At 33.5% G+C, this 1,049,588-nt stretch overlaps 3 protein-coding genes, 1 non-coding gene and 1 pseudogene across 10 annotated transcripts; 4 read left to right on the top strand and 1 right to left on the bottom strand.

Moving 5' to 3' along the window:
* Positions 1–83,174: 83,174 nt before the first annotated feature.
* MGAT4C (MGAT4 family member C) lies at positions 83,175–752,288 on the top strand. Of its 6 annotated transcripts, XM_088801044.1 has the most exons (7): positions 83,175–83,491; positions 198,460–198,492; positions 400,960–401,070; positions 466,615–466,676; positions 740,996–741,148; positions 746,669–746,816; positions 750,246–752,288. In XM_088801044.1, exons 5-7 carry the CDS (start codon positions 741,002–741,004, stop codon positions 751,385–751,387), a joined length of 1,437 nt encoding a protein of 478 aa, XP_088657170.1. In that variant the 5' UTR covers positions 83,175–83,491; positions 198,460–198,492; positions 400,960–401,070; positions 466,615–466,676; positions 740,996–741,001; the 3' UTR covers positions 751,388–752,288. The 6 variants fall into 6 exon arrangements, with proteins under 6 accessions (XP_088657170.1, XP_074181430.1, XP_019610476.1 ...); XM_074325329.2 differs by lacking the exon at positions 198,460–198,492; XM_019754917.3 differs by lacking the exons at positions 83,175–83,491; positions 198,460–198,492; positions 400,960–401,070; positions 466,615–466,676 and adding an exon at positions 558,362–558,529.
* Positions 752,289–763,707: 11,419 nt separating this feature from the next.
* Positions 763,708–763,898, top strand: LOC148759099 (U2 spliceosomal RNA). Its single transcript, XR_016019559.1, has one exon. It is a non-coding gene; the product is annotated as a U2 spliceosomal RNA (small nuclear RNA).
* A 26,956-nt stretch (positions 763,899–790,854) lies between these two features.
* LOC148759098 (small nucleolar RNA U3) lies at positions 790,855–790,986 on the top strand (annotated as a pseudogene).
* A 48,667-nt stretch (positions 790,987–839,653) lies between these two features.
* Positions 839,654–850,441, bottom strand: NTS (neurotensin). The gene is made up of 4 exons (XM_019754922.3): positions 850,238–850,441; positions 847,963–848,024; positions 842,452–842,676; positions 839,654–839,998 (listed from the first exon to the last, which is right to left on the bottom strand). The coding sequence occupies exons 1-4, from the start codon at positions 850,308–850,310 to the stop codon at positions 839,849–839,851; spliced, it is 510 nt and encodes a 169-aa protein (XP_019610481.1). The 5' UTR covers positions 850,311–850,441; the 3' UTR covers positions 839,654–839,848.
* Positions 850,442–875,939: 25,498 nt separating this feature from the next.
* RASSF9 (Ras association domain family member 9) lies at positions 875,940–903,892 on the top strand. Of its 2 annotated transcripts, none has more exons than XM_019754921.3 (2): positions 875,940–876,850; positions 898,466–903,892. In XM_019754921.3, exons 1-2 carry the CDS (start codon positions 876,804–876,806, stop codon positions 899,721–899,723), a joined length of 1,305 nt encoding a protein of 434 aa, XP_019610480.2. In that variant the 5' UTR covers positions 875,940–876,803; the 3' UTR covers positions 899,724–903,892. The 2 variants fall into 2 exon arrangements, with proteins under 2 accessions (XP_019610480.2, XP_074181434.1); XM_074325333.2 differs by lacking the exon at positions 875,940–876,850 and adding an exon at positions 878,521–878,646.
* The last annotated feature ends 145,696 nt before the right edge of the window (positions 903,893–1,049,588 follow it).

The raw sequence follows: 1,049,588 nt of genomic DNA, 5'->3' as shown, positions 1-1,049,588 counted from the left end.
AGGAGCTTGAAGCTGCCTGATTAAGGAAGAATGGATCTTCCGCTCGGCTCCTGTGATCAGGGGCCAGGACACAACAATAGCGAAGTGACTTGTCAGGTGTTGGCTCCAGCTTCAGCCAGATAGGTCAGCCTTGGTGCTTAGTAGAAGAATCAATCCTTTCTGTGGCATTATTGGGAGGATTGCTTGCAACTATATGTTGGATCCATCAAGTGGCAGACTTCACCGTGTCAGATTTCTTGCTTGGGGAAGAACCAAACCTTCACTTTAATAACAGAGGTGAGAGTGCAGTAGTCTTAGTGTCCAAGCCTTGCAATTGACCAGATTGAGTGATTTTAAGTCATTAGCCTAAGCCAGTTTCCATAACATTTTGAGGAAGGAAATCACCTTTTCCAACAGACCAGCCACAAAACGATCAGTCCTCAGAAATTCTTTCCTTTTGATATCTTTGTTTGAAAATGACTTATAAAACATCTGGCTCTTGAATAGTAAGTAAAACGTGACCCTATCAAAATTCTTACCTATACATTAGAGCTATGGATAGGTGAGACTGTTCCCTAAAAATGCCCCTTGAAAGCTTACATTTACAGTATGTCTACCATAACCAGACAACTTTTAAATTGTTTTAGAGATAAGAAGCTTTAAAGTGGAAATTTTTAAAAACCACATGCACATGAGGAAAATATTTTCAAGTAAAGAAAGAGTAGCATCACCAACTGATATAAATGTCCCTCAGCTTTTTAAGGAACATAAATATCAAATTTCTATTTGAGGTTATTTCTTACGATTATTGATCTTCTCTAAAAAACTAATTGTTTTAATCTTGTATTTTTATTTCAATACCAGTGTATCTGTTAGTTACAATATTTTTATTTTCATAAATACATTGCTTATTAAAGTGTAATACCCAAGAGTATAACCAAAATACTCAAAAAAAGCCATCCTTATTGCTTCAATAAATATAAAGTATCATATTTAGAGGATGATTTTAGAACTCTTTTTCCAAAGGTTTTTTTTTTTTTTTTGAAAAGTTGGATTTTATACTCTTTTTATATATAAAAGTGACTGATATAAAACAAATATAATTTATTTTCTTAATTTTAATACAACATATAGACACCTTTAATGAGCTATCATTATAGTCTGAGTGATCCACGGGAGTGGCAACTATTTTAATGTCAATTTATTTTAAGTTATTTACAGTGTGTAATTTTTTTATCAAAAAAATTTTTTCGTAGAAACAAAAACTAAAATTTTTTAAGACTGCAGTCTCATCTCTCAATAGTTCTAATTAATGCATATAAATTTAAATGAGTTTACATTTTAATCTGCCAAAGACAGATATATAATAAATCATTTCAGAAAGTAAACACTTTGCCACACTAGTAGCTGGAAGTAATATAATTAACAAGCTTGAATTAGTCCTCTGTATAGGTTGTGGAGTCTTTGATAAAAGGAAAAATAATGCACCATCTAATTAGTGACGTAGAGCTTTGAATGATGAAAGAATGTCACTTATATTTCAAAGATGGGTGATAATGGGAAACATTTTCTGTTCCTTTTTTTTTTTTTTTTTTTGTCTCTTTGTGATGACACCTGGGATATTACCACATTCTCAGCTATTTAGGTTAAGTCACTGTTGTCGGAACTCTTAAACATCGTTTGCAGCAAATTCATTGTAACAAATAAAACAGCATTAGACAAAGTCTTTTATGGACACTCTGGAAACATATAAAATGAAATTCAAACATAGATTTTTTTTTTTTTTCATAGCCAGAATATTATAGTCTAAATGTACCTTTAAATACTCACTTAATTGGGTTCTGGGAGTCAGAAGACATTAAACACTAAATAAAATTAAAGTAAGGGGAAAATAATAGTTTCTTGCTGGTACCTTTATTTTATTTATGTTTTGCTTTTTAAGTAACACTTTGATAACTTTAATATATGAATCACTTGAGAATCAATTTCCATAGTCTGTTTTTGACTTTTTCAGTCATTTGGTTATATTTTGATTTACACCTCTGATTTTTCAATAGTATCTCCAGCAATTGTGAATGAAAACATTTTACGAGGTCTGGGTGATAGATTATAATTGTTAATACAGGACTACATTTTCTTTTGCCAGGTAAATAGAGTACCAGTAAATCACTTTGATACTATCTTGGCTTAGTTTTAGATTATCATAGTACATGAGACCAACATTGATAACTGAATTAAAAATACAAAATGAAACTATTACTTATGCTATTAAGGGAGAATTTTGCCTGAAAGGCACATTCTATTCAAATAGAGCTGAGAGTGGAATTTATGGATTGGTAGACTTTAAGAAGAGTGAGTAGGATAACATCAAATGCATTACTGTGATTACTCAAAAACAGGATACTAGTTACTAAAAAGAGAACTATTTATTGGAATCATCTGTTCTTGATTGGCTATATAATCATAAGTTGGAGACTGACACTGATTGGTTGGTTTGTAAAATGTGTTCCCTGAGTTGACATTAATTGATTAAACAACAGGTTCTGATGGCTACTTATAATCACAACTACAAAATAATCAGTCTTTGCTTAAGTGTGTGGGAACATTTTCATTCTCAAGGCTTTGCTGCATCTGCTTTATTTTAGTTTTGATCTTACTTATAGGAGGTAGTTCTAACTCGTAAGTTGTGACTCTTAGGCATAATTGCCTCTTTCCAAAGTGGCCTTGGTCACCCAGAGCTCCAACATCTGTCTCTTTAGGCCAGTAATACTTCTCATCTTATACTCTATTTCTGTGCAAAGTGATTTAGAAAAAAATACCCTCAATGAAAAACATAAGGTGCATAGATAGCTTAATTCACATGCTTCACTTTTCTCAATGATTATAGGTGCTTAAATTGTTCTCCAAATCTTTCCAAAATATTTTACATATTTTGTCTACATCCATAGTTATTTTTAAAGGAAATTCAGTCTACTACAAGTTAATCCATTAGCTGAAACTGGTAGATTTTGAAAATAAAACTATTTATAAAATTAATTCAAGATCGGGAATGCATTCATATTATTAATATAATGCAGTAAGTTTTCTCTGGAATTAACATAGTTTGAGCATGATATACAGATATAGCATATACACATCAATAAACAAATGATCTGAGATACAAAACCTGGAACAACCAAATGAATGACAGTAGAAAAGATTTCTAGTTCTGAAAGTAATACTCAATTTAGTTTAATTGATTGCACTAATCAATTGATTGATTACCTAATTAAGGAGTCTCCCTGTATTTATTTCCTTTCTTCTATAACTTTGCAGCATACTTTCACTTTGACTTTGGGTTCAGCCACGTAACTCCCAATGGCAGTAGAAAAACATTTTTTTATTAAGGTTTATTGGGGTGATAATTGTTAGTAAAGTTGCATAGGTTTCAGGTACTATTCTGCCATAAGAAAAGATGAAATAATGCCATTTGTGACAACATGGATGGATCTTGAGATTATTATGCTAAGTGAAATAAGTCAGGTAGAAAGAGTTGAGAACCATATGATTTCACTGATGTGTGGTATATAAAATTGAAAACAACAAAAGAACAAGGTAAACAAATGAAGAAACGAAAACTCATAGACAAAGACAGTAGACAATTTGATGCAAGTAGAATATACTTTTTACTTTTTTCTATTCTCTCTTCAAACTCTGAAAAAAATATACTTTTTTTCTATTTTCTCTTCAAACTCTGAAACTACCATAAACCAACAAACAAAACAAAACAAACAAACAAACAAAAAAACAGGCTAGACTGAAGTAAAATCAGGAACAACATGGAACAATATCCCAATTGAAGATATCCTAAGGTAGCCAGGCTCCAGTTCACTTACCAGTTCATCGCAAACACAAACCCAAACAAGACAAACTGACTGAGACTCATCCAGATCAGTAGAACAATCTAGTTAACACAGACTCAGGAGAAAAAGATAACAGTTGATGTTTCAAACCATTATGTATCAGAGTGAATTGTTACTTAGAAATAGCTAGTTGGTATACCAAGGGAAAATATTCATAATATTTCCTGTACAGGACACATGATGAAGTTTCATAAACATTAATGCTTATATACACTAAAAAGACCTTTTCATATGTTGTTCCCCATCCCTGAAAATCTCTTCACTAATTTCTACATGACTTGATCTTTTACTTTCTCTGATTCCTGCTCAAGGGTCACCTAATCAGATATTTTATCTGACCAATCTATATAAAATATCCCATCCTGATGCCTATTGTAGTCCCTATTTCCTTTGCCTGCTCTATTTTTCCTTATCATTTAACAATTTAATATTCCCTTCAAACCTCTCTCTCTCTCTCTCTCTCTCTCTCTCTCTCTCTCTCTCTCTCTCTCTCTCTCTCTCTGACACACATACACAAATGTATAATTTCTTTAAAAAATATTCTCTCACTGGAATTAAGCTTCATAATACAAACACTAGAAAGATTTGTTTTCTAGCGCACTACAGTAACTTCAAGTGCTAGGGAAATCTGAAATGTAGTAGTTGATTGATACGTAATTATTGAATTAATGTTGATAGGTGATATATGGTTAAATAGAAACTATGTATATGGTGGACATCTCATCTTAAAAACTAAAGTAGTTCAAACCAAAGATAAGATGAGACCATTAGAGTTTGTTAAAATACATCTAACAATTATATATTAAAACTAAATTGTTGGGTTTGATGGCAGAAGGAATACAATAGAAATAATGAGCTAGAAGACAAAACTGGGGTTTTCTTTTTTAAATAGTTGTAAAATGCAGGCCAAAGAAGTGGAAAAGAATATGAAGGAAAAGTTAAAATTTAAGATATAAATATAAGTTACAATAATAGCAACAAAAATAAAAAATAGCCAGTTATCAAAGAAACAATAAAAAAATCATTTTCAGAGGTGAGGAAAGATGTAAATTTTAAGTAGAAGAGTAACATCCAAATGCTGAATGGAAGAAATACAAAAACTATGGATACAACTCTAAACATATTTCTACAAAACAACAAAACAAACTGTAATAAAAACAAACAAATTAGTAAATACATACATACCTGCATGTATACATATGCTCATGCTAAATGGAGAACATATAAAGATATGAGAATAAAGAGATTCACAGTCAACTCATGCTCAATGCTTGTTGAAAACAATGATAAAAGAGTTATTCTTTTATTTATTAACAAATTTAATGGAGCAACTACTACATTTCAATCATGACTTTATGTGCTTGAAATATATCCATGAAGAAAACAGAAAAATGTCCCTCCCTGCCCTCTATCATCAATCATTTTGAATCTAAACACCAATGGCTAAATGTGCATTCGAGTGGCAGGGTAAAATATATTTTCAACATTCAGAGATGAAGGGATTTATGAACCACAATCTAAGATGAAAGAATTATAAGATATATTCAGACAAATCAAAATGTAACCACAAAAAAAAAAAGGGAGAGAAGGGGGGAAAAGTCAATGGAAACATTTAGAGTATCTTTTCATGTTAACATGCAATCTTATATTTTACTTTTGAATAAAAAGGAATTAACTAGCTGTTACTGTTGGGTAAAACTAATTCAACTTATGAATATTTATGTGAAAGCCTTAAATAAAATATTAGCAAACAAATCCAACTATATCTTAAAAAATAATTTCAAGTGCAATTTATTGCAGGATTCATGGAAATCCATTATATGTTAATATATCCATTAATACATCTACATAATATAATATATTTCTGTACAACAAATTATCACAAGCTAAGCATCTTAAAACACTGTACATTTATTATCTCAGTTTTCATGGCTCAGAAATTCAAACAAAGCTTAACAGTTTCCTCTGTTCAGGATCTCTCAAGACTGCAATCAAAATGCCTCATTTGAGGTCTGGGATTCTCTCCCAAGATCACATCGTGTTGTCATTATTTATGTCCCTGCAGTGATAGAACTGACGTTCTCAGTTCCAGAAGACCACCTCTCTCAATTGACAATTCATCACAAGGATGTTCGCTTGTTCAAGGCCAGAAAGAAAATATCTCTGCTGCCTGCCTATAGTCCGTGACTTCATTCTCTGACCTCTAGACTTTCTTTTAAATGGCTAATCTGATTAGTTCAAGCCCACTCAGAGTAATCTCCCTTTTCATTAACTTAAAATAAACTGATTAGTGGCTGTTATTGTCTCTGCAAAGCAATTATTTTTAAATTTCATATAATGTAATGCATCACTAGAGTAACATCCATCACCTTGCCATATTCTGTTGGTTAAATGAAGGTACAAGTCCTGCATACACTCAGATTGAGGGGAAAGAACATGGGCATGGGCCATTGTGTATCATCTTGAATTCTTCTTACAGTATATAATGAAACGTATTTGAAAAATCCATTAATATCTCCATTGAGCATTCTTTTATCCATTACTATATATTAATAGAAATAAAGAAAAATAGCATACAATTTCTCTTTATCTTCTTTAAAATAATTTGTTAAAGTATTACTGGCACTCTTGTTAAAAAGGCAGTCAGTAATTTGGGATCAATTGATATGCATTTAACATGTTAAAATTAATATATCTCGGCACTGAAGCCAGTCACTTACTTAATGGAGAAGTGTTAAGAGCTTTTCTACTTAGTCAGAAACAAGAAAAGGATATTATTTATCTTTACTACTACTTATCATTTTGTTGGGAGAACATTCTCCATGGTCTTTCTTCAGGTCTTGTATCAACTTTTGTTCCAGAATATATTTTCAGTTGTCTTTGTATAGTAAACAGCTATTGGAACATATACAGACATAATGTCTCCCTGCAGAGCAGAGGATAGGTTTGTTTATTAACCAGGGATAGTAAAGATAATATATCTCTCTCTGGGGCAAAGTTTGAACAGCTTTGCATGTTTTCTCCTTATATGGTCAATTGGGGGTGTCCTTAAAGTGGGAGTTTATCGGTTGTGACACAAACCCACTGCACGTATTATTTATATAAGCAGCTCCACATCATCTGTGTAGAACTTGGAGAACAAGGAGAACAAATAGAAATACAAAACTTATACTGCCTGTTTTATTGTGAGTAATCACATCCTTTGTGTCTGACCCAGGAGTCTCATGTCTTCTGTAGCTTCCCTAGAACTGTGGCAATCTAATTTGCTAGCTTGCAAGTAGAGTGAAATACCAGACCACTGTTCACAGTTTGTGATACAGAGTTTTGAAGATATTAGCGATTACAATAAAGCATGACAAAACAATGAGCATGGTTAGAATTGGAAAGGAAAACATACCATTACCTCTGTTGGCTTATAGCCTGAATATACAGCTGGGAAACTGCCCCAAAATCAATTATAAAATGAAAACAAATATTAAAATAATACAGTGAAATGACTGGTTTTATAATGAACATACCAAAAACAAATAATCTTCATTTATGCAAACAAACAAACAAACAAACAAAAAAAGACAATCAAAAGGAAATACTGAAAGATAAAATGTTTTGGTAATACAATGAAATATCCTTGTGTGTAAACATATGCACTATCAAAGAACCTACACAAATACCTGTAAAACCCATTTTTTAAAGACACAAAAGTAGACTTACAAATGGAAAAAACATTATTTACTTGGGTAGGAAGACTCAAAAGTAAAGGGCAAAAGCTCAGCTATTCCTGAAATAATTTATGACTGTTTTAAAATTTCAATTAAAATGGTGTCAACTCTCTGCTTCCAACTCTAAACTACACAAGTTGGTTAGAAAATGTACTTGAAAGAATAAGTGAGATTATCCAGAAAGTCCCAGGAAAAGAAGAGCCAGGAGACTGGCACATAAACAGAGAATAATGGACATAATCTACCATAAGTACAATATCTTAAATTAGCAGAAAAAAGAAATGACATTTTATACAATATTGGGAAAAAATATAACATTGGATCCATTCCCCCATTATATACCAAAATTTACTTCGAAATTTTTCCTGTTTGGATCAAATATGTTAAAGTACCAAGTGTACCATACAACTATGAGAAAAATATGGATGATTCTCTAATCAAGAAGTAGGGAAACTTCTCCCATCGCAACTTGAAATTCAGCATGAATAGGAAATATAGGAATTCAATTTCATTAAAAAAAAATTGGCAAAAACAATCATAAAGGAAAACATAACTTATTATAAATCTTTAGTTTCCAGAATCTCAAGGAAAATTTATTCTCATTTTTTAGTAAAATGATAACACATAAATAAACTTAAGCTCTTAAGGGACTGTGTGCGTAAAATCAAAGCTTAGTGACCTCCACATTTTTCTGGTCTCAATATTTAATAGTAATCTTTGCTTTTCACAGCTAGCTCTTGATTTCACCTCACATTTAATTGTATTATATTTACTTGAATTGATGAATAATAGTCTATATGTTCTGCATTCACACATTTTACATCTGTTTATCTTTTATTATTTAAAAAATATTTTATTAATATTTCCCTTCCATTTCAAGGAAAAAGATATGTTTAATTGAGAACATTTTTCTATTTTCTCTCTCTTTTTTACCCTGACTTTGAAAATTATTGGATAACCTTCTCAGTTTTTCAAATACACGATAGTCAAGCAGCATGTGTTGAGTAACTGTTGGCAAGATGATCAAGATCATAGCTCTTTAGGGCCAAGCCTGGTGCCATAATCAAGATACACATCCATACAACTGTTGGTGAAGTTACTTATTTTTTTAATTCCATTAAACTAGCATTATTATACACTTAGTTAATGTTCCAAATACTAAACTAGACACTCAGTATACGAAGCCTGACATCTTGGCCTCAATGTATATCTGGCCTTTTATTGTATCAGGAAGCAAATGCATATTGTCATTAAGAGAATGGTATATTTAGCTGTATGTTCTATATCAAACCTTCATTTTTATAATGATGAAACTTCCAGCCATGCCAGACTCCTGCTATGATGACCTGGTGTACTGAACATTGAACCATACAGAGACAACTGGGAGGCTATTTTCCAGTAACCTCCACTTGTATACACACGCACACACACACACACACACACTTTCTGACTTTCTGGAGGGGAATCAAGTATTTAATGGCAGATGTACTTGTTTTTATTGTATTCCTTTTATATAATAGCTACTTTTAAAGGTCATAGCCATACTGCAGAAATTTTTCTTGAATTCCATTTTCTTTCGCTTTAGTGAAACCTATCTTGCATGTTTGTCTTCCTGAGATTTTTATTGTTGCTTTTCCATTTTTATGGTCCTCAGGTTGTTCCGTGGGATTCTTTCATTGTTTTTTACTAGTTTACTTATTTTAAAATTGCAGTACCATAGACCCTTGCTATTATTTTCACCTAGAATGTGGCAAAAGCATCTTCAGAGTAATAATTTTTACAGTAAGTCATTTTTATTTTATTTTCAAGTGGAACACATATTGTTCTTCTGAAATTTCTGGATTATAGTAGAGGATTAATGATAAAATGTACTATTTAGTGAAGCATTATTAAACTTTTCTGATAGTTCACTTGAAAAACAATTACCTGTCATTAAATTGTTTCTAAACAGAATTTAAATTTTGTACTTTTTCATTTTGTTAACCTCTCTATTCGATGTCTTTTAAGCAACACTCAGAAAACAAAATTAAATTTCTTTAGCATCAGAAGTAAAAAAAAATAAAAAAAAATATTGGGCTTATTAATCAAGTCACCGTTTTTTTGAGTGTCTACCATATGTCAGATACTATGTCAACAACCATGGATAAGGAAGGGATAAAAGTGCCTTTGATCAGCTTGACGTTAGATGGAAAAAAAAGTTGCTTGGTTTAAAATAACATTCCATCAAAAGCAATTCATTTGGTATTCTGGGTGTGAAAATATACCATTTGTAGTGAGTTAATAGGAGATAGGGACTTCTTTTTTCAGTAGCTGCCAGTGGTAAATAGATTTTACCTGGTATTAATAGCTTTCCTTCCCTTGTCTTCTGCCTTCCACTTTTGTTTTCCTTGCCCTTTCCTTTGGCAGTTGTTTAATGAAGTCTTTCTTGTTTCTTCAGAGGAATTTTGGATTCCCTTGCCTTCTGGACCCTCTTGCTTACCCATGTATTATGCTGTTTTAAATTCTCTATCTTATGTTAATCTACAATATCATTATAGTCTTCTCGACAGTGTGTGTGTTGATTAATAACACTGTCTTAACCTTTGACTTATTTTATTGAAAATGTATCAGTACATTTGGACATAAAATTACAATGCTTATTTTGGCTTTTCTGGTGCCAGTGTGTAAACTACATCTCCACCTAGTAATTGATATACCAACTCACTCTTCCTGATTTGACCTTGAAGTTCAGAGTCACTTGGAAGTTGGAGATAAGATATAATTTAGTCATCCCTTATCTACTAATAAATGTAGTTTGTTCATTTGTTCACTTTGTATAGTTTCAGCAACTTTGCTAAGGTTATAGGCTCTGGATTTTTTGATAGAAATACCCATTGAATTTGATAATGTTATTACTCTTATAAAGGTTAAGCTCTCCTTTGAGGGAGAACAAAGAAAATGAATGAAAGCACAACTCATACAGTACACATGTGATACATGCAATATGATAGTGTAAGGCAGGATGAAGGGACAGAGAGTGATGGAAAGAGGACAAGCTAATCTTTATAAAGAATAGTCATGTGATTCCTCTCTAAAGATGAGCTTGCCCCAGATGGACAAAGGGTAAATTTGTTTTTTGCAAAGAACTGTATGCAATCAAATTGAAGAACATTTCCACAAAAGGAAGAGCAAGAACAAAGGACTGAAGTAGGCATGAAGGCAGTTGTTTGTAATATAAAATAGAGACTGGTGGGATTGAGTAGAGATTGGTAAAAGCAAGAAGAAAGGGACTGAAATGAGAGTTATATCTATAACTACTGTTTTTTATTCCCATTTTAGAGATGTGAGTTTGATGTCTTTTGAAACACTGGACAGATGCTACATATTAATGCATATTTATCAGATTTTCCTTGGAGCAGCATGTAATAATTTAAGCTTAGCAACTAACATATATTATACTAGTATTCTCTTATTTAGTCATCATGATATCTCTGAGAGATTATCAGAGCAAGTGTGTCAGTGAATGTGACAGTTGAGGAACCAAATGAGTTATGACTTGTCTAATATAAACAGATAAGTGATGAATTTTGGAATTCCTTATACAATAACTTAACTCTCTTTATCACTGGTTTCTACTATTTAGAAATGATGTTCAGAGAACCAACCTGGTATCATTTTTAGCTTTATTTATGGTGACCCAGTAACTGAAAAACCCTTACTTTTCATTTAATGTAAGATTCAGAACATGAATGTAAGCTGGGGTCAAATGAGGTTTTCCTAATAGAGACCCCAAATTGATGATTGAAATCTGTGTGAGGAAGAACTTGCTCTGTATGTAGTTTCCGTTTTCATTTAACAAGATGTCTTCATGTAGCATCTCAATTTTGCTTCGCCAACTCAGTTACCTTCCAAAAAGAGTATGTAGGGAAGAATGGTGTGTCTACACTAAGAAGGTAGGTTTTGAGGCCTGAGACTGCCTCAGACCACCTATATGTTCAGACCACCTGGTACAGGGGGTAGAAAACAATGTTCTTGTAATTTATCCACCCATCTGTCACATAGCACAGCCCAGAGTCAGAATGTCAGATCCAGAGTGCTATCCTTACACTCTGTGTAGCGGTGCAGTGACCCTAGTGATAATGTAATCCAATGAGATCAGGCTTTCACTGATTAAGTCGACCACTCTTCCACCTCAGAGAAGGTATAATGGTAAAGAGAAAGTTGCAAAGAGAAAGAGATGCAGAGTTATCCTTTTGATAGTTCTTCTGTTCAAAGGTAAAGGGGCATGAGGTTGGGGGGAATTGTAATTCTCCTTAACTTTACAGAGAACATAATTTCTTAATGACACTCCTATTTTCTGTTATTTCTACCTTTGATAATTGTGTGCCATGTGTATGTAATAAAAAATTGACAGCAAAGAAAATAATAGTTGAAGAGAGTCATGCGAGCAGCTGGATGACTTACAGAAATAGGAGCTACAGTGTAAGAATAATTCAAACTCAGATTCAGAAGCTCAGTTGTATTAGTTATGTATTTCTGTGTATCAAATTACCCCAAAGCTTAGTGTCATAAAATAGTCTGTGTTGCCCCAGTTTGTTTTTTTTTGTTTTTTGTTTTTTTTAAAAAACCTGGGCATGGCTTAGCGAGGTCCCATGGCTCAGAGTCTCTCACAAGACCTCAAAGTGTCAGCTGGGGCTCCAGTTATCTTCAATCTTGGCTGAGGAAGTTTCTGCTTCCAAGCTCACACACCGGGTTTTTGGAACGACTCGTTTCACATGCTATCACGTTAAGGGCCTCGATTATTTGCTTCCTGTTGGCCAGAGATTGCTTTTCATTTTGTGCCAAGAGGGACTCTTCAGAAGGTAGCTCACAACAGGGTGCCTTGCTTTATCAGAGCAAACAAGTGATGAGAGAGGAGAGAGGAGAGACAGATGTGACTACTTTTCAACTTCCAGAGAGCACAGCTGTTTTACTAGGGTGTAAGAGCCATGGCGGGTTGTGTCTGTGATGGAAGCATGTTAGATGCATTAGGGACTATGTAAGCAGAAATAGCATTGCTGTTATTGTTGTCAGTAGTGGTCGTGGCATAATTAAAAACAATCTAATAGTGGTGTTATTAAGATAACATTTATGGGATGGGGTTTGAATAAGGAAACTGCAAAATGATCTTTGTGATAGTACCAGAAGCTAGAGTTAAAAACCATAATTTTTGGGAAAATGTGAAGGTTTTAAAATAAAATGTTCACAATGAAACAGTGCTTGGCCTTGGAAGGGAATGGGTTCTTTTCTTCTGCAGCGGCATGGATGGACCTGGAGGGTATTATGTGGAGTGCAGTATGTCAGACAGCGTAAGACAGACGCAATGTGATTTCACTTATGTGTGGCATCTAAAGAACAAAATAAACAAACAAACAAAACAGAAACATACTCATTGAAACTTTTGCTGGATGCAAGATGGGAGGGGTTTTGGGACGGTGGGTGAAAAATGGAAGGGATTAAGAAGTACAAATTGGTTGTTACATAGTAGTCATGGGGATGCAAAATAAAGCACAGGGCATATAGTCTATAATATGGTAATAACTGTGTACAGTGCCAGGTGGGTACTAGACTAGTCAGTGGGATCATTTCTTAAATTATATAAATGTCAACCATATGCTGTAGACCTGAAATTAATATAAAATAATTGACGGTAATAACTAACTGTGATTGAAAGATTAAAAAAGAGGGGACAAAGGTGAAAGGGAATGAAAGGTTCAAATTCCCAGGTATAAAATAAATAAGTCATGGGGATGTAACGTACAGCATGGGGAATATAGTCAATGATACAGTGATAGCTGGGACGGTGTCAGATGGTTGCTGGACTGAATGCTGATCACTTCTTTAGTTACGCATATGCTGAACAACTATGGTGTACACTTGAAACTGATATAATGTTGTCTGTTAGCTATATTTTTAACTAAAAATCTTTAAAAAATAAAATGTTCAGTAGAATGTGGGAAACATTGATTTCACCAATATTTTTAAGCACTTTTGCAATGCTAATCAAATGAAGGGTGGCTCAATTACACATCTAAAGTGAGTTTAATTGTCCTTATGTGTTAGGAATGAGTTTGTGGGAATAAATGCCTCAAAGGAATGTTAGAAGTAACCTAATGCAAACATGATGTTGTATAAAAGTGGAGAGAGGCAGTGAAAGTTTACCTAGATCAAACGGCAAGCGAGTGTCAGAGTCATCCCTAGAATACTAACCTCTGAGATCTAGGCCAATGTTTTAAAAAGGAAAGATAGTTGCTTTAAGTCCTAGATTTATTTTATTTTGAATATTTTATTTCTAATAGAAAAATTAATAGTTGTAAAAGACCAATAGATTAAATAGTGGGACTGAGTATTTTATATAGTACTATATTATTTTTTGGTGTGTGAGTATATGTGTGTGTGTGTGTGTGTGTGTGTGTATAGTTCTATTTTCTAAAAAAAAAATACTTTATGAATAAAAGCATTGTATTGAAAAGTGTTGGAAACCTTTGGCATTAAAACAAAACACTATTGGTTATAGATATTACAAGGGGCATATGGTTACCATGTTTCCCCGGAAATAAGACCTACACGGACAATCTGCACTAATGCATCTTTTGGAGCAAAAATTAATATAAGACCCAGTATTATTATATTATATTATATTATATTATATTATATTATATTATATTATATTATATATTATATTGTATTATATTATACCCTGTCTTATATTAAAGTAAAATAAAACTGGAACTTACATTAATTTTTGCTCCAGAAGACATATTAGAGCTGATTGTCCAGCTAGGTCTTATTTTCGGGGAAACAGTGTATTACTGCACTTTTCACTTGTACAAAATTGCCTCATGATTGCCAAGAACATAAATATTTATTATTTATACTTACTATTCATAGAGGGCTTTGAACATGATGAATAATTACAGGATAATAGGCATATTTCAGTGTGGGTATTTGATTAATTGTTTGGTTCAAACTGTTTCTCATCACTGGTTTCTATGTAGAATAATCTGGGGAGTTTTAAATGACATTGATAACTTGCCCCCTACCTGACTAAATAAATCAGAAACTCTGTAGTTGCTGTCAAGGTATCGATATTTACCAGAAGCTAAAGGGGGTGGAGGCGTAGTAGATGAGGGTAAAAGGGATCAAATATATGGTGATGGAAAGAGAAGTGACTCTGAGTGGTGAACACACAATGTGATATATAGATGATGTGTTTACAGAATTGTACACCTGAAACCCATGCAACTTTACTAACAATTGCCACCCCAATAAACTTTAATTTAAAAAAAATTCTTTAAGTGACTCTAACACACAAGGTTGAGAACCACTGAGTTATAATAAAGAAGATACTAATATGAATTCTGGATTTTGGTGCATACACTGAAACTGCCTAATCCAAATACTTTAGAAAAGGGAATGACATCTTCAGTCTTAAGTATTTAAAGCTATTTACAGTTACTTTCTCTTGTAGAGCTCTTTTGAACTAACGTTCTTGATGGCTTAGGAAGAGTTGCCACATCAAGTTATCAAATTAATGATGTGCCATCGCCTGCTAACATGAAATAGGTGTCATGTTTCTAACAGCAAATGCTAGATTAATGTCATTTTAGTCACAAGAAGTTCAAAATCAATTTCAATGCTAATCAGCAGTTGAAGGAATAGATTAGTAATGCAGAGAATGCTATTACCCTTTCAAGCATTTCTTTTATGTTATACTCCCCGCTGAAGTGAATAAGATTGTGAGGCTATGATACCATAAAGCAAGGGTATCAGATTAAAAGAAAGATAAAAGATCCTGAAGAAGAAAAAGTTAAAACATCCTTAATGAATTTATTTTTGCTGGAATGAACTATCCCTTTTAGCAATAGAGTGAATATATCACTATTTAAAATAAAACTTTCTTTTAAATTATAAAATGGAAGTTGACATATGATTTTGTGCTCATTCACTTTAACTTTAATATAAAATTCTTAAACTCAAAATTGTTACTTTTATCTCTAGCATTTGATGTAATTTTAGACCTATATGACTCTATCTGCTCCACTGTACTATTAAAGTAACCTAAGAGAAAATATCTTGCTACCCTGATTCAAAGGTATTATGTAAAGGATCCAAAGCTTGTTTTCTTGTGTTATAGGTCTCATTTATTTCCTGTGTAGGTTTGAATGTTATTCTATAATTATAGTTATTTTGTTCATCCACAAAAATTACCTACGAAGTAAAATTCAGATCAATATGAGATGTTCAATTGAAGTAAGTCGCTTAAAACCTTTATTGAGAATGGAACATATTTGCATGATATTTCTCTACTGTAGGAAAGTTTACCAGAAAAAAGGTAAAAAAAAAAAAAGTAAACTTTCTCATTTTGCTTAGAATTCTAATACAAAGCCATGGATTTTATATGATAAATTCAAATATAGAATCAAAATGGAATTGGAGTGGTAGATGATCTGTGTTTCTCAAAGTGAACAAAATACACTGAGGATATTATCTGTGTAGATGTGCACAGTAAATGCAATGCAGCATATACTCTCATATCGGCAATATATATTTATTTTAAACCAGAGTCCATATATTCTTAGTGTTGGGTTTTGAGTCCTTCCCTATAATGTGTACTCATTTTTGAGCAATGTCTTCTTAATATGATCACGGCACCAGGGATCAGAGCCAAATGAGAGTATAATTGTCAGGCACAGTCTTAATCCATTCCTGGTTTGAAACATTAGATCATGTGAAGGCTGTAACCATGTTTTAATCCTTGTAGGAAAGCCAGATTTTATTTCACAGGCTTTACTAAAAAGAAGTTCTCATTTTTATCATTTAATTTTTGACCAGTGTCAGTTTTCTTTTCCAGCTTAATGCCTGAATTTATTGATTTTTACTATTCCCTTTCACTCTTGGTTGCAAAATAGCCAATTCTTTGCTTAGTTATAATTCTCTTATGCTGCCTTGTCAAACACAGCTAACAGCAAAAAAACACATACAGCCAATAAGCTGTTTTTAACCTTCCATCACCCATCACCGTAGGGTAAACTGGCTGTGTTATGTGTCTTCCAATTTATTGCTGGTGTATTTTGTATGGAATTTTTTCCACTACTAATATGGATACTGCCCCATAATCTGATAACATTTTTTATCCCCTCACTGCTTGCTGCGTGACCTTCTAAAACAATGACACGGATTTCAATTTTTGAGGCAGCACTCCATGCATAGGTCCTAATTTTTCTTTCAGACAGGATGACCTAAATAAATTATGCTGTTTTTATGTAAAAACAGCATGAAAATCTATATTTCTTTAGATCAATGGACTTTGGTTTAGATAAATTTTAGCTTTATAGAAAAATTGAACAGAAAATACAGAAAGTTTTCATATGTCTCTCTCTACCACCCAGAATTTACCTTATTATTAACATCTTCAATTAGTGTTGTACATTCCTTACAATTGATGAACTAATATTAATATGTCATTATTAACTAAAATCTATAGTTTACATTAAGATTCGGATTTTGACAAATATATAATGCCACATATCTGCCATTATGGTATCATACAGAATAGTTTCAATGCCCTAAAGCCCTCTGTGCTCTGCCTATTCATCTTCCTGTCATTTGTTCAAACCCCTAGCAACCACTAATCTTCTTACTGTCTCTAAAGTTTGCCCTTTCCAGAAGGTTATATAGTTGGAATCCTACAGTATACAGCCTTTTCACATTGGCTCCTTTCATTACCTATATGCATTTAAAGTTTCTCCATTATTTTCATACTGATAGTTTATTTATTGTTGAATGATTTTCTGTTGTATTAATGCATAATAGTTTGTCCATTAACCTCTGGAAGGACATTTTGGTTGCTTCCAAGTTTTGGCAATTATGAATAAAGATGCTTTAAACATTTGGGTGCAGGTTTTTGTGTGAACACTAGTTTTCAACTCATTTGGATGCATAGCCTGTTGTATTATTGCTGGGTGATATAATAAGACTGTTTAGCTTTGTAAGAAACTGCCAGACTGTCTTCCAAAGTGTCTGTACCTTTTTGCATTCCTACCAGCAATCCATGAGATTTCCTGTTGTTCCACATCTTGCCAGCGATTGACCTTGTTAGTGTTTGGATTTTAGCCATTCTAACAAGTGTGTGGTGGTATCTCATTAGTGTTTTAATTTACAATTCCCTAAAGACATATGGTGTTAAATACCTTCTAATATGCTTGTTTGGCACCCATATATCTTCTTTAATGAGGTGTATGTGTCCATTATTTGCCCATTATTATTTGGTTGATTGCTTTCTCATGATAGAGTTTTAAGAGTTATTTGCATATTTGGATTCCAGTCCTTTATTAGATAAATTTTGCAAATATTTTACCCCAGCCTGTGGCTTGTCTATGAATTCTCTACACTGTATTTGTGGAGAAGATGTGTTTACTTTTAATAAAGTCCAGCTTATCAATTTTTTCTTCCATGAATAGTGCTTTTAGTGCTGTATATAAAAAGTAACCTCCAAACACAAGATAACTTAGATTTTTCTCTGCTATCTTCTTGGAATTTAAATATTTTGCATTTTAAATGTAAATCTATGAACCATTTTGAGTTAATTTCTGAATTGTATAAGGTCTCTGTCTAGATGTTTTTTTTCCTCATGTGTATGTTCAGTTGTCTCTAATCATATATTTTTTTTTCCTTTTGGACTTCATTTTACATTGAATTGTCTTTCTTCTTTCATCATATTTAATTTAACTATATACAAGGTCAGATAATGAAGTTCGCAGACTCATCCTAGAAAAGTGCCACATACCTCATTGCTGAATATCACTACAGTCATCTTTGCAGCACTTCCCTTGGTAAGCTGTGCACTGATGCCAGAACCTGGTCCACCATTCAATGCAATTTTGAAATTGCTTTTCTGGAATGGCCATGAGCACTGTCATCGTATTATCCTTGATGTCCTGAATGTCATCAAAATGTCTTCCTTTCAACGTTGCCTTTATCTTTGGGTAAAGAAAGAAGTCATTGGGGGTCAGATCAGGTGAGTAGGGAGGGGGTTCCAATACAGTTATTTGTTTACTGGGTAAAAACTCCCTCACAGACAGTGCCCGGTGAGCTGGTGCATTGTTGTGATGCAAAAGTCATGAATTGTTGGCAAAAAAGCACAGGTTGTCTAACTTTTTCACGCAGCCTTTTCAGCACTTCTAAATAGTAAACTTGGTTAACTATTTGTCCGGTTAGTACAAATTCATAATGAATAATCTCTCTGATATCAGAAAAACAGTCAGCAACATCGTTGCAACGAGTACATGAACTTAATTGACAGTGCTATGTATGAACATACTGTTGGGCTCTATTCTGTTCCATTGATCTATTTGTCTATTGTTTTACCAATACCAGAGTGTTATTATAGCCTTGTAGAAAGTGTCAGAGTCAGGTAGTTTCAGTTCTTTGATTGGTTCTACATTATTCTGTTGGTTATTCAGGGTATTTTGCTTCTCTTTATAAACTTCAAAATCAGTTTGTTGATAGCCACCAACTAATTTGCTGAGACCTTGATTGGGGCTGCTTTGGTATTGCATTCAATCTTTAGACCATGTTGAGATGAACTGACACGTTAACAATATTGAGTCTTTGTGTTCATGAACATGAAATATCTCTATTTAGACCTTATTTGATTTCTTTCACCAGAATTTTGTAGTTGCTGTGGTTTGAATATTTGGGTCATCCCAAACCTCATATATTGAAATCCTAATCCTCAAAGGTAAGGGTGTTAGTTGGTGGGGTCTTTGGGAGGTGATTTGGCCGTAAGGGATTAGTGCTCTCATAGGTGAGATATCAGTGAGTTTCCTTACCCCTCCTACTATATGAGCACAGAGTGAAAAGTCTGCATCCTGGAAGAGAGCCCTTTCCTGACCATACTGGTAACTTGATCTCAGATTTCCAGACTCAAGAACTGTGAGAAATAAATTTCTGTTGTTCATAAACTACCCAGTCTATAGTATTTTGGTGTAGCAGCCTCATAGACTAAAATGGTAGTATTCTTCATACAGGTCTGGCACATAGTTTGTGAAATTTTTACCTAAGTATTTGAATTTTTTTGGTGTGAATATAAATGGTATTATGGTTTTAGTTTCAAGCTGGTACATAGCAAGGCAGTTGACTTTATATTAATCTAGTATCCAGTAATCTTGCTATGATTTCTTAGATCCAGTTATTATTTATTTATTTGTTTGTTTGTTTGTTTGTTTGTTTATTTATGTGTTTTATTTGATTCTTTGTGATTTTCTACATAAACACATATCATTTGATCATCTGCAGACACAGGTAGTTTTATTTATTACTTCCCAATCTGTAACCATTTATTTCCATTTTATGACTTTTAACTAGGACTTGTAGTTCAGTGTTGAATGGGAGTGTTGAGAGGGGGCATTTGTGCATTCTTCCAGTCTTAGTGTGAAAGCATCTAATTTCTCACCATTAAGTTCGATGTTAGCAGTAAGGCCTTTTTTTTTTTTGGAGATGTTTATTAAGTTGAGGAAGTTCTCTTCTGTTCCTTCCTTATTTGCTGAAAACTTTTATCATAAATTGGTGTTACATTTTATCAAATGCTTTTTCTACATCTATTGATATGATAATGTGGTTTTTCTTCTTAAGTCTTTTTTTATGAGAAAAGTATACAAACTTTATTAAATTTTTACAATGTACATGTGCATTCTCTTCATAAGAGAATGAAAACCTGGAAAAATGACAAGAGCAGATTTTATACCTTTTAGACAAAAAATAAATTGATGAAGAATTGATGAGACATAGAGGTTTGGGCTAGTGATTGTCAATGGTGAAGAAGGTCAATAGGAAGACAAAGGTTAGTTTAACAAGGTTTGTTTGTACAAATATCTATTCTTAAGCCCATTGATGTAATGGATACATTAATTCATTTTTGAATGTTGAACAAGTTTTGCATATCTGACATAAATTCCACTTGCTCATGGAGTATAGTAGTTTTTATACATTGTTGGGTTTTTGCTTTTATGTTTATGAAAAATATTGGTGTTTGATATTTCTTTCTTGTAATGTCTTTGTTTGGTTTTGGTATTAGGGTATTTGGTATTGGCTTCATAGTTAGAAAGTATTCCCTTTGCTTCTATCTTCTTGAAGTGATTGTAGAGAATTAGTATCATTGCTTTCTTAAAGTTTTCTAGTTAATGGCATTAGTGCCTTATGTTTTCCGTTTGGATTTATTACTTATTGAATAAATTTCTTTAAGAAATATACACCTGTTAAAATGATCTGTTTCTTTTTTTCTGTTGACTATATTTCAAGAAATTGTCCATTTCATCAAACTTATCAATATTGTAGGCATAGAGTGGTCCATAATATTCCTTTATTTTTCTTTTAATGTCTATCAGTCCAATAGTGATGGCCACTCTTTTATTCCTGATAATCTATGTTTTCTTTCTTTTTTTCTTGGTTAGGTCTGTTTAGAGGTTATCAATTTTATAATATTTTCAAATAATCAGCTTTACAGTTTATTGATTCTCTTCTATTGATTATTTGTTTTTAATTTCATAGATTTATATTCTATATTTTATTATTTTTTATATCTGGCTTAATTTTAATATGATATTATCTTTTATAAAGATTTTTTTAAAGGAAGAAACTTACATTTTTGGTATTAGATTTTTATTTTATAATATATACATTCAATGCTATAAATTTTCATTTAAGCAGTTTACTTTGCATCCCCAAAATTTTGATATGATTTATTTTCATTTTTATTTAGTTGAAGCTCTTTTTAAATTTATTTAATCCAAGTGTTATTGAGAAGTATATTGTTTAATTTAGAAATACGTCAGTGTTTTCCAGTTGTATTTCTCTTAGTGATTTCCAACTTAATTCCATTATGATCTGAGGGCAAACTGTGTAATTTCTATTCTTTTAAATTTATAGGAGGCATTTTATGGGTCCAAATTTGGTTTATCTTGGTGATTGGTTCATGTGATATTGGGAAGGATGCACATTTGTGCTGTTGTTGGATCAGATAGTCTTGAAATGTCAAATAGATTCAGTTGATGATGGTGCTGTCCAGTTCATTTATAACCTTATGATTTATTGCCTGCTACATCTGTGAATTACTGATTGGTTTTGAAGTTACCAGCTACACTAGTGGATTCACCTATTTCTCTTTGCACTTCTTGTATTTTGGGCCTCATGTATTTTAATGCTCTGCTCTTAGGCACTTACACATTATGGGTCATTATGTCTTCTTGGAGATTTGACTATTTTATTATTATCTAGTGCCCCTTTCTATCTTGGATAACTTTCCTCGCTGTGAAGGTGGACTTACAAAAATTAATATATTTTTTTCAGCTTTCCTTTGATTAGTCTTAGTGTGGTATATCTTTCTCTATTCTTTTACTTTTTAATCTTTGTCTTTATATTTATGGTAGATGTTATAAAAAACATGTAGTTGTATCTGGGTTCTTTGTTTTCTTTTGTTTTTTAAATCCACTGTGATGACCTCTGTCTTTTAATTGGTGAACATATGCCACTCACATTTAAATGATTATTGATATAATAATTAGTTTTTGCTTTGTTTTTAAACTATATTCTAATCCTTGCTCTTTTTTGTTCTTTCACTATTTTTATTTTTCTGCCTTCTCTGGTTTTAATTTAATATTTTATATACCTCCATATTTTCTCCTTAGCATAGCAAACATATATATATTTCACAAAAATGTTTATTGGTTTCTTTAGAGTATGAAAGGTACATTGACAACTACTAAGTCCACTTTTAGAAATCACTATACTGTTTCACTGGTAGTGAAATTAATTTACAACAGTAAAATAATTTCTCCAGTCCTTTTAAAATTGGTGTCATTCATTTCACTTATCCATAGGCTGTAATCATGTAATATATTATTGCTTTTATTATTCTGAGTAATTATGGTTATGAAAATGTGAGAAGAGTTATGAAAATGTGAGATGAGTATAAAGCCAATTGAAGTCTCAAAGAAATTGAGTAACTTATCATCCAAATTGATGGCTACAAATTAAACTGATACACTTTTAAATTCACCTAACCACACTTTACAGCAGTATCACACTTCTAAAAGCCATCCTTGTATTCAGTGATGTAGACCATGTATAAATATGATTTAAATAAAAAGTGTTTGTTCTCCTGGTATATCTGTAAGAACATTCAAAGAATACAAGCTTTCTTGCATTACCTCAAATTATTTAATCATCTTTTCAGAATGAAACATGACTTTTTATATAGTATTTCTTATAAGAGCATTAATAGCACTGACTTTAGTCATGTGTAATGAAGTGATGAATTTGAAATTAGTTATCAGCTTTAAAATTCAGTAACAAAATGCATGAAATGCACTTGCAATTAAAGTTAGGTGTAATTCATGGGCATTCTTGAGATAACCTACTATTTTAATTCTTAAATCAAAGTATAAACATATCGTTCAAGATAATTTAGAAAAAGAAATCCAGAGTATGGTCACAAGTTAGGAGCTGTTCATAGTGATAAAGAATTCCTTCCTCTGTGAAATAATCACTTCGATATCCATTTGCATTTTCTGTAGCACCTTAGAGCAATCTTTTGTTGAGATACATTTTGCTGATAGGTGATTGGAAAAACTCTGGTTGGCCTACAAACCTTAGAATCCCAGATGTAGACAGAGAATTTCCAGAGAAACTTTTTTTTAAAAATATGTATGATTTCTGTATTCTGAATCAAATAGAATTCAGTGCAATCTTACCCATATAATTTCCAGAAAACTCAAAGTTTTGGTAGCCAAATGTTGACTGTAGAAGGATACTATAACAACCAATGATTTATTTTTAGTTTTCACGTGGCTTCAGTAACTTGAAAGTCCATTTCCAAAAGTGTCATCCTCTTTGGAGTTCTAGCTTCCATTTGGTTTATGGAGATGGTACTTCTATTTTAGTGTTAGGACAACATAAAAATTTTTGTTATTCATGTAAACATATCATTAACGTTTTATATAAATATCCCTAATGGTAGCTATACATAGTATAAGAGTGCATCTAGTGAGTTTTAGTATGTTGTTCAGTTTCAAGATTTTATAAAATTAAAGTAGTATATTAAATAATGGCAAAAAACATTATCATACTTTGGAATGCTGTGGTGATTATTGAACAAATAACTATAACTCAAGACTCAACTACTCTGAGCCAAGAACAATATGTCACCAGGGACAATTAAACAAATTAATTGCATAGCAGAATATAACTTTACAATGAAGAATAATTATTGTTTTATTCCTGTGGTCCGTGACTCAGTATTAGCTCATAAAGTAGGACTCTATTAAATGCAAAATTATCTTTTGGTTTCTTTAAGAATAAAAATCAATTTTAGAGTAATATTTCATGTTAATTAAACAAGATGTATGAAAATGTTTAACACTGTATCTGTAACTATAATTGTTTAGTGACACTTTATTAGAATACTTTAGCTTTACAGTGAAATATGTTCCTTTTTTCCCAGATTTTCATCCATAGTAAAAGAATATTATATTTTCAATTTAAAAAGATAATTTGTTATTGAAGAACTACCAAACTAAGTTAATAAAAAAGGAAATATTATATTATGCATTACTTGTAGTGTTAATGAATATTTAACACTATTTTGAAATGTAGAAGAGGAAGCTCTTTGAGTACTTAATTTTGATTTCCTGAAATAAGGAAAGTCTATGTGAATACAGCACTTGTGGTTTACCAATTACATTATTCTTCTTGCTTTTGCCTATTCAGTATTTTCAACAGCACTGCTGCCCTGGAAATCCCAGAAAAATGTATGTATACACTTTATGTATATGTTTGTCAGCTTTCTGTTTCTTTTGTTTCGTGTTTGTAAGGAGAGAAATATTTTCTCCAAGCCTATTTTGTTTTCCTCTGGGTACAGAAATATTGTATTTTCCAGCATTTACCCTTTGTCTCATTGTGTTATGTGGTACTATATGACCAATTTCACGTAACAGAATATCAGAAGAGTTATACACCACAACCAAATTTGTATCATAATCTCTCCCTCTCACAATCCTCCATTTTCTGTCTTTCTGCCCCTACTGATATTTTGTCAGCCATGTGTTACGGAGATCAGCTTCACAAGATCAACAAATTGACAGGGTTTGACTTCTTAATTGCAACCATATTGGATTTTGAGTAATGTTGATAGTTGAGTAATCAACTTTCAGTATTAGTTCACTGAGAATTTGTATTTTTTTTAAATACAACACATAACATTATGTACTCAAAGCTTGTATAACCTCATTTTATTTACATTAAGATTTTATGTATAGTACAATAGAATGTTATTCATTTAGTGTGTTTAAGAGACATAATTGAAATTGAACTTTAATTTTATGATATTTTAAGGAAAGCTTAGTGAGTGTAAAAATCTACTTTTGTTAGTGTAATACATTTTATTTAATACTATAACACAAAAATGCATGCTATCTTATAACTACAGTATTACCTATATTTGTTACATACATAGATAAAATATGCAGACATTGCATTCTTATAAAAACTCTCAATATGTATAGCTCAGAAATAAATGCAGATTGAGTTTGCTGGTCTGCTTAAATTTTAACTAAGAAGAGGTTAATCTATGGATTATATAAAATAAACAGTAAATATAAATCTGTCTCTTACTCCCGCAATTTTAATAAATTAATTAAATCATTATATGCAGCCTTGGAAACATTTTAGTATATTTTCAAAGTTTAACATCTTCAATAATGAACAATTATAATTACTTTGTATAACTGAATGTGATCTTTAGCTTACATATTTAATTAACATAAATGAGTCTTACTAGCGAATCAAATGTAATTTATACTTAATATTGATAGAGCTTTGATTTAATAAATTATTTAATTTATGATTTAGGGAGTTATATAATGTGGGTGTTTAGTCTGAGAAATAATGTCACCATGCATTGTATGTTTGTAAATTAATCAGAGGTAGGTGAAAACAATGGTTTTAATGGTAGTGAAGCACTAGTAAGTTCAGTAGAGATTTTCTTTTCGGTAGAATTCGTAAATGTGATTGTTGTCACAGTAATTCTGCATGTGTAGTTGTCATCAGTGGAATAAACTATATTTTTAATTTTATACTGCTACTTCATTTATAGACAAAAATACCAATACAGTTGTATACCTACTCCAGGCCATAATGCTATGCATGTTCATTAGGTGCAGTGTAATCTACTCAGCTACATATTGCATGCCATGTATATATATGTATATATGTATATATATATGTGTGTGTGTATATATGTGTATATATATATATACACATATATACATATGTGTATATATATACACATATGTACATATATGTATATACATATATATGTTGCTCAATATATGTTATCAATTATACATATCACACAAACAATCTTCTTTAAAGACTTATGAAAAGTAACTAATGAATTATTTCTCCAGCCAATTTTGTGGTGAGCAGGCCAAATCATATTTGTGTCTTAATTAGATAGGAAAAGAGACAGATCGTGCTTTAATTTAAAAACAACACTCTCCATGGGGGAAAAAATAAGAGGATCATGCACCAGGCAGTTAGGCATATTTCCATTACTGGAATGACTGAAAATTGACCTCAGCAACTGGTAAAATAAAAATTCTTCAACATAAACATCAGCCAGAAGTAGCTTTTGTTACTCATAATACAAAGAGTTAAAGTTACATAATCTCCATATTTATCTTACAAAAAGTTGTATAGTTCATCTACAATTCAGAGACATTTTGTAGAAAAGCTTTTGCGTTCACACTTTACTATGAATATGAAGCCTAATTATAATATTGTCTCTTTTTCTATTTGAATGTGTCCCTTTTCATATTATGACTTTCACACCTATACTCGCTGAGATTATACAGCCATGTCATCTGAGACCACCTGGCAGCTAAACTGTGAAAATTAATTTCAGTTTCCTAAGCTCAACCCCATGTTGTTTTCCTATTACTCCCATACCAGGATATCTGTGACTTTCGCCTATCAAATGGCTTATTTAGTATTATAGAAATTACTCTTTGTGGTGACAAACTCTATCTCATATTTCCATATAACTTTAATAAACACATTTTGTTTGATGGAAGAATATTATGAAATTACTTTTCTTGTTTTTTATTGACAAATATTTAACTGAAAAACTCCTAATGATAAATATTAAACTCTAAAAAGTATTTATGCTTGTTGGCAACTTCTTTGGTGATATTGTATAGTAAACATATAAAGAGTTTAAAACAAAAGCTGACAAATTGAAAAGAAGTAGAAAAATCTACCATCACAGAGATTTAATTATTCTCCCTTCATTTACTGATAGAACAAAACAGAAAATGAAATTACAAGTATGCATGTTTATATGTGTATGTGTGTGCATAAACATATATATGAGCATATCCATTAAATTTTTCATAAAGTGTTGATATTTAGAATCCACCAGTGTATAAAAATGTTATTACGCTATGTCCAAGTCGAGGTTATCCCTGGAATTCAAGACTGTTTCAACTTTGAAAACCAGTCAATGCTATCCATTGTATTAATAAATCAGAAAAAAAAATCACTTCACTAAATGCAAATAAATCTGACAAAATTCAACAATATTTATGATAAGAAGTCTCAGAAAACTGGGATAAAAAAGGAGTTCTCTCAATGTAATAAAGCGTAGGTTAAAAAAAATAGAGCTAACATTATACTTAATGATAAATAGGAAATGCTTCGGCTTGAAGATCAGGAACAAATAAAGGAAAAGCATTTTCACTATGTCTAGTCAGTGTTGTACTATAGTCCTAGATATAGAGAGGGAGGGAGCCAGGGAGCCAGGGAAAGGAGAGAACAGGAGGGGGAGGAAGAAAGAATGGGAAGGGAGGTGAAGAATGGGAGAGAGAAGGAGACAGAATGGGAAAAATAGAAAGGGAGACAGAACATCCGATTAGGACAAAGCAGTAAACCTATTTTGTGTGTAAGGAATATGATCAAGTAAGTGGAAAATCCTAAAGAATCTACAAAAACCATTACTGGATCTAATAAACTCTGGTATGAATTTTGCAGACCATAAAATGCTAGATTAATATATGAAAAATAATTGTATACACAAACAACTGGAAATTGAATTTTTTATAAACTATCACTTAAGTAGATTATAATGACTTAAAATACTTATGAATACATTTGTATATGTGCAAGTTTTATAAACTGAAAACTACAAAGCTCTGTTGAGAGAAAGTAACAAATACCAAAATAAACTAAGAGATATATGTTGTTGGATTGGAAGGCTCAGTATGGTTAAATATAGTTTATCCTCACATTAATCTATAGATTCCTTAAAATGCCAATCGAAATCCCAGCAAACTTATGTAGAAATTGGCAAGGCTAATTCAACATGTATTTGGAAATTCTAAGGACATAGTATAGACATAACAATTTTGAAAGCAAAGAACAGATTAGAGAACAAGTACCTAATTGACGAGCGAACTGTAAAACTACAGCAGTCAAGACAATGCAGTATTGGAATAAGGATTGACATATGGATCAATGGAGTCTAGAAATAGACAATGCTTACACAGTCAATTGATTTTAAACAAATGTATGGAAGGGATTCATTGGGGGAAAGGCTATACTTTTCAACAAAGTGTGCTGGATCAAAATAAACTTGAACCAAACATCACATTACATACCAAAGTTAGCCAGAAAATAGATCACAGACCTAAGTATAAAGGCATCAATACTTAAAGCATATGCTCTTTGAAAAACACTTTTAAGAAAATGAAACAAATTATATGTATATGAAGATATATATATATATATATATATATATATATATATATATGAAGATATATATATACACATACATACATATATGCATATATATATAGTAATTTTTATTCTTGCAACTTATTAATAACACAACTAACCCAGTTATAAATAGGCAAATATTTTGAACAAACACTTGACAAAAATAGATGTACTAATTGCCAATGTGTGTATGAAAAGAAACTGTATATCACTAGTCATGAGATTAATGCAAATTAAAACTGCAGTTCATTCTGGAAGGGTCAGAAACAGCCGCTAGGAAGTGGCAAATGAAGCCAGCAAGAAAGAATGAAGGCTCCAACTATTTGCTTTTCTTAAAATGGGGAGGACCTGCACTAGTAGGGGAAGTGAAAAGAAAAAAAAAGGCTTACTCTTTAATTTAGATTGAAGTGTTGAGTAATATATTGGAATGCATAAAATAATATTTCTAAATCAAGGCTGTGTTTTCTGACATAAGTAATTTAGGATTCTCTATCACTTAAGAGGATTCTGGAAAATCATGAAATTTCCCCAAGTTTTATCCAGGGGCAGAGGATGTACCTACGGAATAGTTTTAAAAAATACGATAGAATAAAAATAAAATTTCTGCTATGATTACATCCCATGGGTCCTAATTGTTTGAATACAGCTCTTAGAGATCAAAAGGTAAAGTCAGGCATTCCTTATTTGATCATTATTACTAAATCAAGTATTTGCTACTAAGTCTTACAAATGGTAATGGATTAATATAATGTGTTAAAACTGTGTGTTAACAAACTCACATAAAGTCATGCCATCTAAAATTTCAAATTATTTAAAGTGCTTACAAATAGTAAAATAAAAAAATATATTTGTAGCAAAATATAATATTTAAAAATTTAAAAATATTTAAATTATATCTACAACACAAAAGTTGTATAAATTATAGTCTATAATCAGCGTGATGACATTTTTGGCCTGAAAATTATAACTCAAACACTCTTTTGAGAAAATAGACCATTTTTGTGTAAAATTCTAGGTAACACTCATATTTGATAATATTTAAAAATACATAAAGAATTAACTCACTTTAAATTCATGTTTGACAGAAATTATTTAAAAGTAATTACGTAGAGTCAGGATCTTATACTCCTGGGTAATTTGAATGCAATTTCTTTTACCTTTTAAGTAATGGGACTAAAAATTAGAAGCTTTTGATATTGAATTAATATTATTTGAAAGAGTATCTTTAAAAAGTGTAGTGAGTTGAAGGAATATGACATATATTCATAAAAACTGTGGAAGAAATGGTTGCACAAACAACAAAGTAATAACACACACGTAAAGACATCTTTAATTGTACTCTTCAGTGGCAAAGAAATGTATATTTACATATAGGAATTTTAAATATTAACTTTCAACATTTTTCTTACATGAATTAATAGCTTCTATCATAGGAAAAATTTTAGATGAGACACAAAAATGATGTTAGAAGACTGATTTGGTACATCTTGAAGTCCTCTATTCACAGAAAAATATATCCCAGTATGAATTATAGTCACACACAGAAGTGCACATAGACAAACAGGTATATGAAATCACTCTAAAGTAATTATTTATTCCAGCTTTTGAAACTTTGCAGGGAAAGATGTAGGGGATATAACACAGAAGAATTTAAAATGAATTGAGTTATTTAACTGCATTAAGAAAAGGTTTAATTGTAGGTAAAGATATTGCATATATAGAAACCCCCTGGGTTCTTACTTTACCTAACATTAATGTATGACTCTAATTAGTGTATGTGGAAGAACATCCTTGAAGTACTTTGGAGTGATCTTAATAAATAAATATTCAGCTATTTTTAAGAACCTTTTATGGTGCACTCCTATTCTATTCCAATAGTTTAAATTGTCTCTCTCAGGATGCGTGGCTGAGGGTAACTGAGGAGACTAACTCCTGGCTTCCTAGTTTCTATGAGATCAGGAATTTTGCTTTCCTTTAATCCGTACAGAGCAGAGTTTGTTTCCTAAACCCGGCTCAGTGACTTGGCATTCTTTCCTGAAGACAAGACTTCAGTGTTAAATGAGTCTCGATCTCTGCATGGTATGAGGTGTGATCAAACAATACAGTGAAAGTTTAAATTAAAATATATATTACAGTAAAAGACACATTGCCGTTAATCCCCCTGAAAACACTCCCCCTCACTTCATTCTTGTAATTTTCTCCTCTTTTGTGAGTGTCTTTAGTTGTACTGTCCAGAGCCTCGTGATCACAAAATACAGTGAATGCTGCTGCTGAGTACCATCCAATGGAAAGGCAGGGGTCTTCAATACAGGAAGCGGTGCATCAAACCCTAGTAACAGAGTGTGACAAATTTCAACTTGTTCGGTGCAGTCAGTTGGGTGTGACCTACGGTTGAAAGAAGGAGTGTTTTAAAGTGTGCTGTAAACCATGGACAGCCAACAACACATTAACATAAAATGGGCAAACAGTTTCATTCTCCATCATGACAATGCTGTGTGTCACACATCGCTTCTGGTACAGCAATTTCTGTCAGATAAAAACATTATGGTATATCCTCATCAATGTTATTCACCAGATCTGGAAACTTGTTACTTCTTGCTCTTCCCCAAAGTAAAAATGACCATGAAAGGTAAACATTTTGAATCAATTCAGGACATCAAGGCAGCTACAACAGCAAAACTAAAGACACTCAAGAAAGAGAACTTTTAGAACTGCTTCAGAAAGTGGCAAGTACGATGTGAGAAGTGTGTTAGAAGTGAGGGGGAGTATTTTGAGGGGGATTAATGGCAATGTGTCTCTTACTGTAATATTTTTTTTTTATTTAAGCTTTCCTAATATTGTTTGATCACACCTCACATTTGCTCTTAGATTCCCTTTAAGAGTCCCCAATCTTGTCCTACTTGTTGGAACCCTACACATTTATATCTATCTATCTATCTATCAATCGATTGATCGATCGATTGATCGATCGATAGATAGATATAGACATAGGTAGAGATATATAAAATACACACACACACAAAGTCTGAGAATTAAGTTTGTAAACTTGTTGCAACAATATTGCTAGCCTTTTATGATATCAGAGGGATTATTCATTATGAATTTGCATCAACTAGACAAAGAGTTAACCAAGTTACTATTTGGAAGTGCCGAAAAGGCTGTGTGAAAAAGTTAGATGACCTGAACTTTTCACGAACAATTCATGGCTCTTGCATCATGGCAATGCACCAGCTCACATGGCACTGTCTATAAGGGAGTTTTTAGCCAGTAAACAAATAACTGTATGGAACCCACTCCCTACTCACCTGATCAGGCCCTGAATGATTCTCTCTTTACCTGAAGATAAAGGGAATATTGAAACAAAGGCATTTTGATGACAGTCAGGATATCAAGGGTAATACGACAATGGCTCTGATGGCCATTCCAGAAAAAGACTTCCGAAATTGGTTTAAACGGTGGACTAAGCACTGACATTGGTTCATAGCTTCCCAAGGGGAGTACTTCGAAGGTGACCATAGTGATATTCAGCAATGATTATGTAGCACTTTTTCTAGGAGGGGTTTGCAAACTTAATTGTCTCATCTCGTGTGTGTGTGTGTGTGTGTGTGTGTGTGTGTGTGTATTTGTTTCACTACTTCTGGACACTAAAATCTATTTTGCTATTTCTTAATTACTTGTAAACACAGTGTCTGTATTCTAGACTTTATTTTCATATATAAACTTCCTCCTGTAACCTTGTGATGAATTGTTTATAAACATCTGTCTCATGCTCATCAACATATCCAATTTCTGGATGACCCATTTCATTGCTTACTAAGTTCTAAGCCCCTGTCTGACAGTTCCTCTCCTTGGGTTTTGCAGGAAACCCATAAGCAGACTATTACCTAAATGTAATCAGATAAGAAATGTGGCTATATTCTTGGGGCATGGACTAGGGGGAGCTGGTAATAGAGAAGAAGAAAGTGGAAAAAAATTTCAATGTTAAAAAGAGGAACTAATCCATGGTTTTAGGAAAGTGGGGCATGTTACCTAGGAATAAAGCTTTGCATATCTCATGAAGCTGAGAGAAAATAGTATCATTATAGTCCAACTTACAATTGGGATACAAGTTACAGCCCTACCAAGATTTAAAATCAAAGCAGGATAGGTCAACCATACTTTAAGTTAAAAAAATAAATAAAATAAATAAAAAATAAAATCAGATAAAAGTGGGAACCTCAGCCAAGTAGAACAATGCAGGAGTTTTAGTAACAGTGTCTCAGAAGGAGTGAAGATAGGCATTGTTGATAGTGGAACTTTGATTTGTAGATTTACATCCTAAGTATGATGGACTGATAAGTGTCTTGAGAATTTTCCTGACTGTCCTGCCAGGACTGGAATGATCAGAGTACAATCTCCATGACCTCAAAGCCAGAAGGTACATGGAGGACAGAAAAGTTTATAAAACATCCCAGTGATATTCACCCTTCTCTGAAATAAAAATTAATGTTGTTGGATTTGTATTTCCTATGTTTTTGAAAGTGATAATCTAGAGAAATCTATATTTTGTTTTTGTTTTTTGTTTGTTTATTTTGCTACCAAATTATACTCCAAACTGGAAGCTCTAGAATCACACCTGTTTCAAGTGACAAACTTTGTGTTTGTTCAGTCCATAAGTACGAAGCAGTTTCTAAGTGCCTTCCTGTTATATATTAAAATAGAAAGTAAATACAAACAGTAATTGGTGGTAAACTAAATAGAAGAAAGATGGTAAACTAATAGACAGAAGTCTAGTGCTTTCTGGTAAACATGGATTTGCTTGCTTTTGCTTTCGATCTTTCAATATAGAATGTTTCCTGAAAAATCTAGACACTAGAAAAGTATGAAAGACTTAAGAAAGCCTCATTTATATTCAGACTAGCTTTTCTTTTTGTAATGTTAAAATAAGATTAATATTTAGTAAAATAAAACTAAATTCTTCCTCTCCTTTCTTGTCAAAAGAGATGAAAATATAATATTTTAAACATATTATAACCATTGGTCTTAGAATTAAAAATATGTAACATCTATGTAAATGTTACATATATGTAAAATATGTAAATGTTACATATATGTAACATGTGTTTAAATATGCTTATATTCTTGTTAGGAAACAAATTTTAAAAAATGCTCTCCAACAACAACAAAAAATGTAGAGATATAGCAACCCATTGAAGTTTTAAATCCTTTTATTATCTTTTTAATTATTTTAGCCTAGTGAGCTGAGATTCAGAATTCTCTCCCCCAAGTTCCTTGACTTTCATGCCATTTTCTTTGTAATGAATATTTAAGCTATTTTATTCCATTATGAATTTTTTTTAAATGGCAAAAAATGTGGGGCAAATGAAAGAAATATCAGAGTTTCCTAAACAAACTTATGACTCTTCCAAGCCAGTGAGCTGCCATGTACAGTGGCAGGAAGTTGCATGTCAGCAAGTTTTGTCTTGACCAGAAGGATCATATTAACTGTCCATGAAAACAGTTAAGTTTTCATAGAGTGAACCAATACAATTAGAATGAATGGTGCTGTATTAAACTTTGGAGAGAGAGAGGAGGGGGAAGGTACATAATAAGTATATATTAGTCTAAATACCATATTGTTACATTTAATTTTACATTTATTTTTCAGACATACCTTTATTTTAGTAGATATTAAAGCTTAACCCAAAGTGGTGAAGCTATGAAGTTTGAGGTCTGAAATTTTTTAGCTTTCAGAGGTACATTGTGCATAAAGTAAAATTCACCTTTTTTTTTTTAATTTATTGGGGTGACAATTGTTAGTAAAATTAAATAGACTTCAGGTGTACAATCCTGTATTACATCATCTATAAATCCCATTGTGTGTTCACCACCCAGAGTCAGTTCTCCTTCCATCACCATATATTTGATCCCCCTTACCCTCATCTCCCACTCCCAACCCCCCTTACCCTCTGATAATTCACCCTTTTTAACTGTAGAGTTAATTCTGATTATCATATCCAATCCATTACGTATATAACAGTTCCGCAATCCACCATATACCCTCCATTGGGAACATGTTACAGAGGTCTTATTATCCTAAAAAAGTTTTACCCTGTCCCTCTAAAATTGATTCCCCAATGTGTTGAGCTTTTTAAATCACATCCCCTCAAATTTATATGTTGAAGTCTTAACCCCCATTGTCTAAGAATGTGACTGTGTTGGGGGTAAGTTCTTTAAAATGGTAATTAGATTAAAATGAGGTCACATACATGGGCCTTAATCAAATATGACTGGTGTCCTTGCAAGAAAACATGATTAAGATGGAGAAGCAAAGAAGAAAGACCACGTAAAGATAAAGGGAGAAGGTGACTTATTTGTCAGCCTTATAGCTTTTATTGTGAAGTGTCTATTCAAACTGATTGCTCTTTTTAAGTTAGGTTGTTTTGTTATTAATGAGTTTTGAGTTTGTTTTTTTATATATATATACAGTCCTTTATCAGGGATGTGATTTTCAATTTAATTAATTTATTTATTTGGCAAATGCATTGGAGAGTACACAAGTGGAAGCAGAAATAATGCTTAAGAGGTAAATGCAATGGTTAAGGTAAAATATTCTTTGTTTGCCTAAGAAAATGTTTGAGGAGATGAAGAGACATGAATTGGTTTCAAGGATGTTAATAAGTAAAGTCAATAAGATTTGGTGATTTTTTGAGAATGTGGGCAAAGAGGAGAAGTAATTGTTGAGGACATTTCTAATGTAACAATTAGGACCTGTCTGAGTTAAACACTGGAGGATAACTGGGGAGTGGATGGTGGAAGGCATAAATACAGGTTTGGACATACGGAGTGCGTATCTTAGTGGAAATGTGAAATGGGCCATTAGTTACATATGTCTGGAGTTCAGGTGAGAAGTAAGTCAGTATAACATTTTGAGAATTATTGACATAATTAATAAAGGGAAAATAAAGCTTTGATGCAAACAATGCATACTGTTATTTATTTTTCTCTTTTGCATCTCCTTTTGCCTTAATGGAGCTAATGTTTAAAACTCTTTTTATTCTTCTTATCCCTGCTTTTCAGAAAACACAAAATAGGTTAATTTTATCCTAACCTTTTTCCTGAATTTACCTTTTCCATTCTTTCCTTTATCTCCTGTTCTATTCCCTTACTGACTCTCTTAGTGCCCTTAGTCTTGTAGTAATGCACAATTTGGCAAGTTTAAAAAAAAAAAGAACAAACAAACACAAAACAATACAAAAAACAGAGAAAATATTTTAAACATTTGGACCACAGACTGTCTCTGTTTGATTTTTTTTTTTTTTTTTTTTTTTTTTTTTTTTTACAGCCCTTAAAATTGGGAAAAGCATACTTAGTTCATGGGCCAATGCAAAAACAGGTCTCAGACTGGATTTGTCCCATGGGCCATAGTTTGCCAACCCCTGACATAAAGCATCTTACTCCTTGAGACTGGCCTCTTAGAGACTTGTTATGGTCTGATAGGTTCCTTACTAAATTGCAATAATCATTCCTGAGTACGCTTTCTTCCTGATTAGAAGTATTTTTTCTTAATCAGAGCATGGTTCCCCTCCTCTATTTAATTTTTCTCTGAAAATGATTTTCTTGACCCCACTCTCAAAGCAAGTTAATCACTCCCTTCTCTATGCTCCACTGTATTTTTGGTATATTCATTTTAATATATTTAAAAATGTCTATGGTAAGTTTTGCAAATATGAAATGAATGGAACTGGATTAAATCTATTTAAATCTCTATTTGCAAAGAGTGCTAATACATAAAATTAGTTGATGCCATTAAATTGTGAGAGGCAGCATAACATAGCCTACTGGGCAGGTGTCATGTTAAATGGTTTACTTTTTAAGTGTTGTATAAACTTAGTCCTTTGTTGTTTAGTCTATTTTCACTTGCAAGATGCAAGTATAAGATTGGTCAAAAAGGATGCTATTGTTACTATTACTAAGTCTGAAGTGTCCTCTTATCTAAAAGACATTTGCATTTTAACTAGGATTTTTCAATGGCTTAGCTCAAATTAATTATCAAATCAACTGCCATGGCTGACCAATGGGTGCCATATTTTGGGGCAGAATAATCACCTCTCCATCCCAATGTTAAAATTTAGATATTATTGATTTTCCTAGGTATGAGACAATGCTTTATGTTACATAGATAGTAAACAAGTGACAGCTAAGCTTATTGCGAATTTCATAGAGAATTGATGACTGTACAATAAAATTGTAAAAATGGAAATGTTGCTTGGTCTAAAAATACAACAGTAATCTAATTCAGGGAGTTTAAATTTTTTTTAGAACTGTTTAATCTCTGCTGGCCTACAATACACACATACCCACTCCTTGGGGAGAGGTGGTGGTGAAAAGCTATAAGCGGCCTAATATCTGTAAGTTTAAATTAGATTTGGGAAAGCTACAGGATTCTCAAGTGTTTCAATGATGCAATTATTCTAGAAGCAAACTTGACTGTACCTAATAACATAGATATTTCTTTATATAATATTCCAGCCGTTGGAGATATTATATCACAATAAAAATTCTTTTTGAAACCAATCCCAATAAATTATGTTAGAAAAGATTTAGTAGTTGTATATTAACACATAAACACACCATAGATAAATATCAACTTACTTACTAAGGATAAAATGCTCACAACCAATAATAACATTTGATACATTATAAAATGTAAACCCATGAAAAATGCACTGCAATTACATTTAGAAACATGCTGAAAGCTAATTAGGGTTAATTAAATTGAACTATTGGCAATTTTTGTGCATTTGCCTATTAAAAAAACACACTGTGATTTAAAGTTTAGTCACAGTATTCATAAGATAATAAAATTTCTTCTAGTCAACTTTTTTTCATATAAATACAGATGGATATTTTTATCACTCTAAATAAAATTTGTGGATTTATTATTTAATACCATGCAGTGAACATAAGTAAAGCGCATTAATAGCTTAAAAGACTATAAATATAAAATTTTATTTTAAACTAGCAATTGCTATGTTGGTGTTTCTTTTAATGAAGTCTGACAATGAAGTTCATGAACTTGTTGCAATGATGTTGCTAACATTTTTGATATCAGAGCGATTATTCATTACGAATTTGCACCAACTAGACAAACAGTTAACCAAGTTTACTATTTGGAAGTGCTGAAAAGGCTGCATGACAAAATTAGACGACCTGAACTTTTCGCCAACAATTCGTGGCTCTTGCATCATGACAATGCATCAGCTCACACAGCACTGTCTATGAGGGAGTTTCCAGCCAGTAAACAAATCACTGTATTAGAACACCCTCCCTACTCACCTGATTTGGCCCCCAGTAACTTCTCTCTTTACCTAAAGTTAAAAGAAATATTGAAAGAAAGACATTTTGATGACATTCAGGACATCAAGGATAACGCGATGACAGCGCTGATGGCCATTCCAGAAAAAGAGTTCCAAAATTGCTTTGAAGGGTGGACTAGGCGCTGGCGTTGGTGCATAGCTTCCCAAGGAGAGTACTTCAAAGATGAACATAGTGATAGTCAGCAATGAGGTATGCAGCACTTTTTCAAGGATGAGTTCTTGAACTTAATTGTCTGACCTCATATTCAGAGGGATGATTCTTCTTAAAGCCCAGGAGTATGGTCTCAGTTTAAGAAGCCTTCCTTTGGAGCTCTTTTATTGGTATCACTCATCTTATAACAGCACTTTACTTCTGCCTGTTTTTATTCAGCCCTAGTAAGCTCTCCAGTTCATCAATTTGTGTTACAACTCTGTACCATACTTTCAGAGATCTCAACCCAAATCCTCTACCTTAATCAAATTCATGGGCTCCTGTCTTAATTGCTTTATTATTTTCTGCCTCTCTAGTGGGAGCCCTTATTCTTCAGAAATTGTCAGCTCCACTACTTGTATCTATCACCAGCATTTTATTTCCTCTGGGCAACATTATCTACTCGTTGTTAGATCACCTATTTTTCCAAATACTTACTGGTGATACACTCATTCCAACTGGTAGTTTAGCTCAGGGATGGAAACTGCAGTGTAGCTCAGGATGCCTGTGTTTAAACTGCCGTTTACCAGCTGTATGGCATTGGACAACATATTAGTAGTTTTAACCCACAGTTCCTTTAACTGTAATGTGGGAGTACTAATGATAATTAAAGAGTCAATAATATAATGCAACTAGCACATAATTGATCTCACATTAGCTAATATTTGTGTTACTGGCTTTGGTCGTCTATAGGTAGCTTCTCAGTCAGTTCTGCATATTCAGTATCACCATCATTGTTAACCTGTCTGTTCGATATGCAGAAACACAGGTCAATAACTGGAAATTACCATAGTGATGTGACATCTCAAAAATCTGCTCTAGATACATGTGTTTTTTGAAGGAGTAGAAAAAGTCTCTTTGGCCTAAAAAGCTAATTATATATCAATTCAATTGATTTTCAGTTATGAAGATGTATTTGCTTCTTTACTTTCTCTGTATCCCTCCTCCTAAGTTGTAACTGATCCCATGAAGCTCCAACTCAGACAAATGATCAGTTAAGGATACACACACACACAAGATCAGAGTAGGAAGGGAAATCAGGGAGATTGGCTGTCAGCTACTGAATACTGTAGTCATGCTTCTCTTCAACAAAGTCACAATGAAACTGAGTGATTGGAGACTCTGAGAAAACCATTGACATAATCTGCCCCTGGACAGACCTAAACAGTATCTCCACGGACTGTAGTTTAATAAAATAGCTGGGGTATTTAGGAATAGAGAACCTATGCCTTGATTATAATCAGTCTTTTTATTTTTTTATTTTTGAAAGTATTAACGAGATTCTAGATATTTATCATTTTCCTGCAAGGACATTCAGTATATTATATAACCCAAGCTCCTATTTTTATTTTTCAACTGATAATCATGTGTCTCTGAATAGAAAAGTTAATACTGACAAATATAGAGCTAAATGTTACAGTCCATTTTTCAGTAATGAAAAGACAAAATCTCATTTTCCATGTCCTGGGATTTTTGTTTTACGGTGCATATAAATTAGAGTGTTTTCACAATACACTGGAAAGGCTTGCACTGTGAAAATATAATCATTTCATTGAGCATCATCTTTTCATGATGAACCTAAAATGTCTAGCATTATGATATGATCTTTCCTAATTTATTTCAGTCACTACTTTTTCACTGTATGCTTTATAGATATGAAAATACTATTGAAATAATCATAAACATGTTAAAATACTACTAAATGACTCTTCTTAAAACCACTTTCATTAGAACAGATTAAGGTTTTTGAAAATATATCCTTCTCGTCATAACTTTAATATAACACTGAAATTAGTTTTGTCTGTTTAATATTGTCACTAACGCTCATTGTTTATTTCCTGTGCTATTTCATTAGAAGTGAATAAATTAATGAAAATAACAATTTAAAATAACATTTCTCTCTTCTTAAAAATTGACTTCTCATTTGGGAAAGGATATCATGATTTAGAATTTTCTCAATGGCTTATGCATCTAAATAATTATTCCAGTAAAATTATATTTTAAATTAGCAGATTTTAAAGTATGCAATAATTTTGATAACTGAAGTGGACACAAAATGTTTTTTTCCATGGGTATATATATTTGTATGTATTTAGACAAACTGATTTAGAATGACACAAAAAACATGAAAATGTATAAAAACATGAAAATGTTTTGCAACTTGTGTTTTAAAAAATTCAAATGTAGAAAATTATGACCTTGCTTTCTAATTGACCATAGATATTTTGGTGCAGCTCCCAATTTTAAAATAGCATGAAGTGATTAATATTCATCAAAAGGAATTGGGAAGAGAGGCAATCATTTTATTTTCAATTAATAGCAAACATGGTATTGTCTATTTTTAGTCTCCTAGCTATTTATCCATTCCCTATGGAAGTAATGGGCTGCCACACTCCTTGTCTGCTTTCTTGCTGAAAGTGCTTGCCTGCTCTGCCAAGCTCACCACGCAGTTTCTGTCTGGCATTGAAGCACTATCTTTTTCAGCCATGCAGGTCTGTGTTTTGTGATAAAGTACAGTTATGGGCAGCCTTGCTGACTTGACTCTGCTGCAGAAAGAACTCTCTTGTTACAGTGTTCCATTTGAAAACTTCTGATGCTTGACTTTCTTCAGAAATTGTACTTGCAATCCTAATGGTAATGTCTTTAATGTTTTGACTTACTTTACTTGTTTATATGAACTTGGTATTTAATTCTAAATTGAACAACAATGAAGTTTCTAACTACTGCAGAAAATTAATTTTTTAAGGGATAAACTACAATTTCTGTATTCGACCATATGTCGCTTAAATGTGGGGATTCATAGAGTTTCCAAGCTACTGTGGAGGTAAACTCATTTGTGATATGTTGGTCAACTCATTTCAAATTCTGCAGCACTACAGTGATTATTTCAGCCTACATGATGGCCTGGTGCGGTTTCACTGCAAATCCTTTCAGCATGAGAAATGAATACATTGGTTGGGCTATCAACCATTTATTTAACATGTGTAGAGACATCCCTTGGAACATTCATTTCTGGTATTTTGTAGGCACATAGACACTGCCCTGGTTCAAATAGCTAGAAATGAAGGAAAGAATATCAAAATAATGTGTTAATGTACATCGAAATTCAGAGAAAAGTAGCAAAAATATAGGGACCAAAAATAAGTACTGTATTTCCCCCAAAATAAGACCGAGCCAGACCATCAGCTCTAATGTGTCTTTTGCAGCAAAAATTAATGTAAGACCTGGTATTATATTATATCATATCATATCATATCATATCATATCATATTATAACTGGTCTTGTATACCCAGTCTTATATAATATAATTATATAATAAAATATATGTTAACATAAGACTAGTAGCAACTTTTTAGTAAATTATTGAGCAGTACTATATGAAACAATAAAGAACATTATCAAATGAAACAATTGTGCAAAAGTCCCAGAATTCCCAGGGATGTGTGTTTTGAGGGATGGATGAGAGTAAGATTTGTGTTTATTGCCCATGCAAAGATATAAACATGGCCTTGATAAAGAGCCCGCATATGATGAGAGACTTAGAAAGGGGATCCTCCATATAGCCAGGTGCTTCTAAAGGCTATGACCTCAAAGAAAGGCTGGACCAGAAATCAAATTCACCAAAGCCAAGAGATATCAGGAAAACTTTCAAAAGTTGGCTTGGCCTTTGTTTAAAAGGATAAAAAATAAATGAATCCCCTCATAACAATGGCCCACTGTCAAGTGGGCTTAGCTACTTGAGTGCTTGAAAATGCAAGTGGAAATATTAAGATGAGTGTTCCCTAGCTAGTGATGTACTGAGTGCCCAGCCAAGAAAAAAAACGTTAAAATCTAGTTAGATTTTTTAACTCAAATGCAACACTACCTAGCATTTCCAGACATTAAACATAAACTATTTATCACTAGCTCATAATTCAAAATTTAAAACCATGTAATTGAAGATACAACCATTCAGGAAATATAGCAGGAAAAGATAGAAAAGGAGTATTCGACCTTACAGAACTTCATATAATACACTTTTCAAATAGGAACTATAACATAAGCATGTTAAAAACTTCCTAAGTAATAACATTAAGTTATAATAAGTAAATATAACAACAACAAAATAAATGTTTTCTTTATGGTCATATAAACAAAAATTTTACCATAATTTGATTGTAGTAGACCAATGTTCTGTATGACATTATCTAGATTAAAAAGAAAATTTAAAACAGTGTTTTGAAGATAATTGGAGAGCTGCTATGGCCATCAGGACTTAAGGTCAAAACCTGCAGAGATGGACACGTATTGAAGTGAGAACATTTCCTTTCCATGTCATCTCCATGCTCATGGAATGAGTATCTGTTTAGTTGTGGAAAAAGCAGTATAGATAATGTAAACTTCACAGGACTCACCATACAGAATTTAGAATTCTAAGCTTTAAAGGCATCTGAACTTAAGAGCATAATATTTGGGAGAGAAGAGAGCTCAGAGAAATGATCATGACACTTAACACTATATTCTTATTAAGACATGTACAGATTAAATTGACAGGACAGTAGTTTCGAAAAACACAGAGAACCTATTAAAGATTGTATTAGGTTGGAGCAAAAGTAATTGTGGTTTTTGCAGTTATTTTTAAACTTTTAAACCTCAATTACTTTTGCGCCAACCTAATAGCAGTTTCACAGAGGTGAAAACCAAACTAAACCAAAAACAAAAACAACAACAACAGCAAGAAAACAAAATAAAACAAAAGAACTTGAGTTTAGAATTTTCAAAGGCAGTAAAGTATTAGAAAATACTTCAGGGTTTCAAATTGGATAGCAATATGTAGTTAATAGTAAAATATGGACATGTTTACTCCTGAGATTGAGAAAAGATAGGCATGAGAGCTAAAACTGTTTTCATTAAAAATAATATGAAAATACCAAGTTAAGAGGATAAGGCAAGAAAAAAATAAAGATTGATACAGAAGTAAAATTATCATTTTTATAAGACTTCCTAATTAGGTTCATAGTAATTATAGTGTCCATATTTAAATTATTAAAATTAATAAGGAAATTAATTATCACAAGATGCAAGATCAAATATAAAAATTACTTGTTTTGCTATAAGCCACCAACAAAATTTTGAAATAAATTTGAATATACATATATACATTCACACGCACACACACATATCTATCTATCTATCTATCTATCTATCTATCTATCTATCTATCTATCTATCTATCTATCTGACTATATATATATAGATACATATAGATATATATAGATATATAGTCACAAATGATGTACTAGACTTCTAAACAGAAAGTCACAAAACATTGAGAAACATTAAATCAGGTCTGTGTCCCAACAGATGTGTGGCTAAGGAAAAATGAAACACTGATGTAGAGTTATAGTAATGTATTCAGTTGGTATTAATGCAAATGTAGCCAAGTAGACCAATGAAAGAACAAAAGAGTGGTTTCCAAACTGTATTGTACATCAGAGTCACCTGGAGTGTGATTCAGTAGAACTGGGGGAGGAGGTCCCAGTTTCATGACATTGTTAGGGGATATTTGTGCAACTGGTGTGGGCTACTTTTTGGAAGCACTGGAAAGGAAGGAGTTCAGAAATAGGCTCATACCATATATTTACCTAGACTTAAGACAAAAGTAAAGGGCAGAATTACCATTTCAGTAAATTTTACTGAGTTAACTAGAAGATAATCATTTGGAAAAAAGTAATGGCAACTCAGCAATAAAATTGACAAAGAAACATGCATAGACACTTCATAAGAGAGGATAACCAAGTGACCTTATAAACATATGAAAAGATACAGAACTTAATTAATTATCATGGAAATGCAAATAAAACCACAAAAAGATACTGCCACTCACCTAAAAACATTGCATAGAATTATAAATATTGTCACTGGCAAGTATTGGTGAGGCTGCATCTAAGTCCATACTTAGGCAAAAGATAGTGAGAATGAAGAAGAATAAAGTGATCCTGGAATATTGGTAAAAGCCTGCAGATAGAAAGGAAAAACAATTGATTTAATAGCAAACTTCTTCACAGGAACAATGAAAATGCAATATATTATAAAGTTTTGAGAGAAAATGACAGTCAGCTTGAAATGTATTCCTACCTAACCTGTTATTCAGGACTGAAATAAGTACATTCCCAAATGATAACTGCTGAAATTAAAGGAGTAGTAAGAAGAGTAGTAGTAATAGTCGTAGTGGTAGTGATGATAATAATGAGTACGTTTCAAAAACAATAACTTAAACAAATTGTGAAATATGAAAAGGAATGTGTACGACTAGAAACAAGTAAGCATATAGGTCAATGTGTAGATGTAAGCAGAGATTGAAAGTATGAAAAAAAAAACATAAGCACTCACTTGTGATCTATAGAAACTTAACAGGCCACAAACTACAGACTGAAGAGCTCCATTAGAGTTTTAGGATTCTAACTTCCTTGTATTTCTGATGAGTATGGGTGGAAGTCTTGATTTGTTTCAGATTTTTTTTGTCATTATTAGTGTTTGATTTTTATTTCTTTCTCTACATTTGTAATAATTTTTTATTGCACAACTCCTCGATAATTTTATATTGTCTAGGAGCCCATCATCCCAGCAATATAAAGCAACATATAAGGCAGTCTGTCTTTTTGTCTTAATTTGATCCTGTTGATCAGTTTGTATTTTAAAAATATTTTTATATTATGTTTTTTCATTAAAATTTATTGGGGTGACAATGGTCAACAAAATTACATAGGTTTCAAGTGCACAATTCTGTAATACATCATCTATATATCACATTGTGTGTTCACCACCCAGAGTCAGTTCTCCTTCCATCACCATATATTTGACTCCTTTACCCTGTTCTACCTTCCGCCCTCCCCACCTTACCCTCTGGTAACCACTAAACTGTTATCTGTGTCTATGAGTTTTTGTTTCTTTATTTGTTTTAGATTTTATGTTAAATATTCATTTAAAAATGTTAAGGATAGTTACGAAATAGTAGAATATATCCAAATCACTATGGTAAAACAAACAAGAGGGAAATATAGGTACCCAGAAATCTCAGTGAAGCCAATATAAGGAAAAAAAGAAAAAAAAAAACTACAAAAACTATAAAGCTATAAAAAAGCAGGATAATTTGAAAAAAAATTAGAACTAAATACATCAGATATTAATAAATATAAAACACTAAAGGGAACAGTTAAAAGATATTTTCTCAAGATTTGTATATTTTTAGACTGTCAATAATATTTTGAAGCACAGCATTATCAGTGATAAAGAGAACCACTACTTATTGATAAACAGTAAACAATGTCTAGGAAGATATTCTAATGCTAAAATTGTATGTACTGGACCGCATGGACATGATTTTGCATATTCAAATGTTTCAATGCAAAATAAAATGAATAAAATTCTACATATGAATTTTTTCTAAGTTTATTTAATGGTGCCATTGAATGTTTATGGGAAACTATAAGAACTTTGTATTTTAAATTTGTTATTCAAGTTAACTTATAAATATTGTATGAATCTTTAACTTATAAAATTTGTTTTGTAGATTTAATAGGAAGCAAATAAATACTTCCAGCAAGGCTTTTGAATAATATAAATTAACTGAAAAGAATGAAACACCTTAAATAATTCTACTTAAAATTACAAAGTTTCTTTAAACTTTTTTACCTGCATTTATAAATTAGATATATTTAGTTTTCTTTAGGCATTTCACAGGCATGACAGAGAAAATTCACAGCTTTAACAGGAAAATCTCTCCCTAAACCTCTTAAAGAATTTTCACAAGTCCAAACTTATAAATTGTTAAGTTCCCTTAAAATTATAATACTGTTAACAGAAATTCAAATCATCTGAGATATTTTGGCTAAAAATAAAATATATACCACATTCAAATATACCACATTCTTCTAAATATTACAAGCACTTTCATAAAAAAAGAAAAAAAAACAACAAAACTGATTATTCTAAACCTAATAATAAAGCATTAGTGATTTAAACTTCACGTCCTTCTTTATATCTTAATTATCTCTTAACTTACTAATGGGCATGCTGAGGTTACTTGGTGGAAAATGAAAAACCACTGTATTATTTGCTATAGTAAGTTTGCTGTAATTGTTGGTATATTTGTTTATCATTAATAAGTTTGAAGTCACTTTAGAAGTATTGGGTATATATCCTGGGTTCCTCCCAAGGCACTGATTACACAGATGGAACCATTTTTAAAGGTGCCTAATTTGGTGGATGTAATTTCCTGCTCCCTTCTATTTACTGCTTAATTAAATTATACTTTCTTCCCATGATTTTCTCTGGCTACAATAATAAAGACATTTGAATATCTTCTCTAACATTGCCACATTTCTAAATATGATTTAATGACATCCATTAGATTTCAAAATTCTTCACCTATCTTTGTCTTCTGTATCTATAATTCACATGTCAGCTTTAATGGTATTTCAGAAACAAAAAAGATGGGAATTTTTGAGTACCAGAAAGAAGAGTGGTTATTTGTTTCTTTTCCTTTCTTTTTTCTATTTGTTTAAATTAAAGTTAATTGGGGTGACAATTATTAGTAAAGTTACATATATTTCAGGTGTACAATAATTCTGTAATACATTATCTATATCTCACATTTTGTGTTCACCACCGAGTCAGTTCTCTTTCCATCACCATATAGTAGATCCCTTTTACCTTCTTCTAGATTCCCTCTGCCCCCTTGCCCTCTGGTACCGCCTAAACTATTGTCTTTCTCTATGAGTTTTTGTTCCTCCATTTGTTTGTCTTGTTCTTTTGTTGTTTTCAATTTTATATACCACATATCAGTGAAATCATATGGTTTTCTACTTCTTCTGTCTGATTTGTTTCGCTTAGCATTATACTCTCAAGATCCATCCATGTTATCACAAATGGTACTATTTCATCTCTTCTAACCGCTGCTTAGTATTCCATTGTGTATATATACCACAACTTCTTTATCCATTCGTCTATCGAAGGACATTTTGGTTGTTTCCATTGCTTGGCCACTGTAAATGAAGCTGCAACAAACATTGGAGCACACATGTCTTTATGGATAAATGTTTGATTTTGGGGGTAGATACCCAGGAGAGGGATTGCTGGGTCATATGGTAATTCTATTCTTAATTTTTTGAGGAACCTCCACACTGCCTTCCATAGCTGCTGCACCAGTCTGCATTCCCACCAACAGTGTATGATGGGTCCTTTTTCTCCACAGCCTCTCCAACACTTGTTATTATTTGTCTTGTTGATGATCACCATTCTGACTGGGGTGAGGTGATATCTCATTGTGGTTTTTATTTGCATTTCTCTGATGATTAGTGACGTTGAGCATTTTTTCATATGTCTATTTGCCATTTGTATGTCCTCTTTGGAGAAATGTCTCTTCAGGTCCTCTGCCCATTTTTCAATCGGGTTGTTTGTTTTTTGTTGAGTTGTATGAGTTCCTCATATATTTTGGATATTGGCTCCTTATCGGAGACGTTGTTTGCAAAAACCTTCTCCCATCAGTTGGTTGCCTCTTTATTTTGTAGATGGTTTCTTTTGCTGTGCAGAAGCTTTAGTGTTTGATATACTCCCATTCACTTATTTTAGCTTTTACTTCCCTTCCCTTTGGAGTCAAATTCATAAAATGCTCTTTGAACCTAAGGTCCATACATTTAGCACCTATGTTTTCTTGTATGCAGTTTATTGTTTCAGGTCTTACGCTAAGTTGTTTGATCCATTTTGAATTAATTTTGGTACATGGTAACGGATAGCAGTCCAGTTTCATTCTTTTGCACATGGCTTTCCAATTCCCCCAGCACCATTTATTGAAGAGGCTGTTTTTTCCCTAATGTATGTTTTTGGCTTATTTGTCAAAAATTATCTGTCCATATTTGTGTGGGTTTGCTTCTGGGTTCTCACTTCTATTTCATTGGTATGTGAGTCTGTTTTTCTGCCAATACCATGCTGTTTTGATTATTGTTGCCCTGTAGTACAAGCTAAAATCCGGGAGTGTGATACCTCCAGCATTGTTCTTTTTTCTTAGTATTGCTTTTGCTTTCAAGGACTTTTTTGGTTCCATAAAAACCTGACGATTTTTTTGTCTTATTTCTTTAAAAAATGCCATTGGGATTTTGATGGGGATTGCCCTTAAATATGTATATTGCTTATTTATTTTAAAAATGTCTGATAGTTTTCAGTGTATAGGTCTTTCACATCCTTGGCTAAGTTTATTCCTAGGTATTTTATTCTTTTTGTTGCAATTGCAAATGATTTTTTTAAATTCTTTTTCTGAGATTTCATTGTTAGTATATAGGAATGCAAAGGACTTTTGTACATTGATTTTGTAGCTGTCAACTTGACTGTATTCGTTGATTGTTTCTGATAGCTTTTTGGTGGAGTCTTTAGGGTGTTCTATATATAGCATCATGTCATCTGCAAAGAGTGACAGTTTAACTTCTTCATTCCCCATTTGGATGTCTTTCATTCCTTTATCTTGCCTGATTGCTCTGGCAAGGACTTCCAACACTATGTTGAAAAGCAGAGGTGATAGGGGACAGCCCTGTCGTGTTCCTGAACGTAGAGCAAAGGGCTTCAGTTTTTCACCATTAATTATGATATTAGCTGAAGGTTTGTCATCTATGACCTTTATTATGTTAAGGTAATTTCCTTCTATGCCTATTTTGTTAAGTGTTTTAATCATAAATGGATGTTGTATCTTGTCAATGCTTTTTCTGCATCAATTGATATAATCGTATGATTTTTGTGCTTTATTTTGTTTATGTGATCTATCACATTGTTGGATTTGCATATGTTGAACCATCCTCGTGCCCCTGGGATGAACACAAGTTGGTAGTGATTAATACCTTTATAATGCATTGTTGCATTCAATTTGCTAGAATATTGTTTAGGATTTTTGCATCTGTATTCATCAGAGATATTGGTCTTTAGTTTTCGTTTTTTTGTGTCATCCTTACCAGGTTTTGGTATCAGGGTAATGTTGACCTCATAAAAGGACTTAGGGAATATTGTCTCTTCTTCAGTTTTCTGGGAGAGTTTGAGTAGGACAGGTATTAGATCCTCTTTGAGGCTTTGGTAGAATTCACTAGTGAAATCTTATTGTCCTGGACTTTTGCTTTTGGGAAGGTTTTGGATGACTGATTCAATTTTCTTACTGGTGATAGGCCATTTAGATTTTCCAGTTTTTGTGATTCAGTCTTGGAAGGCTACATGTTTCTAAGAACTTGTTGATTTCTTCTAGGTTATTAAATTTGGTGGCATATAGTCCTTCATAGAATTCTTGGATAATCCTTTGTATTTCTCTGGCATCCGTGATAACTTTCCCTCTTTCATTTCTGATTTTGTTTTTTAGTGTCTTTTCTCTTTTTATCTTAGTAAGTCTAGTCCAGTTTTTGTCAGTTTTATTAATCTTTTCTTAGAACCAGCTCTTTGTCACATTAATTTTTTCGATTGTCTTTTCGATCTCTATTTAATTTAGTTCTGCTCTGATATTTATTATTTCCTTTCTTCTACTGACCTCGGGTTTCATTTGTTCTTCTTTTTCTAGTTTTTTAAGGTGTAATGTGAGGTTATTTATCTGGGATTTTTCTTCTTTCTTGAGATAGGCCTGTAATGATATAAATTTCCTTCTTAAAAGTGCTTTCCCTGCATCCCAAAATTTTGGTAGGATGTAATTTCATTCTCATTTGTTTCTGTGTATCTTTCGATCTCTCCTCTTATTTCTTCTTTGACCCCATCGTTCTTTTAAAGTCTGTGGTTTAATATCCACATGTTTATGTTTTTTCCTGCTTTCTTTTTGTAATTGATATCCAATTTCAAAGCCTTGTGATCAGAGAATATTCTTGGTATTATTTCAGTCTTCTTAAATTTGCTGAGGCTAGTTTTATGTCCCAATATATGGTCTATCCTTGAGAATGTTCCATGTACACTAGAAAAAAATGTATAGTCTGATGTTCTAGGTTGAAGTGCTCTATAAATGTTAATTATGTCCATTTCATCTAATGTGTCATTAAGGGCTGCTATTTCTTTATTTATTTTCTATTTAGATGATCTATCCAAAGCTGTCAATGATGTATTTAGGTCCCCTAGTATAATTTCATTTTAGTCAATTTTTCCCTTTAGTTTTATTAGTAGTTGCTTGGTATATTTCCAAGCTCCCTGACTGGGGGCATAAATATTGATGACTGTTATGTCTTCTTGTTGTATTTTACCATTGCGAAATGTCCATCATTGTCTCTTGTTGCCTTCTTCACCCTGAAGTCCGTTTCATCTGATATCAATATAGCTACACCTGATTTTCTCTGGATACCATTTACTTGGAGTGTCAGTTTCCACCTTTTCACTTTGAGTCTATGCTTGTCCTTGTAGCTGAGATGTGTCTTTGGAGACAGCATAGGTTAGGTTTAGTTTTTTGATCCAATCAGCTACTCTGTGACTTTTTATTGGTGAGTTCAGTCCATTTGCATTTAGGGTGATTATTGATATGTGAGGATTTCTTATCATTCTATCTTTAGTTTTCTGGTAAGACTATGTCTCCATTGTTTCTTTGTGTTATTTGTTGTTTCTAATATTTCTGTGTGGTGGTATTCTATGAGGTTTCCCGCTGTTTCTTCTTTTATTACAGTACGTATTTCAGTTGTGGATATTTTTTTTTTTCTTTTTCTTTTTTTTTTTTTGAGTGGTTTCCCGTAATTTTATGTAAAAGAAAGTTTGATATTTAGAGTATTATATTTTCTTCAGCATGCTTACTTTCTCCATTCCCATATTCTGGTTCAGGCATTTACTCTCCCCCTTTTTATGGTTTGGTTGCCACAAATTTGTCCCTGTTGATGGTGGTCGAACTGCCTCCTTTAGTATTTCTTGTAGTGCAGGTCATGTGTTAAAAAATTCCCTCCTTCTGTATGTCTGGAAAAGTCTTTATTCCTCCTTCATAGCTAAAGGATATCTTTGCTGGATATAATATTCTTGGCTCATAATTTCTATTTTTTCAACAGTTTGCATATTTGATTACACTCCCCCTTGGCTTGTGGAGTTTCTGCTGAAAAAATCTGATGGTAATCTAATCGGCTTTCTTTTGTCGAAAAGTTATCATCTTCTTTTCCCTGGTTGCCTTGAGGATTCTTTCTTTGTCATTAATTTTTGACAGTTTCATGGTATTGTGCCTTGGAGAAGGCCTGTTGGGGTTGAGGTAATTAGGTGTTCTATTTATTTCTTGGATTTGAGGATCCAGTTCTTTCCACCAGTTTGGGAAATTCTCATCAACTATTTGTTTGAATATACTCTCTGTTCCCTTCTCTCTTTTTTTCTCTTTCTGGTATGCCCATTAGTCTTATACAGTGGTACTTCGGTTTTTTAATATAATCCGTTCCGAAAGACAATTCGAGTTCTGAAACGTTCAAAAACAGCCGAGAGCTAGTCCTTAGAATCTTGTACTCAATGGAAGCTGCGTGACATATTCAACTTCTTAGGCATGTTCAAAAACCAAAGCATTTACTTCTGGGTTTATGGAGTTCGTAAACCGAAACATTTGTCAACTGAGATGTTCGAAAACCAAGGTACTACTGTATTGCTCTTTCTGATGAGTCAGAAAGTTCTTGTAAAATTCTTTCATTTCTTTTAAGTCTCAAATCTCTTTCTTCTTCCATCCATGTCATTTCCAGATTTCTATCTTCGATGTCATTGATTCTTTCCTTCATCTGGTCAACTCTACTACCTAAGCTGTTGTTTCATTCTTCATTTATTTTGTTGAGTTCTTAATCTCCAGAAATTCTATTTGGTTATTGTTTGTTTTTGTTTTTTTAATTTCAATATCTTTGATAAAATGTTCATTTTGTTCTTTGATTGTGTTTCTGAGTCCATTAAACTGCCGGTCTGTGTTTTCTTGCATCTTTTTGAGTTTATTAATAACTACAATCTTGAATTCTCTGTTATTTAAGTCACATATTTCCATATCTTTAAGTTCATTTTCTGGAGACTTTTCATTTTCTTCCTGAGCTGTCTTGTTACCTTGGTTATTCATGGCAATTAATGATTTATTATTTCTCTTCCTAGACATGTACAGAAGTGGGGTCTGCAACAGGTTGATAGAAACAGATATTTCTTTTGTTTTCCTGTAAGTGTTGGTTGAATATTTTATTCTCTCTCACACTGTAGTGTTATGTTTTCTCTGCACTATTCTGGCTTCTGACACAATCAGGAGATTCCCTGGAAGGTGGGCTGCTCCTCTGTGAACAGTTCGCTTCGGTCATATGGCGCCACCTCTGTGGAGGAATGTGGAGAGCTTTTGAAGTTCCAAAGCTCTTCCTGTATCAGATTTAGAGTCTGTGTGTTTTAGCAGCTCTGTTTACTCCTGCAGGGATCTGCCCAGATAGGTGGGGACAGGGGCAGGATGGGTTGTGAGAGGTGGTCCCGAGCAATGGGGGCGACAACCACCCCAGCCGGTCCTGCTTCCACAGCTCCCTCCCCTTTGCCGGAACTAGTTGGACTGTGAGTCCATGTCTGCAGATCACAGTTCTCAGAACTGCAAATATTCTGTTCTTTTGATCTGACTCTGCTACTGTTCCACTTCTAGCACCGGGCAGATGGCAGCGTGTCAAGCTCTGGGAGGGTAGGGAAGGGGTGGCTAGGCTCAGTGCCTAAGGCTTCTGTCCTCTGTAGAAGTGAGGGTTTAAACCACCATTTTCAGCCTTCTTCCCTCAGTCTTTTCTCCGAGGTCTCTGCCGTGAGCGCTGGGTTCAGCCGTGTTATATGCTTTCCCCTCAGCCCTGTGGGCCATAAACGGAGCCCTAGCAGTCTGAGTTCTTCCCTTTCCCACAGCTGTGGTAGTTCTGGGATGCAACGAGCTCTGAGCATAGAGATACATATGTGTACTGCGCCCGCGTGGCTCCGTACCTGCACTTCTCCCTTCCCTCTCCCCCGCTCACACAGTTTGCCATCTTTAGGTGATTCCAGTAGTGTGCCCCTTAGTCTTGCCTGTCTGCTGTGTAGGGAGTCCTTTGTGGAGTTATAGTTCTTCAGTTTGTTGTAAATTCCAGTAGAGATATCAAGATGCTCACCTCATGCTGCCATTTTTATGACATCATCCCAACTGTCTATTTGTTTCATCTCTGATCTATTATAGATTGTGTTTTTGTTTTTTCCCCAGCCCAGTGTGTTTATTAAGTTGGCTTTTAATTCCTTTTCTTATTGGATAATAATAGCAAGTTCAACATATTGTTTATATAGGAAAGCTTAAATGAAACGTCAGCTAGCCTGACACTTGAGGCCAATATCAATGTTCAGTATCAACTGAGACCCTGAAGTGACAATGTATCCTAGTGGAAAGCACTGGGGTTATAGTGTTAGATCTAGGTACCAATCTGACTCTCCCAATCACCACCTATATGACTTTGAACATGTTACTTAATTTTCAACATGAGTTTCCATGTCTTTATGTCTGGGGTAACTAAACATACTGCACCAATCTGTTGTGAAAATAAAACCAGTTCATATCTCTAAAGTACATTTTCAAGTACCTAACTCATAGACAGTGGTTATTAAGTTGTCGTTGTGATTAGTTAATTTATTAAAATAATCTAATACATGCTAGGGTAAAATGATTCATAACTGATATTAAATATAGCTTCTTAAACAGATTTTACTTTAAAGCTCACTAGTGCAAAGCATTTAAATTTGCCATCTTCCATATAGATGTCAGGGTCTGTGAAATTCTGAGATTTTACCCAAAGTTTACGCTACTAAGTTATCCTGCCACAAATTCATGTACACCAGCAAAACACAAGACTCCTGAACAAGTGCCAAAGGACAGCTTATGACTCATAGCAATAGCAGTAGTCAGCATTACATCATTTGCCCTCGTTCCCCAAGCCCTAATTTACACATGGTGACATGACAAGGTCCCGGTAATACCTGTACACACAGTGTGTTGAGCTAGAGGCAAACAAACAAAAAAAGCTGAGTTCAGGAAACGCCAATCTTTTAAAAAGAAGCTGCTAAGAAACCTAGAGAAAGACATTGTCGTTATTAATGTGAACAGAAAACCAGTATGTCCTCTTTTCTGGGAGACACTTTCTAACTCCCCAGGCTATTTGCTTTATAAGCAATTTTGAAAGCTAATATACAACAAAAACATGTTAATGCCTCTGCTCAGAAGACAGAGACAGGCAAGAAACTCAAGTCAAATTGTCTCCTTACAGCAGAATAATGGTAACTTTGGCCCTTCTAATATAAAAATCATGGGGAAAGTTTAATATATACAATTTTAATTCATAGTTGTGTAAATTATTCAAAGTTCTGAATTCTACCAAGACAATGTGTTCATAGGCGTGATAAAGGAGATTATTTACTTGTAGATGCCTTATTAGTGTCTCAGAGAGGGGACAAAAACATTTTTGATATTTATGAGGTTTTGGGGTATAGTTAAAGACATATATTTCTATGTGAGGGCTTGATTAGAATTGGTGCAATGATTTAATAGTTAAGAATTGTTGGACAGGGCAAGGCTAAAGTTTTGAGAAAAAAGGTCCCCAAGTGAGTAGTATCTATTAACCTGAAATCTATGTAATTTTACTAACAATTGTCACCCCAATAAATTTAATTAAAAAAAAAGAAAAAAAAGTAAGCTGTCTGATGTCATTTAAAAAAAAAGTTTTTCAAAAGTTCCTGAAAGGAACAGTAATGCTATTTGTATCTTTTATCTTTCTAGCCAGGGTTTTCTGGAACAGCCAGAGTAAGTGTAAGATCAGTGAAGTCATGATAATATGGAAATTATGTGAGTACAGTTGATTTAAATTCTACAAATCCAAATTTCCTTCAGCCAAAGTCTGCCTTTATTTTATATGAAACTGCACTGGTGGCAGGGAGGGGTCTAGTAGATTATTTTTATATCTTGAAGAAAATGGTAGGGAACAGGGAGCAAATCATGGAATATACCAAGTGGGGAAATAAAATAATTGACCATAGTGTCAGCAAATAACCAATTTATGATAAGGAAACATATATAGAGAGAAATAAACAGGGAAGAATTATTAAACACAGAATAAAATCCTAACAGACACTAGGATCTGCTATAAAGATGAATATAAGAACAGAATCACCTTAAAATTTTTATATAGGTATATAAAGGAATCTTCCTCTCATTTAGGAAGTTGGAGAGAAACAATTCCAATTATGTACTTGATGTTTTAGGTATATACATGTACTTACTTAATCTTAGGTAGAAAATACTTGATTGAGTAGTATTTTTAGAAGATGATTACAGTGATTCACAGTTTGCAGCCAGCTGAGAGTTAATTCATGTCTCTCCAGGTATTCCATTTTTCGTTCCCTACTGTGTCTTTGTACAGATATGATTTTTCTAAAGTCAAAAGTTGCGTAAATTTCTGTAACCAAAGGATGGTTTATAAGCAAAGAGAGTCTTCAAGATTAGGATAGAGTTCAAGAGAAGCAGTAAGAGCGAAACCACTTGAGAAAACAAAAGTCATTTTGTGTTCCAATAAGAATTCCCCAAGACTGTCATTCTCAGAGCAGGCTGGCTAGAAAATAAAACTGTTTCTGAAAAACAAACTTTCAGATTTGAAAAATACTTTCTGTTGCATATGACAATATTAGAGTTCTATAGTCAGTGACCTTCTACTTTCCAGAGATAATTATTAAAATATGAGAAAAGAGAGCATTACTAGGTATTCATTTAAAGCATTTAATTTCAGTTTTTTTCTGAATGGATAATTGTCATCTGTTCATACAGTTTGGTGGGCTTCTTTTTCTTATATTCTGGTATTTATTTCAATTGCTCTATGAAAAATTTGCATTGGGTGTATTAGTAGGAAAACCATGATTAAAAGACACCAAAGTTGCATTCCCAAACCCATCTCTACCTGCAATAAAGATGACATTTCATTTCCATCATTCTGACCCTTTTTGCTGTGAAACGTGTTTCTGAATTTGGACATGGTTAAAAAAATGCAACATCTAACAAAGGAGGACACAAAGGTGAGAGGGAAACTGGAATGGATCCCTCAGAGGGAGCTCAGATCTAGTGGAAGTTTGAGATGTGACCTCCTAAAGTAGCAGGTTGAGAGCCAGTAACAAAAGCAATTGAGGACCAATCATTAAAATATGGTGACAGCTGTATTGAGTTGTCACAGAAAATCTGGACAGACTTTAGAGTGGATAATTGGGCAGATCAATGTAAAAACTTTAACATTATGATGTGAGTTCCAAGATGAACTCTTATTCTAGATAAAGACACAGGTACTGCCTGTTTCATCATGAAATATGCTGGATAAATTAATACAATTTAACCTCTAAGGGAAGACACAGCCAAGAGGACACATTAAATGTTCATTAGCTTAAGGTCCACCCAGATAACAGAACAGGAATCAAGGCTTGTGTGAGGCTAGTTGATTTCAGAACGTGATCCCAGGTAGACGTGGAATGCAAGGCAGGGAGAGTGAAATAGGAAAACAGGAAAAGCCCATAATACAAGGAAGTGTTCTTGAGTTGGAAGCCTTCCAGGCGTGTAACCCATGCCCATTGGGACTTTCTGAGGAGCCTTATAAAATGGACCACAGAACTCCTTCCATTACCATATATTTGACCTTACTTAACCTCATCTACCACCCCCTACCCCCTTACCCACTGGTAACCACTAAACTATCGTCTGTGGAGAACTGACTCTGGGTAGTGAATATATAATGTGATATATAGATGATGTATTACAGAATTGTATACTTGAAATCTATGTAATTGTACTAACCATTGTCACCCCAATCAATTTTGATTAAATAAAAAGAAAGAAAGAAAATGAAATATATTTTCCAGGGAATTCAGTAAAAACATAAAAAAATAAATAAGTAAAATGGACCACAGAATTGCTCACCCAAATACAAAACAGGGAAGTTTTTGTTGAACAGTCTTTGTCCACATGCTCCAGGGTGGCTCTATAGACATTAATTCCTTATACCCAGGTCACCAAGGCAGTCAGACTAGCTGACATCCCACTTAGGACTAAGAGAAGCCTCAAAGCAGGAATCACATTTGCAAGATCCTCAGCTTGAGGAATGGCTCTGTGAGATTGCACCTGCAAAAGCTTCTTGAAGATTGCATGGCGCTGGTGGTTGCAACCAGAGGATTTTCAAAATGTGCACAAGTTGTGTCCAGTCAGAACAATAATGCAACATTGAGTCTAGGCTAGGGTTAGGTGTTGTGTGATGAAGACAGTTTGGAGGGAGATTTAATGATTTTAATGATTCAAAAGGCCGCATACTAGTGTATTTGACTCCTAGAACCTGTCTTTTTTTATTACTCTTTTCCTTTATGTGATGAAATTATTTTCAGGAATAATCATGATGTTAAATAAGTAATAATGCTCAAAAAAGAAAGCACGCAATAAATTTATTATTTTATTGAATTTTGTACTTATGATAATGCCAGTACAATAATATAACACCACTGCACAAAAAGATAAATTTTAATTAAAGATATGATTTTATAAAACATAAAGAACCCACAATTTTATATCTACATACTAGACTATCATAGTAATAAATGATAACATTGCATTTTAGTTTTGAACCTTGAGTTCTTCTGCAAAGTTCAATGGCTTTGTTAAAATGTATATGCTCCACATATTAATTTTTAATAAATAACACATCCTGATTGTTCAATTTTTCATTCATAATTTATATTTTTAAAATATTTTTTCAAAAAGTTTATTTTGATGTGACCATCATGCAAAAGAAAAAATTCCTAAATATAATAATTAGCTTGGCAGGCATTCTTAAAAAATAAATTTCTTATAAAAATCCACATTCCCATAATGTCCATGTGTTTGTTTCTTCAGGGGTGATTCTAGCAGATTTTCAATATTTCTGCAGTCCAAAAATATCTTCACCAAGTAATTTATCATACATTTCTATTATATTTGATGAAAATATGTTTGAAGTTTTCTTTCTCAGAGAAAAATCACTGAATGTTACTGTACACTGGCTTAATTTGTCCACTAATTTAGAACAATTATCCAATTGAACAATTGAAGCATTCAGACACTATCTATTCAATATTTTCTGATGACATAACACCACTGTCCTACATCATTTGGAGCATCATTTTTCTTCTCATTTTAACTGTTTTTTTGTCTGCACTAATATTCATTTCCTTACATATTCTTGTTGCAAAGTTAACAGACTCCATTTTTTTTTCTTTCTGTTAGTCAATCTTCAAAGATTAATTTCAAAGCTTGGTATTTCACTGTAAATATTTCAAGTCTTATTCTGGCTGTTTGTGATATTTGTGTCTTGTTAATATTTATATTTTAAATTTCATCTTCAAATGAAGGATAATTCAGAAAAGATGTGTACAGAATAAAACATGTGAGCTGATCCTCATGTGACCACATTTCCCTTTGGATCAGCGAGTGCTTCATAGGTTGAATTAACTTTCAGCACTTGCCTTTCCTGTATGCACAACTTTATCACAAACACTACCTTTTAAGAAAGTCTTTAGTGATAAATTCTACATTCTGCAGCACCTTCCACTGATGAGGTGAGACTGAAAAGGATTTATTTATTTATTTATTTATTTATTTATTTATTATTAATATTTATTGGGGTGACAATGGTAAACAAAACTACATAGGTTTTAAGTGTACAATTCTATAATACATCATCTGTATATTACATTATGTGTTCACCACCCAGAGTCAGTTCTCCTTGCATCACCACTGTTCGACCCCGTTTACCCTCTTCTAGCCTCTCCCCCACCTCCTTACCCTCTGTTCAACTTCACTAGCAATCAGAGAGACACAAATCAAAACCACAATGAGATATCACCTCACCCCAGTCAGAATGGCTATCATCAACAAGACAAATAATAACAAGGATTGGAGAGGCTGTGGAGAAAAATGAGCCCTTATACACTGTCGGTGGGAATGTAAATTGGTACAGCTGTTATGGGTTTATGTTTTTTAAAATTCCAAAACTACATTACACCAAGGAAAACCTTCTAAATTATGTTAAACTTTAGAGAATAATGTGTTTAAGGAAGAAATGAAAATTTAAGATTAATTAATTTGACATTTTGCCTCAATATCATCATGCCTATTGGCCAGAGTTCTACTCTGGATATTGACCATTGTGAAGTTGTTTCAGGCAGTTTTCTGGCAAATAGAGCAAAAGCTCAAAATTAACTTCTTTATTTCATCTTGACTATCTTCAAGATTGATGTCCTTGATCAATTTGTATAAATGATGAGAGTACAAAGCTTTGGGGATGTTGCTAAGAATTTCAAACTACTTTGCCTTTTTAATATCTGTAACTATTTGTTCTTTGAGGTAATTTCCCAGAAGGTAAATGCAATTATTTGGGTCAATCTCTCTTCAGAAACAAATAACATAGTAATTCTTACAAAATGTTCTTTCAACTTGGCATCATAATTTGAGAGTACTTCCTTTGGCACAATATCTATTATTTGCTGATGGCATAGTTATCCCGATCAGGGAAAGGAAACTTTTGTTTGGCTGAAAGCATAATTAAGTCTAAGTATGAATCAAAAGTCATTTTTCCTTGTCCTTTTTATGTAAATATATGTTGTTTTTTAGTTCTGTTGCCAAAGTCTTCTATTTTAGAAAAGATAGGTATTGTTCAGTTACCTCAAGATCAGAGATTTTACGGTGTGCTTCCCATCAGGTTTTAAACTGATTTATTAAGTTGGACATTTCTGCTTTTGTCTCATTACCTGCAACTAGATAAAATAAACAACTATTTCATTTCAAACAACTCGCATAAATGCTCAACACTTTTCCATTTTGTGGAAATGTGTAAAGACCATAAAACCATGAAGTTGACAAGAATTGACTTCCTCTTTCATACTTTATCATTCTCCCCACTGCACAACAATATTTATTATGATTTGGTTCACTTTTTAATTTTTTTAAAATAAATTTTATTTGGGAATATGGGGGAACAGTGTGTTTCTCCAGGGCCCATCAGCTCCAAGTAGTTTTCCTTCAATCTAGTTGTGGAGGGTGCAGCTCAGCTCCAAGTCCTATTGCCATCTTCAATCTTTAGTTGCAGGGAGCTCAGCCCACCGTCCCATGTGGGAATTGAATGGGCAACATTGTAGTTAAGAGCTCACGCTCTAACCAACTGAGCCATCCTGCCACCCCTCTGGAAGCTCAGCAGCAGCTCGTTGTCTTCAATCTAGTTGTGGAGAGTGCAGCTCACTGGCCCATGTGGGAGTTAAACCAACAATCCTGTTGTTCAGAGCTCACACTCTAACCAACTGAGCCATCCAGCCACTCCTGTGGTTCACTTTTTAACCAGGTTAGCTCTCAATCATCTGAAACTATCGATCAAGTAGTGACATCATAACACATTAAAGTTTCATTTATCATATCTCTTCATCAAAGTCTTAGTCTTGACCTTTTCAAACATATTTTTCTTTATTATTATTACTATTATTAGCGTTGACTCTTGATAGTACTGCCTTTCTCTTCAACATTGTTAAGGTTTAGAGAAAATAATTCATTTTCATCTTTTACCTGTATTATTTGAATATTATCTTATTTCTTATATGGATACTTTGAATGTGCAAACCTGAATTTCCTACAAATTTTCAAGAATTGTATGCGATATTTCATGTGTTATACTTTTCAAAATTAGATTCAGACAATGATTCAGTACCTCATCTATTGCTTTTTTTTTTCCTTTGTTTACTCCACTAGAATGGAATCATTTCATGTTGATAAGAGTACCCTCACCTCAAAATTCTTTGCAAAACTTAGGATAATTATGAACCAGTTACTGGTTTCATAATAATATAGCAAATGACTTTAGGGTCTTCCAAATTCCTGTACAAAAAAAAAAAAAAAAGGAAAGAAAAGTATAATATGTAGTCAACAGTTTTATATCAAATGATTAAGTGAACATCATGAACTTTGATTGTTTGGTTACCATTTGGTATAATGATTTATATTATTACCTTAAGTTAATAAGTATATTTTATCACTAGCAAAATATAAGATGTTTAATTTAGGTAAGTAACGGTTTGTTCCATTGGTGTGACATATTATTTTCATAATATGTGTTCTGTTTTAAAACAAAAACGAACAATTAAAATAGAATAATAAAATTCAATTTTAACTATATTATTAAAATCAATAAAAATATCATATATGTGAAGTAATTTAAGTTTATCGAATAAAAATTGTACCCTCCCCAGTTCATATGTTATTTCACTCTATTAAGTTTTAGGATAAAAACCAAAACTTCAGCAGTCATGTGGAATGACAGAGTTGAAATAATTCAAGTTCAATTTGTTCATCTATACATTCGTTGCACTATCACTGTTTATTTGTGTCTAACTTTGAAAAATAGTAACATTTGTTGGAGAAACATGCTATATCCAAAGGGAATTCAAATGATTACAGACTTACTTTAGAAAAGAATGGCTATCTGAGTGTACTGGTGTCAAGGACTGAATTTATAAAGTGGGGGGGCCCTTAATTAAATTCCATGTAGTATATGATATTTAATAAAGGACAGATGATAAAATATGTAAATTGGAAATATATATATGTATATGTATATGTATATGTATATGTATATGTATATGTATATGTATGTGTCTGTGTGTGTGTTTTAAATTGACTGTACCTACAATTTTTTTTTTTAACTTAAACTGGCAAAAGATTTTCTCATGGAAGAGTGTTTTATTACATTGTTTAAATTGTTTAAAATAACCAAGTAGAATGACTGGCCCTTGATAGAAGTTGTAAAATGGTAGCCATTAGTATCATTATTGTTATTAGCATTATTAACTTGCAACAGATTCTACACTATATCAAAACATTCACTTGATTTAATCAGCGTAAACTCTGCCTTGTAGGCAACAATCCATTTTTATTAACAACTCATTCTTTAGATATATTTCTCATTTTCTTTTTTTATTCCAAATGTTATTTATTTTTTCTGTTTGTTTATTTAATTAAATTTATTGGGGTGACAATAGTTAGTAAAATATAGATTTCAAGTGTACAATTCTATAATACACTTTAATATTCTATAATACACTTTAATAACTCTATAATATATACATGTGATCATGTATATATCACATTGTGTGTTCATCACCCAGACTCAGTTCTTCTTCCATCACCATATATTTGACTCCCTTTTCCCTCATCTACCACCCTCCTCCCCCCTTACCCTTACTCACTAAATTCACTAAACTTACCCCTACTCACTAAACTCACCCACTCACTAAACTATTGTCTGTGTCTATGAGTTTTGTTTCTTTATTTGTTTGTCTTGTTCCTCTGTTGCTTTCAGTTTTATATTAACATTTCTCACTTTTGAGTGTTGATGAATCAAAGTATCCAAGCAAACCTTTTCCTATTCCCACTTCTTCATAGATCCAGTCCAGTCTTCACTGAAATGCAGTGTGATGCATACTTGACATATTCCTAAGTGCACCCAACACATTTTTGACACTATTTACTGAGCTTAAACAACTCTTCTTGAAACCGGGTTGCTTTTCTTTGATTGTTAACTCTGTTCTTAACTACCATACTACTCTAAAGCCTTCTTACAATCTACGTGTCACATAGTAATCTATGTCCCACTGCTACAGAAAATGAAAGTTAGGTTCTTGATTTGGGAGTTGGCCACCCTTACTTACAAGACACAGAAACAATTGAAAGAGTCATTGTTGGGAAGAAATACTGTGAAATGGTATATTTTCCTAACCTACAGCAAGGTTATAGCTTCCAAAGAGATGATTATTTAGAGAACAAAATGTTCAGAGGATAAATGAATGCCTATTATTTCGCAATCATTGGTGATAATATTGTATTGATAAGCCATGGGATTCTTTCATGTACAACGTTTGTCTTATTCTTTACTCTTCAATTCTCTTTAGGATTTATCTTTGAATCCTAAGAAAATAGAAAACATATAAAATTGTCTATGATAATCTTCTTCAATTGTAATAGAAGAAAGCATGCTTCTGAATTGTATGAACCTCAAATATTATTTTAAGGTCTCTAGTAGCCTAAGCGTACAAGGGGGGAAGTTAAATTTTTAGATAAGCTCACAGTCGAAGATTTCTATACTCTGAACTTAACGAAGATTATTTTAGCAGCATGCATGGACCGTGCTCTTTTTCATGTCTATTTCTTCATTTGTGGTCTCTTCAATTCTATATGCACTTTCCCCCGACTTTTGATTTTAAAATACATTAGAAATCACATCACTCTAAAAGTCTGACAGAGCTCTTAGATTATTGCTTCCTATTTTATGTTTCCATTTCACCCTGCAGTTTTCTCTATTTGTTTAAGTGTGTATGTGTATGTGTGTGTTTCTGTGTGTATGTGATTGTCAGTTTCACTTTTGATAACTTGCAAAGCCTGGGTTTTTCCTTACCCCTGCACTTCTTTCCCCGCTGCCAAGAACAGCATCTCATGATAATATGCCGATGTTTGTTGAACAGCAGTTAAATGAATGAATAACAAGGGAGTGAAGATGTTGAGTGTGATGACAAGGGCAGCATCATTGGTTGCTAGCTGTTTACAAGAGGGAAAAAAAAAACTCATACAACTAATAATAGTCATGAATAAAGCAATAATAAGAAAACAAATTTTCTCATTTTTAGTCCAAATCTAATTCTACCATAGTACAGTGCCTGAATTAATCATGATCCTATGATTAGGTGAATTATGGTAAACTGAAAGCAAAAGAATGGTTTAATAAACCATTTCTTTAATACCCACTTTGGTGTGAATATCTATGTTCATTTTTGTGGACTTTTTATAATTCAGGCGCAATAGAACTTGCTCCAGAACTATAACTCAATGTGTTCTCATTTACATCTCTAAAGAGCAGGAATTCTATCAATGAGTGATGAATCACAACAGCTAGACGTTTATAGCTGGGAAGATATATATAGTGCTATAAATAAATCAATATTTTTATTTGTATGCTATGGCCAAAGCATTTTGTCTCTTTTAAATTAAGCCTTAGTGAATTTGGTAAGTGATGTTGGACTTTAGTGAAAAGTTTGTCAGCAAACGACAAAGGTATTCCTTTGTAGGGTATTAAAATAGAAAAATAACAATGCTAGATGGCCTGCTTTATAGAAAAAAAGTACCTAGATTACAAAGACCCAATTTGATCTCAATCCCTGATTACACTTCCAGACACAGTCAGAGGAAAGAGTAGAATAACTAATTTTTGTGGTGGAGGGATGGTGTGGGTGTAAAAGAAACAACATAGCATCCTTACAAACAAGGAAAAAAGGAAAGTCTCTTATATCACCTTTGGTCACACTTATTCAAGCTAATCAATGTTCCTTCAAATCTCTAACTTTTTTTCATAAAAAGGAAATAAATAATATATAATAGATCAGGAGAAAAAAGTCAAATAGAGCATTTCTTATTCTTCCTGAGTTCTTCCTTTCAAAGGAAATATGTAAAATAATTTCACAAATATTCTTAAAGGGTAACAACTTAGCACACTTTTTAAAGATAATTCATTTCAGAATCACTGCCTAAAAGAGTCAAATAGTTTTTTTCCCCCTCATTACCCTCTGTTTGAATTTTTTTGTAGGTGGTTCATGTTATTTTATGCTATTAGAATATCAGAAAATAAACCACGAAGTGGTATGCTTCAGTACACTTAAATTGTGTTACTAATAATTTGATCATTCCTAAGTTATGTTCATTTGATTACTGTAAATGTAATGCTTCATTTTACAGATTAAATTAATGAAAACAGTATTAATATCTATACACAATTCTTTTCTATTTTTCCTTTTATTAAAAAAATACAGAAATCTTGTCAGGAGCATCTAGCCAGAAAACGTGTTTTTACAAAGGATTCAATATTAGGCTTATCTCAAGTTTTTTTTCTTATTCTTTTTTTTGTTTTAACAAAAGACCGTGGCACAATTACTACAGAATTTGTGGGAAAATGTTTGTTCCTCCTACTTATGTGTATATATACCTAATTTGACTCTTGTTTGAAAGAGTAGAATGGACTCAGACTGGTAACATCCTCAGAATTGATTGAATTCTAATTGTCACCAACATGTTTTCCAAGTCACTATCATAATGATTTGATTTAAATTAATTTTAATGATTATATTTTTGAATCATTTATTTTTTTTTAAAGAACGAGCTTAGTTTTAATAATGAAAACTTGGTTTTAATAAAGAGAGCAAACTGGATTAAAATGATTAATTTTTCTTAAAGATAATAATCCCAAAAGTAAATTCATCAGTCATCTATCTTTAAAATTGACTTTAAGCATTAGACAAAACTAATAGCATGAATTGTGCTTTTGTATCTAAGATCTGAATTGTTATTTACTAGAACCCCAGGGCATTCACTCCAGCTTTCTTTCTGGCAGTCTCACTTTGTATTTTAACCACATCCTGTTAACACAGGAAGAAATAGTTACCTAAATCAGTGCGGAGAAAATGCTCAGCTATTGTGGTAGTCTGTCTATGGAAGAGGCAATACAGGGTTCTGTGATTGTTTTGTTACTTTTGTCACTCACATTTTTTTGAAGTATCATGAGCTTCTGTCAAGGCCCAGCCATCTAATACACTTTACTACCCTCCTACATAATCTTTGACAGGAGAATGGAAATATTAAATTAATTTATTCATTTCTTCTAAATATATTTGTGAACATTGACTCATGTCAGTAAGAACTACTTTGCTTTTTCCTAGATGAGGAAACATATCAAGTAAATAATTACATGTAGCAATTAAAAACTTAGTAAGAACTATAAGGACGTAAGAGAGGAAATGGAATTGAAAACCACAAGGTGAAAAGGGGAGAAAGAATCTATGGCTTTTCTTTTTATAGCCCAATTTTAAAATAATGAAGAGAAAAAAGAATATGAACATGTTCCTCCACTTGCCATTACCTGACAGGAAAACAGAAAAACTATCTGCCTAAATCCTTGAACAACTCAGTGGTTAGTGGTGTCAACCTCTGCGCAGTTGAAAATCCCAGTATAACTTTTGATTCACTAAAACCTTCACCACTAATGGACTCCTGTTGAATGGAAGCCTTAACAATAGAATAAATGGTCAATTACAAATATTTTGTATGTGATGCATATTTATAAACATATATTTTGTATGTGATATATATATATGTAATATATATGTAATATATATATATATATATATATATATATATATAAAATATTGTTACAATGAAGTAAACTAAAGAAAATAAACTGTTATTTTAAAAAATCATAAGGAAAAGAAAATACATTTACAGTATTTATCGAAAGAATCCACATATGAGTGGACCCATGTAGTTCAAATTCATGTTGTTCAAAGGTCAATTATATTTAATTCTGCATTTGTATTAGAATTTTTTTATTTGGAAAAAAAAGTTTATTTGAATAAACATGGCTTTGGATTTAAAATTCTTTGACCCTGATTTCCTCTTATATGGAACTGTTATCACCCTATGATACTATCCTCTTAATACTAAAGACAGGCATAATTTTTGCTATAATCTCTAAGAGTTTATGTCAGTTTAATAGACCAAAATTATTATTCATCGTATAACATGTGTTGAAACTAGACCATAATAGCTTCACAAGACTTTTCTAAAGTTGACAATTTAAAACTATTGTGAGTTAAATTCCTAGATGCAGTAAGAATGTCCAGTAGTTTATAATTTTTATTTGTGTTTTAAAAAGATCTGCACTATATCCTGGCTTTGTAATTGGATACTTTTTTTTTCTTTTTAGTATAGTCTATATTTGGATTCTAATTGCATAATACACACATGACCACCCCTCCCCTAAATGTGCTCTAACTCATTTGAGATTATTTTGGTCATTATGCTGAATTATTTATAAAGTTGTAGTTAGAATCATCAATTTGAATTTACTTATTCGTTTCACCATCATCATTATCACAATGTCGCTATATTTCAAGCCAATGCTTTGAAGTTATTTTACATTATGCCTACTTTCTCAGTCTCTTTTGATTTAAATATTTCTTAAATTAGCTATATTATACTACTAATTGCACATTATTTTCTGTGATCTTTCCCTACCTCTTCTTTTTACTTGGTGACTTAAAAGATTTTCAACTGAAATGAACCATGATTGTGATTAATTTTGATAGTGAATGTGAAGTAAAGAATACTGCTGCAAATTTGCACACATGGGAAAAGCACTGTGGTGGGTGAAGAAACCATGTGATTCATGATAGCATTTTTTCCTGATTTTTCTTATTAGCTTTGTGACTTTAGACAAGTCACTGTATATATTGATCCTCATAGTATCGTGGTGAAAAAAATGTGATAATCAAGATGATAGTGAAGCATAAAGGGCTTTACAGTTCAAGGCTGTAAAAATGGAAAAATTATTTCTATATTAAATACCTGTAACAAAGTTCCTCAAAAAGTATTTTCTTCTCATCTGGGATTAGGCATATAGTGGATAGATTCAGTTGGAAAGAGTCACCTATATTGCCATAATGATGGCCCTCAGTAATTGGAATTCTCCCTGACCTCCACAAAAACATTCTGTTTTGAACATTTAGCATTTAGTATGTATGAGTTCCTATTACAAAAGCAGAGAATTGGTTCGGAACCTGTAGAATATAATGGTTAATGTTTAAGAGTCCAGAATCAGGCTGTCTGAGTTTGAATGCTGATTTACCAATAGCAAATTTAGTAACCTTGGCCAAATGACTGCGTGTATCATATTGTAACCTCTGAAAGCAGACGTGATATGTTTGACAATACGTATAGAATTTAAACAATGTCTGACATAGAGGAGCAGTCAATTAATTTTATCCTTACCTATTAGTGTTACTTTTGTTGTTGCTGTTATTATTAAGGCTTTTAAAGGGGGAGGAGGCTTTAGAATTGAAAATGACCTTCTTTGGAACATTAGGAAATCATATATTTTAGTTCTATAGCTTATTAACTAATCACATTAAATTAATTAAATTCTTCCAAGTAACTACTTATCTCATTGCATTTCAAAGAGTAGCTTATAACTTGGTACTGTACAACTAAATGTGAAACATTTTCCAAGTTTCAAGTGGATAATGGAGAAAGATATTTAGAGTGTTTTATAGATCCTTTGGGATTTTATTTGAAGAAATAATTAATTCAATATTCACTTAACTATGTTCAGAACTTAAAATACTTTGATCCTTCTTGGATTTAATGAGGGCTCATTTGACTGTACTACATTCAACTATATTATGAAGTGGAATATCTTTAAATTTCTAATTAGACAATAGTACAGATAATTACCCTTGAAAAGCTTATATGAATGCAGAATATGAATATTTGATTCTAATTCCTAAGTATTCAAATCAAATTTTATTATATGTAGAATAGTCACTTATAAATAAATTAGACTTAGAATTGTTTGCATCTAAATGTTATGTCCTTCGCAGTTGATATTTATTGTGCCTGAGACTGCTGTCTTGAAAGGAGAATATATAATTTTATATCCAAAAGAATGTTTTAAGGATGCTGTTTTCTTCTTTGTAGAGAGTTCTATACCTCTATTTCCTATTCTAGCAAAGATGCTATTAGATGAAGATAGTTGAAAATGGTAAGCTCATATGTAAGTTGAAGTTTGGAATCTTTAATTTTTTGTATTTCTTCACTTAAAACTGAGGTGATAATATGATTTTTAAAATCATATTTACTCCATTTTACGTTATACTATATAAAGACTGGTATTAATAGTTTCATATTTGTTAGTGAGGAAATTACTGAGTTTCTACTATGAACAGCCAACTAAGTAAAGATTAAGAAAATGGGGTTGAATATCTTCAACCTTAGTATGTAAAACCATTGAGTTCCCTGTGCACAGGGCTTACCTAAGATTAAAGTTTTAGCAGGAGAATTGAAAAATTATTTTTGTCCTCAAAACCAGTCAAGTAGTTGGGAGGGATTCCCCTTCAGACAGGTTCTGCTAAAAATGGAGCAGAAACACTGAGAACATTGTCCTAGCAACCCAGTCCCAACATAAAGTGCACACACACACACAATTAACCAGTTGCTGGAGGAATTTGAAACCTAAGGTACACTGAAGAGTCTAAACAAACAACAACCCCAAATCCAACTTAACTATTTGTTTTCTCAATCCCCATAAGAACATACAAACAGAAGAGGAGGCATACTCGTTCTGAGGTATAAATTCTATTTACCTCATATGATAGAACATTATAATAATATATGGTGTAAAGGAATAAATAAGAATATGCAAAACCTTCCTGGATAAAATTTTAAGATTTCATAAAACATTAAAGAGGATATTCCTAAACGTAGAGATGTACCATTTAGTTAGGTCAAAAAGCTTAATATTATATCAGAATTTAATTCTGCCCAATGTGATGGATAGATTCAATGAAATCATATTAAAATCACAAATGTATTTTATAGTATTTGACATGGCATTTCTAAAATTTTAATACAAATACAAATGTCCAAAAATAGCCAAGTGACACTTGATAAGGCAGATAAGACAGAGATGGATTTGGCAGATGAAGAAGAGATCATTTCTTTATTATTATTGTTGCTGCAAGTATCTGGCGATTTGTGGGGAAAAAATGGAATTGAATCCATACCTCATACAATATACATTTAAAAATGCAAATAAAATACATAAATATATAGTATATTACATTTCCAAAATAAAATACAAAAAAACCTATTTGTGATGTTTACAAGGACTTCTTACATAAATTTTAAAAAGAAGAAAATATTCACAAATTACCCAACATTCACATTACAGACATAAATTTATTTTGAAAATTCTTTAACATTAGGGAAAAGAAACACCACAAACTCTTGGAACACATTTAACTGTTGAAAGATTACTTACAAAATATAAAAAAAAAAAAAAATATTTATGAATCTACAGGAGAAGAAAATAAACACTAAAATATGATAAAAATAATTTCAATGAGAAAGCACACGTTACCTATGAACTTTGGTAAACAGGTAGAGATAGATAGATAGATTAAATAGATAGATAGATACAAGGAAGGAAGGAAGGGCGGATGATGGATGGATAGATAGATTAGATAGATGATAGATAGATAGATAGATAGATAGATGATAGATAAGTAGATAGATAGATAGATAGATAGATAGATAGATAGATGTACATACATGTCAAGATAGATATAGTCATTATCAAGATAACATAAAATGAAACTTGTGTTAAGAGAAGGCACTATTTTCTACTCATGAAATGAGCATCTTTTAGAAAACAGATGTTGGTAATAGCTAGATGTGGAGTAGCAAGCACTCTTAGTCACAGCAAATGGAGTGTGAGCTGATACAACTACTTTGAAAAATTAAATACACTTACCTTAAAACCTAGTGATTCCACTCCTAGATACCGAGCCAGAGAACTCCTATACCTCTGTACTATGTATGTGCTATGTATGTACTATGTATGTACCATGTATATATTCATATATATATATATATATATATATATATATATATGTGTGTGTGTGTGTATGTGTGTGTGAATGTAAATCTCAGCTTATATGTGTTCGTCTTAGCTCTAAACTTGAACAGCTCTTTTTTGACCTGGATCCCACCATAAAGCTAATTTTCTAACGCTTTATTTTATTATAGTATACATCTTTTAACAGCATATATACATTTTCAGATAATCTTTGTATATTTGTGACATATGTTTTTTAAATTTTAATTGTATTTGGAAATTATTTCATATCATATATGTTTGCTTACATATATATTTATTACATAAATTAAATCACTTATTTACATATACATACAAATACTTTAGCTATAATTCATGTATCACTATGTCTTTATGAATTTTCAAATATCTGCTTAAGTAAATAAAACGAAATATATTTAGTAGTAAAGAGTACTTATATAAACTATACTTATATATAAAATAAAATTAATATAAATATATGACTTTATATAGACATTCTTTTATAGTTAAATTATACCTATTGAGAGTGTAAGTTCAAGGACTATTGGTATATATTGGTATATAGGCACATGAAATTAAGTTTATATTACAATTGCAAATATAAAATGCTTCCCTCAAAATATAATAATTAAAATAATTATATTTAATTAATAGCATCTGAGCAAAGGCACTTTTAATACACGTTATCTTAATGTAATCATATTAATAATAAAGAGACTCATATACATTATTTTCCTTAAGGCATGGAACAATTTTATGTTAAGAGATCTTAGCATTTTAATTACATACATTACATTTATTCATTGTCATTTTGGAAATTGATTATTATTATACATATGTGTTGGTTATGAAAAACTAGTATCCAATTCTCAAACGCATTTATTTTGTCTAGTGAAATAGTCTGAAACATGTAGGTTTAGCTAAAAACGTTCTACAAAATGAATAAATTTAGAGGTGAAAATCTGACATGGGTACAGAGACATTTTTAGATATGGAGGCCAGACAAATTAGATAGACTAACCTATCGTTTGAGGAAACCACTATGTGAACTTTTGCAAAAAAATGTCACGCTGACTTTCTTGAAAGAAGTAATCTGGGATTTGTGGGTGACAGTAGTGGATTGACTAGAAAAACAATTTTCAAAATATTACATGTTTTACCAATAAAATTGTTAGATAAGTGCTAAGAAGTCCTTCTGGGTATGATTATGTCACTTGGTTCTAAAAAAATGTTGAGCATGAGAATGAATGCATACACATGCTCATGCAGCCCTTCAGTGTTGTTTCGTTAGACTGATACCTGGCTAATAATTGTTAGAAAGTGTAGATGCTATGTATCTGCACTGCCATATGAGAACATTTTAAAATGTGCAAATGTATGCCATTTCACTAGTGGAGAAAATAAGACTCACTGTATCCTGGTTCCCTTCTTTGTGGTTGTTCCCTCACGTAGCAGTAGCAGGACTGTGCTTACAATATGCATGCATAGTATAGTATTAGGATTTGGGTGATTAATTTAGGATTTTCGTATCATTGACTATACTTTATGACTGTGAAAATTTTCCAGGTTGCTATAAACCATGTTTAATAAGGGAGTATGTTCATGTGGTACAGCTTGTTGAAAGAAGCTTCTAAACATAGCATATCTCTGTTACTCTGTAAATCCTATTTTGTAGCACCCCAATTTTTTCCTTATATTCCTCAATGTTTCTCTAAGCTATTAGAGGCTCTGCTAGGAAAAGCAATATCTACAGACCCAGTGGAGAAGGGCAATCCAGTCTTTTCTCACAAGTGGGAGGTAGAAAATGTCTCTGAAAGAAAGAATCAAGAACAAAAACAGTGTTTATGAGGGTCCTTCTCCCAGCACAGGCTTTTTAAATGGTTTTAATTAAAGTACTTCAAAGGGAGAATACTTCATAATTTATGAAGTGTGAGAATATGGGATGTAAGTTTTGATGCACATGAATATATCCTTAAAAATCAACGAACCAGATTGTAAAAGAAACAGTATTTTTAGCAGTGGAGGCATACGTGGTGAAATGCACAACATCTACACAAAGACTATAGTAATTATTGGTTTGAAATAAAATTTCAATTATTTAAAATACAAGTTAAACTTACCACCAAACATTAACATTATAACTAATGGGAAGTTACTTTCAGAAACTTGGGAGTATAAGTCATAAAAAGAAATTTGATATTAATTTGATGAGTTTTTTCATCTATTTAAGTAAATAGATTCTCTTTAGAACTTTCTGTAAATGAACTAGGGATAGATACTGAAGTTATAGCACACATTCAATAATCACATAATTATGTATATAATTGCACCCCATATATATAAATGCACCCCTACATGTTCACATATAATATTGATAGTTATTCTGTTTTATTAAAGTAACACATGAGTCTCTATATTACAATCTCTTTCTGAGTAAAATCTAGTATTTGCTAGAAATGTATTTTTTTTTCTGGCATATGATCTCAAAATCTTGCAAGAAGTTTCATAATCTTGTGACCCATGTAAATTATGTTTATGTATTTAAATTATAATCATGCAATTATGTGATTGATACCTCATATATTAAACATATTACATGAAATATACTTGTTTTAATAAAAAAAGTAAATCTGAGCGTTATAACATCAAATTTTGAATGAAGATTCTGGTGAAATTGTGAAATAAAATTAATATGCTTAAAAATAAAAAATGATATTTTTATGTAAATTATGAGTATTATGCTTAATGGATTGTTATTCAAAATTAGAGCATTCAGAGATGTGATTTGAAAAGTGGGATGAGATATGAAATAAAAAATCTAATATTCAGCCATGAGTGGTGTGCTAATTAAATTGCATAATCAAGTAATGTCAAGGATTTAAAGATTATTATGCAGCTGTTTCAGAATGAGTGTAGAAAATGAGTGAGGATTAGTTACTGTTTACTCCTTTTAACTCCTTTAAGATGCATCCATTCAAGCTGGAGGTGGCAAGCAGGAGAGTAAGAAGAAATTTCTGCTGGCTAGCCCACCGTCTCTTCACTTGGAAACTCCTAATACTTAATACTATCTCGTAATACTGTCTCTTCATTTGGGTTTATTTGTGTTGTCTTTAGTGCAAATCTACTATTTCATTAAATTTTGTTCTTGGCAATTACTCTTCATTTTCAAACTCCAAAAATATGGCTATTTCAGAGTGCTAGGCACTGTATCCCCCTTAAGCCCCAGGAGGCCACCGGCAGTTCCACAGTGCACAGTTCCTTTGCGTACACATATGTACATGTGCTCTATAGAAAAACTAGGTGCATAGGATACCATTGGATTGTAATCTTCTCTTTCCACTTGCTTTATATGTTATAGTGGGTTTTTTTTGGGGGGGGAGGGGGCGAGGAGGTGTATGGCTGTCATCAGCAAAAACATCATCTTTTTAAATATAAAACAAAGTTGCTTTTTATTTGCAACCATGGAAACACTGGTCACACTCTGCCTTAGCCATTCAAGAATTGAACATTTTGCTCCAAAACCTTTATACACATTCATGGAAAGGTGGCCTGTAGGCAAGGTTGGCATCATCCCCACATTGGTTCTGCAGAATGACTGGATGCCAGAAATTAGTTGGAAACAAAGAACTTCTGCAGTTTGAAGAAGGCTAATATTAGATGAGCAGAGACTTTTTTGGTATACCATTATTCGCATTGTTGGTGATGATGGTAGCAAATCACATTAGTGTCTTTACTATTTGAACAAACTTGTGCACTATATATAGTACGCTGGGCCTGCTCTTGGTGGCTGATACTCACCATGAGATAAAATGCGGAAAACATGCACGTCTGACAGTTCCATAAAATAGCTTCCTTAAAATGACCATGCTTTTTGCATCTTATTTAATTGATTTAGCAGATATGCAGATTGCATATGACAGAGAACTATAATATTCTAGAGAACTAGAAGCATTTTAATAGTTTCTATGTCCCTTGTGTGTTTTGCATGGCTATTTTCAAAGATTGAATTTGACTTTTCCTAATATACAAGGCTTCTTCAGTCCACTGGTGCTGAAGAATGAACGAGATTGACCTTGCTCTTTTAGGTAGGATATAGCCAGCTATTATTATGACGTAATTTTATTTTCTTGTCAAATTTGCTACTTTAGAGCAGATTTAGTGACTACCAAGTTCCTGCTTTGAATTTTAATTTCCTGTCAGGTGTTTATTAGTCATCAGTCTTATTAATTGTACTTTGTTTTTAACTCTTATGCCATATCACATTTTACCATGTGCACATTTTTTTCTTATTTGATTGATTTTAAGCTCTCCATTGAATTGTTTCTAAGATCTTATAGGAATAGTTAGCATTTTTCTTCATTAATTTATCACCTGAGATGCCTAACTAACATGGTGATTTAATTATTAAAATTTGTATGTGTCTGGATAATACTCAGTAAAGATGCTGATATTGCCAGTCTTTTTCCAGAGATGAAAGCATAGTATGGTATAATAAAAGCAGTACTAAACTAAGAATGTTGGTTCTAGAACTTATGTCATTGACTTTGGGGAAAATGGCAAATGAGGAAATAAAGAAAAGGATATTTATTTATCTAAAGTCCTTATATAAATTTAAATTTGTATAACTTTAGAACACCTCCCAAAAAAGATATCATATGTTCTGTATTTCATTGAAGCCTAAACACACGCAAAGCAAAATTAGAAAATGCTATGAAATTGTTGTCCAGAAGCTCTCCACTCAGTTTTTTGACAATAGGGAAGAATATATTGTTTCATGACTGTCACACTTAGCTTTCTCACCAAATGAAGAGAAGATCCAATAAAGTTGGCTATTGGTATACAATTTTAACATTGTATAGTAAAATAAAACCTCTGTATATCCCTAAGAATTCCTGTCATGTATAACAAGAAATTATTCCAAGTGTGTCCTTTGGTATAACATACTTTTATTTGAAATTGTATTATTTTGTGCACATTAAGTTCATAGTTTTCCTTTATACATTTGTATATTTTAATTTTGAAATTATATATTCAAATATTGAAATAATTCAAATATTTTTTTTGATTCATGGAAGAACATGGATCATAAAAATACCCAATTTTTAAAGTTTTCACTCAAGTGTTTAGAGTTTTAACAACAAATTTGAAGGCATATTTGCTGTAATTATCACTTTCAAATTAAAAATATTGTTTTCTTAAATATTATTGTAACTGACTTAAACACATTTATCATAAACCTTGTTGACATATATACAATTTAAACTACTTTATTTGTACCTAGAAATGTATCAAAGTGTACATATATGACATACATAGCAGACAGTGATTCTGAAAGCCAGGATCAACTCAAAACATTTGGATTGGAAATTTAGATTGGGAGCTTGTTGACACGATTATGTATATGTGTGTGTGTGTGTGTGTGTGTGTGTGTGTGTGTGTATATATGTATATGTATATATATACACATATATATATAATTATATATATATATATATATATATATATATATATATATATATATATATATAATTATTTTAACTGAGGAAGTGTCTCATTTATTTTTTATATGTCGCTTTAATAGCTTGTGTGCCTATATGTAAAGTATTATTCCAAGGATGAAGTTTAATGATCTCTTAAATCGTGTTTACTTACCTCATAAAATTCTTAACATCAATTAGAAATACTTGTAAGTAGTTTAAGAATTTTAAAAGTAATATTTTTGGTACAAGTTTATTACTTATAATCAAATATGTCAATTCTTATAGGATTAGTATTCAATTTTTCTAAAGTCATTTATATGTGTATACTTTATTTTCATGGAAATCAGTAATAATTTATGAATAGGTAACTGGGCTGGAGCTCTTTAGGATTTGATTATAAGGTATAAGTAAGAAACGTTTATTTTGGAAGAGCAAAATACAGTTTGCTAATTTTATTGAATCTTTTCATCAAGGTCGAAGGGTTCACGTGTTTAGAGAAACAAGGTATTCTTAATTTCTTTTGCCTCAAGGTTTCACTTATTGGATCTATGATGTAGTCTTTGAAGTATTACTATTTCAACTTTCTTGAATACATCAGATATTTATACTTATGCTCTTTAGTCCAGGTTATACAGTATAACATGAAATGTTCCACATTTTCCATATAATTATCAGGAATATCTAACCTTGATTGAAACAAACCAAAAAAAAAAAAAAAGTTACTATTCTTTTTCTTGATAAAATTACTTTTAAAATACATATAAACAATAAAAAAATAGAGAATAACTGAATGAAATTTATTTCATAAAGATTTTAATTTGTAATATTAATATGGATTTCAAGGCTTATCATTTCCTTTTTAAAAAACACATTCTCACATGTGTTTGCAATGATTGTTTAAACTCATCTTTCACTGAAAGCATCTTTTAAAATATATTAATTATCTTTACCCATTTTTATTTCAGTTTCTCTTTGCATGTGTTATTTTGATTCATTCCCACTGCAGACCAGCTTCCTCCATCTGGGGGTGGATTTTGGTGCTGTGAGTTTTCTGACCTCACTTCTCTCAATCCCACTACCAGAGAAGCTATGAACTGCTCCCTTAGGTCTAGTCATTTTTTTTTTTTTTAATTCCTGATAAGAGATATAATTCGCTTAATCCAGAATTGGGTGCTCCTTTCCTAGGCCATTCCACAAGGCCAGGATGTAGAGTCACACTACTGCGCACATATCTGTAAGGCTGGAAATGTCCAGAGAGGAAGCATCATCATGGGTTGACTATATTTGGCTTCCTCTTGGAGTTCTCATTGTTGAAGACCATTTGTATGATGACTTAATGCTGGGCTCATTTCCTACATGACTCATGTGTTTTCAAACCACCCCCATGAATGGTTTACCCCGATTCACAGAAGAATGTTGAGACCCAAAACGGTTAAGTAACTTCTCCTGTCCTATAGCTGGTGAATGATGGAGCCATTTTTTTTAATGGAAGCTTTATGTAATTCTAAGGATCTTAAGGTATTTACTATCTACATGATTTATGACTGCTGATGTTGACCTTAATCATCCTGTATGTGCTATTTCCCTCAAAGAGAGTATTTGGTTTGGTTTAGTTTTTACTAAAATAAAAATAATGCTGTAGCACAAATACTAATAGTAGCCATGTTGAGTACTAGGATTCAGCCATAGTCTTGGATCACTTGAAGGTATCTCCACTACATTCTTGGGACGTTTTACCCACACCCTAGGTGGTTGTTAGGCAGGTCATATTCAGCCCTCATATTACTCACACTCTGAATAGGATTCCACACAGTCTAGGTGACAGTACATGTCCTGTTATTCATTATTTGTTAGACTCTTTCCTTGTCCTCCCTCCCCCCAAGATTTAAATTCATTTCTACTTGGCACCGATGCATGTTCCCTCCCCTAGACCACATTGTCTCGTTAACTTAATAGGCATTTAAAGGGCACCTACTATGTGCAAAATCCGATGAGGCATACATAAAATCTGAACTGGTGTCTGCCTTGTTAGAGTCTATTTGGATGATTTCACTCTTCCCTAAGAAGATGTGATATTAGCAGAGGAGATCCGTACAAGTTACCAGGTGCCACACAGTGGGGGGAAGGAAAGGAAATGTGAACTTACTGAGTACTGACTTTGTGCCAGGTCCTGTGCTAAGCATTTTTACATGTATCCTCTAGACCTGTAATAATAGACTAGCCACTCATAACATAGGGCTATTTAAATTTAAATCCATTGAAAACAACTATAATTAGATTCAACTTTCACTTCCTGTCACTAGCCCTATTTTAAGTGCTCAATAGCCATGTGTGGCTAGTGACTACTATATTAGACAGTACAGATGTGGAAATTGTGTGTCATCACAGAAAGTATTATTAGATTATGCTGATCTAGACTGGAAGCCCCATGAGAACGTGCATTGGGTGTGAATTGTGCTTTATGCCCAGCACCTCACAGAGTACCTGACATGGTAGGCACTCAATAGTTATGTGAATAATGAATGAATTAATATATATATATATATGTATATATATATGTATATATACATATACATGTATATGTATATATATACATATATATATATACATATGTGTATACATATATTAGATTGAGTACATATATGTTCATATTTTTAAAAACTATTGTAAAATGAACATACAATTAATATATCATCTTGATCATTTTTAAGTATACAGTTAAGTTGTTCTTGGTACATCATATTGTTGTGCAACCAGTCTCTAGAACTCTTTTTTTTTTTTTAAGGGTAGTGCTTTTTTTGTTTTGTTTTTGTTTTTAAGATTTTCTTGGGAAGGGAGAACAGGACTTTATTGGGGGAACAGTGTGTACTTCCAGGACTTTTTTCCAAGTCTAGTTGTTGTCCCTTCAATCTTAGTTGTGGAGGGTCCGTTCGGCTTCAAGTTGTTGTCCTTTTAATCTTAGTTGTGGAGGGTACGCTCAGCTCCAGGTCCAGTTGCCGTTGCTAGTTGCAGGGGGTGCAGCCCACCATCCCTTGCGGGAGTCAAACTGGCAACCTTGTGGTTGAGAGGACGCATTCCAGCCAACTGAGCCATCTGGGAGCTCAGCGGCAGCTCAGCTCAAGGTGCCATGTTCAATCTTAGTTTCAGGGAGCTCTGCCCACCATCCCTTGTGGGACTCCGAGGAGTTGAACCGGCAACCTTGTGGTTGAGAGCCCACTGGTCCATGTGGGAATCGAACCGGCAGCCTTCGGAGTTAGGAGCATGGATCTCCAACCGACTGAGCCACTGGGCCGGCCCTAGAACTCTTTTTATAATACAAAATTGAAATGCTTTCTCTCTCTTTCGTTGTATGTATACATGTATGTATGTGTGTGTGTATATATGTGTATAAACATATATGTGTGTGTGTGATTTTACATTGAGACATTATATACATAATTCCTTATATGCATATGCATATATGTGTATACATATTATATAAACATATTTTATATCTACTTATATCTATATCTATATCTATGAATGAGAGAGAGATTATGGAGGGAGATACATCCTTAAGATTGTGAAATGTGGTGAAATGTATGAGTATGCATTTTTCCTTCTTTTTCTTTATAATCCGATTTTTCTTCAATGAATATGGAACACTTTTTGTTAAAAGAATTACGACAGCTCATGTTTGTTTTTAGACATCTACATCCCTAACCCAAGACACTAAATGTTTTAACCCATTATTTTAAGAAGGAATGGTAATAAATAGTAATAGTGGATATCCTGTAACTCAAAAATAAGGCACTTTTTTTTCAGGTTATTTACTGTATCATACAGAAAATAGCATTTATGTTCAATGCTTATGTTCACTTGCCTCACACTTAGAAGATGCTTAAAATTTTTCAAAACTGATTTTTTTCACCAGAGATCAGTAATAATTTAATATTTACTTAGGGACATTTTTTATTGTGATAAAATATACATAACACAAAATTTATTATTTTAGTCACTTTTTAAAATAAATTTATTGGGGTGACAGTGGTTCCTAAAATTACATAAGTTTCAAGTGTTAAATTCCATAATACTTCATCTATGTATCACATGGTGTGCTCACCACCCAGAGTCAGTTCTCCTTCCATCAACATATATTTGACCCCCTTTACCCTTTTCTACCATCCTCCCTCCTCCTTACCCTCTGGTAACCACTAAACTGTCGTCTGTGTCTGTGAGTTTTGTTTGTTTGTCTTGTTCATTTGTTGCTTTCAGTTTTATACCCCACATATGAGTGAAGTCATATGGTTCTCGATTTTTTCTGTCTGACTTATTTACAGTTTAGCAGTATTAGTACTATCATATTATGGTGCAATCATTACCATTATTCATCTCCAGAAGTTTTTTCATCTTTCCAAAATAAAACTTCTGCATGTTAAACAATATCTCCTCATTTTTCTCTCCCTAGTCCCTGATAACCACTATTAGACTTTCTGTGTCTAGAAATTCATGTAGTTTAAGTACTCATGTAAGTAGAATCAAGCAGTATTTGTCCTTTTGTGCCTACCTTATTTACTTAGCATGTCTTCCAAATTCATCCAATACTTTAGCATGTGTCAGAATTTCCTCCATTTTTATATCTGAATAATATTCCATTGTATATACATACTTGTCTTGTGCCTGCCTCAGACAAGCCTGGTATGTAAGCTCCCTTGCTTATTAAACCTGCCACCTTGCTTATTAAACCTGGAGTGATCTGTTTTTTCTTCAGTCTCTCCTTGTCATCCATGTTTGGGGGCCAGTTTCAGATTTGACCTGGGAAGCTCCCGATGTTTCAGACCAACAACTATAGATTATTTTAAAGCTTTTGGGCATTATTCTCTACGTAATGATGAGTAAATAAATTGTTAGCAAGAGAGTGAAATAATTATGCATACTTTAGAAAGATAATTGGCAGCTACGTAATAGGTATTGATGGAGGAAATTTACTTGAAACAGGGAGCTTAAATAAAAGATTCTTGTTATATATGTAGGTAAGAGATCGTGAAGCTAGAAATAATGCCATGAAAGTTAGAAATAACAAAAGATATTCAAAGAAGGTAGAATAGATAGATAACAAACTGGATATTAGGAGTAAAGGAACAAGGCAAATAGTAATATGACTACTAAGTGTCTGGCTTAGCTAACAAGATATATGGTGATGCTTTTTACTTGATTAGCCAACATGAAGAGTGATCTTTCTAAAACACAAATCAGATTATTTGTCTTCTTTATTTAAGAGTCCTCAGTAATTCCCTATTCTAAGGTAAAGTCCAACTCCTTTACATGTAGCATAAATGACTAATTATCTCTCCAGACTCATCTCTTCTCATGCCCTTATTCTACATGTCAGCCACACTGAACTCCTTTCACTTAGCCAAATGCAGTATGAATATTTCCCTTGGGGTTTTGTTCCCACTGCCTGGAAATATTCCTCATCCTTTTAACCAAGGCTTACTTGACCTTTTCTTAAATGTTACTTCCTACAAGAAATAATTCCTAAATACTCCAAGAATAGTTTAGGTATCACTCACGTGTAATTACATGGGGCTCTGAATGTATCACTGCAATTTAATGTTAGTAAAATTGGCAGTTTCTGAGTGGAGATATACATCTGAGATTCTTAAAGAAAGTATGCTCACTTCTGTAATTACCTGTTACAGTAACTAGGATGCTCTGTGCAGATTTCTGCAATGCAGTTGAATATTCAGTCAATCGTCAGTTCTCAGATATGTTAACTTTTATCTCTTTTTGTTTGCTTTATGTATCTTTAGTGCTAAACACCACAGTTATTTTAAAAATGGCAATTGATATTGATAAATACCCCCCAACCCCCACTTTCCTTTCTTTTCCTTTGGAGGTCTTTGACAGTTTGCTAGATTTACTATAGCTTCCAACTGTGATGTTGAAGCTACTTCTTTCCAATTACCTTGTGTTTTTTTCCTCAGCAATAGCTACAGCGCTGCCACTTGTGAAAAGGGAGAGGGGCTGGAGGCATTTGCTGTGATGTTTCATTTTGTCTCTCCTATTTCTTCTCTCCTCCACTTCTCTGAGTAAAGTGATCAGCTACAGCTACAGGGTGGATGGAGAAAAGACCGAAATGTTGATGTACTTTTTCTGTGAGCTCCCAGGTAATTATATTGTTTTTGCTTCCCTCACAATGTGTGCACCCCGTTTTTGTCATGGAAGCAATCATGCTGTTACACAACAGATAATCAGACATAGAGCAGAATGCTATATGGAAAGTTATGGAAAGCAAAGCTTGTTTCTTTTATTTCTTTTATTTTTTTATCTAGCATTTTAAAAATAATGTACATATACTCATAGATCATGAAGTGTTTAAGTGTCTTTTCTGATAATATAAAAATGGTTTCTTATGGAAAATACAAGTAAAGAAATGAAACTGAAAATTTTGACAGTCCTGCTATGTTTTTTGTGTTGCTAATACACCAAGGGTACTATATTTCAAATCTGAAATATTATTAAAATTCTAAAATACTTTTCTAATTTAGTAGAAAAAACTGTCATATCATAACTTATTCAATTGAAATCAACAGATCAGAAATAGCTTGGGGAGGCTTATGAGGGGGATATTTTATGAAGCTTGGTTTTATTTGGAACATCTTAATTTCTTTAGGAAGATATACAATATTTACTTCTGTGGTCACATATTAGGATTCTACAACACCTTTTCTATTTTTATACAACTTTTACATTTTAACTGATGTTTAAAGATGATGTAATTGTGTGTGGAACTTCATTAAAATAAATGATTGTTCATAAAACATGGCTATACATATTGAGGTGCTGAAAATTAAAACAAAATCTCTACATGTTATAAAATTACTTTAGGACCTAATGTGGAAATTTCCTATACATAAATGATGGTTAAAACTGCAAAAGGAATACGTTTTAATATGTTAGCTGAAAACTTGATATGTTCCCCTTAGATAGAAATGTATCGCATGATAGTATGGATTGTAGACTGTAGTTTGAAAGAAACTAATAGTGAAAATAAATTTCATGCCAGTAGACACTTTAAAAACTAGATTTAACAGCAGTCACATTAGCTTAGATAATGGGAAAATTTTTCTTCATTGAAAATGCTCTGTGTCGCTTAAGAAGAACTTACTGAGGCAGCCTGCCATCTAGCTTTTTCACAGAAAAACAGGCTTACAGACTGCAGATGAGAGAGTCTGGAGCAGAGACAATTTTAACTTAGCCATTCCTAATTTATCTCAAGCATTTTCAATTCATCTTCACTGCTCTATGCACACAAGAACACCAGATTGCCATTCCTGGGGGACAGAATGCAACCGGGGATCTAGAGAGCTGTCACATTCCAAGAAATATTTAAATTGTGCTGATTTTCTTCTGGAGAACTGAGCCCAGGGAATGAAAACTCTTCATCAAGTCATAGCTTTGCGGGCAATAGATCAGAGGATATTGCCAGTTTTCTAATGGATTATTGGTATCGGGCAGGTTTTCTCTGAAGGTACGTGGTTATTTTCTCAATTCATTATCCTCTCCTATTTATCAGGTAATGATCTAATGAGCTGGGGATCCAAACCTGTAAAAAGGGAAAGATGTTAAGTAGTCGGATTGACTAAAGAATTACACTGTATTGCTGCATGTTTCTAGGTAAATAATCTGATTTCTTTACTAAAGATTAGTAGAGTAGAGTTTGTATTGCATTGTCAGCAAAATCAGGCAAAACCAAAACAAAACCGTGCTGCAGACTGCATTATCATAAGTTCATATTAATTCCCTTGAGGATTTTCTTTTGTAGCTGCAATATATAAAGAAGAGAAATGCATACTTTGGAAACTCGGTTAGTCCAGTATCTTTTTGAATCCTTTCACATAATCATGATATTTTCTCCACATATTCTTAAATACAAACTTTGTCTCAAATGCTGTTATTAATTTTGGTGTCATTGCTGTTTATGCTGTATGAATATATGAATCATAAATGTATTTAATTTAAAAATCCCAGTAGGGGTCTTCTTGAGAATATTATACCACTGTACTTTGTTGGCTTTACAGATTTTTGTTTTTGAGTTCAGAAGAATCTTACTAACATTAATTTCTGAAGTTTTAGTTAAATGTACATACTATAACAATTATTATTCAACTTTGTTCTGTGAAGTAAAAACTTGAATACATCTGTAGAAGTACGCAAAACTGTTTCTCAAAGTAAAATGTTAAAAACTGACAAACTTCTGAATATTAATGAAATCTATAAAAGTAAAGAAAGGCTTGTCCTAAAGTGAAAGTTAGCTTATTATACCTATAATGTATTATAATAGAACACGGAGGGGTGACTTCTGTGCCTGTTCCCTAAAAGTTAAAGGTGTGTGAGTAGAGGGCTGTTCTGTGAATGGGGGTGTGGGATAGAAAACAAGTAGATAGCAATCACAGTGAGTGTATGAAAACTAAAGAAATATTTCAAATGTGATGGAAGGGTTTTTTGATGCTTTTAAGTGTTTTATTATGTATAAATAGGTATAGTGAAACCTGCCATGGTGTTGATATTTTTTTCATGTTAAAAATGACTTAGAATGGATGGAATAGCAGGTGTATTTGACCTAGAGCATGATGTACCTGCTGCTGTATTTCAACTGGAACACAAGAGTTTGTGAACCCATCAGTGGGTTAATCACAGGCCTGGGAGAGGAAATGGTGGCTTAGCTTCAGCAGAGCACTTGTTAAACATGATCTAATTTCTTTGGAGCATTTGAGAGACTAATAGAAGAATAAAGGAGAAGGAGAAGAAGGATTTAGTCACCCAAATAGTAACTTTAAGTGCATTCTCTTTTATTCTCAGAGGTATTGTAAAAAGAAAAAAAGGAAAAGAGGAAGGAGAATAGAGTTCTATAAGAGTGCTTTGAAGAGCTTCTTTTTTTCACGAATCTTACAAGAACTGAGGAACAAGTGTTTAAATTAAGGTTTCCCTATGGATTCCTCCATTTGGCAAGCTTTTTCTCTCCTTTATGAGACATTTTCCCTCCACTCACTTAAGGGAAAAGAAAAAGAAAAAGTGAGCTTACTCCCTGCCTGGCTTCTCTCCCAATAACTTGCAGCTCTAATTTAAAACGGTGGAAGTATGCTCTCTGAAACTGCAAATACTCCTGACTGTCTCAGAGTTTTACAATTCAGTGACTTATAAGTGATTTATTATCTATTTTTTTTATTATCATAACTGGCTCTTCTGAAAATTTCAGACTATGTGTAAAAGAGGGCACCATTAAGGAACAAAAAGATAATAACTTCAGGAAACATATTTTATGTTCTTTCAAAATAAGATAATACCAATGGATAATGAAATATAGTCACTTCGTGTTTGGGCATGGGGAATATATGACAGCAGCTTAGTAGTTTATTGTTTAATTTGCATTTTGGGTGTTAGAAGTCCTGAACAAAGGTGTAAGTCAGGAGGGACAATTTCAGCTGCCAAATTGCACTAAAAATTTTTTAGCACTCTGACCTTTTGTTAACCTTTTCGACCACAATCATTAGTGTCTCTTGCCTCCTCACTACACAGTTCACTCATTCACTTATCCAGCTATCTAACTCGGCTCAGCTTCCAGCTCTAGTACTAAAACCTGTTTTACTTCATCTCTGGGTGAGTTCATTGCAAAATATATTACCATAATTTCGTTTTATTAGTTGCTGTTAAATATTTAATATTTATTGAGTGCCCATGGTATGTTGGGTGCTTCAAAGCAATATGCAGGAAGAAAACATGTTATAGTATATTCTTGTAAATCGGCCAGTTTATTAATATTTCAGGACTTCTAATTGGTACCCACAGAGGAAGGCAATTAAGACTGACTCTTTAGTGGCTATTTATGTGCATATAAGGCATGAAATGTCCTGTATTCAGTCAATGATTTGCAGGTAACTTTACTGAGAATCTCAGTGATCATCCAATGGTTTCCAAATTTTCCCTCAACTCTCTTCCTTATGTCAAAGTGTCATTGTAGACAGAACATTGAATTGGGCTAAGACAAACTAGGTTTAAATCTGTTAAGCAAGTTTGTGTAAGTTAATTGATCTACATATGTTTATCCCATTAGATGTATAATGATGATAATGGCACCTGCTTTTTAGATTCTTATGGGTACTAGAGGTCATGCACATTAAATAACAAACACAGTTTGTGCACAACATGGGCTCAAGAAATAGTACCGATTTTTTAATGTATTTTATCACAGTTTCACATACAGAATGTTTCAATAGAAATATCTTGACTCTTATCTTGCTTCAACGATGCATTTGTGTATGTGTGTGTGTGTGTGTGTACACATGTGAATTATCATATCCATATCCATTTAACAGTTTTAATAATATGAATAATGTATTGAGCACATAGTTATTGCTTGGTACTAAAGCAATCTGTAGAAATACTAACACATTGGCCATGCACTGATAAAACTAGAAATTAAGATTAGTTTGAGAAATTAGTTGGCATATTCTCCATGACTTTCAAATAGCTAAATTATCAACTATAACTTACCAAGGAAAGCATATAGAACTATATCTCATTTTTTCACTTTTCTCTTCTCCCAAAGGATATGGAAATCTAAGATGAGACAGTAAATCCTCTTGCTCATTATACTGTGCCCTTTGCCCCTTTCATTTGCATTTTATTTTGCTACAGCGGCTTGTCTAGTGAGAGGTCCTCAGATTCCAACTGCACAGTGTAGTTCAAGCACACAGATTCACCCCTAAGGGAAAAAAAAACAAAAAAAACAAATATAGGGACACTTTTATTAAAGTAAAAGACAGCTTTTGCTCTGAAACCAATTTTAAACACTTTGTAATGAGAGTGAAAGTGCCAAATGTGACTGTTAAATCCAGCCAGATGTTGACCTTAACTGTAAGTTTAAATCTTTGCAAAAACGGTAAGCAAATCCAAACTAAAAGATGTTTTCTTTAGTTCCAAAAATGATGAGAAATTCTGAGATACATTTCAGACTGAATTAAGCATATACAGAAAAAAAGGAAAAAGAAAAAAAAGAAACAATTTTAATATTCTCAGTTATTTGGGGAGGTAAATTAAGCATAACACAAATCTGTTTTATATATCTTTGTGTTGGACTTTGGAAGTAGATATACAAAAGTCCTCTTTATAAAAGGGAGCCACCAAATAATTATTTATTTATTTATTTATTAATTTATTGGGGTGACAATTGTTAGTAAAATTACATAGATTTCAGGTGTACAATTCTGTATTACATCATCTATAAATCCCATTGTGTGCTCACCACCCAGAGTCAGTTCTCCTTCCATCACCATATATTTGATCCCCCTTTACCCTCATCTACTATCCTCCTCCCCCCGTACCCTCTGGTAACCATGAAACTATTGTCTGTGTAGCGTGTTACAGGGAAGTATCTAGTACATTCTTATCCAATCAAAATGTAGCCACAAAAAGCAAGTACCTGCTGAAAAGCCACTCTTTTTTGTTTGTTTGTTTTTGTTTTTGAGTCAGTTTCCTTTGTCGGTGCTAATTCTACCTCAAATCTATGAATCTGACTGTTCACCAATAAGAGTCAGGTTTAGGCATCTGACTTCAATTCTCAAAAGATCCTTGAAGTTCTTCTTCTATTGCTTTTTGATTCCCAACTTTGGATTTTGACCCATTTCTTACAGAGATTAGAATTTATTTTAATTCCAACTCAGTCTTCTATTCTGTGAAACTGTATGTGGGGATAATAATAATAATATTCATATGATAGTGTGGAATGAATGACAAAATGTAGTAAAATATTCTTACAGGGGCTGGTTCCTGTAAGTAATAAAAAATGATACTGAGCATTGTTTCTATTATGACATGGCCATCTCCGGACCCACCCCTAATACTGGATTTCATGTTATTCAATTTGATTATAAAATTTCCTTTGGGAGCCCCAGATTTTTGTTTGCATATCTATTCTTCTTTGGCCTATGGCTTCCCGCAGGTAAATGGTTTCATTTATTTATCCATGCCCCTTTGATCTAATCTTAAATCTTTAACAACCAATCCCTTTAGTTGTTTTTCTTCAGCAAATTTTTAATGGGAAAGGAGGTATCTCTAAGTTTAGTGATTCTCTCTTTATGCCTCAATTTGTGCGTACTGACAAACAAATAGTAAAGGAGACAAAATACTGGTTCACTTGTCAGATATAACCTCAGGCTTCTAGAAAAGAGGCTGTAAACTTTTTCTGGAAGGTTTCTATCACATATTCTTTCTCCTCCTTATTCACCCTTTAAACTTGTAAAGCAAAGCAAAGCAAACATACAAAAACCCAAGAAAACAAATGTTCTTAGGGGTCATATTTGGCCATGAGTACAGTTTACCAACTCTTACACTAGAATATGAAAGATTTTCCGAGCCTTCCAAAGTCTGAGCAATAGATAGTTCTAAACGTCCATGTTCTTGCATAAGATAGTCTACTTTGCAGATGATACCACTGATTTGTAGCCCATAATTATAACTTGACACTTTTCTCTGCCCAAATCCTTCCTAACACCTCAATTTGATGCAGATATCTTATTATTTCATCTTCATTCTTAATGGACCCTAATATTAGAATGGCATCTGGAAAAATATGTAGTGATAATAGTAGTTTGCATTGATTAAAGCTAAAGGCTATCTAAACACCTAACATCTTTTCTCATGTAAATCATATCTTCAAACTCTGAGGTAGCTGCTATTATAACTATTTTATTGATATGGAAATCCAGGTATAGAGCGATGAAACAACTGTACATGGTTATATAGCATAAGTAGCTTAGGTGATTAGCCAAGGATTGAATACAGAATCTTTGTGCCAGAGTCTGACATTTAACCATATACTATGGCTCTCAGATTACGGTGGAGTTTTATGTTTACTATAAGAACATCTATGAAAATGTTAAAAAAAAAAAAAAAAAAGTAATACATCTCAATAGTAAATCACGTGCAAGAGAGAAGAAAACATAGTGCTTACTTTATCCCACATTTTTATGAGAATGTAGTAGGTATGATAGTTTTCTAGTTAATGACATAATTTCTGTTTTCTTTTTTATAAAGGATGTGATTGTCTTCTCAGAACTTTTTTTCTCTACAAAATATATAGTAAATGAGTTTGGATAAAGATTTTAGATTTATCATAGAAAACCTAAAAAACAAAATGGTATAATTTTGAAACTCACAGGAATTTTATATTTAATTTTTCATGTAAATAAGGTACTACTTAATTTAATAATTCATGATACATGGGGGAAATAATGAATAACCAAACTGGCAACTGTGTGTAAATATTATATTGTTCCTATCATTTTAGCATTATGAGCGAGTAGAAGGTTTGAATGTAATTTTAGAAGGACCTGTTTGAATGACAAGTTTGTCAGGTGACAATTCTACTGCAATTCTAAGAAGCATATGTTGTGTATTGTGTGAATTCCTGGGGTGTCCTTTGTAACTGTATCAATACATTGGATATGCCTTCAGTATTTTTGTGGAGCTGAATTGTATTTTCTAGCCAAATTTGAATTTGGTAGAACATGTCTGAAAAGAAAAATAGTGCAGCACTGCCATGTGATGTAAGTACAGTTGACCTGTTTCATAAATGATTCTTCTGTCACCTTATTTGCTCAATTGAATCCTTGTGATACTGTCAGATGTCTGCATATAAGAAATATGGTAATCATAAAGTAGAATATTTTCAGTCTCCTGCCAAGATTGATCAATGTGAATAACCAGTCTTTATTGATTTAGCTTTTAATTGTGATTTCTAATAATTAAAATAAATGCTTGTGTATATGGATGACCTTCATAAAACACTATTATTATTTAGGAAATTTTTGTGATGAGCCCTGTTATTTTAGGCTCTAGTAGGTTTCTGGACCTTGTAGAGCAAAACCAAAGTAAACTTTCTTTGGCTATTTTTATTGGAACAAGCTCTCTAAAAATGTTTTTTATTTCTGTTTAAGAGGAATGTGAATATGTATGTGAATGTGTGTCTGAAAGTGTTTGCATACATGTGTGTTTGTGTTTTTTTTCTGAGTGTTATCCACTGAAGATTTGAAAAGCAGATCTTTAGTTCACAGGCAGAATATTGAGAGGAATCTTTTCATCTCACTAGCAAATGAACCCTGAAATACATAGGAATTAGAGCATTAAATGCCACCCTGGGTTGTCTTGGAACTCTCCCGCTCTCCTTTTACTTAGAGTTAATCCTTATGAAGTAATTCAAGCTTTTGAAAATGTTCTGCCACAGATATAATTTTTTCTCCTCTGGATTATCCTTGTAAGGTCAAAATTGGGAATATTCTAGAAATAGGAATATCTTTATGAGAATTGGTGGAGTGTACATGAAGGGATGAAGATTAGATTTGCAAAGATGATTATTTCTAGGTCTTCAGTGGGGCTAGGAGTGGGCTGGACCTGAGAATAATGCTAGTGACTGAGATGTGCCCATAAAAACAGTTCCCAGAAGTGTGTGTGTCATTATATATTCTTTTATGACTCTAAGAACAGTTGTATGTGGCATTAGTTTCAAGTCTTGTTTTAATTTTGTAACCTCTTCTTGCTACCTCCAAACTTTTGGTAAACACCCACATTGACCATGGTGGTCGAGTATAGGATAAATCTTGATCTGTACATATGTACATACAGACAGAATCATGGATATGCAACACACATATCTACAAATATATGCAGCCCAATGGATATGCAAACAGGGACAGGCTAACAGAGAAACACATGTGGACACAGATTGACAGATAAAAATATAGTTGGACAGGGGCAGCCAGGCTAATATACAGGGAAAGGCAAACAGCAGCCAGAAACATACCACAGAGCGATATGGGAGACTAAACAGATAAACACAGACACAGAGATACTGATGAACAGGCAAGGAAAGACAGTGAGGCTCAGACCCACGCTCTTACCATGTTTCCCTGAAAATAAGACTTAGCTGGACAATCAGCTCTAATGTGTCTTTTGGAGCAAACGTGAATATAAGACCCGATCTTATTTTACTATAATATAAGACTGGGTCATTAATATAATATAATATAATATAATATAATATAATATAATATAATATAATATAATATAATGTAATGTAATGTAATACAATATAATACAATACAATACAATACAATATAATACCATATAATGTAACATAATGTAACATAACAACATAACATAACATAATGTAAATTATACTAAATATAATATAATACCAGGTCTTATAGTAATTTTTACTCCAAAAGATGCATTAGAGCTGATTGTCCGGCTAGGTCTTATTTTTGGGGAAACACAGTACATGGATGGGCAGATCTGGCCACTGATCAGCCGCCCAGCATAGATATAAACATAGACATACAAGTGTATATATGTGTACATGCATTAAATACTAGAATTTTGCCTAATACATTCAAGAGGCAAAATTCAGTAATAAACTATCTTTATTGCTTATTAAAAGATAATTTATAAGGTACTTTTATCTGTGCATTTTTTTATTCATTACATAGATGCAGTAAAAAGAACCATGGATATATATGTAAACATGCTTTATCATTTCCTTTGATTTTATCTAGTGCTTCTATCTTTGGGTAAGAGCAACAAATAAAAACAGTCAAGTTATTGAGAGGCTGCTGTTGAAATGTACCTGAAGGTCTTTTCAAACTCCATAATGTAAGACACAAGTCAGAATTCAGACAAGAAAATGATCAATTTTCTTTTCCAGGAGAAGCAACAGCAATTATAAAACAAGCAAAAGAACAGAACACTTGTGGCTTAAAAACATCATCAATGTCAAAACAATTATTTCAGCCCTTTGTCTTTAGCTGTGGGTCACTGAAATCATTTCTAAGTTATAAATGCACTTCATTTTTATTTTATTTTATTTTTTGGCTACAATCAGATGAGAAAAGCAGGGGAAAAACATTGCTGCTGTGATTGAGTAGTGCCTAGCTTAGGTGAACATATATCAAACTTTAAAAATCTAATAGAAAGTTTTGACTATTTCATTACATTTAACTGTTGATTTATGTGAGATAGCTAGTACTTTAAAACATGTTAAAAATGTAAAATTGTTTAAAGGATGGCAAAGTCTAGTAGTTGTTTAGGAGATGCTTTCAAAGGTTTGAAAGGATATAATTAAATGTGTAGGTTAAGTTATTATCATTAAGTAAATATTTTGTATATAGTATCTTGCTAGTACTTGTAACCATCCTTTATTTTAAATTTTAGTTGGACATCATCAACCAGCTTGAAACTTTAAACAGTGTTTCATATTATTTTAAGTCTACATTGTTCACCACATCTGGTAATTTTACAAATTAACACAAACTGAAAATTGGGATACTCGTACGTATTTTCCTATGAGGTTACTTTTTTTTTTTTTTTTTTTTTTTTTTAAAGATTTTATTGGGGAAGGGGAACAGGACTTTATTGGGGAACAATGGTCAAATTGTTGTCCTTTCAATCTTAGTTGTGGAGGGTTCTGTTCAGCTTCAAGTTGTTGTTCTTTCAGTCTTAGTTGTGGAGGGCGCAGCTCAGCTCCAGGTCCAGTTGCCGTTGCTAGTTGCAGGGGGCACAGCCCACCATCCCTTGCGGGAGTCGAACCGGCAACCTTGTGGTTGAGAGGACGCACTCCAACCAACTGAGCCATCCAGGAGCTCAGCGGCAGCTCAGCTCAAGGTGCCGTGTTCAATCTTAGTTGCAGGGGGCAGAGCCCACCATCCCTTGCGGGACTCGAGGAATTGAACTGGCAACCTTGTGGTTGAGAGCCCACTGGCCCATGTGGGAATCCAACCGGCAGCCTTCGGAGTTAGGAGCACGGAGCTCGAACCGCCTGAGCCACCGGGCCGGCCCCCGAGGTTACTTTTTTGAGGGGGAGAGTATTTTCCTTTCTTTTTTAATTTCTGAAAAGCATGCATGGTTATAAGACAAACCCCCTTTTTAAACAGATCTGTTGAGATATAACTTACATACCATACCATTCATCACTTCTAAGTTTAGTGACTTTTAAACACATTTACTGTCTGTGCAACTATAACCACAATCCAGTTTTAGAACATGTCCGTCACCACAAAGAGAAATCCTGTGTCTGCATGTAGTCACGCATTTCTCACCACAACCCAAGGCAAACACTGTTCTCCCTTCTGTCTTTCTATATTTGCCTTTCTGGACATTTCATGTAAATATAATCATGTGAGATGTAGTCTTTTGAGTTGGCTTCTTTCACTTAGCATAATGTTTGGGAGGTTCATCAGGTTGTAGTGTATTTTCATTGCCAAATAATATCTCATTCTTGGATCATACCAAATTTTCTTTACCTATTAATCAATTAACGTACATAAAGATTGTTATATCTATTCACTCTCAATAAATGAACATTGTGTTTATATTTCTACATTCTCTCAATCCACAGCATGGATGTGTATTTGGAAAATAATGATCAAATTACTCTATGTTGAGGTTTGTAAAACTCCTTTTTTAAGAGTTAAAAATGAAGCAAACGTAACTAAAAGCAAAAAACAACAAAAAACAAAACAAAAACCCAAAAAATAGTTTGTGTATGGAGTATTAAGGTGATGCATAATGATATAGTCTAGCCTAACAAGCTTAGGTTACTTGTTTTAAATATAAATAATCTTATTTACTTATTTTATACATAAAACATTTATCAAAATAGAAATATAAATGACAAATACACTAGTTAAAACCTTTATTATTTTGTTTGTTGTATTCCTATTTAAGATAGAAAAAACATGTTCTTATAAAAGATTTTAAGTTTTCTGCTTGAATAAACTATCAAAGAAATATAAAAGTTGCAGATAATTTACCTTTACTAAACCCTTTTGTTGTAACAAATTTTCTACTTCAAATGCATTTCTCTATATCTAGAAATTGTCTATATGCTTAATCATACTTTCTACAATGAATTACTACATGAGAAATGTTTAGGTTTTGATATTCAGCGCTTGCTAACTTAATGAAAACAGTTTAGGTATCAATTTTCAAATCATATGGATGGCTGGGACTAACCATAATGATGGTTCCTATCCTTCCCTAAATTTATGGATGTATCAGGCAGCTTGCAAACATTTTCACAAGGTTTATACTTCATGATAATCTTTCTACTTCATTTACTTGTGATTAATTGACATGAGATCCTGTCTGTATTCCTAGTTTTTTTTGAATCAGTAACTTGGATATGAAGCAAAATTTATTTGACTTTTAAATGGATTTATTTTCTGCTACACACAATGTATTAGAAAATCAAACATATGATTTAACTGCAATACTTTCTTTTGATTAGTTTAAGTGTGAGAAATACACATCTTTCCAAGATACATTTCTTTTGTTCAGTCTTAAGTTTACATTCCTCTAAATTTTATTGTTTGCTTTCTTTTCTGTTTTTTTTCTATATTTGCTCAGGTTGGGTGGTTTCATCCATTGCCACATCTCCACCTCTAAGTGTACAACTCTAGTCATGACTTTTTTCTTTTGATTCTGACCTGGTAGTTTAATCTCCAATATCCAATAGAAACTTCTGTTAACAATGAAAAAAAAAAAAAAAAAAAAAACCCAAAAAACACTATAAAAATATTTATTCAAGAAAGCATTAAAAAAATAGTCACTACATTTTTTAAGATAGTACAAGTATTTTCCTATTTTAGAAGGTTTTGGAATAAGTCGTTTGTTCCACCAGAAACACAGAGATTTTGGTTTTAATTAAATGCTGTCTTCCATCGTTATTCTCACAATGCTACAAAACCAGCTTAATCTCTTTCTGCTGCTAACATGGCCCAATCTTTCCTCGGTTCAATTGAAATTATTTGGGGAAGTGAGTCTCATATTGAAGCAGTTTTCCAATAAACAGAAATAAATGTCATAACTTTTAATTTATTACCATGAAAAAAATTGTTTTAATTCTATAAATGATATTCAATTTTGCATCTATATAATTTGCACTATTTTTCCAAATAGTGTTCCATATTCTCTATGTTATTTTAGGAATATAGGGGATTAGTAACAGAGGTAACTAACGAGTTTATTTAGTTTGGGAATATTTTGTGTTGAACTGGAAGAGTAATTTTATTGTGCCTTATATTTTAGAAAAAAAAATAGACATCAGTTATAATTATAAAACTGCAAAGTTAACATTTCACTAGAGATTTGACAGAACATCCCCCCATCCCCACTCTGTTTCAAATGAACTCAGTCGATGATTCCCAGAAGCAATCTAGGAATGCTGCAATATGTCAGCCTAAGGAGAACCACACACTCTCTCACACCAACTATCCCATTCTGACACGTGCCTACCATCTACAAAACTATTTCTGTGAGTTTCTGTTTTTTATTATGAGTCTTACACATCCATGGATGAGAATATGATTAATTTTTTTGGTAAAAATAAATTTTCTCTTAGCTTTTCCTCCACTGGTGACATTAAAAAAAAAAAAAAAAAAAAAAAAGATTGTGATGACATCATTAAAAGTGTAGACATACCCAGAAAACTTTGGGTATAATTGTTCAATTGAACTTGAATAAATAAATAGTGTATGCAAAATGGGACTCATACTTACAGTAGATTTCTGGGGTTCCTTAGTTGCAGCCAGCTTTTTTTTTTTTTTGCTTTTTTTTTTTTTTTACCTGATCCTGCCCTGTATCCCACCAGATTAGCATGGGATAACAACTTTTACCTCATGACCTAAACTACAGTAATTTGATTCTCTTTCCCTGGAATCTAGATTAGGGTTATAGGAACTCTAATCAGTCTTAATTTGGTGCCTAAACTGGGTAGTCTAGTATAGCAGAAATTTATCAGCCATTACCAGGCCACATGCCAATGAGACAGAACAAGGCAGTCTGCAGAGAGCAATACAATACAATACAGCAGAATGAAGCTCAGGAAAGGAGGGCAGAGACACCCTGTAGTCACAGAGATGGGAGGCAGACATAGTGATAATCTGAATAGCTTTTCCGGGTACTGGCTGCACTCACTTTCTGCTCGGGTATTCTGGGAACCATCCAGTGTCATTCCAATTGACCTAAAGTAGGCTCTTAGCACTATTACCAGTCACCCTAACCCTTCATATTTATTACTGTCTCAGAAAATCATTTCAACAGCCTATTTTCTTAATCCTCTAACAACCCTTATTTCACTTCTTTTTGGTTTTAATTAGAAGAGAAATTTTTCATCTCCTCTCCAAATATATAAATGTGTATATTCACATGCCTCAGCCATGAGACCCTCTAGTGTCACCATGTAGGAAGCTGGTAAAGAGTTTAGTCTGTGGAGCCAATGATGATAATTTTCAGACCCAGCTCCACCATTTACTACAACCATACATACTTTATATCTTTTAAGTGTTCTGTGTTTTCTTGATATGTTAAATGTCCAAAGAGGTAAAGTCTTACATATTCTCTACTATATATGCTTTTTTCCTCCTTACATTTCCTATAGTTTTGTTTATGTATGTTGAAACCCCATTTGATGTGTAGCTATTCATAACTATTTTATCTGCAATGTTGTTTTTACACTTTAATGTTATAAAGAGCCCCGATTCATTGCCGATAATGCTTTTTGGCCTGAATTCACCTGTGTTTGTTATTGATACAGTGAACTGTGCTTCTTTATATTTGAATTGCTTATCTCTCTCCATATATTTAAAAATAATCTTTATGAATCATCTTCAGATTTATCTCTTATATATAGCAAAGAGGGTATTTTGAAATCCAATGTGACAATCTTTCTCTTTTATAAATTTAATTTAGCCGATAGAAATGTACTGATTTGAGAAATGTTTATAAGTTCTATCTTTTTTTTTTTTGATGATAGCTATTATTAGAAAGGTGAGGAATGCGCATACTTACTTCCTATTTTCTGTACTCTGTTTCCTCTAACCTGGGTATTTATATTATTTCTACATTAAGGTATATACCACATACCTTCTATTAACTTACCCAAAACCTCACATTATTTTAATCTTACACCTATAAATAAAGGAATTAAATGCTTCCACAGTTCCTTTCTTGCAAGAAGTTTTTCTAATAGTCTTCTGTTTCTGGTGTTCATCTTTTAGTACTTATATCAGACAGGTTTCACAGACACATTTTTGTGTATTTAAAATACTTTATGGCTTATATTTTGAAGTTATTTGACTCAATATAAACTCCTTGAAGCATAATTCCTTCCCTTGATCTTTTTTACCCCATTTTATTCTCACAAGGGAGAATTATCAGAATAATTAGTCTTTTTTTTCCCATTTAATCTCATTTAAATAACTTTTTTTTTTTCTGCCTAGATGCCTATAGCATCTTTTTTATAGATGCTATAGTTTTATGTTTCTGTTGAGTAAATTTACTATGGTACACCAGTGTTGATAGTTTGGGGTGATGGGATATGATTACTTCTTTTCAATATGAAGATTCAGGTAGTCTTCTTACTATAAAATATTAGCTTTGTTCCATTATTTCTATTTTGTTCAGTGGGAATCCACTTCTATAACTATTGACTCTCTATCTGTCTTTCACATCTGCTGTTTTCTCCATAATCCTTGTTAAGCCTTCAAAAATGTACCTTTCTTTTGCCCATTTCCTATTATTTATATTCCTTTTGTTTTATCTTTATCTTTTATGCCTATCGTTGTTTTTCATAATTCTTTTAAGTCCTTTTAAAATCATTTTAAAATTTATTTTTGTCCATTTTCTCTCCTGCATATACCTTTTGATAGGTTTATCATTTTGTTCTTCTCTTTTTCTAAGCCTTACCAGATAACATTATACTTGGTAGAATTCTGAATTGAGAGTATCTTCCATGGATGTAATTACCTGGTCATTTTTACAATTCATGGAAAATGTTTGATTATTCTGATGCAATAATTTTATAGAGTGGTTTACGTATTACTTTTTTCTTGTTCTCTTTCTTTAGTTTCCCTTTGAATTTTTCATTTATTGGTATAAGAATGGTTGGTAAAATTATATAGGTTTCCAGTTTACAATTCTATAATACATCATCTACATATTGCATTGTGTGTTCAAAACCTAACTTCAAATCTCCTTCAGTCACCATATATTTGACCCCCTTTACCCTCTTCTGCCATCTCTCTTCCCCCTTACCCTCTGGTAACCACTAAACGGTTGTCTCTGTTTATGAGTTTGTGTTTCTCTGTATTCTTCATTTGTTGCTTTCAGTTTTATATGCCACATATGAGTGAAGTGACATGATTTTCAACTTCTCTCTGACTTATGTCACTTAGCATGGTAATCTCAATATCCATCCATGTTGTTGAAAATGGCAGTATTTCATCTTTTTTATGGCCATGTAATATTCCATTGTGTGTATGTGTATGTATATATCCAATCTTCTTTATCCAATCATTTATCAAAGGACACTTTGGTTGATTTCATCTCCTGGCCACAGTTAACAATGCTACAATCAACATAGAGGTATATACATATACATATACATATATACATACACACACACACACACGTATATATATGTGTGTGTGTGTGTGTGTGTGTGTGTATATATATATATATATATATATATATATATATATATATATATATATATATATCTTTATGGATAAATGTTTTCAAGTTATTGGGTAGATACCCAGAAAAGAGATTGCTGGGTCATATGGTAATTATCTTCTTAATTTTTTGAGGAACCTCCATATTGTTTTCCATTGTTTTTGTACCAATTTACATTCCCACCAGTAGTATATGAGGGTTTCTTTTTCTCAATAGCTTTTCCAACACTTGTTACTACTGGTCTTGTTGATAATAACCATTCTAACAGGTGTGAGGTGGTATCTTATTGTGGTTCTGGTTTGCATTTCCCTAATAGCTAGTGAAGTTGAACATTTTTTTCATATATCTGTTGGTTGTTTGTATATCTTGGGAGAAGTGTCTGTTCAGGTCCTTTGTCCATTTTTTAATTGGAGTTTTTGGTTTTTGTTGTTGTTGTTGTTATTTGTTTTTGAGTTGTATGAGTTCTTTATATATTTTGAATATAAGCCCCTTATTAGAGGTGTTGTTTGCAAATATCTTCTCCCATTTAGTTTGTTGCCTTTTTGTTTTGTTGATGTTTTCTTTTTCTGTGTAGAACCTTTTTAATTTGCTGGAGTCCCAATTATTTATTTTTGCTTTTACCTCCCTTGCCTTTGAGGTCAAATTTACAAAATCCTCTCTGAACCCAAGATCCATAAGTTTACTACCTAGATTTCTTCTATGCAATTTATTGTTTCAGGTCTTATATTTAGGTCTTTAATCCATTTATGGTAACAGATAGCAGCTTAGTTTCATTCTTTCGCATGTGGCTTTCCAATTTTTCTAGCACCATTTATTGAAGAGGCTTTATTTTCTCCACTGTATGTTTTGGGCTCCTTTGTCCCAAATTGTCTGCCCATATATATGTGGATTTATGTCATGGTTTTCAATTCTGTTGCATTCATCTGTGTCTGTTTTTTCTGCCAGTACCATGCTATTTTAATTATTGTCACTTTGTAGTACAAAATTGACATCAGGAAGTTAATAACAATGGCCTTCTTCTTTTTCCTTAGAGTTGCTTTGGCTATTTGGGTCTATTGTGTTTGCATACAAATCTGATGATTTTTTGTCTGTTTGTTTGTTTGTTCTGTTTATTTAAAAAATGCCATTGAGATTTTGATAGGGATTGCATTAATTCTGTATTTTGTTTTGGGTAATATGGGTATTTTAACTATGTTGATTCTTCTAATCCATGAACACGGAATTTCTTTCCATTTCTTTGTATCTTCTTCAATTTCTTTTTATGTCTTGTAGTTTTCAGTGTATAGGTCATTCACAGTCTGTTAAGTTTATTCTTATGTATTCTTTTTGTTGCAATTGAAAAAAAGGAATTTTTGTTTGTTTGTTTGTTTTCTGAATTTCTTTTTCTGAAACTTCATTGTTAGTTTATTGGAACACAGTGGTTTTAGTGCATTGATTTTATATCCTGCAACTTTACTGCATTTGTTTATTCTTTCTAATAGTTTTTTGGTGGCGTCTTTAGGGGTTTCTATATAAAGAATCATGTAATTTGCAAAAAGTGACAATTTAACTTCTTCATTCCCAATTTGGAAGTCTTTTCTTTCTCTTGCCTGACAGCTTTGGCTAAGACTTCCAATACTGTGTTGGATAACAATAGTGAGATAGGTCATCCCTGTTTTGTTCCTGATCATAGAGGAAAAGCTTGAAAAGGTACAACATCCCTTTATGATTAAAACATTTAATAAAATGGGTCTAGAAGTTAAGTACCTCAATTTAATAAAGGCCATGTATGACAAATCCTCAGCTAACATCATAATTAATAATTTCCCTTCTTTTAAAAAATATTTTTTATCGGTTATATTGTGTTAGTTTTTGTTTACTTATTTTATACTTTTAATAGTTTAATTACTGAGAGACATTAATTTGCAAGAAGGCAATTGACCAAGGTTGTATCTCACATTTGGTGGAAATTTGCTTATGACCAAAGATTTTTAAGAGTGAGTGTATTTAGTCTTTGCTTTTCCTCAATTAATAGAAATAGGCAGATGTAAGATTTTTTATGTAGCAAAGTTTCTCTTTTTCATAGAACCATGCAGACTACTCTTTGGAAATATGACTTTTCTATGTGATTTCTTATCTAAAAACACCTCTTTGCTTCTTAGAATTAAGCTGGTTCCACAATATCTCCTACCTCTGTCACGTCCTTCCCCCATTCCTGCTTTTGCAAATATGAAATAGATTTTAACACCTAAATATTTTTACTCACGTTTGTAGTTATTTTACTGACTCTATGAAATTTCTAGCCTTGTAGTTTTCTTTTTGCCCTTTGGTTCGTATACTGGTTTGCTTTTCACTATATTTTGAAAGCCTTTCTACTGTTTCGTAGTTTGGGATTTTAGCTATTGCTCAGTTTCCCTTTAAAAAAATGGAAGATTTGTCTTTGATTTCTGTCCCCTTGTTGACTTAGGACAATTTCTAGGAGAGAGAAAAAATGAGAAAAATGCCAACTCAATTCTTCTATGTTCAAACTGAAATTCTCAGTAATCTGTTTTAGAACTATAAATCAGATCATGATCCACTACTTCTCAAAATATTCCAATGATGTTCTATAATCCTTATCAAACATATCAAATCCTTAAAATGGTCCACACTATCATATAATAATCTGGACCCTGGCCGTGTCTCTATTTTCACCTTCGATCTCTCTTCCTCTTCACCACAGTGCTCTAGTTCTGCAGGCCTCCTTGTCGTCATTTAGCTATGCCAATCTTGCATTTTTTCTATCCCCACTCTAGACATCTGTACTTTTTGTTTCTTGTGTCTACAATATTTTATAGCAAAATATTTAAACACATAGTGCTCTCGTTTCATTTATGTCCCTGCTTGAAAATCTCTTATGCAGAGATTCATTCATAGACAATTTTATTGTTAACATCACCGCAATAGTCTATTGCATTTTTAAATATTATTTAAAACTCTGTGACATTAAAATGCTTGTTTTTATGTTGGTTTTTACTGTCTCCCTTACTTCAGTATAAGTTCTATGAGGACAGTGATGTTTCTTTCCTATAACTGTTTAATTGCCATATCTAGAGCAGTGTCTGACATATATGATACATATATATATATTGGAATTAAGAAATGTCACAGGAATTTTCCTTAATGTTTTCTATTGATTAAAATGGAATTCATTCTGACCTAATAAGTAACAATTATGCCATACTAGAAACTAATGAATTTTGAGCATTTACTATTTTCTAGGGACTTTCTAAGATTGTTAGGTTATCAATTTATTAATTTTCAAACAAAACTGTGGGATAAATTCTATAATTATGTTTACTTTACAGATAAAGGAATTGGGGACCGATAGGTTAGGGTAAATGCTGTTTATAAGTGATGGACAATGATTTAATTCAGTTCTGAGGCGCTAAACCAGTTTGATATATACATGTTTATCTGTGTGTGCGTGCACGTGTGTGTATCTATATCTATATATCTATAGCTATATATGTATATAGATATTGATACATAGGTGTATCTATATATAGATATATCTATATATACAGGTAGATATAGATATTGATATATAGACATATGTATCTTAATTAAACATAGCCCGCACTTTTTCGCTTTTTAAAAAACTTTTTGGATCCATGTAGAATGGCATTTTTTGTTGTTGTTGTTTTTTATTTTGATTTGTTTTCTCACATTTCTGCAAAGGTCCTACTGTCGTTCAAAGTGCATGCCATTGATATCTCTCCAATAAGCCATGTCAGATTCTCTTTCACAGATTTTCTTTTCCATTCATGACAATATTGCTATTTTTATTCTTTTATGTTAACTGATTTTTTTTCACACTGATTTACAAAACTGTATCATAATGTACCTTGTTCTCAGCAATCTGCTCTGGACCTGTCCAAGATGCCATTATTCCTTTACATAAATGGCATTTCAACTGCCTGATATCTTTGAAATGTATCTCGCATTTTCCAATTAAGTTGTTTTGTCTATGCAGACTCATTCTTTTAGAATGTTCTTTCCTCCATCTTATCAAAATTATATGCATACTTCAAGATTCTTGTCGAGTATGACAGTTTCTATCAAATTTACACAAATGTTTCTTTACAGCATGGAAACTCACTGAATTTGGTGTCTCCCTCCTTTAAAATGGTATCATTTTTTTATGTGGCTCTCCTTTGTTACTTATGTAATTTCATTTTTTTGTTATACTAATGCTATTCATCTTACTCTTATCTTCCTTCATCAGCAAGATGTATTTTGATTTCTCAATTTATATACGACCCAATCTGTCATTATACATTTTTTTTTATCACACTGTCTACAATTTATAATTATGGATTGTTTGTATAATTAAGTCTGTCTTCCCATTAAATTATTAGGTCTGATTGGTGGGGAGTATGTTTAGCACAGGATCTTATGCATAATAAACAATAAACATTTTATTAGTTGAATGAAATAAATTTAACTAACTATATTTAAATATCTTTTAGAGAAAGTGGTGCTTTATACGTACTTCTTTGTAATTCTTATACTATCTGGCATACATTAGTCCTCTATACATATTTATGGAATTAAAATTTAAACTAAAATGTCAAGAAAAATATCAAATATTTCCAACCTTCTCCTGGAATAATAATTCCATGTCCTGTGTACTTACTTTTATTTGTAACTATTAAAGAGCTATGCAAAAACACTGTGTCAGCTTAGGTATGTGGATCAGTGAAAAGGTTTATGTCAGTACTCTATTTTGCCTAGTGTCTTAGCCTCAGATTCTGTAACACAGTGCCATTAACTGAGTGCGTTAAACAACAACAACCTATTTCTCAGAGTTTGGAAATTGAAGTCTAAGATCAGGATGCCAGCATGGATGGGTTTTGGTGAGAACTCTTTTCCTAGCTTGTAGATGGCTGCCTTCGTACTGTGTCATCACATGGGAGGGAAGGAGGGAGAGAGAACGTTTATTTCATAAAGTTTATTTTTATAAAGGGACAAATCCCATGATAAGTGCCCCACGCCCATGACTTCAACTAAATCCAATGTCCTCCCAAATCCCATCACATATAAATATTGGGGGCAAATTCAGTCCAAAGGACCTAACTTTGGCCCAAATACATAAGTTCAAGAAAGGCAATCAAAGGAACAAAAACTCCTGTGAATATATTACAAGAGATTCAAGAGATTCAATTGCATCTGTATTTCTATAAGTAGGGTAGAATATCATACTAGATATTATATAGAGAGAAATTCTGGCTATAACAATCCACTAATATTCATATTGTTACCACTTATTTACTTGTTGCCTCATGCCTGTTAGGTAGAACAGTTAAAATCTCCCCAAGATGGGATAGCTTCATCTCAGGTATATCACAGATAATCATTGGAGCCCTAATATCTCATAGCTATTCTATGATCCAAGTGTATTTGTGATGATTCTAACATTTAACAGATCTAGTTTATTTGTATTGCATCAGCAACAATGATTCAAATCAAGAAATATTTATTAAATACTAAGATTTTGAGGGTTTGAAGTAGTGTACAGCCTCTCCCCTTCTGGAAGTCTATTAGGAGTCACACACATAACATAGTAGTGCAGAGATATAAATAGCTATGTAGGTACAATAGGAGCACAAAACAGGGACAAATAATTCAGACGTGAGAGAGTGAATCAGCTGAAGTTTCATTATGCAAATTATGGCTGAGGTTAGGCCAGCTTCCTTTAAAATAGCAACTCCTCTTAGATTTTATCCTAAGGAGGTACAAAAATATGGAAAAATACATGTGCAAGTAGTTTCATTACTATATTTTAACAGAAACTTTGGAATCAACCTAAATGTTCATTAGAATAATAGAAGTTAAGTAAATTATGTACTTAACATCTCTTGAGTAATATGCAGTCACTGAAAGTGATAATATAAGCCTATATTTTAAAAAAAAGTTGCCAGGATATAGTTGTGGTAAAAAGCAAATCACAGAATACATGCAAGCTGCTCTGAATATAAAATGAAATAACAATAAAATGCCTACCTGTGGTGTGGTTTCTTCCTTTTTTTTTTTTTTATTAAAGTTTATTGGGGTGACAATTGTTAGTAAAGTTACATAGTTTTGCATTACTTTTTACTTCTCTTCTGTTGTATGTATCTGGTTCAGATTTTATTCATTTTCCCAAATCCAAAACAGTTATTTGAAATGTGTAAGAATAATAGATCTCTTTAAAAAGACACTGGTAAGGGGTATCAAATATATGGTGATGGAAGGAGAACTAACTCTGGGTGGTGAACACACAATATGATATAGAGGTGATGTATTACAGAATTATACACCTGAAATCTATGTAATTTTACTAACAATTGTAACCCCAATAAATTAAAAAAAAAATATCTACTGTAAAAAAGAAAAGAAAAGAAAAGAAATAAAAAAAAGACTCTTGTAGTATTATCTAACTCCTTTCTAGTAAATAAAAGTAGTACTTTAAAGACTTTTAAAATCCTTGCTGGTTATTGCAGGTGAATTCAATGAAGAAAAACCTTTTAAAAATTTAATACATGTTAATGATTTATATATGAAGAATAATTGTAACCATGATTCTGTAAATACAGAATTCCATTGTCAGTACTACAGAATAGGAATTAACCTTGCTAAAATGACTAAAACATAGGCTATTTAAATAATTAAAAAGTCAATCTCTAATATTTTTACTATAAGTAAATAAGTAATTCGATTATCTCATTTTTTATTTTTTCCCTTAATTCATTTTCAAAATATCAGTATTATTCTTATCTATTTTGTGATCTTCCACATAATTTTGCAGTTGTGAAACTTCATGCAAATGAACATATTATTAAAAGGTTAATAGTTAATAAATAATGTATTATAGTTTAATAGTATTTTAGAAATTATTCCATTAGTGTTACAATAACTAAAGTTAAACTGACTGGGTGGTGAACACACAACGCAATATGTAGATGATGTATTATAGAATTGTATACTTGAAGTCTATATAATGTTACTAACTAATGTCATCCCAATAAATTTCATAAATAATAAAAAAAATAAATCCTGAAATTCACTTTGTGATAGATTTTATCAAGGAACATGTAAGGCAAATATAAATTTAAAATCTGGCTGTACTGAAAGCGTTGAAATTTCTAGCAAATTAAATACATAATTAAAATTTATGTATAGTGAGTTAAATTTGAAAGAGGATAGTCCTTTCACACTAAGAACTATCTGATTTTATCACTGTTAGGTTGGCACAAACCATGTCATTTTCATTTTACAAATAGAAAATGGTCATCTAGTTCTTTGATTTATTCATAATATAAAAATAGTTTCTTCTGTTAGATTTGGAACTGTGTCATAAAAAATCAACAAGACTCAATTCCTTGTCTCAGGAAACTCAGTCTCCCTTCAGTCACTTTATACATTCTGGATATCTGAGGATCCCTGGACTAATTTCTAACTGGCTCTTTCGGTCTCAGCTCCCAGATCTCCTTTTGTTTGAAGTTTTTGTTGATGTCCCTATCTCCCTCCACACATCAGACTGAGTGAGGGACTCCGCGTGCAGCAGACATCATCGGCCCCCATCGCCTATAATAATCATTTTTCTCTGTTTTACATGTTACATGTTTCTGTATTTTACCCTACTTACCCACTTGGCATTATAAGTACCTAGAAGAGTGTTTGGAATAATGTAAATGTATTATTTTCTAGGACATATTCTCATTATTTACTCAAAAGTGTTGCACCTTCTTACAAATTCTAAGGGCATACACTTTTATTTTTGCCTTTTGTTTCTCTAACTCCCCTCCCCCCCTTTTTTTGAAATCACCTTTATTTAACTCAACAGGGAAGTCAGTCTTTCAGGAGTCCAACCATCAATAAATCTTTAGAAGGCAGATGAGGGAGGTCAATTCCAGTAACTACTCCTTTTGTCTCTCTTCAATTTTATTTTATGAATTTTGAGAAATACAAAAACAGTAGAAATAAAAACATGTACTCATATTTCAGTTTTCAAGAATTATCCACTATTAATGTTTTGGCATATTTTTCCCATTTATGCATTCATACTGAATCAATGGTATATGAATGTATATTCCCTTAAAATGTACAAAATTATTCAAGAAACTGAATTATCCCTTGCATGTAAAGCACAATCAGATCCACTCCTACTTTTCCAGATATAGGTTTAATGTGTATACATTTAGTCCATTTTTAAGCATTCATACTTATTCAGGACTGGCAGTAGATTTTTAGTATTTGTGGTTCATTTCTATTTTTTTTTTTTTTTTTTTTTTTGGTTTTGCTTAAATGGTATTATGAGACAGGACTATATTACACTTTTTCTATTTAGCAATTTTACAGAGAGTCTTCAATATTATTACATATAGATTTAGTTCCTTTAATTGCTACATTATTTTAAGCTAATAAATATTCCATATATTCTTTATCTATTCCTCTACCTATGAACATTTAGGTTGTATCTTGGTTATTATTATTTTAAACAATGCGTCAGTAAATTTCCTTTAAATATTTTGACATGTTTCTTCTTTACAAAATGTATTGCTGAGAAGGATACTTGGAATTACAACAGTGAGAAAAAGGTATATGGTTTTTCAACGTAATACTTACTCCAAAGTTGTATCAGTTTATATTCCTTCTCAATGTTTGATCTATTTAGCTCTTTATAAAAACAACAACAACATTTTCTTTTCTCTTTATTTCCTCACATGATCTATAAACTGCAGTTGAAAGTTTGTTTTTCCTATGTAGTGACTTCAAATTTTAGTGCTCTATAAGAAACTTTACATAAAACTGTGTGAGAAAGGTTTCATAGGAAGGACAATACCACAGAGTCCAGTATCAATCTCAAGGGAGATATATGGAAAATACCAGAAAATGCAAGCTCTATCTGCTTGGCAAAATGTGAGTTTACAGAGTAACACATTATTTTAATACATACTTATTTAACAGACATCTTTTTTTTAATTATTATTATTCTAAAATAAGCAGAGCACTGAGATGTATCAGTAAGAGGGAACAGACAGGGTATGAGAAGAGCGGAGGAAGATTTTGATCATCCGGGACTTACATTATCTTAAAACTAATCCTGTTACCATCACTATATAACTAATACCTTAGGCAGAGATCTGTCTCTTCTTGTAGAACTACATACCCAGGCTAAAACCTTGCCCTCTGCTTGCAGCTTGATTGGATCCTACCACATATCTAAACTTCCCAAAATGAGTATAATCATCAAAATTTTCTGAGCTTTAAATAACAGCATTGACTGAGCCAGGTGCCCCATGGTGAAAAACAATGTATAGATAATTCAATCAGGTGTATGAATGTCAGAGCCGTTTTCATTTTTCTGATTCCTTTTCTCAATGCGTACCATCAAAAATAATAAGGACTTTCTTACTGGCATTTAATTCTATTTGCCTCTCTTATTTATATATAAGTGATACTGCTCTGCTCTTTGTGTTTATATCTGATAACTGAAGTATTGAGAAGTATTGAGTAGATAATATAATTGCAAGCATGTATCAGTTGGCTTTTTCATATATATGAAAATCAAAGAAGGCAGCAATTTTAAATTTTTTTCAATGCTTTTTATTCTAACTCTTATCAAAATATTGATTAGGCACCACTAGACCTAAATGTCCAGTGACTCAAACCACTTGCTAATATTTCAGGTTTTCTCAACTGTTGTGAACAGAGAATAATAAAATCTCTCCTACTGCAATTAAAAAATGTCACCTTATTTTGTCCTCAGTGATTCACCCATTTTTTCATTCATTCATCAGCACAGGCTATTTGCATTTACCAAGTGCCTAAACAGGCACATTTATGCTTGCTGGAACTATCACTTTGTAAGAACAAATTTCAAACTCTCTGAGGGCTGATACTTCGTTTGGTCTTTTCCTACCATTGTGTTTTTTGTTTTTTGTTGTTGTTTTTTTCTCATGTATTACATATATATACATTCCTTTATGACTAAGTTAAATAATGTTATTTTTCTCAAATGTCTTATTTCTTCATGTTTAATTTCAGTTAAGATTTGCCAAAGAGAATACATGCCTTAAATAAAGATTTCCCATATGGTCTGAGAATTCCTTCTTATTTCTCATCTCATATAATTCTCTTAACATATTTGAGCATAATACACCATTGGATACTTTCAAGATTTTTATTCATTGCACCAAACACAGTGGGGTTCTTTTTCTGTGCATGGAAATGGTGGATATTTATAGCAATTACTTAAAAATGGTCACCAAAAGAATTCCGCCGTGACCTAATGTTAAAATTTTCAACACAATATATCTATTTTCTTAGGTACATCCTCCATTTTCAAACCATAAACCCACCTTATTAAATGTAAGACATTATATCTCTTTTGTGTACCATCACAAACCAATCTGTGATGGGAATTTTGGAAAAATGTTTATATTATTTTATTAAATTATTTGAAAAATTGAACTTAGAATAACATCTTAAAACTTATCATATATGTTTAAGAGCTGTCGATCATGGTTATGAGGTATGTTCACATATCTTGTGGTTATCCTTGCAGGCAAATGATTATATTGCAATTTCCTAGCACTTAAAGAAAATCATGGCCACTAGATTTGCTTTGGTTGATGAAATAGGACATAAAGTCTCATATATCAATTAACGGTAGAAAGGTTGATTGATAGTGTCAGATTTCAATCTTGCTACAGAAATCCTGTATGTATACAAATGAAATATTTGCCATGCTGTGTTGACTCCCTGAATGTCCATTATAAATGGGGGCCCCCTGCCAACCCCTAATGGACATATTATGAGCAAGAAATCACCTTTGAAATATTGATCCAAACTTTGTGTTCTTTTTTATGGAACTATAACCTTGCTCATTACATACAATAAGAAAAAGAAGTGATAAATATTTGTATATTGAATTAGAGACAGATTATAAAGGAATTAAAGTTTCTTATGGTTTAGATTTATTCTTAAAATCTTGCTAGATGAAGCTCTGATTAAAGCTTGTTAGATGAAGCTCTTCATATTTCCTAGTAATTGGTTTTCTAAGTTGTAAACAAAAAATGAGAAGGAAGGAATGAAAAAAAAATCTTTACTCAGATCCTCTTTAGCACATGACAGATTCTCCCAACAAAAATATTATTACAAGAAAAAAATGATGCTCAAATGATGCTTGGGGTGTGTGTGTGTGTGTGTGTGTGTGTGTGTGTGTGTGTGTGTGTGTGTGTTTTAAATAAAACTTAGGAGACAGTTTTACTTAATTATTATATTTGTTAAACTCTGTTATTAAAACTATTCTCCATGCTGGAGAACTGGAAACATTTTGTTATTTGTTAAATACCTTCATAAATCCTACGCTTTAATAGTGAACATTTAATTAATTTTTATTATAATTATATATTACAAAAATATTAAAGATATTCTAAATTAGCTCTAAGTTAGCTCTGCAGGGTGGTTCATGAAAAATTTATTATTTGTAGTAAAATATGTATTGCTACCCACTATATATTTTCAGTAATGTACATTAATTGGCAAAAGATAAGTTTTTAAAATCTTGCAATAAAGAAATATATATTATGCTGTTTACCTTGGCTTTTCCCCAATATATTTGATCATGATAACTTTTTCTCACACATCACTTGCTGACATCCTAGGAAACTAGTATTGATTGAAAGAGAACTGATTGGTGGTGATATATAGATGATGTTTTATAAAATTGTATACTTGAAACCTATGTAATTTTATTACCCAACGTCACCCAATAAATTTAATAAAAAATTAAAAAAGAAACACATATTTGCACTGGACAATTTGGGAAAATCTACTATTATAAATTTATAGAGAAAGAATAAATTATGTGTAATGTGTAGCGGGTTTGATGTTGAAGGTTAAAAAATGCAATTGTTGGGAATTTGATTAGATGTAGCACTCTACATCACACCACAGTTTAGAGAAAAGGAGAGTTTCTGTTGTCTGCATCACTTACCCATCTGCAAGGATCTGGACAAGTTATTTTAGCTGTATTTTTTTATTTATTGTTTTTAATAGGAGTTGATGGTGGTAATAAGATACTTCATACATTGAGATAATAAACATTTGAGGTGTTTTGTGTAAATCTCCTATCTCACTGTCTTGTGAGTCTAAAATACAAAATATGCATTTTTTTCATCTAAGAGAATAATTGTGTCCATCTTAGTTTGTTGTTTTCCAAAATAGTTGTACCACTTTCCATTCACACTAGCAATTTGTGGGATTTGCAGTTCCAACATATTCTTGCCAACACTTTATTTTTAGATATTTTAGTTTCAGCCATTCTAGTGGATGTGTAGTTGGTTCCGACTGTGGTGTTCATTTGCATTTTCTCATTGAGCATTTATTCATGTTTATTTGCCATTTATATAATTATTTTGGTGGTCTGTTAAATTATTTTGTCCATTTTTTATTTGAATTTATATTATTCTTATTGTGTTGTAAGAGTTCTATATATATTCTAGATTCAAGACATTTAGCAGATACGTATTTTGCTAATACTTTTTCTGTCATATTTTGCTCTTTTTTTTCAATGATAACATAGGTTTTACATTTTAGATTGGATCTTAGTTTCATTCAACTCCTTAAGATAATTGTTTAATCTGTTTCCAGTTTTTGTTCTAGCATTTCATATGACTTCTGAAAATTTAATTGTTATTAATCTTTTCAATGTAGTATTTTTTTTGTCTTCAGAAACTTTGAGATTTTTGTATTTGTTTGGGTTTTGTTTTTTTCCTATCATACATCTAAATGTAGATTTATTCTACTCAGGAGATATTGTATTTTTTTTAAGCTGAATAGGCAAGTATTTTATCAATTCTGGTATATCCACAAGCATTACCTTCATTGAAATTAGCTTGCTCCATTTTTTCTTATACATATTTTGTTAGGCCTTCTCATTTTTTATCTCTCTATACTTTTTCATAATTATTTAGTTTATAATTAATTATCTTTTCAAGCTGCACTAAACTTTGGCTTTACCCATTTATTACTTTTTAATCTGCCTTCTTTTGTGTCCTTATAACATATAAACATTTGTTATACTTGGTTTGATTTGTTATTTTATAAGTTTGCATATTTATAAAATATTTTTTCTATGGTCTTGAACATTATGGTTCTTTGTAAGACTTGGGAATTTTAATTGTCTTCTTTCATACTTTTATTATAATCATGGTGGATCACTGTGATGGCAGTGTTCAGTATCTTGACTGTAATGATGGACATAAGAGTTTACACATGTGATAAAATTATATAAAGCTATATAAACACACAAGTATAAATAAGTAAAGTTAAAGAATATTGAATAAGAGCTGTGAAGTATATCAGTGTCAACATTTTGTGTCAAAACTATAGTGATATACCATAGTTTCACAAAATATTACCATTGTGACAAACTGGGTAAAGTGTACACAGAACTTCTCTGTATTATTTCTTACAAATGCATGTAATGCTACAATTATCTCAATAAATATTCCTATTAGACACAGAATATATAAAGAAAAAATGCAATCCACAATCTAGGAAAAAATATTTGCAATCCATATGACTCACAAGAATTTAGTAGAGCAAATATATACAAGACTCTTACCAATGATAAGGGAAAGAACAAAACGCTAATAAAAAAAACAAAAAAACTATAGTATATACACACACACACATGCATATATATAAATCATCCCTGGAATTTTTTCTTATATACAGTGTATATACACCAACATGCATATATATAAATCGTTCCTGGATTTTTTTCCTATTAGAGATTTTTCTTTTCTTTATCAATTGATAGGAGTGTTGTACATATTCGCTCTACTAAAATATATATATATATATATATATATATATATATATATATATATACACACACACACACATATATATATATACATACACTATATATATATACACACACAGAGATACATATATACCCATGCATATATATGCATACATGCATGTATATATGTATATGCATATATACATGCATGTATGCATATATATATATGTATAGGTATATACGTATATGTGTGTGTACATATATATGTATATGTGTATATATACACACACACATTTATGTACATGTGTATATATGCACACACACATTTTTTGCCACCCTCTGTATTGGTGCCAAAATAATGTATACACATTTTAAGAAAGGAAAAAAATATAAAAATTGTGACACTCAATACATACTGATAACAAAAGATGAATACAAGTCACATTTGACTTCTGCAGTTACAAGAGGTGCTCAAAGTGGTACCATCTGTATCCAGACACTTCTGATCATGGCAAAATACTGCCTGAGCAACGTTGACCAAAGTGTCCACTTGTATACCTTTATTTGGGTATATAGCATTTAAGAAATATTTTATAGATAATAAGGGGAAGAAATCAGGATTCTTAATAAATGCAGGAAAAGTTATCCAACTTCATTAGTAATCAATAAAATTAAAATTAAAGCAACATTTCATATCCTAAAATTGGAAAAAAGCAATATTCAATAAAAGTGTTACTGTGGACACAGGTAAAGGAAAAATATATGTTTCTGATAATAATATAATTGGTAACAATCACATTTCAGAGAAATTTGACAACTACTATGAGTGTTAAAATGTGTGTACCATAAGGGTTGATAACCTCACTTCTGCAAAAGTAAATTTGGTTCACATCCAACTAATTAAATTCTTGACCAAAATTTGATTCCTGTCCTAAGGCCCAGGCATTTAGCTCTTGTATTACTTACCAAAGTTCTGTAAGCATGGATTTTCTTAAAGAAGTTAAAATGGTAAATTTATTCAGAAAATTTTCTTTACAATTGTACAATAAATCATAGTATGTCTTTTTTTTTAATTTATTCGGGTAACAATTGTTAGTAAAATTACATAGATTTCAGGTGTACAATTCTGTATTACATCATCTGTAAATCTCATTGTGTGTTCACCCAGAGTCAGTTCTCCTTCCATCACCATATATTTGATCCCCCTTACCCTCATCTCCCACCCCCCACCCCCCTTACCCTCTGGTAACCACTAAACTGCCCTTACCATCTGGTAACCACTAAACTGTGTCTATGAGTTTACATGTGAAGCAGCTGAACTGTTGGGGAAGCTGTCTCTGACGGCTTGCATAATTTAGAAACCCATCATTTGTTTTACTAATTGACACAGAAATTACTGTAAATGTAGGTTGTTGAAATCAACGTTGTTTATTCAAATAATATTCTCATTTATGCTTTGAGGTGGACATGAGGTACTATATTTTGTTTGTCATTCATGTCTAGTTTCATTTCAATTACAGTGTAGCACCATATAATGAGCCAAAAAAGAATACAATGTTGCAGGTAAAAGTTATAAAGGGAAAAATAGGTTTGTAAGACATAATATAACACTTTTATCCCTGGTATCTATGTATTCTGACATTACTAAGGACATAGGGTGTTTGAAAGAATTAGTGAATGAATTAACAATTTTTTTTTTCAGACAAGAAATCTGAGGACCTAGTAATATTGATAGCATTTTAAAAGTTTTAAAACCTATTCTCGATATATTTTATAGGCAAAAAAAATGTTTATTTCATATATGTATCCCACGTGTCTGGCACAATATGAATTCAGTAATCACAGATTGAATAAAATGAATCAAACAAAATCATAGCAGAGTAGCATAACTACAGATACTCTGCTTATTCAGTTGCTGACAGAAGGCCGACCATTATAACGTTTATAAAACACCTACCCCTGCACTCATCTTTCAACAATTCTAAATCTGTGGTGAGAAGTTATCTTGGTGGGAATGAGACTAATTACAGGTTCACATAGGTGCTGATCATGAGTTGTCAATCAGAATATTTTAGTGAGTGGCATATTGTCCTGGTGTCACCAGGATTCCAAGATAATGAGTCCCAGTGTGTAGGTGGCAGTATCTGGGAGTAAAAACAGATCAGAAAAAATTTGAAGTTAGTGAATGATAAAAAGCAAGGGATGAGTTTGATATGAACATGACTTTTAAAATTCCAGTGGTAAATCATTAAAATCAGATGCTCCAGTAGATGGTAAAATTAAAAAATAAAACAAAAACCTTCAATATTTTACATTACTTATTTCTGAAAGGGTCAGGTTAAATATGATGGACATTGCCAGTTTTTTTTGAGTAACTCATAAATAGTAAGACATTGATCACATGTGGGAATAGGAAAAGACTTCCACTCAGTAGGTAACGTATGTCAGATCACAGCAAAGGAAATGCCAGAGAATTGGGAGGCAGAAGTTATTCAGAACAACTCCATAAAAAGGAGTAATTATATATATATATATATATATATATATATATATATATATATATATATGTATATATAATATGTAATTATATATAATATGTATAATATATGTATATCTTATATGTATATATTATGTGTATATATATTATATATGTTATATATATTATATAATATATATGTGTATATATGTGTATGTGTGTGTATATATATGGAGAAGGTTAGGAGTTCTATACTTTGGGTTTAGAATCACCCTTCTTCCAACTTCCATACTGCCACTGGGAGAACTGAAGAGAGAACTTCAGTGCTCTTTACTAAGCACCCCTTTTCACTCTTCCTCAACCCATCCCCCATCAGCACTCATGGTCATAACTACACTATCTACTTTGTGACCAATAGGTAAAAATCCATTTACGCCATCTAACTGTAACTAACTCCCCTCAAAAAACACAAAACTTCAGTTTATCACCCATCCCCTGGATTATCTTTCTTATATGGCTCAGTGCATCTGATTTTCTGACCCACGTTTCCCACTGTTTCCTAAATCTGAAACCCTTCCACTGAGTCCTTTGGAATGCATAGTAAATATATCAGTAGAATCTCATATATTCTCAACACACTCTAATAGTCTTCTCACCCTCTTCTTCTAATTAAAACCAGCTTTCCCTTGAAAACACTGCTTTCCTTGCAGGTTCTCAAGTGGTGTTTGTTTTGTTTTGTTATCCCACGTTTCTGTTACTCAAGAGTTTAGAGAAGAGTTGTCTTCAATAGTCCCCATTACTGCTTCTAGACCATTTTTCTCTTTTTCCCCAAACAACCACTTCCCCACCATTAAATCCAGTGTCTTCACACTACCTCCCACTCAAATTGAAGTCACTCATGTCTCTAGTCCTCATCCCTTGAGGGTTTTATGCATTCTCACCAACACTATTCCTGTTAAAATTCTTAGTGATTTCACTGTCCATCAAAATGCTCTTTCCAACACTCTGATTTCTCAGTTCTGATTCCTCTTCTCCCACAATGACTCTTTTCTCCAAGCATATCTAAAATTAATATTTATGCTTAAATTTGATAGTCATTATCAATTAAAATTTCCCCTAATCTCAATTTCGAACATCTCACTGTCTGATTGCCCCTTCTTCTCTTCTGGTTTACTTCCTCTGATACTTGACTGCAGTAGTTTTTCTATACCAGAAAGACCTATATACATTGATCCTAGTATCTTTTTGTCTCTTCCTATGTCGATCAGTGTCTGGTGTTTGACTGGTATTTTTATTTTCTGGTGGGTTCCCTAAACTTTGTTTCTTAAATGTTATAAGTCCTTAGCAGTCTTCCCTTTATTGAGTTAGTACTGTCTCCTGCTGACCTTTGCAGTAGTATGTGTATATCCTAACAGGACTCTAATGAACCCTGTGAAAACCAGACATAGTATTTGATGGAACCATGTTGTAGCAGTTACTTCGTAGTCCACTTAGTAATTATGGGCAATTATCTCAACTAGTTTTATTATATATTTTGCTCTCTATGATTACTTATATAAACACTTCAAGAGGCCCAAAAGTGCTAGTTTAATGGTATTCTTGTTGAGTTTCTCAATGAAAGTCCTTTTCCTTGGAAACACTATGTGGTATATCAATGATGTATTACAGAAGTGTACACCTTCTTTACGAACTTTGTAACTTTACTAACAATTGTCACCCTAATAAACTTTAATTAAAAAAAAAATGTCTAGATGAGCAGAGCTCAAGGTTGTGAGGGTAGAAAGCAAAAAGTCTCATGGATTTTTCTGTAATAGTGGGTGGCTAGTCCCGTCTCCCCACTTGGTTTCTGGCACATCTGGGACAAGGAAGAGGTGAGACACTCACCTAGACTAAAGGATTTAAGAGAGAGCTGAAAAACTCAGTGATTGAAACAAAGACTATTTTAAGTAAATATTTTTAAAAATCACAATGTGAAACATCATGGACAAAACTTTAAAATTTTAAATAAAATCTATATCTAATTCTACAATTAACCCAGTCTCACTGGCCTAATCCTGGCCATTGTTCCTGGATATAAATTAAATAGTTTCACATGTGACTTGCTAAATCAAAGAATACAATGTTACCTGTAGAGAAATCCAAATTATATAGGATTGACTTTCAGCTAATGCTGTAATTGAAGATTGAGTATGTTATTTATGATTCTGTGACGCCAACTGCTTCTGAATGATGGGGTTGGTGGTAAGTTTAGTGAATTACATGGGCATGAATACATTTCCACACATCTCTTCTAATGAAGTGGTGTTGTGAATAAGGCATTTTGCAAGTTAATACAAGATTGGGCTAAGTGAAATCTTGAGGGAAAGACTTCTATTCCAGTGAGTATAATCCTCAATGATTAAGGGGCCTCATGCGAACAACTTGCCCGAGATGAAAGGAAGACTCATGGCTCTGGAGAATGCTGTCACATTGGATGCTCAGCACTGGCCTTAACCGTTTGCAAATTCAGCATTGTACAGTTGTAATCAAATGAGCCTGAGGGCGAGTCCATGTTCTTTTTGTTCATGCAGATATCTGTCTACTATTTTGGTGGATTCTGTTCCTCAGATTGCTTTGTAACCAACGTCTGATTTCGATCTTTTCTAATTTTTGATCATCTGGTTAAAATGTTAACCTTGAATTAGCATACATTCATGTGTCAGCCTTTTCCTCCTTTCACCTAAGAGGACAGTGAGATATAGTGTCTGATATTTGTCAGCTAGGAGTACTGTTTCCTTTCAGCATAGTCCTTAAAAGACACCACTCAGTGAGGATATAAACAATAACAATCCATTTTCTGCTAGTGTCACCATGAGTATTCATCTATAAATTATGCCTGAATTCCTTCTCCATCAAAAAAGGTATTTTCCCAGGAGACCATAGGTACAGGTTCAGAAAAACTGGAAATGCAGCAGACATAGATATTGTAGCATTCACTTATCAGACTATGCCCTCTATACTTCAGCAAGATTTCATATACATTGTTGGGAAAGGCAGTATTGTTCACAGTCTTTCAACCCCCTCTTGACCACATAAGAATAGGAGCCTAAGGCCAGGAACGCAGTCTTACCAAGAGACGAAGAGACCTCATTTCCTGCACTGGGTCATCACCTCATGTGGGAATATTTTTCCCCATTTCAGACTCTTGTATACTCCTTTGTTTTGCTTAAGCATGTGTACCATATGATACCTGATCAACCACTATATCTTTCCTCTGAGGGTAAGGGATAAGGTCCTTTATTCTGCGGCAGCAAAGGGATACATACCGGACAATTACCTTGTGTGGACTGCCTGAGGGATCCACTGGCTCTGGGGGGACCTACGCTTACTACTGATGTTGATTTTGCTCTGTTTCTTCTCTATGTGAGTGAAACGTTCTTCCATGCAGTGCTGGACTGTGCTTTGCTTTCTAAGGTGACTCAGATGCTTAGATGATGAGCACAGAAGTGTCCAGACATCTCCTTCTGGTGACAAACAACAGATGTCTTTTAGCTGACATATAGCATCTTCATTTGATGATAAATTGCTGATATTTATGCCTAGCCTTATGGTTTCATGGATTATATTATACCTGGTACATGATAAGCTTCTCATATTGTATAGTCGCTTACTGCCCCATGATTAAGTGTTTGGTCTCTACTATTGCCAGGAGTAAGCCAGAGCTGCTTTATAAATGTAGAACTTTTATTGCCTTCTCGTCTACTTTCATGTCTTTCACGCCCATCCAGCTATAAAGATCTGTTTTATGTTCCTCAAATACACCAAATATGATCTTACAAGTCTTGTAACTTGTTATCTTTATTTGTACCAGTCTTCTCTCAATGTGTATGTGACTTACTACCTCATACCTGTGGAGGCTCAGCTCCTACAATATCTTCTCTATGATGTCTTTCCTGACTACCTAGTTAAAATAGCAACACACAGCCCACCCCTATAATTCATACCTCCTCCCTGGCCTTATTTTCCTCCACAACATTTACACCTCTAATACTATATATATTTACCTGTTATTATTATTATTTTAATTGTCTGTGTCCCTTTCTCCATTTACCAGGGAGCTTACTCAATTTTTTTTTTTTTTTGATTTTTTTTCCTTGCTTGGTTTTGCCACTGCTGTATTTTCAGAAAGCACTCAATACTAGTTGTTCAGTAAATACTCATTGAGTAAGTAAATGGTTCACTTTTCCTTCTGAGTCTTGTTTCTGATATAGATTGTCTGTGTTCTCCCTCTTTGTATGCCACAGAAAGAAGAGTAATAATCTGCATATAACTATTACATCATGAAATTATCTGAATTAAAATTTGACTAGAACATTAGCAACGGTTTGGGAAATGTCTGTTATATTTGATAAAATCTTTTAAGAAGATTGCTTTGTTGACTCTCCACACTATGAGATAATCTAAGTGAAAGACACCATGCTGGTAATTTAAATATAATAATCTAAGAGAAACAAGAAACTGGAATTGAACCTTGTGGGACATATTTCCTTCCAATATAATATTAAAGCATGCACCAAATATAAATGAAGTATAATAGAATTCAATAAGTAAACCAGGGAACATGGACATAGGGCACTCTAATATCTCCAGCTTCTCATATTGGAAACTGCTTTGAACAATAATAACACAAATTCTTCAGTTTTAAATAAAGCTTTAAAGCCTTAGTCTTAGAAAGAATATTCTCTAAAATGCATTTCCTATGTGGCAATTGCAGAGGTTTTAGCTAAAAATCCTTGACACCTCAAGACTTTTCTTTAAGCTATCATTCTGTCAACTTTTTTTTAAATCATTATTTTGATGCAGATATAGGTTTTATAATTTAAAAAAGAGTATCTTAGATAAGACAACAATACTAGAAGCAACATATCATATTTTGTGCTATGTGATCTCTCCTATGGCTCTTCACGTTTGCCCATACTGTGGATACATGTGCTAAGGATCTTGCCAGAATTACTATATTTGAATTTAATTACCAGCATGATCTCTTTTTAAAAAATTATCTCATATTGTGGAGACTCAACAAAACAATCTTTTAAAAGGTATGTGTCAAACAGCATCAGAGACATTTGCCAAATTATTGCTAATGTTATATTGAAATTTGAGTTCAGATAACTTACATGATGCATTGATTATATACTGATTATAACAAGCAGAAATAAGTAGAAAAAAATATGTCGAAGAGCAAGAGTCATAGTGATCGTGCTGGTAAGGACAAAAGAAGATAAGCTGTCAGGGTGATTAATAATTATCCCAAATATGTAGGCTACATTTATGACAACTAAATAAAATTCTTCTGTTTCTAATGACTTCATACTCTGAACTTCTCCTTAGAGTACTTCAGGCTTTGTTAATTCATTTGTCACTGGTTCTTTTAATCAATAGGCAAATTATGCTGGCAGAAGTCCCTCCTATAAAGTGACTCTTGTTTAATAGCTTGTGGAACTCCTGATTGAAACTTGTTCTCAAGTTGTTGCAACACTTAGATCACTTGGTTCCTATACATGGAAAAAAAAAAATGAAACCTCACTATATTTAAGTTAATAAAATAACTTGACTTTGACAAACTATAACATTTAATTCACCTTGATACTTCTTCAAGACTTTGTATTCATGATAACCAGTGACAGCACGATGACCAGTTGAAGCAGACATAACGTATACGTTTTTTAAATGCCAATGAACAGTGTTCTAAACTCCCACCACTCACCCTTTATTACAAAGTTATATACTTCATTCATTTTTTTTCACTTTCTCTAAAGAAAAGAAAACTAAGTATGCCTGCTTTTCTACCTATATTGCTTAGATTTAGGAGCCCTCAATGTATTAGGCACCAATAAAATGCTATGCAGAGAAGACATAACAATAAATAATATCAAATTTCTATCCCCAACAGAGTTCAGAGTGTACTAGGAAAGACTCTCATATAAAATTGTGTTATAAAATTTAGAAGTGAGTCAAAAGGAGAAATGTTCATAATTAAGCCTGAGAACGATCTAGGTTTATTCAGTCTTTGGGGGGGGGGGGGCGAAGGGGGGCAACGAATGGTTCCTCAGGCAATAACACCTAACCAGATATTATTAATCTAGAACATTAAGTAGGAAGTTTGCTCCTCAAGGAAGATGGGAAGAAGATTCCTGGCAGAGAAAACACCACAAACTAAGGAAGGGATGGGCTACAATGAGAATTATGAATACAAGTTAAGAAGACTAAGCATGATGTGGGAATTATGGTTCATATAAGCAGTTTTGTGTTTGATCGTAACATGTAACACAGTTAGCTTCATGGGCATGCTGCCTGTTATAGCTTTAAAAGCCACGGAAAGGATCTAGTCAGTTATTCTGACAGCCAGTGGAAGCCACTCAATTGCTATTGTATAGGGAAAGGATATTTCTGTGGTCGGAGTGTTTGTGTTTCCTCAGAATTTATATGTGGAAATCCTCATGCCCAGTGTGATGGTTTCGGGGGTGGGGCTTTTGGGAGGTGCTTAGGCTGTGCGAGTGGAGCCCTGAGGAGTGGAATTAGTGTTCTTATAAGAGAGATTCCACAGAGAACCCTTGCTCTTGCTGTCATGTTAAGATATAAGGAGAAGTCTGATATACATACATACGAGGGCTCTCAGCTGACCACGCTGTCACTCTGACCTTGAACTCAGCTTCCAGAACTGTGAGAAATAAATATCTATTGTTTATCAGTCACCCGGTCTATGTTTTTTTTTTTTTTGTTTGTTCGTTTTTTTTTTTTTTTTTTTTATTACAGCAGCCCGAATGGATTAGACAGACATGATGTGATTTATACCTTGGCAGCAATTAGAGATAGTTATAGATACTTATGGTTAAGAAATGTAAATAAGTATACACAGTTAGATGATAAGGAAATTATTTATTACAGATAAATAACATGGAAGTAAAGATGAGGAAATCTATTCAAGAGTATGTAGGAGATAAATGTATGTGTACTTACCAATCAATAGATTGTAAGATTGAAGAAAGAAAGACTTCCATAGATTGAATCATCTTGATTCATGATGAGGGTAGCTTGGCTGACTTGGTATCAGTAACTACAATAAAAAAATATAAGAGGGGAAAGACTTTATAAGGAATAAGGGCTTTAGACTTGAACATTTTGCCGATGAAGTGCTTTATGCCATTTAAAGATATGCTATAGGCTTATTTTGTTAATTGAAATCAGCAGAACTGTTTAAATTATCTAGAGTTAAAATAAAGTTATAGGACATATTTACATGCTATATAAATTAAAGATAAGAAATAGTCAAAGAACAGTAGATAGACTAGGAAGTAAAAACAGCCTGTAATGAGTGCGTGGGTGCTGCCAGTATACAAAAAATATGTAGAACATGTAGCAAATGCATCTGGGATATTTGATAAACTCAACTGAAACAAAAATATCTGTTGCATTTGGCAATTGTTGCCTTTCATATGTGTAGATATAATTATGTGGTCAATATAGATAGTATAATGATAATAGAATGGGGTGTAAGGTAGTGAAAATAGTAAGAAACAAAAAACAACATGAGAAACACAGAAGGGAAAGATTGTGTAATAGCTGTAGGGGTTGAAGGATCACAGGGGCAGCTTTTTATTTTTATTTTTATTTTATTTTTTTCATTATGGAAGACACTTGAGAATGTTCAGGGCCTGTGGGAGAAGCCAATAAATAAGAAAGGAGATAAATGCAAAGCAAAAATGAGATGACTGATGGAGAAAGGGAAGCCATGGTTCTAATAGCTGTAGTTTTTCTCAAGCTGAACTATTTCTCCTTGTCCAAAAGGGAAATCAAGTAATGATACTGACTGGAGTTTTCACTCACTTTGTTAGTCAAAAAGACATGTTTTCCCACATGCCCAGAACCAGACATAGCACCTTATCATTTTCTTTCCATATTCTTCGTGGGTAGACCATGAATCCTCTTTCTGCAAATTCTGTCACAGCATATTTATTGCATGTCTGTTTTTCACTGTACCATGAGTACCAGGTCTTGCACTTAGTAGGTGCTCAATAAGTGTTAGTGAAGAAAAGGAAAAGAAGATAGAGCACAGGATGACAGAGTTACCAGCACGTCCAGCAGTGATTTACTGTGGATGTTAGCACACTAAGTGGGAGACTGCGGAGGTGGAAAAAAATGCAAGTTACAGAAGATCTTAAAGGTCAGGTTAGGTGCCAGAGATTTGTTCCTATACCACAATGAGTATAATCATGACCCATAATTCAGCTTGCTCATTTCCTCATTTCCTTTTTTTGAGCTTTCCCCATGCTCGGGGTCAGCAAAATATACTTGAGCCAGCATGCAATTAAAAAAAAAAAAAAAGTTCACATGAAAATCTATTTTTCAATGCTCTTAACAATCACAATGTCTGGCATGATTCTCTTTATAATTTCCCACATGGCAGTGTATGATTCTGCTTTGAAACCTGTTTTTGAGGAGTTTTGGAGTCTTTGTGTGAAGATTTCCTGCAGACAGTGGGATTTAAAATCTGGTAAGCCAGGAACACCTGTGCCATTCTGTACGGCTAAAAGATTCAGAACAAGTGGCACGAATTTTTTCTAGACAAATCCAGGAGTTTCTGGGAAAAGGTTGTGGGGACAATGAAGGCATAGAAGTTGGCTTATATCAAGTAATAATTTAAAATAATCACGGATTCCTCAGCCATATATATATGGCTGGGATCCACAAATAAAAAAATAGTTGAATTTAAAAATTTTGTAATCAGTTGTGGAGTTTATCACAATGCTAAAGAACAGATGAAAGAAACTTTATTATAATATACCTGATATTGTAGATATCACCAGGGCTATTTTTGTGGAAGAAGTACTAGGATGTCGTTGAGTACTAGTGTATCAGAATTTCACAAATTTAAGTGTAGTAAATGTTTAGCTGTTCAATGGCACACAGTTTATTTCTTCTCCATCTTAGTTATGTCACAGGGCAAATTCATTATTGTCCTAATAATTAATCAAGACTTTCTAGGGAACAGTGAACCAGAATAACATAATTATAATTAGAAAATAATCAAGGAGCAGTTTCTAGTAGAAACCAATTCTCTATTTATATAAGTAATTCTGTATCTATATAAAGAAAAACAGACTTTAAAAATATTAAGTGGTTTATATATTTTTAAAATTCAGTTTTTATTATTAAATGCTGTTATTCATGAAAATCACAATAAGTAAGTTTTTAAATTGAGCATCATACTTATAACAGATTTATTTTCAATGATTTTTTTTTCTATCATTACTGTAGAATCAATATTAGGTCGAATATATTGTTGAAGCAGTGGTTCGTAGCAGCATTGGGAGGAGTGGTTCTAATTTTATTGAATATTTCTAATATTCATAATGGCTTTTCTATCACAAAAACATAGCTCCAACCACAACAAAACTTTATAAATCTGATGCTACATTTTATCATATCGAGCCAAACATAATTTTTGATTTTGGTGCTCAGTGAATTTTGCCTTATTCAGCTTAACTTATTAGACTTTAGAGCTATGAAAGAAAATCTCAGAGGTACCTCAGAGGGTTCTTGTAAACATGCATTTTAGAGGAATTTTTCATATAAGAATATAACTTATTTTGGTGCTACTTGCTATCAATAACATTCTTAATATTAGCCATGATTTAAAAAGTAGTACTTTAAAGGAGAATCAAAATTGTCAGTATTGTAGAAATGTATTCTAGATATTAACAGCTTACTAAATATTAATATTGGGTCAAATACCCAATTTGAAAAGTATATTAACACTTAACAATGAAGCGAGTTGTGGAAAAATTTAATCACTTTCACTTTTCCATAAAAAATAAACATAAATAAACAGAAAGCAAAATATTGCTGAAACTTAATTTTGTTAAAATTTATGATGATATAAATGAATACATGAACTGAATCCTAGTTTATTTGTGTAATATTTTAAAACCATATTAAAAGGGTTCAATTTCTATGTAAAAGTTAAGAAGGACATTCACACTGTCACAGTCAACACAGACACTTAAATAAAGCATTCTGCTATTTGAATATACTGTTTGTACAAAATTCTATTATAACTCTAAGTATCCAAAAACATCAATTTATTACTGTTGCAATTATATTCACTGTATTATGCCACCATAATTGCAGAATTTCTATAATTTTTATCTGTATAAATAATATATGCATTCTTTAATATATGTATGAATTTTAGAGTGTTCTATATACAGTTTATGAAAGTGTAAACCTAAACATGCATTTATTTATTACTCATTTCCATTCTCTTGGCCTACTGATTTAATTTTTTTCATGTTGTTTTTTTATTAGTAATATGTGGAAGAGTTCAACATTTTACAACATTTACCCAAATTCATGATTTAGTTTTCAATTAACTTAATCTATTAAAAAATTGACACCAACTGAGAATGCAATCACAGCAGGTGAAAGGAGATTCAATGATTATTTACACTGTTCACAATTTAATGAATACATAAATGGAATTAATAAAATTATGAGAAGAAATTTTATGGGCCATGTCAAAACAAATTTATTATTATATATTTACATAAAGCATTGCCAGCCAGGTACATAAAAATATACTCAGAAATTATTAACTGAAAGTAAATTAGTGCGTATGTGATTTTAAATCATTATTTTATTTATAGTTTTAAAATCACCCAAGCTTGCTTCTCTCACTATGCTTACTTTCAGTAAAAATATAGACATTTTTAGTGTCTCTTACTTTTCTTAGAAAACAAAATTAAAGGTAAATGGAAAATATTACTAAAACCCAACTGTATTAAACTAATAGCAACAGTATAAATAGTATTTTACACCTGAAAAAGAGTACAGAGTTCAGACTAAATTATCATTCACTTAGGGATCCATGTAAGATGGTGAAATAGGTAAACACTGTGCAGACATCCTACCACGACCACATCAAAATTACAACTAAACCACAGAACAACCATCACTGAGAATCACCTGAAGTCTATCTGAACGAAAGCCCTACAACTAGAGACATACAGAAGAATCCACCTTGAGACTGATAGGAGGGGCTGGTCCCACACTTTCATGTGACCATTAAAAACAGGGAGGGATATCTTGGCTGTGGAGGTCCCCCCGGGAGGAGTGAGGAGTCCCAACCCCACACCAGGATCCACAGCCCAGAGTTTCAGTGCCATGGGGAGGAGTCCCTATAATTTCTGTCTGTGAAAACCAGCAGAGATTGTGGCTAAGTGAAATGAGGGTGGCTACACTTCCAGGTGCTCCTCTTAAAAGGCCCATGCATGATCTTACTCGCTGATGTACTCACCTATCCTGAGCTCCAGCTCTGGGGTAGCAGCTCAAAAAGCAGCAAGGAAATATGGAGAGGAACTGTGTTGTCTGGTTTCAGGGCAAGGGATGGAGGGGTCGATTTCTCCTACACGGAGTTGCTGGTGGAAGCTACTGTTTCTTTTTAGAGCCCTTCCCCGACTTGATGTGTAGATGCACGTGGTAGCCATATCTGAGTCTCTGTCAACCTGGCTAACACCATTCATTCTCCCTGAAACCCTTCCCTGCCCAACTTTAGGGCCCACCCAAGCCACTTTCAGTAGCTTTTCCATATAAACAGCCTACCTCCGCTCATGATGTAGATCTTCCTAAAATCTCTCAAAGGTTCACAAAATGCAAACAAGCAGCGTTTGGCTGTAATATGTCCCATACCTTTGGCTAAGCAGCCCTAAGCCCAGCACAAATGACAGCGGCCTTGGTTCACAGGCTGGCCTCTTGAGGAAACTCCAAGCCCAGCATGGGTAGCGGCCATCTGCAGATTGCTTTGTGGCTCATGCCAGGTGAGTCTGGACACACTGCAGAGTGCAACTGAATTTGGCCTGCAATGGGTCTCCTCCCGGGAAGCCCAGGACTGGCACACATAGTGGCCAGTTTTGGACCCAGCCTGAACATTGCCCAACCACCTCCAGGGACAATAGACACAAAGGGGACTGTGGGTAGGTATCAGAGCACTGCTACAGTGAATCCTGTTCTGTAGGGTCAGCCCCTGCATAACACCTTCTCCACTGTAGTCACAGTCTGTCCTGACAACCAGTCAGTCTGAGGTTTAGTTCCTTCCATTGATGTACAAATAGTATCCAAGGCTCAACTACAACAGGAGGGCACACACAACCCATACAAGGGACACACCTGGAATACCTGGCTCAGGTGACAAGGAATATGGCACCCCTGAGACCTACAGGGAACCTGCTATATAAGGCAACTATACTAAGACCAGGATACACAGCAGTTCTGCCTAATAAATGGAAACAAACACAGGGAGGCAGCCAAAATGGATAGACAAAGAAACATATCCCAAATAAAAGAACAGAATAAGTTCTGGGAAAAAGAAAAACAACAACAACAACAACAAAACAAAACAAACAAACAAACAAAAACTAAACCAAATGGAGACAAGCAATCTATCAGATGCAGCATTCAAAACACAAGTTATAATGATGCTCTATGATCTGGGGGAGAACTTCAAAAAATAGATAGGAAATGTAAATATGGAGATAGAAAGCATAAAGAAGGACCAGTAAGGATGAAGACTACAATAACTGAAATGAAGAATTCATTAGAGAGAATCAAAAGTAGAATAGATGAAGCAGAGGATTGAATCAGCGATTTAGTACATGAGGTAGCAGAAAACACCTAAACAGGACAGCAACAAGAAAAAAGAATCAGAAAAAAAAAAAAAAAATGAGGAAAGTTTAAGAGGCCTTTGGAACAACATCAAGCATACCAAAATTCTCATCATAGGGGTACCACAAGAAGAAGAGATAGTAAAAGGAATTGAAAACCTATTTGAAGAAATAATGACAGAAAACTTCCCTAACCTGGCAAAGGAAATAGACATACAAGCCCAGGAAGAAACCAGAATACCAAACAAGATGAACCCAAAGAGGCCGACAAGAAGACAAATCATAATTAAAATTCCAATGGTTAAAGACACAGAGAGAATCTTAAAAGCAGAAAGAGAAAAGCAGTTACCTACAAGGGAGCTCCCCGTAAAACTATCAGCTAATTTCTCAACAGAAACTTTGTGGGCCAGAATGGATTGGAATGAAATCCCTTCTGAAAAGCAAGGACCTAAAACCAAGACTGCTCTACCCAGCAAAGCTATCATTTAGAATGAAACTCAGATAAAAAGAGCATCCCAGACAAGAAAAAGCTACAGAGTTCACCAACAACAAACCAGTACTATAAGTAATCTTAGTAGTTATTCTTTAAGCTGAAAAAAAAAATAAATATATATATATATATATATATATATATATATATATATATATTTATGTGTGTTTGTGTGTATGTGTGTATATATATGTGTGTGTATATGTACATATATGAATACATATATATATATACATATGTATTCATATATATATGTGAATAGTAAAATGACAATAACTACATATCTATCAACAATCACTTTCAATGTAAATGGATTAAACGATGCAATCAAAAGATTGTTGGCTGAATGAATTAAAAAAAAATAAAAACAAGACCCTTACGTATGCTGGCTACAAAAAGTCTTCATGTCAAAAGACACACTGACTGAAAGTAATGGGATGGGGAAAAGGTATTTAATGAAAATGAAAAAAATAAAGAAAGAAAAGCTGTGTTATCAATACTTAGACAAAATAGACTTTAAAACAAAGGCTATAACAAGAGACAATGAAGGACCCAGTGATCCCACTTCTGGGTATTTATCTGAAAAACAAAAATATGTCTTCAAGGGGAGATGTGCATACATTTATGTTCATTGCAGCACTGTTTACAATGGACAAAATGTGGAGGCAGCGTGGGTGTCTGTTAATGGAAGAATGGATAAAGAGGAGGTGGTGCATATATATAATGGACTATTGCTCGGCTAGGGAAGGGAATGGGTTCTTGCCATCTGTGGCAATATGAATGAACCTTGAGGGTTTGTGCTGAATGAAGTGTCAGACAGAAAAAGACAGATGCAAAGTGATTTCACTTACGTGTGGAATCTAAAGAACAACAATAACACCAAAACAGAAGCAAACTCATAGATACAGGGAAAAGCTTTATGGTTTCCAGATGGGACCGGGGTGAGAATGGTAAACAAGGGGAAAGGATTAACAAGTACGAATTAGTAGTTACATAATGGTCGTGGGATGTAAAATAAAGTTTAAGGAATATAGTCAATAATATGGTAATAGCTATGTATAATGCCAGTGGCTACTACATCAGGGGGATCACTTCTTAAATTATATAAATGTCCAACCACTATGCTGTATACCTGATGTAATGTACAGCGTGGGGAATATAGTCAATAATATTGTGATAGCGTGGTACTGTGTCAGATGGTTGCTGGACTTAACATGGTGATCACTTCTTTACTATAAATATAAATATAATGTAAACATAAATATTGAATAAGCATGGTATACACCTGAAACTAATATAATGTTACCTATATTTTAATAAAAATCTTTTTAAAAAATCAAATTTAATTTGCATGAGTTGGTGTAGATTCAGTTTGCTTTGATTACTCAATAAATCGCTTTCTTTTTGAGACACTCCTCTGAATAGCAATGTCATTTTTGATAGCGTGGAGCAAGATAAACTGAAAAACGGATCCCGGCATAATTATCTTTAAAGCAAGTGTTAATCAACACCAAAATTTACTAGATAATTAAATATGCCAGATCCCAATGTTAAGTTACTATTTTCTATTAGATAAATGATAGGATGTTGTAAGACCTGAAGTAACTTCAAAGTTAGAGAGAAATGGAATGTCATTAGAATATCCTTATTTATTAGATTTTCTGGGCAATTAAATTTTAGTGAGAAGAAAGTGTTTATTTCAATACTTGCTCTCAAATACACAAACATGAAGCACTTTGTATGAGTCCGTATAGTAGCTCAAGATTTTTTCAATTGGGGGCTTAGTATTCTGTCAATGGCTTGAATTCTAGATGCAGATTTGTTTGGGGTAATACATACCATGTTTCCCCGAAAATAAGACCTAACAAGAAAATAAGCCCTAGCATGATTTTTCATGATGACATCCCCTGAACATAAGCCCTAATGCGTCTTTTGGAGAAAAAATTAATATAAGACCCGGTTTTATTTTCAGGGAAGCATGTTATATGTTTCTGTGGATATAACAGGAGTATATGTTTATGTGGATATACTAGGAGAGTTACTTTTTTCTTACGAAATCCACGATAGCACCCCATTACATAGTAAAGACTAATGTGGATGGGCTTTTCTTTGCATGCAAATGCCTCATTCCTCTTGCACTCTGGCTTCTGGGCTCACAGTCCACTCTTTTTACCAGCTGGGAGGTTGGGCTCCTCTACATCTATTACATAAATTATATCCCTTTTCATGTTTCTTTCAAAGGTATTTTTCTCTCCTTAGAATTTCCTTAGAGGCACTTTGTAAAATTTCTTCAGTAGGTTTAGACTTCTGGAAATCATATCCGAGAAAAGGATGTGTGGTTGGCTAGTGTGCTTTCTTTCCTGCCGCAAACCTATTTACAGGCAAGGAAGCATAGACACTGCTAAGTGCTTGAATGGAAGAAGAAAAAGTGAAAAATTCAGGGAGAATAATAAAAGACTCTCTGTTCCCTTTAAGATTGTATTTGATCTCAGATGTATGGGACTTTTTGGATGTTTGTTGTGAAGTGGCCCCTTTGCTCTTGGGCCTGGATCGGTGACTTTGGAAGGAGACTTATCCTCTCTGGCTTTTCAGAGAGATTTTTCAGCACCTGTTGCTGGTGTCTATGGTCCTGGTCATGTTTGCCACTTACAAAACCAAAGCAAAACAGGGATCTCTAGTCCTAACCCTAACCCTTGCCTTTTTCTTTAGCCCTCTCAGAACATACTTGTCCCCTGACGTATTTATTATAGGCTTTGTTTAGGCTAGAGATGGTTGGAAGAGCTTCCTCAGGCTAATCTCCTTGGCAACCTCCCAATAGGCTAGTGATGTTATTGCCTACATGGTGTGGGAATTGCCTATACAGTATTATTTTTTTCTAGAACAGTGTTTCTCAGCACTAACTGAACATTAAAAAAAACACTTGATAACTGTTTTAAAAATACGGATGTCCAGGCCCCATTCACAGAGATTGAATGTAATTGGTGTGCAGTAGGGTCTTTGTATGGACAAAGTCTTGGGCTTGCCATTACCTCTTTCCCTTTGGCATAGTTTTCCTTACATCATATGACACTTCTTTCCTGTGAGTCAGTATTAATGGTGTCAGAAATATCCCTTCAAAATTAGAGGACAAAACCTAAGCCTTATGACAGCTCCTAGACTCTTGATTAATAGGAGAAAGGAAAATTCATCAAGTTAATACACTCCAAATATAATTCTGGTTACTTTATCTGTCTATAAATATATTCAGTAAGTCACTCACATGCGTTCACATATTCCAGTAATTTGAACTTCTAATTCTGCCATCAAAAAGACCTAGTTTGAATTCTAGCTCAACCGTCCACTAGTTAATTACTTTGGAATAGCTATTTATTATTTTGTACCTCAGTTTCCTTATCTTCTGGGAAATAGCACCTCACATTTTCTGTTATGAGTACTTTTAGCACATGTGGTTAGGAAGGGAATGTCTTTATTATCTTCTCAGGTAATAAATGACAGTATAGTACAATAACCATTGTACTTTGTAGACCTTAGAACCACACGACTTTGGATCAAACCCCAGCTCTTCCTCTTGACATCTGTGTGAATGCTGTAACTTCTCTGTGCTTCAGTTTTATTATCAATATAACGTGTACACTAATTGTGCATTATGTTTTACAGTTATTTTGAGGATGTATAAGTTAGTCTATTCCAAGTTAGTCTATACAATTTTGCAAGTAAGGTTTATGAGGATTCACTGATATTATTATGATTATGATCTTTACTAGTACTATACACACAGTTTTTTTTGTTACAACTATTGCAAGTCAATGAACACATGTCATCCTGGTATTGTCATGAATAAGTACCATTCATTTAAACAATGAGAATCAAGCCAAGATTTCAAAATGTTGAAGGGGTAGAAATTTCTCATTCATGTGGAGTTCGAGTTGGTAGAATGATCCTGTGATCATGAGGAGGTTAGATAATGACAACTCATGAAAAAGGAGAGATTAAAAGAGAGAAGCTGAAACTATAAATCTTGTTTGTAACATTTAAATCCATTTAGCCACTGTTTACAACTGTCTTCCAGAAAACTTAATTAATATGAGTCAATACATATCCTATTTGCTTAAGGCAATGTGAGTTGGGTTTCCTTTTCCTGTGTCATCAAAGAGCCCTAAGAATTAGAGTCTGTCCTATTGCAATCTTGTGAAACTTAAGTGAGATAGTCTACATAGTGTCCAAGATACACTCGGCCAGTTAGTTATTAACACTTTTCAGCTATTATTCATACCATGTTTTCCCAAAAATAAGACCTAGCTGGACCATCAGCTGTAATGCATCTTTTGGAGCAAAAATTAATATAAGATGCAGTATTATATTGTATTATACCTGGGTCATATATATATGACCCGGTCTAATTTACTGGGAAATCATAGAAGACAGATGCAGGAGGGAGTATCAAGGAGGACTTCCCAGAATGTGGCAAGTATTGTTTCAACCACTGATTCACTACTCATTTAATACTATATTTGTTCTAGGCATAGCACTATTCACTGTAAAAAATGTTTATATAAACGTGGATCCTGCCCTCGAGGACTCTATGTTTAAGTGAGGATGGAGAAAGGATTCTGGAGAAGGAATTAGAGCTAGACCATGACAGGAAGAAGTTCAATGGATCATGTGGCTCACTTCAAGGGAGAGGAAAGTCCTGCAACAGCCTTTTAAGTTAGGCAGGTGAGAAATGTGTTTAGAAGAAAGGTCTGATTTGGCTGGAGAATGTGTCATGAATAGATAAATAAAAGAATATGAGGCAGAAAAGAAAAATTAGGGTTATGAAGGAGAATGATTTGAATAGCTAAAGAGTGTAGGTTAAGTATTAGCGGTGGTATCTCTTATTTTGGTCATCTTGCATTTCTTATTTGCTTTTATTTACTTTTATTCTTGTTTATTTATATTGGGTGAAATAATCCTTATTTTGATATAAGGCTGGGTCTAATATTAATTTTTCCTCCAAAAGATGCATTAGAGCTGATGGTCCGGCTAGATTTTATTTTTGGGGAAACACGGTAGCAAAAGCTGCTGCTTAATGTTACCAATAGGTTTGAATACCTGGCATATGAATCAGGTGACATTTTAAATTATGAAAATTATTTTTTTGTTTTTGTTGTTTTCATCCTGAGTCTGTCCCACTTTCAGTTTACACGTAACCTTTTATCTTTTATACAAAAATTACTTGAACATGAATACATTTCTTGCCAGCTACACATTTTCAAGTAATTGAAAATGTCTTCTTCAAGCTCTCTAAGAATAATGTAATCCTTGTTTTCTCAATATAAATTGTTGATTTGATGGACTTACTGCAAAAGTATGGCAAAGTTATTTTTTGTAAGAACCCATCCTAAATCACAGTTATTTTGTACATTGATGTATGATTTCCTCCTAAAGGTAGCACAACATTTCCTATAAAAGATGCCTTAGAATAACATCTGTACTATAATAATTCTCTCACTGGACAGATATTTTGATTTTTCATTCCTTCTTTGAAAACTACATATGTGAAACAAAATACTGTTTTATTCTGATTCTCACCATCCATGTGAAAATGGCATGTAATGTACTTCTGTTTGTTTTTGAATAAATACTTTGGTTTTAAGCAAGAAGAATCAATTCCAGCCTACTTAAAGGGGACAAAAGGAATTTATTGAGAGAATTCATGGTAATTCATACATCAAAAGGAAAAGTCAAACAATTAGCTTTTGCAAAGGACAGGAAACAGGAAAATCTGCAGGAAAAAGAGAAATCTGTCCATGACACTGCAAGCCGTGTACTTTAGCTCTTCCCGTTGTCTGTCCTGTGTCAATGATTGAGATTCAAATTCCTGGGAATGAGAGTTGCAATGGCCCTGAGTGAAAATGGGTATTTTCAAAGAATAACTCTGGATGATTTTACGCGATATAAATAAACAAGAATAAAAGTCAATAAAAACAGATAAGAGATGCAAAATTACCAAAATGAGAGACACCACCTCTAATACTTAACCTACACTCTTTAGCTAGATACTCAAATTGCTCTCCTTCATAACCCTAATTTTTCTTTTCTGCCTCATATTCTTTTATTTATCTATTCATGACACATTCTCCAGCCAAATCAGACCTTTCTTCTAAACACATTTCTCACCTGCCTAACTTAAAAGGCTGTTGCAGGACTTTCCTCTCCCTTGAAGTGAGCCACATGATCCATTGAACTTCTTCCTGTCATGGTCTAGCTCTAATTCCTTCTCCAGAATCCTTTCTCCATCCTCACTTAAACATAAAGTCCTCGAGGGCAGGATCCACGTTTATATAAACATTTTTTACAGTGAATAGTGCTATGCCTAGAACAAATATAGTATTAAATGAGTAGTGAATCAGTGGTTGAAACAATACTTGCCACATTCTGGGACGTCCTCCTTGATGCTCCCTCCTACATCTGTCTTCTATGATTTCCCAGGCCTCCCTTACCAGTTCAGTTTCTGTTATTATTTCTCTAGTAATTAATAACATCCTGTTAGTCTCTATGCCCATAAATTCTCCGCATTCTATCTTTACTAAACCAATTAATACCCTACTTATACTTTTGTTATCATCCTCTTGCTTATTGATTGAGAAATTGATTTTAATCACACAATTTTATAGAATTTGCTGTTCTAGTTACAGAATGAATTTCTGGTCCTATTTACTCATTGACTAATTCAACAAAGCATTCATTCATAACTTCTTTCACTCATTTCTTATTTATTTATTGTTATTAAGCCTACATTCCAGCATAGTAGAACTACTTTCTTTCCTGTATTATAAACCAGATTTGCCTCCATTTCCAACCATATGTTTTCTGTATCTGGAATAGCTTACAAATAAGCATGTTCATATCTACCCATGCATTTCAAGGTCTTCCTTGAAATTATAGTTTATTTAGTTTTTTAAGTCAAATTATCACTATAAACTAACATTTAGAGCTACAAGGATAAATAACCTCTAGTCTCTTTCTCCAGTTTAATAGAGGCAAGAAAGTAAGGAGAGAATTACCACACGGGATCTTAAGCACCCTTATAGAGGTATGTTATTAACACAGTTATACGTCAAAATCGAAGAGTGATATATGATGGATATTAGGGGATAGATGAGGTTTCCAGAAAGAAACACTGTCTAAATGTATTTTTTGATAGACTCCTAGGAATATGTTAGACTGTTGGAAGTAAAGGTGTTGAAAGCCAGGACAGGAACACATGCCAAGAGAGAGTGACTTCTTTTGAAAAGAGCATCATTTGGTAGGTATGAAGTTTAGAATAGAGAAACATAATTCTAAGGTGAGCATACTGCTTATGAAAAAAAATGGAAAATGACTGAATTCTGTTAAATAAAGCAAATATTTATTTAGAACTTCTCTGTGCATAACCTTATAAATCATATTTTTTAAGTCATCAGAAAAAAATGTCCTGTTAAAATGTTTACTGACTAATTAGGGAGCTAAGATAGAGAACAAACTCAGCAGCATGCAGATGAGGCTAATATTAGTAATCCAGGGAACTACTGCTTAGAAATTCAGAGGTGGAGTGGGCAATGGAGCACCCACCATCTAGAAGACATGTCTTCACAGGGACATCAGGTCAACACATTTTTCTAGCCATTGCAGTTTGGATTTGAGACTGACATTTTTTTAAAGGAAACTGCATAATATTTCAGAAAAAAATAAAAGTTTGTGAAGAGGATTGGAGCAGGAATGGAGCTAAAAGAAAAGATAGTGTATTCTGTGAAAGGTGAAACCCCTGACCAATGGGAACAATGTTACAATCACACTAATATATTTAGTTCCCTGGCATGTTTGACTTTTTATTGCTATTTCCTGAAACAAACAAAGCAATTAAGTCATTTAATATGAAAACTCAATTCTTAGGTACTTCTTTTGTTAGAAGCCATTCTTGACCATACAGAGTATTTTCTACAAAATCAATCACTCCACTATCTGTGTTCGTATAACACTTCCTACGTAATTTTTCATAGTATTTACTACATTGAACTTAATCAGCTATTTGCCTTCCAGCCTTCACCTGCTGCTATTCTGAATATTTAGAGTGCAAGAATAATGTTCCATTCATCTTTATTCCCCATAACGTGTAGCATTGCCATATAGCAGGTGTGAACTTAAAGGGCTGTAAGGGGGAATTAAAGTGCTTTAGACAGAGCAAGCTAAGGACAAGTTTGTCACATTTTGGAGGACTGACTAAATGATCTGAGAAAGCTGAAAAATATAAGAATTTAAGTTGCACACTGGTTCTCTACTTGAGGTATTAATATTCTTTAGCCATTTTGTAATATACTTTAAATCTCCAGAAAAAGGAGGAAATTTGGAGTACCTCAAATAGTCTAAGCTTTTCTCACTGCTATATTATATCATGGTAATATAAAACTAAATTATATTTTTTCATTCTAATAGAGAACTTTAGTATCAAAGATACAAGAATAATACCTTCAGTTTATATTACAGTGAAACTATGTGCTATTTAATGGAGTATCAAATGTAAAACCTATTAAAATTTATTTTTATGTTTTTAGTTGAAATACTATCCAGTATTCAGTAAAAAGTGACAGAGGTGACCATATGTATGTATGTATGTATGTATGTATATCTATATATATATCTATATATATCTATATCTATCTATCTATCTATCTATCTATCTATCTATCTATCTATCTATATATATATAGTTTTTATAACCTCTACACATTACTGCATGGAATTAGATTTTTCCTCAAGATTGGAAATTGATTCATTAATGTAGTTGTTTAATGTACATGTATGCACTTTCTAAATATTGATTGTATGTACTTATATGTTATCACAATCAACTTGGGCTGCTGTAAATCATATACCGTAGATTGAGAGGTTTAGATGAGAAACTTATTTATCACAGTTCTAGGCAGTGGCTGGTGAAGGTACTCTCTCTGATTCGTAGAAGGTCATGTCATCACACACACCTGGGGGGGGGGGGCGGAGAGAGAGAGAGAGAGAGCTCTTTACTGGCTCTTTCTAAAAGGGTAGTAATCTCATCAGGAGGGCTCAGATTTGTGACTTAATCACCCACAAACACCCCATTCCCCAAAGACTATCACCTTGGAGATTAGGGTTTCAACTATGAATTTTAGGGAGACAAAAGCATTCAGTTCATAGCAATTAATATTTTCCATAGATTTTACTTTTTGAAATACTGCAGTGTTCCTCATTCAATTGAGTAGTTATTTAAAAATAGAGAAAATGCTCAAAAATAAAAATAGCTATTTCAGTGTCTGAGCAAGGGACACTGTTCATCATCTTGGAATCAATATACAGTGGCACCTCGGTTTTCTAACGTAATCCACGAGTTCTGAAACATTCGAAAACAGCTGACAGATGGGCCTCAGGATCTTGCACTCAGCGGAAGCCGTGTGACACGTCCAACTTCTGAGTTGTGTTCGAAAACCGAAGCATTTACTTCCGGGTTTACGGCGTTCGTAAACCAAAATGTTTGTCAACGGAGATGTTCAAAAACCGAGGTACCACTGTACTGCATTAATTTTTCCAGCAAATAGACAGAGACATTTACGATAGCTTACTTTTCTCATATTTGAATGATAAGTAGTGTATAAAATAAATGTACAATTTAGCCACTGTATTTATAAATTTATTCCTGGCAGCTAATTCTACCTTCCATTAAAGAAGGAAGGTATAAAGAAGAATTATTTTAGCAGTTAACAAACATCTGTTCTTCCAAATTTATATCATGCGTTGAGTAAAAAGCCCAGATGTGTCTAATTCCAAGTGTTTAATAACTGTTTTCCCATATCCACCCAAGGGTCCCTACAATCATTTCCCTTTTTCTACAATGCTACATAAATTATGTTTTCAAGACACAAGTTTTATATTTCCTCTTCTCTAACCCTTATATTTTAAAAGTGTAGGCACAGACACTGAACTTTTTTCTAAGGTTAAAATTAGCAAGTTCCTGTGTGAGAAAAATCTGCCTCTACTTCCTATTGTTGCCATCTGCAGAGCTACTCTCTGCTGCAGCTAGACTAGTCTTCTTTCAATCTCTTTTACCCATTGTGACATTCATTCATTCATTCATTCATTTACTGGAAGTTTTTTCCCATGCTGTTGCCTCTGTCATAAATGTTGTCATGGTTGTAATTTCACTGATATTTGGAAGTACGTGATCAATGTTTCCCTTCCAGGTTAGACTGTGAATTTCATGAAATTGTACATAGCATCTTTTTGCTTACCAATTTTGTATTCTCTGTGCTGAGCCCAAGTATCAATTCCCACTTAAGATATGTTTTCAAGTACAATGAATGGATGAATAAACCCTTTGGGTTCCGTGTGCTCTGTTTGCTAGTTAAGAGAGAATGTTTTCTAATCCAGTCATAGACATTTTCTTTTGCACCCTCCTATCCATATTTCCTCAGAGACAGGTCTTTTGATCTTTAGATGGTAGGGAATATTACTGCCACACTAGGTGGACAGCACTTAATTCCAATGATTTTCCTGATGAGCATTAGGCACTATTAGGAATCCTGCACATGAGTGTGAGATGAGGTGGATGTGGAGACAAAGATCAAAACCTTAACTATACATGTTGACAGTCACCATAGCACCAAATTGTCCTCAAGTTAGATAAACCATAGAATAATCTCAAGGAATATTTCAGAGCATGGGGATGTCTCTTCCTACATTAGAAGGAAGGTTGACAAAGTTTTCCGCCTTTAGAATATTCAAAAGAACTTGATTCCCAAAAGAATTTGTCAATCAGTCCTACTGTTTTATTCCTAGACAGTTTGAAGATTAAATTGATTGTGTTTACATTAACTTAGTATTTGAATTTCATGAGTATATCTTTTTTTTTTCATAAAATGATTAGGGTGAATAAAATTTCATCTTGCTTTCATTAAAAAAAGAAAGTGAATGAAGCTTCCCAGTTGGTTCTCTAAAACAAAATATATCAGGATCAGGAAGAAAGAGACCTTAGGCATTTAGAAGTTTTTTGCATGTAATTTAAATTTTAAAGAGTTAAAAACAATTGTATATAATGAAAAGGGAAAACAGAAATCTCTATCTTATAGTCTAATGGGGGAGACCAGCATTAATCAAAGAATCACATGTATAACGATAAAATTGCAATTGTAATTTTCTTGAAGGGAAGATATGTAAGAAACTCTCTAGTAATACTTAATAGGATATTTCTGTCAATATTTCTATGACTTAGTGTGGGTTTTGCGGTTAATTGAGGAAATGCACATGAAATAACTTGTCAATTACCTTAAACTTTGTAAGTGGTATGTGACATTCATCATAATATATATATTTTTTGTCAATCGAACTTTATGTGCCTACTTTTGGATTTATATTGTAATTTAACTCCTGCTAGCTTTCTTTACACATTTAATATATACATACATATGCATATAGTGTGACTAAGACATCACAAAACACCAGTGTCCTCAGTTTTGTGGGAAAGCCAAATTTTTGCTTTTTCCTGATCATGAAATCATAGGCTTCTCTGGGTAATACAGTGTTCTCTAAATTATTGATATATTATCATTCTTAAAATTACAGTTATATCTTAGCAAGATGCATTGAATTTGTCCCTATTTCACATCTAAAATAAAAACTATTAAGATATGATATTATTTAGAAGGATACAACATAAAAACACAGTCAGTAGCTGGTCTGTTATAAATTATATTTGTCTCCTGGGTTAGAGACTGGGTAATTTAAACGACATAAATTTTTGTTTTTCCATAATTCTGGAAGCTGAAAGTCCAACATCAAGGTTCCAGTTTCCGGTGAGACCCTGCATACTGGCTTTCAGACTGTCACCGTCTCTTTGTGTGCTCATGGCGACTTTGTGTGCACGCAGAGAAAGATATATTTCTGGTGTCCCCTCCTCTTCTAATGAGGACACTAGACCTACCAGATTAGGGGCCTACCCTTATGATGTTGTTTAACCCTAATTACCTCTTTAAAGCCCTTAGCTCCAGATATAGTAACATTGGAGTTTGGCAGCTTCAATATATAAATTTGAGGAGGATACAATCAGTCCATAACATAAATCCTACACTATTTTGAAAAATAAAGCACATTTATACCACTAAAGGTTTTACATATATATATATACACACACATATATAGATGTATGTATGTATGTGTATATATATACATACATATATATATACATATACATATATATCATACATATATATACATGCATATACATACATAACATATACATACATACATATACATACATACATATACATATACATATATATGTATATATCATGTTTCCCCGAAAATAAGACCTAGCCAGACAATCAGCTCTAATGTGTCTTTTGGAGCAAAAATTAACACCCGGTCTTATTTTACTATAAGACCCGGTCTTATATAATGCAATATAATGTAAGACCGTGCCTTATATTAATTTTTGCTCCAAAACATGCATTAGAGCTGACTGTTTGGCTAGGTGTTATTTTTGGGGAAAAAGGGTATATTTTTTTTTAAATAAATTTTATTGGGGAATACTGGGGAGGAGTGTGTTTTTCCTAGGGCCGATCAGCTCCAAGTTGTCCTTCAATATAGTTGTGGAGGGTGAAGCTCAGCTGCAAGTCCAGTCACCGTTTTCAATCTTTAGTTGCAGAGGTCATAGCCCACCAGCCATCCCATGCGGGAATTGAACCGGTAACCTTGTTTTTCAGAGCTCGCACTCTAACGACCTGAGTCATCTGGCCGCCCCTCTTAATATTTTGGGGGCCTGCCATTTTTATTAATCTTATTCCTTACAAATCCTAATTTCAAAATCATCATCTGTCAGTGAACTTTGATAAAAATATATTTATTTTTAAGTAACATAAACAGAAAAAAAAATGTTTTAATTTTTGCTTAAATTTTATTGTGTGCTAGAGAGTTAATCAAATGATTCTATATCAGTATAGACAATTTTATGTTAAAGCATCCATATATATCATAATTTTAAAATATTCTGTGTCCAACTCTAGATTTGCTATGTCACAGGAAGAAAGAAATCTGGGATGGAAATACTGAATATTGAGACAATTACTCTCTAAAATGATAGCACAAGAATGGGAGGACAGGGATATTGTCTGGTTTTCTTTGCCATTGTATCCTGAGTCTAAAACAGCACCTTGCTAAAAAATAGGCACTCTAGAAATGTTTGTCAAATAAATAAATAACATATCATATAGTAAAACTAATTTAATTCCCTAAAGCACTTACAGCTTACCTGAATCCTTCCCATAACATCATGAGGTTATGCTTTTGAAAGCCTAAAGTTTATTGGATAGATGCTTTTGTGCTGTCACTTTTGTTGTTGTTCCGGCAGTGCTGTGTTATCTCAATACTCTGTATCTACCCACTTAAAAATTATGATGTTGACCCCAAGACCCAAGACCCAGAACTTTTTAGAGAATTGTGATTAGTGTTAATGTATCCTAACTTTAATTTTAAAATTAACATTGAAGTTTAAGGTGATGTAAATGAATCAATTATGATTTTATAAACTTATTTAGAAGTTTTGAGTCTGTATGAGGTCTGAAAATTAAGTTTGCCAACTTTATTGCAACAATGTTGCTAAACTTTTTTGAATCAGAGGAATTATTCATTACCAATTTGTACCAACTGGACAAACAGTTAACCAAGTTGACTATTTAAAAGTGCTGTAAAGGCTGCATGAAAAAGACAAAAATGACCTGAACTTTTTGCCAACAATTCATTGCTTGTGCATTATAACCAAGCACCAGCTCACATGGCACTGTCTGTGAGGGAGCTTATGCCCAGTAAACAAATAACTATGTTGGAACACCCTCCCTTCTCACCTGATCTGGCCTCCAATGACTTCTTTCTTTACCCAAAAATAAAGGAAATATTGAAAGGAAGACATTTTGATGACATTCAGGACGTTAAGGGTAATACAATGACAACTCTGATGGCCATTCCAGAAAAACAGTTCCAAAATTGCTTTGACAGGTGGACTAGGTGCTTGCGTTGGTATATAGCTTCCCAAGGGGAGTACTTCAAAGGTGACCACAGTGATAGTCAGCAATGAGGTATGCAGTATTTTTTCTAGGATGAGTTTGTGAACTTAATTGTCTGACCTCATATGTCTCTGTAAGTAGTACAATTAGTTACATATTATGTAGGAGAATATGAAAGGGATTAAAAACATAAAAATAAAAGTTACATATTTGGTAGGAAAGCTACTTCCTAGAGATCCTGTCCTCAACATTGGTAAATGTGTCATTTCAAAACAGAGCTGATTCCTATCACATAAGTTTATGAACTTTCTCTTGTTATCTGTCATTAGCAAGCTTGGTAGCACTGAGGACGTTAGTGACGAATGTATGGAAAGAGGTCATCTTTGCTCATTTTGAATCTAGTAGATACCCTTTTCTATGTTGTTATCAAATTAACCCTAGGAATGTTTTCAGATTGCCAAGTCTATTAAATTATCTATGTGTAGATGTTTGGCTTTATTTTGATGCAAACAAATTTAGTACTAGAATAGAACAAGTTTTTTCCTTAAATTCTTTAAAATCTCTCTTCTACCAGCTTTTATTATTCAATGAAATTTCAGAAATGACAAATTCCTCAATGAAAAGTGTACTTACATTTTTTGGTATGTCTAGGGTAGATGTTGAAGAAAATTTGCTTTCACTGGTTGATGTGAGTTTTTGTCTATTAGCTTTTATCTGTTCCTGCATGTGAGGTGATTTCTGTGCTATGATCAGGGGTTGAGTAAATCCCCGCCTTTGGTCTCGTTCTTCCGAGCAGGGGAAATATGCAATGATGTTTGCTGTTCTGTCTGTGCTGTGACGTGATGGTTAGCTTAGGGTTAAAGAAATTCTTGATCAGTGTTTGAGAGCATTCCCTCTTTGCCCTGTCTGTTTCACCCACATCAGCAGATGGAATGAAGAAGTAGCTAAGTTATATCAGGACAACATGACAGGCACGTTGCCAGGCTTTGGGAGACCTTGGGCCGATGGTCCCAAACAAGAACAGTAGATATTGCTTGTCTGGATAAACTAGCCCATCAGCTGGATAAGCAATATATTTTCTTTTTTTTATCATTGACTACTGGATCCTCCCAGAACTGGCTATTCCCAAGGTGGGAGGCAGGAAAAAAGAGCCTGACTCTAAGGTACATCTAAGAAAATATATAAGACAGATCTCAGTTGCCAGTGTATTTATTATTTCATCATTTGGTCATTTGTCATTGGTAATTCTTCATCATTCTAATATTTTGAAGACTTCCAGCAACATGCAGCTTAGAACACCAGGGAATGTCCTGACTTTCAGCTATGAATCTGGTGAGGTCTGGCTGGTTCCCGACCTCTCCAGTGTTGTTCCCCACGGTTAGCCTTCTTAAGAACTTGGGAGCATCTTGAAAACTTGAATGCAGATTACAGCTTACAGCATCAGAAAACGTCTTGACTTCTAAAAACAACAAAAACAATGGCAACAACAATGATAACAACAACGTTCTTCAGATTGTTAACACCTTGAAAACTTATATGCAACTTGCAGCTTACAGCATCAGAAGATGCCTTGACTTCTAACAACAACAATAACAGCAACAGCAGCAGCATTCTTGGGAAGTAATAAGCAGTGGTGTGGGAGACGCCTGAGTTTCTCTAGCTGCAGACTTGGGAAGGTTTTGATTTACGACTTTTCCGGTATTGTTCTCTCCCGATTTGGTGAGCTTTTGACATCTACTGTAATAGTTACTATCCTATAGAGCTTATTACTGCTTTTGGATACTCCTTACTGATGTTATTTGTGTATTTAGCCAAGTGACTTTTGATCAATAGTAAGCATATGTTGGGAGCTCTTAAACTTATATGTATGTGTACTCCTTTGACATGACATTGTTATCAATGTATATAGTTTAGTCTTCACCACCTTTACTTTCTGACATTAACATAGTCTATTAATTGCCTTTGACTTTTACTATTGTATACTGCTAACTGGATTGGGTGAAGATTGCTAAATAAATTGATTTACATATTTCTAAATAAATAATTTATTAGCCCCTCTCTAGTGTGTCCTCTTCCTTTCCCCATCGTCATTACGGTATGCTTTGTAAAATAAATGTCAATGATATAAATGAATTTTCTGAAATATGTACCTTCTCTGTCTTTATACCACTTATCCTTTCTGTGTTTTACTCTCTCAGCCTCCCTCAGTCTCTCTTTTTCTCTCTTTCATGCACACACACATACACACATACTCACATTTGAGTTAAAATGGAAAATTGAAAATACTCTTCAATATTAGGACCTTTGACATTGAGCTTGATGCTTTACAGACATTTTCATTACTGTTCAACTCTCCTGCGAGGATGGCATGATCCTCAATTTCATATGATAGAAAGATGCTTTGAGAGGGCAGTGGCTTGGTGAAGGCCCTCTGATAAGTAAGCTAAGGAGTTGGGATTTGAATCTCAGTTCATCTGAAATGAGTACATGCTGTACTCATTTTAATCTCCCTCCCTTTAGAGGGAAAGGAAAAAGAAAAAAAAAAAAAAGATGATTTTTCAAAGAAATTATTACTATAGAGGCTAATTGATAAGTTTTGTTCAAGATTCAAAATTTGGGGTTCCACATAAAGAATTTAAACATATATAGGAGACTAATATCCCGTGTATAGTTACTTTTTCTAATTTTATCAATATTTCTTTTATGACTTAAGGTTGTCTGCCTATTCCGAATATACAGAAATCATTTCAAAATAGATTTTAAAGCACCTCTTAAAGGGACCAGCAGTAGGCAGTCAACTCAAACTCGCATATTTCCTCCTAAAGTGAAAGACACAAGCTTCCTTTGCTGTATATTTTCACTTCTCATCTTCCTCAATCCCAGTTCCCTAGCTTTCCAAAACTAACACCCTTGAATAAGAAGAAATCCATGCCACAGACAACTTGGAACTTTTCCAACCACAAGATTCACAGGCTCTGGCTGCCTCTCCTATATATCCGTCAGTGACTCAAGCCAAACACTGACTAGGCTAGGACACTGTTTGATCTGCCAAAGCAACTTGTGAAAGAGGTAAAGCAGTCCAATTCTGATAAATTATCTGTGAGCAAATTAGATATTCTTCTGGCAAAAAGTGTCAGTACTCTAACCAAGTAGAGATGACAGAATTCACAAGCTGTTTCATCACTGAGTAAATCAGAGATAACATTTTTGTAAGCATGGCAAATGTACTAAACCATTTTCCCAGCATTTGGCTGTGCTTATATTTGGATTTAAGAAGAATGACTGGGCCACATCACTAAACACAATACAACATTGTGATTTAGCAATTTGCCACTGAATTTCATACATTAATCTTACTTTGTAGAAACTTAAATATCTCCTAGGTGCAATTTTAGTTTACTATATATTTTTTTAGTTTCAAGAAGGTAATTTTTTATGTGTTAGATGGATAATGACCAATCAGTAAGAAATAGAATCTTTTCATAATTGATGTTCTTGGATGTGTCTTGATAATCATTCTTTAAAAAATGTGCAATTTGTAAAACTAACGTTATTTAGACAACTAAAAAGTGTGGGAAGGAAGTAATCTAATGTGTAAAACACTGCACTAAGTAGTTCCATGTATTTTAGCTAATTAATCCTTAAAACAACTCTGGAAAATAACTGTTATCTATATTTTATAGATGTCAAAATAGAGGATTATAAATGTACATGGTCACAAGTTAGCAAGTAGATATTATTCTTCAGTAGTTTGAATTCTCTTCCAGCTCATATAAGGCTCCGCTAAGGATACTAATTTCCATGGCTATTTAGAAAAGGTATTTAGTTACTTTTGAACAAGTTTACTTCCGTTACTTACTGTTGATCTGTAAGAAATAGATCTTACAACTTGAGGGATGATCTGACATCTTAAACCAATGTGTACTCCACATTAATAAATAAAGAACTCATACCTGAAAATTGTTAACTGAATTTAAGTTCAAAATAAAAATAAGTTAGTATAAGTGTTCTTACATATCCATAACTGTTTGTAACATTTAATTAGTATAAATTTTATAAGTATGCAATCAAATTCGATGTATTCACAATTGATTTTTTTTTTTTTTAATCTCTATTTCTGCCCTCTGGAACGGACCCCTAATATTTCCTACTGTGGAAGCTATTTCCATTGTCTACTTGGTCCCTGTGCAAAACAAGCAAAAAACAAAACAGAACACTTTAATTATACTCCACTTACTCCTTTTGCTCAACTCTTATATCTAATTGGTCATTGAGTTCTCCATGTTATACCCTATTAATGTCTTTCAAATCTGTCTCACATCCTCACTCTCATCACCTTAGTTCAAGTGTGTTTATCAACACATGATTATTTCTAAATGCAAAGTTCTACATTTTTAACAGTCATAGTTAGCAATATATTCAGTCACATTCTTATGGAATGTTCTCTTGAATTGTTTTGCATACAGGAATCTGTTGTGCAATAGAAAGGGAAGAGACCTTGTGCTTGATAAGATAATAACAGTGGCTCAGGTAATTGCAATTGTATATAAATTTCTGAATCTGAAACTACAACAACACTGAAAACTCCATAAAGTTGGAAAATAAGAATAATTGATGATTCAGAAATATTACGTTGGTGCAAAAGTAATTGCGCTTTTTGCAGTTATTTTTAACCTTTTAAACAGTGATGACTTTTGCACCAAACTAGGAGTAAATTACCGTATTTTTGCCATGTATAATGCACCCTTTTTTGCCTGAAAATTGTGAGGGAAAAATAAGGATACACGTTATTCATGGATAGTATAAATTCCCTATCTATATAAATGTTTTTAATTCTTTCATTCATGTTTATGAGTTAAAATGTAACTCTAGAAATCAATAACAATATCCATATGCAAAATAATACCCTGGAATACAATAATCGGTTTTGTCGCACTTGGGATGAACTTGAACGATGAAGAGTTCTTGGCTTTCTGTGATGCATAAGTATCATAAATTTGTTACTGATGTATAAAATTTTTTTGTGACATGTATCTGTTTTGTGTTTTGTAATTATGTTACAAAAAATTTCGTGTACCATAGTGTTAAAAAATAAATGCTAAATTTCCTTTATAATAAAAAAAAGTACCTAAATATAAACAAATAAAAATTTGATTTAAAAAATTAGAACAAAATATTTTTTCCCTGAAAGTCTGGGCCAAAATCATGGGTGCACATTATACATGACAAAAAATATGGTACATGATCTAGCAAATGATATGACAATTGTGCATTGTGTAACTTAGAGGTCATCCTACCCTTTTTCTAGCAAGGGTTGTCTACACATTAAATGTCAGTAACTGTAAGATCTTCTTTAAACCCCTTCAAAAAGATGAGCTTTCCCTTCTTCCTTCTTATAGCACTTTTACAGACCTATGTAATAGAACTTATCCAATTTTAGTAATTTATTTGCTTGTATGTCTGATATCTGCATGAGGCATTCACCTCCATTTTGCATCTGTGTTTGTAATACATACTCAACAAATATAATTTTTGTTAAATTGTTAATTATATATACTAATGTATGAATGTATTAATTTTATATTATATCATATATTGTTCTGTATATGTATTATTTATATAATATTTATAATTATATATGTTAATTATAGATATGCCTTTTTTTAAATGAATGTATCTACTTACTATTATCCACTTACCTTTGTGTTAAACTGTAGAATTTTATGCTATGTTCAGTACAATGACAAGTTCATTCTAAACATTTCCCACTTACTGAAACAGAGGTGACTGACGAGTCTCTAATCCACAGGAGGGGAGTTTGTGTCTGTGCAAAGCATTTTAGAGTGATTTGCAATACCTATTAACTCGTTTCATTAAACAGAAGCATTCATTTACTAAGATCCTATAGCCTTTCATATTAAAATGTATGGATTTTTAAAAGACAAGGCTTTGGTATATTTACAAAAATTGACCACTAACCAATTGTTTCTGTTTAAGCTTATTTCACATATGCATAATCCATTATATCGAATCTTTTCTCATCAATAGTCCCTCTTACTTCCCAGAATCACTTGTCTTTGGGGTGTTACTTTATTACATAATAAAGTGCTCATGAAACCTCATTACAGATCCAACTCTATTTTCAATCATTAAATTAGTGCTCTTATTAAGATAAGGTATGAAACTACTTGGATCGTTGTTTTCTTGAAAATTCTTCTTAAAACATTTAAAACACTGTAGAATGGAAAATGAAAATCTTTTTCTAATAAAAAAATATATTTTTTAGATTAAGGAAAGCTAATTGGAATTAATTTGATAAATGTAGTGCTTTTTTATCTATAAATTGAAATGATGTAAACATGATTTATTTTCAAAAGGAGAAAAGTATGAGACTAGCATAATTATAATTATTTGACAATATAGCCAAGCCCAACTGTGAAGCAAATAACTTTTGAAAGAAATGTTTCAACTGCATCTGTATTTGCTTGTTTCCTTTTACTTATGTTTAATTGCATGGATGAGTTAAAAAAACAAAGCATCTTAGAATTTACTTTTATTTAATTTGATCATGTTAAACTGCTATGTTTTGGCCAAAGTAGAGTTAACCATCTAATGAAAATTAGATAATAATAATTAATTATTTTATTCAAACTTAAGAAACACTATTGATGCATTAGATAATATGCTATATTATATATAAATATAAATAAGAGTTTAAAAATGCTTTCCCTGAAGCAGCTTAAAATCAATTTATAAAGATATAATGTGGATATATATGTATACATGTATGTTGTATATATACATATATACCATTTCTTTTATAAATAAGTAGTTAAAATGAATGAAGGCCCACAATGCCTGTAATTAATCAAATTGTCTACTTTCCTACTTAATAAAAGAAGAAAAATAATTGTTTTAGTCAGTTGTCTTCTCTATTAGTTTGCTGGTGCTGCCACAACAAAATATTATGCTGGTGCCAAACTAATTGCTGTTTAAAAGGTTAAAAATAATTGCAAAAACCACAATAACTTTTGCACCAACTTAATACAACAGACTGAGTGTATTAAACAACAGGCATGTATTTTTTTCACAGTTCTGGAGGTTATAAATCCAAGATTAAAGTGTCAACTGGACTGGTTCTTTCTGAGGTGCATAAGGGACAGGTTTATTCCAAGCCTCTTTTTTTGGCTTGTAGATTATTATCTACTTACTGTGTCTTCACATTGTCTTTCTCTGTACATGGCCATGTTGAAATTTCCTCTTCTAAGGGCACCAATCATATGGGATTAGGGCCTACCACAATTACTTCATTTTAACTTAATTAGTGCTGCAAAGTAATCTCCAAATAGAGTTACATCCTGAAGTACTAGTAACATGAATTTTGGAGTGACACAATTAAGTCCATAATATTCCACCCTTTGACCTCCAAAACAGACATGTCTTTCTCATATTCAAAACACATTTCCCCCATCCCAACAAACCCTAAAGTCTTGACTTATACCAGCAACAAATCTAAGTCCAAATTCTCCTCTAAATATCATCTACATCAGGTATGGGTGAGACTTGAGGCAAGATTCGTTCTGTGGTTGAAAAATCCCTCTTCAGCTGTGGTCCTGATTCATCAGATAAGATATATGTTATCAAAATACAATGGTGTGTCAGGCATAGGACAGACATTTTACATTCAAATGGGAGAAATTGAAAAGGAAAAAAAAAAAGGAATGGGGTGGGGGCTAAGGGTATAAAACAAATCCAAAAGTATCAGGGCAAATTCCGTTATATTTTAAGTCTCTAAAATAATTCCCTTTGGATCAGTGCCATGTTCTATGTAAAAAGAAAACCAACAATTCATTTTAAATTATTTTTGAACTGTCTTCTGCAGTCCCAGTTCTATGCAGTATATGCAATTTTTGACATAGTTTTGAGATGCCTGAAAATCAATATAAAGCAAAAATCATAGGGAGCCATTATAGAACATTTCTTTAATAACTTGAATAATCAAAAATAATAACAAAATGACATTAATTAGATATAGGTATATAATAGACATATTTTTTCAGAATTTTACTAATGTTGGGAAATAAAAGGATAAATTATTGTAAACCATACATACTTTCTCAGAGAGTTTAAAGTCTGTATTGATAGAAATTTTGTATAGCAGGTACATAAATGCAGTTACTGCTCAATGGTCACACTATTGTTATAACCATAACTTATTTATAATAAAAGTTTGCTTTTTCTACTTGCTTGGGAAGGCAAATATTTTATGCACAATTTTGTCTGTTTCTGAATATAGGTGAAACGATTCTCTTTAGAGGATAAATATTAACACCAAATTCTAAACTTGCTGTCACACAATATCTAATAGTGAAGAGCCAATTATTCTTAACTGTACTCTAGATATAGAAATCTGAACTAAATCCTTGGTGAGTTAATCTATAAGTGTAATTATAGTTACCAGTTACCGAGCAACTACTATGTGCCAGGCATTTGGCAAATGCACCATATACAACACACACACACACACACACACACACACACACACACACACATCTGTATTATTGAGTGCAAGTTGGTATGTCTGTCTATCAATAAAAATGTATGATTAGATTGCAAAATGATTAAAATTGTGTGACACAATATAAAGCAGTGTTATTGAAATTGTCTACAGAATCATTATACTTTGTTTCTGGTAATATTCAAAAAAGAAATAAGTAATTTCAACCCTTTAGTTTATAATTTACTTTGACTTGTGATATATATGCAAAATATTAATAAAAAACCATAGAGCATATTAATGGGATATCAAGTCAGCACTATATTCAATCAGTATGTATTTCAGAATGGTTGTGATAAAATGCAAACTAATACTATGTACGAATGGAACTCTGAAAGGAGCAACCTGTAGAGTTATCACCCTCCCTAGCTTCTGATAAACCCTTGTAAAGGCAAAAGTTAATTAAGAGTGGTAGAATAGATTTTAAAAAAAAAATTGAAGCCAGAGAAATAAAGCTCACTTTTGCTTTTTTTCTCCCATATGATTTAAATACAAATCTATGTTTTGAATCATATTTCAAGTTTTTCTCTTGACAATTCTCTTTGTGGTTTCACTAAAATTAAACATGGGCAAGAGGATATACTTTATTATGTTCTTTTTAAAATAATGACAAATACTTAAGATATGCTTATTTTGTTGTACTTTGTTCCATTCTTCTCAAAGTATCAGAAAATTCAGTAAGGTACATTTTGTAACAAAAGGTCTCAAAGAAACATAAATTCCACAAAAAGCAGAAATACGTCATAACTCAGTCTCTGATTTATATTGAATGCCAGCAAACTAGAATATTTTCTATTGGCTTTTATTTAAAAATGGCAGGAAAGAGCGCTAAGCCTCATCAATGTGACTACTTTATTTGTCTGCTTTGAACCTGCTATTGCTATGTGGTGACATGTTTTTCTACTTTAAAAAATATGTTCAGTGTTTACTTGTTAATATGTGGTAGTTGGAGCCTTCAAAAAATTGATAAAATATATTGAAATGTCAAAAGTACTGTACAAAAGTCTTCTGCTCTTTCCTACAATATATAATGAAAGCAGTCGATGAGTTTTTTGTTGCTTACTTAACTGGGGGGGAATGCTAAACAACACAAAACTAAGATCATGTAAGACACCAACCATCATAACAGGATACATTTTCTCTGGCTGGTTTGGAAAAGTGAGCTACATGATAGGAGATACACATATTACTAGATGCTGACGATGGCCTCCAGCAGCTGACAGTGATGCCCTCAGATGGCAGCCGGTGAGAAAGCCTCCAATCTCAATTCTGTGAACACTCTGAGTGAGGTTGGAAGAGGACCTCTCAGAGAACAGCCCCAGGCATCACCGTGATTTCAGTCCACTGAGACCTGAGCCAGTACCCAGCTAATCACTGTAGGAGGCTGAGTAACAGCTCCCAAAAGATATCCAAGTCTTAATCTGGGATCCCATGAGTATCACCTTAAAGGGCAAACAGACTTCCCAGATGGGATTCAGTTAAGGATCTTAAGAGGGAATATGAGTTTGAATTATCTGGTGGACGGTAGATGTGATCACAAACATCCTTATAATAGAAAGGCAAGAAAATGAAGAGCTTACAAGGAAATGTGGATGTGGAAGCAGAGATTTGAGTGATGCACTTGGAAGATGAAGGAAGGAGCCACAAGCCAAGGAATGTCAGTGGCCACTGGAAGTTTCAAAGGGCAAGGTAATGGGATCTTCCCAGAAAGCCTCCAGAAGGAACAAGCCTCATCGACGCCCGGCACCTCAGCTTTAATTTTGTGGATTCAATTTCAGATTTCCAGCCTCCAAAAATATAACAGAATACATTTGTGCTGTTTCAAGCAACTGAGTTTGTGTTTATTTATTATAGCAATAACAGGGAACTAATATACCCATGCTGACTCTTGATCCATAGAAACTGTGAAATAATAAATTTGCATTGTTTTAAGCCATTAGATTTGTGGTAATTGTTATGCAGCAATAGAAAATAAATGCGGTGCCTTTGTAGGTAATTGAAGTTGACCCCAACAATATTTAATCCCAAACTACCCATGTATTCTCTCTCATATGACAAAATATAACTACCATTCAAGCCAATGTAATCAAGTTACAGACCTCTAAAAACAATATACTGCTGCTCTCTACTTGTACCGTTCATGAAGCTGAGTGTAGCCCTTCCTTTTATTTTCTTTCATTAAATGCTATCATTCTGTGAAGACTGTCTTAATCAGTTCAGACTGCTATGACAAATTACCATAAACTGAGTGAATTAAATAACAAACATTTATTTCTCACAGTTCTGGAGGCTGGAGGTCCAAGATTGGGGTGTCCATATGATCAGATTCCAGTGAATGCCCTCTTACTGGTTTACAAATGGCCATCTTCTGTTGTATCTGCATATAGAGGAGAGAGACAGGGCTGGTTGTCTTTCTCTTTGTATAAGGATACTAACCCCACCATGGTGCTGTATCCTCATGACCCAGTTATCTCCCAAAGTCCCCACAACCTAATACCAGTTTATTAGGGGTTAAGGTTTTAACATAAGAATTTCTGGGGACACAAACATGTTGTCTGTAACAAAGACCGATACTGAAATCCAACTTTCCTAAAATGTGATGCCCAAACCAGATTTTTTTTAATAGTTTTATTAAGTACAATTGAATGCAGCAAATTACACATATAGTAGTTACCCCTTATCCCACAGTGGATTTCTGAAGCCACGGATAGTACTGAACCTTTTAATATACTGTGACTTTTTCCCCTGTACATACTATGAAGGGTGGACATAGTGCAGTCATTTTAAAATAGACCTAGGGCAGACATCTCATGCCTCAAACCTTTAGAATGTTTGAGCTGGACAACAGAATCTTTGGACTAAGACAAACCAGCACTATATTTCAAACAACTCTTTGTAAAGTTAATAGCAAAGCAGACCCCCTGTTTACAAGGACTGAACATTAAGGACATTAATTAGAATTAACAGTACCATGTACAGCTAAGGAATCACTTAGCTATACTATCACCAATAGAAATTCCTTCCTTCTATTCATGTGTTCTTCTTCCATTTCTCATAAAAATCCCTTGTCTTCACCCCATAACTGGAACACTGTTTAGGTTTCTGCCTGAATCAGTACTTCCCAGATAGCTATTGTTTGGTCTCAAATCAATATTGTTGCCTCTCACTTTGGCCTTTTATATTTCTAAGGTTAACAGTGTATAACTATGATAAAATTTAATTAAGAAATTAGGCACAGTAGCAGATTAATAACTAATAATAAAGTATAATTATATCAATATAGTGTAATAAAAATTATGTGAATGTGATTTCTCTCACTCTCAATCTCTCTCTCCCTCTCTAAATGTCTGCAATTTTCCATTTAATAAATTTGGACCATGGTTGACCATGGGGAACTAAAAACCCAGAAAGCAAAACTGTGGATAAAGGGGGACTACTGTATATCAAGTATACATTTAGATAAATTGTGATATATTTATATATCTTATGCAAAGATCACCAAAATTAAGACAGTGAACATATGCATCACCCCCAAAAGTTGCTTCATGCCCTTCATTCCTTCCCCTACAATTCTTCTCTGCACTGAATCTCCTCAGGTAATCACAGATCTGCTGTCAATATAATTAGTTTGCATTTTCCAGAGTTTCATATAAGTGGAATTATATCCCAAACTTTTATTGGAGAGGTGGGTGTGGAGGGTCTGATTTCTTTTACTCCACATAATTATTTTGAAATTCATCTATAGTCCTGCATTGCAGTTCTCTCCCCTAAGCTAAGAGTACTTACAGCAAAATATCCTTGCTTCAGGGAATCTGAGGGTTCCATCTGGATCCCCTTTTTTTCTATGACCTGGACATAATCTCAGTAAGCTGGGACTCTGTGGGACTCAGCATTTGGTTTCTTATTCCTCTGGAAGAATCATCGTCCTTCCTTGTATGATTGTTTTAAAAACTGTGTCATTTATTTTGTATAGATTTTTTCCCCCTCTTGGTTGTTTCAGGCAAGAGAATCCTTATTACCCCATCTTGGAGGGAAATGGAAACCCCAAACACTTCTGAATTCTCAGAATTTTTTACTGAAATCATTTACTTTACATTGGCCATTTGGTATTTTTGAAAAGATGCTTACCTTTTCATTTACAAGCTGAAAAATATAAATAAGTTCTTATACTTCATTCTACATCTATCTCCAGTGACCCATTCACGTTTTTCTTCAGGAAAACTTGGGCCATGAAATTGGAAACACATAGGTTATGCAAAGAAAATGAGCTCCTGGGGAAGTTTATCATGTGATTCTTAGAGTTACCAATTTTACCTAATAAAAAAAAAAATCTATTAATTTTAATATGATTCAACTTCTTTGTACTTGACCCATTGCATTCATTTATATTTAAAAATTTTAGCGTATGTGAATATGATTACATGCAGAGATCTCCAGAACCATATAGTGCCTCTGTTTAAATCTTGGTTTAGTCTCCATCTGAAAGAATGTTTACAATTTACTAAGTCTCTCTCTGCCTCAGTTTCCTTATCTCTACAGAGAAGGTTAATAAATGTACTTATTTCAAAAAGTTGCATAACAATTTGTTGAGTTAATAACAAAGTAAACACATGTATTTAAGAATTGTGCTAAGTAAAAGTTACTTTTTTTTTTTCCAAAAAAAGCACTTAGAAATGAAAAAGTATACTGCTTTGTTTTCTAAGGTTTTGTGGCTTATCAAATTTCCTTTAATTCATTTTTATCCAAATATGTATTTCTGTGAAAACCTGCCAACTTTGTCAAGCAAAACCTTTAGCGGTATATGATTGCAAAGTTTTATAGCAATTTATTTTTGTGACACTGATGTAAGCACCAAAGGAATGCTGACTAATTGAAATGCAGTTGTTGAATTTCAGTAGAAGCTCATGATGTAAGATCTCCATCAAGAGCTCTGCCACATTTCCTTATGAGAATAAGGAAAATGTAAAGTGTCCAATAAGTTGTGCTCAATATAAAATGTGATTTGGACAATTTTGAAAGGAAGCTGTTAGAGTAAGGTATTTGCTCACTCACTTTTCAGTTCACCCTGGGGATACTATATGTAATATCTGTTGATTCCATAGTAAATGAATTTAAGTGGTTTCAAAAATGACCATATATGACCCATAGAGGACATAAGAATTTCAGCTGTTAAAAGTGAAATGAGGATATGGTTTTAGCTGAATTGGAAACTGAGTTACTACTTACTATTAGACAGAATTAGTATTTTTAGTACCTTGAGGTTAAAGTCAATGAAAAGAGAAGAATCCAGGGGTTGCATTATATTGTAGGGAGCTGTCTCTTTCATGGCAGCTGTACAGTTCCATTTTTATGCAAAATCTATTTTAAGAGGAAGAATAATCCAGATATTAAACATATTGTATTGTACATAGGTACCATGTGAAATCAGCATTTTCAAAGCATTCTAGTATGAAGGAACAAAGGTTCCAATGGTAACAGTGAAAAGGGAAAGGAGTAGATGCCTGCACACACCACTTAAATTAGACGCACCTCTTCAATCTGCTTAACCTACCACATTTCATTGCAAGTATTTATTTTTAAAGTAATGTTCTCGTTTAAACTAAGTTTCAGTCTCTGCTTTACATCATTTTCTCTTTCAGGTTGGAAAAATATACACTAGTGTAATGCACAAGTACATTTTAGGCTATTTTGTGTATACTTCCTATAGACTTTTTGAGAACTATACTAATCAAAACTTTTAGATAAATCAATCAGCAACATGGATCTTAATATAATTTAATTCAATCCGGCAAAAGTCGATTATGATTACATTATTATAAAATTGAATTGAAGCTAACACTGTGGTTCCCTGGAATCCTAATTACTACTTAGTTTTTAGAAGAGTTGTCTTTCAGTGTTTTGAGGATAAGTCAGTACAAATGTAACAATCACAGAGTTTTTAGTGTGGCTATCCCTATACTGTATATTCCATACCAATATATAGTGCTTTCTTTTTATGGATTTGAAGGTATTTTGAAACAGTGTGGTGTAGCAAAATAAGAATAGTATGATAAAGTAGAACAAAATTGTATCTGTTTCTGTTATGACTGTGTTTGATAGCTGGCAAGTCCTTTACTTTTTTAAGTTTTAGTTTCTTAAATTTCTTCCCTTGAAAAATAATGATATATTTCTTAGTTTTTATCTTGATATAGTGGCTGTTCCAATCAAATGAAAGAAAATACATGATAATCTTAGAAGGAAAATAGATTTCCAAAAAAAGTAAGTCATTAGTGTGATTTGAAGGTATTTGTATATTGCTATGAACTAAATTGTGTTCTCCCCAAAATTCATATGTTGAAGCTCTGAATCCCAATATAATGGTACTTGAAGAGGGATCATTTGAGAGGTAATTAGGTTTAGATGAGGTCATAAGGGTAGTGTCTTCATGATGGGATCGGTGTCCTTGTAAGTACAGACACCAGAGAGCTTGATTTTGTTCTTTCTCAGGGTACACATGCTTAGGAAAGGTCATATAACCATACAGCAAGATGATGGCTTTCTGCAAGCCAAGAAGAGAGCTCTCACCAGGGACCTGATCAGCTGGCACTTTAATTTTAGACTAGCTAGTCTTCAGAATGATGAGAACTACTTTTACTATTAAGACATCCAAGGGGCGGCCAGTTAGCTCAGTTGGTTAGAGCAGGGTGCTCTTAACAACAAAGTTGCAGTTTCAGTCCCCACATGGGCCACTGTGAGCTGCACCCTCCACAACTAGATTGAAACAACTACTTGACTTGGAGCTAATGTGTCCTACAAAAACATAGTTAAAAAAAAATGTAACCAAGACACCCAGTAAATGGTATGTTATGGCATCCTGAAATACTACATATAGTTTGAGGTTAGATGAAAAAATAAATTTAAAAAATGTTTCAAAATTATAAATCAATCTTTACATTTTAGTGATTATTATGTAAAAAATTATCTTGAACGTAATTCATAAAACTTTAAGATATATATTATAAGGTTTGGGGTGAAAAAATAATAGTCACACAAATACATGAAATAAAGAACAATATTTCTCCTCGTAGTAAGACTACAAAATTAGTGCATATTCGTAATTGTATCAGTCAGCATTCTCCGGGGAACAAATATCAATGCAATATTTATAGATATAAATATTAAGAGAGATATTTTAATGAATTGGCTCAAGTTGGGGTTGTTGGGCAGCTGACAGGAAAATCAGGGAGGGAATAATGTTACAGTCTTGACGCAGAATTATTTCTTTGAGAAACCCGTTTTCACTTTTAAGGCTTTCAACTGGGTGGACAAGGCCTATCCATATTATCAAGTGTAATCTTCTTTACTGAAACCAATTTAAAGTCAACATGACATATTGTGGATGTTACACACATCTATGTGGATTCACACTTGATTAAATAACTGGTTAATATAGCTTCACCAAGTTGAATCATGTAATTACGGTAACCATCACAGTGCTGTACAAAATCTCTTTAAAGAGACACACCTTTTGAAACACTGAAGCCCTTTGTTCTACATTAAGGAACACGGCAGGGCTGTCCCCTATCACCTCTGCTTTTCAACATAGTGTTGGAAGTCCTCACCAGAGCTATCAGGCAAGAGAAAGAAATAAAAGGCATCCATATTGGGAATGAAGAAGTTAAATTGTCACTCTTTGCAGACAACATGATGCTACATATAGAAAACCATAAAGACTCCACCAAAAAGCTATTAGAAACAATCAACAAATACAGTCAAGTTGCCAGCTACAAAATCAACGTACAAAAGTCCACTACATTCCTATATACTAACAATGAAATCTCAGAAAAAGAAATTTTAAAAAAATTTCCTTTTGCAATTGCAGCAAAAAGAATAAAATACCTAGGAATAAACTTAACCAAGGATGTGAAAGACCTATATGCTGAAAACCATAAGACATTTTTAAAAGAAATTGAAAAAGACACAAAGAAATGGAAAGACATTCCGTTGTCATGGATTGGAAGAATCACCATAGTTAAAATGGTCATATTACCTAAAGCACTATACAGATTTAATGCAATTCCCATCAAAATCCCAGTGGCATTTTTTAAAGAAATAGAATAAAAAATCATCAGATTTTTATGGAACTACAAAAGACCCCAAATAGCCAAAGCAATCTTAAGAAAAAAGAACAATGCTGGATGTATCACACTCCCTGACTTTAGCTTGTACTACAGGACAACAATAATCAAAACAGCATGATATTGGCAGAAAAACAGACACTTAGACCAAGGGAATAGAATTGAGAACTCAGAAATAAACCCACATAAATATGGACAGATAATTTTTGACAAAGAAGCAAAAAATCATACAATGGAGCAAAGACAGCCTCTTCAATAAATGGTGCTGGGAGAATTGGAAAGCCACAGGCAAAAGAATGAAACTGGACTGCTATCTGTCACCATGTACCAAAATTAATTCAAAATGGATCAAAGACTTAAGCTTAAGACCTGAAACAATAAACTGTATAGAAGAAAACATAGGTATTAAACTTATGGACCTTGGGTTCAAAGAGTGTTTTATGAATTTGACTCCAAAGGCAAGGGAAGAAAAAGCTAAAATAAACGAATGGGACTATATGAAACTTAAAAGCTTCTGCACAGCAAAAGAAACCATTGACAAAATAAAGGGCAACCAACTGAATGGGAGAAGATTTTTGCAAACAGTGCCTCTGATAAGGGGCTACTATCCAAAATATACAAGGGACTCATGCCACTCAACAACAAAAAAGCAAACAATATAAATTGTTGAAAAATGGGCAGAGGACCTGAAGAGACATTTCTCCAAAGAGGACATACAAATGGCAAATAGACATATGAAAAAATGCTCAACATCACTGATCATCAGAGACATGCAAATAAAAACCACAATGAGATATCACCTCACCCCAGTCAGAATGGCTATCATCAACAAGACAAATAATAACAAATGTTGGAGGGGCTGTGGAAAAAATGGAAACCTCATACATTGTTGGTGAGAATGCAGACTGGCGCAGCCCGTATGGAAGGCAGTGTGGAGGTTCCTCAAAAAATGACAATAGAATTACCGTATGACTCAGCAATCCCTCTCCTGAGTATCTACCCAAAAAATCTGAAAACATTTATCCATAAAGACACGTGTGCTCCGATGTTCGTTGCAGCTTTATTTACGGTGGCCAAGACATGGAAACAACCAAAATATTCTTCGTTAGATTAATGGATAAAGAAGTTGTAGTATATATACACAATGGAATACTGTTCAGCGGTAAGAAAAATAATAGGACCATTTGTGACAACATGGATGGATCTTGAGATTATAATACTAAGTGAAATAAGTCAGACAGAAAAAACAGAGAACCATATGAATTCACTTATATGTGTTATATAAAATTGAAAACAACAAAGGAATAAGACAGACAAATGAAGAAACAAAAACTCATAGACACAGATAATAGTTTAGTGGTTACCAGAGGGTAAGGTGGGGAGGGGTAGATGAGGGTAAAGGGGATCAAATATATGGTGACGGAAGGAGAACTGACTCTGGGTGGTGAATACACAATGTGATTTATGATTTATAATACAGAATTGTACACCTGAAATCTATGAAATCTATGTAACAATTGTCACCCCAATAAACTTTCTTTTTTAAAAAAAAGAGAGACACACCATAAATGAAGGGCTAGAATACTGTCTGATTGAATACATTAATATAGCTAAAGAAAAAAAAATGTGCCAGTTGCAGTTCAGGAAAACATGGAAGCAAAGAGGTGAGTCGGAGAACAATATTAACAATAGTCTTTTCAGTGCTGTATAGGGGAAAAAGGCGTTTGAGCAAAAGATCACTAATTTTCAAATCCTCTGTATGAAAGCCTCCCCTAAAATAGAAATGGATACGTCAGGCTAGTATAGCCTAATTCCATGAAACAGTGACCCATCTCTTCTTGTTCTAAATTCTTGCTCACCAATAAATAATGTCATGCAATGCAAAAAAAGTCATGCACTGTTGTTTTAGTAAACAACCAACCGCATATACGGTGGTGATCCCATAAGATTATAATGGAGCTGAATTTCCTAATAGAAACGGAAGGATAGTATGTGGTTCAGGAAGAATTGTTTTTTTTCTCTGATGGCCACATTATCTATGGGGGTTGGCAAGAGATTCCCTCTCACTCATAGCATCTCAATTTTGAGTGTACAGATTACATCCCAATCAGTCAGCCACTGACCCGTTTCCACACACAGGGAAGAGTCTGTACCCCCAGCACTCTATATTTAGAAGGTGCTACAGCCCTGACCTCCCAGATCTTTCTTGATAGTCATCAGAATCAGATTGCATTGCTATAAATTCTTTGTTGAGGACCAAAAAGCCTGGAAAAAGGTCCACAAGAGATACCTTAACAAGTATTAAGTTTCACTGTCCCTTTAGCAAAAGCTTTATGTGGTATTGTGAAGCCAGACATTCCCTGTACTTTGGAAATAGTTTCAGATTGTAATGATGTAAAGTATAGATTCATTTTAGTTCTTCTATCAATTCAATGCCAGAGAGAGCCCTTTGTACCAGATAGGATAAATGGCACCAAAAACAAATTTACAAAGTAAAAATATTGCATCCTCAATTCTATACCTTCTCCCTTTAAATATGCTTTTGTTCTTGCATGGAAAAAATGAATTCTAAAGAAAAGTTGAAATTCCTTAATCTGACCACTGCTCTACCATGCAATAGCCAAACCCACATTGCCATGACAATCCCGTGTTCCTTTATCTCTCCATCTTAATTTATTATCCCTGCCGAGCCTCAGGCCACTGTTCACACGCTCCTGAAAAGCACTATTACAGTGATCTATGCTTCTTCATCCATCCAGTTTCTCCCTGATATTTCCAATCAGTCCAGTCCATGAACATACCTTTTCATGGAGCAGCATTAACACCTTTGATGTTCTATTTCTGACCCTATCAAAAGGAAGCAGGGGGAGGGCTTGTGAGACAGTGTTTATAAAATCCACAGTAGTGTACAGGAACGTCCCAGGCCTTCACATTCACTCACCACTGACTCCCTGATTCACGCAGAGCAACTCTGGTTCTGAGAAACTATTCATGGTAAGTACCCTATACAGATGTACCATTTCTAAATCTTTATACATTACTTTTACTCTACTTTTTCTATGTGTTGATTTGTTTAGATACAGAAATACTTACCAATGTGTAACAATTACCTGCAGTATTCAGTACAGTAACCTGCTGTACAGGCTTATAGTCCAGGAACAATAGGAACCATTTAGCCCAGGTGTGTGGTAGGCTGTACTATCCAGGTTTGTATAAGTGCACTCTGTGATCACACAAAAACCAAATAGCCTAACAACATATATTTCAGAATGTTTCCCCATTGCTAAGTGACACATGACTGGGTAGTGATTTGGCTTTTTAAGTAGATTATTTAGAGAAGAAAATATTTGTTTCTCAGGCTCCAATCCATGTGGTAGTTTTCTTTTTCATGTACTTGACAAAACCACCATTCTGACTGTGTGCATGTTTAAACAGTGTTATTTAAATATAATTGACATAACATAAACTACACATATTTAAAGTCTACAATTTGATGTTTTGCCATATGTACATGCCCATAAAATTAACATCACAATCAAGATAATGAATATGTATTTAACCCCAAAAGGCTTCCTCATGCCTCTTTGTAACCGTCTCCTGCCAGCTCTCCTATCCCCTGGCAATCACTCATCTGCTATCTGTCTAAATATGAGTTTGCCTTTTCTAGAGATTTATATAAATAATATACAGTATGTACACTTTTAGTTTGTCTTCTTTTAGCATAATTATTTTGAGATTCATCCGTGTGTTACATGTAACAAGAATTCATTCACTTTTTTTGCTTAATCATAATTTCATTGGTAGAAAATACACTTTTTTTATCCAGTCACCTGTTGGTGATTTTCTTTCTAGAGCTCTATTCAAAATAGAGCTCCTATAAATATTTATATACAAGTTTTGTATATAAATATGTTTTCCTTTTCCTGGTGTAAATGTTTAGGAGTAAAATAGCTGGATCATGTAATAGGCATATATTTAAGATTTTAAGAAATGGTTAAATTGTTTTCCAAAGCTGCTGTGCCATTTTACATCCGTACCAACAATGTATGAGAGCTCCAGTTCCCCATTCTCAGCAACGCTTGTGTCTTGACCCAATAGGCTACTATAACAGACTGCCAAAGAGTGAGTGGTTTATAAACAACAGAAAACTATTTCTCACACCTCTGGAGGCTAAGTTCAAAATTAAGGCTCTAGAAGATTTGATGTCTGGAGAGGGTCCACTTTCTAGTTCATAGATGGCTGTCTTCTTACTGTGTCCTTACAGGATAGAAAGGACAAGAGAGTCCTCAAGGGCACTGGTCCCAGTCATGACAGCTCTAGGCCCGTGGCCCTGGCATCACCTCCCAAAACTACCACTTCCTAGTACCATCACACTGGAGGTTAGGATTTCAACATATGAATTTTGGGGAGACACAGAGATTCAGTTTATAACAACGTGGTATGTGCAATCTTTATAAATCTTTGACATTCTAATAAGTGTATATTGCTATCTTACTGTAATAGCATCTAATTTAATTAGTATTTCCCCTATGACTAATGTTATCAAACATCAATTTGTGTTTATTTGCTATTCATATATCTTTTTGTGAAATGTATATGAAAACTTTTTGCCCATTTAAAAAAATTAGGTTGTTTTCTTCTGATTGGATTTTGAGAAATGTATATATATGTTTTTTTATACAAGCCCTTTGTCATATATATGCTTTGCAGACAGTGTGTTCCATTCTGTGACTTTTCATTCTCTTAATAGTGTCTTTTGTAACGTAGTAATTTTAACATCGAGGCAGTCTAGTTTATCAATTTTTTCTTTATTTGTATCATACTTATAGCATTGTATCTAATAAATATTTGCCTATCCCAAGGTCTTACACATATTCTCCAATGTTTTCCTGTAGATGTTTTATCGTTTTAGGTTTTACATTTAGATCTGTGATATATTTTGTGTCAATTGTTGTATATGATGAGAAGTACGAAATGAATTTTACGTTTTCATATGGTTAGGTAATTGTTGAAACATTTGTTGAAAAGGCTGTCACTTTCCAATAAGTTGCCTTTACACCTTTGTCAAAAGTCTGATATGTATGTGTCTTCTAGACTCTCTATTCTCTTCTCTTTTTTCTATTGGTCTGTCTTAACTAGTTAACTACCTTGACTATAAAAAAATAAAATAAGAAAGAGCTAAATAAATGGAGAGATATTCTATGTAAATGCTGTTGGAAGATTTGATATTAAGTTATCATTCTCATGAACTCAGTCTATAAATTTATACAGTCCAAACCTGAACAGTAGCAAGGATATTTGTAGAAACTGGAAAGCTAATTCTAGAACTAATATGAAAATCCAAAATGCTTAGAATAGGCAAAGCAAATTTGGAAAAAAAAAAAAGTTGGAGCAGTTTGTCTGATTTCACGAATGAGGGCTAGATTCAAGATTTCCTTAATTCAGCAATATAAACATTTTCTAGTGACAAGTTACAAAGTCAGCAGGACTTTCCAAGTAATACGTCTTTGTAGAAATTTTCTGTATGAAACATCTACAGACTGATTGGTAATCATTGTACTTTAATGATTTCATTCAATTTTTTTAATGTTTTCATTATTATATTAAGGACATTTATAAAGCTTTTTCTCTGTGTGGCGTATATTACATGAAAATAATACAAATTATATTTATACTAAAAAATTTGAAAACATTATTGAATGCATGGATTCCATCAGTTAAGTTCTGAGGCAAGCTTGATCCTAAAAAGAAATCTTTTGAGATTTTGTAAGCCTGAATTTGTATTACAGTCTTCTACTTCTTCCTTATAAGTGTACTCTACTACTTTTGGCAACCCACATTAAAGAAGCTGAAGAAAAATAGGTTGGAGGTGTTTTGTTTTTTTCTTTCCTTAGGCTTTAATTTGCCCACTGATATGACATGATTTACCCCAAATCATCAATAAATTAAGCAGTGTGCCTTGAATTTCCCAAGCCATCAAAATGGATTCCTGGAAAGAAGTTCAGGGAGAATAGTAGTAATCCTGAAGCTATTAATTAGAATGACAGAAATAACAATCTCAGAAAGCAAATATAAGGTATTTTGTAACTGAAAACTATTCTGCCTTGAGATGCTCAAAACTACTCTAGTTGAGGGTGGGGTGAGGTTTGTCAAGTGGGCAGGCAAAGCTAGCTGTTCAATAGTTTCCAGCTAGTCTTAGTCCTCATTGATTTTGTTCTAATTTTACATCTTATTATAATATTGGATCTCTTCAACAATAACCTCTGCACACTTAACTGATTAATATTTAAGTGTATGGAAATGTTTCCACAAGTTAATAGCCACAAAAAATTAAGAAAAAGAGTAAATTGCAAGAAAATTACTATCACCATGCAGCTTGTAGGTTTTGTGTTTTGGGGATTGATTTAATGTGTTGTAACTGGAATATTACAATAGCCAAGTTCCCACAGTGCTCCGACAATTCTCAAGCTTTATCAACTGAGCTCTTACCTTATTAGGAAATATATCCCTATCTTAAGAGGCTCTACTTCAGCTCTTGTATAAGAACTGACTGCATTTGTATAGAGTTACTAGAACCTTACTTAAACCAAATTATTTTTCTTATCTCTCAATAGACCTTTCTCCAGGAGGTCATTTCTCATTTGTCAAATTTTGACAATATACACCATCTCAATTTACTCACATGGGAATCAGAGAGCTAAATCAATCCAACAAATATGCTGATTCCTACTATGTTCAAACTGTATGCCAGCTGCTATATAGGGTTGAAGATGAGCACAGTTGTTCCCTAATCAAACTGAATACACCTGCATCATTACCATTCAATCCAGGTAAATGTATAGTCTCATTGGCTCTTAACATACACGTTATACAGTGAGACTGACCTCAATTTGAATCTCTGTTCCAGTAAAATGGGAATCTAATTACTGAAGTAGATCTTTCCTCAAACAAGCGGATGTCTTTGATTTTATGTAGGAAGAGTCATGAGTTTTGAGTTTCACACTGCAATCTCTGAAAATTACATGATATTCTTTGCCGTGCACCAAGTATTCCCAGCCTCCTTAACCAAAATGTTTGATATAGGAGCCCTGGTTGTTTTGCATTATTTTGTTGATTAAAAAACTTAAGAGAACCAGTTCTTAAAAGCAGGAAATGTTTTTGAAAATTGAAACATTGCACTATTTTTTTGTTGTTGTTCTTTTTGTTACCAATTTTATGATCCTTTGAGTATAATGATTTATCTTTAAAAAGAAAAATCACATCAGAGGAAGAGGTGGTGCTTTGCACTCAATGACCTACTATTTCTTTATAAAATAATTAAATTAAAGATGTAGATTGTGCATTAGAAACTTTACCAAAGTGAACACTATTATATGCAAAATAATATGATAAAATAAATAAATAAATAACATGACAAATACCAATCATTTGTTAAAATACTCAGAAGGTTGTACATTGTCTTAGGTTATATCAGTATAACTTTAAAAATAAAATAAAATATAGGGCAAATATATTGTTTAGAAGAATGGAAGATAAGGATAACCTATCTAAATATTGAGAAAAGTTGCTATTTAAAGATATCTGATTGACGTTAAAGTTACTCTAAATATGTTTGTTTCCAGCTACTTTTACTAACTAGATCATCCAAACTGAGAGAAGAGAACTGAGGCAGATTTATGATGTATAAGCCCAATTGGATGAGTACCTGAATGAGTGGGTAAAAGGAAAGAAAGCAGTAATTGTCAGATACTTTAAAAGAATTTTGGATGTAATCAAAGAAGAAACAGTTGAAGTAAAATATATGTTCTTCAACTTGAAGTTTATAAGTAACACTCAAGAATTTTAATTATTAATAAATTAATGTGAACAACTGATATCTCGCTTTGACTAAAATTTGTACTGGTATCCTCAGAAGTTTTAATTTCCTCCATTTCTTGATTATTTTGTAAGATATGGTTTTGTAAATATTAAGAAAAATTGTCCTGACCCTAGTAACACATTAAAATTCACATCCTACACCCATTGAGGTCTTTATGGATACTCAGTGCTTGAGTACCATTCCCTTTGATAATTTTCTTTGGTTTACATGAAGTTGCACAACATATTTCTGACCCTGACTCCTCCTCCTCCTATTCTGATATCCAAAAATAGACACTCCCTCTAGTTCAATTCTCAGGACTCCTCTCTCTTCTTTTTGTACATTACTCTTTGGTACGCTCATTCAGTTGTAGTCTCATCAATTATCTTCACTCATATGATTCCCAAATGGTAAAGGCAATTATGTTCAAAGAAATGGCATGTTAAGAACATGAACCAAAATCCCCAGTGATGCTGCTTTCATTGATGACTATAGACCTGGAAATCAAATGTTAAATTTCTGGTTCTTTGTCATCCTTCCAGGATCTATAATGATAAATTCCTAATATTACCCAGAGACCATCAGCAATGTCAGAGGCAATTCTACAATTAGAACTCTTTGTAACATTTCTGACTGCCTATGTTATTTGAAAGTCAGCCTATGACAACGTCTAGATGAGAGTGCCTGGCAGGCATCCATTCAGTATTATTTTTGAGCATATTAATAAATCAAAGTTTAACACTCTGATGAGCTACAGAATGCATGATCAAAGGTATTTTGTATATATTTAGATCCCCTTACCCAAATATCCACTGTTAAACTGATAAATGAAATAGCAGTATGTAAAGCAGGGTTTGGGTTTTGTTTGTTCTTATGATAAATGTACACAAGAAATTAAAGCCAATCAAATTAAATGTATTGGCCTTAATTGTAATGGCTAATTTATGTGTTGCAGAGCTTATTATTAAAGACTTCAGAATTCCCAATTCATTGTGTGGGAGACAGTTTTTCTTATGCATTTGTCACCGTAATTTGTTGTCTCCCTTCCTCATGTATGTGACCTAGGTCTGTGATCTTTCAAATTGAACATATCAGTCATTTATTCCAAGCTCTATTTTAATTTCCTTTCCAGTTACCACTGAAAGTAAAAGACTGCTGGCAATTTTTAATTTTACTTTAGGCAGCAAAAGGCGTATCTGCATGATTAAAATACCAGATATCTCTATGACTCTTATCAATTACATTAATTAAATGAAAATTGTAGCAAAATTTGCTCTGAGGGAGGAAAAAAGTATAGCCATAAAACTTTTATTAACACACAGCTGTCCACAAGCTATTGCATTTCTCATAGTTTAGCCATATTTTGTCCAACTTTAAAACAAAAATTTTAGAAGACTTGGGAAAAAATGTAGTATAAGGAAAATAATTGGCAAATAGGTACCTGTGAACATCATGAGTAGCTACTTTGATGTGAATTAACCTGCACACAAATACAGGCTGATTAAATAGTTGAATTGACAATTGTTTTTAAATACATGCCTACTTGGACAGCCATTTAAATTCTCTAACAAGCTACATAGGTCAGAAAGTTTTTAATCCATTTAGGAAAATGAACTAATGGCTCAGCAGCATTTCTATGAATAGTTAGAAAATCACAGTTCAAATTTAAAATGATTATAGCTGTAAATCAGTATTTAAAGAGATTTTTACATATATTGCCTCACTTAATCTGTACTGAAATCCTGCAGGGTAGCAAGCATCAGAGGATGCTATGAATTTATTAGCAGTTTGGCCATGATCACACAATGGTGTTAGAGCATAAATTCAAAATCAGGTCACCTAATTTCAAGGTTAGTGCCACCCTCATCAACTCATGAGCACTTAAATACTCAGTATATGCTCCTACCTGGTAAATACATCATAGGCTGGGAACAGAGGGGACAATTCGGAATAGGTCAATAGATTTGCTTTCAAGCAGCTTTGAATGTAGCAGGTGAGACAGACACATAATTAGGCCATGTGATATTTTAAAAATATCATAGCCAGGGTGACTATAACTCGTCTTGATGGGATCTACGAAGGAAATGTAATTGATATTTTGAAGGGGGGCCAGAGAAGATACATAAAGTGATATTTGTTATTAGCAGACCTATGGAGATGAAGGATTGTTCTAGAAGAAATAGGAGCATGTAGACATATCCGAGGTAAGAGAAACATCACTTACTAAATGAACTGTAAATAATTCACTGAGACCTACATTTAGTATTTCACTGAGAAATAGTCTTAACTGAAGATATTCTTCAGCCTTCCCATGGACATTTGAAAATTTCTAGAGATTTTTCTGTATGTCAGAATGACTGAGGAGAAATATTGCCAAAATCTAATGGATGTGTGACATGATTTCATTGCAGGGCCAGTCCAGTACAGGGGATAATTTTCTCAACCTAAAATAATAATTGTGGTCTCCTGAGAAACACAGATTACAGATCATTAATAGCCTTATTCCGGGCCACTAAAGGGTTTTAAGCAAAGGGTGGACATAGTAAAATTACTGTTTGAAAAAGATTTATTTAGTTTCCTCATGAAATGTGAGTTAGACAGCAGACACTGACACCACCAGTGCATACTCTACTTTGGAAAAGGCAAGTCTAAGAGAGCAAGAGGAATTTGGCTAGCACTGAGAGAATTTCACTGCCCTGAGTCTTCCCGCTAGAAAATGTGGCTGCTAGCCTCCATTGAGCAGAGTGAATGAGAGGGGTGATATGGGCTAGAAGAATCAACCTCCATGATATTGCCTACCGGAGGCTAGCACAAAAGCCACTCCAGAGAACAGTAACATTCTCTTCCCCAGATATAGCCTGACAATTCGACAATTCTGTCTCATTAAACAAATATTAATAAGATACCTCAAATAGTTATATGAAATTTCTGAAGTTATATGTCTGTTTCTGGAAAACTGAAAAATATTTAGATTGATTCACATGGAGTATTCAGACATGGTACATGTTGATTCTCATACATTATCAGTGTCAATTTATATTTTAGTAGTTTTATGAGAAAGAAGATGTTTTCATGAAACCAGATTGGTTACTCCTTTCATTAATTCATGTATGAATGTGGGCATCCATTCATTCATTCTTCATTATTTAAAAAATACACATTGTAGGCATTGATTAAACTCGGGATAGAAAAATATGCTGCTCAAAATCTGGTCTTAATAGACAGATTCTCTGGAATTCACATATTTTTCTCCATGTTTCCAAGGATAATTGTATCATTTTGTTGTTCAGACATCCACACTGTAAGAACCCATGCCTACTATATTATGAAGTTTGGATGCCAAAATCAGAAGTATAAATGCAAAGCATAAATTACATTCATAGATATATGCAAACATCTTCTGAATTTGTTACAATTTTACCAAATACCTTTTTAGTCTTCAAAATATAAGACTTTGCTTACACAGAAATGTGCAAACTCTTTCAATTACATGATGATTTTGAATCTGAATACATATACTTTTATCTATATAATTTAGTTATCCTAAGCCTTCTGTGCCATTTCAAAAGATGGAAAGTCTTCAGTAGGTGGTGAAGAACCTCTCTAAAACCATTTTTTATTTTACACAGGTGTAATACAGGTGGTACACCCTTTCCTCTCTGCCCCATAGGGTGTAGCTCTAACTACCCTCTAGGGAAGAGAAGGTTGGGTGAACAGCCTTACTATTTCTCCAGCTCAGTAATTACCTGCAGATTCTCTTACATTCTCTTCACTGCTCAGGGATTGGTTGAGGAAAGTGCAAGCTGATGCAAACAGAACGGGCTTGTATCACAGTTCTTCTATGAGTCATTTTAGCCCCTTCCTCAAACCTTATGTATATGTGAAGCTGATTACGTTTCTTTTCAATTGAAGGATTCCAGTCACTGTAATGAAATTTTACATACCTGAGGAGGGGCCTCAGATTTGGTGCCCTGACATAGCTATTTTGTTCTCAGTGACACAAGTGGAGGAGAGTTTTCACACATAGGCTCTCAGAAGGGTCCAATGAAAGCACACTGTCATCCATATTTATAGATTAATAAATCCAGTTTTTGTTATGCTCCGAATGCCCTGTGTTTCATAATAATACTACTCAAAATAGTAAAAAAATAAACGATGAAATGTCTAAATCACTTGATTTTTCACCTCATTTTAAGAAATAAAAATGAGGGCTGGTGGGTTATTCACCACCAGTCATTGCTTCAGTCCATTATACAATTCCACAGAGAGACGGAATTCCCTTTGGGTTTTAGATGAACCAAAATGTCCTTTTAATCTTGATGGGGTGAGGGAGAGGGAGAGATTTAGAAAGATTCTCTTGTTTCTGTCTTTAAATACTGGATAAGTGTGTTAGATACACTGTTTGTCGCCCAGGTCTGTTTTCATCCTCTCCATCCTACTCTGGCACCAGAAGTAAGCTTTACTAACTTTATCAATGGACTTTTGTTTTTCCCTAGCTTCCTGTTGGGTCTTGTTAATGGAAGCCATCATGGAAAGCGTATGGAAGGGGAGAATGACGTTGATTTATCTAGTTCCATGATTGTCTCCCTACCTAGTCTGGATTAACCTTCTCTGTGTTTCTCTACCAAAGTCTACAATTCTGTTGAGTGCTGCTCTTTTATAGTTGTAGCTACAGACCAGCTTCAGCCCTCTGCCTTATGAGTACCTCCTCCCTTTCCTCTTTAAGCCAAGGGATGTTGATAACTCCCTGTTGTTGATTAACTGAGGGTGTTCAAACATGCCTTCTTGGCCCTCTTTGGACCTGTTTTCATATTTATTAACTGCCCTGCATCAGAGTCTCCTAAATTACTACATTTGAGTGTGTCGTCTTTTCCTGTTGCTATCCTTGCTGATATTGATGTTCACTACTACTTAATACTGAACAACTGTTTAATAGAGTAAAAAATAAGAGGATCACACTTAGATGGGGGAAAATAGAGGTGAATTCAATTTTAGGCCTGTCAAGTTTCAGATGTCTGACTAGTATTCCTACAGGGATGAAAATGTAAAGAGGTATCTAGGATGGATATTTAATTTGGATATCTAATGAACTTTATGAACTTAAAAAAATCTGACTTCATTAAGCAATCTATAAAATTAAGGAAATTTATTGGTTATTTTATCTGTGATTCCATCCCTGTGAGCCTTATTTTATACTGTAGAACTAATTAGAAAAGCAGGAACTTGTGAGACCCAGAAATCTATCATAGCCAGAAGACTTATGTGAAAGCTGAACTGTCTTACTTTGTGTCAATACTTTCCAATTATTTACATCAAATGTAAAATAGTCTCTTAAAGGGAAAGCTCATCTTCCCCTGAGATATATTAAGTCTTCAAACATAGACTGTATACACACCACAAGTTATTAAATCACTGAAATATGTGTTACTATTTTAGGCAATATATAGTTGAATACTATGCTTTCTTTGTACATAACACATCTCTAATGTTAAAATTTATAAAGTTACACAGTATAGCTATTTTTCTATTCCTTTATGAAGAAATACTTATATTAACTTTATAGTACTCATGGTTTCTGAATGGAAACCATAATGTGATCTGAGAATGAAACTTAAATTAATTTCACATACATATGGATATATGTGTGTGTGTGTGTGTGTGTGTGTGTGTGTGTGTGTTTATTATATGTATTTATTTTTTGGTATAACTAAGCTCTTCCCTTAGGTGGTTATCTGTCTGTCCATACGTAAAATGTTACACCTTTCAGTCCTTGAAATATTCTTAGAATGCCTTTAATATTTCACAGTCATGATTTTTAGAGTTCATCACCTGTGAACACTAGTTAATTAAGATAGGAGATTTAAAATATGTTACTATTTTTACTATCAGTAACCTTCCAATGAGGTTTCTATTGTTCTGTATTTCCTTACACTTGTATAAAGACTTTGAATAAGTGTTCATTTTCTATGCTAGAGAGTATTAGTTTTCTGCTAGGATAATGCTGCATAACAAACAACCCCTCCCATTCTCCAACCTCCATAACTTAAAATAACAGTTATTTTCGTTACACCTCAGCAGTCTATAATTCAGTTAAGCTCAGGTGAAATACTCTGAGCTAAACTAGACCTCCTGATTTTGGTCCAGGTGTTTTCATTATGCCACTCTGGCTGAAGCGGTAATGTCTAACTGTGATATGGCACACTTAGGAACGACTTGGAAGCAGAACACATAATGCCACTCTGTAAAGGTATCAACTCAAAAATGGCACTCTGTCACTTTTCACTTTTCTATTGACTAAATCAAGTCACATCTCCATAACATTTATTATTTATGGGAGTACACTCTACAAATACTGAGCCTTGGCAGGTACTCAGAGGAAAGGAAACGTTTATTGGGAAATAATGCACTGTGCCAAATAAGCCTTGCAAACAAACATGTATTCTTAGTTGGTTTGACTTAATCAACCAGTATTATGCTTTTTTACAATTCAAAAAATACATACAAGGAGTACACAGTTTGAGATCATATGTGAATCGTTAACCTTAAGACTAGAAGGAAACCCAAGTATACAACACAGATAGCAATAAATTCACGATAAGTACATGAGATGGCTGAGAACTATAGATTAGTTGCTCTTTATTAATTATCAGTGCCTAAATAATTGGATACAACTTACAAATATAAGTATTCAAAGATGTAAAGGTCATTTTGTTTAAATGGAATATTGGAAAACAAAATTGGGGGGGACCGTTATACTAGTTTACTTTTAAATATATACTTGAAAAACTATGAAAGAAGTTAAGTCAATACTATTGTTCATTATTAGTTTCCTATTATATTATATTTAGTAACCTAAAGAGACATTCTACCGAAAAGTAAAATTCAGGGTTGAAGAAACCCTTAAATGACATAAGAACCTTGGGCAGTTATGTAGGAATAAAAGCAAGATGAAGCATTGTGCACACACAAAGCCATTCTTGTATTAAATTTCTGAAATCTTCAGGGATACTTTCTATGCATGGGTTCAGGGATTGTACCGGGGTAGTCATTTTGTATTCTGAGTTAAAAGTAAGTTTAATTTTGCCTCCACCAATTATATCCCACAATACTTAATCATCCTTTACTCTGGCTATTTTAAATGGCTTGCCAGGTGTTAATGTTTCTAAGACATCACTTAAGAACAAGACAGAAATTTGACAGTTACATCCTTGGGAAACTGATTGCAGGAGAGCTTTTTGTGTTTTTTAATCTATTCAATATTTGCTTTTTTCAGTTATTGATTTGCCAAAAGTGAGCAAATTATTGCATTCAATATGTTGTTATCATAAAAAAGTAGTATGTTTTAAAACTTCAAAAAAGGTCATACAATATTTTCTTGAAATTTCTATGTATGATTGTTCAAAAAATAAAAATAAAATAAAATGTTAAAATATATTATGAGAATTGTACACCTGAAATCTATGTAATTTTACTAACAATTGTCACCCCAATAAATTTAATAAAAAAAAAAAAAAAAAAATATATATATATATATATATATATATATATATATATAATGAAACTTTTAAATATCACGTACATTAAATGGTTTTTGGAGGCAATAATCTTTGCTCAAGTACAGTATGAATCCAAACAATGAATACCACACTTACATGTCAAAATTACTTGTTTCAAATAAATGCAATTAACAATAAAACCAGATTGCTGTTTTTATCCGAAGGAAAATCGCTCCTTTGAAGACCATTAAAACTTCAAGGTTTTTCTGAAAACTTCTGAAAGCTTAGAAGCCTAACATAGAAATGTTAATAAAACATGCATTGACATCCCTCTGTACAGACAAAAATACTCCAGGAGATACACTGGGCAGATATGCTTTATGCACATAAACTAGGAAATTGGGTGGGGGGAATATTAAAGTTTCAAAATGTACAGTTTTTATTCTTTTTTTTCCTTTCAATTTAATACTGTGCTAATAAGTGCATCCTCTACTTTGTTCCTTGTTAGTGAAAGCTTATATTTGATCTTACATTTAATACACTTTTCAGAATTATGAAATCTTTTTTACAGGATCCCTTTCTTCAACTAGGTTTTAGATTTTTCTACTGGAAGCTTATACCCTTTTACCTATCTCTTCCCACTTCCCTACTCTCCAGCACATGGAACCATTAGTCTACTTTCTGTTTCTATAATTTTGACTTTTTTTTAAGGTGGCAGATTACAAATATAAGTGGTACCATGGAATATTTTTATTTCTCTGTCTGGTTTATTTCACTTACCACAATGCCCTCAAGATTAATCAATGTTGTTAAAAATAGCAGGATTTCTTTCTTCCTTCCATCCTTCCTTCCTTCCTTCCTTCCTTCCTTCCTTCCTTCCTTCCTTCCTTTCTTTCTTTCTTTCTTTCTTTCTTTCTTCCTCTTTTTTAATTAAATTTATTCAGGTGACATGCATGAGTAAAACTATACAGGATTTCCTTCTTTATTGAGGCTAAATAGTAAGTGTTTCATTGTATGCAAATATCACATTTTCTTTATTAATTCATTCATCGACTAACACTTGTTTCCATATTTATCTATTTTATAATGCTGCAATGCACATGGGAATGCAGATATCTTTACAAGATAGTGATTTTTAAAAAAAAAAAATGTATTCCTAGAAAAAATAGCAATTCCTAGGAATTGCTGCATCATAGAGCATAACATGGTGACTATAGTTAATTATATTGTATTGTATACTTGAAACTTGCTAAAAGTGTAGACCTTAAGTGTTCTCACCAAAATAAGAAAAAAAGTATGTGAGATGATGGATGAGTTAATTATTTATGTTTGAGAACGATTTCATAATGTAAACACATATCAAACCATCATATTGTGCATTTTAATTATATTACAATTATATTTGTCAATTATACCTCAGTAAACCTGGAGAAGTAAATTAAAACTAAATAATAATTTCTACTGGAAAAAATCTACAATAGAAATAAAAAAGCATTATAAGTATATATTGAATCTTACCCTCAAATTCAGATTATTCTATAACTTTTGATTACCACAAAAGTAGTATTTCTTTTCTCAAAAGAAAAAATTAAGATTAAAATATTTCACATATTTTTATAATTATCTGAAATAAAAATAACTTTGTTGTCCTCAAAAAGGAACACAGTTTTCAACATTGTCTGCAAGATTTTGAAAGGGATTAAAATAATGAAGGAGTCATACTAAAATGAAAATAAGTATTTTCCTTCAAATACGTGTGTCATTTCAAAATAATTGTTATTAATCAGCAAAAGTTTGTATTTTAGGATAAAAATCGTCCTTCTTGGTGTTCCTTAGAGAAGTTTTTAGCTCTGGATAGTTCATAAGGAATATGATAAATAGATTTTCAATTTAAGGAAATATATGTCTATTAGTTACATTTATAACATAAGTAAGAAAATAAAGTTTATACATTTTGAATGTTATTAAAGCATAACTTTAAAAAGTTTCATATCTGAATATATAATTTTTAATTTAAAGTTGAATTAAAATATATATTTGAATTTGAAAGTTTACTCCTTAACCATCGATAAAATATATACTTGTAGTTATACTATCACATTGTGAAAAAGTACGATAATTTGCAAATGTTTGCTTTGTACTTAAGTTTATACCATTTATAAGTTATTTTTTGTTTTCCAGAAAGGTTTTGCCTCAGTAATAACATAGGCTTTATTTTCTTTCTACATAGGGAGTGTAGCTAAATTAAAAATCATTTTTCTCTGTCTTAAGGAGAATAATAAAACAAACAATACTTGAAAGAAAATAACAATAAATGAAAGTGACTACCCTGGTGACACTAATAACTGACATTTATTAAAGTTTAGAAGGTCCCAGGTATCACCTCTGATACTTTATACATAGAAACCTTTAATTAATACAAAATTAAGTGTATATTTTTTAAGTTTTATGTTTTAAGCTAGTTCATCACAAAATTGGCAGAATTTGTGACGAACTGGCTTTCACAATCCTTCGTTAACCTCTTCATTTTTAGAGGTAAGAACTGTATCAGCTAATTTGGTGACAGGCTGGAAATTCAGCTGTATAGTCCTAATTAATAAGTTCAGTCTTATATTGTTAATTTATTTTATAATTGGGGTATATATAAGCATGTGTCATATTTTAATGCTAGTTCTATTAATAATCTAACTTGAAATATTATTGATATAGAACCTGATTTCATTTTTTAAAATTATCTTATAATTTCAAGTTTATTGGGGTGACAATTGTTAGTAAAGTTATATATATATATATATATATATATATATATATATATATATATATATATATGGTGTACAATTCTGTAATACATCATCTATATATCACATTGTGTAGTCACCAGCCAGAGTCAGTTCTCTTTCTGTCACCATATATTTGATCCCCTTTACCCTCATTTACCACTCCCCTCCCCCTTTATTCTCTAGAACATGATTTCTAAAAGCAGTAACATTATTGAAAATACACAATACCCTGCTAGTAGGAGTATGATTGAACTGAATTTTATACTAGAAACTGATTATAAAATTGAGCAAGTGGCACTATTCATTTATTAATTCCACAATATTTATTGTACATCCAGTATGTGTATAGGCTGTGATCAATTAGTAGAAAAAACAGGCAAAATTTTCTGCCTTAGTGAAGAAATTCTAGTGAAGAACTGAAAATAAACAAGACAAACATAAAATATCTCTTATATTAAATAATGGTAAGTGCTAAAGAAAAAAAAAAAGCAGAGTAAAGCGATATTAAGTGTAGGAGATGTGATAAATGTTCCAGTTAGGGTAGGATGGAATGTTTCACTGAAAATGTGATTTTTTTTAAAGTAGAGATATGAAGGAAATGCATAAGTGTGTAGGAAGAGCATCCCAGGGAAAGGGAATAACAAGGGACAAGACATTAAGGTGGGTGTCTAACTGGCAGGTTTAAAAATCTTGGAGGAGAAATAAAGAATCAGAAAAGAGATATGTTGTGGTTGATGAAGTTCATGAAGGAGCAGGGATTCAGATCGTAAACAGTTTTACATACGAAACTGAAGACTTTAACATTAACTTTGAGAGGGAAAAAAATGATCAATTGAAGGATTTCAGTAAAGGAGTGTTGTGATCTGACCTAGGTGTCCCCCAGATTATTCTGGCTTCTCATTTAAAATAGATTGAAAAGTGCAAGAGGTAGAAAGGAAAATATTAAAAATTGTATTGATTTATTTCCCCCCAAAATCTAGGCAAGAGGTGATGATAGCTTAGACTAGGTAAGGTAAAAGCAATAAGTTCTGCGTTATATTTTGAAATAAGTGGTGATAGGAATGTTGATCACAGGCGCTTATTGTGGAAGAGAAAAAGACTAAAGGAAGGCTCATTATTTTTTTTTCCTTTTTCCTTTTTTTTTTTTAAGTATGCAACTGGAAGTCATTGCTTATGTTGGTGAAGACACGGATTTAAGGGACGATGTAGGAGGCTCAGTTTTTGACGTGTTAAATTTGATATGCCTAGATTATGCAGTTGGAAAAATAAATCTGAAGTTTAGAACGAATTATAAGCTGGAGATATAACTTTGAAAGATATCAAAATTAACACAGGATTTAAGCCTTTCAACCTAGTAAAAATAACTTAAAGGAATCAATATAGAGATATGGTTCAAAGACTAAATGTTAGGGTACCTTATTATTTATTTGTTTGTTAGATGATTAAAAAAAGAAGAAGAAGAAGAAGAAGAAAGAGAAGAGAAGTAGACTGAAGATTAATAGCCAGCAAAATGGAAGAAAAACCAGGCCTGTATGTTACTAAGAAAGGGCCCAAGTGAAGGAAGTATTGTAATTTAAAGAAAATGAACAATGATGTAAATTGCTTCTTCTTTTTTTTTCTTTATTTAATTTGTTGGGTGACATAGGTTAGTGAAATTATATAAATTTCAAGTGTATATTTCTATAATACATCATTTATATATTGCATTATGTGTTCACAACCCAGAGTCAGTTCTGCTTCAATCACGATGCATTTAAACCCCTTTTCCCTATTCTACCATTCCCCCTCCCACCTTATCCTCTGGGAACCACTAAACTATTGTCTGTGTCTATGAGTTTTTGTTTTCATTTCTTTGTCTTGTTCTTCTGTTGTTTTTGGTTTATATACCACATATCAGTGAAATCATATGGTTCGCTGCTTTTTCTATCTGACTTATTTCACTTAGCATAATACTCTCAAGATCCATCCATGTTGTCACAAATGTTCCTATTTCATCTTTTCTTACCGCCAAATAGTATTCCATTGTGTATGTGTAACACAACTTCTTTATCCGTTCACCTATCGAAGGACACTTTGGTTGTTTCCATGTCTTGGCCACCGTAAATAAAGCTGCAATGAACATTGGAGCAAACGTGTCTTTATGGATAAATGTTTTCAGATTTTTTGGGTGGATACCAGGAGAGGGATTGCTGGGTCATACGGTAATTCTATGCGTAATTTTTTGAGGAATCTCTACACTTCCTTCCATAGCGGCTACACCAGTCTGCATTCCCACCAGCAGTGTATGAGGATTCCTTTTTCTCCACAGCCTCTCCAACACTTGTTACTATTTGTCTTGTTGATGATAGCTATTCTAACTGGGTTGAGGTCATATCTCATTGTGGTTTTTATTTGCATTTCTCAGATGATTAGTGATGTTGAGCATTTTTTCAGATGTCTATGCGCCATTTGTATGTCCTCTTTGCAGAAATGTCTCTTCAGGTTCTCTGCCCATTTTTCAATTCGGTTGTTTGCATTTTTGTTGTTGACTTGCATGAGTCCCTTGTATATTTTGTATATTAGCCCCTTATCGGAGGCACTGTTTGCAAAAATCTTCTCCCATTCAGTTGGTTGCCCTTTATTTTGTCGATGGTTTCTTTTGCTGTGCAGAAGCTTTTAAGTTTGATATATTCCCATTCATTTATTTTAGCTTCTGCTTCCCTTGCCTTTGGAGTCAAATTCATAAAACACTCTTTGAACCCAAGGTCCATAAGTTTAGTACCTATGTTTTCTTCTATGCTGTTTATTGTGTCAGGTCTTATGCTTAAGTCTTTGATCCATTTTGAATTAACGTTGGTACATGGTGACAGATAGCAGTCCAGTTTCATTCTTTTGCCTGTGGCTTTCCAATTCTCCCAACACCATTTATTGGAGAGGCTGTCTTTGCTCCATTGTATGTTTTGAGCTTCTTTGTCAAAAATTATCTGTCCATATTTATGTGGGTTTATTTCTGAGTTCTCAATTCTATTCCCTTGGTCTATGTGTCTGTTTTTCTGCCAATATCATGCTGTTTTGATTATTGTTGTCCTGTAGTACAAGCTAAAGTCAGGGAGTGTGATACCTCCAGCATTGTTCTGTTTTCTTAAGATTGCTTTGGCTATCCGGAGTCTTTTGTGGTTCCAAACAAATCTGATGATTTTTTATTCTATTTCTTTAAAAAATGCCATTGGGATTTTGATGGGGATTTCATTAAATCTGTATATTGCTTTGGATAATATGGCCATTTTAACTATGTTGATTCTTCCAATCCATAAGCATGAAATGTCTTTCCATTTCTTTGTGTCTTCTTCAATTTCTTTTAAAAATGTCTTATATTTTTCAGCATATAGCTATTTCACATCCTTGGTTAAGTTTATTCCTAGGTATTTTATTCTTTTTTGCTGGAATTTCAGAAGGATTTTTTTTTTTTTTTTAATTTGGTTTTCTGATATTTCATTGTTAGTGTACTGGAATGCAATGGACTTTTGTACGTTGATTTTGTAGCCGGCAATTTCACTGTATTCACTGATTGTTTCTAATAGCTTTTTGTGGAGTCTTTAGGGATTTCTATGTATAGCATCATGTCATCTACAAAGAATGACAATTTAACTTCTTCATTCCCAATTTGGATGCCTTTTATTTATTTCTCTTGCCTGATTGCTCCGGCGAGGACTTCCAACACTATTTTGAAAAGCAGAGGTGACAGGGGACAGCCCTGTCGTGTTCCTGAACGTAGAGCATAGGGCTTCAGTTTTTCTCCATTAATTATGAGATTAGCTGAGGGTTTGTCATATATGGCCTTTATTATGTTAAGATATTTTCCTTCTATACCTATTTTATTAAGTGTTTTAATCATACATGGATGTTGTATCTTGTCAAATGCTTTTTCTGCATCAATTGATATAATCATATGATTTTTGTCCTTTACTTTGTTTATGTGATGTATCACATTGATGGATTTGTGGGTGTTGAACCATCTTTGCGCCCCAGGGATGCACCGCTCTTGGTCGTGATGAACAATATTTTTAATGCATTGTTGCGTTCGATTGGCTAGAAGTTTGTTTAGGATTTTTGCATCTGTATTCATTAGAGATATTGGTCTGTAGTTCTCTTTTTTTGTATTGTCCTTACCAGGTTTTGGTATCAGGGTAATGTTAGCCTCATAAAATGAGTTAGGGAGTACTGTCTCTTCTTCAATTTTTTGGAAGAGTTTGAGAAGGACTGGTATTAGATCCTCTTTGAAGGTTTGGTGAAATTCATTAGTGAAACTATCTGGTCCCGGATATTTGCTTTTGGGAAGGTTTTGGATGACTGATTCAATTTCGTTACTGGTGATCGGTCTGTTTAGATTTTCCAGTTCTTCATGGTTCAGCCTTGAAAGGTTATATGTTTCTAAGATCTTGTCCATTTCTTCTAGGTTATTGAATTTTGTGGCATATAGTCCTTCATAGTATTCTTGGATGATCCTTTGTTGTTCTGTGGCATCCGTGATAACTTCCCCTCTTTCATTTCTGATTTTGTTTATCAATGTCTTCTCTTTTTATCCTAGTGAGCCTAGCCAAGTGTTTGTCAGTTTTGTTAGTCTTCAAAGAACCAACTCTTTGTCACATTTATTTTTTCTATTGTCTTTTTATTCTCTTTTTTATTTAGTTCTGCTCTGATTTTTATTGTTTCCTTTCTTCTGCTGACTTTGGGTTTCATTTGTTCTTCTTTTTCTAGTTCTTTAAGGTGAGGTTATTTATTGGGGATTTTTCTTATTTCTTGAGATAGGCCTGTAATGATATAAATTTCCCTCTCAAAACTACTTTGCTGCATTCCAAAAATTTTGGTAGGATATATTTTCATTCTCTTTTGTTTCTATGTGTCTTTTGATCTCTCCTCTAATTTCTTATTTGACCCAGTCATTCTTTAAAAGTATGTTGTTTAATCTCCATGTATTTGTGGTTTTTCTTGCTTTCTTTTTGCAGTTGATATCCAATTTCAAAGCTTTGTGATCAGAGATATGCTTGGTATTATTTCAATCTTCTTACATTTGTTGAGATTAGTTTTATGTCCCAATATATGGTCTATCCTTGAGCGTGTTCCATGTACACTAGAAAAAAATGTATAGTGTGATGTTTTAGGATGAAGTGTTCTATAAATGTCAATTATGTCCATTTCATCTAATGTGTCATTTAGGGTTGCTATTTCATTATTTTCTGTTTTGATGATCTATCCATAGCTGTCAATGATGTGTTTAGGTCCCTTAGTATAATTGTCTTTTGGTCAATTTCTCCCTTTAGTTCTGTTTGTAGTTTCTTGGTATATTCCGGTGCTCCCTGATTGGAAGCATAAATATTGATGACTGAAATATCCATCTTTGTCTCTTGTTACCTTTGTCACCCTGAAGTCCGTTTCATCTGATATCAATATAGCTACACCTGATTTTCTCTGGACACCATTTAGTTGGAGTGTCAATTTCTACCCTTTCACTTTGAGTCTATGCTTGTCCTTGTAGCTGAGATGTGTCTCTTGGAGATAGCATATGGTTGGGTTTAGTTTTTTTTTTATCCAATCTGCTACTCTGTGCCTTTTTATCGGTGAGTTCAGTCCATTTACATTTAGGGTGATTATTGATATGTGAAGATTTCTTATCATTCTATCTTTAGTTTTTGGGTAAGACTGTGTCTCCATTGTTTCTTTGCCTTTTTTGTTGTTTCTAATATTTCTGTGTGGTGGTATTCTATGATGTTTCTGCTGTTTCTTCTTTTATTACAGTATGTATTTCAGTTGTGGATTTTTTTTTTTTTTTTTTGAGTGGTTACCCTTAAGTTTATGTAAAAGAAAGTTTGATATTTGAGTATTGTATTTTCTTCAGCATGCTTACTTTCTCCATTCCCATATTCTGCTTCAGGCATTTACTCTCCCCCTTTTTATGGTTTGGTTGCCACACATTTGTCCCTGTTGATTGTGGTTGAATTGCCTCCTTTAGTATTTCTTGTAGTGCAGGTCATGTATTAGAAAACTCCCTCAGCTTCTGTATGTCTGGAAAGGTCTTTATTCCACCTTCATATCTGAAGGATATATTTGCTGGGTATATTATTCTTGGCTCATAATTTCTCTCTTTCAATACTTTGAATATCTGGTTCCACTCCCTCCTGGCTTGTAAAGTTTCTGCTGAGAAATCTGTTGATAATCTAATGGGCTTTCCTTTGTAAGTTACCATCTTCTTTTCCCAGGCTGCCGTGAAGATTCTTTCTTTGTCATTGATTTTAGACAGCTTCAATACAATGTGCCTTGGAGAAGGCCTATTGGGGTTGAGGTAATTAGGTATTCTATTTGTTTCTTGGATTCGAAGATCCAGTTCTTTCCACAAGTTTGGGAAGTTCTCATAGACTATTTGTTTGAATATACTCTCTGCTCCCTTTTCTCTTTCTTCTCCTTCTGGTATGTCCATTATTCGTATATTGCTCTTTCTGATGGAGTTATAAAGTTCTTGTAGAGTTCTTTCATTTCTTTGAAGTCTCAAGCCTCTTTCTTCTTCCATCCGTGTCATTTCCAGGTTTCTATCTTTGATGTCACTGATTCTTTCCTCCATCTGGTCAACTCTACTACCTAAGCTGACTGTTTCATTCTTAATTTCTCCTATTGAGTTCTTAATCTCTTGAAATTCTATTTGGTTCTTTTTTAAAATTTCAATCTCTTTGGTAAAATATTCATGTTGTTCTTTGATTGTGTTTCTGAGTTCATTAAACTGCCTTCTGTGTTTTCATGTATCTCATTGAGTTTTTTCAGAACTGCAATCTTGAATTCTCTGTCATTTAAGTCAAATATTTCCAAGTTCATTTTCTGGAGACTTTTAACTTTCTTTCTGAGCTGTCTTGTTGCCTTAGTTATTCATGGCAATTAATGATTTATTGTGTCTCTTCCTAGACATCTATAGGAATGGGTTCTGCAACAGGTTGATAGGAAGAGGTCTTTCTTTTGTTTTCCAGTACGGATTGATAAAATGTTTTATTTTCTCTCTGATTGCAGCCTTTTTTTCTCTCTCACACTGTAGTGTTATGTTTGCTCTGCACTATTCCAGCTTCTCACACAATGGGGTGATTCCCTGGAAGACAGGTTTCTCCTCTGTTAACAGTTCACCAGGGTCCTAAGGCACCGTGTCCCTTTAGGGATGTGGAAAGCTTTTGAAGTTCCAAAGCTCTTCCTGCACCAGATTCAGAGCACGTGTGTTTCAGCAGTTCTGTTTACTCCTGCAGGGATCCTCTCAGATAGGTGGGGACAGGGGCGGGGTGCATTGTAAGAGGTAGCCCAGAGCAATGGTGGTGACCACCACCACAGCCAGTCCTGCTTCCACAGCTCTCTCCCCTTTGCTAGAACTACTTGGGCTGCAAATCTGTGTCTGCAGACCACAGTTTTCAGAACTGCAAATATTATTTTCTTTTGATTTGACACTGCTACTGTTCTGCTTCTAGCACTGGGAAGGTGGGGGCGGGGCAAGCTCTGGGAAGGTAGGGAGGAGGTGGCTAGATTCAGTGCCTAAGGTTGCCATTCTCTGTGGCAATGAGGGCTTCAACCACCATTTTCAGCCTTCTTCCCTCAGTCTTTGCTCCAAGGTCTCTAACGTGAGTGCTGTGTTCAGCCATGTTATACGCTGTCCCCTTAGCCCTGTGGGCCATAAACGGAGCCCTAGCAGTGCGAGTTCTTCCCTCTCCCACAGGTGTAGTAGCTCTGGGATTCAGCAAGCTCAGAGAACCGAGTTAAGTCTGTTTCCTGTGCCTGCGGGGATCCGTCTCCGCACTTCTCCCTTCCCTCCTCCCCTGATCCCTTAATTTGCCTGCCTTTAGGTCAGTTGTGAGACTCTTCGTCTAGGCTGTCTGCTGTTCAGGGAGTCCTTTGTGGAGTTATAGTGTTTCAATTTGTTGTAAATTGCAGGGGAGATTTTCAGAGGCTCACCTCACGCCACCATTTTTTATCTCTCAGCATATACAAATCAATCAATGTCATATACTACTTAAACAAAATAAAAGATAAAAATCATATGAGCAATAGATGCAGAAAAAACATTTGACAAGATAAATATCCATTTATGATTAAAATACTTAATAAAATGGGTATAGAAAAAAAAAATGCCTCAACATAATAAAGGCCATGTCGTGCAGGGAGGCCTGCGGGGTCTCTGCTCCCGCTCCCCATACAAGAACGCAGGACATGGTGAGGCCAAAAAGGAACACCCACAGAGCCATAGGTAGGGGAGTCATACCACTACGGTCTCACTGGAGGCTGGGTTCACTGGATGTGCGACCTGCTGTCCGTTTTGTCTGCAACCCACCGATGACTCTCTTTCACTCTCCTCCACTCTTTTCTGCTAGCATAGCCACAGCAGTTATATTAGTGGCCAATGGCTCACTGGTTACAGCTGACGGCCAACTAGCCGCAGCTGATGGCCATGCAATCACAGTTGGCCATTTACTACCTGAGCCAACACCTTTCTATGTGAGGCCGAGAGCCTGGAAACTACTTTCTGGGGCTCTGCCCCCACACTCCACCCCTACAGGCTCTCGCCTCACAATCTACGCGACAAGCATCTTCCGCGAGGGGCCCTGTGCGAGGAGCCTGGAGGTGAATGCAATATCCTGGACATAGCCAGGCTCTCTGGGCACAGCCAGGGTTTCTCAGGGCACCACCAGTGCTTCTGGGCACAGCCAGACTTCCTGGACTTCTTAGGGTACCACGTGTCTTCCTGGACACAGCCAGGGTTTCTCAGGGCACCACCAGTACTTCTGGGCACGGCCAGACTTCCTGGACTTCTTAGGGTACCACTAGTTTCCCCGGGCACAGCTAGGATTTCTCAGGGCACTGCCACTCTCTCTGGGAACAGCCCGACTTCCTGGGCACAGCCAGGGTATCTTCAGGGCTCAGCCAGACTTCCTGGACTCAGCCAGGGCTCTCAGGGCACTGCCACTCTCTCTGTGCCTCTCAGGGTACCCTGCTGGAACAACAGCGACTCACAATCAAGGTGCTTACATATTCTCAATGGCGGCCAGTCAAGAGACAAAAGCAAATATCCCCCAGTTCCACTAACAACAGTTCCCAAACAAACAGTCAAGCGGTCCATTAAATTAGGGATGGAAGGCAATTCCCCATAGTCCATAGTCATTCACCAGGGCTGTCCTGGGGGTGAGGGACGACCTTGACCTCACCCTCATCTCCCACGGAGGACTCAGCAAGCGTTACCTCCTGGGACTACAAGTCCTGCATCCGGGCTGCCTGAGCAGGAACTTCCCGGCCCACAGGGCTGCAACGACCTTCGCTTTCTCCGGCCTGTGCTGGTTGGGGAACCGTCCACATCTTTCCACCTCTCCACGGGGCTCCATCTCTCCAGCAGCTGCATGGCTTTTCCTGTGCTGGTGGGAGAAACGTCCACATCCTCCCACCCCTCCACGGGGGTCCAGCTCTCCGGCAGCTGCTCCTCCTGGTCTTCCTCAGACTGGGTGTTCGCACACACAAACCACTCCACCGTCCTTTGGAGAGCTTTGGCTGGCACCATATCCTGCTCGCTGCGCCATTTGTCATGCAGGGAGGCCTGTGGGGTCTCTGCTCCCGCTCCCCATACAAGAACGCAGGACATGGTGAGGCCAAAAAGGAACACCCACGGAGCCATAGGTAGGGGAGTCATATGACTACGGTCTCACTGGAGGCTGGGTTCACTGGACGTGTGACCTGCTGTCCGTTTTGTCTGCAACCCACCGACGACTCTCTTTCACTCTCCTCCACTCTCCTCTGCTAGCATAGCCACAGCAGTTATATTAGTGGCCAATGGCTCACTGGTTACAGCTGACGGCCAACTAGCCACAGCTGATGGCCATGCAATCACAGTTGGCCATTTACTACCTGAGCCAACACCTTTCTATGTGAGGCCAAGAGCCTGGAAACTACTTTCTGGGGCTCTGCCCCCACAGGCCATATACAACAAACCCTCAGCTAATATCATATTTATAGTGGTAAAGTGCAACCTTTTCCTCTAGGATCAGAAACATGGCAGGGATGTCCTCTCTTATCACTGTTATTCAACACAGTATTGGAAGTCCTAGCTAGAGCAATTAGGCAAGGGAAAGAAATAAAAGCCATCCGAATAGGAAATCAAGAATTAAATTGTTACTTTTTGGAAATGACATGATTCTTATATATAAAAACTTTAATGACTCAACCAAAATACTATTAGAAACAAACAAGTACAGTAAATTTGCAGGATACAAAATCAGTGCACAAATTCCATTGCGTTCCTATGTACTAACAATGAAATTTCAGAAAAAGAAAAATCATTTTGCAATTGCAACAAAAAGAATAAAATACTTAGGAATAAATTTAGCAAAGGATGTGAATAACACACACACTGAAAAGTATTAAACATTATTAAAAAAAAATTGAAGAAGATGCAAAGAAACGTAAACATATTTTGTGTTCGTGGATTAGAAGAATCAACAGTTAAAATGGCCATATTAACCAAAGCAATATACAGATTTAATGCAATCCCCATCAAAATACCAATGGCATTTTTTTAAAGAAATAGAACCTAAAGTCATCAGATGTGTATGGAATCACAGCAGACCATAAATCACACAAGTATTTCTAAGGAAAAAAAAAAATCAAAACTGTAGGCATCATTCTCCCTGACTTCAAACTATACTACAGTGTGACAGTAATCAAAACATCATGGTATTGGCAGAGAAACAGACACACAGACCAATGGGATAGAATTGAGAACCAAGAAATAAACCGCATAGACTGGGAGTGCCAACAAATGTATACAAGTGGATACTTTGGTCAGTGTTGCTCAAGCAATAGTTCACCGTAATCAGAAGTGTCTGGACACTGACGGTAACCACTTCGAGCAACTCTTGTAATTGCAGAAGTCAAATGGGACTTGTATTCATCTTTTGTTATTGATATATATTGAGTTATTGGTATATATTTGATATTGGTATATATTGAGTTAAATATATACCAATTGTTATTGGTATATGTTTAGTACAGATATTTATTTTTTCCTTTCTTAATTAAAATGTGTGTATGTATTTTTGGCACTCTCTGTATATGGGAAGTTAATTTTCAACAAAGGAGCCAAAAACGTACATGGAGAAAAGGAAACCTCTTTAATAAATGGTGCTGGGAAAATTGGAAAGCCACATGAAAAGAAAAGAAAAGAAAAAAAGCTGGGTTGCTATCTGTAACTACATACCAAAAATTAACCCAAAATGGATGAAAGACATAAACATAAGACCTGAAACAATAAATTGCATAGAAGAAAACACAGGTATTGAACTTATGGACCTTTGGTTCAGGGAAGGTTTATGAATTTGATCTCAAAAGCAAGGGAAGTGAAAGCAAAAATAAATGAATGGGACTATATCAAACTGAAAAACTTCTGCACAGCAAAAGAAACCATCAATGAAACAAAGAGGCAACCAACCAAGTGGGAGAAAATATTTACAAACAAGGTGTTTGATAGTGGGACTAAAATCGGGATATTTTGAAAAACTCATACATCTCAACAACAAAAATCAAACAACCCAGTTAAAAAAAAAAAATAGGCAGAAGACCTGAACCGACCCTTCTCCCAAGTAGACACACAAATGGTCAACAGATATATAAAAAAGTGTCAGTTGCTTTTGATAGGTCAAAAAAGGCAAGGACTGAAAATTGACCGTCAGACTTAATAATATGGAGATCAATAGTGACAGCAAAACCAACAGTTTTCGTTGAGTTGTGGTGATAAAAATTTGATGATAGTGCGCTTGAGAAAAAATGGGGAGAAAAACATTGAAAGAACCAAACATAGGTAACTATTTCAAGGAGTTTAACTTTATAGTTATCAGAAAAATCAGGTGATATCTGGAAAGGAAAGTGTGAGTCAAGATATTTTATTTTCACGAGGTGAGCTACATAACTGCATGCTATTTTGATGCTGAATGGTATGATCCACTTTATGAGGGATATGTTATAATTAACGAAAGAGAGAAGACAAAATTGCTAGAGCAATGTCCTTGAGAAAGAAAAAGGGATGCATCTCAGTGCACAATGGAAACTGAGTATTTACTTGGAGTGCAGTTCATCCTAATAACAGAACTTAGAATATTCAAAAACAAATGTAGAAAAATAGATGGGGAAGGGTAGGTGGTGAATGGACTTTATCTCTTTACCACTTTATTTTCTTTAGTGAAATAGGAAGAATGGTCACAAACTGAGAGTGGGAGTAGAGAAGTTTGAGTTAAAAATACAAGTATAAAATTGTCCTATTGTACAGTTAAAAAAAAAGTGAACTGGGAAAATATAGTATGAGTTAGCATTCATGAACTTCAAGTTAGCCCAGTCCAGATGGTTTGGGGTTTCCTCCAGGCTGGTATAGGGGTGCAGGTGCACGTGTGAAGTAGATGGAAAGTTGGATTTAAGCGTGGCTGTGGTTTGGCTAAGAGACTAAACAAATAAGATACAAAACAAAAGGATGTTGATGTTACATTTAAGTAAGTGATTTTTACAATGATTAGTAACTAAATTTAAGCTTGGTAATAAAAGTGTGGGTGTTAGTTGAGGGATGAGAGTTAAGGAAAAATATGAAGGCCTCAATGGCTTCAAACTATTATTGGAGTTAAACTCTTGGAATGAGTTGGAAAGAGAAAAATTACAATAAGACATGGTTGAAGTTGAAGTTTTGGGTCAGTAGTAGTGATGACTAAAAAGAAAGTCATGTGTATGATCATAGAAGTGAGGTTTTTAATTAGGGTAGGGACGAAGGTAACTGAGAATAATGGAGAAGCTTGGTCTTGGAATTTGAATTTACTGCTACAGAAGTAGTGTTGGGGATAGTTCTAGTGACCCAGGAGCTAACGTCATCAAAGAACAAAGGGAGGTGACGTGGGGCATCTTACATGACAGCAACAAAGGGATAGGCTTTATACAGGAAGGTGATATAATTTTCTGGAATGGGGTGATGAATACAGAAAAGACATACCCCATTCTGGGGCCCACACTTATTAAGACAGCAAAAGAAGTTGTATCACTAAAGAACTAGGTTTAAGTTAGACAAGATAGTGGGAGACACATTCAAGGAAGAGGTTGAGGATATGGTCAATTTTGCTAATAAGTGAACTTGACAGAAAAAGAAAATATGGATGATGGATGAATAAACATTCAGATCCAGAAGAGATCTTGGGCAGGAAGAGACTTTCAAGATGATGTTATCTAATCATTTATATTTGAAGCCTCTTCACAATATAACTAAGACACATTCAGTCTCTATTTGACTATTTCCTGTGACTGGCTCCTTACAAGGTATCCATTGAAAACTGAGACATTTTTCTATGTTTAAAAATACTTCCATTTGCCTGAAAATCAAATAAAATCTGTACAGCACAGTTTCCTTATAATGAGGACTCTCCCTTGCTTCCCGTTTGTGCTCCCCTATTATATCCAATCCCTCTTTTGATCATTAGATTCAAACTCTCTGGTTTGCCTCCTCTCTTCCCTCATCCCTTTCTTTTAAAAAAAAAAAAACAACACTTTTTTTTATTAGTTTAAGGTGTACAAAACAAAGTAATAGTTAAACATTTATCATTTATATGCCTCACACAGTGATAAACCCCCTCTCCCCATCTACTACCCCTCTGACATCGCACACAGCCATTACATTTCCACTGTCTCTACTCCTGATGCTGTACTAACTTCTTGTAAATATATATACACACACGTATATAATTGTAGTCAACATTCATTATTGTTCAGCTTCAGCTTCAGGTGTACAGTGCAGTGATCAGGCATCTACATCATCCCTGAGGTGGTCTCCCTAATGAGACAAGTGTCCATCAGATACTCTACAAAATCTTTACAACATTATTGATCGCATTCCCCAAATTGACTTTCGTATCCCAGGGGCAATCTTGTGGTTAAAAATTGTCCTTTTTAATCTCCTCACCTTGCCTTTTATCCCCAACCCCCCTCCAATCTAGTAAAACAATGGCCAAGACATGGAAACAACGGAAATGCCCATTGGTAGACAACTGGATTAAGAAACTGTGGTATATTTATACAATGGAGTATTACGCAGCCATAAAGAAGAATGAAATGTTACCATTTGCAACAACATGGATGGACCTAGAGAACATTATGTTAAGTGAAATAAGTCAGGCAGAGAAAGACAAATACCATATGATCTCACTTATATGTGGAATCTAAAGAAAAGAATAAATGAATGAACTAATCAGAAACAGCCTCTTCCCTTTCTGAGACTGGATATTTACAGACCTCCTATTTACTGTTTCAAATCACAGATAATTGCCTCAGCTGACCACCCTCAAAGCTACCATCACTAGCAACTTCAGTGAGGAGGCGCCCAATTCACTTTCCCCATCATCGCATTATCGATCAGCTGCCCTCTACGCTCACATTCTTCCTCCACACCCAAGTTCTGTTTATGCTTGTAGCATATTTACTATTCCTCTCTAAAAAATATTCTTGACTCCCTCATTTTAATCTCCTGCTCATCTGTCAACACCACAACTATAGACAAACCCCTCTCTGTGTTGGTACCCCAACAGCTAAACATCAAACAGTAGAATGGAGGCACTGAGGATTTGTTTTTACCAACCACAGGTGGCCTTTCCACAGTGCCTTAAGAAATAATTTTTATCCAGATAGTTTACTGTACCTATTTCTACAATGAAATCACATCTTATCCACTCTACTTAAAAATTTTACTACTTCTTTCTTCCCTCTACTAATATAAGTCTATGGCTTCACTTTTTATCAAATAGAATACATCAGGTCATAACTACTTAAACTTTTTACTTCCGTATCTAAAAACTGACCTGCTGCCTCCCTTCCCACTACAATGAAAAAGGCACTACTCCAATACAAGTCCAATCCCTTTACATCTGCTCCTTTGGTCTCATGCACTTCAAGCTTTGTTGTTTCTTGCATCTTTACCATCTTGCATTTCTACTTCATACTCTGATCAGTCAAACATGATCTAGTACCTATAATCCTAAAAAGACAAACAAACAAAAAAGAAGCCTTGTTTTGACCACATATATCCCTTTAGCTATTACTTCTATGTCTTATGTTTACTGTTTTCTTTCATAACCAGCTTTTCAAGACAGTTGGTTTGGTGGGGAGGTGTTGTTTATTTTTTTGGTTTTTTACATTCACTGCTACTTGAACATTCTCATCTTCCAGTTGCTTTTTCACCATTGCCATTCTAAAGTTCTGCTTGCAGGGTCACTGGTTAGTGACTCGTGGCTAAACTCACGTATTTTCATCCTACTTCAGTTGTTAGCAGTATTTGACTATAGCTGTCTTCCTGAGAGCTCTATCTTCTTGGTCTCTATAAGGGGTTAGGCTTGTGTATTGTGGATACATATTCTCAGTCTCTAAAATTCGAATGGTGACAATATGTAATTGTGTTGACTTTGATTTTATTTTTTTTTTCTCATAACCAGAGTTAGCTTCTGAGTTCCCATTCTGCTTGGTAACAATTAATTAATAAAAACTGAATCCATTCTAAGTAGATTCAGTTGCTTAAAAATATTCTCAGTGTCAGGATTTGATTCACTACAATCAGAAGTGACCTTCCATTTTCTTCTTTCTTTCTTCCTGAGTTGGTTTAATTTCTGAAAAGTTTATATAGTACAATCCTATCAGATGTGGAGGCATCTGGGCTTCAGCTTTCCTTTGTCCTAGACTGACATCTGTTGCAATGTACACTCATGCCCCATCTCCCCACCGCACTGGCATCTGTTCAGGTTTCTATATTCCCACCTGGTTTCGTGCCATACATCATACACTGCTCTTGGTTGGAATTTCCTCTCATTATAATCACAGATCCCTTCCACATATGCCTGCTTTATCTCTCAGTGCACTTTCTTGTCAGAGGCCAAAGGAAATCCTATTGCTTTCTCTTGTGACCTACAGACCACAGAACTCTCGCTGTGGCTGCCTGTGGCTTCTCCCTTTCTGGCAGCAAAAAGATATTCAGCCCTTTTGCTCCAATTTCATCCAGTTACTATGGAATCCTAAAGGGATATATCTTGACATCATTCCAGAAAGTATTAAGGGGAAATCTTTCACATATTCTTGGAACTCCAAACTGTTCTATAGTTCTTGTCAATATCCCCTTTAATTCTCACTTATTTTAACAGTAGAAAGATAGTGCACAGAACCTCTTCTGAGACCCCACCAGGGTCAAAATGGTTCTCTCCAATGCATTGTTCAACCTCTCTCTGTACCAAAGGGAGTAACTATCCTTTTTATTCTAATGAGGAGAAAGGGATTTAATTATTTCCTTCTTCCAACTCTTTGTCTATTATATCAGTAACATAGCTTTCATTAAAGTGAAAACCAAAGATTGAGCATCTCTGTGCTTAGGCCTCTAGTTTCACTTCCTCCCAGGTGGTTGGGCAAGACAAAAAAAGACCCCCTGTTAAGGGTGAAGATATTTGGTGAAGATTAGAGGGAGAAGCATATATTTCTGCATTATGGCAGAATGGATAATCTGCCTATCTATTTGGCTGGGGAAAAATTATAAATACTGAATAAATTAACATTTAAATGCATTGATGAGCTAAATAGAAAGTAGCAAATAACTTGAGGCAAAACTAAACAAAAGGAAAAAATGGAATATGGTAGCAGAATGCTGATATTAGCTTCTGTCATGAGATCATTTGTAAATTCTAGTGAACTTAAATTTTAGTTTTCATAGATTTGCAGAACCTAGAGAACAGGGAGATGAGTCCAGTGGTTACTTAAGTTAGAAAAGCTGAAGGAATATAATTCTATCATAAAGCTAAGTCCACCAAGTTGACTAACTCCTCTATGTAAGTAAAATAGCTATAAATGTACATTCACTGATTGTTTTACAACAAGACATTTCTATCTGGAATCCTAGTGCTGAATGATGGGGGAAAATAGTCCCTGTAGCTAAATAAACAACCTTCATTTTGGATTGTAGCCTGAATTTACCCTACTGATGTGATGCGATAAATGTCAATTGTAATACTACCATTTTACATGGTGCTAAGTTGGTATAGCCCCCTGTCACCTGGCAGAAAAAAATTACAAATTTTCTATAGAAGAACACACCTTCAGTCCAAACCACAAGTAACTCCCACAAATGAAGAAACAAAACTCATAGACACAGACAATAATTTAATGGTTACCAGAGGGTAAGTGGGAAGGAGTGTAGTAGATGAGGGTAAACAGGATCAAATATATGGTGATAGAAAGAGAACGGACTCTGGGTGGTGAACACACAATGTGATATATAGATGATGTGCTACAGAATTGTACACATGAAATCTATGTAACTTGACTAACAATTGTCACTCCAATAAACTTTAATTTAAAAAAAGAAATATGTTCATAATAAAATTTACAAACCACCCAAAGAAATAAGGCACCACAAGCTAAATTATCCAGAATTAAGAGACAGAATATCAAAACTGAATATATGCAATAAATATACTTCATAAGTTGCATAAATAAATGAAAAGCCTGAGAAAAAGAAAGCAGCAAGAGAATATTGAAGAGAACAAGAAGAGTTGACAAAAGACTCAAGAGAATGGTTTGATATTGAAACTATTGTTTTAGGTCAGGGTCCCTGTAAATAGACTCTGAGATATACATTTTCAGGAAGTTGATTTGGGTGTGTTTGGTTGGGGGGGGAACAAAATAAAATAAAACAAAACAAAAAAACACCTCTGGATCAATGAGGAAAGTCAGAGTCAGCAGAGGCAAGGGAGATGTATTGCAACAGAAGCCTCATCTTATTATAAACTCTGGACCTAATCACTCCTAAAATTGCTACTCAAAATCAGACATCAGACGTATTTTTAGTATTTATGTCCATTATACAGAACAGCAAGCATCCCTCAAACTGAATATAATATTTATAAGGGGAAAATAAGATCACAGGTGTGAAAACTCTTTAAGAACTCTGAAAGTTCCATATAAATGGATTATTATCACTGCCCAGGAATCAAAAGCACAGACACTGGTGGCAGATAATCTCAGTTCACTTCTGATTGACAGTAGCTAGTGGACCAAAAACAAATTACTAAGCATCTCCGTGCCTCATTTTTCTCATATCTAGAATGAAAATAATACTAATAAAAGTACTTTGTAGTATTGCTTTGGAGGATTAAATAAAATGAATATAGCCGAAGAATAAGAATGGCACCTACTGGGCAGTGGGATGGCTCAGTTACTTAAAGTGCGAGCTCTGAACAGCAGGGTTGCCGGTTTGATTCCCACATGGGCCAGTGAGCTGTGCCCTTTATAACTAGATTGAAGGACAATGACTTCGAGCTGATAGGCCCTGGAGAAACACACTGTTCCCCAATATTCGCCAATAAAAAAAACGTTTAATTTTTTTTAAAATAGCACCTATTGTAGAACAATAGTTTATTACATATTATCTTATATAATAAACATACTTTTACAAAGGGAGAAGAGGATCATTATCATAATCCCTAATTTGGCATCTGCCTCAGTTTTCCTATGTTTACTTTGAGATGCTCTTTAACCACCTGTCCAGAAGACATTTTATGACAGTAGTTCACACAGAGCCTATTTCCAACTCCTAAAGCAAAATATTATTTTACTGACATTTACCTTTATTGAAATCTATGTATTCTGCAACAGCAGGAGGTACTGACTCTTTCTCTAACACCTTCTATGCATTTATAGAAGAATAAAATTGCCTATCTTACCTTTTTTATGTCAGTGTATCACTCAGATATTTGCATAAAGACAGTTTCTTGGGCTAAGCATTTTAAGATATGTTAGGCTGATTCCTTTCATCTCAGTATTATATTAACAAGTATAAATTACAGCATTGAGATTTTTATTAGGAGAAGCATTCACTGTTAATGAAACAACATTGAAAAAATATGTTTTCATCTGTGCCCTGAAATGACCATATATATATATATATTTATTTTTCCTGTGTTGTTGTTTTTTTGTTTGTTTTTTCCTATCCTTAGAACAAGCCAAGTGAATTTGTTTCATTAAGAAATTTTCTTTATCCTGGTCTTTTGAAAAGAGCAAAATAACTGCTAATTTTTATGGTTTAAAATTTCAATCTGTTTAGTAGCAATTGGAATAAATCTCGTACGGAATCTGATCAACAAGTTCATTCGAATACAGCAATAAACAAGTACTTTGTTTTTGTCTTTAGTTTGACCAGATTTATCCTGTTCTTTAAAGAAAATCTGTGGCAATTTGACTCCCACAGTAAAATGTCAAGATGAAAAATCCACACCATAATTTCAGTTTGCAATGCTTGTAGTTCAAAGGATATTTACAACACATGTGATTTATTTTTCAATCACCTAAGATTTAACAAGAAAACTATACCATGTTTAACACCCCCAAAAATGAGAAGTAATTTATTTTTACAAATGTTGGTTGACCAGCAAAACATGTTATTTCTAAAGATACTATTAGGAACAACAATAGCACAACATCTATTGAATTGCATAGAGTAACTATTTTAAATTTCAAAGAATAATAAAAGGCAACACCTGAGGAGAAAGTGATACAGACACTCTACTGCCATTTTGGGGAATGATTCATGGATGTTAGGTAGATGGAAGTGATGTATAATATCTTTTCAGGGCTTTTATTGTGAGATTAAGCTTCTGTTTTTCAAATGCATGTTATTCTGTTGAGTCCTTTTAACACACACACACACACACACACACACACACAAAATTAATACAGATTGTGGTTATCTTTATAATAAACTTGACAAAAATAAACTGGTTGAAATGAAAATTCAAAATGTTGCAATAGTTCGTGTGTTTCAAATGCTCTCTGACACTTGATTTTGGCAAATGACTTCCTGTAGTTCTTAGCATCAATTTAGAAAAATCTACTTTAGAATTAATGTCTTCTCACTTTTCAGCTGTACTCTTTTCAGAACTAAACCTCTTAGACCTGCCTTCTGCTGAGTAAGCCCTTGGCTTCCTTACTTACACAATTTTATTTTCTTAATGGTAACATCTATCATTGCAAATTGCACTTGATCTAAATTCTGCTTCAGGTCTTTTCTCTTGTTTTCCTCCAAAACCAATTTAGTCTTGTTTTAACTATAAAAACTAACTTAATATTGGATAGTTCTTGTTAAGTGCAGAATTGAAAGGTATTTAACATACACTGTTAAGACAAAAAAGTGAATTAGAAAATACAATTTTTACTATGTAGTCATATGTATAAATATATTGGTACATGAGATAATATTAAAATATGTTGGTACATACACAGAAAAAAATCTGGCATAATATGCAGCAAACTCAATTTTATTTATTTCTTGAGTGGGATTGTGGTAAACATTCATTCCTTATATCTTTAAATGTTATATTCAGCAAGAGAGGGGGTTTTTTTGTTGATTTTATTGTTGTTATTTTTTCTATTTTGGTTTGGTTTTTGTAACAAAACAAGGAAAAGACCAGAAGCATATAAATCTGCATATTAACGATTACTAACTACAGGAGACAGAATTACAGGTGACCTTAATGTTCTCACTCAACTATATTTGAAATATATGTCAATTATTATAATTATAAATTTAGGCAAAGCAAGGTAGAATTGTATTAGTGGACTGAAATTCAAAAATTCCCTCATTTGTGGCACGCATTAAGACATCTCATTCCTTATAGACTTTTTTTTTGGAAATATGATTTTATAAATATGTTTAACTTTTAATTCAATGAAATTTGTTTATCAATAAATTACTTTGATTGTGTGAGCATCGTTAATTCACCAAACCCAATGTAATCCAACACAACTAAATTATTACTTGACTTTCTTAAAAGCCTCTCCAATTGATTGTATGGGAATTCCCAATTAAAAGAGTTGGGTTTTATTTTTGTTTTTACTTTATTTTTTATTTATTTTCTTTTATTCTGGTGTTTATATCGTCTTTTAATATAGGTTCACAGGTAATAACAATGGATTAACAACATGTTTCCTTTCATATATAACGGGAAAACCGCATTATGAAGCTTCTTTCTATTTATAAGAAACTTTAAAATAATTTTTTTTAAAGTAAAAAATAGTTTCAGTAAACGCTTGTCTGAGATATTTCTTTCCCTTATGCTTTAATGTGCTAAATAACTCTTTCTTATGAACCACGTGGATGTTTAGGTTTCATTAACTTGTTTTAAAATTCTTATATCATTAAGTATTCATGTTTTAGTCCTAATTATCTTCTCAATTTTTCTTACTGTTATTGTCATCCTTTGGCTTCTGCCTTTCCAGACATAGTTAAGATCTCTGATAGCTAATGGTAATGTCAGAGGACATTTTCTGGATCCAGACCAAACATAATATCTTTAAGTAATGTTTGTACATACCAAGCTTGCCAGCTACTTACAGTGCATAACAGAAGATAAATGTACACTACTCTACACCAAGGTTAAAATAAGCCAAGCCATCTGACTGCTAGTGACTTAATTTTTACATACTGGTAGCTGTTTATAATTCTCATCGTCATGTTATAAGAATATGATTTATTAATCCTCCTGGCATTTTTCTCCCTGACAGCTTCTCAACTGCTGTTGCATCCTTCTTGAATGGGTAAGTACTATACTATCAAGAAACTGACTCAATTTAATATATTGAGACTATTTGTTTTAGGCACTTTGTCTACTAATGCGGAAGAACTTGGATTTAACAGTCAAAGATAGTTTAAGGGTTTAAGAGAAGTGAAAATGAAAAAAAATGAATTTGGAGATGTGATTATAATGAACGAAACATTTCAATATTTTAAATTCAGAGTGGGTTAAAATATAACTTTCATTACAGTTTTTACAGGCAGATTGTAATATTTTACTCCAAATGGAAATATATACTTTTAAGACTGCTACAGTCTCATGAATACTCAAATGTTTTGATTCAATAATATTTTTGCTATAATATTTAGAAGTTTATAACTTTTAACTATATTTTTTTCATTTTTAAATTAATTTCAAATAATTGACAGTTGGCTAAAACCACCAATTCAAGGTCGTATTTGTCTCTCCATTTGTGTATCTATTACATTTTATTTAATTACTATCAAATTAGATTTGATATTACTTACATAGTATATGTATTAAACACAAACAATGAAAAATAGAACAAAATTATTTGAAGAAAATGTGTATATATACATATATACATACATGCTGTTTTAATTTGTTTTCTTTGTAATAAAACATGGAGAAAAGTGAGAAGCATGTATATCCATCCACATATTAACAATGACTAATTCCAGGAGATAGAATTATAGACAATCTTAATTTTATTAATTCATATGTAAATATATATATATATACATATATATATATATATATATATATATATACTCTTACATTAGGTAATATCATATTCTATGATATGTACACTATCAGTAGTGTATATTTATCTTCTGTTATGCACTGTAAGTATTACCTAAATACATTAGGTAATATCATATTGTCAACTGTAAATTTACAAAGAAATTTTATTCATATTGGTTTTATTTATTTATTTATTTATTTATTTATTTATTTATTTATATATGATCTTAGGTTAGTAAAAATCTCCTATAGAAAATAAAGATAAGGTAGGTTCATACTACCATGATTTAATTTGATATATTTAGCTTACATTTTAAGAGGAAGGTATAGTTATGTCATGAGTGATGTCACTCAAATTTCAGATGTTTCAAACTGTCTTTTGTTAAGTTATAAATGATGCTTCTGTTATGATTATGTGAAATTTTGAAATGCACATCTAAAGGACTATATTCTCTGGTGTTGATTGTTAGAGAAGGATTCATAATCTTTAGACATTGTTATTCTTCTGTGAGAGTTTTGGAGAGTGATCATATATTTCCTATATTATCCTACACTGTAGATGTTTTCTATTATATTTCTTTATAGAAGTAAAACAAAGTATTAATTACTACACATGTAGGAAAAACGCAACCATAATGCAATTTAGAATCTGTTTCAATGTTGGAAAGGAGCTTGTTTAAGATGCCATAATTTTTCACCATATTATTAGAAAGTCATAATACTTGACTAAAGTATTTTAAACACAGGTGTGGCAATTGCATGGGGTACACAGGTATAGAAGGGAGTGTTGGTTACTTTAATCTCTGTCTATGCAATTTCCTGGGGAGTCTTTTGTCTGATCTAGTCTAACCAAAGTCATTGTCATTTATACCCAATTTGTTTAAGTTCCCTGAGATTCAGAGAACTGGGAAATAACCAATGAGGAACCAATTAAATAATAATTATTTTTTACATAGCTTCTGATTCATTAAAAAATTGGGGGAAATAGGAAAATGTAGTATTCTTTCAATTTTTAAATAGATTCCTCAGTTTCAATCTGTTGTTTTAGGATATATAATAATGTAAAGTACTAGATAATGCCATAAGATTCAGAAAATTTGATTTTTACATCAGTAGTCTTTATTAATGAATATCTTTTTAAAGTGAGTTAGTATTGGTTTTTAAACATTCAGTAATCTCACAAAAAATTTATTTATGTTAATGTTATTATAATGGCATTCCATTAAAAGCAAACTCTATTTCCCAAAAATAGCATGTCTTATTCTTTCTGAAGTCCCATGAATGAATGAATGAATTTCTGATTAATTAATTGTTACTGCATATATGGTCAATTGTTGTTACTGCATATATGGTTGAGAAGTTTAGGCCATTATTGATTTATACATATACACATACATAATATATATAATAATCAATGTATGTATAAAATTATTGCTTAAACACTCCTTATAAAGTATTAGACCAAAGAAAGCAGAGGCCCCAAAAGATAGTTCTAGAAGTGATAGTAATAAATTTAAAGCACTGGATTACCTGGTTTTGAAACACTTATTAATGAACAAACTTCAGAAAATTATTAGGGATGTTTATAATTCCATCAAAGTTTAAGTATATAAGTCTTCATAATTTGGGGAGTAGCAGCAGTGTTGAAGAGGTCTAAAAGATTGTTGCATCTTGCACTTTACATTGTGAAATCAAGATTTTAAGAGAATGATCAATTGTTGGGTTGCTAATTGGCCTTTCATCATCTTGAATCATAATTAATGACATAGCATTAGTTTTGAATCATAAGTTTTGAATCATAATGCAAGTGTTTTATATTTAAAAAATAATATGTAGCAATAATTTATAAAACATTTTATTTCAGGTTTGAATTTTTTTTCAGCATTCTATAGAATTCAAATTTATAATGCATGGATATTATGTAGAACAAATACATGTCCAAATATAGGAAAATTTTATGTATGATTACACAGAAATCTCATATCCTTTAAGTCCCAAAGTGCCTTGTCTCTCTTTTGCTTTCCTCTTTTAATTGTTACTTAAACAAGTTAGGACATATGAGTATTTAATTTGCAAACATGCAATTTCAGAAATATTTTCAGAAATTAGAAATTTCATTACATGCTTCTTACATAGTTACCAGTGAATCTTATTGTAGTTGTTGCATTTTATTTTTTATTAAATCTCCAGACAATTGAAAAAGATTATCATAGCATTTTACAAAGTATTTAATTTTGTATTTTTTAAAAAGCAGTGATGAACTGGTCAACATTAGTTGGTTGATATTCTCAAAATTCAAAGAGTAATAAGAGCCAGCTTCTTAGCCAAATGTACATATTATTAAATAAGCATTGTATGATGAGCTATCAGTGTATACAATTGTTGTATAGCCTTGAAATACCAATTCAACTCTAATGCAGCACAAGTCTCCATATTCTTCTCAAGAAACAGGAAAAATGTTCAGAAATACCCATGAGTTTTAGCATATTTAGGAATATGGTAAACATGTTTTTTCATCTGAACACCATATCTCTTCCACTAAAATTACCCAGTTTATTCAACATATTACTGTGTATTAATTAGTGGGGATCCATCTCCCATCCCTCATAACCCACAACACCAGAATGAAGGATGAACGTATATGACTCAGGTCTATAAAATTTGGGTCACTATACCATTTGTCAGACAGACAGGTTTAGGGGTGTGTGAATAAAACAAGTTAGGTCTTTGTTTTGTCCCTGTTTGCTACTCTGAGGGAACAGAGTAAAACAAATCTGAGATACAAATAGAAACAGAGGCCTTATGTCATACCTTGAGACCTAGAATCTTTTAAGTAACATCTGCCAATATATTAACTTTTTTTAAAAAAAATGGCATTGTTATTTTGAGATTGATTCTTGATAAACCTACTAAAAAATATTGACTTGGTACAATATGATATACTAAGAGTTCTAGATTATTCTCTGAGGTGGCCTTGATAATAATATATAAGTAGAATTCCGAAGTTGTTGTGTGACCAAGATTTAGACTTCCCACAAAATTTTTTAAAGTAGAGGAAAATGAGGCATTTACATAAGTTTTTACAGTGTGTGTGTGTGTGTGTGTGTGTGTGTGTGTGTGTGTGTGTGTGTTTTATTTTTCAGGAAGTTAATTTCTAAGAAAAGACCCTATAGCAGAATTATAAATTTTCAATCTCTTGTTGGTATATAAAGAACGGACCTCTGTTTCAGAGGTTTAATTGTTCTAAGGACACTAAGGACACTGGCACTGTTTTTCAGTGTCTTTTAGGATTGTTGTAGAGGCTGCATGCATAGAGTCTTATAAGACCTTTTGTGATGCTAGATTTCCCTCTCTTTCAGTTCGTACCATGCTTGTATCCTGGTATGCCTAGCTACCAGTGCCTTCCTCCTGCCGTTATCCTCTTTTCCTTAATTTTTGAGATCACTGATGGGGAAGAAAAAAGTCACAATAAAAAAATACTAAAGGATGACTACTTGTGCTAAAGTGCTAACTCAGCAATAAGAATCTTCTATTTACCCTCCTTGTTATTTATATTGATATTTGCTTAATGTATGATGTATGCTCTTAACATATGGGGTGATTTAGAAAGACCATAATAATAAATATTATCCACAGTTCTTTCTTTCATTGAATTTCCTGAGACTAATATATCTGGCCTAAGATTCTACTCACACTAAATGCCATAGCATCTACTATTTTAAAATATACAATAGAAGGTGCTATCGAAGTGTTGTATGCTGCCTGTTACCAGTATCATGGACTCACACAACTGGGAATACAGTATGGACCTTCTAGGAGGTCCCATACCTTTTTGTTTTTTAATCTTAGGTTAGCAAATGCCTTGTGGTGACTTTACAACAAAAACACAATGCTGATTTAGTAAAATTTAAATGATTAAACACATATAATCAGATGCTGACCCTAAAGTTAAATATTTTCCCTTCCTTTTTTGGGACCTTGTAATACAAGGCAGAACAGTCAGTAGTTCTTCATTATTTCCTACTAACATTCCCCCATCCACAGTCAGCTTTTTAGCCAAGGACTCTTCAGTCTCCATGATCAAAGTAGGAAAGGAAGGTAAGGAAACAGCTAAGATAATTTTAAAGATAAATCCAAACTCTCTACGCTAGATGTATTGCTCTTGTCAAAATTTTAATTCTCCTTATGGAGCGTTTCTGTGACCCTCTTGTTGCTATTTCCCTTCCTCAGTTTGGTCAGGGTATCTCTTCATTATGCTTTTTTTTCTTTCTTTCATTTTCCTTTTTCTAATAACCCTCAAATGGTGACATAGTGCATACCAGCAGCTTTGGCTGAGGTCTTGGAAGATTATTCTTTTGGCTAAGATGCCTTTTTAAATGACTGCAGGCCAGTGCACCTTTTGCTAGACCCTCACCTGGGACAGCAGATTCTTGCATTTTTGATCCATCATCAGGGCAAGTAGTGTGATTTTTGCACCTGCAACCTTCTGTTTTTCCCCGTTAGCTTTCTCAAGCATGGATCAAGAGCCATTCCACATTATCACACATACCAGATCCCAATTGGCCTGTTAAAGTTCTTCTAACAATTTGGGATTAGCTTTGCCCTACACTTTTGAAATGTGGGTGTAAGAGGGGTTATGGGGAGGACGGAATATAGAACTTCTTGTTTAGCTCTCTGCAAAAAATATTCTTTAAATAATCTCTTTTCATTTTCCAGCCTTCAACCATCTGTATCCTTGATGTCAATAAGGGGATTTATTTATCAACTGGAATTTCTATAAATGACCCATGTATTTTACGTTGGTGAACTGGTAAAAAAAATAATTTTTAAATGCTCTTATATTAATTTATATCCTAGAATTGTATTTCATACTTTAGAATTTCCTTCAAATAACCAATGAGGTGCCCTAATGTCATGAACAATGTATTTTATTCCGTTTACTTTTCCCTATTGCTCCTGAAACAAATATCTCTTCATTAATTCTTTTTGGATGGGTAATTGAATCAAATTTTCAAGAGACAAAAGAGAGTTGGAAGCTAGATCATTGTGGGGAAAAACAAAATCATAGACAGAAGATATGAATGTTGACATTAATAGGACTTAATTGGAGTACTAGTTCAAAGGAAAGATAACATATAAAGCTTTTCATAGACTAAAACATGTCACAATTCTCTTATCAGGTCAAGTCTGACCATTTCGTTTTAACCAGGATGGTCTTTGTGATTGCCTCTTTGAATAGATTGCAGAAAAAGTGATATTGCATTACTCTGTCTAAAGGCTAGATTTAAGAAGTTCATGTAGCTTTTGTAGATCTATCTTGAGCCACTTGCTTTGAGAACCTTCAGCAATCAAGAAATCTAGCTATCCTGAGAACACGGTGTAGAGAGATGAAGCAAGAGATTTTGAAAAAAAAAAATGTTTAATTTTAAGCCAAAATTAGAGGATATATAAAGCAGTTGATATTTTCTTGTTTCAAAAAATAAGTGTTTTTCATTCCCTAACTCTATAGACCACTAAGTATTTTCAAATTTACTGTGATGATGTACAATAGTTAAATGATATTTCCATGCCAATGACTGTGGCATTAGACTTTACCCCATAAGCTCAGTGTTCCAGAAAGGAAGTTTACATAGGAAAACAAAAGTATATCTTTCTATATTTGTGTTTTTCAAGAATGAATGACAAGAGGGAATTTTTATACTTTAAAATAAAAATTTATTTATTTTATTAAAATGTAGCACATTAACTGTATTTATTTGAAAATATATAAATATTGTCATTATGTTTTTGTGGATTTTTGACACATTTTGGAGAACAAACTTGAAATCAATGAATGCTGTGAAAGTGTTAAGAGAGGAATTCCAGTCACAGTTCAAATTCAAGATGGGCTTTTCTTAACAAGTAAGAAAGACTTAAGGTAAAAAATATTAGCAAATTGAATATAAGAATATATTAAAATTATTATACATCACAATCAAGCGAGGTTCATTCCAGGGGAGCAAGGATGGTTCAACATATGCATTTCAATCAATGTAACATACCACATAAAATAAAGGGTAAAAAAAGGATATCATATCAATAGTGCAGGAAAAGCATTTGACAAGATACAACATCCATTTATGATCAAAACACATAATAAAATAGGTATAGAATGAAACCACCTCAGCATAATAAAGGCCACATGCAACAAACACAGAGCTAGTATCATACTTAATGGTGAAAAACTGAAAGCTTCACTCAGTGATCAGGAACATGACAGGGATGTCCTCTTTCACCATTGTCATTCAACATGGTATTGGAAAACCTAGCCAGAGCAATAAGGGAAGAGGAAAAAAATAAAAGACATCCAAATTGGGAATGAAGAAGTTAAATTGTCACTTTTTGCAGATGACATGGTTCTTATATAGAAAAACCTTAAAGACTTGACCAAAAAACTATTAGAAACATTAAACAAATACTGTAAAGTTGCAGAATAGAAAACCAATGTAAAAATCCACTGCATTCCTACAAATGTACAATGAAATTTCAGAAAACAAAATTTTAAAAAATCCTTTTGTAATTATAACAAAAAATAATATATAAACTACTTAGGAATAAATTTGGCAAAGGGTGTGAAGGATCCGTACACTGAAAATTGTAAGATATTATTAAAATAAATTAAAGAAGACTCAAAGAAATGGAAAGATATTTTGTGTTCATAGATTGGAAGAATCAACATAGTTATAATAACCATATTACCCAAAGCAATATACAGATTTAATACACTACCCATCAAAACCCCAGTGATTTTTTTTTTTTTTTAAGAAATAGGAAAGAAATCATCAGATGTATATAGAATCATAAAAGACCCCAAATAGCCAAAGCAATTCTGAGAAAAAAGAACAAGGCTGGAGGCTGATGTATCATACTACATGACTCAATTTATACTACAAAGCAAAAGTAATTGAAACAGCATGGCATTGGCAGAAAAACAGACACACAGACCAATGGAATAGAATTGAGAAGCAGAAATAAACCCACACTTGTAGGAGCAGATAATTTTGGAAAAAGCAGCCAAAAATATACAATGGAGGAAAGAAATTCTCTTCAATAAATAGTGCTGGAAAAATTTGACAGCCACTTGCAAAAGAAAAATCCTAGATTGCTATTTGTCACCATATATCAAAATTAACTCAAAGTGGATCAAAGACCTAAACACAAGACCTGAAAGAATAAGCTATGTAAAAGAAAGCATAGGTACTAAACTTATGCATCTTGCGTTCATAGAGGATTTGATAAATTTGACCTCAAAGACAAGTGAAGTAAAAGCAAATATAAATGAATGAGACTGTATCAAACTAAAAAGCTTCTGAACAGCAAATGAAAACAACAACATAACAAAGAGGCAACCAACAAAATGAGAGAGGATATTTGCAAACAACACCTTTGATAAGGGGCTAATATCCAAAATTTATGAAGAACTCATACAACTCAAAAACAAAAAATAAACAATCCAATTAAAAAATTGGCTGAGGACCTGAACAGACACTTCTCCCAAGAATACATACAAACGGCCAACAGATATGTGAAAAAATGCTCAACTTCACTAGCTGTTAGGGTAATGCAAATCAAAACCCCAATGAGATACCACCTGAGACTTGCTAGAATGGCTATCGTCAACAAGACAAGTAATAAGAGTATTGAAAAGGTTGTAGAGTAAAAGGAACCCTCATACACTGCTGGTGGGAATATAAACTGGTACAGCCACCATGGAAAATAGCATGGAGTTTCCTCAAAAAATTAATAATAGAATTATCACGACCGACAAATCCCTCTTCTGGGTATCTACCCAAAATATCTGAAAGCATTTATCAGTAAAGATACATGTAACCCTAAGTTCAATGCAGCATTATTCACAGTAGCCAAGACGTGGAAACAACCAAAGGATCCTTGGATAGATGATTGGATAAAGAAGATGTGGTCTGATAATGAAGTTCACGAACTCACCCTAGAAAAAGGGCTACATACCTCATTGCTGAATATCACTATGGTCATCTTCAAAGTACTCCCCTTGGGAAGCTGTGCACTGACTCCAGTGCCTAGACCACCCTTCAAAGCAATTTTGGAACCCTTTTCCGGAATGGCCATCAGAGCTGTCGTCGTATTTCCCTTGATGTCCTGAATGTCATCAAAATATCTTCCTCTGAATATTTCCTTTATCTTTGGGTAAAGAAAGAAGTCATTGGGGGCCAGATTAGGTGAGTAAGGAGGGTGTTCCAATATAGTTATTCATTTACTTGCTAAAAACCCCTTCACAGGCAGTGCTATGTGAGCTGGTACATACACTGTTGTGATGCAAGAGCCATGAATTAATTGTTGGCGAAAAGTTCATGTTGTCTAACTTTTTCATGCAGCATTTTCAGCACTACCAAATAGTAAATTTGGTTACCTGTTTGTCCAGTTGGTACAAATTCATAATGAACAATCCCTCTGATATCCAAAAAGGTTAGCAACATCATTGCAACAAGTTTGTGAACTTAATTGTCAGACTTTATGTAATGGAATATTACTCAGCCATAAGAGAAGATAAAATACTGCCATTTGCAACAACCTGGATGAATTTTAAGATTATCATGCTAAGCGAAATAAGTTAGACAGAAAAAGCTGAGCCCTATATGATTTCACTCATATTTGGGATATAAAACTGAAAGCAACAAATGAACAAGACAAAAGAACAAAACTCTTAGACACAGACAGCAGTTTAGTGGTTACCAGAGGGTAAGGGCAGGGGGGTAGTAAAAGAGTGTAAAGGGGGTCAAATATATGGTGATGGAAAAACTGACTCTGGGTGGTGAACAAAATGTGATATATAGATGATGTATTAAGAATTGTACACTTGAAACCTTTCCTAACCAATGTCACCCAAATAAATTTAATAAAAAATTAAAAAACAAACAAACAAAAAAACGAAGGTCATATTTTATACATCCTCTCATAGAGACAAACAGCCTTCTAAGCATGCTAACACTGTGTGTCTTACTGCTCTCTGGTAAACAATAGGATATCATAGAATTTTAAGGGTTTCCCCCCAGGAGCCTTAAAAGAAGCGCAATATAGAAAAGAGCTTTCCCCAAAATTATTTGTGATCATGTGTTTTCTCTAATAGTAAAATTGTAAATCAATACCTAAAAAAAAACTCCATAGTTTTTAAGAAATTTTATCAGATTGGACTGAAAAAGACAGAGATAGCATCAAATTAAAAGAGCACTTTGACGGCAGAATTTCTATGGGCAACACATAGGCTGAGAACTCAGCTGCAAACTCCAATAACTTATATGAAAAAGGAAGAATGACTCAGAAAGCCAAATCAAGACCCAGGAGATAGATCCAAGAACTATGGAAAAGCATTTGCAGTCATAACATTAAGTCATTTTAAGAACCTGGCAACATGTACCCAGATGGATTGCAGAGACGCTATGAATCAGTGACTGTTTGGCTCCTGTTTTACATATTTTGAATGGGAGTGTATAGAGCAGTCATCCTATGCCTGAGTCACCATTATATCTTGGCTCTAGGGTGGAAAGATAACCAGTCTCTTCAGTTCACAACCTTCAGATTGAGAGAGAAAATACTGATGGAGCTGCACTGGAATAACTACAAAACCCAAGTAGCCTTCTGTGTACATGAACCTGATTTAGACAACAAGATGCCAAAACTTGGACCTGAGTCTGATACTGCAATATATGATACATTTTGGGGTCTTAGAAAGGAGTTAGTGTGTTTTGGTTGTGAAAAGAATGTAAGTACTTTGTGAAAAAAAGGTGGACTATGCTTGCAAGTTCTTTAACACTCATTAATTCAAGAGGTGGGGTTAGTGTTCATACTCCTCGAATCTGGACAAGGACATTTCTATTGTCTTGTAAAATAAAAAGTAGTAGAAAGCATACTGTGAGACCTCAGATAAAAACCTGTGCAATTCCTGCGAGGCTTTTATGGAACATCTGCTCTGGCACTAGCTGTCTGAGTCTTTGCAGGCCAGGAATCAGCTATGCATGTGATGAAGTCTTCAAAATAGCCCCATCCCTGTGGCCAGAATGCTGCCTGAGAGACCTACGTCAGGCTAGCACTTATTAGCTGAGCCCACTCAAGCGCTGAATTCATGAACAAAAGTAATGATGCAATTGTTTTAGGCTACTATCATGGGCTGTTACACAACAATAAGTAACCAGAACAAGAACTATGAAATATTTAGAACATTTCTTCTTTAGAAAATATATGAGAAATGGACAGAATTTATTAGACTATTATGTTTTAGATAAGGATTCCTCAAAGCAGCACGATTGGCATTTGGGGCCAGATCATTTCTGTTGAACGTTTAGCAGCATCCCTGCCCTGTTTTCACTAACTACCAGTGTCACATGATTGTTTTAGTTGTGACTACCAAAACTGTCTCTAGATATTTCCAAATATCATCAGGGGACAAAATCACTCCTGGTTGAGGATTATTGGTTTAAATAAATTTAAGGAAAGATGGAAGGAGAAAGAAAAAGTCTGAGAAAGAAAAGAGCATGAAACTTTATAACTTAAGTAACCAATAATTTATATCAAGTCCCGTGATAATAAAACATGAAGTGGATATACTAAGGAAATACGCATATTGTAAAATGAGATGTTCTCTTTGCAAATCATCAAAACGTCCATGCTACTCATACTTTTATAAATACATAGACCTAGAGTTCCATTAAGTTACGGGATTATTGAGGTTCACCTTAACTAATTGTTTTATTTGTTTCTAGCACTTTTATTTCTCTTAATTCATGCTTAAGCTGATTTTTCATGTTGTTTTCTATTGTTCCAATAAAAACACTTTTATAAATTAATAGCTTTCCAAGAGATCAAGAGATGAATTTGTCCCTCAGATAACCCCAGGATTTAGCATTTTGGGCTTTTAAAAACACTTATGAAGAAACAATTACTAAAAAAAAAAAAAAAAGCAATTACTAATTGAGACTAATGGGATATGCTGTACATTTCTGACAGCATAATCTACCTCTTCAGATTTTGATGATAATAATTACATGGCAACCTACAATTCAGAAAGAAAACACTCTCAGAAGTTTTAGTCATAAAAAAGGAACAAAAGGGTTAGAGTTTAGAGTGAGTGAGGGGACCTTAGATTTTAATAAGAATGTTGTTTTCTCCTCCAGTATGAATATGGTAAACTATTGACATAATATTCTTGATTTTTTATTTTGGTTGAATCCATGTTCTTATACAAGCCATTTAAGAATGGTTTCGGTGTATTTTGTTGTAATTGATTAGATTTGTTTCAAACATTTCTTTCTGAGCTAGGGTTATTGTGATAACTGTAATTAATATTTTGGGTTTTTTTTATTGTTTTTTTTTCTTACTTTTTTTAAATTTGTATAATAATCCACAGTAGGTTGGTTGGCCAAGAAGAGAGCGAATGAGTTGATTTTGTTTCCATATTGGAGCCACTAATTTTTCCATTATTTCATAACAATTATGTTTCAAATCCTGGTTGCCACAAGCAGTGAGAAACCATGACAAGATTAGTGCAAATTCATTTTCACTATTGGACAGTGCAATTCTGTCATCAGAGCAATAAAAATAGCTCCGAGTATGGTATATACTGCTAGGAGGTGAGAATACGTTTAATGGACAAGAGATTACCCCATGCTCCCAATACTTGCATAATGTTCCTCTGGAAGTCTGGGTAAGCGAATGTCTCCTAACATTCTGAACTTAACATTTAAATACACAAAGACATTTTTTTCTTGGTAATTGGCATGTCACGATTACAAAGCATATGTCTGTCATCAGTTGACAGTTACCACCTACCAGTAGAATAAGACATTCAGTGCATAGAACATTCAAATAGATTAAATTCATTTTTCTTCTTTTTATAAACTTTCCATAATGCAATGGCATATGCATTGACTTGTAAACTATTTGTAGCTTCTAGATGGGTTTACCCCTTTTATTTTTCAGGAAGTAAAGGAATGGTAAAACTAGACAGAACTGTCATGCCAGTACATTTGTGCTTCTATAACTGATTTTCATTTTAATGTCACTTTCTTTTCTACAAGTGAAAAATGCTGAATGAGATGAGTTAATTTATATTTTGTCACATTTATTTTCAAATATTAATGTACACCAACAAGAGGCATCAAAAAGGTAATATTACTTAGAGCCACTTTATGAAGTAAAGGTAGTAAGTTACTCTCTACAAGCCAAATTAGAATGCATGTTGTTTATCAAAATAGTTTCTTAATTTTCATGTTTATCTAGCTTAATTGGTACATATTGTCCTGTTTAATATCTATACTTACCTTCTCTAACAGACAAATAATGGTTTATAAATGTTCTTGGCAATTAGGAAGCAATTTACTTCACATCTTTTAGAAAACCAATAAAACATTTATTTTATAATGGCAACAACAAAAAATATGTTATACTAACACATTATATTGTTATTTGCCAAAAACAATAGGTCTTAGATTATAAATGAATCAATTAACTTCAGGTGAATAAATGAAATAAAAAGATAAGAACATAGTACTTACTTTTGTTCACCATTTCTCTATCAGAAATATATTAAAACTACTTGATTTGAAAGCATTTTCTCTTTTGAAATTTAGATGATGTCATTACTAGTAAACTTAAAGCATTCATACACCAACATACTAATATTGATTTAAAACATCAATTAACTCTAGAGAAAATATACTATAATTCCAAAGGAAAAGGAATAAACTTATTTGGACATATATACAATACATATTGATTAGGAAAATAAATGAACGCAGGAATGATACCTAAGAACCTAAGAGCTGAAATGTGGCATATTTGAAAATGAATCTGCACTTTTATGGTTCTATGATAGGTCATTCACTTCTCCAATGTCTTCATGTTTACATATATCCCAAAAAGGAACATGGACATCTTTTAAAAAACTTTTATGTGTTGGTTATAACTTATCTGAATCAATTAAAGCATTATTGTTATTATTATTATACTTTTTTAAAATTAGAGTTTATAGGGGTGACAATTGTTAGTCAAGTTACATAGGTTTCAGGTGTGAAATTCTGCAGTACATCTTCTATATATGATATTGTGTGTTCATCACCCAGAGTCAGTTGTCCTTCCATCACCATATATTTGATCCCTTTTACCCTCATCAACCCCCCACCCCTTACCCTCTGGTAACCACTAAACTATTGTCATACTTCCTTTTAAACAGAGGAGTTAATTAGATATTTTTATATATAACTATATATGGGTTGATTCAAATAATGAGATAAATGTTAGTGTGATTTATGGTGAATTCTTACTTAACACTAATTCCTTAGATATGTCAGATGTTATTAAATAGTCTTAATGCTGATGATGTTTTTGTTCATTTTTGCTTGAAGCTATCTTATGCTAACTCATATCTTATCTGTATTATTTTAACAGATTATCAAACAATGCCTTTATCTTTCTCTTTCTTTAATTCCTTCTCTCCTTCCTTCCTTCCTTCTTTCCTTCCTATATCTGATTTCCTTACTCCCTCCAACTCGCTCTTCTTTCTAAATATTTACTGAGGACTTAATTTGTCAGATACAGAGATAGACTCTGCAAACGTAACACTGAGAACATTGGAACACTAGTTCACAAGGTGCAGTGCCCCCAATAGAAGCAGAAAATTAAAGACGAACAACAATTAAATGGCTAACCTGTGCTATGGCAAATAAGTCATTCCCTGACTTTTCCATACCTGAAAGAGGTACTGTTACTTTTTTAATGGATGACTACCAGGTTTATTCCTCTAGTAGAAATTTAGTTATTTTATTATAAATATGAAATTTTTCCAATGCTTACTATGATGACACACATGACACAGTAAAACCAACTCACTATATGTACTATGTGTATTTTCCAGTCTGCTTCTACCATAACTGTTTAAATTACTTTGTATACCAAAAATATTTTTATTTTTATGTTTGGCTTATATTTTATTCTCACCTGCTGCCATAAATCACAATACCTTTAACAAATAATACTCAGTACCTTAATAGATGAAACAATAAATGATAAAATGAAAGAGCAGACACACGGCTGATGAACTGAATGATTGACTGACTGAATGAGTGCCATAAGATCTGTTTTTCCTGGTGTTGTCTTAGATTAGAATGTCTTTTTTCCCCTTTCTTTATCTATGCATATCTCCCAGGCTTCAGTTTCCTGCTATTCCATCCTCTTTTGATTGATTCAGTTGGTATCATTATCCTAATAAGTTATCGTTTATGTTAAACATCCTTATATGAAATCCTTTTTGACACATCTTATGACAGTGTTTCTTTGTACCATCTCTATACTCTCCTAGATTGCTAACATGCAGAAGAAAGTTACAAAAATACTATATAATTTTAAGTAGTATTTACATCAGGAATTTAGGGATATTTCATTACTAAAAATGATATTCATTTATTTCAATATATTGACTGATTAAACGATAAAAAATATATATAATCACTTCTATAGATGCCAAAAGATATTTGATAAAATTCAACACACATTTTCAAACAAAATTATCTCAGTAAATTAGCAGGAGAAATGTATTTTCTTAACCTGATAAGGAGACTCTATCAAAAACAGACATCATACTTAAGGCTGAAACACAGTTATTTCAATTGAAATAAGAACCTGAACAAAGATGCCATTAGTTTTCACCTTTAAAAAAATAATCATGGCATAATTTGATAACACCATAGTCAATAAAAATTGCGGCTTAATTTTAAAAATCTATTTTTATGTGGATGTCATTAGATATATTTTGTAATATGAAATTAGAAAGAAACTATCCTTTCCTAAAGTGTGGCCTTCCAAAAGTGTACACACACACACACACACACACACACACACACACACACTTCACACACCTTTACAGTGGAGGCACAAGCCCTTTCAATCTCAATAATATTAATAGATTTAATAGATGTTATCTCTTATAAGCCTTTCACCATAACAATTGCATTTATTATGATGTGATAACTCAAGAAGATGAATTAAAGTTTTCAGAAAACGATGATGCATCCTCAGAGGGTAGGGTCAACCTAATACTTGTTGGTTAAAATGTTTGACAGCTGTTTGAACATATTGTCATTTGGGAGAGGAAAACAGAACCAATTCATCAAAATCAATAATATTCACAGAGGGAGTGTACAGTCTCATAGCTACCTTTATATTAAATCTAGTTAAAAAGAACCCAGCATTTAAAACATCTGTTGTACATAAGAAGACATTAGTTAATGACAACATTTTTATCTTCAACAGAAACAGACTGTTGAATGTAATGCTAGGAATGACATATTTGAGTGGAACAATTTTACAAAAATTAAATACAAATTCGGTCTGTAGAGATTTTCAGAATAAATAGTTAGCAATGGTAGATGGACTAAACTTTTGCACTGCTAACCTTTTAACAAAATCCCTTGCCATGAAATAATTTTATCAATGCTCATTATAGTTCTCATGGTGAGAGGGTCCCTTTTCATTTTCTGACTTTATGGCTATAGATCCATAAGTATTGGGTTGTGAAAAAATACAGACTTTGTTAGGGAAAGGAATCATAAGAGGAAAATATTGTCTGCAGTTGTTAGCTACATTGTATGTGTAGACTCAATGGAGTTTTTCCTTCTTGATACCGGGATACAAAGACCAAGATACTCCATTTTTATGTCCTTCAAAATTAAATGTGTGTGTGTGTGTGTGTGTGTGTTGTGGCTAGAAGTTGAAAATCTGAAAAAAAAAAAAAAAAAACAGAAAAGAAAATGCTGTGCTATGCACAATTTTAATCATTAATGCTCAAAGGAAAATCCAACTTTCAAAAGAATAATTTTGTCATGAGTTACAGTGTCATCAGATGAAACAGAAGCTTTGTCAAGTGGCCTCTGAACTCATGAAATGTTGGACACAACTCAGGTGTTTCCTGCATCCCCCAAAGCATTTATTTATCCTGTGCTGATAATATAGCCTAGAACTTTGAATACACTCAGGTTTAATGAGGTTTTACTTTTGACTTACCATATTTCCCTGAAAGTAAGACTGGGTCTTATATTAAGTTTTGCTCCAAAAGATACATTAGGGCATATGTTCAGGGGATGTCATCCTGAAAATCATGCTAGGGCTTATTTTCCGGTTAGGTGATATTTTCGGGGAAACACGGTATATACACTATGAAGATTTGTCTTTCCTTTTTTTTTGGTTAGGCATTGATTGTTTTCTTCATGGGTCAAGAAGTGGTAACATCTCAATTTTGAAAAACACATTTTTCCTATTCTACCCTTTTATTTTTTCTTGAGTTAGGATATTATATTTTATTGATGTAGGATAAAGGAGATGAGATTTTATATTTATATATTTCAAAAATATTTAAACTTTTAAAAACTTTGTATGTCTTTTCAATACATAATGTGTTTTTAGGTTATCTCTTAATTCCCCGCATGTTTCTTATACTACAATCTTAAATAAGATTTTTCTCATTTTATAGATGGATGAAATAGGCACTGTCACAAAATTGAAATCTAAAGAACATTCTTTAGTAAATAGATATTTATATATAATGTGAAAAACTATCTCTAGCATGTGACAATATATCAAAATAGAAAGTTCTACATTTAAAACTGGGTTTCAGTTCCTAGAGTAGGGTAGGCTTCAGGAACTTGATCTATGGAGACGAACAGGGTCCCACATTGAAAAGGACCCAATTGTTGGTTTCTGGCTCTGCTGTTGCTGTGTTGAAATGCTTAATAATCTTTAACAAGAGGCCCGACACTTTTACTTTGAACTGGGCCATTTAAATAGGGTTTCTGTCCCTGAGAAAGAGTAATAAAATTATAGAAAATATCAAACTGTGTTTGCATAAATATTATACCTATATGAAAACTTACCAACTTTACACAAATTGGTTTTCTCCTTCAAGTTTTCTGCCTTTCAATAAAATCACACATTTCTATTTATCCCAATATGCAGTAACATAAAACTGTAAGGGTTTTCCTTTCATTACATTCTTTTTAATCCCTCTGCACCTATCCTTGTCTCACGCTTGGATCATCACAATAAACATAAAGATTCAGTGATTCTGGCCTCTCTCTATTTACATTTATCCTACTATACTAATACTCCTTTTAAAGAACTTTCATCACAGCACCATATACTGAAAGGAATTCTAGAGATTGTGTAACATAATATCCTCTCCTGTAGTACCTCACAAAAGTGAAACAACTGGTCTCATGTCCCCCGTGTGGTAATGATAGATGTTTGGTCTGGTGCCAAAACCTTCTGATCTCCATTATTATTTTACCACTACATTGTGCCTGTTTTATAACTTGCCATTTTCTCTAAAGTAACTTTCCACTTATAAAACATCAATGCTAAAATTTCCCAAGAGCCTCTCAAATTTGGTGCACAACACCTACGAAGCTTAATCCTAGATTGTATTCCAGCCTGATCCTCACAAATTTTATTCAGTTGTATTTGCTATTTCTCACCGATGAGTCTTAAAAATTCTACATTTTTGTCTTTCATATTATTTCTCTTAGATGGAATTCCTTTTTCCATTCTAAATCCATCCTAAACCCGACCCATATTTCAGAGGTCCAGATTTCCAATTCTCTTATGAGAATTCCTTTCCTACATTCCTGTGAAATATGACCATTCTTAATAATGTATATCATAAAGTTTAACACTTAATTATACGGTGTCACTTGATTAATCCAGCTTCTTGATGGCAAATGAAACTATCCATTCTAGCTAGTTTAAGCAGAAAAAATGTGTGTATGTGTATGTACATTTTATGTATATGTATATATACACACACATTAGATGATAGATAGATAGATAGATAGATAGATAGATAGATAGATAGATAGATAGATAGATAGATGATAGTTAAGGTAGATTAGGCAGTTTACAAAATCTTGGAAGACAGAAGTATCAGTCTTTTAACTCTATGTTGTCAGTACAATACTTGAAAAACACTAAAACAGTTTTGTAAAGGCAACGATTATCTGTTTCAGCCCCAAACAACTTCCACAACCAAATTAAAGTTCTCTCGTGTTTGAATCTGATTAGTGGTTCTAGAGAATATGTCTGTTCTTTCCTGTGAGAAAAGTTTTCAATAGTGATTTTATTTATAATTTGATAAGGGGGGACACAGCCACAGGAAGTTACTAAAACATGAGGCTGCTCAGTGTGAATGAAGGAACACAAAATATGAAAAATTATTCACTCCAGGGATATAGTTGATATGACATGAGTTTATTTTGTTATTCGTAAAAGCATTTAAGTCATAAAAGTAATACTTTATTTGTCATACTTCATATAGAGATGGAGTCCTTATCTGGATTCAAAACTCTGTCCCATTAGTGTGACTTAGGACAAGAAAATTAATGTCACTGTCTCTAATCAAGTTAACTCTTCAACGAATGTTGGATAATAAAATCTGTCTCATAGAATGATTGTTAGTACTGAGGGAAATCGCTTGAGTGCCCAGTAAAAATATTAGATGCCTTATAACTTTGGCTTATTCTTTCTTTCTTCTTTATATATTATTCTATAAGTATTTATTAATACAATAATAAGGACATAAAGTTTATTGAAATACTTGCTTTATTTTCTGCTTTATAGATTCATTAATAAAAATTACAGAACAATTTGGAAGTTCATTGTAGTAAACATATGTTTTATTTTCCCTTATAGAAAAACTCATTTCTAATAGTATTCAGCCTTTCCATTTTGTGTTGTAGTAGGAAGCAAAACCTATCATACTAAATGGAAAAGAGAAAGGTCATTCCTACCACTCTAGCCTGACCGAGTCAGAGGGCTGACCCAAAACTTAAGTTGGGAAAGATGTTCTCTCCTAACAGAATAACGATGCTTGTTTTCCAAGAACATAGAGAAGTTATTCAATGGGAGACTAATAATAATTATGTTTTAATAGTTTTCTTTAAAAATGAAATGAAGTAATTTAAGCAGAGCACTTATGAGAGAGCCATGAATACAATTTAAAAATGAACAAAACAACTCTTATTGTTGTCATTGTTTTGTTATTAGGAAAGGTCACATTACCCTTGAGGTTGTTTGACCAAACAGTTAGCTAAAACAGTTCCTTCTGGAGCTTTCTTTTCATTTTTTAAAGATTTTTTAAAATTTTTATTAAATTTATAGGGTGACATTGATTTGTAAAATTATATAGGTTTCAAGTGTACATTTCTATCATCGATATATCACATTGTGTGTTTACCACCCAGATTCAGTTCTCCTTCCATCACCATATATTTGAACCCCTTTACAACACCAATTCCCATCTGACTCTATGGTAATCACTAAACTATTTTCTGTGTCTATGAGTTTTTGCTTGTTTGTTTGTCTTGTTCCTTTGTTGCTTTCTGTTTTATATCCCACGTATCAGTGAACTCATGTGATTCTCGACTTTTTCTGTCTGACTTATGTAAATGAACATAGTAATCTCAACATCCATCCATGTTGTTGCAAATGGCATTATTTCATCTTTTCTTATGGCAGAATAGTATTCCATTGTGTATATACACCACATATCTTTTTTATCCAATTATCTATTGAAGGACACTTTGGTTGTTTTCATGTTTTGGTCATAGTAATAATGCTGCAGTGAACATTGGGGTACATATATCTTTATGGATAAATGTTTTCTGATTTTTGGGGTAGATACCCAGAAGAGGGATTGCTGAGTCCTATGTTAATTCTATTCTTAATTTTGGGGGAAAACTCCATACAGTTTTCTAAGTGCCTGTACCAATTTACATTCCTATTAAAATATAGCTAACATGCAGTGCTATATTAGTTTCAGGTATACATCATTGTTTTTCAACATTTATATACCTAAAGAAGTTATCATCATAATAAATCCAACAACCATCTGACCCCATACCACACTATCATGATATTATTAACTATATTTCCTATTCAGTGTATCACATCCCTGTGACTTATATGTTTTATATCTGGAAATTTAAACCTTTTATTTCCCCCTTTTTTAATTTTTTCAATTACCGTTGACATTCAATATTATTTTATATTAATTTCAGGTGTGCAGCATAGTGGTTAGACATTTAGATATTTGTGAAAAAATGATTGCGGTTTTTGCAATTATGTTTAACCTTTTAAACTGCAATTACTCTTGCACAAACCTAATACCTTAAGAAGGATCCTCCTGACGAGTCTAGTACCCACCTGGCACTATACACAGTTATTATCATATCGTTGACAATATTCCCTGTGCTATACTTCACATACTCATGATTATTATGTAACTACCAGTTTATACTTCTTAACCCATTCAACTTTTTTACTTTGCCTCCCAACACCATTCCCATCTATCACCCTGATAAATCTATTATCCATATGACACCATGAATAGTTATTACAATTGACTGTTCCTTATGCTGTGCCCTACAACCTCCTGACTACTTTGTACAATCTAATCTGTACTTCTTAATCCTTTTCCCTTTTTCATCCACACCCCCCAATAACCTTTCTGTCTGGCAACCATCAAAGTGTTCTCTTTATCTATTAGTTTGTTTCTGTTTTGTTTGTTTATTTTGTTCTTTATATTCCACATATAATTGAAATCATATTTCATCTGTCTTTCTCTGTCTGACATATTCCACTCAGCACAGTGCCCTCCACGTCCATCCATGCTGCCGCAGATGGCAAGAACCCATTCCTTTCCATGGCTGAGCAACACTCTATTTTATATATGCACCACTTCTTTATCCATTTTTCCATTGACAGACCACCAGGCTCCTCCACATCTTGACCATTGTAAACAATGCTACATTGAACATGTGGATGCACACGTCCTTCAAAACAGCATTTTGGGTTTCTTCAGGGACTTGAAATAGTTGAATTATGTGCATTTTGTGTTTTAAAACAGTTAATCTGCCCATGACCAAAATGGACAGAAGGCATTAAAGAATACAATAACAGTACTTGACCTCTCTTTAAAATCCTGAAACAATAGAACATTCAAGTATCATATTGACCATTTCTTATTTCATTTAAAATGTGTTAAATTCCTTGAAAGATTTTCAATTATTTTTTTAATTAACTTAGTTCTGTCTTTTCCTTGCATATTATTGAGAAAGTTCCCTAATAACAATAAAGATTGTTTTTCTCACTTATGGAAAAGAAAAATAATACTCTTTTCTTCATAAGATATTGTTTGCTAAGAATAACTCTAGGTATATACAATGCACTAAATAATATTAAGTTTGTTTAAGCAAACAAGTTGAATGATCAATATTTAAATAACAAGAAAAGTTGTAGCTTTATTATGTATTGACTCAGGCTAAGCTACAATGTTACTCATAGTTTCTAGTTTAAAGCAGAGGGTAGACGGAAGAGATGGGTGAAAAACATGAAGGGGAATATAGTTAATAATATTGTGATAAGTTTTCACAGTGACAGATGATTATTAGAATTAGCGGTATGATCACATTGTAAGATATAAAAATGTTGAATCACTATATTGTACACCTGAAACTAATAAAAATAGTATAATATTACCAACTATACTTAAATAATTCAATAAATAAATAAAAGCTCAAAATTATCACTTTCATTTTTCTCTGTGTGGATATAGATGTAACTCTCTCCATATTAATTTGTTATTGAATTTTTGTCATTTTTTCTTGATTTGTACCTACACACAATAGATTAGAATGCCATTTCATTTAAATAATTTCCATTATTTTCTTTAAGAGATTCTAAGTTAAGGTACAATGACATGCCTGTGAAAAGCATGACTGTGCTTCATATATATATGAAATCCATATATATATATATATATATATATATATATATATATATATATATACACATATATATTAGATAAGATATATACATATATATACATATACATATAATATTTGTTAGCACTTTAATTTCTATATCTTTATATAGAAATTAGGATAATATTTGTTAGCACTTTAATTTCTATATCTTTAAGTGTGTTTGTTGTTGTTCCAATTGTTGTTTTGGTTGTAGTAATTAGTCATTGTTTCTTATTTGTTTTTAATCTGAGAGAATCGGAAGAGTAGTTTGACTATTCACCATAAAAAATTTTTATTCTTCTAGGAACAATTTGCTTTTTCTTTGACAGAATTATTGACACACCTAACACTTCATACATAAACTGTAGATATGCATATAAATATTTATGTGATACACACTTTTCTAAATATGGAATTAATTTAAGTACATTCTTGTCAGATACTGTTGATTTGGTACCATTATGGGCACATTTATGTGTATACACTTCAATTTTTTCATTTACTATTTATTATCTTTTTTTTCAGCTCTCTTCAGTGTTTCTTTAAGTTATTAGTAGATATTGGAGACAATTGTGTTTTTGATCATAAGTAAATAACGAAGAATATATAAAGAATATATATAGTGAAATAACTCCATATAGTTGAATATATAAAGTGATTTTGAATATATGTATATTATATATATAATATATAGTATATATATAGTATATATACTATATATTATATATATGTATATTATATACATATATATCTTTTGATGATCCAAGTTGATGTATAAATTATATATCAATTTATGGTAAAAATCTAATCAGAAATAATGTGAATAGGGGGAAAAATACATTTTTTTCTCCTTGAAAGACAGAAAAATAATGTAATACTCTCTGGTATACTATAAACAATCTAAGTTTTTATATTGCTGTACCATATTTATTTTTTGACAAGATGATCCATTATAATTGAACATTAAACTATCCTATTTAATTTGTGGCAGTGTTGTCAGAAGTATATAATTTAGAATTGTATATTAAATGAATTTAAATAAATCCCTTGGATTTATTTATCTACCTCATTTGAATTAAACTGCCCCTCTATATGGTAATGAGAAGATATAGAATCCTTACTTAATGATGAAGAATGATTAGAATTTTAACATTTCTCTTGGAATATAAATTAATCCTCTAGTGCAAATGGATATGAATGTGCCTTGTTTCTCTAAAGCACTTAACAGAGAATGCTATCTTGTCCATTAACTAGGAGCAGCTATGAGCTTACTGCCTCTATTTCCTTGCATGTTTTTCTAATCAAGGACATACTTTCTCCCCTGAGGCACGTGGGAGTTTAGCAATTACTTGCAGCTCTAACACTAGGCAATTTTTTCTGGGACTGCAATCTGTTAGAGTTCAATTTTCTCAACCACAGACAAAATGATCAGAATGAATTCATTCCTTCAGAATGTAACCAAGTGAATAAACTAAATGTGATTGAAATGAACTTAGGTGGCACTCATACATAAATCAACACACTACCCCCGCACATATCCCGACTGTACATACTTATGGCATGTTTCATATTCTAGCAACTTTAAACTATTTTCACTTTTATTTTTTTTAAGTCCCAGGAAAGTTTAATACTAATACAAAATTATAATTATGTATAGATATTGCCATATCATACTGCAAAGAGTTTGTATTACTTTACATGCTCTTTAACAGTGTAAGAGTGCCACTGTGACCACACAAATTCACCAAAGCTCAGTGGTAACACATGTTCGTATCTTTGCCAAATTGTTAGGGGAAGGAAAATGAAACATTTTTGATTTTTTTTTGTAATTAAAGTTTATTGGGGTGACAACTTTAAACCTAGTAAAGTTACATAGGTTTCAGGTGTACAATTCTGTAATACATCATCTATATATCACATTATGTGCTCACCACCAGAGTCACTTCTCTTTCCATCACCATATATTTGACCCCTTTTACCCTCATCTACCACAGCCCTTCCCCATACCCTCTGGTAACCTGAACTATTATCTGTGTCTATGATTTTTTGTTTCTTCATTTGTCTTGTTCCTTTGTTGTTTTCAGTTTTATGTACCACATATCAAGGAAATCATATGGTTCTCTACTTTTTCTGTCTGACTTATTTTGCTTAGCATAATAATCTCAAGATTCATGCACGTTGTCACAAATGGCAATATTTCATCTTGCACTTATTTAGGATGAGTAAAGTTACGTAAGTTTCACATGTTTTATGATCATTTATTTATGAATTTTGGGGGAATCTATTCGTGCCCATTTTATATTTTTCAAGTAGATTGAAAAAAGCTCATTTCCATTTAAAGAACTGAGTCTTTTACCACATGTTGCAGGTCTCTCCCCTGCCCCACCCCTCCGATTATCTGTGACACAGACATATCATTCATAGGAAATTATACACCAACTATATTGGGAATATTTATAAAGCTACATTCATTGTTGCATTTTTGGTGAAAGCTAAGACTAAAACTCACATAATGTGCTGAGTAGAGGACTGATAGGATAAATTATGATATATCCCTTCAATAGAATATTAAGGTAAAAATGAAACAGACCTATTTGCGACATACAGGATATACTACGGGAGAAAAACAATAATGAAAAGTGATTTTATGTGACACATGGAATTTAGGGACAGGGCTGAGAGTTTTATATCTTAATACATGAACTTTAGTGTTACTGTATTAACATGAACTTGCATTACTTTTGTCATCATCTTTGTAGTTGTGATTATCAACATAATTATTGAAGTACAGAATTATTTTTGTTTAGCTTTTAGCAACTTATTTACATTTAAACATAATATACTATATCTTGTGAATTTCCTTTTCCTAGGTTATTTTGTTTTTGTTTGCTTGTTTATACAAAGGAAAATATCCGCAATTACAATTAGTATTGAATAATATAGATGAGCGGGAGACATTTTGGATGATGATTTCTAACGTGTGTACCTCCTTGGAATATAAATTCTCATTTTTATTCTCCTAGGTGTGACTTTATCTCATGTTATGGGAATAGGGAAATCTTATTTCTATTCCCAAGGTTCTCAATCATAGTGTAGATATAAAATGACAAATTTGGACTTTGTGAACTTTAGATTACCATTTTCTCCAACTGTCTATGATTCCCTGGCTGTTCCATTTTAATATCATCATATCATACAATCAAGACTGTGGAAATACTCAGCATATGTGAATGATAAAATGCCAAGATCACAAAGGTAAACTGCATGAAGAGTTAGAAGAGTTCATGAGACTACAAATGTGGGAAGTTGCAGATACACTCTAGATCAGATATGTGGGAAGTGCTAACTCATATTGCACATCAGGTCATGATTGTTATGTTACCAATCACCTATGTAGACTGCATGGGACTTCCCACAGGACTGGCTGAATTGGAAATAAAAATAGATATTCCCTCTTGTATATAGGGATTATTACATTAATCCCCATATGATTTTAATTTAGTACAATACGGTTTTATCAACTGCCTACTGTAAAATCTGAGGAAATAAAATAATGAATCAGTGAGAGAGACTGAGAGAGAGAGAGAGAGAGAGAGAGAGAGAGAGAGAGAGAGAGACAGAGAGAGACAGAGAGAGACAGAGACAGAGAGAGACAGAGAGAGACAGAGAGATCACAGTTTGTCTCCTAACAGTTATTTGGTAAATACATTACAGTTAAGAATATAATCTTGTTCCTTTGAGTCTCAAAATCTGTTTTGTTCTGCACAGAGCAAACAGATTTCTCTCTGTATGCTAAACTCATATAATGAGAATGATGTTAATTAATCAGAACACAACATGATTGGTTTTATTTTCATCTCAGCAGACCCACAGGGGAAGCTAAATAAAAAATGGAAGATTGCATGGAGACCACAGCTTTGAAATAAAGTGAATTTAGGCTTAATGTGGTAACTAAAATATCCCGTTACTTTCCTTTCTTAGAAATGGGATGGTCACACAAATGGCACTGGGATTTGCAAATTCCTTGCACTGAAGCGTTTGTACCCACCTTCAAATAAGGCTGGACTTCCCTATGCTGTACTCCACATCCCGTGACTATATGTATATTAAATTATAGTTGACATTCCGTATTATTCAGCTTCAGCTTCAGGTGTACACTGCAGTGGTCAGGCATCTACACCATCCATGAAGTCATCTCCCTAATAAGACAAGTGCCCATGTGACACCCTACAAAATCTACAACATTATTGATTATATTGCCATGACAATCTTGTGGTTACCAATTTGTGCTTTTTAATCCCCTCTTTGTTTCATACACCTGAAACTAATTAAAAAAAAAGAAAAACAGAAAAAGGAAAAACTCTGGACCAAGACCATGACCATGTTTCTCAAAAGCCTTTGCTTAAAGTTCACTTATGGTGGACTAGTACTTGAGAGAGCTGTTCTGGGTTTTATTTAATCATTATAATTATCTTACAGAATTTTGGTTAACTAATTTTATTATTTTGATTAAAGACTTTTTTGATATGTAAATACTCTTAAGAATGCAAATTCTACTAGAATAGAAACATTGCAATCACTTCTGAAAGTGACTCTGGATTTGCATGCTTTGATTGTTTTGTGCATTGATATTAAAAATACATTTTGAAAGAAATACTTCATTTGATTAATCCTCAAGCAAGGGAAAAATCATCAAATCCTTTAAATACTGGCAATGCACTATTATTGCAGGTGTTAAAAAAGTAAGCTAAGTTCCCATTTTCTAACACCTCATTCTAAATATTTTTGCAGCTCTAATTACATCATGTTAAGACAAGCATAATCATATGGAAATTCTAAAGAAAATTTATTTTAAGGCAACTAGAGTTTTAACATCCTCCCATGATGATGGTCTTCCATATTTTGTCATGTTCAAATCTATTTTAAAATACAGGAAAACCCATTTATAAGTAGTACAATAGAAGCAGAAAAAACTTGCCTAGCTTGAAAAGAGTAATTGAAGAAGTGGTACCTAAAATCAGGGAAAAGTAGATTAAGACATCTGATTTAACATTTCTAAACAAGGGGTGGAAAGGTGGCATATTTGGGGGTGGCATATTCTTCTCTCCTTCAGTTTTGATTTGTGAATGAAGACGGAGCCCTCATGAATAGGATTAGTACCCTTATAAAAGAGACCCCAGGGAACCCTCTAGGCCCTTTTGCCATGTGAGGACATGGGGAGATGACCATCTGTGAACTAGGAAGTGGGTTTTCATCAGACAACAAATAGCTAGAGTCTTGATCTTGGACTTCCCAGCCTCCAGAACTGTGAGAAATATGTATATCTGCATGTTTATAAGCCACACACTCTGTGGTAATTTGTTATAGCAGCACAAGCTGACTTACATAACCATTAATTATCTGAGCTTTTTATTATGATTAAAGCAAATATTCTTTCTTGAACTGCATGGAAAACATTCCAAATGTCCCTAAAGTGTAAGGACTTGAGTAATAGAAAGTATAAGGGAAAATGTTTTGTCCTATTATGATGATTTTCAGAAGGGGGTGCTTTAAACCTTTCTCTTATTTCTCTGTAAGATTGACAGATATCAATCCAAGAACTCTGATATTAGAAAAACATGATTGTAAGTTAATTATCTCTAACCTCAGAAATTTGTCATTCAAATATTTATATTCAGGGTAGTCTATTAGGCACTAGAAATATAAAGAAAAGTAAGAGTCAGGTCATTCTCTCATTGAATTTATTATATCAACAAATAAGAGGTGACTCTCTTAGCTTATTTCTTAAGCAAGTTACCTCTTTACTTTGAGCCTCAACCATGAATTTTTTTAAGATTAAATGAAATAGTGTATTTCAAATAAAATCATATTTCATACCATTTAATAAATGTTAGGTCCTATGTATTGCCAGGTTTTACCCCTACTAAAATGTGAAATTAATAATTAATCACACCTATATTACTTGCTCATACCATAAAGATTTTTGTTTGTTTGTTTGTTTATTTGTTTGTTTTTTTGAATCATTAAAACTGTACCTCAACAACCAATATTTTTCATTCTGGTTTACATACACTAGCATACACATACATTCAGACTTAATTTTAGAAATCGGAAATCTGTGTTTTAAATGAACGGAAGACTCTTTTTGGGTGCTCTAACTGATATTAGTGCATTCTCCCTTTATAAACTATACCATGTATGCATGTTGAATGTGCTCTAAAAACAGTGATGTGAATAACATCATTAGCAGGGATTGCCTGTATTTTAAGAGTTATCTTTCTGCAGTAAATTTCCACCTTCCAACTTCTAGAACTAAGTTATGAAAACTCAGAAGCTTGATTTTTGCTTCCAGTCTAAGGGGAAATCAGTCTTTCATTTTTAGCCTTACATTAACCTCACACAAATTTTACATATCAGAATTCTGATGTATTAATCTATAATAAAAACCATTATTGTTAAATGCACCAGAATATACCTGTGTTCTCAGCAGTCATTAGGTGTATGAAAAACAACATGATGATTTTGTGTTTCTTTGCTTGTTCTACTAGGCTATAGATTTTGTTACAGAATTGATAATTTATTATTCATCTTTTTATTCCTAATAACTAGCATGGCACTTACTAAGCATGCAAGTGTTTGATGAACAAGTGAGTGACTGAATTTAGATAATGCTATCTTAAATCATCATTTACAATTAAAAGAAAATCTAGCTAATTAAATTGTCAGGGTACGATATATGTGAGATTTCCATGTAAATATACTATGCAGAGAGGACAATCTCATATTTCACCAAAATTGAAAATGTCATAGCTTGTAAAGTAATTGTCGTAAGAGACCTGCATCTTTTAAATCAAGCTCTATAATTTGCTCCTTTTCTGATATATAGTGTATAGTTTTTAATCACATGAATGGCAATCTGGTGAGATCTGACACGGCTATTATAGAGGCTATTACTGCTGTATTCACAATGAAATCTAAATTCTAAAAGATATAATGCTAGAATATTGCATGTGTAATAATATAGTACCTGTATATGAGCAAACTACATATATCACAGGATTTTGTAGTAATGCATATTTTCTCCTTGATCAGAAATAGATCTTTCTCATAATTTTGATTTAAATAAATATGCTCAGGAGGTTTTGAAATAAATTACCAACATATTGGAAACAGAATGTGCAAATATTCCCATGAGCATGATGTATCACACACCAGAAAAACAGTGCTTGAAGATGTATAACATATAAAGTCGCTTCCTTTTACTGTTTCTTCCTGAAGTCTTGGATTCAAACAGCTCTAAATCCACAGCCATAGAAAGAAGAAATTAATAGAAACACAATATAGAATTTGAAAAGTTATAAATTACATGTACTGATTTTCCCACCACATTGAGCAATATCAATCTCATTCTAACTCAAGTTCATGGTTATTAATTTAAGTTCAGTACACCCTAGCAATTAATGCTTTTTTTTTTTTTCTACACCAGAAAAATTAGATAAGTTAATTGCCATTTTGTCACCAAGTCATTGTTTACTTAGAGGGTAGGTTTTTTTAAGAGCTTTTTTTTTTTTTTAAATTACAGTCTTGTCTGTGAAACTCTGTACCCATATGGCTAAGAATTGCACTCTACATATTTTTTTATATTGCAGTGAACACACAAAAAAATACGTATTAGTCCTGAAGCTCAGACAGGTAAGAGGTAGTATAACATTAAGAAGTCCATCAGAGTTGGGTTTCCTCCCTGGTCCAAACAACTGAATAGATGTAGGTCCAACAAAAAGTTCCTTAACGTCTCTTATCCTCATTCTCCTCACTTGTAAAGTGAGGATACTTAAATCTATTAAATTATGATATCTTATGAATAACCTGTGAAACTACTTATAAAATGCAATGCATTGTAAAATATTCATTGGTTGATTTTAAATGCTATCGTCCAACAACTTACATATTATTAAAAATACAGTCATGCATCGCTTAACAGCAAGGAGAAATGCATCAGGCAACTTTTCTTTGTGTGAACATCACAGAGGGCACCTACACAATCCTAGACGATGCAACCTACTACACACCTAGGCTATATGGTGTAGCCTATTGCTTCTAAGCTAAAAACTTGTACAGCATGCTACTGTATAGAAAACTGTAGGCAATTGTAATTCTATAGTATTGTATCTAAATATACCTAAAAATAGAAAAAAGTACAGTGAAAATATGATACAAAAGATTAAAAAATGGTACTCGGCCATAAAAAAGAGTGAAATCTTACCATTTGCAACAACATGGATGGACCTAGAGAATATTACGCTAAGTGAAATAAGTCAGACTGAGAAAGACACTTACCATATGATCTCACTTATATGTGGAATCTAAAGAACAGAATAAACGAACAAACAAAACAAAAATTGACTCAGAGATACAGAGAAAATAACTGATGGTTGCTAGATGGGAGGGGAGTGGGGATGGGGGAATAGGTGAAGGGATTAGAAAGTACAAATTAGTAGTCAGAATATAGTAACAGGGATGTGAAATACAGTATGTGAATATAACCAATGATATTGTAAAGATCATGTAAAGCGCCAGGTGGGCACTGGATTTATCAGGGGGATCACGTCATAGAATGTGTTGATGCCTGACCAATACGCTGTGCATGTGAAGCTAAGGTAGAATAATATTATTATATGTCAACTATAATTATATATAGATAGATAGATAGATAGATAGATAGATAGATAGATAGATAGATAGATGTATATACACGTATATATAATATATACGTGCATATACATATATACATTTATATATATTTTGTCACAGGATATGGCGTACAGCATAGGGGATATAGTCAATGGTATAGTAACAGCTATATGCGATGCTAGAGGGGTAGGAGATTGGGGGAGGGGAGTTATCACTTTGTGAGGGGTGTAACTATTACATTGTTTTGTACACCTGAAACTATTAAAAAATGCAAGGAGAAAAAAAGGTATGCCAGTATAGAGCACTTATGATGAGTAGAGCTTGCAGGACTGGAAGTTGGTCTGAGTGAGTCAGTGAGTGAGCAGTGAGTGGATGTGAAGACCTAGGGCATTTCTGCACACTACTGAAGACTATATAAACACTGTACACTTAGGCTACACTAAATTTATAAATATCATTCTTAAATAATAAGTTAACATTTGCTTATTGTAAATTTTTATTTTTTAAACCTTAATTTTTTAAAAAACTTTCCAACTCTTCTGTAATAACTTTTGTAAAGCTGTACAAAAATATTTTCTTTATATTCTTATTAGATCTGTTCTATTTTTATTTTTTTTAACTTTTTAAACATTTTTGTTAAAACCTAAGACACAAACACATTTATTAGCCTAGATCTACACAGGGTCAAGATTATCATCATCGACTTTCAACTCCACATCTTGTCCCATGGGGAGCTTTTCAGGGGCAGGAACAGACATGGAGCTGTCATCTCCTATTATTATGATGTCTTCTTCTGGAAGACCTCCTGAGGGACCTGCCTGAGGCTCTTCTTGAGAAGGTGTCACTTTTTTTTTTTCTTTCTCATTCACCAGTCATCGGGCAATGTTAATTAAGTAGTCTCTTTAATATGTGTCCTCCAATTCATGTATCACTTTTTTCAGAAATATGTCCATGTTGACTTGCTAAGTTTTTATGTATTTATTTTTGTGATCATAGATTTGCTTGCAAGCAGATCAGGCACCATGAACATGCCTCTCTATTAATGAAAACCTTTCAGTGTTGGGGACCATGTTTGTAAAGTTTTCAAGGCACTTATTAAGATCTGCAAAATCTGCTAAACTTTTCTCTGTGAATTTTCTTGGGGGTTCTTTTTATTCTCCTGTAGTTTCCTTTTCTCTTGACTCTTCTTTAGCTGTGCATTCCTGTTCAAATCCCAACAACACTTCAGTCAATTCCTTAAAGCCACCCTCATCCACACTCACGTTAAAGTTGTTTGCCATCTCAACTACAGCCTTGTGGATTCTTGCAACCTCCTCCTCCTTGGCGTATTCTTTGAAGTCACGGATTAGCTTCTTTGGTGTCTTCTTCCTGATGGCATCATATACTCCTTGGTCACATCATGGAAAGCAAGGTTTTTGATACTTTCATAGATGTAGTCCTTCCAGAATTGCATCAGCATCTTCTCACTGTCTTCCTTATGTTGCAGCAATAGCCTGTGCAAAGGTCATCTTCTGATGGTAGGCCTTAAAAACTGCTATAATTCCTTCATCTGTTGGTTGGATCAAAGTGGTGATGTTTGGGGGGAGAAAGGCCACATTGATGTTGTCACTAAACGGAGGATGTCTGGGAGCATTAGCAACAATGAGCAAAATCTTGAAAGCTGTTATTCATCAAACTGTGTTTCTCCATTTCTTTGGCATAGTGATTCAGGATGGTATGTTGGAAAAGCTGGGTCATCCATCACTTACTGCTCCTACACTACACTGGCACTGTGTGCATATTGATATGCTCGAAGGCCCTGGGGTTCTCACTGTGCCAGATCACAGAGGGTTTCAAAACGTAGCATGAAACGTTGCCCCCCAAAGCAAGCCTATTATCTTATTCTTAAAAGCTTCGAAACTTGGCATTCTCTTGGCCTCCTTGTGGATCAAAGTCCTTTCAGGCATCCATTTCCAGAAGAGAGGAGTTTCATCCATATTAAATATATGCTCTGATAAGGAATTTTCCTCCCAAATTAGCTTATCTAAAGTTTCCAAATATTCTTCAGCTGCCTTCACATCAGCATCTTCAGACGCACCACTCGCTTTCACATTTTCTAATGAATAAAGATTCCTGAATCGTTAAACCACCCTACATTCATTATTTAGGTATTTGCAACCTAATCTAAGAATTTGGCTGGGAAAATGTAGAAGGAAGTTGAGAAAAATGAGAGGAAATACTGAGTAGGTTTGTTGACGAATAGGAAGCCTTTGCCTAAGTATACAGAACTGTGCACCAGCTTCAAATGATAAAGTGAGGACTATGTATGAGTACATTTGAAGACTGTAGGGTGTAGACCATCATTTAGAGACTTATTGATACTTTTAATCATGAAAATAGTATGTTTCAGATTTAAAGATGCTTTAGATATCATATAATGCTATATTTTGCAAATCTAGCTGAAAAACAAGAGAAAACACTTTAGCAGCATTTGAAGAAATATCATAGTGGACCTCTATTTCAGATCCATTTTGCCCAGATCTCCTGGAGTGGAACCTAAACACTAATATGTGTAAAAAACTCCCTGAGTGATTCAAATATGCACTCAGTGTTGAGAACCACTGGTCTTGCATAGCAACCTCATTTTACAGTTGAGAAAACTGAGAATCTTTACATACAATCTTTAAAAGCCTTAGTCATCTGGTTTACTGACCTAGAGCCATTGAGAGTAATAAAAGCAGAAGGCTGTTAGATGCAAGCAGGGTGATGGCAGATGATGACAGCTGACAGCTTGACAGGAGAGTCAGTACCACAGAGTATGGTAATGAATGTTCAAGATGCAGGCTGTGAATCATCAAGATAAGAGTAAATTTCCTGTTGTGGCCTCTTTTTAAAAAGACAAGAAGTGTTATTAGACCTCCAGAAGATTTCTATCAAAAATGATTAAAATAAATGTTTCCTTGGGACCCAAAAGGCAATTTTCACTCCAGACAAAAATGACATTATCAGATTATACTGTACTGTAATTTAGTACAGGTCATCTTTGGTGTGTTGTGGGAAGAGACTTGGACAAGCATTCAAAACCTCCATTCCAAATCTGACTATTGTGTGTATTTGCAGCCCAATCTTAAAGACATGGTGTATATTTTTTATTTTAAGTCTTTTAAGTTCTCTCACTTAAGGACAGAAAAAGTAACAAATATCTAATAGGTTATACTGAAAAGAAAATGTGTGTTTTATGTAAATATTTATATCTGTTCCTATCCTGAAAAACATATGATAATGATAGACAAAAGAATGTGATATATATATATATATATATATATATATATATATATATATATATATATACATTTTATAGATAACCTATTCAAATTTTTACATCACTTTGTTTTTGTGGTTGTTCTATTTTTTGCATGTCAAAAATAAGGGTTTGTATGATGTTAAACTTGTAAGTATTCATTTTAGAATTTATTTTTGTAAGAATGTAAAGACAAGATAATATAATGTTTTATACTTTAATGGCAATGCTGTCAATTATCATACATCAAATCGTTAATTTGAAAACTACAACCAGATTGTTGAAATATCTTTCTGTACAACTAACTTATAAGTATAGAAGTTGGGGAACAGTTGCTGCTATTCTTAATCTCTCTTATTGAATTTCCATGTAGGATAATACAAATATTGTGCTAAAATTAGAAATGTATACATAAAGATTAATTAGAGATACAGAGTCAATTAAATAATAAGAAGAGTAACCTGTTAATGAAATAACCATCCTATTATTTTAAGCAAACTTTTCAGTATAATTAAAGGTAGCTGATTGATAATTTCCTTTTTCCTCAAATCCATATATTTGAAATAATATTTAAGAATTTATTTAGTGTAAGATATAACTTTTTATCTTCTTGTACCCTCTAAAGGTGAAATATTCCTGTATATTTTTAAATAAGGTTGAGTTTTCAGATTGAAAGTACTGTAGTATTGAAAGTTAATCAATATGTGTTGAAGTTCACCTAAAGGAAGTTTATATGGATCACCTATTTTATTGTACTAACCCAAATCATGTGAAGTTGTGTGTGTGTGTTATTTTGCTTACTCAATGAGAGTTTGTGAGAAAGAGGAAATGATACATGAAAAGATGCTTTCTTATAATGATAGTAAACCAGACATCTTTATAAAGCTTCCTTTGTGTCAGTTTCTATTCTAAGTATTTTATACAAATCAACTCAAAACAATTGTATGAAATATCTCCACTTTGTAGATGAATAAACTCAGATACAGAGTTTAGATAACTGTCCAAAACCATACAGTCCTAAGTGACATATCTCTGATTGTACCCAGTCTGCTTCTCTGGACCATTCCCTTAACCACTGCATATATCACCTTGAAAATGTAAAAGTCCTCTTTGAAATTAGATATGCTAGTTATCATTCTGGGATTACAGCTGGAAATTCAAATGACTACCATGAGATAAGATACACGTTTTACTATATAGTTAGATACAAATTAGAACTATACGTATTTCATAGGAAAAAGAAATACCACTAATTATTTTAAAATATCCTTCAAGTTTCTAAGGTAGATTTGTTACAGTAGCAGGAGCAAGACACAAAGAAATAGAAACAATCCTAGGCTCTATCTGCCAAATCTAGTTAGGCTCTTTTATTTGTCACTAAATAAAGCCATAGACTCTTGTGTCAGGAAAATTCAACGAAAATACTGCAAGCTGCTGATGCCATTGATCCTTGGAAATGAATTTCAGACTAGAAAATTCAAAACAAACAACCCCAATTTTTCAGATTCCCAGCATCAGATAATTCTCACTTATTACCTTGCTTTTATGTCTCAAGACCATGAGTCAGCAAACTACAACCCACAGGTAAAAGCTGGCCTCTGCCTCATTTTGTCTGATCGATGAACTATGAAAGGTTTTTACATGGTTTGAAATGTCTGAAAAATAATTTTATAAAAAGAATATTTGTATCATATGGGAATTAAAATTGCAGGGTCTATAAGTAACGTTGGAACAGTGCCATATTCATCGGTTTACATATTGCCTATGGTTGCATCCCCACTGTCAGGACAGAGTTGAGAAATAGCAGTAGACACTGAGTAGCCTGCAACGCCTAAAATATTTGCTATCTGAACATTTAAGGAGAACATTTGCTGAGACCTACTTTAAACATTGAAATCGTCTTTTCTTAGGTTAAGCTGTGATCCAGTTTGCTTGCTTACAGAAGAAAATAAATTCTAGTGATTTGCAGGATTTTTCAGTCTAGGTTTTTGGAGTTCTGACAATGTGTTCTACTGGATCATGAATACACAAAGATTTACACATTGGGCTGAACTTTCCTTGGCTCCTGTGTTGGTTCTGCCAAATCTATCAGGAGTCTGCTCTGTGACAGATGCATTCCACTATCCCTTCTCCTATAAGTCTTTCCTGTGACTTCAAGTGATTCTGCTCTTAGCTCTTACACCTGATTTTCCTCTTCGTGCATACACTCTCTTTCCTCTTAAGATTTTACTTTATATTTTGCAACAAAATTTCTACTGTGTGTATTTTATGGCTGTGCTTAAATGGCTCCATCTCTTTTGTACTATGGAAGTTTAATAAAACATAAGAAACAGGCATCAAGCAGTGGCACAGAGCAATTTCTACATGTTACCTGATCAAAATGCTTCCCAAATGCATACACAGCATATCCCTTTACCACTAGGTAACTAATCATTCAGCACAAGCTACTGTTTGTTCTACTGACAACTGTGTCTGACAGGAGAAACCTAGTTGGATATTAGCTCTGTAAAAGTGAATTTGAATGGAGATGACATATTTTCAGAACTGTTTTTTGTTTTGTTTTGTTTTGTTTTGTTTCTGTTATTAATTTTTTTTTCCGCACAATCCAGCATGATCTGGTTAATGTTTATTAGATTGTTAATACCCTCACCAAATGTTAGTTTGGGGCAAAACCTGATGCTTCATTACTTAGGGATGTTTGATTCAAGTGTATCAGAAGGACTGGTCAGTGTGCTCAACTCATAACAGCTCAGAGAAAATACTTGAAACCTTTTTTCTCAGAGGTATTAGATCACAAAGCTGTCTTTATGTTTCTAATTACCAAACACTTGTGGAGAAGCAAAGGTATTTCTTACTAGGATTTTTGTTGTTTTTTATAAAATAATAACTTTATGAACATCAGAGAAGATGAGTCAGATTAATACAGATTCATAAAACGATAATTCTCAGTACAAATAGATTCCACTTTTCTGCAATTTTTCTTTTGAAAGAGAGCAAGGAATACAATGCCAGAAAGTAGTATGAAAAAAGTATTGTAGAAAAATAGGATGCTTTTGTAAATGTGATATGACACATCAATAATATTTCAAAGCTGAATGGATTACTGGCTTGCTTTAGGAGAGGATTTATATGGTTGCAGATTTGAGGATTTAGCAATGGTCTGTTCTTAATTATGAGGCTTTTTTGAGGATTGATATTATATTATATTTAAGTGTGTTATTTTAATTTAAATGACAATGCTGATCCTGGAGCTGTAAAAAATAATTAGGCTAATGGTGCCAGAGTGCAGGTCTTCAGTAGAATAGTTAAAAATTGGAGGTTTGTAATGTGACCTTAAGGTCTGCTCTAGAGGCCTTCTTTGATGTGCAGTACCTTTGTGACATTGTCAGCAAAAACAGAAGCACAATGTGAGTAAAGAAGAAAGTCTGATTTTTTTTTTTTAAACACATGAATCCAAAATTGCCTCAAGCTTGTCTGAAGAGCTGCACTTTTGATTGTCAGTTTTCCAGTTTCATTGGACAAGTAAAAAAAGAAGGCCACTTTGTACAACTCACTTTTTAAAATGTACTTGTTTCCTAGAATTGGAAGGCTGCAGAACATAAAGGAAATAACCAGAGATATAAAGAATTATTGTTCAGTTATTTTATTTGCCTTTTGGAACTACTTCTAGTACTTTGTTTTTAAATAAAATGTAAGCACAAATAACTTCCACCTTAGGCAACATAATTAATCATCCTCAGTTTTGCCTGGGGAAAATGATCCGTTCTTTGAACATCATTCTTTTTGACACTCTCTTATCTTCATGATTCTAAACAGAAAAATCAACCTTGTATAAAATGTCTAACATAATCACTTCTCTATATGGGTTTCAAGTCGTCTAACCATTTTCCTAGAGTGAGTCAGAAGGAAATTGTAGCAGAGACCTGCTTTGCAAATTCATTCAAGCTTTGTCTTCTCACCTGAGGTGTGCCTCCGCAGACTGCTGTAATCCATAGCTAACTACTTCTATAGGGCGCTGATCCCGTTGCCTAACTTTGCTACTTAACTCTTAACTAAAGTAAACAAATTCTGTATGCCATCTTCTTGAAGACAGTTTATCTAATTAAAAAATAATAATAATAATAAAGTGCAATATAGACTGAATAGATCAAGGGGACCAGATTATTGAGTTTTACTGTGTGTGACTGCAGGCAATTTACATGGTCTCAGTGATCATCATGCATAAAATGAGGGATAAAAATGAGGGATGAATCAGATAAAATGTTAAAATGTTTTAAATGGCCAACCATATATGAATAATCTGTCTGGTTTTATCAAAAATATTAGTTTGTATGAATATTATTTTTTAGTTAACTAAAGTATGAAAACAGAATCTGGGATTTTTTTTAATAGGAATATGTTTTTGTGGGATTCCTTAAACCATATCGTTAAAAAATGTTTAATAATTTGAATGATAAAGCAAATGTTCCATAAGCTAATCACTTGTTATTAGGTACTATTTTTGTGTGTTCTTTTAACCTTTGCTTCTTTCAGGCATTAATTAATATCTGGAAATCAAATTTCCCCATGGAGCCATAAATATATATATATATATCAATGTAGCATTCTTAACTAAAAGATTCTAAATGAGTCTGAAAATTCCCAGAGCACTTATGTGAATTTGATTAAGTGATTGTTACATGGCACATACACTAAAATTATATACTGTTGAGGTGAAGGATAATATCTACTAACATGTCAACAGAATTGTCTTCTTTGCAATTTTATTCTATTCAGCTAAAAATGTGGTACAAATTAAATAATAACTGTTTCCTGAAAAAAACAAAAACAGCACAAATATTAAACATTTAAACTGAATTATTTATTTTGAGCTTTTACATGAAAAAAGGCACTTGGGAAAGAGGAAGGAAGAAAGGGAAAGAAGAGAGGATATAGTGAAGTAAAAGGAAGAAAGAAAAGGAAAGAGAGCGAGTGAGAGAAGAAGAGAGAAAAGTAGAAAAGATGCATGGAGAGAATAAAAGGGAAATGAAGTTATTATCTATAGAGGCTATTTTGGGTAGCTGTGAAAAAGTAGGGTCTTTGAAGCATAGAGAGTATTGACTGTGAAGTGCCAGATCATAAAAACTTTCTTCATAATTACAGCAGTTTTGTTGTTGTTTGTTTGTTTTTTACAGTGACTGAATAAATACATTCCCAAATGCTGGAATGCCAAATCCCAAAGGTAATAAAATATAACTAACTAATGACTACTGTGAAAAACAAAACCTCATTAAAAGAAATACTGAAACTCCAAAAAAATAAAAAAACACCCAAAACAAACAAACAAAAAACACAAAACTGAACAACCCCACCAAATAATTTGAACTTCATTTTTGGGAGAAATCCAGGAATTCTTTGCCCCAAATCATAGAAGCTTTGAAACCACAAATTAAGTGCTTCTTTTTAAACTCTCCACATGTTTTCACTCAAAAAGCTAAGAACCTGTTTTCCCATTTCAAAATTAAGTAGTACTTTGAAATACTATATGTTTAGAGAGAGAAAAAAAACAAATTTAAAAACTTAGATAGTATTTCTTAAAGCCCTGTTTTGCTCTATCCCCACCTGTGCATTTTCTGTTCCTGTTTACCCATCAGTTGTCATTATAGACAAGAATAGTATATTAAAAGTCATAGTTAAAGGTCTAGATGGAAAAATCAATAGGACACATTTTCCAAGTAAAAATCAATAATACTTACAGCAACTTTTCTTTCCTTAGAGCCAAAACCTATTGCAGTAAATAATTAAGTTCCACACATGCTATGACCCTGTCGTGTCTGATTTTCCTTGTCCCCTTATTTTTATGCGAATGATCATTTGACAAATTTATTTTGACAGCACTTGTTACTGAATAAGAATGCACTAATATGAAAGACACTTGGATAAATAAATTAGCACAGAAATGAACTGCAAATATCAGATATGCATTTTATTGTACAATGACTACATCGTCTGAAGGGAAAGTCACTGAAATGTTAAAATGTATAGCAACGTTAATTTTTTGACACCAATTAATGAAGTTAATTGGCTTGCTTGTGACAAGCCATAAAACCTTGCTAGTGATCGTTAGTTTGTGATTGAAGATTAATACTGATTCAGAATAGTACTTAGTAGCTGTAAGTATAACAACAAAAATGAGAGGTATTATTTACTCTCTGCCAAACATTGTGCCAAAGGTTTTGAATGCACTATTTCTAATCTTCAAATAGCCCTACAAGTCTATTCTCAATTACACAGTAAAAGCCTATGGGATTTGAGATATTAGGGGGAAAAATCTCACAAACAGTCAGGGGCAGAATTAAGATTCAAACCCACAACTCTATAATATCAAAACTTTTTGTTTCACTCTACAATATAAATACTCCTAAGATTTATTAAATCATGGCAAAAGGATGAGCTAAGGCTTGAAACTACTAGTAGATCATTCTTCTCTAATTATACTTTCCATCGGGAAATTATTCTACAAGTCATTCTGAAATAAATATATAATATACAAATAGGAATTATCCACTATAAGCTGTGTCAAGACTATTTGACAAGTTTTCATTTTTTTATTACTTATGTTTTATTTTTTTTTCTTTCCCACAAAGCAAATCTGTGATGATGCTTACTATACAGCAATAACTTACAGTATGCATGAGTGATTCTCCTGTTTCTCTCATTTTCTGAGATTGCTGGTGTTTCTGAGATCACTGAACTCATTAGTGTCTGGGTCTTAGTAGGTCACTGGAGGTCTTGTCTCTCTTGGACTTGAAAGCTAGAGTGAAAAAAAGATCACATGCCCACAGGCCATGTTTTACGGTGAGTAGGCCAGGTTAGTCCAAGGTTGTGTACTGTACACCAGAAGTAAGATCCACAGAAGATATTAGTTAGACTTCACATCTCTGCTTTGCTTATATTTGATGTTTTTTTTTCATTTCTACCTTGTTGACCCCCCATTCAAATATACTTCATTAACTTACCTTGGACTACCCTCTATATATTTGGTATTTATTTCATGAACTGCCATTTTTTTCTTCCTTTTTTAAAGTAAATTTTGTATTTTCATAACTTTAAAGAAATATGTATTTATACTTTATAATTATTTGGTTATTAATTTCATGTACTCATTCATATTTGCCTGAGGATTTTTCACCTTTAATATTTTTATATATGCATCTCTTTTTCTATAATCCTTATTTTAAATCTCATTGCTTTAATTTTTAACTTTGAATCTGTATTTTATTTTCTACTAATGTTTATTTGTTTAAAATTAATTATGTTAATTTTTCTTCTATTTTACTGTGAAAAAATTAGTTTTAATTTATCTAATGGTTCTTTCTAATTTTCATTTGCTTCTTACCCTTTTCCTAGCTTCTTCTTTTTTCTTACTGCACAAGTTCTGCTTTTATAATTACTGACAGGACTGTCATTACAGTGATGGTATTAGTAATATGAAAAGAGCCCAAATCATCAAGGGGTGACTTTTTACTCATAGATTTTCCAACAATAGCCCTCTGAATTCTGCAGGAGATCTTCTAACTCATTTGAAAATAGTTTTCCAATAAAACTCACCCTGAGAGAACGAGTTCACCATGCAAATGTCACTCTTATTGACATGATTCTGCTTCCTGATAGCTCATATCGTTCAATCATTTTATGAGAAATTGTTTGAAAAATTGTCTACAATGTGGAGAATTATTGGAGTTTAAGTGTAAAAGACACACATCATTATTGTTTACCATAATTCAGAAAAACGTGGTATATGAAATGTCCCAACTGGGCATAAATCCTCCATATGCTGCATGAGGCCTGAACTTGGGAGGGAATTCTTGGTACTAAACATCCTAATGCCATGAAGCCAAGGAAAAAGAGTGAACCGTTACATACTAGTATTCACTAGGATACCTGCCTTTGGCAGACTTACCTTTTCATTCTTGGTTGATAAAATCCAATTCCTATCATATTACCTAGCAATTCTCTGCTGATATCTATGTCAAGTATTTGGTCATCATTTTATATGGAAGGTGTAAAATCCATATTCCAGTGTGTATCTCTCTCCTGAGCTCCAGATCTTTATATTCAATTATGAGGAGGATATCTTCCCCTAGATATTTAGTGAATATCTTTAATTCAATGTGTCTAAAACTTTACTTACTAACTTCTTTCCCCAGCAATCTTCACAGTGAATCTCCAAGGATTATTTATTCTTGAATTCCACATCTTAGGGAAATTAGTCATCCACAGTAGAACTGAGGGTTCTCGACTCCTCCTTCTTTTTCAGTTCTACATTTAATCTGTTATCAAATCCTGTCAAATCTACTTGTTAATAGCTCTGTATCTGTCTAAAGTATTATGCCCCCTTTTCTGCTCTCTTGGAACAATCACCAAAATCTCTTACTTGGAATGTCAGTTATCAAATTATTGCCTCTCAACGTCACATTCATCCTACATTTCCTGATCTGTGAAAATGTACCCGGGACCTTTATGTTATTTTCTTTTGCAAGTTGACATGATTTTAAGTTCTTCCAGTAGAGGATGTAGGACCAACAGTACAAGAGGAAAGGGATCTTTCTCCGTGTTCTGATGTGCTGGCATAGGTGATTCTTCATCACCCAATCTTGCAATTAATAACGACCAGCATATCCCTCAGCCCACTTCCTTGGGTAGTTTTGTAGCAGAGTGCCTCATTAACACTCTGCCAAGGCAACCACTGTCTTAGCACCTTAGGAGACATTGTTCTGAAGGACCTGGGTCTCTTCTTGGTTCTTCTATCCCAGCACCTTTGTTTTTTGGTTTGTTTGTTTGTGTTTTTGTATTTGTGGATGTTTCTTACATCTGCAATTCCTATATGTTTTTAGCGTTCAGTTTAAATTTTGTTAGCCTATTTCCCACTACTCCAGTCTTTTGTTATAGTCAATACTTCTGTATATTAAACTTCCTTGGTTCAAATTGCTGTGTTGTTTCTCTCTTCTGATTGTGTCCAGACTTCATGGATAACAACAATAATATAGTCCTCCAATTTCCTGTCCATTCCACATAGGTTTATTTTCTCCCTTCTGCTGGAAAAAGTAAATGAAGTGATACAATTCAGCAACTGCACCTCTCCTCTGGCATTTTGGGAAGATTGCTACCTCAGCCTGATGGGTCCTTTCTCCTTCCATATTTCCATCTGGCTAAAAATTACCACAGTCCCTAAATTAGGCACTGGGCTTTTGGCAATTGAAAGCATAAAGTCTCTGCCTTCATAGAGCTTATATTCTTATAGATGAAAACAGATAGTGAATACTCGTAAACATAGATGTATATGTTAAGGGACAAAAAAATATATACAAAAAAAGAAAAAGTTTCAGGAGGTGTACCTGCAGTTTTGTGGGGTAGTGTATCCCTGAGAATAGGCTCGGTAATACTGTGATATCGATCAACTTCCAAGTCTCAGAGGTTTACTACATATAATACAAGTTTAATTATTGCTGATGCAACATGGCGATCTCAGGGGAAGAATGGCTCTTTTCCATGTTGTCTTTCCTGTGAGGTCCAGGTTGACAGAGCATCTCCTATGGAGACCATTACAGGTATCCGGGCAGAGGGAAATGAGATGTGAGCAACGATGTGAAAGTTCTGGAAGCTTCTGCCTGGAAGAACATGTGTCACTGATCTTCACATATTAGTTAACAAATCAAGTCACAGGGCTGAACCTAAAGTGAACTCAGCAAGAATGTACAATCCTCCAGGAAGAGTGAATAATTGTGAACAAATATAAATCTAACACATGTGATAAAGAAAATATTTCATGAGAAAGTGATACTTGATCAGCAAGACCTAAAAGAAGTAAAAGAGGGAGCTGTGAGGATATCTAGGGGTAGATCACTCCAATAATTGGCAAAGGATGATTAATTTAGTTCTTTTTTGTTTTAAGTGAAAACATTGTAATTGCAAAAGAAATGATTTTTTAATAGTAATTCTCTTGACAGTAATTGCTGTAATATGTCATTCCGTGTATAGTTAGCATATGCAGGAAATGAAGCAGGCACATTTCCTAATAATAATTATTCTAGTGATGATGATTCAAAACGGCAAAGGATAGGAGCACTCTTAAGTGTTTATTTCTTTTGAAACGTAATGAAAGTTTTGTGTTTTAAACAAAAAATTCTAAAATTATTTTTGTAAAACACTTTATCAGATCTATCTGTTTTTTGCCACTGATAAATTCTTATTCAAATCCTGGTTATTCAATTTAGTCTTTTGTAAGATAATTTTTTTGATTATGTATAGACAGAATTTATGAATTAATACAAACTGAATTTGATTTAACATCTTATACAACATTAAATACTGTATAAATTGCTTAGTGAAAATATTATATATATATATAACATTATATTATATATATATATATATATATATATATATATATATATATATATATCATGTTTGACATGCTAATATTCTGCTTTGGTTATGTGAGTAAATGTGATGTTTCATTTATCTATATACAAACTTCCGAGCTTTTCTAGAAATGTTTTAATATTTTATTCTTGACTTTAAAAGTAGACTGTATTCTTTATTGAATATTTTAAAAATAATGAATAGCTTATAAAATATCACTGCAAATCTGGGGAACCACTGTTTATAGGTTATGATGTGTTTTTATTTTAATAAAAATCTTGAGCATGGTGCTCTTTTACTGATAATGTTTCACTATATTTAATTTTTTTTTTAGACTTCTAAGATTTATGCTTTTCAGCTACAATTTTCTGTAAATTTACTAGTGTAGCATTGTTCATAACATTCTAATATCTCTAATTGCTCCAATTGTGTTTATAATTACTTTCATTCCAAACTCCATAAATTTGTTTTATTTCTTGGTTAGAGATCTCACCAGCTTATTCATGTGATAGATTTTAAAAAGTTAAACCTTGGTTTGATCAATTTTATTTTATCCACTTTTCTTAGCACTTAATTTCTGCTTTTAAATTTCTCCCAGTTTCTATGTTTTTCCATTTATTCCTTTTCTGCGTCTTCAAGTTAAATGCTTGGGTGTGATACTGAAGGCTACAAAGGCGTTTTTATTACCGGTCCATTCCCTTCACTATTTTCTTTCTTTTTATAGAGATAGCAGTTTTACCTATTGTCATGGAGGCATTCCTTTTTCTTATAGAGCATTTCAGCTTAAGCTAGTGACACAAGAGTGGTACAAAGAAGAGCCAGTCACTTTTGCCCAACTTGGTGTATTGTTTTAACTCAAAATTTCACCTTTTTGTTTCACAAAGATTTCTTGTAGTTTTTTCCAGCTTATTGACTTACGAATATATACCCTTTACATAATCACAATGAAAATATAGAAGATAAAGAAAGCCTTCTAGCTTTCTACTCCTCACTTTCCGTGACTCAAAAGTTTGTAGATTGGATTTTTTCTTTTAAGTCTATATATATATATATATATATATATATATATATATATATATATATATATATATATATACAGTTTCCCTGAAAATAAGACCGGGTCTTCTATAAAGTTTTGCTCCAAAAGACACATTAGTGCTTCTGTTCAGGGGATGTCATCCTGAAAAATCATGCTAGGGCTTATTTTCCGGTTAAGTCTTATTTTCGGGGACACACAGTATAATATATACATATATATGATTTCAGAATATCAAAATGAATCAAGACTTCTAGTATTATGTGGTTCTAGCTTAGTTAAAGTACAAGTACTTGAAAATATTTTCGGATACTGAAATCAAAAAGAAAAAAAAAATAGTTTCATAAGTGATCCTAAATCTTTACAAAAGCTCTATTTATGTGGAAATCAATTAATTAGGAAGGTATTGAATTTGAAAAGTAAAGACACCCTTGGCTGATAGCATAGTTTTACCTGAGTATCAAAAGATATGCTTACTCCATTACTGTACAAAAAATACAACATTTCAGGCAGTCTAATTTCAACTTGCAAAGTATGTTTCACATTGATGTGTATTCCTAAAATGTTTTCTGAAACTGTTATGTCAATTTTGAATGTTAAGGAAACGGTAAAATATTATGAAAAGATCCAAAATACATATTTGAAATATTCCAATTTAGGGACACAATCCTGGTGTGGCTTGTAATGTTTTTTCTGAGATTGACAAAAATATTGATTCAGAAGTAAAGAATAGGGCTTTAAGAAAAATCTGTCATAGATTTGTTATGCTATCATGTTTCCAGTATCTATCCTTTGTTGACAGCTGATTTTCTCTTTAGCATTGATCCTAATCCCCCAGTAGACAAAACACGCATAAACTTGTTGCTTTTAAAAATGCTTCTATAGTTATATATACTCACTTTCTTCATGTTGAAATACTCTTCTGACTTATTTTCCAAAGTATGTATAATAATAAACTCATTAGTAATGTGATTGACCACTGCAAGGCCATTTATTATTTTTCATTAAGCTACTCAGTCATATTAATGATTTGTCAGATTAATGTATCAGAGTCCATATTAATGGGACTGCACTATTCTCTTTTACCTCTTTTCCAGATTGCTTTTATAAGAAATAAAAGACCACTTTTCATTTTGCTTTTTTTGACCACTCCCAGAGAACATACAGAATGAGGTGAATAAGAATAAAGAGCAATGTCTGATGTTGCTCATTACTTACGCTTAGCTCTGTGCTTATTTGTTAAATGAATATTGATATAAACCTCCTTGTATTTTTTGTACTAATTTTTACTTAAAATCATTTTACATCTCCTTCTTTCCTTATTTTCAGTACGTGCTGAATAGAGTAGTAGCTACCATTTGTTTAGCAGTGCGTGTGTGTGAGTGCGTGTATTTCCTAGGTTTATATTTCCCCAAATTTTCATACAAAGAAACTATCAGTGATAGCAAGTAATTTTTTCCCAAGTCACACAACTAATTAGAATTAGAGCCAGAATGAAAACTTATTTCTACTTGACTGTTTTCAAAGTTCTCTGCCTCTAAAATTTTTCAACTCAAGTACCACTAATAATAGAAGACATTTATGTTATTTAACATAATAAGTGGCAGATACAGGATTTGAAACCAAGCAGTATGACTTTAGAATTTGTTCTCTTAACCATTCTTTTTAAACTCAGAATATGAGCATGCATAGCCCAGTGAAAGTAGATGAGTTAATGTTTTACCTATGGTATGACACACAAAGCCACACATCCTTCCACTTCTACTGTCAGAGAATGTTTAAGGAATGTTAGACAAAAAATTTGGCTGAACAAATTCTTGTGTCATAGAATGTGGTGTTCATGTTGTGGGAATGAAGCTGATGTGTGGTGAATGATGGATGTGACGGAAAGAAAGAAGAAAACATACGTAGAGTTCTGTGTAGGTATATTGAGGAGTAAAGATTTAGAAGGCAAAAACATAACTGCTCTGTAGTATGGTATATCATTTTTTTTCTTTTTTCTTTCTTTCTTTTTTTAAGGAATCTCCATACTGTTTTCCATGGGAGCTGCACCAGTCTGCAGTTCCATCAACAATGAACAAGGGTTTCCATTTCTTTTTTTTTTTTTTTTTTTTTTTTTTTAATTAAATTTATTGGGGTGACAATTGTTAGTAAAATTACATAGATTTCAGGTGTACAATTCTGTATTACATCATCTATAAATCCCATTGTGTGTTCACCACCCAGAGTCAGTTCTCCTTCCATCACCATACATTCGATCCCCCTTACCCTCATCTCCCACCCCCCACCCACCGCCCCCGTTACCCTCTGGCAACCACTAAACTATTGTCTGTGTCTATGAGTTTCTGTTTCTCATTTGTTTGTCTTGTTCTTTTGTTGTTTTTGGTTTATATACCACATATCAGTGAAATCACATGGTTCTCTGCTTTTTCTGTCTGACTTGTTTCGCTCAGCATTACTCTCTCAAGATCCATCCATGTTGTCACAAATGTTCCTATATCATCTTTTCTTACTGCCGAATAGTATTCCATTGTGTATATATACCACAACTTTTTTATCCATTCATCTATCGAAGGACATTTTGGTTGTTTCCATGTCTTGGCCACTGTAAACAAAGCTGCAATGAACATTGGAGCACACGTGTCTTTATCTCTAAATGTTTTCAGATTTTTTGGGTAGATACCCAGAAGAGGGATTGCTGGGTCATATGGCAATTCTATTCGTAATTTTTTGAGAAACCTCCACACTGCCTTCCATAACGGCTGCAGCAGTCTGCATTCCCACCAACAGTGTATGAGGGTTCCTTTTTCTCCACAGCCTCTCCAACATTTGTTATTGTTTGTCTTGTTGATGATAGCCATTCTGACTGGGGTGAGGTGATATCTCATTGTGGTTTTTATTTGCATTTCTCTGATGATTAGTGATGTTGAGCATTTTTTCATATGTCTATTTGCCATTTGTATGTCCTCTTTGGAGAAATGTCTCTTCAAGTCCTCTGCCCATTTTTCAATTGGGTTGTTTGTCTTTTTGTTGTTGAGTTGCATGAGTTCCTTGTATATTCTGGATACTAGCCCCTTATCGGAGGCACTGTTTGCAAAAATCTTCTCCCATTCAGTTGGTGGCCTCTTTATTTTGTCAATGGTTTCTTTTGCTGTGCAGAAGCTTTTAAGTTTCATATAGTCCCATTTGTTTATTTTAGCTTTTACTTCCATTGCCTTTGGAGTCAAGTTCATAAAATGCTCTTTGAACCCAAGGTCCATAAGTTTAGTACCTATGTTTTCTTCTATGCAGTTTATTGTGTCAGGTCTTATGCTTAAGTCTTTGATCCATTTTGAATTAACTTTGGTACATGGTGACAAATAGCAGTCCAGTTTCATTCTTTTGCACGTGGCTATCCAATTCTCCCAGCACCATTTATTGAAGAGGCTGTCTTTGCTCCATTGTATGTTTTCAGCTTCTTTGTCAAAAATTATCTGTCCATATTTATGTGGTTTTATTTCTGGGTTCTCAATTCTATTCCATTAGTCTATGTGTCTGTTTTTCTGCCAATACCATGCTGTTTTGATGATTGTAGCCCTGTAGTACAAGCCAAAGTCAGGAAGTGTGATACCTCCATTATTGTTCTTTTTCCTTAAGATTGCTTTGGCTATTCGGGGTCTTTTGTGGTTCCAAACAAATCTGATGATTTTTTGTTCTATTTCTTTAAAAAATTCCATTGGGATTTTGATGGGGATTGCATTGAATCTGTATATTGCTTTGGGTAATATGGCCATTTTAACTATGTTGATTCTTCCAATCCATGAGCACGGAATGTCTTTCCATTTCTTTGTGTCTTCTTCAATTTCTTTCAAAAATGTCTTATAGTTTTCAGCATATAGGTCTTTCACATCCTTGGTTAAGTTTATTCCTAGGTATTTTATTCTTTTTGCTGCAATTGCAAAAGGAATTGTTTTTTGTATTTCTTTTTCTGAGATTTCATTGTTAGTATATAGGAAGGCAATGGACTTTTGTGCGTTGATTTTGTAGCCGGCAACTTTACTGTATTCGTTGATTGTTTCTAATAGCTTTTTGGTGGAGTCTTTAGGGTTTTCTATATATAGCATCATGTCATCTGCAAAGAGTGATAATTTAACTTCTTCATTCCCAATTTGGATGCCTTTTATTTCTTTCTCTTGCCTGATTGCTCTGGCAAGGACTTCCAACACTATGTTGAAAAGCAGAGGTGATAGGGGACATCCCTGTCGTGTTCCTGAACGTAGAGCAAAGGGCTTCAGTTTTTCTCCATTAATTATGAGATTAGCAGAGGGCTTGTCATATATGGCCTTTATTATGTTAAGGTATTTTCCTTCTATACCCATTTTATTAAGTGTTTTAATCAGAAATGGATGTTGTATCTTGTCAAATGCTTTTTCTGCATCAATTGATATAATCATATGATTTTTGTCCTTTATTTTGTTTATGTGCTGTATCACATTGATGGATTTGCGTATGTTGAACCATCCTTGTGCCCCGGGGATGAACCCCACTTGGTCGTGATGAATAATCTTTTTAATGCATTGTTGTGTTCGATTTGCTAGAATTTTATTTAGGATTTTTGCATCGGTATTCATTAGAGATATTGGTCTGTAGTTTTCTTTTTTTGTGCTGTCCTTACCAGGTTTTGGTATCAGGGTAATGTTGGCCTCATAAAATGAGTTAGGGAGTACTGTCTCTTCTTCAATTTTTTGGAAGAGTTTGTGCAGAATTGGGATTAGATCCTCTTTGAAGGTTTGGTAGAATTCACTAGTGAAGCCATCTGGTCCCGGACTTTTGCTTTTGGGAAGGTTTTGGATGACTGATTCAATTTCGTTACTGGTGATCGGTCTGTTTAGATTTTCCAGTTCTTCATGGTTCAGCCTTGGAAGGCTATATGTTTCTAAGAACTTGTCCATTTCTTCTAGGTTGTTGAATTTGGTGGCATATAGTCCTTCATAGTATTCTTGGATGATCCTTTGTATTTCTGTGGTGTCCGTGATAACTTCCCCTTTTACGTTTCTGATTTTGTTAATCAGTGTCTTCTCTCTTTTTATCTTAGTAAGTCTAGCCAAGGGTTTGTCAATTTTGTTAATCTTTTCAAAGAACCAGCTCTTTGTCATATTAATTTTTTCTATTGTCTTTTTGTTCTCTATTTCATTTAGTTCTGCTCTAATTTTTGTTATTTCCTTTCTTCTGCTGACCTTGGGTTTTACTTGTTCTTCTTTTTCTAGTTCTTTAAGGTGTAACATGAGGTTATTTATTTGGGAGTTTTCTTGTTTCTTGAGATAGGCCTGTAGTGAGATAAATTTCCCTCTTAAAACTGCTTTCGCTGCATCCCAAAAATTTTGGTAGGATGTATTTTCATTGTCATTTGTTTCTATGTATCTTTTGATCTCTCCTCTAATTTCTTCTTTGACCCAGTCCTTCTTTAAAAGTATGTTGTTTAGTCTCCATGTATTTGTGTTTTTTCCCGCTTTCTTTTTACAGTTGATATCCAATTTCAAAGCCTTGTGATCAGAGAATATGCATGGTATGATTTCAATCTTCTTAAATTTGTTGAGACTGATTTTATGTCCCAATATATGGTCTATCCTTGAGAATGTTCCATGTACACTAGAAAAGAATGTATAGTCTGATGTTTTAGGATGAAGTGCTCTATAAATGTCAAGTATGTCCATTTCATCTAATGTGTCATTTAGGGCTACTATTTCGTTATTTATTTTCTGTTTGGATGATCTATCCATAGCTGTCAATGATGTATTTAAGTCCCCTAGTATAATTGTGTTTTGGTCAATTTCTCCCTTTAGTTCTGTTAGAAGTTGCTTGGTGTATTTCGGTGCTCCCTGATTGGGGGCATAAATATTGATGACTGTTATGTCTTCTTGTTGTACAGTCCCCTTCACCATTATGAAATGTCCATCTTTGTTTCTTGTTATCTTTTTCACCTTGAAGTCTGTTTCATCTGATATCATTATGGCTACACCTGATTTTCTCTGGGTACCATTTGCTTGGAGTGTCAATTTCCACCCTTTCAATTTGAGTCTATGCTTGTCCTTGTAGCTGAGATGTGTCTCTTGGAGACAGCATATGGTTGGGTTTAGTTTTTTGATCCAGTCTGCTACTCTGTGCCTTTTTATTGGTGAGTTCAGTCCATTTACATTTAGAGTAATTATTGATATGTGAGGATTTCCTGTCATTCTATCCTTAGTTTTCTGGTAAGGTTGTGTCTCCATTGTTTCTTTGCCTTTTTGTTGTTGTCTATTATTTCTGTGTGGTGGTATTCTATGATGTTTCCCTCTGTTTCTTTTTTTATTTCAGTATGTATTTCAATTCTGGATTTATTTTGAGTGGTTACCCTTAAGTTTATGTAAAAGAAAGTTTGATATTTAGAGTATTCCATTTTCTTCAGCACGCTTACTTTCTCCATTCCCATATTCCGGTTCAGGCCTTTACTCTCCCCCTTTTTTAGTTTTGTTTGCCACAAATTGTCCCTGTTGATGGTGGTCGAATGGCCTCCTTTAGTATTTCTTGTAGTGCAGGTCGTGTATTAGAAAATTCCCTCAGCTTCTGTATGTCTGGAAAGGTCTTTATTCCTCCTTCATATCTAAAGGATATCTTTGCTGGATATATTATTCTTGGCTCATGGTTTCTCTCTTTCAATAGTTTGAATATTTGGTTCCACTCCCTCCTGGCTTGTAGAGTTTCTGCTGAAAAATCTGATGATAATCTAATGGGCTTTCCTTTGTAAGTTACCGTCTTCTTTTCCCTGGCTGCCTTGAGGATTCTTTCTTTGTCGTTGATTTTAGACATCTTCAATACAATGTGCCTTGGAGAAGGTCTGTTGGGATTGAGGTAACTAGGTGTTCTATTTGCTTCTTGGATTCGAGGGTCCAGTTCGGTCCACAAATTTGGGAAGTTCTCATCGACAATTTGTTTGAATATATTCTCTGTTCCCTTCTCTCTTTCTTCTCCTTCTGGTATGCCCATTATTCTTACATTGCTCTTTCTGATGGAGTCAGAAAGTTCTTGTAGAGTTCTTTCATTTCTTTTAAGTCTCAAGTCTCTTTCTTCTTCAATTTGCGTCATTTCCAGGTTTCTATCTTCGATGTCACTGATTCTTTGCTCCATCTGGTCAACTCTACTACCTAAGCTGGTTATTTCATTCTTAATTTCTTCTATTGAGTTCTTAATCTCCAGAAATTCTATTTGGTTCTTTTTTAAGATTTCAATCTCTTTCGTAAAATGTTCATGCTGTTCTTTGATTGAGTTTCTGAGTTCCTTTAACTGCCTATCTGTGTTGTCTTGTATCTCGTTGAGTTTTTTCAGAACTGCAATCTTGAATTCTCTGTCATTTAAGTCACATATTTCTGTATCTTTAAGTGCCTTCTCTGGAGATTTTTCACTTTCTTTCTGAGCTATCTTGTTGCCTTGGTTATTCATGGCGATTACTGGTTTACTATTTCTCTTCCTAGACATCTACAGGAGTGACTTCTGCAACAGGTTGATAGAAAGCAGTCTTTCTTTTGTTTGCCAGTACTTGTTGGTAGAATGTTTTATTATTTCTCCAACTGCAACTTATTTTTCTTCTCCCACACAGTAGTGCTATGTTTTCTCTGCACTATTACAACTTCTCACGCAATGGGGGGATTCCCTGGGAGACGGGCTTCTCCTCTGTTAATAGTTCGTCTAGGTCACAGGGCGCAGTGTCCCAGTGGGTATGCGGAGAGCTTTTGATGTTCGAAAGCTCTTCCAGCTGCTGATTCAGAGCCCGTATATTTCAGCAGTTCTGTTTACTCCTGCAGGGATCCGCCCAGATAGGTGGGGTCAGGGGCAGGGTGAGTTGTGAGAGGTGGCACAGAGCAATGGCAGCGACCACCACCACAGCCGGTCCTGCTTCCACAGCTCCCTTCCCTTTGCTGGAACTAGTTGGGCTGTGAATTTGTGTTTGCGGCCCACAGTTCTCAAAACAGCAAATTTTCTGTTGTTTTGATCTGACTCTGCTACTGTTTCGCTTCTAGCACCGGGCAGGTGGGGGCGGGGCGAGCTCTGGGAGGGGAGGGAGGGGCGGCTAGTCTCAGTGCCTAAGGCTCCGTTCTCTGCTCGGCAGTGCGGGCTTAAACCACCGTTTTCAGCCTTTTTCCCTCAGTCTTTTCTCCGAGGTCTCTGCCGTGAGCGTTGGGTTCAGCCGTGTTATATGCTGTCCCCTCAGCCCTGTGGAGCCCTGGCGGAGCCCTAGCAGTCCGATCTCCCGCAGCTGCGGTAGTTCCGGGAAGCAGCGAGCTCGGCACACTGAGCTAGGTCTGCGTCCTGCGCCCCTGCGGCTCCGTCTCCGCGCGCTTCTCCCTTTCCTCCTCCTCCCTCCACTCGCGCGAATCTCCCACCTGTAGGTGATTTCAGTCGGTAGTGGGCCTCTTCGTGTTGCTTGTCTGCTGTGCAGGGAGTCCTTTGTGGAGTTTTTGTTGTTCGATTCTTTGTAAATTCCAGGGGAGCTTTACAGAGGCTCACCTCACTCCGCCATTTTTCCGGAAGTCAGGTTTCCATTTCTTAACATCGTCACCAGCACGTTATTTGTTGATTTTTTGATAGTAGCCATTCTGACTGGTGTGAGATTATATCTCATTGTGGTTTTGATTTGCATTTCCTGGATGATTAGTGACATTGAGCATCTTTTCATATGGCATCTATTTGTCTTCTTTGGAGATTTATATATTTATGTCCTCTGACCATTTTTCAATACAATTGTTTGTCTTTTTGTTATTGAGTTGTATGAGTTTTTTTATACGTTTTGTATATCAAACTCTTATTGGGTATATCACTTGCGAATATATTCTCCCAATCAGTAGGTTGTCTTTCGGTTTTATTGAGGGTTTTCTTTGCTGTACAGAAAATTTTTAATTTGAAGAGTCCTATTTGTTTATTTTTGCCTTTGTTTCCCTTGTTTGAAGGGACGTATCCAAAAAGGTATTACTTAGACTGATGTCAGGTAGTTCACTTCTTTTTTTTTCCTAGGAGTTTTATGGCTTCAGGTCTTATATTTAATCCTTTAACCCATTTTGAGTTTATTTTTATATTTATCCAAAAGAAATTGAAAACACTATTTCAAAAATATACATGCTTGTCTTGTGCACCTGAAACTAATTAAAAAATAAATAAATAAATTTGAAAAAAATATATATATATGCATCCATCTATTCATTGCAATATTATGAACAATAGCCAAGATATGGAAGCAACCTAGTGTCTATCGATAGACAGTGAATGGATAAAGAAGATGTGATATACACGATATCTATCATCTATCATATATCTATCTATCTATCTATCTATCTATCTATCTATCTATCTATCTATCTATCGGTACACCTGTGTGTGCATGTGCAATGGAATATAATGCAGCGACAAAAAATAATGAAATATTGCCTTTTGCAACAACATGAATAAATCTAGAGGGTATTATGCTAAGTGAAATGTCAGGCAGGGAAAAACAAATACCACATGGTTTCACTTATATGTGGAATATGAAAAGGACAAAACAAACAAACAAGCAAACAGATTCATAGAAACAGAGACCGAAGGGATGTTTACCAAAAGGGAGAGAGAGGGAGTGGCAGGATGAGTGAAAAGTGGAAGGGAAATATAGTTAATAATATCGTGATAAGTTTGCAGTCACAGATGATTACTAGAATTAGTGGAGTAATCACATTGTAAGGGATAAAAACATTGAATCATTATATTGTACACCTGAAACTAGTATAACCAATATAAGATTGTATACCAACTGTACTTAAATTTAAAAAGTAAAATAAAACAAGTCAAAAAATATTTAAAAAATCAGTAGTGTGCAATGTCTTCAGTCTCCACATGAAATGTACAGTAAAGCCTACATTATTTACCAGAGCTTTTGGTGTTGAATGGGGAAGATAAATAATTAAGAAGTGAGTAGTATTATAAGGTGTGTGTAGGTCAAGAGCAATAGCTGCCCAAATGCACACAGCCACATATTTATTACCTTTCTTTACCGTTAAGATAACATTGACTTACTTTCAATAAATTAGGTGTTCATATATCAATAATGGTCTTTCCTCCCACATAAACTTCAAATAATTGATGGTAATAAAAAAATATGTTCTGTTTATCCTGAGGGTTTTCCTATCTCCACTCCAAACTCATCTACAATATGTTGCAACTTCTTCAATAAAAATCCCAGAGAGAAAGTCAGATAATATATTAATATATCATTTAAAGGTAGAAAAAAATAGATACATAGAAATAAGGCTTTGCCTCATTTCATGTAACTGCAATGACATTTCTTAATGAGAATCCAGGATTCTAAAGACATGTTCTTATAGTTAAAATCATGATTCTACAAAGAGGCTGTTTAGAAGTTGATGTAACTACACCGGTTTGAAAGTAATCTGATATTGACCCTAAAATCTAAATGGAGAATTTCATTTTCCATGCAAACTTTGGAAGTTAAAACTAAAACTTTCTCTTGGACTAAAATAAGACATAGATCCTGTATATTTTCCTGTTTTAATGCATTTTATATCGTTCTGTTTGTCCAGCACCGTGAAAATAAAGCTGACTTCCCTTGTTTTAAAAATAATACCTCAAACTTATTTTCCATTAGTTTCTAAGTTCTATATTAGGTTTTTCTTATCTTTCTCACATCAGCCACAATTTGTAGACTTAACTCTTCTTGTCTGATACAATCAGTGTAAATGAAATGGAGAATTGAAAGGTCAATGCCTTCCTAATCCAGAAAACACAATCTCATTTTTACTTTCTCCAATTTTCCCTAAGCCATAAATGTAGAACCATGGTGATTTTAAAACTATGGTCATTTTCCTGCTTAATGCTCTCCAACATCTAAATTTTATTAGAACACTGTGGCAAAAATGGAACTTCAATTTTGTATATTAGTTTGGATATATTTTCCATTTAAAAACTTGCATTATTTATTCAAACAGAAAATTACAATGGTGTTATAGTTTTTAAAAAACTGCATAGTGAGAGGAATTGGCCTTTAAAATGAATGAAAACCTGAAGCTGAAGTAGAATAATATTGAATGTCAACCAATATATACATATATGTGTATATATATATATATATATATATATATATATATATATACTGTGTTTCCCCGAAAATAAGACTGAGTCTTATATTAATTTTTGCTCTGTTAGATCTTCTTTTCAGAGGATGTCTTATTTTTTCATGTACAACAATCTACATTTATTCAAATACAGTTATGTCATCTTTTTCTGGAACATCGTCATAGCGTACTAAATGTGCCCGTCTGGCTGACTATCCTAATGGGGGCTTATTTTCGGGGAAACATGGTATATACACATATATGTATGTGTGTATATATATATGTGTGTGTGTGTGTGTACATATATATATATAGTCATGGGATGTAAAGTACAGCATAGGGAATATAGTCAATGGTATAGTAACAGTTTTTATATATGATGTCAGAGGGGTAGTAGACTTGTTGTGAGAGGGGGTTATCACTCTGTGAGGAGTGTAAATGTCTAATCATTATGTTGTTTTAGACACCTGAAACTAATATAAAAAATAAATATAGGTATAAAAAATAAAAACAAAAAAATACATTTCCAAATAAGTTCTATGCTTGTTAAATCCTATTTATTGACCAGAATCTTTTAATGAGTAAAACAATATTCGAGTAAGGATTGATAAAAATCTCTGTTATGATTGAGGCTGCCAGCCTATTATTTCTCAGTATTTTTGTTATGCAGGAAAGATATGTACAAAAAGATTACAACTGAAGATTTTTCCTTGGCAGAGACTCTAATTTTTCTTCTGATTTTTATCTCTTTCTCCATTTTAGTAATAGAACCATGCACACCCAAGTTTTAGCAGGTTATGGCTAAAATTGAAAAGCCTACCACACAGTTAGTGATGAAACCCTTCATACAGGAATGTGAGCGGTGTGATTTATGCAACTTTCATGTTATTCCCATAAACTTAAACTGCTTGTCATTCATTTCCTCCTTTCCCTTTATTCCTTTCAACTGATTGTGGTCTGGAGATTCCAATAACTGCTACTTTAGACCCAGAGTGGAAAACCATTTTTTGAGGAGTAGAAATTACTGCCAGTTTGAATCTTTGGATGAAGGCATGAAGTAGAGCTGTGCTTGACAACTTGCCCACCTGGAAAATTGTGTGAAATAGAAATAAACTTCTATATCACTGAAGCCGCATATACTGAAAACAGTATTACAGTGAATATAATCACATTGCAAATGACAAAGTTAAACATTATAATATTTTGTCTCTAAAATCAGTCTACCCTACATGAGCAAAATATCAATGAGCTTCTAATATAAAATGTCAAAAGTAAAAGTCCATATAACTTTTATCTTTATAGCAAAGAGTAATTAGTTGTGAGTACACCAAAATAACATACACCTGAAACTAATATAAAATTATACTGAATGTCAACTATAATTTAAAAAATAATAGTCATGTGTATATAAAGTATAGCATAGGGAATAAAGTCAATAATATTGTAATAACTATGCACAGTGTTAGATGGATAATAGACTTATTGAGTTTATCAATTTGTGAGGCATGTGTCTAATCACTATGTTGTTTTGTACACCTGAAACTAATAAAAATGACATAAACTTAGATCTGATTGTTTTTGTTATTGCAAGATTATAATTATAGATACTTTTACTATAAAATAATAGGTACCCATTCAAATGAGTATAATAAGATAGGAATGAAATGTAACATGGAAAATATGAAGGGATTCACTGGCCATAGTGTAAGGGTGCAGTCTCTCCATCTCTTTGTGGGGATGCAAGTCTTTTCCTCTCACCTGTCCATATACATTTGTTCAGTTTTCCTCTCCGAAGATTTTTAGTTAAACTTTAGGTGTTCTGAAAGATAAAATGTGTGTGTGTGGGAAGGGGGTAGGGGTGGGCTAAGGAATATACACATGGCTTAACTATTTCTGTCCAGTCATTACTTAAAAGAAAAATTAGGTTTGTGTTTCTCCTGTATGCATTTCCATTGTACTAATTATGATAAAATGAAGTTGGAAAGAGAATGTTTGGAGGACAAGGTAGTGGTTAATATAAAGGTGAGAACTGAAAATAATTTGCAAGAAAAGTATTTACTGAGGAGTTCCAAATCTTTGAAAATATTTCAGGACCGATCATGTGTGTATTGAAACAGACTGGCTTGGCTTGACCTCTCTGATAAACTCATCTTTAGCCATTTTCACCTAATAATTAAGTCACAGACTCAAATAGATAATATTTTTTAGAGCTTTACTTGATTTACTATATCTACTTTTTACCAAAAAAAAAAAAAATAGCCTTAACATATTTTCTATAATTCCTATAGTTTTCTTCTATGAATCTAAATTACTCAGCTCTTATCATATTCTGTTCCATAATTAAACACTTATCTACTCAATGATAGCAATGTTAATCTAAATGAAATCAGTGACTTCATTTATTTTAACTATCAATTTACCATCTAAGAAATAGTGGGATCATTAAATAAATAAAGTTGCTGGTTGTTGGGCTGGAAAGTTGTATTTATGGGACTATTTTTTTACAGTATTTAACGCCTTATGGAGAGGGAAATAAATCATTTTAAATAATAAACAAGCTTATACTTGTGATGAATTTTATATTGTAAATTTTTAAAACAATATAATGCAGTTAGATGTTATATGAATCTTTCAAATTAAACAATTAAAGGAGGACATTAATGACTGAACTGCTAAAGATGAAACTTAAATGGATTGTTTGGTTGGTGGTTTGCTTGACTTGCTCGATATGTGACATTTAGTTTTTGTTGATGACTTTTTTTTTTACATAAATAAATCTACAGTTATGTAGATTCTGGCCTCAGTTACCCTAACATTTCATTTGGTTAGTATATTATGAAGAATAATATTGTGCTTCTCCAGAAGATCATAGTAATACAGATGTGTTGGAACTTTTTTCTAAGGTAGATACAACCTATTAACACATCTTGATATTACATATAATTAGAATGTTAAACACTACCAACTGCACTTTATAAATTGTAGCTAATGCATCTTTCACCAAAGAATTGCTCACCTGCAGAGCAGCCATCATGTTTAAAGCCTGTTTCCAAGTCTTCTTATGCCATTAAGGAAAAGACAGGCTAAAGTAATGATACTGCTGGAACTGCACATAATCAGCTCCTATAAAAACATTTAGCCCTGCTTCCAATTATGTTAATTCATTGCAGTGGGTCTGTACATTTCAATCACCAAAAGGTTCAGTGCTTTTCTGAAACCCGTTGGCAGCACAGAGGCAGTCCCCAGGAAAGTATTTAGCGGATCCTTTTGTGATGCATGAGGAGCTTAAAGCAGTAATAAACCAATCTCTTTCCATTGATAAATTCCTCTTAAGTCAATGAGGGCTTTGCTGTGATTGAGCACTGAGGATTTTTCTTCTCCAGTTCAGTCTCCAGAAGAATCTCAGATAGTGTATAATAACACAGACATCCATTTTCAACATCGGGAGCCACTAAAGGGCAAGAGGATAATAATTCACAGTGAAACAACAGTTTAAATCCCAGCCACACATTTTCACTCCCTTTAAAATGCTAGTGGTACTTTTTACTGCAACATTCTGTATTTAAATGTGTCATTGCTGCACTGCATATGCCTGTATACATAAAAGAATACTCATGACACATTTGTCGTGTTGTTGTTCAAAGGGGTGCATCACAATCCTCTTGCTTTATCAATAAAGCTTTTGTAATAAGGAGGTTGATTTTTTAAGTCTATACCAGAGTCTGCAGCATAAAATTCAACTGAAGCAGAAGCACCATTACAAATGGACACTCAGAAAGAATACACTTAGAACTATAAGCTTACACCTGTTCTATGGTGTAATTTTCTGATGTGAAGTAAGTGGAGGGTTACTTAGATTTATTTTTTTCCTAAACATGAACCCATTTACTAGTGACAAATATACATACTGTTGTCAGAAAAATATATTCTGAGGAGAGCATCTATTTTAAGATATAGAATGCCATGAAGAAGTACATTCAAGTTTGTAACTCCACAAGCGTGACTTAATTAAGTATTGTAGTCTGCAGCAAACCTTGACTTTTTCAATTTTCCAGATTGATAGTGCATTGCAATAGGGAAAGCCTTGCAAGGGTCGTCCTACTGAGTTTGAAATTCTTGTAACATTTAAATTTTTTTAAATATTCCAAATTTCTAAAACAGCATAGGGCTTTTTATTTATTATTATTATTTTTTATTGAATTTATTGGGGTGACATTGGTTAGTAAAATATATGTTTCAAGTGTACATTTCTATAATACATCATTTATATATTACTTTGTGTGTCCACCAGTCAGAGTCGGTTCTTCCATCACCATATATTTTCCCTCTTCTACCACCCCCTTGTACCCCCTTACCCTCTGGTAACCACTAAACTGTTGTCTGTGTCTATAAGGTTTTGCTTGTTTGTTTGTCTTGTTCATTTCTTTCTTTCAGTTTTATATCCCACATATGAGTGAAGTCATATGGTGCTTGACTTTTTCTGTCTGACTTGTTTCACATAACATGATCATCTCAAGACCCATTTTTGTTGTCGCAAATGGCAGTATTTCATCTTTTATTATGACCGAGTAATATTCCATTGTATATATGTACCACACCTTCTTTATCCAATCCTCCATCGAAGGACAGTTAGGTTATGTCCATGTCTTTGCCACTGTGAATAATGCTGCAATGACATATAGGTGCATATCTTTATGGATAAATGTCAGATTTTTTGGGTAGATACCCAGGAGAAAGATTGGTGGGTCGTGTGGTAACTCTATTCTTAATATTTTGAGGATCATCCATACTGTTTTCAATAGTGGCTGTACCAATTTACATTCCCACCAACAGTGCATGATGGCTCCGTTTTCTCCACAATCTCTACAACGCTTGTTATTACTTGTCTTATTGGTAATAGCCATTCTAACAGGTATGAAGTGGTAGCTCATTGTGGTTTTGATTTGAATTTCCCTAATAGCTAGTGAATTTGAGCATCTTTTCATATATCTGTTAGCCATTTGTTCATCTTCTTGGGAGAAGTGTCTGTTCAGGTCCTCTCCTCATTTTTCAATTGGATTGTTGTTGTTGTTGTTGTTGTTGTTGAGTTGAATGAGCTGTCCATGTATTTTGGATATTACCCCTTGTCTAGGGGTTATTTGCAAATATCTTCTCCCACTTGGTCTGTTGTTTCTTTGCTTTGTTGATGGTTTCTTTTACTGTACAGAAACTTTTTAATCTGACATGGTCTAATTCATTTATTTTTGCTTTTACTCCCCTTGCCTTTGAGGTCAAATTCATAAAATCCTCTCTGAACCAAAGGTCCTATGCTTTCTTTAGTACCTATGCTTTCTTCTATACAATTTATTGTTTCAGGTGTTATGTTTAGGTCTTTGATCCATTTTGAGTTAATTTTGGTACATGGTGACAGATAGCAGTCTAGTTTCATTCTTTTGCACATGGCTTTTCAATTTTCCCAGCACCATTTATTGAAGAGTCTTTCATTTCTCCATTGTATGTTTTTGGCTACTTTGTCAAAAATGTTCTGCCCATATATATGTGGTTTTATTTCTGGGTTCTTAACTCTATTACATTGGTCTGTGTGCCTATTTTTCTGCAATATGCTGTTTTGATTCTTGTTGCTTTGTAGCAGAAGTCAGGGAGTGTGACTCTAGCCTTCTTATTTCTCAGGATTGCTTTGTTTATTTGGGGTCTTTTGTGATTCCATACAAATCTGATTCTTTTTTTTTTTTTTTGGTTCTATTTCTTAAAAAATGCAATTAGGATTTTGATGAGGATTTTATTAAATATATATATTGCTTTGGGTAATTGGTCATTTTAAGTATGTTGATTCTTCCAATCCATAAATGTGGAATATCTTTCCATTTTTTTTTGTGTCATCTTCAGTTTCTTTTAATATTTTCTAATTTGTAGTGTATAGATCTTTCACATTCTTTAAATTTAGTGCTAGGTATTTTATAACTTTGTTGCAATTGCAAAGCCATTTATTTTCATTTATTTTTCTGAAATTTCATTGTTAGTATATATGAATGCAAAGAATTTCTGTCTATTGATTTTGCATCTTGCTACTTTACTGTATTTGTTTATTGTTTCTAATAGTTTTCTAGTGGAGTCTTTAGGGTTTTCTATATAAAGAATCATGTCATCCTCAAAAAGTGACAATTTAACTTCTATTCCCAATTTGGATGCCTTTTATTTCTTTCTCTTATCTGATTGTTCTGGCTAGGACTACCAATATTATTTTGAATAACAGTGGTGACAGGGGGACATGCACATTTTGTTCCTGATCACAGAGGAAAGGTTTTCAGTTTGTCACAATTAAGTGTGATATTAGCTGACTGTTTGTCATATGTGGACTTTATTATGTTGAAGTACTTTCCTTCTATACCTACTGTATTCACTATTTTAATCATAAATGGATGATTTATCTGTCAAATGTTTTTTTCTGCATCTATTAAAATGATCATATGATTTTTATCCTTTATTTTGTTTATGTGAGTATCACATTGATTGATTTTCATATGATGGACCATCCTTGTGGCCCTGGATTGTACCCTAGTTTATCATGATGTATAATCTTTTCAATGTATTGTTGTATTCGATATGCTAGTATTTTGTTTAGGATTTTTGTCATGTTCTGACATCATGCCAGTATAGGGCTTCAAAACAGATGATCAAATATATACTAGGCAGACATTTTGATATGTGTAAATTATCAACAACTTAAAAACATATTATTAATATCTTGTTATATTTTAATACCTGTTTCATGTTTAAAAAGAATCTATAAAATAATGACCTTTAGATTTAAATGAAACCATATCTTCAGTTAAATATTACTTCTTCCTTTGATTGGTTATTGGTCAAGGATAAGCTTAAGATATCCAGCCTAATTATATGTACACAATACATGTTGTTAAGTGGACTCACACCAGCGTCTACGTGGTTTGCTGTCTTCTTATGCAAAGTGATATGTAGCATACAACATATATATACACATATGAGGCCAGCAATTAGGTTCGCAAACTCATTCTAGAAAAAGTGTTACATACCTGATTGCTGAATATCATGATGGTCACCTTCGAAGTAATCCCCTTGGAAAACTATGCATCAATGCCAGCGCCTAGTCCTTCCTTTAAAGCAATTTTGAAATTCTTTTTCTGGAATAGCTTTTTCTGGAATAGCTGGTGTATTACCCTTGATGTCCTCAATGTTACCAAAATGTCTTCCTTTCAATATTTCCTTTATCTTCCAGTAAAGAAAGAAGTCACTGGGAGCCAGATCTGGTGAGTAGGTAAGGTGTTCCAACACAGTTATTTGTTTACTGGGTAAAAGCTCCCTCACAGTGCCATGTGAGCTGGTTCATTGTCATAATAAAAGAGCCATAAATTGTTGAAGAAACATTCAGGTTGGCTAAATTTTTTACAGAGCCTTTTCAGCACTTCCAAATAGTAAACTTTGTTAACTGTTTGTCCAGTTGGTACAAATCCATAATAAATAATCTCTCTGATATCAAAAAAGGTTAACAACATCGTTGCAATAAGATTGCAAATTGAATCATCTGAACTTGTATATATGTTGTATACTTGTATCTGTGCACATATACATTCTATTGAGATTTTAATTTCTGTCCTATATTGCCTTAAATCAGAAACCATTACTCAGTGTATAAACTGGTTGAGTTCAAAATATTTGTTATAAACACACACTACATGAAAGATTATCTATTACTAGAAATTAAATATTTAATATTATTTTGTCCCCTGCTCCCCATCAAGGATCTTAGAGACTGTTGTGCTGAGTGAACCGGATCTATAACTAGATCGTTTCAAGAGAATATAAAACTATTGTACTAAAAGTATTCCCTGAGATTTATAAACTCAGAGATGAAGGACACTCAAAACAGTCTGAAAATACAAAAGTTTTGTGGAGGAAGTTACACTTTTGTTGGCTCTCAAAAGATGCTTAAGTGTGAGTGTTAGGTTTGTGAGGAGCATACAGTTATCTAGAAAAGGCCACCTAATACATTTGGAATGTTGTCTTTATTACAACTACTGAAAAACTTTACATACATTTAATTCCTTGTATAGATATATCAGGTTTTATCATAAGAAGGCCCCAAATAAAATTTTTGTAACGGATTAGAATTAAAAAAATCATGCATTAAAATCAAGGACTCCAAATTTCAGCATGTGAATAGGAAAAAAAAAAAAAAAAAAAAAAAAAACTATAGAGAACAATTTTAAAATAGAAGAAATGGGTAGTACTTACAACTACATAACAATTTTGAAGAGTGGCATTAATCACTACAAAAACTAATTTAAAAGATTGTGTAAATGATTTATCTTAAACATCACAGTATCATTCACGATAGGGTTAAAATGACAAAAGAACAGCAAATATACATGTCTTTGTTTCAGTATCCCCAGTTCACAAGACAGTGTCTTAACAGTGAGTACTCAGAACATATCAAGTGAATGAGTCTTTTACACGGCAAGGTCTTACAGGGCTTGTTGATATTGCTGAACAATTTCCTCTCCCTCTTGCCCCCTCTATATTCTTCTCTTATTGATAAGTGTGTATTCTTCTCTTTATTGGATAAAAAGGTTAATTCAGACCATCTTCTACTACATTCTCAAAATCCCACTTAAATGAAATAACTGTATTAATATCAGAAAACAGATTTTTAGAATAAGAAATATAGATGTATATAGATAAAATTTCATCTGAAAAACTTAAAATCATAAGCTGTAATGCACAGATGGTTTTATTTTAAAGAAGTTAAACCTGATCAAAATAAGGAGAAATGGAAAAATCCACCCTCATAGTGGAAAATTTAAACTTCTAATAATAACAATATGTGCAATATTACAGGAAGCAGTTGAAGACTATATTTTTTGTAATGTTCAGGGAACAATTATGAAAATTGACCATGTGCAAAATAACTAAGGAAGTTTCCACACATTTCAAAGAATCAGTATCGTGATCACCATATTTGCTGACCAGAGTATTAAGTGAAACTATAGTGTGAAAATCTGTTTCAAAATTACATGAAACTACAGTGTTAAAGCACCCAAATTGTTAAACTAAGTTGATCGAAAACTTGAGTATTCAAATGAATACCAAATGGTGTTGAATTCAAAACAATATTTTTCCCCCACAATACCATAATGGCTTTTACATATCTAGACTAAATTTACATCTTTATATGTGATAAAAAGATTTGAGGAAATAACCTTAAAATATAAACTTAATTTGGAACCTTCTTGTGTTAAATAGAACCTGAAATTTGGAAAATGTTAAGTTTACTTTCATTCATTGAGCAAAGATTTATTTGCTGATCACATTGCTAGATCCTGAGGTCACAGTTGTGAACAAGAAAAATATGGCACTTGTCCTTGTGAAACTTACTGTCAGTAGAATAAAATAGAAATCAACCAAGTTCGTTTAAAAACAATAACAATGACAGCAGTCAAACTATTACAGCAATGTCCATATAACTTGGAGACCCACCTTATTATGGGGGATTAAGAGAGAATTCTGGGGGGAAATGATAATTTAACTTAGTCATTCATATAATTTATCATTATATTGATAAAGGTTCATTAGAGTCAGCTATTTTTTCATATAGTGAATATGTGATGTTCTTCCCATTTAGAATTTATTCATGCTTTATTCAGTAAAAATATATTTTATGATTCTGGGTAATCGTATGTATGTGTCAGGTAGGGACACTAATTCAACTAAAGATTGTACTACATGACCTAGACTGCAGTTGAAGGATGCACCCTGTAGTTAATTAGGCCCAAGTAGAATTTTCTAGGAATCCTAAAAAGAAAAAAATATATATCCTAAAGGTAAGCATAGACTTCATTAAAAATTGAATATATATGACAGAGTGCAGAACGGAGAAAAGAGAAAAATCAGGTCCATTGATCAGTATTATTTGAAACCTTGATTAACTTACGTAAAAACCTAATTGCCTCTGGATTTATGTATTGATTTTATGAAGCAAAAATTTACCTGTTTCCTTGAGCAAGTTTGGTTTAGGTTTGCCTTGGTTTAAAAAAAAACAACAACAAAATCCTAGTTGATGATACATGCAATAATCAAAGTAAATGTCAGTTGGTTTTTGCTAAACATAAATCACTCTGAAATTTAATGGCCTAAAACCAGAAATATTTTATTGTTCTTCATGCTTCTTTGGGTGGCTGGACAGTTCTCTGTTCTCATCTTGGTTTATTCACGTCAGCTGGTGGGTCATCAGAGAACTTGTCTTCAATGGAATGGTTGGGATGCTTGGGTAGGCTGGGCCACAGATCTGTCATTTTCCATAAGGCTAGCTCTTGCTTCATCACATTATAGCCCATGCTTGTTAACAGCAAGAAGAGACAAGCCTCAATGATTGCTTTGAAATCCTCTGCTCATGTCACCTTGGCTATATTCCCACTAGCCAAACCAATTTACGTGGTTAAGTCCAAATTTGAGAGGTGGAGATATAAATTTCACCTCTTGATTACAGAAGTTGCAAAGTCATTGTAAAGAATGTACATACGGGCATGGGAGAAACCATGTTTGCAATCTACCCCAGTGGGTTTTAGGGTGAATAACAGAAGTGAAGAGGAGAAAATATTTACAGAATGTAAAAGAAAATAGAATATAAAATGACCAAAGCAATACAAAATATGTTGTTTGCTAGACTCAAGATGAAATAGAAATGAGATGCTTTTATTGACATCTTAGATTTCCTTTTCTCATGAATATTTGAAGTCCACTTATGTTACCTTAAATGACTGACCAGTATTCCTCCTGAATAATAACAGTTTCTGGATTTTTGAGATCTCATAGAAAATAGATTTCACATATTCTCATAGTATAATATAAGTAGACATCCAACATTACTCATCTTCTTTCCATAACTCTATTATGTGTCTGGCATATAATGCATGCCAATAAATATTTATTAAATAAGCCAGGTGATTGGGGGGTGGGGGCAGGCAATATACAAGAACACCAAAATTATAATTTATTCAAATGAAAACCCACTTATCCTTATTTTTACCCATAGCCATTTACCACATTTCTTGGCAATGCTGCTTGGCTAATAAAATTTGACTGAATATTGCCCACTCTCACTTTTTTCTTAGCAGTAATCTTAATGATCTTGATGTTTCTTCATTTGTTTGTTTGTTTCCTATTATCCCAATTATTTTGCAAGGACATCCTAGAACTAATGCTACATTCAAACAAAAGAAATACTTTTTTTTTTCCTCTTTGATCTTGCTTCATGGTCTTGCTTAACTCATGAGACTCCAAAACTTATAGTTATCCATGTAGTTTTATATAAAACTTATTGGAACATGACAATGTATTGGGCAACTGGAATTCTTTTTTTTTTTGGAAGGAAGTTCTAATAGTTGTAGAATATGGCCAGGGAGCATGTTAACTGTAGGCATCACCAATTTAAGTAGAAAAAAACTAAGTAGAGTCTTACTGAAAAATGTTGTTTTGAACTTTCTGATGTGATTAGATTTAACTTTTGAAAATAAGTGTAATAGGCCACAAGCATGGAATATGAAAAGTATCTGCCATTTAGATTTTGTGTAGAATCATAAAATATTAAATTGTAAAATTTTAAAACAGATTTATGAGAGAAATGCTTTCATATAATTCCACTGCCCTGAATACCTTAAAAATTTGTTGGGATTTTATAGTTTGCAGATTTAAGGGGATATAGAGGGTAAGAATATATCTTATTACCAAGATATCACTTTATTGCATGCTGAATATTGTTCACTGTTTGAAAATGCCTTGACGCTGCCGATGACTGATTTTTACCACTGAGCATTTCCTCAATAATGGTCTCAAGTTACACTGAAATGATTTAAAAATTATAATTCTGAAAACATAATGAGGAAAAATGTATTTAATATTGCTTATAATTTCACATTTAAAAATTATATAAGAAATATGTGAGTGATCTCAGTAAAATATAATTTTAATATTTCAGGAGTAAATAGTGAGAATCCCTGTAATACATCACTTATGTATCACAATATGTGTTCACCACCCAGAGTCAGTTCTCCTTCTGTCACCACATATTTGATCTCTTTTACCCTCATCTACCACTCCTTACCCCCCTTACCCTCTGGTAACCACTAAACTATTATCTGTGTCTATGAGTTTTTGTTTCTTTGTCTCGTTCCTTTGTTGTTTTCAGTTTTATATCCCACATGCCAGTGAAATCATATGGTTCTCGACTAGTCTCATTTTTGTATGCCGTTTTTTATTTTCATTGATAATGAAAGCATAACATAACCTACTCATACTGTAATTATTGAATTTGGGGTTGAAAGCATAATGCTATGAACATTTTTGTTTGATGCACACAGGCTTGCATTTTGTTGATTGATACTTAGGAGTAGAAAGCTGGGTTTTATGCATATGCTCATCTTTAGTAGAGAATGTCCAAGAGTTTTCCAAAGCAGAAGTACCAATTTGAACTTCCACCAACAATACAGGAGATATGATAATGCTCTGCATTGTTGACACCATTTGAGGTTGCCATTCCTTTTAATTCTATTCATTTGTATAGGTACAAAATAGTACATAGTTTTCATTTTAATTTTCTAATAAGAAACAAACATTTGCTAACGAGATTGAGAATTTTAAAACGTATTTATTGGTCATCTGTATATCTTTTTATGAAATGTCTGTGCAAGTCTGTTTACCAATTTTTAATAAGGTTATTTGCTTATTATTGATTAATAAGGGAACATATTTTATTCTGAATATGAACCCTCATTAGTTATGAATATCTTCTTCCATTTGGGGGATTATTTCTCATTTACACATGATTTCTTTTGATTAACAAACATCTTAACTCTAATATAATCAAAGTGATTTTCTATGTAAGTTATCTTTTTTTAATCCAAGTTCATAAACATAACTTTTTAGAAAACATCTACAATCTGAATTATTTGCATTTAACTTTAATGTATACTTAATTTTATTTTTATTTACATAAAATGTACATGACAAAAATTATCTTTGAAAGTGTACAATTCAGTGACTTTTAGTATACTCACAAAGTTGTACAACCATTATATATCTAATTCCAGAATATTTTCACCAACCCAGAAAGAAACCAGGTACTCATTAATTGTCACTCATTTCCCACACCTACCCAGCCCCCTGCATCCCTAAATTACTCTCTGTTTCTGTGGATTTTCCTATTTTGTACATTCCATACAAATGAAATCACACAATAAATGGCCTTTTGAATTCAGGTTCTTTTATTTTATCATAATGATTTCAAAGTTAATCCATATTTTAGCATGTCTCAGTATTTCATTCTTTTGTTGTTGTGGTTGTTCAGTATTGGGTTGTTCAGTTCAGTTCATGGATATACCACATATTGTTTATCCACTCACCAATTAATGGACATTGATTATTATTTACACTTTTGGCTATTACAAATAATGTGGATATCAACATCCCTGCATGAGTTTTTTGTTTACATATGTTTTCAGTTCTTCTGGTTATACACCTAGAAGTAGAATCGCTGGGTCATATAGTAACTATACGTTTAACTTTTTTAAGACTGCCAAAGCATTTTCAAAGCAGCTACACCATTTTACATTCTTAGCACAATGTATGAAGTTTGCAATTTTTCTACATCTTCACCAATATATGTTATTCTCTGTCTTTTTTATTATAGTCATCCCAGTGGGTGTGTGATATCTCATATAGATACAGATATAGGTGATATAGATATAAATATGGATATGGATATACATATACACATACATTAAGTAGAAAACATGAAAAATTGTACTGTTGTCAAGACAAAAGTGATGTGATGACCAATGTAATCTAATACAGAAAGGGAAAGAAATAAGGAAAACACCATAAAGTTGAAGGTCCAATAAGTTTGAGTGACATCCCTAATGTCAAATTTGTATTAACTGGCATCATTAGGACTCCTAACTCCTTTACAGACAACCTGCAACAATACTGTTAATTTCAAGTTAATTTGAAAAATCCTCTTTGTCTTAGATCAAATGCTACATTTCACAACCTCTAACTTCCCAACAGTCAGAATAATTTTCTGTCATGTTATACTCTAACCAAAAAGATTTCAATATTGATGAGTTACGTATTCTCCTAATGTGTACACAGCTCTCTAACTCTCTCCCTTTAGGGTTTCTTTCCATGGGCAAGACTGAAGAGGCAGTGTAGATACATGTATACTTGGTCATGTGTACTGATCATAAGCATAGCAGCAAGAGAAACCACATGAGAGACGAATGGCCAAGATGTTATTTAGCTAATAGGTGCAATAAATCTTTTCATCCATATCTCAAATTCTTGTCTATATACTCTCAAATTTTGTTCACAGCACTCATTTCTCTTTATCTCCATATCAATTATTCCTCTCTTTTGTAGTCACAATAATGACAGAACTACACATTTTCTTTCTTTGTCATTCCCATGTTATTCTTCTATTCTTAAGTATTTTGTACAATAAGGTATGTTCTTTCTGACCCAAACAAGTTCTTGTTGACAGAATTTCTTAACTGACTGAATACATATTTTTTTTTTATTAAAGGAAAGTTAATATTTAAGTAAGAAGAAATCATGAGGTTAAATAACATGTAGGAAAAGAAACTTGATGGTTCTATACATTGTCATGTTTCTTTGGAATTATTTGAATGTTTTGAATTAAAAATAATTAAATTATTTTAATGTATAGAACCATGTATAATACCATCAAGTTTCTTTTCCTACATAATATTTAACCTCATGATTTCTTCTTATTTAAATATTAAACTTCCTCACCAATCAAGGATATCTTTGAACTATAAATAATTTTTCTTGTGGGAATTATATGTTTTCCTTGGCTCTCATCAGACGTCTGCTGATTTGCTGATTACCTGCCTATTTTTTTGATTTATCATAGCAATGTATTTCCAGCTAAGCATGGTTGCCTATAGTTTTGAAATACTTCTTTGTTCTATTTTCTCCTGTCAGCTAAAGGAAAGCAATCAAAATCAGTGCTGTTGCCTCGCTCCTCATACATTCTCATAGAGGTTAGTACCTCACTTTAGAATTCTTGACACTGACTGTTATAGGCAGTTTGAGATAACCCGCCACTTATTTTAGGACTTCCACTTTTAAAGAAGCTCTACATGTTTCTATTTAAGCTTTATTGAATCAAAATAACACCAGTGTGTATTTCCATAGTTAGTTATACTGTTAATGGGTTTAAATTGACTATAAATGGTAAATCATGGTTATTCAAAGCAGTTCTACTGAGATGTAAAATACTTACATATGGTATTAAAGCTTTCTTTTGAATAATTATAAATGAGACAAAACTGAGCAGATAAAAGTAAAAACGGGTTAATGATAATAGAGATTTATTTGAAGAAATTATTATAACTACATGTGTATACATACATATGTATTTATTTATATATTATATATATTGACTAGAATGTCAAAAGTCATATATCTAACAAGATCTATCACTAGTTGATCCAGTAACCAGCACAGGACGCCAGTTAGAAAAGTGATCAAATAATCTTTAGAGTCTTTTATTTTTAACATTTTTTATTGGTTTCAGGTGCACAAAACAATGTAATAGTTAGACATTTATCATTTATATCCCTCACACAGTGACAACCCTCTCCTCCCATCCACTACCCCTCTGACATCGCACACAGTCATTACATTTCCACTGTCTCTATTCCTGATGCTGTACTCCGCTTCTTGTAAAAAAAAAAAAAAAAAAAAAAAAATATATATATATATATATATATATATATATATTTAATTATATATATCTATATGTTATATCTATATAGATATATAGATATAAAATTGTAGTTGACATTCATTATTGTTCAGCTTCTGCTTCAGGTGTACAGTGCAGTGACCAGGCATCTACATCATCCCTGAGGTGGTCTCCCTAATGAGACAAGGGTCCATCAGATACCCTACAAAATCTTTACAACATTATTGATTACATTCCTCAAATTGAGTTTCATATCCCGTGGCAATCTTGTGGTTACCGACTGTGATTTCTAATACCCATACCTTCCCTCTGATCCCCACACCCCCTCCCCCCTCCCATCTAGCAACCCTCAGTTTTTCCTCTATGTCTCTGAGACTGTTTTTATGTTGCTACATGGTGTTTTGGGATATTTCAGTGTTGGGATATTTTGAGGTATTGATTCTAGTCAAAACTAAAATTAAACATTTAGAACATATTAACAGCTATTGAATCCGTACTATAAAATATTATTTAACTGATTTCCCCCACACATGTTGGAAATTTTTATATGAGCACATAATGTGTAACATACATTATGACTAATCCTTATGCCAAATGATAATAAAATAATTCTGTATAAGTGTATCAGTCAGTTTGGTCTGCTATTAAAACAACAACAACAACAATAGCAAAACAAAAACATAGACTAGGTGGCTTAAACAACAAACATTTATTTCCCTTGCTGTTCTAGATGCTGGGAAGCCCAGAAGCTCCCGGCAGATCTGGTATCTGTTGAAAGTCCACTATCTGGTGTGCATATGTTCTTCTTTTCCTTGTATCTTCACATGGAAGTGGGGGGAGCAAGAGAATACTTTAGGGTCTCTTTTATAAGGGCACTAATTTCATTCATGAGGGCTCTACCCTCATGATCTAATTACCTTCCAAAGTCCCTGTATTCTAATATCATCGTATTAGGCATTAGGATTTCAATATATGAATCTTTGGGGGACATAAACATTCAGTCCATTGCACTAAATGATATAGGGATGGACCATTTTTGATGTTCAAAAATTTAGATACCTTTTTAATCTTTTATTTCATCAGATCAAAAAAATATATTGTTGATATGGTTCTGGCTGCCTCCATATGTATTTTCCTAAATCTTTGATAGGTTGACTTTGTATTTTCTCACTTTTTGTTTCACCTTTATTGTATTGGTAATCCACACAAAAGATATGCTTTTCTATCCATCAACTATGGCCCCAAAACAATAATAGAAAATATTTCTGCAAAGTACTCACATTTATATATGTTTCAGATTCATTGGCTTTAGATGATCCTTTGAGAGTTTTGTGAAAAACTAACATTAATATTAAACTGAAGAATCCATTGCTTGATGTAAAATGTACATTGACACCTAGAAACAATAAAATAAGCCTACTTTAATTGTTGGGAAATTTTTCTTTCATTATCAGATAAATTTTCATAAGGAACCAAAACATCATTGTACGCAAAGAAAAGCAAAATACTTTTGGTGGGTATCATTGTGTAATACAGAGCAGAGCACACCAAAGGTATAGGGACTGGAACTTAATCAGAGACAGAAAGGGTCAAAGTGATCATTGGGAGATCTTTAGGGCTCTCCAAGATTTATCATGAAGATTTGAAGAAAATAAATAAATAATTGAATCCTACGTGATGAATGTTATAATAGAGGCATGGCGACAGCACAGAAATAAAATGAAATATGGCTTCAAGCCTTAGAGCAAAACACATTTTCATAAAACACAATATGTTCAAGGAAAAACCTTATTGAATTAGGAGGGTCATAGTATTTAATCCTTATAAAATATTGTTCATATTCATGTTTCTATGGTCAGATGTCTTGGGTGTAATCATAATTCCCTTACTTATAGAGCTGTTACTTGATGCAAATAACTAAACTCTTAATTAATTTCTTCATATATAAAATGGGGATAAAATGTTTACCTATCATTGATCTGTGTGAGGATTTATTTTATTGACATATGGAAAGCATATGAATAGCCTGGTACCTAACGAGCACTCTGTACATGTTGGAAGTCTGTCCTACTTAACATGTGTCCCCAGATCATAAAACAGTGCTTTGTACAAAGCAGATGCTCATTTAACACATATTGATAAAGCAAATAAAATGAATGGATGGTCAAAAATAAAATTTTGAAGTATAGAAAGTTTAACATCTACTTGCCTCTAATTAAACCAAATCACCCATATCAGTATTATTTTTAAACTTCTGTCACTTCTTAGCTACTGGCCTTATCTATTCAGGAACTTCTGTAACCACCACTCTTAATCTATGTATTATATCTATCCTAAGCGGCTCTAATATAATATCTACCAAAATGTTACCTGACAAGCAAAGTACTGACCTATAAAATTTGACCTTCATTGAAGTTTTCATATTTAAAAAGAGTTATGCAACTTTTTCATCCCCTCAAGTGGAGGAGGTAACATAAATAGAATGAAAAATAGTTGGCTATGTCAATTAAAAGTATTATCCACAATGGTTAAGCCCTTGAAAAAGCAAGTATGAAAGGGTGGTGAGGTAGTATAATTGGTGACCACCTACTAAAATAACATGACTGTAGTGGGTGAAGGAATTGTGTTCTGACATCAAGAGGGTCATTGGAAGTTTTGAAGAAAGAATGGCTTCTGGGCAGATTTTTAAAAAATGAATGTCTGCTAAATGTAATTCAATTGTAAAAGATACAAAATTTTGATAGATTTGTCCAATTTTTCATTTGTACATTTGTAGACATTGCCTTGGATGATTAATGTTCTAGGACCTGGAAAACAAATATACCATGTTTTCCCAAAAATAGACCTAGCCAGACCTTCAGCTCTAATGTGTTTTTTGGAGCAAAAATTAATGTAAGACCTGGTCTTATTTTACTATAATATATTTTTGATATAATACAATACATCATATTATATTATATTATATAATAATATAATAATATCAGATCTTATATTAATTTTTGCTCCTAAAGACACATTAGAGCTGATGGTCTGGTTAGGTCTTATTTTCGGGGAAACACAGTAAGTAAAACCTGAGCAAAGGCACAAAGGATATAAAAACACAGAAATTGTAGTAGTCCTACTCAAGTAAATTTGTAAGATATTATCTTGAATTACAAGAATTAAAGAAGACACTAAATGATGCCCAAAAGAAGAGAATGAGAATGAGAATGAGAATGAGAAAACCCTGATGAGGAGAGAACTGAAATAAGTTCTTCCTTCTTTAAACTGGTAGGATCAAAGTGAATGCATTCTGAAGAAGAAAGAAAGGAAGGAGGAAGGAAGGAAGGAAGGAAAGAAGGAAGGAAGGAAGGAAGGAAGGAAGGAAGGGAAAAAGAGAGAGAGGGAAGGAGGAAGGGAGGGAGGGAGGGCGGGAAAGAGAAAGAGCGAGAGAGAGACAGAGAGAGAGACAGACAGAAAGAGAGAGAGAGAGAGAGAGAGAGAGAGAGAGAGAGACAGAGAGACAGAGACACAGAGAGAGAAAGGAAAGAAAGGACCTCAGTCTCACAAACACAGACATTGAATTCAGCTACAGTCACACGAGCTTTAAAGAAGACTTCAAACTCCAGAAAGGAATGCAGCCTGGCCCAAATTTTTACTGCAGCCTGATAACAACCTCAATAGAGGACCTATGTCCAGACTCCTGACTCACAGAAACTATAAGATAATAAATGTGTATTGTCTTAACCTGCTAAAAGTGTGGTAATGTGTTACAAAACAATAGATAATTAACACATTTAAAAACAATCCCATTAATTTATTACTAGTATTTGTTATTATTTCAGGTATGAATACTGAAATATAGATTGATTAAATAGCTTCATCAGTCTGAACTCAGGTAACATCTAGTACAAAAATAAGATGAGAATGGCTGTCTGTAATCTTGAGTTCACATATATAAAATAGAAAATACACTGTTAAATAATCAGAACTGCTGTTAGGTTACTAATGTCCTCTAAATGACTGTGACTTATTTTCTAATTCTCAACAAGCCTGTTTAGAATGCTATTTTTTGCATCCCCATATATACTTGCAGTAAGCTCCTTTTAATTAGATTAGCCAGAAAATGTGTTCTTTCTCTCTTTATTTTTCACCCCACCTTGGTGTGTTGTGAACATCTATGGGAATGTAAATTAATGTTCTGCCTATTGCCTATTATTACAGTAAGAAACACCCTGGGTAAAGTAAAGACATCCACATAGTGCATATCGAATTATGGAGGGGAACAATAGAATAATCTAAGAATTTTGTTTCATCCCTGAGCTTCTAAGATAAACTCCTGTATTATGAATAAATAAAACAACATGATTTAATTGAATGGCTAGTTTACCCATTAGGTTTTAGGTAAGGCTAACATGTTAAGTACAATAGGAATGTAACCAAGTTATATTAGTTTAGAGACCCACTAAAATTTTTTTGAATGCAACTAAACCAACACATTATTCTTTAGTCACAAAGGCAAACTATTGACAGGTATATGCACTAATTAACTACATTTAATTATAATTGATATTACTGGCATTTTTATTGAATCCTAAAGGGGAAACATCATATTAAATTGCATTGTTTTGTTAATAATGAGTACTTGAAAGCATCTTTCTACTCGTTTCAAAATGCGCCACTAGCTTTGAGATTCAGGAGATGCTGTTATAATAATATTTAAGTTTTCCTACAAGTCTAAAAAGAAAAGACAGGTCTGTGGTTAATTTTCAAATCATCTATAATATTTGAAATGACTGTAAACAAAGAGATAGGAAACATAGCCTAATTATATGTTTTAGAATTAGCTAATATTAAAATATTTTTATGGTCATACAATTAAAAATATTTTAAAATAAGAGCATGAGTGAAAAGAGGAATAATCATATGGTTTGTCTTCAAAATTCCACTATGTCTCCAGCCCTCTTAGCTAAAAACCTGCAACCACACATTAGTTTTGAATATATTTACCTTTTATTATAGTCATGCATGATAGAATATAAAATCATTAACTTCATAAAATGTGATGTTTATTACACTATTTCTTTAAGGTTTTTAATGAATATTTGATATATATAAATATGAGGTAAAATAAGAAAATAAATCTCCAGTATACAATACAGTGATGAAATTATTTTTGTGTCTAAGAACTGTACCTCCGACATTAAATCCCCATAGTTACTTCTCTTGTATAAATTTCCAATGTTTCATGACATACTGGTTACTATCCATTTAGGACTATATCTCACATGTTTTACTGTTTACTAACTATAATCCTAGCAATAACACTAGGAAATATCAGAAAGTTTCAGTAACTGGCCTAAAAAACTGAGTGATATAACAGCAATTCAAACTCTGGCATGGATTACTTCAGATTCATGTCTTTGTTCTGATCTATGCTGCCTTTAGAGTAGTTTTCTCTTTGATAGACTAAAACAAACATAATCACAACACAACAAGTTGGGTAATAAAATAAGGACATATTAAAGTTGTTTACTTTGGAGACAGTGAGAAGCACTTCATTTCTTACCCGGAAAGTACTTTAAAATAAGATTCTGTTGTTTATTTTAAATTTAAGAAACAATTCAAAAAGATAATTTGGTTATATACTTTACATGCACAATTGAATATATTTTTCTTCTACTTATACTTTTATGTTTATTCAATTCTTATATTCCTAGATAGAATATATTCTCCTTCACAAAACAAGAACTGTGTTGTGTAACGATTTTAATTAATTACTTTATCTTGTATAGTGTCTGGTTTGTATTAATATAACCGTCCTGCTTTCCTTTAATTCATTTTTGCATCTTTTATATCCTTTTACTTTTAACTATCTGTATCTTTATATTTAAAACACATTTCTTGAAGGCAGCATATAGCTGTGTATTTAATCCGACACTCTTTCTGTTGAGGTATTTAATTCATTTAAATTTAATGTCATTTATTTATAGAAGATTTTTATTAAAAATATAGTTAACACACAATATTATACTAGTTTCAGGGGTACACCATTGTTATTCAACATTTATATACCCGAAGTACTGATCCCTATAAGTCCAGAAACCATCTGGCACCACACCACATTATCACGATATTGTTGACTATATTACCCATGCTGTGCATTATATCCCCATGACTTATTTTTTTGTACCTGGAAATTTGGACCTCTTATTCCCCTTTACCTTCCCCCCCTTTTCTAAATTTTTCAATTACAGTTGACATTTCATATTATATTAATTTCAGGTGTACAGCATAGTGGTTAGACATCTATATAGTTTATGTAATTTAAGAAGTGATCCCCCTGATTAGTCTAGTGTCCCTCGTGTGGTTTTGTGTGCCCTCTTGTGTTTGGTTGTGTGTGGCCACTGAAATCTCAGCTTGATTAGCTTTGCGGCCACCTAGTGATTTTCGAGATTTTATTAAACACCTTAATCCAATGAGTCTCCCAGTCTTTGCCTCAGGTATGTTTTTATGTTGGGACATGTCTTCAACTGTCTAGTGGTTTACAGCTATGCCTTCGCCTTCACTTTCTTGCTTGCATAGAAACTCAGGGTCAGCCAGAGGTGAGAGAATAGAGTTCCTCAAAGCCATTGATATATGTCTCATTTTTCAGATCATAATTTTGAGTTTGTGGCTAGGCTCTTGTTTGTCTCAGCTTATATTATTGCCTCGGCTACCATTTTAAACAATTATCACAGGTTATTATACCATATTCCCAAGGTTTAGTGCTTTTTACCCTATGTGAACTCTGTGTCAGGTGCAATGAGAACGAGCCCTGTAAATGGATGGGACTTGTATAGGGAGCTGCCAGGCAGGTCAAGTAGAAAAAAATTCTCTGGTGATACAATTTTTGAAGGAGCTCTTAACCCATTTTGTTGCTTCCATTAGCTACTGGGTTGCTTTTAATCACAGTTACAGAATTGCAACAATGTTGTTTTTCAAGGTTTCACAGAGCTAGAGAGAGGGATAAGGATAGAATAAATTAAAACATCACAAAGCTCATTGTTCTTACCAAGAGAGATCTAATTTTGTTGAATAATTTCTCAGATTATTGCAATCCTGGTATTAATTTTGAGAGTTTTATAAAAGCTGTTTTTGACAGTTTTTATCAATGTTCCCATTGCTTTTTAGAGGGACAGATTTTAGAAGACCGTACTCTGTCATTGTGGAAATGCTTCTGTTTACATTGATTTACGAAAGATATTCTGACTAGATACAGAATTCTTGGTGGCATTTATAAAAACAGTATTAGTTTTACTTCAGTACTTTAAAATGTTGGCCAACTGTCTTTTGGTTTTTATTGTTTCCAATGAGAAATCTGCTGTCATTTACATTTTTGCTCACTGATTTATGTCTTTTTATTTAACTAGGAATGTTTTGCTATTTTTTCCCCCAAATATCACCAATTTTAAGTTGGGTTATAATGTTATTTAGTTTAGTGTTTCTCATGTTTGTTTTGGTTGGGTTCATTGTGCACTTTGAATCAGTAAGTTAATATATTTTATTCATTTGAAACAGATTTGGTTAGTTACTGAAATAGATTTCTTCCTGAACCCCCTTCTTCAGGGCCTCCAATTACATATTCATTAGACCAAGTGAAGTTGTTTCATAGTTCACTGATGCTCTGTTTCTTTTCCTATTTTTTCTCTGTTTTTTAAATATTTAATAGTTTTGTTGCTATGCATCAGGTTCATTAACCTTTTGTGCTGCAGTATCTAATTTATTATTAATCATATCGACATTATTAAATATTGTAGTTTCAACTCTAGAAGTATGATTTTGTTCTTCATATCTTTCTTGTCTCAATTTAGAGTTCTTGTTCTTTTCTCTAACTTTATGATTCAGCTATAGTAATGATAGCTGATTTAATATCCTTGTTTACTAATTATTTTCTTCCTGTCACTTATAAATATGTTTCTATTGATTTATTTTTTTCCTCATTATGGGTTGTATTTACTTACTTTTTTGAATTCCTGTGATTTTTTTTTTTTTTTTTAATTTGCTGTCAGGTGTTATAATTCTTAATTTGTTTGCAGTGGATTTTTTTGTACGTTTATCAGTAATCTTGAGCGTTGTCCTGGAATATTAGTATTATATTATTTTAAATTGTTTGCCCACCCTCTTGAGTCTTGCCATTAATATTTGTTATATGGTACCAATGCAACCTTTAGTCATGGGCTAGTTTTGTCCCACTGCTAAGACACAATATTGCTTAGTGCTCTACCTGATGCCTAATTATTTAACCTGTTTTACAGTCTTACTATTAGGGGTAGAAATTATTTCCAGCCCTGTATAAGCCCTTAGGCTTATTCTCTCTAATTCTTTGAGTTGGTTCTGTCCATGGCCTAGTGGAGTTTCTTTAAATGGATGTGTTAATCAGAAATTAGTGGAGACTCAAGGGAGCCCTCTGCAGAGCTCCAGAGCTCTCTCTATGTAGATCTCTCATACCTTGTACTCTTCCCAGAAAATCTTTGCTGCCTTCACTCCCTGGATCCCTACCTTGATCTCCTCATCTGAGAGAGAGCCCCAGGCTTGACTTCATTTCCCTTTCCCTGCATTGTGGCATGGATCCATTCTCAATGTGGGCACTTGGAAGGTTCACCTCTTTGATTTCCCTTTGTTCAGAGTTTGGTGTCCTGTATAGTGCACTGTTGCACTATCTGAAAATCTTTGTTTCAAATATTTTATCCAGATTTTTATTATCTCAAGTAGAAGGTAAATCCAGTTTACACTGCACCATCTTGGCCAGAAACAAACCTCTCTTCCCTAGAGTTACATTTTTACCTAGTTTTTTATTCCTATAAAAATATCTTTGGATATTTACTATGTATCTAATCATTTATTTCATGTAGAAAATTACTGGGCACTGTAGAAATCACATTTTTAATTTGATATTCCTTCAGAAAAAAAAAAAAAAAAAAAAAAAAATATATATATATATATATATATATATATATATATATATCACTTTTTAAGATTTATGCTTATTGTTAAGTGTCTACCATAAGATTCTTTTTTTTTTAATTAAATTTATTGGGGTGACAATTGTTAGTAAAATTACATAGATTTCAGGTGAACAATTCTGTATTACATCATCTATAAATCCCATTGTGTGTTCACCACCCAGAGTCAGTTCTCCTTCCATCACCATATATTCGATCCCCCTTACCCTCATCTCCCACCCCCCACCCCCCGCCCCCGTTACCCTCTGGTTCTTTCCCTTAGTCAGTTTACACAATAGTAAAAATTGGACAAGTTTACAACAATGTCTTTAGGTTGCTCCTGCCTAACGGAACAGAATATGTCTATACTATAAATATGCTTCTTAATTTTCCTCTCACTGACTAGTAGGATTCTAACAGGGGAAAAATGTGAAGAGATTCTTTTAACAGAAAAAAGAAAGCTGTACAAAAAGAGTTAAAAACAAACAAACAAAAACGTGACTGGGGATGGGGATGGAATGCAAAATAGTATGAAAGCATTGAATAGTACTCTTTGATGTTGGGACTACATTTGTGAACAGTGAAGACCATGGAAAATTGAGAGACAATCAGAATTAAACTTTGGTGCAAGTACTATGTCCTACCTGTATAGTATGGGATATGCCCATAACAGAAATACCAACTGAGAAATAAATTAAGATTTCTTAAGGATATCACTCTGGGGTTACTGTGGTAGCAATGGCATTATTAGTAGACTATAGTAGTCTATAGGAGGTGAAGAAAGGTTTTCACAGTTTAGTTACAGTGAAAACGAGACATAGATAGAGAGCTAATGCATAGCTACTGAGAAGATAATGTTACATTATTCAAATAATTGTGTAAGTACTACATTCATCTAAGCAGGGATGAAAAACTATTAGAGAACTGGCCAAAAATGAGGCAGATTGTAGGAAAAATGAGAAATATTAAGTTTCTCTCAAAATGTGCTTGGACCTTGGACCCAGGTGTTTAGCCAACTAAGCCAATTTGTTTCAGTCCACAATGAAACAGATGCTTTAAGAAAAAGATTAAATATTTTAAAATACAGTCCATTAGTATAGTTATTTAATTAATGAATTTTGTTTTGTTAATTGCTAAAATTGTTTCTTGCTGGATTCTGTTTTCTCCACTGGCGTGTCACCATCAGTTGAACACAAGTTAGGTACATGTTTTTGAGAAATAAGCTTTGTGCAGGTGACCCAGAAAAGAAGACTAATGTCCCTCTGCTTGTCTTCTAAACACTTATTCCCCTGCACGAATGGTTTGTAATATGAGAAGACTGATAGATGTGGTACACTTATGTTTACCACTCTCTCCCAGGGCTTTGCATGTCCAAAGGTTGTGACAAACCTTATGAGAGAAAACTGTTTTCATCAAACTTAAAGGAGGAAAAAGAAGTATCTGTCAACTGTAAGAAAAGTCAGTTCACATATAGAGCACAGAGCATACAAAAATAAATGAGTTATGCGTTCTGTATAAATCTCTCTCTCTCTCTCTCTCTCTCTCTCTCTCTCTCTCTCTCTCTCTCTCTCTCTCTTTATGAGGATTGTTATTGTGTTTAATATTCCAACAAGGTCAAAATTGAAATGTTGTACTTTCTAGTCATGAAATAGTAAGTCTTCATGACCTAAATTTGGGAAATATCCACACACATGTCAAAATTCCCTATTCTCACTCTCCTTGTTCTCTTGGCTACCAGGTTTTTAATTTAATGGTTACTTACGTCTATCTGTGTTTAATTATGTTTATGCTGTTTTCACTTTTAACACAAATTTCATTATAAGGCGCATTCTAAAAAAATATTTGTATTTTTCTAATTCAGAATTCTTAGTTTTGCAAACAATAGCTTTCTACTCAATAAAGGAAAAGAAGCAATTTGTTTCAAGTACGGTGTAGTTGACTAGACCTAGAAATTGTAAAACAGGCACCTAAGTTTCTCAAGCTGGTAGAAACAAACACTGATACTGTACCCTAAATTATGTCAAATCATTACTCTAGTTCTCTATGAATACAATTTCCAGATCTAAAGCAGCACCATCTAAGGTATTTGGCGCATATCTTTATTCGTGAAGTGAATAAGGATTATGAGCTTAAATAATACTAGTAAGTATTTTCTAGACATTTTACAAATTCCTTACTGAACATTGGTTTAAAAGAGCAAGCTAAATAAAATATTCCCGGAGTATTATATACTTATAGAGTTGAGCAAGAATCTCTTTCAGTGGTGGATTTCTTCATTAACTAATGCTTTTTTATGTTTATTAATTGTTCAGCTGTTTTTTCTATCTGATCAAACTGAGCCTAATCTATTCCAGTGTTGTTTATAGTGTATTGCACTATATTTAATGCTGACATTATACTAGTTTGGGGAAATGCTAGATTTCAATCTTCCAGTCTTTCACAGAACCATAAATTTGATAACATGACTTGTGATTCTCCTTTTTTTTTGTTTGTTTCTTGAAATTGCATATCTCACAGCATTAGTGTTCTTTGGAATGCACTTTGGTTAGTGATGTTTCATATCTGTTCAAAAGAGTCAACGTACTTTATTAAACATTCTTTCAACACTCAAAAATATTATGCTAATTTCCTCTTAATAAAATGCATGTAAGGTCTTCTCAGGACAACATGGCAGAAAATGAGCACTTGAGGTTGAGTGTTGTTCTTGTATTGTTAGTTCTTTTTACCACCTCAAGGAAATAGTGCAAGATGATAAGAGTTTTCAATGTCATCTGTTCAGTATTAGACTTAGATTTAGTGAAAAGGAACAGGCTGTGGGCTATACTGCATTAGTCCATTATAATCACTTTCATTGAATCTTTGTCAGTATTACACTTTAGTATGGCATTATTATGGTTAAGTGTAAATAATTTTTCCACAAATTGAATAATTTTAAGGTGGTAAAATAGGAATGATTTTAGGCTTCCTTCTTCTATTTTATTCTTTTCTTTTTTAAATTTTCTTTTAACTTTGATTTCATCTTAGAGGCAGTTTACCACAACAGCATTATTTCAGGTATGAAAATATCCACTCATTACAGAGTGGGCTATTATAATAACCCACTCAATTTATTTCTGTGGCAATTCAGAACCAGGAAATACTGCTGGTGTCTAATAATCTGGTCTATATTTTACATCATGGGCCATGTAAATCTTTTACCTAATTATGCTTCTCTCTATTGTTTATTTGGAAATTCAGAGCTTAGTTTGCAGTCCATTTTTTAATAACAGGAGAAGATTCCATGGCATACATTTTGTGCACTAAAATCCGCTTGATTTTTATTCCTTACTGTACTCATATATCCCTTTGTTCCAATCTCCTCATGTATCAGTTTATGTTGTATTTCCATATGTCTTTCACTTTATGTCTAAATGGTGAGGGCTTTAAAAGAAAGTTTTTAAAAAATTACTGTATTTTCAATGTATTTCTTATGTTGAATGGCATTTAGGTTTGTCTTTGTTAGTCTTTATAATTTTGTAACCCTACCTTAAATTCTCTGTTTCTTCCTCTCTCTCTCTCTCTCTCTCTCTCTCTCTCTCTCTCTCCCTCTCTCTCTCACGCATATGCATATTGAACTGTGTGATACTCACTGAATCTAGAATGTAGGATTTTTTTATTCTACTGAAAATAATATAAAATATTCTATTGGCTTATCTCATTCTCTTTAAGGTGCTTTTAGTTACAATATGCCTAGTGTGTATGAAATATTCTCAGTTAAAATGTTGAGAAAGTTTTTAAGTATGTACTTTAAAAGGTCATTTTTCAAGACTATGCTTTTTGACAGCTGTGAAATAACAATGTAATTGCATCATAACTGTGAAATATGACTTCTTCTTGCTTGTAAAAAGTGGATATTTTGCCAATTCTGACATGTATACAACAGCTTCAGGGCGTCCCATATTTCCTGATTAAGTCCCTCTATCCACCTTGTCAGATCCATTGCCACCTTATCCAAAAGTTGAGATAAGCAGATTAAATATATAAAATGGAAGTAGGTAGTTTGAAAAATACAGCTATACTTTCTTTTGTAATTAGATGTTGGGAGACACTGTACATAGACAATGTATGTTATTTTATAATAAGCCATTTTGATAATTAACATTTTTATTTTTTCATTAACAATTGTAGATAGCAGAGATTTCATACAAGTTCGTAGACTCATCCTCCAATATTAATTAAAAAGCTTTCAGTTATTCCCAAATGACTCTTTTAATGTAGATATATAACTGTATAAATTCAAGTTATTAACTTATGTATCATTTATAGGGAAAAGGTTTATGTAATTAATCATTTTAGAGAAAAAGGAAATTTAATAAAAATGAAGTCATGCAGTAATAAGTTTGATCATGCTATTATGAAATAAATGTAAATGCGTTGATTCATATTTTCTAATTCATTTAGAATGGACAGAACATTAGTTGTAACAGTATTTGTAGTTACATAAGACCTTTTTAGAATTATAATACAAGGACAGTAATGGTTTTTGTTTTGTTTTGTTTTTTAGCAGAATTTGTTTTAAAATTAAGCTTTACTTGAGAAAAAGCTTAATTTCTTTTTTTTTCTGATATGGCATATCTACCCTTTTGCTTCATCGTTTGTCTTCTTTAGAACAAAAGTGTAAGTCCTCATTCTTGACCTCAAAAACAGAGGAATAAGATAAACATAAAGCAGGCATCTTTGGAGCATGAAGAAAAGAAGAAAATATGTAGCAACTGGGGAAAATGAGAGTTAAACCAGTCATTTCTTATTTATTAACCATTAATTAACTTGATAGTGAAGCTGATCGTTTCACACATTGAACATGTGTGTGATTTAACCAGGTTGAAGAAGATGGATGTAAATGGGGCATTCTAGTCATGGAGAATAGCATAACTAAATAAGTGCAAATCAGAAGTAGAAAATGCACTCAGGTGTCAACAAGCTTTCAGTATTACTACAAGATAAAGTGTGAGATGTAAAGTAGTGGAAGATGAGGTTGACTGGAGAAGTAGATAAAGGTCCTAGAATGAGATTGTTATGAGTTTGAAATATGTCCTGGGATCAAAAGTCCCTAAAACTTAATGATACTCCAAGTTACTAAAGACTCAAATATTGGCATTTTTTTTCCTCTGACAACTTTCCAGATACATCCACAATCCCGAGTTAATTTCTTAAAATGTAATTAAAACACTTAAAATATCCACATATGTATCAAACTATGATAATAAGACGTTAAGCAAAAAAAAAAAAGACATTAAGCACTTAAAATATTGCTTCTGGTTGTTAGCAAACAATTGCATTCTAAATAGTACACTTTACACATTGCATGCTATAACATAAAATGTACGTTTAAAGTAAACACTATAAATAAAATAACAATAAATAAATGTATTATGATAGCCTTCAGAAAAATGTAACAAAAGCAATTTCCTGTATTGAGGCATTATTAATTGAGATTGATAGTAAAGACAGTTGAGATGGGAGGCGGGGGATGTTGAAGCAGGCAGTGGATATATTGCTGAAGGTGACATACAGAGAAGTCAGGTAATGAAGGGGAAATTTCACACAAGCTATCAGACCCTGAGGAACTGACATAGTTTCCCTATCATCCTGTTACTTCTACAGAGACTCCAGAACAGCAAGCTTCAGGGAAGGTGCACAATACTTTGAGATGGAAATTACTGCAAAATGGAAATTAGTTTTCACTCAGTTTATATCTTTAAATGTTTTTTTTTGGTTCTGCACATATGAAAAAGTTCCTTTCAAATCTCCCTTCAACAGGGAATCTGTTACAAAGATAAATTAGCTTACAGCATCCATTTGCTGTTCCCTCTGGGTCTACTACCACGTTCACACTCAGACTGAACGTCTTCATGCTGTTACCAGCCGAAGAGTGAGCACAGCGAGGGTACTTAGCTGAGTCCGCAATATCTGACCAATGTAGGATTCTTCCCATCAGAAATCTCTGCTCTGAGCCTCCTCATCAGGTGCCCAACTTTTCTCAGAGTCTGAGTTTCTTTCTGTACAATCTTCCTTCCTTCCCATCCTCTTCTTATTCACAGATTTCAGATCTGCATTGTGGTCTGAAGGTGATACCCATCTATGCCTGCTCCTTTGCTCCTTTACTTTCACAGGTGTTTCTCTCAGTAAATCTGTTGTCCTTGTAATTCTGCCTTGGTGTCTGCTTCTGGGAGAATCTGAACTATCACAGTAAAAGACATCAGATAATATTTAAAAGAGGATTTTTCATCATTTGGCTGACATTTAAGGCTAATGTTTAGGATGATATTTGCATGGCCCATACAGCCCTTCACCTGTGGTTTGACTGTGCTTGGAGTTGTCATCATCTCCGTCTTCTCCAAATGAGTGTTATATATAGACTCCTAAACAAATATGGTTATTAATTACTCTGCATGAGATTTCAAGTTCTTCAGCATCTTTTTCATCAACTTTTTAAAAGTTAATATTCCCCCTCAAGAACAATAATTTTCACTCTATCCTCAACCACCTTTACAAAATCTTTCAAGTCAACAACAAATTATGGACTTAGTTTGTTATTACTCATACAGACTTCTTTCTGTTGTAGACTTTTTTTTTTTTTTTTTTTTGCTATAACTTCTTGTGTGACATCTTCATTCAGGTTTTGCAAAAGTAATGGAGAATAATAAGTCTTACTGACTTCAATAAACCGTAGACTATAAACTCATGGTCCATGGGTTATACATGCAGTGTCATATTTGGAGGGAAGAAACCTCACATGGATGTTAGGGCTGTACTCTATATGCCTGGCTAAATGGTAAGGGGTCAAAATGTTTAAGGCCACTTTTGCAAGATTTTTGTTGCTTAAGGGACAGAGATAAGCTTGCACATAATTCTCAAAAAGTATCCTGTGTCAAGCAGGCTTTGAGGATATACCGACAAGTTGCCATTCCTTGAGTGTGTTCAATATGATCACATGACCTCCTGTTTGTGCACGTTGGGAACAAGAGCAAGAGTGAGAGCTAATCTTGTGCTCTGGTCTCTCATCCCTTTTTTTTTTTTTTTTTTCATAAGGACACTATGCCCATCATTGAAGGCAATACCCTCATATCCTCATCTAAATCTCATTATTCCCAACGACCCCACATCCCAAAACTATCACATTAGGGATTAAGATTTCAATATTATGAAGTTTGGGGGGGGCACAAACATTCCATCCATAACATGAACATAGCTTGAATCTTGATTCTGTTGAATTTCTCAGCTTTGCTTTACAAGACAACTCCTTTACAGACTAATTTCCCTGTGTCATTATGTCAAATAGAACCAATCCTTTTGACTTCAGTAGATTCTCAAAGACTAGCCCTATCTCTTTCACCCTTATGTATTCCCCTCCAAATGTATTGTTTGCAGAATAGAGAGTACAGATGTTAGTAACTTTCATTTAGCATAACTGAAGTCACCACCATTTATATTCTTTTCTTTGACCTTGAAATAGTTTTGCAAAGAAGAGGCCGTGTGAGTAAGAACAATGTTTCATGCTAGTGTAAATTACATTACTGACATGACAAAAAGAGATAAAAACACCAAAGAGACATGAAATATATCCATTACACATTTTATTTAATAAGGATTAATTTAGTACATCATACATACTTTAAAAGAAATTTTTAGTGATGGGAGAGAATACAAGTTCAAACATTTAGCAGTATTTTTAACACTTATTTTTATGATGATTGCCTCATATCTATAGGGACAAAGATTAGTTAAAAAAAACTAAAGATAGATGTGATTAAAAAAAAAATCTATATGCTAGGGAGAATGAATAGGTAGAACACAGAATAGTGGAAATATATACTGTATGATATTATAATAAGTGCATGTGGTTATTTGTCCATATTTATAGAATACACAACACTAGGAGTGAACCCTAATGTACTGATAAACTATGGATTTTGAGTGATTATAATGTGTCAGTGTAGGTTTATCATTGATAAAAATTTCACCATTTAAGAAAATAATGATGATGATGAGGCTGTCCGTATGTGGGGGCAGAAATCTCTGTGCCTTTTTCTCAAATTGCTGTGAACTATTTTATCTTCTCTAAAAATAATGTCTTTACAACAATAAAACATATAGAACTAGTGGAAGAAAATGTAGAATATTTTTTTATAATCTTGTGGTGCAAAAGATCTTCCTAACCAAGTATAATTAAGAGTTGTAAATGAAAAGACTAACAGATTTGACTACATAAAAATTACCAACTTCCCTAATGACAGAAATCTATAATGATAAACAAAATTAAAAAGAAACAATATTATTAAACATTTTACATATATAAAAGATATAATTTAAATTCTGTTCTAAAAATAATTATAAACAGTCATATTAAAAGAGACCCTTATATCCACAATTTAATTTATAGAAGTCCTAAGACTTTTAAAATTCCTCTATATCCCACCCCAACCTTTCTACTTTCCTCTTCTACAAGATAACTATTATCCTGTATTTCTTTATTTTTTTGTTATAGTGTTACCAAAATGAATTTCCCCTAAAAATATTTTGTTTAATTGATTTAAAACTATTAAATCATGTTCTATGTAAAAAAAAACAATATTGTAACTTTTTTTAAAAAATTTAATTAGTTTCAGTTGTACAAAGTAATGTCATAGTTAGACATTTAAACCCCTCATAAAGTGATAGCCCAGCCCCCAAACTACTACCCCTCTGTCATCTTATGTAGCTGTTACAATACCATTGACTATCTTCCGTATGTTATACTCCACATCCGCGACTATATAAACCAATATATTTAGCTATAATTGGCATTCAATATTATTCTACTTCAGCTCTCAGGTGTATAACACATTGGTTAAGCATCTACACAGTCTATGACGGGATCTCCCTGCTAAGTCCAGTGCCCATTGGGCACCTTACATGATCTTTACAACATTGTTGATTATATATCAACATTGTTGATATATTGTAATATATCAATTACAATATATTGATAGTATTGACTATCAATTTGTAATTTTTAATGACTTCACCTTTTTCACCCTGCCCCCAACCCCATTCTCATCCGTCACTCTGATAGATCTAGTACCTATCTGGCACCATACCTGGTTACTACAGTATTATTGACTATATTCCTTATGCTATACCCTACATCCCCATGATTACTGTATACAACCAATTTGTGCTTTTTAATCCCTTCCTCTTTCACCCACCCTTAACCACTCTCCCATCTTAAAGAGGTCCCTCTAATATTCCCTATAATACTGATTTGGTGGTGATGAACTCCTTCAGCTCTTTCTTGTCTGGGAAACTCCTTATTTGTCCTTCAATTCTCAATGATAGCCTTGCTGGGTAGACCAATCTTGGTTGTATGTCCTTGCTTTTAATCCCTTGGAATATTTCCTGCCACTCCCTTTTGCCCGCAAAATTTCTGTTGAGAAATCAACTAAACATCTTACGGGGGCTCCCTTGCAGGTAACTAACTGCTTTTCTCTTGCTGCTTTTAAGATTCTCTCTTTGTCTTTAACCTTTGGCATTTTAATCATGATGTGTCTCGGTGTTGCCTATTTGGGTTCATCTTATTTGGGAGTCCCGATGCCTTCCTGGGTTTGCCTGTCTATTTCTTTCACCAGATTAGGGAAGCTTTCTGTCATTATTTCTTCAAATAGGTTTTCAATTCCTTTCTCTCGCTGTTCTCCTTCTGGTACCCCTATAATGAGAATGTTGGTATGTTTGATATTGTCCAGGAGGCCCCTTAAACTCTCCTCAATTTTTTGGATTCTTCATTCTTTTTGCTGTTCTGGTTGGGTGTTTTCTGCTACCTTATCTTTTACATCGCTGGTTGGATCCTCTGCTTAATCTAATCTGTTGATTCCCTGTAATATAGTCTTTGTTTCCATTATTGTATCCTTTATTTATGACTGATTCTTTTTTATGGTTTCCATCTCTATTTTTATGCTTCCTATCTCTCTGTTAAAGTTCTCCCTGGGATCATTGAGCATTCTCATAACCAGTGTTTGGAACTCTGCATCTGATAGATTGCTTACCTCCATTTTGCTTAGTTTTTTTTTCTGGAGCTTTGTTTTGTTCTTTTATTTGGGACCTGTTTCTTTGTTTCCTGTTTATTTGTAGGGCTGCTATGTCTTCTGGTCTTAGTAGAGTGACCTTATGTAGTAGGTGTGCTGTGGGGTTCAGTGGTGCAGTCTTCTGGTCACCTAAGCCACGTGCTCCAGGTGTGTCCCTTGTGTGGGTTGTGTGTGCCCTCCCCTTGTAGTTGAACCTTGGTTGATAATTGCACATCAATGTGAGGGACTGACCCTTGGGCTCCTGGTTGTGAGGACTGAGCTTGACTATAGTGGAAGTTTTTGTACAGGGCCTGATCCTACGGAGCAGGGTCTGCCTCAGCAGGTCTCTGGTGCTTGTCCAATCTGATCCTAGGGTGTGCCATACTTGGAGGTGGCTGGGGGATGCTACAGATCATTTTGAAGCTGGCCACTGGGGGCACCAGCCTCAGGAGCAGCTTGGAGGGGATCTGCTGTAGGTCTACTTCAGTCACAGCCAGTGCCCCACCCACAGCCATCCAGGGGGAGCCAGAAAGAAATCCACAGATGGCTGCCATCCATGCTGTGCTTGGAAGCTCCTTGAGAAGCCAAGCTGCAAACCTATGCAAACTGCCACTAGTGCCGAGCATAGGGCTGCTCAGCCACAGGTACAAGACATGCTCAAACCAGATGCTATTTGTCTGGGTTACAGGAACCTTTGAGAGACCCTAGAAAAGTCTGCAGTTTGAGCCAAGGCAGGCAGTTTGCATGAAAAAAGCCACTGAAAGTGGCCTGGGTGTGACCGAAAGTTGGCAAGGCCAGGTCTCAAATCACTTGGTATATTGAACTAATGGAGAAAACTCACAAATTATGGCCACCTGTGTTCGAGCACCAGTAAGGGGGAGGGCTCAACAAAGGAAGAGTGCCAGCTCCCCTGTCCAGAAGAAAGCCGCCTCTCCGGCCCCTGTCACAAGCCAGGCAACTCAATTCCCCTATCTGTCCCTGCTGCCTTTCCAGCTGCTGCCCCAGTGCTGGAGCTCAGAGCTAGTGATTCAATCAGTGGGTAAGTCCCTGCGCAGTCCCTTTAACAGGAGCACCTAGGAGTTCAGCCGCCCTCAGTCTTATTCAGTCACAATTTCCACTGCTTTACACAACCAAGTATAAAAGGGACTTCTCTCTCTGGCCCTGGAACCCTTGGCTGGGATGGTGTGAGGACCTCTCGCTCCTCTAGGGGGTGAATGGGGACCCCCACAGTCGAAATACCCCTCCAGATCTTTAATGGTCACACATGGGTATGACACCAGCCTGTTCCGCGTCTCTGACCTTCCTACCTGTCTGGAGCTGGCTTCTTCTGAGCATCCTTAGTTGAAAGTCTTCAGTTCAGCTTGATTTTAGGCAATTCTCAATAATGGTTGTTTTGTAGATTAGTTGTAATTTTGATGCAGTTGTGAGAGAAGGTTAACACAGAATTTACCTACTGCGCAATCTTGGTTGTCCTCTCTATAATTTTTAATCAGTAATTTTTCAATAAGATCATGTATACTCATACGTCATTAATGGTAGGAATTGTAGTTTCAGTTCTTATTACCTTTTAAAAGAGCTAACTGGTATGCATTTCTAATGAAAAGGGAAGTATGCATGAGAATTTCCCTTTTCCTCAATTATTACTTACTCTTCATGAATTATCGAAAAAGTTTCAGCATCTTTCTAGTTTTAAAGCATCATATGGTGTCCAAAATATAGCTGACTAATCTCATTACCCAGCAGAAGTGTTAAAAAATTCAGTGTGTTTTCTATGAAAACATGTCATTAATTATTTAAGTATCAGAATGTTAATAGGTAGATTTTCAAATTAAGCGATATCCTAAATCTAATATGTGCATTCCCTGTCATTTTATGGACAGGAAATCTATATAGAAACCATGTATTAGAGTGATCTCTGAGTAGACATTCAATGCCAAAAGATTTGCTTTATGAAATGTAATGTGATCTATTTCTTGCCAGCAATCCTGGTAGTTGTTTGCTTTTATCGTGTAACACTGAATTCCAATGAGGACAGTGAGTGTTAAAAATGCATCTTTTTGAGATGGGCATTCAGAGGTAACATGCACAGCTGTGTTTTCTCAGTGAGTTAACAGGGACTGAAGCTCAGAAATTCTCAATCAGCAGGGCAAGCTGCTTATGCTCTGCTCTAGCCCCTGAAGGGAGCCACACAAGCCAAATGAGGTCCCAAATGTCTGGCACTTTATGTAGTCATTGCTAATTACAAAGGAGTGATAGAAGAGTATGGAAAAACATAGTTTTGTTATTTTACAGATTTGCATACCATATGGCATTTAAGATGATATGAAAGCATAATATTGACTTCAGGTTAAAAAATGGAAATATATTTTCAATACACCCATACTGCACTAAACCAGTGGTGCAGAAATATAGGAGATTAGTGATTGAGTAATATTCAGAGTTAATATTTCAGTAGTTTCTCCACTTAGTGCTTGCCACATATGCACTCTCTTAGCATATGGAATCTCAGGAAATTTTATCTAGCCAACCAAAGTGAAAAAATAACTTGTTTTAAGTTGACAATGAATCTCCATGTTACGCCAGCACTTTCTGGGAATGGAATGTTCCTGAGTTGCAATCAAAAAGGAATTCCTCCAAGTGGTCAGAATTTCTAAACGTATTTATCATAGTCCAGTTTTCCTGGATGGAAAGCCCTAATGCAAGATCCATATCATGTTCAGGGTAACAATTGTTGCATATAAATTACTTGGATAGTGAGGTGGTTCAGAAGGAAAACTTAGAGTCAGCTCTGGAAATGGACTTCGCAGAAAAACCCAGAGACTAGAAATATTTTTGATTGATCACCAAAAGATTATCACTACAATCAACAATCTTATGGACAGTGTACCCTAATTCAGTAAATGTCAGTGATCATGGCATTTACCTATCAAAAAATTAAGTACTTATTACAGGTGTGAAAATGTCGATTATAATTTCAAAGAAGAAGGAAATGCATGGAACGCCAACTCCTAAAACTGTTCAAGGTCTGTGTCTGACCAAAGGGGGAAAAAAAAAATGTGGAACCAGCTACACAATTATTCACCATTTTCACCAATTACTTTTAATCCAGAAGACTCTAGCCTTATATAATAATAGAATACCATATTGTATGTCCAGCTATATGGTCAATTATAAGTAGATCATATCTTGTGAGAATTGGCAGGTGTTTTGCAGGATTCAGAATATTCTGTGAAACATTATCACTTAATCAAATTAAATGGACCATAATCCATGTAGTAACATTTCTTAGCCTCACTCTTAATAGTCTATAAACTTTTATTTCCTGTACTATGACTACGTAGTTAACTAGTGATCTTAGAAAGGCATTCCCAAGGGAGAAATACTTCCACTCTAGTCAGCTAAAATAAGAGCTGAAGGCCAAAAAGTTGAAAAGTAATGTATGCTCCCTAGAGTCTTGTGACACTTGCAAAGATAAGAACTGAAATTTATTTTTCGTTTGCTGAATGGAATAATTTTCCTTTTTATTCTACTTTGAGTAAAGAAAAAAGAATATGTATTTCTTCTCTTTTTTTTTACTATATAATATAGGGAAGGTTTCTAAAATTTTTGAATATTGAGATGCAATTTGAGGACATTTGGTTCCATGGGACACTCTAAAGATGCTTTATATCATCTCTGACTAGATAAGCTGGATATATCTTCCAGTTATCTCCTTTGGGGAAGAAGAGTCCCTGTGTAATATGGTTGGATTGTGTTAGGCTGGTGTATTTTGGATAAAGGAGAATAAGGTGTGTCTGTGTATGTGTGCATGTATGAACAACATGCATATGGGAGAATATTAGAAGATGCCAATTGAGTTGAACTTCTGGCATACAAAAATCACTCATTTCCTGGAAAAGACCCCAGTTTAAAGACTTCGTCCCCGTTTAGCATCTTACACTCCACACCTAGCTGAGTGATCCAGGGGTAGACCAAAGCTGGGCCATCATATCATTTCTCCTGAGAATATTAAACATTGAATGGAGAGATCTAGAAACTGGAAATCATTAGAGTTTAGCTTTAGTAATGGTAACACTGAAGAAAGAAAGTCTCTCAATGCCAGTTCCTATAGTTGCCTTCAACTGTCATCATCTCTAGTCTTCCAGCTGGTTTTCATTATCTTAGCTGTTCCCAAGCTATCTCTCCCATAGAGTCCCTTTTTCATTCAGTTAGGTAGAGTCAGTCTGTTGTTTACAACTGCAGCAATCTTAATTAAATCAACTCGTTACAAGTAGTAAAATAACACCAAAGAAACATTATGTCTGTTTATTAAGACTTTGAACTATGTTTTCTGGAACAGGAAACCTCATTTCCTTCCTACAAAAATGAGTAGAAGGATTGTAAGGGAAGCCTAGGAGGTTGAGGAGACATTCAAAAAAGTAATTCCAATACAATTTGAATAATTTGGGGGACTGAAAGCTACCTTTGAGATATTTTTAAAACAAAAATGCTTACTAACTCATTAATGATTTTCTCATGTCAGACTTATGGTTTCTCTAGCCAGGTGTCTGTCTCTAAATGTAAAATCAGGACATTTTTGTAAAGATGACAATCAGGATATTCTCTGACATAATACCCAATGCTTAGAAGTACATCTCAAAATACACAGACCATATTCTTTGTCTGTATGCTCTGTCACTTTAGGAAGCCAATTTTCATTCTTGAACAAGAGGCAGCACTTTATGATGAAAATGCTTCCTGTGAGGGATCATAATATTTACTGGTTAAATGCAGACTCCAGAGATGTGCTGCTGGAAATAACAACATAGTGCCAGCCACTAGCTTTGTGACCTGTACAAATTACTTCATTTTCTCTCTCAGTATTGTGAGCTACAAAATGTCTGTAGTTAACGATGAGTTTTGAGGAGAAATATATTAGTAAATGTTTAAACAATAAAGTATGAGTTTGGCATATAGCACTTCATAAATATTTGCTACTATTCTTTTAACCTGTTTATATTAGTTACCACTGTCAATGAAAAACATCCAGCCTGAGAGAAAATTTATCAGTTTATTTGAGCCAAACTGATGACAATTGCCGGGAAGCAATATCTCAAAGGATTGAAAAAAATTTCCACAAAATGGAGACTTGCAGCTTATTTTATACATAGAATCAAAGGAGGAGAGTTACATGAAATCCACTGGCAATAGATTAAGGGGGTGGGAGAAAGCAAAGTGGAGAAATCTCTGGGATTGGATAAAAGTAAATTGGAGAGACAAGTATTTCTTTCGCATAGGTGGGTACAGGATAGTTAATAGTTCATATAGAGATGTTAATCAAGGAAGAATAATAATAATGAGAGATTCTGTGCTTTCCTGCTCTGGTCCCAAAAAAGGGATTACTCACATTCCAAGGATGTCATCTTCCCGTGCAAAAGGACTATACAGGCCCACTTAAAGGCACAGATTAACTTTATGAAGGAAGCTAAAGATGTGACATCCCACCATGGCCCACTTAGTTATGAAATTTTTTTATGTTCACACCATCTTATGTGCTTATTTTCAGTCTCCTGGGCTCGTCAGGTGTAATATGTGGCCTCTTTGCCATCCACATCACTAAGGTGACAACTCTAGTTTGTTCCAGTTGCCCTGCAGTAATTATTGAAACTCTTCTTCTCAAAACTGTGCCTGTTTGGATGATCAATTATACACCGCCTTTGCCATCTCAGTTTAAGTCCTCTCTATGCCATGAATCTGTTCATCCCCGTTTGCCCCAATCAATACATGACATTATCCTCAAATTAAAAAAAAAAAAAAAAGAAAGAAATAAAAAGGTAGTCATCATACATTCCTCATCCTGTAGCTCCAATCTGTCAAGTTAGTTTGTCAATTCTTTCTTCTACAAAATTCTCTTTTACCTATTCTTAGTCCAGGTCAGATAAAAATCTAACACTCAAATAACCACAAAAGCCTCCTAATTGATTTATCTGCTGACATTCTTTCACAACTCAAATTGGTTCTTTTCAAAATGATCTTTGATAATGTAAATGAGATCATGCCATTGCCTTGTTTAAAACCATTAACTGGTCTCCATCAAACTGAAAACAAAATCTAAACTTCTTGCAATGATCTACCTGCTACCTTTTCTTCCTACTCACTGAGGCTCACGTTGATCCTCTCCTGATTCATTGTATTCTGGTCATACTAACAGGCTTTCAGTTTCTCACAACTGGCCAGTATACATGTGTATCCCACCGCAAAACATTTGCGCTGTGTCTCTCTGCTGAAATATTTTTTATTGCTTATCTTTCTTTGTCTTCTTCCTATCTTAGCTTAAATTCACTGATAACAGGTAGCATTTCCGGATCCTCCTCTCTAGAATAAGTTCCACCCACTCAACTGTGTGCTTTTTTTTTTTCTTCTTCTTCTTCTTTTCATGGCACCTGACTCAATGTTTGCTGACTTCATTGAACTTGTAACATGTAAGATCAATTTATGGGTTTTGTTTGTTTGTTTTGTTTTGAAAGAAAGCCTGTCTGCATTGTTCACAGATGCAGCAAGTCCATATAATAGTGTCCAGTGTTTGATAAATATTTTTGAATGAATAAATATATTTAGTAGATATTATCTGAAACTATGCATTTTTCTTTATTTCTCCTCAAAATTACCTCCTGATATTCTTAATTCTATTTTTCTAAGACTTTACCAATATTCTGTAATGGAAATAACCACATTCTAGCTCTGTGAATTTGAGAAATAATTTAACTTCCCTTTGCCCCCATTTCCTCAGTTTTAAAATCAGAAAATATTCATGCCATGAACCCCTCCTTAAGCTCAGTTTTGTGATACTAATCTGTAAATGTTAAAGCCCTATAACAATGTAAAGTCCTACTATTTGGCAAATAGCAACATTTAGCAACCTTACTTATTTCTCACTTAGCATTATTGATTTGTTTTTCAGGCTAAATCAAATAAAGTACAACATTCATAATGGTTTAAAATGTCTCAAAACCTCTTTAGGATTGCTTTATCATACAGGTGTAGACAGGCATTTATTTGTGCAAATGAGTATTTCCATTGAAGAGCTGGAACTTAAATTACAATGTTCACAGCAAAATGAAAATCATAGTAGTTGACATATTTGAATACATATAATGCACCAGGCACTATGTGAGTAAATTTGCATATCTTTCCTCTTTTAATTTAATCAACCAGCTTGAGAAAGGTATACTTTTATTATTTGGATTTTATAGGTAAGAAAATGGGCTTATGGATCTGTAGGTTTTAACCAAGTTTCTGAGGCTGGAAAATGTAAAAACTGGATTTTAAGACTAGATATATGGACGAAAATGGAGAGCTAACACTCCCCTTTGCTAGTGTTACCAGTTTATATGCAGGGAAGAAGGAAAGGTGCACTTATACTATTTTTATGTATTGTATATTCCTCAAATGAAATGTATCTGTTTTTCACTCTATTCATAGATTTCTTCATTACTTCATTGAGTTTTTATTTACTTATTTTAGAATGTTAATTATTCCCTGGATAAATAAATTCTGTACACAAAAAACATTATTTATTTTACCATGTGAATCTCTTTGATCATCACTAAGGAAATCAAAAGAGGTCGTCAGGACGTTAAGAGTTATCCACTAGACCCTGTGGAGGCACTGAACTACACAAGGCACTAAACAAGAGACTTAGTCTTCTTACTAACATGACTAAATTTGTGTTTTTTTTTTAAATCACTATAGTCAAACTATGTAGAAAGATTTAGAGAGAGTTAAACAAAATAAAATTTTTTGGTAAGCTTGCATGATAATCTTTTCAGCATATCTGTGACTAATTACAATGAAACCTGCTTAAGTTTTGTGATGAAAATGACTTTATGGGCATTTGTACCTGCATAATTAGAAAAAGGAATAGCATTTTTTTTTTTTTTTTTAATTCTTAAAGACTAAATTTTCCTAGTCTTATAAGGAATCAAATTCATGGCTAATTCATAACAAATACACTTTGTATTTATACTTTGTTTATGAACATTGGAAGAAGTATAATTACATATTTAATGCGATACGTAGATGTATAAGATCAGATCATATGTAAAAAGAGACAATTTAACTTCTTTTCCAATTTAAATGCTTTTTATTTCTTTTTCTTGCATAATTGTTCCGATAAAGACTTCCAGTACTTTGTTGAATAGAAGTGTCAAGACTTCTTCTTCCTAAGAAGTGTGCATCCTTGTTTTCTTCCTAATATTAGAGAAAAAGATTTTAGCTTTTCACCATTGAGTATATTAGCTGTATGCTTGCCATATATGGCATTTATTATATTGAAATATATTCCTTCTATACCTAACTTGTTGAAAGTTTTTATGATGAAAGGATGTTGAATTTTGTCAAATGCTTTTTCTGCAACTATCTAGATGACCATATGATTTTTATCCTTTATTCTGTTAATGTGGTAGATCATGTTAATTGACTTGTGTGTGTTGAACCGTCTTTGTATCACTGGGAAAGATACCACTTGGACATGGTGCATGATCATTTTAATGTGTTGTGGAATTTGGTGTGCTAGTATTTTGTTCAGGATATTTGTATTTATGTTCATCAGGGATATTGGCTTGTAATTTTTTTTCTTATAATATCTCACATGTGTTTTGTGGTTTCTTGCAGTATCTTGTAATTACTTATCCAGTTTTGTATGAGACTAATGCTGATCTCCTAAAACGAGTTTGGAAGTATTCTCTCCTCTTCGGTGTTTTGATAGACTTTGAGAAAGATTCTCATTGCAGTAATTCTTCTTTAAATGCTTGGTAGAATTTACCAGTGAAGTCATCTAGTCCTTGGCTTTTCTTTGTTAGGAGATTTTTATTACTGAGTCAATTATCTTACCAGTTATATGTCTATTCATATTTTCCATTCCCTTATGATTCAGTCTTGGTAAGTTATATGTTTCTAGAAATGTATCCACTCTTGTTGTTGCCCAATTGGTTGGCATATAATTGTTCATAGTAGTCTCTTAGGTACCTTTTTATTTCTGTGGCATCAGTTATAGTGTCTCTTTTATTTCTGATTTTATTTACTTGAATCTTCTCTGTTATTTTATTTATTTATGGTTTGTTAAGTTTATTTTTTCAAACCATCTTTTAGTTTCATTGCTCTTTTCTATTTTTTTCCAAATCTTTATTTCATTTACTTCTGCTTTGATTTTTGTTATTTCCTTCCTTCTACTAAATTTGAGCTTAGTTTGTTCTTCTCTTTCTAGTTTAGTGAGATGTAAAAATAGGCTGTTTATTTGAGATATTTTCTCCAGGCCTGCAAGGTTTTGCCTGAGAAATCTACTGATAGCCATAAGGGATTTCATTTTATAGAATACTTTTTGTTTTGTTTTTTCTCTTGCTGAATTACAAAAACAAAACTAAACAAAAACTGGGTTTTTTCTTTGATTTTCAACAGTTTTATGTGTCTCAGTGAAATCTTCTTTTGGTCAGATTTGTATCAGGTCTTATGTTATCATGTAATTCCATGTCTGTATCTCTCCCCAGCTTTGGGGAGTATTCAGCCATTATATCTTTAAATAAGTTTTCTACTGTTTTCACTATTTTCTACTTCTGGGCTTTCATAACGAGGATATTGTTTCTTGTGAAGGTGTCCCATAATTCACCTAACCTCTTTTTATTTTTATTTTTTTTATTGTTTTCTTCTCTGAATGGATAATTTCAAATATTTTGTCTTTCAGTTCACAGATTCTTTCTACTATTTGTTCAAGACTGTTGTTGATGCTTCTACTCGTTTATGCATTTTCCATTTTGATGAATTATATTCTTGAGATCTAGATTTTTTTTTTTACGATTTCTGTCTCTGCTGAACATTTTCTTTTGTTCACAAATTGTTTTCTTGATTTTATTGAGTTGTCTATCTGTTCACTAGTTATATGAAAAGACTCTCTCTCACTGTCCCCAGGAGCATGTGCCAGGAGCCAGCCATGAAGGGGAATGGGACATATGGAGTGTTGAATATGCCCATGGGCCAGTAGGGGATCCACAAACAATGCTTATGGGAAGACTTCCTGATGGAGTCTGTGAATCAGTAGCAGAAAGAATCACAAATGGTTAATAGCATCCCAAACTACAAAGTTTTGTTTTGTTGTTGTTGTTATTTGTTTGTTTCTGTATTGATTCATTTTAATCTGAGAAATGGTTTAAAACTAGGTATTTTTTTATTTCCTGATAATAGTATCATTATTATTTGAGATAATTTATATTTTTTAAAGTTGCATTTTGTACACTTGCATATGTCCTTTATCAATAGTGCTGGCACTGTCCTTGGGAAAGAACATTGTTTTGTTTTGTTTTTTTATTCTATTTTGAATTTATATATTATGAGTCACATTCTAAGTAAGTGGCTATATGGGATGACAGCAAATGGAGAAACATTAATTTAAGGAAATCTAAAATTTGGTGAGAGCTGTGATTCTGTGGTATTTTAACCATGGCCTGTGCACATCCTATTTTTTCCAGCTTAGTGAAATGTAAACTTTACTCCAGTCTAAAATAATCAAAAACACAAGTCTCCCTATATCAAAATCTCCCTGTACCAAAATCTCCCTCTACCAAATTTGGCCAGACATCATAATTTCTCATCTTTCCATTAGTTACCTAATACGAAGGATAAGTTCTGGGTTAGTACAGCTGAGATGGGGGCTTCCTTCTTTGGCCCAGTCCATACTCAAGGGACAAAAGCTCTACCTTGGGTATGGTGCTGCTGAGTAAACTGAGGCTCCAACCATTCTTTACCCAGCTTTTGTGGTAGTGGTTCCATACTGAGAGAGGCAAACCAAGAAGATCTGTGGCTATTACATCCCTGTATACCAAGTTTTGAGATTCTAAAATGAAAGTATCAGTCAGACAGAACCCAGCTACCACCCTCAATATCAGAGGTATAGTTTGAAGATTTTGTGCCAGGGAAAGAAACAGGATGTAGAACAGAGACTTCAAATACCTACCTACTAGACCGAATGGAAATTTATAGAACACTCCACTGAACAAGAGCATAATATACATTCTTCTCAAGAGCACATGAAATATTCACCAACAGTAGCCATGTCCTAGGCCAAAAAAACAACAACAAAAACAAACAACAAAAAAAAACACACCTCAATATATTTTAAGAAATAGAAATAATAAAAAAGTATGATAGTGTGTTTCTCTGAACATTTTAATATAATATAAGACCCGGTCTTATATAATTTTTGCTCCAAAAGACACATCAGAGCTGATAATCTGGCTAGGTCTTATTTTGGGGGAAACACAGTAGCTGACAGCAATGCAATGGAATTAAAAATCAATTATTAGAAATAAATTTGGGAAACTTATAAATATGTGGAAATTAAACAACATACTTCCAAATAACTGATGAGTCAAAAAAGAAATCACAAGAGAAATGATAAAATTATTTGAGATGGATGAAAATGAAGACACAGCATATCAAAATTTATGAGGTGCAGCTAAAGCAGTACTTACAGGAAAAGTTGTAGCTGTAAATATCTGTACTGGAAAAGAAGGAAGATATCAAATAAAAAACCTACACTTCAACATATGACACTAGGAAAAGAAGAGCTAATTAACTCTAAAGCTAGCAGAAAGAAGAAAATAATAAATATTAGAGTGCAACTGCTGAAATAAAAATAGGAAAACAATAGAGAAAAATCAGTGAAACCAAAAGCTGGTTCTTTGAAAAGATTTTTAAAAATGAAAAACCTGTAACTAATTGACCAAGAAATGAAGAGAGAATATTTAAATCCCTAGAATCAGATATAAAAGAGGGAACAGTACGCTCACTTGCTAAAATAAAAAGAGTTATAAAGGGATACTATAAAAAGTATATGCCAATAAATTAGAAAATTAAGGTGAAATGGAAAAATTCCTATAAAATCTAGGGAACCAGACACACACACACACACACACACACACACACACACGCACACACACACGGAATAAATGTTGAGAATTTAAAGAAGAAAAGGAAGAAATTAACATCACAGTGGAAATAAATAGTGCTAAAATTAATACTTAATTACGGTATTATATAATTTACATTATTTTGATACCACTGATTACTTTGCATTCACAGATGACTGTTATTCATTTACTTAGTCAGTAAAATTTGATATAGACAAAAAAGAGGAAATGTTGATATGTCATTTATGATTTGGCCAGGAAAAGAGAAGTTATTCAACATATTTTAGGTCAACAGTATTTAACATCAGAAAAACAAAACAAAAGAAACAAACAAAAACAACAACAACAACAAAAACTCAATATGCAATCTTTGGAAGAACTGGGGAGCAAAGATTGTGAAGAAGTCAATAAATATGGTGGTAAATTAAGAGCAAATATCTTAGCCTGAAGAATCAAGGCCAGTGGTTACTAGGAGTCTTCTGTGAATTTCACCTTTACTCACACATCTGGCTACAGCTACCTCTGGCTACAGATTTATTGTTAACTCCCCTTCTACCTTCCAAATCATGTGCATGTACCTCTCATTGACAAATCTGATTAGGAACCTGTAGTAAGTGAAATCTCAGAAATATACAGGAGACCTTAGAATGTGTTTGTAGTAATCCCACCTCCAAGGAAAGGCAAAATAATGTAATGCTTAATATTTCTATTTAACTGAACAGTTTTAAATGCATACATATGCATATATACATGTATGTATATATGTAAATATATATATACATACATACATGTATATATGTATGTGTATATATACACATATATATGTAAACACAACTATTTGGGGAGGTAAATATAATATTTATATTACAACTAAGAATATTGTGTTTCAATGAAGCTAAATGACATATTCAAAATCACACAGTGAGTAAGCCAAAAAGGAAATTCAAGTCTTTCAAGTCTTCTATTGTAAAATGTGGATTATAGTCTATCATAACTCCTTGTATTGTGTTAACAAAATCCCTTATGTTGTATTTTAACTAAGAGTGAGGCCTATACTTGATTTGAGATTTGCTTCAATCAACTTCTACTGGTAAAATAAATGTTAGACTTATAATTACAAAGCTCTTTTTACATTAATTTGCTGTCCCTTACATGTTTTCTTTTCTATACAGCTGAACTCCTAATTTGTCTTTTACATACTATTATAAAAAGATAAAGGCAATTTTATTTAAAAATAAATTACATATATTTCAGGTGTACACTTCTGTAATATATCATCTATATGTCACATTGTGTGTTCACTACCCAGAGTCAGTTCTCTTTCCATCACCATATATTTGATCCCCCTTTTCCCTCATCTACAACCCTCTACCCACTTACCCTCTGGTAACCACTAAACTATTGTTGGTGTCTATGAGTTTTTGTTTCTTCATTTGTTTGCCTTGTTCTTTTGTCATCACCCCAATAAACTTTAATTTTTAAAAAAAGGTAAATTTATATATTGAAAGACTGAAGTAAGGTATTACTAATTTGTTGACAAAATTCTCTTTTTTGCTATTTTTAATGATAAACTAGTAAAAACCAAAAAGATGAAAAAAGGTAATATATTCATTTTCCAATACAAAAAGTATGGATAAGTAAATAATTTGGATTACCAAGAAAATTGAGAAAACTGAATATCTAGACAGCATTCTCTGAAAAGTAAAATGAAAAGATTCTATCATAGACATGACACAAAATACTATGCCACAAAAATACTACCACAAATATTGTTTGGCCACAAAAATGCTATTCACGTTCTTCATTTAGTTTCCAGAAGCTGGATGCATGCTGATCAATTATTTGATCTAATGAAGGTTGTAGTAGATGTAAGCCTCAATTTACTGAATGCATTCTTTGTAATTAGAATAAATACACTTTAAATTATTTTATTAAATTGTTAAACTCTTTAAAATAGGAGTTAAACCCTAATAAAAATTATTTTTGAGCATTAAATCACCCCTCTGTCCCTATTTGAAAGGATTATAGGCATCTTTTAATAAAATTACTGACACCTCTACCCATGTAATACTATACACTCAGGAGAAAGAGATACAAAGTGAAAACGAGCAACATATTTTATTGGATGGCTATAAACTCTCTGATGCGTTTCCAGGTGTTGAAAATAGACTTTCTTAATGCATTTCAGAAATAAATCCTTTGTATCTGATTAAAATGCAGATGAGCATCATAAACTATTGTAATTTGAAAGGACTGAAGTCATGATGCATTCTGCCTCCATCTGCTTTCAGGTGTAAAGCAGGAGGGAGTTTAGCTGAAAGTACCACCAAATCCAATTTAGGTTAAAATTCAGGGAACTAAACATGCCAGTCTGATCTCCCCATTTTTTGTTTGTGTCTGCATTTATGTCATTTTGTTGTACGCCTGTGTAGCTTTAGACCATCTGCATAATCATATTGCTGTTAATTATGATAAAGTATGTTTTCAAAAATGTTTTTCACAAATACAGTGCCATACACATATGGGGGGAAAACAGTTAAAATTATTGGCAGGGTTTTGAAAGAACTTTGGAATTAAATTGACTGCCATAGGCTCATTTTTTCAATAAGTTGTTTGCCTCTTCTAACATTTTTCAGCAAATATGAGAGCAGTGAAATGAAGCCATATGTAGTGAGCGGGAACCAGTTCAATAGCAGAGGCTCAGTTGAGAGTTATTGCTCCAGGGGTGGGAGCAGAGAGAAAGGGGCTTTGGAAAAGCTACACTTAGGGATGCAGCCCAAGTCTCCTGCCTAATAATTATGTGGTTCAGGGGAATTACTAAATTTCTCTGAGCTTCAGTTTCATTTTTGGTAAATAGCCATGAGTAATGTGCTTCCATAGGGTTTGTGAGATTACGGCCAGACAGTACCAAGTGCAGTGTCTGCATATTGCTGGTGGAAAATGCATGTGGTCTGTTTTTACTCTGGTTTTTATCTTTACAGCTGTACTGTAGGCCTTTGTAAAGGGAAAGAGAGAAGTCCATGTATCAGTATTCTACAAAGTGTTCCCTGGGCTTATTCCATGCTTCTAGAAGTTTTGTTTTTGCATTATTTTTACACTTTGCACGTTTTGGTTTTAAGATGAATAATAAAATACAGAACCATATTATAAATCCTTGAATGACCATCTGATTTTAGGGCCTGGACCTTTGTTTGTGCTTTTAAACATGTTATTTCCAAGTTAGTATTATTTTAAAACATGCAGGCTATTTGCAAAATTACAGAGATGTTCTTCATGATGCCTCAGAGACAAGTGACAGTGATATCACAATATGTTATAGATTGTGTAAATGCTTCATAAGTCAAAGAGGCTGAGATTATTGAGTCATTAAATGATCCACTGATACATAAAGAACTTAGTACCATACGAAAGAAACCATAGCCATCAGTACCCCTTTCTCACAGCAAATGGCACTTTAGCCTCATGCCAAACCATCAATTGTTATTTAATTTATGTATATTGTATTAAAATTACTGTTTTATAAAATTTAAATTAAAAATTTATCATCTTGCATTTCACATTATTTAGGAGCATAATCATAAGAAAAATAGAATAACTAGTTTTATGAATTTTAAATATTTAAATAATTTTTCAATGTTAAATTAACTTTAAAAGTATGAAATAATTTTCATTTACGATCATTTTTCCAGTTCTGTAGATAAATTGAAACCTCTTCATAAGGAATTCACTTAGAACTAAAAACAACTATCTCTTTGAAAGAAAAAGAAATAGTTCCATTTTGTAGTATACAGGAAACTAAAAAAAAAAAAATACTATAATATTAAAGTATAAGAAAAATATGTATAGTACAGGTTACATGGATTTGCATTTTTTATTTGGTAAAAAAACTATAAGCAAAGTCAAATGACAAATAAAATTCTGAAATAAAATATTTACATGGACTATACTTAATTGCAATTTGGTATATCAAAAATTGTCACAAATTGATGAATGCATATGGTTCAACCTAATATTTATAATATTTGATGCATAAGGAGTTAATATTTCTACTTTACATAAAAATTATACATGTTAATGAAATGAAGAAAACAGTCACAAGAAAAATGAGCAAGGAATATTATCAGGAAATTCACACAAAAGAAAGTGCAAATGGCCTTCTAATGAAAAGAGGTTCCACTTCACTAGATATCAAGGACAAGATGATTGAATCAATGAGATCTATATTTAAAAAATCAGATTGATGGAAATAAGAAAGATTGATCATATTTAGTGTGGCCAAGGATGTAGCACAACCATAGCCTCCATCAAATAGAATTGGACTTTACTCCAAACTTGTGGAATTTGTCTAGCAATATTTTAAACATTAATGTACACAACCCATTCAACCAGTAGTCTCATCTGGGACTTGATCCAAAATAGAAATTGAAGTTTTGTCACATAGAAATAATATGCTACAAGGATTTTTATTCTACTGTATTAGAAATGTAAAAAATGAAAGCAAAAATAATCTGAATATCTGTCAATATGGAAATACTGAATAAATTATGGTGAACAATTCTCTGGGGTCAATTTTAATACATTTATTTTGAGAAATATGCATTAAGTGAGAAAAACAAAGTACAAAATAATATTATTTTCTATAATAATGTTTCCTGAAAAAACTTGTATATGCTTATATGAAAAATGTGATATTTTCCAAATTATTACACAGCTTATACTAAGAAATGTGATTTCAGTATATGATGAAATTTGAATTTACTTAATATTTCTGTATTATTGCCATTGATACAGTGTGCAAATATTGCTGAAAATAAGTGCATAGATATATCAATTTAAGAAAAAAAATTGCAAAGAACTCTTATGTTTTACCTGTCTTTTAAAAAGCGTGAAATTGATCTTTATAGAAAAATTCCTAAGATTCTGAATGCTGAGTTAAGGAAGGTGCGATTTAAATATATAATTATATGGCCAAGTTCCTTTAAAAATATTGTACCTTTTTATAATGTAATTGACATTATTTGAGATTTCAAATTCTTCGTAAACCCACCATTTAGTGTTGTCTCTAAAAAATAAACAAACAAAAAAACCTTTTTCAATCTAACAGGCAATATTTTATTCCTCTATATCTTATTTGTGGTTTCACATGCTTGACAAATATGCAACACTCAATCTGTGAATGGATATCCATTGGATTATAGTGATATCCATTCTTTAATTTGTTTTATAAAAATATTTCAGTTGCCTATTTCTTTGTAGTTTCCTGTCTATGACATGTACCAACTTAGCTACTGAGAATCCTTGACTTGTATTTTTTGAATATCTCAAAATAATATACATTAAATCTGTACTGCTACTTCATTGATAGTATAAGGTAAAGGAAGAGATGTGACATATAGCAGCTAAATAATTTTAAATGATTTCTGAATATTGAAGATTGAATAGCGCTAAGAAAGTTTGTGGCTTTTTCTAAGAATATAATACATTTTAAAATGTATATTGTTTTATATTGGAGATCACTGAACAATTTTATGCAAACAATTTTATTTTGATTTTCATTCTCGTGATTTTGAACAATATATTCATGAAGAATTATTGAACTCATGTACAGTATGTATTTTCACAAAAAGACAGCTTAAGTAAGCTAAAACTGCTTTCAGAATGAGATTAAGGAATAGTTACACTTTCTAGTACTGTTTAAGTATAGTATTACATTTGAAAATACAAAGTTTGGAAGCTGATTTTGGTATTTATTGGCAGATATGTTGACCCTGATAGAGTTCAGTTATTCCATAGCAGATATCACCACTGAAACGAAGACAGAGGAAAAGTAAAGAGCTCAGAAAGGAGTTTTGCCTTTAAAACGGGTTCCTGTTGCCAATGGTTTTCTTTATTACTTTTGTTATTGAGGGAAAAGTCATTGAATATTTCATTCTTTTTATTTTCAGTAGATGTTTTGATAGCACTAGTGTCTCTTTATGGGAAACTCGTTTCCCCCAAAAACACTTTAAAATAAATTTAAGAGATTTGATGTCCCTGTTTTTTTTTTTTTGTTTTTTTTTTACTTTGTTCTCTAGTTTCTTAGTATCTTCTGTAAAATATGTAGTCCTAAAGGCATAATGCTATTTGAAACACAAACTTTCTGAAACTTTTAGAGAGGAAATATTCTGATTTTGATTTTCTAACATTTTATATGGAAGAGGTCATTGCATCTTTGAAATAGTTGTGTAAGCCAGAGGCAATATAATGCAACTTTAATGACCTTCTTTTCATTTCTGTATTCTTGCCCAGTTTGTGCCATTTTCTTATCTGTGTTTATATGCCAAGAGAAATAGTGTGTTGTTGTTGTTTTATATAGTTTATAACTGTAAAGAAAAAAGTTCTATACTTAGAATGCCTCTTTTTAATAGATTTGCTCAGTTAACCCAAAAGAATTTGCTGGTGGTGGCGTTACATTAATTAATTTTCCTCTTACTAGGTACAGTCAGAGAACCATTTGGTCTATGTAAGCCCGTGTCCGTGAGACTTCACTTCTCCATTCATAAGTTAACCATAATAGATTTAGTCCTTTGGGTATCAGCAAGATGCTCGATTAGACTGTATACCTCAGGTGTTTGCTCTAGGACATAGTAAATATACAGATATAATCAAAGTTACCTCCTGAGATGAAACATTAGAGAGAATTTAATGCACTACAATTTTTATTGGTGTTTATCATACCAATAACAAACCTGAAAACAAAATATTCCAAATCTGACCATTCTATCAAATCAACTGCAGTAACATTTCCAGTCTCTTCCAACTGTTGTCTATTTCCATTCATGAATTTCATATATTTGTAATCATAGCATAGGCACAACTGGATTGCATGTGATCTTGAAGCAAACCAACGCTATACAGCTTTATTCTCCTGACTGTGGGATCGTAACATAGGCCATACTAAGTTCTTATTGACTCAGCTTCACATAAGGCTAAAATAGTTTACTCAAATATTGAATTATTAAAAAAGTACTGCTCATCATTTTACATTCAGGGTTATAAAATTCACAAAAGTATAAACAGTTTCATGAAGACCCTGTTGTTTCATCAGCAGATATCACACTTATCTCAAACATGAAAATCTGAAAATATATGTAGGATCTTTGTATGTATATTTTAACCTTGTAACACAATTAACAATAAAGCTTTCTGAGGACCTCTGAGATAAACAAAATCTAATATATATATATGAAGACCTTAACTAATGTACATTATAAATTTGAGGATATAACAAAAACTTATATTTATCATAAATACTATTGGAGAGGAAATATTTTCCTTCTAGCCCTTTAGGTTCTTTAGCTGGCCTAATAATTAAACTGACATAAGACAGATTAACGGGGAAAAAATTACATACATACGGGAGTGACGTAAAAATATGAGACCCAACAGCACTCAGTTAGGTAGGCCTTATATGCCATCCTGAACTAAGGAATGGGATAGGGGCCTGGGGCTTCCAATGGCAGGAGGGTATTGAAAAAATGATAAGTTGAGCAGATGTTTGCCCTGCCATACAGATAGGTCATTCAGATAAAAAGGTATTTCTGAGAATAGCTCTCTTTCTGGGCAAGCCCCCATATCTGAGGTCTTTAGGAAGTTAAAGGAGAGGTAACAGTTTTTCTTGAAAATGGTAGGTCTTGATTCCCTTCAGCTTAAAATAACCCACATGGCAAAGCTGCACATTTTGGGGAGAACTTTCTGAACTCCTTCAATACCTATCCCCAAATAATCTATTAAGACATTGAGTATATCTTTTCCTATTTATGAAGGTGGAGGACTGCAGATTTCAGCTTTAATTAAAGATGAAAGATTTTTCCTGTGGATATATAATGTTAACATTTTAGAAGGTAAGCATAGCACATCACATTACATCAACATTAATTGTTAGAAACAATTTAATTTACATTGATGTATTTTCAACATCAGAAAAACTGTTTAATTTTCTCAGCACCATTTATTGAAGAGGCTGTCTTTTCTTCATTGTATGTTTTTGGCTCCTTTCTCGAAGATTATATATATATATATATATATATATATATATATATATATATATATATATATATATATTTCTGCATTCTCAATTCTATCCATTGGTCTGTGTGTCCATTTTTCTGCTGATATAATGCTGTTTTGATTGTTGTTGCTTTGTAGCATAAGTCAGAGAGTGTGACACCTCCAGCCTTATTCCTTTTTCTCCGAATTGCTTTGGTTGTTTGAGGTCTTTGGTGATTCCATACAAATCTGATGATTTTTTGTTCCATTTCTTTAAAAATTGCTAGTAGGGATTTGATGGGAATTGCAGTAAATCTGTATAAGGCTTTGGGTCATACAGCCATTTTAACTATATTGATTTTTCAATCCAAGAACATGGAATACCTTTACATTTTATTGTGTCTTCTTCAATTTTTTTTTTTTAACAATGTCTTATAGTTTTCAGAGTATAGGTCCTTCATATCCTTTCATAATTTCATTCCTAGGTATTTTATTTGTTTTGTTGCAATTGCAAAAGGAATTGCTTTTTTCATTTATTTTTCTGAAATTTCATTGTTGTATATAAGAATGTAAAATGACATCAGTTTTTCATCCTGCAGCTTTATTGTATTTGTTTATTGTTTCTAAAAGTTTTTTGGTGGAATCTTTAGGGTTTTCTATATAAAGAATCATGTCATCTGTAAATTCATCATGACAATTTGACTTTTTTGATTCCCAATTTGGGCACCTTTTATTTCTTTCTTTTGTCTGACTGCTCTGGCTAGGACTTGTAATACTATGTTGAATAACACTGGTGAGAGGGAGCATCCCTGTCTTATTCTTCATGGTAGATAAAAAGCTTTCAGTTTCTCACTATTAAGCATGTAATTAGCTGAAGATTTGTCATAATTGGACAGCCACGTGCAAAAGAATGAAACTAGAATGTTCATTGTCACCATATAACAAAATTAACTCAAAATGAATCAAATACCTAAACATAAGACCTGAAACAATAAATGTCATAGAATAAAGCATAAGGATTAAACTTGTGGACATTGGGTTTAGAGAGGATATTATGAATTTGACCTCAAAGGAAAGGTAAATAAAACAAAAAATGAATGAGATTATATCAAATTTAAATGCTTCTACACAGCAAAAGAAATCATGAACAAAACAAAGAATCAACCAACCGAATAGGAGAAGAAATTTGCAAACACCACCTCTGGTAAAGGAGTAGTATCCAAAATATGTAAAGAACTCATGCAACTCAACAACAAAAACAGCAAACAATCCAATTAAAAAATCGGTTGAGGTCCTGAACAGACACTCTTCCCAAGAAGGCAAACAAATGGCCAACAGATATATGAAAAAATGTGCAACCTCACTGGCTGTTAGGAAAATACAAATCAAAACCATAATGAGATAACACCTCACACCTGTGAGAATGGCTTTTATTAACAAGACAAGTAATAACAAGTGTTGGAGAGGTTGTGGAGAAAGAGAAACCCTCATACACTATTGGTGGGAATGTAAATTGGCAAAACCATTTTGGAAAACAGTATGGAGGTTCCTTAAGAATTAAGAATACTTGTAGAATTACCACATGAGCCAGCAATCCCTTTTCTGTGTGTCTCCCAAAAAATCTGAAAACATGTATCTGTAAAGATATATGTACCCCTATTTTCATTGCAACATTATTCACAGTGGCCAAAACATGGAAACAACCAAAGTGTTCTTTGAAAGATGATTGGTTCAAGAAAATCTGGTATATATACAATGGACTATTACTCAGCCATAAGAAAAGATGAAATACTGCCATTTGCGACAACATGGATGGATCTTGAGATAATCATGCTAAGTGAAATAAGTCAGACAGAAAAAGTTGAGAACCACGAGTTCACTCTTATTTGGAATATAAAACGGAAACAGCAAATGAACAAGACAAACAAATAAAAACTCGTAGACACAGACAACAGTTTAGTGGTTACCAGAGGGTAAGGGGGATGAGTGGGTGGTAGAAGAGGGGAAAGGGGGTTGAATACATGGTGATGGAAGGAGAACTGACTGTGGTTAGTGCACACACAATGCAATACATAGATGATGTATTACAGAATTGTACACTTGAAACATATAATTTTAGTAACTGATGTCACCCCAATATATTTAATAAAAATTAAAACAAAAAAAAGAGAAAAACTTTAGGTTGGATAAGAATGTTAAAGACCTTTTCTGGCTTTTCCATGTAATTCAATAGGTAATATTGTTTTTCACAGAAATATTTATTCATAACAGATACATTTGAAGTAAAACCTCTTGAAGAACAACAAATTAGAGTGATAATTCGTCTAGATCCATCCTGAAGTGAAGATATATTTCAACATTCCCTAGTGTACTGTTTTAGCAGATCAGTGAAGACCACTTATGAAGAGATTATATTAGCATTAAGTGGAGAAGCAGCGCTGTGAATCCAGAGGCTCTTGATACATCTTGATAGGTGCTGGTTAGCTTTCAGTTTCAAGGAACAGAAAGCTGCCTAGGCAATTACTAGCAGGGAGAGGTTTTGTACGAGAACGTCACTGTTTACCCATCACTTTCAGGGCCTCTAGGCCTAACATTCAGAACCACTCCATGCAGAACTAGGTTGCCAGGGAGCTGCTATCTCTGTATGACAAAAAATACTGTGGCTGAGATCCAAGGACCAGGAGGCCAACAGTGCAGCAACTTCCTCTCCAGAACCACAGTTAGTGAACAGTAGACACAGACTTCTCTTTCTGAAAATCCCATCACTATTCTTCTCCACAGTGATGAAACAGAGAAGGAACGGTCTCTCCTGTACTTTCACCTCCTAGATCTCACACTATGCATTTAACTGGCAAAACCTAATGCATAGTCAGAAACTTGTGAAAGAGAGTCTTGGGAAATTCTTTTAGCTTCCCAGCCTCTAGAAATAATGCAAATAAGTGCTAAGTGCTAATCCACTATGCCCAGCACGATTGGTGTGCTTTTAATTCCTTTTGACATCTGAATGTATGTGTACCTATTAGGTAGGCTAATCATATGTTCTGGTTTGCTTGGGGCAGTCCTGATGTGTGTCATCTAACTGTAATTATAACTAGTGCCCTCTTTCACTCTTAAGGAGTTCTGCTTTTAAAGATAAATTTTATATCACTTTAATGCATGTGTATCTTACCCTACAGGGTACAGGGAAGAAAGGGAAATGCCACTAAGTGGTTCACGTCTTCTTATTCAACACTCAAAATAAGGCTGTGAAGCCATGATTAGCATTTTACCTTAGAGATATAAGGCTTGAAGAACATACTAACTAGTCCCTCATGGTCACATAGTAAATAAGAGATTAATTTCAATTTAAGCCTATCTGATCTCAAATAACATGATTCTTGGTTAATTTTGTAGCTTTAACTGTAATCAATTCTGGGCTGATAACTACTTTTCTGTCAAATTTATTATAGACTTCAAGCATTTTATTTTACCACATTATTCATTTATTTATCAATTAATTCCCCAAGTATTATTTGAGCACATACTATGAGCCAAACATTGATCAGTGCCGTAGGAATATAGTATAAGTCCAAACAGACAAAAATCCTTATGCATATCAAGCCTAAAATCTCAGGAGAGGAGATATAAAAGAAAAAAAAAATGATTAAATGTGTCAAGTAATAAAAAGTGCTAGGAAAATACAAAAGATAGGCGTGATAGGGAAAGATGAGGGTGAGGGTTGCTATTTATATTTGGACAGTCCATAAAGTTACATTAGACATGAAATAGGTCAAATCATCATGAAGATATCTATGTAAGAACATTTAAAATTAAAAAAAAAAAAGTAAACCATTTGGCAATGGTGAGTTTGGTGAGTTTGGAGAAAGACAAAGGGGTCAGTTTAGGTGCCATGGATGAATGGGGGCATGAATAGGTGGAGATTAAGTCAGCATAGTGTGTGTGTGTGTGTGAGAGAGAGAGAGAGAGAGAGAGAGAGAGAGAGAGAGAGAGAGAGAGAGAGAGACTGAAAGCAAGATAACAGCCCTGAGTATCCTAAGGCTTTGGCTTTGAAGGGAGATAGGAAACCAGTTTACCGTTTTAGCATATTTCAGTCAACTGTAGATGTAGTCATTTTATCACCTTACTAAAAGAGTATTACTCAATGATACGATTTAGAAAACAAATAGGTAATATTATGCATACTATCTAACTTATTTAATGTTCAAATCCCTCACCAATAAAAATAACATAATAAAAATATTGTGTCAAAGATTCAGTGCAATTATAAAACACATTTGCCTAACACATGTTAATTGCTCAGTCAATGAAGGTAATTATTATTAGCTTAATGAGAAATAATTTTTAATCATGTGAGCAGCATATATTGCTAACTGCATTCACTTTGCTGTTTATGAACCATATAAGAAAATTATTAAATCTTATATGAGATTTAATCATGCATCCATATAAGTGGTCTGACAATTAAGTTCATGAACTCATCTTAGAAAAGTGTTATATACATCATTGCTGAATATCACTATGGTCACTTTCGAAGTACTCCCCTTGGGAAGCTATCCACCAATGCCAGTACCTAGTACACCCTTCAAAGCAGTTTTGGAACTCTTTAACTGGAATGGCCATCAGAGCTGTCATATTACCCTTGATGTCCTGAATGTTATCAAAATGTCTACCTTTCAATATTTCCTTTACCTTTGGGTGAAGAAAGAAGTCATTGCGGGGCCAGATCAGATGAGTATGTAGGGTATTCCAATACAGTTATTTGTTGACTGGCTAAAAACTCCCTCACAAAGAGTGCTGTGTGAACTGGTGCATCGTCGTTATGCAAGAGCCATGAATTCTTGTAGAAAAGTTCAGGTCATCTAAGTTTTTCACAGAGCCTTTTTAGCACTTCCAAATAGTAAACTTGGTTAACTGTCCATTTGATAAAAATTCATAATGAATAATCCCTCTGATATCAAAAAAGTTTAGCAGCATCATTGCAACAGGTCACAAACTTAATTGTCAGACCTTGTATATGTACATCACTAGCCTTAAACATTTTAACATGCACAGTAGAGGAATTCACTGGTTCCAAATATAATGGCCGACAATATTACTTTAAGATAGATAGAATGACTTATTGCAAAATAAATTACAAAATTGTTGTTTGTGGTTAAAAAACTTATTCTGTAGTTCAGAGAAAAAATATATATATACACATATATGTATGTATTATATATATATATATATATATATATATATATATATATATATATATGTATCTGAGTCTCTGTGCCAAGTGCTGATATTGCAAAAATCAATAAGTATATATCAATCAGTAAGTATAATTAATAAATAATAATCACTTGTTAATATGGTAGGTGATAAACTTGAAGTTCTCATTGGGTGCTTTGGGAGCACAAGGAAACTTCTCTATGTTAATCTAGAACTAAAGACTTATAGATAGAGGGTTGTTGTTTTTTTCTGAAGAGGTGGGTTCTATCTATCTATCTGTCTATCTGACTATCTAGATATAGATATCTTAATACATAAATATCTGTATCCTAATCATGGTTGGAAGGTGGGAGAAAGAAAAAAAAAGGAATGGGAGGAAAGGAGAAATGTTAATTACCATATGATTGATTATTAAGAAATGAAAAAAAAAAGTAATTCTAAAGTACAGTTGCTAGGAAAAGATGATTCAATTTACCCTATAAGAACCTATATAGGCTCTAGTCTCAGAGTAGATTCTTTAAGAGTATCACGTGAGAGGAGTTTCTTGGTTCCTCATAGTTACATTTAAAAGAATTTGAAGATATCTGAGGAACTTATGTAAGAAAAAAGGTGCAAGGGAAATGTATCATGTTAAATGTGTTTAATTTTACAGGAACATGCAGTCAATGAGTTCTGGATGTTAGTGATGATAGTGAGAATTTTGAAAGGCAAATTATGTTAAAGTCAAGCTATTAGAAAATTTAATAAATACTAAAAAGCTAGTTTAGATGTGCATGTGAGGAACTCTTTTCAAGAAAACTGAAATGAATAAAGATATTTATTCAACAATCTTTAGTGACACATACCAATTGTCAAGAAACTTTACAGTGTTTGTGGTAGCTCACATCATCCCTGTCCTCATGACGCTCAGATTCTAGTGATAGTGGTGGTGGTATTGGTGGTAGTAGGGAAGTCCTACAATTATACTTAAGATGGGCTTATATGTAACCGTCAAAATTAGTTCAATGAGTATATTTTGAATGTGTGACAGTAAATGAAATCAAAAGATGACTAAATAAAATGGACTCTAGTTCTCACAATTTCATAACCTGAACTGTAGGATGATAGGCAAGTTGCTTCACTTCCGTGTGCCTCAGTTTTCTTATAGATGAAATGAAAGAAGCACCAACATTCAGATAATATCTTTGGTTCCTTTTGTCTCTTATTCTCTAATGGTATTCTGTGTATTAAAAGTATGTGATATTATGACCACATGTAAACACTTTGGTAAGTATAAAAAAATAATAAAATAGCTGTGATTTGTTTTCACACTTACCATGTGTCAGCCTCTGTGATGTTTTATTTATTCATTCCAACAATCTCAAAAAGCTAGGTACTATTAGGCACTGATAACCAATGTCACCCCAATAAGTTTAATAGATAAAAAAGGACACTATTGATAGAGAAAAAAAGGAAACTCATGTAATGGGAGAAAATATCTGCAAATCATTATCTGATAGGATATTAATACACAGGGTATATATAGAGAGAACACCTAAAACTCAACAACAACAAAATCAAACAATCTGATTTTAAAAAGGTAAAGGACTTGAATAGACATTTCTCCAAAGACAATATACAAATGGCCAACAAGCACATGAAAACATGTTTAGTATCACTAATTATTAGTGAATTGCAAATCAAAACCACAGTGAGATAACATCCCATACTCATTAGGATGGCTACTATAAAATAAATAACACATAAAAATGTTTAAAAATATTAAAAAAAAAACAATAAAAACAAATAAACAAAAAACCAGAAAATAACAAGTGTTTGCAAGATGTTTGAGACCATATAGAGAAAATGGAACTCTGTGTACTGTTGGTGGGAATTTAAAATGTTGTAGCTGCTGTGAAAATCAGTTTGGTGGTTTCTCAAAAAATTAAACATAGGATTATCATAGAATACAACACTTCCACTTCTGGGTATTTAACCCAATGCATTGAAACCAGGGACTCAAAGAAGAATCTGTACACCCGTGCTCATTTCAAAATAGTGAAATGGTGGAAGCAACCTAAGTGTCCATTGACAAATGAATGGATAAACAAAGTGTGCTATGTGCATACAATGAAATATTATTCAGCTTTAAAAAGGAAGGAAATTCTGACACATGCTATAGCATGAATAAACCTTAAGAACATTACATTAAGTGAAATAAGCCAGACACAAAAAGACAAACACTGTATGATTCCACTTACTAGTGTAGTCAAATTCATAGAAACAGAAAGTAGAATGGCAGTTACAAGGGCCACTGAGGAGGTTAGGGGCAACAATGGAGAGTTTGGTTTAATGGATATGAGTTTCAGACTTGAAAAATGAAACTAATTCTAGAGATAGATGATGGTTACTTAAAATGGTTAAGATATACATTTATGTTTTGTGTATTTTACCACAACAGCGATAAAAATTTTTGAGAAAAAAAGCAAAAGAAACAGAGGTATGTAAGTTAAATAATAAATAAATACCTCTGCTCTTATAGAGAATAGGCTGAGGGAAAGATACACACATTCATCCTATCTATACAAAAAATAACATTCTAGTTTAAATGAACTTACAAGTATATACACATCTACCTTTCTCATGCTTTTGATGGTTAAATTAGGAAATAATACCCTTCCCCTAAAGGTACCCACTATTTTTTAGGAAAGAGGAAGAGAGAGAGAGACAGAGAGAAGTGATTTGTTGATAAATATCTTAATTTAGGCTCCATAGAAAAGAGCATAGGACACTTCTTGATTAAGGGTGGGTGTGCCAGTGTCAACGTAATAGAGGAGTTGAATTTTGAGTTGGCTTGTACAATAATTATAAATTTATTCAAGCAAACAAAACAAGCGAGGGAAAGAACATTATACATCAAGAGGACGGCCTATAAAAAGACAGATACTGCATGAGAGAGCAGAGTATATTATGTCTGCATGAACATAGGAGTTATCTGGGCGATTTGTGGGAGATGCAGACATAGTAATAGTAAAAAGGGTGTCCTTCCATGGTATCCTTAACAGATTTTGAGCAACGGAGTGACATAATCAGGGCTATTTAGGGATTCATTTATTATGGAAATTATAGGATTGCATGAATGTTTAAATGCAGATAGGAAGGGTATGAGAGAAAGAAAGAAAGTTTTTTCCCAAAATTTATAGAAGTATTTTTCTAGTTAGAGATTGACTAATTAAGTTGATATGTGTATTTTATTTTGATCTAAATATGCATATATAGAGAGATACATAGATATAGATATGGATGACATAGATATAGATGATATAGATATAGACATAGATATATACATATATATATAGAGAGAGATGTAGATATAGATATATACTATTTAAATATCTCCCTATTCTTTGTTTAATACTTTGTTCAAGTGGTGGAAGCTAATCTTTAGTAAATAAAAATATTCTTCAAGTTAAGAAAGCCTTTCTATCTAGTTTGTTGTGGAAAACATGCAAAATAATACATTTTTTTTACCTATCCCTATCAGGTTGAAACAACTAAAGCTAAGATATGGTTTAAATGACATCATAAAATGCCACAAATGATCGCGATACATTTTTGAAAGGAACATTATTTTATTAATAAAAGTTTGAAAAAATCTAGATATAAAATACAACTTAAAGTGAGTTATTTTAAATAGGATTTATATCCGTGTATTGAATGTGAACTACCTTTTTACGAGAGCTTCTAATAATGTAGGTAGAAATGTAAATGCCTAATCTATATTTCATCTCTTAGACCATAAATTTACATAATTTTTAAGATTGTAGCAGCAATGTGGGCATTATCTATACATTTCTTGTTCAGGTAAGATTAAAGTATTTTATAGTTAACTCTATTATCTATGCTATACGTAGGATTAAAGCTGATAATACAAATGATTTATGTGTGCACCCATGTACCCATGCATGCATGTGCACATGTGCACACACACATAAAGACACACACACACACACACACACACACACACACACACACACCCTGGTACTGTCCTCATGAAGAATTTACCACATATTCCTCATCTATTAGGGATCTCTTCAGAGAATACGTAAGCAACACTACTCAACCTGTTCCATTACTTTGATTTCAAATTTTGGCACCTATACAAGGTTTTCTTTAATGCATGTTTTAGTATACACATCTCTTTCCTGCTGATAAAAGACCTGCATGTCACATACACCTTTGATTTTACCTATGTGCATAGTAGGTTGCATTAATTTTTTTACCACCAAAACTAGCTTCCTAAATATACCACTGTAGACGACATTGAAAGTATAAAATGTACTTTAAAATTAGAAATTATTTTATTTTAAAGTATATTGAAAATATATAGTATATCAAACTCATGAATTAATAATATTATTAAAATTAAGCTAAAGATTTGAGTTAAAGGAAAACACTAAGTAAATCACATTGAAGTAATCTGTGGATATGTCTAAAATTTAAGGAGTTATATCTGGACTAAAGTTTACTATATCTTGCTTTTGAACAAGTCTTTTAGACAGAAAAGTTTGTTTTGAGATTTAAATAATGAAGCTCTTTTTATCTTCCTGCGAAGACATGCCTATGATGTGTGAAAATTTTAGTCTGTAAATACTCATTAGAATAGAAAAATATTTTATTCTTTTAGTTAATAGCCATTCAAGGCTCAAAACTGTTATTTATTTTGCCTAGGGAAAACTCTTCTGCTTTTAGAAAAACAATGTTTACAACAAAGTACTCTAACTCCCAAATTTTTAACATAAAATAATGTTGTGAGAAATATCCAGGAACAGAAGATGCATTTTGTTAGTTAGGACATTTATAAATTATTCTAAGGAAAACCATGAGTTGAAGAAAATTGCTTGAAAAATTAATGGAAATATCCTTTCATATTTAATCTCTCAAACTACCATCTCTCCCTTTTCTCCTCCTTTCCTTTCCTTTTATTTCCGTTAGTCTTCCTCTAGTTTTCTCTTTTTACCTGAAAGTGGTTTTATTTTTAAGACAATACTTACTACAATAAAACTAATTAAAGAGTTGGAAATATAACGATCTTATTAATGCAACCTGTAATATTTGTTCTTGAATAATTAAACTTTATTATTTCGCTGCAGTTATACACTTATTTATTAATTGGAAAACAACCAGATACTTCAGGAACTACCACCTCCATTAATAATAATTAAGAATTAGTTAATGCAGTGGCTTAAATAAATATAGTTGGTTTAGACAACATTCTAAAATCATAATAAACTGAAAAAATATATACTTAAACGGTATTAAAGAACAAATATAAGCCATGATTAATGTGTACCTTATCGGTATTTTTTATTTTGAAACTTTAGTATTACATTTGTTGTCTAGTAAAAAAACAGTAAAACTGTAATCTATGAATGCCACTGAAATACAGAAACATTTTTTTACGAAAAAGCTTTTAAACAATGATGATCTTTTCAGTCTTTAGACTGATATTTGTAGAGCAAGAATGTGAATGATTGGGTGACAGGAAAAAATGTCTGTTAATATGTTTTTGTGAAGTATATGTGAAATAATTCTAGGTCATTATAATGAAAAGGTTTTTGACAGAAAGATGATAATGATACAAATGATTGTTTGGCTTAAAACAATTCTCAAGTTTTATTCTTGCAATGTTATTGTATGATATTTCCTTCCTTCATGGAGAAATATACTGCATTGCTTGTATTACTTCATGTATGAGTAAGTATTTTATTTTAATGTCTAGAAATTAAAAAATGATCACCCAAGGCTCTTTAAGTGGCTATAAGAGCAACACTAACATTTTAAAAATACATTCATGTAACAGTTTTTGAGTGCAAAATTTGTCTTCTTTAGATAGATCAAAAATAATCATAGACTTGAAATATCATCTGTACATGTAATTTGCATAGGCATTATGTATGTGTCAGTGGAAGTATATTTTCCAATAGTTTAAACATCCCATTATATTTATTTATCAGAAGTCACATTTATAATTTTTCTAACCTGAATGCAACTGTAATCTTTGAAGTTAATATATTACTTATAAATTGGAAGCAATATATTTTTTACATGTAGTACCAGATGAAATAAGAGAAAAAAGCAATAATTATTCTGAAAAATTGGAATTCGTTTTAACAACTTTGTCTATCTGACAGTAATTTATACTAAGGAGAAGGCCGGCATCCAATTCAACTACCACAGATAGCATTAACCACTTTGATACTAAAAGCACTAGAGAGTATGGTTGAAGTTAGCAAGCAACACCTTAGTGAGACCATTAAGGACAAATCAGAAATGAAAAGCAGAGGGTGGATGAGTCAGGAACAATGTTTAGAAAACTATTGTTATCATCCTGGTGATGGAAACAAACAAAAGAGACTAAAACATCAGTGGAAAGTATGATAGAAAGAGAGTAAAGAGATGGGGTTGACAGTCCTGGTGACGATTGGCTGCAGAGTGTAAGAGAGAGGAGGAGTTAAGATTATCTCCCACGGTTCCTAATTTAGCACTGAATAGATGCTGGTCCATTACACCAAGTTATGGAAAAGAAGAAAAAGAAAGAAAAGAGTCTAGAGTAGTGATTTTAAACTGGGGCCGGGGATTTTTGGCAATATCTGGAAACACTTTTGGTTGTCATAGCTAGGGAAGAAAGAATACTACTGACATTTTAAATAGGGAGTAGAGATGATCTTAAACATTCTACAATACACAGGACAACATCTTCTCCCCGACCTCACAACAAAGACTTATCAGCCCAAAATGTCAATAGGAGGTTGAGAAACACTGGTATATGGAAAAATAATAAATAAATAAATAAATAAATAAATAAACAAACAAACAAATAAATAAGTGTTCTGTATTATGTGACAGGCAGAATAATGATCTCATAAGTATGTCTACATCCTAATCCCTGGACTTGTGAATATTTTACATGGCAAACATGTATTTGCAGCTGTGATTAAATTCAGAATCCTAAAATGAGGGCATTTATCTTAGATTAGTTCAGGTAGATCCAACATAATCACAAAGGCCTTTATGAGAGAAAGAGGGAAGAAGGAAAGTCAGAGAAGAAAATGTGACAATAGCAGCAGATATGAGAGAAAGAGAGAGAGAGAGACAGAGAGAGAGAGATTTGAAGATTTTACACTGCTGGCTTTGAATACAAGGAAGGGGCTGTAAGCCAAGAAATTCAGTGACCTCCACAAAAAGGAAAAATGCAAGGAAATAGACTCTCTCCTAGAACCTCCGGAAGAAATGCAAACATGCTAACACCATTTCCGCCTCTGAATTTTAGGATGATAAATCTTAGAATTGTAGGATGATATCTTTTGTTTTCAAACCACTAAGTTTTTCACAATTTGTTGTATCGGCAATCGGAAACTAATGCAGAAATGTTGAGTTTGAGTTGGACACTAAGTAGAGATACTCGTTAGTGAGAAAGACAGAACCTGGCTAGCTCTATTGTTCGGGAGTCACCAATACATAGAGATAAAACTACCAGTATTAATGAGACCTTCCCCATGAATAATGTGCAGGTTGAAAAGAATATAGGATCAAGTAGAAGTCCTGAAAATATTCCCAATTAATGTGAGAAAAGAAGATGCTCTTGTGAAAAAGCTACACAGAGAGATATGGTGATGAGAAGCAGGAGAAAGAAGCACTATGAGAGGCAGAGTAGGAGAGAATCCCAAGTGGGAAGACATACTAGATAATGTGTGCTTAAAAGTAAAATAAGGATCAAAAGGGTTTGGTGATTACTTGTGACCTCATCCAAAGCAACTTCAGTGACCTATCAGGGACAGAGAGCATGCAGCAGTGGCTCAACAGGTCAACAAAGATCAATGGTGGAGACAAGGATTTTTTTTTTTTTTTTCACTTGCAAGAAATATGAGAACAGAAATATTTGATAGGTGCATGGGGTTGCTGGAATGTGTGTATGTGTGTTTGTGTGTGTGCAGTGAGTTATTAATATAAGTGAACTTTGGTCATGTTGAAGGTAAAGAGAGAAAGAGTTTGAAAAACATGAATAACAAAGGAGGAAACAAATAGAAATTCCCTGAGGTGTGAGTTACATTAAAAGAAAGGGGGCAGTTCTGTTCTGAAATGGAAACTAAGAGTGGAACCATGGGTATTAATTGAATGGATTTTATAAATGAGTATGAGACCAAGAAGTTTTGGAAATTTCTGACTGGTTTTCTTCATTTACTTGTAAACTTGGAGGTGGATGCTCTTAGATTTATGCTTTGATGAGTGAAATGGTGAAGGGTAGTAAAACTGGAAGACACACTTCAAATTGGCATTTCTAAAAATGAACTGTTCGTGGAGTAATGGTTTAGATTCTCAAAATCATTTTGATGAAAATATATAGTCTGTTTCAAAGAGCTTCAGGCTAACTGGTGTCATTAGGAAGAAGCAAGTTTTCAGGTAAAACAAAGAACTGGAGGATACAAATTTAAAGATATAGAGGGCAATAAAACAAGTTTCTAGGGGAATGTGAAGCTAGTTCAATGGGAATAATAACAAAGTAGTGAGGAGGGTGGGCACAAACTACTTAGACAGGATCTGATATTGTTACTTAAAGCTATGCTTTAGAAGTCTATGTTAAGGTTCTTATTATAAAACTTTATTCATGTAGGATATTTTTGGCTTAGCATTTAGGGTACGTATGAATTTAAATATTTAAAGTCAAAATGACTTATGCACCTCTATTGGTCACATGGGCACCTCTCAAAGGAAATGACCCAAGGTCAGTTAGAGAATATTGAATCACACTTTCATTAAGCTTGCAACAATTAGAATTAATAGAATTTTCTGAACGGAATAAAGGTTGTGACAAGGTTTTGCTGACTGAGCTACAATTTTATTGCCATGGATTAGATATAAAAATGACCGTAAGTAATTTTCCTGATAATTATGTGCTGGTACACAGCTTTCAAATTACCTTGCAGAAATACTTACCAAGATAATATGATGATATCTATAAAAACAAATATTTATTACCTTAGTATTGTTTATCACTAAGTAAAAAGATCATGGTTAATATCAAACTAGAGTAGGCACTGTACTTGTACATACATATTTTTGATGCAACTCATTAAAATCAAGAGAAGTTTTTATGTAATTTACTGCACAATAGTTGCCTAGCAACCCTTAGGCAATCAATAGCTTAATTTATAACTCTCTTCACCCTATTTTAGTTTGAAGTTGTCATTCATCATTTAAAGCTCTAACTAGAACACAACTGAAATTTGGGGACATGAGAAACAAATGAGTTTTCTAATAGGGAAATGAAGTGTCAACCTAAAAATATAATAAATGTACTGCGAATTAGTATCTTTAAATTCAAAAGAAAGCCACATTATACTTCTAACCATAAGCCAACAGGTACAACTGGTAATTGAACTTGTCCGATGACTTAATAATTGCATGTATTTGACAGGAATCTAGTAACATACATTGGTGCATAACTTCATATGACTCTTTCTAATGAAATATTGGTAGTCAGATGAACTTCAAAAAACACAATTTTTTTTTATTTATCCAGAAAAAAACGTTTTATAAACAATACATGTTAAGTGCACATAAAGTAGAAAAGTTACCAATAATCTTACCATGCTACTCTTAAAATATTGCTGTGTATCTTGAATCTCTTTATAAAATCATCACCATCAATGTCATCGTCATTGTCAAAATAGCACACCAGTTTAGAGTTACTATTTTAATATTTTAGGCCCTGTTTTAATATTTTTCAAATTGTAACTCACGAAATCACTATGAGGTAGACAGTATCACTATAATGCCAATTTCACAGATAAGCTAATTAAGATACAGAGAAGTTAATAACCTGAATATTTTATACATGGTAAAGCCAACCTTTTAAGATGGTTGGACATGTTTTTTGGAGTTATCCTCTTCTAATTCTTCTCTAGAAGTTCCCTTCTTGTAGTATATATTTTAAAATAGTAAATAATACACATATTGTTTATAGCATGCTACACACAGTTCTAAAATTTTTACATATGTGGAGGTAAGGTATTTAATCTGCACAAAAATGTATGAGTATCACATATAATATTTTACAGATAAGATTATGGCACAGTGAGTGATCAAGTTAAGTTACCCAAAATCACACACCTAATGATGGGAAGAGCTGGAATTTGAATTCAACTCAATGTGGCTGAAATGTCCATTTGGCTGATGCCCTTCGTTTCATGTTCTCCACAATGGACCATAATGACAGGCCACAGTTCATTCTATGGATCTGAATCTGCATAATTATTTGGGAATTTGCTAAAGCATTAGGAATTGGGGGCTAACTAAAAGGAATTGTACGAAAGGAGAATAACTTTGAAGCAGGAAGCTGTTATATTTTCCTCAAGAGAAAGATACCAAAGAAATAGACACCTTAAGAGATGATCCTACTGTGAACATCTATAAATATTAATTAAGCACCTTTTACATCCTTGGTGTTCTTTTTTTAATCAATAAAAGACAACTTTGCTGGTATGGAGCTTAAGTTTCAACACAGGGAGAAATCTCCGATTTTTTACTGTGATTTCTTTTTACCATCCATTGTGTAGATCCTGATGATATAATTAGAATAGACAGAAGATGATCCTGTATCCAGCCCTCTGTGAATTTAACTTCTAATATGGGACGCAGACAACATGCACATGCATGCATTGTGAATATGTACATATGCACATATAGTAGCCTGAAGATACTGAAAAATAGAGAATCACAGGGAAGTGGGGAAACTTATTTAGATCAGATGATGGGAATAAACTTCTCTCAAAACTGACATTTGAATGAGACCTGAAATACAAGAAGAAGCCAACCAAAATGTTGGATAGGGAGCATTTTACACAGAAAAATTGGCCTATATCTTGAAATACATTTGTGTATTCTGAAACATTTTAGAAGTACCTCAAGCCCTGCAAAAAAAAAAAAAAAAAAAAAAGAGAAATCTTCAGTGTGTGGTTAGATTGGCCTGATCAGACAAGACTTGGCAAAACTCAGGATGTTTTGATCCCAGGTATTTGATTTCATCACTTTGATTATGATGTTCTGACTGTATCATATATTTAAATCCTTTAATTCTGCTCTAAACCAGAAATAAACAAAAATTATCAAATACGTATTTAATTTTATAAGGAAATAGCATAGAATTGATACAAAATTAAACTATATGTTGCCATCTGTATTATTTAGCTAAAATTGGTCTGGATATTTGAGTGTTTTCTATGACTCAGACATTTTTAGAAGCACAAGTAATATATTAAGGAACAAACTGGTCAGAAAGGCCTGCCTTTATGGAGATTATAAATTTTTGGAACATTTATATTTGTTAGAAATGATCAGGCATATTGAACTTGATAAGAATAAAAGGAAGGTAGGGAGGATCGGGAGAAGAAGAGGAGCTAGAAGGAAAACAATCTCACTTTGGCAAAGGCTAAAATTATTACAATTTGACATAAAAAAAAAAAAAGTACAGACGTGTTAAACTTTATTCTAAAATTGACAGAGGAATTGAAAAACCTTGATGGAAGTAATTATGATAAACTAAAAATAAGGAAAAAACTGGTTTATGGAAAATTAATCTGGAAGTTGTACTAATTAATATCCTCTGGGAAAATTAATTTTTTCAGAAATAAATCGATGCTGACTTAATGGTGACTAAATGACTTTTAGTTACTGAAACGTGCTCACATCACTCTTGAATTTAAAATTGCAGACGTAAAGCCATGAAATCAATATACCCTGCTGTCTTGATATCTTTTCTCTAGCATTTCTGTTCTTACTATATCACTTTGATGTAGAATCTAGACACTAGATTTTGGGAGATGCCTTCTTAGTTATTACTATAGCCACACATTGTTTGGAAGGCTTCCATGATGTTTCAGCTTCCAAACCCAATGTATTTTTTCAGATAAATGTGCTTGTGCGTGCATCCACATACTTACAGGTTAGGAAAAATAACACAATTTTTAAAATTTTCAAATAAATACACTTTTCATAGCAGGTAAAATTTAATCATATAAATTGTTTTTCAAAAATTATTTTTAATTTGCCGCTGCTTAATTGTCTGATTTTTAAGTCAAAGCCTAGTTTAATTTGAAACTTATAAATGATGACTTTTTTAAATTCAAAAAAATATTTTTGGAAATGTGTTTCCATTTGTTTCCTCAGCAATCAATAGAAATTTTTTTCTCCTACTAAGTTTTAGAAGTGCCTGTACAGAAATGCTATAGGAAAATTGAGCTTTGTTTTCTCCGTGTCCCATATCTATGATTACCAGATATATGAAGTGATAAATGAACACTTAGTCATTTGTTCTGTTCCACTTTAGGATACAGTGTATTATTTTACAATCTTAGCAAATAAAAAGGTAGAGTTTTTAAAAGTAAATGATGAAAAGTGTGTGTTGAATGTTAGATACAACAATATGGAAGAAAATTACATAAACAAGCTTCAAACTGAAATTCAGTTATACAGATGTATACTATTCTAGAATTCTATACTTAAGATGTGACCAAAATAAGAATATAACCCTGAATCAAAGAGGTCAATGTGATGAGTGTTCAGATCTATTTCTTTAATTTCATTGTAGAAAATATAACTCATAACTTAGAGAATATGTTTTTGACAATTTTATATTATGCTCTGAGAAAAAGAAGAGTTCTCTGAGAATTTTTTTTTCAGTGAAAGCAGTTGAAACCTTCAAATATTTTTGCTGTTCACTGACATTTTTATAAAAGAAACAGAAATTTGTTTCTGTGACATTCTTACTAACTTTATTTATTTATTTTATTTTATTTATTTATTTATTTATTTTTTGGTGTTAATTGTGAGCCTGAGTGGTTTTTTGAGTTAATTGCAGTGTTTTCTAGGTCAAAATACTAAAATTCTATTCTGTCAAACTGAGATTTAAAGGTCATTTTTCTTCTACTTTCCAGCACTTAGGCTTTCAAATATTATCAAAATAAAGGTTTATTTTATTTGATTGCTTGCAGGAAAAAGCCACACTGTTTCTAAAATCCTAAATAAATATTTAGAAACATATGGTAATTGAAAAGTCATAATCTGGCACTATAGTAACAGCCTATTTATACAAGAGGATTTTGTGATTTGAATGTTGCTTATCATCTAATCTGGCAAAAAGATGTAATATCAAATATGTGCTTTAGAAGAGATACAGAAGAGACACAGAAGCCTGTGGTTTTGTAACATTATTCAACTTATATTGTACTATAGAATTATAGACTAAATTCTAGTTGAAATAAATGTTTGATGATGTTTCATGTACTTGAGGTTATTGAAGTTACCAATTTCATATTAACCATTTTAGAAAGAAAACATTATAATGTATTATCTAAATTGCTACTGCATCTATTTTAGAAAAATGGATTCATATTTAATGAGTTTTATAAGGCAGTCTTCATGTCAATACTTGTAGTACTCTCTGAGGAAGTATATAAATCATCATTTATAAATCAATTCTTATTTTAATATGCCAGAGGGTGGCACAGTATTCCTTCTTATTGAAAGGAATACTTTGGTAAATCGATTTGTAAATTAGATGATCATTACCTAATTTATGCCTTTGGATCCAGATAAAGAAATATTTGCTACTCTTTTTGAGTTCAAAGCACTCTCTAGATGTAGAGTTTTTGAAGGTTCACTTTAAAAAATAAAAGACTGAAATGAGATTAAATAAGTTAACAGTGATTATAAAGCAATCACTATTAAATTTTAAAAGGGTTGCATAGTGAATATAAAAGCAGAAACAGCTAATATAGCTGTGTGAATACAACAATTAGTTACCTGACCACACATTACTATTCACTAATAAGACAATATATATCCAAGTCACAGGAAATAATCATTTGTCTTTGCCTCTCTTTAATGTTATGCTAAGCCTTTTATTTCTTATTGAATTTCAAATTCAATTTAAATGGTAGATAATGATTATTGCTTATCTCTTGAAGGAAATGCACTCTTATAGAAATACCAAGCACTTTCTTTTAATATTTCTAATTAAAATGAGGTAGTATTTTGTATTTTTTAACATTCAACATTCAGTTATCAGGGTTTGATTATTATTATTATTATTTTTTAATAGCAGCTCTCTTAGATTTACACCAATAGTAGGTATTCATGTAGTGGGCGTGATGTGCTTTAGGTGGTTTTAGAGATTTTTAAACTTCAATTTCACACGAAAAGGGATATGGGGGACTGAGGTAGCTGTATCATGTTAATCAGAAACAAAGAAGAAAAAGGAAAGAAAAGGAGAGAAGATGGAAGGAGAGAGAGAGAGAGAAACACCAAGGAGCCAGAGAAAACTTAAATAAATATTCTTTATTCAAAACATGATATTTTTCAACAAATATTTTAAAGCTTTTATCTTCTGTTTTATTATAACACTGATACTTCTAAATTTTGGGTTTTTTTAGATTTAATGAAAAGTAAACAAAAATATGAAAATATATTGTAATTGCATAGATATTTAACACTATATTTTTAAAATATATAAAACATAAATAAAATGCAATGATTTATAACATTATGCATGCACTGTAACTTTAAGAAGCAAAACATTTATTTCTTTATGTAATTGTGCCCATTCCCTAATTTTGGTATGAAATATTTTATCAGTAAAGGAAAATGTGTAAGGCCCTAGTTTATAGTTTCTGGTGACCACAGATGCCATAACTCCTTACCCAGAATAAAGCTGATGCATTTAAGGTCATCACGCACTATTGGGAGTTCTGGTCGCCCCAGGTCCACTCTATCATGACGTCCTCTGTACTATGGTAACTGGTGTCCAGCCCCTGCACTTCTCCCAGTTACTCATGCTGTCTTTCTTTTCCTAGATCTCTGCCACCTCAAGCATAATGTATTTCAAAAGATTCAAGTTTTCCCCATGGAATCACCAACTCTTGTGTGTTTTTTTTCTTAATTCTGGAAATCCAGCAGCATCCTGGATGTCTAAATAGTACTTTGTCAGTATCATACCACCTCAGGCCCCTCCTCATCTCAGACTTCAAATGAGGACTCCCTTAAAATGAGGCTATCAAAAACAAAGGATTGTTTTGATCTACCAATACTTATCTTTAAGCATTATATATACTCATGGACTTATGTCCAAAATCATCAATGTCAGGAATTAAGTGGTATTTATTTATTCCTTTATTCCTCCATATCAGGGTCATTCATTAAAATAGTCATTAAGAGTCTACTATGCTCCGGATATTGTTCTGGGCAGTAGACATGCAAGGGCAATCGAGTTAGAAAGGATCCACACCCTCATTAGGCCTAGAAAACAAATTAGGTACCATTATTTCTATTTATTATATTTATTCCATTTTCTATTTTTTGATTGACAATTTAGTGTTTAATCTTCTGGTGAGTATTATCAATATATTGTGTATCATTTACTATTAAAGAGACATTTATTTTCATAATCATGTTATCAGATATTAAGAAAGTCTTAACTGTTGATTATCTTCTATCCTGTATGTATCATCTTTGAGTTGTTCGTTTTGATTTTATGCTCAAGAAAGGGAACGTGGGAGGTATATTTTCTGTAAATTTGTCTGTGACTGGCAGCTCTGCTGGGTAGAAAATTATTGAATCATCATCTTTTTTGCTTGAAACTCTTCAGAAATTGTCCTATTGTCCTCAGCTAGATTTTTCTCTATTGGTAACCTGTTTTTCACTACCTAAATATTTAAATAAATTTTCTTATTTATAATCTTCAGTATATGTGGTTCATCACGTCTTGATTTTAATATACAATGAATCCCCTTAACTAAAGACTCACTTCTAGTTAAATATATATATATATATATATATATATATATATATATATATATATATATATTTTATGTTATCATACCTTATAAAATATTATTTTCTTTCAAAATATGTGTTGAAAGCCTATCTATGAGCATGTTACTATGCCTCCACTAAGGATTCAAGTTTCAACAGGAACACATGACACTTCCACCTCCAAAGGTTAGACCCAAGTTCTATGTCCTTTATAAACTTAAGAATTCACAATAGGAGTGTAATGAATATTGTAATATCGGTGTCTGTTGTAGTATCTAGCAATCTGTTTCCTTTTTTCTTTGCCTAACAATTTCCTCACTGAAAGACACCACTGAGAGTATAAAAGGGTACATTCTTAACATGGTGAACTAATTATAGGTCAGCAGGGTGTGTATGCCTCCATTTTCATGAGATTGTTTATACTTAACAAGAATGTCCTTTTAATGTAGTCATATAATATTTGCATTTCATGTGCATTGTACTCATTTTTGTTTTTAAGGGTTCAGATATTTAACTGTAGTTGTATATAAATGAATTCCATTTTTATTAAGAATATGACTTCATAGGTGTTTACCAAAGAAAAATCTAAAGAAGAAGATAAAAAAAACACTAAAACAAACAAACCAACAAACAAAAAACTCAATGAAAATATCTAAAATAAATCCATATCAATTTTTTTAACATATATAATATGATTTTATTTATGTATCTCTTTAGAATCCAAACTTTCATTTAGATAAATGCTTAAAAGACTGCAATTACTAATGAAACAAACTGTTCTCAAGGATAAAAGGAGAATATGTGGTAATCCCAAGCTTGAATTCCTAAAGGAATAATTTATGTATGTATTTGCGTTTCTGGGTGCCTTATTAAGTGATTTCAGTGGAATGTTTCAAAAGGATTAATTGCTTGCATTTTACAAGTTCTTCATTTATCATCATTAAAAGGTCTGTTGAAGGAGGATTTTTATAGAGTAATGTATCACCAAAATTCTGTTTTTGGCAAGCTGACAAAAAGTATCTTAGATATTATGTTGTCTAATTACATGCCTTGAATCTAACAATTACTTCCAATTTGTTGTTCTCAAGATATGAGGATGGAGAAGCTGAATGAATTAGCCATTACACCTCATTGTATGAGATCTATACCTATAAATAGTGAACAAAGGATCTTAAAAACTTGAACACATAATGTGTTGATGCTTATACTGGAAATCAGACATGAAATTGTGTTTCACTTTTCTGAAGGAAGGTTTTGAAAAGGAAATTATGGATAAGTACGATTCTTTAGCTAAATTAAGTCATAATCAAGAATTATAAAATTATAATTATAATCATGGAAATTAATATTGGTTAAACTTCCATAATGACATTTGTTGCTTTTATTGAGTTCAAATAGGTCATCCATCTTATCCATAAAATACATGGATGATTGGCAAATTATATTAGTTTACATAAACATTTAAAGATGTTTCCAAGGTAACATAATTACTATTAATAAATAATTATACTGAAAATATTTCCCCTCTAAAATATATTTTCAAAATATTTCCTCATTTAATGTTTACTTTGTCTTCACAGATGTCCTTTTAGTTAAAGGTGAACATATCCTATTTAGAGTTTATCCTGCATCAGTCTTTTCCTAGTTATTCCCTCAATATTACTTTTACTTCTAAAGATAAGAAAGAAGGAAATCAATTGAACAGAGAAATTATTTGAATGGTCATAATTCAGTCTAGATGTCAGGAAGACCTAACTTATTTTCAAACAGAAAACAGAATAGAAAATCATGTGACTAGAACAAGGAAAATATCTTGAGTTCCTAAAATTAATACCAAAACATTAACAAAATAAGTAGAAGTGAGAAATGAATGGGTGTTATAATTACATCTATTGTGAATCAAAACTAACTGAATTTTAAATTTGGAAGAGTGATTCTCTGGAACAATATGGATTTGGCATCAGAAGATAATAGGTACTATCTGACCTCTATCATTTATTTGTTCTGTAACCACTGGCAAATTGTTCAACTCCTCTTAGTCTTTTCAAAGAATAGTAAGATCTACTTCACACAAATAGGGTGAGGGTTAAATGAGATGTCACATATTCAAAATAAAATGTTAATATACGTTATCATAGATATTTAGTGAATGTTAAGAGAATCTAAGACTGGAAAAAGTGCTGTTTCAGAGTTGAAGGAGGCAAAATGGAATTCTTTGGAGACAGGTACAAGTAGACCAAAAAGTGCATTATGAGAAATAACTTTCAAACAGTTCATTTGACTGTTTCTGCATAAAAGGGGCTGCATTTTGACCTAGTGAGACCTTCATTGGAGTATTGAAAGACCTTCATTGGAGTATTGACAACCTTGTTGATATTATAGAGAAAAATAATTGGACATCAGTCTGGAGGGTTATCAAGGTCCCCTTTAGTCCTCAGATTCAATGGTTTATGAAAACATTAGTCTGACTATTTTGCAGATAAACATTTATTCTACTAGAAAGCAGCAATAGAGCACAGTGCTTAAATGTTGGGGCTCTGGAATACAAATTGACTGAGTTCATATTTTGACACAGTTCTTTCATGATTGTATACATTTGGGAAAATAATATAATCCCTCTGAGAATAAAACTCATAATAAAACATTTAATACAAGAAGCAATTAAAACAAAAAATAAAATGAAATGACGTGAATAAAATAGAGAGCATTTCCTCATTTTCTCTTTTATGCTCCCTGAAGAGAGAAATCTGAAGGGAAAAAAAAAAAAAAAGAAAAGAAAAGGAAATGCTTCTGTCCTGATTTCTACACATTCCTAACTGAATGTGTAGAAAGTCTCAGAGAAAAGTGTCTTCCATGTAAAAATCTCAGACTTGAGAAGTTTGAGAGTTAACATTTAAATCTGCAATCCGTTGTCTTCATTGTCTTGACTATGAATGGAGGAAAGGGTGATCAGTAAACAGTGAAGCCTTTTACCAAATATGGCATTAATGACTCCAGGGGATACCTAACATCACACTGGGAAGCAAATTGGTAGTCATTGGCCACTGCTGTGCATTGCTGTGACATATACTGAAGCTAAAAACAATCAACAGCCAGGCTATCCTGTAACCCTGCAAGCCTACGTGGTTACCAGGGGTAAACTTTTTGTGAGTACATTTGAGTAATGTAATTTGGAGCTCTAAAGATGGGGAAAATGATGGATATGTCACATGCTAACTGGTACCATTCCTTAAATTACAATAGAAGAGCTCTCATATGTGAAATAATTAATGATGCATTTTTAAAAAACAAACCAAAAAAAGTGTTGCATAAGCTATTTAACATAGTACAAACACAAATTTTCAGTGCTCTGCTCTTTTATCTGAAGATGAGTTTAGTTCTTTCTAAAATACTTGAAAGGTCACCCTTTCTTTTTGAAAATTATTAAAGGCTCTGCTATTGTTATCTTTCACAGCATCAAAGAGATTCCAGAAATTAAAAGGTTGAACATTTACAAATCCTCATGTATTAATTATCTATAGGAGTGGGCTGGTTGTAATTGTGTAAGAAATATTTATGGAACACATATTAGGAGCTACATATCATGCCTAGTAAACCTAGTCTTAACCTTTATAGAGTGCAATTTGTTTCTTTAAAATGATTGGAAAAGAAGTCATGTTTAAACCTTTAACAGAGCAATGTTTCTTCCTTTCAGAAGATTCCTAGGGATGGTGTCCTTGAGAGGAGACAAGTGAGCAAAATGTTTGTTATGTGAACCTGATGAGGCTACCAAACTGCCTCTTGAAACACGAGTATTTGTTGAACTAATACTGGGGGTGCCAAAAAAAAAGTATACAAGTGGACACTTTGGTCAACGTTGCTCAAGCAGTAGTTCACCATAATCAGAAGTGTCTGAATGCTGATGGTAACCACTTTGAGCATCTCTTGTAATTGCAGAAGTCAAACGTGACTTGTATTCATCTTTTGGTATCAGTATATATTGAGTATTCCAATTTTTCATTTCTTAAAATGTCTATACATTTTTTGGCACCCTCTGTATATGCCCAAATAAATGCTTTGAAATGAAATACTACCTACCTACCAGAATATTAAATTTAAATATTTAATATTCTAGAAAAGTAGGAGAACTTAGAAAATTAAAGGGTACAATAAACAAGGTATTATTTAGTTCATAGAGATTCCTGACAGAGTTCCTGTTGTTAATAAAAGCATATTATTTTTTTAAAATGTGTTTCTAAGAAATGCATAGTATATCTTTGGCTCATCATTAATGATATAAGAACTTTGCCAGCAGCACATCTACTGGGGCAGAAGTAAGACAGAAATAGGAGTCTATGCATGTCCAGAGGGTTGTGAGAGGCCATTTTCCAAGGGGATGCTGAAATATGTATTCGATTTAGCTGTTTGAATGAAAAATAGAACCCTACATGGAAATCTAAATTATTAGATAAAAGTGAGATTTCGTTGCTAATACCAGATATGAGAAAGGTTTAGATTTCAGGATAGTTCTCTAGTCATGAGAAATAATGGAACTAGTGCAGTAATGAGCAGTTCTAAAAGAAAGAACGTATCTCCATAGGCAGCTATGTAACTGAATATATGTTCCAAAAGCACTTCTACACATCATGTAGAAAGAAAAAAATAACTAACACAAATATTTGAGGAGAGAATTAAGTTCGTGAACTTGTTGCAATGATGTTGCTAACCCTTTTTGATATCAGAGGGATTATTCATTATGAATTTGTACCAAATGGACAAACAGTTAACCAAGTTTACTGTTGTGAAGTGCTGAAAAGGCTGTGTGAAAAACGTACACGACATGAACTTTTCGCCAACAATTCATGTCTCTTGCATCACAACAATGCACCAGCTCACAAGGCACTGTCTGTGAGGGTGTTTTTAGCCAGTTAACAAATAACTGTATTGGAATATCCTCCCTACTCACCTGACCTGGCCCCCAATGATTTCTTTCTTTACCTGAAGATGAAGGAAATATTGACAGGAAGGCATTTTGATGACATTCAGGACATCAGGGGAAGTATGATGACAGCTCTGATGGCTGTTCGAGAAAAAGAGTTCCAAAATTTCTTTGAAGGGTGGACTAGGCACTGGCATCAGTGCATAGCTTCCCAAGGGAAGGACTTCGAAGGTGACCATAGTGAAATTCAGCAATGAGGTATGTTGCACTTTTTCTAGAATGAGTTTGCGAGCTTAATTGTCTTACCTCGTATATGACCTTTAATTTGGAAGAGTCTGCCATAGAAACATGCAAAAAGAATCAAGTTATTGGAGGCAAGATATCGGAATGATTACAAACAACAAAATAAATGATTGAAACTAAGGTTGAAGTATCATTTATGAGAAGGTTGGCAGTGCAGCTGACTTGATACTGAGGTGATAAGTCATTGGTTCATAGTCCTTAAATTTTCTCTTAAAGGTAAATGATTTTTACCAGATATTGGAGCAAGTCTGAGTGTCTGGAAATATCGATTAAATAGGCAAGGGACTAGTTTCCAAAGACTGTACTACATTATGTACAATGACCCCAGATAAGAAGAAAGTGGTTGCTCACACTGCGCCCACTCATTTCCTTAATAATTGTATGGTCTTCAAGTGGTGTTGCAAATCTCTTTTTATCCAAAAATAACAACGGCATTTATTCTCAAAGTAGACTTTATTCAACTGCACATAAACTTCATGAGGGAAGCCATTTCTCAGCAAGCACAGAATCTAAAATTGAAAAAAAGTATTTTATGGAGCCAAGTAGAAGTTAGTATATTTAATGCACTTTTTCCTTGAGTCAATATCAAGGCTAGCGTACAAAAAAGGAGAAGGAAAACAATTTGTGTGCTACCCTAATACCCCATGTATTTGTCTCTGTTAAACTATAGGAAAGTTTTGTGCCTTTTACTTTGAATATCCTTTTAATATTAATTAATGTAGCTCACATTGCTTTGATGTGATAGCTTCCATTATCAACTGTCAAAAGCTGTTTAGCAGAATCACAAGTCAGTATAGAGTTAAATGACTAGTGAAAAGGAAAATAAATATATGAATATGGGGCGGCCGGATGGCTCAGTTGGTTAGAGCGCGAGCTCTCAACAAGATTGCCTGTTCAAGTCCCACATGGGATGGTGTGCTATGCCCCCTGCAACTAAGATGGAAAATGGTGACTGGACTTGGGGCTGAGCTGCGCCCTCCACAACTAGATTGAAAAACAATAACTTGACTTGGAACTGATGGACCCTGGAAAAACGCACTGTTCCCCTATTTTCCCCAATAAAAAAAATATACATATATATTTATATATATATGTATATTATATATATATATACGCATATATATACATACATATATACATATATACATATATACATATATACGTATATATAATATATACATATATACATATATATGTGTGAATTAAGTCATATATATATATATGACTGCAAGGGCTGAAGCATGCACAAAAGTCTTAAATCATTGAGAGTCTCTTAGAGACCAGAGATGGATAATTCATGATTATATTTCTCTAAGAATAACAAACATAAATACCCACCATAATACTTGTGTTTTAATTTTTATGTTTTCATCATTGATTAAATTTAATTCCTACCTGTCATTAGCAAAATGAAAAACAATTTAATGCCAACAATTTAATACCATTATAAAACAATTATATTTTCAACAAACATTTTAAGCTAAAGAGAAATCACATTTTAATACTGTGTGTTCTTATTTGGTATTGATAACTAAAAACAGAAGCTGACGTCTAAATCTGTCTGTTGAGAACTTATAGTTCCTAAAAAGGCAAATATTATATATAATTGGATTATTAAATACTTAAAAATATAAAATTTTCTATTTCTGAGAAGCACTGTGAAATTCTCGGTATGATAAAGTCATGTCTGTTTTAAATTAATGATCATTTTGTTGGTCATACATTCTTCAAGCTAACATTGTAATTACCTCATTCAATATAATAATTTTGTCTTTTGATTTTATAAAAACATACACATTAATTATTATATTTTAAAATGTTTTTAAATGCATTGCTTCAGTGTCATTCTTCTAGAAATAAAGTTAATATTTTATAGATAATACAATAAAATTACATTATGCAGGTTCATGTTATGTTTAGTAACTTTAATGAAGTATAATTTATATGTGGTTAAATACATAGATTTTAAGTAAATATTTTGATGAGGTTTAACCAATTCACATACCTGAGCAACAACCATGTTGTAGTTATCCACCAAAAAGTTTTTTGTATCCCCTCACAGACAATCCCTACCTTCTGTCCTGCCCTAGGACCCAGCAACCATCTATTTACTCTCATTGCTGTCTAGATTTGACTTTTCCAAAATGGTATATGAGCTGGAATCATTTATTATTTATTATTTTATGTCTGGTTTATTTTGAGCAGCATAATATGTTTTTGATTCAGTCATTTTGACGTCTGCATCACAAGTTTTCTTTTTATTGCTCAGTACAATTCCATTATAGTTTTCACTTTAAAAGTCATGCTAATTTACTTAATTATATTCATAATTATTCTATTCTTTTTGATGCTATTTAGTTGGAGTTTGTTTGTTTTATTCAGTTTCATATTTTGTATTTTTGTTTTGCTATTGTATAGAAATACAATTGATTCCTCTAAAATGATCTTGTATGTGGCTAATATGCTGAATTTGTTTATGAGTTCTTATAATTTTTTTTTTTGCATTCCATAGGATATCATATATACAAGATCAAATCTTCTGGCAATAGATATAATTTTACTTCTTCCTTTCTATTCTGGATGCATTTTATTTCTTTTTCTAGCTTAATGACTCTAGGTAGAATTTTCAGTACAATGTTCAGTAAATGGGGTGAGGGATGACATCTTTGTCTTGTCCCTGATCTTAGAGGGAAAGGTGTCCGTCTTTTAATGTTAAATGTAATGTTGTTTGTAGATAGCATTTATGAGGTTGAATAAGTTTCTTTCTGTGGGAGGCAGAATAATTACTACCAAAGATGTTCACACCCTAATCCCCAAAACCTGTGAATATCCTTTATTTCCTTTCATTTCTGCCAGAAGGACTTCTTGTAGTACAGGTTTCCTAGCAATGTGTTCTTTTTTTTTTTTTTTTTTTTTTTTTTTTTTTTTTTTTTTTTAACTGTAAATGTCTTAATTTTTCTGTCATGTTTGAAAGATAGTTCTGCAGAAATAGAATTCTTGGTTGATTGCTGTATCTATCAGTACTTTGAGTATATCATCTAATTGCTTTCTGGTTACTTATGTCTTATAAAATACAAGCTTTTAATCTTATAAAATGCAATAGGCAGAATAATGGACCTCCAAGGATGTTCACTTTCTAATCTCTGTAATCCATGAAGATGGATTATATGGGAAATGGTTATATATAGGATTATATGGGGGAAAATATTGTTATATGGGAAAATGGAATTAAAGATGCAGGTGGAATTAGGATTACTTATCAACTGACTTGAAATGGATAGATTATACAGCATTATCAGGGTGTATACTCATAAAGGTCCTTACAAGTAGAAAAAGGAAGTGGAAGACAGTCAGAGAGATGCAGCAGCATGGGAAGGATTTGAACTGATTTTGCTGGCTTTGAAAATGGAGGAATGGTGCCAGGAAGCAAGGAATATAGGTGTCATCAAAAAGCTAAAAACAGCAAGGAAACATATTCTCCCCTAGAGGCCCTGAAAGACATTCAGGCTGTTGGCACCTTGATTTTAGCAGTTAAGATCAATTTAAGATTTCTGACTTCTATAAATATAAGGCAATATATTTGTGTTTTTTAAAGTCACTAAGTTTGTTATTTATTCTGTAGTCACAATAGGAAAATAATACATTGTGGATCACTTTATGCACTGAGTTCCCCTCTTTGTCCTTGTCCTTAGAAAGTTTAAATGCAGTGGGTCTAGTTATGGATTTCTTTTAGTTTATCCTACTTAGTTTTTTGAGCTTGCTTTATTTTATAGATTGATGATTTTAAAATAAGATTTGGGTGGATATCAGCCACTATATCTTTAATTATTCTTTCTGATCTTTTCTCTGTCTTCTTCTGGGACTCACACTATGCATATATTCGTATACTTTATAGTGTCCCAATGGTTGCCACGGCTCTGTTTATTTTTATTATTATTTTGGTCTTTTGTTTCTCAGCTGGGTAATCTCAATTAATTTACCTTTAAGTTCACTGATTCTTTTTTGTGCCATGTCAAATCTGCTTTTGAGCCATTCCAGAGATTATTTTTATTTTATTGTACTTTTAAACTTCATAATTTCTGTTTCTTAAATATAATTTCATCTCTATATTGATATTCTTTAATTTGGTGAGACATTATTTTCATACTTTCCTTTAGTACTTTATATATAGTTTCCTTTAGTTGTTTAAACATATTTAAAATAGCTTACGTAAAAACCTTATATAGTAAGTCTAAAGTCTGATTTCCTCAGGGACAATTTCTATGGACTGCTGTTTTCATGCATATGTACCATACTTTCTTTTTCTTTGCATATACAATAATTTTATTATTAAAAACTGGACTTTTAGAATAGCAGAATGTGGCAACTTTGGAAATTAGATTTCTTCTCCCCAGGATTTGTTGTCATTGATATTTTTGTGATTATTGTTTTTGCTGTTGTTGCTCTTTATATATTTAGTGACTTTATTGAACTAATTCTGTTTAAGTCAATATTTGTTTGTCCTATATGCCCACAAAGTCTCTACTCAGTTAGCTTAGTGGTAAAGCTAATAATTAGACTGATTCTTTAAATGCCTTAAACTAGTAATTCTCCCAACCTTTACTTCAGTGTTCTGTGGGTATATGTTGTGGCATGTCTTCCACACTCAGTCAGATAGTTGACAACTCTACCTTAGCTTTCACTTCTTGCTTGCATTTTCTGTTAGTCAGATAATGATAGCTCTCTACATTAAAGCATTTATGTTCCCTCCAGTCATTTCCAGGCTGATGGTTTTCACAGCTACTATGAATGTAAGATTGTTGGCTTTTAAAGCTGCTCTGGAGCTGGAGAGACAGAGTTGTAAATATAATAAATTAAAATGTCATAGAGCTCCCCTTTCTTACCAATATTCTGCTGTTTTTCTGAGTATACACTGAGAATCTGGTTTGTTTCCAAAGTTCTAAAAATTTTCATTTAACCATTTGTTTTGTTTTGCCTTTTTTTTTTTTTTTTCAGTATTATCATTGCTTTTAAGAAGAAGCTATTTAGAGGTCTTTACCCTCTTTACCTTTCCCACAGACATCTTTCTAGGTTGATTATTTTTCTCCATAAAGCTGTTCAGTTGTTCTGGTATAATTTTTTTTTTTTTAAGTATTCTTTCTTTATTATTCAGCACATTGCTTGAAAATCAATTATATATGTGTGACTTTATGTCTGGACTCTGTTCTGTTCCATAAATCTATATCCTAATGATAATACCACACTGCCCCAGCAGTCTCTTGTTTTCTTCCAGCATCCATGAAATGGTGGAAGACTAATATGCTATTTTGCAATATTAGTTGCAATATTAGGGGAAAATTTGCAATAGTGGGGGAAAATTTTCAGACCTTTCTTATTTCTTGACATGGAAAAGTTATTCTGGGAGCATCACCTGAGTGTCTCCCTTGGATAAGACCTACATTTCCCTTATATTTAACATGAATTTGAATCATATGATATTGAATAACTACTTGTTGCTACTTGCCATATTTGAAATCCAGATACTTTCAAATGACTATCTCATGATTTTAAAATAATTTAGTTGCTGTTTTATTTCTTGGTTTTGTAGTTAACCTTATTTTATAAGTATTGTGATTTAAAAGAATTATTAAGGATTAGAGACTATAGATATGCATAATGTCACTTTAACAGAGCTCTGCAAGTTAATATTCTGTTAAGAGAAATAACATTAAAGATGGATATAATGCAGATCATTATATGACAAATGTCATCACAAAGTTTAGGATCCCGAGTCAGATAACCCAATTTTTAAGGAGGATTGCTTTAGTTGTTTTGCCTAGAGAACCAATCATTTGTTGTCACAATAATGATGCAAAGCAGACAACCTAAAAATGTCTACGGCTCTCAAAAATAAATATTTATTTCTAATGGTAAGTGTCACTACAGAACAAGACCAACCACTCATCTCATATCCATCTTTGGGTCACTTTGCATCCACTAAAATCCCATTGGGAAAAGCAAGTTAAATGTCCAAGTGTCTAGTCAAAGCCCATGAAACTACACTTTACTTAGCATCAAATCAAAGAAAAGCCACATAACAAAGCTCAGTGTTTCTGGTTTGGGAAATACTCTTCCCATGAAAGTGCATGTGTGAGTGTGGCATGGGGGACTAGGAAGTGGATGTTAATTGAACAGCAATAGGCCACACCCAATCTCAGCATCTTTACTTATCAGATGTATTTATCAGAATCTGTATTTATCAGATGAGGTTTATTGTATTTGATAGTTTTACTGTCAAAACCCACAGAGATTCTTTAATCTCACTATTTTGTAAAAACCAAAATGGTTTTATTGGAAAATAAGTAGAAATATGTAGTTTGCTATAATAGTGATTTAAAAAGAGTGCTCGTAATATAAAAGACATTGTATATTGGTCACCCAACATCCAAGACAGCTTTGATTCCCTTTGTCTTTCTCTAATTTCCATTCTTTCAAACTTCTGTTTTACTAGGATGTCTATATGTATGATTCTGATCAACAAAAATGTAACTGACCCATTTTGGAATCATAACATTAAAAAAAACACAAAACCTCTAACAAGGGAGCCTTGCTCTCTTTTCTTACCTGTACCATTTTTTCTTCCTTTATCTGACTAAAATGTTATTCTTGAGAAATCAGTAACCATCTTTGAACTGGGGTAATGGTAGCTGCATGACGAATATGACTGAGCTAAAATAAAAAGGGTCTGAATATTAATAACATCTTGGAGTTATTAGACTATCTAATTCTGGACTTCTTAATACACAAGAAACACATAAATCTATGTGGTTAAAATGATAAGTAATTGGTGTGAGCGCGTTTGAAGTCATATCGTCTTCTCTTTTCTAAGTGATTTTTTGTGAAATGCTCTATTTTTTTAAATCAATTTCTGCTGATCCTCTTCTGAGAGTGCCAATACATTCTTTACTACAATCAGCTTCAGAAATTCTCAAGCTCTGCCAATAACTGCTCATTTTCTTTAATTCCCTAGTCTTTAAAAATAATATCTTTATACACATTTATAAACAAAAATAGGAAAACTGGAATTTACCTCTTTTCCTGTAATAAATATCTTTCTATTTGTATCTAGTACATGAAAGTACACTCCTCTTCAGAGAAAGAGTGACTTCATTTGAGGTGTGATTTTAAAATAGATTCTCATCGAACTTCATCATGGCAACTGTAACAGGAGCTGCTCGTTCTCCCACAGAAACTGTTTATCCTTTTTTTCTAAGATAATAAAACTCCTGATCTTTTTCTGGATACATGGTCAAGAATGCAGATTACATTTACCATATTTCCTCAAAGTTGCATATCACTATGTGACTAATTTCTGGCCAGGTGTCCAGGGGGAAGTGATTTGTCAAACATCCTGGATATGTCATTGACAAGAAGTGACATGACATTTTGTTTTTCCTTTTTGTGACTTCTTTTGTTTGTAATCTGGATTCATAACTAGAGCCCCACCTTGGATCATTTGTACAAGGGCTTCTCCATAGGGATAATGAAAGAGAAACTTGGAAGGTACCTCAGTGAAAAGACTTCATGTTGCCCTGCTAGGCCTGAATTATGTATGTGTAAAATTTAACAATGTTATAGGAGTAAATTTGCTCTGTCAATTAAGACAAAGACTTTTACTGACCTTCCTTAACATTATTAAATATATTAAATAACTCCAATACCTACAAAACCTATTAGGTATGTTTAATCATTTGACATTTCTTATTCTGTGCTCCATGATTGCTTTTATAAATATTTCGTGTGGACAATAAAGAAAATAAAAGAAATTATTCAGGGAAAGAGTAGTGGTTATCCTGGAAAGATGGCATTTGTGCTGGTTCTAGTTTATATAAAAATAAAATTTCAGGTAAGACTGAGACCAGTTTTACTTCAGTTGATATATCCTAATCACATTTGCAAATTGGATGTTAAATTCAACTATAGAGTTTCCTTGGTAGTGTGCCGGAGCTTTATTTAACATCTGGGTTGACAAAGATAATGGGTGTGAAAAACTCTAGTGCCTGCTAATAATTTTACTTAATTTATTATAACTTGTATCTATTCGCAACAGGGCAGAAGGTAAACATCTACCAAGGTTTTTGTTTGTCCAAGCAATTGAAAATAGCCATGGAGGCATAAATATTATCTAAGAAGGAAACAGATTCAGTTCTCTAGGATTTGGCATAATCGCCATTCCCAGTCCGGCATTATCAGTGACAGATATTTGACCCATAATGAGGATTCAGAAGCTAGGGAGCCACATATTGAAGTGGGAGTTTGTCACTTGTTTACACTTCTATGTAACTATATATGTACAGATAAGATATTGTGTGTCCTTTAAATTAGCAGCAAAAAGAATAGATTATTCCTCTATGTATGTATTGTCCTTATGTTAATTTATACCTTTATTATAGGAAAAGGTAATGTATCCTAATGATTAAGAGACTGGATTTTTATACTGCCTTTCCCATTTACTAGCCTTGTGGAAGGAGTCTACTATTCTTTTTCCTCACTTCTTATGAGAAAACAGGGAAATATTTTTACCTCTCAGGATTGTTGTGAGGATGAAATTAGATAATATAAGTAAAATAATTGTTATAATAAGCACTATATGCACCAGCTATTATCATTATTGTTCACATATCATTATTTCAATTTATTCTTTATTATTACTTTATCACTCTTTTTACTAACACACAGTTTGGAAGTGACAGTAAACCCAGTTTATACTACCTTTATTGAGTGATTGATTTATTGATGCATTTGGCTTAAATTTATTGAAGTCCAAATATATACTATTCACTCTTCAGGAAGCTGGAATTATAACAGTAAACAAATTATTTAAAATATACCAGAAGTAATAAGAGCCATAAAAAAAATGAAGCAAATGAGGAGATATAAATTTAGTGTAGGATACTATTTTAAATAAGATTGTTAAGAAACTCCACTATGAGTTGATAATGTGTAAGCACAAGCTTGAAAGAAAAAAAGGATAGGCTATTCAGATATTTGTGGGAAGAATGTTCCAGAAGAAAGAACAAAAAATACTAAGGGTCTCTTTATAATTTAAATTTAATTGACTCTCTAGTTGATGAGTTTGAGCACATTTTTCATGTGCTTTTGAAGTAGATAGTCTAGATGTGAAAGTACCTTTTCATACTTTCTTCTTTTGAAATTAGTTGTTTATTCTTTTATTACTAATTTGTGGGAGTTTTTAAGGTAGGAGTTCTTTGTTGAATATATACATTGCAAATATCTTTTTCCACTCTGTGGATTTTTAAAATATTTTTATTTAAAAATAAAGTTAGCATACAATATTATCCCTGTTTCAGGTGTATATAATAGTTATTCAATCTTTATATAACGTTTATATACCTAAAGAAGTGATCACCATGATAAGTCCAGCAACCATCTGACACAGTACCATGCTACCACTATATTATTGACTATAGTCCCTATATACATTACATCCCCATGCCTTATTTGTTTTGTGCCTGGAAATTTGGACCACTTATTACCCTTCACCTTCCCCTGACTTTTTAGTTTTTCAGTTATAGTTGACATTTGATATCATTTTATATTAATTTCAGGTGTACAGCATATGGTTAGACATTTTTTAATTTAAGAAGTGATCCCCCTGACAAGTCTAGTACCCACCTGGCACTATCCATAGTTATTACTATATTATCAACTATATTTCCAGTGCTTTACTTTGCATCCTCCTGATTATCTTGTACAGTAGTACCTCGGTTTTCAAATGTCTCCGTTGACAAACATTTTGGTTTATGAACACCATAAATTTCATGGATCTATGGTATAATTAGATAGTAAAATTCATACTAAATTTGCAGTTTTAGGGGTTGATTTTAAAGGACTGGAATGGATTAATCCATTTTATATTACTTTCTATGGGGAAACTGTGCCTTGGTTTTCAAATGTTTTAGAACTCAAACGGTCTTCCAGAACAAATTACGTTCGAAAACCGAGGTACCACTGTAACTACCAATTTTTACTTCTTTATCCCCTTCATCTTTTTCACCTTGTACCCCAATCCCTCCTCCATTCTACCACCACAATGAACCTAGTAACCAACTGACACCATAGGTAGTTATTACAATATTGTTGACTATATCCCTGTGCTATATATTACAGCCCCATGACTACTTTATAACAACCATTTTGTACTTCTTCATCCCTTCCCCTTTTTCACCCACCCCCATCTGGCAACCATCAAAATGTTCTCTGTATGTATGAATCTGTTTCTGTTTTGTTTGTTTATTTTCTTCTTTAAATTCCACATAAAAGCAAAATCACAAAAGGGAAAACTGTCTTTCACTGTCTGACATAATCCACTCAGCACAATACATTTCAGGTCCATCGATGCCACTGCAGATGGCAAGAACCCATTCCCTTCCATGGCCAAGAAGTATTCTGTTGTATATATGTTACCACCTCCTCTTTATCTGTTTTTTTATTGACAGACACCTAGGCTGCCTCCACATCTTGACCATTGTAAACATATGGATGCACACGTCCCCTTGAAGTAGCATTTTGGGTTTCTTCAGATAAATACCAGGAAGTGGGATTACTGGGTCCTTCTTTGTCTCTTGTTATAGCCTTTGTTTTAAAGTCTCTTTCGTCTGGTATAAGTATTGCTACTCCAGTTTTTTATTCATTTTCATTTTCATGAAATAGTATTTTTCATCCCTTTACTTCCAATCTGTGTGTGTCTTTCAATTTGAAGTAACTCTCTTGCAGGCAGAATATGTAAGGGATTTGTATTCTTATCCATTCAACCACCCTGTGTTTTAAATTGGAACATTTAATCCACTTACATTGAAAGCAATTGTTGATAGATACATAGTTTATTGTCATTTTATTATTCATATTTTGATTCTATTTTTTTTCCCATCTTAAAGAAGTTCCTCTAAGATTTATTGTAATACTGGTTTGATGGTGATGAATTCCTTTAGGTTTTTCTTGTCTGGGAAGCTCTTTATCTGTTCCTCTATTTTAAATGATAGCCTTGCTGGACAGAGTATCCTTCGTTGTAGGTTCTTGTTTTTCATCACTTTGAATATTTTGTGTCAATCTCTTATAGCCTGCAAAGTTTTTGTTGAGTAATCAGCTGACAATCTTATGGGAGCTCCCTTATAAGTTACTAGTTGCCTTTCTCTTACTGCTTTTAGGATTCTCTCTTTGTCTTTAACCTTTGCCATTTTAATTATAATGTTTCTTGTTGGGGGGCCGCTTTGGGTTCATCTTATTTGGACTCTCTGCACTTCCTGGGCTTGTGTCTATTTCCTTCACCAGGCTAGGAAACTTTTCAGTTATTATTTCTTCAAATACTTCTCAATCCCTCACTTTCTCTCTCTTCCTTCTGGTACCCCTATGATGCAAACATTTTTATGATTAATGTTATCCCACAGTCTCTTAAACTATCATCTTTGTTTCCCTGTCTGTTTCTTTGTTTGATTCTGTTTTCTTTTTGCTGTTTCAATTGGGTGTTTCCTATTACCCTGTCTTCCAAATTGCTATTTGATTCTCTGCTTCATCTAGTCTGCTGCTAATTCCTTATAGTGCATTCTTCATTTCACTTACTGTATTCTTTACGTCTGACTGATTCTTTTTTGTGGGTTTTGTGTCCCTTTTTATGCTTGCTATCTTTTTGTTGAAGTTCTCACTAAGTTCCTTGACCATCCTTATAACTATTGTTTTAAATTCTGTATCTGGTATGTTGCTTACCTCCATTTTGTTTAGTTCTTTTTCTGGAGTTTTCTCTTGTTCTTTCATTAGGGACGTATTCCTTTGTTTCCTCATTTTGGCTTCCTCTCTGTGTTTGTTTCTATGTATTATGTAGGGCTGCAATATCTCTCAGTCTCTCCTGGTCGCCTTATATAATAGGGGTCCTGTGGTGCCCAGTGGCACAATCTTCCTGGTCCCCTGAGCCAAGTTCTCCAGGAGTGTCTCTTGTATGGGTTGTGTGTGCCCTCTTGTTATATTTGAGCCTTGATTGCTGTTGGTATGTTAGTAGATGGTATTGTTCCTCAGGCTGATTGGCAGTGGTGTTTGGTTACATCCACAACTTATGGGCTGCTGTACCAGGGCTTAACCCATGGAGGAGGATTCACCCCAGTGGGCTCTGGTGCCTGCTGAGACCAACCTTTGTGTGTGCTGTTTGTGGTGATAATTGGGTGGTGCTCTGCTGTGGTCTGAAGCCAAGTATGTTGGCTCTGGGGCCTCTTAGGAAGGACTCTGGTGCAGACCCAGGTCAGCCACTGCCTGTGACTGGCAGGGAGTGCCTTGTTGGAGCTACAAAGCAATCCATGGTTGGTCGCTGCCTGTGCTAAACATGGAGGTGCATGGGAGAAGCCATGCCATGAGCCGAGGATGGCTGCCACGAGCACTGGGTCTGGGCTTAGCTCCTGAAAAAGCCAGGACACTCTGAAGCCTACAGCCTCCTGTTGGCTCCCAAAAGGTTCAGCCGCCACTAAAGTCCCCTACTGTGTGCAAGTTGGGTGATGCAGGGTCTCAGGGTATCAGCAGCATGGGACACTGGAGCTCATAGGACGATCAGATTCTGATTTGGCCTGTGAGGGCGGGCTCAACACAGGAAAGATGGCACTCCTCTACTGGCTACACGGGAGAAGGGCCCCACACAGGGAAATGGAGACTGTCCTACCAGTTGTAGCCCCAAAGTTACACAACTCAGTCTCGTCTCATATGTCTTTAAAACCCCCAGACTCACCGTCCCTCTGCTGGAGCCCAGGGTGAGTGCCTGTGAGGGGCCTTTAAGAGGATGGCTGGGTTTCCCACCACCTTTGGTCTCAACTGGGTGTTCAGAATCTCCACTGTTTTTCACAGCTAGAAGTTGTGGGGGCTCCTCTTCCTGGCACCAGTACTCCACGCTGGGGAGCCTGGTGTGTGGGGGACTGGGCACGCTCATTCCTTCATGGGGAACCTGTGTGGCCAAGACATCTCTCCTAATTTTCAACTGCCACACATGGTTGTGGGACTAGCTCATTTCATTTCATGTCTCCACCCCTCCTACTAGTCTCCACGTGGCTTCTTTTTTATCCTTAGCTATAAAACTTCTCTTTGGCTAGACTTCATATGGTTCTATGGGTTGAATGTTCTATACTTTAGTTGTAAGTTTCATGTGTTCATTGCATGAGGCAAGCACAGCCTTTATCTACTCTGCCATCTTGAATCTCCTCTTTTCTTCTTCTTCGGATTTTGTTTGTAAATAAAGCTGCTTTTTTTTTGGCAGTTAAAGGTTTGCAGGAAAATTAAGCAGAAACTACAAAGTATTCCTTGTAATTGATGTACCAATATTGATACACATGTATAATTAACTAAAATCTGTAGTTTACATTAGGGGTCAATCTTTGTGTTTTGCACTTCTGTGGATTTTGTCAAATTCATAATGTCATGTGTCTGTCATTACAGTATGGTACAGAATAGTTTCATTGCCCTAAAAGTCTTTTGTTCTACCTATTGCTCCTTCCTTCCCTCCCCAAGCTCCTAGCAACCACTGATGTTTTTACTCTGTCTTTAGCTTGTTTTTTTTCCAGATGTCATATAATTGGAATCATAAAGCATATAGTCTTTTCAGACTTACTTCTTTCACTTAGCTTTATTTATTTCCCATGCTGAATTTAATTGTATGTGTATGCATGCATGTATGTCATATATGAGATCAGACAATTAAGTTCATGAACTAATCCTAGAAAAAGTGTTACATATCTCATTGCTGAATATGACTATGGTCACCTTCAAAGTACTCCCCTTGGGAAGCTATACACCAACACAAGCACCTAGTCCACCCTTCAAACAATTTTGGAACTCTTTTTCTGGAATGGCCATCAGAGCTGTCGTCGTATTACTCTTGATGTCTTGAATGTCATCAAAATATCTTCCTGTCAATATTTTATTTATCTTTGGGTAAAGAAAGAAGTCATTGGGGACCAGATCAGGTGAGTAGAGAGGGTATTCCAATGCAGTTATTTGTTTACTGGCTAAAAACTCACAGACAGTGCTGGGTGAGTTGGTACAGTGTCATGAGGCAAGAGCTTTGAATTGTTGATGAAATGTTCAGGTCAATTTCATCTAACTTTTTCACGCAGCCTTTTCAGCACTTCCAAATAATAAAGTTGGTTAACTGTTTGTTTATTTTGTACAAATGCATAATGAATCATCTCTCTGATATCAAAAAAACTTTAGTAACATTGTTGCAACAATTTCACGAACTTAATTGTCAAACCTCGTGTGTCTGTGTGTGTGTGTGTGTGTGTGTGTGTGTGTGTAAATTTAGATTGGCCTCCTCTCCTAAGGCAATCATTAAAATCAGGGTTTTTGTTTTATTTATTTTGTATTTTTTTAAATCTCTTCCAGAACACACACAATACCTAGGAAAAAGAAGAAATACAGTCCCCAAGAAAGTTATGGTATTATTGTATTAAGAAAAGGAACTCATGCTTTCAACCAAATGCGACAAAGCAAAACAAACCACCACCACAAGCTACTAGCATGATGATGAGTAAGATGTTCATCAGCAGAGGTTATAGAAAAGATTATTCAAAAACAGAAAAGGATTTGATGTTTGCATCCTGGGGATTTCATGAGAAAAAAACAAAACAAAACAAAACAAAACAAACAAACAAACAAAAAACTGGTAATGATGAGGACCAGTTTTGTGAGACAGAGAATTCATATAGGAGAAGTACAGGAGTTGAAAGCTAAAAATGAATACCACCATGCTAATTTGGAATAGTTGGCCACATTGGGTCAACCCTCATGAAAACGTGTTTTGTGGCAGAAACATGCACTTATACAATAGAAGCATGATAACTTGAGTCATGTACATCGTGAAAGCTCTATGAAGTTACCTGGTATTATGAGAATGGTCGCAGCATATGCTAGGAGTATCCTGAAACTTTGATGTCTTATAGCTTCTAGTTTTACTTCTATTATAAAAAAGGTGTTCAATATGCTTAAAAGTAGGGGATCAGAGTCCATTTTTGGAAAACAGGGATTTGATTAGGTCTCTATGCACTAGCACTAAGTATCGCAAATCTGTCAATGAGAATAATAAAAGTAACCATTTACTTATTTTTAACATTATTATTCAATTACTGTAGTGTAAAACATTGATAAAGTCATATTTTATACCTGATTTCTCCTCTCCTGGTCAAAGCATTAAAAATGCCACATTAATTTTGAAATGACATTGTTCACAGGTATATACTCCTGAGAGGTTAATTAATCAATGCTTAATTCTTTGGATTATTTTCTTAGTGTCAGCTTGGTTTTGTTAATGACATAAATAATGCAGGAAGGAATCAAGTAATTTAAACTCAATTATAAGAAAGTGCACATTTTTGATTCAAAATGATTGTAATTAACTAAATTCTCAGCAGTCGTAGCCATCTGGATTTTATCAGAAACATTTAAATTTTCATACTATCTGATATTTAAAAAGCTATGCAATACATATTTAACATTTTAATGCCTTTTCACCTTTAATCTGAGACTAATTAGAGGAAATAAAGTTTTATTATTTTTTTTCTTCTGAGAGTAAGCTTACTGGTATTTACTCTTAAATTAGTTCTATCTGCTAGGGCTATTTTAAAAGCTTCATCAATATGACTTTATGAGAAACCCATATGGTAACAGGTACATTTTCTAGCATAAACTACAGTGCTTACAAAAATACTCAGAGCCATTATATGATTCATAAAATATTTAAAAGCATTCAGTGATGAACATTTTTAAATGGCTGAATGGTAACCTCAGTTGCACTGAACCAAGTAGCTGAAGAAGTGTTTTTCTGTACTCAGTGTTTACCTTTAAATAGAAGTTCATGTATATACAAATATTTATTGTGTGATTTTCAATTCAATCACATTTGTAAACAATGTTTCAAATCTACAGCTTCAATTTCTTAAAAACAATACATTTTTAATAAGTAAAGCATGAAAATACGTTTACCTCATTTTCATAAGTATTTTCAAAATCGTGAAAAAAAATAAATATTACCACATAATTGTAGTTATTGGCACTCATGTCTCTTTATCATGTACTTTATACCTTATTCTAAAAAATAATGAGAAAATGAATTTTAATATTTTCTCATTTTTAGTGAGCTCATTTTTTCCTTTAGAGATAACGCCAGTAACCAATCCAATTATTTTTTATTGTATACATTAATTTATTGGATGGCTTCTACAAGATAATCACTAGGCAAGATCTATTAGGTAGGATAAGTTACATAGCAAATCGGCTTGACTATCTGAGAGATCAAGCCAATCAAAATTTTCTTTTGTTCATGTGATAGTTATCAGGAGAACTATTCAGGACCCAGGCTCCTTCCCACTTTTCCCTTCACAACTCCATAGGTCTTATCATCAGATGCATCTGTTAGAGGAAGGACCAACTTGGGATATTTTTAAGGACCCAGTTTGGAAGTGACTCACATGATTTTTACTCACTTTCTAACTCAGCCATATCTATATGCCGTACCTATATGCAAGCAAGGTAGGGAAACATAGCCTATCTATTTGTGTGCCTAAGATAAAGAGGGGATCTATGTTGGTGAAGAGTTAATAAGCTTGACCATCATAGAAAAATATATTCAAATATGTATACTATTTTATATAAGAACTACTTTCTGCTATAGTGGAAGGAGACAGTTGAATTATTAAATAACTAGAACAAAATGAGGTAAGTGCTGAATTAGAAATAAGGTATACACAAAGTTCTTTAAAAATAACAAGGAAGTGGCTAACTGACCACAATAAGAAAGGGAAATTCAGTTTCACAGAGAAGCTGGCAATTTACTTTTGTTTTAAAAGATGGGCATAAATTCATCAGGGTCAGAGAATCTTTAAAGAAGTGTACAGGATTATGAAAGCTAAACCAGCTTAATATTAACCACTATGCTGTACACCTGAAAATAATATCACATTGAATGTCAAGTGTAACTGAAAACTTAAAAAAAAATTAATAACTAGTTAATTATACTGGACTTCATTTCAAAATTTAGAAGTCATTTAAAAATACAGAAAAAAGCAAAAAGAAAAGTAATGCAGACACCCATACACCCACGAACAAATACTGACATTTCTCCTATTTGGTTCATATGTGATAGGGTGAATTATTCACTTCCGCTTCTAACTTTAGCATGTTACATTTTAGTTCTTCCCACACAGACAAAGTATGACCATTCCCTCCTCCTCCGACAACCTGACTTTGAACTTGGGGATGTGAATTCCTTTGACAGAAAGGATTTTATCAAAATGATACTAGCAGGGGACTTGAAATGTACTTGTATGGTTGGATATATCCTCTTGTTCCTCTGCTATTTCCTTTGGGCACCTGATGCTCCTTGAGTGAGACCCAAATTTCATACCACTTAATGTAGAACTGAACCAGGCTGAAATGCCGCTTGAAGCAGAGCCACCGTACCTGAGCCCAATCTAGATTCACAGAATACGAACCAATCTTCAAACATGAGTGAGCACAACTGAGAAACACAGCCACTCATAGATATGAGAAATTCTTATTTTTTATTCACCAAAGAAAGTATGATTGTAACATACAATAGCTGAGATATTGTGGGGACAGAGCCCCAGAAAGTAATTTACAGGCTCTCGGCCTCACGTGGAGGGGTGCTGGCTCGGGTAGTAGATGGCCGTCAGCTGTGGCTGATTGGCCGTTGGCTGTGGCCGGTTGGCCGATTGGCCGCTAATATAACTGCTGCGGCTACGGAGGAGAGCCGAGTAGAGTCGAGGAGAGTGGAGGAGAGTCGTCGGTCGGTTGGCAGAGAAAACGGACAGCAGGCCGCATGTCTGGTGAACCCAGCCTCCAGTGAGACCATAGTGGTATGACTCCCCCACCTATGGCTCCGTGGGTGTTCCTTTTTGGCCTCACCATATCCTGCGTTCTTGTGTGGGGAGCGGGACCAGAGACCCCGCAGGCCGCTCCGCACGACAAATGGCTCAGCGAGCAGGGTCTCCCGCACGACAGATATACAATGCTTATATTTATAGAAAGGCAAATATTTCTGATAATGCTAAACTCCATTTTGTTCCTCAATCAGGTCCCATTTATTTAGTTTTCTCCCCACAATAACCATTGATATACAAATAATGGGGCCTTCATTTATATTTTCTAGTATTTTGCTACATACAGTTTAAGTGTGTGGCATACTTCCTATTTCCCCCCTCAAGAAAATATCTCTATGGTCTATGCATGCTGATATGCTGATATGATACAGTTTATAATGACATTTATGGTATTTCTAATGTTTAGACTGAGTAATGTTCAAGAGTAACTCTAGTGCATATTCTTAAAAGTGAAATCACTAGATCACCCAATGTAAACATATTCAACTTTATTAGAAATAGATTGCATTCCCAACTTCATTCTCTCCAACTCTTGGTAGTATTAGATTTTTCAACTTTTGTCATCTGATGGTTCTGCAATCATATCTCACCATTTCCAGTTACGTTTCCTTGACTATCATGGAGTTGAGCATAGTTTTATTTTACTTGTAATTTGTTATTTTGCTTCTATGAACTGGATGTTATTATTGCTTTCCCATTTTTCTATTTCAGTTGTATTTTTATTAGTCATATATCAAAATACTTTATATTTTCTGGCTAAAACTTTATGTTAAAATAGTTTTTTTCTTATCTCTCTTTGTGCCTTAATTTTCCGTTATAGTTTTTAGAAGATTTTAATTTCAACTCGTTTATTTTTCACTGTTGTCTTTTTTTATTTTAATTTATTGGGTTGACAATTGTTAGTAAAATTACATAGATTTCAGGTGTACAATTCTGTATTACATCATCTATAAATCCCATTGTGTGTTCACCACCTAGAGTCAGTTCTCCTTCCATCACCATATATTAGATCCCCCTTACCCTCATCTCCCACCCCCCACCCCCCTTACTGTTGTCTTTTATGATTTGTACTTTTTGTACATTGTTTACCAAATACATTTTTATCCTGAAATCCCAAAATTTTCTAAAATACTTTTAACAGTCCAATTTTTTAAATTATCAATAATTTTTATTATTTTGACCTAATGTTACTGTAATAATTTATTTTAATAATACTAGAGTTTTTGTTTGTTTGTTTGTTCATTTGTTTGTTTGCTTTTAGTTAATGTTTGTTGGGGTGACAATTGTTAGTAAAGTTACATAGGTTTCAGGTGTACCATTCTGTAATACATCATCCATATGTATCTCATCGTGTGTTCACCACCCAGAGTCAGTTCTCCTTCTATCACCATATATTTGATCCCTTTTACCTCCCTCTCTCCACTTACCCTCTGGTAATCACTAAACTATTGTCTGCATCTATGAGTTTTTGTTTCTTCATTTGTTTGTCTTGTTCCTTTGTTGTTTTCAGTTTTATATGCCACATATGAGTGAAATCATATGGTTCTCTACTTTTTCTGTCTGACTTATTTCACTTAGCATAATAATCTCAAGATCTATCCATGTTGTCACAAATGGCATTATTTCACCTTTTTTTATGGTGCCTTTATTTATGGTGGCTAAGACATGGAAACAACCAAAGTGTCCTTCAATAGATGACTGGATAAAGAAGATGTGGTATATACACACTAGACATTTTTTGTATGATAAAGAGAGGAAATGATAAAACTAAAAAGACAGAAATGAATCAAAACCTAAAAGGGTCTTAATTTATTTGCTAAGTACTTGGATTTTATCTTGTATGTTAGTGCTTTCAAACATGTGGGTGAAAATCTCTGGAGGGTAATATTGGGTTAGGCAAAAATTTTTGTTTATTTGTTTTTAATAACATGACACAAACAGTACACATTATTAAACAAAAATGCATAAACTGTACTTCATCAAAATTACAACTTTCGATCCTTAGAAGACACAATTAGCAAAACATATGAGTCTTTTGAAAGAAAATATTTGCAAAACATGCCTGACAAATGGTTCAGGGCTTAGGGGGTGTCAGTGACTGCAAACGGGCACAAAGGAACTTCATTACGTGAATTAGATCCATTTATATCTTGATTGTTGTTGTGGTTACATGTTTTGTTTGTTTGTTTCATTTGTTTTTTTACCAAAATGTGTCAATTGTACACTTACAATGGGTGAATTTTATTGTATATCAGCATAACTCAATAAATCAGGACCAAAACAAACAAACAAAAAAATGTTACTAGTAGCCAAAACAAATTTTGTTCCATATGTACAAATGCTGCTATTTTTAAATATGTGTGTATATATATATATATATATATATATATATATATATACTATTGTGTTGTTAAAGTACAATAAGAATTTCTTAGAGTATTACTAATTTTAAAATATTAAAAACTTCAATATTTCTAATACAATGAACATATTTTATAGTATCCATTTTAAAGTATTACTAATTGTTTTCTATTTATAATAACTAGTATAACTACATAACTGTGGTGTGGTGGACCTTGATATTTCTTAATATTAAAAAGGGCTCTCATATTTGCAAGAAATTTGGAAGCAATGCTATTGTTGAGAATAATATTCAAAAGAGAAATGACATGGTTACCCATGGATTTTAGAAATGTGATTCTGTTAGGAGAAAAAGCAAAGACTAGAAACTTGAAACTATTGAAGCCATGTCATTGGAAATGAAATGTTTAAAAATCAGAATAAATAAAATTTTCTTACCTATTGGATAATTCAAGAGAGAGAACAAAATCTAGGAATCTGTAGGAATCTACTTTAGGTGAATTTCTCAATATGTTTTGAATATTGCATTTATGTTGTTCCAAAGTTACCACTAATTGCATATAGCTAATTGTCTTTCTTAATCTGTAGCTTAGGAGTTATGAATTAGAGCAGACATTATAATAGTTTCAGTTCTGAGTTCATTCCTAACTGATTTCTTTAACTTACAAATAATTTTAACATTCAAAATATATTTGTTTTGTTTTATTTGTTACAAAGCCGGTGATTTTAAACAAGTGAAATTTAGTCTTAATGCATATGTAAACAGACTGATATATGTATATATTAACTAACAATATACATCATTACTAAAATTTGAAAAGTTTGATTTAGCTAAAATAAATCTTAAAAAGAACTGCTAAATTAAGAGTTATAATCAAAATAATGCAAAGTTAAAAATGGTCATATTACCCAAAGTGATATACATATTTAATGCAATCCATATCAAGAGCCCAATGGCATTTTTTCAAGAGATAGGACAAAAAGTCATCATATTTGTATGGAATCACAAAAGACCCTGAATAGTCAAAACAATCCTAAGAAAGAACAAGGCTGGAGGTATCATACGCCCTTACATCAATCTATACTACAAGGTGACAATAATCAAAACAGCATGCTGTTGGCAGAAAAAAAAACACAAAAAACAAACACAGACCAGTGGAATATAATTAAAAACCCAGAAATAAATCTACAAATATATGGGCAAATAATTTTCAACAAAGGAGCCAAAAACATACAAGGGGAAAAGAAAGACTCATCAGTAAATGGTGCTGGGAAAATTGTAAAGCCACATGCAACAGAATGAAACTAGGCTGCTATCTGTCACCATGTACTCAAAATATTAATTCAAAATGGATCAAAAACATAAGCATAAGACCTGAAACAATAAATTGCATAGAAGAAAGCATAAGAACTAAACTTATGAACCTTGGGTTTAGAGAGGATATTATGAATTTGACCTCAAAGGCCAGGGAAGTAAAAGCAAAAATAAATGAATGGGACTATATCAAACTCAAAAGCTTCTGCTCAGCAAAAAAACAAAAAATAACAAAACAAACAAACAAACAAACAAAAACAAACAAACAAACAAAAAAACAAAATCAAAGTAGCAACCAACTTCACAGGAGCAGATATTTATAAAAACATATCTAATAAAGGGTTAATATACAAAATATATTAAAACAAAAACAAAAACAAACAAACAAACAAAAAAAACTCATACAACTCTAAAACAAAAAATCCAATTAAAAAAATGTGCAGAGAACCTGAACAGGCACTTCTGTCAAGAAGACAAATAAATAGCCAATAGATATATGAAAAAAATGCTTAATTTCACTAGCTATTAGGGAAATGCAAATCAAAACCCCAATGAGATACCATCTCAAATATCTCTGAATGGCTATTATCAACAAGACAAGTAAAAGCAAGTCTTGAAGAGACTGTGGAGAAAAAAGAACTCACATACACTGCTGGTGGGAAATCAGATTGGTGCATCCACTATGAAAGTCAGCGTGGAGGTTCCTCACAAAATTAAGAATAGAATTAGCATACGACCCAGCAGTTCCTCTCCTGGGTATCTACCAAAAAATCTGAAAACATTTATCCACAAAGATGTATGTACCACTATGTTGATTGAAGGATTATTCATGGTGGACAAGTCATGCAAAGAACTGAAGTGTCCTTCTACAGATGATTGAATAAAGAAAATGTGGTACATATACACAATGGAATATTATTCAGCCATAAGAAAAGATGAAATGCTGTCATTTATGACAGCATGAAAGGTTATTGAGATTATCATGCTAAGAGAAATAAATCAGACAGGAAAAGTGGAGAACTATATGACTTCACTCATACGTAGCATATAAAACTGAAATCAACAAATGAACAAGACAAAGAAACAAACAAAAACTCATTGACGCCGACAACAGTTTAGTGGTTACTAGAGGGTAACGAGGGAGGGTGGTGGTAGAAAAGGGTAAATGTATGGTGTGGGAAGGAAAACCGACTCTGGGTGGTGAACATACAATGCAATATATAAATGATGTATTATAGAAATGTACACTTGAAACCTATATAAATTTAGTAACCAATGTCACCCCAATAAATTTCATAGATAAATAAAAAATAAAAATAATACAGGATGCTTGATTCAATTTGTTTTGCTTGTAATTATATTAGCAATTTCAAATGTCATAAACATAAATCATCTTAAAAAAGATATATAACATTATTGATATTTATTGAAATGTAACCCTTGATAATTAGGAATTAGAAATTCTCTATTCATTTCTTAAGCCACATATTAACTTATTCAGCTTTAGAGAAGTCCAGAATGCCTAGATAAGTATAACTATAAACACCAAAGTTCAGAAATAATTATTTGATAAGTTTATAATAGCAAAAGTGAATAACCAATTACAAAACTTAAAAATAAGAAATAAAGACCACCTTCTATGAGTTCAAGCAATGTAGAGGATTAAATTTGGTATGCAGATGCACTTTTCAGGGGAAAATAATTTCCAGGGCTGAGTAAGACTTAACTGGATATATAAGAGGCGCATACGTGTATCCAAAGAGCAATGGAAAACAGGCAGTGGTTGTGTGTCAGTATCAAACGATGCACTACTTAGGAAGAAGAATGCTCTGGGTCTGTGATAACAGCTCCCGTTCACAGAGAGGAATGATGCTTTTTAACTCTGCAACCAACAGGCTGACACCATTACTTTTCAAGAAATCATCATCTGATCATCCTATAGGGAGAGAAATGCTTGGCTGTTATCCATAAGTATTCTGAATCTTCTATCATAGTTCTTCTTATAGGTTAAAATATAATTTGGAACTTCAGTTTACACCCAAGAATCTTATGAACATATGATTGATGTCAATCCTCCCTCTGAGAGATGTACCTGATTTATACATTATGACAAAGCTGTTTTGCTGAGCCCTATTTAAAGATTGATCAATTCCGCAGTATCCAGGTCTCTTGGCAAGGACTGGAAGTGTTAACCCACTGGGCAGAACTAGCAGCATGCTTACTTTAACTGACTCTCTTTTAAATGTATATAAAGTAAGTTATTAGAGGTCATAGCATTAGTTTTTGGATACTTTATCAGATTCCCCAAATTAAGCAATATCATAGGATGTAAAATAAGGGATTTTCTTTAAGTTGATTTTCTCCATAACGTAGATATTTTGACATTTAATGATTGACAATATACCTGTGAGGTTTTATTATTCCCATGATAAATAGACAAACAGCTAATTATTTATTCTCTGACTCATTCTTAGTCAGATCTAGGACCGGTGTTCTGACTTCAAGTACATCATTCTTCTGTTACCAAGTTTTCTTGTCACAGTGGCTTTTTATCTTGAAGCCCACAAACCTATGCTGCCTTGAGTATAGTCGTACTTTAGATCTATGTTATTTTAATTTTTGTTTCTATAAAAAAATCAAACAGTATGATGACTATTAGAAATAATGATCTGCTTGAGCAAATAAGTGCAGTATTTAAATTCATAATGATCTTTTCAGTTAAAATGTAAAGCAATAGTTGACTATGTGCTTTTCTATTACAAATTGTGACTTATTTTAGTGCCTTCAATTCTGTTAAAAAAGTCTCAAAATTCTGGTATGATTGTGTGATCCCAGAACTCTCATTGTTAACAAATGGACCTATTTCAGGAGATTTTATCTACCAAATAAGCATAGGAAACAGTATTCTCAGTTCTAGACACTACCCTAGGAATTTTAAATAATTAATCTAGTATCTAATATTTGAAAAAAATAAGGTTTTAAGAAAATTCCAAGCAAGGGTCTTCAGTGATTATGTTAATCATTTACTTTTTCCCTTCAAATATTATACTCTAAACTACCTGACATATACATTTACAGACATGTAAAGTATTTTACTAAATGTTAAATTTCCAGTATGTTAAATTGCACTATGGCTGCCACATCCAAGTCCCTTACTGTTAGTATTTGCTGAATGAATGAATGAGTGAATGAATGGAATGTTTTGTGTTCATAGCCTATGCATAGACTTCAGAATGGCAAGACACAAATTTAAATTAGGTCATTTGTTCTTTAATATATTTTAGTCAATCTTGGTCCTATCATTGCTTTTTCTGTGGAAAAGATAAGGAGAAATTTGCTCAGATGAGTAGGTAATACCATTTAAACTGTTTAGTGTAACAGTTGAGTGTAACTTTGAAAAGATAGGGTTAGATAGAGTGCTCTAAAAAATAATAACTGAAATGATATTGAAATGAAATAACATCATGAGCTAACGCTCCTTGAAAGGAGAAAGTCAGGGTAGAAAAAAGAAAGGTAAGTCACTGTGGCTAAGATATTGTAAGTAACCCCTCTGTCTGATCAATTCCATATGAAGTGCTACCACAAAAAGCTTCCAATAATTATAATTCATTTCATTATTTTTCCTTTTATTGATTCATTCACCATTTACTGAATATCTACTATCCAGAAACTGTGTAAATTACTGGGAAGTACAATGACAGTCAAGACAAAACTCCTCAGTCATGTATGGGAAACAGAAAAGAAAATGCCTAATTAAATTGTTCAAGTTTACCTTTGAAGTCTAAAGAAAGTTCTGTGGGAATATGAATCAATGAATTGCTAATTGTTCTAGAATGAGGAGAAAGTTTAGGAAAGGTTTCTCAGAAGAAATAAAGTTTTTGCCAAATCTTAAAAGAAGAATGAGCAGAGGAGGCAAATGAGGAAGCAGAGTGGGAAAGTTTTTAACTGTTGCAAATGGTCTGTTTAAGGAACGCTTATAAGATGTGTTTATAAAACCATGGTGTCTTGTTTGTTTATAAGCATAGAGTGCAGGGCAGTGAGAGGTAAGCTGAAAAGAACACACAGACCACAGACAGTTGATTTTATTTTGTATGCAGGGAAAGGCTATTTGGAATTTTAAGCAGAGAAATGGATTATTTAGATTTACATTTCAGAAAGATCACTCATGATACCACAGAGAATGGCTGGAGAGGCATCGGTGAGTAAGACAAAAATGAAATCAAGTAGGAGACGTATAATCTGTGCTAAAAACTGAATTCTCTAAAATAAGGAAGTTCCGTATGAAAATGGGAGAGTCGATTGATTCAGAAAATAATAGATAGAATCATTCTCCATACTGTGAATGAGTCCTTGCCGTCTAATGAATAAAGTATCTATCTTTACCTTCACACTCAAAACCCTTCACTTACCTCTCTCAGCATAACTTTTTAGTTAAACTAAAGTACTTCTAAGAATACTTGGGCTCCACATAACCTTTTGATTTTTCCCTCAAGAATCTTAGGTGTGTTTTTTTTTTTCCCTGTAAAATATGGGCACCGCACATTAATCAAATGACGCTTTAACATTATTTTTAGAATACAATCTTTATTAAATGATAGCCACTATTAAGGAGGAATCATAACCTATTCTTTTTTTGTTCCTATTCACAGAAAACAGAATGCCTCAAACTTTTATGTAAATATCAATATATGTGTGGATAAATACTTGAATTAAATATTAGTATTTGATTCAGGTTTTCTCCTTTGAAATTCCTAAACAAATACAATTAGTAAAGTCAAAATTAGCATAAAAAACATACATGCTCTAATAAATAAACATACACTAAAATTATAAACTCTGTAGAATAACTAAAATATGAATTTTATCATTTGTGACTTATTTCATCAGACTTCTGCATTAATCTCTGCCATACTTTGTAACTTCACCAGAAAATATATTTACTTTAAGAACTGGAGAAAATTATTTCTGAAAATATGATCCCTTATAAATAAGAAAACACTCTGAAAATTCTATATTTGCAAACAACATCTTTCTTCTTTAATACTTTCTTGAAAATAAATGTTTGGAATTCTTTTGAACAAGTATATAAATCAAGAAGGTAGAATGAAAATTACTATCAGCATATTCATGTAAACTTCAATGCTTGGACTATTTCATCACTTTTTATGAGATTATGCTTATCCCAAGTGTTTATTTGTAATTAAAAATAAAGATGCATGCACTTTGTCAAGTTGATTATTATAGAAAATGTTATAACCTGACTATCTGCTGAGAATTAAAGACTGAATTGATAGCAACATTTAGATTCTCTTTTTGAAGGGTAACTTTACTGGAATGTGATAACATACATAAATTTTCTCACACAAGCATATTTATAGACTGTTATTTTCATGTAGTTGATTAAAATATTATATAAAATTTGAATAGGGTTGGTCTAATGTGTATATGTCAGAGTAAAAATATCTTCATCCACTTTCGTAATGCTCTAGGAAACTTTTGGAATGAAAATGCAACTTAACAAGGTGTGATCAAATAATACGAGTATGGTGAATGTTTAAATAAAAAAAAATATATATATATATACATATATATGTATATATATATGTGTGTGTGTGTGTATATATATATATATATATATATATATATATATATAACAGTAATAGACATATTGCCATTAATCCACCTGAAAATATTCTACCTTGCTTCAAACACACATCCCATCATTCTTGCCATTTTCTGAAGCAATTCTGGAAATCATCATTCATGAATATCTTTAGTTGCGTAGTCGTTGTTGTCTCGATGTCCAGAATCGATTAAAAACTTTCATTTTCATGGTCATTGAGACTTTGGGGAAGAACCAGAAATCGAGTGGTGCCAGATCTGGTGAATAAGGTGGGTAAGGACACAACATAATGTTTTTATTTGACCGAAGTTGCTGTTCCAGAAGCAATTTGTGACATGGAGTGTTGTAATGACAGAGGATGAAGACACCCATGAAAGAGGCCTTCCAGAACTGCTTCAGAAAGTGGCAAGAATGGTGGCATAAGTGTGTTCAAAGGGAGCAGAAGTATTTTGAGGGGGATTAATGGCAAGGTGCTTTTACTGTAATATTTTTTTTGTTTGTTTCAACATTCACCGTGTTCATTGATTACAACTCATACATTGATTTATTTTGTTCCCTTAAAAAGAAGACGTGTGCACTCATGCGTGAGTGTGTGTGTAGTGAGAAACTTAAGAAATGTAATTAATTAAAAGGAATTTCTTCCATAATCTAGAGAGTATCACTATCAAGAATATTTTAAAACATGCCCTTCTACTATTTTATAATTCTATTATGTATTTTAAAAATGTTTTATATAAACATATCATGTAAACATTTTCACTTAAGAATAAAATTTGAATATCTTTTAACATGATTAAATATTCTTTTTCAAAATCATTTTAGATGGCTAACTGGCATTCTATCCCATATATATACCATCATATACTTAATCATATCCATGTTTCTGGGCACACAGTTTGCTTCTAAATCTTTGTGTCTCTGTGCATATGCAGATACCGTTGCTATGCAGCCTTGCCTCTACATATTGTGCATTTTTTTTGGTATTTTCCTTTACTATGAATTCCAGAAATAGAAATACTGTGTCAGAGCAAAATCTGCACACGTTTATTGCTATTAATCTTGTGTTAGATTGAACTACAAAAAGTTTGTACCAATGTATATTCCCACCAACAACATATGAGAACAATCATTTTCCTCACCTCGCTACTAAGTTTTGTAACATTTAAAAGATCTTTGTCAATTCAGTCTGTTCTGCGTATTAGTAAATCTAGAACACAATTATTCTCAACCACCATTTTACCTTCTTATCCAAGCTATAGAAGAAAGCTATACCCTTTACACCAAGATGTTTATTAAAATATATTAAATGCAAATGCTTGTCATATAAAACATTAAAATGTATAACATTTAAAAATACTGGATGATTTATTAAATATAACATTTATTTTGAGGACCAGATGCCCTCCTACATTGTCTCCTTGGAGTTGTTAAGTTCAGAGTCTGTGATGTTTTATTTTGTAATGTTATTTACCGTTGAGAGATTTTATTTCTCACATTCTGACATTCTCACAATAATATTTGCTTGGTTTTAGTTCAAGGTCGCTGGATATTTTGAAGTGTATGAGAGAGTTAATGGAATTAAGGAAGAACAAAGGGCATCTTTTCAAATTTAGAAAGAAAAAAAAAAAGCAAAAATAAAACCAAAATCTTGTTTTCTAGTGTGGAAGGGTAGAAAGCATCAACAGCAACAAAATCACCTACTGTGTTTTAATTGTTGCATTAAGGGTAAGGGACATAATCAGTTACAGTAATATGTATTTATTGCATTTTATATAATTAAACATTAGCACATAAATTCTATAATTTATTTCTTATAGTAATAGGTATCATATAATTATGATTTTTTTTCCCAAATGAGAAACCTGAGGCTGAAAAACAACAATTTATTTTATGTAGTTCAAAAAGTAAGGTAGTATCTGACCAAGGACTTCACCTTAAATGTTTTAAATCTGATTCATAGGGCTAGAAGAAGGCCCTTGTTTCAGAGATTATCCTGAAACATAGGACACCAAAACTAATAGTATTTAAATTATTTGTTCAGAGTTATTTAGATAATCAATGGAAAAGCACAGATGTGTTCATTTCTCTATGAGAAATATATATATATATATATATATATATATATATATATATATATGTATATATGTATATATATTTTAAACATGTTGGTTGTAATAGTTTGTAGCAGCACTGTCCAATAGAAATATATAACCACAAATGCAAGCCACATATGTGATTTTAAAATTTGTAGTAACCATCTTTAAAAAAGTAATAACAAGGATGTGGGAAATTGAAACACTTGCAACTGTTGCTAAGAATGTAAAATAGTACAGCTGCTATGTAAAACAGTATGGAAGTTCCTAAAAAAAAATTAAAATAGAACTACGATATGATCGAGCAATCTTACTTTTGGGTATTTATGCAATAGACTGAAATCCAGAACTTGAAGCGATATTAACACTCTTCTGTTCATTGTAGCAGTATTCGCAATACCCAAGATATGTAAACAACCTCAATGTCTATTAAGAGATGAATGGATGAAGAAATTGTGCTACATGCATACTATGGAATACTATTCAGCCTTAAAAAGAAGAAAATTCTGCAGTATGTGAAACATGGATGTACTTCATGACATTACTCTAAGTGACAAAAGCCAGTCACATAAAAGACAAATACTGCACAATTCTGCTTATATGAATGAGTTCTCTAAAATTGTCAAATTTATAGAATCAGAGAGTGGAATGGTAGTTAGCAGGGACTGGAGGGAGAAAGAATTGGGGTTACTAATCAATGAGCAAAAATTTTCATTCAGGCAAGATGAATTATTTTCAGATATCTATACAACATTGTTCCTAAAGTGAACAATATTGTATTATACTCTTAAAAATGTATTGACGATTGATCTCATGTTAAGTGTTTTTGCCACAGTTAAAAAAAAAAAAGTTTAAACAGACAATTGTTTTTCTTGAAAGCACAGAATTCTTCAGGAATTAACGTGGAGATTAAATTTATATAATCTTAAACTTGATGTATGGTGAAGAATTAAAAATATTATGTAGTATTAAACTAGTTTGCTTGCTCTGCTCTTTCTTTATGGCATTTATTAATTTCTCATATACCACAAACTTTACTTATTTATTTTTATTTATTCATTTATTTTTTGACTGATTCTCTTTTTTCACATAAGCTCTAAAAAAGGGATGTTTATTTTCATATACTGATGTATCTAAGTACCTGGAATAGTCACTGGTATAGAATAAGTTTGTTGAATGATGAATGTTAAATGTTTCATAATTTAGTAGGTTTGCAGAATTTGAGATAAAAATGTATTGGCTATTTGATCATACTATTAGTTTATTTACAATATCTTTGCATATTCATTCAGACAGAACTCTACTTTTCAAACTAGGAGACTGGAGATATTGTGTATAGTATACCCCAGACCTTCAAATAGATAAGATTTCAAAACTTTAAATTTTAAATTTTTGAGTAGTATTATAGAATAATTTATTAAGAAATAATCCATCATTGTATTTTAAAATTAAAATTAATTAGATTTGTTATACACCATGGGTTTAATTCTTTTCCCATTACTTAATATCTGGATAACTTTGAGAAGCTACCTCAATGCTTATTCTTCAGTTTCTTTAAAATTGTTGTAATAATAACATACTACTTTTTGAAAATTGAATTAGTTGAGGCATTGGATATAATTTAAAATGCCCAGCATATAGTAACTATCCAATAATTTCTGAGGATAATGATTATGATGATGATGATGATGAATCAATAGTGTGAAATGACAGTTTACTTTAACATAGTTATTTTGTGCCAATCTGTATTTATAACATACCTGCTCAAAAGAGATATCCATGAAAGTCACTATACCCAAAATATCAGCTCCCCCATTTCTTTTTTTCAATTTTTTACCAGTTACTTTTCTGTTAAAATAGAGTACTTATAGGTACATTGATCAATATAATATAGAAAACATTTTACAATATTAATTATTTCATGAAATGTATGACCAGAGATGAATTGAACAAAAATGCATTCTGTACATTATATAGACTCTGTCTCATGCAATCATACATTTTCCCATAAAATATTTCCAAATTATGATGAACAATTTATTATTCTGTATTATTATATGATATATAATATAGAGCATACACCATTATTTAGTAATAAATATGCATATGTATTTATATGTACATTTACAGTTATATATATATATATATATATATTGCATGTTTGAAATTACACAATATAAACATTCTAGTAGTAATAACATGAAGACATCAATTTTATAATGCACAATTATTCTCTGTGCATTTTAAACTTGAATCGCTTTGAAGGAATATATAAATTTCTTGTCAATCATTATGTTTGCAATGCCCAATACTTATTTTAAGTGATAATTTCCCATCCAAATTCCATTCAGCAATGATTTAGAATGTATACTATGTCCTGAGGATCATGCTAAGCACTTTGTTTGTTTGTTTACTTTATTTCATTTAATCACTAAAACAAAACTTTGAGTTAGTGATTATTTCTTACATTTTTCAGATGAGGAAGCTAAATTTTATAATGCCTAAGAAGTTTATCAAAGGTTACACAGCAAGTAAGTAGGAGTATAGATGTTTAAAACAAGCATTCTGACTTTCAGGTTTCTTCATTTCCAAGTTACACTATCCGGGATATATGGTCTATTGTTTTCAAAATGTATCATGACATATATGTGATTAGAAGCTGAATTTCTAACTGAATTTATATTTTTAATGTTCTTTTAGGATGTTTGCTCAATTAACATATGTGTTTGTACAGGTAATTTTCATGCATATATTGCAATTATTGACTACTTAGAAATTAAAGAACCCCTTTTTGTTTACTTTTTACAATACAGGAATAAGTTAATATATTTAAGAAGTTGTCCACATCCTGGAAATTGTAAATAGATGGGGTACAAAATATGTACAATTTTGAATTCAGCATTAATCTTACCATATCCTCATTTGCCTCAGTGAAAAATCTCTATTTTCTATTAAACAAAGGGTATTCATATAAGAAGAAAAGCAATATTACTAGCCAGAGTATGAATCTTCTTCAGTAAAATGGAAAGCTTTTGTCATTTGTGCAGCTCACAAAATCATCTTAACTTCCCCAGACATGAGTGTGTATTTTTAATTTAGATACTTAATTACTTCCAGTCAAGAGGGAGGCTTAAAAATTTCTGTCCCTGGCTTTCTGTTTCCTAAAGAAAGAGACATCATTATTATAGCCTATCCTGGGAAGACTTTGGGAGAGGATCAGAAAGGTTTATGAAATTGTTTAGCAGCAAAAGGGGAAACAAAAGAACTATGATACGATCTTATTTTTCAATGTATTCATTGGTAGAAATTTCTGGTTTCGGTTGCACAATAGATTCTATTGTACAAATTCTCCATAGTCTGAAACAGATTTTGTGAACCACCATGCTTCAAGTATGTTTGGTATGAAAAGACCCATTATCACATGTGAAATGTCTAGCATTTTTTCCCCCTTGTAATTACTTGTTAAAGGTAGACTTTACTCACTAAACCAGAAAGAACTGAATATGACCCTATCTTAGGGAAACAGATTTAGAAAGTCTTAATCTCGAGTTTAATAATAACTGATTTAGTGAGCAGAATTTCTAATCTCTTAAAAATAATATTATTAAGCAGTATCCTGTTATTTTGATTAATCCTCCGAACACTGCTTTACACAATTTCTCAGTGCTCTTGAAGCCAGTAAATGGAAGATTCTTGGACTTTTTATTACAAATTGTGTCCCTTTTCATTTGATAGGCTCAACAACATTTTCTTAGTTATAACATTATTTTCTCCATCAATTTCTGGACATGTCAATTTATTTATTAAAAAAATAAGTACCAGTGATAACTGTTGTAATATAGATATGCATATGCAGAGGATCTACGAGGTCTGATAATTACATCTGCAAACTTGCCACCATGCGCTTACATTGACAGCACTGCACAAACAGCCTGGTAGGTTTCATAAACTTGGTATATCAGTGTCTCACAGCGTGTACATGTCAACGTGTGGCAATGTCTTGCTGAGTGGTGTTCATTATTGTTGCATTTTTCTGTGTGCCATCGCGAGAATGTCTGAACTTGAATTACAGCAACGGACAAACGTTAAACTTCCTGTTAAACTTGGCAAGAGTGGAAGTGAAATCAGAGACATGTTAGTCCAAGTTTATGGAGATAATGCCATGAAGAAAACGGCAGTGTACAAATGGATTAAATGTTTTTCTGATGGGAGAGAACAGGTCACTGATGAAGAGAGGCCAGGGCAGCCAGTAACGAGCAGAACTGACAAAAACATTGCAGAAATTCATTGAATTGTGCATCAAAATCATCGGCTGACCATAAGAAGCACAACTGACTAAGTAAACATTGACAGTTAGGAAAATCTTAACTGAAAATCTTGGCATGAGAACGGTATGTGCAAAAATGATCTTGAAGGAGCTTATCGAAGAGCATAAGCAAAGGGAGTTTGTAGCCAGTAAACAAATAACTGTATTGGAACACTCTGCCGACTCACCTGATCTGGTCCCCAATGACTTCTTTCTTTACCCAGAGATAAAGGAAATATTTAAAGGTAGATATTTTGATGACAGTCAGGGCATCAATGGTAATAAGAAGAGAGCTCTGATGGCCAGTCCAGAAAAAGAGTTTCAAAATTGCTTTGAAGCATGGACTAGTTGCTGGCGTCGGTGCATAGCTTCCTAAGGGGAGTACTTCTAAGGTGATGGAAGTGATATTCAGCAATGAGGTACGCAGATAGCATTTTTTCTAGGATGAGTTGTTTTAAAGTCTATTTTGTCTGATATAAGTATTGCCACCCCAACTTTATTTCTCATTTTCATTTGCATGAAATGTCTTTTTCCATCCCTTTACTTTCAGTGTATGTGTGTCTTTTGATCAAAGGTGAATCTTTTATAGACAGCATAAGCATGGGTCTTCTTTTCTGAATCATTCAGCTGCCCTATGTCTTTTGATTGGAGCTTTTAATCCATATATATTTAAGGTGATTGTTGATAGGTGCATAGATATTGCTATTTTATTATTCAGATTATTTTATCTTTTGTTTATTTGTATTCCCCCTTCTTTTTTTTATTTTCTTTTTATTTATTTATTTATTTATTTATTTATTTATTTATTTATTTATTTATTTTAGTTCTTTTTCAGTATCTTTTTAACACATTTCTTGTAATAATGGCTTGATGGTAAAGAATTCCTTTAGCTTTGTCTTGTCTGGGAAATTCTTTATGACCTTCAGTTCTAAATGATAGCCTTGCTGGGTAGAGTAGTCTTATTTGTAGGCCCTTGGTTTCATCACTTTTGATATTTCCTGCCACTCACTTCTGATCTGCAAAGTTTCTGTTGAGAATCAACTGATAGTCTTATGAGAGCTCCCTTGTAACTAGTTGTCTTTCTCTTACTGCTTTTAGGACTCTCTTTGATTTTAACCTTTGGCATTTTAAGTATGATGTATCTTGGTGTGGGCTTGTTTGGGTTCACGTTGTTTGGGACTCTCTGTACTTCCTGGGCTTGTATGTCTATTATTTTCCATTTGTTGGGGAAGTTTTCAGTCATTATTTCTTCAAATAGGTTCTTGATCACTTGTTCCCTCTTTTGTCCTTCTGGTACTCCTATTATGCGAATGTTGTTATGCTTGATGTTTCTCCAAAAGTCCCTTAAACTATCTTCATGCTCTTTTTTTTTTTTTTTTTTTTTTTTTGGTTGTTGTTGTTACGGTTGAATGTTTTCTGCAACCTTGTCTAAATCACTGATTCAATCCTCTGCTTCATCTAATGTGGTATTGATTCCTTCTAGGTTATTCTTCATCTTGGTTATTGTATTCTTTATTTCTGAATTTATCATTTTTATGTGCTTTTTTATGTTTACTATCTCTTTGTTTAAGTTCTCACTAAGTTCCTTAAGTATTCTTACAACAAGTGTTTTAAACTCTGTCTCTGATAGGTTCATTACCTCCATTTCATTTAGTTGTTTTTCTGGAGGTTTTTCCTGTTCTTTTATTTGGGACATGATTATTTGTTTCCACATTCTGGCTGCCTGTCTGTGTTTACTTCCATGTATTAGGTAGATCTCCTATGTTTCCCAGTCTTTGTAGGGTGGTGTTATGTATTATATGGTCCACTGGCTCAGTCTCCCTAGTCTCCCTTGTGTGGTTCCAGGAGTGTCTCTTGTGTGCATTGTTTCTTCTCCTGTTATAATTGACCCTTGCTTGCTTTTGGCATGTCTGTGGGTGGGATTGACTCTCAGGCTGACAGGCTGTGAGGATTGGCTACATCCACAGTGTATGAGCTGCTATGTGGAGGCTGACCTCTCAGAGGAGTGTGCGCCCCAGAATGCTCTTGTGCCTGTTGAGACCACCCTTTCAGTGTGCCACTTGTGAGGCTGGCTGGGTAATGCTCTGGCGTGGTCTTAAGTCAGCCTCTCGGTGTGTTATTTCTGTCTTTTGGGAGGGGTTCCCATGCGGGCCAATTTCAGCCTTGCCTGTGTCCAGCTTGGGCTACCTGATAGAAAGTACAAAGCTATATGGGGTTGGCTGCTGCCTGTGCTGGACCTGGAGATGTGTGTGGGTGGCCTCATTGTGAACCAAGGCTGGCTTCCACCAATAGTGGGTCTAGGGCAACTTCACAAAAGACCCAGGACCCCCAAAAGGCTGTTGTCACTGGCCAGCTGCCCATAAGGCTCGGCCATTGAAAGAACCTCCTTAGGTGCCCAGATCAGGCTGGTTGACGAAGTGTTGACAGTGCCCCTGGCAATGCAGCACTACTGGTCAGGGCAGGGTCCCAGGGAATCATGAGGCATGACTGGTAGTTTTTACAGAGTTAATGCAGATTTGGTTCTTGGGCCAGGGTTCAGCCTGAGACCATTTTGCAAAACAACCTGAGAATACTGCAGCCAACCAGTATTTGCCTCGGGCCCACAGATTCCCAAGAACTGCCCAAGAGAAGCTGCAGCACAAGTTGTGGCTAACTGCCCACCACCAAAACTTCTCTAGGCCACTATGGATTGTCTGCTGCTGTAAAAGTCTTCTGCAGCTTGTGGGATGTGCCATACTCCCAGGAGCCAGAGCATGCCCGGGGAGATGCAGCACTAGATGGGTGGGTACTTATAGCATCCAAGGTAGTGCATTAACGTGGATTTTAACAGATAATAGGGGCTCAGATTTGGTCTGTTAGGGAGGAGTTCAACATAGAAAGTATGGTGCCCTCCTGTATGCTATATATAAGGTGGGCTCCACACAGGGGCAATGGCAGCTACCCCTCCAGCCCTTGCCCTGAAGCCACTCAGCTCAGTCTTTCCCCATATGTCTCAGGTGCCTTTCAAGTTGCTTTCCACTGGAGCGCTGGTGAATATTTGCAAGCCAGTGAGTCTGTGTGTGGGGCCTTCAACAGGGTATCTGTGTTTCCAGCCACCTTACATCTCCCTGGTATGGGCAAACAGAATCCTTGTTGCTTTTCACTGGCACAGGAGCCTTGGGCTGGGGAGTCTGGTGTGGGGCTGTGACCACCTCACTTTTCAAGGGGGACCTCCACTACCGAGGTGACCCCTCCAGTGATCAAATACTACCTGTGGGTTCGAGTCAGCCTATTTTGAATCTCTGCCACCCTACCGGTCTCAGTGTGGCCTCTTCTTTATATCCTTAGTTATAGAGGTTCTATTCAGCTACGTTTCAGGTGATTTTTGAGGTTGATTGTTCTATAATTTAGTTGTAATTTTAGTGTGATCCTGGGAGGCAGCAGACATAGCATTTACCTAATCCATCATCTTGGACCTTCTCCTTCAAACACTTAGAACTTTTAAGTTAGAAAAAATATCTATTAAAATTAGAATTTAGCTATGAAAACATCAAAATAATGTACATAGTAATGGATGGAAATATATTAAAATTTAATTTTCTTTATGAAAGCTTTCATGAATAGAGAGTTTTAATTGAGTTTAATGTCATACGAGTTCTGTCAATTAAGTTCATGAATTCGTTGCAACAATGTTGCTAACCTTTTTTTGATATCAGAAGGATTATTCATTATGAATTTGTACCAACTGGATAAACAGTTAACCAAGTTTACTATTTGAAAGTGCTGTAAAGGCTGCATGAAAACATTGGACAACCTAAACTTTTTACCAACAATTCATGTCTCTTGCATCACAACAATGCACCAGTTCACGTGGCACTGTTTGTGAGGGAGTTTTTCACCAGTAAACAGATAACTATATTAGAACACCCTCACTACTCACCTGATCTGGCCCTCTGTGATTTCTTTCTTTACTTGAAGATAAAGGAAATATTGAAAGGAAGACATTTGGATGACATTCTGGACATTCAGGTGCATAGCTTCTTAAGCACAGTACTTGGCAGGTGACTCTAGTGATACTCAGCAATAAGGTGTATAGGACTTTTTCTAGGATGAGTTCATGAACTTAATTCTCTGACCTCATGTTTAGCTGAAGATTAGACTTCCACAATCTCTGTGTCTGGGAAACAGCTGTGAATTCAGAAATAAAGCAACAAAGTTATCTCACCACCCACGAATATAGTTTCTAAAAACGCTAGACTTCCTTAGGCAATTGCCTTCAGCCAATTTACTGAAAATTCTATGTAAACAAAGTTATATCTTTTCATAGGCCCGGTGATCCAATTTCCTAGGAAGCCGGAATAGCAGCGGTAATAGTTCAAGATGCCTGTAATTGCTGGGCACAGACACATAGACTGGAGAGAACATATAGAATCAAAAGCTCCTGGGGTCATAACTTTATTTCAGTTTAGTCACATAATTAGTTGCCCTAAGGGGAATATAAAGAAAAAAATCAGAACTTTAAATTAACTTTACCAGAAAGCAAAATACTTTTAAAAATAATTTCTACTAGATATAGATAAAATGAAAAAAAAAAAAAAAAAAACTTTTACAAAACCCATTGGCACTTAAAGAAAGATAATATATACCAAAATGTAAGCACTGGATAATGCTATGTAAAAAGTGTTGGCTACTACTATAAATAGTTTAGAAATATCACAATTAACTTAAATATTGAATAATGGTATCTGGAAAACCACTGCTATGGTTTATAGCATTTTCAAATAATAGTAGATAAATTATAATACATTTCAACAACAGTAAATAAAAGACAGCATGTTTTTCAACATAATTTGCTATCCACACAACTCAGTTTGTGTCTTCTATATTAATAGCTCACTCATCTGCACTAAGGTTTCTACTGTGTGGCTTAATCCATTTCCTCCAAAATTTTCTCACTTCATTTTTTTATATTAGAGACGAGACTTTGTAGTTCATTATTTATGTTTTGTACAGTGTATATTCTAATTTTGTTCCTCTGTTTGCCTTTCTTCTTTCTTCTTTTTTGGATCTATTTAATATACTATTTTAATTAATTCATTGACTTTTTAACTGTATAGCTTTATGTTTTTTTCCCAGTTTCCTCTGTGGCTTAAAATATGCATATATAAAATATTACAGTTTATATAGGGTTAATATTTACTATTTCAAATAAAATGTGGAAGACATAACTATATAGGTTACTTTACTCCCTCACCCTAGTGACTTCTATGTTGTAGCAGCCTTATACATTACATGTACATAAATTGAAAACTCCACTAGATAAGAATTTGTCATCTCACCAGTTATACATATTTTAAAGAATCCACGAGTAGAAAAATAGGTTTATGTTTATCAGGATGTTTATCATTTCTGTTGTTCTTACTTTATTTCTGAGGATTCAAATTTCCCTCTGGTATTATACACCTTTTACCTGAAGAATTTCCTTTAGCATCTCTTTTAGATTAGGTCTTCTGGAAATAAATACTTTTAGTTTTCCTTCATCTGAGACTATACTCAATTTTTCTTCATTTTTTAAAGATATTTTGTTGGGTATAGAATTCTGGTAGGATGGGTCTTTTAATTCAGTACCTTAAAGATGCTGTTTCATTGCTTTCTGGCTGTCTTTAGTGTCTGGTGAATAATCCATGGACACTTTAATAATGTTTTCCTTCCCAAGAAGTTAAGAAGATACAAATAAAGTCATATATATATATATATATATATATATATATATAATCATATATATATAATCATATATATATATATATATATATATATATATATATATATATATATCATCTATTTGTGTGGGAGAGCAGGGGAGTTGAGCTAGAAACAGACAAGAAAAGAGAATGATGTTATGTTATTATTTTGGTATGAATATATGGATGAAAATTATATAAATTTGTTTTTAATACATTATCAAGAATAATAACTATGGAAATATATGTGCCATAAAAACAAAAACTGTAAATTGTCAAACATCTATAATGTGATATAAATTATACCCTTTGACTATTGCATTATGTCTAAATAGTTTGTATATTTTCTGCATTGGCCACCAAAGTGTTTACAGTAGATAGAAATACTGTCTAGTTTAGAGTAAGGTTCACTTCAAAAGTTAAAAAATCAAGTAAGTGCCATGAATACATGAGAGATTCATTTCTCTCTCACTTATGAAAACTCTGTCATGGCCCATATGATAGGACCATACTTCTCTATCATTCTTGGTATGAAAGTCCAGCCTCCTCAAGTTTATCTGTCACCCAAGATGAAATCTAATCATCATATCTAAATTTAAAGAAGTAAAAAAAAAAAGAGAGAGAGAGAAAAGAGGAGAACCAAAGAGTCTTATTCCCATGAAGGTCAGCCATGTTTAAGAACCGTTCCTGGGAGACACCTATTGGCTGTCTCTAGATGTAAGGAAGACTGTAAATTATAGTCCTTTAGGTAGGCATGTAATTTTTTTTTGGAGAAATATAATTGGAGTTCAATTAGTAAGAAAGCAGGGCAGAATGGATATAGGGTAATTAACTAGTAATCATGTTCAATTAGCTTTAAATTAGATAATTTAGATGTGTTAAACATTACAAAAAGCATTGAGAAATTGTCCATGTGCTCCAGAATTTTATAACCTATAGAAATATCATTTTTAAACACTTATTTCATGGTTTCATAAACCAGAGGACTGGTATTTGAAAGGACTCCAAAGACAGTGAAAACCAGATGTTTGTTGAATAGATGAGGAATGGAGGCCCACAAAGACTTTGGATTGGCCAACCTCTCAGTGTCAGAGCTGGAAACAATCACAGTCACTTTATCCAAGTCCAGTGGTATTGTCAGAACACTATATTTAATTGAAAATTTACTGCATTTTGTCTCTTAAAATATGCATTTTGGTGTAAGGGATAATTTAGTTAGCATCGTTATTATGAAATTGTTGCCCAGAAGTTTTTCCTGAAGTCTTTTTCCTTTGTAAAAACTGTGTTGTATAAAGGGACATTAAAAATAAATTAATTGATCTTAATGACATACATAAACAGAGGATTTAATTTCAGAGTAAGTAGTGTTGGGGCATGCTTGCATGTGGTTACCTATCTTAAGTATTGTGTCACTAATGGAACACCTCATCACAATTTTTAAAGGAAAATGAAAAAGGGGGAGTAATATAATTTTTAAGTTTTACATCGTGTTTTATGTTTTATATATTTTATATATATGGGCACATATAAGAAAATTAATAGAACACTAAAACCTTAAACCATATGTTTAACTTTTAAGATTTATGTTTAGACTGATTTGCAGAAAAAAGTGTAAGAGGAGATGGTAGATGTGAGTTGGCTTTATACTGATGTGTATTAAAAATGCTGGTATGTTTTTACTGGATGTAAACTTTACATTGGGAGAAAAACAGCACTCTTTGCTTCCACAGTTCCTATAAGAGGATTTGATCTTTGTGCAAACATGTAGTTTTTTGTTGAGAATTATTTTTGTAATGTACTCCTGTGTAACAAATAATCTCAAAGATGAGTGGTTTCAAACAACACCATTTATTGTCTTGTGTTTCTGTGGTTCCGGAAACCAGATGCTGCTCAGCCAGATCTTTGGTAAGAAAGAGGATCAAAAATGATTTTAATCAGGCATCAGTCAACACAAGGCTCAACTGGGAAAAACAGTTTCTTAGCTCATGCACATGGCTGTTGGCAGAATTCAGTCCCTTGCTAGCTGTTCTGAGGGTCAGTTCCTGATTGTTGGCCAGAGGACTTGCTCCTTTAGTTTCATGCCATGTGTGTCTCTCCACAGAGCATCACCTAACAAGGCAACTGAATTCATCAGAGAGATTAAGCGAGAGAGCGAGAGTGCCAAAAAGGTAGAGAATGCTAAAAACACAAGGTGCAATCTTTTGTAACTTAATCACAGAAGAGACAGCCCAACACTTTGACTTTATTCTATTCGTTAGAGTAGAGTCTCTAGGTCCAGGCTACACTCAAGAAGAGGGATTATACAAGGGTGTGCATATCAGGAAGCAGGTATCATTGAAAACCATCTCTGAAGTTGCCTACTCAGAATTAATTGATATTGTTAAAATGTACAGCACTATGACTGAAACACGTCAGGTATTTCGATTTTGAATAAATATATTTTTGGCAGGTGCTGTGTGGTCTAGGCACATGGGAACAAACTAAAATCCACTGAAAGCAAGGGACAGAAAGGAGACAGACAATCAATGATGAAATGAATAATTAGATAACATGTGAGAAGATGGTGTTTATTATAGAAACAAGGGTAAAAAGAAGAAACTAAGGAAGATTGACAGGGTCTGAAGTGCAGATAGGGATTTGGGGATAAGTTATAATATTAAAAATGTTATTTATTAATAAGTTAAGGCTCAAGCAAAGACTTGAGGGATTTAGGAAAATGAATACCTGGCGGGAAAACATCCCAGACAGAAACAAACTGGTGGTAAAGACATTAAGATGGCAATGTGCCTGATGTGTCTGTGAAACAGCAAGTGTGGCTAGAACTAAAGAAGGGGAAAGTTGTAGGAGAGGAGATTGGAGAAATAACAAGGGACACATTCACATAAGGCATCATAGGCTACTTAGAGGACTTTGACTATTATTTAATTGAAGGAGGAAGTAATCAGTGTTTTGAATAGAGGGTTGATATAATGCAAATTGCACTCAGGCCCCTGCATTTGTATGTGTCATTGGGGGTGGGGAGCAAGGAGATAAGTTAAAAGGCTACAGAAGAAACCTAGGAAGGTGTGATGGCTTATTGGGCACAATGCTAGCCATTAATGAATTAAGAAGTGGTTGTATTCTGAATCAAGAGGATTTTCTGATAGACTAAATGTGCAGTATAAGGGAAAGAGAGGATCAAAAATGATTCCAAAGTTTTTGAACTACACAGTTCTTGCACAGTAAAACTAAAAATAGAGTATTCATCAATTGCCTTGGGGAAGTAGATTTGTAGTAGATTTTATTTAGATTTGGAGGGATTCAGCAGTTTAATTTTGGATATGTTTAGTATAAGTGCCAAGCAGAGAGTAGGGTATATGAATTTGAGTTGAAGAAATGATTTTTGGCTGTGTATATATTTCAGACATGTCATTATATAGTTGGAAAATAGAAGTGAGTATAGCTAGATAATAGAAGAAGCACAAAGGTATAACCATGGGTCATTCCAACATTATAAACAATGTGGAGAAAGGCAACAGCTAATTCAGATTAAATAACAAACTAAGATATTTTTACTTAAATCAAATTAATTTTATCTTAGCCAATCTACCAAATAATGGGTGTTAGCTCAAGAACTATGACATATTTAGATTTTTCTGAGTTAACAGAGACTATTTCCCTTTTTCTCAAATGCTACAAAGAAGTTTGGAAACATTATTTAAGTTGATAGTAGAAAAGATAAATATTTTTCAATTGAACAGAGATATTTTCAGTTACTATCCACTTATTAAATTATCTACCTAAAATATGCATTTATATTTACAAAATACATATTTACATTATACATAAGTATTATATATAAATTATACATTAGAAATTATAACATCGAAAATAAACATCTGAATTAACTCTGAGTTATTATGTACATGTATGTGTATAATTTAAAATACAGACTCTGAATGCTATTATAAAGGCCCAAATATAACACTAATTATAAAGACAGATGTTTATTTCTCTCTTATATTACAGTGTGAAAGTATACAGTGCCAAAGGCCAATGTGATACTACTCCATTATGTTCTGGTCTTATGTTCTTTAAATTAGTTGTTTTGCCATCCTCAACAGAACGTCTTCTCTGTGTCTAAGACAGCTGCTCTGACTCTGACAAATATGTACACACTAAACTTTTGGGGAGGAGAAAGAAAGAAAAAGTTTTTTGTTTTTGTTTTTTTTCTTTAAAGGACGTAGATGGGAAGTTGAACATGTTGCTTCCATTCATCTTTCATGGACTCTAAGCTAGTCTTTGGTCACATGGGGCTTCAAGGAATGATGGGAAATATAATCTGTAGCTTCATACATAAATTTAAGGGTAATTACCAATTTTCTATATCAATTTGTGAAGCATTACCCATCGCAAAGACTTTTCTTTACATGAGAGTAAAATATATAAAAATACTGATTTCTTGTATTCAATGAGGCATATTCACATAAATATTGCAAGATGGTTGAAAATTATACAACTTGAAAATTTATAGAAATTATGTGAGTTTCCAAATATTTGGCATCATGTAGAAATGAAAGTATTTCTCAGTAGAAAGAACACAGGCCACTGATCAGAAAACCCAGAGTTGGTCTTTGGGCTAATCATTGTGAGCCTCAGTTTCTTCACCTGCAGTATAGGGTTAACAGTAACTCTACTGCCTATCTCAAAGAGTTACTAGATGATCCAACAAAATATTGTGCACATCGAAGCATTTCATATAGTAAAATATAGTAAAACGTATAATGTAAATAAAATGTATTATTCTATCTGAATAGTAAGCTCATTTTCACATCCAAGTCGTAAATATGTTTGCCAAAAGTAAGTGATATGACAGAAGTATTCAGTAAATAATTGATTAATTCCTTTTCTTTAGATAAAAGGAATAATAATAATATGTAAATATTAATTCAATATTAATATTTTATGGGTATGTTCTCTGTAGAGAATTGAATTGCATAAACAAATAAGTACTTATTTGGAGAAAAACAATATAGTTAGGTAGGCTTATTTTGTTTGAAATGTTGAAAGATCAGATCTTGAGGAACTTAGTTTCATAGAAATTTTCTCAAAGAACATCTGCAGAATTTGAATGCGCAATCATCAAAGTAAAATTTTAGTGCAGATGAATTAGGTGTATATTGAGAATATGTATGGCTATTTGAAAGACGGATGGTACAATCAAATATAAGCAGGTGCATGTTTGAATGATCATGACTTCCATTTTCAGTGATTTCAATATGAAATCATTTCAGAGGTACAGATGTAATTTTCTCTATTCCCACTGCATAGTCTTTCTTACTTAAGTACTGCAAATGCTTCTTTAACGTTTTAAGTAAGCAATTTGCCTCTAACTTGAGCGTGTTTCATTAGATTAGCAGAAGAGTAGCAGCAGCCCTAAATGATATTCTATGTGGTTAAACTGCCACATAGTCTCCAAATCACCAGTAAACTTTGCTTGAAATCATCACTGAAGTTTCAAGGAAAAAAGAATGTAAAGCTACTTCCCAAGTCATATCCTCTTACAGTATGGCAACACCTGGGAAGGAACTAGATGATGAACCAAACTTAGTAAGTGCCCAGAGAGAAGGCTGGCTAAGTTAAAATCACATTAACTCTGTCATGCTGCCTTCCTAAGTAACACCATTTCTGAAATAGCGTAAAGCACTGGATGCAACTAGTGAATCACGAGGAAGATTATAATGTGTTGATTTAAATAAAGTATTTTAGAATGCAATTTAAATGTTAGGTTTTGCATTTATTTCTACCTATTAGTGCCTGCAGACCATATTTCCAGTAGATACAGATACAAGAAAAATTAGTCAAGTAACGAAGTATTTACTTAACACAAAAGAGAAAGTATATGTAAGTTGTTGTTTTTCTTTTTTTTACATTATATGCCTTAAGCACCTCATTACTATATTTGGTGACTATTAAGCAAGGAATGAAAATGAACAAAAATGAATATTCTTAAAAGAAAATGTAAACTTCTAAATGAAGATATTCCAGATGAATCTAACCTACTGTAAGGTCAGGCAGGATATGCCTGACAATGTGATCTTTAAGTCAAGTCCTGATGGATAAATGGGAACTTGCAAAGAGAAAGTCTGAAAAGGATATTACGGACGGGTGGTGTTTGGCAAGGGTGACAGCACACAGAAAAGTCTGGTGGCAAAGGAAATTCCAGATTCGTTCCAGGGACTATAGAAAATTTAAACGAACTTGAACCTAGTACAAAATTGTTCAAAGATATCGCAGAAATCATCTACTTTGGGCAAGCTAACAGGCAAGCCCAAGCCAATACTAAGACAGATATAGAATTCTGTTATATGGCAAGATTTTCTTATTTTTAAAAATGATCACTGACTATTGCATTTAAAAAAAAATTTTGACTTATTTTGCAATTATTTTGAATATATGAATATTAATTTCTTCTCAGTTATCCATGTGTCTCAGCTTGGCTCCAGCCCTAATGGAATTGGCTCTATTGCAACCTATTGTAACTATGAGAAGTGCAGGCCTAGTTCCTGATGGGTATGAAAATACCATAGTCACTGCAAATAGAGGTTCTCCAAATGCCCCGTATGTTGTCAGTATTCTCTGTAGTCTTCAGCTTCCACCACGTCACAGACCTATCTTGAAGGCAGGGATCACGTCTTACTCATCTTTACAAGCAACTCAATGCAGTGCCTGAAAATAACAGGTGCCCAGTAAATATTTATTGATTGAATGGCTACATTTTTCTTGAGTTTGAAGGAGTCTCATAAGTAAATGGTTATAGTGTATTTCCTCATGTAGGAAAACAATTGCTAAAGACATATTAGGCTTAATATATTCCAGAAAGTCACAAGCCCATTTTATAGTGAATTAAACTTCTGTTATATCAAGGAATGCATGCAGTATCAGTTATTTTAATGTCCATATTAGTTTAAACCAAACCTTTCACCATCTGCTTCAACTCCTACAGTGAATGGAAAAACAAAATAAAAAAATACCCCAAAACACATTTCCCTATTACATTTGTAAAATGCAATATATAAATGATTTAAATACAGTTATATAGGCATGAAATAATGCTGCATGCAGCTGGTGTGGGTCGCCCTTATGTTACAAACAGAAATAATAAAGGAGCACGCCTTCTTATCCCTGACACAGAGTTTCATGCTGTGTGACTTTTTATAATGGCATTGGAAGGTCAAGTCTTCACTATAGCATAAAATTGATTTTTCTCAGTAATGAATGTCATTTACAAACTATAATTCTTCCCATCCCCATTTTGTTAAGCTGTCTCTTCATGAGTGTATTTTAATTTATCTAAGAAATTAACAGAATTCTGTGAAGTCTTCAAATAATGAACATTTGTGTCCCTATTGGAATTCTGAGTGCATGTTGTGAGGCTTTATTGATTTTGCTGTGGATGGTTTGCATTGAGACATAAATTCTCACCAAAAGAATTGTTTACTGCGACCAATTTAAGTATAGATACCCATATAAGCATTGGCAAAAAGACATACTTTATTTGATCTACTTACATAGGAAACTTGCAGCAAAAATAATCAAAAAAGAAAAATAAAATGTGTAATTTATGCCATTTGTCATACCTATATCCATTCACCATGATAAACACGTGAATGGCTCTGAGAACTATGATTTTCCAGAAAGCTATATTCATGGAAAGGAGATGAAGCATAATAAATATATTTTGTATTTTAAGGGTATAGGAAATGAGAATTGGCAGGAAACATTTGCCAAGACTTTAAAACTGTTTTGCATTGTGTTAGGATAACATGTTTCCCCTCACCTCCTGAATAGAATATCACGTAATCATCATTGGGAAGTAATTGAGAAAGCATTCTATTTCTACCATGACCTGGTTTCCTATTGACATTTAGTGATGATATTTTTTTTTTAAATGGCAAGGATAAAAAAAGTAACAGTTTAATTTCTGTGCATTAGACTAGTGGCTCTCAAACTCTGTTTACAAAATACTGTCCTCAAGGGAGGAAAAAACTAACTGTATTTTTAATTAATTCTAAGTTAGCTTCAGATTTGCAGACTATCTTAAACATGCTGTTATCTATTATTAAAGATAAGCTTTGCACATACAAACACACACAATCCTGTAATGTGACAAAAACATATGACCATAAGAAATAGTTCAGAAAAAGGCCATAGAAATTCTACCAGAAGAACTGCTAAATATTAAGTTTAAATATGACATTTGTAAGGTATTATCTTCTATTTAAATTTCAAACTTGGTAGATTAACTACCTACTACTTTACTGGTGTGTTTTTGCTTTTTCCAGTTTCCCAAATCAAAACCTTAAAATGTAGCTCTATTGAATTAGGCAGCATAGACTCAATATAGCACAGTTTGTCTAGTCTCCTGCTGTGACTTCTGCCCATGAGATTCAATTATTTAGAGACCCTGTGCATTTCATATAAACCCATCTGCTTTATAACTCAAGATGTTTCTAGAATTGAAAACTTGACTTACAAGTCTTCAAAATCAATATAATGCCAATATATCACTAAATAAAAATGTCTGAAAACCATAAATTATAAAAAATAAACATTTTAAAATAAGAAGATACTGAAGACTCAGTTCTTCATATAATAATCGGTGCTATATATTATTTATTCAAATAAATTATTAATTTGTTTAAGCCTCAGTTTCCTTTCTATCCTGGAACAAGGAGGGGGTCAACAAAAGTCCCCTCGTCCCCATGGATAAGGTTGTGGATACTTCTGCTTAACTCAAATTCGATTTACTCAGACTCAGTACCATGTGGGCCGATGGGCAGATGATAGGTAGGTAGATAAATAGACAGACAGACAGACAGACAGACAGATTATAGAATCCTCTGCTCATTTGTTGCCAGACTGACATAAAGTCATCAAGGTTTGATATTCAACTGGGAACTTGAGATCTTCTTCAAACATAACTGGTGGTTGGCAGACTGTATAAATCGGGCCCTCATTTTCTTTCTAGCTGTTGATCAGAGACTGTTCTCAACATCTAGAGGTTGCCTGCAGTTTCTTTCCATGGGGCCCATAGGCAGTTTACAACATGACTATTGTTTTCTCCAGACAAGTAGGAGAAAATCTGAGACTTAATTATCTTTATAAGGATCATCTGATTGAGCCAGAACCATTCAGAATAATCTCCCTTTTGTTTAATTCAAAGTCAACTGATTTGTACCCTAATCACAAAGTGGTAAATTCATCTTGTCACAGATTCTGAGCATATTCGAGGGAATGGGATTACACAGTGTGCCACATCAGGAACAAGGATATCGAGGACCATTTTAGAAACCTACCTATTACACTAATATAGCACGAAGCCATCTTTATTAATTTATTTTTTCTTCATCTCATTATTTTAAAAGTTCTAGTTTGTGTATGTATTATAATGTACATATTCTGTTAGTATAATAATACTCTTGCGATTCATAAAGATACATATATTAGGATAAGTTCTCAAAATGTTTTACTGTTAGATCACTTCTCTAAGACTTGAGTGCAATGATGAGGTTGTGGTACTATGCGAAAATATTATTTTTGAAAAGCTAAAAATCAAGTCATTGGAAATGACATCTGAAAACTTATCTCCCTCCTTCTGTCTACTATCTCTAAAACTGGAGACAAAGTTAAATAGCCAGGCTTTGTTGTTTATACATTCCAAAAGGATTCATCATGTTATAATAGATGTTCTCATAAACAACTTTCACAGAAAGAGAAGAAAAATAATACCTGATGGAGTTAACAAAACTGTGAGATGATTACATTTTTCTTTCTGCTTACATTTTACTCAATCTGAAAGTACTCTGTGATATTCATTCCACGTGTTTATGATTTCTCTACACTCTTAAGTATGGACTGTCAGAAAAATGAGGAGTAGATTGAATGTGTGTGAAATCACCTGATATAGTGATGAGAACACATTGTGCACCCAGTGGATAATCATTTCCTTCCTTCCTGTTCAATACCTCCAGGTGGAGATTTATGGCTGTCCGCATGTATATAAGTATTAAATGTAAACAGAGCCTAAAAACATGTTAAAATAGATTCAGAATGATATCATAATGAAAACTGAGAAACTGTGAGAATCTGACATTACCAAGGAAAAGCGTGGTGTCACTTTTGAGAACTTTTAGAGACTGCTTAGACAATTATGCAGTGAAGACTAGAAATCTAGATAAGGATGTGGAATAAAATAAACACTTAAAAATGAGGCATGCTTTAGTGTCACCATCTTTAAAGATTTTAAGGATTTTTAAAGCTATTCATAGCTGCTTTTCTAAAATTAATCTAAGATAGCTTCTAAAATACATAGCTAATACTCACCTTTAAAGATAATAGTTAATTCATAGATTTATGAGTTATTTTCTAACTTTGCTATTGGTAGTGTTTTTCTTTTATTTTAATTTTGCTTCATATTAAAAAATATATATATAATAAAATATATTAAAATAAAATATAATTATATATTTAAATAATTGTATAAAAATATAATTATATATTTATATAATTAAATATAATGTTATATATATATATATATATATATATATATATATATATATATATATATATAACATTTGATTTCCTGACTTTAAATCTTAAGCTTTTTAAAATGATCAATTTAGTTCCAGTCAAGATAGTGGAGTATGTAAACACTGTGCTTGCATCTTCTCAAGACCAAATCAAATTACAACTAAACTACAGAACAACCATCTTTGAGAATCACCTGAAGTCTAGATGAACAGAAGTCCTACAACTAAGGACATACAGAAGAAGCCATATTGAGATTAGTAGGAGGGGCAGGTGTGAATTGGCTGGTCCCACACCCAAGTGTGGTGGTTAAAAATTGGGAAGGATATCTCAGCTGTGGAAGTCACTCCTGAGGAGCAAGCAGTCCCAGCCCCACACAAAGCTCCCCAGACCACAACGTCTGGCTGTGAAAACCAGTGGAGATTTGGCTGAGTGAGATGGAGGCCTGCTGGACTCCCAAGCATTTCTCTTCAAGGGCCCATGCAAATTTACTCACTGATGGACTCATTCACTCAGCACCAGTGCTGTGACAATAGCTCGAAAGGTGTCATGGACATAGGGGAGGAACTGACTTGTCTGACTGCAGGGTGAGGGCTGGAGGGGCTGCTTTCTCCCAGACAGAAGTGCTGGCAGAAGGCATTGTTCCATTGTTGACCCTCCCCCATCCCAAAATGCACACACACAGGTGGCCACATATCTCAGTCTTCTTCAGAATGGCTAACACAATTCACCTCATTATGGTGATTCCTGGAGACCCCATGCCACCCAACTTCTGGGCCCACCGAGGCCACTATAAGTTTTTTCTATACCAATGGCTTGTCTTGGCTCATGCTGTAGATTTTTCTAAAATCTCTGAAAGGCTCACAAAACCCAAACAAGTAGTGTCTAGCTTTAGGTGCCCTATACCACTTGCTGAGCAGCCATAAGCCTGGCATTAGTGGCAGCCAGCCTTATTTCAAGGCATGGATTTTCCCAGGCACCTCTAAGCCCAGCATGGGTGGAAGCCATCTGCGGATTGCTTTCTGGCTCATTGCAGACCTGGGGCAAGGCACAGGTGAAGCTTGATGAAGGGCTATTCTTAGGTGGCCCCAGGGCCAGCACACCAGGTGCTGGCTTGGAACCAAGCCAGAGTACCACCTGACCACCTCCACAGATGACCCACCAACAGAGGAAATTGGGCAGGCAGCAGAGCCCTGCTAAAGCTAATCTTGCTCTGTAAATTCAGTCCCTACACAGCAGCTCCTCTACTGTAGTCATGACTAGTCCTCACAACAAATCAGACCAAGGGTCTATCCTTCCCACTGATGTGCAAACAGCAACCAAGGCTCAACTACAACAGGAAGGCACACAGAACTCACACCAGGAATATGCTTGGAGCACCCAACTCAGGTAAACGAGGAGATTGCACCACTGGGCCCCACCGAACATGTATTACATAAGACCACCCTACTAAGACCAGGAGACATTGTGACTCTACCTAATACATAGCAACAAATACAGGGAAGCAGCCAAAATGAGGAGACAAAGAAGCATGTCCCAAATGAAAAAAAATAAAATAAAAATAGAACAAAGCTCCAGAAAAAGAACTAAACAAAAACGGAGACAAACAATCTACCAGATGCAGAGTTCAAAACACTGGTTATACGGATGCTCAGTGATCTCAGGGAGAACTTCAACAAAGAGATAGGAAACATAAATGGAGATAGAAAGCATAATAAAAACCCAGTCAGATTGAAGAATACAATAACTGAAACAAAAAAATACATAACATCAACAATAGGATACATCAAGCAGAGGATCAAATCAGTAATTTAGAAGGTAAGGTAACAGAAAACACCTAAATAGAAGAGCAAAAAGAAAAAAAGAAATCCAAAAAATTGAGGACAGTTTAAGAGGCCTCTGGGACAACATGAAGCATATCAATATTCGCATCAGTGGGGTACCAGAAGGAGAAGAGAGTGAGCAAGGAATTGAAAACCTATTTGAATAAATAATGACTGAAAACATTCCTAACCTGGCAAAGGAAATAGACATACAGGCCCAGGAAGCACAGAAAGTTCCAAACAAGATGAACCCAAAGAGGCCCACACCAAGACACATCATACTTAAAATGCCAAAGGTTAAAAACAAAGAGAGAATCCTAAAAACAGCAAGAGAAAAGCAGTTAGTTACCTACAGGGGAGCCCCCATATGACTATCAGCTGATTTCTGAACAGAAACTTTGCAGGCCAGAAGGGATTGGCAGGAAATATTCAGTGATGAAAAGCAAGGACATACAACTAAGATTCCTTCAGTCAGTAAGGCTGTCATTTAGAATAGAAGGAAAAATAAAGAGCTTCACAGACAAGAAAAAGCTAAAAGAGTTCATCAACATCAAGCCAGTGTTACAAAAAATGTGAAAGGGACTTCTTTAAGAAAAAAACAATAATAATAAAATAATAATAATAAAATAAAAATATGAATACTAAAATGGCAATAACTAGATATCTATCAGCAGTTACTTCAAATGTAAATGGATTAAATGCCCCAATCAAAAGACATAGGGTCGCTGAATGATAAGAAATGAGATCCTTATATATGCTGCTTATAAGACTCATTTCAGATAGAAAGACACACAGAGACTTAAAATAAAGGAATGGAAAAATATATTTCATGAATCTAGAAACAAACAAAAACATCTGGAGTAAAAGTACCAACACCAGACAAAATATACTTGAAAACAAAAGCTATAAGAAAAAACAAAGAAGGACCCAGTAAGCCCACTTCTAGGTAATGTGTTTCCCTGAAAATAAGACCTAGCCGGACCACCAGCTCTAATGTGTCTTTTGAAGCAAAAATTAATATAAGACCGGCTAGGTCTTATTTTTTGGGAACCATGGTAATTCTCTAAATAAACTCAAAATACTACTACTTTGAAGGGACATGTGCATCCATATGTTCATTGCAGCATTATTTACAACAGCCAATACATGGAGGTAACCTGGGTGTCCATCAACAGATAAACGGATAAAGAAGAGGTGTGATATATATATATATATATATATATATATATATATATATATATATATATATATACACACACACACATATATATACATATATATGTATAATGGAATATATATAATGGAATATATATATATATATATAGATAGATGATATAGATATAGATGATATAGATAGATATAGATATAGATATAGATATAGATATAGATATAGATATAGATATAGATATAGATATAGATATAGATATAGATATAGATATAGATATAGATATAGATATATATAATGGACTATTACTCAGTCATAAAAAAAAAGAAATGTTGCCATCTGCAACAACATATAATGACCTAGAAAGTATTATAGGCTGAGTGGAGTAAGTCAGACAGAAAAATACAAATGCTTTGTGATTTCACTTAAATGTGGAATCTGAAGAACAAAATAATGAAGCAAACAAAACAGAAAAAGCTCATAGATACAGAAAACATTTTGATGGTTACCAGATGGGAGAGGATTTGGGGGAATGAGTGAAAAATGTGAAAAGATTAAGAAGTACAGACTGGTAGTTACAGAACAGTCATGGGGATGTAATGTATATATGATAAGGTATACAGTCAATAAATTTTAATAACTATTGTATCAGATGGGTATTAATCAGGGTAATCACCTGGTTTGTTATATAAATGTCTAATCACTATGTTGTACACCTGAAACTAAGATAATATTTTATGTCAACTGTAATTGAAAAATAAAAAAATGATTAAAAAGAAAAGTAAAATATTATTTTTAAAAATATGTTACGGCGATAGATGTTCACGTTTTATTGCACACTGGTTGTTTCCACGTCCTAGCCACCATGAATAACGCTGCAATGAATATAGGGATTCATATATCTTTATGGATAAATGTTTTCAGATTTTTGGTGTAGATACCCAGAAGAGGGATTGCTGGGTCATATAGTAATTCTATTCTGATGTTTTTGAGGAGCTTCTATACTGTTTTCTGTAGTGGCTGTACCAATTTACATACCCACCAGCAGTGTATAAGGATTCCTTTTTCTCCTCAGACTCTCCTGTTGTTGTTTCTGGCAGGGTGCTGATAAAAGAAAAATGCCAGGCCTTGCTGATGAGGACAGAAACATGCCCACATGTTTGAAGACTAGATATTATTAATTTGAGGAATTCAAAACACCACTTCAAATATAATTTGAATTTGTAAAGTTGGCCTCTATTTTTGCCTGTAAACATGGCACATTGCTTGACTTGCACATTTTCCAATTTTCAAACTATACTATTTCTGTAATTTTACTTGGACACATTGTTAGAGGTAAGAGTGGGAGTCTCTATGTGATATGTGTTATCAGGTCCTTTGCTGAAAATCTGATTTTCAGAAAATTATGTTTAGAAAGACTTCATTGTCTGTGTGAATTAAGACTCTTATTTTGTGTACTACATGTTTTTAAATTTTTGTATTTTCAGAAATAGTAAGAGGTTTAAATAGTCCCATTTATTCCAGTAAAATAATGTGAAAGAAATAAAACTTTCAGTTATTTAATAAAGAGGCATATTTTGTAATAAGAATTCAATGGTGATCAACCTCATCCAGAGGAGCACAAACTTTTTTTCAAAAAGATATTCCTCACACAAAGAGTGATTCAATTATTGTATTAGTATATATACCCCTGCACTGTTGGAGAGACAGGGAATAGTTTTGAATAGTTGGGGCCTGCCTTTGAACGATGTCCTACTTATATGGCTGGATTAATTCATATTGAAATGTGGCAGAATGTAATCCCTTTTCATTCAAACACACTTACTATTCCCTCCTTTATTTATTTTTTTATTTTATATTATTTTTGCTAAAGCTGTAGACAAAATGATATGGATGATATGATATAACAAATGATATTATTATTATTATTATTATTTTTTATTAGTTAAATAATGGATAACAAGATCAGCCCTAGCAGGTAACCTGATAATGGAATTAAAATAAGCCTAATAAAATAACTCAGTTATCATCTCAAAGGCAGCACAAGCCCCTTTGCGCTATTTATTGGTCTAGGAATATACAAGAAAAGATGTATTAAGAGAGAAGAGAAAATAGACAAAACAATGTTAAGAGACAGAAACTACTTATTATCTCAATGTCAGTACTTAAAGTTCTTTATAATATGTTTAACATTAATTCCTTCAAACTATGGAAAATTATATTGTTTCTATGAATTTGTGATTTTAAAATACCAAAATTCTACCTTTAAAATTTTTCTCCATGTCATTGAATTTCCTCTTTGCTTACTAACTCAGTGCTGGAAACACTAGGTTTTCAATGAATGTTTTATTCATTCCATTGCTGATATATAAAATCTATGCTTGAATTGATAAGCAAATACAATCAATGTGACTTTTATATAGAAATATGTTCATCTATCATCTATCTTTAGGTTCATATATAGTTATATAAGTATGTATATAATTATATATAAACTATGCTACGTCATAGTTTCTCAAAATGTCTCCTAAAGATTAGTTTTTTTTATTTATAAATAAATTATCAAAAATAAACCTGTTCTCTAAAAAAGAAATTGTGAGAAAATAATGAAATGTTTTTCATGTTCAGACACTTTTATTGGCTTTTTAAAAAGGTAACTCTCAAATATATTTGGTCATGAAGTCTTTTTTGTTTGTTTTTCATGATTCGTCATAATTTGAAGAACAATGTATAATAAGAATTTAACCCTGAGCAGGATAAGTATGAGTAAATGTGTGGGACACATTTGGTTTGAGAAGGCATTGTGCCTGTTTGAAAAGCTCCCTTTCCCAACAGTCCTTAGAGTGTCGGAGAAGGTTCTGGTCAGAGTCCAATAAGCAGAAGTCCATTCATATTTTCTGGGAAAGTTTACTTCCCTCAGATAGGAATGACCATCTCATTCTTGCAGCCAACATCCAATTGTTGTCTGTAATGCGTGTGGCTGAAAGAGGACTGGTTATATTTATTCCCATTTAAAGAGAAGAAGGCCAAGAATTACAGAGGTTAAATAACTTGACCGATTTTCATTTCAGGCTAGAATGAAATAATGACATCATCAGTCTTAATCTCTCATAGAGCAATAATAAGAACTCGAGCTAAATTTTAAAAAAAAAGAAAAATAATGTAGAAAACAGCTGTTCAAGGATTAAAAACAAAACAGAACTTGGCAGTCACACAGCACTAGGAAGTCAACAATTGGAATTCAGGAAATAATAAAGAAGAGTGAAAGGAAAAATTGATAATTGCATTATTTTAAAAGAACTCTGTTCACTGTTAGGAAGAGTAAAAATGAAGTCACAGAATGAGAAAATTTTTTGATGATTTGAAGTGTCAGGGAACATTTTTATATGATGAAAAACTTGTGTCTAAAATACATAAGGAATTCCTACAGATCATTGAGAAATGGCAACCTTATGAGATAAAGCTGCCTAAAGAAAAAATAGGTAGTTTACTAAGAAAAGCTTCCCAAATTACCTGTAAGCCTATTTACAGGTCCTTAACACCTTTCATCTTCAGGGAAATGCTGAGGAAAACCACTATGAGGGTGGGGAAAACTAACAGAGTTGGCAAGGATTAGGGGAACTAGTAATGGCATTTACTGTGATTACAGCAAACTGTCACAGCCTCCTTGGAAACTTGGCAATGTCTATTAAAGTGGAACATATAAATACCCTATAATACATGTAGGCTAAAAATGTGATAGAATGTCCAAGGCAAAATAATTCTGTTTATTGAGGTGACATTTACTTAACATAAATTAACTATTTTAAAGTATACAATTCAGTGACATCTAGCACATTCACAGTGTTGTACAAACGCCACCTCTATCTGGTTGCAAATGTTCTTTAATTCAATTTGTTTAAAAATTGGATCCATAAATGCATTAACTTCATAAAAATTTATCAAGCTGTACAGTTAAGAGCTGTGCACTTTACCTTATGTGGATTATTTTTTTGTCGTTTATCTTTTTAAAATTAAGATTTTGTTGTGTTTTTTTTTTTTTTACAGCAGTTTTAGGTTCACAGCAATTGATAGGATGGTAAATAAATGTCCCATGTACCCTGTGTCCTATGTAAGCCTAGCTTTCCACATTAGTAACATGTCCCACCAGAGTTTTACATTTGTTACAATGGATAAACCTACATGGACACAACATAATCACCCAAAGTTCACAGTTTACCTGATGGTTCACGTTTCTTGTACATTCTATGGGTTGGACAAATGTGTAATGCCTTGTACCCACCATTACAGTATCATACCAAATATTTTCACTGCCCTAAAATTTCTCTATGCTCCGCTTATTCACCCTTCCTTCTTCCCCCGATCACTGATCTTTTTATTGTCGCTATAGTTTTACTGTCTCCATGAATGTTCAAGAATGTCATATGGATAGAATTATATAGTATATAGACTTGTCAGATTGCCAGATTTTACTTAATAATGTGCGTTTATAGTCTCTGCATGTCTTTTTATGGCTTGATAGTTCATTTCTTTTTAATGTTGAATAATATTCCATTGTCTGAATATACTACAGTTTTATCCATTCAGCTACTGAAGGGCTTCCTCCTTGCTTCTAAGGTTTATCAGTAACAAATAAAGCTGCTATAAATATCTATGTGCAGGTTTTTGCATGAATATACGTTTTTAACTCCTTTAGGTAAATGAGCATGATTGCTGGATCACATGGTAAGAGTATGTTTCGATTTGTAAGAAAACATCTGCCTTCCAAAGTTGCAATACAATTTTGCATTTCCACCAGCACTATATGAGAATTCCTATTACTTTAAACCCTCATCAACATATGGTATTGTTAGTGTTCCAAATTTTGGCCATTCTAATAGGTGTGTAGCGATATCTCGTTGTTTTACCTTGCATTTTCCTGATGACATGTGATGTGGAACATTTTCTCCTATGCTTATTTGCCATCTGTCTATTTTTTCTGATGTGGTATCTGTTAAGGTCTTTGGCCCATTTTTTAATCAGGTTAGTGCTTTGTTGTTGAATTTTAAGAGTTCTTTGTATATTTTGTATAATAGTCCTTTACCAGATTTGTCTTTTGCAATAATTTTCTCCCTGTTTGTGGCTTCTCTTCTCATTGTATCTACATTGTCTTTTGCAGAGCAGAAGTTTTTAGTTTTAGTAAACTCCATCTTATCATGGTTTTTATCATGATTCATTTCATGGATTCTTATCATGATTCATTGTTCTTATCATGATTCATTTCATGGATCATACCTTTGGTATTCTATCTAAAAAGTAATAGCTATACACAGTGCCATCTAGATTTTCTCTTACATTATCTTCTGGGAGTTTTATAGTTATGTGTTTTACGTTTAATTCTGGCATTCATTTGGAATTAAAATTTGTGAAGAATGTAAAGTCTGTGTCTAGATTATTATTATTTTATTTATTTATTTATTTTTGCATGTGGATGGCCATTTTCTTCCTTGTATTGCCTTTTCTGTTTGTCAAAGGTGAGTTGACTACATTTATGTAGACTTGTTTCTGGACTCTCCATTTGATTTGTATACTCATTGATATGTCTACTCTTTCACCAACACCACACTCTTAAATACTGTAGGTTTATAGTAAGTATTAAAGTCAGATAGTGTTAGTCCTTCAACTTTGTTCTCCTCAATATTAAGTTTTCTGGATTATGTTACTTTATGTAGCTATTAATTACAATTCTTAGCAACATATCTCCCAAATATCATTTAAGACCACAGCATTACGTGGGCTTAGGATGGTGAGTGATTGACTTGAAAACTTTTAATGCCAGAAAAGAAGAATCTGAATCAAAGTCTGAGATACAGAGTGGTTATATAGACAATTTGAGATTTCAGTAAGGAAACTCAGGATATATAAGGAAGAAATATTTCAGTTATGCTTAATTTGGAGAGCTGTTAGAAGTTTAAATTGCAATTATAAACAATGTCAAATAACTCATATTTCAAGAATGTATAATACAGCCTAATAGCAGTCTGTTTTTATGGAAATGCTGAGGGCAGAACCCAAGTGAAAATATATGTTGGTTAGTTGATAGTAAAGAAGAAAACATATCAATGCATGGTAATCTTCTAAAGAGTTTATTTGTAAAACAATGCACATGAATATTGGTTGGTACCTCAAGGTGGAACTGAAAATAAGGAGATAAATTACTTTGAAAGTAGAAGCTGTTGGACCTAAGAAAGAAGGGACTATGGTAGATAAAATAAAGTAACTTACGCAATACATAAAGTACTCAAACTAGCAGCTGACACACACAGAAAGGATATATATTCAGTCAGTATTAGCCACTATAATAATGAGGAAAAGTAGCTAGAAGAAAGAAGAGAATGGGGCAAGGAGGAGGGCAGGATTGAGAGGGGAAAAAGTAAGGAGAGAAAAAGGACAAGACAAAAAAAGAGGTTGTATTAACTATGGGTATTGTCCTTCAAATTCAATTTTAATTTAATCTTCACTTATTTTTTGCATGCCAGTTTTTAAGGTTTTATGGTAATATTCAATGGTATTATATCCTATTTTATGTTTATGTAAAATCTTTAAAAACTAATATGAAGACCAGCTTATTTATTATGTGGGAGTTTATTATACTCTGTTAAAAATTATATGCCTTTTATATAAGGACAGTTTTGTGCATACTTAATTTTATTAAGTTGTGAAATCTGTGTTGATGAGATAAGAAGAGAGTGTGTATTTGATTAGCACTTCACAGAGAAGGTGAAGTTCTAAATGATATACAAAAGAATAAGGCAAGCCATGGAGGACCATTTTTATTGTATGCCTCCAAGGGCACCATCTACATTTGTGAATAATCATTTTTTAGAGTTGTGCTCTGGTTCATCTGAAATTCAACTTCTATTATTACTTTTTTTTTATTTTTGGCCTAGCACTTGTAATTTTTCCTAGCATTTCTTACTATTAATAGTTTCTATTGAAATTTATTTTACAAACAGTAAAATATAACCATTTCAATCAAGTACACATCTTGATGAGTTTTCATAAACGTACACCACCGTGTAACTACCACCACATCATAAAATGAAGTTTCCTTATCTTAAACAGTGCCCTTATCAGTCAACACCTCTGCCATCACTCCCATTGACAGCTAATCGTTGCTCTAATTTCTGACAGAATCCAGTCATTTTTATAAAATTACATTAAAAATTTTAAAAACAATTTTGCTCTTAAAAGAGGAAAAACAATGATAAATGACAAATTCAAGATGATAAGTCATATGCATACATTCATATTATGAAATATGAGGTTAGTTGACATATCGTGGTATGTGCATGTCATGGCAAAAAAATGAGATTTTATTTATTTTTGTATTTTATTTTCTTGCTTTTAATTGCCATTCATTTTTATGTATTTTCTCTTCTCTCTTGTGTTTACACTTGGTCTCCTCACTACTTAGAGATTCCATTTTTTTCTCTAAGGAAATATTAGATATATCATAAACCAAGTCTACTTAAAGTGATAAAACTTACAATGAGATTACACTCTGGTCAATCCATGGGCTTCTTATTGAAAGCAATTCCATTAAATGTGTTTATTTTTTAAAAAAACATAATTGATGCTTATGCAATAAAATGATTTTTCTTAGTGGTAAATAATAATCTCTAAACATTTATAAGTTTATTGACACAGTTCTTGTGACTTTCAGTTGTAGTTAGGGTGTTCCCTGTCACTTTTTTTCATTTAGACTGAAGTGTGAATTCACAGGTTTTCATTCAGAGACAGGGCGCCCTTTTAGAATATTTGTTTCTGCAAAAGGGACTCTATGCTACCATGTCTGTTCTCCTTGGCATTATTCATCTTTTTATCTATTTTATATCATTATATTGTAAGCCTATCTATTATATAAAAAAAATAGTGGTGATGTATGGCCAAACAAGCCATCTTGTTACTTGTGCATGATGTGTTAATAGTATTTAGATTATAACATTTATTGTATATCTGTGTACACTGCTTTCATTTACTGTGTAAACGTCTATTCTAGACACTTTGCATTAATTATCTTATTGTCTCCTCACAATCACTCAGGAAACTGAGTATTAACATCTCCCTTTCATGGGTGAGGAAATGGAGGCATAGCAACAATATACAACTTGCATAAATTTACATATATTCATACAAAAAGTCTGTTTTTGTATCACTAAGATATCCATACTCTTCTACCATGGTTAATCACATCCATATGCATTAGAAGAATGAGTTACATAATTCACTTTAAGCTTTGATAAAGCTTACGTGAATAGTAGATGAAAAACAGTACATAGAATCCATATTTGTAATGTGAGGGAAAATCAATAAGATAGTATAAATAATAAGATACTATTTTATATTCATTTTTTTCTTTTAAGACATTGCTTTTGTAAACACACACAAAAAAAAGCAAGTTGTTTTCTAGAAGTCAGAACCTCAAGAATTTTCATAAACAGATAATGCAAAATGAATACAGAATAATACCTGGCTATAATGGCATATTATTTTCAGAAAGTAAATGCATTATTTACATTGGCAATGTCATCCAGAGCAACCTTCCTGGGATAAGTAATTATTCAAATGGCTATTTTCCTGCAGGAACATTTTAACCTCATCTGTGTGATTTGTTTTCATTATCAGGACAGATGAACTATTGCCTCAGCCATATGTTTCACAAGAATTTTGAATTGTGTTCTAAAGAGCATACATCACAATAATATTATTGTATATTTTTGTATATGTGTGTAAAATGTTTGATTGAAACATACATATTCAGAAAAGTGCAAACTCTTAAGTGAATAACTCACAGTGAATTTTCACAGTGAACATATCTCTTTGATTAAGTATAACACGAACAAAAAAGATAATATCAATTTCTCAGGAAACTGTCTAGTACTTCTTTCCATTTATTATCCCCAGTCTACCCAAAACTAATCAGTAGACTGACATCTATTACCGTAAATTAGTTTCGACCATTTTTGAAGCCACCATAAATGGAATCATACAAGATATGCTCTTTATTTGTAACACATTTTTCTCAAAATTATGCTTAAGAGACTCACCCATTTTGTCATGTATGGCAATTGTTTATTTCTCATTGATATATTTTATTATATCATGTGAATGTTCCAAAGCGTATTTATCCATTTTACTGCTGATGGACATTTGGATAGTTTTCAGTTTGGGCTATTACAAAGAACCCTCCTGTAAACAGTTTTATGTACACCTTTTGATGCCATCCATGTACATGTACTTTGTGAGTATGAAATTAGGAGTGTAGTTCTTGGATCACAGAGTAAGTACATTTTTACCTTCAGTGTATGCTGCCAGTTTTTAAAAGTACATGTGCAAATTTCCTAACCTTTAAACAATATATGTGTTCCAATTGTTCCACTTTCTCCCCAAATCTTGAAACAATGTTTTAGACATTCTACTCAACATGCGTTTCCCTGAAGAGAGAGTTGAGCACTCTCTTATATGGTTTTCCTTTTAGATAATATCTTTTGTACAGTACCTACACAAATATTTTTGCTGTTAAACATTAAATCGTCATTTTTAAAATTACTTTTAGGAGTTTATTTACAAGTTTGTTGTAAATATTATCGCAGCATAATTGACATAACTTGAATTATACATGTTTAAAGTGTGCAACTTGATTGGGTTTGACATGTGTATACACTCATGAAAAAATCAAGACAGCCAAGATAGTGAACTCACCTGTTACCAACAAAAGTTTCCTTACGACCCTTGGCTATCTTTTACACCAGTTCTACAACTTTCTTTTTTTAGTTTCCAGGTGACAACTGATCTGTTTTCTGTCAATATAAATTAGTTTACACTTTTAGAATTTTATATGAATGAAATCATACAGTGTGTTTTTATGGTGTTTAGCTAATTAATGCCCTCTCTGCTATTCTGATAGAGAAAAAAAATTAAAATGTTAGTGAAAAGTTTTATAAAGGCAAATGTTATATAATAAGGGAGATGATAGTTCACTGCTACCAAGCTTGTAAAAAACAATATGTAGGATTTATTCCTTCACACTCTGCCTCTCTAATATCATGCGAAGATTAGTCATCTATTCCCTTAGAATAGTGGTATACATCTGTCTATAATATTCTGAATTATAACCAAAATCTTTAATTGGCAATGATATCCACAAATATAAATAAGGAGTATTTTCCTTTCAAGGGTTTTGGTTATTTTAATTTACACATGTTACTTAAAAAGGCTCCCCAGTATATAGAATTTTACACTTGTAGAGTACCTAAATTTTTCCTTGCTTCTAGGAGACGTCTTATAAATTGTTATCAGTTGTAATTTTTAGACATTGATACAATCATGATGTACATAGTCATAAATTATTTTGTTAAACTTAATTTGTATAATAAAAATAAACTACCACATATAAAATGCACAAAAGAACACCTTCCCTGCATTTAATTCATATTTTGAAACAGTAGCACTGCTGATAACTGTTAACCAGGCTGTATACGCATGGGTGGCAAGACAAAGATTGCATGTAGTTCCAAGATCAATGTACTACTTATAACATTATACAAAGTAGTAAACTTTGAGACTGTTTTTTACTGAGGATTTTTTTTTTATCTAGTGTTCACATTTTCTTGGTAACAGGACTTTGCCACTCAAAATCAATTAATGCCTCCATAAAACTTGAATGTTTAAAAATAAGAAGAAAAAAAAAAAACCTAGGCTATGTAACTCCAGCATTGCTTCCATAAAAATTAAAGAATGTGATTGGATTTCAAACCTTTGGAAGTTTTGGACAAAAGAACAGTGGAACATTTAACAAGACTTAGAAATCCAACACAGTTGGTTTCGGACTCCAGGGTATGTTGTAGGCATTATTGATATGGCTTCTGTGAAAAACAAAGATGTGGAATGTTCATTTGACTTTTATCAAATGGTGAATAAAAGAGAATTAATAATGCTGATACTCATTAACATATAAGTAATGGACTGAATACTGTCAAGCTGAAAATAAAAACATGCAGATGCCAAGTAAATGTATTTATCAACATTGTCTTAATTTAACATGTTTTTATTTTTAACTCTCGAACCACACTTTCAGAACATAAAGATCTTGTCATAGTTGTAGAGTTGACACTCACAAATTCATGGTTTCTTTAAAGACATTGATGTCAGCATTGAATAGAGAAATCCAAACAGTAAGTATCAAAGTAGCAATTGGCCTGTTTGGAAATAGTCTACTAGGGTAACAGCGACTACATTCAACAAGCAAGTGCCATCACGATGAATGTTTACAACACTTTTTTGAGAGCCAATTATACTGTTTTTTTGTGCAGGGACTGGAGATCAGCCAGATCAGTTGTATGCACAAAGCTGCTTTGGATCCGTCTTTTCAAACAAGAGCTGCAGAAAACGTTATAGCAGGGTTGAAGCTTTATTCCTCTCTGGTAAGAGAAGCTTTCTTTTTCTTTGCTACGGTGAGAGTTTGCTAAGAAATCCTTTTAAACCATAATGTGGTCAGGGAGCGGAGAAGCTGTTCTATGTTACAAGTCATAAAATGTTTTATTTTCTTTTGAACTATTTTTTTTTCATAATGCTTTTTGCCTGTGCGTTATATAGAAAAATAAAAGTGAAAGAGTAGGTCATACTGCACATGTTAAATTTGTATTGGAGGTAGGGGAGTCTTAAACTACTCTTCTGTTGAATGAAATGTGTTGTTGTTTTATGTTTTATATTGTAGAACTCCTGGTTAGGACAAAGGGGAAAAGATTCAGTATTCTGATCCATGCCTGACAGTGAATCCTTGTGTTTAAGTTTTCCCCCGACCACCGATCCTATTAATGCTCAACAGCTCAGTGCCATAAAGCTTCCAGAACCCAACCAAATGTGGCCTTTGGGTTTGCTTGTAGACATTTCTGACCTCCTTTCATTTTAAAAAGTGGAAAAGCTGGAGATAGTAATTCTGGGTGAGTCTGCATGTGGCTTTTGCCACATTAGCTCTACATAATGTAACTGTGCACATATATACACAATGTAAGATTTTGTTTTTCACACAAATTTCTTAAACCTGTAATGTGCTTCAAAAGTCAACATTTCCACAAAAATTTCTACTTGTTATAAACTTAACCTGAATTCATCTGTCTAATATGGCAAGAACATAGCTGAATATATATATATATATATATATATATACACACACACACTATATGTATAATATGTATACACAAAGTGTATATAAGCATATATATATATATATATATATATATATATATATATATAGACACTTTTGTATGGCTATATGCAAATATTTGACAATGGTCAATTTATACATTACAGCCCTTTAATACCTGTAGAAGCTTATATTTTTAGATTGCATTTATTTAACTGTTTATTTTCTTGTTTAGCATTCGTTCAGAAAACAATAGTGTAAATATCAAAAAGACTTTAAAATCAATCAGCTGCCTTGAAAGCTAAATCCATTTTTAAAGTAAACTTTTTAAAGTGAAGTTAGTTGTCTACTTTTTCTTCTTTTCAGTAGCTGAGTTACATGAGTAATTATATATATATATATATGTATATATATATATATATATATATATATATATATATATATATATATATATAATTATATATATACATATATATATATATATGTATGTATCCATGAGATTTGACTATAAATCCATTTAGAGATTTTCCCCAGAGTTACCCCAGATTTACCCCAGGTTCAAAGTTATAAGCAACTCACAATGTCAGTCTAATAAGTCACCAATAAATATTCATGTTATTTTAATCATTTCAATGGTATTTATTGACTATCTACCTTGCTAAATGTTTTAAAGAGAGGAAATATGTTTTGTTTTGTTTTTATTTTTCAATTACAACTGGCATGCAATTTTATATTAGTTTCAAATGTACAGCATAGTATTGCACATTTATATAACTTACAAAGTTATATATATCTAGTTCCCATCTGACACCATATATAATTATTACAATATTATTGTCAATATCCCCTGTGCTATACTTTATACTTTACATCTCTATAAGTACTTTGTAACACCAATTTGTACTTCTTAATCCCTTCCCGTTTCTCACCCATTCTCCCCAACACCCCTCCCATGTGGCAACCATCAAAATGTTCTCTGTATCTGTAAATTTGTTTTTGTTTTGTTAGTTCATTTATTTATTTATTGTTTAGATTCCACTTATAAGTGAAATCATATGGTATTTGTCTATCTGAAAAAATATTATTTTATAAAAGAAGTGGAATGTGTAACATCTGTACAGATTTAATGATTCAACAAATGTGTTTGAAAATAACTAATTTATATTGATGTTTTGGCTACGGAAAAAATAGATAAGAGTATCTTACACACAGATTCAGGAATAGTCAGGGATAACAATGAATGTAATGAGAATACATATGCATATACATATACATATACATACACATATGTATAAATGTATACATATGCATATACACATATATGTATGTCTCTATGTGTATATCTAATCATCATTTCTATTTTCTCCATAAAATATTTCCCATTGGAAGTCTCTCTGTGTTAATTACACATATAATTATTTTTGCCTTTAGAAACTAATTGTTACCACACACCCTATTTGAAAAGATGGAAAGGAAAAGAAAATATAGCACCTTTGACCCCCCAATGCATGTGGCACCGCAGGATCTCCCAGAATTGTTTTACTTTCAAGCTTCTACTTTTGCTGTTCATGCTGAGAATGCTGCTTTTTCTATTGCCTCATGTCCAGGTTCTATCTGTCCTTATGGCTTAGAGTAAAAACTACTTTATATCATGATATTTTCCCATCAAATCTTATGCTCACTTCGGGTAAAATGATCTCTTTCATCTTGGAATATTCTTATCACTTTATTGTTGTGGAGAGCAGACTAATTTTATGTACAGCAGTAAGACACTTTTGGCAACAATTTCTCCTTCGAGACATTGTTTGAGAAGTTTTTTTTTTTTTAGAAAGCTACTTTTTAGATAATTAATGTTTTCATTACTTTTCAAACCTCCTTTGTATTCTTTGCACCCCTGCTTTTGTTACAGCTGATAATCTTACCTTTCATCTCAAATCATCTGGTGGGTTGCCCCATGTGCTTTTGCCTCCAAATCTAAAAAGCTTACTCAGTATTCACCCATCACTCTTTCCTTTCTACCTTTTGTGATGGGAGGAAACACCCATACTTTTATCAGTATTCAATCTCTACTTCTCAATTCTCAGGTAACCACCTTAATCATCACTTCTTTATTTCTAATCATCGTTTCTCTTTTCTCATTCAATTTTTCCCCTTGGAAGTCTCTCTGCATTAACTACACATATTTACCAATCCATGGCTGGAACTGCATGTCCCCTCTAGGTGCCATCTGTATTTCTGCTACTCTACACAAACTTCTCAGAGTTTATTGTTCCAGACACCATTCCCATGACCTTACCTTCCATTCTCTTCAGTATTTCTCTGCCTTCATGATTCTTCCAAACTTCCTCAGGTAGCCACTTGATTTTCTGGTTAATAAATCCATTATACACCTTTCAGTTCTCATCTGAATTTCCCACAGTATGTAAGAGTTGTCTATTTAATCCTTTTTGAAACATTTTACCTTCCTAACTTTTTTTAACAAGCACTAACACCACAGCACATACACATATACTATACATATAATGTGTTTATTGTGTTGTGATATTTATTACATATTACATGTTACATTATTATGTATCACATATTACATATGTATGTAGTTAATGGTCAGAGAGAGAGAGAGACACACAGGTTTGACATCAATCATATGGAGAATAATTTAGGCCTGAAAAATAAAACAATATGAGATACACATCCATAGCCAGATCTCATTGCCAAAGATCATCATATTATATTAATGTGCTAACAAGTTAATAATCACTGTATTGTTTTTTCCTACTTTCCTTGTATTTTCTTTACATTTTAACCTTTTTCATCTAAATAAGCTGTCACAATCCTAAGGCTCAGTTTCTTTATCTGTACAAAATATATGACCTACCTGTCTAAAGGTATATTATGGACAAAATATCAGATCCCATCAAACTAGGAATGGAAAAGAAATTCCTCAAGTGAATAAAAAAAATTTCCAAAAAAAGAAAAAGTATAGCTAACATCATTCTTAATGGTGAAAAACTCAAAACTTTCCCACTGAGATCAAGGAAAAGTCAAGGATGTCCCCTTTCACAACTTATCTTTCACTTCGTACTCCAATTCCTATTTAACACAATGAAAAAGGAAATAAGAGATATACAGACTGGGAACTAAGAAATAAAACTTTTTGTTTGCAGATGACATGATTGTCTTTGTAGAATTCCAGACTAATTGACAACAAAATTCCTGGGCTAATCAACAGTTATACCAAGGTTGCAGGATATAAGGTTAACATAAAAAAAGTCAATCAGTTTCCTGTATACCAGTGATGAACAATTGGAATTTGAAATTAAAAACAAAATCTACTGGACACTTGATCTTGGACTTCCCAGTCTCTGGATTTGTGACAAGTACTTTCTATTGTTTATAAGCCACACAGTCTATGGTATTTTGTTGTAGCAGCCTGGACATAATAAGACAGACTATTATGCAAATATACAAATAATTCTTAAAACTTGGCAATAACAAATGTAACAACACAATAAAAATAGGCAAAAGGACTGAACAAACACCTCACCAAAGAAGATACACAGATGGCACATAAGCATATGAAAAGGTACTTGACATCATACATCATTAGGAAATTACAAATTGAAACAAGATATTACTATACAACTATTTGAATGGCCAAAATCTGGAGCCCTGACAACACCAGATGCTGGCAAGGATGTGGAAAAACAGAAACTCTCATTTATTTCTGGTAGAAATTATATATATATATATATATATATATATATATATATATATATATATATATATATAATATATATATTCTATATATGTAATATTAAATTATATATATTATAACATATGATTATATTATAATATAATATAATATATGTGTGTGTATCTGTATATATAGTCACTTTGGAAAACAGTTTGGCGATTTTTTATAAAACTAAGCATACTCTTACCATGCAATCCAGCAATTGTGCTTCTTGGTATACAAAACCAGTACACAGATATCAATAACATCCTTATTTATAATTTCCCAAACTTGGATACAAACAAGATGTTAATGAATAAGTAGTTAAATGGATAAAGTCAACTGTGCTACATCTGGACAATGGAATATTATTTAGTGCTTTTATGAAATGAATTATCAAACTATGAAAATGCCATGGAGGAACCTTAAATGCATGTTACTAAGTGAAAGAAGCCAATCTGAAAAGGCTCTATACTGTATGGCTTCAACTTGACATTTCATAAAAGACAAAACTGTGGAGACAGTTAAAAGATTAGTGGTTGCCAGGTGTTTGGGGGAAGGAGGAATGAAAAGGCAGAGCACAGGCATTTTTAAGGCAGTGAAACTACTTTTCACGATACTGTAATGGTAGACACATATCATTATACATTTGTTAAAACCCATAGAATGTACAACACTAACAGTGAACCATTATGTAAACTATGGGCTTTGAGTGATAATGTATCAAGGCAGGTTTATCAATTGTAAGAAATGCACCACTCTGGTGCAGGGCATTGATATTAGGGGAGGTCATGCATGTGTGGGGACAGGAGATGCATGGGTCCTCTCTATGCTTTCTGTTCTGTTTTGCTGTGATCTTAAAGCTGCTCTAAAAATCATCATCTATATAAAAGGCAACAAATTTGATGGGAAAAATATGAAAGAGCAAATATAGAAGGCTTTGTAAATTAAAAACTCATACAAATATGTTATTTCTCTCAAAATGATACTGTAGGGTTAAAAACTTCAATAAATAATTGTGATGTGTATACTCTATATGTAAAGATTAAATTATTGTGTGCATTTTATTTTTTCTTGCAAAGTCCATGGTTTTAAATATATATTTTTAAATTTTTTATTACACTTGACACATAATATTACATTAGTTTCAGGTGTACAATAGAGTAATTGCACGTTTGTGTAACTTATTAACTGATTGCCCAGATAAATCTAGCATCCATTTGACACCATTCATAGTTGTTACAATACTATTGACTATATTCCCTATGCTTCACTTTACATTTTGTAACTAACAATTTGTAAATCTTAATCCTTTATCCATTTTTACTCATCTCTAAACCCCTTCCCATCTGGCATCTCCCTTAACATCAAAATGTTCTCTGTATCTTTGAATTTGTTCGTTTATTTTGTTTGTTCATTTATTTTGTATGGTATTCGTCTTTTAATAGCAACAATGAGATTCCTCCAGTTCATAATTAATGGGATATTACAAATCATATAATCTAGCTCCCAAATTTCATTCTTTTATCTGATTGTTATAATCAACGGTACGGAGATGAAAAATGTGTAGCTATAATTAGAGTTGTGTCCTACATTTATCTAGTAAAGTTAGCCAATTCTGAAAGACTTCAGTCTTATAGGACCTGTAAATTAGCTAACTAATTAGCCATAAACTAAATAAACTTCCTAAAGTGAAAGCAAAACAGAACAAAAAAATCTTTGCTGAAAGAACATGGTAGCCTATTTTCCTGTATCATTAGATTGATTTATTTTTTTAATCAAGATGAGCCTTTGTTCAAATGAAATCTTAAATGTTTTAATTTGGAGGCAAGATTTCCAAGTGCCACTGCCTGCACCACTACCCCTTGCAAAACAAAAGAAGCTCCAGAAAATAACAGGGTCTCTCAGAGAACAATTTCCAAAACAATGACCTGGGATTTTGTTTCCTGGAATATATGTAAAACAAAGAACAAAACAAAATAAAACAAAAAAGAAGTTCCACATAATAGCAATATATGTATTGAAATTTGTCATCTCTGCTCCTCATATTTCATGCTCCTTTAGGACCACCAAACTAGCCAGAATATACACTTTGCTTCTCACAGTGATGGCAGACATGAGAAAACAAGCCCAAGAACTTCTCAAGCCTTCTCAAGTTGCTTTCATAGTTACCAACACTGCATTGGCCAAAGCAAGTCATATAACCAAGCCCAAAGTCAAGGGCTTGGAAGTATTATTGTGCTAAGATAAATAAGTCCGACAGAAAAAGTAGAGAACCACAAGACAGTCTATTTTTTAAGGAAGAAAAATTTGTAAGATAGCCCATGCATTCAAGGAGTTGCATACTTGTGTATATACATTTTTAAACTGTATTACAAAATTGACCTCAGGCTTTTCCTACTAACAAGTGAGATTTTTTCTGATTTATGATTAATTTCTTTATGTTTTCTTAACCATATGGTTTCATGCTGTGGTTTTGTTTTCTTGTTTGCCTCCAATTTGTTATTTTCATTAATTTTACATTTTCTATAATGTACACTTACTTCAGTAGATTAAAGGTTCTAGTTTATGTTATTATACATTCTAAAGGGTGGAGGAAATTACCTCTTTTAAATGTTAACTTTTATCTTTATTTAAACAATTTATTGACTACAAAATAAAACACATACCTACACACTCACAACCATTTCATTGAAGAGTATATTAAGTACAAATTATTCAGGATTTGCTTTCCAGTTGTCTAAAATCCAGAATTATCATCTACATATGTTCTGCTTAAAGAAAAACATGACTATGTATTTGTATCAGTAAGTTTAAGATGCAACGATTTAAAGAAGTAGCCTTGGAAAATATTTTCAAAGAGGTTTCGGAACAGAAACAAGGGAGGCTTTTATATTTATAAAAGACCATTTGCCTTAAGGGAGTTGTAGCAGAGAGTGGAAAATGGAAACTACAGCTAAAGAGAATCTGAAATAGAACAAGAATGGATGGTGTCAGGTTCTTTATCAGAAATGGCACGTTGACACCATGACGTCTCTAAGGTGAAATGAAATAGCACCAGTAATGTGTATGGAATATCATTTGCACAATACTACATACAGTTTAAAGTTTCCCCAGGTAAATGCAACTTTAGGAAACAGTTATGTCTGTTTTGTTTTTTTTTCTCCCCAAAATACCTATATGGTACCAGCATAAAATAATTTTGTATTCATTAATTGGTTTTGTGGATGAGAAAAACTTAGAAATGTCTGATTCATTACAATGAAACTTTATATTCATGAATATTTAGAGGTGACATACACATTTAAAAAAATACAACTTTGATTTTCAAATGTAATTGTAGTAGATTCCAAATATAACCCCAAGCTCCATGGAAGACAGTTTGAAAACCCCTGTGGCACCGGTATGAAAGACAGATGAAGTGCTTTCATGATCAATTAGATAATGCAAAGAAGCATTCAAAATGCCTACTGGAGGTCAGACCGTAGGTAGCATTCAGTGAGAGCTAAAACTGGAGGTCCTGCTAATATTCTCTTTGGACACTGAAGTCAATAAAGGCCAAAAAACATCCATGCTGTAGAGAATCATGGGAAGAGACATGAGAAGACCTTAATTTTTATACCAGCTCGTATCTTTCACTCTCACTGATTTTGTAATCTTGATAAAGTTACTCACACTCACTAGATCTCAGTTTATGAAGTTGAAGAAGATGAAGAATAATTATTGTCTTACTGGTTACATCAGTGATGGTGTAAGGTCCTAGGGTACACAGAGATTTTTGATAGCTATTCAAAAATGTTAGTAGGATCTCAAATAAAACTGTATGGAAAGGTAGAGATATTATGTTTGCAGATATTTGGAATTTAGTAGCAAGGGACCTATGTATTTTCTTTCAAGTTGATAGTTAAATCTTAAATTCTGTTGAATACTAAGTACATCAGGTCATTTCTTCTTCTACCAAGTGTAACATAAAAAATGATACATACATGTAGGAGTGAGGGTTTGAGGTAATCAACAAAAGTTAGTCCAAAATGAATTAGACCTAAAAAAGTTAAGAGATAGATAAATAGTTTCATATAGGTTTGAAATTCCATATCCTTTTTTAATTTTTAATAATACATTTTTTTAAATCCTAAACTTAGCCAGGTCATTAATTAAGTTTTATATTCCATTGCCTGGAGAAGAAAGGTCCTAGTATATCAAGTGTGGGATTTTTAATTTATCTTATCATTGCCTATTACTTCTTATGATTTGAAATAAAATCTAGCAATAATTTAGTTACACACATAAACATAATGATAGATAAATAGACTCTTATATTAGATAAACTTTTGATAAAATATCACTGATTTTATACCCTGGAAAGCAGATGACTGTATGAATATTATCTCCTTTTTTGCTCAGATTAAATTTACCACTATTTTTTCTTTTTTTTAAATCATGTTTTTGGGTTGGTTTTTTTTTTGTTTTTTTTTGTATCAGGATTTTGATGCCTTGTTCTTTACTGTACCAAGATAACAAAACTTTCCAGCACACTTTTGTGAATAAGCCAGCAATGGAGCAATGGAACTGAACCTTAATACTCAGATTATTTATTTATGCTCCCCATTCCTGCTCTCTGTAGATGCATGGCTAAAAATAAATAAATAAATAAATGGAATTTTAAAAAAAGTAAGTACATTCGAACCATACACTGTTAGTTCAAATCCTAGTTACATCACCCACCATTTGTAAGAACTTCAGCAATTAACCTAAACTCTATACAACTGTATTTTCTCATTCCTACCATGGAGATAACATCCATTTTATAGGATTATCTGAGATAATCTAAGTGAAGAATTTAGTCATGAATTATATATAATACACTCATTTCCTATTTCTATCACTGATATAAAGTAATTGACACAGATATTTTATATTATATTAGCTTTTAAATATTCTATGTGAGTGAAAAGTTCACCTTTTGTGATATTTTAGGAAACATGGTGATTACATATTTCACTTGCACAGATATAAATGGAACAGATTTTCTATTACTGGAAAATTAAAAATATGGCTACTAAATATATGAAAACTTTCTTCTCTGAATCTGTAAGAGGATCTGCAATTGTACACATATGTGCAATTTGTGTGTGTGTGTGTGTGTGTGTGTGTGAGGGGTTTGAGAAAACAAACAAACAAAAAATTTAAATAACTTCATCAAAAAGAATGCTTCAACTGGCCAAGTGCAGGTTGTATAATATTAGAAACTCGTCACTTTGAAGGAATAGAAAGGGAAAAACAGAAAATGTATACCTTAATGTGTTACAACATGTGTAACTATATTCATGTATCATTATAATGATGCTGTGCATAGTGCTCCCTACCTCTCCAGTAAGTGAATTGTCAAAGTCATTACTATAAGTATGAAGTACATATCCATTTATGGTCCACATCTTTCCATGAAGAAATGTAAAACGCAAGCATCAGAGCTGCACACTAAAGGGAAGAGGGAAGGTGACCCCTCCTTAAGAAACACAGACCTCTTTCCTACATGTATATAGAACAAAACTTTGAGTAGTACCCCAAACCTGTGATTGCCTTTCTTTTCCCAATACCTCATGCCCGTTAGTTGACAAGGCATGGGCCCATTAAATATATATAGTTCTTTGCATATTAATTACACCACAATGAAGCTATTCCAAAAAAAATTAAGTCATGGACATGTGAACAGGACAATGATGTGAGAAAGTCAGAGAGGTGTACTTAGGTGTGGTTTCTCTTTATAACATAGAGCTGTAGGTGTGTCCCCATACAGCCCTGAAGGATGCATGCATTGGTTCCAGAACCATTTCTGCCATAAGTTAGCTGTAAAACCCTATACAAGCTGCCTAATTTACAACTTTGTGTCCTTATCTGTATATGGCCACTGATACTTGTTAATTCTACATATGATTTTTATACTTTAAATGTGAAAATTAGCTGAGATGATATATTTATTTAGTATAGTACCCGGTGCCTTACACATGATCAATATATTGTAATTATTAAAATTGTTTTATTATGATATATTTTCTCTTCTACTCTTTTCAGTATCTAGTACTAAGGTAGCAGGCTTTGATCTAAAAGGAGAAGAGGTAAAAGCCTAAGATTCTCCATTTTCTTGAGATGAAAACTTATACGAATGCTCTACAGACATTGCTGAAATAGGAAATACCCAGAAAGTCATTGGCTATGATGGACCACACATTCAGAGTTGTCAGGGGGCAGGTGCCATAATATATTGCTTTTCTAGATAAGTATCAAATAGATGGTGTCCCTCTAATATACCGGACATATAGGTTTAAAATGAAAGATCCTCATTAGAGATTTAGATATGTGTATTGCATTTACATAGTTACTTTTATTATGGGAAGAGGAAAATGTTTTAATTTAATTGATTGAGATTAAAATATACAATGAGTATACCATAGAATAGATACTGGATATAGGTATAGATTATTATTATTATTATTAATTTTACTAACACTATTTATACAGAAAGAAACAGAAAGTCACTTGTAGTCCCCTCTATAATCAGAAGGAAACTTTGTTATATAGATGCAAGTTTAATACTTATCCATGGACCTTGGCAAAAACCCCAAGGTATTGATGCAGTTAGGCACATGCAATACTTCAATATTCTCATTGGAAGAGGTATCATCATGTAATGTTCTTTGATGGTTGGTGCAAGATACTCTAGATCTTGGAGCAAAAAGGTAAGACAATGGACTTAATGCTTAATGGACTTAATGCTAGAATTTGTCAGTATACAGACCAGCAACTACAGGTGTAATGTGTATAACAGTGTGGAAAATCTCAAACCATGTATTTCTCATTCTTCCTAAATTATGATGAAACTCCGCATAAAGCTTAGACCAGGAGATCTGGAGCTACTGCCTTGCTGCCTGAGCTTGAATTCTGGTGCTGTCACTTAATGACTGCATGGCTTTCAGTATATTATCCTCTGTTAGTGTGCCTCAGGCTTATCCTCTATAAAATGGATAAAGTCATAGTACCTACTTCACTGAGGTAGTAGATACATTAAAAGATTTAATTTGTTCTTCGAATAATGCCTGGCATAAGAGGTTAAGCTTTATACACGATTTTGTGGTGATGATAATGCAGTTCATGGGCAGCCATCCTTCATCACGAGTCAGTGCATTTCAGTGCTTCCGGGACTGAGCGGAACACTGAGCCATTTCTCAGGGCTGACTGTCAAGTTTGTTTGGTGAATCAGTTAGAGGATAGGTAAGCTAGAAAGCTAATCACTGAATATAACAACAATGGCAACAGACAACAAACATTATAGCCCAAACTCTCCTACATACCCAAAGGAAAATATTGACTTTTACTCCAAGCTAAAAACAGAGCACTGTATACAACATAAGAGACGTTCTAACCATCTGGAGAAAGCACCGTGCACACCCAGTGATGCTGGAGGAAAAAGCGCAAAGAATTTAAAGACAACAGTTAAAACCTCTTGACAACCATAAGAAACACGATTATTAGTTCCCTTTTATAGGCAATGAAATAGAGGTTTAAGTATGGTAATATGTGGAAGACGTGGTCCTGGAACCCAGGTTTTTCTGACTTAAACCCAATATTCCTAACACTTATTTTCTTCTACTGTATATTTTATTACATATATCAATTAACCAAGTCTAAGTTGTTAAGAGACACCTCACTTTAATTTTCATTATTTACACACTAACACAAATTTATTCAGGTAAATTTTTCATAAGTTGCTAATCTAAACTAATAATTTTGATTTACATATCATTCTAGTAAAAGTGAAAGATTTGGAAAACATAGGCCTCCTTATTTTTCCTGTGCTCTACATCTTTGACACTACTTTTCTAAATATCTACCTTTTATCATTTATGGACCTAAATAGACATAATTACAACAAAGTTTCTCACTTTGCCTTTCCCTTTATTGAGAATGTGAAGAATCGTGCTAATAATTTTCAATACAATAAAGATGGCTGTTTTAACACATCAAAATTTCTATTTCTCTGGTTTTTACTTTCAGTCTCTTCGACTGGGAGACATTTCCAGAATATTGAAGTTATATTTACATTAAAATGTAATTCAAATACAACGTGTCCCCTACACATGCACACACACACACACACACACACACACATATTTATGCATATATATGTATGCATATGTGTGCTCACATGTGCTCGCATGTATTCAATACAGGAGATATCATATATTACATGATAGTCAAACTGATAGTCAAATTCTTGTTTGTTCCATTATAGAAAATTATATTTGTATTGGTAGAATTAAAAATGAATACAGTTTCAACATATTTTCTGAAACTTCCCAAAGACAAAAATTTTATTTAAATAAAATATTTATAGACTGATATAATAATAACACCCTGGCTTAAATATTTTTATGTCAGGTTAAATGGCAGTAATAATAATATTACTTTAAAACTTTCAAAGCATTTCATATTTAATATTATTTTACTCCTTTCATCCTGACTATATAGTGCAATGAAACATATAACATTTTGACACTAATGTAAAACATTTTTATAGTCTTAAAACATTCATTAAGTAAGTAATGTAGTAAAGTTAGGAATAATTTGCATTCAAGCAAATAGTACAGGCAAAGAGAGAGTTGCAAAAGAAACCTCGTAAAACACAGCTGACTTGCTAATTCTTCTTGCATCTTTCTTGTAGCTGTGCTCAAAGAGACCATTTTATTCTGATGTTTGTGCTGATTACTTTCTGCCCATTGTCCATCTTTCTCCCTACACTGCACAACAAAATGAACAGGTGATAGCTCTCAGCATTTGACACCGGTGGAAAGATTAGCAGGGGTGTTGACTTTGACAAATCAGACATATTAAGCCTTTGCTGGAGGGATCCAGGGCAAAATAGCTGGTTTGTCATTGTAACCAAGGTAACATTTTTCAGAATAGTGTATTGAAAGGAACCTAATTGCCTGCACATATAAATTTTGTTATTCTGCTGTTCCCTTGTTGAGTGTCGTGGCATTAGCTAAAATACTGACCCACATCATTTTATAAAAAGAAAATACAGATTTTATATTTTGTTTCAAAATGGGAGTTAGCATGGGCATAAAAATTGATCTTGAAATACTACTGTGTGACACTGAAGTTGCTTCTTGGCCTGAAGATTTAGGCTCTATTGCACCCTACGACCAGAGCTATTGGCAAGTTTGTGTTTTTACAGGCTATGGCAATTTTTAAGATCGTCAAGAGTAGAAAAATGAAAATTTTTCTAAATGTATGACTCTTTCAAGATATTGATGTTCTTTGAGCTGATCTGTGAGTAAATTTTGAAAAGAAATTGGTTTCTCTTAAATTCTGTTTTTAATGGTTAAGGCAGCTGCCCATGGCTTCTCACAATTCCAAGGTTTTGAACATTAGCTATATATCGGCTGATAGAATTTTGTACTTCAGTTAACTGTGTTTAGGCCAGCATGAGAGGGGGAGAAAAGAGGCATAGGCAGATCTGAGCAGAAGGGTGTTTGGTTTGTAGAATGATTACTACAAACTCTCTCTGTGTTTATCGTAGTGCTGAGTCTCCTTCATGGCCATCCTTCTGTCATTATATATCATTCTATTTCCAAAGGAAACCCCAATTCTAAGCCTTGATTCAAGAAAAATCATATCTTGCACCAAAACATGAGTAACTTAGTTTCTTTTACTATAGTGATGTTATCCATATACTAAATTGAGTGATTCTTGTGAATGACTTACAGATTAAGACAAATGATATCTGCTTATGCTTCATATTTATATATTTTGCATTTCCTTGAATCAATACCAGGTATGCTTAACATTATAGGATATTGCATGGGATTGATGTTGTATGGGACTTCCATGTTTCTCCTTGTATTTTAGAGTCTAAGGTCTTATTAAAAGTATAAGGCTTCTTGACAAATTGTGAAAGATTTTTTTTTTTTTAATTAGTTTCAGGTGCACAAGACAGAGCAAAACTTAGACGTTTATCATTTACATCCCTCGCACTGTGTGAACCCCCCTCGCCCCATCCACCATCCCCCCGTACGTTCCCAAAACCTCTCACCTTCCCCTTATCCCCACCAAGATGGTTTTTTTGAATAATATCTTTTTGTAAGGCTATTCAGGGTAAAATTACTATATATAGCAGATACGTTTAGAGAAGCAAAGTAATAAGCCCCAACTGAATTCAACATTTAGAATCTAATGATAGATTTGATAAATGTATCAAGGACCACATTACTGGAAACCTAAATGTTACAGTCACTATTTCATCAGTAATTTAGAGTAGTAATCTTAAATATAGTTATATCCTAAACTCTTTTTAGTATAATTGAGCATCTGATTAGTAATACTGTTCTTTAAAAACATTTTCTCTTACTTCTGCTATGTGGAGACACTCAAAATAAAAGAAGGGCAAAAAAAGACCCAAGTTTAATTTTTTTTTTTTTTTTATCCAGAGGAGCTGTTTAGATTCTGACCCAAATTACACTCTGTTTGGTTCACTCACTATGAAAAAAAAAAAAAAAAAAAAGAAAGAAAGAAAGAAAGAAAGAAAGAAAGAAAGAAAGAAAGAAAGAAAGAAAGAAAGAAAGAAAAGAAACAGAAATGTGTACCAATTTGAAGGGATATTCAGAGCTTCAACCTGATTCAGATTTTACCAGAAAAAGTGTATTAAGTAATGATTTACACATAGGCTTTTTATAGCCAAAATGGTTCAAGTGTTAGGCCACATGGGGCTGGATCATATCCCTAAACAAGCGTTACAAACTGTAGGTGACTTAGAATGCAAGTCATTATATGTCCCAAAGCACGATGTGGTTTGGAGAGTACTGTACATTTTTTCTGTGGTTTATTTCTCAGGAAGAGAGACTGATAACGTTTGGAATTCCCCTAGACAGTGACTTCATATTATAATGTGCTAAAATTTGGCCCAGTCTACTTTGTAGAACTATAAATTTTGATCGAATTTAGAGGATTTATGGATAGACTTGCTACTTATGAATTAACTTAAACAGTAAACCCTTGTAAAATATGTATTTTTTAATCAAAGTCTACTTGAATAGTCCAGAATTTCAGAACCAAACTTAAAATAGTTAACTTAAAAAAAAAAAAAAAATAGAGAGAGAGAGAGAGAGATGTTATTGTCAATTCCTTCCCTAAAGGGAACTAGTCATAGTTATGCTAACTGTAGGAAGCTTTTTTTTTAATCGCTTTTTTCCCTCATATTTACCTCTCCACTCAACATACACATACACACTGATCTCTCCTCATGTTTTTTTGTTTGTTTGTTTGTTTGTTTTTCCCAAGTCCCACCACGACTCCCTTAATAAGCAGAGTCAAAATTCACCTCCCTTCTCCCAATGCCACCACACACATCCCTCACACTATCACAACCATCCAGATTCTTTGGGCTCATTTTCTTTTCATTATCCAACTACCACAGATGACTTTGTGAAGTAAAATGGCGTCATCCCTTCATCTCTACTTAAATACAAAAAAATTACTCTCATTGTTCCGTGCATTATGACCTTCCTACTCCCTTTGTATATATGAACAATTAAGCATGCGAATATTCTACTGTGCACTTACATAACGAAAGTTCGCAAACTTAACTGTCTGATTCTATTTCTTGGAAAACCAGCTGAGCTGCAACAACATTGATTCAAATTTATATTTATATATTTAACATATTTATATATACTTAAGTATATACTATATGTAATATATAATACATAAAAATAGATATAACACAAAGAGGCTGAAAGAAATCCAGGATCCTTTGTTCCTTTTTAATATTATTGGGGTCAAAACCTTGAGGTTTAGGGTTTTGGGACTGAAGACCTTCAGGAGGAATTTTTAATAGACCTCTGAAGCTTGAGAAATCTTTTAAATTTAGGTATAAGAAATATTGCAACTTATTAAAATCTATATTAATTCCCCATATTTAGAAAATAATTATATAACAGATCCTGAAGTTATGAAATATGAAGAGAGAAATAATGTTATATTGTTTCCTTCATACATCCTATGAAAACATATGATTGAAACACATTATCTTGTAGGTGAAAAATTTTGAAAATGTTTTGTTTTACTGTTCTCTAATATAAACCTTTTGAGATAACCATAATAACTTCTAAGATTTGGAGAAAGTTCTGAAAATTGTTGTGGGTTTTCTAAAAATGGGATTTCTCTAGGAACTCATTTCAGCAAAATATTTGACCTCAACCTTCTACCAGCATCATTTTACAGAGTCATAAATGATTTCTTGGCAAAATCCAATCAACTTTCTTCAATTTTCTTCCTTTTCCAGGTTGTATTTGCAATCTTTTTAATACTCTTTTCTCCTTTATCTTACCTAAAGCTTTACTGTTTTTTTGTAACTTTGTTTCTCCTTACTAGCTCTTTTTATAATCAGTTGCTGATAAGCTCAGTTCTTTGCAGTATTCTATAAACATTAATTCATACATTCACTCATTTATTTTCATCTACAAAAATGAATAATTATTCATTGCGTATTTTGTGTTAAATACTCAGTCAATCCATAAACCACTCTGGCAAACAAGACTTATATTTATATGTGTAACTCACAAGTCGTATGCTCTGAGCATTCACTTATCTGCACCTAGTTATAAGTAGGGTTGGAAATGAGAAAATTAAGACTACAAAATGTTTCATCAATAGTCCTTAGAAATGGCTGTGGCTATTTTTATTAAAAATGACAAGAAAGTTACTGCAATTAATTCATACTCTTTGAATATATAATTATGAAATTTACTCAAGCAATATAGTGATTAATCATAAAAGTTCTGGGATATGACTGAGCTCCAACCCTGAATCCACCATTTCTTAGTTGTATGATCTTGGGTAAGACACACATGCTATTTAACCACCATTTTATCTCATATGGAAATGAGCATAATAATTGCAGCTACTTCATAGTTTGTTTGTTTTTGAAAAATAAATGGGATAGTCCCTGTAAAGTCTCTGATATAGTAAGCACTCCTATAGGTCTGATTATCATCAGCATCATCATACTTATTAGTGTTACAAAAATAAACCGTTCATCTTTCTTCCTCTATGCACTATACGTACTCTAAGACGGCAATATGATCCCCGATTGCAAATACTATCTGTAAATATTTCCCATGCAAATAATATGAATGCACAAATAATTAAATATTTTTTCATAATCTGCATGTATTAGTCAAAAATATGTATAGTTATCCACAAAGTCAGAATAAATGTTTAATTATAATACATTTTGTTTATTTTAATTTATATGAATTATAATTTAATTAAATGTTATGTAAAAGCAGGTATGTAAAATCATTAGTTATATGTCCCTCATATGGGATAGAAAATCTAAATAAATCTTCATCAATAGATTTCACAACATTTAAATATATAATAGCCTTACACTTATGCTTTATTTTAACAAACTATATTTTAGCCTGAAAAAGCACTGAAAATTCAGGCTCTCTCAACATTTGAGAACATTATTGTCATTGAATAGCTTAATAAAATCATTTAAAAAATACACACACACACACACATACACACACACACACACACACACACACACACACACACACACACACGAGGTCAGACAATTAAGTTCGCAAACTTTCCACCATGTAAGATTTAAGATTGAGTTGTGCAAAGGGTTTTTCAATCTACTTATTTATAGTCTTGTCGAATGTATCATGAAACAATCAATTATGAAAAACAAAAATGAAAACCATTTATGGATCTGTAGCTAACCACTTTTCTCTATATTCTAAAAACTAATTGATCTATACAGATTTTTCATGATAATTCTTAGATTGAGGTAAGAAAATACCACAAATTAGGTAGTTTAACACAACAGAAGTGTATTGCCTCACAGTTCTGAGGGTTAGACAATCTGAAATTGAGATATTGGTAGGGTCGGACTTCCTCTGGAACCTGCAATGGAGAATCCTTCTTTGCGTCTTCAGGTCCCTAGTGTCTGCTCGCAGTCTCTGCGCTCCTTGGGTTGTAGACACATTGCTCCAGTCTCAGCCTCTGTTGTCACATGGTCATCTTCTCCCGGTTGTCTCCATTGTCCCAAGGTCTTTCTGGTGTGGAGTGTTTGTGTTACTGCATTTCTCCTTCTTATAATGACACCACTCAGATTGGATTAGTGCCGACTCTATCTACTTCATCTTAACTTGATTCCATCTGCAAGATCTCTAACTTCTAAATAAGGTCACATTCGCAGGATGTGGGATTCGCAGAAGGTAGGATTTCAGAATACCGCTTTGGGAAATACAATCTAACCCATCATGTTGAATGTGTTATTTCTTGTTTCTTCCTTCTCCCAGCTTTGTACAGCCTCTCTCTGGCTGCATTTTCTTGTCTGTTCAATATGCACAGTATCAACAATACCGATACATTTTGTTCCTTGTTCTACACAGTTCAACCTGGTAACCTTCCGGAACCCAAACCTTGCAAAGTGTTTTCTTTTCTTCTGCATATACATGACTGTATAATTCTGGAGGAAATGTTGAAACTGATAAGACTGTCACACCACCTGAGTGTAGGATCAGTCCTCAACTGGATGATCGGTGCTGTTTGTTAATACTACTTACTGTCACAGCTAGCCTGTCTTCTGGTTCTATGATAGTTATTTTAAAAACTTAAGCCTTCTCTCTAAGCCCTCTACCACTTCAACATAAACCTCATTCATAATCAAATGAATGACTGATTTCTAAAGAAAAATTTGACTCTTGGAAGGTTTCCACCCCATGGGTAATGTACCTTGAAAAGTTGTACCACATTTTTTTCCACCTCAGCAGAAGGCTTTTTTTTTTTTTCTCCCAATAAGATATACTTCCAACTGGATTTACATCCTGTCTATCCTTGATTAGCAATCTTGATTTAGTTAATATTTTCCCTTTTAGTCCATTGTCAGCCTCAATCTCTATTGGATTTCTTTGCCTTCCACCTACATATTTGTACACATAACCCTCAATACAAAAACAACAACTACAAACAAACAAAAAAAACTGAAAGTGCCCTTCCTGTAAGCCTATGTTTCACTCTAAATAGTGTTCCATCTCATTCTCTTCCTCAGTCTACTATTCTTTTTTTTTTTAACAGTATTTGTTACCAGATAATATTTCTTCAAATCTTATTTGTATAATTGGAGTTTTACCTTCAACACACCATTGAAGCTGCTATGACAAAGATCACTAGTGATTGCCATTTGCTACATCTCAGTACACATTTGTATAGGATTTTGCACATTTGCCATACTGACACCTTCATTCTTTTGTCAGTTTCCATTTTGCCTCTCTGGACATTCCTCCAAGAATCCTATGAAGTTTCCTCTGATTTAAAAAATATATATATATTAAGGTATGTTAGAGTTATAATCTTTGTTCCTTTCTTCCATCATTCTATATATTTTGCTTAAGTAGTCATAGCTATTCCAAGTTTTCTCCAGACCCATACTATTCTCTTAACATCAGATTCTTTGTATTAGTTCCCTTTACCTATTACTTTTACTTCCAAGTATCTCTTAAATTCATCTCCTTTTCTCTATTGTCCTTAGCCTCACAATTTAATTCAATCTTCCTCTCTCCCTCTTTAACTTGTTCTTGCTCTCTGTCCCTTCCTTCCTCTATTCTTTATTAAATATTGTAATAGTTTCCCTGTCTCAAAGTTTTGTCTCCATCAATCCTCGCACAGTCTTGCCACGGAGATTTTTCTAAAATTGAAATATTAAGATATCATTCCCTAGCTTTATTTTTTTTTAATTATTTATGATCCTCCATTGTCTAGTTAGAAAAAAAATCCAAACTTAGGTGGACCTCAAGATCCTTTACATTAGGGACCTTGTCTACCACCCCAAACTCATGTTCCATCACTTCTTCATAAATATTCTTAAATATTCATATGCCTTCCACCTGATCATCACTTCTCTCCATTCTCACTTCCTCCCCTTACAGGCATAATTCTGTAGTTATTTTTATATGTGTAGTTATTAGCATAACAACTAGTGTACCATGGATGTTAATAAATGTAGAATAAATAATAGTTGAGAAAAAGGAGCCTGATATCCATGGCTTTCAAAAACCTATCCCGAAATGCCCTAATTAAAGCATTCGGAAGTGACTGAGCTCTCTTCTGTAATTCAGGTTTGCTGATGTTGTAATGTAATTCTATTTTGCTAGATATGAAGAATAAACAAGTCATTGGGGTCCAGGTGTCACCTTGCCTCTCACCCATTCCTTTACCCCCATAAAAATTTCTTATAAATCACCTGTCTGTTATAGCTTCTGGGGTTGGGGTGCAAAGCAAAGAAAGGAGATTTATCTAGCATCACCAATTGAAAGTCAAGATGCCTCTTGCTGTAGATCATGGTTATAAATTATTATATGATGCAATACCAATGAGGCTCAGCCACGTTGTGGGTTAAATTTGCTTTGCAGGGAGGAGGGACAGTTGGCCTATAAAATAAACAATCATTTATAACACGGAATGCAGCAGCTGCAAATAGCTACTACTTCTACTGATGGAATTAGAAAAACGTCAGTTTGGGGAAAGTGGCTTGAATTAATAAGCAGTTTTCCCCATTTGGTTCAAAGTAAAACAGCCCTGTAACAAGTACACTTGTAGCAGGACATCTAATGTTCTATCGAGCGGTCAACCATTAACGTACATAGTTAGAAAAACCAGAAAAGACACAATGATTAGGATTATAGATCTTCTACATGAAATAAATTTATTTTGGCACAACAAAAAGTAACTAATGATTGTTTTAAACCATTTACAGGTAAGAAAATCTTGTTATAGCTCTGAAAAATAGGATTTTTCTGACAACCCATATATTGTCTAAATCAATAAAAAAGTAGCTAATATGTGCCCAGCATTTATAATGGAGGCTCTTGGGTTTGAAATTATTCTTATGAGAATAGGACTAACTTGCTACATTTTGCTGAACAAGTATAATATTGTAAACACTATATTCGTGAGGGGAATAATGAAAAAGTAAGAATCTATTTTTCTGTATGGTGTATCGATTGATGCGTATGATCTCCTAGTCTGAGAATTTGTTTTACACTAATTAAAATCCAATCTTCAGGTGTATTTCCCACAATAGTCAATTTAATTCAAGGTCTTGAAGTTAATTTAGATTCATAGAAACTATCATATTATTCATTTTACCTTTTTTGATTTCTCTTCTCCATACTTTATTCAAATTGTTCCTTATATACTTATAAATAAAATATATTTTTAAATGCTCTTACTTTACTTGAGCATTTTCTTCCTTGAAATGCTTTCTTGTTCTAGAGAATCAAAACCTACTATTAACTATATATTCTGCACAGACAATTCTGGTAAGAAACAGAACTGTTACTAAACAAAACAGTGTCTCTGTGTCTCTCTTTCTTTCTTTCTCTCCCTCTCTCTTCCTGGCTCCTTCTCCTCCTCCCTCTGTCTGTCCTCGCCTCCCTCCCTCTCTTCCTCCTTTGTACCTCCCTCCCCGCACCTCCATACTATACTAACTTGACCAACCCCAACCATGTTAAATCCAAACCTCATGTCTATACCAGGGAAGCTGAAGATGGCAAAAGAAAACCACACAAACTTGCTGGCTGGTTTCATGGTCAGTTAATGAGCAGTAATCTAGGTGAACCCCTTGGTGCCATGTCACAATCCTACTGAATTTCCCTTGAAAAACTATTCTCACGAATCTTTTATTTTATAACATCTCTGCTTATGCCTCTTCTCTTTCTATTTCACTGACGTAAGCTCTCAGAAGAGAATTTCCATGCCATCTCCCTCTACCATCCATACCTCTTGAGCAACAGATCCCATATTTTATTATCAAACTTAGACCAGAATTCCACCAATTGGTCACTTGCAAACTTACATTTCTGACTATGTATACTCTTCTGAGTCCCAAAGTCTTGAGCTCAGTGTATCCGGCATCTCATTTCCAGGCTCAGCTTTCCATTTCATTAATTTTCCTCTGAAAAATCATCTTTACCTCTTTACCTTTTTACTTAGTGCTTTAGCCAAAACCTAAAAAAACTGAAGCCAACCTTCACTCTTTCCTCTTCCTCAGCAGCACCACCCACATTATTTCAGTTCTATCTATGAAATGTCTACAGTTGGTCTACAATCTCTCTATTCTTATTAAAAGTCCTTTTGTTAAATGCTGTACCTTATATTATCTTATAGGGATTAGCATGGTTCCACAGCTGACATTCATGCTTCTATTCTGCATCTTCAATACATTTTGCACATCAGTGTAAACAGTTATCGATCCAAACACCAATATGAACAGGCAAAGTTCATGACTAAAACACTTTACAGCAAAGCACTTTAAAAATGCATTTCCTTAAGTCAGAAAGAGAAAGACAAATACCATATGATCTCACTTATATGCGGAATCTAAAGAAAAGAATAAGTGAATGAACTAATCAGAAACAGTTTTGGAAACATGGAGGAAAAACAGAGGGTTGCTAGAGGGGCGGGGGGGTGGGGATAAGGGGAAGGTGAGAGGTTTTGGGAACGTACAGAGGGATAGTGGATGGGGGGAGGGGGGTTCACACAGTGTGAGGGATATAAATGATAAATGTCTAAGTTTTGCTTTGTCTTGTGCACCTGAAACTAATTAAAAAAAAAAAAAAATGCATTTCCTAGCAGGATACACTGAAGTAAAATAACAAATTTAAGTAACAGCTCTGCCACTCTAGGGTTTTGATTAAAATTTAAAGTTTTTGAGCCCAGTTTCCTTGTCTATAAATTAGGAATAATTTAAAGGGTTGTTCTAATGATGAAATAATATGATACATATAAAGATCTTAATGCCCAGAGTACACCACATTCTATCAATGCTAATTTGAAGTATCTTCATTACTCTCTTGACTTTGGATTGTTTAGGTCCTTCTATCATGGTATATTGTTATTGCTGTTATTATTATTATTATTATTATTATTATTGTTTCTAGTGCTTAGCACCATACCAAGAACATAGTATTTCTTAGGCAACATTTGGTTTGTCCAATGAATGAATCTGTGTTTACTTTTCATTAATATTTGCATTAATTGATTTCCAGAAATAAAATAACTTAGTGGAACGTATAGTGTAGAATTTAAAATTCATTACAGAGCAGTGTAATGAGTTGAATCTTTTGCTCTTCCTAATTCCACTTCATAGATGTTTAGTTCATCTATTCATAAGCTTAATCTTGCTTTTCTTACACTGCTATAACCCAACCAGCAAACACAATTGTGATCATCAAAGGAAATAATATCAGAATGGAAATTTCTGAAATATTGTTTCAGTCTTTGCGTAATGCCATTGAATAACTGAACCTAAATAACCACAAACCATTATGGAAAAAAATGAACTAGATATTCTTTAAAAGACAGCAAAAATGATGGACATTTTATTCTCAAAAGATGGGAATTCAAGTTCTACTTTTGAATAACAAAGTAAATAGTGAAATCAATCTAGTTGTTTTTTCAAAGAGAAAAAAAATAATTTAGCAGGCTCGATTTGCTGAGTGATAAATATTGCAGAATTGTTTTATATGTCTCTGACTACCAAAAATTGTTACAATTCTTCCTTCAACAATAGAGTATATACTGTAGGTGAATATCAGAGAGACAATGTAACTATGATAAACCAGTTAGGAAAGCAAAACAAAAATATGTACATATGAAATAAAATAAGTAAACATTTAAAAATCTCAACTATACAAGAAGACATGTATATATTGTTTACTGTATAATTCTATTTTGTATATTCCAGTTATATAAATGACTAAGAGAAAAAGTTATTTCATTTTGTTTCAGTTAACTTTGATTCACAAAAATCTCCTCAAACAATGGTAGAAATCCATTAAAAACACTCAATTCATCCCATAAAATAAATGGTTTCTCTCCTTAAATATATTGTGAGTAATTGAAAGTCTATGACAGGTCATTTTTCGATTAAATGTTCACACCATGAAGCATACATTCTATGAAACAGAATTTCATATTGATGACACCCATCTGTGCATTCAAATACATTTTATGGTCAGTCTATTGTTTAAAACACAAGGGTTTTGGTCATTCCTGCAAATGTGGGTGTGTCTGTGTGTGTGTGTGTGTCCTGATACCATCAAATTACAGGAAGTATTTGTAATTGGTCCTGGGAAGTTGCCTGGCAACGACATTAGAGTGAGTTCATTGCAGGGTACAATATATGCCCATGTTTAGATTGCTATTTATCTTCATTATAATTAAGTAATTTCAGTTGTCAACTCTCTCGTGACTATTGGATATCTGTTAACTGTTTATTTAATGCTTGACTACACTGTTCTTGCAAAAAGAAAAAAAAGTAGCTATAAATTTCTGTGTTGGATTTCAACCTTATGGCAAACATAAGGCTGCAATATGTCTTCATCTTATTGGAAAAACGTTGTCTTTCTACCAAGTGTGTATTAAATGGACCTTATAGAGTAGTGAGGGTGTAATTTATTCACAAATTTATGCAGGATAAGCAGTTTTATGACACTGAATCAAATTGCACCCAAGGAGATTGTTGAACCAAATGGCAAACTGATTAAACTTGAAAAAAAAAAAAAGTAATATCCCGTTCTAGTACCCTCCACTTTAAAATGACATTAATACTACTAAACCACAATAGATTATACATTTTAAGCAAATAGAAACTTCACCCAGACTTTCTTTTTTTCCTCGTAAATGCTGAACTCTGCATACCCAATATTCTCATAATTTTAGAATAAATAAGTATTGTCATATGTGATATAATCATTTCCTCTAGACTCTGTTTAGTTATATCCTAACAGCATGTATAACCTTAAATGACATCATCCATTAAATTTTGGTATATACTACCAAACATATAATACTGAGAAAAGATGCTTTATTATGTGACTATAAGAATATTTTAATAAATACATTATTTTTACCATATATTTTAAAGCACAATATTGAATGGATGAAAACTAAATTTGTTCTTTAGTTATAAGCAACATATTTTATTATAGATAATGGATTTATTAGGAAATATAAGAATAAACTAGTTAATAAAATGAAAATCCTATTTTAACAATATTTACATGTTAAATATATCATAAATGAAGACAAAGGCAATTACTTACATAAAGCACTTTTTCTAATTTTGTGTAATAAGGGTGATTAGTTTGGTTTCCATGCTTAATAAAAATATGTGCTATTCATTTGCAAATTTAAACTCTAATTTCTTTCGTTGTCTTTAAACTACAAAATGGCAAAAGTATGTTATGGTAAATTACTTTACAAAATAATGATAATAGTTTAGAAACCTTTAGTCTACTCTGGAATGAACCTCACTGAAATAAAAAAACAAACAAACAAACACTTTAACCTAGTTAATTGCAGGTAAATAAAGACATTATTGCGTAGACTGTTTTTTGTGTCTGAGTTTTTAATTAACAAGACCAAATAAAAGTATAATCAAGTCGACATATATACTTGCCTTCCCTCTTCTCTGATAATAGTATGAAGGTGTTTAAGTTTTACTATCCATTAAAGATCATGTATTTTTTTTTTTTCATAATGAGCATGTTTTGTTATATCAGGGGAGAAAATATTCTTACTGAGAAATAGTGAAATTTTAATAAAGTCATATTTTGCTAATATTTAAAATGTAGCTTAAAATGAAACATGTATTTGCATACAGCATCTTTCTTTTGTATTATAACTAAATTCAGATACTTTGTGAAGCCTAGGAAACCTTGAGATTTCATTCAGTTGAATGGAGAAGTATGCATTTCTGAAATATCACAGCAGCTCGAGTATTGTGCTAATGGTTTGACAAATTCTTCAATTTTACTCTACTTAAACTATAAATATAAGAAATGTTTTATTACTTTGGATCATTCTTTGATAGTCTTGATTTCTTAATTTACCATTTTGAGTCTGGCAAAGTGGTGATGGTTTAGATTTCTTAAATAACTATCATGAAACTGATGCCATACAAGGCACTGATAAACATCGAAGCGCTGAATATTTTACTGATCCTGAGAAGCTGACAATATCATCTCATTTAAGAGATGAATAAATATTATTTGGTTAGTGAATCGTAGAGCTAAAATTTATACAGAGCATCAATGCAAACCCTATGAAATTTATACAGAGCATCAACGCAAACCCTATGAATTTAGCCTTTGCTATACTGCTCCCTTTGCTAGAAAAGCTAGTGCTGAAAGCTCACTTATTTTATTTTTCACTTTTTACTACTTTGGATAGTTTTTCTGTTTCTTTTTTTAAAAAACTGTTTTCATGTTTAAAAATTCCTCACCACTTTGCTGGAGGGATCGTCAAAGTCTAAGTGAATTTGGGATCCCTTCACCTGTTTAACCTATACATTTTTACAGTGGACTATATTTCCTTGAAGGCTTGAAAGTTTTTTTTTGTTGTTTTTGTTTGTTTGTTGGTTTGGTGTTTTTTTGTTGTTGTTGGTTTTTTTTTTTTTTTGTATTTTTCCCCCTAGAACTAAGCCTCTGATGCATTTTTTTTTAATTAAAATTTATTTATTTATTTATTTGTTTGTTTGTTTGTTTGTTTATTTTTAGACAACTCCACATGTTTTCCATTTTTGGCTGTACCAGTTTACATCCCCCCTGCAATGTATGAGGGTTTCTTTTTCCCTAACACTTACTACTTGTTTTGTGTAATAGCCATTCTAACTGGTGTGAGGTGAAAAGCCCATTGTGGTTTTGAATTGTATTCCTCTTATAGCTAGTGAAGTTGAGCATTTTTTCATATATCTGTGGCCTATTTCTTTGGCTTCTTGGAAGAAGTGTCTGTTCAGATCCAATGCCCATTTTTTAATAGGATTTTTTTGTTTGTCTATTTGTGTTTGTTGAGTTGTATGAGTTCTTTATGTATTTTGGATATTGGCACTTTTGGGATCTATTGTTTGCAAATACCTTCTCCCAATTTTTTGGTTATATTGTTGTTTTGTTGGTGGTTTATTTTGTTGTGCAAAAGCTTTTTAGTTTGATATAGACCCATTAATTTATTTTTGCTTTTGGGGCCAACTTCATAAAATCCTCTCTGAGACTAAGCCGCTATGGAAAACAGTAGAGAGTTTCCTCATAAAATTAAGAATAGAGCTACCGTATGACCCAGCAATTCCTCTTCTGGGTATCTCCCCTCCAAATATGAAAATATTCATTTGTAACGATATATGTACCCCCATGTTCATCAAAGCATTATACATGTTAGCCAAGACATGTAAACAACCAAAGCATCCTTTGATGGATAATTGGGTAAAGAAGATGCTGTACTTATATACAATAGAATACTACTCAGCCATAAGAAAGGATGAAATATTACCATTTGCAACAACATGGATGGATCTTGAGATTATTACGCTAAGCGAATTAGGTCAGGTGAAAAAGGACAAGAACCATGTTATTTTATATGGGATATAAAACAGAAAACAACAAATAGACAAAGTAAGCAAACTCAAAAACACAGAAAATGGAAGGGTAATTACCAGAGGGGTGGGGGTAGGGAGATGTTCAAGAGGGTAAAGGGCGTCAAATATATGGTGACAGAGGGAGACTAGTTTACGGGTGGTGACCACACAATACAACATGCAGATGATGCATAATAGAATTGTACATTTGAAACTTATATATTATTATTAACCAATGTCACCCCGATAAATCTAATTGCAATATTTATTTTGAGAAAATTGTAGTTGCACATGGAGTTGCACGATAATACCGAGATCCCATGGTTACATCTTACAAAACTGTAGTACAACATTACAAACAGACTATTGATATTGATACAGTTAAGATACTGAACATTTCCATCACCTCTAGGCAATTTCCATTGCCTTTTATAACCAAATCCACTTCCCTCCTATCCCCACTTTCTCTTTAACTTCTGACAACCACTAATCGATTCTCATTTTTGTCATTTCAATAATGTTGTGTAAATTAAATAATACAGTATGTGTCCTTTGGGCTAGGCTTTTTCCAATCAGCATTTAACACTCTAGGTATCAACAAAGTTGTTCCGTGTATTGATAGTTCACTTCTTTTTATTGTTGAGTAGTAATCCATGTTATGGCTGCACCACAGTTTAACTCTTCTCTCATTTATGACCATTAGGTTCAACTGTTGTGATTAAAGCTGATATAAACATTTATGTACATTTGTTTTGTTTCATTTTCTTTGTTTTGGTAAACACAGATCTTCATTTCTCTAAATAAATGTCTAAGACTTCAAGTGCTGGGTTGTAGAGTAATTGTATACCTAGTTTTTGAAGAACTTGACAAACTCATTTTCAGAGTGGGTATACCATTTTACATTCTAATCAGCATTGTATGAATACAAGTTTTACTATATTCTGACCAGCATTTGGTTCTGTTACTTTTTTAAATTTTTTTTTAGCCATTCTGATAGATGTGTAGTAATTTAATTTGCATTTATCTAATTGCTAATGATGTGAAGCATCTTTTTGTGTGCTTATTTGTCGTTTATACATAATCTCCAGTGAAATGTGTCCTCATGTCTTTGGCTCATGCTCTAATTTGATTGTTTCCTCTTTACTGCTAAGTTTTAAGAGTTGTTTATTATTTTAGACACTAGCCCTGTGTCAGATACATGGTTTGCAAGTATTTTCTTTCACTTTTCAACTTGTCTTTTCATTCTTATAATAGGTAATTGCATAGGGCACATATTTTTAAAATTTGAGTTGAGATTTTCTATATATCAAACTGTCCCACCCATGCATAGCCTCCTCCATTATCAGTGGTAATACATTTTCATTTCAGTGTCCACGTGTTTATTGCTAACATATAGAAATACAATTGATTTATGTATGTTTATTTTACATTATGTGATTATTCTGAGCTCAATTTTTAGTCTGAAGAATATTTTGTAGATTTCTTCGGATTTTCTACATAAATAAGCACACCATATATAAATAGGGACAGTTTTATTTCATACTTTATTTTCTTGCTAATAGACAAAAACAGATACCAGATATAGAAATAGATTTGATTTGGTCCATGCACTGATTTTTGAGTCTTTAATCAGTGACCTATCATCCAGGGGAAAAACCCCAGAAAGATGTACGTATGAGGCAAAAGCATATAAAGAGGAGAAACCAGCAAAGACCAAGTTGGTGTAAAACAGAATTTTGGAGGCAAAGACATTTGAGTTGTCTTTTGAACATTCATAAAAATAGATTGTTTTATTGAGCCATTGCTTTATTTCATACAAGTATATTAATATATAAAATGTGCTGAGAAACATGCTAGTTTCTAGGGACACAGAGGAAAGAACCTATTTTTTGTTCTCCAGGAAATTCCTTTGTATTTTGAAATTTCAATAGAATGTCAAGTGTTATAATGAGTAAAGCAGAAGTAATAATGGGGACTTTGATACTATTAAGGCAAATAGTGTATTAAAACAATGAGTATAATAATCAATATAATAATAATAATAATAAATACAGTCATCAGTCTCTAAGGATTCTTATTCACTGTGTGTGAATGAGGATTTGAAATGTATAGTTTTTTGTAGTCATGATACAAGCGGCCTTCAAAATACATTTTGAAAAATGTTTCTAGAGAGGTGGTTGATGAGTACATGCTAAGGGACATCTACATTAAAAGGAAAACAAAAGAGAAGAGAAGGAAGACTGGCTAGAAATGATACAAAATAGGCAAAAATATTGCTGGAAAAACCACAGAATGCAGTGTCACAGAAATGTTTTTATTGTAACTGTTAAGGCTGTTTCAAATCGCCACAGATGTACTTTAATCCTTCTCATGAATATAGCCAATTGTAGTCTCATTTACTCTGAGGGGAAAAAAAATTATATAAAAGTAAAACATGTAGCATGACTTCCATTGTATCTGTCTGTTTCTGTCCATCTGCCACCTCCTGCTTTTCTGCATTCTCCGCTGAGAAACACATCTTTGCTTTTCTCTTTGTTTTTTTTTTTTTTTCTTCTTCGTCTTCTTTTTTTGGTTTTCAAGAAATTATGCTTAAACATGGATAAAATTATTTTAGTAGAAATGTGAGCACTCAAATGATAGGTGGACATCTAGATAGTTGCCAGTAGAGTTAATTTCCTGTAAGCGGTCAAATGTAACCATTTTTTTAGTCTACAGATGCGGTGAGAAAGCAGTCTTTTAAAATGTATGGAACTGGATAATCTTCCAAGTATTTTATGCTGCAAAATTCTTTGATTCTAAGCATTTATGTATGTAACTAAATAAATTTTTGGTCAAAGGTTTTCGATTTGGCAATATATAATAATCATCAGGAATGCTTTTTAAAAATAATGATAGATACAAATGCTTCATCTGAAACAGTACGTAGGCATCTGTATTTTAAAACATATCCCGAGTGAGCCTAACATGCATCCAGTTTTTAGCTCCATCAATTGAATATAAAGGTTTATATTTTACTATTTGATTTATGTTACTGTTTACTCTTCATTGTATTTTTATCAGTTCTTCATGAAATCCAAAACATTATTGTTTAATGCTATTGATTATCTGGATGAAGTAATCTATAGAAAAAAAAAAAAAAGCAGTTAAATAAATAAATAAATAAATAAATAAATAAATAAATAAATGAATGAATGAATGAATGAATAATAAATCCCAATAATATTTACTCTATATTTAAATGTGGGCTAAAAACATTTGTAGAGAGAAAAATCATACTAAATAAAACTGTCCAGCTTAGAAAATGTAAAATTATGGTTAAGCTATATTTCTATATAATATTTTATAGCATTTTTGTTAACTATCTACTTATGAAACTAATTTAATTATTTTTTATGAAACTCAGACATACTGTTAGCACAAGTGAGATAATATATCACCACCAACAAGCACACACACAAAAACAGATGGGTCTGGATGTGAAAGCACTCATTTAAAAATTCTGTTGTACATCTCAAGGGAAAGAAAATGAAGGACTTTTTATATTATAGTTACTGTGCAGTGCATTGTAAATCCAAAAGGCCACTGCACTTTTAAAATGTAAGAGCTCAGTGCTACACATCAAAAACCTACTTTTGTTCACTATGCATTACAAAGCACAGATTTACTGGAGTTTTCCATGAATATAGTTTTGGAATATGTAACCTAAGCTTAATAATTCAGCTCAGTTCTCTCTCACTTGTTGGGCAAGTACATAGTTTCCATTTTTCTGTGCTCATTTAAAAGCATGATTTTTTTTTTATTTAAAGTTTATTGGGGTGACAATGGTTAGTAAAGTTACAAAGGTTTCAGGTGTACAATTCTGTAATACATCATCCATATATCACATTGTGTGTTCACCACCCAGAGTCAGATGGTAAAAGCATGCTTTTAAAATGTGCTGAGTGTGCATTGGTTTAGCTATTAAAATATTTTCCTATGGACATTTAAATAGATTGGAAAGATAAGTAAACCATGAATAGTATTAATCAAAAATATTGTTTAAAATATGCCAAAACTTCTGTATAACACAAAAAATTATCCCCTCTTTTCCAGCTGTAAAATTCAGCAACATTTTCCAATACTTGGAAAAGAAACTTGTTAGAATTCAAATTACAAAGCTTTACTATCCAAATTAGTTATGTTGTCTGTTTTATTATGTTCTGTTTTTTTTTCCTAATGTTACATTACTTTGCTAAATTATTTAAGTTCTCTGTTATTGAAAGACCTTTTTTTTTTTTTAAAGCTCTTAAACATGTTTTTTTTTTTTTTCTTGGCAAGAGAACATTCATAAAAGTGAGGAGAGAACTCATGAATGTACTCCTAAATATCCTTTAAATAGTGACATAACGTTTTATCTCTTCACATACAATATTTCTCAAAATATAAAACGACCCAACCATATTTCTAATAATTTTTAAGAACCGTTAAAATAGTCAGTGACCTAAGATCAATGGAGGGAGCATACAGCTTCTTTAAAGCAAGTATTAACTGTAGAATGGCTTCCTAATAGCTAAACAGTATTCATATGTCTTCTTCGTAATGACCAAATTTACTCAAGATACCTATTTTATCAGTTACCGTGCCTTGAAGAGCGACTGACAGAGACCCTGACAGACAGTATTTAACCTGTATGTCTATGTACTGTTTGTTCATTGGGAAATATGGAGGTATGCATTCCCTGAGTCTATTCAGTGACTTTTCAATCCTCTCTGCCACCCTGTTGCTTTGGTGATCATGTGAGTGACCTCAACATCACATGGCAGCTGCTCACTCCAGCTACCATGTCTCGTGAGGAGATTGCACACAGACAGCAATGAGAAAGAATCCAAGAGCAAGCCTGAGCTCATTTCATAGGACTACTTCTTTGTACCAGGGAGGAAAATCCCTGAAGTCTGCAACAGATTTCATTTGTCCTGAACTGTGTAACGAACGTGCCCATCCCTACTCTCATTCCTGGCACAGTGGGACAAGATCACCATGATTAGGTAAGGCAGTGTTTCCAACTGGCAGTGTTGGCATTTTGGATGAGGCAATTCTTCACAGTGTAGGACGGTCCCATGATCCCTAAGCACTAAATGCCTGTGGCTAGTCCTGATGGCCAACATCACCCTTCCTACTTCCTGGAGGAATTACATTGCCATCTGTTAAGAATCAGTAATTAGAACATCCATGATCCATCCTCCCAGGCTGGGTATGTTGCCAAGAGAATAAATTCATTCTGTGTTTAGCATGGGAACAGGATATTGGTCTCGCATGGGTGACCAGCAGAGTCTGTCACAATTCTGAAAGGTAATCACTTAATGATTTAATTATATCTTGTTTACTTGCATACTCCCTTTGTAACAGGTAATATAGGAAAAGATATTAGGTTGGTGCAAAAGTAATTGCGGTTTAAAACGTTAAAAATAAATGCAAAAACTGCAATTACTTTTCACCAACGTAATAGCTCTTTAGTTCCAACTTCTGTTGGCTGTGTTTTATTGGGAAAATTGTTTCAACTCTTCAAACACCAATTTTCTCATCTCTGAAATGATGGTTTTAAACTGTATATTTTGCATTGCTTTTATCTTGCATTTGCTATATATACATATATACATATATATTCAGATATGTGTATTTGTTTTTATGTCAAGTACTATGGATTGAGTATATTGTTACTGAGACATGATGCATGTAATAATTTAGAGTTTTTCTATGAATTTCCATAGCTTTCCATAAAAGGATGCTTGGCAAAGCAATCTCTGAAGAATTAGAATATTTACATATCAGTTGGCATAAAAGAAATTTAGGAAATACTACATAATTGTAAGCATAAGAAAAAATAATGTTTAAATAAGTGTTTTTATAAACTAATTTCCCCAAAATCTGGAAAAATAACAATGCTTTGCCTGGGAAAATTAACCTTCTAGGCTTTGTTAAATTCATGTGTTTGTGTGTACACATAATTACTTTAACTTTTTTAAATAAATATATTTTTTTCTAAGTTGATTATATGTTGAAACACTTCTTAATAGCAGGGAAACTGTTTAAAAATTTGATCTATTTATCAAATTCTGGTAATAGTAAAATGATTAATAATCTGATTGTTTATACTATACAAATTGTATTGCCAACAATGATAATTTTCTTCCAACAATTATTATAGGAAAATAAATTTTGTCAGTATTCATTCAATCATTCACTCACATATTTATCACTCAAACACTTACTGACTACTTAAAGCCTATGCTTAAGATTGAACAATTTGATTTCCCCACATCCACTGTTTTGCATGTCTGACTCCTACACATCCTTCAATACTCAGCTAAAGTATCACTTGCTCTAAAAACCCTTCCCTCACTACCTTGTCTTGATTAAATATTCTCCTTTGTGGTTTCTATTGCATTCTATGCTTCTAGGCTTTTAGGGTCCTTAACCACTTAAATTACCTAATTCCTCACTCTTCCTGCAAGAGACTTTTATCTTGGTATCTCCAGTGCTGTCCTGTTACACTGTCAAAATTTTGCCAATAGTCATAAGAATAAAGTTACCATTTAGATACATATTATTTAATCATCACCATAATCCTATACAACAGGGTATTATTATCCTCATTCTATTGGGAAGAAAAAGAGAATATAAAGAGGATAGATAACCTACTCATTATATGATGCTAATATGTAGCAGAACTCAGAGTTGAGCCCAAATCAGCTTTGCTCCACACTACTTTATAAATGCCAACTTTTTGATTGAACAAACTCAGCTGCCAACTTGCTCAGTGAGTATTACTACTGGACCTTATCAGTCACACACATGACTTCATTTCATCTAGAAATCAGTGCTTTTTTTCCTATCTAGAGAGACTATCATATTTATACATATATTTGCCCATTATTACTATATGCATCCAATACCCTTTTACATTCTGATCAGCCTCTTACTGTTCAAGCAGCAACAAACCCTTGGCATAATTGTCATCCTGAGTTCCATACTTAGTGCCAATAAGATAAGCAGCAATGCTTTACTCTAAAAAAAAAAAAAAAAATCACCTTTAACATGGTGTTTCTCGTATGTCGATTTCTCCAGATAGAGATATTTCCAGTCTACAGTTATTTCAGACTATTCAACTGTCTTTCCTATTATCCAAAAAACTCTTGCATAAAGCTTCTGAAAACTCAAGACCACCTTCACTGACAGTGGTCCAATTTCAAGAGATTTTATAGAGAAAACAAAGTTTGAATACCCAGTCCCATCAAATAATAAATAAGAAAAAAAAAAATCAGTGATTTAGTAACTCTACATTTTGTAACCTGTTAAATCCTTTCTGGAAAATAGATATGCTGTTTTTTGAAAAAAACAAAAAACAAAAAAACAGTTCTATGTGGTTAAATCATGGATATTATAGAGGGAATTGGGATCAACTCTTGGATCTAACATGCAAAAGCCTGTGTCTGGGGGTCTGACATCAGTCTTCCTGAGCCTCAGTTTCTCATATGAAGTTCTAATCCCTTGTTCTAGAACTAATTTTTGCTACTTACAACTAAAATTCTAAAGGTGCACAATTGGGTTCATTTATCTATCAATTAAGAAAGACGTATAAAGAAAAAATTGTGAATATTGGTCCCAAATGTATTTCTGATATCTTTATTAGGAAGTGATTAAAATTTTGGGATAGAAGCTGGTGTTCCAAAATGTTTGCCATTTCTGTGTAGATATGATCTTAAGTGTGCTCACAAATGTATTACCCTTTGTAGACAGAATTGACAAGATGAAGATAAATTATGCTATCTGACTTAGAAATGTTAAATGAACTTTATACATCATAATAAGAAGTATTTCTGCTACTGTTATTTATTCCTCATAAATATTTGCCCAGATTAGACTGTAAATACTAGCTCATTACCCAACAATAAAATATAAAATATTAGATTTTTAACATATGAATTTGATCTAGCTTAAAAATAAATTTGCTTCTTAACTATATGGTACTTAGAAAATGTAATAGTCTCTTAAAAATAATACTACAGAAAGTCATATATGTATTTGTGAGCTATACAACAATAATGCTGCATTGAAAAACAAATACTTTAAACTCTGGCTTACAAAAAACTCACAAATCTATGAGTCGATAGCAACTCTGCTGGATTCATTTTAGGTTGTGGTTCAATTGAGAATGCTCTGGGATCTCAGCTGTGTGCAACTCCACTTCCTGAGTCCTGATCTGCAGCCAGGCTGAATGTAGAGCTGTTATTGGAGTGCTCTCTCACAAAAGATACCAGGAAGACATAAGCCAAATCAAACCGCACAAACATGTTGAAGACTTCTGTAGTCTCATGTTTTTTCATGTGGACAAAGCAAGTCACCGGGGCACACCCAAAGTCACTGTACCTCAAGAGAGCGAGGAGAGAAAGTGAACATTTGCAAAGCAATAATTCAATGTATCACTTACAGCATTCATTTGGAAATAATATAAAATTTTGGCAGCCATATTTTTTTTGGGGAAAAAGCCCTCGGTATTACACGTAACAAGTTATGAAATATAATAATTTGGTACTTAGACTCAGTAGTTCAGGGAAGTTCATCTTATAACTTATAAGTTCTTTCCACATGCTACAGAAAAAAAATTAAATCTGTGTTTAGGAATGAAGCGAAGGAGTTTATTAATCATTAAATTTCACTCATAGGCAGTGTGGTTCAATGGGAAGATCTCATAATCGGGAGACAGTTCTTATTCAATTTCTATTATCTCCTTCTTTGATAAATCTAGGTGGCCCAAGTGTAAAGTAAGTTTCATGGTTTGATATCTAAGAACTGCTTTAAAAATTATATTTTTGCTTTAAAAATATTGCTTAATTGCTACCACATGTTTCATATGAAAAGAAAGTGTCCTAATGAGGTAACTTCTCATTCGAAATCTCTTTAAAATATATACACAATGAAGTAATTGTTCTCATCTAGGAAATCATAGTGCATTTCCTTTTCCTAGAATGATGACAAAGTTGAAAATTATACAATTGGTATTGCTTTCTTTATCACATTTATATGTTGTTTCCAAAATACATAGTCAAATCTAATTAAATACCAACTCATAAATAACATTGTGAAAAGCTTCTGATTTTTTTCACATCTTCCTGATAGAATGAGAACTCCAATATTTTAATAATATATTGTCATTACAGCCTTCCTGCTATAAAAAATGCTTTGTAGGAACCATATAAGATAGATGGTTTGACTACTTATATTATGGAAGGAGAAAGAAATATCAGCAAGCTGTGTCTGAATTATAAGCATCTATTCTGTCTTGCACATAAGTGCCTGATTATTAATATCTTGAAACTACACTCTAACTGAATTTCATACTAGTTCGTGTTCCTGCTCCATAAAACAATAGGGCATTTTGTCATAGTGCCTTTAAGATATATACATTCATCAAATTATGATTAGCTAAGGTCAAGCTTGCAGCTACAAATAACATCCGCAGTATTGGATAAATAATGCAATAAAACATCATTAACTGCTTGATGTAATGGATGATCTGCTTTTTTTCCCCTTCTGTTGCTCAGCTATAATCTTTAGGGCTCCAGAAGTCACACCACAGCTCCAGTAATAACAAGCTTGTTATTGAATCCATTAAGTTAATATTTTTGTATTTTATTACACATTCTCGATAAAATAACAGGTTGAAACCATTTATAAATAATGTAATTGAACATTCATTAAATGAAATTTTACTATGCTTCCTCCCTCAGTTGTTCTTTGTGTGTGGCTCATGGATTTATTTATAAATACATATAAATGATTATAAATGTAGAATAGAAATATATGAAATAAATAATCTAAACAAATATTTCCACAATTCCTTTAACTGAAAACCTCATTATAATGTGTTTATAAATATTATATATTCAATTTTAGATGGATAATTATAGTGTAGATATTACTCATATTACTTTTCGAAGTTAAATTGAATTACGGTAGCAATTTGCAGTATGATGTTCGCTCAAAAGCTGGTGTTAATCAAATAAATGCTAGTGTCATTCATTGTATTACAATCTTAATACAGTTTTTTCCTTTCTTAAAATGTGTATACATTTTTTGGGAACACTCTCTATATATGTACACACACTTACATATGGATTTCAATAACAGTAAGAAAAGGGTGGATGCCCTGAACATTAACTTAGGTGAATCTTGAAGTCAGAAGGTGCAAAAGCATTATTTCTGGGGATATTAGCACTAGTAAGTAAGTAGGCGGTGAAATGTTTAATGCTCTAAACTCACCATTTCGAAATTCATCAAAAAGAAAAGGATTAATTCTGACAACTATTTACTTTTTGTATTTGAAAGGAGTCTGTTAGAGGGAGAGAAAATCATTATAGTGCCTGAAATATTTACATTAGAAATGTAATATTTGTAAAATTGTAGCAATATTAATGCCAATTTATATGAAATGACAAGCAAATATGACAGATTATATCCATGTTACTTGCTTAAAGTTTTATTCACTTGGTAGCTTAGACTTCTGAGAGGATAATTATTTAAAGTGATATGTCCCATTAGTCTGCTATACAAACACAGTGGCTAAATTGAGCATTGTATGACTACATTTGTGCTATATAGTTAACAAGTCAATTAGAAAAAGAAACAATTCCTATCAGCACTTTAGATATACAAAATGTGTAATTCAATTTTAGTAACATTTCACTGAAATCCACTGAGATCTTTTCTTTTTTAAATTAAAGATTATTGGGGTGACAATGGTTAGTACAATTACGTAGGTTCCAAGTGTACAATTCTGTAATATTAATACATCGTCTATATTCACATTTTGTGTTCACCACCCAGAGTCAGTTCTTCTTCCATCACCATATATTTGACCCTTTTACCCTCTTCTACCATCCTCCTTCCCCCTTACCCTCTGGTAACCACTAAACTGTTGTCTATGTCTATGAGTTTTTGTTTCTCGATTTGTTTGTCTTGTTCCTTTGTGGCTTTCAGTTTTATATCCCATATATCAGTGAAATAATGTTTCTCAACTTTTTCTGTCTGATTTATTTGGCTTAGCATGATAATCTCACTGAGATCTTTGAATCATTATCAACTTTATCCTCGAGTGATTGTTTTTCCATTGAAAATAGTAGCCCAAAATATTAAGTTGTTTGAGTTTAAGCAATTTCTTATAATCTCTTACCTTTAGTCACTGCCTGGAAAAGAAAAACACTTTGAAATAAGCGGAAACAATGTAATTGCAAAGGAGACACATACACTATGTACACAATTCTGTTTCACAATATTCACCTGAGGTGACCTTTCAAAATAAAAGTTTCATTTGATGGTGAAGTCCTGAGAATGAACATAGACTTCTCCACACAGGACCTGCAGAGCACTATTATGAGCTAGTGACTAGGAGCATAGGAATCAAAGGCAGGTTCCATTTCTTCAGGAGATTACTGCACAGTGGAAGGAAGTCAGCACATTCAATACTGCTCCCAGCGAGACTCCATCTTCTATGAAGACAGGTAATGTGGGAATCCATTTTGTTTGCCACTGTATCCCTTGGATTCCCTGGAACTAGCACAGCACCTGGCATATCATTGATTCTCCAGAATGAGTTGATGAGTAAGAGTAATGGTGTTGTTCTACAAGTCGGAGAGGGAGCATATAGGATGCACATCTAGGCTCTAATGGGAAGACAGAAAAAGATACTCTGAGGAGGTATCATTTGGATTTAACTTTCAACAACGTGGAGGGATTAGTCAAGTAAATGAATGGACCCAGGTGAGACAGGTATCAGTAGAGAGGACATGACATATAGGCAGGAGAAGCAACAGATGAACAGGCCCAATCCCATAAAGTACATGGTGCATTTTATGCAATGTCCTGTGGCTGAAGTTGACTGTGTTTAGGGATGAGTAGCAAGAGATGAGACTGCAAGAGGTGAGGGATCAGAACATGAGAGGTCAAACATGCCCTGCATGAGCCATTAGGTTTATCCTACAGATGGCAAGGAGAGCTTGAAAGTCTTTCAGCAAGAGATTTGAAGGCTAATATTCTCTTTTTATAAAATCACAGTTGTATCTGGGAGGGGAGAAGTTGAGCCAGACAACGGGTAGGAGTCTATTGCACTGGTTGTGGCTTGACACAGGCAGGAACTGTAATAAAGGACAGGTAGTAAGAGAAGGTAGAAGATAAACTTGAAAGTAATAATTGAAGAGGTGGAAGGAATAGGATTCACTCTCAAGAAAAACATTCTAGTATGAAAGAGGCCCAAATGAACTGAGATACAAATATTACTTTTTTATTATTAATTATTGCATCTCATTCTTGTATTATTTTACATCATCATGCCAGTTACCAATTTAAAATGATGTAACTCTGCCAGATCCATGGCTTCGGCAAGTGTCTACTGAGCACCTATTGGGTAAGAGATACTATGTCATGCTGTGGAAACTGCAGGAAACTACACTGAGTTAAGTGGGGGGTGGGAGATGAGGGTAAGGGGGATCAAATATATGGTGATGGAAGGAGAGCTGACTCTGGGTGGTGAACACACAATGAGATTTATAGATGATGTAATACAGAATTGTACACCTGAAATCTATGTAATTTTACTAACAATTGTCACCCCAATAAATTTAAAAAAAAAATATTTTCTCTGGTTGTGTTTTAAATGGTAACATACAATTTTTAAAATACTTTTCTTAGTTGGCATGTGGGAGTACCCAAGAGAAGGACAGGGGGATCGGAGAAATCGAACTAGATCAGAAATTGATAGAAGATGATACTACAAATCAACAACCTAAAAGAGAGCAGATTCCTCAGGAGAGCAATGAACAGGTATCACCACTGGCATAGGAGCAGGGGAGCAGGTTGGGAGAAGCAGCAAAGAAGAGGCCATATGAAAAGGAAGTAGTAGCTATACATTTACATAGAGGCTGAGATTCTGTCCTATCCAGAGCACTGGACATGAAAGAGGAAGGTCGTTCTACATTAATCTAGTTAAAGTGCTGATGCCTTGATTATGCCAATATTGAAAGGAAATGAGAATCAGTGGATATTTTATTATACTTCAACATAAATCATATAAAGGTGAACAATTAAGAAAATCTTATCCTCTTGAAGGCAGGCCATTTTTAAAATTTTCATTTTATTTCTTGCTCTGCAACATGCTAGTTTATAAATTTGAGCGAGATATTTGATTTCTTTTAAGCCTCATTATAGAATAATAATAGGGACTACCTTATTTTGTTCTCACGGGAATTAAATGAAATCATACATATAATTGACTTAGCACAGTATCTGTTTCATTGTTTAGCTTTAGTCACATGATTTTTCATCTGTTTACTCTTTTAGGTGCCAAAGAGACAGCTCTGATTAGAACAAAGAAAAAAATAATTATGCACTCATAGAGCTTACCTGCTACTGAATGAAATCATCATAGTCATTATCTTATTTTAGCATTAATAATGTTTTTCATCATGGACATGTTAGCAGTATCCCAATGTATATGTAATGATTGCTTAGGCCATAACGTCACAAAGCACCAAAGCTCTATTTTTTATCCTGAGAATTATTTAGAGAAAAAGTATTTTATTAAAAGAGAAAGGGAAGTTAGATACAAGAGCGTTTTACAAAATTGATGAATTTCTTCATTTTTTTAAATTTAGTTTATAATATCAGTGAAAACTATTTGTGGTGGCTCTATTTCTTAGCATTTTGTGCTTTACAGGAAGAATACGTATTGTGATGTAGATCAAGAATTATTAAGCAGAACAGACTTAAATGCATTCCAATGTTACAGCACATTAGTGTTTTCATTTTTTAAAAAGGAAGAAAAATGAATCATGTGAAAAATAATTGTACTAGGCCAATACATTTCTAGTCTTTGGCCCATTCAATAATATCTGAGATATCGGCACATTCAGAAGTCATTGAGTAAAAGATTAGAATAACGTTTGACTGTACTATCTTTTCCTACCCAATGCCCACTGTGAATCCCCACAAATTTTTCCATGCATTGAATCATTCATTTATTTGTGAATTTGCTTTGGAATGTTAAAGGAGTTTGTTTAAGAAGAACTGTGTGTGCTAATTCAGGGGATAAAATGGAGTTCTGAATTAGAGAGGCAGAAATTGAAAGAGACGCCATGACAAAATGAGATCCTTGAAAACTGTAGTAGAAGTAAATACGTTTTAAATGATGATGGTTCAAATAAAGTTTTAATTTTCACCTATTTTAAACTAAATGAAGCTCATAATTTTATATAGGGTGGAATCTATCTACCTCTATATGTATACTATATAGATAGACATATACACACTGATTTATATGTATATAAATTATATGTATATATAGACATATACCTCTATATGTATACTATATAGATATATCATACACAAAAGGGTTTATCCATATATACACACACCATTGGTATATATGTATACACACATAATTATGTACAGGTATAATGTATAGGTATAATCATATTATATGATATATGTAATTTGCTTTTTCACTTAAAGATAGGTACTATATCTTACCCACATTGAATGTCACTATTCATGCAAATTGACTTGGGCAAATGCACACACACACACAAATACGTACCTTTTCTAAATAATCTAACCAATCTCCCTATTGCAGATTTGTAAAGTTTTTACAGGTTTTCTGCAGTTTTAACTATGCCACAATGAATATTCTTGTAGATAAATCTTTGTTCAAATTCTTAATTAGCCCCTCAGGATGAACACTTAAAAACAAAACTAATGAGTCAAATGGTATATACGTGTTTAAGATATTGGATCATATTGTTACTTTATATTTAGGAGATAAAATATGAGTAATATAAGAGTATCTATTTCCAAAAAATTTGTCAATATTGCAAAATGCCGTTGACAATCTGAGAAGTGGAAATGATTTGAACCTGTATGTTAATTTGCAATTTTTCAAATCACTCTCATTACAGAGCATCCTTTTTATTGGATTGTTTGATTGGATTGGTCACTCTCTCTGTGTTTGTAGAATATGTGTGTATGGGGTGGGGCATGGGTGATCACATTACCTATTCATGTCTTATTTATCTTTCTCCTAGTGGGTTGAATTGAATAACTTAAAGACTCATAAGCTAGCTAAAGTTCTAAATTTATTGTTATCTCTTCCATTTATTCATTATTATGACTTAATTTTGTTTGTATTTACCATATATAGTAAGGCCTATCTCATTTGGTCATTCCAGAAAGATTTATTGAGATCTTACTATATTTTGAGGGTTGTTCTAGGCACAGGGAAATATAGCAAGGTACAGAAATATCTTTAGATTCCAACTCAAAAATTAAACTAATGTAGCATAAAATTTTGACTCTTTTTTAAAATTTTAATTTTCAAATTTAGGGGGAGGGAAATAGTATAATGTAAATATATAATTTTATTTTTCCCAAAAAAAATTACATAGTCATCACAAAACAATTTGCTTTAAGTTTAAATCTATTTGCAGTGATTTAATAAAAATGATAATAAATTAGTGTGTTCATTTACTTTCAATATTTTCATTGATCTACATTTATATCTTTCACTCAAAATAGCATACATTTTGTAGTACTTTTTGAACAGCATTGCTAAAAGCATATTAATTGTTCTATTAGCAGAACATATTATAGAAATGTTAATATGCAAGGTTCTCACTGATGACAATTATGATTTTCTTTTGGCTTCAAGATTTACATGAGATTGTCAATTTTCAGTTGTATTATTTAGCTTAAATTTTAAAAAGTGAAATTTGAAAATAAAATATATGCATTTATACACATGTTTCTCAAGTGCCTAAAGTGATGTACCCTAGATTGGTAGAAATCAGTCAAATGTTAACTTATGCTTTTGCAAATTCCTCTTCCGTCTCTGAAAATTCTAAAACTTTAGGAAATAGATTAACCAGGTTGATGATGAAGAAAATAAAATGTGGACAATTAACACAAAACATAGCCAACCTAATATTAGTAGGCAGCACATCTATTTAACTCTTACTTTTCTGTTTTTATATTTTTAAGGTGATCTAAAAGGAGAATCCCTGAAGCACAGTAATGACAACAAACAACATTTTTAGTATAGAATTTCCATGACACTTCTCCATGCTCTCTCTACTATTAGCTCTGCTGGTGAATACAGCAACTTCAGTGCACTATTTTTTTGCAGTCCCTATTTCTCTGTCTCTGTATGCAAGGCTGCTTGAAAAGGGGCCTTAGAAATATTGGTTTATTCTATGAAACAAGTCAGCAATCACTCTTTTCTCCATTCTATTCATGAGAAGCCATAATTGAATAACAAAAACAACACTTAAAATAATTTATTTTAGCTGTAAGGGACATATTCTGGAAGTAGGGAGTTCTAAACATAGGAAAGTGCTGTCAAGAGAAGTGGATATAATTTCCAGCACTGAAAATACTATTGTTTTTCCCTAAGTTATCATGTTCTGGAGATCATTTGTTCACGTTGCAGTTCATCCTTCTGAGGTCTGTTAGTATATAGTAAAATATTAGTGTACATAACACCAAAACTGTATTTTATTATATCTGTTTATGTATAAATCTTCTCCATTTGTTTGTTTATGCTTACATAAGTGAAAAAAATGACATCAATAATACAGCGGAAGAGATGGGGAAATTAGGATTATTCTGTTATTTTAGACTACTTATACTACTGATGAAATGATATTGTGTTATTTGAAACTGGACTTGTATTAGTTGTAACTGTTTACTGCAAAATCTAGGACAACTACTAAAAACTTTTTTAAAAAGGAAGACATATATATGATTTGCTAAGAAAAGAGAGAAAATGGAACCATATAAAAATGCTCAATTAAAATCACAAAAGGGAGAAAAGAGTGGAAGACAAAAATAGGAACAAAGACCAGGGTAAAAATAGAAAACAGTAATGAATATGGTAGATATTTATTCAAACATATCAATAATCACTTTAGTCAGTGGTCTAAATGCACATATTAAAAGACAGAGATTGTCAGAATAGATCAAATAATAAGATCCAAGTATATGTTCTCAAGAAGAAATCCACTTTAAATGTAATGACATATATAGATTAAAAGTAAGTTGATAGGGAGAAATATACCATCTTAATACCAATCAAAGGGAAGTATAACTGGTTATGTTAATTTCAGACACAAAAGACTTCAAAGAAAATAAAATTATCACGGGTAAAGAAGGGTACTACATAATGATAAAGGGGTCACTTCTTTAGAATTCATAACAATTCTTAGTGTATATGTGCCTAACAGCAAGACATTGAAATATGTGAGAAAAACACTACTAGAATTGCAAAGAAAAATAGAGGAATTGACTATCAAAGTTGGAGACCTCAACACCCCTTTATGAAAAATGGATAAATCCAGGAGGCAGAAAATCAGTAAGAACATTGTTGATCCGAACAAGACTAACAATAATCTGAATATAATTGTTATCTATTGACTACTTTACCCAATGACAGCAAAATATACATTCTTTTCAAGCTCATATGGAACATTCACCAACACCTTAACGAGCTAAATAAATAGAAATCATACAATGTCTGTTTTCAGATTTCACTAGAATTAAACTGGATGTCAATAACAAATAAAGAACTAGAAAATCCCCAAATGCTTGGAAATTAAGTAAGACACTTCTAATTAATATATGGGTCAAAGAAGAACTTTAAAAATAACTTTTAAAATGTTTAAACTAAATGAAAATACAACTATCACAATTCATGGGATGCAAGAAAAACAGTAAACTGTAGGACATTTGTATCATTGAATGCATATATTAGAAAAGAATAAATATCTAAAATCAGTAATCTAGGTTTTCACTTTAGGAAATTAGGAAGAGAAGAGCAATTAAATCCAAAGTAAGCAGAAGGAAAGAAATGTTATAGCAGAAATCATTGAAATTGAAAACAGAAAATAAATAGAGAAATTCAAACCAAAAGTGAGTTCTTTGAAAAGATCAATAAAAATAAATTTCTGCCCAGGATAACTAATACAAAAAATAGAGAAGGTACAAATTACTAATATCAGTAATGAAAGAGGGGACATATTACAGATCACATGGAAGTTAAAAGAATAATAGAGGAATTATTTGAACAATTGTATGCTCAGAAATTTTATAACCTAGATGAAACTGACCAATTCTTTGAAAGACACAATCCACCAAAATTCACACCTGCAGAAATAGATGGTTTGAATAGGCCTATATTTATTTTAAAAAATGAATCAATAATTAATAGCCTTCTAAAACAGAAAGAACAAGGCATAGGTAGGTTATCTGGTGAATTATACCAAACATTTAAGGAAGAAATATATGTTACACAATCTCAGAGGAAAGAGAGAGAATATTTCCTCGCCTATTCTGTGAAGCCAGCATTATACTAACAGCAAAGCAAGGCAAAGACATTAAAAGAAGAAGAAAAACAAAACAAAACAAAAAAAAACTACACACCAATGTCTCTCATGAATATAGATGCAAAAATATTCAACAAAATATTAGCAAATTGAATCCAACAATGTACAAATGGAATTGTGCAACACCCAACCAAGTGAGATTTATCTCAGGTATGCAAGGTTGTTCAATGTTCAAAAATTAATGTAATCTATCACATCAACAGGCTACAAAAAGGAAAATCACATGATAATATCAATAGATACAGAAAAAGCACTTGAAAAAACTAATTTATTATATAAACAATCAGTAAACTAACAATAGAGGGGAACTTCCTCAAATTGATAAAGAATATCTATAAACAACAACAAACTGCAGCTAACATCATACTTAGTGGTAAGAGATTTGAAGCTTGAACTAAGATCAGGTACAAGGCAAGGATGTGCCCTCCCACCACCACTCCCTTCCAATATAGTACTGTAAGTTCTAATACAATAAGATGAGAAAATAGAATAAAAGGTAAAAAAGGTATACAGATTGGGAAGGAACTAATAAGAGATTATAGCAAGGTTTCAGGACTCAAGGTTAATATTAAAGAGTCAGTCACTTTCCTATACTATAGCATTTACCAAGTAAGATTTGAATTAGAAATGCAATACCATTTACATTAGCATCAAAAAAGAGAAATATTTAGGTATAAATCTAACAACATGTGTACAAGATCTATTTGAGGAAAGCTACAAAACTCCAATAAACCAAAAATATATAAATAAATAAATAAATAATAATAATAATACATACATACATAAATTGAAAAGTATTCCATGTTTATATATAGAAAGACTCAATATTTTTAAAATGTCTGTTCTTCTCAACTTAATCTGTAGATTCAATGCAATTTCAATCAAAATCTGAGCAAATTATTCTGTGGATTTTGAGAAACTTATTTGAAAGCTTATATGGAGGGGTAAAAGATGCAGAGTAGATGACAGCAGTATTAAAGAAGAACAAAGTTGGAGAATTGACACTACCCAACTTCAAGATTCACTATAAATCATCATAACAAGAAACCGTGGTATTGGTGAAAGAACAGACAAATAGATCACTGAAACAAAATTGAGAGCCCAGAAACAGATGTACATAAATGTACCCAACTGACCTTTGAAAAGTGGCAAGGGCAATACAATAGAGCAAAGATAGCCTTTTCACAAATGGGGCTGGAACAATTGAACATCTGCATGCATAAAAAAGAAAAGAAAAATGAATCTGGACATAGACATTGCATGGTTCACAAAATAAGCTCAAAATGAATTGTAGACTTAAACACAAAATGCAAAGCTATAAAACTCCTAGAAGAAAATGTAGGAGAAAATCTAGGTATCCTTGGGCATGGCAATGACTTTTTACATACAACACCAAAGACATGATCCATGAAATAATTAATTGATAATTTGGACTTCATTAAAATTAAAAATGTACCCCCTGTGAAAGACATTGTCACGACAATTAGAAGAAAAGCCATAGACTAGGAGAAAATATTTGCAAAAGACCCATCTGATAAAGGACTGTCATCCAAAAAAATACAAAGAACTATTAAAATGCAACAATAAGAAAACAAACAATTCAATTTAAAAATGGAACAACTACATTAACAGAAACCTCACTAAAGAAGATATACGGACAATATAATACACAGAGAAGAAGATGTTCCACATCATCTGTCATCAGGGAAATACAAATTGGAATGAGATCACTTTATGAGAATACACACTTATTAGAAAGGCCAACATGCAGAACACTGAAAACACCAAGCCCTGGCAAGGATGTGGAGCAATAGGAACTCTCCTTCATTGCTGGTGAGAGTGTAAAATGGTACAGTCTTGCAAAACTAAATGTACTCTTCACATGCAATCCAGCAATTGCATTCCTTGGTATGTATTCAAATGATTTTAAAATTTTTGTGCACACAAAAACCTGCACGTGGATGTTTACAGCAGCTTTATAGATAATTCCCCAAAACTTTGAAGCAACCAAGGTGTACTTCAGTAGATGAATGGATAAATAAACTGGTATGAGGTGCAATAAAAAATATAGTTACTGTTAAATAAAGAAATTAGTACAGTAAGAGACACTGCCTTTGCCGTTAATCCCCCTCAAAATATTCCCACTCACTTCGAACACACTTATCCCATTGTTCTTGCCATTTTCTGAAGCAATTTTGGAAGTCCTCTTTGGTGAGTGTCTTTAGTTGTATTGTAGAGGCTGTCTGGGTGGCCTGAAGCATTTTGACTTTGGGGAAGAGCCAGAAGTCACATGGTGCCAGATCCAGTGAAAAAGGTGGATGAAGACACACATAATGTTTTTATTTGACAGAAATTGCCATACCAGAAGCGACATGTGACACAGAGCGTTGTCATGATGGAGGATGAAACCTTTTGCCCATTTCTCAGGCCATTTTCTATGAGTACAAGTAACATCAAGGTGATGTTAACTGAGTTTTTTGACCTTGATGGAATTGTGTGAGCTGAATTTGTATCCAGGAATAGTATGGTGAACTCTGAATTTTATAAGGGTTTATTAGAGCGTTTAAGAAATGATATGTGTAGAAAATGGTCTGTATATCTAGACAATGAAATATTATTCAGCACTAAAAAGAGCTGAGCTATCAAGACATGAAAAGACATGGAGGAAACTTAAATGTGCATTACTAAGGGAAAGAAGCAAATCTGAAAAGACTGCATACTATATGATGCCAACTATATGACACTCTGGAAAAGGCAACTATGGAGACAGTAAAACATTACTGGTTGTCAGGAGCTGGGACAGGTAGGGATGAATAGGGAAAGCACAAGAGATTTTTAAGGCAGTGAAAATATTCTGTATGATAGCATAATGTTGGCTATGTGTCATTATACATTTGTCCATATCCATGGAATGTATAATACCAAGAGTAAACCCTAAATAAACTATGGACTTGAGTGAAAACAATGTGTCAGTCAGTGTAGGTTCATCAATTGTAACAAATGTCCCACTCTGCTGGGGGATATTGATAATAGGGGAGGTTATATATGTGTGAGGGCAGGAGACATTTGGAAAATGTCTGTACCTTTCCCTCAATTTCCCTGTGAACGAGAAAATGCTTTCAAACAATAAAGTCTTAATTAAAAAAAAATGTTATCCCACAAGCAGAGTGGCTTATTAATTCTCACCTAGACTACCAAATTAGTGCTATCAGTTACTAGCATGAACAATGTTTTTAATATTACTGGGCCTCAGACTTCTCATCACTTACAAAGGTACAGTAAGGCTTTGTGCTTAGTTTTACTGTGAACATTGAATGAACTAACATGGGAAAATACTGTTAACATTAGAGGTTATATAAATAATTGTTGCCTTCGTATTATAATTTTATGATGACAATCGGTTATTAATATTATGTATTTGTGTGTTGTATATGTATTTAATTTCTGTTATAATTCAATTGCCTCTAAAATGCAATTTCAGTTTGTTTAGTAATATAACTATTCCTTCATTTAAATTTGTTGAACTTCTACAACATGCAAATTGATATGTTGGATGTGATAAAGGAAAATCTCAGAACTAAACAAAGGGAAAAGCTAAAATAAGTAAGTGTAGTTGATGAAAACTATTGTTATTTAATGTATAAGTGTCTGAAATACATGGCAAGTGACAGTTTATCTTATATATTTAATTATATGCAACACTCCCTTGTCTAATTGCTTTGTTTTGGATTGCCACTATGTAAGGAAACACCAGATCTAAATATATATGACTTCTCATAGAATTGGGCTATCTGTAGGAAAGCATAAAAGCTTTTAGAGCAGAAATACTTCTTATCCCTTCAGTAGATGGACTGCATAATTCATTTCTTTAGTAATGTCCTAACAAGAAACTGCCATTGTTTTTCATTCGCACCCTGTATGAAATATGTAGCAGTAGAATGAAGTGATTTTAAAGTATTAGTTTTGTTGGAGATTAATTGCTTTTTTTCCCTTTTAATAAGAATTAGGAGACATATTATAGGATTAAGGTACTCCAGGGTGTGTTTTATTGATCCACTAATACATGATTTGGGTGGTTAAAGCTCTTAGCCTTTAGGTTTGTAGTTCATAATGTACCCTAGGTATGAATAAATTGAATAATAAAATTTACCCTGGAGTGTCTTGATGTCATATTAAAAATAATAAAATACATGAGCTGATATATTCTGAATTCAAATAAAGAAAAGGTTAGCTATGCAAACATTCAGGACTTTGAATTGAATTAAATCAACACTTTGTAAAAGCCTAGTAATAAGGTTACTATTCATAAAACTTTATTCTACTTCTATATTTTCTCTTTTTTTCTAAAAATCATTTAATAGCCTTTAATTTGTTTTTGTTTTGTTTTTTTTTGTTTGTTTTTTTTTTGTTGTTGTTGTTGTTTTGTGTTTTTTTTTTGGTTAACGTTGAAGGACCCAAAGGCAAATGTTGAATACTTAATGCAGATGTATTCTACAGGAATATTCTTAATATCTCTGCTTTCCAAAAGTATGTTTTCTTCATGATTTATTACCTTATTTAACATCTAGGTCTTGTTCTCAACTCTATGGTAATTTAGTTTTCTTTAATCCACTTTAAAATGTATGCATACTTTCCATATGACAAGAACTGGGTCAGGAACTGGGCCAAGCATGAGGATTCAAAGACTCAATTTTTCAGGCTAGATGCTAAAATAACATATAAATAATTTCATGCAAAGAGAAAAGCACTGTCATTCCGACCCCTCTCTACTTCTGCCTTCAGGATAGAGAGACTTTACAGAGACAATTTAAAAAAAAAAAAAAAGAAAGAAAGAAAAAGAAAAGATCTGTAAATAAGGGAAATGCAGCGGGAGGGCTGATGATGGGAGTAACCCTCACCTAGTGTGGGGTGTTCTGTGACCTGCTAGGAGTTTTGGACTCCTCCCAGCAGGCAGTAGAAGACTGTCAAATGCTTTTGTTATTGTTTTATTACTGTTGTTGTTATTATTGTTTTTAAGCAAGGGAATCATAAGAGCAAATTTATCTTTTGGAAAGATCTCTCTAACTGCAGTATGGAAGATTGATTGTCCCAGAGTTAGATAATTACCAAAGTTTAAGTGAGAGTTGGTGAGAGACTAGAAACAGTGGGAAGGAAATGAAGATCAGAATTCAAGAGAATTATCTGAGTTTAATCTCCTCCCTTCACAGTGCACACTAGCGGACCGCAAATCTTAGTAATTAATAACATCCAGGATGTTGGTGGTGAAGGGCAAGAAGGAAAGGAAGAAGACTTTTGGAATACTTGGTCCTCTTTAGCTGGAGCAATAACTAATACTAGCCCAAGGGGAGTAAGCGCCTTTTGCAATTTTATTAATCTTGTAAATCTCAGTGTGTATTTTATTTCCTGCAGGAAATAATTCCTAACTTGGCTGGTCTAAGATCCCAATCTCTCTCTCTCTCTCCATATATATATATATATATATATATATATATATATATATATCTGTGTGTGTGTGTGTGTGTGTGTGTGTGTGAACTTTGCATAGTTTTGGGAAATCATTTTGATATGCAAATGAAAGGGACTGCTTTCCCCCAATAACATAGTGAACTTAGAGAAGGCAGAAATCCTGTCTTATTTATAAGAGCATTTCTAGGACTTAGTACTATGTGTGTCATAGGACATAGGACATAGTCAACACTATTGAAATAAATGCACCTAGGGAATTATGCATACATATTGACTCATAAAGCTTTGGAGAATTAATAGGCAAACAAAGACAATCAGAAAAACAAAAACTGATTAACAGTAGAGGTACTTTACTGAGTAATGAGAATAGTACATAGACATTTTGCCCTCAATATTCTATGCTATTCCCACAGTGATCTTTCAACTCTGGAAATCTAGTCAGGTTATTTGCTTTGTTAGCACCCATCTATACTTCTCCATCACTTGCCAAAGGAGATTCAAGTTCCTTGGTAAACAAAAAAAAACTCGTTCAAGATCTGGTAATGCTTACATCTGGAAGCTCATTGAAACTCATCACCAGACAAGTTTTCACATGTGTCATTATATACCAAAATGCTTGTGTTTCCCTTACACATCAGGTTTACTCTCTCCTTGATTTGTTGCTTTCTCAAGCTGATAATATCTATCTTTCAAGTCTCAGTGTTATAAGTGTCATCCCCTGTTATAAGACTTTACAGTCACTTCTGTCTGAGTGAAATGTCCTGCCTTTTGGTCCCATAATGTACCTGTATTCCAACATCTAGTACACCATATCATTAACCTCTCACTTTTAGGTAGAGTGCACCTCATTCCTAGCTCAGTGAATGTTATGAAGTTGGCACTCAATAATCACACTTTTGAATAAATAGAAAACTAAGTTTCTATCAATTTCCTTATTCAACTACTTTCTAATAACACAACTATTTATGTATCATATATGTCACTCCTGTTTTCCAAAAGAGAAATAGGAAATACACAAGAATAGAGTACTAAAAAGATTTGTTAGGTCTCAAAAAATAGAAAAGAAATAAGCTTTTAAGTAAGATCTAAAACAATACCTATTAACAATCTTGTTCAGTTGAGATAAAAGACAATAGTACTAAATCTGTTTGCAAAGTGAATTAAATACCATAAGATAATCTAACAGACAGTCTATTGAGGATTAAAAGAAGTAGCACTTTAAATTCAACAGCAGATTTGATATTTATTTTTCAAACCAGCAAGAAAAATAAAGCAATGTGTTATGTAAGATGGAATTACAGAAATGCATAAAACACTCTTTTATATTTAGTCAATGTTGTTGTAAAATGATAATATGTAACTTGATTTTATATAAGGTGAATTAAGGAACATCAGCTTATAATTATGGAAGAGAGAAGAAAGGGATGATTTGGTCTTGGAAACATGTGTAATTCTTGTCCTGACAAAATGATACTCTCCTTCAATATAGACTTCCCACTTTTCTCATAAATACTTGAAAATATTGGATAAACTATTGCAAACTAAATAGTAAATGCATACTTAAGTGCAAATGAACTAATGAAAGGGAAATCCCCAGGTGCCACAAACAGAGAAGGAACTTGTGGCTACACCAGTAACGTTTTAAGCTGATACAGTTGCAGCTGATAGCCAGGTATAGTAAGTCAGATGTATTTCATGAATGAGATCGGATTATAAAGTCCACAAGGGAATGGAGAAATGGGCTTGTGATTTAGAAGACCTTGTAAGTGTACCACAGGACAGAAGCAAGAAAGTTCAACTCTCCTCAAGGCTTTCTAGGAAAAGCAAAACTTTTGTGAAAACCTGAAACACAAGTTCATAGCATATCCTTGGTACAGAGTTCAAATGTATATTACATATATGATATGGGAATTTGAAGCCAAGAGATCAACAGCATCAATAAAAACAACAAAACAAGTAACGAAAATAATAGACTCATCTTCATTTAGCGAAACCCCTGAAATGCAGGACAGAAGCAAATGCAAAATGAATCTAAAGAGCCACTCCTCAGGTCACCCTCAGGTTCATGTAGCTCCCACAACCCAATGAAGATGCATTCTCAACGGGAAGTTCTAAATCAAAAGAGAGAATGAGATTAAAGCATAGGCAATAGTTTAGTGGTTACCAGAGGGTAAAGGGGCAGGGGGGTGGTAGATGAGAGGAAACGGGATCAAATATATGATGATAGAAGAAGAACTGACTCTGGGTGGTGAACTCACAATGTGATATATAGATGATGGATTACAGAATTGTACACCTGAAACCTATGTAACTTCACTAACCACTGTCACCCCAATAAACTTTAATTAAAAAAATGAATAAAGGAGATCTACATCTTCTAAAATCGTAAAGTAGTCTGAAAGAGGCAATAAAAGAAGAATGCATAAAATCATAAAGGAAATTAAAATATATATATAATAATAGGGTATTTGTTTGAAGAGAGGATAACACATGTGAAGAAACAATCAAATCGAACTTTTAGCAATGACTTATATAGCCAATAAAATAAAACCTTAATTCATAAGTTAAATAGCAGATGACATATCTAAATAGAAAGATTGTTTAGATGTAATTAAGATTTTAGAAAATGTAAAAGATTTAGCATGGAGAAAACATGGAAAATATGAAAGAAAGGTTAGAAAACACGAAAAATAGAATTATAAGTGCCAATATATAAATAAGGTAATTTCCATTAAGAGATAATATGTGAGAAGAGATATTTAATGGTGTTCCTGCAGAGAGTCTCCCAGAATAGGTAAAAGTCATTACTTCTCAGGTTGAAGAATCAAATATTACCCTGCCCACAACACAAAGATAATAGAGCCGCATACAAACACATATGATAAAACTGAAAAACATGCAAAATCACAGAATATCATGAAAAAATAATATGTTATTTAAAAAAGATGTTAGAATTTTCACAACAGCTGACTTATGTGAAACAGAATCCTTAAGATCCTGTATCTGAAATGCCTAAAGGAAAATTACTATCAGTTTGGAAATCTGTTTTAAGAGGGCGGAAATCCGTTTTAATACATATAAAATATATTAATTTTTGCTCCAAGAGATGCATTAGACCTGATGGTCCAGCTAGGTCATATTTTTGGGGAAACACAGTATATATAAAGACACTCACACACACAGAAACAGAGGGTAATGGGGAAGGGGTGTAGCAGAAAAGGGTAAAGGTCAAATATATGGTGATGGAAGGAGAACTCTGGGTGGTGAACACACAATGCAATATATAGATCAATAATTATAGAAATGTACAATTGAAACCTATACAATTTTACTAACCAGTGTCACCACAATAAATGTCATTAAAAAATAAACACATAAGAATTTCCTCCTGTGTCCTCCATCCCACATGGTCCCCCTATCTAGCTTTCTGCATCAGCAGAAGAGAGGGTTTTTTTGAGCTTTTGCTGTCTTCTCCTGCTACAGTTTTAGGATTCAGGCTGCGCAATAATCTAGGCCAGAAGAAATGGGAGAAAAATAAATAAAACAGAGACCTTCCTCCAATATAGGTCCTTCTTCTCTGAGGTTTGACTTCCCTCCCATTCTACCTGCTACTACTTATTTTTTCAGAGTTGGTTTTGTATTCTGCCCAGGGTTTTTAATTTTATTCAGTGGGAGGGATAGAGTGATATGTATTTACTCTATCTTAGACTATTCTAGAAGTCCTCTTTTATATTTTAAAAGGATAAATCCTATGATCTATTCTTTGGAAACTAGGAGGCAAGCACTGAAAATGGAAGACCATTTAAGAAGCAATTATTATATATTAATCCAGGAGAGAGATGGTGATAGCTCAATGGAGATGACAGGAATCAGTTTGATTCTGGATATACTTCTCAGGTAAAACCAGTAGGTTTTCCTAACAAATTGATACAGTGTGTGAGAGCAGGCTTTAAAACAATAAGAAATATCACTTTTAACTCTGATGTCTTCTAGCAGACCAGCAAATACAACTGAAAAGTCTTGGATTAAAAAACAAAAAGAAAAGATGCTGATGAATGAGGACAAGGTGTGAGCTATGATCCAGTCATGTAATGGAATGCTAGGAGGTCATAAAAGGAAATGAAGGTCAAATTTGTAGTGATATGGAAAGATGATATATTGTTGATTTAAAAAATCAATCTGCAGTAAATTATGTATATAGGCTATGATTGTATAAAAGAGAGAAATAATATACGTAGGTATTTGTTTGTATATGTAGGAAGAGAAAAGTGGCCAGAAGATTAAGTATGAGCAGAATATTTTCATTGTGTATTCTTTTTCCATTATTTGATCCATGTGCATGCATTATCTACTCAAAATTAAATTTTTGAAGACTGTCAAAGTTTTATAGCCTGGAATTTAATCAACAGATATTCATCAAGAACATGTCATGTTTAAGCCATCCATTAGCTCATGAGTAATTGAATAAGACACTGACAGAACTTACTTTTAAAAATTAAATTGTGTGAGAGTTTTTTTTAACTGTCTTATTATAACAACAGTTTAGTAAAACAAAGCTTCATATAACCAAAGCTTAAAAAAAGTAATTGGTAGACTAAACATGATTTCAAATCAGTATCAATTAATAAGTGCCCATAGCTGCTTATTCAATAGGTATTATATAATTAAACTCATTTCTTATTTACTTCTAATTTTCTACTTTCAATTTTTCCCTTGATTTCTCCATTTTAATTATAACAGTAATAATGAAAAATAAAAGGAAACTCACAGCAATCCAATTATCCTAAAGCAACTATTTCATATTGTGTTATGTCCCTTTCATTTCTTGGCTATATAAATGAATAATTTCACTTTTTACTATTATGGTTTTGACATCATTTTTCTACATTATATCAAATGGATGTCCCATGTAGCTATTGTTATTACAATCTTAAGGATTAAGTTGGTGTACAATAATATCGTCTTAGTCAGACAGATTGTTTAAAACATTTGTCATTAAAATTAATGTTAAAATGAACATCGCAATGCATAAAGCTGCACTTTCTTTTGATTTATTTCCTCAGAATTAATTAGCAGAAATGAAATTATTGAGTGAAAACATATGAGAATTTATAGTCCTTGGTGATTCTTCATAAACTGCTTTTCAAAATCATCTTGCTGGCAATAATTGTTAGGATAATAAGATTATGTGTGATTTCATTTTAATTTTTTAATTTTTATTTTTTTTTGTTATAAATGAGAAACGTATCCAACAATCTCTGTGCTATTTTGATTCTAATTGAGGCAAAATTTTATTATTCTTGATTATTCTGCACATCATCTCTCCCTCACAGGATTATTTGATCAAATGCATGTATATCATAACCATATCTACTGTATTTAGATCAGTTAGAAACTGACAAATATGAAGAATGCAGGCATTGTTAAATATCATGGTTAAACTAAATATTTCATATGACATTCACAGGAGACAAAAAAAAAAGAATGTGAGGTGAATTTGGCCTTTGTTTAGTATTAAACAACTTCCAGTATTGAGAGGACATATCTCTACTTCCAGACCAGAGATATGCTTGAGCATGAATGCATTTTACTTGAAATAAATGTCATTTACTACTGTGATACAATCTTCTTATGATACAATACCCCAAGGTGTCAATGTCCCAGAAAGTGAGGGGGATAAAAGATTAATAAAAAAAAATTTTTTTGAAGAAACAAAGTCTGAATACTTTCCAGATTTGGTAAAGGACATATATTTATACATTTAAGCCATGCAGAGAACCACAAACAGAACAAACACAAAAAAACCCACATCTTAATGCAACTGCCGAAAACTAAAGATAAAAATAAATGTGAAAAATATTTTAAAAATCACCTTGGTTGGATGTGTATATTACATTCAACCACATATATCAAGTTGGTTACCCAAAGACAATCAAAATTTTTTCACCACAAGCATTCAGGCTTTTATTTGTTTGTGAAATTAGAGTCAGAGCTTAGAGAAACAACTCCACAAAATAAAATCATAATATTAGAAGAGTTTGACAGAAAACTCTTGGCCCCAAAATGCTTCTTTGTATATATATAATATTGATATATATAAAACTTTTGTATATATATAATGTATATATTATATAATATATATTATATATTATATATTATATATATTATATAAAATATAAGAATATTTTATTAAAATAAAATATCTTATTAAAATAAAATATAATTTTAATATACTATAAGACCTGGTCTTATATTAATTTTTTCTCCAAAGGACACATTAGAGCTGATGGTCCAGCTAGGTCTTATTTTCGGGGAAACACTGTATATGTGTGTGTGTGTGTATATATATATATATATATATATATATATATATATACAGTCTTTTTTGATATGTATGTGTGTATATATATATATACATACAGTCTTTTTTGATATATATGTGTATATATGTGTGTATATATATATATATATATATATATATATATATATATATATATACAAAACTATTTTAAAAACAAAAGACCTTGTAGGGTCTTGATATATGTGTGTGTGTGTGTGTGTGTGTGTGTGTGTGTGTGTGTGTGTGTGTGTCTATATATATATACATATATATCAAAACAGAACTATTTTAAAAACAAGAGACCTTGTAAGGACAAATGGAGATGGTCTTCCATGGAGCCGTAATGAATATGGAAATAAATAGCAACAACAATAATATATAAATAAACAAAATAATCAAAGATTCCCTAAAAAAAAGATATTTTGTCAATTTATATTCTCACCAGTTAGTTTCACCATTACCTTATGAAGATTAAATATCAAATATTTCAGTCCATTTCAAAACTGTGTTCAAAATTGATATTTGATTTACCAGGAGTAGAATGGAATCAGATGTACAAAGTCTGAAACCCAGCTTCAAATTATTGGAGGCCTTATTGGATTAAGGTGATGTGCCCTACTTTAAATTCCCGCTAAAATGTAAGGCTAATCTTCTCTTCAGGAAGATAAAATCATGTAGTCTTTCCAGTTTTCCATATGTAATATCTGGCAATTATGTGTGAAAAGATATCCTAGTTCTTCGTGTTTCAATTTTTCATAAGACTCTGAGGGAATGGTGACCACGTATGTGTAAAATAAATGGAAATAAAAGCAAATAGCAATAAATTTAGTCTCAAGGGATTACTCTTGCATTCTAACCAAATAATTCTAAATAATACTTTATTTCAGTCAGTACTATGGTTTCATCTTTATAAAATGAGTAATATAATAGTAAACATTATTCAGCATAAAAATTGATGGAATTGATCTTACTTGTTTAAAAAAATATGTTAAAGAGTCTAATTTTAATTTGTCAAATATGAAAAGCAACAGTCATGCCAAGATTTTTTAAAGTTGTCAGATACCAAAAGTGAAAAATGGTAACAACTCATCTAAATAGACATTATTGTAATGTCTGTGAATCCCAAGAATGACTAGAAGATCCAAATGTTTTCCAGGAGAAAAAAATAATAATAATAATAACAGTGGCCATCTGAAGAGAATTAACCTCATACAGATAGCTACAATACTAAATAAATACATTGATAGAACTTCAAAACTCTGAAATTCTACATGCAGACAAGCTATTATTCAAGTGCCAGAGCCACACGAGTATAATTTTAAGTAACAACTATAACACATAAAATTTACTTCCAAATAAGCCATTTTCTTTGGAAATTAGTTAAATATGTAATCCAACAAAATTAGGATAAGATCCAAGGAAGAGAAATTCATAGCTACAAGAAATGATGAAGCTTTCTAAGATTAAGATGAAAAAGAAAATCAAGCTATGTAGCAGACCTAGAAAACAATTAGTTTAAATTAAATAAGGGCAACAGTGGTTTCAATGGTTACTATCTTTTTAAAAAAGAATGAACTACATTTAAAACAATGGAAAGAATGAGTAAGCAGTGAAAGCTATCATTAACATAATGAGAAAAGCATTTGGATTCTCTCTCAAGAAGCAAGGCAACTAAACAGTACATTTATTGCTGAAATCTGAGGTAAATTAAAATGTGGAATAATTTTTAACAACTTATGAGGTATAAATTAAACAATTTATTTCATCTAAATAGTAGGATTTTCTTTTTAATTGGTGCATGGTTGTGAAACTAAACTGAATGTAAACAAACAATTTGCACACATGATTATTAGCTACAATTAATCATTTATATATATATATGTGTGTGTGTGTGTGTGTGTGTTTGCATAATGTAAATATGCATGTATATTTTCATAATAATGCAAATGTTTCATAATAACACACCTATAATAGATCTAAAGAAAAGTAATAAATACACAGAAATACAAAGTATTGTAAGAGACTACTATGAACAAGTTTATGCCAACACATTAGATAACCTAGAAGAAATGGATACATTTCTAGAAACATGAAACATAACAAGACCAAATCAGGAAGAAACAGAAAATTTGAACAAACCAATAACAAGAATGGAGATTAAATCAATAATTAAAAGCCTCACAAAATAGAAAAGTCCAGGACCAAATGGCTTCATTGGTGAATTTTACCAAACATTTAAAGAAAAATTGAGAGTAATCCTTCTCAGATTCTTCCTAAAATTGACGAGGAGGGAAAATTCCAAACTAATTTCACCAGGCCAGGATCATCCTCATAACTAAGCCAGGTAAGAACACCACAAGGAAAGAAAACTACAGGACAGTATTCCCTCATAAACATAGATGCAAAAATCCTTAACAAAATACTAGCAAACCTACTCTGCTATCTTGACAGTGAAGAAAAATTAGCAAAGAATATATGTTACGTGTGTTACATGCCAATGACTTGGCTCCAACTCCTGGTGACCCTATGAATGAGTGACATACACACTGTCCTGTCCTCACAGCCCTGCTCAGCTCCTGTAGACTCAGCCTATGCCTTCCTTAATGGAGTCAGTCCATCTCGTATTTGGTCTTTCTTTTTTCCTGCTGCTTTCTATTTTTTCTACCATTATTGTCTTTTCCAAAGAACCCTGCCTTTTCATGATGTGCCCAAAGTAGGACAGCTTCAGTTTTGTCATTTTGGTCTCCATCAATGTTACAGGCTTAGTTTGCCCTAGAAGTCAATCGTTTGTCTTTCTGGGTGTCCAGGATATCCATAGAGCTCTCCTCCAACAATTTTTTAATAGAATCTTTTTTTTTTCCCCTATCAGCCTTCTTCACTGTCCAGCTTTTGAACCTTACATAATAAATGGAAATATAAGGATGTGGGTGACCTTAGCCTTGGTCTTTAATGACATATCTTTACCCTTAAAAGAATAAATATTTTCCCTAACAAAATGTGCCATATATATATATATATATATATATATATATATATATATATATATATATATATATATTTAAAAGATGTTCTAAAGTGGAGAAGAAATTGGTAAAAGAAACACATGAGATAGATACGATAATGTAAGATTTGGGTGAAAATTATGTCAGCAAAAGAAACAGTGGAAGACTGGTGCATTTGAGAAAAACAAAATTATTGTGGCAGGAGAATCTGGATATTGGCATGTGCTGTATATGTAAATGTGGTGTGTGTGGGTGTGTGTGTGTGTTTCTGTGTGTGTATGCACACTGTAAGAAAGGATATAATCAGAGAGGCTGTAGTAAAGAGTTTGAATATTAGAATTTCATTTAAGCAAAATGGAAATTCATCAGAATGTTGCTCATTGCAGTTTTTTGGGATGGATAAACGTATTTTCATATTTGTTTGGTAAATACAAGGGCATTTAGAAGATTGAATGATCATATCTAGTTGGGAAGATAAAAGAAAAATATGTACCAAACAGAAATGTGTACAGATTTTTCTTTCAAGTTGACTATGTTTGGTTTTCAAGGAGGCAAGCATCCTGTTCATTCTTTATAATCTACCTGAAATATCCTTTCCTTTTTGAAACTACTCTACCTTATCCTATTTGTGATTTCAATTTTTGAAATAGTTTATTCTCCTATTGCCCCAAAGTTCTTTGTCTGATTCTTCAATTTCCTCTTAGATTATAGTAACCCACTCTGAGCTTCAGACACTCTAAAAACACTTCTATTACAGTAGTACCCTCTTATTCAGGGGGATATATTCCAAGACCCCCAGGGGATTCCTGAAACTAGATAGTACTAAACCATATATATATTATGTTTTTTCCTATACATACAAACCTATGATAAAGTTTACTTTGTAAATTAGGCACAGTAAAAGATTCACAACAGTAACTAAATGAAATAGGACAATTGTAATAATATACTGTAATATAAGTTATGTGAATGTAGTCTCCTATACAATACCTTATTGTATTATACTCACTTTTTCCCTTAAAGGAAGCACTTTACAGCTTCTCTTTGGCATATCCCAGTTGCCAGCATCATTAATCTTGCACTTTGGGGCCATTATTAAGTAAAATAAGGATTACCTGAACACAAGTACTGAGATACCATGACAATCAATGTGATAACTGAGATGGCTACTAAGTGACTGACAGGTGGAGAGCATATACAGCATGGAAATACTGGACAAAGGGTTAATTCACATCCTGGGTGGGATGAAGTGGGTCAGTGTGTCATTTCATCATGTTACACAGAGAGCAGGAAATTTGAAACTTATGAATTGTTTATGTGGAATTTCCCATTTAACATTTTTGGATCATGGTTGACCATGGGTAACTAAAACCACAGAACATGAAACCATAGAAACGGGAGGACTACTGTATGGCACTTTTCACATAGGGTTAAAAATACAGGCTCTGGATTCAAGCTGTCTGGTTGGAATCTGTGCTTTTCAACATGCTGTGTGAATTGGGGAAATTATTTATCTTCTATGTGCTCCAATTTTCTCACATGTAAGATAGGAATAACAATATCCATATGGTTGTTGTTAGGACTAAATGAGTTAATACATGTAAGGAATATAAGGCAGTGTCTGACAAGTAAATATGCTGACATAAATATTAGCTCTATCTCTTATGATTACTGTCATATTGTATATTGGAGATGACATCCAGTCAATTGATTTGCTTGATGCAACAAAGCTCTTCACATAAAACATACTGATTGATGCCCACAAAGACATCTATTACATAGTTTATCATCCAGACGAGGATACTTTTATGAGTGAAATCTGTGCTATTAATAATTACAATCAGACAACAGTTAGTACACGGGGATTTGTTTACCATTCTGTTATAAATGCATCACTTCTGCACAGATCGACTTTTAATTAATATACTTGCAGATATGGTCTGATAACTAGGTTCGCAAACTTGTTGCACTGATGTTGCTAGCCTTTTTTGATATCAGAGGGATTATTCATTTTGAATTTGTATCAACTGGACAAACAGTTAACCAAGTTGATAATTTGGAAGAGCTGAAAAGGCTGCATGAAAAAGTTAGACGACCTGGACTTTTTGCCAACAATTTATGACTCTTGCATCACAACAATTCACCAGCTCACACCATACTGTCTGAGAGGGAGTGTTTAGCCAGTCAACAAATAACTATATTGGAAAACGCTCCCAACTCACCCGATCTGGTCCCCAATGACTTCTTTACCCAAAGATAAAGGGAATATTGAAAGGAAGATATTTTGATGGCATTCAGGACATCAAGGGTAATATAATGACCGCTCTGATAGCCATTCCAGAAAGAGAGTTCCAAAATTGCTTTGAAGGATGGACTAGACACTGAAACCAGTGCACAGCTTCCCAAGGGGAGTACTTCGAAGGTGACCGTAGTGATATTCAGCAATGAGGTATGTAACACTTTTTCTAGGATGAGTTCGTGTCTTAATTGTCAGAACTTGTATTTACAGACCTTGTCAAACCTTGAGTTTTCCCTAGTACTACCTGTTCTGAGGCTTGATTTACAGTATTCACTACTTAACTTTCAAAATAGTTTTACTGTAATCAGAATGCTATTCCAAAAATGTAAACTTGATAGTATTTCTCCATTTTAAAACTGCTTCAGCAGTTTCTCTTTCCTTCATACCCTTCACCATGAGTCTCATGGCTGGGTATACAATATGTACTTCATCAATATTATCATAGATCGCTCTCTATCATCATCATCATCATCCATCACTTTCTGTGGACCAAGACTTATGCTGAATATTTTATGTGGAATTTCCATTTTAAATCTCATGAAACCTCACTAGGTGTGTACTTTATTATCCCCATTTGTGCAATGGAGAAACTGAGGTTAAGCGAGGTTAGACTACTTGCCTAGTACCACAACAATATGTGAGAGACAGAGCGGGATTTCAAAGCCTGATCGTCTGATACCAGAGCTTTTGGCATTGAACCTTTTGTTATCCCTTCCATTACAAATGTGTTGATTAAAAGAAAAATGAAACACCACATGACTGAAGAAGTGCTTTGTTTCCTATCTCCCTCCGGTTGCATCTCAGCCTCATTTCCTGCTACTCACCTACGTCATTGTTTAGAATCCAGCTATTCTGGTCTGCCGTTACTTTGCACTGAAATGCTTATTTTACCTTGTATTTTCACACATGCTGGACACTTTTCCTGGAACATTTTTCCTGTTCCAATTTACTGGGATGATACCTCATCATCAGTGAAATGATTGATTCAATGACACTTATTCTATTATACTTTTCATCACCGAGGCTACTTCTCATAGGTACCTCATTCTGTTCTTTCAGTCATGGTATCGATCACATTTTCTTTTAAATGTCAATCAAATATGTCTCAGTCTCCTACTAGATTGTACATATTATGAAGGCAACTGCAGTGTTTACCTTCTCTACCACTGAACTACTACTAGTGTGCCAATGCATAGTAGACACTTGAGAATGTGAAAAGAAAAAAATGCACCAGATGGAGTTAAACACACAAGGAAAATTTTTTATTCAAGACTATTGCAAAGACGTGGGGGACCTGGGAATATTGAACTTAATTCTGCTGAAATACAAGGTGGGACATTTTTTAAGAGCTGAGTTAAGCATAAAAATCCTAGAGGATGTTAGGTGAGAGGTTGGTTGGTCAATGTGGTTAGGTGATCTGTGTTTGTGAACAGTGCTTATGAAAGTTAGGTTCCTACCCTCACATAGAGACTAAGAAATAGAGGCACTATCTTTCTTGATGATTATATCACAAATGATTTATATTCCCCAAAGTGTCGTTGGGTTTCGTATTGGTAATGTGTTCAAAGTATTTTTGTTTACATTTTTTACACATTTAGAATCCTGTGAATAACCTTGTATATATAGCACAACCATTAATTTAGCTAAATGTATCATAATGTGCATTCTCTAAATTATGGTGTGTGTTTTTTTTGTTTGTTTGTTTGTTTCTTCCCAATATCACCCTTGCCTCTCCCAATTCTAGATGCCCAACCATTGTGCATGTTCATGGAAGTTATTCCCAGACGTAAATTTCATTAACTGACTATAGCCATCGTTGAGTTCCTGTAGTAATGAGTTCATTGGGCAGACATTTTGCAGATTGGAGGAAGAGGGTGGAGGAAATGCTTTCTACATTTGAAAGGACCAAATTTAAAAATCAGTACACTTTAATGCATTTTTTTTCCTCCTTGACTAAGTGTGATTTATTTTCATGCATGCTAAATACTGGTGTCACTGGAAACTAAGATTTTTGTCATTTTGCTTTAATATAGACTCACCCAGAAAGCACAGCCCTGTGTTTTGCATGAGAAGGACTACCAACAGAACCTAAAACGTGAGTCATTTTGATTTGTTCTATTGAATTCTACCATGCTAAGTAATCAACTTAGTGATATGACCTGACCTTTGTTAAGATATATAATGAAAGACTTGATTAAGTGTAATTGTAGACTGTAAGAAACACAGGAAGTGAGAATTGATGTGTCTGTTTTATTGTACAGTTTAAAAGAATTCTAGTAATTGATAGGTACTTACATTTGTGCTATTCATTGATATTCAGTTTAAAACATATAGTTTTAAATGATTTTGGTATTCCAATTTATTTATGGTTGGTAAGTAAATAAGATTCCTTACTAGTAAACACTTGCCATGTTATTTTGTACATAATTCAGTTTTTTGGTCTTTTCTATTACCAATATCTCTCAATATTTAGAGCATATATTTACCTTCTCAATTTTTCTCTATTTTGTTTTTATCAAATGGGATGAGTACTTGGTTAATTGTTGGCATCCCTTCTCCCTGTTTGGCGTCTGATAAACTGTCCTTGATAACCTGATGTTTTGTTCTGAACTTTGTCATGGCTACAACTCTAGGTTATCAGAACTGTAAAAAATAAATGTAAGAGAGAAAGAGGCACAGAGCTTATGAAAGTTAGAGAAGACATAAGGCTTGGTATCGACTGATAAGTTTTCCACTGGCAGATAGTTCGCATTTCATCCTATTTGCTGTCATAGTACCTGAAATAATAAGGGGATTACACCCCCTCCCAATAATGGAGGATTCTTTGTGAGAATCTGCCAAGGCGACATACCATGTGGCTTTATCTTTGAAAGTGAGGGTGAAACAAGCGTGCCTAGCTGCAGATAAGCGACTTAGAAGGAATTCTATTCAGATGTACCTGTCACTAATTTATCTGGAGGTTTTGTGATTCATACATACTGTTGTGTGTGCAATGAAGCATTAAATTGGTTTCCTCTGGGAGCAGGTCACATTCAAGGGTCTTCAGATCTATGCTGTAGGATGGTGCATGCTTGAGTCATATATAGCCTCTTGCTACTGAATTTCTGTTAGAAGACTAGTAACTGGAACGTATGTTAGGTGATCTCTTGGAACATTTCAATAGCAAAGAGATTGACAAAAATTTAACTGTCTATCAATATAAAAGAATTTGTAACAAAAATAATACTAATCAATACTTCTGCAGTTGGCAAATCATTTATTTTGACAATTAAGTAATTATAGATATGTTTCCCAATAATGGCCTAGCTCTTGATTAATGCATTTTATGTTTTCTTATTTATTTAAGCAAGAAGATATATACTTAACTGCACTAATTTATAATGTAATGAAAAAATGCACAACTGATTTAAAACAAGTATCACCAAAGGAAAAGCTTTAGAAAAATAAATAGTTTTCCCATTGTAATAAGTTTTCCACTGTGGAAATTGCACTTTATTAATCTATATAATTTAAAATAAAATGGCATACTTGGAAAATGCAACATATACTGGTTCAAATTTGAAAGGACTATAAAAGGAAGAGATGCTTATTTTTGTGTGTTAAAATTATACTGAGCTACTTCAGAACAGATTCATTTTTGGGGGGATGTGGGATATTTAGCAAATGCAAAAAAACCTTCTTCCTTTTATTATTTTCCTGATGGGATATGTAAAACTAAAACCTAATCTTCCCTTGAGTTTTAAGTGTGCTACATTTTGTGTAAAATGAAGCGAATAAATGACAAAGAGGTTGTTAAATAAGAACAATGAGTGAAATGTTGCTAAAGTTTTTTTGTTTGTTTGCTTGTTTTTCTAGCAAGTATGACAGCAGTCTAACTATGAGTAAATCAGCACTATAAATATAAATATAAGTATATTTAATAATACTATTTTATAGTTTCACAATGTTCTGGTAAGCATTTCTCTAAAAAAGAAAGAAATAAAGGAAGGAAGGGAGGGAGGGAGGGAGGGAGGAAAGAAGGAAGGAAGGAAGGAAACTTGTTCATGAAACTAAGAACAAAAAATACTATTATACCATATGCAAAGTATACATGATTAGACATATTTCTGCCGTTTTCTCTCCATTTTATTTTTTTAATAAAGAATGAAAAATATCTGAACTTTGAATTTTCCATATGTTTATAAAAACCTATTAAGTAACTCACTATGAGGTATTCTCTCTCTCTCTCTCTCTCTCTCTCTCCCTTCTTGTTTTTTCTTTTAGGAAAACCATTTAAAAGACTAAATTCATATTATCTTTAGAGTTATTGAAACAAAGGACAGTTTGTTACAGACATTTAAAGAATTTAACAAGTGTTTTGTTGTTCGAGATGTAATGATATTATTAAACATTTCTCTCTAATATGAATTTTCCTCTGTTCTTTACATGAGTAACTCCCTATCTTTCAGAATCTGCTTAAAAACCTTAAATGTTACCTTTTCAAAAAGTCTTTTCTAACCATCCAATCTAGTAATCACCTCTTACAGATTTATTGGATCTCATAGCATTTACCATAATGTTTACCATACCATTTACCATAATGTTAAATATATATATTTAAGCCATATATATATACACATATACACACACACACACACACATATGTATGTGTGTGTGTATATATATGTGTATATATATGGCTTAAATATATATATATATATATATGTATATATATATATATATATATATATATATATATATATGACAGAGAGAGAGAGAGAGAGAGAGAATTAACATGTTTATTTATGTGTTTCTTCTACAAAACTTAAGTATAATATCCAGCGCTTGGTGTAGTACCTGAAATATAATGAATAGTCAATAAATTTGTTTAGTGAATTGAAATCAGATAATGAGGACCAAATAATTCCATAAATAAGAACATACGAAATATAATGTGTATGTTGATTGCATAGTACCAAAAATTATATAATTACCAGTTTATTTAGCAAAATAATTGCAAGTACACATTGTATACCAATAGAGAAGTCAGCAAGCTTCACACTTTAGTAGTTTCTTCCTTACACAACCAAAGCCTACCAAAACTTGTTAGATATTAAGTGCCATGGAATACATAAATGAGTATTGCCTAAAAGTAATTAGGGTTTTTCCTGTGGATATTTTCTAAGTAGTCTATGATTACTAAATGTCTATGATTACTAAAAAACATCCATTTATTTTAGAAGCATTTATCGAGAGTTGACTATGTGTGAAACTGCAATAACGTATAGAGGATTTGCAGTTGTAAATTGTTTTAACTGTCACCCAATGAAATCAATATATAATAAGGAAATTCAAAATACATTTTGAAAAATACAGTAGAGCTTTAACTATAAAGCAGAAGTCAAAAATATTCCTAATTTTTAGCAAAAATGGAGTGCATTTCCATAGGTAGGGTAGAGCAACAGAACATTGCCGAGAGTCACTGACACTAAGCTTTGAAGAAAGCTGAAGGAATTCTTGGCACAGGGAATGGCACAGGGAAAGGCATGAAGAAGTTGTTTAAGCAAGAATCAGTGGTTTTGCTTCACAGGTGTATCAACATACGAAGGAGGACATACTGTGTTTGGCACCTACTGTGGATGGAAATTATACTTGAAAGTAGATTAGGACAAAATTGTGGAAGATTTAATATTAGTTAAGAAATTGGGATTCTGTTGGAATGTAGCCTTGTCCCCTGAATATGTCCAATTTCTTCTTGTTTCAAAAGCCTAGAAAATAACAATGTGATTATTTTGAATAGTAGTCCAGAAAATATCTGGCACTGGGTACTATAGGATTTTCTTTTTATATGCGCCATATATATATATATATATATATATATATATATATATATATATATATACACACACACACACAAACGTTTGTGTGTGTGTATTGATGTATATATATATCACTTAATCTGGCTTTACTTTACAAAGCAGATTAGAGGAGGAATCAGTGTGAATTTTTATAGAAACTATTAATGACTTTGAGACTCCATCCATCATTTATTCAGCTGTAAAAAAATGATCATAATTCATAACAGTTAAAATATATATCTTTGTGTTTCCTTCTCCCTTGAAGAAAAATGCAAAAAAACACACACAACTGTGGTTTCAGTTTGAGTCCACTGTACCATGAATAAAATATTCTCAAGAGTATATGAGTGAATGTTTACTTGTATAATAGAACGGTGAGAAGAGAATAGCCTGAGTAAATACTGTTCATGCTAAAATAAATACCAAAATATTCTTCTGGGAGAAAAGACAAAACTGTTTAGCCCATGTCCCTGTCCTTGCATGTGTACTCCCAAAGTAATTATACTTACCTTGAGTACCTTAGAGTCTGACTTCCATGCCCTTTAATAATTTATCAAGTACATGTCAAAATCTCTATCATATTAATTGTTTTAATGGGACTAGTGAAGGGTTAATCAATCATGAATACAAAGACAAAGAAATGCCAGGGACAATTTCTTGGCAGAAAACAATTAGGTTGAAATGTCATTTTCAGCAGTGCATTAGGAATGTGGCAATTAAGGTACAGTTAAACCCTTTAGAAATGTGAACTCTGAGTCATTTCATTGTCTAACAAGAAGGAACAGAGACAAAGCACTTAGTACCTGGGTGTAAGTACACTTTTTAACTTTATGAAAACCAAGATGCTTTTAAAAATTCTATTGGTTGCTAATTCCTTTTGTTGATTGTGTTTTCCATGATGACAAATTTAAAGTCCTGAGAGATACTCACTGGAATGAAAGGTCATTTAGGTTTGTTAAAAAGCTTTGTCAGGACTCTAACCTTAGTATCTTAATGGAATGCCAAGAATCAGTTCATACTCTCAGTGTTTCTTTCTCACACATAATGTATTTTAAGATTACTTCAACAAAAGATAAAATAGAGTTTCTTTTGGCATTTGTCATGTTTCCCTCATGAGTCTTATAATGTTAAGTTTCTGGCATCTGGAGTGCATATATTATAAATATTATTCTCTTCCTAAATAAACCTAGAAACCAAACTTATTGTTTGTCAGGTCAAGTAACAAATTCATCCATTTAAATCTTATTTACATTTCTATTTTCAATATGTAGTGTTCTTATTTAGTGAGAACCTTGTTAACTCAATCATGTTAAGACTAGGTGACCTATCCGTTTGAGGAACTATCTTAACAATTCTCACCTTCCGTCTTTCATTCCAAGCTCCAAATACTATGCTGAATGAACTATTTCAAGTATCCCTCTTTGCCACGCTCTCTTATCCTTCCGGAATTTCACATGCATTGCTGGTATTTTTAGCTGGAGAAGTCTCTCTCCATTCCCTGTCATTCTTTTATTACTTTGTTTTATTTTATTTAATTACTCAACTTAGAAGTTGTCTTTTCTGGGGAATTTTCCCTGAGCTCCTGGACCATGGACAAACTTCCTCCTGGTTGAACCCATAACACCTTGAGGTTTTGACTAATAAAACACATTTTAGACTATAGACAATGTCCCTTTACATGTCTATTTTCCTAAAAAAAAAAAAAAAAAAAATGTATATTTTTGATAGAAAGTATAGTATCTGGTATACAGTAGCTGGTTAAAACCCTCTATTAAAGAATGAATATATTTTACACATCTTGAATCTTATTGCAGCCATTTTGACTCACACCATTCCAGTTTTGTGCTGATAAAGGTGATAGTATCATATGAAAACAAAAAACATTTAAAAATCCAAATTTCAGGTAAAGGTGGTAGACTGAATGCTTACCTCACCTCTCCTCCATCCTCAAAAACCTACTAAAATGACACTAAAGAGTGTTTTGTTTGCGTTTCAAACACAAATTTCCAAGTTAGGGGAGATTGGGAGTTAAGAACAATGCAACAGCATTTTGCAAGCTGGGAAGTCTCTGGATTAGAGGTAAATAATAAACACAGGAGAAAAATAAACCCTAAACTATCAGTGGAGAAACATAAGTAATAATGTAATTGATAGCACACTGAAGAATCCCCAAAGTCTAAGTTATTTGCAGTACAATATGCTTCTGGTTCTGAGAATAAATGATGGGATAGAGCGAAGGCAAATAAATAAACAAACAAACAAACAAATAAATAAATAATAAAGCTTCGTTAAAAGTAAAGAATGTTAGTTCTTTGCATACTTCATATTTTGAAAATAGCACCCAGTTCTTGGTGACTAATTAGTAATACCTTATTTAAATGTGCTTTACAAAGTCGTACATTCAAATACAAAATACACACAAATGCATACACCTTTACACTTACACCTAAGCCTAATTAAATAGTTTTGTAAGTATTATTTTACCACTGATACTCATTCTTTAGGTGATTATATATAATCATATGTATATATGTATATATATATATATATATATATATATATATATGGATATAGACATCGAGGTATTGAGCTACTCACAGTGATGAGCATGGAGAATAACATACAGATAAATACAATGATATGACATATTGAAAGCAACAACTAAACATTTTATTTTTAAACATCAGTATGTTTAGGCACTATTGGATAATGTAATAATAATAATGATAATAATAATAATGGCTAGTTTATATTGAGCAGTTTTTTATGGGCTGGAGTTCCTTTATATGGATTATCTCATTTAATCCTCATATGTGAATGTGCATGATTATTTTTCCTTATTTTGAAAATAAAGAAACATAATTATTTTCATCTATGGTACTCTGGCAGAGATGTAAGCAATGCAATAAATATTAACTGCTTGGTCCCCATCCCATCTTATACAGGTTCTAACCACAACATGGAAGATGTGAAATCTGTCTTAGAAAAAATATGACCAGTAAGCAATGGCCTGCACGGAAATATTTCAGACAGTGGTTAAACAGAAGCTGACTTTAGAAAGGCTTTCAAGTAAACGCATCTTTTCAACTGTGTATTCATATGTGCAATATGTTGTTACATAACTGTATTTTTATACGCTCATAGCATAATTAGCTTCATTTTCTGGGGGTATATTTAAAATTACATCATTTAGAATATGCAGTTATGACTGCTCATTTAAAATGTATGTAAATGTGCACACACGCACACACACACACACACACACACACACACACACACACATGCACACATTTTCTCCTAAGTTCCAGAGAAATGTCAGGAACACTGTTATGCCATAAAATTGAACCTAGAAATTTGTCAGTAAATCTCCACAAATATCTTTAGAAATAAACGAGAACTCTTAGGATTTCTCTGATAATAAAGTTACCGAAGTCAAACTTGTTTTTCTGAATCTTGGAATCTATCACTCATGTCAAATGCATTACGTAAAGTGGTGAGTGTGAGTGTCCCAAGGGATTTTAATACCTATCTTTGGTCCTTAAGTTTCAACAAACCTGCATGAGCTCCTGAGATGAAGATCAAGAATTTTGAAAAAAGTTGAGGCACCTATTACAATAGTCTGCAGCACAGATATATACAGGTTTCCAGAAAGATCTTCCTATTTTTATAGGTTACCCTCATTAAAAATGGATGGTGATATAGAAAATATAATTCAAACAAACAAACAAATCATAATTCCAAACATTATCCACAACTCCTTCCTGCAGGACCTCCCCTGCAGGTGTTAAATTCTTGAGGAAACTTTCTTTTCTCAGTCCTCATCTCTCCTTACCAGGGCATTCTGCCTAAATCAACCGCTGACTAAAAGTGAATATATCTTTAACTTCACCAGTTGGAGTAGACACCAAATGGAGAACTTACAGAAAAAGAACCTCACTCTTCATTTGAAAAAGTTCCTAATCCTTGCATATCTATGATGAAAACATTTTGTGGGCAATTTACAATATGGGGCATCCCCAGACCTTAAGGTGATGGTGAAACAATATTATGTTTTTTTGTAAAAAGATAGTAAAGTAATGGCAAAAGCACGTTTTATAGTCTTTTTATATTAATACTTGCTTTTTTTTTTTTAGTGTGCTTATATATTTGGTTAAAATAATTTCAATGATATGGTCCTAGTTACTTTAGGGGAACAAATTTAGTAATGGGAGCCTGAACTGCCTGAGCAGTGTACTGATATTTGAGGCAGTCATATAAAAAGCTTCCTGACGTCAAAATACAGCTTGTTTAAATCATCCTCTTTAACCGCCTTACTACATTATTGTTGCTGCTGTTGTTTAAGGGGGAGTGTGGAGAGGCTCTTTTAGAGTGACTTTTGTTAGTTACAATATTTTGGCTTTGGTTGTTAACTGCTTTCATTTCTCACTGTTCATATTCTGTTGATTTGTTGTTTGTTTGAACAAGTAAAACTGATACAATATTTACACATTACCCGAGATGTAAAAGTACAAATGGTTTTCTTGATTTTTTAAAATGTTAAGATAAGTCGGTTCTACAAACACAACAACAATTTCCTTTAGTGACATAAAATATTACCCACGTGTATTTACAAATGAAGAGAGTTATTTACTCTTTAGTAATTCCATCTAGTTTTTCTGTAATACAACTTTTACCATTTTATTATAAAACCTAATAGATTTAAGATTTCTGATTTTTTTCTTCAGCTGAGAGGAAGGGTAGAGAATAAAACGGATATTTATTGGATACTTACTATGAAAAAATATAGGATTCCTCTCATTTAGTCATCCAAAAACATTTTGTAAAAAAAAAATATGATCCTCACTTTTATAAATAATAAGCAGATTCCTACCAGTAATATAATTTGCTCGTAGTCACACAGCCACTTAGCAGAGTCAAGACGGTCTTTCTAACTTCAAACCTTGTGCAATGTTCACCGCATCACCTTGGAAGTTATATGGATGTCTAATCACTATGTTGTATACCTGTAACTAACATAATATTATATGTTACCTGTAATTGAAAAATTTTAAAAACATATTATAAACAAACAAATACATAAATAAAATTGGAAGAACAAAGAGAATCTAATCCCCTTGATGGGAATAAAAAAGACTGCATAGAAAGCCACATGTCAGGCACTCATTTCATTGTTTTTGTTTATTTTTTTTTCATTTGCTTTTTTCCTTTTCTTTAAATTAAAGTTTATTGGGGCGACAATTGTTAGTAAGATTACATAGATTTCAGGTGTACAATTCTGTAATACATTATCTATATCTCACATTGTGTGTTCACCACCCAGAGTCAGTTCTCTTTCCTTCACATATTAGACCCCATTTACCCTCTTCTAGAGCCTCCCTCCTCCCCCCTTACCCTCTGGAAACCCCTAAACTATTGTCTATGGCGATGCGTTTCTGTTCTTTCAATTGTCTGTCTTGTTCTTTTGTTGTTTTTGGTTTATATACCACATAGCAGTGAAATCAGATGGTTCTTTACTTTTTCTGTCTGACTTATTCCGCTTAGCATTATAGTCTCAAGATCCATCCATGTTGTCACAAATGGTCCTCTTTCGTCTTTTCTTACTGCCGAATAGTATTTCACTGTGTATACATACCACAACTTCTTTATCCATTCATCTACGGAAAAACATTTTGGTTATTTCCATGTCTTGGCCACCATAAATAAAGCTGCAATGAACACTGAAGCACAGTTGTCTTTATGGATTAACATTTTCAGATTTTTTGGGTAGATACCCAGGAGAGGGATAGCTGGGTCATAGGGTAATTCTATTCTTACTTTTTTGAGGAACCTCCACACTGTCTTCCATACCAGCTTCACCAGTCCGCATTTCCACCAACAGTGTATGAGGTTTCCTTTTTCTCCACAGCCTCTCCAACACTTGTTACTATTTGTCTTGTTGATAATAGCCATTCTAACTGGGGTGAGGTGATATCTCATTGTGGTTTTTATTTGCATTTCTCAGATGATTAGTGATATTGACCACTTTTTCATATACCTACTTGCCATTTGTATGTTCTCATTGGAGAAATGTCTCTTCAGGTCCTCCGCCCATTTTTCAATTGGATTGTTTGTTTTTTTGTTGTTGAGTTGTATGAGTTCCTTGTATATTTTGGATATTAGGCTCTTATCTGAGGCACTGTTTGCAAAAATCTTCTCCCATTCAGTTGGTTGTCTCTTTATTTTGTCGATGGTTTCTTTTGCTGTGCAGAAGCTTTTAAGTTTGATATAGTCCCATTCATTTATTTCAGATTTTACTTACCTTGCCTTTGGAGTCAAATTCATAAAATGCTCTTTGAACCCAAGGTCCATAAGTTTAGTACCTATGTTTTCTTCTATGCAGTTCATTGTTTCAGGTCTTATGCTTAGGTCTTTGACCCATTTTGAATTAATATTGGTACATAGTGACAGATAGCAGTCCAGTTTCATTCTTTTGCGTGTGGCTTTCCAATTCTGCCAGCACCATTTATTGAAGAGGCTGTCTTTCCTCCATTGTATGTTTTTTGCTTCTTTGTCAAAAATTATCTGTCCATATTTAAAGAATAAAATACCTAGGAATAAACTTAACCAAGGATGTGAAAGACCTAGGTGCTGAAAACTATAGGACATTTTTAAAAGAAATTGAAGAAGACACAAAGAAAATGAAAAGACATTCCATGCTCATGGATTGGAAGAGTCAACAGAGTTAAAATGGCCTTATTATCCAAAGCAATATACATATTTAATGCAATCCCCATCAAGCTCCCAAAAGCATTTTTTAAAGAAATAGAACAAAAATCATCAGATTTGTAGGGAACCACAAAAGACCCAGAATAGCCAAAACAATCCTAAGAAAAAAGAACAATGCAGAAGGTATCACACTCCCTGACTTTAGCTTGTACTACAGGGCTACAATAATCAAAACAGCATGGTATTGGCAGAAAAACAGACACATAGACCAATGGAATAGAATTGAGAACCCATTTCATTGCTTTTAATACAGTACTTGCATTAAATCCTTTTCCTTTACTCACTTTACAGATAAATAAACTAAGCTATAGAGAGGTTTGGATTTGCCCAGGTCCAGAATCAAAGCAGTGAATTCAGAACTGAATCTCATGCCTTTCTAACTGCACAGTTAGAACTGAGAAACTTTGCCACTATTCCTTTATACATTTATTTGTGAATTTGGTTAAGGATGTTTGTGCAACCTGAGTCGCAAAACTACAGTAAGTTCTAAATAATTACTCATTGTTTTATATGTCTTTGGAATATGTAATGAGTGAAAAGAACTCCATATGGAAAGAAACAGCTGTAACAAAAATGACCACAATACAATGATTTGACCTCATAAAGGAAATGATTAATTAAAATTAAATTTTACAGATCTTCATGTTTATTAAAATACACTAATGCACAAAATATCAAAAATATAAAGTATGAATTTTCCCCTTTAGGATTATAATAAACTATTAAAACTCTACTTAATACAGAAAGAAAGGAAGAAAGAAAGAAAGAGAGAGAGAGAGAGAGAGAGAGAGAGAGAGAGAGAGAGAAAGAAAAGGAAGGAAGGAAGGAAGGAAGGAAGGAAGGAAGGAAGGAAGGAAGGAAGGAAGGAAGGAAGGAAGGAGGGAAGGAAGGAAGGAAAGAAAGAAAAAAGAAAGAAAGATAGACATGGAAGAGGTCAATACATGGCTACATGGAATGAAAAACAACCTTTCATACGCCTCAGTATTAGCAGTTATGAGGAACTAAATTGTATTAGAGATAATCAAATCTAAAGTATCAACAAAATAAATGTTTGTGTTTGAGTATCTACCTACTGTAAATAAACATGCATGGTATTGATCTGGCAGTTTCAAATGTTATTCGTGCTTGTGTAAAGCATCAATGAAGTAGGCAACATTTATATTAAAACAATTGATCTGTTTCTAAACAACTACTATAGGTCAGAAAAATTGACATTTGTTTTATAACAGGTAATAGAATAGCTGAAATAATTTTAAAACGATCTTTTGGAACTGAACATGTCATTTTGATACTGCATGGCTGAATAAAAATAACACTTGAAACCTATATAATTTTACTAACCAATGCTACCGCAATAAAGATAAAAAAAAAAAAATCATTAGGAAGTGATTCTTTGGGAAACACAAACAATTGTCATTTGATTTCTAAGACTTCTAAATGGCTCTAATAAGCCTTATTTCTTGAGAATGACATAAACGAAGTAAACATCCAGACATAAATCTGGGGCAGAGAGCAAATGTTTTGGGGAAGGAAATATTGACTATTTTCCTAATTTGCTTTGCACAGGCAGAACAAACAAACAGACAGACAGACAAACAAACAAACAAATGACCTTGTTTCTTTATGGATTTGTTACCAATGTATTTACATTCTTACCACTTTACTTCCTAATGCAAAATTAGAATACTTTAAATGGAACAATTACTATGCTGTTCATATAATTTCCCCTTTAGAATTCACACTTAATAAAGTGGCATATTTGAAATATGTTCTAATTACTCCTGGGTTAAAATTACATGTTTAGCAATAATCTCTACAACTAAAAGCAATTAAAACAAAAAATGAAATAAATACATTAAAATCAAACAAAAACTGAATGTACAATAAAACTCAGTGAGTAACTACATGCACAAAAAGGATGAAAGAAATGCAAGGATGTGGAAATATGTATTAGAAACCTATCATGATGAAACCAAGCACATTTGTGGTTCCTAATACAACACAATACAGATTTTCTTAATATGCAGATGGATTGCATAAAAGCATCTACCACTCTGCCACCCATGAGAACCTGCAAAATTTGTGAGATGTAGATAAAATAAAGGAACAATATTTACATCACTGTATTCCATTAATATGAAAGAAATTCTGCTTCTATTAATAAATAAACTAAAGAATAAAATTAGTCGAAGTCCATTTTTTTTTAGAGAGGGCACAGCTCACAGTGGTGCATGTGGGGATCGAACAGGCAAACTTGGTGTTATTAGCACCATGTGAGCTAACCAGCTGAGCTAACCAGCTGAGCTAACCAGCCACCACTGAAGTCCAATTTTTATTTCCAGTTTTCCTTTGACTATATAAGAAACTTAACACTGTCTCTATTCAAATACATTTTGTATTATACTGATTTCTGCATTTTATAACCCTGAGTGATTCCTGGGAATGAAACTATGTTGATACACTTAGTCTTATACATAAGATTTAGTAGATTTTGGTGATTTTTTTTTAATTTAAATATCAAATTGATATGAAAGGGATTATGGAAGGCATTAACAATTTTATTTGGGCATTATTCAGTCAGAAAGCATGAAGCATGAGTATTTATTTTTATAATTTTAATGAGTAATCTAGAAAAAGAAGATATATTGTGAATTTAGCTTTTCTTTCTATTATAGTCATGCTTTTTTTATTGCTGTGAAATTCCTTTGAGTAATGTGAAACACACATCTATAAAGACAATATTATACTTTTCTTAAACTGCATTAACTATATTATTATTGTTCCACATACTTAATGTTTTCTTTGCCTACTGCATATTAAAAACTGCCTTAATAATTTTATGATCCTAAAAGACTATTGGTTCCTTTCATATTGTCATTCCTTTAATCTTATTTTAGAATATGAACGTGGAATATATTAAAACCATCCTCTTTTTTCAAGTGTATTCACAACTATTGATATTCATAAATAGTATCTAAAATTAGTTAACTTTTCAAATCTTTCATATACTTAAATATGGTTGTCTTAGACTTGATTTCTTTATTGTTTAAATGGAAGAAACTAACTAAAACAAAATATGTTATAAAAGCCAGTATTTTTTAACATGATCAACAGTCAAATCATCTATAACCTAGGAAGTCTTAACTATCAATATTGTTTTTCTGCTCATATATATGAATTAACATATGAGCACATACAATTAATTAGGATTTGATGGCTAGATCCATTATTAAGCAATTTTTATATATGTAATATTTTATCTCATTTACATAAAGATTGGATAATATACTCTTTGAGGTAGCTACTATTCCCATTTTAGAGATAAGGACATTGAGATCTAGGTAAAGTAACTTGCCCAAAGTCACAGAGCTACCAAGAGACAGAGTCTGAGTTCGATCCAAGAATCTGATAATAAAATCTGAACTCTGAATTCTCTCTACTAATAGAAAATGCATGTTACCATCTGAATCAGTAAACAGGTTTTGACTAAAAATTTTAAAACCAGAAGTTTGAAACTATTTGTGATTTGTTCAGGGATTATCTAATCAAAGTGAGTACCTGGCCTTATTTTTATTGTTGGAGGAAGAGGCACATTTTACTCCTCACTTGACATGGATAATAAAACATGTAGACCCCTGCAACAGGATACCACTCTGAAAAAGGCCAGCATAAGGATAAAGCCAACCCATGAAGAAGGAAGAGACTGAAGGAATTACAGAGTAAAGGACCTGCATCTCTATGGAAACTATATCACGATATTGAAGCAAACTGAAATTGTGGTCCAATTACAATGCTCTTCTCTTTACAAATAAGCTTTTATAGTTGAAAATCTCTATAGAAACATACATATGAAGAACGTGCAGATTAATAGTGTTCACCTCTGTTAATTCAGTACTTTAAGCTCTCTAATAATATTGATATTGGTCCATTAACTTTTTGTTATTAATCTTTTGCTTATCCTGAACTTCCATACTATTTCTCAATTTATCCTATCAGAGTTGACAGTGAATACTAATATTTTGTTTTACTACTCGACTTCTATACTTTTTTATTTACCATGTGTGTTTTTTTCTCTTCTTTTATTATTTCCTCAATAAACATCACCAGAAAAAAGAAATATTTGGAATTGTATTTTTATATGAAATCATATGCTCATTTATCTGTTGTATTTTAACATCAGGTATAATTTTCTAAAATTTGTGAAACATTGACAACAATAATGAAAGTGTAGTCATGTTAAATGAGATATATATTTTCTGATTTTGGAATCCTTGGTAATCAGAAACAGCCAGATACCATGGCCTAGAGTAAAATTTTTCTCAGTCTAAAGGAAACATGGAACGGAAAGAGAGATGGCAGTACTTTAAAGGGCTTGTTCTGTTTCTATAGAGAATATTGAGCAAGGACAATACAAAAATGGCAAGAGACAATAACCATATTTGAGAATGTCTCAAAGAACTTGTTAGGAGTGAATTCGCTGTGACCATTTTAATTTAAAAATTTCCTCCTTGATAGTAGTAAAAAAAATCATATCAGGGTGTGTGATCATAGATGTCTGTGATATCTGTGTTTCTAAGCAGAAGTATTGTTAAAATGCAATTGTAAATATTTTGTTGAACTTTAGCAAATTAAATAGGTATGGATATTAAAGAAAAAAAGCACTGTAGAAGACTATTGAAATGGTATACCTTTAGTTTCTAACAATTCTTGACACAGTTTTTAAAAACTGTATTGGTACTTATATGATTTGCTACAAATTAGGAAAAAGCAAAATTAGATAGTATAAAAGGAGAGTGCAAGACAGCCTTTATTAATAACCGCTGTTATTTTATTGCTGCTTTTTTAACCCTTATAAGATATGTGTACAGAAAACAGTTTCCAAGTATTTGAGGTTAGAAATATATATATATGTATATATATATATATATATATATATATATATATATATATACACACACACACACACACACACACACACACACACATTATGGGTTTTCAGCACATCATGTTGGCTTTATTATTTTTCTATTATGTGCATAGACTTTAAATTTATACTATATTATGTAAAATAAAAACAGCATCTTTCAGAAATACATCTGCATTTGTTTCCCCTAGGACCTCTGGTATAAAAATGATGTCAGATCTATTACTTAGGATCATGGGACAGATTTTTTTTCAACACTCATCTTGGCTTGATTTTGATCATCATTGTTTATTAGTATTTCTGATTCTCATGGCTACCGTGGTAGGTTGAATAATGACCATTAAAGATATCAGACACCTGAATTATGGTTACTTTATATGAAAAAATGGATTGTGTACATGAGCTTAAGCTAAGCACCTTGAGATGGAAGATTATCCTAGATTATTTGAGAGGGTCTTGATTTAAATCACATGAGTCCTCATTACAAGAGAAGGTAATAGGAAAACTGAAACAAGATGTTGACTTGGAAAGGGCCATGAGCAAAGGAATACAGAGAATGCATCTCTCAAATCTGAAAAAGGCAAGAAAACAAACTCTCCCCTAGAACCATCAGAGGGAGCACAATTGATTTCAATCCAGTGAAATTTACTTTAGATTTCTAGTATCCCAAACTCTAAAATGATATATCTTTGTTGTAATAGATTAAATTTATTGTAATTTGTTATAGCAGCAATAAGAAACTAATACATATGCCATATATAGGGTTCCATTTATCTTAGAGCGCTTGCAAGGCTGTTTCCTCTATCTAGATGCAGTTTGCTTTGATATGTATCTGCGTGGGTAATTTCCTCACATCTTTAAAATCTTTGCTTGAATGATAGTGAAGAACCCTCCTTACCTCCTAATAAAATAGAAATTCCAGATTCTTCCATTTTTGATCCTTTTAGCCTATTCTACTTTCCATAGTATATACTAACATTTTCTATTATTATATAATTTATTTACTTATATTTGTTTTTTACTTGTCTCCTCCATTAGAACATAAATCCCATAAAAGCAGGAATTTTTATTTGATTTTATTTCTTGATAGATATTATAAGCTCTTAGAGTTGTGTCTGAAAAAAATAAATATTTGCTGAATGAATTAATCAATTATCTGAGGTTAAAAACAGATTACTAGGGATTTAAATGAATGTACTAGGGATTAAAATAAATGACGACTCTGGATGAAAAGTAAAGACTGGATACTATGTACTTTTTATACGTGCTTTGTGCTCTAATCCTATGGAAAAAAAGGAATGGGAGACATTGAGGATAAGAGCAACAAAGGGAATTGATGTGAGGAAAACGTTATTTATTAAAGACTATCTCAGATAATTTTTCTTTATAATTTTATTTAGTGAGAACATTCTGTAAACTACCATATTCATCTCTTGCTATCTCTTCTCTATCAGTATAGAATTACATTTTCGGAAAAAAACACATGAAAATCTTGAAGATTTGATAGGTAATAAAAATAGGAGAATTAAGTTCCCATTAGTTTAATTATTTTTCTAAATATTTACCTTAAATTTTTTAATAGAAAACTTCAATATTACATGTACTTTATTTATGATTTCATTGAGCTATTTAAATTTTTTTCTTTTTTTTCATTGTATATATGAGTCCTTTTTCTTTGTTTCATTGTATATAGTTAACATAAAAGACAACTTTCATGAGAATATCCCTGTAGGCTTTATTAAGTCTTTTGAATCCCTTTAAAATTATAGTATCAATGGAACCTCACGTGTTGCTGAATTTTACAATAGCATTTTAAGTTCTGATGCAAAGCTAATAAAAAGAACACTATTTGTGATTTAATAATATTTTAATAATTACTTGTATCATAAATAAAATATGCAATTAACCATCCCCTCTTTCCTAGTAATAAACTTTAACTATGTACACAGAAAATGAATCAGGCATTCTTATAAATTTGAAACTGATATATTCGCAATCTAAATCTAAAGTGCCTTATCTCATGCTACTACACTTTTGCAATTAATAAAATGTATACTCTATGACTCATGTAGGAACACATTCCTGAGCTACCAGAAATGACAGGAGGTAGTGTCTGGGGAATATAATTTGTGTTTTCAAGTCAAATAACTAAATTGGGCATCTTGTAGATCACTCCACTGAATTTTAACAAAGTAGCAATGGTGACAACTCTAACAGCAGGAGCTTCAGTAAAAAAAAAAAAAAAAATTAAAAAGAAACCTCTAAATTTCTTTTGTTCTAAACAAATTCAATATAATACTGATCTTATTTCCTTCTTTTAAAAAATAAAGGAAAAGATAAGAGCTGTTGATAAGATTATGACTCTAAAAAAGGATTAGTAATCATGTTAGTTCAATCTCTAAAGCTGTGGTTTAGAATAAAGAAACATGTAAGCAGCTGTCTGAACTAAAAAGTACAATTTAAGATTTTTTTTTTAAAGAGAACTCAGTGGTACTTGAATAAATATACTTTGTAAAAGCCATTTCCAGTATTTCATTAAAACATTTAATCTAGTATTTTTCAATGATATCTTCCAATTTTCTCATTAACTTTTATAATTAAAAAAAATTCCAAACCATCAAATTACTTCCAAAAACTCAGTAAAAGTCAAATAAAAAGTTTCATTTAGTCTTAAAAATAAAATAAAAAGTTATATCTATATCTAAGAGAAAATGATATATTTTATGTTTTAGTATATTTCAAATTAAATCAAAATAAGAAGCAAGGAGGACAAAAATATAAATCTTGTATCTTAGATACAAGATAGTGCACTCTTTAGAAAGCATAGTTTAAATAACTAGGTATGCAGATAATTTAATTATCCGATTTTAATTATTTATTAGTTATTTGATTGTAAAATGTTGAGCTCTGTAGCAACGAAAGCATGTTTAGACTCTTGATCTTAATTAAAGTCAGAATTAAATTATATTTTAAGAAATTGAAATAATCTATATAAGTAGTCAATACATCTTAGATCATAACGTTTGCTGATAAAACTGAAATGGGCTTGTATTTTAAAATAAAATCTATCACATAATTTTGTCTTATATTTTTAATCATAAAATTTTTTAAATAATTTTTCACACATAAGTTTTAGAGAATGTTGATAAATAAGAGAGAAGGATTGATAACTTAGGCCCTTTTAGTTTAAAAAAAAGGTATAGTAACTTAGTAAATTTAAAAATGTATTTAGGTTTTAAATATCTATTAAAAGATTTACACAAACTTCTCAAATGTCAAATTAGGAGATTTTTTTTGTCTTTGGGCATTCTCTACTTGATTATACGTGTGTTATTTTTGAGCAAGGAGAAGAGGGTATATATTATATAGGTACTAGATTTGGATCCAGGATGGAAAATGATGTGGTAACAATTAAAGCTAAATAAAAATATAAGTTGCCCTTAATGATGTCATGACTTCCACTGTCCACAAAGAAGGGACTATGCCATGGTCAGGACTGTTAGTAGGGCTTTTATACATAAACTTTATGAAAAGTAAGATATAACCCAATTATAAACTTTATTTTTCTGAATCTTTCAGAAATACATCTTTATTTTTCTGTGAGAGGCTGTACAATATTGTTTTGGAATCATACAAATTAAATGTGAGTCCCAGCCCTACCACCCACCAGCAGTCAGACATTAGGCATGCTATTTAACCTTATTAAAAGCCTATTTTTTACCTGTAAATTTAGGATAAAAGTTATTTTTCGTAGTACTACAGTAAATGAAATATGTTTGAAAAGCACAGTGTTTGGTACATGCTATGTTCTGAATAAATGTTAAGTATTATTATTACTATTAGAACTGACTATTAATAAGCTAATAGTATTAAAAAGAAATGTGTCTTAATAATTTTTTTTTTGGTTGTTCTTAATCTAGATCATCTTTAGGCAAATAATCATTTTATGTGGGTGGAATTTGAAGAACATTGTGGTGAATGATTTGATACGTGGGGAGATGCAAGGTCATATAGGAGGAGTCTGCCGTATTAAGTTCTTCCTTCATAGATATCTGTGTGGGTTTCCATGGGAACACAAACAGTAGTAGTACATTGTATCTGTGGTGGGTCAAAAATTCTTCTTTACAGAAAATGTTTAATCTGAGTTTCTTGAAAGGACTAGGATTTGTGGCATCTTGGAAAAACAGGGGTCAGGTGATAGAAGTTGAAAACCAAAGCAAAATGGGAAGAGTAAGAAAGAACACAGACATGGCAAACGTATCTTGATCACTATCACTTTATAGCTAAGGCATAAGACTGCAGAGATAAAGGTCAGAGATAAAACTGGCAGTCTCATCTCAAGAGTGATAAACAATAGCCTAAGAGTCATTAATAGTAGGAACCTGGAAAGATTCTGAATAATGAATGTTACAGTGGAAGCGTGTGTCACTTATGAGGAAGATGTGTAATCAGAGTGGTATGGATGAAGAGAGGAAATGTATTCTGTTTTAAAGGATGATATGATACGATGTGACCTGACGTGATGTGACATAATATAACAAAACATAACGTACCATAACATAATAATAGCCAAGGATTTTTTTGTTAGTGGCTTGGATCTGGAAGCATTTTCTTAATCCAATTATATAGAAACACCAGAATATTTGAAAGAAAAGCCACACATTTAATTTATGTGGTGTAGAAATTGGGATCAATGTGAAGAAGCGTGTTTCCACAATTTGAGTGGTGGAAGAATGAAGTGGGCTGTCACCATGCCTACGAGAGGGCCAGCTTGCTTTCTAGATGTTGTGAGACTCAGGAGCAATGATTGGTCACCCAACTGTGTTCTGACTGCTCCCTCAAGCATATGCAGTGCTGTTTAATATTATTATTCTAATTCTTTGAAAAGCTTTAGAAAATAACATTCAGGCTAACCAGGAAGAAACAACATGATCTTTTTCTCCGAGGTGTGAATTCAAACTGAGTACGGACAATAAGAAACTCCTCACAAAATATATTATGCATTTTATATTACCCAGAGAAACTAAACCAAATAAATCTATCCTCACAGAACCAATTTCTCCTTCATAACTTGTTTATGCACTTCGAGCTTCTCTTCCCTTTGATTTCTCTAAGAGGTTTTCAGAAAACTATCTGCAATGAAAATTTAATATAAGGCTTTATTTTGCCTTGAGTTACGTTAAATTTGCTGTTTTATTTCTAAAAGCTGAAGTTATTTTAACATAAAATGTACATGGAAGAGGAAGAATTGTGAGATTTCATATTACAAAATGCAGTTAAATATTATTTTTAAAATAATTTGGTTTGGGCATCAAGTAACAGTGCTTTGAAAAATCTTTCTCCTAAGGGCACATTAAACTATGGACTGTCAGATTGTAATGTCTCTTACATGTATGAAACATCCTCAGTTATTGAAAATCTGCTCCTTTACTAGGTGGTTTATTCTAATATTATTCATTAGAAAAGACATCTATATGTTCAACCAAAGTTGACTCATACCCCACACTCCAACTTCTCAGACTAAATATTCTAATTCTTCAAACAAACAAGCAAAAAGTTTGTATTCTTAACTACAGAATATATGCCCAACATCAAAACTTCCATCCCAGGCACACTTTCTTCCCACTCGCAAACCTATTCCCGAGAAGAAAACATTCTGCCTTACACTTGTCTTATTTTTTTTTTTTTCTGACATATTAAAATCCCTTAAGAAAATGTGTATATTGTATCTTTATCATTTTTAGACAACATCTGCCTTTCTTCTACCAGGAATTTATACCCATCCTAGACATTTATATCCCTATTTTTTAGCCCCAAACTTGCCTTTCTTTAGCCCCAAACTTGCATTTGGCTTTCCACTTTAAAATGATATCTTCTTTCTTCCTTGAACTCTCCCTTCCCTTCTGACTTACAATTTCTGGCATCTGTAGTTACATTTTTGCTTTGTTAATAGCATTCAAATAGTCTTTTGAAACCATTCTTGTCGCCCATCCTTTGCAAATAGATTGATTACAACAGTGGAAAATTACTACGTAAATTAGTTTTATGTAAATTTATTCACTGTAGTCAGTGACCATGTTACAGCAGACTCAAAGGGGTCTGCCTGCCTGCGCTATTCCACGCTAAAAGAAAACAGGAGCAGAAGTTTGCAGCAAAGAAAGTAAAGGTTTATTTAAGGATGTGGCGCCACGCTCAGAGAGGCAGGTGAGCTAACGCTCTCCAAAACCTGGCTCCTGGTGGTGCCTAGTGTCTAGATCATTAATCATGGTTACTACGGGAGTTGGGGTCGTAAGCTCCACTGATTGGTCAGGGCTAAGGCAGGAGCAATTGATCATGCCTTCAAGTCCTGGTGTCAGTCCCGGCATTGTTCTGTCAGGTTCCCAGGTGATGCCATCCCTGGGGCAGTTCTGCATTTGGTCTGGTTTCCAAGGGGTGGGACCCGTGGAGTTGTGCTTTCAGAGTCCTGAGCTGAAACATAACTGACGCCAAGGTGTTGTGTTTGTTTGACTAAAACCTTATTCTAGTTGGAGGTTTGGTTATTGCATCTTGGTCATGGTTGATAGACCTGAAGCTTTATTCTTAAACGAATTTGGTGTTGACCAGAACCTAATGTCTTAAGGACTTAATGATTTAAAGGAATGGACACATACTACATGCACAGGTAGGAGAATCTGGGGGAAGAATGCAGGTGAGTCATAGTTCTATCAGGATAAAGCAAAGCTAGTTTGGATTAAAGCAGAATGCATGCTAAAGAAATGAAGTTCATGTGCAGGTATAACCATTTCGTTTTTCTTCCCATAAAGCTGTGTTTTTCTTGAATTTTCTGTTTCTTTTCTTTTTCTCTTTTGTCTTAAACATTATCTTACATTTGTTTGATTTATCAGCTCAAACTTTTTTTTTTTTTCCATTCAATTGCAACTTCTTTTGCTTTAGGGTTTCTCATCCTCTTGCTCCAATCTGGAATTGATTATTTCCATGAGTGAACCACAAGTAATAGTTTATAAATTCCCTTTCAGTTTTGTTTCTAAAGCCATTCTTTCCCAGATTAACTATCTCTCTTTCTCTCTCTTTTTTTTCTTTTTTTTTTTTTTTTTGTATGTGCCCTCTAATCTGGTTGGGTGCCCTAGAAAGCAGACTCTGGGATTAACATTTAGGAAGATTGGAAATGTGCTCTTATAATCAACACATCTGAAAAACAAGAGCAGGAAATAGGCTGGAACTGAGGGAGAAGTTGAAAGCAGATGCCATCTTAGTGAAAGTTTCAGTTGGGATGATCCCTTAGCACCTACCTGAGTTGGGGGGGTTGTCTTTATACCCTAACATTTATCATTCAATGGATATGTACCACCCATGAAAGGGGACATCACCTTGGGGCTTTCACCATCACAGTCAGTAAAAAGATAACAGACAAGTGCTTTCTGCCAGCAGCACTCTCAGCAGCTGAGGAATCTAAACTCTGTTCCAAAGCAAGTCCTGGGCGGTTCAGTCCAGTGGCAACCACAATTCCTACCAAGCAACCGGGACCCGGTGGGATCTCAAATGCATTCCCTTCCTGAGGGAACCTTGGGAGAGGAAGCACTCATCACTGCAGCAGGTCTCCGATTATGACTATTACTTACATTCTACCTCTACTGCACATGCTGAATGCCCTCATTCTACTGGCACCTCTGCTGGCCTCGGTGAACTTGGTCACTTGACCCAGACCCTCATCCTTCAAGGTCTAAGTCCTTGAACATCATACTTTCCTTAGACAGGACTGTTGCATGTGTCTGTTTATTGTCAATATGGAGAAAGGGACTCATAAGAAGTGCCCACCACCCAAATATGGTCCTCCCCACCTGTACTGTGTAAGAGCATCCCTGTTTCCTAAAGATCAGGTCAGTTACCCCTGCCAAGTAGGGTCAGACAGCAATAAGACTCTGCCTGGGTCTCCTGGCAGAAATATTCTGCTTCCAGAATGTTTACTTCTACACCTACTTTCATTCTGCTCTTTCCTATTGTTTTCATCTCTCTGATGAGTTTCCTCACCTATTTATTCACTTGTTCCCTTTTTCAAGTAGAACCTTTAACATGTTAATCATTATGAGATTTCTAAGTATATTTTTAACTGTTTATTCTAAGGATTTGTCTAAGTATTTTTTTTTTTTTTGTATTTGTCTATGTTTTGTATATTGTTTAGAATGCTCTGAGCTTTTCAGTCTATGAATTGATTATTTTTTTTGTGGTTCTAATTTTTATTTTCCTTTATTTATTTATTTTTAATTTATTGGGGTGACAACTGTTAGTAAAATTACATAGATTTCAGGTGTACAATTCTCTATTACATCATCTATAAATCCCATTGTGTGTTCACCACCCAGAGTCAGTTCTCCTTCCATCACCATATATTTGATCCCCCTTACCCTCATCTCCCACCCCCCACCCCCTTTACCCTCGGTAACCACTAAACTATTGTCTGTGTCTATGAGTTTTTGTTTCTCATTTGTTTGTCTTGTTCTTTTGTTGTTTTTGGTTTATATACCACATATCAGTGAAATCATATGGTTCTCTGCTTTTTCTATCTGACTTATTTCGTTTAGCATTATACTCTCAAGATCCATGCATGTTGTCACAAATGTTCCTATTTCATCTTTTCTTACCACCGAATAGTATTCCATTGTGTATATATACCACAACTTCTTTATTCATTCATCTATCGAAGAACGTTTTGGTTGTTTCCATGTCTTGGCCACTGTAAACAAAGCTGCAGTGTACATTGAAGCACACATGTCTTTATGTATAAAAGTTTTCAGATTTTGGGGTAGATACCCAAGAGAGTGATTGCTGGGTCATATGGTAATTCTATTCGTAATTTTTTGACGAACCGCCACACTGCCTTCCATACGGCTGCACCAGTCTGCATTCCCACCAACAGTGTATGAGGGTTCTTTTTTCTCCACAGCCTCTCCAACAATTGTTACTATTTGTCTTGTTGATGATAGCCATTCTGACTGGAGTGAGGTGATATCTCATTGTGGTTTTTATTTGCATTTCTCTGATGATTAGTGATGTTGAGCATTTTTTCATATGTCTATTTGCCATTTGTATGTCCTCTTTGGAAAATGTGTCTTCAGGTCCTCTGCCCATTTTTCAATTGGGTTGTTTGTTTTTCTGTTGTTTCCTTGTATTTGTATTTCCTTGAATTTCATGAGTTCCTCGTATATTTTGGATATTAGCCCCTTATCAGAGGCACTGTTTGCAAAAATCTTCTCCCATTCAGTTGGTTGTCTCTTTATTTTGTCAATGGTTTCTTTTGCTATGCAGAAGCTTTTAAGTTTCATATAGTCCCATTAGTTTATTTTAGCTTTTACTTCCATTGCCTTTGGAGTCAAATTCATAAAATCCTTTTGAACCTAAGGTCCATAAGTTTAGTACCTATGTTTTCTTCTATGCAGTTTATTGTGTCAGATCTTATGCTTAAGTCTTCGATCCATTTTGAATTAATTTTGGTACGTGGTGACAAATAGCAGTCCAGTTTCATTCTTCTGCACGTGGCTATCCAATATGAATTGATTTTTTAAATTAAAATCTAGAAAAACATTATTTCTTCAATCCCCTAGAAGGAACTCCAATTATATCAATGTTAGATGGCTGAATATTATCCCTTAGGTAAATGCTTATCAATATATTTTAAGTCTGTTTTTTTCTGTTGGAATGGTTTAAATTTCTAGGTGTTGGTTTGTACTTACATTCTTCTATGCAATGTCTAATCTGATGTTAAATCCACACAATATACATAAAATCTATAGAATGGTAAATTTAATATTCCTGTCATTTTGGGATTTCTTTTTGATAACCGATTTTTTTTGTTTGTTATGAGTCATATTTCCTGATTCTTCTAGTAATTCCATGTTTGTATGAGGCACATTATGCGTGTCTGCATTTTGTTGTTTTCCTTTTAAAAGTTATTAAATTTTGTTCTGGCAGGCAGTTCTTTTCAAATCACTTGATTCTTTCAAGGTTTGTTTTTAAAATTTGCTAGTTACTCCATAGCCTTCACTGTAGGGCTAGCGTAACCCTTTCCTTAAGGTTTAGTCTCTCTGGTATCTTCACTGAATGTTCTCATAGTCAGGAAATTTTTGTCCCATGGTTGGTTGTACCCCAAGTATCTCTCTGTCCTGTGTCACCGAAGAGACTTGTTCAGTTGATTGTCCCAGTTGTTATTCTTTCAGTAGTAGTTGTTCTTTACCTCTGCTTGTGATGTCTCACCCTGAGCCTCTGTCACTCACTATGTAGCCATACTCGGAGGCCGTTTTCTAGAGCTCTTTAACTGTACAGACTTTTTTCCTATGATAATCTCTCTTCAGCCTCCTTGAGTTCTGATTTCCATTTTCTCACCTTAACCAGGCTGCTATGCTCTGCTTTTGATCCCCTTTCTTTGTGTTCAATCCTTGGTTGGACTTCTAGGCAGAAATCCTCAACATGTGTAGGGGTCAACTCATTGGTTTTTCATTCCTCAGGGATCACACTCCCTTTGTCTAATGTCTGGAATCTATTGTGTTAATTATTATGTGCTGTTTTATAACTGAGTACAGAAGAGGACTAGTTCAGTAGCTGGAATCAGGGCTAGAAGGGAGAATCCTTATATATCTTTTTAAAATAGCTTTGAGGTAAGATGGACTTACAATAAACTGCACATATTTAAATTGTACAATTTGATAATTATTAATGCATGTGCACCTCTGAAATCATCACTAACATCAAGACAATGAAAATATTTGTTACCCCATACTCCTTTGTAATCCCTTTTGCCCTCTCTCGCTCCTCTCCACCCCCTCTTCTAATCCACAAGCAAACACTCACTGGTCTGACTTATGGTTTTGTCAATTTTAATTTGAATTATTCTGTGATTTCAGATAAATTGACTCATACAGTATAATCTCTTTTTTGTTTGACTTCTTTCACACAGCGTAATTGTGATATTCATCCATGCCGTGTGTGTATCAATAGCTCATTCTTTACTGCTGGGTACATGGACACAATGTAATTTGTTCATTTATTCCCCTGTTGGTAAACATTATGTTACTTCCCGTTATTGGCTATTTCAAATAACGATGTTATGAACATTCATGTACAAATCTCAGTACAGACATATACTTTCATTTCTCTTAAGTAAATTCCTAGGAATAGAATGGCTGGATTAAAGACAGGTATATGTTTAACATTTTAAGAAACTTGCAAAGTACTTACATACAAAATGTGTGAATGTTCCAGTTTCTCCACATCCTTACCAGCACCCTAGTATGGTCTTTCTTGTCTTTCCTTTACTCTTCCTTTCCTGTGTGTGTGTGTGTGTGTGTGTGTGTGTGTGTGTGTGTGTGTGTGTTAAAAAACACATAACATGAAGTTTACCTTTTTAACAAAATTTTAAGTGCACAATGCAATATTGTTAATTATAAGGACAATGCTGTATCGCAGTCCTGTGAGGTGGTCTTTCTTTCTTAATAACTCTGTGATTGCTACGGACTAAATTTTGTCCCCTCAAAATCCACATGTGGAAACCCTAACCCTCAATGTATGGTATTTGGAGATGGGGCCTTTGGACAGAGTACTTAGGTTTAGGCGAGGCCCTCGTGGTGGTGTTGATATCCATATAAGAAGAGATACTAGAGAGCATGTGCTCTCTCTTTAGCCATGTGAGGACACAGATAAATAAATGGTAGCCATCTATAAGCCAGAGCAGTCTCACCAGAAACCAACCATGCTAGCACCTTGTACTTGAACTTTTAGCCTCCAGAAATGCAGAAAAATACATTTCTATTGGTTAAGCCACTTAGTCTGTGGTATTTTGTTCTGGCAGCCCAAGCTGACTAACACAATCTTGTTGTGGTTTTAATTTGCATTTCTCTAATTTTTTATTGGATTTTCATGTTCAATGAAAGGATATTTGTATTTGATTGGAATTTCATCGACTCTATAGTTCAAATTCAGATGAATAGGCATCTTTATAATACCGTGCCTTCCTAGTTCATGAAAATTAGATTTTTAAAAAATTTTGTTCAGATCTATAATTTATTTCTTTAATAGTTTATAATTGTGTGCACACAAGTCTTACATCTCTTGTTAATTAATTCATGGGAACTTTATAGTTTTATTGTGGCTATTGTAAATAGAGTCTGGTAAATGGTATCATAATTTTTTAAAAATTTATCTTTTGATGTCAACTTAGAAAATTTTTTTCTTGAGAGTTTTGCAGTCCTCTTTCCTTAGCATTTCTTTTAAAGTGCTATGAATAATAGCATGCCTTCTTCACTATAATGAATCCTAGGAGACAAGCTTTATTTTTCGCAAACTTTCCCAAGTAAATCTCACCTTATCTCTGTTGAGTATTTCCTTTGTAATTCCCAAGGATACTGCATCATTATTGGATAGTGCATGTTGCTAGTGGGAGAAGAAAGAGTAAAGAGAAAAACATTTTGTTAAGGTATTTGTTAACTTTATAAACGAAAGCCCTGAAAAAGAAGTAAAATAATTATCCTTTTCCTTATTATTTGAATCAGAGTATAGAGGATTTTATGAATTCAAACACAATGGGTTTCATATAATAGACATCAAATAGTTTTAATATTTTTCATTGATTCCATCTGAACATTTCAATGGTATTTCTTACTCTATTTCTTATCTCACTCTCTACCTTCCTATTTTTAACTACTCCATTCTATGATGTTAAAGCATCCTATAAACTTCATTCTGTAGTGCTAAGCTTTTAATGACATATACAAGAAGGTGCAGTGAATGGGGCCAAATGATAGAAAAACATATGTCAGAAAGCTGAGGGTCAGTTTATGGCTCTCCTGAAATAATAAATTAAAGAAAATATTTGCCCATTTCCATTGGATACTGAATAGAGAACAAAGATCTAAATTAGAGCAAATATGGTTTGGTTTAATTCATTGAAACAGAAGTGATTAATTTAGTTACTTCAATGGGAATTAATTCTAACTACTACTTTGGTCCCTACAATTTCAACAATGATTTAAACTTGTTTCACAATTGTGCATTTCATTTCATGGTGTTAGTTCTCCTTCCATAGATACTGTAGATCATTTGGAAAATGTGTTTAGAAATTCTTAAGTTTTAACCATTTATTTCTAGTATTTATCACCAATCAAATGGTCATTTCTAATAATCTTGGTAATTAGAACCTAGTTATCTTTATCATATTAGTTTCTTTGCTAAGATGCAATTTAGTTAACCTAGTCACATGCAAATAAATAGTGAATACATTATATTAAAACTATTTTGCCCATGTTTTCAAATAAGCGCTGTTCTCTGTTGATTGCATACGTTTTAATAACTTCATGAGAGAGTAATTAACATTTTTTCTCTTGGCTTTTCTCATCTGTAAGAATGTGATTTGCTCTGCCTTTAGTTAGCTGCCTTAGAGATCTTTTTGCTGCCTTTTGTAATCACTACTTGCCCTCACTTTTAGTGGGTGTATATACTGCACTTATTATCAACTGACTTACAAGATATCTTTTAGTAAGCAGGATACATATTATTGAAGGCTAAAGATGCTGATTTCATGATCTTGAAAAGAGGATTGTAAAATGTTAATACAAGTAAAACTTGTCTCTGTACAAATTGTTTTCCCACAACTCTGACCTAAGTTGTGAATTTCCATTATAAGACCAAACAAATTAGGTGCTGCCTGTGTCAATAACCTCCAGAATTTCTCACAAACTAATTAAAGGGCCCATGATAAGAAATTATGCCTTATTTGGAATTTAATTTTATTACATTTTAAACTGCTGTAGTTTAACAAATATTGCTTACTGCATGAGAGAAGTGAAAAAGATATCCAGATTCATGCTTTTGCTAATTATGTCTTACCACAGACATTATTCACTACTCTAATTCTATTATAGAGCTATACTCTCACATATCAAAGCAATCAAGAAAATTCTCAATATCTAAGAAAAAAAAAGTTTTGGCATGTGAAAGACTAAACACTTTGCTTGGGGCTCAGGGGTACCAAAGTCTTTAAGTTAACTATGTCACTGAAAAACGCTGTTTCCCATTTCAGTTCGTGTACATGACAGTCAATGGGCCTATCCAGATTTGGTGGACACAGACTTAGAAACACTATATAGCTTTTGATCATTTCAACTAAAATCATGGGTTCTCTGTATTTGATACAAATTAGTTTACCCTGTATTCATTAAAATATTAAAAATATAAAATATTCTCTAAATTGTATATGTAGTTTTATAAGAGTGTGTCTGTACTACAGGCGAAGCATTATGTTATGTATCTGTTTCATATTACACCATTCAATCTGAACAACACTGCAAATCCATTATTATTATCATTTTATAGAAGAGTGAAACTGGCTAAGAAAGATTAAGTAAGTTGCCCAAGTTCACCCACTTAGCAAGCGGCAGAATTAGAATTTGAATAAGGTGGCAAAGGACATCACAGCTTTCTGCCTCATACACACTGTATGTGTGAGGAAACTAAAGGGAACAAGCAGGTGTGTTGAAAAAAAAAAGTAATGGCTATTTAACAAACATTTGCTTTTCACACTTTCCATAGAATAACGCCTGCTTCTAAAAGGAATTGCTTCCCATTTCTCTTAACTAAACATTTTTTAAAAAATTCTCAGGTTTTCCTAGACTTTTTCATTTGATATTGCAAGTATGAGGCAGAGGAAAAGAGGTTTGTGGGTGGAAGGGAAAATGGAGCTCAGCAGCAATAAAGTACTCCAGTAAGTAGGACAAACTGCGGAAGTTTCAGGGGCCAGTATAAAATAAAACTGTGGGACTCAATGCTCAAAAGGCAGGAAAAGTCATTTTCCTTTTCTTCTGTGGTCTCTCTTGAATTGTCATGGTGTTCTTTTTTTTTCATTCTTTTTTTTATTTCTTATTTAATGTCATACTCCTCGAGCATTGGGATACCATCAGGGTGAGCCTAGTGTGGCACAGGGGCCTGGGGCCAGCCCCGCGATTCGGTCCCTATGGTTCGTGTGCCTAACCCTACCTCGCATCACAACTGTGCCCAGGAGTGGGAGAGCTGCTGGCCATGAGTCCATGCTGGAGAGGGATGGAGATAGTGGGAGGCAGGAGGCAGCATGGCATGTGTGCAGGGGCTCTTAGCCCCTGGCTCACAATCAGTTGTCCCCTCAAACCTCTTACACAACACATATCCAAATATAAAACTACTAATAACTCCCAGGCGGCAGCCACAGAGCATCCACTTAACACCGGGACTCCCGGGTGAGGAACCTTCTGCACTCGGGTGATCCTATAACCGTGAAGCCAGCCCTGCTGGTAGGACAGATGCCTGGAAATAGGCTATCGTGTCTGGGTTCCTTTGGTTCACTTGCCTGGTCCTAGATAATACATGACAACAAATAAACCAGAATTGGACACCGGGAGGCTCCCATTAATAAATGAATTTAGACCAGAGTAAAATACTAAAGCCCTTTACACACCAACTAACTGATGGAAGCAGAAAATGGGCAAGATCATAGAGCTACCGCTCACACCATGCATGGAGAATGGTGCATTAATCTCACAGATACAAAAGTAACCTAGAGAACAGACAACAGCATGGCCTATCAGGCCTTGGAGATAGATAGAGGTAAAGTTAGGAACACTATTTTCTCCCTTGCCCTTTACCGTTTTAATATTTTAGTGTAAAATCAGGTAGCTGCTGGGCCAAACTCCCAACCTGTAGGGATGGAGTCATTAAGGAGTGATGAGAATATTCACACAGATTTAACCATATTTTGCATGAGTTATCACTGTTTCAGATTTGTCATAAAATTTGGATTTCAGCTTCTTAAAAATCAGAAGTTTTGTTTCTATTGGTGAGAGCTGAATGGTGCCTGTTTCTCGTCCTCTTTTAGTGCCAGCATGAACACTGGTTTGACACAACATTTTCTGCGGATCTCCAGCTGAGGATGACATTGCTTTTTGATCACTGCATTTTCAGTTTTTTTACAGAAATATTTATTTTTGTTTATTTATCCACCAATTGTGGCAAGAGAAAAGTCAAAAAAGTTTTTGTACAGACACTCCAATTTACTTTATTGTATAACCTTTCTGGCCCCAGAACAGAAAAATTGAGTGTGAGACCCTGGCGTGTACTTGACTCACCTTATTTTACACTTAGCTCATTAGTTTCTCTACTTCACAATATCTTTTTTCTTTTTTCTTTTCTTCCCCTATTATTTTTTTTTTTCTAATTGAGCCTTCTTCTTCCTTTTTCTGTCACTTTCTCCTTTCTTCCCTTTTTTTTTCTTCCCCTTTCCCAAGAGCATGAGAAAGATAAAATTATTCTTAAAATTTTGAACTCTTCTGGACTCTATCAGAATGTGGGCAATTTGCTAAGGAAAATAAAATCATCAAGGGGAAAAAAAGATAACATGGGCATTTCTTCATATTTTTTGCTTGTTTCAGAGGAAGTTTCAAACACTGTAGCCACCAATTTAGAAAACTCTCTTTAATTTTACTAACTTGTATCTAGAGATTGAGTTACTGAGTGTCAGTGAACTAGCTGAGTATGCTTGACTGGATCCAGGTTATTGTTCAGTTCTGTACACATTATCACATCCACACCATTTAGGGCTTTATAAACAAGTCAAAATACTTATTTGATTCTATTTTGGATCAGCGGGCAATTCAAAGATGACAGGATCAGGATAATGTGGTAGTTGTCTGAATATTATGTTTGAGCTGACTAAATGAAGACTTTTTGATAGAACCAGATATACAAGCACCATTATAATAGTATCCTATACAAGCACCATGGGTATTAATAAAGCATATATATCACTTTTTTATTATTATGTCAAATATGAACACCAAATAGTCTCTCCAAAAGAATCCAGCATTCTAGGTAAAGATAATCAGTTCAAAAGTCCACTGTGACTTTAGTTAAGTACTTACCCCTCGAAAGCCTCTTTAAAAAAAGAAATAATAGAACAGAATAACAATCCAGCATCACAAAGTTATTGTCAAAAAGATACTGACTATAAAATTCCTTAGGACAGTATATCAACAGTAGTGGTTCATACTAAACATGAGTACAAAAGGAAAGAAAATGTCATTACCCACTGAGGACTTCTGTATTTCATTGAGGCAGGGGAAAAAAAAAAAAAAAAAAAAAAAAAAAAGTCTTTTTCTATGTTTACTTCTCAGATTTATTTATTTATTTATTTATTTATTTATTTATTTATTTATAATGGTCTGGTTACTGAAATCACTACCATGATTGTTAGGTTGCCACACGTCCAAAAAACAATTACAAACTTTTCTTAAAACAGCTTACCTAAGTCCTTATTAGATTTTTCTTTTTGCCAAGAAAAGAAAAAAATGTTAAAAATTCCTTTTATTCTCTCCTCCCCAGATTTCTTTTAAGTGAAAATAAACCTGCCGTTAGTCTTACAGCTTTTAGAAATTTCTACAAATTCAAAATTTTCAGTGATTACATTTGGAAATATTAGATATGAAAACTGAGCACATTAAGGGTGGGTTATTTTTTTATTTATATTTTTCTCTCTAATATGTGCCTGGCACAAAATAGGCACGTGGAAACTTTTTACAATGAATCAAATATAAAATTAATAAAACATAATCACAGTTTCTAGAAAGTAAAATATTACTCCATAGAAAAAGAGTTCAAAGGGCCTGTATATGAATCATCTGTGTGTGTATACACATACATATTCACAATTTATTTATTTTTTTAAAATTTATTGGGGTGACAATTGTTAGTAAAATTACATAGATTTCAGGTGTACAATTCTGTATTACATCATCTATAAATCCCATTGTATGTTCACCACCCAGAGTCAGTTCTCCTTCTATCACCATATATTTGATCCCCCTTACCCTCATCTCCCACCCCCCACCCCGTTTACCCTCGGTAACCACTAAACTATTGTCTGTGTCTATGAGTATTTTGTTTCTCATTTGCTTGTCTTGTTCTTTTGTTGTTTTTGGCTTATATACCACATATAAGTGAAATCATATGGTTCTCTGCTTTTTCTATCTGACTTATTTCGCTTAGCATTATACTCTCAAGATCCATGCATGTTGTCACAAATGTTCCTATTTCATCTTTTCTTACCACCGAATAGTATTCCATTGTGTATATATATCACAACTTCTTTATCCATTCATCTGTCGAAGGACATTTTGGTTGTTTCCATGTCTTGGCCACCGTAAACAAAGCTGCAGTGAACATTAGAGCACATGTGTCTTTATCTCTAAATGTTTTCAGATTTTTTGGGTAGATACCCAGAAGAGGGATTGCTGGGTCATATGGCAATTCTATTCGTAATTTTTTGAGGAACCGCCACACTGCCTTCCATAACGGCTGCACCAGTCTGCATTCCCACCAACAGTGTACGAGGGTTCATTTTTCTCCACAGCCTCTCCAACACTTGTTACTATTTGTCTTGTTGATGATAGCCATTCTGACTGGGGTGAGGTGATATCTCATTGTGGTTTTTATTTGCATTTCTCTGATGATTAGTGATGTTGAGCATTTTTTCATATGTCTATTTGCCATTTGTATGTCCTCTTTGGAAAATGTGTCTTCAGGTCCTCTGCCCATTTTTCAATTGGGTTGTTTGTTTTTCTGTTGTTGAGTTTCATGAGTTCCTTGTATATTTTGGATATTAGCCCCTTATTGGAGGCACTGTTTGCAAAAAATCTTCTCCCGTTCAGTTGGTTGCCTCTTTATTTTGTTGATGGTTTCTTTTGCTGTGCAGAAGCTTTTAAGTTTCATATCGTCCCATTCATTTATTTTAGCTTTTACTTCCATTGCCTTTGGAGTCAAATTCATAAAATGCTCTTTGAACCCGAGGTCCATGACTTTAGTACCTATGTTTTCTTCTATGCAGTATATTGTGTCAGGTCTTATAATTACGTCTTTGATCCATTTTGAATTAATTTTGGTACATGGTGACAAATAGCAGTCCAGTTTCATTCTTTTGCACGTGGCCATCCAATTCTCCCAGCACCATTGATTGAAGAGGCTGTCTTTCCTCCATTGTATGTTTTTAGCTTCGTCAAAAATTATGTGTCCCTATTTATGTGGTTTTATTTCTGGGTTCTCAATTCTATCCCATTGGTCTATGTGTCTGTTTTTCTGCCAATACCATGCTGTTTTGATTATTGTAGCACAAGCTAAAGTCAGGGAGTGTGATACCTCCAGTATTTTTCTTTTTTTCTTAAGATTGCTTTGGCTATTTGGGGTCTTTTGTGGTTCCAAACAAATCTGATGATTTTTTGTTCTATTTCTTTAAAATATGCCATTGGGATTTTGATGGGGATTGCATTAAATCTGTGTATTGCTTTGGGTAATATGGCCATTTTAACTATTTTGATTCTTCCAATACATGAGCATGGAATGTCTTTCCATTTCTTTGTGTCTTCTTCAATTTCTTTCAAAAATGTCTTATAGTTTTCAGTATATAGGTCCTTCACATCCTTGGTTAAGTTTATTTCTAGGTATTTTATTCTTTTTGCTGCAATTGCAAAAGGAATTGTTTTTTGTATTTCTTTTTCTGAGATTTTATTGTTAGTATATAGGAATGCAATGGACTTTAGTATGTTGATTTTGAAGCCAGCAACGTTACTGTATTCATTGATTGTTTCTAATAGCTTTTTGGTGGAGTCTTTAGGGTTTTCTATATATAGCATCACGTCATCTGCAAAGAGTGATAATTTAACTTCTTCATTCCTAATTTTGATGCCTTTTATTTCTTTCTCTTGCCTGATTGCTCTGGCAAGGACTTCCAACACTATGTTGAAAAGCAGAGGTGACAGGGGACAGCCCTGTCATGTTCCTGAACATAGAGCAAAGGGCTTCAGTTTTTCTCCATTAATTATGAGATTAGCTGAGGGCTTGTCATATATGGCCTTTATTATGTTAAGGTATTTTCCTTCTATACCTATTTTATTAAGTGGTTTAATCATAAATGGATGTTGTATCTTGTCAGATGCTTTTTCTGCATCAATTGATATAATCATATGATTTTTGTCCTTTATTTTGTTTATGTGATGTATCACATTGATGGATTTGCGGATGTTCAACCATCCTTGTGTCCCGGGGATGAATCTTACTTAGTCATGATGAATAATCTTTTTAATGCATTATTGTATTCGATTTGCTACAATTTTGTTAGGATATTTGCATCTGTATTCATCAGAGATATTGGGCTGTAGTTTTATTTTTTGTGTTGTCCTTACCAGGTTTTGGTATCAGAGTAATGTTGGCCTCATAATATGAGTTAGGGAGTACTGTCTCTTCTTCAATTTTTTGGAAGTGTTTGAGCAGGACTGGTATAACATCCTCTTTGAAGGTTTGGTAGAATTCACTAGTGAAGCCATCTGGTCCCAGACTTTTGCTTTTGGGAAGGTTTTGGATGACTGATTCAATTTCGTTATTGGTGATCAGTCTGTTTAGATTTTCCAGTTCTTCATGGTTCAGTCTTGGAAGGCTATATGTTTCTAAGAACTTGTCCATTTCTTCTAGGTTATTGAATTTGGTGGCATATAGTCCTTCATAGTATTCTTGGATGATCCTTTGTATTTCTGTGGTGTCTGTGATAACTTCCCTTTTTTCATTTCTGATTTTGTTAACTAGTGTCTTCTCTCTTTTTATCTTAGTGAGTCTAGCCAAGGGTTTGTCAATTTTGTTAATCTTTTCAAAGAACCAGCTCTTTGTCACATTAACTTTTTCTATTGTCTTTTTGTTCTCTATTTCATTTAGTTCTGCTCTGATTTTTGTTATTTCCTTTCTTCCGCTGACCTTGGGTTTCACTCGTTCTTCTTTTTCTAGTTCTTTAAAGTGTATCATGAGGTTATTTATTTAGGATCTTTCTTGTTTCTTGAGATAGGCCTGTAATGATATAAATTTCCCTCTTAAAACTGTTTTTGCTGCATCCCCCAAATTTTGGTAGGATGTATTTTCATTGTCATTTGTTTCTATGTATCTTTTGATCTCTCCTCAAATTTCTTCTTTGACCAAGTCGTTCTTTAAACGTATGTTGTTTATTCTCCATGTATTTGTGTTTGTTTTTTTTCCTGCTTTCTTTTTGCAGTTGATATCCAATTTCAAAGACTTGTGATCAGAGAATATGCTTGACATGATTTCAATCTTCTTAAATTTGCTGAGGCTGATTTTATGTCCCAATATATGGTCTATGCTTGAGCATGTTCCATGTACACTAGAAAAGAATGTATAGTCTGATGTTTTAGGATGAAGTGCTCTATATATGTCAATTATGTCCATTTCATCTAATGTGTCATTTAGGGCTGCTATTTCGTTATTTATTTTCTGTTTGGATGATCTATCCATAGGTGTCGAAGATGTATTTAAGTCCCCTAGTATAATTATGTTTTGGTCAATTTCTGCCTTTAGTTCTGTTAGTAGTTGCTTGGTATATTTCGGTGATCCCTGATTGGGGGCATAAATATTGATGACTGTTATGTCTTCTTGTTGTATAGTCCCCTTCACCATTATGAAATGTCCATCTTTGTCTCTTGTTATCTTTTTCATCCTGAAGTCTGTTTCATCTGATATCATTAAGGCTACACCTGATTTTCTCTGGGTACCATTTGCTTGGAGTGTCAATTTCCATCCTTTCACTTTGAGTCTATGCTTGTCCTTGTAGCTGAGATGTGTCTCTTGGAGACAGCATATGGTTGGGTTTAGTTTTTTGATCCAATCTGCTACTCTGTGCCTTTTTATTGGAGAGTTCAGTCCATTTACATTTAGGGAGATTATTGATATGTGAGGATTTCCTGTCATTCTATCTTTAGTTTTCTGGTAAGGCTGTGTCTCCATTGTTTCTTTGCCTTTTTGTTGTTGTCTATTATTTCTGTGTGGTGGTATTCTATGATGTTTCCCTCTGTTTCTTCTTTTATTTCAGTATATATTTCAGTTCTGGATTTTTTGTGTGTGGTTACCCTTAAGTTTATGCAAAAGAAAGTTTGACATTTAGAGTATTCCATTTTCTTCAGCACGCTTACTTTCTCCATTCCCATATTCTGGTTCAGGCCTTTAGTCTCCCCCTTTTTATGTTTTGGTTGCCACAAATTGTCCCTGTTGATGGTTGTCAAATAGGCTCCTGTAGTATTTCTTGTAGTTCAGGTCGTGTATTAGAAAATTCCCTCAGCTTCTGTATGTCTGGAAAGGTCTTTATTCCTCCTTCATAGCTAAAGGATATCTTTGCTGGGTATATTATTCTTGGCTCATAATTTCTCTCTTTCAATAGTTTGAATATTTGGTTCCACTCCCTCTGGCTTGTAGAGTTTCTGCTGAAAAATCTGATGATAATCTAATGGGCTTTCCTTTGTAGTTTACTGTCTTCTTTTCCCTGGCTGCCTTGAGGATTCTTTCTTTGTCGTTGATTTTAGACAGCTTCAATACAATGTGCCTTGGAGAAGGCCTGTTGGGATTGAGGTAATTAGGTATTCTATTTGCTTCTTGGATTCAAGGATCCAGTTCTGTCTACAAGTTTGGGATGTTCTCATCGACAATTTGTTTGAATATATTTTCTTTTCCCTTCTCTCTTTCTTCTTCTCCTGGTATGCCCATTATTCTTATATTGCTCTTTCTGATGGAGTCAGAAAGTTTTTGTAGAGTTCTTTCATTTCTTTTAAGTCTCAGGTCTCTTTCTTCTTCCATCTGTGTCATTTCCAGGTTTCTATCTTCGATGTCACTGATTCTTTCCTCCATCTGGTCAACTCTACTACCTAAGCTGGTTGTTTCATTCTTAATTTCTTCTATTGAGTTCTTAATTTCCAGAAATTCTATTTGGTTCTTTTTTAAAATTTCAATCTCTTTCGTAAAATGCTCATGTTGTTCTTTGTGTTTCTGAATTCACTAAACTGCCTTTCTGTGTTTTCTTGCATCTTGTGAGTTTTTTCAGAAATGCAAGCTTGAATTCTTTGTCATTTAAGTCACATATTTCCTTATCTTTACGTTCGTTTTCTGGAGACTTTTCACTTTCTTTCTGAGCTGTCTTGTTGCCTTTGTTATTCATGGCAATTACTGATTTATTATTTCTCTTCCTAGACATCTACAGGAGTGGCTTCTGCAACAGGTTGATAGGAAGAGGTCTTGCTTTTATTTCCAGTATTTGTTGGTAGAATGTTTTATTTTCTCTCCTACTGCGACCTTTTTTTCTCTCTCTCACATGGTAGTGCTATGTTTTCTCTGCACTATTCCAGCTTCTCACACAATGGGGGGATTCCCTGGGAGACGTGCTTCTACTCTGTTAATAGTTCACCTGGGTCACAGGACGCAGTGTCCATGTGGGTATGCAGAGAGCTTTTGAAGTTCCAAAGCTCTTCCTGCACCAGATTCAGAGCCCTATGTTTCAGCAGTTCTGTTTACTCCTGCAGGGATCTGCCCAGATAGGTGGGGCCAGGGGCGGGGCGAGTTGTGAGAGGTGGCCCAGAGCAATGGCGGTGACCAACACCACAGCCGGTCCTGCTTCCACAGCTCCCTCCCCTTTGCCAGAACTAGTTGGGCTGCGAATCTGTGTCTGCGGTCCACAGTTCTCAGAACAGCAAATATTCTGTTCTTTTGATCTGACATTGCTACTGTTCTGCTTCTAGCACCAGGAAGGTGGGGGCGGGGTAAGCTCTGGGATGGTAGGGAGGGGGCGGCTAGTCTCATCGCCTAAGTCTTCCATTCTCTGCTCGGCAGTAAGGGTTTAAACCACTGTTTTCAGCCTTCTTCCCTCAGTCTTTTCTCCGAGGTCTGTGAGCGTTGGGTTCAGCCGTGTTATATGCTGCCCCCTCAGCCCTGTGGGCCACAAACGGAGCCCTAGCAGTCCAAGTTCTTCCCTCTCCCACAACTGTGGTAGTTCCGGGCTGCAGCAAGCTTGGAGCACTGAGCTAGGTCTGCGTCCTCGCCTGCACGGCTCAGTCTCCACACTTCTCCCTTCCCCCCTCCTCTGCTCTCGCGATTCACCCACCTTTAGGTGAATTCAGTAATGGGCCTCTTCGTGTTGCCTGTCTGCTGTGCAGGGAGTCCTTTGGGGAGTTGTAGTTGTTCAATTTGTTGTAAATTCCAGGGAAGCTTTACAGAGGCTCACCTCACGCCGCCATCGCCTCCATTTTGATGTCATCTCCATAATTTATGTTTCAAATACCTTTTTAAGTATTATACAGTTTTTACAAATTGATAACACCCAGACAAGTAGCTAAAAATATTGCCTTTAAGATATCTCAAAACAAAATAATGGGCAAGATTATCCCACACAAAAGGGAAAACTGTGCTCCCTTTATTTAATGTAAAATTATTGCTGAGAAGCAGCTGTCCAGCCATATACTTCTTTGCCCATCCCTGTTTGCATCTGGGTGGAACTTTTTCACTGCTTCTAGCTGATGGCTAGATGGTGATGGTTCTTATTATCATTGATAATGGAATACATTTATCCAGCCTTTTCTTCCACAAACATTAATTAAAAATCCACTATGCGATATCTAGTATATTAAATAAGATTATAGTGATATTATAATACGCAGCAATGTATAAATATATAATTTATCTCATGCAATGCAACCCAATGCCTCTAGTTAATAATGGTGAATTTACTACATTATATTAATTTATTATGATCAGTATGTGTCTGCTATAAATGTAAAACATTATATTCAATAGTATATAATATAGTTTTCGTGGTAAATACAAACATCTTTATAGAACCTATTAATGACAATATTTTATCTGAAATGATGTTTTTTTTGTTTGTTTTGAGTTCAAGAATATCTTATATATTAAACAATTATGATTAGTGGCTCAGGAAGCAATATAAATGAAAAATTATGAATACAGAAGTAACATTTTTTCATTATGACTATTAGGAAAATATACTCTGGAGACTAGGCATTTACTTATTTTTATTTATTTATTTATTTATTTATTTATTTATTTATTTTAAAGATTTTATTGGGAAGGGGACAGGACTATATTGGGGAACAGTGTGTACTTCCAGGATTTTTTTTTTTTCCAAGTCAGTTGTTGTCCTTTCAATCTTAGTTGTGGAGGGCGCAGCTCAGCTCCCGGTCGTTTTGCCGTTGCTAGTCGCAGGGGACGCAGCCCACCATCCCTTTCGGGACTCAAGGAATTGAACTGGCAGCCTTGTGGTTGAGAGCCTATTGGCCCATGTGGGAATCGAACTGGCAGCCTTCGGAGTTAGGAGCATGGGCCTCCAACCACCTGAGCCACCTGGCCGGCCCCTAGGCATTTATTTTAATTTATTATTTTATTAAAGTTTATTGGGGTGATAATGGTTAGTAAAATTACATAGATTTCAAATGTACAATTCTGTAATACATCACCTACATATCACATTGTGTGTTCACCACAGAGAGTCAGTTCTCCTTCCATCACCATGTATTTGAGCCCGTTGACCTTCTTCTACCACCTCCCTGCCCTCTGACCCTCTGGTAACCACTAAACTATTGTCTGTATCTATGAGTGTTTGTTTCTTTATTTGTTTGTCTTGTTCCTTTGTTGCTGTCAGTTTTACATCCGACATATGAGTGAAATCACATGGTTCTCTACTTTTTTCTATCTCCACTTATTTTGTTTAGCATAATAATCTCAAGATCCATCCATGCTGTCACAAATGGCACTATTTCACATTTTCTTATGGTAGAGTAGTATTCCATTGTGTATGTATACCACATCTTCGTTATCCAATCATCTATCAGATCTTTACAGTGGCCAAGACATGAAAACAACCAAAGTGTCCCTTGATTATGCATTTATGTGTATAAGTTTTTCTCATCAAAAATTTCCAAGATTTTTATTCTGAAAACTTTTAAACATGCTGAAAAGTAGAATGAATTTTATAGTAGCCCTATACCCACATTACCATATACTCACTACTAACATTTTATTACACTTGTGTTGTCATTTATCCTTCCATCTAGCTATACTTTAATCCTTATTATTTTACATATTTCAAGAAAATATTTGTAGACATCAGCACACTTCCCCCTAAGTACTTTAACATGTATATAATCAACTAAATGTGAGCATTTGTTTACAATTTGTTTTAAAATAGGATGTCCAAATAATACATGCACAAATCTTAAGTGTATCACTTCATGAATTTTGACAACTGTCTATACCTGTGCAATTCAGTCAGCTGTCCCAGTACAGAATGTCACCCTGACACAAGAAGCACCGCCACGCTTTTTGTAGTCAATCTCTTCCCCACACAACCCCATAGGCACCTGTTATCCTGATTATTTTTACCTCTTTTAGAAAATCATATAAATTATACTAACTAAATGTACTCTTTTGTGTAGGCTTCCTTCATTTAGCATGCTTTTTTATGTTAACACTTGTTATTTTATTTTATTTTTTTAAATTTTATTAAATTTATTGGGGTGACAATTGTTAGTAAAATTACATAGATTTCAGGTGTACAATTCTGGATTACATCATCTATAAATCCCATTGTGTGTAAGGGGGATTTTATTTGTTGATAATTTCATTTTTGTTGCTGAACCATTTTCCATCATGTAAATATACTCCACTTTGTTTATCCATTCTGTTGATGACAGCTTAGCAAGTTTTCAATTTTTACTCGTTTCACTTAAATTTGCTATGAGCTCTCTAGACAAGTCTGTGTAGATAGATGTTTTTATTTCTCTTGGGCAAATACTTAGGAGTGCAATGCTTGGTCATATAATGGGATATTTTTAGGATTGTAAGATGCTGCCAGATCTTTTTCTTAAAATGGCTATAACCTCTAATTGTATTTTCTCATTAAGTTGTAGTTTAGAAATTATACTTTCCTACTTCATCCTTGGTAAAGGAGAGGTTTACAATAAAAGTGTAATATATATCCCTTCTCCTCCTCCTCCTCCTTCTTCTTCTTCTTTTTCTTTTTCTTTTTCTTCTTCTTCTTCTTCTTCTTCTTCTTCTTCTTCTTCTTCTTCTTCTTCTTCTTCTTCTTCTTCTCCTCCTCCTCCTCCTCCTCCTCCTTCTCCTCTTCCTCCTCTTCCTCCTCCTCTTCTTCTTCTCCTTTTTCTTCAAGAGTCTCTTTAACATTTCTTATAAAACTGGTTTGGTGGTGATGAACTTTAGTTTTTTCTTGTCTAACTAGCTCTAGATAAGTTCTTTGATTCTAAATGTTAGCCTTGCTGGGTAGAGTAATCTTGGTTGTTAATCCCTGCTTTTCATCACTTTGAATATTTTGTGCCCACCCTCTTCTGGTCTGCAAAGTTTCTGTTGAGAAATCACCTGATATCTTATGGGAGTTTCCTTGTAAATAATTAACTGCTATTTGCTTGCTGCTTTTAAGATGTTCCCTTTGTATTTAACCTTTGGCATTTTTATTAGATGTGTCATGGTGGGGGCCACTTGGATTTATCTCATTTGGAAATCTCTGCACTTCCTGGACTTGTGTGTCTATTTCCTTTGCTGAGTTAGGGAATTTTTCAGTCATTATTTTATCAAAAATATTTTCAATTCTTGGTTCTCTCTGTCCTCCTTCTGGTACTCCTGTGATGCAAATATTGTTACTCTTGATATAGTCCCAAAGGTTCTTTAAACTATTTTCCTTTTTTATTTTTAATTTTGTTTTCTTTGCTTTTTCTTTTTACTGGTCTGATTAGGTGTTTTCTTCTACCTTGACTTCCAAATCACTGATTCAGTCCTCTGCTTCATCTAATCTGCTGTTGATTTCCTCTGTCTTCTTCATTGTAGTTATTATATTCTTCATATATGACTGGTTCTTCTTTACGTTTCCTATCTGTTTGTTGAAGTTCTCATTAAGTTCACTAATTCTTCCCCTAAGTTAATTGAGTATCTTTATATCCAATGTTTTAAACTCTGTATCTGGTTAATCAACTTGCCTCCATTTCAATTAAGTCTTTTTCTGGAGTTTTGTCCCATTCTTTTCTTTGTGACATGTTTATTTTTCTCCTCATTTTGGCTGCTTCCCTGTTTTTATTGCTATGTCCCCCCATCTTGGCAGGGAGGCCTTACATAGTAGATCTCCCCTGGGGCCCAATGGCACAGTCTCCCCAGTCACCTGAGCTGGGTGCTCCAGGGGAGTCTCTTGTGTGGGTTGTGTGTACTCTCCTGTTGTAGTTGAGCCTTGGTTGTTGTTGGCGTGTCAGTGGGTGAAATTGACCTTCAGGATGACTGGCTGTGAGGACCGCTCATGACTATAACAGACAAGTTGTTGTGCAGAGGCTGAACTCACAGAGTACAATTAGCTGTAGCAGGGTTCTGGATCCTGTTGAGTCCACCCTCTGGGTATGTCATATTTGAAGCTAATTGGCTGATGATCAGGTGTGGTCTGAAGTTCACCACTGAGTGCATTCATTTAGAGACCTCTTAATAGGGTCTCTAGTGTGGCCCTGGTCAGCTTTTGCCTGTGCCAGCCTAAGGCCATCTGGTAGGAGTTACAAAGTGATCTGTGAATGGCAGATGCCTCTCCTGTGCTTGAAGGCATCTGGGTGAGGCTATGCTGTGAATGGAGGTCTGCTGCCACTAGTGCCAGGCTTGGGGCCACTTACCAAAAGGTATAGACACTGTTTTGGGGTGTTTGTGAAACTTTGAGAGATTTTAGGGAAGTCCACAGCATGGGCCAAGGCTGGCCACTAGTGAGTAACAGCCACTGAAAGATATGCAGCCTGTAAATTAATTGGATGTGATGGTTTCTCAGAAAACCACCAGGGTAGGGTTAGTTGATGGAGACTCAGATTTAGTGCCTAGCTGCACCTGTCGGCTGGGTGGGGGGAGGCTCAGCAAAGGAACAATGGCACCTGTCAGCACTTTAGTCTGGGAGAGAGCTGTCTCTCCTGTCCTCAACCTGAAGCCAGACAATTCAGTTCCTCCTTATATGTTCCTGGTGCTTTTCCAGCTGCTGCCCCAGCACTGAAGCTCAGAGGGAGTGAGTCCATCAGCATCAGCTAATAAGTCCATGTGTGCACCCCTTAAGAGAAGTACCTGGGACTTTAGTAGCCCTCTGTCTCACCTGGACAGAATCCCCATATTTTGTGGAGACTCCTATCTTGACACTGGTCATCCAGGCTGGGGAGCCTGGTGTGGGCAGGCTGGGACCCCTTGATCCTCAAGGAGAAGCTCTACAGACACGATATCCCTCCCAATTCTTAACTGCCACGAGTGGGTATTGGACCAGCCTGTTTAGAGACTCTGACCCTCCTACCAGTCTCGAGGTGGCTTCTTCTTTATATCCTTAGTTATAAGTATTCTGTTTAGCTAGTGTCCAGGTGATTCTCAGGGGAGGTTGTTCTATAATTTAGTTGTAATTTTGATGTGGTCATGGGAGGACGTGAGCACTGCGTTTACCTCCTTCTCCAACTTGACAGGAAGTCAAAAGTTATACTGGTTTGCTCAACTTAGAATATAGTTTTGCTTATGGAAAGAGGAAGGACCTAATTTTATTTTTATTTAACATGGAAAGCCCAATCTTTTATTGGTTAGTTGATATTTTTCCTCTCTGGTTTATAATGCCACATCCTGCATATTCTTCTCAAACATGCATATTTGGGTTTTCTCCTGGGCTTTTTTTTTTTCTATTCCCTTGGCCTAATGGTCTATCCTTGAACAGACACTACACTGTCTTAATTACTATTGCTTTATAATAAATCTTCATATCAAAAAAAATGTAATATATGGCTTGGCAGGGTGACTCTGGAAGTAAAGCAGGTTCTTTTAAAGGTGCATAAAGACTGAAAGTGGAAAACTTTATAAAAACTAAGTACATCTTATTTTTAAGAGGTATTTAATTTAAAATCATTATAAGGAATATTGAAGAATTTTGTTAAAATAATGCAGTCTTTATTCCTACAAACATAAACAATCAAAACATAATAGCATTTCTTTAATTAATTTCATTTAAGTGTGACATCATTGTATACTATTTTGAACCAAACCTAATCTAAATCATGATGAAAACTAAATGTATTACTAGACCCAATGGTATATATCAGTTTCCTAGGGCTGCCCTGCCAAACTACTAGAAACTACATAACTTAATTATAATCTATTGTCTCACAGTTCTGAAAGCTTGACATTTGAAATCAAGGAGATGGCAGGATCATGCTCCTTCTGAATCCTAGGGGGACACTCAGCCTGGCCTCTCTTTCCTTTCTGGCTGTGTGCTGGCAGTCCTCAGCACCCCTTGGCTTGCAGCTTTAGCACTTCAGTCTCTGCCTCTGCTGATTGATGGTTTTCTCCCCTTCTATGTGTATATCTCTTCTTCTAAGGACACCGGTATATTTATTAAAAGAAAACACCAATATAATATACTCAAAGATTGTGCTTATTATAGGTAATTCTAGCATAGTAACTCACGTTCTCTCTTGCTTCAGAGTAACGGAAGTTATGAAAGCTGCTAGAAATACAGCAGGTCCTCGATAAACATAGGCTGGTTCAATGTCATTTTATTATGAAATTGATAAGGAAAAACAAATATTCCCAGCCAGGAGTACTGTCTGTGTAGAGTTTGCACGTTCTCTCCATGTCTGTGTGAGTTTTCTCGATACTTTGGTTTCCTCCTACATCCTAAAGATGTTCATGTGAGATTTGGGTGTCTAAATTATCCCAGTCTGAGTAAGTGTGGGTGTGTCTGAATGTGCCCTGCCATGGAAGGGTGTCCTGTTCAGGTTGGGGTCAGACCTTGTGCCCTGAGCTTCTGGGAGAGGCTCCAGTAGCTTTTATTACTTTTTCTTCAATGTATGCCTAGCTCACATTTATTCCAATGTTTAATATTATGAGTTGTGGGTCTTTATCTGGAAGTTTTGTGAGGTTTTTGTGATGAGATATATGCTGTAGGAGCTTACCTCTTGTTTATATAAATTAGCCTTAGGTAAAATTGGTTTGTTTATATTATACATCAGTTCACTTAAAATTGCAGTTTTCAAGAAACTTCCCATGATGTAAAGTGAGGACTTACTGTATTTAAATTCCATGAGGAAATAGGACTTCCTCATCCTGTGTCATTTTGAGACATTTACCTATTATCAACTTAAGTTTTCATTTGCAATGTCCCGCTCTATTCTAGTAGATAGAAGAAACATGACAGAGATATAGAGACCAAGAAAGAAGAAGAGAGAAATTGGTTTCAGGCAATATAATAGTGAAAACTGCATAAGTCCTAGGTATTTAATCATTTGAAAATGAATCCAAAAGTAAAAAAAAAAAAAAAAGAACTAATTAGCTATGACTCTTGGACAATGTTATAAATTTGACAGCATTTTTTTTTCAATGTTCTGTATACAGAAAGTAAAATGTAATAACCTCCATTGCAATATGCAGAAAGTGAAGGTCATTTATCTAAGGTTACATAGCTAGATGAGATCAGAGAACAGAATTTGATTCATTTCTTTTAAAAGTCTGTTGTTTAGTAACTTTATGTGTCTTTTTAAAACACCTTGATTTAACCATCCTCCAGGGTTTACCTGCAAAAGTTTGATTTAAATCCCTGCTATAGAAGGAACTGAGTAAAGCTAGAGAGAGCTATTAATAACATCTCCAAGTGCTATCATAAGATTCTGATTTTATCTGTTCCTCTGGGCACAATACAGCCAATGGTCTCCTTTAAAGATTTAAAGGTTTATAAGTGAGTGTAAGTAATTCTATTAGATTCTAATTCTAGTATTTCAATTAGAAAATTCAAAGAAGCCAGCATGGCTTGGAGGCTGAAAGGGCAGAATACAGACATAATCAATCAATAATAACAACTTAGAAAAGTTTCCTTCCAGGAATAGGTTAGGTAAGTCTAAATCAGATTATAAATTCTCCTGTTTCTGTTTTCTTTTTCTTTTTCCTTTGGCTTAACACATTAAAAAATTATTTCTGATTTACACAAATTCCCATATGGATGACACTGGTGGGATGGCTCTTCTGTGTTATTTCTCGTCCAGTCAGTGACTCAGGACACAGGTGTCCTCCACCCTCTGAGCTCCCAGCATCCTGTGCTAGATTCCCTGCATCCTGATGACTTCAGAGCAAGACTATGAGCAGTGGAGGCTAGTGCTTAGGTGATTTCAAAGGCCAGGCCTGGAGGTGGCATATTTTCTTTGCATCCACAATTCAGAAGTTAGAAATTGGTCCCATGGACACACTTCACACTGCAAGGGAGGCTTACATTTAGCCTAATTGTATACCAGGAAGAGAAGGAAATGAGATTGATAGTCACCTGGCTAATTTCTGCCACATGTATTAGTCTCAGACTTGATTAGGCTGCACTTGAGGTCATGTGTATAATTCACACCTCTATAATCAAAAAGAAATCTTTAGAATATTCAAACCCCATAGAAGAAAGGCCTCAATAGTAAGAAGTCTAAAATCATGCTTGTGAGTAAATACTGAGGAGCATTTAGCCTAATCATTTCACCTCAGGAGAAGGACCAAGTAGCAGCATGTGCTCTTCTGCCTGGACAGACAGGCGACAGAATATGATCCAAATTGGAGCTCAAGTTTGCTTCTAAATTGGTTGGCTCTTGATCCAAGAAATAATTAGTACAAAGAATGCTTTTTTTTTTTTTTTTTTTTTTTTTTTTTTTTAATGCAGGTGGGGACACAGGTTGTATTTCATAGAAATAGATTGTAAGTAGTGATCTCTGTAGCACATGCTATGGGATATCAAGTCAATATCTATACCACTATACCATATGAGGCAAAGACTTCTCTAATCAATGAAATATGTCAACAAGGCCTAATGTCTGGGTACCCAGCCTTGAAAGTTTTATTGTTATAACACCAATGCAAACTCCCGTTTATCTGTACCTGTGCTTCAAGACTCAGGGTTTTCCATATTTGTCTGTTTGAGGGGTTTATCGCGAGAAGGCCAATCAGATTAGGGTGCCATGGATGCCAGCTTCTAGGCAGCCCAAAGGAAGAGCAGACTCTCCATATGGTCCATCTGCAGTACAAACAGTTCTGCTGCATGATCCAATGACCCTACATTTCCACTGGTGCTTGAAGTTTCTATGGCAAATTGGAATCCCGGATAAGTCCTGTGAGAACACTTGATCAAATCTGCTTTCATTTGTTATTACGGCAATAGAACTGAAATTAGTTCCAAAAAAAAGAAGGGGGTTAAAATGTTAGGAGTTACAAGGAGAGTACTGGCAAAAGCTGTGAGAAAAGAAATCGAAGTAAAATTAATATCAGAAAAGTGAAATTTAAGATTGCATCTTCCCAAAGTGTGAAGGAAGAGTTAAGCCCTCAGTTCCCTTTGTCAGGGTAAAACTTATCTTTGCTTCTTAGAATCCTAGTTCCTTAGCTTTCATTCCGTCTACCACCATCCCTCAATTCAAACAGAGGGAGCAAAAGTGTGTCAAGTTTGAAATCACTGGTTGGCTTGTAGTCTTAGGCTTCCTAATCTTCTTAAGGCAGAAAATGGGTCCGTTTAGAGCAATAAATAGCTAAACAAACAAATGAAAAAGACTGAAGCTGTTGCCTTTATCTCATTGGCAATTTCTTACAAAATAAAGATCCGAGCACAGCAGAGGCAATCAAATTCTCCTAAGGTTTATTTACAACTTGACTATCGTTTTTCATTTCAACTGTTTATTTAATCAAATATGTCAAAACTTAGATTTATTTGAAGGATTTTTAGAAAATCTGCATATATAAACATTTTTTTCATTATTAGAAAATTAGAATCCATGCACGTTTTACACATTGGGACAAAACATTGATTTAAGAAAGAATGATTTCAATGACTGAATATTAATGCTACATTGGATTGAGACACAAAATAGATTTTATTCAGGTATGGATTCATTCTAAAGTTTCATAAATGAGTAAAATAGGTTTATAAAATATTACAGTAATACAGAACATAAATCATTTTCTCTTTAGGGGGTGATGGGAGTTGATGTTGACTTTTCACCTATTGGTAAATGCTTAACTATTCTTAGGAATAGTGTATGTTATCAATTTTAAGATTGCATCCATCAGAAGATATACCATAAATCTTGTGAAAAATAAGAAAAACTGAACCACTTTAAAATGGAGTCAGAGTAGCAATCCAGAGGAACTATCTTGTACTTCTGACTCCTCAAACATTTGGAATGTTAAAACTCGGCAAAATAACCTTTGGATTGGGCCTAAGGTAGCACTGTATCCCAAATAATGGCTTACAAAGATAACCAGAAGTCACACACAATGACCACCAAGGTGAAAATTAAAGGCATTCTTTATAATTAGCATCACTATGTTAGCTTATAAGCATCTATAGATATTTCTTCCCTAGCTTATGAACACGCATAGAATTGCCTTCTTTCTATTCATGTAATTATTCCCCTTCCCTTTCTCATAAATACCCCTGTCTTCACCTCCTATAATCAGAACAATATTTGGGTTTCTGCCTGAATCAGTGCCTCACTTGTAGCTATTCTTTTGGATATCAAATAAATCCTTGTTGCCTCTCACTTTGACCTTTTATTTTTAGGTTAATAACCTTGTTTATACCTTTTGCATGGAAAATTGCATCAATGCACATAGCAATTTATGATGAACCTTGATTTTAGGTATATCAAATGAGAAAAAAAAAATATTTCGAGGGAGAAAAAAGTAGAGTGTGATATTTTAGAATTGTTTTTAAAATTTATTTATTAAAGTGGAAACACTGCAATGAGATGGTGAAGTAATCCCACAGTGTAGCACACCATCCATCAATATAGACTGAGCAGATGAAATTAGAGGATACTATGTCTTTCAGAAAATAAAAGAAATATTCATGGAAATACTGTGCCATCTATTTTGGTGAGAGACAGTACATACATGTAAAACCAGAAAATGTTGTGTACCAAGAAATATATCACTCATTAAGTACAATGCATGCTAAAGTGGTACTAATCTGTAATCCAAAATAATCACAGTATGTTGGAGGTGAAATTTAATTTCTATATTGTAAAATTTAAAAAAAAAAAAAAAAGAAAGAAAAAGAGAAAAGGTTTTCCAAGCAAGTTGATAATGTAAACACAGAAATTTATCCTACTTAAGAGCGAAGGTCAGCAAACTTTACAAGACTTGGAAACAGTACCTCTAAATAAAGAGATGAGCTCATGATACATGGTTCTTAACTTTAAAAAAAATACTTACAATATTCCCTGAGATACCAAGTTCATTATATGTTTCCTTTAGTAATGGTTTGAGATGGTTTGTATGGCAGATCTCATTGTTAGGAAGACCTTGAGTGTGGCTGAGCTAATGAGAACGTAACACCATACTACCATTTGATAACATGTAAGAGAATGAGGAGTAGAAATACAAAGAGGTAATGTCTCTCAATGCTCTCTCCTGCCTTTACTAAATTCTATTTGGTGTTTCTCCTCTGAGTCCTGAGAGCCACACAGCAAATATTTCCTTTACAGCAATTGACCAATTGTATGGAATTCATTGGATTTTTCTTAGATCTCCCCCCTTACACTGTAAACATATCTATTTTCAGATCATATCTAACATAACTTCTATCTCTCAGTGAATGGTGACTTCCTGGAGTATTGTAGGTATCTAGAAAGTCTTGAGGTGACTTAAATAAGTGTGATTTGGATTATTTATGAAGGGGTGCATGCTTCAGGTGAGTTTTGGGTGGTTTTGGCAACTAAAAAAAATAGTGACTTTCAAGAGTGACTTTCACTTTTATTAAATTTGTTGGGGCGACATTGATTAATAAAATTACATAGGTTTCAAGTGTACAACTCTGTAATATATCATTTATATATTGCATTGTGGTTTCACGACCCAAAGTCAAATCTTCTTCCATCACTATATATTTCATTGTGGTTAATGATCATGCTAGTTAATACTGGTAATAAAGTAAATTGAAATTATGAAAGAAATTAATAAACAAAGAATACTTTTAAATATTTTGGTTTTTTTGTAATTTGGAAAACTACATTCAATTTTTTTGTCATTAAAACCATTTATATGTTTAAAAGTAATACAAAATGTTATTTACAAAATTAGTGGCTTTCTCACATGAAGCAGATAATAGCTCTGTTTCATCCTGGACATGGAGAGGAAATAAGTTCTGCATCCTATATATAATATATTCATCTGGATGAAATTTCCAACTTTTGCCTTTAAGAACCTCAAATCATTTGTTTTGTGGTTTTATTGAGACCTCAATATTATGGACAGAGACAGTAGAACCTCCCACTTGACTTGATTTCATATATAGTGTTATGCAGTGCAATTTTATTTTATACTCAATCCATGAAATGCAAGTGAAACCGAGTTTTCACAGGGATTCAGAGAGAGAGAGGGCTGTCGCTACTTCACAGGTTATACTAAATAAAAACTGTAAAATTCAAGCTGTTTCTTTTCAATGACAGAATGTTGACAAGCTGACTGTATATAAAATTTGAAGTTACTCAGTAGTTCTGTTACTTCTTGGATAAAACAATCACCTCAAATCTGTCCTTGTCATAAAGAAAAACCACTCCTCTCTGTCTTTCCCACCCCGTTTCTAAATACATACAATGACAGGTTTTCATCAGTTTCTAGTTAACTGATTTGAATAGCTATGTTCAATTTCATTATTTTAATTTATATTTATAATTCACAATGTATATCTATAAATTAAATTATACATTATAAATATAAATTAAAATAATGAAATTGAACATAGCTATACATATACTTTTTTTTAACCTGAGGACCACGTCTTGATATCTAGAGCAGATAGCTAGTTTCTGCTATAATTTACTTTTTAATAGAATAAAGAAAGTATGCTTTTCTTCTATGATAGGTATTCTTGATGACTTGTATCTCAATGTGAAGCTCCTGTGTGAATTCCTAACTAACAACAAAGGAAAAGAATAGAAAGAAACGAATGCACGGGGAGTAAAATGCCATTTCACACTGGGTGCCTTGTAAATGTGAGCCAACTCATACAAATCCTTTAGGCTTCAGTAGAAATGGAGCTGAGCCAGAATAGAAGAAAACATGTCCAAATAGAGAGAGTTTGCTCAGAAAATTGAAATTCAAGCCTGAAATTGAAAAGTTTCAGTTTAATCTACTGAAAAGGGCACATTTAATCCTTTATTCGTTTTTTTTCTTAAAATGCAAAGTTCATTAAGTATTGATTTTTGTTACAGCTTATTTTCATATTTCCAGCCTCCCATCCACTTAATTTTTTAACATAGTAATTAACATTCAGGTAAATGTGAATAAAAATAATGTTAAACACTTGAACAATTTCGCAGAAGTTTGCTCACAGAAGTAAAATATGCTCTTCTATGTCATTATAGCTCAATATGGAAAATATAATTTGGCATTATTGTCTCAAAGTAAATACCTTTTATATCATTGTATAATATGTTTAGTAAAATACAGTTTAGGTATAAATTGGAAAACCTTTAAATTAAATAATGTGTAATTTCATTGTTTGACCTGAATGTTAAGTTCATGAATGTGAAAGTATTTTGTAATGTAAAAATTAAATTGAATATAGGAGGAGGGATGAAATTTAATTGAGAAAATCAAAAGAAAACCTAAAGTTAATAATACATTAAAAATTATTTATCCTTTGTGACCCTACTTAAAGCATAGATAGCTATCTCCATTTCTAAATTTTGATTGACATTATCATTTACCAACATTCGGGAGAAACATTTTTTCATGTAGAACTTTACTGCCAAAACTCAGGGTACTGTATAAATTTTTGGATTCTTTATCCACACCCCAGGAGAAGAAAGAAAATAACATATTTATTACTAAAACGTATAGGAGATAGCAACAGAGATATATATTTTATATATTTATATGTTATCATTATGAAAACAATATACATTCATTGGTGAAAATTTCCAAGTTGCACAGAAGTGAAAGAAAAACAAATAAATAAAATAAAATTCAACGTTGATCTCTTAACAAGTGTTCATTGAGTGTCTAACATGTACCAGGTACTAGACTAAGTGTTGAGCATTTAGAGGTAAATAAAGTACAATATTTTCACTTCTTTCTTATATCTAGTGGTTAATTGCCAACGTATAGATAAACACTATTAATATTTTAATTTTTTTCAACATAGTAGAATTTCTCAATATGTTTTTCCCCTCAATATAAAGATTTTCTTAATTCATTAAAATTTCCCCAAAAGATTATTTTTCATAACTGCATCTGATATAGTGTCATAAATTATGCTTTCTAAAACCTTTGCCATGATGTTGAGGTTTTGTATTTTTTTCCAGTTTTCACTATAAAAAATAAACAATACTATGAACAATATAGTTATGCATTAATATATGTTTTGATTGCCCCTTCTGATAAATATAAGTAGAATTCCTAAAGTATAGGTTATTGTATCATACGACGTATTGTGTATGTGTGTTTGTGTGTGTGTATATTATGTATGTGTGTGTTTGTATGTATATATATATATATATAGGTATATATCCTACTGATTCTATTTCTCTGGAATATCAGAAAAAAATTATATACATGTATTTTTTATGTATGAATATATATAGAGAGATTTATCATGAGGACTTATCTCACATGAGTATGGATGCTGAGAAGTCCCACCGTCTACCTCTGCAAGCTGGAGACCTAGGAAAGTAGTGGTGTAATTCCATCAGAATCCAAAGGCTTGAGAAACAGGGGAGAAGATGGTGCTCTCATTTCCTAGAACATGAGTGACACATGAGATGTCCCAGCATGAGTGACACATGAGATGTCCCAGCTTAATCATGAAGCATAAGAAAAAGGGGGGGGGCAAGTTTCCTCTTTTGTACTTTGCTCTATTCTGGCTCTCAAAGGATTGGATGGTGGCCACCCACATTGAGGAGGACAATCTACTTTATAGAATCGATTCATTCAAATGCTCAATTCTCCCAGAATCACCCTCACGGACACACCCCAAAATAATGTTTAATCTGGATCACCCCTAGCCAGTCAAACTGACACATAAAATTAATCATTACACTTGTAAACATTTTAAAGCTCCTCATGCACAAGGTCAAATTGATTTTTAGAAATGTTCCAGCAAATTTACAAGACTTCTAATGCTCTATACAAGTTCCCATTCATCAAACACTTGCAAATATTGAATATGATCCTATTTTATAATATTTATTTATTTAGTACATGAAAAAAAAATGTTCCATTGTGTGTTTTTCTCCATGACTAATTAAGTGGAATATTTCATGGTTATTAACCATTTGGATTTCCACTTGTGCAACTCACTCCAGTCTCTCCCTGAAACTAACCTACAACAAAGTGATTTCAAACTTTGCACTTTGAAATCAAATCTCACCAGGCTATGTACACACCTACTAGCAATGCTTGAAAATTTCCATTTCTTCACATCCTAACAATATTTAATTCCATTAAGCTTTCTAATATTTCTTGTTACCAGTGAGTTTGCATTCTAAGTTACTTCTGTGAATTTGTTATTTTATATCCTTTCACCATTTTTATTAGTTTCTCTTTTTCTGCCTTATTTACTGGAGATACAATAATGTACTAAATAATACATTCTTGCCAGTTTTTGTGTTGCAAATGTGTCTTCACATAATTGTCCCTGTTGAATAGAAATTATTGTTTTAATAGAATTAAGCCCATTTGTTTTTGTTTGTTTGTTTTTCAATGTTTGTTTTGTACTTTTTTGGGCTTTATAAAACTTTTCTCCAAATCATGACCACCAATATACTGCCCTATGTTCTCTTCTATTGGTTGTATGTATGTCTGTACTTCAGCATGTATGTATCTATTTGTCTATCTATTGCTTGCACCATTTATTTACCACATACAACTCTGCTTCTTCTTTTTTACAAGAATAAACTCTCCAGGACATAAGCATCATGATTTTTAAATATTCACAAGCTAATGTCACCATTCTTATATACTGAAAACTCAGAGCTTTTGTGAAAGATTTGAAAACCCAGGTCACCTTGTCAATGGTGAACATAAAGTATTGCTTTGTCTCCCTGTGGATATCTTTTCTATTCAGTTCATTGGGGTTGTATTTTCTGTCAAGTTTTTCACTATAGATTTAACCTTTCTTTTCTTCATCTGGGAAATGTTCTCTTTTCCAGAGGAAATGGAAATCTACAATTTCAATTTGTCTTCATCGGACTTCTTTATAAGAAAACATTTTAATCCTTGACTGGTACTTTCATAAAATAAAACTTATCAAAAATATTACAATTTTAGATATTGAGTTTTTTTTTGATATTGAGTTTTTAAAAATACTAAGATTAGAACAAAATATCGATGTATAGTAGTGAAATATATATGTATATTTTTTTAATAAATTATTATTTTTCAGGGACCTGTTATATGCTTCGGGGAACTAATATGGCTAGGAATAGAGAGATAAGGAATAGAGAGATAAGCTGGATAAAAGCATTCATAGCAAGTAGTTAAGGGGTCTGAAGCAAGATTGTTATTATAAGATCATATAATATTGTTATTATAGGATCATATGATCCTATAATCATTCTCCTAGCAATATGGTGATTTGGTTGGATGTGAGCAAGGCCAAATGAGAAATTATGAAATGATTGAAGAATGAGATTTTGTGACAAGTGTTGTTGCAGTGGAGATGAGAGTGAGAAGTGGTTGAAGATATCTAGGAAGCATCGCTGATAGCACTTATGGTTGCTTTAGTTGGAAGGGATGAGTGAGGAAGAAATAGGAGTAAATGATGGAAACTCACAGCTTTGTGGATTAGGTAGCAACGTGTTTTGGGTTCCGTGTTCAAAGATACAAAAGAGGGAAAGCAGCATCTTAGGGGTTAAGTTGTTGAGTTCTGTTTCCTACTGTTTGAGTTAATCTTATTACTACCCAAGTGAGCTAGCCACTAAGCGGTTGGAAATGTGATGTGCCAGGAAGTAAGTGTGGCATAAAGCCAGAATATTTGGGAGGAACCCACCATTTTTCTTACCTACAATATTTCAAGCACCTTTTCCTTAATCTAACTGCTGTCTAGATCTCTGACATCATTTCACACTGTTCTTAATTTCTGTCACTAGGGCCAACCTACTCCAGGTTTCTTTCCACCTTAGACTATAGCAAGCTTTTTTTTACCTTAGTGTTTTTGCCATAACTGCTTCTTTAGTATAGTTGTCCATATAAAAGATAATTTCTGCCTCTCTTCCTGTGTATTTCACCACCTACATTTAAATAATTTGCTTACTTTATATTGCTGTTTATTAAAGTAGTACCTGGATGCAATACACTTTTGTTGAATGAAAGAATCTACATCTGGATATAGGAAAAGACAAGATAACCAGGGAGTGCTGAAAGAGGAAAGAAGAGGGTCTGTGATAGAAAAATGATGACACTGTCTCTTGATAGATGGGCCGAAGAAAAGGATATAACATTAAAAAGAAGAAACTTAAATGTAAGAGAAAACCCATGAATAGGAAAATAAATCCACGTTGAAATAATTGAGAGAGTGGAAGTGAGGAAGTGGTGACAGTGAGTATATATTAATCTTATAAAGAATATGTATACTATAAGAGGAAATGAAAGTTGAAAATGTGATATCTAAGGAGAGATTTTTGTTTGTTTGTTTTACTTATTTTGGTTTGTTTCTTGCAAATACAGTAAAGACTCGAGTTTATTAAAATCCTGCCTACGATTAATTGGTAGAGTAGGGAAAGAAAAATATCTAAGTATAGATATAAAAAATGAACCTTAGTCATGAGGAAATAAAGTTATATCTTCCATTGTAACGGAAAACGAGGAGAAACGAATGGGAGCAGATACAGGTACATTTTCAATCTTGGAGGCACTAAGTTAAGGGAATTCTTGTGAATAAGAATTGCTTATCTGTAAAATTTGAATTCAAATGATCTGCTCAGAGTGAGCAGATTAACCAAACAAACAAACAAGAGTTGAAAGAGTCATTGGCTTGAGACAAGCAGAGAATAGAACGTATTAATTACTTTTTGCCAACATGTGGTTAACCATAAACCAGAGATAATAAAAAATTACTAGATATTTTCCATTGCGTTTCAAAGAGTAATGCATTCAGATCATCAGTGTGTTTCTGATGCCACTTTTTGCACACAAAGCTATTTACTCGTATATCAATTTTAGGGGGTTAGGGAGTGTCTTCAGCCTTCAGGTTTTGCTTTCAACCCTGTACTGGTGCTGTTCCTCAGTTATGTTTAATCTAACAGAAATATTTTAAGGCAAAATTTGAAAATTTGTCACCTTGCCTAATATGGTAAAGAAAGGGATGAGTTAAAAAATGTCTGAGCCTGGGAAATGATTAGCATAATGGTATAAATAGGTGTGAGGGGGAAATTATGTTTTAGAAATGTGTCTTCTATGGAAAAAACAGTTCAAATAGAAATTGGGAATATGTTTTTAGAGTTCTGATGAGAGAACGTCAATAATGATACATGTTTTGGATTATACTTACTTCAAATCAGAATAATCTGTGAACTCTTGGGAACAATAATATAAAATGATAAGTATTATAGCAAAAGTCCAAAACAGTGTTTTTGGAGATCAGAGAGAAATGGAGAAAAGACTAGACAGCAAAGGAAGACCGGGCGGGGGTGGGGGGGAGTTAACAGAAAGGTAATGAACCAGGATAGGACACAACTATAAAATTGTCAACATAGGAACATCCAAACCTGTAGAGAATTTTCATAAAATTTTATTTGAGCCAAACAGAAGATATACCTGGAAGCAAGATCTTAACAGTCTGAGATAAATTCATCCACAAATAATAGTTTGTAGTTTCTTGTATGTGTTTGAGATTAAGGAGGGAATACAAAGATTACATGAGGGTGGGAGGAAGAAAGACATGGTTTGAAAGATTGGTCACATATTAGGAGGAAGGGTCTGAAAGTGTGTTGAGGTATTAGAAGAAGGAGTGTGAAGGGGACATTTCAAAGGTGTGTTAACCTAGGTGCTCAGAAACAATGGACAGGGCTTGCCTAAGGCAAAGGTACTACTCTTGGTAAAAAAGATATATGCCCAGGGTGTGACTACCCACTGTGGAATTTACAATCAGATCACCTGTGAGATTACTTCCCACAGAACCCCCTTTTTTGTCCACAGAATGAAGGTGTATGTTTCAATACGTAGGTGAAGATTAAAAAAATAGAAACTATAGTAGGAGGCCTTAAAAATGAGAATACAGAAATGACCATGAGATTTTATATTTAGAAAATTGCTGGAAACTTTGAGAGGGCAATTTCATTTGAGTGATTGGCCTGGAAGTCAGTTTACATAGTTAAGCAAGGAAGGGGTAGAAAAAATATGGAGACTCTGGTTGTTAGTTGTAAAGGTTACTAATTGTAACATCATTGTAAAGGTTTTGCACTATCACTCAAAGGAGAAGAACAGACTGGGAGAAAGCACAATAGGATACAATTAAGTACTTTTTGCTCCTTTGGTTTTTCAGACTAGTCAAGCACTTAGTGTATTTGCAGGCAAGGAAGGAGCATGAGTGTGGTAAGAGGCAAGTGGTGCTAGACAGGAAGGGAATAAATTTAGAAGCCAAGTTCTGGAATGAGAAAGTGATAAAAACAAGGACTTAGGAAGAAAAAGCAACTTTAATGAGTAGACATAACACATTTTTCCCTTATGATAAAAGAAAAAAGTTAGGAAAGTACAGATAAAGCTAAGCAAGATTTTTATTAGAGATAAGCCAGGTAAGGGATGGGACAGGATCCCAAGGAAAAATATGAACTCCTATAGTGATTTGACTAGCTAATAGTTAGCTAAATAAAAGAGCTTCCAGAAAAGACTCAGACAAGGTTGAGATGCATTATATATACAGAGCATGCCAACAAATTGTGCACACATTTTAAGAAAGGAAAAAAAAAACAATATTCAAATTGTAATACTCAATATATACCAATAAAATACAAGTCATGTGTATACATTTTTTGGCATCCTCAGTATGTGTGTGTATGTATATGTGTATATATATATATATATATATATATATATATATATATATATATAGTCATACATATATGAGTTCCGAAGTGCCATATGCCAAGCACACTCCTTGGTCTCAGAGTGTTTGCCATGGTCTCTGTCTATCTTAGTGTAGTTAACACTACATGGTGGGAAATGTACCAGGAATTAGAGCAGAAGAATTAAAAAAGAAAAGCGAGACAGTATTGAGGATATGGATTTCTTACCCTTTTCTGCACTGAACTACAAATATATCATAAAGTGACCCAATTGTTAAAAATTTGGTTTAGAGAGTAAGACTTTCACAAATTAAAAGCAAACAAACAAAGGAATAGGAAATCCTGCCACAGAATTCAGATTTCCTCAATGAGAAGATAGAGTAAACATTATTTTATCACCAAAGAGCAAAAACCCTAAGTTCCTGGAATTTCTATAACAGAAGTAATTTCTTTCTTCCTATTATTTAAGAGGAAAAGGGAATATACCAAAAAATGGTGATAAAGGTGAAAGGCACATGCTTTTTTTGGAATTACCAGCCCATTATCTCATACAAATTAAACAATACTAAATTAGCAAGTATCTATCAATTTTCTTTTCAGCTCTGAATCCCCCAACCCCCACATATACTGAACAACCCATTCAAATCAGTGAGAATTGAGGTAATCACATTTATAACTAAGATCACTTTCAGTCTTTACTTCAAACTGAAAATTAAACAGTTAAATAACAAGAGCTTGGTAGCAAGTTTGTCATAAAAATCTTGTGTACTAGGTGTTGCACTAATGCTTAGAACATCTTCAAACGTGCTGTTCTTGGATTATGTGTGTATATCTCTATCCAAATTAGTATCTAACTAATTTTCTCATTTTTTCCTTCATGTTAAATTGCACACCAACTAGCTTTTATTAATTATTTATAGATTAGCACAGACTCTTTAAAACCATTAGTAAATTGCCAGTTGTGATCTGGAGTCTCAATAGCTCAAGTTAAAATAACAGATTTTTTTTTTTTTTTAATTTTCTGTCTCCTCACTAATAGATAACTCACAGCAACTATTTTATTTCCTTCTGCTAGAAAGCTGTGCCCACATGATTAAAATGACACTTCAAGCTTTGCTATCAACTATACCAATTAAGGTCAAATAGAATGGAACAGAAATCTTTGTGGAAAATAACATGCACTATATAAATTGTTATTAATTTTAAGATATCATATGCACTATGACCACTTCTTCAGAAGTTATCATGAATTATTTCTAGACAGTCACCTACATCCACATCTCCAAAACCCACAGTGTCATGTTGTATTCCATGAGTTGTGGGCAAAAAATAGTCCCTAGTGAAAACCACTGTTTGCCAAGTGGAATAGATCTCCTAAAAGTCTTTGCTAAAAAAAGGAGTAGTACTTTTCTTACTTTTATAATAACATACTTTGAAAAACTATGAATGTTAATGTTTTTTGTTTGTTTTGTTTTAAAGTTCATTGAGGTGACAATTGTTAGTAAAGTTACATAGATTTCAGGTGTACAATTCTGTAACACATCATCTATATATCACATTGTCTGGTCACCACCCAGAGTCAATTCTCCTTTGATCACCATATAGTTGACCCAGTTTACCCTCTTCTAGAAATCCCTCCTCCTTACCTTCTGGAAACCACTAAACTGTTGTCTGTATCTATGAGTTTTTGTTTCTTCATTTGTTTATCTTTTTTGTTGTTGTTTTGTTTTATATACCACATATCAGTGAGATCATATGGTTCTCTACTTTTTCTGTCTGCCTTATTTTGCTTAGCATTATAATCTCAAGATCCATTCATGTTGTCACAAAATTACCAAGGTTCAACCTCTTTGTAATAAATTAAAATAATAGTTATATTTATATATCTAAAATACATATTTGTATATCTAAAATATTCTATATATTCTTGTTTAAAAATAATATTTTTAATTTTTGATTATAAAATGGAATTATTTTTGCTAAAATGTGTCTCTATAGTCCGGGTCAATAATGCTAATGGCTTCAACAACAACAAAAATCCAGAAGTCTCCATAGCTTCATACATTTATCTGTTGCTCGTCCTTTCTGAGTACTCTTCCTCCAAACAATTACATTAGGCTCCGACCATCTTCCAATGCCTACATCTTCATCTTAAAGGAGTAAGTGTGATGGGTCAGGCAGGAGAATTTATGGACAAAGTTAGTCCTATTATCCAAAACTAAATTCAAAAGGGACTGAAAAATGTAACTTCAGCTATGCATCCAAGAGGAAACAGAAACTGTTTGATAAGTATGTAGCAGTATCATTTTTACAATCTACCCTTCTGGTCACCAAATATTCACTTCACAACATCTCCTATAATCTCAATTTCTCCAAGTAAACAACCCAAAATCCCATCCAGTCACAGCATCTGATTTAGGTTCTGGGATCTTTGGTTGATGACAGTTATCATCAGATCCATGTGTAAAACTATACTCATGGTTCTGAAATTTGAAAATTAAAAATGTTTTTTACCCTCCCCATCCTCCATATACACATACTAACAGATAGACACAAAATAAAATCAACAACTCTTGTTTAGAAAATGGGAGAATAGGAGGTACACAGAATTCTTTGATCCATGACATTTATGGAATACAGCTAGACAAATATTGTAAAGTCCCATTTCCTGGAGAAAAGGAAGATCCTGTTAGGCCTGATTGTCTTCCCTGGGAAGAAATCTATTGTTAAGAAAACCAAATTCAGTGAAAGTTGTTTCTTCTTCTTCTCCATAGTCATATCAAAAGTGTGCTTTAAAGAATATGTCTTTTTTGGCTATCCAACTTAAAAAACTCACCTCATGCTCATAGACATCTGAGTGTACAAAAGTCGTTTAAAAATTGCAGCCAAAGACTTTTTAATATGGACTTAAGGTTACTTGTCAGTATAATTATTTTTAAAATATGGCAAACTATTTGCTTTCAGTCAGTTTCAGATACAAGTAGTTAAAACTACCAGACTTTGCTTTTAAATGTTTCATTTCTTTGCTACCTTGCAGTCAAGCCTCTCCATCTTGATTTAAAGTCAGATAATCTTGAAGCTGTCAAGCTTGAGTGGGCGAGAGTATGCTCTTCATTTGATCTTTGGCACAAATCTGTGCAGCTGAGAAACCTCACTGGGTCTTGGTTGCTCAAAGTCTTCCAAATACCATCTCTTATTTAGTTATTTTTTGAATTCCTCTATTCCTTTTCAATTCTACTTTAAAGCTGGCAGTTATTTTCTGAGCTTAACCTCTTTCCTGTAATATTTTGCTGAAACCACCTGTAACAATAATACATACTACTAATATCCATTTTCCAAACATCTCTAGAACTACAAGCTCACTAATCTTTGGACGGGCTTCCAAGCTACTGCAGGTAAAAGTTTTTAAACATCTTTTCATTGCAGTCACCAACTGACCAATTTGTTTGTATTCTTACCAATCTGTTGCCCCACTGCTAAGCTAATGTGACATATTTTTTGTTATGTCAGCATCTCATTTCAATGTACTGGTTATTGTATTAATCTGTGAAAATAATTCTAGCTGCTGCAATAAATGGTCTCAAAACCTTTGTGCTATCCTCAATCATGTAAATCTGTTGTAGATGTTCCTGATACCATAACTTTCCTAAGAAGATTTTATACAAAAAACGTCTAAGAGATTCAGCATTCTTGCATCTAGTAATAACCCCATCATCTTTAAATGTGGCTTATAATGACTCTTTTTAAAGAGAAAAGAAAGAATGGAGGAATTGCCACAGAGTGTTAATAAGGGGCCTGGAAGTCTACATTTCATTTTCCAGTCATATGTTTTCAATGCAAATGCAGAGGAGGCTATGAAAAGTAGGTTAACTATGGACCCAGGAAAACAAGAACCTTAACAGTAAATACCTCAAATAAAAACATAATAAAGTAAAATAAAATTTTAATAATCCAGTGGAAAATGTGTTTATTTTATTTCAGTTTTCTATAATTTAACTTACTTTGAAAAAATTCACTTTCCACTTGGAAACTATTGTCAAACTGTCATGAATGGTCAATTTGTAAGGTTTTTATGGCTAATAAATATTCAGTTTACTGCCACTTTTAAAATGTAAATGCTTGTTGGAGTAAAGAATACTGGCCCATTAGTTGTATTATTTCTACATTCCAGTTTTTCCCAAATACATGTAGGTATGTGCCAATTTTGAAACACATTTTTATGGAAAGCTTAATGGGAAAATACTGCATCATCACTTACTGCTAAAGATAGAGGTTTAATTAAGGTATCTCTAATGTTCTTTTTACTGCTAACATTTTATCAAATGTGACACCCTCGAATTCAAGCAACAGTCATGCTAGACTCACATTTTAATGTGTATGAAACTTCGCACACTTTCTCCAACTCACTAAATATAATAATCAAGATTAGTTTTCTCATATTTTGAAAGAACAAAAAATTGATATAACAATTAAAATTTAAAAGGCTTTTAAGGTAATTTTTGTCCTGATTTGTAAACAGTATACTCATTATAGAAAAAAAATGAGAAATAAAAGGAAGAAAAAAAGAAAACAAAAATCTCCAAAGATCTTATCACCCCCAAAATAGATAATTTGTTTTGTATTTTTTTGTGTTTCTTTTGTGTATATTTTATAATAAATGTGATTTCCTAAGTACAGTTTTCCATTTCTATTAATTATTTCCACGTTAGTCTATAAATCCATGATTTAAATTCCTACATGATACTCCATCAAATAGATGTCAAATTATTTACTTCATCAATTTTCCATTAGATATTTAGACAATTTGCAGTTTTTTATTGACATGAATATATCCATAAAATACATAAATCTTTATACATATACATGTGTATGTGTATATACGTATGAGGTATGATTAAAAATATGGTACATGTTTAAATAAAAAATTATTACAGTAAAAGACACATTGCTATTAATCCCCCTCAAAGTACTCCCACTCACTTCAAACACACTTATTCCATTGTTCTTGCCACTTTCTGAAGCAGTTCTGGAAGTCCTCTTTCCTGAGTGTCTTTAGTGGGGGAAGAGTCAGAAGTCGCACGGTGCCAGATACGGTGATTAAGGTGGATAAGGACACACCCATAATGTTTTTATTTGACAGAAATTGCTGTACCAGAAGCAATGTGTGACAGGGATCCTGGCCACTGTGATCACAAAATATGGTGAATGCTGCCGCCACGTGCCATCCAACAGAAAGGCAACAGAAGCAGCACTTTGAACCTTGGTAACAGTGTGTGACAAGTTTCAACTTGTTAGGTGCAGTCAGTCAGGTGTGACCTACGGTGGAGAGAAGGTGTGTTTTAAAGTGTGCCATAAATCACGCTCCATCATGACATCACCTCATGTCACGCATTGCTTCTGGTATACATATATGGATGTATATGCATATACATATACATGGAGAATATTTCTGAGGCTTTTGAGCACATACTATATATACAATTGTATCCTTCTGAATCAATATATCAATTTACATTTTCTCCAACAATGTACAAGTATGCTTATTCCATCATTTTTGTTTCAATTGTTATCATAGTCTAAATTTTGTCAATTTGATTGTCTGATAGCTCATAAAATGATTATTTGATTTCCTGTGATGTTGAATACTGCTGTAAGCTATCTGCATTCTGTGTGTGGGTGTGTGTGTGCATGTGTATGTGTTATCTAAATGCCTGGACCATAGCACTTTGTCATTAAATATATATTGATTTTTTTTTTTTTTTTTTTAATCAGAAGGCACAGTGCTACACTCTGGAAACACAGGGGTGAATAAGACAGGCAAGATGCTTGCCTTTATAAACTTACAATTAATAGGATAAATGACATTAAACATGTATCATAGAAGTTCTCTTAGCATGCCTCCACATAAATGACTCTCCGACTTGATCAACACCATTCCTACAGCAAAACATAGCAACCTGTACTATAGGAGGCAGAACATCCGTGGCTGGGAGGCTAGCATCTGGCAAGAATGTACATTTCTTTTTGTTTTATTATTTTTTGTTTTTTATTGGGGAATATTGGGTAACAGTGTGTTTTTCCAGACCCATCAGCTCCATGTCAAGTCATTATTTTCAATCTAGTTGTGGGGGGTGCAGCTCAGCTCCACGCTCAAGCCATTGGATCTCACTGACCCATGTAGGAATCGAACCGCGTCATTAGTGTTATGAGAACTGTGCTCTAACCACTGTGCCAACCGGTCACCCAAGAATGTGCATTTCCACTCCCTTCACTTGGGTTGTATGACTACCAACACTCAAACAAGTGTTATCACAAATTTATTTTTCCAAGATGTTCTTGTTACATTAATTTTGAACTTTCATGAATTTATGTTGATTAAGAAAATATGATTACAGAATATTTATGTTTTTGTTTCTATGAAACTTTTGTCTAATATTTAGAAAAACTTAGAGTTTAGTTGCTATAATTATTATTAATACATTATGTGAAAATGTTTTAAAAAATAGTGAATGTTTAGAAGGCATATGTACTCAGGATTTTCTGATTAAATTTTTCTTCCACCTAAAGTTAAAAGAAACTGTAAGTTCTAGTGTACATATTCACGATGGATGTTTATAGTTGATAAAGACTGTACAGAACTCTAATCAGCAGACTATTACCAAAACAAAAACCCTTAGCGATAAATTGAAGAAAAAAAAAACTGTCATGTACATTTGTATGATTTATGTCAAAACAAGTGCCAAATACACACATAAGTAATTGCTCATGGTTTCCTGTGTTATTCTAGTGTTTAATTTTTAATTAATCAAAGTGTTTGATAAAAAGTTTCTATTGTAATTAAATGATGTTCAGCATGAGAGATTGGGAGAATTATGAAACACTTTTCCCTAGGAAATATGATTTGTTTTGTGATATGATTTTTGGCAGATTTTCTCAGACTAGTTTAAACTTCCGCTCTTAATAAATAGGAAGATTTGGGACTAAATCTTAGAAATAGGTGAAATCAACACTAGTAAAATAAGTGCTTCCAGAGAAGGTTTGCAAAGACCACATTAATTTCTTTAATCTTCTTAAAGAGAAATATGTGTATGCTACCACAGATATTGTGGAAGTCCCAAGCTTTCATATACAGTGTGACCACAAAACAAAGACTGGGTCCAGATTTTACTGGAAGCTCAAACCTATTGTGGCTTCATACCATATTAAAGTACTGGTTGTGGTCCTAAGTTAAGAATGACTCATCACTGTCAAAATATACATTTCTTCACCAAATTGACCTGGGGATGAAGATATATATATATGTATGTATATGTATATATTTACATATATATGTGTGTATATATGTGTGTGTGTATATATATATATATATCCAAATCAGAAAACTAATGGACATTTTTATTTTTCAGTATTATTATTTGTATCCCTTTCTATTCTACATTTAAAAAAATGTTTTTATAATGAACAATATATAATTATTGGTTTATTTCCCAACCCTGGATAATGTTTGTTTGTGTATCTATGTTGCATTTAGTTCAATCACATAAACATTTTTTCACCTTTTTGTCACTGCATTTTGCTTGGATGACACAAACACAATTATGCTTGATCCCACTTAAATCTTTTGAAAACTTTGTGTTTACCTTTAATTCGGCCATATAGTTTAATGGAATATGTAGTGTTGGTTACAGTAGATTCATCAGGTGCAGAGGGGATCAAACTGTATACATTCTGAAGTAGCAAGGCCTTAGCACAAAATGTTGAACAAGCTTTGAGATCTGTAGAGTGATACACCCTATCTCTACAGAATTGTCAGGGTGAAGAAAAGGAATGTTGCAACAGTTATAATCATATCACATACAGACATTTATTCAGACAAATAGAAGCATAATTAGGTGTCATTTTAAAGCTCAACTATTTATGCTCTTGGCAGATAGTTGAAAACAGAATGCATTTGTAACTGGGAAGTTCAAAAATGTAAACCAACCAACAAACAGTACATTGCCAATGGTCAGTGTATCAGGATTAGAATAAACATGTGAAATACTAATAGTTCTTATTTTTCTTTTATTTCACATTTAAGCATTATTAACAACAGAGTAATTAAAAAGAAATCAAGTTTCTTCCATTGTGGCTTTTAAAAAATATTTTTATTTATTCTCCTATTTCCTGTCTCAATCCTGTAGAAAATGTAATCAGTGTTTCAAATTGCCAAATTCACATAGTATTCCAGAGAATGATTTCTGAAAAGGATATGGAAGTTGAATATATATTTACGTTTGTCACTGCATCCTCATTTATAATAGCAAACTAAGGTATTGAAGCAGCTAATTCTGACATGTCATCTCTGTGTTTCTTTTCTAATGATTTATATTCTTGTTTGCATTTGAATCACATTTTCCTGTTTCTTCACATATCCAGTAAATATTTACTGGATATTATACATTGTGGATATTCTATTGTTGAGAATCTGAATTTTTGTGTTCCTTTCAAGTATTGAGTTTTTTTCTGGCAAGCAGCTAATCTACTGATGCATTACCTTAATTATATCCAGTCTTGTTTTTCAACTTTATTTGGTGTAGTTCACAAATCATTCTAGGGCAAGAGATGTCCTTCTCCAGAGGCTCTTCTTGATTGTGTGTCTTTTCTGAAGTTTCTGCAAAATGACTAGGGTGTCCAGATGAAATTTGGTTTGTTATGCCTGACACATTCTCCAGATTCTCACTATGTTTTCTAGGCAATGCCCTTTAGAATATCATCTGAGGCGTGTGCAGCTCAGTCTTCACAAAACACATAAAAGCACCCTTATTCAATATGTTAGTTTTCTATACATGACAAATCTAAATGTAATGAATGAATAGAAGGGAAATCTCAGTGGAGAAATGGTAACTATTAAAAAAAAGAATTAAATGAAAATTCTAGAACTGAAAGCTAAAATATATCCAAATTAAAACAAACAAACAAACAAACAAAAAACACTAGATGGGCTAAACAGAAGACAATATATTGTAAAATACATCATTATCTTGAAATTGGAAAATAGAAATCATTGAAACCGATGCACACAGAAAACAAAAAATATTAAAAGACACTCGGGGACTCAGGGATCTGTGAGACAGTATCAAGCAGTCTAATATAGTATCTGTCATTGGAATTCCAGAAGAGAAAGAAAAGTATATGGATCAAATAAATAAATAGTGGCTGAACATTTATTTTTTTAATTTGAGAAAAAAAAATCAACCTGTAGGTTAAAGAAGCGCAGCAAACCCCAAATCAGATTAAGTGAAAAAAACAAACAAACAAAATCCCAAAGCCACACATAAACACAACATAGTCAAACTGCTAAAAGTCATTATACGATTACATAAAAAAAAAAACATTTTAAAAGCAGATAGGTGGGGAAAACATACTATCTACATGAAACACAATTATAACTGTGGACTCGTACTTTTTATTAAAAAATTAAAATAATGACACATCACTGGAAGCATCCAATGTGTATTCCTTAATTTATGCATGAAAGATAGTCTTCAAGATAGATTACTGTGATGGATACAGGATGCATATTGTAATTCATATAGAAACCACAAAAAGCAGGGAGAGATAGTGTGAAAACACCAATAGACAAGATAAAAATGAAATAATAAAATGTACTCAAACCACCCCTCCACCCAAAAAAAAAGGCAGGAAAGGAGTGCGGTGAGAAATTATAGGACAAAAAATACAAATAGTAAGATAGTAGCCATATAACCATGGATAATTATGCTTAATGTAAATGGACTAATTAAAAGACAAAGATGGTCAAAATGGTGAAAGAATGACCCAACCATATGCTCTTTACAGTAAACAAACACTAAATATAAAGGCATAGAAAAGTTAAAAGTAAGATGGGAAAAGATATATTTTGTAAACACAAATCATAACAAAGCTGAAGTGGCTTTAATGCCAGACAAATTTCACTCAAATATAGAATGTTAACAAAGGTTTTTTAGAAGTAATGTTACAATGATAAAGGGTCAATTTATCAAAAAGGCTTAAAAATCTCAACTATGTAAAATAGTAACAGAGGTTAAAAATATAAGTTGCAGTAATAGACAAAATAAGCAATCCCTCTTCTGGATAGCTACCCAAAAAATCTGAAAACATTTATCCATAAATATATATGTACCCCCATGTTTATTGCAGCATTACCCACGGTGGCAAAGACATGGAAACAACAAAAGTGTCCTTAGATAGGTTATTAGATAAAGAAAATGTGGTGCATAAATACAATGGAATATTATCAGCTATAAGAAAAGATGCAATACTGCCATTTGCGACAACATGATGGATCCTGAGATTATCATGCCAAGTGAAATAAATCAGACAGAAAAAAGTCTAGAACCATATGACTTCACTCATATGTGGGATAGAAAACTAAAAGCAACAAAAGAACAAGACAAAGAAACAAAAACTCCGAGACGCAGACAATAGTGGTTACCAGAGAGTAAGGGGGAGGGCAAATGGTAAAAGAGGGAAAAAGGGGTCAAATATATGGTGATGGAAGGAGAACTGTCTCTGGGTGGTGAGCACGCAATGCAATATATAGATGATGTATTATGGAAATGTATACTTGAAACCTATATAATTTTACTAACCAATAAATTTAATAAAAACTTTAAAAAGAGAAATAGACAAACCTATACAATAAAATCCAAAAGCCATAAATCGAGAAAAATACGGTTCTAAATGTTTTTATATAGGAACATTTTTAAAGGAATACACAAGAATCAACAAAGATTTATTTCTGGAATGGCAGGCTATGGGTCCTGAATAGAAAGGACTGTTATAATTTTTACTATAGTTTTATATTTTTCAAATATTTTACAATGTAAATAGAAACATATTTATATTTATAATATAAATATAATTAAATAAAAATAATTTCTTCCCCATATATATATATATATATATATATATATATATGTATGTATCTTATCTTAAATTGACCAAGTTTTTTTGTTTTTTGTTTTTTTTTTCCTTTCTCAATACTATCAACTAATATTTATTATGGAGTTATGTGCAATTGTATTATATTTTTATCGTTGCTGTACCAAATTATTACAAACTTAGTGGCTGAAAACAACACAAATTTCTTAACTTTTAGTTCTAAATGTCAGCAGTTTAAAATATGTCTACACAGCTGTGCTACTTCTGGGATTCTATCGGAGAATTTCTCATATTTCCAAGCTTCTAGAGGTTGTCTGCAAGGCTTGGCTAGTGGTTTGCATTACTCTTACCTCTGCTTCCATCCTGACTCTTTCTCCCCCGACTCTGATCCTTCTTCTTCCCTCTTCTCAGCACCTTGTCACTATATTGGGCTCATCAAGATAATCCAGAATAATGGATTATTAAAATGACTTAATAACATTTGCAAAATATTACATATTTTCATCAATATTATCACACTGCTTTTACGCATGAATAATTTGTGATATTACATATTGGATGCCATTTTAATTTTCAGTTGGCACTTTCACTTGTTCTAAATAGTACACATGGTATCATCTTAAATTAAATCAAGATGTATGAACTGTTGACAATAAGTTAGCTCTGTTTACCTTGAACAAACTTATCAAATCCTTGAAACAACTTCAGTTCCCCACTATCCAAGGGGACATATGACAATGTCTGTGAGTCCCTTACCCCATAGGCTATACTTTAGCCAATCTATGCTGTCTGATGAATCAAGGGTTTTCTGCTAAGAGGACATTTTGTTATTCTGTAACTGTTCACTTTTCTCACATTTTTCTTTTCACAGAGTGCTGTTAACTCAGGCAGAAATTGATTTTCAGCCCATTTTTATATTCTACCCTGGCAAGTTCATAGGCAAACAACTGATGCCAATGTTATTTTTCACCTTAATATAATAGAATGACTCCAGCAAGTTTGGATATATGATATGGACAGAGAATGGCTAAACATTCTTATGTAAACACTTGTTTCTCATTCAGTCCCTGAAAACTCACTTACAGTTGGCTAGCCTGTATATATATGGTGCAGAACCTCAGTAGCCAGTAACCGCTCGAGTATTTATTGTATGACATTGATGTAGTTTGGAAACTGCCCACATTACCCTGCATTATGTTGAACTCATATTCACATTTAATGTTAACTTCTGGCACAATGACAGTTTTATCAATGAAAGGCTTATATATATAAATGTACATTGTCATGTAGATGAAATCCACTTTTAAAGACTAGATAGAATATCTTAGGTACAAAAAGCTATTGACAATTTTGAGCTTTAGAGTGCACAAACTTTTTGTTGAATTAAAACGATTTGTGGTTATGATATTTTAGAATTATTGGGATCTCATTACTAGGTCCTCTTCTCTCTGAATTATGTATTCCCTCTAGATTATGGTATGTAATTTATATGATGATGAAACTCCAAAGGTAGACTCTAACTTTAATCTCCTTCCTCTGAGTTTCATACACATACGTTATTATTTTTACTCAAAATTTCCAATTATGTATTTCACATCCATACATAAAATTCAACATTCTCTCTCTCTCTCTCTCTCTCTCTCTCTCTCTCTCTCTCTCCACAAAATTAGTTGAATAACACTTTCAAAAAAATTGGAAACAAAGGCAGCACCAAAAAACATACAGAGCAAAACTCCGTGACCTTCAGTGTGGTCTGTCACCCATTACTATAACCTAGATCCCACCCACTCTTATTTAAAACATCCAGATATCCACTTGAGGCCAATAAGTCTTCACAAGGGCCATTTAGCATGAAAGAGGTAGAACCCTTTGCAGGACAGTTTCTCTAAGGAACAAATGTGGGATTAAGCAAAAAATAATGGAGATCCCTAATAAACTGGAAACTGGGTCAGGGGAGGACTGAGTTAGAGAGTTTATCATTGAGTTAACACTAAGGAACTGCTTCTGTCCTAGCTAACCCTGACTGGAATGTACTCACAGTTACATTTTATAATTGTAGTTCACTGAGAGTTTTTGACTGCTGTGAAAAAATGTCAATAGAGCTTAGGGTTCAAAGCTACACTTACCCAACTGACTATCAGAAAAGAAAAATGCAGAAAAATCTTATATAAATATGTCTTGGAAATAACTAGAAATAAACCCTGCATGTCAATATTAAAATAAAGAGAAAATGCAGATCAGATAAGACCTATTCAAAGATATTTTAGTGACTTAATTATTTAAAAAATTTTAACCATGTTCTTTTCATACATATTGTATAAGAACTTTGTGCTTTACAATTTTTTTATTCATTCTCTGAAGAGCTCATGATTGCTAACGACTCACAATTAAAAAAAAATGACATGTAGCAAGTAAAAACTTAATATGGCATGAGAATGAAAATACATATATACATATAAAAAATAAAAAAAATATATATATATATACTCATATACAAAAATATACATATATGGCAAAGGGCAAAGTACACACAAAAGGCAAGTGTGGTGTGTTTGTATGGGGAGTGGTGTTTGGTTGAGGTGACCATAATGTTTCTTCCTCTTGTTTGATAGGTAAAAACAAACAAAACATACACATACACAATGCTCTTTATTTTATATATATATATATATTTTTTTAATTTTTTTAATTTTATTATTTTATCACATATATTAAGATTTTTATTAAAATATAGCTAACATACAATATTATACTCGTTTCAGGGGTACACCACAGTTTTTCAACATAACTGCATATCTGTCAACAATTACTTTATATACAAATGGGTTAAATATTCCAATCAAAAGATATAGGGTGGCTGAATGGACTAAAAAATAAAAGTCTATATATGCTGCCTGTAAGAGATTCATTGCAGATTGAAAGACACATGCAGACTGAAAGTAAAGGGATGGAAAATGTTATTTCATGAAAATGGAAATGAAATAAAAATAGCTGGGGTAGCGATACTTATACCAGATGAAATAGACTGACTGTAAATAGAAGGCTATAACAAGAGACAAAGAAGGACCTAGTAAGCCCACTTAAGGGTATTTATTTCAAGAAACCCAAAATGCTACTTCGAGGGGACTTGCGAATCCATATGTTCTTCACAACATCATTTACAATGGCCAAGATGTAGAGGCAGCCTGGGTGTCTGTCAATGGAAGAATGGATTAAAAGGAGGTGGTACATATATACAATGGAATATTGCTTGGCCAGGGAAAGGAATGGGTTCTAACCACCTCTGGCAGCATGGTTGGACCTGGAGGGTATTGTGCTGAGTGGAGTGTAAGACAGAGAAAGGCAGATGCAATGTGATTTCCCTGATGTGAGGTCTCACAATTAAGTTCATGAACTTGTTACAACAATGTGCTACCCTTTTTTGATATTAGAGGGATTATTCATGATTAATTTGTATCCACTGGACAAACAGTTAACCAAGTTTACTATTGGTTAGTAAGTGCTGCATGAAAAAGTTAGATGACCTGAAATTTTTGCCAACAATTGCATCATGACAATGCATCAGCTCACATGGCATCGTCTGCAAGGAAGTTTTTAGACAATAAATAAATAACTGTATTGGAACACCCTCCCTACTCACCTGATCTGGCACCCAGTGACTTCTTTTTTTACCTGATAAAGGAAATATTGAAAGGAAGACATTTTGATGACATTCAGAGCATCAAGTCTAATATGATGACAGCTCTGATGGACATTCCAGAAAAAGGGTTCCAAAACTGCTTTGAAGGGTGGACTAGGCGCTGGCATTGGTGCATAGCTTCCCAAAGGGAATACTTTGAAGGTGACTATAGTGATATTCAGCAATGACATATGTAGCACTTTTTGTAGGATGAGTTTGCGAACTTAATTGTTGTCCTTGTATGTGGAGTCCAAAGAAGAAAATAAACAAAACAGAAACAAATTCATAGATACAGAGAACATATTGATGGTTGTCAGATGGGAGAGGGGTTGGGGTTGAGTGAAAAAGGGGACATGTTGCCAATGTAAGCACATGGTAGCAAGTTCACAAACTTAATCGTCAGCCCCATAAATGTTGTCTTTACATATATAATATGTATTGTCTGAATGAGTTGGTGAAATTAATCTTTTCTAAGGGTACTAGCAGCTCTATAATTCTGTAATTCTATATGAGTAATATAAACATTCTCCTGATAAAAAGTAATTATATTGAATTCTGAGGTATACAGCCATCTTTCTAAGAATCTTCTCTAAAGATATCCCTTGATACTTCAGAGCTAACCTCTCCAGAATAATCTGGAAATATCATTTGTGTTACAACATATTCTAATCCCACCAAAAATTGTATCTGTTCAACTCTGACTATGTTATTCATATTTGGTGAGTTAAATCACTCCAGATATTTAGGACTCCATTGTCTGTTTTCAATACATATGTTTGTGTAATTCTATGAATTCCACAAGTAAAATCTCAGTTCTAAGGCCTGAACAACTTCTCTTCCAAGACAAACAAAAATCCAAATATTATCTTTAAAAAAAAACATTCATCTCTGCTCTGCCTCTAATCAGTTGTTTTCTAGCCAAGACTAATATTGACTTATAGTGCCTTCGGATGTCTTTATGTCTTTTGACTCAGTTTCAGAATTTATTTATTCCCCTTCATTGAGTTATTATATTCTAATGCATATACAAAATGTTTGAGAAGACAGCTCAAAAGTCAAAAGTTAAAAAATATAAAATTGTATTTAAAATACAATATAACACTTATTTGGCTCTCTCAAAACACATAGATCTAGGAACATATTTCTGGTTTTTGGTTATACCTGCTAATTTATGCATTGCTACACAACCTCCAGTTACTTAAAAAAAAAAAAGTCACTGAAGAATGGCAAGGTAAAATCCAATATTTTAACCAATAATATTATATAAGACCAAATTTTTAAGTCAATAGTGAATTTTTCAAACAATATAACCATTTGGGAATAAAGTGAACAACTAGCACATATGGAAATATAAAATTTTCAAAGAATAAATAATAAAACAACTTATCAAATGTTATAAATATATTAAATGAACTTATCTTTCCTCTAATTCTGACATTAGGTAGAATTCTTTTCCAAAAATATTACAAAATGCGAATTATGTGGAAAATTGGGAAATAAAATAAATAGCTATGTTATGACAAATGTTTTAGCTTATATTCATATTTTGTACAGTACACTGAAATATCTGCACCTGCATTTAATCTACAAAAACATGCTGAATGTCTAACATATTAAGCAAAAGCAGACAGAATATTTGCTTTCAAGGACCTTATATTTTAGTGGAATATACAATCATTTAGAAAGTCACAGCAATACATTTATTTATTGCAATGATAAACGCAACAAAAGAAAGATACCTGGACTATCAGGACATATTATAATAGGACACTGACTTAAATAAGGAGGTCAGGGAAGACTACTTAAGAAAGGAATGGGTGACGCGGGATGAGCAGCGACAACTAGAGGAAGATGGAAATGAAGTAGGTAAAGAGTATTTAGACAGAATAAAAAGCATGTACAATGGCCTGTGGCCAAAAGATGCATAACAGAAGGTTCAAATGGCTTTAAGTGTCATAACAAGGAGTGATATGAAAAGAAAACAAGGAGGAATATGAGAGAAGGATGGGTGAAGGGCATTCCAATCACAAGTAGCTATTTGGGTGTACAAACAAGCCCTGTAGCAAAAGGCATTATGGCAAGAAATGGGATAAAAAATATGTCATTTGAGATAGAGAAGAGAGAAAAAAATGAGGTTAAGAAGCCCGGTGGAAGGTGAGACTAGAGTGATTGGGGTCAGATCAGAAGGCATAAATCATACCAGGAAGAACCCACCAATTGTTATTTTAAAAACAAGAATCCCTAAGGATTTTAAACAAGGCATGGAGGTAGTGGCGTTGGGATATTAAGGATTTGATACATTACAAGCCCCATTTACTGTGATTCTTACTGCCCTCCAGTGCAGCTCCAACACACTTCTGGTATGTCTCTCAATTAATCACAAACTCTATCATATTTAATCAATCCTAGATGATTAAAGAGGTACTTGAGTGTTGATATGCTTCTTGGCCTTGGTTACACATATTGAAAATCAATAGAGTAGTATAGACACACAGGTTGCAAAATATTGGTCCGAATCAGTCACTTCATTATATACCTTAAAAGTTGCTTTCCTCCAGAAATTGTAACAGCGCGCTGTGTTTTTTTCCCCCCTATTATTATAAGTATGAAGCAAGTATTTGACATTTCAGCCATTTAGGTAAACTTATTTTTATCTTAACTAACTAATAAGAAACTTGGTCTGCTCTATTTTTTTTTAATGTTTCAAACCCTCCCTTGACTGACAGTTCTTTGAGACCAAAGTATGAGTCATATTTATGTTTGTCTCATAGCAATTAATGCAATGTCAGGTCATGAGTACTTGTTGAATGAATGGAAATGAAATTGACACAATTTGTTTTATATGTGTTCTGCTATATGTTTCACTAATTTTTAAAATGTGAAATCAATTCAATAATTATTTAATGAGTGTGTAACTTGCACAAGAAACTGTTAAGTAAGTGTTTATAGGTGCCTCACAATTGGTTTCAGATATTACTTCCATAGACAGAGTTTTGTTGAGAAGTATGAGTTTTACCACTTTCCGCATTCTGACTGTCTGGTTCTGTTGAGTAGTTATAAATGCTGTTTAATGAATAAGCTTTCCTCTATAACGAAAACAAGCAAACAAACAGTATGTATACACATATGGTCTATAATTTGTTTTGCTGTTTCAAAGATAATTTATTATATCAAAACATAATATGATTTGGAGTAATAAAGGTATCTCTTGTTTGAACAATTAGCATGTGCTAAATAATGACCTGAATAATTTTTATAACTTATTTATTTTTAGAATAGCTTTCCTCCTTGCAGTTCTTTCAGTTTTCGCCTCACACATTTTGATGCTATGATGTTAGGCACATACCATTCAGATTGTAATATTTCCTTGGTGAATTCTCCCCTTTATCATTATGCAATATTCTTCTTTAACCCTGATAATTTTTTTTGCTCTGAAGTCTGCTTTGTCTGAAATTAATATAGTTTCTCCCACTTTCTTTTTATTAGTGTTAGCATGGTATATCTTTCTCTGTTCCTTTATTTTTAACCTATATGGGTATTTATTTTAAAATATGTATTTTGTAGACAACATTTATGGGGCTTACGATTAAGTTTGTGAACTTGCTACCATGTGCTTACATTGGCAACATTGTACAAACAGCTCAGTAAGGTTCCATAACCTTGGTATATCAGTGTATCACAGCTGTGTTCGTTCGACATGTGGTGGTGTCTTGCTGAACGACATTCATTATTGTTGTTGAGTGTTGTTGTTTGCTGTCAGGAGAAAGTCTGAGCTTGAATTAGAGCAATGAACAAACATTAAATTTCTTGTTAAACTTGGCAAGAGTGGAAGTGAAATCAGGGACATATTAGTCCAAGTTTATGGGGATAATACCATGAAGAAAATGGCAGTGTAGAAATGGGTTAAACCTATTTCTAAGGGGAGATAATGCATCACTGATGAAGAGAGGTCAGGGAAGTCAGTAATGAGCAGAACTGAGGAAAACATTGCAAAAATTCGTCAAATTGTGTGTCAAAATCGTTGACTGACTGTGAGAAGCATAGCAGACCAAGTAAACATTGATAGAGAAACAGTTAGGAAAATCATGGCATGAGAAAGGTCTGTGCAAAAATGGTCCTGAAGGAGCTCACTGATGAACAAAAGCAAAGAGGAGTCGAAGTTTGCCAAGACCTTTGGAAGAAGCAAGATAATGTTTTGGGCCATGATATCACGGGTGATGAAACTTGGGTGTACCAATATGCCTCTGAAACAAAGTGTCAAAGTGTGCAATGGAAGACAGCCAGTTCTCCATGAGCAAAAAATTTCTGTCAATCCAAATCAAGAGTCAAAATGATTTTGCTAACCTGTGTTGATATCAGAGGGATCATTCATTATGAATTTGTACCAACTGGACAAACAGTTAAACAAGTTTACTATTTGGAAGTGCTGAAAAGTTAGATGAAAATGACCTAAACTTGTTGCCAGTGATTTCCTGGTTCTTGCGTCACGACAATGCACCAGCTCACACGGCACTGCCTGTAAGGGAGCTTTTAGCCAGTAAACAAATAACTGTATTGGAACACTCTCCCTACTCACCTGATCTGGCCCACAATGACTTCTTTTACCCAAAGATAAAGGAAATATTGAAAGGAAGACATTTTGATGACATTCAGGACATGAAGAGTAATAGGACGACAGCTCTGATGACCATTTCTGAAAGAGTTTCAAAATTGCTTTAAAGGGTGGACTAGGCTCTGGCATCGGTGCATAGCTTCCCAAGGGGAGTACTTCGAAAGTGACCATAGCAATATTCAGCAATGAGGTATGGAGCACTTTTTGTAGGATCAGTTTGTGAACTTAACTGTCAGAACTTACATATATATATATATATATATATATATATATATATATATATATATATACACATACATATATATGTATGTATATATATATATATATACACATATATACATATATGTATGTGTATATATATACATATATGTGTGTGTATATATATATATATGCATAATCAGATATATTGTTGCTATTATTTTGAACAAACTGTTATCTATCAGATCAATTCAGAATAAGACAAGTAGAAGTTTTTATTTTACTTTCTCTTATTTTTCCTTTGTACATGTAGATCTGAGCTTGTGACCTATATCATTTCCCTTGTCTCTAAAGAATTATTTTTAACAATTATTGAAAAGCAGGTCTGCTGGCAACAAATCCCCCCAATATTTGTTTGTGAATCTTTTTATTTCTCCTTCATTTTTGAAGACTAATTTTGCTGGGTAGAATATTCTAGGTTGTTTTTTCTTGTTGTTAATTTTTTTTTTCTCTAGCATTTTAAATATTACTCTCTACTCTCTCCTTTCTTGCATGGTTTCTAAGGATAAGTTAGATGTAATTCTCATCCTTGGTCCTCTATAGAGAAGTGTTCCACCCCACGCTGGCTTCTTACATGTTTGATTATCTGTGGTTTTAAAATGATGCCTAAATGTAGTGCTTTTGTTGTTCTTTTCATTCATCTCACTTTGTGTTCCTGGATCTGTGGTTTAGTATGTGACATTAACTTGGGGAAAATTTCAATTATAATTGTTTCAAATATTTATTTTGTTGTTTTCTCCTTCTGACATTCCTATTATGCATATTACACCTTATATAGTTATTCGAAAGTGTTTAGATATTCTGTTCTTTTGTTTTCCATCATTTTCTGATTGCTTTTTGGTTTTGTGGGTTTCTATTGAGATAACCTCAAGTTCAGAGATTCTTTCCTCAGCCACGTCCAGTCTATGAATAAACCCATCAAAGACATTCTTCATTTCTGTTAATGTTATTTTGTTTATTTGTTTATTTTTGTTTTTTCCTCTCTTTGGTTCTTTCTTAGAATTTCCAACTCTCTCCTTACATCACCATCTATTCTTACATGTGTCTAGTTATCTATTGGAGCCTTTAGTATATTAATCATAGTTGTTTACATTTCTGGTCTGTTAATTCCAACATCTTTGCTATATCTGCATCTAGTTTTGATGTTTTCTCTGCCTCTTCAAAACTGTTTTGTTGTTGTTTGTTTGTTTGCTTTCCTTTTAGTATGTCTTGTAATTTTTATTCATAGTCAGACATTATGTAAAAGGAACTTCTATAAATAACCCTTTAGTATTGCAGTCATAAGGTACGTAGGCAGGGAAGCATTCTGTGGTCTTATAGTTAGGTCTCAGTCTTAGTGGGCTTGTGCCTCTTGACTGTGAGCTTCTCATGTGTTTCTGTTTCCCCCCTTAAGTGGGAAAACCTGGCTAGAGGGGACTAGGGTTGATTACTTCCCTTCTCCCAGATCAATTAGGCTCTGATGAAACCACCATGGGTTAGGCTCTGATTATCTACTTTCTTCAGAGGGCAGACCTTGTTATGAAGAACAGAATTCTCTGGTGTGTTTTAAATGGCTTATTTTCCCTTCCCCTTGCCAGAAGCACAAGCAGATCCCCCGCCCCGCATCCCAACCCATACTGACTGTGAGAACCTTGTAGAACTCCAGGAGATAAAATTCACTGGGTTTAACTGTAGTTTTTATCATGCAGACTTGTTTATACTGAGCCTTCTGCAATTCCTGTTGCAATTCAGGTTTTCCTGCCAGTACTGATTCCTGTGGATGTTTCAGGCTGTAGATTTCGGCTCTGGTAAGTTGTGATTCTCTATATCTGCATATCAGTCTCTACAGTTTTGGAGGCAGCAGTGTGCTCTGAGACCTCACTTCTCCCATAAATCTAAGAAGAGTTGTTGATTTCCCAGTTTGTTTGACTCTTCACTTGTTAGGGTGGAGTGGTTTCTTCCAAAGTTCTTACAGGCTGGACGGGAAAACAGAAGTCCTTCAGTTGTTTTCTTAAAAACCTAAATGTAGTGTTTTTGCCTTTGGTGTCTCCTACAATTCCAATATAGTTATATCATATTTAAAACTTAAATAAGTAGTAGTAGTAGGAGGAGTTTTAGCAATAATTTCCTTCCGTTTAAATAACTTTTAGTTTTCCTTGCCTTAATAAGCACGCTCTTTTTATTTATTTTTATTTTTATTTTTTAATTTAATTTAATTTTATTTTATTTTTTATTCCCTTAGTTTTCTACCATCTTTCTCTAATTTGGACATCAACTTTCTCAGAAAACTCCACTTCCCTTCAATATGTTCAAGCGCCATCAAATAATATTTCAGTTTTATTTTTAATTACTTTTTATTAAAATAGCCCTCCTGGAGAATGCTGTCCTTTTTTGTTGTAATTTGTACATGATTACCATCTGGGCCTGCTACCTAGTTGTCATCCTAAGAGTCCCTTTAATCATCATCATCTGGAAAGTTTCCATGGCCTCTTCCAAGTGTTAGTTCATCAATTTCCTCAATTCACAGTTTCCTCTTTCTTGCTTTACTCATTGCTCTGATAGAGCACATCCTGCAGCACTCCTGAGAAAATCTGTGGAAGTTTTTTTATGAGTTTGCATGTCTGAAGATGTCCTGTCTTATTACTTCAGACTTAATTGGTAATGTTGATGTGTAGAAATTTCTGTGTTGAAAATAATGTTGTAAGCATCTACAGTTCCATTGTTTTCTTTCTCTGCTTTGCTATTGAGAAGTCTGGTGCTGATCTGATTCCTGATTTTTTTTTTTTTTTTATGAGACTGTATTTTTTTCTTTATTCAGAGTTGTAGGATCATATCTATATCCCCAGTGATTTTAAGTTTCATGAAAATGTGTTTTAATGTGACTCTTTTTCATCCATTTTGCTGGGTACTCATGGGTCCTTTCAACTTAGAAATATGAGTCCTTCCAGGACTTTTATTCCATTAATTACATAAGACTGAAAAATGACTCTGTCTCCATTTGGGAAAGAATTATTGTGGAAGAGCCTGGGGTCCCTAGGGACATTTTTGTCAATGCCATGATTTTACTTTTAAGGTCCTTAGGCATAACTTGTGTGAAGTGAAATATGAGGCAATTTTTTTTCCCACACTGTATGGGCAGACTAAACAGAGGCAAATATGAGGTTTTAATTAGAGTAATTGGCAATTAATGAAGGACTTAATTCTGTATCAGGGACAGTATAGGAGGATGAGTGAGTTAATTGAGCATGAAATAATCTTAGCAGGGCTGATGCAGCCTGGCCTCAAAAAGGATGGACTCTAAGGCCACATCTGTGCTCTACATTATGGGCCACAACTGTGACCCACAGGAGATAGCCATTAGCTGGTTCGTTCTGAGATCTAGAATTTGGGGGTCATTTAGCAGCCTGGCCACAAGTCAGACTGTGTACCTCAGTGTAGTCTACAGTACAAAACAATGTTACATATTTTTAGTCATGTGTCTATTTCCAGCATCTTCTTAATTGATTCTGAATTTAGGATGGTGGAGAGGTAGTGACATCTCCCTTCTAACCTACAGGCAGTGCTGACTTTCTGTTAGTCACAGCCAAAAGCAAGAGCAGAAAACATTTCTGGCAGAAAATATTTCATTGTTATCGCCTATGTTTTCACACTGTTCACTTAGTGAATTTTTGTATGATTTAACCTGGAATGAGTTAGGATGGTATTCATATCTACAATTTCAAAGATGGACAGTTGGAGATAGTAGATTAATATGCCAGTTATATCACAGAGGCTTAAGTCACATCTACTTGTCATTTATCTTGACAAGGTATAAGGTTCCTATAGCCTTTATAGCAATCGTTTACCTTTGGTGAGTTGATGGATTAAGTTGAATAATGAGCTCCTGTACAATGATCATCCAAGATCTGGTCGAAGGTCATTAATTTATGTTGCTTCTCTACAGTGTCCTGAAACAATGGCTGTAATTTAATCACTTTTTTAAAAATGGCTAGAGACAGCACCAGGTTTTATCTATTGTGGTGACCATGGTTGTAGAAGTACTCTGTTACTGTATCATGAGAGATACATTTTGTAATATTAGATAGTAGCAAAAATAGTAAAAAATGTACATGAATACAAAAGAGGTTACCTAACAAAGCATGACAAAAAAATAAATTTTAATTAGAAAGTTATTCTTGCCCTACAGTGATGAAGACAAGGAAGCATTTAAAAAAGGCTGAAATTATGTCAGACTTAAATGAATAGCTGGAAACAACTTCTGCTGACAGATCATCAGGAAACAAAGAAAGATTTGAAACAGATCATCATGAAACAAAGATTTTAAAGTATATATATATATATATATATATATATATATATATATACACTTTACATATATATACTTTATATATATACATATATATACTTTAAAATCTTTGTCTCATGATGATCTGTTTTATCATTTATACATATATATATGTATAAATGATGTCAAATGTAAGGAGAGAGAAACGTGTATGTTACAGGTATAGTACTAAGTTAGACATTTAAAACAATTGTTAGAATGCTTTAGAGTGTCTATAACTAGCTTCTTACTAATTGTCAATTATTTAAAACTTCTCATTACATGTATTTAATTATATACACAGAGAGACAAATATATGCACTTCATTATAGAAACTATAACAAAGGATTTTATCCTCACTTGCAACTTCAGAAGTGTATGTTATAATCCAGCTTTATTACAGATGATGCTTAATTCTGAAGATATGAGTTCTGCTATACATTTGAGCAAGTACAATTAAATCAATGCGTATCTCAGGCACAAAGCTTGGTTTATGAATATAGTTCTATGGAATCATGAGGTCTGTAGAAAAATTGGTCTGTTATATCTGTCTTAGGGTTGGTTTTCACAGGATCTATTCCCACCCAAACACAGATACTGGGACCTTTTATTCCACAGGGCTACTATCCATTTAGGTAGCATCCTCTCAGTGGGCTTGAGTGCATCCTGGATCTTTGAAAAAGAGTATCAGTGTAGGACATTTACGGCGAGTTTCAGTATTGTCTTGTGGCAAGAGAAGGCATCACTTGTACCACATTATGTGCAGGAAAAATTTTGTCTCACAAGTGGATTGATCTGTAGATGTTGTCTTAGCAGATCAGAGTCTGCCAGCTCTAACACCCAACGTTGCTGGGCAGTCTCTGAATGCTGAACCAGCTCCTCCTCGCATCGTTGCCCTACTTCTACTCCTCTTGTCTTCCTCAACCCCCACTGATCATGCACTTTCCTCCTTGGACTTACTAGGCATGTGATGTCCATCTCTTTACCTTGATGATGCAAAGTAATCTAGATTTGCCTTTATTCATGTTCCAAAGTACCATTTGACAAACAAACTATTTGCTGTTTCCTTCACAGACTTCACTTTAGATTTTTAGAACACTTTTTACTTATTTCAGTGAAATCTGATGATGTACATTAAAACCTTTGGCTGACATATCCAAAATATTTTGGGCAATGATGTGTAAGCCTGGCTAGAGAGACAATCATTTAAGGAGGAACATACACCAGTGCCACCATACTCAGATTCTCAGGCAAGTAGTTTGATTGGGACTTATCTTAGTTTGTTTAATATGCTATAACAAAAATACCATAAACGAGGTAGCTTATAAACAATATAAATTTATTTCTCATAGTCCTGGAGGCTAGAGGCCCAAATCAAGACACTGGCTCATTCAGTGTTTGTCAAGGACAAACTTCTTGGTTCATAGACAACTATTCTATCTTTTATTGTAAGGGGGTAAGAGGTAGGTAACTCTCTGGGGTCCTTTCTATTATAAGGAAACTAATAATAATCCCAAAATTCCCACATCCTAATATCATCACATTGGGCATTAGGTTTCAACATAGGAATTGTGGGGTGTGGAGATCATACAAATATTCAGTCCATAACAGGACCCTATATTCTGGCATTTCCAAGTTTGAGATTCAAATAAGCAACCATGACTGAAAAATAACTGGTGTATAGTGTAAATGTAAGAACCCTTTTGAAAGTCTTAACATTGACCTGCCTTGGAGAGCTGTTGTAAACAAACAGACAATTAGATAGTAAATATAAACTATTTGGCACTGAGCCTAACACAAATTAAATACTCAAACCAGTGATGGTGATGGTTTTTTATATATATTTACTATTATAATAATCCTAATTCTCCTTGTGCTAAAGTGGATTTTTCTGAATGATTTGAAGACTCTTCTGCTACAAAGTTATAGTATGGTATAAAATACTGTACATAATTAGTTGTCGTGTCCAGCATGACACGGGCAGTGAGTGAACAAGAAGGGGCAGCGAAGGGTTAAGAAAGAAACAAAAGTCAAGAGATTTATGCACTAGGGGCCAAGGATCTCACAGCCTCAAAGGATCCTGAGAGCCCCGAATTGGGCCACCTTGTGGCTTTTATTGATGTACACTCAAGGAAGTAACATTGTTTTCTCCATGATCTGTGAATTTTATACATTATTCTAGGAAACTGATTCAAACGAATCACCCTTGCCTGCAAGCGGCCGGAACAGAAAGTCCCGGGATGTCTTAGTAATTGTTGTACATACCTCCCCAAGGGACAAAATCTTTATGCTGAAACTTACTGATATGAATAGATGTAGAACTGATGTTATCACATTCTTGAATCACTCACTTCCCAAGCAGGTTGTGGGAAGGAATATAGCCACAGAGGCAGAAGCTCTCCTTAGCCGGGGGAAGGTGGGGTTCTATGCCCACCTCTGTCAACCTCGTGAGTTCTCCAGATGGCCCCTATGCTACTGTGCCTGACTTAGGTTGTTCCTCCCTTGAGGAAACTTACCCGTCATTAACTAACCAGCTATCATTTGGGGCCAAACAGGGAGACATAAGGTGTAAGCACAAAGGTGAAGCAAAGTTCCTGAAAGGATCCATCTCACAGACTCTCCTTTCTTTAGGGTTAGGTACGAAGGGACAGACGGGTAGGCTGCTGCATGACAACAATTAGAAATCTGTTTCTCACTATCTTTCGTATATAGATATCATATGTATAAAGCAGTGTTTTGAGCATAGTGAGTTTTACATGAATAACTTTTTTCTCTTGTCAAATATAAGGCAGTTGTGTTCCGTTTTTCCTCATCAAGATCTAAATTCAATTCTAAGTTTCTATGAAATTACTGCTGTGCCATATTTGTCAAGATGGGAATATTAAGCCTTGATAGGATCTGATTTCGGTAATATGACACAAAAGGTGATGAAATTGAGGTGGAAGAAAAAAGTCACAGTGAATTTATAAAATTTTATATGAGGGACCAATCAAAATATATTTATAAGAAAGCAAGTGAAATATCCTTAATTAAGATGTAGTTTAAAAGCAAAAAAAAAAAAAAAACATATGTAGTTTTTCAGAGAAGATGGTGAAAAACAAATCCTTTTGCCCACTGATCTTTAGGTCTTCAAAAGGGAACCTGGTAAAATAAATTAGCGTATGTTTTAAATCAAGATATCTTCCATGATAAGTTAATGTTTTCAGTTTACACTTAAAAACAACACTCTAAGTCACTAAAATTGCATGAGATTTTTGCCTTCATATTGGAGAATTAATATGTATTTAACATACAAGAGGGGAGATCTTTGTTTACCCTTATTTAGTCACTTTCTCCTTCTCTAGAGTAAAATTTATTGAAACATAAACATAGTCAAACATCTTGGAGATATTTATGCTCAGAAAATAAAGGTGATATGACCTAATAATTCTAAGTATTTTCAAAAATTTATCTGCACAGGAAATAGAAATAAAGATAATATACTAAAGCTGCCACACAGTAAATTTAAGGTAGACATAAAGAAAAAAAAATGACAGTGAATATGACAAAGTATAAAAAAAGGAATATAAGCAAGGTCAATAAATAGATATCTTTTCAGATTTAGTTATGCCTAGAATTTAGTGGATGGAAAATATAATTCTCACATATCTCTTACTGTACAAGTGAGTTAGCATTGATTCAGTCAGTTATTTTGAGTACTGTTTGCATTTTTCAAAAAGCAATATAAAAGTCTTTATGATACAAAATAAAACCATTTCTTATAAATAAATTAACCTCTAAAATAAGTCCGGAATGAAGCATTTGAGAATTGTGTTAGCAACAGATAGTATTTTGAAATCAGACATTTTAAGATGATTTAAATAATTCCTGCTTTTCAAGAAGTTTTAATAAATACCTTTAAGCATTTATTCTTCTTAAACTGAAAAGTTACCTAATATGAGCATTGTTGCATATAAGTTCCTTATTTACTTGGCATAATATATCTCTTTAAATAATAATAATAAAAGGACAAAATAATGTATTAAGAGTATTAGCGGCCATGTAAACAGAGTTGCCTTCTTGTGGATAACTCAGCAATAGGACGGTTGATGGTGCAAGATGTAGTAATATGCTATATTCTAATATTCCTAACTTCTCAGCATAACTAATAATGTTTAGAAGATTTTAAAACCTCTTTAAATTCCTAAGTACTACCTATAAATTTATCACCTGAAAGACATGTTTATTTCTTCTAAAGTTAGTATTAACCTAACGCTATATCCTAATTTATTAGTGGGTACGTTGGGAAACATTGGAGGCTGGTTTCTCCAGTTTAATTAGCCTCTAGTGCTGATTTGTTTTGCTAATATAAATATTAATTTAACTACAAAATTGATGTAACAGAAATAATTGTCAGGCAATTAAATACGGCAATGATTTCAGCTAATGGGAAATATATAGTATGTAAGTATTGTAATAAAATTGACTCTGGGTGGTGAACAAATAATGCAATATATAAACAATGTATTATAAAAATGTACACTTGAAACCTACATAATTTTGCTAATCAATGTCACCCCAATAAATTTAATAAAATTTTTTTTAAAAAGGTATATATTTGGCTTGAAACTCAAACATCTACTTCATTTGTCAAAAATATTTTTATAGACTTCATGTTCTTCATATCAGGCAACATTTACTAATAGATTAATTCCTGTAGTTTTTTTCTTCTTCCTTTCCCCTTATATATTCCCCTTATATTAAGCCTGTACGTAGCTGTTAAAGTTAAAATATTTATCAGTTCTCTGGAACTCACAAGTGTTTCCTGTCCATTTTAGATAAAAGAATGTAAAAAAAAGAAATGAAACAATGTCGATAAATTCATTATAAATGTAGTGTTTTTCATATTACCTTTTTTTTGAAATTGGAGATATTTTTAAAATCCTGACAAAAATGTATTTTATTTCTCTACTCGTATATAATAAATAGTATACTCAAAGAATGGCATCATTCTTTCATTTTCTTGCAGTCTCTTAATGTTGCAACATTTTTACATTTAGGATGTTTTTTTGCAGTATGTAATCAGGTTGGATTTTTTTATCATTAGGTTGGTGCAAAAAGTAATTGAGTTTTTAAAGGTTTAAAATAATTGCAAAAAACGCAATTTTTTGCACCAACTTTTGCACCAACCTAATATATAGAAGTTTATAATAATAATAAGGATTTTCATTTCTTATCATCAGTGTTTACGTTACATATCCACAGTCTTATTCTCAGGTTTAACCCATATGCATGCGGAGACTGAATATCATTAGACACTTAAAAGGACATATGGCAAATAAGTTACTGGAAGGCCCTGATCTTAAATATCTCTTCTCTTCCTAAAGAGACATTTCAAAGAATTACTAAAAACTTCATAACTTCCACTATCAGTAATTTCAGATGATTACTGCCCACCATAAAGAAATATGTTTTCTGTTGTTATGTGTAAAATGCTGTACTAGAATAATCACACTGAATTCTCTACGTAATACAGAAGGTGCCAAAAAAGTATACACATTTTAAGAAATGAAAACTGTATTAAAATTGTAATATTCAATACATACTGATAACAAAAGATGAATACAAGTCACGTTTGACTTCTGCAATTACAAGAGGTGCTCAAAGTGGTTACCGTCAGCATCCAGATACTTGTGATGACGGCAAACTACTGCTTGAGTAATGTTGACCAAACTGTCAACTTGTATACATTTTTTTTTGGCACACTCAGTATATTATATGCTGTATTTATCTGAAACTTTTTTGAGTGTATAGATGTAATTATTTAAAACTAAAATATACATTCTGTCCTAATGAATTATAATAAAATTTGAATTGACAGTGTATGGAGTAAGTAATCATTAATTATTATAAGGCATCATTAATTTAAAACATTTCTATTATATTTTCCTTCTATTCCTTCGCTTAGGAATTAAATTATATTACATTAATTTTCCTATTTTGTACACAATTCAAATACTTATGTTTTCATATTGTATAAGTGAACTCCCTTAAAATTTTACTGATGCATTGCTTAGTCTTGAATTTGTGTAATATTACACATTACAATCTATATTCTTAAAAAATTGTATTTACATATTTTAATAACACAAAATTAGGGTCTTCTACCAAGGCATCCACTCATGAATGAAGCATGTGAAGGCTGTGGGTGTTTGATATGCAGTGCCTGCCGGGCATAGGTGTATTCATACTCCCCAGTCCTCAATGTGCCCTGTGTCTGTGTGGCAGGGCAGTCCCCAAACACAAAACAAAATGAGAAAAGTTGCGATCTGTGTTTATTAAAATCACCAGAATATACATTTATCTTAAGAATTAACTGAGTTGCTTAGTAGTTGGGAAAAAAAATTTAACTGAAACATATATATGATTCAATTAATTATATAACAGCAAGATTTCTACATGCAACAAAATATTATCTAATTTTGTTAGTTATTTATCTCTGCCATTACATATTTACACCTTTAAAATTTTATATAATGTATGACAGAGAGGAGCATATTTTATTTTATAAGTAATTATTTTCTCCATGACATATTTTTTTAGCAATTACAATGTCTTAGCTTTATCATTTGTTTACCTGAAATACCGTTGACATTCCCATTGTCCAAATTCATCTTTCTGATCTGTAATTCAATTTTATAGCATTTTGAACAGCAATGACTTTTTTTTATACACAGTTCCATCTAAACTCCCATGTTTTAGGCAGAAATAAATGAACAGTGTCTTTCCCACCAAAGTACATTTTGACAAATAGTCTGCTTGAGTCTAGATTCTTGCGCTCGACTAATATAATTAGATTACAAATAATACTGGGAGGGGTAACAAATTCAAAAAGACCACTAAATGAATCAATTTTATAAATCAAGTTATTAATCAATTTTATAAATCAACTTGCAATAGAATTTTGTAGTAGAAATTTTAAGGGTTTAGGATAATAATAGTTCTTCATTATTTTGAAGGCACTGGATCAACTCTTTTAAATTACCCAAATGCCTTTAAAATAAACATGTTTGAACTTCTGCATAACAGCAATATTAACCGCATTTTATATTTATGTATATTTTAAATTTTGTATATTTGTACATTGTCTCATTTCGTTTAATCCATACTTCAACTTTTTTTTCCCTGTAGATAACATTTTCATTTGCCCCTAGATCACACACTAACTTATTACTAAGACCAATAAATAATCAAATCTGTGTTCACAAAAGTTAGAACTTGGGAGGAAATTTTGAACATATGCTCTATGAAAGTATCTTTTCATATACTTTCAACTTTAAGAACTTTCATTGAGCTGTACAATAAAACCAATTTTCTGTCATTGGAAATGTGGAGAGATTATAATAACTATTTGTCCTGAATCCATTATTCAGGACATGAACCAACATAAAGGCATACAAGGACACTGTTTGACCTCCTTTCCCTAAAATTGGAGATGGGTGAAGCAAATTGCGCTCACTCTCTCCAGGTGGTTCTACTGTTTGTATGCTAAGCTGCACAGTTTTGAAAGGACTTGCCCTGGGATATGACTTGGCTGAATTTAGAAGGAGCTGGTCATTGAATAGCTCTGCTAATTTTTGCATCTCACAGTTATGTGGCTGACAGCTCCTTTTGGTGGGGAAAGCTTGGATATATTTCAAGGTGATTGTAGTTTTGGCCCTCTGGCAGCAAAGTGCTGTAACCAGCTTAGCCCATTATCATCCTCTCCCACTGGATTTAATCTTGGGGCGAAGTCTGGGGCTTTTGTCAGGATAGAGGGTAAGGGACGGACAATTATTCCATGTTTGTACTGAAACTGAACAGCACTATATTATAAAGTAGACTTCAATTACTGAAATGAGTTTCTCTATAGTTCTAGTGACTTACAAATTACTCTTTGTGCAAACCACTATTTAACATTATTTTTTTAGTGATGTTATGCTTTTAATATCTCATACTTTAAGCTTTATTACACAAAACTTTGGCCATACTATTTAACATTCAGGAAGTAAAATGCATTTTCATTTTTTTATTTATTGTAGAAGATTTAAAAATACAGATGGCTGCTCTCACCAAAGTAATTGAAAACTCCACTGCACAGTTGTCTACATTGTAATTTTCCTCAACTCGACTTTCTTAATTTCATGGGGGTAGTTCTGTAAAATCAATGCAAAGTAATTAGAAAATTTAAAATTCTGGATGTTGTAATTACAGGAATCTCTTCCTTTAATATTCATTCTGTGGAATATCTTCTATAAATACTGTTCTTTAATAAGCATATTTGAAAGATAAAATTCCCACGGATCCTAATTAATTAATTATGTCAATGGGTCTTAGCATATTTGGGGCAGTATTTTCAGTTTGCTGTCCTTCAGTAGCTCAACGTCACTTTCACTTCCCTTTCAGCAAAAATTATAGTCAGAGATAAGCATTGCAATTTGCAGCTGACAGTTTAGGGTTAAGATATGATTCCAGGTAAAAGAAGCCAATGAGAGTACACCCAGTTGATGTTTGTGACATCATCTTCCAGTCGGAGTACACAGAACAGCTGAGGTAGCGTTCAGTTTCAGCCCCAGAGCCATTATGATGGATGTTTACATCTCTTCATTGAGAGCCAATTATCTCGCTTTTGTGTGAGGCCCAAGGATCACTCATGCTGCCAGGCTGCACACAGCACTGTTGGATCTAACTGAATGAATTGTTTTCCCTGTCTCTGGTAAGAGCCTCTTCTGTTTTACCTTCTCTTTCCAAATAAAGGTAGATGTAACAGAGGAGGCAATATAAGAAACTGGTGTCAGGGTTGAACAGGATTACTATCTAGGCTTTGAATGAGAGGAATGTTTAGCGTTATTAAAAGGAAGTGTGGATTTAGTAAAATGGATTGAAAAAGAGCTTGCTAACGTGTACCTGGCAAACTCATTTATAGTAGAAAATGAAAATCAGGCACATTCAGCGTTTCTGTAGAAAAAGGAAAGTAACTGCTAGTAGAGGACTGTTATTTTTAATTTGTTTTTTTTTTTTTTTTTTTTTTAATGTATATGGATATGTATAGTACTTTGCTTCATCTCTGTATGTGTTGCTGTTAGTAGCAAAGAGTACAGGTAGAAATGATCAACCAAGTAGTATTGCTATAAATTGAAAATGAGTCAAAGTTTCTAATTGTTAAATGATAGTTCTTTGGGACAGTTTTCCGAAGTTGGATCTATACAGGAAAACACATTTTACCAAGTGAGCGAAGACGTTAGCTTCTGAAATGAAGTTGTAGTATTTTGTATGCATATTCATCATTTTAAAATGACAATAACAAACAGTTTTATGGAACATGGTTTATTTGTTTTTGTTTTTGTCTTTTTTCTGGAATTAAGAGACATTAGAATCACTTATTACACTGAATGCTTTTAAATGTATAACAGAATACTGTGTTTTCTGTATCTGCAGAATATTGAAATGCTGAAAATAAAGTTTTCAGTTATTTAATTATTATTAGAAATATTTATATCTGAGGATCCTTATAGTATTGCAGCAAAACAAATGTACTTATAGCTGTTGAGTTGCTGTGGATATAGGGACTGAATCTGACAGGGATCCAGAAAAATCAGATATAATGCAAGCTTTTAATTGACTAAGAATGTTCACATGCTATCGAATGAAGAATTGAAAAACACTTTTATCTCCTCAAATATTGTTTATTATCACAATATAACAGTAGACTGTTATTTTAAATTAGCATGCAGTTATTTATGACATGAAGACACAAAAAAGTATAAATAGTTGTATTTCTAACATGTCCTCTTATTCTATCAGCATCTCCATCTCTTCTAGGGTAATAAAACTTTTGAATAATGACTTGTCTAGCAGGCTTTGATATGCTCATGATTTCCAGCTTTATTTTTACTGCTTTAACATCAAATACAGAGAGTGCCAAAAAAAAAATGTATACACATTTTAAGAAAGGAAAAGAAAAACTGTATTAATTGCAATACTCAATATATACCAAGAACAAAAGATGAATACAAGTCACATTTGACTTCTGTAATTACAAGAGGTGCTCAAAGTGGTTACCATCAGAGTCCAGACATTTCTGAATATGGCAAACTACTGCTGGAATATAGATAACATCTCTTAAAATGTGTGTACTTTTTTGGGCACCCCTGCTATTTTTGCCTGTGCAAACCAGTAATTTAGATAATTAGAGATGAGGGTTTGGAAATGCTTAAGTTGTGCTTGAAGACAGCAGGGTTTTGTCAGCTATGTCACACTTCTCTGTCTTTAAACCAGCCCAGTCCTGTTTGGCAGTGTTTGACATTACTGTTGTTCAATTTGTCTACTTCAGTCAATTCAGGTCTGAACAAAACTGATTTTATAGAAAGCGTCAGATGTGTATTAATGAAATGTAAGGGATTGAGCTTTGTTTTCTCAAGCAAGACAACATAATAATCCACTAAACCTCAAAAGCTTACATATACGTATCTGGAATTCATTTTTGCAGGGAGATATGTGTTGGTTATTCTGTGAATTTCAAAATCTGAAAGTGGGAATCCTAAACTTTGGTAATACGAACTTGAAAGCATAATGATTCACCATTTTGAAATGATTTTTTTTTTTCCCTTAAGTACTTTAAAGTGGAGTTGAACAACCCAAAGGTATTGACTGTCGTTTTCACAGGTGATCAATCTTGACCAGGGAAAAGCGTTTGTTTTCCAACAATTAGCTCTGTAAAAATCTATGTATATCATTCTGTCAGCAATGAAGAAAACCTTACTCAAGCAATAGACAGTCTAGACATTTACGATTGCATTTTCTGCAGTGTACAAATGATTCCCTCAGTCTTAGTTTCTCTAATCACAAAAATTCACTGCTTTGGTAGTGACTACAGGGTTAGAGTTGCTTATCTCTTTGTTTTCCTTTGAACAACTTTACACGACATGGATATACATGATATGATCTACCTGGATGGTGGACTTCATTGATAGAAAGTTTTCACTATTTTATTATTTTTTTTTTTAAAGAGAGGACATCAGTGGAATCATAGCAATTGTCCATGCCACACACTCCCAAGGAAGAATTCTTAGTTCAGGGAGCCATAGGTAGAAGATACATGTATCACTGTGTTCCTTGTTCCCTTTCTAATACATATGTCCTTTGTCTGAGTTAAGCATTTTTTTTTCTTTTGCACTTTTGTTCTCTGTATCATCTTATCCAGTTATTTGCATGTGGTTCACCAAATTAAATGTTACTAAGTTGCTGGTTTTACAGGTATTTTAAAGCAATGGAAAATTTGCAGTGAGGAAAATATTTATATTAACCCTTCTGAAGTTCTCTGCATCTCCTAGAGGCTGAGGGTGATATATTATTTTCTTTTGAAAATTGTTCCTCAAATTATATCATTATTTCTTCCAAAATAACTTTTTTCCCTCTTGTGTGCTCTCCTAGAGCTTAGTTTAGATAAGCACCTTCGTTAGCGTCTTTTAATAATTTGAATGCATGATACCATTTAGTTTTCTACTTTCTCAGTTGAAGTACTTGGATATGTCATAAATTCTATGCTTATCTTAACAATGTGAAATTCTGGACTGTCACAGCCAACTTTTAAGTTAAATCAAGAATATAACAGACATGATATCATTTTAGTTTGGGCTTATAATTGTATGTTAATGCATGGATCTTTAGGTGTACATTTTGTGTGCATAAACATAATGTTTATATGTATTTTAAAATTTAAAAGGTGTCTCATAGATATCATATCATTCATTTGTAACAATTGGTCTGTGGTAAAATAATTAATATTATGCTGCTAGGAAATGAAGTTTTTTAATTGGTTGCCAAAGAACACCTCATCAGTAAGTCAGTAAATGGAGAAGTCAGAATCAGAAACAAGCTTTCAAATTTTAATGCCCCAGGTCAATCAATCAATCAATCAATCAATCAATCAATCAATCCATTAATCCCTTTTCTCTCTTCCCCTACCCCCATCTTCCTCCATATATCTGGCTATCTACCTCGGGTTTTTTTGTTGTTGTTGGTTTTTCGTTTTTCTCTTGTGTACTCTGTGCCAAGCACTTTTCTAGGTACTTGGATTTATTTTTAACTAAACAGTATAAAAGATCCTTGCTCTGGTGTATGTTATATATATTTTTTTCTATCTGACAAACTCTGATCTTTAAATTAACTAAACATAAAATGTATTTCAAGGTGTAACTGAATAAAACAGAGAACTTGCTAGGAATAGGAGTTGAGAGATGGACTTATTTGCATTTCTTGTATTTCTATATATCTTTACGTTCTCAGGTATGTTCTAACCTGAAAATGGATTTGTAAATACTTTACATTTGGGTATTATAAAAATGTCTATTGATTAATTTATAACTCATCTTTGGTTCTGAATGTGACTGTTGCAATTTACCAAAATGAAATGCTTGAATTACAATGTATTGAAAAAAAAAATTTTTGGACAAAGTGATCTTGTACATTCAAGAAATCTAGCTACATATTTATCCTCTACTTTATAATAGTTTTTGACAGTCATAATGCATTGAATTTACAGTTGGTTGGCGTTACATAGTGTTTCGGTGGTATAAAGAGAAGAGTGAGAAATGGATGAATTTTATCTTTTCTTTTAAAAAAGTTAAGAATATCTTCCAAATGATAGTAGTTTGTATTTGAAAGAAACAAAAAAGAAATAATCTGAAATTTAACAACCATTTCTGCAGTAGTTTGGCATATATTAATACTAGTCTTAGGATCATTGAACTGAAAGGATATTTACTACCCATTGAATTTATTTACACATGCCCAGTGACTTAAAATAAAAAAAAAATAAAAAAAAGGAAGCCTGAAGTCTAACCTCCTCAGAGAAAATCAATCTGTACATAGAACCTATCAGTTGAAGATAAACCATTTTTAGATGGTATCATTTAATTAGCCAATGAAATATCTATCTTGTGACATATATATAAATTGTAAAACAATTCAAAGTTGCCTACACACACTTGATTCAGCACAAATTTACTCGTATAATATTACATAATAATAAAATTATATCCCTGAATTAAGACCTTTGACTAATGTGCCTTTGAAATGAGCAGAACGAAGGAGTAAAATTAGAACGCAGTAATTAAGGGTATGAATTAGTTAAATTCAAGGGATATTAAGCCATAGTGTTTTGACAAAAAGTTTTACAAGATACTAAGCCTTGAATTTAGCTACTATTACCTAATAATATTCCAGAATTAATTTTGTTAGTGTTTGTAATGAAAACTATACACTGACATCAGAGTGGGTTTTTTAAATGCAAAATCTACTACAAGCGGAGGATTGGTTGCTTGTTCTGTGATTCTGATTTCAGAGGCAAGGAACTGAATACAGTGTAAGGCATTCTTGGTGACAGTCCTCATTCAGAGTGACTCTCTACCCATATGCCATATGCCACACTGTGAAACTCTCAGCGGTGGACCATAGCGTTTGAGTCAATGTGAAAAGTGTAGTTTTGCTAAGATGACACATACTGCCACTGCAGTCAGTCAGATGAAATATTGAGCTGGATGAAATTTATAATGTGGGGTAGAGCATGATAACATCCGCTGTGATTGATAGAGAAGCTGGGTGAAAAGATAAGTTCCAGCAACTTTTCTTAAATGTAAGTGCATAAGAGAGTGTGATCGGATGGGCAAACGTTCTGACCTGTAGAGCAATAAAGAGCACATGCTTTCAAAGGTGTTTTTTGTTTGTTTGCATGCACTATGGTAAAAATATGGTTTCTGAGAACATACTACCTGAGGTTAATTTCTTTCCCACCCCATTCAGGCCTTATTTTTTCATATAAAAACTGGCGGAAGTAAAAGTACCTAACTCATAGGGTTGTTGTGCAAATTTAGTGAGCTTATCAGTGCAGAGAACAGGGACTGACACATATTATAATGTGCTCAATCAGTTCTGCCCTCTTTTAGTGTTTTCACTGTTCCTGATTTGCTTAGCATTTTGTGTGTGTGTGTGTGTGTATGTGTGTGTGTGTGTTTTAATCAATTAGGAGTTTCATTAAAAACCCTATTTACACATATAAAAAACATGATATACCATGAACACAAAACCTTTGGGAAACAGTCATACTAATTACTCTTTAAAACTTGACATTGATTTCACGAGTTTTGAGTACTAGATATTGCCTTATCAGTTACTGCATATAAGATTTCTGATATTTCTTAGATTTCACATTTTAAATGTGAAAAATGAATTAAATAAAATTGGACTAAATAACTTTTAGGAGCTATTCCCAACTGTAAAATGATATAATATGGGAGATATGTATGCATGTGTGTGTGTCTATATACAAATGGTGCCGGAAAAATGTATACACATCTTAAGAAAGTAAAACTGTATCAAAATTGTAATACTCGGCATATACTGATAAGAAAAGATGAATACAAGTCACGTTTGACTTCTGCAATTACAAGAGGTGCTCAGAGTGGTTACCATCAGCGTCCAGACACTTCTGATTACAACGATCCACTGCTTGAGCAATGTTGACCAAAGTGTCCACTTGTATAAATTTCTTTGGCACCCCTGGGATTATATATATATATATATATATATATATATATATATATATATATATATATATATATATACATTCAAATGGAAAATCCTGTAGTTTTCTCCTTTACATTTTACTCAATTTACTCTACTTGCTTTATGTTTTATTCCTTTTTTTTTTTTTTATGATTTGATGAGCGTTTGAAATGTGTAGTGCTAAAAGGCTTTATTTGTTCTTATACATGTAGATATCAACCCTCTCCTATGTTTCAACAATAGCTCATTGTTTCACATGGGTGGTGAAGTGGAGATAAGACTACTGTCCTCTAATTCGGCTGTTCTCTCTCCCTAAGACACTCTGAAAGGCAAAATAAGAGTCTTTTGATTTCTAAAATCTGTGTGTGTGTGTGTGAGTGTAACTTTGTTTGTTGATTTTTTTTGTTTTTTTTTAGTGCATCATCTACCATGTGCCCAGTCTTATATCAAAAGAAACAAACAAAAAAGGATAAATAAAATTATCTTCCTTATAGTTTATAATCTTGTAAAATCAAAGTGTTAATGTAAGTGTAAAACATAACAGAGCAATACTACCTATCATTTCACTAACATATTCTTTCTTATCTTATAAATGCTCTGACCCATCCACAAATTATTTCAAGCATAGGCACATGGTTATTGAGCACTTATGACATGCCAGCAATGAACAAAGCACTGTTGCTGATCTCAAAGGGCTCATGGTCTAGAGATCAACACAAAGTTGAACATAAATAATTATAATACGTTGAGATAAGTTTTATATTAGAGGTTTAAACAGAGTGCTGAGGAATCATAGACAAGGAATGACTTATTCTATCTGTAAAAATCAGAACATTTTTTCCAAAATAAGCTGTCAGTAGAGTTTTTAAAAATGAGTAGAAAATTTTCCAATTTGAGACCAGCAAAGGATATTTCAGGCAGAGTGGCCTCCAGTATGTACAAGGTCAAAATGGGAGGAGAGAAAACAGTGTGTTCAGGTAAGGATTGGTGTTTATGACTGGAGGCAGGATGAGAGGGAGCCAAAGTATCAGAAGAGATGCTGGTTGTACAAAACCAGGAGGGACAACCTGGTCATAATTGTATAACTATAGGCCTTGGTTGGAAGGTTAAATTGAATTTTTCTAAATGTATACACTATGGAAAGTCTATTATGAGATAGAGCACTGTGGTTTCGAGTAAATGTGGAAAGCTTCCTAAAAGAAACAGAAAGCAAGATTAACCAAGACAATTTAAAGTAGACTGACCCATCAAAGGAGAAAAATGGCCAAGAGAATCCACTTCATTAGATTTCAAATAGCATTATCAAATTCCCCATTCTATTAATTTATTTTAAATAATGGATGCTATCCAATGAGATGGCTAATTACTCAAGAATACAGAGGGAGGCAACAACCCATGACACAATTGAGGAGAATATCAGAATTTGGGGTAGAGTCCTTGATTCAGTAATTATTCACTCTTGATGACCTTGACCACACATCAGCTAATGAGAGGAAACATCTGATTCTGAATGACCCAATGGTTCAGTATTAGGCTAGGGTCAGCTGGAAGATCCAGAGGAATAAACATCCTTCTTATCAGATGATTCAATTCATTGTAGTTATATATATTTTTTTCAATTACTTGAACAACATATAGAAAAGCTATTTATTAAAAATTTATCTTAAAAGGAAAAGAGAGCATCATCCTATTTCCTTCTTGGTGTGATTTAGATGGCATATGATTCACGGTAAACACAAATCAGTAGTGAGGGAAGAGGATCAGAAGGAGCATTAGTGAAGACTGTATACTAATTAGTTTCACAATTGTTTCATAGGACAGTTCCCAAAACTGTTATTCTAAATGTATTCACTTATACAATAAGGATGAGTCTCCAATATGGAAAAACAGATGGCATCGAATGAGGGCATAATTAAGTAGGCTTTATCTGTAGCCTCCTACATCTATTATGCTGCAGGTACTCTGGTAGGTAGAAGAGATACAGAGATAAGTGTGGTGTTGATGTGCGTCAAGAATATGGGTGTCATGGCCAGGCACAAAAGACGATAGGAGAGGCCACTTCAGGAAAGGCAAGACAACTGTCTGCCTGTATCTAGTACTCCTTCTTCTTTGCCTAGATTTTAGTATAAACTTTCCGAGCAACATCACATAACAGGGTTTACGTGATAACTTTAGGAAAGAGAAATGCTCTTGACAGTAGAAGATAGGCAGGAACTGTGAAGCATTAGAGAGATGGAGATTATCACCAAAAAAGTAAATATTTTTGGGAAAGTAAATGAAAAAAAAAAAAAGACTAGCATATAGGATTTTGATACTTAAGCATAGGGGGTATGATAAGTAATTATATAGAATAGTTTATTCCCTTGAAGTCAAGGATTTTACCTAATTCTTCTTTGACTACCCATGACGTGGAAAAGGGTTTAGCAGATGTTTATTAAAAGAATGCCTGACTACCTGAGGAAAAGAAGGAAGGAAGGAAGGAAGGAAGGAAGGAGGGAGGGAGGGAGGGAGGGAGGGAGGGAGGGAGGGAGGGAGGAAGGAAGGAAGGAAGGAAGGAAGGAAGGAAGGAAGGAAGGAAGGAAGGAAGGAAGGAAGGATAGAAACTGGTTTTCTTTCTCTTTGCATACTTTGGATATGCTATGTTTGAGATGCTCATTTGGGGGCAAAGATAGTATTCTTTGTAGCTATTGGATATACAAGACTGGAATGAATATATTTAGTAACCATCTTCAAATTATTAACATGCAAAAACAATGACTGAAGGATATCTACTAGAGAATAGAGAAGAAGCTCTAGGGAAATCCATTATTTAGAGGTTGTGAAGAGGGAGCCCAACAAATAAAGGCTATTCAGAATCAGAGGCCTTTGATTCAGCAGGAGAACTAAATCTAAACTATTAGAACTGCTTCGTAACATTAGATGAGGAAGGAAAAGATGGTGCTGGATGTAGGCAATCCAAGCAAACCTTTATCCATGAAAAATATATCTGAACATGGCATCCCTTTTTCCTCTCTCTCATAGCCTCTCTTCACCCCCTTGTCACTAAAACTCTGTAATAGTTTTCCATTACTTGTAGGATGACAAAACTGATGTAGTTTACAAGGTCCAAAATGGTTTGTGTGTGCCTCCAACATTTGCTATCTTGTCATGTCTCTTACAATGGCACAATGTCTTTTCTGTCCCACCACTGAGATTTAGCTCATTCCATTCCTTTTGGGTAGCAGGTTCCTTGCTATATTCTTCACATACTGAACTCCTAAGTCAGCATTCATAGCTCAGTTAAGGAAGTGCATCCTTAAAGAAGTTCTTTTTGATCTCTTTGACCAGATGAAATCTTCCAATTATAGGCACTTACAACCTTATTTAACACTTACAAAAGTTGCAATTGGAGGGTTCCTTGGTTGATTAAATTATTAATTCCAATCTCCACCACTAGACTTTGAACTTCACGAAAGTGATGGTGGAGTCTGTTTTGCGTCCACCATTAAATCTTTAGCACCTGGCAAAATGTCTAGAGTAAGGGTAGCAGCTAAATCAATGGTATAGGTAAACAGAAGCTGGCAAAACACTGAGGAAAAAGTAAAAGCACTCAGATGCTAGTGAATTTTAATCATAGAAATAAGAATTAAATGGACTTTTCTAGAGTACTAAATACTTGCCCATCTCTGCAGCCTCCTTGGCACTAATATGTGGATGACCACATAACGAATCATAATATGTAAGTACATCAAATAAGATTATAGGTTGTGCACATTGAGTTGCATGCCAAACAACAGAACTACTATCAGTATCTGCTTGTAGCTTTTGATATAAATAAAGCAAGGGTCCTTTGGAACAGACAGATAATTGAAGAGTATGAAGAGGTGTAGACTCAGTAATAAAAACTGAGTATGTATATGTGTGTGTGTGTGTGTGTGTGTGTGTGTGTGTGTGTGTATGTGTGTGTGTGTATAACTAATGTTACTGAAACCAGAAAGAGTATACTTGAAAATGTGGTGGCCAACCATATGAAAGGTAGCAGAAAGTCTCAAAATATAGGAACACTTTAAATTGAAGGGAAGGTCACTGATAGCTTAAAGAAAGTAGTTTGACATGCTAGACTGCAAGGAGTCCAGCAGGAAATTGATTGTTAAGCTCTGAAATCATGTCCAAGCTCTTTAGAACTGAAAAGGAATAAAGACCTGCTGGACTGAACTGTCAAATATTGACTCCTTCATAAACGGAAAAAAAATTATTGGATGGCTATGTGAAATATTAAGTAAAATTTGCCGTTTTAAATTGGTCTTTATAACTTGTACCAAACATACTTATAATAAATAAGTAGATATTAAGTATCTAGTCATTATGTTTAAAACATCATCATGGTTAAAAGAAAGCACAACACATATCCAATTTTTTTTAATTGTGGGAATTATTTAATCGGCAGTTAATTTATTTTCATAAAAATGATTCTGTTTCAATTGAAACCATGTATAAGCATCTTTTTAGACAATAAGCTGCCCTTGCTTTGTAAGCAAATGAACAAATATACCTCCTGACATTAAGACTTGGACCCTCCAGAAGGTCACAATACATTTTAAGCAAGTGATGCTATGCCAGGAAATATTCATGGACTACTAAATAAAAGATTCACCATATCTTAAGAGGTTGGAAAAATTAACTGAAACCCAAAGATAGAAAGATATGCAGCAGATATGGATTAAAAATCTCTATGATTAGAGAGCATACTACACTATAATATCCAAGTAGGAATGCAGAATAAATGTATGTGCATACAAAATTATGTAACTTGGCATATGTAAAAATATACAGTGATAGAAAATTTTGTTGTCAAAGTTGCCTGCGCAGTGAGCTATTTATTCTGGTAACTCTACAATGATTATAGAATTATTCTTAGGGTATGTCTAATTTGTTTAGGAAAAAACACTTTGATTAATTTATTTGTTCTTGTTGTTGGGAAGGATAAGACATTTCTAAACAGTCAGGAGAGAAATTATATCCATCCAAAATAGTCTGAATAACTAAGCAACAATATTTGATCACCAACTCTAGCAGCTGGCATGGAAGGAGGAGTGTGATACACCATGGATTCAGAGAAAAGTGAAGTCAAAGAGGGATTTTGAAATTCAAAGAGTTGGCCACAGCACTGTGTCTAGGAAAAATAATGGCCGCCTCCATGTGATAAAGATATTCTCTCAGCAGTGTTTTGTAGTCAGGTTGTACCAAGGACTAGACCACAGAGAATACACAGAGGCACAGGGACCCAGAAGCAATCTAAGAATACTCATGGAACCAAAATATGAAGAAGGCCAAAACAGGAGGCCAACATGGTGGCTGTGGTCTGATAAGAGAGTTCTAGCCAAGGGGACTGGATTCAGAGGCAAGATTCGAGTTTCCGGGAGGTCTAGGGAGGCATAGACTCAAGTGGAACCTGGCTTGCTAACAAGAGATCTCACAACTGGAAGAGGCCTGATTTAGCCCGTTATTTTCAAGAACTGAAGAACTGTACAGAGATTCTGAGGTGAGACAAATTTCAGAATCTGGGGTGGATCTGGACCTTTTGTTTTCATTGGTGGCTCTATTGGTGAAAGACAGGTGGCCTGACTTGGAGCCACACCATTAGGTTTATTCATTTGCATTATATACTGAGGCATGGGAGTGGGTGTGGACCCTGGAGCCAGTCAGCTGGACATTAACTCCTGTATTCCGCCCTTACCGGTGGGATGACCATGATAAGACACTTAACCTCTCTGTGTCTCAGTTGCCTCATCTGAGGAATGTTATGAGGACCAGTGAAATGGTGTGTACCATCATCTTAGCACCACACCCAATTCATGCTGGATAAATGCTCTATCTTATTATTATGTCTAACCTGCAAACTCCATGCTTATGTCCTGCTGCCCTCTGACTGACCTTTGGGTGTTGGTACATGTTCCCTCTCCTCAGAGCACTCTGTGGTGTCAGTTCCTTTTCATCCTTCACATCTCAGGTCAGATGTCTTTACTGGTGGGGTTGTGGTGATTCTGTCCCACACCTTCTTGGAATGGTGAGGTGTCCCTCTTTTGTGCTCAGACAGCACCTGCACTTTCCCTATCATGCATTTTAATTGTAATTTCCTTCTCTGCATCTACTATTAGATTCAAAGCTCCCTATGTTTTGGGATTTCATATTCACTGCTGTGTCAGCAGTGCTACCAAGGAGTAAACACTCATTAAATGTTGATTAAATGAATATATGGTGAGAGACCTGAGACTTAGATCCCTTTGGAGAGCCATAATCTGACAGGTTTTCTATGTTACAGCTTAATTTGGGTCTTGCAATTGAGAGCCAGAACTGGAAGATCTGAGGTGCCTTTCAGAAGGTGGCAGAGCAACTCACTCCTCTGTTAATCCCTGTCTACCTCCTGCCACAATAAAATTGTTAGAAACAGCTTTCATTTTGAGGGTATCTTGTACAGCCCCCCAGGTTGCTGTGGCATCACTATCTTCCCCAATGGCAGCAAGGAAGCAAAGTCAGTACATGCAATCCTGTGTGTGTGCGCGTGTGGGCATGCCTCACTCAGGATACTGCTCATCTGAGTATTCAGAAGCTCTTCTCCTACTTGTCTTTTCTTTTAACATCTTTGTCTTTGTGAGAAAAACAATACATAAACTTCACCAGCAGTGGTATCTGCGGGAATCAGCTTGGGCGTGTGAAGTCTGCAGGGACCTGAAGAGCTGGAAATAGAAGTCACAGGGGCTACACTGGAATGCCATGCCTCTTTGCTCCCCCTGGCTCTTCTCACAGCATGGGGGATGTTTTCGTTTTCTAGTGCGCTGTATCAAATTATCACAAATTCAGATGCCTAAAACAATAGACCTTATCTCACCATTCCCACTGGTCAGTGATACTGGCGCAACTTAGGTAAGTGTCTTGCTCTGAAGTCTCAAGAGGCTGCAGTAAACGTGCTTATCAAGCTGCGTTTTGTGCTGGAGTTTGAGTTCTCTTTCAGGCCTTGTGGTTGCTGGCAGAATTCTGGCTGTCAGAATTGTGATTGTAGAAATGAAGTCCCCGTATTCTCGAGGGCTGTCAGCTGGGGACTGCTCTGAGTTCCTACAGGTGCCTCAGTTTCTTGCCAGAATGTTCTCTCAGGCCCTCTCTCAACATCCAGCTTACTTCTTCAAAGCCAGGAGTGGAGTCTCTTGCTTGAGTTTGATAATATGGAGTCATATAACAATATAATCATGGGAGTGACATCTCATCACTTTTATCATGTTCTTTTCACTATAATTCAGTCAAGGTTCTGCCCACGCTCAGGGGGAGGGAATCATACAAAGATGTGTGGGTGACACCTTATGGTGTGTCTGCCACAAGAAGTGATCACAGCATATTTTGAGACCTCTAAGACCACTCCCTATCCATTCGTAGAACTTTCTACAAATCTCCAAACTTGCAAGTGGCAGAGCTCCCTGGGGAAATGCTCATTTTCAACGAGAAAAAGGAATCAGAAACCAATAGACAGTGATAATTGGGGTCAGAAAGATGGCCAGCTGCCTCCGAACCTCTTAACCAGGAAAAGCTATAGTCAACGGTACTTACTGTATGTTTGGAGAGCTGGGGCAAGATTCTGTATGTAGGGTTTGACTCTCATTAGACATTTTGGTTTAGGGACCCCTGTTCTCAGCAGGAGGGCAATTGAGTCACATTGCTGATATTATCACTTGGGGTCACCATTCCTGTTAGTGGCTTAATATGGCAGAGTATCAGAGGCCTCCTGCCCCTGGGCCCCTTTAGCAGCTGCAGTCAACTCCCCCACCTCTTGCATTGACGGAAGTTCTGAGGAGCCAGCAGAGCCCTTAAGGAGCTTGGAGATCTGTGCATGTATGAGGTGGTGAGAGGAGGTGGGGAGGTTACTGCCTGTCAGAAGCAACTGCTGTGGGGCTGTGCACAGGTGAGGTTGGATGTCACAGCTAGTCTTTCTGCAGCCCCACTCCTCACATATTTTTCCTCTTTTCTCCTTTCTATATGTCTCAAAACACCCTAATATTCTATTCTAAAATACTTTCCCTGACAAGCAAACCAAATCAGTAAGTCTCTTGAAACTTCTAATCCAAAGTCAAGTGTCCAGATATACAGAAACTATGGGATGAAAAAAGAAGTAAGTACATGTGGAATATTCAGTAGGAGAAATAGCGAAAAAGATCCTTGTGTTAGGTCCCATGCCTATTCACACGGGGACAAAACATTTAAATTTGGGAATCTGAGAGGACCATCAGTGCATCACTCAGTCAGTTAAATATGAGGAATGATGCAATTTCAAATGAAAAAGAGGTTAAGCCTGAAGCAGCAGCAGTGTTTAGCAAAAACAGCTTTCTGGCCAGTGAGCTGAAAGGGAGTGCTGTGTTTCTTTGCATTAATCTTGCAGGCTTCTGCAACCGGAGAGTTTTGCCAGCATTCACTTGCGTAGGACCGAATGCATGGCTATGACCAATTTTGGCCTGTTCACAGCATAAAGGGGAACTTGACATATTTGATGCTGAGGCCCTGAGGAAAACTTAAATTTCACTAAGTGGCCCTTCAATGCGATTTAATAGGATAGAAGTAAAAGGGGGTGGGCATTGGAGTGGGGATAACTTTCAAGATACTGGGAGGGCACCCTACATGCCACAAATTATCTCTTCTCAGTTTTCTCTCCTTCCTTAATCTCAGATGACATGAGGATGGTGTTAGCCACGCAGGTTCAGGTGTGGCTTAGGAAGGGTGGCATGGTGGGACCAAGCCAGACAACAGATGAGACAGAAGCACAGGGCTTGTCAGCACTGTCTGACAAAGCCGCTGTGACATGTGGTTACCCACCTTCAGTTAGAGCTGGAGGAGGTTTCCTTGGCGTCTGGGTGATACTTTATAAAGTGCTTTCGCACATAGAGCAGCCAAGCAGGTCTGGCATCTAGGACAGTGCTGGGGCAACAGCCGCTAAAGTACTCATGGCTGATTTCCGGCTGCCTCTTGGGAAGGACCGCTCTGTCCCAGAGTCTCCACCCAATCGGGGAAAATGTGAAGACCCAAATAATTAAGCAGTCATGAAATGTATGCTATTGAACAAAATGACAAGTTGTATGTCCATGTCAATAACAGATAATAAATAGGTGGGGAAGAAATTAGCTTTTTTTTTTTTTTTTTTTTTTTTACTTTTGGATGTAGAAGATAAAAAAAGAGAGATAAGCCTTCTTAAATTAACTTCTTAATATGCTGGCATTTTACAGCAAAATATTCACGTCCCTGCCTCCACAGGCTTCCATAAAGGCAAAGTCTCATGTTATGAAAGCCATTTTATTAAGACATCCAGAAAGTGATGACTTTGGGACAATTACCTTGCAGTTATTCCACTGAGATTGAATCAAAGTTTGTCATGGTTTCAGACAACTCTTTTGAAACCTGTCCCATTTTAATAATGCAGTTGCTGGGGAACATTTCCTAAGGGAAAAAGACAAGGACATCAGCAGAATACCACTATATAAAAACAAAGTTAAAAAATTGTGTGTAGAAAAGATGTTAAGGGTCAACCTTTAAGATCACAAAAGCAATAAATTCCAAGTCTGAGGTTGAAACATAGGTCTTAGAGTTTCTCCTGGTACCATCTATTACTGTTTGTATTGAACAATTTTTAATGTTATTCTGCTAACCCCAGAACACATGAGGTCTGCTACAAAGGAACATTTTAGATTCTCAATATTAATACTATGTTTGCATAATACTTTACCTTTTTTTCAAAGGCAAAATTTCACATGATCTCATTTGAGAGCCTCTGCAGCTTGTTCAATGGCCTTTTCATTAAATCACGTCACCTCTCCCCTTTTTCATTCCTCTTGTGACTGAAAAGTACACCTTAATGGGAACCATAAATAATTCTATGTTTTATTATTGTGCTGGATGGAATATTGATTATTGAGTAAAAAGGCTTAACAGTTGGATGAAGGCACACAATACAAAGTTAGACCTTCTTTCTTCAAAGCTGTATGTGTGCTGTCCAGGTTTTCCATCACATTAGAGCTGTCCCTTTAGCAACAGCTTTGTATCTTCTGACCCTGAAACCAAGTAAGCTGAATTCAAATAAATTCAATACCAGTGTATGCATGTGCTCACATTTATCTGGTAATATATTTTTAAAATTTTTTCATGTTTTGGTAAACTTGAAGATTGTAATAGAAAACATCAAATACGGTAGCATAATATACATGAAAGCTATGAAAATGTATAAAATAGAACAAAGTAACACTCAAGACAACTAACTTATTTCAACCATGGATCATTCTTTGCAGACAGCTCAAATAATCTTGTATGTTTTCAGGCTTTTACATTACTTGACTATACAATGTACTGGAAGAAGAAGAGCTCTGCAAACTGTAATATTTAGGACTTGCAGACCCCTTAATTGGGATTCTATTAGAGAGGAAAAACCACTACTGCATTTTAATAATGACTTCCTAATTTTATCATGGGTTGACATAGCTTTCAAATAGCAAAGAGAAATGACTAAACTGCAACTTAGTTATTATATTATTACTGCCCAAATATTGATTTGGTAATAAATGATAATTAAAAGCAACCTAAGTTTGCAAAATGATTCTGAATATTTCAAATAACTCTACAACCACAGAATACACATTTTATTTTTTAATTGTTTTAATTATTTTCATTTGAAAATATTTTTATTACAATATAGTAGCTAACATACAATATTATATTAGTTTCAGGTGTATACCATAGTTATTCAACATTTATATCACCATGATAAGTCTAGTAGCCATCTGACCCTGTACAATGTCCTTACAATATTATTGACTATATTCCCTATGTTGTACATCATATCCTCATGACTTATTTATTTTATAGCTGAAAATTTGAATGCATATTTTAAACTCATTCATACAAGATGCCAAGCCCACAGAATACAGAGGAAGAAAACTGTGGAACAAACTTTCATGTATAGGATATGAAAAATCATAAAAGCATTGTTTGTGGTCATCAGCTAAAACTCTATTATGAACTACCTAGATGTGGTAACCACTTGATGTTGTAAAATAGGCTGGCTTCATAAAATATGGAAAAACAAGTGCCCTGTCCTTCGGGATAGCAACATCAAATTATTTATGGATTAACTCTTACAGTTGTTAAAGAATGTAATTCAACCAAGTAAATTTAGAGATTTAATTGGCTTTGTTAAATGATTCATGAACGGGGCAGCATGCCATCTAGCTAGAAGAAGGGTGCTCTGAGGGGTTGTACAACAGAGGAGGTTATTATAGGAGGAAGGGTGAGGTAAGGGAGCAGTAAACAAAATAGAAGCGAGGATTATTTTTTAGACTAGGACATCTTTTGGGAAGACAGGGGCAGTAAGGGTTTTTATCATGTAGATTATTTCTTCTATCTATAGGGAATGGAAGGGCCCAGGTGACAAATTACCTCATTGATATTGCACAGAAAATTTCAGAGTGATTGACTAAAATAATATTTCTGGAAGAGGTTAAAACAGCAGTCAGGTCAGGTATTAAATCTAGGTTTAGTATCATGGGCGTTAGCATACTCATAAGTGATGCCATTTTGGGCTCGTGATTTTTCTCTTTAATAGTTAACTTTATGATGTCGCTTTCCAATGTGTTCTCTTAGGTATCTTGTTTATCTTCCTTAATGTCGTATCTCCTGATTCATGTTTTCATGAAATTTTATTTTATTATAAGTAGATTGGGAGCCTCAGAAAACTTAAATGAAGATTTGTTTCCTCCTAATATAACTTTATGCATGATGTTACCTCTCCAACTTATTTTCCACAGAGGTATAAATAAGGGGAAGAGACTGAACCTATTGTAACAGTGGTTTTTGTCTGCTTATAAAGCCCTATTAAAATAAAAGGTTTTAATCAATAGTTGTTTAAATAGATGCGTGAATAAAAAATGATTTGCTTATTTTACTGTGGCTTAATATTGTAAATAATTATTTAATATTATTACTATGGCTAGTATTTATGTCGTATTTCCAGTGTGCTAGGTATTGTGTTAAGCAGATTGTAGGCATTTTTTTCACCTCAACCCTACAACAGTCCTAAGAATTGGAAATGATTTATTATCACAGTTTTATTGATAAGGAAACCTAGGATTAGTTAGGAAGATCACACTGCTAGTGAGTGATAGAACAGAGAAACAAAGTGAAAGTTGGTCATTTATCTCCAGAACTTTCATTAACAGATAACATTGTCATTTTATTAATTTGTGTGTGTATTTTGAGATATGGATGTGTCTGCATATTCCACATCCTTATTATGTTTATATTAAACTATATTTCCACATTTTTTTTCCTTGGCTCTCTCAATATATATTAAAGACTGCTAATGGGACATGTAATATACTTATCTTTCTAAATGTACCCCAGGTATACAGACTTAGATGTGATTTTCTGAAACCCTCTCTAGCAATTATTTACTAGGATAGTCACAATGAATAACTGCTGCTTAGGCTCATGGCTGCAGAATATTTTTGCTCATTATTAAACTGCCCAATTCTGTTATCTCTAGAGTCAACTTTTAAGTTCTTTCAAGTCAAGCTTAAGATGGTTCTTGAATGATTTAGTCAACAACTCTGCTTCACATACAACATGTTAATGAACCGTGTAAGAGATCTCAGCCCCGTTTCCATCCATGATACTGAGCATCATATGATATGTTTGTGTAATAAAGAAGCATCCTACACTCCATTGATTTCAAAACCATAACACTGGTAGCTTTATTCATCTTTGGGTTTGTATTGGTTATGATAGTTGACTCCCTGACATTTATTTCTACTTCCCCATTATTAATTTAGGCCATCTTTGTAATCCCCTTTACCTTGAAGAGATTTAGAAATGGAACTGAAACCTAACATTTGCCTACATTGTCTGAGTAGAATCCTACTAGGATTAGAGAAGAGTTGTGGAAATTTCTTTTTCCTAAAATGGAGACATAGCGATGATGAAACCCCTTTTGTGGAACTGCTGCAGATGTCTTGCTAACTTCAAGTAATCAGAGGGCCAAACAAATTAATATAGGAGGATTGAGAGCTGGAAATATTTCAGGTCTTTGAAAGAGGTCTTTCAACCAACCCTGAAAACTTCTTACCTTTAGACTATTAGGTGAGACTGTACCTTTCATTAGTGTTTATATTTTTTGTATTTCTTTCATTTCATTATTTCTTGTGTTATACATGTGCACTGAAAGCATATCTACTATGTTCCTATGACGTCAGTACCACATCTATGCTCACATCTTGAATGGGCATAAATTAGATCTTTCAGCCTGCTGAAAAGACAAAATCAATTTTTATCTAGAACTGTGACATAAGGCTATATTAGAGCAGAGAATGTATCTTAATATATTCTTACTTTCTGTTGCATAGCCTTGACTCAGGTTTTTGTAGTAATTGTTGTTGGTGGTCGTTTTTACCTCACATCACGCATGTTTATTTAACAGCAAATTTATTCAAGGCACTCTAAGGAAAATTACAATAAATAAGATCCAGCACTGGCCTTCAGGGTCACTCTTTAGGGAAGGAGGCAAGTACTTACTTAGGAGTGTGTATAAGGTACTGTGAGGTTCACAGTAAATGTGATTAACCTGGTCTACTGCATTAAGGGAAGATTTCCAAGAGGAATGTTTTCTAAGCTTAGATAAAACAAAACAAAAGAAAACAAAACAAAAAACCTGAGCAGAAGATAGCCAGGTAAAATAATGCAGAATTTCAGATCACATATACAAACACTCAGAGGTAAGAGACAGCAATTTATATTGGCCTATATGCAAAAAAAGTAGTATACCAAAATCATAAAGTTAGGTGACACATGCTGGGAACAAGGTGGCATGGGGAAAGATCAGGTTAGAGAAGTTGGCAGGGAGGAGAAAAAATATTGCAAAAGGAAATTTCTAAATACTTAGTATGAAATGTGCGTTGTTATCTGCATGAAGGAGAAAATCACTGGAGAGCTTTAGTTTTCTTAAAGGAGTGGCAGGCATATATTTGTATTTTAGTGGAAAAAATCCCATTTGATTGTATGTTGATGGAATGGAAGTAGACAATTTTAGGACAGAGATGTCAGTCAAGGGTTTGCTAAGAGTTATTGAGGAAAGAAATGATGTGGACTGAACAGAGATTGTGGCATGGGGACAAAGAAGAAGATGAATTTGAGTGAGTAAAGTCAAAAGAATATGCATTATGCAACTGAATAGGAGTTCATGAGAGCTTTCTTTGGAATCATAAGAATACAAATAAAGATATGAAAATGAATGAAATATCCCAGCAATGTAAGAAGAGAACAATTTATTGTTTAAAACGTAGAAAAGAACTAAGGCTAGGTCTTTGAAAAATATCAAAATTAGGAAAAGCAGAAAGAAATATAGACAGCCTAAATAAGTAGACAAAAAACAAACGAAAGAAAAAAAAAACTAAGAGCAAAGCAATATACTATGAATTAAGAGAAAAGAGTGTTTCATGAAGGTGAGAGGAAGTAATAGTGTCAGATGCAGTACTGGTTTATGTGAGGGGGAAACAAAAACTGGGAAGTGTTCAATGGTTTCAGCAAAAGTGAGGTCATTGGTGACCTTGGGAAGAGCAGTTTCCATGGAGTAGTGTGGAAAGAATACAAATTAGGATGGGTTTAGGAATGAATTAGAGGTAAGTTAGGAGAGGCAAAACTCAAGCACCTAATGTGAAGGGAAAAGGAGAGGGCATTAAGCAGAGGGGACAACTAGTGTTGGCCAAGAACTCTGCACTGATGTATGCTTTGTCAAGAAGACTATGTACCCAAGAACTGTCAGTGCAAACTGGGACTTATGTGTACATATACTGTTTACCAGACACAGATTGGTACCTGTTTTGCATTTAGAATGATACTTAAGTCACAACAGTATGCTGACTCAGCAGACTGATTCATACTTGATGGAGAGTTTCTCTCCAGTGTGCAAGCAAAGTGCAGTGTTCGGCATACAGTTATTCTTCAGTGAGCATCCGTGTGATGCAGTTAAAAGACTGCATCTATTAATCTTGCATTGCCTATGACTTTGTGAAAATCAATTCAAATCTTTGGATTTCTTTGCTTGTAATTTTTCCCCCCAAACGCTGGTCCTATATCGGTGTAAGATGAGGTTCTGTCACTTTCTATTTGAAATGATTCAGTTTAAATATATTATTTTTTCAATGTTCTTTAGAACACATCATTAGAGAAATGTACACATAGTTAAAAAAACTCAGATAGCTTTTCAAAGTGAATTGTATGTACTAAATAAGAAATTTTCATCATAGCACACTGCCATGCCTTTTTATTGCTATTGCTACCATAACACATGATTTCAAATACTGAAAATAATTATTTTCAAGTATCAAGTGAGAGTAAAATGCCTAGTTTCAGATAACAGCACTTTATCAATTACAAAATATATATGGTGAACCTGTATTTATTAGAAAATAAATCATAAACTGTTGAAGCCATAATGGAATAAAAAAGAACATAGCTGAGTTATTCTTTAACTGGTTTTGATAGTAAGACATGCTAGAAATATAATTTATGCATATACTTACTAGAATTTTATTTCACAGGGAAAACTTTGGAAAGACTATATAGCTCAAAGGGAATAAAATAATTATTTTAATAAACAAAATTTATGAATATCATTCAATGCTCAGACTATACATATTTAGAAAGGAAATTCCTAATCGTAATTAAAAAAACAAACTATAAAATAAATGAAATTGAGTTCTGCTTTGTTATTATTAAGGACAGCTAATTCATCCTTCTCTTTAGTCATAGCAGAAAGAAAATGTCCTGGAATTCACAAATAAACCATCAAGGCCATGGTGAAACCTAACAATTCAGAGGGAGATTAAAGTTTCCACTCAGTGAAACACAGCAAGACTGTCACCTATCAAAGGCTGCACCTTTGGAGTCCTTGTAATAAAGGTCTGAGAGATAATCTAATGTGCCATTAACATCAAAGTGTCTGCCAGCCTACAATTATTGGTTTTACTTTAAACATGTTGAGCACCAACCACCTGGCTTGCTTCCAGATTCTTAGTTGCTTACAGGGTAAGATCTGAAACTTTATCACAGCAACTTAGCTCTTTGAAAACAGACTTGCCTATATGCGGTTTAGGAGAAAACTTGTTTCCTGCAAAATATCACTTCTTTTTCTAAAGTATGTTTAATTCACCTTGAACAGCAAGGGCATCCATCGTGCAAGATTCCTAAGATTACAGCACATATGTTACAACAGAGTAAATCTAGATCTAAAAATCTAGAAAACAATAATGTAGATTTCTTGGTCACTGCCGACATCACTGAGTCCCTACTTCATTATTAGCAATTGCAGCTATTTTTCCTACAGTTTATTAGATCTTTATCTATCATTTAACATATAAATAATATCATGTACTGATTTCTATGTGGGATCAGGGAATGTTTCTCTACATAACATTAAATAACATCCCACAGGGCCAGTCACAGATGTTCTATATTAGTGAATGGTGGCATTGCCCCTCCTCACCAAATTCTCACCTCTCACTTGTGAAACTCATTATTTTCTCTTATCCAGCTTATCCAATTATTTATTTTGCTTCCCGCTTTGATATACATAAATATGCATATTGTTTTCACTGACTCAATACAGATGGGCAGGGGACCACTTTTATTTGGTGTTCATTTTCATTAGATTAAAATATCAAACAGGTGCCACTCTTCTAAACTTTGTGCATGTTTTGCTTCATTCATCCATACTATAGCCTTCCGGGGTGTGTGTGTGTGTGTGTGTGTGTGTGTGTGTGTGTGTGTGTGTGTGTGTGTGTGTGTGTATCTGAAGAATAGAGAGAATAAACAGGCCAAGAACGTATATATGGTCAGTAACCTAGTCAGAGTTGAAATCAAGATTCACTGGACTCAGATCCTTTGCACTAGAATACTCGGCTATTCTCCCTTCCACATCTGACCACACTTGAAGCACTTGTGATACCTCTTATGTGAATGTATTTGAGAAGAAATTTCTTGAGCCCTTTTGTAATTCTGTCTTAGTCAAGCAACAACAACAGCACACACACGCACACACACAGACATTGAGCTAATATTTTTTTAAATAAATGTGAAATTTTTAACTTTACGATTTTTCTATAAAGAAAAATAATCAGAGAAGTGGGGCCATCTTCTGAAACTGGCAAACTTTAGCAAATCAATTAACTGCTTTGAGCTTCAATTTCCTAACTTCTAATATTTGCCTTTGTTACAAGATTGTTGTTTGAGATTAAATAATACAATTAGTGTATAAGTTTAATGTCAACTGCGAATTCCTATACAAATGTAAAATATCATTATTATAATGTTATCAATGTAGAATTCTAGTCTCTATTAGTTAGGCAAATCTAATAGAATTTCTATTTCAAATAAGAACTATATAAGTACCCTTTAAATTACTTAGTGCATGTTCAGAAGAAATCAGATACAGAAATTCTGAGGGTTTTCAATTGGACTTACTAACATAAAGACATTATTAGCATTGAGATTATGATGATTCTTGTACATATTTGGTTTCCAGAACTAGATTATTCTTTGGTTAATTAAACATTCTGCTTCATAATAACTCATAATAATATTTCCTTCTAAATATTACATAGGTAATTACATAGGCAGAAAATTAGAAAGTCAGAACATAACCAAACACATATCTAATAAAGCAGAGTTTTGCATATACCCCAAGTATATGAGAATTCACAAAAAGAAATCAAAATATGTTTAAAGGGTCTTGCCTAAGGATAAGTTGTCTCTTTTAGCATAAACATTGCTTGGTGCCAGAAATATTCTCTTCTCAACTATGTGCCTACTATCATCTGGGGTACTTCTTAAGCAAATACTTTGCTAAAGGGGATGGTTTAGATAGTTTTTATTAGTGGGAAAAATCTGATTTATACTCTTTATGTCTGAGTATCAGAACCATCAATGATACGAAACTTCAGGCATAAATTTTTAGGTAGCTTTTTATTTCAATTTGAGCAGGCTCTTCAACCACCACAACTGTAGTAGATATCCATTACTGCTCATGATTGTGTTGACCCTGAGAAAATGCAGTAAGGGAGGGGACGACCTGTTCATAATGTAATGGAAATTACTTTTCCCGTCTGGCACATAAATTAGACAGAAAGTTTAAAAAAACAGGCAGTGCTTGAAATAGTCATCTTTTAAAGGTCAGATTTCCAGAGATATCTTTGCCACATATCTGGGGAAAGAAATTATTCAAAAGCCTTTGCTGCATCCTGCAGAAGTAAAATTCCTTTTGTTGTTGCTCAGAATTTTTTCTTTTGGAGTGTTCTCACATAAATACTTGAAAGCAAAATTTATCATTGTATGTTCAGTTCCTATTCCTGATTAGAATAACAATATTTTGGCATCATCAGCTTCTCCTTTGTGATAAATTCTGATGTTCTACTATATAATTAGATAACTTATGTGGGACACATTTTGTTTTCTCCCAAAGATAACTAGTTGAACTAAAATTGATTTATACAAGCATTGTTATTTAAGTGCTAATAACGTCTTTGCGTTAAAGAATGAATGAAATTGAAAAGGTCAAAATCTATTTGACTTTCTTTAAATGTCTGATAGCTAGTTTACTTGAATTTATTCTATTTGAAATGCCAAGACATTTGCCCTTTTCATGTAGATTGTAGGGCTCTTCATTAATATTTCTTTTCTGACATCCATTCATTGCAAAACATTAAACATTGCCCAGTACATCTATGCATTTATCAAAGTCAGTTAAGAAGTTGTTCCTACCTTCAAATAGCACACAATCTCATGGATGGAAACAACCACTTAAAAACTATAATAACCACCATGTTTAGTACCACCATTTTCATTCATTCAATACACATTTATAAAGCTTATTTATTATATACCAGGCACTGTTCTAGGATCTAGGCGTACATAAGTAAATAAAACCTACACAATTCCCTGACTTCATAGGGAGCTTTTGTGCTAAGGAGAAGCAATTAAATGTTTTAGATTCTGAGCAATAAGATTCACATCTTCTCTTCCCATGGGAGCTTGCCGGGGCACAGGTGGGCAGAGGAATTGGATAAAGTATTTTCTCATCTCTGCAATAAGGACAATATTTTGTGTTGCTCAAATTGAAAACACTTCTAAGTAATCATTTCATACTTTTTGAAATACTAATTTTGCTACAAATTACCTATAAGCTTATATTTTGCTTACATTAATGTAAGTAAAGTATAATACTGTATCATACTGTATAAACCACATACTCTATGATAACTTTCACCATAAATCTCCTGACTGTTTTAGACAGAACTTTATTCACTCTATCCTATAAACTCTTAACCCTTTAAAAAATCAATTTAATGATGCCCATTTTGATTTTAGTTATGTGGTTTTTCATACCATTCCTAAATGTCAAGCTACTTACAGGCAGAAACTATACAGTAGTCATGATCCCATTATCTCTGGGATGTAATACAGGTTAGGGCTCATACCAAATGAATATTTGCTGTGTTAAGTTGACATATAACCAATCTAAATAAAGCATTAAACAAAAGAACACACATGCATGCACAATATTTTCATTCTTTGTCTCTAATTCCCACTTTGAATTTTAGTGTAATTTTGAATGCTGTGTTTGTGTCCATATCTTAATATTCCCCAATTCTCCCAATATATTAGACACAAAACTTTAGTTTCTGATTTCTGTAACTGAACTATTTTCCCCAAGAAGAAAGAAAAAAACTATCAGATTAAAATGTTATTTATTGTATTGATATAAATGTTTTTAGCATCATTTCTACAATTCAGGTTATTAAAATGTGCATTTCTAAAGTCATCTGTATTGTATTTTATGAACAAATTAATCTATATCATTGTATGAGAGGGTCTATAATATAATTCATTATTTATAACTTTAGTGTTCTTTTACTTTCCAATATACTTAAATTTCTTAGGTTTTTAATATTCAGTTTGCTCATTGATTTACAGATAATATCAGTTATAGTATATGAAGCAAAATTAGGAAAAGCATCAAGGTAATGATTTTCTCTTTTCCATCTGGATACATCTCACGATCTCTCTAGACATAAGAAGCCACAAGTTCACATTTTCTCCACAATGGCTTTGATAATTCCTGATAACATTCACTGGTTAGTGGAAATTGGTTCCCTGAGGAGTTATCAGTTGACAGGCTCTGTCTGCTTAGTTTGGCTTTGCTGATCTTAATAAGAATTAATTCTCCTAGCTGTGGTGAATATTTAAGAATTGTAATGGCGTACATCTAATTGCTGACTAAGTGTTTTCTGTTGTTTTAAATAGGATTCTTACATACATAAAAATAAAACATTAGGATTTATTGGCAAAAAGAGTATGATTCAAAAATGCCAATCTTTATTCTTTTAGTTTCAGAAACAAAATTTTGGGAATACAGTGTTCACTCTACTGGAGTACAGACAAATTCTCTGAATGTAAGGTTATTCTTGGGTTTTGTTTGTTTGTTTGTTTTGTTTTATTGTTTGTTTTTTTCTCACCCCAAACTGATTTTAAATGTTTCTCTTAATTAAAGTCTCAAGAAACTATCTATGGGGGTTCAAAATTCTCTTACTTTAAGCCAAAGATATTTATTCAATTGTTTAAAGAAATATTTTTACAAATATCATTTATCATGTGCATTTTAGATTTGATGTAAAATATATGTAAAAAAAATCTTAAAACTATTTATAGTTAGAATGACAGTGCACTCAGGTATACTTTTATGGAATTTTTTAAATCTTCACGTTGTTTCTTCAAGTTCGTTCACATGAGCTTCCCTGAGGAAAATTTAGTTGATTTCCTTTGGTTTTAGTCTCCTTTTCTATTAGGTTTCTCTTTCCTTGTCTGTAAGACCAGCGATGGGTGTGAATGTGCAGTTTCCAGAGAAAACTAGAACCATGTGGCTCAGAGCAGAGTCCAAGTGTTATGCATCCTTTGTACCCCTAACATCTAACACAGTGCTTGACACATAGTGTAGTTCAATGAATATTAATTAAAGTGAATAAGTTGTACAAGGAGGTCAAGGGCAAGATCTACTGAAACAACATATTGTTGTAATTTAAGAGAGGGGCACATGGGATATAGTAGAGTCATGAGTCAGAAACTTGGAATGTGAAGTTGTCATCTAATATTAAAATGGGAAACGATTCTGGCTCATGTTCCGAGTTGTACTACTACATAATTTAATTCCATTATAGAATAGCAACACCAAAGTTTTTATTATATCACTCATTTTTCCTACTATGCACCCAATATACCGTGTTTCCCCGAAAATAAGACCTAGCTGGGCCATCAGTTCTAATGTGTCTTTTGAAACAAAAATTAATATAAGATCCAGTATTATATTACATTATATTATATTAGACCCAGTCTTATATTATATTAAAATAAGACTGGGACTTATATTAATTTTGACTCCAAAAGATGCATTGGAGTTGATGGTCCAGCTAGGTCTTATTTTCAGGGAAACATGGTAATGTTTCCACATCAGAAGAGAGAATCCTTTGGATCAGATACCCCTGTTTCTGCACTGACTTCTCTCAAATACATATGCTGAACTATTAAAATTATGAAAATTATATTTAAATGTAGACTCATGAAAGATACTAATTATGTAATGTTAAGTAAAAGCAATCAGGATAACATAGTGTGATCATAGCTATATTTAGCAAAGAACAAAATTTGAAAATCAATTCTATACACGTTAAAATACTGAAAGCTGATACATGATAGTAGTGGTGGACATATCAATAATTCATTTACATGAGGGGCTTGGTCATAGTGGACATATCAATAATTCATTTACATGAGGGGCTTGGTCATTTGCAGTATCAATTACTCTATCCTGAAGAAACTGTGCCTGACACCAAATGGAAAGATACTATAATAAAACAGAAGTATTTGTGAAATCTTCTAATGAGTCATTGGGAACATATGTAAACGTTTAGAAGAGTGTGGCAGCAGTGGTTATGACCAAGATGTTACATCTCCTTCTAAAGTTACTATTGGTGGTCTTTGGAATATGAAATAGATATTCTCTGAGCTGTGTGAGAGAATTGTTCCTGGGAGAGATGCATTTAGATGATATCACAGCAGCATTTCAGCTTTATTAGTGCCTGAGGCAGGTTTCAGAAGTCATGTGAATGGAAAGAACAGTGGCATAAGAGTCTCAGAAGGTATCAAAATTATGAGCCAATATTTGTAAGGAAGAAAATGATAAAAGCCAAATGGAAAGAAGATTATTTAAAAAATACACTTGAAACTTTTCCTGGAGAAAACAAAACAAGATGGAAATTGATTCAAGGAAACTAACAGTCATAAAATGAGTAGACAAGGTGATCCAAAGAAAGACATTTTGATATATTACTCTGACATTAGCATGATAAGTGGAAACATAAGTTATATATGTTTTTTAAATGCCTGGGGAAAATGAAAATTGGTAATTATTTACCCTAAAACAATCACAATACTTTTGTCATGATGCCAAAATTTCATATATATGTTTTTATATTTTGCAAATTTTCTGTATGGTAGTTAGAATGTTTTTCTCATTAAAAAAAAAAAATGTGTGCAACTTCTTGTAATATATATTTTTAAAGAACCCAGTGAAGGTAGTCAAAACTACCCTGATACAGATAATTTATGCCCTCACCACTTCTTCATCTCATTTATGTTTATTTATCTCTCCATTTCATTTTCCCCAATGGGATGATTTCTGAACTCATGATGGCTCTGAAATTCTAAGTGTGAATATTTAGAACAGATTTAAGATACACTGTATAAATTTTTTTTTTTCTTTTTTTCTTTTTGATTCATGGTAGGTGAAATCACTACTTCTCAGGAACTCAAACTACTGTCCAACCACTAAATACAGCCATGTGCTACATAATGATATTATGATCAATGACAGATTATTTATACAATCGTGGTCATATAAGATTATAATGGAATTCAAAAATTTCTATTGCCTAGTGACATCGTAGCTGTTGTGATGTCATAGTGCAATGAATTACTCACATGTCTGTGGTGATGCTGGTGTAAACCTATGCTACAAGTCATATAAAAGTACTGTATGGCAGAGTTCTGATTCAAGATGGCATAGTGGGTAAACACTGTGCTCACTTCCTCCCAGGATGATATCCCACTAAACTATAGAACGACCGTCATTGAGAATCTCTTGAAGTCTAGCTGACAAGAAGTATACAAGATACAATTGTATCTTGTTTTATAGCTGACAAGAAGGATAAAGGAAACACAGATGAAACCACTTCGAGACAGGTAGGAGGGGTGGATAACCAGAAGGTGATGCTACCACACCCACATGTGCTGGTTAAAAATTAGGAGGGATATTTCAGCTGTGGAGGTCCCCACCCTAGAAGTAAGGGGTCTCAGCCTCACACCAGGCTCCCAACCCATAGTTCCAGTGCCAGAAAGAGAAGTCTCTATAACCTCTGGCTGTGAAAACGAGCTAAGATTGAGGCTGAGTGAGATGGAGGGCAACTAGATTCCCAGGCACTACTCTTAAAAGGCCCGCACATCGACTTACTCGCTCATGGACTTACTCACTCAGAACTTTTAGCCTTAGGGCAGCAGCTTGAAAAGTGCCAGGGACATACAAGGAGGAACTAAATTGTCTGGCTTCAAAACGAGGGCTGAAGGAACAGCTCTTAGAAGTGCTGGCAGAAGTCATTGTTCCATGGTTAAGCCCCTCCACCAATCCTGCCTACACAAACAGGCAGCCACCATATCTGAGTCACCATTAACCTGGCTAAGACCATTGGCCTCAACCTGGTGATTCCCTGAAGCCCCACCTCACCCAACTCATGTGCCCACCCAAGCTGCTTCCAGTGGCTTTTCCATACAAATGACCCACCTTAACTCATGCTGTGGACTTACATAAAATCTCTTAATGGTTTACAAACCCCAAACAAGTAGCATCTGGCTTTGGCATGCTCTGTTCCTCTTGCTAAGCAGCCGAATGACTGCCACTAGTGGCAGCCAGCCTCAGTTCACAGCTTAGCCTTTTCCAGGCACCTACAAAACCAGCACAAGTGGCAACTGTCTGCAAATCATTTTGTAGTTCATACCAAGTGGCTCCAGGCCAGGCACAGGCAGTTGCTGACCTTGCTATGCAACAGAACCCCTCCCAAAAGGCCCCAGAACCAACACACTCAATAACCAGCTTCAGATTACATCAGAGCATGACCCAGTCTCCCTCCATAAATGACACACCCAAAGGGCAGACTGGGCAGGCTGCCCAGAGCCCTGCTATAGTAAATCCTGCTCTGTAGGGTGAGCCCCTGCACAACAGCTCCTCCACTGTAGTCATGGCCTGTCCTCACAACCAATCCCTCCCATTGATGTGCCAATAACAATCAACGCTCAACTACAACAGGAAGTCCCACACGGAACATGTCTAGAGCACTTGGCCCAGGTGAGCAGGGAGACTCTGCCACTCAGCACCACAGGAGACCAACTACATAAGACTACTCTATAAAGACCAAGAGATATAATAGGTCTACATATAAACAAACATAGGGAGGCAGCCAAAATGAGGAGACAAAGAAATATGTCCCAAATGAAAGAACAGAACAAAGCTCCAGAAAAAGAACTAAACAAAATGAAGACAAGCAATCCACCAGATGCAGAGTTCAAAACACTGGTTGTTAGGATGCTCAGTGATCTCAATGAGAACTTCAACATAGGGATAGAAAACATAAAAATGGAGATAGAAAAAAATTAAAAAAAAAAAAGAACCAGTCAGAAATGATTAATATAATAGCTAAAATAAAGAAAAAATAGAGGGAATCAATAGTAGATTAGATGAGGCAGAGGATCAAATCAGTGATTTGGAGGATAAGGCAGCAGAACAGCAAAAAGAAAAAGGAATCCAAGGATACAATTATAGTTTAAAGGGCCAAATATACAAACATTCACATCATAGAGGTATCAGAAAGGAATTAAACCTATTTGAAGAAATAATGATGGAAAAATTTCCCTAACCTGACAAAGGAAATAGATATACAAGCCCAGGAAGTGCAGAGAGTTCCAAACAAGATAAAACTAATGGAGCCCACACCAAGAGATTATCATAATAAAAATGCCAAAGGTTAAAAGCAGCAAGAGAAAGGCAGTGAGTTATTTACAAGGGAGCTCCCATAAGACTATCAGTTGATTTCTCAACAGAAACTTTGCAGGCTAGAAGGAATAGGCTCAAAATAGTCAAAGTAATGAAAATCAATGACCCAAAATCAGGATGATTCTACCCAGTAAAACTATCATTTAGAATCGAAGAACAGATAAAAAGCTTCCCACAGAAGAAAAAGCTAAAGGAGTTTATTACCACCAAACTAATATTACAAAAAATGTTAAAGGGGTTCCTTAAGAAGAAAAAGGAAAAAAATATGAATAATAAAATGTCAATAACTACATATCTATCAATAATTACTTTAAATGTGAAAGGATTAAGCGCTCTAATCAAAAGACATAGAGTGATTGAATGGCGAGGAAACAAGACCCTTCCTTACACATGCTGCCTACAAGAGACTCTTTTCAGATTGAAACAAACATGCAGGCAAAGAAAAGAGATAGAAAAATATATTTCATGAAAATGGGAACAAAAAACTGGAGTACCAATACTTGTACCAGACAAAACAGACTTTAAAACCAAGGCTATATAACAGGAGACAGAGAAGAATGCAGTAATTCCACTACTGGAAATGTATCTGAAGAAATTAAATTCAGTAATTCAAAAAGAAATATGCATCCATATCTTCATTGCAACATCATTTATAATAACCAAGAAATGGAAGTAACCTATGTGTCTATAACCAAGATATGGAAATAACCTATGTGTCTATCCATAGATGATTGGATAAAGAAGAAGTGGTACATACATACAATGAAATATTACTCAGCCACAAAATTAATGAAATTTTGCTATCTGCAACAACATGGATGGACCTAGAGGATATTCTGCTGAGTGAAATAAGTCAGAGAAAGAAAAGTACCATATGACTTCACTTATATGTGGAATTTGAAAAATAAAATACAAAAACAAATAAACTAATAGATATAGAGATAATTATAATGGTTGCCAGATGGGAGAGGAGTTAAGAGGATGGGTGAAAAAGAAGGGATTAAGAAGTACAAATTGGTAGCTACAAAATTGTCATGGGGATGTAAATTATAGCATAGGGAAAACGAGGTCAAATATATGGTGATAGAAGGAGAACTGACTCTGGTGATAGAAGGTGAACACACAATGTGATATATAGATGATGTGTTACAGAATTGTATACTTGAAACTTATGTAATATTACTAACCCTTGTCACCCCAATACATTTTAATTTAAAAAAGTAATATTGTAATAACTATGCATGGTGTCAATGGGTACTAGATTTATTGGGGTGACCACTTCATAAGTTATGTAAATGTTTAATCACCATGTCATACACCTGAAACTAGTAATGCAATATTGTATGTCAACTCTATTGAAAAACAAAATAAATATATTTTATTGAAAATTTAAAAACATTTTTTAAAAAGTACTGTATAGTAGATACAATTATGTGCAGTATATGATACTTGATAATTATTATGAACAAGTGGTTTATGTGCTTCCTATACCATACTTATTTTTTAGAGTGTACTTATATAAAATTGTTTGCTGTAAAAGACTGTCACGTTATGCCAGCAGCAGCATTATACATGTTGTGTTTCCCCACAGCTCTTGATTGCATCATTTCCTTGTGCTTGATTTAAACTCCTGTTGTTTTATAAATTTTCTGTAGCTTAAGTGTAGAGTGTTTATAAAGTTTACAGTTGTATATAGGAATGTCCTAGGCCTTCACATTCGCTCATCACTCACTCACTGACTCACCCAGAACTTCTAGTCCTGCAAGCTCCTATTATAAGTGCTCTATATAAATGTACCATTTTTTATCTTTTATACCATGTTTTACTGTGTGTTTTCTATATTTAATATGTTTAGATATACAAATACCATTTGTTATAATTGCTTATAGTATTCAGTACAACAACTAGCTGTACGGGTTGGTTGCCTAGGAGCAATAGGATACTGTATATCATTTAGCCACGGTGGGTAGTAGTCTATACTATTTAGGCTTGTGTAACTGCACTCTATGATATTCGCAGAAGATGAAGTTGCTTAATGATGCATTTCTCAGAATGTATCCTTGTCGTTAAGTGACACATGACTGTATGCCTTGGGCTCCTGTAAGAACATAGATTTCTCTCTTAGATCCCTTATTTGAACTCCCACCGCCTTTGTATATGAGTGGTAATCCTTTTTGGGTCTACAAAGGTGGATTTAGTTTTAAATACTTAGACTGAGTTTGCTCACTCCTATTTTAATTTTTAAATGTATGGTCTGAAATAATTTGATTTGTTTTAAAATCCATGAAGCTAAGCAAATGACTCTTTTGTATAATACAAAGGAAGCAATGCCTGCCTGGTGAAGGTAATGATGCAGGAGATTTAACATGAGTGCTTGAATGTTGTCATCAAGTGATTCAGAACATTTTCAGACATTTGTATTGTGTGTATGTCAGAGGATTGGAATTGTGTATGTGCAATGGGGGAATGATGGGGATTTAAGGAAATAGGTATTGAAGAGGTTATATTTTACACCTAAAACAATGTACCATCAGGAATATGTTTATTTTCAGAGATAGTAAGGTTCTATTTGCTGTCCCTATCACAGTTCAAGGAGAACTCAGTTTAACAAAAGAAAAAATAGGTAAATCCAACATAGTCTCTATGAAAAAATTGAAGTTTTGAATACTTGATTAGAATCCCACAATACAAAACTCAACTCTATATACAGAAGATTTTTCATTTTCAACTTTATTGTCTTTTTTTTTGTTTGTTTGTTTGTTTTTGTTTTTTTTTTTTTGCCTCTTTTGGAGTACCAAATCATCTTTTTGTCTTCTGTCCTCTCCGTCTCTCCATCTCATTTTGTGAGACTCTCATGATATTTTAATAAGAATTTTTTCAGTAGCAACTCTGTTCTAGGCAGAGTCCTACACTCTGGGGATATAGCAGGAAACAAAACAAAGTCTGCTCTTGTGATACTTTGCATTCTAGTGAATATAGGTGAAAAATAACAACAAATAATTACATCAGGTCATGACAAGTGCTGGAAAGAAAATACAGCATGATAAGTGGAGAGAATGGCTATTTGGGATAATATGTTATACTGAGAGCACTCTGGCATGGGATTTTGATCAGAGATGTGAAAGAAGTGATAGCCAAACACCTACCGTGTTTCCCCAAAAATAAAACCTATCTGGATAATCAGCTCTAATGTGTCTTTTGGAGCAAAAATTAATATAAGATCTGGTCTTATTTTACTATAAGACCAGGAATATAATATAATATAATATAATATAATATAATATAATATAATATAATGTAATGTAATGTAATGTAATGTAATGTAATGTAATGTAATGTAATGTAATATAATATAATATAATATAATATAAAATATAATACCCTTATTTTACTTATTGTAAAATAAGACCGGGTCTTATGTAATATAATATAGACTCGGTCTCATATTAATTATTGCTCCAAAAGACACATTATAGCTGATTATCTGGCCAGGTCTTATTTTTGGGGAAACACGGTAAGTAAGAATGTTCCAGACATGGAGAGCAAATGCCTTGGGGGTAGGCACATTCTGACATAAAAGAAGGTCATCGGATGAAAAGACCTAGGGCAAAGGTAGATCAGGTTAGAGGTGATGGTGTGGACTAAGATTGTAGAAAGAGAGGTGATGCAAAGGGCTCCAATTCTAGATATAGTATGTAGAGACAGATTCTAGTTGAAGAGTCAATACTGGCCCCTCCCTTATTTGGAGTTTGGATGAAGAGGAAGACCAGGAAAGGAGATTAAGAAGTATTCATTGAGAGGGGAACAGAAAGAATAGGATGGAATCTTTGATGATGAATAAAGAACACAAGAGGAGGGAAACAGTGATCAAATGTATCGAAATCTGAGGAGTTTATCAAGGACTAGAAACATATCATTGGATTTGGCCGTCGGGAGGCAATTAGTGACTTTGACAAGAGAATTTTCACTGATGTAATGGAAACAAAGCTTATTTGGAGGGAGGTGAAAAAGAGTGGGAAAAGACGAAGCAAAATAATGAATATAGACCACATGTGTGTATGTGTTTCTGCAAATAGGAGCAACGAAATGGAGCAATAGTTGGAGTGGATTGTGGAGTCAGAAGTTCTTTTTTGAAAGGGGGGACATTACATAATATCTGTATTCTGATGTGAACATTACAGTAGAGGTAGAAAATATCGCCAATAACAGTGAAGAGAAAGAGTGAAACCAATGACAAAATAGACGTCCAAGAGTATGTATAAGGAGGTGAAATCCAGACCATGAAGTAGAAGGGTTGATCTTAGCACATGCTCCCTTCGCTTTATCAGAAGGAAAGATGGATATGTGGTTGAATGTTAATCGGTTTGTAGATTTGTTGATTTGGATTGAGGTTGGGAACAGTAATTTAAAACTTCTCATCTGATGTCTCCTATTTTTCAGTGAACTAGGGAACAAGGAGTTCAGGTGAGACTCAGAAGAGAGAGAGGAAATTTAAAGGCTTATGGAGATAGAGATATAACTTTAACCAGAATTGAGTTATGTACAGGTGTTAGAAAGGAAGGGAAATGAGCAAATTCCCAGGAATCCCTCTTCATATACCACATTTCAGGCCCATATTTTTTTCTTACTCTTCAAATATATCTCACATCTGAGATCTTTGAAAATTTTGTTGTTTTGATATGAGACCAATAAAACTTTTAATCATTCTTTACACCTCAATTTAAATTCCAAGAAACCTTCCTTGTACAAATCCTAAACTTACTCTAATCATAGTACTTATCATACTGTAGTGTATACATTTCTTTCCTTTCTACCAACAGACTGTGTATTCCTCACATGATGGTATATCTCAGTAGCTATGGATAAAATATTGCATATTATACATTTTTAAATAGATCCATTATTACACGCAGGTGATTTTGTTTTGTTTTCTCCCTCTCACCAAAATTTAATTCAGTTAGTATTCAGTGAATACCGACAAATTTGCATAGTAAATTTGCATTTAAAATTTTATGCTGTATTTAGAATTACAAATTATTAGAAGCACTTTTACTTAAACTTCCTGTTAACATCTGCACAAAGGAGAGTGGTGGTTCAAAAAATACAAGTCTCCACTAAGGTATGTCTAGATTTTAGGGGAAAAAAAACAACAACATAAAACTAGGAAGTAAAGGAATAATAATGATAATAAAATTCCCAAATCTCGTTTTGAGTTTAATTATTTCTGAAAAGATTAAAATTAAGTACAATTTGTCTCCTAGATATCACAGATTTTTTTATGTTGTTCTATAATTAACCCAAAATGCTATTTAAATTTTGACTTCCATATAATTATAAAGGTATAATTTAAATGGATAGAAACAGGCTTTACAATAAAACGATGTGACAATAAGGGACTTTTTCTTATTCAATGTCAGGAAAATCTAATAGAAAAATCTGTCACTTTTGATGGAGAACAGAATGTAATTTAATTTATTTTTACTTGAGTCTTTTGTTTCAATTTTATTTTCAGTTAACCAAAGCTCACTGTTTAGTTTAAAAGCTTGCAAATTTGGTTTTCTTATCTGCACAAAGGGATACATTTAAAGTACCACATCTGATTTTCAAATATAGTTTTATTTTTATATGATCTGCATTATATGTTTCCTTAAATTAGATCTGATTCTCTTTTTAAAAAGAGTCATGTATTGTTTAACTCTTATTTTCCTTTCTCAGAGAGCTTGCATTTATTTTTTTATACTGTGGATTATGCCTGTATGATTTTTTTATACTGTGGATTATGCCTGTATGATGTGTACTAGAACAGAGTTTCTTTGAGATTTCCTATTTCTGACTTATACATTATCAATCACAAATTTATATATGACGACAGTCTCTAATGAGGTAAGTTTATTGTAAATACTGTCCTCAGGGGTGTGTGTGTGTGTGTGTGTGTGTGTGTGTGTGTGTGTGTATACTGTTGAGCAAGGTGGAAGGTGCAAAGACATCCCATTTTTTATTGAAGGATCTTGTGTTTTTCCTTATGATGGAACAATTAAAAAGGCCAGAAAGTTATTTTATAAATGCTATAAATTAAGTCATGCAAACTTGCATATAGAAAATGCATAGTCTGTGGGAAAAGGAATGTCATATATCTATGAATGTCATATATCTATATACCTATGAATTATTTTTAATTGAAATATATTTATACCCTAACTTACTCCAGAATGTATTGTAGAAGGATCTTATAAATCATAGAGCATTCTCATAACGAATAATCCTTACCCCATTACTCAAAATCCAGTGTGGAGTTCTTCTAGGATTAGGAAATAGAGACAAGTCATGAAGACACTTTCAGATCACAGAATCTACAAGAAATAAATATGATGCAATTTGACCTGACTTTAGAATCAGACCATTGGGTGCAAATGAAGGAAACTCAAATGTATTAACCAGCAAATATTCATTATACATGTACCATGTTTCAAATTTTGCTCTAGACATTGGGAATAAAGCAATGAATTATGTAAGATCCCTACCTACATAAAAATGTCTAAAGGTGGTGGAGATAGACTACAAACAAAAGTCAGATAATGACAAATATTCTGAAGGAAATAAAACAGGATAATGTGATAGGAAATGATTAGCATAGGTGACCTAAATGAGAGCTGATAGGGGAAGGTCTCTCGTGATTTGATCTGAGGAGAGAATGACAGACATAATCCAGAAGGATAAAGGTCTGTGCAGAGGACCCAAGAGATGCAAAGACATAGAAATGAGAGTGAGCTTGGAGAGTTACAGAAGCACAGAGAAACTCAGTATATCTGGATTATAGAGAATAATTCTAAGAGCAGTGAAAAATGAGGTCACAGAGGTGGTGCCAAGAAAAGACTGGTTGTAGAGCCCTGTAGAGCATAGAAGTGGAGTAGTCTGTGGAGTGCAATGGGAACTCAGAAGGGATGCAACATAACCTGATTCATTTTTACAAAAATCACATAGACCCCTAGGAGGAGAATGGATTGCAGGGGCACCTAGTGGAAGCAGGAAGACCACTTGCAATAGTCTAACAATGGGGTGATAGGGAATTTGACGTTAGACAGTCACAGAAATAGAGAAAGTTGAAACCTAATTTAAAATCCTTCGTTCCCTATCTCCATATAACTTCATTTATCTAATTTTCAAACTACCTCAGTGGGTCTTCTTCACTTTTAACTTTGCTTTGGATGTGTAAAAACCCTTGTTAAGCACACACCATATAATTTTCCAACATGGCTATGGATTGTATGAATATTGATGGGTATATATAATTTTTGAATAAAAATGTCTAGTATCTTAATGCATTTTATACTGATATCCTAGTTTCTTTTAATGAATCTATGTTAGAGCATCATTAAACATAAACTTTTACTATGGTGGTGGTTCTTTTAATTTTGGAGACTAATGACATAACTACTATATATAACAGTGAAAGAACAGTGTGGTATAATCCACTTTCTTTCCACTGTGAAGTTTAACCTGCTTTATTAAATGTCAGAAAAGGTATCTTGACTTACCATATGGTACCACCATGACTTTACAACTGTGCTGTCACTTTGCCCCATATCTGTGACCCAATCAGTGTACTGCAGTGATAACCAGTCGTGGTGACCTTGAACAGGAAGGGTAGTAACAATTCTTGGGAAGCAGCATTAGGTCTCAGACTCACATTTGGAAAGAATGTGTGCATGTTTCTGTCTCCAATTGATTTATTAATTTAGATCACTGATGCCAAAAACTGGAAAGGCAAAGTTATCAGGAAATCTCAAGTAAATTAAAAAGATATCCTCCAGCCACAAATTCTCTTATCCTTCAGCACACAAAGCTAATGTTCTAGGAGTTTAGCTATTGAGCTGGTAAAGGAGATGTCACACCCTGAAGTCTATGGGGAAACATGTCAAGCTGAATCCGCAGAACACACTGTTTAATGCTTATTTTTAAAGGCACAACCCATGGAAGGAACTTTTGCTGTAACTTACAGAAACAAAAAATCTCTCTCACAAGCAATGAGTGTCTTTCTTTACCTTTCTTTTGGTAACTATTTAAAGCTTTCATATAAATATCTGCAATAGGAATTGATATGAAAATACCAATTTGGTGGTGAAAGTAAAATCCAATGAGTAAATACAGTTATTAAATTTCTGCTGTCCCCATTTTTTTCTTTTTTTTACATTGGGTTCTGGCATAATATCTCAGTGACTTTTTTTCTACTGTTGGATAATGGCTATATTTACTTTTCACTGATTCTGTTTTGTTCAAAGACACATATGCTTTGTATCCAAAAACTGTGATACAAAAGAAGTGTTTTGTAAGAAATTTAATGAAATAATCACTGTCCTTCGGTGGAGTAGATTAGACTGTTATTAGGGTTGTTTTATAGGGAGTTTGATAAAACACTATTTTGTTAGAGAAAAACCTATACTTAAGCAGAAAGGATGGCTTCATGCATATGCAAATGAAATGGCTATTCTTCCTTTTATTTTTCTCACCTCCATCTAGCCATAATAGAATGAGATATACAGGGCTACAATCTTTGAATAAAGGAAGGCAGTTAGTGTCTTTCTTTGATGAAAATTGTAGGAGGTAGCTAGCATAAGATGTTTTCCTCTTTTAAGAAGACGACAGCTCTGAGAAAATACCTGGACTACTGTTAACTCCTAAGACACACAGCAGCTCAAAATTTCGGGGACTAAACGTCGATCTGGGAATAGTCTCTGAAAGGATTCTGCCTTAGTAGACAAAATAAATGGCTGAGATCACATCAACCAGACTCACTTTTCAACAGATACAAAAATAAGGTAAAGTCATGTCAGAAAAGAAGAAACTCTTATCTGGGTCAGCTCCTCTGTCAGCAGGGTACAAACAGCAAACGAAACTAGTAGGAATCAGAAAAATACTAAAGAGACAAACAATGAAAGACAAGAAAACAAGTAGAATGTAAATAGCTACAATACTTTTTTTTTTCTTTCAAAGACAGATGAAAACAAAGAGTCATATTGCCATGAGTTACTCCCAATCTCTCTACACATTCTGAGTTAACTGTCTGTTCTCTACGTGTTTATAGAACTGTGTTGATATACTAATCACTTTGTGAGGTAATTGTTTGCTTATCTCCCTCTCCAGTCAGGTTAGGAACAGACTGAAAGCAACACGAAGTCTACTCTTGCTTACCCTCAGTGCCTAGCACAAGATCTGGAATATATTAATTGTTTATCAACTATTTGTCAAGTGAATGAGCCAAGTTTAATACTATATTATCCTGATAAAGATAAAGTATTCAAGTAAATATGCAAAATCGAAATAAGTATTGCTCTAGAATAAAATCTCAGGTAAAATGGAAATACACATACTTGACAGAATTCCAATCAAATACAAAGGCATTTAATACTGTTTAGCTTACAGGTAAATTATGCTTTAAAGATAAGTGGTGACTGTACATTATTTTGAAAAGAGTTGATGAATGCTTCCAGGTAACTTTATTGATTCCTCGTTGGAAGTGAATGGGGAAACAAGACAAAGATGTCATCTCACATCACAGTTCCTTATAGTAAACCGATGTATTACTAACAGTTCTGTTCACTATAGTTCTGCACATTGTTGTCAGAGTTGCTGAATATTGCAGAAGTCAGTCTTTGCCACAGTATAAATCCAGACATTTAAAAGGGATTTATATTAAAGGTAAATATTAGTATCACTACTTGATTAAACATATCTGTTGAAGAAAAACCTAAGTTAAACCAATTGCCTACGTACTTATCTCAAGAGTGTTTGTGTATGAAATCACTGACTCAGAATATTTTGAAATTGATAGGACGTGATGATTAATGGGCTAGGTAGATAAAGTGGGGAGCAAAAGGGTTTCCAGAGAAGGGAAAATAAAAATTGAACCAAAATTTTCAGGCTTCATCTTTGAGAGAATAACAGATTCATGATCTGTATAATTATTAAGAGGCAAAACAGAAGGCAGATGAGTAAGAGTGTTTAGAATTTCTGTCTTAAGCACAGAGATGATATTCTAAAACTTTTACCCAAAAAATTGTTCTGTTGTTGTTTACAGAATTTGAAAGTTCTTTCTCTCCTTCTTCTTGGTGACTGTGGCATAGAGAACTGAGACTTGTGGTAATTATGGAACTGTGAAGAAAAATTCCCCTTGTCATTTGTGCCAAGCTTGAGTCCTCATTCCCATGCCTATCTTTCTTGCTACTCGCTAGTATTGCTTTTAAATCTCTGTCCACAGGAAGATGGAAAATATAGATAATTTTTATTATAATCAAGTTCAGAAATAAAATTGATTTCCTTAAGATTGGTTAAATTAATTAAACATGAATTTGGAAAGAATTGCATGTATCCTAAAACCTGATGCTGATGCTAAGCATATTAAGAATGTTGAAAGTTGCTAAAAGTATTGCAATTTAGAACTAAAGATAGGAATCAAATGAAAAATAACTGTAAAAATTTGTGATATCCTTCTATTCATATTTTCCTTTAAAGAAAATAATTCCAAAGGCTAAAGATTACTGATAAGATTGTGGCTTTGAAAGTAGTACTAATGATAAATCACAGTGTAGAATTATCTTCATTATACTTTACAGATTTTATTTTACAGAAGGATACTGACAGTAACACAATGTAATTTTTAATTATATAATCCTTGCAAATTCCATTATGTCCTATCTATATTTAGAGGGAGAAAATGTAAATGTTAATATTGTCTCATATTGGTGAATGTAAAATATGAGCTTCTGTAACAATTATATGCACAGAATGCCACCAGCTTTTGTTAAGCCATATTTTTTTCAAATAGGAAGGATCTAATAAAAATCTGTTAATGCAGGATTCTTGTGCACACGGATAGTAATATTCTCGTTGGGAAAATATAATGTCACTTTTAATGCAAGATTTAGATTAAAAGATACATATAAGTTAAAAATTGAAAGTCAGTTTTGAAATTAATATATAAAATTGTTAAAGAAGAAAATAGTGAATTTCTAGGTACTTATCAAATTTATTTTGTTCTTACATAGCTTCTTATTAGCTAACAGAATAGAATTAGTTTTGGGAGAGATAACTAATCTACTACTTAAGAGCATTAAGTGCACAGTTGGAATTTGAAATTTTTGGATTAAATCGAATCCAGAGATTTACTCTCCAAAATATTACTATGTTCGGAGTTTTGAGGATTATTATATGTCAGAGCAAATATTTTACTGGGTAAAGTTACATAGGTAGGGAGGACTTTGTTCTAGTCTATTGCTATAATGGATATAGTTCAGAATGCAGTGTGAACCCTTGCAGGACATTTGGTCCTGTCCAAATGTTCACAGAGACATTTGGTCCATGCCAAATGGTTCTTGAAATTTGATCCATAATTAATATAAATACTGCTCTTATGAAAGATTGAAAGACTCACCTGCCAAGCCCCATGAGCCATTAACCACTAGACTATGGAAACAAGAAGGGTTCTTATTGGCAATACAGCCACAACACAATTATTGGGCAAATAAAATGTGATAGTAGTTGTTATCTATTAATCCAGTAAACCAAAAGAAGAAGTAAATATTCTGAGCTATATGAACTGATGGATAGCTTCTAAGCATGAACATCTTGGACAGGTACAAATGCCAAAGACTATTTGCCATGGACTAAATATGCTCGTGGCTGTTTTGGACAGGACCAAATATCAAGTACCTTTTGGCATGGAGCACATGTCTACCAATTGTCTGAACCCAACTCTGATGAAGTAAAGGCTAGAGAGTTTTAAGATCTGTGGTGCAGGGATAAAGTCCATGTATGGTTTCTAATTGGTCCAACCCAAAGTAAAAGTAATCTTTCTTTTATCTTCATAACAAAAGGTAGTTTTGCAATTTGGAATGAGGCTCTGGCCTATTGAAGTTCATTAGTCCCCTACCTTTGCAGAGACTGGGAGCTGAGAGTACTTGCTCCTTGATGATTGGACCTTTCAAAGAAATGCCACCCAGGTCTTTCAGAAAGATAATCTTGGACTGTAAACTTGGCAAGTGTCTTTTTAAAAAGATTTACATCTCAAAGGGAAAAAGAAAGGATTTACAATGACAAGTTTTCTAAAGTAAATTCTCTAAGAAAAGAGAAGATCTCTACAGTTAGGCATAGAAGCAGATAGAGGCCTTTCTAAAAGTTTAGTCAAGCAGAGGGAGACATTCAGGTCATCTTGGTCAATTATAAGATTTGTAGGAAAAGCTCAGAATGTACTTCATCATTGATTTAACTTTAGGTAATTCAATTTTTTTTTTCAGTAAAAGTTGAGACTATACGTTTTTAACTTGAATAATGTGATTCTTACCCTACACATGTGTTCTTATAATCCATATAAATGTTATTTTTTTAAAATATATGCTAGTGCATTTGATGAGCTGTAAATATTCATTAATTCTTCATTTCATGGAGGACAAATATTTATGTTCTTATTACTTTTTTCCAAAACTTGACATATCCTAATTTTATCACCACCACCTACTTGCTGCATAAGATTATTGTAGGGTTGGGAGTCTGAAATGAGTTACTGTATTTAGAGTACTTAGAACTGGCATTTGGTATGACTAGATACGTGTTCTTGTTATTCTCATATATGTCATTGTTCTTTTCCTCCTTCATTAGCAGTAGTAGTAGTAGTACCATTACTGTAAATATCATCATCATTATCACCATCATCTTCTTCTTCTACAAACTTAGAAGAAGTGGTATAAGGAAATTGTCTTTGGCATTTGATAAATGTGAATTCTCACTGAAAAAGGTAAATTAATCTCTGAGCTTCTCTTTTCTCACATCTAAAGTGAAGATAATAGTAATTACTTTACAGAGTGCTGAGCATTAAATGAGCTAAAGAAGACAAAGAATCCAGTAGGGGTTCTGTACAAATGCTGGCTCTCTATTTTTTCATATCTTTGAATATTTTTCCAGATTCCACATTAATATTTAGTCCTCCTTACTAGTAAATACTCAAAATTTAACTTTTTTTTTAAACTTTGTTTTTATATCTTTGCCTTTCTCACTTGATTGGGTTATCTTGCGGAAGACAATTGGTAAATGTGTGTTTTAAAAAAAGAAAAAGAAACTGAAATAAAGGGAACATATACTTTTAAATTTATGCTTTGACCATATTTTTTGGAGTTCTTTGTCAGATTCTTGAGCATAATATTGGATATGCCAATATGACATTTAAAATAAAGTGTCTGTGGATTGTATGCCCTTCACATAATATACAATGAATAATGGTTCCTTAAGGAGGTGGGATAAACTAAGTAAAGGGAAGGAGGGAGAGAGTGTAAAATATATATATATTTATAATATATATTAATATCACATAAACATATTTTCATAATATATATTTATTCATATATATTATTTTATTAAAATATATTATTGTATTTATATATATATATATATTCTTTCTTCTCACTTCTCTCTCTTGAAACAATTATTGAGAGAGAGAGAGAGAGAGAGAGAGAGAGAGAGAGAGAGAGAGATGAGAACAAAGGAATAGAAGGAAAAGAGAAGAAAGTCCGGAAGAGATAAGGGAATAGTGAAGGATGAAGAATTGAAGGGAAGGAAAGAAAAAAAGAATCAAAAAGAAAGACAAATCAGGCGGTTTCCACTTAAATATCACCTTCCTCTCTGATAAAAACTCAGTGTGTCCTTCCAATATTTCTGCCCCAAAAGCCTGATGCATGCTATAACCCAGTCAGCACTTCAGCTTGTTATAACTATTGGACAAGGGTCAATGTAGCATAGCATATAGAGATAAAGGACTCATTTGGTAACTATTGTTTTCCTTACCTGCCTAACTTAGTTCTTTCTTCTTAGAGTTGTCCAGTTTTCTTATATCTATTTTAAATATTTTGTTTTACTTTTTAGTTACAATTGACATAAAATATTATATTAGTTTCAGGTGTACAACATAGTGATTAGAAATGTACCTTATGAAATGATCACCCCAATAAATCTAGTACCCATATGGTACCATACATAGTTATTATAATATCATTGACTATATTTTCTATGCTGTACTTTACATCCCATGAGTTTTGTAACTACTACTTTGTACTTCCTAATCCTTTCCCCTTTTTCACCCATCCTTCCAATTCCCCTCGCTTCTGGCAACCAACAAAACGTTTTCTACCTATGAGTTTGTTTCTAGTGTTTTTTTTGGTTTTTTTTGTTGTTGTTGTTCATTTGTTTTGCTTTTCAGATTCCACATAGGAGTGAAATCATATGGTATTTGATTTTCTTTGTGTGACTTATTTCATTTAGCATAACATCCTTTAGGGTCATCCCTTTGTTGCAGATGGCAAAATTTCATTCTCTTTTATGGCTGAGTAGAATATCTATTGTTATGCCATCTGTTTCTGACAAATCCTTGTTCAAAAATGTCTCAATGAATTGTGAAGTCTTTTTATAATCAAAATACAATAGAAGTAATATCTTGTATATGTCTCCTCAGAAAAGGGCAGCAAATGCATAAAGAAACAAATAGGACTAAATCAAACTAATAAAAAGCTTTTGTACAGCAAAGGAAATGATCAATAAAAAGAAAAAGCACCGTGTGAAGACGTTTGCAAATGGTATATCCTAAAAGGCGTAAATATCCAAAACATATAATGAACTCATAAAACTCAACATCGATAAACAATCTGATTGAAAAATGGATGAAGGACGTTAATAGACATTTTCCCAAAAACAAACAAACAAACAAACAAACAAAAGACATAGAGATAGCTAACAGACACATGAAAAAATGTTCAGTATCATTAATCATCAGGGAAATGAAAGTGAAACCACAATAAGATATCACCTCGTACCCTTGTCAGAATGGTTATTAATAAAAGCCAACAAATAACAAGTGTTGTTGAGGATGTAGAGAAAAGGGAACCCACAAGCACTGTTGGTGGGTTGAAAATTGGTACAGACACTATGGAAAAATATATGAAGCGTTCTTAACAAATAAAAACAGAACTACCATACAAATCAGAAATTCCATTTCTGGATATTTATCTGAAGAAATCCTAAACACTAATTTGAAAAGATAGATGTGCCCCTATGTTTATTGAAGTGTTATTTAGAATAGCCATTATAGAGAAGCAACCCAGTGTCCAGCAATAGGTTAATGGATAAATAATATAAATATATATGAATTCTTGCCATTTGCAACAACATGGAAGGACCTAGAGGGTATTATGCTAAGTGAAATAAGTCAGAGAAAGACAAATACCATACGATTTCACTTACATGTGAAATCTGAAAAACAAAACATATGAACAAACAAAAGAAAACCGAAATAGACTCATAGAAACAGAGAACAAACTTAAGGATGACAGAGCGGAGGGTTGGGCTAATGGGTGAAAAAGGAAGGGGATGAAGAGGTACTAACCCCCAGTTATGAAATAAATAAGTCATTTTGATGAGGATACAATGTAGAACACAGGAAATATAGTCAATAATATTGTAATAACTTTGTACAGTGACAGATGGTTACTTGTCTTATCATGGTGATCACTTTGCAAGGTATATAAATGTCAAATCACCATGTTGTACACCTAAAACTAATATAACATTGTATGCCAAATATACTTTACTAAAAATATGATAAAAATGAAGCATGATCTCTAGAATAAAAATCATTAGTATTATGAGTATCTAATGTTTTAGTTAAAATGGAAGTATTCTTTTTAGATTATTAAAATGCATATAGACACTAAGGGAATGTTGAATAACATATACATTTTATCACAGATTAAAAGACAAATTATTTATTACTCCTCAAATTCCATATTAAAATACTGCATTTTTAAAAAGCAATTTTCAAGGGAGAATTTTAATATGTTAAATCACTTTGAAAATAATTTAAATAGCATTAATTATAATTCCCAATAATAAAACAAAAAAAAAAAACACATTTTTTTCAGTGCATATAAGATAGTAATTGTGGCTATATCTGAAATATTTTAAGCACATTTAATTTATGCATTTCCAATATTCATAAATTATTTCTCTTTAATTATAATTTCACCATGGGTTATACAAACTGTTGCTATTTAAACTTACTTCTCTGAGAATATTTATTGCTTTCATGAAAATTGTTGAATCCTAATTTTTACATTTTGATTTTTATACACTTCTAGAATAGAGTTTGTGCTTTGTAATATGTACAAAGATCAACATTTTCATGCCTGTGCCAGTATATAAATGTTTTCAATTATTTTCTATTATGTATGATACATAACATATAACTAACTTTACTTCTTTCTTAATTATTTTTTAATTTAGTTTTTCTTTTTCTTAAATCTCAAAAGATACAATGAGTTTCATATCATCAATATTCATTTAAATTTACTCCCCTATTACTCTTTTGTGTTACTTTTATTATCATTATTATTACTATTATTCTAATTATTTAATCTCAGCTTTTCTAGCAAAAATTTCCGTCTGAATAAATATCTCCTGTCATCAGAAATTCCCTTAGACAGTGTGTGGTGGTGGAAAAACTCAATTTTTGTTTGTTTGAACATTTTTTTTCAAATTTTAATCTATTTCTTGAAATATATTTTTGTTGAGAAGTATGCTATCATGTCTTGATTCTTTGAATTAAATTTGTTTTCTTTGTTGATGATTCTAAGGTCTCTGTTAGTCTAGAGGTTAGCAATAATGTATTAAAGAATTTACTTATAGGTATTCCTTTTTTTGGGGGGAACAACATCCTTGAAAAGAAGGAATATATAGAGGCAAGTCCTCTATTTAACCTGGCATTTTGCCTGGGGACATTTTATTAACTTATATAGAAAGATAATAAGGCAAAAATTAGGATTTGCCGCTGCTGAAGCAACTAGAATTTTGAAGGTAACAGAAGGGACATCATTCTGCCAAAGGACTCTAGGATTTTTCCTAGAAGTGTTTGACGGTCTTTAACTGAGATCTGGGATTCACATGTGCATAGTGATTCTCTGCTAAACCTAGAAGAGAGTAGCTACTGTTCAGCAAAGATATGAATGGAAATATCAGAGATCATATAGTACTGGAGTTCCAGTCTAGGCTTGGGAATTCATTTGAGAATCCACATCATTCTTACTGCAATAAAGACATCACCTTTTAATCAGTATATAATCCCTGAATTAAGGAGACGACAAAAATAGACCCACGTAATGGATATACTTATGTCATAGATTGTGGTGATGGTTTTATAGACTCATATTTACCTCCAAACCCATCAAGTTATATATATTAAATATATTCAGCTTTTTGTGTGTCAATCATATCTCGATAAAGTGGTAAAAAAAAAAAAAAGCCTAACAAAGTCAGGAAGATATGTCAGAAATGTTAGTATCCATCAGAACAAAAATCTGTGCCATTTAAAGAAAGAAAATGCAATCTTTCCATTCAAAGTAACATTGACAAAATACAACCCTGCCAAAAGTCCTAGATTTGTAGGAAAACAGGAACGTGCATTACATAATTAGCAGCAAAAAACAGTCAGTAAAAACAGATTGCTAAATGAGGCAGTTTTTGAATTAGCAAAACTTATTGTAACAGAGCTATTAAAATAAGTTTAAGGAGTTAAAATATGGAAATATTAGGGAACAGCTAACAAAGATACAAATAAATTGAAATTATAAAAATCGAATGGAAATACTAGAACAAAAAAATGCAATAAATGGAAGAAAATTGATTAGATGGGCTAAAAGGCATTCTAGACATTGGAAACAATAATTAGTAAAGTTAATGACAGATCAATAGAAATTGTCTAAATTGAAGATTGAGAAAAGAAAAATTAAATTAAATAGAGAATTAGTGATATGTGGGAAAAAGTCAAGTAACACAACTGAGTAACTGTGGTTCTAAGACAAGAGACAAAAAAAATAGGACAGCAAAATATTCGAAGAAACAAGTGTCCCCAAATTGGCTGGTTTTCATGAAGTAAATGACGCTGTATATCTAGAAATTCATTGAAACACAATGTTGAGCCATATGTGATACCCAAGCTGACAGAAGTCCCGTATTCTTTGTGGAATGTTCTGTAGTACACGCTTGGTGCCTTGGAAACAGGACATTTCAACCAGAGAATGAAGATGTGCTGATGTGCTGAGCATTGATTATTGGGGAACAAATGGATGGCATTACAGCTAATAATCAGCGAAATGCTCTCAAATGATAACTACCCTAATGATGATTTTATGACATACCGTATTTACCTGAAAATAAGAACTAGCCGGACAATCAACTCTAATGCGTCTTTTGGAGCAAAAATTAATATAAGACCTGGTCTTATAGTAAAATAAGAACCACACTTATACTCATTTTTGCTCCAAAAGACGCATTAGAGTTGATTGTCTGGCTAGGTCTTATTTTCAGGGAAATACGGTATGTCATAAAATCATCATTCCATTCCTAATCAAAGTATAAATTCTGCCCACAAGAGCGTCTCAACTGATAAAATAAAAGTACATAAACTGCTACTGAAAATAACTCAAAAATACCCAAGTAAATTAGAAGAGTTGATGGAATAGGAAGTAATTTCTGTGCACATGAACAATGAAAATGTGAAAAAGATACACAAATCCATGAAAATCATTTTCCTATAGACTCATCTAAAAAGACATAATGCTTTATAACTGTAGAGAAAGCTATTAAAAAAATAGTAAAAGACTTCAGAGACTCAAATAGCATGGTCATAGCAAATAGAAAATTAGATTGGGAAAATATTTATTTTGAGTTTTTAATAAGGAATATATGTATATATATATATGTGTATATATATATATATATATATATATATATATATATATATATATATATATATAGTGACTCAGTGGCTTTTAGACTCTCCTGACAAAAGGAAAAATTGTGTTTTCAGGATTTCGTGATGTATGTATTTATATATGCACTTAGACTGTATACTCCAATTAAATGCTTGTTGGTCTTGAGTATATCACCGTGACAACATGTTGCGGGACTTTATGGTTAAAATATTTTATTAAACCTAAGTTCATTGTCCAGTGTTCTGAATATTCCTCCCTGAAAATGAAATTTTCCATAAAATTCTGATCCAATTTAAATGAAACATGAATCCATGCTCTGAGCTTCACATTTCCCATTTACTGAGTTGTTTATTCTAACAATATTTTAATTTACCTATTTATCAAATCATTTTATTATTTTACTTTTTACTAAACATTTATGTGGTCAAAATGCTAAAGTTTGGACATCTTGAATTATTGTTTTAAAAATCAGCTGAAATGTTCCATGAATTGAAGTAATTAGAAATGATTACATGGATAGAACAATTAACATCAGAAAGTGTTTATAATCTGTCAGACAACTTATTTAATAAAATAACTGGCAGACTGTTGCCATACTATTGATTGAATTGTGTGTGACTTAGTCAAAATGTCACCTCCAGATTTCTTCCCATTCCTGTGTTAGACAAGATCATGGTCAATAAACATATGTGATCAGACTTGCATGTCAAAATTATTTATTTAAACACCTGAAACTATTCTGGGATCTTTCTTCCCTAATGCTCATATACTTGAAAATGTTCTAAATTTCCAAATATTTTCTCAGAATTCCATTTTTATTTTTTGGCTTAAGCTCTAAGCTTTTGGAGTGTTTTAGGTAATAGAAATAGAATTAACAATGGAGCCATTTATACAGTATGAAATTAGGGCTCTTGATGATACAGGTAAAAGTAACATATAATGTCAAAACATGAAGTATGGGAACCTGGCATCAGTCACTGAAAGAAAAATTCCTCACATTAAGCAGGTAGCCTGGAATCAAGAGACTGGAAAAAAACAGACATTATTGGTTTGAGGAGACTTTATTCACATGAAAAAGATTATTGCAAGCAACAGCTTCTTCTTTGTCCTTTCTGTGCTTCTTGTTGGTGTGTGTGTGTGTGTGTGTGTGTGTGTGTGTGTGTGTGTGTGGCGTAGTTTCTATATACACACACATACACACACTATGTTTATATATGTGTATCTGTGTGTGTGTATGTGTGTTTATATTGACACAGACATATATAGAAAGAGAGACAAAGAGATGGGAGACAGGCAAAAGAGCAAAAATATTTGTATCTGCCTATAGTAATGTACAGTTCAAAAGCAAAAGCAGTTTCAGATATTTGTTTTCTGTTATAACTGTAAACTATCTCTTATACAGATGAATATGGTTCCCTATATCTGTGTATGGTAGAATAACTGATGTCTTTTCAGAAGATAGAACTGATAAATCTTGAATATTTTAGTATTTTTAGATTTAAAAATACCTATTGTCATAGTCTAAGGTGACTATTGTGCTAAGAACTGAAAGATATTAAGTCATAAAAAATGAGTGAGTCAAAAACTTACTTTTATAATTTTCAAATGTCCAATATCCCTTGTATTAACATTTTATTTTAATATACTAATACAATCATTATAATCTAATACGGAAGAACTAGCTTATGGGAGGACAAACAGATCATGAAAAGCAATTATGAGAACTATTTTTTAAATTTAAATCTATTTTAAAATATTGGAGAACTACTTTGGCAGCCAGTACTTGAGGAACCAGGATTCTGAAGCGAAGGGAGCGGTACTGAGCAGAGACTACTTTCTGTGCCACTTTTTCATTACTGATGTGTGCGAAAAATGAAGGTGCTGAGAAATTGATCAGAGTTTTTTTGGGGGGTTGCTTTTTTTCTTTAGTTTCAGGTGTACAAAGCAATGTCATAGTTAGATATTTACACCCCTCACAAAGTGATAACCCCCACCAATCTACTACCCCTCTGACATCGTATATAGCTGTTACAGTTCCATTGACTCTATTCCCTATGCTGTAATATATATATATATATATATATATATATATATATATATATATATATATATATGTATATCAAAAAAATGTATACACATTTTAAGAAAAGAAAACTGTATTAAAATTATAATGATCAATATATACTGAGAACAAAAGATGACTACAAGTCATGTTTGACTTCTGCAATTACCAGGTGCTCAAAGTGGTTACCATCAGCGTCCAGACACTTCTGATCACAGTGAACTACTGCTTGAGCAACGTTATCCAAAGTGTCCACTTGTATACATTTTTTTGGCACCTCTAGCATGTACACACACACACACACACATATATATATATATATATATATATATATGTGTGTGTGTGTATGTATATATAATACATATATATAATTACAATATTACATCTATATTAATTATAGTTGATATTCAATATTATTCTACTTCAACTTCAAATGTATAACATATTGGTCAGACATGTACACAGTCCATGAAGTGATCCCCTGATAAGTCCCGTGCTCATCTGGCACGCTACATAATCTTGACATTTATGATTATATTTCCCATAATGTATTTCATATCCCCAGGACTATATTATGACTACTAATTTGTACTTTCTAAATGCAGACATTATCCTTAGTAATATTTTTACTGATATATCCCCTCAGGCAAGGGAAGCAAAAGAAAAATTAACATGTGGGATTACATCAAACTAAAAGTTTTTTTTACAGCAAAGGAAACCATCAATTAAACAAAACAAAGCAAAACAAAAAAACAAGCGACATATTGAAATGGGAGAAGATATTTTCCAATGATACATCCGATAAGGGGTTAACATAAAAAATTTATTTAAAAAACTCATACAGCTCAATACCAAAAAAAGAACAATAACAACAAAACACAACCCAATTTAAAAATGGGCAGAGGACATGAAGAAACAACTCTCTAAAGAGGACATGCCAACAGACATATGAAAAAATGCTCAACGTCACTAATCACTAGAGAAATGCAAATAAAAACCACAATAAGATACTATCTCATTCATATCAGAATGGTTATCATCAACAAATCAACAAACAAATGCTGGTGGGGATGTGGGGAAAAGGGAATCCTCGTGCACTGTTGGTGGGATTGCAGATTGGTGCAGCCACTACAGAAAATACTATAGAGGTTCCTCAAAAATTTGAAAATGGAACTACCTTATGATCAGAGTTTTGTGAAATGTTTTGTGACAAGAACTGTGAAAATCAGGATGTGTATCTACCAGGGCAGCTGGAACTTGAGGTGCCATGATCACAGAGAGAGAGGAATGCAGAAAAGGGGAGCCTAATAATACTTCACACCTTCCCAAGCATTTGCTGATTTTTAAACTTTAGCCAAAATGTTAAAAAGCTGAAGGGAACTTTTGCCAATTTCATGGGCAGGGGAGACAAACATATAGTTCATTCAGGACTTGCCAAAGAAGATGGGCTCAGGTAAATACTGTAGGCTACAACTGGTGTAAGAGCAAACCCAAATAAACCCTCTTAGAAAGGCAGAAAACCAACTTTGAATCAATTCTATCCCAAACTGATTAAATTGACCTGCCCCTACTTTACTGCTGGCCAGATATAAAAAACAAAACAAACAAACAAAAACCTCTCTGGCTAAAAATAATGGCATCAGAACCTGAAATTACCTTTATAATTTTGCATATACAATGTTCAACATTGTATCAAAAATCAGCAGATTTATAAGAAGCAGGAATAAATGATTGAGAAAATAAATGGATTAAAACAATCATTATTGGAATTATAAAATGTAGACATTTAAATAACAATATTACACACAAGAATAGATGAGATATATAATGTCAGCAGAAAATTAAAATCTGTGCAAGTATCACGTGGTAATTTTAAGAAGAGGATTTAAGGTATAGCTAGTGTAAGGTAAGAGTAGTGAATAGAAAGATAGGTCATTAAAAAATAGACAGCCATATTGAGAAAGTTATACTGAAAATATACTAGTAAAGAGCATTTAAAATGTATATTTGATGAAAAATTCTAGCATAACTTCCAGATCACCAGAATGAAAGGAGAGAGAAGGAGAGAAAGAGAAGAGGTAAGAAAAGGTGATTTGTAGTGAGATGAGGCAATCTCAAGGAAGAGAAGAGAAGAAACAAAACAAACCATTAAACCATTAAAACCATGGCTGAGAATTTTCTCGTACAAAAGAAAGACAAGAAATCCCAAAGTTACCTTGCAGCTGGTTGCCTCAGTTGGTTAGCGTGAAGTGCTCACAACGCCCCGGTCGCCGGTTTGATCCCCATATGGGTCAGTGAGCTTGTACGCCGACCCACAACTAGAGTGAAAACAATGGCTTGACTTGGAGCTGAGCTGTGCCATCCACAACTAAATTGAAAAAAAAAACAAAACAAAAACAAAAACAAAACAATGACTTGAGTGGAGCAGATCGGTCCTGGAAAAAACACACTGTTCCCCAATATTCCCAAGAAAATTGAAAAAAAAGAAAAGAAATCCTAAAGTTAAGAAAAGCTTTGTACCTCAAGTTGAATATATAGAAATAAAACCTCAAATTTCTAAAAACCAAAGACAGAAAGAATGCTTCATGATTTTTTTAAATATGTTGTCCGTCAAAGAACAAACAATATCACGTACAGTAGACTTTATAGCAAACAATAGAAACTAGAAAACAATAATATGTTATTAAAAACTGAAAAGGATTATGTTCAACATAGACTCTGTACTCAGTGAAAATATCCTTAAAAAGTGAAGATATAATAAAATATTTTTATAAAAACAGAAATAGAGAACTTATTATTTCCTGTTTCAACTAAAGTGAGTTTTTCATGTATTGAGGAATACATACAGCTTGACACACAGAAATACAGGAGGGAATAGATATCATTGAGAAGAGTAAATATAGAGAGAATTAAAAGTCATGGCAATATATCACTGAAGCGGGTGCTCCCCTGGTCATATTCACAAAAGTGCATCTAGCACTTATGAAACATCTGATGTCAGGAAGTTCAAAAAACATTTCATTACCAGAAAGCAATTTAATTCAATACTTTTCTGATAATAGGTTTTGAGTATGAGGAAATGGAAAAGGTGAGTAGTGAGGGTAAGGAGAGATAGAGGTTCTAAGGGCCTTATGTTGTTTAAGATAGTAAAAGTACTGCTTTATATTAAATACATTAAGTCAAGGACGTATATTGTATTTTCTAGGGTAGGAGTGAACTTCCTCAAACCACTGCAGCAAATAAAGACATGTACAATGGAGAATAGATGTATCTTTCATTAATCCCTATATAACAAACAAGCGAATATCAATCTTATAAGATTTGTAGGACTTTGTATTTCCTTTGCTTTTGTCCTTATTTCTGCATTTTCCCCCAATACAGTGAGAGCTAAATAGAATTAACCTACTAGTAAACTAATTTGGACATGAAAAGGAAATGTGTCATCAAATGTCCTGCAGAATCAGAATTACAACCAAATGAAATTCTCTGAGAATCAAACAATTTGTCTTTCTTTTCAATGTGTTAAGCATTTAAAGTACCAGGTATTACATAAATGCAAATATGAAGAAGGAGGAGCTGAAATTCTCTGAGGATCACTACACGTCACTGTCAGAAGGCACATGTGATTGGCTGCCAAATGTACAATCTTTCCATAAACACAAAGAATGGCTTTGGTGAAACTACAAAAGGACTTGGAAAGTGAACTGCAAGTGCTTTTCCACGACCTGGCTACTCTATTTGTGTTGTTTTTTTTTTTTTTTTGCTTTCAAAGAAAAGAATAGGAGCTACAATTTCAAACATGGGATCTGCATGCTTACGTATGAAGGTGTTTTCAAACGGGATGAGTTTTTAAGAATTATTTTTTTTCAGTTGGCAGCATCTCTTAGAAAAGACTATTTTCCTTAACTTTAATTGAATTTCTACTTAAGCTAGGAAGTGTTAGAAGGGGAAAAATCTTTAAATATAAAAGAAAACATTGCAAAAATTTTTACTGTGTTCTGATTTCTAGTTTTTCTTAGTATTCCTTGTTCTCACTGTGATAATACTTCCTTGTGCTTTTTGTACAGCTTATCGTTATGTTTTTTCAGGTGTGTGGCTACTGTAATATGTTATTACCGTATATGAAGGGCTGCAGGTTGGAAATACATTACACCCTTAGAAATTTCAGTTACCTTAATAAATTATTTATATTTAAAATGTATTCATGACATTTCAACAGTGACAATATATGAACAATAAATATGAACCAAAGCTATTTTCCCACACCAATTCTCTCTAAAATGGGTTGGAAAGTTGAATAACGATGTGGGAAGTCAAGTGTTCTCTTTGGAGTGTTATTTTTCAAATAGAAAAGACAGTTAAAATCACCCCTATGTCTAGAAATAGAAGAGTACAAGTCTTAGTCAAAAAGGGAAAAAATTGAAATCATTACCGGACTCAAGTTGAAAGAGTGTCACTGGTGGTCTCTAAAATGTTTCCCTCTATCTTCACATAAAGCCCATCAAATCCTGTTCAGTCTCCCTGACCTAACTTTTTTTAAATTACATTCTTCAAAATGTATTTAAAAGCTATTATTTATTTATAAATTTACTTATTTATATTATTTATTTAATATTTATAATTTAATAATTATTATATGAAATATTCATTAAATAATTTCATTATAAGGAAGTTTTAGTGACCTTTTTTTTTCCCTTCCAATAATTGCAAGTGAATGGCAAGTCTTCAGTGTCCTTTCCTCTTTTAAATGGCAGTGGGATCTTAAAGTTATATTCGTTAATGAATTCCCCATCGGGCCCTAATTATGTACTACAATGCACAAACCATTTGTTGCAAACTTCCCAAATGTCACATTTACAACAAACTGTAGATAATATTATTTTTCTTCTTAGTAGAATCGAGGTTCTTTAATTTGTTTCTTTTGAACTTTCAGATTCTCCCCGTGGGTATTTCTCTAATGCACATGTTTATGCATCATTCCAGGTCTACCTCAGCTTGTCTAGAGTAAGAATAGTGCCTGAGAATCTACAGAGCAAATTGCTACCCCAGAGACTGAACGACTGTATCCCTCCTCTTTGGCAGTTTCCCCTCATACATATTTGTATGCATGTTCCTTATGCTAAGTCCTGCTGCCCACAGGCAAAGATGATATAATGTTTATACTCCTAAGAGAATTTTAAATGCTGTTACAAAGAACATATTTTGTATTTTGCCACCAAACTATTTATCACAGCACATGCAACTTCCAGACCTATTTTTCCCATGAGAAAATCATCTCTGCTTGAGTGGGCAACTTCAATTCTGTTCTCCTAAAATCACTGGAATTTTCTATAATTTCTCATTGTCATTCTATTTAGTTGTTTCATGCTCCTCTTTGAAAAACACTTCTCCAGCATAACATAAGCAGAAAAGTTGAAACAGAAAAGAAATCCAATCTCTGCTCACTCAGAGAAATGTGCTTGAAGACAAGCCTAAGTCCAGTCTGTTCTGATCTCAGCAGGGCACATGCCCCATCTTTCTTTACAGCATCTTTGGGTTGTGTCATTTGGAAACCATCAGGGGAAAAAAGCCATTTGATTTTTGAAAGCAGTTTTCTCCAAATTCAAGAACATCTTTGGATTTCTGAAGAGTCCCTCATTCTCAAATTGTGTGAAATAATGAGGTACAACTTAGATAAACAACCTCCTTTTAATATATTCAAGCCTGGAGCCCTGAAAAATGACATTCTCTTTGCAGGAAAATACAATGCCTAGGGTCAAAGTAGTAATATTCTGTCTTGTTACAATATTATTATTTTTTGCATATTATAAGTTCTCTTTTAAATACCAATGAAGTACTTGTAGAAAAAAGAAAAACAAGATTTATTATATGACCTTCTGGAAAAGGCAAATCTATGATTACCATAGAAATTGTAATCATATCAGTAATTACCAGGACCTATAGCGTAGTAAAAAAGGAAAGGCTACAAAGGGTGATGCTGACATCTTTTGGACAATGAGGATATTTTTTATTTTGACTGTGGTGATGTTATACCACTACAAATGTTTGTCAAGTTCACTGTATTGTATACCAGAGAAAAGATGTGTTTTACTATATATAAATATTATCTCAATAAACAGAAAAGAAAAGATTTACAAAACATTAAGTTCACATTAATAGAGGGCTTCAGCTGTACAGAATTAAAATAGAACCGCAGGGAGAATCTTTAGGAGAATTCAATGGTATGAATCAGTCTGGCATATGGATTAATAGTTTTCAACATGAAATTCATTGCAGTACAATGAAGTAGGAAGACTGTCATTTCTATTTTTAAATATATTCAAATGGTGGTTGGTTAAACTCTATAAATGTAATTGAAATGTTGACAATGCTTTAAGAAAGTCCTTTTCATTAGAAAAATAATTCATAACACATCAAAGTCATTTAAACATTGAACATTGAAAAGAAAAAGGAAGACACATTTCTCTCATTTGCTACAAAGAAAAATGTAAGAGCAAAATTCCAAAACAATTGGTTTTGTTACTAAGATTTCTGCCACACTCTCTTCATCAATTAAGTATAGTTTAGCTAACTCTAATGTTTATAACAGAAGTGCTATTAGTCATGATAGAATTTGTTTTTTTATTTTTACTAAATTTATTGGAGTGATATTGGTTAGTAAAATTATATAGGTTTCAAGTGTACGAACTTCTTGATAATTAGAAGTAGAATTGTTCAGATCAGTTAAAATCTGCATTATATAGGTTAATATTGTTAGGACTCATGAAGCACACAACATCTGAAAGATTCCATGGGTATTTCATTCATAATATTAATTAATATTATTATATCTGTGGTATAGTTTGACTGCTTCTCTGTTGACTTTTGTCCAGGTGTGTTGCCATTTTTTATCTCAAAGTATTACTATAGCTCCACGTCTCCTCCAAACCAGATATTGATATCACTATCAATGCTGTAATAGAATTGGGTAGCTATCTGTGGTGAGACAGGGTAAATTTCAAGTTACTATCAAAAGAGCACTCAATCTAGAAACAAGATAACCCTAGGATGTGAAGTATATTCAATAAACAAGTAGCAAGGAAACAGTTTTGATCAAAGGATCCCAGAAGAAAATCAGAGATCAGTATCATAACACGGGTGAAATAAGAAAGGCCATGGCAGAATTTGGGGGTTGGGTCAAGAAGACAAGAATCTATGAGTTGGCTTAACTAGGCATTGTTGACAGATATCCTGGCTAAACAAAACGAAACACAACAAAACAAAGTAGCTCAACACGACTAGCAATGAAATAACAAGCTAGTCTTAATGTTAATGCAAGTATCTTAATACATATGATTTTAATGGTTTTAAAACAAGAGTTTTACATAAGTTTCTCTTGGTTCAAATCTAGTGACAGGCAGCCCTTGGCTTAAATATTCACCATAATGGGAATAAGCAGGCATGTTTTATTAAGGGATAGCAGGTCTGGAGGGAAATTTCTGCTAAAGTTACGTAAGCATAAACAAAAACAGTAACAATAAAAATGTGATGAGTAAATAAAATGCAGTAGGGCAAGAAATGCTATGTTAATCTTCTGTGAAAGGCAAAAACAAGAAGAGTCAACATTCTGATGTTAGTCAAATTCTCAGCATAACTATGGATATCCATGTCCTCAGCAAAGGAGTGCAGACATTACGAATGCTCTCCCAGCCAACAAACTCTTGTGCAAATTGTTAACTTAATCTCCTTCCCATCAATATATTTATGTACTTTATATTTCAATATTCTGAAAATCGTGTTAAATAAATATGAAGTTCTTATTCAATGATAAGTATAAACAAACTGCCTTCTACCTTAGTGCTAGCAACTAAATATACTTTTTAAATGACTGGTCCTAATAGGCTAGAATTCTTATTCAATATTAAATAATAAATTTCACCCTAATAGGATAATCACAATACAATAAGAATCTGTCTTTATCAGAATGAGAATGGAAGGCTAAGATTCATACGTAAATGAATAATTAAAAAAGACTTATCCCAAAATATATTATATTAGACACTGTAATCATAGGATATGTTTTTGAAAATCCATTTGCTAGATTTTAATTATTTTATGAATAATTCTTCTTTCTCCAAGATATACTTTTGCATATATTCTATATTAAATACTAGGGCTTTGGTGACATAGTGAAGAAATGTTTTATTTTTATGAATTCAAAATGCATAAAGATTTTATGCCACCTGTATTTCTTATATATTGGGGGAAATCTAATATTCATTAGATTAAGTCTGTTCTAGTTCGTAGGTATACTTAAACAAAATTACCTGCATATTTCAAAATAGTTCCTTTTTCAACATGTTTTTTAAAATACACATTGAAATTGGTCTCTTATTTTATTAAAGGATTTATGCATGAATTTACAGTAAAGAAAGTTAAAAGAAAAACCAATTCATCTTTGGAAATATTATGGTTTGCTTATACAGTATTTTTGAGAATGTAAATTGGTACAGCCACTATGGAAAAAATATAGCGTTTCCTCAAAAAATTAAAAATAAGACTGCCATATGATACAGCAATACCACTTCTCAGTATATATCCAAAGTAAATAAAATCAGTGTCTCAAAGTGATATCTGCATGTTCACATTCATTACTACATTATTCAAACATTATTCAAATAGAGAAGACATGGAAACAACCTAAGTGTCTGCCAATGGATGAACAGATAAAGTTAATGGAATATCGTTCATCCATAAAAAAGTAAATCCTGCCATTTATGATAACATTTACAAATCTGGACATCACTTTGCTAAGTGAAATAAGGCAAATATACTGTATGATCTCATTCATATGTGGAATCTATAAAAAAAGTTGAAGTCAGAAGCTGAGACTAGAATGTGGTTGCCAGGGCCAGGGGGGAGGGGAAGGGGAGGTGTCAGTCAACAGGTACACTTTCAGGTCAAAGATGAATAAGTTCCAGAGGTCTAATGAACAGTATGGTGATTATATTTAATAATATTGTTTCGTACACTTGAAATTTAAGAGAGTGGCCCTTTAACTGTTGTCATGAGATACATACACCGAGGTAACTACATAGGGTGATGGATGCATTAATTAGCCTAATTGTGGCAATCTTTTCATAATATATAGGTATATCAAATCATCACATAGTATACCTTAAATATATACAGTTTTCTCTTGGTAATTATACCTCAATAAAACTAGGGGTTGGAATATAATGGGTTAGTCTTGGAGAATATCCCAGGGAAGTTAATCTCGTTATAATATCTACCATCATGCTAAGTATCATGGTGACTTTTTCTAATTAGTCAGCCCAATTATGTCTTCCATTTTCCATCAACTTCTACTCTGTTAATGAGAATTCCTCAACAACTGCATCTCTTTGCTAGAATGTACACTTGGTACAAAGGTGTTTTGGAAGAGCTGTAGGTCAATGTTATTGAATAGTAAGCTGGTAGTTTTACACAAGTGTATCCAACCACTCTACATGGGATGAAGAAGAAATGACAAAATAGTAAGTGGGTCAGACATATTACCTGATGCTTCACTGTTAGTCTGAGTTATGAGAAATTATATAAATTTGAACAGGGCTTGCCACATAGTAAGTTCTCAATACATATTCCTTAATGTAATAATGAACAGGCACTTAATGTAGCACATACTAGATAAGGAAAATAAAGAAAAACTATATTGTTTCACCCTAAAAAAGGATTACATAGGATATAATGCATAACTTAACCAATATTTCATGTCATTGTTAAAATGCTCAATGCACAAGAAAGTATCCTTATTTATAATATACATATATATATATATATATATATATATATATATATATGTATACACACATACACACACACACACACACACACACACATATATATGAATAGCCTTAAAAGAGCTTTAAAATAGTAAACACCCAAGAATACTATTAATCTAATAGACATTTTCTTTGCTGTTTTCATATTATTTTTCAATAGTTGGCATGTGCGTATTTTATTTTATAGTAAATATTTATACAGCTGGAATGCCAGACACGTTTCTGAATTTAGACAAATAAAATGAGGAGCTCACAAAAATAGTGTGTAAAACAGAAAAAGAATCGCTAATTACATTATGGTAAATAGAATGAAAAGTTATGCACAGGTACTGTCTGACCTATGAGATCATACAAAAAATATAAAAAGTGTGGGAGTGCTTCCAAGCCCAAACTATGTTTTAGCTGAAAATTGAATGTGATCATCAGCAAGCCAAGGAGACAAGGTTGCAGAACAATGGAGTAGTGAAATAAAGGATGTTCCAGAAAGAATGGACGTATGACCCTGTATGGCAATGTAAGAGAGCCCACAGTATTTAGGTCTATAGGGAATGTGAGTAAGTTTGAGAATACGGTGAGATCGGGTTTGAGTATGAAGCAAAGGAGGTCGTGCTGAACATTTCAGGTCCCATTAAAGCAGTGGTTCTCATAGTGTGGTCCCAAGACCAGCATCGCCTGGAAATTTGTTAGCATGACCACTTGTAAAGGTCACTCAAAAATTCTGAATCAGAAACTCTGAGGTAATGTCCTGCGAAACATTATTTGTTATCATTAATGATTATTATTACTGACAAGCCCTTCAGATGATCCCAATGAACTTTAAAATTTGAGAACAACTGTACTAAGATATTTGGTATTTATCTAGCCTGACAAAGCCATGTGCTTATAAAGCTGAGAGAGAAGCCTCGATAAGTACTTTAAAATTATTTGTTGGCAGATTCATTAGAAGGAAACATCAATAAAAGCAAGAAGATGGATTTAATAACATTTTGGCAGTTCAGGAACTGATGAGTTTCTGAAATACGAGACATGGTGATAGAGGGGATGGAGCACACTTAAGAGAAAAGCAGGGTTTAAAATAGGGATATAAACAAGATGATACAGAAGCATAAGGTAAAGGGATGAGTTTTGATTGATTTCTGGTTTTCTTGCTTTGTGAACTAAGTAAACCATATTATATACAAAAGTATTTAATATACTGCCAAGTACTATTTGTGTATATTATCAATTTACACTTTACTTATTTATGAGGTCTTTATTTAATAACATAATTATACTCCATCTAAATTTTTGTGCATTCTTTATTTTAAGCCAACTGTGTCTACAATACAGTTTAAGCCAACTGTATCTACAATAATTTAAGTGACAATTGAGTTTCCTATTTGTAGGGACTTATACTGTAGCAAATTGTACTTAGCTGATGTACCTTGGAATCATTATTTGGAAATATGAAAGTTATTAATATATAACTAATTTCATTTACCTTGTAGTCAAATGTTAATATTCCTTTAAAGTAAGTGTAATAATATGAATTCTAAGCTTATGGCAGGAAATGTAAATAACAGTGAGGACTAGAAAATGCATTTTCTTCTTTTTTATTTATTTCTAAAATAAATTCATTCTCATTTCTCAACCTTTTAAAATCAACGATAACATTTTTATCTGAAGGAGTTGTAAAAAGCTTATTTTAATACCACTTCATCAGAAATATTTAGGTTATAGGAATTACTAATGCTTTCAGAATAAGTAAAGCCACATAGTTGAGCTATGGACGTGCAAGAGAGTAATGAAGGGCAGAATCTTAGGGAATATTTGGTTTTAACCAAGGCAGAAGGAACACAAGTCAGTGATAACAGATGCATCCAGTGATGTATCTTTCTCGCTAAGTACTGTCAGAATGTCGTATGTATTATTTCATTTAACCTTCCAATGAACTATGAATTATGAGACAATATATATTATCTAAATTTTGCAGATGACAAAATCAAGGCTTAAGTAACTTTCTCATTTTACAGAACTGGTAAGATAAAAACACCAGAATGTATTTCCAAAATGTTTCTGCTTCTGGGTTCTTAACTATTCTTTACCATCTTGTATAAAAGAAAAAGGAAAAGAAGTGACTGGAGAAGTACCTAAAGACCTAGGTAAATCCAATGTAATAATGAAAAGAAAGAATATAGAAATATCCAAAATGAAGATAAACTTATGAAGGTAGTTGTTTATTTATGTGTGTGTGTGTGTGTGTGTGTGTGTGTGTGTGAGTGTGTGTGTGTGTGTGTGTGTGTGTGTGTGTTTTATTTAGTGAGTATAACAAACTGATTTTATTGTAGAAAAGCATAGACCATTGCATCTGGGGTGTTATTAAATATTATGCTACTGACTATTTTCCTTCTTGTATATGAATGTGATGAAATTGCTTTAGGTAGAGATACAATGAAAGCCTTGTTTACTGGAGACAAAAAATAATTATATCACAGTGCAAGCACACAAAAACACTGAAAAGGGAGAAAGAGGGGAAAGATTAATGCAATATTATAGATCATAAAATACAGTGAAGCCTTCAAAAAGTAAAGTAGAGAAGTCATAAATAGGAAAAGGACACAAACAGGAAATATTAATAAAATTTCCCCTTTTTATGTATTTTGATTTTTCTCAGGATGACTATATTTATAAAAAATTTGTCCTGGTTTCTATATTCCCCTACATTTGTATAAAATATTGGTAAATTATCTATTAATATTTTCCTATCAAATGAATAGCAAAATATTGCACTGTTCTGAAACAATATTGTGAAAGGCCAAACAAAACATTGGATTAGTATTTTAAGTCAAAACGTATTTTTGGAAATGAGAATAAATTTGATATACTCATAATTATGTAAAATATTGTAGGTCACTGTGCCCAATTTCTGCTGATCTGTTACATGTTATTAAAAAAAAAAAGAAACAGCATTTTGAATAAAAATAAAGTAGCTAATTGGAATATCCTTAAATAATTGTTCTATTGTAGGCATTACTGCTTGAGGTATGATAATAATTACAAAACTCACATCAGCATTTCTAAAAATATATCCTCCCAATGTTGTAAATTTATGAGAGAGTCAGTCATATTGTTTTAGTGAGCTTCAGGATATATAAATGTTCACATATAATAAATTTAGTTGCCCAATCTGAAAATTGCTGATACAGAGTTAAACTAAGTGCTCATAAGTAATAAAAATCACTAGTAGGTGAGGGGTAACAGTAAGCTCTTCTAAGAAATATATGAACGCCTGTTTAGGTTATTCACTCCCTTATACTAAGCAATTTACCACCGTGATCACAATTTATCCCAGCCTGAACTGGAAGTCTCCCACAGAACATTAATGCTTGCATTAATGTAGACTTTGCTAGCTAACATTTTTCTCTGTGACAGTTTCATGTTCAAAATTGTATATGTATGACCCTCAATGCATATAATTTTATGATTATATTTTAAAATGTAATGGCTCCATAATTTTATACCTGAAAAAGTCATCGATGGCTCTAATACCTTTAATAAATTGAATCATTAATATTAATTATTAAAAATATATGTAGAATACATTGAGTCCGAACACCTGGATTTGGGACTCTGTCACCATCATTAGAGGTGATCTCATTTTAATTTGCTTTATTACCCACTAATCTTAGAAAAGTCTCAGTCATTAAAAAAAAATACGATCTGTGGTATATACGGGGGTGGTCTTTTTTGCTCTCGGTTGAAAATCTGAGATGTGCCCTTAGCAAACTTACAAAATGTGTAGAGAATTGAATAAACTCCTTAAAACGTAAGTGGATGATGAATTATGTACTGCATATATTAGCACTATTTGAGTGTTCTTCTGGCTGAGTATGGATTCACTATGTGTAATTACATATTTGTGAAAATAGTGTATTATGTCTATATCCCCTATTAAAATGTCAGAAAATATGAACTCTATCTATTTTAAAAAGTTTTTAGCCTCAGAGACTAACAAAGGGCCTGATATACTTTAGTCACACACTGTTTATTAAACAAAATTAAATAAAATATTTACATTTTATTGGGCAATTATATTGTGTTAAACACTGAATATTTTTGGTATGTTAATTTGAAAATATCAACTATCACAGGTGAAGAAATTGAGCTCACTTACAGAAAATAATATTCCCAGGATCAAACAAGTCACTGGGCCTGTATTTAATCAAAGCTTTCTGAGTAAAATAATAATGCCATGATAATAATAGTAGCTAGGAAATATAATGCTTACTAAATGCCAGACCCTTTTCTAAGGCCTTACTCACATCAACTCATTTAATCCATATAACAACCTCTGAAATACGTAGGATATTACTCTTATTTTACAAGAGGGGAAAAGGAGTCACAGAGAGAGAGGTTATGTATGATAAGTTACCTCAATGTAGTCAAAGAGGTAGAGAGTTGATAAGGTAGATAGAAACATAAAGCCAGTCTGGCTCCAGAGTCTTTCTTTTAGACACTAAGCTTTAAGCTTTTGGGGATAGCTATTTTTGTTTATGAAACAACTTGGTCCCTGTGTGAGAATACTCTAAATAATTACCAGATATGGAGTACATAACTACATTCTAGGGGTGAGAAATACTCTAGCAATGCAGATTTATTTATCCAGCAAACAATTATGAAGTTTCAAAAACATGACGAGACTGGGGCAGGCAGATCACAAAGGTTACTTAAATTCATGATCCTAAGAGAAATTTCCATTAAGTAATTACTATTTGGTAATGTGTGTTTGAAGCAGCATGGTAAATAAAGACAAGGTTATAAACAGGAAAGTTTTAGATTCCATCTCCCAGCTACAGTATCAATAGCCATTGAACAGTCTTTTAGTTTTTTTGAACCTCAGATAATTGATCTGTTACATGGAGATTATAAATTCCTGATATGTTTGCTGTAATGCGTTAGTATGATAGTAGTTTGACTTAATGTTTGTGAAAGGGCCATGTACAGCAAATGTCATGCAAATTTTCAGTAATACCTTTACTATTTATTTATGTTTAACTCCCATGTTAGTAAACTATGCATAATTCAGTAATACTTTAATTATGTTTAACTCCCATGTTAGTAAACATCTTAAGAAAAGTGCCTCATACATCTTTAAAGGTCTCAGAATATCCAGCAAAATGCTTCATACTTAGCTGATTGACCAGAGAACAGAATGTCCAAGCATTCAAGCTCCAACATAGGTAAATATTCTGCTTGGATCATTCAGTAGCTCTGCCGGCTTGGGCAAATGACTTAATGTTTTTGACTTTATGTTGCTCATTTAAAATATAAATATAAATATAAAATATATATACATATATATACATACATATATATGTGTATATATATATATATATATATATATATATATATATATACACATACATATATATATATATATGATCAGTGACTTCATCAGGTTTTTAAGTGAGACATTGAAAGAATGTTTGCAAACCAGTGACACATAATAAATGCATAATTAATTATATAGATAGTTAAATAAGTATTCATTAAGAGTTAAATTATTAACATATTCATGGTATAGAAATAATGGTTTTCCAAGGAAATCTACGCTTTAACATAGGGCAGAATCTCAAATAGAAGATTTCCTAAAATCATCTCGATTTAAATGGCATGATTTGGGGGTTAAAAGGACATTTTTAGAAACTCTGTAAAGACACCAAGTTTGTAGTCTAGCCCCTCTTATGAGGATTCTTGTAGCATGACAAATCATCCCAGTGTTCTCCGGACTGTCACAGTTTCAGCATTGAAAGTCCTCATTATAGGAAACCCCTCAAACCTAGGAAAAATGTGACAGCAGTCACCAGTGTTCATAGCACACTAGTCACACAGGAATTCTCTAGCCAAGTAAGTAAAGATTCTACGTCTTCCACTTTCTGTAACACATCTGATACTGAAAAGTCCTCCATCTCTTTACTTCTAAACCATTGGTTGGAAAAACAAAACTCACACGGGACACTTCTAACCTGATAGTAATTACAGAAGGTTTTAATCTCTGCATCTCCTTTGCTAGGTTCAGATATGAGAAAATGTTGTGAAATTGGGAGATTAGGTATACAAACCCTTTTATTTCTCTTTTTAATTTATTTTCATGTAAACTTTTTCTTCACTCTGTTTTCCTTTTTGTTTCTTATCGTTGGTGTTTTCAGGGTATAAACTACATTCCAATCACACACATCTCCTTCCACCCTGCCAATGGTAAGAGTAGCCCAGAAAATGTTGATCAGTATTGCTTATGTGCATTTTATCTCTACTTCTCTATAGATGCTATGCCTCTCACCTTCATTATTTAACTTTTTATTGAGCATCTGCTATGTACTTGGCTCTTTATTAAGTGTAGGTATCAGGATGAGCTAATAAAGAAATCTTACCAATGAGGATAGCAATAGGCAAACAACAACAACAACAAAAATAGAATAAATTGTTAGCATAGAGTCTTCCTATATATGGATAATAAAAAGAGAGGCTTCATGTGGAGTGAAGCTTGATCTTGATTCTGGGTGGTGAACACACAATGCAACATACAGATGATGTATTATAGAATTGTACTCTTGGAACCAATGTAATTTTACTAACCAATGTCACCCCAATGAATTTAATAAAAAATAAAACAATTAAAAAGAATTAAAATTAGAAATTTGAAAGTTATGAGGTTATTAGAAAATCGAAGTCTATAAGTCTTTTCAGAATAACTATTAATAAAATGAGGTTTGATTAAATAAATAAATAAATAAATAAATAAATAAATAAATAAATAAATATTTTTCAATTGGAAGAGGTTTGGAGAGTAAACATTATCATCCCTAGTCAGAGAGAACCATATGGGGGTTATACAACATTTTGGTGTGTTCAAAGAAATGGAAGTGGCTCAGGGCAGAGAATTGGATAAGGGGAAAGGTGTGACCCAACCAGAAATTAAGCAGGACCAAAACTATGAAGAGCCAAGACGTGGACAACACTACTCTTTTCTCTCTCTTCATCTTTTCGCAAAAATACTTCATAAGAGTGGTGGAAGGGTGTGCATTATATAGGAAGGCACGTGCTATGGATTTGTTTCATTACTGGTGATAATTACTCAAGAAAGAATTCAATACACCAGCAAAATAATTTGACATGATAAATCTGTGTCTGAGAAGGTTCAATTTTACAGTTAATGAGGCTAAAATTGAACTAATTTGTGTTGTTCTGTGCACACACACGATAAAGAGATAACTTATAGGGATTTTTACTTAAAGAAAAACGTGTTTACAGCTATGAAGTAGAACTGGAATTCTACTGTTGAATTGGAATGGAATTCTGATGTTGAATAGTTCTTGAATAAATTCCAAATTCATTGCTACAAATGATATTTGACAAAGTATCCACTGAGTTTTGACTATTTAAATCCAACTACAATTTCATCATAAAGAGCCATCCTAGTTTTGACAGCTTATTGTGCGATTCTTTATCAAAGCACTTAACATATTTAGAAAGACTATAAGCTCACAGACAGCAGGCAATAGACCTTATTCACTGTTTGACCACGATCTAGCTCATACACATTTCTAAATAAATTTCTAGTATAGTTTAGTTATAGGTATAAATGATAATCTTGAATTCTGAATGTTCACTAATTCAAATAAAGCTTTCTTCAATTAGTTCTTATTAATGAGGTTTCATTGTATTGACTAATTCAGTAAATAATTATTAACCACCATCCATATCAGTTCTTGTCAAAATACTTGTGATAAACACTATGAACTCAAAAATAAGACATGATCCCTAACTTAAAATAATGTACAATTTTGTATGGATGTAACATCATGATTACTCTGATGTTATATAGTACTGGTTGTCATATTTTATAATTTCAATTTCAATATCCCTTAGTGGAAATGTGTTTTTCAACGCCAAGCTTGCCATAGAGTGAGTATTAATAGTAAGGGTTTTGATATTAGAATAAAAAGTCTAGTTTCAGTTTGTGGATTTATTTATTTCTAGAAATTTCAATTCAAGCACTTAACACGAATTCAAAAACCTTGGTATCTTCATAAACAGGATGGTTAGGAAGACAAATGTAAATTAGATAATGACCAACATGTAAGATATATAATTTTGATTCAGATTGGGCAAGTGAAGTTCAATTGATTATTTAATAATTATATGCATTTGCCAAAGATGTGTTTAATATTTCAAGACACCTGGTTTTTATTTTATACTCTTAATTAATATGAGATTGGTTATCTTGGCCTGGATTATTATTTTAAACATTTGAGGTATTTTGATTTGTTTATTATTTTGAGTAATTTTTCTTGTATTTTATATAATATATTGCTGCTATACAGTAAAAGATAGAACTGTAAGGGTTACCTACATTTCCAAATATCATTATACCATGTTTATGAAGGACCTAACAGTAATTTAAGGCCACTTAGTCAAATTTTATCTCAAGTACAGTGTTATTTTTTTTCCTCAAAAGTAAAATTTGTCCTTGAAAATGCTATATCATGTTTGGAGTAAGTAATAGTTTGGGGTTTAAGTTGCCTTTTATTACTTTAATACTTTTGTAAATGGTTTGCAGCCTGTCAAAAGACATACTTATCCTCAGCTGAGCACCTAATACATTATAGTTGACTGTAACTGTATGTCTATGTGCCCTGGCTTCTCAACCTCCAATATATTTAGATAATTTTGGCTGAGGTACAAAGGTAATAAAAATAAGGAAGTTACAGATAGCAAAGCAGCATACAGGTTCTTTAAGCATATTATTTTTCCTTGCATGCATATTGCACCATTAAATTTAAGTGCATAATTTAAATACTATGTAATTTTCAAATTTACTAATTTTGACATATATAATACTCTGTAAACTCTTAGCTTAGTTGTTTCAAACCCCGGTACTGATGAGGCTACAATCAACTTTACTATGGCCGATAAACTTCTTTCTATACTGCAGTACCAGACACTTAGAAAAATAGATGAAACAGCTATCTAATGTAATAATTCAATAATGGATATAATGTATTTATCATTATATTTTGCAATTATAGTATTTTTGGTAGCAAAATGAGTTTAAAAAGTGGAATATTAACAAAAGTATAAAATATTTCTGATTTGGATCACAGTTTTAATTTGATTTGAATCAAAATCCCATAGGGGATTTTATAGCACTTGAGAATATAATTCTAAAATTACAAAAGTGATTCAAATAATGCACCTGTTTAAGAAAGCAAAATATTTTGAGGAGGAATAATGAAGAAAAAATTACTCTACCACATGGTTAAAAACATTGTGAAGCTTCAATTTAACAGTTCACTTTGTGAACTAATGCACAAATGGAAATTTACTCATAAAGGAGCAAAATGTTTGATCCTTTGGTATTCTGTCCATTTGGTATTCATTTACTATAAAATAATAGATGAAAAATATGTGAAAAAATAAAGGACAGTTATAAAAGTATGCTTAGATTATACGTAATTTAAAAAAAAATAAAACAGAACTATTGCTCTTTTCAAGACCAGTGCTATAAAAATGCCTTAGCCACTTACTCCAGCTCCTGCCGCCTTCTCCAGCTGCATGGTTTACTTGTCTAATCCCCTCCCTCTCGGTTACATGAGCATTCTTTCACATTTTCAAATGTGTTCTGGGCATATCAGGACCACGATATTTGTCCTTTCCTCTGCCTATAATGCTCTCTCCCCAAAGTGGTCCTTCCACTTCTATAAATCTGTCAGAACTCAGCTTAAAGTCACTTATTTAGCAAAACCATCCCTGTAATCCCAATATGTGCTCATAAAACACCATTTACTTTTCCATAGAAGTTGTCAGCTTGCCGTAGTTGTGTGACTATTTAGTTATAGTGCCTGTCTTTCCCATTAGACTTTAACCCTTATTATATGTGTGGTTTTGCTCAACATTGTATTCTAATTACCTGGCAGAGGGCCTGGCATAGAGTAAGTATTCATTGATTGAATATATGATTAAATAGCAAAATACATGAATTTTGGTTTTCTAAGTGTTTTATGTTCAATTTAAAGACCTTAGATATCATCTAATTCAAATAATTTTGTTAGTTACTTCCCTTCACCAGAATCATCAAGTTAACACAGAGCCTACAGGATAAACTCCAAATATTTTGGCCTGGCAGACGTAGTCTCTTAAAACAAGCTACATTTTAAAACTTATTTTACACGTTAACTCTCTATAAACCCTCTGCTTCTGCCAAATTAATTACTCTTTATCTCCCAAAGGCATCCTACATTCTTTTATTTTACATGCTTATAAAACCCTTCCACTACTTTGCTAATTTAATTCCTAACTATGGTTTAAAAACTTCTCCAGTACCGTCAGGTCTAGAAAGCTTTACCCAAGGGGAGTGTTAATTGTCTTCTGTACGTGTGTATAAATACAAATAAATAAATACATATATGTATATAAATATATAATTATTTTATATATATATATATATACACACACACACACACACACACATATATATATATATATATATATATATATATATATATAATTGAGAATTTTCTTTTTATGGTCATGCATACTTTCATATATTTATGTGTGTATATGTCTTTTGCAATTAGATTACAAAGTACTACATAAGCAAGAATCATGTTTTATATAAAATTATATGAGGTCTGACAATTATATTTGCGAACTTGTTGCAATAATGTTGCTAACCATTCTTTGATATCAGAGGGATTATTCATTATGAATTTCTACCAACTGGACAAACAGTTATCCAAGTTTACTATTTGGAAGTGCTGAAAAGGCTGCATGAAAAAGACAACCTGAACATTTCACCAGTAATTCACGGCTCTTGCATCAGGAAATGTCCCAGCTCACACAGCACTGTCTGTGAGGGAGTTTTTAGCCAGTAAACAAATAATTGTATTGGAACTCAACTAATCTGGCCCCCAATGACTTCTTTCTTTACCTGAAGATAAAGAAAATATGGAAAGGAAGACATTTTGGTGACATTCAGGGCATCAAAGAAAATGCAACGATAGTTCTGATGGCCATTCCAGAGAAAGAGTTCCAAAATTGCTTTGAAGGGTGGAGTAGGTGCTGGCATTGCTGCATAGTTTCCCACAGGGAGTACTTCAAAGGGACCATAGTGATATTCAGCAATGAGGTATGTAGCACTTTTTTTAGGATGAGTTTGCAAACTTAATTGTCCGGACCTCGTATGCCTAATAAGAATTTGCAAAAATATTATCAATTAATTGATTTGCTGATGGGTTAAAATTAAGGAATTAAGGGTTGATATTAAGAAGTTATGAAACATACTCTTGGTACCAATGTGAGTTCAATGGTTTTATATGATGTCTGAGTCTTATCTAATTAAAAAATATTTCATACTCTCAAGTAAGGTTTTCAGAAAGGTTTAATTTTTCTGATTGACAGTCATTAAGCATTCTTACACAGAAGGTGATGTGATTAAAATAGTGAATTTCCAGGATCGATCCAGTAATAACATGGATTTATTTAATAATTTAACAAATAAATCTGTGATTTTCCAGGCAAAGATTCAATGCTGAGAATGTGAAGTTTGTGAGATGGACAGGGTCTTCGTCTCTAAGAATTTTTAGTCTTAAAGGTGACTAATATCAGTTTTTAGAATGTCATGGCGAAAGACTGTATGCAGAAGTTATAGTACAAGTAGATAATTATGCCATGTAAGTGAAGTTATGTAGTGAAGATACTGGCTATTGGCTAGAAATGAAAAAGTATTGCAGAGGAAGATTGATGGGATTTAAGCACTGATTGTAGAGATTTTACTACAGAGCTCTCCACACCATATCGGAATCAAATTTGCCTGACATGCTTTTTGAAATGCAGATTTCTAGGGCCTATGTCACTTTTACTCAATCAGAATTTCTATGGGGGATAGCAGATGTGAAGCCATTTGTAATAGCTATAAAATTTTTAACCTGAGAATTAAGAGTACTTAAAAATAAGATAGGAAGTTTGGTTTCCACATTTGTGGGGAGTCTGAATAGAATATCACACAAATTATTGGAGATGTAGGACAAATATTTTTAGAATGAAAAAGCTATTTAAACAAATAATTTATTAGGCTCTACACTATGCAATTTCAATTTATTTGTTTTTACAAATAATTCCTTTCCCAGTTCATAATAGTAATCTAACATGCATGATTGGCTCTCCATAAATATTCATTGACCTAGCATCATACATTAAAGGCCTGATGACCTTTAATTATATTTTTGTGAATGATTGTAATAAACTGTAATATTTAATATTATTTAGTGATGTAGTTATATACTGCAGTCATTGTTTTTCTAAAATTTTCTATTTTTTATTTTTTATAATTTATGTAATTATGTAAATTCTCTTAAATGGGCATAAAAATTGCAGACCCTCAGTATCTTGTTCTATGTTGTTGATTCTTTTAACATAAAGTATTTCTATGCAGAGGTGAAGTTATATAATTTTTCTATTTTATTATTTATTGTTGTGAACATTTACTTCTTAAATATTTTTAACAATTGCATTGCAGTATTTTATTCCTAGGTTAGGCCAGCAAAATTCCAACAGTAACTTATTTTATTTTTCTAATAGAGAAGACCATACTTTCTGGGATGATTTCTATAGTTCATTTTAAAAAATCAGTTGGTAGACATCTCTAGCAGGTAAAAATGGTCAAAATTCTAATTTTATTGTGTTAGGACTTATATATTTTAAGATTTCTAATAAGATTTGGAAGTCAGGGGCAATGATATATGAGACATACACACTAAATGAATATATTAATATATCTGCATGAGGGACTCACCATGTGTCCTGGAAATGTACAAATATTATTTTGATCTCTGCCTTTAAGCAGTTGTAGTTTACTAGAAGGAGACACATATATGTAAAGTCAATGATCCAGCATCTACCATAAATGTATCATTGTCAATGAAATCAGTATTATATTTTAAACTTTCATTTGGGCAATATTATGAATTTTTTGTCATTTTCTATCATGTTTAACTATTGCTGGCCCTTTAAGAAAGATATGTTGTATTCTAGTTAATATTCTTTATCACTGACTTATTGAAATCATATAAGCGATTTATCATTTTCCTAAGCTCCTAAAAATATGTTTTTGTCTACCTGCATAACAAGAAAATGCATATTAAAGAGTGTTTAATTTGCATTACATAATACATTCTTTATGCATTACCTTTAACCTCATTGTGAATTATTTTTTTTTCAATTGAAGAGGTAACACTTTATACTTATCATATTTTAAATTCTACATGGATATAATTGATTATAATTTTAAATTCAGGTTTAACCAATGGTCATTATGCATATCCTTATAATTATATAATGGAAAATCATAAGTTAAAAAGAGGGAAATTTGCTCATTGACTGACTTCATGAGTACTATTTCAGGTAAAAGACATACAATTATAGATGTTAAAAATCTCACAGTATATGTGAACTTGTTTTTCATATTTTGCGTATGCTAAGATGTCTCATACCATGAGAGTATTTGCATTTTTTACATGATCTTTAGTTACCTACCAATTTTGAGGTAACTCCTTTCAGTCAGATATAGGTTAAGAGATAGTTTCACATCATGCAGTCTAAATTACAACAATCACACACACATAAAGAGGGGGATGGGAATAAAGAGAAGGTAGATTGACTAAATTGCCCATTAGTTTTACAACAGGTGAAGCTATTTTCATCTGGACAATAATGTGCAAAAAACAAATTGAAATCTTGAGTCAGACTGACCATGGTTATATTTTCATTCTAATGTTTATTTTATTTTATTTTATTTATCTTATTTTTATTAAATTTATTTAGTGATGTTGGTTAGTAAAATTTCAAGTGTACAATTTTATAGTACATCATTTATATATTGCATTGTGTGTCCACCACCTAAAGTCAGTTCTCCTTCCAGCACCCTTATGTACCGTTTTCTACTACCAATTGCTCTGATGAATATAGATGCAAAAATGCTAAACAAAATACTAGCAAATTAAATAAAATACATTAAACAGATTATACATCACGATCAATTGGGTTTCATTCCAGGGATGCAAAGATGTTTCAACATATGCAAATCAATCAATGTGATACACCACATAAACAAAATAAAGGATAAAAATCATATAATCCTGTCAATAGATGCAGAAAAAGTATTTCACAAGATACAACATCCAGTTGTGACGAAAACACTGAAAAAAACAAGTATAGAAGGAAAATACCTCAATATAATAAAGGCCATATATGACAAACCCTCAACTAGTTATCATACTTAATAGTGAAAAACTGAAAGCTTTTCCTTTATGATCAGGAACAAGACACAGACACCAGCTCTTACCACTGTTATTCAACATACTGTGTTTCCCTGAAAATAAGACCTAGCCAGACCATCAGCTCTAATGCATCTTTTGGAGCAAAAATTAATATAAGATCCGGTATTATATTATATTAGACACGGTATTATATTATATTATATTATATTATATTATATTATATTATATTATATTATATTATATTATATTATATTATAATATATTATACCTGGTCTTATATTAAAATAAGAACAGGTCTTATATTAATTTTTGCTCCAAAAGACGCATTAGAGCTGATGGTTTGGCTAGGTCTTATTTTCGGGGAAACACAGTAGTATGGGAAGTCCAAGCCAGAGCAATCAGGCAAGAAAAGAAATAAAAGGCATCCAAATAGGAAGAGAAGAGGTAAAATTGTCACTTTTTCAGATGACATGATTCTTTATATAGAAAACCTAGACTCCAACAGGAAACTATTAGAAACAGTAAAAAAAAAAAAAAAAAAGAAAAAGAAAAAAAAAACACAATAAAGCTGCAGGATACAAAATCAATGTACAAAAATCCATTGTGTTCCTATATACTCACAGTGAAATTTCAGAAAAATAAATGAAAAAATAATTCCTTTTGCTATTGCAACAAAAATAATAAAATCCCTAGGAATAAACTTCACAGGAGGTGAAGGACCCATACACTGAAAACTATTAAGACATTATTAAGAGAAATTAAAGAAGACTCAAAGAAATGGACAGGTATTATGTGTTCATGGATTGAAAGAATCAACATAATTAAAATGGCCGTATTACCCAAAGCATTATACAGATTTAATGCAACTTCCATCAAAATCTCAATGACATTTTTTTCAAGAAATAGAACAAAAAATCATCAGATTTGTAAGGAATCACAAAACACACTGAATAGCGAAAGCAATCCTGAGAAAAAGAACAAGGCTGGAGGTGTCATACTGCTTGACTTCAATTTATACTACAAAGTGACAATAATCAAAACAGCATGGTATTGACAGATTAAACAGACACACAGACCAAGGGAATAGAATTGAGAACCCAGAAATAACTCCACATATATATGGGCAGATAATTTTTGAAAAATGAGCCAGAAACATACAATGGAGAAAAGAGAGGCTCTTCAATAAATGATCCTGGGAAAATTGGAAAGCCACATGCAAAAGAATGAAACTAGTCTATCTGTGACCTTATATCAAAATTATCTCAAAATGGATCAAAGACTTAAATATAAGACTTGAAACCATAAATTGCATAGAAGAAAACGTAGGTACTAAACTCATGGACTTGGGGTTTGGGGAGGACTTTATAAATTAAATCTCAAATGCAAGGGAAATGAAAGCAAAAATAAATGAATGGGACTATATCAAACTAAAAATCTGCACAGTAAAAGAAACCATCAAGAAAATAGAGGCAACCAGCAAAATGGGAGAAGATATTTGCAAGTAACACGTCCAATAAGGGGCTAATATCCAAAATATATAAAGAACCCATACAACTCAATAACAACAACAACAAAATAACATTCCAGTTAAAAAATGGGCAGTGGACTTAAGCAGACATTTCTCCAAGAAGATATACAAATAGCCAACAGATATATGAAAATATTCTCAACTTCACTAGCTATTAGGGAAATGTAAATCAAAACCACAATGAGATACCACCTCATACCTGTTAGAATGGCTATTATCAACAAGACAGATAGTAACAAGTGTTGGAGAAGCTGTGGAGAAAAAGGAACCATCATACACTGCTGGTGGGAATGTAAATTGGTACAGCCACTATGGAAAACGATATGGAGGTTACTCAAAACATTAAGAATATAATTATCGTATGTCCCAGCAGTCCCTGTTCTGGATATCTACCCCAAAAGTCTGAAAACATTTAAATGTAAAGATATATGTACTCCTATGTTCATTTCAGCATTAGTCACAGTGGCCAACACATGGAAACCAATGTGTCCTTCAATAGAAGATTGGATAAAGAAGATGTACTATATATACACAATGGAATACACTCAGCCCTAAGAAAAGATGAAATGGTGCCATTTGCGACAACATGCATGGATCATGAAATTATCATATTAAGTGATATAAGTCTAACAGAATAAGTCAAGTACCATATGACTTCACTCACATGTGTGATAGAAAACTAATAGTAGCAAAAGAACAAGATAAACAGGAAACAACTACTCGTAGACACAGAAAACAGTTTAGTGATTACCAGAGGGTAAGTGGGAGTGGTAGAAGAGGGTAAAAGAGGTCTAACCTTTTTTAGTTGTGAGACTCTGGTAGCACTACTTAGGCTTTCTGATCTATAATTTACCTAATAGAAAAATGAAGATATCAGAAGCTCATTTCATTTTTTTGAGCACATAAGTAAATTTAAATATATTGTCATAACTAACAGGTCATTTTCTCAATTACCATTTGTGATAATGGAATTTGGAATTTACTCAAGAATATTCAACATCAAATTAGTACACTGTGTGGTACTAAGTGTAATATGTTTTGTATAAATATGAATCCCTATAACTTGCCTGTTTCTTTTCAACATGATTTGATCATCATATTCTCCATTACTAAAACATTTTTGTCTATAACATAAGAATCTGTTCTTTACTATAAAGTTTATGTTCACAATGAGAACAAAGCATGTAGAGCGTTTTGACTCTTGAGCAACTCTTTGTGACTTGTAACTGAACATATGAGATGGAATGTAAACTAAGTCTTCAGTGGATTCAGTGTTGAAACATACAATTATGTCTTTTTTGTGGTCTTTAGGGTTATATTTCCTTGCTTTACCTCATGAACAATTTATTAAATGTTTATTTTTTTTATATTTGACTAGTATGTGCTGATATATTAATTTAAGAGTAGATTTTATTTTTCTCTAATAGTCTGAATATCCGTGGATTCAGAAGATTCCCTTCAGGAAGAGAAGAATAAGAAATCATGTACTTATTGGATTTACAGCTGTTTGTATTGAGAGAGACAAATCAATTTTTTTATCCTTTGTTTTTTGTGTGAGAAAGGCTGTTTACCTTTTGTCATTCTCCACCACGTTTAGGAACAGGCAAGGACACAGAGTATTAGTTTTGCAATCATAGGTGAAGATTAGAATCTGTAGAGTGAAAAATATAATAGTTTGTACTTTCAGGATCAGGTTATAGTATCCTTAACAGGATTGAAAAGTGATCTGAACAGGATTGAACACATTAGCAAAGCACTAAAAGACCCAGGGGAGACTGGGAAAGGAAAGAAGAATGATAATGAGGGGCTAATTTGAAAGTCAGTTCTATATATTCTATATACTGATCTTTTTTAAAAAAAATATTAAGTAAAAGACTGGGAACTTACGTGTATGTATGTGTTAATGCAAATGCATATGTCAAAATAGACATTCAATTATATGAACTACATATTCTCATATTTCTTGGCACTGGAAGAGTACCTGGTATTTAATGGCCACTCACTAAATCTCTAAATACTTATTGAATGCATGTTGTGTGAATAAGAGATAAATGTCTGTCTGAACAGAGTAACCTATGAGATCTTCCATGTGAGAAGAGGAACCCTTAGAAAGACTGGAAAACAGTATACAATATTGTAGGGAAATGCTTCAGGGAAAACTCCAGGAGATTGAATAAAGACTCATCTGTCATGGCAAAAGATTGAGAGGCTAAAGTTAGAGTGGCAGTTCAGGCAGGCAGTCTCAGGGAGCCCCAGCAGGAGGTCAGGGTGCTGGCAGGATGCTTAATGTGACAGATATGAACCTAGTGATAGATACGAACCTAGGAAGGCAGGCTGCATCCTATGACTCAGGTCACAGAGCTGGGGGTCTGACTCCAGGGCCTAGAATTTGAATTTGGGAAATTGGGGAAAACATAGTTATAGCATAGACTTACTAGCATGGAAAAAGGTGAGGCTCCATTTAAGGTGCCAGGACATGAAGTTATAAACCAGGGTACAAGCTACAATTATCACTCATGACTGATATTGAATGAGGCACCTGAATTAGGGAAATTGGTCAGTTAATCAGAGAAGTAATTTAAAATGGAACAGTATTTTAAAAATTTAGAATTATGTAACAAGATTTTATTTGAATAAAATACACAGGAGTATTAATTCACCAATCTTTTCATATAATACTAATATTTTTTTTCCTCTGTATGTCGGTCAACTGATTTGAATCCATTTCATATTTGAATCTATTTCATATTTCAAACTCAGCAGATTTGGGTTGCTCAAATCCTGAACATTCCAAAGAAGGGTCTGTTTTGTCTGGCTCTCAGGAAATGACTTTGAGCCCTTGAGATATTCTGCTTGATAAGAGTATTTTTACATGCCTGAGGTCTTGGGCCACTCTGTATTTAAAGTGAATGCCTGTTTGGGTTATGCTGTACCAGTTTCACCAGATAAGTCTAAGCTAACAATGTGATGTATGGTGAGAATGCCGGTTTTTGCTCTGAGGGAGGCTGGAGACTTGAGTAGTTGAGGTCAGTTCATAGGCAACACACGCCGGTGTTACTGACCTCTGATAAAAACTCTGGATTCCAATGCTCAGGTGAGCTTCCCTGATTGAGAGCACTCTGTGTGTGTTGTCACACATTACTGATGGGAGAATTCATGTGTCTCCATGTGACTGCGCTGGAAGGGGCACCTGGAGGTACCATCTGATTTCTCCTGGAATTCATCTGATGTTCTTTTCCCCTTTGTTAATTTTAATCTGTATGTATTCTCAGTAACAAACATTAACTATAAGTGTCATAGCTTTCATGAATCCTGTGACCCCTTCTAGAGACTTATTGAACCAGAAGATTATCTCGGGGGCCTCTGACAATTTCCTATGTAAGCCACACCCATTATGCAATATCTGTGATTTCTGGGTTTAGTTTCTTTGAAGGAGAAGGAGAATTTAGTAGCACTTAGAATCTGATTGCAGTTTCTTTCAATTATGATTTTTTAATTGAAGGAAAAGTTCAAGTTGTACAACTTGTATGAGAATGAACACAATTGAATCTTGGTGGGCATTCAATAGAACTAGGAGTTGAAGTGCAGGGATACTTCTTGAGTAATAACACTTATTGAGCATATATTATTTGCCAGGACTTATTGTATGTGCTTCATGTTTTAACTCCCTTAATCCTCAATTACGTCACTTAGGAGATGTCTACATGAATGCAATGAAATGAATATCTATTAGTTAGCTATGGTGAGTCAAGAAGGAAAGCTTGAATTTTCAAATTAGTTATTATCTAAATATTTTTCCTAAGCACTCTTTTTAACTTATAAATGGCTTAAATGTCCTTTTTTTTTTAGAGCCATGGAGATAAAATTTGGTGTTGATGTTCTTAATAACTACAAGTCACGTACAGAGAAAATGTAATATAACCCGGGACCCTATTCAAGAATTATAGTCTAAGATATCGTTTCCCAAGGAGTTTCTAATTTAAATAATTTCTTTGTGGTTTTCTTCCCCAGTACAAATTTGAAATGGAAATTAATTTTGTGCTTTATACTCTTTTATAGCTTGGAATGCTAAATATAACTAGACATTGTATAAAATGTTCAGGGAAGAGGATACTATCCTACCTTAAGATGATTGCAATCTGTTTTAAGTAAAACCTGAGACAACTAACTCACTTCTAAAAGTATATAGGGAAATGACTGACTTTGGAATTTAAAAATTGAACATAAACTCAGTCATATAAACAAAAATGCAGTATATAATTTTCATATGTTTACAAATTTTTATTTAATTTATTAGGGTGATGTTGGTTAGTAAAATTATGTAAGTTTCCAGTGTACAATTCTGTAATACATCATCTGTATTTTGCATTGTGTGTTCACCACCCTGAGTCAGTTCTCCTTTCATTACCATATATTTGTCCCCCTTTTCCCTCTTCTATTACACTCTGGTAACCACTAAACTATTGTCTATGTCTATAATTTTTTTATTTGCTACTTTCAGTTTTCTATCCCATATATGAGTGGTTCATATGGTTCTCGACATTTTCTGTCTTACTTATTTTGCTTAATATGATAACCTCAAGATCCATCCATGTTGTTGCAAATGGCAGCATTTCATCTTTTTTTATGTCTAAGTAATTCCATTGTATGTATGTACTACATCTTCTTTATCCAGTCATCTATGAAAGGAAACTTTTGTTGTTTCCATGTCTTGGCCATCGCAAATAATGCTGCAGTGAATACAATACAAGGGTACATATATCTTTACATTTAAATGTTTTCAGATTTTTGGGGTAGATATCCAGAACAGGGATTGCTGGGACATATGATAATTATATTCTTAATATTTTGAGGAACCTCCATATTGTTTTCCATAGTGGCTGTACCAATTTACATTCCCACCAGCAGTGTATGATGGTTCCTTTTTCTCCACAGCTTCTCCAACACTTATTACTACCTGTCTTGTTGATAATAGGCATTCTAACAGGTGTGAGATGGTATCTCATTGTGGTTTTGATTTGCATTTCCCTAATAGCTAGTTAAGTTAAGCATTTTTTCATATATCTGTAGGCCGTTTGTCTTCTCGGAAGTAACATCTGTTCAGTTCCTTTGTCCATTGTTTAATTGGATTTTTTGGGGTTTTTTTTGCTGTTGAATTCTATGAGTTTTTTTTATATATTTTGGATATTAGCCCCTTATTGGAGGTGTTGTTTGCAAATATCTTACCCCATTCTGTTGGTTGCCTCCTCGCTTTTTTTTTTTTGGTTATTGTTTTTTTTGATGGTTTCTTTTGATTGATCTTGAAAGAACACATCCTTAACACATTCATCTCCTTTAATATTATGATTTTAAAAGAAGGATTGGAAGGGAATATCAAATTTTCAGAAGAAAATTCAATTAAATCTATGAATCTCAATCATTTTAATATTAAAGACAAGCATGCTATTATTATTTTGGAATGTTAAAATGCACTTAAAACATAAACATTTTTATACTAATGTAAAAGCTTTAAAATATTTCTCACATTGCATTTAGTGTCACAAATTCATTGTTTATTTCTTTAATATATGTAAAATCTTATGTACAGCACTAGAAATGAGACGTTAAAATGTCATGTATTATAGACCCCCCCACTGATATAGCACATCACAGCCATACTTTTATTTTCCTTTCTATAATTGTTCATAAACGAAAGGGGGGGGGGACTCAGCAGTGCTTGAGGAGAGACATAAAATTCAAACATTAAATTTATTCAGATGAGATGATTTGTATGCAAGCTGATCAGGATACAAGCTTATCTCATTACAAGCTCAAGGCTGTGAGTGTTTTATTATTTCTCAGATACCATTAAGTTTAATAATATGACTGCCTGCATTGTGTATTAAAAATGTGTGGCTGTCGGGCAATTCTGTATAATGATGAAGTGTTTGTGAATATTTATGACTTCAGTCTTTAGTACTCTCAACTTTATACTAAATAGCAAAGTTAATTTCCTATACTGCTCTAATTTCATTGTTTAGGGAGTACCCTCTCTTCTTCTTCTTCAGTTGCAGAGATATTAGTAATACGCAGATTTTTTTGAAGTGCAATAATTTTCATGTGAAAACTCTCACAGACATAATTGCACCCTGAATTGAGACGCAGTGGGTATATTTAGTTTCTGGCAGCGTCAATTAACTCCATATCATTCTCTCTGGGGTTGTAAGTGGTCAGTCCTGCTGATTTTAAACAATTACAGAGATACTGATTTGCATATACAATTTGTTTCAAGAAATTTTGTTAAGGATATAAATTTTGAGTATGAAAAAAAAAGTTTCTAAGAAGTCTTTAAAACATGGATTCTTTAATTAGTCATTTATTTTTCTCTTCAAATTGGTGGTTCATATGTAATGCTTCAAGATGAATTTTATTGACATTGTTTATGTTCTTTTGTTTTGGTTCTTCAAGTATTTCTCTTTCTTTTGATTTTCCCTCACTGGAACTCAGTAAATATTCTATTTGGAAATAAAGCTCTGAAATCCAGAGGCTTGCCATTTAATCATAGTTTTGTCTCTTAAATATTGTTTTGAGAGACCATTTTATGTTTCTGTATGTGTTTCTAATTATCCAAATGGTGGTACCCTACGTATATATTACAATCCACAGAGCTTTCTCTGTAAATTGCTAATTTCAGTGTAATCATAAGTTAATTGTACTAGTGAGTTAAGTCTTTAAGTATGAAAAATTTCACTCAATATGATTTGCATCTTTTCCCCTTATCTAGTGATTCACCATGCTTTAGTAATTTCTTTAACTTTGAAGGAAAAGGACCAAGTTTTCTTCTGTAAACATCTTTGATGCCACATTCAAATGAAGCTTACACTAGATCAGGGTGGGGGCGGCAGCACGTATCCTGAATAATAGGAACAATTGAATTATATAAAATTTTTATTTTATTTATTTTTGCTATCCTGCTTCTTAACCCTCATCTTACCCAGTCTCAGACACTTCAATATTTATATCCACTTTTCTCTGGGTCCAAGACACCTATGCCCTTCAATTTGAAAACAAATAAGTAAAAATTACTCAAGCACACATATACCCACAATCAAAAATTTCTAATTTCCAAACCTGTGCTAGGCATTTGCAAAAGGTATTAGATGGGCTAATGGTTTAATCTGTCTGCTGAATGTTGTGTAATCGGGAATACTTTACAATTTTACAAAGTAGATCAAGTTTAAGATAATTAAGATATTTCCAGATATAGAAACTGATAAGGGCAAATGGATATAAAAGTATATGTTATAATATGGAAAAAATAAGATTAGTGTGTACAAAGGAAGTTTCAAATAAGGTAGAGTCAAATTTAAAGGCTCTGAATCTCAATGGTAATGACTTTTAAACTATGTTGATAACCATTGAGAAACCACCAAAGTATTTTTTTACCAAATGTATATTTATTATAAATAGCATTATCACAGCTTGTTATCTCACCAAGCAAATTGATAATGGTACGGACCAAATTGTGAGAACCATGGTGAAGGTAAAACTCAGTACAGTGTTATAATTACTTCAGCATTAACTCTCTCCCCTAGAAAATCTGGCAGCGTTAAATCCTAGAGATTCTCATTTATATTTTATTAAAGAAATCAGGCTTTCCTTTCCATCATCCTATATCAGTAGCCTATAAAAGCAGCAAAATGTTAACCAATGAATAAAATAGTGTGTGGATTTTATGGAAAGAGAAGCTTTCAAGAAATAGGGAGTTCTCAGAAATTTCCAGTGCTGCATTGTCTCTGAAAGATTCAGGAGGGGCCACTGGGTTGGATAACTTGCAAGTTTTTTGAGAGATTTAAAAAGAATAAAAGAACCTGGAGCAGAAGTCAGAAAATAATAGCTACTTAAAAATAGTTTTAAAAATAGCTTCAACAAATAAATAGAAAGATAGATAGGTAGGTAGATAGATAGATAGATAGATAGATAGATAGATAGATAGATAGATAGATAGATAGAGATAGACAGATAGATAACTTCTAATTTTCAATCCAGAGGAGTGAATGTGAGGTATAGAAATCAGTAGGACTAATTTAAAAATATAAGTATCTTACTTCCCTTAGAAAACAGAGTGCATATTTGTAGCTAATTGAACAAATTAATATGTTTTGATGTGAAAGATAGGATAGAACGGGTGGGTTCCTCCATGCAAGCATCGATTTTCATTTTACCTGTTGTCTTCTGTACAGAATAACCTGTCAGTCACAAGTAGTTAGAATATACGCAAACACCTAAAAGAATAGATGGATCGTATCACAATTGGCTGGTAGGGAACTCGTACACCACAACCTCAGGTCTTAAGATCATAGGAAATAGAGAAAGGAAATGTTTATTCAGATATTGCTAAGCTGTTGAAATGTGATAGTGTTCTTCACCTATGTTTTTAATCAGAAAGAATGTAACACATTTTTCATGTTCCCAAGGGTACCCAGGGATTTTTTTCATTAATAATTACACTGAAATATTTAATGTGCTAAAATATTTTTCACATGAATACTTTTTCATGCTCCACCTGCTTGTGAGAAACTATTATCACGGCAGTGGCTGGCAGAGTGTTGTGGCAATTCCCCTCTGGGATCTAATATCAGACAGGGTTTCTTTGTTATGGTGGAAGATACTTAGTGAACTATATTTTTGCCCTGAGCATCTCTACCTATTTCTCCCTTCTTAATGTAATCATCAATGAGACTTTACTTGTTTTATATATCCCTAAAATCATTTTCATTTCGTTGTATGTTAGTGTTGTAACAAGTTATCAAATAAAATAGGTGAAGTAGATAAATTACTACCAAGTTAGCATAAATCCCACCTCACTAATTTTTCTGTGATTATTAGATTATCCCAAAATATCAACATATTTAATATCCTGACATGATATAATCCATTATTAAACACAACATCAACAGGAAGCACCTTCTGAATAACTGATCAGCTCAGAAACTTGGATGTTTTCACAACATTAAAATATAATTAGGCCTAGCTTTGGCCAAATTCAGAAGAGTTTGAATCTGCTACCTCGTAATTAATGTCTAATTGTTGGTAATTATGTTGTTTAGTTTTGTGCACAACCCAATTTATTATTATTTTTTTTTTTTTTGCACCCGGCCCATACCAATTATATTCTGGCCACAACTATCAAGGCTATTAATAAATTAAACACTGATTGTCAGGGCTGCATGATAATGGCCTTCTACTAATTTGCATAAAGTAACTAGGCTCAAAAGCTGGAAAAAGCAAGTCTGTGTTGAATGTTGGATCTCTCCTGTCACTTCTAATTATCTGTTAATGGCTAAGCAGGCCAGAATTTAACTCAGAAGCTAGCGGTGGATGACCATATAAGCTATAGAGATCTATTTCTTATTATGTTTAAAATATTTAGCCACCACGAAAATGTTGTATGGCCTGACAGAAAGTTTAGCAAGATTTTTGCATTTAAATAGCTTTCTGTTTCTTTAGTTACTTATGATTTACTTTAGTGTAGCAACATTGAGTCTTTAATGGTTTTCTTCCTTTATTTTGTTTTCCTGCAAAACAGCCACTTGGCACAAGCTGAAAAATGTAAAATGAAGAGCATGCATTGAATGATTTTACTGTCTTATTGATGAAATATTTTTTCTCATAAAAGGACCTCTTAAAAATGGAAAACAATTTAAAATCACTAACGACTGATTTCATAATATAACCTATGAGTATTTTTAACATTCTTGTCACAGAAAAATAACTTAAATAACTTTGAACATAGGAATTAAAGCATAAAATCTCATGTAAAACCTTCTTATAATGGTAATTACTCTACTTTAGCCTATAGCATATCATAAAGATATGTCACTGAAAATATGTTACACATTGCAGTGGTGATGTATAATACGGAAATCCCTGATAAAATGAATCTTTAGCGTGAAAGTATCTGGGTTATAATTCATCAGAACAATAGCTTTTAGTACTCTATAGTATATCGCAAGTGTGACCACTCTGTGATGAAATGTAATGTATAATCTCCTTGGTCACACACACCATTTTTTTCTAAACTGAAGAATATTTTGTCTCTATTTTAATAATAGCATCATGATTCTTAGCATCGTAGAATAAGTAGATATAAGACCTGTACTTGAGGGTATAACCAGCAGTGTATTTTCAATTAGAGGAAGCTATCAGCATTTTCACTTCATATAGCTTTCCTGGTAACAAGAACATTTCAGTTGCTGAAATAGAAGAGCATTTATTCACATGAACTACAGCGTCTATATATTAGAGCTGAAATGAAAAATATGAACTCTAAGACATAACATGGACCAGGACATCTAGTATTATGTAAAAAGTCTGAAATGCATCTGAGATCTCTTCTACTTGCCTTTGCCCTAATGGTCTCACCTTGATGCCCAGTGTACTTTAGTGACTTCTTCTTCAACAACCCCCATAGTTGGACTTTATCATACCCATTATTCTTGTCACTGGAATTGATTGAGAACATATTATGTGCCAGGCACTGTCCTAGGGGTTGAGATCACAAAAGAAAAGTCAATGTTTCCCATCCTGAAAAGGGCTACCATGGGAGCAAGCCACATAAAGCACTTACTATCGCAAGGAGATCCTTAGTGTATGAGTTTTGTTGTTGTTGTTATTTATTTCTCTGCCCTCCTCACATTAATTTCTAATGTCTTTATGTGCTGGGCTCAACATTACCTAAGATGTGATGTAATATGTTTAGTAATTAAATTTTCTGACAAAGATACTTTCTGTTTCTTCCTTGTCTTCTTACCTCTATTTTCTTCTACCTAGGCTATCAGATATCTGTTTTTTGTTTTGTTTTGTTTTGTTTTGTTTTTTATTGGATTACCTTGATTTGTTATTTGGTTCTTCTCTCTAGCAAATTAATAATGATGCAATACAATATAATAAAAATCTATTAAGAGCAAAGGATTAAAATGCCAACAACTTCTACCTTTTAGGTGAGAGAGGTTGTTTTTTTTTTTTCCAAAAGAAAATCCACCTCTAACTATAAAATATACCTTTATTTCTAATTAATTCTTTTTATGTTCTCCCATAACAAGTTATCTATTAGAGTACCCATTATGTCATTATAGTTTGCTGTTTATGAGTTTCCCCCTCTTTCTGCATGGCAATATCTTCCTGGTTAGAAAGGCAAACATAATTCTGGGTAGTAATATATTAAATGTAAATAGATTTTGTCCAAGAAAATGTCATCATTAAGGATGCTATGGAAGCAATGCGTGTTTTATGGAAGGTCTCCCAGTGGAGATGTTCCATTAATTATAGCAGCTTACAAATTGCTCTGTTAGTCAGCTTCATTATAAATTTTGGAACTCCTGACTAGAAATAGGCCCCCTTCATGCATGGGATTTGTTAAATATTTGTATTAGTCAGCTCAGGCTGCCGTAACAAAATACTGTAGAGTGGGTGGCTTAAACAACAAAAACACATTTTCTCACAATTCTGGAATTCGGAAACTCCATGATCTACATAACAGCATGTTTGGTTTCTGGTGAGAGAGCTGTTTTATTGGATGGTAGGTGGCCACCTTTTTGGTGTCCTTACATGGCCTTTCCTCTTTGGTGTACGGAGAGATATAGAAAGCTACCTGATGTCTTTTTTTACAAGGACACTAATATATCTAATTCATACCCTGCTGTTGACTTCCTAGTAGGTCCTACCTCCTTAGTTACCTTCTGCCAAGTCTATCTCCAAATACACTCACATTGAGGGTTAGGGCTTCAACATATCAATTTGGTTGACGGAGGGCACAGTTCAGGCCATAGCAATATCCTCTGGTGATAAATTAGGAAAAATAATAATTTAAGTCTCAATAACCTCTCCTGTCTACAAAGACATAGAATGTATTACAATGCCTCTGTTCATTTCTACCAACATAGTTATAACCATCAATATATGTACAGTCTCCTATGTATATTCACCTGAGAAAGGTTAGATTTTGCACAGGGAACTTCAGCTAGGAGTAAAAAGAAAGCAGAATTGAAATATACACAACATATACTAGCAGCTGGTTGTTGAGATTCCATATGTTAGGTTTTGATATGAAATATTTCATTTGCTAATAGGTAAGTGTGACAGGCAAATTGGCAACCCAGTATCTCAGTCTTTTCTACCTTCAATTGCATGAAAAGAAATATGCATACATAGGCCTCTTGGCAAAGGAAAAAGAGGAACTGAAAAGCTGTTTGGAACCCAGACAGGAAGCTCCATCTTCAATCTCAGCATGTCTGCTCTATCGGCTCGATTTTCTTTTTTGTGCATGGCTACTGTTTCTGTCTTCAGCATCTACATAGCTAACATAAAGTGCTCATATTTACACCACTTGACTTCTAATAAGCATATGCAGTAAATCTAATTTTCTAACCCTGTATTCCAATCCTCCTTTTTCAGGAAGAGAATCAATCTGACTTCAGTCAGGAGTTTGTCACTAGTAGGATTGACTATAGCCAAGGGAAATGTTGATGAGTTTCCCTTAGTATCCTTGTTTCTGCATGTGGATATTATTTGGATCCGAGCATAAGACCACCACCCTGTTGTAAGAAGTAGATGCTGACTCTCCTAATAAAGGAGGTAAATTCTGGCATCAACCTTATATTATAGTAAACTAGAAAGACTTTTTTCTGGTCTCACTCTCCTTGTCCTAGGAGTTTAGAGATACTTCCGGATTGTGAAAGCTAATTTAACCAAGAATAGATTTAGCAGGTATATCTTGCATGTGAATTTTGTTATCTGCATGATTTAAATTATATGCTGTTAGTTTTGATATATTCGCTACCTCTGAAACTTAAATGGCTTTTTTCTCTATGACTAACCATCTAAACTTGAACATTGGGTACAGCTAGTAATTGGTTAAGAGTATTTTGTATTTTAGCATTTAAAATTAGAGGTCATTACAACATATTATGAAACACTTTGTGTGAAGCTAACGGAAAATATTCAGTTTAAAGCTGGTCCTTAAAATGTTAAGAAAATTGTCAGTTATAGTTCATAATCGCCATGGCCCTTATTGATTTATATCTAGACACTCAATGGATTTATGAGGTAAACAGATTATAGTCAGAGTTTCAATAAAGAAATCCTCCACTCCAATTTTTTAATGTTTAAATCTATATTCTATTCTCATCTAAGTTATTTTGGGGAAAACATGGGTTTGAGCAGCTGTTTATAGTTAAACTTAAGTTAGATTCATTTTATTTTATTGATAATTACTAGAGGAAACTTAAATTTGTTAATTGTTTTCTTTCAAGAATTGCATCTCTTTTTAAATCTATCTAGAGAGTCCTTAACTTTTGGTGCCTACAATTAACCACCAAATCTAAGTGGCTTATGAAAAGAAGCAGTTAAAGCTCAATCTCTGGATCAGATGTTATTTGCCGGATCTGCACCAGCCCCAGTTTGGCCTCATATGATTCCCTTATTCTTAAGGGAACTGCAAGCTAGCTAGAGCACATTGTCACAGTGATGGTGGAAGACAAGACAGCATGCCTAAAAGGACAAGCATATTCCAAATGTCTGCTTTCACTGTATCTTCCACATCCCACTGGTCAAAGCAGGTCATAGCTAACATTAATATCAATGGCACAGAAAAGTATACCCCTCATTTATAAGTTGGGAGAATTAGGAGTGCAGGGTGGACATAAGTGTTTGGTAAATAATAATCTACCATTTCTGAAATGAAAATAAATATGAAGTATAATATGTGCTTGTGGTTGTGTATCAAGATTAATCATTCCCATTCAACATATATAATGATCATTGACTATTAGTCGATTAGTTGCTATTTGTTTAAAATAAATTAGTAAACAACACAGACTGGAAACTGTAACTGACCCAATTTGTGCATAAAGGTTATTAATAAACACATTAAAACACACATCATTTTTAATTATTTTTGTGATGAATATTTTATGTAAAAATACAATGTGAATCATGGCAGTGATTGAGGGGTCCAAATAAATTCTAAGGAGTTAAGGAAAACTTCCTTGAGGTAGTGGCATTTAACATGAGACGAACGAAGCAAAGTTAATCAGGAAAAAAGATAGAGGAAAGGAGTTCTAGGAAAAAGTTTATGTATGAAGTCCTTGGGGCAGAAAAGAGAAACCAAAGGCCAGTGTGGAGATAGAAAGCAAGGAGAGTGTTATAAAATATTAAATGATGGAGAAATCAGAGCATACAGAATCTTTTGACAATGTTAAACTTTTGAAATTTATTTTAGGATCAATGAGAAACCATTAAAGGATTATAGGCAGGGTTTGGGTAACTTAATCAGATTCCCATTTGTAAAAGGTCATACTGGTAGAAGCTGCTGAGGCAGGAATGGATTAGACCACACTATCAAGTCTTCAAGGAAATGCAGAGCAGCTGAATTTCTCATACACTAAAGTATGAATATAAAAATGGTACAAATGCTTTGAAGAATTATTTGACATTCTCTAGTAAAGACCTAGTATTTCTCCTCTTAAGTGTTTGAAGAAACCCTTGCACATACACATAAGAATAAATGCATAGACATGTTTATTGAAGTGACTTTAAAAAATGTCAAAAATTAATTTTTACAAAGGGATAATCCCCAAAATTTGCTAACATTAGAATGAACAGATAAGTTGTATTATATTTATGTGCAGGGGAATATTATATAGCAATAAAAATTAAAAACAATTGTTTCACATGAATGCATTAATATTAAGAATATAATTTTGAGTGAAAAAGGCAAGTCATAGAATAATACATTGCTATTTTATAGTTAAACACTTTAAACACAGGAAAAATTAGCAATATATTTTAGATATACAGACCTAAATGATGACGTATAAAAGAATAAGGGAATAAATGTTAAAAGTAAAAGTCAGGTTAATGGTCATATCTAAGTGAAGACAAAATCCAACAGGGAAAAGCACATATGGGGTTTCTTAAACTAGCTAAATAAATGAATATTTAACTATTTTAGTCTTTTACCGTTTATAGCCTTTCATAGTCTTATAATTACTAAGTGTTTAACAAAACATAACATAGATCACAGAAGGGTCAGAGTATATAAAGATCATTTTGAAGGTTACTAGAATAATGCAGAAGAGACTGAAGGAATTGCTCTAGAATTAGACAAATGTGATGGAGAGGAGTCAGATGACCTAGGAGGAGGATTCTGTGAGAGGCTGAAGGATTGAGAATTTTCCATTGTAGTCTGTGCATAGACTTGGTCTTTCAGGTCTTCTTGCCCATATCGTCTCACACATAACATTAGCTTCTCTATCTGTTCCTCTCTTCCCTTCTTGATACAGACTAGATTATCCAATGCCTGCTAATGTATGTGAAATGTTCATCTATTCCTGAAACTAGCCCAGTAAACCTTTCCACCCTGTTCCCCCAAGTTTGACTGCTTCTTGAGAGACACCTCATACCTATTGCTTAAAATGGATTCTGATGCTAACCATCATGTGGTTGATTTCTGCCACAATGGATCACATTATGTACGCAATGGGAGTTGAGATAGATTCTGATTTTATTTTATAACAGATACACTGAGTTGGAGTTGCCAGTGACAAATCCAAGTGGGACTATTGAGGAGAGTGTAAGATATATTGTCTTAAGCTTAGAGGAATGTTTAGGTGAGGGAAGAAAACTTGATTGTAACATTAGCCATAGGAATAGATGGCATTGCCTAGGGACAGGGTATAGAGTACAATGAGAAAGGTGTCTGAGATTAAGTGCTGAGGAACTCAAGCAATCATATGTTGGACGGAGAAGGAAAAGGTGACAAAAAAGTGCAATGAAGAGGAGCCAGAAGGTATGAGGGACAATGGGAGAAAATAGTGTCTTAGGTCATGTATTCAGAAGCAGACTGTGAGATAATGATTTGTGCTCTTGTGATTTATTAGAAAAGTGCTCCAGGAGAAATTGGTGACAGAGTAGGGCAGAAACCAAAACAAATGTGTGATTTCAGGGAAAGTCTCAACTATAGCCTGATTCAATACTCGCATTGGGAATTTGCCAAAGTCTGCTTTATGAGGTTATTGACTCCCAGGTATTTCCTATTCTCTAAAAAAGGGCTGCAGTTGTCGGCAGGCAGGTCTCAAAATATAATTACAGGTGCAGGAATAGCCGGAGGTGAAGGATGGTGCACAGAAATGGTAAAAGCGATCAGAGGGCATCTTGCTTGGAATGTGAAAAAGACTCAATAATTTTAAATACATGGATTCATTTAATCTCCCATTGATACACCCAAAAGGCTTACAGGGTGATTATTTTATTGATGCTACTTTTAGCCATTATAACCAATACTGTTTGCAGAATCAAATTCTCTCTATATATTACAAATTTATGAGGTGGGGAGGGAAGCCAAAATAGATTCTCCAATCATGATGCAAATTTTTAAATTAGTCTAAAGGAGCCAGGATGACAATTTTAGTTCCAAAGAACAAAATTGATTTTTCCTATAATCTTTCCATAGTTAGACTATACCTCTAAGCCAAGAAAGTCATGGCAAAGATTCATCAAGCATTTGCTTGGTAATTAATTTGTGTCCCGATTCCACACTCTTCTTAGTTTTGCAATGAAGTACTCGGGATTAGTGTATTGATAAATCACCTCGATCTGAAAAGCATATACTCTTTCCTGGTAAATTAGTATATTTCTACATGATAATAAGTTACTGCTGGATCAAAGTCAGTAGAGACATTCTATTAAGTCCGCATTCTAATCTGTCTCACTGTGAGGCACGTAGCATTATGTAAATACTAGTCAGTGTACTTTCGTAATTATTGCACCCACAAGGATGTTCAGAGTCCAGGTATAGTTCATAACTTTACGTATTTTCACCCTCCCAACATTCATCCCCTCGCTTTTTTTGATAATACTCTCTCAATACTCATGCAACCTTACAAATAGGATCACGCACACACTCTCTTCTGATGGTCACATGGCTGTTTCTCTCCAGAACTTGAGTTTTGAACTGAAAACCATTTGAAGACAAAAATCTGTTTAGAGCTGAGTCTTACTAACGGTGTTACCCTGATGAGACTATCCATTTGTTCCTCTTACCATGATTCCACAAACTTCTTTGTATCCTGTTCTTCCTGCTCTTCAGTGTGTCTTGGGATTCTGGAAGCTAGTCCGTATCTTACTAATAAACTCATGTTAATATTTTATTAACCCAGAGGTTGTTTCCATTGCTTATAACCAAAAAATAACAGCAAATGCAGAGGCCCTAGTTATAATTATTTTAGCTTCCCACAACTTAAGAAATATACCGAAGATGCCCCAAAAATGTATACAAGTGAACACTTGGGTCATCACTGCTCAAGCAGCAGTTTGCCATAATCAGAAGTGTCTGGACGCTGATGGTAACCACTTTGAGCACCTCTTGTAATTGCAGAGGTCAAACGTGACTTATATTCATCTTTTGTTAATGGTAGATGTTGAGTATTACAATATTAGTATAGATTTTCCTTTCTTAAAATGTGTATACATTTTTTTTGGCACCCTCTGTATATGTGGCCTGGTAGGAGGAAGGAAATAATAAAAAGTGTAGTTTCATGGCATTACTTAAGGTCTTATTTATTGCTTTCTGGAGTGTTTGTTTGTTAATATGTCTTAAAAATATTCAGTTATTCAAAGGTGTCTAGGAGGTTTGTCCTTGGTGATTCGAGTTGCCATGAATAATAACTTCCCATGTAATAGAAGTTTCTTTATCTAAGTTCAGATGAAATATCTCATTGTAGGGAAGCCTGTTATTAGATCTTCACATATGACAAACGGCTTTTCTCTTAGCCACTCTTCTCTTAGCCACTCTTCTCTCAGCCACTCTCAGCCTCTCTACTGTCCATCATCTGAGCCTTGGAGATCAGCAATCTTCTCCTTTGAATGCATTAGTCATTCATGAATAATGACATAAAAGCTTAGCAATGCTCTATAAAGAGAGCCTTTTATTATAATTTTCTAACAACTATTAATATCTATAACACTCAGCCGGTTTCTAATTTTCTTTCATAAAAGAACAAGCTATTACTACATGATGAAATGGGATTGGGTCCAAAACTATTACCAGTTTCATTTGTAAGGGTAAGACAGGAAAAAAACAGAGAAAAATAAGGTATATTACTATCAGACACAAGAAACCTTTTTCTTTTTATAATTAAAATTTATTGGTGTGACAGTGGTTAGTAAAGTTACATAGCTTTCAAGTGTACAATTCTGCAATACATCAACTATATATTACGTTGTGTGTTCACCACCCAAAACCTTTGATTAAGAAAATATAGGAGAAACCATAAAACTCCAGCAACCACACGTAACCTTTACATTGACTCACAAATACTAATATAGTGCCTATATAGTAAATTTTCTGGGTCACAACTGCCTAGGTGACAGTGATTCTTTTCCTCCCTTACAGCACAAGGGTCCAAGAAAAATTAAACAAAAAATATAAAACAACTTTTTTTTGGGGGGGGTTGCGGGAGGGTCATTGAATTTATAACCATTAATTACAAAACAGAATTAGACACCTGAAATCTATGTAATTTTACTAACAATTGTCACCCCAATAAATTTTTAAAAAAGCAAAACATAAAAAATGATTTATTTTTCCATCTACATCTTTTAGGGATTCTGTAAAAAATGAAAACTTTACATTTATGTTAGCTAAATTTTGAAGCTAATATAAGCAATAACAGTTTCCATTTTCATAATATTTTGACAAAGTGCATGATACAAAAATTACTGGTTAATCAAATAAAATATTAATTTTGGGAATTACATTTGTGAATAATTTCAGCAAGAGTATTAAGAAAGAAAAACTATTACTTGAATCTAAGAGATGCTATCATAATTAAAACAAAAATGGTCACAAATTTTTGAGTTATACAGAGTTATATACAACATAACTAGGATTATTCTATCTATTATATGTTGCTTTCTCTTCTTGAATTTAAGAATATGAAAAATTCAAACGCAGCATTTAAATGTTTATGTTTCTTTTAGAATTGGGAATACAATCTTTTTAGTTTGGAATAAAATCTAGATATAGGAGCTAAATTGGCTATCACTAAGTTCTCTACAGAATAAAATATTTACTTTGTTTCTGACTTTTTTCCTCATTGAATATGTATCTTCCCAAAAAGCTGGGTCAAGACCATTAATAAATTTCTTTCTGATTTTTTCTACTTAGGAAGATTTCATCTTTTTAAATTATTTGAATGTTTATTAGAGATTTATTGAAACCCAAACTTTGTTTTTCCTTGTGAATTCCAACTTTCTTTTTCTCTACACATAAAAGGATTTTGAATCCATTTACAAGGGGAGCAAGTAACATAGGGAATTACAATATAACTTGCATTACAATATATGTAATAAGTTATAATAAGCACTGACAATTATATTTATGACTCTATTAGAGCAACCCTGACTATGCTTAGAGAATTTAAGAGTACATAAGGAAAAGATATTTTCCATCTAGACTATTGCACTTTCCAGTTAAGACAAACATTTTCAAATGCTCTATTACACCATATCATTTGTTCCCAAATGCTTCCAAAAGTTTGGAAGGCAGTAATGTCTTCGTTTACAAATAAGGGGCCTAGAAGTTTAAGAAGTGACTTGATTTGATGGATGACATAGGCATACAACTGTAATGCTTAAGTATTCCCAATCTCTCTGCTCTAAACTCTATCAGATACAATTAAAGAGCAATCTAATCAAACAAAAATAAGTAAATCAATCACTCCATACTTTCTAAGTACATATAATCTACTATTATTTTCAAATAGATAATAATTATAAAGAAAGAGACTTTGCAGTATGTTTGTGTCAGAGTCTATTGGAGGTTTATTTCTAGCAGAATTACATGAAGATGCTAAACCAAAGATTCAGGTGCTTTATGTATGGAAACAAAGAAGTCAGAGAACACACACAGAGCCTAGAGAGGTAGTAGGTTAACTGATTTAAATATGCGAATTTTCTTTATAGAAAATTTGTGGTATAAAATTATCACCATACTATCCATAAATGTATTTACAAACTTATTTTTTTATGCCAAACACATCCTATAGCCAAAGGATTAAAATCAAATTTCTATCATAACATAGTTTTAAAAAGCAGTCATCATGGTGAACTTCATGGTTAAAGGCTATTTTCTGAGAAATTTAAAAAAAGTCATTTAAAGAGCTGCATACTTTTGAATCCTTCTGGCTTTTCGGTAACTATTTAAAGAGGACATAATTATGATAACAAACCTGAAGAATATACAGTTTCACACGGAATGACTAGTCTGCACCTCACCCCAACCCCCTTAGTCTCCTTGTTTGTTGTGCCATTCTGATCTCCAGTACACAGACAATCATTCCCTTCCCTTTTAAACCTTTCTGGAAACTGTGTTAAGCTGTGCAGCACTTTGAATTCTCAAAACCTTATGTTAATACAATTTTATCCTCTCCTGGGTTTTCATCAAACACCATCATTGATAGTTTATTTATTTTCCCCAAGGAACAGAGTTGCATTAATCATTGTCAGTTTAAGGTACCCCATCATTTGTACAGTACTCCGGTCATTTGTACATGCGAGGCTTCTTCCTGTAACACGTGTACTACCCTATTGGGCCTTACCTCATCTCTCTTGTTCTTCTCTTTATAAGAATCCACTAAAGCAGTTGGTGCACATGTTGGATTGATATGAATGTTGGATATATTTACTTAGCAAAGATAAATAATATGGTTACAATCTCATTGTCTTTATTCCATATTTTATCAGCCTTACTGAGATACAATTTACATACTATAAAATTCACATATTCTCATTGTGCAAGTCAACAAACTTTAGCCTATTTACACAGCTGTACAACCATCACCACAATATAATTTTAGAACATGTACATCAACCCTAAAAGAAATTATATACCCACTTATAGTCACTCTCTATTTCCATGTCCTTAGGCAACCACTATTGTATGTTCTGTCTATATTTCCATTTGGGGGGCATTTTATATAAATACATCCTGTAATATGTTTTTAAGGAACAATTTTGCTGCAGAGCATGCATGCATGTGCAACATTTATCAGTACCCTTTCATATAGATACCTAGGCTATGTCTAATCCAGCTCCCTGCTACGGAAAACAATGCTCATGAACACCTCTTCAAGGGCCTAATCTAAGCATCTCTGAAGAACACACAGGAGGCTTCTTAGTCATGGGGTTTACATATACAGAATTTAGTTAAAGATCACCAAATTTTCTACAAGAAAACTACACCAGTATGTATATTTGCCAGCAGTTTCTAACCATTACCAAAATCGGGCAATATTGGAGTTTTAAAAATGTTTAGTAATTTAATCAGCATAATGCTATCATCATTTTCATTTTCAGTTTATTATTGAGCTAAATATCTCTTTGCATTCTGATTAGCCATTCAGTTTTCCCCTTCAGGGGATTTTATATTAATACCTTTCTTCCATTTAGCTGTTGTATTTCCTATTCCTAAATGCTATCAATATTACATTTGCTTTATTTTTAAGAGTATTTTATATATTCCAGTATTGATTCATGTCATATTAAATAGCTTCTCCCAACTTATCACTATTCGTATTGTCTACCATAACTTTGATTGAACAGAAAGCAATTGGTATTTATGCATTTCTGTATCAATTTTAAACAAAGTTGCATAAACATAGCTATGGAACAAACTATTAACATAGACATTTTTTCACACACTCTGAAACATAATTGAAACTTAAGAGTCAACAGATGATTCTTCCAAACAGAGAATTGTAGAAAACAGTTCATTCTGTTCCAGACTAAGAAAACATGTAGATTCATTAAAGAAACTGAGTCTATCAAGATCATAAAAAATCAACGGTAAATATGTATTTTGACTAAATTTGACATATCAGTTTGGAATCCTTTTGAGAGCAGAAATAATAACATTTAACACTGTCAATTTTCATTTGTGTTTTAATTTCAAGTAAGTTTTTACAAATAGTGTGATTTTTTTTATATACATTTCATTAGATTGGGGAAGAACTGGTGAGAGGAAGAGTTATTCTAGGATAAACATTCAATACAAAACTTTAGGCAAAAATGTCCTAACATTATTGAATTTTAGAATCAATTTATATTGACAAAAAGAAAGTTTATATTCTACTTAGCATGAAGCTGCTCAATCCATTCTATTAAAAGTTATTTGTTATATTTGCTTCCACATAAAGCAACTGTTTCAGCTGTTCCAGCCAGTCAATCAGAAAGTATTTATTGGGTATTCATTGAATACATTGATACTAGTTTCGGGATAAACAGATTTTTATTTTTTTTTTACTTCAGTATTACAATAAAAATTCATGAACCTACACAAGTCTGGCAGTTCCTAACATAACTTGGTGTTGAATGCCATCCAGAGAGATCAACTTCTTACAACTGAAAGAAATTATGGACTTATTTATTTTAATAATGTATACCACATACACTTTTACTGCATTTGGTATTATCCTGCTTTGAATGTGTGCTTTGATTCTTATAATTGAGTTAAACAGGACACACAATAGTTTGTATTTCAAGGATACTGTGAATTATAGCTACTAGATTAATTTATCAAATTTTTAAATGATATTTATTGGATGACAATGGTTAGTAAAATTACATAGGTTTCAAGTGTACAATTATATAATACATAATCTTTATATCACAATACAATCTATACATTGTGTGCTCACCCCAGAGTCAGTTCTCCTTCGGTCGCCATACATTTGATCCCCTTTAACCTCTTCTACCATTTGCCCTCCCCCCTTATGCTCCTGTAACCACTAAATTGTTGTCTGTGTCCATGAGTTTTTGTTTCTTTTTGTCTTGTTCCTTTGTTGCCTTCAGTTTCATATCCCACATACTGATTATGAGTGAAGTCATATGGTTCTTGACTTCTTCTGACTTACTTAGCTCAGCATAATAATTTCAAGATCCATCCGTGTTGTCACAAATGACAGTATTTCATCTTCTTTTGTGGCAGAGTAATATTCCATTGTGTATATATACCACATCTTCTTCAGCTAATCATCTATCAAACGGCACTTAGGTTGTTCCCATATCTTGGCCACAGTGAATAATGTTGCAATGAACATAGGGGTACATATATCTTTACAGATAAATGTTTTCAGATTTTTTGGTTATATACCCAGGAGAAAATGGTAATTCTAGTCTTAATTTTTTGAGGAACCTCCATACTGCCTTCAATAGCAGCTGTTCCAATCTACATTCCCACCATCAGTGTATGAGAGTTCCTTTTTCTCTACAGCCTCTCTAACATGTGTTGTCTTGTTGATGATAGCCATTCTAACAGGTGTGACGTGATATCTCACTGTGGTTTTGATTTGCATTTACCTAACAGGTGGTGAAGTTGAGCATTTATTTTCCTATATCTGTTGTCCTTTGTATGTCTTCTTGGGAGAAGTTCTGTTCATGTCCTCTGCCCATTTTTTAATTGGACTGTTTGTCTTTTTGTTGTTGAGTTGTATTAGTTCCTTATATATTTTGGATATTAGCCCCGTATCAGAGATGTTGTTCGCATATAATATACAGCCCACATTGCTTATTTTTCAAAATAAATTGAGTGTTCTCTTAATAGTTGTGTTGTACAGACTGAAAAAAATATTAATTGTTACATGTATCACCTCTTTACTTTGGTACGACTGTCTTGCTTATCAGTAAATTATCATTAAAGAATTAGGAGTCTGGGAAGATAAACATCAAAATCTGACTAGTGACATGAAGCCAGTAAAACTTCCCTAAAATATTTCAACACCTTTTTTCTGGAGATTATTAAATATGATTTCTATTGAAAAAAATTATACATAGCAAAAGAAAAAATGCTAAATTTATTATAATTTTGAATTATTGCAAAACGTTTTACCATTGATAAATACATATACATTAGCTATTATTCAGATTCTTTGCTTCAAGAAAACTATATTGAACCTAGAGAATGCCCGAATGTGGGTATATGAAATTATAAAAGAAAAGGAAAACTCACCATATCAAGAACATCTTAAAACAGGGACAGAAAGATAAAGATCAATTGTCTGAATAAGTAAAAAATAATTAGTATTTATTGATCTTCAAGCATAATATATACATTATCATTTACTTGATCTAAGTATTCCATATATATTATCCTACTATTTTTCACAAACTAAATGATGCATCTTATCACATTTTGTGGAAGAATAAACTGAGGCACAGAGAGAATTTATTCTTTGTCTACTTCTCAAAAAGTTAAATAGCTAGTAATTAACATCTGTGTGTTTTTAACACTCTGCTTTTCCTTATCTACCCCTCTACCACCGAAAAGGATGAATGATGAGATCTGGGAAACTGGAGTGAAATCACTATAGAGCCAGCAAAAATTATAAATTATTTTTGAATAATCACAATTTTCATAGTTGTAGCAAAACTAGTAAATAGTATAAGAGTAGTGATACTGCTATACAACTATAGTAAAGATGTGATGGTTAAGATAGTGGTAGTAAGAACAATGATAGGTAGTACTGATTGTATTAACAGATATTCAAACTAATAACATATAGTTTTAGTTCAATGATAAGTTTAAATAGGTGGGGAATATTTTGACCAGTTTTACTGGAGTTTTATAAATGTAAATTCAATTTATATCCAGATATTAATATGCATTTTAATATTAAACAATGCATGTATTGTTATAAACTCAATGTCTATTTAAAAGAAAAATAATTAAAAACATTACTTCTGCTGGAGTCTAAATTAATATGATGATCTTATATTTACTCTTTTTATATATGAATTCCTATCAGCTTTCTTAATAAAGAAAACGGCAACCCTGGAGAATTTTCTCATTTGGATACCATGTGCAAGTAAGCCATTTATATTGAGTGAGGAATTCACTGGATTGTAATTCCCAATTTTATAATATAGAGATATTATTTTTCTTTGATATAATTACCCTGAGATATTCAGAGTTCTAAAACAAATCTTTGGATATAAAATATTATTTATCCTTGTAAAATTTTACTTTAAGCCAATTTATTATACTATTTGGCCTAAAAATTATCATTCTCACATTTCTAATACTTCGTATGCAATATGGATTTCTATAATTTTTGTTGTTGATATTGTTATAACAATTTCTAATATTTACTCACCAGATCTAGCTAGAATTCTCAAGGAAAGTCATACTGAAGACTAATGTTCAGTGCTTGACATTTTTGATGAAATATATTCATTAAGGAAACTTACAAGCTCAGAAGTCATCTATCCCCTGGCTCTAGGAATAAAATTCAATGATATTTCTGCTTTGGAGACTATAATTTTGTCATTACAGGCAACTGATTAAAGTCACTAAGTGACTTTCACTTAAATACAGCATATGAGGTCACTGATTTGCATAGCCTTCAGCCTAATATCCCATTTCTTTTAATTAAAGTACTCTATCTAACTCCAGAGTGCTCAGCCCCTTTGCAACATAGCACATGTGCTTTCGGTTCTACTGGTGGATTCCAGCTTGCTTAAACCAATCTGCATATCCCATCTAGTTTGATACAAGAATTTGTCCAGAAACCCTTTCATGACCCACAGCATGCCAATGAAGCAATATTTGTAGGAAACTCTGACTCTGACTGGAGAGACACTTCCTCTCTCTAGATGGCATGGAATGTAGTTATAAGGTCTGAAATTGCTGCAGCCATTTAACTGGAATTGCAACTGTTGTTAGTGACCCTGACAAGCAGCATAAATTAAGCAGAGTTTTGTTGAAAAAATTTTGATCAGCAGAGAAAAAGAAGAAAGACAATAGAGAAATTTCAACTGCCTTCCCCAAATAGCTAACATTTTCAGTTAATTCTTTTGGATTTTCCTAGCTTAATAAACATATCATGCACAAATAATACATTATGGCAGTTTTTATGTTTCTTGATCCATATTGTATTGGTTAGAACTTTCAGATAAATATCAAGTATAGTATAGAATGGGACATTTTTAGCTAGTGTCTGAAATTAAAGTAAATGCCTTTCCTATTTCAGTATTTCTTAATGCATTAGGTTTTCTAAAAGTATTTATTTATTTATTTATTTATTTATTTTATTTATTTTCACTTACAGTTGACGTTCAATATTATTTTATATCAGTTTCAGGTGTACAGCATAGTGGGTAGACATTTATGTAATTTATGCAGTGATTCCCCCAATTACTCTAGTACCCACCTGGCACTATATATAATTGTTGCGACATCATTGACTATATTGTCTGTGCTGTACTTTGCGTCCCCGTGACTATTTTGTAACTATCAGTTTGGATTTCTTACTCCCTTCACCTTTTTCACCCAGCTCCCCCATATTTCTTCTCTCTGGCAACCATCAGTTTTTTCTCTTATCTATGGGTCTGCTTCTGTTTTATTTTGTTCTTTAGATTCCACATATAAGTGAGATCATACGGTATTTGGCTTTCTCAGTCTGACATATTTCAATTAGTGTAATACCCTCTAGACCCATCCACGTTGTTGCATATGGTAAGATTTCATTCTTTTTTATGGCTGAGTAATACTCCTTTGTATATATGTACCACTGCTTCTTTATCCAGTCATCTATTAATAGGCCCTTGGGTTGTTTCCATATCTCAGCTATTGCAAATAGTGCTGCATGTCCACAGCTTATGGAGTGACGTGTAGGGCATTAACCCGTGGACTAGGATTCACCCCAGTGTGCTCCGGTGCCTGCCAAGACCACCTTTTGGGTATGCCACTTGTGGGGCTAACTGAGTGGTGCTCTGCTTTGGTTTGAAGATGACCCCCTGGTATATTGGTTCCGGGGCCTCTTACGACAGGATGAGGTGCAAGCGTAGGTCAGCTACTGCCTGTGACTGCCCAGGAACCACCTGGTAGGAGTTCCAAAGCCATCCACAGTTGTTTGCTCCCTGTGCTAGACCTGGATATGTATGGGAGATGCCACACTGTGAACCAAGGATCGCTCATACCAGTACCATGTCTGAGGTAGCTTCACAAAAAGCTCAGGGCACTCAAGGCCTGCTGTTGCATGCTGGCTCCCTTATGGCTCTCAGCCATTGATAGAACCTCATGCAGTATGTTAGTTAGGTGAGGCAGTATTTCAGAATCACCAGGGTGGTACGAGTGGTTTTTCAGCAGTTTAATGTAGACTCTTGTTTGGTGCCATTGAAGAGCCTGGAGCTTCTCAGCAAAAGTCTCAGAGCAACACTGAGGCTAGCCACCCTTCCTCTGATGCCTGCAGACCCCTGAGAGTTGTCCAAGAAAGAATGCAATGCAGGTGGTAATGGCTGCTCAGTGAGAAAGTGTCCCTAGTGTTGTGAGAATAGGGTGGAGTGGGTCCCAGTGAGTCACCAGGGTGGAATGAGCAGAGCTCACCAGGGCAATTCAGATACAGATTTGGCCATGGGCATGGGGGGAGAACTCAACAGAGGAAAGATGATACCTGCCTTCTGGCTGCATGGGAGGATGCACAGGAAAAATGACAACTGTACTTCCAGTCCTTGCCTAAAGCCATATAACTCAGTCTCTCCCAGTATGTCTCTGATTCCTTTTGAGTAACTATCCTTCCACCCAAGTCAGGGTGATGCCCGTGAGCTTGTGAGTCTGTATGTGGCCCCTTTCAAACGGACGTCTGGGTTTCCCTGCAGCCTTCCATCTCACCTGAATGGTGGAATCCCCAGTTTTTCACAGCCAGATGTGGGCACTCCTCTTCCCAGCACCGGTACTCCAGGCGGGGGAGACAAGTGTAGGGTTGGGGTCCCTCACTCCTCTGGGGGGCACCCCCATGGTCAAGATGTCTCTCCCATTTCTCAACCATGGTGTAGGGGTTGGCCATTTTGCATCTCTGCCCTACCTACCAGCCTCGGCATGACTTCTTTATATTCTTATATAAGACTTCTGTTCAGCTAGACTTTAGATGGCTCTCCAGGTCGATTGTTTTATAATTTAGTTGTAATTTTAATGTCCTGAAAGGAGGCAAGCCCAGTTTTTATCTACTCTACCATCTAGGATCCTCCCTACATTAGTTTCTATTTTAAGATTGATGTTCTTTATCATATTATATTAAGGAATATTTATGATACCTTCACTTATTGAGTCTTTATTGCTAATATTGAATTTAATTTTATCTAATATCTTTCCAGTTTTCAAAATTTTCATAAGGTTTTTATCCTTTGATCTATTGGTCAATTGTGATAAATTATATTAATATATTTCCTAATATTAAGCTTTTTACTTAATTATTTAGTCAAGTGCACAAACTAAAGCCCTTAGCCTTGTGGAACTTACACTGTAGTGGTGAAGAGGACATATAACTAAGTAATAAATGTGTCAGGTGCTGACAATTGTTATGAAGAAAACAAGGCATAATAACAGCAATATAAAGAAAATAGTGTGTATTCTATACAGTTTACTAGAGATGTGAAAGAAGTGGAGTAAGAAATGTTCATATGTGGAACAAGAACATTCAATACAGAAAGAGAAGCAAATTCAAATGTTCTAGAGAAGGAGAATTGTTATCTGAAACAGCAATGAAAGCAGAGTTACTATAGCCTATTGAGCAAACAAAAGAGGAAGGAGAAGAGGTCTGAGAGATGGTTAAAGAGTGGTACAGATCAGATAGGTCCTTGTAGACCCATTAGAGTATTTTTACTTTCATTCTGAGATGATGAAACATTACACTGATGAATGACATTCTAATGTATATTTAGAAGATTATTCTGAAAGCTATACAGGCTCTAGGAAGCAAGAGACGAAACATGAAAGCCAGTTAATAAATAAATTAATAATAGTAATAATATAGGTGAGTATCTTGGAACAGAGTGGTGACTAAAGAGTTGTAAGAAACGGTCAGAATTCAGATGTATTTTGTGAATAGACCAGATTACTTTTTGATAGATGTGAAAGGTAAAAGAACTAGAGGAGACAAAGATGACAGCCATCATTTTTGCTTGAGCCATTGATGAAATGAAGATTAACAAACAAAGAAAGGGAAAACTGGAAGAAGGCCCAGATATTAGGAGAAATAGAGTTTAGTTGAGGACATTGTTGGTATTTTAACTAATAATGCTGCTTAGAATTCAAAGAGGAGTTTTCACTTCAACATTTACATGTATGAAACAAAAATACTCCTGGGATAAACTTCACTTGCTTATTGCCTATGATTGTATTACTTAGTGTCATATTTAATGTAGTGGTATTTAATTTAGAATTTCAAATTTTGTATTCCTAAATAAAGATTATTATTTTATCAGTCCATGTATTATTTTGTTTCTCTTTGCCTAGTCCAGTATTTAAGGTATACCAAGAACTTATAACAAATACGGATCCAAATATGTACTAGCCAAATATTACGGGATTTTCTTGGAGTTTAAGTGGGTATTGAATTTGGTAGGATGAGTCTCCTACCAACTAAAGCCCAATAAAGTGGGCTTTATTCAGTGGCCCAAGCTCCTTCTGTGTTGTATTTGCTCAAGTCATTATTTTGGTCCTTATTAAACTGCATCCAGATGAGGAAGGGCAAAACAAATAGGTGAGGCCCACAGACAGTTTCATGGGCCTGCCTCACTTCCACGCTTGCCAAGTTTAACTTCTGCTCCCATCGCAATAGGTAAAAATCACATGGTCACATTTAACACCAAGAGAGCAAGAAAAATAATTTTTCAGTTTAATGTTTAGAAGTAACAGAAATCTTGGGTCATTCTTGTGGTTTTCTTAGCAATAAATAAATCTTTAAAAAAACTAGTAGACTTCTGATCTACTTGCTTTTAGTTAGTTTAATATATAACTGACCTCATTCAAAGTCCTTTGCATTCCTTTATCATAATCCTTTAAAAAATACAGCAGAGACACTAACCTCTGACTTATATTTTATAGAATGCAGTGTGTTGATTTGGTCTCTATAGTTTATTGAGTTGAGTTTTCATTCTTTCTTATTCTTGAATACAGCTCCGTAATTTTAATTTGTTTGTCTTTGCCATTATTTCTAAGTAGTCTGCAACTGCAGCTTTGAGATTCTCTTTGACCTCAGTTACTTCAACTAGTAATATATATACACATGCATATACTAGTCAATATTTGTATTCATTTTGATTGTTTAAAATTGTGTTATTGTCCAACTTTATTACAATGACAGAAACTGCAATATGTCATTTCTACATTTGACTCATTATGATCAATTTTTGAAAATGTTTCTTGGCTTCTGAAAAAATAATTATTCTTGGTGTGTAGCATGCATTTAATACAACCATTAAGTGGAATTTATTAATTATATAATGCAAAATTATCTGTATATATCCTGTTTTAATCTGTCAAGGGCTGATAAATTGTGAAGCTTTTATCAGCTTCATTATAATTGCTTTTGTTAAATTTTATTTTTCTTAAAATATCATAGACTGTACCTTACTATGCCTTTATCACTTGTTATAACTTTCATGTGTTTTTTTCATTAAAATTGCAAGACATTTTGCTGTATTTACTTTTCCTTAAATTATTATATTTCTATATTAAATATTAATACTCAATTACATAAGGGATTTTTTTGAAGTATTTGTTTAAAGTTAATTTTTAAACATGTTATTCCACTTTGTCTCTAAGTAATGTTTTGCTTTGTGATCCAATATGGAAACCTTTGTGTTTTCATGGGTAATTTTACCTGACTCCTGTGTAGACTTAATTAATAGATTCAATCTTCTGTCCTATTTAATACTTTCTATTTTTAGCTTTATTTTCTCATTCTTTTGTTTCAAATAATTGTTACATGTTTTTCTTCAATGAATAAAAGAAATATTTTCCCTGATTTCAAACAGAAATTTTCAGGCTCATATCAACTTCTGTTTTAATCTTTGTAGCTGTCTTTCATCATCTTATTTTGGATTATTATTACCTTTTTTATCTTTTTAATTTGGCATTACTTTTCTGCCTCCCTGAAGTCTTTTCTATTTTAAAATTCTAGTTTGTCACTTATAGTTTGCTCTATGTTTCTTGGTATATTGTTCTCTCCAATTATGTTTTCCAAAACACTTAGGTGTTTTCTAAAATGCCTTCCTGTTCCTTGTAATAGTTCTATTTCATATAAAGTAATTTATTTTCCTTCCACAGAGTTGTCCCTTTGTTTTTATACACCTGGTAATTTCACCCTGTCTGTTTACCTTTGTCTGTTGCATATCCTTTTCCTTGTTTACTAAGTAATCTAAAGTATTAGCACGTTCTGTAATACTCCGTATGGGTCAAGAAAGGAAAAGTGAGAATTGTTGCTTTACTTGGTTGAAACTCATCAGTACAGAGATGCAGCACATGAAAATGAATGAGACCCAAAGTCACCACAAACAGAGAGCTTTTTACTTTTTGTTAAAATTATTCCCTGGGTAACTTGTAGCTTAGAACTACCACAAGCAAATGCTCTTTGTCCTTTGATAGGTGCAGCTGTCTATGTCTAGTGTACATAGGAATAATCCTGCTTGGTTTGAGTTCCAGTATCTAATGTGTGTTCCAGAGGTGCTGAGGAGACTCAGATTTGTCATCCAACACCTTACTCCCACAACCCCTCTCATACCAAGAACTGCGTCATACCCAGTTTTCATTCTTCCAAATAAGGTAGTTAGAGTTTTAGTTAGAATTTGGCCTACTTTACCCATAAGAACAATTGTCATATACAGAGAGTTGTGGGTTAAGTCCATTTGTCATTCTGCTCACATCTACATTATTTTGTAAAAGTTCCGTCAAAGGTATAGAATGTAAACATCATCTTTTCCCAGTTTTTAAAGCTAACAGTTTATTTTCCAAAAACTGAAAGAGAATAGGAATGGTGCCAGAGAGATGCCCTCATTCCTAAAGAGATTTGTTTCAGCGTATGTCTTTTCCATGTCTGGTAAAGACATTGTACCAAGGGGAATACACCAGATATGCTTTATGACCCTGTCTCTATGCCAGGTAGAAACTGCAAGTCTTTCAAAATTCCATCCTAGTGCCTGAAACAACCTCTTCCAACTTTCTGAATAGCATATCTGCTGTCAGACCACAAAGGCTATTATTTTCAAAAGGTAATCAACAACGTGATATGCAGCCCAAATTTTATGAGCCACTTCTGTTCCCTCGGATGTTAGCACACCTCCTAAAAATTAGGATTGTCTGTGAGCACTGCCAGAGTAGGATTTGTTTCTCAGTGACGCTGTTGCTTTATGAGATGGGAAATTTTATTTTTTTAAATCCCCTATATTTCACACTTGTTCCATTATTTTTACTTCTAAATTTCTTCAAAATTTCTAGAATGTGAAACATACCTTTCATTAATATACAATGCTCTTAAGGTTTTTCCATTATTCTGCATCTTTCTTGATCTTTTCTGCACTTTGAACAACACTTGACATTTATTAAGTGGTGAAAATACTAGTAAATAATCACTATTAATGTTTTACATGTTATGATAATATTAAAGTGCATATCACAGGAGAATGAGATGTGGAAAATACAAATCTGTTTTTGAGAGCAGCAGATGCCTATGACACTGAAGGTATTACAATGAGATTGCATACAATTCAGAAGGTATATTTTTAAATCTACACACGATTTCAAGATACATGTAATCTAAATTATCTTGAAAAATTATTTAAATCACTCTCAGATCCCTAGGACCTAGGGAAAGGCTTACACTCAGTTTCTTTTGGCTAATTTTACTGTGGCTCTGGCCTTTCTATCTGTGGGGATGTAGAGAACAAGTTTTGGAGTGATTCAAAGTAGAATTTAAGGTAATAATGGGACTTTTCTTTCACTTTATTTCAGTTCATCATTGGATTAAACAAGTAAAATGCACATAGGAAAGGACTTTCTAGTAATGTTGTAACAGGTAGTAAGTCTAGCCTTCCTCTACATTTTTTAAAATGAACTTGTTGAAGTATTTCAAAAATTTAGGAAGAAAACAAAGATAAGATGATTTAGCAAAGAATTACTGTGAGCACACATACTTTGCTTTTCTACAGCCTCGCATAAAGTACATGGTGTCATTAAGTATTTATAGAATGAATACCCTGATCAGGCCACAATACTGATTCCCTGGATATAACCAACAACAGTAGTGAGATCTTACTGGGCACCTTAACCAAAACATATATTAATGCAGCTATCAAGTCATTATGAATCTCACTTTATTTTTGCAATTAACTTGAAATATGTAAAGTAAAAATATATTTGTGTTGACATAAATTATACAACTTTTGATGCTGCATAATGTCTGAATGCTACCTTCTGCTGGTTATATCTGTAAGTTTCACAGATTGTTACCATGGGTCCACTGTGACAAAGTGATAACATAAAACAAGGTCTAGTCGAAATCATTGTTTCATTTCTCTTTACACATTTTGTGATCATGCCAGAGTATTTTGCCATTGTTTCAGTTACTTTGAGACATCAGTGCTAGAAATCAGGGTTTTCTCAATATTAAATATTACCAAAATTCAATTACACAGAGCAATGTTTAAAGGGTGCTAAGGACAGTATACCCCTGAGTAAATGTTATCATATAAGAGATGTTGAATTAAAGATTTACTTTTTTTTTTCAATATTGAATTACCTATGTCCCATTCAAGACTGACATATTGTGTGACTTCCCTTTTCAGTAATTGGACAGCTATAACTGTTTTACTGCTACAATTACAATGAAGATAATTATTTCCAAGTGAGAATACTACCATTTTGTATAAATTTGTACACACAAACATACAGACACAAGAAGGGAACTTTCAACTATTTTTGTTTATCCCTGTTTATGGTTTTGTTTATTTCTGTTACATACTTTATAGCATCTCCTAGCAGATTAATTAGAAGCGTAATGGAACCACTTCCATCTGACTAGATCATCTTGCAGTGTTTACATTCCGTAGTACAATGTTTACTTTCTAAATGTATGTAATTAACTTAGATGAAATGCTTACACACTACTTTAGAGATGTTATGGATTAATTACTTATTTAATTAGTATATCTCAGATAAGATGAAAGCACCGTATAAATTTTAAACACTTCAGTTACAATAAGTTCTTGCATACCTAATTATAAAAGAAGAAAGGTATAAGGAAAATATGAAGTTGTCACATAAAAATATAGAAAATAATAACAGACATTTATTATATTTTACATCTCAAGATGTTGAAAGAAAAAAATAGCAAAAAAAATGTGATCATGTTTCTATAATACCTAATTAAATTCCTAAATTTTTATTTATTTACCTGAAAAACAGTAAAATATGTATTTTTGCTAACAAATGGCATTTATTTTAAAAAATAAATGCATTTAATTAAATCTTCATGATTCGTAACTTATAAAATTGAGTTTCAAAATTATTATAGCATTTATATTGCCTTTTGGGAAATATGGTATTAATTTTCTAATAGCTATGAACAATGACATGGTACCTCAACATTTTATAATTATAATAGCAACTATATAATTTAAAGATGTAGCTATTTTACCAAAATTTTAATTATTTCTGAGCAATTTCAATAAAATTGTCTAACAAAGAATTTAAAAAGAATACATTTGTATTAGTGTGTTTTGTTCCTGAATACATTATTCATTTGCTTTTGAACAGGATGTTTATAATCACAATTATACAATGTTGTTAAAATTAATAATTAGTATAACTCTTGGGAGGGAAATTCTGTCGCAAAGTTGTAGATGGCTTCATTAAGTGAGACCAATTGTTTATATGTACATAGGAAGTTAAAATGTGACCCACTTTAACAAGTAAATTTTTCTCTTTACAGATGTAGTTTATTAGTACCTCTTCCCTACTTTTTTTCGGTAAAGATAACGTATTTAATTTTAAGAGTGAGTCCCTTCAGGTAGAGCTTATACTGATTATTTGCATGATAAAACAAAAGCAAAACACTCTTAAAACCTTTCATGTATTTGAAATTTTTTCAACTATTTGAATCATTAAATGCAGCCAAATAAAAATATTACCACACTGTTATCATTCAAATTGTATTGCTTTTTGACATTACTCTAGAACCTCATTTTTCTCACTGTAACACATTTTTAAAGGAATACATAAAGAAAATGAGTTTGTAAATTCTTTCAGAAGATAGTTTAGAGTAAATCCATCTAAGACATTTTAGTAATAAATGTTAGTAAACGTATATGGCTCAAATCTTATACTTTAATGATTTTGCTCTGGAGAGTGTATCTTTTCCTCTGGGTGCCTAGACCCCATCTCCCACTCCTGTATAAGCATCACTGGTGCAGAAAGAAAGAAAAAAAAAGTGTGTTTTCAGGCTCAAATTTTTGTTAAGAAATTGTTATCATTTTAAATTTAGTTTTCATTTACTCTTTTAAATATCTTTTCATCTCAAGTTTATCCATATTTCTTAAAGAAAGAAAACTGCACTCTCTTTGTTTTTCATCATATAATTTAGCCTTTATTGGGTCCTATTATTAAAGTGGTCTTATTTAACAATCACCTTACTTTTCAGAGTAAATTTTTGGTTATGATGAGTCCAATTTTGTCATTGAAAATGGCTCATATACTGAAATCATATATATTTTTGACTACTAAATTACCATTTAGAATATGCAGAAAATATTAGGAACAAGTGAAAATATTCTTCCCAGAGGTATATAACATAATTATGTTGCTTTCCGGTTCTAATAATTTTACCAAAATAAAGGGAATTAATTTCATTTGGTATGATTTCATGTTCATGACCGATGATGGTTCATAATGGTCTTTACTTAATTTCAAAGTCTGTGCAGACCATCCTTTAAACAATCTGTTACAGAAACTTATCTAACGTTAACGTTACAAGCCCCTGGTTCATAAATATCACATCTTCTTCTTTTTTCTTTTTTTTTTTATAATAGAAAAAGGCTCAGTGATGGCATTCAGCATTAACAGTGGCTTGGTGAGAAGGCTGAACTTGGTGAGAAGCCATTAGTATTCCTGTCTCACACATCCCTAATCTTTTCATGGGCCTATTGCAAAAGCCCTTTTTCCTTAGTCAAGGAAAATGTCTGGCTGCTATTTACAAGATGATATCATTTTGTCCATATATTTACTGAGCAAGTCTTCTGAGGTAGATTCTGTCTGACGGAAACTAACATACACGCAAGACACACTCGAAGATTCACATCCTTTGTGTCTCCTCCAATGTCTCTTTCCCAATCTCTCATCTATTATATTCTATTCTTCTTCCTTGCAGGATCCTGAACAACAGCACAAGCAATTGGTACTTCACAGAAATCATGTATATACAAACATGACCCGTACATCTCTCCAAAGATCTAAATATTTTCCTTGTTTCATTGCACAGCTACATTAGGTCCCACTGAGAAATGTTTGGGAAAATATTGACCACATATACTGGTACTAGATCTGTAGCCTTTGCTTCAATCAATAGGCTCCATTTATCTAAACTTGTTAGATCTAGAAACTGGTGACAAATTGTAACATTCCATTTAGGTGGCTAAAGTTTGCTTTCTGCTTGTCAGTTTGTGATTTTTCCTAGTTACACAAGTCAGAATCACTCCAGACAGCTGCCATCTCTCTCATCACTAGGAACATTATGACCAATTATGCATCACTTCAGATTTCTGTTGCTCAAGGCACTTTGATTACCATTCTAACCATGATGGCTATTATGGTGATTAAGTGCACCTTAGCTCTGATAGAGAAGTAGTATCACGTGATTACTGCCATTCAGATATCCTGTCAACCTCTTTGATATTAGGAAAATGTATTTTCAGCCTCGGTTTCTAAGAATCAGACATCCTGAGCTTCTCAAGAAGGCCAGTATTATTATAACCAGAACATTTCTTATTGTTATGCTGAAATGAGTTTTCTGTGGGCCTTTTAGTGAACATTGAATGGTGGTTCACCAATTTCACATAATAAATACAGTCTAATTTTCCTTCATCAGTGTGTTATACCGTATCTACACTCTATCCCTATATATTTTGGATATTTTCTTAGTAATTTTGATGCTATTGCTAAGGGAGTTAATACTACCTCACTTGCTATCAGCAACGAGATCCATATTGCTGCCCGAATGGTGAGTAATTCAGTTCCAGAATCTCATTCTGAGGGTTTCCCCGCCCCGTATGGCGACTTCCGGTACAATGTCTCTTCACCTGAGTTTCTTATCTTTCCCTCCACACCATTGCAAAGCAACTGTTTGTGGTCTACTAACATTCTTAGAATTGATCCAAGGACGCGTGAGAAAACTACAAAGAAGAAAATAGTGGAGTAAAAGCCAATGCAAAGGTACATTACTAGTAAGTTAATGCCACACTAGGTAACTGGGGTTTGGTTCCACGGGGACCTTCTGATGAGACAAATAGAAAGCAATCTCAAAATGCAGTCACAATTTGCATTTTGAGTTGTTATGTTTGGACACCAGAGGTAAATTAATTGTTCAAATACTCCCTGATATTATCTATAGCATATCCTATATTTGTATTATGCTAGATAGAAAGACTGTGGTCATAATGAATGATTTTATGATGGTTGCCCAAACAGTGCCATCCAGTCTTGAATCTCAAGTACTAATGAAAATCTAACATTCTACATTGGGGCCACAATGAAGCTTAATTTTTTCAGCCAAGTTCATTAATTAATGGCACCAGATGCAAGTTTTAATAGTGATTAAAGTGAGATTATTATCTATAGAGACTCAGAGTTCTCAATAAATAATTTACTGTTAATATTACTTTGATAAACCTACTCCCCTTACACTGATAGAAAATACAAATGGACTTACTCAATAATGGTTTAATTACAACTATTTCTATGATGTGTTTTAGAAATTAAATTTTTGATCTTCTGAAATTCAGTTGCATTGATGATATTTGTCTATTGGAATTTTTTCCCCCAAAGTACTAGCATCACTAGTTTGTTATGGTTAAATCATAATGACTGTTTATAACCATAAACCTATAAGTCATTACTGATTTTATCCCTAGAAAGAGTTACTTCCATCACATAGTCATAAAGTTGGAAAGGATTACATTTCATCTCATCTCCCTCCTTGCTAAATGTTCTCAATTCAGGCGACAGTCACTTATTTTCTCATAAGACAACATACTGTGATGTTAGAAAATTTGAGTTCAAAAAAATTTCCTAAACTCTTATTAAATCTATTTTTGTACAATTTACACACTTCCCCTTATTGTTTTCTACCGTGATCCAGAATGTCTCCAATTTAAAAGATGAGTCAAAACTGAACGGCTAACTTTACTTCTTCCATTTCTATCCCACTCAATATCTAATCTATTGTTTGTATCATTGGCTATACCTCCAGTGATTTATTTATTTTTTAAATGCATAATCTTATCACCTCTCACCAAGTTTACAGCTGCTTACTTCAACACAGCATCTTTTTATCTGGACTACTTACTTACTGAAGTAACTTCTAAAAGATCTCCTTGCCCTTTCTGTTGCCCTGTGCATTATTGTCCACAGAGCAGCCAGAAGGCCCATTAATGCATAATTCAGATTAAGAGATTATGTCTTGCTTCTACACCTACACTTGCTTCTCACGGTAAAGAAAGTGAAACGCAAACTCCTTACCATGCTCTTTAAGACCCTTACGTATTTTGGCTCCTGGCAGCCAATTCAGTCTCTTTACCCCTAGAGTTGTTCTTACTGCTTGGAATAGTGTTGTCCAACACTCAGCCATTATTCCAATTAACACTAAGAAGTGTTAATTCCTTTATTTATATGATATTTTGTGGTAAATTCTTTAACTCCCTTGTCTTCAACTATCTTAGAAATTTGGCAGATATATGCTACATTTATATCTTAACCTTCAGTTGTCTACTGATATCAGAAAATTTTACTAAAATGTCACATATTCCCCAATCTTTAAGACTGTTGCCATGGGCATTTCTTATTTTTTTCAGGTTGTATTATTTTCTCCATAAAACAGTCATGTTAGCAAGCAGTAAAATGAATAAATTCTGTGAGGTTATCTGCTGAAGTGTGCTCAAAGATGATTTATAATGTCTGGTTATTCCCTTCCACCTTCATAAATCTCAGTAGCTTTCTTGTCACCAAGTATCACAATATGTCCTTAGGGTAGATAATAGACTTCATAATTTCTACTAGTATCTTTAAAAACCATGACAAGGAAGGGGAAGATGGAGAGGTGGTGGGAGGGTGAGAGAAGTAGATATGTAGGTTTTTAGGATCAGAGAGATGGGGGTTCAACTCTCAGCTCTCTGTAATAACAGCTCATTTGCCTGTTTCTATATTTCTAATATAGCATAAAGAAAATAAACTGGCATAGGAATTACTAAGAAAACACAGAAAATATGCTTGAATGATTTAACATATTGTCTGAAAAATGATAAAGGCCTAATACATTGTATTTGTTATGACTTTCTTATTTAGAATAAGATCTAAGGGGCCCATACTGGACAGGTCATATGATATCTTTGTTATAACCACATTTTTCTCATAAATCGCATGTTGCCTTCCTGATTACAAATCTCTGTTGAAAAGTTTGCACATTTTGGTTTTCATACTTTGTAGAATGTGGCCTCTCCACCCTGGTCACAATAAGGATTGACACCCATAAAATAACCCATCGATCTGTGAGATGTATACCACAATCCAACAGTGGTACTTCACAGTGAATCATGACGACTGACCAAACCAGTCATCTCTTCTTTGAATTTTGAAATCAAGGAATACCGAAAGAAAGGGAGGCTGTATTAAAGGCCAGCGAAGGGGAATGCACAGTAGGACATATTCGTAAAAAGTAAATCATGGATTGATACCATAAAGAGAGTAGTTGGCATAATTCAGCAGAGAAGTAGAGTTCCCCAACTTAAAAAAATTAAAATTAAAATTAAATTAAAAAATACTTGTAAGGTGAGAGGGGGGTGACAGATGAGGATAAACAAGATCAAATATATGGTGATGGAAGGAGAACTGATTGGGTGGTGAACACACAGTGTGATGTGTAGATGATGTATTACAGAATGGTACACTTGAAACCGATGCAATTTTACTAATCATTGTCACCACAATAAATTTTAGATAAATAAATACGACTTAGTTGCTAATCAGATGCAAAGGAAAAACGGATAGACCCAGACGCATAAAGGAGAAGCTAACTCACAAGCCTAGCAACCCACTGGCATGTTTCAGACTCAACAGCATGCTTTGGGCAACGAAAATGCCTTTTGTGTTTTGAATGATGAAGGAGTGAAAGATAGTTCACAATGTCATAAGACTCAGTGATGAGATTTTCATGTTTCTCTTATATCCCTGGATGTTTATTTTTAATCCATTATCTGAACTAACCTGGATGCATTTCTGTTTCTAATAGTGTGATAGGTCTCAATGAAAACAGAACAATTATAAATCAACTAATAATGTTGCATGTCAATTATGTCAATTTGTTAAAAAAGATTTAAATAGATTTTAAAAATTCAACTAATTTATGCTTTTAGTTTATTGATGTGCAGTTGCTTCTACCCCTGATTACCCCATTACTTGGACACAGATATTGCTAAAACTGGTTTCTGTTCTCGTTCAGGGCTCTTTCTGCTCCAACTTCTTGTCTGCTTTTTCCTTCACAATGTTTAAAGCATCCACCTAAAGTAAAAATTCCATTGCTCTCTTGATTTTCATATGCTGCTTCTTCTTTTAATTTTTATTTCCCTTTTTTTATGTTTTAACATTTTATTATGTAATATTTCTTCCATCTTATCTAAAGAGTTCCCATCCTCGAATTTAAATTTTAGCATGAAAAAAAATCCTACAAATCTCCTCTAGCCAAAAATAACAATTTGTTCCTGTGACTAATAATCACAATATTTACACGTGTGACTAATAATCAACTCAGGTAGCAAAGCAAATAGTGCAGTATACCTAGAGTTTGTGATGCTATAACCTGCGCATTAATATTACTTAAATCACTGAGAATAATTGATAATCCTTAAATTTCTTAAAGTTTCTTCTGAAAACTTTTTTGGATTTATTTATTTCATCATGTTTCTGAATCTATATTAAATTTTTAAATATTCGTTATCTTGCTTAACGAAGTATTTGCTTATCAGCCAATCAAATGTATATATTTCCCATACATTAACAATTACCATTAGTTCTACCTGAGTCCAGGATCTCACTGTATCATGTCCAGATTATAAGAATGGTCTTGATTTTCTTGTTTCCAAGCTCACCATACTCAATTATATTTTCTCTTGTACTCCTAGATGAATGATTATAAAACACAATGCAGTGTGTTTCCATTGGCACCCTATTTTCTCTCCCATGCTTCTGATTTCCAAAATTCTTTATAATCAATGCTATTCTTAACTTTCTCTATATTTCCCACCATACGATGCTCCCCGACATATGCTTTATTTCATAAAGACCAATAACTCACAAATTGGTTATTCCTTTCTTACACCATTACTCACTGTTTTGTCCTATTTGAGGAGAGCCATCTAATTCATGAATTATTTCTTTACTACTAAATCAACAATCATATCCCTAATTGTCAAACATTTGTTGTCTTTATCATTTTAATGACCTGGCTTAATCGTTAGTCATTATGTCGTGCATATGCATTTGCTACAAATGAATAGTACACAGCAGAAACAATGTACTAAAAGCTATTTATTTTGTACTGCCTTCAGTGGCTAGAAGAGTAGAAGGTATTAATAAATGTTCAATTAATAACTTCAGGATAACTAATCAATTTCAATCTCCCCTGCAAATGTGAATAAAGAAGGGAATAGCACTCTCTCATTGTTGATCTTTTTCAAGATGTCATGACATTTTTCACTGATTTCTATAGGGAACAATGGGCTCTACAAGGACATTAAGAACATTTATAGCTTTAAATGTACCAACAACAACAAAAAGAAAATTCTGGAAGTTGGAAAGAAAGAGGAAAAGTTGCATAGAACCATTAAGGGAATATTGAAATGGCGTCTATCCTTTCAAGGTGATAGAGATGTTAGCTAGAGAACTAAAGTTGCCATAAATCAGAAGCTCACTTCTCTACTGCCCCTGATTATAAAATTTTTCATGCATGAATAATATGTAGATGATATGCACTTCAGTCTTCATCTCTTCCACTGTATTTACATAATATTTACCTGTATATATGCTTGAAAGTATGGAATATATATATATATATATATATATATATATATATATTTATTTATACACACACACTTGCACAGAATATATATGTGTGAATATATTTGGTATTTTGTGTCAATGGCATTTTTCAGTAGTTATATTTTCCAAATAATTACATTAGTAAAATGACTAGTAATACACTTTCAGCCCCAGGTGGCTCTCTTTCCTATTCAGAAGTGATTACAGAAAGATTGAAAAGATATTTTGCATTCCATTTATGGTTGTCTTTTATTGAACTTGGTTAATATAACATGCTTCTGTGATTTTAGATTTTTAAAGTAAGTGCAGTCCCCTTGGAAGTGTTTGCACATATGTGTAGGCGAAAAACAAGTAGCCACTGTAATAAAGCTTTCAAAAAGTGCTTTAAGAAAACGTTTGAAATTGAGGCTTAGGTTATATTCATTCCTTAATGCACACACATAACTCCCACTAATCTTAAAGGGAATTAAATACATATATACAAGGAAGAGTTATCTTTAGTTCTTTTGTTTGAAAGATTTTCTAAAGTCCCTTTTTCTAAAATAGTTAAATAGAAGACTATTAGACATATTTGCCATGTCTCTGGAAAATCTAGAAATTAAATCTGACTTTATATAACTTCAAATATACAGAGCCAAATTCTTGTTCCATAGTCTTATGTTACTTATACAAATGTTTGTTTGTTTTTGTTTTTTTGCAAATAAACAATGAAGTGAGATTTGACTTCATTTGAAGAGGTACAAATAGTAATCTTACATGATTACAGAATCCTGACAACTGTTTGATAAACTCTGAAAATTTCTGTCCTCATTTTCTTCAGTCATAGTACCATTTACTTCTAGGTTAATTTAGTGATACATTTATATTTTTATACCCATGTAATAAAGTTTCTTGTGCAATGCAGCAACATTACTGCTTTTCATATATAAATAAATAAATTAATTAAAAATTCCATAAACATTCTATAGTTTAAAAATAACAGTTACTATGACATTTTATCAAATTTATAGACTAAATTAGTATTTCATAAAGCAAAGTGTTATACTGGTTATATTTTTAAATAAAATAAAAATAATGCATTTCAAATACATGAAAAATAATTATCTTTTATGTCTTTAAACTTTAAGGAGGATGTAGACTAAGAAAAAGAACAATAGCCTTACTGCACAAAGCCTGTACTCATATATCTTAAGTTTGTAGTAGGCCAATAAAATCAGAACCCTTATTGTCAACTGTGTCCCATATTCTATAAAAAAAGATTTCATTTCAAGGTGACTTTGGGTTTTCAAACATTCCATAAGCAAATTTTTTGTTATAAATGTAAGATCAGACAATTAAGTTTGTGAACTTTTTGTGACAATGTTGCTAACCTTTTTTGATATCAAAGGGATTATTCAGTATGAATTTGTACCAACTAGACAAACAGTTAAGCAAGTTTACTATTTGGAAGTGCTGAAAAGGCTGCGTGAAAAAGTTATACAACCTGAACTTTTCGCCAACAATTCATGGCTCTTGCATCACAACAATGCACCAGCTCACATGGCCCTGTCTGTGAGGGAGTTTTTAGCCAGTAAACAAATAACTGTATTGGAACACCCTCTCTACTCACCTGATCTAGCCCCAATGACTTCTTTCTTTACCCAAAGATAAAGGAAATATTGAAAGGAAGACATTTTGATGACATTCAGAATATCAAGGGTAATACAATTACAGCTCTGATGGCCATTCTAGAAAAAAGAGTTCCAAAATTGCTTTGAAGGGTAGACTAGGTGCTTGTGTGGTTAGTACTTCAAAGGCGACCCTAGTGATATTCAGCAATGAGGTATGTAGCACTCTTTCTAGGATGAGTACACAGACTTAATTTTCCGAACTTGTATATATAAAATGTAAACTTTTTAGATAAAAGTTTTGTTAAACTAAGAAAATAGACTTTAAGGTTTAAGGATTATGTTGTAGAAAGTGTTATTTTTTATAATTTATCTTAATGCTCAATGTCCTAAAAATGGAATTAACAAACTTTAAAAATGATTTAATATATGTTAAAAGATTGGGTTTTCTCAGTCATATGTAGATATAATTAAAGAATTAAAGTAGCATGATCTATTACGTTTAGTTTCCTGTTTTAAAGAGAGATTTCCCAAAATTCTACCTTCAAAGTTTTTGTGAATTTCATTTCCCACTCCTTGACTATATACGTGCTGTGTTTATTTTTTATATAGATGCAATCATAAAGAATATACTGTGGTCATCTGACCATCTTCCTGTCCTCAAAATTTCTGAAATTGTCACTGTTACTGAGCCTTTGTCCATGATTTTTCTTCTATCTGGAAAATTTCACACTTCTTCACCTGGCTAACTTCTATTAATTCTCTATTTTTAACTCCCTTCCTACAAAAGCTCCATCTGTATCCCAGGCTCAGTTAGTTCATCCTGTTTTACCTCTCAGAGCACCCTGTCATTTTCCCCAGTATTACTTAATACTTTCGAAATTAGCTATTTGTGTGATAATTTCTTTCTCACATGCCTCCTCAACTAGCCTAAAAGCTCCATAACGTAAAAAAATTTATGCATCTTGCCAACTGTTTTTTTCCAATGACTGGCCACACATTAGACATGTAATAAATATTTGTGGAAATAAATGAGTAAATGAATATAATTTATATTCGATTATATTCTAGTTAGAATTATACCATAAATGTTTTCCTATATTTCTAAAGAGTTTTCATCACTTTAACATGGATGACTAACAATAATAATGATAATATTAGTAATATATCATTATATAGTAAGCCAATCTACTATGTAATAAAAAAGTTTAATTAAATATTTGAACATATAGATAACATTGATACAGATGTTATCATGTATATTGCTGTTTTGTTCTGTTGACTGTTTAAGAGTACTTCCAGAAATAACAGCTAGTATAGCAGTATGACATTTTTGTATTGCCACAAATTACTTTATAAAAAGATTGCATTAGTTTACAATATAATATTCCAGGTCTCTGTAAATTCACCATAAATGGGTTAAAATTTTTTGTTAAAAAGATGTCTTACAATACAAGATAGAAGAAGACACAAACAATAAAAAAATTGGTGTTAGTGTCTAATGACTAGTGTTTTCTTTAAGAATAGTTGGTAGGAAGAACTTTTGACTAGTTTAAGTCCTTTGCTAATCTACAGGTGATCAGCAGAGGTGTTCTGATCTAACGTTGTGGATTTGCAGACCCCCAGGCTCTCTGCTCATCCTTAGAAGTCAGTCACCCTGGACAGTCATCTGTGTGGTTCCAGGCTCTCCATTTGACAAGTGAAAGTGGCCACAGGGAGTTAAACTCTTTAAATTTTGCACACAGAAAAAAAGCTATCATTAACTGATTACTTCTTCACTTTTACCAAACTTTATATTTGGCTTGCCCTAGAATTAATTTGTTGAATAGAATCCAATCATAACAGTATTTCCTCAATTACATCTGAGAGAATTCCAAAATTCAAATATATATATATATATATATATATATATATATATATATATATATATATAATATTATATATATTATATATATGTTACATATATGTAATATATATAACCTTTGAATTTTGTAATATATATGACAATTTTAATGATGCATAACTTTTTAGATATTTAAAAGAAGTAGTTTCTCTATTAATAAAGAGAAAATTAATGCAAATTGCATACTAGGGAATTTTATTGGAAATCCCCTAGTATGTAATTTGCATTAATGACTTCATCAAGAAATCTGTCATCAGCTTCAATTGGTTTTGCCAGGAACCAGAAATGAATATCCATTTACTAAGAACAATTTTAAGTAAAACTCCAGTAATTTAACAATATCAGCAGTGATAACTACCAAATTAGAAATATATGTGATGCCATTCAATACTTTGTTCTCTTAGTAGAGGAGGGACAGATTACAGAGCATAAGAAAGAAAAATAAATATTTACAATCACATCTATTGTGCCATCTGTTCTAAAAATATAAATACTGAAAAAACTAAGACTATAAATCTTATGCTTTGTTCTATCATAGTTGGTTTACTAAAAATAATATAGTTGATTTATTTGTGTTCTATAGTGATAAATGTATGTCAGCATTACATCTGGATTATCATCTTGTTCTTTAAAACTAGAAAAATATTCACAGAATGCTGTTCATAGATTCTACTTCAGAAAAGAAACACAGATGTAAATTTTTAAATTCTTATTATTTAATATTTTCTCTATTTATCAATACTTATAAATTTTAAATATGCTTAAAATGAGAATTTTTAAAAAGAAAGATGCAGTAATGACATATAATACAAGCAGTTCAAGGTAGAAAATATTTCTTACTTAATAGATACCTTGGGTTTTCCTTTGTTGTAGAAATTAGTTTGAATAACACTTCTCATGAAATTACTCTTAATGAAAATAATAGGCTCGTTTTATTTATTTATTTTTAAATTGTTTTCCAATTACACTTGAAATGCAATATTATATTAGTTTCAGGTGTGCAACATAGTGATTAGACATTTATATAACTTACAATGTGCTCACCCAAGTAAGTCTAGTACCCATCTGACACCATACATAGCTATTACAATACCATTGACTATATTCTCTATGCTGTACTTTACATCCTTTACATGCCCACGACTATTTTTATAACTGGCAATTTGTACATCTTAATGACGTTCATCATTTTCAGCCATCTCCCCACCCCACCACCTCCACCATCTGGCAACCATCAGTTTGTTCTCTATATATAGGTGTTTGTTTCTGCTTCGTTCACTTGTTTGTTTGTTTGTTTGTTTGTTTGTTTTAAGATTCCACATAAGAGAGAAATCATATGGTATTTGTGTTTCTCTGTCTGACTTATTTCATTTAGCATATTACCCTCTAGGTCCATCCATGTTGTTGCAAATGGCGTGATTTCATTGTTGTTTCGTGGTGTTTTTTTTTGTTGTTGTTGTTGTTGTTTGCTAATATTCCATTGTATACATGTATCACATCTTCTTTATACAATTGTCTATCAATGGACAGCGAGGTTCCTTCCATATCTCATGTACTGTAAATAATGCTGCAGTTAAATTAGGGGTGCATATCTTTTCAAATTAGTGCATTGGATTTCTTCAGAAAAACTACCAGAAGGAGAATTGCTGGATCATATGGTAGTTCTATTTTTAATTTCTTGAGGAACCTCCAAATCATTTCCATAATGGCTGTACCAGTTGGCAATCCGACCAACAGTGCATGAGGCTTCCGTTTTCTCCACATCATTGCCAACATTTGCTCTTTGTTGATTTATTGATGATAGCCATTCTAATAGGTGTGAGCTAATATCTCATTATCTCATTGTGGTTTTAAGTTGAATTTCTCTGATCATTAGTGATGTTGAGCATATTTTCATATATAACCTGTGTGTCCTCTTTGGAGTAATGTCTATTCAGATCCTTTGCCCATTTTTTAATAAGATTGTTGTTGTCGTTGAGCTATATGAGTTCTTTATATATTTTATATATTAATGCCTTAACAGACATATTATTTGCAAATATTTTCTTCCATTCTGTAGGCTGCCTTTTTGTTTTGTTGATGGTTTCCTTGCAGGGCAAAAGTTTTTAGTTTGATAGAGTCCCATTTGTTTATTTTTGCTCTTGTTATCTTTGCTCCAGGAGACGTATTAAAAAACACATTGCTAAGACTGGTGTCAAAGAATAATAGGGTGGTTTTAAATGAATCAAAAGTACTTAAGCACATCTAGCTAATTAATTTCCTATCTCTGATGAGTTAAATACAGAAACTTAATGAAATGTCTGGATCCATGGCAAATAAAGCGTCAAAAATATATACTCTCTATCCTTATTGTATTTTCAGTGTGCATTTGTATGGAAATATTTTTTTTTTAATTTGTAAATGCAATATCTCAATGTCACAGCTATTTATAGTAAACAAAGTAAAAATATAATAAAATTCTGTGCATTGTGGTGTGAAAAAGAGTAAGATGTTGAAGGGATGTGGATAACAGTAAAACTACCCATGTTATGTTAGTAGCAATGATGTTAATTGCATTATTATTTAAAGTCAATGTGAAGCTTTTCTAGTAAATAAATGATCAATTTAAGCCAATTACTTTCCATAAAACTTACATATGTTCTACTTCTCCGTACACTTTCCTCCTATCTATGACTTTTTAAATAAAATATTCAAACATCCACATAAAAAACTGTAACACTATATATAGCAAAGGACTGTTTCAATCAAGACTGATTTGGTGGCAAAACCATTTAGACTATGAAATTTTAAGATCAATATGTCAGCTGGAGATAACTAGTATTTGATTGGTTTGCTTTCACAAGGGTTGGTACATGGATATATGATTCTGAAGGTTAGTAGAAAATTGGAAAAGTAATGAAAGATGAACAAAGACAAGTCAAAGATACTACAAAGACAATTAAGAGCCTGGAAAGGCAGAGAAAACTGTTTCCGAAATATGATTGTGGATACAGAGAAGCATAAATACATTATTTGGGATTTAGGCCGAAGAATCCACTCTATAGAGGAACTGAAGTTGTAGTATTTTATCTTAGTCAAATTCCTTATGATGTTTTCATAAAAACTCCTCCAAAAAAGGAAACTAAAAGTAGAGTATTCTAAAATTATCAGTATAGTGTATAGGTAACATCTGGAACAAAATACAACCATTCCTAAATAATGTATTTGCTTATATATAAAATTCTAAAAACAGTTGCCAATAAGAAGAAATAGGTTTAAAGGGTTAGAATAGCATCTAAGACTTTGAAACCAGATAAATTTTGTACACTATTACGAAAACAGCAATTAAAAAAAATTCTGTCAAATCAAAAGTAAGACAAAAATTAACTTAAATGTATATTGACAATCACACCGGAAGAAATCATTTCAAGTGATCTTAAATATCCATATTGCTACATACACAAAGGACTAGGATTTCCCTCCAATCTCTTTAAAGTAGAATATTTGTGCTTAGGTTCCCAAGATTTCTGCTGGAACTCAAACCATCACTTCACTATTAAAAGACGATGTACTAGCTATTAAGTCTCAAAAAGAAATAAATAAATAAACCTTTTCCTTAAACTGCACCCAACAACTTCCATTTATATCTCATTGGTCAGAACTTCAACATGTGTCATTTCTATCAGTATGTAAATCTAGGTAATATACTGTAATTAAATCTGAGCAGAATTTCACTACCTCTCCAAATAGGAATTCTGAAACTAGAGGAAAAGGAAAGAGGGGAGAATGGATACTGGGTATGTAGCTACCATTCTCTTCCACCACGACTCTTGAGTACCCGCGGTGGCAGTGAGCAGGTGACTTGGGCTTCCTGTCTTGCCTGGGTGTCAGGAAATGAATGGTTATCTAATCCTTTAATTTACAGTTTAATGTGCAAGGAAACTTAAACGGATTTAGAGGTGGTCAGCTGTTTGAGCCTTTATAAGAACAAATCACTGTCATTCTTCACAGGAAGTACATAATATTTTACCAAACAAGCAACAACAAATTCCAGGTGTCATATTCAGAAAAGAAAGGGAAAGAGAAGAACAGAGAGAAAAGGAAAGTAAAAGACCAATGATTATAAAAATCATAGTCAAGAAAGTGTTATTGTAAAATTTAGCAGCGCAGGCAGCTCTGTAACAATCTTTTCTTTTTTAATATAATAAAAGGAATGAAAAAGATGGGAATACCTGCCAATGAATTAGTGAATAGCTTAGTTTCAAACTTATACATTTATTTCTAAAAGGATAGTATTTAAAATATTTAGTATAAGACATGCTTATCTGTGTGTGTACATGTTCACAATTACCAATATCAGTGTAACATATACTTGGTATTTACAAAGATAGAGCATAGTCATTGTCAAAGATATTTTTTTCAATTGAGGAAAATTGTGCTGCATACTAAATTTCCTCCCTACCAAATGAGTGCATTTAAAAGTAATTTATGTACTGACCTTCTTCGTCAATTGCTTGGATAAAAAAACCATAGTATACTGACATCATAGTTCATTCTGTAGGCCAATATTCAAGATTCTCTTACCCAGTGTAGTTTTACAACTTCATTTTCTCCCTTGACTTTGTGTGTGTGTGTGGGGGGGTGTGTACGTGTGTGTATCATACCGCCCATTTGTTCATTTGTTCTTTCATCATTCACACATTTTTACTGTGTGAAATTTCACCCATGCCAATAAATTACCTATTTTCCTCTTTCTCATTCCTTTCATTGAACATTTTCTTACACAAGTTTTTAAAGTAAGCACTACTTTATTCACCTTGGAAATAGAAGTTAATAAGTATGTTGAATGCAAATCAAACTTCACAATATGAGTTAAACATAACAGTAAAATTATAATTATAAGAGTATCAAATAAATGTAAAATTCACAGTCTATCAAAGAAGCACACAAGTATGAGCAACTAACTTTGCCTGAGGAATTCAAGAAGACTACCTTTAAAGAGGTGACATAGTATTCAGAAAGTACAAGTAGCTATTTCCCAGGCAAATAAGAGGTCTTGCTAAAAGTATTTCATGGAGAGAAACAAAAAAACAAATTTAGAAATTTATGAAAAGTCATGGTAACTTTGGAGAAGCCTGGAGCTGTACTATTCATGGAGGGTCATCACAAGTGATGAAATGAGAAGGGAATACTAGGGCAAAATTTGGAAGAGTTTTATATGCCAGTTTGGACTTTATATATAGGCAAGCAATGGAGTACAATCAGGAATCTTTAAGAAGAATTTCAAGAGAGAGTGAAAAGATCAATTGGAAAGTTACTAAAAAGAATTTTAAAACCATTCTGCAATAACATTTTGTAACGCAGGTTGTTAGAAATTGAAAAGTTGACTCTCGAAAATTATCTGGCCGTCTATATATGGGCTTATTTCTCAATTCTTGATAAAAGAGCCAAAGACATGCAATGGAGGGGGAAAAATGCCTTTTTAATAAATGGTGCTGGGAAAATTGGAAAGCCACATGTAAGAGAATAAAACTAGACTGCTATCTGTTTCCGTACACCAAAATTAACTCAAAACAGAAAAAAGACTTAAACATAAGACCTGAAACAATAAATTACACCAAAGAAAACATAGATATAAATGTATGGACCTTGGGTTTCAGAGAGAATTCTATGAATTTGACCTCAAAGGCAAGGGGAGTGAAAGCAAAAATAAATGAATGGGACTATATCAAACTAAAAAGCTTATGCACTGTAAAGAAACCATGAACAAAACAAAGAGGCAACCAATCAAATGGGGAAAGATATTCATGGACAACGTCTCTGATAAATGTCTAATATCCAAAATATATAAAAAACTCATACAAGTCAACAAACAAATAACAAACAATCCAATTAAAAATGGGCAGTGGACCTAGACAGACACTTCTCCCAAGAAGACATACAAATAGCCAACAGATATGTGAAAAAAGACTCAACTTCACTAGCTATTAGGGAAATGCAAATTAAAACCACAATGAAATACCACCTCACACCTATTAGAATGGCTATTATCAAGACAAGTAATAAGAAGTGTTGGAAAGGTTGCGGAGAAAAAAAGAAACCTCATACACTGCAGGTGGGAATGTAAATTGATACACCCACTGTGGAAAACAGTATGGAGATTCCTCAAAAACTTAAGAATAGAATTACCAAATGACCCAGCAATCTCTCTTCTGGGTATCTACCCAAAAAATCTGAAAATCTTTATCCAGAAAGATATATCTACCCCTATGTTCACTGCAGCATTACTGTGTTTCCCCCAAAATAAGACCGGGTCTTATATTAAGGTTTGCTCCAAAAGGTGCATAGGGCTTATGTTCAGGGGATGTCATCCTGAAAAATCATGCTAGGCCTTATTTTCTGGTTAGGTCTTATTTTCGGGGAAACACAGTACTCATAGTGGCCAAGGCATGGGAACTGTCCTTCAATAGATGATTGGATAAAGATGTGGCACATACATACAATGGATTATTACTTAGCCATAAGAAAAGATGAAAAACTGCCATTTGTGACAATAATGACGGATCTTGAGATTATCAAGCTGAGCGAAATAGGTCAGAAAGAAAAAAATCAAGAACCATATGACTTCACTCATATGTGGGATATAAACCCGAAAGCAACAAATGAACAAGGCAAACGAAACAACTCATCAGCATAGACAGCAGTTTAGTCATTACCAGAGGGGAAGGGGGGTAGGGGGCGGTAGGAGAGGGTAAAGAGGGACTATAATCACTTTTTTTATGTGTCCATGAGGTGGTTACATAGTTATTTGAGAGAGTTATGATTTTTGGTTAAAAAAACAACAACAATGGTCCCTTTTCATTCATGTAAGTATTTAATCCTCTCATATATCAGAGAAAATACAGGACCAAGGATTATTGTAACATGACAAGAAAAAAAACTGCTTATTTTTTTTGCTACAGAGAATGGAATTAAAAAGGAAAGGATAGACAATTTCTGCTTCTTCCTGTGATACCAGTGAGCATGCCTTAATGCCTCTTGGATTCTCTCTGGGGAGCTGTTATTAGATAAAGGGAAGGCTACCTTCCTTCTCATAATGTCTTTGTGTGCCTGGTGGATGCCAGAGATAGGCACTAGCAGGTTATGTGACACTTCTGTGGTAGCACAGAGATATGATGCACTTCAAAGGCTCTCCGTTGAGTTTAGAGAGACACGGAAACAGATCTTTGTGTCAAGGAACATCACTTTATTTTTTGCAATTCTATGTTTAAGTCACCTTTCAGCTGAATCACATAAAATAAGAGAGGAATTGTAAAACTGTGAGTTCCAAGCTCTCATTATTGCTTTGAGTTTGCTATATATTATTTGCCTTATACTTTCAGCCATTTCAGGACAAAATCTACTAGTCTCTAGATACTGTCATTGATACTTAAATTCCTCCTGCCTGATTAGCCATTTTATGCTATGCTTTCTTTCGCATTTGACTAGTGATATAAAATGTGTTAATCCTTCATATAAAACAAAATATCCTAAGGATTCTCATAGCAATGCTAATATTTGGAGTCAGTGGGGGGAATGGTTAACAACCCATCACTATATTCATGTTAAGAAGTTTCTAGGATTACACATCAAGATTTTGTGTTTCTGCATCATTTACTCAATTGTTAGGAAATAGCTGTTATTCGAGGCTATTGCTTTTCTTCTTGCCTGCATACTAAATCTTTTTTTTAAAATGTGAGGCAATATTTTCTTTGTTTTTTCTTATAAAATATTCCTATTTCAGAACCAAGAATTAGAATAATTCCTTATATAGCATTTTAATTTATTTTAAATTATTTCCTTTTGGTTCTTGATATTTTTATGGATTGCTTGTTTGGTTTGTTACTTATGTGACATTTTACAAAAGAAAGGAAAGGGAGATGATACATACTTAACTTTTCAGGTAGATCATTGCACTAAGTGAACAAACTGTAATGTATTCTTCATTCCAGTTATTTTATTCTTTATTTCTGACTGGTTCTTTTTTATGTTTTCTATCTCTAATTTTATGTTTTCTATCTCTTTCTTGAAGTTCTCCCTGAGAAAATTGAGTGTCCTTATAATCAGTGTTTATAACTCTGTATTTGGTACATTGCTTGTCTTCATTTTGCTTAGTTGTTTTTCTGGAGATTTGTACTATTCTTTCATTTGGGACATGTTTCTTTGTCTCCCCATTTTGGCTGCCTCCCTCCGTTTGTTTCTATGTATTCAGTAGGGCTCCTATGCCTCCCAATCTTAGTAGAGTGGCTTTATGTAGTGTTTAGTGAGACCCAGGAGTGTAGTCTCCCAGGTTACCAGAGATGGGTGCTCCAGAAGTGTCCCTTGTGTGGGCTGTGTGTGCCCTCCTGTTGTGGTTGAGCCTCAGTAGCTGTTTGCATGACAAGGGGGAAATTGACCCTCAGACTGATTGGTTGTGAGGAATGTCTATGACTACAGTGGAGGGGATACATGCAGGGGATGACCCTACAAAACAGGGTTCACTTTAGTGGGACTCTGGTGCATACCCAGTCTGTCCTTTGGGTGTTTCATCCTTGGCAGTGCCCAGGTGATGCTCTGGTTTGGTCCCATGTTACCTACCTAGTATGCCAGACCTGGGGTCTAAAGGGTGACCCCCTTCAGGCCAAGTTGAGTCACAGCCTGTGCCCTGCCCAGAGACACTTGGCAAGAGCCCAAAGCAAATGCAGATGGCCACCATCTGCACTGGGCTTGGAGGTGTCTTGAGAAGTCAAGCCATGAACCAAGGCTGAATTTCACTAGTGCTTGCCTTAGGGCTGCTCAGCCAGAGGTACAGGACATGCCAAAGCCAGATACTGCTTGTTTGGGTTTTGTGAACTTTTGAGAGATTTTAGAAAGCCAAGACAGACCATTTGTATAGAAAAGCCACCGGAGCAACTTGAGTAGGCCTGCCATTTGGGTGGGGCAGGGTCTCGGGAAAGCACCAGGGTTGGGCGGATGGTGTTGTCCTGGTTCATATAGACTCAGATAAGGTAGCCACCCACTTCTGTGCACCGGGAAGTATGAGGGCTCAACAACAACAACAACAACAAATGGCTTCTGCCAGCTCCTCCATCAGGGACAGTGTTGCCCCTTTAGTTCTTGTCCCAAAGCTAGACAACTCAGTACCTCCCTGTGTATCTTTGGAACCTTTTGAATAGCTGCTCCAGTGCTGGAGCTCAGAACAAGTGAGTCCATCAGCAAGTAAGTCATTTTGTGGGCCCTTTAAGAGGAATGCCTGGGACTGCAGCCACCCTCCTTCTCATTCAGGCACAATCTCTGCAGGTTTTCACAGCCAGAAGTTTTGGGGACTTCTCTCCCTGTCTGTGGAAGCCTGGTGTGGGATTGGGACCTCTCTGTCTTTCAGGGGAAATCTCTAAAGCCGAGCTATTATTCCCGATTTTAAATGATCACACGCAGGCCTGGGACTGGCCTGTTCTGCATCTCTGCCCCTCCTACCAGTCTCGAGGTGGCTTCTTCTGTATGTTCTTAGTTGTAGGGCTTCAGTTCACCTATATTTCACGCAATTCTCAATGATGGTTGTTGTGTAGTTTAGTTATAATTTTGATGTCATTGTGAGAGGAGGCAAGCATAGCATTTACCTTCTCTGCCATCTTGACTTGGTGAAAGGGGAAGAGTTTTAAATATATTTTGTATCCTTTGTTACAATGTGATACTTATATTAAACTTTACTTTTTGATAATTGTGTACTGAAACTTATGATTTACCATTTACAATTGTGTTTTTTTCTGAGAAGATGCATAAACTGTGGTTGATATATGTTAGTACTAAATCTCTTTTAATCTAACATTTGACAAAAAAACACACAAAATGCTCCAGAATGTCTTTGAAGATATGTAGTAAGAAAGATGAGTTGTTCCCTACCAGTTACATTTTCCAGCGTAAGCTTTTACTTTATTTCTAGTTAGTCAAAGGAAACATCCCTCTTGGAAAATAAAGACACATAGCAATGTTGAAAGGAAGCATTGGATTTTAGAGTTGAAAAGACCTTAACGATGATTTTGTCTAAAGTACTCATTTTGCAGAAGGGGAAATTGAGGCCAGCATAAAGTTACGTGACTAGTTTAATGGCATTACCAGAATTACATATACTGTCTTTTGGTTTTCAGTCTAGTGCTCTTTTTATTATATTATTTCTGGGGTCTACTTTGTGACATCTCTGAAAGAGAGTTTCAGAGTTGTGCATGACTCACAGCATTTCCAACAGAAATGCTTTGCCTGCAGAAAAATGCTTGGTGAGGATTCTGCTACAAAGAGCTCCCACTGGGTAAGGGGTCCCTAGACAGTACACTGCACTAACTGTAATAGGCTATATAATGTCTGCATTCTGTAGTGACAGGTAAGCTTCACAATATGAACTTTTTTTAATGAAAAATGTAAGTAAGCATCTCAGTTGTCTAACTCTCTATACTACATCCCATGAGACAGAGACTATTGCCTTTCACACTCAACCATGTTGTTTTAGGACAACAGGAAAGAGATGTTTCAAAATAGTTGGCCTTATTTCTGTAGAGCCCTTCTTTTTTTCTTTTTCTTTTTCCTATTAGAAATCAGCATGATCTCTCTGGCCCTTTCTGTAACTGAGCAATTGAGCAAAGCTTAAATGTAAAAGCTGAATTCACACCAATAGTGATAATATCACTGAGATGTCACTCCCAGACTTCATTCAATCCCCATAGCAAATATTCTCCATTTTGCATTGCAAGCATTGTTCCTTAGTGTTATCATTTGTGCTGAATCAACACTATCTCTTGACTATTACCGATAACTGGATTCATGGTGAATTTGCAAATGTGTGTGGCCAAAAAAAAAAGCTATCAAAATAAGTGTAAAACCATAATAAGTAGGATATATAGAAAATTAAAATGGGATTCCTAATTTCAGTCCAATAAATACTCATTTCTGGTTTGGGTCACAGACTCTCAGATTTAAATCACTTGGACTGTGTTGCCTTCCCATCATTGCCAGAAGTCACCATAGCAAGAAATCAATAAAAATGAAAACAATATATTATTGTTTTTTAACATCTACAGATTTTTAGGATGTGTATTTGGAACATAATTTATCATCTGGGAGACTTTCAAATGTTTGTTTGTTTGTTTGTTTATTTATATTTCATTAGTAATGCTTTCTTACCCACAATAACTGTGTATATTTTCTTTCATGGGGTGTACTAAAACTTACATCACAGCACACACTCCCTCTGTCCTTATTCTATTGAATGACATGGGAGCAATGGTGATTTCTATTCACTTCAACTAAATTTCATTCACTTTTAATTTTTTTCCTTTACTTAAGTTGAAGGTCCAGAAAACATCTATACTATGTATAGCTTTGATTTTGTGTATAATTTCTTTTAAAAGCAGACATTTCCATGCTAACTGCATAAGCCTATTCTAAAAATTAAATACTTTCATTTTGTGAAACAAAAAATTTTATGGTAATGGAAAACCATCTTTGTGTTCTTAATCATACTCACACTGGGAAGCTAACATTATCGGACAGAATATTTATTTTTATATGTCCTCACTCTTGTTGATAAGCTCCCCTTTCTTTTTATCCATATCTAATAATTTTGGGTAGAATATATAACTCTAACCACCTGCCATTATTATAGCAGTAGACATGAAACTCTGGTTGCAATGTCTTGGTTCCTATTAAATTCATGATACATTTGAAGTGTGTGCGTGTGTGTGTGTGTGTGTGTGTGTGTGTATGTGTGTGTGTCTGTGTGTGTATGTGTGTTCACTAACATATGTTCATAACCAGATTAAGTCATTAGACAGATGTGGTAATTCTTTAAGTTCCTTCTTCTGATGTTTTAATAACACTTCATATAATTCGAAATATTTTTAACATGGTAACAAAAATATAAATTATAATTTAAAAACAGAAAAAGAAAACCTAAGTATATGATAAAGCTTGAGTCAGTCTCCACATGTTAAGTGAGCCCAAATAAATCACCCATAAGTGTGAGTGCATCTGCTTTCCCAGCCAAAGGAAAAGAATTGGATCAGGCAAGACAAAGCAGTAACTTTAGATAACGCCAGAATATTTAGATCTATCAGGTGGCAAAAAAGATGAGAGAGAGAGAGAGAGAGAGAGAGAGAGAGAGAGAGAGAGAGAGAGAGAGAGAGAGAAAGAAATCCAGACAGGAAGATTAGAGAATGGAGAGATAACAAATCCAGTTTACATTCTGCTTAGAAAAAGAAAAGATGCCTGGTCAACTGCATCTGCCAAAATGGGAGTCAAACAGTGGCATGGCAGTGTGGCAATGGACACTGTGTATCAGTCTTTTGCTTTGTTTTTTTCTTAATTTTAAAATTTAATTTAATTTTCTTGACATTCAATATTATTTTATATTAATTTCAGATGTACAGCATAGTGATTAGACATTTATATAATTTAAGAAGTGATTCCCTATCTAATATCCACCTGTACTATGCATAGTTATTACTATATTATTGATTATATTCCCTATATTATACTTTACATCCCATGACAATTTTGTAACTACCAATTTGTACTTCTTAATTCCTTCACCTTTTTCACTCTGCCCTCTCCCATCTATCACTCTAGCAAATATAGTACCCATCTGACACCATACATAAGTATTATGATACTATTGACTATACAAGGTTGGACAACTAAGTTCCAGAAATTGCCACCATGTGCTTACATTGGCAACACTGTACAAACAGCACTGGAAGGTTTCATAACCTTTGTATATCAGTGTCTCACAATTGTGTTTGTGTCGACATGTGATGGTGTCTTGCTGAGTGATGTTCATTATTACCATTGCAAGTTTTGTGTGCCATCACAAGAATATCTAAGCTTGAATTAGAACAATGAACAAACATTAAATTTCTTGTTAAACTTGGCAAGAATGGAAGTGAAATCAGCGACATGTTAGTCCAATTTTATGGGGATAATGCCATGAGGAAAATGGCAGTGTACAAATGGATTAAATATTTTTCTGAGGGGAGAGAATGTGTCACTGATGGACAGATCAGGGAGGCTAGTAACGAGCAGAATTGATGAAAACATTGCAAAAACTGGTCAAATTGTGCATCAAAATTGTTGGCTGACTGTGAGAAGCATAACAGACCCAGTAAACATTGATAGAGAAAAAGGAAAATCTTAACTGAAAATCTTGGTATGAGAAAGGTGTATGTAAAAATGGTCCTGAAGGAGCTCTTGCATCACAACAATACACCAGCTCATGCAGCATTGTCTGTGAGAGAGTTTTTAACCAGTAAACTGTATTGAAACACCTTCTATACTCACCTGATCTGGCCCCCAATGACTTCTTTCTTTACCCAAAGATAAAAGAAATATTGAAAGGAAGATGTTTTGATGACATTCAGGACATCAAGGGTAATACGACGACAGCTCTGATGGCCATTCCAGAAAAAGAGTTCCAAAATTGCTTTGAAGGGTAGACTACGTGCTGGCATCACTTCATAGCTTCCACGGGGAGTACTTCAAAGGTGACCATAGTGATATTCAGTAATGAGGTAGGTAGCAGTTTTTCGAGGATGCGTTTGCGAACTTAATTGTCAGACCTCATAGGTCCTTGCTTTTCATTACTTTGAATATTTCATGCCAATCCCATCTGGGTGTGAAGTTTCTGTTGAGAAATCAGCTAAAATATTTATGGGAGCTCCTTTATAAGTTAGTAGTTGCTTTCCTGTTGCTGCTTTTAGGATTCTCTCTTTGTCTTTAACCTTTAAAAAAAATAATAATAATGTGTCTCGGTATGGGTCTATTTGGGTTCATCTTGTTTGGAACTCTCTGCTCTTCCTGGACTTGTATGTCTATTTCTTTCAGCAGGTTAGGAAATTTTTCAGTCATTATTGTGTCAAATAGATTCTCAATTCCTTGCTTTCTCTCTTCTCCTTCTAGTACCTCTATGAGATGAATGCTGTTACCCTATGTTGTTCCAGTGGTCTCTTAAAGTCTCCTCAATTTTCGGATTTTTTTTTTCTTTTTGTTGTTCTGATTGGGTGTTTTCTGCTACCTTCTTCCCCAAATTGTTGATTCAATCCTCTGCTTCATCTAGGCTGCTGGTGATTCCTTGTAGTGTATTCTTTATTTCAAGTATTGTATTCTTCACTTCTGACTGGTTCCTTTCTATGGTTTCTATGCCATTTTTTATGCATGCTATCTCTTTGTTGAAGTTCTCACTAAGTTCCTTGAGCATCCTTATAACCAGTGTTTTGAACTCTGTATCTGGTAGGTTGCTTGCCTCCATTTCATTTACTTCTTTTTCTTGAGTTTTCTCCTGTTCTTTCATTTGAGATGCATTTCTTTGTTTCGTCATTTTGGCTGTCTCTCTGTGTTTGTTTCTATGTATTAGGTATATCTGATGTCTCCCAGCCTTGGCTTGGTAACTTTATGAAGTAGGTGCCCTGTAGGGTCCTGGCACAGTCTCCCTGGTCACCTACACTGGGTGCTCCAGGAGTGTCGCTTTTGTGGGTTGTGTGAGCATTCCTGTTATAGCTGAGCCTTGATTGCTATTAGCACATCAATGTGTGAGATTCACCTTCAGCCTGACTGGCTGTGGGGTTTGGTCATGTCCACAGATTAATGGCTGCTGTGAGAGGGGCTTACCCCACTGAGTGGGATTCACCCCCCCACAGGCTCTGGTGCTTGTTGAGACCGCCCTTTGTGTGTGCTGCTTATGGGACTAATTGGGTGGTGCTCTGCTGTAGTCTGAAGCCAACCTCTAATATCTTGGTTCTGGGGCCTTTTGGGAAGGTCACTGATGCAGTCCCAGGCCACCCCCTGACTGTTACCATCCAGAGAGTACCTGGTGGGAGCTACAAAATGATCTGTAGTAGTTCACTGCCTGTGCTAAACCTGGAGGTTCATGGGAGAGGCCATCCTGGGAACCAAAGACATCTTCTACCAGTTCCTGGTCTGGGATAGCTCCTCAAAAAGCCAGGACACCCCGAGGCCTGATGCTACCTGCTGCCTCCCTTAAGGTTCAGCCACTGATAAAGCCTGTGCAGTCCACAAGTTGGATGAGGCAGGTCCTCAGGGAGTCACTAGAGTGGGAAGATTTGTGGTCACCAGGTTCATATAGATTCTGGTTTGGTGCCAGTTTGAGTCCAGAGCTACTCAGCAAATGTCTCATAGCACATCAAGGCCAGTTGCCACCTACCTGGGGCCCATGGATTTTGATAGTTTTCTGAGAAAAAGTGCAATGAGAACTGGGCTGGCTGCTTCCTGAGAAAGTGCATTGGGCATTGAGGGAGTTGGGTGGGGCAGGGTCCCAGTGTAAATCATCAAGCCAATCAGATTCAGATTTGGCCTGTGTGTGCTAGTTCAACACAGGAAAGATGGTGCTTACCTCCTGGCTGCACAAGAGAAGTATCCCACACAGGGGAAATTGTGACTGTCCTCCATCCCTTGCCCTGAAGTCACACAACTCAGTCTGCCCCTCCATGTGCCTCCAATGCCCTCACGTCATTCCCCCTTCACTGGAGCCCAGGTTGAATGCCTGCAAGTAAGTCTTTTTTGGGTCCTTTAAAAGGATGCCTGAGTTTCCCATAGCCCTCCACCCCACCTGGTTGGTCAGAATTTCCATTGCTTTTCATAGCCAGAAGTTGTGGGGGCTCCTCTTCCTAGCACCAATACTCTGGTCCAGAGAATCTGATGTGGGGCTGGTGTTGCTCACTCCTCTGGGTGGAACATCCACAGCAGAGATAGCCCTCCTGATTCTCAACTGCTGCACAGTGGTTGAGGCCAGCCTGTTTCACTTCCCCACCCCTCTTACCAATCTTGATGTGGCTTCTTCTTTATATCCTTAGTCAGAAAACAAATATTCAGCTAGATTTCAGATGGTTCTCCAGGATGATTTTACTGTAATTTAGTTGTTATTTTAATGTGCTTATGGAAGGAAGGCACAGTGTTAACTACTCTGCCATCTTGGATCTCTCATGAGTCATTCTTAATAAACAAGCATTTTGAAGCTTAGAGGAGTAGTCATATCCAAGGTTCAAGGCATGGGGGTGGGTTTAGGTATGACCACTTAGTGTAATAGAACTGACAACATGGCAAGAAGAGTTTCAAAGCATCTTTTGGGTGGTAATGGGGTAGAAAATCAACTAAAAAGAAAAAGAAAAAAATGAAGAGAAGCAAAGGGAAGAGAAAAAGAGAGAAAGCTCGTGACTTAGCCATTCCATTTAATGAGCACATACACAGAGACAGAATAAGAATGAGCTGACAGTGAATGAGTTGACAGCTGTGAACATGCTTTCAGTAGTTTCCATTTCACTTTATTCACAATGTTTAAACAGTATGTGTGTGTGTATATGTGTGTGTATGTGTGTGTGTGTGTGTACTATATTTTTTAAGTAAACAGGAATGTTTTAAGGGTAATTATCCATCAATTTTTATTTTTTTTTTTGCTGTCTTTATATTCTAACCCCTAAACTCTATTAGACAAGACCTTACTATATAGTAATATTTAGTAATTACTATTGGGTGTTCTTAGATATTTTAAAAAGGAGACTGCTGAATGTACCATTCTTTCATCACTGCTTGACATTTTCCTTTTGCTTTTTCAGTTCAGCATTTCTGTAACCTGAACTCTCAGCACGTCACCTATGAGTTCCTCATCTTTGCCTTAGTGTTGGTTATACTTAGGCAAAATTCTTAAATGGAAAAAGAGAGACACTCTCTCAGTTCCTTTACAATTATAAGAGACAATGAGGTTGTTTTCTGTGTTCTTTAATCTCCCTGAGTGAATTATTCTTAATCCCATTTATAAAAAAAAAAAGATTAGCAAGTACCATCTCTTGCCATGATTTAGCTAGATACACAATATAAAAATGCTGGCCTTGTCAGCAAGGGGTTCCCATCTGTTCATACAACTGTACTAACATAAATCTTCTCTTCTCCGGAACAATAACGAAAAAAGTTCTTCTTATATTTTTTTTCTTATTAAACCTCTTCTATATTGTGGAATCTTCCTTTTGAGCACTGGTCTCCTAGAGAACTAATTTAGAAAAGGAATCACTTATGAAAAATTTTAATAAAATCAGTTAGAGTGCTTGCCTAAATTAAAAAAAAAAAATCTTCTGTACTTAATAGTGGTGATAAACTAAGGATAATATGAATGTCAGCTATTCCTCAAGGATTTCAAACTTCACTCTTCAGTGTATGTGCTTCTCACTCTTTGCAAAATCCTTGCTTTGGCATTATTACTGAGAGAGGTGTATACTATCTTTCAGATATGTTGGGTGGAAATAAATTTAAGAAATGGTCCCCTTCGTAGTTCAATGTAAAGTCTTCATGTCATTTGGGAAATCATTTTGATCAAGGCACTCATTGGGAGAACTGTTAAAATCATACCTTACTATTTTACCATTAATAAGTGTGATAGAGTCAGGGAGAAGAAGTAAGGACAATAAGACAATCAGGTTATTGTCTGGTGAATTGATAATACATCATTCAACATCCTTTGGGTGCTCTTCAGTCTGGAGAAAAAAAATATAAAAGACCATTGATATTTAATCTATTTAATATAAAGTTCTTTGTCATTAACAGCTAGAGGAGATAGATAGATAGATGATAGATAGATAGATAGATAGATAGATAGATAGATAGATAGATAGATATGTTTGTTGGTGCAAAATTGTGTTTTTTACAAGTAACTTTTAAACTGCAAGTATTTTGCACCAACCTAATATATACACATATAATACACACACACACACACACACACACACACATACACACACACACGTAATTGAATGCCAAATTAAACCTTAAAATCAAAAGAACCAATGTTCACTACTAAGAAATTTGCCTTTTTCCTCTATTTAATTGTATAACAGTTTCCAGAAGGAAGATATAGATCTGCACTGACCTCCACTTTGGAATATGAGGTGGAAGTTTGAACTTAGTAGATATATATATTCTATTTTCAGAAACTGCAATAACAAAGGTTACTCTTCCCTTCATGATTTTAGACAGAAATGGTAACAGAAATAAGAGTTCTGGATTATGTGTTTACATTTCCATTTGAGCCATTGTTTTATTCTAATAATATAATGCACATTTCTCAATGTATTAAATAATTATAAGAGAAAATATTTCCTAATCAACTGGAATCACTCAGATAAACCTCAAGAACTTCATTAGCAAAAGTACCTATTCAACATACTTGTTTTTCCATCTCCATTACTGAATAGTATGTCATAATCAGTAAGTGCAGTTTGTACTTTGTGGAATAATCCACCTTTTTATAAAAAAAGCCAGTGTTGCAATTTGAGTATATGGGTGCTCTGTAGGTCTCTTAAGATTCTTCATAACCCTCAAAAATGGAATTATGGACTAATTTTTTAACCTTTTATATGGACTTGTTTTGAAGTATGCTTTATATAAAGGAATGGAAATGCAGCTCCTACTTCTCTCTGATGTTTTAATACCATAATACTATTAATGATATGAGACTTCAGGTTAAGGTTAAGGAGTCTTAGATATTTTTATTCCCCAAAGAAGAAAACTACCTGAATAAAGGCTTAGGAAACTAGGTAATTCTTTTAAATCCATTTTCAGGAAAAAAAGTGGTAAATATATTGGCACAGTATTCTCTTTTCCAAATTCAATTTTAATTCTCTTCAGTTATATATTTATTATATTCAGTTTGTTAGTATACGTAAATCCCTGTCTCCCTCTTTCTCTCTCTGTTTCTCTGTCTGTCTGTCTCTCACCAACCTACTTACCTACTTCTTTTTACCCATCTAATCAACCCATCACTATTTGCCCATATATCCAAACATCTTTCCAAACACCCTTTGCTTTATATAAGGTGAGATATATGAAGTGAAAAAGAGAAAATAATATGTGTGTATATATATATATGCGTCATTCTCTGTGGCTGTCTATCTATCTATCTATGACTCCATGTAGCTCTTTACTTTCATTATCATTTATTTGCAATGATATCATTTTCTCCTCCTCTTTCACACGGACAACGATAACAAGAGCATTGGTCTGACCTGAGATTTTTAAATGTATGGTGGGAAACAAAACCAGATAAGAGAAAATCAGAAATTTTTAGAAATTTGTATTTACTTCAGAAAGTCTTTTTTGAATAGTTAGTGTAATGACATGAGTGTTCTTGGGTGGTTTCAATAGAACTAAGAGAGTATAGCAAAGTATTGAAGAGTGGAGGAAATACCATTTGCCCGCTTCATAACCTTGGACAAGCCACTGAATCCTTTTGTCCTCAGTTCTATCATCTGTAAAAGAGGGATAATAATTGTGATTATTTCATAGGGCTGTTGTGAGGATTGAGTGTGTTAATACTTATAAAGAGCTTTGAACAGTGGTTGGCACACAATAAACACCCTATGCGTTAGCTGTTACTTATTGTCTGAATACACTTACCGAAATGAAAGCTCCCAAGAGCAAGAGACTTGCTTTTTTGTTCATTGCTAATTCCTAGCACTAAAAATAGTGCCCAAAACTTTGAAGATATTAAATGAGTCTTGTTTTGAAGAGGCAGTATAGTATCCTAGTTAAGAACAGTAGTCATGAAGACAGACTCCCTACATTAAAATCCAGGCTCCAATTCATTAGCTATTTTTTGTGCGAGTAATTTGACTCTGTTGTTTAGTCCTCAAATCTGTAAAATTGAGATGCATTAGTTAATTTTCTTTGTCAGCTTGACAGGATCCTGACTGCCCAGATATTTTGCAAAACGTTGTTTCTGGGAGTGCAGTGAAGATGTTTCCAGATAAGATTAGCATTTGAATTGGTAGAATAAGTAAACTAGGTTGCCCTCAACAACATGGGTGGGCCTCATTCAATTCTTTGGGGGCCTGAAATGGATGACTGAGCTGGAGCATCTATATTCTCCTACCCTCATACCGTGTTTCCCTGAAAATAAGACCTAGCCGGACAATCAGCTCTAATGCATCTTTTGCAGCAAAAATTAATATAAGACCCGGTCTTATTTTACTATAAGACCAGGTCTTAATATAATATAACATAATATAATATAATGTAATGTAATGTAACGTAACTTAATGTAACGTAACGTAACATAACATAACATAATATAATAACAGGTCTTATATTAATTCTTGCTCCAAAAGCCGCATTAGAGCTGATTGTCCAGCAGATCTTATTTTAGAAGAAACACGGTAGCAGCATTTACACGATTGGCCCTCTTGGTTTCGGGTCTTTGGACATAGAGTGAAACTATACCATGGTTTTCTTGGTCTTGTAGCTTTCAGACAGAAGATCATAGAAATTCTCAAATTCCATAATTGCATAAGCCTGGTAGATACTTTTATTGAGAGAGAGAGAGAGAGAGAGAGAGAGAGAGAGAGAGAGAGAGAGAGAGAGGAGAGAGAAATTTTCTGTTGGCCCTGTTTTTCTAGAGAGAATCTAATAAGCGCTAATAATAAAAATTTTTAACTTGTACAGTTATTGAGATTAAATTAATTAATGACATATGTAAATCCCTAGCACACAGTGCTATTGCTAGTACTATGTTTCCCTGAAAATAAGACCTAACCAGAAAATAAGCCCTAGCATGATTTTTCAGAATCACATCCCTTGAACATAAGCCCTAATGCGTCTTTTGGAGGAAAAATTAATATAAGACCCAGTCTTATTTTCGGGAAAACATGGTACATCACCTGATGCTAAGGGAAATCATTCATGTGGTATTATATGTGATAGGATATGCTCCCTAGAGTTGCATAACCCAGCAGCCCTTCTTTTGAGAGCTATAGAAATGTTAACCATTATTACTGCTATTGATAACCAGAAGTAGAGTTAATAAATATTGCATGGCCTAACTGAAACTGTTAAAAGCCAATTGCAAAGCATATTTTATAAATTATTTACATAGCTATGTTATTATTCCAAAAGAATTGGGGTTATCTCTATGAATTTTTTCTGCCTTGTTTGAGCCTCTGAATTTTGCTTTATAGTGCTTATTTGATTTTTTTTCTCTCTAAAAGAGATTGACTGTTTTAGCTTTGACTTTCTTTTGGGTCTGTATTTTTCCCATGTCCATATATTCCCATGATGTTTTGGTACTTACTTCCAAAAGTCAAATAGCTTTTTGCTGTTCTATTTTCATTATGCACTTACAATGATTAAGTGCACTTCTCTATACTCTTTGTGCTTTGTCATGTCATGTTCTCCATTACCTGCCACTGCATTTAAAAGTATATTACTTTGGAATTTTACCTTGGGTCTATCTGTATTATTTCATAAGTTTTGAACTTCTTCTTTAGCTACAATTTAGAGCAAATGGCAATATTCTACATGATCATCTAAATTTCATGCTTGTTTATAAACGCTAGCATATCCTTGAATATGGAAATTAGGTACATGCTTTCCCATGGGTTTGTCCAAATAATGAGTTTGCTTTTCAGTTGGTTAATGTAAAAAAAAAAAAAAAAAAAGTCAATTAACTGCATTATTAGAACTCAGCACAAAAATATAATTCTAAATCTGATTGTTTCTGACACTGGTAGAAGGTAACTACTCTAGGTGTGTCCTGCTAATTATAACTCTGTGTGTCCTAGCAATGTTTTATTATTTTTTAAAAAATCTCTTTAAGGATAGATAGAGCATTGAAATCTCTCTCTCTCTCTCTCCCTCCCTCTCGCTCTCTCAATAAAAGTACCTACCAGGCTTATGCAATTATGGAATTTGAGAATTTCTATGATCTTCTGTCTGAAAGCTAGAAGACCAAGAAAATCATGGTATAGTTTACCATGGTTATGTGAATAAATACTATTTAAGGTAATTTTCACTACAGATCATTAATTTATACTAAAGTTGAAATTTGGGGAAAATATCTGTTGGAGAATGTCTTGATGAATCAATGCACGAGAAAGAGACTGATTTATAAAATTTTCCCTCTTGGTTAATATTTTCAACAAATATTTATTATATCTATTATTTCCCAGGTACTTGCAAGCCATCAGGGAGGAAAAAAAGTTCTATTCTTATAAAGTTTGCAAACTTATCTGAGAAGAAAAATAATAAATAATAAATAAATAAGTAAATTACATAGTATATGAGAATATGATAGATGTTATAGAAAAAAAATAGAAAATAGGACTAGTTGAGAGGTATTAGAATGACCATTTGGAGAGAGGATTTTGCAGTTTAATGGTTAGGATAGACCTCTTTGAGCAGGTTATATTTGAACAGTGATTTGAAGGGGGGTAAGTGTCAGAGCCATGAAAATATTTAGAAGAGATTGAAAAAAAATAAAAAAGGAACATCCAGAGCATAGTTCCTACATTAGGAGTTTCACAAGCATGTGCACAAAATAAGAAAAACAGTGTGGCCGCAGTTGAAGGAAGAAAAGGGAGGAATAGGAGATCAGTGAGGACCCTTTAGAACACTGTAATTGGTATTTATTTCAAAATAAATGAGAAGATATTATAAGGTTTTGTGCAGAGGAATTAGATCACCTGACTCTCGTTTTAATAAGGTTACTCTGGTTACCCTAAAAATGGGTTAGGGGTAGGCAAGGAGGTAAGGTTGCAAAAATGAAAGAATGGAGATGAGCTAAAACCATTAAGTTAAATCCAGGTAAGAAATTATAGTAGCTTGGACCAAGGTGATAGCAGTAGTTTTATTGAACCATGGTTATAAAATGGATGTTTATTGAAACTAGGGCCAGCAGGGCTTCCTGATGAAGTGGATATGGGTTATAAGATAATGTGAAGAATGACTCTAATTGACCTGGAGAACTGGAAGGATAGGGTAGACGTCACTGAGAATGAAAATATTGTATAGATTAATTTGCTTACTCGACATCCTATAGTTTATACATGTTCACTTCCTCCTCTCAGTGCCACATTATATGTGGAATATTGAAATTGGAGTTTTTCTTCTACATGTATTAGATTTCAGACAAAGTAAAATCTAAAACTCATACGTATACTTTTAAGTATTTTCTAATTTGGGGTGCTGTCATTGACTCATTCATTTATTGAAGGATCAGCAATGCTGATGGCTTAAGTATTGGAGAAGTAAATCTATATTATCTCAACTTTGACTTGAATTAAATCTTTGTAGCTAGGGTTGCCTCATCAAGAGAAAGAGGAGTTTTGTGGGGAGAAGCTTATTAAAAGAATGCTTGAAAATAAGATAGATAACCTAGCAAGTCATTTTTTTTTTTAACTTCTCAGAGAATTGCAGACACAAAATTAAATGACCAAATTGCAGAAAAAGATGGCCTTTCCAGAATAAAAGAATCTCATGACTGCTTTCATCCCTAAGGGCACTGTAGCAGAGGACTTTCTGCCATAGATAGGAATGAGAAAAAAAGCAGCACGATTTTTAATAAGTTAATAAAAAACACTTGTGGGTTGGAGCAATGAGTTAGAATTCCAAGTAGTCTCCATCACAAACCAATTCTGTAGCATTAACCAATTTTTTTTCATGGAGGGGATTTACCAAGTACAAGGTCATGACCTGATGAATATTGGGGTAGCGTAGGAAGGCTAAGAAAGCCCACCCCAAGGACTACAGACCTTTCATCCACTGCACTGTTATGCTTGGTTAGTGGCAGAACAGTAGAGTGGAGAGAGATCTTCAGATGCATTGAAAATGAGGATAGTAAAGAAATGCCTCAATAATCCACAAATCCCAGATACCCCACTCAACTATGGATTAGATTGGCTCAGGCTGTCTCATAGACAGTAAAACAGAGGAAGGATCATATTTTTCAGGGAATGTGTGTGTGTGTGTGTGTGTGTGTGTGTGTGTGTGTGTTTTGATGGAGAAATTAAAAAAATACTAAATATGACACACATCAAAACTGCAAAACAAGAATGAATCTTAGAAATCAGAAAATACAGAGATTGAAAGTGAGGTTAAAAAGGTTCCTTGGAAATTTAAATTAATGACTGAACTATACCATTAAATAAAAAAAAATAAAAATTAACAAAAACAAAACAAAACCAAAAAACACTTCCCCAGGAATCTAATTGTAGAGGGAAGGGACACTTTAGAAAGAGGAATAATAATGTTGCAAAGCAGATTGAGACTTGAACTGTAACCCTGAAGTGTAGAACACCTACAGAAAATCAAACTTAAAGAAAAAAAACAAAGAATAAATTGTTCCTTAAAAATCGTCACGCTGTCCTTGGTAAGAAAATATATGAAATATGGTAAATAGCACAGGCTGGTCTGAGAAACTTCAATGACTTAAGACCAAAAAACACACAAACACACATAGAAGACCAAAATTAACTAAAGTGGATGTTAAATTTGAAATTTTAGAGAGGCAATCCCATTGTGGCATTTGGTAGAGGTCCAAGAGGACCACGGAATCCTCCTAATTTTTAGTAAGAACATGTCAATCTGAGCGGACTTGTGGATCCAGGATCTATGTCCTGTGTCAACCAGCTAGCATTCCACTTCTGCTCCTGCTCTGGCCTTCTTCACAAGAAAGTTCACTCCTGTTTTTGCTTCTGCTCGTCAACCTGGACCAGCAGGACTCATAATCTATTATATGCCTTCTGTCGATGGAACAGATGGTTCAGTATCCTTATAAATGGAGTCTGTAGAGCAGATACTAAAGAAGCTTTTGGAAATATACATTTTCGCTGTCTCTTTACTTGAAAGTGAAGTACTTGACCCACGCTTTCTTCCTCAACACCATCACCAAATTGGAGGCCCATATTGAAAATGGAACAATGGGGGAAATTGATGAGAGATGACCTCCTTTCTTCCTCAGTTTTCCTCCAGGAAGCATATAAAGACTGCTCTCCCCCTTCCATTACATTCTACAGGGTGGGTTTCCTAGCCAACCCCATCCCCCACTGGCATTGAGAAATGTCTGTTCACCAAGGTTTCCTGATCAGCTTTATCCAAACCCAGGGTTTCACTCCATACAACTGTTTCCTGAGAGAATGAGTCCCTCTTTGAGCTCATTTTTTCAGGTGAATTTCTTCTGAAATCCAGAATTTGAGCACAAAAAAATGTTTCTATCACCTTGCTTCTCTTTTGTTTACTTTAACAGATATACATTTGGTGTTTATACATTTGCTTAATTTGAGGTTTGATAGAATTTTAATTCTTAGAACAGAATTTCATAGTTACGGGTGATTTGTTAAATAAAATTATTTGCATGAATTATTTACAATTTATTGGACTCTCTAGATTGGTAAATATTACATTATGATGTGATAAAATACCCAACCATAACATAAACTATAATAGGCCTTTAACATGAGTAGTTAAATATCTAGATAGATTTTAAACTTCATAGACCATTTTTGTTTCCTACAAATTTATAAGACAATTGTGAATGTTCTCTAAACTTTGTCTAAATAATTTGTATGGTTAAAACAAGCAAATAAACAAAAATACTTAGACCTCTGGGAAAAAGCAATAAGGGAAAAACAATGCTTTATGTTTTTCAATGAAGTGACTTAGAAGATTCTGTCTCTCTAGATACCTCCCTCTGTGTATCAAAAATCTGATTAGAGGCCTTGAGCCACTAATGGGTCTGCCATACTCAGAGGTGTCTAATTCCTTTGGAAGAAAACTGAAGCTGTAGGTCTCATTTTATGTTATACTGAACTAAATGATTCAAAGTAGAGAGCCATAGTTCCATGTTTCAAGTTGGAGAGGGGAAACATACAACTATAACTATCTAAAAACTTCTTGGGTTTTAGATAGCTCTCAGAGACAATGCTTCATGTCCATTCTCTTGCTTCCTGTTTTATTTCTGTTTCTATGTCATGTAAGACCTCTGTCTCCCATTTTTGTTTGGTCGGTTTCAGTATACTGATTTGTATCACAACGTAGACAGTGTAGGGTGATAACTTATTCGATGAGTGTTAGAGTCCTGTTCAGGGCCTGCTGCTTTTAACACAGAGAGATGGTCAAGTCAGAGGAGCAAGAATGAAAGGGACAGAAGCCTTCTCATTTTAGTTTATTGTAATCAGCTCAAATCGAAGATTCATACTGTGACTCAATGTCAGAGAAGTAAACGCATCTGCTACTACAGCCTAGGTAGAATAGCCTTTAACAACTATATAGACCACATAAGATTGAAACTTTAACTATCCTATGTTTGCCCCTGCAGTATAGCTGTATCTTCTAGGAGAGAGGGATGAAGGGCATGGGGCTGTCTGCATCTCACAGAGAACAGAGTGGATAAGTGTTTCCAACCATAGGAATGGAGACTATAAACACTGGTCTCAGCCCAGGTCCTCAAAAAAATTATGATTCCTTCATAAGGGACAAAAAAATCAACAAAGGGATGAAGAAATGTGAGCAAAGGGTGAACAGACCATGAAGAGAGAGTTAATGTGAAAATTATGGAAAGACGTTCAATTTTCCAGGAAAATTGGAATTCTGTGTCATATGAATTGAATGAATGTTTGTGTAAAATGTTAGTTTTTAAATTCAATGGTATTTCTAGAAAATAATGTGCATATCTTTATAAATGCATTGCGTAAACTTGACTGTTTATTAATGAAATTGCAATTAAGAAGAATTTGAGGGGAAAACATGAAAATACGTTTTTTTATGTCTAAAAAGTAAATAAAATATTAAATTAGATGCCTAAACATGTTTTGTTAGATTTGAATGCACTCTTACCTTTTTATTAAAATCTTGGAAAGACTATGCAAAATATTTCAGAGAAGCATTCTCCCACATAACATATAATGAATTAATTTTAATGCAAACCTAGAAGACACATTTTCTCTATTGCCTTGGGAAAATTACCAAGTATCTTGTGGCCTCACTTTTCTAATATGAAAATTAAAACTAATATCAAAAGTTCTCAAGTTTGCACAATAAGACTGTTTTAAGAATAGTTGATAATAATATGCTTAAAGCATTTTTCAGACTTAAAACACTGTAAATTTTAAAGCATAATTTAATTGTCTTATTAATTATTATATAAACTACTGGAGAAAATATTTCTCACTATTAGACTCTTTTTGAGTTTATGTTTTTTGTTGTTGTTGATTTTGTTTTTGTTTTACTGAAATAGGTTATGAGAAGAGTTTAAACATGATACAAAATATTTGTACAGATTTTGGAGGAACTTAATATTATTAAAACAACTCAAAGGAATGGTGAGAAAGGGAGCTGCCATCTCTCTAACAAGGGTTTATAGTTTGCACTATTTTTCTAGCAGATTTATTATAATACTTATTTATGTCAGTTATTGTGAGGACATATTATAGTTTCCTGGATAATTTAGGCCCCAACATGCTACTATTAACTAAAATATATAGATATAAGAAATACATACTGTTAATTAAATGTGGATTTTCATTTCGGTAGTTTCAGATGTTAATCCCTTTTCTTTCATCCCTCTTTTGTCTTATAAAAATACCTATCCAAGCAAAGCTTTAGTTAACGACTAAGCAAAGTGAGGTAATGTAGGTTAAAAATCTAGATTTTTAAAAGCCCTTACATTAAAGAAATCTATAATAATCCATTATTTAAGAGGTCCAGAAATACCTGCCAAATCAAAAACACTTTCTCAAATTTCAATGCATAGAATTCAAAATTATGTCTGTTAGAGAAAGCTTGTTGCATTAAAGTATTTTCCCTGAAGCTCCAATTAGTGGGGAAAATGCCATATGAATTCATATTAATTCAATATATTAACCATTTGGCAACTATTGCATATTTTTATATTCCCAACGCAAAGCTGACATGATATGATTTCTGTTCTTGCATTTACAGCATTGGGAAGATACAGATATTCACAGAAAGAATGCAGTAAGATGTCTAGCAGTCAGTCCTCTAATTGTAGTCTCAAGAAGAGGATGACATTGCTGCAGAGATTACATACCTTCTAACAGAGGTGACACTTGATCAGGGTTTTGTCTAGGAAAACGGGATATATGTTCAAAAGCACTGAAGCTTGAAAGTTCACATGAAATGTGTTTGAAAAATGGCAGGTAGGTCTGTGTGTCTGAGGCATAAGATTCTTGGTGGGAGTAAAATATATGGCGAAGAAATTTATTTAACCAAACAGACAATGAAAAACCCATAAAGGAATCAGAATTAAGAGTGATCTGACCACATTTGCATTTTAGGACATTATTTTGGCAGCAGAGTTATCTGATTCACTTATCTACTTGGCTGGAAGGGACAATAGATATCATTTAGATAAGACTGAAAAGCCAAAAGGGTAGCTGCTGACATTACTTGGAGCCTGAATGCTTTGGAAGAGACAGCTATCAAAAGTTATAGTGAGATATGTCTTCCTTAATTCATAACTGTTCCCCAATGTCATTGTTATATGCCATCATGTCACAAAAGAGTAGTTTCAGATGTTAATCCCTTTTCTTCCATCCCTGATTCACCAGTGACCTCCCTGCCCTTCCCTGGGCTTGACTCTGTGGTTCCTCTCTGGAATTTGTGATTTTAATATTCTCGGTTTTGCAGTAGTAATTGAAAGTGTGAAAGTTCACATTTTGCAGTAATTTTGTACACACATTTTAAAGGCTTTTGGCTGATGGACAAAAATAAGTCACGAGAAGAATATACCTAGTCAAGTCCCCAGTTTTCATACTTTAATTTAACTTAAAAAAAAAAAAAAAGTTCCTCTGGTCTTTGAAAAACGTGTAGGTATTGCTAAGTGATACCTAAAAGTCAAGAAAACTGAATCAATGAGCACAGAAACAAATAACAAAAAGCATTCTGTTATTTAGTAAACTATGACTTTTTTTAAAAAAGTCATGCATTAGTGATAGAGATGATGAAAGAAAAAAAGTGAATAGGTTTATAAACTAAATTCAGGTGATTGATGTTTGGAATAAAAGAAGACTGTGGGGTTTACAAGTGGTTATATCCATAGAAAAGCCATGGAATCGTTTTCATGGAAAAATAACAAAAACAACTAGTGAAAGAGTTTACATAGTTTCAGAGAAAAATTATTATGGAATCACCAAAAAGATTTTCAAGGTTGGGGGACTATAAAGCACATTCTATTTTTAATAAAATTATATACATTCAATTAGTTTAATATTAGCTGTAAGGAAAACTATTGTACTTTTATTTGAAAATCAAAGACATTGGAAATTTATTCTCAATCTTAGAATGTCATATTTCCTTATTTAAATTTATTTTTTTTATATTATTGCTTTAAATAGATTATTCATCTCACTGCATTTTTTTTGGTTAAAAATTGTTTTCACAAAGTGACATCAAATTTAACTAAGAATAGATACGACATAATAGAGCTTGTGAGTTACTGGTAAAACAGAGCCTTAAATTAGTACTGAATTGATTAAAATTATCCGGAAATATGCCTGAAATAATTTTAAAGAAAAAAACTTATTTGCTGAAACTAGTATTTTAGCAAAACCATTGATGGGTAACAACTAGCAACCATTTTACTTAGCTAAACAATATCTGCAAATGGCTACTTTTTTCTAAAAGTGACTGTCTTCTCCACGCCCATTTCTATAGCCTGAATGAGATGCTGGGGCTTGGACAAACAAATTAGGGAAATGGGGAATAGAAAAAGAACTGAAGTTTAGAGAAGAGAGAAATATATATATATATAATATTTATTATATATATATGATATATAATATATATATAACAAATCATAAGTAAAGATCAAATAAAAATAAGATATCATTCTCCCTCTGCCCCCATTCATTCTATTTTGGCAAAGATTTTAAAAGTTTGAAGTCACTTAGCTGCCAACTAGAGTGTGAAAAAAGAAACATTCTCATACAGTTCTGGTATTATTTTATTAGCGTGAGTGTTAAATGTTGATCCTTTCATTTCATGAGAAACATGTGTTCTTACTACAAAAATTAGATAGACAATTCAGTGAGAGAGCTAGATTTAGATTTCTTTTCTGATACTTTAAAAATATTTTTTATTAAATTTATTGGGGTGACATTGGTTAGTAAAATTATATAGGTTTTCAAGCGTACTTTTCTATAATGCATCATCTGCGTATATATTGCATTGTGTGTTCACCACCCAGAGTCAGTTCTCCTTCCATCACTATACATTTGACCCCCTTTACCTTCTTCTACTATCCCCCCTCCTCCCTTACCCTCTGGTAACCACTAAACTGTTGTCTGTGTTTATGAGTTTTTGTTTCTTTGTCTTTTTCCTTTGTTGCTTTCAGTTTTACATCCCACATATGAGTGAAATCATATGGTTCTTAAGCCATAGCTGGTGTCCTACTGTTAGTTATTCTAAGCTATATCATTCTTAACATCATTAATATTTGTGGTTAATATTCTTTTAATTTTAATGAGTTTATTCACATAGCTCTCTTTATCAGAAATGTTTTTTCATTTCTGTGTCTAATACCTATGTACAATTTTAACTAATATGCTCTATTATTACTTAATATTTCATGTTTTTATAGTTCTTATAGATATACTTTATTCCCTCAAATAGATGGTCAACTCTTTGAGGCCCCAAAATTAATCTTAAACATTTTAACAGTGTTAAAATAAAACCCAATTTCTAACAGGGTTTTATGTAAATTTATGATCAGTAGTTTGAATAAATCATTACCTTACCACAAAATTATTATTATGTAGAGCATGCTAGTAGATACGGATGAAAATAAAAATATGCAAATCCTTTAACAAAAACTTAATGAACACCTCACGTTTGTCAACAGTGTACAAGGCTGCAGGGATATAACTGCTCACCAAATTAAATAGGATCTGATTTATGTTCTCCGAGATCAGAAAGATGGTAACTAATCATACTCGTTAATATATAATTACACATCAAGGTAAGCGCTCTGAAGAATAGAAACACGATTGCTTTATATAGTTTTGAATTCTATATTCTCTAGCAAAGGAAAATAAGCATTTGAAAACAGGACTTTTTTTTTCCTTCTGATTATACACTACTAAATACATTTCTGTAGAAATTATCTTTTCAACCACATGAGGGAACCCCACTCCACTTGCTGTGAACCCAGAGGGACCCTGTGGTCTAGGTGGACCTAACAGACGGATGATGCCTAATGCATTCTTGACTGTAGGAGAGTCCTGGACTCTCTTTGTCTGTTTCACTTTTCTGGGGATGGATAGTGCCCAGTGAATATTCAGCTCCAGGATCATCCTATGTTCAGCTAAGGCAAGCCACGCTCAAGGGGCAAGATGTCCCGCCTTCTCAGTTTGAAATGTTCGAAGATCATTCATTTGTCTTTTAGTCTTCCCATCTATTATGACAGGAATGTTCAAGGCTGAGCTAATGACTTTGCCCTGTTGTAGGCGCCAAACTTCCTTGTAAATATTTAAGTTTAAAAAGGTCACTGTAGTTCATCATTTAGAAGTCCACTTAAACACGTGGGCATTCACATGTGTAAAACAAAATATGTTGGCACAGAACTGACACTCTTCGTAGGTCCCCAAAGGTCTTTCACATTGCTCAGCTGATGCTGCAACTCCAGGAAAGTGCAGCCAGACTCCAGGAAAGGAAATAAAGTGAACGCTTCGCCTCCTTTTACCTTTGTGGCTATTTGCATTTCGTCACTCAGCTTACAAAGATGAAATCTATTACTCGGCAGGCAGTGCTTGCACAAATGAAAAATAATTTTTTCTTCTAGATAGGACAGATCAGTGAGACTCATAAAATATTAATGATGAAATCTTTGAGAATTAGATATATCCCTGGCCATAGGTTTCTCTTGACAGTGAAGCAGTCAATTTAACCCCTTATTTTTTTAATTTTTTTTCTGGAAGATTTTCATCAAGAATGGTATGAAGGGAAAAGAATACATGTTTAAGATTCAGATGAGCATAGATTTTTTTGAGAAAGGTAATTTTTATGTTATTCATTTTCTCTAATGTTTTGTGTTCCTTATCTGCCATATGTTTCAGTGATTGATGTAATGTTGTTGATTTGGTTCTTAAAGCTGTCCGTGTGTTCATAAAGGAAATTGCTTGAGAATAATACAGAAAATACAAATTTCTTATTATTTAATTTGACATACAATATTGTAATAGTTGACATTTATGTGATGGAAGCAATTCATGTATCCAAAATTTAGGGATGTACTGAATGTGTAATTCAAATATGTGCCATTGACAAAGGACTCTGTATTCTTCAGAAAGCCAATGTACAGATATTTTTCACCTGCTGAGATTTTATCTTGAAAAATCCTTCTATAACTATTAAAAATTTATAATTATTTTTAGATTTATTATCTCTTTGTAGAATGCTTAGTCAATTACCATTACCCTGAGATTCTTTTCTAACATGTTTTCATTTTATACAGAAACAAAATTTACATAAAATTTTAATATCGTAGAAATTTATCATTTTCTTCTTATAGTGATCTGAGTAATTATATATGTTTATAAACATATATTTATATATTATGTTAAAGTATCTGTAATATTAAACATTTGAATATTTGAAGTTTGGATATTGGAAATTTTTTGAAAATAATAAAATAATTACATCAGCCAATTAGTTTTAAATTATTTGAACATTTTATGCTAACACTTGTTTGCAGTGTAATTCAAAATATTTTTAATGATGCAAAGAGCAGAAGTATATAAAATTAAGCATTGTTCATAATAATGTCTTAGAAAGACAATCACTGAAAATATAAGTAAACAAAACTAGATCATACCTACTAGAATTGTTCACATTGAAATGCCATCTAATATACTATATACTAAACATTAATAATCAGAAAATAATCTTTTCATTTGTAATCTTTATTTCTCTGTCTAAATAGGAAAAATTCTTATAATACTAATTTTATATGAAAATAATATTTATAAAAATAAAATATATGACTTAACAGATAAACATATCTTTGCTTAATTACCCTTTACTTAAATGAATATCTTGTTCCATGTATCTTTTCTCAGGTACACACCTAATGATATTTTTTCTCAGGTGCATAAGTGTACATGCACACTTATGAGCCAAATATAATTCTGTGAACCACTAATGGGTTCCTAATATCCTGTGCTTACAGAGTGTTTAAATTTATCAACACTATGGTAAAAAAAAATCAGATGTGTCATAAAAACATATTTTAAAGTATATTTAAATTTACCTCACTAGTAAGTTGGAAAACTCAGAAGACACAGGTCAATTACAAGACATCTGTTCTTGAAGGATGTTATATTATTGAGACCCATACAGTTCTTTCATGACTGCCTGATCGTCTGCTTACCTCCTCTAGTGTCTGGACTCCCTTCATCACTGTGTTCCATCCATAAGTTTGAAAACATAAACTCCATAGACTAAACGCCTTGCTGTGGCCAAACATCAAAGCTTGGACTCATTCTTGCTACAGCCTTCTGTGTATTAAATATCTTGGAATCCACAGCTAGACCTCCTTTAGCCTACCCCCTTTCTGTGCTACCCCAATGATTGAGTCTGGTTGTCACCCTGACTTCTCTGTGATGAGTATAACCAATTAGTTATAACGTTAATAGCTCCATATTGAGAAATGAATTTATTTAAAATGAGAATTCCAAATGACTCTTACTATTTTAAAATATCAATCTCCAATTTCAACTATTCTTGCTATACATGGAAGCTACAGAAGAAAATAGAGAAATAATACAGAATCACAGTGAAGATATTGTTGATCACAGGGCATCTAAGTAGAGATAATAAAAGCTGATGGATGTGAAAGATGACCTATAACTGGACAATAGGCATGGAAAGATGTCAACATGACTAATCATCAGAGAAACACAAATTAAAACCACAGTGAGATATCACTCACCTCTTTCAGAATGGCTATCATCCATAAATTAACAAAAAACAAGTGTTGGTGAGGATATGAAGAAAAGGGAACCCTTGTGCACTGTTCGTGGGATTGCAGATTGGTACAGCCCCTGTGGAAAACAATATGGAGCTTCCTCAAAAAATTGAAAGTAGACTACCTTTAGACACAGCAATTCCACTTCTGGGTTTTTATCTGAAGAAATCCAAAATACTAATTCAAAAAGATATATGCAGCATTATTCACAATAGCCAAGATGCAGCATTATTCACAATAGTCAAGATATGGAAGCAACCTAATTGCCCATCAATACACGATTGCATAAAGAAGATGTGATATATATACATGTATATATATATGTATATATGTATGTATATATATATATATATATATATGTGTGTATATATATATACACACACACACACACACAATGGAATATTACTCAACCTATAAAAAAAATGAAATCTTACTATTTGCAACAGTGTGGGTGGACCTAGAGGGCATTATGCTAATTGAAATAATGTCAGATAGAGAAAGAAAAGCTATATGATCTCACTTAGTATATGTGAAATATAAATAACAAAATAAATGAACAAACAAAACAGAAACAGACTCATAGATTCAGAGAACAAACTGATGATTGGCAGATTGGGGGAGGGAGGTGTTAGTGAAAAATGTGAAGGGATTAAGAAGTATGAATTGATAGTTACGAAACAGTCATGGGGATGTACAGTACAGCATAGTGAATATAGTCAATAATATTATAATAATTATGCATAGTGCCAGATGGGTACTAGACTAGGCAGGGGGATCAATGTGTATATTATCTAAATATCTAACCATTATGCTGTACACCTAGAACTAACATAAAATAATATTGAATGTCAACTGTAATTTTTTTTAAAAAAGCTGATGTATATGTTGGGAGGGGCAGAGAAATCTGTGACTGAAGAGCATATGAATTTTCACAATTAACCGGTGTCTAAAAGAATAAATGTTTACATAGCATCAAACTTCAGAAAATAACCCTGTTGGTTCCTTACAGGCATGTAAATAGCTCATAGTAACACTTAATTTTTAAAAATATAAATAGTACTTTTAAATATAGTGGAGAAAATGAATGCAAAATGACAACATATTTACATATTTAATCCTCAAACTATCTTTGCTTAAAGAATACACACAGGACTTTAAAGAAATTATCCTCAGAGACTTTTCTTCATGTATCTATTGTGTTATAGAGGCACAGTTTTCTCCTAAATACTTTTGTTAACATAGTCTTGCAGACATTCGACAGCAAACTCTTCCAGGCAATAAAATTATAATGTTGTTGCAGGAACAATCTCTTGAATGTTGTAAGCCTTTATATATGATGGAAAAATCAGTAACATGGGTAAACATGTAACAAACTAGCCTACAGGTGAAGTGAATCTAGGTAATTGGACTTGAAATTACTTCCTAAGGGCTTAAGTGGAATATGATAAAATATATCAAATTTATTTATTAGCACAAAGAAAATCAATGGTAATATTAAAATATTAGTGTACATATCTTTGTTATATAATATACACTTCAAACATTTAATTTGACTATTTTTAAGAATAATTTAACTCAATATGAAGGAATGTTCTGTGATATCTATCATCTATCTATCTATCTATCTATCTATCTATCTATCTATCTATCTATATAAAGTACGTTAAAATGCTTATTCTATATTTTTCTGTCAATTTAGAAAACTTTAATAAACTTTAATAAATATGAGCATAATGCAACTGCTTGGAAATAAATTATCTAGAATACTTAATTTAATTTTATCAATAATAAACCAGAGGATTTTATTAGCAATATTGGACTTTTTTTTCCAGTGTATCACTATTTTCTGTACAGGACAGATAATGACAGCTTCTTTCTTAAGGTGAGATTGTATGTCATTCACAGCAGAACTTTGAGGGGAAATACATTTTTTTTATATATTAGCAAAGATATTCCAGAAGTCAAATGATTCAGGGTAGCTACACATACCTAAATTGAGTGTATTTGCTCATTAGTTTTGCATACATCTCTTGGTTCAACAATACTACTTTCATAGTGAACTATAGAGGATATTGGAAATTTCTGAGTTTAAGAAAGCATGTGACTTGATATTTTGATTAAAATTTGGAAGTTTCTTAATGTTAGTAGAAAAAACAAGTCATAGAACAAAAATATATCAATGTGACTAATTCAATTAAGATATCTCTAGAGTGAATGTACACACACACACACACACACACACACATGTTAATATCTTTAGCTTCTTTTTAAAATACAAGTATGTTAGACTATCTTAATTCTCAAGATCCATCCACATTTTTGTGTTAATGCTGTGGATATTTTTGCTCTATTATTCCAAGAGTTAGAAATCATAACTATTATATTATAAATTAATATTATATTACATTTATTCACATATTTATTATTTATTTTGCTGTTCCTTATTATCAGGCCTTCCACGTTATCCATCTGCTTGAAGTATATACCAGGGGTGCCAAAAGATGTATACACATTTTAAGAGATGTTGTCTATGTTAAGCAGTAGTTCACCGTATTTAAAAGTGTCTGGACGCTGATGGTAACCACTTTGAGCACCTGTTGTAATTGCAGACGTCAAACGTGACTGTATCCAGTTAATACAGTTTTTTTTTCCTTTCTTAAAATATGTATACATTTTTTTGGGGGCCCCCTCTGTATGTTCTTTAGACTTTGCTTTAGTCAAGACTTCTCAGTTTTTCTTTGTCTGAAAGTATTTTTATTTTCCTCTTGTTCTTAAAAAGTATTTCCCTGGACTGTGAGTCTAGATTGTCAGCAACTTTTCTGATACCATTGAAGATTTTATTCTGTTGTTTTCTGATTCCATTTATTAATGGAACATCAATTGCCTGGCTAGCTGCTACACCTGTCTGGATGATTTACTATTTCTCTTTGGCTGCTTTTAAAATCTTCTCTTGATCCTTGGTATTTTGAAGTTGGTTATGATTGTCTCGATACAGATATAGTTTTCATGTATCCCACTTTAGATTTGTTGGTCTTTCTGAATTTGAGGATAGATGTTTTCCAGAAATGCTGGAACTCCTTAGTCATCTCTCTTATTGTGACTTCCTGTGTTTTTCTCTATCTTTTGTCACTTTTTCCCCAATAATTTCATAGTTTCTTAATGCCACATTCTTTGACTCTCCATCCAGTTCACTAATTTGATCTGCATTTGTGACTTATTTTAAATTAATCTATTTTTATTCTTTTAATTTTTATATTAAGAAATTCCATTTAAGTATTTCACAAATATAATAATCTCTTCTTTCTTATCCTTATGTTCCATCTCAGCCTCTGTTTTTATTTTGTGGTTCTGGTTGCACTCTCTGTTGCTCCTACTTATTTTCACTCATAAAATCTTATTTCCCTTGTGTGTTTTTGGCTTTGACTATGAGCTCACACATGTAGAATATTATTGATGAATGTTATAGGTTTTTGAGCAAAGAAATACCATTGACTCAGATTTCAGATCTGTGGAGAGGACCATCTTATTATAAGTTCTTTTTTTCCCCTTCAGACAGCACTAAGAACAAGACTGTATTTTCTTTAGGACCCTTTATCTCCATGACATTTCTTTCTTTTTTATTATTATTTAGACTTTTAAAAAAAGATAACTGACTTTTTAGAGTAAAATTAGTATGAACATATCATAGTGTTTATAACATTTAATGGATTGTTTCTCATGTTATGAGAAAGGTCTTCTATTCCACTCTCTACTCTGTGCCTCATGAAGCAGTCAGGAGAGAAACCCGAGCTTCCAAGAATCAAGAGATGTTCTCATCTTGAAAGCCGTCTTGGTGATCACTTTTAGGGTTCCTGCTTTTACTTTGATCTTAGTCTTTGTAGATTTCTTTCTTTCATGTCAGATCAAAATTCTCTAAAAGTACCTACATGCGTGTATGTACATAATTTTATTGTAATTGTTTTTATCTTTTCATCAGGAAGTTTATTCTGACAATACAGACCCAATATATTGGCTGGAAGCAGAAAATCAAATGTTTTGGGTCTATAAAGACACTAACACTTACTTAATTCTTTACATTTTACAGACAGTGTAAACAGTGACATTGTTCTCTTGACTCATTGTAAATAACTGACCTCTGCTAAAACTTTAATTCAAACTGATTTCCTATCTCTGTACCTCTTCAACCTTTTCCTTCTACAATTCTGATATGCTTCTGTTATGTCTTTCTCTGCCCTAAAGCAAGGACTTTATCACATTAATCTTGCTAAACTATTAAGCCCTGTCAACAGAGAAAATGGGTTTAGTCTTTGATTCTGCTTCTGAATAAAGTAAAAAAGCATAATCTGTGTTCTTGTAATCTTGTAGAATTCCCAAACATACAATATTAATTTTATTGTCTTTGGGATTCTTGTAATTATCATTACCGCTTACTGGTTAAGTGGGCAATTCATAAAATGAACATTCGGACTCACTAGTGAAGTTACCCATATAGTAGTTGGAAAAGGAAGCTAAAATTGGATAGACTATGTATGTAAGTCTATTCTTCTCTTTACTCATATAAAAGATGTGTATATAAAACAGCTGTCGTTGGCATTTTATGGCATAAACATCCCCCCCCCCCCCCCAAAATCGGTTTATTCCTTTTGGAAGCTGACACTTTCTCATTTGTTTAAATCAGCCAGTTTTAATTATAGAAAAATAGTATTATATTGTTCATTGCCATGTGTTGTTTTTTTTTTAACATCAAATCCACCTTTTTTCCTTTGAAATACATCACATGCTGTTTTCCTGGGTTGTTTTTATTTGTTTGTTTTTGCTTTTTAATTCAAAAAAGATCAAGTGAAAGTGCCACTACAAAAACATTCAATTTATAAGACGCTACTTTTGAGTGAGAATAAAGGAGATTTACAAACTTAAGTTTCAGTCCATCAGGACTGAACTTGTTTTTATAAGCTGTTTTATTATTTAATTTTTATTTTTCAACAGTGTCCAGTAGGAATTAAATAGAATCCACAGTAACTTCTGTCTTCCCAAATGCTTACTGTGCATATGGTTCATATTTCCTATTAACGCATTGAAGGGTAACCCTCTTTAACTATATTTTGTACTTCTTGCATTTCCACTACTCCAGCTACCTAACACTAAGCCAAAGAGTGAATACCAAAACATTAAGCAAAAGAAACTATTTTATTCAAATACAGTTGAATTGGCCAGCTTCATAGCAGATATTTTAATGAGCTGTTGTACATTGTATGATACACTATTAGCCTATAGAAAATTTTGACTCTTCATAACCCTTCATCACAGCAGATGTGTGATCCCATGTTACCTGTCTGTCATTTTTTAATAAGTTTGGACTCCTCAGGAATTTAGTAGTCATTCTCTCACTTTTTATTTCATTTCCTTGTATAACTTTGGAGTAGTGAGACATTTTCAGTTCAAAATGTCTTAGTTTTGATCTTAATATAATAAAATTTATGAGCAACTTAACTTTCCCAAGTACATCATCACAACTCCAGTAGAAGTTGTCAACCGTCAACCTCACACTAGTTTGGCACAACTTTGAATGGATGCTTTCTTAGTTAAAAATTTCAGCTTCTATATTTCCACGTTTCATGGAAATTATTGCTTTGTATAAAATCATCAAGTAAATGTTTGCTTACATATTAGATAAATCAATATTGATCAATATCACTGCATGTGTTTTAGAAAGAGAATAAACCCCATTTTCAAGTATAATATAATAAAGCTGAGAATGACTTGATAACACTCAAGAAAGGAAAGTATATCTATGGTCTATGGATTTCAAGGCTTAGAACTGCATAGTACGTATTAGGGGAATTATGTCATGTGGCACAAAGTATAGTGATTTTTATCTGAGGAACAAACGCTATTCTCATAACACACAAATAAAAAAGTGTCACGGTCCTCAAACTTTGTGTTCTCAGAATCCTTTACTTTTTTAAAACATATTGAGAACTCCAAACAGATTTGTTTAGTTGGATTTCATATTGACATTTACAGTATTTGAAACTAAAATATAAATTTTAAGACATTTATCATTTCCTTTGACATTAACAAAAATATATTATAACGTAAATATCATTTTTAATGAAAAATGACTGCATTTCCAAACAAAGCAAAATTTAGTGAGAAAGGTAGCATCGTTTCACATTTTGATTAATGTCTTTTTATGTACGGTTCAATAGAAGACTGAAGGATTCTTATATCCACTTCTGTATTCACTCTATTTTAATATGAAACATTATATAGCCTTTGGAAAACTCCACCGTATACTCTTGACAGAATTAGAATTAAAAGACAAACAGTGTCTTAATATAATTATGAAAGTAATTGATATGGCAGTTCCCCAGAAAAGGTATTGGAGATCCTCAGGTGACCCCAGGGCCACACCTTAAAAACCCGTGACTTAGTGGCTTAAAAAAAATAATATAGATATAGTTTTCCCTATGAGTCTACAAGTCACCTGGGCAATTCTACCAGTCTGGGCTGGGGTTCTCTAAGCTCTCTATAGTCAGCTGATGGGTTGTCTGGAAATTGGCTGTTCTAAGAGAGTCTTGGATGAAATGACGGTGCCTTTCTCCCTAGACTCTACCTCTCTGTCAAGAGCCTGGCTGTTTCCATGGCAATGAGGGTTCCAGGAGAGAGAGCTGATACATGAAAGGACTCTTGAGTTCTAGGCTTAGAATTGCACACTAATAATTCTACAGCTTTTTTTTTTTTTTTTTTTAGCCAAAATATATTTAAAAGTTAACCTACATCCAAGTGTGGGAAACAGACTTCTGTCTATTCAATTGTTCAATATTATATTTGTTTCAGGGGTACTCCATAATTATTCAACATTTATATACCTAAGAAGTGATTGCCACAATAAGTCCAGCAACCACCTGACACTATACCATGCTATCACAATATGATTGACTATATTCCCTGTGCTGTACGTTACATCCCCATGAATTATGTGTTTTACACCTAGAATTGAATCTCTTATTCTCCTTCACCTTCCCCTCCCCCTTTTTAATTTTTTAATTACAGCTGACATTCCATATTATTTTGTATTTATTTCAGGTACGCAGCATATTGGTTAGACATTTATAGAATTAAAGAAATGATCCCCCTGACTAGTCTAGTATCCACCTGGCACTATACATAGTTATTACCATATTATTGACTATATTCTCTGTGCTTTACTTTACATCCTCATGACTGTTTTGTAACTACCAATTTGTACTTCTTAATTTCTTCCCCTTTATTCACCCACACTCCCAAACCCCCTTCCATCTGGCAACCATCAAAATATTTCCTGTATCTATGAGTTTGTTGCTGTTTGTTTTTTGTTTGTTTGTTTGTTTGTCTGTTTATTTTGTTCTTGCCATCTGTGGCAGCGTGGGTAGATCAGGATGGTATTGTGCTAAGTGGAGTGTCAGACAGAAAAAGACAGATGCGATGTGATTTTGCTTACATATGGAATGTAAGAACAAATTTAGAAGTAATAGTGCTGTCATCTGCAATCCGTTAGTTCTGGCCCTACACTCTTAATGCTCATGTGTGACCAAGGCCCACAACATAACCTGGCCCTGAGAGATGAGCTCAGACTAACTATAATGTGTAAGACATTGAAATCGATAACTTTACTAATTTTTTTAATTTATAATGAGAAATACAAATATTATACAAGCTGGAAATATATGTGTGGGAATAATTAGCAAAATCTCTTGCTATTGCCAAGTAATATTAAGCAAAGTATGAATGCCATTAAACATTCACTTTCACAGAGACTAGAATAGCCAAAACACGTAATTTGAGCACACTTCCTCCTTATAAGAATATATATATATATATATATATATATTCTATATACATATATAAATCAGAATGTTCTCTGATTATTAAAATATACAATAGGAGGTCAGATGAGTAAAGATTTAATGATATCTATAATAGCTAAGAAAGCCACATCTAATGATAAGATTTTTGTTTGTATCTTTCTCCACCTCAAGGATAACCATACCATTAAAAACAAAAGTACCAATTTTTTTTTACAGGTTGTGTTCCCTTTCCCCTGGATCAGATGTTGCATACTCAACTGTCTAGAATTATATAGGTATCATAAATGAGTAATGCAGTTCAGTAATAAAATATGAAGCAATTAGGGGGAAAAGAGATTGTAGGAAACTGGAGAGAGCATTCACCATCTAAATGGAATTAGCTACTACTTGTCCCAGCCAATTGTTACAGTGTGAGGATGAAAGCCCTTATTACTGCAAAGTCTAATTATATATATATATATATATATATATATATATATATATATATATATATATAACTGGGTATTTATCTGAAATTCTTCTTGTTTTACACATTTCATGGACTAAACCAATCCTATTAGAATCTAGATTCTCAGGCGACTATTGTTGTGAAACCTGCATCATTTGAACATTGCAAGTGCTATCATACAATTCCTGCATTTTAGACCTGTTTCTGTTGATATATTGCTTTGTTATTGATGTTCACACACATTGTTATTAATGTATGAATATTGATATTTATATTTATAATTTAGTCTTGATCTCTCTTTAAAACTATATGCAATATTTTACTCTTATGTATAAAAGTGTAGGGACATCTTAAGCAAACTTAAATAAAATTGTAAAAGGTCACCAAAAACCAGAGAGTGAGAGAGACGATGGGAGAGAAACAAAAATGACAATGTGTATAAATTTGCATGTAGGCAGCTTTCCCCACCATTTCACTTGGTGTACCCCACCGTGCACCTGAGAATGAAATGGGAAATCTAATCCTGCTGTTCTTCTCTCAGTTATTAGTTCATATGTGTGAGCATCTTACTCACCAGACAGGATGTGAGCTTAATGTTTAAGATGCGTGTGTTTCATACATGAGGCCTAACCCGAATAGATTCCACTGGTTGGTACGCAATAGAAAAAGCACAATCATTTAAGATGTGAGGAAAACCACTGACTGGTGAATACAGTTTTAGGTAGAGTATCAGTCTTAAGCTTGGCATGAAAGTTCTACTTGTCTCGTTTTTAATTATACATGTTTTATGCTTTAGTTAATAGAATTTGAATTTAATGGCTACATGAAACTATATTTTAGATTCAAAGGTTAATTTTGAATCCTTTCAATATGTTACATTGATTATCAGGAAACCTCAGGCCAGTCTTTGTTCTATCAATAACAAGTTAAATCAGTCACCTGTACTCTCTAGTAGTGATTTTTTTTCTTTTGTCATAAAATTATGGTTGGACAAATGATCTTCACATTTTTTGGTAGCTTGACTACTCTATGATTATTAATGTTATTAATTTTTTTAGTTCATTTTTTCATAGTTTAATAAAAAGTATGTTTTGAACCACTGAGTAAATAATAAACATTTTTTTAGATTATAATATAACTGATATTCTTTTAGAAAGCAATTCATAAGTACTTATTGCATCAAGTTAATTTTTAGTCTTGACTCTTCAACATTCTTTTAAAAAGAAACAACCCAATGCTTTGTGCATAGTAGATTTCTCAACAAGTGTTTGTTGGTCACTGATACCAGTGAACTCTTCCATTTCAAATACTTTACCCTGTGTAACGCCTTCTGTACAGATAGTCATACTCACTAATACTGGAAGTGCCAAAAAAAAAAAAGTATACACATGACTTGTATTCATCTTTTGTTATCAGTATATATTGAGTATTACAATTCTAATACATTTTTTTTTTCCTTTTTAAAATGTATACACATTTTTTGGCACCCTCTGTTTTATGACATATTACAAGCCTCATCTCATTAATACATAGCCAAGTGAAGAATCTCTAGCAAAGACTATCATCTTTTTTATTCTACAATCATACTGATTTCAGCTTAGTATCGTCCTACAGGCATGTCCTAGCCCATTCGGGCTGTTGTAACAAAATACCACAGACTGGCTAGCTTATAAACAACAGCATTTATTTCTCACAGTTCCGAAGGTTGGAAGTCTGAGACCGAAGTGTCAATATGGGCAAAAGTGAGGATCCTAACTAGGGTTGCAAACTTCTCGTCAGATCCTGCCATGGCAGAAGGAACAAGCTAGCTCTCTGAGACATCAATTTTAGGGACTCCAATGCCACTTGTGAGGACTCCACTGTCATGACTTAATCAGCTCCCAAAGGCTCCACCTCCTCATACCGTCATCACCTTGAGCATTTTGGGGAAACACAGACATTTAGACCATAGTACACAAATATCATCCAAATTGTTCACAAGCAATTTGTCTTTTCACCAGTTAGCGTGGGATTTCAAAATATACAAACCTAAGTATGACTTTTTATTCTCTAACTTAATAGATGTGTGAACGAGGACAAATTATTTAAATCGCTTGGCCTCCTTTGTCTTTTCTTTAAGTTGGCACATGACATACATTTATTGCCATCTCCTTCCTTCCCTTATTTACAAATAGTTGTCATGAAAGATGATATTTCCCACACAGGAAAAAATAAACTTGGATTTCTGAAATGATATTTTTAATAGAATTACAGGCAAGAAAAAGATTTGCCCAAGAAAACTGCTACTTATAATTAAGAAATTTGGTTATTACCATTATTAAATGATTGTTTCTAAACTGTCCATTCAAATGCAGTTATACATAAATAAAATTAATCCCTAGAGACGTTCTAATCTGTAGTCATTACATGTTCACGGTTCTTTTTAATGTAAATGAGAGTTACACACAGTCATCAGCGAATAAAAGAAAAACTCTGAGCCAGAATCAAATTGCAATATTGTTATCTTGTAAAGTTCCTTATAAAGTGTAAATAACATGTCATCATGAATATCAAAGGCGATAGTTTTCAATTAGATAAGTAGCTCTGTCTTCTCTGAAGAAAATGAATCCAAAGAAGACAATACACTAATTAATAATCTTCAAAAAATATTTCCACAAGTTTCCTTCTCTGTTTTTCTTTTGAGACTCAGCCTCCTGACGTTTTGTACAGCAGGAAATTATGATTGCCACAAGAAGCAGAAGGGAAATTTTATTTTCTCACACTGGTAGGAGACGGCTGATTTTTACCAGTCCAGATCTCTGCCCACGTAGTTGAAAAGCAGTTTGTATGTATTCAAATAGGCTATTTACAAAGCATAGTAAAATTAGCGTCTTATCAGCAGTGTTTCCATTGTAGCTGTCCTCATAAGTGATAGCAGATCCAGTCCCATACTTACATTGGCTGTGCACTGGCTTTTAGACTCCTAGCTTTCCCATGATTCACTCTACTTTTCAACTCTCTTTTTGGACCTGACATTGACATTTACATTGGCCTTAAACCATAATTCCTGATAGGGCTGCAGACCTTTACTAACCTATTGATTCTTTCTATTGAATCCATTGTTTAACTGTAATACTGAACAAATAAAACTGTGTGGTACTATTAATGTGAAAGGTGTAGAAAGCTTATGTGAGCACAGAGTCAGTCAACTCTTCATTACTAACAGTAGAGAGTAATAAAAATAATCCACACAATTTGCATTTGACTTAGGAAAGTGTGGTATATTTTATTACTTGTATACCAGATTCATCAATAACGTCAACATTTACTCATTTACAATGTATTTGGTGACTGGCATATAGTTATATTAGGAAATTCAGAAATATGTGATTCCTACAAGTTATGAAATATAAATGGGAACTAAATGAGAGCAGTTTATGCAACTGATGATGCCAGGGTAAGAAATTGATCTGATATACTTTTTTTTTTGAGTGTGTGCCAAGTTGTGATTAGTTGCTTTGTTATCTCATTTAATCAAAGAAATAACCCTTGAAGTCAGTTATTGGTGTGCCCACTTTAAAATGAAGAATCTGTACTATCTTGCACACTTCAAACTAATATAGTATTGTATGCCAACTTTACTTTAACAAAAAATAAATAAATAAAAATAAAACAAAATGAAGAAGCTGAGGATTAACGTCTGGCCTAAAATCATACAGCCAGTAGGTAGAAAATTCAGGATACAAATTAAAATGTATCTGGCTTCCACATTATCTCTTTAAAGTAGATACAGGATAAGCTAATGTCTAACTATTACGTTGCTTTGTACATCTGAAACTAATAAAAAATAAATAAATACATGAATTAAAAAAAATGAATAGGTGTTAATTAAGCAGGCAAAAAACAAATAATTCCGGGCACAAAAAACAATAGTAATAAAAGCACAGTTGATGAAGTAAATGGCATCATTTGGGAAGAGAATAGACCCTCACGCTGTAATATTGATTCTCCTAATGAAATCTCTGAAAAATACACTGGAAATACAGACTGTAGCCAAGTTCTAAGACACCTAACATGGAATGGCAAGAAGCTGTAGGCCACAGAAAGATTTTAATAGGCAAATAGAATTATAATAGATGTTTAGAAAGATAATGCTAATAAAGTATGAAGAACTTTAGGAATGAGTGGATTTGGGTGGGGCAAATAAGTAAAACCCTGTAGCTCAGAACACGGCTCCTGAGTCTAAACAGCCTTGTTATACTCATCCATTCTAAAGTAATTTTGAGGACTAAATATAATTTTTTAAAAGCACATGTGCCTAGTGATCCTCCAAAAATATTAATTATTGTTATGTGATTTGGAAATAAGAATCAATTTGTTCACTTAGCAAACATTTTTTGAGGGCTTACTATGTGCCAGGAAATCTTCTAGGAACTAGAAGTACTGCAGTGACCAAAACAGATAAAGTTCTTGCTCTCAAGGGGCTTATATTCTAGAGGGGGAAGGAGAGTCAAAAAATATTGGTAAAAACGATTAACAGAAAATGGCAGATACATTTCCAAGATAGACTCAACAGAACTTGATTACATATTGTATGTGGGATGGAGCGTGTCACACTGAGGACAACAGAGGAAGGAAGAGTCAGGGGTGATGCTGAGATTCCTGGTGATTTTAGGAGGCAATGCGGGGCTTTGTGTTGTCATTGGCCAAAGAAAGAAAGTGGGCCCAAGACACGTGGGTACAGCTGAAGGGAAGGGCAGAAAATGTATTTGATTGAGAACATGTCAAATTACAGATATCTATACGTCCAGGTAGAGACGGTGGGCTTAGGAAATTGATTTCTATAGATGGTGTGCTTTATTAGAGCAGAAACAATTCAGTCTTGGTTCTGCATCTGTCTCCAACCCCCAGCAGAATAGTGGTTGCCTATAGAACAAGTTCTCTTGAGTTACCTAGCACATTCTATTCTGCTCTTTTTGCTAGGAAATCACTGGTGGCCTGAACGTCTCTGAGGTGTACATTTTTCTAAATAAAGTAAATATAAAGACAGTTTTCTTTCCTTCAACGAGGCCATAGTTTATAAGGGGGGGAATTGTGTAAATAAATAATTACAATAAAATGTGAAAGGTGATAGACAAGTCACATGTCACACATATGGGACCCAAAGAAAGTACTGGTCATATCTACCTAGGGGAGGGAAAAGTCAGGCAACGTTTCCAAGGGGGAGCATCATGTGAACTGCTGAGGTGAAGACTGTGGAGTATTAGAGCAGACATAGAATGTGGTATTGGGATGGAACGCTGTCAACTAGTAGAGCAAGAGAAGGTGACAAGAGCTTATAATGACATGCAAAAGAATTAAAACTTTGTGCCATCCGCAAATGGAATTATGCGATGTCTCATGTTTGAGTGTGATGTAGATTTGTTTTAAGAAAGACTATGTAGAAGAGTGTGTGGCAGAGGGATCTGAAAGAAGCAAGGTATTCTTTAGAGACAGCAGTTGATGTAACAGTTTTAACAGCATGTATTTGATACTTTCTGGACTGGATACATTTACTTTCAAAAGGCTGGAAAATTTAAATATCTTGGATCAATGGAGAATGTATATGAGCAAATATTATATTGATTATAAGTCATTACGAACTATATAATATTTTATTTTGATGAATTATTACTGCGCATATACAATATTTTTCTAGGAAAAAAATGAGTAAGCACATAGTCTAAACTGTTGTTTCAAATATGGGATTAGCAAAATGAAGTGAATTTTAGAATTAGTCAAATCTCTGGAAAATTTTACCAAAGCTATAACGATGGCCATGGAGCATTGAAAGATTATAAACTCTTTTATGAATCATGAAATATTAAGTTATGCTTAACATAGTTTCAGTGTTACATGTATTCACATAAGTTCCAAAATTTTGACTAATAGTTGAAATGGATAATTCCCCTTTAACCAGAATATTATATTACTGGGCCAGAATTCTTAACTAGATAGAAGACAGTTAAAACATGCAATCGGTGAAGACCTATATTCTCAGTTAATATTTTTCATCATATGAATTTCATGGAAAATCAGGTACATTTAAAAATTCTGGATAAGAAATATATTATGCTATAATATTTTATCTAAGTAATTAATTAAATAGTAAATATGAGAGTAGCCAAAGAAGGACACGTGAAAAACTGGAGATTTTAAAAGTATAATTTTCAAAATAAAAGCTAAATAAAAAGAAAATTATTGAAAAATTCAAAAACTCCTAATTATCATTAAATAATGCCTTTTGCTAGGGTAGTTCAACTTACTGTCAATGGTTTTTGAGGATACATGGAAGACAGGAAAAGTCTTCTTTTAATGCTTAGTTATAAGAAGGGCAACAGTCTGAAAAACAACCATGCAAATGCTTCTCAAGGGTCTCCTTGCATCTCCTTTCACCTTCTGTGATGATGCCATATAGTCTGTTTATGAGATGAGGTGTCCTGTCAGAGTTAAAAATTCTTTCCTGAAGGTTTCCTAATAATGGTTCATTGTAGCTTTGTTTTGTTAATATCTTTCTTGTAAGAATGCAGATACATTTATTTAAAATACACTGAGAACTGATTTTATAAACCAAATCCAATGCCAATTGAAACACAGACATGTCTATAGAGATCGCCTTCTACCATGTTTCCCCGAAAATAAGACCTAACTGGAAAATAAGCCCTAGTATGATTGTTCAGGATGACATCCCCTGAGCGTAATCCCTAATGTGTCTTTTGGAGCAAAAAATAATATAAAACCCTGTCTTATTTTGGGGGAAACACGGTACTTAGTAAATGATGCCATACACAAAGGCAATTGCTGTTGCACTTTAATTAGAAAGGACCCCTTTTAGCAATGTCTGTGGCTCTGGAGGAATTATGAACACAAAATAGAAGAGCTAAGAAAGCTAATTTAACTAAGCTGTCAACAACAATCTCTCTGATCTGCTTAAATTTATTGGAAGGTGTGGAGTTCTATTTGAAATGCTGACAATAAACACAGGACCAGTTCTAATAGTGTTACATTTAATACTCAGAGATACATTACAAGTGTGTAGGGAGTTGACAGTAACTATCATAAATGCACTACCCTTTGACCCAGTAATTTGCCTTGTAGGATTATATTCAAATTTATGCACAAAGGGATGTTACAAGAATTTTCACTGTAACATTTTTTTGTAATAGAGAATGTTAGAAAACCACTTACATATCTATTTATAAGAGAGTCAAATAAACAAGTCTTTCCACTAGACACTTCAACAATTTAAAGGAATAAAGTACCCTATTTGTATTGACATTGAGAGACTTCCAACATATATAGAGACAGAAAGACACAAAGCAGTACATATAATGTAGTTCAATGTATGTGTTACTTTAAACAGGTGTGTGTGTGTGTGTGTGTGTGTGTGTATAATAGGCTCTGGGGAAATTAATTTATGGGGGAACCTGATTATCTCTAGTAGGAACTTAGGGGTGGTCTAGAGGGGAATATTCACTGCTTCTATTTTTAATATATTCTCGCTTTACTTGTGTAATTAAAGATGAAAACAACATAGTTACTCTTTCTATACCCACTCCCTGTGAAAGGGACTTGTACACTCCTTTGTTGATTACAGCATTTGTTTTTATTTTTATATTTAACAAAAACATGAGATTTCAGGGCTGGTGACATAAACATGCCATCACAACTGGAGAACATATCTATGGTACTATAAGCAGTAATCCCCTAATTTATCATTGTGTCCTTACCATATCATAAAAGAAGCCTAAACCTTAGGATTGAGTTGATGAATTAGTTTCATATATGAAGACACACAAGATCGTATAATGTTTAAGAGCACAGTATGTAAAGTCAGAATAGACCTTTGGTTTGAATCTCAACAATTATGAGATCTTGGACAAGTTTGTTAACTGTTCCCTAAAACCTCATTTTTTTCCTTAATTAAAAAATGGATATCATAGTACCTGCTTATTGTAGTCCTCAGATGATTAAAACAGATAATGCACATAGAAGTCCTGTAGCATTGTGTCTATCATATGATAAGTTCCCCCTCACACTTAGAAATTTTTTGTGATTTTTTTGTAGTGTATATTAATATCCTGCTTTTCTCAATAAATTATGTAATTCCTGGAGCAGCATATGGAAATAGTATTCTATGAATTTTCAACATGTAATGTATTTTCAAAACTTTTTAATTGTCTAATAACATCTGTAGCTATTGAATATAGAAATATGACTCTTTTGGTATGAGAGACCTGGATGTTAGCCTTGGAGAAATATATTTTACGTAATTCTCTCATTTTAATTGATGATCTGCCCAGTGCCATGAAATAGTGATGTTTGGAGTACATGTGGGAAATAATGCAAAATAGATCACAGGATTGAACATAGGAAAATTGTTTTTCACCGTTGAAATTATTAATTTCTTTTTGAAATGAGTTTTCCTTTACAGCTTTTCATCGTGCACTCAGACCACAGCTTCCTAATCAATAAAGTAACTCATATCATGGGAGATTCAAAAAGGAGGGGAGACTGAAAATTTGATATAAAAATTGTGCTTAAAGAACTGGTAATAAATCTAAGTTAATATGTCCATTTTAAATTTCTCTTTTTTTTTCAAGTCCACTTAACAATATAGTTTAAGAAATTGGCATCCAGAGGAAAAAGACAAAGTCTCGATTCTGTGTGCATTTGAGGTAAACCCAGTGATCTAAAATTGTCAGAAAACTTAATATTACTAGGCTTAATCCTGACCTTAAGAGTCTGAGAACTGAAAAAACAACATTAAACTGACATATTAGAAAATTTTAATATTTTTGATAACAGGTGAATAAAGTAATTGAGACTTTAAAATACATTTTTTGAATGTCAATTATACTACTGCTATAAATATCCCTAGGCCACAGATGCTTACAGGCTTCCCATTTCAACACTTAAGAATGGAAATAAATGTTTCAGTTTCACCAAGAGCAAGTTGTAGGATTTATAATGATAGTTCGTCTTCTTATATCTGAATTACTACCTCTAGTAAACCTCAAATTATTTACCAATCAAGCACTATGATAGAATTTTATGGCCTAAATCGTCCATTTAGATATTGGAGTACATAAAGTTATGAATTAATTTTTTGAAATGAAAATTATCTTTCATAAAATTAATATAAGAGCAATCATTTTACAAAATATAAAAAGAGAAAGAACAATTGAAAAACTCAGGCTCCGAACACAATTTATACCTTTAGAACTAATCCCCTCTAGGATTTTTGCATCACACTCTTTTGCATAATTTTGACAATATATGTCAAATTTAGGTCCTTTTTAACAAATCTATATTTTTAATATGTTTAATATGGCCTATTAAAGAAAATGAGGAAATACAGAAGTATATAAAGAAGAAACAACCATCCATATTTGTCGTAAAGCCATACAACCTATATTAATGTTATTGTAGTTCTTGAACATTTTTCTCCTATGCATTTTTACACAGTTACATTTGTATGTGTACTTAAAATAGTCAATATATAAGAACATGCACAGGTCTCTGAAACAAGATAATATGCAGAGGTAATTTATTGACAAATGATATTGGATGTTTTCATTCAGGAAGAGTATTAAAGATACAGAGGGAAAAAATCATTACTCAAGTTTCTTGACATGGAAGTGACCTTTAAGTTACCCAAATCAACTCACCTTTCTGAGGAGAATAAACAAGAACCAAAATTTGTTGGCAATTACCCTTGAGAACTCCAGACTGTGTAAATATCATAGCCATTGTAAGCAATTTGTGAATAGAAGAAATCCAGTCACTGTTCCAAGTGACTGTAAACAATGGACAGTACCTTCTATTTGAATATCATATACAGTTTTCTTAACATATTTCTTGATTTCAGAAAATTTGAAGATGCAAAAGAGAAACTGAGCTTTGTAGTACTTAATAAGAAGTCCAGCTTCACTGTTCAGATTCAGAATCTGCATGAGAATACCTAAATCCTATTGATTTCTTGGATTTGGAATCAAAACTAAATAAAAGAAGAATTGCAGTTCTTTATCACCATGTCTCTCCATTCTTGGTTCTTAATTCATGTCTAAAATGACTTAGTGGATATCTTTAAGTATTTTTTTTAACAAAAATACTTCAGTGTTTGTTTCCCAAGTCCTTACATGTCAGAATAAAGTATTTTATTTTGCCTCTGGAAATTAAAGATAACTTTTGTAACTGCAGGTGTGGGACAGTAACATTTCCCTTCAAAAGTCTCAAGAAATTTTCTTATTATCTTCCTTTTTAATAATAATTTTATGGAGCAGAAATTTGAAACCAGCCTGCTCATTGTTTGTCAAGATCTTTGTATTATATGAATTTGTACTATTTTTGCTTAGAATGTGGTAAGATTTTAAGGAAAGAAGTGGGAAAAAAAACACAACTTCATAATGCAGAAATGTTGCACTGTACATGCCGCTTTCCTCTGTACCCTCTGTTTGGAAACTCCCCATCCTTACCCCACTTCCTGTCTGCCATCACCTCCTCTGAGAACTATTTCCTGAAGACATCCACTCCAAGTAAATAGAACAACTACTTTCTTTCTCTAGTTGGTGTTTCTGTTGTAATCTGTGCACACTTCTAAAGCCCTACTTGTAACACTTCATGGATCTAATTTTGAAACTTTTACCTTCCATTTACCTTGTACTACTAAACAGTAGTACAAGAACATGGACTTATCAATCTTTTCTTCCTAGTACAATATCAGATGCATTGTGAAGCTTCAAGAAACATTGAAAGAAAAAAGGAGTGTCTAACATCTAGGGCATCCCAGATTAAATAATCACTAGTGAAGTTTCTAAAAATTATATAACAGATACCAGGAAAGTATTTCTAACTACAACATTTGTTTTTATTGAACTTCCTCTGTAAGTTTTCTTTTTTTTTTAATTAAACTTTATTGGGGATGACAATGGTTAATAAAGTTACATACATTTCAAGTGTACAATTCTGTAATACATCATCTATATATCACATTGTGTATTCACCATCCAGAGTCAGTGCTCCTTCCATCACCATATATTTGACCCCTTTTTCCCTTTTCTACCATCCCCCCTCTCCCCTTACCCTCTGGTAGCCACTAAACCATTGTCTGTGTCTATCAGTAAGTTTTAGTTAAGCTGGATACAAAATCGCAGTCATTGTTCCTGGCATAAGTACCTGGTTGTTAGTGTGAACTGTTATGTTGGAATGAAAGGAGATGTACGTTGTAATGACTTATCTGCAACAGACTCATTCATTCTGATTATAGAAGAATCTAATGGCAAGGTTAAAAAGTACAATTCTTACTTAAAGAGGAAAACAGTATTCTAACGGAGCATATTATTTAAATAATGAAATATATTTATGCATGTATCATATTTATCTACTCAAATTGGTAGTCGGTATTACTGATTCTAAGTTAAAGTTTACCTGATTTATAACTTTACATAAATATGTGGTTATTTTATTGAGAATGTCTATTATAGTCATGTATGCTATACCAGTAATTGTGCGTAAATACTTGCACAATCACTTTGGGGAAATATAATCATTTTATATATTGTCTCCTCACATTAGTGATAGAAATATGGTTACTAAATATGATTTGGAAGCATCTAATTTGTGTATTTTCCTAATAAACTGAGTAAACTGAAATGCATAAAAAAGTCAGAGATTTAGAAAGAAGATCTGTCATTTATTATACCTATATAGTGTACTTGCTATATACTATACCGGGGTACTTAATCTATCACTTTACCTATCTGATCTTCAGTTTCTGTATTGGTAATTAGAGAATAATTCTACATATATTTTCATCTACCTCATGAGTTTTGTGGAAGATTTAGCAAAAAGTATTTTACAGCCCTCTGAATGAGTTAGTTATTACCATTATCATCATGATTACTTTCTTCCCCATCACAACTTCAAACAGCTTTCCTGACTGTAACTTTCCTTAGTGCTGACTCCTGCATTCTTGCTAAAGCAGTTAGTTCCATGTTTGCTGTTATTGTTTCCCCTCTAGCCAGTTTCACTGAAAAGAAACTTGAAATCTGTAAGAGAATGATAGTCTAAAAGAGAAGTTAGTAAATAAAGTACATTTCTTGTATTAGTTCATTTCGGTGTTCAAAAAGATTGTTCTTTCTTCCCAGTTCTTATCTTAAGTTTTACTGTTTTTATAGTCAGTGGCAGGAAACCTCCAGCCTGTCAATGCTACACATTTTCTATCTGTGTTGAAGATTAGAATGAACCAGAAAAGAAATCTTGCTGGTCATCACTGTGAGCACTATGGAATAGTCTAGCTTCTATAATTTTCCACTTCGCTACCACTGATAGCTACAAATAGTACAACTTGAGACTGTAAAAAAAAAAAATCTTAAATGGAAAAACAATTACATCTACTCCTATCAATATCTGAACCTTTTGTACAAAATGTAATGATAATCATGTTTTGTAAAACCCTTTTTATTTTTGTGGTTTCCTGAAGCTTTTGCTATGTCAGCAACATTCTTTCTGTTCATCAGAATGTATTGAATGTTGCCCTGAGGGCATGTGCAACCTTCCATAAACAAAGTAGAAAAACAAATTGAGCAAGTATTTAAAAAGGCAAGTCAGGTACATAGAGTGGTACACATCCGAGACGGATGAACAGTTGACTGTAAGATTTCTTTCATGTTCTCCCTGATGGGAGATTAAGTGTTGAATATAAGTGCATGTGTTTTGGGCACTATCATTTACTTTTGCATTCTAACTGTTGATTTAAAAATAGACTATTAAATAAAATAAAAGTTACAGCTTAGTGCCTAGACACAGATTAATGTAGCCACATTCATTCAGATGGGTAGAAATATGGTTTTCCTTTCTTCCATCCTTTAAAGAGCCATGGGATAGTTTCTACTGGGGAAGTATGATTTTACCCTAAAGAATGGAAGGGCAATAGAGCTAAGCTCATTAACATTTGATGGTTTGTTGTATATAGTCCAAGTAATATTCCGGAAACATGTTGATTTTGTGATAACATGCTGAAGCATGTGCACTCTAAGCAAACAGCTCTACAGTATAGTAATTCACTTGTCACTTCATATCAGCATCAATTCTTTAATAAATGAGCATTTTTCTTGAGTTGATAAAAACTAACACACAAATTCTCAATGTCTTCCCAAGAAGAAATGTAATCAAATGTTTGTACAACTAATACTTTATCTGCCTCCATGAGCAAAAATTTTAGATAAATAATGCATATTCATAGTGTTACAATGACAGAATCTTTATTTATATACATATATATGCATATGTATGAGGTAGCAAAGATCCAACAGATCAAAGAATATCTGTCCACAAATTGCATGGCTTCTAAAATTTTACACCATATCTGAATTTTGATATTTGACAGATCAGATTATATCTATCTTAGGCTTCCCTGGAATAAACTAATTACTCTATTTTGTTACGGCTGCTCTAAGTGTCCACAGTGTCAACATTATTTTTTTTTATGCTGCATTTCATAAATATCCTAAAAGATTTCCCATTCTCTTAGTTATAAAGTATTTCAATCCCTTAAAATAAAATAAAAATAAGAAGTGGCATCAATCATTCTTACTTACACTTAAATAAATTCTAAAATAAACAAAAAAGAATCTATGTTACTTTGATAAGGGACAAAGTTAAGTTTGATATGCTCATTTGCATTTTTTGCAACAAAGGAGCCTAAAGATTAATTACATGGTAGGTCTGGGTCATGGCAAGGTAATTCTTAGGCAAGATCTAAGAGTGCTGTAGGAAAAAAACAACAACTATTCATCAGCTGGTAGTTTTCTTGTAGCTCCAAGTTCAAGATTTCTGCAATGCAAAATGTGCACACACACGCACACACATACACACACACACAGAGACAGACAGACACACACACACACACACACACACAGCAAGGGAAGTAGTTATTTACTCTCTTTTTTAAAAACACTTCACTAAGTACTTAAGTGATATGATAAGAAGTTTTTCTTTAATTCTATAGATAAAAATCTCAGAATCCAAAAGGAAATAAGACATAAATACAAAAGGAAAGTATAGACAAAATGGTAAGAGTTCAAAAAAGTGAAAAACAATTTTGACTGAAAATGGGTTCAGAAAAATCTCCAAGATGGTAGCATTTTGGTGACCTAAAAATTAAAATCCCCAAATCCATAATAAGTAATAGAAGAAAGCAAATCCATGGAGATGACATGCAAGGCAGATGTGGAGAATAATGCTTTTCTTAAACTTATGCACAGATTATACTGAGCCTAAGAAGGAAAGGAATTATGTAGGAAAACATATCCAAACAAAAAACAATTTATAGTTATTCCTTTGAGAAATAAAATGAATGCTGTTGCACCAAATTACTTCCTTTTTGGCCTATGTATTTCTAAGTATTTCAGTTCATAAATTTTTCTAGGGGTAGGGATCCCAGAACTAATAGGCAGATTATTTTTGACTTTCATGTTACTCAGTTTTACCTCTAATACAGGCCTGACTTTATTCAATGGTTGAGTTTCAAGGAGTATCCAACGGAGCTTTCATGGAGACCTATTGCATATACCCAGAGGTTAAATCCAGGCACGGGAAAGCTAATGGTGGCTTTGGGAAATTTCTTAGTTTGCCTGGAACTACCCCATCTGCACACAATGTTAGTTTCCATAGCTTGGGCCAGGCCTCAACTAGAGGTTTTGCCAAGTAAGTCCAAGTCCTGGCGATACCAGGCCACCTTTCTGTGGTTCAACCAGAATATTAAAATATCCTCAGGTATTAAAATTATCCAGACATAGGAGACTTCAACTCTGACAAAACTTGATGATGCGGGAGCATCAGACATTTAGAATAGAGAGTTCCAATACACTATATGGACAATTGTTTCTTAAAATGGTATTGTCTGACTTGACTGGCTCTTCTGCATTTGGTTGATTTGTGGATGGAAGCTCATCAAAGATTTTGGACCCAATTCTAGAAAGTTTATTGTTTTTAAATTTTGTTTGATCCTTTCTTTTCATCTATCTATCCTTCAAGCAAATCTAATTCCTTATCTGTTTCTTTTCTTTTTCTTTTTTTTTTTTCTTTTTTTCTGGATTGCCTGGGAGATTATAAATCCACTGGCACTTAGTATAGAATTACAGTAGTTTAAGGGTTGCATATATGAGGGAGGGTGTACCCCATTTCTGTGGAGTTATGTCCCTACAACCACTCACACTCTGATGTATCCAAAACAAACTACTGGTCAATCTTGTAGAACTTTAAAGTGATAAAGTTAGTTGAGTAATAGCCTTTGATTGTGATCACTAGCTTTGCATTTTAAAAATGTATCATTGTATACAAGCAAAACATTAGGAGACAGCACTTTAACAGCATGAAAGGTCAGAGGGAGGCCATTGGAGTTGGCAGCTCATATCTGCTGAGTTGCCACCTTGAAATTGTCTAGATGAAACTACTAACGCTTCATATTCCTTTCTCCAGTTATTGAAACAATTACTGAAACCTCTGCCTCAAGCAATCCAAGCTTCATTGTGGTGGCAACTTTGCAATGTGCTTCTTCCAGTTAGGTGACTTGAGGCATAAACGTAGCTGTTTAAACTTCACTGTCCTCAAACAGAAGATTCCAGACCTCCGCCTTCCATACTGTCCAAAAGTCCTGAGATATATTCTATGCTGGTCCTTTGGCTCCTCCTCTAAGTCCAGCTGATTGGCATGGCTACAGCAACCAGTTTGTAGGGAGGCAGCAAAGGGAGAAAGTGCCTGAAGCAATGGGGCTCCTACCATAGTGGGCCCAGGCTTTTTTATTATTATTTCCTGTAATATATATATATATACAAACTATATATATATTAAATATATATATATATATATTTAATATAGAACTACTCTTATTATTACAAAACAAGCTTTGGTTATTTCACCTCTGAAGTGGTAAGTAGAAGTAAGACACAGAATGAAGAAATTGTTTTGGTTCAAAACAATTGTTCAGGCTGTCTGTCTCCTCTACCTGTCCAAGTACACCTAAGCTCTCCTTCGAGTATCACTTTCTCATGAAATGCAGAGTACAAATTGAAGTGCAACTAATTCCAGAACTTGAAAAATAAGTAACTAAAATACTTTTCAAGTGGCATTAGGTTCCTTTTCCCAATTTTTGCAAAGAACAGGCCTGAAACAGACCAACTGGATTTGGCTACTACCATGTTTCCCTGAAAATAAGACCTAACCGGAAAATAAGCCCTAGCATGATTTTTCAGGAGGACATCCCCTGAACATAAGCCCGGATGCATCTTTTGGAGAAAAACTTAATATAAAACCTGGACTTATTTTCAGGGAAATGCAGTATACAGTTTTCACTGCATTCATCTTGGGGTCCAGATGGCAGGGAAAGTCCTCCAGGTCTAAATGTATCTTTCCATTGAGCTCTGTGCAGGCTGGGAACTCAACCTGGTGTCTCTAGAGTGGATCTTCCAGTTTAGGAGCAAAAGTTCCAAAACCAGCTTCCCACTTCTGGTTAGGTAAGCAGAGCAATTACAACTCAGAAGTTCTCAAATCTATGTTTCGACTGATCCCCAAAACTTTAACTTCCCTTGTGGCTTCTCTTTCTTTCCTTCAGATTCCCTCCCAGTTGTTCTTTTCAGTGCGCCTTCAATGCATCTGGAATGAATATTGGATGTGTATTTCTCTGGTTTCATTTTTATTACATTATAACATCGGGAGATAGATATCACCTTAATGCTATACCTCACTAATGAAAGCTGACGTGCCTTTTTTCCTCTTATTTTTATTTTGTTTCTTGGTAAAAGCATATTTTTTTCTTACATTATTGTCACCAATGTTCATTTGTTCATAAATAACTGACATTTTCTTTTCAGTTTGATTTACTTAACATCAATATAAATCTCTTCATTGACCTATGCTGATGTATTAATAGTTTGTTCCAATCTTATGTGTAAAATTGGAAACAATTTTAGCTCAGACATTTGATGAGTGAGATTTCATAAAGGACTGGCTCTCAATATATATATATTTAATTGGGAAATATTTGCATCCAAATTAATTGTTAGTAATTCAGTGCCTCTTTTCCACAGGAAAGAATGTTTAAATTTCATCAAGTGAAACATATTTTTGAAATACTAGATAAAATGAGATGCCTGCGAAAACGTTCTACAGTGTCATTCTTGGGAGTTCTTGTCATTTTCCTTCTATTTATGAACTTGTACATCGAAGATAGCTATGTTCTGGTAAGTTTTGGAGGTTGATTATTTTTGTTCAAAATAGCCTAAATCAAACTAGACTTAGTTCATGTGTAACTTCAGGCTGTTGGAATAGAACTAGTTTGAGCAAAATTATTATTTTATATATATGTTTTATATATATATATATGTTTTATATATATGATATATGTAAATATTATACATACACTTATTTTTGTATTAATTTTATATTACCAACTTTACAATTAATTTATGTTGCAATGTTTTCTTTAATGCACTCTCTAGATCTAGATCTAGATATATTCATATATGTACATCTAATTAGAAATAAGTTGACTCTCATCACTATGCTGAATTAATATTGTGAAAACTATTTCAATAGTTGAGCTTTAATTTGAAATATATAGAATAAACAAAATTTGCTTAATGGCATTTCTCCTTACTTTCTTTGCTTTTGTATATTATCAAAGTTTCCAAATTCTCTCTGTATAATTAATGATACTAATTGTGTTATTGTGCTGAGAAATAATATTTTATTGCAATGTGTGACACCTCATTTGGACTTTGAATAACCCTAAAAGTCCACGTGTTATGTAATTATGTTCACTGAAAAGTAACATAGAATCTCAAGAACTAAAGATATTGATGTGAAAACTATTTAGTAATTTAAAAAGATTGAAATAGTAGTTAATATATGATGAATTTTAAATGAATTACAGAAATATTCAAAAGGACTTATTCTGGTGAATTATGAGAACTCAATTTGTTTCTATTATTTATTGTTGTAATTATCACATCATTTGATGTGTGGTAAGAATAATAAGGATATTATTGCTTATTCATTTTTTCTCTCTGCTCCTAGCTTAAGATATCTGGAAAAATCCTAATCTTTATGTTATTATACCTATTCACATATTTCAGAAAATCAAAACCTTTGATGTACAGAGGACTGAAAAGTACTTTCTATTATGCGACCATGCTGAAAGTTTGAATTAATATCTTAGCAAGAGAGAATCTGACAATAACTATAAAGAGCATTTAACCCTCAAAATGTTTTATTTTATTAATTAAACATGAATTATTAACTACCTGCTATTTTCCAGACACTGCTGTATATGAGCCAACTATATGATCTTACATGGGTATAGATCCCTAGAAGGTTTTCTGTAAAGCACTTTGTTTCCTTTAGCATTGCTCTGTAATGGTGAAATTATGCAGATTCCTATATCTTGACTCTGTCTAGGCCTTTTACCTTCTCGTAGACGTCTTGATCTTGTAGACCCTTCATTCTACCATCCACGTCAATTCACAAAAGCTGAAATCACTGTAGGTTAATAGAATTTGACCAGGCATGATGTAGGTAAATATAGCACTGGAGAAACTTACTAATAATGCACTTTTTGGATTTTTTTAAAACCTGATTATTAGATTTATAAGACTTAAGGACAATACAGCAAGGCCCATGTGATCCAGCAATTTTTTTAATAGAATTAATGATCATCAATTAAGTAGAGGAGCTCTTGATTAATGATTTAATTTTGGAATAACAATCTATTTCTTGCATTGTTACTGGCAGAAGGAAATCATATCTTGTAAATCAAACACATGGTATTGGCAGGATACTTGTTTATTCAATGACTTGCTGTATTTATGAGTCACTTTCAAGTACACTTTCTATGTTTCACTTTACCCAGACAAAAGACCACTGTATGCAACAAGCATCCTTATATTGTTTTGGAATAAAAGCTCTTTAAATTCACTACAAAATGTGTAAGACATAATTGGCATATACCCATAAGATCAAATACTATTGCCCTGTTTTATGAATTTTTATGCATTCCTATCGATGCATCATTCCTAGCTACCTAATGTAAAGGGTATGATTTAATGAATTAGCTCTTACTAAAGAGTACTTTCTCAAAGGAATTTTCTCTGGCTTTATTAAGAATATGTCTAGACAAATTTGCAAATTAACACAGGAGCACAACAGAGATTGTTTCTTAGCTTTAAACACTGAAATTATTTTTAACTGTATTAAGTTAGGAAAAACAAGTTAAAATGATTAAGTATAGGGAGCCCTCCTTATTGAAAATTCAATGAAAGTATTTTATTAATTATATTTTAACTATTTACTAGATTATATTCTCTACCTAATTTGTATTTTGAGCTAAATTTTATCCCACTGCTTAATATGTATAAAAATTTGAAACGTTCTTTAAATCATTAATGTAAATTTACATTAAAATTTTTCTTCTAAAATTGTTAAATATTCTTGGAAAACTTGTCCCCTACTAGGATATAACAGTTTTTTGTTTTGTTTTTTAACAATTTTCCCTTTGACCTTTTTATCTGTATTTATTTCATTTTTCATAAAATCGTCTGACTTGATTTTTATCTTAACTCCACAATGCCATAATGCATATGATTTTTTAAGCTTAGACTTTAGTCTTTCTTTTTCTGTCTTCCTTATTTCAGGGGAAATAACAGTTATAATTCGGAGAAATCAGATAAACAATTAGAAGTAGTAAGTTCTCTTGAGTTACCAAGCACATTCTATGCTGTCCTTTTTGCTAGAAAATCCATTGGTGGTTCGAGATCCAGGGCATATAACAGTTTAATGTATTGCTTACATATTAGGGACATATGTGCCTTTTTAATGGGAAAGGAAGCCAAGATCAGTATAAGAGACATAGTATTCCAAGGTAAAAAAATTAGAAGAGACGCTGCAATCAACTTAGCCTCTGGGCTGTGAGCATTTTCAAAGTAGCCACTAGAGTATATATTTAGTCTGTAGCTAGTCCCCTGAATTGCATTCCCATCCAGAAAATGATTGTCATAAAGCTTTGTCTTATTACTGTGAAACACTCTGTAGCATAGTAGCTACAGAAAGAAGGGAAGAGCCTGGCCGTTTAGGTATATGCCTCTGGAAAGCAGCCAACATGACTACTCAGGAAGAAGTTGCATTATTTATGCTGAAAAGTGTAAAGTTTATTCTTGAAAATTTAATAAAGTGATTTCATGTAAGTTCCATTTATTTTATATTCTGTCATGTCCTTCAATGAGGATGCATGTATTCTATCTTATCACAGGAAAAATATCTGGATTTTTACGTGTTCAAGATAGAATTCTTAAAGAGATATTCAATATCCTGCACTTCCTTTAGAATGTGACATCACCTAAGAACAGAATGGTAAAAGGAATTCAGTATTGCGACCACTATAATGTTTATAGCTGCATCTTCTAGACCTTGTTAATTATGAACACCATCACATCATTATTAAAGTAGTTGATGCTAAACTGAGTACCAGTTACATTTTGACAATCCTAAATTAGTTCATTTAAAAACTTTAATGATGTTTTATAAGTTTTCATAAGACAATGATGAAAATATTTATATTTAAAGAATTTTAAATAATTAGATTTAATAGATATTTAACTTGTATACTCATATCTATAAGAAATCTAGTATCCAAGGTATAATTGCATATATTTTGAAAATCTATATCTTACAGTTGGCAAATATATTGTAAATCTTGTAAAAGACTAAATTATTTTTCTTTGTCCAAATTATCAAGACTATATAAAATACAGAAATAGAGTGTTAAAGACCAAATATAGGTTAATAAACAGAACCAAACATAGAAACGATAATCAGAATAAATCTTGATTTAGCAAGGACCAGACCAAAAGCTCTTTCCAGTCATGGTTTACTATTTAAATTTTAATCTTAAGCCATTTCTAGTCTGGCCGTAGATTTAAAAGTATGAGTTAGTCACCTTTTCCATTGGCATTTGAATTTGACACAAAGTAGTCAATGCTCCATTTGAGGTAAATTTTGTATTTGAATACTTTCTAATCTTTTACTTTAATGTTTTTTTATTAAATTTATTGATATGACATTGGTTAATAATATAATATAGGTTTCAAGTGTACAATTCTATAATTCTCATCTGAATATTTACATTGTGTGTTCACCACCTAGAGTCAGTTCTCCTACCATCACCCCTTTACCCTCTTCTTCTTCCCCTGTCCCTTTACCCTCTGGTAACCACTAAACTGTTGTCTGTGTCTATGAGTTTTTGCTTGTTTGTCTTGTTTGTTTTTTTGCTTTGTTTTATATCTCACATATAAGTGAAATTATGTGGTTATCGATTTTTTCTGTCTGACTCACTTTGCGTGATATCTCAAGATCCAACAGGGGTTTAATTAAAATTGTATTGCTCACAGCCAAATAATAGGAGGACCAAATTTATTTAATGTACTCACTTTCTCTATAGTCTTAATGGCTTTCACATGACTGACCTTCCTTTCTATGTTAAATAGTCAAATTAGATCTACATAACACCATATAGTACAGTAGACACCTTGCCATAAAAGAAACATTGTTTTCTAATTAGATTGTCCTCAAACATATTCTACCAATGATAGTAAACCATATACAAAAGCCAAACAAGTTGTCATTTTGCTAATAATATATAACCAATAAAGACTTGATCAAATGGTGATTAGATAATCAATCAAAATCTACAATTGAACTTATATCAAAGAAGGGAGGAAAAAGGAAGCAATTAATGGTTAACAGGATATATTTTACCTGAGTATGAATATGTCTTCTGAACGTAAACATTCTTGCAGATTGACTGACTTAAGTCCATTGCCAAATAGATAAAAGGGATCTTAAATATACACATACACATAGAGAGACCAGAATTCACCTCCAACAGAATACCACACACACACACTCATACACACACACACACACAAACACACACACACACACCACGAGAGCCGAGAACACACAACAGCACACATATCATGGGAAAGACTAGTGCAAGGTCTGAAGCCATTTCCTTGACTTGGTACAAATGTATTCTAATTGAGGTTCTCAAAGACATTTGAGGAAAACACTGCCCTGTCGCAAGGACCATGGCTGTCCATTCTCAAGTCTTCAATTATAGTGGCCATATAAGTGACTGATTAAAACTTCTTGATTAATAAATTATCCAAAATCCAACTATTATGGCCAGTGCTGCATCTTCCTCAGCATTCCTAAAGTTTCCCCAATCAGAAATAATGTGTGGTCTTGTATTTGACACTACTTGAATAACAGTAAATATCTTAATATGATTCAAATATGAGGAATTAAGTGGCAATTACTTTACATGGAATAAGAACAGATTAATGACAAATTTTAAGATCCATGAAGTATTGTAAAGGATTTGATTTTTAACATAAAGGCAGTGGGGGTTTTCATGTAGGTATATTTTTTTTAAAATCAAGAGAATGCCTTTATTATGTCTGCTGTAAAAAAGAAAATATAAGTATGGTATAAAGAGTAGAATAGCATAGAGAGAGCCTGAAGAAGAGAGTCTAGGTAGGGAGGCAGGTGAGAGATAATTATCTACAGCTTGTGGTGCCAGCAATAGAGGTGTATATGATACTCATTATATATGTGGCACATATGTTCATTGTATAAATAGAAACTGTATTTAATCTACGACAATATATTATTTATTTATTTTCTCTGCCCTTTTTCTTGGCATTCAGGAAGGAGACAAACAACTTATAAGGGAAACATCCACACATCAACTGAATTCAGAACGCTATGTGCACACTTTCAAAGATTTATCTAATTTCTCAGGAGCCATCAATGTCACCTATCGCTACTTAGCTTCTACACCTTTACAAAGGAAGCGTAAGTATCCTTACACTTTTAAATCAAAAATACATAAAATATTTTGTTTCAAAATAATGATTTCTTGCTTCATCCATATACCAACAAAAGTTTATAGGTTTTATTCATACAATATATTTTAGGGGAAATATTTCAATGTTTCTTCACAGATTACAATTACTCACTGATCCAAATCTATTAATAACAAAAAAAATAAATGCTTAATTGGAATATGAACTTTTTTGACTGGTTTCATTTTATTTTATTTTATTTTATTTTATTTTATTTTATTTTATTTTATTTTTTATTAAATTTGTTAGGTGACATTGGTTAGTAAAATTATATAAGTTTCAAGTGCACAGTTCTGTAATACATCATCTATATCTCACATTGTGTGTTCACCACCCAGCATCAGTTCTCCTTCCATCACCATATATTTGACCCCCTTTACCCTCATCTACAATCCCCTCACCCCACCCTCTGGTAAACACTAAACTGTTTGCCATGTCTATGATTTTTTTGTTTGTTTATTTGCTTGTCTTGTTTGTTTGTTGCTTTCAGTATTATATGCCACGTATGAGTGAAATCATGTGGTTCTCGACTTTCTGTCTGACTTGTTTCACTTAGCATTAACAGTTTGCTGTAGGACCATGTAGAGGGACTAGGAAAATTCAATTTCTTTTAAATTTTAAAAGTTAGCTTTTAAAAATAGCTATTCCCATATTGGTGCATTTTAAAACTTTAATGGTTTGGTTGCTGTGACTTGCCACCAGTTTTGAAGCAGTGGAAGTTATTGTGTTAGTTTCCTAAGGTTCTATGACAAACTAATCACAAACTAGTTGGCTTTAAACAACAGAAATTTATGCTCTCACATTGTTGGAAGCCAGAAGTCTGAAATAAAGGTGCTGGCAGTGCCACACTCTAGAGGAGTCAGGGGGAGAATCCTTCCCTGCCTCGTCCAGCTTCTGATCACCCTTGGTGTTCTGTGGTTTGTGGTTGTTTAATCACAAGCCCTCCTCTGTCTTTCCACGGCCCCCTTCCCTTTGTCTCTCTGTGTCCTCTCATCTTCTTATAACAACATCAGTCATTGAATTTAGGGACCACCCTAAATCTAATTTAACTTCACCTCAAGATCTTTAACTAAATACATCTGCAAAGACTCTGCTTCCAAATAAGGTCACATTCTGAGGTTTCAGGTAGACTTGAATTTTTGGAATAAATTATTCAACTCACCACAGGCAGTTTGAATCCAAGAAGTAACATACTACATTTCATGAATTTCAAGACACAATAGATTACAGAAAGTATCATGATCTAAGTACTGTACTACGTACTAAGAAAATGTAAGTATTTATCAGTTTTAATTATAAGATGCCATCAACTGTAATCTGGAACCTGATTTTAAAATATTTCTGTATGAAAAATATAAATTTTAGAATCAATGAAATAGACTAATGTCATAAAATTTTTAATACCGTGTTTCCCCGAAAATAAGACCTACCTGGACAATCAGCTCTAATGCATCTTTTGGAGCAAAACTTAGTATAAGACCCAGTATTAAATTATATCATATTATATTATGTATATTATATTATATTATATTATATTATATTATATTAAAGACCCAGCCTTACATTATAGTAAAATAAGACCGATCAGGTCTTATATTAATTTTTGCTCCAAAAGATGCATTAGAGCTGATTGTCTGGCTAGGTCTTATTTTTGGGAAAACACAGTAGATTGTACGGAGAACACAAAAATTGAGTCCTCTGTTAAGAAGTGTTTATGCAAGTTACTTTGTGATCACCAGATTGAAGAAATTGTAACTCAATGCAGGTTTCTTTAGATCTTTCTTTTCTTTTCTTTTCTTTTTTCATTAAGGTTTACTGCTCTTCAGCTTCCTTCTAATTGCTTAAGACTGACATTATTTTTTTTTTATCTACATCTGTTACACCACCTTTATTCAAACATTAATAATTTTACTTTTCCATGCTAAGTTTACTAATGTGTATTAGTGCATATGACAATTGCTTTATACTGAAGAGGCAATGTAAAATGGAGGATAAGAACAGGACAGTTTGAATCTTGGTATCACACTACTTACCATGTGTTGTACTTTGCACAAGTTAGCTCATCTTACTGTGGTTTAGCGTCTTCATCTATAAAATAGGACGGATGAAAAGTGCAAAGGTATCCCAAAAGACTGTTATGAGTATTATACATAGGTAAAATGTATAGATTTCTGTCTTTTATGTGGAAACTCTTCTATAAGCATAGCCATCACTAAGCATAGTGAAGGCTGGTGGCTTGAGTTTAATGATACCAGATAACGTAGTAGGTTTTCAACAGAAGTCAAGGTTGTAAGCCCAGATAGTTAAGCAAAATGTGTAAATTTCTACCTCTCTGATAGACAAGTAAAAATAAATTTTCTTGGAAGGGACTTTTTCATTATTAAGCAAATCATACCATAGGTGTCTGTACTAAAACAGTGATCTCGGCTAATATAAATATTTTCCTATTTTCCAAATGGTGGTTATGAAATTTTCTTCAGTTCTCAGTCATGGTGAGAATGAGAACTTTAAAGACTGAAAATAATTCTATACAAAGACACCGAACACTCCTCAAAGGCAAACTGCCACTTTGCTGGGTTTTATTTTATTCCTTAAAAATATCTAATTTTTAAGTTTAAATTTTTAGTATCTGAATAAAAATTTCTCCAGACAAAATTAATATAAATGTGTTTCAAAATAAAGAAAACTAATATTTATTTCTTGGAATAATGTGCCGTACATTTGAGCAATAATGCAGTTTTTGAAAAATAGCTTATGATATTGTTTACATTCTAATTAATATACTAGATGAATTTCAAAATAAAGTTTTAAAGTCCAATTTTGAACTCTTCTGACACAAGACAATGACAGTGATCAACAAAAAGTGAAAATATAACATGTGTCCTATGAAAAATTTAAAGATTGTTAAAAGAATGAGTTATCCTTATTTTTTTTTTCATCATTTGAGACTAGTTTGTCATCCTTAACTGTGAATTTCCTTTTCCTTTTGCAGTTTTTCTTTCTTTAAATAGCATGGATATTATCTAAATATCTATCTATCTTCTCTAATGGGTATATATGAGAACATTAAGCTGCAGAACACTTTGAACCATATTTTTCATTTCATAAACAAATGTTTACAGCAATAAAACTCATACATCATTGCGCTTAAGATGCATTTGTTACCATAGAAAATATCAATTATGTATAAAATACTCTAGCCTTTATGTGTTCAGCATAACATTTTAATCACAAAATATTCTGAACATAATCACTCACTAGCTTTACTTAATATGATAGCAGGCCTAAGGAGGTAAATAACTTTTTTTTCCTTTTTTTCTGTATTATTAAAAACCTATTTCACATTTAATTTGTCTTCCTTCTGAATTCTTTTGTTCAGGGTTTCTTACAATTGGACTTTCATCTGTGAAAAGAAAAAAAGGAAACTATTTACTTGAGACAATTAAGTCAATTTTTGAGCAATCCAGCTATGAAGAGCTGAAGGAAATCTCAGTGGTTGTTCATCTCGCAGACTTTAATTCATCCTGGCGTGAGGTCATGGTCCAGGATATTACACAGAAATTTGCCCACCATATTATTGCAGGAAGATTAATTGTTATACATGCACCAGAGGAATATTACCCAATCCTGGATGGCCTTAAAAGAAATTACAATGATCCAGAAGATAGAGTCAAATTTCGTTCCAAGCAAAATGTAGATTATGCTTTTCTGCTTAATTTTTGTGCCAATACTTCAGACTATTATGTAATGCTTGAAGATGATGTTCGATGTTCAAAGAACTTCTTAACTGCCATCAAGAAAGTCATTACATCCCTAGAAGGAACTTACTGGGTAACTCTTGAGTTTTCTAAACTTGGCTACATTGGAAAACTTTATCATTCACATGACCTCCCACGTTTGGCACATTTTTTATTAATGTTTTATCAAGAAATGCCTTGTGATTGGTTATTGACTCATTTCCGGGGTCTCTTGGCTCAGAAAAATGTGATCCGTTTTAAACCATCTCTCTTTCAGCACATGGGTTATTATTCATCATATAAAGGTACTGAGAATAAGTTGAAGGACGATGATTTTGAAGAGGAGTCACCTGACATCCCTGATAACCCTCCTGCAAGTCTATACACTAACATGAATGTTTTTGAAAATTATGAAGCAAGCAAGGCTTATAGTAGCGTTGATGAATACTTTTGGGGAAAGTCACCTTCAACAGGAGACAGCTTTGTGATTGTATTTGAAAATCCAATTGTAATTAAAAAAATTAAAGTCAGTACTGGAACAGAAGATCGGCAAAATGACATTTTACATCATGGAGTCCTGGATGTTGGAGAAAATGTTATACTTTTCAAACACATTAGACAATGTGATACTTATGTAAGACTAGGGGAATTCAAAAATGGAAACTTTGAAATGTCAGATGTGAATCAAAAAATTCCATTTGATATACAGTGTATGAGGATATACGTTACCAAAACACAAAAGGAATGGCTCATTATTAAGAGTATTAGCATTTGGACTTCTTAACCAATTAAATCAATATGTCCAGTCACTGAAACAGGTCTTCCTGTTTACTTTTTTGTTAACAACCTCTTTTGCTACCTTTGTCCTATGGAGGTAAAACAACAGATGGGATATTTTAAAAAGAAAAGTCAATCATGTTGGCAGTTTTGATTTACACATTTTCATCATACTTTTACTCTAATATACACTTGTATTTATTTCAAATTCTGAAGTTGAATATCAGTCTATATTTCATGCTACTTTTATTTCTATTTTTAATATTATGTTAGTTTCAAAATTTCAACTGAATGTCAAAAAGGTGACATGAAAGACTTAAAATGAGAAAAATTTGTTTGTTGGATGGTGAGTCTTGAAAAATAGTTGCCAACTGTATACACTTCCTCAAGAATTGATAATTCAGTGTATCATCAGATAACTTTTATTAAGCATCTGTGTGAATATGCAGTTGGTTAGAATGATAATCTGTGCTTTTTTCTTGTTACTTAGGTTTCCATAGACTTCTGTACATCTACAATGAATACCTTCTCAGAGAAGTGATGTCTTTACAACAGAATTTGTGTGTAGGTGGAACGATTAAAAAGAAAAAAAAAAAAAGGCTTTAAAAAGAATCTCTCCCCTGATTATTTATGTGAAAAGGGACACTGGTCATTGTATAAAAAACAATTAACTAAGCACCTAATATGAATGCATTTTTGGTGGGAAACAGTCTTTTTCTAGTTTCCCTTTTGAAAAAAAATAATAGTTATGCCCAATATTTTCAGGTTACATTGGATACCTGCATTTAATAGAAGAAGTTAGACAAGGCCAATAGTTAGTTCATTCTTACTAACATTTTCAGTATATGCAAAAACTTTTTGAAGTTGATTTTATATGTTTTGTATTAAAATTCATGTGATTGAAATCATTGTGATTTATCATATACTTTTTTGGAGTTTAAATGGACATATTATAAAGGATAAAAGTAAGAAACATAGGAATCAGTTAACTTTTCTAAACTCTGAGCTAGTTCATAGCAAAGCCAGAATGAGAGATCACGTGTTCTGAGATCCAGACCATACCTTTTCCATTGTGTAGAGATGGCTCCTCACATAATTTATGCTTTCTGTTGTCTGCTATATGAGTCTTAGACAATAAGTTATGCTAGCTGGAAATGGTGTAATTCTTCCATAAGTCATATTAACATTCTGTGGAGTAATCCTAAAATATCCTAAATAATACTCCTGTGGTATATGCACCCAAATGGTAAGCAGACTTTAAGTAAATTTTACTACAAGAGACTGGACAATTGTGACTACACCATTTGTCCATTAAAGCAATTCAAGGCACCTTAGTGCATCCTAAAAGCATTGGTTTTTCAGACCGTCCTGAGATTGTCTCATCCCTTCTATTTTTGACAAAAAGCAACGGTGAAGGGGTTTATGATAAATAGAAATGAAGAGTACTTCATGTGTGTGTATGGAGGGACTTAAATATATGTTTATATAGATGAATATGGATCTGTGTGTGTGTGTGTGTGTGTGTGAAGACTAGACTTGTAATACTGAAAAGAAAAGATAAATTCTTGTTCTTTCTTTCATCCTGAAACATAATCCTTATGACTCACTGGTATACTACAGTCCAAAAAAAATTACAGTCCAAAAAAAATTCACTCATTCTATTCAAATTGATTAAATTAGAAACTCAGATAAATAAATTGGGAAATATTTTTCTTTTATGGATACAATTACTACTGTGTATTTTTTTGCACCCAGTTGCTATAGTGTTAGAGAAAATGTGAACCTATAAATATTAATATTTTGTGGTACATCTAAATCTCAAACTCATAGAAAAGATGAACACAGCCACTAAACTATTATCTTTACCTTGATTTGGAGAATACTTGCCAGACACTTAAAGATATTCTGTTTTATTGGCTTCCCTTACCATTTTTTATCAACTGGCTAGTTGTATAGTACTATATATATATATATATATATATATATATATATATATATATAATATCATAAATAGCAATAACAAAAAAAACATACGTATATATATATCATATATATATATATATATATGATATATCCGGGGTGTCAAAAAATGTATACAAGTGGACACTTTGGACAACGTTGCTCAAACAGTACTTTGCCATAATCAGAAGTGTCTGGACACTGATGGTAACTACTTTAAGCACCTCTTGTAATTGCAGAAGTCAAATGTGACTTGTATTCATCTTTTGTTATCGGTATATATTTAGTAGTATAATTTTAGTACATTTTATTTTCCTTTCTTAAAAATTTGTGTACTTTTTTTGGCACCCTCTGTGTGTGTGTGTGTGTGTGTGTGTATGTGTCAGAAATTACAAATTACAAAAAAGTCCTTTTCCTGCACTACCAATAATAAAATATACACAACAAAGATGTATAATATCAAGTCCTAGGCAGACTTTATGAAGTGATGTGTAAACTTTTACATGTTCTTCTGGAAGAATTCAAAAGATGGCTGGATTACAAGGACCAGCCATTGACACCAACTTCTAGAAAATGTTTCAAGAAAGATTGCTGAGAATAGCAGTGAAATTGGATGTTTGTTAGAGAATTATAAATGTAAATGTGATCTAAACAGGTCACAATTTCATTATTAATTGGATCATTTCATTACAGAAATCGGGTTTGAAGAAGTTGATCGATCATCTAAGAATGTCTCTGTATTTTCTTTTTAGGTTAACTGTGAGTCAGGTCTCTAAAGAAAAGACTTTGAAAAAGAAAGCTTTTCCATTAGAGGGCACAGGGGGCAAATAACCCTTGTCATTCAAATGTGTATTTTCTGACCAAAAGAAAATCTGACCAAACATGCTTTTCATAGCTTGATGTTGTGTTTCTTATGTGAAAAAATTCTGAATGAGACTCTCATAATCTTTCCCCATAGGCATAGAACAAAAAGACAGTTATTAGGTTTAATAATATTCAATCTATTATTAAGTAAGCATTATGTGATCTCTCTGCAGTAAGTTTAAAAAATACATTATTTTCGTTATAAATATCCATTGAAAAAGACAGTAATATCTCACGAATAGTTATTTAATTGCTATGAAAATAAGATGCTGACAGATTTGAAGCACAAAATGTGGTATATACCTTAAACAATGTCTCTATTTGTATACTTTAAACTGACTAAAAAGCTTACTTACACTTAAAATTCTTCTCCTTAAGGAAACCATTTCAGCATTTATGGCCATCAAATAAAAGTATTTTGTAAAAGCACAATAAAATTTTGATAAATATATACATTTTTGGAAAATACACATTTTAGCAATAATAGGTATGGATATAAAAAGTGTTAATGCAAGCACCTTTGCATTCTCATTGAAAAACTATAACATTGTGTAATTTATAAAGTAGATGTTTTCTAGGTATAAGAATATAATTTGGAAACCAACGTGTCATTTAGAACATTTCTCTAATATAGCTACATCTATGAGACTGAGACAATTCATTTTTAACTGAGCCAGCAGTCTTTGGGAATTTGTATAAAGCTCTCATAGAGAAACTCTGCAGTACAATAATAATTGACAAATGAAAACAAATACATCCCTCATAATTTGCCAGTTTGTGAACATGTTTTTTAGAACATGGCATCCAGAATTAACATAGTAAACAAAATTTTTAGTGTCCTCAAACTGAAAAAAATTGAAAAAAACAGTCAAATTTCCCTTTTTTCCTTGTCAATATATCCATCAATTCAATCTAAGATTATGTTTATTTTTATCACCATACTATTGACTAATAAAGCCCACAATCAGACTTTGTTAGGTTACATGGTCTCTTGATAAAACATGATTTGCCATTCTGTACATGTTCAACTGATTTTTTTTCTCATTTAAATTTTCTTATTTTTTAATTAAATTTATTGGAGTGATATTGGTTAGTAAAATTATATAGGTTTCAAGTGTACATTTCTATAATTTCAAGAGAATTCCATGATCCCCACTTTCCATCTCTTGATTCTGTCATTCACTGTTTTAACCTAGCTTCCCAGCTTTACATTACCACAAATTTGATAGTATGATACCTTTTGTCCTCATAGGAGATACAATGAAAGGATCATACAGACCTGAGTTTGAAATCCAGTTCTGCAATTACTAGCCTCCAGATATGAAGAAAGTTATTTAGCTTCTTTGAAACTCAGTTCCCTCATTTGTGAAATTGGAATAATTTTACCTTTGTAGCCTGTTAGACTAGAAATGGGATAACAAAATCAGCAATCAATGCCATCTTAGTGATATGTAATAGGATATGACCCTTCAAAACACTACCAGAAGCTTTTCCCATGATCAATAGCAATCATAAACTTTACTACCCATTAGAAATGTCATCCAGCCAAACTTGTTATATTTTGTTCTAAAGAATGTCATATAGAATTATGAAAATGCCTTCCTAAAAATCAAGATACAATATATTCCTGTCATTTTAATCCATAACTGTAGAAATCTTATCCAAAATTTATAAATTGTTTCCTAATGTTCCCATTGTAAATATGAATGATCTTTCCTTTTTCTTAAGAAATCTAAATCAATTTACTTTGAAAAATAAAGGAAAAGAAAGGCTTTTCATAAATTCTAAAATGTTCCGCAGAATCTATATTAAATTCACAGATCAGAATCTTGTTTTTATTTTTTAATTTTTTTATTTTTTGGAAAATATCAACTTCCTGTTCTCTGCTATCTTTTCCATTACTAGTAAAGCTATCAGTGCACTGGCTTAGAAATTACCTGGGCCATGATGTTCAAATTTGAAAATAAGCAGCTTATTTTTTTTCTACCTTCAATGTTTTGATTTCTACTGCTTTGAATTTTGTCTCTGTTCATTTTGGGATTATTCTTGTTAGGAGGAAAAAGGTTATAACGAAATGTAATTTGATTAGTTCTCACTGTTTGTTTTTTGTTTGTTTTTAACATTTCTTTTTATTTACCCCAAGCAGAGGAAACATCATTTTTAAAAAAATCTTTTTAATATTGCTCCACATTCATTGCATCATTACATATAGGTACATATAGATCTACATATAGATCTCTTTCTCTGTTTGTCTCTGTCCCTCTGGGGTGTGTGTGTGTGTGTGTGTGTATACAGATACCAGGATGCCAAAAAAATGTATTCACATGACTTGGAATCATCTTTTTTATCAGTATATGTTGAGTATTACAATTTTAATACAGTTTTTCCTTTCTTAAAATGTGTATACATTTTTTGGCACCCTCTGTATATACATATATGTATATATGTCTGTGCATGTCTATATCTGTGTGTGTTGATATATGTATTGTGTATATGTATATTTAGTTATGAGAGAGAAAAAGGAAGTGGGGGAGAGAGAGAGAAAGAGAGAGAGAGAGAGAGACGTGTCCTTAGCATTATTTTTTAAACTTTCACACCTCAACTTATTCTTGGCTTTAACTTTCAGACACACTGTCCTCCTTCTAACCTGGCTTTGGTTTACATATTTTACATGTGTCCTTGCTCACATACTTTAGACATAACATTCTCTGAAAATCATCTCATTAGACATTTTTGTGTCCTTTCAGTTTCCTTAAATCCCTTAAAAGCTTATGAATTTATTAGAGAATCCCATATCTTTGAAAATAGGACTTGCCTTTTTAGAATTTCAGATTTATATTTATTTTATTTGAAAACTTAACATTTGAAGGTTAAAATATGAGTTGCAAGGCATTCTTTTTCTAGATTTTAAAGATACTATGATAATAAGGTCACACTGTCCAAAAATTCCAGTCCCTTCTACCTCATTAATCTGCTTATCATAATTACTATGATTTAAGTCCAGAATAGAACATATTTTATTAAATCTAAAATCTCCTTAGATGTTTTAATGTTCTATTTTGTACATTGAAATTTAAATGGAGATTTGAGACCATTTTCTAAATAATTGGACCTGAACAATCATTTATTCTGAAAAAACATACATAGTGAGACCAAAGTAGTTTTTTATTTGAACTATTGCTTCAGCTTGCCCTTTCACTCTCTCTAGATATTCTCTTCAGACATCTACGCCAAAGCTAAATTCATTATAAAAGAAAATATGTAAATTTTATATGCTCATACAAAATATAATCATATTAAGAATATAGTATGTCAAATTTCATGTCTTATAGGAGGAAAAGGAATACCCTAAATAGCTATTTCTTTAAAATAGATGAATCAAAGATACAGTAATAGGATTCTCAATATTTTTTGTCCTAAAATTTCCATGAGGCATACCCTCATTAAATTTAAAATGCAGAAAATTGTCACCTTATTTAATGGCTGCTAAATGGTGCACAATGACAGTGAATAAACAAAGTTCAGAATCTTGGTCTATACTTTCAATGTATTATGTGTTACTATAGGTTAAACCACAATAGCCAATGTAACCTAAAATAATTCTGCCTAGCTGAAGATAAATACAATTTTGATGTATAAAAGTCATCAAAAATCAATGTATAAATAAAGCAAAGGAGGCTGTTAGCAGTCATAATGGAAACCTAACTATTGCAAAAACATTTAAAATGTTTAATTTATGATCAAAGCTCTGGAAGAGATGTAGAGAATTTTTGTCTTCTACTTCCTCCCTCACTTAACCATCAGTCACCAAGGAAACACAGTTCTTGCAGTTCTGTAAAAAACATAACAGCAACCCCCTTTTCATTCACCAAGATTTTAAACTCTATTATAAACCAGGCATTTAAAAAATGTTTTATTGTAATTTCATCTGAGTCAATTTTCTTATTGCATAATCTATCATTTTCTCTGCAGTATGTCCATAACTATTTGACAAAAGCTCTTAAAATATTACATGTATGTGTATCCCCATGAACAACCCCATATTTGTTTAACTATTTGACATGTTTTATTTTTCCATCTTTAAATAATCTATATACTTCCCTCATACTTTTAAATATATACAGAATGTGGTCAACAAATATGATGAATGTTTATTTTTTTAAATGATTACATTAAAAGACATATTGCCATTAATCCCCATCAAAATACTCCCCCTCACTTCAAACACATTTATTCCATCATTCTTGTCACTTTGTGAAGCAGTTCTGGAAGTCCTCTTTTGTATCTTTAGTTGTACTGTCGTGACTCGATGTCCTGAATCATTTTGACTTTGGGAAAGAGCCAAAAGTTGCACGGTGCCAAATCAGGAGACTAGGTGGAGGCAGACACACCATAACGTTTTTATTTGACATAAATGGACATATCAGAAGTGATGTGTGATAAGGAGCGTTGTCATGATGGAGGATGAAGTAAAGACATGAAAGAGGACTTTTAGAACTGCTTCAGGAAGTGGCAAGAATGATGGGATGAGTGTGTTTGAAGCAAGGCAGAGTAGTTTGAGGGGGATTAATGGCAATGTGTCTTTTCCTGTAATAATGTGTGTTTTTTTTGTATTTAAACACTTACCATATCTTTTGATCACACCATAAACACTGTATCCCACATTTTTTACTTTATCAGTGCGTGAGAGTACATTTCCAAAAAGTTATAATGATCTTGATTCCTTTACCACTGCCCATCTTTTACAGTAATCTAGTTTTGACAGTAGGTTACATTTATAATCTTACAATTGAGTGTTATTGGTTATTATGGGACCACATGAGAAGGTATTAATAGTTGGCAGAAGTTATTCACTACTAAATAAAATCAATAACTTAACCTACATCTTATACTTTAACATTTAGTACTATTGAAAGGTATTGAGGGTTTATATCTTTTTTTTTTTTTTCATATCACATTGGATCTATTCGTTAAGTATAATTCCTTACCTACAATTAATTATTCTGTTAGGAAAGCGATAAACATAAGAAGAATAATTCCCTAGAAAGTCATGTCCTTGATTTAGATGTTAGCCTAAGTCAGTTATTTTTAAAAGGACAAACTGATCTCTGCTAATAGAATGAATGATGGTTTTTCCCTAAATGAAAATGTCTGTATCCTCAACTTCGTATAGAATTACAGTAAAAAAGTGTTCCCATTTGAAGTAAATATCCAAATTAAAATTTTGTAAATCCTGTTAATACAATTTTAACTTCTATTCTCAACATTTCTTGAGCTCTAAATTTTATGGAACTGGGCACAAAACTTTTGTTTATTTTGTGTGTGATCTTTATCCACTATAATTTGGTCATCAATGATAAAATCATTAATGTCTTTATAGATCACTTAGAAGGACCAATTATTTTGGGAAAGCATTTGGAAAAATTTTCACTAACAGTCAAAAAGATTTGTGAGGCTTAAGTGTATCTTTGAAGTATTTATACTTAATGGTTGTGGATATCTTCAGTTAAATCTATAAACCGAATTATAAATTTCTATCCTTTAATTTTCTGCTGATCTACTGTAACCATTCCTAACCATAGTCAGAGTAGGCAAAAAACAGTCACTCAAAATATTCCCTATTATATACATAGCTATCAAATTAATGGTAACAATATATCACTAATTTGACTCTGTTAAAGAGATGCACCTTTCAAATATTGTGGTATGGAGAGTTTGCTGAGTGCCCAGGAAGTGTAGAAATTACAACAGGGGAAATGTTACATACAGGAGCTGGAAGGACTCAGACGGAAAAATTTACTTCATGATTTTTGCCTAGAGGAAGTTACCTTTCCTGTCAGCATTACAGCTTAACATGGCTTAACTTTTTTCAGTCTGTACTACTTCTCAAGTTTTTATTCCAATCAAAATGTGATTCTTATGAGTGTCAAAATACAATTTAGGTGAAAATCTATTGCTTTTACTTACCTGACCAAACAGATTAAGTTTATTCTTATAGAAATCAGAATTCCAGATTAGACCAGAAGTTCTATTTTGTTACACAATTTTACTAAATAGATAAACTGTTTTCTGCCATGGGATACTACAACAAGATGTCTGAATTAATTTGAGAAGTGATACATCTGAGTCACGTGTTTCCAATAAAACCAGTAAAAAAAATGTATGTGTCCTTCTAGTTAAGCAACCTAAACTGATCATCTTTGAAATGTAAAAAGATATTTTGTAATTTTTTTTCTGACAAATCTCTCTATTGGCCATCAATTTAATGTAGATAAATCTACATATTATCAAGCAACATATCACCAAATAAGTTCTTAATAAGTAATAACCTGAAACACCACTAAAAATAGCTATCATAAATACCATTCATACAGTGTCACCCTAATATTTAGTATTTTGTTTTATCAGAAGGAAGTGACATTCATTAAATTATTTTGATAATACCTATTTTATTCTTACAAATATATTTGTATTGCTATTAATGTAAATTTTATTGTATGACTAGTTGAATTTATTATAAATATATAAAATTTCACCACTTTTCTAATTTTTATTAGTAAATTTAATAATTATTGCAATGACGTTTACACATTGCTCTGACAATATAAGATTTTATAAGGCACAATTTTACTTAGCAAGAAGAGCAATCCCCACACCTCTACTTCATTTTATTTTAATTTCATAATTTATGTGATTAATTTTGCTTTTTAGCCACTCATGGTTTTAGAAGTCATAGAAATAGGCATTTATTCAAAAACACGTTTTTATACATTTATACAGAAAAATACATTTTTAGTAAGTTACAAAATTAGATCTACATATTATGTCAATATTCTTGATTAGTGAATTTATTGGTCTTACCAAATAAAATATGATAGAAATATTAATCATTTTTTATTTAAATTCCTTACAATTTCTCCCTTTGATTTCAAAGCAAAATAATATCTGGATTATTAAAGCACTGGAAATTTGGAGTAGTACAAATACCGTAAATCCAATTAGTTAAATTACTAATTTTCTTAATATATTTAGAACAAATAATATAGTCAAAGAAGTGCACATGAGGAAGTGAGTTATGTCCACACAGACTTTAAAATACAAAAATATATGGTAGTGTTATGGCTGGATTATTTTGACTAACAATTCTTAGACTTTAAAGTAGCCTAGGAGGATTTTTAAATAATGTGTCTACTTACAAAATGACTTGAACACTTTCACTGACTTGACCCAACAATTTAGCTATACTTTTAAGAAATATAAGAAAAAAACAAATTTTGTCAATTTTGTGAAAAATTCAAGTTATATTATTGATTCTGCTAACAAATCTACTAGATAACTCAAATTTACCAGTTGATTTACTCCTTATTGAAAGTGACCGTCAATCTATTAAAGAGAAGTAAAATATAAAAAATCAGATACCAGTCATTATGCAAGCAAAACCACTAGAGGAATTATTGACTTTTATCCCATTTAATTAGTTTGAGTGACCTATGAAAGACATTCAGTTCCATCTACTGACAATTAATGTTAATGAATTAATATTTCCTTACACATTGAGTTATTAAATAACAATATTAATAATTCATATTTACTGGAGGGTAAAAGAGGAGGCCACAGAGTTAGACTGTTATCAAATTCCAAAGAAAAGGCATTTGGGCTGATAAGAAAAAGAAACAAAACTAACAAATCTCTAATTTGTAGATAACTTTATGTAGACTCAGCATCTAAAACACTGCTAACAAGTAAATGACATATTCTGAGCAACTGTGAGACACAATGCCAAGACTTTGTGTTCATTTAATTATCTTATTTAATAAGTGAAACAATCATATGAAATCAGTATATCATTAAACCTAGCAGCATATGAGGAAACTGGGGTTCAGTAATTTGTGCAATGTCATATGAACTAATGAGGGATTTAGAGGGGATTCTATCCCAGGTCTGTGTCATTCAAAATTCCATACTCCTGACCACAAGTGTATACCACTTCCTAATTATGATGAGTTCATTGATAACTCATTTGGCTATGAAGTGTTTATCTAAAAGATGTGACTATGTTAAAAACAATATAAAAAGTCTAAAAATGAATTTAGATTGTTAGAAGTTCCTTCACGTGAAATATTTTTCTCAATTTTTTTAAAAAATGTGACCATCTAAGATACTTGCTTCTATAATTTATTTCACTGAATTCAACTGCACCTTGAAACTTATTTTCTTCTAATTTTAGTTATTTAAGAAATAAACAAAACTCGTGGGTTCTGAAGACGCTGAAGGATTCCAAAAGTTGTAAATTTGAGTTAATGCATTATATGATGGTCCTTCATAATTGCAGCCCCAAAAGTGCCAAATTGGTAGTTTAGCAATATGTATAAAATATTTTTGGTTGATTAACTGATATTTAAAAACAAATTGTTTTTCAGTTAATATTTTGTAAAGTTTGGAATATATTAACAAACTCTATAAAGCTGCATTTATCAGCCTGTAGCATACATGTACTGAGTGCTTAATATGTACTGGGTATTCTCCTCATGGCTACTGCCATTACCTATGAAATAATGGTAATCACAACTCAAAATGCAAAAGAATCACCTGGATAGTTTATTGAAACGGATAAATCAGACTACTGGATTCTTACCAATAAATCTGGGATGGGTCTAGAAATTGGTATTTTTAATGTATTCCAGTTAACACTGATACAGGTGGTTCATAAACTCCTTTTCAAAACCACTGTATTAAATCCTTACAACAACTATATCATGTAGAAATGACTATTATTCCTACTCCACAGATGAGGTATATCAGAGTTAGAGATAAGTAATCCACTCACGGTCACACAGTAGAGATGGATCAAAACTCTGATATTGCTAGTGAAAGCCTAAACCCAGTTTTTTCTGAACACTATTATTCTCTATTTGTATTTATTTAAATTAGTAGTTTTTTGTTTTGTTGTTGTTTTTTGTTTTGTTTTGTTTTTTTAAGTCTGGTTGCTTGTTAGCTTCACCAGGGAAACGTTTTACCCATTCCTGAGCCCCATTCTCAGAGAGTCTATCATAAGTGTTCTGGTGTTTCCAGGTTTCAGTATTTTATTTTTTTTCTTAAGTGACTCTAATATGCAACCAGAATTGGGACCCACTGTATAATTGAGAGTCACTGTACAACAGTAAAATTCCAAACTTATCCAAATTGCAAAGGACATAGATTAGGAGACCAGATGGAAGGTATAGATTTTCCTTTATTGTTCTTGCACTTGTTATTTCAATATTATTATAGTTGGATTGAAAAATAAAAGCTTCAGCCAACTTTCTATTGCCTTGTTAGTCATCATACATACCTTCCTATTAAATCTGGGGTTCTGGTTTTTGGGAAACTGCATAAGTAGTCTTTTATTTTAATGGGTCTTGACATACACATCTTATCAATGAAAAACTAGCAGTCTTCATTTTAATATATAAATCCTAATGGTGCCACCTTTTTAGTGTGTTAAAATACAAGAATGTAAATAGCATCGCTTCTCGGCCTTTTGGCTAAGATCAAGTGTAGTATCTGTTCTTATCAGTTTAATATCTGATACGTCCTCTATCCGAGGACAATATATTAAATGGATTTTTGGAGCTGGGAGATGGAATAGGAGCTTGCTCCGTCCACTCCGCGCATCGACCCGGTATTGCAGTACTTCCGGGAACGGTGCACCCCCTTCGCGAAAAAAAAAAAAAAAAAAAGAATGTAAATAGCAATGCTTTTCAACCCACTACTGTGTAAGCTAAATTACCTTCCTCTCACCGTTAATTAAACTTATTCAAGAAAATGGGAGAAAAACTAAGACTTAGTTTAGCTTTGTTTCAACTTTGGTAGATTTTTTTTTTCATAACTCTAAGTCTCTCTCTGTCACTCTGTCTCTCTGTCTCTCTCTGTCTCTCTCTGTCTCTGTCTCTGTCTCTCTCTGTCTCTGTCTCTCTCTGTCTCTCTGTCTCTCTGTCTCTCTTTCTCTTTCTCTCTCTCTCTCTCTATAGATAGATAGATAGATAGATAGATAGATAGATAGATAGATAGATAGATATGTAATTTCCTAATGCCATCATAGCCCATATTATACAAATGCATTGTTTGTTTTTTTCCCCCTGGGATTGGGTACTTTAAAAATGCATTTGTCAAGTTTTCAAAATTCAGATAGCAAAGAACACACTGACTTGCTCTGAGTGTTTAGAGAGTTTGAGATTATTTATACATGCCTTGATATATAATCCAACAGAAAAATTAAAGTGTTTACCTAAATACCTGTAAAGTGTCAGAAACCTTACTGATAGCAATCTGAGTCAGAAAGAATAAAGGCAATGAACAGAATAAATCACGCTCACACGCATACAGACATTAACACACACATTCACACACAGTTCAAATGAGCCCCTACATCAATTCCAACTGACAAATTTTCAATATTATCTGGCTAAAGAGAAACATGTCCATTTAATTAAATTAATTTTGTAAAAAACTGGTCACATTCTTTTGGAAATCAAAAAAAACGTTCATATTTTGATGTTTTGTCTTATTCCAAAATGTAATTTTTTTCTGCACAGGATCTCCAGCTAAAATGAAGGTTTTTGTTTTTGTTTGTTTGTTTATTATGCAAATGGAAAGACCTCATTCAAAGAACTAAGATTAGAAAAAAGAACAAACAATTACTTTTGGTTATGTGGTTAGGTTGCACAGTAGAATAAAACACTGGGTTTAATAGGTTCACTAACAAATAATAAAAAGATTACTTTGATTAAATATCCATATATTCTTATGCAACCCCAGAAGTTTCAAACTAGGTAGATGGTAGGTAGTGGGTGATCATAGATTAGATAGATGATAGATAGATAGATAGATAGATAGATAGATAGATAGATAGATAGATGATAGATAGATGATAGACAGGTGATAGATAGATGATAGACATAGGTTGATGATAGATTGATAGATGACAGATAGATTAGATAGATAGATAGATGATAGATAGATAGATAGATAGATAGATAGATAGACAGATAGATAGATGATAGATAGATAGATAGATAGATAGATAGATAGATAGATAGATAGATGATAGATAGATGATAGATAGATGATAGATAGATGATAGATAGATAGATAGATAGATAGATAGATAGATAGATAGATAGATAGATGATAGATAGATAGATAGATAGATAGATAGATAGATAGATAGATAGATGATAGATGATAGACAGGTGATAGATGATAGACATAGGTTGATGATAGATTGATAGATGACAGATAGATTAGATAGATAGATAGATAGATAGATAGATAGATAGATAGATAGATAGATAGATAACATGATAAATGATGGTAGATAGTTAATAGACAGATACATATAGCTAGTTGTCAGTTTTGGAAAAATAAAAACCAGCAGCTCTATCCATAAGTATAACAAAAACAAAAACAAAAACAAAAAAACCAAAGTGAGAGAACATGTCCTATTTAGGTAAATATGTGGGAATAGTTAGAGAATGACCTTCAAATTAATAATTACATTTTAAGATATAACTTTTTTCTATCATGATATGATTATTTAGATTTTTTTATGATTATTTGTAAAAAATAAGTGTTTTACAAATTATTTTGGGCACGATCATAGACAATATAACCATAAAAAAATTTGTTCTGGATAATTGGAAAAGTATTCAACAATACTTTCAATTGCTCAAAACAACTAAATGTTATTTATTTAGCAGCTATTTAGTGAGTGCCCTCTATGTTCCAGGCATGTCCCTTTCTTACCATAGCCTTACAAGTCAATTTTGTGCACCTTTATTAAATAGAGACATTCTATAAAATGTTGTCTATTTTTAAATGCAGAAACAATTCAGATAAATGAAAAGGTGATTAATAATTTTCAATTTGTAGATTTGGCATGAACCATGGCTCAAACAATTGGGCAAAATTTGTCAATTTTAAATGAATTTACATTAATACATAGCTGAAAGTTCTAATCTTTCAGACTACACAAGTTTTGTTTGAGATTCAAGTTTTCACCCATGAAAGTCACATTTGTTCTTCAGTATTCTTTCTCTGGTTCTCAGTATGGTTCTTGTCCATTTGTCCAGAGCGTCCTTTTGCTAAGTTTGTGGTTCTCATCAAAGTAAGAAAGCAAAAAGAAATTTAAAAAGCAATATGAAGAATTTTCTTTCTCAATGTTCAACAACTCTCTTAAATGGAAGAAAATGTATTATCTACCGCGGTTAATGCACATTTCATGAGCTTTCCCCCTAGGTCCCAAGAAGGATTTGTGACGTCTACATTTGACAGAGAATAAAATGCCCCAGCTCTATATAATAATCCAAGGAGGATCAGTGATAGTTGTTCTGCATTTCTCAAGGGCTTTCTGGAGCCTCAATCTCTTACCTGAACAGCAAGTATAATAATAGGAATTTCAACCCACATGTGGGATATCTATTTTGGAATGGAGGACTTTTAACAAATCACATTACCTAGCAGGCAACTAATTCTACTTCTCCATATGGTTGACTTTGTAGGGAAAAATATATATTACTGCTGATAATTGTTCTCCTTTGCCATAGAAGAGTCAGAAGAAACAGTAGGTGAAAGTTTAACACCAAGCCACAATATTGGGAAAAAATAATTATAGTTTTCAGAGAAGCTGTAGTTTTTCTGGCCTGTATATCAGGTAAGGATACATTATCTTCCATAAATAATGTTATATTCATCAGTAAATATATTTGCCCTAATCTAGTCAATTCCCTTCACCTAGATTCTCTTGTGGTTAAAATAATAGTTTATTCAAAATAAGTGGCCAGTCTTAGGGATGTTGCTTAAGGTTCTGGAATAGAATGATACTATGAGTCCATCCCTATAAAGAAATCTCGAAAACTTCCTCCAAAACTAGGATTCTATGATTATATGGCCAATGTGACTATTAAATCCTTATGTAACCATACAGAAAGTATAGCACAAATTGTCTTAAAATTTTACAAAATTGATTGAATATTCTGGAGTTAAATTAATTTTTAAATCTGCAAGTTTCTATGAGGAATTTTGTCACTGGCACAACAGATAAGAAGAGTAGTATCACTTAATATCTCTTAGTACCTCTTAGTAGTATCACTTAATATCACTAAATATAAAGATTTGTACCATCTTTATAATCACAGAGTCTGATCATTAATTTTATCTTTTCCTAATTTCCATGTACTTTATAAATATTAATGTTGCTTTTGTGTTATTGCAACACCAGTAATTATTTTACGTCACTTTGACTTTATCCCATAATTTTATTTTCTGATTGTTTGATTCTGCTAAACCATAATCTTAGTTATAACTTGAGAACTACACAAAACACTGGTACTTTAGGAGTATTACATCTACATCAAGGCAATTGTATGAATACTATGTATCTAATGTAATATGCATTCAATTTATTTTAGTACATCCAGTGGCTTTCAATCTCATTTTTGTATGCATTGTTATTTTAAACAAAGTTCCTCCTATCTTTCCACTTTCTCCTTTTTTTTTTTTTTTACTGATTTTGTTGGTTTTACTATTTAGATGATTTAACACATTTTTTTATTTCATATTTGCTTCCCAGCACCCACGTATACATTAAAGCAAGGTTTTTCTCTACCTCAAACAATTTTGAACCTTGGTAATATCTATTCAAATCTTTTTAATGGACATGTTTTCATTGACAACTATATTTTAAAGCATATCAAGACTGGTATGCCAACACTAATCTCTTTTTCTGTCAACCACAAGTATTTGTTGAGAGTCAAATTCTAAGGTCTTTTACTTGGTGCTTATGTCTCAAGGTAAATCAAAGCACAGTCTTTAGTGGAACTTTAAACTTCTTGAACTTATGACAAACTGTGTGTGTGTGTGTGTGTGTGTGTGTGTGTGTGTGTGTGTGTGTGTGTGTCGTGTGTGTGTGTGTGTGTGTGTGTGTGTGTTTGTTTGTGTTTCTGGATAGCATGTCTGTGCTTTCATCACATTATCAAAAGTTTCAGGACTCCAAAATGGTTAAGAACCACTGAGTATATGTCAGTCATGTTACAAGAATATTTTTCTACACAAAAAAATATATTTATTCCACAAACAAAAGACACGAAACAATCTCTACTTTTCAAATAATAATGAAAAATCAAAAATTCAATTTGTAAAATTCTCCCACTTTAAAATTTTAGGATTTGTTTTTGTAAATCCCTCCAAAATCCATTTGGAAGTACACAAATAATTATACTAAAAAAGTGGTCTACAGCCGAGAAAGCACAATTATTTTTTCAATAGCAATACAAAATAAATATTACTTTAGCGTATGGACGCTGTGTTAAAGAATTTATTAAGTGTATATTACTTTAATTTTATGTCAGTTTGCTATAGGAAAGGACCAATGTTTTAACTCTAGTAAATACTCAGCTTTGTTCACAATGTTTCTGTGAACAAAGGTAAGGGGTAAAAATAGTTTAATTAACAAATAAATACTCCACAATATTAATATAACAGCTAAATATTTTGATTTAATTATTTGGTCAATTACACAATAGTATGTTTTTCAGTAAATTGAGTAAAAGTAAAGGTGTTTAAAATGGATGTTACTTCATTTCTATGAAGAAATAAAATAACTTGTAATTATTTAGCGTAATGATATTTTATTTTTAGCCTATGTAAAATGTAGCTAATGGCACACAAAATTAATAAGTTACAAGTACAACTTACAGTTTATTCCAAATTGATTATATTTACACAATCTATCATCTTTCACTACTTCTTTCATTCAACCTCTTAATCCACTCATTACTTACTTGACAAATATGATTTGTAAAATTGGTATAATAATAATAACGCATATAATGTTGAATCTTTGTGATCAAAAAGCAAATTGTCAATATTTAATTATTGTGAATACTTCATTACCTAAGTAATTACATAATGCAATTTTACTTCATTGGCCCTTACAAATTGTTTTGATTATTTAAACCATTTGGTTAGTAATTACATGTTTAAATTAAAATAGTCAAAGAAGTCTTATCTAAGTTCAGATGTTGACTTTGATCTGCAGATCTCAATAACAAAAGATATGGTGGTAATTTAGACAAGAAAATATATGGTAGTACCACAGGTAAGAAGGTATTTTCCACTTCTCTTGAGACAGCACACTACATTGCTATACTAACCCTGGAAAGTCTTCAATATTCTCTTTGATACCATCTGGACCATATGAAGCTCATTGACTTGGAAACTTATTCTTTCCTAAACAATTCTTACTGTCCTTGGATGACTTTTACAGACGACAGTTTTAAAAGTTTCTAAGGGGACTGTATGTATATTCCATTGCTGTGTTTTCCACATGCCTCATTCAGGTATCCAAAAGAATGAATAAAACTGGACATAACTCACAGTCTTACTACTCTGTTTTGATAATAGGGAATGATTTTGACAATAGCTCATCAATTCTTACTTCATGAGCTCCATCATCTCAGAATAACTTTAAGGTCCTAATGAACTCCTGGGGCTTTAAATTGCATTTAATGCTACCAATCCAAGTCTCCTGCCAGCATTTAAACATTACTTTATATTACACAATAGTATGCATATCAATTTGTATATGTGTAATATGAAGCGGGAATTCTCACATAAGCAAAGTCAGACAAAAAAAGAAATAAAAAAACAAAACAAAAAATATACAAGAAAATAAGATACTGTGTTTTGCTGATTTCTTTAATTGCTTTTATTGTAGCTGGCATAGAAACTTCCTTAGGGTACAGTTTGTATAGAGACCAGCAGATGAAATATTTATGAGTTATTAAGACATAGAAAAAAGAGAATATAGGAGGAATTATTTGGTGGCGCATGACTGTAAATTAAAAATTAAACTATATAGATAAAATTCTTCTGATAGTAATCTAAGTCATATAATTCTATTGTTTGCTAGTATCATCCCCACACATGTCCCCTTTGTTTCCTAACTTTTCTCACTCTCTGACCTGAGACTAACAAAAAAAAAGGTATGGCTAAATGTTCATGTTAGGCATTTTTTTCCTGAGGTCATAAAAGTTTATTTTGTCATTTAATTGTCTCTTCTCTGTAATAAGACAGTAAAATTCTCGGTGTTTTGAGGCTGCTAACCAATGCCCATACAGTTGACACTCCGAAGAATTATTGTAAAATGATGGAATTAGATGCTATAGGTCACACTTTGTAAATCTGACTGAAGCAGAAGTAGAATCCTAATCAAAGTCAGCAACCATTTCCTTACCTGCTCCCCACTTGTGATTCTCACCCTGGCAGCACATATATTACAGAAAAAATATTGTCTTTTAATTTATAATCAGAAAGTCATTGGAGTGACTATGACTCTTTTTTTAACTAGAAGGTAAGTGTATTATATTATTCAAAAATGCATATAGCCTGGAAAATTGTGTGAATAAAGTTATTTCTTTTTAAGCTAAGTGTAGTTTTATAAAATCAAGTCTCATATCTTATATAAATTATAATATATGTAAATGTAAATATAAACTTAGAGGTTCAGGAAAAGTCAAACCAGTGGTAGAAGAGAATTTGTTTCCCAATGTATGACTTTTACATCAAATTATTATTTTTTGGCAATTCAGTTTAATAAACATTCACGTTATAGGTCCATTCAAGTCAGATGCAAAGAAACACCAACTATTGAAAGTTGTCCATCCAAATCATTCAGGACAGGTTTCAAAGTAGGTTTTCTATTATTCACTTTGCAAAGTATTTCCAAATATGGATAATACAGCTCAACCTGTGTGTGAATCACGGGCTGCACACAGAACAATAATCATTATCTAAATTAATTTGAAAGTTAAAGAAGAAGGGAGAGAGGAAGGAATGGAGGTTTGATTTGCTGAGAGTTTGCCTTATGCTAATTCTTGTTCTACATTTTTCATCTATGTCTTTTCCCTGATTCAAATCACAAATCTGTATGGTAAGTTTTGTCCTTATTCTACCAAGGAGCATACAGCACTTAGTAGTGGAGATGGGATTCAGACTTAAGATTCTACCTCCTCTCTCTCTCATTTTCTCCTGTAAAGAGAGATATCCTGGATGCTCGTTCTAATTGTGTCACTTATGAGAAAGTCATTTCTTTTTTGGTCCTCACTATCTTCGTCTGTGTAAACAGAGGATAGTACAAAGACGCTTGATGAAAATATCTTCCAGTTGTATTATGTTTCTGTTCTGAATGGGTAGCCCTTTGTAAGTCTTCCTGGGGTTACCTAGGGATAGGCTCCAGAGACAGCAAAATAAAATAAGTGAAACAACAAGTTGCATCTCACTTACATCAAACTCCCATGAATGTAGTCAATGCAGCAATTTCCCTTGATACTGAATTGTAGCTCATAAAGCAATATTACACTTATTGCAATAAAATTTCAAGATAAGGAGAGAAGGATATTACTTTTACAATTTTATAAAGGAGTAAAATATTGGCCCTGACCTAAAGGGGTTTAGAGGTAAATTTTAATCCTTTGATAAGCACAAGACATAATATAATCAATAAATCAACATCAATACTTTATTTAAAAGTAATTTCATAAAGTAACAAAACCAAAATTGTTTCAGTTAACATCAAAGAGAGTTAAACTTGAAGACAATAAATTCCAATTTCAAATTCAGCAAGCAAAAAATAGAAAAATCCAGACATTATGAGAAATGGTTAAAGTGACTGAAGGACAGGCAGAGGTTACTTTGAGAAACTAAAGCACAACTTAAAATGTGTATTCAAAAGTCTGTGTCATATTTAAAAACATGGTTTCAATGAAATGTTTCAATATAGTTTTCTCCATTTGTCTAAAATAGTAAAATAAATTTGGACCAATGCTGCATATGGATTTCCCTCCTTAAATCCAATCTAATGTTCAGGGTTTAAAATTATAAGATCTCCCACAGCAATGGCAAAATTAAATAGGAAGGAAGAAAGGAAGGACAGAGAAAAAAATAACATGTAATACATATTATATAAATTATATACACACATATATATACATATATACATAATATACATATAAATGAGAGAGAGAGAGAGAGAGAGAAAGAGAGAGAGAAAGAGAGAACGAGATTGAGGAATGTTGGCAGGCAGGCGGGAGGGAGTGAGAAAAGGAAAAATGAAAAGTAATTTGAAGACTGAAAAGCAAAAATTTTAATTACATTTGCCAAACTTTAGATTTCATACCTGTTCTTTTATTAGCATACCTAAAGTAATTAAAATAATTTCTTAGAAGTGTAAATCTTTAGTCCTAATGAGATTTTCCAGCTTTTCTGACTTCTATATTAATAATTCAGGTTGCTTAAGGATTCTCATTGCTTGGGTATGAATCATGTGATTTTAATTAAACAAAGTTATAGAGAAGTTTCTCTTTATTCTACTACATTATCAGGTAGAACTTGAAGAATAAGAATATAATTTGCGTACTGAGTCTACATATATTATATTAAATGGTTAGTAGAGATGTAATGACATAGCAAAAGTAACTGAACATTTTCCTCTACCCCGTTTGTTTGCATTTTTCTTATTTCAAAATGTGAGGATAGGTGTGTACTAAAACATAGATTTTGTAAGATTGTACAATTTGACAATCTGAAGTGGATTTGGGCATTAGTTAATTAAGCCTAGCTAAATTGAGTATTTATACTACCACCACTTGGTTTTAAGCCCAAAAGTATATTTGTCAGTTTTTGAAGGAGGTTCAATGTAGTAATAAGTTACTATAAAATTGTTAATTCTAAATAAAAATTTCGAAGACTTATTAGTACTTTCCAACACTCACTGGACAATTAAATAGAATTATCCTTGTTTATTTAACAAATGACTTGTTTTCCAGTTAGTTTTTAAATATCAATCAATTGTCCCTTACATATAATTCTGTTCTTCACAGTATATATTCTATTGCAGACACTCAATGTGAAATATTATGACAACTTCTATCTCTGAGGAAATAAGAAAATTGATCCATAAAGAAGTTAAATGAATTTGAGACATGAGTAGGTTTGACTTAAACTTACATGATATGAAGCAACAAAAAAATTGTACACTCAGTTCAGTCTCATATTTGGAAGACTGGTGAGTTGTTGATTTTGCTATAGGTTAATGGCAAGTCCCTCATTTGAATAAACATAATCCAGTGAAATGATTGAGACCAAGTGAATAAGTTCCAAATTTACATGGAAAAAAAGCAACAGAAGCCTATAAACAATGGTGCCCTCCATTACCCATGGAATTCTTTAATATCGTAAACTATGTTGAAAGTCCTTGCACCATCTGCACTCCCCGGAACTGATGAAATCTTTAGCTGAAGGATTTCAATTTGTATCTTTACCATGTGATCTCTCTGGACTCACTCTTTTCCTGACTTTTAGGTTTTTTGCTTTCTCGTTCAACTCTGCAATAAAAGGAAAATTCGTGGTTATCTTTGACACAACAGAGCTGTCTTCAGCTATATTTAAAGTAAGGATTCTCCCGTAACAAAGTCCATTTCCTTCTTCTTTCGTAGATAACTGATATTTGCAGTATTCTTAAAAGTACCTCTTAAGAACTGTTGCTCAACCTCCAAAACTCTTAATTCCCTTCTAGCTGCTACTGGAATTCATATGTGTGTGAGAGAAAGGCTGGAAGGACAATTTCTATACATATAACTAAGTTTAACTAATTTCTGGAATTTTTGCAATGAATAAAGTGACATGACCGCAATGCAGAAAAACCTGCAATATCCTTGATCTTGGTCCTTCACAAAAAAACAGGTGAAAAATAAGTAAGTAAATAAGGTTAATCATAAATATAACTCAGAAAACAAAAATACATTCAGCATAAACATAGCTCATCTCTCTGCCTCAAACCGGGTAGAAAGTTATCACTATTTCTTTGATAAGTACCTGAATTCTGAATAATAGACTTTAAGTGATCTACTATAAATAAATTTACATGAGAACAAAATAGCTGCTTATTTTTTATTTTTTTTTTAAGCTTTGACACTGGCAAAATGCTTTCACCTATATTCTGTCATCATTTTTCGTGACTGAACGGTGACTCCATGCCTGCTTGCAAAACCTGTAACCATGAAATCAGCTTTCACAATAGGAAGACCTCCATTGAGCAGTTTGTTACTTGTTTCAAAATTGACGTTAGAATTTCCTATGGTTATATAAGTGCACTTTTTTTGTGTCAACTCAACAAAGCTTACTAAGTAAGATTATTCCAAACATAATTTGTGCAGTGATAAAAGAAAAATATGATTCTCTGGCTTCAGATTCATTTTCAATCTTATGTCCTATATTATATTTCCCTAGTCTTTGACTTTGTTTCATATTTGCATGATTAGCATTGGCTGATGATAGAACTGGGCATCATGGTTCATTTTCTAATTATGTAAGTTGTCCCAGTGGTTTGGGTTAAACATTACACACGTTGAAAACTGAAAATTTTAATGACATTTCGTTTTCTCTACATTATACAAACTATTTCTGTATGATTGAATTAGATCTTTTCTAAAGGCTAAACATTATCCAGTGGTCTGTGAATTTTCTCTAAGTCAACGATTTGAAAAAATGTACCTTGAGATATCTGAAATACAAACATATTGCATATATTATTTCTGTTATCTCAGCACAAACAAAATACCAAAGCTATTGAGAAGGGGTTCTCATGTTCAACAGCTCATCAAGGTTCTTCAGCAAAAGTGATTAATAGGGCAATCTATAATTTCAGTTCTCTGCCAATGTCACAGGTGGCAGCCAATTGGTTTGATTGAAAATCTGGTGTTTGTATATTTGCATAGCCAAAGAGAGTTTTCTGGAAATTACTGCAATTCCCTCTACTCTCCACACAAAATTAAAGGTTATGTCCAATTTTTAAACAAATCCAATTCGTCAGAACTACCTACTATTAGATCTATCATTTGTTATTTGAAAGGGATTTTAGTTGTGTGTATGCTTTTTTTTTTTCCATGAACCTGGTTTTGTAAAAATCAGCCTTTTGTTAAGCTATTTGAAAATCTCTACTTTTTACTACTCATATATGTGTTCATGGACTTAATTGCATCAAAAACAGAATTAATCATTGTGCTTTAAAGAATGTCATTATACTGATCTCATTGTCAACATTTACTGATTGAATTGTATAAAATATGTATAAACTAATGATCTAGGTGTTTTTTCATTAGATAGCACAAATATTTATTGTAAATCTTGGTCCTGTAATTGAAAGTCTGTTGTAACATGGTGTGGTAGTATGCTTGCTGTTTTCATACCTGTGCTTGCAATTTATTATTTATTTGAAACAACAAATTGAGAATTGTTCAAAATTGTGAAGACTAAACAGCATAAAAAAAAAAAATGTTGACTTTTGATAAATGCTTGTTTTCATCAACTGAATCTTGTACTTGCCCCCAAAGGAAAAACAAACAAAAAAAAAAAGCAGGTGACATTTATTTGTCTTAAGCAAAACTTTAAAGGTGATCAGTGAGAGAATCTTATGAATCACAATGGAAAGAATATATCTATGTTCTTTTAATTCATGTAGATATATAAATCCAAACATTCCTACATGAGAGTAAAATTGATTTATATATATATATACACATATATATTATATATATGTATATTATATATATACACACATATAATATATATGTGATATATGTGTGTGTGTGTATATATATATATATATATATATATATATATATATATATATACAACCAGAAATGGCTAATATGTTTCATTGAATGTTATATGAAATAAAAAGCACAAGTTGACTCAAAATAAGTAAATGACTGAACTTCCTAAAGAAATGGGAAGATCTTTTGAGGACTATTCAATAATAGATAGTTGGGTTAGTCCACCATCTAGTGGTCAAATTTCACACCTCCCACTATGAAAACTGCCCCAAACACCTCTGAATAATATTTTTAGTGTTTTACTCTGAATATATTTTTAGTTTATTGTTTCAGAAGTTTTGAATTTTTTAAGAAAAGAGTCTGAAAAATAGTCTAACCCTATAAACACATACATACGTAAAAAAGAAAAGTATAAATATGTAAACCAACAATTGCTTCATGTGTAACAAAGTTTTTGTTGTTACATTTCCACTTTTACCATTTTAGTATGTTTTTTTTTAAATCACAAAAATGTGAAAAAGAGTATGATCTGAAAAAAATAGCATATTAAAAGGTAAAAGCATACAACATTCTGGTCAATGCCATTAAAGTTTATATGAAAACTCTAATGATGCTTGATATCAAAAAGTACTATTCATCAAATTTCATAAAGGTAATTATGCTTCATGAAGAGTAAGCTGAATCATAAAGAATTTTTATTTAGATAATGATATTAAGTAATCTTATTTAATGTATGTAGTGACTTATCTTGAAAGTCGTGGACCAACCATTTGTGAAGCTATGGCTGTTTTTGTTTGAATAGAAATAGCCCTGGGTAGGTATAGGGGAAGACAAATTTGAACTGGAAATTTTAGCAATATATCAAATTTTAAATTGAAGGTTAAATTGCATCACTAATATTCCAGAAGAAAAAGTATATGTCCATATGGATGTTAACAAAGAAATTTCTACTAAGAAATTCCAATTATTTATTCTTATATGAAATGACTACAGAATGATCAACTTAGCTCTCTTTTTTTATTTATACAATCTTTTATTGTCATTTATTAACATATTTATGAATCTTTAATTTTGATTACTACTTTACTTTTTTAATAAAAATAACATATTTTTAATTCAATTTCAATTCCACATATTGCAAAGCCAGTTTATTAAAAAATAATATATTATTAATTATATGTACATATGATAGTGGTGACCCAGACATAGTGTTTTTCATTCTTAACAAATTATTGCAAGGATGAATGCTGAAAATTCACTGAAATTTTTCACATTTCATTTAGGAGAAAAACATTATGTATGAAATCTAATTACGTGGGTTGAACTATTAGTTTTGTCATAGACTCAGAGAATAACGTTCATTAATCCACTTAACCACTCATTTTTTCTTTTCAATCTATGCAATAAAGATTAATAGCTATTAGCTCAATCCAGTAACCTCGAGTTCAATAAATTCTATTTTATGGTTAGACATTTATACAATTTACGAAGTGATCCCGTTACTAGTACCATCTGGCATTATGCATAGTTATTACCATATTATTGACTGTATTCTTTATGCTTTACATCCCCATGACTACTTTATAACTACCAATTTGTATTTCTTAATCTCTTCACCTTTTTCACCCTGCCCCCTAACCCTCTCCCATCTACCACGCTGATAGATTTAGTACCCATCTGACACCATACATAGTTATTACAGTAGTATTGACTATATTCCTTATACTATACCCTACATCCTCATGACTGCTGTGTAACAACCAATTCTTAATCTCTTCCCATTTTTCCTCCTCCCCAAACTCCCCTCCCATCTGGCAAGCACCAAAATGTTCTCTGTATCTATAGGTTTGTTTCTGTTTCCTTTGCTTAATTTATTCCTTAGAATCCCTTTATCAGTGAAATCATATGACATTTATTTGCCTTTCACTGTCTGACTTACTACACTCAACACAATACCCTCTAGGTCCATCCATGTTGTTGCAGATGGCAGATTACATTATTTTTTATGGCAGTTATTCCATTGCATATATGTACCACCTCTTCTTTATCATCAATTGAGGGATACCCAGGTTCCCATCATATCTTGACTGTTGTTGTTCTATTCCTTTACTTTCAGTCTCTGTGTGTTTTTCTATCTGAAGTGAGTCTCTTGTAGGCAGCACATGTAAGGGTCTTGTTTTCCTATCCATTATATTCCCCTATCTTTTGATTGGAGCAATTTAATCCATTTACATTGAAAATATTTGTTGATAGATATGTAATTATTGCCATGTTATTATTCATAAATTTGTTCTTTTTTTTTTCTTCTCTTTGTCTTAAAGAAGTCCCTCTAAGATTCCTTGTAATACTGGTTTGGTGGTGATGAACTTCTTCAGCTTTTTCTTGTCTGGGAATCTCCTTATTTGTCCTTCAATTCTAAATGACAGCCTTGCTGGTTAGAGCAATCTTGGTTGTATATTGTTGCTTTTCATCACTTGGAATATTTCCTGCAACTCCATTCTTGCCTGCAAAGTTTCTGTTGAGAAATCAGCTGACAGTTTAATGGGGACTCCTTTGTAGGTAACTAAATGCTTTTCTCTTGCTGCTTTTAAGATTTTCTGTTTGTATTTAACCTTTGGCATTTCAATTATGATGTGTCTTGGTGTTGGCCTCTTTGGTTTATCTTATTTGGGACTCCCTGTGCTTCCTGGGTTTGTAAGTCCATTACTTTCACCAGGTTAGGGAAGTTTTCTGTCATTATTTATTTAAATAGGTTTTCAATTCCCTGATCTCTCTTTTCTCCTTCTGGTACCCCTATTGTCCCAGAGGCCCCTTAACCTCTTCTCAATTTTTTTGGATTCTTTTTTTCTTTTTGCTGTTCTGGTTGGGTGTTTTCTGCTTCCTTATCTTCTACACTGCTGGTTGGATCCTCTGCTTCATGTAATCTACTGTTGATTCCCTGTAATATATTATTCGTTTCCATTATTGTATCCTTTATTTCTGACTGGTTCTTTTTCATGGTTTCCATCTCCATTTTTATGAGATCATTCAGCATTCTTATAACCAGTGTTTGTAACTCTGCATCTGATAGATTGCTTATCTCCATTTCACTTAGTTCTTTTTCTGGGGCATTTTTTGTCCTTTCATTTGGACATGTTTCTTTGTCTCCACATTTTGGCTGCCTCCCTTTGTCTGTTTGTATATATTAGGTAGGGCTGCTATGCCTTCCGGTCTTAGTAGAGTGGCCTTATGTAGTAGGTGTGCTGTGGGGTTCAGTGACACAGTCTTTTTGGTCACCTGAGCTATGTGCTCCAGGTGGATTCTTTTGTGTGGGTTGTATGTGCCTTCCTTTTGTCATTGAGACTTGGTTGATAATTGCACATCAATGAGAGGGACTGACCCTTGGGCTCATTGGTTGTGAGGACTGACCTTGATTATAGTGGAAGTTTTGTTGTGCAGGGGCTGATCCTACAGAGCAGGATCTGCCTGAGCAGGATGCTAATGCTTGCCCAATCTGCCCCTTCGGTGCGTTGTACTTGGAGGTGGATGGGGGATGCTACAGCTTGTTTTGAAGCTGGCCACTGAGGGTGCCAGACTGAGGACCACCTTAGAGGGGATCTGCTGTAGGTCTACTTCACCACAGCACGTGCCCCACCTGGGCCACCTAGCAGAAGTCAGTAAGAAATCTGCAGATGGCTGCCACCTGGCCTGTGCTTGGAAGTGCCTTTGAGAGGCCAAGCCATGAACCAAGGCCGGCTGCCACAAGTGCCGGCTTAGGGCTGATCAGTTAGAAGTACAGGATACGCTCAAGCCAGAGGCTGCTTGTTTGGGTTCAACAAATTTTAGAGACCCAAGGAAAGTGCAACTTGAGCCAAGACAAGCTGTCTGCATAAAAAAGCTGCCAAAGTGGGCTGGGTGTGCCCAAAAGTTGGGCGGGGCGAACGATCAGCAGAAATTCAGAAATGACAGCCACCTGTGTTCGCGCGCCAGGAAGTGGGGGGGTGCTCAACAAAGAAACAATGGCCTCCACCAGCTCCCCCGTCCAGAAGAAAGCCTCCTCTCCAGCCCCCATCCCAACCCAGACAACTCAATTCCCCACCATTTGTTCCTGCTGCCTTTCCAGCTGCTGCCCCAGCACTGGAGCTCAGAGCGAGTGTTTCCACTCGTGGGTAAGTCCGTGCATGGTCCCTTTTAAGAGGAGCACCTGGGACTGCAGCCACATTCAGTCTCACTCAGTCGCAATCTCCACTGTTTTTCATAACCAAAAATTATAGGGACTTCTCTCCCCAGCACTGGAACCCTGGGCTGGGGTGGGACTGATATCTCTCACTCCTTTAGGAGATGGGGAAACCCCCCAAAGCTGAAATAGTCCTCCTGATCTTTAATGGTCACACACGGGTGTGGGACCAGCCTGTTCCGTGTCTCTGACCTTCCTACCTGTCTGGAGGTGGCTTTTTCTGTACGTCCTTAGTTGAAAGATTTCAGTTCAGCTTGATTTTAGGTGATTCTCAATAATGGTTGTTTTGTAGATTAGTTGTGATTTTGATGTGGTTGTGAGAGAAGATAAACACACTGTTTACCTACTGCACCATCTTGGTTGTCCTCCCTGGATATAGGCTGGATTCTATTTTGTGTTGTTCTTTTCTGATTGGGTGTTTTTTGCTACTTTGTCTTCTAAGTTGCTGATTCAGTCCTCTGTTTCATCTAATCAATTGTTGATTCCCCGTAATGTGTTCTTCATTTCAGTTACTGTAGTCTTTATTTCTGACTGGTTCTTTTTCATGTTTTCTATCTCCATTTTTATGTTTTCTGTCTTTGTTGAACTTCTCCCTGAGATCACTGAACATCCTTCTTACCAGTGTTTGGAACTCTGCATCTGGTAGGTGGCTTATCTCCATTTTATTTAGCTCTTTTTCTGGAGCTTTGTTCTGTTCTTTTATTTGGGACATGTTTCTTTTCTCCCCATTTTGACTGCTTCCCTTTGTTTGTTTCTATGTATTAGTTAGGCCTGCTATGCCTCCCAATCTTAGTGGAGTGGCTTTATATAGTAAGGTGTCCTGTGGGGCCCAGTGGCTCAGTCTCCCTGGTCAGCTGATCCAGATGCTCCAGGTGTGTCCCTTGTATGGGTTGTGTGTGTCCTCCTATTGTAGTTGAGCGTTGATTGTTGTTGCTTGCATCAATGGGAGGGATTTACTCCCAGGCTGCCTGGTTGTAAGGACTGGCTCTGATTAGGAGGAGCTGTTTTTCAAGGGCTGAACCTACAGAGCAGTGTTCACTTTAGTGGGGCTCTGGTGCCTATCCACTCTGCCCTTTGGACGTGTCATCCTTGGAGGTGGTTCAGTGATGCTCCATCTTGTTCTAAAGCTGTCCACTGGTTACACCAGCTCCTGGGCAACCTGGGAGGGGACCAGCTGCAAATTCACCAATAGCCTGTGTCCTGCCAAGGGCCACTGGCAAGAGCTACAAAGCAATCCACAGATGGCAGCCACCTGTGTCATGCTTAGAAGTGCTACAAGAGGCCAAGCTGAGAACCAAGGACAACTTTTGCTAGTGCCAGGCTTAGAGCTGGCTACTCAGCTAGGAGTACAGGACATGCTGAAATCAGATGTTGCTTGTTTGTTGTTTGTAAACTTTGAGAGACTTCAGGAAAGTCTGCATCATGAGCCAGGGCAGGTGGTTTGTAGAGAAAAGCCACTGGAAGTGGCTTAGGTGTGCCTGAAGGTTGGGTAGGACAGGGTGTCAGAATCACCAAGGCATGGAGAACCAATGGTGTCAGTCTGTTTGATGGACACTCAGATATGGTAGCCACCTTCGTCTGCATGCAAGGAAGGGGGATGCTCAGCAAAGAAACAATGGTTTCCACCAGATCCTCCATCTGGGAAAAAGCTGCCCCCCCAGCCCTCATCCTGCAGCCAGAAAACTCAGTCCCCTTCTCCCCCATGTGTCCCTGTTACCTCTCCAGCAGCTGGTCCAGCACTGGAGCTCAGAGCCGGTGATTCTGTTGGTGAGTAAGTCTGTGCATAGTCCCTTTAAGAGTAGTTCCTGAGACTCCAGTAGCCCTCTGTCTCTCTCAGCCATGATCTCCGTTGGTTTTCAAAACCGGAAATTATGGGAACTTCTCTCCTTGCCACTGGACCCTGGACTGGGAAGCCTGGTGTGGCTCTGGGACCCCTTGCTCCTTTGGTCAAAGACCTCTACAGCCAAGATATCCCTCCCAAATTTTATTGTCTCACCTGGGTGTGGGGCCAGCCTGTTCTGCACCTCTGCCACTCATACCAGTCTACAGGTAGCTTCTTCTGTATGTCCTTAGTTGTAGGGCTTCGGTTCAGCAAGATTTCAGGTGATTCTCGTTGATGGTTTTTCTGTAGTTTAGTTGTAATTTTGATGTGGTCATAAGAGAAAGTAAGCACAGTGTCTACCTACCCTGCCATCCTGACCGGAACTCTTATTAATTTACTTTTTGAATGAATCAATGAATAAGCATATAATTTTATCAATTGTCATTCATTAAGTCTGTAGAAAACATAGATTAAAAAAATGCATTTTGCTCTATATCTTTTTTTTTTAATTTTATTAAATTTATTGGGGTGACATTAGTTACTAAAATTATATAGGTTTCAAATGTACATTTCTATAATACATCCTTTATATATCTCATTGTGTGCTCACCGTCCAGTGTCATTTCTCCTTCCATCCCCATGTACTTGACACCTTTTCCCTCTTGTACAATCCCCCCCTCTCACCTTACCCTCTGGTAACCACTAAACTGTTGTCTGTGTCTATGATTTTTTTTGTTTTTGTTTGTTTGTGTTGTTCATTTGTAACTTTCAGGTTTATATCCCACATATGAATGCAGTCATATGATTCTCAACATTTTCTGTTTGACTTATTTCACTTATAATCTCAAGATTCATCCATGTTGTCACAAATGTCAGTATTTCATCTTTTCTTATGACCAAGTAATATTTCATTGTATGTATGTACCACATCTTCTTTATCCAATCATCTCTCAAAGGACACTTTGGTTGTTTTCATGTCTTGGCCACTGTAAATAACGCTGCAATGAACATAGGAGTTCATATGTCTTTACACATAAATGTTTTCTGATTTTGGGGGTAAATAGAAGAAGGATTGTTGGATCATATGGCAATTCTATTCTTAATTTTTTGAATTTGTTTTTCCTGGTAGCTATACCAATTTACATTCCCACCAGCAGTGTTTGAGGGCTCCATTTTCTCCACAACCTCTCCAACTTGTTGTAACTTGTCATGTTGATAATAGCCATTCTAACAGGTGTGAGCTGGTATATCATTGTCATTATGAGTTGCATTTCCCTAATAACTAGTGATGTTGAGCTTTTTTTTTCATATATCTGTTGGACGTTTATATTTCTTCTGGGAAGGAGTGTTTGTTCAGGTCTTCTGACCATTTTTTAATGGATTTTGTTGATGCTATTGTTGAGTTTTATGAGTTCTTTATATATTTTGGATATTAGCCCCTTGTTGGAGATGTTGTTCGCAAATATCTTCTCCCATTCCTTTGCTTGAATCTTTGTTTTGTTGATGGTTTCTTTTGCTGTTCAGAAGCTTTTTAGTTTGATATAGTCTTATTAATTTATTTTTGCTTTAACTTCCCTTACCTTTGAGGTCAAATTCATAATGCTCTCTTAATGACTAATATTTCCTTTCTCTTTCTTTCTTAGCAAGTTCCAAAAAGTAATGCCCCAATGATTCATTCAATCGCGTTGAATTTTAGGCATATCTAGTCCTATTCCTTCCCTATTGTCTTCAGAGTCCAACTCATTAAATAGAACACAGACAGACTTTCTGCTTCATCAAATGAGGCCAATCAGAAAAACTAGAAACCCCTGAATTTCTGAGGCCACCAAGAGCTATAATTGCTTCATGAAATTAGCGAAAGGGATAAAAGCCACCTGGTTCTGAGAAAGACAAAAGGAAGCACACACACACACTCGCACACTCACACACCCCCACACAGAGCCTTAAAGCCTCATGCCCTGGAAATAATATCTCTCTTCTCTCATCCTCAATTTTATGTTGTCTTCTTTCTATTCCAGACTACAAGTGACATTTAACTACACTTGTTTAATCAAAAATGAAACAAGTAAATAACAACAAAACATAAAATTATAAAAACTTCATTATCCCAAAGACCATACATGATATTCAAGTATACATGTCTCATTAGTGATGGTCTAAATATGCTGGTAGATACTAAACATACTAGCTTTAACGTTCCAGAGTAAAATTGTCTACTCTCAGTAATTTCACAGGGCTGAGAATGATTACTAAGTAATGGTTGAACAAGTCAATCAATGAACCATGTGTCAACAAAGGCACAAATCATTTAGACTTGGGAAAATTACAGTATTGGGCAGAAAATTATAAATCACACTGTTTAGTTTGATATAACACTGGTAACAGTTAACACAGTTTCAAAGAAGTAACTTATGTGTAAGTCCAAAATATATTAAGGAAAGTGTTAATGTGAGCCATTCCTAGGATAAACATACATCCTGATTTTTAGAATAGCACTGAATTTCACAGTTTATACGTACCAGCCTTCCTCCCTCTCTCTCTGAATGCTCTTAGATTTTTTTCATAAATAAGGAGATAAGATGGAGTGATGCTACCACTAGTAATGAAATAAAATATTAATCAAATTTAAACTTCCATATTTCAATCCAAATTTCAGAAGGAAAATACAAATATGTTACTAATAGTCAGAATATCCTTTATACATTCAGTTTTTATTATATGATTTTTGTTTTGCACACTCAACCAAAATTTGACGAATTACTAAGCTCAGTGATGTTTGAGTTCTCACATAGTTGATATAAAATTTTATTTTAAACAAGGTGTACCCCACAAAATGAATTTAATGTAAGTAAAACAAAATTGGATAACTAGATTGCCTTTTCTCAAAATTTTCCCTAGAAAGAAGATGACTAAGTTTAACTCTAAGAATATCTCTTATTAACTTATCTAACAAATTTTGTGATATTATGCAACCACACAATAACTTAGAAAAGTCCAATGTAGACAACTGTTTTTCTTCTGTTTTCTTCTTTTTTTTTTTCTTTCTTTATTTGCCAGACATGAGGCTTTCATGGAGTTAGCTAAACTATGAAGCACTAAAACATCATCGTGTCAAAAAATTATATTCCGTGTAAGGAGACACGACCTAAATCTGGCCACATTTCCAAGCAAAGGAAGGCAGCTTGTGAATAAACAGTAAGCACTGAGTACCGATATAGAACCAGTAAAAGTAAAGTACTTGATAGACTGATTGAGGTCCTTGCTTGCAGCTCTGCTGTATTTGTGTCTAAGGATTTCTTCCTTCTCCTAATCTTTAAATATGATTTTAGGATTCTGGGCTTAAAATAATATAAAACATTATATTTTTATCTCTTGGATACTAAGTTGTTATAATATTTATTTTAAATATCTGTTTAACCATTAGATAGCAATATAATGCAAATTATAAGCCAGGAAAAATTAAGGAACTAATTTTACTTGGTAGATTGTTTCTCTAGCTTTCATTTTCTCACAAGCATATATTTTTAATTCTATATATTTGATTCATAAATGGTACCCTGTTATTTATATTCACCATCATCCTATGAAGTCATTTATGTTATTATCATAAATTATTAAAAAATGGTTTGTATACAAGTAGGTACAATTAATTATTTTCTTGCTATTTGATCACAATATACTCATTGTAATTTTTCATTTCAACGTCAAATATTGTAATCCAAAGAATAGTTGAAATATGTACTATTGAATTACACATATGTATATATACATATTGTTCTTTTCTAGAATAAGGAAATGCATTTTATAATTGTGTTACCACATATAGTTTATTTTTCAAAAGAATTAAAAGGCAATAAGAATATCATTTTCTTAAGTAGGACCTCATCTTTGCTAATTCCAAGGAACTTGGTATGACACAAACACTCTAAGAATTGTGGGTTTGGATCTCAGGATGGACAATAATTCAGGCTGTAGCCTGGGAAAAAGGTCTGCAGAGTTCATTGAGCTCCTCGTTCCATAGATCCCATATCCACCCTATCACATACAGCAAAGTTTGGACAACTTTCCTGGTTTCCCCACATATTCTTAAAAGTATAGCTATGTTTTTTGTTTGTGTGTTTGTTTGTTTTTACTTTTCTCTTCAAACTATTCTGTGAATGTTTATTTTAATCTTACTTCATTGGTTTAAGAGTATGCAAAAAAATGGAGGAGACTTATTCAGGGTATTACCAGCAGCTGCACACATTGCAATGGTCCTTCTCAAAATCATGCTGGTAAACATAATTGACTTTAGACAATGGAAGCAGATAAAGCAAAAGCAGTAATAGAGAGTCACATTTGAAAGGATAAATGATAAATTCACATTTATTGTGAGTCCTATGCATTCTTGTAATTCTGTGCCATTTACTGACTCTAAATTGATAGCTTATTCACTACAACTTGACAAGAATATTTTGTCAATAGCATCTACAATGCACACATGCTATTTTTCAGCATTTAAACAAGTTAAATATTACTTTTGCAAATGATTTTAAGTTGTTTGTCAATAAGTAAATAATATCAATGTATTATACATTTAATCAAATTACATACTACCTGGATAATTTGGCAGAATTGTTAGTATGTTTTTGTAACTTTATTTCACTCAAATTAAAACACACTAGACATTACACCTGGGACAAGTTTCTTATTCTTTTTAAGATTAAAGAACTCCATTTTGACCATATTTGATGAATTAATAACTGTATAGTCTCCTGGTTCTCAAAATGTCTTTAACCATACATTAGTATTGGAAGGAGCCCATTAAAGAAAAGATATGTTTGCAAGTGAGTTTGGCTAATGCTACATGCTATATACTCTGCTTGGAATTTCATAATGCCCATTCATATATTAAAAGCTCTAAGAAGCCCTACAATAAAAGAGGCTTGCTAGACTTTGTTTAGCCCAGGATTTTTCAACTTATTTTATCACATATAGTAGACAGAGCACTGAGTTGGAGGCTTGGAAAAGGAAGTCTTTAACCTGTAAATTTTATGACAGTTTGCTGTGAAAATAAGCATGAATTTATGTATTTCCAGCAAAGTAAAACAGGAGTTCCCAGGCCTGAAGATATGCTCTGAAAGTGATTTTTAAGACGAGATTAGCAGCTGTGTTGTTCTGCCTGTGTAGAGTAAGTTCTGAAAAGGTATATTAACTCAACAGGACCTTATAGATTCTATTATACCCCTATCATCTCATGCACAAACTCCAGTTTAACAGTTTTTTATGGTTTCTAAAACTGCCTTTAGTAAATGACATTACTTGGATCTGAAGGAAGATTCAAGTTACAAGTTACTTGTTCAATGGCACCAACTGTTACCCACAATGTATTAATATATTGATGAGTGAGCACCACACATGTTTAATAACATTAGAGCTATATAAGGATGAATGTAACTGCTACCAGTCTAAGGACATGTACAATCGGTTATGCATACTGTTTTAAGAGACCAGAGCAGGATCTACTCCATCAGGAAAATTGGGTGTATGCACATGTGTTTACATGCAAATGTGTGTTTGTAAAAGAGCATGTGTGTGAGAATGTGTGTAAAACAGTTTGTGTGTGTGTGTGGTGCATATATGTGAGAGAGAATGTGTAAAATGGTGTGTAGAAAAAGAGCACACAATATTTCAAAGAATTAGAATTTTAGGAAAAATATGTGAACTGTAAATTAGGCACTATGAGCAATGAGCATGTAGGGCTCTCTGTTTTTGACTGACAAAAATAAAAATAAACTTGACAAAATATTATAGTCTTCATATAATTATTTTGCCATCCTACAACTGTAGTCAATGGCAGCAAATTATTTATCAGACCAACAAATCTATAAGTAATTTTTGAGTTATTTTTTTTTATTATAAGGAATATTCAAAATATTCCCAACTATGTTCTTTCAATTATCCTTTTGTTAATAAAAATTTTGATATTTACATAAAGCTTCTCTTATTGAAACCTATGTAGAAGTGAAGGTGGGAGCAGCCTTCCTTTAACACTCCTAAATTGGTATAAATTCCTCCACCTACCTTGTAAAACCAAATAGAAGTCCATTTTTCTTTAGATTCAGGGTCACCTTTCTGTTCTTAAGGACATAAAATGAATTAACTGTTTTCATTCTGGTTCATCTGACATAGATGAAGAGCTAGAATGATTCTAGGAGTTATGCATGCCACTCTTAGAATTTGCCTGCTTAAAAGGTGATGAGATGACCTAGTTCACAGCACAGTACATGAAGAAAACATGAAGGGATTCCTTTCAAATCGACCAAACAATGGTGTTCCAGCATAGTTCATCTTTGTATCTTGCTGAGAGAGCCAAACAAAGCAGCATACTTATTTCAAAGACTGCTTGAGTTTGCCTTGAAGATGGGGAGAAAAAAAAGAAAGAAAGAAAGAAAGAAAAGGCTTAGAATACCCACCCCCACTTGCATCAACTCTCATAGATGTTTTTGAAGCTGTCATGCTTCTTTGTTGATCATCAGAAATATTCAGAAAACTTGTCAACTCTTTGTCTACAGAAAAAGAAAGTTTCTGCCTCCAATCTCAGCATGTTTATTCATTGAATTACTCAGTAAACTAAGGTTAAGGAGACTTAGTTAAAATAAGAACAGGACATCAATGACTCATGAAAAATAAAAACAGAAACAAAAATATCCACTCTGTACCAACCTAACAATGTCCATTTCAAATGCATTTAACATTTTATACAGTGAAAAACGTATAGGCTTACTAATTGAATAATAACCATTTCATAAATTCATGTGATATTTTAAAAAATCAAAGTTTAACATATGAACAGAAAAGTACATAAATCATAAGTGTAGAGTTGGATTAGTTTTCTCAAAGTAAGCACAATCATATATATACCACCCCTCTCAATCAGGAATAACACGTTGCAGCACCACAGAGCCATTCCTACCACTCCTCTGTCAAGAGTTTAGCTAAGTTACTCCATGCTACTGTTACTTTGGCATCCATTCTATTTTGCCAAGCTGCCTGCACTGAACATAATCAATAGGTACTAACTAGTCCCTTATGCAAGCTCATGCCCTAGATAGCAGCACACAGAGTCACAAGTAAATAAATTTCTGATATGCCTTTTCAAACAACCCTGTGGTGAATAGTCTCCCCTGACCAGCACCTTCTCCATATGTGCCACTTAGGTAACCTGTGAAGCTTATCAAAAGCCCCGCTTTCATTTGAATTGTCCAATCTGGACTTGATTTGAATTGACCAATCTTAGCCTAGGAACCTCAAAGCACTGCACCCACGGACCCTCCCTATGTGCCCAGGTTCTCTCTCTCTCTCTCTCTCTCTCTCTCTCTCTCTCTCTCTCTCTCTCTCTCTCTCTCTCTCTGCTTTGACTTCACCTCCCCATGTGACCCCTTGAGGTGTGACAGGTATTTCCTCCAGGACCTGTGAAAAATAAAATTTTCTACTTAACTTTTTTGTGTGTATGAATGGAGGCTTACCATTTGGCACCCTTTGCTCCACTTAAGTGTTAATATGATAAATTTCTAATACCATCTATTCACAATCCTCATGCTCTTTCCAGAAGATCACAGTTGCTGGCTGAAAAGTTGCTTGAAGCTATGCACTTAGTGTAAATTCTAAGATTCCTTAATCTTAAAATCTAGGCCTTTCTATTGAGTAACACTTATATGGTACTTGTAATTTCCATGTGTTGACACTGATCTTAAGACTCCTACAAGCTATTACCAGAAGTCAGTTGTTTCATTGCTACTAAAATTAACACAGGTGCAATGAATTTTACTAGCCACGATTAACGGACACTGATAACAGCACTTTAGAGCAACTGATCAAAGATACAAATCAAAACCACAATTATATACCACCTCATATCAGTCAGAATGGCTATAAAAAGTCAACAAATAACATGTGTTGGCAAAGATGTGGAGAAAAGGGAGCACTTGTGCCCTGTTGGTTGGAGTGCAAATTGGTGCAGCCACTATGGAAAACAGTGTGGAGTTTCCTCAAAAACTGAAAATACATCAATCAAAGATTATTTTTTATTTCTATTTTTTTTCCATTTTTTTCTAATCCAGGTATGTACTATGGAAAGTCCACCAGGTAAATAAGCAAGGATCAATGTGGTCAATCAGTGTGCTTCTTCCTTTGTCTAGTTTAAAGCATGATACATGATCAAGAGGCAATCTTGATTTTTTTAAATATCTTACTTTTGGAAAAAAGTTATTGAAGGCTATGTATATAGATAAAAATGGCATTCACATGTGGTGTATAAATCAAACAGAAACTCGACAGATAGGTAGAAGTCCTACAACTTAGTTTTATGGGACACTTTTTTTCATGTTATGTTTTTTTTTTATTTCTTTTAATTGAAATTTATTGGGGTGACAATCATTAGTAAAATTGCATAGGTTTCAAATGTACAATTCTGTAATACATCACATTGTATATATCGCATTGTGTGCTCACCCTCCAGAGTCAGTTCTTCTTCCATCACTATATATTTGACCCCTTTTGCTCTCATCTACTACCCTCTTCTTCATTAACCTCTGGTAACCACTAAACTATTATTTGTATCTATGAATTTTTGTGATGTGTTGTTTTATTTTTTACCACAATTGAAAGAAAAACTTTAATTTATTTTTTATTTTTTTGTTTCAGGTATAAAAAGCAACAAAATAGTTAGACATTTATACACCTTATATAGTGATAACCCCCCCATACTACCCCTCTGACATCTTATATAACTGTTATAATACCATCGACTATCTTCCCTTATGCTGTACTCCACCTCCCACGACTATACACATATGCACACTCACACACACATACACATATAATAGCTGACATACAATATTATTCTGCTTCAGCTTCAGTTTTACAGAGCATTGGTCATGCAGCAACACAGTCTATGACATGATCCCCTTGATAAGTCCAGTAAGATTATACTTTAAGGGATCATTTCTATAGTATGGGACACTTTTAAGTCACAAAGACTCTTTATTTAGAGAAAAAGCTCTGCGTTGATTTCTTTCTGAAATATGTATTCCTTCAAAGTCACTGTGGGTAGAGTATATAACACATCGTGGAGAAACTATCCATGAGAAAAGTAAATGCTATTATTCTTTATTTTGAAGTTTTATACAATGGTGTATAAGGTATAACCTGTATCCTTGGATAAAGTGAACTTTAATGATGTAACTTTTATTCTGATAGTGTTCGTTCTGAATGATGAATCCCTGACTATATAACTCATCACATTTGTAAATTAGCAGATTAAAAAAAAAACTATTGAAACACAAAATATACTTCTGGTCTTTAAAAAGTAGATTCAATTTAGTATATTTCTACTAAATTTCAAAGTAAGATAAAATAATTAGATTTTTTAAAAGCGGGTCAATTTATTCTGTATTAGTTGAGAAATTATTTTAGTCTATTAAATTTTCACTTCAATAATTAATGTGTAATATTTAATAAATATTTCTTAAAATATTTTAATGTTTAAGAATTACCTTAAATAGAAATATATTAATATATTTACTTTTCATAATAAAAATGGCTACCTTATATAATCTAATGCAATGCCTTTATGTACTCCTTTCCCTCAACTCCCTTTGCTGTATTATTTTGTTTTATATTTTTTAAAAAATGCTATCTGCATTCAGAATTCTACTACCCATGCCATGTTTTAAGCACCAAAGGAAGAAACCATTTTTTCTGTCCTTTTTATATTTTTGTCAAATGCTTAATATTCATAGAAATTATTTAAATACCACTTAAGATGTCCACCTGTGACCATACTCTATGTTGCCGGATTACGATTAACTGATTTTACTATCACAAAATAACCAGGAGTTACTGAGCATGTGTAAAACCTATGTGAGGTTGCAGTTACTGCCATATTAATAAACTCAATGGATTTGCTTACATATTAGTGACACATGTGCCTCTTTTTGGAAAAGAAACTGAAGCTACTGGAAAAAGTAAGCAACATTATATGACAAAATAAGTAGTTGAGATACTTAATGTCTTATCATCTTAGCCTCAACCTGAAATTACCCTATAGTATATATTTAAGTTAAAAGTAGTCTCTTGAGTCACCTTCCCATCAAGAAAATGATTGTTATACGGTACTTCTATGTTGCTGAGACATATACGAGGTCTGCCAATTAAGTTTGCCAACATGTTGCAACAATGTTGCTAACCTTTTTTGATATCAGAGGAATTATTAATTATGAATTTGTACCAACTGGACAGTTAACCGAGTTTACTGTTTGGAAGTGCTGAAAAGGCTGCATGAAAAAGTTAGACGACCTGAACTTTTTGCCAACAATTCATGGCTCTTGCATCACGACAACGCACCAACTGACACGGCACTGTCTGTGAGGGAGTTTTTAGCCAGTAAACAAATAACTGTATTGGAACACCCTCCCTACTCACATGATCTGGCCCCCAATGACTTCTTTCTTTACCCAAAAATAAAGGAAATATTGAGAGGAAGACATTTTGATGACATTCAGGACATCAAGGGTAATACGACGACAGCTGTGATGGCCATTCCAGAAAAAGAGTCCCAAAATTGCTTTAGAGGGTGGATTAGGTGCTGGCATAAGTATATAGCTTCCCAAGGGAAGTACTTCAAAGGTGACTATAGTGATATTCAGCAATGAGGTATGTAGCACTTTTTCTAGGACAAGTTTGCAAACTTAATTGTCTGACTTCGTACAACAAATATTAATGTTAGTTATAAAAGGAATGTATCCAGGGAGATTCTGGTTGTTCAGGTAGAAATCTTTAGAAAGATAATAACTACATTATTTAGTTATTCTGAAAATATAAAGAAGTTTAGATTTGGGGATTTTAAAAAAATGTCTTATGTTTTCCAGGGATGAGATTTCATTTTATCTTCCTTACAAGCTAAGTTAATGATTTTAGCTAATTATTGTTTTATGTATGCTGGCAGAAAGCATGAGATTCCTGGTTCAGAGATAAAGAACCTATAACACAAGACATTGCTAATAGCATGAATATTAGCATGTAAACATCTTGTGCTATGCCCCTCAATTTCCCTGATGACAACATAGAAAGGCCCCCATAGAAGCTGCACATGTAGTAGGTTTGTAAAGCAGCTGAGGAACCCTAAACTTAGGGAATCCACTGCTTTTGTAGAAAACAGTAGGCAAGCCTGCTTTCCTTATATTTTAATCACTCTCTGTAGACAAGAATGATTTGTGTTCTTTGCTCACTTCATCAGTCTCAGACAATAAATTAGAGTTTCAGGAAGCAGAAGTATAAATCTTCAGTGAATCATGGTGTTGGTTATTGTATTAATCCCGAAAGTTCTAAATGATGCACTGTGACGTATATTAAACCAGATAAGAATCAAGCCTAACTAAATTAATTTTGAGTGTCTAAAGTTATCTCAGCCATATTATTTCCCAGATTATAATTCAGGAGACTTAGTATATCATAAAGACAATGGCTTCATAATGTGCTAATTGTTTCATATCTGTCCTAATTGTGGATTGAGAGAGCAAAGTTGAAGGTAAGGATAATGGATAGACTTTCCACTCAAACATGTTTTGGTGAATGAATAAATGTATACGCAATATTTAGTGACTGAGGCTAGACCCATAATATTGTGTTACACAGTTCTAGTCTGCTTTTCTCCTTCAGACTTTCAATAATTCCTTATATCCACAGATTTTTCACACTCCAAAACAGATTTTAAAATAGTAAAACTCAAAATACCACAGAGCAAACCAATGAAATATTTATTGGACATTCCCAATGAGAAGTCATTTAAATATGTTGATGTTCTATTTTAAGAGCAAACATACACATATGAATACCACCTTAGAACCAACTGTTTTGTTGGTACGAAGACACAGTGGGGACTTGTTTCTAGAGAATAAATATTAACGACTGGCATATGCTCTTATCAAAGTTACTATTGACTGTTAACTTTCATTTTTATTTGGAGGCTATTTTCCATTATACCTGGACTTTTAGATCTTTACACTTTTAAAACCATTGTCTGTCTTTCGTTTAGTCTTCTACCTCTTAATTATTTTTATTATACAGTGTTCTACACATGTAGCAGAAATTTTACATGGCAGTTTTATTATACTATCAATAAATTTGCCTATACAACTGACCATCCAAAGCGTGAATCCTTGTCATAATGCAGACATCATGATATGACCCATGGTTTTATGAGTTTTTGTGTGTACATTTAGACAACTACTATTACATCTAGTAAACCTTAGATAGTTGCATCAAAATGAATGTTACAAGAAAATGTGTATTCTGAATGTATACAAGAATAACTGAATATTTACAACACAACGTCCTTAATTTCCACATGGAAAATATTTCTTCATAAGTTTAATTCCTTCATTATAATGAAATTTAATTTTAACAGATGAATAAAAAACAAAAATACCTAAGGGTGCTTCTATGTGTTTTGTTTAAATTGATTCTCTCAACTCGATAAATAGAAACCCCTGATAATTAAGGCTTTTCCTTTGTGAGAAAAGCCAAATCAGATTAAGTGTTGTGAATTTGACATAAGCTTGATTTTCTCTGTTTGAAATGCCTGAATTTCAAACCCAGTTTTGTCACTTTCAACCTACGGAGCAAAAAAAGTTTATTTGGCTTAGGGATCCTCACCATGTTAATAAAAATACTGAAATCTGTATTGTTTTCTATTTCCTTGCATAATATTTTAACTTTTAAAATATTAATTTTAAAAGGACTTTAGAGTGATATTGTACACATAAATCATTGTCATCTATTTGAAAGATGTATATGAGAGATTTCAATTGTAAAATAAACTCAGCTTTCATAATTTGAAACTGACAATAATAACTCATGTTTAAAAATCATTATTTTTAAAAGTGAGTTATCAGCAATCATGTATATGTCAAAGAAAATTATAATATATATTAGTGTATGTAGTTTTAGTTACAATGACTGGGTAGATAGTATAAATTTTCAAAATGATAATGCAAATATTTTAGAATTTGTACTCTATAATTTCTGAAGTTTATGTTTTCCAGAAGATAAAAATGTATCTACATGTATAATACTGTGCCACTCTGTTATGAAATCAATGTTATTCATGAAATACTCAAAATGTATAAGTATATCATTCACAAATATAAAAGACAATAAATAAATTATATAAGTTAAACATACATTTAAGTTCCATGATATATGTGTAGAAGAGAAAGCATATGGTTTTCTAGAGCCTCATCTTTTTCTGCATATTTTCTAATTTGTTAACATGTATCTTACAATACAGACAAGGACTAAAAACATTACTGCTAAAAATCATTTTGTCGGATTATAACACTTCACATCACTGGTTAGAAAATTCCATCTTGTTTCTTTTGACCCATGATTATATTAATAAAACTGCCCACTAACAAACGTAGAAACATTTCTTGGAATGGAACATTCTGTAGAACATTTATCTTACTCACAGTAGACTGACAATAAATCAAGTCTCACTGAATTTAAAGGACTGAAATAAAGCAAAATTTACTCTCTGATCACAGCAGAGTTAATCTGGAAAACAAAAATTTATTTTATAATGTTATTGTTATTTTTAATATTCTTTGGCTAAGCCCAACAGGAAGCCAGTCAACAAAGGGAGTCAGGGGACACAGTTCTGAATTATGAATAAGGGAGATAAAGCACACTTGAGAATAAATAATATAACAGCATTCTACTTCATTACTGCTTAAATCTTCTGAGAGAATTTACTCTCTTTTTCACATGAAATTAAAGTAGAGAATTGAGACCATGTAGTAGACATTTATTCTGAAAGTGTAGATAATTGAAGCTAACATACTTTTGATTTGAATGATTGCACTATTTTAATTATGTTCTCTCTAGAAACTCCCTTTGAAATTTTAAACAAAAGACAAATTCATTACATGAGGAAATGACATTGTAAATTATATATCCATATGAAATTATGTTCCTGTCAAGAAAAGAGCACCTTCAACTATTAATGTCTCACCCTAGGAAAGAAAAAATAATAATAAATTTGTTTTAGTTATCACTGTTTTAAATACTTAAGCCCTTATTGTATTGTAGTAATACAATTCTCAGTATTTTTTCTATTAAATTATAATCTACATAAAACATATTCTGGTTGCATTTTAAAACTGCAGATTATTGGATTATAATTACTAGAATTTAGTAATGAATTATGATAGTTAATAAAATCAAGATTTTTACTTTATAATTTCAATTTATGTGACTGCAGTTTTTACCTTTGTAACTAAACTAAGAAATAACCATAATGATTAGCCACCTGAAAAGACACAGTTGTAAACTGTGAAAATTAAAACAAAGTGAATGGAAGCAAATAATCTTGATATGGACCACATAATATATCTAAACTCAACTGAGAAATGACAAAGATATATTTAATATACTGTATGTTCAAAGGATTGACAGGAACATAGAGATTCCATCTCTTCCTGCTCTCCCCTACTGACTCGCCTCCCATCAAAAGCTTGAATATAAAGTATGTACATGACCTTGGTGATGTTCCAGATTTTAAGACTATTATTGAATGACCTATGCTCCAAACGCGTTCATTAGGTGCCTTTGGTTGAGTTATTAAATAATTATATGACAGGTTCCATAAGGAAATCCTTGAAATTCTTATTTTTAAAAGACAACATTTTTTCCAGATTAAATGGTATTAATCTACTCAAATATCTCATCTAAGTTTTATGTTCCCATTTTCAAATGATTCACATAATATCCCCTCATTTTGAAATATATCCATTTCTGCTCTACTTAAAACATTTCATAGTATTAATTTATTTTTAACCACCAATAAATGAGACTACGTATCCAAATGTTAAAGATATGAATTAATTTTCCACTTAGCTCTCCGAGAGGCTACTGATTTTTAACTACTTTTTCTACCACCTATTATAAATACCCTTTTCCCCTTTGACCAGCAATTCTACTAGACTGGGTAGTCTAGGTTGCCTGGTGGGATGACCCAAACCTTCTCTGAGGGGGCTGAGGCCCTTATCCCCATGTTCTTGTCAGTTCGTGCTTGCTGAAGTTGTACTGGGCAAGTATCAATACCAAGAAATGCCCCAGGGCATCAATAGAGCACATTCGTTAGGTAGATGCAGTCCTACTGCCTCTTAAAACTGAGTCGTTATCTCGCTCGGCAATATCATTACTTTGCCTGCTGATTACTGCTACAAGGATCCCAAAGTTACCAGTGTTATCCAGAACTTTAACTTAAAAAATAATAAAAAAAATTACCAAATTTATTAGGGTGACATTGGTTAGAAAAATTATATCGGTTTCAAGTGTACAATTCAGAACTTTAACTTTAGTATCAGTCTTACTGTGTTGCATGTTGGAAACATTCTTCCTTCAAAGATCAGGACTTCTTGACCAAAATATATCTATGCAGGAATGGAAAGCATAAATTCCCCAAATAAAAAATGGGTAACTGGAAGTAATCATGAGAAGGAATATCAACCCTAGGATCCCGGATATTCCTGTTGATAACACAGTACTATATAATGGCCATGAATGGTATGTCACATGGGAGTCTGGGATCCTTCCTTGTGAAGTTTACATGTCCCCTGTAGATCTTTTTAAGCTTGGTCCCAGATATGTCATGTCCATTTTACAGTGTTTATGACAGTTTATTGATGTCTATGTCTTGTGACTTAGTAAGTCTTAAAATGTCTAGCTTATAATGAGCAGTTATGAACATATGGTCAGTTAACAACCCATGGTTAGATGCTCTATACCTATCGAGATCTAGTATCATACAAGGGGCTGCTATTTGTATAATGCATAGTTCACTTCTGTATTTGACTTTGCCTTCCTCCTGAAAACTAAGGGTCTACAATGAAATTTTCCTAATGGAGTTTTCCAAAGGTTTTGGATGGCAACTTTCTTTATCATTAATATGTCTAGTACCACCATGAGATCTGCCTAGTTGTACGGCTCAAGTAGCCTAGCTGCGTATACAGCATTCTGGGCCTGCTACAGAACCCTTTTGTTGTTTTGGGTGCAACTCAGATCTATTAGCTTTCCACAGTACCTGATGAACAGGTCAGAGGGGTACACTTACTCCAAAGTTAAAGAAACCTACCAATCATTGTGCATCTCTGTTCTTATATGTTTTAAGTTTCAATAATTCACTTTTTAATTTAGAAAAGAGGTCCCAGAATATCCCAGACCACTGAACCCTAAGAATTTCACGCATGTGGTAGACTCTTGAATCTTTCAAATGTTTATCTCTTACCCACTGGAGTGCAAGTATTTTGTCAGCACCCAGAGTATTTATGACTTCTTGTTCCTTATTGAACACTTACTGTTCAATAAACCTAATAATCAAGGAAATATACAGATTGCCAATGTCTTGCAGAATATATTTTGACAGAGATTAGATGAATTAACACAGTCCAAAGGCAAGACCGTGAATATATACTTGTCCATTCCAAGTGAATATGATCTACTTCTGATTTTCCTTCCTGATGAGTATTGAAAAGAACACATTTGCCAGGTTAATATGTTTACCATATGTCTCAAAGATTGTTTTAATGTGTTTTAATACAGATACTACATCCAGTACTGCAGTTGTAATTGAGGCTACCCCGTGGTTGAATTTGTGGTGGTCCAATGTTATCTGCCAAAATTCAAAATTCATAGAGTTCTTAGAGGAACTTAACTGGTGAATTAAATTGGAGTTTTTATGAAAACCCCCACCCCATGTATTCTTTATGATTTTGAAAATAGTACTATTTTCTGTCATTTCTATTGGGTTGCAGTGTTATTTTTGATTTGCCATCTTGCCTTGAGGTTGCAGATTCAGGAGTTTGCACTTCACTGCTACCATAGCTCTTAGTCTATAAAGCAAGAAATCAATGTGGGAATTCTGTCAACTGTAAAGTACATCTATTGATAATACCATTTGGCTATTTGTGAAATTCCCACCAGGTAGCTCTGTAGAACCATTGGACCTAATGTGTAATGGTATTGGGCCAGTTATCCAATAATAGTTGGCCCCTACACATCTGTTATCTAGCAAGAGAGGTTATGATAGTACTTTGGATACCCTCAGTACATAATCATATCAGAACTTGTGCCAAATCAGAAGACAGGTATTTCTATTTCCTCAATGTAGGATTATCTGAGTAGATGTCTGGAAAACCTTTAGGGAAAGATGGAAAGGAATATAGATTGGCCTTTTACTGCAGGGTTCTTATTCAGTGGACAGATTCTGGATCTGATAACTGACTCGGGTCTGGAACCTAGGCATGAGATCAGGACATTTTATTGTGGAACTTTTTCTCTGGTTTTTGTTCATCTATTCTTGAATCTCTTTTAATAATATATTTTAAGTTACACTTTGTAGACTGCTTCTTAATCTTGTACTCAGGAACACAGTATGTATCCTATATGTGTTCCATATATTGGCATATATGTCCCTCTAACCACTCCAATTTGCTGATTATTATGAGAATTTTTCACCCACGTTTTGCTGATATTTAAGTGGTGCCACTTGGCCTCTATTGTTCCCGGATCCTCTCATCGTTATTGCTATTTATGGTCCTAGATATGATAACAGCATCTTCTACCTTCAACCCACATTATAGAAGACAATGGACACTGAGCTTTTCAATGATTCTGCTAGAATGTTCTGCCCCTCCCCAGAATATTCCTTATCTCCTCAATTAATGTGTGTCTTTTTCAGCACCATCTCAAGGAACATCGCATCTGGTGAGATTTTTGGTCTTGTATAGTAGATTGATCCTAGCATGCTCCTTTCTTTGAGCCTTTTCATCCCTTTCGTGTTAATATGCCACGGCAGTCCTGGCATCTGTATGTCATTTAGGTGAGCCATTACTTTTTCCATGCTTCCAAGAATTATCCCAGCAGAAAATTAAAAACAACTCCTGGGCCCTTGCCAGGCTATTAAGTCTCATGCATATAGTCCCATGTAATGATGAGCTCTCTCATCCTAGTTTATTTTGCCCCCTTTGTCCAGCATCCCCAAGCTTCACATCTAATCATATCCTCTGATTTCTGCATATGCACTGTTAGCCCCTTTGGCATAATTTCCCTGTCCTCCTTTAGCAGGCTCAGCATTCTTCTCATGAGACCTTGCTGAGTGTGAAGCCTAGCTATGGGCCTGATAGTTGGAAGAGAGGTTAGGACAAAAAGCAAGTGTTAGCTTCTAAGGCACATGCTATTTTTAGGACCTCTGCATGAACAATTAGGTTGCAAACATAATTGCGGTTTAAAAGGATAAAAATCATTGTAAAAACCACAATTACTTTTGCACCAATCTAATAAAAGCAAGGGCAGCAGTATGTTTCTGAAAAGGAAGATGGATGCTTCTGTAGGCAAGACAATTCAGAAGCATTTGGGGGATCTCAAACATATCTATCTAACCCAGGTTTCAGGGTTCAAATCCTTTCCCTTCAGGGCACTCATTCTGGCATAGGAGACTTCTTGCCAAGAGTGAGAATGCATTCTTAGCTGAAATTCTGCCACTATCACCACTAGGCCTTCACTCTTTCTGTCCTTTGGCTTCAGAAGAACATTTTCTTCAACGCATTGAAGGAAGTTTTCTGACTCTGAAAGTCGGCTTTAAATTGTTAATTAATAAATCTGCATCTGTTATTTCATCTCTTTTTAGCAAAATTACCATCTGGCCATCTCATGATTCATCTCCAGGATCCTGTCGTTAGTCTGCTTCTTAGAATGATTCCTGGTACTTACTGTCTTAGATCAGGTTTCCTAGAAGCAGAAATAGGTGTTCTTAAGCAAGTGACTTATTGGGGAATTAGTCTCAATAAACAAATAATAATAATAATTTTTTAAAAAAGGAGGAAAAAAATCAAGGGCAGGGAAAGAAAGCTAAGCAAGGATATGATTTCAAGTGGAGATTCACTTCAGCTCGATCCTGTTAGGAGATCTAGAGCAAAAATTACACCTGGGAGTTGGTCCCGCGTTGAAGCAAGTGCTGCCATCTGGCCTCTGCTTTTCTGGATGTCAACGACTTATTGCCTGCAGGCTGCCAGGTGTAAGGGTGCCCCCAAGCAAGCAAGGCTTCATTTGGCCAAGGGCAATTCTCTCTGACAGGGGGCACTTGTGAGTCAGTATTTACCAATACTCCCAGCAGCTGGGAGATGAGGTATGCTCTGGGGAAGCCCCCAGCAATGACCAGTATCCACTGACCAGTATCCACTGACAGTCTTCATAGTAGTGAGCCCTTAGTTCTTTAATTCTTTAACAAATGAAGAAGAAAAAACTCCCAGCAGATTCGTGAATATTCATTGTATGCCTTTGCATAAATTAATACCTGATAATTTTCTCTTTTTTTTTCATTTTCCATATAGTTGTTGGCCTCAAAAATGACTGAAAAATAATGGAGTTGGATGCTGCATATCACATTTTTTAAATATGGCTTTAACAGGACTAGAATACTAATGAAAGTAATAATAAGGCCTATCAGCTCCCAGTTTTTAATTCTAAGCCTTGTGGCATGTATAAACTATAAAAATAATGTTTTCCAGTTTATAATAAGAAATTCATTGGAGTACTTCTGAATTTATTTCTGTATTTCAAAAAATGAGTACACACTTTACTGTGAAATAAAATATAGTATTATGAGAAGGACTACCACAGCTTCCTATTACATTAAAATTGACAGGTTTACTACCAATCAAACCAGTGAGAGGATTGCTGCATTGCTTGATATTGCTTCCAATTATTGTCATCATTATTATTATTTTTTATTTCTATTTCACTACCTTTGCTTGAAAGACCTTAGGGGGTGCGTGGTCACGTTCATATCACAATGAAGGAAACCCACCCAAGTCAGAAATGTTTGGTTCAAGTTCTTTCATAACAGCTTAAGAATAAATTCCTATCACTTTAGAAAGAGTTTTCAGCAGAAAAAACATGTTTTATCTGTAAAGTGGTGAGTTAAACAGAAAGATACTAGTAGTTAAAGATTAAAGAATAAAGGGGACAGAAAAAAGGAAGGCAGGAGGAAGGAAAGAAGAAAGGTGAGAGAAAAAAAGAGGAAAGGGGGAGAAGAGAGGCTATTTGATTCACTGAAGGCCCACTATATGGTGATGATGTTTTAGTTTTCTGTATGTGTAGTGTTTTGATTTTTAACCCGTCTATTGTTAAATGCTCAACACAAGATTGTGAAATATTGGTATTTTTACTTTACAAATAAGAAATCTAGTCCTGAGTGTCACCAGTACTAAATAACAGAGCTGGGATTCTTAAAATTCTGAACTATTCCCTCTGCCTCCCCACCCCCATTCCGCTGTTTAATGATCGGAGTCCAATTCTGTCTTTGCCACTTATGGGACAAGCTGTATTATCTCCTTGGGCCTCACTTTCCATCTGTAAAGTAACATCTGCTCTAGCGATATCATTCTGTGGTCCTACTTGGGACTAGCTAGGGAGAGTATTGAGTTTTGAAAGAAGATAAAAATACTTATTGATCAACAAGCTATTTTTCATTAATTCCAGTCTCAGATCAATTTACATAGTAATGGTACTTCTATAATTACTATAATTATAGAAATTCTATACTTTCATAAAATTATGGTTGCCAAAGCCCTTATAAATAGCATTTTGCAATTACTCTATAAATAAAGCTAGACATTATCTCCATTCAGTGGAAGACAGAGACATCTTTGTTTCCCTAATCATATTTAGAAATCAATTTCAATTCTTAAGCAGTCACAAATCCACAAATCCAATGAAGACAATGACAGTGACAATACTTTTTGTAAAAAGAGTATCATAAAATTACAAACTTGAAGTTAACATGCTTATATTTAAAACAGATCTTGAAGAAAATAAAAACTTTTACACCCAAATTTAGTACGTTGACATAGAAAATCCAGAAAATCATGAACAGTTAAAAGTCTAGAGATGTCTCTAGGAAACTAGACAGTGACTGCAAAGTCATAGCTAAAGGGGTCAGTTACAAATAGACAGTGAGGGGTGGAGGGGAATGAAGTAAGTGGATACCGCATGGAATCTTCTGTGGAGAAGTGGGGTCAGAGGTGTCTCTGGCTAAAGGGAGCATCAGGGAGGAAAAAATACTGGACCCAGACAATCATGAGTACCTTTTTCAGTCGTGGTGAGCAGCTAGAGCGGACCTAGAAGTTAAATCGTGTGAACATATCAAGGAGTGATTTCTGGGAATAGATCCACCATATGCCATGTCGTTTAACCAAGGTCAAAAAAGTTCTGTCGTTGAAAGGACAATCCAATTTTGACTACTATCTTTTTGATAACGTTCAATGCCTATAACTCTGAAACACATAATGCAGGGAAAACCCGCACCTATAGTTTTATGAGTTATTCAAGATTGGGAGTGATTGACTTGGAGTTCAGTAGCAGATACCACTAAGCAACTGGATTTTGTTATTCACTCAGCCTGCTGCTTATCAGGAACACAACCCCCTCGCCTCATCCCCGCAAGGCCAAATAATAAATCTGTGCAATGAAAGTGTCTGAAGATGCCTATCCTGCTGCTAAAGTAACACTTGAAATACCTCTTTAGCATCTATTACAAATTATTGTAATTAGGATAAAGTTGTTATACATGAAGTTATTAATCAAGGTAACATTTAAATTTTATTCCATTTAGAATTTATTTTACAGGATATGCAAAGGACCTTCCTGATGTTATTATTGCCCACTTCCTTATGTTCAAGGAATTTTAAAAATCGCTTTGGTTCACTGAGAAATGCTTCCTGCATGAGTGCAGCCAAGACGAATGAAAACTTAATATCTTTCGAACGAATCTAGGCTCTGCCATTGTGAATGTCATAATCTAATAGAACAGTTCTCAGTTTCTTTTGTTTTGTTTTTAAAGATCCAGAATACCATACCCTGTCTCAATGCAGTGAATACATAGCAAACAGATAAAGGAGAAACAAAATGTCATAAAGCAATCCTGAGCATTCCCATGTGTATAGCACTCTTGATCATTTTCTTTCCCTCTCCTGTACTCTCTTCCGAAGACTCCTATTATATACATCTAGACACATCCATTGTATTTCCTGTGTCTCTTTTGTTCTTTCCTTACATTTTCAAGCTCTTCTTTCTCTGTACTTTAATTTGGACATTTTTTTCTGAGCTGTATTGATTTTTACTGATAAAGCTGTTTCTCATCTACTTAAAAAAAAAAATCCATTGTATTATTTCATGTATTTTAATCTGAATTATGGGTTTTTTCTTTGTTTTTTTATAACAGACCTCTGTTGAATTTCTCAATCTCATTTAATATTTCCTTGCACATATACAGTACATTTATTTCAAACTCTCCATGTTGGCTCCATCATCAGTTCTGTTGTGGGTCTCTTTCAATTGTCTCTGCTTCTCTTAGTTATCATTCAGGTCTCTCCTGTCTGTATTTCCCAAGGTAATGTGTTGCATACTAGGCATTAAGAAAGAAAAAAATCCAGAGATGTTTTGAGTCCTGGAATAATGTCATTTTCCCTGAAAGAGGATTTATATTTACTTCCAGCATGTTAATAAAAGCTCTATGAATCCCAGATCGCAGACTTACAAGAGATCAAGAAGTATGAAATCTCAGCTGTGAAAGTCTGTCTGTTTCAAGTTTATCCTTTCTTCTAGTGCGTAGTCCATCAGGGTGAGAAAGAAACGTCCAGGGTACTTACCTGGCATTGTGTAGCACCTAGGGGAGAAAAATCCCCAGAATAAAATAATTCCCAAACCACACTCACTTTTCTGGGCTTATTTATTTACTTATTTTTCCTAGATCTTTGCTCAATATTCATTGTAATATTAGCCTTTCTATACGTTTGGTTTTCATGCTCCTGTGTTTCTAACTATTTTTAGTGGAGGGACAGTCAGAATTGCCTGACACTTGAGCTGAAAACATCTCAATGTTGTTGAAAAATGAAACTGAATCAGAAAACAGTGCATACATTTTCTCATATCTTTGAATCACGTGTCCCAACATCACTGAAATTTGGTTTAGCAACTTATACCAAGACTTTTTCTATATTCAAGACTCTTTCTTTAAACTTATTTTGAAACAGAAATATATTACAGATCATAGTTAGGTATTGTTCTTTATGATTCACACCAAAGAAAGGATCGTTTCCAACATTTGTTTCAGCAGTTCATCTGCAATTCTTCCAAACAAATTTATGGTGAAGAAATCTATTTTTTCTCAGTTCTCTTTCAGTCAGAGTCACAGTAGCTTGATTAAAATTTTTATCTCACAAAGAGCCCTAAGCAGAGATAGAGTTTCAATTGAAAAATTAGTGCAATTTCCATCGATCTTCCTCTCACAAATTTAAAGGCTTTGCCTAAATTAAAATAAATAAATATATAAATAAATAAATAAATAATAAAATATTTCAAAACTACAAACCAGTTGGATTCATCCCGTTCTCATTCAGGATATTCCACCTGCTTCTCTTTTTCATTAACTGAATTTGCAGAAAACATCCTTTAAATAATAAGTAGGAAAAAATACCCATAACTGTATTGGCAAAAGGATTTATTCCTGGCAGAGATGATAAGACTAACTATGGCCTAAAAAATGAAGCTCCGCTGATATTACTGTCCAAAATTCTTTTTGGCAATGTAAATGTATAAAAATGTGATAATTAATGCTCTAACAGTAGCACAAAGATCTATTGTAAATATGTATTGTTTTATTATTTTAAATGCATTATTTTAAAACTGAGAAAATATTGGAGTAAGGTACTATGTGTTTTTCTATCTGATTTAAAATTATCTATTTGGAGCAACAAAATAGATGTTGTTCAATATTATGGAAAATTAGCAGCATTAGAGATTATTTTTTTAAATACTGATTTTTCTCTATTAATATTTACATCTTCAAAAGAAGGAGAATGGATAACTATCTTTAGTTTGCTATACCTTTATGTTCCTTCAAAACAGAAACTTAAAATTAAAAAAAAAAGAAAAAAAACCTCAGGAAATGTCACCTATACATTGGTCTAATTCTTGCATTTTGAAAGCATGGTTGTGTAGTATTAAATACGTGTATGTAATATTGAAATTCAATGGCTAGCTATTTGTGTCAGAAACCACTGACTGACTAATTTAAATCTTACATTAAAAATTAGGTCAAAAACAATAAAACGGCTACACTTCCAAAAGAAATGAGATCTTCAGAAATCATCGTTATATAGTTTTGTGGATTAGGAATGCCACCTACTGGTCGAAAATATTTATGCTTCCCTAATTGTTCCTTAATGTAGCTGCCTCATATCTGGCTACTCCTTGTTCATTTTCTTTCTTTCTTTATATTCTTACTCTCTCTAGAACTTATAATTTTTAATCAAAGTAAAGGAAACATCTTCAAAGACAATGAGGACATGTTTACTTGAAAAGAAAATGGCAGAAATATATGAGAACATATAAAACAAATTGATGCGAAGAGCTCTTTCTTTTGTTTTACAATACATATTTTTAATTTTCACTTCTAGTTTAGATGAATTAATTTTGATGTAATAAAAAATGAAATGTGAAAGAGAGTCAGAATTGAACAAAAATGTAGTAAATGTAAGTGTTCACACTCTGTTAGTTTATGTTTTTAATATTTGAATAGGAGAGTGATATTGAAAATTATTAACATTCATAAATATCTCCATGATTATTTAATTTTCTAACTGACAAAGAATTATTGCCTTCTAAAAAAATAGTCATAGATATCTTCATAGATAGATAGATAGTTCAGCAAAATAGGGACTATGGGAAGCTGAATAATGGCTCTCAAATATGTCCACATCCTACTCCCCAGAATCTGTGACTGTTACACAGCAAAAGGGACTTTCCAGATGGGAGTAAATTAAAGATGGTGTGGTAGAGAGACTATCCGGCATTATCTGTCTGGACCCAATGTGATTGCAGAAGTCCTCATACGAGGGAGACAGAAGGAGTAGAAGGCAAAGGAATAGGTGATTTGATGATGGACACAGAAAGTGGAGAGATGAGCTTTGAAGATGCAGAGAAGGGATGCAGGGCTACACACAGGAACATAGGCAACTGCGTTCTAAAAAGCTATAAAGGACAAAGAAACAGAGTGACCCTCAGAGCCTCCAGAAGGAACCAGCTTGCAGACAACTTGACTTAGCCTACTAAAATTGATTTCAGACGTTTGGCCTTCAGCACAGTGAAAAAATAGATTTGTGTTGTTTTAAACCACTAAATGTGCAGTAATTTGCTCCAGCAGCAATAGAAAACTTACACAAGTCCTTTGCTGCAAATCATGAGTTCACTATTTGTAGAGCGATGACTGTTTTCATTAGAGCCAAAATAGCCCTGAGATTTCACTGAGTTTAGTTCTGCAATGATTTTGCTGTTTAGTCATTTTATTCCATTAGGGGGGGAAAATGCTTACAAAGCATTTAACTTAAAAGTTTTTTTTTTTACCTTGAAGTTGTAAGTTCTCTATTGGTGTGATTGAGAGCAAATGTTGGTAGAATTCCACTGCCTCTTATTGTTAGTTATCTTTACATGTTCTAGCTAGAGGGTCTTCATTAGTATGTGCCTCCAAATGCTCTCTTAGCATGTTTCCACTGGAAATGACTCACTGGCCCTGGGCCCACCTTGCATCCCAAAAATACCAATTATCCTTCCCTTATTGTGTACCATAGTCCATCTTGTTAGACAGTGTCCAGGTTAACAGGGAGTTAATCAGTAGAGGCTTTAGGAAACCCTACACTGCAGATAACAACCGCATATTGCAACTGCTTACTAGAAGTAGAGAATACGATAAATTTGGAAGGTCTTGTGAAATGGACTTAAGAAAGACATAAGAAGCCTATAAATACATGCATGCATACACATCACCACCACCATCACTACTCGCACTTGAGGAACCCAGAGACCTTTGCACCACTTTTCTTTCTCTGTCTCTCAGCTGAACACCTGATAGCTATAGATACAGAGAAACAGCTAGAGATAGATAGAGATAGAGACAGAGACAGAGATAGAGATGATAGATGCAGATGTAGATATAGATACAGTCACATACATATAGGTATAAATATGCAGGGAATTGTCCAAATGCAATTAGGGACTGCAGCCATTTTAAGCGGCAACTCTTCCCCAAAGAATTCCTTTCAGAAACAACACTGGGCTTTTAAAGAAGCAGGGACATAAACAAACAAACAAACAAAACTATTCCATTCATGGGCAAATTAATTATTTTATGCCTACTATTTGAACTCATGTAGGGAAAAAGCCTCTTTATAGGTGTTGGCCACTCCATCCGTCCATCCATCGATTCATTTATTCATTTAGTAACTTTTTTCATTTATTTGTTAAATATTTAATAAAGCCTTATTATGTATTATCAAAATCTTCTTTGGACACATACCAGGTTTTCTGAGTATATTATAATTCCCAGGGTTTCTTTCTCTTCTAAGCATCAGAAAATCATAGATATAATACAGAAATTTTCTATACTACTGAATAAGGAGTTAAGCAACTGCAAGATGGTGATTTTATAGTGTGATTTGTACAATTAAAATGTTATTAAGTGGAAATCCTTATTTTTATTCCAAATTTGAGGTAAAGATACAACTGAAGATGCAAAAAGCAATATTTTTATTTTAAAATTCAAACTATATCATGTGATTTGTGGTCAGTACACGTTCAACTCAAATTTTATTACCTATAATATTACACAAGAAATGGTGGTTCACAATGTGACAGGATGAGTTGACACCCCTCTTCTTAATCCTTTCCCATTTTTCACCCATCCTAAACTCTCCTCCCATCTGGCAAGCACCAAAATGTTTTCTGTATCTATGAGTTTATTTCTGCTTTGTTTGTTTGTTTAATTTATTCTTTAAATTCCCCTTATAAGTGAAATCATATGACATTTGTCTTTCACTGTCTGACTTACTACACTCAACACAGTACCCTCTAGGTCCATCCATGCTGTTGCAGATGGCAGGTTGCATTATTTTTTTACAGCTGAGTAATATTCTATTGCATATATGTACCATCTCTTTTTATCCATTCATCCATTCAGGATACCCAGGTTTCCTTCATATCCTGGCTATTGTAAATTATGCTGCAATGAATGTATGGATGGGCACGTCCCCTCCAAGTAGCATTTTGGGTTTCTTTGGATAAATACCCAAAAGTGGGATTACTGGATCTTTTTTTATCTATTGATACAGCATTTATTTTAAAGTCTATTTTGTCTGGTGTCATCTTCCATCTCTTTACTTTCAATTTGTGGGTATCTTTTGATCAGAAGTGAGTCTCTTGTAGGAAGCATATGTATGGGTCTTTTTTTATCCATTCAGCCACCATATGTCTTTTGATTGGAACATTTAATCTGTTTACATTTAAAGTAATTGTTGATAGATATGTCATTATTAGCATTTTATTATTTTCATACATATATACACACAGAGTCAGACAATTAAGTTAATGAATTCATTCTAGAAAAAGTGCTACATACCTCATTGCTGAATATCACTACAGTTGCCTTCGAAATACTCCCCTTGAGAAGCTATGCACCAACACCAGTGCCTAGTCCACAGTTCAATGCAATTTTGGAACTCTTTTCCTGGAATGGCCATCAGAGCAGTCATCTTATTACCCTTGATATCTTGAATGTCAGCCAAATGTCTTCTTTTCAATATTTCCTTTATCTTTGGGTAAAGAAAGAAGTCATTGGGCCAAATCAGGTGAGTAGAATGGAGATTCCAATACAGTTATTTGTTTGCTGGCTAAAAACTCCCTCCCAGACAGTGCTGTGTGACCTGGTACATTGTCGTGATGTAAGAGCCATGAATTGTTGGTGAAAAGTTCAGGTCATCTAACATTTTCACGCAGCCTTTTCAGCATTTCCAAATAGTAAATTTGGTTAACTGTTTGTCCAGCTGGTACAAATTCATAATGAATAATCCCTCTAATATTAAAAAAAGTTAGCAATATCACTGCAACAAGTTTGCTAACTTAATTGTCAGTCCTTCGTGTGTGTGTGTGTGTGTGTGTGTGTGTATGTGTGTGTCTTTGTATGTATTTGTCTTAAAGAAGTCCCCCTAAGATTCCTCGCAATAGTGTTTTAGTGGTGATAAACTGCTTTAGCTCTTTAATGTCAGGGAAGCTCTTTATCTGTCCTCTGATTCTAAATGATAGCTTCGCTGGGTAGAGTAATCTTGGTTGTAAGTCCTTTTCATCACTTTGAACGTTTCCTGCCAATCCCTTCTGGCCTGCAAAGTTTCTGTTGATAAATCAGCTTAAGGGAGCTCCCTTGTATGCAACTAACTGTTTTTCTCTTTCTGCTTTTGAGATTCTTTTTTGGCATTTTAATTATGATGTATGTTGGTGTGGTCCTTTTTGGGTTCATCTTGTTTGGGATCTCTGTTTCCAGGATTTGAGTACCCATTTCCTTTACCAGGTTAGGGAACTTTTCTGTCATCATTTCTTCAATTCCTTGTTCTCTCTCTTCTCCTCTGATTCTCCTATGATGCAAATGTTGGTATAGTTTATATTGTCTCAGATGCCCCTTAAACTGTCCTCATTTTTATAATTCTTTTTGTTGTTGTTGGTCTGTTTTGATTGGGTGTTTTCTGCTACTTTATCTCCTAAGTTGCTGATTCGATCCTCTGCTTCACCTAATCTATTATTGATTCCTTGTAATGTATTCTCCATTTCAGTTACTATATTCTTTATTTCTGACTGGTTCTTTTTTATGTTTTCTATCTCTTTGTTGAAGTTCTTCCTGAGATCATTGAGCATCCTTATAACGAGTGTTGTGAATTCTGCATCTGATAGGTTGCTTTTCTCCATTTGTTTAGTTCTTTTTCTGGAGCTGTGTTCTATGTGTTATTTGAGACATGATTCTCTATTTCCCCATTTTGGCTCTCTCCCTGTGTTTTTTCTATGTATGAAGTAGGGCTGCTATGTTTCCCAGTGTTAGTATAGTGGCCTTATACAGTAGGTGTCCTGTGAGGCCCAGTAGTGCAGTCTCCCTGCTCACCAGAACCGGGTGCTCCAGGTGTGTCCCTTGTGTGGTTTGTGTGTATCCTCCTATTGTAGTTAAGCCTTGGCTGCTGTTTATGCATAAATGGGAGGGATTGACCCTCAGACTCATTGGTTGTGAGGACTGGTTGTGACTATAGTGGAGGAGCTGTTGTTGAGGGGCTGACCCTACAGAGCAGGATTTGCTATAGCAGGGATCTGGTGCCTGCCCAGTCTGCCCTTTGGGTGTGTGGTCCTTGGAGGCAGCCAAGTGATGCTCCATCTTGGTCTGAAGGTGGCCACTGGGTGTGCTAGCCATTTGGCCTGCCAGCCCCAGGGCCACCTGAGAGGGGACCTGTTGCATGCCATGTTCAGCCACAGCCTGTGCCCTGCAAGGGGCCATCTGGCATGAGCCACAAAGCAATTTGCAGGTGGCCATCACCCATGCTGTGCTTGGAGGTGCCTTGAGAATCCAAACTGGGAACCCAGGCCGACTGTCGTTAGTCGAGGCTTAGGGCTGCTCAGACAGAGGTACGAGACACTCTGAAGCCAGATACTGCTTGTTTGGGTTTTATGAACTTTTGAGAGACTTTAAGAAAGTCTGCAGCATAAGGTAAGACAGGTGATTTGTATGAAAATGCCACTGTAAATGGCTTGGGTGTGCCCAAAAGTTGGGTGGGGTGTGGTCTCAGAATCATGAGGGTGAAGCCAATGTTTTTAGCAAGGTTAATGGAGACTCAGATATGGTGGCCACCTGCACGCTAGGAACGGGGAGGACTCAACAAAGAAACAATGGCTTCTGACAACTCCTCTGTGTGGGAGAAAGCTGCCCATCCAGCCTTCACCCTGAAGCTAGATAATTCAGTTCCTCCCTGTATGTCCCTCGCACGTTTCAAGCTGCTGCTCCAGAGCTGGGTCTCAGAGTGGATGAGTCTATCAGTGAGTAATTCTGTGTGCGGTTCCTGTAAGAGGAGCATCTGGGACAACAACCACCCTCATCTCACTCAACCACGATCTCCATTGGTTTTCACAACCAGAAATTATGAGGACTTCTCTCCTTGGCACTGGAACCTTGGGCTGCTGTGCTGGGACCCCTCACCCTGCTCCAGGGGACCTCTACATCTGAGATATTCCTCCCAATTTTTAATGGTCACACACAGGTGTGGGACCAGCCTATTTGCATCTCTACCCTGTGCAACAGTCTGAAGGTAGCTTTTTCTGTATGTCCTTAGTTGTAGGGCTTTGCTTTAGCTAGACTTCAGGTGATTCTCACTGATTGTTGTTCTGTAGTTTAGTTGTAATTTTGATGTGGTCATAAGAGGAACCAAGCACAGCATTTACCTATTATACCATCTTGACTGGAAAATCTACTCTATGCAGTCATTGAGTGCTCACATTAACCCTTCATTTAAGAACTTCTCATGTTTCTGTCTGAGTTGAGTTTGTGTCTAAGGATGAGGTACTCAGAACAGAGTCAGAGCTCCCTCTCATCAGCTGGTGGACAACTGGGGCTGACCTCTTCCCTGTTGGAACATGGTGGGGCTCAGGTATCCTCATGGAGAAAGGACAGAATCCCTTGCCTGAGACAATGTAAGTCCCATTCTTTAATGTTCCCTTTTGTCTGTTCTAAAGGTAAGTGAGAAAAGCTCTGTGTGGCACAAAGATGTGTCTTAAAACTTTGGATTAAGGTCCACTCTATTTAAAAATGTAAAACTCAATAACATATGATATATTTAAAACAAGATATTTTTAAGATGCCTGGCAAAAAAGAAGTTAAAGGAAAATACACAATTAGTTAACCAGAATGCTGATTAATCAAGCTTTTAATTCTAATAATAAGCTCTCAACTGGAAAGCTTGACTTTATCTGAAAATCCATTTTATTCTCTGCCATAACAAGAAAGACTTCATAGCAATCCACTCATCTTTCAGTAAAGCAAGTTTTTCAGAAGTGTTAGGAAAGCTTTAAACCTCAAATGTGGTATCACCATGTTTTCAGGCTCCTCTAATCTCTGTCTCTATCCCCTTCCTGGATCTGGCCAAGATTCTGGGGATCTAGTTTTAAAATAAACTGTTAAGAGTGAGCATATAATAACATATTTATAAATATGTGTGGGACCTAACATTGAGTAATTGTCCAACCAATTTCCAAATATGTTACCACTCTTTACTTAAGTTTAGCATGATCTGCCAAAACGAATACGAATATTATACTTATCACTTGACTCTTTCCAATTTATTGACTATGAATGAGAGATCCTGACGTCAGAGTAATAAAAGTTTGGCTTTTCATACCACTTGTAACCATTAGATGGCAATATAATGCAAAAAATAAAGTATTAAAAAGTTATTTCTAGCTGTGCTTTTCTTCACAGTCTTATAAGTATTTTCTGTGTTTCTCTGAAGTTTACATTTAATTCAAGAATAACGTCCTATTAAACAATCTATACACTCATTTTTGCATTGTTATTTCTTCCTGCTAAATCCTTAAAATTATGCAAAGTGTCAGAAAAACCATCTGCCTCATACCCTGAAATTATTTTCAGATACGTAATAACAACAAAAGTTATACTAATGATGACTTTAAAATGTGACAATAATAATGTAACAAAGAATACTAGAATGTGTAAAGATAACTTACAAGTTCTCTTTTCTGGTAAGATTATGAAATGGAGTTTGTATTTCTTATTTTGTTTTTTTTATCTTTGTTAAATTTATGGGGGTGAATTTGATTAATAAAATTATATAGTTTTCAAGTGTACAATTTTATAATAATCTGTATATTGCATTGTGTGTTTACCACCCAGAGTAAATTCTCCTTCCACCACCACATATTTGACCCCCTTTACCGTTTTCTACCATCCCCTGCTTACCCTCTGCTAACCACTAAACTGCTGTCTGTCTATTAGTTTTTGTTCCTTTGTATGTTGCTTTCTGTTTATATGTCATATATGAGTGAGGTCATGTGGTTCTTGACTTTTTCTGTCTGTCTTATTTTGTTTAGATGATAATCTTAAAATCCATCCATGTTGTCACAAATGGCAGTATATAATCTTTTCTTGGTTTTTAAGAGATTAATCACATAAGACTATTTTTCAAAATAATTTGAAAAGCTATAAGTATATTATCTCCTTTAACTCATCTTAGGGACCCTCCAGGATACATGTGAATTAGGCCCAGGAGTCACAGTGACTCAGAGCACCAGTCATCTGAGGAACACAGGTACTCCACAGTCAGGGAGCTCAAAGATTTTAAAGTGACTGACATTAATCCCCTTAACCTGCAAGGCAGATGTGTTTAGATAATGTGTCACACTTACTCCAACATACCTCAAACTATTTTAAATTATTTATTATTCCTTTAAAATTGCCTATGAATATTCAGTTAACCCAGTTTCACTACTATAAAAGTACTGAAGAAAGTGGAGACTCATTCAGGGTAAATTGTTGGGCTCCACAATCCTATTGCAGATTATATTATCTTATACATAGAAAACCCTAAAGATTTCCAAATAAAGAAAAAAGAAAAAAGGAAAGAAAAGGAAAGGAAAGGAAAGAAGGAAAGAAAGAGAGAGGGAGGGAGGGAGGGAGGGAGGGAGGGAGGGAGGGAGGGAGAGAGAGAGAGAGAGAGAGAGAGAGAAAGAAAGAAAGAAAGAGAAAGAAAGAAAGAAAGAAAGAAAGAAAGAAAGAAAGAAAGAAAGAAAGAAAGAAAGAAAGAAAGAAAGAAAGAAAGAAAGAAAGAGAGAGAAAGAAAGAGAGAAAGAAAGACAAAACCTGTTAGGACTAATAAAGGAATTTAGCAGAGTCAGGGCACAAAATTAACTCAAAAAATCTGTTGTTTCTACAAAGAAGGAAATTAAGACAACAATTCTATTTACAATAATATCAAAAAGAATAAAATACTTAGGAATTAACTTAATCAAGGAGGTAAAAGATTTGTACATTGAAAACCACACAACATTTCAAAAAAAATTAAAGAAGACATAAATAAATGAAAAGATATCCATATTCATGGACTGAAAGACTTAATATTATTAAGATGTCAATACTACCCAAAACAATCTACATATTCAATGCAAACCCTACCAAAATATCAACAACATTTTTGCTGAAATAGAAAAATACTTCCTAAACTTCTTATGGAATTTCAAGGTGCACTGAATAGGCAAAACAATCCTGATAAAGAAGAACAAAATTTGAGTATATACACTTCCTGATTTCAAAACTTACTTCAAAGATACAGTAATCAAAACAGTATGGCACTGGCATAAAGACGGATATACAGCTCAATGGGATATAATAGAATCCCATCACATATTTCATAAGGGATTAATATCAGAACTTATAGAGAACTCAAACTCACAAAAAGCAATCTGATACAAAAATGACAAAAAACTTGAATAGGTCAGTATAATTTCAAAAATTATATTTCTATGAAACAGTAAAACAATAAAAAAATTTATTTATAAGAGCAATGGTATAGCAAATATTTAAGAATAAATTTACAAAACGTTGCAAGACCTTTGTGTAAAAATTTTGTCAAATAAAGAATAAGAGGGATTAAAGGATAATTAGATAAAAGGATTGGAAGACTCAATGTACATGGATTGGAAGTCTCGATATTATAAAGTTGTCATTTTTCCCCAAATTGACCTAGATTTGACACAATCCCTATAAAAAATTATTACAGGTGTGTGTGTGTGTGTAGTACTTGACAAGCTAACTCTAAATTTTTAATGAAATTCAAAGGCCCAACAATGACTAACCCTTTTGCAGAGGGAAAATAACATGGGATGACTTGCTTAATTAGATATTACAAAGTTACAGTGATTATGACATTGATATTTCTTCAAGGAGAGAAAACTGACCAATGGAATGGAATAGAGATTCTAGACTGTAATCCAAGGATAAAGGAACACTTAATTCTTGATAAGTTTGGCACTTTAGAGTACTGGGGAAAGATAAATGATGCTGGGAAAAATGAATACTCACATGGCAAAAAAGGAAATTCATTGTTTTCTCCACATTTGTACAAAAATCATTTAAAAGTGGTTTTGGATCTCAATAGGAAAGGTAAAATACTAAAGTTTTTAGAAAATTGTAAAAAATAAAAATCACAAGACAATGAATGATTTCTTAAACACAGGAAGAATCATAAAGAAATATTGACAAACGTGACTATAATACTATAATATAATTACAAATAATTATTTCTTTAGAAACACCATTATGAGAAAGTAAGACACCACAAATAGTATTAAGATATATTTACATTGCGATGCATTATAGTATATGTGTGTATGTGTATATATCTAGTTAGGGCTATATATTGTAAATTAAATATAATGTGAGTTAGGTGCCCCTTTGTGCCTTCCACTTGTTGCGTCAGGGGAAGGCTCTGTCCAGGTGGTCCCCGGACATTGACTCCCCAGTCAGCAGGAGTAAACTCGGGAAGGCCTTGCCAGGCCCCCTGGTTGAACAACAGCTGACCCTCCGGTGAAACGCATGAATAGGATCACGTAGGTTGCCCTGTGGCCATAGTAACTTCATGTACATTGTGAAACTGCCGGAATCATGTCCCTCTGCCTTCTACCCTAGATAATTACTCTGAAACTTGTGATTCATTGTCCCCATGCTTGCTGATTGTAATCGCTATGGCCTAGCATTCTTTCCCGACTGGTAATCTATTGGAAAATTCCCTATATAATGGTGTTCTGGGGGAGCCCTAGTTGGAACTCGGCGATGAGGACACTCGCCGGACACACCTGAAGCCAAGGCACTGTCACGGTTTCCCAGCGCCTTGGAAACACTCTTCGGGTGGTGAGAACTCACTGTTGCTCTTTGTCTTACTTTGCTTTATTCTGTCTATCTTACTTATTGTCTCACTTAATAAATAGTGTTTTGCTGTCTCAACTCCGTCTCAGTGTATATGGTGAATGTGTATTTGACACCCAAATTCTGTGGCCACTTAAAACGTAGCCCCTTGCTGCTATATATATATATATATATGTGCTATATGTATATATACATATATATATGTGTGTATATATATATATATATATAAATATATATGTATATATGTGTGTATACATATATATACACATATATATATACATATATATATATATATAATTATTTTATCTTATTATTGATTTCCAGGCTATAACTGTCAAAATGAGGATATTTTGCATGACCAGTAAAGATATGAAAAGTGTTCAACTTCATTAGTCATCATGGAGATGTGAGTTAAAAACAAAAATTCATGCCACTGCAAATATATGAGAGTTGCTAAGGCACATAAATAAATAAATAACAATTAAAAAGTGTTGGTGAGGATGTAGAATTTTCATGCATTGCTGGTGGGATTAGAAATTGGTATAACTTCTTTAGAAAGTAGTTTGGCTCTCTGCAGAAAACTGAAAAAATGCATATTCTAAGAGCCAGCAATTCCACTCCTAGGTATATGCTCTAATCTAGATGAATATGCAACGGTGTGCACCAAGAAACACATTCAGAAATGTTCATTGCAGCATTACTTGCAGTAACAAAGAAATGCAGACAAGCCAAGTGTTCATCAAGGGAAACATAGCTGACATAATTGGTGAATTCCATTCAACAAGAAGAATACATGAACTACAGTCGCATACAACAATATGGATGAATCTCATAAATTCTCATAAAAGAAGCCGGATACAAGTGAGTCCATTGTGCATGATTCTAAGAACATAGATAAGATATAGATAGAGTTTACTGAAACATACATTCGTGATAACAAATATATAACAGAAAATATGGCAGTGATCACCAAGGGTCAGGGCAGAGATTACCCTTAAGGAAAGGTCATGGCTAGGGATCCTGGGGTTCTGGCAGTGTTCTCTTTCTTCAACTAGGTAGTGATTACACATGTTTTCACTTTATAAGTCATGAAGCTGTACTTTTAGATTTTATGTATGCTTATGTGTCATATTGCCCAGTAAAATTTTAAACATAAAAATATGTTGATTTTCTTTTTGCTCTTGTTTGCATTCACTAAGAAAAATACAAATTCATCAGAGTCAAAACCAAAGATTTATAAAATTAACCCAAGAATAATGAAGTTTTTCGACTTGAAAGTTTAACCTAGGAAGTAGCCATTTCATATCCTTTCTGAGTATCTAATCACCTAACCTAAAATTGACCCCCCCATATTTCTCCACGCCGTCTTGTTTTATTTTTCTTCATAGACCTACTTACTAAGTTAAATTCTTCTCTTAATTTATTAGCTTCCTTATTTATTATCTCTGTTCCCAGGTCTAGAAAATAAGCTCCATGAAGCAGTGAGCCAGGGTAGCTTGTTCTCTTTGTGTTCATGATACCTACAACCTTGTCTGGCAAATACTAGGAGTTCAAGAAATATTTGCTAAGTTAATAATGTAGGTGCAGGGGACATTTCTCAAAATGCATACATGGACATTGTCAAAAAATATAACATTAAAGAAAGTGCTCTGTTTCAGTAAGTTTGGGAAATCCTATAGTTTACTCATGGTGATAGTCAATGTACGTTAGCATAACAAGGGCTGTACAGAATCCTAAAGTGAAGTGAATTGGTTAACTTTGCTGATCAGAGCATCTTCCAAAGCATGTGTGAAATGTTTCCTCAGAGTCACAGGCCAGAGTCTTGCTCAAAATGAGCAATATGAAAAATAAATCCTGAAGATGTTATGGCACACTCAGCAAAGCGTACAGCAGTTCTCAGACTGTGGGGCTATTTGGTGAGAGTGGCTCCTCAAGTCCCCAATTCCTTAGGGAAGACACAGTGGTGTAGCTGGTTCTGAGGTTCTGCCTACCCTGGAAGATGCCCTTCAGGTCACTAGAACTGAGTGTGGGTGTTTTCAAATCTCTTACATCTTAAACATGTCCCCATGAAACCTCAGCATAATTCCTGTATATGGTTAGGAAAACTACATTTTACAAGCTCTAGCTCCTGGATCTCACATCTGGGTTTGAGGTATAAGTGCTTCCAATGGCCTATACTTATAATTGTGACCAGGCATCAACATTTGGGAGTTCTGTTGTACCTATAACGTGATAGCAATCCCAGGACATGTACAATTGTGTATAAGAAATGTCTTGCAGGGAAGGACCATAAAGGCCACTGGCCTCCTCCAACAAGAGAACCCTTAAAAAATTTAATATTGAATGGAACTAGTGTTACATGTAAATATTTTGGAAACATTCAGCTAGGCGATGCAATAAATGTTATACATTAACTGATTTTTTTTTCTGAAAATTTATTTAAACCTTGGGTGAAAATACACTGACAATGTTTCAATTTTCATATATATATATATATATATATATATATATATATATATATATATATATATATATCTTATATTCTAGACCTGGGACAGAGAAAATAATAAATAAAGATAATAATAAATATAGTAAATATCAACTAACTTGATATTTCTCAGGCCATCCCAACCTAGAGGTAAAATTTTGGTTAATCTTGATTATTTTAGGGAGAAAAATAAAAACCAAAAAAGCTTCAAAATATACTGAACTTTGTATTTATTTCAATTTTCCTTTTCTTATTGTAAAGTTGAGCAATTTCATCACTTCCTGTCACTGAGCTATTATAGAAAGGAGAAAAGCTTTTGTTCTCCACTCTTGAATTGGCATAAATTTTCCTACTCCCTTGTAAAATCAGAGGCTATTTTCCTTTACATATTTATGACAATCTTTCTGACCCACTCGGAGAAATGTACAATTTTACGCCTTTTCATCAGTTAATGAATGCGGCCTTGTTGCAGAGGCAGGACGCTTCTAGGAGCCATTTCTCTAGCTTTTAGCCACAAATAATGGAGGCAACAGAAGGTTTTGCATCATTACTGAAAACTCTGGTTTGATGCAGCATGCTGATTGCTTCAATAAGAGCTATGGTGAGAACGATTCTCAGAAATCACCTATTTCCAAAAGCGTAGGGATGACCTAGGTTGAAGCATAGCCCACCACAAAGAGATGAAGAGATTAGTTTCAAAGAGGTAGACAACCACGTATTGGGTACTTCTCATCTTTGCATCTTGCTGAAGGATCCAAATAAAGCTGTGTACTTATTTCAAAGACTGAGTTCCTGGGAAGAAGGCAAAATAAGATTCACAATAGTCTCCCTGCATCAAATCATGACTTTTCTTTAGGTTGTCATGTGTCTTTGTAGTTCATATAAGTTTCCAAAATATATGTTGGTTGTTTGTTCATAAATACATAGAGATTCTGACTCTGGTCTCAGCACGTTTAGTTATTTCATTATTTCTCAAAATAGGATTGAAAAACTGAACAAAAATTGAAAAAGTCATTGGATGGCTAGTGGAAAACAAAATTAGTTTGGAAAAACTAGCAATTCTCCAACCTCAAGTTGTTCTTTTTGTTCTTGTTGCTTTTGTTTTTTGTTTTTGTTTTAAATTTCCATTCAGAATACCCTCATTCCAAATCTTCACTTCTATAACTAGCCATCTGACACATAAATATGCACATGATGTAGGAAATTAATTTTTAAATGGATTGTTATTAGAATGAGAGAGAGTGACGATATATTATGGGGAATTTCAGTCTATATTACCTCCTATTTTGTTCTAAAAGGTAATGTGCTTAATAATTTGTATGTTTCTTTCTTCACATAGTACTTCCCAATATACTCTTACAGAGTTGAATAATTTTATTATGAATATATGTGATTCTACTCATATTCCTTCAATAAAGCTCAATGTGCAGTTTTATGTTCTCTTTATTATCATTCCCTAATTAACTTCAGCAATGCATCTGGCATCAATTATTATCTATATGATTATGATTCTTAATTTTATAATGTGTACCTCCAGCTTGATCTCTCCTGTAAGCACTATCTCCTATATTAAACCACTTGCCAGACAATTGACATTTTTTAATATCAAAGGATGTCTCAGGCATATACAAAACCGAATATGAATCAATGTTAACTCCTGAACCATGACTTTCCTACTGTTTATGGGTTGAAATGTTTCCCTTAACCTTACGAAAGCCTACATTGAAGACCTAATCCCAGTTAGGTTTTCCTTACATATTTTATAATTTCACAGTATGAAAGATTCTGTCAAAAAGATGTGAACAGAGTATCTGAGTGTCCAGAGAAATTGTACTTTATTTAAACAGTGTTGCTAATACAGGGCTCGTTGGGATAGTGGAACCTAAGTTGAATTACAAAGAGTAACATGTAAGGGTCAGATAAAGTTTAAGAGCATGTGATAAAGGACACATTTAATGGGATTGAGGCATAGAGAATATGGTCCATTCATGAAACAGCACAAAGTAATATAAAAATATTCGGCTTAGGCAAAGCTGACATGTACGATGGATGGTTTTGTTTTTGTTTTTGCTTTAGCTTTTTTCCCCTTCAAATTAATTAAGCAACATATTCAAGAACTTTGAACAGAGAAGTAATATGAACTGTCTTTTAGGAAGATCTCAGTTCAAAAATATGAAGAATCAGTTGGATGGAAGTGTGACTGGAAACAAGGAGTTACTTAGCAATGATGAATAAAGAGGGAATGACCCAAATGCAGTGACAATGGGATGGGGAAGAGAGAGAAAAAAACATGCAGGAAAAAATTTGGAGGGAAAAGATACAAGCTTTCCTAGTTGTAAAAATGAAGAAGAGATGATAGAGTATGAAAGACGAATATAAAATGATGCCCACCTTTTTAGCTTGTCTGTCACTATAATGATACCATTTCATTAGAAATAGATAAACAACAATAGCAGGTGTTTCACGAAAAGCTTGTGTGGTCTGTTTGGAGAAATTTTTGTTCCTGATATCTGTTTGATATTTGGGATGGAAAGATCCCATAAACAGTTAAAACTATGGGTCTAGAACCTGTTATGTAAATGGGCCAAAGATGATCCCTGTGTATTGTCTCCCAAACTGTCACTACCCTTCAGAGCTGTCTGACCCAGACAGTCTCCACCTTTCTGCTGCATATCAACTAAAAACATGAATATTCTCTCCAATTTCCCTCTTTTGGAGTTTCCTTGCCAAGTGAGATGGTGGCCGGAGGGTCTTCTGGAAGGGCCTTTCCCTTATGTGCAACCCTGCCCAACACTTCCCAATAAGCTTGGGTATCACTGCCCTCTTGTCATCCTATCTCTTCCTTGATCAGTCCCTACATCCTCAGACACCACAGAGAACTGGACACAGTCTGGGCTAGAGATGTAGGATTGGGATGGTGAGCATAATAGGTCTCAGTAGAATCATAGCAGATGCGAATACCCAAGAAGACTGACTAGAATTAAAAAAAAAAAAAAAAAAAAAAAAAAAAAAGGACCAAAGATGGAAACATTGGAGCACATAGAGAAGAAGGAGATAATGAATAGAACTGAGGAGGAATAATAGAAATGCCAGAGATTGATATTAAGACAAGAAAAAAGACAACTCCAAACAGCAAAATAAAAACAAAAGTTGAGTTTCAAAAGTGATATAAGAATTAAGTAAAGGAAGTATCCCTTTTATTTTGCATTTAGGCCATTAGTAGTTTTAGTTGGTGGTTTGATTTACTTTCATATTTACCAATATCTCTACTCACCAATCCTTCTTCCACCTCAGACCTTTTGTATGGGGTTACTGTCTTTCCGAAATTATTTTCATGGCATCAAAACCTCTAAATTAAATAAATTATCTTTGTTTTACACTTGCTCCTGAAATGTTCTATAATTGGACATGGATATCTAAGCTGAGGATTATTTCTTTTGATACATTGACGATATTATTGATGATTATTTCTTTTGATACACTGACTTCTATCATTGCTATTGAGAATTCAGCTCAGTCTTTTTGCCATCTCTTAGGTGATTTTTATTTTGATGAGATATAAATTATTTACTACCTCTAAGACCTTCTCTTTGTGCCTCTGAAGTTTCACTAGTAATTGTCTACATAACTTTTTATTTATCCTACTTGAGAATCATTGAACTTTTGGGTAATTTTTGAAAATCTCTTCAAATATTTCAGTCTTTCCCCATGTTTTCAATACTCCATGTTTTTTAACTTCTCTGTCAAATTTTCTCTCTATTCTGCATGATGGATAATCTTTATTTCTTTAAATTTTAGTTGATTTTGTTGGTCCTGGTCAGGAAATGCTTTCTGGAGAAATATTGTGTTTCCCCGAAAATAAGACTTAGCCGGACCATCAGCTCTACTGCATCTTTTGGAGCAAAAATAGAAGACCCGGTCTTATTTTACTATAATATAAGACCGGGTCTTATATTAATTTTTGCTCCAAAAGATGCAGTAGAGCTGATGGTCTGGCTAGGTCTTATTTTGGGGGAAACAGGGTAATTTCTGATCTACTCCACAAAGGATTTATAAAGCAACAGGGGATTGGAAGTGATTGGATCATAGTTGATTTTAGCTGGAGTAACAGAAAACATTAAAATTTCAAGCAGCTTTACAAAAAATAAATATTTAATTCTTCTTCAAGTAAAAACCTAGAAGTACATGATCCAGGGCTGGTAAATTGGCTGTTTCTCAGGGACCCAGGCTCCTTCAAGTTCACTGTTTTGCCATACTTAATATGTTTCTCTAGACATTAAAGTCTGAAACGGTATCTGTGTTCCAAGAGGCAGGATGGAGGAAAGATCAAACATAAGGTACAAAGAATTTGTTTCAGTTGTCTAGTTCAAGGAAATACTAGGAAGTTGCCATGTTAATACTTTTTATATCCCTGTGGCAAAATTTAGTCACATGGACATAGTGTGTGATTTGGAAAGATATTATTTGTGCAAAATAAGAAGTATGTCTTTAACTTGGTCTTCCCAATAGTACGTATGGTGCCTCAAAGAGTATGTACTCAAGAACTATTTGTTAACTAAAATAATAAATAAATTAATTTTAAAAACTACACTGTCTTCTATATTGATGGAATAGGGATCAGAATTCTTAGAAAAATTTCTGAAAATGAAACACAATTTCAAGACTTTAAACCCAAAAGAATAATATTCTCAGAAAGCTAATATAGCCTTGGAACTCACTCTCCTATCTTTGTGACTGTTTCCCAGAGATTGCATGAAAATATTTTGGAAGTCCTTTGTCAGTTTTACTTTGGCACATTTTAGATATCAGGAAAATTTTCAGGAAGAAATAAATTGAACAGCTCTAAACTGCTCTGTCTGTAGGCAGCTTTCTCTTGATCAAAAACTGGTTAGGGGCAGTAAATGAGTCAGATTGCTTCCTTGAAGACAGTTATACAACAGGCTTCTACCATGTTTCCCTGAAAATAAGATCTGGCCTATTAAGGTTTGCTCCAAAAGACGCATCAGGGCTTATGTTCAGGGGATGTCATCCTGAAAAATCATGCTAGGGCTTATTTTCCAGTTAGGTCTTATTTTCAGGGAAACATGGTATCTACTAGAGAGCAGTAAGTTATTAAGTAAGCAGGAATTGGCTTTATAAGCACTGCACTGACAATGTTTTAACACTCATTGAATAAAAAGCCAGCAACATGAATGCTTTCTCGTAAATGTCAGCTATCTTCACTTTCATTAGGCTGCAATGTGATAAACACAGCTGTACATTATGTTACTTCACACCTCCTTTTAAAAATTACCAACAAGATTGCAAGAAATGACTAATTTCCCTTACTTTATTTTTCTCCAGGACCTTACTGAGAACACTTACAAACTCTTCTTTAGGTTCATTTGCACATAATTACAACTGACAGTTTTTCAGTATTCGTCTGAATTCTCCTAAAGTGAAAAATCCATATATTGAATGCCCTATTAAAAAGTCTGAAGTAATTTAAATTGGAACAAGGTGAAAATCAGATGTCATCATTTGTAAAATGCTTTGAAGCCCTGAAAGATTTCCTGTCACAGAAAGCCTAACTGTATTTAGGTTGTTGTTCTTCATCAGACAAAAACTGGTTTCTGTTAGTCCTGGTCAACAATGCCTGGTGGAGGCAATCAATTTGTTGACTGTGGTAGTTAGGCTTTATAAAAAGATATTAAGCTTTGAATGCTTCCTGGATGGATATCAGACAGCTAGGACTACTCTCTCTTGAGAAAGATTTTGCTGTGTATGCTACTGATCACACACTGAGTTGGATAAGTGAATCCCTGAAGCCACAAGCTCATTAAGATGCTGATGGCACTCCAAGTGTTGGGAGAACTCCATAGCCATTCTGAAATAAGAATCTGAGAACTATTATAAGCAGATTCTTTGTATCCACAGGGGCTCTTGTAGATGAGTCTCTAAACTAGTAGGTAGATCTGGTTCTTTCTAGAGGGCATCTTTTAGAGGGTTATCCACAAAGGAGGAGGGTGAGAGTGAAACGCAATAATCATCACCTTCCTCAGCTAAGCGATGATGTATTCATTCAATAAACACCTTCATGAGTGCGTACTATGTGCCAGGAACTGTGAAGGCATATAGAGTTGAGCAAGGCATAATATCTAACTCAGTGAATTTTGAACTATTTTCAGAGAAGCGTGCAGCCTATTGTCATAACACATGGTGAATATGCTAAAAGGAACATACAGAAGATAGCACGGCAGCGCAGAGAAGAAACACAGAGGAGACATAACTGAGCTTTGAGTGTTGAGTTGGTAGGGTAGAAAATGCTTCCAAGAAGTGGCATTTCATCTTAGTCTCAAAAAGAATAGGACACGATCAATTAGACAAGGATAGAAGTAATTTCTAAGTAGAAGAAATGGAATTAGAAAAGGGGCGGAGCAGAAAGCCCAAGAAAGACATCGCTGTAAATGCACAGGGTGAAAATAAGGAAAAATGAAGCCAGAGAGATAGGCCATATCCTACATAATTGTGTGTGTCCTCCTAGAGACTGTGCAGCTGTCATGCAGGGACTCTGGCCCCACTCCCCGAACAAGAATGCAGGATATGGTGAGGCCAGAAAGGAACAACAACGGAGCCATGGATAGGGGAGTCATACCATGATATTCTTGCTGGCAGCTGGTTGAGACACAAAAGCAAACATCCACCAGTACCCCAACAAGTGGTCTTCCTGCACCCCAGTCTTGCTGGTGGCCGGGCAAGACACAGGAAGTAGGATCCACACGATCAATCTGCCATCCACGCTTGCTAACCCCACTTGATAGCCTCAATCCACCCTCTGCTTCTCTAGCAACAACCAACACAACCAACCCCCTAGCATAGCCATGACAGTTATATTAGTGCCTAATGGCTAACTGGTAGCAGCTGATGGCCACCCAGCCACAGTGGATGGCTATCTGATTACAACTGGTGGACATCTAATAACTGAGCCAGCACCTTTCACGTGAGGCCGAGAGCCTGGAAACTGCTCTCTGGGACTCTGTCCTTACAGCAGCTTGTTCAGGTATGTTTTTATACTTAAACAAATCCAAGGCAGAAGGCAAATTCAGGCTCATTTTCATTACAGTTTTAAGTTTCTTCAGTGTACACAGTTTTAAAGTCTTGTACTATTCTGATCCTGCAAAATAAAGTGTCTGAATGCTTCCTTTTATCAAGTTCCCATGACTTCAAGTGCACTTCCATACCATCAACAGTCATTCAGCCATCATTCAGATAGTTGATTCAGAAAAATCAGTTAACGGAATTAAATTTTGCCCCAGATGTGGCACCATAGCAGACTTCCATCTCAGTGTGGGATGAAGGGTTCATGGAGTAAGAAATCAGGCAAGAGAAATTAAAGTACAATGGTGTCTTCCCATTCTCACCTCAACATATTTACATTCATGAGTGGTAATAAAGGGCAACATATTAAAACTTTATTTAATGATTTTAAGATTTCTAGCACTTTCACATATATCTTTTCATAACAGTGTTAGAAAAACTAGGACATTTTAGTACATCTTTAATTTTCTTCATCCAAATTAATGCTGAATTGTAATTTTTTAGCCTAGAGCTTGATACAAAGTAAATCTATGTAAACCAAACATAGATTATTATGTAGAAAATAGTCTCTAAAAATGAGTAATAGCAAAGTGTCCTCCAAATTTGACTGTGTATTCAAATCATCTGTGTAGCTTATTAAAAATGAAACTATCAAGCTTCATTCTCAGAGATAGATTGATTTACTAAATCTGCAATAATATCATAGAACCTATATTTTTAATGCAGATGAAAAAAACAATCCCCATTTGAGAAATGCTAGTATAGAGTTTGTGGTCCACAGTAACAGAAAGTTCCACTCAAATTCCCTGGTCCAACTTTGGACTTCTGCTCTCTATTTCTAAGTAAACTCAACCTAGCCAACTCATTTGATAGTTTGTAATGGAGTAGCTCTACTTGTCCCAAGAAGTCTTTCTTGGCGAAAAGCTTACATAAGGAATAAACAGACCTTGTTTCTAATTCCAGTTCTGTAATATATTAGCTCTGTGTCCCTAAGCTATATCACTTTGCTACTCTGTACCTCAAATATATCTGAGAAGTTAAATATATTGTATAGGAGTGGTCACCGATCTCCTTCCTCTTCAGCCAACCAAAGAGAACATATGTAGTAGTTATCACCACACATCCCTCCTCAACAGGAGGAGAAGCTGTTTCAGAGGGAACTATTTATCAGAGACGTCATGATACAGGATCAGTGACAGGGAAATAAAAGCAGAACCTGAAAGGCCAGGGAAGAGGGAGTTTTCAGTAGAGCTCGCAAGCTCCTAGTGGAGAAAACTGTCCTGTTCACAGCTTTGTCCACAGTGCCTACTCCAATACTTGGTATAAGCTCAGGAAATATTTGTTTACTAACTGAATAAATGAGGCTAATTTGTTTTAAGATTTCTTTCGCTGCTATGAATGATTTTGAAATAAGATTCCTTCTTAAAGGTTAAGGTTTGATTCCAAAAGGAAATAATTAAAATTGTGTTAATAAACTGACTAAGGGAGAATAAAAAGATCTGAGAACCTCATTATAAATTTGTTACTCAGAGGTGGAAAAAGTGATGAAAAATGGATAGTGGAAAGTAAATCAGGGAAAATTACTTATTTCCAATGTTGTCCAGGATTAATTCTAACTCCTCAAAATAAGTATAGCATAGAGATAGACTTGGAATTAAGTTTCTTTCTTAAAATCTAATTTGTCATTTTAGTCAATTAATCAGTAAGTTAATACTTATTAAACACTAAATGCCAGACTTTTAGAAAAACGCCTTCTTTTCTCTGTTAGTATAAAGTAAGAATCAAATTAGTATCCAGTTGATGTTTGAATTGTCAGGCAAAGTTCTTTAACATGGCCAGTGTCTGCATATGGAAAGAATGTGTCCTGTACAAGGACGTCCAGAAGAGAGGCCAGGTGGACACATATTCTGGTTTTGTACCCAGTCACACAGCTATGTCCACTGGGTAATTTAGCCTCACAGTAGCCTTGGTCTTTATAAGTGTTTTGTATTCCAATGATCTAATCCAAAACGAACTGAGTTTGTTTATTTGCCATGTGTTGCCACGCAGCAGCCTACCCATCTGTCTCCGTGTACCTGCCCCTAAAGAAAGGAGAGTCTGTGAGATGGATCCTTTCAGGGACTTTGCTTCACTTTTGTACTTGCACCTTATGTGTCCCTGTTTGGCCCCAGAAAAATGGCTTGTCAGCCAATGATGAGTAAGATTTCCCACAGGGGGGACAACTCAAGCCAGGCACAGTCAAGTGGGGACCAACAGGAGAACCCACGGGGTTCATAGAGGTGGGCACAGCCCCCCACCTTCCCCAGGCTAAGGAAACCCTCAGCCTCTGTGGCTGCATTCCTTCCCAAAACCTGCAAGGGAAGTGATTCAATGATGTGCCCTCCATCTATTCATATGCATATAGGTTTTGTCCCTTGGGGAAGTACAAAAGTCCTGAGACTTATGGTTCTGCTGCCTGCAGGCAAGGGTGATTGGCTTGAATCAGTTTCCTATTATGATGTATAGGATTCACAGATCTTGAGATTGACAAGCTTTATCTCCTTTACTTCCCCACCTAACTAATAAAAGCTAATGCATAGGCCCTGATTTGGAGTCCAGTCCTTGAGACTGGGTGTCCATTGGCCCTGCTTATAATCTATTATTGGCTACTGTCTTTTTTTAACCCTGCGCTGCCCTCCTCACTCCCGTAGTGTGGCACACGAGAGCCATGTACATCTTAACCGGCGATAAAATGCAAGTAAGAGTATAAAGTTTTTGAAAACTTTCTTAATAGATTTTTAAATTAAGTAAAGGATTTCGAAAGATACTTGTTTTATAATACTAACTGTTACATTTCACAATTAATAAAAATGGTTGGTAAAAGGTCAGTTTAATTTTTATATTATTTTTAGTACAACAAAAGTGGACACTTGGGGAAAACAAATGGCTTTTCTTCTCAAGAACCTTGTTTTTAGGCATTAAATAGAAAGATAAAAAGCTGAATTAACTTTTCATATGCAAATAAATGGGAATGAATAATAACTAACATTTTCATTTGTTAAAAAGGCAAAAAGATTTACATACTTGTAGAACAAGTATAAAAATATAAAAAAAAAAATTTTGTTAACATTTCATTATGGTTCTCGACTTTTTCTGTCTGACTTATTTCGCTTAGCATAATAATCTCAAGATCCATCCATGTTGTCACAAATTGCACTATTTCTTTTCTTATGGCAGAATAGTACTCCATTGTGTATAAGTACATCTTCTTTATCCAATCATCTATCAAAGGACATTTTGGTTGTTTCCATGTCTTGGTCACCGTAATAATGCTGCAGTGAACATAGGGGTACGTATATTTTTATGGATAAATGTTTTCAGATTTTTTGCGTAGATACCCAGGATAGGGATTGCTGGGTCATATGGTAATTCTATTCTTAACTTTTTGAGGAAGCTCCACACTGCTTTTCATAGCACCTGCACCAATCTGCATTCCTACCAACAGTGTATGAGGGTTCCTTTTTCTCCACAGCTTCTCTAACACTTGTTATTTGTCTCGTTGATGGTAGCCATTCTAACTGGTATGAGATGATATGGTAGTTTTTATTTGTATTTCTCTGATGATTAGTGATCTTGAGCATTTTCTCATGTCTATTGGTCATCTGTATGCCTTCTTTGGAGAAATGTCTATTCAGGTCCTCTGCCCATTTTTTAATTGAATTGTTTGTTTTTTTGTTGTTAAGTTGCATGAGTTCCTTATATATTTTGGATATTAGCCCCTCACTGGGGGCATTGTTTGCAAATATCTTCTCCCACTCTGTTGGTTGCCTTTCTTTTTTGATGGTTTCTTTTGCTGTGCAGAAGCTTTTTACTTTGATACAGTCCCATTCATTTATTTTAGCTTTTACTTCCCTTGCCTCTCAGGTCAAATTCACAAAATCCTCTTTGAAACCAAGGTCCATTAGTTTAGTACTTATGTTTTATTTTATGTTGTTTATTGTTTCAGGTCTTATATTTAGGTCTTTGATCCATTTGGAGTTAGTTTTTGTACACAGTGACAGATAGCAGCCCAGTTTCATTCTTTGGCACATGGCTTTCCAATTCTCCCAGCACCATGTATTGAAGGGGCTATATTTTCTCCATTGTATGTTTTTGGCTCCTTTGTTGAAAATTATCTGATGTGTCGGATATAAAACTAACAGCAACAAAGGAACAAGACAAACAAATAAATAAACAAAACTCATAGACAGGGACAATAGTTTAGTGGTTACCAGAAGGGAAGGGGGGAGGGGAGTGGTAGATGAGGGTCAATGGGATCAAACACATGGTGATGGAAGGAGAACTGACTCTGGTTGGTGAACACACAATGTGATATATAGATGATGTATTACAGAATTGTACACTTGAAACCTATGTAACTTTACTAACCATCGTCACCCCAAAAAACTTTAAACAAAAACAAAAACAAAAGACATTTCATTATGGCCATTTAATGATTATAGTTTGCACAGAAAACATAGAAACTTATTCGGAAGAAAGCAGCAAAATAAATATTTATGCGTAATGTAGCAAACATACTTAAAAAGATAATGCAGAAAGTATTCAAACAACTCTTCATTCAATTACTGATATTTTTATGATAAAAAACATTAGAGTGTATTGAAATGTTTAGTTTGAGAATTTATGTAATTAGCAAGTTAATATGAAATTGGAAAACATATTTAAGAATATTATGTTCATTTTTTTCATCCACCAAATGGTGTGTTCCTGCTGAAACACACAGGGATAGACTAAGATCACAGGCTTTGGAGTTAAACACATTCGAGTTTAAATCCTAATTCTATTATCCACTGCTAATAGGGCAAGTCATTTAATCTCCCCTGAGACTTAGTTTTCTTATCTATAAAATAGGATTAATAATATCTATCTTTAAATAATGTTGTATATTTTTATATAATGTTGTACCCTTTATGTAATATTGTAAACATAGATTTACAATAAGAGAACATACAAATAAAATCCCAGAAACATAACTGGACTTCTAATTTTGTAAATTATATTGTAAATATTGTTATTGCTTCTAAAACACATATTTCATGCAATATAACAATTATCAATATAATTTGCATTAAAATTTACACTTGATTTGTAGCTTTCAGGCTCCAAAGGAGGCATAAGGACTCGATGAAATCGTTTCAGCTATGTTGAGGTAAAATTGACAAAACTAAAAGATAATTGAAGTGTACAACATGTTGATTTGATATGCATATACTCTCTAAAAGGAATGCCCCCACTGAGCTAATTAATGTGTTCATCACCTCATATATCTACCTTTCTTTCTCTGTTTATTTTTTAGGCGGTTTCAGTTATATAATACTGTTATCAATTATAGTTACTATATTATACATTAGATCCTCAAACTGTATTCATCCTATAACTGAAAGTTTGTACCGATTTACCAACCTCTTCCAATTTGCCCCATCTTCTGGCAACCACTATCTTACTCTCTGTGTCTGAGTTCAACTTTTGCATTTAGATTCCAAATGTAAGTGATAATATTGTTGGGGCCCAAGACACATCACCCCAAAATATCCCACAGGAGTGCAAATACCTCTACTAGGTAATGGTTTTGTTTTCTTTGAATACCGGGGGTGCCAAAAAATGTATACAAGTGAACGCTTTGGTCAACGTTGCTCAAGCAGTAGTTTGCTCTAATCAGAAGAGTCTGGACGCTGATGGTAACCATTTTGAGCACCTCTTGTAATTGCAGAAGTCAAACATGACTTGTATTCATCTTTTGTTATTGGTATATATTGAATATTACAATTTTAATATAGTTTTCCTTTCTTAAACTGTGTATACATTTTTTTGGCACCCTCTGTACATACCAAGTAGTGAAATTGCTGGACCATATGACAGTTCTGTTTTTAATTTCTTGAGGAACCCCCATAGTGTTTCCTTGTGTCCTGCAATACAAGAGCTGTGGGGAGCAAGGAGGGCGGTGCAGGGTTAAGAAAGACAGTAGCCAAGAATAAAGTGTAAGCGGAGCCAAGGGACTCAAGCCTCCAGGACTGAGCCCAGAATGGAGCCAATGCATAGCTTTTATTAGTTAACGATGAGGAAGTAAAGCTTGTTAATCTCAAAGTCTGTGAGTTACGTGCCTGCTGGCTGTCTTCCTGAAAGTCCCAATTGCACTCCAGCACGTACTGTGCCTTCACATCCATGCACAACCCCAGGGAATGGAGTCATTGTTCTGAAACCATCCATTGAAGGGGAGTGATCGATATCATTCCACCAGGTCTCAGTTTGCTGAGGCATCCCCTCAAGGAAGCTTTACCGATATCTTTCCATCAGGCCTCAGTTTGCTGAGGCACTCCCTTGTGATATCCTGGGAAAGGCACGGGGGAATAAACATTTCGGCAGCTGTAAGAAAACAGTGTTTTCCATGGTTTTGTACTCGTTTACATTCCCACCAACAGTGGACAGGGGTCTCCTTTTCTACACATCCTCACCAGTATTTATCCCTTCGCTTTTTGATAATAGCCATCCTAATAGGTGCAGTATGATATTGTGGTTTTGATCTGCATTTCCCTCGTGGTTAGTGATGTTGAACACCTTTTCATGTACCAGTTGACCATTTGCATACCTTCCTTGGACAAATGTTTATTCAGGCCCAAACCCATTTTGCGATAGGGTTATTTAGTTTTTTTTTGCTATTGAGCTGTAAGACTTCCTTATATATTTTGGTTATTAACCCCTTATCCGGTAAATGATTTGCAAATATTTTTTTCCTATTCCATTGTTGCCTTTTTATTTTGTTGATTGTTTCTTTTGTTTTGCAGAAGCATTTTAGTTAAATATAGTCCAATTTTGTGATTTTGCTTTAGTTCTTTGTGCCATATCCAAAAAATTATAGCCAAGACCAATGTCAAGGAGCTTTCCCTTCTGTTTTCTTCGAGGAAATTTATGGTTTCAGGTCTTAATTTTAGGTTTTGAATCCATCTTCAGTTAACTTTTGTGAGAGGTGTAAAATAGGAGTCCAGTTTCAATTTTTGCATTTGAATATGCAGTTTCCCAGCACCATTTATGGACAAGACTCCTTTTCCCTTACCAGATGTGTGTACAAGAGCCTTCAAGGGAGCTACTGACAAGTTAGTTTTATTATTGTAGTAAGCCAGAAGGAGAAGTTGGGGAAGTGTCCATCAGCTTCCCTGGTCTCTGGGAAGGATGTAGCTGGCTTAGATGTGTGCTAAAATTAGATTTTGTACCCTCAGGAAACAGTTTATACAGTATGCAGTCAGATCCCTTTCAAAGAAAGACAGAGAGATGGGTGTTTTTGCCTGTTCCTTCTTCTCTGAGCACTGGGGTGATAGCCATGGCCTTTCTCACACCTTTTAGAAAATGCTTGTTTGCTAAGGTCCTTTGGGACTCAGGAATGCAAACCCCGTTGGCTATCGAAGACAGAGATCCAGGAGCCTGTCCCCACGTGGCAACGGCAAAAGCTGAGGCACCAGACATGTCCCCAAACTCTTTGCAGGAGGATGATGGCAACTTGGTTTTATTTTTGGAGCAGGCTGGAGGGTGAAGGTGGAGGAAGTGTCCTGCAGTCTCCCTGATCTCTGGGAAGGATCCAAGCAGCACCTAGCCCTGTGTTAAAATTAGAAGTCAGAGCTCAAGCAGCAGCTGTACAATATGCAGATAGACTAGATACCTTTCAGGGCAAGATTGGGAGATGGGCATTTTGGCCGCACTCTCTGTACTGAGCCCTGGGATTACAGCCAAGGCAAAGTGCTCTCATCCTGGTAAGGAAAGGACTGCTTTTCTGTTTACTATAGTCTCATGGGTCTCATGGACACAAGTCACATTGGCTTTCAGGGTCAGGTGTTTTGGGGGCCCTATCCCTTAGATGGGAGTCTTAAAAGTAAGGGCACCAGATATTCAGTCCAAATTATTTCTTCCTCAGGGTGACTGGGAGTTGGGCATTCCCTCCCAATGGTATGACATTGTTCCAGGGCTGGGTTTTATGGCAAGAGTGTGTCTCAGCCTTCCTACCTGTTTCACTGTGGGTATTTTCTCATTTACTTGATGTGCAAGAGTTGCTCAGCTACTGTCTGGATTTCCTTCGGAAGGCATTGCTCCATGTGTAGTTGCATAATCCAGGGTGTCTATGGGAGGAGGAGATCAGGAGTCTTCTATAGCACCAACGTGGTCATCTCCAGAGCAACGCTGGATGTAAATCCAAGTCTCCCCAAGCTCAAATTATCCCAGCAGTGACTGGGGATCTCAAAAAGTATGACTACTAAACAAGGTTCTTGACTTGAAATCTCAAAATAACCTTAGAATATTTCTTCCTTCTTTCCTTCTACATTCAAGGACCAGTTTATGCTAGTTCTTTTTATGTGTCACAAATCCATTTCTTCCCATGTCCACTAGTACCATTTTCACTTAGGAATTTTTGTTTGTTTTCTTCTCACAAGGGATCTAAGAGACAGAGAAAAAAAAGAAAAAAGGAAGGAAGGAAGGAAGGAAGGAAGGAAGGAAGGAAGGAAGGAAGGAAGGGGAAAGAAAGAAAGAAAGAAAGAAAGAAAGAAAGAAAGAAAGAAAGAAAGAAAAGAAAAGAAGACAGAAAAGGAAGAAAGAAAAGAAAAAAAGGATAATTTCCTCAAGCTGCCACTGTTAATGAAGATGAGCTTCACCATCTCAGAGTCTGTGTCGCTTCACATAAAGAAAAAACAGGTACATCTTCTAGATATCTGAGCTCATACCAAACCTTGTGACAGGTAATCTCTGAGTAGGGGCTTAAAAATCTGTAGAAAGTATATCCAGTACCTCTTATTATAAGAGAAAGAGTCCTTCTGATGCTAGTTCATTCATTCACAAAACAAATCCTTACTGACACTTTCCACGCCTTGTGCTCAACCTTGGGAATACAATGATTAATAAGAAAGACAAAATCTCTGTCCTCACAGAGCTTACACATTCAAGGAGGGGGTGGTAGACTATAAACAATTAAGTAAATAAATGACTATACAAGTTCAAGTTACGCTGTGTGCTATACTGATACCTACCAGCCAAAGACCACCAGGACCACACTCACACAAAGTCACGCTTAGTGGTACTGGAGATCTCATTCTGGGGGACGTCATGGGGCCTCTCAATAGTAGGGTACAAGTAGAGACCTCGTGCAGAATTTGGGCTTGTGTTAGATGATTTGGAGAATATGAGGTCTGACAATTAAGTTCGTGAACTTGTTGCAACGATGTTACTAACCTTTTATTGATATCAGAGGGATTCTTCATTATGAATTTATACCAACTGGACAAACAGTTAACCAAGTTTATTATTTGTAAGTGCTGAAAAGGCTGCATGAAAAAATTAGATGACCTGAACGTTTCGCCAACAATTCATGGCTCTTGCATCACAACAATGCACCAGCTCACACGGCACTGTCTGTGAGGAAGTTTTCAGCCAGTAAACAAATAACTGTATTGGAATACCCTCCCTTCTCACCTGATCTGGCCCCCAATGACTTCCTACGAAGATAAAGAAAATATTGAAAAGAAGACATTTTGATGACACTCAGGACATCAAGGGTAATACGACAACAGGTCTGATGGCCATTCCAGAAAAAGAGTTCCAAAATTGCTTTGAAGGGTGGACTACATGCTGGCATCAATGTGCATAGCTTCCCAAGGGGAGTACTTCACAGGTGACCATAGTGATATTCCGCAGTGAGGTATGTAGCACTTTTTCTAGGATGAGTTTGTGAACTTAATTGTCCAACCTCATATTCCAGGAAGTGTGGGTTTTCTCTGGCTTAAGTGACAATGAGGGGAATTCTAGGATTGGGTATTACAGTAGTTTTTATCCAGGAGGTGCGAATGGAACAGAGTTAAAGCAGTAGTTAGTAAAGAAGTAGCAGTCACTCAAATTATATGGAAAAGGAGCATGTTTGATCATTTTTGTGGTTTGTGGTGTTTTTGTTTCTGTTTTTGCTCAGACATGATTACAGAGTGGTCTTGTTTATAGGAGAATACCATGCACTAGCTGTTGGTGCCAGGCCAACTCCCAGGTGATGGCTGTCAATGGCTGCTTTTCTTTTTCAAATCTGAAGAAAAATAAAGCAAATTAAATGGAGATATTGACTCAGGGATAAATGTTATTTAAGATAGGGTGTTAAGAAAAGTCCTCATTGTACGTATGTATTTGCAGAGATCTGAATGATGTGGAGAAATAAACCATGGAAAGGCCTAGAGAAGATGGTAACAATTAAAATAATGGTTGAGATGTTGTACCAATGAGTCTGAAAAGTACAGTGTGTTAAATAAGTTAGAAATGCATTTCTCTTTCAAGTGACAGCCTGGTTAGTCCAGGAGAGTGAGGGAGCTTTGCTCAAGGCCTTAAACTCTATTTATCAGTGCCATACTCAAGAGAATGATATCCATTTGTGTGGTTAAGATAAATTGGAATTTAAGACAAAAAAATGAGGAAAAATTAAAAATTTGAGGAATTAGATTTCTCTTTGTTTTAAAACAGCCACACGTTGTGCACATTTTTTCCTACTACACGTCCCATTATCTCCAACTTTGTCATTGCTAGTGACAAGAAAGGCTGGAAATGTGGCCTCTAGCTGGATGTCCTATATACTCAGGAAAAATAATTTTCTGCCAGAAGAACTTTCCAGAAAAGAGGTTACAGCAGCTTTAAAGGCTATGGAGCAGAAACAAGCCACATATGTTAAAGGAATTGCAAGAAGGACAATGTGACTGGAGGAGAATAAGTGAAACTAAATTGAGAAATAAGCAAATGCCAGATGGTTAAAGGGCTTCTAAGATAGAATTTGGGTTTTATTCAAAGTGCAATGGAAATACATGGTTAGATGTTGAGAAGAGGTGTGTGGCATAATCTAATTAATATTTTTTTAAAACTGTATTCTGCTAGGTGAATGCAGATGGATAAAAATTATAACAGGGAGAGCAGCTGGGAAGAAATTGCCATAATCCCAGGGAGAGAACTTGTAGCTTAGGGCAGTAGTGGTGGATGTGGCCAGAAGTAGATGGATTTGAGATGTATTTTGAATGCAAAGCCAACAAAAGTTCTTAGTTGATGAAATGGTGGGTGTGTGTTAAAGAGAGGAGTTAAGAATGACTACTAGATTTTCAGGCTGACCATTTGCTGAGATGCGGCAGTGAAGGGGTAAGCCTCAGAAGAGAAGAGACACTTTCTCTATTGAAACGGAAAAGTGAGGGGTAAACGCAGGGTGGGTGTTACATTTGGTGGTAAGAAAAAGATGTAATTTTCTTATTTCTTTTAATTTTTAGTGAAGTAATTAGAAAGTCATCTGATGAAAATGAGGAGAATGACAAGTGTTGCATTTCAAAGAAGAAGAGAAGGTATAAAACAACTTTCAGTGAAAATTAGGGGGGAAAAAAATGATCAGGCAAATGTAGTAAGAGTCCTGGGAAGTACAAAGAACCCACTTGGTGCGTGTGATGAGTTTTAAGTGGGACTTTTCAACAAGGTTGATTGCTTTTTTCCAGCTATGTTTAGCTTCTCAGGTGAGGTCAGAATCAGGGGGAGATTTCAGTTTAACAGTGTTTTTTCATAGGCTCATATAAGATAGGACAGTGAGTTCATCGTTACAAGTGAGTGATTTTAATTTTGGGTCATAGAATCTAGGCCAAGTAAATATCAAAGTGAGGGCATGAGTAGAAGGTAAAGAGTGAAAACAGATCAGGGGGAGGGCAATGGGATGAGATAGGCGAGATAATAAATGTTGGAGTAGGTGTGCTAGATTATGTTATGTTGAGATTTTGGAGAGGTTTAACTCATTGGTAGTGGAAAGTTCTATGGTATGACCATGGAAGTGAATGGATGAGATGAAATGGATAAAATGTTTATTATTGGAAGTGAAGATGTCAGGAACCGGGAAAGAACATTATTGAATGGATCTTGTACATTTATGTGGAATTCTTCAAGGATAGTGAAGGAAGGAAGCAGTTAGGAGATCAGTAGTTGCTCAAAACACAGAAGGTTAGTGTGAAATTGCATCATGCTCTGTAGTTTTGAAAGAAAAAGGAAAAATGGTATGAAAGTGGCCAGAAGAACTATTAAATTTATGCTATTAATATGTTCCATGCATCATTTTAAACATTTTACATATATTGGACCATTTAATCCTCCTCCAAACCCCATTATTTTCCACATTTTGTGGCTGAGGTAACAGAGGTTATATAAGTTGACTAAGGTTGCTAGTGAATAATGGAGCTAAATCCAGACATTTTGACTCCAAAGTACGCACTCATAATCAATCACTCTGATATAGTTTCCTTCTTAGGATCACTTTCCTTCCTAGGATCACTGCTTTGGGCACTTTTTTAATGTTGAAAATAATACGATGGTGAAAGATGGTGGGGTGGTGGTTGTGAGAAGGCATGGTTTTATCACGAAAACTCAGAGGTCAGTGGGCTTCTCTTAAATCCTATGGAGTGGGGTTTAGCCTAAGGGAGAGGGTAATCTTATCAAAAGAACATGGAGTTCTAAAGGCTTCTTAATTCCAGAATAATTCATACCCGGATATTTTATTTCATAGATGACTATGGACTGAGTGGCAGCTCTGTGACAAGAGGTCTTAGATCCATATAAGAATGAGAGTCTAGGATGCCACTACTAATGGAATGTACCGGCTATGAGACCCACCGTAAGTATGCCTGGTCTTAAACAGAATATATGAGGAGTTATTTTAAGTATTCCTTTTGCCTCAAAATTTTCCTCCCAGTTGGGAACTATATTAGTCACATATAATCCTCAGTGAAGTTAAACATAAAGTTATCATTTACTAAATCAAGTGTGAGGGGGAAAAAGTCAATAAAGGGTAACTCTTCTAATAGATGAAAATCTGTGGAGAAGCATGTGGTTCTGATGGCTTATTATCTTTTTATTAACTATTAAGTTCATTTAACAGAAAAAGAAATTCAGTTGAAAATCATTCATTAAGCTAGGTATAATTATCGATAGTTCATTAATCATTCTTTTAATATGATCTTACCTCCGCATAGCTGAGAGATTCAGGAGTGAGTCTAGAAAAGAGCATGTATTTCTCTCAATTGAAAAAAAAAATCAGTCAAATAATAAAAGAAGTACTATTATTTTGTCTGGGGTTAATGATATGTAGGCTAGACTTTGCCATAGGACTGTTAAAATCTCTTACAATTTGGTTTAAAATGTCAAACATTTTGACTGTTTAAATAACCATTAAGTGCTTTACAAAATTACAAAACATTTTATGTGTGACTGAACATCTACTCCAATTATACACAACACATCATGCTCAAGATCTAAATTTATTTGAAAACATTGAGGCCAATTTACATTAATGCAGAAAAATCACATCCAATAAACCACAATTGTAGAGGAGACAAAATAATTATATTCTGACACATTTCCACACAAATGTAATTTGATATTTAATTAAAGAACGATAAGTCACAATCACATGTAAATAAAATATTTATCCATCTCAGTAGTAGTAAGACCCTCTTTTGAGTATGTAGGGTCTTCTGGGTTTATTCTCATATAGCTGGCGTTTCAGAATGTAAGGAATTTTTCTCTTTATTACTTCTTCCTTTTCATTTTTGTCATTTCCATCAAGAATATCTTCCTGAACTAACTGCAAGACAGACAAAATATGAATGAAACTTACATGCATGAAGTCTTCCATTTCAGAGTATTTTTCTACATTTTATCTCATTTGCTATTCTGACAGTAAAACCTTTGTGAATGAGATACATGAGGTCCAAAGCAATGAAGTGTTTTGTCTAAGGACAGAGATGACTATCAAATGGCTGAGAAAGAAGGAGAACGTGATTTTTCTGATTCTCTGTTCCGTTTTTCTTCCTAGTTCATCAGGCTGGCCTTGTTAAACATTTTCTTTATATGTCAAGATTATACACTAATATCCTCCAACTAAAGGAAAACACTTAATAAAACTTTGAGTATTTCAACTTATGTTAGACCAAAATGTTGTAAAAATATATCATAAATCAAAACGAATAGCTTTGACTCTAGTAAAACAAGATTGGCGTCAAAGGTCAACAATATTTTAAATTCAATTAAATTATTTACTGACTTGACTTGAAAGCCATCCCAAGATCAATTTCTCAGTCATAGAGAGGACACCTTGCTAACTTACTCATAGAAATTAACGTTTGTGAAAGCTAGGTATAAATGGTATGGGTCTCTTCAGACTGTGGTGCTTAATAATTAAAAGCAAGTTCAGATTCAGTAACTCAAGAGTGTTACTCTCCAGGTAGAATCTTGCCTAATATTTCATGGCGTATACCCCATTCTAAAATTAGTTTCAAACACTTTTTCTGATAATACTGTTCTTATTCAAAACTTTCAGCTAGCATAAAATATTTAAGAATTCCTTTTAGAGTTTTGCACATACTTTATGTGAAATTTAAAAAATGAATACTTAAGATAAGAATTGGATTCATTATTTGTTATTGTCTTTTAAATGTTGGGGTGACTATAACTAATACTGACAGAAGGCTAAGTTTTTAATCTTAATGCATATGCATTGAATCGTAACACAAAGTAGTACTTTATTTCAACCCACAGCTATTCAATTTGAGAGAAGGAAAAATAGCTACTGTCAGACAATCTAATTTCTTAATCTTTTGTTTCTCCCTGCATAGTCAGTCTGTAATTACTTGTACTGTGCTCTGAATGATATTATCATTTTATTTTAAATTACTCAGTAACATTTAAAATAGCAAAAATTCTAATCTCATGTGATTTGTCCGTATAACACTTCATTGAGTTATTTTTCTTTCCTGGATAAATAGAACATAATTAACATTCCGTAATGTAAAAGTCAGTATTTTTCAAGTGTTAATGACTTAATATTTTAAAGACTAAAAATTTAGCTGGAACTGGAATTTAGGGATGAATAGTCCAACAAGTAAAAATTAAAACTAGGTTTTTGGTTTTTCACCTAGAAAACATCTTTTGTTTATAAGTTAAAATAAACACTAGAAGTTCTGTTTTGCATTTCCTCTTCTCCACAGGGTATCTGTGATAGTTACAGAGATTGTTATTTAGCAGGGGTAGGCACCCTCAGGTCCCCAGTGTTGGTGTAAGCCCAGAATATAAATCATTAAGCACATTTCTCTTAGAGGGTAATCTGAAAGAAACGTTTCCCTTGTTGGGCAAATCTTTTTTAATTTTTTTTTTTTTTTTTTTTTTACTTTAAAGTCTCTTTCACTCTTCCAAACAAACATTCCCAAACCAAAGGTGGTGAGTCACCAGTGTCATATTTAATACAACAGATTCATCCAGTCCTTCACTGTAGTTCTGTATAATGGGATTTGGCTGTCTTGGCTATGGTGGCCCTGGTTTAGCTGCTAAGGATACCTGAAATCCACACATTCAATTGAAATTGAAATAAAATATATGGATATTTTAGATGCATTTGAATATATGTATATATATGATAGATGACATAGGACATATTATGTATTATATATGGTGCTTATATATGCATATAATATAATATATAACAATTTAAATATAATATATTATTTTAATGTAATATATTATATAACAAATTTTAATATATAATATATATTAAATTATATGGATTAATATATGCATTTGAATATATTAGGCAGAAGGATAAGGATGTATATTTACATTTATATATCCCTATCTTTCTGCCTAGTATATTCAAATACAAATGGAATCTTTAGTGTTTTGTGCTTGTTTATAGGTAAAACACATGACTTAGTCTTTCTAAGAAAACATTTTGAGTTCCCTATTTTGCTTAGGCACTGTACCATCACCACCACCAAAAGTTGCCATCTATTTCAGTACAATAAAAGCATGTGGATCTAATCTTCTTTAAGACATATCCCCCTTTTAAGGTTAAAGAAAAAAATATTTTGCTAAACTCCAAATATTTGAAAGACGCTCTGAAAACCTGAAAGAATGTTAACCTCAACATACGGTTTATTCTTCTTTAATATTTATAAGTCTTTCTGTTATGATAATGATCAGAATAAAAAACTTGGTACAAATGAGAGCTAACCATAATTATATGATATTTTGTTTTTGTTTTACCTCCCAGTGTTGAAAGGCCCTGCTGCGACAGATACTCCGGATCTGGTATATTGTCAACATTGCTTCCAAGCTAAAGCCATCTAAGGCAGCAGGAAATTTCCTTCTTGTCATAAGCTCTTCGTCATGAAACTCTCCTGCTTCCTCATCTTGGCTGTTCAGGTTATTTACAAGACTGCAAACACTCAGCAGTGTCATTTTCCAAGAGGGAACAATTGCCTTACTGGTCTGAAATACATATATTTAAAAAATGCATTTACAACTGAAATGAATAAGAAATAAATCTATGTTGTGATAAGCCATTACATTTTCGAGCCTAATTATTACCCTAGACTAATAAATATACTGTCTTTAATTTAGTAACTTCATATCACAAATTTGAATAGTGCCAATACCTCATATTATCTATTTTAAAAAATGCAATAAAGTTATACGTACACATGCACACCTACATGGACAAAGGCAGAAAGAAAATATAAATGACAATAAGTAGAAATATATAATAAATATATATGTATACATCACAGATGAAAATAGTAAAAATGCCATTCTCTTTTTACTGCACTGCGGTGTAATGTCTAATGGAGCAAGGACTAAGATGATACTGATAGATTTAGACAATTACAATAGTAAGAGACCACTAATCTTTTTCAGACATTAAGAGGTGTCATAAGCAGTGTCACAGTTCACCCATTGATTTACAAATTATAATGTTTTCTAGAATTACCATTCTTTTCTAATAAGATCTTGTCAGAAACCATTATTACCATAATCTGCAACTTTCCTATGTACCAACAATAATCAATGAGAAAACATAAGGACTTAGGATAAACTAAATGTGAAATAATTAGTAAAAATTAACAAAAATGTCAAAGGGCATCAATGAAAGAAAGCATAAATTTTTCCCAGAGGCCATAAAAAATTTTTTGGAGGATCACAAAGGCATGATGGGAAGACTAAATAACAGTAGTATCAGGTGTCAATTCTCTCTGAATTACTCTCCAAATGTAATGCAATTGCAAATCAAAGTTCTAATTTGCAAAATATGGGGAGATTAAAAGTTAGAGGAGGGGACTTGGCAAAATAATTATGTTAATTTGGAAACATGAATGTGTGAGAATAACCAAGAAGAGATAGAAAAATAGAAAGGTAACGAGCAGGAACTTTACTAGATATTAAAATGTATTTTAATGCTTCACTAATCAAAGGAATGAATTAATAGAGCAAGAATAAACATAAATCTCAAGAGAAGATAATGTTCAAAAATAGATCCAAGTACATATGGGTGTGTAATGTATAGCAAAGTTTGCATTTGAAATCCTTGGAACTTAAATCTGGATTTAGATCTAGTTATAACTTTTCTTAACATATATTATAATAATATTCAGATGTATTAATATGAATAAAAATTAAATAGTGTGTAAATATGTAGAATTTATTTTATCAACCCCAAAAGATATCATTGAGCAAATACCCAAACTAGAATCCATAAACAAAAAGATAATTCTAAATACATAAATATGTAAATTATCCCTCTGGAAAAATAACAGCCTGAACTAAAATTGAAAGCAATCTATACTGTAAAAGCTGCCACTAAATGTTAATATCCTTAACACTGATGGAACACTTCAAAAAGAAGGTGGTGAATACCCAAATTAAAAACAAAACAAACAAACAAACAAACAAAAAACTAAACTAAACATTTTAAAAATTGGATAAGTAGTATGAACAGACTAGTCACAGAATCTCTTATCAAAGAAGAAATATATAAAAGAAACATGTGAAATTATGTTCAGCTTGGCTACCATTAGATCTGAAGACTTTAAACTGAAGACTTTAAAAAGTACAAGTACACTCAGTGGTGTACTTATGGGAACATGTGGACACAGACACTTCCTTACCTAAATGTTGGTCTGGGTGCAGATTGGCATAATTTCTTGAAGGGTGTTTTGGCAATATGTATTAAAATTGCAAATGTACATATCCTTTGATTATGATATTATCCTAAAGACAGGCAAATCTAAGTACAAAGATGTTCACTATAATGTTTTCAACAGTTTAGAAATCCTTTCAACTACTCCCCTTGCATATGATTATGTAGCCATTGTTTGAAATTTTCTGCTATGAAAACTGAGAGGAAATATTGTGTGACAACAATATCTAATGTCCCTCCAACGAATGGGGTACTATAATATTTCATTGGGAAAGCTCTTTAGAGATCATCTAACTGAGTAGTTTTCTAGGGAGGGTGTATTCCTTAGAACACTAGTTCTGCACTCTATTTTTTTGACAAAAGCAGTTCCATTGTCAAGTAAATTGGAAAACTTGAATTTAAAGAAACTTTAAAGGCTCTTTACTTGCACATATTCATTGTAACTTTTCAGTGGTGCCAATACAGTTCCAATGTTTCCCAAACTAATTTGAGCACAGAAGGCTTTATTCATAAAGTATCTGTCAGGCCTAGTGTTATCTGATTATTTTTGGATGGGAAAACTGAGTTAACCTTGTTCCCTTCTGCCAGTTAAAATAGGCACTACATCACTCAACTGTTTAATGTTACATTAACTCACCCCTGTCATCTCTAGGAAGCACAGCAGAGAAAGCATTCTTGACCAAAAGATGTCTGAGTAGACATGTATTTGAAAACATTTTGTACAAGGTTTAAACTGTTTCACTCAGGAAACTAACCAAGACCCTCTCCTCAACTAAATCTGAGTCAGACTCCTCTGAGCCCTCTTCTTGATTAGGTCTGAACCTTGGATTCTGTCCTTGTTCTATTTAGTCATGTTTTAGCAAAAATCCTGCTAGAATTAGTGACAATGCCTCACCCTTGGTATCTGATCACTTAGAAATATCTGATACTGGATCAATTTTCCACCCTCAATATCAGAATCCTGCTGAGTTGTCTTGGAAAAATCCTCCTAGCCTTAATGTTTCCTCTTAGTAATTTTCCATCCACTGACTCCCCCCACTCCTTAGCTGTAAATCCACATTTGTCTTTGTTGTATTCAGAGTTGAGTCCAATCTCTGCAAAATCCACAGTGCAGTAGTCTTCCTTACTATCTTTAATAAGTGTTATGAATTTTTTCTTTAACAATAAACATTCTTATTAAATTATTGTATACAAATGTTTATAATAGACCTAAGCCTGTAGATAAGAAAGTTAGAATATTGTCTCCTCTTGTTTTTAAGATGAAGAAAACAAGAATATCTGTGGTTCCTACTTACCATTATTTGATTTAACTTTCTAATACTGAATAAGGTCCCAGTCAAATTTCGATTGCTTTAATAAATCAATATGACTAATAATCACTACCTGTAATATACTGAACTCAAATGAGTTCAGCACATGGTAAATTCAAACATTTCACTAAATTGAAAATAAAGTCGTCTGGGGTGGAGCTCTACAGCTTTTATAGTTGAATACGAAAGGTGAGGGTTAATAATGAAGCCTAGATTTCCACTGCTAATTCATAAATATTTATTAAATTCCTACTGTATACAAGGCATTGACTTTGATCATAGAAAATTAAAATATTCCAGCAGTTTTTCAGAGCCTTAACCAAACATAGTGTTAGGTTCTCTTTCTTTATAAACTATACCAAACTCAAGTAAACATAATTCTACTTATATAGTAAGGATAGTTGCACCAAAAACAAGCTCGTCCAATTAGGGAAGACAAACCTAAGGTGTCAAGACCTGAGTTGGTGCTTTGCTTCAGAAATTAGCAGGGGCTTTGAGCACTGCTTTCTTACCTTAACAACAGTTGAGTCTTCAGCCTTGGTCTCCCAGTGTTATAACAGTGATTTCACCAGGTGACTGCCTCGCTTCAAGATTTGGTTTTCTTTGAGAAACATCTTTTGGTTGAAAACCTTGTTCCCTAACTCTACATTTAGATAGCATTGATTGACTCATTCTGGACAAATCAATATAGTGTGATAGTATGGTGACAGGTATATCCTAATTGAGAATTTTTTTCCCCTAGTACAGGTTGGGATTTAGGAATCTTGCTTTCAAGACCTCTAAGCGAGGAATAATAGGGTCCAGTATACAAAGTTTCATTTGATTCAATAAAAACAATGAGCAGGTACAGATAACACTCCTGTTATAGGAATAATTTAAATCCAGGCATGGATTTAATGTAAATGTCTTGGAGGTCATTAATCCAACACCAGCATTTGTCCATCCATGGATGAATGGATGGGGAGGAGCTGAAATATATATATATATATATATACACAATGGAATATATAATGGGTTCTCGTCATCTGAGTTGGCATGGATAGACCTGGAAGGTATTGTGCTGAGTGGAGTATGTCAGACAGAGAAATACAGATGCAATGTGATTTTGCTTATATGTGGAATCTAAAGAACAAAATAAACAAACAAAACAGAAACAAACTCATAGATACAGAGAACATTTTGATGGTTGTTAGATGGGAGGGGTGTTGGGGGACAGGGTAAAAATGGGGAAAGGGTTAAGAAGTACAAATTGGTTATTACAAAATAGTCATCGGAATATAAAGTAAAACATAGGAAATATAGTAAATAATATGGTAATAATTATGTATAGTGCCAGGTGGGTACTAGACTAGTCTGGGAATCAATTTTCAAATTATATAAATGTCTAATTACTATGTTGTACACCTGAAATTAACATACAGCAATATTGAATGTCAAGTGTAATTGAAAAATTTTAAAAGCAGGGAAAAAAGTGAGGGGTAATAAGAGGTCCAAATTTCCAGGTATAAAGCAAATAAGTCATGGAGATGTAATGTACAGAATAGAGAATATAATCAATGATACTGTGACAGCATAATTCAATATCAGATTGTTGCTGGACTTATCACAGAGATCCCTTCTTTAGATAGATAGATAGATGTTGAATAACTATGGTGTACACCTGAAACTAATATTGTATGTTAACTATATTTTTTATAAAAATCTTTAAAAAATAATAAAGAAATGGAGGCAAGCTCTTGCTTAAAAGCAAATAATTCTTAAGTCACAGTTGTTGGATTAGATCTCAAAGCTTGTGTTTGCCAGTCTACTGCTATTTATACTCTACCACATTTCTTTCATGTATTGTCATGAACTTTCATTTTTCATTTAGGAACTCCATTTTACTCTCCCCAATGTAATAAAAAAAAGGCAAAAATGTCACTTAGTTTTCATTTATGTATTTAACATGAGGACAATATACCTTTCATCATACACAATTTGATAAGAATGGAAATGGGATTCTTTTAAACACATGTACATGTCCACATAAATAATATGTGACTATTTAATTAAAGTTACAATATACTGATTGATAGTCACTATAATTTCTTTCCCTGTCACATCAACACCCTTAACTCCTTTGAACTCAAGGAAAAGTTTCTCAAGAAAGGAAATGCCTCCCAATGAACTTTTCAGTCATGATGGGAAGTTATTACTATAGGAAAAGGACACCATGTTTATAATGAGAGTTCATATGTTTTTCAATCCTGGTTAAAGAAAAGAAAAAGTTACCTTTGATGTGTGCATATTGGTCAATAAATCTCCTTCTAACGCTTTCATTTCCTCTTCTGAATCTGAGTAAAATCAAAACCATATGTTTACTATATAATCACATATCATATAATTATATTGTAACCTGGAGATTTTAGATTAATCTCAAAAATAAATTTAGTCTTAGAGGCTTATCATCTTTCCTCTATTCAACTTAAAATAGTATTCAGAAAAAAATATATAGCTTTACTTCAGGCTAATAGGTAGCTAAATAAGAAGCACTTCTAAGAAAATAAACACGTGATTATATGCCAAAAAGGCTATTGACTATTTAGAGTTGTTTAATCTTTAAATCTCAGAATTTAAAAAAAAAAAAGAAAGATTAGATCATATAATCGAAGTCATCAAATATGCTGGTAAACTTTCAACAATAGTTTACATATATAGAATATATGCATAATGATATATAAAAACACAACATAATGAAAAGATGTGTACTACAGACATTTTAAGAAAACAACAAAAAAACAAAGAGAATTGCTTAGTGATAATTTTAGAATAAGACATTTAGATTTAAGTTGAACTGCTATTTTACAAAACAGACTTTGAAGAATTTGTTTTCTACTTTAACCAAGAATTTAGAAGTATGTGTATTTAGTGATTTTATCATAGTCCATTAAGGAAATCATTTAAGCAAAAGTGGAGATGTCTATCAATCTTGTTTTAGAATATCCTTTCCAGTTTCCTCTAATGGATATTCTATAGAGAAGAAAAATTAAGAAAATACTATAAGGTGGTAAAAATAAAGTTATAGAACATTGTAATAAGATGATTTAATTCAAACTCACTGATCTATATGTCATAAAAAAAAGCAGAAGTTAAAATGATTCACTTGTCCTTGCACAACATACTCTTATTAAAAGGAAGTGTCACACTTGAAGAAACCATTTGTCAAGTTGTATCTAGGAACCAAGTTACACCAGAGATCTTTTTCTCCTATTTTAGGGGTCCAATCTTTTTTTCAAAAGGAATAAAAAATTCCTTTAGCCATTTATAAAAAATGTATACCAAAATCCTCAGAAATTTTGGCTTATCACAGCAAGAAGTTTCAAGATTTATAAGGTATTTAATCTATAACCCAGTTTTCTCACATGTTTTAAGTATACTTCTAACCCCATGTAGCTGTTAGATAAACCCATAACTGTAGAAAATTTGGTATTTATTTCATTAAAATATTTGCAAAGTTAGAAGTTCAAGGTAGTTTTTTTAAAGATCAGAAGAAATTAAAAATTTTGCTAAATAACGTATCTTCTGATAGATTTAATTTCATAATTTAAATAAATTACAGCAGGAGTTTGAATTAAACATTTCAATGTCATATTTATAAGACAAAAATGTATAAAACAGGTTAAATGATTTTTCCTGCAATTATTCCCTGTTTTCTTTTTAATTTTGATGTGAACATTTAATTATTTTTCAACATCAATTGAAGTATATTACAGTCATTGTATTTCATGTTACTCTTCTAAATTTAAATCTTATTTTCAACATGAAAAATTGCTAGATATTTAGCAATAAATAGTTTCTCCTTAATTATCACATGGAAAACAGTCTATAGATAATTTTCATTAGTATCAAAATGCCAATTTTCCAAATGCATTTTGTATCAACTTAAATGACTTGCAACCAAATAAAATAATTAAATTAATGAGATGTGTATTTGTCACATAGAAAGACTATATAAAATATATTCTCAAGAAAGATGGGATATTTTCATATTTTTATAGAAATAATTTTCTATAAATAATGCTTCATTCATTTATTCATTAATCATCATTTTTTGCATTACTATCTTAACACACAGTTAAGAAAAATAATTTGGAGGAGGAAAAAACCACTTTGAATGAAATGGGTTTTAATTATGGGTTTTTATTTTGACAGACATCACCTCTGTACTCCTGCTTAGATACATAGTGACCCATCTAGTTGAAGTTTCATGTTTTTTGTTTGTTTGTTTTCCCCCTCTAGTAGTTACATTCTATAGCAGGGCATAAAGTGTTTCATTGAAATCCCTTTGGTTGCCTTGCAGATTTTAAAACAGAAAACAAACCTCTCAGTTTTTGTAATCTTAAAGACAGAAAAAGAAATATTCAGTGTCTATCACTAAAATGCAAATCTAGAATAAGGAAGAAACGCTTCTCCCTGGATACATTAATGTAAGTAGCAACACACTGCAAAAAAAAAAAGGAAAAATAAACCACTTGAGGGAGTTGTGAAAAGCAGCTGCTGCGCTTACCTGAGCACAGGCTCCAGGAGCTGAAAGCCAGGAGCATCATGCATACCAGCTGGAGTTTCATTCCTGCCATCATCTCCTTGAGATTTCTAGTGAGCCAAGTCCATAAACGGCAGAGACTCGCTGAACAGGGAGACTCTCTCTAGTGCTTCCTCCTGCCTTCAGCTGACTTTGACTGAACTATGAGAGATGCTCTGGCCATCCCCTATATATATATGTGTGTATATATGCAGGAGGATGATGTCATGATAGTACAGGGATTACCTTTTCAGGATGTACCCTCCCTTCATCCTCATCCCTCTCCTCCTCTCCCCACTTCCTCCTCCCCTTTTCCTTTGCCCCCTCTCTCCTCTCCCACTTCTGAACCTGGACTGAAAGTAACATCTTCCCTAATTGCCACTGCTACTCCAGATTTCTGACTCACAGAAAGAGTCATTCAAAAGCAATTCCATAGAGAGCATACTGGAAAAGAACTTGCAGTACCATTCTCTCTATTTCCTCTCGTTCCTTGACTCTAAGAAGTCATTTTGATTTTGTGAAGCATGTGATCTGTTATTTCTAAAATAAGCAACATCTCCAGGATGAATGCATGAACTCAGTGATTCTGTAGGTTTGAAAGTTCTTCAAGAGTTAGGACTCCTTTCTGATAACTCACACTTTTGAGCAAATAATTTGTAGTTTTGGGACTAATACAGGTCTTAGAAAATATATGCTAAAAGAAGGAAGAAAGTGAAAGATAAGCAAGGAATTCGTTACAATATTGGTGTTAAGCAAATAACTTTGATAAAGGAAAATAAAACAATTAAAAAGTACTAGCAGCTCTAAGGAATAGGACATTTTTCTGCTAACAACTTGAAAAAATTTTATTTTAAGTAACTGGGAGAATGACTGAAATATGTATGCTTACTTTTGATTAAATGTTGTAGAAAAACAATTTCAGGTTTATAAAGTCCAATTATAAATTATTTAGGTATTAGCAGGTGGAAAATGTATTATTGTGTCACTGCTTGCTGTTTTCTTGATACTTTCTTATTTTTCGGTCATTCTTTATGTTATATCCTATTCACTGTTGTTTCCTTCTCACCGTTTTTCACCATTGCACTAGATTTCTTTCCCTGTTATAGTCATAAAAATTAGATTATACTGCCGGAAATGAGACAATCTTAAATAACCAGCATTCACCAAAGTGACATTTCTCAGACAATATGTTTAAGTATTTCAGAAGTTAAAATGATACTCATTCCCTCTCTAAATTCTCAGAAGAAAATTGCTTATAATGTCTTTTGGAGTGAAGCTTTCTTCTCATATTAACTGTTTCATGATGCATGGAATGATCTGAAAAAAGTATGCTGTCAGGGATGTGAAGATTTGAAGATAAAAGTGCCTGAGACTTGTTCACTTTTACATATGTCAATTATGCAGTATCAATCAAGAAAAGATTGATTTCTATAGAGGTGATTTATATTAAATGGATTGACATCTATAGAGTTGATTTGTATTATATGATATATGTCTATGAGATTAATGTCTGCATTTTGCCCTGAACTTAAAGAAATGAGTTGACTTGAAACATTTAAGAATTATTTAAATTAGCAGTCATTCATATAATTTAATGTTCAGAAATTTAACAATAGCTGATGTTTTCATTACTTTCAGTTTGTTTTACAAACTTACGTAGAATACAATATTGAACATTACTCACTTGAGGAAAGTTTTATATAACGGGTAATTGACAAAGAAACGTGACATATGTCTACATTTTTTTGCTTTCGTGCCACGAGGTGGCGCAATAGAAGTTTAAAAAGGCTTTGTTTTCACTTAATTGATCACTGTAGAATTCTGAGGATTATACTTAATTTCTTCTGTCAGAGCATTTTTGTGATAGAATCCTTTTAAAGCCACTTGTAACAAATTATATATTCTTTACATGGTAATTAAATTAGTTGTTTTATCTGCTTTTGAATTTAAATACAAAGAATAATCTTTTTAAATGTGTGATAGAGTTCGAACAGTAAAAAGGAAGTGTGATTCCTGTTTTCCTCAAGTTATTTCTTTAATACATGAAGCTCAGGGACACGTTGACAAAATTTATTCCTAATTAATTAGAAAATAGTGGGAGAATGAATAAGGAAATTTATTTTGTTTTAAGTATATCACATGGATATTAGCTGTCAGTGTAAACATTGCTTTAAATATATGACAAATCTGAAAAAAAGTGGGGGGAAATGTCAAATGACTCAAAATCAAATGGATAATATGCACTATTTTTCTTTGGGGGGAAGGATGGGTAACTTTTGGGAATAAAGTTGTGATATGTATATAAACCTTATTTGTTTTCTAACTGGTATTAAAAAAAAAAAAAAACAAAACAAAACAAAAAACTATTACTCCTTTCCTTTTTACCCCCAATGACTTCAAGATATAGAAAAAACAATTAAACACCTTTTTTAAGAAGATAGGTTATGTGTGGATATTTGCCTTTAAAAAGTTTTCTGAGAAGTACCCAAATGATGCCTTTAATGCAGGATTTTAGGCACCTATCTACGAAGATGGGTGAACTATATTTTTTCTAAAGGCTTTATACCTAAAATCCTTCTAAAAGTCATTTAATTCTTAAAATAACTAATAAAGAGTTTGAACATTACCTTTCGATAGGCTTTATTTGTCGGCTTTCCAGTCTGAAGCCACCATGGAGTGGCTAATTCTAGGTTTTATCTAGGCATGCATCTATCTAAGATTTATCTGGTTATCTGTAGATTGCAGCATCTCTATCATATATAGGTTTCTAAGATTCTACTGTGACTTAATTAAGACATTTATTAGGTAAGACTTAAAATAATCGAGAGATTATTGATTAAATAATAAAAAAGAGACACCTTAAGTATTGACAATTGGAAAGAGTTGTCTGTGAACTCCTTTCATTTGGAGACAGGGAAGGTCAACAACTATTCCATGTTACTGGTTCTTCAGTCCCAGATTTCTCCCTATACCTCTAGAGTCTTCCTCTCCCCAGTAACAGATTCCTGGGCTTTCCAAACTTTGTTTGTTTGTTTGTTTGTTTGTTTGTTTGTTTTACCTTAATACCTAAATCTTAACCTATGGTGTTTCTACCATTTGGAATCTGCCCTCCATCTTCCCTGTCTCTCAATTTCTGACGTTCTCTCTCATTTTTAAAAGATTGTATTTTATGGCTTAATCAAAGGAAACTTTTCTAAGTTTGAATCCTGAAAAGTTGTCTCATCTACTTCTATTATGTCCCATTTCTGCTAAATGCTCATTCATTTCTGGTAAACTATGAAGAGGAACAGAATTTGCCACCCCAAATATACCTCTTTGGCATATTGATTATCTTGAGCTGGTTATTTTTAAGAAACAGAAAACACAGGAGAAGCTGGAAGTTACCTTTTTATAAGGATCACTTACATCAATAAGGAAATCTCCATTTGTAAGGTGTCAACCTCTCTACACAAGGAAGAGAAAGATGACCAGCTATCTAGAAACTCTTATGGAGAAGGCAAGGACTTAAATCTGCATAATAACCATACCTTAGTTTACTGTACTTTTCCTGGTGACCTCCCATAACTAGCTTTCCCCCAACCCCCAACATCTTCTTTTGCCTTTGCTGGAGATAGTGTTTAAGGTGGTAACTTGGGCCATTTTGGAGAGTTACTCAGTTTTCCTGTGTATCTCCCGTGTATACAGAGGTATACATGTTATTAAACTTTCTGTTTGTTTTTCTCCTGTTAATCTCTCTTTTTTATTACAGGGAGGGTCTCAGCCAAAAACCTAGAATGACAGAGGGAAAATTATTTTTCCTCCCCTACAACTGTAAACCTCTGGAAGGAAAGGACTCTCACGCATCGTTGTAGATCCTCTTCTTCCAAGGCTTATAATCCTTAAGTGGTCAGTACGTATTGAACAAATCCAATGGAATACCGATCATTTTAAATTTATAACATGTTTTCCCATGTTTTCATTTGTAACATTTCTTTTAGCCACATTTCTACTTTAATTTCAATTATGTAAAACTCCTTTTTATCATTAATCTTAATATGTGATGTAAGCCTTTAACCAAATCAGTTTTCTCAGCCTTTCCTCCAGTCATTCTTTTCCTCCATGACTGGAAAGTCAACCTTAAAAAGTTATTTAACAACAGTGCCCTAAGATTATATCCATTCATCAGCTGAGTGCTTAGGATAAATTGTGGGTTTACTCCATTCCTGTAAATGAGTTTCTGGTTTGGAAATATACCTCTGATTCATCTGAACAAACAGTGATGTAAATCTCTTTGTAAACTCAGTTGATTTTTCTATTCAATTAATTGATGTTTCTGTTCGCTATTTCTAGACATAGAAATAGTGATCTGCATGCACACACCCACATATATTATCTTGCACATAAAATGCATATGACCCTGTCCTTGGAGACTTAGTTAAATGTAAACCAAATGTCCAATTTCCCTATCTATATGTAACCATAATCTGCCCATAATATCTATAAATTCCCAGTTCATTTCCCTTTGCCTCTTCCTGTCTCTTCTTTTGCATCTTTATAGGTAATTAACTTGGAAAAATTAGTCATAGATTTCTGTAGTCAAAACATATTTTGTAACTTAAACTCCAATTATAGCACAAGCTTTGCCTGGGATTCACATGGTAACGAGTTGCCATATTTAAGGAAAGCTGATCCATATTGTAGTTACTGCTGATCTCACTTATAATCTTGTTTCTCATATCTATCTAAAAAAAATATGATGTCCACAAAATTACTACCCACTATGTGTAATGCTCAAGTAATTGTCCTTATCAGCCTCACTTTTGTGTAAGAACAACATGAAAGCATTAGAGGAAAAAAAGTTCCTAACAGTTTTCTTTTTCTTAGTTTTACAAATTAGAGTATATATATATATATATATATATATATATATATATATATATAAAGTTTATTGGGGTAACAATGGTTAGTACAGTCGTATAGGTTCCAAGTGTATAATTCTGTAATACATCATCTATACATCATATTGTGTGCTCACCACCCAGAGTCAGTTCTCCTTCTATCACCATATACTTGACCCCATTTATCCTTATCTACCATCCCCGCCCGCCTTACCCTCTGGTAACCACTGTGTCTATGAATTTTTGTTTCTTTGTTTGTCTGGTTCCTTTGTTGCTGTCAGTTTTATATCCCACATATCAGTGAAATCCTATGGTTCTTGACTTTTTCTGTGTAACTTATTTCGGTTAGCATAATAATCTCAAAATCAATCCGTGTTGTCACAAATGACACTATTTCGTCTTAAGGCAGAATAGTATTCCATTTTGTATATAGAGTAAAAACTGAGATGAATTTTCATTGGGAAAAAAATTTCCCTCCCTTTTCATGTTACAAAAATCTAAGAAAAGTTCTGTAGCACCTATATACCAAAACAGAACAGATGCATTGAGCTACAATTTACCAGAAGCAGATTAAATGAAACCCTCTTTCTTTACCTTAACAAGATATTAGATGTTGAATTTAGAACAGAATAATTTATATTATTAGTGCTCATTTGTCTTATTATTTTTTTTAACTTAGAAATTTTTCTAGTAACCCTGATAAGTCTCAAGCCTTTGAATTTTATCTATTTCCTAACCACCTCCCAATTTTCATCTCTGATTACCCAAATTGTATAACCAATCACATCTGCAACAGCTTTACTTGAAAAATCATTGGGCAAACTTACTGGCCAAAATAAAACTTTAGATTCCTCCAAACACCTTTTCTAAAAACATTCTCCTCCTCTAGTGTTCTCCATTTCAGTGAGTTGCAAATTCAATTCACTGAACTGCACAGATCCAAAAACTAGAACAATTTACTTTTTTTTTTTTTTTCTCTTCACCCAGTACTTCTAAGCTATCAAAACCCTCTGGGGAGCAAGTATATTCCAAATCTAAGTACTTTTTCTTATTCCATTACCATCAACCAGTTCCAAGCCATCATCGCTCCCTTGAGTTGCAACAGGAACCACTTGAATTGCATCCCAACCAGCAGTCCTGGTCCATTTTAATACAGTTACCATACAATAGCCAGAAAGGTTATTTTAAAAATGTAAATCTATTCTGGTTAGTCTCTGCTTAAAACTCTCTAAAGGTTTCCTATTATACTTAGAACAAATTCCTGATCATGGCCTATGTTATTTTGAGTGGGTCTCTGCCCCCATCTCTACGGTCATATCCTACCATTGTTTTTCCTTCTGTCTGTATATTTCAAGCACTCTAGCTTTCTGGGTTTTCCTCAAACATGCCAACATTTTCCTCAGAGATAAACACTGTAATTATATTACTGTTCACTAAATACTCATTCCCTTTTTCCTCCCATTGTGGGTGGAATATGCTCCTCAACTCTGACCATGATTTGGCAGTGAAGCTTGCTTCAGCCAATGGGATGTGAGCAGAGATAAGGAAACAGAGATCTGATATGTTTGCTGCGTGGGAATTACCCTCTTGTTCTTCTGCCACTGCCACAAGAACTTTTCCTAGGTGGTCTTAAAATGAAGGGAAATATGAATTGGAGCTGAACTAGCTGTCTTGCAAACCTGCAGTGTGAAGCTAAGCTTGCTCAGCTTAAAGCAAGCTCACCCTGGCTGTGAGTTAAGACATATAGAGAAGATTAAAAGATTTGTTTTAAGTAACTTAATTTTAGATTGGTGTGTTATGCAGCATTTTTTTTTTTTTTATGGCAATAGTTGACTGATACAGCCGTTATTTTAAAATTCATCCCACTGCTACTCCTTTCAATCTTGGTAGCTTTTATTTGTACATTTATTTTTTACATTTTCTAAGTAAAAGCAGGATTTTTTTCCTCTTAGTTCTTCTATTCTCAGAAAACACAAAATAATGCTTCTCCATAGTAGGCACTTGGTAAATATTGTTAACTGAATAAGTTAATGAACTAATGAAATTCTAAGTGCCCCTCCCTGATGGTTTTAGGGTAGTTATCTCTCCCTCACCTCTCACATTTTTATTGCCCAAGGATATTTTTATTGCCCAATCTGTGAACAGTGAAACCCAGGAAGCAAATCTCTTTTGGAGAGATTCCTAGTCAAATGGCATGAGAGAATGCTTTCCTTCAAGGGAGTCTTGAATATTATTTTAAATTGCAATTGACATTACATAAGTTACTATTAAGGAAATGTGGAAGTGTGGTGGTCCTTAAGGCACATGTTGGTGTTGCCAGTTTGGTGAGCTAATTAGTGCAGAATGAATAGGTAGGGGAAAGTTGTTAGAGGCAGAAGAGTAGAGTGAACAATACAGCATTCTGAGTCCAGAAACAGCCGCTGTAACTAACACCACAGGCTTCAGAGTAATCTAAAGATTGAACCTGAAATTTATTTATTGAAAACCTACTCTATGACAGGCATGGTGCCAGATTAATTTGATTTCACGTAGCATAACATACTGTGAAGCAGAGTTCACAGACTCATACTATTCCCATTGTGTAGGTTAAAAATAAATAAATAAAAAGAAGTGCAGAGAGTTTAAATAAGGGTAAGCGGACTTATTAAGCGGAGCTTGGATAGGACTAAACAGTGCTTTTGTTTCTGAAGCAACAGTTAGTCTTTGTAATATTAACACTGATCCAAGAACAAGTCCAAGAAAATCTTGCATTAACATGTTATAGAAAACATTATGGCAAGTAAAGCACAGGTCAATACTTTTAACCTAAAAGTACATTTAGTTAAAAATCAGATTGGATTCTATTTTCAAATTGATCTTAATTCATCAGTTTAACCTTGTGGTGTTGTGTTTGTTTGTTTGTTTGTTTGTTTCTCCCTTCACATGCTTAGACATATTATATTATTTAAAAAAAAAATAAAGTATTTATCTCAGAATCCCCCTTCTTATTATAAAGATTATGCGGAACTTAAATGGGCTCTGCATGCACTGAATTGTTTTAACTGGGGTGGATGATTAGAAAATATGAGAGAAGACTCAGGAAGAAAGTGAGGTTGCAGCCCAAGGGAAATCAGAGTGGCCTGGGAAAGAGAACACTTCCCACTTTGTACTCCAGCTGGAGGCACTAGTATGTATAAAAAGAGAATACCAGACAAGCACTTTTGAAGTACTAGGTCACATTTTATTGCCATCCTAATTCATTAAGCCAAAAAATGTTGGAGCTGAGAAGGGCTATAAGGAAGAACTAGTCTTGTACTTTAATTTTACAGAGATGAAACACAGACCTAGAAACACTAAGTGGGTTACAAATTTCCTCCGCCTTCCAACTTTTCATCACATTAGTACTAACTACTCCAAGTCTAACCTCACTTCTTATACTAGAGGAAGGTTGTTCGCTAACATGTCAAGCTATTTTGAGAAATTAATTTATCTTCGGGGAGTTTCTCAATTATTAGTATAGCATCCCCACAAATTAGAATACTTCCAAAGGGTATTAGTCACTATAAAATGGATTTTCTTTTTAGACAGGCCTCTCTTTTTCTGTCTTTCTCTGTTATATAATGTCTTGCTTTTGGAATTATCAGTTTTCATTGCTGCCTTTCAGTAAATATAAATCTTTTAGCTCCTAAAGCATGGATTCCTTACTCAGATGATATTTTGTCCCCCTTTCACTGTATAATATTATCACCTTTCTTTCTGTCTTCTTTGGCTCTGGAGTCAGCTAAACATGGTTACAAATCAGAACTCTATACTCAAGGACCAGGCAGGTAACATGTTTTATTTAAGTCCTAGTTAAAGGGCCACCTGCTTGCTACCAAGCTTCAGATGTTTTTTTTTTTTTTTTTTTTTTTTTTCCCAATGTGGAAACAGAGACCCAAGATGGCAGATCTTCCAATTTTTCAACATTTTCCAGAAATTCAGATTTTTATGGAAACATCATAGTCTTTAGATGCAAATATGCAGTTCAGTTTTCCTTTTTGCAACACTCAGCAACAAATTGAAATGTCTGTGTACTGAATTCAGCCTGAAGATGCACCCTTTTGCTGGCCCCTGGTTTAAATCCTATTCCTATAACTCTCTACTTTGTGGCTCTAGATATTAACTCTCTAAGCCTCTTTCATCATCTGTAAAATAAAAATAATAATTACTGTCTAAAAGATGGTAATGTGGATTATATTTGTTTCTATATGGTACACATATATCACAAAGTGTGTGTACAACGGGCACTCAGTAAATATTAGCTTGTGCATCTGATTGTAAACTACTCATACTCCTCCCATTTATTCTTTTTTATTTTTTTACACTTTTATATCACAATTGACATTCAATATTATATTAATTTCAGATATACAGCATAGTGGTTAGACATTTATATAACTTACAAACTGATCCCCCCAATAAGTCTAGTACTCACCTGGCATGACATATAGTTATTAAAATATCATTGACTATATTCTCTATCCTGTAGTTTACGTCTCATGACTATTTTGTAACTACCAATTTGTACTTCTTTTCCCTTCCCCTTTTCTCATCTAGCTCCCCAACTCCCTTCTACCTGGAAACCATCAGTTTGTTCTCTGTATTTACATTCTCCCATTTAGTCTTATTTCCCTCGTCTTCTTTCTACTTTAGATTTATATTTCTTAATGTTTTAAAATCATTTCAGTTATCTGTTCACAAAATATTAAATTAGACTCCATCTCAGAGATTCTATGCGAGCATCATTCTTCTTCCTTCTTTCCAAAGTTGAACGCTCTGTTGCCTCTTTGCTTACTAGTTTCAAGGTCGCTTTATGGTAGTCCAACATATAAACTTTGTCCCTTTGTGGCTTGCTTTTTAAATTGAGGTGTAATTTACATACAATGAAAAGCATAGATCCTAAGTATAAAGACTGATGAATTTCAACAAATATTTGAATTTGTGTATTTCAAAACCCAGTAAAAATTAAGATCAATGCCTTCACACTCCAAAATTTTCTCATGCACCTTCTCTGTGAATTCCTCTGACATCGCAAACACTTAATTTTACTATTCTAGATCTTCATATAAATGGAATCAAACATGGTGTACTGTTTTGCGATGTCTACTATTGCTCAACAGAATGTCTTGGAGTGTTATTGCACATATCAGCAGTTTGTATCTTTTTATTTCCAAGTATTATTCTGTTGCAGAAATATAGTATAATTTGTTTATACATTCTCCTGTGAAAGCTCTTATAAACATTCAGATGTAAGTATTTTCCTGCACATACATTTTCATTGTTCTTATATGAATAACTGAAATAAAATTGCTGGGTTTTAGGGTAGGTGTGTGCTTAACATAAAAAGGAATTGTAGGTTTCTTATGTGGTTGTGCTATTTTAAAATCCCACCAGCAATATCTTTGCTAACATTTAGTGTTACCATTCCTTTGAAATTTGTCCATCATATTAGGTGTAAAGCATTTTCTGATTTTAATTTGCTTTTCCTTGATGACTAATTATGTTTAATTCTTTCATGTGCATAGCAAACATTCTTATATTTTTCTTTGGCAAGTGTTTGTTTGGGTCTTTATTCATTGTTTAATGAAATTGCTTGTCTTTTTAATTGTTGCATTACAAGGTTGTTGTGGGTTTTTGTCTTGTTTTGTTTTGTTTTGTTTGTTTGTTTGCAAATATATGTACTGCAAATATTTTCTCCCAGTTTGCAACTTGCATATTTTTAAAAGATTGTCTTTGAGTAAGCAAAAGTTTATAAGTTTGATGAAATATGATTTATCCTTTTATCTAGTCTGGTTAGTACTCTTACTATCCTAAGAAATGTTTGCCTACCCCAATGTCGTGAAAGTATTCTTTTGTTGCATTTAGAAGCTTTATAATTTTAGTTTTTGAATTTTGATCTATAAAACATCTCAAATTATTTTTTGTGAATGCTATAGAGGTCAAAATTCAAATTTGCCTTTTGATATTCAGTTGCTCCAGCATCATTTGTTTGGGATTGCATTGAGAACCTCAAGACCAAATTGGGGATAAATGATATCTTCAAAATATCTTCAATATTATATATTCTCCATTTATCAAGGTCTTTTAAAACTCAACTCTCAACAATAGTGAAGAAGTTCAACAATGCATAAACTTTCAGATAGAAGTCTATTTTACTAAATTTTATTTTTTTAATTGCTTATTGTTACCTTATAGACACCAGATAAATATTTGTATATTGTCATTGTATACTGAAATCTTGCTAAATTCTGCTTTTCTGAGGACCAGACTCGAGGCACCTCTGTTCTCAGGCATGGTTCTTATTCTTAAGGTGTGGCCTTTCTGAGCTTTTTCACTCTAGCAGTTTGGAAATCCAATTTCTTCCAACCCCTGGCTACTTCTAGAATCTTTGTTCTGCTCTCATCGTTCCAACAGTTATTCTAGGCTTGTGGAGTCCAGTCTTGCACTGCACTGATCTGTGTTCATACAAATATCAGACAGGACCATTATGCAGATTTCTGAGGCTCCTTCTCTGTGCGACTCCCTCCTCTCTGCTACTGTGTGACACAGAATACAGCAGCCACAGCAGTTCCAAAATAAGATCACTGTTGTTGTTTTTTGCCCAGCTAGCCTGCTGTCTTCTTCAGGGGCTGTTCTTCCTTGTGCTGCAGCTTGTGAAGTACCCAGGCAGAAAAACAGGGAGGACATGGCCCTCAGCTCATGTGTTATCCTTCTTTCAGGAGTTATAGCTGTAGGCACTGCTTTTCCGAAAGCCTGAAAAGAGTCATTTCATATATTTTATCTTATTTTGTTATGGCAGGAAGATAAACCAGATATCCATTACTCTGCTGTGTCCAGAACTGGCAGTTTATAGTCATCATTATTGTAGCTTCTTACCCTCAACTGAATGAATGATGGTCTTTCAAAAGCTACTTGTGTATCCTGGTGGTAGACTTGTGTTTACCAAAGACTGGGGGAGGGGAGTATCACTCTGTGAGGGGTATAAATGTCTAACTACTACATTGTTTTGTACACCAGAAACTGATTTAAAGAAAAAAAAGCTACTCACTTTTCCTTTCTTTCTATTCTCATTTCCCACTCTCCAATTCCTGTTTCAGTTGCAAAAGACACAGCAAAATATTTAATATTTGGAACTCAGTTAAAGGGTAATATCAGTGAACCAGAAATGACTCTTTGAGCAACACTTTGAAACAAGATAAATGGCCACAAACAAGCTATAAAGAAATCTGTTTTTCTATTATTCATACATTTTTAATTCATTCATTCTATTCATCTGTATTGAACACTTACTTTTTGTAAAACACAGAGCTGAAGATTGAGGATTGGACAATGAATAAGAAAGACATCGTTCTTTTATTATGGTTTGGAGAGATAACTGTCTGATGTGAAATAAACATTTGAATGACCTAGATGCCAAGACTTCTGTTTAGTTGGGATTTATCTTGGTGAATTCACCATGGTTTAGGATCCAGAAAACGAATTATATCTCAGCCTCATACAATCAAGTTCTCAGCAACTAATTTATAACTGAACTCAACAGAGTAAAAAGTATTTTAATCAGATTAGCAATTTCCTAATTTATACTAAGATCTCTAACTACCACATTGTCTGCTCTCACGCCCTCAGGCCAAGACATTCTTTCACTGTATACAAGACTATTACAATTAGGTATTGTTTTGTGAGAATAACATCAGCACAAAACTGTTAAATGATAAGAATGGTTTCTGGCACCAGACTCTGGTAAACTAAAGCTTCATCTCCACAATACTAATAGCTAATATTTATTGAGCCATTACTTTCCCACAGCATTTCAATGTAGTACATGAAATTTTAATCCCTGTTTTACAAATTGAAACACTGAGGCACAGAGAAGTAAAATAACTAGTAAGTGGTAGAGCTGTGATGCAAACACATGAAGTCTGGCTCAAGAGTCTCATTCTCAACTGCTCTGCTACAAGGCTATGCAGAATTCCACACAGCAAGGTCTCAGATATTGGTTTTTGAGATGGCTAGTACGTGTGCTGGGATTGCTTGAAAACATCACTTCTTTCTCTTTATTGTTCTGTTTCAGTGGCTGGCTAAGATCTCCGATTAAAACATAATATCTTTAGATATAATAATGAATTCAATCATACTTTTGTGAAGTTTGTCAGGTGGCTTTGGATAATTATTCATAATCCATTGTTGTAAATTTATAAAGAGATATCAACCTGGAACACTGTGGGAGTGTTGGTTTTCAGGAATATTGTACTTGGTTTTAGTATACATATATTTTAATTTAATTTGACACCATGCATTAATATGGCACAATTTCACATTTTAAAAAATACAGATTTTCATGGGTTGTCTTGGGAAAAAATCAGAAAATTAGAAATAATAAAGCCACATTCCACATAGCCGCAATCTGCTAGAGCTGTCCAGACCACTATATTCATTACCATCAACTGCTTAACAACTTCAGATATTTTCATTAGCAATCCTTGATATGTAGTTTAACTTGAAGGAAAAATAATGACTGATATCATTTCATCAAGTTGTCTATGGATCTAACTTATTGTTTTTAATACTATTAGAGTTGTCTATAATTGGAGTGCATTGTATATTTAAACACTGTCCTATTAAAATACATTCAAAATGTTTCTTTTTGTGAGAGGCAGCCTATTGTAATTGTTAAGAGCATAGCTTTCAGATCTGACCTGCTACTTAGTAGCTCTGTGACCTCAAGGGAGTTATTTCACTTCTCTGTATCCCAGTTTCCCTTAGCTATAAAATGGTGATTTAAAAATGAACTCTTCTCATAGATTCTTACAAGGATTAAGGAAAGTGCCTGACATAAAATAAGTGGCTGTTAGATAATTTGTTCTTTACCATTGCACACAATGAACAAAGTGCACCTTTTTGGATATTTATAATTTCTCTGTTACATTAATTCTGTGTTTCCCTGAAAATAAGACCTAGCCGGACCATCAGCTCTAACGCATCTTTTGGAGCAAAAATTAATATAAGACCCAGTCTTATTTTAATATAATATAAGACCGATATAATATCATATCATATAATAACGGGTCTAATATAAGACCTGGTCTTATAATATAATGTAGTATAATATAATATGATATAATGTAATGTAATGTAATATAATACCGGGTCTTATATTAATTTTTGCTCCAAAAGACGCATTATTAGAGCTGATGGTTTGGCTAGGTCTTATTTTCAGGGAAACACTTTTTTTTTCTTTTTTTTTGAAGAAGAACCACTGAGTTAAAGATATTTGTGCTTTAAATATTTATAAACAGTAAATTGAGAAATTATCCACCAAACAGTGTGTTTCAGTTAAATACCAATCAATAGTGTATGCCCTGATAAATACCAGGAATTATTATTATTTTTTAATTTGGCAAATCCAATGTTTGAGAAGTGATTTGACTGTTATTTTATTTTGCATTTCTCTGACCTCGAGTGAGTCTGATTGTAATAGTTATTTAATACTATGTTATACTGTGTTTTATAATAACAAATATATATTTGGTCTTTGTCCCCATTTCTGGCACAGAGGTCCTAAAACTCTTGGAATTTCCTAAGTAAGAGAGTAATAAAATTGTCTTTTGTTATGTTGATGAGGTGGCTTTTGACCCCAACCTAAAGATGGGGGGCCGGTTGCCAAAAAAAAACAATCATGTGAGAGTTGGAACATCTCGTGCCCTGGCCCTCTCACCTCGGGAAGGAGGGGCGGGGGAGGTTCTAAAGATTGAGTCCACCCACCAATGGCTAACGATTTAATCAATCATGCCTATGCAAAAAAGCTTCCATAAAACCCCAAAGGACAGAGTTCAAAGAACTTCCAGCTTGGTGAACACATGGAGATGTGGGGCAAGAGGTGCATTCTCAGAGAACATTCTAGTTCTGCACCTTTTCCCCAAACTTCCTTAATGCATCTCTTCCATTTGGCTTTTCCTGAGTCACATCTTTTATAATAAACTAGTGATCTGTTAAGTAAAATGTTTCTCTGAGCCACCCTAGCAAATTAATCAAACCTTAGGACAGGGCCATGGCAACCTCTGATTTATAGCCAGTCAGTCAGAAGCACAGGTAACCACCTGAACTTGCTATTGGAGGCTGAAGATGGTGGGGACAACAGTCTTGTAGGACCTAAATCCTTAAGCCGTGGAATCTGATGCTATCTCCAGCTAGATACTGTCAGAATTGAGTTAACTTGTTAGGACACCAGCTGGTGCACTAGTTGGTGGTGTTCGGGGAAAACCCCCTTATCTCACACATTGGAATTATGACTAGGATACAAATACTTAGTGTAACAATTGACACCAAAACTGAGCAGCTGAAAACATTTATTAACTCAGCCATTATGTAAGACTCAAGAATCTGGGAGCAGCTTTGCTGGGTGGTTCTGTCTCAAGGTCTCTCAGGAGGTTCCAGTCAAGCTGTCAACCAGGGCTGCAATATCTAAAGGGGCTGGGTGTTTGCTTCTAAGCTCACTCATGGGGCACCTGGCATTTGGCTTCAGTCCCTCAGCATGTGTGACTCTCCATAGGACTGCTCATACTATGACTTCCCCCAGAACAATAGAGAAGCTACAGTCTTTTTATAACCTAATATTTAAAAAGACACACCATCACTTCTGCTGTTATTCGTTAGAAGCAAGTTACTAAGTCTACCCTAGTGCTAGTTACTCATTAGAAGAGTGTCACTAAGACCTGTCTATACTCTAGGAGTGGGGAAATAAGCTTCACCTACAGAAGGGAAGAGCTCAAATAATCTGTGGACATAGTTTTAACACCTCAGCACTGAGGTTCTTTAATCTTTTTGTGAATTGCCTGTTTATAAGTGTGACCATTTTTAAACCGTAGATATTAGGGCTCCACTACATATGAAAATCTACAAGATCTAAGGCCACTATATTGAGGTATATTTTTAATATTTTCTATGTTTCTCCCATCAGTCACAGAGTAAATGTCTATTATATCTCCCAGTAGATGCCTGAAATGCAGATAAAACCGAACCCTATATACGAGTATACTGGGCTTCCCCTCTCCCCCCATATCCACATAAAGGAAACACTTTATGGCTTCTGTGGGACATATCCAAATTGCCAGTATCACATTCTTGTCCTTTGGGCCATCATTAAGTCAAATAAGGGTTAGTTGAACACCAGTACTACATACCACAGCAGTCAATCTGATAGCAGATGGCTACCAAGTGACAAACGAGTAGATAATATATACAGCACCGATATTCTGGATAAAGGGATGTTTCATACCCCAGGCAGGATGAAGCACGACAGCATGAGATTTCACCAAACTACTCAGAACAGGCCAATTTACCACTTCTGAATTGTTTATTTCTGGAATTTTCCATTTAATATTTTCAGACTATGGTTGACTGTGGGTAAATGAAACTTTGGAAAGCAAAACCGTGGAAAAGGGGAAGAGGGGGACAATTGTATTCATCAGGAAATCTCATATTACCTCTCCCTTACTTCTTCATTTCCCTCCTCCTTATCGATAAAACGAAGCTGTCCTGCTTACAGAGAATATGGGGAAGGAAATTTTGAAAATATGAACAGCTTACTTGCAGTTCTACCTTTTGAGCTGCCCTTGTTTTTATTGCTTTCACATGGGTTCAGTCTCAAAAACTAGATCCATAAAGTCAGATCTGTACCCACTGCCCTAAGAAGCTCAGATCCCAGCAAGTGCAGAAAAGGCACTTGAGGGTCACACATTTCTTCCTAAGCTACACTAACAAACTTTGCTAGAATATGAAAATGTGTGATGGCTGTGTCTTGAAAGTTTTCCACACTGAGTCCTCCCTCACAAGGCTATAGGTTTTTCTAGCGAACCTTACATAGGGAGAAAGATGCAACCTGCAAAGCTCCTTATGATTTGAATAACCTTAGCAACCCGGATACCCTTTCAGTCCAGAGTGGCACCTGTATTCATTGAGAAATTCTATACCATTGAATTTCAGAGGGAGGATGTGGACTGAGATCCTGAAAACTTCCAAAAAGGTTCCCAGATCCAGGTGCAAACTCACCAACCTCTTCTCCCAGAACACAAAGGGGTTGAGGGAGGTAGCTTTTTATCCAAAGAGCAAAAGGTACTGTGATGTTCCCATCCAAGGAAAATTAGTCCGAGTTCATTTGCTTTATATTAGTGGTATATCAGTCTGCTCGAGCTGTCATAACAAAAGACCACAGACTGGATGGCTTAAGCAACAGAAACTCATTTTCTCAAAGTTCTGGAGGCCAGAAGTCATTCATCAAGGTACTGGCAAATGCAGTTTCTGGTGAGGAGTCATCCTGGCTTGTAAACTGCCACCTTCTATCTGTGCCCACGTGACCTTTCCTCTGTGTGTCCTCAGTGAGAGAGATCTGTGGTGTCTCTTCCTCTTCTTATAAGGATACCAGCCCTAGTACCTACCTGGGACTAGGACCCTGCCTTTATGACCTCATTTGAACTCAGCTAGATAACTCCTCAGAAGCCCTCTGTTCAAATACAGTAATCTTGGGGGTTAGAGCTTCAACATATTAATTTTGGTGGGACACAATTGAATCCACAACAATCGGTTTTAGTGCTTTGATACATATGAGGCTAATATATTCTTTGAATACAGGTAAAATATGTTTTAAAAAGGGAACAGTTTCAAATCTACTTAATTTAATATCAATTATCACTTAAAGAGCACGTAAGTGATTATATTATAATTCTAAACCATTATTGTTGTTGACATCTATAAAATGGCAATAATAGCTATTTCCCAGTGTTATTATGATTTTCTTCAACTATCCTTGGTAGATTTAATTGCTTTTCTCCCATATCACCACTGTACTTTTGTGTAGCTCAATTTGAGGAATAATACTTTATATTATAATTGTTTCTTTCCATTAAACTCAAGCCCTTTGAAAGCCAGAACTGTACTTTTTAATCTTTGAATAGTAGGCTTTTAATTCAGTGCCTTGCACAATCTAGGCATCCAAAAGACTTTATTGTATCAAAGAATTAATTAGCTTCAAGTCAATGTGTTTGTTAAAAATGAACCCAACATAAATGGTAAAGAATATGATTAGCAAACTTTTAAGATTATGTACGTGTCTTTTTAACACTAATTTAATTAGTTTTACCTTTATTAGAAATTGTCAACATTTGTTGTTACATAAAATTTTCTTCAAATTACCACAGATTAGTTTAAATCACTCACATAATGCATTTCAAAGGTAGAAACTAAATTTAAGGTTTTTATTTTTGTCATTAATAATATTTAAGGCAAACCTAGCAATTTAAACAAATAAATGATTGTCCTTTGTAACATTTTTAAATGTTCTAAATTGAAGAATATTCTAATTATTTTCTGCTACATGTTGACTCCTTTTTAATATTTACTAATAATATCTATAACCTAGTCAGACCTGAACACTGACCACACTAACTTTAATTCCTTACAAGTAATAATTCTAACGATTTTATGTTGAGTAGTTGAGAAGATGGGAAAAAAAGAAATGGTCCTAATTCTTCTAGGAATAATCCATTCTAGCATAATACTTTTTACCTGAATCATACATAGCCCAAGTGGCAGGGACTACTAGGAGATGGAGCTAACATTTATTGACAATGTATCATGTACTTGGAATGTTGTATATGGTACATACTGTACTTTTCAAAACAATCATGTTAGGTATGGCTTCTATCCATTTGAGTTTAGGTAGGAAATTAAGGTTCAGAGAGTTTAAATAAATCAATGTCCCAATGTCACACAACTAGTAAACAGCAGAGGCTAAATTCAAATTCAGATACGTCTGATTCCAGAACTCACGGTCTAGGTTAGTAGGAATATATTACATGGCAGTAGTTCCCTAACTTTCTTAGAGCATTTGATCTTTTTCTAAGGGAAGGGGATATGGACTGGGAGTTTTCTATCACTATTATGAGCCAAGTCCTGAACACTTATTGTTTTACACATATATATATATAAAACATAAATATATGTGTATATATATATATTTATGTATATATGTATATATGTGTATGTATGTACGTATATATATGTATGTATATACACATATATACATATATAAACATATATATACACATATATACACATATATATATATATGGTTCTATCAGTCATAAGATAGGACTGATTCAGCAGCTTTGCCTTTACTCAGACTCTCTCTCGGCATTACGTATCATGTCCCTGAATTCATTTATCCCCCTACACTTAGTTTATACACAGTAAGTGTATCTTTTGTCTCTGCAATCTTCCAGGTAGCTATCTGTACATTGGCAAACTATGTAATATCAAATCATGCATGATTCAATTGTTCTCAAGTCCACATCCTTCTATATTTTCCACAGTGCCGACAAGGGAGAAGGCTGCAAACAGTATTTCTGAGACCCTTTGCCAAGCTAGTAGCTTAAGTGCCAACTTTCTCTTAAGTTCTGACATTGAGAAATATGGGCAGACGTTTGGAAAGCGGGAGGAGCCAGGAGGTTTGCAAATATTGACCCAGCACCACTAGAGTGCATACTTCAGGTTTTTTGCCAACACCAGCCCTGAAGTTCTCAAAGGTGTGGTTGCTCAAAGAAGCTTCTCCAGTAGCTGAGAATCTGTTGCTGGCTCATGGTTCCAGCACAAGCATGGTAGTGGCTTTCTGGTGCTCTGTGTTTGTTTTCTCTATAATTGCCAGCACCTTTGTAACCAATTCTCAAACCTTGTTTGGCTTGAATTGCCAAAAGTGGGGTTTAATGTCATGACTGGAAACTTGGGTTCAGCTTTTCTTTTCCTATCCATTCCATTTTTGTTAAAGGAGAGTGCTGAATTTTAAAATTTTTAGTCTTTGTCACACTAAAACTTGAAGACTAAATTTCTGGTACTAACCACATCACACATCTCTGTGAGACTTAACTACTGTTGCAAGAGAAATTCTGCTTGCACTCCATGAGTTCATGAAATTCCTTGTCACTGAATTAAAACTACTTTCTTTATGTGAAATAGAGGTCACGTAGGCCTGTGAGATTTGCACCCAAATCATTTAAATGCTGATAAATAGATTGAGTATATGCAATTACATAGTTTAAAAGTAATACTAAATTGGGGAAATAGTGTTTCAAGCCTACTATTGTGCAGAGTTTGGAAATTAATTTATCCCTTGATGTGCCTAGCAGTAAAGTGAGTCCTTGCATGAGTGCATTCTAAGGTCTCTTTTAGTCCCTAGGTTTTTATTTTGTTCCATTTTAATTGAAAAACTATATCTGAGTCATTCACATAATCTACAAGATCTGTTCTTGGTTCTACTCCATGTTAACACATACCTTTGAGAAAGTGTAGTTATCTCTGAGTCTCAGGTCCATTTATATAATGGGACATTTGAAATACAGAATATGGATGTTTCTTACTCTAAAATCATCTTTGGTTCCAATTTGACTATTTTGGGGTTTTTTGTTGTTTTGAATAATAGTTAAATTATCCCATGGCTCTACACCTCTATTTTCTGATTCATAAAATTGAAATAATATTAGTTTTTGCTGACCATATTGGGATCAAAAGAGTTATCACCCATGAAAATGCCTTGTGTAAAATACTACAGTATAATATATGGTTCTATTATTTAGCATAGCAGATGACTATATGTTTGAGGGTGTTCATATATTCATAGGCACACATTTAATTTATTAAAGTATCTGTGTTCCACAACACTTTCTTTGAAGGTGAGCAATTTATAGTAGCAGCAACTCTTATAGGGATCTGCCACTTTATCTCCCTAGAGTTAATAAAAACCATGGCTTCTAAGTGAACACGTTGGCCTTTTATTTAGGACACAGGTATCTAGCCAACACCCAACCACTGAGCTATTCAAATACTGTTTAGTTAATTAAAAGCCTATTGAAGCTGTATGACTAATTAGATACATGATTATGTGAGTCCTACAAAAGCTTAGGAGTATCACTCTAAACCTTGTTTTGAAAATCAGAAGAACATTGCCACCATAAAATCCTAGAGCTCAAATAGAATCTCTGCTACTGGGCTTTTCCTAACAGTCAAGATAGTAGTTATTTCTTCTATGCTCAAACTTCTTAAAGAGGTTATTTTACCACCTATGATAAATACATCCATTATTTAAAAAATCCTATGAGAAAAGGCACATCCATTCCAATTTTTAGACATGATTTCTTTTACCATGAGCAAACTTAAGACAGAAAAAAATTTCAGAAGATAGAAACTCATTGGAATAATAATAATAATAATAATAATAATAATATAGCAACTCTGGAATCCAATTTAACCTTTTGTACTCTACTAATTTTGTTGAGGTTTTCTACCTTCTTCTATAAACAAATACCTCTGTTCTACACGGTGCCCTTTAGCTAGATCTTAATTGTCCAAAGATTCTCACCTAAGTTCTGATCCCACCTTTCTGGTCAGTTTTATTTATTTATGAGTTCTTCTCTGTTACCCCAATAAAACAGGTTCTGTATTTTGCTATTTTTCTCTTAATTGAGAATGGAGTTTTGAGTAAATCAGATTGATTATAACAAACTATGTAGTATGTTATTCCCTCACAGATTACCATATGGGTAGTGAAAGATTAGCTCAGAGTCAAAGATCTAGAACCTCAGATCTGCAGGCTCTGGGGTAAACAGACTCTTACCAGCACAGACACATATAATAATTATAGCAGTAAGCCAATTTATTCATTTAAATGTGAAGAGCAAATTTCTAGTAATAAGAATGCAACACATCAGTACAAGACAGTATTTTTTTAAAGAAAAGAATGTTCTTAAACTTATTTTAAATGGAAAAAGAGAATGCATTATTATTATTATTATTATTATTATTATTATTTATGTATTTATTTATTTAATTTGCAGATCAGAAAACTGAGAATTTATCCAAGATAAATTGAGGTGGTAGAGCTGTGACATGCATCCAGTCTACATAGCTTCAAACTCATGCTTTTAACTTGTGTATTATATCTGTTACCCATTTAGTGAAGTCATATATTCTAAAGCTAAAAGTTCAGACAATAAAACGCCTTGAATGTGATTATCAGAGTTGGTAAGTGGGAGGAGGAGGAATTGAAGAAAGGTGGTCAAAAGGTACATCTTTCCAGTTACAAGATAAATAAGTTCTAGGGATGTAATCTACAGCATGATGACTATCGTTAACACTGCTGTATAATATGCATGAAAGTTGTTAAGAGAGTAAATCCTAAGTGTTCCCATTAAAAGTGAAAAACATTATGTTTCTAATTTGTTTGCTTTGTCTTTTTATTGTATCTATATGAGTTAATAAATGCTGACTAAACTTACCGTTGTAAGTTTAGTCAGCATCCATGGTAATCATTTTGCAATATATGTAAGTCAAACCATTATGATGTACACCTTAAACTTATATAATGATGTATGTCAATTAGATCTCAATAAAACTGGGAAAAAATTTTCAATAATAAAAAAAAGATTTCCTGGGGGTGGCTGGTTAGCTCAGTTGGTTAGAGCATGGTGCTAATAACACCAAGGTTGTTGGTTCAATCCCCACTTGGGCCATTGTGAGCTGTGCCCTCCTAAAAAAAAAAAAAAAAAAAAAAAAAAGATGTCCTAATATAAAGAGAGGTTGGTTCTTTTCTTTGTGATACCTCCTTCAAAAACAGGGGTTTCTGTCAGAATATGAGGACATGCTTTAATACTATTTCCCTTTTGAGATCAACTCAACCACAGATTAAATAATTTTCATTTGATTCAGGAGAATATTCATTCATTTTTTTCATTATCAAGTGTAATGTACCATCTTCCATGTTGATTTTTCATATGTCAGTCTAAATAAATAAGAAACTATACCTTTTCTATCTACTTTGGTTGAGTTTCATACTCATGGATGAGCAAAAGGACATTTAAACTATTTTTTACCATCAAAACTCACTTTACACACTTTATCTTTTAAGAAAGGTAGGGATTGTGTATATAAGTAACCACATTTTTTTCTATGAAGATTTCTTATTGGTTGAGAAAAGAACTGATGCATTCTCAGAATTTTTCAAATTATAATTTTCCAAAAAACTAAAATGTATGAATCTCATACAAATATATAGTGAGTGAGTGTCAAATATTGGCTTAATTTAATAATGAAGGATCCAGCAGAATTATAAAGCTGGTCCAAAATGAGTACTATATATAGTTAGTGAATTAAAGAAAGAACACTTAAATAAAATTACATTAGATATAAAATTGTCTGACGTCCCACAGGGTAATAAAACCATAACTTTTTGAGTTATCTTTCTAGTAGAGAAAAATCATTTGTATTGCTCCTGAATAAAAATAATTTGCAACTTACCTGTTTTTGTTTTACAATTTAACATCTAATTTTTCAGAGTATAGGCCTAACTAACAGTAAAGAGTTAGTTTAGACAACAGTTTAATGGTTAACAGAGGGGAAAGGGGGAAGGGGGATGATAGAAGAGGGTAATGGGGGATAAATATATAATGATGGAAGGAGAACTGATTCTGGGTTGTGAACACACAATGCAATATATAGACGATGTATTATAGAATTGTACACTTGAAACTCATATAATTTTACTAACCAATATCACCCCAATAAGTTTAATAAAAATTAGTTTAAAAAAGGTTTTCCAAAATGCATTCTTCCAGAAAACTGGATAACTTTTGGGAGGTTATTCAGTTGTATTTTATCATTGACAAGACACACAATCATTAGTTTGCTTAAATTGTAAGTTAAGTTGAGATAATTGTTCCTACTACTCTCTGCCCTGTAATAAAAAAGTAGTACTTTGTCTAATATTTCGTATAAACACTTTGTGTGCAATATTTCGTTTAGTTCTCAAATGAATGTCAATAAGCATGAACCTTTTTATGAAACGGATTATTTCCTTGGAAAAAGTCTTATGAGAATAGTCTTGAATAAAAGAGTTTAAATATTTTTGAAGGTTATTGATGTACATAGCCAAATTCATTTCTACAAGGGATATGTCAATGTATACTACTCATGTAGAATAGTATATTCTGTATACTCTGACCATCATATGATAGAGTTTTAAAAATCAGGCAATTTGGTAGATGCAAAACAAAACCTCATTTCAATTTGCCTATACAATATCTGGTTACCAGTAAAGATCATTTAAAAATAAACATTCTTTGGTTATTTTCTTTTATAATTGTTATTTGCTTATTTTTTAAATTTAAATATTAGCGCCCATTTTTTGAGTCCTTTTAGCTTTTACTATGGGAGGGACATTAACCCTTTGTATTTAATTCTTGCACATCAAAGAGCTTGTCATGAATAGTATTAATAGAATATTTTATGTGAGGAATAATAATATCATAAATGAGACTCATTTGTGCTAACTTGAAACATAAGATTATACTAATAAAGACGTAATGTTTCCTCTTGATCCATTAAAACTCCTTTATTGAAAAATGTTTTATATGAAAACTATATATACAATAATGTTAATAAGGGTGGAGAACCGAAACTACAGGAAACTGGGATATTTGTAAATGCATAATACTTTGCAAATTGACTGCAGTCATTATATTGTTAAGTAAACGGTATAGCTTTAGGGGATTATATCTTAAACAACTTAGAATAACTGGGCAATCTTCCATAATAGTTCAAATCATTTTTGTGATGTGCTTGTAAAATAAAATCAAGAGCTGAAACTAAAGTATACCCAAGATTGTTATTTATGTTGCATGTAAAGGGTATATGATCATATATATATGTATATATATATATATACACACACAAAGCATGTTAAACATGTAAAACAAAATATATCATTACTACTTTCGGTGTTTTAAAGGTTTTCTTTGTTACCACTACCACTTTAAATACTACTACTATTTAAAATTTGGTTATATATCTTTTTTAATTATCCTATCTTCCAGGACTAGAAAAAAGGTAACTGACTTAAAGAATTGGTTATTGTAATGTCTTCTAATTTGTAACAATTTGAGAGATATATGGCTTATATATAATATTTATGGACAATTATAAACAATAAATGTTTTAAATAATAAATCATATGCTATATAAAATACATATATCTATAGAAATATGCATTATAGAACACAAGAGAAGAATTACCATAGTAAATATTGGAAAAATGATTTTTTTTTTGAGTTCTTTAGAATTCTGAGTAAATCAGTGCATATAAAATTATAGTAACCTTTGAGATTACTTGTTTTGTTTGATGTTGCTGGGGGTAGGGGTGGGCTCCCAAAGAAAGTGAAGGCATTCATGTTTTCTGCCGAGGCCCAGACATCCACTAGCTTGAAGTGTGATTCAGAATGAACCCACAGTCCTTTGATTAGTTTTCCCTCCCTCCCTTTGCCGCGGAAGCCAATGATTCAAAGCTTGGCTGCGGGAGGGGGAGGAGGGGCAGGAAGGAAATGAGTTAGGGGGTCGAAATCCTAGGCTAAAACATCCTGGGAACCCCTCCCCGGGCCTTCGCCCGTGGATAGCGCTTTCCCATGGCCTCGCGGACTTGGGGAAGCTTGGTCCGCGCTGGGCGGGCCGCCGGCACCCGAGTCCCCTCGCCCTGCTCTGCCCCGGTAGCTCGGGTCGTGGGTTCGAGTTTATGTGGAACCCAGTGATGCCCGCCCCCCTTCGACCTCCGTTGCACGCTTGGCATTGCCTGACGTCCTCCAGGTGCTTACAATCTCCGACTTGACTAAATTGAGGGAGGGGCGGGAGCAAACAGTTGGCTCTTCCCTCAAACTCTCACGCCCCGAAAGGCACAGTAAATGCCAAAGACGCAGCAAGAGTCGGTGTAAACGCCGCGGGAGCCGGACCCCAAACGCCCGCTGGGTCCTATGCCAATGCTGTGATCTGCAGCCCTGTGGTGCTTCAGGTCCTTCAACTTTTGGAAGATGAACTTCAAGGGTGTGGAGGAATGGAGCTGGGGGAAGTTCTTAGGATCAACTCGGGGGCTCAGATTCCCAAATGGTCTGTGACCACCTGGATCCCGTCTCCAGCTTCGCTCCTCCTCCTCAATTTTACAGCACAGATTGCCTGGGTTGGGGCTGTTTGTGTCGAATCCGTGGGCAAGGGTTCTGGGCCCTCGCTCCTGCTAGCGGTGATCAGGTTACTGTGCACAGACTGGAGCTGCCTAGGAAGTGGGGGTATTTACTTTGAGATCCTTTCATGTGTGCTCAGTTCACTCTGTGTGGCTGGGTGTGGAAAGAAGGGGAGAGGGGTGGTTTCCAAATCCAGTGAAATTCCCATTCCATGGGCATTACCATGCCTGTGAGGTTGGCAGTCCTTAAAGTTTAGCAAGTCTGCAAATAAGTACAGAAAACAATAGAGTCCCCCTCCCTTCCTCTCCTTTTTTTTTTTTTCTTTTTTCTTTTCCTGCTTCCAAACGCCTTCTTCGGGCCTGAAGCTGGGCAGGTCTCCAAAGGTGCAGCAGCCACAACAATCAGGCAGTTCAAAGTGAAGCAGCAGTTGCACAACTTCCAACAACTCTCTTAGCCGGCTGCTAATGAGCTGGAAGCCAGGAACATCTGAGGAGGTGAAGAGGAAGCTTCCCGTCCTCCTGCTTTCACCCTAGAAATCCAGATATCCCCACCCCCACCCCTCAGATAACTTGGAGATAAGGCCATTGCTGCTGTTCCAGCGCCTGGAGGACCATGGCTCCCTTTGGAAGGAACTTGCTAAAGACTCGGCATAAAAACAGGTAAAGTCCAGCGTGTGTGTGCTCCCGACCTTCTGTGTGAAGGCATGTGTTCTGTTGCGTTTAGATTTTGATCAAAACTGTTCTTGGGGAACAAAGCTGTAGGGAGTTAGGTCTTTTATTTATACTCAGTCGGGGAGGGGTGGATATTGTTCAAGCAACAATGACCGCTGTGGCCAGAGCAAAGATTGCTGAAAATAATGATTACTTTGAATTTTTTGTTCTGTTTCTTTTGGCCAATGCTTGTTCCACAACTGGCATCACCAAAATCTCTCTTTTGTGTTGCCATGCGTATTTGAGAGTGTGGGATGGCAAGTTTCATTTTGCTTCAGACAGAATCTTAGTGTATTATAGGAAGACTTAAATTTTTGATGAAGATATAAGTAAAATGCATCAGCCGTTAATTAAAATGAAAAAGACAGCTGCTGATACAATCCTGGAAAGATGCTTTGGCACCCCTTAGAGTGGGGCATTCCTGAAATGGAAAGTTCCTGAAGTGAAAATACCCTGTAGAGAAACTTTTTGTGAACTGGTTCTTTCAAAAATCTTTGAGAACTTTAGGTGGTTTTAGGCATTAAAGGAGGATTCAACCAGCTGCCCTCCTTAATTCTTATTATTAATATTTTATTTTGATTTGATCTGATTTGTTATTTCAACCTTGCAATGCCCGTAGTATAAATAAGTACATTTCTCTCCTTTTCTCTCTGTCTGTCTCTCTTTCTCTCTCACACACACAGATTTTTCTTGAGTCAGTATGTGTGTTTTAATCCTATTAAATATTTTATTAACATCTCCAATGTTACATTTTCCTGCAGGAAAAAAGTGACGATAATTTTAGACATGGTCTTCAGTTTTTTAATACATTTATTTTGGCATAAGGGCTTTTCCACAACTCTTCTCTCAATCATGCCTGTTTGTACTTGTCATAATTTACTGAGTATACATTTAAAAATATCCAATTACATGGTAGGAAATGATACAATTATTTTAGAGTGTCTTCATGACCATGTAGAGTGATACACCTTTAAAGTACATCTCCACACTTTATTTTGTGCACGAATATCTACTTGAAGCATTATTTTTAACTGATTCCAGTAGAATGAGTTCTTTTTAACTCATTCCAAATCTATTAACTCATTCCAAATCTATTGGAATGAGTTAAAAATAATGTTTCAAGTAGAAACATTGAGTTAGACTAAGTTTGCTTAAGAAACTAAAACAGCAATGATAATACTATCAAACTGTCTAGCTTTATTTGCTAATAACTTGATCATATATTACACATATGGTATTTCTGGTAATTAGTGAAACTGTTAAAATAAAGAAATTGTTTGTATATTCTTAAAAAATACATTAGTGATAATTATTAAAAATAGGTTTTCATCTTAGCGGTGTCAGTGCATTAAAAAATATTTCAGAAGACTCCCCTTGCCAAAAGAAGATCTTTACTATTTTTTAAATGATTATTCAGTAACATTATTTTTGAATATGTTTGTTTAAATGTTGTCAAAATATATTTGAAAATTAGTTTGGGAAAGTTTATGGTTTTATAAAACAAGTTATATTTCTGACATACTGATTTTTCTGATAGTTCAGGGTTGTTACGTGTGTGTTTGTTTTTTGTTTCTTAGTACTATTAATTCAAGAATTTTGTCATTGGTATGCCAAATAGCAGTGCAATAAAACTTGGCATGCACCCCTATGAGTTTCCCTCAGGGGAGTACGAGTCCAGTTTCATTACCTCAATTTTGCTGCTGTACAATCTACTCCGCCTATAAAAGTAGCTTTCATTCAAGGAGGTGAGTACTCATATATTTTTTTATATGACATTTTCTGTGCAAAATTATGAAAAAGTGGAAAGAAAAAAACAATAAAAAATGAGTTTCATAATATTTCAAGTTACTCTGAGAAAATGGAATGGTGCTCCCAAAAGTGATGCTTTATTAGAAGCATGCTTGGGCAAAGGTTTTAATAATGAGGATATGTTTAAGTTCCTCTAATAACTGAGGGCTTTCCTTTACAGATTTGTAGTTTTCCAATCCTTGAGAAAAATGTAAACCAGCGGGGTAGTCGAGGACATAAAAATATGGGTATTTCAAACTAAGCAGTTAATAAGTAATATGGTATATTGAAATATAACTTGTGTGTGCGTGTCTGTGTGTGTTTCGTATTGCTATGAATGAGGCATTTTTGTTTTGTTCTGTTTTATTTTTTCATCTTTTCAAAGATGAAACTACAGGTGAAACTTAGTTACATAATTAAGTGTATCTACCGGTATTCCTTTTACTGGATTCTGTAATGATTTAAACAATCCTACTCGGACATATAGAAACCAAATTATCTTTTGTTAAATGATGAGTAATTCATCTATAACAGAAAATACGATGGATTATAAAACAGTACTCTGATAACAGCCACTACCTTCCTCAAACATATCGTATAAAACTTCTTGTAGAAAGTAAAGGAAGGATTTGAGCAATGTATTTGTATATCTTGTGGTGTATAATTTATACAACCAAAAGAACCCCTTGAGCATAATTGCATCTTTATCAGCAGGAAAAAACGTGGATTATTAGAAGGAATATTAGGAATTTGAGATAATAAAATTTTGAGAAATTTGTTTGTTGCACTTTCTTCACCCTATTCTCTGTTCATTTTTATTCACTCTTAGAGTAATATTAAATCACCCAAGATTGAACATCCTGAGATAGTTCTGTAAATATTCCATAATACATGGATAGTTGAGAGTTTTAGAGACAAATGGGACACAAATGAAACTTCAAAATATAAGGCATAAAAACTTTGAAAAGACACAACCTGTAAAGCTTGGAGTGGCTAAGGCCATATCTGTCTAGTCATCATTGCGTTGTTACACACAGGACTGGCATGTGATGGACTGTAATACAGTTGTTTATGTAATTTTGATAACTAAAATTATAATTCATACCCAAAGTAGAAATGTAATAATTAGTTTACTCTCTATTCATCATCTGATGTCAGCTGGTATTATACAACTGAATATTTTATACAGCTTTGGTTGACATTTAATATAATCCAAACCCAAGGAGTTAGACAAATAATTATATGGATTTCAACCCGAGGTTAATCTTACCCTACCAGATAATATTTTCTAAATTTTAGAACGTATTTAATTCAAAAATTTGGGAAGCAGTCTTTAGGAAATTTGAGAATAATACATGATCACAAAATGATTGTACTAGATCACACAACATTTTTATGCTTTTCATTTCTAACTTTCATATAAACAAAACAAATGGCGCCAATCTAAAATCCTTTGTGTTTACTATCACAATTAATCTTTTACAATTTTCTAACTGTAGTAGCATTTAATATGAAGAGTATAGTTTTCAGAAAACCATTTAATTGCAGGAGATGGATTGTTTACTTTGATTCCAGAATAATACAATGTTCTGTTACTGGATCCCAAAGATTGATGAGTATCTTCTTATGCAACTTATTGTTTAACAAGAAGAATAAAAACGTTGGAAAATCTAGATATTTTCTTTTCAGTAAACTATTCAAGTTTCTGAAAATATTTTCTAAGAGTTACTAGGTGGATATTGTTTCTCATATAAAATCCAAAGAAGCAAATAATGAAGCATAACTTCACTTGGTATTCATGTGGACATTTAATAACTGGTTTTAGATTATTAATATATTCAAATATTCACAGAGGTTCACTTGTGAATGTGATCATCTTTATATTAGAGTCTATTTTCAAAATAATGATTGTTTTAAAAACTAGTGCTACAAAATAGCAACCAGCAACTTTTTTAAAAGTTCAGGACAGTAGAATGTCACTCTAAAGTTTTTGAGGATACTTAGTTGCAAATTATGATTCTTTGGTGTTTTAATTAAAAAAAAAACAAAAAAAAAACGGGCAAAGAATTGGTTGAACCTTTTATCAAACCTTGCTAGAAGCAGAAAATTGTCATAATAAAGTAGTAATGCATTTATTGGAAATATAAAATAGAAGAGTTCATTTAGGTAATTTGTAAAAGAACAGAAAATTAACAATGGATATGAAAAGATCTATTCTAGTTAATAAGGCCTTTATAATTATTGTTAAGTACTATTCAGTCAACTCTTGACTTTCCGTTGGCTTTTCCTATACCTATGGACATATGTCTATCCATCATAGGTGATAACAAACTTTGTCATAATATTACCTTGAAATTTAAAGACTCCAAAAACATATTTGTAATAAATATGTTAGAAGTAAAAACACTGTTCTGCTGTTGAAAATTGATACATAAATTTTGCACTAAAATTTGCTTTAAATCAATTAGAACTTATCTGGCCAAGGTTTTTTTTTTGTTTGTTTGTTTGTTTTTTGTGTGTTTTTTCTAAACCAGGGGCTTTATATTTTTATATTACTCCTGTAAGTACATCATGCCGCGGACACTTATCAGAAGGAAGAATAAAGATTTGTGGTTAGAGTAAAAGTTGCTGGCAAGATGGATGTTTTCTCTTTGTCATTAGAAGTATGGCAATTTATGAATTCTTCAGAATAGAAAGTTTTTATGTACCATTTTGTTTAACCTTCAATAAATATTTAAAATGTTCCCAAAAGTGGATTGAGAAATGCCAGATATTTGAGTATGCATATCTTCTTAGTTCCCAGGAGTTCCTGAAAGAGATTTCCCTTGAGGATACCTGGTAACTTAAGTAGTTACTAGTTGGCAGCAGACAGCTTATTAGGAACAATGACTGGAATGCTTCATTTCTGGCAAAAATACCCTCGGAGCAGTGGCAGCTGTGAAATTGAGCTCTAGGTTAAACCTCAAATTGTTACTCAAACAACTCTAAGGCAACTTAAAATCCACTACATAAGATATTTTATTGTGCACCGTGCCAATTCATGACACATGTCAACGTGAAAAGTTCTCTAGTGGGTTTTTTGGAAAAAAAAAAAAAGAGTTTTAAAATGTTTGTAGCTGGTTAATAATTTTGTTTATGTAATGTCATTATTAGTTGGATGGCATAACTTGGAAAGTTTTTATTGGTATGTGATTTCAGGAGATTTGTTAGCAGCTTCAAATAATTTACAAAAATGTGGCTCTCTTTCTATTTGAGTTCTCACAGTGGAAGAAAGCTGAAGTAGGGGTATGCGTTTACCTCTTCTATGCACATGTGGATGCCAGTTCTTGAAAAGAAGTCTCTTTGTCTAGCATACTGGTTTTCTACAGTGAGACAACATGTTATCTGCACCATGTATATCTGAAAGGAAAAAGTTCAGCTTCTTTCTGTGTCCTAATATTCTTTAATGCATATTTGCTTAGGAGTTTTTAAAGACTTCCCTTTGTCTAAACACACACAGCACATACGACACTGATTTCTTAAGAGTCAATTATTTACTTTTTAAAATAGATTTTGATTCTACTCCTGTGGAGCCTGTTGTAATATTACACTTTCTAGAGAAAGTCTGCATACTTGTTGATTGTAATTTAAAGCCATTACTAATGTGAATGGTAAAGGGTGAAGTAATTACTTTATGTGAATTCAGTAGAGTCTTAGGAATATGTTAAGCAAGATATTTCCAGGATAAAAATTATCAATGGATCATAACTATTTAACCTTGTGATGAAAAAGTTTGTATAAAATAATTTTTTATGGCTAGACAATATGTCAATTTGCTATCATAATTTATGTAACTGTTCCCAAACTGTTAGAAATGTAAGTTGTTTTAAATTCTACAGCACTGTGAAAAAAGTTGCTATAATCAACTTTGTGCTTAAAAAAAAAATCAGTGGATATTAAATATGCTGATGAACAAAGAAAATTTTTTCTCAAAGGTTTATGTATGCAGGCTAGAGTACCCTCTGGTTTTTTTTTTATGAAGTGACTTAAGGTAGCTATACAAAAATTCTTATTCGATATAGGCTTATTGAGAGCCAGGGTCTTACCTTTCTTGTTCCTTTCTTTGTAAAGTGAGTATGTGCTCAATAAATATTTGTTGATTGAATAAATAAATTCAACATACACTTTCCAAATACAGCTGGTCCCCATACAGTACTTGGATCAGAATAATAGATCAGTACATTTGTGTTGAATAGATGCATGGGTAGCTTAAAGCATGAATCCAGAAATTCAAGGTTGATCTCTTACCATCCCTGATCCTAGGCTTAACTGCTCCTTTCTTTCAAACAGTGAAGAGTCACATCTGACAAATAGATACAGTAGTACCTCAGTTTTTGAACTTCTCCATTGACAAACATTTCGGTTGATGGACGCTGTAAACCTGGAAGTAAATGCTTCGGTTTTCGAACATGCCTCAGAAGTCGAACATGTCATGTGGTTTCTGCCAACTGTAAGATTCTGAGGACTAGTTGTCGGCTATTTTCGAACGTTTCAGAACTCCAGTGGTCTTCCAGAATGGATTACGTTTGAAAATCGAGGTACCACTGTACTGTAAGAGACTTTACTGGGCTTTTCTTGTAGAAAGCAAACCAAGGTAACTCATTCTTTACCAGGGATACTCTTCCCTTAATACTCCTTGAAGACAACCAAGTATATAAACCAGTAAGGTTTGGTGGAGAATGGTAGATGGCTACTGTACACCCCATTGCAGACTGTGTGGCATTTCCTCCTTTTGATATAATGGAAATACTGGGGATGCCAAAAAAAAACAAAACACACACATATTTTTTTAAAAATAAACTTTATTGGGGAATATTGGGGGACAGTGTATTTCTCCAGGGCCCATCCGCTCCAAGTCGTTGTCCTTCAATCTAGTTGTGGAGGGCACAGCTCAGCTCCAAGTCCAGTTGCCATTTTCAATCTTTAGTTGCAGCATCTTATGCTGGGATTGAACTGGCAACCTTGTGTTAAGAGCTCGCGTTCTAACCAACTGAGCCATCCGGCCGCCCCTCTGGAAGCTTAGCAGCAGCTCGTTGTCTTCAATCTAGCTGTGCAGGGCACAGCTCACTGGCTCATGTGGGAATCGAACCGGCAACCCTGTTGCCCAGAGCTCACGCTCTAACCAACTGAGCCATCTGGCAGGCCCAGTATACATATTTTAAGAAAGGAAAAACTGTATTAAAATTTTAATACTCAATATATACTGATAACAAAAGATGAATACAAGTCATGTGTATATACATTTTTGGGGGCACCCCCAACATGATTGTGAAATATTTGTTTTCTCACATGAAAAAAGGATTTATCCTCTTGTATAAAATAATTACAGTTATGAAACAAGGGAAATATGCTAGAAATAGACAGAAAAATATCTTGATTAAGAATTCCATCTCCTTAGTCACATTGCTCTTAGGTCAAAATGAGCTATGTCATTATTAGTTGTGTGCCCTCGGGCACATACTTAATCTTCCTAATACAACAACAGTAATAATAACATGCAAGGATAAATCCAAGTTTGACAATTGGAGGGGGTGCTCTTTAAGTAGAAGTATGCACAATTATGCACAAAAATATTGCTAAGGTCATTCTGGGGAAGGTCATTCTTAAGAAGCTGATTGTGCAAATGAGGCAGCCCTTATGCTTATTTCATTAGCTTCAGGGTAAATCCACCTCTGCTAACACTTTTTATAACACTATGTGCCAAGCACTGTTTTAAGTTATTTATATAGTACTTAAAATAATGCTGTGAAGAAAGTCCTATTATTTTTCTTATTCTACATCTGAGGCATTTAAGACACAGAGGAGTACAATAATTATTAAGTGGTAGAAACAGGATTTAAATTCATGCTCTTAACCATTACTGTGTATGGCTTTTTAGGACTAAATTTTGTCATCTCTAAAATAGACTTAATCCTAAACCATCCAGTAATCTGATTTTATATAAAAGACTTAACAGAGTGCTAGGAGATAATAAAATCTCAGTAAATATATCCTCCTTGTTCAGCCCTGTTTGATTAGAAATGCTATGAAGTAATCTAAGTTTTTAACACTTAAGCATGGTGTGGTATTTTGGGTTTCGAAAATCTCAACTTTGACACATTAGAACTTCTGTATTACCACTAATCTCCTTTCCTCCCTGTATATAAAGAAGTAAATTACTGAATAAAATTAGAAATGTTATACAAAATTACTTTGAATCGTGATGACATATATGAATTCTAACAGCTTTTAGGTTTAATTCTCACACTTTTTTTGAGCCCAGTTGTGAGACCGTTAGTGATTTAGCAATGCATAGCATAGCATAGTTTAAAAGATATTGCCTTACATGTCTTTGTGGAGTTTTGATAAAAAGAAGGGATACATAATTTAAATGTTTTAACCTTATTTTTGTCTAATAAAGTGAGAAATTGAATTAGCTATTTAAGGTCTCTTTCATGTCTAAGTTTCTATAATTCTAAAGCTTCTATACTCTGCAGAGTATAATTTAATTATTTTGTTCTGCTTGTTTACCTTTTCAAGATAACTTTAAAAAAATAGAATTATAAAGATGTTTTTGTGTGTGATTTTATTTTACCTAAAACATGATGTATTGTCACATAACATCTATCATGAAAGGTAGCATTATGGTAAAAGTCAAATGTGTTTATTTCTACTTATAAACAGATGTGATTAAGTTATAAAATATAACCTCTAAGAATTATGGAGTGTTTACTATTTTCTAAGTATTACTTAATTTTAGTAATACAAATATATGAATGTTATGAGTAGCTATCTTTTCTCTGGCTTTGGTATTGTACCAGGCATGCAAAGACACAACCCCATTCCTAAGAAATTAAACTCCTAGTTGAGAAACAGCATTATAGTTAAATATATCATGCATGAACTTATTTTTAAATCACTCTTCCATGGGAAAGTATCTTTGATAGGGTAGATAAAAGCACAGTTTTATGCTACCATTAAAATGAGAATATACCCTCTTGGAGTTGAGGAAAGCTGTTTCTCTCTAGGGTAGGTGCTCAATAAATGTTTTTGATTGACTCTAAGTAGTAGTATATAAGAGAGAAGCAAATGGAGGTAAAGGAAAATAAAGAGAGCATAATCATAATTAGATAACATTTATTAAACTCCCACAGTTAGGTGACAAGTTTGGACAAGAGGAGGGAACACAATAAGATACATAAGAAGATGTAGGAGGGGGCTGAAACACACAAAGCTAAGACTGACTCAGATAGGATAAGAGAAGAATCTGGAAGTGTATGAAAAATGTTAAGGATGTGTTTATATAACATTATTAGACTTAGTCAACTGTTGACTGATGTTCATTCTCATAATCATTAAATTGGTCAGTTTATCATTTCATAGAATTGAGTTATTCTATTTTGTGGCTCTTTTACATTTTAATTTTATTAATGCAGATAGTGGTCCAACTTCGGCAAATTTTCATGCTCATTAATTATGGTGTGTAATGGATAGTAGTTTTGTGTCTGAGGCTTATTGGTATACTGCACAGTGTATGCTTGTTGTTCTTGACCAATGACTAGGACATTTTATAGCCACCATAAATACTGTTAGTTACTCTAATGCTCCTTATTTACTCTGACCTTTTTTTCAATCCCTTGGGAAATTCCCTACATTATGGTTAAATGAGGGTATTTATGATCTAATAGCAGTACATTAGTTTGGGGAGACCGCAGTCTTCCATAGTACAGCCTGAGGATACCTATTTTTAGTTTTGCACATAGGACCTTACATTTGCCTGGAGGCTCTGAGAGGTGCTATTAAAAAACAAATGTGGGTATTTCCATGGGGTAGACATATAATACTACAATCTCATATGAAGAAAAGAGTTGTCCACAATTAGAAAAAGCACTTATGAAACCACATTGGACCTTTGAGATTCCATTGTTTTTAATTGTACAGGAAGTTAGGCATTTTATAGCAGTGGACCTTAAAGTATTAGCCTTGGTTTTTTGACTGCCTGCTCTTCTACTCTAGCATTGAAAGTCAAAATTCTTTCTAGAACTATTGATAACACGCATGAGACTTAGACTAAGTTACTTTTAAAAAGAATGTTGATTATTTTTAGTGGTTCTACTTTTACTTAGGAGAACTTGCTGTAATCACAGTTTAGAGGATTAAGTACAATGGCAGCTTGTGCTATATAATACTTTCTGAAGTCTGGAAATGCTATAGTAGCATGAGCTTAGAGTGCGGTGGTGGACAGGCAGATAATAAATAAACAATAAGTGAAACAATTAATTTTTTTCAAATGTTATTTCAAACAGGAAATTGCAAATGGCAACTACTGTTATGAGTCACTACGGAGGCCAAATTTATAGGAATTCAAAATTGAGTGAACAGGGGCAGTAGAAAATATCAGGATGGAAAAAAGAATCAATGAAAACTACAAGTTTGGGTCTGCATGGGAATATAGTGTATCATCATAAAGAACAGAAAAAATGGCAAGGGAAATTTGGGGAGGGAAGGACATCAAGGTGAAGAGTGAAAAAAATTCAAGGTATCATTTGACTGTTTCCAAATAGTCCACCTCCAAACACCTGGTGTTTGAACATGCTGCAGCTGAGATGGAACTGTGAAAGCAGCCTTTCATCCAACCTACTCTGTTGCCTCCTGACAATCCATATGGGGCTGATTAATAAGGGACATACTGCACCTGGAATGGTCTTTAAAGACAAAACATACTGGTTTTCCAGTCAGGGCCTTCAAACTGACTGATCCTATGTTAAACCCACTCAATCTCTATGAAGCATTTAGCAGCCATCCTTTTAGTGATCCTTTAATCATTACCTTTGGTTGAAATGGCTTCCAAACATGGCCATCACTTCCACGGAGTGTAAATTTATTCTATTTAAAGACCATATTATAATTACCTTTTTATCCCCTAGAGAATCTGACACAGAGTTATTGTTTAGATACTGGAGTTCAAAGAATATTTTCGTATTTAAATAAATAAAATCTAGACCTTTAGTGGCGATAATTTATCTATGTCAAAAATTGGCAATATTTTTTTGTGTGTGTAAAAGGCCACATAATAAATATTTTAGTTTTTGGGGGGCCCTATTGTCACCCTCTCAACTACTCAGCTCTGTCAGTGTAGTGTGAAAACAGCTGTTGACAATACATAATTAAGTGGGCATGACTATATTACAACAAAACTTTATTTACAAAAAGAGGTGGTGGGACAGTTGTAAACACCAGGCCATAGTTAACTGAGACATTCCCTTCATTTACCTCCAACCCCTTTTATAATCCTATCTCCCTACCCCCACCCTACCCCACTCCAAAACTTAAACTTTTAATATCTGTATGTTAGGCACTTAGACTTCAAAGATGAAAGACTCAGTCCAGGCCCTGACTGGAAAACTAGCAAAAAAGAAAGTAGAAAGCTATTACTGAATGTTACTGGGTTCTGTAGAAGCGTCAAAAATAGACTCCCATTTCCATCTGGAATGGTGAAAGTGGGGTTATTCAGAGAAGGTAAGGAAATTTTCCTAGAGGAAACAATATTTGAAGCAGAATAAGAGTTAGTCAGATGGAGAAGGAGGAAAAGGGTGTTTCAGGCCAAGGAAACAGATTATGGAAAAGCCCAGTGTGAAAACAAAAGCATGGCAGATATAGTTCAATCCAGTCTAGGAATAAATAGTGTGATATATATGTCAGTCAGGTTATCCTCATATTAGATCTGTCAGAGATCAGCGATCAGCAAGAAGTTAGGAATGCTAGATGGATGTGCATATTAGAGAGTGCTTGGATATGAGCTGGAAGAATCAAATCATGTAAGGAATCCTAGATCTTAGCATCAGGCAGGAGAGATAGGTGGGGGATGTGTGGGGGAGAGAGAGGAGAAGAGAGGAGAGGGGAGGGGAGGGGAGGGGAGGGGAGGGGAGGGGAGAGGAGAGGAGAGGAGAGGAGAAGGGGTGAGAGGGAGAGGAAAAGAGTAAAGAGACTTAAAATGAAGGACTTGGGAGCCATTTAAAGATTTTAATCAAGGAAGGTAGACAACTAGATTGCAGTTTAAAAGGGCAGTCTGGCAATATTATGGAGCACAAATGTGAAGTGGACAAGAGTTTATAATACAATATGTAATAGCTTACTACAGTAATCTGTTGTAAAACTTAGAGTTGTCTGAATTGTAGTAATGGTGACAGATATGAGGGCACATATTAGAGACATTTGGGAGGAAGAATAAAATAGGAGTGATAGGAAAAAGAATCTAAGAATACTGCCAATCTTCAAGCTTGAGAGAAAGGGGGATAGTGATTACATTCAGTAAGATGAGAAATCAAGAGATGGAATGGTTTGGGATATGAGACGATTGGGCGATGAATTAGTTTTGATAGGTCAAATTTGAAGTGACTGTGGGTTATACAAATATATCAGGTAAATGCAAAAAAAAAGGAAGTTGGGAATATGGTCTAGAGTTCAAGGGCAAATACTTAGATTTGGGAAGTATCATCATGTAGTTGGTTGATAAAGGTGTGGGAGCTATTACAGTCACCCATAAAATATGTATACTGAGACAAGAAATGAGTCATAGAAACCATGGGGGATGCCAGTCGTATCAATTATCATTTACTGCATAATAAAACATCTTAATAATCAATGGCTAAAAACAAAAATTTATTATTTGTCATGATTTTGTGGGTAAACTGGGTGGTTCTGCTGGCTTTACCTGGGCTCTCATGAGCTGTGGATTGACTGAGGTCTAGGTTCAGACAGGACAACTGAGATGGCTGGGTCTCTGTCTCTGTATGGTCTTTCCTCTCAGGCTTCTTCATCAGACAGTCTCAGAACAGCATTCCAAGAGGAAGAAAGCAGAAGCTGTATGAATTCTTGAAGCCTGGACTCCAGAACTAATACACATTTTTCACCACATTCTATAGGCTATACATAGCACATCCCAAGGTCTATTCAAGGGGAAAGAAATAAACTCCATCTCTTGATGGAAGGAGCTGTGAGGAATTTTTGACCATGTCTACATGACACCTACATTTATTGAATATGCAAAGGAAGCAAGACTCGTGTGGGAACTGAGAAGGAACTGGAAAGATAAAGGAAGAACCATGGAGAGTGAAATCAAGAAGTCAAGCAATGGCTTGCTGCAAGAATAGGAGGGGAAGGGTCACAGTGCATAATATTATGGAAAGGTTAAATCAGATCAGTGCCACAATGGCTATTGGGTTTGGCAATTAGGAAATCTCTGATAAACCTAAGAAAAAAATGTATTTGTTGGGCGTGGTTGGGGATGGTGGATTGTTGTTATTGTAAAGTGCTGAACTAGTGAAAGTGACGGTGGATTGCTATTTGTGTTTGTGAAGGAAAGATAGTTGAGGTGAATATGTGATCAAATGATGGTTATTATTAATTTAATGTGACAGGATAATAGGAAGGACCAGAGGAACATGTAGAAGATAAAGAGTTTGAGAAAGGATGAATTACGAAGCAAAGTCCTAGAGGAGGTGGAGGCAGTGAAATTCAGAGCATATTTAAGAGTTTAAATTTTGGGGTAGGTAAATGGCCATTAGATACTTTTGATACAGAAAACCAATGTTTTTCTCTTATTGATGATGTTTTTCAAGTATCTCCTTTTCTGTAACAAAATGGCATCACAGGCCCTGGTGTATTCTTGTTTCTACAAGTTATTAATTTGTTGTTGCCCTTTAAGTAATTTGTTTATGACTAATGTGAAGATCTGCTTAGTTTAGATGAGCTTTCCAATTGGAGATCACATTTTATTACAGTTTATTATAAAGTATGTTCAGAAAATCAAAAGTCAGGGATAAAGGAGCTCATCTTGCATTTCCCGTTATCCTACAGATAATTCAAATTCTTACATATTTCTATGCTATTCAAATATGCCAAGATATCTCAGAACACATTTAGAGAGGAAAGAGTAGGTAGCTGCAGGCAGATACAAGCTGAAAATCTCCATCATTAGGAAATATCTTCCACTAAGAAGTCAAAACCAATTACAGACTTAGCTGCCAAAAGGAAAACAAATGTTAATTGTTGACATAACTACAGCTATCATTAAACTAAATTTCAGGCTAGGTAACTTTCCTTTAATAAATATACTTATGCTTTGTTGTTATGAAATATTTGTCTACAAAGTACACATCAATAAGGAAACTTTAGGTATTTACCAGGCCCAGGTAACACTGGGAAGGAAGCACTAGACTTTCCAATGAGATTAGATATTTTCTTAGCATTTGATCTGGTAAAAACCACATGTTAAATATTTGCATTTTGATTATAATCAATTTCCGGAATCTGAACTATGAACTTAGTTTGTTTAACCACCTGTAGTCTCCAATTCACATTCTTTACACATTCCCTTCCCTTTTCTTTGTTTATGGGAATTATGTATTATAGCTACCCTGCAATTATGGAATATTTAGGATTTTATCCTCTATGACTGACATATATTATTACTTTCTAGAAAATTAAACTGGCATTAATAGAGAATAAAACTACTGATATATATGTATAGATAGATAGATATAGATATAGATATAGATATAGATATAGATTATATATATAGATATAGATTATATATATATAGTAGTATTTTCAGGTTAATTTTAATTAATTATTAACGCTCCCAGTTTTTCATAGGACAATTAATTTTCTGAAGGACTCCAATTTTAAAAATATTTTAATAAAATGTAAATGGTTTGTGTTTAGTGAAAACTTATAAATAGCATATTGTATTCTGGTTGTGTTCCTTGCTATGGCTTTGAATTACATAGCGATATTAGAATAAAATAAACTTCTGTCTTTTGAGGATAAGTATACATGTGTTCTGAGGTTTAATCAAAATTTTGAAGGGAATTATTGTATGTTAAGAAAATATTAGGGACACAATTCTCATTTCCCTGTGGAATGAGAATTTTGACTGAAAAACATTTATTTACTTTCAGCTTCATGGGAAAAAACATGACAATATCTTAACTTGGCCAAAAGGCTGATAAAATGTAAAATAGTTAGTAGCCCTTGCTTTGTATTCAGCAATCAGAAAGCACCGATAACCAGGTTTTTTTGTTTGCATGTTTGTTTGTTTGTTTTTTATATTGTGTTATATGCCAATTCATTTGAAGAATAGTGACTTCAGGATAGTATTAGAGTATAGATTGCCTTCTGAATAACCAAAACATGATAATGTTATATTCAGTGTACTTTTATTGACAAGGCATTTTTAAAGGCTGTTCCTGACTTATCTAGGCATATCTTATATGCCTGTAACTTCCCCAGCCTTAACTAGCTGAGATTTTTCTCTCATTTCCCATAGTTGTCTCTGGGAACTTCCTTTTTCATCTTGTAAAGACTGCAGGTATTGTCTTGGCTTCCTCTTACCCCAAATTGTAGGTGTTTAGAAAACTCCATTCCTAATTCTGGACTTTGTTTGTCCCCTCTGTGGAGCGCTGAATAGACTATAAAGAAGGAGTAAGAGATAAATAAATGAAAACCCCTTCTGTTGACTCCAGACCCCCACCACGCCCCTGGCATGGCATTGGTCTCCTTGACCATTCCCATCATGTCATTTCATCTACACATCTTTTACCCCAAAATCCATTCCCCATATGTGGCGGCCAGGTGTTCAAATACTATTTATTAAAGAAGAAAGAAGATTTACTGGTCCATGAATCTAAGTTCTTTTCTGAGCTAAAATCAACCCTATTCTAAATAAAGTTTGCATTCTGTAGCATCTAAATGAAAATATCAGTGTTCATTAGGACCAGCTGTGGGATTAGTAGAGAGAAATCCAGTTGGGCAGGATTAGTGATAACAAGTGTAAGGATTGCCTATGGCTTGGAAGAAGAATAAAAAAGTTCCATTTGTATTGCATGAAGTAGAACGCCAACTTTCATCATTTATTTTAGACTACTTGAGATTGGAAGTGTTTCCCTTGCTTGTAATTTTTGCTTTCATATATTTTACTATTAGTTGCTCCAGAGATGTAAAGAGAAAAGCATAAAGGTGAAGCTGCAATGAAAGTATGTTTTGTTGGAAATCTGGAACAGAATTCCTCAACAGCTCCACTATCGACATTTTCAGCTGGATAATTCTTTGTCATGAGGCTGCTGTTCTGTGGATTGTAGGATGTTTATGTTCCTGGCTTCTACCCATTGGATGCTAGTAGCACCCTCAGACTCTAATGTGAGAACCAAAACTGTGTCCACACATTGCAAAATGTTTCCTGGGGGGGCAAAACTCACCCCTGGTAGAGAATCACTGGTTTAGGAGAGAATCTTCAGTTTAATGAATAAGTAATGGTAATGAAAAAGAAACAGAAAAGTCTTTGGGCAGTGGGTCAAGACACATAATTCCCCAGAAATTCAGTTATTTTCTTCTTCGATTTGATGTATCGTTCCATTAAATCTCCAGGCAGAGGTACCACCAATAGCTTAGAAATGAAAAAGCTCCACCTTTTGATTTCAAGCATAGAGCGCAGAGTCAAACAATAAAAAAAAAACCATTTCCCATCAAATCACTCCTATACATGGCAGCTAGATAGTGCCAGTATCATACTTCCCAGGCTGGCCTAGGAAATGATTGTATCAGGTTCTCTGGAAAAATACATTCAGAGATCCAAATATTTTCTATAAATATCTATAGCTTGCATTCTGGTATTCATATACCTAGTTTTAGAAGCATCCAGTATTTATTCTTAATTAGTAATTTATCATTTTAATGATTTTTGTTTGAAAGTAAGACTTAATATGAAGTATTTGTCCTGATAAGTTTATCCATCAAATTTCAATGGAACTTTAATGTCTATTATATATAGGAAGAAATGTTGCTCTTCATTTATTCTCCTGCCTCCCAACTTCAACGTCTTTTTCCTCTGGACAACTGAATAAAGATGGTCCAATATTACCCATTTATCTCTGCCAGAATCCGTTTCCTGTAAATATATGACGCATATGTGTTATGGGATCTTCAATTTGGCATTGAAATATTATATTTAATATTTCATCTTAACTTCCAGATATAAATGGCTTACTTATTCCCTAATCCTTTGTACAAAATAGATAATCAGTGGAAGTTTGTTGAAGAAATATTTGTATGAATGTTTCATTTGTACTTACACGCCAGTTCATCTTAATTCTCTGTAATTGTTTTTGAGGTGTTAAAATTATTTATCAATGGGGAAATATTTTAAAGTTTCTGATTGACAGTAGAGTAAATCAAAAAGTATCATATTTAATTTTCACTATTATTTCAGAGTGAATATGGAAAATAACTTGAAGTGAGGGTAACACATGCTGTTAAAGTGTTTTATTTATCACTAAGTTTTCTTAAATTTTTGATGAGGGTGTTATAAAAAGGAAAAACTGAGTAATGAGATAATTGTAGAAGAATAATCATATATATTGGTACAATGAGCTTCATTAGCACAATCTTAATTAAATTAATTATAAATCAGAAGAAGATTAAAATCTCAGATTATATTAATAATGTTTTTAAATGTCTCTTATTAGCTCAAGAGTTATATTGAAGTGTACATGCAAAAATATTGACTGGTTGAAACAGGTGAAAAAATATTGTGGGATAGGTTGGAAAGTATTTGTAAAATAATATTATTAGCTATTGTAGCAAGTTCAATAATGTTACTGAATAACAATACAAAAAAGACTACACCCTGCTCTGCATTAAATAATAATAACAGTAATTTTATTGCTAAGCAACAAAAAATAATATTTCCATGAGTACCTTAGGATATATTCAACATTATCAGTTTTTTTTGTATGTGTTTTTAAACTGTTTGTGTGTGTGTGTGTGTGTGTGTGACTTTATTTGAATATAATTCACATAGCCTGCAATTCCTCATTTAAAGTGTACAGTTCACTGTTTTTTATTATAGTCACAGAGTTGTGCAACCATCACCACAATCAATTTTAGAACATTTTTATTGCCTCAGAAAGAAACCCACCGTTCTTTAACCGTAATCCCCAAATCCCTCATCCTTCCCAGCCCTAAGCAACCACTAATCTACTTTCTCTGTAATTTTGCCTTTTCTGGACCTTTCGCACAAGTAGAATCATATAACATGAGGTCCTTTGTGACTAGATTTTTTTCACTTAACATGAAATTTTCAAGGCTCATCCAGGTTGTATCAGTGCTTTATTCCTTTTATGACTGAATAATATTCCATTGTATGACTATACTATATTTGGTTTATTTATTCATTAGTTGGTGGATGTTTCAGTCATTTCTACTTTGGGCTATTATGAATAATGCAGAACACGTTGTACACAAATATTATCAAATTTAATAAAGTATTAAAATAAATATATAACTAAAAAGTATGTGCATGAACAATGTCGTAAATGTATACTACATAATTATATAGTATAATATATATTTAGAATCTGTAGTAAAATCTGTTGAATAGTGTTTCAAATTACTTTTAATACATTTTCAAATGAGTGAAACATAGTAAAAGATGATTGTGTGAAACAGTTATGTGTTGATGGGAGTATAATTTAGATATTAAGAGCATTATTTGTTTTCTTATGAACTATTCTTGAACTAGACAAACTAGTTCAAATCAAGTCAAAACAAAACCATAATCTTATTCAACTTATCCCTAAGAAACATACAGAAAACAAAGCAAAGCAAAGCAAAACCAATTATACTCTTAAGCAAGCAATGTATGTATTTTTATTTTGTTGCATCAGAATTGGAGGTTATATGTCTCAACTAGTAGATTTAAATAATTAGGTAAGAACTGCTTGTTTCATTATGTTACATGACAAACCATTTTATCTAGTCTAAGTTTGTAGTTTTAATCTTTTTTTGTGTATGTGTTTGTAGATAGTAAATTTCCAACGGTTGAGAAGGAAACATTTTATTTTTAATGTTAAAGCCTTTACATCAGATGACTAGGTTTGCATGGGTCTATGACCAAATAAAAGTAATTATTTCTAAAAAGTAATGATTAAGATTTGTAAATTGGTTTAATTTTGATGAATATTTATTTTACATCCTTACTATATTTTTTATTTGAATGTTCTGTTTTAAAAAATGAAATGAAGCTGAAGGTCATCAGTCGAGCTTCTGGAAACCACTGATGTAATAAGAAAGTTGACACTGGAATTGACACTCAAGTATTCCCTTCCCAACTCTAGCACTCTTTCCCACAATAGGCCAGGGACATTGTCTTATATATCATATATGTCTTTATATCACCCACATGTCCATGACAGTCCCAGACACAGGGGAAGTGCTCAGAAAATATCTGTCCAATTAATATACAGAAACTCAATTGAAGCCATATGACAAAATAAATACAGTTTTCAAAATCCTAAGCCTGCTACAAAGTAGAATTTAAACATGATGAAGCTTATACTACGTATGAAAGATTTATTGTCTAAACTCAGTAATGAACAGTCATTACTTAAACATGTTTAGTCAAGTGGCTGAATTTTTAAAAAATTATCTGGTTTGAATAATGGTTGTGAAAATTTCTCAAAATATTTAGAAATAACTGAGCCAAGAAAATACAAGTACATTTAGCGTAGACCTAAAATACATACATACATACATACATGCATACATGCACACATAAATAAATAACAAAAACGGTTTGCAACTAGACTGTGAGGTTACTAATAAAAGCACTAACTTTCTCATATGTGATATGGAAATAAAAATATATTCCTAGATTGTGCCTAGTGACCATTAGTGCCACATTATCCACATAAGCTAAAAACAAACAGATCTCTAGGGAAAGTCATAATATACAAGAACTTGATCCTTCCAAAACAAGAAGGATTCCAATTGGAGTAGGGATCATGGGAGAATTTCCATATACACAATTACTATTATTCAATACTAAAGAATTCCTTGATCTCTGCCTCCCAGTCTTCTTTACAGTTATCGTGTAGGGATGAAGATTTTATAGATCATGTGTCATCCTTAGCTACAGACCCAGAATTGATCTTTCCCAGCCAGAAAATGGAACAGGATATAGAGACCACTCTATGACAACAATATCGGCATATATATGTATACACATATATATGTATATAGATACACATATACATTTATACTCATATATATATCAGAGTTTTGTCAGCACCCAGGTCGATCAGAAATCTCTTTTATTACATCAGAGCAGGGACAAGATGAATGAGGAAAAGACATAGGAAGTAACACATTTCCACACACGTTTCTTCACAGCTGGCCATTGGGAAAAGTCCTTCCTTGAACAGTTGACTGCTCACATGGGGCACTATGTTCCCATTGTTTTCAAAGACTAATTTATGTGATGAAGTTCTTTAAAATATAGTATATTTTACAATTTCTTTTTCCAATTTAATCCATATGTCTAAATCATCAAACTTGTAAACTTGTGTTTATAGTGTAATGGTTAGAACTGCACCTGGAGCCAGCTTTCTTGCTTAGGTTTGAATCCTCAGTGCACTAGTAACTGTGTGACCTTAGGAAAGTTACTAAAACTCCCTGTGCTTTGGTTTCTTTACCTGTAAAATGGTGGTAATATTATTTCCTACCCCACAGAATTGTGAGGATCAGATGACTTAATATATGTAAGAGCTTAGAACAGTGCCTGGTACATATTTAATGTTTTATAATTGATGTTTATGATCTTTATTGGTGCTTATTTTTTTAAAAGATTTCTTTTAAAGTTTAACACTAAAGCATATTATAAAATAAAGATGTCCTTAGTTTTAGTGTCATAGCTAGTCCCATTATCTCATAAAATTGATAATTGACAATTACTCAATTTTGCTCGTTTTCAACTGAGCCTCCCTGCCATTACTTTTTACCGTTTTTACAGTCCATTCCATAAACAGAAAGCAGATATACGTAAAGCATAAATTAGATCATATCCTCCCTCTGCTTAAAACTTAAACCAGCAACAACTCCCAACTCCATTATCCGCAGCCTCCGATTACATTCACATTCTTTCTGTCCCTTGAACACACTTTGTGACCCTGATAATTCTGTTTCCTCCTTTGGGAATTCTTCCCTTAGGCCTCTGATTGCTTCTTGATGATTTATGCCCCTATTCAAATGTCACCTTCTTAGAGAAGCCTTTCCTAAACACTCTAAATAAAACTGGCTTCTCCTTCCAAGTCATTCTCTATCCCTTTATACAGTTTAATGTTCTTTCTAGCATTTACCACTCTCTGATATTATGTTAATTACACACTTGGTGTCTGTGTTTTCATCTCCTTTATTGTGGTATCTTTAGAATCTTCAGATGTATCTGGCATGCGATAAACATTTGTCGAATGAAAGAATGACAGTATTTAATAGTGGACTAGTTTTGATTCTATTACTCCAATATCATTTCACCATTCCTACCTATGCTACCAAATGCTTCTCCAGTCCTGTCTCCAGCAATAAAAGTCTTATTTTATCTCCTCTTGTTCATCTCCATGTTGATTATTGTCTTAACTCTAACAGTTGTAACTGTAATTTTATTGTGTCTGCCTTCTAAAGATAAATTAGCCTCAGGTGTCTTTGAAGACAATTTGCTCTTTCTGGAACCCACTAGGAAATAAAAAGGAAATGAAGATATTTCCCATGGTTTTAAGATTTTTTTCTTTTCTTGCAGTAAAACTTCTGATTCTTATGTAGTGTCAACCTCAAATGCACCTTTCTTTAAGGGTATTAAAGTTAAACCATCTTTCTGAGTTTACACAGGTGATGACAGAAATATAATGTGCTTTGTTTTTCTTTCAGATCTCCAACTAAAGACATGGATTCAGAAGAGAAGGAAATTGTGGTTTGGGTTTGCCAAGAAGAGAAGATTGTCTGTGGTTTAACTAAACGCACCACCTCTGCTGATGTCATCCAGGCTTTGCTTGAGGAACACGAGACTACATTTGGAGAGAAACGATTTCTTCTGGGGAAGACCAGTGATTACTGTATCATAGAAAAGTGGAGAGGCTCAGAACGGGTTCTTCCTCCACTAACTAGAATTCTGAAGCTTTGGAAAGCATGGGGGGATGAGCAGCCCAATATGCAATTTGTTTTGGTTAAAGCGGATGCTTTTCTACCGGTTCCCTTGTGGCGGACAGCTGAAGCTAAATTAGTGCAAAACACAGAAAAACTGTGGGAGCTCAGCCCAGCAAATTACATGAAGACATTACCACCAGATAAGCAAAAAAGAATAGTCAGAAAAACTTTCCGGAAATTGGCTAAAATTAAACAGGACACAGTTTCCCATGATCGAGATAGTATGGAGACCTTAGTTCATCTGATTATTTCCCAGGACCATACTATCCATCAACAAGTCAAGAGAATGAAAGAACTGGATCTGGAAATCGAAAAGTGTGAGGCCAAATTCCATCTTGATCGGGTAGAAAATGATGGAGAAAATTATGTCCAAAATGCATATTTAATGCCCAGTTTCAGTGAAGTTGAGCAAAAGCTAGACTTACAGTGTGATGACACCCAAATTCTGGAGGACCTGAGTGAAAGTGGTGGAATCATACAGCTGGAGGAACGACTAACATATTACAGAATGCTCATTGATAAGCTCTCTGCTGAAATAGAAAAAGAGGTCAAAAGTGTTTGCACTCAGATAAATGAAGATGCAGAAGGGGCAGCTGCAAGTGAACTTGAAAGCTCTAATTTAGAAAGTGTTAAGTGTGATTTGGAGAAAAGCATGAAAGCTGGTTTGAAAATCCACTCTCACTTGAGTGGCGTCCAGAAAGAGATTAAATATAGTGACTCATTGCTTCAGATGAAAGCAAAAGAATATGAGCTCCTGGCCAAGGAGTTCGGTTCACTTCATATTAGTAATAAAGATGGATGCCAGCTAAAGGAAAACAGAGGGGAGTCTGAGGTCCCCAACAGCAGTGGGGAGGGTCCTTCCTGTATTCAAAGAGTATTTAACATATATACAAATGACACAGACTCGGACACTGGTATCAGCTCTAACCACAGTCAGGACTCAGAAACAACTGTCGGAGATGTGGTGCTGTTGTCAACATAATTCGAATGGCTTCTTTCTGACCTACTTTAGTGTCGTTCATGTTTGTTTAATTTAATAGGAAACTTTATTCTAAATATTACATTCTAAAAATATGTAAATCATGTTAAAGTATTCAGTAGTTAATAAAAACTAGAGAAATTTGTAAGTTTGTTTTTGTTTTAAGATTTCCAATGTGACCTAATTATGACAAGTTTAAAAGAAGAATTGTGTTTAGGAATGCGGCACAATAGCTTGCAGGTGTACAACAAATAATTTGGTGGGAATTACAGTCTCCCATAGCTTCTACAAGAAATAATTTATACAAACTTAAAACTAATTCTTAATATGAGACAGTCAATATATGGAAACAATACAGATGAACAACTAAAATTAAAATGTGCTACAATATATTTTTCAATGCTGTATCATTGAAATTTTTAAATTTGTTAAGTACATGACAGCTACTCTATTGTAATTGTATTAATTATTGTAATTGTATTAATTTAAAATTATTTCTCTCATTATACTTAGAATGTACATCATCTCTGTCACTTCCTGCAGCCCTCTATCTGTCTATGCCTGGACAACAGGAGGTGAGAAGGGACGTGTACAAATACCAACACTGGATCAGAACGGGGTATAAATGAGGAAGGGCCAAATGCTGCATACAACAGCATCTTTTCTAAAGAAGACTAAAATTATTAAGAGATATGTATAGGCTTTCTCTATCTGACAACCTAAATATTTGGATCAAACCAATGGTCTGTGCAGGTTCACTCTTTGAATGAGGTATGGTGTGGGTTACTGAGGAAATATCTGAGTCATAGTCCTGTTAGTTCATGCCCTATCAACATATAAAAGTTGAAGGGATGAGACTCGGAGTCCTTTGTGTGGGTAAAATAGAGTTCTAGATACCATAAGTATTAGCATTTTGTCTTTGAACATACAGAGAGGAACTCACATGGACAAAAAAAACTTTCATTCTGCTGTAATTCAGACTGTCTTTGTACAGTAGTATTTTACCTGAGGTGCAAACTGAAAAAAATACTAGCTGCACCTCGTCCCCCCAAGCATGCTAGTAAATATCCAACAAATCAAATGGATTATTTATATCCTACCCTGACTGACAATCAAAGTGCCAGTCTGTGCTTGGTTTTACTTGATTTTTAGTTAGGAAGTCCTTTCTTCCTCTCCCTTCTCTCCTCCTCTTCCTCCCCCTTTCTTGCTTCTTGCCAGTGAACACATGATATAATCATACTGAAAACAATTTTATTGTCCTGTTAAATGAATACTGCTATATTTATTTTTCTTTAGCTGACATCTCTCCTATATGTCAGTGTACATGTAAGTAGACATATTATTTTAATTTGTTTTAATATGTGGATATTGGTTAAGATCCCCAACATTTCTCATTTCTTCCCTTTTATTCTTATGCTTATTATAGCACATGTTTTAATTCAGTTTCTTAATCTATTTTTCCATTCCCCCATCCCCCATACTTTTTACCAATCTTTGGGAAGATATTTAGAATTTTCTTAGTATTTCACTTTAGTGAACCATCTACGTTATTTCGTGCACCAACATATTGCTGAAGGCCTTAATTGAAGTCAGCTGGTAAGAAAAATAGAAATTTCCATTCCAGGGCAAGTACAGTGATATAGACTAAGTAACAATGTTAATATTGGTTTATTTAAAAAAATAAAATGAGGGAATTGAATAGTAGTCTGAGAAAGGGAAGTTTATCTGCCTAGTGTCCTATTAAATTACTCAGCAATATGGTAAGCCATTGTATTGGCATATTCATTGCTACTTCTGGGGATTAAATTCAGAAGATTATCAAGGACAAACCAATTACAATATTATTTTCTGTAAGTGAAAATCTCTTTGGATTACTCTTTAGTGAGAAAATAATAATACTTTTAAAAAAATGCTTATCTGCTATATAATTTGCTTAATTATCTGAATTCATGGGAGGCTCTGATAAAAAATAGGACCAGACAGATAATTTTATTTTACAGACTGCATTAACTTCTGCTTTTATACAGTTAACCATGGTGTTTATACTGGTCATCACAGTGATACAGTCTAAGGGGCCAATTCTTCCATATTTTTACACTAAACAATGTTAAAAACTCTTGTCTGTAAGTGGGACCACTGATTATTGAATTCACATTAGGATTTCTAATTGTTCTTTAGTTATTTGAGCATTTGATTCATTACAATGTTAAATAATCAGTTACCATGATGAGTTTCTAATTTAGAGTAATATATTAATACAAATAAAAATACTAAACTACAATGCCCTCATCTGTAAACTGAGCTAGTCATTATTAAATTAAGTGAAAATTTGAATTATGAATATAAAACTTGATATAAACTTTAATGTTTTAATTATTTATAGAAGCTTTAAAATAAAGTGTTTATAAATTATCGAGTAAGCTGCCAGGTTAACTATGCAATTGTTATATGCAGCTAGAAATAGCAGAGCAAAGCTGATTAGTCTTCCTTCTTCTAACAAGACAGATTTTCACAGATTGTGCCTTGTTCATCATTCTAGTTAATATATCTCTTTTCCTCCATCTGCGATACATTAAAAGTCTACCCATTTTCAGTCTTTAGTGTTATCTCTTCTATGAAATGTTTATCATTCCATTCAACCAGTTCTAATATCTTATCTCTGAACCCACGAATATTTTAGGTGTATTTTTCATAGAGGAACATTTACATTTTAGCTTAGCTTATATTTATTTATATACTTATCTGACTTCCCTCCTTCAATGTATTTTTTTATTTCTTATTACTTTGTCTTTTATTGTGTTAACTTCATTTCCTCCAATCAACCTCTTTGGTCTACTCAATTTTTTAACTGAATTGCTAAATTTTTGAAGATTGTGAACTTTTGAAAAATTATTTTTAAGCATGGTAAATGATGCTTGTGCATTTTATACATAAATATGCATTTTAACAGTCTTAAAATATTAATAGTAATTCTGTTTATAAATTAAGGGAGCACTAAATCTTCATGTTATTGTGAAAAATAATTTAATGTGGTATAATTTTATTTTATTTTATTTTTAATTTGCAAAGTTACTGGTTTAAAGCAATGCAAATATTGTCTTTAAAAAACCTATCTATAGTTAAATTATGGTATTTTTCCCTGCGTTGTATGGATGTAGAAACTGTACTTTATAGAGCTGAATTTTAAATGGTAGACAGAATAACTATCAATATCCTGAATAAAATAACTATTTTATTTTTTCCTTTTATTAAAAAAATGGCCCCATGTGAATGGTAGAAGCTATTCTATCTAACTCATTAAAATTTATTTTTATATTTATTTAAACATCTACTGTTTATGACACACTATATTTCTGTGGTTGCATTTTATAATTTTCAGAGTAGGATTATGTTTTATTTAAAATGCATTTTTCTAGTGACAAAAAGAATACATTTTAATCCAGATATAGGTTTTTTGTTTTTTTTTTTAATATTAGGCTATTTCTTTTCATACTTCCTAATTGGTTTAACAAAATTGATGTGGCAAATATAAAGTATATATTATTTCTTCAAGTGTAACTGATTCAGAATTAAAAAAAAAAGAATAGTTGTACCCTTTCATGTGATATCGTTTATCTTTCTGGGTGTGTTCCTTGGCTATTACAGCAAATGAATTTTTATAGCAGTTGGAATTACATAATTTTTTACCTAATACACACAATTGAAAATCAGATATTATTTTGTAATAATATAAATATATAGCAAATGGGCTCTAAAAAGACTTTTTATTAGGTTTCATAAATATTTATTTCAATTTGTCATTGAAGATAAAAAATTTCCTCACTTTTATACAGTAGCCCTCCCTTATCCATGAGGGATACATTCCAAGACCCACAGTGGATACCTAAAACTGTGGATGTTACCAAACCACACACACAGACGCGCGCGCGCGCACACACACACACACACACACACACACACACACACACACAGAAAGAGAGAGAGAGAGAGAGAGAGAGAGAGAGAGAGAGTGCCAAAAAATGTATACACATTTTAAGAAAGGAAGATACTGTATTCAAATTATGCTGATAGTAACCACTTGTAGCGCCTCTTGGAGAAGTCAAACCTGATTTGTATTTATCTTTTGTTATTAGTATATGTTGAGTATTACAATTTTAATATAGTTTTTCCTTTCTTAAAATATGTATACATTTTTTGGCACCCTCTGTGTGTGAGTGTGTGTGTGTGTGTGTGCATATATATATTTTTTTCATAAATATGCATACGTAGAATAAAGTTTAATTTATGATTAGGTACAGTAAGAAATTAACAACAATTACTAATAAAATACAATTGTAACAATATACTGTAATTAAAGTTATATGAATGACTTTGGGGCTATTATTAAGTAAAATAAGGGTTACTTGTACACAAGCACTGTAATACCAAAATGGTTGATCTAATAACCAAGACAGCTACTAAGAAACTAACGGGCAGGTAGCATATATGTACATCGTGGATATCCTGGACAAAGGATTGATTCAAGTCCAGAACAGGACAGAGCAAAACAGTGTGAGATTTCATCATGCTACTCAGAATTGTGTGCAACTTAAAATGTATGTATTGTTTATTTCTGGAATTCTTTATTTAATATTTTGAGAACACAATTGACTGTAGGTAGCTGAAACCTTGGAAAGGAAACCATGGATAATGAGGACCTACTATACTGGATGACTGGTTTTATGGCCTGGTGTCTTGCTTTCTAAAGTGAAATCCATTTTAATGTAAAAATATTGAAGTGTAAATCTCCCCTGCTATTATTCAGTTTGTCACTACCTTTATTTTTCAAAATAGGACTTTAATTTTGACTGTCTTTAATAACTAAATCATTTGAAAAATAAAAAAAGTTAATTGGTTATTCTATAAAGGACCCTGAAATTACTGTTAAAAGATTGTGTATAATGTCCAATAACACATTGAAATAACACTATTTTCTTAGCCAACATGTCTCAACAGTGTATGTCTCACATACAGTATTTTATTCATTAAAAATTAATTTGTTTCCAACAACTGTTAGAATTGAGAATCTTGAATTACAGTTTGTAAGTTCCATAATTAATAGCATCCATCAGAAAGTAAAAACATGATTACCTTGATTATTTAAAAAGTCAATTCTATATTTTTCTTAAATAGAAATATCAGACACATTTTTACAGAGGGATATTAAGTATTTTCCTACATTTAATGTGAATATATATAACCATTGAGTTTATTTATTACTATAAATATACATTATTATTTATATTATTACTCTAAATAAATTACTAAAGAAATATACACCATATCCTAACTACCCCATATCCTAACTACCCAGGTAACCTCCTCAGAAATATCAGTTGTTAGTATTATTCATGAGTTGTTCTATACATATACATATACAGGTATATATGTATAAATGGTCCTATACTATTATTAATAATATAGAAATTACTTATTCTGTTTGATGGTATCAGGGTATTTCATTGCATTAATTATCATAATTTATCTCACTAGTCCTCTCCAGATGGACATTTAGGTGCTTTTCAATCATTTACTACTATAAACAATGTTATCCTATCACTGCATATCTGTGAGGTTAGATTGCTAGATGTAAAATGCTGTGTCAAATGGACTTTATAAAGTTTAATCAACATTGCGAATTATTCTTTATGTAAATTTTCCCTTTATGATTTGAGTTGGAAATATATTCCTCCCTCTACAGCATGTGCTCTTTTACTTTTTTTTTTTTTTAATTTTAATGCAACATTATTTTTTTAATTTTATGAATTTAAATTTGTGGATTTTTCTCATTAATAACTCATGAGTTTATTTCATATCCCTAAAAAGGTCTTCTCACTGCACAATAACTAATTTCAAAAATAAAGTTCTCTCATGCTTTCTTTATACTGCATTTGTTTTATATTTTACATTTAAACACTTAAACTATCTGTAGTTTATTTTATTACAGTGTTCAAAAGTAAGGAGACAATTTCTTTTTGATACTTACAGTTATCTCACATCACTTAACCAAATAATTTTGTCCCACTGTTTTAAAATGCCAACTTTTTTGTGAATCAAACACTGGCATAACTTTGGGATCTATTTCTGAACTTTCTGTACCATTCCATTGACTTGGCAGTGTATTTTATCCCTGAAAAATACTTTCTGTGACCAAAAATAGTATGAACAAAGAAAGTCTGAATGGAAGAAGTCTAACATTTCTACTCATTTATGTAAGACAGAGTATATGAAATGTAACTGACAATATTTGTAATGACCATGACTACAAGATAAATAAAAACAGAATGTCCATTGATTTTGGGTAATTGGCCACATTGGAATAGTATAAGGCTTTAAGATACCAGACAATGGCCAGACAGAAAAGTAAAAATATAGAGATTAAAAAACTAGATAGCATGGTTACTAAATATATCTTCAATGACACTGTTTTGTACTGGGATTCCAGGTATTTAGTTCTTATGTTTCTTGACATTGTTAGAATTTGTGCTGGTACCATACCATCTCCACCATTCACATCACTGATCAACTTCCCACTTTGAAAATAAAATAAAAGAAATGGTTTTCTCTGATAGTCACCTAGATTTAGTAATGGAGATTGATATAACACATTGAAAAATAACTTGGAAATTGTCTTGGTATCTATCAACAACCTCAGTAATTCACAGCTTTCAGTCGATATTCCCATCATTTATAATATATGGCAAGAAAATATTCCAAGATTTATGAAAACCCAAAAGAATTTAGGAATTTATCATAGTTTTATACAATAGCAAATTAAGAGCCTGATAATAGAGGAATTGTTCAGTAAATTCTGAGGTATTATTTGTGTGAGAAATGTGTAAATATTAATACTGATGTTTATGAAACCATACAACAGTGAAATCTAGTTTAAAAGAAAGGAATTAAAAATGTGATTATGAAAACCCAAGAATAGCAAAAAGCAAGTGTATATGTAGATGGAATGCATAATTTTTGCTAAGAGTTTTTGCTTTAAAGTAGTAATTTGAGACATAATATATTTCTTTTTACCACAAATATATTTCAAAATATAGCATCTTTATAATTTAAACATATTAAAAATGTTCCTGTATATGAGATCCCTCTGTTTCTCTTATTTCTTTGCTGAGGCTCTCAAAAGACTTTCATGAATATCAAACAGCTAGAGAGTGATGAATAATGACAAGATCACCTGGGAACTGGAAGCCTAAATGTTGTCAACAAACCCATTTGAATCGACTATGCCAGATTCTCACTGGCAAAAAAACACACAAAAAACAACAACATTATATATATATATATATATATATATATATATATATATATATATATATATATACACACACACACACACACACACACACACACACACACATATAAAGAAATGTTAAATGTTAAAAAAATAGATAATAGTTAAGGTCCTTTTAGCTTGGTTAAATTATGTAAGGTAATGCATTAAATGGATTTGGTACATGCACAACAGATATTAGATACTTATTGGTCTTGTTTCTCTCTATTCTCCTCATTTTATCTGTGGTTAAACCTACACAAGGTTAAATTGAAGTAGCCTAGTAACTGACAAAGAGGAAATTGAAACTCAAAACCCTGCCTTTCCCAACATTTTCACTCTTATCTCACATTTCTTTCCAAATTAGGGTAGGGCTGTAGGGCTGTTAGAATGGGCCTTGATACACAAAGGAGTCACGATTATGTGAGCCAAACAATATATGGCCAGGAAAAAAGAACATCATTTGTGTTTCCAGAACAGAAAAACTATGCTGGAAATAGAGGTGGGGAGGAAAGTAACCTGTATTTGTTATTTTTATCCCTCTCCAGTGTCTAACAGAGATTAGCACTTAGTAGTTGCCAAAAAAATATTAATAAAATCTGATATGCAACGAAAGGGCTAACACAGTTCCTGGAACATTAGGAGTTATTCTATAAATGTTAACTGTTATTATTATAAGTAATGAAAGAAAAGCAGAGCTCCTAACCTTGATCCAAATGTGTGTACAACTATATGGAAAATGAACACTACCCCTTTCCCTGACTAAAAATTATTTAATTATAATTTAAGTATCTTTGAAAGTATATGTCATAAGCATCTATCACTCAGAACAAACACCATGGCACTCATACACATCCATGTTCAAGATAAGGTTTTCCATTCTAAATCCTATTTTTAAAGGTGTGTTTTTCCTATTTTTTTGTTTGTTTGTTTGTTTGTTTTTTCACCCTAAGTAGCATTTGTTGTAACCCAGACAAGAGAATAGAGAAAGTTTTATACTTTTTAAGAACTGAAAGAAGATTTTTTAAATGCTTCTTAGCATTACATTTTAGGTATGTGAAATTTTCATGAATCATTCTCCTCTAGTAAGGGCAGGCATCTGACATAGTGATTGTCAATTATTTTTTTTCTCCTTTTCAAGTATAGATCATTGATCAAAAAACTAAATTACCCGAAGGGGAAAAAGCCAAAAGATGGACAAGAAGGCTATATATCATTTCTTCAGCATCCACCCACACCACTCACTCCTGAGGTCATCTTCCAAATGCTTATAAAATACACAAAGGTCAAACGCTGATAGGAACAGCAATTTCACCGGGGAATGGGGTGTGGGGGTAACACTCACTGGGATTTATAATTCTAAAGTAGGACAGACTACAAGAGGAAAATGTCCTGGGTTGGAGATTTAACTCTTAGGCCATCGTGAGCCATGAGCCTTTCAGCGCTAGTTCCCAATCTGTCTCCACAACAGAATCACAAGAGGTCTTATTAAAGATACAGATTCCTAAACTGCACCCTGGAGAATTTGACTGAGAAAGTCTGGCTTGTGGCCCCAACTTTTATGCTTTTAAATAGCTACCCAACTATTTCTAATGCAATGACATTCAAGTGTGGTTTACTAATTCCAGCAGAGGGGTAACTGAGGACTTGACGAAGCAAACATGAATAGATGTGAAAAGCCAGCGTTCTCACGATGACCGACAGAGATCACTGGCTTTGAAAAGATCTAAAGGGTTCCAGGGTCTCTGAAGCCAAAGACCATCTGGAAACAGACAGAAATTTGTGAAAAGGCAGCTCTGGAGACTGCAAATTTCTGCCCGGGTACAGAAGGTTTACTGTCCCATTTCTACATAGTGCTTAATCTGAGGTGAATATGATAGAAGAAATGATGAGTTATGAAACTACTGTGGCCATATGAGTACTGCAGGTATTTTTTTATGTTTCCTACACTCTTTTCTTCAAATGTGTCATAAAGAGTGTTTGCATGTTGAGAATAATAAACTGTCCCAAAGTGTTGCCATTTCTTGACAAATTAAATGTGATTTCTTCTACAAAATACCAAGGGCAGCTCTCATTCAAAAAACTCAGCAGATTCAGTTCATATATAGATTCCAGCATTTTTTACCTCTGATTTTAGTAAAATGATTCAGCGACCCTGGGTCTGAATTTCTTCAACTGGAAAACTGAGATAACGATATCTGATTTTCTAAAATTCTTTAAAGATAAGAGATGTAGCATAAAAAATACCTAGTATCACACCTGGCATAGAGTAGGCTGTTATTATTATAGCAGCTGCTATTGCAATACTTTCTTGATCTTATTACTTTTTAGTATGTTAATGATAATAAAAGAAGCATGCATCATTCCACTTATGTTTTAAAAATATTAAATGCTCACCAGGTTGAAGCATAAATTATGCTCTTGTTTTTATTGTCAGTGTTGTGGGATTATTTAGAATATCTATCTTTTCATCCCATTGCCATTTCAGCTGGGTATTTATACAATTTGTACTACATCATAAAAATTAACATATTTTACCACCATCCATCATTGAAATTAAAAATTCATGTGTGTGGTATAAAAGAGGACGCAAATAGCTATAAAATAAAAGTTTTACAAGCAATGCATGCATTCTTCTTTGGAGAATGATTATGTGTTTGTACTCATTTGAGGTAATGACCAAAAGTTTTGTAAAACCTAATAAGATAAAGGTGCACTAGATTTGGTTATTGAAATACATTCTTAAGGGATTGCTTATTCACAAAACAGATGATGCACTTAAAGGTAGTAAAAATGCCAAGCATCTCAGAACAGACCACAGAATTTTTAAAGAGATGTTGTAGTGAACTATTTGTGTGTCATGAAAAGTACCTCTCAGTTACCAAATAAGAATTTGTCAAAAACATCTGACTGATTTTCAGGAAAGAAATAATTTCCAGCAATATATAATTTAATTATGTTAAGGAATCAAGTTATAAGCAGAAGAGAGGTGCTGATTATTTATATTCTGAGATTTTTCTCAAAATAAAGAGATCAAGTTTGTAGGCAGTTGGTCTGAAAACCAGTATTTTATATACATATGAACTAGTCATAATTGCCAATGCTCAGAAATGATGCAGAATAATTTAGGGATTCTTAATGTGAAAACTTAAACCTAAATTCCTGTTATAACAGAAAAAGAAAGTGATGTAATTGTTGGCTAAGCATGCTATAGCATGTAGAGTTTTTTTGTTTTTTTCTGTTTTTTTTTTTTTTTTTTTTTTTTTTTTTCCTAAAAGAAACTATTAGTGAGCAAATATGCATTATTATCTGTATGGTACATTTTATTTTATAGCAAATATTTTATAACAGATAACATCAAGTATGACAAAATCAAGATCCCAATTTCCAAAAGCAGCAAGAGATTGTTGGCTATCTTCCTGTAATTTTACCTTACTTTAGTTGAGCTAGAAAGGAGGCCATCTGTGGCTGAACATGGTGTGTAAAGAATTACATGAAGGTCATGATACAACTGGGAAAATATCAGATCTGACCTTAATCTTAATGTTACAGTTTTGAAAAGATTGTTTTAGCAATCAGTGTGTTGGAGATACAAGTGATAAACATACCATAGGGGAAAAAATTCATGGCTATTATATTACATATCAATTACAGTGATTAAGAATGAAGAATTCCCAAATTACTACAAAAAGATAAAATTATCAGCTTATTTTGAACTTAAAATTATTCAAATATAGACATACCAATAAATAAGCAACTTTCAATCTGTAATGGAATTGTAGTATGTAATATGAATTAAATGCTTGAAGCCTTAATGCAGAGATGTGTCATTCCAAGCAGACTATTACAGCATTTTGTGTAGGACTCTGTCACCATGGAAGCTCAGCTGAAACTGGCTCTGTAAGTCTCCAACTCCACCTTATTGCTTTTAATACTACCATTAGCTGGGATCATGGGTGGTCACCACTTTATGCTTTACTCCACTATCTTAAAATCATAATTAGAGCCCATGCTTAGTATTCATCATTCCTTGTACATACAAATTAAATGAGGCTTGAAGTGTGTATGCTGTCTCCATGTTAAGTGAGTGACGAGTTTTTATGCATAATGCCAGGGGAATTTTTCCAGATGGGTAGAACAAGAATATACAAGTCAGGGGAAGAAGGGAAACAAAAATAGGTTATAGCTTTCCCAGGCAAACGTGCTGAATTGTCAAATATATGAATCACCCTGGCTGCTGCTTTCGCCTTATTTTGCCTGCATTTTGAGGGAGTTAAAAGTTAACAAATTTCTCTAAAACTGTTACCTAGACATCAATTATCCAAATTGGAGTCCTCAGAATCTCCTTAGATTCCTCACACCAAATCTTTATATTCAATGTCTCCAAGTCTCATTACTTTTGCCATCCATGTATTTTTCAAAAGTCTCATCTTTCTTTTATCATGGTCTTATTGCACCTGGAGTCTGAGTGAACTTTAAGAGTTTATATATTCCAAATCACTCGTGTTACAAAAGAGGAAAGAGAGTCCCAGACAGCTGAAATTTTATAGATAGGTAAAATTGTGGAATTTTACTATTATAGAATTGGGACTGAGAATCAGGCCTTTGAGCTCCCAATAGAGAATTATTTTCTCTCTTTCCACATGTTGTCTCTAGGAAAGTGGATTCCCCACAATCTCTGTGTTAAGGTAACACTTGATGCTCTAATTTTAATATTCTAATTTAGTTGCAGCTTTCCTTACTGTCATTTCCCTCTTTGGAAAAAAAAACAACAGAACTGATAGAAAAGTTATCATGTAGTCCCAGAAGAGCTTTTCTAACTCACCCAACATCTACATAGAAGCAACAAATGGACAGGTGTATCTTGTTTATCTTTTCATCCTTAGTCATTAGAAAAATGCCTGGAACCAACAAGTATTTATTGAATATCTGTTGAATTCAAATTATATCAGTCATTTGACAACCAGTTGCACAATTAGAAGGTATGTACATTCTCACCTTTCTCAACACACAGTTTACATTTTTCTGTATCTACTAGAGGAAAATCAGCAGTTTCCAAAGGAGCAGAAAAGGAATTGTTTCTGAATGTCAGAAGTCTCTGGCAATCTTTAAGGAAGTATTATTCTATATTTATCATTGATTTTTAAATGTTGCACTGTTGTTTGTTGCTCTATTGTAATATATTTTGAATATATTTTATAGAACACTTGAGAGATATGTCTCTCATCTAAGTATACCTTCCTTATTAAGAGTTTGCACCACCACAGTGTTTCTTCTGCGAATGCATTGATTTACTCCAAGCTTGTGATGGAAGTGAAAGAAGACAGCTTTCCTCGACTGAATTAAATCCTCACATTCATTCATTTCCTCAACAAATATTTGTAGCTAGAGGCCTTCAGTTTTGTCAGTCTTTTTATCTTTGAGAAGAGAATGACAGGGGTATTCCAGAATTATCTCTGAAGCCTCAATCACTGTGAGGAGTCAACCTGCCTGTTTCTCTTGCCCTTGCCTTTCTGCCATTCCCAAGGGACAGCATGGAGAGTTCAAGGTGAAAAATCTCCAAACCAATCTGTTTATCCAGGCTCTCCCACTAATCCGTTATCATAGATAATTGAGAGTTTACTGTAGTCTAATTATAATAAAGATGTTTTGGGCGTTAGTCTGAAATTTGATGTACACAGCTCTAGGGATGAGTGAGGAAGATGAATTCGGATAGGTCTGAACTTCAGGCAGTATATTCAGCAGAGAGGCAGGGCAGAAAGAGTAGATCATATCATGTACAGGGAATGATATGTAAACACAAAACCATGACTAATAAGAAGAAATTATAAGAATAAATCAAACATTCTAAATCTGGGAAGAAACATACCTACACAATATTTACAGTATAGATAACGATTATCTCACTTCATATATGTAGCTCTTTGAACCTGTACAAAACCCCAAAATATTTCCATGTATGATATTATCCTGTTATCCTTATTGACATTGACAAGAGTTAAAAGTGAATGTTCTACATTTTAGAGATGTTGAAACTGAGGCACATTGAAGCATTTTCCTCACAGCAATATCTGAGATTAAATTGTAGGCAGAGAATAAAACTAGTTTTCTGCCTTGCTCATATCAATATCTTGTCTTAAACTGTACACAAATCTTGTTTTCAAAAAAAAAAACTTAATTTTTTATTTCTTTCTTTCCTCTTTCTCTCTCTCACCCCCCCTTTCTTTTTAAATACCAAAAGGTAGATTTATTTTTTTAGTCTATATATTAGGAGTTCCCATGAAATCTTTCACAATTTAAACCTGAAAGATTTTGATTTGTACTTCAATAGAAGATTTCATAATTTATTTAGCAAAATCCATTGAATATTTGATGATGCCAACAATGAATATAATACATGTTAAGTACTGTGGTGAACACAAAAGAAGTATGATTCAAGAAAGGGGTGCAGTCTCTAAGAGCTTATTAAGAAAGCAAGACATATAGCCATAGAAGAGTTAAGTGATGACTATAATAAAAAGTAACATGACAGAAATTTAAAGAAGGCTTAAATGGAAAGGAAAATCAGCCAGGAATGAAACCTAATATTTTTGAGAATCTATATTTAGCTAAGGAATTTGCAATCATTAATTTATTTCAATTACAACGCTAAGAGATATTGTCACTTTGATCATACAGATTTTAAAAACATACAAAAAGTGGATAAGCAAATTTCCCATAAAAGTAGTCACATTTGAAACTAAATGAATGATGTCAAGGAGCTTATTTTGGACTCTGAATGACTCAGAAAGTTATAAGTAAAGGGGAAAAGACCATCATAAGCAAATGAATAAAATAATGAATGAAGAAGCAAAAGATCTGAGGAGTTTAGTCTAGCTAAAGGAAACAGACAAGAAAGGTAATAAATATTGTGTTCGCTTGTATTGAATTTGAATAGGCAATACATTTCAATAACATGTTCAAAAATGTCTTGAGAATATTATTCTGGAAGGTTATATTGAATAACTGCTATTACAAAAGTTTAGGCAGGAGACAATGAAGCACAAAGGGAAGGTGTAGTAGGGATTACAGAAGGAAAGTTATAAAGATGCTCAGCAATATTATCGCCAAGAAAGTGTTTGAAAATGTGGGTTACGATTGAAGAAGATGATAAAAAATAAATAATATTATAAATCAATTGGGACTTAGTACAATCAAGAATGGATAAAGGATGAAAGATTCTGATTTGCTGATTTTGAGGGATTGCTATAATTTTTTTTAAAAAATTAGTTACATAACTAAGAGAAAACCCTCAGAGCAGTGGCATTATGCCTTGGCTTGGATGTTCTCTGTGACGAGTTTCAGAAGATTATAAATATCCCAATATCCAGGTTGTGCCCAGACCAATTAAAACAGAATAATTGGGGGTGGGCATCATCTTCAATCATTTTTAAATCTTTCCATGTACACCAAAAGTGAGAAACACAGCTATAGAGGGTGAGATTTGAAGTTGTGGGTATGGATGAGATCCCCACAGGGTGAGTAAAGAATACTCACAGGAGAAATCTGAGTCAGCAGAGGAGACAGAAAAGAAGAGACAACAGATAGGTAGGAAAAAGTGGATAGTACAAGATCTCAAAGGCCAGGTAAAGAAGTCACATAAGAAGAGGATAGTCAATGGGACAATTAGTCTTCAGACACAATTACAATAAGGACTGAAAGAAGGTTTCAAGTTTGATGATAAGAAAGTTATCTCCCGATTAGAGAATGCTTCAGGAATCCAGGGGTCATATTACAATTGAGTGAGAGAAGAGATGTTGGAGAAAGGATTTAGTTCATATAAACAAGTCTTTGGAAAAGAAATGGTCTGGGAGCTGAGGAAGAGAAAAAGTGAATTGCAGGAATGTGGTAATTTATATTATGGTAGACCTATGAACATTTTAAGCTAAAGGAAAAGAAGTAGAATTTTGAGAAAAATTGAAGATGCATGTAAAATACTGATGAAATAGGGTCCTGGAGAAAATAAGAAGCAAAGAGAAGCAAAACACATGCAGATGATTAGGCCTGGCAAATAGAGAAGTTCTGTTCTTAGGAAATGATATTATACAGGAAGAATGGTGGGATTCTTTGAAAATGAGGAGACAAGATCATTTTCTTAAGGATTCAAGTTATGATAGGCACCTTCAAGAGACTCAAGAAGCCATGGAATATGTTATGTGCGAGTTTTTGTAATGCTATCAATAATACACACGCACACACACACACACACACACACACACACACACACACATTGCAGAGTAGCAGGGGAGGCTTAGTGAGGACACAACAGGAATTTGTGGTAAACCTTGTTAGCATAGTTGAGATATCTTTCAGTAAAGCTCTGTACTTAGAGAAGTTGTGTATAAGGTGATTGTGAAACCAGTTTGCTACTTGTATGACTCACACTTGTTTAAAAATTGACAAGGTGAAATGAATAAAAGGTCAACATATTCTGAGAGATTTTATAGTAATACTGTGTTTTCCCGAAAACAAGACCTAGCCAGACCATCAGCTTTAATGTGTCTTTTGGAGCAAAAATTAATATAAGACCCAGTCTTATATAATATAATATAATATAATATAATATAATATAATATAATATAATATAATATAATATAATATAATATAATATAATACCAAGTCTTATATTAATTTTTGCTCCAAAAGACACATTAGAGCTGATGGTCTGGCTAGGTCTTATTTCCAGAGAAATACTGTAAGCATATTACAAAAATGGTTAAACCTGCAGTTCCAGTTGGTTACATTGATGAAGTCAAAGTGGGGGGAAGAAGAAAGAGATGCACTGAAATACTGATTCTATTGGTTGGGAATTTGTTCAATCAAGTCAAGAAGTAGGATAGAGGAGGTGATAAAAGAGAAATATTTTAGAGTGTAACAATAAGCAGTAGAAATTGATGTTAACAAACTTTGAGCACTAAAGAGTCAAAGGAGTAAAGGTCACTAAATTTAAAGAATTTAAAGGCATGTGAGGCTATGACACATGTTAGAAAATTTGCGAAAGTTGTAAAGTCTAGTCTACAAAGACCACTAAATAGAAGCTACAATAAGAACAACATGCTAAGCATTCGAGGAAAATCACTTCTGATATTTTTATATAAGCATTTGTCAGAAATTTTTCATTGAAATACTAGTCAGATTTTTTTTTTAAATAAAAGAAGTGAAGGAGTTCGCCGGCAAAATTTTTGGTAAACATCGTATCCTACTTTCTATTATGGATGTTTGCAATGTACATTAGCACATTAAAAGATCTGAGAATGTGTTAAGAACAAGCAAAAATAAATACACAATAATAATCAACAATGACAACAACCAAACCTGCTTCATTTCAGTATGTTCAAACTTATTTGGTTACTGAACTTTTTTCTGTTACATGTAAAAAGATCTATAATTGTGACACTATATTTTCTATTTTGAGATTTCAATCTCTCCTGTAATTAAATTTAACAGAGTACTTTTTCGTGGGACTTTTTGAAAGTTTTTCATTTCAGTGTCCTCCCAAACCTTAATGACTCTGTTTACTATACATTTACTATGCGTACCAGTTTCAGTGGTTCTGTTTACTATGCACACCAGTTTTGATGATTCTGTTTACTTCAGACATGTGTGCATACCTGGCTCAAGGACTTGAAAGAAGTTTTTACATCTGCATAAGATCCACTCATATCCCTGAAACTGTTGGGCAGAAGGTAGGCATGAGTGACAGGAAGGGTGGGCCATAATGTGACCAGTGCTTTGCACTGCCCAAGTCCATTCCCCAGGGATCACCCCCAGGTCCATTCCCAGGGGACTAATTCTATGGTTAGAACATCCTGAAAAGAGGGAAGTGAAATCCATCTAGAATTACCTGTTTTTTGATGCCTGAGCAGAATATTAAAACTTACCCTTGGTTTAACCTTAGCCTTATTATAATATAAGTACAATAAATTAGCGTTGTGATTTTAACCAACGTCACCACCCCTACCCCGCTCCCATGGGTTTTTCTGTGTGCATTATGGGTAAGAACTTGCACAGAAAGGAATGGATTATATAACCTACACATGTCAATCAAATGACCCAAGTCTGTACAGGCAGAGCTGGCCCAGAGCCAGCAATATAAAGCTCAAGCCCCAAGCCCTTCTGCTCCATTGTCTCTCTTGACTTGGCCCATTCTACTCTTAGAACACATCCTAATAAACTTCCCTTACTCTATAGCTTCACGTTTGCTGATCTTTAATTCTTTTCTGCTTGGGCAAAAGGATTGAGCTACTACTCCGGTTAACAGGTTCCCTAAAACAGCCTTTCACAAAACATTTTGGAAAACATTGCCTACAATTCAAATTAATATGTAGTCGGAGGGCAGGAGGAGGCTCTTGCCAGAGGAGGTAGATGCGGAAGGATTGCTGCTGGTGAGATCCTGAGGCCAGACTCGCACCGCCTCAGGATGTCAACCACTCACTATACGAGGTATGATCAAAAAATATGGTGAATGTTTAAATATATAAAAAAATTATTACAGTAAAAGACACATTGACATTAATCCCCCTCAAAATACTTCCCCTCAGTTCGAACACACTTAATCCATTATTCTTGCCGCTTTCTGAAGAAGTTCTGAAAGTCCTCTTTCATGAGTGTCTTCAGTTGCACTGTCATGGCTGCCTCGATGTCCTGAATCAATTCAAAACATTCTCCTTTCATGGTCATTTTGACTTTGAGGAAGAGCGAGGAGCCGCACAGTGCCAGATCCAGTGACTCATGTGGATGAGGACACAACATAATATTTTTATGGGACAGAAATTGCCATATACAAAAAGTGATGTGTGACATGAAGCATTGTCATGATGGAGGAAAAAGTAAAGACACTCATGAAAGAGGACTTCCAGAACCGCTTCAGAAAGTGAGAAGAACCATGGGATAAGTGTGTTCTACCTGAGGGGGAGTATTTTGAAGGGGATTAATGTCAATATGTCTTTTACTGTAATAATTATATATATATATATATATATATATATATATATATATATATATATATATATATATATAAACATTCACCATATTTTTTTATCATACCTCATATAGTGAGTGGTTGACATCCTAATCACATGCAAGTTTAAGTTCTAATTTGAGCTAAATGAAATAGTTTCTTAAGTGAAAAAAGATTTAATAGCAGTAATTTTATATTGCTCAACCTAACAGGATACCTGATTTCAATGATTCTCTTAAGAAATGTTAACCTACATTTGGGTTATTGTCTACTTGAGAGAAATATTTGTTTCCTGCACCATTTTTAAAACCCATTGAACACCTTTGCATATGAGATATTATCATTTCCAAATTCAATCATAATCACATTTTTCAGCATATGTTCAGAATTGAGATAGCACGGTATTATATATAAAACCAAATAAATTACCTCTTGACCGAGGTGTGTACCTGTAGCTGGTGCAGGTTCACATTTGTGTTTCAGTTGTCTGTTTGTAATTTGCTATGGAACATGAATCAGCTTTTTTAAGCCAGGACAGAACTTCTCTTGTGATCAGTGGAACATGTGGTCAAGTTTTTTTATTTTTATTGTATTTTTTATCGCATCTTGTAGAATGTATCTGTTGAACTGAGGACTAGTTCCTGAGTAGAAAATAACTTGAAAGAGGAAAATATGTGCTTTTGTTATTCAGGATTGAAAAGCCCTTCTGTTGTTTCCCTTTCTTATTTTCTGATATCTGATGATAAGGACTTCTAAGGATGAATAATTCATAGCTTGAGTTGCATTATTTAGCAGACACATAATTAAGCTCCAGGTTGTCATAGTTATACAAAGAGACAGAAGTGATAGGAGGAAGAAATCCAGTAGTTTTCTTCCAGGATTCTAATGAGATAAAGGGTTTAGGCCAGATTACAATAAACATTTAATTATATAGAGATGAAATGCAACTCACTAGTAGGAGAAAAGGGTACAGTGATTGCTTTCTTCCTAGGATGAAATTAACTTAAAGTAATAAGACTCTATTTCAATTTTCACCTGTTAAAAACTGAGTATACCTTCCTTGATCCCATGATTCTCTTACTAGTCAAGATCTTGACCACCTACTTCTTTCATGGAGGTTTAGAGACAGAAATTTGAAGTTAATGATTCCAGTTTCGTGACTTCTAAATTCTATTATCTTTAGCTACAGCCAATTCTTTTCCCCTTAAAGAAAGCTCCTCTTGAGTTTCTCGCTTTTATAAATGATCTACTTTTGTGTTGTAACACAAATGTGCTAAGGTGATTTTGTTGAAGTATAATAGTAATCCCTAAAGCCTTGGTGGTCTCTAGTATTGTTTTTTTGTTTGTTTTGGAATACAATGTCTTAATTACTTAAAGTAGAAAACTTGATATATTACTGTGAGGAAAAAATGCTAGTAAATCAAAAGAAAATAATGAGTCACAAAGAAAAAAAGTGGTCATAAAATTAGGTGAGAGATTATGTAGGCAAAGAACAATCTCAGGGATGCCAAAAACAGAAACAGAATAAAGGATCAAAAAAGCTTTCCAAGAGATAGGAAATGGAAAGTTATATAGATAAACAACTTATTTTAGAAACAGTAAAATAGAGTATGTAGAAACCAACTGAGCACAATAAAAAAAATCAAATCATATTTAACGTTTACATATAATATGTGATGGAATGATTTCTCTAATATCTCCTTATATCAAAAAAAATAAAGCTTAAAGAAGTTTTTATTATCCTTACATATGGTGATGATGTCTTTGAGGGTTAAAAAAAATTTATTTTGGAAGAACTCATATTTTGCTGATGATAAATTATTGCACTGCAAAAAAAAGAAGAAACATCTTTAGGATACACCAGAAAAATGTATCTTTCAAGTTCTGTGCACAGATAAATTCATGGAATTTATCTAATTAGTTATCTATTGCTACATAACAAATTATCCCAAAATTCAGTAACCTAAAAACAATATGAATTTATTATTTCACAGTTTCTGTGGGTTAGCAACTTGGAAACAGATGAGCTGGATCCTCTCTTTCTAAAGCTCTTACAAGACTAGTCGACGTGGTCTCATCTGAAGGCTCAAATTGGGAAGGATACAATCTTAAGCTTACTAACCTGGAAGAAATATAACTATATGTCATACAATAATCTTCCCTTATTCTTGGAGAATATGTTCCAAGAACCCTAGTGGACGCTGGAAGCCACGAATATTACCAAACTCTAAACAGGCTATGTGGTGTGTTTTTTCCTATACATATATACATATAATAAAGTTTAATTTATCTTAGACAAGGTTTGAGAGATTAATAGTAACAACTAAGAATAAAATAGAATGATTATAACAATACACAGTAATAAAAGCTAGTGAATGTGTCATTATTAAGAAAAATCAGGATTATTTGAATACAAACACTGTGATACCAATAGTCAATCTGATAACCAAGATGGCTACCAACTGCTGCTAACAGGTGGGGAGTATACACAGCATGTGTATGCTGGACAAAGGAATGATTACTGTCCTGCGCAAGAGAGAATGTGATAGCAAGAGATTTCATCACCCTGCACAGAATGGCAGGCAATTTAAAACTTAGGATTTTTCACTTCTGGAATTTTCCATCTAATATTTTTGGACAATGGTTGACAGTAGGTAACTGAAACCATGGAAAGTGAAACCGAATATAAGGGGTAAAATATTGTATTTACTTTAAAATCACATTTCTAATTTTAATTGCAGGATTTGTCAAAATTATTTAAAGTGAAAACCACAAACTTTGAAATGAAAATCACTGAAGTAATGGAAATCTTTTCAAAGAATTACAAATATTCTTGAATGCATAATTGTAGATTATTGATGTTGCTGTTCTATTTATTCTCTTTCATTTATTCTTTCATCCAGTAAATATTTTTGAGCCCTCACTTATTTCTTACGAGATGGCTATGAACCAAATAATGCCCTTGCCTTCATGCACCTTATATGAATGGAGATAGAAAATAAACAACAACAACAAAAAACATTCAACATGTTAACCAATTATAGTTGCGATGAGAAAGCAAAGAATGTTACAGGAGTGTGGCTAATTTTATATAAAATGGTCACTCAAGGTCTCTCTAAACAGATAACATTTGTGCAGATACTTGAAGGAAATAAATATACAAGATATATATAAATAACAGCATTTCAGGATGAAGAGAATGTGCTTATCCTGAATTGTGGGCACGTGTGATGTGATCACAGAACAGTAAAGAAGACAGGGTGGTTTGAAGCACGATCAGAGTATTTAGTAGTTGGAATTATGAGAGGTAACTGCTAGATTGTGTAGGCCTGGTAGGTCATCATACTGGCTACCATTTCTCTGGGTAGGCTGGAAAGACAGAGGAAGGACAAAATCTAAGCTACTGTGTTTCCCCAAAAATAAGACCTAGACAGACCATCAGCTCTAATGTGTCTTTTGCAGCAAAAATTAATATAAGACCCGGTCTTATTTTATTATAAGGCCCGGTATAATATAATATAATATAATATAATATAATATAATATAATATAATATAATATAATATAATATAATATAATATAATACTGGGTCTTATATTAATTTTTGCTCCAAAAGACACATTAGAACTGATGGTCTGGCTAGGTCATATTTTTGGGGAAACATGGTATGTTTTAATAGAATCCCTATGGATATGATATGTAGAACAGAATAGAAAGCAAGAGGTGGAATATATAGGACAGGAAAACACAGAGACTAGTTAAGAATCTATTGAAACAATTCAGGCAGAAAAATGATAGTGGCTTGAATGAAGGTGGGAGCAGTGGAGGTTTTGAGTCATCAAATTGGCATGTACTTTGATGTTATGGCGAACTTTACTGAAAAATTAGATGTGGTGTCTGAGTTAAACAAAGTCAGGGTTTTTTTGTTTTGTTTTGTTTTGCTTTTTGATGATACTAAAGAGATGAAATTAATCCCTACATTTGCTAACAGAATTTTCATATAAAGAGCTTAAACTAGATGTTTCTTAAAAGAATTAATATTTTTTTTACTGAAAAAAATGAATGTTGCCTTTTTACATTTCTCATGTTGTTTATCTGATTTAGAATGCTTCACAACTTTAATGCTGAAACATTTATGCATATTTTTTAAAGATTTATTTTCTCACTAAGTACTCTGTGAGAAGCCTATTTCAGGGAAAATTTTGTAAGACTGATTCACATCAATTTTCATTGTTTATTTCTAATAAAGAAAAAAACTTTAAAACATCTTGATGGATGATGCTCACAGTATATACTTAGGGCAAGTGTCAAAGGCCAAAGAATTACTCATGTATCCTGGAACATCATATTGGCAGACTCACTCACTCTCTTATTTATTATTGATTACTCTCTGTTGGACAAACATATAAAAGAGAAAACCATCTATTTTCTTATAGTGACTAGAATTTTAATTTTTGAGAAATTTATTGTAAATACAAATAAAGGAAGCAGAAACAATAAATATAAATAAAAGAAGCTGTAAGTAAATGAAAGCAATGACACTAATGGAGATAACTAAGTAATTTTATCTAACTGAACTCATTAATTTATTTTCTCTTAGATATTCTTTTTCTTTCTTTCTTTTTTTTTTTTTTTTACCATTTTTTCCCTCTTTCCACAGTAAGCTAGAGAAGATTGTAAGATTAGTAAAGTCTCTTCATTTGGGGGCCTATATTTTTCATCTGCAAAATGATATAATTGGGCTACATGACCACTGCAGTCAAATACAGAGGGTGCCAAAAAAACATATACATATTTTAAGAAAAGAAAACTGTATTAAAATTGTAATACTCAATATATATCGATAACAAAAGATGAATACAAGTCATGTCTGACTTCTGTAATTACAAGAAGTGCTCAAAGTGGTTACTATCAGCATTGAAACACCTCTGATTACGGTGAACTACAGCTTGAGCAACGCTGACCAAAGTGTCCACTTGTATACATTTTTTTGGCACCTTGGTATTATAATTTATTTTATTTTGAGAAAAATTTAAGAATAATTTATAAAAAATAATTTCAAAGTTAATAGTTGTTTATGATGTTAAATTTGCTTTATATTAAAAGCTTTGCTGTTGACATATTCATTAACAATTATGTACTATTTATTGTGCTAATAGTTTGCTGAATCAGCCATGAAGCACCACCCTCTTCTTTCCCCTCAAATTTTCAGACTGTTTGGGGAATAAAATAAGCAAATAAAATACAGTATAAAATGAGAGTGCTCTGATATATGTGGTCCAGGGTGGGTACTTTCATTAGTTAGGATTCTGTGGGTTTTTGTGACAGAAATGCAACTAATTTGCTTATATAAAAAAGGGAGACACATTGAAAAGATAGAAAGAAAAACAAAGAAGAAGATTTCACAATTAAAGGAAGTTCTGTAACAATCCTGGCATCACTGGGAATCTGAGTGTTTAGAAGAGGAAATCCACTCTGCCTTTCCTCTCTACCTAGAAGCATTCTTTATCCGATAGACAGGTTTTTCATGTGATGGAGAGTGTGGCCACTAGCTGACCTAGGTTCATGTGTTTCCTATTCGATGTTCCAGGAAGAATAGAGAGTTTCCTTGATAATAGAGTAAGAAAAATATCAGAAAGGGACTATGATTAGACAGACTAAATCTGTCCTGAGCCAATAACTATTACCAGTGGAGTAGGGTGTTGTGACTGGCAAAGTTGAAGTTCTATTACTTATGAGAGGAAAGAAATCCGAACAGATAATAACAAAACAATAATTACCCCCAAGGATAACCCAGAATATGCAAATTCAGGAGAGAAAATATTTGAATCTCATCCTAAGAATTGACGAGGAGAAGGAAGAAAGGGTATTGAAGGCATAGAAACATGAGGGCATGTTAGCACTTCTGGAGCACAGCAAAACAGTTATGTAGGGCTGCAGTGAAGCAGTTTGGATGCTGGTGAGAAATAGTAAGAAATCGGGTTGGGAATATGGATTGGGTCATATTATACAGGGCCTGTATATTTCAAGCTATTGTTTTGGAATTCCCTGACTGATGGGAGACAATTGAGAAAGGAGACCAGGAAACAATTGAGGCTAAATTGGTGAGAGCTTGAAGTGATATCTGAGGTTGTGTAAGAAAAAGAGCTAAAGAGGAAATGAAAAGGGATTTTAAAGTATAATGATTGGGCTTTTTACAAAGAAGTAGGGACAAGAGAGAAGGTAAAATCTAGGATGGATCCCCAGATTGCCACTCACATTGAGAGAATGGTACAACTGACATGGAGAAATAGAACAACAGAGGAGCAAACATAACTGACTTAGGAAAACATCCTTTTTGATGACTTCAGAATATGAAATTTTATTAAACATTTGGATCATGAGTCTTGCCTTCTGACTTCAACTTGGACAGCGTAGTAGGTTTCTAGTACTAATGTATTACATTTTTTTGAACTTCATACATTTCATTATCTTTTTATTGAATTTGTTCTTGATTGGTTTGATATAGAGGTATTCCAAATGGAAGTATTTCTATCTCTGAATTTTACTATTCGTCTTAGAACACTAGACAGGATATGAAATTATTCACAGAAGCCTTACTAGTTGATTCTAATATGGGATTACCTGTTATGATTTGTTGTGTGACCTAAGAAAGAACAAACAATTCTCTTTAAATTATTTTATCTGTAAAGTGATAACTAAAATTACCTTCAAAATTCAAACATGTTCTGAATATTTGCTTGGAGCAGACTGAGAACTGGTACTGTTAACCAAAACTGCATTGAAAGTGGGCTCAGAATACTCTAATAACACGCAGGGAAAGAGGAAAAAGAGCTAGAAAATAAAAGTCTGACGTTTAATTGCTATCTTCTTTCACGTCCCTGGAAGGCTGGATTTTGATGGGATTCACCACACTGGTGGAGTCTACTCTCTGGAGATCCTCAAATTGGTCATTAGTCACCCAAATTATTTGTCTCTACTCCAGACTTATGCCTTAAACTTTATTTAAAGGCTTTCCTCCATAGAAAGATGTTTGAGGCACCCAGAATAGGGATAAACAGTATGAACTCATACACAGTTTACACTCTGAACCAAGCACCATTTGAAAGTGTTTTGCACATATCCAAATATTTAACCATTGCAGCAATTCTATGAGTGAGGTAGGTTTTCATTTCTTATTTCTGTCCTTTGAAAGGGAAATACACAAAGGTAGATATTTTAAGTCTCGAAGGCAGTGAGTGGCAAAGTTGAGGTTTGAATCCAGGTAGCTATCTCTGGAATCTATTTGCCTAACCACAGTGGAATTCTGCCCCTTGACAGGAAAGACTTTAATGCCACTCGGTTTCTTTCTTCAGGATGGGGAAAGCTGTGCACTAAGGTGCCCAGTGGCTTTGATACATTTAAAATTATTATTTTGGAGTGAGGCAATTAATATACCTGCTGCATTTATTCCTGGGAGGCTCCCCACTGGGAAAGACAATAATATTTAAATTTATTCTCGTAAGGAATTAACTATGTGGTCACACACTTCCTCCTTCAGATAATTTTTACTGTACGTTTTCAATTTAATCCAATGGCAGGCAGTTGTGTTTGTGTAAACCTTAATGAGTGGAATTATGAAAATGCTTTCCTATGCATTATAGGCACAATGGCACTCTGCATTATATGAATGCTTGTTTAAAATATGTTTTGACAATGAAATATTGACAAGGTGAAACATTTATGCTTCCCAGATTAGTCCAGTGTTTTCTGGAGAAATGGGATAACCGACATAGTTTAATTTTTTTGTTATTCTCATAACAAAGAGATTTTCTATTGTAGTGAGTGTACTTATTTATTATTTATACAGACACTCTGTTTTAAAAAACAGCCTCACCCAAAAATAAATAGATCAGATGAACACATTGTGCATACAGGTAGCTCTTGGTTTTTGGTTTGTGTGTTTGTTTTGTTTTTTTGGCTTTTACTTCCATGTTGTTTTGGCTAAACCTGTTTGCCACCATGTTAATACATTTAAATACCCAACAGATTGGACATACTTTAACTATGTTGTTAAATAAAGTAATCAGCAGTTTCAAATTAGGCTGATATATTTATTATCTATGTATTACTGGATAACTGTTATACAAGGAGGCCTACTGTACACCAGTTGAACATATTATATGACAGACAGCACTGCTTTGATTCATTATTTTAAAAAAATGAATTTAGAAAATAAATGTAATTCAAGTCATACATTTTCAGGGGTCCTGTTATATGGTGTCCAGTGAATAGAATTACTAATACTATTTTTCACATAATGCATTTTAGAGGTAACATAAATTTCAAATGAATTAGCATTAATCTAGTATATTAATTCATATTTTAACTATTGTATAGCATTATATATATTATATTCATACTTCTTATTATCAAATTATAGATTATATTAGAATACAGATCACTGCTACCGAGGGATTTATTTATTTATTTATTTATTTATTTATTTATTTATTTATTTATTACTGACAAAAAGTATATGGGTCTTTAGTGTTTGTTTTGTTTTGGTTAGGTTTTAGGCTTTGACCAGGTTGAATACAAATAACTTATTTTGAAAAGGAATCCAAAAAGCTAGACCTTCTGGAAGTAAATAAGGAGATGCATTAACAGAGTTCTATTCATATACAGCCAAAACAATGTTACCTAAACGTAAGTGAGGGGAGATGAGTCCATACTCCATAATTTAGAACAAAATTGTAACAGACCTTGAAAGACATAACTTCCCACTGTTTCCTCTGCTTGTCCTTGTCTCTTAAAGCTATTTTTTCCCACCTTACTTGCACATGAACGTAGCCCCTAAGTCTTCCTCCTCCACCCTTCTTCAAATATTCGAAATGACCAACAAGTAACAACTAATCGACAAACATTTACTCCCTCTTCCAAGAACTGATTTTGATTAACCATTCCCAAATTTAGCTCCATTTTGTATAACCCCTCTTGTTAAAGCACTGTAGAATTCTTTTCTCCAGGACAAAATGATCTTAGTGAGCATTCTTGTTCCCAGCTTTTTCGAATAAAGTCTTAAGCTGATAGCATTCTGATGTTCTTTGACAAAATAGACAAAAATTGAGCAATATGTTCACCTAACAGTGTTGTGAGAATCAGGATGACTCTCTGTTTCTATTGACACAAATTGAAAGTTAATCAAAAACAAGGAAGTCTTGTAGTGCAAAAGGAGTCATTGTTTCTAACTCACCAAAAAGTAATTTATAAATATTTATTGAAATGAATGCAACACTTAGATTCTTACTTGCTTTGGCACATGATTGCTCTCAAAATGCAGGCTAATGATTGATCCTACAGACTCAGTGAATTAAGACTTGGTGAAATCAATTGAAATCTGGACCAGCTTTCTTTTCAATTTCATTCAAAATTTGAAAAAAAAGGAAGAGAAAAAAACCCATTAATTTCTATCTGAAATTCTGAAATAGAATACTTCTCATCCATCATGGGTACATGATAAATATCTCTAAATCTTAGTATTCTCATTTGGAATAATCGTAATTACCACTAATTGAACTAAATGTAGAAAACTAAGTCCACTACAACATTGTGAATTAGGTATCTCAGCAACAAGTGACAAAAACCTATGAAAATCACTTGAAACAAATATGATGTCTATATTCATCAGCTATTCCTGTGTAAATTGGAAAATAATTTTAAAATTGTGCTTACATTTGTAGGAAAGCAAAGAGTACCAGAAATCAAATCTGCATACTTTGCTGTATGGTATAGTGATCATCTCTTAATTTGGTCTGCCAACTAACCCTCCTTGTCTGGAAAATATTTAAATTTCCATTTCTTAATGTAATAGTGAGGCTGTCAATCATATCATCTCAACTACTCCCAGATGTAGGCCCTCATTTAGTCCTTCAAACTGACTCATTGTCTTGTCCACAGTGTTTGGTTTAAAAGATGGGCACATAATTTAAACTAGACTAGGACATGCTTTCTTTGTTTGGAGGGTTAAAAGTTACTCTCTTGCTTCTTGATTCAGTGTAAGAAGTATGCTAACTAAGCACTATCATTGTCCATATTCTCCAACACATGGAGGAAGCCTGTCCGTATTAACAGAGTATGGTCAAAATACAGAGAGAAACAGAGTGAGTAGGTAGGAAAATTTCTAGAGATAATATGTAAGCCCTAGATCCACTCTTATAACTCTGTCACCTCCACACCTGTTCTTCTCAGTTCCTGTGCAATTGACCTTTTTTTTTAATACATTTACTTCGAATTGCGAGGCCTGATAATTAAGTTTGTGAACTTGCCACCATGCACTTAGATTGGTAGCACTGCATAAACAGCTCGGTTAGATTTCATAACCTTGGTATATCAGTGTCTCACAGCTGTGTTCATGTCGACATGTGGCGGTATCTTGCTGAGTGGTGTTCATGATTGTTGTTGTGTGTTTTTGTGTACCATTGTGAGAGTGTATGATCTTGAATTAGAACAACAAACAAACATTAAATTTCTTGTTAAACTTGGCAAGAGTGGAAGTGAAATCAGGGATATGTTAGTCCAAGTTTATCTGGATAATGCCATGAAGAAAATGGCTGAGTACAAATGGTATATCAGTGTCTCACAGCTGTGTTCATGTCGACATGTGGCGGTATCTTGCTGAGTGGTGTTCATGATTGTTGTTGTGTGTTTTTGTGTACCATTGTGAGAGTGTATGATCTTGAATTAGAACAACAAACAAACATTAAATTTCTTGTTAAACTTGGCAAGAGTGGAAGTGAAATCAGGGATATGTTAGTCCAAGTTTATCTGGATAATGCCATGAAGAAAATGGCTGAGTACAAATGGATTAAACGTTTTTCTGAGGGGAGAGAATGCATCACTGATGAAAAGAGCAGCACAGCCAGTAACGAGCAGAACTGAATAAAACGTTGCAAAAATTCATTGAATTATGTATCAAAATCATCAGCTAACTGTGAGAAGCATAGCAGAGCAACTAAACATCAATAGAGAAAGAGTTATGGAAATCTTAACTGAAAATCTTGGCATGAGAAAGGTGTGTGCAAAAATGGTCCAGAAGGAGCTCACCAATACACAAAATTAAAGGAGAGTCGAAGTTTGCCAAGACTGTTTGGAGAAGCAAGACAATGTTTTGGTCCATGTTATCAATGGTGACAAAACACAGGTGTACCAACACAACCCTGAAACCAAACATCAAAGTGCACAATAAAAGTCAGCCAACTCTCCATGACCAAAAGAGTTCTGTCAGTCCAAACCAAGAGTCAAAACAACGTTGATTGTTTGATATCAGAGGGATTATTCATTATGCATTTGTACCAATTGGACAAGCAGTTAACCAAGTTTACTATTTGGAAGTACTGAAAAGGCTGCATGAAAAAGTTAGATGAAAATGACCTGAACTTTTCACCAACAATTCATGGCTCTTGTGTCACAACAATGCACCCGCTCACATCACACAAATTTGCATTCTTTTGGAAGGGATGGTGACAGCATTTTTTTTTTTTTCAATGTCTTCTGGTATGTCTGTCTTTCCAAAGCTCATATCCTTAGTTGAGAACTTTCTGCATCCCTTATGTGGCATGCCATACTATTTACATTGACTTGCAAAACAGAAACTTTGTATGTCATTTAGCAATGACCTATAGGTCATTGGAGTATGATTTAATAGTTCATCCCATTTTGCAATATGTGATTTCTATGGAATTGCTACAAACAAAAGCAGTTACAAAATTATTTATTCACTATTAACATACTCTGTTGATTTAGGATAGCTGACTCTATGTATCAGTCAAGGGCATCTTGCAAAACCAGGTGGTGTGAAGGCTGCCTAACAATGCAGTTTTTCTTTGTAGGATTTTATAGGGCATCACTCTGTAGTATTCTTTGAGGGTTGACTCATTCTGACCTTCTACTTTCTTATAAGTAAATCAATATTTTCCGTTGTGATGATCTCAGCAACCCACGATCTGTGTTCTACAGAACATGGTAAATAATTCACATGACTCATTTTGTTCTAGAGCTATTCCACACTTTTCTTCCCTGTGGCCCATCCCATCCTTTGATGAAAATGCCTGGATTGTTTATTTGGAGAAGGATGAGTAAAACAATTTTAATGTAACCAAGAACTTTTAAGCAGAAACTAGTTATCATATTGAAATTTTCTTTTATTTTTATTTTATTAAGAAGAATTCTATTTAAGATCTTCAGACTCCAATTCATATTTTCCTTTTTTTTTTTTTTAATGTTGAATAAAATTGAAAACAAGGTAGGTCCAGATTTTGATTGATTTCACCATTAGCTCTAATGTGTCTTTTGGAGCAAAAATTTGGACCGGGTCTTATATTAAGACCAGGTCTTTACTATAATATAAAATAATATAATATAATACCTAGTCTTTTTAATATGACTGGTCTTATAATATAATATAATACCAGGTCTTATATTAACTTTTGCTCTAAAAGACACATTAGAGCTGATGGCCCAGCTAGGTCTTATTTTCGGGGAAACATGGTAATATCTTGAAGTATGAATAGACAATGCAATTTACTTTATCAGAGACTTTTGAGTACAGTGCGGTATATGGAAACTAAAAAATAATCAATGTAGAATATTGGATTGAAATCCAATAAATTTATTTTTCAAAATCTCTTCACAATATTCTTTTGTTTAAAAAAAAAATTATCTGTAATTTTCCTGATACACCTTAAAATGAACACAGTTGTTGAGAGGGCTCTGAAGGAACTCACAGAAATTGGTATGGTAAATACCTCAAACACAGTGGGATGGAACCACCCAAAGCTCTGAGACCTACGCCAGCAAAAGGGCTACAGTGGTGTCTCAATCCAAAATTGAGAAGGAAAAAAAAAAGCATACCTAGAGGACAGGGAGTAGACTTAACATTTTTTTCTGGTGAGAGTATATTTTATAGATGTAAACGTAAACAACTGAACTATACACTGGAAGTTTGGAAAAAAACAGAAATCTGCAGCCCAATTTTCCTCTGAAGCAGGTCCTCACTCATCGACTTGTACCCCATCTCCCCCTTTATTGAGGAAAAAATCTATCACTTTCTTTAGAGTTTTAATGCCTAGAAGGTGGTGAAGAAGAGAAATATCCGGTCCTACCATCAGAATGAAACAACTGTTAAGAGGAACAGTGCTCTTGCTAATACTAACCTTTCTTTGGGCATACTCTAGTGACTTAAGGGTAGCAAGATTTAGCCTCTTGTTTTCCAAATCCGAACTGCCTTGGTCTGTGTCTTAGCTCTGGTGTGGAAGATAGCATGAACCTCACTCTAGAACAGCACCAAAAAAGGGGGAATCTTTGTTGGATCACGTGTAGTTGCTCTTGTGGGGAAAAGGGGGAAACTTTTAAAAGAAGGATATGGAGAAATAATAGAAAGTCCTCATTATCTTTAGCAGTAACTCCTGGAAGAAGAACAGAGAGATTACAAGCCTCAAGTGTGAGTTAGGGGAAAATGATTTGTGCTCAATACTCACATTTTCATATGGAAGGATTTCCCTGGAGTTGGATTACTTGCCTTTCCGTCCTACCCATGGAAGAAGAGTGACTAATTCGAGTGGAGAACCTGAAAGGAGCTGAGCCTGAGACCCTACACCACCTTTGGGTCTACTCCTCTCCTTTTGGGGAGGCGTGTGTGCCCCCTGACTGTGACTACGTGGGTAAGCCTGGCTTCCTACTTCCATAGAACTGTCAGCTGAAATGACTTAACTATATTCATCTCTGCCTTAATGAGCCGCACTACCGACACAAAGAGAGCCATAGAGGGGTTTTTATCGGAACTCCTACAGGGTTCTGTCTTTGCATGTACAGTGGAGTTTGTTTTGTTTTCTTTTTCTTTAAACTAAGCCCCTTAGGTGAAACTCAATTTCTCTGATAACTATTTTAATATTCTTTATTATCTGAACTCAGTTTTTATTGTTTCCTATCTCCTTCCCAAGTTCATTCATTAGCTGAAATATTTCATTCCTGAATTCAAAATGTTTCCTAGCTAGGATACTATTAATTGTTGTAAGATAAACTTGATGGTTCTAGTTGATCATCAGAACTTCAGTAAATTGCTTCTCCTATGTTTTGGATAGAAACTTCAAGTCTCAGACTCCACACAAATTGTAAATCATGTTCGTATACTGCCTTTTCTCTTCTTCATGGATTATACTTCTTATTTTGTGCCCTCCTTTAGGTTTACGCCTACTAATCTGACCTTAAAATAATTGACTCCTAATCTTACAGTCAGATTCCTAAGTCATTTCTTTCTTTCTCTCCCTCCCTCCCTCTTTCTTGTTAAGATTCTCCCAATGAATTTAATCCAGTGTAATAGCTTCAAACACTAGGTCTTACCAAATCTATGTCATCACTTCCTCTCATTGCTACACCTGTATTTCCTACTACCTATTAGTCATTACCACCTAATAGTAATGCAAGCACCTGAACCTTAACAATACAAATCTACTCCCATTATTTTCACCTGCAAATTTATCACATCCCTTGAAAATAATTGAGTGTTCAGTTTCAGATCACCACAGTAAAGCAAATATCACAATATAGCAGATCATAGAATGTTTTTGGTTTTCATTTCATATAAAAGTTATGTTTACTGTAGTCCATTAAGTGTGCAATAGCATTATACCTAAAAAATGTGCATACCTTAATTTAAAATGCTTTAGTGCTAAAAAATGCTAACTGTTATCTGAGCCTTCAGGAGTTGTAATCGTTTTGCTGGTGGAGGATCTCACGTTCAAGTTGTAAAAAACATAGTATTATCTGCAAAGTGCAATAAAATGAAGTGCAATAAAATGAGGAATGCCTGTATTGCTCCTATCTATGTTTCTCCCAATTCATCTAGGTTGGTGCAAAAGTGATTGCGGTTTTTGCATTTATTTTTAACCTTTTAAACCGCAATCAGTTTTGCACCAACCTGATAATTTTGTCCCTTCCCAAATTGTACTGGATGCCCAGTAGATCTCAACCCATAAGTATCGATATTGGACCTACATTTATATGAAAAAGAAATATAAGAGGACATCACGTTATTTAATCTAGTTTGAGATACAGTATGTGAAATCACAAAAAATAGTTAAGAAATGTGCAATAGTTAAGCAATAGTTAAGCATTGTGCAATAAAGCTGCATGGAGAGCAAAATAGTTTAAAAGCAGAGAGTAGTAAGAGAGGAGTCAGTATTCTGAACTTTTGAATAAAGTTAGAAAGCTTTATGAAAAGCCCTGTAGTGAAATTTTCTAGACAAAAACAAGTGGCTTCCTCAAAAAACTATACATTTTTTAAAATGTGACATAAATGGCCGTATGTGCTATTATTTCTGTTATACAGAGGTACTTACATTTTGTTGAGATCAAAATATAAATTGCTTATGCTTTGCCTCCTTTCTATAAACTTTACATACCAATTTGATGTACTCTATTAACTGGAAATTTATTCTCCATAAATTTTAGTAATTGTACTGGATTTCCTCTAGATGCAGTTTTTGTATATTTTACAAAATAGCAACTTTTCATTAAGGGTACAATAACTATGATAGAAAGTATCTGATATACTTTAGTGTAGCTTTATTAAACATTGTAATTTTTTTAAAAAAAGAATCTCAAAAATATTCTGTTCAAAATGAGCACAAACTAATAAGTTTAAATTCAAAATAATTCTCAAAATTTTGGGTGGGACTGGAAAATCATTAGAAATAACCATTTTGACATTTGAACAATAGATAAAGTAGTTAATAAGAAAAATGGGTACTATACTGGGAATTAAATAAATGAGTCAGAGAACACAAAGGCAACTATAGAAGGGGTAGTTAGGCAACCTGTTGAAACAAAGAAATGATAAAATGAAGGCTGGGTGTTAATGATAGAAGAAATGCAGGTCAGTGTGAAGTAATAAGGAATAAGGCGTCCATCCAGTTTTGAACAACTATGAGAGGCATATAGGTCATATTAGGATATAATATTTATTTTAACAATAGTGTAAACTAAATAGAGGCCATAGCATGTTTCTTCATTTTGTCTGATATAGCTCATAAATTTAAACATAGATAAGTCAAACAAAGAACTGGAGAATATAATAAGATATATTTTTAAACTTTAAGCTTAAGAAAACAATATAAATAAAGGAGCGTATAAAAATGAAAGTGATTTATAAAAGGCAATTTACATTAGATTCTAATAAAATCAATGAAATTAAATTTCTATTATGAATGACATATACACTATACATAATGTCGAAGATTCCTCAAATATTGTTATTTAAAGTTTTAAATGTAGAGAGTATTGTGTCCAACTTCTTTATTGTTAGAATATGAAATTGAGTGTTTTTTAGTTTTCGTTTTTGTTTTTTATGTCAAACAACACAGGGAAAGCTGAAGAAAGGTGAGAATATTTATGAACCCAACCTAAAATTCATAATCTATCAACTTTTGACTGCAGAAATATAACAAACAAAAAAAAGTTTTTTTCCCCGTCTTCCTTTAAAACATATCAGGAAAAAAAGGTGTATAAACAGTAATATAATCAGCTAAGTCCATTCTTTTATGACACGACATAGGAAACTATACATGTCTTGGTTCATGAGAAGTACAGTACAATTTTGTTACTGCAAATAAATATGTGATCCTAATCAAATAATTTAATACCTCTTAATTGTTGCTAAGTGTCCTTGAAATTTCTAGTGTACTCTAAATAAGTCTACAATGAATCGAAATTCCAATCTCTAGGCAAAGCAGAAAGATGACTCTACTGCTTCTTTCCTTGATAATGAAAACAGGGGACTCATCTAGTCAGATACATCCACACATACATTGTAGCTTGAAAATATATTTTACACATATCCAGTATGCATGTCAGAAAAGTTCTACAAAGTCAACGTCCACGTCGTATTTTATCTTCGTATCATCAGCATCTAGCGTAGCATCCATCTAACATTAAATATGTAATTGTAAAATGAATGAATGGATGAATGAATGAACAAAGTTAAGATGATTTACAAAAATCTCCCTTATCTTATTTCCTCTATCCTATGATTAATATGTTTCTACCAATTTCACTTCTGAATTTCATCCTTTTTCTGTCTTAAATGAGAAACACTATCCATCTTATACTTCAATGTGAGTAATGAAGAAATAAAAAGTTGAAAATTACTTGGTGAGAAAGAAGATATTTGGTGCCATCATGATAAATGGGAATATTAAATATTGGCAAAAAAGTGTCTTACTGATTATTTTTATACAAAAGACATTTTATTTAAAAAAAAAATGATAATGATTTCTTGCCTTTTAAAAATATTTCCAAAAGCAGAGGAGGATTTTTTATAATTTAATATTCTAGGCTGTAACTAAGATGCTTTTACTAAATCATTCTTAGTCATAATTACCTTTTGAAAGACCTATGACACGGTCAATTGATCAAACATAAAAAAGTGTTCCAACTTAGTACAGGTGGGTATTAAGAGCTATAACTTTCTGAGATGGATAAAATTTTTGGATTTTACTTTAATTTTCCAAAGAACGAAAACACCACTTTAAATCAGTCAAGCATTTCAGAGACTACCATTATCATAATACATGTAACGATGATGAATGATAGCTCTTTTATCATCTTCATAATGAGAAAGTTACTCATTTTTATTAAGAAAGTACTTTACGTAATTCAGCTATTTAGAATTTTAAGTGCTCTTGAAAATAAACATTAGGATAAAATTAATCTTAATTCACTACAAGATAAATGTACTATACTAATTTTATAAATGTAAAAAGCTCTTGTAAAATCCTTCATAATATGATTTGCTTTTAATTAGCAGTTTTAAATTCTTGAGAAATAAATCTAATGAATTAACTTGTTACTATCATTTTCTGTATTTATTTTCAAGAATTAAAAATGGAGAATATGTCTTTCATGAATTTTAATACCTAGGGATATAAAACATGTCATATAAATATGAAGTAAAATATTACAAACCAATAACTTGTTTTGTTACTCCAGTGAAATTTATTATTGTTTGCTTGGATAAAATAAAAATGATTTCTCCATTATACTTTTTATATTTACAGTGATTATTTTTACTGGACCATAATTCATCTAAAAATATTTCACTCAAAGGAAATACTTTATGACTTCTTTTTGGCATATCTAAATTGCCAGCATCATTATTCTTGCACTTTGGGGCCATTATTAACTAAAGTAAAGGTTATTTGAACACAAGCAATATCTCCACAGTGGATCTGATAATAAAGATAGCTACTGAGTGACTAAAGAGTGGCTCATATATATAGTTGTATTCCAGACAAAGGGATGATTCATGTCTTGGATGGGATGGAGCAGGGCTGCTCGACATTTCATCATGCTACTCAGAACTGCACACAAGTTAAAACTTATGAATAGCTTATTTCTAGTTTTTCCTATGTAATCTTTTTGGACTGCAGTTGACTGAAGATAACTGAAACCTCAGAAAGTGGAACTAAGGATGGGAGGGGGACTATTGCACACCCCTGACCACCTGCAGAGTCAAGATAATGCTCATATTCGCACCCATGCAAAAGTTTCTTAGTGCTTCATTATAATTCCTCCCTCTTGCCCTTGCCAGAGCTCCCCACCCCCATCATCAGGCAACCAGTTATCTATTTTCTGTCACTATCAATTAATGTATATTGAAGTTTGTATATAGAAGTAATGTATATAGAAGTTTATATAAATGAAATAAAAATAAAATCATATGATATTTACTCTTTTTGTGCTGGTTTCTTTCCATCAGCATAAATATTTTGGGATTTAATTATGTTTTTGGTGAATTAATCATTTGTTTGTTTACTTATTTAACTGCAGAGTAGTATTTCATTGTGTGAATATAGTGCAACGTATCTATTGATTTACCTGTTAAAGGGCAATTGGTGGTTTTCAGGTTTAATTATTATAGGTAAAGCTGCTATGAACGTTTGTGTATAAGTTTTGTACAAACATATTTTCATCTGGGTAACGTTAGATGCCAATTTAACTTTTAAAGAGTTTCTCTGTTACATAGAATAAAATCCTTAAAATAATATACTTCTATTTTTCCACATCCTGGGCTTTGTCTATTGAGTCACATGTGGTATAAAAACCCATACTACACTGTAGGGAAAGCCAAGCAGCTGAATTTTTTTCAAAAATTACTTTATTGATTTTTACCAGAGGTATAACATAAAAGTCTGGCTGGATTTATTGCTGTTGAATTTTCTATGGCTATCCTCACATAACGGAGTTATGCAAAAGTTACAGCTCAAAAGGAGAAATCAGGGAGTGTGCATGTGATGCTGTTGGTGAGCCTCCCTCCAAACCCAATAGAGCTCTTCCAGTTAGACCACATCATTTCAGTTAAACTTGATCAACCAACGTCCTTGGTAAGATACTTGGGATTGTTTTTAATTTTATTGTTTTTGTTTATTTTTCTAAAGTGCAAAGTATAGGACGGCAGATGTACCTAGCACTATGTCATAGCTTCAGTTAAAGTGAAATGAAAAAGCATCCAAAGATTGTTCAGCAACTCATAAATTCCCTTTCTCAGAATTAAAAGAACAGAACAAAAGGCCTTTCACAAATACTTATTAGGCAAAGGTTTTCAAGATTCCCAAAGAATCTTCAGTACATCAGACTCTGTGCTAGGAGTTTTTAATGTGTGTTGATTTTATTTCATCCTTAAACTATAAAAGTGAGGGCTAGTATTCTCATTTTTGATGATGAGAAAGTGAAGTACTAAGAGAGAAACCAGATTACGCGTGGAGATATAGCCTATAACACCGGACAGAAAGAGTCCAAAGGTTTTATCACTCTAGTGGGGGTCAAAGCTTTGACTACGTTTTAGTATTTTTAGTGAATGCTTTAAAGGGAAGAAGACAGGGAGCACCATTAAAAGAATGTTTATTCATAAAATCCTCTCTGAACCAAAGTTCTGTAAGTTTAGTACCTATGCTTTCTTCTATGCAGTTTATTGTTTTAGGTCTTATGTTTAGGTCTTTGGCCCATTTTGAGTTAATTTTGGTACATGGTGACAGATAGCAGTCTAGTTTCGTGCTTTTGCTCATGGCTTTCCATTCACCCAGCACCATTTATTGAAGAGGCTTTCTTTTCTACATTGGATGTTTTTGGCTTGTTGTAAAAAAATTATCTGCCCATGTATAGGTGGGTTTATTGTTGGGTTCTCAATTCTATTCCATTGGTCTGTGTGTCAGTTTTTCTGTTAATACCATGCTGTTTTGATTATTGCTACTCTGTAGTATAAATTGAAGTCAAGGAGTATGATATCTTTGGCCTTTTTTATTTTCTTAGGATTTCTTTGGCTATTCAGAGTCTTTTGTGATTCCATTGAGATCTGATGATTTTGTTCTATTTCTTTAAAAAATGTCATTGATATTTTGATGGGGATTGCAATATATGTATATTGTTTTGGGTAATATGGCCATGTTAATTATGTTGATTCTTATAATTTGACCTCAAAGACAAGTGAAATAAAAGCAAAAATAAATGAATGGGACTATATCAAATGAAAAGCTTTTGCATAACAAAAGAAACCATCAACAAAACAGAGGCAACCAAAAAGATATTTGCTAACAACAACTCAGATAAGGGGCTAATATTTAAAATATATAAAGAACTCATACAACTAAACAACAACAACAAAAAAATTAATTAAAATATTGGCAGAGGACCTGAACAGATGCCTCCCGAGAAAACATACAAATGGCCAACAGATATATGAAAAAATGCTACAGTCCACTAGCCATTAGGAAAATGCAAATCAAAATCATAACGAGATATGACCTCACACCTGTTAGAATGGCTACCATCAACAAGGAAAGTAATAACAAGTGTTGCAAAGGCTGTCGAGAAAAAAACACTGCTGGTGGGAATATAAATTATTACAACCACTATAGAAAACAGTATGGAGGTTAAGAATAGAATTATCAAAAGATTATAACAAATATCAGCAATCCTTTTTCTGAGTATCTAATCCAAAAATCCAAAAACATGTATCTGTAAAGATATATGTACCCCTATGTTCATTGCAGCATTATTCACAGTGGCCAAGACATGGAAACAACCAAAGTGCCCTTCGATAGATGATTGGAAAAGACAAAGTGGTACATATACTAGATAATGGAATGTTACTTGGCCATAAGGAAAGATGAAATACTGCCGTTTGCGACAACATGGATGGATTTTGAGATTATCATGCTAAGTGAAATAAGTCAGACAGAAAAAGTTGAGAACCATATGACTTCACTCGTATGTGAAATAAAAATTGAAAGGAACAAGACAAAGAAACAAAAACTCATTGACACTGACAACAGTTTAGTGGTTACCAGAGGGTAAAGGGGTAGGGTGTCAGAAGAGGGAAAAGGGGGTCAAATATATGGTGATGGAAGGAGAACTAACTCTGGGTAGTGAACACACAATGCAATATACAGATGATGTATTATAGAAATGTACATTTGAACCTATATAATTTTACTAACCAATGTCACCCCAATACATTTAATAAAAAAAAAAAAAAGAATATTCATGCTGTGTTCTGGGATGACAGTGGGATCGTGGGATCATCTGCAGGGTTTTCTATGGGAAGTAAATAAAACCTCCCAAGAATATAGTCAGAAGCCAGAAATAAAATTTAAAAAGCAGACTTGGAGTGATCATCTAGTCCTAGGAAATAATAGTAGCACGAATAAAGCTGAGCAGAAAAATAGAAAGCTATTTGCAAAGAAAGAAAAAGAGCTATAATAATCAAAATAGCAGGCCATGGAGAGCTCACTCAATAAGAAGTCGTGCAGAAGAGCAAAGTATAGCAATGCATTTAAAGAGTAGAAGTGAGGAAGTGAGCAACACATTTTAATTATAAGATAAATGGTATTAAATTGCAAAGGGAATATATAAGATTTTTATAATTTACCTAAAAAAAAAAAAACCCGCAGATTAAAAAAAAAAAAAAAAAATGTTTGATAAACACATAACCTTCCCAGATCAATGAACTATTACCACTGAAATACAATCAAGGAAACTCCTATTATTTATGTATATAATTAGTATAATTTACTTATTTATAAAATTCGTTGTTGTTGTTTTTTCTCACGTTGGTCTCATATTCTTAAAGAGTCTGTTTTAGACACAAAAATCCTTTGTAGAAGAGCAACTTCTATATCCAAGTGAGACCATTCTCATAAATCTGTATTGGGGTGTTTCCTTCGCTGCACATTAGAGCTCATGAAAGGGAAACTTCAGTCTGGATGCTGGTGCCTACATAGAGCACAAATTGCAAAGACAGGTTCTAGCTTGGACATACACGTACATGCAAATACAAATGGGAACACATTGTTTTTCAGAGCACTTTGCAATCTTCTTTCCCTGAAGTTTTCATATTTTATTCATGACAGTGATTACTTTAGTCACTCTATTTGATAGAGATGCATCTTTAATTAAAATTAACCGAGTTCTAAGTACGTTTTTAAACCTCTCTTATTCAGTAACTCACTGTACCACATCGATGGCCCTTGATTAACTTAATTACACACTGTGTAACTTTCTTAAAGCTACATTCACAAAAAACTCTTCAAATGCAACAAAATGAATTATAAAAGGGAGATATTTCAAGGATTAATAGCATTATACTACATAATATTCTATGAATAATTCTATAATCCAAAGAAAACATTCACGTGGATGAATCAAGACGAAATCTGAAAGATTTTTAATAAATTTTATCTTCCCCAATATATTTGAAAAAAGTAGGTCAAAATGTCTATCTGTAAACTTGAAATAGGAAGGTAGTGCTTTAACAGTAAGTAAACAGAGAGACCTATAATATATAAAAGGTATAAAATGTAATGTATATATAGTGTAATGGAATTTAAAAAACACACATAGGGATATATATTTTGTTTTCAAATGTGTTCATCCTATAAAGGCATGATCATAAAATATTAAGAATTAGATGTTTCTCTGGATTTTACGTTATTATCGATAATGATACTTTCTCTTGCGGTTCACAAGATATTTTAAATTAAGCATTTATATTGTAGAAGTGACACATGAAAACAATTAGAACATAAGAATGTTGAACAAAATATACTCTCTCTGATCACCCAACTCCATAGAGGTTATTACTTTTAACAAGACAGTGTCTGCTTTTATTATATTGATAGTTCCCTATATAACTTTAAATGAAATGCTTTCATTGTTTCAAATTTTATATCTATTGGCTGCCTACTATGGAAGCTGAATAATTGATATATTATCTTTCGCCAACCTTCCCATCACACATTTAGGTTATGGTTATTTTTACATTTTGTTTTCTTATGGTAGTGTTTATGAATTTAAATATTGCACTTATACCCATATGATAACAATTTTAATCAGTATACATTAAGTCCCTAATATAAAATTTGATGCTATTATTATGTTTATCTTTTCCAATACTCTATCAACCTTCCTTTTACTATTCCAATTTTTCTTACTTTAAACATTTTAAGGTTATGGTTCCAAAACCAGCAACCAATTCTCTGATTCTCCTGATACCAAATGGATGTTCAACACCTCAGTTCAATTCTGACACTAACTACCTGGAGTTAGCACAAACTACAAAATTTAAGGGCTCGGTCCCACATACTATTCCCACCTTCAGATGCCAGTCACCAGTTCTGGGCCCCAAGTTCTGACACAAGTACTGCTATAAATCCACTATAAATTGGGTGTTCCCACAATTCCCTCCTCAGGTTTAATAATTTGCTAGAATTGTTAAAAGAAAAGAGAGTCCTTGGCTTCAGGTAACAAAGAATTCAAGTGTGAGAAGGAAATAAATTGAAAGTAGTTTATTGAAAAATTACATACTCCATAGGCAGAGCAGAGGTTGCCTCTGAGTGAATGAAAGCCATGATCTTTCCTGTGGCTGTGTTTTATTATTAGTGAAGCTTTTTACTATGGGAGTAAGGGGGAGCAATATTCCTATTAATTCCTGGAAAGGGTGGGATTTTCCAGGAATTAGAGATACACTCCTTTATTCGTTCTCATATGGTCTTCTCCGGAAGTATCATGGGGATGGTATTATGATGACCATACAAAATGTCTGGAGGTTACTTGGAGGTGGGTTTTGTTGCCATCTTGGTTTTGGCCAGTTCTGGTTGGTCTCCTTGTCTCTTCTCATCCTTTGTCTCCAACTGGTGGTCAATGGTTTTCTTGGAGGCTCTGCCCCACATCCTATCTCAGAATGGCTCACAGAATTCAGAAAGGCACTTTATTACATTTACTGATTTACTATACAGGATGCAAATGAACAGCCAGATGAAGAGGTTCATAGGAAAAGGTCCGGAAGGGTCCTGAGTGCAGGAGTCTTATTTCCCCATGAATTTAGGTGCCTCATTCTGCCATAATATGAACATGTTCATCAATTTAGAATCACAGAAAATCTCATTGTTAAAGAGATTTTATAGGGCTTAATTGCCACTTTCTTTCACCTCTCTTCCTGGAGGTTGGTGGGTGGCACTGAAAGTACCAGTCCTCTAATCACTTGGTCTTTATAGTAACCAGAGCCATCCTGAGACAACCTAAGGACCCCACCCTAAATCACCTCATTAGCATAAATTAAAGTGTGATCAAATGGGTGTTCTTATGAATAACAAAAGACATTTCCAGAAAATTCCAAGGGTTTTAAGAGCTCTGTGCCAGGAACTAGGGACAAAGACTGAATATATTTCTTATACATTTATTAACAATTTATTAACAATTTGGTAATTTTATTAAGAATTTATGGCTTGATTTGATTAAATAATTCAAAAGCAATAAACAGCATTTAAAATTTATTTATAACATTTTTTCACTATGAAACCAATAGTGTGATTGGAGATCATATAAAGGAAATGTGATCTTAATAATATTTCCTGCAGTAGTGATAATCTTTCAATAGTGAGATCTACCAGGTTCTCTTAATTATATTAGATTTTATTTACAATGTCTGTGTTGTACTCAAATGTGACTTTTTATATTCTGTGCTCTATTTCTTGGATTTCTTTTTGCTTATAGTATGGACTTGAATCACATTGTCATATACTTTGCTTTGTTAGTAAATTATGTATGCATATGTCAAAGCATGCTTATTTTTCTTCACGTTATTGATAATTTAAGTGTGTAATAAAATTCTAGGATCACTTTTTTTTCCCTTCAGAGTTGTGATCTTATCTTTCAATTATATACAACTATCTAGTTATTGATATTTTTCCAAAAGACAATCTGATGCTCATTCATTTATTCATTCACTCTGAAACATTTACTGAATTCCTACTATGTGTTAGGAACTGTTCTAGATATTGGAGATTCAACAGTGACCAAACAGTAAAAAACTTCTATCTGGAAGTTTTATTAAAAATACTGACTTCTGGATTCTGCAAGGACATTGAATCAGAAAAATAAATAAATAAATATTTGGGGAGTGCAGACTGAGAATTAATACTTTGGGAAGGCTCCCCAAATCTAATCCTAATGTGCCCCTATAGTTGAGAACCACTGTTAAAAGAGTATTGAGCCACATTGCTTTATAATCTATGCATCATAAACAGCATTTGTTTCGTTTTCCATGGCAGTAAGGAGGAAAAGGATAACAACTCTTCAGAATGGAATTTTTTAATGAAAACTTTAATAATTGCTGTTTCTGCAATTGGTATTTGTTGATACTCAACTTGGAGCTTTCTGGAACTAACTCCCTTGGTTGAAATCCCTCACTCCTGGAGTCTTTCACTGCAGATTCCTCTGTTCTGATTTAAGAGTTCATCCAACCCATTAGCTATCTCTTTGGAATTTTTCAAATTTTTTGTTCTGTTGATGGAACACTTTCTGTTCTCCAGTATTATAATAGCCTCAGACTTTGTTGCATGGAATTTCCACTAATTATTCTGCAGCAACTATTTCACTCTTCCAGGGGTCCAGAACAGGCCTCCCCACAATGTGTTACTTTGGCACATGGATTATTCTGAGCTGAAGGCAATAAAGACCCTGTGGGCTCAATAGAAACTTTTACCTCTCCTTTAAAGACTTTAAATTGGGGGCCTTGCCCATAATAAGAGTTGTCACCAGATATAACTTTTTATGACCTATCTATACAACAGGACAAGCATCTAATTACTGAACATCTGCTCTTCTTATCATCTTATGAATTCTCCTCCTGCCCTCTGAAACCTCAGGCATCTTACCTCATTCCTAGGTTCAGGATGCCATATATACCTCATTTGAATTTTCTGTCTTAGAACCTCTTATGTATGTGGTGTTTCCATATGTACATATATAATTAAATTTGGTTACTTTCTCTTATTAATTTGTCTCATGTCAATTTAATTTATTAGACCAGCCAAAAGCAAAACAGATTCAAAATATCTTTCTCCATGAAATATGTTCATGGAGATAAATATTTAATGAATCACGTTCATAAATATTTAATGAATCAAGTTAATCAGTAATCCTCTACCCTAGAGTTAAAAGGAAATTGTGAAATATATAGAAAGAATAATACTATCCCCTTGCCTCTCAAAAGATTTATATGAGTCACACTCTTCTCCAAAAAGTAACATATACTCAAGAAGAGAATACCAGAGTTATCACTTTTAGGATCCTTAATTACAAATATATATATCTGTAGGAATTATTAAGAACTGTTAAGTCACCAAACTCCCTGTTTATCCTGAGATTTAGCACAAGATGCCAAGAGTAAATTGGCAAGAGTAAATAATTCTGCCCGCTTTCTTAAGTCATAGTAATATTTCATTGTAAGTAAGGAGTTAAATGCTTCCTTCTTTCCCCTTTTGCAAATGTGCATTGCCACTGTTTGAAAATTTCCATCTTCACAGCAAAAATTATCTTCACCTTTACATTTTACTTTAATACAGCAGAAATTCAAATGGTCTGTCAGCCTGCCTGATCTACTATATCTATTACCTGCCTTTCAATTTGCTATGCTCATTCAAAAATTTAAATCTGTTTTTCATCTAATTCAATATTAATATGCACTCCTGTGGTTCCTACTTTGAAGTCAATGGGAACACCGTTGTATGGAAGAGATGCCTCTGAGGGATAAAGTAATTCAAGTCTTTTCTCAATTGAACAGAAAAAATTGGGCACAGCCCAGAAATTTGAGATATAATCTGCCCTTTCACCTCTTTTATAAAAAAAAGAAAAGAAAACAGAAACTTTAATCTTTAACATTTTTAGTCAATGCTGTGCACATGGTGTGAATATCTTAGTGTTATATTAAAAAAGAAAGAAAGAAAGAAAGAAAGAAAGAAAGAAAGAAAGAAAGAAAGAAAGAAAGAAAGTTGATGTTATTTTGCTACACAAACGCTAATTTTAAAACATTAGCTAGAATTCAGAGTGCTTTTTCCCCCATCTCCTCCCTCAATTATCATCATTAGTATTTTGGTAAAGTAGTTCAAAACACTTCGATAGGAAACATGAGTAGGAAAAAGTAGACACTATTTTATTCTGCAGTGGGTCTCATTCACTGCAATGATCACAAATACTATGTCATCACTGCAGCAAGTTTAATTTACTCAATGACTAATTTACTCAATGACTAATAGAAATGAGAGTAGTAATCATATCACTAAAATAAAAATTGGAAATAAAAGATACAGAAGACATAAATGTAATTCATACATAATACAAATGTAAAATATCATTTGCACTTGTTATGTAGCATTGTTCTTTTAAGGTTGATTTGAATAATCACTTTTATATCTATCATTAATATTTGATATATTATTATTTTCATACTGGCCCAGAATACTTCTTTTGCAAAAAGCATTAAGTGAGAAAGATATCTGGAATATTTAGAGCCAAAAGAATCCTAACTGAAAAAGAAATCTGCTCGTTCTGCTATGTGCTAATGCTTCTTAGTATGTCAAACACACCATCTGCGCTCAATTACTTGTTATTTTGTAATGTCAACATCTGCTTATAAGAAAATATATGCTTGCATATATTAAAGATTTGCTGTCCATACAAGAATGTGAAAATTCTTTACTGCAATCCATATGTAATTCATTCTTCATTCTTTCTGTTCTCTCCTGAACAATAGCAGTTCAAATACTAGAACATCAGAAAAATAAGGACACCGACAAATCTATGTGACACACATAAAGCAAAGATACAAAGAATTAAATTTATGTAATGTATGCATTCATTATATATAGATTTAAATTTTATGTAAGTAGTCTGGAAATGTTAGAGATAATTGAATACAAAATTATATTCCTAACTTAGTTATATCTATAATGCAATAAAATTACTCATTTGAATGGTAGAGACCGGCTCATGTAATATTTTCTCTGGTGAAATGCCTTTGTTTCTCTTTTTCATCAAGGAATTGTTGAATCTTACTATAGGTACCAAATCAAATATCATCTCAACTAAGAATAATTCCCTGACTTCGCCCACCTGTATTAACCCTGTTTCTGCTACACCCACTCACTTTTTTCCTCTATCAATATTATAAATGCACAAAATTGAGAAATCAAATAAAACTAAAAAAGTTTTAATAAAAACTAAGAACATACTCTTCAGTTTTCACTTGACCTAGACCTTCCCAGAGACAACTATATTCATTTTCAATCTATTTTCTATGTATTAAAATATATATTTTAAAATTATTCTTCAAGTTCAGTTTCACACAATATCAAATTAAGACATCACCTATTAATTTCCTGTTATTGTATGTGATGGTTTAGGCCTCTTATATCAAGCACCTTTCCCCACCACCCATTCACCCAATTTAGTTACATCATAAGTATGCATTAAATGGATACACAGTGCTTATTTTATTATGGTATATAAATATGGCTTATTATTAATCCAAACACTCTATTGTATTTATTTTTCTTTATATAAAAAATTGTTTTCTTCTTTACATTATTACTGTATTTTCTCATTTGTTTAGCTTGCTATCTACTGCTGTTTTATTTTTCTAAATACACCAACAAATCAGTCAAAGCATTGGAATAATTATCTCAAGTGATTCCATATATAGATAATATATAATTGCACTTTAAAATTTTTCATGTTGCTGTTTCTGAATGGTTACCCACTGTGACTGATGCTTAGCTATCATGGAGTTTTCTTTTGCTCTCCTGCGGTAATAAAGCAAGGGATCTGGATGGATCACCTATCCTCCAGAAATTTCATATTATTCTATCTTGGGTTACTTCCTGTTGTGTTGAAGATTATCTTTCAATGGCTTCCTAAATGCTTAGAAATTTAAAGATGGAAACCTCTCTTATGTCAGGAAAAATGTCACATGGAAATGGACAAAGAGATTACCGAGTTGACTTTTCAGTGGAGCTCTGAGCAGTATTTAGGAGACCACGCAGGGATGGCCTGATTTATAGGAGTGTGCTCTTTTGATAATCTTCCCACTAACTAAACTATATAACTGGGTTGGGGTATAAGTCAAGGTGTATAAAACTGATAGTCATTCAAATGATCTTCTCCATAGTAATGCAAATGAGTTTTGTCTAGCAGTAGAGATATAATTGATTTTGCCTTGGAGAAATAATCTCAAACATTACATCATACTGATATTGTTATTAATAATTTTCATAACTGTAAATTAATTGTTGCCTTCCTGTTAAATATGTATTAAAATTATACATTGAACTTTTTCTAACAATTAATGGTTAAAATAAAATATTTGACATATATTCATGAAAGTTATATTTTTATCTTTAAAAAAAAAATCAACACATATTTGAAAATGTCTTTGTTATAGTCCCCTACTAAGTTGATAGTTAGACAGGGTAGAAAATTTTAGGTTGCAATTCATTTTTTTTCAGCATTTTGAAGGCACCATTTCATGGATTTCCAGCAGTTCAGAAACCTTATATCTTTCCCATTCACACACCTTTGTACATCACCTTTTGAAAATTCTCTTTCTCTCTTTGGATCTTTTAGAGACTTCTCTTTTTCTCCAGGATAAAATTTCAGATGCTACTGAGTACTCAGTAGTTCCTTTTAAATTTGAAATTCAGATTTTCCTGGACAATGTTTTGTGTGTCTTTGAGGAAGCATGGAGTAGTACTTATAGGAGGTCTGACAATTATGTTTGCGAACTTGTTGCAACGATCTTGCTAACCTTTTTTGATATCAACGATATTATTAATTATGAATTTGTACCAACTGGACAAACAGTTAATCGAGTTACTGTTTGGAAGTGCTGAAAAGGCTGTGGGAAAAAGTTAGACGACCTGAACTTTCCCCCAACAATTCATGGCTCTTGCATCAGGATGATGCACCAGCTCACACAGCACTGTCTGTGAGGGAGTTTTTAGCCAGTAAACAAATAACTGTATTGGAACACCCTCCCTTCTCACCTGATCTGGCCCTCAATGAGTTCTTTCTTTACCCAAAGATAAAGGAAATATTGAAAGGAAGACATTTTGATGACATTCAGGACATCAAGAGTAATACGATGACAGCTCTGATGACCATTCCAGAAAAAGTTCCAAAATTGCTTTGAAGGGTGGACTAGGCATCGGTATCAGTGCCTAGCTTCCCAAGAGGTGTACTTCAAAGGTGACCATAGTGATATTCAGCAACAAGGTATGTAGCACTTTTTCTAGGATGAGCTTGCAAAGTTACTTGTCAGACCACGTATGTGTAAGCATTAAAGTTAGATTGTTATTGTTTACAAATTTATTTGAGTATATTCTTAATTTATAAAGATTCTTTCTTTTAATCTGACTTTTCCCTTTTCATGGCCTATTCCTTTCATGGTAGAAATATACTACAGTTATAACTGGGAAGATAATTGCACCTAAACAAAATAAAACAGGTACAAAGACTCCGCATCAAGAGAGTTTGTAACTTGCAGGACATGTGAAAATGTTCATTTTGACTAGAGTACCTGGGAAGAGAAGTGGTAAGAAATGGAGATGAGAGATAAGATTAGGCCAGATATTGAATGAGTTCTTCTCTCTTATATGACTACTTTCTAAGGTTTTTTAGTTGACTTATCTTCGATCATGTTTTGTTTCTTTGACATAAACAGATTTCTCACGTCTGTTATCTTTTCTTAAAACTTAATATGAACCTTTTTTTTTTCTGCTTCCCCAAACTCAGATTTATTTCTGGTGTACTTGTGCTACTCTCCAGAAAATATTTTCTATTTGAAAACAAGCCTTCACTGCTCCCTGCTTCCGCCCAGACCAGCGTTCCGTTCTGTAACATTTACTCTAGGAACCAATTCCAGGCATCAGGCAAACTACTTCAACTCCCTGGATTCATTTTCAACATTTGTGACAAAAGGTAGTAATTCCCACATTATAAGATTGTGGGTAGTGTTATATGAGATAATAGATAGTGCATTAACAAATGATAAACATTACCAGGGATTCTGCACACTGTACAGCAAAAGATGGGAATAATCAATTGGATTTCCATAAACACCATTTTAATGAAAATACAGAGTCCAGAATGAAGTTCCATTTTGAAACAGATTTCGAAAAGTATGGATCCATTAGCATGGGGTGCTCAAACTACATAAGTAATTTCTGTCCCTTGAAATATCTACACACAAATGGTAGGAGCCCAACATTTAAGGATCGTCAAGGCGCTTAGAAATCATCCTGCGTTAGCTCTCCTTTTATTACAGTTATATTCTAAACCATGCAATTTAGCAGCTAATTATATACAATTTGCATTTTTTCTCTAGGTGTAATTATATGTCAGTCTCATCCTTTCCATTCTTTAAAGACAGGATCCTAACTTTGATTTTTGTATTCCTCAAAGTGCTTTGCAGAATACTAGCTGAGCATAAGTTAAAATAGTACTTATTGATTAGTAGGTGATTACTATTCATTTGAAATTAATAAAACTAATCCACTATCTTTCTCTCTTTAAGGTCAGTGGATGTTTATTTTGGACTCTACAGTGTGGAGATGTGGAATATTTATCTTGGTAAAGGGAGAGAAGCCTGACTTTAGGAAGAGAAGCAGTTGTAAGTCATTCAGTTTAAAGCAAGGTCCTGTCTTCTTGGAACAGACAGAAAAAGGATGAGCATGTAGGTCAGAGTGACAGTAGCAGTGGTGTTTAGTTTAGCTGTGTCTGGGAAAGGGATGACTTTATAAGAATCATTTGCAACAGAGTCAGCATGAAAACACCAAGGAGGCTTGGGAGGAAGAAACTGTACTAAGCATTTTTGATCTGAGAAACCATCAGAAAAATGTTGGAGATCATTTTGGGAGGGTTATTTATTTATGTGTGTATTTATGTATGTATTTGTTTGTTTGTTTATTTTTAATCATAAACATTTAGTCCATTGCAGAATCATTTTGCCAAGTTTGCTTTGTATTGAGTTTAAAGTGTGATTTATGTAGAGGTGACATCAGCTTCTAAATATTGAAATCAGCCTCCCTATCAAGAAATAGGATCTATAACTTAATTTATTCAAATCTGCTTGCATATATATTAGTACAGTATGAAGTTGACCATTCTTTAGATGTGAAAGTTATTTTTACATATTTTCCAAATGTTTTTTGGGCTATACATGGAAATGTTCAATTTGTCTATACTTATCTTATGTCCAAGGTATACTCAGCATCATTATGAATTCAAATAGTTTTTTAACTAATTGTCTTAGTCAATCTAACAGAATATTTTTTTGCAAATATTGATATATTTTAACTCCTAGTTTTTAACAGTTGCTTTTTGGTCTTTTGTTAGTTTGGTTTTGTTTTTACAATCAGGACTGGATCTTAACCTTGAACAAATACTTTTCAGGTCTATTGAGATAGTCATTTTAAAATGTGGCTTCTTAAAGTTTAAGGATATTTCTGAATGTAAAACCAAACATCTGTGGTTGATCATTTTTATGGGTTGAATTGTGTCCCTTGAAAACATATGTTGAAGTCTTAACCCTCAGGAGCTCAGGTTGTGACCTTATTTGGAATAGGGTTTTTGAACATGTAATTAGTTAAGATGAGGTCATCCTGGAACAGGCTGATATCTTAATCAAATATTACTGGTGTCAATATAAGAGGATGAGGAGAAGATAAAGGAAAAGAACACCATTTGACCACAGAGGCAGACACTGAGGTTGCATGACTGTAAATCAAGTAATGCCAAGGATCACTGGTGATGCCAGAAGCAAAGAGAAGGCTTGTAACAGATTCTCTCACACAGTCTTGAAAGAGCACGGATATCTTGGTTTTGGACTTCTGGCTTTCAGAATGGTGAGGAAATAAATTACACCGTTTAAAGCCACTCATTTCATGATACTTTGTTAAGGGAGTCTTAGGAAACTGATATATCATGTTTAAATTACTTTTTAAATGTTTACATTATTAAAGATGTGATGTTATAGAGTATTTCTCCCTTGCTTCTAGAATGCAGAAATAGCTTTCTTTCAAAAAGAGTCTAAATATTGCTAAAACCCATTTCTAATCTCACACATGATGATTTATTGTTCATTAACTCATATTCTAATGCAAGCGTATATAATTGTGTAATTTTAAAGATTTCAAACATTATAATATAGTCCCACCATACGTTTGATTCTTCACCAACTCTTTCTTTTATTTTCTCTCTAATTATTCTACACCAGGGTAAAAGACCTGAACCCAATTCAATCATAGGATCCCTGTGTTGGCAACATGAGGCAATAGAAAGAAATAAGAAATATGAGTAGATATAAAATAGCAGAAGATATTATATTGCTTTTGAGAGACTAATGACAAAAGTGAACATCTAGTAGTGAAACTCATATATGCACACAAATTAATGTAAGTCTGTTTGTGGTAAAAAATACGTGAAGAACACAAACTACTAGAGACTTTAAAACAAAAAGATATGGCAATCATTTCTGGTAATAATCAAGGGAATCTTTATGAAAGCGATCATATTTGATCTTTGTCTTACCAAATGGGTGGAAATTTCCTAGTTAGAGGTAAGAAAATAACATATTCCATGTGAGTAAACATTTAGGGGAATGATGTTTTGAAACATATCAAAGAAAAGAGAAAAACAGTTTGGGAGGAAACATGGGTGTGATGGTTAATTTAATGTGTCAACTTGATTTGGCGACAGCACCAGAAATTTGGTCAAAAATTATTCTGGATGTTTCTGTGAAGGTGTGTTTGGATGAAGCTACCCTTTAAATCATCAGGCTTTAAGTAAAGCAGATTCCCTCCATAACGAAGGTGGACCTTGTCCAATCAGTTGAAGATCTGAATAGAGCAAAAGACTTACTTCCCTTAGAAATTCTGCCAGCCTTCAGACTTGAGCAGCTGCATCAGCTCTTTCCAGGTTCTATGGACTGAAGTTGTACCCTCAAAATTTATCTGTTAAAGCTGTAAACCTCAAGGTGACTGTATTTGGAGATAGGAATTTTAGGAGGTAATTAGGGTAATTCTAAGATATAATTATGGTAATTGAAGATAGCACTTTTAAGAGGTAATGGAGTCATAAGGGCGTGGCCCTAATCTGATAGGAGTGGTGGCCTTATAAGAGCGAGAGAGCGAGAGAGCGATATGTTTCTCTCTCTCTCTGTTTCTGTCTGTCTGTCTCTCGCTCTTCAATTTAGCAAGAAGGTAGGCATATACAAGCCAGGAAGAGAGGCCTCACTAGAAACCAAATGCTGCCATACCTTGATCTTGGAATTTTCGGCATCCCTAACTATGAAGAAATAAATATTTATTGCTGACGACACCAAGTTTTTGGTATTTTGTTATGGTTTTCTCAGCTGACTAATAAATCAGGCCTTCAGCTTTACAGCCTTTGGACTTGAACTGCAACACTGGCTCTTCCCTGGGTCTCCATCCCTTGGCTAAGCCTGCAGATTTTGGATTTGCCAGACTCCATAATCACGTGAGCCAACTCCTTAAAATATCTCTCTTTCTCCTCCTCCCTCCCTCAGAGAGACAGGGAGATCATATATATATATATATATATATATATATATATATATATATATATATATATATGTGTGTGTGTGTGTGTGTGTGTGTGTGTGTGTGTGTATATGTATGTGTGTATATATATATATACATGTGTATATATGTGTGTGTGTATATATATATATATATGTATATATATCCTATTGGTTCTATTTCTCTGGAAAACCCTAAGTAATACAATTATATATATATATATATATATATATATAAAGAAGTAGGAAGAGATAACTAAAAGTCACTAAGACCATTGCGAATACCTTTGATTTCAAGTTAAGAAGCTCAGCATCCAAGGACAGTGTAGATGCCTGACCACTGCAATGTACACCTGAAACTGAAGCTGAATAATATTGAATGTCAACTATAATTTTATATATATATATTATATATATATATATTATATAATATATATATATGTATATGTATATATATAGTCATGAGATATAGAGCACAGCATAGGAACAGAGTCAATGGAACTGTAACAGCTATATATGATGTCAGAGGGGTAGTAGATTGGGGGAGGGGGTTTATCACTTTGTGTGAGGGGTGTAAATGTCTAACTATTACATTGTTTTGTATGCCTGAAACTAATTAAAAAGAAAAAAAAAAAAGCTCAGCATTCACTTTAGGAATTTTGAAAATTGTTTCCAAACATTCAGGTTTCCACATTTTTTGTAACATAAGCAGGTCATTCATCATCCTCAAATATCTTATAGATAAGACACTCATATATAAAATATTTATATATAAGATATTTAAAGCTCCATGATGTTTCATATGCTTTTAACCCTGTCTGGGTTTTATTTTTCTTATTTCTGTTTTGTTTTTTTTGTTTTTTTTGCCCAGTCATTAAATCCCCTTCAGATGGCAGTTCCATTCTGTGACTTTTGCTGAACACTCTAGGATAAACTTTCCCTTCTCATTTTGCTGAATGATACAGTCCTCTCTTCTATATCTATCTTTATCTTTCTGTCTGTCTGTCTGTATCTATCTAGCTATCTCTCATCGAATTATATTACATTCACCAAGTACCAAGTTTTATTTTTCTTATCTCTTGTATTTTAGAGGACTCAAACATACAATGATTCTTGAATTGGAAAAATGACAAGCTGTAATTCAAACTTTCAGACCAAGTTCAGTTCATGTTTCTAACATAACTATGGTTATTTGACTTTGGTGTGTAGGATAGGTAGAATCAGAAGAGAGGAAAGGCAGAAAGATCAGCTAGAAATCCAAGAGATAAGTACAGATTGGAGTTAATGAAAGTCTAAACCAAGTGGTGGCAAAGAAAATGGAAAAGGTGAGATGAATGTTCTGAAGTCAGAGTAAAGGACTCTGTGACAAATTGATTATGGGAGGAAAGGGAAGAGTAGGAGTTGAATTAAGAATGTTTCATGTTCAAGCGACTCCATGTCTTTAGAAATTCTATTCCTTATTACAGGGAAGCTCTTTCTTTTCCCATATCCCTTTTTGATGACACACTAACAAACTTCAAAACCAAGTTGTCTAAGATCATCCGGATAGAATTTAGAGGGATCTTCTGACCCTTTAGTTTAGTTTCCTCTTAGATGTATACACCCTGTTAGATGTACTTTTTAAGCATGTTTTCCATACCATGACCAGAGAATTTATAATTTAGCATTGCATGTTTGGTTAATCATCAAATTCTCCCCCTCACAGTAAGGCTCAAAGTTCATCTGTTTTTTGTATTCTCCATAACAGCTGGGCTCCAGGCATACAATAATGGAATGAAATAAGACAGACCAACATATGAAAATTATTGAATGTATAAGAGAATGATGGAATCATTAACACAAAAGAAGTAATTTAGTAGTAAGAGCTAATTTGATAGAAATTCTGACTGTTCTTATTTTGTGGAGTTTGACATGATGACAAGATGTGTGGGACAAATGTTCAGTCATGACATTGAGCTTTAAAAAAACCCACATTCATATAGCAATAAAAAAGAAAAACACAATGCAATATATAAATGATGCATTATAGAACTGTACACTTGAAACCTATATAATTTTATTAACCAGTGTCACGCCAATGAATTTAATAATAAATTTTTTTTTTAAACTGAAAACTCCTAAGTCTTTTGAAAATTAAAAAAAAAGGACTGCTTTTTTTTTCGTAGAGTGAAAATATTGTACTTTCTCTTTTTCAGAATTTTAAAAATATAATTACTTTTTATCAGAAAAGTAATATAATCACTTAACAGAAAATATAGAATGCAGGAAAATGGAAAACTATCCTTAATTTCTATTTTTACACATGTACTCTTGTATTTTCAACATCAACAAAATATTTAAAAGCCCCTAATATTTTCCAAGTCAATTTAAAGCACTTTTGCCTTCCTTTTATAATGAAAATTTAATAAAATCATTTAACATAATTATAACATTTCCTTAATACTTGTTTTCTAATTGTTAATTTACTGTTTTTGCAAACAATGGAGTCAATATTCATTATGGCAGAGGTAATACTATGTGTTTACTACACCTAATTTAATTTTCTTCCTGGAAACGGGAAGGCTATATTCATATGTGTGAGCTTTAGCTAATAGAATGTGGGTAGAATTGAAGTACATCATCTGTAGACATAGTTCCTTAAGTATTTCATACTGTCTTTATTCTCTCTCTTCCATCCTGTGCCAACAAGTTACTGAGGATCCCAATCTAATCCAATGGAGGATTCAATAACCCTGTGGAATGATGGAGTCATCAGAAGAAAGGAGCCTGGGACCCGAATAGCTGTGCCAAGCAGAGCCCCAGTAATCACATGAGTGAGCTATTAACTGTGTTTTGTTAAAACATTGGGAACTGCAATTGCTATTACAGGATTTAGGCTGAACTGCCTAAGAAGTTCATTTTGGGAATTTTGGAGATAGATAGATAGAAGATGATAGATAGATAAATGATGGATACACACACATATCCACATGGTGCACTTACACAGTGGAAAGTTTGCAAAGTTAATTATCCGGATATATATATATATATATATATATATATATATATATATATATATATATTCAAACCTTCAGACCAAGTTCAGTTCATGTTTCTAACATAACTATATGTGTGTGTGTGTGTATGCTATCTATACCTGTATATCTATATCTATATCTATAGATATAGATATGGTATATTGTATTCTAGTGGATATATATTTGGTGGATATTCCAGAACAATAGTTAACTTTTCCCCATACTCTTATTTAGTATAGAATTTCCTAAATATAATGGAGTTGTCCCTGTTAGAAATTATTTTATGAGAAAAAACATATTTCTAAAAAACCTTTGTTTATAATCTTGTCTTTTGTTGGAGAAGTACAGATTATCCTTAGTGAAATTCACTGTGTCCATCATCTTTTCTATCCTTCTTTCTGAGTCGACATCCTCTTATATAAGAGTGCCTTCACGATGCAGGTTGTCAATCCGAAGCTCTTTATAGGGACATCCTACTTTATTATAGTGACTGAGACACTGCTCCAACTTTGGGTGTTTCATGATTCTCTTGCTCCCATGCAGGGTGTTCTTTCTTGGATTCTAATTATTTTAATTATTATTATTATTACCATTTTAACCATTTTTTACAATAAATTACTTATGGATAACATACAAAATAAATGTAATGCAAAATCATGTGGGTAACAATAATTGTTTATATTATTTGCAGATAAATTTTGTGCTTATATTTTAACAGGTATTTTTACTGACTTAAACTAAAAGGATACTTAAATTATTGTGAGTGAAGTTCAGATTTTTTTTAAGCTCAGATGCTAAGGTATCTTGAAGAACATTTCTTTCAGATCCCACATCAATTATTTCCTACTTTATAAGGTACAAGTCATGTCTTGGTGTCTGTTAGCCATGGTCTCATTGTGTAACCTATGCAACAGGATGTTGAATTAGAAATATTGAATGATATACCAAGTTATATGTGATCCCAGATATCAGATTACCACTCAGAACAAGAAGCATATCTCCAAAGGGAAGGCCAATGATTGGCTTCACTACTTTTGATCTTTCATCCAGATAAAAATACCAACAAAATGGCCAACAAATGGGAATTGAAAGAGGATCTGTGAGGAGGAATTCTTTGGAGATATCTGTGTTGTGATAGCTATCTCCTTCGACTGAGGGACGGGAAGAGAAAGTGCTCACCTTTTTATAGATAAGGGAGCAAAGTTTGAACATTAGAGTACTTGATACATACATCTTGTAATGAGGAAGACACAGTGAACTACTGTTTAGCTTGTGCCTGGAAAAATCCAGAAAGAAGAAAATGATCTGTAGCATTTTGGTAGAGTTTACTCATACAATGATGGGGGGAAAGAATGCATGAGTGTTTTCCACTGACCAAATATGAGCTATGTGAAAGAACTGTCTCCTAGCCATTTAAAATTGTGCCCAAGAACATCATTTGGAGGGTAATGGTATCCTGGCAATAAGACTCTTTGTGATGTTGATATGGGGCATCCATCGTGAAGAAAATTCATCGCTACCCGAAAGAAAACACACCAAAATGTTCCCAGTGAAAGGAACAAAGGTTTGGAGAAAATGAATCATAGCCTAGAACATTGCTGAGTCATCTACATAGAGTATTTAGGGCTGGAAAGGTAAGTAGCAGTTAAAATTTTTCAGTTGTCTAATTTACAGACATATTTTCTAGGTTTGGGATAAAGAATGAAAGTCTAGGAATGCATGCACGCACTTCTAAGCAAAAGAGGGATGTTCTTGTCTAAAAAGTAAGAGGTAGAAAAAATACTTTCAAAAAAGCAGAGTTATACACAGAATATCTATCAAGTATGTAAAATTATATTAATCTGTTATTTTAAATAAAATAAAGAATGAGCAAAAGGAGAAAAAAGGAAAAATATGTTCCATGAAATGAAGCCATTTCAAACACTTACCAGACTCTGAGAACATTAAGCCATTTTATAAACGCTATACAGACAGTAAAAACATTTATCCTATGCTTTTCAGTTGCCCTTTACTTACTTTATCTACAGAAAAGTCAGACATTGAAGTAAACCAGATAGAAAAGGAAGGATGGAAGGTTACAGTAAGACAAAGTAAAAGAAGTACTCTGTCTTCCTTGTTTCCATTAGCAGAAGCTCCTTGTAGATGAGAGAGAAGTTTTAACTTAACAGCAAGTTTAAAGTTTGTACTGTGACATGGGACTGGGCACTTTAATTACCAAAACCAAAAGTCATGGAAATATCCCACTTTTTATCCATGGCAAGGGAAAAAAATCTCCCTGATAGGTTGACTCAAAGGGTCTGTGAGATTTAAAAATAAACTGGGTTTTTCTTTATAATTCACCCAATGGTTACTATAAATTTGTAATATATGTGTGTCTATCTATACATTGCATTACAACGGCAGACTTTAATTTTATTTTACATATTAGATTTATTTTCATAGTATTAATTCAAAACATGTATGATCACATTATGTAAAGGGAAGCTATAAATATCATGGAATTAGCAAATCTCCTTTAATTTAAAAGAATGTTTCAAAATATCATATTATTTGCTTTTTATTGAAAACTAACTTATCCTACTGTAATTTGAAATTTCATTTTGTTAGTTCACCTAAGGTAAGTATTATTTTAAACTTCTGTGTCAGTTTCTTTCATAAGCTCTTATCAAATTATTGAAAGAGACCAACACAAATAAAAACATTTGAAAGATGTTAGATTAAATTTTAAGTTTTGTAGAATGATCCAAAATTTCAATGAACCTATTAGAAATACATTTTGAGAAGTATGAAAGGAGGTACAATGAATTCTGGTCATCTATTCAAATATAATTAATTATGTTAGTATGAGGTTAAAAATTAATGTTAGAGATTAAACACATGACAGTAAAAACTGTAAAAAAAATGAGAGGAAGGTGTTTGTCAGTAGCAACTATGTTATTATGTAATGTCTTTCAGTTCAAAGGCTGATTTGGAAGCATTTTTTTCAACATTACAAAGCTTTCTTCTACTTCATATTTTCACTAAAATTATACAGCTGTCACAAAGTCATGGTCTGTAGATTGCAATAATATGTGCTAAGAGTACAGTGTCATCTTCTTGCCATTACCAATCATGATGGCTGTTATTTTTTCATAAGTAACATTCACTTAAATACTTAGGGGGGTATTTGAGAAGACTAACACGATGCTAATAATTCCAATGCCTGAGGATTTGATGTTTTTATGAACCATCTTAAAGTGTTAACTACTATATTTACATAAACATACACATGTGTATATGAATACATAGATATACATACATACCTACATAACACATTATATTCTCTCTCATATATATATATATTTAGCTTAGGCTGAAAACTCTCTAAGTCCTATATATTATGTATGTCTAGTCTACCTACCTACTGGATATTTGGCCTGGACTATTTAATCATCAAACTTAGCTTGTTCAAAACTAAACACCTCATCCTTTCTGGCTATTCATTACCCCTATAATTCCCCAATCTTACAAGACATAGACATTCCACAACCTTCAATGACCTCAGATGCCACTATCTTGTTCATCACCAACATTCAGTCGTATTTATATCTACACATCTTATAGCCATCTCTTCTTCATTGCAATATTATTTGTATAGATTACTGAAATGTTCTCCTAATAGTTCTCCTTACTTCCATTCTTTCCATGCCACCTGAGTCAGACCAGGCTACCAAAGGTTCACTAATATTTAAGACTGGTGAAAATAAGAACTTGGATAGGCTTTATTATACTGATCAATAAAAGCTAAGATATAACCAAATAGACACCACTTCCAGCGTATAACCAATTCCCTCTTAAACAGAAACAAATTCCAGTGGCCAATGCATGAAGAGAAATACATCAGATTGAAAGTTAGGATAGGAAGTTGGGATGGATAATAAAATAACAGGCCTCAATGAGTATAATTATGGTAGATGCAAGGTATGACACAAGAATTCTACTTAATTACATAAGGAATTATAACAAAAAAGTGTTTGTTATAAACATACAAGTGTTCTGTACCTTTACAAAATATTAGATCTAAGGAAATGCATGAAAAGAGAAAGAGGTGAGAGAAAAAATATGATGATAATGACTTTATAAGATATAACAAACAATTTTCAGTATTAGAGCTGAAATAATAATATATACATATATTCTAACATGATCGCTCTTCTTTTTGTCTCTTAATGCTACTCTCAAATCTTCTTTATGGTAAAAGGTATCAATTGTTATTCTAAAACATACATTATTCCAGTTAATTCTACTAACAATGATATAAGAAATGTGTTATTATATTAATATTTCAGAGGTTATAAAACTGAGGCCCAAGGTCACACAAACTGTACATAATGGATAAACTTGAGTTTTGAATCATAGTTCCATTGGTGAACTTCATTAAGTCGCTTAAGCATTATGATAGATCAGTGGTTCTCAACCAGAGTGACTGCTCTCCAGAGAACATTTGGCAACGTCTGGAAATACTTTTGGCTGTCAACAACTGGGAGAAGTGGGGATTGCTACTGATATCTAGCAGGTAAGAGACAAGAGATGTTGCTAAATATCCTACAAAGCACACAACAGTCCTCCATAACAAATAATCATCTGACCCCTAATAGCATTAGTGCTAAGGTTGAGAAGGCCTGGAATGGTTGTAGTGTTAGCCTTTTACTACAATAAGAAATATAAAGTAGCAGATAGTACTGAAGGCCTTATAAGTTGAGGGATGAATACAAAGTAGTAGGAAAAGGAATATATTACTGAATTAGTAATAGTAACATAAAAATAAAATTCAATAACATTTAACCAGTACTTATCTATGATAAAAGAAGTTTTGCTCTATGCATGAATAGATAAAAGCAGAATCATATGAAAAATTTCTGCCTTCTCAAGATAGCAAATTGTGATTTTCATCATTTTAGAAAGAGCATTTACCAAAAAAAAAAAAAAGTAATTTGGGCTGGCAGTTTGCTTTGTGAAGTATACGTACCATATTTTCTCAATTCATGGAGAGTATCAGTTGTAAGACACATCACCCATTTCCTGGAAGCTCTATGTAAAAGACAAAGCACACCATTAAATATACAATACATTTAAAAGACAACTACAGTAGATATTTGTTTCCACATAACTACAGACCATTTTAATCTTTATTAACCATAAAATAGCTTCCTTATTCAGTCTGGATGGTCTTATGATTCACTGCTACATGTACACACAATATCAGGTGACTGCTGCTTTGATAGACCGTGCTCACGATCTCGAAATTATCTGCATTTTGAACTGACTTTCAGTTTACAGCGTATCAATGAATTTGAGAATTTTACATGTATGCTCTCTTTGGTAATCACCCCCCCACCCAATACTTTTCCTTTCAATGCTGGAAGTTAAACACTTTCTCTTCAAAAATCATCTGAAAACGTTTGGCAGACCTCCTCAATATCCGAGTGATAGCTTTTTGTGACACATCGATGAATCTTCAATCTTTCTAAGCTTTGAAAATTCCCTTATGTTCTGAAGGGGCTTGGCTTTTTCTACTCTGTAAACTGACTTGCTGGGCTTGTGGCAGAAAATCACTAGGATACACAGTAGTTTTTGTTCTAAGAATGCACCATAGCATAATCTGGAATACATTTTCAGGGATAATCAGGGGTTCGAACATAATTTAAACTAAATTTTACCACCTCTGCAAGTAATTCAGCTGAGGACAATTGGATGAATATATGTTTTCCGCACTGTTCTCATCTAATTCATCTGTGCACATTCACACACACTCACATACCATTCACCACTCACACATGTGTAAGTGCACGGTGGAAAGTTCGCAAACTTAATTGTTCGACCTTCATATACACACAACGACTATGACGTCACCAGTCACCACTGTCTTCTCTTCTTAGCCTATAGATAGGCAGGTTTCATTGTACTCTGATTCCAGTTCCAAACACATTTAAAATTTTCAAACAGTGGATCTAGAAATTGAACAATGTTCCTTATCTTTTAATTAAATTAAAATATTTTAAAAAGCAAATTTTATTGACTGAAATAAGTTCTTATATGTTCTTAGAAATAAACTGCATGGTTTAAATCAAAGGTATAATTTGTATTCAGCATTAATTGATTTTATTATGAAATGAAATGTGTTTCTACTGTAAGAGAAACACATAATTTACAAAATGAAATAAGCTATCAAAAATTATGTAATCTTGCTTCTGATGATGTAAATTATGAATGAACAACTACATTTGGATAAAAATTAAAACGTATTTCAGTAATTTCTCTGACTCAAACAGTTTTCAATTTCAGAAAATTGACCATGTTAACAAATTGACACAAGATTCGCTTATTTCCAAGATGTTCTCTCTGCCGTTTTTCATAATATTGTAGAAGTAATCTGATGTGTTGTTTTTTCCAGTTTTTTCTATTGAATCTATTTTTTATTGCTGAACCTCAAGGCTGCTTTTCTTGGTTGCCATTGGTAACACTGACAGACTACAGCAACAACCTGATGATTATATATTTGAAGAGATACTAGCAAATGGAAGAATGACTAATTACTTAAAGCTATTTAAATTATACATTCATAAGGTTATTAATGGTATATTTTTGGTATATGTGTTATTGACATATTTAGCATATGGAAAAAGATGTAAAACTATTCGGTGTATCATAAAATCTCTACATATATGCTTTGAAGATGAATGTATACATAACCTAGGAATATATAAATGATTGAATGATTTTATTGTTACATGATCCTAAGCATATATTATTGATAATGATTGACTTTGTGAAAACACAGTCTAATTCTAGGCTAAACAAATTTAGAAGATTAGATTCATACTATTCCAAAAGGAAAAGTATCCACATAATCTGTTTTATAAACACAATTATTTAAACTTTATCTTAAGTCAAATTATCACTACAAGTTTTCTGTAGTGAAAATTTACCATTTTGTCTTATTTTACTACCTTTTTATGGTTCCTGATAGGCAGAACATACAGAAGTATAAATTATTTGGGGACAGAAAATATAAGATAGTTAGAAAACATCTTCCATACAGTTGGAGAAGTACTTCTGCACTAACCGGAGTAATTTGATGACTGATAATTTCAAATATCTTTAGTCCATCTATGAGTTTATACTGAAGTAAGTACTCTTTATGTCAAACCCCCATCAAAGGTGTGGACTGGAAAGAGATGGTCTATTTATTTGTGTGGTAAACAAATAAACTGATGAGATACTCCTATCTTTTTTCATCATTAATTAATAGGGAAGGAGACTGAAATATCTGAACATATTTCTCTCTTGCTAGATGAGGCTGAAGGTCAGTCTTCCTGGACTATGCCAAGGGTAAATGGGCCCCAGAGTAGATTTGTATGTCAGGTATCATCCAGATTGGAGAAATGTAATGCCAACCATAGCAGTCTACATTTTTATCTAAAACTCAGACCATCTAGGGAAGGTTTTAGAGGTATATTAATTAGCCAGCCAGCATTTCTGGCTGACGGTAGATTAAACCTCAAAAATTATCCTCTCTCCTCCCTCCTACTTCCATGGACTCAGCTATGTGACTTGCTTCATCCAATAGAATTTTAATAGAAGTGATATAAGCACAGGTTTTAAAAGTGCTTGTATCATTGATACCCCACTCCTGTGAATATGCTATCACAATATGCCCAGCAAGTCAATTATTGTAGAAAAAGGAAGGCAGACGAGTACAGTGGAGTCCAACATACATCACCCTGTCTTCAGATGCATGGATATGACTAACTGAGATCAACACAGCATTGCAGCTGAATCCAGCCAAGCTTACTTATCTTCAGTTAACCCCCAGACTGTGAGAAAATGTCATCTAACCCATTGAGTTTGGGGGTGGTTTGTTCAGTAGCATTTCATGTATTTATGTGCGTGTGTGTGTGTGTGTGTGTGTGTGTGTGTGCATGTGTCCATACCAAAATAGGACTGGAAATTATTTGAGAACTTATAAAACAAACAAACAAACAAACAAACATAATAAAGAAATATAGTGTAATTTCTATGTTAATGACCATAAAATGATTAAATATATTTAACCTCAGATGTTGTGAGTAAAGGATCATTGTAGGAAAGTCAAGGTATGCTTGAGAGGAGGAAGCAAAAATCAATCAATGAGAACAGAGTTCTGAGTAATGCAGGGAAATTTTAGTGACAATACATAATTTGAAAACTTTTTTTTTCTACATTTAACAATAACCTATGGTGTCAATTCAACATCACTGGAGAATTTCTTTGTAACAGTCATGATTTCAATGGAAATATTTTCGGATGTATTTATATGAAGTGGCTATATGTTAAGATAGAAAGAACATGTATTTAGAACTAGACAGAAAATTCAAATTAAAGCTGTCCAATTTTATACCTGTGTACTTTTCTGAATATCAGTATTCTCATCCATAAAATAGGAACAATAATTTCATAATAAATTTGTTATGAAGATTAATGAGCTATGAATAAGGACTTTCTTAGCAAAACAGTAGATATTGCTATTATTATTCCTGAGGCTGTGCTTAGGAATAGAGAATCTTCAATGAATGGTAGTGATGATTATTATTGTGGTTATTGTAGAGGAGAAAATGCATTTCATGGATCTCTGAAATTGAAATTGGGAAGAAATAGCAATAGCTGTAGATGTAAATTATGTATTTGAATTTGAATGATGAATGACGCAGAAGTCAAGTTGAATTATGGTAATACTTTTCCAAAGTACCAAACAAAAGTACCAAACGAAACCAAGCATGGTATAAAAAGAAGGAAAGAACTATGCTGTATTAGAAAACAATTCACACTTATCATGGGGACATGAAACAGCAATAAAACAAGATAATGAACAGAATTATTTAGCCTTTTATTTTAAACAACTCTGCATTGTCTTCTCCAATAACACATGGAAGTAGGCATGATAGAACCATATTTTCATAATGCTCACTTATTAATTATATACATTAACTATTGATCAAGTTGTTTGTGGGTTCACATTCAAGTGTGGATCAACCTACTTAAATTCGGTTATTATGAAAACTGCTAAATTGGGAGAACTCATTTATATGAACAGATATTTAATATGGACAATATACTAACCACAGCTGTCAATTATTTAGCACTCACTATGAACTAGAAACTAAGCTAAGAGCTTTATTTACAATATTTAATTTATTTTTCACAAACTCTACATTTTACATACGAGGAAAGTGAGGTTTCCAAATAGTAAGCAATTTGATTAATGTCACAGAACTATTTAGTAGAGAAGGCAGAATTTGAATTCAGTTATATGTCTTTCTAAAGTCTGTGCTCCTAAGTCCCAGCATTTGTAGTAATTCAGCAAGTGAAGAGATTTGCACATAGAGTGCCTATTCCATTTTTATCCTTATGCGCACTGAATTTAGTTATTGTACATCTTCACTTAAAAAATTCTAAATGACGATAATGCATGTATGTTCAGAGAAAGTCAAACAGTAAAAATCTCATGTGGCAATGTGTCCTTGACAAATACGAAGTCTAATTGCACCTCTAAGCAGTGTCTTGATACCATTTATCATGTGCTCTTTTTTTAAACACTTTGACTTCTTTTTTATTAAATTTTTATTTTAAAAATTTATTTCAATTAATATATGTTCTCTCTTTCACTGGAGACAGTTTACTTTGATTTCAGAACTATATATATTCCTCTCCTTTGGACCTCTTCCTAGACCTGATATTTTTTCTCTTTTTGCTCAAACATATTAATAGTAGTTTAATGTGTCTAAGACAAATCACATTAAAACTTTTATAGATCGCTGTAAAGTTATTTTCAGAGCAAAAGAAGATTAAACAATGAACTTACTGTAATTTTCTTTGTGTTAAGATGGGACTCAAAATTGGTCTATTCACTTAGTAAAAGCATTGGCACAAATAGTCAAAATCTTTTTGGGAGGTATTTGATGATTGTTTAATTTCCCTGCTGTTGATCTGTCTGTTTAGATTTTCCAGTTCGTGATTCAACATAGGAAGATTACATATTTCTAAGAACTTGTCCATTTCTCCTAGATTGTTGAATTTGGTGGCATACAGTCTTTCATAGTATTACTGTATGATCCTTCATATTTCTGTGGTATTTGTCATAACTTCTACTCTTTCATTTCTGATTTTATTTGTGTCTTTTCTCTTTTTTTTCCTTAGTGAGTCTAGCCAAGGGTTTATCAATTTTATTAATTTTTTCAAAGAACCAGCTCTTTGTTGCATTAATATTTTCTATTGTCCTTTTGTTCTCTATTTCATTTAATTATGCTCTAATTTTTATTCTTTTCTCCCTTCTTCTGACTTTGGGCTTCATTTGTTCTTTTTTCTCTAGTTCTTTAAGCTGCAATGTAGGTTGTTTATTTGGGATTTTTCTTGTTCCTTGAGATAGGCCTGTAATGATATTAACTTCCCTCTTATCACCACTTTGGCTAGATCCCCAAAATTTTCATTGGCTGTATTTTTATTCTCATTTATTTCTATGTGTTTTTGATCTCTCCTTTTATTTTTTTCTTTGATCCAAACATTCTTTGGTAGTATGTTGTTAAATCTCCACATGATTGTGAAATTTTCTGCTTTCTTTCTGCAGTTGATCTCTAATTTCAAAGCCTTGTAGTCAGAGAATATGCTTGGTGTGATTCAATCTTTTTAAATTAACTGAGGCTACTTTGTATATGGTCTATCCTTGAAATGATACATGAAGATTTCCTATAGCCATTTTATCTTTCATTTTCTGGTAGCTTGATGTCTCCATTGTTTCTTTGCCTTTGTATTTCTGTGTTATTTTAGTTCGGTGATATTCTATAACATTTTCCTCTTTTTTTTCGGTATGTGTCTAAGGTTCTGGATTTCTTTTTCTGAGTGGTTACCATTAAGTTTATGGAAAAGAAAGTTTCATATATGCAATAGTAAAAGTCTAGGACCAGGTGGCTTCACTAGTGAATTCTTCCAAACATTGAAAGATAATTTAATATTTGTCATCTCAAACTCTTCCCAAAAACTGAAGCAGAAACAATACTTCCTAACTCATTTTATGACACCAACATTATCCTGGCACCAAAACCTGGTGATAATAACATGGGAAAAGAATATTACAGTCCCATAACGCTGATGAATACAGATGAAAAAATCATAAACAAAATTCTAGCAAATCGAATACAACAATGCATTAAAAAGATTATACATCATGTCCAAGTGAGGTTCATCCCAGGGGCACAATCATAACTCAACATATGTAAATTGGTTAACGTAATACACACATAAACAAAATAAAAGATAAAAAACATATGATTATATCAATGCATGAAGAAAAAGCATTTCACAAGATAAAACATCCATTTATGATTAAAACACTTAATAAAATAAGTATAGAAGGATAGTACCTCAACAGAATAAAGGCCATACACAACAAACCCTCAGCTAATGTCATACTTAATGGTGAAAAAGTGAAAGCTTTTCCCTGAAGATAAGGAACAAGACAAGGATGTCCCCTCTCACCACTGTTATTCAACATAATATTGGGAGTCATAGCCAGAGCAATCCAGCAAGAGAAAGAAAGAAAGAAAGGCATCCAAATTGGGAATGAAGAAGTTAAATTGTCACTTTTTGCAGATGACATGATCTTTTATATAGAAAACCCTGAAGTCTCCACCAAAAAACTATTAGTTATAATAAACAAATACAGTAAAGTTGCAGGACACAAATTCAATATATAAAAATCCATTCTGTTCCTACATACCAACAATGAAATTTCAGAAAAAGAAACAAAAAAGAAAAAGAAATCAATTCCTCTTACAATTGTAAGAAAACAATAAAATACCTAGGAATAAACATAACAAAGGTTGTAAAGGACCTATATCCTGAAAAAGATAAGACATTAAAATAAATTAAAGTAGACACAAAGAAATGGAAAGATATTCCATGTTCATGGGTTGCCAGAATCAACATAATTAAAATGGTCATATTATCTAAAGCAATATACAGATTTAAAACAATTCCATTCAAAATCTCAATGACATTTTTAAAGGAATAGAACAAAAAAAATCATCATATTTATAAGGAATCACAAAAAACCCTGGATAGCCAAAGCAATCCTAAGGGGGGGGGGGGGGGAGAAAGCAAGGCCAGAGGTATCATACTACAAATTATACTACAAAGTGACAATAATCAAAACAGTATGGAATGGGCAGCAAAATAGACACAGACCAATAGAACAAAACTGAGAACCCAGAAGTAAAACCACATATATATGGCCAGGTAATTTTCAGCAAAGGACCCAAAAGCATACAATGGATAAAAAATATCTAGTCAATAAAGGGTGCAGGGAAAATTGGAAAGCCACCAGCAAAAGAGTAAAACTAGACTGCTGTCACTACACACCAAAATTGATTCAAAATAGATCAAAGACCTAAATATAAGACTTGAAACGATAACTAGTATAGAGAAAAAATCACAAGTATCAAACTTATGTATCTTGGTTTTAGAGAGGATTTTATGAATTTGACCTCAAAGACAAGTGAAGGAAAAGCAATAATGAATGAATGGGACTATATCAAACTAAAAAGCTTCTGCACAGCAAAAGAAACCATCAACAAAACAAAGAGGCAACTAACTGAATGAGAGAAGATATTTGCAAACAAGTCCTCTGATAAGGGGCTAATATGCAAAATACATAAAGAAGTCACACAACTCACAACAGAAGACAAAAAATACAATTAAAAAATGGACAGAGGACATGAAAAGACACACAAAGGGCCAACGGATATATGGAAAAATGTTCAACTTCCCTTGCTATTGGGGAAATACAAATCAAAAACACAATGAGATACCACCTCATATCTGTTAGAATGAATGCTATCAACAAGATACAGGGAATAACAAGTGTTGGAGAGGCTGTAGAGAAAAAGGAACCCTCATACACTGCTGATGAGAATGCAGATTGGTGCGGCCATTATAGTAAACAGTATCAAGGTTCCTCAACAAATTAAGAATAGAATAATTACTGTATGACCCAGCAATCCCTCTTCTGGGTATCTAACTCAAAAATCTGAAAACATTTATCCATAAAGATATATGTACTCCTATGTTCATTGAAGCATTATTCACAATGACCAAGACATGGAAATAATCGAATTGTCCTTCGATAGATAATTGCATAAAGAAAATGTGGTACATGTATAAAATGGAATATTGCTCAGAAATAAGAAAAGATGAAATAGTGCTATTTGTGACAACATGGATAGATCTTGAGATTATCATGCTTAGCAATATAAGTCAGATAGAAAAAGTCGAGACCAAAATGATTGCACTCATATTTGGGATATAAAACTGAAAGCAACAAATAAACAAAACAAAACAAACAAGCAAAACTCATAGACACAGACAGCAGTTTAGTGGTTACCAGAGGGTAAATGGAGAGGTAGAAGAGGGTGAAGAGGGTCAAATATATGGTGATGGAAACAGAATTGACTCTGGATGGTAAACACACAATGCAATATGCAGGTGATGCATTATAGAACTCTACACTTGAAACCTATGTAATTTTAGTAACCAGTGTCACCCCAATAAATTTAATAAAAAATAGTCAAAATCAACTTTTTGGGAACTCTGGAAGATAGCAATAAACTTGCAATAATCCTTGAGAATGTATTTAACATTAATGGCTAAATCTAGGTGAGTAGATCAAATTATGTGGTGTTTGTAACTTACCCTATTTCCACTCTCCTCTCTTGGGTAAGTTTGTAACTTACCTTATTCCCACTCTCCAGTTCTATACTAGACTTGGACCTCGCAACTGTACAATCAGAATGAAAACACATCCTCAATTAGAGAGGAGAGAATAGGATTGGACTTCATCTAAAGCCCCACTTCCAGACATCTGCTTTTAGTTCCCTGGAAAGTTGCACACATAGGCCATGTCTCTATTTGATTGAGAACTCACTCAAGTTGAAACACCTTCCCCTTTGGGCATTCATGGAAAATAATTAGGTAGCAGTGACTGTTTAACATTGCAGCTGCCTGTGGCAGCAGTAATATGGGGCAAACAAGCTGATGAGAAAATTTAAAAGGAAAATCTGATGGGTAACATGTCCCTAGGGGATTTGAGAAGTGAAAATATATTCCTAGGAATCTGGAAGGCACACTCATGCATGGGACTATGCAGGTGCCCAGGAAAGATCTGAGAACGTCTTAAGCTCTCACCTCTGGATGACTATAAGGCACTGGGTAAACAGAAAGTAAAGATTGAGTTACATTTATAAACTGACTACTTGAGCATCAAACGCATGCTTCAACGTACACTGAGCCCCTTGGAAAAGTTTAGGAGACATATTGGCACATGGCATTTAAAGAAATCTCTGTCTAATTATTAGTTGATATCTAAATTAACCAAACAGAGACTTCAATGGCTACATATGACAATAAATACTGACATTATAAAATTAGTTCAAGAAAATAATTAAGCAAATAAATAGCAACAATAACAATAATAGAAAATAGCAATAAAAATAAACCTTGGGAAAAGGAATCTGATTTCTAGAGTTGCCACACTGTGTGATTAAAAATATCCAGTTTTTTACAAAATTTATGACATGGAAAGCAACATGAAAGTTAGGCACATATACAGAAACAAGAAAGCAATCCATAGAAACTGTCCCAGAGACCCTGAGAAAGCACATTTGTTTCCACTGCTAGAAAAACACTCTAAATTAAGTATAGTCAAAAACTAAGACAAAGTATGAGAACAGTATCTTACCAAATCAAGACTGTCAATAAGGAGATAGACATTATTAAAAAAAAAAAAGAAAAATAGAGGGTGGCCCAGTGGCTCAGGTGGTTGGAGCACTGAGCCAAAGTCCATTGGTTCGATTCCCACATGGGCCAGTGAGCTGCACTCTCTACAACTAAGACTGTGAACAATGGCTCTCCCTGGGGCTGGGCTGCTGTGAACAGCCGGAGGTCGGTATGAGCTGCTGTGTGCTGCTGTGGGCTGCTGTGTGCTGCCAGGAGTAGCTGGCGGGCAGCGTTAGTGGCTGGCAGTCATCGTGAGCAGCCAGCAGCCAACAAGAGCTGCCGTGAGCTGCTGTAAGCAGCCGACCAACTACCGGTGACCTACTGCCTCAGCCAAGTGTAGCACAAAGGCTCATAATATCAGCATGGGCCAGGGAGTTTTGCCCTACAACTAGACTGAGAAACAATGGCTTAAACTGGGGGGTGGGGGGCAAAAATAAATAAATACATAAATTGGGCAAACACTTTAGGAAACATACACACACACGCACACAAAAACCAAATAGAAATTCAGGAGTTGAAAAATATAATAACCAAATTAATTTATACTACAGAAACTCAACAGCAGATATGAACTGGAAGAAGAAAACATCAGTAAAATTGAAAATAGGTTAAGTGAGATTATCAAGCCTAAGGAACAAATGAAGAGAGAGAGAGAGAGAGAGAGAGAGAGAGAGAGAGAGAGAGAGAGAGGAAAAGGAAGGAAGGAAGGAAGGAAGGAAGGAAGGAAGGAAGGAAGGAAGGAAGAAAGAAAGAAAGAAAGAAAGAAAGAAAGAAAGAAAGAAAGAAAGAAAGAAAGAAAGAAAGAAAGAAAGAAAGAAAGAAAAGAGGCCCAGAGACCTTTGGATAATGGAAGTCCCCGAAAGAGAGGAAAGAGAGAAGAGCAGAAGAGTATTTGAAGAATAAATAGCAAAAATATCTCAAATTTGGTGAAAAACAATCTACACATCCAAGAAGCTTTACAAACACCAATGAAGATAAATTAAAGGAGGTCGACACATGGACATATCAAAATCCAATTGTAAAAAGCAAAGAAAAAGAGAAGGTCTTGTAAGCAGCAAGGGAGAAGTGATTCATCACATAAAAGAGATACTAAATAAGATTAATAGATGGTTTCTCATCAGCAAATTGAATGCAGAGGCATTAGGATGACATATTCAAAGTGCTGAAAGAAAGACTGTCAATCAAGAATTCTATATCTAGGAAAATTTCTCTTCAAAAATGAAGGAGAAATAAAACATTGCCAGATTAGGAAAAAAAAGAACAACATAGTTTATCACTAGTAGAGCTGACCTATAAGAAATACTAAAGGGATTTCTTCAGGTTGAAATGACAGGAAACAATGCAGTGTTACAAATTGATATGAAAAAATTAAAGAGCACCAGGAAGTAATGGCATACAAAAATGTAAAAGATAGTATAAATGTATTTCTGTTTTGTAACTCCTTTTTTCTCCTAAGTTTTAAAAACAACTGCATAAAGTAATAATTATAAATCTATATTCATGGACATACAATACATAAAGATGTACTTTGTTTGACAATAAGATCACAAAGGAATGTATAGAAAATAAATCTATATAAGAGCCAAGTTTTAGTACAATACTGAAATTAGTTGCTATCAATCCAAACTAGATTATTATAAATTGCAGTTTTTATTGTACTCCCCAAGTCAACCACTAAGAAAAAAAAAAAAAAATGTTGTATAAGAAATGTTAAGGGAATTAATGTTGTATCCTTGTAAGTACTTTATTAACAAAGAGCAAACATGAAAGATGTAAATTCTACCTTATCATTAACTGCTTTAAATGAAAATGGATTCAACATTCCAATCAAAGGTAGACTGACAGAATGGATTTATAAAAATCATCACTTCAAAGGTTTATATGAGGTTGAAAGTAAAAGGGTGGAAAAAGACATACCATACAAGGACTAATCAAAAGATTATTAGCTATACTAATATGGGACAAAGTAGTATTACAGAAAGGAGACTTTAAGACAAAAATTGTTATTAACAATTACTAACCAAAAAGCCCCAAAATATATGAAGCAAAAACTGACAGAATTAAGAGGATAAATAGAAACATTTAAGAATAATAGCTTAAAATCTCAATACCCCCCTTTCAGTAGTGAATAGAACAACCACAAAGGATATTCAAAGGAAAAATAAGACTTGAACAATACTGTAAACTAGTAGACTTAATAGACATCTTAGAACATTCCATCCAACTAAGTAGACTACACATTCTTTACAATTGCACATGAAACATTCTCCATTAGAGACTATAAAACAAGTTTCAATAAATTTAAGAGGGTTAAAATTGTACAAAGTATGTTATGTGATCACAATAGGATAATGTTAGAAATTAATAACAGAAGAAAATTTAATAAAAGTCACAATATTTGGAAATTAGCCAACACACTCTTAAATAACCATTAAGTCAAAAAAGAAATCACAAGGGAAATAAGAAAATATTTTGAGATTCTTGGAAGTGAAAACAAAATATACCAAATTGTATGGGACACTGCTAAAGCAGTGCTAGAGAATAAAATCACAGCTGAAAAGCCTATGTCAAAAAAGAAGAAAAGCAATGGCATTCTTAAGAAAAATAAGACCAGGTGGCAGAGAAAACAGATGGAAGAGTGAGAGGAGAGGCCATTAAGAGATGGGTGAAGTCATAGATTGTGGGATGTAATAAGGAGTTTAAATTTTATACTAATTTTGATAGAAGCCACTGGAATATTTAAAGCAGGCTGGATTTGGGGGCGGATATGGCCAATGATATAGGATAATATTTTGTGGGATATGACTGATTTATATGATTGAAAAGTTATTCTAGTGTTTGAGTTGATGTAGGGATGAGAGTGAAAACAAAGACAACAGTTGTGAAGCTATTATATTAGCCAAGGTGTGAACTGATACTGTTTGGACTAGGTAAATAGCAGACATGATGAGAAGTGGTTAGAACTGACATACTTGCTGATGGTTTGGATTAGGGAAGTTAAGAAAGGGATAAAGAATGATTCCTATGTTTTGAGCCTGAGCACAATGTTGAATTGAATAGAAAAATCTTGGTTAGGAAAAGGTTTTGTGGAGAACATTAAGTTTAAGACGTCTAGAATTATTTCAGTGGTGCTATCAATTAGGTTATTTTAGTAGTCTGGGCTACATACAAGGTGGCTCAGTTCAAGATTTAGCTTGATGACACAATTCTGGATGTCAGAAAATCAGAGAAAGAAACAAAAATATTTTTAATGCTGGTTGAATTCTGGCTAAGGAAAATTTATTTTTATAATTTATATTCAGAAAGGGAAGTGGACTGGTTAATAACCTTCCTGGGTGGTTAAACACTTGAGAGAAGACACTGCAAGTGTTTATTTTTTGTGACTTTTGTGTCCTATATAGAACATATGAAATAATAAGTTTCAAAAAGTCAATGTTGAATAATTTAAGTGAACGCAATGGTATAAATCCACATTCTATTATGATTGCCAAAAGGAGAATTTTCTTTGCACAATTTTTATATAATTTCTTGTGAAATTCAATGCAATCAATAATCTTTTCTATAACCTTTTAATTTTTTTTTCTACGTTGAAATTTACTTTAATCTGGATTTGTAAAAATAAGAAACTTGCGATCTGTAAGTAGATCAGAATATTCCTATTCAAAGGCCAAAAGCATCATAGATGACACTCAAACATTTTGCTTCGTCCTTGCTAGTGTCTATTATGTATAATTGACCCCCCATAAACTTTTGCGTATAATGACCATGTGAATATTTTCCTTGCATGTTGCTTAGGAAATACAGTACATAGAAAATTCACAGGATTCACAGTTACAGAAATAATAATAAAATGGTGTTTGCTGCTGCAGCACCATGTCTAATGAACTCTAATAAAAAGAATGTTAAAAAATATAATGGCAAATCTAATTTTAAGAGATAAAAACTTTGTAAAAAATTAGAATATGTATTAAGAGTAAGGAAGTTCACTTGAGGTTGTAGCTTCTCCTTTTGGGAACATAACAATGTGATTGAAAAATTCTTCTCAATTTGTTATTCAGTACATTGTTTTAATTTGCAAATAAAAGCTGAGAAGGAAACCTCAAGTCAAGTCTGATTGTCTCAGAATAATCAGATACCATTCATTGTCTGAAAAATAATACCCATGTAAAACATTCACAAGCTGAAACTAAAGTAACTATTATTTTTTGTTACCTTTTTAAGTGCTTGCTGAGACAAATGTAGGAGGTTATCAAAATAGGACTTGTGAGTTCGTTACAACCCCTGGGAAAGGAAAAACTTGGAACAAATATGTACTTCTTATCTCAAGATTTCTGTAATAGAAACGAACATTCTGATTTTTCCTTAAGGTACATAATACCAAGCTAAATATTGCCACTCTGAACTTATGCAGTCAAATTTCAACTGGATTTTTTTTTTCGTCCCTCAGATAGGGTAACAGCTCACATTTATTATTTAGTATGTGCCAGGCAGCCCTACTTGTTGCATCCATGGATTCTTGATTGATGAATGTTGTTATCCCCATTTCACAGATGTAGAAAATGAGGCCAGAGAGGTTAACTACCCTGCCTATGGTCACATAGTCAATGAAGTAAGGCCAGCATTCCTTAAAAAAAAAAAAAAAAAAAAAAGTTATTTTCATTACCTAACAGTATCTTAAAATATTCTTAACCTTGATTGATAGCTTATCATGTTATTTGCAGCAATTGCCCAAAATTCATTTATTCTTCTCAGATGTTCTTCCTCTAGGCAAGAAGAAAGGCTCAAACTAACTCTAGGTTCAGACCAAGATTACATTCTACTCTCAACTTCTCCCTACATCACCTCAAATTACCTGGCATCTCCAAGCACTCTCATTTCCACTTTTCTTATACTCAGCTTATCTGCCACTCACCTGTGAGGGCTGTCCCTGAGTCAGCAATGATGCCTCTGTCCGTCCCTAAGACCAATATATTTTATCATTCTGCATGTTCTGCTTTCATTTGTGATCTTCCAGAGGATCCTGTGGCAGATTTGAGTTTAAGAGCACAAGAGATTTATTTTGTAAATGATTCCAGGAAACACAATCAGGGCAATGATAAAAGAGAAGACAGTAAATAAAGCTTTGTTATCAGGCAAGTTTCCCCAGAGAATAACTTAAAGTTAAGCATGCTCAGAAACTGGCATAGATGTGCCCAGTTACCCTGCTCAAGGGACCAGCGGGCCAAGATACTTATATTCTAATCCACACCTTGGTTTAGGGCCGCTGGTGTTAAGGGAATATTTTCTAACACTATTAGCCTGTGTTGTGAGTAAGCAGGGTCTATTGACCAGAGAAAGCTCTCAGGCAAAGTAATGCAGGTACAGGGAATTGAAGCCACGTACTAATCTGATTAGTGTGAGGAGTATGCGTATGGTATTAACAGTGTATGTTATATGTTTAAAGATGTTAAATGTTCAAAAATATTTAATGTTGCATTTGATGACAATTTTCTTTTGATTAAGAACGCCTTGTTTTCCTTTTTACTTGTCTACTCACTTCTTTATTTTTATGCCTATATTCTTCTCCTATCACCACTATTTAGACATAAAGATTTCCCCCAAATTTGCCCATGATTCTTCTCATTTCAATTCTTACTCTTGGCAATTTCATGGTTTCTATTATATCAGTGCAGATGATCCCCCACATCTGTAACTCGATTTTAACCTTTTTTTTTCCTTTCTCAAGATGCAGTCTTACACTTTAAACCATCAACCGGCCCTTCTCTCTTCATTTGGCACCTCAGGATGGCCAATATTGACCTTATAATCTTCCTTAGGTAAACTTTATATTTGAAAAATTACTCGTACATTCTTTCAAGTTGAATTGCCGGAAAATTCCCAGTCATCTTTAACACATCTACTTTCTTCTCTCCACATTCAATCAGTTATCCTGTCCTGTCAATTCTTTCTCAATATTATCTCTTCGCTAGCTTTTATGCTTCAATTTCTAGCCACCGTTTTCACTCAGATACACAGATTTCATTAACCTTGCCTTGGTCTACTTCAATAACTTCCAGACTCTACTACAAAAATAAATAAATAAATAAATAAATAAATAAATAAATAAATAAATAAATATTCCCATGTCAGCTACTGCTAAATTGATTTTCTTAAAGCACAGTTCTGATCGTGTCACTTTCCACTCGAAAATCCAAGAGACTCCCTATTGCTTATAAACTATTGCTAATAGAAGCTACATGAGTTTGACGTCAAACAGAACCGGCCTAAATTTCTTCCATATTACTTAACAACTTTGTCTCATTGATCTAAATATTATACTTTGTGGACTTCAATTTCCTCATCTATAGACTGAGCCTAATGATACCATGTTAAAAGTGATGTTATATGAAATAAGGTAATGTATTGCACAACCTGAAACCACTCAGCATTATGTCAGACATGTTGTAGGCAGACAGTAAACTTTAGTTTACTGATGCTCTAACAATTCAGTTAGACTTTTTTCCCCTCTTTTTCCAAGATTCATCAGCATGGCATCCTACAGAATTTACAGATAGAATATTAAAAGTTACTGTACAAGTTAAAAACAAGCAGATTATATATATGTATATATGTATACACACACACACATATATGAGTGTTTTTTTATACTTAAATTTTTTATTAAATGTATTGGGGTGACATTGGTTAATAAAATTATATAGGTTTCAATTATATGATTCTATACTATATCATCTGTATATTGCATTGTTTATTCACCGCCCAGAGTCATTTCTCCTTCTATCACCATATATTTGACCCTCCTTAAACTCTTCTACCTCCTCTCCTCCCCATTTTCCCTCTACCAACCACTAAATTGTTGTCTGTGTCTGAGTTTTTTTTGTTTGTTTCTTGCTTTATATTCCACATATGAGTGAAATCATTTGGTTCTCGAATTTTTCTGCCTGATCCATTTAGCTTAGCATAATCTCAAGATTTATCCATATTGTTGCAAATGGCAGTATTTCATCTTTTCTTAGGGATGAGTAATATTCCATTGTATATATGTACCACCTCTTCTTTATCCAACCATCTATCAAAGGTCATTTATCTTGTTTCCATGTCTTGGTCACCATGAATAATGCTGCAATGAACACAGGGGTACATATATCTTTACAAATAAATGTTTTTAAATTTGTTTTGGTAGATACTCAGAAGAGAGATTGCTGATTTGTATGATAATTCTATTCTTAATTTTTTGAGGACTCTCCATACTGTTTTCCATAGTGGCTGTACCAATTTACATTCCCACCAGCAGTGTATGAGGGTCCCTTTTTCTCCACAGCCTCTCTAACACTTGTTTTTCCTTGTCTTGTTGATAACAGCCATTCTAACAGTTATGAAGTGATATCTCACTGTGGTTTTTATTTGAATTTCCCTAATAGCTAGTGAGCATCTTTTCATATATCTGTTGGCCATTTGTATGTCTTCTTGGGAGAAGTGTCTGTTCAGGTCCTCTCCCCATTTTTTAATTGGATTGTTCATTTTTTTAATTATAGGGAAGAGCTACTAGACTTAAAAGCAATTGGAGAAATAACAGCAATAAATTAATGTTGTGGAGTACACACATTTTTGAGGAAAGCTCTATATGAAAAATAAAAATAAATGAGATATAAAAATATAGTAATAATATATGTACTACATATAACAGGCAAAAGCTAATGACCTTCCTCTACCAAGGGCTCTAACAAATTAATAAGAAAATTCAAATACCACAATAGCAAAATTTACACAAAACATGATCTGGTAATTCACAACATAAGGCACTATGTAATCAATGAATATTAAGAATGTGTAGCTTCAGTAATAACTGAAGAAATAAAAATTACTAAAGACTCTTTACCTAATAATAGCCACTTTCATCAATGACGACTTGCATTACTTTGTTTGAAGTTGATTTACCATTTCAGCATCCAGAAATGCTCTAAAGTTCCAGAAAATGATTGACTTTGGTAACCAGGTTTGAAAATAAATACCGTTGGCATGTTATAAGAAGAATAGGGTAGACATATATTTAAAACAGTAGTTCTTAACTGGGGACAGTTTTGTCCCCCAAGAGGACACTTGGCAATGTTAGCTGATATTTTTGATTGTCATGACTAGAGTAAGAGGATTTGCTACAAGCAACTAGTGGATAGAGATGCTGATAAACATCTCTCAATGTACAGAAAAACCTTCTCCCTCCACCAACAAAAAATTATCTAGTCCAAGATGGCAATAGTGCTGTGGTTGAGAAACCCTGGTTTAGATGATGATTCAGGTAATATTGTATCCAAAGAAAAGAAACACTTTTTTTTTTTTTAAAGTCTTGGTAAATTTTTCTCAGAGGGCCTCTATACTTATGGATATTATCAAGCTTTCACAAAGATTATTCTCTGAATAGCTAAATGGTCATTAAGAAATTTCCCACTGGAAAAGTGCTGGCCTCAGCTCTGATTTCCTAGTATAAATCTTACTTTTTTATGAATACATTTGCATTCAGTTAAAGAAATATTTCATTTGCCATATGAGCTTTCCTGTGGCATTATTTCCTACTTATAGTTCTAGAGTACTTATGCAGACTTTAAAAGGAAATTGGTTTTATATCCAAGGGATCAACAAAGCAACAATTGGTAGTTAAGTAGATTTGAATGACAGAGTTCTTGCCAAACATTCTTTAAAAAATTATTGAACCTGAAAATTACCTTAATTGTTTGGCTGTGGAGAAAGGATATAATGTAAGATGAAGTAAAATACACATATACATACACTTGAGTGCAGTCTACGCAAAGATTCAGAGTCACTGCATTAATTCAACATGTCATGGATTCTATTTTCCTGGCTTTAGACAAGAACTCATAATAATATGGAGAAAGACATGTAAGTATTCTTAAAACAAACAAACACAGAAAACCAAAACAAAATCTTATTTTAAACCAACGATCTTCTTGCTAAACATTCAATGTAAAAAAGCTCCTGCTGTCTTGATTCTAAAGGAATAGACACTGTGACTCACAGGAGCAGTACCAGTGGACAACAGAAAAACAGTAGGTCAGAGAAATCAAACCAGAAGTGGAGTAGTGGTGTCCTTGTTTCTTTTTCCTTATAATAATACATGGTTCACTGCCTTTTAACAGCACTAGCTCAGACACATAGATTTTCAGTCAAGATGGTAGATTAGGCAAATGTTGTGCTTGCCCCCTCTCATGATCACATCAAAATTACAACTAAACTACAGAACAACCAACATTGAGAAACACCTGAAGTCTAGCTGAACAGAAGTCCTGTAACCAAGGATTACAGAAGAAGCTACATCAAAACTGGTAGGGGAGGCAGACATGTGGAACAGGCTAGTCACACACCCATGTGTGACAGTTAAAAATTGGGAAGGATTTCTTAGCTGTGGAGGTCCTCCTAGGAAAGCAAGGGGTCCAAGCCCCACACCAGGCTCCCCAGCCCATAGTTTCAGGGCTGGGGGTTGGGGGGTGAGGAGAAGTCCCCATAACTTCTGGGTGTGAAAACCAGCAGAGATTGCATCTGAGTGAGATGGAGGGTGGGTGAAGTCCCAGGTATGCTCCATAAATAGCCAGTGCACAGACTCACTCACTGATAGACTCACTCACTATGAGCTCCAGCACTGGGATAGCAGCTCAAAGACACCAGGGACTTATGGGGAGGAACTTAGTTGTCTGGCCTCAGGACAAGATCGGCAGCTTTTTCCCAGACAGAATTGCTGGCAGAGTACATTGTTTCTTTGTTGAGCCTTCCCCCTTCATGACATAAAGACATAGGTGGCTGCCATATCTAAGTCTCCATCAACCTGGTTAACACCACTGGCCCCTCCTTGGTGATTCCCTGAAACCCTGCCCCACCCAATATGCTGGCATACCCAAGCCACTTCCAGTGGCTTTTCCATACAAATGGCCTGTGTTGGCTTATGCTGCAAACGTTCCTAAAATCTCTGAAAGGTTCACAAAACACAAAAAAGCAACCCCTGGTTTCAGCATGTCCAGTACTCCTTGCTGAGCAGTGCCAAGCCCAGCACTAGCAGCAGCCAACCTCAGATAGTGGCTTGGTCTTTTGAGGCATCTCCAAGCCCAGCACAGGTGGCAGACATCTGCAGATTGCTTTGAGGCTCATGCCAGGTGGCCTCTGGTGAAGCACAAGCTGAAGCTGAATTTGGCCTGTGGCAGGTTCACTTCCAGGAGGCCTCAGGCTGGCTTACCCGGTGGTTAGCTTCAGACTGAGCCAGAACATCACCTGGCTGCCTTTGAGGATGACACACCCAAAGGAAGACAGGACAGGCACCAGCATCCTGCCAAAGTGAATCCTGCTCCATAGGATCAATCCCTGCATAATAGTTCTTTCACTGTAGTCACACCAGTCTTCATAACCAATCAGCCTGAGAGTCAATCCCTCTCACAGACATGCAAACAGCAACCAAGGCTCAACTGCAACAAGAGGGCACACACAACTCATAAAAACAACACACCTGGAGCATCAAACTTAGGAGACCAGGGAGACTGGGCCACAGGGCCCCGTAGACACCTACTACAGAAGGCCACTTTACTAAGACTGGGAGACATAGCAGCCCTACCTAATACATAGAAACAAACACAGGGACGCAGCCAAAATAGGGAGACAAAAAACAAACAGACATGTCCCAAATAAAAGAACAAAACAAAGCTCCAGAAAGAGAACTAAACAAAATGGAGAAAAGCAATCTACCCGATGCAGAGTTCAAAACATGGATTATAAAATGCTGAATGATCTCAGGAGAAGTTCAACAAAGAGATAGGAAATGTAAAAATGGAGATAGAAAAGATAAAAAGGAACCAGTCAGAAATGAAGAAAACATTAGAGGGAATCAACAGTAGATTAGATGAAGCCGAGAATCAAACCATAGATTTAGAAGATAAGGTAGAAGAAAACACCAATCAGAACAGCAAAAAGAAAAGAAAGAAAAAAAATGAATCCAAAAAAATGAGGATAATTTAAGGGGCCTCCAGGACAACGTCAAACATACCAAAATTTGCATCATAGGGGTACCAGAAGAAGGAGAGAACAAGGAGTTGAAAACCTATTTGAAGAAATAATGATGGAAAACTTCCCTAACATTGAGAAGGAAATAGCCACACAAACCCAGGAATGAATCAAAAGAGGCCTGCACCAAGACACATCATAATTAAAATGCCAAAGGTCAAAGACAAAGTGAGGCTTAAAAGTACAAGGTATGATCCAGGTTTTATTTTTTGCATGTAGATATCTGATTTAATACCTATTCATAATAAAAACTTTCAGGAAACTAGGAACAGGATGGAACTGACTCAGCATGAAGAATGGCATCTACAGGACTATCTAAAGCCAACATCTTACTTAATGATTAAAGATTGAAAGATTTCCTCAAAGATCAGGAACAACATAAGGATGTCAACTCTCACCACTTCTATTCAACATCACACTGAAGATCCTAGCCAGTGAAGTAAGATGAGAGAAAGAAAAAGACATTAGAAAGTGATTTCATTTTATTCCCAAGAGTCATATGAGATATCTCAACAGCCACAGCCTGTCCCCTCCATGCATATCTCATCCTAGTTTGTCATCAGTGGCATTTCTAGCAATTATACCACAAAAGACTGCTAGGAGCTGTCAGCTATCATCTGTGATGGCATCCTCATTTCCAGCTGGTCTTCCATCTCCAAAACTCCATTTTTTGTGTCTGCATTTCAGGAGCATTCCTGAAATGAACCATCTTATGTCAGGTTTCCAGGGAATCAGATTCTGAGTTGGATATTTGCGTGCAAAAGGTTTGTGAGGCGTTCTCTCAGAAACATACTGTAAAAGAGTGAGGGGAGTAGGATTAAGCAGAGGAAGAAGCTGAACCATCATGCAGTTGCATCGGGGCCTTGTTTGATACAATGAGGAGCTCTGAAGCTGAGGTGACCCTTCAGTGTTGTTTTGAATGAAGGAAAAGGTGCTGGTCCATTGGACCCCAGCATCAATAAGTTATTGGATATAGATTATCTCCAAGAGGGGGCACAAACTTGGGCAAGACAAATCCTCTGATTGAGAATAGGTCTTGAAGAGCATTGCAACTTTTGAGCCATCTGCAGTGAACACTTGACTATTGGGGCTATAGTTGCCTTTGAACTGAACAACGATGTGGGTATCTCATCACAATATCACCTGCTATATAGTTGAAATTTAAAACAATGGAGCAGTCCTCTCAGATTCCCTAAAGCTTTCAGTGAAATAGAATACAGTTGTATCTTTTAACATATTTGATGCAAATGTGGTAATTCACTATTTGCTTAACAATTACTATGCTAGATGTTACAAATGTTTTTGCTTTGATTTGAGAGATTTAGTATAGTGATTCATTTTCACAAAATTGAAAGTAATTAAGATGAATAGTTTGTATTGTCTAAAAAAGAAAAAAAATGTTAAAGTTATCTCTAGATGTAGAAATTATTTAATATTTAAAAAACTATTAAATATTGTTCAAAAATGTCCCAAAGAGTTTCTTATTAACTAAGAACATAAATTTTACCACTCTTTCATAAACATTGGTATAAACATTAACAGAATAATACAAATCTAACAATGCAAAAGACAACTTTTAAGATCAGAGAAATTTGATTTTTACCTTAAAAGGTGATTTAACCGAAGTGCCCAAATGATGAAATAACTTTTGAAATGTTGCACAGATAATTAATTGTGGATCAAAGATGCTATTGATATAAATGCTAGAATCACTACAGATTTAACTGGTGCCAAACCTTGTACTTTTTGCATTGTTAGATTTCAAAGTTTTTCCAATTCTCACTGTTTCATCATCTCTGATAGAATTGCTCTTCAAGTGGCCTTATTTTTGTGTACTTCTGTGGATTGTAGACCATGGGGAATGATCTACATAATTATGTTCTTTGTCCACTACAACTTTTTTAAAAAAAAAATTAATCCCATCACTAACACAAAGAAAACAAAAGTATGTAAACTATTAAAATCCACAAACAAGTTTTTTAAAAAAATTAATCCCATCACTAAAAGAAAGAAAAGCAAAAGTATATAAACTAGGGCCGGCCCGGTGGCTCAGGCGGTTAGCGCTCCATGCTCCTAACTCCGAAGGCTGCTGGTTCGATTCCCACATGGCCAGTGGACTCTCAACCACAAGGTTGCCGGTTCAGTAGCTCGAGTCCCACAAGGGATGGTGGGCTCTGCCCCCTGCAACTAAGGTTGAACACGGCACCTTGAGCTGAGCTGCCACTGAGCTCCCGGATGGCTCAGTTGGTTGAAGCACGGGCTCTCAATCACAAGGTTGCCAGTTCAATTCCTGGAATCCCGCAAAGGATGGTGGGCAGTGCCCCCTGCAACTAAAAATTGAACATGGCACCTTGAGCTGAGCCGCCCCTGAGCTCCCGGATGGCTCAGTTGGTTGGAATGCCTCCTCTCAACCACAAGGTTGCCAGTTCAACTCCCCAAGGGATGGTGGGCTGTGCTCCCTGCAACTAGAAAATGGCAGCCGGATCTGGAGCTGAGCTGCACCCTCCACAACTAAGACTGAAAGGACAACAACTTAAAGCTGAACGGCACCCTCCACAACTAAGATTGAAAGTACAACAACTTGACTTGGAAAAAAAAGGCCTGGAAGTACACACTGTTCTCCAATAAAGTCCTGTTCCCCTTCCCCAATAAAAAAAAGAAAAAAAAAATCTTAAAAAAAAAAGTATATAGACTATTAAAATCCACAAATTTGCTAATTATTACCCACACATTACAGATAACTTTTATTACTCAACTATGTTTAAATTCTAGTCAACAATTGAATATTTGATAAGTATTTGCCTTCTTTGACTTTGGATGTGTTCGTTCCATTGTTAGCTAATCTGTACTAGCAAACCTACATTCAAATTACAAAAATGTCTTATGCTTTTCCAAACTTTTAAGTTGGAACTAATTGTAGTTATTTTTGAGTATTTACATATTTTGCATATCTACTGCAAAATATGACATGGCATAGTACACATCATATTCTATATTAACTATATAGGATATAATAAGTAATAAATTATATATGTATATATATGTATGTATGTATATATAGATATATATATACACATATGTATATAAATATATGATTATATATTAAATTCAGTGTTCACAAACTATGTTAGTAGGGATGATCCTTGTTTTACAAAAGAATAAACTAGTTTTCTGAAAGGTTAATTAAATCGCCTAAATTATAAGTGAAGGAGCAGTGACTTGAAGCATCTTATGTCCAACTTGAAAGCTATTGTTCTTTATGGTGTTTGATTCATATGTAAGTTCTATTTCCTTGGTATTTGAGCCTGTCAACTTCCTCAGACATTAATCTTTCTAGTCACCTACCAGTGTACTTAGGACTAGCGATACATATGGCAGACCCAAATACACAGTATTTTTACTGTGTTCCCCCGAAAATAAGACCTAACCGGAAAATATGCCCTAGCATGATTTTTCAGGATGACATCGCCTGAACATAAGCCCTAATGCGTCTTTTGGAGCAAAAATGAATATAAGACCCGGACTTATGTTCAGGGAAACACAATATTAGGTAGAACTTTTGGGAAAACAGATTGCTAGAGAAAAAAAGAGAAGTTTCACTACTTTGATCCTTTCATCAAATGCTCCAAGGCAGTGGTGATATGCAAAACTCCATGTAATCCCAAAGTCATAATTAAGAATGGATGATAAACAGCAAAATTATATACATAGTGACAGATTCTTGTGCATGCAAACTTTTTAAACTTTGCCCTCTAAAATAACCTTTTCCCATGAATTGAGAAATGTCTTTGTTTTGTTTTTGAAATTCTGACCTTCTGTTCTTTACTTTCTGAGCTTTTGTGTTTATATGATAACATTGCATCTGACAATGTTTATTACTTAATTGAATTTTGTGTTGAATATTTGATTGTTAAATTTGTTGGTTGTATCAACCTAGTTATTATAATTATAAGCTTACTATATTTATATTGCCTTACATTTTTTTCTGAATGTCCAAAGCACTTAGAGTAACAGTTCTCAAAGTGTGGTTTGCAGAACCCTGTGGTTTCCAGGGTACTTTTCCGAACATCCACAGAGTCAAAGCTATTTTTCTAATACTATTAAGATACTGTTTATCTTTTCATTGTACTGACACTCCCACTGATACCACAAAAGCAATGGGAGGGCGGTACCTTCGCAGGAATGAAGGCAGTGGCCCAAAACTATAGTGGTTGTCATTGGACTCTTCATCTCCAGGCACTCATAGGATGGCCAGTGTCACTTACCAATATCCTTTATTGAAGCATAATAATTATTAATTTTCTTAAAGCATTACCCTTGGTGTCTTTTTTTTATATGCCTTTGTGATACTTTTTAAAAATATAAATATATAAAATATATAATATGCTTACTAGTGATAAGCCTTAAGGGAAAGACTAAAGTAGGAAAGGGGTACAGTGAGTGCCTGAAGGTGAGGAAGAATTGGAATGTTTGACTGAGTTCCTAGAGAGGAGTCACTGAGAAGACAGCTGTTGAATTAAGAACTGAACGAGGTAAGAAAATGAGCCATAAATATAGAGTTGTTTCATCTGAGTAAACAGCAGGTAAACAGACTCCGCTGTGGGAGAATGTATGACATGTTCAAGAAACAGCAAAATGAGTCATTGTGGGAGGAGAAGAGGGAACCAGGTGGAGAGTCACGGGAGAGGAGGTCAAAGAAGTCACATAGGGCTCATAAACCTTACAGGAAATTAAATTTTTAATGAGTCAGGATACCAATGGGCCAATGGAAACATTTAGCAGAGTATCTAACTGTGTTTTAAAAGGATAACCAGTTTTGGAGTGGAAAACAGACTATAGTGGCAAGGAAAGAAGAATGGACACAATCAGGAAAATTGCACAATCCAATGGATCAGGTGGAAGTGGGAGGTCATGAAGAATGGTGTGTTTATGGTTATATTTTGAAGCAAACAAGATATTCTGTGGGAGTCTTGGGAAAAAAAAAAACAGACAAGGAATGATGGAGTTTCCATATACTAAGATGGGACAACAATGGGTAGAGTAGGTTGACAGTGGAGGGGGGTGGGGGTAGGGGAGATAGGGAGGAAGAGGAAAGTTGTGGGGGGAGGAGTGGGAACAGGGTACAGGGGGAAAAGAACCAGGGACTCAGTTGTGAACCTGTTAAGTTTGAGAAGCCTATTAGATGTTTAAGTGCAGATACAGAGTAAACAATTGGATGCATATGTTTGCAGTTCAGAGGAGAGGTATGAGTTGGAAATAAAATTTGGGAATAATGTATATAGAGATGTTAGTATGAAATGAGACTAACATAGGGAATAAATATAACTGGAAAAATATAAATATAAGGAGATGATATCCAAGGACTGAGCCTTGGGACATTTCACTGCTTAAAGGTGGGAGGAGATGTGGAGGAATAAAAAAATAGACTAAGATAGAGCTACCAGAAAGTTAAGTGGAAAACCAAGTGAGGGTAGTTCCCCTGGAAAAAAAAAGTGAAAAATCAATTATTTTAAATATTAGAAACTGCTGATGAGTCAAAAAGTACGATGACTAAGAATCTTTGGATTGAGCAATACAAAAGTCAGTGGTGATGCTGGTAATTGCAGTTGTGACGGAGTACTGATGCCAAAGACCTGACTTGGATTTAAAAAAAAAAAAATGGTGATAATGAATCACCGTTAATAATCACTATGAATATAGAAAAATGCCTTATAAGAATTTTACTATAAAGACCAGTAGGATAATGGGACAGCATTTGCAAACAGAAATGGGAGTAATGTAAGGTGTTTTTAAAAATAGTTTTGATTCTGAGGATATATGAAAACATGTTTGGAAGTTGATGTGAAAGATCAAGTAGGGAAAAACTGATATGCATGGGATTGGTTACAATGATTCACTGTGGAACTTCAGCCTAGTAAAAAGGAGATGAGGACATGAGGACGTATGGGGCTCCCTCCATATCTGCCGGGGGCACCACCAGTTAAGGGCAAAGTGCAGGAGCCAGATCACCTGGTTTGGTATTCCAATTCTGCCACTTAATCAGCAATGTGACTTCGGCAAATTATTAACTTCTCTATCTAACTTTCCTAACCTTGAAAATGGTGATAATAATGAAAACTTCTTCAGAAAGTTGGTATGAGAACTAAATGAGTTAATGCTTGCAAACGGCTTAGAAGACCAAGTGTTATATCATGTTCGTTAAATACATAAACTCACGAGGATATCATACATTACCTACATTCATAAATACAAAAGTAAATAAATTCCTAGTGATAGTCTTCTTATCTGGACTCATTTCATTTCTTTAGTTCAAATACACTACTAAGCGTTTGCTAATTGTCTTCCACACCAGTAACACTTCTGTAATAAGAATGCAAAACAGACTCCTGAACTTGAAAGCAAAAGTTAAATGAGGACCTGCTTCATGCTGAACTTTATAATAAATCAAACTCCTCAGCTATAAAAGAGAGTAAAAAAACCTATTTTCTGGTGGTTTTTGAGTCAGAAATGAATAAAATGTATGAAGCACTTTGCCCAGTACGTGTAACCTGGTACACAGTCCATTAAGGATGGGTATTAATATTATGTTACCCTTAGATTTTGGCACTTTGACTGATATGGATACACTATGGGAAAGAGTGAAATCCACTGAGATTAAACTTCTTTCTTCTGCCAGCCTCTCACATTCGTCTTATCTATATTTCATGTTGAAAGATAAAACTTCAAAAACATGATATTGGCCAGAGAATGAAAACATTTGGATCATAATGAGAGCGACATACTTTGTAGTACAAAAATGATCATTATCAAAGATGGATCCTGTAACGTTTCTGGTTCTGGCAAGCAGATTGGCATGTGGTCAAAACGTTTATTTATAACAAAATTGTATTAAATGCTTGGTGATTTTTGCATGTTGGTGTGGGGAAGTTTATATTTGTTAAAGCCAAACATCTATAAATGATTCAAAATTTGAACAAAAAATCAAATTAATAAGTGCATATCATGTGTGGAGAAGATGCATCACAAATAAAAATAAATGTAATGGACTGAATATTCGTGTTGAAATGTTCATGTGTTGAAATTTTCACATGTTGAAATCCTAACCCCACATGTGATGGTATTAGGGGGTGGGAGGTGATAAGGTCATGAAGGTGAGCCCTCATGAATGGCATTTGTGCCCTTGTAAAAGAGACCCCAGAGAGCTCTTTTCCCTTTTCAGACATGTGAAGACACAAAGAAAAGAAAGATTTTAAGTCCAAATTCTGTCTATGAACCAAGAAGTGAACTCTCACCAGACACTGAATCTCCTGGCTTCTTTATTTTGAATTTCTCTCCCTCCAGAGCTGTGAGCAATAAAAGCTTGTTGTTTAAGCCACCAAGTCTATGAAGTAGCCCAAACTGACTAAGCCAATCAAGGTACTTAGAACGTTTAAGTCAATTTACCTCATTTGACAATTGTCCATAATACAAAACATCCTTTTACAGAAAATTGTTCTTTTTCGGACTTAGTAAATAATAGTAGATAAAACTATGATCCTTGATTTTCTTCCTATGATCTTTGGTCATATAAAAAATTAGGTCTATGAACAATATACTGAAAAAAATAAACTCGATCTTCATAAATATTCAAATTAATCTTTACCAAATTATTAAAAATAGGTTGAAATATGTTATTTGACATGAATTTCATCTGGATTCTGATACTATTTAGAGAAAAAAAAGAATGACATTTGGATTTAATATCTGGAGAGCCACATGTTCTGAAAGATGTCATGTTGTAACATTTATAGTTTTATACTTTTTCTGATTATAAATTTCAGAATTATTTTGACAAATGACACTATTTTTTTTTTAATTTTTGCATTGTGCTTTCTTTTTTCCAAGGCTCTTCCTCAATTTTTCCAACTTGAAGTTCTTCCTCTAAAATCATGCTTTATAATCACGGCATTGGGAAAAACTAACCCTGGGGAAGAAATCCTAAATGGACTAGGTCATAAGTGAGAAGTGAAAAGGAACTTCCTAGATGCACAGGAAAACATTTGTCAGAATGGTTCTAATTTGATAAACCAAAGCTAACAAAAAGTTGTACTGCAAGCATTAGATATAAAGTTAAAGAGAAGAAGAAGACATTCGCTTTCATTGTCATTACTGAACATTGTATTTGAGGTCCCAGCCAATATAATAAGCAGAAGAAATGAGATAAAACCATCGTTATTTGTAGATAATATGCATTAGCATATAAAACCAAATTAATTAATGACATGATATTAGAATTAATTAAACATTTCAGCAAAGTGGTTAGATACAAAATCATCAAACAAAAATCAATAGTCCTTTTAGTTACCAGAATAACCAACTAGAAAATACAATAGTTTAAACATGCCATTCACAGTAAGTAATGTAAATTTGTTAAGAAAATGAAAACAACTCCAAAACTGTCTTAAAGGACATAAAGGGAGATCTGAATAAATGGAAAGATATATTCATGGGTGGTATCACTCATTCTTTTAAAATCCAATAAATTCAAGGCAATTACAATTAAGAATTCCAAAAGAATTCTTAAAATGAAATTCGAGAGAGGCCTGATGACTCAGTTGGTTAGAGCACGAGCTCTCAACAACAAGGTTGCCGGTTCAATTCCCACATGGGATGGTGGGCTGCACCCCTGGCAACTAAGATTGAAAACGGCGACTGGACTTGAAGCTGAGCTGCACCCTCCACAACTAGATTGAAGGACAACGACTTGGAGCTGATGGGCCCTGGAGAAACACACTGTTCCCCAATATTCCCCAATAAAGAATTTAAACAAAAAAATACATATTTTTAAAAAAGGTAGTTACAAAACCAATTCGTTAAAAAAAAGAAATTTGATGAATCAATTAAAATATTTATACGAAACAGTAAATATCAAAAATGTTCCATAAACCAGAGGTCATGGTTGTAATCTAGAGTCGAACACAGAAACTGACATACAGGCCCTTAGATAGAGCTGAAGCCCAAGGTTCAGAGGTGCACTGTTGGTAATCCAGAGCCCGTGACTGGTCCTATGTGTGATGTGAGTGAGAGGCACCAAAACTCAGCACATCAGCACCATTCTAGTGGCTTTCTCTCATGTAATGCTACGACAAAAATATTATTCTAGCCAGCAGTTGCCATTGCCAGCCCTACTCCTAGAAGTGGGGTTTGCCAAAATACATGAGAGTGACCCAATAGGCATGACTTCCAGAGCTGCATGAGGTATCTGCCTTACTACATAAGTGGAAGAGGGGCTGGGGTGGGAGGAAGGGGATTTTGGGTGAGAAGAGAACAGTGACACGAGTGTTTTTGACTTGGGGCACTCTACCCAGACGACACTACTGACTCTAGGTAGTTCCAAGCACTAAAGGAAGATGTAGACACCTCCAGGTGGACTCTTTCCTTCCACCATGCTGATTCACCTGGCATTGTGAGATATAGGGCCAGAAAAATGCCACAATATGTGCATTTGCTATATATGCAGTTCTGTAATTATAAATGCACTGTCTTTTTTCCCCTTTTTTATGTAATTATACAATTTACATTTTACCAGAATTCCTGTATTTGTAGGGCATAAATCTATAGCAGTGCTACAAAAGTTGAGCTCCTCTGGGTGTGAACTCATTTTTTTTTTTTTATGCATTACAATTATATTCGAGTATAGCTGATACATAATAGGCTTACAATTTCATACATTTTATTATTTTGACCTTGGTTTTGTTATACTTCCCTTATGATCGTTGGCTTTGGAGTGGTCACAGGCATATTTGGATCTGGATAAAGGGAAATTGAGTGGAAATGAAAGTTAATGTGGTTTAATAGAACATTATTATTTGATTTACAGTCATTTCTATGTATAATTAAAGTTATTGCTAGCCACAGTTAGAAAGGACTTCAGAAAGATTCCTACCACTCACCACATTTACTGACCAGGTGCAACACATTGATGAATAAAGATGCATGCCTGAGGTAATACTGCCACATGAATGTGTCCAGGATCTCCTAGCACCAGACATATGAGTGTGTTGCGAGGAGGGCAGTGGAGGAGAAACGAGGTTTAAAATACACAGAACCAGAACCAGAACAAAGCTGTGGAAAATTCTTTTAGTCATTGTATACACGAAATATATGGAGATTTTAGTTGCTTCAATGCCTAGCAATAACAGAAATCCTCTTCTGTCAAGAATATATTCACTTAAGGGGCAAATACAATTATATATGCACCTTATTTTTAATGGAAATTGTACAAAATAGAAATGATCAGAATTACTGTATCTGTAGAGTAAGAGCAGACATATAGCAGCAGTACAAATCCTGAATACATCTGTATGTGAAGTCTCATGCTTTATGTAGAGGGATTATGTCTTATTATATCTAACACATTTTGTTTGATGCAGTCTCTTAGTTTCAGATAAAATGTGTAAAATCGACACCTAATGCTGCAAACAGCCTGAAGAAACAAGTGTTTCAGTGGCAAAACTCTTAAACACTTGTGTCAATAATTCAAAATGTGTTGTGTAAGAGTGATTTGTCTACAAAATTGAATAGCTCAATGCAACAAAGAGATATGTGAGGTATGCATTCGAAGTGCTCTTATTTAGGCCTTAATTTCACATTATTTTTTTGCTTTTTTTTCAGAATTATTTTATCTTGCTAAAATTTAAATACAACAGACAGAAAATATCCCTGTGCAAACCAGACATTCCAACTGAAAAACAACAACAACAACAACAACAAAAACCCAGCAGATTTTCAAAATGTCAAAACTATTTTATTACATCATAGTGGAACTTAAAACTGCTGCTGGTTAAATTCTCAAAGAAATTACTCTAAATTCTCAAGTATAAAATATAAAATTTGATTAACTAACTAGGAGAAAGACTCAGTTACTTTTATATTGACCCTATAGAAAATGATGTTTCAGGAATTCCTAGCCACAGCAACCAGACAATAGAAATAACTAAAAAGCATCCAAATTGGAAAGGAAGAAATAAAACTGCCATTATTTGCAGATGACATGATACTATATACAGAAAGAGAACCCTAAGGACTCTACCAATAAACTATTAGAACTGACAAATGAATTCAGTAAGGTATCAGGATACAAAATTAATATTCAGAAAACGGTCACATTTTTATTAACCAATAATGAACTATCAGAAAGAGAAATTAAGAAAACAATCCCATTTACAATTGCATCAAAAAAATAAATACCTAGGAATAAATTTAACCAATGAGGTAAAAGACTATACTCAGAAAATTATAAGATATTGAAAAAAAAAATTGAAGAAGATACAAATAATCCTAAAATTTATATGGAACCACAAAAGACTCTGAAGAGCGATAGCAATCTTGAGAAAGAAGAACAAAGTTGGAGGTATCACATTACATGATATCAAATTATACTAAAAGACTATATAAACAAAACAGCAAGGTGCTGGTACAAAAACAGACACATGGATCAAGGGAACAAAATAGAGGGCTAAGAAATTATATATATATATATGTTTAATGGAATACTACTCAGTCATAAAAAGAATGAAATCTTACCATTTGTGACAACATAGGTAGACCTAGAGTGTATTATGCTAAGTGAAATAAGTCAGACAGAAAAAGACAAATACCATATGATCTCACTTATATGTGGAATGTAAAGAACAAAATAAAACAATAAACAAAACAGAAACAGACTCATAGAAACAGAACAAACTGATGGTTGTCAGATGGGAGGGGAGAGGGGGATTAGGTGAAAAATATGAAGGAAGTAAAGTACAGATCGGTAGTTACAAAATAATCACAGGAATGTAAAGTACAGTATAGGGAATATAGTTAACAATATTATAATAATTATGTATAGTGCCAGGTGGGTGCCATACTAATCAGGGGGATCATTTGGTGAATTATATAAATGTCTAATCACTGTGCTGAACACCTTAAACTAATATAAAATAATACTGAATGTCAACTGTAATTAAAAATAAAAAACAAAAATAGTAATGATAATAACAGCAAAAATAAAAAAAAATTATGTTTCAAAATTGTGGTTATATGAAGAGATAAAATACTATGCTGGAAAAAGTAAAAAAGTATATAAAGAGGAATATTCTGTACTGTAATAATATATTAACAAAAATATTGTATTAGTTTTTCTGTTTAAAAGTTTGCATTTTTTTGCATATGTGTAATATAGTTTCTTGAGGATACACTAGTAATTATGAATGGCATTTTTATTCCTAGCCTAAACAACAAGGCAAAGTAAATGATCTGTTCATTATTTTACAGTTAAAACCAGGAAAATTCAATTAGTGGCATAAATATCATATTCTCCACCCAGACTGATTACTTTTTCTTTGTCAATCATATTCTCCACAGATTCAAAGTAATACTGTCAAACAGATGTAGTTTAGTAATTCCAGTATAGTTTTCAGAAATGATTTGCATGATTCTTGTACTACAAATGATATACATTTATAGTGGCTGAATGATGGCCTCCAAATTCTGTTTTCCAATTGCTTCACCCAAAATCCTTAGCAAAATTCTTTTCCCATCTCTTCCTCTGACATTGTTCTTAATAATATTTTTTTTCTGGTATATTTTCTTGGGCAAGGGAAACACACACAAAAAACTGAACAAATGGGACTACATCAAACTAAAACAACTCTTACTCTGGTCTATCAGCAAATTCTATTAACTCTACCTTCAGAATACCTATATTCAGAATCTAATCACCTCTCACCACCCCACTGCTATCTTTCTGGTTTAATCCACCATCATCCCTCACCTGTATTGTTCCAACAGCTTCCTATTTGATGAGCTTTCGTCCGCCTCAGAGATACTTCCTTTGCCCAAAATTTTCTTTCCATTTTACTTGCGTGGCTCCTTTATTTCATTCAAGACTTTACTCTTGACTCCACTTTCTCAGTGGTCTTCTCTGGTAAGATCTACAGTTTTAGATCTCAGATACCTTTAACCCCCTCTTCCTTGCTTTATTATCCCCTATAGTATTTATCAGTATCAAATGCAGTATACAATACTTAATGACTATTATTTGTCTTCTTCACACCCCATCTGGAATGTAAGCTTCACACAAGCAGGGATTTTTAAATGATGTATGAAATTGTGTCTCCAGCGTCCACAGAAGTGCCATGCATGGGATACCTGCAAGATAAATATTTAATTTCTTATGAATCTAAAGTGAACTTCTCTGAGTGATTTTTAAAGCATGGTCTGCCTGTGGGACTTATGTCATATCTTATCCATCTACCTCTTAACATGTCTTACCATCATCTCCAAAGAAATACATCAACTTATTTGTTATTTTTCTGCTCCATATTTTGTTACTTTTCATAGTGTAGCCAGTGTGATCTTTCCCAGATGCAAATGTGGTCATATCCATCTCTACTGAATATGCCTTAGTGGTCTTCATGCTATGTTCTCACTCTAAAGTCACGAGTTTTCTTCCCGTTCCAAGAGGAATATGAAAAGATGTAAATGAGAATAATGTATTATAGCATGGGATAAGCTTGCATCCACATAAACTTACTGAAAAAGGAATTATTTCCAAATGTTGATGCTGTAGTTCTTTTCAGTACAAAGCATTTATGATATACATCATAACTCATGGCAACTTAAAAATGCATAAAGAAAATGACATTGAGAACTGGGGTTTTAATATATCAAAGGAAAGAAAATGCTTTCTATTGCTCTTCTTGTTTTGGAGTTGAATAACTTGAATCTTTTTCATTTATGATGTTCGGGCCAGCTGCAGGAATTAGGTCTGTAACCTGTGATCTTGGATTACCTTAAAAGTAATTAACTTTTTGAAGTACCTGAAATCTTAATTTGAACTAACTAAGCATTTTTGACTGATTATGTGGATTATACCTAATCCTTTTAAAACTTCTCCAAACTGATATTTTAGTGTATGGGAATGCTACATAATACCTTAATTTTATATAGCAAAGTTCCTAGAGCTAGGGTCTAAGCTGTGTCTATATTGAATACTCAGGTGCATCTGGGTCTGTATAAGTAGCCATGGGTAGTTTCATTGGCAGGTATCATATTTGTCTGTTAAGATGGTGAGCTAGGTGCAAGAGTAAAGGATGAATGCGTTGTTTATATGGCCTATACATTAAATAACAGCATGGTGTCAATATTAGGTAATAACATTGTACCAGTGTTAAATTTCTTCAGTGTGGTGATGGCATTGGGGTGATGTAGGAGAATGCCCTTGTTCTTAGGAGTTGCACCCTGAGGTATTTAGGGATGAAGTACTATAATGTCTGCAACTAACTTTCAAATGATTCAGCCACATCCCCCCCCTCAAAATTATATATACCCATGCAGAAGATAAAGCACCTTTGCAAGATATTAACAATTAATAAATCTAGGGGAAGGGTTTATTCTACCACTCTTGAAATGTTCTATAGAGTTGAATTTTTCATAATCAAAAGTTTAAAACATAAAAAAGAAAGAATGAGTGCTTTGGGACTTGAATGAATGATAGTACAAAGATCTTGATAGAAAAATCTTGCTAGTGCAAAATGCCTATTTTACAGATAAATTCCAGAATTGGAAAATGTTTTTACTCATATCAGTGTAGAGAATATTGTATAACAGAGGAATGTGTGCATCAGTATGGGCTAGAAGAGGGAAATAAAGGAATGGACAAAAGAGAGCATGCACCAGGCAATAATTGTTTGTCTCTTGAACACAGCTCCCTGATTCAGAAGCAACTCTCCCCTTTTTGGTGTGAATAGTTTCTCCTCCAGTCCACCCTAAGTTAGTGGTGGGATCTTTCCATTATGGAAACATAATCCGTTTTCCACATTCTCTGCCTAAGGATCTTTGTAACTAGAATTAAAGAAAAAGGGGCAGTTAGTCTCTGAGGGTAAAATTAAGGAGATTCTTTGAACTGCCAGTCCAAGCCTCAGATACATTAAAGAAATTAGCTTTGAAAGGATGAAGCCAACCCAGAGAGACAGAGAGAGAAGGAAAATAATAAGAGAGAAGAAGAAAATAAGAGAAAGATTTGAGTTATGGTAGCAATAGAGTTTTCTGTTTATTTTTAGCACAATCTCTGGTTGTTTTGTACTTCTGGGTTTTTTTAAGCAAGCTAGTGAACTTACCTTTTTCTTTTTTTCTGAGTTGACTTTGAGTTTCTGATGCTTTTACCAATAGACTTCTACCCAATACTAGGCTAACATGATTAGCATTCCTCCAAAATAATGGATGGAAGGAGAGAATAGAACGCAAAGCAAAATAGATGGTGAGAGCTACACATGATAGGCTCCTCTTCCCTTGTTTTAAACACGGCCACAATTTTATTCTTCAATAAATGCTCAGTCTCAGGCCAGCATATGCGGTGGCTAGGAAGCCCAGGAGGTGCAGATCACAGGTACCTCCTGGGGCCTGCCCAGAGAGGCAAGGACAAAGGACAAGGAGACCCAGGTGGGAAGGTGGTGGTGGTGGGGAGAGGTCTTTGGATTTGCTGCCATATTGTTTTAATGACTCCAGTTTACTTTTCTCATTATATCATTGTCAATGCCTTGATTAAATGTGAAGATTTTGAGAACCCTGAGAATATACTCTTTTGGGGTCCTTGAAGCCATAGTATTGGTAGTTACTACTGAAAATAACAGCTCTAGTTAAAATTCTTTTTACTGGTGGAAGTGGAAGGTGAGGGGAATTTCCCTTCCTGGGACAAATGTGAGGTGCAAGGGAGAATCTCCTCTAGTAAGCAGGGATTCTTCATTTAAAGAATATAAGAACACAACTCTGAGGCAGATCTTTTTGGAGCAGAAATAGTAGAAAAGGTCAAAGAAACATTGGACCTAAATGGTTAAGCAAATATTGTTATCAGAATTGTAGTGAAAACAAGATTGTAGACTTGGCTTGAGATTTTCTAAAGTAATTTTGGATTATCCAGCTCACGATAGAGTGGAAGATCTTGCATTCAACAATGCAGCTTAAATGTATTGTTGATAATGCATTTATATTCTTATATTCAACAATGTAGCTTAAATGCATAGGTGATGATAAAGAGTAAGTATTCAACTAGAATGTCCTCTGCATCCCTTTAGTCTTATAACAGCACATGGTTTATTTGTACTTCTCTACCCACACTCTTTTGTTTGCAGTCATGGAGAACTATAATCAATTGGGAAAACAGTCACATTCCTAGTGATTCAGACTTGGGTTCCAGAATTCTAATGTGATGTTTGAATTTCAAATGGCCTTTGGAGAGTGTCTGATGATATTCTTGAAGGCATAAGTAGGGAGGGAAAATGGTAAGGAGGGAAGAGCACAGGTTCTGGAGTCAGATTGCCTTAGTTAAAGGACCGGCTCAGTTACTTACTAGTGGTATGACTTTGGGGAAGTTACTACAACTCTGACTCAGTTTTCTAATCTGTGAAATGGAGATGATACATTCTCATAGGTTGTTGTGATCACTAAGTAAAGCAACACAGAGTTCTTGGAGCTGTCTTCAACACAGAGTGAGATCAAGTTATTTTGACAATTAAATTCTTAGATGGACTTAATGGCCAGATCTCAAAAACATTAAATCTACATGAAAGTTCTGTATCATGTTCAAGATACCTAGGAATAATTAGAGTTATGAGATATATCTATATCTATACCTATCTCTCTATCTCTAGCTCTACCTCTATCTCTAGCTCTGTGTATCATGTTAATTGAAAGTTTTTGATGAGAAAACACTGGGAATAAAGGTGTTATCCAAAATTGGAGAGTCTGACGGCAAAATAGTCCTACTCGGTTAAAAATTCCAGGAAAAATATCTGAAAAGGTGAAATTTAGAATAGAAATAAAGTCAAACACTAAAATAAAAGGACAAATTATTACAAACAAACAAACACATAAACAAACAAACAAAAACAAAACAAACAAACAAAAACTATTCAAGTCCAATATTGGAAAGGTACAACTAAACAAAAGCATATTTAGGAAAGACTTCAATGTTTTCATTGACTGCAAATATGAGTCAATGACATGGTGAATATACCAACAAAATTAACTTATTAATATAGAAACAGTGTCCAGAACAGGGAATGTAAGAGTTTTGCTTTACTCTCTGCTTGTCAGAACACATCTAGAATAATTCACACAGTTCTTAAAGAAGGGATACATTTGGAAACCATAACATGTAAGAGATTCCTATAAAAGTTAATGAAATGTAGCCTTGTAAAAAAGACTTCAAGGTAAAATGATAATTGTCTAACTTAAAGAACTCTAAATGGAATAAACATTAGACTTATTTTATGTAGAGAGCATATTTTATATGTGCTTAATGAATGAGAATTAGAGGGAACTATTTTCCGTCTCAGAGTGTCAGTTCCTGCCATCTCAAATACCACTGAGTTTCTAAACCTGTTTTGTTTAAGTCAGAGAATACCACATGAACCAGCAATCAATCTTCTGTGTACCTACCAAAAAAAAAATTCAAAACATTTATCCATAAAGATATATGTACCCTTAAGTTTACTGCAGCATTATTCACAGCGGCCAAGACATGGAAACAACCAAAGTATCCTTCGATAGATGATTGAACAAAGAAGATATGGTACATATGCACAATGGAATATTATTTGGCCATAAGAAAAGATGAAATAGTGCCATTTGCAAGAACATGGATGGATCTTGAGATTATCATACTAAGCAAAATAATAAGTCAGACAGAAAAAGTTGAGAACCAGATTTCCCTCACATGTGGGATATAAAACTGAAAGAAACAAATAAATAAAAACTCATCAACACAGACAACAATTTAGTGGTTACCTGAGGGTAAGGGGGTAGGTGGGTGGTAGAAGAGGGTAAAAGGGGTTAAATATTTGGTGATAGAAGGAGAACTGACTCTGGGTGGTGAACATACAGTGTAATATATAGATGATGTATTATAGAATTGTACACTTGAAACCTATATACTTTTACTAACCAATGTCACACCGATAAATTTAATTTTAAAAAGATACAGTGATCATGAATAAAAAAATAAAATAATTTTCCAACCCCGAAAAAAATGAATTTCTACTTAAATGTCAAATGCATTCTAGAATAGTGACCCACCATTTTCTATTAAGTGTCTGGAATTCTTGGAATGAGCTCTGAGTAATTTCATACCCTTTTAGTGGTTTTGTAAGGCACCCTGAATCTGTTCTCTGTTTTGATAACAATACCCTGAATTGTTTTTTAATTACCTTTCCCACAGACTCAAATCACTGTGGTTTTTATGGCATTGACTCAACAACATACTCAATGGGCACTGTAATTGGCTTAGGAACAATCATATATCCAAATTTTGTCCAATGACACTTAAACACGGGATAGTTGTTTGAATTGTTAGACAAAGATTCTTGCCCACCCCTGACTCCTAGCACACAAACACACACATATTCACAAAATGTACTTGACTCTGGGAAGCTACTGCCATCACATTAATCTTAGACAGAAGCCAACATGAAAGAGCAGAATTAAGAGATATTCTTAGAATGGGTTCGCGTAATACAATTTGAAACCCTGGTACTAGTATAACCTTGGACATTTAATTTGGGAGAGCCAACAAATTTTCCTTTTTATTTTTTAATTTGTTTAAACTTTTATGTTGAAATAATTATAGATTCATGCAAATTGCAAAAATTGTACAGAGTTTTCTTGTATCTATCACCCAACTTCTTCCAGTGGTGACATCTTACGAAATTGTAGTGCATTATCAAAACTGAAAAATTGACTAGATTAGAGACCCTACTAAAGTTTTACCATAATTTGCATGTACTTATTTTTTTATGCTATTGTGTATAAGTCTATGGTATATTTTCATGTGTATAAATTTATACAACCATCATTAATATCATGATAAAGCACTGTCATTACTTTGTTACATTCTTACAAAGTAACTCTCTTGTACTGCCTCTTCGTGGTCACCCCTCTCATCCCCCCATTCCGTTAACCCCTGGCAACCACTTGTTCATTCTTTTTCTCTATAATTTTATCATTTTGAGAATACTATTTAAGTGGAATCATACAGTGTATAACTTTTTTTTTTAAGGGAACCCCCGTCTCTTTATTCTGGAAAACCATCAACTGGGTATGGAAGCACTGTATAACTTTTTGAGATTGATTCCCCTTTATATTAAAGCCAGTTTAGATTTTGTATCACCACCACCTGTGATCCAATTGACACAATCACCAAGATATAACTATTGTTTCTTAATCTCTGCTGCATTTTCTCATTCAGTGGGTAACTGAGATTCCCACTGTTTCTTTAATCAGCTTTTGTCTCCCCATAGGGAATGAGAGCTTACCCCGAAACACAGCTGTGTGTCTGAGATCCTGAACGCTTCTTTCTTGCCTTCTCCTACCTCCTCCGCAGGAGCTGTAGCTCTCAAACACCCAACCAATATAAAGAGTCCTTTTAAAAAGTGCTAGGTTATCTATAGCCTTCACATTGTCACTTTTCAAACTATTTTAGCAGCTATCAGGGAAACAGAATTTCCAAATTGATTCATTTTACAAGAAAAACAGGAAAACTAAATAAAATAGCCCTATACATTAAAGAAAAATTAATTCACACATTAAATCCTCATCACAAATATTTTCCTTGTATATACTATTTTATACAAGAGAAAGTAACATTTTCCATCTTGTCTGTGACATTAGCACAAACTTGATAATGAATTCTGATGACAAGAACATCATAAAAAATATTATTACAGATACATATTCCTTATGAATATAGATGCAAAAATATTTAACCAAGTGTCAACAAATTGAATTAAGCAATACCTATATATACATACAAAAGCATATTATGAACTGGTGAGATATGTTTCATGAATACATGGTCAGTTTAACATTTGAAAATCAATCAAATTAACTTCTCTATATTAACATAACAAAGTAAAATACACGAGCATCTCAATAGATGCAGAAAAAGTATTAGGAAAAATATCAACTTCTATCGATGATAAATGTACTCAGCACATAAGAAAGAAAAAAGATTTTCAATCTCATGAAAGACATATATAAAAAACCTAGGGCTAATATACTTAATGGTGAAAAATGAAACATTCACCTTTAAGACTGAGAAATATGGAAAATATATTCACTGGTGTTATTTCTAGTCAACATTTAACTGGAAATCCTTACCAGTGTGAAGCAAGAAAAAAGAAACAAAAGAATTAAGATTGTAATGGAAGAAACAAAATTGTCTTCATTCACATATGACATTATGTATAAAACTCCAAGGAATCTTCAAAGAAAACCTACTAGAACTAAACAGTGAATTTAGCAAGGTTACAAAATACAAAGTAAATATATTAAAACTAATTGTATTTCTTTGCATTAACTAGCGACTGAAAAGTAGAAAATCAAATTTAAAAATACCATTCAAGGACATGAAATATTTAACAAAATATATGCAAATATTTATACTATAAAACATGGCTGAGAGAGAAAAAAAAAAGAGAAGACCTAAATATATGGAGAAATATATAATGTATTAGAATACAAATTATTAAGATATCAGTTCTTAATGATTTGTATAGATTCCGTGCAATTCTCATCAAAGGCCAAGTAGTATTTTTATAAAATCAGAGCCTGGCTTTAGAATTTATAAGAAAATGCAAGATCCTAAAATAATCAAAACAATATGAAGAACAAAGACGGCTGACATTCACTTCCTGATTTCAACTTGCTTTAAGGCAACCGTAGTTAGGACGGTATGGTATTAAATAAGGATAGACAAATTGTTCACTGAAATGGGATGGAAAGTCTAAAACTATAGTATACATATACAGTCAATTAATTTTTGATGAAGGCAAAAATATAATTCAATAGGGGAAAGAAAATTTCCTGAACAACTGGATAGCTATGTAGAAAAACAAAAACAAAGCTGCCATGGCATACCACTTCCCACCCAGTAGAATGGCTAAGATTAAAGTTACCTGTAAGAGTACGGAAAATTAGAACTCTCAAAGATTAATATTGGGAGCATAAAATGGTGTGAACACTTTGAAAAAAAAGTTGTTAAGTTTCTTGTAAAGTTAAAAAAATATTTCTAGCAATTCTACCTCTAGGAATTCACCCCCCAAAAACAAACTCTCATATTCATAAAAATATTTGTACAAGAATGCACATAGCAGCTTTATTAATAATAAATAAAAACTGAAAACATTTCAATATTTATCAACTGGGAAATAGATAAATTGTGATATATTCATGCAATGGAATGCAACTGAGCAATAACGATGACTGAACTGATCATATATAAAACAATATGGATAAATCACATAAATACAATTTTGAATGAAAAAAAAACAGTCACATAAAAACACATACTCTGTAATTTCATGTGTATGTGAAGAGTTCCCCATCACACTGAATATTCAAACAAATTCAGATTGTCATTTATCCAGTGAAGGTTTTTTAATACCTATTATATGCCAGTTACTGACCTAGGCATTTAGTTTTATAGTTTCAACAAGTTGTAAAATAATAACTTGCAGCTGCATCTTGTCTTTTTCTTTTTCTGGCATTTCCTCACTTTACCCATGAGTTTCTTTATAACTCTATTATCCCTAGTAGTATTACTGTACTATTTAAATCCTTAATTTTTGAATTCTGTATTTAAATATACTTTGTCGTAGAAAACTGTAGATATTAATTGATTACCAGATCGAATACGTGTTTTTCTTTTCCTACCTGATGATAATTTTTTACCTGATAGGTAAATTATATTACTCAAGACAAAGAAAGACGAAAACTACCTTATTTATATATAGCCAATTATAAAACCTATTCAGCCAGAGACTTTTAAACGTCAATTACAATCATCTCTTATTTGTTCAGCTCTCAAAATATCAGTATTTTAACTCAGCCATTCAGTGACTACCAGAATCATATTTTGATCCTATAAAGGCCAATTTTTAAAGTGTTTCTAGCTTTTTATTTTTGTTATTAAGTTTGAGAGACAATTTATGTGGCTAAATTTTCTTAAATTAAAATAATTGACAATTTTAAAGTATTTTTGTTTGTTTATTGCTGCACTTGCAAAAACATTTAATTTTACAAAGATGACTTAACTCTGATCAATACAATTTGGGGGCAGGGGAGAGGGATTGTAGTTTATATAAATAGAGTACAGATAAGAATTTCAACTCAGTGTGAATGGTGTAAACACAAGCACTATTTTCCAAAGGCTGGGAAACATGAGGAAGCAAGAAATGATGGCTGACTGAAGGATTAGCTGTATAATACATTTTGGATGGCCTTCAATGGATGTCTTTTAAAAGAATAGCAGAAAGTCAGACAGTTCTTTATTAGTTTTTATCAATAAGCCTTTGTTACTAATTGGCATTGTATTTTAAGTGATTCTATTGAAAAGATGTCAGTAGAGACTCAACATATACAGCTCTATACTAGCAGAATTCTGTTCCAAAAATAACATGCTCTTTTGCTTCCAACAGTATTTTTGATTTAAATGTTTTAGACTAATTTAATAGTTGGGGACGTTTGGGAAAATCTCTTCAAATAAGATCTTAACCAGAGAAAGCAAAATTTAAATGTAACAGATATTATTTTATGACAATTTGGTTATTCAATTTATATTGTATATCCAGATACAATAACTAGTGTACAATAAAATTCCCTGAAGTTTTCATTTTAATTCCAATTAAATGACAGCGAAAATTTTCAATAGTGTGATATTACTCAAGATAATTGTTAAGCAATATAACTGAGTTATGAAATGGATCATTTCAATCAAAATTATTTAGTATTGCTTACTACATATTCTAAAACCAATTTCTTCTGCCCTTTAATATGATTGCTGTTTAATACAATTATCATATAGATCAAAGATATATAACACAATTAAATGAACTCTTATGAAATTTCTCTGAGAATAAAGACATTTACATTTAATGCACTGACATGTACTTTTTGGGGGTGGGGAGCAATGTCTTAAGGAGCCCCTAAAATGGGTTGCCACTTTGTGTGAGACCTATTTCGTATCTGGATTTCCTATGAAAATAAATGACATACTGAATTATTTGAAATGCATGCATATGTGAAAGGTGGGACAATTTAGTTCATGAGCTCATCCTAGAAAAAGTGTTACATACCTCATTGCTGAATACCATTATGGTCAACTTCAAAGTACTCCCCTTGGGAAGCTATGCACCAATGCCAGTGCTTAGTCTACCCTTCAAAGCAATTTTGGAACTCTTTTACTGGAATGGCCATCAGAGCTGCCCTTGCATTACCCTTGATGTCCTGAATGTCATCAAAATGTCTTCCGTTCAATATTTCCTTTATCTTTGGGTAAAGAAAGAAGTCACTGAGGGCCACATCAGGTGAGTAGGGAGGGTGTTCCAATGCAGTATTTGTTTACTGGCTAAAAACTTCCTCACGGACAGTGCCATGTGAGTTGGTGCATTATCATGATGCAAGACCCATGAATTGTTGGCGAAAAGTGCAGGTCATCTAAGTTTTCACGCAGCCTTTTCAGAACTTCCAAATAGTAAACTTGGTCAAATATTTGTCCAGTTGGTACAAATTCATAACGAATAATCCCTCTGATATCAAAAAAGGTTAGCAACATTGTTGCAACAAGTTCACTAACTTAATTGTCAAACCTCTTATATACCCCCTGCATATATGCAATCACTTTGCCTTGATAGTTTTAACTCCCACAAACTTAAAAATCTGTATGTCATTCCATTTTACATCTAATTAAAGACTGTGAGTTGCAGTAAGTCACAAACTGAAATTGTAACTATATTTTTCATAAGATAAAAGCAAAAATTGTTATGGAAATACAATGTCCAGGAAAAACATTATGGCATCAAAAGTAAATATGTAAAGCCTTAGAGCACTTTGTTTACCATTCCCATAATGAATACATAGGAAATCACTTCCCAACGTTTTTTGTGCACCACTCATGTATAAACAAAAAAATAAATGAAAGTTTCCAAATAAAATTATTAACACTAATTATGGACAGGTTATTTCCTGGGTAAGGAAACAAGATAATTAGAGGGATGCTTGGAGGTAAGTTATGGGAAATGCAAATAAAAGTTTTATTTATCACTCAGAAAAATTCCTTGGTGTGAGAACTCAGCAAGTAAAAAGGATCTGATGAGACTAGTAAAGTGAAAGTGTAATGACTTTAATTTAGACTGGTTTCTGTTATGAATCTCCCACCTTCAAGAACAAAGTGACTGAAACAGAATGATCATTTTACCCCTTTCTGAAACCAGGTCAGTAAGTTTCTTTCAAAATGCACTGCAGTGAAAGACCAGCCCAGGTCACTGAGCAATTGATGTAATTACCACAAGTTCAGCTGTACAGAGCATTACAGTATTAAAAAAATACAAAGGAGACTTTGCCTTTTATGAGGTTGTCACACACAAAAAAGTTATATACCTCAGAAATAATTTTCTCTGAAAAATGAATTGATAATCTACTTCAAACATTTCAATTGTGGTGATCTTAGTAAATTAATTTCAAAATCATAAATTAACTTTGGATTTCAGCACCTATAAAAACATTTGAAATGTCCATAATCTTGGCTATTAACTCCTTCAGCTAAAAAATAAACATTTGTCCTGATTATGTGTGTGAATGTACATTTTCAAGAGGATTGGCTCATTACTGTCAGAGCAAAGATGCAGAGGAAAGAAAATTCATAAGACATTATTAAAACAGGCAGTTTTCTATAAGAAAATAAACACAGAGGTTAATATATTGCAATTAAATTTTTAATAATGAATAGAAAAATGCACACACATTATTATCAATTTGATTTCTTCATACATATCCTCTGTATTTCTCAGAAAGCTATTGAAACAAACAAGTTGAAATAACTTAAAAATATTTTGTGGCAAAACATGATTGAAAAGAAAATGTGCTAAATAAAATGGTACTTTAAACTGTTAAAAGATAATCCCTATTGTCCAACAGATATAGATAATTTTTTTTGTTTAAGATTGATAACTTCGGTTAATATACCCAATATCTGGATAAGGTGATACCTTCCTTGTTACCTAGATAACATACTAGAATCTTCATTAAGAGAGATATTCATTTTTTGTACATGTAAACAAAGGTGTAATTGAGGTTATTGATTTTATTTGGATGTTTCATAGATAATATATTACACTAGATTTTATATGTAAATTAAATCTATATTTTGTTTCGTTTTGCTCTGTTTTATTTTTGCTTTTGTATGTATGTGTGTATGTGTGTTGTGTGTGTGTGCAGGAAGCAATAAGTTGATTAGTAATTTTATTGATGATTATATATTTCCAAGAAATTCTTAGTCAAATTCCCTTTATAGTGATAACCCACACTAAACTAATGATTTATTTTCTCTCCCTTAGGGAAAAGGATATAAATAAGAAATTGTGAAGGTGTGTTGATCAAGATGGTGACATGGGAGGCTCTTGAATTTCCCTATTTCCACTGACACACCAAATGGATACCTATGCAGGGAGTGATTATTTCTGAAAGAAATCCACAAAGTAGCTGAGTGACTCCTACACTTCAGGCAAATGAGAAAATACCCACATTAAAAGTGGTAGGAAAGGGTGTGACATACTCTTTCCATAAACCCCACCCCCAGCACAATGCCATACAATCAGGAGAAAACTCCCAACTCTCAGCTACTCCCTAAGAAGTGAATGGCTTGCATCCTACACTTAGTACCTCAACATTTAAGACTCCCACTCAAGGTATGGATCCCCAAAACATCTAGCTATGAAAGCCAATGAGGCTTGTGTTCATGAGACACACAAGAGTCTAGCAAACAATGCAGCAGTTGTTAAAGTGTGTGCAAGCACTCACCATAGCTAAGGATAGCTCATTACAGAGGGAATAGGCATAAATGTGCATCTCCCAGTATTTCCCTGAAAGAGGCCCATCTGCACACATTGAAAGCTGCTGCCTCAGGGTCAGGCTTCTAATATAGCACACATTTAGGGGTGGCTGTAGTCCTTCTCCTGAGAAAGGGGATATCAACTGGTAGACCTCTCCCCTGCTGTCTCCCTCCAGCCTGTTACCAGTCACTAGTAGCAGTCATAAGGTCCTCACCAGAAGGAGCTTGTGCATATGTCTATACCCTAGCTTTTTCACTGCTGCCTTAGAGATAGATCCCAGATCATACAACTCTGATAGCCAATGGTACTTGCATTCATGAGTCCCACAGAACCTTAGCAAACAAAGTAGACGTTTATGATGGGTGCAGGAGCATCCCCTCTCCTCTGTGGCTATATGCCTGGGCCCAGAGCAAAGCAAGAATGCAAAAGCACCTATCTCCCCATTTCTCCTTGGAAGTGGCTTAATTATATACTTTTCCAGCCACAGTCTGAGGGTCAGGGTTCTAAGTAGGCTGCCTCTGTGTACTGAATGTGGTCCTCCCTTTTGGGCCTTTGACAGGTCTTGGCACAAACTCATACACCATGACCAAATGGAATTTATTTCAAGGATGCAAGGTTCAACATCCAAAATTCAATAAATAAATGTGATATATTAACAAAATGAAGAATGAAAATCATATATTTTTTCTCATAAATGCAAAAAAAATAATTTGACAAATTCAGCATTCTTTCATCATAAATCTCTCAATAAACTGGGTAGAGAGGGAAAGTACCTCAACATGATAAAGGTCATATTTGAAAATCCCCCAGCTAACATCATACTGAATGGTGAAAACTGATATTTATTCCTCTAAGATGAGGAACAAGACAAGAATGCCCACTCTCACCACTGTTATTCAGCATAACACTGAAAGTCTTAACCAGAGCAACTAGTCAAGAAAAATGATTAAACGGCATTCAAATCAGAAAATAAGTATCTATTCACTATGTTGTACACATGAAACTAATATAAAATTATATGTCAACTATAACTGAAATTTTTCTTTAATCTAAGAGATAACAAATGGTGGTGAGAATGTGGAGAAAAAAGGGACCTCTGTGCACTGTTGATGAAAATGTAAATTGGCACAGCTGTTATGGAAAAGAGAATGGAGTTTCCCCAAGAAATCAGAAATAGAACTACCTCATGACCCAGCAATTCCACGTCTGGGTATTTATCCAAAGAAATACAAAACACTAAAAATTAAAAAATATATATATTGTTTCAATCTTTTACTGTGAAAATACTTATGTATTATTGAGTAATTAAGAAACAAAGACATGGAAAAAGTCAGACACATTGTAAAAAAAGCTAGTTGCTATATTGTATATATAATATAATTATATTGTATATATATAATAATGTATACATCTATGAATTATATATGTGTGTACATATATATTATAATGTGCAATATACATTATAATGTACACACACAAAAATACAAATTGGACTTTCACAATTTATATACTTCTGTGGTTTTTTTTATTTTTGTAATGAACAGATAGCTATAAATTACTTAAGAAATATTGTGGTAATCATTTTGTAATATATACTTATATCAAATCATTATACAGTGTCCTATATCAATTGTGCCTAAACTGGGGGAAAAGAAATAAACACACAAATACACAGAAATCTGATCATGTCATTCACTTAATCAAAACCCTTTAATAAGAGTATCCCCATTGCTCCTAAGGTAAAGCCCAAAATGATTAAGGGAGTGAGCCTGCCATCCAGCCTCAGCTCACAATATTCTCTGCATTGTGTAATATGCTTTCCTCTCAGCTCTAGCATGTTCTAGTTTCAGGTCCCTGCACACGCAGTTCATTCCCTCAACCCACCATTCATCCACCTCCATCTACCCAAATTGACCCTTCAGTTCTCATCACTTCTTCAGGGAAAACTTCCCTCACCTTCCAGACAGGGTCTGGTCCTTCTGTTATAAGCACTTATAAAACTGTTACTTTTCCTTCATAGCTCTTTTCACAGTCTGCAGGTTTTTTAAAATTTATAGATGGATTATAAAAAAAAAGACTACCATATGACCAAGCAATCTAATTTTGGGGTATTTATCTAAAGAAAAATGAAACCATGATCTCAAAGAGATATCTGTGCTACTGTATTCAGTGCAGCATTATTCACAACAGCCAATGTATGAAAACAACGGCAACTTAGGTATCCATCAATGGATGAATGAATTAAGGAAATGTGAGATATATAATTGAATATTATTCAGTCATGAGAAAGAAAGAAATCCTGCCATTTGTGACAACATGTGTGGATCTAGAGGGCATCATGCTAAGTGAAATAAGGCAGACAGAGAAGACAAATACGAGTACTGTGTGGTATCACTTATATGTGGAATCTTTCAAAAAAAAAGGTCAAACTCATAGAGTAGAAAAGTAGTTGCCAGGAACTGAAGGGTAGGGGAAAGAGAGGTTGGTAGACGTGTGCAGGCTTTCAGTTGTAAGATGAAAAAAAGGTCTGAGGATATAATGAATAATATGGTGACTATACTTGATAATACTGTTGCATATTTGAAATTTGCTAATACAGCAGAACATAAACGTTCTCACCAAAAAAGAAATATGTGAGGTGACAGATGTGTGAATTAACTAGATGGGGGAATCTTTTCACAATGTCTATCAGATCACCACTTTGCACACTTTAAATATGATTTTATTTGTCAATTATACCTCAAACTGAAAAAAAAAAAAATGGGAGTAGTAAAAATTGTTTTCAATACATTTCAAGTAAGATGTGTGCTTTTTTTCTCACAAAGATAAAATACCACATTAGTGCAAGTAAAATATGTAATATAAAATTCCTGTGAGACAGTTTTGTACAAAAGTTGTGCCGGCTTAATGTTTAACATTGCTACTAAGGAAGAGAAGTGTGCTTTTGAATACACGTTAAGTGAAGTAATGGAATTATGATTGAATGCCTCTACATCCATTCACTTATGTACTATGAAAAGCTATAAAAACAGTAGTCTCTTTGAAATCCATGCCCAGCTACAAATCAAATTGTCTCTGCCAACACCTCACATACACACACCCCACCAAAAAAATAAGTGTGTGCATGTAGGAAATACAGATGTATTTGGACATATATAATAAAAATAAAGAACTGTAATAATTAATACACATTTAGATATTATTGCATTGGAGCTAGAATCTAAGTGATACTATCTAAATGTTGATGAGATGTTGAATAAACACCAGGAAACTGATGCAAAGGTAAATTGGATGGGATACAATCAGAATGATCAAGAAAAAGTTTATAGGCTTCAAGAGAAGTGACAAGATACTTACAGAAAAGATAGAAACTCAGGAAACCTTTTTAGACATATAAATGAAAAACAATACAAAATGAAAAAAATATTGTAATATATGACTTATATTTTTATTCCTGGCAGTAAATTGCTAAATATTTTATCACCTTATCTAAATCAAGTTAGAGTATATAATTAATATAGCTAAATGTATGACTAATTTGAAGCAACAAAATAGTATATTAATCTCAGCTGTACCAAGGAGAACTAGGTTGAATTTTTAAAAGTATGTTGGCAAATACCATGCCTCTTCCCAATTTTTGTACCTGAGTAATATTCAGCTGTCCCTACTGATAAGGCCAAGGAACCATGAGAAATAAATCACAAATAAAATCCTTTCTGGCAACATCATTTATGGGAAATGGTTGCCTCAGAATCTACATTTCTTCAGACAAGCAATTTTTTTCTCTTTTCACAAGGAGGCATCTTAATTTGTATGTGCTGATTTATAGCATTAGTCTGTTAAGATGGGCTGATCTGGAGAGAAACATCTGTCAAGCCCACTATGACACAGAAGACAGCAGTGGTTGGTGATAGGAAGTGATTGGTGGCAGCAAGTGGTAAGTGGTAAGAAGTGGTGGTTGGACAGTGGTGGCTGTGGGCACAGGGTCAACAATGGCAAGGCAGAGCTGAACCTCACCCTTCGAAGTGAAAGTTTAGGAGGGAGATCCAAGATGGCGGAATAGATAAACATGGTGCCTGCTTCCTTCCATGGACAAATTAAAACTTAAATTATACAGCAATCAATCTGGAGAACTGCATGAACAATCAATCTGGAGAACAGAAGTTTTATAACTAAGGATATGTATAAAGAAGTCATGTTGAGACTGGAAGGAGGGGCGGAGACGTGGAACCAGTTAGCCAGAATGTGTGGCAGTTCAAAACCGGGAAGGATATCTTGGCTGTGGAGGTTTCCTCCAGAGGAGTGAGGGACCCTAGATCCACACCAGCTTCCCCAGCCCAGAGTACGGGTGCTGGGAATAGGAGACCCACAACATCTGGCTTTGAAAAACAATGGGGGTTCCAACCATCTGGGTGGGATGGAAGGCAGTAGGAAAACCAGGTGTCATCTTAAAGGGCGCTCACACAGACTATCTCACTCGCAGGCACTCACCTTGGGCTCCGGCAGAGGGACGATAACTCGGGGGGTGTCTGAGACATACAAGTGGGGTGGGGCAGATTGAGCTGTGTGGCTTTGCAAAGAGGGTTGGAGGGTTGGGGGTTGGAGGATATTTGGCATTTTCCCTGTGATGGGTCCTTCATGTAGCCAGCAGGCTGACACCATCTTTCCTGTGTTGAGCCTTCCCCCTACACTTACAGCCAAATTTGAATCTGATTGGTTTGCTGAGCTCCACAGCTCCATCCTGCTTACTCACTAGGACACCACTCCACCCAACTCCCCCAAGACCAAAGGCATTTTCTGCAAGAACAGCCACTCCTATGTGCATTGAACTCTTTTTTGGAAAACTATCAGTGTCTAGGGGCCCCAGGCAGATGGTAACTGTCATTGGTGTGCTCTGAGACTTTTGCTGAGTATCTTCAGGCTGAGCACTGGCACTAAACCAGAGTCTACATTAATCTGGTGGCCATAACTCTTCCCACTCTAGTGACTCACTGAGACCCTGCTTCACCCAACTTACATAGCGCACAAGGCTTTATCAGTGGCTGAACCTTAAAAGACCTCGCAGAGAGCAGCAGACCTTTCGGTGTCCTGTCATTTTGCAGAGCTACCCGTGTCCTGGTACTGGTAGAGGATACCCTCAGTTCACAATGTGGCCTCTCCCATGGCCTCCAGGGTTAGCATAGACAGTGAACAACTGCAGATCACTTTGTAGCTCTTATCAGGTAGCCCTCGGCTGGTCACAGGAAGTAGGTGACCTGGGCCTGCACTGGAGCCCTTCACAACAGGCCCCAGAATCAACATACCTGGAGGTTGGCTTCAGACCACAATAGAGCACTCCCTATTAGCCCTGTAAGAGGCATACAAAAGGGATGGTCTCAACAGGTACCAGAGCCTGCTGAGGTGAATGGCACTCAGTGGGGTAAGCCCCCTGCATAGCAGCCTGTAAGCTGTGGATGTTGTCAAACCCCCAGCCAGTCAACATGAGGGTCAATACCACCCACTGGCACGCCAATAGCAATCAAGGTTCAACTATAACAGAAGAACACACACACCCCACACAAGGGACATTCCTGGAGCACCTGGTGCAGGTGACTAGGGAGACTGTGCCACTGGGGCTTACAGGGCACCCACTACATATGGCCACCTGGCCAAGAGTGGGAGAAATAGCAGATCTACCTAATCCATATGAGTAGAAACAAATACTGAGAGGCAGCCAAAATGAAGAAACAAAGAAATACACCATAAATGAAAGAACAGACGAAAACTCCAAGAAAAGAACTGAACAAAATGGAGGTAAGCAGCCTACCAGATAGAGTTCAAGACAATGGTTATAAGGATGCTTAGTAAGAACTTCAAAAAAGACATAGCAAGCAAAAAAAAGGACATAGGAACCATAAAAAAGAACCAGTCAGAAGTGAAGAATATAATAACTGAAATGGAGAATTCACTATGGGAATCTCCAGCAGATAGATGAAGCAAAGGATCGAATGAGTGATTTGGAAGACAAGGTAGCAGAAAACACCCAATTGGAACAGCAAAAAGAAAAAGAATCCAAAAAATGAGGAGAATCTAAGAGACCTCTGGGACAACATCAAATGTAACAACATTCCCATCATAGGGGTACCAGAAGGAGAAGAGAGAATGCAAGAGATTGAGAACATATTCAAAGAAATAATGATCGAAAACTTTCCTGACCTGTCAAAGAAAATATACATGCAAGTAGAGAAGTTGTAGAGAGTCCCAAACAAGATGAATCCAAATAGCCCCACACCAAGATACATTATAATTAGAATGGCAAAGGTTAAAGACAGATAATTCTAAAAGCAACAAGAGAAATGCAACTAGTAAATTATAAGGGAGATCCCATATATTGTCAGCTGATTTCTCAACAGAAACTTTTCCGGCTAGAAGGGACGCAATATTTATACCAGGCAAAATAGACTTTAAAACAAAGGCTATAACAAGAGACAAAGAAGGACCCAGTAATCCCACTTCTGGGTATTTATCTGAAGAAACCAAAAATGCTACTTCATGGGGTCATGTGCATCCCTCTGTTCATTGCAACATTGGTCAAAATGGCCAAGATATGGAGGCAGCCTGGGTATCCATCAATGGAAGAATGGATGAAGAGTAGGTGGTACATATATACAATGGAATATTGCTCAGACATGGAAGAGAATGGGTTCTTGCCATCCATGGTGGCATGGATGGGCCTGGGGGTTATTGTGCTGAATGGAGTGTTAGACAGATGCAATGAGATTTTGCTTATATCTGGAATCTAAAGTACAAAATAAACAAAAGAGTAACAAACTTATACATACTAAGAACATTTTGATTGTTGCCACATGGGAGGGGGGTTGGGGATGACTGAGAAAGGTGAAGGGATTTAGAAGTACAAATTTGTTGTTACACAGTAGTCATGGGGGTGCAGGGTATTTTACAAGGAATATAGTAAATAATATTGTAATAACTATGTATGGTGTCAGATGGATACTAGATTGGTTGGGGTGATAGATGGAAGAGGGTTGGGGGGCAGAGTATAAAAGGTGAAGGGAGCAAGAAGTACAAACTGATACTTACAAAATAGTCATGGGGATGTAAAATAAAACACTGGGAATATAGTCACTAATATGGTAATAACTATGTGTAGTGTCAGGTAGGTATTAGACTAGTCAGGGGGTCATTTCTTAAATTACACAAATGTCTAACAATTATGCTGTACACCTGAAACTAATATAAAAAATATTGAATGTCAACTGTAATAAAAAAGTTAAAAAGGGGGGGATAGAGTAAAGGGGAATAGAGGTTCAAATTTCCAGTTATAAATCTAATAAGTCATGGGGATGGCATGTAGGCATAGAGAATATAGTTAATAATATTGTGACAGCATAGTATGGTGTCAGATGGTTGCTGGATTTATGGTGATCACTTCTTTAGGTGTATAAATATATATTCATAAGATGAAAATATTTGGATAAAATATATATATATATATATATATATATATATATATATATATATATTCTAGTATTGATTCAGGGAGAAGAAATCAGTCTCATGTGTCACTCATTCTTCCTGGTTCTTTATACAGCTTGTCTTATATAATTCTTACAATAATATTCAGGTATATATTATTTATCATAACATTCCATAAATGATCTTAATAACCTTTGATTATTATCAGAAAAGTCTTCCCTGGTATCTCAGTACAATACCAAACTCTAATTCAGGCATAATTTTTATGTGAGTGTGTGTGTGTGTGTGTGTGTGTGTGTGTGTGTGTGTGTGTGTGTCTGTTTTCCCATTACCATTAGTGAGGTAGAGGAAAATCAATTTTAGATATTTTGAGAGGATGTAGTAGGGGATTTTATACATACTTGTGTGTGTGTGTGTGTGTGTGTGTGTGTGTGTGTGTGTGAATATATATATATTCACACACACCGGACAATTTTCTTCAATCTTGTTCTATTCTAAAGGTTAGAGAACAATCAAGGTATTCAGCTTTTATTCTCCTATCAAATAAAAAGGTAAGACATATTTAGATTTTATTTGTTTTGATAGTTGACCTCTGTCCCAAAAGGAGGCACTCCTTACTCTAACTCTAATAGTTCTTAACCCAAAGCTGGATTCTTCAGCATTGGGGCATAAATCAGAGAGGATTTGCCATGCTTATTAAAAGGTTAAAAAAGCATGGTAAGAAATACCAGTTGACTGTTCCAACAAAAAGACTAAGTATTTTGATGTTTGCAATTAATTGAACTGTGGTAGAAATTAAAGCTCTTGGTGAAATCTAGGTACATTTCCTTCTGCTTAATCTTGGACACAAAGGCTAAATTTCTCCCCAAGGTATCTATGGCAACATGTATATTCTAAGCAAAGGGACTTTAAACAATTGATTTGTTGACTTTAGTCAATCTTCCCCTAGGACCCAGTGACATTGGCATACTTTGGAGAGAATATTGCTCAAGAATATTAGCCAAATCCATGCTCACTAGTTACAAAGTGGGGCTGGAGAGCAGTTCTTACATCCTATTTAAAGAATTTTCCTAACGGACTCCTATAATATAGTAACATCACAGTGGTTCAAAGAATAAATAATTTTTTGATCCATTACATTTACTTTGAGGAAGCAGGAATGTATTGAAGAGTATTAGTATTCGTAGTCTGAGAATATTTAAAGTTGCAAAGGTTTCAAAGACAACCTATTTTAGATTCTCCATTTAACAGGGACAGTGCTAAGAACCTGAACAAGTATACGATCTCCCAACCAACCAGGGTTTAATGAAAGCAGTGGGTACAAATCAGATCTATGAACTTCCTGTCTAGTGCAAGTTCTACAGTAAAATAATCACTATTGGCATTTTTCTGTCACCAAATTACAAAGATGACTAAGCTGATTGAGAAGAAAATAAAAGCAGAGTCTGGCGGAAGGGAAAGCTATTAGAACATAAAAGGTAATGAAATTCACAGTTCAGAAAATAAAAAGAAGTAAGCATTAAGCAGTCAGTGGAAAGTTAAACCTAAGAATCAGAGAAAAGTCTAACATCTGAATCAAAATGCTCTCTATGCAGAATGAGATATGGAAATGATCTAAGGAAGAAAGGGAAAGTCCAATGTGGAAATAGAGAATGGAGCTTTATGTATTAAAACTATGAAAGCATAAGAGCCCACCAAAAAAAAATCTAATTGAATTTAATAACTAAATTAACTGCTTGTCCAATATTGTTACCAATTATTCATTTATTGACTGATATGTTAAAAAATAAAGACATCATATTTACAAAGACTTAAGCATGTTGAGAATAAAAAGATGGTCCTTCAAAATAAGAACTAATCAACGTATAGGAAATATTATTTTTAGTATTTAACAACCATAATTATTTCATTTGATAGGTGGTAATAACTACCTAAATTTGGTCTGATAAAACAAACATGTTATTACAGAAATCGCTGTAAAGTTAGAATAATTTAAAGCTACAATAACACTATACTTGGGTGCACATTCTTGAAAATCATAAACCATTCAGTTGGTACTTTAAAGTTTATTTTTAAATTGGGAAAATATAGTTTTATAACGATTAATTATTTGTAGCTCTAATAAAGTACAATACTTTAAAAGTTGTAGACAGACAACAAAATAATCATTGATACTGTTTTAAAAAAGTATCTTAAAAAAAAAGAATTTAGAACAAGGAAAAAAAAAACAAAAACTAATCACTGATCATTAAAAATCAAGGCATTTAGTTTAGAAAATTATTTCCTCCCCAATCTTTATTTCAACAATGACAGTGAATTCAAAAAAGCAAAAATTAATTCTATTTTACCATTTCAGTACTATAAGATTAAAAAAATAATAATAAATTGCATAAAAGTTGCAATAGGTCCAACATTGCTTTGTTGGTTTTGCTTGTGTTGTATTTTTAGAAAAAGTGTTCATAGAATAACCAGGAGTCTGTAATCTTAAGAAAAAGACCCCTTTTTTACTCTATTTAAACTGTGAGCTAATTATGAATCTAAAGAACAGAACCTCATCGAAAACAAGTGTCTTGTTGGAGTTCTGGCAAGAATTCTTTACCTTAGGCAACTAAAATAATGATCTACCTTAATTTAAGAATGTTTTAAAATCTCAAAGTAGAATGTTGTAATCTACTTAAGTAAGATTTGCCATGATAAATTATATGGTTGTTCTATTATATGTGTGGTTCCCATGAGGTAGAATATAGGCAAACCACCAAAAACATAATATAAAAGATGATTAACTCAGAATAACTACAGTGAAAGATGTATGTGTCCCTCTGAGGCAGTGGTATCTTAGTGACATTTGTACACATCTTGTATTACTTGTAAATAAAAAATAATTAAAAAATTGAGACTGGTGATATGTAGGGATAATACTTTTTTTACCTCAGGGAGTCCTGGGGGAGAAGGGTGGAGAGTGGGTGGTGTGGGCCAGATAGAAAGAACGGCTCAAAGGGGATAAATGAAGAGCTTAGAATCTATTGGATCTCTATAAACTTTTAAAATGTCTTACATTTCTATAGTTTACATTTATATTTCAGTAGATACCAAATAACTGCTCCTTAAGAGGGAGATCTGAAATTACTACCCCATAAACAATAGGTTCAAAACTCATAAATAAAAAGGAGGACATATTTGAAAAGCTCCCATTTTGAGAGGTCATTTCATTATTTAGTAAAGCAACACTGTGCAGATAATATTATTTTTCTTACTTTAAAGATGAGGCTCTGCCCCTACTCCAATGTCAAATACCGTCCCACAGTACAAAAATAGACTACACTTATTACAAAGCCAAAGTTTGCACGTGAATTTGCTGCCACCATCTTTCTGCTATCACAGTCCTATTAGTCACTGAATCTCCTCTTACCTCCCCTCGCCACGTTTTCATCAGAATGACTAGAGCTGTTTGTTACTTATTCTTTCACAACAATGAGTCCATCATGAAAGATTCAGAATGTCATTTAGTTTCCAGATTTCTGAAACTCTAATTTGCTTTAATCTTTTTGCAAGAAATATTATTTAGATTAATGATTCCTGCATTAAATTTTTCAGTAAGATTTGTGGAGGTGGAAAAATTACATAGCCTCAGGCGTGCCTAATGTACTTACCATCAGTAGGGATGTGCCTGCCTAAATGGGAAGCCTCATTTCAGGTAGTTTTTTCTATAGCACCTCTTGGAAGGCCTAGATAAGTTATATATATATATATATATATATATATATATATATATATATATATATATATATATATATATATCCCACTGTCTTTCTGCTATAGGCATTCTGCTTTTCTCTTTTTCTGACTCCCAAATACTTCCTTCGTCCCCCAGGTCCCTACATTATGCCTGGCTCTGGAATGAGGTGCCTCTTTAGATTCCTGTTTACTCAATGCCTTTCTTTGGGACTCTAGAAAATAAATACAAAATCCCCTTTTGTTTTAAGGACTATACTACAAAACCTGCAGGGACATGGATATTAAGTTACATAACTTACAAACATAAATACATATCAATGATTATAAAGTACTTATAAGAATAGCAATAAGTGATCTGTATCATCCTCTACTCCTTTCTGAGATGGTGAATAAAAGAAAGTCCCCACTAGGCTTCTGTCCTAAACTTTTACTTTTTATTTTCCAATTTATTTTATTTTTTAAAGACTTTTATTAAAATATAGCTATCATACATTATATTAGTTTCAGGTGTACACCATAGTTATTCAACATTTATATACCTAAAGAAGTGATCACCAGAAATCCAGCAACCATTTGACACTGTGCCACGCTATCACAATATTACTGACTATATTCTCTATGCTGTACGTTACATCCCCATGAATTATTTGTTTGGCTCCTGGAAATTTGAACCTCTTATTCCCCTTTACTTTCTCCCCCCTTTTTTAGCTTCTCGATTACAGTTGACATTCAATATTTTTGAATATATATATACATATATATACGTATATATATGTATATGTATATAATGTGGCTACTTAGATTCATCTTACCAAAACTCTGCCTTCTTCCATTTTTATTTAAATCAAGAAGCTAAATTACTTTTAAATTATTTAAAATTATTTTATCAATAAAGATATTGAGTTATCAGCAAATAGGGCTCTTCTCCTGCCTGTTCTGGCAACTGTTAAATAAAACTCTCTTTACCCAAGTGAACCTATCACTACTGCAGCTGATTATCTTACCTCATGAACTACTACCTTTTGTCACACATTACCAAATAACATAAAAATCCTCACCCTCTAAATTGTGAAAAACCATGTTTCCTGGCTTCAGTAATTTCCTGGAGTTTAATTTCCATGTCACATTTAACACAACACAATACAGTTAACACTCACTCCTCACTGAACTCAGACCTTTACATTTCTCAATTTCAATTTATAAAACCTAAGGTAATTTCATATATAAAATACGTAACAGAAAAATTGTAATTGTTACTCATTGTTGTTACTTATTCTTCATTGTTCCTAAATAGATTCTTTTAATTGGATGGGTGTTACAAAGGCTGAAGTACTTAAATTTCAGTCTTTGTAACACCCATCCTATTAAAAGAATTGGAAGAAGTAGGTGTAATGTATGAGCTAGCTAGTTAAAATGAAAAGCTGATGCAGTGAATATTCTAGTCAAGAATCTGCACCCAGGGGTGATGGATTAGCATTATATCAGAAAGATCTTAATCCACAAATTCCTATTTTGATCCCACATTATTCATATCTTGATGTAAACCAGATGCTTTGATAATTAGAACAACAAATGATATTGATAGTTTAACCAATCAGCATGGTGAATATTAGAAATGGGTTCTCATGGGTGAAATTAAAGGTATTCAAGATTTGTGGATTTGCTAAAATTTTTCAGAGATACTTTCTTTCCATGAACAGTGTGTAAGACTGCAGCCAGGTCCATAGCCATTGTCTGGGAATAGAGCCCAAGATTTGATTTTCCAAATGATGCTATGTCCTGCCATCATTGAAATAACTTCTGGTTGCTGATGACAGCTAAGCTAAAAGATTTCTGCTTCTGGCATAATTCCAAGTGAGCTTTTTAGAAGAATGGCAAGTGAAAATGTCAGGGAGACAGCCCCGAAAGCCAGTAGTATATCGTAAATCTTACCAGTCTGTATGAAAGAGTTTTATGCCTGCTTACCAATGAATGATTATTTAGTACATGTCTATATATGTGGCAGAGACGGTCTGAAAACTTGTTTACTTTCATCGAAAGCTGGTAGTGATGTTACACAGTAAACTGAACTCTGACTACCACAAACTTTTTAGAGCGCTGTTAATGAAAGACCTAAGAGCTGTTGATGACTTTTTTGGCTTGGGTCAGTTTCTCAGAGCTGCTTCTCTTGGTGATCACCTTGAAAGGTGTGGTTACATGTTTGGATATAGAAACAAGAAACATTTGAATTGTACTGCAGGAAAAGGGGGGAACATTTAAGATGAGGAGTGTTTAGAAAGAAGGAGACAGCAACTGGAGAGCTGGAAGCTATGTGGAAAAAAACAGAACAGGAATCTCCACTGCTACAGGAAAAGGAAGAAGAGACTGAACACCAGACTCCTCTGCTGAGGAATTTTAAGGCATTTGTTGTGCAAGATGTGATCTTAACTACCTCCTCTTCTGCTATGAAATCATTGGTAAAAATACACATTGCTCACTCATGTTGTGGAGTTGGTCACATTTTTTTTAGGAGTGTGAAAACGTACTGATTTCTGTGTTATATATGGCAAGGGGCGATACCAAGAGCACACTCGGCAGTTTACACTTAGGACACAAACATACTTAAATGAAGACTGTTAGGTGTTAATGCCATTTCTTTTGTCTCTGTGTGTTTATACTTGATTATTCCTTGAGTACACTAAACTATTTTTTTCTACATTGATATACATTAATAACAAATGTCGGCTGCTGGGTTAGATTGAGAGGGAGGAGACCTGAATTCTTTCCATTGTTCTTTTTCAAACTGGGTAGGAAAAGTACTTAATCTCTGAAGGCTTTTGTCTCAACATCCGCACTAAGACACTTGAACTAGCCAATCTCTAAGAATTTCTCCAGCTCTATTCACAACAACCCCAATAATATGTTTATATCAGTCTGCAAACTCAGTGGTTCAGGCAGCACAATTGCTCTAGTCCTTTAAGGTTCCAACATTCCATTCAGCTCTAGAAAAGTTTGGAAATGCAGGTATATATACTTCTCTCATCACAGTGTGCTACTATTTATTTGTAAAATAAATCTAATGGACTAGCCAGAAAGAGAAATCTGAATATTAAATTAGGGAACTCTCTATACCTCCGCTGTCCAATAAAACACTTGTAATGATAGAAATGTTCCATAATATAGAAACAGACACATATAGCTATTGAGCACTTCATTAAAATGTGGATAAAGTGTATTGCTACCTTATTAAGTCAAAATATTAAATAAACTTATCAGATAATTAAATGTTACTAATGGAAAAATAAAATTATAGAATAATAATTTGTTGAATTAATATGATTCTCGAGTAAGTATTAGCTTGCCACACAAAACAAAACCATGTATAATTTTTAAAACTTAATAAACTTCGATACATAAAAGTTAAAAATTCTGTATCGAAAAAATATACAGTTAACAAATGGACAAAATGTGAACTTATATTGGCAGGACATATAGCACCTACAGTAACCATAAGAGCAAATAGCTAATTTTCTCAGATTAAGTAATATGTATACAAAATCACAGTAAAATAATATGAAAAATATAGCAATTAAAATCAGAAAATACTGAAAAGCGTAGCTTTCAGGAAAAAAAGTACAAATATATAAAGATTATCAATCTCATTCATACATAAAGATATGCAAATAAAACAGGAGATTTTATGTTTTGCCCATGAGATTGACAAATATGAAAAATTAGATAACGTCCAGTATTGGTAAGAGGGTAGAGAAATAAGCACTGTCAAATTTTGGTGGGGATGTAAATGGAGGCAAATGTTTGGAGGGGAATTTGGCCATATCTACCAAAATGTATAAAGCATGTACTCTTTATTCCACTATTTCACATCTGTTAATATGATCTTGGATAGACTCACAAGAATATATCAAAACATACATTCAAAGTTACTCACTGCAACATTATAATTAAAAACAAACTGGAAATAAAATCAATGACCAATAAATAGGTAACTGATTAAATGATTTATAATGTGCCCATATAATGAAATATTATATAGCTTTTATATCAACAATGTCTGTGTTGTTGATATAGTCAGATCTCATACAAAATTATAATTGAATCATTGTAAACATATTGGTATACTTTTTTAAAAAATATTAGTTACATTCTTCTGGAAGAATGCATAAGAAATTTGATAATGGTTCATTTTTGAGAGAAGACAGTGTGGTGTCAGAGGGGTGAAGTACTTTAACTTTCCATTTATGATTTTTGAGCCACTTGAGTGATTTATGTTACTTTTATTTTAAAACAACAATAAATATCTGGGTTTTTTTTAAAGTGTACCAATAACAGAAATTATAAACAAGATGTTGGTGGTGAGAACACATTTGATATTATTATAGGTAAATGTTTTAGGAAATGTTAGAGCCTACAATTATACAGGTATTAGTTATCTGATATGTGAGAATATTTATTATTTGAATATTATTCCTAATTAAAATAATAGTAAATATAAAAACATATGAAACTTGGCCCTACAATAATGTATAAAAACTTTAGTTACATGATGGTTTGGGTGATTAGAAGAGATCTTTAGAAACTCTCAGAATAAAGTAAGTTCAAGTATAATCATAGATATAACACCTCAAATCTTTATTATTAAACAAAACTAAAATATCAATTATAGTAATGCAATATATAATAAATGCTCATGATATTTTTTATAGGTGTGCATTATGGATAATCAAGGTTAAATAAGATTTTGAAGAGAACCAGAAATTTGCTTTTGTAGGGATTATTGGATTGTTGAGACAGAGAGACCATTTTTTAATATACAACTAATAAATTCATCTAGATTGAATTGTGTAATCTGGTTTACCAAGGAGAGGGATTTGTAGATCTCTTTTAATATGATTTGAAATTAAAGTGGGAATAATTATTTATTAATTATTACATGTTCAGAAAATTAAAAACAATAAATATCCGTTGAAGGAATTAATAAATTAATGAGTGAATAGGTTATTTGTATTAAGTATAGCACCTAGAATTTCTTATTATGGAGAACAAAAATATATTTTATTCTAAATAAAATATACCCACTCACCTTCACGTAGGCCTAGTCTGCATGAATGAGTTCACACCCATGGTGTGGAAAACACATTAAGAAAATTTGATGTCATTATTTAGAATAAAATTAGCACATTCAAAGTGAGTTGATGGTCAAGTCTAGGATATACTGAACTAAAGGCCTAAAGTGTTTGATAATTGGCTAAAAATTAAACCAATAATAAAATAGATAGAATTTACTGACATTGGTATATCTGCCGCTATAGAAAAATTAATTGAAGAGTCAGCAATAATCACACTACGCTGATAATTTAGATACAATTTTTTTTAAAAAGTAGAATCAATATTTTTCTTTGTTCTGAATTTTCTTATATTTAATTTTTAATGGATCAGATTAAATTATTATATTGTATTGAGAAATCTGGAAGTCTCATATTTAGTGTTTTCAACTACACTTTAAATAAAAATATACATATTTGGACAGAATTCATAATCCATGCCACATACAAAGAGGATCAATGTGAATATAATCACATATTTATATTTAGAATTCTTAATTATATATATTATTAATTATATATATATATATTTCTTGGTTGACTTAGAAATAGCTAACTCAATTGTGTTTTTTTTTTTTTTTGGTTGATGTGTTTTTGTTTTCATTCCCTAAAGATTGTGTACTTCTAATGTTCACTTGTGAATATTCTGATGTCTGTTTAGTAAGCTATAATCTGCATATTGTAACATGAGAAGAACTCTTCTTTAGTGGAATAAATGTTTTCAGAGATTAATGATATTTGTACAAGCACACATATGTTCTCTAGTATAGAGAAGAAAACAAGTTTGAAGCTAACATTCCCTGTTTTCCCAGTGGTAATAACCTGTAACCCAATTCAATTTGCTAATGGGCTACCCTGAATTAAAGAAAAAATCCCTGTAAAATACTCATATAATCTCAGAAGACAATAACACTGTCAGCCTGAATTAAAACGCCATCAGCTGATTCGGTGTGTTGAAAATTTGAAAAGGTAAATATAAGGTTCAGAGCCATTTAGGGGCTTACTGAAATTCCACTTGTCTGGGCCATTTTCATCATGTCTGTCAGCCTTTGTAGTAGGAAACAACTTTTAAATCTAAGGTGTATACAAGCATATTCATTTAGGGATATGTTGTGACCTTTCCTTAATTAAAATACTTTGCCATTCAAGCTCAGTTCTTAAAAACTGTAATTTGGGAATTCAGCCATAACAACGCAGATTTCAGGCTCGTTAGATGTTTAGTACACATTTGGATTCAGGAAGAAACATTTATTTGTGAAAATATGACATGCTTAATAAGATATGCATGAAAACAGATTAACAGACCATTATATCTTTACTTATAGTTACATTAAATTAAAAAACTTACTGTCAGAGCATTCTAAAGCTTCCACAAATTAGTATATAAACACCTAGGGGCATAAAAAAACAATTAGCCAAATGGTGAAATGTAGTTATTTATAATAAAATACAATTCAAATATTTATTCAAATATCCAGGATGCAAATCCAATTTGTATCAGATCGTATTCAGAATAAATGATTATTGGCATCAAGAAAATTGAATATAATAAAAGGTATAATAGAGGCTAAAAAATACATATTCTATATGTGAGCAAGGGAAGTTGCATTTAATTATGTTGGAGAAAACCAGAGTGAAACATTTGAATAGTGTGTTAAAGAATAAATTCTATGTTACTTTTAAGAAACTTTTTGAAGTATAATTGTTTAGAGAAGCTTGTACCTTTTCAGAGATGCTTATTATGGGCTTTCTTATGAAAATAAACTTCTAAACTAACATGCCTATAAATAGCTAAAACTTTCAAGAGAGTGCTACCTAGTTTCTTCTAAAAAAAAAAATGTTTCTCAATATTCAACAACATATTCATGAAGTAGCATGTGTTTACTTCAAGGCCTCTCATTCCTGAGAGATACAGGCCCTAGCCTGTTTTGTTTGTGACAGTTAATAATATCCCAGAATTGAAAAGAACTATTATTTTTATATTAGCTATGCCCTGTTTCTATTTGGTGAATTAAGGCTCAAGCTTTCAAAGTCTTGGCTTCATGAACAAGCTCACTTTTTGGTTATTAAAAGCAATTTAGCTGCAGAGAAACTCAAGTAGCAGTGGTAGTCCATAAATCTGTTGATGCCTGAGGAAAGAAAGAGAATGAGACAGTTTCTAATTTGAATGGGACGTGGGTGGTGGGCAGGCATGCTACTGTGAAAAGACAGGGCTTAGAAGAGCTCTTGTGAAAATTTCAAGTACACAACAGGAACCTTAGTAAGAGATTTACTTGAGAAGGGTAGAGACTTAACTTGAAAGACGGGACAAATTGCCCGTGTAGTAGAAACCCTATCTTCTGGTGCTAATCCCTCTTTTTTTATTTTTTATTTTTATTAAATTTATTGGGATGACAGTATTTAGAAAAATTATATAAGTTTCAAGTATACAATTCTATAATATATCATCTATATATATATATCGCATTGTGTGTTGTCCACCCGAGTCAGTTCTCTTTCTATCACCATATATTTGATCCCCTTTTCTCTCTTCTATCATCTCCCCTCCCCGCTTATCCTCTAGTAACCACTAAACTGTTGTCTGTGTCTATGAGTTTTAATTGTTTGTCTTGTTCGTTTGTTGCTTTCAGTTTTACATCCCACATGAGTGAAGTCACCTGGTTCTCGACTTTTTCTGTCTGACTTACTTTGCTGGTAGTAATCTTTCTTCACAAGAGAGGAGTGCAAGAGAATTAATCTCCAAGGACAGGCCAGTTGGGCAAGTTTCACAATGTTAGTGATACCCTGAAGTACCTAGGCACACAGGTCAGGGAACCCTAGCCTGAATCAATGAGACAGTTTCAACTGGATAGAAACAGAAAGAAAATGATGATCTAGTCCCTGGTGGCTGTCTAGGCAATCCATTGGTTCAAAACTATTTAAAGTTCATTGGCATTATAAAACACTGAAGCAAATTTGTTTAGTTCATTTTAAACTTGAAAAGAAAGATGGGTGGGGGGATAATTTGAGCACCTTCATCTCAATGGGGAGTTGTAAATCAGTCTAGTACTTAAAACATAAAAGGAATTTATTTCAATGAAGAATGTCTCTTAAATTCGTAGTTCTATGGATGAAAGGTCTTTCTATAGAAACTGAAACACATATTATAGTAGAGCTGCTAGCAAAAAATCCATTTAAATTTATTTCTTTCATATGGGTTTTTTTAATGTACCAATAAAATTGGGTAGCTTTTGATTATCTTGTAAGCAACGTCATTTCAAATGGGGTAATTTGAAAGTTTTCATTAACCAGTCCTCATGATTCTTCAAGGTAATAATGGAGTAGGATTCAGTGAAAAAAAAAAAATCTTAATTAGTCCGGCTTGAAAATGATAATAAACATGATGGGGCTGCATGGATGGCAAAGTATTCTTAGCAAGACGTAACAGGGTAGAATTAGTGCTGGAGCAATTATTGGTAGCAGTATGCTCATTTTCTTTGTGTAATTTATGGCCTTAATCACTTATAGGCAAAGTTAATCACGAGGTGATGCTCTAGATATTTGGACTGAATAACATTGGCAGTTCACGGTGGATGAAAATTCTTCACACATGGCTTCTTCCTCCACAAAGGAAGTTCCTATAGCCCTTATTTGTCTTTAATTTTTAAACTCAACAAAAGGAAAGAGGTCTGGCTTTTGAAAATAAGCCCTTGAAAAGGAGCCACAGACAGGTGTCAACAAGCCTAGGCCTGCTTTCTCATCCTGAAAGCATTGAATTTATTTTCTTTTCCTTTGTGATGAACAATAGATGTGGAGAAATAGACCCCAGGTTCATGTGAAATAGAGACTGAATGGATTGCTAATCAGCATTCTGATTTACGCCCTGGATTTTCTGACTGTGTCATACTGAGCCCAAGTACACAGCAAAAATATATACATTTAAAAGAATTGGTTGATGAATATAGGTGTGGGTGTCAGTTTCATGTTGGTGGGCCAAGACTGGTCTGATGAAATGTTTCATTGAAGAGTTTGCCTAAAAACAGAATATTTATATAGTGAAGAAAGTTTCAGATAAAACTCTATAAACAGCATTAATGGCTAGTTTCTTTAGACTTAGGTTCTAGCCGGCACGTGCTTCAAGACTTCTTTTCTCATGTTATTGTATTTACTCCTCCTACCAGGCAATATTATGCATTTAAATACCCATTATTAGACTGTGGGCTCATCAAGGAGAAAAACTGAATTTTATTTATCTTTGTATAGCCAATATCTGTCCTGTGCTTAGTATATAAAATATTTAACAAAAAGTGATCTTAATATAAATAGGATATAGTGAGTCCTCCGTTTGTTGAATAAATGACTTGATTGAGTCTTGAGGGATGAAATATATTGATTGCCTAGGTCATTTATAAGTTAGGTATGTGCTTCTATTATTATCCAAATCTTCTAAAGTCTCTTCAGTCACAGACACTATAGAAATCTGTACTAAAAAAATATTTAGTTGAAAATACTTGTCTCAAGAAAACTAACTCACTAAAGATTTAGAGTTGTATAAGGTGTTGAGGAGGATTGGAGAAATATGGAAACAAGAGCCTTTGGAGGATGGATTTAGCAAACTATATTCATCAAATCCTAAAAATTCTTGGAAGACGGCTTTGTGGGTTTATTGCACTCAAGTGAAGAGACTTCGCAGCACTCATTGAGCTACCTGCAACATTTCCATGGTCTACTTACAGATAACAAAGAAATGTGCAAAAGATGATAGTGTAATGAAATGTTTTGGAAGTGAACAAAGCCCTACACATAATGGATGTCGACTTGAAAAGCGATCTCTAATACACCACAGCCTTTATCTTTGACTGTGTCTTATTTCACATTTGTAATTAATGTTAGTGATCCCAGCTTACCAAAATTTTTGAAAACACAATATTGGGAAGGAAAATCGGTACAGTGGATTTATGAGGCCAAATAATACCATACCGAGAAGGACACTGAAAAAGCCAGAGGTGTCTCAAAAGAGATCTGGGATAAAAAGAAAACCATGCTATATGAGGATGTTTTGTAGAGAAAAGGGGAACCTCTAAAAGCTTTACGTAAGGGCAAACACTATGCTGTAGACCTAGAATAACAATTCCCCTTACCTCTGACTCCATAAGCCTTTCGAAGCCACCATCCAAGCTTCTTTTGCTGTGACACCAGGAAACTGCCCATGTTGACACTAGCGTTGCAAATTCTACAGTCAAATTCATTGCAATGTGCTTTGTAACCTTCTTCCTTACATCTGACCATCATTCACTATGGAAACCTCTCTTGTACATACTGTCTACCCAACCTCACTCTCATACAGAACTGTTCTTACTCTCACCCTCCTCCCCACTCCCCACACTTTTCAAATATGCCTAATGAATTTTTAGTCTAATGTTAAAAAATATTCACAAAACAAAGTAAAACAAGAAGCCAACTCTTTCTTAACAATAGTCCCAATTCTTGTTTTCTAACTGCCTTGCTGGAATAAAACTCTTCTCTTAAATCTTTCCCAAGAAGAAAATATTTTCCTCATATGCTATATAAGGCCTGGAAGGGTGATTACCATTATTAATTTCCAAGCTCTTACTCTTGGTTCTCATGCAATAATGTCTCTTAAGTGAAGTTTACAACCTCTGAACATCTCATTCTCTATTTTTCCTCTTTATAATAATCTAAAAACAGTTTAGCCACTCTCTCACACTGATAAAAAATTTTGACATTTGAATCAATATTTTTATCTATCCTATGTTCTATAATCAACTGTGGCAATTTCAAAATCCAGAAGAGGAACCTACTTATATGATTTAACAGAGTCTTACTGCTTTGAACCCTGTCAGCTTCAGTTCAAATCTACTTTTCTTTCGTGTCAAAGATTTCATTCACCACCTTTTTAACACACACACACACACACACACACACACATGCATGTGTTTCTCAACAGAAATTCTAAACCTCAAAATCTACATCTCCTAACATTCTATATCTTTCATACCCTCACCTGCTCTTTGATCTCACAGAGTTCTCTAATCCTTTTTTACCCATTATATTAGCCTGATCTTGAATTACCTAGATACTTAGTTAATCACTGAGCCTCATTCTCACAAGTACTCTCAACCTCTTGATACACATGTCTACTATTACTAGAGAAAAACATGGACTTGCCTAGATTTAGGGCATTATAAATTAATTAAATTCCATTTCAGCTGGACTACAGAAACACTTAACCATTATAATTTTCTTGGTCAGTTACTTTTTCCTTTCTCTTCAGCACCTTTATTTTTGGATTTTATACACAATGTCCATCCCCACATGTTTAACAACTTCACATGCATTTTTATATAAAATTGAGGTTCTAACTCAACTACAAATCATTTGTTCAAAATTATTTATATCTGTACATGCTTTTATTTTCTTCTTCCAGTGTCAGAATATGAGGTTGTGCTCATCCTGTACAAGTTAAACAACTTGTCTCTACCCATCATCTTCAGTCTCTTCTAGGATCTTTGTCCTTCAAGTTTATCTTCTCTCTCTTAAATATTTAACTTCTCCCATTTCTATTGGTTCTTCTCTCTCTCTCTCTCTCTCTCTCTCTCTCTCTCTCTCTCTCTCTCTCTCTCTCTCTCTCTCCCCATATGTGTGTGTGTGTGTGTGTATATATATATATATATATATATAATTTTCAAGATTCTCAATTCTAAGCAGTCTTTCTAATGACTCAATTGATACCAACCTGTCTTTTCACAGTTCTGCAATGGTCTCTTAATTTATCCTTCCTAGTCTCTCTTTTGGTTCTGTCATAAGATTTCTGTCCTTGAATGATCAGTCTTTTAGCTCCATGCTCACAGCCTCTTTGGCAATATCATCACTCATCATTTTAACAAAAACATATAAGTTAATTAGCCCAAACTGGGTATTTCCGTGTTCAGACCCTGAACCTACCTTCCAGAATAGTTAGTAGTATCTTAAACACAATATGATCAATGCCAAATTTTGGATCATCTCCAGGTCCCATACCTACTATTTATATAGAAAACCTCAGTTAATGAAACCTCAGTCTACAGAGATTCTGATTCCTGACACCTTTGAGAAAACTTAGACCCTGCTTTATCTCTCACACCTAATTAATGAAATCCTGCTAATTATGCTTTCTAACTGTCTCTGCTTTCCTTTCCTATAGTCACTGCTAAAGTTCCAAGCTATTATTATATATTACTTGAACTACTGAATTAACCATTTAATTGGGTTTCTTACCTTCATTCTTACGTGCCTTCAATCTACCTTTGATTATACTGCTAATTAACAGAACATGAAAGCATGTTTGATTTACATAAACAGAGTCTGATTTAACTATATTTGAAAGTAGCTTCAAAGAGCAATTAACCATATTTCTATACTTGGTGAATGATCAGGCATGTTGTTCTTCAGGTTGCTAATTATAGAATAAGATTAGTCTGTAAAAAAATAAGTTCCTCACATAGGGTTGTAATGCAATATAGCCACCTATTACCACCACTTCCAACAAGTGGAACTACTACTGGCTTTCATCATGGAATAAATGATCTATTGACATACACTGTCAGAGAAAATATGTTTAAACTTCTGTTTCACTCCTGCGCTTGGCTCCTTTTGACAACAAAGAAATTTACCCTGGCCCAAGAACAACAGTACTAAAATAACTTTTGAATATGGAAGTTAAGGAGGAAATAGAATGAGTTTCTGATCTTGGAAACTGGAAATAGCTTTGAATGTAATCTGGACATTGGGCCTGTAGTTTAAACCAGATCATGAGTCCTTAGTGGATAGAGAAAGCAAGGTATAGCTTTAAATTAAAAGGATTGAGCTCCAAAAAGCCACAGACGGAGACATTTCTAAAAGAGTTCCCTCCTAAACTGAATGATTCTGGTATCTAATTAACTACTGGACCAATCTGCTGTCCATCAAAAATTTATACCCTTAAAACATTAATCATACTGTTGAATAATATTTTTTAATAAATGGTAATAAGTTCCACTATTGAGAAAAAATCCTGGAAAAAATTAAATATCAAGATTCCATTCCAAAATCTGATATCCTTTCAGGGGAAAAGAAAAAGGAAAAAAAGAAAGAAAATTGCCCAAATTGGGAAAGGAGATTGATTACTGGATACCCTTTTAGTGGGCACTCTGGCTTTTATCTGATTCTCCAAGTGTGTGTAGCTTTAACTGGCTTTCTGTTGATTAGGCCATTTTACAGCTCTGTAAGAGTAGAAGGTAGCTTATTAAAAAATGGCAGCAGTCCAAATCGATATGGCCCAGTAAGAAAAGCTAAAATTGATTTCTGCTCTGTAGAAAAGATGATACCAAATATTACCTATTGCTGTTATATAGAAAATCCAGCAGTTTTGCATTTATTAGCAAATTAATTTATGCATTCTGGAGTCTCAATTCTCCTTTGAATTGCTTATAACATCTTACTGGTTCCCTTAATTAATGAGTTAAATAAAATCTTTGACCCATGTTTATTTTATGAGAGAGTCATTTTACCTTTTTGAAAATTATAACTTAGTAGCTTTCAAAAGAAAACTCTAGTAAGTCTAATCAATAAATTCAGTGAATCCTCTGATTGGAAGGTACAAAGATTTTGTTGCATAGACAATGAAAGTGACTGACTTATTTCACATAGATTCTACACATCAAGAAGATGAAGTAGGAAAATCTTGCCAAACAAAATGATTTTATACTCTGCTATCTAGATGGGTAGTATTTCTAAACATAGAAATCTTTAATTTACATTTTGCCTAAAGGCACCAGGTGCTGGATATTTCTTATGATTTGGTTTCTATGTGAATGTTTCTTGCATTTGTGACTAGAGGTGTGGAACTGGTAAAAGGATCTTTGTGGTGCAGACTATTGTAGATTGGAGAAAACATCTCTGAAGTTAAATTGCTTGGGCTTTTTAATGAACGTGACAGTGTATAATCACAAAACAATAATAAAAATAAATAAATAAAATTTCCCCTCTTCAAAATGTCTCTTCTGTCCTTATATGTAATCAAATGCAGTTTGATTCTACAAACTGTTTTTTTTAATGCATCTACTTTAGTGAACATGGCAAGGTATTAGGTCCTTACAGTGCTAAAAGAACTCATTTTACAATGGAGCTCCAAATCAAGTAGAAGAGAATGAAATCCTAACACATCAGTTTGTCATGTATAGATGATTGATATGCTTTGTGAAATAATATGGTGCTGGGATTTATTCCTTTCCTTAAAATGTACATTAAGATTAATGATAATAAGAGACCCCACCAACATCTTGAGAATTGAGCATCAGCACTTTCTAGGAACCCACTGCAGTGCCACAGTGAAGAAAGGGAACTGCATATCTACTCAGCAAGGTGGCAACTGATCTTCTGAATGACAGTGACCTTCCTAGATGACACTGAATTCAAATGTTTGGTAATATAATCTGTTAACTTAGAGTTGTCCCAAGTGAATTTTTTCTTTTATTTTTATTTTAAGTTATATCAAAATTAAAAAAAAAAAAATCTAATCATTTTAAAGGAAGGTCCCAATAATAATTGTTAGAAGGTCATCACCACACAGGAAAACTGGGATTCATAGGAAAGAAAGCAAATGAGAATGTACTGCTTCTGCTCTCATCTTGGTTCACCATAGTGAAAATGCAATCAGAACAGTACATGACAATGTGGTACAGCTGGAGAAAAAGCTAAATCTGCAACACCCATGTGCATGACAAAAACCTGGACACAAAATTTCTTATAAAGGAGAAACAGGATAATAAATCCATAGCTATAGACTGGTGCCATATGAAGTTTTACTTTTCGCTATAAATGTTTCTGTTAATCAGGTAATGTGATATCGGAAAAGAAACACAAAATGCTGTTCTCTTATTGTGCTACCATTTTAAAATTTCTTTTGAGAAAATTCAACTCGATTTACACTTTTAAATCATGTTTCAATTTTTAAGAATATCTTTCATATGAAAATTAAAAGGTGATCTTAATAGAGACACAAATTATGTATTATGGAAAGAAAAAGAAGGGTGTGAATAACTCCACCCAGAATGGCTTCATAGCTTGCCTACAAAACAATGGGTAGAGATGAGAGTGAATGGAATTCTAGAAGGAACTAGAAGGAACTCAGGATATGCCAAGTTAATAGTTTTGCTTGCTTTTCTAGTGAAGAATACATAGAAGAAAGCACAGTAAATTGGGCTTGGGGTCTGATTGTAAAGAGCATCAAATGTCACAATTAACTGTTAAAATTTTACTCTTAGTTCACTTTAAATTTATTGAGTGGCAATGGGATACAATCAGAACTATAGTTTAGGTAGATTAGATTGACCAAATTTTCAAAGGAGTCATTATTGGAGGTCAAGATTGAAGTGGAAGGAACCATTAGAAGGCTTTTCAATGAATAAGGGAAAGATAAAGAAGATTGCTCTACAATAGTTTCTGTGGAAACGAAATAGACCTATTTCTGAACTTATAGGTGGCAGTATTTTTGTCTTTCATAATGAAATATAATTGGTCAGTTTTTACCTATAGACATTATCCTAGAGTAAACTATTGTTATTTGCTGTTACTTTTAACTCAAGCCTCATTCAATTTGTAACATGACAATGAGCTTGCCATGTGTGGTTCTAAACAACTGTGCTGATTTATATTATGGCCTTTTGAAATTGCAATGGTCATGTGTTTTAACTAAGAAATTTGTAATGTAAGCGTCTACCATTTCATAGATCTGAAAATTAATAAAAAAAGAATGATTGCTCTGAAAAAAAGCTTTGGTTTCCTTAGAACTCTAAAAATATTCATACCTAGAATTTTCTTTTTAATACAAATTTTTCCACTGTTCTTTAAATAAATTCTAGTGAATATGCTGAAGGCCTAGTAAAAATCTGGAGGTCATATTATCAATCAGATGTTTAAATAATCTGACTTTTACGTTTTCTTTATTTTATTCTCAGGGACACTTTACGTCCCTGTGGCAGAGGTGTTCACTTCAGTCATTCAGTAAACACTTACTGAGCACTGCAACATATAACTGAATCAGCTACTCCCAGCTCATGAAAGCCAGCTGTTAAATATTTAGGAATTTTGCCAGCTGGTTTGCTAAGCCTGAAATCAAACCCTTAAGTGTTAGACCCTTGATTTCAATGATGACCTGGCCTCGGGACCTTAAGTCCAATAGGAGCTACCGTTCATTGAGGGCTCACTCTGTGTCAATCTAAGTGCTTAGCACTGAATATGCCTCATGTAGTCAATACTTACAACTACCCTAGGAAGGAGAAACTATATCCACAGACACATGAGGAGACTGAGGTTGAAGATGATAAATAGCTTGACAGAACTCACATGACTTGAAAGTGGTGGAACTAGATTCATGCCAAGTCTATGTACTTTAAAGCTTGGCCTCTATTGATTACCATCTACAGAAACCCATAACTGGTGGGAAAGATAGTTGAGTGGGAAAGTGGGACACAGAGGTTATGGGCAGAGGATGGATTTCATTAAGAGGGATACTTGAGCTGCCTGACACTTAAAAGACATTTTCTCCTGAAGGGGCAGAGGTTTCAGTCATTCTGGAAAGCAGCAGGAGTAAACTAGGTGTGGAAGAGTACAGCAGCTTCTGGGAATTTTATGGAGCAATTCAGGGGACTAGGATTAGAGGCACTGTGTATCGATTATTGAGCCTGGAAGATGAAGAGCTTCACATCCTGTTCTAAGGGGCTTTGGTTTTATCTCAAAGGCCCTGGAAGGACTCTGAGCAGGGAGTTATATGATGAGATTGACAATGTCTCTGCCCAGTAAGAAGCCGTCACAGAAGTGGGGAGGCATATAACAAAGACTGGAAAATAATAAGCACTAATATAGCAACAGCATATAAATAAGTTTGATTTAGTGTGCTGGGTACATCAGTGCTTGAGAAAAAGCATAGAAAAGAGTGATGAAGGTCAGGTATGGTTAATAAGGAAAGGCTACCTGGAAAAGGTTTGTTTGGAGTCCAGGTTTGATATGAGAGACATGGAGAAATAAAATAAGGACAGAAAGAAGCATCATAAGTAGAAGCAGTAAAACCAAGAAGCAAGAGGAACAAGTTCTATTGCGAGACAAGGAGTGGGGTTGTATGAGAACGAAAGATGAAATTATTTCTATTTTGTAATTCATTCAGGAAAGATAGGAAAAAAATCTCTGTCACTATTTTGATAAAGAAACAGCAATGTTTTCAGAGATTTTAATCAATTTTATAATCACGTAACTATATCAGTTAACCCCTTGAGAAAATTTTCACTTAAGATACACATGTGTAAACATATTAACAAAAACTTGGTAAGAAATTTCAGTGTTTTGTGAGACATAAAATAATTAAAACAGACTTTGATTTTAGAAGTGAGTAAAGGAGATAAGCTTGCCACACATAGAAGTATGTGACAACATTTGCTGATACAAGTCTATATTTACATTGACATATGCAAAATAAATAGAAAGTACAAATAAGTGCAGAGAAAGCCGTACTGTTCCCTGGAGAAAAGATGTATAGTAAGCAATAGTGATTCTTCTCTTGAAGTACATAGAGTTACATTCCCCAGAGCTAACTGGGAAAGGTATTACCTTCCAAGAAATTCTTATCTGAGATAAGATAAGGAGGAATCTGCCAAAACCAATAAAAAGCCCTGACAGCTTCTTTCTTTCTTCCACTGATTCCTGAGAAAATGAGTAATATCTCAGGAGGGAACGTGAATTACATCTCTAGTTACTTTGAAGTCTTAGGTTGAAGTCTAAAGGATTCAGGGCAGAGAAGTTGGATTGTACAGATCAAGTAATATCTTTATCTAATTGAAAAATGCATCTTGGAGACAAAGAAGCATTTGGATTTGAGGCCATGCAGATGATGCAAAAAAAAAAAAAAATTTTTTAAAGTGATTGTATTTTCTGAGCTACTGCTCCTCATTTCAGAATGACAGATGTCAGAGAAGGAAAATGGAACATTTCAGGAGAAATGAAAGAAACTAAAGTTAAGGTTTTTTTTCATGTGCTGCTTCCCATAGGAAGGCTTTCTATTCATTCTTGTCACCTTTATCATTTTAGATTATTTTTTCTTTGGATGAAAAGAGAGAAAGCACACTTTTATATATTCAAATGTCACAAACATAAATATAGGAGGGGTTGATAATTTAGGAATTCAATTGTATTGTTATTTTAAAAGAAGAGCCAAATAAATAGAATGAAATACAAGCAGTATTAATGTAAATTCCTACACTTAGGTACAGAAATTAGTTTGACAAGTACAGGATGACAGAAAATTGGCTTAACCACTTTTGGGGTAAAAAAAAAAAAGAAAACAAGAAAACACCTGGGTGGATAAAGTTGATTTTACAATTCTATATAAGCCAACTGTGTGATGTGGCAGCCAAAATATCTAACAAATCCTTAAACTGCATTAGCAAAATTATAGAGGCCAGAGAAAGCAAAGTAATAATTCTCTGGCTCTCTGCTTTGCCCAGACCACAACTGGAGCTATGTGTTAATTTCCAGACCCCAATGACAGGTAATTATAGTATATTCCCAGGAATATAATCAGTTGTTAAGTACTATGGAAACCATGGCATATGAGGTACAGTTGGGAAAAAAAATTGTTGTGCTTAACTTGGGCAAGAAGATGTTCTTTATAGATGCTGCCTTCAAGTCTTTGAATGACAGACATGTGGTAGAGTTTCTATTTTTGACAAGTAGCTTTTGAATTGTGATTAATGCCAATTTAGAGAAACATTTCAGGGAAAAAGATGCTGGGTTTATATAAGGGAGGTCTTTTTAAAATTTGAACTATCAATGCATGGGCTACTTCACGAAGCAGTTGCAGGTCCTAAATATATGCCAGATAGAGATAGCTGGAGGTCAGCAACATGTGCCTGAATCAGCTACTACCATCTTATGAAAGCCAACTGTTAAATATTTAGGAGTTTTGCCAGCTGGTTTGCGAAGCCTGAAATCAGCAAACTGTGGGACTATTTACACTAGAGACATTGGCAAGCACTATCACGCAACTGGATTGTTACAGATGATGTCAGGGCAATAGACAGAGTTTTCATCATTCCAAATCTAAAAAACCTATGGTTGTATTAATATGTAAATAGCAGAATATAAGTTGACTTTAAAATTTAAAAAGAAAGAAAGATGTAATACGACTAATAAAGTCAGGGGAATTTGTGGAGGAGTAAATGGCAAGAATAAATGAAAAATAAACTACAGGGCAGTGGATTATGTTCTGTGTGAACAAGGGGAAAAAAGAATTAGGGAGAACTTTCTAAATATTTTGAATTAGGCGTTTGTGAAATATGCTTCCTTGTTGGGAGGAAGGTATAGTATCTGTTCTTTTTTCTTTTAGAGATAGGTATATTAAGGAGCAAATGATAAAATTATATCCAGAAATTGCCAAATGCATTAACTACACATTTTCAATCTAAGAAATGAGACTACTTCCAAAAATGAAAATACATTTTCACTGTGTTTTTCATAGTTAAATGTAAACGCTACATGAGATCACTGCTTCTGTAACATGAATTTATATTCTTCATTCTATAATTTAGAGATGGGCTAATTATTCCTACATTTAATCATAAACATAAATTATCTTAATTCCAGGGGTATTTAAGATTCTTTTCATATGGGTGGCCCTTTTGATATATACTTAATTAGTGCCTGACTTGAATGTTTTTGCTGAAATAGCCACATTAAAATGTTCTGTGAAAACAGAGCTCTCATAGTCCTTCATGTTAAAAATAATGATAATAATAATAATGAATTAACCATCCCACATTTCAAACTGCGATAGTTTTGAGAAAAAAAAAAGTAATTGCTATGTGAAATTTTAATAAACTTTTATAGATATTTCATTTCAATGAGGAAGGGAAACTTTTCCAATGTGAAAATTTTCCTTTCTACTCTCCATCACAACAGCACAATAAGGAAATAAAAACGCAAAACTCCATATTTATCTCTTCTTTCTTTGAGTACCTACAAAACTATGTATGTGTATGTTCCTGGTATGCTGATAATTACATTATGACTCACATGTTATAATTATTTTTACATTAACTAAAATTCTACTACTTATTGGATCCTTAAAAACAATCACTTTTGTGCACACAGAAGACTATTTACAATAACATTCCCGTGGTACATATTAAACAAATATTTTTGAATGAGGGAGTTAGTTCAGCCTTTCTGTTAAATAAAATGAGTGACATGTTGTTTTTGTGGATGCATCCATAAATGATATCAGCCATTACTCTACTATTTTCCCCATAGTCTGAGGTGCTCCTTTTCTGTGGTCATCATTCAAAGTGTTGATGTAAAATTTATACATAAAAGTTAAGCTATAATTTTTTTGTAGAATGAAGTTGTGAATGAACAAGTATGATGTTTAATGAGATCTAAAATAAATATATGTGTAATAATTTCACCAAAAAAAAATATATATATATATATATATATATATATATTCCTATAAAAATAATACACACATATACAGAAACACACATATATGTGTGTGTTGGTGTATATATATATATATATATATGTGTGTGTTTATGTAAAAAGCATGATATACACATACATATGTAAAATACAGATCACTATCCATATATATGTGTGTGTATATATATATATATATATATATATATATATATATATATATATATATATATTTGTTACACCAATCATTTATTCATTCAACAAATATTTAAGGAATGCTTACTGCTTGCCAGGTACTGTTTTAAGTGCCTTTGATACATCAGTGAATAAAAAGAAAATGCTTGTCCTAGTGGAGCTTACATTGTAGTAGAGGAAATAGCCATTGAACAATAAATATACATTTTAAAAAGTGATTAATATTTTTTGTGAGAAGGTAATGTTCACTATGGGAGAAAAAAGAGTAAAGGGGCAAGGTACAAACAGGCATACCAGTTTGGTGACTATTTCAGACTATAGTTTGGACCAAGGACAAGGGTTAGATTCAATGTACATTTTTTGAGGTTAACAAGATTCCTGACAGAAGAGGTATGAAGTGTGAGAAACAAGAAGGAGTCATGGATAATGCTAAGGTTCTGAGCCAGAACTATTATAAAGTGTTAGACAACTTAGTTGTGGAAAGCTGTGCATGTAGCAAGTTTAGGAACTATGTCAAGAGCAGAAATTAGGAAATTCCAATAGAATGATCAAGGATAAGCCCATTACATGGGTGAAATGATTCATAGATTTCAGACCGCAGAATGAGTCGGAGCAAGAACTAACAGACTTTGTTCAAATGAATTGGAAAATAATGATATTTTTCTCCTTAGTTACCACAAAATGGTAATTAACATATATTTTATATTAATTCACATAAATTATAGGATGTCTGACAACATTTTTTTCTGTATCTTTCTTAATAATATTATCATATATGCAATTAAGAAGTTATCCTTTTTAGGGCATTAAATTCCTAAGGGAAGGCATTCTTCAAAGCGTTGAATACTTATTGGCGTTGCAGTTAAGGATGCAGTGTGTCCATCATTTTACTATGCTCTTTCCAACTGATGCTGTTTTATCAGGTTTGTAAGAGCTGTGAATCTTCCCCACTGGATAATAAAGTGCCATTAGTTTTCATTTTCATTCAGTAGAGTTTATTATTTTATTAACTGAAATTGGGATTAAACTGACTTTTACATCACTAATATATAAATGACCAGTTGAGCTAATGAATCCTGTACAAAGAACAAATGACCTCAAGATCCATCCATGTTGTCACAAATGACACTATTTCATCTTTTCTTGTGGCAGAGTAGTATTTCATTGTGTATATATACCACATCTTCTTTATCCAATCATCTGTCAATGGATCTTGAGATTATTATGCTAAGTGAAATAAGTCAGACAGAAAAGTTGAGAACCAAAAGATTTCACTGATATGTGTGATATAAAACTGAAAGCAACAAAAGAACAAGACAAACAAATAAAGAAACAAAAACTCATAGACACAGACAATAGTGTAGTGGTTACCAGAGGGTAAGGGGATTGATTGGCGGGTGGTAAATGAGAGTAAAAGGGGTCAAATATATGGTGATGGAAGGAGAACTGACTCTGGGTGGTGAACATACAATATGATATACGCATGATGTATTACAGAATTGTACACTTGAAACCTATGTAATTTTACTAACCATTGTCACCCTGATAAATTTTAATTAAAAAATAAATAAATAAAACAAATAACCTTTTTGATCAGCTAAAGTAAACGAATGTTTCCCAAGTACATTATTGTAGTACTGTTGCACCACTACATATAGGTAAAAAGTGTACCTTGTTCTAAGCAGTGCGATAATACAAAAAATAGACACACCATGATACCATCCTCCAAATGCTCACAGTCAGAGATTAGGTAGTTGAGAGGAAACCCAAGAAAGACCTGCTAAATAAGAGCTTTATAGAAAGAATATGTTTCATTATGGGTCTGAGGGAGTGATTAATTCTGATAACGCGATTACGGTAGCAGAGGCTAAGTAGCCCAGGTAAGGATGGGCGTAGTTGTGGATTATTTTTGTTTATTAAAATAATATCTCTGCTAGACATTTATTCTGGTTTGACTTCCTATCTCATTTATAGAACCAATTTATTGACCCAGATAGACTAGCTTGGGCACAGGTAGAATGCAACTTTATTCTTTTTCACCTCTATTTTTTTGGGATATTATCTATAGATTTGTTATTATTAGATTGTTTTTCCTAGATGAAATTGGGTAGATTTCATAGCTTTTAGCAAATTTTCAAATAACAACAACAACCAAAAAAATATTAAAGCTATTTCTCTACGTCAGCTCACACCTGTCACAGGCTTTAATGGGGAAGAAAGTTATGGCTGACTTTTTTTTAAATCTTGATCAACTTTCTACCTTACTCTCTGGCACGTCTTACCTCACATTTCTGTTCTCTACAGTGTCAGGTATAGGGGAATAGAGAAGTGGTAAAGGGACAAAAAAGGTCTTACATGATGGATTCAGTTATAACTTAATGCTGGGTTTTTGTATTGGATGCTTTCTTTCTTCCTTTCTTTGTTTCTTTTTTTTTTTTTTTTGCTTGTGAGATGCTTTTGTGGTTTCATCTGTTGCCTCCTCTGCTGGAATTTTAACTGTTAAAAGGTAACGCTTGTTATAGAAATGCAGCATGCTTCTAGGGTTCATGAAAACTGATAGCAGAAATTTGCAATTCCGTGTTCAGGAACTTCATGTCGGCAACTTGACGTCTACCACATTAGGAATATTTACATAATGGCAATTGGAAAATACTGCAAATCAGGTCTTTTAAATATATATTTTTTTCAAAGAAGAAGGCTTGGCAATTGTTAAATATGTACCAGCACACCACTTTACATATTGCTTCCGCAGGCCTCTTCAGATGGCTTTTTGTTTAAAAGTGCTTTTGAGGAGTGATTTTATGAACCAGTCTTTGTCCCTTGACTTTAAGAACATAATATAAACTTTCAGAATTCTTCTCTTAAATAATTCCTCACTTTGGGAAAGTGGGAAAGGAAATAGAATATACACATCATGACAAATCTTTCCGCAAAATCCCTCACTATCAGCATCCAATGTCCAACTATGTTTTCTTAGGCATTTCTTATAATAGGCTCATGTCTTCTGATCTCTTCTAGTGCCTCGTCTGAAAGCGGAAAAGACTGGTCTGTAAATGACTTATTTACAATGTCAGATGCAAAATATAGAAGCTGTGATTTCCTTTAGTTGTGGTTAATCATAGTGTTTCTGGAGGCAAACAATACCACAATAATAACGGTTATTACTGTGGTACTATTATTACTATTATTATCATACTTAAATGTTCCCATTAGTGGGACTAATGGGAGGACTGCTTTAAAAGCATTATATACATTATAGATATTCACTTAGTTAATTCTCACAGCACTCATGACAAGTACTATGATTATTCTCACATCATAGATAAGAAAACAGGCACAGAGAGGCTAAGTAATTTGCCCTGGACCTAATGTATATATTAGGAATATATACAATCCTAATTAGCCTCTCTAGGCCTCAGAGGAAATAAAAAAGAATTAGTACTCTTTGAAAATATTCTGTATCTATATGCTGGGTATATATATACAAAATTCATTAAAGCCGTATGACTGTATCACAACTTCTGAGGTAGGTGTTACTATTTGGTTTCATAAAGTGAGACTGCTACATGTGTAATAACACAAATAAGATCTCAGCATTAGTAAGAGATGTCTAGTATTTGAACTAGTTCTCTATGATCTCAAAATTCACATTTTCAAAATTCACCATGGTGTTTTGCAGGAACTGACAATAAGTCGTTTTTGTTTTGTTTTTTTAATGCTCTTCATAGAACCCCATACATAATTTATTCTCAGTTTATATGAAAGATCAATTATTTACTATTAAAAATTGAGGACTTTTGAGTCATTTATATAAAAAATATAAAGATATAATTAAAATAAAGGACAAATTAAAATAATTAAGCACGCTAATATATGAGAAATAGTAACTGACATGTATTGAGTGCTTATGGTATGCGAGGCACTGTTCTAAACTTATACTATCTCATATTTACAAACTATTCTAATACAGAGTTTCAAATATGTTTATACTGCTAACTTCTGATTCGTATTTGTTGGAATTATCTATTTGCTTAACAACTATTCAAATTTCTATCTCCCCTCAACCCATCCCCTCTATTGAGCTCCTCTCCATCATGTACTATACTCTGATAGACTCTGTAATGGTTAATTTCATGTGTCAACTCGACTGGGCCATGGGATTTCCAGATGTTTGGTGAAACATTATTCTGGGTGTTTCTGTAAGGGTGTTTTTGAATGAAATTGATCTTTAAATCAGTAGACTGAGTAAAGCAGGTGTCCTCCAGTCAGTTGAAGGCCTGGATAGAACAAAAAGGCTGAACCCCTCGAGCAGGAGGGAATTCTCCCTGTTTGACTGCTTTCAAACTGGGGCATTGGATTTCTTTTTTTTTTTTTTTTTTTTTTTTGGTCTTCATATTTGAACTGAGAATTTAGCTATTCCTGGGTCTTGAACCTGCCAGCCTTTGCACTGGAACTACACCACTGGCTCTCCTGAGTCTCCAGCTTGCCAACTCTGCATATCTTGAGACTCATCAGTCGCTATAATAGTGTAAGCCAATTTCTTATTAAAAAAAACACGATATGTGTCTCTGTCTGTGCGTGTGTGTATGTGTGTACAGATATAGATATCCCTCCTATTGATTTTATTTCTCTAGAGAACCCTAATACAGAATCCAATGTAGTTCTAGCACATATGACTCTGTAACTATTGTTTCCTGCTAAAGTTTGGCTGGAATAGAGCTTGGTGAGAGAGGGAATATTACCATTGTGTAAATAGACACTGTGTATACAGCTTTCTGCTCCTCCCTCTTTTTATTTCAACTTTCTGGATTCTTCTCTTGGAATGCCACATCGTTATTAAACGAAACACAAGGATGAGAAGCAAGAGAGGCTCTGAAAGTGCTCTCCTATTTCTTTTCAACCCACCATGGATTTATGTGTCCATTCAACAAACAGTTATCGAGCACTTATTCTGTACCAGACATTGTGTTATGCACTATGAGGGATAAAATGATGCCCTTAAAAAGCTGAGCCTAAAAGACAGTCAGGAAATGACATTGCATGAATGCCAGTTCAATCAAAAAATATTCTTTCATAGATGCTGAATTTACCTCGGGATTTAAGTCATTAGGGACTTTAAAAAAGAAAAGTAATATGTACTTTTAAACAATACACAGTATCAAACCATAGATATTTTTAAATTAGCAATTATCTGAAAAAGCCCATACCTAATTATTGATTACAGTTTAATGGCAACCTGTGTTACTAGTTCTTAAATGTCAATTGCTTTAACAAAAGGACGGTCACAGACATTATGCTAATTATCTACTTGATTTGTAAATATTTTTTTTTTGTAAGATTGTTAGAATTTAAGGCAACGGAACAATGGTATGAAATGCCAAAAGAATGAACAGAAAATATATCCTCAAATATAGAAAAGTAAATAGTTATTTCAGAGATGTTGATAAAATTTATATAAAAGAACGGACCATTGAAGTCCTACATAGTCAAGAGTAACTCCTGAAGAGCTAATAAATAGAAGTGAAGCAAGGAACACAAATGTTTAAGGAAGTCTGTTATACTACTTTCCCTAGTATTTGTCCTACTTCACTTGTTTGGGATAACTGTTTCTGTGGGCTCTGTTTCCAAAGGCCCCCTCCAACTCCTAGGGAGGAGCGAAGCAAGGGAGATCTTTTGATTTGCCGGGGACACAGTACCTGCCAGAGCGAGGTTCTGTGGGGTGGTGGGAGGAGACGAGGAAAGAGCACGTAGAATGTGGCTGCAATCACTGACAGCCAGTGCAGACCTTGTTTTCACGGATTTCAATATGGATAGAAAACGGAGAAATGGGAGTATTCCTAAAACATGATGACATCAAAGGGCTGCATGTATTGATTTTAAAGACAAAAAGAAAGCTGATTGTTTGGAAAGCAGCTGAAAAGTCAGTGGAATGGGAGACATTCAAAATACTTGAAAGGAAGAAGAGAATTATAGGGCCAGAGCCCCAGGGAGGTAATCAAATCAAACAGGTGAGATGCTCAGTTATGTTAGTGACCAGCATGAGAGCGCTGAGACACAGAGGTAGGGTAATGTGAGAATAAACATACACGGCCAGGTAGTGGGGCAGTGAAATGTGTGGACTTGGAGCCAGATAACCTGGGTCTAAAGCTGAGCTCTACCCATTTTTAACTATGTTGCTCTCCAACAATAGTTTTCATTTCTCTGTGCCTCCATCATATAAAATAGGACTAATATTAGTATCTTTATCATAGCATTGCTATGACAATTAAATGTGTTAATATATATAAAGAACTCAGAGTAGTGTCTGGTACATGATAAACACTAAATGTTAACTATAATTATTTTTAAAAGTCATCTGCTGCACTGAGAGGTTAGAAGGAGGGAAATTAGAATTTTTAAAGACCGAGTGAAATCTGCAGTGACTTCTCTGCAGTGTTATCACAGTAAATCATATTAACACAATAACACTAAAAATGACACTGATTAACCAACAGAGTGCTTCCTCTCCAGGTGCTTTATGTTCACTCATTACATCCTCACAACAAACCTGCAAGGAAGGTACTGTAATTATCTTCATGAGCATCAGATATCAAATGAGCTATAAAGGAGTATTCTGCCCTGCACTGAAATATAATGAACTCTATAATCTGTTCCAAATCTTATTCACGTATTAGGATGTCAGTGAAAGCTGTGAGCAAATTAGAGCATTAGCCCCAAATTGCAGAGGTGAACTATTTATTAATAAATTTGTATAATTGGTGTAGATTAATGAGAAGATGGGGGAAAAGCCACTGGGACACCAGAGAAGAAAGGGCAACTTGGATGAGAAGTATGGGCTTAGTTGTATATGCAGAGGGGAGCCATCACGGAAGGCACTGTGAAGGTATTCTCAGTAGTGAACACGTGATGGGTCTTACCTGCCTCATTACAGAACTTTGCGTCCATGTTGCACTCTTCTGATGGTATACGCCTTATGCAGCAACAAAATTATCAAATGTGTTTATGCTCTCCTCAGGGAAGAATAAACAGCACCACACCATCTGCCATATTAACTTTTCCTTTTTTTTTAATTTATTTTTTTTGTATTAAGGTTTCTGCTTCCTGTTCAGTTTTTCTTTTCCTTATTGCTCATAAACTTTCAATCTCCATAAACTCTGCTGAAATTTGCAAGTTTTCCCAGAGCTGCAATCCCAGTTGGTGTATCACTAGCTTCCCTCACCCCCTTTATCTATGCTATGCAAGTAACCATCTGCTGTTTAAAATTGCATTGTTGCCAGCATAAACTGTTAGAGGTATGTTAGGAAGATTAAAATATGTTACTACCCTGCAGAGGAGAAAAGCTGTTTTAAACATTCACGTTCCTAAAGTTTGCTTAATATCAAATGCTTAACTTGTTTCCATTTGAGGAAGTTAAAAAAGAACTGAGATTAAAAAGCACTGAGAGTATACCTATAGTATACTCTATAGGCATCCAGCCTAGGGATAAGCACTGAACTGGAAAGTGTATTGTTAATGTACTTCTATGGCACTGAGGTTATACAATAGAAGGAACTCTGTAATAGTTTTGTTATTTTTGTGTGTGGTTCAACTCTAATCAAAGCAGTGTTTCTTGATTGTTTCACGTATCATCTTATTACATTGTATGCGTTTGGTTCATTATTATCTCTCCAGAGAAGCTTCCACCTTATGTTCTTACTTAATAGCTGGAGGTAACCAGTTGGCCTAATAAGTGGTTTGAATTTGGAATATTTAAAAAGAGGATGTTCTTCAGACAAATCTTTCAGGGCTAAATCGAAATAGGGCTATTCTCGTGAAGCTGACTTGACTACTGGACTACTATTGAACAGAGTATCTTTCTTAGGAAACTAAAATACATCACATTATACTTCTGTCACTGATATTGCAAACCATTTATCAATTGAGGGTAGAGTACAAAAGTAATCATTTCATTTTATTTTATAGAAGATTATTTGAGACTTAGGACTCAACTGACTTGTTACAAAAGATTTTATAAAACATATTTGGGAGAGAGCTATCCCTTTGAGAAGCAGAAGGGAAAATAATGCCCTTCTATCTTTCACCTTGCAAATTCCTTGGCAAAGTCAGTCTTTGACAAAGAAAATAAGTATCTTCTAAAGCAGAATTCTGATGCTGAAGTCAGCATCCCTTTCTCTAGATCAACCACTGAAAGGTTTTCGATAAGCACTTTCAGGAAAAGGAATAAAAGGTGATGAAAAGAAGTGAAGCCATAATCATCAGGGGATCTTTTGGAGTCTATATGATCAATGCACTTGAAAGGAGAAATGAGAAGAAAAAAATGTCACATAATATAGAACAGTAAATGTCTAGAAGCCATTTAGCGTTTAATTATTCTGTCTTGGAGATTGGAACAGTGATAAAAATAAAATCGCTACAAAGAAATCTGTACATTGAGAATTTTTGCATCTTTGAATTCTGTGTAATTAAAAGAAAATTAGAGTGTGAGGCCAAGACTTAAAAGTGTGACTGCTTCGTCCAATCCAAGGGAAGAACTGCACAACTGAGTGTACTCACTGGTCAAGATACTCTGGGTCTGTTTTGAAATGGCTGTGTTTCCCATGTTATCTGATAAACAAGAAGATGAGAGGCACAAGCTTTGCTCCTCTGTGCAATTTTGCTGAAAGTGTACTAAAATGTATCCAGTTATGTTCCCTTGGAGAGTTTAACATTTTATTCTCAGGGCAGAAGGAAAGAAAAATGTGATTCTGAAGTTCTCTACTCATTACCTTTGAAACACATCGTGAGTGAATTAAATGAATCAATATGCCAGGTGGTGTAAAGAGCTGTTTCAAAGGAGTGGTGGGTGTGAAGACCTGATTGCAGTGAGTTAAAGAACAAAAGGAAGGGAAGGGGAGAGAACAAAGGAGCCAACACTGTTAAAGAGGTTTGGTGTAAAAGGGTAGGAGAAATGGGATAGGGGCACAGATGAAAGTAGGGTGAATTTGGTTTTATTAAGATAAGTTGTTTGTCTTTTAGGATTGGATATCCTGTAGAATGTGTGTGTTTTGATCCAGTGAAGAGGGGAAAATGAAGTGGAAGAGAGAGAGGGAGAAGGTACCAGAACAACATCCTTCAGTGGGTGAGAAGTGCAGCCATGAACAAGCAGAGGCTAGTCTTAGGTCAGAGCTCTGGTCCTTTCTCCACCCACTGGTTACAGGGAAGTCAAGAGAATACGGAAGGAGATGGATGCAGTATATGGAAGCAGCAGATGCTGGAGTGTAAACTAGATCTTTTTTGATTCCTTCCATTTTCTAAACAGAAAAGTAATCAATATCTTCAGCAAAGAATAAGAGGTAAGAAGCATTTCAGGTTTAAGGGGAAAAAAAAGGGGGTATGAAATAGTCTGGGAGAATGGGAGATTGAATGGACCACAGAAATACACTGAAATTGCTAGGCAGCACTAACAAAATTTTCAGATTCTTTGAAACTTATTGTCTGATCCTCTCTATTCCCTAGGTTTATTTAGAACTCGAAACTAAGTTTACAATGAAAAACTTTTACTCTATAAGAAAAAAAAAATCATAACGTTTCAGACTGGTGAAACTTAAAAGTTATACATTTTGGGGGAGCAATGCCACTATAACCTTTCTCAATCATATTCAATCATTCATGCATACAATTGAATAGGTATATATGGTTAACCTTTGTATTAGCAACATTCCTATAGATGCGCGGCTGTTCTCAGAATCAAGACTTTACCATGACTTCATATACATAAATAAGTGAA

The sequence above is a fragment of the Rhinolophus sinicus genome, chromosome 1, assembly GCF_057876585.1.
Source record: "Rhinolophus sinicus isolate RSI-liver-muscle chromosome 1, RSI-T2T, whole genome shotgun sequence".
Taxonomy (NCBI): domain Eukaryota; kingdom Metazoa; phylum Chordata; class Mammalia; order Chiroptera; family Rhinolophidae; genus Rhinolophus; species Rhinolophus sinicus.
Note: the sequence above shows the minus strand (reverse complement) of the source record. Positions and strands in the feature narration are given on the sequence as shown.

What these genes read in the sequence shown, in the direction of transcription:
- MGAT4C (XM_074325329.2), top strand. Translation starts at nt 741,002, where the DNA reads ATGTTTAAATTTCATCAAGTGAAACATATTTTTGAAATACTAGATAAA. An exon ending in TCGAAGATAGCTATGTTCTG is followed by an intron (nt 741,149 to 746,668) that starts GTAAGTTTTGGA and finishes CTTGGCATTCAG; the next exon opens with GAAGGAGACAAACAACTTAT. An exon ending in TACACCTTTACAAAGGAAGC is followed by an intron (nt 746,817 to 750,245) that starts GTAAGTATCCTT and finishes TCTTTTGTTCAG; the next exon opens with GGTTTCTTACAATTGGACTT.
- NTS (XM_019754922.3), bottom strand. Translation starts at nt 850,310, where the DNA reads ATGATGGCAGGAATGAAACTCCAGCTGGTATGCATGATGCTCCTGGCT. An exon ending in CTCCTGGAGCCTGTGCTCAG is followed by an intron (nt 848,025 to 850,237) that starts GTAAGCGCAGCA and finishes GATTTTACTCAG; the next exon opens with ATTCAGAAGAGGAAATGAAA. An exon ending in GGGCCTTTCAACACTGGGAG is followed by an intron (nt 839,999 to 842,451) that starts GTAAAACAAAAA and finishes TCTGTCTTGCAG; the next exon opens with TTAGTTCAGGAAGATATTCT.
- RASSF9 (XM_074325333.2), top strand. Translation starts at nt 878,549, where the DNA reads ATGAGTTTCCCTCAGGGGAGTACGAGTCCAGTTTCATTACCTCAATTT. An exon ending in AGTAGCTTTCATTCAAGGAG is followed by an intron (nt 878,647 to 898,465) that starts GTGAGTACTCAT and finishes TTTTTCTTTCAG; the next exon opens with ATCTCCAACTAAAGACATGG.